We start from the raw sequence: 1,153,433 nt of genomic DNA, 5'->3' as shown, positions 1-1,153,433 counted from the left end.
TCTTTTGTGTCTTCAAGTTTCTTGGTGGTGTGTGAACATGTTCCTACAGACTTGTTAAATGTGCAAGTAGCCCATGTATTTCTGGTTCTAAAATTGTTCTCTTGTTTCTGCAAGACTGGGGAGTCCACCACTCCTTGTGGGTCATTTGCATTAAAGCTGTTCCATCCAGCATGTCCACATGGATATTCCCTCTCTGAGCCCTGCTTATACAGGTACTATACAGGTGATCAGGTTTTTAAATACATCAGATAGGGATTATATACATTAGTTAGGACTGCTCTGTATGGGTATACCTTGATGATTGGTGGATCAGCTTAGTATACTTTTTTTTGCAAAAAAAGTATCAACTAAATACCCTGTTTTTTCCATCTTTTGACTAGCACTTGCTTATTACTGTGATTTTTTAACAACAGAGTATTTTTGGCCTCACTGTGCTGTTTTGTGTTTTCCTGTATAGTGAGGTGGAAGTGTGCTGTGATTATCACCAGGCCTGTATAATGAGGTGGGAGCCTGCTGTGATTGTCATCTGAACTGTATAATGAGGTTGCACAGTGTTGTGATTGTCACCAGGCCTGTATAATGAGGTGGGAGCATGCTGGGATTGTCACCATACCTGTATAATGAGATGGGAGCATACTGTGATTGTCACCAGACCTGTATAATGAGGTGGGAGTGTGCTGTGATTGTCACCAGGCCTGTATAATGAGGTGGGAGTGTGCTGTAATTGTCATCAGGCCTCTATAATGAGGTGGGAGCGTGCTGTGATTGTCACCAGGCCTGTATAATGAGATGGGAGCGTGCTGTGATTGTCACCAGGCCTGTATAATGAGGTGGGAGTGTGCTGTGATTGTCACCAGGCCTCTATAATGAGGTGGGAGCGTGCTGCGATTGTCACCAGGACTCTATAATGAGGTGGGAGTGTGCTGTGATTGTCACCAGGCCTCTATAATGAGATGGGAGCGTGCTGCGAGTGTCACCAGGCCTCTATAATGAGGTGGGAGCGCGCTGTGAGTGGCACCAGGCCTCTATAATGAGGTGGGGATGTGCTTTGATTGTCACCAGCCCTCTATAATGAGGTGGGAGTGTGCTGTGATTGTCACCAGGCCTCTATAATGAGGTGGGAATGTGCTTTGATTGTCACCAGCCCTCTATAATGAGGTGGGAGGGTGCTGTGATTGTCACCAGCCCTCTATAATGAGGTGGGAGCGCGCTGTGATTGGCACCAGGCCTCTATAATAAGGTGGGAATGTGCTTTGATTGTCACCAGCCCTCTATAATGAGGTGGGAGCATGCTGTGATTGTCACCAGCCCTCTATAATGAGGTGGGAGCGTGCTGTGATTGTCACTAAGCCTCTATAATGAGGTGGGAGCGCGCTGTGATTGTTATCAGCCCTATATAATGAGGTGGGAGTGTGCTGTGATTGTCACCAGGCCTCTATAATGAGGTGGGAGTGCGCTGTGATTGTCACCAGCCCTCTATAATGAGGAGGGAGTGTGCTGTGATTGTCACCAGGCCTCTATAATGAGGTGGGAGCATGCTGTGATTGTCACCAGGCCTCTATAATGAGATGGGAGTATGCTGTGATTGTCACCAGCCCTCTATAATGAGGTGGGAGCATGCTGTGATTGTCACCAGGCCTCTATAATGAGGTGGGAGCGCACTGTGATTGTCACCAGCCCTCTATAATGAGGTGGGAGTGTGCTATGATTGTCACCAAGTCTCTATAATGAGGTGGGAGGGTGCTGTGATTGTCAGCAAGCCTCTATAATGAGATGGGAGCATGCTGTGATTGTCAACAGGCCTCTATAATGAGGTGGGAGTGTGCTGTGATTGTCACCAGGCCAGTATAATAAGGTGGGAACGTGCTGTGATTGTCACCAAGCCTCTATAATGAGATGGGAGCGTGCTGTGATTGTCACCAGGCCCTATAATGAGGTGGGAGGGTGCTGTGATTGTCACCAGGCCAGTATAATGAGGTGGGAGCGTGCTGTGATTGTCACCAAGCCTCTATAATGAGATAGGAGCGTGCTGTGATTGTCACCAGGCCTCTATAATGAGGTGGGAGCGTGCTCTGATTGTCACCAAGCCTCTATAATGAGATGGGAGCGTGCTGTGATTGTCCCCAAGCCTCTATAATGAGATGGGAGCGTGCTGTGATTGTCACCAGGCCTCTATAATGAGGTGGGAGCGTGCTGTGATTGTCACCAAGCCTCTATAATGAGATGGGAGCGTGCTGTGATTGTCCCCAAGCCTCTATAATGAGATGGGAGCGTGCTGTGATTGTCACCAAGCCTGTAAAATGAGGTGGGAGCGTACTGTGATTGTCACCAGGCCTCCATAATGAGGTGGGAGCGTGCTGTGATTGTCACCAGGCCTGTTTAATGAGATAGAAGCGTACTGTGATAGTCACCAGCCCTCTATAATGAGATGGGAGCATGCTATGATTGCCACCAGGCCTCTATAATGAGGTGGGAGTGCGCTGTGATTGTCACCAAGCCTGTATAATGAGGTGGGAGCGTACTGTGATTGTCACCAGACCTGTATAATGAGGTGGGAGTGTGCTGTGATTGTCACCAGGCCTCTATAATGAGGTGGGAGCGTGCTGTGATTGTCACCAGTCCTGTATAATGAGATGGAAGCGTACTGTGATTGTCACCAGCCCTCTATAATGATGTGGGAGCGTGCTGTGATTGTCACCAGCCCTCTATAATGAGGTGGGAGTGTGCGGTGATTGTCACCAAGCCTGTATAATGAGGTTGGAGCGTACTGTGATTGTCACCAGACCTGTATAATGAGGTGGGTGTGCGCTGTGATAGTCACCAGGCCTCTATAATGAGGTGGGAGCGTGCTGTGATTGTCACCAGCCCTCTATAATGAGGTGGGAACGTGCTGTGATTGTCACCAGGCCTGTATAATGAGGTGGGAGTGTGCTGTGATTGTCACCGGGCCTGTATAATGAGGTGGGAGTGTGCTGTGATTGTCACCAGGCCTCTATAATGAGGTGGGAGTGTGCTGTGATTGTCACCAGGCCTGTATAATGAGGTGGGAGCGTGCTGTGATTGTCATCAGCCCTCTATAATGAGGTGGGAACGTGCTGTGATTGTCACCAGGCCTGTGTAATGAGGTGGGAGTGTGCTGTGATTGCCACCAGGCCTCTATAATGAGGTGGGAGTGTGCTGTGATTGTCACCAGTACTGTATAAAGAGGTGGGAGCAAGCTGTGATTGTCACCAGGCCTGTGTGAGAAGGGAGTGTGCTGTGATTGTCACCAGGCCTGTGTCATGAGGAGGGAGTGTGCTGTGATTGTCACCAGGCCTGTATAATGAGGTGGGAGCGTGCTGTGATTGTCACCAGGCCTGTATAATGAGGTGGGAAAGTGCTGTGATTGTCACCAGAACTGTAAAATGAGGTGGGAGCGTGCTGTGATTGTCACCAGGCCTCTATAATGAGGTGAGAGTGTGCTGTTATTGTCACCAGGCCTTTATAATGAGGTGGGAGCATGCTGTGATTGTCACCAGGCCTCTATAATGAGGAGGGAGCGTGCTGTGATTGTCACCAGACCGGTATAATGAGGTCTATATAATGAGACTTGTTAAATGTGCAAATAGCCCAGATGTTTCTGCAAGACTGGGGAGTCTACCACTCCTTGTGGGTCATTTGCATTAAAGCTATTCCATCCAGCATGTCCACATGGATATTCCCTCTCTGAACCCTGCTTATATAGGTACTATACAGGTGATCAGGTTTTTAAGTACATCAGATAGGGATTATATACATTAGTTTGGACTGCTCTGTATGGGTACACCTTGACGATTGGTGGATCAGCTTAGTATACTTTTTTTTTGCAAAAAAAGTATCAACTAAATACCCTGTTTTTTCCATCTTTTGACCAGGCCTGTATAATGAGGTGGGAGTGTGCTGTGATTGTCACCAGGCCTCTATAATGAGGTGGGAGTGTGCTGTGATTGTCACCAGGCCTGTATAATGAGGTGGGAGCGTGCTGAGATTGTCACCAGCCCTCTATAATGAGATGGGAACGTGCTGTGATTGTCACCAGGCCTGTGTAATGAGGTGGGAGTGTGCTGTGATTGTCACCAGGCCTCTATAATGAGGTGGGAGTGTGCTGTGATTGTCACCAGTACTGTTTAAAGAGGTGGGAGCAAGCTGTGATTGTCACCAGGCCTGTGTGAGAAGGGAGTGTGCTGTGATTGTCACCAGGCCTGTGTCATGAGGAGGGAGTGTGCTGTGATTGCCACCAGGCCTGTATAATGAGGTGGGAACGTGCTGTGATTGTCACCAGGCCTGTATAATGAGGTGGGAGTGTGCTGTGATTGTCACCAGGCCTCTATAATGAGGTGGGAGTGTGCTGTGATTGTCACCAGGCCTGTATAATGAGGTGGGAGCGTGCTGTGATTGTCACCAGCCCTCTATAATGAGGTGGGAACGTGCTGTGATTGTCACCAGGCCTGTGTAATGAGGTGGGAGTGTGCTGTGATTGTCACCAGGCCTCTATAATGAGGTGGGAGTGTGCTGTGATTGTCACCAGTACTGTATAAAGAGGTGGGAGCAAGCTGTGATTGTCACCAGGCCTCTGTGAGAAGGGAGTGTGCTGTGATTGTCACCAGGCCTGTGTCATGAGGAGGGAGTGTGCTGTGATTGTCACCAGGCCTGTATAATGAGGTGGGAGCGTGCTGTGATTGTCACCAGGCCTGTATAATGAGGTGGGAAAGTCCTGTGATTGTCACCAGAACTGTATAATGTGGTGGGAGCAAGCTGTGATTGTCACCAGGCCTCTATCATGAGGTGAGAGTGTGCTGTGATTGTCACCAGGCCTTTATAATGAGGTGGGAGCATGCTGTGATTGTCACCAGGCCTCTATAATGAGGAGGGAGCGTGCTGTGATTGTCACCAGACCTGTATAATGAGGTCTGTATAATGAGACTTGTTAAATGTGCAAATAGCCCAGGTGTTTCTGCAAGACTGGGGAGTCCACCACTCCTTGTGGGTCATTTGCATTAAAGCTGTCCCATCCAGCATGTCCACATGGATATTCCCTCTCTGAACCCTGCTTATATAGGTACTATACAGGTGATCAGGTTTTTAAGTACATCAGATAGGGATTATATACATTAGTTAGGACTGCTCTGTATGGGTACACCTTGACGATTGGTGGATCAGCTTAGTATACTTTTTTTTTGCAAAAAAAGTATCAACTAAATACCCTGTTTTTTCCATCTTTTGACCAGCACTTGCTTATTACTGTGATTTTTTAACAACAGAGTATTTTTGGCCTCACTGTGCTCTTTTGTGTCTTCAAGTTTCTTGGTGGTGTGTGAACATGTTCCTGCAAACTTGTTAAATGTGCAAGTAGCCCATGTGTTTCTGGTTCTATAATTGTTCTCTTGTTTCTGCAAGACTGGGGAGTCCACCACTCCTTGTGAGTCATTTGCATTAAAGCTGTTCCATCCAGCATGTCCACATGGATATTCCCTCTCTGAACCCTGCTTATACAGGTACTATACAGGTGATCAGGTTTTTAAATACATCAGATAGGGATTATATACATTAGTTAGGACTGCTCTGTATGGGTATACCTTGATGATTGGTGGAGCAGATTAGTATACATTTTTTTGCAAAAAAAGTATCAACTAAATACCCTGTTTTTTCCATCTTTTGACTAGCATTTGCTTATTACTGTGATTTTTTAACAACAGAGTATTTTTGGCCTCACTGTGCTCTTTTGTGTCTTCAAGTTTCTTGGTGGTGTGTGAACATGTTCCTACAGACTTGTTAAATGTGCAAGTAGTCCATGTGTTTCTGGTTCTAAAATTGTTCTCTTGTTTCTGCAAGACTGGGGAGTCCACCACTCCTTGTGGGTCATTTGCATTAAAGCTGTTCCATCCAGCATGTCCACATGGATATTCCCTCTCTGAGCCCTGCTTATACAGGTACTATACAGGTGATCAGGTTTTTAAATACATCAGATAGGGATTATATACATTAGTTAGGACTGCTCTGTATGGGTATACCTTGATGATTGGTGGATCAGCTTAGTATACTTTTTTTTGCAAAAAAAGTATCAACTAAATACCCTGTTTTTTCCATCTTTTGACTAGCACTTGCTTATTACTGTGATTTTTTAACAACAGAGTATTTTTGGCCTCACTGTGCTGTTTTGTGTTTTCCTGTATAGTGAGGTGGAAGTGTGCTGTGATTATCACCAGGCCTGTATAATGAGGTGGGAGCCTGCTGTGATTGTCATCTGAACTGTATAATGAGGTTGCACAGTGTTGTGATTGTCACCAGGCCTGTATAATGAGGTGGGAGCGTGCTGGGATTGTCACCAGGCTTCTATAATGAGGTGGTGTCAGGCAATAGGAAGAAGTTCTGATTACTTCAGCTACACATACAGAGCTCTCAGCCGCAGTTTCCTGTGCCTGTCAGCAGAAGGCTGGAATTCTATGCCACTCTCCCTCCCCCATGCTATATGGTTGTAATGGGAGACCAGTGTGTCAGCCTGAAGAATTTTTATGGCATGATGCTGCAAACACCTGACTCCTTAAACTCCTCATTCCCCCCTCCCGCTAATACCAGCCAAACTGGTACAGCAAGCATGGGACTCTATTGTTCTTTTAAGGTTATGTATATTAGCCGGTCCGGGCTAGAGATATAAGGATTATATATTCCGGATGTCCATCAAGAGATCTATAACTCACTGAAATCGCTAGAAGCTAAACCCAACGAGTGCAAGGAGCGGGTTTCTCAGTAAGCGGGTTGTGTAACTACGTCGTGTTTACACTTAAAAGAATACCCTCCCCAACGTGGTGCACCTTCTGATCATTTTGTCATTTGCATACGAGGTTCATACAGCGAGCTATGTATAAAAATGGTTTGTCATAACACTAAGAAAGGGGAGAATTCAGCCCCTGAGTAAGGTCACCACAGGGGGAGTGCCTAGGTTTTGGGTTGAGAGATAACTAAGCGGGACATCAGTCTTCCAGAGTCTTTTGTCCGGGGTCTAGCTGCTAGACAGATGTGTGACATGCATCTTGATGTGTCCCCCTCAGCACATGGTCAGCCAGGAGATGAAATGATCTGAATGAAATGTAAGTGTTTTTTCAACTTTAAACCCATTTTATTTGTAATTCTACTGTACATACGATACGTGTCTTCTTTATAATATCTTTTTAGACTTCTGTAAACACTGGCTACCTTTTTTGGAGTAAAATATAAATTTACTAGCTTTGTCTCTCCTTGCTCTATAATGTACAGTCATGTCCTCTGAAGAGCATTACGCTACTAATCTGGGTTGGCTCTGGACCCGTTAATAATTAAGTAATCGGAGCTGGTGGCAGCGGATTTGTCCTGTGCGTTTGGGAGACTTTGTAGCGACTGGTGGCGTTGAAAATTATTGTTCCCGCCTGAGTGGAAGTAGTTATATCGCCCTCGCTGTAGTGTGCCCATTAGCCGGTACAAAGTAAGGCAGCCTTTCTGGCGACTAATTATCCTAGGTGCAGTACCCTGTCTGACCTGAGGATAAGTATCCAAACCGAAACTGGGCAGTGGGATATAGATAAATCCCCTTCAGAAAGAACAAGGGGCAACCAAACAACCCCGTTTCATGACAAATTGGTGTGAGTGGTGGGGATGATAAGGGTATCCTCCCCATGAACCAAGACAGGTAGGAGCATGCTGTGATTGTCACCAGGCCTCTATAATGAGGTGGGAACCTGCTTTGATTGTCACCAGACCTCTATAATGAGGTAGGAGCGTGCTGTGATTGTTACCAGGCCTCTATAATGAGGTGGGAACATGTTGTGATTATCACCAGACCTCTATAATGAGGTGGGAGTGTGCTGTGATTGTCACCAGGCCTGTATAATGAGGTGGGACAGTGCTGTGATTGTCACCAGGCCTCTATAATGTGATGGGAACGTGCTGTGATTGTCACCAGACCTCTATAATGAGGTAGGAGCGTGCTGTGATTGTTACCAGGCCTCTATAATGAGGTGGGAGCGTGCAGTGATTGTTACCAGGCCTGTATAATGAGGTGGGACAGTGCTGTGATTGTCACATGGTCTCTATAATGATGTGGGATAGTGCTGTGAATGTCATCAGGCCTGTATAATAAGGTGAGATGTGCTGTGATTATCACCAGACCTGTATAATAAGGTGGTAGCATGATGCGATTGTCAACAGGCCTGTATAATGAGGTGGGAGCGTCCTGTGTGTTATGCCGCTGTGGCCTGCTGCGCCCATTCATACTCACCTGCCTTCGGTGTTCCGGCACGCCTCCTCTCCTGCGATGTCTTCCCCTCTGCGCTCTCTCCCGGCCTCTGATGCTCGTCAGGCACGCGCGCACGCCAGATTCAGCACTGCGCGTCTGCACCTCTAATCCTCCTGCTGGCGCTCCTCCTGGTCCTCTCTATCATCCTGGAGGACTGTTACCCCGGAAGTGCTTTTCGCGCTGGTATGTAAACCGCTTCTTGCCGCCCCTCTGTGACTGATGATCATTTGTGCCCACAAGTGCTCGTGGCCCTACATCTTTCCGTGTGCTCCTAGCTTCCTGACCATGGTTCTCTCTTTATTTCTCTGCAGCCTCTCTTGCCAATCCAGTCTCCATGCAGCATCACTTGCCAATCTGGTCTCCCTGCAGCCTCACTCGCCATTCCGGTATCTCTGCAGCCTCATTCATCATTCCGGTATCCCTGCAGCCTCATTCGCCATTCCGGTATCTCTACAGTCCTGCGCTGCTGCAGAGTTTCTAGCCACTCCTGTGCCCATTGCTCTGTGCCTCGGTTGTAGTCCCAGTGTCTCAGCATTCCACTTGATACCCCTGTGTCTTTACAGTCCTTTTTATAGTACCGTGTCTTTACAGTCTCTAGCCTCTGTCGTTCCACTTCCCTGTGGTACTTTTGCCTGTTGTGAATTCTGTGGCTGAATTCACTCCTGTGGTCACAAGTGGTACTGCAGCTTCTGGGCTTCCTCCCTCAGGTGTTCTGGTGAGCTCGTTGGCTGCCTTGTTATTTAACTCCACCTGATTCTGTCTTCCTTGCTCCTTGTCAATGTTCCAGTGTTGGATCTGAGCTTCTGGATCTTTCCTGTGGCCTGCTGCTCTGCTTAGATAAGTGCTTCTTTGCTTTTGTTGCTGTTTTTTCTGTCCAGCTTGTCTATTCGTTTTTGCTGGAAGCTCTGAGACGCAAAGGGTGTACCGCCGTGCCGTTAGTTCGGCACGGTGGGTCTTTTTGCCCCCTTTGCGTGGTTTTTTGCTTTAGGGTTTTTTGTAGACTGCAAAGTTCTCTTTGCTATCCTCGCTCTATCTAGAATATCGGGCCTCACTTTGCTGAATCTATTTCATCCCTACGTTTTTTTTTTTCATCTTGCTAACAGTCATTATATGTGGGGGGGCTGCCTTTTCCTTTGGGGTATTTCTCTGAGGCAAGTCAGGCTTGTATTTCTATCTTCAGGCTAGTCAGTTCCTCAGGCTGTGCCGAGTTGCATAGGTAGTGTCAGGCGCAATCCACAGCTGCCTTTAGTTGTGTTTAGGATAGGTTCAGGTATTGCGGTCTGCAGAGATTCCACGTCTCAGAGCTCGTTCTATTGTTTTTGGGTTATTGTCAGATCACTGTATGTGCTCTGATTACTGCACACTGTGTTACTGGATTGCCTTCATAACAGTACAAGAAGCCAAAACTAATGATTCTCAATAGAGGGAAAAAAGAAGTTCTGACATCATTTTTTTTTTCTCAGCTCTGCGTTCAGTCTTTTTTTTCCCCTAGACATTAGGGTGCTTCAGGACACAGCTGTGGACATGGATATTCAGGCTCTGTGCTCTTCAATGGATAATCTCGTTATAAATGTACAAAAGATTCAAGATACAATTGATCAGAAATCTATGCTAGAACCAAGAATTCCTATTCCTGATTTGTTTTTTGGTGATAGAACTAAGTTTCTGAGCTTCAAAAATAATTGTAAGCTATTTCTGTCCTTGAAACCTCATTCTTCTGGTAATTCAGTTCAACAGGTTTTGATTATTATTTCTTTTTTGCGCGGCGACCCTCAGGACTGGGCATTTTCTCTTGCGCCAGGAGACCCTGCATTGAGTGGTGTCGATGCGTTTTTCCTGGCGCTCGGATTGCTGTACGATGAGCCTAATTCAGTGGACCAGGCTGAGAAAAATTTGCTGGCTTTGTGCCAGGGTCAGGATGATATAGAAGTATATTGTCAGAAATTTAGGAAGTGGTCAGTACTCACTCTGTGGAATGAATCTGCGCTGGCAGCTTTGTTCAGAAAGGGTCTCTCTGAGGCTCTTAAGGATGTCGTGGTGGGTTTTCCTATGACTGCTGGTTTGAATGAGTCTATGTCTTTGGCCATTCAGATCTTTGGCGGTATTGTCTGAGATTAAACCTGAGCCTATGCAGTGCGATAGGACTATGACCAGAGTTGAACGGCAAGAACACAGACGTCTAAATGGGCTGTGTTTCTACTGTGGTGATTCCACTCATGCTATTTCTGATTGTCCTAAGCGCACTAAGCGGTTCGATAGGTCTGCCGTCATTGGTACTGTGTCGGGGTCGTCACGACAATACCCTTCATCCACCAGTCATTCCAAATCAGATTTAAAGCAGTGGTACCGAAGTGAAGAATGAGTCAGACACAATGCTGGTTCAAACTCAGAGTCTGCTTATGCTTCCACACGTAGTGGTAACCTCACAGCAACTGAACTGTTTATTTCATATACATAACATTATATAGTCCATTGGGGGAAGGTGTGCAGAGGGCGGGGTTAGGCGGGGTTTAAGCAATGTATCTAGTATTCAGTCCCTCTGATTGGCTATGACATCATCTGATGAATCTTCCTTTGTCCATATCTTGTTAAGTTTCCATTTCTCCAGAAACGATACTTTAGCTTCAGAAACGAAAGTAGATTCTTGGCAAGTACAAAAACTAAGGCAAAAGTGAACACTGGCAGCCATCTTAAATACAGTTAAATTTGCATTTAGCAAGCAAAGGGGAAAAACTTATTGTTTCACAGCATAAGAATATATAAAAGTACAAAAGTGTATAAAGATAAATATATTTTTACCTTGACAATCCCCCCTAAACACTAAGTTTTTCCCTAAGAAGAAAGTTCCTTCGAGACTGTCCATGTGATGGGGAAAGGGGAGGTGGATTTCTTCATCCAGACACCTCAGAAGCTCTCCCCTTGCGAGAGGCCACCAGGCAGCTGAACCCTTCACTAGCTTCACATGGAGTTCTCCCACTGTCCCTAAACTACATCTCTTAGCACCTGAGAGTAAGGGGTTTTGTCTATCTTCTTGAGGGGGACATACTTAGGGATTTCCCCCGGATCAGTGCCATCGCACTCTGGTGGGTCTACTTCTTGGTTGGGGAAGGTGCCAGTCGGAGTTGCCTCAGTGATAACCTTTTTATACAGGGGAATAACACAACAGAGGATTATCGATCCAACTACAAGAAGGGCAATCAGTACCAGACAAGCTTGTTGGAGGAATCCTTTGAGCCCACCCAACCAACCGGAAAAGAAAGATGTGTCTACTCCAGCATTAGATTTTAATTCTGCTGCTAACCCATTTATCTTCTTAAGGGCTATCATGGTCTTTCCATTTACCCCAGAGTTCTGAGGGATATAGGTACAACACTCCTCTCCCACCATCCCACAAACTCCTCCTTCCTCAGCTAAGATCATATCAAGGGCTAGTCGGTTTTGGAGGGTCATTCTAGTATTAGGGCCCAATTCCTCAACTATACCCTAGAAAGCATCACAGGTAAAATTGACAAACCTTTGTTCACTGTAATATATGTAATTGATCCCATCAACATTTTTATTAATCTGCACTTGTGGATTAAAGAAGCAAAGCTAGCACAGATCTGGTTCTGGGCTTTAAATTGGTCAGGCAAACCCCTTGGCACTCCAATGCCATCAACATATACCAATGGATTTTCTTCATAACTCATGTGGAGCTGATCAAGGCTTCTCCTCATTCTGGTATATTCATCAGGTGTCTCTGGATCCCAAGGTAAAATCTTAAACTGCATAGCTAGTTTAACAAGGGTGCATTGACCTGTCCAGGCATTAGGCAACCTAGGACGGAGCTTACCATCTCCACATAACCAATAAATATCGTACATATACCGTGTATGTTTAGTTAGGAAATCAGTATCTAGGGAACTGTTCTCTTTACACAAACCTGTCTTGAAGACCCCTACTGATGTACCTGTAGTGTCATGGGAATTATAGCAGGTATAATTATCAGCTAACACAGTTATCCCTCCTGGGACCTTTAATTTAGGTGCTTCATGAATTAGTGGGACATAATCTGAGCAATCAGTGGGCTTTAGACCCTTCAACAGATTCATAACACAGACAGTGGTATTGTCATCAGGAAAAAAACAATGCATGTGTGTATAGATGTGTATTCGCTGCAGCACAAGCAACACATCCTACAGAGATATTCTGGACTCGTACATTGTATCTTACCCATTCTAACCATAAATTTGTCCTTGGGACTGTTTGTGTTTCTATAGAGAAGACTTCTTGCCAACTAAGACCTGGAATGGGGATTACTTCGTTAACTATATTTTGCAAACCTTTACCTGGGCCTGTTTTAGCTGTACTGGTAACGGGGGCCTTGGTTGGTCTGAAACTAATATCCTGGAGCTGTATATGGCCTAAATTCCCATAGTATCCACCATTAAACACATTATGACAATATCTTCCCAGTACAATTGTTATCTCTGGTAACACATATATAATACTGGATAATTCCCTCTACCACCCGCTGAGTCTCGGGGCACTTGACTACATCGCAGAAATCAAATCACCAGATATTTACCGGGGCCGTTAGGTTTACCCAGAGAATAGTGGCACCGGAATTCTTATTTACAATAGGGGCCGGGGAGGTAGGGGCGAGGATGGCCCCCAGCCTCAGGACCAAAAACAACAGCAACATTTTCCTTCGATCACCACTGTGACTAAGCGCTGGTCCGGTCTCTTTTGCAGTGTAAAGCGTAGATCCAGGTGCTCTTTCCTTCAAGTTTTATTGACATAGCTTTTCACGACCATAAAACCACCAGGCTTCAAATTGTGACCAGTGTCGGTTTCTGCTGAATCTGGAAGGGAAAAAGAAACTAAAACATGGGTGTTAGCAACATTTCTACTAAACTGAATAACATATTGAACAGCACGGTTAGTTTCTTCTGACAACTAATGAGACTGAAAATTTGCAACTGAGAACCTAGCACCAAACAATATCTCATATGGGGACAGGCCATGTTTTGCAATAGGGTAGTACGAATGTGTAAGAGCCCTGGCCATGGAGCCGTAGTCTCCTGCATCATTTTGGTCAATTGTCCCCTCAGTGTGCTGTTCAGCCTCTTAACTTTCCCACTGGATTGTGGAGAGTATGGAGTATGGAGGGCTACAGTGGATCCAAGCATTGTCAGAACCTCCTGATACACGAGAAGGAAAGTCCGGGCCTTGGTCACTTTCAGCAACTTCTGGAACCCCATATCTGCATATAACTTCCATCACCAGTTTCTTTGCTGTGGTCTTTGCAGTCACGTTGGTAACGGGGAATGCTTCTGGCCAACTGGAGAACATGTCAACAACCACCAGACAATAGTCATACCTTCCAGACTTCGGCAACATGATGAGGTCCACCTGGAGCTTTTGGAAATGATAATCGGGCTTAGCAAGATGCTTCGGGGGTACACGTTGAAGTTGACCGGGATTACAGGTCTGACAGATACCTCGATGTGTGGGCCCATGCGCCCACGTGACAATAGCAGGGTACATCTGCTTAGGGAGACACACAAGTTGGTCCTTTTTCCAGCGACCATTGTCCATACGTGCTCCATCAGCCTTCCACTGCTTCACTTCTTCCTTTGGAGACATTCTCTGCATCGTCATTAAGCGGTCTCGCGTGGTCCGGCAGAAAACCTCAGTCTGGCATAGATCATCAGGTTCCTGTAGAGTCAGTGTTTCTTGTAACTGTTTACGCAGAGAGCGTGTGGTCACCATAGCTGGTATGGTCTGTTCAACGGGCAGAAGAGCAGCGGCTTTTGCTTGCATATCCGCAAAGGCATTACCAACAGTCTGTGGACTGTTCCATAGTACCGTGCTCCTTATCTTTGATAATGGCCACCTGGGTAGGTAATTTGATTGAGTCCATGAGGGTTTTAACAGCTTCAGCATTCTTCACTGAGTCCCGGCAGTAGTAACAAATCCTTGATTGGCCCATAGGGCTCCGAAATCATGAACAATACCAAATGCATACTGTGAGTCTGTGTATTTATTAGCCCGCCTGTCCTTGGCCAAAGTACATGTAGTAGACAGAGCCTGACGTTCTGCTTCTTGCGCTGACAGGGTGGAAGGGAGTGAGTGCAGCTCCGTGCACTACAGTGTCTTCCATAGTAACAGCGTATCCTGTGTGGAATCTGCCAAAATCATCAGCATATCTTGAACAGTCTTTCAGGGCTTTGTAGAGAGGTAGCATTATGCGGGATGCGTCCGGTATCCACTGACAACAATAAGTACATAGTCCAAGGAAACGCTGGAGCTCAGTCACATCTTTTGGGAATGGAAGGGAGCTGACGGCTATTTTTTTTTTTTCTTTCTTCTGAGGTGTCTGGCACCCTGAAGGAGACAGTGACCCAAAAATATCACTTGACCAAGGCAGAACCGAAGTTTCAAGGCCGAAGCCCAACAGTTCAGATCTGCCAGATACTTGCGAAAACTAACAGTGGCAACAATGGCATTCTGCTCTGTCTGTGTACACAACAAAAAAACAAAAAAATTACCCACATACTGAAGTAACGTGACATAGGCATATTCTAACTGACAGGATTAACAACACTATCCCCCCTTTTTTTTTTTTTTTTTTTTCTACAGGCATTATTGAGGGTGGATCTGGGCCTATCAGGGCCATCATAACCGTGGAAAGGGCATGAAAGATATACATCTCATTATACTCATCTACATAGGGGTTATATAACATAAATACCATCTGACCATCATCTTGGCTCACCAACTCTCTAGGTCTGCTCAGGTGCACTTATACGTCCATCATATTATCTTTGTCTGTATATTGGGAAAGGTTTGTTCTCAGGGTCAGCCAATTATTTTAGCGTAGCTAGCTAGTCAGAGGGCTTCCAGGGATAATACTCCTGTATCTGTCTTACACTACCTGATGTGGTTGGTTCTCTGGTGGTGGGGGTGACTAGATGACCGGTTGGGGGTGACATGACATGCTGGTCTACAGCTCCTTCCCAAAAGGATTACTGTCAGCTTACTCCCAAAATTAATGTCCCCACTACCCACTATCCTGTGTCAGCTTTTTATATCACTACATGTGATCAGGAATCAGCGTAATTCACTTAGGTCAGGTTGCAGCACAGATTATACAAGTATTTCTTCAGTCTGGGTTTGTCTGACCGCAATATTTACAAATCCATCTGTCCTATCTTGGTCTGAGAATTAACATGGCGAGGGAGATTTCCAGACACAGGGTTAAAATGAATATTGGAGCGTAAGACTGGATTTGTGTAAGGGAGGGGGAGCTGGAGCTGAAGTCTTCTGCTTCTTGGGCCACTGATAAGGAAGCGAGCTGCGAGTTGTGTCCTTGAAGCTGCGAGGGGAGGGGGACTAGAGAGCGAGTGAGGATCGCTGCAGCTGCTGATACAGACTGGGTTAAGTTCTTCTGGAAACTTTGGCCCCCCTTTCTCTGGCCGGCAGCACAAAGAGGAAAAATCACAAACAATTCACGCACGGGTTCACCCCTCCCATTGGGTGTCTCGGAAAACCACACAGTGTGACGAAATACAGCAGTTCTCAGACTCAATTAATTTCTACAAAACCTTCACACAACTCATTTGCCAGAACACCCTAGAAAAACTAATGATTGAGGTATTTTATAGCCAAACACGGGCTCTGCATCCTTTCATCTTTCCTCTCCATCAACCTTTTTGCTCGTTCTTTATGAGATGGTGCCATGTAGACAGCTGCAATCTCCCTGTCGAGGGCAATCCTACATGCTCGTACACCTTCTCGACATTCTTGACTGCCTTCTTGCCCTCCCGTGACTCTACTATTGTCTTGACTTCCACAGCATCCTCATCTAACTCGTGGGGCACGGACTTCTTCTGCCATAAGAGACGTAACATGACTCACAGAATACTACGCCCTTCTGCAGTAGGCCGCTGACAGCGACAGCAACACTTGTGTCCTAACACGGAGCCTCGCGCTCCACGTGTTATGAATAAAGAGCCTCGCGCTCAATATTTTTCCCTAACCTGAACACCAGTGATTACAGTCTGTCCTGTCACGATATTCTAAACGTTGGGAGGCTGTCTCCTAGTGAGACCCCTCCACTGTGTTTCTGGTGGTCCCCCTCTTGGGACGTCTTAATTACCGATATGTGCAAGTGTGTGCAAGTGTTTCTGGTGGTCCCCCTCTTGGGACGTCTTAATTACCGATATGTGCAAGTGTGTGCAAGTGTTTCTGGTGGTCCCCCTCTTGGGACGTCTTAATTACCGATGTATGTGCGTGCAATATCACAGAGGCTACGTCTCCTATCCCAATCCACAAACTTCTCAATCTTTCACTCTATCACTACTAGGCAACAGTCACGGGTAGGGTGGTTGAATGGAGTACAATGACCGGTGGAGGAGGTGTGGTGTACACAAGGACGTGCAGAGTGCGACGTCTCTCAGTTGCTGGTTCGAAGCGTGGCACGGGATCGCGCTCGGTCTCACCACTCAACCGGTCACTCCCCAGACCCAAGGAGACCAAAGACAAACCAATAACGGCTGAAACACTAGCAAGTGTGACACATACATAGTATGTGATCTCCACTTACCGTGCTTGGAGGGTGATCAGTCCTCGAGGTCAGCCACTACGGGTGTCGTCCACGGACGTCCAGGCATGGGTCCAGGGGGTCTCGGATCGCGGGCCACGCCCCACGTTGGTTGCGCCAAATTGTCGGGGTCGTCACGACAATACCCTTCATCCACCAGTCATTCCAAATCAGATTTAAAGCAGTGGTACCGAAGTGAAGAATGAGTCAGACACAATGCTGGTTCAAACTCAGAGTCTGCTTATGCTTCCACACGTAGTGGTAACCTCACAGCAACTGAACTGTTTATTTCATATACATAACATTATATAGTCCATTGGGGGAAGGTGTGCAGAGGGCGGGGTTAGGCGGGGTTTAAGCAATGTATCTAGTATTCAGTCCCTCTGATTGGCTATGACATCATCTGATGAATCTTCCTTTGTCCATATCTTGTTAAGTTTCCATTTCTCCAGAAACGATACTTTAGCTTCAGAAACGAAAGTAGATTCTTGGCAAGTACAAAAACTAAGGCAAAAGTGAACACTGGCAGCCATCTTAAATACAGTTAAATTTGCATTTAGCAAGCAAAGGGGAAAAACTTATTGTTTCACAGCATAAGAATATATAAAAGTACAAAAGTGTATAAAGATAAATATATTTTTACCTTGACACTGTACAGTCCAAATTCCTTCTGTCCATTACCTTGATATGCTCTTTGTCATCGTATTCTGTCATGGCGTTTGTGGATTCAGGCGCTGCCCTGTATCTGATGGATTTGGATTATGCTAAACGTTGTGGGTTTTTCTTGGAGCCTTTGCGGTGTCCTATTCCGTTGAGAGGAATTGATGCTACGCCTTTGGCCAAGAATAAACCTCAGTACTGGGCCCAGCTGACCATGTGCATGGCTCCTGCACATCAGGAAGTTATTCGCTTTCTGGTGCTACATAATCTGCATGATGTGGTCGTGTTGGGGTTGCCATGGCTACAAACCCATAATCCAGTATTGGATTGGAACTCTATGTCGGTATCCAGCTGGGGTTGTCAGGGGGTACATGGTGATGTTCCATTTTTGTCTATTTCGTCATCCACTCCTTCTGAGGTCCCAGAGTTCTTGTCTGATTATCAGGATGTATTTGAAGAGCCCAAGTCCGATGCCCTACCTCCGCATAGGGATTGTGATTGTGCTATCAATTTGATTCCTGGTAGTAAATTCCCTAAAGGTCGTTTATTTAATTTATCCGTGCCTGAACACACCGCTATGCGCAGTTATGTGAAGGAATCGCTGGAGAAGGGACATATTCGCCCATCGTCATCACCACTGGGAGCAGGGTTCTTTTTTGTAGCCAAGAAGGATGGTTCGCTGAGACCGTGTATTGATTACCGCCTTCTTAATAAGATCACTGTTAAGTTTCAGTATCCCTTGCCATTGTTATCTGACTTGTTTGCTCGGATTAAGGGGGCTAGTTGGTTCACTAAGATAGATCTTCGTGGTGCGTATAATTTGGTGAGAATCAGGCAAGGAGATGAATGGAAAACGGCATTTAATACGCCCGAGGGTCATTTTGAGTATCTAGTGATGCCGTTCGGACTTGCCAATGCTCCATCTGTTTTTCAGTCTTTTATGCATGACATCTTCCGTGAGTATCTGGATAAATTCCTGATTGTTTACTTGGATGACATTTTTATCTTCTCAGATGATTGGGAGTCTCATGTGAAGCAGGTCAGAATGGTTTTCCAGGTCCTGCGTGCTAATTCTTTGTTCGTGAAGGGATAAAAGTGTCTCTTTGGTGTGCAGAAAGTTTCATTTTTGAGGTTCATCTTTTCCCCTTCTACTGTCGAGATGGATCCGGTTAAGGTCCAGGCCATCCATGATTGGACTCAGCCGACATCTCTGAAAAGTCTGCAAAAGTTCCTGGGCTTTGCTAATTTTTATCGTCGCTTCATCTGTAATTTTTCTATAAAAAAGAGAGAAAAAGAAGCCACCCAAAAAAAATGTGACCGGACGTCACATGAGTTAAAGGCATATATTAATTGCAAAACTACTCATGTAATTTATGCCTTGATCTGTCCATGCCCTTGTATTTACGTAGGTCAAACCTCACAAGAGCTGCGACGGAGGATGCAGGCCCACTTTTCCACCATTAAGACAGCGGCTGCGGATAGTCGGAAGGGTAAGACACTTACCACGGTGGCTTCGCATTTCCTTCTCCATCATGGGGGCAGTTATGCCAATACCAGGATTGTTGGCTTGGAGCAGGTCAAGAGCTCGGGTCGGGGTGGCTCTCGATACAAGAGGCTTTTACAAGTAGAGTCTCGATGGATTTATCAACTCCACTCTATAGCACCTCAGGGTATTAATGAGGATCTCCTCTTTACAGGCTTCCTGGGCTAAGTTTCCTGACTGAAAGTCATACTTCTGGATTCATTATGACGGATGAAATTCTGGACCTGTTTCTGTGTTCATCATGAGGAGGGACCTTCTAAGCAAGATCCTGGGCACATACGGCTATAATGCGAGGACTTATTCTTACCGCGAGGCGGAATTGATCGTTTGTGCGGTTCATCATGACAAATGGCATTTTGGACAAGATCTCGGCTATATATGACGAAGATATGAGGATTCATCTTCATCGTGGGACATAATGGATGGCTTATGCAGTTCCTTTATTCGGTGTACTTGGACTTTATGCTAAGACATGGACTTGTGGGGATCCCTGTGGGCATTGATTATGATGCGGAAGGGGGGGGGGCTTATTGGGGACGTTAGGCTTTGCCTGGTGATTATTTCGTTGCGTCGTTATATACTTAAAGTTCAGTATCTATATTAATGTGTATATCTATTATAAATTTGGAATATTTGTTATATTTCATCATATGGATATTTTTGCTTTTAGGATCACTCCCCCAATCAGTTGGGCTGTACTATCCGTATTTTTCTATATCAGCCTTAACTGTTCCTGAGAATATTTAAATATATTTTTGTTCCCCTTCCTTCCTCCCCTCTTTCTCCCTTCCCCCTTTTCCTCTTTTCCGCCCTTGGTATGCATTCATGCCCATCGGGATCGCTATATCTGTCACTGTTCTCTTGGGGAGGTTTCCTTCTCCATTAGGCTCCTCCCCTCCCTTGTTTCTATGCGGACCGCCGGCAGTGTCATCGGCGCGTGCGCATTGGAACTATATGGGCAGAGACGTCTGCCCACTTCTAGCGTCCTTCCTCTTTTGCGCAGGCGCTAGTAATTGTTGTGTCCACCTGACCTCCACCTCCTATTTCCGGCCTCTTGCTTCCGGTCTTCATCAGTACACACAGCGGCGTCCACTTATGGCTGTACTGCTGGATATAAAAGGATGGCACCTTTTGCGGTAAGCTACTTCCCCTGACGAAGCGGTCCTTTGTCACCGCGATACGCGTTGGGATCTCCCACCATCTGGTCTTGTTCTGCACGTCTGGTACTGTGCTGCCCCTCCTATTTTAGGTAGTATTGGTTTGCTGCGTATATGCTGCTGGATGATCCTCTTGTGTGGGGTCCTCTCTTCTTTTGTATATATACTTTCCATGGTTAGCATGCATTACTGGGGGCAGTAGGATCTATGCCCTGTTACATTCATGACTCATAGGTTTACATCAGTAGGTGTTTTCTACATGTGTAGGTATATATATCCATACTGAAAATATATGTGCATGTTGGTTATTTCAGCAGTGTTATGTTATATGGTTCAGGGGAGCATCACCTTGTGTATTACTTATGCCATTTATGCAGTGATTGCTTTTGAAACAGACCTTATGGGGGAGCTGGTTTTTTGTATTGGTTTTAACGGGTTTTAAATGTGTTTGTTACCAATAAAGTTGTTCCTTTTGGATATATTATATAGGTGGTGTGCGGATTTTTTTTGGGTGGCTTTTTTTTCTCTCTTTTTTATGGTGTTATCAGCCACTTTTCTTGCACCCCCGCTATTTTGATATTGATTGATTTACATAGTAGTGCGCCAGCTACAATATTGTAGTCCATCTGTAATTTTTCTAGCATTGCCAAACCATTGACCGATTTGACCAAGAAGGGTGCTGATTTGGTTAATTGGTCTTCTGCTGCCGTGGAAGCTTTTCAGGAGTTGAAGCGCCGTTTTTGTTCTGCCCCTGTGTTGTGTCAACCAGATGTTTCTCTTCCGTTCCAGGTCGAGGTTGATGCTTCTAAGATTGGAGCAGGGGCGGTTTTGTCACAGAGAGGTTCTGGTTGCTCAGTGTTGAAACCATGTGCTTTCTTTTCCAGGAAGTTTTCTGCTGCTGAGCGTAATTATGATGTGGGCAACCAAGAGTTGCTGGCCATGAAGTGGGCATTCGAGGAGTGGCGTCATTGGCTTGAAGGAGCTAAGCATCGCGTGGTGGTATTGACTGATCATAAGAACCTTACTTATCTCGAGTCTGCCAAGCGCTTGAATCCTAGACAGGCCCGTTGGTCGTTATTTTTTGCTCGCTTCGATTTTGTGATTTCGTACCTTCCGGGCTCTAAAAATGTGAAGGCGGATGCTCTGTCTAGGAGTTTTGTGCCCGACTCTCCGGGTTTATCTGAGCCGGCGAGTATCCTCAAGGAAGGAGTCATTGTGTCTGCCATCTCCCCTGATTTGCGGCGGGTGTTGCAAAAATTTCAGGCTAATAAACCTGATCGTTGTCCGGCCGAGAAACTGTTCGTCCCTGATAGGTGGACTAGTAAAGTTATCTCTGAACTTCATTGTTCGGTGTTGGCTGGTCATCTAGGAATCTTTGGTACCAGAGAGTTAGTGGCTAGATCCTTCTGGTGGCCATCTCTGTCACGGGATGTACGTACTATTGTGCAGTCCTGTGGGATTTGTGCTAGGGCTAAGCCCTGCTGTTCACGTGCCAGTGGGTTGCTTTTGCCCTTGCCGGTCCCGCAGAAGCCTTGGACACATATTTCGATGGATTTCATTTCTGACCTTCCCGTTTCTCAAAAGATGTCAGTCATTTGGGTGGTCTGTGATCGCTTTTCTAAAATGGTCCATCTGGTGCCCTTGGTTAAATTGCCTTCCTCCTCTGATTTGGTGCCTTTGTTCTTCCAGCATGTGGTTCGTTTGCATGGCATTCCTGAGAATATTGTTTCTGACAGAGGTTCCCAGTTTGTTTCAAGGTTCTGGCGAGCCTTTTGTGGTAGGATGGGCATTGACCTATCTTTTTCCTCAGCTTTCCATCCTCAGACTAATGGCCAGACCGAACGAACCAATCAGACCTTGGAAACATATCTGAGATGTTTTGTTTCTGCTGACCAGGATGATTGGGTGTCCTTTTTGCCGTTGGCTGAGTTCGCCCTTAATAATCGGGCCAGCTCGGCTACCTTGGTCTCTCCATTTTTCTGCAATTCTGGGTTCCATCCTCGTTTCTCTTTAGGACAGGTTGAGTCTTCGGACTGTCCTGGTGTGGATTCTGTGGTGGACAGGTTGCAGCAGATCTGGACTCAGGTAGTGGACAATTTGACCTTGTCCCAGGAGAAGGCTCAACTTTTCGCTAATCGCAGACGCCGTGTGGGTCCCCGACTTCGTGTTGGGGATCTGGTTTGGTTATCTTCTCGTCATATTCCTATGAAGGTTTCCTCTCCTAAATTTAAACCTCGTTTTATTGGTCCGTATAGGATTTCTGAGATTCTCAATCCTGTGTCCTTTTGTCTGACCCTCCCGGACTCCTTTTCCATACATAATACATTCCATAGGTCATTGTTGCGGAGATACGTGGCACCTATGGTTCCATCTGTTGAGCCTCCTGCCCCTGTTTTGGTGGAGGGGGAATTGGAGTATATTGTGGAGAAAATTTTGGATTCTCGTGTCTCTAGACGGAAACTCCAGTATCTGGTTAAATGGAAGGGTTATGCTCAGGAAGATAATTCCTGGGTTTTTGCCTCTGATGTCCATGCTCCAGATCTTGTTCGTGCCTTTCATGTGGCTCATCCTGGTCGGCCTGGGGGCCCTGGTGAGGGTTCGGTGACCCCTCCTCAAGGGGGGAGTACTGTTGTGAATTCTGTGGCTGAATTCACTCCTGTGGTCACAAGTGGTACTGCAGCTTCTGGGCTTCCTCCCTCAGGTGTTCTGGTGAGCTTGTTGGCTGCCTTGTTATTTAACTCCACCTGATTCTGTCTTCCTTGCTCCTTGTCAATGTTCCAGTGTTGGATCTGAGCTTCTGGATCTTTCCTGTGGCCTGCTGCTCTGCTTAGATAAGTGCTTCTTTGCTTTTGTTGCTGTTTTTTCTGTCCAGCTTGTCTATTCGTTTTTGCTGGAAGCTCTGAGACGCAAAGGGTGTACCGCCGTGCCGTTAGTTCGGCACGGTGGGTCTTTTTGCCCCCTTTGCGTGGTTTTTTGCTTTAGGGTTTTTTGTAGACTGCAAAGTTCTCTTTGCTATCCTCGCTCTATCTAGAATATCGGGCCTCACTTTGCTGAATCTATTTCATCCCTACGTTTTGTTTTTTCATCTTGCTAACAGTCATTATATGTGGGGGGCTGCCTTTTCCTTTGGGGTATTTCTCTGAGGCAAGTCAGGCTTGTATTTCTATCTTCAGGCTAGTCAGTTCCTCAGGCTGTGCCGAGTTGCATAGGTAGTGTCAGGCGCAATCCACAGCTGCCTTTAGTTGTGTTTAGGATAGGTTCAGGTATTGCGGTCTACAGAGATTCCACGTCTCAGAGCTCGTTCTATTGTTTTTGGGTTATTGTCAGATCACTGTATGTGCTCTGATTACTGCACACTGTGTTACTGGATTGCCTTCATAACATTTGCCTATCCTGTGTCTTTTCCTTTTCTGCCAGTCTCGGTCCTCCAGCCTCCGTGGCGATAGTCCCTCGCAGGCCTGCCCCCAACTCTCCCTGTATAGGGGGCGCACCATCTGGCCAGCTTGTCTGTGAGGGGATCATCGTCACGGTCTAGAGGGTCCACTTCTTGTTTTTCTTCAGAAACCGTCACAGTATCATCAGGCCATGAACCCCGCTGGTGTCACCGCCACTCAAAAAGAGTTACCTTAGGATGCTCTATCATATGGGTGGAGGTAGACTGCTTCTCAAAGATGACTCACTTTACTCTATTACCTGGTCTTCTGTCTGCTTCAGAACTTGCAAAGAAGTTCATTTGGCACATCTTCTTCCTTCACAGATTCACACTTCATGTTGTAACAGATAGGGGCGCCCAGTTCACATCCAGGTCCTGGAGAGACATTTGTAAACATTTGGATTTGGCCTTGAATTTATCGTCTGCATAGAATCCTCATTCCAATGGTCAGGTGTAGAGAATCAACCAGATCCTTTCTAATTTTCTTCAGCATTTTACGAATGTGCACACGACGAATGGGTCAAACTTTTTCCTTGGGTAGAGCTGTCCTATAATAATCATGTTAGTGAAGCCTCTGCAAAGTCACCATTCTTCATTGTCTTTGGTCACCAGCCTGGTATTTCTCTTCCGATATTCTGGCAGCCTGGCAGGCGATGCTCTTGCTGAAGAATTCTCCAAGATCTGGAGGAATACCAAAGCCACTCTAAAGAAGTGTGATGCTGAGCCACTTTTCATAGACAGGTATGAGTCGGGATAGTGAAGGAGTCCAAGGTCAATAGCCAAGAAGGTACATCATAAACAGAGGGAAGAGACATATGCATAGTCATGTAACGGACTGAAGTCAAAATGAAGGCATATTGTTGTGGATTCTGTTTTTGGGCTCCCTCTGGTGGTTACAGATGGTACTGGGTGACTTGTGTTTTCTGCGGTCTCTGGTGTCCACCTGTTCTATCAGGATATGGGAGTTTCCTATTTAACCTGGCTTTCTTGTCATTTCCTCGCCGGCTATCAATGTAATCAGTGTGTATTTTTACCTCTGCTTCCCGCTTCTGTAATCTTCAGGACAAGCTAAGTTTTTGATTTTCCTGTTCCACGTTTTGCTTAATTTTTGTCTTAGTCCAGCTTGCAGATATGTGATTCCTTTTTGCTGGTTGCTCTAGTGGGCTGATATTACTCCTCATGTTCCATGAGTTGGCACATGAGTTCAAGTAATTTCAGGATGGTTTTTTGTAGGGTTTTTCGCTGACCGCGCAGTTCACTTTTGTATCCTCTGCTATCTAGCTTTAGCGGGCCTCATTTTGCTGAATCTGTTTTCATAACTACGTATGTGCTTTCCTCTCATTTCACCGTCATTACATGTGGGGGGCTGCTATTTTTGTGGGGCGTTCTCTGGAGGCAAGAGAGGTCTGTGTTTCTTCTAATAGGGGAAGTTAGTCCTTCGGCTGGAGCGAGACGTCTAGGATCATCGTAGGCACGTTCCCCGGCTACAGCTAGTTGTGTGTTTAGGTTCAGGATCGCGGTCAGCTCAGTTTCCATCACCCTAGAGCTTGTTTTGTTTTTTGTACTTGTCCTTTTGTGATCCCCTGCCATTGGGATCATGACAGTATAGCCGGCCAAAAAGTGGTATCGTATTGGCTGAAGTAGGAGGAAAAGTAGTCTGAGGAAGTTTTTTTTTTTTTTTTTTCCCCTCAGAGTTTGCTGCCTAGCATTAATTGCAGCCTGGCTGCGTCTTACCTCCTCTTAATCCTTGAATGGCTCTGACCTCAGCTGTTTATCATGGACGTCCAGAGTTTGGCTTCCAGCCTGAATAATCTTGCTGCTAAGGTTCAAAATATACAAGATTTTGTTGTACATGCTCCTGTGTCTGAACCTAGAATTCCTATCCCAGAGTTTTTTTCTGGAGATAGATCTAGTTTTCAAAATTTTAGGAACAATTGCAAGTTGTTTTTTTCTTTGAAATCTCGCTCCTCTGGAGACCCTGCTCAGCAAGTCAAAATTGTTATATCTTTCCTGCGGGGTGACCCTCAGAATTGGGCATTTGCATTGGCACCAGGGGATCCTGCGTTGCTCAATGTGGATGCGTTTTTTCTGGCATTGGGTTTGCTCTATGAGGAACCTAACCTAGAGATTCAGGCTGAAAAAGCTTTATTGGCTCTCTCTCAGGGGCAAGAAGAAGCAGAAATATATTGTCAGAAATTTTGGAAATGGTCGGTGCTTACTCAGTGGAATGAGTGCGCCCTGGCTGCAAGATTCAGAGATGGCCTTTCTGAGGCCATTAAAGATGTTATGGTGGGGTTCCCTGCGCCTACAGGTCTGAATGAGTCTATGACTATGGCTATTCAGATTGATCGGTGTTTACGGGAGCGCAAACCTGTGCACCATTTGGCGGTGTCTTCTGAACAGGCACCTGAGACAATGCAATGTGATAGAATTCAGTCCAGAAGTGAACGGCAAAACTATAGGCGGAAAAATGGGTTGTGTTTTTATTGTGGTGATTCAGCTCATGTTATATCAGCATGCTCTAAACGCACAAAAAAGGTTGATAAGTCTGTTGCCATCAGTACTTTACAGTCTAAGTTCATTCTGTCTGTGACTCTGATTTGTTCATTATCAGCCATTTCCGTCGATGCCTATGTGGATTCAGGCGCTGCCCTGAGTCTTATGGATTGGTCATTTGCCAACCGCTGTGGGTTTAGTCTGGAGCCTCTGGAAGTCCCTATTCCTTTGAAAGGAATTGACTCTACACCTTTGGCTATGAACAAACCTCAGTACTGGACACAAGTGACCATGCGTATGACTCCCGTTCATCAGGAGGTGATTCGCTTCCTGGTACTGTATAATTTACATGATGTCTTAGTGCTTGGTCTGCCATGGTTACAAACTCATAACCCAGTCTTGGACTGGAAAACGATGTCTGTGTTAAGCTGGGGATGTCAGGGGGTTCATGATGATGCACCTCCGATTTCTATCGCTTCATCTACTCCTTCTGAGGTTCCTGTATTTTTGTCTGATTATCGGGATGTTTTTGAGGAGCCTAAGCTCAATTCGCTTCCTCCTCACAGGGATTGCGATTGTGCTATAGATTTGATTCCTGGCAGTAAATTTCCTAAAGGACGTTTGTTCAATCTGTCAGTGCCAGAGCATACTGCTATGCGGGATTATGTTAAGGAGTCCTTGGAAAAGGGACATATCCGTCCATCTTCGTCCCCTTTGGGAGCAGGTTTTTTTTTCGTGGCCAAAAAAGATGGTTCCTTGAGGCCTTGTATAGATTACCGTCTTTTGAATAAGATTACAGTCAAATATCAGTATCCTTTGCCATTGTTGACTGATTTGTTCGCTCGCATTAAGGGGGCTAAATGGTTCACTAAGATTGATCTTCGGGGTGCGTATAATCTTGTGCGGATAAAGCAGGGTGATGAGTGGAAAACCGCATTTAATACGCCTGAGGGCCATTTTGAGTATTTGGTGATGCCTTTTGGACTTTCTAATGCTCCTTCTGTCTTCCAGTCCTTTATGCACGATATTTTCCGTGAATATCTGGATAAATTTATTATTGTGTATTTGGATGATGTTTTGTTTTTTTCTGATGACTGGGAGTCCCATGTTCAGCAGGTTAGGAAGGTGTTTCAGGTCCTGCGGGCCAATTCTTTGTTTGTAAAAGGTTCAAAGTGTCTCTTTGGAGTCCAGAAGATTTCTTTTTTGGGGTATATTTTTTCCCCTTCTACTATTGAGATGGATCCCGTCAAGGTTCAGGCTATTTGTGACTGGACGCAGCCTACATCTCTTAAGAGTCTACAGAAGTTCTTGGGCTTTGCTAATTTTTATCGTCGTTTCATAACTAATTTTTCTAGTGTTGTTAAGCCTTTGACGGATTTGACTAAGAAGGGTGCTGATGTTGCTGATTGATCTCCTGCGGCTGTGGAGGCCTTTCAGGAACTTAAGCGCCCTTTTTCTTCTGCTCCTGTGTTGCGTCAGCCAGATGTTTCGCTTCCTTTTCAGGTTGAGGTTGATGCTTCCGAGATTGGAGCGGGGGCGGTTTTGTCGCAGAGAAGCTCCGATTGCTCAGTGATGAAGCCATGTGCGTTCTTTTCTAGAAAGTTTTCGCCCACTGAGCGGAATTATGATGTTGGTAATCGGGAGCTTTTGGCCATGAAGTGGGCATTTGAGGAGTGGCGTCATTGGCTTGAGGGTGCTAGACATCGTGTGGTGGTCTGGACTGATCACAAAAATCTGATTTACCTTGAGTCTGCCAAGCGTCTGAATCCTAGACAGGCTCGTTGGTCACTGTTTTTCTCCCGTTTCGATTTTGTGGTTTCATACCTGCCAGGTTCAAAGAATGTGAAGGCGGATGCTCTTTCTAGGAGTTTTGTGCCTGACTCCCCTGGAAATTCTGAGCCCACTGGTATCCTTAGGGATGGGGTGATTTTGTCGGCTGTCTCCCCAGACTTGCGACGTGCTTTGCAGGAGTTTCAGGTGGATAAACCTGATCATTGTCCGCCTGAAAGACTGTTTGTTCCGGATAATTGGACCAGTAGAGTCATCTCCGAGGTCCATTCTTCTGCGTTGGCAGGTCATCCTGGAATATTTGGTACTAGAGACTTGGTGGCCAGGTCTTTTTGGTGGCCTTCCTTGTCGAGGGATGTGCGTTCTTTTGTGCAGTCTTGTGAAGTTTGCGCTCGGGCTAAGCCTTGCTGTTCTCGCGCCAGTGGATTGTTGTCACCTTTGCCTATCCCGAAGAGGCCTTGGACGCACATTTCCATGGACTTTATTTCGGATCTCCCTGTCTCTCAAAAAATGTCCGTCATCTGGGTTGTGTGTGACCGCTTTTCTAAGATGGTTCATCTGGTACCCTTGCCTAAGTTACCTTCCTCCTCTGAGTTGGTCCCTCTGTTTTTTCAGAACGTGGTTCGTTTGCATGGGATTCCGGAGAACATCGTTTCTGACAGGGGATCCCAGTTTGTGTCTAGATTTTGGCGGACGTTCTGTGCTAAGATGGGCATTGATTTGTCCTTTTCGTCTGCATTCCATCCTCAGACGAATGGCCAGACGGAACGAACTAATCAGACCTTGGAGACTTATTTAAGGTGTTTTGTTTCTGCTGATCAAGATGACTGGGTTACCTTTTTGCCGCTTGCCGAATTTGCCCTTAATAATCGGGCTATTTCTGCTACCTTGGTTTCTCCTTTCTTTTGTAATTCGGGGTTTCATCCTCGTTTTTCCTCTGGTCAGGTGGAGCCTTCTGATTGTCCTGGAGTGGACATGGTGGTGGATAGGTTGCATCAGATTTGGAATCATGTGGTGGACAATTTGAAGTTGTCCCAGGAGAGGGCTCAGCAGTTTGCTAATCGCCGTCGCCGCGTGGGTCCTCGACTTCGTGTTGGGGACTTGGTGTGGTTGTCTTCTCGTTTTGTTCCTATGAAGGTTTCTTCTCCTAAGGTCAAGCCTCGGTTCATCGGTCCCTATAGGATCTTGGAAATTCTTAACCCTGTGTCGTTTCGTTTGGATCTCCCGGCATCGTTTGCTATTCATAATGTGTTCCATCGGTCGTTGTTGCGGAAGTATGAGGTACCTGTTGTTCCTTCGCTTGCACCGCCTGCTCCAGTGCTGGTGGAGGGAGAATTGGAGTATGTTGTGGAGAAGATCTTGGATTCTCGTGTTTCCAGACGGAAACTCCAATATTTGGTCAAGTGGAAGGGTTATGGTCAGGAGGATAATTCTTGGGTGGTTGCCTCTGATGTTCATGCTGCTGATTTGGTCCGTGCATTTCATAGGGCTCATCCTGGTCGCCCTGGTGGATCTCGTGAGGGTTCGGTGACCCCTCCTCAAGGGGGAGGTACTGTTGTGGATTCTGTTTTTGGGCTCCCTCTGGTGGTTACAGATGGTACTGGGTGACTTGTGTTTTCTGCGGTCTCTGGTGTCCACCTATTCTATCAGGATATGGGAGTTTCCTATTTAACCTGGCTTTCTTGTCATTTCCTCGCCGGCTATCAATGTAATCAGTGTGTCTTTTTACCTCTGCTTCCCGCTTCTGTAATCTTCAGGACAAGCTAAGTTTTTGATTTTCCTGTTCCACGTTTTGCTTAATTTTTGTCTTAGTCCAGCTTGCAGATATGTGATTCCTTTTTGCTGGTTGCTCTAGTGGGCTGATATTACTCCTCATGTTCCATGAGTTGGCACATGAGTTCAAGTAATTTCAGGATGGTTTTTTGTAGGGTTTTTCGCTGACCGCGCAGTTCACTTTTGTATCCTCTGCTATCTAGCTTTAGCGGGCCTCATTTTGCTGAATCTGTTTTCATAACTACGTATGTGCTTTCCTCTCATTTCACCGTCATTACATGTGGGGGGCTGCTATTTCTGTGGGGTGTTCTCTGGAGGCAAGAGAGGTCTGTGTTTCTTCTAATAGGGGAAGTTAGTCCTTCGGCTGGAGCGAGACGTCTAGGATCATCGTAGGCACGTTCCCCGGCTACAGCTAGTTGTGTGTTTAGGTTCAGGATCGCGGTCAGCTCAGTTTCCATAACCCTAGAGCTTGTTTTGTTTTTTGTGCTTGTCCTTTTGTGATCCCCTGCCATTGGGATCATGACAGCATATAGCTGATCACAACAAAGGGGTTTAAACATACAGAGGGTCAGAAGAACGTCTAAGGTCATGCAACAAAAGATCATCAAGGTAAACAGTAGGTACAAAGAAAATCAGCCACACTTAGGTGAAGCTACATCTGGCAGAGATCTGTGACAAACAGACCTGCTAATTGCCTGGCACAATGAACATTCTGAGACAGTACAGCACCTCCCAGTTTCAGATTGGAAGACTGAGCTGTCAATCAAAACATCAACAACCCAGAAGGCCCCTGTACCAGACAGGACAGGACACTGATATATTAATCAAAGTACTGACAGCTTCAGCACTAGATTGGATGGCTGAACTGAGGGGTAGAAGACAAGAAGTCTTCTGAATGGATGAAAGGTCATACCGATAAAAGATGCTTGGACATACCATGTTTTTAGCCTGGAGATAAGGTGTGGCTCTACTCGAGATACATCTGTCTTAAGATGCCATCATACAAGTTGGATTTTCGCCTATTGGTCCCTTCGAGGTCCTCAAGCAGCTCAAATGTCTGTGTTACAAATTGAAGCTTCGTTATTCATGCTCAGCTCCTTCCAAGTATCTCTCCTCAAGCGGTTAATTTTAAGCCACTTTTTAAGGATCTTGATTCTACTCTTGCGCCCGTCGGATCTAAGAATGTCTTTGAGGTGGAGAGCATCCTGACCATGAAGAAGATGAGAGGTAAAACCTTTTTCTTCGTGGACTGGAAAGGATTGGGCCCTGAAGAAAAATTATGGGAGCACAAAGAGAATATTCATGCCCCACTTCTTCTGAAAAGATCCTTTACATGCTTCAAGAAGAGGGGGCATAAGGGGCAGCACTGACACTGACAAACTCATGACCGTAACAGCCCAGCATCTCCAGTTCCCACTGCATTTCCTGTGTCCAAGGACTTGAGCATAGAGCAAAAGTCTACTGACAGCACGTTTAGGGTGCTTGTGTTCTTCCCCAGTAGAGAGGCACCTGAGTACCTTTAGAGTTAGTTTGTATTTAAACTGCTAAGTCCGTTGTCAGGTCTCAGTTCCCGCAACCTGTCTTGTTTCTCTGCACCAGAACATGCTTAGTAATCCAAACCCATCTAATCCATACTGGCTGTCTTGTCTTGTGGTCAACAAGCTACACTATCTGAACCAGTACCATTGTCCGTCCTGTCTTGTGATCCAGAAACTGCAGTGTCTGAACCAGCACCAGTATGCAGTCCTGCTTGGGGCTCCGAATCCAAACCAGCATCCCTGACCCTTGAGGTCAGCTGCTACAGTTCCGAACACTGCCCTGGAGTGGTACCTGCAACTCAAGCTTGACCTCACTATCAGAGGCTCCAGTGAAAACAATGTAGCCACTTAGTTATGCTCCTCCAAAGTAGGTTCGCTCCATGGCGCAGTGGGTCCACAATCCACCAGCGTGACACAAAGTGAACACAAAACAGCAAACAAGTGCTGAGTACCTCTGGGAACACCTTTAAGACTGTTCTAAAACTATTCCAGATTACTACTTGATGAATCTACTTGAAAGAGTGACAAGACAGTATAAAGCTGTAATCCAAATAAAAGGAGTCTACTTTTAGGAATATAAGGTTTAACACTCATACTGGTTTGTTTTATTTACTCCTTCTTTCCACTCCTCATTGTGTCTGAGATGCAGTTACTGACAGCTCAGCCATCCAGTCTGGGGGCTTGCTGAAGCTGTCAGTATTTTGACAGTCCAGTCTGGTTCACTGGAGTGCTGAGCGTCAGTGTGTTCATTGACAGCTTGGCCATCCAATCTGAGACTGGGATGCACTGGCTATCTCCAGGTTTATCATTATCCCAGCTACTGGCCAGGATACTTAACTGGGATGTTACTCCCAGATCTCTGTCAGATGTACATTCAGCTACTATTCTCTCTGTGCCTTGTGTTCTGTTTGTTGATTTTTCGCTGCATGACCTTGGACCTCATTCTGACTATTCGACTGTTTAAGCCCTTCTGCTCTGATCCGCTATCTCCTGTCTTTCTGACCTTTGAATGTTACCTGACTGTGCCTTTGTCTTTTCTGTATGTTTATGATGTACCCTCCTGGTTTATGACCTCGGACTCCTTGACTATCCAATCTCCTGGCTTGTCTGTGACAGGTGACTCAGCATCACATATTGTCAGGTCAATACATTTTTGGTATTCGCCAGTATGAAGCCTGTTCACACGCTCTGTGACCAGGTGGCTGATGTGATGCAGATGACTCAGGATCTGGCTAAGGAAAGACAGAGTCTGGAGTCATCACAATGTCAGTTGCAGGGTCAGATAATTAATTTGATGAAGCCCTTCTATAGCCCTCCACTGCTGGCAGTGGCTGTGACATCAGTACCCTCTGATGTACAGCTGGTCTCTCCCGAACTTGTAATGGCACTCCCTGATAAATTTTGGGGAGAAAAAGACCAGTGTGATGACACAGCATTTAATCTGAAATATCCAGATGTCTATTTCATAGGCCCAAAATCCTAGACTGTTGTCTGAATTATTGAATTTGTGTTCCTTTCTTCAGTTGGTCAAGAGTCTCAATGTTGACTTTTCTTGTAGGTTGTACTGATATTTATAAATTAATAAATAGTTATTATTTATCTATTATATCAGCTCCTACAGTTTATTTTACTGTTATCTTTGCAAACAGGGATGCAAGTTCACTGAATAATGATATTTGCTTATATGTTGATTACACATTATACAAGGCTATGCAGTTTGTTTACTTGCAAACATTGAAGGATAAACTATAAATACTCAAACAATGCCAGTTAATCTCATCACATCTTCCTCTTAACTTCTGGATGATGGCTTAAAGGACAACAGTTGTGAACTTTATAATGGGGATATGCCTCTGTAACAAGAGAACCAGAGACTCATTACAAAACCACATCCAGGAATACTCTACAAGACAGCTGCCAGAACATCATGACTCTATCACGAGGGATACCGATTTGACATTCCACAAGATGCCAGCTTAGAGAACCATGACCCTGCTTAAAAAAAATACAGATCTTCTCCATTGACCAACACGGAACCCATGGATATGTTTGGGGAAGTCAGTATTTGGATCCAACGGTCACCTGAGTACCATGGATACATTTGGGGAAGCCAGAAGTGGGACCAAGCGGGCACCTGGCTCCATGGAGATGTTCGGCTAAGACAGGTTGTGACCCTACAATCCACTGGCCTTGTACCTCAATGGACTGTCAGCTTTCTAAGCTTGTCGCTACCTCCTCTCTGGGCATGCCACAAGTGGGGGTAGTTGGAAGTCACAGATTATTTTAATCCTGGCATGTCAGTGAGAGGGTGAGACTCTTTAAATTGCACCATTTTGGGTATTTTGCTGGGACTTTTCTATATGTTATTGTCTGTCTTGTGGTCCAATGAAGTATTATCACACTGTTTTACCCTCATCCTGTGTTGTCTGAGTAGTATTATGCCCATGGTAAAAGGAGCAGAGGCATTCGGTGGGATGAGCCCTGGACCATGCGGTTTTGGGCTAGCGGACAAAAGATCCCACTGACCCCATGTCTCCACAACCAGTTTAGGGTATTCAGAGAGAGATCTAGGTTATTTTTAAACCTGTGCTTCCTGTCATCAGGGGAGAAGTTTCAGAGGGTGGAAATAATCATGTCCCTACTGCAAGGGGGTCCTCAGGCCTGGCCATTTTCCTTGTCCCCACAAGCCCCAGAATGGTTTTCTGTTGACGCCTTTTTTTGACAGTTTAGGTCATATATTTGATGAATTTGACATCATGCAGGTTGTTGATGCTAAGATCATAAACCTGGCACAGATGGGGCGTACATCTGAGGACTACAGTTCTGATTTCCGGCAGTGGTCCACTGAAGTTCTGTGGAAAGATGCTGCTCTCAGGTGCCAGTTCCACAAAGGCCTTTCTGAAACCCTTAAGGATGCTCTGGTCCTTCATCATTCCATTTTTTCTCTGGCAGAGGAAATGACCCAGGCCATACGAATGGACCACAGAATCTGTGAGAGATGTGGTGAACAGCAGACTGCCTGTTATACTTCACTAGATCAGGTCCATTTATCAGAGGTGAAGATATTGTAGGATAGAGTTGTGGAGAGAAGATGTAGACAAGATCTCAGACTTTATCAATGCTGTGGTCTCTCTGGACATTTTCTTAAGAATTGCCCAACTTGTCCTCAGGCTTGCAATCCATCAGGGGAGCGTCTGAGTGTCGGTGATGGCAGAGGAGGTCACCCAGATTTCCAGATTTTTCTTCCTCTGATAAAGTACAGATAAATAAAGTATTATACTTTCAGAACCAGGTGTTATCAACATTCGCGTTCATTGACTGTGGGTCTGCTGTTAACGTTGTTGATTTGAGACTGGTTCTGAAGTTAGGGACAGTTAGTTTAGAAAGACCCATTCAAATCGTCAACCTTGACAAGACACCATTAGCCCGGAATTTGGTCAAGGTAGGTTGGACCACTGAACTCTGAATTCATTTTCTGTTTTGTGTTGGATAATTAACCTGCTGGTTTGGTACTGGGGCTTCCATGGTTGCAGATTCATAATCCTGTTATTGATTGGTGTCAGTAAATTGGTAAATGGATCCCCAATTGTTGCAAGAAATGTCTAAAAACTGTACAAATATACAAATATGTTTCACTAGTCTGAAGGGTCTGCCAGGATACCTGACTGACTTCGGAGATGTGTTCTCGGAAAAAGAAGCAGTGATACTACCTCCCCATCGTCCATATGACTGTGCTATTGAGCTTACTCCAAGAGCCAAATTGCCTAAAGCTCGCCTTTACCAATTATCTAGGCCTGGACAGACCTCCATGAAAGAATATGTTGACGAAAGTGTACGGAAGGGTTATATCCATCCTTCTTCCTCCCCTGTAGCTGTTGGATTTTTCTTTGTAAAACAGAAAGATGGAGGTTTCCGTCCTTGCCTTGATTTCCGGGAACTAAACAAAATTATAGTTAAAAATACCTACTTTCACTCATCCCCGACACATATAATCAGCTTCTGGGGGTCAGGGTGTTTTCTAAAATTTGATCTTAGAGGGGCTTAAACTTTGATATGCATCCATCATTTTTAACATTTGAAGGTCTATTTGAAAACCTCGTCATGTCATTTTGATTATCCAATGCATCTGCTGTGTTTCAAAAATTTTTGAACTTTATTTTCTCTGATTGCATTGAAAGATAAATTGTGATTTACCCAGATGATATACTAATTTTCTCACAGATTTGGACCCTCACCAGGAGCATGTCCATGTTGTGTTACAGAGATTGAGTGTAGTGCAGTGGGGTTGGTGCAGTGTGACCGACAGGCATGGACCACAGGAACGTTCACAGCAAACGTCCTTAATGTCCAAACAACTCACACATTGAACAGCACACTGTATCCACCGGATTGCAGCCGGGGCATCACAACAGCCCGTATATGAGACCAGTTGCTGAGGGCGACTGCACCACTGTATCGCGCTGCGGGGTGCCAGGCGTTCACTGCCTTTGACTCTGTGTTACCTCACACAGGCTGGATGCTGCAGAGCCACCTGCTCTGTCACTTGTAAACAATCACTGACACACCCAAACCCTTTACTGCAGGGTTTTTAAAAATCTGTGGCCATGGGCCACTTGTAAGACTGGGGTGAACTGCCCCACTACCATCCTATAGTTCACTCCAAAAATAAAAGCCCTTAATGGGTTTTCCTGAATATTCCCTTGGCCAAATAGCTTGACCAGGTCCACACTTACTTTTATTTTGCCTTGTGACTCACAGGCGTCCTGCTGTGGACACAAGGCACTTCAGCGGGTCTAATAGGACTCTGTCCGTATCCTGGGAGATACATATCGACCCTCGCATATGGTCCCCCTCACTGCCTCACATGAGGGAGAACTGTTTATTTGCTAAGTTAGAATAATGTGTTTTTCTGTTCAGGAAATTTCATTCTAGGGGTTTATCATGTCAACAGAACGGTTTAAGATGGATCCTGGGAAGATGCAGATCTTAATTCATTGAGTTCAACCTTCTGATCTTAAGGCTTTTTCAGCATTTTCTGGGATTCACCAACTATTATAGGAAATTTATCAAAGTTTTTCTCAGATTTCTAAACCTTATACTGACCTTACATGTAAGGGGGTGAATCTCAAGGTTTGGTTGCCGGGTGCTATCAGAGCTTTCGAAAAATTAAAGGGAACCTTTCACCCCCTCATGCGTTTGTAACTAAAAGAGCCACTTTGTGCAGCACAAATGCTGCATTCTGACAAGGTGGCTCTTTTAGTTATGATGCCTGCACATGCTGAAATAAACGTTTATAAAATGTGCCCCCTCATACCCTGAAATCGCCAGGGAGGCGGGTCTTTCCTTTCTAATCAGAGGCAGCACAGCCGTCACTCCGGGCCTGTGCGCGCTGGGCGCCGCCTCCTCTTGCAGCATTATCGTCCCTGGCGCCTGCGCATTAAGTTTTTTTTTTGGGTGTGCGCAGTTGCGCTGCCCTTTGTATTTACAGCGCAGGCGCCGGGGACGATAATGCAGTAAGAGGGGGCGGCGCCCGGCGCCGGAACTGACAAATGCTACCAGAAATGGCACCAATAAATAGCAACCCACAAACCAAACAGAGGCAGAAAAGGTTAACTCCATCATAAGCAGGCCGGGGAAAGAAAAGAAACAAACCCCGACCTGGAACATGACAATTTTGTTCCTTTGTCAGGATTACCTAATGCAGAGACACTCTCCAGGTTGTTTATCTCTCGTATTGTAAGGTTACATGGGATCCCTCTTAAGGTACCTTCACACTGAGCGACTTGAGAACGATAACGATAGCGATCCGTGACGTTGCAGCGTCCTGGATAGCGATATCGTTGTGTTTGACACGCAGAAGCGATCTGGATCCTGCTGTGACATCGTTGGTCGGAGCAGAAAGGCCAGCACTTTATTTTGTCGCTGGATCTCCCGCAGACATCGCTGAATTCAGCGATGTCTTCACTGGTAACCAGGGTAAACATCGGGTTACTAAGCGCAGGGCCGCACTTAGTAACCCGATGTTTACCCTGGTTACCAGTGTAAATCTAAAAAAAAAAAAAACACTACATACTTACATTCCGGTGTCTGTCGCGTCCCTCGGCGTTCTGCTTCCCTGCACTGTCAGCGCCGGCCGGCCGTAAAGCAGATTACAGCAGTGACGTCATCGCTCTGCTTTACGGCCGGTGCTCACAGTCAGTGCAGGGAAGCAGAACGCCGGGGGACGCGACAGACACCGGAATGTAAGTATGTAGTGTTTGTTTTTTTTTACATTTACACTGGTAACCAGGGTAAACATCGGGTTACTAAGCGCGGCCCTGCGCTTAGTAACCCGATGTTTACCCTGGTTACCCGGGGACTTCGGCATCGTTGGTCGCTGGAGAGCTGTCTGTGTGACAGCTCTCCAGCGACCACATAGCGACACTGCAGCGATCGGCATCGTTGTCTAGATCGCTGCAGCGTCGCTTAATGTGACGGAACCTTTACATTGTATCTGATAGGTGAATACAATTTGTCTCTAAATTCTGGAGAGCTTTTTGTACAAACTTGTAATTGACTTGACATTTTCATCTGCTTACCACTGTGAGGGGTTGACTCACTCAGCTGCTTGCCGAGGTAAACACAGTAATACCTCTTGTGGTAAATCACTTGCTGGTTTATTAAAGCACAGCATAAACTGTAGCAAGGTTGAACAAAGTAAACGTGGCCTAATGGCAAAACAAAACAAAAATAAAGTTCAATAGAGTCCTTTTTCTTGCAGGATTCACCCTCAGGTAACACCCAAAGTTCTCCGCTCCTCCTGGAGCCACATCTGGAGACTTTAGTTTCCAAACACGCAGCAGAGAAAAAGAAGCAGTGGCTCAACATTTAACTCCACAGTCCCTTATTATGGCTGATTAACCCCTTCAGCACATAGCATGCTGGAGAGAAACATATGGGTTTCTAGATCACAGAAGAAAGCTTTGTGACACATATCATCCCTCACATACAGTGTATCTCCCCTCTGCCCAAAGCCGAGGGTTTTGGCATCTTCAGACACCAAAGAGAGGATTCGTGAGAAAGCATCCACATTACAATATAATTTGCCTGGTCTATGTTCTACACGGAAACTGAAATCTTGAAGGGCTAAAACCACCTGGTCACCTGGGCATTTTTACCCTTTTTTCCTCTTAACCATCTCAGAGGGGCATGGCCTGACACTAGTGTGAACTTTTGGCCTAGTAGATAATATTTCAATGTATCCATTACCAATTTTATGGCTAAGCACTCCTTCTTGACAATGGCTCAATTTTTTCCCTGGCCCAGAGCTTCCAGCTCAGATACAGGATGGGATGCTCTTCTCCATTTATTTCCTGAGACAGCATGGCACCCAAACTGACTTCTAAAGCATCTGTCTGGACTACAAATTCTTTGGTAAAGTCCGGTGTGACCAAGAACTGAATATTTGCACAGCGCCATCTTCAGCTCTTGAAATGCCATCTCTGTGTCAGTAGTCCATTTAAAAGGAATCTGCAAGCAGGATTGTGCACAGTAACCTACACACAGTGTCAGGTCGGCACCATTATACTAATTAAAATGATACCTTGGTTGATGAAATCCGTCTTATGGTTGTTCTTTAACCCCTTCATGACCCAGCCTATTTTAACCTTAATGACCTGGCAATTTTTTGCAATTCTGACCAGAGTCCCTTTATGAGGTAATAACTCAGGAACGCTTCAACGGATCCTAATTTTTGCGTTTATTTGTGAAAAAAATCAGAAATATGGCAAAAAATTTGAAAATGTTGCAATTTTCAAATTTTGAATTTTTATTCTGTTAAACCAGAGAGCTATGTGACACAAAACAGTTAATAAATAACATTTCCCACATGTCTACTTTACACCAGCACAATTTTCGGAAGCAAAAATTTTTGTTAGGAAGTTCTAAGGGTTCAAAGTTTATCAGCAATTTATCATTATTCCAGCAAAATTTACAAAACCATTTTTTTAAGTGACCATATCACATTTGAAGTCCCTTTGAGTTGCCTATATGACAGAAAACATCCAAAAGTGACACCATTCCAAAAACTCAAGCTACTCAAAACTACATTCAAGAAGACTAGTAACACTTCAGGTGCTTCACTGGAACTAAAGCAACGTGGAAGGAAAAAATTGACATTTTAATTTTTCCAACAAAAATGTTCTTTTAGCCTCAATTTTCTCATTTTCACATGGGCAACAGGATAAAATGGATCCTAAAATTTGTTGGGCAATTTCTCCTGAGTACACCAATACCTTATATGTGGTCATAAACCACTATTTTGACTTTTTGAATGGAAAATTAGCTCGAATCGTTAGCGGACACCATGTCGCTTATGGAGAGCCCCTGAGTGCCTAAACATTAAAGCTCCCCCACAAGTGACCCCATTTTGGAAACTAGACCCCCAAGGAACTTATACAGATGCATAGTGAGCACTTTGAACCCCCAGGTGCTTCACAAATTGATCAGTAAAAATGAAAAAGTACATTTTTTTCACAAAAATTTTCTTTTAGCCTCAATTTTTTCATTTTCTCATGGGCAACAGGATAAAATAGATATTGAATTTTGTTGGGCAATTTCTCCTGAATACACTGTTACCTCACATGTGGGGGTAAACCACTGTTTGGGTGCACAGCAGGGCTCGGAAGGGAAGGAGCGCCATTTGACTTTTTGAATGGAAAATTAGCTCCAATCGTTAGTGGACACCATGTCGCATATGGAGAGCCACTGTGTGCCTAAACATTTGAGCTCCCCCACAAGTGACCCCATTTTGGAAACGAACCCCCAAGGAACTTATCTAGATGTGTGGTGAGAACTTTGAACCCCCAGGTGTTAAACTAAAGATTATAGCCCCAGGGCATGAAAATAAAAAAAATCATATTTTTTCCACAAACATGATCTTTTAGTCCCCAATTTTTTATTTTCCCAAGGTTAACAGGATAATTTTAACCCCAAAGGTTGTTGTCCAATTTGTCCTGAGTACGCTGATACCCCATATGTGGAAGAAAACTACTGTTTAGGGACACATCGAGGATCAGAAAGGAAGTAGTGATGCTTTGTAACTCAGATTTTGATGGAATGGTCCGCGGGCGTCATGTCGCGTTTGGAAAGCCCCAGATTTACCTAAACAGTAGGAACCCCCCACAAATGACCCCACTTTGGAAATTACACCCCCCAAGGAACGTATCTAGATGTGTGGTGACAACTTTGAACTCCCAGGTGTTTCACTAAACTTTATAGCACTCGTTCGTGAAAATAAAACAAAACATAATTTTTCCACAAACATGATCTTTTAGTTCCCAATTTTTTTTCCAATGGTAACAGGAAAAATTGGACCCCAAAAGTTGTTGTCCAATTTGTCCTGAGTATGCTAATACCCCATATGTGGGAGAAAACTACTGTATGGGCACACGTCGGGGCTTGGAAGGAAGTAGTGATGTTTTGGAATGCAGACATTGATGAAATGGTCTGTGGGCGTCAAGTCGCGTTTGGAGAGCCCCTGATGTGCCTAAACAGTGGAAACCCCCACAAGTGACCCATTTTGGAAACTACACCCCCCAAGGAACTTATCAAGATGTGTAGTAAGAACTTTGAACTCACAGGTGTTTCACTAAAGTTTATAGCACCCGGGCGTGAAAATAAAAAAAATCATATTTTTTCCACAAACATGATCTTTTAGTCCACAATTTTTTCCCCAAGGGTAACAGGAGAAATTGGACCCCAAAAGTTGTTGCCCATTTTGTCCTGAGTACGCTGAGAGAAAACTACTGTATGGGCACACATCAGGGCTTGGAAGGGAAGTAGTGACTTTTGGAATGCAGACTTTGATGGAATGGTCTGTGGGCATCATGTCACGTTTGTAGAGCCCCTAACCCTAACCACAAACCTAACCCTAACACACCTCTAACCCTAATCCCAACCCTAACCACAAACCTAACCCTAAAACACCCTAAGCCTAATCCCAACCCTAACCCTAATCCCAAACCTAACCATAACTTTAGCCAAAACCCTAACCCTAATTTTAGCCCCAACCCTAATCTTAACTTTAACCCAACTCACTATAGCCCAACTCTAGCAATAATGGGCAAACTGGGGTGGAGGGGGTGTTCATCGGGGTGGGGGGGCCAACACTGGGGCAGGGGTCCATCAGCGGGGCAGGGGGCGATCGCCAGGGCAGGAGGCAATTTCTGGGGCAGAGGGGCCATCAGCAGGGCAGGGGTGATCAGGGGGGCCATTAACAGGGCAGGGGGCGATGGCAGGGGGCGATCGATGGGGCAGGGGGGCCATCGGCGGGGCAGGGGGTGATCAGGGGGCCATCAGCAGGGCAGGGGGCGATCGCCAGAGCAGGGGGCGATCGCTGGGGCAGGGGTGATCAGGGGGGCAATCAGCAGGGCAGGGGGCAATCGCCAGGGCACGGGGCGATCGCCAGGGCAGTGGGGCCATCAGCGGGGCAGGGAGGTGATCAGGGGGCAGGGGTGATCGCCAGGGCAGGGGGCGATCTCCAGGTCAAGGGGGGCCATCAGCATGGGCAGGGGGGCAGGGGTTGATCTGGGTGATCACTGGGGCGGGGGGGTGATCACTGGGGGCAGGAGGGGGCTGGGGGGCAGGAGCGGGCTGAGGAGATGCAGGAGATGGAGGCGGAGCTGGCAGCACCAGCGGGGGGGCAGGGGGTGATCACCAGGGCAGGGGGAGGGAGCGGAGGTCAGGGGTGGAATCTGACTGTGGGGGGAACGGAGGTCAGCAGAGGGGAGTACCTGATGGTGGAAGCAGCGGCAGCGTCGGCGGTGATCACCGTCAGTCAGTGGCAGGGCAGCATGCAGGCACGTCGATTCTCAGCTTCCAGGGACTGAATGAAGCTGAAGAGCGAGGCATCCATACTTTACTTTGCCCCTCCACATCTGATTGGAGAGATAGCGTCACATGGACGCTAGTTCCAATCAGATCTGGAGATCTGGGGTGGTGAAAAAAAGGATCACCAGAAGTGATCGTAGCTACGGGGGAGGCAAAGCCACCCCTTGGGCTCAAGTATAAGTCCCCCTGTACCTGCGGTTCGGGTGACATTTCAGTTAACCCGTTCACCTGACCTGCAGGAACACGATCCCGCCATGACGCCACATAGGCGCCACAGGTCGATTTGCAGCGACTTTCATGATGCCTATGTGGTGTCACAGGCCTGAAGGTGTTAATCTTTATTTTCAGTTTCAATACCTCCTCCAAGATGGTGCCGCTCGGGCCTGCACAGTAGCAGCTCTGGGCTATCTACTGGAGGAGGAATTATTTTCTTCTTCTCCAGTAAGATGACGCCACCGGCGCATGCGCAGTAGAAGCTATCAGATTACAGCAGCAGACACCGATAGCTGCTACTGCGCAGGCAATTTTGTTTTTCCCTCTAGCTGAATAACCTGAAAAAAAAGTATTATTAGCACACAAAACATGATATTTTGCTGCAGAGAAGGTGCCACAGCTGGCACCTGCCTGCAGAAGTTTTTTTTTTTCTTTTTCTAAGGATATACAGATATTCATTATGCAAACTAGGGGGCAGGTCACTGAGGTATCAGTGACCTGTCATCAGTCTGCATTATGAATATGTAATCAGAGCACCATATGCAGACCCCCCTCCAGGCCCGCCTTAGGAAATGAGAATCTCAACACAAAACTGAAAATAAAGATTAAAGAACAACCATAAGACAGATTTAATCATCCAAGTTATCATTTTAATCAGTATAACAGCGCCAACCTGACACCGTGTGTAGGTTACTGTGCACCATCCTGCTGACAGTTTCCCTTTAACCATCGTCGACTTAGTGCCCTTAATGAGATCCAATTATAGCGAAACTTGGGATAAATCATTGGTAATACCCCACAATTCCAAAAAACACCCTCACTTGCTTCTTGGAAAGTCATTGCAGCCGCTTCTGAATTGCCTCGATCTTGTTTAACTGTGGCTTTTTTTGCCTCTCCCAACAATGGCCTCTTTCTTCCCTATGGCACACGTTTTTGGATTTACGGTGAACCCAGCTTTTCTTAACATATCCAGGATCGCCTGTACCTTTGGTAGATGACTTCTCTAGCCAGGGCTGAAGACCACAATGTCTTCAAATTAGGCTGCGGCATACTTATGTGGAGCCAAGATCCGAACCATCACCCTCTGGATGGTAGCTGTGGCCCCCGTGCAGTCCATAAGAGCATTCTGGTGTACTGGAAACACCCATCAGGCGTCGAAAAGGCCGTCTTCCCATTGTCACTCTAGGACATGGAGATCTGCCAGTAGGAAAGAGATTAAGGGTGCTTAGTCACCGGAAACGCATTGACCTTGGTTTTAAAATATTTTTTTGTATGCTGATGTTTTGTCCTTTCACTATATTTTAAGTGAAATAAACTATGGATTTTTCACTATTTCGTTGAGCTGGATCTCCTTCTCTTTCCTGTTCGTCTACGCCCTGACACAGCGGTTCCGTGCTCCGAGCTCTTGGGAATGTCGGTATGGTGAGCTGGATTTTGTTAGATCTGCCAGTAGCCCTTTGTCAGGTAGAACGTTGTAATGTACCTTCCGGGTCCAAGTCTCTCAATGAGTTCGTCCACATGGACATCGGATACACATCAAAACTGGACACTTGGTTCAGCCTGCTGTAATCATTACAAAACTGCCACTTGCCGTCGGGCTTTGGCACGAGAATGATGGAACTCGACCATGCATTTTTTTACTCCACTATCACACCGAGGTCTAGCATTCTCTTAACCTCTTTTGATATTATCTCCAGATGTGCTTCAGGAATTCTATAGGGCCTGAGGTTTACCCTTACATGTGGCTTTGTTAACGCGTTGTGCTCCACCACCTGTGTACACCCTGGCAACTTTCAGAATAGGTCACGGTTCCGCTGCAGCAGTTCCCGACACGTTTGCTTTTGGGCTGGCGTTAAGGTCTCTGCATTTGTAACCTCTCCCACTTTGGCTTCAGTACAGTCTCCCAGGCAAGGAGCTTCCAGCGATTCCCGGTGTCACCACGGCTTGAACAAGTTGAGATAATACACTTTTTGCAGCTTACTTTGACTGGGCTGGTGTACATTGTCATTCACCTCACCCAGTTTTTCCACCACCTCATTTGGGCCTTACTATTTGGCTAGGTATTTGTGGTCCCCGGGATGGAACTGCCTCAGCCTTGCTGATTGGTTATATACCCTTTCCTGTGCCTCCTGTGCTTGGAGAAGATGCTCCTTCACGAAAGGTATGACTTCGCCATCCTCTCCTGAAACTGTGCGACATGCTCAATGACACTCTGGCTTCCCAGGTTTCCTTGGCAATATCCAGGAGCCCTTGCAGATGTCCACCATTCAGGAACTTGAACGACGAGACGCCAGTGGAGTCTTGAAGAACTTCTCTGAAGGAGAAGAGCAGAAATGGAAGCAGATAGTCCCAGTCTCGACCGTCCTTCTCAATGACCTTCTGGAGCATGGCCTTTAAGGTCTTATCGAAGTGATCTGCCAGGCCATTGGTCTGCGGATGGAAAACTGAGGTTCACAGCTGGGCAATCTGGAGGACTCTACACAGCTCCCTCTTCACATTGCTCATGAAGGGGGTTCCCTGGTCCATCAGAACCTCCCTTGGCAGGCCCGCCCTAGCAAAGATATGGACAAGCTCCCTGGCGATACTCTTATTCGAAGAGTTCCTTAGTGGCACCGCTTAAGGGTAATGGGTCGCATAGTACATGACCACTAGGATGTACTGATGGCCCCTTGCAGATTAAACTAGGGGACCTACTAGGTCCATGGCAATCCTCTCAAGGGGGACCGCTATCCACTTTGAAGGGACAATGGCAGTGAGAAGTAGGAGCGGTTATCTGGCAGATGGGGCAGGACCTACAATGATTTATAATCTCTCGGTAACATCCTGGCCAGTAGAGCATCTTGATTACTTTCTCCTGAGTCTTCTCTACCCCAGATGTCCCCCCAAAACATGTGAATGGGCCATGTCTAAAACTCTCTGCCAGTAGGGTCCTGGAACCAACAGCTGCTCCACTATCTCACGTTCCCTCAGTTTGGTCACCCGATATAATAAATTGCCATTGATGGCAAAGTGTGGGAACCTGGTGTCAGCACCTGGCTCTTGAGCAACCCCATTACATAAGGTAATTATCAAATGCCCTCTTTAAGGCAAGATCTCTAAGTTGAGCAGTCCCAAAGTTCTCTTCAGGCATTTCTAATTTAGGGAAGATAGGCTCCTCTGTCACCGTGTATTCCCCTTCTCCAGCGAGGACACATAGAGGAAACTCCACTATCTTTGTTTTTGATGGAGCCTCTTCCAGAGGGACCTGGCTTTTCTCCAAGACACTCTGTGCAGCCCCCTTTTGCCACAAGTTCCAAAATATTGAAAAATCCTGCCCCAGTATGACAGTATATATCAAGTCTTTTACTACCCCAACCTCATGGAACTTAGTACCACACTCTGTTCCAATGGTCACTCTGGCCACAGGGTAGCCTTGGCATCTACATGTATGCAGCAGATGCCCACATACTTGTTAGGGATAAACTGGTTGGGCAGTGTAGCACTGATTAGGGTAACTAGACTTCCAGCGTCCAAGAACCAGTACCCCATTGACAGACACGATACACGTCTGCAGCCCCTCGCTGAGTTGACAGTCCACACTGCAGGCCAGATAGGCATAAGAGGAGCAACGCCTGCCTAGGCGGCAGTCCATTGGTTCAGGGGATATATGACACTGGGCAGCTATGTGCCCAGGATTGTGACATCACCAACAGACCACATCTTTAACAGCCTTATGGGACCCCTCAGCGGAATTGGAACACCTTGCATTTGTGTGTCTAGACACCATCCGTGGTGAGCCCGCCCCCTTTAGGTTTCCCAGTACGATGAAGTGGCAATGTCTGGTTTCCCAAGGGATTTCTCAACAACCTGGTATCTCTCAACAAGGCGAACCAGGTTGTCCGCATTCCGAGGGTCATCCTGTGCAACCCAGGTCTATATTGGACTGGGAAAGGAGTGGATGAACCTGTCCAACACCACACACTCGACCATCTGGGCAGGAGTGGAAGACTCTGGCTGCAACCACTTTTGGACTAGAGGCAACAAATCAAACATCTGCGAGCGAAGGGGGTTTGTGGCCAGCATATACCCAATGGTGGACTTGCTGAGCTCTAATGGACATCATTACTGCCAGGCTTGCCAAGATTTTGGTCTTTAATTTGGCGTATTCTTTGTCATCCTGTAGTGCTATATCATAATACGCCTTTTGGGGTTCACCTGTCAAATATGGCCCCAGCACCTCCACTCACTGCTCTGGTGGAAGTTTCTCCTGTTCAGTCACCCTCTCAAAACAGTCACAAAAGCTTCCACATCATTGCCTGGGGTCATCTTTTGCTTGTCTTGTCTTACTGCTTTCCGGACGTACGAGTTGTCACCTGGAATCTGGGTAGTAGTTGACCAATTCAGCAAACAAGCTCATTTTGTTGTCAGGATTACCGAGAAAGAGACACTCTCCAGGTTGTTTATTTCTCATATTGTAAGGTTACATGGGATCCCTCTTAACATTGTGTCTAATAGGTGAGTACAATTTGTCTCTAAATTCTGGAGAGCTTTTTGTAGTAAACTCATGACGTTGTGTACCTTGGCCTCCAGGCTTAGTCTTGCCTCCAGCCGCTAAGCACCAGCTCAGAGGCAGATAATGACCAACCCGGCCAAACCAACCGATTACCAAATCCTTTCATCAGCCCCTCCACGGGCTGATCTACCACATCCACTTGCAATCCACTCCAGGGGAGTCCAGGAGCACTAGAGGTCCCCCCCCCTAGAATCCGCCATTCCCCTCTTTCCACCAACTTCGAGGACCTCCCTCCCCGCCACCAACATAAATGTTTTGACACCTCAAACATTTGTGTCCCTCCAAACCTTCAAACCCATCTCAATTCCTTCCTGAACAGCGAGACACCACATGTCAACCTCGATTGCATTTGAATGCACGCCATCTGCCCTACAATATTCACCCTTTCCGGATTCCAAATTTACATGACGCCCTACCAATGCCCCATTCCGTGCCATGAACCGAGATACTGCCCTGTTTACTTTTATTCTGGCCTTATTTATCCCCTCAATTGAGCGAGCACCTCGCCACACCTTCCTAGGGATAATATCTGACCAGACAACTAACAACTTGGGAAACGCCGCCCAAAGTCTTAAAATGTCGAACTTTATGTCCTTTATCAATTCCCTACAGGGCCTTTTGCCCAAGTCATTCCCGCCCAAATGAATTACTACCACATCCGGAGCTCGATCCAAGTGAACAAACTGGTGGAACTCAGGCAAAAGCTGGCTCCATATCATTCCACATTTCCCGATCCACTGCAGAATCGCTGTCTCTCTTGAGAACCCCAGTTGCCGCCCGTCCAGCCGAATTGCGGCCCGCAAAGTCGCCCAAAAAACGAAAGAGTGGCCCATGATCCACACCAGCCGGTGCTCGCGGCCTGAAATAGATAACACAACAATAAGAAAAAAAACAATTCAACTATTAAACCATTAGACCAAGTTCGGGCGGATATAGGAAATTAATCTCCTCGACTCCCACCGACCGATCTTTTTTACCACCTCCTCGCCCAGGCCCCTCCTGGCAGCTTCCGTCGCTGCGCCAATTCTAAATGAGTGCCCACTGTAATCCCCCGGTGAAATTCCCCCTGCGATCAAACATTTCTTAAAAACCGCTATGAACTGAAATCGAGATAAAAAGGAACCATCCTCATGGACCAAAAGGGGGTTGGACAATCCTCCGCCCATCCCCATGAAAGCATTGACACACAGGACCGGGCATAACGGGGAATCGGCCACCTTAAATAACACCACTTTACAGCCTTTACCTTGACTGTCTGTCTTAGAAAATCGAAGCCGAATGACTACCCTATCATTATACACGTCCACGTCGTCCCTCAACAAACCACCTTTGGTTCTTTTAGAGGGGCTGACCAACTCCCCTAACCGAAAGGCTCCAAAGAACGCTAATGCGAAGGCCGCCTTAAAAATAATTATTTCCCATTGAGATGAACAGACCGAAGCTAACTGATTGCCCAAAATTAACAATACCTCGTATGATACCGGGCGTCTTTTATCGCTCACCGCCTAACCTTTTCTCCATCCCTTTAACGTCTGAACTACCAAAAAAGACTTTGTGATGTCCTTTAAGGCCCCGAGCCTTGAAACCGAATGCAATGCCCGCCAACAACTTGTTCAGTCTAGACACGGACCAACCTGACTCTTTAAAATGCCCGATCAACAACAATAATCTGCTCTCATCCTGTAGTCCCGCCCCTAAAGAAACACCCCACTCTTCCCAAGTACCCCATGCCTGCTGATACTAACTCCACGACCTAGCCGATAAAGAGTTCTGAAACAGATAATCTACTGCCCGCCAGGAAGCTTCCATAACTCCGCTGGGCACTACCGGCCTGTCGACTCCGCCTGAGGTACCAATTCTCGAAAACGATCTCCCTGCAAGTGAGAAAGAGCAACAGAGACAGGGTTAGAAGTCAACGACCTGAACTGCGCCACAACCCACAAATTTAAAGATAAGCCCCAAAACACCAAATGCTGCAAAATTTTTACTACCGCCGGTGAATCAGCCGACAGTGAATTTATCGCCACGGCAACCGCATCGGACCCACATGGAAAACGAATCTTCCTGTCTCGCACACTGTTACCCCATAACGACAACGCAACAACGATAGGGAACAAATGAGGAAGGACCCGATTTTGTAGCCATCCTTGCTCCCGCCAGAAACCAGGCCATTCAGGCAACAACCAACTGCCTTGAAAAAACAAACCAAAACCACGATCATCCACCACAGCAATGATGAAACCCAAATCATCTGAATTCACAACCGGTTTTATCCAGACTTTCCGTTGTAATTCTCCCAAAAAATTTGCCCATACTGCCAAATCTTCACGCAATTCCTTCTTTAGTCTGATAAAATGAACCGGAGATCGAACGCCCCTGGTCGCCAACGACAACCTGCAGCAGAATGCCCTTCCCATCGGCATAATATGGAAAGCGAAGTTCAATTTGCCAAGCAAAGATTGTACCTCCCTCAGCTTCAATTTTTTAGCACTACATGCCCTAGACACCTCTTCGCTCAGAGCGCTAACCTTATCCCCAGGCAGCCTGCACACCATTTCTAAGGTATCGATTTCTATACCCAGAAAACTCAGAACAGTGACTGGACCCACAGTTTTGTCTGGAGCTAAAGGAACCACGAAAATCTTGCACACTCTCTCCATAGTGTGCAATAGCACCGAGCGATCGGTACTTTGAGCCGGGCCTATAAACAGGAAGTCATTCAGATATTGAATGCAGGATTTCAAGCCCGACACGTCTTTCACCACCCACTCCAAAAAGGTGCTAAAAGTTTCGAAGTACGCGCAGGAAAGGGAACAACCCATGGGGAGATAGCGGTCGACGTAAAAACCTCCATCCCAATAGCAACCCAGGAGATGCAAACTCTCTGGTTGAACCGGTAGTAGCCTGAAAGCCGCTTCGATATCCATTTTCGCTAACAGTGTGCCACCCCCACATACCCGCACCCAATCCATAGCCGCATCAAATGAAGTGTAAATCACCGAACATAACTGAGGGTCAATTCCGTCATTTACTGAGGACCCTTTCGGAAAGGACAGATGATGAATCAATCTGAATTTATTGGGTTCCTTTTTGGTACCACGCCCAATGGGGAAACCCTCAGATTGCGTATAGGTGCCACTGGAAAAGTGCCGGCCATCCTACCCAATTTAACTTCGCTTTCCAGCTTTTTAGCAACCACGTCAGTAAATTGCAGAGCCGATTTCAAATTTTTTGTGGAAAATTTATGTTCCGCATACACGAATGGAATACGGAAACCATCCCGAAAACCTCCTTCTAACAAAGCTGCAGCTGGTGAATCAGGGTACCTATTTAGAAATGGCACCATCACGTCCAGACGAATTGGCGTCATTCCTTTTTTCAGAACTGTCTCCGCTTCTCTGTCTGGCACCCTTTAAACATTTGGATGACCCGTGCGGTCCCCCACAAGTTGCACGTTCATGCTTGAATTTGCATTTTCCCCCAAATTTACATGACCCTGCATTGAATGCAAAGCACAGTCCTCTCTGCATTGCCGCTGAGTGTCCCGACTGCCCTGAACCCCCAGCGCTTCCAGGAAACAACTGGCTGCCTGACCCGAAGCGTGACGGGACCATAACCTTCATCCACAAAGCTATATCTTTGTGATCCCACCGAATACTGGGCCTAATGGCCTTCCGTTGCCAGAATTGCTCATCGTATCTGAGCAAACCTTGGCCCCCGTAAGTCAGATAAGCTTCCCCAATCGCATCCATGTAACAAAAAAGCCCTGAGCAGTTCTCGGGGGAACCTCTCACCAATCACACTCGCCAAAATGGCGAATGCCTGTAACCAATTAGAAAACGTCCTAGGAATCAGCCTAAAACACCTTTTTTCTTCCTCCTCTTTTTAAAATCATCTTTGCGCAGCCTGTCCAATAAGGAGAATATTACCACGTATTCCCCTTTCCAAATTTTTTCCCTAGTTTCACTTTTTAAGTGTGCCCCCAACGGTCCCTCAAAACAAACGTATACCTCCCCACGGGCCGCGTCATCCAAACACGCTGAGGTATCTTTTTCCACTTCCCCTGCCTGACTGGCAACAGACACGCTAACTGAAGGTATGGCGGCACTCGTCGCCGCAGCATCATTCCCCATGTTATCTGTTGACTCCTAGAACTCATCAGTGAACCCCCCCAGAGAACCCCTCAAACCCGAAACTTCCCCCGGATTCCCAAGCCATGCCGCAGAAGACCACAGGTTTGAACCCCCCGATCCCCATAGCGCCGCCAGATCTCTAAGCCCGTGCATGATAAGCCCTAACCCCCCCCGACTCCCTCCATAAATACATCCCTACTAACACTGACAGAGGGAGCTAACACAGGGGTACATGAAAGAAAAGGATTGCCCTCACCTAGCTGCCCGAGCGCTGTGGACCCGGCAGCCGAACATCCTGAAGCCAGACGTACGTGCTCCTCTCCTGAGCTCTCCATCCGTTGGTCCCCGGATAAGTCAGACGGCCGACTGCCATCCTGTGACACCCCATCCGAAGGTGCAGGGTCCCTTGCTGCTGACACCGCCACTGTGAAGATGCCTGAGCCAGCGTAACGCTGCCCGTGCTGGGAAGTGCTCCTATCTGCAGCTGTGACATGGCCAGACCCCCTGGATGGACTCAGCCCCGCCTTGCGCTGGCTAGAGGAAGTCAGCCCTCCAGCTCCCTGCCCCGTCCCAGGCAGAGCGCTGCTGACAGGGCCGGCAGAACGCCGCCCGTTAGATGCCACATGCCGAGAGGCCTGGGAATAAGGCCCCCGCCTCCTGGAAGCGCCCGCTCCACGCCGAGCAGGCTCACCTGACCACTCGCAGCCCTCCGCTCCTGGTTCCGACACCTGGGGAGTCACGCGCCGAGGAGGAGGCCGACACCTCCCCCTGCTGCAGGCCCCGCCATGCTGCCGGATTCCTCCCGACTCTGCCGCGGGCCGCTGCTGCACCGCTCCGCGGCCGGCGTCCCTCTGCAGGTACCTGGGCTGGTCCCGTCAACGCTCCGTCCAGAAGGCTGCTTATGGACTGCTGCAGCCATTCGGTGCCCTGTGTGCAGGCCTGTTCGCTCAGTCTCTGCAATAAGGCCTCCACGTCCATCACTGGAGATTTCAGCCACCGCCAGACCAGCAGGTGAGCGTGGCAGTTGCTGAGGTGAAATTGTTGGTTTCTTATCAAAATCACCCGCTCAGTAAGCTCCCCCCGCTTGCTCCTCCCTGCCTCATCCAAACCCCGCCCCCCCTGTCCAAATTCAAAAGTACACAGCCCAAGCAAACTATTTAACCCCGACTTGCCCTTGCCCACCCTGAGGCTCTGCCATTCCCCGTGACCCCGTCATGCTGGCCTCCCTTGAGGGCCAGGGGCCCAGTACGGCCTTTCCTGGATTGACATAGGATTGACTCTTGTGGTAAATCACCTGTTTGTTTATTGAAGCACAGCATGGGGGGAGGGTATTCTTTTTATAGGAGGGGAAGATAGTGCAGATAGTGACCTGGGCACAAATTAAGAATTTGAAGGTGACATGGGGGATGGCGTTAGAAAAGTTAATAATTTAAGAAAGAATAGAGGTACAGAGAGATACTTAAAGTGCACGTATACTAATGCCAGGAGCCTCACCAACAAAATGGAGGAATTAGAATTAATTTTGTTGGAACATAAGTATGACATGGTGGGGATATCTGAAACATGGCTGGATGCGAGCAATGACTGGGCTGTTAATTCACAGGGCTATTAGTCTGTTTAGAAATGACCATATAAATAAGCAAGGGGGAGGGGTGTGTCTATATGTAAAATCATCCTTAAAACCCATCCGGCGTGATAATATACTGTATGTGAATCTAATAAAAATACCGGGAAGCTATGTTCATTATGTGTAAGTTCAGAATGAACCTGGTTCAAATCCACGCACAATGTATTTAATTGCCCTTCATAAACTCAATACAAGCTGATAATAAACATAAGTTCAGAATTATGAGGAAGGGAATAATCCCCTAAGGGGAGCAGCATGTGAATACGTATACAGGATTATGTACAGGGAAGCTTTTTAAATCCTGAGAGTGTGACAATAACTCCTGATATCAGGATCATCTACAGATGTGTTCATATGTAGAAAACTGTGATGTTGCTATAATTTTAGTTTTGACGCATGTGTTCTTCCATGAATAAGGCACGATGAAGTAATATGTGATTAGTTTGTCCAGCTGCAAATTAACATGAGCTATTAACATCAGTTTGCAACTATTTTATGCTTTTCTGTACAATACAATTTAATATCTTATGAAGTGAATGTGCTACCAATGATGGGGTGAGAGTCTGTGCCTTGGCTCGGTGACAATGCAAAGTAATAACATCCTTGGCACTGTCGGCTCCTGACACCAGTTGGCACCCAGAACTGAATTCAGCTGTAATTAGAAGTGACTGCCTTTTGAAGACAATATATTGGAAGTATTTAGACATTAACCAGAGGGAAAAAAATCTGAAGGGACTGAAGATGTTAAATACTGTACAATGTCTGATAGATTATAGAGTATTAAATAGGAGCAATTTATTCATAGTTTTCAGGTTGAAAGAAGAGACAAGTCCATCAAACTCAACTTAGTACTTAACATGCTGATCCAGAGGCAGGTAATAATCTCCTGGGGCAGACACTAATAGTTCCATATTAGGGGAAATATTTCTTCCTGACTACAAATACCACAATCAAACTAGTTCCCTGGATCAATGCCACATTACAGAATCCAGTGCCCATATTCTGTAATATGTTTATCAAGAAAGGCGTCCAGACCCCTCTTGTACTTATTTAGTGAATGAACCATAGTACAACATCATGTGGTAAAGAGTTCCATAGTCTCACTGCTCCTCTGCCTAAGTGCATAACCTTACATTAACCCCTTTACCCCCAAGGGTGGTTTGCACGTTAATGACCGGGCCAATTTTTACAATTCTGACCACTGTCCCTTTATGAGGTTATAACTCTGGAACGCTTCAACGGATCCCAGTGATTCTGACATTGTTTTCTCGTGACATACTGTACTTCATTGACAATAGTAAAAATTCTTTGATAGTACCTGTGTTTATTTGTGAAAATAATGGAAATTTGGCGAAAATTATGAAAATTTTGCAATTTTCCAACTTTGAATTTTTATGCAATTAAATCACAGAGATATGTCACACAAAATACTTAATAAGTAACATTTCCCACATGTCTACTTTACATCAGCACAATTTTGGAACCCAAATTTTTGTTAGGGAGTTAAAAGGGTTAAAAGTTGACCAGCAATTTCTCATTTCTACAACACCATTTTTTTTTTAGGGACCACATCTAATTTGAAGTCATTTTGAGGGATCTATATGATAGAAAATACCCAAGTGTGACACCATTCTAAAAACTACACCCCTCAAGGTGCTCAAAACCATATTCAAGAAGTTTATTAACCCTTCTGGTGCTTCACAGGAATTTTTTGAATGTTTAAATAAAAATGAACATTTAACTTTTTTTCACAAAAAAAATTAATTCAGCTCCAATTTGTTTTATTTTACCAAGGGTAACAGGAGAAAATGGACCCCAAGCATTGTTGTACAATTTGTCCTGAGTACGCCGATACCCCACATGTGGGGGTAAACCACTGTTTGGGCGCATGGCAGAGCTCGGAAGCGAAAGAGCGCCGTTTGACTTTTCAATGCAAAATTGACAGGAATTGAGATGGGACGCCATGTTGCGTTTGGAGAGCCACTGATGTGCCTAAACATTGAAACCCCCCACAAGTGACCCCATTTTGGAAAGTAGACCCCCTAAGGAACTTATCTAGAGGTGTGGTGAGCACTTTGACCCACCAAGTGCTTCACAGAAGTTTATAATGCAGAGCCGTAAAAATAAAACAAAAATTTTTTCCCACAAAAATTATTTTTTTAGCCCCCAGTTTTGTATTTTCCCGAGGGTAACAGGAGAAATTGGACCCCAAAATTTGTTGCCCAATTTGTCCTGAGTGCGATGATGCACCATATGTGGGGGGAACCACTGTTTGGACGCAAGGGAGGGCTCGGAAGGGAAGGAGTGCCATTTGAATGCAGACTTAGATGGAATGGTCTGCAGGTGTCACTTGAGTTTGCAGAGCCCCTAATGTACCTAAACAGTAGAAACCCCCCACAAGTGACACCATTTTGGAAAATAGACCCCCTAGGGAACTTATCTAGATGTGTGGTGAGCGCTTTGACCCACCAAGGGCTTCACAGAAGTTTATAATGGAGAGCCGTAAAAATAAAACAAAAATTTTTTCCCACAAAAATTATTTTTTAGCCCCCAGTTTTGTATTTTCCCGAGGGTAACAGGAGAAATTGGACCCCAAAATTTTGTTGTCCAATTTGTCCTGAGTGCGCTGATACCCCATATGTGGGGGGGAACCACTGTTTGGGCGCATGGGAGGGCTCGGAAGAGAAGGAGCTCCATTTGGAATGCAGACTTAGATGGAGTGGTCTGCAGGTGTCACATTGCATTTACAGAGCCCCTAATGTACCAAAACAGTAGAAACCCCCCACAAGTGACACCATTTTGGAAAGTAGACCCCCTAAGGAACTCATCTAGATGTGTTGTGAGAGCTTTGAACCCCCAAGTGTTTCACTACAGTTTGTAACGCAGAGCCGTGAAAATTAAAAAAAAAAAAACTTTCCCCCAAAAATTATTTTTTAGCCCCCAGTTTTGTATTTTCCCGAGGGTAAGAGGATCAATTCGACCCCAAAAGTTGTTGCCCAATTTGTCCTGAGTACGCTGATACCCCATATGTTGGGGGAACCACCGTTTGGGCGCATGGGAGGGCTCGGAAGGGAAGGAGTGCCATTTGGAATGCAGACACAGTAACCCTAATCCCAACCCTATTCCCAACTGTAAATGTAATCTAAACCCTAACTGTAACTTTAGCCCCAACCCTAACCCTAACTTTAGCCCCAAGCCAAACTGTAGCCCTAACCCTAACCCTAGCCCTAACCCTAACCCTAGCCCTAACCCTAACCTTAGCCCTAACCCTAGCCCTAACCCTAGCCCTAACCCTAACCCTAGCCCTAACCCTAACCCTAGCCCTAATGGGAAAATGGAAATAAATACATTTTTTTAATTTTTCCCTAACTAAGGGGGTGATGAAGGGGGGTTTGATTTACTTTTATAGCGGGTTTTTTAGCGGATTTTTATGATTGGCAGCCGTCACACACTGAAAGACGCTTTTTATTGCAAAAAATATTTTTTGCGTTACCACATTTTGAGAGCTATAATTTTTCCATATTTTGGTCCACAGAGTCATGTGAGGTCTTGTTTTTTGCGGGACGAGTTGACGTTTTTTTGGTAACATTTTTGGGCACGGGACATTTTTTGATCGCTTTTTATTCCGATTTTTGTGAGGCAGAATGACCAAAAACCAGCTATTCATGAATTTCTTTTGGTTTATACCGTTCCGCGTTTGGTAAAATTGATAAAGCAGTTTTATTCTTCGGGTCAGTACGATTACAGCGACACCTCATTTATATAATTTTTTTATGTTTTGGCGCTTTTATACGATAAAAACTATTGTAGAAGGATGGCTCCTTGAGGCCCTGTATTGATTATCGTCTTCTTAATAAGATCACGGTCAAATTCCAATACCCCTTGCCTTTGCTTACAGATTTGTTTGCTCAGATTAAGGGGGCTAGTTGGTTTACTAAGATTGACCTCCGAGGGGCATATAATCTTGTTCGTATTAAACAGGGTGACAAATGGAAAACTGCATTTAATACGCCCGAAGGCCATTTTGAATACCTTGTGATGCCATTTGAGCTCTCTAATGCTCCATCTGTGTTCCAGTCTTTCCTGCATGATATTTTCCGCAATTATCTTGATAAATTCATGGTCGTATATTTGGATGATATTTTGATTTTTTCCGATGATTGGGAATCTCATGTGAAGCAGGTCAGGATGGTGTTCCAGATCCTTCATGATAATGCTTTGTTTGTGAAGGGGTCTAAGTGCCTATTCGGAGTTCAGAAGGTCTCTTTTTTGGGTTTTATTTTTTCTCCCTCGTCTATAGAAATGGATCCTGTTAAGGTCCAAGCTATTCATGACTGGATCCAACCCACAACTGTGAAGGGCCTTCAAAAATTTTTGGGCTTTGCTAATTTCTATCGCCGTTTCATTGCCAACTTTTCCAGTGTGGTTAAGCCCCTTACTGATTTGACGAAGAAAGGCGCTGATGTGACGAATTGGTCCTCTGAGGCTGTTGAGGCCTTTCAGGAGCTTAAACGCCGATTTACTTCTGCCCCTGTGTTGTGTCAGCCGGATGTTTCTCTTCCTTTTCAGGTTGAGGTCGACGCTTCTGAGATTGGGGCAGGGGCCGTTTTGTCTCAGAGGGAGTCTGATGGTTCTTTGATGAAACCGTGTGCTTTTTTTCCAGAAAGTTTTCGCCTGTGGAACGCAATTATGATGTCGGCAATCGGGAGTTGTTGGCTATGAAGTGGGCATTTGAGGAGTGGCGACATTGGCTTGAGGGAGCTAAACACCGCGTTGTGGTCCTGACCGATCATAAGAATCTGATTTACCTCGAGTCGGCAAAGCGGCTGAATCCTAGACAGGCTCGATGGTCCCTGTTTTTCTCCCGTTTTGATTTTGTGGTCTCGTATCTTCCGGGATCTAAGAATGTTAAGGCTGATGCCCTCTCTAGGAGTTTTTCGCCTGATTCTCCTGGAGTCCTTGAGCTGGTTGGCATTCTTAAGGAGGGGGTGATTCTTTCTGCTATCTCCCCTGATTTGCGGCGGGTGCTTCAGGAATTTCAGGCTGATAGGCCTGACCGCTGTCCAGTGGGGAAGCTGTTTGTTCCTGATAGATGGACAAGTAAGGTAATTTCTGAGGTTCATTGTTGAGTGTTGGCTGGTCATCCTGGGATTTTTGGTACCAGAGATTTGGTTGCTAGGTCCTTTTGGTGACCTTCCTTGTCGTGCAATGTGCGTGCTTTTGTGCAGTCCTGTGGGACTTGCGCCCGGGCCAAGCCTTGCTGTTCCCGCGCTAGTGGGTTGCTTTTGCCTTTGCCGGTCCCTGAGAGGCCCTGGACGCATATTTCCATGGATTTTATTTCGGATCTTCCTGTTTCCCAGAAGATGTCTGTTATCTGGGTTGTTTGTGACCGGTTCTCTAAGATGGTCCATCTGGTACCTTTGCCTAAGTTGCCTTCCTCCTCGGATCTGGTTCCATTATTTTTTCAGCATGTGGTTCGTTTGCATGGCATTCCGGAGAATATTGTGTCTGACAGAGGTTCTCAGTTTGTCTCTAGATTTTGGCGGGCCTTTTGTGCTAGGATGGGCATTGATTTGTCTTTTTCTTCGGCGTTTCATCCTCAGACTGATGGCCAAACTGAGCGAACTAATCAGACCTTGGAGACCTATTTGAGATGCTTTGTGTCTGCTGATCAGGATGATTGGGTGTCTTTCTTGCCATTGGCCGAGTTTGCCCTTAATAATCGGGCTAGTTTGGCTACTTTGGTTTCACCTTTCTTTTGTAATTTTGGTTTTCATCCTCGTTTTTCTTCTGGGCAGGTTGAGCCTTCTGATTGTCCTGGTGTTGATTCTGTGGTGGACAGGCTGCAGCAGATTTGGACTCATGTGGTGGACAATTTGACGTCTCAGGAAAGGGCTCAACGTTTTGCTAACCGCCGTCGGTGTGTTGGTCCCCGGCTTCGTGTGGGGGATTTGGTTTGGTTGTCTTCTCGTCATGTTCCTATGAAGGTTTCTTCCCCTAAGTTTAAGCCTCGGTTTATTGGTCCTTATAAAATTTCTGAAATTATTAATCCGGTGTCTTTTCGTTTGGCTCTTCCAGCCTCTTTTGCCATTCATAATGTTGTCCATAGATCTTTGTTGCGGAGATATGTGGTGCCCGTTGTTCCCTCGGTTGACCATCCTGTCCCGGTGTTGGTTGAGGGAGAGTTGGAATATGAGGTTGAGAAGATTTTGGATTCTCGTTTTTCGAGGCGGAGGCTTCAGTATCTTGTCAAGTGGAAGGGTTATGGCCAGGAGGATAATTCTTGGGTTGTTGCCTCCGATGTCCATGCCGCCGATTTGGTTCGTGCTTTTCATTTGGCTCGTCCTGATCGGCCTGGGGACTCTGGTGAGGGTTCGGTGACCCCTCCTCAAGAGGGGGTACTGTTGTGAATTCCGCTCTTGGGCTCCCTCCGGTGGTTGTAAGTGGCACTTTTGTGAGTTCTGCTCTTGGGCTCCCTCTTGTGGTTTCAAGTGATATGGCTGCTCCTTGGAGTTAGCTGTCTTCAGCTGCCTCCACTTATCGTCTCTTCTGCTCGGCTATTTAGGTCTGGCTCTTTCTTCAGCCAGTGCCACTTGTAAATGGTTCCTGGTTGGATTCACATCTCTTTGGATTTCCCTGTTATCCTGACCAGTTCAGCAAAGCTAAGTTTTTGCTTGCGCTTTTCTGTTCACAGATTGTGGACTTCAGTATGAATTAATTCTGTCTTGCTGGAAGCTCTGGGAAGCAGATTTACCCTCCACACCTTTAGTCAGGTGTGGAGATTTTTTTGTAAACTCAGCGTGGATTTTTGTAATGTTTTATACTGACCGCACAGTATTCCATCCTGTCCTATCTATCAAGCTAGACTGGCCTCCTGTGCTCATCCTGGTTTCATTCTGCGTATGTCTTTTCCCTCTCCACTCACAGTCATTATTTGTGGGGGGCTAATCTATCCTTTGGGGATTTTCTCTGAGGCAAGATAGTTTTCCTGCTTCTGTCTTTAGGGGTAGTTAGCTCTTAGGCTGTGACGAGATGCCTAGGGAGAGTTAGGAGCATTCCACGGCTACTTCTAGTGTTGTGTTGAGCTTAGGGACTGCGGTCAGTACAGTTACCACTTCCTTCAGAGCTTGTTCCATGTTGCTCCTAGACCACCGCATCATAACAAATAATACCAAAGAATTTGTGATTGCAATCATTTTCAGTAAGAAACTGAGTATTATCTGACAGAATTGCAGGGGTGTCAATACTTTTGGCCATGACTGTACCACTCCCTGCTCCACCGCCGTGACGTATTCTGCATTTCCCAGGCCCACGAAAATCTTGAGCCAGCCCTGCTCCCCCAGAACTTTAGCCAAATGAGCCCCTGTTTTCAATGCCTAACTATTATTATAAATTAAATTAAGATTGACAAGCTTAAGAAATAAGAATTGATGTTTTTGGCATTAAAATGGACACTGTAGGTGTAGGTAGGCCAGGCAGAGCATCAAAAAGGAGGAAACACAGCGTCTGGTGATGTCCATGAGTTCAAGACTTCAGGCAGTCATTGCCAACAAAGGGTTTTCAACCAAGTACTAGAAATGAACATTTTATTTAAATTTATTTAATCTATCCAATTACTTTTGGTCCCTTTAAAAACAGGGTGGCATATGTTAAGGAGCTGAAACTCCTAAACCCTTCATCCAATTTTAATGTGGATAGCCTCAAATGAAAGCTGAAAGTCTGATCTTCAACTGCATCTCAATTGTTTTGTTTAAAATTCATTGTGGTAATGTCTATAACCAAAATTAGAAAAATGTTGTCTCTGTCCAAATATCTATGGACTTAACTGTATAGGAGGGGAAGATAGTGCAGACAGAGACCTGAGCACAAATAAGGAAGTTGGGGGTGGCGGTGGCATGGAAGGTGGGGTTAGAACAGTTAATAATTTAAAGGGAGGGTGCCGTGATTTTAGTTTTTGTATTAATAATTATTGATTATATAATCAATTATTTTTCATACAAAAGTAAATGTAGTACTTTAATACTTTTTTATTTATTCTTTTTTACTTTTGCCACTGGAGGCCGCCATTTTCATTAGTGTGGGTGTAAGTGTCTGGGCACGACACTTGCACACCTCACTTACGGCAGCCATGGGCATAGGAGCCAACAGTCGGGCTCCGACCGCTTCTCCTGCCTCTCAGCTGTGACTTGGCCACGCCCCCTGGGCTGCTACGTCACAGCTGTGAGAGGAGATCGCGGCCATTTTGTTTTTTTCCTCTGTCATCGCACACACAGCTCAGTGTGTGCGATCATAGCAGGAGCTGCGAGGGAGAAGCTGCTGCTGGGAGCGAGGTTCAGGGTGAGTATCTGCAGCCAGGAGCTGTGATTGCAGCCTGTACTTCGTATTACAGCACAGGCTGCAATCTCTGCTCACTGCCGACCTGTTCTGAGCAGAGCAGGGAGATCGTCACACTGCTCTGCCCTGAACATGATTCAGCACTTCCTGGAAGAGGACTGAAGGTAAGTACAGAGTTTTTATTTTCTTATGCATCTACCACTGCTACCAGCCCCTATATACCACTGCTACCAGCCCCTATATACCACTGCTACCTGTCCCTATATACCACTGCTACCAGCCCCTATATACCACTGCTACCAGCCCCTATATACCACTGCTACTAGCCCTTATATACCACTGCTACCTGCTCCTATATACCACTGTTACCAGCCCCTATATACCACTGCTACTAGCCCCTATATACCACTGCTACCAGCCCCTATATACCACTGCTACTAGCCCCTATATACCACTGCTACCTGCTCCTATATACCACTGCTACCAGCCCCTATATACCACTGCTACTAGCCCCTATATACCACTGCTACCTGCTCCTATATACCACTGCTACCTGCTCCTATATACCACTGCTACCTGCTCCTATATACCACTGCTACCTGCTCCTATATACCACTGCTACCAGCCCCTATATACCACTGCTACTAGCCCCTATATACCACTGCTACCTGCTCCTATATACCACTGCTACCTGCTCCTATATACCACTGCTACCAGCCCCTATATACCACTGCTACTAGCCCCTATATACCACTGCTACCTGCTCCTATATACCACTGCTACCTGCTCCTATATACCACTGCTACCAGCCCCTATATACCACTGCTACTAGCCCCTATATACCACTGCTACCTGCTCCTATATACCACTGCTACCTGCTCCTATATACCACTGCTACCTGCTCCTATATACCACTGCTACTAGCCCCTATATACCACTGCTACCAGCCACTATATACCACTGCTACTAGCCCCTATATACCACTGCTACTAGCCCCTATATACCACTGCTACCAGCCCCTATATACCACTGCTACTAGCCCCTATATACCACTGCTACTAGCCCCTATATACCACTGCTACTAGCCCCTATATACCACTGCTACTAGCCCCTATATACCACTACCAGCCACTATATACCACTGCTACTAGCCCCTATATACCACTGCTACCAGCCCCTATATACCACTGCTACCTGCCCCTATATACCACTGCTACAAGCCACTATATACCACTGCTACTAGCCCCTATATACCACTGCTACTAGCCCCTATATACCACTGCTACCTGTCCCTATATACCACTGCTACCAGCCCCTATATACCACTGCTACCTGTCCCTATATACCACTTCTACTAGCCCCTATATACCACTGCTACCTGCCCCTATATACCACTGCTACCTGCTCCTATATACCACTGCTACCAGCCCCTATATACCACTGCTACTAGCCCCTATATACCACTGCTACCTGCCCCTATATACCACTGCTACCTGCCCCTATATACCACTGCTACTAGCCCCTATATACCACTGCTACTAGCCCCTATATACCACTGCTACTAGCCCCTATATACCACTGCTACTAGCCCCTATATACCACTGCTACTAGCCCCTATATACCACTGCTACTAGCCCCTATATACCACTGCTACCTGCTCCTATATACCACTGCTACCTGTCCCTATATACCACTGCTACCTGCTCCTATATACCACTGCTACTAGCCCCTATATACCACTGCTACCAGCCACTATATACCACTGCTACTAGCCCTTATATACCACTGCTACTAGCCCCTATATACCACTGCTACTAGCCCCTATATACCACTGCTACTAGCCCCTATATACCACTGCTACTAGCTCCTATATACCACTGCTACTAGCCCCTATATACCACTGCTACTAGCCCCTATATACCACTGCTACCTGCTCCTATATACCACTGCTACTAGCCCCTATATACCACTGCTACCAGCCACTATATACCACTGCTACTAGCCCTTATATACCACTGCTACTAGCCCCTATATACCACTGCTACTAGCCCCTATATACCACTGCTACTAGCCCCTATATACCACTGCTACCTGCCCCTATATACCACTGCTACTAGCCCCTATATACCACTGCTACCTGCTCCTATATACCACTGCTACTAGCCCCTATATACCACTGCTACCAGCCACTATATACCACTGCTACTAGCCCCTATATACCACTGCTACTAGCCCCTATATACCACTGCTACTAGCCCCTATATACCACTGCTACTAGCCCCTATATACCACTGCTGCCTGCCTCTATATACCATCTACCACTGCTGCCTGCCTCTATATACCATCTACGACTGCTGCCTGCCTCTATATACCATCTACCACTGCTACCTCTGTCCTGTGTAGCTAATCTAGTCTTGTGTAGCTAATCCTGTCCTGTGTACAGTATCACACAGGACAGGATTAGATACACGGCTCAGCAGTCAGTATCTAATCCTCTCCTATGCACTCCTCTCCCCCCTGCGTGTCTTTCCCCATTGTGGTTTATTATTTTTGTTGTGGGAGATGAGGGAGTCGAGGATTATGCGTTCGGTATGGTATAAAAAAGATTAATAAAGGACTTTATTCTGGCCGAGTCTTTATTTACAATACATGTGAGATCTATGTGGCGGCATTATGGGTGATCTATATGGTGGTATTATGTGAGAAGCATATGGTGGTATGTGAGAACACTGGCGGTATTATGTGTGATCTATATGGCGGTATGTGAGAACACTGGCGGTATTATGTGTGATCTATATGGCGGTATGTGAGAACACTGGCGGTATTATGTGTGATCTATATGGCGGTATGTGAGAACACTGGCAGTATTATGTGTGATCTATATGGTGGTATTATGTGAGAACTGTATGACAGTATTGTGTGATCTATTTGATAGTATTGTGTGTGATCTATATGGCGGTATTATGCGAGAACACTATGGCAGTATTATCTTCAGAAAGCGGACCCATTCTATGGTGGTTCTGGCTGAGCACCTGCACGCGGGTCTGGGGTAATAGAGGGGACAGCATGACCTCCAGTTAGGTGCAGTCAGGGCTGGTGAGGCAGCTGAAGAGAGGGGTCTCATTTTTATCGTTACTATATGGCTACATTTCCTTCCCAGCGTCACCCCGGACTGCGCCTGTCGCCTCGCTTTCACACATTGCCAGGACAGGATGGAGAAGACAGGATCTGAGGAGGGGAATGGGGTCTGTATGCAAAGTCTGGATCAGACCAGGCCATCAATCCGCAGAAATGTTTCCTGGATTTCTGTGGAGCAGACGGTCCATCCATGTGTATAAAAGACAGCGCTCTATGTACAATCCCTGGCTGCTCCGCGCACTGAACAGGGGGCCCCTATAGACCAGCACACTGCTCTCCTGAAATACTCTGTGCTGCTGTCACCCTGCTCCCTCCACCACATATCTCCCAGAATCCTTGCTGCCTGCCATCCTTGGTGACTGTCTACTTGTCAGTATAAGGCTGCCTTCACACTATCATTATTTGGTCAGTATTTTACCTCAGTATTTGTAGCCAAAACCAGGAGTGGGTGATAAATGCAGAAGTGGTGCATATGTTTCTATTATACTTTTCCTCTATTTGTTCCACTCCTGGTTTTGGCTTACAAATACTGAGGTAAAATACTGACCAAATACTGATAGTGTGACGGCAGCCATACTCTGCAGTCACCAACAAAATGGCTGCTCACTGGGTTCCTGAATATCATCCTCTCTAATCCCTTAGCAAACACCCATAAGGAGAGGAGAGGAGACATCACACACCTCAGCAGACTCCGCCCATAATTACTGCAGTGCAGTAATGTGAGCTAGTTGTACACTAGGTTTTTCTGAAATTTCAGCAGCTGCTCCCCCTAGTGTTGAAAAGTGGAAATTCCAAAACTTTTCAAATTATTTTTCATATTTTACTAAATTATAAACAAATGATAATATTTTTTAAGAAAATGTAATCATTAATTCTTTACATTTTTACAATTTCTGAAAAAAAAATTTTTTTGATGGCACCTTCTCTTTAAGAAAGAATAGAGGTACAGAGATACATAAAGTGTATGTATACTAATGCCAGAAGCCTCACCAACAAAATGGACGAATTAGAATTATTGTTGTTAGAGCATAATTATGACATGGTGGGGATATCTGAAACATGGCAGGATGAGAGCCATGACTGGGCTGTTAACTTGCAGGGCTATAGTCTGTTCAGAAATGACCGTACAGATAAGCGAGGGGGCGGGGTGTGTCTATATGTAAAATCGTCCTTAAAAGCCATCCTGCGTGATAATATAGGTGAATTTAATGAAAATGTAGAATCCCTGTGGGTGGAGATAAGGGGAGGGGGAAAAAATAATAAATTACTGATAGGGGTTTGTTATAAATCTCCAAAAATAATGGAAGCAACGAAGAATATCCTCGTAAAGCAAATAGATGAAGCTGCGACTCAAGAGGAAGTCATTATTATGGGGGACTTCAACTACCCTGAAATAGATTTGGGAACGGAAACCTGCAGTTCCAGCAAAGGTAATCGGTTTTTGACAACTATGAGAGACAATTACCTTTCACAACTGGTTCAGGACCCAACAAGAGGGGGGGGCACTGCTAGACCTAATATTAACCAACAGGCCAGACCGCACAGCAAATATAAGGGTTGGGGGTCACTTGGGGAATAGTGATCACAAAATAATAAGTTTTCATGTATCCTTTAATAAGATGTGTAGTAGAGGGGTTACAAGGACACTAAACTTCAGGAGGGCAAATTTCCAAAGGATGAGAGAGGATCTTGGTGCAATTAACTGGGACGATATCCTGAGACATAAAAATACACAAAGAAAATGGGAGACATTTATTAGCACCTGGATAGGACTTGTGCACAGTATATACCGTATGGGAATAAACATACTAGAAACAGGAGGAAACCAATATGGCTAAATAAAGCTGTAAGGGGCGCAATAAGTGACAAAAAGAAAGCATTTAGAGAATTAAAGGAAGTAGATAGTGAGGAGGCATTAAATAAATACAGAAAATTACATAAATTCTGTAAAAAGCAAATCAAAGCAGCAAAGATTGAGTCAGAGAGACTCATTGCCAGAGAGAGTAAAAATAATCCCAAAATATTCCTTAACTACGTAAATAGTAAGAAACTAGAAAATGATAGTGTTGGCCCCTTAAAAATAGTCTGGGTGAAATGGTGGATGAGGATGAGGAAAAAGCCAATATGCTAAATGACTTTTTTTCATCAGTATTTACAAAAGAAAATCCCATGGCAGACAATACCATCAGTGATAACAAAAATTCCCCATTAAGAGTCACCTGCTTAACCCAGCAGGAAGTACGGCAGTGTCTAAAAATCACTAAAATTGACAAATCTCCGGGCCCGGATGGGATACACCCCCGAGCACTGCAGGAATTAAGTACAGTCATTGATAGACCATTGTTTTTAATCTTTAAAGACTCCATAATAACAGGGTCTGTACCACAGGACTGGCGTACGGCAAATATGGTGCCAATATTCAGAAAGGGGACAAAAACTGAACTCGGAAATTATAAGCCAGTAAGCTTAACCCCTTAGTGACAGAGCCAATTTGGTATTTAATGACCTGGCCAATTTTTGCAATTCTGACCACTGTCACTTTATGAGGTTATAACTCTGGAACGCTTCAACGGATCCCGCTGATTCTGAGATTATTTTTTTGTGACATATTGTACTTCATGTTAGTGGTAACATTTCTTCGATATTACTTGCGATTATTTATGAAAAAAACGGAAATATGGCGAAAATTTTTAAAATTTTGCAATTTTCAAACTTTGTATTTTTATGCCCTTAAATCAGAGAGATATGTCACGAAAAATAGTTAATAAATAACATTTCCCACATGTCTACTTTACATCAGCACAATTTTGGAAACAAAATTTTTTTTTGTTAGAGAGTTATAAGGGTTAAAAGTTGACCAGCAATTTCTCATTTTTACAACACCATTTTTTTTTAGGGACCACATCACATTTGAAGTCATTTTGAGGGGTCTATATGATAGAAAATAATGAAGTGTGACACCTTTCTAAAAACTACACCCCTCAAGGTTCTCAAAACCACATTCAAGAAGTTTATTAACCCTTTACGTGCTTCACAGGAACTGAAACAATGTGGAAGGAAAAAATGAACATTTAACTTTTTTTTGCAAACATCTTAATTCAGAACCATTTTTTTTATTTTCACAAGTGTAAAAACAGAAATGTAACCATAAATTTTGTTATGCAATTTCTCCTGAATACGCCAATACCCCATATGTGGGGGTAAACCACTGTTAGGGCGCACCGCAGAGCTTAGAAGTGAAGGAGCGCCGTTTGACTTTTTCAATGCAGAATTGGCTGGAATTGAGATCGGACGCCATGTCACGTTTAGAGAGCCCCTGATGTGCCTAAACAGTGGAAACTCCCCACAAGTGACACCATTTTGGAAACTAGACCCCTTAAGGAACTTATCTAGATGTGTGGTGAGCACTTTGAACCCCCAAGTGCTTCACAGAAGTTTATAACGTAGAGCCGTGAAAATAAAAAATCGCTTTTGTTTACACAAAAATGATCTTTTCGCCCACAAATTCTTATTTTCACAAGGGTAACAGGAGAAATTAGACCACAAAAGTTGTTGTGCGATTTCTCCTGAATACGTCGATACCCCATATGTGAGGGTAAACCACTGTTTGGGCGCACCGCAGAGCTTGGAAGTGAAGGAGCGCCGTTTTACTTTTTCAATGTAGAATTGGCTGGAATTGAGATTGGACGCCATGTCGCGTTTGGAGAGCCCCTGATGTGCCTAAACAGTGGAAACCCCCCACAAGTGACACCATTTTGGAAACTAGACCCCTTAAGGAACTTATCTAGATGTGTGGCGAGCACTTTGAACCCCCATGTGCTTCACAGAAGTTTATAACGTAGAGCCGTGAAAAAAAAAATCGCATTTTTTCTACAAAAATGATTTTTTGCCCACAAATTTTTATTTTCACAAGGGTAACAGGAGAAATTAGACCACAAAAGTTGTTGTGCAATTTCTCCTGAGTACGCTGATACCCAATATGTGGGGGTAAACCACTGTTAGGGCGCACCGCAGAGCTTGGAAGAGAAGGAGTGCCGTTTTACTTTTTCAATGTAGAATTGGCTGGAATTGAGATTGGACGCCATGTCGCGTTTGGAGAGCCCCTGATGTGCCTAAACAGTGGAAACCCCCCACAAGTGACCCCATTTTGGAAACTAGACCCCCCATGGAACTTATCTAGATGTGTGGCGAGAACCTTGAATGCCCAAGTGCTTCACAGAAGTTTATAATGCAGAGCCGTGAAAATAAAAAATATTTTTTTTTTCCACAAAAAAGATTTTTTAGCCTCCAAGTTTTTATTTTCACAAGGGTAACAAGAGAAATTGGACCCCAAAAGTTGTTGTCCAATTTGTCCTGAGTATGCTGGTACCCCATATGTGGGGGTAAACCACTGTTTGGGCGCACTGCAGAGCTCGAAAGGGAAGGAGAGCCTTTTTGGAATGCAGACTTTGATAGAATGGTCTGTGGGCATTATGTTGCGTTTGCAGAGCCCCTGATGTACCTAACCAGTAGAAACCCTCCACAAGTGACCCCATTTTGGAAACTAGACCCCCCAAGGAACTTATCTAGATGTGTGGTGAGAACTTTGAATGCCCAAGTGCTTCACAGAAGTTTAGAATGCAGAGTCGTGAAAATAAAAATTTTTTTTTTTTCCACAAAAAAGATATTGTAGCCCCCAAGTTTTTATTTTCACAAGGGTAACAGGAGAAATTGGACTGCAATAGTTGTTGTCCAATTTATCCCGAGTACGCTGATGCGCCATATGTGGGGGTAAACCACTGTTTGGGCGCACGGCAGAGCTCGGAAGGGAAGGAGCACCATTTGACTTTTTGAGCGCAAAATTGGCTGTCGTGTTTGGAGACCCCCTGATGTACCTAAACAGTGGAAACCCCCCAATTCTAGCTCCAACCCTAACCCCAACACACCCCTAACCCTAATCCCAACCTGATCCATAATCCTAATCACTAACCCTAACCATAATCACAACCCTTACCCCAAAACAACCCTAATGTCAACCCTAACCATAACCCTAATCAAAACCCTAAATCCAACACACCCCTAATCCTAATCTCAACCCTAACCTCAAACCTAACCCTAATCCCAATACACCCCTAATCACAACCCTAACCTTAACCCTAATCCCAAACCTAACCCTAATCCCAAGCGTAACCCTAATGCCAACCCTAACCCTAATACCAACCCTAATCCAAACCCTAACCCTAATCCCAGCTCTAACCCTAACTTTAGCCCCAACCCTAGCCCTAACTTTAGCCCCAACCCTAACCCTAGCCCTAAGGCTACTTTCACACTTGCGTCGTTTGGCATCCGTCGCAATCCGTCGTTTTGGACAAGAAACGGATCCTGCAAATGTGCCCGCAGGATGCGTTTTTTGCCCATAGACTTGTATTGCCGACGGATCGTGACGGATGGCCACACGTCGCGTCCGTCGTGCACTGGATCAGTTGTGTTTTGGCGGAGCGTCGGCACAAAAAAAGTTCAATGAAACGTTTTTTTGTACGTCGCATCCGCCATTTCTGACCGCGCATGCGTGGCCGTAACTCCGCCCCCTCCTCCCCAGGACATAGATTGGGCAGCGGATGCGTTGAAAAACTACAGCTGCTGCCCACGTTGTGCACAATTTTCACAACGTGCGTCGGTATGTCGGGCCGACGCATTGCGACGGCCCCGTACCGACGTAAGTGTGAAAGAAGCCTAACCCTAAATTTAGCCCCAACCCTAACCCTAAATTTAGCCCCAACCCTAACCCTAAATTTAGCCCCAACCCTAGCCCTAACCCTACCCCTAACCCTACCCCTAACCCTACCCCTAACCTAACCCTACCCCTAACCCTACCCCTAACCTAACCCTACCCCTAACCCTACCCCTAACCTAACCCTAGCCCTAACCCTACCCCTAACCCTAGCCCTACCCCTAACCCTACCCCTAACCCTAACCCTACCCCTACCCCTAACCCTAACCCTACCCCTAACCCTACCCCTAACCCTAACCCTACCCCTAACCCTACCCCTAACCCTAACCCTACCCCTAACCCTACCCCTAACCCTACCCCCAACCCTAACCCTAACCCTACCCCTAACCCTAATTTTAGCCCTAACTGCTGTTCTCCTGCCGGCCGGCAGATGGAGACAGATGGCGGGCGCACTGGGCATGCGTCCGCCATGTTCTTCTGCCGGCGGCCAGGAGGAGCAGCAAGAGGATCCAGGGACCTAGGTGAGTATGATAGGGTCCCCGAATCCCCCTATTTCTCTGTCCTCTGATGTGCGATCACATCAGAGGACAGAGAATTACACTTTACTTTTTTTTTTTTTTGCGGTCGCCGGTAAACAGTTCATTACCGGCGATCGCAAAACAGGGGTCGGTAATACCGACCCCGATCATGCTCTTTGGGGTCTCGGCTACCCCCGGCAGCCGAGACCCCAAAGATTCTCCCGGTGCCGGCCGGCGGGCGCACTGCGCATGCGCCCGCCATTTTGAAGATGGCGGCGCCCACCGGGAGACACGAGGAGCATCGGGGGAGCTAGGTGAGTATTGGGGGGCCACCTGGGACCCCTTTTCTCTGTCCTCCGATATGCGATCACATCGGAGGACAGAGAAATTAAAAAGAGATCGCTTTTTTTTTTGCGATCGCCGGTAAACGGTTAATTACCGGCGATCGCAAATGCGGGGAGGGTTAAAAAACCCCCGAATCATGTTCTCTGGGGTCTCGGCTACCCCCGGCAGCCGAGACCCCGGAGAAAATCGGCTTGTGGGGGGCGCTATGTACTTTTTCCACAGCGCCGTTAATTAACGGCGCTGTGGTTTAAGTACCCTTAGCGGCCGCCGTTAAAAGGCGTATCGGCGGTCGCTAAGGGGTTAAAGGGACTCTGTCACCTGAATTTGGAGGGAACAATCTTCAGCCATAGGGGCGGGGTTTTCGGGTGTTTGATTCACCCTTTCCTTACCCGCTGGCTGCATGCTGGCTGCAATATTGGATTGAAGTTCATTCTCTGTCCTCCATAGTACACACCTGCGCAAGGCAAGATTGCCTTGTGCAGGCATGTACTACGGAGGACAGAGAATGAACTTCAATCCAATATTGCAGCCAGCATGCAGCCAGCGGGTAAGGAAAGGGTGAATCAAACACCCGAAAACCCCGCCCCTATGGCTGAAGAATGTTCCCTCCAAATTCAGGTGACAGAGTCCCTTTAACCTCTACTGTGGGTAAAATCCTGGAGGGCATTCAAAGGGATGCTATACTGGAGTATCTGAAGAGGAATAACTTCATGACCCAATCTCAGCATGGGTTTACTAGGGACCGTTCCTGTCAGACTAATCTCATCAGTTTCTATGAAAAGGTAAGTTCCGGACTGGACCAAGGAAACGCAGTGGACGTGGTGTATATGGACTTTTCAAAAGCTTTTGATACGGTGCCATACAAAAGGTTGATACATAAAATGAGAATAATGGGAAAATGTGTGTAAGTGGGTTAAGAGCTGGCTCAGGGATAGGAAACAAAGGGTGGTTATTAATGGAGCACACTTGGACTGGGTCGCGGTTAGCAGTGGGGTACCACAGGGGTCAGTATTGGGCCCTCTTCTTTTTAACATATTTATTAATGACCTTGTAGGGGGCATTCAGAGTAGAATTTCAATATTTGCAGATTACACTAAACTCTGCAAAGTAATCAATACAGAGGAGGACAATTTATATTACAGGATGATTTATGTAAACTAGAAGCTTGGGCTGATATACGGCAAATGAGCTTTAATGTGGATAAATGTAAGGTCATGCACTTGGGTAGAAGTAATAAGATGTATAACTATGTGCTTAATTCTAAAACTCTGGGCAAAACCATCAATGAAAAAGACCTGGGAGTATGGGTGGATGACAAACTCACATTTATTGGCCAGTGTCAGGCAGCTGCTACAAAAGCAAATAAAATAATGGGATGCATTAAAAGAGGCATAGATGCTCATGAGGAGAACATAATTTTACCTCTATACAAGTCACTAGTTCAACCACACTTAGAATACTGGGTACAGTTCTGGTCTCCGGTGTATAAGAAAGACATAGCTGAACTAGAGCAGATACAGGGAAGAGCAACCAAGGTTATTAGAGGACTGGGTGGTCTGCAATACCAGGATAGATTTTTACACTTGGGGCTATTTATTTTGGAAAAACGAAGGCTAAGGGGTGATCTTATTTTAATGTATAAATATATGAGGGGACAGTACAAAGACCTTTCTGATGATCTTTTTAATCATGGACCTGAGACAGGGAGAAGGGGACATTCTCTACGTCTGGAAGTGAGAAGGTTTAAGCATAATAACAGATGCGGATTCTTTACTGTAAGGGTATGTGCACACGTCAGGATTTCTTGCAGAAATTTTCCTCACCAAAACCGGACATTTCTGCCATAAATCCGCATGCGTATTTACCGCGATTTTACCGCGTTTTTCACGTGTTTTTGGTGCGTTTTCTATGCGTTTTTTCCCAAATGCATAGAATAGCGGGAAAAACACAGAAAATCCGCAAAGTTAATGAACATGCTGCTTTTTTTACCGCGATGCGTTTTTTTTTGCAGAAAAAAACGCATCATGTGCACAAAACATGCAGAATGCATTCTAAATGATAGGATGCATAATGTACGCATTTTTAATGAGTTTTTATAGCATTTTTACCACGAAAAAATGCCAAAAAAACGCGAAAAAACCTGAACGGGTGCACATAGCCTTACTGTAAGAGCAGTCAGTAGTGTTGAGCATTCCGATACTGCAATATCGGGTATCGGCCGATATTCGCAGTATCGGAGTTCCGATACTGAGTTCCGATGCTTTCAATATATATCGAATACCGGAATCGGAAGTCCCCATAATGCAATTACCCTGTTTGATTTGATTCAGCCAATGAGGAATCCTAGGAAGTGTGGGCACATCCCGTTATGCATGTTAGGCATGTAAGTAATGGCATGGCTGTGATTAGCTGCTGAAATGATGTCATGATGCACTATAAAAGCCGCCGCCACCATTTTGGGTTTACTCTGCTGTGAATTCAGTTAGGGACAGGACGCTGCTGTTCTGACTGAGGGACAGTTTGAGATAGCGATTTGCTTTATTGTGCTTTACCCAGGCTACTTTAGCAACCGCTGTGTGAGAAGCTTTTTTTTTGCCTTGCAGCGCTGTTCACGGCTGTCTGCAAGGTCTCTGTGTGTGAATGCATCTCACGCTGTAGTCTGTTCTGCAGCCACATCTTGTTGTTGTCTGCTCAGCATGCATCACTGCCTCATACTGTTACATTGTCCTTTTTTGTATTAGTGCTGCTGCACTTTTTTTGCTGATTTCTCCTATTAGTGTGGTTCCATCCGTATCTAGCTAGATTGCGTGCAAACACTATATAGGAGTACATAGAGGAGCTTTTCTGCAGCCTTGCAGTGCTGTTCATGGCTGACTGTGAGGTCTCTGTGTGTGAGTGCTGCTCACGCTGTAGTCTGTTCTGCAGCCACATCTGGTTGTAGTCCGCTCAGTGTGTGTCACTGCTTCATACTGTTACATTGTCCTTTTTTGCATTAGTGCTGCTGCACATTTTTCCTGAATTCTCTTATTAGTGTGGTTCCATCCGTATCCAGCTATATTGCGTGCAAACACTATATAGGAGTAGATGGAGGAGCTTTTCTGTAGCCTTGCAGGGCTGTTCATGGCTGTCTGCCGAGGTCTCTGTGTGTAAGTGCAGCTCACGCTGTAGTCTGTTCTGCAGCCACATCTGGTTGTAGTCCGCTCAACGTGCGTCACTGCCTCATACTGTTACATTGTCATTTTTTGCATTAGTGCTGCTGCACATTTTTCTTGAATTCTCCTATTAGTGTGGTTCCATCTTTATCCAGCTAGATTGTGTGCAAACACTATATAAGAGTAGATAGAGGAGCCTTTCTGCAGCCTTGTGCCCTGCAGTCCCAGCCAGATTAGTATTAGTCTATTTTTGGGAGCCTCATCTATTGCATTGTAAGTTACCTTCCTGCATTGTAATAGCTACAAAAAGTTTGTGATATGTTGTGAATTCTGTGGTAGAGCTCCCTCCTGTGGTCACAAGTGGTACTTCGGCTGAGTCTCTCTGTGAGCTTCCGTTGGTGGAGGAAAGTGGTACTGCGGCTTCTGAGTTTCTTTCCTCAGGTGATGTGGTGAAGTTGTTAGGTGCTGCTCTATTTAACTCCACCTAGTGCTTTGATCCTGGCCTCCAGTCAATGTTCTAGTATTGGACCTGTTTCCTCCTGGATCGTTCCTGTGGCCTGCTGCTCTGCATAGCTAAGTTCCGCTTTGCTATTTTGTTTGCTGTTTTTTCTGTCCAGCTTGTCTATTTGTTTTTTTCTGCTTGCTGGAAGCTCTGGGACGCAGAGGGTGCACCTCCGTGCCGTTAGTTCGGTATGGAGGGTCTTTTTGCCCCCTTAGCGTGGTTTTTGTAGGGTTTTGTGTTGACCGCAAAGTTACCTTTCCTATCCTCGCTCTGTTCAGAAAGTCGGGCCTCACTTTGCTAAATCTATTTCATCTCTACGTTTGTCTTTTCATCTTAACTCACAGTCATTATATGTGGGGGCTGCCTTTTCCTTTGGGGTATTTCTCTGAGGCAAGGTAGGCTTATTTTCTATCTTCAGGCTAGCTAGTTTCTCAGGCTGTGCCGAGTTGCATAGGGAGCGTTAGGCGCAATCCACGGCTGCCTCTAGTGTGGTTGGAGAGGATTAGGGATTGCGGTCAGCAGAGTTCCCACGTCTCAGAGCTCGTTCAATGTTTTTGGGTTATTGTCAGGTCACTGTATGTGCTCTGACCTCTATGTCCATTGTGGTACTGAATTACCTTATCATAACAGTGATACTATCGGTTTGACATCTTTGGGCGCATCCATTTTTTTTGTTAAAATAAACCTAAATAAAGTTCACCAAACATTCCACTTTACAGTTGAGTCTAGTACACACTTTCTAAAATTAGTGTTTCTTATACCTGTTAGCAGCTGTTCAGGAATAAGCACACTACTGTAAGCCCTTAGTACTTTTCTGCCTATCTTTATCAGTCTACCAAGATGAAGAAGGTAGGGAGTAAGGCACGAGGTCATGGGCGTGGAGTTTCTGCAGGGAGAGGACGTGGGGATTCTGTGCCTGCTGCGGGCATTAGTGACTCAGCATCCCCCAGTTTTACCAGGGAACAGTCCTTTATGCGCAGCTTTGTAGAAGCTCGCTGTACCCTACTGCTGCGGGACGAACAAATTGAAGCCGTTGTCAGATGGATGGCAGCTAACACATCGACTTAAATTAGTGTCACATCCTCTCAGGTCCAGAGCACTGAAGAGCACCCATCTGTCTCTTCACCACCTGCCAAATTGCCCAGGCAGTCAGAGAGCCCAGGACAGGAGCCGTCTCTACTTCTGTTCTCTGAATTTCTTGGCTTGGAAAGAGGGGGCTAGCCAAGCAGCATTCGAGAAATTGAAGAAGAAGCAGTATGCAATGATGTGCAACTGCTTTGTCTCTCTGAATCTGCAGAGGCGGGTGGGCCTGTGCCTACGGTCAGCACACCTTAGTACGCATCTGATGATGAGACTCAGGTGATACTTTCTGGTGCGTACTGTGCTGCCGAGACTACCCAGGAGAAGCAGTCATTTGAAGAGGGTAGTGTAGATGATGAGGTCCTTGACCCATCAAGGCGTGAGGCACAGGAAGGTTGCGAGAAGCTGAGGAAGAGATTCCCGAACTGCCCAAAAAGGAGGGAGAGGGAGGGGGCAGACTGGGTTGCATGTAGCCTCCACTTTGGCACCCATTAGGAGCATACCTCTTCCGAAACCCAAAACGGGCGCTCCCAAGACTTGCAGTGCCTGGCCCTTTTTTGACACAGTTGCAGATGACATTTGCTTTGTCAAATGCAAGCTGTGTAATCAGAAAGTCAAAAGAGGGAAAAGTGTCAGCAACCTCAATACCACAAATATGTGGAAACATGTGTTGTGAATTCTGCTTTTGGGCTCCCTCCGGTGGTTGTAGATGGTAATGCAGTTGTCTCTGGGCTGCAATCTTGGACAGGTGTATCCGCTAATTGCAATTCTGACTGGGCTATTTAGCTTTGCAGGACTCTTTAGTCCTGGCCAGTTGTCAATGTTTCTTTGGAATTGTTGGATCTCTGCCTGGCCTCTCCTGCTTATCTGCCAGTTCTGCAAAGATAAGTGTTTGTTTCTTTTTCTGAAGTACACATGCTGTGTGCTTATTTTCAGTGCTGATCTTTTGTTTCTATTTGTCCAGCTTAGACTGTGTCAGTTGTTTTTCCCAGTCTGGTTGGATTCTCTGGAGTTGCAGATATACTCTCCACATCTTTAGTTAGGTGGTGGAGTTTTGTATTTTCTGCTGTGGATATTTTTGTAGTATTTTTATGCTGACCGCTTAGTATCCTTTCCTGTCCTTTTCTATTTAGCTAGAAGTGGCCTCCTTTGCTAAGCTTGTTTTCTGACGGCGTGTGTCTTTTCCTCTCCAACTCACAGTCATTATTTGTGGGGGGCTGCCTATCCTTTGGGGGTCTTCTCTGAGGCAAGATAGTTTTCCTATTTCCATCTTTAGGGGAATTTAGTCCTCCGGCTGTGTCGAGGTGTCTAGGTTTTGTTAGGCACACCCCACGGCTACTTCTAGTTGTGGTGATAAGATCAGGGTTTGCGGTCAGTATAGTTACCACCTACTCCAGTGAAGGTTTTCATGCTGCTCCAAGGCCACCTAATCATAATAAACATGTGCGGACCAAGCACGTGGTGGAGCTCCACCTACCACCTCTTCAGCTCGTGTTGTAGCTTCTTCCTCCAGCTCACACACAGCTGGTTCGGCTTCCTCACAGGATCACCATGGAAGAATCTCTGGCACTGATGGACAGAGGCACAGTGTAATTCCACCCACAGCACCATGTTCCCTGTCATCCTCATACTCCCTGGCCAGTCTACAGCCATCGGTAGCACAGGCATGGGAGAAAAGTCACCCATAATCGTCAAACCACCCCCAAGAACAGGCTCTGAATGCTGGCATTGAAAAACTACAGTCCCTTGAAATGCTCTCATTCCGGCTGGTGGAGACTGACCCCTTCCGTAACTTCATGGCATTGGCAGTCCCACAATACAACGTGCCCAGCCACTTTTATTTCAGCAGGCAAGCCGTCCCTGCCCTGCAAAAGCATGTAGAGGGAAAAATTAAACATGTGCTACTAAACGCCGTCAGTAGCAAGGTCCACCTGACCACCGATGCGTGGACCAGTTACCATGGACAGGGACGATACCTTTCCCTCACTGCCCATTGGGTAAATGTTGTGGAGCCGGGTACAGATCTTGAGAGTGGCGCTGTACGTGTTCTGCCAACTCCAAGGATTGCACGATGTACACATTGACTCCTCCTTATACTCCAGTTCCTCTGAATCAGCGCTGCAGGAGCCGTCACAGTCTACCTCCACATGGACCCTTGAACGCCTACCTGTTACGACTGATATGAGCACAGCCGTGGCCAAACGTCAACAGACCAAATTGAAATTAATTTCTTTGGGGAATCGAAGCCACACAGCGTAGGAGCTCTGGAATGCCATCAAGCAGCACAGCGACGTGTGGCTTGTGCCAGAAAATCTCCAGCCAGGCATGGTAGTGTCTGACAATGGCCGAAATCTGGTGGCAGCTCTGGGCCTAGGCAACCTCACTCACATCCCATGTCTGGCACATGTGCTCAACTTGGTCATGCAGAGTTTTTTGAGGGACTATCCGGATCTTGATGCACTGCTGCACAAGGTCTGCCTAGAGTGCGCTCACTTGCGGCGTTCCAGCATGGCAAGATCGCGTATTGCAGCTCTTCAGCGCCGATTCCGCCTTCTGTAACATCGCATCATATGTGACCTACCCACCAGGTGAAATTCAACCTTACATATGTTGGAGCGGTTGTGTGAGTAGCAGGCAGCAGTAATGGAGTACCGGCTGCATCAGGCGCAAACAAGTCGCACTGTGGGCCGTTCACTTCACCACCACTGAGTGGGCCTCCATGAAGGACATCTGCCACGTTTTGCGTGCCTTCGATGATTCCACGCAGATGGCGAGTGCAGATGATGCACTAGTCAGCATGACTATCTCCCTTATCTGCCAGCTTGAAAAAACACTGCAAGCACTAAGGGAGGAGGTTGTGGAAGAGGTGGAGGATGAGGAGTCACAAATGCCATCTGCTTCTGGTCAGATTGGGCAACGTGGTTCCTCACAAAGGCCTAGGCCAGGGGCACTTTGTGAGGAGGATGAGGAGGAGTCAATGGAGGAGGAAGACATCTGTCCAGAGGAGGGAGGTACACAATGCTCTAGTAGTCAGTATGTAGAGTGAGGGTGGGGTGATGCAGAGCAGGCAGAGATGACATCTCAAGCAGGGGACAGCGTTTCTTGGCCAGTTGGCAGTCTGCAGCACATGGTTGATTTCATGCTGCAGTGCCTGAGAAATGACCGCCGCATCACCCACATTCTCAACACGGCTGATTATCGGGTGTACACCCTCCTAGATCCTCGCTACCGGGACAACTTACAAAGCCTCATAACACCGTTGAATCGGGAGCGTAAAATGCGGGAGTATCAAGACACACTGGTGCATTCCATCATGTTCTCCATTCCAATTGAGAGCAGTGCTGCTCTTGCTTTACAACGCAGCTCAGTGCGTCGAGGCACTGGAGTAAGCTCTGCACAAAGAGGGAGCAGAAGCAGCGCCTCAGCACAAAACCAGTATGGCCCAAATGTGGCAAGTTTTGTGTCCCCGCCACAAATGTCTACACCATCACAGAAGGCTCCAGTCAGCAGGAGGCAACGTTTCCGTCAGATGGTGATAGACTACATGTCTTGCCCTCTCAGTATTCTCCCACACAGCTCTTCCCCCTTCAGGTTTTGGGTCTCTCAGCTGGATACATGGCCAGAGCTTAGCCAGTATGCATTGGAGGTGCTGGCTTGCCCTGCTGCTAGTGTATAATCGGAACACGTCTATAGTGCCGCAGGTGGTGTACTAAGAGACCGTCGTATGTGACTATCCTCCGATAACATTGACCAGCTTACTTTCTGAAAATGAACAAGGCCTGGATCTCGCAGGAATTTGCCAGTCCTCTTCCAGATTAATTGGTTGGCAACAGTATCCAGGTATCCTGTTGTGTTCATGTTTCTACCACCTGAACTGTAATCCCTAGGCTCCAACACCACCAGTTGCTGCTCAGAAGTGCTGTCTGCACAGTCAACACTTGCTGCCGTGTTATTGGGGTTCAGTAACATCAGCTGATCCCCTGCTGTGTATCCGTCAATTTCTCCTGCTCCATCCACACTCACACTACTACAGATATTAAACTTGCTCCAATTAGGCCTCTGCCTACACTCTGTTTCTCCTGTAATCCCTGGGCTCCAACACTGCCAGTTGCTGCTCAGAAGTGCTGTCTGCACAGTCAACACTTGCTGCCGTGTTATTGGGGTTCAGTAACGTCAGCTGATCCCCAGCTGTGTATCCGGCAATTTCTCCTGCTCTATCCACACTCACACAACTACAGATATTAAACTTGCTCCAATTAGGCCTCTGCCTACACTCTGTTTCTCCTGTAATTCCTGGGCTCCAACACTGCCAGTTGCTGCTTAGAAGTGCCGTCTGCACAGTCAACACTAGCTGCTGTGTTAACGGGGTTCAGTAACGTCAGCTGATCCCCAGCTGTGTATCCGGCAATTTCTTCTGCTCCGTCCACACTAACACTACTACAGATATTAAACTTGCTCCAATTAGGCCTCTGCCTACACTGTTTCTCCTGTAATCCCTGGGCTCCAGCACTGCCAGTTGCTGCTCAGAAGTGCCGTCTGCACAGTCAACACTTGCTGCCTTGCTATTGGGGTTCAGTAACGTCAGCTGATCCCCTGCTGTGTATCCGGCAATTTCTCCTGCTCCGTCCACACTCACACTACTACAGATTGTAAACTTGCTCTATTTAGGCATCTGCCTACACTCTGTTTCTCCTGTAATCCCTGGGCTCCAACACTGCCAGTTGCTGCTTAGAAGTGCCAACTGCACAGTCAACTCTAGCTGCTGTGTTAATGGGGTTCAGTAACGTCAGCTGATCCCCAGCTGTGTATCTGGCAATTTCTTCTGCTCCGTCCACACTAACACTGCTACAGATATTAAACTTGCTCCAATTAGGCCTCTGCCTACACTCTGTTTCTCCTGTAATCCCTGGGCTCCAACACTGCCAGTTGCTGCTTAGAAGTGCCATCTGCACAGTCAACACTTGCTACCATGTTATTGGGGTTCAGTAATGTCAGCTGATCCCCTGCTGTGTATCCGTCAATTTCTCCTGCTCCATCCACACTCACACTACTACAGATATTAAACTTGCTCCAATTAGGCCTCTGCCTACACTCTGTTTCTCCTGTAATCCCTGGGCTCCAACACTGCCAGTTGCTGCTTAGAAGTGCCAACTGCACAGTCAACTCTAGCTGCTGTGTTAATGGGGTTCAGTAACGTCAGCTGATCCCCAGCTGTGTATCTGGCAATTTCTTCTGCTCCGTCCACACTAACACTGCTACAGATATTAAACTTGCTCCAATTAGGCCTCTGCCTACACTCTGTTTCTCCTGTAATCCCTGGGCTCCAACACTGCCAGTTGCTGCTCAGAAGTGCCATCTGCACAGTCAACACTTGCTACCATGTTATTGGGGTTCAGTAATGTCAGCTGATCCCCTGCTGTGTATCCGGCAATTTCTCCTGCTCCGTCCACACTCACACTACTACAGATATTAAACTTGCTCCAATTACACCTCTGCCTACTCTCTGTTTCTCGTGTAATCCCTGGGCTCCAACACTGCCAGTTGCTGCTCCGAACTGCCGTCTGCACAGTCAACACTTGCTGCTGCCATGTTATTGGGGTTCAATAACGTCAGGTGATCCCCTGCTGTGTATCCGGCAATTTCTCCTGCTTCATCCACACTAACACTACTACAGATATTAAACTTGCTCCAATTAGGCCTCTGCCTACACTCTGTTTCTCCTGTAATCCCTGGGCTCCAACACCGCCAGTTGCTGCTCAGAAGTGCCGTCTGCACAGTCAACACTTGCTGCCTTGTTATTGGTGTTCAGTAATGTCAACTGATCCCCTACTGTGTATCCAGCTATTTCTCCTGCTCCGTCCACACTCACACTACTACAGATATTAAATTTGCTCCAATTAGGCCTCTGCCTACACTCTGTTTCTCCTGTAATCCCTGGGCTCCAACACCGCCAGTTGCTGCTCAGAAGTGCCGTCTGCACAGTCAACACCTGCTCCAGCGTTATTGGGGTTCAGTAACGTCAGCTGATCCCCAGCTGTGTGTCTGGCAATTTCCACTGCTCTGTCCACATTCACACTACTACTGATTTTAAACTTGCTCCAATTACGCCTCTGCCTCCACTCTGATTCTAGTATTGACCCACGGCTCCAACACCGCCATCTGCTGCTCTGAAGTGCCGTCTGCACAGTCAACACATTCTCCAGTGTGATTGGGGTTCAGTAACATCAGCTGATCCCCTGCTGTGTATCCGGCAATTTCTCCTGCTCTGTCCACATTCACACTACTACAGTTTTTAAACTTGCTCCAATTAGGCCTTTGGCTACACTCTGTTTCTCCTGTAATACCTGGGCTCCAACACCGCCAGTTGCTGCTCAGAAGTGTCTTTGGCACAGGTACTCCCTCCTGCCCAGCCTGCTTCCAGAACGCCAGCTGTTTCCGGGTAATGTCAAAGTCACTTTTCCTCCAATACGTTGTCCTGTCGTGTTGCAGTCAGGTTAGCCGACTCTATGGTGCCTGCAGTTTAGGTGCTTCCTATGTGGGCTGCGGGATCTGGCAATGAAGGCTGGTTCCGTAATGCCAATAGGACAAGCACCCCCTGTAGGACTGTGGGTTTCGGTAACTGTAGCCGTCTCACGGCCTTGCAACTTTTTTTTTTCATGTGTACCTTCTGCTGCCTATCTGAGTTCCAGTACCATCAGCTAGTACTCGGTAGTTCCATTGGCTCTTGTACCTTCTGCTACCCATCCGGGTTCCAGCACCGCCAGCTGGTTCTCGGCAGTGCCTTTGGCTTAGGTGCCTCCTTCTCGGTATCTGAGTTCCACCAACGTCTGGTGGTCCTTGGTAGTGCTTTCTGGCATTTCTGCTTAGTAACCGGGTTCCAGTACTGTCAGCTGGTCCTCGGTAGTTCCATTGGCTCTTGCACCTTCTGCTACCCATCCGGGTTCCAGCACCGCCAGCTGGTTCTCGGCAGTGTCTTTGGCACGTGTATTCCCTCCTGCCCAGCCTGGTTCCAGCACGCCAGCTGTTTCGGGGTAGTGTCAACATCACTTTGCCTCCAATACGTTGTCCTGTCAGGTTGCGGTCGGCTTAGCTGACTCTATGGTCAATGCAGTTTACGTGCTTCCTATGTGGGCTGCAGGATCTGGAAACCAAGGCTGATTCCGTAGTGCCAATAGGGCAAGCTCCCCTGTAGGAATATGGGTTTCGGTAACTGTGGCCGGCTTGCGGCCTTGCTACTTTAGTTTCATGTGGACCTTCTGCTGCCTATCTGAGTTCCAGCACCATTAGCTGGTTCTTTGGAAGTCAATATTGAATAGGTCCCCCTGGGTTCCAGTACCATCAGCTGGTTCCAGGCAGAGCCTTTGGCTTAGGTGCCTCATTCTCGGTATCCGAGTTCCACCAACGTCTGGTGGTCCTTGGTAGTGCTTTCTGGCACAGGTACCTCCTGCTTTGTAACTGGGTTCCAGTACCATCAGCTGGTACTCGGTAGTTTCATTGGCTCTTGCACTTTCTGCTACCCATCCGGGTTCCAGCCCAGCCAGCTGGTTCTCGGCAGTGTCTTTGGCAAGGGTACTCCCTCCTGCCCAGCCTGGTTCCAGCACGACAGCTGTTTCCGGGTAGTATCAATATCACTTTGCCTCCAATACGTTGTCCTGTCGGGTTGCGGTCGGGTTAGCCGACTCTATGGCCCCTGCAGTTTAGGTGCTTCCTATGTGGGCTGCGGGATCTGGCAATCAAGGCTGGTTCCATAGTGCCAATTAGACAAGCTCCCCCTGTAGGACTGTGGGTTTTGGTAACTGCGGCCGGCTCGCAGCCTTGCTACCTTTTTTTTTCATGTGGACCTTCTGCTGCCTATCTGAGTTCCTGCACCATTAGCTGGTTCTTTGGAAGTCAATCTTGAATAGGTCCCCCTGGGTTCCAGTACCGTCAGCTGGTTCCAGGCAGAGCCTTTTACTTAGGTGCCTCCTTCTCGGTATCCGAGTTCCACCAACGTCTGGTGGTCATTGGTAGTGCTTTCTGGCATGGGTACCCCCTGCTTAGTAACCAGGTTCCAGTACCTTCAGCTGGTCCTCGGTAGTTCCATTGGCTCTTGCACCTTCTGCTACCCATCCGGGTTTGAGTACCATCATCTGGTTCTCGGCAGTGTCTTTGGCTCTTGTACCTTCTGCTACCCATCCTGGTTCCAGTACCATCAGCTGGTTCCAAGCAGAGCCTTTGGCTTAGGTGCCTCCTTCTCGGTATCTGAGTTCCACCAACGTCTGGTGATCCTTGGTAGTGCTTTCTGGCACGGGTACCTCCTGCTTAGTAACCGGGTTCCAGTACCGTCAGCTGGTCCTCGGTAGTTCCATTGGCTCTTGTACCTTCGGCTACCCATCCGGGTTCCAGTACCGTCAGCTGGTTCTCAGCAGTTCCACAGCCTTCTTGTACCTTCTGCTACATTTCCAAGTTCAAGCTTTCTGAAATGGTTTTTGGTAATCACTCTGGATTTCCTTAATGACGACCCTAAAGACGACCCTGAAGACTTCCCTGAAGAAGACGACGACCCCGCAGACGACGACCTCGGAGACGACAACCCTGAAGACCACCCCGAAGAAGACAACGACCCCGGAGACGACGACCCTGGAGATGACAACCCTGAAGACCACCCCGAAGAAGACCAAGAAGATGACCCTGAAGAAGATGACCTAAAGGACAAAGAACAAGAAGACAACTACGAAGATACAGAAGAACAAGAGACAGAAGACCAAGAAGCAGAAGAATAAGAAGCTGCAGAACAAAAAGCAGAAGAACATTAAGCATAAGACTAAAAATCAGAGCAAACAATATTATCTAAATTATAAGCAGAAGAAGACTAAGCAGTGTATGGGGATGAGTCCATTCCTCCTCGTGGTGCCCCTGGAAAAAACCTGCTGCAGGCAAAACTGAATGCGGAAAAATCCTGTTGTAAATCTTTTGTGACAGGCAAATGGAAGGTCTAATCTTCAAACTTTTATAGATAACAACTACAGGAATGCCTGTCACAAATAAGAATATGATGAAGAAGAAGAATATGAAGAAGATGAAGAAGTAGAATATGAATAATAATAATAATAAAAAGAATAATAGGAAGAAGGTGAAGAAGAAGAAGATGAATAAGGTGAAGAAGAAGTTGATTAACAAGATGCTGCTGCTGAGGATGATGAAGGAGAAAGTGTGGGAGAAGTAAAAAAGAAGGTGAAGAGCATGGAAGTAGTGAAATATAAATATCTGACAAAATATAAAAAAGATTAACATAGTCAATATCTTTCTAACTCCGAACGTCTTAAAAAAAATTGAATTCCTGCTATTCCATTTGATTGGGCTAAACCTCTATGCCTTTAATGTCTCCTCCACCTCCCCCAATACATTCTACTTTATTCTTAGTTAGAATAGTAACTTAGTAGAATTAAGCTACAAGGAAAGAAAGTGTTTATTTTAATTCCGATATTTGTGTCCCATTGACTTGCATTGGTTTCCGGTATTGAAATCAGCAATACCTGATACATGACATCCCTCGTGTTGGAGCCATGATTCATGTCAGTCCACTTGGTGCAACAGCTCTCCAAGGTGTGATCACTCCTTTTTAGATGCAAACTAACAATCAGATCTAATTTGATGCAGGTGTTAGTTTTGGAAATGAACATTTACAGGGTGATTCCATAATTTTTTCCCTCATAATTGATTGACTCCATAATTTTTACCCTATGCTTGGTTAAAAAAAGCAACCATTACTGACTACCACATTTTTTGTTCTTGATTTCTTTTAGTGATTTTTAAAGCCAGAAAGTTGCCATTTGAAATGACTTTAGTTTTGTGCCATGTCTGTGATCTGCTTTTTTTTATATAAAATTAAACAACTGAATGAACATTCTCCAAGGCCGGTGATTACATAATTTTTGCCAGGGGTTGTAATTACTTGCCACTACAATTTGGAACTTTCTAGTAGATCACTACTGTGAGATGTTCCATTAATCCAATTTGTGCAGAATATTTTTATTATTATTACTATTATTATTATTAACGACCTTAGAGTCAATCTCGAACCATGGCATCTTGATGGATTAATGCTCTGTAAGAAGATCGATCTTTTGCAAGCCTAGATAGGTCCACCAGGGTCTTCTCCGCTGTTGTTTTGATTGTATCAAACCATCGGGTTGCTGATCTTCCTCTCTGTTTTGTGTCTTCTATTTCAACCAACAATAATGTCCTTCTCCAGTGAATATGCAAATTGCCTCTTCAGAGAAAAAGAGGACTTAAACTCTATAGCGCCACCTGTTGGAAGTAGCGATCCTACAAGTCACAATCAACCCTTTAACGCGTCTTGCAATATGACTTAGGATAAGAGCCAAATCAGAATTTCAATTCGCAGACAGTGTTTCGGGCTGTTGGCCCTCGTCAGTGCGAAGCATGAGACCTGATTTGGCTAGTTGAGAGGCTCTGGACTGAGGTCTAAGGGGTAAGTTTTCTCCTTGTGGAGAGTGACATCAGCGCTCATAGTTGTCTAATATATTGTTAGCACCACGCCGGAGTCCTGCTCTGACGGGCAGGATCTCCAGGGTGTCACTTCACTCACCCGTGCTGAGGTCAGTTCTTCCTTTCCCCATGCTCTGCATGCTTGCAGACGGTCCTCTAGCCATGTCCTTAGGGCACTCGCGCGTACACTCCCGCGCTCTTAAAGGGTTAGTGCGTGCACTTTCTATTTCATATTTTGCAGTCTAAGTTGTGTAAGGTTGCATACCTGTCACTGCTGCACCCTGGTGCAAATCCTGCCTGCTGCACTCTGGTGCAAATCCTACCTGCTGCACTCTGATGCAGATCCTGCCTGCTGCACTCTGATGCAGATTCTGCCTGCTGCACTCTCATACAAACACTGTCTGCTGCACTCTGGTGTGAACTCTGTCTGCTGCACTCTGATGTGAACTCTGTCTGCTGCATTCTAAATCAAACCCCTACCCCTGATCCAGAGGCGTAGCTAGGGTTTCAACTTAGGGGGGGCGAAACATCTGAGTGGGCCCCTAACCGGCTAACCCTGATTACAGCTATGGTTGCAAACTCTAATTGTGAATATAGTGGAACCTCAGAATATGACCGCGCTGTTATTGAAAATAAATCTATATACAAAAACGAACATTGACTTTACCACCATATTGTGACCATATGCAACTTTAATGGTCACAATACTCTGAGTGCCCCTATAAAAATGATGCTTAAGTGCCCACTTAACATTTAATAATGTCCCCTAAGTTACCCCATGTACTGCTCCATTATACACAGTATGGTGAGCTCAAAGCTTCCATATACACAGTCTAAGGCCCCCACAGCTCCCCTATACACAGTATGATGATTCTATAACTCCCCGATACACCGTATGATGTTCCCACTGCTCCCAGTATGACCCCACTGCTCCCCTATAGATAGTATGAGCCCAATGCTCCCCTATACACAGTATAATGCTGACAGAACTCCACTATAGAAAGTATAATGCCCCCCAGAGCTCTCCTATATACAGTGTAATGGGCCAACAGCTCCCATATGCACAATATGCCTTCACAGTTCCCTATACACAGTATGATGAGCCTGCAGTTCCTGTCAAACAGTTTGATGTCCCCCACAGTTCCCTATACACAGTATAATGGGCCCACAGCTCCTTTATACACAGTATGATGGGCCCACAGCTTCCTTATACACAGTATAATGAGCCCGCAGCTCCCTTATACACAGTATGATGGACCCACAGCTCCCTTATACACAGTATGATGGACCCGCAGTTCCCTTATACACAGTATGATGGGCCCGCAGCTCCCTTATACACAGTATGATGGGCCCGCAGCTCCCTTATACACAGTATGATGGACTCACAGCTCCCTTATACACAGTATGATGTACTCACAGCTCCCTTATACACAGTATGATGGGCCCACAGCTCCCTTATACATAGGATGATGTACTCACAGCTCCCTTATTGTTGTGAATTCTGCTTTTGGGTTCCCTCCAGTGTTTGTAGGTGGTAATGCAGTTGTCCCTGAGTGGCAGTCATGGTCAGGTGTATCTGCTGATTGCAGTTCTGACTGGGGTATTTAGGTGTGCAGGATTCATTAGTCCTTGCCAGTTGTCCATGGTTCAGGGAGGTTTTGGATCTTTGTCTGGTTCCTCCTGCCTTGCTGCCAATTCAGCAAAGATAAGTGTTTGTTTGTTTGTTTTTTTCTGTGGCACACATGCTGTGTGCTTAATAATTTTGTGATATTCATTTGTTTTCTCTTGTCCAGCTTAGATTGTGTCAGTGTTTTCTCAGTCTTGTTGGATTCTCAGGAGTTGCAGATATACGCTCCACATCTTTAGTTAGATGGTGGAATTTTTTGTATCATCTGCTGTGGATATTTTTTGGAAGGGTTTTAATACTGACCACTTAGTATTCTGTCCTATCCTTTCCTATTTAGCTAGAAGTGGCCTATTTTGCTAAATCCTGTTTCCTGCCTGCGTGTGTCTTTCCTCTACTACTCACAGTCAATATTTGTGGGGGGCTGCCTATCCTTTGGGGTTCTGCTCTGAGGCAAGGTAGAATTCCTACTTCCATCTATAGGGGTATTTAGTCCTCCGGCTGTGTCGAGGTGTCTAGGATTTGTTAGGCACACCTCACGGCTACTTCTAGTTGCCGTGTTAAGTTCAGGATTTGCGGTCAGTACAGTTTCCACCAACTCCAGAGAAAGTTCCATGCGGCTCCAAGGCCACCAGATCATAATAGTACAACTGGCCAATCATGAGTTAAATGCATCTCAAAAGAAGGGAAGAAAGGTGTTGAGCCATTTTTTTTTTCTGCACTCTGCTTTGTCTTCTCTTCCCTCTTTATCTCTGGGTGGCTGAAGAGTCTTGTGCTAGCATGGATGTTCAGGAATTAGCTTCTCGTGTGGACCAGCTTGCTGCTAGGGTACAGGGTATTTCTGATGATATTGTTCAGACTCCTGTTTTAGAGCCGAAGATTCCTACTCCTGATTTGTTTTTTTATTCCATTCAGCAGGTTAAAATCGTCATCTCCCTGCTGCGTGGCTATCCACAGGATTGGGCATTTTCCCTGGAATCTGGGAATCCGGCTTTGCTTAATGTAGACTCCTTTTTTCAGGCTTTAGGATTATTATATGATGAACCTAATTCTGTGGATCAAGCGGAGAAGACCTTGTTGGCCCTGTCTCAGGGTCAAGAGGCGGCAGAATTGTATTGTCAGAAATTTAGAAAATGGTCTGTGTTGATTAAATGGAATGATGATGCTTTGGCGGCAATTTTCAGAAAGGGTCTTTCTGAATCCGTTAAAGATGTTATGGTGGGGTTCCCCACGCCTTTCGGTCTGAGTGATTCTATGTCTCTGGCCATTTAGATTGACCGGCACTTGCGGGAGCGCAGAACTGTGCGCGCTGTGGTGTTGTCCTCAGAGCAAATTCCTGAGCCAATGCAGTGTGATAGGATTCTGTCTAGAATGGAACGACAAGGTTTCAGACGTCAGAATAGGTTGTGTTATTATTGTGGCGACGCTTCTCATGTCATTTCTGTCTGCCCTAAGCGGACAAAGAGGATCGCCAGTTTATTTACCATCAGTACTGTACAACCTAAATTTCTGTTATCTGTGTCCTTGATCTGCTCATTGTCATCATTTTCTGTCATGGCGTTTGTGGATTCAGGCGCCGCCTTGAACTTAATGGACTTTGAGTTTGCCAGGCGTTGTGGTTTTCCCTTGCAGGCTTTGCAGAACCCTATTCCTTTAAGGGGCATTGATGCTACACCGTTGGCTAAAAATAAGCCCCAGTTTTGGACACAGGTGACCATGCGCATGGCGCCAGCCCATCAGGAAGATTGTCGATTTCTGGTGTTGCATAATTTGCATGATGCTATCGTGCTGGGTTTTCCGTGGTTGCAGGTACATAATCCTGTGTTGGACTGGAAGTCTATGTCTGTGACTAGTTGGGGTTGTCAGGGGATTCATAATGATGTTCCTTTGATGTCAATCTCCTCTTCTTCCTCTTCTGAAATTCCTACGTTTTTGTCTGATTTTCAGGATGTATTCGATGAGCCCAAGTCCAGTTCCCTTCCACCGCACAGGGACTGTGATTGTGCTATTGACTTGATTCCAGGCTGTAAGTTTCCTAAGGGCCGACTTTTCAACCTGTCTGTGCCTGAACATACCGCCATGCGGAATTATATTAAGGAGTCTTTGGCGAAAGGGCATATTCGGCCATCTTCTTCACCGTTGGGAGCGGGATTTTTTTTTGTTGCTAAGAAGGATGGCTCCTTGAGACCCTGTATTGATTATCGCCTCTTAACATAGTAACATAGTAACATAGTTAGTAAGGCCGAAAAAAGACATTTGTCCATCCAGTTCAGCCTATATTCCATCATAATAAATCCCCAGATCTACGTCCTTCTACAGAACCTAATAATTGTATGATACAATATTGTTCTGCTCCAGGAAGACATCCAGGCCTCTCTTGAGCCCTGGAACCCTGGACTATTTACCGTGAATAAGATCACGGTAAAGTTTCAATACCCTTTACCTTTGCTTTCTGATTTGTTTGCTAGGATTAAGGGGGCTAGTTGATTTACTAAGATTGACCTTCGGGGGTCATATAATCTTGTTTGTATTAAGCAGGGTGATGAATGGAAAACTGCGTTTAATACGCCCGAAGGTCATTTTGAATATCTTGTGATGCCATTCGGGCTCACTAATGCTCCATCTGTTTTTCAGTCCTTCATGCATGATATCTTCCGGACTTATCTTGATAAATTCTTGATTGTATATTTGGACGATATTTTGATTTTTTCCGATGATTGGGAGTCTCATGTGGAACAGGTCAGGATGGTATTTCAGATCCTTCATCACAATGCTTTGTTGGTGAAGGGGTCTAAGTGTCTCTTTGGGGTGCAGAAGGTTTCTTTTTTGGGCTTCATTTTTTTTCCCTCATCTATGGAGATGGATCCGGTTAAGGTTCAGGCCATTCATGATTGGATTCATCCCACATCAGTGAAGAGCCTTCAGAAATTTTTGGGTTTTGCAAATTTTTATCGCCGTTTCATTGCTAACTTCTCTAGCGTGGTTAAACCCTTGACCGATTTGACGAAGAAAGGTGCTGATGTGGCGAATTGGTCCTCTGCGGCTGTCTCTGCCTTTCAGGAGCTTAAACGCCGATTTACTTCTGCTCCGGTGTTGCGCCAACCAGATGTTTCTCTTCCGTTTCAGGTTGAGATTGACGCTTCTGAGATTGGGGCGGGGGCCGTTTTGTCTCAGAGGGATTCTGTTGGTTCCTTGATGAAACCGCGTGCCTTCTTTTCCCGTAAGTTTTCGCCTGCTGAACGCAATTATGATGTCGGCAATCGGGAGTTGTTGGCTATGAAGTGGGCGTTTGAGGAGTGGCGACTTTGGCTTGAGGGAGCTAAGCACTGTATTGTGGTCTTGACCGATCATAAGAATCTGATTACCTCGAGTCTGCCAAACGGCTGAATCCTAGACAGGCTCGATGGTCCTTGTTTTTTTCCCGTTTTGATTTTGTGGTTTCGTATCTTCCGGGTTCTAAGAATATTAAGGTTGATGCCCTCTCTAGGAGTTTTTTGCCTGATTCTCCTGAGGTCCTGGAACCGGTCGGCATTCTGAAAGAAGGGGTGGTCCTTTCTGCCATTTCCCCTGATTTACGACGGGTTCTTCAGGAATTTCAGGCTGACAGACCTGACCGCTGTCCAGTGGGGAAACTGTTTGTTCCTGACAGATGGACTAGTAGAGTGATTTCTGAGGTTCACTGTTCTGTGTTGGCTGGTCATCCTGGTATTTTTGGTACCCGAGATTTAGTTGGTAGGTCCTTTTGGTGGCCTTCTTTGTCACGTGATGTGCGTTCTTCTTGTGCGCGGGCCAAGCCTTGTTGTTCCCGTGCTAGTGGGTTGCTTTTGCCATTGCCAGTCCCTGAGAGGCCCTGGACACATATTTCTATGGATTTTATTTCTGATCTTCCGGTTTCCCAGAAGATGTCTGTTATCTGGGTTGTTTGTGACCGGTCCTCTAAGATGGTTCATTTGGTGCCTTTGCCTAAATTGCCTTCCTCTTCTGATTTGGTTCCGTTGTTTTTTCAGCATGTGGTTCGTTTGCATGGTATTCCGGAGAATATTGTGTCCGACAGAGGTTCCCAGTATGTTTCTAGGTTTTGGCGGGCCTTTTGTGCTAGGCTGGGCATTGATTTGTCTTTTTCTTCTGCATTTCATCCTCAGACAAATCACCAGACCGAGCGAACTACTAATTAGACTTTGGAGACTTATTTGAGATGCTTTGTGTGTGCTGATCAGGATGATTGGTGTTGTGAATTCTGTTATCGAACTTGTTGTGAATTCTGTGACCAAGCTCCCTCCTGTGGTCGAGAGTGGTACTGCGGCTGGTTCTGTCTATAAGCTTCCTTTGGTGGATGAGAGTGGTACTGCGGCTTCTGAGTTTCCTTCCTCAGGTGATGAGGTTAAGTCGTTAGGTGCTGCTCTATGTAACTCCACCTGGTGCTTTGATCCTGGCCTCCAGTCAATGTTCTAGTATTGGTCTTGCTTCCTCCTGGATCGTTCCTGTGGCCTGTCTATCCTGCATAAGCTAAGTTCTGCTTGTGTTATTTTTGTTTGCTATATTTTCTGTCCAGCTTGCTATATTGGTTTTTCTTGCTTGCTGGAAGCTCTGAGACGCAGAGGGAGCACCTCCGTACCGTTAGTCGGTGCGGAGGGTCTTTTTGCCCCTCTGCGTGGTTGTTTGTAGGGTTTTGTGTTGACCGCAAAGCTATCTTTCCTATCCTCGGTCTATTCAGTAAGTCGGGCCTCACTTTGCTAAATCTATTTAATCTCTGTGTTTGTATTTCATCTTTACTCACAGTCATTATATGTGGGGGGCTGCCTTTTCCTTTGGGGAATTTTTCTGAGGCAAGGTAGGCTTATTTTTCTATCTTCAGGGCTAGTTAGTTTCTCAGGCTGTGTCGAGTTGCATAGGGAGCGTTAGGCGCAATCCACGGCTACCTCTAGTGTGGTGTGATAGGATTAGGGATTGCGGTCAGCAGAGTTTCCACGTCTCAGAGCTCGTCCTATGTTTTTGGTAAATGTCAGGTCACCTTGTGTGCTCTGAACTTCAAGGTCCATTGTGGTTCTGAATTACCTGTTCATAACACGAACTCCCTCCTGTGGTCATGAATGGTACTTCGGCGAGTTCTGTCCATGGACTCCCTCTGGTGGCTGTGAGTGGAGCTGCTGGTTCTGAGGTTCCTTCCACAGGTGACCTAGTTTATTCTTAGGCTGGCTGCTCTATTTAACTCCACTCTGATCGTTACTCCATGCCAGCTGTCAATGTTCTTGTACTGGTTCAGTTCGCTCTTGGATCTCTCTGGTGACCTGTCTACTCCAGCAGTAGCTAAGTCCCTGCTAGTTAATTATTTGTTCATTGTTTCCTTGTCCAGCTAGTTGTCATGATTTTGCCTTGCTAGCTGGAAGCTCTGGGATGCAGAGTGGCACCTCCGCACCGTGAGTCGGTGCGGGGGTCTTTTTGCACACTCTGCGTGGTCTTTTTGTAGTTTTTTGTGCTGACCGCAAAGATACCTTTCCTATCCTCAGTCTGTTTAGTAAGTCTGGCCTCCCTTTGCTGAAACCTGTTTCATTTCTGTGTTTGTGACTTTCATCTTAACTCACAGTCAATATATGTGGGGGGCTGCCTTTTCCTTTGGGGAATTTCTCTGAGGCAAGGTAGGCTTTATTTTCTATCTCTAGGGCTAGTTAGCTCTTAGGCTGTGAAGAGGCGTCTAGGCAGTGTTAGGTACGCTCCACGGCTATTTCTAGTTGTGTGATAGGATTAGGGGTTGCGGTCAGCAGAGCTCCCACTTCCCAGAGCTTGTCCTGTGTGAGTTTAACTATCAGGTCGTTCCGGGTGCTCCTAACCACCAGGTCCATAACAGTACAGCTGGCCCAAAGTATTAATGCATCTCAATAGACGGATAAGAGAAGTTCTGAGACCATTTTTTTTCTCTCTGCAGTGTGTTTTGTCTTTCTTTTCCCCTTAACCTCTGGGTAGTTCAGGACACAGGTGTCGATATGGACATTCAAGGTCTGTCCTCTTGTGTGGATCATCTCACTGCAAGGGTACAAAACATTCAAGATTTTGTGGTTCAGAATCCGTTGTTAGAGCCTAGAATTCCAATTCCTGATTTGTTTTCTGGGGATAGATCTAAGTTCCTGAATTTCAAAAATAATTGTAAACTGTTTCTAGCTTTGAAACCTCGCTCCTCTGGTGACTTTAGAAAGTGGTCTGTGCTTACTCAGTGGAATGAGTGTGCCCTGGCAGCAATTTTCAGAAAGGGTCTTTCTGAAGCCCTTAAGGATGTCATGGTGGGATTTCCCACGCCTGCTGGTCTGAATGAGTCTATGTCCTTGGCCATTCAGATCGATCGGCGCTTGCGTGAGCGCAAAGCTGTGCACCATTTGGCGGTATTCTCTGAGCATAGGCCTGAGCCTATGCAATGTGATAGGACTTTGACCAGAGCTAAACGGCAAGAACACAGACATCGGAATGGGCTGTGTTTTTACTGTGGTGATTCCACTCATGCTATCTCCGATTGTCCTAAGCGCACTAAGCGGTTCGCTAGATCTGCCACCATTGGTACAGTACAGTCTAAATTTCTTGCTCTTGCTCTTTGTCGTCCTATTCTGTTATGGCATTTGTGGATTCAGGCGCTGCCCTGAATTTGATGGACTTGGAGTTTGCCAGGCGCTGTGGTTTTTTCTTGGAGCCCTTGCAGTATCCTATTCCATTGAGAGGAATTGATGCTACGCCTTTGGCCAAGAATAAGCCTCAGTATTGGACTCAATTGACCATGTGCATGGCTCCTGCACATCAGGAGGATATTCGCTTTTTGGTGTTGCATAATCTGCATGATGTGGTCGTTTTGGGGTTGCCATGGCTACAGGTCCATAATCCAGTATTGGATTGGAAATCTATGTCTGTGTCCGGCTGGGGTTGTCAGGGGGTACATGGTGATGTTCCATTGCTGTCAATTTCGCCTTCCACTCCTTCTGAAGTCCCTGAGTTTTTGTCAGATTACCGGGATGTTTTTGATGAGCCCAAATCCAGTGCCCTACCTCCTCATAGGGATTGCGATTGTGCTATTAATTTGATTCCTGGTAGTAAGTTTCCTAAGGGCTGACTGTTTAATTTATCTGTGCCAGAGCACACCGCTATGCGGAGTTATATAAAGGAATCCTTGGAGAAAGGTCATATTCGCCCGTCGTCATCACCGTTGGGAGCAGGGTTCTTTTTTGTGGCCAAGAAGGATGGTTCTTTGAGACCTTGTATTGATTATCGCCTTCTTAATAAGATCACAGTCAAATTTCAGTACCCTTTGCCGCTGCTGTCTCATTTGTTTGCTCGAATTAAGGGGGCTAGTTGGTTCACCAAGATAGATCTTCGAGGGGCGTATAATCTTGTGCGAATTAAACAGGGCGATGAATGGAAAACAGCATTTAATACGCCCGAGGGCCATTTTGAGTACCTGGTTATGCCATTCGGGCTTTCTAATGCTCCATCAGTGTTTCAGTCCTTTATGCATGACATCTTCCGAAAGTACCTGGATAGATTCATGATTGTATATTTGGATGATATTTTGGTCTTTTCGGATGATTGGGAGTCTCATGTGAAGCAGGTCAGAATGGTGTTCCAGGTCCTTCGTGCGAATTCCTTGTTTGTGAAGGGGTCTAAATGTCTCTTTGGAGTTCAGAAGGTTTCATTTTTGGGTTTCATTTTTTCCCCTTCTACTATCGAGATGGACCCTGTTAAAGTTCAGGCCATTTATGATTGGACTCAGCCGACATCTGTGAAGAGCCTGCAGAAGTTCCTGGGGTTTGCTAATTTTTACCGTCGCTTCATCGCTAATTTTTCTAGTGTTGCTAAACCGTTGACTGATTTGACCAAGAAAGGTGCTGATGTGGTCAATTGGTCCTCTGCGGCTGTAGAGGCTTTTCAGGAGTTGAAGCGTCGTTTTTCTTCTGCCCCTGTGTTGTGCCAGCCAGATGTTTCGCTCCCGTTTCAGGTCGAGCTTGATGCTTCTGAGATTGGAGCAGGGGCTGTTTTGTCGCAAAGAAGTCCTGATGGCTCGGTGATGAAACCATGTGCCTTCTTTTCTAGAAAATTCTCGCCTGCTGAGCGCAATTATGATGTTGGCAATCGAGAGTTGTTGGCCATGAAGTGGGCATTCGAGGAGTGGCGACATTGGCTTGAAGGAGCCAAGCATCGCGTGGTGGTCTTAACGGATCACAAGAATTTGACTTATCTCGAGTCTGCCAAATGGTTGAATCCTAGACAGGCTCGATGGTCGCTGTTTTTCTCCCGTTTTGATTTTGTGGTTTCGTACCTTCCGGGATCTAAGAATGTGAAGGCTGATGCCCTGTCAAGGAGTTTTGTGCCTGACTCTCCGGGTGTTCCTGAGCCGGCGTGTATTCTCAAAGAGGGGGTAATTTTGTCTGCCATCTCCCCTGATTTGCGGCGGGTGCTGAAGAAGTTTCAGGCTGATAGACCTGACCGTTGTCCAGCGGAAAAACTGTTTGTCCCTGATAGATGGAGTAGTAGAGTTATCTCTGAGGTTCATTGTTCGGTGTTGGCTGGTCATCCTGGAATCTTTGGTACCAGAGATCTGTTGGCTAGATCCTTTTGGTGGCCTTCTTTGTCACGGGATGTGCATTCTTTTGTGCAGTCCTGTGGGACTTGTGCTCGGGCTAAGCCTGTTGTGAATTCTGTTGTCGAGCTCCCTCCTGTGGTCATGAATGGTACTTCGGCTGGTTCTGTCCATGGGCTTCCTCTGGTGGTGGTGAGTGGAGCTGCGGCTTCTGAGTTTCCTTCCACAGGTGACGAGGTTAATTCGTTAGCTGGCTGCTCTATTTAACTCCACTTAGATCATTGCTCCATGCCACCTGTCAATGTTCCAGCATTGGTCTAGTTCTCTCCTGGATCGTTCTTGTGACCTGTCTTCCCAGCAGAAGCTAAGTTCCACTTGTTTTTCTCTGGTTTGCTATTTTTCTGTCCAGCTTGCTATTTTGATTTTTGTTTTGCTTGCTGGAAGCTCTGGGACGCAGAGGGAGCGCCTCCGCACCGTGAGTCGGTGCGGAGGGTCTTTTTGTGCCCTCTGCGTGGTCTTTTTGTAGTTTTTTGTGCTGACCGCAAAGTTACCTTTCCTATCCTCTGTCTGTTCAGTAAGTCGAGCCTCACTTTGCTAAATCTATCTCATCTCTGTGTTTGTAATTTTCATCTTTACTCACAGTCATTATATGTGGGGGGCTGCCTTTTCCTTTGGGGAATTTCTCTGAGGCAAGGTAGGCTTTATTTTTCTATCTCTAGGGCAAGCTAGTTTCCTAGGCTGTGTCGAGTTGCATAGGGAGCGTTAGGAGCAATCCACGGCTATTTCTAGTGTGTGTGATAGGATCAGGGATTGCGGTCAGCAGAGTTCCCACGTCTCAGAGCTCGTCCTATATTATTAGTAACTATCAGGTCATTCCGTGTGCTCTTAATCACCAGGTCCATTATTGTCCTTACCACCAGGTCATAACAGTACAGGTGGCCCAAAGTATTAATGCATCTCAATAGAGGGATAAGAGAAGTTCTGAGACCATTTTTTTTTTCTTTGCAGTGTGTTTTGTCTCTCTTTTCCCCTTTACCTCTGGGTGGTTCAGGATACAGGTGTAGATATGGACATTCAAGGTCTGTCCTCTTGTATGGATAATCTCACTGCAAGGGTACAAAACATTCAAGATTTTGTGGTTCAGAATCCGATGTTAGAGCCTAGGATTCCAATTCCTGATTTGTTTTTTGGGGATAGATCTAAGTTTCTGAATTTCAAAAATAATTGTAAATTGTTTCTTGCTTTGAAACCTTGCTCCTCAGGTGACCCTGTTCAACAAGTGAAAATCATTATTTCTTTGTTACGTGGCGACCCTCAAGACTGGGCATTTTCCCTTGCGCCAGGAGATCCTGCATTGCGTGATGTTGATGCGTTTTTTCTGGCGCTCAGATTGCTTTATGATGAACCTAATTCAGTGGATCAGGCAGAGAAAATCTTGCTGGCTCTGTGTCAGGGTCAGGATGAGGTAGAAATATATTGTCAGAAGTTTAGAAAGTGGTCTGTACTCACTCAGTGGAATGAATGTGCCCTGGCAGCAATTTTCAGAAAGGGTCTCTCTGAAGCCCTTAAGGATGTCATGGTGGGATTTCCCATGCCTGCGGGTCTGAATGAGTCTATGTCTTTGGCCATTCAGATCGATTGACGCTTGCGTGAGCGTAAATCTGTGCACCATTTGGCGGTATTATCTGAGCATAGACCTGAGCCTATGCAATGTGATAGGACTTTGACCAGAGCTGAACGGCAAGAACACAGACGTCGGAATGGGCTGTGTTTTTACTGTGGTGATTCCACTCATGCTATCTCCGATTGTCCTAAGCGTACTAAGCGTTTCGCTAGGTCTGCTACCATTGGTACGGTACAGTCGAAATTTCTTTTGTCCGTTACTCTGATTTGCTCCTTGTCATACTATTCTGTTATGGCATTTGTGGATTCAGGCGCTGCCCTGAATTTGATGGACTTGGAGTTTGCTAGGCGCTGTGGTTTTTTCTTGGATCCCTTGCAGTATCCTATTCCATTGAGAGGAATTGAAGCTACGCCTTTGGCCAAGAATAAGCCTCAGTACTGGACCCAATTGACCATGTGCATGGCTCCTGCACATCAGGAGGATATTCGCTTTTTGGTGTTGCATAATCTGCATGATGTGGTCGTTTTGGGGTTGCCATGGCTACAGGTCCATAATCCAGTATTGGATTGGAAATCTATGTCTGTGTCCAGCTGGGGTTGTCAGGGGGTACATGGTGATGTTCCATTTTTGTCTATTTCGTCATCCACCCCTTCTGAAGTCCCGGAGTTTTTGTTGGATTACCGGGATGTATTTGATGAGCCCAAATCCAGTGCCCTACCTCCTCATAGGGATTGCGATTGTGCTATCAATTTGATTCCTGGTAGTAAGTTTCCTAAGGGCCGACTGTTCAATTTATCTGTGCCAGAGCACGCCGCTATGCGGAGTTATGTAAAGGAATCCTTGGAGAAGGGTCATATTCGCCCGTCGTCGTCACCATTGGGAGCAGGGTTCTTTTTTGTGGCCAAGAAGGATGGTTCTTTGAGACCTTGTATTGATTACCGCCTTCTTAATAAGATCACAGCCAAATTTCAGTACCCTTTGCTGCTGCTGTCTGATTTATTTGCTCGGATGAAGGGGGCTAGTTGGTTCACCAAGATAGATCTTCGTGGTGCGTATAATCTTGTGCGTATTAAACAGGGCGATGAATGGAAAACAGCATTCAATACGCCCGAGGGCCATTTTGAGTACCTGGTTATGCCATTCGGGCTTTCCAATGCTCCATTAGTATTTCAGTCCTTTATGCATGACATCTTCCGAGAGTACCTAGATAAATTCCTGATTGTATATTTGGATGATGTGAAGGATTACCCCTTCCTCTCACGTCACCAATCCGTGACGTCACTACACAGGCCCAGCTCTCCGGTGCCCCTTTGTCTCTCAGGTCAGTAAAGGAACTGCACCTAGAGCAAATGGCCGCCGGGGAGACTGCCCTGTTACCCACACTGGGTATTCTAAGATTCGCAATCAGAGTAAAAGGATCAGCCCAAAATTAATTTATGATTTAATTGCCTTAAGGGCGCACTAGATAATTACAAGAAATATACAATCACAATATATCAAGAGTTACAATCAGAGTACAATATAACAACAATAATACAAGGCTTAAAGGTGTAAAGCTGGAGGTCAATTTACCAGGTTGAAGGTCGCTTGTGGAAGCTGGGGGCGCGCAGCATTCCGCAGGTCCAAATCTTAGTTGCCGGGCAGCCCCCAGAAAGCATGTGCTTGCTCCCCTCTGGCTGGCATACCCTGTTCCTTAAGATATCATCATCATGTTCTTCTGTGGAGTGAGTCTCTCCCAGAGACCTTAGCTCTTCTTAAACCTGGCTGAGCCCCCCTGCCTGCAGCTGGGTGGGCTTAGCAATCTCCACCCCCTCTGCCTCCCTGCAAGATTTATTCCAATTTCTAATAAATGGGATAACTTCCTGCAGGATGATCGGATCAGCACACGGCAGTACCAGCGCCTGTGGTTTGTTCTGCCGGTCGTACTGGGATCAAACCTGGACCCATTCGGTCCCTGTGGGAGGCTGATCTCTATATCTCGGGTTTCAGGCCTCCCACCGCCACGGGAGTCGCACTGTTGGATGCACAATTTCTTTAGGGCAAGGAGAATATTTTTTATGAGCCTGTACCTCGGACGATGCATCCATAATTCACAATTCCATGTTGGAGACGGTTCGGCTGGGTTGCCATACTAGATGTGTATCCAGTGGCCACTTGGCATGCGTGTTTTAATTAAGCCCCCAAGCATTTCCAAGCCCCCTGCTGGCGTCGTTTCCTCATTGAGCTTTGAAATACCATCTACAGTTTACACTGAGCTCAGCCCGTTAGCATACTAATAAGAACTTTATTCATTAGAAAAGGTGGGGGCCAGGAGCGCTCCTCTCTGCAGACCTGACCAGGAGACAAAATGGAGTCACGCCAATCTGTAGTATGCCTGTTCCAAAGATGTCGGCTGTTCCCTCATCACAGATGATATTTTGGTCTTCTCGGATGATTGGGAGTCTCACGTGAAGCAGGTCAGAATGGTGTTCCAGGTCCTTCGTGCTAATTCTTTGTTTGTGAAGGGGTCAAAGTGTCTCTTTGGAGTTCAGAAGGTTTCATTTTTGGGTTTCATTTTTTCCCCTTCTACTATCGAGATGGACCCTGTTAAAGTCCAGGCCATTTATGATTGGACTCTGTTAAATATTAATTATTCTTATTTTTATTCTGTACCGAGCACATGGTTTCTTGCTGACACTATCAAAAGCTATTTCTGTGTATGTAGCTCAGAGTATAAGTTAACTCCATATACAGAAGACACGTGATCAGTGTTGAACATATATAAACGTCTCTTAGGAGGGTGTGGGGCCTTTTGTCACGTGGGACGGTCACCTCCCTTCCTTCACCATCATTCTCCATGGACATGAGACAAGACACGAGGAACAACAGCTGTTAGCTACTCCATGCCATGATGACTTCAAACTCCACACAGACAGATGACTTTACCATTCAGGACCTTGGAAAAATGAGTAACAAGAAAAGCGCTGATATCTACACATGGACAATCTATTTTTATGTTTTCTGCAATTTGGTTTTTCTGTGGACTAGTCAATAAACCACTATACTTTCTTCAGAAAATCATGACATTTTTCTTTTAAGAATAACGCACCTGGTTAAGTCTTGATTAGATATTTTTGCACAATAACGATTTTTAACAGACTCAGCCGACATCTGTGAAGAGTCTGCAAAAGTTCCTGGGCTTTGCTAATTTTTATCGTCGCTTCATCAGTAATTTTTCTAGTGTTGCTAAACCGTTGACTGATTTGACCAAGAAGGGTGCTGATGTGGTCAATTGGTCTTCTGCGGCTGTGGAAGCTTTTCAGGAGTTGAAGCGTCGTTTTTCTTCTGCCCCTGTGTTGTGCCAGCCAGATGTTTCGCTTCCGTTTCAGGTCGAGGTTGATGCTTCTGAGATTGGAGCAGGGGCTGTTTTGTCGCAAAGAAGTTCTGATGGCTCGGTGATGAAACCATGTGCCTTCTTTTCTAGAAAGTTTTCACCTGCTGAGCGCAATTATGATGTTGGCAATCGGGAGTTGTTGGCCATGATGTGGGCATTCAAGGAGTGGCGTCATTGGCTTGAAGGAGCCAAGCATCGCGTGGTGGTCTTGACGGATCACAAGAATTTGACTTATCTCGAGTCTGCCAAACGGTTGAATCCTAGACAGGCTCGTTGGTCGCTATTTTTCTCCCGTTTTGATTTTGTGGTTTTGTTCCTTCCAGGCTCTAAGAATGTGAAGGCTAATGCCCTGTCAAGGAGTTTTGTGCCCGACTCTCCGGGTGTTCCTGAGCCGGCGGGTATTCTCAAAGAGGGGGTAATTTTGTCTGCCATCTCCCCTGATTTGCGGCGGGTGCTGCAAAAATTTCAGGCTGATAGACCTGACCGTTGCCCAGCGGAGAAACTGTTTGTCCCTGATAAAGGGACTAGTAGAGTTATCTCTGAGGTTCATTGTTCGGTGTTGGCTGGTCATCCTGGAATCTTTGGTACCAGAGATTTGGTGGCTAGATCCTTTTGGTGGCCATCTTTGTCGCGGGATGTGCGTTCTTTTGTGCAGTCCTGTGGGACTTGTGCTCGGGCTAAGCCCTGCTGTTCTCGTGCCAGTGGGTTGCTTTTCCCCTTGCCGGTCCCGAAGAGGCCCTGGACGCATATCTCTATGGATTTTATTTCGGATCTCCCTGTCTCTCAAAAGATGTCGGTCATTTGGGTGGTTTGTGATCGCTTCTCTAAGATGGTCCATTTGGTACCCTTGTCTAAATTGCCTTCCTCCTCTGATTTGGTGCCATTGTTTTTCCAGCATGTGGTTCGTTTACATGGAATTCCGGAGAACATCGTTTCGAACAGAGGTTCCCAGTTTGTTTCGAGGTTTTGGCGAGCCTTTTGTGCTAGGATGGGCATTGATTTGTCTTTTTCCTCGGCTTTCCATCCTCAGACAAATGGCCAAACCGAACGAACTAATCAGACTTTGGAAACATATCTGAGATGCTTTGTTTCTGCTGATCAGGATGATTGGATGTCCTTTTTGCCTTTGGCTGAGTTCGCCCTTAATAATCGGGCCAGCTCGGCTACTTTGGTTTTGCCTTTTTTCTGTAATTCTGGTTTCCATCCTCGTTTCTCTTCAGGGCAGGTTGAGCCTTCGGACTGTCCTGGTGTAGATACTGTGGTGGATAGGTTGCAGCAGATTTGGACTCATGTGGTGGACAATTTGACATTGTCCCAGGAGAAGGCTCAACGTTTCGCTAACCGCCGGCGCTGTGTGGGTCCCCGACTTCGTGTTGGGGATTTGGTTTGGTTGTCGTCTCGTTATGTTCCTATGAAGGTTTCCTCTCCTAAGTTTAAGCCTCGTTTCATTGGTCCGTATAAGATTTCTGAGGTTCTCAATCCTGTGTCGTTTCGTTTGACCCTTCAAGCTTCTTTTGCCATCCATAATGTATTCCATAGGTCATTGTTGCGGAGATACGTGGCGCCTGTGGTTCCATCCGTTGATCCTCCTGCCCCGGTGTTGGTTGAGGGGGAGTTGGAGTATGTGGTGGAGAAGATTTTGGATTCTCGTATTTAAAGACGGAAACTCCAGTACCTGGTCAAGTGGAAGGGTTATGGTCAGGAAGATAATTCCTGGGTCTTTGCCTCCGATGTTCATGCTGCCGATCTGGTTCGTGCCTTTCATTTGGCTCGTCCTGGTCTGCCTGGGGGCTCTGGTGAGGGTTCGGTGACCCCTCCTCAAGGGGGGGTACTGTTGTGAATTCTGTTGTCGAGCTCCCTCCTGTGTTCATGAATGGTACTTCGGCTGGTTCTGTCCAGGGGCTTCCTCTGGTGGTAGTGAGTGGAGCTGCGGCTTCTGAGTTTCCTTCCACAGGTGACGAGGTTAATTCGTTAGCTGGCTGCTCTATTTAACTCCAGTTAGATCATTGCTCCATGCCACCTGTCAATGTTCCAGCATTGGTCTAGTTCTCTCCTGGATTGTTCTTGTGACCTGTCTTCCCAGCAGAAGCTAAGTTCCACTTGTTTTTCTCTGGTTTGCTATTTTTCTGTCCAGCTTGCTATTTTGATTTTTGTTTTGCTTGCTGGAAGCTCTGGGACGCAGAGGGAGCGCCTCCGCACCGTGAGTCGGTGCGGAGGGTCTTTTTGCGCCCTCTGCGTGGTCTTTTTGTAGTTTTTTGTGCTGACTGCAAAGTTACCTTTCCTATCCTCTGTCTGTTCAGTAAGTCGGGCCTCACTTTGCTAAATCTATCTCATCTCTGTGTTTGTAATTTTCATCTTTACTCACAGTCATTATGTGTGGGGGGCTGCCTTTTCCTTTGGGGAATTTCTCTGAGGCAAGGTAGGCTTTATTTTTCTATCTCTAGGGCTAGCTAGTTTCTTAGGCTGTGTCGAGTTGCATGGGGAGCGTTAGGAGCAATCCACGGCTATTTCTAGTGTGTGTGATAGGATCAGGGATTGCGGTCAGCAGAGTTCCCACGTCTCAGATCTCGTCCTATATTATTAGTAACTATCAGGTCATTCCGTGTGCTCTTAATCACCAGGTCCATTATTGTCCTTACCACGAGGTCATAACATAAGCCCTGCTGTTCTCGTGCCAGTGGGTTGCTTTTGCCCTTGCCGGTCCCGAAGAGGCCCTGGACTCATATTTCCATGGATTTTATTTCAGATCTCCCTGTCTCTCAAAGGATGTCGGTCATTTGGGTGGTTTGTGATCGCTTCTCTAAGATGGTCCATTTGGTACCCTTGTCTAAATTGCCTTCCTCCTCTGATTTGGTGCCATTGTTTTTCCAGCATGTGGTTCGTTTGCATGGCATTCCGGAGAACATCGTCTCGGATAGAGGTTCCCAGTTTGTTTCGAGGTTTTGGCGGTCCTTTTGTGCTAAGATGGGCATTGATTTGTCTTTTTCTTCGGCTTTCCATCCTCAGACAAATGGCCAAACCGAACGAACTAATCAGACTTTGGAAACATATCTGAGATGCTTTGTTTCTGCTGATCAGGATTATTGGGTGTCCTTCTTGCCTTTGGCTGAGTTCGCCCTTAATAATCGGGCCAGCTCGGCTACTTTGGTTTCGCCTTTTTTCTGTAATTCTGGTTTCCATCCTCGTTTCTCTTCAGGGCAGGTTGAGCCTTCGGACTGTCCTGGTGTGGATACTGTGGTGGACAGGTTGCAGCAGATTTGGACTCATGTGGTGGACAATTTGACATTGTCCCAGGAGAAGGCTCAACGTTTCGCTAACCGCCGGCGCTGTGTGGGTCCCCGACTTCGTGTTGGGGATTTGGTTTGGTTGTCGTCTCGTTATGTTCCTATGAAGGTTTCCTCTCCTAAGTTTAAGCCTCGTTTCATTGATCCGTATAAGATTTCTGAAGTTCTCAATCCTGTGTCATTTCGTTTGGCCCTTCCAGCTTCTTTTGCCATCCATAATGTGTTCCATAGGTCGTTATTGCGGAGATACGTGGCGCCTATGGTTCCCTCCGTTGACCCTCCTGCCCCGGTGTTGGTCGAGGGGGAGTTGGAGTATGTTGTGGAGAAGATTTTAGATTCTCGTATTTCGAGACGGAAACTCCAGTACCTGGTCAAGTGGAAGGGTTATGGTCAGGAAGATAATTCCTGGGTTGTTGCCTCTGATGTTCATGCTGCCGATCTGGTTCGTGCCTTTCATTTGGCTCGTCCTGATCGGCCTGGGGGTTCTGGTGAGGGTTCGGTGACCCCTCCTCAAGGGGGGGGGGTACTGTTGTGAATTCTGTTATCGAACTCCCTCCTGTGGTCATGAATGGTACTTCGGTGAGTTCTGTCCATGGACTCCCTCTGGTGGCTGTGAGTGGAGCTGCTGGTTCTGAGGTTCCTTCCACAGGTGACCTAGTTTATTCTTAGGCTGGCTGCTCTATTTAACTCCACTCTGATCGTTACTCCATGCCAGCTGTCAATGTTCTTGTACTGGTTCAGTTCGCTCTTGGATCTCTCTGGTGACCTGTCTACTCCAGCAGAAGCTAAGTCCCTGCTAGTTAATTATTTGTTCATTGTTTCCTTGTCCAGCTAGTTATCATGATTTTGCCTTGCTAGCTGGAAGCTCTGGGATGCAGAGTGGCACCTCCGCACCGTGAGTCGGTGCGGGGGTCTTTTTGCACACTCTGCGTGGTCTTTTTGTAGTTTTTTGTGCTGACCGCAAAGATACCTTTCCTATCCTCAGTCTGTTTAGTAAGTCTGGCCTCCCTTTGCTGAAACCTGTTTCATTTCTGTGTTTGTGACTTTCATCTTAACTCACAGTCAATATATGTGGGGGGCTGCCTTTTCCTTTGGGGAATTTCTCTGAGGCAAGGTAGGCTTTATTTTCTATCTCTAGGGCTAGATAGCTCTTAGGCTGTGAAGAGGCGTCTAGGCAGTGTTAGGTACGCTCCACGGCTATTTCTAGTTGTGTGATAGGATTAGGGGTTGCGGTCAGCAGAGCTCCCACTTCCCAGAGCTTGTCCTGTGTGAGTTTAACTATCAGGTCGTTCCGGGTGCTCCTAACCACCAGGTCCATAACAGAATGGGTTGCCTTTTTGCCATTGGCCGAATTTGCCCTTAATAATCGGGCTAGTTCTGCTACTTTGGTTTCGCCTTTCTTTTGTAATTTTGGTTTTCATCCTCGTTTTTCTTCTGGGCAGGTTGAGCCTTCTGACTGTCCTGGTGTGGATTCTGTGGTTGACAGGTTGCAGCAGATTTGGGCTCATGTGGTGGACAATTTGGTGTTGTCTCAGGAGGAGACTCAACGTTTTGCTAACCGCCGTCGGTGTGTTGGTCCCCGGCTTCGTGTGGGGGATTTGGTTTGGTTGTCTTCTCGTCATGTTCCTATGAAGGTTTCTTCCCCTAAGTTTAAGCCTCGGTTTATTGGTCCTTATAAAATTTCTGAAATTATTAATCCGGTGTCTTTTTGATTGGCGCTTCCGGCCTCTTTTGCTATCCATAATGTCTTCCATAGATCTTTATTGCGGAAATATGTGGTGCCTGTTGTTCCCTCTGTTGATCCTCCGGCCCCTGTGTTGGTTGATGGAGAGTTGGAGTATGTGGTTGAGAAGATTTTGGATTCTCGTTTTTCGAGGCGGAGGCTTCAGTACCTTGTCAAATGGAGGGGTTATGGCCAGGAGGATAATTCTTGGGTTTTTGCCTCTGATGTCCATGCTGCTGATTTGGTTCGTGCCTTTCATCTGACTCGTCCTGATCGTCCTGGGGGCTCTGGTGAGGGTTCGGTGACCCCTCCTCAAGGGTGGGGTACTGTTGTAAATTCTGCTTTTGGGTTCCCTCCAGTGGTTGTAGGTGGTAATGCAGTTGTCCCTGAGTGGCAGTCATGGTCAGGTGTATCTGCTGATTGCAGTTCTGACTGGGGTATTTAGGTGTGCAGGATTCATTAGTCTTTGCCAGTTGTCCATGGTTCAGGGAGGTTTTGGATCTTTGTCTGGTTCCTCCTGCCTTGCTGCCAATTCAGCAAAGATAAGTGTTTGGTTTTTTTTTCCTGTGGCACACATGCTGTGTGCTTAATAATTTTGTGCTATTTATTTATTTTCTCTTGTCCAGCTTAGATTGTGTCAGTGTTTTCTCAGTCTTGTTGGATTCTCAGGAGTTGCAGATATACGCTCCACATCTTTAGTTAGATGGTGGAATTTTTTGTATCATCTGCTGTGGATATTTTTTGGAAGGGTTTTAATACTGACCGCTTAGTATTCTGTCCTATCCTTACCTATTTAGCTAGAAGTGGCCTCTTTTGCTAAATCCTGTTTCCTGCCTGCGTGTGTCTTTCCTCTACTACTCACAGTCAATATTTGTGGGGGGTTGCCTATCCTTTGGGGTTCTGCTCTGAGGCAAGGAAGAATTCCTACTTCCATCTATAGGGGTATTTAGTCCTCCGGCTGTGTCGAGGTGTCTAGGATTTGTTAGGCACACCCCACGGCTACTTCTAGTTGCGGTGTTAAGTTCAGGATTTGCGGTCAGTACAGTTTCCACCAACTCCAGAGAAAGTTCCATGCGGCTCCAAGTCCACCAGATCATAACACTTATACACAGGATGATGTACTCACAGCTCCCTTATACACAGGATGCTGGACTCACTGCTCCCTTATACACAGTATGATGGACCCGCAGCTCCCTTATACACAGTATGATGGACCCGCAGCTCCCTTGTACACAGTATGATGGACCCGCAGCTCCCTTATATATAGTATGATTGGCCTGCAGCTCCCTTATACATAGTATGATGGGGCCATAGCTTCCTTATACACAGTATGATGGGCCCGCAGCTCCCTTATACACAGTATGATGGACCCGCAGCTCCCTTATATATAGTATGATTGGCCTGCAGCTCCCTTATACATAGTATGAAGGGGCCATAGCTTCCTTATACACAGTATGATGGACCCGCAGCTCCCTTATACACAGTATGATGGGCCCGCAGCTCCCTTATACACAGTATGATGGGCCCGCAGCTCCCATATACACAGTATGATGGACCCGCAGCTCCCGTAAACACAGGATGATGGAACCGCAGCTCCCGTATACACAGTATGATGGACCCGCAGCTCCCGTATACACAGTATGATGGACTCGCAGCTCCCTTATACACAGTATGATGGGCCCGCAGCTCCCGTATACACAGTACGATGGGCCCGCAGCTCCCGTATACACAGTACGATGGGCCTGCAGCTCCCGTATACACAGTATGATGGACCCGCAGCTCCCGTATACACAGTATGATGGACCCGCAGCTCCCGTATGCACAGTATGATTGACCCGCAGCTCCCGTATACACAGTATGATTGACCCGCAGCTGCCGTATACACAGTATGATGGGCTTGCAGCTCCCGTATACACAGTACGATGGGCCCGCAGCTCCCGTATACACAGTACGATGGGCCTGCAGCTCCCGTATACACAGTATGATGGACCCGCAGCTCCCGTATACACAGTATGATGGACCCGCAGCTCCCGTATGCACAGTATGATTGACCCGCAGCTCCCGTATACACAGTATGATTGACCCGCAGCTGCCGTATACACAGTATGATGGGCTTGCAGCTCCCTTATACACAGTATGATGGGCTTGCAGCTCCCTTATACACAGTGTGATGGGCTTGTAGCTCCCTTATACACAGTATGATGGGCTTGCAGCTCCCTTATACACAGTGTGATGGGCCCGCAGCTCCTTTATACACAGTATGATGGGCCAACAGCTCCCTTATCACAATATGATGGGCTTGCAGCTCCCTTATACACAGTATGATGGACCCGCAGCTCCCGTATTCACAGTATGATGGACCCGCAACTCCCATATACACAGTGTGATGGGCCCGCAGCTCCCTTATACACAGTATGATGGGCCCGCAGCTCCCTTATACACAGTGTGATGGACTCACAGCTCCCTGTCATGATTTGGATGTCCCGGTCATTTACTTAGCCTCCGGCGTATTCAGTATTTTGTGGCAATGCTGCATTGCCGCTGCTCAAACTTGTGAGCGCAGCTTCTGACTGGCCAGAAGTTAGAAGCTATGTCACAAGCACTCAATGTAAGACTATGAGGCTATGTACACTTGTTGCAGATTCGTGTGCGGAATTACCGTGGATTTCCTGTGTTTTTTGTGCAGATTTCACCTGCATTTTACCACCTGCGGATTCCTATACAGTAGCAGGTGTAAAACGCTGCAGAATCTACACAAAGAATTGACATGCTACGGAAAATACAATGCAGCATTTCTGCGTGGTATTTTCCGTACCATGTGCACTGCAGATTTGGTTTCCCATAGGTTTACATGGCACTGTAAACCAGACGGAAAACTGCTGCGAATCCGCAGCGGCTAATCCGCAACGTGTGCACATGGCCTGAGAGTGAGAAAGAGGCCAAGGCTCCCACAGACCTACATTGATTAGTGACCTCTGCGCTGCTCCATGAAACACTGAGCCAGCGGACAGGTCATAAACTGCAGGAGACGGCGCCGAAAGGAGACTAAAACAGATTAAAATGCCAGAAGATGAGTATCAGACAGAGGCAGGGCACGTGGATTTTCAGCACCACTCCAGCAATGAAATAAAAAATAATGCTGGAGTGGTGCTGAATATGTGATGCAACTCTTGGTTACTGTATGCGGGCTCCTTATACTAATACTCATAAAAGACCCAGGCGGTACGTATCAAAAACCCCCTAACCCCCCATCTCCAGCCTCCCCAGACAGCAAATATTACATGTGATGGAGTACATATAATATCATAACTAAACATTATAATATTCAGCCCCCAGCGCCCTGTCCCCCCTCCCCCACTTCAGCCCCAATACCCCCATCATCTCACATCCACCCCTCAGTGCCCTGTCCCACCTCACCCACCTTCTGCCCTCACAACCCCCCATGGTCTCACATTTACCCCCCAGTGCCCTGTCTCCCCTCCCCCACAATACCCCCATGGTCTCACATTCACCCCCAGTACCCTGTCTCCCCTCACCCACTTTCAGCCCCCACAATACCCCAACAGTCTCACAGTGGCATACCTGAATTTAATAAATCTAATAAGTTCCATCCCCACTTACTGAGAAAGTTTGCACTGCAGGCAGGACCAGGATGTAGAGTAAGTGAAATGCAAGGTGTGGGCACTAGGACCCAGCGTGCCTGAGCCAATCCCAGCGTGCACATAGTGAAGAAAACTGCAGCCGGAGAAAGCTTCAGGATCAGGTCAGACCCACCATTCACTGCAGGAGGGAGACTGCAGCCGGCCACTGTGCTAGCAGCGTGGAAACATCAGACGGGAGCAGACATTATACTGCTCTGCTCCTATGCCTGTTCTGCCTCCTCACAGAAGTGGCCCTGCCCTGGCTCCCAGTGGGCCCCTTCATGTGACAGGGCCCGGGGCGATGGCCCCCTCTGCCCCCCCAGTAGCTACGCTACTGCCCTGACCCTTACTGTGGCCGTGACAACTGGTGAATCCCAGTTTGTTGAGTCAGAGTATTTGAATTCCGAGGCAGCCGAAAATTTTATTATTATTATTATACATTTTTATAATTCCATTTATTCCATGGCGCTTTACATGTGAAAGGGCCAAATATAGACAAGTACAATAAACATGAGCAAAACAAGGCACACACAAGTACAGAAGGAGATAATTTTATCCTCCAGGCTGTAGTGGATCAGTTCCAAATCCCAGTTCATCCACTCAAGAACCCCTTGGCAATAACATCAGTCGATGGGAGAACTCTTCGGGAGACGGTTCGTTTGGCTACTGAGCTGCTTGAGGTCCATATTTGCATGCTTCATACTGAGAGGATTGCCTTCTGTGCTCTTTCCCACACATTTCATGCCTTTCTTTTAGGCCTACCCATTGCAACGGCAGCACGAACCTGGAGAGGTGCTCTGCTAGGAACATTCCTGTCATGAGAAGTGTCTGGCTTCAGTATGTCCGGCTAAGGCCCTGTCTGGCATCACTGCCCGGTTTGCCTTCTGCCTATTGGTCCTTTGCCAAAGTTTTTGACAAGAAATAATCAAAGACTTTGTCTCCCCACAGGCCGTATGACTGACCTATCGACTTGATTCCTGGATCTATACCTTCTAGAGGCCGAATTTACCCTCTGTCACCAGCTGAGACTCAAGCTATGTTTTACTACATTCAGGAGAATTTGGCCAGGGGGTTCATTCAGAAATCCTCCTCTCCTGCTGGGGCTGGCTTTTATGAATAAGGTTCGATCACTCTGACCCTGTATTGGCTATGGAGGTCTCAACCAGTTCACGGTGAAAAATAAATACACTATCCCACTGATTTCTGAGTTGTTCGACCGATTAAGAGGTGCCAGGATCCTCACCAAGTTTGTCTTAAGAGGTGCCTGCAATCTAATCCGCATTCGCCGGGAAAACAAATGGAAAACGGCTTTCAACACCAGGGACAGACATTATGAATATCAAGTGATGCCCTTCGATCTCAGTAATGCATCAGCAGTTTTTCAAGAATTTGTCAACAACTTTTTCCGGGACCTGCTTTATTCCTGTGTTGGCATGTATCTGGACGATATTTTGGTATTTTTCCCGGATTTGGCCTCCCACAGACGAGCAGTTTGGCAGGTTTTTCAGCGTCTGAGGGAGAATCGCCGTTACGCCAAGTATGAGAAATGCATTTTCGAACAGTTATTTCTTCCCTTCTTGGGTTACATTATCCCGGATACCGAACTCAGGATGGATCCTGAGAAAGTCTCCTCCATCCTTAAATGGCCGCTGCCTGTGGGAGTCAAAGCAATTCAGTGATTCCTTGGCTTTGCTAATTATTATCGGCAATTAATTCCTCACTTCTCCACACTGACCGCTCCCATCTCTGCTATGACCTGAAAGGGAGTCGATACGAAGAACTGAACCTTGAAGGCTGAAGAGGTCTTCCGCTCTCTTAAACGGTCCTTCTCCACCGCTCCTGTTCTGCATTGCCCGGATTTGAACAAACAGTTCTTCGTAGAGGTGAATGCATCCTCGTTAGGGGCTGGAGCTGTACTCACCCAGAAGTCATCCTTGGGTCGCTGCGTGTTCTGCAGTTTCTTCTCTAAGGCCTTCTCTGCTCCTGAGCGTAACTACTCTATTGTGGACTATTGTGGCGATACCTCCTGGAGGGTGCAGTCTATTCAGTGGTCATTTACACAGACTATAAGAATCTGGCATAATGCCAGTCTGCCCAGAGACTTAATCCACACCAAGCTAGTTGGTCTTTGTTTTTTGCCCGCTTTAACTATCTCTTACATTGTAGGCCCTGTGACAAGAATGTCAGAGCCAATGCCCTCTCTCGCTCTTTTGTGTCCGAGGATCAAGAGGAGGATCCACAATTTATCATTGAACTGTCCAAGATGATCACTGTCGCTCCAGTCAGTCTGTCACAAATTCCCCCAGGGCTGAATCCAAGAAGGAGCGAGATTTGTCTTGGGGCCACTTGTCCAAGGTGGCTGGTCATGTGGGACAAAGGAAGACTCTACAGTAGTGTTGAGTAGGGTTGAGCGACTTTTCTTTTTATAGGATCGGGTCGGGTTTCACGAAACCCGACTTTTTCAAAAGTCGGGTCGAGTGAAATCGGCCCATCCTATAGAAAAGTCGGGGTCAGGGTCGGCCGAAACACGAAACCCAATGCAGTGCATTGGGTTTCTAATGGTTCCCAGGGTCTGAAGGAGAGGAAACTCTCCTTCAGGCCCTGGGATCCATATTTAAGTGTAAAATAAAGAATCAAAATAAAAAATATTGCTATACTTACCCTAGGACGCGCCCTGGTTCTCACCGGCAGCCTTCCTTCCTAAGAATGAGCGCCTGAAGGACCTTCGATGATGTCGCGGCTTGTGATTGGTCGCGTGAGCGGTCACATGGGCGTCACGCGACAAATCACAAGCCGCGACGTCATCTAAGGTCCTTCAGGCGCTGATTTTTAGGAAGGATCAATAGGTTAGAACCAGGGCGCGTCCGAGGGTGAGTATATACCTATTAGGAATATACTCACCCTCGGACGCGCCCTCGGACGCTTCCTTCCTAAGAATTAGCGCCTGAAGGACCTTAGATGATGTCGCGACTTGTGATTGGTCACGTGACGCCCATGTGACCGCTCACGCGACCAATCACAAGCCGCAACGTCATCGAAGGCCCTTCAGGCGCTCATTCTTAGGAAGGAAGGCTGCCGGTGAGAACCAGGGCGCGTCCGAGGGTGAGTATATCAATATTTTTTTATTTTTATTCTTTATTTTACACTTAAATATGAATTCCGAGACCGATTCCCGATATCTTAAACATATTGGAACTCGGTATCGGAATTCCGATTCCAGATCAGAAGATTGCCGACCTCATGGCCGACCCCACACAGGGGTCGGGTCGGGTTTCATGAAACCCGACTTTGCCAAAAGTCGGCGACTTCTGAATCTGGCCGACCCGTTTCGCTCAACCCTAGTGTTGAGCATTCCGATACCGCAAGTATCAGGTAGCGGCCGATATTTGCGGTATCAGAAATTCCCATCATGCAAACTCCCGATTTTATTTAAATCAGCCAATGAAGAATTATTTGAAGTGTGGGCACATCCTGTTCTGCATGGTACCATGTAACTACTGGCATGGCTGTGATTGGCTGCTGAAATGATGTCACGACGCCGTATAAAAGTCGCCACCGCCATTTTGGGCTCACTCTGCTGTGAATTCAGTTAGGGACAGGACGCTGTGTTCTGACTGAGGGCCAGTTTAGAGATAGCGATTTGCTTCATTGTGCTTTACCCAGGCTAATTTAGCAACCGCTGTGTGAGAACCTTGCTTTTGCCTTGCAGCGCTGTTCACAGCTGTCTGCAAGGTCTGTGTGTGTGGGTGCAGCTCGCTCTGTTGTCTGTCCACAGCCACAGTCGGTCGTGGTCAGCTCAGGGTGATTCACTGCCTCATACTGCTCAATCCATTGTCCTTTTTTGCAATTAGTGCAGCCTGCTGCACATTTTTTCAAATATATCTTATGTTAGTGGCTTTCCATCTGTATCATCCTAGATTGTGGAAAAACACTATATAGGATTAGATAGAGGAGCTTTTTTTAGCCTTGCAGCACCGTTCTCGGCTGTCTGCACGGTCTGTGTGAGTGCAGCTCGCTTTGTAGCCTGTCCGCAGTCACAGCCAGTTGTGGTCAGCTCAGGGTGCGTCACTGCCTCATACAGCTGAATACATTGTTCTAAATTGCACTTAGTGCTGCAGCCAGCTGCACATTTTTTCAAAAATAGCCTATTAGTGTCTTTCCATCCGTATCCCGCTAGATTGTGGAAAAACACTATATAGGATTAGATAGAGGAGCTTTTTTTGGCCTTGCAGCGCCGTTCACGGCTGTCTGCACGGTCTGTGTGTGAGTACTGCGCTCATTCTGTAGTGTTTGTTCTGCAAAACAAACCCAAAGTTCACCAAGCACTCCACTTTACTGTTGTGTAGGCCACATAAGCTCATAATAAAGTGAAGTCTACACTTCATAAAATAAGTGTTTCTTATACCTGTTAGCAGCTGTTCAGGAATAAGCACACTAAGCCGTTAGTACTTTTCTGCCTATCTTTATCAGTCTATTGCGATGAAGAAGGCAGGGAGTAAGGCACATGGGCGAGGGCGTGGTGCAGAGAGGACGTGGGGATTCTGTGCCTGCTGCGGGCACCGGTGACTCATCATCCCCCAGTTTTAACAGGGAGCAGACCTTCATGCGCAGCTTTGTAGGAGCTCGCCGTACCCTGCTGCTGCGGGATGAACAAATTGAAGCCGTTGTCGGATGGATGGCAGCTAACGCATTGACTTCAATTAGTGCCACATCCTCTCAGGCACAGAGCACTAAATTGCAACCATCTATCTCTTCACCACCTGCCAAATTGCCCAGGCAGTCAGAGAGCCCAGGACAGGAGCCATCTCCACTTCTGTTCTCTGAATCTCTTGGCTTGGAAACAGGGGGCCAGCCAAGCAGCATTTGAGAATCAGAAGAAGAGGCTGTATGCAGTGGTGCCCAACAGCTTTATCTCTCTGAATCAGAAGAGGCGGGTGGGACAGTGCCTCCGGTTACCACTTCTCAGTACGCATCTAATGATGAGACTCAGGTGCCAGTTTCTGGTGCGTACTGTGCTGCCGAGACTACCCAGGAGAAGCAGTTGGTGGAAGAGGGTAGCGTAGATGATGAGGTCCTCGACCCATCATTGCGTGAGGAACAGGAAGGTGGTGGGAGCAGCTCTGAGTAAGAGATTCCCCGAACAGCCGGGAGAGGGAGGGGGAAGACTGCGGTGCCTGTAGCCTCCACTTCGGCACCCATTAGGAGCATGCCTCTTCCAAAAGCCAAAGCGGGCGCTGTTGTGAATTCTGCTCTTGGGCTCCCTCCGGTGGTTATGAATGGTAGTGCTGCGGTAGTTGGATCACAGCATTTATCAGGTGTATCTATTTTTTGCCATTTGGGCTGGGCTATATAGCCTTGCTTTATCCTTTAGTCAGTGCCAGTTGTCCATTGTTTATGGAGGATTCACATCCCTTCTGGTCTCTCCTGTTGACTGTGCTTTTCTTCAAACATAAGTCCTGGCTTTGTTTTTGCTGTCCACCTGCTGTGGACCTTATAGTTCTGTGCATTTTTCATGTTTTGTCTTGTCCAGCTTTGTTGTAAAGGATTTTTTGCAGCCTAGCTGTGTCTCTGGAGATGCAGATATACCCTCCATGTCTGTAGTCAGATGTGGTGTTTTGTATTTTTCTGTGGTGGATATTTTCTAGTGTTTTTATACTGACCGCATAGTACTCTGTCCTATCCTTTCTTTTTAGCTAGTATGGCCTCCTATGCTAAACCCTGATTTCATGTCTGGGTATGTTATTTCCCTCTCCTCTCACAGTCAATATTTGTGGGGGGCTCTCTATCCTTTGGGGATTTTCTCTGAGGCAAGATAGGTTTCATGTTTCTGTCTTTAGGGGTAGTTAATTCTTAGGCTGTGTCGAGGGGTCTAGGGAGCGTTAGGTACCCCCCACGGCTGCTTCTAGTTGCGCTGCTAGTTCAGGGTTTGCGGTCAGTACAGGTGCCACCTTCTCCAGAGTACGTCTCATGCTGCTCGAAGGCCACCAGATCATAACAGTACAACTGGCCAACAATGAGTTAATTGCATCTCAGAAGGGAGGGAAGATTTTGTGCCATTTTTTTTTCCTTAGCCTGTTTGGTCTGTTCCTCCCTCTTTATCTCTGGGTGGCTGCGGAACCAAGTAATAACATGAGTGTTCAGGAGTTAGTTTCTCGTGTGGATCAGCTTGCTGCTAGGGTACAGGGTATTTCAGAATATATTGTTCAGACTCCTGCCTTAGAACCTAGGATTCCCACTCCTGATTTATTCTTTGGTGACAGATCCAAATTTTTGAGTTTCAAAAATAACTGTAAACTGTTTTTTGCATTGAGACCCCGGTCTTCTGGTGATCCCATTCAGCAGGTTAAAATCATCATATCCCTGCTGCGTGTTGACCCACAGGATTGGGCATTTTCCCTGGAAACTGGCAATCCTGCTTTGCTTAATGTTGATTCTTTTTTTCAAGCATTGGGGTTATTGTATGATGAGCCTAATTCTGTGGATGAAGCTGAGAAAATCTTGCTGGACCTGTGTAAAGGTCAAGAAGCGGCAGAATCGTATTGCCAGAAATTTAGAAAATGGTCTGTACTGACTAAATGGAATGAGGATGCCTTGGCGGCAATTTTCAGAAAGGGTTTTTCTGAATCCGTTAAGGATGTTATGGTGGGGTTCCCCAAGCCTGCTGGTCTGAGTGATTCTATGTCTCTGGCCATTCAGATTGATCGGCGCTTGCGCGAGCGCAGAGTTGTGCACACTGTGGCGTTGTCCTCTGAGCGGAGCCCTGAGCCTATGCAGTGTGATAGGATTTTGTCTAAAGCTGAACGACAAGGATTCAGACGTCAGAATAGGTTGTGTTTTTACTGCGGCGATTCTGCTCATATTATTTCTGATTGCCCTAAGCGTACAAAGAGAATCGCTAGTTCTGTTACTATCAGTACTATACAACCTAAATTTCTGTTATCTGTGACCTTGATCTGCTCATTATCATCATTTTCTGTTATGGAATTTGTGGATTCAGGCGCCGCTCTGAATTTAATGGACTTAGAATTTGCAAGACGTTGTGGTTTCCCCTTGCAGCCTTTGCAGAACCCTATTCCTTTAAGGGGCATTTATGCTACACCGTTGGCTAAAAATAAACCTCAGTTTTTGACACAGCTGACCATGCGTATGGCGCCAGCCCATCAGGAAGATTGTCGTTTTCTGGTGTTGCATAATTTGCATGATGATATTGTGCTGGGTTTTCCATGGTTACAGCTACATAATCCGGGGTTGGATTGGAAATCTATGTCCGTGACTAGTTGGGGTTGTCAGGGGGTTCATGGTCACGTTCCTTTGATGTCAATTTCCTCTTCCCCCTCTTCTGAAATTCCTGAGTTTTTGTCAGATTTCCAGGATGTATTTGATGAGCCAAATCCAGTTCCCTTCCACCACATAGGGACTGTGATTGTGCTATTGACTTGATTCCAGGTTGTAAGTTCCCTAAGGGCCGACTTTTCAACCTGTCTGTGCCTGAACATGCCGCCATGCGGAGCTATATTAAGGAGTCTTTGGAGAAGGGGCATATTCGGCCATCTTCTTCACCATTGGGAGCAGGTTATTTTTTTGTTGCCAAGAAGGATAGCTCCTTGAGACCCTGTATTGATTATCGCCTCTTGAATAAGATCACGGTCAAATTTCAATACCCGTTGCCTTTGCTAACTGATTTGTTTGCTAGGATTAAGGGGGCTAGCTTGTTTACTAAGATTGACCTTCGAGGGGCATATAATCTTATTCGTATTAAGCAGGGTGACGAATGGAAAACTGCGTTTAATACGCCCGAAGGCCATTTTGAATACCTTGTGATGCCATTCGGACTCTCTAATGCTCCATCTGTATTCCAGTCCTTCATGCATGATATCTTTCGGAGTTATCTTGATAAATTCATGGTTGTATATTTGAATGATATTTTGATTTTTTTCCGATGATTGGAAGTCTCATGTGAAACAGGTCAGGATGGTATTTCAGATCCTCCGTAATAATGCTTTATTTGTGAAGGGGTCAAAGTGCCTCTTTGGAGTGCAGAAGGTTTCTTTTTTGGGCTTCATTTTTTCTCCCTCGTCTATAGAAATGGATCCGGTTAAGGTTCAGGCCATTCATGATTGGATTCAACCCACATCTGTGAAGAGCCTTCAGAAATTCTTGGGCTTTGCTAATTTTATCGTCGTTTCATTGCCAACTTCTCCAGTGTGGTTAAACCTCTGACCGATTTGACGAAGAAAGGCGCTGAAGTGACGAATTGGTCCTCTGCGCCTGTTTCTGCCTTTCAGGAGCTTAAATGCCGATTTACTTCTGCCCCTGTGTTGCCGGATGTTTCTCTTCCATTTCAGGTTGAGGTTGACGCGTCTGAGATTGGGGCAGGGGCCGTTTTGTCTCAGAGGAATTCTGATGGTTCCTTGATGAAACCGTGTGCCTTCTTTTCTCGGAAGTTTTCGCCTGCGGAACGCAATTATGATGTCAGCAATCGGGAATTGTTGGCTATGAAGTGGGCATTTGAGGAGTGGCGACATTGGCTTGAGGGGGCCAAGCACCGTATTGTGGTCCTGACCGATCATAAGAATCTGATTTACCTCGAGTCTGCCAAACGGCTGAATCCTAGACAGGCTCGATGGTCCCTGTTTTTCTCCCGTTTTGATTTTGTGGTCTCGTACATTCCTGGTACTAAGAATGTTAAGGCGGATGCCCTCTCTAGGAGTTTTTTTCCTGATTCCCCTGAGGTTCTTGAGCCGGTCGGCATTCTGAAGGAAGGGGTGATTCTTTCTGCCATCTCCCCTGATTTACGACGGGTTCTTCAGGAGTTTCAGGCTGATAAACCTGACCGCTGTCCTGTGGGGAAACTGTTTGTTCCTGATAGATGGACTAGTAAAGTGATTTCTGAGGTTCATTGTTCTGTGTTGGCTGGCCATCCTGGGATTTTTGGTACCAGAGATTTGGTTGGTAGGTCCTTTTGGTGGCCTTCTTTGTCGCGGGATGTGCGTTCTTTTGTGCAGTCCTGTGGGATTTGTGCGCGGGCTAAGCCTTGCTGTTCCCGCGCTAGTGGGTTGCTTTTGCCTTTGCCGGTCCCTGAGAGACCTTGGGCGCATATTTCTATGGATTTTATTTCAGATCTTCTGGTTTCCCAGAGGATGTCGGTTATCTGGGTGGTTTGTGACCGGTTTTCTAAGATGGTTCATTTGGTACCTTTGTCTAAATTACCTTCCTCTTCTGATTTGATTCCGTTGTTTTTTCAGCATGTGGTTCGTTTGCATGGCATTCCGGAGAATATTGTGTCCGATAGAGGTTCCCAGTTTGTTTCTAGGTTTTGGCGGGCCTTTTGTGCTAGGCTGGGCATTGATTTGTCTTTTTCTTCCGCATTTCATCCTCAGACAAATGGCCAGACCGAGCAAACTAATCAGACTTTGGAAACTTATTTGAGATGCTTTGTGTCTGCTGATCAGGATGATTGGGTGGCTTTCTTGCCATTGGCCGAGTTTGCCCTTAATAATCGGGCTAGTTCTGCTACCTTGGTTTCGCCTTTTTTTTGTAATTTTGGTTTTCATCCTTGTTTTTCTTCAGGGCAGGTTGAGCCTTCTGATTGTCCTGGTGTGGATTCTATGGTTGACAGGCTGCAGCAGATTTGGGCTCATGTGGTGGACAATTTGGTGTTGTCTCAGGAGGAGGCTCAGCGTTTTGCTAACCATCGTCGGTGTGTTGGTTCCCGGCTTCAGGTTGGGGATTTGGTCTGGTTGTCTTCCCGTCATGTTCCTATGAAGGTTTCTTCCCCTAAGTTCAAGCCTCAGTTTATTGGTCCTTATAGGATTTTTGAGATTATCAATCCAGTGTCTTTTCGTTTGGCCCTTCCAACCTCTTTTTCCATCCATAATGTGTTCCATAGATCTTTGTTGCGGAAGTATGTAGTGCCCGTTGTTCCCTCTGTTGATCCTCCGGCCCCGTTGTTGATTGATGGGGAGTTGGAGTATGTGGTTGAGAAGTTTTTGTATTCTCGTTTTTCGAGGTGGAGGCTTCAGTATCTGGTCAAATGGAAGGGTTATGGCCAGGAGGATAATTCTTGGGTTGTTGCCTCCGATGTTCATGCTGACGATTTGGTTCGTGCCTTTCATTTGGCTCGTCCTGATCGGCCTGGGGGCTCTGGTGAGGGTTCGGTGACCCCTCCTCAAGGGGGGGTACTGTTGTGAATTCTGCTCTTGGGCTCCCTCCGGTTGTTATGAATGGTAGTGCTGCGGTAGTTGGATCACAGCATTTATCAGGTGTATCTATTTTTTGCAATTTGGGCTGGGCTATATAGCCTTGCTTTATCCTTTAGTCAGTGCCAGTTGTCCATTGTTTATGGAGGATTCACATCCCTTCTGGTCTCTCCTGTTTGCTGTGCTTTTCTTCAAAGATAAGTCCTGGCTTTGTTCTTGCTGTCCACCTGCTGTGGACCTTATAGTTCTGTGCATTTTTCATGTTTTGTCTTGTCCAGCTTTGTTGTAAAGGATTTTTTGCAGCCTAGCTGTGTCTCTGGAGATGCAGATATACCCTCCATGTCTGTAGTCAGATGTGGTGTTTTGTATTTTTCTGTGGTGGATATTTTCTAGTGTTTTTATACTGACCGCATAGTACTCTGTCCTATCCTTTCCTTTTAGCTAGTATGGCCTCCTATGCTAAACCCTGATTTCATGTCTGTGTATGTTATTTCCTTCTCCTCTCACACTCAATATTTGTGGGGGGCTCTCTATCCTTTGGGGATTTTCTCTGAGGCAAGATAGGTTTCATGTTTCTGTCTTTAGGGGTAGTTAATTCTTAGGCTGTGTCGAGGGGTCTAGGGAGCGTTAGGCACCCCCCACAGCTGCTTCTAGTTGCGCTGCTAGTTCAGGGTTTGCGGTCAGTACAGGTGCCACCTTCTCCAGAGTACGTCTCATGCTGCTCCAAGGCCACCAGATCATAACAGGGCGCTCCCAAGACTTGCAGTGCCTGGTCCTTTTTTGACACAGTTGCAGATGACATTTGCTTTGTCAAATGCAAGCTGTGTCGTCAGAAAATCAAACGAGGTAGAAATGTCAGCAACCTCAATACCTAAAATATGTGGAAACATGTGCGGACCAAGCACGTGGTGGAGTTACAAAAACACACTGAAGACCTAGGCCAACCTACAGTGGCACCTACCACCTCTTCAGCTCGTGTTGTTGCCTCTTCCTCCAGCTCACACACTGCTGGTTCGGCTTCCTCACAGGATCGCCATGGAAGAACCTCTGGCACTGTTGTCCAGAGACCCAGTGTAATTCCACCCACAGCACCACGTTCCCAGTCATCCTCACACTCCCAGCCCAGTCTACAGCCATCAGTAGCACAGGTATGGGAGAAAAGGTGGCCATTCTCAGCAAACCACCCACGAGCACAGGCTCTGAATGCAGGCATTGCAAAACTTCTGTCCCTTGAAATGCTCTCATTCAGGCTGGTGGAGATTGACAGCTTCCGTAACTTGATGGCATTGGCATGACCACAATACAATGGGCCCAGCCGCTTTTATTTCAGCAAGCAAGTCGTCCCTGCTCTGCAAAAGCATGTGGAGGGAAACATTAAACATGCGCTACTAAACGCCGTTAGTAGCAAGGTCCACCTCACCACCGATGCGTGGACCAGTCACCATGGACAGGGACGATACCGTTCCCTCACTGCCCATTGGGTCAATGTTGTGGAGCCGGGTACAGATGTGGTGAGTGGCGCTGTACGTGTACTGCCAACTCCAAGGATTGCAGGAATCCAGGCTGTGCACATTGACTCCTCCTCATACTCCGGTTGCTCAGAATCATCGCTGCAGGGGCCGTCACGGTCTACCTCCACCTTGACCCATGAACGCTTAACTGTTACGACCAATGTGAGCACAGTTGTGGCCAAACGTCAACAGGCCATGCTTAAATTAATTTCTTTGGGGAATCGAAGCCACACAGCGCAGGAGCTCTGGAATGCCATCAATCAGGAGAGCGACGTGTGGTTTGTGCCAACGAATCTCCAGCCAGGCATGGTAGTGTGTGACAATGGCAGAAATCTGGTGGTAGCTCTGGGCCTTGGCAACCTCACTCACATCCCATGTCTGGCACATGTGCTTAACTTGGTTGTGCAGAGTTTTCTGAGGGACTATCCAGATCTTGATGCACTGCTGCACAAGGTCCGCCTTGAGTGTGCTCACTTGCGGCGTACCAGCATGGCCAGATCGCGCATTGCAACTCTGCAGCACCGATTCCGTCTTCCGGAACATCGCATCATATGTGACCTTCCCACCAGGTGGAATTCAACGTTACATATGTTGGAGCGTTTGTGTGAGCAGCAGCCAGCAGTAATGGAGTACCAGCTGCATCAGGCGCAAAAAAGTCGCAGTGCGCGCCGTTCAGATTTCTCAACCACTGAGTGGGCCACTATGAAGGACATCTGCCAAGTTTTGCGTGCCTTCGATGAATCAACGCGGATGGCGAGTGCAGATGATGCACTAGTCAGCATGACTGTCCCCCTTATCTGCCCGCTTGAAAGAACACTGCAAGCGCTATGGGATGAGGTGGTGGAAGAGGTTGAGGATGAGGAGTCAGAAATGCCATCTGCTTCTGGACAGTCTGTGCGACGTGGTTTCTCACAAAGGTCTAGGCAGGGAACATTTTGTGAGGAGGATGAGGAGGAGTCAAAGGAGGAGGAAGACATCTTTCCAGAGGAGGGAGTTACACAAATCTCCAGTAGTCAGTATGTTGAGCGAGGGTGGGGTGATGCAGAGCAGGCAGACATCATGCCTCAAGCAGGGGGCAGCGTTTCTTGGCCAGTTGGCAGTCTGCAGCACATGGTTGCTGCAGTTCCTGAGAAACGACCGCCGCATCGCCACATTCTTACCACGCCTGATTATTGGGTGTACACCCTCCTCGATCCGCGCTACAGGGACAATATACAAACCCTCATACCACCGTTGCAGCAGGAGCGTAAAATGCGGCTGTACCAAGACACACTGGTGCATTCCATCATCTTCTCCAGTCCAATCGAAAGAAGTGCTGCGCCTGCTACTGCTAGTGCTTTACAAAGCAGCTCTGTGCGTTGAGGCAGTGGAGGAATCTCTGCACAAAGAGGGAGCAGAAGCAGTGCCTCAGCGCAAGACAAGACCAGTCTGGCCCAACAGTGGCAAAGTTTTGTGTGCCCACCACAAATGTCTACACCATCACAGACAGATCCAGTCAGCAGGAGGCCACGTTTCCGTCAGATGGTGACAGACTACATGTCTTGCCCTCTCAGCGTACTCCCAGACGGTTCTTCCCCCTTCAAGTTTTGGGTCTCTAAGCTGGATACATGGCCAGAACTTAGCCAGTAAGCATTGGAGGTGCTGGCTTGCCCTGCTGCCAGTGTATTATCGGAACGCGTCTTTAGTGCCAAAGGTGGTGTACTAACAGACCGTCGCATGCGACTATCCTCCGATAACGTTGACGACTTACTTTCTTGAAAATGAACAAGGCCTGGATCTCACGGGAATTTGCCACTCCTCTTACCGATTAAATAATTGGTTGCCAACAGTATCCAGGTCTCCTGTTGTGTTCATGTTTCAACCACCTGAACATTAATCCCTGGGCTCCAACACCGCCAGTTGCTGCCCAGAAGTGCCGGCTGCACAGACAACACATGACCCAGTGTTATTGGGTTTCAGTAACGTCCGCTGATCCCCTGCTGTGTATCCGGCAACGTGTCCAGCGACCACCATGGTGGCACTACAACAGCAATTAAAGGGAACCTGTCCCCCCCTAGGCGTTTGTAACTGACAGAGCCACCTTGTGTAGCACTAATGCTGCACAAGGAACAGGTGGCTCTTTTAGTTATGCTTCTTGCACACGCTGCACTTAACACTTATAAAATATGTGTCCCCTCATAACGTGAAACCGGCCCGGAGGTGGGACTTTCCTTCGCAATGAGCACAGCCGACATTCATACCCCCATGGCGCCGAGCGCCGCCTCCTCAGCGTTGTTTGCATCTGTCCCGGAGCCTGCGCTGTTATGTTTAACCTTGGGCATGCGCAGTTAGCGCTGCCCATCTTCTGACAGCATTTGATGTCATGCTGACTGTACCTGTGCGGCCGCGCTGCCAGAGATCACGCCCCGCAGTGTCTTTTTTCTTTTACTGTGGACCTTATGCTGCCTGAGTTCCAGCACCGTTAGCTGGTTCTTGGGAACACAATCTTGACTAGGTCCCCCTGCTTCCAGCACCGTCAGCTGGTTCCGGGCAGAGCCCGTAGCTTGTATAAGCTTGTATAATGTATAATGTTCTTCTGTCAACAAACTGTCATGTCAACTATGTAATTCCTTTATGATTTTTATGATTTAAGTTGTGCTGCTGTGATACCATAATTTCCCACGGGATCAATAAAGTGTATCGTATCGTATCGTATCGTACCTTCTGCTCCCCATCCTGGTTCCAACACGGTCAGCTGGTTCCGGGCAGAGCCTTTGGCTTAGGTGCCTCCTTCTGGGTATCCAAGTTCCACCAACGTCAGGCGGTCCTTGGTAGTGCTTTGTAGCACGGGTACCTCCTGCTTAGTAACCGGGTTCCAGTACCGTCAGCTGGTCCTCGGTCGTGCCATTGGCTCTTGCACCTTCGGGTAGCCATCCAGGTTCCAGTACCGTCAGCTGGTTCTCAGCAGTTCCTCAGCCTTCTTGTACCTCCTGCTACAGTTCCAAGATCAAGACCCTAAGCATGATGACCCTGAAGACCGAGAAGCAAAAGAACAAGAAGCCGCAGAACAAAAAGCAGAAGAACATTAAGCATAAGACTAAAAATCAGAGCAAAAGATATTATCTAAATTATAAGCAGAAGAAGACTAAGCAGTGTATGGGGGTGAGTCCGTTCCTCCTCCTGCCCCTGGAAAAAACCTGCTGCTGCAGGCCAAACTGAACGCGGACAAATCCTGTTTTAAATCTTTTGTGACAGGCAGAACGGAAGGTGTAATCTTCAAACTTTAAAATAGATAACAACTACAGGAATGCCTGATTGTCACACATAAGATTTTGATGAAGAAGAGGAAGATGAAGGAGATGATGAAGTTGAGTATGAAGAAGAAGAAGAGTTGAATGGGAAGAATATGAAGAATTCTAAAAAAAAGAATAATAGGAAGAAGGTGAAGAAGAAGATGAATAAGGTGAAGAAGAAGTTGATGAAAAAGATGCTGCTGCTGAGGATGATGAAGAAGAAAGTGTGGTAGAAGTAAAAAAAAAAGGTGCAGAGCATTGAAGTTGAGAAACATAAATATCTGCCAAAATCTAAAAAATCTTAACATAGTCAATATCTTTGTAACTCCGAACGTCTTAAAAAATTTATTATTCCTGCTATTCCATTTGAATGAGCTAGACCTCTACGCCTTTAATGTCTCCTCCACCTCCTCCGATACATTCTACGTTATTCCTAGTTGTTTTCCTTCATGTGGAATAACCCTACTACCAGGAAAGAAAGGGTTTATTTTAATTCCGATATTTTGGCCCCATTGACTTGCATTAGTATCGGGTATCAATATCAGCGAGATCTGATATTTTTCCGATATCGGCCGATCCAATCCAATACCGATACTTTCGAATATCGGAAGGTATCGCTCAACACTAGTGATAAGTAGTCTTCACCGAACAACCCCTTTAATGTTTGTGATATATATGGTACTAAGCAAAAGAAGAAAAGTCTCATGTGCAAATGCAATTCCATACAGACTAAATGATTAAACATATTCTCAATAACATAGTATCCAAGTAATAAACAAGACTTTACTGGATAAATTGTATTCATTGTGTCTGAATTATCAGCCTTATAGCTGCAGCTGCCTCAAATGGTGCTGGGTGCCAAGCAGTGATAGGAGCCGCCTCTCCCCTCCACGAAACAACCAATATTGGCAGAAGAAACAAACATTAACACTTTGGTTGGTTTGCTGCCTGCGCACCAAAAAATGCAGAGACATAGTTAAATGGATGGACAGACAGTCTTGACGGACACAGAATCCTGTTTCATTTGCAGTTCAGGACCGTCAGCTGGACATCCTCATGATATAAGGGGGCTGCAATCTGACCTCTGAGGGATATTCTCATGTACCAAGGGGTCTTAGAGCGGAATGTTTTCTCTTTGCATTCACTGAACTCAGTTTTTGGCTTATCACTTAACTCCTCCAAATTAAAAAAGAAAGCAGTAGTTAATCAAGAATAAGGGTATGTGCACACGTTCAGGTTTTTTTGCATTTTTCGCGATAAAAACGCTATAAAAACGCATTAAAAATGCAGACGTATGCATCCTATCATTTAGAATGCATTCTGCAATTTTTGTGCACATGATGCATTTTTTTTCCGCAAAAAAAACGTATCGCGGTAAAAAAAAGCAGAATGTTCATTAATTTTGTGGATTTTCGCATTTTTCCCGCTATTCAATGCATTGGGAAAAAAACACAAGCAAAACACGCAAAAAAAGCAAAAAAAGCGTCAAAAACGCATAAAAAACACTAAAAAAATGCATGCGGATTTCTGGCAGAAATGTCCAGTTTTTGTCAGGAAATTTCTGCAAGAAATCCTGACGTGTGCACATACCCTTAAAGGGTGTGAGATGCAGGACTCTAAGTATGTGTTTCCTTAGTACAAAGGTTAGACATAAGCAGAATTGGAAAAATAATAAATAAAAGCCTTACACTTTATTCACTGACCATGCTGTCATTAAGCTTTTTTCAACCATTGAAACATTTTTGTTACATTTTAAAGAAGCACTCCTCCTCCTCCCATACAAGTATGTATCCTCTTATTATTTTGCAGTCATCGTATTATATAGCACTCACATTTGCTCATTTTGCCTTACTACCCAGATGATAATTCTCTTTTCTTTGTCCTATGTACAAACGGGAAGTCTCTTGTCCCAGCAATTATTATTCCCGTCTTCAGCTCCTGACCCAGCTTTTCCCTCCTCTCCCTGCCAGGGACTTTTGCAGTGATGACTCATGCAGGGAAAATATACCTGTTGTTTCTACATAGAGCTTAGAAGGATTCAGCGCGTCAGTTATTAATCACGTGGTATCATAGACTTAATGGAAAAGAGAAGAATTAGCCTGGTAAAAAGGCAAAATGAGCAATTGTAAGTGCACAGTGCTGAATAATATAATGCTTGCAATTTGTTAAAAGGATAACCACCTTGATAGGTGGGGGGCTCTTTAATATTTCACAAATCAGCAACAATCAGAAGAATGGAGCAGTATTATCCCCAAAAAAGGAACTCACGTCTGACTGCTGTTCCATCCATTCTCTATGAGGCTCCCAGAAATAGCCAAATGTTACCCCTAGGAGTCATGCCCCTGGAATAAATGGAGCGGCAGTAGCTTGTGGAGTAAAAGTGCCCTGTTCTGCCAGTCACTGGGGTCCCAGCTGATACTGCCACCGATTTGTAAGTTGTCACCCATCTTATCCATAGGTGGCAACTTCTGTTTACCCGACAACTCCTTTAATGTTTTCGATAAATGGTCCTGAGCAAAAGTAGAAAAGCTTCATTTACGAATGCAGAATAATGACATCCAGCCTAAACAAATCATATAGCGGATAATCAAGTATCCAAGTAACAAACAAGACTTTCCTGGACACATCGTATTCATTGTGTCTGAATTATCGGCCTTAAAGCTGCAGCTGCTTCCAGTGGTGCTGGGTGCTAAGCAGTGATAGGAGCCGCCTCTCCCCTCCACAAAACAACCAGAAGAGACAAACATTAACACTTTGTGGAGGCCCTTTTTTTGCCTACATACCAAAAAATGCCCAAAGATAGTAAATTAGATGGACAGAGAGCCGATGAGCAAAGTCCTATGTTTAGTAGCAAGTGTGTCATGAACTGTTACATGCAGATTGTAGGGTTAACACTTACATAATTCTTACATTATTCCCTTCTTTCACTAACAATAAAGCTTTATATTATTCACAAGAAAGTGATGTGGGGGAGATGGCATCTGGCTGACACCCACAATGACTATAGGTTAACCACTTTGGAGGAAGACCGCCACCCTGTTACATTATTCCACTGACCATTACTGCAACCATTGGAGAACGAATGTGTTAAGGGGCTTGGCCACATATACAACACAATCCCAACGACACTGCGAGGACCCACATTCTGGTGACAGAAACCGAGAGGAGAAGACACCGGTCTCCCAAGGCTCCTCCACAGCACTGAACACCATGGGTAAGTCAGTGCGGGAATGACGTTACCGTTATGGGTATCCCAAGCAGATCAGTAGGGTTACACCAGAACCTGGGATTGTTTTATGTTTCCTCATGTGTTATAATATTATGTTACGGAGGACAAATAATGGGTGACATCAAAAGAGCTAAAGAAATGTTTCATCCAAATGTAACAAATAACTTTCTGATCTGTAGAGTTCACAGAACATTCTACAACTAAGGGGAAGCAAAACGTTTTATTGTTTCCAGTAAGAGCGCTGAGCTCGTCATGGATTCCTGGGACGGACGACACTCACAATCCGTCATCTCCAGAACAGAAGTGATAGATGTGGAGGACCTGTGAGAGGATGGTTGGTGTTATGGGCTTGTGCGGCCACCAGTGTTCTTTACATCACAATATCTTCCACCTCAGAGGATTAATAATGTATCCTTCGTGAGGTTGGATGATCATTTCATCCATTATTGCCATAACTGGCACAGTGGCACTGCTGACTTATTTGCATTATTTCACTGTTACCTCTACCGCTTACTCTACATGTAACATGGGAAGTTATGGAGCAGAATTGGTAATGACATACCGTATTATGAACGTCGTAAGCTCAGTCATTGTTCTATAAAGCCTTATCGATTAAAGGTAACCACTTTACAATGGGAGCCACTAGCTCCGAGAACAGCGGCTGCAGCACAAGAAGTGTAGGATCCTATCAGACTAAATGAACAATGAACCATATAATGATTAGGGTTCTAAGTTTGTCATGTAGGGTACCTAAAGGGGCACATGGAAAGGGGTTGTAAAGATGTGAATACCCTTTTCAGACTGTGTGCACACGTAGCGTTTTTGCTGCATTTTTCAGTGCAGATTTGTCGCAAGACCTGAAGGGTTTCTCAATGGGAACGTCACGTCCAAAGCACTGCAGCCAGTCACTAAGCTCGGTGGCTCTAGCAATGTAGACTGCACAAGCCACTGAGCCTAGGGATTGCCTGCAGTGCTGGTGATGTGATGTCACCACTGCGGTCAGTCAATAAAGCCAAAGTAAGTGGTTAAGAGCCAGTGCTGGAGCAGGAGAGGATAAGGAAGAGCACGCTTTGGTATTTTCACCCTGTGGGAGTCTATAAAGTAAATAGTCATTTCTGGAGTAAAGCTCAGATCACGGCACTTCAGATTGTGAGATTCTCTAAAAGCAGATTCTTCATAGTGGTTATAACCAGTAGAGATTGTGTGTGGGGTAGTCACTGTGCTGTCACTGTCAGAGGTGGGAGGATGCCGTCCGCTGCTCACAGCATATTACTGATTATGCCCTGTATATACTGTATATATATATAGTGACATCATACTCCATCAGCATCACTGGCCCCAATGGAGCTTATCTTCTAAATTGCCTAAAATTAGTTTATGAAGAATCTGATTTGTCCACTACTTTCTTGTTATAGAGTCACAATAGCCGGATAGTTAATCTGTGTGCAGCCATGTAACAATGTATTTGAGTATATCTGCTGTCTCCTATGGAATATGGAAGTGTCCTCCTGCCTTACTGCCCTATACAATGTGGCATGTTTATCAACACCACGGCACAGTGGTCTCTGTGTTCCCTTGAGTGGTCGGAGTAACGTGAGGTTGTCGGTGTCAGACCACGCCAGGCGCCCCTCACCACAGTGCCTTGTTTCCACTACAGAGGCTGATTGTCTGTTCCGATGGCCGGTGGGAGCGTTGTGTATTGTGTAGAGGTTATGAATACATTTTCTGTAGGCTAATACTGTATGTTGTGACAAGAAACAAAAGCATCACAGTCTTGCTACATAACTCAAATACATCAGCTTTTTGGCACCAATAATACAAATATTCTAGATCAAAATCCAGAGAGAGTGGACTGGGCTCCATTGTTTATGTAGAGTTCTGGGAACAATGGACGTGTTGATTTGGGGTCAGCGGTGGATGCAATGAGTTAATTGAGGATCCCATCAGCGAGCTTGTTTTATCAGAAGAGATTATAACTTTTAACTCTTTCTTTTCCCTGCTTCTGCATGACTAGATGAAGGTTTAGCTGAGCTTTAAGGTCATACTCTCCCGTCAAAAAAGGATTGTCTTATGCAATTGGTCCAAAAGTGTTAATGAAATCGATTTGCAAAATTAATTATAATTTAAAAATACATTCAACTAAAGGGGTTTTCCGATTTAAAAAAATGAATGGATACTCACTGAATGGAAGAAGACAGCAAAAAAAAAGTCAGCAGCCATGACGCAATACCGGAGGCTGCGGAGTTCTGCCTCAGACATTGCTCATATCTGTCTGCTGCTGATACCGGTTTCAGCTGATTGGTGGCGGCTCTTGGTCTTGGATGCCCACTGATCTCATATTGATGATCTATCCTACTGGTAGGCTACCAATTTGTCAGCCCGGACATCCTATTTAATCGCTGTCTTCTTGAAGATTTAACATCAGCATTAAAGCTAGGTGTATGCTGTCCTTCACAAGTACTACAAGGACAAGGTAAGATGTAAGAGGTGCTGGTTGGTGATGTGTCCCTTTAGAGCGGTCCCCTATTCAGAGATCAAGAAAATTATTCAAACTTGTGTTTCTTCAGGGGTTGACACCTTTTCATGGCTAACTGAGAAGACGGGAACAAATAGCAGCTTTCCAGACAACACCAGTGTCTCCACAAGGCACTGGACCTGATGAAGAGGCCTGAGAAGTCTCCACAGCGGCTATTTCTTCCCATCTTTTCGGGTGGCCATTAGACGGTATCAGCCACTGAGGAAATGCAATTTTGAATATTTTTCTATCTATTGGTGAACACGATACAGAGATATATTTTTCCTGGAATGACTTTCGGAATGCATGGTCAGTTTACAGGACGTCGACACGCATCACTAGGACAACTCTCTGGAGATTAATCCACAAACAAGTACAGGTCCTTCTCAAAAATTTAGCATATAGTGTTAAATTTCATTATTTACCATAATGTAATGATTACAATTAAACTTTCATATATTATAGATTCATTATCCACCAACTGAAATTTGTCAGGTCTTTTATTGTTTTAATACTGATGATTTTGGCATACAACTCCTGATAACCCAAAAAACCTGTCTCAATAAATTAGCATATTTCACCCATCCAATCAAATAAATGTGTTTTTTAATAACAAACAAAAAAACCAACAAATAATAATGTTCAGTTATGCACTCAATACTTGGTCGGGAATCCTTTTGCAGAAATGACTGCTTCAATGCGGCGTGGCATGGAGGCAATCAGCCTGTGACACTGCTGAGATGTTATGGAGGCCCAGGATGCTTCAATAGCGGCCTTAAGCTCATCCAGAGTGTTGGGTCTTGCGTCTCTCAACTTTCTCTTCACAATATCCCACAGATTCTCTATGGGGTTCAGGTCAGGAGAGTTGGCAGGCCAATTGAGCACAGTAATACCATGGTCAGTAAACCATTTACCAGTGGTTTTGGCACTGTGAGCAGGTGCCAGGTCGTGCTGAAAAATGAAATCTTCATCTCCATAAAGCATTTCAGCCGATGGAAGCATGAAGTGCTCCAAAATCTCCTGATAGCTAGCTGCATTGACCCTGCCCTTGATGAAACACAGTGGACCAACACCAGCAGCTGACATGGCACCCCACACCATCACTGACTGTGGGTACTTGACACTGGACTTCAGGCATTTTGGCATTTCCTTCTCCCCAGTCTTCCTCCAGACTCTGGCACCTTGATTTCCGAATGACATGCAAAATTTGCTTTCATCAGAAAAAAGTACTTGGGACCACTTAGCAACAGTCCAGTGCTGCTTCTCTGTAGCCCAGGTCAGGCGCCTCTGCCGCTGTTTATGGTTCAAAAGTGGCTTTACCTGGGGAATGCGGCACCTGTAGCCCATTTCCTGCACACGCCTGTGCACGGTGGCTCTGGATGTTTCCACACCAGACTCAGTCCACTGCTTCCTCAGGTTCCCCAAGGTCTGGAATCGGTCCTTTTCCACAATCTTCCTCAGGGTCCGGTCTCCTCTTCTCGTTGTACAGCGTTTTCTGCCACATTGTTTCCTTCCAACAGACTTACCATTGAGGTGCCTTGATACAGCACTCTGGGAACAGCCTATTTGTTGAGAAATTTCTTTCTGGGTCTTACCCTCTTGCTTGAGGGTGTCAATGATGGCCTTCTTGACATCTGTCAGGTCGCTAGTCTTACCCATGATGGGGGTTTTGAGTAGTGAACCAGGCAGGGAGTTTATAAAAGCCTCAGGTATCTTTTGCATGTGTTTAGAGTTAATTAGTTGATTCAGAAGATTAGGGTAATAGGTCGTTTAGAGAACCTTTTCTTGATATGCTAATTTATTGAGACAGGTTTTTTTGGGTTATCAGGAGTTGTATGCCAAAATCATCAGTATTAAAACAATAAAAGACCTGACAAATTTCAGTTGGTGGATAATGAATCTATAATATATGAAAGTTTAATTGTAATCATTACATTATGGTAAATAATGAAATTTAACACTATATGCTAATTTTTTGAGAAGGACCTGTATAGTCTAGAATATGGACAGAAAGTGACCCGTGGTCCAGAATTACATTTGTAAAATGTGAATTCTGTACAGCCTGCCTCCTGCGGGGACGTCTCATTGGATATAACCAGTGCAGTCAGGTGACACGAAATGATGTGGCAGGAAGCCAGCAGGACTAGTCCACTGCTACAGAGGTGCCAGGGAAAGCCGCCATATGCCACTGCACCAAAGCGGCACAAAGTGCTACTGATGTATGTGCAGTTTCTGGAGAAATTGCTGTGGAAATGTTCTTAAAATTTCAACTCTGTTTAAATTTATATAACTAGCTGAAGAGCCCGGCATTGCCCGGGCATAGTAACTAACCGTGGTTAGTTATAACAACGGCAGCAGTTAAAGGGCCTTAGGCCCCTTTCACACATCAATTTTTTGCTGTCAGTCACAATCCGTTGGCTTGACGGATCAACGGATCTGTCGCAGATTGCGAAAAACTAATACGACGGATTAGTTTTTTCGACGGATCCAACTAGAGGAACTGGCAAATTGGATCCTAAATAAATTGGAGCATGCTCAGTAAAAAAAAAACAGAATCCGTCGCCAGATTCTGTCATTTGACGGATCCGGCGCCCATATGAATCCGTTCAATCAGTCGCAGATTCTGAAAAATTGATATGACGGATTTGTTTTCTCGACGGATCCGACTAGCAGAACTGGATCCTGAATAAATCGGAGCATGCTCAGTTAAAAAAAAATGGAATCCGTCGCTGGATTCCATCATTTGATGGATCCAGTGCCCATAGGCTTCCATTCGAGCAAAGGATGGACAGCGACGGATCCGTCACTGTCCGATTTTTCAACATACACAAAAAACATTACATGGTCCGTCGTCTCCAGCTGCTGGACAAACAATTTTTGATGGATCCAGTGAACGATGGATGAAACGTGAGGCCGTCTGTTGCAATCCGTCGCCAATACAAGTCTATGAGAAAAAAATGGATCCGGCGGCATCAGTCGCCGGATTCATTTTTATCAAAATTCGACGGATTGCGACTGATAGCAAAAAACTGATGTATGAAAGGGTCCTTATTCCTCCTGCACCACATGCTCCTTCTTTTTGCACAGCCTCCTCCTGCACCTCATGCTCCTCCTTTTTTACACAGCATTTTTCTGCAGCACAGCTTTTATATTCACACAGTGGCAGGCAGTGTCACCGGGCAGACAGCGCTGCCCCGTCAACTCCATGTCAGCATTGCCCCATCCCCTCCATGCCAGCACTGCCCCGTCCCCTCCATGCCAGCAGTGGCCTTCCACCGCTCTCATGGGTGTGATCGAACGCCTGCCAGGGCCGTGGGGTACCGGGTCCGGTACTTAAAGGGATGCGTCACGGCATCGGCGACCCGGTCCATGGCCCTGGGTGCCCATGTTAAAGGAAAGGTCTTTAAAGGGGTTTGTAAAGTAATACAAGTTTGTGACGCCACCTGTGGTACTCGGTCAGGGGTGAACGATGCTGCTTAAAAGGGGTCTGCTGGGGTGATGTTATGGCAGCTGGGATGGTATGGCTTCCCACAGGTGAAGCTGGGTCCCCAAGGCTCCCGATGTAGTAGGGACAGGTGGTTGGTGGTGTAGAAAGAAGCGGAGGACACAGGGTTGCAGTCTCTTTACCTTTTTACTGATGAATTCAGGCAGCCACAGTCCAGGGTGCCGGATCACAGGTACAGGTATGGTCCGGCTGGCTTGGAAGGGAATCTGGAATCCCCTTTACCAGGTGGGGCTGGACGCCTTCCTTCTTGCGCTGTGGTGTTTTAGTCCCTTGCTGCCTTAGGCCTCACACAAGGGCCTCACGTTTTCTCTCGGTCCCCCTTGTTGGTAGGACACTACCCGTACGACAGGTAACTCAAGCCTTTTTACAGGATCTCTATCACGACCCAGGCTCTATCTACTACTGTGTCCTCGGGTGTTAGTGGTAGACAGGTAACTTGCAATCTGCTGTCCACTGGTTTCTGTCGTGGGGCATAGAGTTACCCCCACAACCTTGGTCTTCCGGCTACCTGTATCTGCACTCAGCGTGGAGGAAGCTCAGTCGCAGCTTGTCTTTCCAGCTCTTCACTCTCCTTTGCTCAACTTCCCCTCTCAGTCTCTTTATAGACTTATCTGCTTTCCTCTTTGCTCTTCCCAGGAGCTGCAGCACCTCACGTGGCTGCATGGCCCCAGAACTCCTTCCCCACTCTTCTCTCACAAACTAACTAACTCCTCCTCCAGACCAGAATATATATCTATATCTAGGGAAGCTCCCCTGAAACCGGGTTCAGAACTCCCCCTTCTGACCTGGAGTCAGAACAGTGTTGTATATGCTGAATACTTGATAAAGGGATCCTTCCTCGCTTCCAAGCATGACAACACTCTCCCGGTGAGGAAAGCAATCCCACTGTAACAACCAGGACCCTGGGGTGTTACACTCCCCCCCGTTAAATTCAGTACCCCCGGACTGGGAAAACAACAACAACAGGTGTTACACTGACTTATGCCTTCTGCATGGGTTTTACCTCTTTCTGATAATGTACATGATGTTGGTGTTGGCTATTTCTAGTGTGTGTGATAGGATTAGGGATTGCGGTCAGCAGAGTTCCCACGTCTCAGAGCTCGTCCTATATTATTAGTAACTATCAGGTCATTCCGTGTGCTCTTAACCACCAGGTCCATTATTGTCCTTACCACCAGGTCATAACAGGGGCCGTCACTGCTGCCGGAGAGGATGGCACTGCCCTGCGCCACCTGCTGCTCCTTTTTTCCTCTCTTCCCTACCTAAACTCTTAGTAGATGGGAGATCTTTGGCAACTAAAGGACCAGTGATGATGTCACAACCATGTGACCAGTCATGTGCTTGGGACGAGGAGTCAGACGCAGGGCTGTGCTATTGCTGGCGTAGAATATCACATCACTGGGGAAGTATAGTAACCCTGTATAAATGGGATCAGAGGGTCCCTGCAGCAGAGCTGTGTGTGCAATGTATGTGAGGCCAAGCTGTGTGTCACAACTGTTGTCGGGTGTCCCTGGATCAGGGGCTCTTTCCGTGTGGCTATGCGGAATGGGCGGGGCTCTGTGGAGTGGGTGTAAAGGAGGAAGACTAGGCTGCAGGTACCTACATTGAGCCAGGTCCAGAACTGCTGAGGCTGCATCCCTTGTTTCCCAGGAGAAGGCAAAAAGACTGGACTGGGAGTACGACCCAGAAGCTGGGGGTGCGGATATAAGAAAAAGTATGCGCAGCGTCGGGCAGTTTCCCGTCGACAGTGACAAAAACAAGGTGCGTGCACAGTGGGCTCCGAGGGGTCCGCAGCCAGGCCGCATGGACACACGACCGATCCAATGCTGGGACACTGCTGGAGCCCACCACAGTAATAAGGAAAGAGCCGGGAGCTCTGTTCAGTTAAGTGCCACATGCCAGCCTAAGAGTCAGGGCAGAGTTCAGGACTGTTCACTGTTGCCCTCAACGCCGGACCGTGGTCTCGCTGGAGAAGCGCATCAGTGGTTGTCAGTGCTTCAGTCTTGGCGGGAACAGGCAGCATGCAGCATAGAGAGAAAAGTGCAGCGTGCCCCGTAGCTGGCAGAGATCGAGGTGCTGTGTACTTCGTGACCGTGAGTACGGCGCACGTGCCGCAAAGAGAGAACTGGGTACTGGATAGACTTTTGTAACCCACCTTACCAGCATATACTTTCCCGCCCACGGGAGACCCTGATTGTGCTGCAGCCTTGTTTGCTCTGGCCGCATATGTTCATGGACTAGGGACTCAGTGGAAGGTACCGGACACCGACCACTGCCGCCAGAAGACGGACCGTTGTTTGCAGGACGCCACTGGCACAGCACTGCACCAGCCATTGATGGCGTCGTCGCTCGCTCCATAATTGCCACGGCCTGGAAGACGACTGACAGGCTAAGTTGATCTAACATGAACTGACACTATCTTTTCCCTTGTTTTCATTGACTCTGCATCTGAACTGTTTTTGTCCTCCCTTTAACGGTTTGCCTCCCTGCGTGGAGTATTCCCCTGTTATGTAAAATTGTTATCCCTTTCTCTGCCTCCTGTCCGTCACTGCATCTCGCAGCCTGCTCACACTTGCGTGGCTTGATACATACACACACATACATACACTCAGCTTTATATATATGGATGTCAGAGTTCTACACCATCATATATTTGTACATGGTAATAAGATGGCCCCTCAGCCTTCATTTTTCCAAACTAACTAATAAGTTTAATAACCTGTCTTGGTATTACAGTTACCCATTTCTTAATCACCTTGGTCGCTCTTCTCTTCACTCGCTCTTGTTCAGCGCTGTCCTTATACACCAGAGCCCTGAACTGTCCCAAGTAGAGTTGAGCGACTTTTACTGTTTTAGGGTCTAGTTGGGTTTCGCGAAACCCGACTTTCTCAAAAGTCGGGTCGAGTATAATCGGCCGATTATTGCGAAAAGTCGGGGGCCGACCAAAACACGAAACCCAATGCAAGTCAATGGGGAAACAAAGTCGGCAGTGAGTGGAGGACAGGAAAACACCTACAGTGTCCATTTTAATGGCAAAAACATCAATTCTTATTTCTTAAGCTTGTCAATCTTAATTTACTTTATAATAATAGGTAGGCATTGAAAACAGGGGCTCATTTGGCTAAAGTTGTGGGGGTAGGGCTGGCTCAAGATCTTCGTGGGCCCGGGAAACGAGGAATACGTCACGGCGGTGGAGCAGGGAGAGGTAAGTATTTCAACTTTGCAAGTGCTGTGATCCTGAGCAAGCAGGGGGGCCCACTAGTTGGCACTGGCACAGGGCCCCTCATAGCACGGCGGTGTGTTTGACGGCGGGCGGCGCCTCCCACTGCCAGAGACACTTTTGCGTACTATGAGGGGCCCTGTGCAAGTGCCAACGAGTATGCCCCCCCACCTGATGAAGGAACCTGCACTTTCATCTGCACCTTCCTCCTTGTCCCCGTGTAAGGTGGTATAGTATGCGGGAAGGGGAACTTGACTTTCAGCAGGGTCAGATTCTGGCTGTGTAGAGTGCAAGGGGAATGTAGTGGTCTGGGTCAATGTACCAGCAGACTTATCTAGCAGTGGCTGGGCAATGGGCAGGATGAGGAGGAAACACAGATATAGGTCCAAATAATAAAGTAGGCTAAATGCAGTTTTAAAATTGGTAACAGGACTAAACAGGCGGCATAGCTTTGTTCAGTGGAGGACAACTGTAATGAGTGGCACAGACACAGTTAGTAGGCCCAAAATAAAAAAGTAGTCTAAATGCAGTTCAAAATTGGTAAGAGGAGTACACAGGCGGCATAGCTTTGTCCAGCGGAGGAGGACAACTGTAATGAGAGGTTCACACAGTTACTAGGCCCAAGTAAGTAGGTAGGCTAAATGCAGTTCAAAATTGGTAACAGGAGTACACAGGTGGCATTGCTTTGTTCAGCGGAGGACAACTGTAATGAGAGGCTGACACAGTTACTAGGCCCAAGTAAGTAAGTAGGCTAAATGCAGTTCAAAATTGGAAACAGGAGTACACAGGCGGCATAGCTTTGTTCAGCGGAGTAGGACAACTGTTATGAGAGGCTCACACAGACTTAGTAGGCCTAAAATAAAAAAGTAGGCTAAATGCAGTTCAAAATAGGTAAGAGGAGTACACAGGTGGCATAGCTTTGTTCAGCGGAGGAGGACAACTGTTATGAGAGGCTCACACAGACGTAGTAGTCCTAAAATAAAAAAGTAGGCTAAATGCAGTTCAAAATAGGTAAGAGGAGTACACAGGCGGCATAGCTTTGTTCAGCGGAGGAGAACAACTGTAATGAGAGGCTCACACAGTTACTTGGCCCAAGTAAGTAAGCTAAATGCAGTTAAAAATTGGTAAGAGGAGTACACAGGCGGCATAGCTTTTTTCAGCAGAGGAGGACAACTGTTATGAGAGGCTCACACAGACTTAGTAGGCCTAAAATAAAAAAGTATGCTAAATGCAGTTCAAAATAGGTAAGAGGAGTACACAGGCAGCATTGCTTTGTTCAGTGGAGGACAACTGTAATAAGTGGCAGACACAGTTAGTAGGCCAAAATAATAAAGTGGGTAAATGTCAGCCAAAAAAATGTTCATAAATAAACTGGTGGCATAGCTAGGTACAGGAGTGGGCTCTTCTGCTGAGTAGTAGACAGTGGTAGTTAGCGAAAAGTATTAACTGGTCTAAATGGAGGCCAGGGCCCCTGTATATTTTTGCTATCATCATTTCAACAAATTTGTATTGGCAGTGCCACTGAAGGATTTAACAGCACAGACTACACAGTGGTGGAGCAGGGAGAGGTAAGTTTTGCAAGTGGTAGAGCACTGTTCGAGCTGGGGGGAAACACTCTCTCATGGGCGGCGGTACTGGCACAGGGCCCTTCATATTAGGACGGTGTGTCTGACGTTGATTGTGCACCACCACCATCAGAGACACTTCATTGTAGTATGAGGGACCCTGTGCCAGTGCCGTCGCCCAAGAGTGGGCACACCCACCTGTCCAGGCAAATGGCACTCGCACGGGTGCTTGTGCCAAGTGGTGACCACGGCCCTGTGGGGGGAGTCAGACCATTTAGGGAGGTATAAAAATGGCCTATGGTGGACATTCAGCAGCTGCAAATGGTGGAATTGGAGCAGTCAGGAAGAGGAGGCCAAAAGCAAGACATTTTTCAGGCAAGCTACGTGTCAGCAGGGGACGGTGGGGCAAAATAATTTGAAATCCATGATTGGTTCATTTTAATGAAGGTTAGATCATCAACATTTCGGGTAGCCAGGCGGGTCCTTTTTTCGGTCAGTATTGAACCAGCAGTACTGAAGACTCTTTCTGATAGCATACTAGGAGCTGGGCAAGCGAGCTCCTGTAATGCATATTCTGCCAATTCAGGCCAGGTGTCTATTTTAGATGCCCAGTAATCAAAGGGGAATGACCTGTGAGGGAGAACATCGATAAGGGAGGAAAAATAGTTGGTAACCACACTGGACAAATGATGTCTCCTGTCACTTTGAATTGATCCAGCAGTACCTGTCGTGTCTGCGGTCATTGCGAAATCACTCCACAACCTGGTCATAAAACCCCTCTGTCCAACGCCACTTCGGATTTGTGCACCTCTAACACCTCTGCCATGTTGCCCCCTACAGCTCGTGTGAGAACCATCACCGCCGCTGAGTGCTGGGAAAGCCTGAACCAAACGGTCTACAAGAGTTGCTTGTTTGGTAGCCAATATTTCCTCAAGGTTCTCATGTGGCATGATATTTTGTAATTTTCCTTTGTATCGTGGATCCAGGAGGCAGGCCAACCAGTAATCGTCATTGGTCATCATTTTGATAATGCGGGGGTCCCTTTTTAGGATACGCAAGGCATACTCTGCCATGTGGGCCAATGTTCCAGGTGTCAATTCACTGCTTGTGCTGGGTTGAGGAGCACTTTCTTGCAAATTAACATCACTTGTGGCCCGCAAAAACCCTGTACCTGACCTTGCAACGCCACCAGTTTCTATTGTCCCCTGAGAAGCATCCTCCTCCCATAAATATTCATCCCCATCATCCTCCTCCTCCTCCTCTTCGTCCGCCACCTCATCCAGGAGAGTTCCCTGACCAGACAATAGCTGACTGTCATCAAGGCTTCCCTCCTCCTTGGCTGCAGACGCCTGCTCCTTGATGTGCATCAAACTTTGCATCAGCAGACGCATTAGTGGGATGCTCATGCTTATGATGGCGTCTTCTGCACTTACCAGCCGTGTGCATTCCTCAAAACACTGAAGGACTTGACAGAGGTCTTGGAACTTCGACCACTGCACACCAGACAACTCCATGTCTGCCATCCAACTGCCTGCCCGTGTATGTGTATCCTCCCACAAATCACAGCACGCCTCTGTTCGCACAGCCTCTGGAGCATGTGCAGTGTGGAGTTCCACCTTGTTGCAACGCCGATTATTAGGCGGTGCTGGGGAAGATTCAGCAATCAGGGGGAAGGTTTATCGCCGAAACGTGCGTTGGGGAGGGCGCACGGACCCTGGATCTGGACCACTCTTTTGCCCTGTTCTTTAGGTAAGGTATAATCATGATACTTACAATATTGGGCTCTTTTTAGTATCCATGTACGTTGATGGTGGTACTTATATTTTATAACATAGTGGTAATGATCTCTCAATCCACCTGGTATTGGTTATGAGTGGACTTTGACCCCGGCTCCGTGCGCTCTGTTTATGCTCTTTTCAGTGGTGTCCCTGTGCACCCTGTGGTGCTGAGCCACATCTGTTCTGTTGTTTATATGTATACATTTTTTCTTTTATACAATAAAGTTGATATTTATATAGTTATATTGGGTTTCTGATCGTTTTTGGGGTCTCTGTTGATCCATATTTTGGTTGGTCTGTAGTTGGTAGCGATTTACCCTTTAATATATATATAGATACTAGTCCCTATGGCATGGCATTTTCATTAATATCTTTTTGATTATATTATTTTGCTATGCATATTCTTGTCGTGTGCTTGTTTTTTCTTTTTACATTTTCAATCTCCCTACAATGATCTCAGGACAAGTATGGCAGCAATAAAAAGGACTGCTGCACACAAAAGTGTGGACAAATAAACAAGAGAACTGTGCAGAAAGGAGCAACAGGATTTTTGCTTTTAAAAAAGCAGTTGGTTTGCCCAGCGGCGTACAAACAGCAATGCAGCTATCAGGGAGCCTTCTAGGGCAGCCTAATAAGCTACAGAGCTGATGCACAAAAATATAAACTCCACTGTCCCTGCAAAGAAAAGGTGGTGTTGGACAGTGGAAATCGCTACAGCACAAGCAGTTTCAGGGCTTAATCTTCCCTCCCTAACTATATCCCTTCTTCTGATGAAGCTGCAGCAACCTCTCCCTATGCTAAGATCGGCAGCAGTAAGATGGCGGTCGGCGTGCACGCCCCTTTATAGCCCCTGTGACGCCACAGAAAGCAAGCCAATCACTGTCATGCCCTTCTCTAAGATGGTGGGGACCGAGACCTATGTCATCACGCTGCCCACACTCTGCATCCTCCTTCATTGGATGAGAAATGGCGCTGAAAACGTCATACGATGCGATACGCTGATCGCCGACCTCATGGCTGATCCCACACTAGGATCGGGTCGGGTTTCACAAAACCCGACTTTGCTGAAAGTCGGCGATTTTTGAATTTGTCCGATCCGTTTCGCTCAACCCTGGTCCCCAGTACATAAGTGTGGCTGCACTAGTGACTTCTAAAGAGGAAAGCTATGTTCTTGTCATGAGTATCTCTGCCTCTTTTGCTGCTTCCCATTATTCTGTTTGCCTCTTCAGCAGCTACCTGGCACTGGTCACTAAAGGTGAGTTTAGTTTTCACTAGGGGTCTGTGCACACGTTGCGGATTTGGCCCTGCAGATTCGCAGCAGTTTTCCATCCGGTTTACAGTACCATGTAAACCTATGGAAAACAAAATCCGCGGTGCCCATGCTGTGGAAAATTCTGCGCGGAAACGATGCGGTTTATTTTTCACAGCATGTCAATTTTTTGTGCAGATTCCGCAGCGTTTTACACCTGCTCCTCAATAGGAATCCGCAGGTGTTAAAACACAGGTGAAATCCGCACAAGAAACGCTGGAAATCCGCGGGTAATTCGCAGGTAAAATGCAGATTTTTCAAAAACTGAGCTGAAAAATTCGTACAGAAATACGCAACGTTGGCACATAGCCTGATACGCCTTAATATAACCTTTTCATACAGATTTTTTATGTTTAAGTTGAAAGAAGGAATTGTTGTTTTTTCTTTCTCTAATTGCACCCCACCTGATTGTCAATCACACCCTACACTTATTCCCATGTAGCTCAGCCTCCTGATCTCTTGTCTCCAGCCTCCATCAGTCTCATGATGCACCAGTACAGCATCAGATGATTAGCTGGAGCCAGCACCTTCTCTGTTTCCTGTGATTATCCCTCCTGTATATTTTGTTACATGAGTAGCTTATAGACACACAGTCAGTGAGGTTGAACTGTGAGCGGCACATTGCAATCATCATCAGTAACATTGATATCAGCTTCCATCCTCCTCGCTGTGGAGAACATCCATGGTACATTATATACAATTGCAGCATACAGGACCGATGACTGAGATGGGGACCCCTGCACTAGAGATGAGTGGATGTGGCAAGATGCAAATTCACCAAATTGTATGGATTTTCATTGGAAATTCAATTTTCAGCCAAGTTATTTTTCATGAATTGAATGTCCCTTATTATGCTTGGAAGTTTATCAGACCCCCGAGCATAATAAAGGTAATATGCAAAAAAAATCACAAAAATCCTACTGACCCGAACAATCATTTGTGTGGTTCATCTACTGCTCACTGTCCACCATATGGTCCTCAGAGCTGCCTCTTCTTTGTCCCATCGGGAGCTGCATCTCTCGGCTTGTTCACTCTAGGCCAGCATTTCCAGCCACGACCCCAAGCCTCAGGGATCACTGTGTTTCACCTGTTGTCATGGACATGCCATGCGTAGTGACCTGTTAGGTCTGGTTGTGTAAGTCATGGTTGTGAGTGAACAGGCTTGAGTTATGACAGCTGAAAGAAGAGGTCTTGAGCATTTCTGCCCTCCATTCTCTTCTTAGATGCAAATTTTAGCTACTCAGTCTAGAGGAGGACTTTTAGCCACAACCAGGCCCCACAGATCACTGCGATTTTCACGTCATGATGATAGGGCCTAGAGCGAACAGGCCAGGAAATGCAGCTTGTGAGAGGGGGAAAGAAGAGGCTCTGTATAGAACATAACGTCATATAAGTTCCAGAGGTAAACCATAGACCGAGCTGATGAGAAGTATACTGCGAATTTCCAGATAAAAAGGGACAACTGCATAAATGAGGTAGTACTAGGTGAATCATCATAAAGGGATGGATGGTGCAACCACTGTGCCGTAGCCCAAGGAGGACCTGGAGGGGTTTAATTAGGAGCCTCACCCAATCTGACCATGGATATGCAGCAGCATACAATACCGAGATCCGAGTAGAGTCAAGGGAGGTGGTCTAGGTGCTACTCCAGGACTGACCTTGGGTAGATGGCAGCTGACTTCTTAAGATCAGGTAGTTGGGGTGGCCCGATTGAATGTCCAATAGATGCAGGCAGGCAGTGTAAGGCTGCCTTCACACTAGCAGTATTTGGTCAGTATTTTACATCAGTATTTGTAAACCAAAACCAGGAGTGGGTGATAAATGCAGAAGTGGTGCATATGTTTCTATTGTAATTTTGCTCTATTTGTTCCACTCCTGGTTTTGGCTTACAAATACTGATGTAAAATACTGACCAAATACTGCTAGTGTGACGGCAGCTCACCGACAAAAAAAGAGGACTTAAAAATCCTCCAAAAAATTCAAAAAAGTCACAAAGAAAAAAGCAGAGCTGTTTACCTGTTGAAGCCTCCAACCAAATGCACCAGCAGGGCGCAGCGGACCCGATAAATGATGGCAAACACACAGGTGCAAAAAATACCGATGAAACAACCACTTTCAATCCAGTGTTGGCTGTTTGGCATTAGTGCACAAAAAGATAAGAGATACTAGTCTGTATATGGCATAATTCACACAAGCAATGCAGAGCATCTGGTTTACAGCCTATTAGTAACGCACATACAGGGGGCTACCCAGTGCTACAAAATGCATGCTGTGCGAACAGGGGCCAATAGTTTACAGAGCCATCTTGGTCCGACTGGGCCCTGCAAGATAAAGTGCAAAAAGAAAACCACATATCAATGTATGTAAGGTATTAGCTTATATTGGGGCCTCAATACGTAAGCTGGCAACCCACGTCAAGGGTCCTTACAATTTGCCAGTCCTAACCCTAAAAAAAAAAAAAAAAAGCGTTTAGCGTTAGGACTGGATTGGATGACGTAGAGATAAGCGCTAGCAGGTTCAGCATACAGGAATACAAGCATTGGGAACAGAACTCACAAGAGTGTTAGGAAGCAACCTCACAACATTGCATAGGCACCCCCATGTTGGAGGAGATGCCTTAAATAGTGTTCTCCAGCTATTGGCTGGGAACACTTTTGGGGAAAGCCTGGTGCCCCACTAAGAAAGGGGAAGTTTGCGCACATGTGCCCTGAGCACAGTGCCTGGGGACCTGCATGCAGTGCATGCTCCCCAGGCATCTGCAGACCCAGAAGGAGCAGGATGGAGGCCGCAGTGGTGAGTACTCTGGTGTTTCTGCAGGGGGAGGGGGACCATGCGCAGAGATGCTAGTGCTACAGTACCTCGCCTTACACCCCCTCTTTTTCAAGCCTGCCAGAAATCTCTCCAGAAAGAGAGGACCAAACCCCTTCCAATCCACAAGATAGAAGGTCTTTCTTCTTACCCTCTTGATGGCCAGAATGTTCTCTACCTCGAAAACATCCTCAGTGCTGACTGTAGCTGGAGTGGTACTAGGAACCTTGAAGAAAGAACTGGTTTGAGAGGAGACACATGAATTGGGGATTCAGAAAGAGGCCAGGAGTTTGAGTTTGTAGGCTACTGGATGAATTTGTTTCAACACCTCGAAGGGATGAATGAAATGAGGACCCAATTAACAGGACGGTATCTTGAGACGGGCATACTTGGATGAAAGCCAGACCTTATCTCCGGAAAGAAGCAGAGTTGAATCCAGAGGTCTCTTGTCCGCATGTCTTTTAATCCACTCAGAGGATCTTACTAGGGATTCCTTGATGTCCTCCCAGATTTCTGAAAAGCTTTTGTTGAGGGAATCGGCAGCAGGAATATCAGAAGTGATAGCCACAGGAAACGGGACTTTGGGGTGTTGACTGTAGACCACAAAAATGGAGATTTGGCAAAAGACTCACTCATATGGTTATTGTATGAGAATTTGGCCCAAGGCAGGACTTCAGCCCAGTCACTATGGTGAGCATGGACAAAGTGCCGGAGGAAATTAGTTAGGAACTGATTGACTCGTTCCACTTGGCCACTGGACTGAGGATGGTAGGATGTTGAGAAGTCCGAAGTAATACCCAGTAGCTTACAGGTGTTCCTCCAGAAATGAGAGGTAAAGTGAAAACCTTTATCGGAAATTATGTGAAGCGGTATGCCATGAAGGCAAAAAATATGAAGAATAAATTCTTTTACCAGAACTGGCGCAGATGAAAGACCAGATAGCTGGGTGAAGTGAACCATCTTGGAGAAACAATCCACAACCACCCAGATGTCAGTATTCCTGACTGATACTGGCAGATCTGTGATAAAAACCAGGGAAATATGCTGCTAGGGGGCAGATGGCACGCGCAAGGGAAGCAACCGACTAGTCAGAAGCTGTTTAGAAGTCTTATTTTGTGCACAAGAGGGACAAGCAGAGTCAAAATTCGCAATTTCTTTGCGTAGGGCCGGCCATTAATAGTGTCGAGTGATAAGGAGAATTGTCTTCTATGTCTGGCATGGCTCGCTACCTTAGATGAATGGCCCCAGAGAAGAACCCGCTTCCTATCAGGTTCAGCCATGTAAGTCTTACCGGTGGGAAGACGAGACAAACCAGCAGAGTGACAGTGATTATTTTGGAGTGTTCGTTGATAGGCACCTCCTTGTGGTGGGAGGTGTTGTGAATTCTGCTCTTGGGCTCCCTCTGGTGGTTATGAGTGGTAGTGCTGCTGTATTTGGATCGCAGCATTTATCAGGTGTATCCATTTCTTGCAATTTGGGCTGGGCTATTTAGTCCTGCTTTATCCTTTAGTCAGTGCCAGTTGTCCATTGTTTTTGGAGGATTCACATCCATTCCTGGTCTCTCCTGTTTTTGCTGTTCATTTCAACAAAGATAAGTTCTCGCTTTGTTTTTGCTGTCCACCTGCTGTGGACCTTATAGTTCTGTGCATTTTCATGTTTTGTCTTGTCCAGCTTTGTCTGTGAAGGATTTTTTGCAGCCAAGCTGTGTCTCTGGAGATGCAGATATACCCTCCATGTCTTTAGTCAGATGTGGTGATTTGTATTTTCTGTGGTGGATATTTTCTAGTGTTTTAATACTGACCGCATAGTACTCTGTCCTGTTCTTTCTTTTTAGCTAGAATGGCCTCCTATGCTAAATCCTGATTTCATGTCTGTGCATGTTATTTCCCTCTCCTCTCACAGTTAATATTTGTGGGGGGCTGTCTATCCTTTTGGGATTTTCTCTGAGGCAAGATAGTTTTCCCGTTTCTGTCTTTAGGGGAAGTTAGTTCTTCGGCTGTGTCAAGGGGTCTAAGGAGCATTAGGTACCCCCCACGGCTACTTCTAGTTGCGCTGCTAAGTTCAGGGTTTGCGGTCAGTACAGGTACCACCTTCTCCAGAGTACGTCTCATGCTGCTCCTAGGCCACCAGATCATAAGGGAGGCCTGGAAGGACCTGGAGAGAGCGTTCGCATTGATGTTTTTATCAGCTGGCCGAAAATGGAGAGTGAAGTTGATTTGAGCGAAGAACAAAAACCCTCTGGTTTGTCGAGGGTTAAGCCATTGTGCGGATTGCAGAATAGCAAGATTCTTGTGATCAGTCTATATAACCACAGGGTGCAACGCTCCTTCCAGCAAGTATTGCCACTTGATCATAAACAATTCTCTATCGCCAATACAGTAATTGCGTTGCAGTGCAGAGAAGAGCTTAGAGAAGAAGCAGGAAACCATGCGACCAGATGAAGACTTCTGAGTAAGAATGGCACCGGCACCTGAGGAATATGCATCCATCTCCAGGAAGAACTCCAGCACAGGGGCCAAGGAGAATGTCTTCTTGAGGGATACAAAGGCATTTTCTGCCTCTGGAGTCCGTTCCTTAGGATTGGCCCCTTTGTGAGTCAGTCCGGGAGGAAAAATGCAAAATAAATTGGTGATAATTTGCAAGCCCGAGAAACCGCTGGATAGCCTTAAGACCGTCTGGACGAGGCTACTTCAGGACGGCAGATACATTCTCAGGATCCATCTTCAGACCGGTCTCGGAAACAATGTACCCAAGGAACGGAAGGGAGGTCTGTTCTAAGATGCATTTTTCACATTTGGCATACACACGGTTCTTAACTTTAGCAGAACCTGGCGAACGTCCTTTCTGTGTGTTGGGAGATTGGGGTAGAATACCAAGATGTCATCTAGGTATATTACCACATATGTATAGAGCAGGTCCCGGAAGATGTCATTTACTAGTTCTTGGAATACAGCTGGGGCATTACAGAGTCCAAACGGAATAACGAGATACTCGTAATGGCCATTGCGGGTGTTAAAGGCTTTCTTCCATTCGTCTTCCTGGCGAATCCGAATCAGGTCGTGAGCCCCTTGTAGGTCAAGCTTTGTGAAGATTCTGGAACCCTTCAGGAGATCAATCAGCTTGAAGATGAGAGGTAGGGGGTACCTATTTTTAACCGTGATTTGGTTAAGGCCCCTATAGTCAATGCAGGGTTGCAGAGAACCGTCCTTCTTCGCAAAGAAAAACTCAGCTCCAGCCGGAGAGGAAGAGGAAGATTTCTTGATAAATTCCCTAGCAATATACTGGGAGGTGATGCACCAGGCAGAAGGTTAATTGGGCATTCATACAGCCTATGAGGTGGTAAGGTGGTAACAGGAGCAAGGCACTTCTCGTGACAATTTGAACCCTAACGGAGTGCTTCTGCAGACTTCAAGTCCAGAACTGGTTCTTGTCCTTGCAGACCTAGAAACAGAGGATAAGATAGATCAGACAGCACATAGTAACCTTCTCAAAATGTAGCATCCCCACCTGAAGTTCCATGGGTTCTGTTATGAACTGTACAGTCTCAGGAAGAGGCTTTCCATCCACCGAGGTAATCACCAATGGATCCAGAAGACATAAACTTGGTATTTTATACCGCTCGACCACAGCCTGTTGAACTAAATTGCCTACGGAGCCAGAGTCCAGGTGGGGAAAATCATCAAGAAACCTTTTGCCACAGTAAACAGATACAGTGAAGGTCAATGATGGAAAGGAGGGAGTCTTGCCCAAGGTAGCCTCTCCTACAGACCCTAAGCACTGACGTTTCCTGGTCTCTTGGGGCAAGACCGAATAATGTATTCGGAACTACCACAATAGAAGCATGTTCCTTCACCGCGACGAACCTCCTGGCTGCACTTAGATGGTTTCAAGGATAGAAGTCGCAGCAGGAACTTGCTTAGTGATTGGCTATTGGAAGGTGGGAGCCAAGTGCACCAATCTCCTTTCACCTCTTTGGTCCACTCTGGACTCTCATGTTAATCCAGGTTGCCAGTGACACCAACAAGGTCATCCAGAGAGGAGGGAATCTCCCGACCAGCCAGTTCATTCTTGATTCGAGAGGCCCTCCCAGAAGGTTGCCACCAGAGCCTCATTATTCCACTCGAGTTTGGAGGACAAGGTACGAAGAAGGACCACATACTGGTCCACAGAGAGGTTACCTTGGAGTAACTGGAGTAGAGTTGAAGCTGCAGAAGAAATGCGGCCAGGCTCATCAAAGACCCTATGGAACGCTTCCAAAGGATCCCCTCTCTTCCACATAGGATTGAGCCATGCTAGGGCCTCACCAGATAGATGGGACATGATGAAGGCCACTTTGGCTCACTCTGAGATGAACTGATAAGCCAAGAGTTCGAAGTGCAGTGTGTACTGGTTAATGAACCTCCGACACAGGGCAGGATCACCACCAAAGCGTGAAGGACCCGACAAACGAGTTCCAGAACCTGATGCATAACTGGCAGACTGGTGAGTCATCGTCATGGTAACTGCAGCTTGAGAGGATGTGGAAGTGGCCGGTACTGCCAGCGTATCTAGACGGGTATTCTCAGTCCATAAATAAGATAAAATCTTATCCTGCTAATCCTTCTGGAGGGAGACCTCCTCGTATAGATCCGAGATGGAAAACTCCTGCGAGCCAACGGATTCCATGGCCTGTGCAAACTGTGACGGGCTAGGTGTTGGAACCATTGTGTCATAGCCCAAGGAAGACCAGGAGGAGCGTGACTAGGAGCCTCACCCAATCTGACCATGGATACACAACAGTATATGATAACGAGATCAAAGGAGAGACAAGGTAGGTGGTCCAGGTGCTACTCCAGGACTAACCTTGGGTAGTTGGCAGCTGACTCCTTAGGAATGGGTAGCTGGTGTTGCCTGAGGGAATGTCCAATAGATGCAAGCAGGCGGAGTAAGAAGACAGGTACCACAGATGCAGACAGGACCGATTGACTGAGAGACGAGCGCTGGCAGATGCAGTGGGACCGGCTGATGTACTGATGTAGAGATGAGCTCTGGCAGGTGTAGCAGGACCGGCTGATGTAGAGATGAGCTCTGGCAGGTACAGCAGGACTGGCTTACGTAGAGATGAGCGCTGGAAGGTGCAGTGGGACCAGCTGACGTAGAGATGAGCTCTGGCAGGTGCAGCAGGACCGGCTTACATAGAGATGAGCTCTGACAGGTGCAGCAGGACCGGCTGACATAGAGATGATCGCTGGCAGGTGCAGCGGAAACGGCTTATGTAGGAATGAGCGCTGAAAGGTGCGGTGGGACTGGCTGATATAGAGATGAGCTCTGGCAGGTGCAGTGGGACTGTCTATCATAGCGACGAGCACTGGCAGGTGCAGTGGGACCAGATGACGTAGCAATGGGGCTCTGGCAGTGCAGTGGGACCAGCTGACATAGAGATGAGCACTGGCAGGTGCAACGGGACCGGCTGATATAGAGATAAGGCTGGCAAGTGTAGCATCCTGATATATAATATCCCTTATCCTGGGCCCCATCCTGGTATATATCCCTGTTCCTGGTATAAATGACCCTTATCCTGGGCCCCATCCTGGTATATATCCCCGATCCTGGTATAGATGTCCCTTATCCCGGGCCCCATCCTGGTATATATTCCCGATCCTGGTATAAATGTCCCTTTTCCTGGGCCCCATCCTGGTATATATCCTCCATCCTGGTATAAATGTCCCTTATCTGGGGCCCCATCCTGGTATATATCTTCCATCCTAGAATATAAGTCCCTTATCCTGGGCCCCATCCTTGTATACTGTATATGTCGCCCATCCTGGTATATAATGTCCATTATCCTGGGCCCCATCCTGGTGTATATATTCCCCATCCTGGTATATATAGTGCCCAACCTGGTATATAGTAGGAGAAACAGCCACACTCATAAGTGAATGTGGAACGCCTGCCAGAGATGGTGACTGATGTAGCAAGAAACGGAGGACACAGGGTTGCAGTCTCTTTATCTTTTTACTGTCGAATTCAGGCAGCCACAGTCCAGGGTACCAGATCACGGAAGCAGGTGTGGTGTGGCCGGCTTGGAAGAGAGTTGGGAGTCCCCTTTACCAGGTGGGGTTAGATGCCTTCTCTCTAGCGCTGTGGTGTAGTCCCTTGCTGCCTTAGGCCTCTCACAAGGTCCTCAAGTTTTCTCTCTGTCCTCCTTTCAGGTAGGACACTAACCCGAATGACAGGTGGCTCTAGCCTTTTTAAAGGATCTCTATCACGAACTGGGCTCTCTGTGCCACTGTGTCTTCAGGTGTAAGGGCGGACAGGTGACTTGTAAACCAGCTGTTCTGCCAGTTTCTGCTGTGAGGCGTGGGGTCGTTCACAGTCTCGGTCTTCCGGCTACCGGTGTCGGCGCTCAGTAGGGAGGTAGCTCAGTCGCAGCTAACCCCCCAGTTCTTCACTCTCCTGCCCTTCATTTCCCTTATGCGCTCACTACAATCTGTTCTGCTTTCGCCTTCTGCTCTTTCCAGGAACTGCAGCACCTCTCGTGGCTGCACGGCCCCTCTCTTTCCTCTCTGCCTCAGACTGCTCCAGTCTGCTGTATGGCACTCACTGCCTCACTCTCCCTCACTGACTGACTAACCTACCCTCCAGACCAGAATATATATAGGGGAGCCACCCACAAGCTGGATCAGAGCTCCCCCTTCTGGCCTCGAGTATGAGCATGTTGCATGCTTGTGATTAGAACAGAAACAACATTGATAATACCAGTGCAGTTTCTGATGTTAGAAGTGCAGCAGGACCTTTGGTGACATCATGGTCATGAAAAACAGTCCTGTACCCTGCAGGAGTCTAGAAGAAATGAATAGTAGACAAGCTGGTAGGTGGTCTATAGTGTGTGTGCTCTCTGTATGTGTGTGTATACATGTGTGTTTACGTATGTGCTCTATGTATACATGTGTGTATGTACTGTATGTGCTGAGAATATTTGTGGATATGTGCTGTGTGTATGTATGTGTTCTGATTGTATGTGCGTGTTCTGTGTATACACTGTAGCGATTTCACTCACTCAGCTGCGACGGCTGACACTCAGGAGACGTGTTCCTTTAAAGTTCACTGGGTTTATTGCTTCATAAACCATGTGGCAAAACAACAGAAAGCAAAATAGCCTTTGGTTCAGGCAAAGGAAAACAAGTGTCCAGTTCATCCGGCTCAGTCCTGAAGCCGAACACACTCAGGAGGGTTTCACCTCCACACATATCTCCTGTGTAAAGGATTAGCCAGTCTTATATAGGACTAACCACACCCAGTAATCTATCACATGATTAGCCATGTGGTCTGACATCACCACAGGTCCTGAAACACAAACATATGGTTATATAAAACAACGCAATATTCCGGGCTACATTACAGCAACAAGGCACTTATGTGGCACATACCTCCCATCGACTACACACCCTTTAGCCATGCTACATACCTCCCCCCTCTGCCTAAAGCCGTGGGGCTTGGCACTTTCTCCCACTAAACAAGGGATTCTTGATAGGGCATCCGCATTACCGTGCAGCTTTCCGGCCCGATGTTCCACATGGAAACTGAAGTCCTGCAGGGATAAGAACCAACGGGTGACCCTAGCATTTCTACCCTTCGTTTCCCTCATCCACCTAAGTGGGGCATGGTCGGATATCAGTCTAAATTTACGTCCCAGCAGATAGTACCGTAATGTGTCCACTGCCCATTTTATGGCCAAGCACTCCTTCTCAACGACTGAGTAGTTCTTTTCAGATGAGGACAGCTTCCTACTCAGATAGAGAACAGGATGCTCCTCCCCATGTAGTTCTTGGGAAAGGACTGCTCCCACCCCAACATCTGAGGCATCTGTCTGAAGAATAAACTCTTTCTTGAAGTTTGGGGCCATCAGAACGGGTTGCTTACACAAAGCGTTTTTCATTTCTTGGAAGGCTGACTCTGTTTCTTCGGACCACTTAACCATTACTGGTTTTGTCCCTTTTAGCAGGTCAGTCAGAGGCGCAGCCATCGTGGCGAAGTTTGGGATGAACCTCCTGTAATATCCCACGATTCCCAGGAAGGCATTAACTTGCTTCTTGGAAACTGGTTTTGGCCACGTTTGAATTGCCTCCACTTTACTGATTTGGGGTTTTATTTCTCCGTGACCCACTATGTATCCAAGGTACTTAGCTTCTTCTTTACCCAAGGCATACTTCTTTGGGTTTATAGTAAATCCGGCCTCTCTTATAGCATCCAACACCGCTTGGACTTTCTCCAGATGACTCTCCCAGTCCGGGCTAAAGATGACGATATCATCTAGGTACGCAGCAGCGTAGGCCTTATGGGGTGCAAGAACTCTATCCATAGCCCTCTGGAAGGTCGCCGGAGCTCCCTGTAGGCCAAACGGCATCCGGGCATACTGGAAGCATCCATCAGGTGTCGAAAAGGCTGTCTTCTTCTTGGCTTCCTGCGCCATGGGGATCTGCCAATACCCCTTTGTCAGATCCAAGGTGGATATATATCTGGCGTGCCCAAGCCTTTCGATGAGCTCATCAATACGGGGCATGGGATAAGCGCCGAACTTGGAGACCTCATTCAACTTCCGATAGTCGTTGCAAAACCTCCACTCTCCATCAGGTTTTGGGACCAGGACAATTGGGCTTGACCAACCGCTCTTGGATTCCTCAATGACTCCAAGCCTCAACATACGCTCCACTTCCTTGGAGATAACTTCTCGACGAGCCTCAGGAATACGATAAGGTTTCACATTCACCCGCACATGGGGCTCTGTTAGGACCTCGTGCTCTATGACCTTCGTGTATCCTGGCAATTCTGAAAACAGGTCCCTGTTTTTCTGGAGTAACTCCCGGCACTGTTGTTTCTGGGTTTTCGATAGCGTCTCTGCTATAGTAACCGCTCCAACCTCACCTTCTGGGTTGCTTAACAATGACGGAGTAACTGTCGGCTCTCTATCTTGCCATGGCTTGATGAGGTTGACATGGTAAACTTGGAATGGTTTCCGTCTTCCTGGTTGGTGAATTTTATAATTTACCTCACCAAGTTTCTCGACAACCTCATATGGCCCTTGCCATTTGGCCAAGAACTTGCTTTCCACCGTTGGAACTAACACCAGAACTCGGTCTCCCGAATTGAACTGCCTCACTCTTGCAGACCGGTTGTAGACCCTGGCTTGAGCTTCTTGTGCTTGGAGAAGGTGTTCTTTCACGATAGGCATCACCTTTGCAATCCTCTGCTGCATCAGGGCCACATGCTCAATGACGCTTCTGTGGGGCGTGACTTCGGCTTCCCAGGTTTCCTTGGCTATATCCAGGAGTCCTCGTGGATGTCGGCCATATAGAAGCTCAAACGGTGAGAACCCTGTGGAGGCCTGTGGAACTTCACGAATGGAAAACATCAGATAGGGTAAGAGACAATCCCAGTCTCTACCGTCTTTCTCTATAGCTTTTCTCAGCATGCTCTTTAGAGTCTTGTTAAACCTCTCAACAAGACCATCTGACTGGGGATGGTACACCGAGGTCCTCAACTGGGAGATCTTCAGGGCTTTGCATAACTCCCTCATCACCTTGCTCATGAAAGGTGTACCCTGGTCAGTCAGGATCTCCTTTGGCAGACCTGTCCGGGAAAAGACATGGACCAACTCGCGGGCTATGCTCTTTGAGGAAGAATTCCTCAAGGGAATTGCCTCAGGATAGCGTGTGGCATAGTCCAGGATGACTAATATATACTGATGGCCCCGAGCTGATTTAACTAAGGGACCGACCAAGTCCATGGCAATTCTCTCGAACAGTACCTCAATAATGGGCAGTGGCACAAGGGGGTTCCGGAAATGAGGAGTAGGAGCAGTTAGCTGACATGTAGGGCAGGACCTGCAATAGTTCACTATTTCCCGGTGACACCCAGGCCAATAGAACCTCTGCACAACCCGTTCCTGCGTTTTTTCCACCCCTAGGTGTCCACCCAAGATGTGTGAATGGGCCATGTCCAACACTTTCCGTCTATACGGACCCGGCACTATCAACTGCTCTACCAACTCCTCCCTTATTTTCGTGACCCGGTACAACAATTCCCCCCTCAACAGAAAATGGGGAAATGTTTTGTCTGCCCCCGGCTCCTGTACCACCCCGTCAATAACTGTGACATTATTAAAGGCTTCCCTCAGAGTGGGGTCCCTATGTTGGGCAGTCCCAAAATTTTCACCGGTAACCTCTAACTCCAGAATGTCAGATGTAGGGGATACTTCCTCCTCATCCCCAACCAGAACACAAAAAGGAAAGCTGTCTGCCTCTGGGTGTGGCGATACCGTTCCAGGGTTCACTGGTTCCCTGCCAGGGAGCTCAGAACCCTTTCCCCACAAATCCCAAAACAAACAGAAATCCCGGCCAATAATTATAGGGTGCAACAAGTCCTGAACTACGCCGACTATGTGGGATTCAGTGCCACATGCCATTTCAATGTCCATCCTGGCCATAGGGTAGTCCTTTGCATCACCATGTATGCACCGCACTCCGACCTTCTTTCCTGGGAGCAGATGAAGAGGAAAAGTGGCCCTCACCAGGGTCACTAGGCTCCCCGAGTCTAACAGTGCCGTTACTGCTCGACCGTTCACCTTTACGGGACACGCTTGAGGTCCCTCGTTGGATGGAGAGTTCACACTACAGACTGGATACGCATAGTATGAACAACGGCGTCCCATGCTGCAGTCCATCTGCTCAGTGGCTTGGGAACAACGGGCAGCTATATGTCCTGGCTTGTGGCACCTCCAACAAATAACATCACCCGTGGGGACCTTGGGCACCACCTCCCCCGCCCTTTGTGACCTTGGACGCACCACCCCTTTTTGGGACTCAGCTGCCCTCTGGGACCCCCAGTACGGCATGGGCTGCCTCCCGAAGGAGCCTTCCAACCCTTGGTATCTCTCAACCAGTCCGATCAGCTCGTCGGCATTCTGGGGATCACCCTGGGCAACCCAAGACTGTATAGGCCTCGGGAGGGAATGGACAAACCGATCCATCATCACCCGTTCTACCATCTGTGCAGGCGCAGAGGATTCTGGCTGCAGCCATTTCTGGACCAGGTGCAACAGATCAAACATTTGGGAACGAGGTGGTTTGTCCCGGTGATAGCCCCAGGAGTGAACTCGCTGTGCCCTGACAGTCAGTGTCACCCCCAGATGTGCGAGAATCTCGGCTTTCAATTTGTGATACTCTTTGGCATCCTGCAAGGTCAAATCATAGTACGCCTTCTGGGGTTCTCCCGTCAGGTATGGCGCAAGTACCTCTGCCCACTGCTCTGGCGGAAGTTTTTCCCTCTCAGCGACCCTCTCAAACACCGTCAGGAAGGCCTCAACATCATCCCCGGGAGTCATTTTCTGCAATGCACGTCTTACCGTCTTCCGGACGTGGGTGTCATCAGCCAAACCTGGGGTTGGGGCGCTCGCCTTGCCCTGGATGGCGGTTGCCAGAAGCTGCATCTGCTGCTGATGCTCCTGCTGGCTCTGTTGTAACTGCTGCCGTTGCTCCTGCTGGCTTTGCTGCATCTGCTGCCATTGCTCCTGCTGGCTCTGTTGTATCTGCTGCTGGCTCTGTTGTATCTGCTGCATCAACAGCCTGTTGGTCTCTTGCTGCCTTTGCTCCTGCTGGACCAAGTGTTTTAGCAGGTCCTCCATTTTCTCCGGCAATGCTTGCTGGCTTGCAACAGCCTTGACCCAGGACATTCAAAAATAAACTCACGTCTCCGCTGGGAACGCTGCTCGCAGGTCTCCACCAATTGTAGCGATTTCACTCACTCAGCTGCGACGGCTGACACTCAGGAGACGTGTTCCTTTAAAGTTCACTGGGTTTATTGCTTCATAAACCATGTGGCAAAACAACAGAAAGCAAAATAGCCTTTGGTTCAGGCAAAGGAAAACAAGTGTCCAGTTCATCCGGCTCAGTCCTGAAGCCGAACACACTCAGGAGGGTTTCACCTCCACACATATCTCCTGTGTAAAGGATTAGCCAGTCTTATATAGGACTAACCACACCCAGTAATCTATCACATGATTAGCCATGTGGTCTGACATCACCACAGGTCCTGAAACACAAACATATGGTTATATAAAACAACGCAATATTCCGGGCTACATTACAGCAACAAGGCACTTATGTGGCACATACCTCCCATCGACTACACACCCTTTAGCCATGCTACAACACATATACATGTCTGTAGGTACTCAGTGTTGATTTAAATATACAGTGGGGAAAAAGTATTTGATACACTGCTGATTTTTAATGTTTTAACACCTACAAAGAATGGAGAGGTCTTGAAGACGCAAAAGAGCACAGTGAGGTCAAAAATACTCTGAAAAAAAATCACAGTAATAAGCAAGTGCTAGTCAAAAGATGGAAAAAAACAGAGTATTTAGTTGATACTTTTTTTTGCAAAAAATGTATTCTAAGCTGCTCCACCAATCGTCAAGGTATACCCATATAGAGCAGTCCTAACTAATGTATATATAATGTATATAATCCCTATCTGATGTATTTAAAAACCTGATCATTTGTATAGTACCTGTATAAGCAGGGTTCACAGAAGGAATATCCATGTGGACATGCTGGATGGAACAGCTTTGATGCAAATGACCCATAAGGAGTGGTTGACTCCCCAGTCTTGTAGAAACAAGAGAACAATTATAGAACCAGAAACACATGGGCTACTTGCACATTGAACAAGTTTGTAGGAACCTGTTCACACACACCACCAAGAAACTTGAATACACAAAAGAGCACAGTGAGGTTAAAAATACTATGTTGTTAAAAAAAATCACAGTAATAAGCTAGTGCTAGTCAAAAGATGGAAAAAACAGGGTATTTAGTTGATACTTTTTTCGCAAAAAATGTATACTAAGCTGCTCCACCAATCGTCAAGGTATACCCATATAGAGCAGTCCTAAGTAATGTATATATAATGTATATAATCCCTATCTGATGTATTTAAAAACCTGATCATCTGTATAGTACCTGTATAAGCAGGGTTCACAGAAGGAATATCCATGTGGACATGTTGGATGGAACAGCTTTGATGCAAATGACCTATAAGGAGTGGTTGACTCCCCAGTCTTGTAGAAACAAGAGAACAATTATAGAACCAGAAACACATGGGCTACTTGCACATTGAACAAGTCTGTAGGAACCTGTTCACACACATCACTAAGAAACTTGAAGACACAAAAGAGCACAGTGAGGTCAAATATACTCTGTTGTAAAAAATATATAATTCTATATAATTAATTTGCCTTTTATTGTATGAAATAAGTATTTGATTCAATAGAAAAACAGAACTTAATATGTATTTGCAATTACAGAGGTCAGGCATTTCCTGCAGTTCTTGACCAAGTTTGCACACACTGCAGCAGGGATTTTGTCCCACTCTTCCATACGGTTTTTCTCCAGATTGTTCAGGTTTCGGGGCTGTTGCTGGGCCACATTGAGTTTCAGCTCCATCCAAAGATTTTTTATTGGGTTAAGGTCTGGAGAATGGCTAGTAGTGTTGAGCCACCCCCCTAGTGTTCGAGTTCGGTTTGGTTCGTCGAACTGGGGCGTGTTTGACAAATGTTTGTCGAACATTCGACGAACACTGTCGAACCCAATTGAAACCAATGGCAGGCAAACACAAACACATACAAACACATAGAAAACACATAGAAAACACCTTAAAAGGTGTCCAAAAGCTGACAAACTGCTCAGAATACACAACAAACACATGGAAAAGTCACAACTACATATAGTCATGCGAAAAGAAAAGAGGTGGAGGAGTAAAAGGAGGAGGAGACACAGATATAGGCATGTCTTGCCCTTCTAAAATTAAGAAAGGCTGGAGTAAAAATCTAAAATCAGCCTACCAACACCCAGATGTCGTGACAAAAAAAATTAAGAAAGAAATATCTTTAGGTAGAATGGTGGCGGGTCCATTCAGAACACTTTCCTTAGAAGACATTGTGGTTCCCCCGTTGGGAGTTGTGCCAAAAAAGGAACCCAATACATGCAGACTAATCCACCAATTGTCATATCCAAGGGGCAGGTCAGTAAATGACAACATAGATGTGGAACCAAGTACAGTACTATGTACTGTACCTCCTTTGGCGAGCCAATCAGGCTGGTCAAGAAGTTGGGAAGGGGCACCCTAATGGCCAAAACAGACATTGAGGGGGCGTTCCGGTTACTACCTTTGTCTCCGAATAGTGTCCTCCCATTGAGCTGCTTCTGTGAAGGAGCACACTACATAGATCGCTGTTTACTAATCAAAACTCGGTCTAACCTAACAAAACAGCCAAAATGAAGCGATCCAGAATAGAAAAATTACATTAAAGCATTATTGTAAACAATTTTTATCACATGCATAAATGCCCAAGCACCCTAACAAAGTGGGAAGCTGAATAATGTATATCACACTCAGTAGTCAATAATGCAGAGTAGTTAATGTACATCCCTTATACCCCCTAGCTGCTACCGCATGCATATAGTACAGATGTATATAAAACCAACAGATAAAAGTAATATCTACCTGCAGCACTGCGTCCCACCTCACCCCAACGCGCGTTTCACAACCAGATTCTTCCGGTGGTGTGTTTGGGGTGGGTAAGTGCGGGGTTCTTATCGTACCACTGCACCAATGAGATGTCTGGATAGAGTCATGTGACCGGGAATGTAACGTAGTGTTCACTGGGTCCTTTCGGCGCATGCACCGTCCTTCCCTGCCTCCTGATGTAAAGGTCGCTTCCGGACCTGCGCTCAATGGAACGCATGCTGGTACGCAAGCGATCCAAGCTAGAGCGCATCTGGAACTGAACAGGGCTGGAGGCGGGCGCATGCGCACAACCCTATGGACACATACCATAGCCGGAGGAAATCGTGCTGGTTAGAGGACAAGCCTTAAATTGATTACAAGGGACATACGGTGAATCGAATTTAATAGACAATAGTGCTAAGTGCTGACGAAGTGTATTAAATATAATTCTATTGCGGTCGATTAATGACCACCATATATTCATATTACTTAAGGATAGGTAATTACTTCACCACCCTTATTATCTTAGGGAACATCTATCAAATATTTCTCTATAATTAATGGACTAAAAAGTGACACTGTGCATACTCTCACTTCAGATACCTACTATATCAATTATGGTCGTGCATGACAAATGCAGTGCATATATCGTGCCTATAAAGTGCCAGTAATAATAAAGTGACCTTGTGGAGTGAATAAATAATAATTTATTAAGAACTAAATTTAAAACCATCTAATAAAAGACTATTACAGATAAAGTGCATACATTGGTGTCCCTACCACATGTATCTATAATACCTACAGATAAATAAGTACATGTGTATCAAAAAAGACCCCATCCCCGTATCCCCCTGATACAACAACCTCTACATTAATATTCAGAATATCATATCGTAATACAACAAGAGAAAAGCAAGGAAAACCCCCTAAATAAATCAATCAATCCATAGTATAAATTAATCAATCCAGCCCATATAATATTCTACAGGAGTTAATGTACATTTTTGCAATGCTCCATAGTCCCATTTCCTGAGATGGTGTTGATGTTGAAACTTCATACATGGTAAGGCTGCTGTCACACTAGCAGTATTTGGTCAGTATTTTACATCAGTATTTGTAAGCCAAAACCAGGAGTAGGTGATAAATGCAGAAGTGGTGCATATGTTTCTATTATACGTTTCATCTAATTGTTCCACTCCTGGTTTTGGCTTACAAATACTGATGTAAAATACTGACCAAATACTGCTAGTGTGACGGCAGCCTAAGGGTATTTTCCTTATCCAGCGAATGAGAGGCTTATGCCCTATACGGTTCACCACGGCAGAAAGAAAGATAATTTCTCTTAGATCACATTCTCCTAAAAACTAATAAGACAACAGTTAAAATCATCACTATTTTACTGTTTAAAACCAACACAATACAAACTCAACAAGAACCCCCAACCCAATCCCATAAAAGAATATCCCAAAAATGATTACAATGGAAGCATATGCACCAGGGTCTTACATGTATCACAGGAAAGAGGCAAAACCCAGGTTCTCATTAAGTCCTTGAGGGGCCATGGCCCCCAACCTATAGATCCATCGGCTCTCTAATTGGGCCAAAGTCCTGCCTAGATCACCCCCACGTACATCTACGTTAATTCGGTGGATCCCCTTAATCCTCAGGCCTCTAGTTTGCCCATCATGGAATTTCTTAAAGTGCCTGGATAAGGTAATTTAATAAAAATAGAAAAATAGGTTTGCCCTATAATAATTTTTAATAGGTAAAAATAGATCGCTGTTTGCCCATGGGGTGCTCCATATCCTGTTCACTATTTGAGGCGTTTAATTGCTTCCTCGAATGAGTCGTCATGGACGTTTGTAAGGCGGAACATATTATCCATTATCTCGACGACTTCTTATGCCTGGGCCCAAAAGATTCGCCACAGTGTGAATACACACAGTAGACCACCTGTGAGAAGGAGAGAGCTGGAGGGAGAGTGGACACCCCAGAGCCGAGGGGTTAGATTGAGAAAGAAGGCGGTGTAGCTTGCTTCATGGGTGGGGTACTCTGCTGAGTAGCACAAAATGCTACTAGGCCCACAAGGATTGCCTAGTCTAGATGCCGTTAAAAAATAGTACTTAGGGAAACAGGCGGTGTAGCTTGCTTCATGGGTGGGGTACTCTGCTGAGTAGCACAAAATGCTACTAGGCCTAACTTGATTTCCTGGACTAGATGCAGTTAAAAATTAGTAATTAGATAAACAGGCGACAAAGCTTGCTTCATGGGTGGGGTACTCTGCTGAGTAGCACAAAATGCTACTAGGCCCAAAAGGATTTCCTGGGCTAGATGCAGTTAAAAAATAGTACTTAGGTAAACAGGCGGTGTAGCTTGCTTCATGGGTGGGGTACTCTGCTGAGTAGCAGAAATTGCTACTAGGCCCAAAAGGATTTCCTGGGCTAGATGCTGTTAAAAAATAGTACTTAGGTAAACAGGCGGTGTAGCTTGCTTTATGGGTGGGGTACTCTGCTGAGTAGCACAAAATGCTACTAGGCCCAAAAGAACTTCCTGGGCTAGATGCTGTTAAAAAATAGTACTTAGGTAAACAGGCGGTGTAGCTTGCTTCATGGGTGGGGTACTCTGCTCAGTAGCACAAAATGCTACTAGGCCCAAAAGGATTTCCTGGGCTAGATGCAGTTAAAAAATAGTACTTAGGTAAACAGGCGGTGTAGCTTGCTTCATGGGTGGGGTACTCTGCTGAGTAGCAGAAATTACTTCAGCAAGGGGACTGAATAAAGAGTCTCCATTTTTTCCAAAAATTCGGCCACAGACACCACTTAAGTGGCATCAATTTCGCCAGAGTTTTTTAAAACAGTTGGTGAGGTGATTTTCAAAAATCATCAAGCTTTTTGTCTCCCCAGGATGACACAGGGGTAGAAAAGTCCTTGCGGATACATGATTTGTTCATCTTGATGAACGTGAGTCTGTCTACATTGTCACTGGACAGCCGAGTGCGCTTATCTGTCAGCACACCACCTGCAGCGCTGAACACACGTTCAGAGAGAACGCTGGCTGCGAGGCACGACAAGATCTCCAAGGCGTGAGTGGCAAGCTCAGGCCTTTTTTCAAGATTGGAAGCCCAAAATGAGCACGGGTCCAGTTCCACAGTCATGGCATCGATGTTCACTTGGAGGTACTCCTGTACCATCCTCTCTAGGCGTTGGCTATGCGTCAGACTTCTTGTCTCCTGTGGCCTTGCAAAGGATGGTCTAAAAAAATCTTGAAACGATTGCCAAAAATTGCTGTTACCACCAGATACGATGTTACTGTTACGGTTTGAGTGATGACTCGAAAGTCCCACGGTTGGCAAGTTAGAACTCAGAGGTTCACTACGTGCACCACTGGTGTTTTGTGGAAAAGCAGATGTTAGATTCTGTAACAGTCTCTGCTGATACTCCTGCATGCATGAATCCCTTTCTATGGCAGGAATTATTTCACCAAATTTACTTTTGTACCGGGGATCTAAGAGTGTCGGCATTACTTCGGATTCTGACAATCCGAGGGTCATGTTGCAGGTAGTGCAGCAAGAAGGCACTCATGTGTCTTGCGCATCCAGGAGGACCAAGTCCTTGTTGTCTTGGTGGCGGCAAGGTGAGAATCATGCTTCCTTCCTCTGCCCTCTCCCCCCTAAATCGCACAACAGGAATTTGATCAAGGTCTCCTTCATCCTTCATGCCCAGCGCCAGTTCGTCCTCCACTTCTTCCTCGCCTCCTGCACCTTCCTCAACAGTTTGGCTGCTACCATGCGCCCTCGGTAATCCCTCTCCCCCAGCCTCCAATGCCAGCCGCCTTGGTGCTGCCGACCGTCTGGACCTTGGAGATATTATCCCTTCCGCATATGACTCCTCCTGTTCCTCCTCCTCCTCTCGTTCTACCACCTGACTCCGAATACTGTTTAAGGTGTGCTCCAGCATGTAAATCACCGGAATAGTCATGCTGATAATGGCATCGTCAGCACTAAACATTTTCGTTGCTATTTCAAAACTGTGTAGAAGGGTGCATAGGTCACTGATCTGAGACCACTCCTGCAGCGTGATTTGCCCCACCTCTGGATCTCGTTGGCCCAGGCTATACGTCATAACGTATTGCACCAGGGCTCGTCGGTGCTGCCACAGTTGCTGCAACATGTGCAGAGTTGAATTCCACTGTGTGGGCACATCGCATTTCAGCCAGTGAACTGGCAGGCCCAACGACTTCTGTAGAGATGTAAGTCATTGAGCTGCGGGATGCGAACGGCAGAAGTGAGCACACAGTGACCGTGCCCTTTGCAGAAGCCCATCTAGTCCGGGATAGTTGGAATAAAATTGCTGGACAACCAGGTTCAAAACGTGAGCCATACAAGGCACGTGTGTGACATTGCCCCGGCGAATGGCCGCTCCCAGGTTTGCAGCATTGTCACACACGGCCTTCCCTGGCTGCAGGTTGAGTGGAGACAACCAGGGATGGAACTCAGTCTCCAGAGCTGACCACAACTCCTCAGCTGCGTGACTCACAATTCCCATACATTTCAATGTAAACACCGCCTGATGCCGTTGAGCCCTGGTGACAGCATAGTAAGGTGGTGTGCAGGATTCCTTCTGCACAGTTACAACGCGGGTAGCATTACCAGACAGGCTTTGGGTGCAGGTGGTGGACCGAGAAGAGGTTGAGGAGGCAGAAGCAGTGGAGGAACTTCTAGATACAGAGGATCGACGAGCAGCTCGTGGGGACGCAAGACTTGGACAGCAGGCCCTTCTCCTAATGTCACCATATTATCCAGTGCCCAGTCACCGACATGTAATGCCCCTGTCCATGTCTACTCGTCCAAGTGTCTGTGGTGAAATGCACCCTGTCACACACAGAGTTTCTCAAGGAAGTGGTGATGTTGTGTGCGACATGCTGGTGTAGCGCAGGCACAGCTTTCTTTGAGAAGTAGTGGCGACTGGGCATCTGGTACTGGGGCACTGCGATGGACATAAGGTCTTGAAAATCCTCTGTGTCCACCAGGCGAAAAGGCAGCATTTCTGCAGCCAACAGCTTGCAGATGGTGAAATTCAACCTCTTAGCTTTGTCATTGCTAGGAGGAAATGGTCTTTTACTTGTCCACATCTGAGGGACTGAGGGCTGGCTGCCGTGCTTAGATGGAGTTGAGTAGAGAATCCCCGGCAAACTGCTGGTCTGTGAGGAGGGTGCAGGAGGAGATGTTATGTTGCCTTGATCAAAATGTGGTCTCAATGTCGGAGAGCGCTCAACACCAGCAGGTGTTTCCACTTGCAAATGTCCTAATGACCTGTCAATCACATTGGCTGTTGCGGGTAAAGAGGTGGAAGGTCTGCAGCCAAAACCAGGTGCGACTGCTGTCCCCACAGTCACAGAGGATGAAGAGGATGCAGATGCACTTGATGGGGCAGACGGTGGTTGACCCAGCCCACTAGGCTGCATTGTAGCACAGTGAGCTTTCCACTGCAACATATGCCTCATATCCATGTGACGGTTCATGCATGAAGTACTCAAGCTAGTCATTTTTTGGAATCTACTGAGATTTTGGTGACAAATCTTACAGACAACATGAGTTGGGTCATTCCCATCTGACCTGAAGAGCCACCACGACTTCTGCTCAGAGACACAGCTGGGGTTGAGGATGCAGTTGTTGACGTGCTTCCAGCACTCCGTCTCTGTCCAGGAAGTCACAACCTAATCTCGTCATCAGACTCGTCACTAGCATCCTCCTCCACCTCCTCTGCTGACCTCATGGACTGGCGGACAGTGGGTTGACAGTAAGTGGGGTCTCCAACCTCGTCATCATCATCCTGTGTGTTCTCACACCCGTTGTCCTCAGAGCCAACCTCTTCCTGCCCTGACCGAAAAGTCAAGTTTTCATTCCAATCAGGTATCTCAGTCTCGTCATCATCTTCCTCATTGTCTCCACCAACAGGATTTACAGTGTGGGACCGAGGGTCTACATTAAGCTCAGAACCTTCTTCATCTGGGCCTGGACTCACAAAGATTCTGGGCATCAGTGCAGATCATTTCCTCGTCTGGATTCACAGAAGCTCTGGAGCAGACCTCTGATTCCCAGGCTATAGTATGAGTAAACAGCTCTGCAGACTCAACCATCTGTGTTACCCCATACTCAGACGAGCGGCTGGAGACGTGGGAGCTGTGAGGAAGCAAGTGTGATTGGGGTGACAACTCTGAGGACTGGAGTAGTTGTGATGTTGAAGTTGACATGGAAGAGAGCTCACTTGAACGAGCACTTGATGTCCGTTCAAGCACCTCCTGTTTTTGTGCCTCATCTGGAATTTTTGGCGATGCTCGTAGTGATGGTCGTAAGAAAGGGATCATATCAGTTTGTCCACGAAAAGAAGCAGACATCTTAGTTTGGCTGGAAGATGGTCTTTCTTCTGCAGATGTTACTGTTGCTTTACCACCTACCCCACGGACACAACCTTTTTTCCCTTTCCAACACGCCTATTCCCCTTTCCACCAGCAGTAGGCCTTTTGCCACTCATTTTAGTGCTTAACTAATTGGTAACTCTGCATCTGTAGTTGTTGGCACTAAAACCGATGGATGAAAACCGAGCAGAACTGAGTGGCCAAACTGTGGTACTAGGCCCAAAAGGATGTACTAGGTTAGATGCAGTAAAAATTTAGATACACAGGCGGTGTAGCTAGCTTCACAGGCTGGCTACTCCGCTGAAGTGCAGACACTGCTACTAAGCCCAAAATGATATACTGGGTTAGATGCAGTAAAAATTTTAGATACACAGGCGTGCAGACACTGCTTCTAGGCCCAAAACTAATTACTCGGTTAGATGCAGTAAACATTTAGATACCCAGGCGGTGTAGTTAGCTTCACAGGTGGGCTACTCCGCTGATGTGCAGACACTGCTACTAAGCCCAAAATGATTTACTGGGTTAGATGCAGTAAAAATTTAGATACACAGGCGTGGAGACATTGCTCCTGGGCCCAAAACTAATTACTGGGTTAGATGCACTAAAAATTTTGATACACAGGAGGTGTAGTTAGCTTCACAGGTGGGCTACTCCGCTGATGTGCAGACACTGCTTCTAAGCCCAAAATGATTTACTGGGCTAGATGCAGTAAAAATTTAGATACACAGGCGGTGTAGCTAGCTTCACAGGCGGGCTACTCCGCTGACGTGCAGACACTGCTACTAAGCCCAAAATGATATACTGGGTTAGATGCAGTAAAATTTTAGATACACAGGCGTGCAGACACTGCTCCTAGGCCCAAAACTAATTACTGGGTTAGATGCAGTAAACATTTAGATACACAGGCGGTGTAGTTAGCTTCACAGGTGGGCTACTCCGCTGATGTGCAGACACTGCTACTAAGCCCAAAATGATTTACTGGGTTAGATGCAGTAAAAATTTAGATACACAGGCGTGGAGACATTGCTCCTGGGCCCAAAACTAATTACTGGGTTAGATGCACTAAAAATTTAGATACACAGGCAGTGTAGTTAGCTTCACAGGTGGGCTACTCCGCTGATGTGCAGACACTGCTACTAAGCCCAAAATGATTTACTGGGTTAGATGCAGTAAAAATTTAGATACACAGGTGTGCAGACACTGCTCCTAGGACCAAAACTAATTACTGGGTTAGAAGCAGTAAAACTTTAGATACACAGGCGGTGTAGTTAGCTTCACAGGCGAGCTACTCCGCTGACGTGCAGACACTGCTCCTAGGCCCAAAACTATTTACTGGGTTAGATGCAGTAAAAACTTAGATACACAGGCGGTTTAGTTAGCTTCACAGGTGCGCTACTCCGCTGAGGTGCAGATACTGCTACTAAGCCCAAAATTATTTACTGGGCTAGATGCAGTAAAAATTTAGATACACAGGCGGTGTAGTTAGCTTCACAGGTGGGCTACTCCGCTGATGTGCACACACTGCTACTAGGCCCAAAATAATTTACTGGGTTAGATGCAGTAAAAATTTAGATACACAGGTGTGCAGACACTGCTCCTAGGACCAAAACTAATTACTGCGTTAGAAGCAGCAAAAATTTAGATACACAGGCGGTGTAGTTAGCTTCACAGGCGAGATACTCCGCTGACGTGCAGACACTGTGTTAGGGCTAGCGGAAAACACCAAGTAAATATAGAGGTTTTATTATAATAGATGCATTCGCAGCCCGGGGTCCACCGTGCAGGAGAACAAGCTGCTAGTAAACGACGGAACTATATGGCGATATGAGCTAACTCTGTTTACTTCACAGAGTAGCCATGAACTCAAAGCACTGTGTCCTGTTTGACTTCACAGTGGCACAGGCTAACTACCCAACTGAGAGCAGTCAGTGGTCATGCATGCACACAAAAACTCCTCGCCGGAGGTGCCAGCATTCTAGGAGCTTATTTCAGCCAGGTCCCTGAATACATTCACACAAAATCTCCTCGCCAGAGGTGCCAGCATTCTAGGGGCTTATTTCAGCCGGGTCCCTGAACACAAACTCACATGACCACACTGGCGCAAAGCACATAACATAGAACGATACTAGCGCATGGCCGTGCGGCCATGCGAGCCTTAAATAGTTGAAGCACGTACAGGACCTTCCTAGAAGGACCAATGAGAGGCTGCCACAGAGCGTCAGCACCTACAGGACCTTCCTGAAGGACCAATGGCTTTAGCTGCAGTATCTGATCGTGTGATCCTCGATCTCCACTGAGAGATCTTACTCTGGGCATGCTCAGAATGAGAAAAGCAGGACTTAGTCCCAGAAGCGTCTGCTCGCCGCTGCCCAGCACTGACTTCAATGGCAGAAGCAGGAAAAGCAGCAGTAACTCTTTGTACAGAGTCAGACTGAGCGAGACGCTGGGACTGACGTCTCAGCTGAGCAGGCTCCACTGCAGCTGGAGAAGAATGGGAGACCGCAGCGGAGATGGCCCGAGATTCCCCCTGTGCAGAGGCGTGAACTCGACCCCTAACACACTGCTCCTAAGCCCAAAACTATTTACTGGGTTAGATGCAGTAAAAATTTAGATACACAGGCGGTGTAGTTAGCTTCACAGGTGGGCTACTCCACTGACGTGCAGACACTGCTTCTAAGCCCAAAACGATTTCCTGCATTAGATGCAGTAAAAATTTAGATACACAGGCGATGTAGCTAGCTTCACGGGTGGGCTACTCAGATGACTACCAGACAATGCTACTAGCCCTAAAGGATTGGCTGAGCTAGATTACACCAAATGCTGTGATCAACACTTGCACAGCACTGGCACAGACCTGCCTGGCAAAAAGTGCTAGGAACTGCTGTAACCTACCCTGAAAAGGGCTGATATTACAACTAGTCCCGACTCCCGACTCCCTAAACCTATATCTCTGTAAATTTGCTCCCAAAAAAGACTCTCAGTCTGTATAGCGCCCACAGCAGCATCGGTGCAGTCTAACACTATGCTGCAGCAGTGAGGAAATGATGGCAATGGGGAAAATGGCTGGTTCTTATAGGGCAAGGACATGTGACATACACAGCCAATGACACATGCCCTTGCTTGTGTGCATCACATGCACATTGCTGTGTGTGTGTGCACTGCTGATAGGCTGAGAGACTGCACCGCCCCACTGTAAATGTGGGAAAAACAAAACAAAGCAGAGATCGGCATTATTTCAGCACAGATCTATCCCCCGCCCCATATTCACTGAAACAATCTATTAACAATGATAAACAGTTTTAATGTGCAAATCAATTTAGGCTTTTGGTGAACGAACAGTTATCGAACAGAAACTCGAACAGCCGAATTTTAAGCAAATTGTTCGAGTTCGACGAACGACTTGAACACCACCCAAAACAGCTCAAATTTGAAATTGGCGAACAGTTTGACTCGAACACCGGCGGTCATCTCTAATGGCTAGGCCACTCCAGGATTCTGAAATTTTTAACAGAGCCACTCCTTAGTTGCCCTGGCTGTGTGTTTTGGGTCATTGTCATGCAGGAAGACCCAGCCAGGACCCATTTTCAATGCTCTTACTGAGGAAAGGATGTTGTTGGTGAAAATCGCACGATAAATGACCCCATCCATCCTCCTTTCAATATGGTGCAGTTGTCCAGTCCCCTTTGCAGAAAAGCATCCCTAAAGTATGTCCACAGTAGAAGAAAAAATTATGTGCACTCACCGGTCCCGTAAAATTAGTTTCCTTTATTTGGACATGTGCGCGGTTACAGACAGAGAAATAACGTGCTGGATGAAGGAAGCACATCATTTTTTCTTCTACTGTGGACATATATTCTTGTTAATGGATGTAGCACCCCAGATGGCCCATTTTTTGAGACAATGGAGTAACGACATTATGAAATGTGTAAATCTATAAAGGGTGCAAGTGCAGCAGCGGTGCGGATTCCTTTCTTTCTACGGTTATATACATCCCTAAAGTATGTTTCACCGCCATGGTGCATGGTTGGGACAGAGTTCTTGGGGTTGTACTTGGAGCGCCCCCAGACAGAGGGCCACAGGTTACTCAGTACCGGTCCTCTCTGTCTCAGTTCTGGGGTTGTCATGGTGGCGGGACCCGGTCCATGACCCTGCTAAGGGGCGTCCAATGGAAGGGTTGATGGTAGTTTGTCAAGGGTTCATGACGCCACCTGTGGTGTTCGGTCAGGGCGACCACCGCTGCTTTGGGGTCCGCTGGGGTGATGGAATGGCAGCTAGATGGTGTACCTTCCCACAGGTGAAGTGTATCCCCAGGGCTTCCCAGTAGTGTAGGTGGCGATGGTGTGAGGCGCAGTTAATAACGAGGACACAGGGTTGCAGTCTCTTTACCTCTTTACTGGTGACTTCAGGATCCTCAATCCGGAGCACTGTTAACAGGGCTGGCTGAGACCGGCCAGTCCGAAGTCACATCCAGAGTTCCCTTTGCAGGTGGAAATCAGTGCCTACCAACTAGCGCCTGTGTGTTGCAGTCCTTCCCTGCAGAGCATTCGGGATAGTCCTCACAACTGTCGTTTCTATTCTGATGTTCTGCTTCGTCCCCCCAGTTTGTTATGGCTAGGACGCACCCGTTTGACGGGAAGGCTCGGAGCTATTCTGGGACCCTAGAGACGCCCCTCTCCACGCTTGCCCCCTATGTCTTCTTAGGTGATGTATATTAGACAGCCAACCTATAATCAACTGCCCTGCCTCTGTTTGAGGTAATACTTGGAGTCAGTTACTTCCTCGGCGTTCTGGCCACCGGCTACATGCCTCAGTAGGATGTTGCCGATCTCGGGGCACGACTCCTACTGGCTCTCCTTTGTGCTTTGATCTCGTTTCTCACTTCTCCACAATATACTTCGCTTTGTGTCCTTTCTTTAGATACCGCCGCAAGGTAGTGCAGGAGCGGTTCTGTAAAGATCTGTCCTTGTCGCTAAGTCACTGCCAGGTTCCCACGCCTGACAGGGACCCCTCTGAATCTTCCCCGCAACACCCCCTGCCACGGGATGTTGCCTGGACAAAACCCAGCCAGCTTCTGACTAACTTCCTATCCAACCCCCAGTTTTACCAAAGTGTGAGGAGTGGCCTAATAAATAGAACCTTTTTATACCCCTTTTGGCCGGAGTGTGAAATGTAGTGTGTGACTGTGATACCTGGTCAGGTGAACTCCTTTAGTGCCATCAGACGTACCATCACTCCCCTTAGTGGCAGAGTGACATTACTGCAACGACCAGGTCTCTGGGGCGCTGCATACACATCCTTCTTCTTCCTCAAAACACAATGAGTGAAGTTGATATTAAAAAGTTCTATTTTGGTCACATTTGACCACATGACCTTCTCCCATGCCTTCTCTGGATCATCCAGATGGACATTGGTCAACTTCAAATGGGCCTGGACATGTGCTGGCATGAGCAAGGTGACCTTGCATGCCCTGTAGGATTTTAAACCATGACGGCATAGTGTGTTACTAACAGTAATGTGTGAGGCTGTGGTCCCAGCTTTCTTCAGATCAAAGACCATGTCTTCCCGTGTAGTTCTGGGCTGATTCCTGACCTTTCTCAGAATCATCATCATGTAGGGCCAGCAATGGCAGCCCCGGCAGCAGCAGTACGGTATAGCACTATAAGTGTAACATATGTGTGCAGCAAGGAGATGTGTGCCTGGCATGGCTGTGCTTTGGTAGGAGCTGCAATGTAGAAGAATATGATGGGGCAAGCATGGAGATGCTTCTGCCAGCAATGGCAGCCCTGCAGAAGCAGTACTACATGACATGATGAAGAGAGTAGATACTTGGGTTAGCATGCGTCTACTAGACTGGCAAAACCAGAATTTTGTTAAAGACGGATAGCAGACAGGCAAGCAGAGGGTATGGCATATCTAATTATTGGCATCAATCATAGGTGATTGAAAGCTGGCACTGATCCATACCTGATTCATATATCGTATGAAACATTGGGACTGCTGTATATACATCACATAGAATACAATGAGACTGCTGTATACATCACATTGGAGACACTGCGATTGCTTTATACATCACATAGGATACACTGAGACTGCTGTATACATCACATAGGAAACACTGACTTCTGTATATACATCACCCTGGGTAAATCTGACAGGGAGAAGGACTTGGGGATCCTAGTTAATGATAAACTTACCTGGAGCAGCCAGTGCCAGGCAGCAGCTGCCAAGGCAAACAGGATCATGGGGTGCATTAAAAGAGGTCTGGATACACATGATGAGAGCATTATACTGCCTCTGTACAAATCCCTAGTTAGACCGCACATGGAGTACTGTGTCCAGTTTTGGGCACCGGTGCTCAGGAAGGATATAATGGAACTAGAGAGAGTACAAAGGAGGGCAACAAAATTAATAAAGGGGATGGGAGAACTACAATACCCAGATAGATTAGCGAAATTAGGATTATTTAGTCTAGAAAAAAGACGACTGAGGGGCGATCTAATAACCATGTATAAGTATATAAGGGGACAATACAAATATCTCGCTGAGGATCTGTTTATACCAAGGAAGGTGACGGGCACAAGGGGTCATTCTTTGCGTCTGGAGGAGAGAAGGTTTTTCCACCAACATAGAAGAGGATTCTTTACTGTTAGGGCAGTGAGAATCTGGAATTGCTTGCCTGAGGAGGTGGTGATGGCGAACTCAGTCGGGGGGTTCAAGAGAGGCCTGGATGTCTTCCTGGAGCAGAACAATATTGTATCATACAATTAGGTTCTGTAGAAGGACGTAGATCTGGGGATTTATTATGATGGAATATAGGCTGAACTGGATGGACAAATGTCTTTTTTCGGCCTTACTAACTATGTTACTATGTTACATAAGAGACACAGACTAATGTACTGTATATCAGATAGGAAACAGAGACTAGTACACATCACATGAAGAGGTAAGTTCTGGACTGGACCAAGGGAACCCAGTGGATGTAGTGTATATGGACTTTTCAAAAGCTTTTGATACGGTGCCACACAAAAGGTTGATACATAAAATGAGAATAATGGAGATAGGGGAAAATATGTGTAAGTGGGTTGAGAGCTGGCTCAGGGATAGGAAACAAAGGGTGGTTATTAATGGAGCACACTCGGACAGGGTAGCGGTTAGCAGTGGGGTGCCACAGGGGTCAGTATTGGGCCCTCTTCTTTTTAACATATTTATTAATGACCTTGTAGGGGGCATTCAAAGTAGAATTTCAATATTTGCAGATGACACTAAACTCTGCAGGGTAATCAATACAGAGGAGGACAATTTTATATTACAGGATGATTTATGTAAACTAGAGGCTTGGGCTGATAAATGGCAAATGAGCTTTAATGGGGATAAATGTAAGGTCATGCACTTGGGTAGAAGTAATAAGATGTATAATTATGTGCTTAATTCTAAAACTCTGGGCAAAACCGTCAATGAAAAAGACCTGGGTGTATGGGTGGATGACAAACTCACATTTAGTGGCCAGTGTCAGGCAGCTGCTACAAAGGCAAATAAAATAATGGGATGCATTAAAAGAGGCATAGATGCTCATGAGGAGAACATAATTTTACCTCTATACAAGTCACTAGTTCGACCACACTTAGAATACTGTGCACAGTTCTGGTCTCCGGTGTATAAGAAAGACATATATACACTGCATAGTAGACACTGATACTACTGTTTACATCAAATTGGAGACATTGAAATTGATGTATACATCACATAGGATACACTGAGACTGCTGTATACATTACATAGGAGACACTGTGAATGCTGTATATACATCACATAAGAGACACTGAGTGCTATATACATCAGATAGGAAACACTGTGTTAGGAGTCGAGTTCCCGCCACGGCACTGGGGGAATCTCGAGCTGTGTCTGCTGCGATCTCCCATTCTGCATCGGCCGCAGTGGAGCCTGCTCAGCGGAGACGTCGGTCCCAGCGTCTCATTGGATCTGATACTGTGCAAAGGGTTACTGCTGCCTCTCCAGGCTCTGCTATTGTACCCTGCTATTGTACCCTGCACTGGTCTGCGGCGAGCAGGCTTTTCTGGGACTAAGTCCTGCCTTGCACATACTGAGCATGCCCAGGGTAAGATCTCTCAGTGGAGGTCTAGGGTCACATGCTCAGGTACTGCAGCGACTTCCATTGGTCCTCCAGGAACGCCCTGTACCTGACCAAGTTCTGTGGCAGCCTTCCATTGGTCCTTCTTGGAAAGTCCTGTACATGCTGCAGCTATAAAAGGTTTGCATGACCGCACGGCCATGCGCTAGTGTCAATTTATGTATGAGCTCAGCGCCAGTGTGGTCGTGTTTGTATGCAGTCAGGGACCCAGCTGAAATAAGCCCCTAGAATGCTGGCATCTCCAGTGAGGAGTTTCGTGTGTGTGCATTCAGGGACCCGGCTGAAATAAGCCCCTAGAATGCTGGCACCTACGGCGAGGAGTTTCATGTGAGTGGATTCAGGACTGGCGTATAGCCATTAGAATTCCGGCTCCACCGGAGTGGAGCTGCGTGTTTGAATTTGACTGCATGAACACTAACTGCTCTACTAAGTAGCTGTGTTCCTCTGTGAGCTAAACAGGGCACAGCGTTCTCTTTGCTAACAGACTCTGTGAAGTAACAGAATTTGTTTATAGTACTATATTGTACCCCGATACTTAGCAGCAGGTTCGTTCCTGCATGGTGGATCCCGGGTTGCGAACTACTAATAAATATATATATATTCGGTGTGTTGCGCCAACCCTAACACACTGAGACTGCGGTATACAGCACATAGGAGACATAGGATACAAATACATAGGATATAAATATAAATATTTTGGCCTGCACTCTAAAAATGGGTCGGGGTGCTGGTGCGACAGACCATAAGGTCTAGTACTAGTATTATGTTAGAATCCACCGCACTCCCTGAGTGTAATATCTTATATATATTGTAGCATGGCTAAAGGGTTTGTAGTCGATGGGAGGTATGTGCCACATAAGTGCCTGGTTGCTGTAATGTAGCCCGGAGTATTCCTTTCTTGCACATAATCTTGTATATGTGTTTCAGGACCTGTGGTAATGTCAGACCACATGGCTAATCATGTGATGGGTTACTGGGTGGGGTTAGCTCTTTATAAGACTGGCTAATCCTTTACACAGCAGAGATGTGTGGAGGTGAAACCCTCCTGAGTGTGTTACGGCTTCAGGACTGAGCCGGATGAACTGGACACTTGTTTTTCTTTACCTGAACCAAAGGCTATTTGTTTTATGTTGTTTGCAACATGGTTTATGAAGCAATAAACCCAGTGAACTTTAAAGGAACACGTCTCCTGAGTGTCAGCCGTCGCAGCTGAGTGAGTGAAATCCTTACAATTGGTGGAGACGTGCGAGCAGCGTTCCCAGCGGAGACGTGAGTTTATTTTGAATGTCCTGGGTCAAGGCTGTTGCAAGCCAGCAAGCATTGCTGGAGAAAATGGAGGACCTGCTGAAACAATTGGTCCAGATGCAGTCACAGCAGGAGAAAAGGCAGCAAGAGACCAACAGGCTGTTGATGCAGCAGATACAACAGAGCCAGCAGGAGCAACAGCAGCAGATGCAACAAAGCCAGCAGGAGCAACGACAGCAGTTACAACAGAGCCAGCAGCAGATGCAGCAGAGCCAGCAGGAGCAACGGCAGCAGATGCAGCAGAGCCAGCAGGAGCATCAGCAGCAGATGCAGCTTCTGGCAACCGCCATCCAGGGCAAGGCGAGCGCCCCAACCCCAGGTTTGGCTGATGACACCCACGTCCGGAAAACGGTAAGAGGCGCGTTGCAGAAAATGACTCCCGGGGATGATGTTGAGGCCTTCCTGACGGTGTTTGAGAGGGTCGCTGAGAGGGAAAAACTTCCGCCAGAGCAGTGGGCAGAGGTACTTGCGCCATACCTGACGGGAGAACCCCAGAAGGCGTACTATGATTTGACCTTGCAGGATGCCAAAGAGTATCACAAATTGAAAGCCGAGATTCTCGCACGTTTGGGGGTGACACTGACTGTCAGGGCACAGCGAGTTCACTCCTGGGGCTATCACCGGGACAAACCACCTCGTTCCCAAATGTTTGATCTGTTGCACCTGGTCCAGAAATGGCTGCAGCCAGAATCCTCTGCGCCTGCACAGATGGTAGAACGGGTGATGATGGATCGGTTTGTCCATTCCCTCCCGAGGCCTATACAGTCTTGGGTTGCCCAGGGTGATCCCCAGAATGCCGACGAGCTGATCGGACTGGTTGAGAGGTACCAAGGGCTGGAAGGCTCCTTCGGGAGGCAGCCCATGCCGTACTGGGGATCCCAGAAGGCAGCTGAGTCCCAAAAAGGGGTGGTGCGTCCAAGGTCACAAAGGGCGGGGGAGGTGGTGCCCAAGGTCCCCACGGGTGATATTATTTGTTGGAGGTGCCACAAGCCAGGACATATAGCTGCCCGTTGTTCCCAAACCACTGAGCAGATGGACTGCAGCATGGGACGCCGTTGTTCATACTATGCGTATCCAGCTTGCAGTGTGAACTCTCCGCCCAACGAGGGACCTCAAGCATGTCCCGTGAAGGTGAACGGTCAAGCAGTAACGGCACTGTTAGACTCGGGGAGCCTAGTGACCCTGGTGAGGGCCACTTTTCCTCTCCACCTGCTCCCGGGAAAGAAGGTCGGAGTGCGGTGCATACATGGTGATGCAAAGGACTACCCTGTGGCCAGTGTGAACATTGAAACGACATGTGGCACGGAGTCCCACATAGTCGGCGTCGTTCAGGACTTGTTGCACCCTATAATTATTGGCCGGGATTTCTGTTTGTTTTGGGATTTGTGGGGGAAAGGTTCTGAGCTCCCTAGCAAGAGTAGGGAACCAGTGAACCCGGGAAGGGTGGTGCCACACCCAGAGTCAGACAGATTTCCTTTTTGTGTCCTGGCTGGAGATGAGGAGGAAGTGTCCCCTGCATCTGACATTCTGGAGTTAGAGGTATCCGGTGAAAATTTTGGGACTGCCCAACATAGGGACCCCACTCTGAGGGAAGCCTTTAATAATGTCACAGTTATTGACGGGGTGGTACAGGAGCCGGGGGCAGACACAAGATTTCCCCATTTTCTAATGAGCAGGGAGTTGTTGTACCGGGTCACGAAAATAAGGGAGGAGTTGGTAGAGCAGTTGGTAGTGCCGGGTCCATATAGACGGAAGGTGTTGGACATGGCCCATTCACACATCTTGGGTGGACACCTAGGGGTGGAAAAAACGCAGGAACGGGTTGTGCAGAGGTTCTATTGGCCTGGGTGCCACCGGGAAATAGTGAACTATTGCAGGTCCTGCCCTACATGTCAGCTAACTGCTCCCACTCCTCATTTCCGGAACCCCCTTGTGCCACTGCCCATTATTGAGGTGCCATTCGAGAGAATTGCCATGGACTTGGTCGGTCCCTTAGTTAAATCAGCCCGGGGCCATCAGTATATATTAGTCATCCTGGACTACGCCACACGCTATCCTGAGGCAATTCCCTTGAGAAATTCTTCTTCAAAGAGTATAGCTCGCGAGTTGGTCCATGTCTTTTCCCGGACAGGTCTGCCGAAGGAGATCCTGACTGACCAGGGGACACCTTTCATGAGCAAGGTGATGAGGGAACTATGCAAAGCCCTGAAAATCTCCCAGTTGAGGACCTCGGTGTACCATCCCCAGTCAGATGGCCTTGTTGAGAGATTTAACAAGACACTGAAGAGCATGCTGAGAAAAGCTATAGAGAAAGACGGTAGAGACTGGGATTGTCTCTTACCCTATTTGATGTTTTCCATTCGTGAAGTTCCACAGGCCTCCACAGGTTTCTCACCGTTTGAGCTTCTGTATGGCCGACATCCACGAGGACTCCTGGATATAGCCAAGGAAACCTGGGAAGCCGAAGTCACGCCCCACAGAAGCGTCATTGAGCTTGTGGCCCTGATGCAGCAGAGGATTGCAAAGGTGATGCCTATCGTGAAAGAACACCTTCTCCAAGCACAAGAAGCTCAGGCCAGGGTCTACAACCGGTCTGCAAGAGTGAGGCAATTCAATCCGGGAGACCGAGTTCTTGTGTTAGTTCCGACAGTGGAAAGCAAGTTCTTGGCCAAATGGCAAGGGCCATATGAGGTTGTCGAGAAACTTGGTGAAGTAAACTATAAAATTCACCAACCAGGAAGACGGAAACCATTCCAAGTATACCATGTCAACCTTATCAAGCCGTGGCAAGATAGAGAGCCGACAGTAACTCCATCGTTGTTAAGCAACCCAGAAGATGAGGTTGGAGCGGTTACTATAGCGGAGACGCTATCGGAGTCCCAGAAACAGCAATGCCGGGAGTTACTCCAGAAAAACAGGGACCTGTTTTCCGAGTTGCCTGGGTACACGAAGATCATAGAGCATGAGGTCCTGACAGAGCCCCATGTGCGCGTGAACGTGAAGCCCTATAGAATTCCTGAGGCCCGTCGAGAAATAGTCTCCAAGGAAGTGGAGCGTATGTTGAAGCTTGGAGTCATTGAGGAATCCAAGAGCGGTTGGTCGAGCCCAATTGTCCTGGTCCCAAAACCTGATGGGGAGTGGAGATTTTGCAACGACTATAGGAAGTTGAATGAGGTCTCCAAGTTCGACGCATATCCCATGCCCCGAGTTGATGAGCTCATCGAAAGGCTTGGGCCCGCCAGGTACATAACCACCTTGGATTTGACGAAGGGGTATTGGCAGATCCCCATGGCACAGGAAGCCAAGGAGAAGACGGCGTTTTCTACACCAGATGGATGCTTCCAGTATGTCCGGATGCCATTTGGCCTACAGGGAGCTCCGGCCACCTTCCAAAGGGCTATGGATAGAGTCCTTGCACCCCACAAGGCATACGCTGCTGCGTACCTAGATGATATCGTCATCTTTAGCCCGGACTGGGAGAGTCATCTGGAGAAAGTCCAAGCGGTGTTTGATGCTATAAGAGAGGCCGGATTTACAATAAACCCGAAGAAGTGTGCATTGGGTAAAGAAGAAGCTAAGTACCTTGGATACATAGTGGGTCATGGAGAAATAAAACCCCAAATCAGTAAAGTGGAGGCAATTCAAACATGGCCAAAACCAGTTTCCAAGAAGCAAGTTAAAGCCTTCCTGGGAATCGTGGGATATTACAGGAGGTTCATCCCAAACTTCGCCACAATGGCGGCGCCTCTGACTGACCTGCTAAAAGGGACAAAATCAGTAATGGTTAAGTGGTCCGAAGAAACAGATTCAGCCTTCCAAGAAATGAAAGAGGCTTTATGTAAGCAACCCGTTCTGATGGCCCCAAACTTCAAGAAAGAGTTTATTCTTCAGACAGATGCCTCAGATGTTGGGGTGGGAGCAGTCCTTTCCCAAGAACTACATGGGGAGGAGCATCCTGTTCTCTATCTGAGTAGAAAGCTGTCCTCATCTGAAAAGAACTACTCAGTCGTTGAGAAGGAGTGCTTGGCCATAAAATGGGCAGTGGACACATTGCGGTACTATCTGCTGGGACGTAAATTTAGACTGGTATCTGACCATGCCCCGCTTAGGTGGATGAGAGAAACGAAAGGAAGAAATGCTAGAGTCACCCGTTGGTTCTTAGCCCTGCAGGACTTCAGTTTCCATGTGGAACATAGGGCCGGAAAGCTGCACGGTAATGCGGATGCCCTATCGAGAATCCCTTGTTTAGTGGGGGAAAGTGCCAAGCCCCACGGCTTTAGGCAGAGGGGGGAGGTATGTAGCATGGCTAAAGGGTTTGTAGTCGATGGGAGGTATGTGCCACATAAGTGCCTGGTTGCTGTAATGTAGCCCGGAGTATTCCTTTCTTGCACATAATCTTGTATATGTGTTTCAGGACCTGTGGTAATGTCAGACCACATGGCTAATCATGTGATGGGTTACTGGGTGGGGTTAGCTCTTTATAAGACTGGCTAATCCTTTACACAGCAGAGATGTGTGGAGGTGAAACCCTCCTGAGTGTGTTACTGCTTCAGGACTGAGCCGGATGAACTGGACACTTGTTTTTCTTTACCTGAACCAAAGGCTATTTGTTTTATGTTGTTTGCAACATGGTTTATGAAGCAATAAACCCAGTGAACTTTAAAGGAACACGTCTCCTGAGTGTCAGCCGTCGCAGCTGAGTGAGTGAAATCCTTACAATATATACTGTTTTGTATAGTGCGACCTTAAGGTACTGTCACATTTAGCGACACTGCAGCGATCTAGACAACGATCCCGATCGCTGCAGCGTCGCTGTGTGGTCGGTGGAGAGCTGTCACACAGACAGCTCTCCAGCGACCAACTATGCGAAATCCCCTGGTAACCAGGGTAAATATCGGGTTACTAAGCGCAGGGCCGCGCTTAGTAACCCGATGTTTACCCTGGTTACCAGCGTAAACGTAAAAAAAACCAAACACTACATACTTACATTCCGGTGTCTGTCCCCAGGCGCTGTGCTTCGCTGCACTGTGTAAGCGCCGGCCGGAAAGCACAGCGGTGACGTCACCGCTGTGCTTTCCGGCCACTGTGCTTACACAGTGCAGAGAAGCACAGCGCTTAGTAACCCGATGTTTACCCTGGTTACCAGTGAAGACATCGCTGAATCGGTGTCACACAAGATATTCCACTCAGGGAGTGCAGTGGATTCTAGCATAATACATTACATAGGATACATTGAAACTACTGTATACATCTACTAGGATAAACTTAAACTGCTATTTATACATCACATAGGAGACAGTGATTTCTGCTGTTTACATCACATAGGATACACTGGGACATTGCTGTATACCTTACATAGGAGAAACTGGGATTGCTGTGTATTCATCACATAAGAGGCACTGAGATTGCTGTTTACATTATTCTACATAGGAAATATGAGATAGCTGGGTATACATTACATAGGAGACACTGTGACTGCTGTATATACATCACATAAGACACACTAAGTGCTATATACATCAGATAGGGAACACTGAGACTGCAGTATACAGCACATAGGAGACACTGAGACTGTTGAATATATATTATATAGGAGACATGACACTGCTGTATACATCACATGGTATACATTGAGACTTTGCTATTTACATGACATAGGACACACTGGGACTGCTGTATACATTACATAGGATACTACTTGAAACTTTCTGTTTACATTACTCTACACAGAAAATATGAGATAGCTGGGTATACATAACATAGGATACACAGACTGCTGTATATACATCACATACAAGATATTAAACTGATGTGTGTACATCACATGAGACATGAAACTGCTGCATACACCACATAAGAGACAGACTGCTATATATACATTATATAGAAGACACAGACTGCTGTATAGACATCACATAGGAGATATGACGAGGTACCAAAAATATATTGTTACGTGTTACGGAACCACTCAGCACCCAGAATATGTTGTGCAGTTATATGTATGTATAATATGTTCCATGTGAGATGCATGTCCCTAATGCATGAGCCCACAGGCTGCGCCCCTGGGCAGAGGGGACACGATATTCCCCTTTTGTCCGCCCCCCCACCTTTGTAATTCCCACAGTAAATATCGGCAGGTTCCGGCCACCTGCGGCTATTGATGTCTGGCCTGACGCTTTTCTATTGGCTTGCCCTCTGTATCTGTGTTATATATTCTGTGTCCGGTGGGTAAATTGTTGTCAGACTGGAAATACATGGAGAAGCAGTGATCTTTTATATGCACCCATGTAATCAAGGAATTCCAGCCAGCGTCCTTCATTCAGACTCCAGCCAAAGCAGAGTGGACCTCCGGAAACACGTGGTGGTACTGAAAGAGGTACCCCAGATTGGTAGACCCCGTTACACTGGTGGCAGACAGTGGGATATGATACCCCTTCTACGGGAGGAAAGGAATGAATGGAAAACAACTACCAGAAGTTAAAGAGGACTACATTAAAAGATCTGGTGGAAGCCCGAGGGTTGATCGATTCGCCAGCAATAAAACAAAAGCGGATTTGATAGCAGCCATCATGGAACACAACAGTGCAGCGCCCCCCAATGTGAACGTGGAGGAGACTGAATTCCAGAGGGAGGTAAAGAGCAGACTGGTGTTCTATGGCCCAAACCCTGCAGTAGAGATCATACGAGAGGTGATGGCTGATGTGCGCACTGATCTAAAGGAAAAGATGGCCGAGCAGACCAGGATAGAGCTAGCCAAGATGGAGATGGCAGAGCGGACCAAAGTGGAGCTGGCCAAGATGGAGATGGCAGAGCCAAGAGAGGAGAGTCAGCGAGCAGGGGAAGATCTGGCCTTCGACCAGGTACCTTCAACAGTAAGCCACAAAAAGATCCAGTATAATGCCTTCTGACAGTTGGGGGAGGCAGAGGAAGACATTGATGGCTTTCTGCAGGACTTTGAGCGGCAGTGTGCCCTTCATCAAGTGAAGCCGGAGGAATGGGTTCAGATTCTGGCCAGCAAGCTGACAGGCCGGGCAGCGGACGCCTATCGCACGGTACCTGATGAGGACTGTATGGACTATGAGCAGATCAAAGAAGTGATCTTGTCCCGGTATGCGCTGACACCGGAGGCATACTGCCAAAAGTTCCGCGACTTATAAAACGCGTAACCGATACCCACGCTGAATGGGCCTGTAAATTATGGCGGTCACTGCTACAGTGGGTACAAGGGAGCCAAGCAATCACTAAGGAGGATGTCCTCCAGCTCTTCTTATTAGAACGATTCTTTAATGGACTAACCCCCGAGACACAGGAATGGCTTCGGGACAGGGGGCCAACGACTCTTGAGGAAGCCGCTCGTCTGGCCGATGAACATCATGATGAGAGGAGGCCTCAGTTGTCCGGATCAAAGATGGTCACTAGGGGTCCGCCCATGGACCTGGAGGGCCCCAAACCACCAAAGATTGTAGGGGGACCAGCTAGAAGCCCGGCCTACCACAGTCCCCCTGGGGCGCGATGCCACACCTCTGCCATCAGCTGGGCCACCTGCAAAGACAATGTCCCAACCGGACTCAGCATACCCAGTGGCCAAAGGCGGGAACAGCTACCTTCAGCCGGGCTGCTGTACACTGCTACCAAGGTGAAGCTGACCTGGCATTGGGGCCTACGACTAACCAAGGGGTGGAAGAGATGGAGGAAGTGCTGCATGAAGTAGACCCCGTGCAGGCAGCCCGGGCAGATAATCAACAACAGCATCAACAGGTCGTGTGGGTTAATGGGAAACGTATGCAGGGACTAAGAGATTCCGGGGCAACTTTGACCCTTGTGAAGCCTCATCTCGTCCAGGACCAAGAAAAGACGGACCGGACAGTGGCAGTCCGTGTAGCAGGGGGAGCTATACATCGACTGCCCACTGCCAGGATTCACCTGAACTGGGGAGTCGGGGATGGCCTTGTTGATGTCGGCTTGATGGAGGATTTGCCTTGCTGGGAAATGACTTGGGGCCCATGTTGTCTGCATTCTCGGTTGCCCCTCTGGTTGAGACATATCCTGTGACCACCCGGAGACAAGCTCGAGCTGCGGAGGCGGAATCACACTCAGAGGAGGCCCAGGTAAGACATCCCAGCCCTACACATATTCCCATAGCCAGACACATTGCTTGGACCACCCCAGATGAATTTAAGAGGGAGTTACTTGAGGATCCTTCATTGGAGGGATATCGTGGGAAGGCACATGAGGGGAGAGGGGTACTGGAAGGGGAACAGTTTGTATGGAAGCAGGGACTCTACCGGAACACAGAGCAGCACCACAAAGGGATGAGCCCCACTATAAAACGACAGCTGGTAGTTCCCAAGAAGTATAGGCAGGAGTTACTGCGAATCTCTCATGGCCGGGCACTTCGGTGTCAGTCGCACCAGGCATCATCTGACACAAAACTTCTTTTGGCCGGGAGTAACCTATGATGTTCGTCAGTACTGCCAGACCTGTGACAGTTGCCAGAGCATTGGCAAGAGGGGGGATCGATGCAAGGCCAAATTACGCCCCCTCCCCATTGTGGAGGAACCATTTAGCCGAGTAGCGGTCGATCTGATAGGGCCGTTAGCCAAATCCAGTCTGTCAGGGAAAAGGTATATATTGACAGTGGTAGATTATGCCACATGGTATCAAGAGGCGGTTGCGATACCTAACATACTGGCAGAGACGGTGGCAGCCACCCTGCTCCAGGTTTTCTCACGGGTTGGATTTCCCCAGGAGATTATCTCGGACCAGGGTACCCAGTTTACAGCAGAGGTGACCAACCAACTGTGGAAGCTGTGCGGTGTAAAGTCCATTAGAAGCACCCCGTACCACCCGCAAACCAATGGGTTGTGTGAACGCTTTAACGGGACATTAAAACAGCTCATTGGGACTTTTACCAGGACCTACAGGGACTGGGAGAAATTTTTGCCACACCTCCTGTTTGCCTATCGGGAGGTGCCCCAAGAATCCATGGGGTTCTCCCCGTTCGAGCTGGTATAAGGGAGACGGGTAAGGGGACCCCTAGACTTAGTGCTAGAACACTGGGAAGGGGAGGGCCTCATAGAAAGGGTAACTATTGTACCCTATGTGCTGGAATTCCGGGACCGCTTACAGGAGCTGACCCAGGCTGTACGTGAGAACATGCAGGTGACCCTGCGGCGCCAGCGCATATGGTACGATCTGAGGGCCAGAGAGCGCACCTTGGAAATAGTACAGAAGGGCGTGGCAGGGGCCCTACCAGGTAGTGGGGAAAATAGCCGACACAATCTGTAATGTTGCTGATTGTGACGACCCCAGGGTTATCCGCATGTTCCACGTGAATATGCTGAAGCCCTACCGGGAGCGCCCTGAGGAGGTAGTGGCCATCTGTGCACGTGAAGCTGAGGATTTAGCCGGACTTCCCTTGCCGGATGTCTCAGGGGAAGGGACTCAGTCTAAAACATGGGACCAGATACACTTGGGTGAAGACCTAGGCCCCCGGGAGAGACAGCAGGCGGAGTTGTTGAGGCAGCGACGTTTTCGGGGAGACCAGGGTACACTCGCCTGGCACAACACAAGGTTGAGACCCAGGATCAGACCCCCCTGCGACAAAACCCCTTCCGCGTCCCTGAGTCGGTACGAGAGGGGATGCGACAAGAGATACAAGAGATGTTGCGTTTAGGGGTCATTGAAGAGTCAGATAGTCCCTGGTCATCCCCCGTAGGGTTAGTACCCAAGAAGGATGGGACTACACGGTTTTGTGTAGACTATCGTAAGCTCAATGAGAAAACAGTGATGGATGCATATCCCATGCCGTGTGTGGATGACTTGTTAGACCGGCTGGCGGGGGCAAAGTATTTGACCACCATCGATCTATGGAAAGGCAACTGGCAGATTCCCCTTAGTCCTGACGCTATTCCCAAGTCGGCATTTGTCACCCCTTTCGGCTTATTCCAGTTTCGAGTTATGGCATTCAGAATGAAGAATGCCCCGGCGACCTTCCAAAGGCTGGCTGTCCGGCTTCTGGATGGTCTCCAGGACTATGCTTGTGCCTACCTGGACAACTTTGCCATCTACAGTGCGACATGGGAAGAGCATCTAAATCACCTAGAGACAGTATTGGACAGGATCCACCAGGCCGGAATCACCCTGAACCCAAACAAGTGTCACGTGAGCAAAGCAGAGGTTCAGTATTTAGGGCATTGGGTGGGAAGTAGGAAACAGTGACCAGAACCAGCCAAGATTGAGGCACACTGCAGTAAGGGCAATATAACTACTCGCACACAGGCGGGAACAATAATTAACAACGCTGCCGGTCACTGCAGAGATGCCCGATTGCACAGGACAAGGTATGCTGCCACCAGCTCCGATTAACGGGTCCGGAGCCAACCCAAATCAGTAGCGTAATTCACCTTCGAGGACACAGTTCATATAGAGCAGGAGAGACAAGCTTAGCAAAATTATATATTTTACTCCGTAAAAGATAGGCAGTATTTACAGAAATATTAAAGATATAAAGGAGAGGAATTCATGTGTACATTGCAGATTACAAAATAAAATAGGATTAACATTGAAAGACACTTACATAGCATTATGTCATGGCATCATCATGGCAGCCGTGTGCTGTGCAGATACATCCAGGTGCATGAGCAAAGCTTTTTTTGAGCTGTTCTTAGCTCGTTTCCTGGACCAAAACTTAAGCACAACTCAGCTGGCTTAAAGATATGCCCTATGGTCATGACATCACTAAGGGGCTGAGTAATGATATGCAGTGATCTGATAGTTAACTTCTTGGAGTCTGGAGACAAAGGCATTCCTTTTAGTGGGAGGGGCTGCTGCACCCTGGTCTCCCATTACACTATATAGCAGGGGAGAGGGAGGGTTAGAGGCTTTACAGGATTGGTCGCCTGCAGTTTAAAGCCACACCCTGCTGACACACTAGTCTCAAGTTGCACAGTGTATTGTCATAGAATTTTGTGTCTATATCAGCGAATGCAGTGGAAGCTGGAAGTGGGGTTGAATCTGCAGCGTGTGTGTGACATGGTAATTTCTAGACTAATCTCACATTATGACATTGTTGGCATTATTGTGACAATGGGCTACAAGTTTACCATTTTAAAACAACTGTCAGAGGATTTTCTCATTATTTCCCCTGATTGACCCTTACCCTAAAATAGACTTAAAGAAGCTTTCCCATGAATATTTTTTTTAAATTGTATTGAGACTATCCGGCTAACTCTATGTGTGAGACTGAAGTCCCTTTTTCTATGAAAGTCTATAGAACCTCGTTCTGACGTTCCATAGATTTACATTGTAAAAGCCACTGCCTGGTCACGCAGAGCGCTGCTTCCAACTTCACTGGGAGAAAAGACTGCAAAGACTTAACCCCGGAGTCTCCAGTTCCCAGGAGACAGAGGAGAGACTTGAGGATCTCAAGCGCTGCTGGTGACTGTACCCACGTTGGAATAAGGACCCTCCAGTCAGGACCTCCCTGGACTGATAAGTTACAAGAAAACTCGTTAGTCATTTTGATTCCGCTTAACTGTTTACTGTTTACTTTATCTCTATTAACCCCTGTTTACTCCCTGCGAGGAGAATCTTACTCCTGTTAATAAATTCCCCTCAACAGTTGGTCTGTCTGTTCCGTGGTGATGTACTTAACCCTGCACTCTATTACACATGTGCCATCTGATCTGCAGCAGGAGCCGACTGTCATACACCATGTGCTCATATCCCAGCACTTTACTTCCTCAGATGCTTCTGTGAATAGTGACAGCAGTTTGAGAGAAGTTAGAGACAGATCACTGTCTTTGATCGCATCTGCACCCGCCACACCCCAGTGCAATCACTGGCTGCCAATGAGTTGCTAACAGCCTCCATGTCTGTTATACCATTCAGCCTATGAAACACTGACAGCTTAGATAATACATTGTAACAGTTCATTGTTGGGGATGTCCGGTGTCACACCGCCACCAATGTCATAGTGATGACCTATCCTGCAACTGTGACCAGACCTCACCTTTAATGTAAAGAACTGGACAGCGGGAATTGTGGTTTAATTTAAATGTGTAATCTTCAAGTGTGATTTCCACATTAATGTAATTTACCGTCTTGATTGCAGGTTGGCACGCTGGTTGCGTTCGTTGTATGGTCGGAGTCCCAGTTGCTTCAGTCATTGCCACTGTCCTTTGTTTTGCTGGGGTTGCCCTGTTTTGTGGATGTGGCCACGAAGCTCTTAGTGGAACTGAAAAACTAATTGAGACCTACTTCTCCAAGAACTACCAGGAGTACGAATATCTAATTCACGTGTGAGTATCTCCATCATTTCCAACAGGGAAGATTTGTTCTTTGCGGGCACATATAATGGCTGGAAACCATCTGTCTGCAGGAGGGCCTACTTTTTACAACTATTTTTGGGATTCACCTATAACTGTATGAACAGGAATATTCCAATATCCCTGCTCTCTGCAATGTCTGTGATTTCATGAGATCTCGCAAATAATACTGCTACTGTAATGTGCCCACTGTTCATATAGCCTTAGCTTCCATAGTTTCAAACTTTCATGATACAAAGAAGACACAAGTCCTTCTAGTTCAACCTATAACCTAAAATGTCACAGAGGATGGGAACACCCCATGGGGCAGATGCTATTTGCCCCATATTAGAGGAAATCCCTTCCCAATGCCAAATATGGCAATCAGACCATTGCGCTGAATCAATGTCCCATCCTCTAAACCTCCAATATTGTTTTCTAGGCATCCAGGTCATTCTTTCACTTTTTTAGTGCATTGACCATTACAGCAAGTTGTGGAAGACAGTTCCTTAGTTAATCACTGCTCACGTACAGTGCCATTTAAAGGGAACCTGTCACCCCCCAGGCCTTTGTTACTAAAAGAGCCACCTTGTGCAGCAGTAATTCTAAATTCTGAGAAGGTGGCTCTTTTAGTTCTTGATGCTGTAACTGCAGAAATAATCGATTTTGCAATTTGTCCAAAATACCTTGAAACAGTCCTGGGGGCAGGTCTTTCCCCCCTAATGCAGACGCAGCAACACCGTCACTCATGCCCTCTTGGCGCCTAGCGCCGCCTCCTCAGCATTGTTTTCAACTGTCCCGGCATTGCGCTGTTATCTTATGCCTTGGGCATGCGCAGTTAGCGCTGCCCGTCTTCTGACATCGTTTAATGTCTTGCTGACTGCGCCTGTGCGGCCGCGCTGCCCAAGATCCTGCCCCACAGTGTGAATAAATCAGAAGACCTCATACATGTGGTTCACAGACGTCTCAATGAGGCCTTAAGGTACCGTCACATTTAGTGACGCTGCAGCGATCTAGACAACGATCCCGATTGCTGCAGCATCGCTGTGTGGTCGCTGGAGAATTGTCACACAAACAGCTCTCCAGCGACCAACGATGCCGGTCCCCTGGTAACCAGGGTAAACATCGGGTTACTAAGCGCAGGGCCGCGCTTAGTAACCCGATGTTTACCCTGGTTACCAGTGTAAATGTAAAAAAAACACTACATACTTACATTCCGGTGTCTGTCCCCCGGCGCTGTGCTTTCCTGCACTGTCAGCGCCGGCCAGCCGTAAAGCAGAGCGGTGACGTCACCGCTGTGCTTTATGGCCAGCCGTCGCTCACAGCTAGTGCAGGAAAGCACAGCGCCGGGGGACAGACACCGGAAAGTAAGTATGTAGTGTTTTTTTTTTAACATTTACACTGGTAACCAGGGTAAACATCGGGTTACTAAGCGCGGCCCTGCGCTTAGTAACCCCATGTTTACCCTGGTTACCAGTGAAGACATCGCTGAATCGGCGTCACACACGCCGATTCAGCGATGTCTGCGGGAGTCCAGTGACGAAATAAATTTCTGGACTTTCTGCTCCGACCAACGATGGCACAGCAGGATCCTGATCGCTGCTGCGTGTCAAACTCAACAATATCGCTAGCCAGGACGCTGCAACGTCACAGATCGCTAGCGATATCGTTCAGTGTGACGGTACCTTTAGGCTATGTGCACACAGTATTACACAAATGCCCAAACTACCATTAACAAGGATTAAATTAGATAATAAGATAGAATGTAATGACACCAAAGAAAGAGAAATAAATTCTTATAGAGTATAATCCTAAAATAATTTTAATTAAAATTGAATAGAAAGTAACAACAGATAAAAAACAGAGACTGCTACGCAAAATTCAGGGAGCATAGAGACTGATCGACTAAAGTAACTACAACCCCTGGCAAAAATTATGGAATCACCGGCCTTGGAGGATGTTTATTCATTTTTTAATTTTGTAGGAAAAAGCAGTTCACAGACATGGCACAAAACTAAAGTCATTTCAAATGGCAACTTTCTGGCTTTAAGAACCACTAAAAGAAATCAGAACAAAAAATGTGGTAGTCAGTAATGGTTACTTTTTGTAACCAAGCATAGGGGGGAAATTATGGAATCACTCAATTCTGAGGAAAAAATTATGGAATCATAAAAAACAAAAACAAAAAAACCCTCCAAAACATCACTAGTATTTTGTTGCACCACCTCTGGCTTTTATAACAACTTGCAGTCTCTGAGGCATGGACTTAAAGGGAACCTGTCACCTGAATTTGGGCAGGCGTGTACTACGGAGGACATAGAATGAACTTCAATCCAATATTGCGGCCAGCATGCAGCCAGCGGGTAAGGAAAGGGTGAATCAAACACCCGAAAACTCCGCCCATATGACCAAAAACTGGTCCCGCCAAATTCAGGTGACAGGTTCCCTTTAATGAGTGTCAAACAGGACTCTTCATCAATCTGGCTCCAACTTTCTCTGATTGCTGTCCCCAGATCAGCTTTGCAGGTTGGAGCCTTGTCATGGACCATTTTCTTCAACTTCCACCAAAGATTTTCAATTGGATTGAGATGCGGACTATTTGCAGCCCATGACATTGACCTTATGTGTCTTTTTTGCACGGAATGTTTAGACAGTTTTTGCTCTATGGCAGGATGCATTATCATCTTGAAATATGATTTAATCATCCCCAAACATCCTTTCAATTGATGGGATAAGAAAATGTCCAAAATATCAACATAAACTTCTGCGTTTATTGAAGATGTAATGACAGCCATCTCCCCAGTGCCTTTGTCTGACATGCAGCCCCATATCATCAATGACTGTGGAAATTTGCATGTTCTCTTCAGGCAGTCATCTTTATAAATGTCATTGGAACGGCACCAAACAAAAGTTCCAGCGGGGCGTGGCTTAGGCGCAGGTGATGTAGGTCGCAAAACGTGCGAGCTCCTGAGGTAACCCTCTAACACAACATATAACGCGATCTTTTTTGAAAATTTTTACTTCCATTCATATTTACTTTTATTCAGAAATTTATTGTGCACATTTTGAGACATTTTTTGCCTTAATTGGATAATCCTAGAATTGTTTATCCTGTTTTGAAGATGACAGACTTAAAATGGCATCATCAAACGGCTTGTCCCTGTGAGTGACTAATTTTCTGAGGTAAAATAAGCTACAGGATTACAATTTTTCTTTTTAAGCATTGTGTTTTTTATTTTTTTATATACATTTGTGTGGATTTATGACATTTTTAAAACAATTCTTGCTTTTAGTTTTTTTTTCTGGTTTACCTGTTTTACCTTGTGTCTGTGAGGTTGCTATGGTTACCTCAGTAACCTCTATTGCTCTGCTGAAGACATTGTGTTAATTTCTATTAATAACATCACGTGAGGTGTTTTTTGAGGCTGCCCCTGCCATCTGGGTTTTTTTTTTACCCTTTTTTAATTGAATTTGTACCAGGCACATCATCTTTGAGGGCCCTGTCACGGCCTGTCATAAGTGCTGGTGGTCCAGCAGTTTTTCTTTCAGTGACGTCACTGCTAATCGAGCGGTGTGACAGACTACCAAGAAACACCTCCCTCGATCTTCCTTAGGTTTGCCCCTACCCAACAGGGTTTTTTCGCCCCCTTTTGACTACGTTTGGACCTGGCACACAGGGGTTGAAGATTCTGTCAGGGACTGCTCCAGGTGCCATCTTCCTCCATCTCAGTGACGTCACCATTAATCGGGCGGTGTCACAAACTGCAACGGATCACCTTCCTTGAGTGTGCCCCTACCCTATCGGGTAACTGTATTTGCTGTATTTAACTGTTTAACTGTATTTGCACCTGTCACTCCGGGGGTGAAACTTCTACCATGGACCGCTCCAGGCACCATCTTCCTCCGCTTCAGTGACGTCATCGCTGCCTGCGATATTCTTGTAAGTGCTCAAATTGCTTCGGATCCACTTCAGAAAACTTCCTTTGGGTTGCCCCTTGTGAACCGGGGGGTCTGGGATCTATTTTGCTTCTGTTTTCATTGGGCACACCGCCCAGGAAGATCCAGTCACGGACCGTTGTTTCCATCGGTTCCCCGGCTTCTCCTCCTCTGGCGTTGATGTCACCACTGACTGCGGCCATCTTCTGGAGGCTGCAGAAGATTACAGCTGCTCTGTCTTTGCATAATATTGACTTATTGCTTGCTTGGTTTCATTGAGGGTGGGGAAGGGCCGGATATTTTTATTGCCTGAAAAGGACTTTTTGTCCGTTTCCTTTTAGTAGTTACTTTTAAAAAAGTTGAAGTTGGTTCTGATAATTATAATATTAATAATAATAATAATTATGTAAAGCTTATAACAAAATTATATTGTGTATTTATATATCTACATATTTACTTTTTAGGTCACTTTTACCTGAACCTTATTGGGAGATAACATTTTAAACTAAGAGGTTGCTAAAATATATAACAAGTTTCTATGTCATAACCTATACAATATCGCATTGTGGTGGGACCTTGTCTTACCTTCAATCACTTTTCTATAATACTGCTGGACACCATGAGTCATCTCACCTCTAAATTGCCTATGGCTAAATCATCTGGTTCTTCAAGAGCTCAAAAACAAAATAAGGACCCACGGGCTAATCGTGGTTCTTCAAGGGACTCGGTTAATTTGCTGAGTCCAGTTAATTCTTGTTCTCCTATTGAGAGAGAGCTCTCACAGTCCTCTATCAAGGTCCTTTCTCATTCCACGTCCTCGCCTAAAGCTTGCTTAGCAGAGCTCAGTGTGGAACTTCCCTCTTCACTCATTTTTACTGAGACCATGGACCTCTCTTCCTCTTCAAAGAGGAAGGGTCCCTCAAGTTGAGGGGAACGCGGTCCTCCATTACCAATTCTTCGGAAGAGGACTCTACTAATTATTCTCCCAATCCTAGTCCAAAAAAGTCCAAACTAAGGACCGAGAAATCATCTGTGTCTTCCCAGTCTTCTTGTACCTTTCATGATGCAACGTCGCTTGAGGCGTGTATGGATACTCTGGTTGATAAACTTAGCACCAGATTGCTTCTTGATATGGACAACCAGACGAATATATTTCAGGAGACTCTTGAGTTTTTCACTTCTTGGTTGGATAACCATGAAGTCAGACTGGGAGAATTGAAAAAGACACATGCACTGTCCCTAAAGGAACAGTCTGACTCTAAAGGTACCTTCACACTAAACGACGCTGCAGCGATCCAGACAACGATCTGGATCGCTGCAGCATCGCTGTTTGGTCGCTGGAGAGCTGTCACACAGACAGCTCTCCAGCGACCAACGATGCCGGTAACCAGGGTAAACATTGGGTTACTAAGCGCAGGGCTGCGCTTAATAACCTGATGTTTACCCTGATTACCATCCTAAAAGTAAAAAAAACAAACGCTTCATACTTACCTTCCGCTGTCTGTCCTCGGCGCTGTGCTTCTCTGTACTGGCTGTGAGCACAGCGGCCGGAAAGCAGAGCGGTGATGTCACCGCTCTGCTTTCCGGCCGCTGTGCTTACACAGGGCAGAGAAGCAGAGCGCCGAGGGACAGACAGCGGAAGGTAAGTATGAAGTGTTTGTTTTTTTTTACTTTTACGCTGGTAACCAGGGTAAACATCGGGTTACTAAGCGCGCCCCTGCGCTTAGTAACCCGATGTTTACCCTAGTTACCAGTGAAGACATCGCTGAATCGGTGTCACACACGCCGATTCAGCGATGTCTACAGGAGGTCCAGTGACGAAAGAAAGTGCTGGCCTACTAGCTCCGACCAACGACATCACAGCAGGATCCTGATCGCTGCTGCGTGTCAAACACAACGATATCGCTAGCCAGGACGCTGCAACGTCACGGATCGCTAGCGATATCGTTGTGAAGTTGTTTAGTGTGAAGGTACCTTAAGTCAGAGATTCGTCAGTTGAAGCTTAAGTTGGCAGATCTAGATGACAGATCCGGTCGTAACAACATTAAAATTAGAGGTATATCTGAAGATATCTTGCCCATTAAGCTCCCTGAGTTTGTTAAGGGGATTTTTAGGAGGATTATTCCCAATCCTTCTGTCCCTAAAGACCTCCCTAGAGATGTTATCATGAAAATTCACTTTTATCATATTAAAGAGAAAATACAAAGTCTGGTCAAATTTAAAGGATTCCCGGAACCCTATTACCATTTTAAGTTGTTTGCTGACCTGTCCAAAGCGACTATTGAGGGACGGAGGCACTTTAGATCACTCACCTCCATGCTGAGAAAGAAAGGCCTTCCTTACAAGTGGGGTTTTCCTCTGAGGCTCATCTTTAATTATAGGGGGGGAAAATGCAGTTTTTCTTACACCTGAGGAGGGTCTCCTATTTTTGAAATCCCACGGTGTTATTTCTTCCGTTCCTGCATCTACTTCCATAGGTCCAGACCATGTCACTTGAGCTCAATTTGTCATTTTTTGATTTAAGTACCTGAGTTTTCTAATATTGTATGATATTGTACTTCTATTATTCATTTGTTCAATCATAAATATTTGTTATTGGTACTAATGAAGGTCTCCTTGGCCTTGCGCTGCATGGACTTTCACCCCCCCCCCCCCCCCCGGTACATGAAGGAGAGCCATTTTGTTGGTTTCCCTCTAATGCTCTGGTATTGTAAAGTTTAAAGTTTGTACTTTTCTTTGTCTATTTATTCTTGGTAGTCATTTCTTTTTCTTGTTACTTTCCAGCTGGTGATTGCCTACTAACACCAATTTTGTCTTTCTTTTTTCTCTCATGGTGCTTACTTTGGTTACCTACTGTATAATGGGAGGGGTCTTAATAGCCCGAATAGACGTTTTTCCTTTCAGAGGGAAATTAATAAATCTGTTGCAGATGTGGTGTGCCTGCAAGAGACTAAATTTAAGATACATAATCATCCTGCATTTGCCCTAAAACATTACCCGCATGTTTTTGAAGCCTCAGGTCCCTCTAAAGGGGCAGGCGTTATGACCCTGATCAGAGACTCCTTGTCGTTTGAACTATTGGAGGAATTGGTTGATGTGAATGGTCATTTTCATGTTCTTGTTTGCAAGTTAAATTCCCAAATTCACACAATTGTACATATTTATGCTCCTAATAAGGGTCAAATTAAATTTTTAGATAAGTTGCTGAAAAAAAATTGAACCACTTAAAAAATGCATTCTTTTACTTTTAGGAGACTTTAATTTGGTCCCTGATAATATACTTGATGCCTCATCCTCAAATAGGCTTAACTTCTGTTGTGAATTCTGTGGCTGAATTCACTCCTGTGGTCACAAGTGGTACTGCAGCTTCTGAGCTTCCTCCCTCAGGTGTTCTGGTGAGCTCGTTAACTGCCTCATTACTTAACTCCGCCTGATGCTGCTATCCTTGCTCCTTGTCAATGTTTCAGTGTTGGATCTGAGCTTCTCCTGATTGTTCCTGTGACCTGCTGCTCTGTATAGCTAAGTGCTTTTTGCTTTTTTGTTGCTTTTTTTCTGTCCAGCTTGTCTTTTGTTTTGCTGGAAGCTCTGAGACGCAAAGGGTGTACCGCCGTGCCGTTAGTTCGGCACGGTGGGTTTTTTTTGCCCCCTTTGCGTGGTTTTGCTTTAGGGTTTTTTGTAGACTGCAAAGTTCGCTTTACTGTCCTCGCTCTGTCCTAGAATATCGGGCCCCACTTTGCTGAATCTATTTCATCCCTACGTTTTGTCTTTTCATCTTACTCACAGTCATTATATGTGGGGGGCTGCCTTTTCCTTTGGGGAATTTCTCTGGGGCAAGTCAGGCCTATTTTTCTATCTTCAGGCTAGCTAGTTTCTTAGGCTGTGCCGAGTTGCCTAGGTAGTTGTTAGGCGCAATCCACAGCCGCTTTTAGTTGTGTTTAGGATAGGATCAGGTGTGCAGTCTACAGAGTTTCCACGTCTCAGAGCTCGTTCTTGTATTTTTGGGTATTTGTCAGATCACTGTGTGCGCTCTGATCGCTAAGCACACTGTGTTTCTGGATTGCCTTCATAACACCTGTCATTAGCAAACATAACAGTACAAGGAGCCAAACTAATGATTCTCAATAGAGGGAAAGAAAAAGTTCTGACATCATTTTTTTTTTTTTTCTGCTCTGTGTTCACTTTTTTTTTTCCCCTAGATATTTGGGTGATTCTGGACACAGGTGTGGACATGGATATTCAGGGTCTGTGCTCTTCAATGGATAATCTCGTTATAAATGTACAAAAAATTCAAGATACTATTGATCAGAAATCTATGTTAGAACCAAGAATTCCTATTCCTGATTTGTTTTTTGGAGATAGAACTAAGTTTCTAAGTTTCAAAAATAATTGTAAGCTATTTCTGGCCTTGAAACCTCATTCTTCTGGTAATCCTATTCAACAGGTTTTGATTATTATTTCTTTTTTGCGCGGCGACCCTCAAGACTGGGCATTTTCTCTTGCGCCAGGAGACCCTGCATTGAGTAGTGTCGATGCGTTTTTCCTGGCGCTCGGATTGCTGTACGATGAGCCTAATTCAGTGGATCAGGCTGAGAAAAATTTGCTGGCTTTGTGCCAGGGTCAGGATGATATAGAAGTATATTGTCAGAAATTTAGGAAATGGTCAGTACTCACTCAGTGGAATGAATCTGCGCTGGCAGCTTTGTTCAAAAAAGGGTCTCTCTGAGGCTCTTAAGGATGTCATGGTGGGATTTCCTATGCCTGCTGGTTTGAATGAGTCTTTGTCTTTGGCCATTCAGATCGGTCGACGCTTGCGCGAGCGTAAATCTGTGCACCATTTGGCGGTACTGCCTGAGGTTAAACCTGAGCCTATGCAGTGCGATAGGACTATGACTAGAGTTGAACGGCAGGAATACAGACGTCTGAATGGTCTGTGTTTCTACTGTGGTGATTCCACTCATGCTATTTCTGATTGTCCTAAGCGCACTAAGCGGTCCGCTAGGTCTGCCGTCATTGGTACTGTACAGTCCAAATTCCTTCTGTCCATTACCTTGATATGCTCTTTGTCGTCGTTTTCTGTCATGGCGTTTGTGGATTCGGGCGCTGCCCTGAATCTGATGGATTTGGATTATGCTAAACGTTGTGGGTTTTTCTTGGAGCCTTTGCGGTGTCCTATTCCATTGAGAGGAATTGATGCTACACCTTTGGCCAAGAATAAACCTCAATACTGGGCCCAGCTGACCATGTGCATGGCTCCTGCACATCAGGAAGTTATTCGCTTCCTGGTGTTGCATAATCTGCATGATGTGGTCGTGTTGGGGTTGCCATGGCTACAAACCCATAATCCAGTATTGGATTGGAATTCCATGTCGGTATCCAGCTGGGGTTGTCAGGGGGTACATGGTGATGTTCCATTTTTGTCGATTTCGTCATCCACCCCTTCTGAGGTCCCAGAGTTCTTGTCTGATTATCAGGATGTATTTGAAGAGCCCAAGTCCGATGCTCTACCTCCGCATAGGGATTGTGATTGTGCTATCAATTTGATTCCTGGTAGTAAATTCCCTAAAGGTCGATTATTTAATTTATCCGTGCCCGAACACGCCGCTATGCGCAGTTATGTGAAGGAATCCCTGGAGAAGGGACATATTCGCCCATCGTCATCACCACTGGGAGCAGGGTTCTTCTTTGTAGCCAAGAAGGATGGTTCGCTGAGACCGTGTATTGATTACCGCCTTCTTAATAAGATCACTGTTAAATTTCAGTATCCCTTGCCATTGTTATCTGACTTGTTTGCTCGGATTAAGGGGGCTAGTTGGTTCACTAAGATAGATCTTCGTGGTGCGTATAATCTGGTGAGAATCAGGCAAGGAGATGAATGGAAAACTGCATTCAATACGCCCGAGGGTCATTTTGAGTATCTAGTGATGCCGTTCGGACTTGCCAATGCTCCATCTGTGTTTCAGTCTTTAATGCATGACATCTTCCGTGAGTATCTGGATAAATTCCTGATTGTTTACTTGGATGACATTTTGATCTTCTCAGATGATTGGGAGTCTCATGTGAAGCAGGTCAGAATGGTTTTTCAGGTCCTGCGTGCTAACTCTTTGTTTGTGAAGGGATTAAAGTGTCTCTTCGGTGTGCAGAAAGTTTCATTTTTGGGGTTCATCTTTACCCCTTCTACTATCGAGATGGATCCAGTTAAGGTCCAAGCCATCCAGGATTGGATTCAGCCGACATCTCTGAAAAGTCTGCAAAAGTTCCTGGGCTTTGCTAATTTTTATCGTCGCTTCATCTGTAATTTTTCTAGCATTGCCAAACCATTGACCGATTTGACCAAGAAGGGTGCTGATTTGGTTAATTGGTCTTCTGCTGCTGTGGAAGCTTTTCAGGAGTTGAAGCGTCGTTTTTGTTCTGCCCCTGTGTTGTGTCAGCCAGATGTTTCTCTTCCGTTCCAGGTCGAGGTTGATGCTTCTGAGATTGGAGCAGGGGCGGTTTTGTCACAGAGAGGTTCTGATTGCTCAGTGATGAAACCATGTGCTTTCTTTTCCAGGAAGTTTTCGCCCGCTGAGCGTAATTATGATGTGGGCAATCGAGAGTTGCTGGCCATGAAGTGGGCATTCGAGGAGTGGCGTCATTGGCTTGAAGGAGCTAAGCATCGCGTGGTGGTATTGACTGATCATAAGAACTTGACTTATCTCGAGTCTGCCAAGCGCTTGAATCCTAGACAGGCCCGTTGGTCGTTATTTTTTGCCCGCTTCGACTTTGTGATTTCGTACCTTCCGGGCTCTAAAAATGTGAAGGCGGATGCTCTGTCTAGGAGTTTTGTGCCCGACTCTCCGGGTTTATCTGAGCCAGCGGGTATCCTCAAGGAAGGAGTCATTGTGTCTGCCATCTCCCCTGATTTGCGGCGGGTGCTGCAAAAATTTCAGGCGAATAAACATGATCGTTGTCCAGCAGAGAAACTGTTCGTCCCTGATAGGTGGACTAATAAACTTATCTCTGAACTTCATTGTTCGGTGTTGGCTGGTCATCCTGGAATCTTTGGTACCAGAGAGTTAGTGGCTAGATCCTTCTGGTGGCCATCTCTGTCACGGGATGTACGTGCTTTTGTGCAGTCCTGTGGGATTTGTGCTAGGGCTAAGCCCTGCTGTTCTCGTGCCAGTGGGTTGCTTTTGCCCTTGCCGGTCCCAAAGAGGCCTTGGACACATATTTCGATGGATTTAATTTCTGACCTTCCCGTTTCTCAAAAGATGTCAGTCATTTGGGTGGTCTGTGATCGCTTTTCTAAAATGGTCCATCTGGTGCCCTTGGCTAAATTGCCTTCCTCCTCTGATTTGGTACCTTTGTTCTTTCAGCATGTGGTTCGGTTGCATGGCATTCCTGAGAATATTGTTTCTGACAGAGGTTCCCAGTTTGTTTCAAGGTTTTGGCGGGCCTTTTGTGGTAGGATGGGCATTGACCTATCCTTTTCCTCGGCTTTCCATCCTCAGACTAATGGCCAGACCGAACGAACCAATCAGACCTTGGAAACATATCTGAGATGTTTTGTTTCTGCAGACCAGGATGATTGGGTGTCCTTTTTGCCGTTGGCTGAGTTCGCCCTTAATAATCGGGCCAGCTCGGCTACCTTGGTTTCTCCATTTTTTTGCAATTCTGGGTTCCATCCTCGTTTCTCTTCAGGACAGGTTGAGTCTTCGGACTGTCCTGGTGTGGATTCTGTGGTGGATAGGTTGCAGCAGATCTGGACTCAGGTAGTGGACAATTTGATCTTGTCCCAGGAGAAAGCTCAACTTTTCGCTAATCACAGACGCCGTGTGGGTCCCCGACTTCGTGTTGGGGATCTGGTTTGGTTATCTTCTCGTCATATTCCTATGAAGGTTTCCTCTCCTAAATTTAAACCTCGTTTTATTGGTCCATATAGGATTTCTGAGGTTCTCAATCCTGTGTCTTTTCGTTTGACCCTCCCAGACTCCTTTTCCATACATAATGTATTCCATAGGTCGTTGTTGCGGAGATACGTGGCACCTATGGTTCCATCTGTTGAGCCTCCTGCCCCGGTTTTGGTGGAGGGGGAATTGGAGTATATTGTGGAGAAGATTTTGGATTCTCGTGTTTCTAGACGGAAACTCCAGTATCTGGTTAAATGGAAGGGTTATGCTCAGGAAGATAATTCCTGGGTTTTTGCCTCTGATGTTCATGCTTCCGATCTTGTTCGTGCCTTTCATGCGGCTCATCCTGGTCGGCCTGGGGGCTCTGGTGAGGGTTCGGTGACCCCTCCTCAAGGGGGGGATACTGTTGTGAATTCTGTGGCTGAATTCACTCCTGTGGTCACAAGTGGTACTGCAGCTTCTGAGCTTCCTCCCTCAGGTGTTCTGGTGAGCTCGTTAACTGCCTCATTACTTAACTCCGCCTGATGCTGCTATCCTTGCTCCTTGTCAATGTTTCAGTGTTGGATCTGAGCTTCTCCTGATTGTTCCTGTGACCTGCTGCTCTGTATAGCTAAGTGCTTTTTGCTTTTTTGTTGCTTTTTTTCTGTCCAGCTTGTCTTTTGTTTTGCTGGAAGCTCTGAGACGCAAAGGGTGTACCGCCGTGCCGTTAGTTCGGCACGGTGGGTTTTTTTTGCCCCCTTTGCGTGGTTTTGCTTTAGGGTTTTTTGTAGACTGCAAAGTTCGCTTTACTGTCCTCGCTCTGTCCTAGAATATCGGGCCCCACTTTGCTGAATCTATTTCATCCCTACGTTTTGTCTTTTCATCTTACTCACAGTCATTATATGTGGGGGGCTGCCTTTTCCTTTGGGGAATTTCTCTGGGGCAAGTCAGGCCTATTTTTCTATCTTCAGGCTAGCTAGTTTCTTAGGCTGTGCCGAGTTGCCTAGGTAGTTGTTAGGCGCAATCCACAGCCGCTTTTAGTTGTGTTTAGGATAGGATCAGGTGTGCAGTCTACAGAGTTTCCACGTCTCAGAGCTCGTTCTTGTATTTTTGGGTATTTGTCAGATCACTGTGTGCGCTCTGATCGCTAAGCACACTGTGTTTCTGGATTGCCTTCATAACACCTGTCATTAGCAAACATAACAAACTTCCCCTCCTTAAATAATTGGCTTTTTACTCACGAACTTTATGACATCTTTACATGTTTAAACTCCACTTCAAGGGAATACACATATTTTTCTGACTCCTATTTGTCAGCTTCTCGCATTGATCTGATATTATCAGATGTGTTCTCCCTCCCTAGATTTTCCTCTATATCCATTGGTAATAATTCCATTTTGGATCATGCCTTTGTCATTGCCAAATTGATTGAAGGTCACTCTATCAATAATCAACCGTTGTGGAAGTGTAATGCTTCTATTTTTCAAAATCCTACATACCTGTTGTGAATTCTGTGGCACAGCTCCCTCCTGTGGTCACAAGTGGTACTTCGGCTGATTCTGTCTGTGAGCTTCCGTTGGTGGAGGAGAGTGGTACTGCGGCTTCTGAGTTTCCTTCCTCAGGTGATGTGGTGAAGTCGTTAGGTGCTGCTCTATTTAACTCCACCTGGTGCTCTGATCCTGGCTTCCAGTCAATGTTCTAGTATTGGACTTGCTTCCTCCTGGATCGTTCCTGTGGCCTGCTGCTCTGCATAGCTAAGTTCCGCTTTTGTTATTTTGTTTGCTGTTTTTTTCTGTCCAGCTTGCTTTTTTGTTTTTTCTTGCCTGCTGGAAGCTCTGGGACGCAGAGGGTGTACCACCGTGCCGTTAGTCGGTACGGAGGGTCTTTTTGCCCCTTTGCGTGGTTGTTTGTAGGGTTTTGTGTTGACCGCAAAGTTACCTTTCCTATCCTCGCTCTGTTCAGAAAGTCGGGCCTCACTTTGCTAAATCTATTTCATCTCTACGTTTGTCTTTTCATCTTAACTCACAGTCATTATATGTGGGGGGCTGCCTTTTCCTTTGGGGTATTTCTCTGAGGCAAGGTAGGCTTATTTTTTATCTTCAGGCTAGCTAGTTTCTCAGGCTGTGCCGAGTTGCATAGGGAGCGTTAGGCGCAATCCACGGCTGCCTCTAGTTGTGGTTGGAGAGGATTAGGGATTGCGGTCAGCAGAGTTCCCACGTCTCAGAGCTCGTTCTATGTTTTTGGGTTATTGTCAGATCACTGTATGTGCTCTGACTTCTATGTCCATTGTGGTACTGAATTAACTAATCAGAACAGTACTGGAAGCCAAAAGTACTAATGATTCCCAATAGAGGGAAAAAAGAAGTTCTGAGACCATTTTTTTTTTCTTTGCACTGTGTTTTGCCTTTTTTTTCCCCTAGACATTTGGGTGGTTCAGGACACAGGTGTGGACATGGACATTCAGGGTCTGTGCTCTTCAATGGATAATCTCGTTATAAATGTACAAAAGATTCAAGATTTGGTGGTTCAGAATCCTATGTTAGAACCAAGAATTCCTATTCCTGATTTGTTTTATGGTGATAGAGCCAAGTTTGTGAATTTCAAAAATAATTGCAAGCTGTTTCTGGCCTTGAAACCTCGCTCCTCTGGTGACCCAGTTCAACAAGTGAGAATTATTATTTCCTTTTTGCGTGGCGACCCTCAAGACTGGGCATTTTCCCTTGCGCCAGGAGATCCTGCATTAAGTAATATTGATGCGTTTTTCCTGGCGCTCGGATTGCTGTACGATGAACCTAATTCAGTGGATCAGGCAGAGAAAAATTTGCTGGCTCTGTGTCAGGGTCAGGATGAGATTGAGATTCACTGTCAGAAATTTAGAAGGTGGTCCGTGCTCACTCAATGGAATGAAGGTGCGCTCGCAGCTATTTTCAGAAAGGGTCTCTCTGAAGCCCTTAAGGATGTCATGGTGGGATTTCCTATGCCTGCTGGTCTAAATGAGTCTATGTCTTTGGCCATTCAGATCGGTCGACGCTTGCGTGAGCGTAAATCTGTGCACCATTTGGCGGTATTATCTGAGCATAAACCTGAGCCTATGCAGTGCGATAGGACTTTGACCAGAGTTGAACGGCAAGAACACAGACGTCAGAATGGGCTGTGTTTCTACTGTGGTGATTCCACTCATGCTATCTCTGATTGTCCTAAACGCACTAAGCTTTTCACTAGGTCTGCCACCATTGGTACAGTACAGTCAAAAATTCTTTTGTCCGTTACTTTGATCTGCTCTTTGTCATCCTATTCTGTCATGGCATTTGTGGATTCAGGCGATGCCCTGAATTTGATGGACTTGGAGTATGCTAGGCGTTGTGGGTTTTTCTTGGAGCCCTTGCAGTGTCCTATTCCATTGAGAGGAATTGATGCTACGCCTTTGGCCAAGAATAAGCCTCAGTACTGGACCCAGCTGACCATGTGCATGGCTCCTGCACATCAGGAGGATATTCGCTTTCTGGTGTTGCATAATCTGCATGATGTGGTCGTGTTGGGGTTGCCATGGCTACAGGTCCATAATCCAGTATTAGATTGGAAATCCATGTCTGTGTCCAGCTGGGGTTGTCAGGGGGTACATGGTGATGTCCCATTCCTGTCTATTTCATCATCCACCCCTTCTGAGGTCCCAGAGTTCTTGTCTGATTATCAGGATGTATTTGATGAGCCCAAGTCCGATGCCCTACCTCCACATAGGGATTGTGATTGTGCTATCGATTTGATTCCTGGTAGTAAATTTCCAAAAGGTCGACTGTTTAATTTATCTGTACCTGAGCACGCCGCTATGCGGAGTTATGTCAAGGAGTCCTTGGAGAAGGGGCAAATTCGCCCGTCATCGTCGCCATTGGGAGCGGGGTTCTTTTTTGTGGCCAAGAAGGATGGTTCGCTGAGACCTTGTATAGATTACCGCCTTCTAAATAAGATCACGGTCAAATTTCAGTACCCCTTGCCGCTGTTATCTGATTTGTTTGCTCAGATTAAGGGGGCTAGTTGGTTCACCAAGATAGATCTTCGTGGTGCATATAATCTTGTGCGTATTAAGTGAGGCGATGAATGGAAAACTGCATTTAATACGCCCGAGGGCCATTTTGAATACCTAGTTATGCCATTCGGACTTGCCAATGCTCCATCAGTGTTTCAGTCCTTTATGCATGACATCTTCCGAGAGTACCTGGATAAATTCCTGATTGTGTACTTGGATGATATTTTGGTCTTCTCGGATGATTGGGAGTCTCATGTGAAGCAGGTCAGAATGGTGTTCCAGGTCCTGCGTGCTAATTCTTTGTTTGTGAAGGGATCAAAGTGTCTCTTTGGTGTTCAGAAGGTTTCATTTTTGGGGTTTATTTTTTCCCCTTCTACTATCGAGATGGATCCTGTTAAGGTCCAGGCCATCCATGATTGGACTCAGCCGACTTCTCTGAAGAGTTTGCAAAAGTTCCTGGGCTTTGCTAATTTTTATCGTCGCTTCATCTGCAATTTTTCTAGTATTGCTAAACCATTGACCGATTTGACCAAGAAGGGTGCTGATGTGGTCAATTGGTCTTCTGCTGTGGAAGCTTTTCAAGAGTTGAAGCGTCGTTTTTCTTCTGCCCCTGTGTTATGTCAGCCAGATGTTTCGCTTCCGTTCCAGCTCGAGGTTGATGCTTCTGAAATTGGAGCGGGGGCTGTTTTGTCGCAGAGAAGTTCTGATTGCTCGGTGATGAAACCATGCGCCTTCTTTTCCAGGAAGTTTTCGCCTGCTGAGCGAAATTATGATGTTGGCAATCGAGAGTTGCTGGCCATGAAGTGGGCATTCGAGGAGTGGCGTCATTGGCTTGAAGAAGCTAATCATCGCGTGGTGGTCTTGACTGATCATAAGAACTTGACTTATCTCGAGTCTGCCAAACGGTTGAATCCTAGACAGGCTCGCTGGTCGCTGTTTTTCTCCCGTTTTGACTTTGTGGTTTCGTACCTTCCGGGCTCTAAAAATGTGAAGGCGGATGCCCTGTCTAGGAGTTTTGTGCCCGACTCTCCGGGTTTATCTGAGCCGGCGGGTATTCTCAAAGAGGGAGTAATTGTGTCTGCCATCTCCCCTGATTTGCGGCGGGTGCTGCAAAAATTTCAGGCTAATAAACTTGATCGTTGCCCAGCGGAGAAACTGTTTGTCCCTGATAGGTGGACGAATAGAGTTATCTCTGAGGTTCATTGTTCGGTGTTGGCTGGTCATCCTGGAATCTTTGGTACCAGAGAGTTAGTGGCTAGATCCTTTTGGTGGCCATCTCTGTCACGGGATGTGCGTTCTTTTGTGCAGTCCTGTGGGATTTGTGCTCGGGCTAAGCCCTGCTGTTCTCGTGCCAGTGGGTTCCTTTGCCCTTGCCGGTCCCGAAGAGGCCTTGGACACATATCTCTATGGATTTTATTTCAGATCTTCCCGTCTCTCAAAAAATGTCAGTCATTTGGGTGGTTTGTGATCGCTTCTCTAAGATGGTCCATTTGGTACCCTTGTCTAAATTACCTTCCTCCTCTGATTTGGTGCCATTGTTCTTCCAGCATGTGGTTCGTTTACATGGCATTCCGGAGAATATCGTTTCTGACAGAGGTTCCCAGTTTGTTTCGAGGTTTTGGCGAGCCTTTTGTGCTAGGATGGGCATTGACTTGTCTTTTTCCTCGGCTTTCCATCCTCAGACTAATGGCCAGACCGAACGAACCAATCAGACCTTGGAAACATATCTGAGATGCTTTGTTTCTGCTGATCAGGATGACTGGGTGTCCTTTTTGCCTTTGGCTGAGTTCGCCCTTAATAATCGGGCCAGCTCGGCTACCTTGGTTTCACCGTTTTTCTGCAACTCTGGGTTCCATCCTCGTTTCTCTTCAGGGCAGGTTGAGTCTTCGGAATGTCCTGGTGTGGATACTGTGGTGGACAGGTTGCAGCAGATCTGGACTCATGTAGTGGACAATTTGACCTTGTCCCAGGAGAAGGCTCAACGTTTTGCTAATCGCAGACGCTGTGTGGGTCCCCGACTTCGTGTTGGGGATTTGGTTTGGTTGTCGTCTCGTCATATTCCTATGAAGGTTTCCTCTCCTAAATTTAAGCCTCGTTTCATTGGTCCATATAGGATTTCTGAGGTTCTTAATCCTGTGTCTTTTCGTTTGACCCTTCCAGATTCTTTTTCCGTCGATAACGTATTCCATAGGTCATTGTTGCGGAGATACGTGGCACCTATGGTTCCATCTGTTGATCCTCCTGCCCCGGTTTTGGTGGAGGGGGAGTTGGAGTATATTGTGGAGAAGATTTTGGATTCTCGTGTTTCTAGACGGAAACTCCAGTATCTGGTTAAGTGGAAGGGTTATGCTCAGGAAGATAATTCCTGGGTCTTTGCCTCTGATGTCCATGCTCCCGATCTTGTTCGTGCCTTTCATATGGCTCATCCTGGTCGTCCTGGGGGCTCTGGTGAGGGTTCGGTGACCCCTCCTCAAGGGGGGGTACTGTTGTGAATTCTGTGGCAGAGCTCCCTCCTGTGGTCACAAGTGGTACTTCGGCTGATTCTGTCTGTGAGCTTCCGTTGGTGGAGGAGAGTGGTACTGCGGCTTCTGAGTTTCCTTCCTCAGGTGATGTGGTGAAGTCGTTAGGTGATGCTCTATTTAACTCCACCTGGTGCTCTGATCCTGGCTTCCAGTCAATGTTCTAGTATTGGACTTGCTTCCTCCTGGATCGTTCCTGTGGCCTGCTGCTCTGCATAGCTAAGTTCCGCTTTTGTTATTTTGTTTGCTGTTTTTTTCTGTCCAGCTTGCTTTTTTGGTTTTTCTTGCCTGCTGGAAGCTCTGGGATGCAGAGGGTGTACCTCCGTGCCGTTAGTCGGTACGGAGGGTCTTTTTGCCCCTTTGCGTGGTTGTTTGTAGGGTTTTGTGTTGACCGCAAAGTTACTCCTATCCTCGCTCTGTTCAGAAAGTCGGGCCTCACTTTGCTAAATCTATTTCATCTCTACGTTTGTCTTTTCATCTTAACTCACAGTCATTATATGTGGGGGGCTGCCTTTTCCTTTGGGGTATTTCTCTGAGGCAAGGTAGGCTTATTTTCTATCTTCAGGCTAGCTAGTTTCTCAGGCTGTGCCGAGTTGCATAGGGAGCGTTAGGCGCAATCCACGGCTGCCTCTAGTTGTGGTTGGAGAGGATTAGGGATTGTGGTCAGCAGAGTTCCCACGTCTCAGAGCTCGTTCTATGTTTTTGGGTTATTGTCAGATCACTGTATGTGCTCTGACTTCTATGTCCATTGTGGTACTGAATTACCTAATCAGAACACATACCATGAGGAATGTTCTAGATCTCTTAACCTTTATTTTTCTTAGAATGTGTATGACCCTTTAAAGCCATTCCTCCAGTGGAATGCGCACAAGGCGGTTCTACGTGGCGCTCTCATTCATATTTCCTCCCGAATTAAAAATTTTAACCGCCAAAAGATTAAACGTTGATTAAAGAGAAGGAGCTGGAGCTGGCATTGACCAATAGCCCCACCCCTTGTTCCAAAACTTTGACTGATTTATCCCATCTTAGGAATGAATTGAGAGCCACAATTTTTTCATTTTATGACTCTGCAGTCAAACAATCAAAAATCAATCACTATATGTCCCTTAACAAGCCCACTCGTTTTATGTTTAATAGAATTAAAAAGGTTAGAATACGTAACCGAATCGACAAGATCATTACTCCTAAGGGCATTTCTCTCACCCACCCACAGGACATTGCAAATGAATTTGCATAATATCTCAATCAGTTATATAATTTGCGGTCTGATCCCTTTCTTCCCATTACAGGTGCGAGATCTATTGATGACTTTTTGTCTTCTGTCAATCTTCCACAACTTGATTTCATGGATGCAGACTTTTTGGCTGCTCCTTTTACTGCAGAAGAGATTAGTGACACAATAAAACAATTGAAATCTTATAAGGCCCCTAGTCCTGATGGTTATAGCAATAATTATTATAAATCATTTCGTGAAATTCTTGTCCTCCACTTAGTTCAAATTTTTAATGCCGCTGCGTCCATTGGTTCTTTCCCTAGGGAAAATTTGGATGCCACAATTATACTTATTCCCAAGCCTCATACTAGTCCTGATCAAATACTTAATTACCGTCCCATTTCATTAATTAATTCTGACCTCAAAATTTATTTCAAAGTCTTAGCTAACCGTCTTAACCTTATTTTGCCCAAATTAATTTCCACGGACCAGATTGGATTTATCAAGCACCGGCAATCCATTGAAGGTACCAGAAGGCACCATTAAACTAATTAATTCCCGAAAATTTAACTCCACTTTAATTTCCCTTGATGCAGAGAAAGCGTTTGATTGCTCAAGGCTACTTTCACACTTCCGTCTTTTTTCCTCCGTCGCAATCCGTTGTTATGGGCAAAAAACAGATCCTGCAAATGTGCTTGCAGGATGCGTTTTTTGCCCATAGACTTGTATCAGCGACAAATCGCGACAGATGGGCACACGTCGTATCCTTCGTGCGACGGATCCGTCGTGTTTTGGCGGATGCAAGCACAAAATAAGTTCAATGTAACTTTTCTTGTGCGACGTGTCCGCCATTTTCGACCGCGCATGCGCGGCCGAAACTCCGCTCCCTCCTCTCCCGCTCATCACAATGGGCAGCGGATGCGTTGTAATACTGCATCCGCTGCCCATGTTGTGCTACATTTAGCACAACGTCGTCGGTACGTCGGGCTGACGGTTTGCGACGGCCCCGTACAGATGGATGTGTGAAAGTAGCCTTAATTGGACTTTTCTTTTTTTGGCTTTGATTTGGACTTTCTAAATAAAATTATGGCTTTATATTCTGATCCTCAGGCAAAAATGTATATTAATAATCACTTTTCTTCCCCATTTCCAATCTCTAATGGTACTTGGCAGGGTTGCCCCCTTTCTCCACTGCTTTTTGCCCTTGCCATAGAGCCATTAGCCCAGCTCATTAGAGATAATCCCTTCATAAAGGGAGTTCGCATGGATCGTAAGGAATTTAAAATCAGTTTATATGCTGATGATATTCACTTGTCCCTTACCAATCCTTGTCGTTCTATTTTTCAAATAAACAAGTCCAAGTCAAAAAAGTTTCAATTTAACCTCACTGATTCTCAAATCCGGAGTATAAAGGATATTTCGCCCTGGGGTTGGGCGGACACGGGTATTGTTTATTTGGGTCTGAGATTTTATAGAAACCTTAGCTCCTTGATTCCCAGCAATTTGGATTCTCCTATTGCTTCCATTTCTAAAGAGCTTAGATTTTATGATGATAACGTATTATCTTGGTGGGGAAGGTGCCTTATTGTAAAATCAATAATTCTTCCCAAGATCCTCTATATCTTCAGGTCCCTTCCTTTACTTGTTTCTACTTCCTATTAGACCAGTTTGCAGGCACACCTCAATCTGTTTGTTTGGGGTAACAAGAGAGCTCGTATAGCCTCTAGTCAACTGTATAAACATAAATTGCGTGGGGGTATGGGTCTACCTAATGTTTCGGCCTATTATTTCTCTAATTTAATTAAACAGAGTCTATATTGGTGGTCTGCAGATCATACACCTTCATGGGAGGAATTGGAATTATATTATAATAGAAATACTCCACCTTTTAATATTATTATCAATTTATTCACCTTTCACCAGTCTTTGCTTCGGTCTGATGATCCGATATTTGTAGCTGTTCTTGTGGCATGGCGGAAATTTCTCAAAATTAAAAATGCTGAGACTTCCCGTCTTATTTTTGGCTGTTTTCTTCTTTGATCTGCATTCAAGTTGGGTTGACTAGGAAATCTCTAAACTACATGACATCTTTGATGGTAACAAGTTTGTTTCATTTACTCACCTTAAATATAGGTTTGGTGTTCCCTCATCATCTTTTATGCAGTTTACTATTTTAAAGGATTTTTTGAGGCCACTGGTGACTGGTCGCCCTCCTTTATCGGAGCTGGCGATTAATATTTTATGCAACTTCAGTCATAGCATATTTTGGTCTACTTCAATATATCTACCAGTTGTTTAATAAGGATTTCAAAATTATAAATCCCCATACATGAGCAAATGGGAATCTACTTTGAATCTTTCTGTAGCTCTAGATGATTGGGAACTGGCCATGTCCTTGACTTATTCTGCCACCATGCCCATGGCTCTTCATGAGTCTTATTTTAACCTTATCTCTAGGTGGTATTATTCACCGTCTCGCTTAGCATTTATTAATCCTTCCAATTCCCCTCTCTGCTGTAGGGATTGTGGACGTTATGGTAGCCTTTCCCATTTGTTTTGGTTTTGTCCACATATTAGACCTTTTTCGGATGAAATCTCTTCTCTTATTTCTATTATATTAAAACGTTCGGATTTTTCTCTGTCTCCTCAGTTGGCCCTGCTTTCGTTGAATGCAGATCAATTGACTCCACCTTTTAGGAAACTTGTTATACACCTGCTTTTAGTTTCTATGAATGCTATTGCTTTTTTTTGGAAATCTTCTAAAATACCCTGTTCACAAGAAATTATTTGACAAACTGGCTTTCCATAAATCCTATGAACAAAAATTGGCATTACTGAATGGCTGCTTTCCTTCCTTTTTGAAAAAATGGTCTCGCTGGCTGGAAATATTTATTGTTTTGTTATTTTATTCTATTTTAACTTTTATGCTTCATGAATGTTTCATGCCATTGCATTTATGTTAACCTTGCTCTCTCTATGTCTTGTTTTGGTTGAAAATGTTAATAAAATTGTTTGGAAAAACAAAAGTTCCAGCATCATCACCTTGCCCAATGCAGACTCGCGATTTATCACTGAATATGACTTTCATCCAGTCATACACAGTCCACGATTGCTTTTCCTTAGCTCATTGTAAACTTGTTTTTTTCTGTTTAGGTGTTAATGATGGCTTTCGTTTAGCTTTTCTGTATGTAAATCCCATTTCCTTTAGGCGGTTTCTTACAGTTTGGTCACAGACGTTGACTCCAGTTTCCACTCATTCGTTTCCTAATCTGTTTTGTTGTGCATTTCCTGTTTTGGAGACATATTCATTTAAGTTTCTGGTCTTGATGCTTTGATGTCTTCCTTGGTCTACCAGTATGTTTGCCGTTAACAATCTTCCCATGTTGTTTGTATTTGGTCCAGATTTAAGACACAGCTGACTGTGAACAACCAACATCTTTTGCAACATTGCATGATTATTTACCCTCTTTTAAGAGTTTGATAATCCTCTCCTTTGTTTCAATTGACATCTCTCGTGTTGGAGCCATGATTCATGTCAGTCCACTTGGTGCAGCAGCTCTCCAAGGTGGGATCACTCCTTTTTAGATGCAGACTAACGTGCAGATCTAATTTGTTGCAGGTGTTATCTTTGGGCATAAAAATTTACAGGGTGATTCCATAATTTTTTCCTTAGAATTGAGTAATTCCATAATTTTTCCCCTATGCTTGGTTGAAAAAGTAACCATTACTGACTATTACATTTTTTGTTCTTGATTTCTTTTAGTGTTTCTTAAAGCCAGAAAGTTGCCATTTGAAATGACTTTAGTTTTGTGTCATGTCTGTGATCTGCTTTTTTTCTACAAAATTAAACAACTGAATGAACATCCTCCAAGGCCGGTGATTCTATAATTTTTGCCAGGGGTTGTAGTGCAACAAAAATAGACCATTCAGCCATATGGAATAGCAGAATGTAGTAGTTAGTAAGTACAAAAAATGGAGTCCACCTAGTAAATGCAAAGGTTAAATCGTCTGCTATGGCCCAACATAGAGTGGTTGGCCAAACCCAGGCACAATGTTGGCTGGCAGTGAAAAGTCCCCCAATTGAGTAAATCACCTGCATAGGAGGAAATACCATAATATGTGTTAGGAGTCGAGTTTCCTCTACTGCACAGGGGGAATCTCGATCCGTCTCCGCTGCAGTCTCCCATTCTTCTCCAGCCGCAGTGGAGTCTGCTCAGCAGGGACGTCGATCCCAGCGTCTCGCTCAGTCTGACTCTGTGCGAAGAGTTACTGCTGCTTTTCCTGCTTCTGCCATTGAAGCCAGTGCTGGGCAGCGGCAAGTGGACGTTTCTGGATCTAAGTCCTGCTTTCCTCTGTCTGAGCATGCCCAGGGCAGGATCTCCCGTTGGAGATCAAGGGTCACATGCTCAGGTACTGCAGCACATCCCATTGGTCCTTTTGGCAGGTCCTGAAAGGGCAAAACTTCTGTAGCTGTTTCCTGTGCTGCAGCTATATAAACTGCGCATGACCGCACGGCCATGCGCTAGTATTGTCTTGTAAATATGTGTGTGTGTTGTGAGTGAAAGTCGCTCTTTAAATATCCCTCCCTATTGAATGTCTGTTCGCGGAAGGTGTATGTTTGCTATCTAGCGCCCGACTTATCCAACAGCACGAAACACACATTACAGCTACCAGTTGCTGTGTCCGCCAGTACGGTGCTGTGCGCTTGCTCTGCGCTTTCTTGACCCAAGCCTGGGTGGTTAGTGGTGTCCGTCAGTGTGCCTTAATATTATTATTTATGTTCCTCTGACACACCCAGTTGCGGTGTTGTGCCAGCAAGTGTCTAATCGGACTTCAATCCTGTGTAGGGGTTGAGTCCGCTGACTTCTTGCTCGCGCTTTATGTGCGGTACTGTGGTCCTGTGACGCAACAGGATCGCTTCCTTCACGCAGGGTGAAGTTAACCCATGTGTGTATACTTAGTACCGCCATATAGTCCGTCTTACTAGCAGCAGGGTCTTTTACCTGCACGGTGGACCTCGGACTGCGAACGCACCTAATACCATAACATCTGATTCTTGGTGCGTTCCGCCAGTCCCTAACAGAATACTAGCGCCAAGGTCTGGCTAGTAATGACGGACGATCAGCGTTCACAGCGGTACATCCAACAGCTGGAGGGTAGGTTGGCGGCTCTAGAGCGTGCAACCTCAGCTGTGGACGTTACTGCTGTCGCTGTTCAGGCTGTAAGTGCAGTTGCAGCCAGTTTGTCCGCTGCCACCCCTGCTCCGACCTCATCCCATCTCCCGCTTCCAGACAAGTTTGCTGGTGACAGTAAGCTATGTCGGGGATTCGTGAGCCAGTGCTCCATACATCTCGAGCTGCTGGCTGCACGTTTTCCTACAGAACGGGCGAGGGTGGGATTCATCTTGTCTCTTTTGTCGGGCAGGGCGTTGGAGTGGGCAACGCCGCTTTGGGAACGTGGTGATCGTGTGGTACAGAGTGCTCTTATCTTCCTGGATGCTCTGAGGCAGGTCTTTTTGGGACCCCGTGTCACCCACGATACCGCGCTCCAATTGTTGGCAATTACTCAGGCTTCGTCCATGGTCAGCCAGTTCGCCATCCTATTCCGGACTCTAGCTTCTGAGCTGGAATGGCCGGATAAAGTCCTTATTCCGGTGTTCTGGAAAGGACTGGCAGATCATGTAAAGGACGCCTTGGCCACCAGGGAGATTCCCGCCACACTGGAGGAGCTTATTACTATAGCTACCTGCATCGATCTCCGTTTTAACGAGCGGAGGTTGGAGCGGACCCAGTGCAGGCAGAGGTTTCGGCTGGCTCCCACCTTTGCCAAACCTCTAGAATCTCCTGTTATAGCGTCTGACTCCCATGAGGCCATGGAGGTTTCTCGAGCGGGACCTAGGTCTCAGACCGCTCGAGTACCTGTGGTGTGTAAAAATTGCCAGCAACCGGGACATTACGCTAATAAATGTCCACGGCGGTCGGGAAAACGATCGCGTCTAGTGACCATTGGAGGAGGTTCACTGGACACAGCGGCATTTTCCTCCAAATTGTCCTTTAAAGGGACAATCCTGTTAGGCACATCCACTCTTACAGTAGAGCTTTGTGTGGATTCAGGAGCAGAAGGAAATTTTATGTCTTCTGCTTTTGCTCTGCGCCACGCAGTACCTCTGGTTATGCTTGCCAAACCAGTAACCGTTAGAGTGGTGAATGGGTCGACACTTCCGCTACAGATCACACATCAGACTGTCCCTTTCACGTTAGCCATGTCCCCATCCCACCAGGAGATTATTTCCCTTCTTGTCCTTCCCGAGGGAATGGATGAGATTCTGCTGGGAATACCCTGGCTCCGTTTCCACTCCCCACATATTGAGTGGACCTCTGGGAGGATATTGGGTTGGAGTGAATCCTGTAAGGGCAGATGTGTGAAAGAGTGCGTTCAGGTTTCCACCACTGAGATGCCCGCAGATCTCTCTACGCTCCCCAAATACTATTGGTCTTATGCAGACGTCTTCTCCAAAAAGGCCGCGGAGACCCTTCCGCCTCACCGTCCCTATGACTGTCCTATAGATCTCTTGCCTGGAGCAGAACCTCCTCGGAGACGTGTCTATCCCCTCTCTCTCCCGGAAACGGAGGCTATGTCCCAGTACATCCAGGAGAATTTGGCAAGAGGGTTTATTAGGAAGTCAGTGTCACCAGCAGGGGCAGGGTTCTTCTTCGTACAGAAGAAGAATGGAGAGTTGCGTCCTTGCATAGACTACAGGGGTCTTAACGCCATCACCGTTAAGAATAAGTACCTGCTGCCCCTGATTTCTGAGCTTTTTGATAGGCTACGGGGAGCTAAGGTATTTACCAAATTAAACCTGCGGGGAGCTTATAACCTGATTCGCATCCGTGAGGGGGACGAATGGAAGACGGCGTTTAACACCAGAGATGGGCACTATGAGTATCTGGTGATGCCCTTCGGGCTCTGTAATGCCCCAGCCGTTTTCCAAGACTTTGTCAACGACATCTTCCGGGATATGCTTTCCACCTCGGTCGTAGTCTATCTGGATGATATTCTCATCTTCTCTCCAGATATTGACTCCCACCGGAGAGATGTTGGCAGAGTCTTCGACCTCTTACGGGCAAACTCTCTTTACGCAAAGTTGGAGAAGTGTGTGTTTGAGCAGGAGTCTTTACCTTTCCTGGGCTATATCATCTCTGCCCAGGGATTGGCTATGGATCCTGCCAAACTACAGGCTGTGATGGACTGGCAAGAACCCCATTCACTTAAAGCGGTGCAGCGCTTTATGGGGTTCATTAATTATTACCGCCAGTTCATTCCCCATTTCTCAACTTTGGTAGCTCCCTTGGTAGCCCTCACCAAGAAGGGAGCAAATCCCAAAGTGTGGTCTGAAGAGGTCTCCAAGGCCTTTTCTTCTACTAAGTCTCATTTTGCTAACGCTCCCATCCTACATCGTCCCGATGTCGATAAGCCATTTATAAGGAGGTGGATGCCTCTTCCGTTGGTGCTGGAGCAGTCCTCTTCCAAAAGGATGCTCAAGGTCGGAAGCATCCGTGCTTCTTCTTCTCCAAGACCTTCACACCAGCGGAGAGGAATTATTCCATCGGGGACAGGGAGTTGCTAGCGATGAAATTGGCTTTCTCAGAGTGGAGACATCTCTTGGAGGGGGCTCGTTTTCCCTTTCAAGTTTTTACAGACCACAAAAATTTGCTCTATTTGCAAACAGCCCAGCGGCTAAATTCTCGCCAGGCCAGATGGTCCTTATTCTTCTCCCGATTCCACTTCACCCTCCATTATCTCGCTGGGGAGAAGAATATTCGAGCTGATGCTCTTTCTCGCTCTGTTGTGTCATCTGAGGAGGAGGAAGGAGAGCCTCGGCTTATTGTTCCTTCTGAGAGCTTGAGAACCGTGGCTCCGGTGTCGCTTGAGTCTGTGCCTCCGGGCAAGACTTTTGTGCCCATAAATTTGCGACCGGAGGTTCTCTCTTGGGCTCATTCCTCCAGGGTGGGTGGACACTTTGGGACAAAAAGGACATCTGAGCTGCTGGCGAGGACGTACTGGTGGCCGCATATGCTCCGAGATGTCAGAGATTACGTTCTGGCGTGTGTCTCATGCGCCAAAAATAAGTCTCCTCGACAACGGCCGTCTGGGTTACTCTATCCCTTGCCAGTGGCAGACAGGCCCTGGGAGATGGTCGGGATGGACTTTGTAGTGGGTTTGCCCAAGTCTCGCGGTTGTACCATCATTTGGGTTATTACCGATCATTTCTCGAAAATGGTGCATTTGGTGCCGCTCCCACGGTTACCTTCTGCACGGGCCTTGGCAGCGTTGTTCATAAGGCACATCTTCCGCCTACACGGCATGCCAGACAAAATTGTCAGTGACCGGGGTCCCCAGTTTGCGTCTCGGGTCTGGAGAGAGCTTTGTCGTCTTCTCAGCATTGAGTTAAATCTCTCTTCCGCATATCAACCCGAGACAAATGGGTTGGTAGAGAGGGCCAATCAGACTCTGGTCACATATCTACGACATTTTGTTTCTGCCAGGCAGGATGACTGGGCATCTTTATTACCATGGGCAGAGTTCGCCCTTAATAACGCTGTAGCCGACTCCACCGGTCAGACTCCTTTCCTCCTTAATTACGGCCAGCATCCGCGGGTTCCTGTGCCTATGCCCGTGTCCTCTGCTGACTCCAGGGTGGCAGACTGGGCAGTGGAGGCACGGGACATTTGGGACCGCACTCAGGATGCCATTCGGGCCTCGAAGGAGAGAATGAGGTCCTCCGCCGATGCACATCGGCGCCCTGCCCCGACCTTTGCTCCTGGCGATTTAGTGTGGCTCTCCGCCCGTAACATCAGGCTGCGAGTTGAGTCCACTAAATTTGCTCCTCGCTACTTGGGCCCATTTAAGGTCCTCGAGCAGGTTAATCCTGTGGTCTATCGTTTGGCCCTTCCGCCACGCCTGGGTATCACCGACACCTTTCATGTGTCCCTCTTGAAACCCGTGTATATGTCCCGGTTTTCCGAGTCATCTGCTGGGACATCGGGTTCGTCTACGGACGATTATGAGGTGAACGCTATTTTGGGGTTCAAGGTGGTACGTGGCAAAAAATTTTATTTGGTGGACTGGAAGGGTTATGGCCCCGAGGACAGGTCCTGGGAGCCTGTTGAGCACATTCGGGCCCCGCAGCTCATTGCTGCCTTCGAACGTAGCGAGGCCCAAGGAGGGGGGGTAATGTTAGGAGTCGAGTTTCCTCTACTGCACAGGGGGAATCTCGATCCGTTTCCGCTGCGGTCTCCCATTCTTCTCCAGCCGCAGTGGAGTCTGCTCAGCAGGGACGTCGATCCCAGCGTCTCGCTCAGTCTGACTCTATGCGAAGAGTTACTGCTGCTTTTCCTGCTTCTGCCATTTAAGCCAGTGCTGGGCAGCGGCGAGTGGACGTTTCTGGATCTAAGTCCTGCTTTCCTCTGTCTGAGCATGCCCAGGGCAGGATCTCCCGTTGGAGATCGAGGGTCACATGCTCAGGTACTGCAGCACATCCCATTGGTCCTTTTGGCAGGTCCTGAAAGGGCAAAACTTCTGTAGCTGTTTCCTGTGCTGCAGCTATATAAACTGCGCATGACCGCACGGCCATGCGCTAGTATTGTCTTGTAAATATGTGTGTGTGTTGTGAGTGAAAGTCGCTCTTTAAATAACCCTCCCTATTGAATGTCTGTTCGCGGAAGGTGTATGTTTGCTATCTAGCGCCCGACTTATCCAACAGCACGAAACACACATTACAGCTACCAGTTGCTGTGTCCGCCAGTACGGCGCTGTGCGCTTGCTCTGCGCTTTCCTGACCCAAGCCTGGGTGGTTAGTGGCGTCCGTCAGTGTGGCACCGCACGCACTCTTGTGCCTTAATATTATTATTTATGTTCCTCTGACACACCCAGTTGCGGTGTTGTGCCAGCAAGTGTCTAATCGGACTTCAATCCTGTGTAGGGGTTGAGTCCGCTGACTTCTTGCTCGCGCTTTATGTGCGGTACTGCGGTCCTGTGACGCAACAGGATCGCTTCCTTCACGCAGGGTGAAGTTAACCCATGTGTGTATACTTAGTACCGCCATATAGTCCGTCGTACTAGCAGCAGGGTCTTTTACCTGCACGGTGGACCTCGGACTGCGAACGCACCTAATACCATAACATCTGATTCTTGGTGCGTTCCGCCAGTCCCTAACAATATGAAAACAAGTCAAGAAAGCTTATTGAACAATAAAGTACTTAATGTGTCAGTCATTCGCTCACCGTCGCCCCAACTCACATTTTGTCAGGAGTCGTATGTGCACACAGTGCGTTTTTTATGGCCTTTGCAGTGTTTTTTCTGCACGGAAATGGGCCAAAAATGCTATGGAATCCTTATGAAAGCTCATTCAATGACAATCCTGAAGTGTTGTGCACATAGTAAATTTCCTCAAGTATTTGCCGTTCATTTTTTTCTGCAGCATGTCAATTCTTTTTGCATTTCTTCAGCGTTTCTGTACCTTGAATGAGTCAAATCCACAGCAAAAACGCAGGTAGAAAAATGTTTGTGGATTTGTTGCGGATTTGCTGATCTTTTGTTTTGCGTTTTACCGGCTTCCTATGGTGTTTCCCACACTGTGATCTGTGTGACAGCGTGAGAAACGCAAGTACGGTGGTTCTTATTGGTGGTAACATTACTGCTGGTTAGACCGTTGGTCAGAGTGCTTGCGGGATCATGCTGGCAGATGTCAGCATGACCCCACAGCTGTGACTGCAACCCGTGGTAATGTTACCGCAGACTGTCGGTCAGAGCGCTGCAGGGTCATGCTGTCAGATGTCATCGTGACCCCACATCTGTGACTGATAACAGTGACAGCAGGTGCCGCTGATGGGAGACGTAGTCTCATCTGCTGGTGCCTGTGCTCACAGTTAAAAAAAAAAAGGTAATTTTACTTACATATTCAAATAAAAAAAATATATTTATATACTCACCTAACATCAAATCCCCGACACCCTGGTCTCCTAGAAATAATGTAAAATAATAAACCAACATACACTCAACTGACAAGAGGTAATTGCTCCCACAGTGTATTACTGAGCTGCCGTGAAAGTTCACCGGAGTTCATCAGCTCCAATGCTCTCACTTACTGCACCGCTATGTGAGAACGTTCCCATGCAGAACTGGTGCCGTAAGGGAGATCACCAGATCTGACCAGCTGAATTCTCTCAGTAATACACTGCTCCTGTCAGTGTATCGCCGTATGTCTTTGAGAGCAGTCACATCACTGATGTGACTGCTCTGAAAGTGATCAGGAGCATCGTGAGACATTATGGATTATCTTCTCGGCTGACAGGTGAGGAATTTTGTGGTTTATTATTTTATTTTTGTTGCAGGAGACATTGGCATTGGTGGATTAGGAGTTCGGTGAGTACGGTTTAATTAAAGTTCATTAAAGGAGTCTCTGTCATTATTTCAAATAAAGGACTTTATTCTGGGTGTGTGTGTTTTTCTACACTATCACTGTGGGGGTTAGTAAAGGATAGGTGTCTTATAGATGCCTCTCCATTACTAACCTATGAGCTTGATTACTTGATTACTAACTATTAGCTTAAATTACTAACTAACTAGCTTGATTACTAACCTATGAGCTTGTCTTATTGATGCATCTCCATTAGTAACCTATGAGCTTGATGTCACATGATAATACAAAGGTGACATCAACCCCACAAATATGAACCCCACTTGCCACCGCTGCAGGACAAGTGGGAAGAGTAAGGCTAGGTGCCATATTTGGCGCATCTTTTAAATGCGCCTTTTCTGGGGAGGCTGAGAGCTGATATTTTTTGTCTGGGAGGGGCCAATATTCATGGCCCCATCCTAGGCTATTAATATCAGACCGCAGCTGTCTGCCTAGCCTTTGCTGGTTAGATTTTATAGGGGGATCCTATGTCAATTTTGGGGGGTCCTCTTGGAAACTAGCCAGTAAAGTCTAAACAAACAGCTGTGAGCTGATATTAAAAGCCTGGCAACCTTTATGGCTATTGGTCCTTCACAGAATATCAACATCAGCCATCAGAAGTCGGCTTTCCCTCTGCTGATTATTAAAATTATGCGGGAGCCCACGCAATTTTTTTTTCTCAAAAATTAACAGTTGCTGTCTGGTTATAGCCTATGTATGCTTGTTCTGTTAACGCTCCTACATAGGCTGGTGACAATGTTTGTGTTTACTTATTGGCTTAGTAATGAGGGTGTCGGGCTGACACCTTTTCATTACTGAGCCTAGAGCCAGGTGTCAATGACAGCTGCTGACACCAAGCCCTACTACTGCATCAGAATGAAACAGGTGGTGTTCAACCAAGAAATTTCATCACAAAACTTTTTTTAATATATCTTTATTTAGCTCAAACAAGCATTCATTGCTGTACAAGAACGCATGTAAAAATGAATACAAAAAGTGCACCAAAATCACAAGTAATGTGATTCACAGATGATGTGAACCCATGGTTCCTCATAGAATCACATATGCAATGTTTATAATCTTAAAAACACAATACAAATAGCCACAAAAGAAAATTCACATTACTCACATTCAGAAAGCGTTTTCTTTTTAAATAAGGTGTGACGATTCTCTACTCTCTGTGGACGGGGGTGTACTCACTTGGCAGGTCATTGAGGCATACGCTGGGACACTCAGGGTTAAACAGTCCATTCGGTTTATTAATACACACTATAAACAGAGTCTCAGGTACTTGGTAACATGCAGCACCCCGTGCACCGTCCGGCAACCGCTCGGCTCTATAGTATCCACGATCCTCGTTGAGCCCTGGTGTGTCTAACATGGATTAGTGTCCATTAACTGTCCGTGATGGCCTCACAGGTTCCCAGATACCTCTTATCCTCAGAGGCGTCATTTCCAGAGGTATACCACAGGCCTCCTCTCTCTGGCTCAGCCTAGCAAGCACTGCCCATGCACAAACACACAGACTCCATCTTGGGTGATCAGATACACCCCCTTGGGTTGGTATGTAGGTGACTGGACCCACCTATCTCTCCAAGTCACCTGGAAGCCTTCCCAATGTATAGGAACCCTCAGCAGTAGATCTGCTGAGCAAAACAAGCCCAGGCTTTTATCACAGGGCCCCTCTCCTTTGTGATACATACCGCCCATTAACCACATAGCCACTAGCCATACCACAAAGGGGAAAAAACAATTGAGGTCTAAGGGAAAAAAATACTACAAAGTTGCAAAAAAGCTACACACACATACAAAATGCTGTATTTTTTTGTAAACTACAATTATTAATAATAATAATAATAATAATAATTATTATTATTTTATTTCTATAAGGGCCAACATATTCCGCAGCACTTTACCTTTTAGAGGGTACTTGTACATACAATAGACATTACAGCATAACAATAAACACATAGATCAAAACACATGCCAAATATGTAATATACAATTAGGTAAAACTCAAGGAAAGTAAAAAAAAAAAATAGCTGCTTAAATTACACCGTGCATGATCATAATCTCCCTGTAACGTCCAACAAACATCAGGTTACGTTTTTTTAAGAAAAGAAAAATAACAGAAAATAAAGCAACAAAATAAGTAGCGTGTGAATACACCCTAAAGGATTCATCTAGTTTTCAAAAATAAAGTCAGATTTTCCAAATGTCTTGAAATCACTTGACTAGTGAATCCCATTGGCTTTTATGTTGTTAAAGCACAAAATGAACAACAAAATACATTTAAAAAAATGCTTAATAAAAGCTTTGTGAGGATACTGCATAGATTTCTTAGGGTACCGTCACACAGTGGCATTTTGATCGCTACGACGGCACGATCCGTGATGCTCCAGCATCGTAACAATATCGCTCCAGCGTCGTAGACTGCTGTCACACTTTGCAATGTACGACGCTGGAGCGATAATTTCATGACGTATGTGCGATGTAGAAGCCGTTGGTTACTATGCGCACATCATATACAATATCGTGCACACCTTTGTTACACCATGCGATCATGCCGCCACAGCGGGACATTAGACGACGAAAGAAAGTTTCAAACGATCTGCTACGACGTACGATTCTCAGCGGGGTCCCTGATCGCAGGAGCGGGTCAGACACTGCGAGATCGTAACTATATCGCTGGAACGTCACAAATCGTGCCGTGGTAGCGATCAAAATGCCACTGTGTGACGGTACCCTTAGGCCGGCTTCACACTCAGCGTATGAAAATACGGTCCGTATATTACGGCCGTAATACGCTGAAAAGTCCCGAAAATAGTGGTCCGTAGCTCCTCCGTAGGCAGGGTGTTTCAGCATTTTTTGCGCATGGCATCCTCCGTATGTAATCCGTATGTCATCCGTACTGCGTGTTTTTATCGCAGGCTTGCAAAACCGACATACGGCTATACAAGGGATCCATGTGTAAAAAAAAACCAAAAAAACATATATACTGTCTATATATATATATATATATGTCAGTAGACACATATACGTATGTATATATATTAATATTTCATCCAGCGCGATATAGCAGAAAGCCGGTAATTCAATTGCCGGCTTTTGCTATCTCCTTCCTAAAACCCGACATGATATGAGACTTGGTTTACATACAGTAAACCATCTAATATCACCATTTTTTTGCATATTCCACACTACTATTGTTAGTAGTGTGTCTATGCAAAATTTGGCCGTTCTAGCTAGTAAATTAAGGGGTTAAATGGCGGAAAAAATTGGCGTGGGCTCCCGCACAATTTTCTCCGCCAGAGTGGTAAAGCCAGTGACTGAGGGCAGATATTAATAGCCTGGAGAGGGTCCATGGTTATTGGCCCCCCTGGCTAAAAAAACCTGCCCCTAGCCACCCCAGAAAAGGCACATCTGGAAGATGCGCCTATTCTGGCACTTGGCCACTCTCTTCCCATTCCCGTGTAGCGGTGGGATATGGGGTAATGAAGGGTTAATGCCACCTTGCTATTGTAAGGTGACATTAAGCCAAATTAATAATGGAGAGGCGTCAATTATGACACCTATCCATTATTAATCCAATACTAGTAAAGGGTTAAAAAAAACCACAAACACATTATTAAAAATTATTTTAATGAAATAAAAACAAAGGTTGCTAATGCAATGTTGCTCATGTCTGCAAAACCCCGGAGAATGTAGGTAAAGTAGGTCAATGACCTATATTTACCTGCATTTACGATACGATACGATACACTTTATTGATCCCGTGGGAAATTATGGTATCACAGCAGCACAACTTAAATCATAAAAATCATAAAGGAATTACATAGTTGACATGACAGTTTGTTGACAGAAGAACATTATACATTATACATTAGAATAGGACATACACAACGAGTGAACTGAAATGTAGAGAAATAAGTAAACTATCACCTTGGTGGTTTAACCCTAATGTTGTTGTTGTACATTCCCATGGCAGTTGGCACAAACGATTTCCTATATTTTTCCTTCTTACACCTCAGAAGTATTAGCCGGTTGCTGAAGGTGCTCTTCTGTCTCATGAATAGCTCATATAGTGGATGTGCATTATTGTTCATAATTGCCATACACTTTTTCAGAGTTCTTTTCTCCACTACCTCCCCAAAAGAGTCCAGATTGCAGCCCACAGCAGAACTTGCCTTCTTAATAATCTTATTCAGCTGTTCCTAGATCGTGGGAACTTTCCTAGAAAGCTCCCTGGCTCGAAAACATAAGAGGGCGCCCTCTGCTGGTTGTCCTCATATGAACTCGAGCCAGGGAGCTTTCTAGGAAAGTTCCCACGATCTAGGAACAGCCAGCAGAGGGCGCCTCACCACAAATGCAGGTAAATATAGGTCAATGACCTACTTTACCTACATTCTCCAGGGTTTTGCAGACATGAGCAGCTGCATTAGCAAAGCTCGTGGCTGCCACCTATTTTAACCCCTTCAGATGGATTTATATCGTTGGACTTTACAGATCTGCGGAAGGTAAGGATATTGCTGGTTTATTATGTTTTTTTTGTTACAGAACGAGGGTCTTCAGTGATTGGATTGGGCGTTCAATAAAATATTAAAACAACCTTTGTTTTTATTTCATTAAAATAATTTTTAATAATGTGTTTGTGTATTTTTTTAACCCTTTACTAGTATTGGATTAATAATGGATAGGTGTCATAATTGACGTCTCTCCATTATTAATCTGGCTTAATGTCACCTTACAATAGCAAGGTGGCATTAACCCTTCATTACCCCATATCCCACCGCTACACGGGAATGGGAAGAGAATAATTGTATGTTTTGCGAGTTTTACGGACGTAGTTTCTGCGCTCTTACGTCCGTAAAACTCGCAAGTGTGAAGCCGGCCTTAGACTTGATGAGGTTGGTGTACTTACTTTATATCCTCCAGCCTTCTCAGATGTAATAGATTTATTTAATAAAATATGCAATTTCTATTTCTCTTTAGGTCTGGAAATCTCATTAAGTCCTCTTTCACACGTCAGTGTGTCCATTATGTGTGATGACAGTTTTCACATGTACCGGAGACACTTACATAGGTAGAGCCATTCATGTGAATGGGTCTGTGCACATGTCAGTGTGCTTTCACAGACCATGTGTCCTTGGGCAAAATTGGCTGACATGCGCTGTTACTGAAGATACAGTAATCTCTATATAATGACTGACATGGATATTACCACCATATGGTCAGTGGTAGATACCAGCCCTACACAGCATATAAGAGATCACACCACAGTTACAGATAATGACTTACCGCTGACGTCCTTTCTGATGGAATCGTTCACTTTTCCCGTCTTTTCCATCTGGCACAAACCGACATGACAACTTCTTCCAGCCAGCACTCGTCTGCAGAGAATACAACAAAAACACATCTCACTTCTCATATTCCAATCACGTCACCATCTATTCCCAACCTGCACAAACTCCTCATCCTGCTGATACCCCAATACTGAGCGTCTGCTGCCAAATGTGTTCTTATTACTGCCCCTGATACCCCAATACTGAGCCGCTGCTGCCGTATGTGTCCCTATTACTGCACCTGATACCCCAATACTGAGCCGCTGCTGCCGTATGTGCCCCTATTACTGCCCCTGATACCCCAATACTGAGCCGCTGCTGCTGTATGTGTCCCTATTACTGCACCTGATACCCCAATACTGAGCCGCTGCTGCCACATGTGTCCTATTACTGCCCCTGATACCCCAATACTGAGCAGCTGCTGCCGTATGTGTCCCTATTACTGCACCTGATACCCCAATACTGAGCCGCTGCTGCCGTATGTGCCCCTATTACTGCCCCTGATACCCCAATACTGAGCCGCCGCTGCCGTATGTGTACTATTACTGCACCTGATACCCCAATACTGAGCCGCTGCTGCTGTATGTGTCCCTATTACTGCACCTGATACCCCAATACTGAGCCGCTGCTGCCGTATGTGTCCCTATTACTGCCCCTGATACCCCAATACTGAGCGGCTGCTGCCATATGTGTCCCTATTACTGCCCCTGATACCCCAATACTGAGCCGCTGCTGCCGTATGTGTCCCTATTACTGCACCTGATACCCCAATACTGAGCTGTTGCTGCTGTATGTGTCCCTATTACTGCACCTGATACCCCAATACTGAGCCGCTGCTGCCGTATGTGTCCCTATTACTGCACCTGATACCCCAATACTGAGCCGCTGCTGCCGTATGTGTCCCTATTACTGCCCTTGATACCCCAACACTGAGCTGCTGCAGCCGTTTGTGTCCCTATTACTGCACCTGCTGTGCGGTTCTCTGTGCCTTCTAAATTCTAAAGCACCCCTCTATAATATAGTAATGCCGGGTGCAAGTGCCCTAGAAAACAGTGCCCACATTTTGCTCCCTAGAAAGTAATATTTCCATGTGTGCCCCTTTGATAGTCACAGTAATCTGAGATCCCCTATAACAAGAAGTGCCCACTTTACATTTAATATTGTCCTGAGTCTGCCCCCCTGTAAATCTCCCCTATACAGTATAATGCCATCTCACTGTATAGTACCATCCACACAGTGTACTGACCGCTTAGTAGCCCCCAAACTGTTTGATGGCTCCAACACTGTATGATGGCCCCTTCACTGTAATCTCCACACTATATGATGGCCCACTAGATGGCCTCAATATAGTATAATGCACCAGATCATCCTAAATATAGTATAATGCACTCCCCATATGTCTCCATATAGTATAATGCACTCCCCATAGGACTCCATATAGTATAATGCACTCCCCATAGGCCTACTTTATAGCACAAGGCAGCACCCATAGGCAGACTCTACAGCACAAGACATCACCTCCATATGCAGACCCTATAGTATAAGACAGCACCCCATAGGTAGACCCTGTAGTATCAGACAGCACCCCATAGGCAGACGCTGTAGTATAAGACAGCACCCCATAAGCAGACCCTGTAGTATAAGGCAGCACCCCATAGGCAGACCATGTAGTATAAGGCAGCACCCCATGGGCAGACTCTAATAAAAGGCAGCACCCCATAAGCAGACCCTGTAGTATAAGGCAGCACCCCATAGGCAGACTCTAGTAAAAGGCAGTACACCCATAGGCAGATTCTGAAGTGTAAGGCAGGACCCATATAGGCAGATCCTAAAGTATAAGGCAGCCCCCAATAGGCAGATCCTGAAGTATAAGGCAGCCCCCCTATAGGCAGATCCTGAAGAATAAGGCAGCCCCCCTATAGGCAGATCCTGAAGTATAAGGCAGCCCCCTATAGGCAGATCCTGAAGTATAAGGCAGCCCCCCTATAGGCAGATCCTGAAGTATAAGACAGCACCCCTATAAACAGATCCTGAAGTATAAGGCAGCCCCACCACAGGCAGATCCTGAAGTATAAGGCAGCCCCCCTATAGGCAGATCCTGAAGTATAAGGCAGCATCCCTATAAACAGATCCTTAAGTATAAGGCAGCCCCCTATAGGCAGATCCTGAAGTATAAGGCAGCCCCCCTATAGGCGGATCCTGTAGTATAAGGCAGCCCCCATAAAAAACAATAAATAAATACTCACCACTCTTCCTCCTTGTTCCAGCGGTGCTCCGACCTCCCGCTCATCTTGGTGACGCCAGACGCTGACAGGGGGATGATGGGAAAAGGAGCGCAGCGCTCCTTCCCTCATCAGTGCGGTGACGGGCGGGGGGCCCACTACTGGCACCGGCCTCCCGGCCTGCTCAGGGGCCCCATAGTGGGCGGCAGATCAGGGAGATCAATTCTCCCTGCTCTGCCACAGAAGGTAACTGTTACAGTAGCGTAGCCCTGGGTGGGCCCCCTCTGAGCACTGGGCCTGGGGCGATGGCCCCCTCTGCCCCCCCAGTAGCTATGCTACTGGTATCAGCCCCTAGGACTCAGCAATACAGTTGGTGCTGTTTCCCGACTCCAGGTTCTGAAGACAACTCACACCACTGTCCCCTGCTCTACCGACGATCAGCACTAGCAGGGCACAGGTATCGGCTACTTGTACTACTACTCTCATCAGCCTACACCTGCTGTCACTGATAACAGTGAGAGTAGGCGGTGGCTGATGGGAGTATTCATCAGCTGGCGCCTGCGATATAAAAAAATTAAAATGGTGTGGGTTCCCCTGCATTTTTGATAACCAGCCAGAAAAAAATTGAAAGCTGTGGGCTGAAACCCTCAGCTGTCAGCTTAAATAAGGCTGGTTATCAAGAATAGAGGGGTCCCCACAGACGTTTTTAAAAATATTTAAATAAATTATTTATTTTCAAAATTGTGTGGGGTCCTCCCCATTTTTGACAACCAGTCAAGCTAAAGCAGACAGCTTGGGGCTGGTATTCTCAGGCTGTTAAGGGGACATGGATATTAGTCCTCCTCCAGCTTAAAAATAACAGTTCGCAGATGCCCCAGAAAAGGTGCATCTAATAGATGCATCATTTCTGGTGCTTTGCCCGGATTTCCCTACTTGCCCTGTAGCAATGGCTTGTGGGGTAATATTTGTGTGTGGGTTGATGTCATCTTTGTATTGCCCGGTGACAATGGAGAAAGGTCTATAAGACACCTATACAATACTAATCCTATAATTGTATGTTATATACTGTATATATATATATGTCAGATAGTCTTATATATATATATTTAGTCTTAAATTTAGGTACTCTAAATCGACGGGGTCTGTTCCACAGGAGTGGCTCATAGCAAATGTACCAATATTCAAAAAGGCTCTAAAAGTGAACCGACATGGTATATCTTGATTTTTCCAAAGCGTTTGATACCATGCCACACAAGAGGTTGGTACACAAAATGAGAATGCTGCGTCTGGGGGGAAATGTGTGTAAATGGGTAAGTAACTGGCTTAGTGATAGAAAGCAGAGGGTGGTTATAAATGGTATATTCTCTAACTGGGTCGCTGTGACCAGTGGGGTACCGCAGGGGTCGGTGTTTCGACCTTTTCTCTTCAACATATTTATTAACGATCTGGTAGAAGGTTTACACAGTAAAATATCGATATTTGCAGATGATACAAAACTATGTAAAACAGTCAATACAAGTGAAGATAGTATTCTGCCACAGATGGATCTGGATAAGTTGGAAACTTGGGCCGAAAGGTGGCAGATGCGGTTTAACAATGATAAATGTAAGGTTATTCACATGGAAGAAGAAATCAATATCACCATTACACACTGAACAGGAAACCACTGGGTAAATCTGACATTGAGAAGGATTTGGGGATCCTAGTTAATGATACACTTACCTGGCGCAGCCAGTGCCAGACAGCGGCTGCCAAAGCAAACAGGATCATGGGGTGCATTAAAAGAGGTCTGGATACACATGGTGAGAGCATAATACTGCCTCTGTACAAATCCCTGGTTAGACCGCACATGGAGTACTGTGTAGTTTTGGGCAGCGGTGTTCAGGAAGGATATAATGGAACTAGAGAGAGTACAAAGGAGGGCAACAAAATTAATAAAGGGGATGGGGGAACTACAATACCCAGAGAGATTAGCAAAATTAGGATTATTTAGTCTAGAAAAAAGACGACTGAGGGGCAATCTAATAACCATGTTTAAGTATATAAGGGGACAATGCAAATATCTCTCCGAGGATCTGATCATACCAAGGAAGGTGACGGTCACAAGGGGGCATTCTTTGCGTCTGGAGGAGAGAAGGTTTTTCCACCAACATAGAAGAGGATTCTTTACTGTTAGGGCAGTGAGAATCTGGAATTCCTTGCCTGAGGTGGTGGTGATGGCGAACTCAGTCGAGGGGTTCAAGAGAGGCCTGGATGTCTTCCTGGAGCGTAACAATATTGTATCTTACCGTTATTACGTTCTTTAGAAGGACGTAAATCTGGAGATTTATTCTGACGGAATAGAGGCTGAACTAGATGGACAAATGTCTTTTTTCTGCCTTCCAAACTACTGTATGTTACTATGTATGGTAAATAAAGACACAGAAAGTATAAAATCCTTTAATTGAAATAAAAAACAAACACTTTTACTTTTTTATTTAAAAATAATAAACACAGTTATACTCAACTAATGCTCATTCCATTGAATCCTTCTTCTCCTGTAATAAAACAAAAATAAAAACAACAATATCCCTCACTTGTTCGACATTCAGTCCCACGCTGTATCGCATCGGATGCCATATGCTAGTCTGACCCCGGCCTTTTCAACACTTCAGGACTACCCAACTCTGAAGCGGTTAAATGAAGTGGCAGAAGACTGAACATGTACACAGCAGTTGGCGCTTTTATGTCACCGTTTCACGTGGATTCTGGGAAACTGCATAAAAAAGATGCCATGTGAATATATATGCAGGCAGGTTTTTTTTAGCAGTTTTTGCAGCAAAAACTGAGCATAAACTCCAGAAATCATCCTTCAAATTTAAAAACTCCTCAAAAATTTGAAATTTCTGCTCAGCTTTTGGTCCATAAACGCTGTGAAAAGACTCCATGTGCAGACAGCCTTAGGGTTTGTGCACACCTGAACTTTGGAGCAGAATCTGAGCAGAGACTCTTGAAATCCTCCTCAAAAATTCAAATATCCTCCAAGACATGGAATTTCCACTCAGTATATACTCCAAAAAGCCCCAGTTTGCACATACCCTAAGGGCATGTTCCCACGGTCAGTAAACACTGCGGTTTGACGCTGCGTACATCCGGCCAGATGTTACAGCATAGTGGATGGGATTTCAAGAATCCCATCCCCACTATGCGTGCACGGAATCCTCCAGTTTCCCTGCTGAGACGGACATGCGGCGTGTCTTTCCAGACCTCAGCATGTCTGTTTATCTTGCGGAGACGCTAAGTTTCCGCAAGATAAATATCACCAGTCCAATGTATTGGGTGCGGTGATTAAGCACGGTTCAATCAACACATGCGGAATCACCTGGGTTCAAAAGTCGGCAGCGCTTTGGACAGAGAGGACATGTGCTGCGTCCAAAGCGCTGCCTAATACTGACCCTACCGTTAGAGCATTTCTGTTCACTTTTGATAGTCACCTGTTACTTTTTACCAATAATGTTTGCTGCTTTTGCTTTTTTGAGATCTAATAGCTTACCTGATAAAGATAGGTGCCATCCATGAGAGCCTCAGAACTCACATGGCGGCATTGTGTCTCAGGGTTACGGTGCCGTGCCCTACTGTTCAGCTTTTTTTTGTAATAAGGCGAATGAATAATGACAGCTGTAGACTGTCATTATGAGACATATGTCCCTAACCAATGCTCAAATTCATGACAAAATAAATGGACTTTGTGATTTTTTTACTGATGAAGTTGTAACTAATGTTTTTTTCTCCATACAGGGTCAATGCTTTCCAGTATGCAATTTATGGAATCGCCATCTTCTTTTTCTTATTTGGAATTCTACTCCTAGCTGAGGGATTTTACACAACCACTGCAATCAAACACATCCTGGGAGAATTTAAGCCACAAGCTATAAAAGGGGGACTTATCTCTACTGTCACAGGTGGACCACCAAAAAGTCGAGGTCCCCGATCAAGACACCCAGTCCACACCTTAGAATTGATTTGCCGTTGCTTGGGGCGGTGGTTGGGACACCCCGACAAGGTAATTATAATCGAATGCTTCAAAATAATCCACGATTCTGGTTTAATGGGTGAGTTTAATCTACTGTACCTGCAGATCTAATTTTATTACATTTGTTTCGGTTCCTCCATAATCGGTGTTCTGCATGTCCAGTTGTATGTTTTCTGTGTAGTAACATGCACGTGTTTTGCCATTTCCATATAGTTTGTTGGTGTTACATACGCTGTCACCATCTTGTGGATCTTAATCTTTGCCTGCTCAGCCGTTCCAGTCTACATTTATTTCAATACTTGGGTCACCTGCCAATCTATTGCATTCCCGGCAAAGACCTCAGCTGGCATCAGTAATCTGTGTGCTGATGCACGCATGTATGGTAAGTGTGAAAGGCTACGGTAACTTGAAGCCATTTTATCATTGCAATGGTCATGACGAGAACTAAGCATAAGTAAAATGTACACTGCTTTAAAATGTAATGGTTTTGTACCAAGATTTAGATATTGGCCAGTTGCTTTACAAATGAAAATACATTATTGTTTGCAAACACATTCTTTGTACAGCAATAAAGAGTCCTCAGACTTTGCTGTTCTGGTGTATTCCCTGGACATGACCTGTAGTAGTTCTACAGTCAATTATGCACACATCTTCTCTTATATATTCCTCCTCCCAGTAGGCCCCTTTTATTGTTCAGGCTGAGCATGCGATGAAACGCTAGTGCTAAGCACCTGTATACAGCTCTGATGCCTTGTTCCTCTGAGCAGTCAGAGGACACCTGGGAATCATCATTGCTCTTACTGCTCGCTGCACATCCTGATTAGTGAATGTCTTATCTATTCCTTCTTCCTGTAGGCCCCTCTCACTGTTCAGGCTGAGCATGCGATGAAGCGCTAGTGCTAGACACCTGTATACAGCTCTGATGCCTTGTTCCCTTGAGCAGTGAGGGGTTGTCAGGTAATCATAACTGCTCTTACTGCTTGCTGCACATCCTGACTAGTGAATGTCTTTTCAATTCCTTCTTCCTGTAGGCCCCTCTCACTGTTCAGGCTGAGCATGCGATGAAGCGCTAGTGCTAGACACCTGTATACAGCTCTGATGCCATGTTCCCTTGAGCAGTGAGGGGTTGTCAGGTAATCATGACTGCTCTTACTGCTCGCTGCACATCCTGATTAGTGAATGTCTTATCTATTCCTTCTTCCTGTAGGCCCCTCTCACTGTTCAGGCTGAGCATGCGATGAAGCGCTAGTGCTAGCACTTGTATACAGCTTTGATGCCTCGTTCCCCTGAGCAGTGAGAGGTCACCTGGGAATCATCACTGCTGTTACTGTTCGCTGCACATTATTATTATTATTATTTATTATTATAGTGCCATTTATTCCATGGCGCTTTACATGTGACACATCCTGATTAGTGAATCATGTTTGAAAGAAACTCCACAATTTAGTAGCATTTGCACTTTACTTAAAAGGAAGCGCTCATCAGAAACGAACCTATAGTTTAAATCGGATTTGTCTGTTATATGTATTTTATCTGCATCTAAACCTCTAACTAGTCACATGTTTAGAATGGCAATTAAATGCAAGATTAGCATCAGGACTGCAGGTAAATATCTTTTTTTCAGATGACGGTTTCCTTTTAAAAACCTGAAGCAAGTTTAAAAGCGGAAACACACAAATTTGTGCATGAAATTAGCACCAAATATGAACTATGTGTATCCACATGGTAGTTAGTAGAGGCAGATTTGTACACAGTGGATCTTGCTGCAAATTTCACTGTGGAATAACAACAATTTGAAAAAAAAAATAGAAGATAGTACCTGGCAGGTGATTCTCCAATCCTAGTGTATCCCTGCCTCCCGTGCCAGCGTTCTGTCCTATGTGACTGAAGCTGGGACAGGTCACACGTTTTGTTTGCTGTGGGACAGAACTGAGTTCTCGTTGTCCTGAAAGCCCTCTTCTAAACAGATGTGTGAGTGGAGTGCGCGGCGTGATAGAATACTTTCCTTATTCGCTTTTTCTTCGGTACCCCTCGTTACCTCCCCGTCCACTAGACCGGTTTTGGTTACAAACAAGACAGAAGACCCTGGGTTCGAGTTAACAGCTTCAACCTTAGGCTATGTGCACACGTTCAGGATTTCTCACAGAAAATTCCTGAGAAAAACCGGACATTTTCTGCAAGAAATCCGCATGCGTTTTTGCCGTGGTTTTGACGCGTTTTTGCCGCAGTTTTGACGCGTTTTTGCCGCGGTTTTTTCCGGACACTTCCCAATGCATTTTGTAGTGGGAAATCCGCAAAAAAAACCTGCAAAATTAATGAACATGCTGCGTTTTTTACCGCGATGCATTTTTTTTCGGGGAAAAAAACGCATCATGTGCACAAAACATGCGGAATTCATTCTAAATGATGGGATGCTTATTGTATGCGTTTTTTTTGCGGTTTTATAGCGTTTTTATAGGGAAAAACCGCGAAAAAACCGCAACGTGTGCACACAACCTACTGTGGAATTCGTTTACACACAGCTGCTGCAATCCTCCACACCTCCTGCTAGATAGATTGATAGATAATAGATAGATAGATGACAGATAGATAACAGATAGATAGAAAGATAATAGATAGATAATAGATAGATAGTAGTGATGAGCCAGCACTAAAATGCTCGGGTGCTCGTTGCTCGAGTCGAGCAGATTGGAATACTCGGGTACTCGACCAGAACAACGAGCCCAATGTAAGTCTATGGGAGACCCGAGTATTTTTATCGCGATCCCCCCCCCAGGGGTCCTTTTAAGGTCTAAAAACATCTGAAAATTATGTAAACACTGCTCAAATGACACAGGGACCTCATGGGGATCGCCCCTGGAAGCATTCCTGACTCCTAGTTCACAGCTTTAATCAATATTTTCCAAGATTCATACCATTTTTCCCGGTGCCACAAAAAAACACATTAACCCCTTCATGACCCAGCCTATTTTGACCTTAAAGACCTTGCAGTTTTTTGCAATTCTGACCAGTGTCCCTTTATGAGGTAATAACTCAGGAACGCTTCAACGGATCCTAGCGGTTCTGAGATTGTTTTTTCATGACATATTGGGCTTCATGTTAGTGGTAAATTTAGGTCAATAAATTCTGCGTTTATTTGTGATAAAAACGGAAATTTGGCGAAAATTTTGAAAATTTCGCAATGTTCACATTTTGAATTTTTATTCTGTTAAACCAGAGAGTTATGTGACACAAAATAGTTAATAAATAACATTTCCCACATGTATACTTTACATCAGCACAATTTTGGAAACAAAATTTTTTTTTGCTAGGAAATTATAAGGGTTAAAATTTGACCAGCGATTTCTCATTTTTACAACGAAATTTACAAAACCATTTTTTTTAAGGACCACCTCACATTTGAAGTCAGTTTGAGGGGTCTATATGGCTGAAAATACCCAAAAGTGACACCATTCTAAAAAATGCACCCCTCAAGGTACTCAAAACCACATTTAAGAAGTTTATTAACCCTTCAGGTACTTCACAGCAGCAGAAGCAACATGGAAGGAAAAAATGAACATTTAACTTTTTAGTCACAAAAATTATCTTTTAGCAACAATTTTTTTATTTTTCCAACGGTAAAAGGAGAAACTGAACCACGAAAGTTGTTGTCCAATTTGTCCTGAGTACACTGATACCTCATATGTTGGGGTAAACCACTGTTTGGGCGCACAGCAGGGCTTGGAAGGGAAGGAGCGCCATTTGACTTTTTGAATGAAAAATTGGCTCCACTCTTTAGCGGACACCATGTCACGTTTGGAGAGCCCCCGTGTGCCTAAAAATTGGAGCTCCCCCACAAGTGACCCCATTTTGGAAACTAGACGCCCCAAGGAACTTATCTAGATGCATAGTGAGCACTTTGAACCCCCAGGTGCTTCACAAATTGATCAGTAAAAATGAAAAAGTACTTTTTTTTCACAAAAAAATTCTTTTAGCCTCAATTTTTTCATTTTCACATGGGCAACAGGATAAAATGGATCCTAAAATTTGTTGGGCAATTTCTCCTGAGTACACCGATACCTCACATGTGGGGGTAAATTACTGTTTGAGCACATGGTAAGGCTTGGAAGGGAAGGAGCGCCATTTGACTTTTTGAATGAAAAATTATCTCCATCGTTAGCGGACACCATGTCGCGTTTGTAGAGCCCCTGTGTGCCTAAACATTGGAGCTCCCCCACAAGTGACCCCATTTTGGAAACTAGACCCCCCAAGGAACTTATCTAGATGCCTAGTGAGCACTTTAAACCCTCAGGTGCTTCACAAATTGATCTGTAAAAATGAAAAAGTACTTTTTTTTCACAAAAAAATTCTTTTCGCCTCAATTTTTTCATTTTCACATGGGCAATAGCATAAAATGGATCATAAAATTTGTTGGGCAATTTCTCCCGAGTACGCCGATACCTCATATGTGGGGGTAAACCACTGTTTGGGCACACGGCAGGGCTCGGAAGGGAAGGCGCGCCATTTGACTTTTTGAATGGAAAATTAGCTCCAATTGTTAGCGGACACCATGTCGCGTTTGGAGAGCCCCTGTGTGCCTAAACATTGGAGCTCCCCCACAAGTGACCCCATTTTGGAAACTAGACGCCCCAAGGAACTTATCTAGATGCATAGTGAGCACTTTGAACCCCCAGGTGCTTCACAAATTGATCCGTAAAAATGAAAAAGTACTTTTTTTTCACAAAAAAATTCTTTTAGCCTCAATTTTTTCATTTTCACATGGGCAACAGGATAAAATGGATCCTAAAATTTGTTGGGCAATTTCTCCTGAGTACACCGATACCTCACATGTGGGGGTAAATTACCGTTTGGGCACATGGTAAGGCTTGGAAGGGAAGGAGCGCCATTTGACTTTTTGAATGAAAAATTATCTCCATCGTTAGCGGACAAAAAAACCAGATTCACAATATCCAAGGTCTAGTAATTGAAGAAAAAACCAAAAAACTAACGCAAGACCTAAAACAATATATTTTAATATAATAATTAAAAAGAAAAAAATGACAAAAATATCAAAAAGACCAATAGGAGGGATCCTACGGGAAAATAGGGTACTCTGGTATAAAAAATGCCAGAAAAAATATAAATACAAATATATGGGAAAGGGCTAGGGAAGATAGATGTGCCTATCCCTACTAAATTGCCTTCCTGACAGCGGAGGTTGGCACCCTGGGATACGATATGGCGCCCCCGCTCAAAGTAGACTGTCCCTAAAGTCCCTAAAAAAGGAATCCCTCAAAAAAAAGCCACCACCAACAATAACACCACCAAAACAAAACAAGAAAAAAAGTGTTAAATTAAAAATGCTGCTAAATTCTGGCTAAAGATGCACTAAAGACAAAATGCAAAATTGGTAAACTCTGGCCTCTAATGTGAGCTAGAGAGTAAATAGGCAGAACACTCTGGCAAGTATAATGATACGTGGTCGATAGTATAAGACACCACAGAAACCTCTTAGAGTGCGTGGTGCAAGATGTTGGGCACCACAAGCAAAAAAAAAAAAAAAAAAGATAATGGATAAGTATACGTAAATTATAATACCCTCATACCACCACTGCAATATAGAGAGAGATTGGTATTATCCTCATATGTACTTTTTAGTACTTAGATAGGTCAAAAATAAAAAAAATACAGAATGCAGATCTGATAGCATAATCATCTGACAGAGTGTAAAGAGATTGGTGTGCTCTCCACGCTCACCGTAAATTCCTCTCGTGGTACTGTAACGTCTATCTGACTCAAATCAATTAGGCCAAGTACTTGGATAATGTGCTCAGAGATCAATTATAGATAGATAATAGATATTTTATTTTATTGGCATTACCTGCCATACATAAACACGGAGGTTTGATGTTGTAGCCGAGCTTTCAGGGCTCATTAATGAGCGTACCTTATAGTCCAGTAACTCTTTCAACACTCAGCATAATTAGCCCGAGTAGTTAGATATCAAGATATTAATCAATGAGTTACCAGTGCAGGTTAAATAACCTCGTGGCACCAAACAGAAAACAAAAAACAGAAAAAGAGTATCCTTGCCAGAGTAAAGAATATATATATATAAAACATGAGCAGTGGCATAAACACCTGAAATGTATATCAATCACTTGGTCATATGGGCTTTGTTAGGTGAACATAGAAAACATCCCCGCAAAAATAAGAAAAGAATGTTTCTGTTAATACAGTACTCGTATGGCTTACATGCCCAGAGAAAGCAAATAGTGACCCACTCAAGAAGACCCATGGGTCTCATGCCCACAAAAGACCGTTTTTCCTTCAAATGAAGGTATATTTAGTAGGTAGAACCCTAGACGATATTAATAGTCACTCTGTCAGGGCCAATACAAAGACCACAGTGAAGTGAAATCCAGGTGTTATTCAAGTTGTGCCTAATAGCCCATATCAACGCCAGCCAGACAGCATAAACATGTGAATAAAGAACACTTATCTCGAAGAGACAGATGTCTCATCCCTACGCGTTTCGCCCCATAAGTCAGTCCAAAAGGGGCTCATCAGGGGATTGCCATTAATAGGCACAGAAGCAGCGGGCGATGTGAGCGCTGCACGCGGTCCAGAGAAAGCTGTAATGGAAACAGCGTTCCCGCAGTATATGCCGAACACCCGGAAGTAGAGCGACCACCTCCGGGGTAACTCTAAGGTGTGCTATTGCGCATATGCAGAAAAATACAGAAGGACACTGCGCAGATGAAGCAGTGCGCATTACTAGTATGGACGAGGGCTGACAATTATATGCGCACAAAGGGAGCAGGATTGAACGCTAGTAAAGGATACACAACAATGCGCATGCGCACAGCCATATCAAGGAGTCCCCTAGTGCGCATGCCCAGGTTTGTCCAATATCAAGCAAAGGGGCCCTTAGATAGTAAATAGCGATCAAAAAATGCCAGCGCTAATAAGGTGACAACTGTAGTCACCAGGAGGGTATAAAAAGAGTAAATAAACGGCATATAGATAACAATGTAGTCGCGTACACACATAAGACTAACTAGTCTAAAGACACTTTTGGAAAAAATTACAACAGTCACCAACTATGGATGACCAATAAATAGAGGGCGTCATGGTCTGTATGGACCGATATAACGTAGACAAGAGAAAACAATTCTATGCGGAATATCCCAGCTTAAATAAAACACCCAAAGTTTAATTGCTCATTCAAACCCCCCGGACTGACAGATTCCATAAGGAAGATCCATCTCGTCTCCCTTTGGATTATCTTCCTGTCCCAGTTGCCCCTTCTTTCCGATTGAGTGACCGTCTCTATGGTTTTAAAGGAGATAGATCCTACATCGCCATCATGGACCTCATTTATATGGCGTGCCACAGGGGTATCACGTTGATGTAGAATGTCCCCGATGTGTTCCCCTATCCTCACTTTAAAAGGTCTTTTAGTTTTCCCTATATAATCTAGAGGGCAAGTACATGTACACAAGTAGACGACACCTGCAGTTTTGCAGTTCGCAAAAGATCTATTATGGAAAGTTCTACCTGTAGCGGCACTGGTAAAGGTGTTACCTGTTGTAATGAATTTACAAAACTTACATGAGCCGCATCTAAACGTTCCCTGGTCCCGGCGATCAAGCCAGGTACCCACTGGTTTCGGTGTGCTGAAGTGACTATGAGACACAAAGTCCCGTACGGATCTTCCCTTCCTAAATGTCACGGAAGGGTGTGGTGAAATTATGCCGCCTATGTCAGGGTCCGCTTTTAGGATACCCCAAAACCGTTTAAGGATCCCCATGACCTTTTGATTTTGGTCATCAAAAGTTCCAATGAGCCGTGTCATCTGATTAGTCTCATCACGGGCCTTCGGTATCAGGAGTTCAGTGCGATTACAAGCAGTTGCCTGTCTACACCCCTCATCAATGACCTGTGATGGATAACCACGCTCTCTAAATCTTTTTTTCAGATTATTGGCCTTTGATTCGAAGTCTCCCAGAGATGAACAATTTCTTTTCAATCTCAAAAATTGTCCCTTAGGGATCCCTTTTCTAAGGCTAAGGGGGTGATAGCTCTCCCAGCGTAACAGGCTATTTGATGCTGTAGATTTACGGAAAATCGAGGTGCCTAAATGTCCATCTGGACATCTAGAAATAAACAAGTCTAGAAACGAGAGCCTATCGCCCCCCACCTCACAGGTAAACTTCAGGCCAAAATTGTTGATATTCAGATGTGAAACAAAATTCTCGAAAGAGGGGCCATCCCCCGACCACAGGACGAGGATGTCATCGATATAGCGCCCCCAGAAAACAATCCTGGGGCACCATGTGACATCCTCGTCCTGGAAAACGACGGTGTCCTCCCACCAGCCCAGGAGCAGATTAGCATAAGTGGGGGCACAAGGGCTCCCCATAGCTGTGCCCCTGAGCTGGTGGTAGAACTTACCGCCGAACAAAAAATAATTATGTTCGAGAGTAAATTGTAACAAGTCAACAATCATCCTGTTGTGGGCCCTCAGGTGGGTACCCCTGGTTTTCAAAAAATACTCAACAGCTTGAATGCCCTTATTATGGGGGATACTACTGTATAGGGATTCAACATCTATAGACGCAATAATGGTATCAGCATCAATTCGTATACCCTCGATCTTATTCAATAGATCAGTAGTATCCCTCAGGTACGATGGTAGGGCTGTGACAAAGGGGCGTAGTACATTATCCAGGTAGACACTCACATTCTGGCACAGGGCATCAATGCCCGAAACGATGGGGCGACCTTTAAGAGGGGTATACCCTTTATGGATCTTTGGGAGTGAGTAGAATGTTGCAATAGTGGGAAACTTAGGGAACATGAAATCAAACTCATTTTTTGATATTAGACGGCTATCTAAAGCCTCTGTCAGCATAGCCAACAGTATCTCAGAGTAGGTGGCCGTAGGGTCACATCTCAGAACCTCATAGGTAGTAGAATCCGACAGAATAGATATACACAGTGTGACATATTGGTTGGTATCCAAAATGACAATGTTTCCACCCTTGTCGGATTGCTTAATCGTGATGTTAGTATTCTTTTCAAGGGTTTTGAGGGCTGCCATCTCGGAAGAGGTGAAATTCGGATCCGTACATCTCTTTCTCGGATTAATTTTTTTGATTTCATCCATCACTAGTTTCGAGAAAATCTCAATGTTCTTATAATCCCCTAGTGGTGGTAGCCGAGTGCTCTTGTTTTTTAATTCAGAGAAGGGACCCTCTCCAATACCCCTCGCCCCCTCCTCATAAAGTTCTGCCAAGAGGTTCACATCTGGTAGGGAGTCTGGAGAGATGCCCAACTGTAAGCATCTATTAGCGTCGTTGTTGATAAAAATTTTTCGCCATTTTAATTTTCTCAAAAAGAGGTCAATATCTTTTGCCCATAGAAAACAGTCAAATCTGGTAGTTGGTACAAAAGACATACCCGAGGCAAGAACGGATTCCTCAGCTGCAGACAGGGCATAGGAGGAAAGATTGACGATATGTTTCCTATCACTAGAGAAACCTATCTTATTTGGCCCATCTGTGTTCTGGTTCTCAAGTCGTATGGTGGAAGATCCCTGTTCTCTAAAAAAGAAACTGAGGGCAAGGAGGAGGGTTGTGATGTAGGTGCCCCATCCATATCGTGCGACATCCCCCCCATATTTCTTTGATTTCGTCTTCCCCTGTAGCCGTTGCCATCTCCTATTATATCCCCTCCTAGGGTTACTCCCCCCTCTGTAATTATTCTTCGGTCGGGCCCCTTGAGATCTAGCCTCTGTATCAGAAATCTCAATGTCTGAAGATGAAATATCCCCTGGGGGGTGAGCGTCCTTAGTAAAAACAAACGCTCTTTTTTCTTTGAAATCTGCCAGATCCCGCACAAAATGTCTATGTTTCCGATCCTTCAGATTCGTCTGGAATTTCTCCACAGAGGTTTTGAGGGTCGCTTCTCTGTTAGGGAAGTCAGGATCCGTCTTATATTTTAAAGCCTCCTCAATCAGGTCCTGTAATATTTTAGATGTTTTTTCCAGAGTACTCTTTTCTTCCTCTAACAAAATGTTCATAAACCTCACTGAGGACTGAATAGACTCTCTTTCCCACTTCTCAATCAGTGTATCTGACCTAGAGCGGAGGGCCGGTGTTATCTGTATCCTCAGACCTCTGGGAACTATATTTTGTTTAATATAATGTTCCAAAGATTGTACCTCCCACCAGGATTTGATGTTGTTTTTATAGGCCACAAGGAGTTCTACGAAGGTGTATTTAAGGGACGGTGTACCAGTAGGGTTGATAATAGAGTTATGTTCAGAGAATACTTCTCTGACTTCATTGAGCCATTTATTGGTGTTGACTGGTCCCGACAAAAAACTTGCCATAACTAGTAACTAAGAACCAAAAAAAACCAGATTCACAATATCCAAGGTCTAGTAATTGAAGAAAAAACCAAAAAACTAACGCAAGACCTAAAACAATATATTTTAATATAATAATTAAAAAGAAAAAAATGACAAAAATATCAAAAAGACCAATAGAGGGATCCTACGGGAAAATCGGGTACTCTGGTATAAAAAATGCCAGAAAAAATATAAATACAAATATATGGGAAAGGGCTAGGGAAGATAGATGTGCCTATCCCTACTAAATTCCCTTCCTGACAGCGGAGGTTGGCACCCTGGGATACGATATGGCGCCCCCGCTCAACGTAGACTGTCCCTAATGTCCCTAAAAAGGAATCCCTCAAAAAAAAGCCACCACCAACAATAACACCACCAAAACAAAACAAGAAAAAAAGTGTTAAATTAAAAATGCTGCTAAATTCTGGCTAAAGATGCACTAAAGACAAAATGCAAAATTGGTAAACTCTGGCCTCTAATGTGAGCTAGAGAGTAAATAGGCAGAACACTCTGGCAAGTATAATGATACGTGGTCGATAGTATAAGACACCACAGAAACCTCTTAGAGTGCGTGGTGCAAGATGTTGGGCACCACAAGCAAAAAAAAAAAAAAAAAAGATAATGGATAAGTATACGTAAATTATAATACCCTCATACCACCACTGCAATATAGAGAGAGATTGGTATTATCCTCATGTAAGAGGGTGAACTGTAGTCTCATTGAGAGGGCACTAGGACCCTGTGGTTTTTGCCTATTGCAGAAGAGAACAGACCATGCAAAACTCCCAGAGACAATGTGTGCTGCTGGGTGGGGTCTAGTGTCTCGGGTGTAAAGTGAAACTTGGAAGTGAGAGCTGAGAGAGAAAAAGGCGGGAAGCAAAGGCAGAAGCTGCTGTGATATCTTAAAGAGAGACTGTGTGTGGATTTACTGCAAGTGTTTTTGGAGGAAAAGAAGCTTTTGAGAGACTTTTTGTGGCTAACGTTTCCTGGAGAGGAGTTAACCCTTTATTTAACAAAAGACGGAGACTTTGCTAAGAACCCAGTACGTATTTGGAAGTCTGTGGATTCCCTGTGCATTGAGTGGAGAACCAAGTCTGGACAGACGGCTGATACAGAGACGGACGGATTGTCGTGGAAGCATTCCTAGGAGCTACAGAAGCAGAGACTACATCGTGAGACCACTAACTAAGTCCCCGGCGTTTGGGCTCGGCATCAGCCGACAAGACAAGAGGAGCTTGCTGTAACTTATTGGCGCTGAAAATATGAACTGGCTGCAGCCTGTGCGGATTCCTGCCTGAGAGGAAATCCATCTCAGGATACGGTACCATAGTTATAGATACCCGGGTATCTCTGCTCAGAGTGTTAAGTTGTTACTTTAGAGGTGTATCTTATATTAGAGTTGTGTAAGTTATACTCAATGTGCCATTCCAGGGGCTCCCTTAATAACACTACATTCAATTTACACTTGTTCCTGTTTTTAGTTGCCTGTTAGGTAAATTTCTTACTAGTCTGTTGTAGTACACAGTTCTCAGGAGACCTTGGAGTGGCACAGTGATTTCAGCTGCTGCTGAATTAGTGTATCTTTGGGGTGCATCTGTCTTAATATTCTCCATATTACCTTGATTATTTTGCCTTTGAGTAAATACCGTTGGAGATTTCTGCCTTGGTCTTGGTTTGTGACTCACTGGATCTTATTCGGACCTCTGGTCATTACACTCATATGTACTTTTTAGTACTTAGATAGGTCAAAAATAAAAAAAATACAGAATGCAGATCTGATAGCATAATCATCTGACAGAGTGTAAAGAGATTGGTGTGCTCTCCACGCTCACCGTAAATTCCTCTCGTGGTACTGTAACGTCTATCTGACTCAAATCAATTAGGCCAAGTACTTGGATAATGTGCTCAGAGATCAATTATAGATAGATAATAGATATTTTATTTTATTGGCATTACCTGCCATACATAAACACGGAGGTTTGATGTTGTAGCCGAGCTTTCAGGGCTCATTAATGAGCGTACCTTATAGTCCAGTAACTCTTTCAACACTCAGCATAATTAGCCCGAGTAGTTAGATATCAAGATATTAATCAATGAGTTACCAGTGCAGGTTAAATAACCTCGTGGCACCAAACAGAAAACAAAAAACAAAAACAGAAAAAGAGTATCCTTGCCAGAGTAAAGAATATATATATATAAAACATGAGCAGTGGCATAAACACCTGAAATGTATATCAATCACTTGGTCATATGGGCTTTGTTAGGTGAACATAGAAAACATCCCCGCAAAAATAAGAAAAGAATGTTTCTGTTAATACAGTACTCGTATGGCTTACATGCCCAGAGAAAGCAAATAGTGACCCACTCAAGAAGACCCATGGGTCTCATGCCCACAAAAGACCGTTTTTCCTTCAAATGAAGGTATATTTAGTAGGTAGAACCCTAGACGATATTAATAGTCACTCTGTCAGGGCCAATACAAAGACCACAGTGAAGTGAAATCCAGGTGTTATTCAAGTTGTGCCTAATAGCCCATATCAACGCCAGCCAGACAGCATAAACATGTGAATAAAGAACACTTATCTCGAAGAGACAGATGTCTCATCCCTACGCGTTTCGCCCCATAAGTCAGTCCAAAAGGGGCTCATCAGGGGATTGCCATTAATAGGCACAGAAGCAGCGGGCGATGTGAGCGCTGCACGCGGTCCAGAGAAAGCTGTAATGGAAACAGCGTTCCCGCAGTATATGCCGAACACCCGGAAGTAGAGCGACCACTTCCGGGGTAACTCTAAGGTGTGCTATTGCGCATATGCAGAAAAATACAGAAGGACAATGCGCAGATGAAGCAGTGCGCATTACTAGTATGGACGAGGGCTGACAATTATATGCGCACAAAGGGAGCAGGATTGAACGCTAGTAAAGGATACACAACAATGCGCATGCGCACAGCCATATCAAGGAGTCCCCTAGTGCGCATGCCCAGGTTTGTCCAATATCAAGCAAAGGGGCCCTTATATAGTAAATAGCGATCAAAAAATGCCAGCGCTAATAAGGTGACAACTGTAGTCACCAGGAGGGTATAAAAAGAGTAAATAAACGGCATATAGATAACAATGTAGTCGCGTACACACATAAGACTAACTAGTCTAAAGACACTTTTGGAAAAAATTACAACAGTCACCAACTATGGATGACCAATAAATAGAGGGCGTCATGGTCTGTATGGACCGATATAACGTAGACAAGAGAAAACAATTCTATGCGGAATATCCCAGCTTAAATAAAACACCCAAAGTTTAATTGCTCATTCAAACCCCCCGGACTGACAGATTCCATAAGGAAGATCCATCTCATCTCCCTTTGGATTATCTTCCTGTCCCAGTTGCCCCTTCTTTCCGATTGAGTGACCGTCTCTATGGTTTTAAAGGAGATAGATCCTACATCGCCATCATGGACCTCATTTATATGGGGTGCCACAGGGGTATCACGTTGATGTAGAATGTCCCCGATGTGTTCCCCTATCCTCACTTTAAAAGGTCTTTTAGTTTTCCCTATATAATCTAGAGGGCAAGTACATGTACACAAGTAGACGACACCTGCAGTTTTGCAGTTCGCAAAAGATCTATTATGGAAAGTTCTACCTGTAGCGGCACTGGTAAAGGTGTTACCTGTTGTAATGAATTTACAAAACTTACATGAGCCGCATCTAAACGTTCCCTGGTCCCGGCGATCAAGCCAGGTACCCACTGGTTTCGGTGTGCTGAAGTGACTATGAGACACAAAGTCCCGTACGGATCTTCCCTTCCTAAATGTCACGGAAGGGTGTGGTGAAATTATGCCGCCTATGTCAGGGTCCGCTTTTAGGATACCCCAAAACCGTTTAAGGATCCCCATGACCTTTTGATTTTGGTCGTCAAAAGTTCCAATGAGCCGTGTCATCTGATTAGTCTCATCACGGGCCTTCGGTATCAGGAGTTCAGTGCGATTACAAGCAGTTGCCTGTCTACACCCCTCATCAATGACCTGTGATGGATAACCACGCTCTCTCTATATCGATGACATCCTCGTCCTGTGGTCGGGGGATGGCCCCTCTTTCGAGAATTTTGTTTCACATCTGAATATCAACAATTTTGGCCTGAAGTTTACCTGTGAGGTGGGGGGCGATAGGCTCTCGTTTCTAGACTTGTTTATTTCTAGATGTCCAGATGGACATTTAGGCACCTCGATTTTCCGTAAATCTACAGCATCAAATAGCCTGTTACGCTGGGAGAGCTATCACCCCCTTAGCCTTAGAAAAGGGATCCCTAAGGGACAATTTTTGAGATTGAAAAGAAATTGTTCATCTCTGGGAGACTTCGAATCAAAGGCCAATAATCTGAAAAAAAGATTTAGAGAGCGTGGTTATCCATCACAGGTCATTGATGAGGGGTGTAGACAGGCAACTGCTTGTAATCGCACTGAACTCCTGATACCGAAGGCCCGTGATGAGACTAATCAGATGACACGGCTCATTGGAACTTTTGACGACCAAAATCAAAAGGTCATGGGGATCCTTAAACGGTTTTGGGGTATCCTAAAAGCGGACCCTGACATAGGCGGCATAATTTCACCACACCCTTCCGTGACATTTAGGAAGGGAAGATCCGTACGGGACTTTGTGTCTCATAGTCACTTCAGCACACCGAAACCAGTGGGTACCTGGCTTGATCGCCGGGACCAGGGAACGTTTAGATGCGGCTCATGTAAGTTTTGTAAATTCATTACAACAGGTAACACCTTTACCAGTGCCGCTACAGGTAGAACTTTCCATAATAGATCTTTTGCGAACTGCAAAACTGCAGGTGTCGTCTACTTGTGTACATGTACTTGCCCTCTAGATTATATAGGGAAAACTAAAAGACCTTTTAAAGTGAGGATAGGGGAACACATCGGGGACATTCTACATCAACGTGATACCCCTGTGGCACGCCATATAAATGAGGTCCATGATGGCGATGTAGGATCTATCTCCTTTAAAACCATAGAGACGGTCACTCAATCGGAAAGAAGGGGCAACTGGGACAGGAAGATAATCCAAAGGGAGACGAGATGGATCTTCCTTATGGAATCTGTCAGTCCGGGGGGTTTGAATGAGCAATTAAACTTTGGGTGTTTTATTTAAGCTGGGATATTCCGCATAGAATTGTTTTCTCTTGTCTACGTTATATCGGTCCATACAGACCATGACGCCCTCTATTTATTGGTCATCCATAGTTGGTGACTGTTGTAATTTTTTCCAAAAGTGTCTTTAGACTAGTTAGTCTTATGTGTGTACGCAACTACATTGTTATCTATATGCCGTTTATTTACTCTTTTTATACCCTCCTGGTGACTACAGTTGTCACCTTATTAGCGCTGGCATTTTTTGATCGCTATTTACTATCTAAGGGCCCCTTTGCTTGATATTGGACAAACCTGGGCATGCGCACTAGGGGACTCCTTGATATGGCTGTGTGCATGCGCATTGTTGTGTATCCTTTACTAGCGTTCAATCCTGCTCCCTTTGTGCGCATATAATTGTCAGCCCTCGTCCATACTAGTAATGCGCACTGCTTCATCTGCGCAGTGTCCTTCTGTATTTTTCTGCATATGCGCAATAGCACACCTTAGAGTTACCCCGGAAGTGGTCGCTCTACTTCCGGGTGTTCGGCATATACTGCGGGAACGCTGTTTCCATTACAGCTTTCTCTGGACCGCGTGCAGCGCTCACATCGCCCGCTGCTTCTGTGCCTATTAATGGCAATCCCCTGATGAGCCCCTTTTGGACTGACTTATGGGGCGAAACGCGTAGGGATGAGACATCTGTCTCTTCGAGATAAGTGTTCTTTATTCACATGTTTATGCTGTCTGGCTGGCGTTGATATGGGCTATTAGGCACAACTTGAATAACACCTGGATTTCACTTCACTGTGGTCTTTGTATTGGCCCTGACAGAGTGACTATTAATATCGTCTAGGGTTCTACCTACTAAATATACCTTCATTTGAAGGAAAAACGGTCTTTTGTGGGCATGAGACCCATGGGTCTTCTTGAGTGGGTCACTATTTGCTTTCTCTGGGCATGTAAGCCATACGAGTACTGTATTAACAGAAACATTCTTTTCTTATTTTTGCGGGGATGTTTTCTATGTTCACCTAACAAAGCCCATATGACCAAGTGATTGATATACATTTCAGGTGTTTATGCCACTGCTCATGTTTTATATATATATATTCTTTACTCTGGCAAGGATACTCTTTTTCTGTTTTTGTTTTTTGTTTTCTGTTTGGTGCCACGAGGTTATTTAACCTGCACTGGTAACTCATTGATTAATATCTTGATATCTAACTACTCGGGCTAATTATGCTGAGTGTTGAAAGAGTTACTGGACTATAAGGTACGCTCATTAATGAGCCCTGAAAGCTCGGCTACAACATCAAACCTCCGTGTTTATGTATGGCAGGTAATGCCAATAAAATAAAATATCTATTATCTATCTATAATTGATCTCTGAGCACATTATCCAAGTACTTGGCCTAATTGATTTGAGTCAGATAGACGTTACAGTACCACGAGAGGAATTTACGGTGAGTGTGGAGAGCACACCAATCTCTTTACACTCTGTCAGATGATTATGCTATCAGATCTGCATTCTGTATTTTTTTTATTTTTGACCTATCTAAGTACTAAAAAGTACATATGAGGATAATACCAATCTCTCTCTATATTGCAGTGGTGGTATGAGGGTATTATAATTTACGTATACTTATCCATTATCTTTTTTTTTTTTTTTTGCTTGTGGTGCCCAACATCTTGCACCACGCACTCTAAGAGGTTTCTGTGGTGTCTTATACTATCGACCACGTATCATTATACTTGCCAGAGTGTTCTGCCTATTTACTCTCTAGCTCACATTAGAGGCCAGAGTTTACCAATTTTGCATTTTGTCTTTAATGCATCTTTAGCCAGAATTTAGCAGCATTTTTAATTTAACACTTTTTTTCTTGTTTTGTTTTGGTGGTGTTATTGTTGGTGGTGGCTTTTTTTTGAGGGATTCCTTTTTAGGGACTTTAGGGACAGTCTACGTTGAGCGGGGGCGCCATATCGTATCCCAGGGTGCCAACCTCCGCTGTCAGGAAGGGAATTTAGTAGGGATAGGCACATCTATCTTCCCTAGCCCTTTCCCATATATTTGTATTTATATTTTTTCTGGCATTTTTTATACCAGAGTACCCTATTTTCCCGTAGGATCCCTCCTATTGGTCTTTTTGATATTTTTGTCATTTTTTTCTTCTCCATCGTTAGCGGACACCATGTCGCGTTTGTAGAGCCCCTGTGTGCCTAAACATTGGAGCTCCCCCACAAGTGACCCCATTTTGGAAACTAGACCCCCCAAGGAACTTATCTAGATGCCTAGTGAGCACTTTAAACCCTCAGGTGCTTCACAAATTGATCTGTAAAAATGAAAAAGTACTTTTTTTTCACAAAAAAAATCTTTTCGCCTCAATTTTTTCATTTTCACATGGGCAATAGCATAAAATAGATCATAAAATTTGTTGGGCAATTTCTCCCGAGTACGCCGATACCTCATATGTGGGGGTAAACCACTGTTTGGGCACACGGCAGGGCTCGGAAGGGAAGGCGCGCCATTTGACTTTTTGAATGGAAAATTAGCTCCAATTGTTAGCGGACACCATGTCGCGTTTGGAGAGCCCCTGTGTGCCTAAACATTGGAGCTCCCCCATAAGTGACCCCATTTTGGAAACTAGACCCCCCAAGAAACTTATCTAGATGCATATTGAGCACTTTAAACCCCCAGGTGCTTCACAGAAGTTTATAACGTAGAGCCATGAAAATAAAAAATAATTTTTCTTTCCTCAAAAATGATTTTTTAGCCTGGAATTTCCTATTTTGCCAAGGGTAATAGGAGAAATTGGACCCCAAATGTTCTTGTCCAGTTTGTCCTGAGTACGCTGATACCCCATGTGTGGGGGTAAACCACTGTTTGGGCGCACGGCAGGGCTCGGAAGGGAAGGCACGCCATTTGGCTTTTTAAATGGAAAATTAGCTCCAATCATTAGCGGACACCATGTCACGTTTGGAGAGCCCTTGTATGCCTAAACATTGGAGATCCCCCACAAATGACCCCATTTTGGAAACTAGACCCCCAAAGAAACTAATCTAGATGTGTGGTGAGGACTTTGAACCCCCAAGTGCTTCACAGAAATTTATAACGCAGAGCCATGAAAAAAAAAAAAATTATTTTCTCAAAAATGATCTTTTAGCCTGCAATTTTTTATTTTACCAAGGGTAACAGGAGAAGTTTGACCCCAAAAGTTGTTGTCCAGTTTCTCCTGAGTACGCTGATACCCCATATGTGGGGGTAAACCACTGTTTGGGCACATGCCGGGGCTCGGAAGTGAAGTAGTGATGTTTCGAAATGCAGACTTTGATGGAATGCTCTGTGGGCGTCACATTGCGTTTGCAGAGCCCCTGATGTGGCTAAACAGTAGAAACCCCCCACAAGTGACCCCATTTTGGAAACAAGACCCCGAAAGGAACTTATCTAGATGTGTGGTGATGACTTTGAACCCCCAAGTGCTTCACAGAAGTTTATAACGCAGAGCCATGAAAATAAAAAATAAAAATTATTTTCTCAAAAATGATCTTTTAGCCTGCAATTTTTTATTTTCCCAAGGGTAACAGGAGAAATTTCACCCCAAAAGTTGTTGTCCAGTTTCTCCTGAGTACGCTGATACCCCATATGTGGGGGTAAACCACTGTTTGGGCGCACGGCAGGGCTCGGAAGTGAAGTAGTGACGTTTTGAAATGCAGACTTTGATGGAATGCTCTGCGGGCGTCACGTTGCGTTTGCAGAGCCCCTGATGTGGCTAAACAGTAGAAACCCCCCACAAGTGACCCCATTTTGGAAACTAGACCCCAAAAGGAACTTATCTAGATGTGTGGTGAGCACTTTGAACCCCCAAGTGCTTCACAGAAGTTTATAATGCAGAGCCGTGAAAATAATAAATACGTTTTCTTTCCTCAAAAATAATTATTTAGCCCAGAATTTTTTATTTTCCCAAGGGTTACAGGAGAAATTGGACCCCAAAAGTTATTGTCCAGTTTCTCCTGAGTACGCTGATACCCCATGTGTGGGGGTAAACCACTGTTTGGGCACACGTCGGGGCTCAGAAGGGAAGTAGTGACTTTTGAAATGCAGACTTTGATGGAATGGTCTGCGGGCGTCACGTTGCGTTTGCAGATCCCCTGGTGTGCCTAAACAGTAGAAACCCCCCTAAAGTGACCTCATTTTAGAAACTAGACCCCCCAAGGAACTTATCTAGATATGTGGTGAGCACTTTGAACCCCCAAGTGCTTCACAGACGTTTACAACGCAGAGCCGTGAAAATAAAAAATAATTTTTCTTTCCTCAAAAATGATGTTTTAGCAAGCATTTTTTTATTTTCCCAAGGGTAACAGGAGAAATTTCACCCCAAAAGTTGTTGTCCAGTTTATCCTGAGTATGCTGGTACCCCATATGTGGGGGTAAACCGCTGTTTGGGCACACGTCGGGGCTCGGAAGTGAGGGAGCACCATTTGACTTTTTGAATACAAGATTGGCTGGAATCAATGGTGGCGCCATGTTGCGTTTGGAGACCCCTGATGTGCCTAAACAGTGGAAACCCCTCAATTCTACCTCCAACACTAACCCCAACACACCCCTAACCCTAATCCCAACTGTAGCCGTAACCCTAATCACAACCCTAACCACAACCCTAACCCTAATGCTATGTGCCCACGTTGCGGATTCGTGTGAGATTTTTCAGCATCATTTTTGAAAAATCCACGGGTAAAAGGCACTGCGTTTTACCTGCGGATTTTCCGCGGATTTCCAGTGTTTTTTGTGCGGATTTCACCTGCGGATTCCTATTGAGGTACAGGTGTAAAACGCTGCGGAATCCGCACAAAGAATTGACATGCTGCGTAAAATACAACGCAGCGTTTCCGCGCGGTATTTTCCACACCATGGGCACAGCGGATTTGGTTTTCCATAGGTTTACATGGTACTGTAAACCTGATGGAACACTGCTGCGAATCCGCAGCCGCCAATCCGCACCGTGTGCACATAGCCCAATTCTAAAGGTATGTGCACACACTGCGGAAAACGCTGCGGATCTGCAGCAGTTTCCCATGAGTTTACAGTTCAATGTAAACCTATGGGAAACAAAAATCGCTGTACACATGCTGCAGAAAAACTGCACGGAAACGCAGCAGTTTACATTCCGCAGCATGTCGCTTCTTTCTGCGGATTCCGCAGCGGTTTTACAACTGCTCCAATAGAAAATCGCAGTTGTAAAACCGCAGTGAAAGGCGCAGAAAAAACGTGGTAAATCCGCGATAAATCCGCAGCGGTTTAGCACTGCGCATTTATCAAATCCGCAGCGGAAAAATCCGCAGAGGACCAGAATACGTGTGCACATACCGAAACCCTAACCCTACCCCTAACCCTACCCCTAGCCCTAACCCTACCCCTAACCCTACCCCTACCCCTAACCCTACCCCTAACCCTACCCCAACCCTACCCCTACCCCTAACCCTACCCCTAACCCTACCCCTAACCCTACCCCTACCCCTAACCCTATTCTAACATTAGTGGAAAAAAAAAATTCTTTATTTTTTTATTGTCCCTACCTATGGGGGTGACAAAGGGGGGGGTCATTTATTATTTTTTTATTTTGATCACTGAGATATAATCTATCTCAGTGATCAAAATGCACTTTGAACGAATCTGCCGGCCGGCAGATTCGGCGGGCGCACTGCGCATGCGCCCGCCATTTTGGAAGATGGCGGCGCCCAGGGAGAAGACGGACGGACCTCGGCAGGACCGGTAAGTATGATGGGGTGGGGGGGAGCACGGGGGGGATCGGAGCACGGGGGTGGTGGATCGGAACGCGGGAGGTGTGGAACGGAGCACTGGGGGGTGGAACGGAGCATGGGGGGGTGGAACGGAGCACGGGGGGTGGAACGGAGCACGGGGGGGTGGATCGGAGTGCAGGGGGGGTGAATGGAGCACGGGGAGGGTGATTGGAGCACGGGGGTGAGCGGACAAGAGCACGGGGGGAGCGGAGCACAGGACGGAGGGGAGCGGGGCAGTGTACCCGGCAGATCGGAGGGCTGGGGGGGCGATCGGTGGGGGCACATTAGTATTTCCAGCCATGGCCGATGATATTGCAGCATCGGCCATGGCTGGATTGTAATATTTCACCCGTTATAATGGGTGAAATATTACAAATCGCTCTGATTGGCAGTTTCACTTTCAACAGCCAATCAGAGCGATCGTAGCCACGGGGGGGGGGGGGGGGGTGAAGCCACCCCCCCTGGGCTAAACTACCACTCCCCCTGTCCCTGCAGATCGGGTGAAATGGGAGTTAACCCTTTCACCCGGCCTGCAGGGACGCGATCTTTCCATGACGCCACATAGGCGTCATGGGTCGGATTGGCACCGACTTTCATGACGCCTACGTGGCGTCATGGGTCGGGAAGGGGTTAAAACTAAATCAAAACGAGGGGTTTTGCTTGGAAATATGTCAATGTACCTCCTTGGCAGGTTAATGACTTGCCTGCAAGGCCAAATATTTAACCCCAGACCGAAAATTTCCTCCCCCACTTAGGCTTATTTCAGATGCAGCGTTTTTGAATTATTTATCAACTTTAACATTGCTTTCAGCCACTACAAATGCATTCACTGGGAAATGTCATTGTAACATGTAACAACCCTAGCTGGCCATGTGGTGTGTCACACATAAGCAGACCCTTAGATCTTAGATCTTGTTTCATTTATGAAGGACGGACTCTTAAAGTCACAGAGCCTATTTTTACTTGTGCATAGGCGGCATTAATCTTCTTAAAGGGCCATTATTAAACTGTGGATCTCCTAAGCTGTTGTAGCCTATGCTGTGAGTGGATGGGCTGCCAAGAATTATGACGCATCACAATACCCCTGTCATAAGATGTCCAGGGGGACTCCTGAAAAAGTTGAATTCAAGGCCTTCCCTGCTACCAATTCATATGAACCCCAATAAGCCTTTGAACCCACATACTGGAAGAGCCCAGGAAAATCCACTTCACAATATGCATTTTGTACTCCGGTACTCCTTTGTTTTACACATTGGCAGCAAGGCCAGCCCTGCAAAGTCATATGCACCCCATTAGGCCTTGGAACCCACATACTGGATGGGCCCAGGAAAATCCACTTCACAATATGCGTTTTGTACTCCGTACTCCTTTGTTTTACACATTGGCAGCAAGGCGAGCCCTACTGCATAGTCAGTTATATGCACCCCATTACGCCTTAGAACCCACATACTGGATGGGCCCATGAAAATCTACTCGTATTTTTTAATGGTATGATAGTTCCCTCTTTGCAGAATTATTTACAGGAGAATTTGGCAATTTAATTTGCCATGTTTTTAACACTAAGGTTCAGATACGGCTTTAAAAAAGGCTAATACTTGCAATACAATGCAATTTTATTGCAAACTACAAAATTCAAGGAATAGTATGATTGAATAGTGTGAGTGCGTACACTTTTGTATATGTTAACATACAAAGGTTAATAAATACATATAAGGATTACATAAATATAGTGATTAAATATATGAAGATTAACAACTACATACAGTATAGTTAGATCATCACCAAGAGACTTTTAAACATCATCTGTCTGGAATATCAAAGAAGCAACACCAAGACTGAGAACCCCTGGAAGATTACCTCCACTGCATGGGCATCCCCAATTATGCAGGTATCAGCACACTGTACATGTACAGGTACCCCAGTTTTGGCATCTGTCTTAGTCATGTTTCTCTGGACTTATATAGTGACGAACACTATGTAGTAACTCTAGTTTCACCCAGACCTTCAAGTGGCCACTTTCAAGGTTGGATGAAACTGAGATATCATGGAGTCATCAGAGGAGGGGCCATAAACCCCTATAATATAAAAGCCACGAGGATTTAGATCAAACCACCACAGGGATAGTTTCAGTAAACTTTAATGTTTTACAATGACAAACAGCAAACATATAGAGGCTTAGAACTGTTTCTCAAGACTGTGTCACTATGAGCATTGTCTGTCACATTTGTAAATATTTTACAAGAAATGCAGCCATGTGATTGTTTGAATGTATTCGGTATGCCGTATTTCAATCTTGGTTACAAATCACCATTTGTATATTCACCATTTGTACATTTGAGGCAGCCAAAGTTATGGCTCTCAAGGAGAGAAACTAATATAGTGGAAAAAGTTATATTTTTAATGAACTACTGAGCCAAACTAACAGAATTGCTTTATCAAATTTATATGAAGCGTATTGTGTCCAATGTGAGCAACCAGGCAACACAAAAAGCAGCTTTTCAAGTGAGCTCTTTAAGGTACACAAATGTTATGAAGTGTTTGCCAACAAGGATGTGGTTTCACCAATGTTGGGTACATTTTTTAAAAATTTACTATTGCCATCACAGCTCCCCTTGCCCAAACTTCACCAGCCTATAACAGTACAAAGCACGTTCACCCTGGTGATCTAGTGGCAGTTAAAGAAGAGACATTGCAGGAGACAGAGCTAAGAATTAGGCCCAATGTAGTGGTGTGTGTCTCTGAGACTTGCAATGCAGTGCATGATCTGCCAAACAATTCCCCAGTGGGGGTACCTTTTTTTTTAAATAGACTAGTTCCATTGCAGGCCCCTTGCCAAACTTCACCGGCCTATAACAGTACAAAGCACATTCACCCTGGTGATCTAGTGGCAGTTAAACAAGAGACATTGTAGGAGACAGAGTTCAGAAGTAAGCCCAATATAGTGATGTGGGTCACTGAGACTTAAAAGGGAGTGCATGAGCTGCCAAACAATTCCCCAATGGGGGTACCTTTTCACAAATAGACTAGTGCCATCACAGGCCCCTTGCCAAAAATTCATCGGCTTATAACAGTAGTGAGCACGTTCGCCCTGGTGATCTAGTAGCAGTTAAAGGACACATTGCAGGAGACGGAATGAAGAAGTAGGCCCAATGTAATCTCATGCCCAATTCCCCAATGTGGGGTCCTTTTTAAAAAAAATAAAAGAGTGCCATCTCAGCCCCCTTGCCCAAAAATCACCGGCCTATAACAGGAAAGAGCACATTCACCCTGGTAATCTAGTGGTTCTGAATGATGAGGATGAGGATAAGGAGGAGGATAACAACAAACAGACCAAATGTGGAAGCGTATACCCATGTCTGGTTGTGAAGAAGTGCATGAGAATACACCTCCCCAAAAGAGAGAATGTATTTGAGGTTATGTTTCTCTCTTTTCACTTGGTGGTGTACAGAAGTCTTTCCCAATCCAGTCCTTGTTCAGTTTTATAAGAGTCAGCCTGTCAGCATTTTCAGTTGACAGGCGGATGCGCTTATCTGTTATAATTCCACCAGCGGCACTAAAAACCCGCTCTGACAGAATGCTAGCAGCTGGGCAGGCCAGGACCTCCAAGGCATAGAGAGCCAGTTCATATCACGTGTCCAGCTTGGATACCCAATATTTAAAAGGTACAGAGGAATCCCGGAGGATGTTTGCACAATCTGCAAGGTACTCCCTCACCATCTTCCCAAACATTGCACTTCTTGTGACAGCACCCCTTGCCCCTGTGCTAGCCTGAGCTGGATTGCACTTCTGTCTCTCGCCTGGACTCCTTGGTTGTACAACAAACTGACGTCTGCTGCCAGCGTTCTCACATGGGAATTTTCTAAGTAATTCCGCTACAAGGGCCCTCTGGTACTGCAACATTTTAGTACACCTCTCTGCCTCTGGTAGAAGAGATTGAAAGTTCTCCTTGTAGCGGGGGTCTAGAAGTGTCACCAACCAGTAATGAGTGTCACCCAAAATTTTTATAATGCGAGGATCACGTGAAACACAGTGCAACATAAAGTCAGCCATGCGTGCCAGACTGCTAACAGGCAAGACTTCCGTGTCCTCACCGACGACGACTCAGGACTCACCTCAAGACGACTGACCATGCTGTCTTCCTCCTCTTCTCCTCATCCTCCTCCTCCCTGTCCCCAGGCCATCCCCGCTGAACATCACACCGGGAGAAATAGTGGCGTTTAGGGACAGAGTACCTTGGGACGGCCGCCGCCATCAGGTTGTGGAAGGCTTCTGTCTCAGCAAGCCTAAAATGCAGCATTTCTAGCGCAAGCAGAAGAAAAATATTAGAATTGAGGACTGTGGCCTGTGGGGAGTTGGCTGGGTATTTCCGCTTATGTTCCAAAGACTGGGTTATAGACAGCTGAAGGCTGCGCTGGGACAAAGACGTGGATGGGCTTGCTGATGATGTTGCTTGATTGTGGGCCACAACAGGTGCAGGGCTAGAGGCATCTTCACATGCACGGTGTACTGGGGATTGGCTTCTACACAAAACAGTGGAAGAAGCAGTGGTGTGATCAGCAAGCAATGGTCCTGGAGCAAGGGGATCGGCCCACAAAGTCGGGTGCTTTGGTACCATGTGCCTGATCATGCTGGCGGTGTTCAGGCTGGTTGTTTTGCTACCCCTGCTGATGCAGGCATGGCAGGTGCTGCAAATGGCCTGTTTGGGGTTATTGGCAGAGTCTTTTACAAATAACCAGACTCGGGAAGATCTAACAGTTGGAATGGCTACTTCTCTCATGTTGGTGTTATAGGGGAATTGATGCATGCTTTCTGTCTGTGGCCACCACACTGCTTCTTCCTGCCTGTTGGGGTGATATGCCTCCTTCCCTTGTGTGCTGCTGCCCTCGCTCTGCATGTCCTCCTGCCAGGTTGGGTCAGTCACATAGCCATCCACCACCTTGTCTTCCACATTGACACCCTGCTCCTCCTCTTGACTTTCTGGCAATTGTGTCTCATCATAGTCCACCTCTTCTGACACTTTCCCACCATTGCCTTCGCATGACCGGGGCTGGTCAAAGCTTTGGGCATCTCTACATGCGATCTCATCTGTCCCTACTTCAAGTTGACCCGCCGAGAGTTCAGAATCTTGAAATGGAAAACTGAACACCTCTTCAGAGTGTCCAAGTGTGGGATCAGTTGTCTCAGTGCACTCGGCATGGTGGGAGGAAGGAGAATCAGGGTGAGAAATATCCAGGCCACACTCACGGCTACTCAGACTTGACCGTGTGGAAGACATGGTGGTGGTGGTGGTGTTGGCTAAGTGACTGGAAGCATTATCCGCTGTCCAACCAACAACCGTTTCACACTGTTTTGGCTTCAATAGTGGTGTGCTGCAGTCCCATAGAAGCTGGGACAGGAAGGTTGAGCGAGAAGATGTGGGTCCTTGTTGTGGTCCACTTTCACCTTGGCCACGGCCTCATGCTCTGGATGCACCATCATCATCACGTCCACTTCCCCGTCCCTTGCCCCTTGCCTTGCCCATTTTAAATAAACGAGTTTAACCAAAGCAAATGCAGAACATGAAAATCACCAAGAAGCGTACAGGCCAATAGGATTAAAAAAATGCCTTTATTCTATAAAAGTGGCAAATGGTTACACAAATTTAAAATATATATACTATAGTGCGCAAGGCTGGACTACAAACGTAAACATAAATTGTATAATTGTAATCATTAGCAGTAACCTCAGAAGAATCAGTGCACAATTGCCTATAAACTATATTATCCAGCTATATATACCAATTGTGCAAAGTAGCAAAAAAATAGATAATAAAGTGAAATTGTGCATACAAAGCTTAAACACCATACAGTAAAAGATTGTCAAAATAAAGTGCAACACAGTGCTTATTGTGAAATATCATCAGTCAAGGTCAATCAGTGACCAAAACATATATAAAAAAATTATTCACACAAGTAAGCATAAAGTGCAAAAGATATTACAGTGGTATATAATATACCAGAGGGTTATGCTGAATAAAGTATACAAAAAAGATTCACCAAAAATAAGCAAAGTGTACGATAATAATGAGGTTTATCTCAGCAATACATATATATATATGTACATAAGAAATCCCTAATGAGTATGTTAAATAAGGTGTACTCGCAATGATAGTGATATTGCAGCGATATATATATATATATATATATATATATGTGTGTGTGAAAATTGTACCTGGAAGGTATGCGGAGTCCCGTGCCTGTGCGCCCCGACGCGCGTTTCGGAGAACTTCCTTTGTCAGGGGGTGGTTATTACAGGTTTCAGAGAGGTTTATAAAGTGTATGTGTTCCAATCGCCATGGCCCGGGTGTAAGCGACGCGTGCGCAGTCGGGAGGACCCGGAAGTTCTGGTCTCCGAGTCACATGACCAGACGCACAGGGACAGAGTACCTGGCGTTACCACGGATACATGGACGCAGAGGGCCGGGACTCCAGGACACAGACTTGGCATGTGCACAGCCAGGGGCACAGCGTGGGAAGAAGCTGCAATGTGTGTAAGTACTTCGGATACAAGAATGGCCATGGTAACACTACACATGGTCAGAAGGAGCTGCAATGTGTGTAAGTACTGCGAATTCGTGAATGGCCATGGTAAGACTACACATGGTCAGAAGAAAGAAAAGTGTCAGTGCACTAGCTGAATTACAGAGAATTAATATAGATAAATAAAATTCCATATATGTGTAAATAAGGAGAACGGGAGAAAAAATATAACTGAAATCAAATGATTAAGTACAGCTAAGGTATATATCCATATACATATATATATATGTATGCAACAATCTGCACATATATGTAAAAAATATATCATTAATAAATTCTATCACACATTTAAACATATCAGAGCAAAAGATCATACATTAATTTAAAGAAATCAAGTTAAATTATGACAATATTAAAATAATGCAGATATATAGTATAAACGTAGGGTAATATAGGAAAAATATACAAATTATAATTATGGAGATGAAAAATACTAAGAATTAAAAACCCAATTATTTTATCTACTTCACAGAATAAGCAATCGGTCCAAATGTGTGACTACAACAGAGTCCATATTCAATCTTCACATTTCATTGGTCCGGTATCTTTCCATCAAACATAATTGGTGGGAAATGAACATCCGGAATCCATGATCCGCACAAGGTAAGTCACAAACATAGCTAAAGAAATAATAAAATTATTGTGAATAAAAAATAATAATATCCGCAATAACCACAAATTAAAAATTGGATAAAAACGGTGGTTTACAAAAAAGGTATAAAACGCAAATTTTCATTTAACCCTTTTGGTGACACTGTATCGAGTGTCCAAATCCATTTAGTTTCTTTTTTCGCCAATGTTCTGCTAATTTCACCGCGCCCCTTTCATTGACCTTGATCATATCGATACCAGTTACCTTTAACAGGGATGCATCGCAGTCATGATATAACTTAAAATGTTTAGGGATTGTTTTTAACAAGGAGACATCCTCCTCTTCTTTTGCTGCCAGTGTCCCTAGAATGTGTACACGAGCACGAACTTTAAGTTGTCTGGTCGTCATGCCCACGTATACAAGAGAGCATGGGCATGTGGCATGGTAGATTACAGCTTTAGATATGCAGGTAATTGCCTGTTTGATCTTATATGTAGTCATCCCATTGTAATTGCAAAAGGTCTGAGTCCTAAAAATATTTGGGCATGCAATACATTTGCCACATGGGCTGCAAGCCAGGACTGGCTTTATATTTGTCAGATAGGAGGGAATTACTGAATCATAATTATAGTGACTCTTAACTAAATGGTCCTTCAAATTTCTAGATCTCCGATAAGTTAGAGAACACAAATGCACCAATAAACAATAGGATGATATATAAATAAAATAATATACTAGATAAGTCTAAGATAAATTGTATCGGTGCTTTGTGAGAAGGTAGTGACTAAACACTAAAGTATGAAACAACCACAACAACCATGACCTGGAACGCCAAAAGGAGTGAATCCACACAGAAGATAGATATCAATAAGCCTTTATTATAGTGAAGTGGCAGCAATGTTAAATAAATAAAAAAATATATCACTTAAAAATATAATAAAAACAAGTACGCGATTCTATGACAGGACAAATTAGAAAAAAATTTTTTACAATTATATTACTAAATATACATGGTGACCTCCAATCCTGGTTAATACAGATAGAAAACCTGACCCCCTGACGAAGGAAAGGCTTATTGATATCTATTTTCTGTGTGGATTCACTCCTTTTGGCGTTCCAGGTCATGGTTGTTGTGGTTGTTTTAGATCTCCGATAAGTAATATTAGGTATCTCACCAATATACTGTGACAAAACCGGGTCTGCTTTTAGGATTGCCCAAGATTTAGTCAGATAGGATCTCATTAGTTTATTTTATCGGTGGTATTGAGTAATGTATCTTACTACTCGATTGGGTTTAAATGGTTTGGTCCCTTATAAGGCTTGATGTCTGGTTATATGCCTTGCACGATTATAGCCTTTTTTGATTGAGCGTTGGCTATACCCACGTTCTAAGAACCTTTCTTTGAGATCTAAAGCCTGTTTTTCAAAGTCTGTCTCATTTGAGAAAATCCTCCGTAGGCGTACAAATTGGCCTATGGGAATTGATTTTATCATTGTTGGGGGATGAGAGGAGGTAGCGCGAAGTAGAGAATTTACTGCTGTTGATTTACGAAAGATGTGGGTATACAGGCAACCATCATCATCTCTATGGACACCCACATCCAGGAATTCCATGAACTTCACATCACACTTATAGGTCAGATGAATATTTAAGGAGTTTTGGTTTAAATGCTCCATGAACATATGAAGTGACTCCTCAGAGCCTTGCCAAATGAAAAATATGTCATCAATGAATCACACCCATATAAGGATGCGATCCATTGACGGCGCAGATTCAGAAAGGAATAGGTCCCTCTCCCACAGCCCCAAGAATAAGTTTGCGTAAGATGGAGCAAAAGAAGCGCCCATTGCTGTGCCTTGGAGCTGCAGGTAGAGGGACCCCTTAAATCGAAAAAAAAAAATTTGATAATGAAAATTCCAGTAGTTGTATGACAAATTGTGTCATGGATGTGGGTACAGGTGATGATCCCAAAAAATAGTTTGCTGCCCGTATACCATCACCATGACGAATATTAGTATCCAAGCTCTCAACATCACAAGATACTAGGAGAGTGTCATCACCAATATGTAGGCCATCTATTTTTTTCAAAAAATCGTTAGCATCTTTTATGAAGGAGAGTAGATTTTTAACCAATGGTTGTAACCTTGAATCAACAAATTTGGTTTGGACCCGTTGAAGTGCTGAGGCACGAAACGATCGTTGTCCGCATTTTTTCTACACTCTCCCTGAAATTTACTGTAATGTTGTCCGAATAAAGTTGTGACTTTTTACATACACGGGTAAGTGCACTTTTTTTTCTCGTTTCATGGACTGTTATGTATTACTTTGCAAGTCGCACAACGTTGTATAAAAAAGGATATTATATCGGCTTACTCCAAAAAAAAGGGTGATAAAAATAACAGAGTCTAGCCTAATAACAGCACTGCGGAGGTTCATTGTTTCCTTTGGTTGTTTGAATCAACAAATTTGTTAATGTTTTCAAGGTAATTACCACAACCCGAAATGATGGATCTCCCTGGTGGAGTCGTTTGATTTTTATGAATTTTCGGCAGTAGGTAAAATGTTGGTGTTGTTGGCTCTGATAACTGAAGTGCCGAAAATAGTTCTTTAGTGATTACCTCAGTATCTAGACCTTCCTTAAGAATCATTGAATGTTCTGCTTGGAATTTCACCAAAGGATTAAAAGTCAATTTTTATAAAACACATTATTCCTTAACTGTCTGAATGCCTCATTTTCGTACATCTGTTTTGGCCAAATAACGACATTACCCCCCTTGTCAGCCTGCTTAATTACTATATCAGAAAGATTTTCTAGACTTTTTAGAGCCATTTTTTCATTCTTGTCAAGATTTTCAACCGATGGAAACCGGGGAATTTTGTCAAATTCTTTACTCAATGTTTTTACAAAAATGTCAATTGTAGGACAGGCCGACAAGGGAGGAAACTTACGTGACTTTGGCTGAATGGATATCGGGATCTTACCTCCCACTGGATCATTGTGTTCTCTGTTATGATCTGGTGGCCTAGGAGCAGCATGAGACGTACTCTGGAGAAAGTGGCACCTGTACTGACCGCAGACCCTGAACTTAGCACCGCAACTAGAAGTAGCCGTGGAATGTACCTAACACTTCCTAGACATCTCGACACAGCCGGAGAACTAATTAACCCTAGAGATAGAAAAGGGAAAACTATCTTGCCTCAGAGAAAAATTCCCAAAGGATAGACAGCCCCCCACAAATATTGACTGTGAGAGGAGAGGGAAATAACATACGCAGACTGAAATAGGGATTAAGCAAAGGAGGCCATTCTAGCTAAAAAGAAAGAATAGGACAGAGTACTATGCGGTCAGTATTAAAACACTAGAAAATATCCACCACAGAAAATACAAATCTCCACATCTGACTAAAGACATGGAGGGTATATCTGCATTTCCAGAGATACAGATTAGCTGCAAAAAATCCTTACACAGACAAAGCTGGATAAGACAAAACATGAAAATGCACTGAACAATAAGGCCCACAGCATGTGGACAGCAAAAACAAGCCAGAACTTATCTTTGTAGAAATGAACAGCAAATAGGAGAGACCAGGAATGGATGTGAATCCTCCAAAAACAATGGACAACTGGCACTGACTAAAGGATCAAGCAGGACTAAATAGCCCAGTCCAAATTGCAAAAAGTGGACACACCTGATAAATGCTGCGATCCAAAGACAGCAGCACTACCACTCATAACCACCGGAGGGAGCCCAAGAGCAGAATTCACCACAATACCCCCCCCCCTCCTTGAGGAGGGGTCACCGAACCCTCACCAGAGCCCCCAGGCCGATCAGGATGAGCCAAATGAAAGGCACAAACCAAATCGTCAGCATGAATATCGGATGAAACAACCCAAGAATTATCCTCCTGTCCATAACCCTTCCATTTGACCAGATACTGAAGCTTCTGCCTCGAAAAATGAGAATCCAAAATCTTCTCAACCACATGCTCCAACTCCCCATCAATCAACACCGGGGCCGGAGGATCAACAGAGGGAACAATGGGCACCACATACTTCTGCAACAAAGATCTATGGAAAACATTATGGATGGAAAAAGAGGCTGGAAGGGCCAAACGAAAAGACACTGGATTGATCATCTCAGAAATCCTATAAGGACCAATAAACCGAGGCTTGAGACAACACCAAATTTTCCACCACATGAGCCCAAATTTGCTGCAGCCTGTCAACCACAGAATCCACACCAGGACAATCAGAAGGCTCAACCTGCCCTGAAGAAAAACGAGGATGAAAACCAAAATTACAAAAAAAAGGCGAAACCAAGGTAGCAGAACTAGCCCGATTATTAAGGGCAAACTCGGCCAATGGCAAGAAAGCCACCCAATCATCCTGATCAGCAGACACAAAGCATCTCAAATAAGTTTCCAAAGTCTGATTAGTTCGCTCGGTTTGGCCATTTGTCTGAGGATGAAATGCGGAAGAAAAAGACAAATCAATGCCCAGCCTAGCACAAAAAGGCCTGCCAGAACCTAGAAACAAACTGGGAACCTCTATCGGACACAATATTCTCCGGAATGCCATGCAAATGAACCACATGCTGAAAAAACAACGGAACCAAATCAGAAGAGGAAGGCAATTTAAGGCAAAGGTACCAAATGCACCATCTTAGAAAACCGGTCACAAACCACCCAGATAACAGACATCCTCTGGGAAACCGGAAGATCTGAAATAAAATCCATAGAAATATGCGTCCAAGGTCTCTCAGGGACCGGCAAAGGCAGAAGCAACCCACTAGCGCGGGAACAGCAAGGCTTAGCCCGCGCACAAATCCCACAGGACTGCACAAAAGAACGCACATCCCGCGACAAAGAAGGCCACCAAAAGGACCTACCAACCAAATCTCTGGTACCAAAAATCCCAGGATGGCCAGCCAACACAGAACAATGAACCTCAGAAATCACATTACTAGTCCATCTATCAGGAACAAACAGTTTCCCCACTGGACAGCGGTCAGGTTTATTAGCCTGAAATTCCTGAAGAACCCGTCGTAAATCAGGGGAGATGGCAGAAAGAATCACCCCCTCCTTCAGAATGCCGACCGGCTCAAGGACCCCAGGACCCCAGGAGAATCAGGCAAAAAGCTCCTAGAGAGGGCATCCGCCTTAACATTCTTAGAACCCGGAAGATACGAGACCACAAAATCAAAACGGGAGAAAAACAGGGACCATCGAGCCTTTCTAGGATTCAGTCGTTTGGCAGACTCGAGGTAAATCAAATTCTTATGATCGGTCAGGACCACAATACGGTGCTTGGCCCCCTCAAGCCAATGTCACCACTCCTCAAATGCCCACTTCATAGCCAACAACTCCCGATTGCCGACATCATAATTGCGTTCCGCAGGTGAAAACTTCCGTGAAAAGAAGGCAAACGGTTTCATCAAGGAACCATCAGAATTCCTCTGAGACAAAACGGCCCCTGCCCCAATCTCAGACGCGTCAACCTCAACCTGAAATGGAAGAGAAACATCCGGCTGACGCAACACAGGGGCAGAAGTAAATCGGCGCTTAAGCTCCTGAAAGGCAGAATCAGCTGCGGAGGACCAATTCGCCACATCAGCGCCTTTCTTCGTCAAATCGGTCAGAAGTTTAACCACACTGGAGAAGTTGGCAATGAAACGACGATAAAAATTAGCAAAGCCCAAGAATTTCTGAAGGTTCTCTACAGATGTGGGCTGAATCCAATCATGAATGGCCTGAACCGTAACCGGATCCATTTCTATAGATGAGGGAGAAAAAAAGAAGCCCAAAAAAGAAACCTTCTGCACTCCGAAGAGGCACTTCGACCCCTTCACAAATAAAGCATTATTACGGAGGATCTGAAATACCATCCTGACCGGTTTCACATGAGACTCCCAATCATCGGAAAAAATCAAAATATCATCCAAATATACAACCATGAATTTATCAAGATAACTCCGAAAGATATCATGCATGAAAGACTGGAACACCGATGGGGCATTAGAGAGCCCGAATGGCATCACAAGGTATTCAAAATGGCCTTCGGGCGTATTAAATGCAGTTTTCCATTCATCACCCTGCTTAATACGAATAAGATTATATGCCCCTCGAAGGTCAATCTTAGTAAACCAGCTAGCCCCCTTAATCCTAGCAAACAAATCAGTAAGCAAATGCAAAGGGTATTGAAATTTGACCGTGATCTTATTCAAGAGGCGATAATCAATACAGGGTCTCAAGGAGCCATCCTTCTTGGCAACAAAAAAAAAATCATCTCCCAATGGTGAAGAAGATGGCCGAATATGCCCCTTCTCCAAAGACTCCTTAATATAGCTCCGCATGGCGGCATGTTCTGGCACAGACAGGTTGAAAAGTCGGCCCTTAGGGAACTTACAACCTGGAATCAAGTCAATAGCAAAATCACAGTCCCTATGCGGTGGAAGGGAACTGGATTTGGGCTCATCGAATACTTCCTGGAAATCAGAAAAAAACTCAGGAATTTCAGAAGAGGGGGAAGAGGAAATTGACATCAAAGGAACGTGACCATGAACCCCCTGACAACCCCAACTAGTCACAGACATAGATTTCCAATCTAACACAGGATTATGTACCTGTAGCCATGGAAAACCCAGCACAATATCATCATGCAAATTATGCAACACCAGAAAACGACAATCTTCCTGATGGGCTCTCGCCATGCCCATGGTCAGCTGTGTCCAAAACTGAGGTTTATTTTTAGCCAACGGTGTAGCATCAATCCCCCTTAAAGGAATAGGGTTCTGCAAAGGCTGCAAGGGGAAACCACAACGTCTGGCAAATTCTAAGTCCATTAAGTTCAGAGCGGCGCCTGAATCCACAAATGCCATGACAGAAAATGACGATAATGAGCAGATCAAGGTCACAGATAACAGAAATTTAGGTTGTACAGTACTGATGGTAACAGAACTAGCGATTCTCTTTGTACGCTTAGGGCAATCAGAAATAACATGAGCAGAATCGCCGCAGTAAAAACACAACCTATTCTGATGCCTGAATCTTTGTCGTTCAGCTCTAGACAAAATCCTGTCACACTGCATAGGCTCAGGGCTCCGCTCGGAGGACAACGCCACAGTGTGCACAACTCAATCTGAATGGCCAGAGACATAGAATCACTCAGGCCAGCAGGCGTAGGAAACCCCACCATAACATCTTTAACGGATTCAGAAAGACCCTTTCTGAAAATTGCCGCCAAGGCATCCTCATTCCATTTAGTCAATACAGACCATTTTCTAAATTTCTGGCAATACGATTCTGCCGCTTCTTGACCCTGACACAGGGCCAACAAGATCTTCTCAGCATGATCCACAGAATTAGGCTCATCATACAATAACCCCAATGCTTGAAAGAAAGAATCAACATTAAGCAAAGCAGGATTGCCAGATTCCAGGGAAAATGCCCAATCTTGTGGGTCACCACGCAGCAGGGATATGATGATTTTAACTTGCTGAATGGGATCACCAGAGGACCGGGGTCTCAATGCAAAAAACAGTTTACAGTTATTTTTGAAACTCAAAAATTTGGATCTGTCACCAAAAAATAAATCAGGAGTGGGAATCTTAGGTTCTAAGGCAGGAGTCTGAACAATATAATCTGAAATACCCTGTACCCTAGCAGCAAGCTGATCCACACGAGAAAGTAACTCCTGAACATTCATGTTATTACTAGGTTCCGCAGCCACGCAGAGATTAAGAGGGAGGAAAAGACACAACAGGCTGAGGAAAAAAAAATGGCTCAAAACCTTTCCTCCCTTCTTCTGAGATGCAATTAACTCATTGTTGGCCAGTTGTACTGTTATGATCTGGTGGCCTAGGAGCAGCATGAGGCGTACTCTGGAGAAGGTGGTACCTGTACTGACCGCAGACCCTGAACTTAGCACCGCAACTAGAAGTAGCCGTGGAATGTACCTAACACTTCCTAGACATCTCGACACAGCCGGAGAACTAATTAACCCTAGAGATAGAAAAGGGAAAACTATCTTTCCTCAGAGAAAAATTCCCAAAGGATAGACAGCCCCCCACAAATATTGACTGTGAGAGGAGAGGGAAATAACATACGCAGACTGAAATAGGGATTAAGCAAAGGAGGCCATTCTAGCTAAAAAGAAAGAATAGGACAGAGTACTATGCGGTCAGTATTAAAACACTAGAAAATATCCACCACAGAAAATACAAATCTCCACATCTGACTAAAGACATGGAGGGTATATCTGCATTTCCAGAGATACAGATTAGCTGCAAAAAATCCTTACACAGACAAAGCTGGATAAGACAAAACATGAAAATGCACTGAACAATAAGGCCCACAGCATGTGGACAGCAAAAACAAGCCAGAACTTATCTTTTTAGAAATGAACAGCAAACAGGAGAGACCAGGAATGGATGTGAATCCTCCAAAAACAATCGACAACTGGCACTGACTAAAGGATCAAGCAGGACTAAATAGCCCAGTCCAAATTGCAAAAAGTGGACACACCTGATAAATACTGCGATCCAAAGACAGCAGCATTACCACTCATAACCACAGGAGGGAGCCCAAGAGCAGAATTCACAACAGTTCTCGTGCCAGTTCATCCAGGATCTCTAGTGCCTCCTGTTCCGCCTCTGTATGGAATAATTGTAATGTGTTTTCATTATGGAAATATTTCTTAAACATTAGTTTTCTGGCAAATAGATGTAAGTCTTTGATAGCTGCAAATTTATCGAACTGTGCTGTGGGGCAAAACATAAGACCCTTTTTGAGAACATTAATCTCACTTTCTGACAGTATATGATTACTTAAGTTAATCACCTTAAAGCTATTTCTAAAATTCTCTGGGGAATATCCAAAATTTTGTTTAGCCGGTGCATAACGTGGTTCCCTCTTACGTTTGGGAGTGGAGGCAATGGATACTAAGGTTGAAGCAGAGGCAGAAGAGGAGGCACCAGAAATATTCACCACAGTAGGATTTGATGAAGCGGAATCAATCCGATCACGTGTATTCTCATTCAAATGGTTTTTCCGCCACTTGTAGATCTTACCACTGGAAAAGTCCTTCAGATCCCTTGATAGTTTATTCTTCTGATTAATTTGAATGTCTTTTATCCACTGATCAATCTGTTTTTCTAATAAATTATCCATGGACCTTAACTGTTCAGTGGATAGAAATGCTTTAGCTTTAACGAGCATTTCTTCCAAAGATTTATCAATTTCAACAAAATTTTTAGAATTTACACAGCTTATACCCGGGCCATGGCGATTGGAACACATACACCATATAAACCTCTCTGAAACCTGTAATATCCACCCCCTGACGAAGGAAGTTCTCCGAAACACGCATCGGGGCGCACAGGCACGGGACTCAGCATACCTTCCAGATACAATTTTCACACACACACACACACACACACACACACACACACACACACACACACATATATATATATATATATATATATATATCGCTACAATATCACTATCATTGTACCTTATATTTATTTTTGCGAGTACACCCTATTTAACATACTCATTAGGGATATCTTATGTACATATATATATGCATTGCTGAGATAAACCTCATTATTATCGTACATTTTGCTTATTTTTGGTGAATCTTTGTCGGCCTGTCCTACAATTGACATTTTTGTAAAAACATTGAGTAAAGAATTTGACAAAATTCCCCAGTTTCCATCGGTTTAAAATTTTGATAAGAATGAAAAAATGGCTCTTAAAAGTTTAGAAAATCTTTCTGATATAGTAATTAAGCAGGCTGACAAGGGGGGTAATGTCATTATTTGGCCGAAACAGATGTACGAAAATGAGGCATTTACAGTTAAGGAATAATGTGTTTCATAAAAAATTGACGTTTAATCCTTTTGTGAAATTCCAAGCAGAACATTCAATTATTCTTAAGGAAGCTCTAGATACTGAGGTAATCACTAAAGAACTATTTTCAGCACTTCAGGTATCAGAGCCAACAATACCAACATTTTACCTACTGCCGAAAATTCATAAAAATCAAACGACTCCACCAGGGAGACCCATCATTTCGGGTTGTGGTAATTACCTTGAAAACATTAACAAATTTGTTGATTCAAGGTTACAACCATTGGTTGAAAATCTACTCTCCTTCATAAAAGATACTAACGACCTACATATTGGTGATGACACTCTCCTAGTATCTTGTGATGTTGAGAGCTTGTATACCAATATTCGTCATGATGATGGTATACAGGCAGCAAACTATTTTTGGGGATTATCACCTGTACCCACATCCATGAAACAATTTGTCACACAACTACTGGAATTTTCATTATCAAAATTTTTTTTTCTATTTAAGGGGTCCCTCTACCTGCAGCTCCAAGGCACAGCAGTGGGCGCTTCTTTTGCGCCATCTTACGCAAATTTATTCTTGGGGCTGTGGGAGAGGGACCTATTCCTTTCTGAATCTGCACCGTCAATGGATCGCATCCTTATATGGGTGCAATTCATTGATGACATATTTTTCATTTGGCAAGTCTCTGAGGAGTCACTTCATATGTTCATGGAACATTTAAACCAAATCTCCTTAAATATTCATTGGACCTATAAGTGTGATGTGAAGTTCATGGAATTCCTGGATGTGGGTGTCCATAGAGATGATGATGGTTGCCTGTATACCAACATCTTTAGTAAATCAACAGCAGTAAATTCTCTACTTCACGCTACCTCCTCTCATCCCCCAACAAAGATATAATCAATTCCCATAGGCCAATTTCTACGCCTATGGAGGATTTTCTCAAATGAGACAGACTTTGAAAAACAGGCTTTAGATCTCAAAGAAAGGTTCTTAGAACGTGGGTATAGCCAACGCTCAATCAAAAAAGGCTATAATCGTGCAAGGCATATAACCAGACATCAAGCCTTATATGGGACCAAACCATTTAAACCAAATCGAGTAGTAAAATACATTACTCAATACCACCGACAAAATGAACTAATGAGATCCTATCTGACTAAATCTTGGGCAATCCTAAAAGCAGACCCGGTTTTGTCGCAGTATATTGGTGAGATACCTAATATTACTTATCGGAGATCTAGAAATTTGAAGGACCATTTAGTTAAGAGTCACTATAATTATGATTCAGTAATTCCCTCCTTTCTGACAAATATAAAGCCAGTCCTGGGTTGCAGACCATGTGGCAAATGTATTGCGTGCCCAAATATTATTAGGACTCAGACCTTTTGCAATTACAATGGGATGACTACATATAAGATCAAAAAGGCAATTCCCTGCATATCTAAAGCTGTAATCTACCATGCCACATGCCCATGCTCTCTTGTATACGTGGGCCTGACGACCAGACAACTTAAAGATCGTGCTCGTGAACACATTCTAGGGACACTGGCAGCAAAAGAAGTGGAGGATGTCTCCTTGTTAAAAACAATCCCTAAACATTTTAAGTTATATCATGACTGTGATGCATCCCTGTTAAAGGTAACAGGTATCGATATGATCAAGGTCAATGAAAGGGGCGGTGAAATTAGCAGAACATTGGCAAAAAAAGAAACTAAATGGATTTGGACACCCGATACAGTGTCACCAAAAGGGTTAAATGAAAATTGGAGTTTTATACCTTTTTTGTAAACCACCATTTTTATCCAATTTTTAATTTGTGGTTATTGCTGATATTATTATTTTTTATTCACAATAATTTTATTATTTCTTTAGCTATGTTTGTGACTTACCTTGTTCGGATCATGGATTCTAGATGTTCATTTCCAACCAATTATGTTTGATGGATAGATACCGGACCAATGAAGATACGAAGATTGAATATGGACTCTGTTGTAGTCACACATTTGGACCGATTGCTTATTCTGTGAAGTAGATAAAATAATTGGGTTTTAAATTCTTAGTATTTTTCATCTCTATAATTATAATTTGTATATTTTTCCTATATTACCCTACATTTATACTATATATCTGCATTATTTTAATATTGTCATAATTTAACTTGATTGCTTTAAATTAATGTATGATATTTTGCTCTGATATGTTTAAATGTGTGATAGAATGTATTAATTATATATTTTTTACATATATGTGCAGATTGTTGCATACATATATATATATGTATATGGATATATACCTTAGCTGTACTTAATCATTTGATTTCAGTTATATTTTTTCTCCCGTTCTCCTTATTTACACATTTATGGAATTTTATTTATCTATTTTAATTCTCTGTAATTCAGCTAGTGCACTGACACTTTTCTTTCTTCTGACCATGTGTAGTCTTACCATGGCCATTCACGAATTCGCAGCACTTACACACATTGCAGCTCCTTCTGACCATGTGTAGTGTTACCATGGCCTTTCATGTATCCGCAGTACTTACACACATTGCAGCTTCTTCCCACGCTGTGCCCCTGGCGGTGCGCATGCCAAGTCTGTGTCCTGGAGTCCCGGCCCTCTGCGTCCATGTATCCGTGCTAATGCCAGGTACTCCGTCCCTGTGCGGCCGGTCATGTGACTCGGAGACCGGAACTTCTGGGTCCTCCCGAATGCGCACGCGTCGCTTACACCCGGGCCATGGCGATTGGAACACATACATTATATAAACCTCTGTGAAACCTGTAAAAACCACCCCCTGACAAAGGAAGTTCTCCGAAACGCGCGTCGGGGCGCACAGGCATGGGACTCAGCATGCCTTCCAGGTACAATTTTCACACACAAACACACACAAATATATATATATATATATATATATATATATATATATATAAGTGCAATATCACTATCATTGTACCTTATATTTATTTTTGCGAGTACACCTTATTTAACATACTCATTAGGGATATCTTATGTACATATATATATATGTATTGCGGAGCTAAACCTCATTATTATCGTACACTTTGCTTATTTTTGGTGAATCTTTTTTGTATACTTTATTCAGCATACCCCTCTGGTATATTATATACCACTGTGATATCTTTTGCACTTTATGCTTACTTGTGTGAAACATTTTTTTATATATGTTTTGGTCACTGATTGACCTTGACTGATGATATTTCACAATAAGCACTGTGTTGCACTTTATTTTGACAATTTTTTACTGTATGATGTTTAAACTTTGTATGCACAATTTCACTTTATTATCTCTTTTTTTGCTACTTGGCACAATTGGTATATATAGCTGGATAATATAGTATATCGGCAATTGTGCACTGATTCTTCTGAGGTTACTGCTAATGATTACAATTATATGATTTATGTTTTCTTTTGTAGTCCAGCCTTGCACACTATAGTATATATATTTTAAATTTGTGCAACCATTTGCCACTTTTATAGAATAAAGGCATTTTTTTTTATCCTATTAGCCTGTACGCTTCTTGGTGGTTTTCATGTTCTGCATTTGCTTTGGTTAAACTCGTACCTTTCTAGTGGTTCCCACTAAACCTTCACAGAACACCTTGATATCTCCCCCCTTTTTTTATTTATACACATATAATAATATTTTTTAATAATATTTATATCATATTTGTTGGGTGTTCTGTGCGTTTCTAATCCATTTTAAATGGACTACTGCACTATTTCAAATGCGCAACACAAATATATTTATTAGTAGCAAAATAATATCTGATCAGTAAGCCTGCAAATCTACGATTTTTCAAACCCAAACACCTGGCAGGCCTCGGCCTGACATAACAGACTGTATTCAATTTTGGGGGGCTTTTTTATGAATATAATTTATTCAAAATAGTGCTGTATATAAGTAGAGTAACAGATAGCAAAAAAAAGTGGTCCACCGGCCTACAATGACCAAACTTGGAGCACACAGATATATGAGGGCTCTCACGGAAATACCACACTGGCAAATATGTGGCCTTTTAATATTTTTATGCTAAATAGTGCTATATATAATTAGAGTATCAGACAGCAAAAAAAGTGGTACTCCGGCATAAAATGATCAAACTTGGAGCACAGAGATACAGTATATGAGGGCTGTCATGGAAATACCACACTGGCAAATATGTGGCCTGTTTGTAGTTTTGGGAGCTAAATAGTGCTGTATAGAATTAGAGTCTCAGACAGCAAAAAAGGGGTCCACTGGCCAACATTGCCCAAAGTTGGAGCACTCAGATATCAGAGGCCTTTTTCGGTGAATGTAAAACACACAAAAAAAGGTGGCACAAGGCCAGCACACACAACTATGCTACATATGCCTGACAAACTATGATTTTTCAACAGGCCTCAGTCTGACAGAACTGACTGTATATATTTTTTTGGGGGGGGATGAATTTTTGTAAAAAAAAATTGCAACTAGGTATATAGTAAAGAAGCTGCAGCAGTAGACAGTTATGGAGCTTTGGGAGGGATGCAGTAGGTCCAATGGACGCACATACAGTGCCTGCAGGCCTTGCACTGATGTGGATATTCTGTGTCCTGCCTACCTAGCGCTGCAATATCGGGACCCATGAATTATCCCTAAAAAGGACTTTTGGTTTCTGAGGAGTTGTGGATGTAAGAGTTGCAGACCTACACTAACTCTAAAAACCACAATTCTGACCCTATCTCGGCACCAGCTTTCCCTACTTTTGCTGAATCAGGAACAGAATGCAGCGAGCAGGGCGGCGCCAGGTCTCTTATAATCGGGATGATGCTGTGCGGCCAAGCCAATCACTGCACGACCACAACAAAGATGGCTGCGGCGTTTCATGGCCTGGCAGACAATCCCTGCACCTTGATTGGGTCTCTAAAGTCCGCCAGAAACGCTTTGTGGAGACACCAGTTACTGCCGAATAATCGCGGAAATGCTCGGTGCTCGCCAAGTACACCAAGCATAGCGATACCCAGGCGAGTAACGAGTAGTGGCGAGCACATTCGCTTATCACTAGTGTTGAGCATTCCGATACCGCAAGTATCGGGTATCGGCCGATACTTGCGGTATCGGAATTCCGATACCGAGATCCGATATTTTTGTGATATCGGGTATCGGTATCGGAAGTGTAAAATAAAGAATTAAAATAAAAAATATTGTTATATTCACCTCTCCGGCGGCCCCTGGACATCTGCGCGAGGAACCGGCGTCCGGCACGGCTTCTTTCTTCAAAATGCGCGCCTTTAGGACCTGTGGTATGACGTCCCGGCTTCTGATTGGTCGCGTGCCGCCCATGTGACCGCCACGCGACCAATCAGAAGCCGCGACGTCATTCCTCAGCTAAAGTCCTAGAATGAGCGCCTTTTAGGACCTGAGGAATGACGTCGCGGCTTCTGATTGGTCGCGTGGCGGTCACATGGGCGGCACGCGACCAATCAGAAGCCGGGATGTCATTCCACAGGTCCTAAAGGCGCGCATTTTGAAGAAAGAAGCCGTGCCGGACGCCGGATCCTCCCGCTGATGTCCAGGGGCCGCCGGAGAGGTGAATATAACAATATTTTTTATTTTAATTCTTTATTTTACACTTTAATATGGATCCCAGGGCCTGAAGGAGAGTTTCCTCTCCTTCAGACCCTGGGATCCATGAGGATACATTCCGATACTTGATGTCCCATTGACTTGTATTGGTATCGGATATCGGTATCGGCGATATCCGATATTTTTCGGGTATTGGCCGATACTATCCGATACCGATACTTTCAAGTATCGGACGGTATCGCTCAACACTACTTATCACTAGTGTTGAGCGATACCGTCCGATACTTGAAAGTATCGGTATCGGATAGTATCGGCCGATACCCGAAAAATATCGGATATCGCCGATACCGATATCCGATACCAATACAAGTCAATGGGACATCAAGTATCGGAATGTATCCTCATGGATCCCAGGGTCTGAAGGAGAGGAAACTCTCCTTCAGGCCCTGGGATCCATATTAAAGTGTAAAATAAAGAATTTAAATAAAAAATATTGTTATATTCACCTCTCCGGCGGCCCCTGGACATCAGCGGGAGGATCCGGTGTCCGGCACGGCTTCTTTCTTCAAAATGCGCGCCTTTAGGACCTGTGGAATGACATCCCGGCTTCTGATTGGTCGCGTGCCGCCCATGTGACCGCCACGCGACCAATCAGAAGCCGCGACGTCATTCCTCAGGTCCTAAAAGGCGCTCATTCTAGGACTTTAGCTGAGGAATGACGTCGCGGCTTCTGATTGGTCGCGTGGCGGTCACATGGGCGGCACGCGACCAATCAGAAGCCGGGACGTCATACCACAGGTCCTAAAGGCGCGCATTTTGAAGAAAGAAGCCGTGCCGGACGCCGGTTCCTCGCGCAGATGTCCAGGGGCCGCCGGAGAGGTGAATATAACAATATTTTTTATTTTAATTCTTTATTTTACACTTCCGATACCGATACCCGATATCACAAAAATATCGGATCTCGGTATCGGAATTCCGATACCGCAAGTATCGGCCGATACCCGATACTTGCGGTATCGGAATGCTCAACACTACTTATCACTAATAGATAATAGATAGATGAGATATATATATATATATATGATAGAAAGATAATAGATAATATATAGATAATAGATAGATAATAGCTAGACAAATAATAGATATATAATAGATAGATAATAGATAATAGACAGATAGATAATAGATAGATCATAGCTAGATCATAGATAGATAGATAGATAGACAATAGATAGACAATAGATAGATATATAATAGATATGAAATAGATGGATAATAGATATACAGATAGATGATAGATAGATAGATAATAGATGAATAGATACAGTGCTGTCACTAGGAATTTTAGGGCCACATACTGGCAAAATTTTTGGGTCCCCTTGAGACTCCACCCAGGCTCGATTGCAGCTCCGCCTCCACCACTCAAACCTTTCAACAAACCCCCGCCCACTCTTGGAAAAACTAAATTTTATTCTGGCCAAAAGATTATTTAAGAAGCCACCCCAACAAGGCAGACTCTTTTTGTCGGGCCCTACTCTACTCTAGCCTATTAAAAATTTCTTAAAATATCCAATACTCTTTTTATGTATATTTGTGTGTTTTTCTTTAAGGGAATGAGTCACAGAGTTTTTGTTAAATGACCACTGACACCACATACAAGCTACAAATACCGCCACACCATGACCAGCCCACATATTACCACCACATAGTAACCGAATACTACTACATACAAGGGAGAAATACAACCCCATCAGGACCAGACCACATAGTGACCAAATACTACCACATACAAGCAAGAAATACAGCCACACCATGACCAGATCACATATTACCATCACATAGTGAATGAATACCACATACAAGGAACAAATACCGCCACACCATGACCAGACCACATATTAATACTAAAATACAGATCATTAATTAAAAAAGAACACAATAATAAGTGCCATTATACACAGGAGCTCTGTATATAGTGTTAGTGTACAGGTAATACAGGGTCACCAGTGATATTGTACACAGAAGCTCTGTATATAGTGTCAGTATACAGGTAATACAGGGATCACCAGTGACATTATACACAAAAGCTCTGTATATAGTGTCAATGTACAGGTAATACAGTGATCACCAGTGCCATGAGACTCCACCCAGGCTCCATTGCAGCTCTGCCCCCCACCACTCAAACCTCAAACCTTTCAACAAACCATTGCCCACTCTTGGAAAAACTAAATTTTTTTCTGGCCAAAAGATTTTTTAAGAAGCCACCACAACAAGGCAGACTCTTTTGGTCGGGCCCTACTCTACTCTAACCTATTAAAAATTTCTTAAAGTATCCAATACTCTTTTTATGTATATTTTTATATGTTTTTCTTTAAGGGAATGAGTCACATACATTTTTTTTTAAATGACCACATACAAGGGACAAATACCGCCACACCATGACCAGACCACATATTACCACCGCATAGTGACCGAATACTACTACATGCAAAGAAGAGATCCAGTAAAAATTCAAATTTTATTAATATTCTATTAAAAACATAAAAAAACATTTTTTGCAAAATAAAAAGCAGAAAATGTCTCACCATCAGGAGACGCCACTAAAAGTCAGGGGGAAACATAAATCCTAATAATCCGGATCCTAACTAAATAGTAGTAGCCAAAATACATACAGCATGAAGTGCACCCCTATAGAGAAACATGCATCAAATGCTAAGAAAAAATCCTCCTATTGCTATAATTCATAGTAAACTTCATAGTGATGAAAGGAGAAATATATGGCAAAACAAACAATATAAATAATGGGTAACTACCTGTGGATCAAGAAACGTGGTGACTCCCCATCCCAACACGCATTTCCCTACTGTCTTCTTCCCGGGGGCGTGCAGTCCTCCCTATACACACTTCATCATGTGCAGTCCCCCCTTCAAGCACACTTCATCATGATCATGTGCAGTCCCCCCCTTCATCATGTGCAGTCCCCCCTCAGACACACTTCATCATGTGCAGTCCCCTCACTTCATTCCAAGTCCCGCCACACTTCATCATGTGCAGTCCCCCTCCCTCAATTTCATCATGTGCAGTCCCCCCAAACACACTTCACCATGTGCATTCCCCCATACACACTTCATCATGTGCAGTCCCCCCTTCAGGCACACTTCATCATGTGCAGTCCCCCTCTTCATCATGTGCGTTCCCCCCAGACACATTTCATCATGTGCAGCCCCCTTCCTCTTAGACACAGTTCATCATGTGCAGTCCCCTCCAGACATACTTCATCATGGGTAGTTGTAAGGTAACAAGCAGGAACACGGGATGCAGTGACGGGACGCAGGCAGAGCAAGGGTTAAGAGGTTTATTTACAGGGGAATACTCCAGGCAGGGAGGTAAGAGGTTAAACGGCGGAGACAAACAATACATTAAAACAAATTGTATTCTTAAGGTGAAGAACAATGGTTCAAAATAATGGTGGTCCAATAGCACAGATGTCAGGAAGTCCTGAAACTGCAGCTCCTGCTGTGAACTCAATGGCGCCGACAACGGCTGGTGCGGTGTCCTTCTTAATGGGGTCAAGCAAGCAAACAATACCCCTTCTTCTGGTAACAGTGGATGGTCTCCGGTACCTTCCACTGCCCCTAGTCCATATACTGTAGATGCCTACAAGATTACGGACCACAGTACTGTCTAAGCCCGATGTGTCTCCTGCACAACTCTCCTGACAGTCTCTGTCAAATGGGCCCAAAATGGTTGACGGTAATGCAGGTCATGGTCTTGTATGAGCCCAACTTGGCTCGGCAGGTGTTTACTGGCACAGTCAGGGTGCAAGTGTCTGTCTTGTCCCCGGTCACTCTTATGGGGCACGTGTGTTGTACTCACAAACACGGTACATTCTGCATCTTGCTTTCTGGTAGTCACCAGCACACCCTGCACGTTCCTATCCCACTCTGGTCCCCGCTGCTGGTGACGGGGAATGATGGTCGCTGGCCTGCACAATGCTGGTGCTCCCCAGATGGAACACTTCTCTCTCTGTGGCTGCTGCAGAGCCAATCAAAGTAGTGCAGCTTATAGTCTCCCATGGAAGATGCCCGATCTATCAATACAAAAAAAAGAATTAACCCGATCGCTAAACGGAATAACGAGAAAAAAATGAAAAACGTCAGAATTACAGCAATCATAATGGTATCAATAAAAATGTCACCTTGGCGCCCAAAAAATAAGCCCTCACCCAGCCCAAGATCACGAAAAATGGAGACACTACAGGTCTCAGAAAATGGTGCCATTTTTTTAAATCAAAATTTGGATTTTATTTCACCACTTAAATAAAAAAGAACCTAGACATCTTTGGTGTCTATGATCTCGTAATGACCTGGAGACTCATAATGGAAGATAAGTTTTAGCATTTAGTGAACATGGTACAAAAAAAAAAAATAACTATGGAATTGCACTTTTTTTTGCAATTTCAGCCCATTTGGAATTTTTTTCCCCGTTTTCCAGTACAAAATATTTAAAAATCAATGGTGTTGTTCAAAAGTACAACTTGTCCTGCAAAAAACAAGACCTAACATGGCCATTTGACAGAAAAATAAAAACGTTATGACCGTTGTAAGAAGGGGAGCAAAAAATGAAATTGCAAAAAAAATACCTCTGGTCTTTAAAGGGTTAATATGCTCGGATACCGCACTCTGTGAACAGCCAGCTTCTTTAGCAATGACCTTTTGTGTCTTACCCTCCTTGTGGAGTGTGTCAGTGACTGCCTTCTGGACATCTGCCAAGTCAGCAGTCTTCACCATGATTGTGGAGCCTGCTGAAACAGACTATTGGACGTTTTTAAACACGTAGGAAGCCTTTTCAGGTGTTTTGTGATTTGATTACTAGTGGCGGTGTGTCAGTGATGTATGACTATGGAGTGACTATTAGTGACAGTGTCTCAGTGATGTATGACTATGGAGTGATTATTAGTGGCGGTGTGTCAGTGATGTATGACTATGGAGTGATTATTAGTGGTGGTGTGTCAGTGATGTAAGACTATGGAGTGATTATTAGTGGCGGTGTGTCAGTGATGTAAGACTATGGAGTGATTATTAGTGGCGGTGTGTCAGTGATGTATGACTATGGAGTGATTATTAGTGGCGGTGTGTCAGTGATGTATGACTATGGAGTGATTATTAGTGGCGGTGTGTCAGTGATGTAAGACTATGGAGTGATTATTAGTGGCGGTGTGTCAGTGATGTAAGACTATGGAGTGATTATTAGTGGCGGTGTGTCAGTGATGTATGACTATGGAGTGATTATTAGTGGCGGTGTGTCAGTGATGTATGACTATGGAGTGATTATTAGTGGCGGTGTGTCAGTGATGTATGACTATGGAGTGATTATTACTGGCGGTGTGTCAGTGATGTATGACTATGGAGTGATTATTAGTGGTGGTGTGTCAGTGATGTATGACTATGGAGTGATTATTAGTGGCGGTGTGTCAGTGATGTATGACTATGGAGTGATTATTACTGGCGGTGTGTCAGTGATGTATGACTATGGAGTGATTATTAGTGGCGGTGTGTCAGTGATGTATGACTATGGAGTGATTATTACTGGCGGTGTGTCAGTGATGTATGACTATGGAGTGATTATTAGTGGCGGTGTGTCAGTGATGTAAGACTATGGAGTGATTACTAGTGGCGGTGTGTCAGTGATGTAAGACTATGGAGTGATTTTTAGTGGCGGTGTGTCAGTGATGTAAGACTATGGAGTGATTATTAGTGGCGGTGTGTCACTGATGTATGACTATGGAGTGATTATTAGTGGCAGTGTGTCAGTGATGTTTGACTATGAAGTGATTATTAATGGTGGTGTGTCAGTGATGTATGACTATAGAGTGAGTATTAGTGGCAGTGTGTCAGTGATATATATCTTTGGAGTGATTATTAGTGGCAATGTGTCAGTGATGTATGACTGTGGAGTGATTATTAGTGGCGGTGTGTCAGTGATGTTTGACAATGAAGTGATTATTAATGGCGGCGTGTCAGTGATGTGATTACTAGTGGTGGTGTGTCAGTGATGTTTGACTATGAAATGATTATTAGTAGCGGGTTGTCAGTGATGTGTGACTATGAAGTGATTATTAGTGTTAGTTATGTATGATGTGCCCATCAACCACAGCAAGGTGACACTTCTCTGATGGGTCCTATCATAATCTTTCCCTATCCTACTGTACATGCCACTGTCAGGTTAAAAAACCTACAATAATGGACAAACATGTCACGGGCTGCAAGTCTACAATTTGAATGGGCAAGTAGAATAATAGATAGATAGATAATAGATAGAAAGATAATATGCAATAGATAAATAATATATATAATGCCCACCACTGTGCCCATTATATAGTAATAATGCCACCACAGTGCCCCTTACATAGTAATAATGCTACTACTGTGCCCAGTATATAGTAATAATGCCACCACTGTGCCCCTTAAATAGTAATAATGCCACCACTGTGTTTTTTGTTTGGCTTTTTTGCTAGGTTCACTAAATGCTAAAACTGACCTGCCCTTATGATTCTCCAGGTCAGTACGAGTTCATAGACACCTAACATCACTAGGTTATTTTTTAACTAAGTGGTGAAAAAAAATTCCAAACTTTGCTAAAAAAAAAAAAAAAAAAAAAAAAAATTGCGCCATTTTTCGATACTCGTAGCGTCTCCATTTTTCGTGATCTGGGGTCGGTTGAGGGCTTATTTTTTGCGTGCCGAGATGACGTTTTTAATGATAGCATTTTGGTGCAGATACGTTCTTTTGATCGCCCGTTATTGCATTTTAATGCAATGTCGCGGCGACCAAAAAAACGTAATTCTGGTGTTTCTAATTTTTTTCCCGCTACGCTGTTTAGCGATCAGGTTAATGCTTTTCTTTAATTGATAGATCGGGCGATTCTGAGCGCGGCGATACCAAATATGTGTAGATTCGATATTTTTTTTATTGATTTATTTTGATTGGGGCGAAAGGGGGGTGATTTAAACTTTTATATTTTTTTTATTTTTTTAACATTTTTTTCAACTTTTTTTTTTTACTTTTGCCATGCTTCAATAGCCTCCATGGGAGGCTAGAAGCAGGCACAACGCGATCGGCTCTGCTACATAGCAGCGATCTGCTGATCGCTGCTATGTAGCAGAAATGCAGGTGTGCTGTGAGCGCCACCGGCAATCAGTAACCATAGAGGTCTCTAGGACCTCTATGGTTACCATCCAGACGCATCGCCGACCCCCGATCATGGGGTCGGCGATGACGTCATTTCCGGCCGCCCGGCCGGAAGCGGTAGTTAAATGCCGCTGTCTGCGTTTGACAGCGGCATTTAACTAGTTAATAGGTGCGGGCAGATCGCGATTCTGCCCGCGCCTATTACGGGCACATGTCAGCTGTTCAAAACAGCTGACATGTCCCGACTTTGGTGCGGACTCACCGCGGAGCCCTGCATCAAAGCAGGGGATCTGACCTTGGACGTACTATCCCGTCCAAGGTCAGATAGGGGTTAAAGATTTTTTTGTATTTTCATGACTATGAAAATTGTAAATTCACACTGAAGGCATCAAAACTATGAATTAACACATGTGGAATTATATACTTAACAAAAAAGTGTGAAACAACTGAAAATATGTCTTATATTCTAGGTTCTTCAAAGTAACCACCTTTTGCTTTGATGACTGCTTTGCACACTCTTGGCATTCTCTTAATGAGCTTCAAGAGGTAGTCACCGGGAATGGTCTTCCAACAATCTTGAAGGAGTTCCCAGAGATGCTTACCACTTGTTGTCCCTTTTGCCTTCACTCTGCGGTCCAGCTCACCCCAAATCATCTCGATTGGGTTCAGGTCTGGTGACTGTGGAGGCCAGGTCATCTGGCGTAGCACCCCATCACTCTCCTTCTTGGTCAAAGAGCCCTTACACAGCCTGGAGGTGTGTTTGGGGTCATTGTCCTGTTGAAAAATAAATGATGGTCCAACTAAACGCAAACCGGATGGAATAGCATGCCGCTGCAAGATGCTGTGGTAGCCATGCTGGTTCAGTATGCCTTCAATTTTGAATAAATCCCCAACAGTATCACCAGCAATGCACCCCCACACCATCACACCTCCTCCTCCATGCTTCATGGTGGGAAGCAGGCATGTAGAGTCCATCCGTTCACCTTTTCTACGTCGCACAAAGATCTCAAATTTGTACTCGTCAGACCAAAGCACAGATTTCCACTGGTCTAATGATTATTATTGGCAGTGTCTCAGTGATGCATGAATATGGAGTGATTATTAGTGGCGGTGTGTCAGTGATGTGATTATTAGTGGCGGTGTGTCAGTGATGTGATTGTTAGTGGCGGTGTGTCAGTGATGTGATTATTAGTGGCGGTGTGTCAGTGATGTGATTATTAGTGGCGGTGTGTCAGTGATGTGATTATTAGTGGCGGTGTGTCAGTGATGTGATTATTAGTGGCGGTGTGTCAGTGATGTGATTATTAGTGGCGGAGTGTCAGTGATGTGATTATTAGTGGCGGTGTGTCAGTGATGTGATTGTTAGTGGCGGAGTGTCAGTGATGTGAATATTAGTGGCGGTGTGTCAGTGATGTGATTATTAGTGGCGATGTGTCAGTGATGTGATTATTAGTGGCGGTGTGTCAGTGATGTGATTATTAGTGGCGGTGTGTCAGTGATGTGATTATTAGTGGCGATGTGTCAGTGATGTGATTATTAGTGGCGGTGTGTCAGTGATGTGATTGTTAGTGGCGGTGTGTCAGTGATGTGATTATTAGTGGCGGTGTGTCAGTGATGTGATTAGTAGTGGCGGTGTGTCAGTGATGTGATTGTTAGTGGCGGTGTGTCAGTGATGTATTTATTAGTGGCGGTGTGTCAGTGATGTGATTATTAGTGGCAGTGTGTCAGTGATGTGATTATTAGTGGCGGTGTGGCAGTGTATCAGTGATGTATGACTATGGAGTGATTATTAGTGGCAGTGTCTCAGTGATGTATGACTATGGAGTGATTATTAGTGGCGGTGTGTCAGTGATGTGATTGTTAGTGGCGGTGTGTCAGTGATGTAATTGTTAGTGGCGGTGTGTCAGTGATGTGATTATTAGTGGCGGTGTGGCAGTGTATCAGTGATGTATGACTATGGAGTGATTATTAGTGGCGGTGTGTCAGTGATGTGATTATTAGTGGCAGTGTGTCAGTGATGTGATTATTAGTGGCAGTGTGTCAGTGATGTGATTATTAGTGGCGGTGTGGCAGTGATGTATGACTATGGAGTGATTATTAGTGGCAGTGTCTCACTGATGTATGACTATGGAGTGATTATTAGTGGCGGTGTGTCAGTGATGTGATTGTTAGTGGCGGTGTGTCAGTGATGTGATTGTTAGTGGCGGTGTGTCAGTGATGAGATTATTAGTGGTGGTGTGGCAGTGTATCAGTGATGTATGACTATGGAGTGATTATTAGTGGCGGTGTGTCAGTGATGTGATTGTTAGTGGCGGTGTGTCAGTGATGTGATTGTTAGTGGCGGTGTGTCAGTGATGTGATTATTAGTGGCGGTGTGTCAGTGATGTGATTGTTAGTGGCGGTGTGTCAGTGATGTGATTGTTAGTGGCGGTGTGTCAGTGATGTGATTATTAGTGGCGGTGTGGCAGTGTATCAGTGATGTATGACTATGGAGTGATTATTAGTGGCAGTGTGTCAGTGATGTGATTGTTAGTGGCGGTGTGTCAGTGATGTGATTGTTAGTGGCGGTGTGTCAGTGATGTGATTGTTAGTGGCGGTGTGTCAGTGATGTGATTATTAGTGGCGGTGTGTCAGTGATGTGATTATTAGTGGCGGTGTGTCATTGATGTGATTATTAGTGGCGGTGTGTCAGTGATGTGATTATTAGTGGCGGTGTGTCAGTGATGTGATTGTTAGTGGCGGTGTGTCAGTGATGTGATTATTAGTGGCGGTGTGTCAGTGATGTGATTATTAGTGGCGGTGTGTCAGTGATGTGATTGTTAGTGGCGGTGTGTCAGTGATGTATTTATTAGTGGCGGTGTGTCAGTGATGTGATTATTAGTGGCAGTGTGTCAGTGATGTGATTATTAGTGGCGGTGTGGCAGTGTATCAGTGATGTATGACTATGGAGTGATTATTAGTGGCAGTGTCTCAGTGATGTATGACTATGGAGTGATTATTAGTGGCGGTGTGTCAGTGATGTGATTGTTAGTGGCGGTGTGTCAGTGATGTGATTGTTAGTGGCGGTGTGTCAGTGATGTGATTATTAGTGGCGGTGTGGCAGTGTATCAGTGATGTATGACTATGGAGTGATTATTAGTGGCAGTGTATCAGTGATGTATGACTATGGAGTGATTATTAGTGGCGGTGTGTCAGTGATGTGATTGTTAGTGGCGGTGTGTCAGTGATGTGATTATTAGTGGCGGTGTGTCAGTGATGTGATTGTTAGTGGCGGTGTGTCAGTGATGTGATTGTTAGTGGCGGTGTGTCAGTGATGTGATTATTAGTGGCGGTATGGCAATGTATCAGTGATGTATGACTATGGAGTGATTATTAGTGGCAGTGTGTCAGTGATGTGATTGTTAGTGGCGGTGTGTCAGTGATGTGATTGTTAGTGGCGGTGTGTCAGTGATGTCATTATTAGTGGCGGTGTGGCAGTGTATCAGTGATGTATGACTATGGAGTGATTATTAGTGGCAGTGTCTCACTGATGTATGACTATGGAGTGATTATTAGTGGCGGTGTGTCAGTGATGTATGACTATGGAGTGATTATTAGTGACAGTGTGTCAGTGATGTATGACTATGGAGTGATTATTAGTGGCGGTGTGTCAGTGATGTGATTATTAGTGGCGGTGTGTCAGTGATGTGATTGTTAGTGGCGGTGTGTCAGTGATGTGATTATTAGTGGCGGTGTGTCAGTGATGTGATTATTAGTGGCGGTGTGTCAGTGATGTGATTATTAGTGGCGGTGTGTCAGTGATGTGATTATTAGTGGCGGTGTGTCAGTGATGTGATTATTAGTGGCGGTGTGTCAGTGATGTGATTATTAGTGGCGGTGTGTCCGTGATGTGATTATTAGTGGCGGTGTGTCAGTGATGTGAATATTAGTGGCAGTGTGTCAGTGATGTGATTATTAGTGGCGGTGTGTCAGTGATGTGATTATTAGTGGCGGAGTGTCAGTGATGTGATTATTAGTGGCGATGTGTCAGTGATGTGATTAGTAGTGGCGGTGTGTCAGTGATGTGATTATTAGTGGCGGTGTGTCAGTGATGTGATTATTAGTGGCGGTGTGTCAGTGATGTGATTATTAGTGGCGGTGTGTCAGTGATGTGATTATTAGTGGCGGTGTGTCAGTGATGTGATTATTAGTGGCGGAGTGTCAGTGATGTGATTATTAGTGGCGATGTGTCAGTGATGTGATTAGTAGTGGCGGTGTTTCAGTGATGTGATTATTAGTGGCGGAGTGTCAGTGATGTGATTGTTAGTGGCGGTGTGTCAGTGATGTGATTATTAGTGGCGGTGTGTCAGTGATGTGATTATTAGTGGCGGTGTGTCAGTGATGTGATTGTTAGTGGCGGTGTGTCAGTGATGTATTTATTAGTGGCGGTGTGTCAGTGATGTGATTATTAGTGGCAGTGTGTCAGTGATGTGATTATTAGTGGCGGTGTGGCAGTGTATCAGTGATGTATGACTATGGAGTGATTATTAGTGGCAATGTCTCAGTGATGTATGACTATGGAGTGATTATTAGTGGCGGTGTGTCAGTGATGTGATTGTTAGTGGCGGTGTGTCAGTGATGTGATTGTTAGTGGCGGTGTGTCAGTGATGTGATTATTAGTGGCGGTGTGGCAGTGTATCAGTGATGTATGACTATGGAGTGATTATTAGTGGCAGTGTATCAGTGATGTATGACTATGGAGTGATTATTAGTGGCGGTGTGTCAGTGATGTGATTGTTAGTGGCGGTGTGTCAGTGATGTGATTATTAGTGGCGGTGTGTCAGTGATGTGATTGTTAGTGGCAGTGTGTAAGTGATGTGATTGTTAGTGGCGGTGTGTCAGTGATGTGATTATTAGTGGCGGTGTGGCAGTGTATCAGTGATGTATGACTATGGAGTGATTATTAGTGGCAGTGTGTCAGTGATGTGATTGTTAGTGGCGGTGTGTCAGTGATGTGATTGTTAGTGGCGGTGTGTCAGTGATGTGATTGTTAGTGGCGGTGTGTCAGTGATGTCATTATTAGTGGCGGTGTGGCAGTGTATCAGTGATGTATGACTATGGAGTGATTATTAGTGGCAGTGTCTCAGTGATTTATGACTATGGAGTGATTATTAGTGGCGGTGTGTCAGTGATGTATGACTATGGAGTGATTATTAGTGACAGTGTGTCAGTGATGTATGACTATGGAGTGATTATTAGTGGCGGTGTGTCAGTGATGTGATTATTAGTGGCGGTGTGTCAGTGATGTGATTATTAGTGGCGGTGTGTCAGTGATGTGATTATTAGTGGCGATGTGTCAGTGATGTGATTATTAGTGGCGGTGTGTCAGTGATGTGATTATTAGTGGCGGTGTGTCAGTGATGTGATTATTAGTGGCGGTGTGTCAGTAACATAGTAACATAGTTAGTAAGGCCGAAAAAAGACATTTGTCCATCCAGTTCAGCCTATATTCCATCATAATAAATACCCAGATCTACGTCCTTCTACAGAACCTAATAATTGTATGATACAATATTGTTCTGCTCCAGGAAGACATCCAGGCCTCTCTTGAACCCCTCGACTGAGTTCGCCATCACCACCTCCTCAGGCAAGCAATTCCAGATTCTCACTGCCCTAACAGTAAAGAATCCTCTTCTATGTTGGTGGAAAAACCTTCTCTCCTCCAGACGCAAAGAATGCCCCCTTGTGCCCGTCACCTTCCTTGGTATAAACAGATCCTCAGCGAGATATTTGTATTGTCCCCTTATATACTTATACATGGTTATTAGATCGCCCCTCAGTCGTCTTTTTTCTAGACTAAATAATCCTAATTTCGCTAATCTATCTGGGTATTGTAGTTCTCCCATCCCCTTTATTAACTTTGTTGCCCTCCTTTGTACTCTCTCTAGTTCCATTATATCCTTCCTGAGCACCGGTGCCCAAAACTGGACACAGTACTCCATGTGCGGTCTAACTAGGGATTTGTACAGAGGCAGTATAATGCTCTCATCATGTGTATCCAGACCTCTTTTAATGCACCCCATGATCCTGTTTGCCTTGGCAGCTGCTGCCTGGCACTGGCTGCTCCAGGTAAGTTTATCATTAACTAGGATCCCCAAGTCCTTCTCCCTGTCAGATTTACCCAGTGGTTTCCCGTTCAGTGTGTAATGGTGATATTGATTCCCTCTTCCCATGTGTATAACCTTACATTTATCATTGTTAAACCTCATCTGCCACCTTTCAGCCCAAGTTTCCAACTTATCCAGATCCATCTGTAGCAGAATACTATCTTCTCTTGTATTAACTGCTTTACATAGTTTTGTATCATCTGCAAATATCGATATTTTACTGTGTAAACCTTCTACCAGATCATTAATGAATATGTTGAAGAGAACAGGTCCCAATACTGACCCCTGCGGTACCCCACTGGTCACAGCGACCCAGTTAGAGACTATACCATTTATAACCACCCTCTGCTTTCTATCACTAAGCCAGTTACTAACCCATTTACACACATTTTCCCCCAGACCAAGCATTCTCATTTTGTGTACCAACCTCTTGTGCGGCACGGTATCAAACGCTTTGGAAAAATCGAGATATACCACGTCCAATGACTCACCGTGGTCCAGTCTATAGCTTACCTCTTCATAAAAACTGATTAGATTGGTTTGACAGGAGCGATTTCTCATAAACCCATGCTGATATGGAGTTAAACAGTTATTCTCATTGAGATAATCCAGAATAACATCCCTCAGAAACCCTTCAAATATTTTACCAACAATAGAGGTTAGACTTACTGGCCTATAATTTCCAGGTTCACTTTTAGAGCCCTTTTTGAATATTGGCACCACATTTGCTATGCGCCAGTCCTGCGGAACAGACCCTGTCGCTATAGAGTCACTAAAAATAAGAAATAATGGTTTATCTATTACATTACTTAGTTCTCTTAGTACTCGTGGGTGTATGCCATCCGGACCCGGAGATTTATCTATTTTAATCTTATTTAGCCGGTTTCGCACCTCTTCTTGGGTTAGATTGGTGACCCTTAATATAGGGTTTTCATTGTTTCTTGGGATTTCACCTAGCATTTCATTTTCCACCGTGAATACCGTGGAGAAGAAGGTGTTTAATATCTTAGCTTTTTCCTCGTCATCTACAACCATTCTTTCCTCACTATTTTTTAAGGGGCCTACATTTTCAGTTTTTATTCTTTTACTATTGATATAGTTGAAGAACAGTTTGGGATTAGTTTTACTCTCCTTAGCAATGTGCTTCTCTGTTTCCTTTTTGGCAGCTTTAATTAGTTTTTTAGATAAAGTATTTTTCTCCCTATAGTTTTTTAGAGCTTCAATGGTGCCATCCTGCTTTAGTAGTGCAAATGCTTTCTTTTTACTGTTAATTGCCTGTCTTACTTCTTTGTTTAGCCACATTGGGTTTTTCCTATTTCTAGTCCTTTTATTCCCACAAGGTATAAACCGCTTACACTGCCTATTTAGGATGTTCTTAAACATTTCCCATTTATTATCTGTATTCTCATTTCTGAGGATATTGTCCCAGTCTACCAGATTAAGGGCATCTCTAAGCTGTTCAAACTTTGCCTTCCTAAAGTTCAATGTTTTTGTGACTCCCTGACAAGTCCCTGACAGTGATGTGAATATTAGTGGCGGTGTGTCAGTGATGTGATTATTAGTGGCGGTGTGTCAGTGATGTGATTATTAGTGGCGGTGTGTCAGTGATGTGATTAGTAGTGGCGGTGTGTCAGTGATGTGATTATTAGTGGCGGAGTGTCAGTGATGTGATTATTAGTGGCGGTGTGTCAGTGATGTGATTAGTAGTGGCGGTGTGTCAGTGATGTGATTATTAGTGGCGGTGTGTCAGTGATGTGATTATTAGTGGCGGTGTGTCAGTGATGTGATTATTAGTGGCGGTGTGTCAGTGATGTGATTATTAGTGGCGGTGTGTCAGTGATGTGATTATTAGTGGCGGTGTGTCAGTGATGTGATTATTAGTGGCGGAGTGTCAGTGATGTGATTATTAGTGGCGGTGTGTCAGTGATGTGATTATTAGTGGCAGTGTGTCAGTGATGTGATTGTTAGTGGCGGTGTGTCAGTGATGTGATTATTAGTGGCGGAGTGTCAGTGATGTGATTATTAGTGGCGGTGTGTCAGTGATGTGATTATTAGTGGCGGTGTGTCAGTGATGTGATTATTAGTGGCGGAGTGTCAGTGATGTGATTATTAGTGGCGGTGTGTCAGTGATGTGATTATTAGTGGCAGTGTGTCAGTGATGTGATTATTAGTGGCGGTGTGTCAGTGATGTGATTATTAGTGGCGGTGTGTCAGTGATGAGATTATTAGTGGCGGTGTGTCAGTGATTTGATTGTTAGTGGCGGTGTGTCAGTGATGTGATTATTAGTGGCGGTGTGTCAGTGATGTGATTATTAGTGACGGTGTGTCAGTGATGTGAATATTAGTGGCGGTGTGTCAGTGATGTGATTATTAGTGGCGGTGTGTCAGTGATGTGAATTTTAGTGGCGGTGTGTCAGTGATTTGATTGTTAGTGGCGGTGTGTCAGTGATTTGATTGTTAGTGGCGGTGTGTCAGTGATGTGATTATTAGTGGCGGTGTGTCAGTGATGTGATTATTAGTGACGGTGTGTCAGTGATGTGAATATTAGTGGCGGTGTGTCAGTGATGTGATTATTAGTGGCGGTGTGTCAGTGATGTGATTATTAGTGGCGGTGTGTCAGTGATGTGATTATTAGTGGCGGTGTGTCAGTGATGTGATTATTAGTGACGGTGTGTCAGTGATGTGATTATTAGTGACGGTGTGTCAGTGATGTGATTATTAGTGACGGTGTGTCAGTGATGTGATTATTAGTGACGGTGTGTCAGTGATGTGATTATTAGTGGCGGTGTGTCAGTGATGTGATTATTAGTGGCGGTGTGTCAGTGATGTGATTATTAGTGACGGTGTGTCAGTGATGTGAATATTAGTGGCGGTGTGTCAGTGATGTGATTATTAGTGACGGTGTGTCAGTGATGTGATTATTAGTGACGGTGTGTCAGTGATGTGATTATTAGTGGCGGTGTGTCAGTGATGTGATTATTAGTGGCGGTGTGTCAGTGATGTGATTATTAGTGACGGTGTGTCAGTGATGTGAATATTAGTGGCGGTGTGTCAGTGATGTGATTATTAGTGACGGTGTGTCAGTGATGTGATTATTAGTGACGGTGTGTCAGTGATGTGATTATTAGTGGCGGTGTGTCAGTGATGTGATTATTAGTGGCGGTGTGTCAGTGATGTGATTATTAGTGGCGGTGTGTCAGTGATGTGATTATTAGTGGCGGTGTGTCAGTGATTTGATTGTTAGTGGCGGTGTGTCAGTGATGTGATTATTAGTGGCGGTGTGTCAGTGATGTGATTATTAGTGACGGTGTGTCAGTGATGTGAATATTAGTGGCGGTGTGTCAGTGATGTGATTATTAGTGGCGGTGTGTCAGTGATGTGAATTTTAGTGGCGGTGTGTCAGTGATTTGATTGTTAGTGGCGGTGTGTCAGTGATTTGATTGTTAGTGGCGGTGTGTCAGTGATGTGATTATTAGTGGCGGTGTGTCAGTGATGTGATTATTAGTGACGGTGTGTCAGTGATGTGAATATTAGTGGCGGTGTGTCAGTGATGTGATTATTAGTGGCGGTGTGTCAGTGATGTGAATTTTAGTGGCGGTGTGTCAGTGATTTGATTGTTAGTGGCGGTGTGTCAGTGATGTGATTAGTAGTGGCAGTGTGTCAGTGATGTGATTAGTAGTGGCGGTGTGTCAGTGATGTGATTATTAGTGGCGGTGTGTCAGTGATGTGATTATTAGTGGCGGTGTGTCAGTGATGTGATTGTTAGTGGCGGTGTGTCAGTGATGTGATTAGTAGTGGCGGTGTGTCAGTGATGTGATTATTAGTGGCGGTGTGTCAGTGATGTGATTATTAGTGGCGGTTTATCAGTTTCCTCCCTTTAGCGGCACATAGTAAGCTGTCAATCAGCAGGTGAGTGGGGAGATCCACAGTCATGAAACAACTGCTAAGGACCTGTGAGTTTACCAGAAATCCCACCATCGCCACTCAGAAATGCCGCAGCCAACCATTAATTTCATTACTTCATACTGCACTCATGGAGCAGATATGTTCTGACTCTTTACCTTTATGACTTTTATATTTTTTCTAAGCTGTGATCTTACACAAATGTAATCAGCTCATGTGAGACAGGTAATTATTACACATTTACTATTTTATCCTTATTAATTCCATAAATCTATGTTTCTTTTTCCCACCTCTTCAGGAGTCCTACCATGGAACTCATTTCCTGGGAAAGTGTGTGGAACTAGTTTACTTGCAATCTGCAAAACTTCTGAGGTTAGTGTCTTAGTTCTTGTAAAATATGTTTAATGTTCCTAATGGTCAGATCCCAATATCCACCAACCAGAACTATTCATGGAAAAACTCCATTATAGGAGTTGGTGCATGAAACACTTTTCAGCTGTCCGTAAGGTGGTTTAAAGGGAATCTGTCAGCAGGTTTTTCCTGTACAATCTGAGAGCACTATGATGTTGGGGAAGAGACCCTGTATTCGGTGATGTGTCACTTACTGGGCTGCTTTGTTTCAATAGGATCAGTGATTTATCAGCAGGAGATTATCACTACACGACAATTAACCACTATGTCTCCTGGTCCAACCACTCTCCCAGCACTGGTTAACAGCTCTCTGTCACTATACAATGCACATAGGAAGCTGCCAATCTGTGGTGTGGGCAGGGTTATACACAGAAAGCTTCCAATCAGTGATGTGGGTGGGCTTATACACAGAAGGCTGCCAATCAGTGGTGTGGGCAGGGATATACACAGAAGGCTGCCAATCAGTGGTGTGGGAGGGGTTATACACAGGAAGCTGTCAATCAGTGGTGTGGGAGGAGTTACACACATAAAGCTGCCAATCAGTGGTTTGGGTGGAGTTATATACAGAAAGCCAATCAGTGATGTGGGCGGTGTTATACATAGAATGCTACCAATCAGTGATGTGGGTGGGGTTATACACAGAAAGCTGCCAATCAGTGGTGTGGGGGGGTTATACACAGAAAGCTGCCAATCAGTGGTGTGGGGGGGTTATACACAGAAAGCTGCCAATCAGTGGTGTGGGTGGGGTTATACACAGAAAGCTGCCAATCAGTGGTGTGGGGGGGTGATACACAGAAAGCTGCCAATCAGTGGTGTGGGCAGAGTTATACGCAGCTCAACATTTCAGCTCTGTTAGATCTGCAGCAGAGAAAACTGTGACTATCACAACTCCTGCACTGAGGAAACTAAGTAACACATCACTGGAACCAGGGTCTCTTCACCTACCTGGTGTTGCTGTCAGATTACATAGCAGAAAACTGCTGACTGATCTCCTTTAATGTCTACACACTGGGCCCTGCACCGACCATTAGAATGGGAACTCTGAGCCCTCCTTCCTGTCCATTCTCACTGCATGATCACAGTGAGGATTGTCACGTGGCTCAGTGGTTGTGCGTGTGCTGTCCTACCTAATCTCATGTCTATGGCGCTGTCCGGAGGCGGCTGAGTACAGAGCTCAGCTGGTTTTATCAGTTCCGTAGACATTGACAGAAGGGCGCATGCATGATCCCAACTTCATTCGACAGAAAACCTGACTGTAAGAGAAAATTCTTTCCTGGCCCCAAATCCCTGCTTCATAATGCCACTGGATAATAGCGTTACTCCTGTCTTCGTAGATGGGTAGTGCTGGCAGGTGCCCGTAAGAACAAGCACTTTTTGTGTGCTACAAGTTATTAAAGTTCCCCTGATAATTATTTTGTATACAAATATCAAAAGACTGACTGTCACTTCCAAGCAGAAATCAGGTCTGAACAGGTGCTAAGAGTGGCCATCTCCATATACAACTAAACAAATAAAGGAGCGCTCTGTAGCGCCATAGCATGCAACCATGAGATATGAAAAATGAATTGCATTACTGCACTAGAAAATATGAAAAATTGAGAAAACTTAGCACATAAATTGGCCAATTCATGTTGACCCGGCAGCCACGATAAGGCGACTCTCGTTGCCAGGACCTGCCTAATGTGAATGTGATAATTATTTTGTACTGTTCCCAGCTCATTGCCCAGGGCACTGGTCACTGCTGGTGCTTGCACTGGGGTACGATCATGCACAGTGCTTACAACCTCCTTCCGATAAAGTAAGCACAGCTCAGTACAGGCGAACAAGCAGCAGTAATGCTCCCATTATTCCCTGGAAAAGAGTCTTCCAGGCAGGTAGCCCCAGCATCCTACAGCTCAACCCTTCCCTACAAATAAGTCTGACGGGAGGATAGCGCTAGTGTCCAGTCCTTGTCACTGAGTAATGGTCAGCCTGCATATTGGTAAAGCTATAGAAAGCCCGGGTGTTGCCTGCGTGTTCCTCCTTTTCTCCCCTCTGATTATTGTGGTGTCTGGATGTAGGAAATCACTCATTTCAATCCTGTAACTGTTGAGAATACTTCCCTGCACCGATGTTTATTTGATCGTATTTGATCACATTTCACTTGCTTACCTCAATCTTATTTCACAGTTTCAGATGACGTTCCACCTTTTCATTGCTGCCTTTGTGGGTGCAGGTGTAACTCTTGTGGCTCTGGTAAGCTAAAGTGCTAATATGCAGTCATGTGCATAAGTTTTAGGCAGGTGTGGGAAAACTGCTGCAAGGATAAAAATGCTTTAAAAAATAAAAATGTTAATAATTTATTTCTATCAACTAACAAAATGGAAAGTGAATGAACAAGAGGGAAATGTAAATCCCATGAATATTTGGTGGCCGCCCATTGCCTTCAGTTCTATAGATACACTTGGACTCAAGGGAACTCAACCGGGAGGTTTTCCCAGACATCTTGGAGATCTGAGCCCAGATCTTCTGTGTATGAGGCTTGTGCGGATCCTTCTGTGACCCCAGACAGACAGGATGACGTGAGATTGTGAGGAGTTTGCTCCCCAGAGAGCAGGGGAGCAGTACATTAATGAGTGTCTGCAGGCAACAATGACGCATGGTGGAGCGTTCTACAAGTCTGGGGCTATATCTCAGCAAATGCCATTGGGGATTTAACCAGGATCTTGAGAAATACCATTATCCATGTAATACCATAAGTGAGCATCTGATGTATTCTGCAGCAGGACAACAGCCCCAATATCCAGCAAATGTCATTAAGAACTATCTTCAATATAAAGAAGAATGAGGAGTCCTGGGGGTGATGATCCGGCCCCCACAGAGCCCTGATCTCACATCATCCTGTCTGTCTGGGATCACAGCAAGAGACAGAAGGATCCGCACAGATTTGTGGTTAGTTCTTCTAAATGTTTGGCGCAACTTCCTGGCAGAGAGCCTTAAAAAAAAAAACTGTGTGCAAGTGTATAAGTGAATCTGGAAGAATTGATGCTGTTTTGCAAGCAAAGTGTGGTCCCACCAAATATTGATTTGATTTAGATTTATCTTTTGTTCATTCACTATGCAGTTCTAATTTTGAAAGCATTTTTAATTTGCAGCATTTTTTCGCATCCGGCTATAATTTTTGCACAGCGCTGAAGAACAAACATTAATATTATAGTGATTTGCTTTGACGCTAACTTGTAGACAGGATGGTGTTCAGAAAGAGAGAACGTTTCGTAGCTACCCCATTGTTAGCACACAAATAGAATCTTATGTCTGTTTTAAGGCACATAAGGAAAGAGATAACAGATAACCCTAGAATAGACCTAGCAGACTACACCAGAGCTCCATTCAGCCATTTGGGTGTTAGAGACTCCGCAAGAGCACATATTCTCAGATACTTTTCCAGTATAGCAGTGCTGGTTTCAAAGGAAAAAGGCTTCCAGTTGACAAGCAAAGTAGAACAGATCCTTCAATCTCCCCATTTTTGGCAGATTTTCTTCCTAAGTAATTTCATATTCTCTGATGGTCTAGGATAGAAAAAGGCTCATTTGCACTGGCGTAACTAGAGTCAGATAAGCCCCATAACCTCCATGCTGGACTTTTTTCTGGTATCATGTCCCCTAGTCTGGGCCCCTCCCTGATATATTGTCTTCCTTTCCGGGCCTCTGCCAGTAATATATGTCCTGCATGCTGGTATACTGTCCCCCATCCTGGGCCCTTTCCAGTAATATATGACCCCCATCCTGGTATAATGTCCCCCATCCTCACCTCCATCCAGTAATATATATATTTCCAATCCTTGTATAATTTCCCTCATCCTGGGCCACTTCCAGTAATATATGTCCCGCATGCTGCTATAATGTCCCCCATTCTCTCCCATTTCCAGTAATATGTGTCTCCCATCCTGGTATAATGTCCCCCATTCTCTCCCATTTCCAGTAATATGTGTCTCTCATGCTGGTATAATGTCCCCCATTCTCTCCCATTTCCAGTAATATGTGTCTCCCATCCTGGTATAATGTCCCCCATTCTCTCCCATTTCCAGTAATATGTGTCTCCCATCCTGGTATAATGTCCTCCATTCTCTCCCATTTCCAGTAATATGTGTCTCCCATGCTGGTATAATGTCCCCCATTCTCACCTCTTTCCAGTAATATGTGTCTCCCATCCTGGTATAATGTCCCAATCCTTGGCCCCTCCTATTAATATATATCCCCCATCCTGGTATAATGTCCCCATCCTGACCCCCTTCCAACATTATATGTCTCTCATCATGGTATAATATTCCGCCTTCCTGGGGCCCTTCCAGTAATATATGTCCCCGATCCTGGTATAATACACCCCATCCTGGGGCCCTTCCAGTAATATATGTCCCCCATCCTGGTATAATACACCCCATCCTGGGGCCCTTCCAGTAATATATGTCCCCCATCCTGGTATAATGCCCCCATCATGGGCTTCTTCCAGTAATAATATCCCTGTTCTGCAATTCTTCTTCAAGAAATATATATAAAAATAACACCTTCCCCTTATCCCATGACATGGGGTGTCCTCTTGTATGCCAATGTCAGCTGCCGGCCTCTGATTGGTTGGTATTGCAGTGTATTGCAGTGCAGGGACCTCGTGAATCTCAGCACCACAATACATTTTGAATGCACATCCAGCTAAAATAACTGCTGGTGTCAGAGGGCCGCCCAATGTGACTGCGATCTTTAAGCCACTGTTACTTTGTAAATTCCCTGATAAGACATTGAATTTTGCCATCCTTAGCTGCTGGGGCAGTGCAGGACTAATTGGTAAATGTAGGACGTTTCTGGGAGTTCCATTCGCCTAGAATATGACAAATAGCACTGCAGTGTAACCTGTATTGTGGCACTTCAGATTGCAAGACAAATTATCAACTGTATCAAAACTAACAGTATATTTTAAAGCAAACTACAGGACCAACATATAAGCTATTATAACCTAGCGAAAATGTCCTAATAACACAAAACCTCTAATCAATGTCTCCAAAGTAGTTAACAGGCAATGAAACAAGTCAACAGCACTCAGCACCAGACAGTCTGAACACCTCAATTAGAAAGCATCCATATAACACAACAAAGAATTACACACCAGGGAAAAAGTATAGCACTCTGTACAAGTAAGAAAGGTTTAACATAGAAGTGTTAAGAATTTATTTTTTATCAATCATCAAAAAGCAAAGTGAATGAACAAAAGAGAAATCAAATCAATATTTTCTGTGACCGCCCTTTGCCTTTAAAACAGCTTGCGTTCTTCTAGGTACAATTGCACAAAATCAAGGTTTTTGTAGGATTATAGTCAGATGTATGAGTAGCCAATTAGAAGTGATCATCATTTTCATATGTAGGTTAAAAATCATGAACAGAAACAGAAAGTCTAAGAGACTTAAAACTGGGTGAGGAATGAGCAAATAGAAGTACAAAGGTGAGGTTGTAGAAGACAGCTTCATGTCACAGGTCATACAGCAGGGCATGCTTCAGCATAGCGACAAGACACAAGGTAGTTGTACTGCCTCAGCAAGACCTCTCCCATACAAAGATTTTAAATAAAGACTGGAGTTTGAAGATGTGGTGTTCAAACATTTTTGAAGACACACAAATGAGCATCATTAAGGAGCATAGACCAAGTGGTCAGCTAAGGAAACTTAGTGCAGCAGATGAAACAGACACCGTACTTACTTTACTTCAAAACTGGAAAATGTCCAGCAGTGCCATCAGCTCAGAACTGCCAGAACCCAGTAAGACCCAGCTCAACCCAAGTCTTGCTAGATGTCATCTTCATGGAAGAATTGTGGCCAAAAAGCTATATATTTGATGTGGAAACAAGGTCAAGTGACTCAACTAACATGAAAACTTAGGAACTGAGGTGCAGAAAAATGGCAGCAGGCGCTTTGAACTAATGAATAAAATTTTGAAATATTTGGCTGTAACAGGAGACAGTTTGTTGGCCAAGAGGCTGAAGATTGGAAGACTAATGAGGTTTTGCAGGCAACAGTGACGCACGGTGGAGGGTTCTGCATGTTTGATGCTTCATTTCAGTAAATGGAATTGGGGAGTTAGTCAGGATTAATATTGTCCTCAATGCTGAGAAATATAGGCAGATGCTTATCCAGGTGTCATTGAAGTGATAAGGCCCTCACCGAGTCCTGATCTCAACATCTATGATCCGGTCTGAAATTGCATAAAGAGATAGAAGGATTTGCACAAGCGACATCCACGGAAGATCTGTGGTTACTTCTCCAAGACGTTTGGAACAACCTCCTTGCTTCCCCTCCCGGATCCTTCAGAAACTGTCTGCAAGTATACCTAGAAGAATCGGTGCTGTTTTGATGGCAAAGGGTAATTGTCACACCAAGTATTAATTTCCAAATAGGTTTTTATTTTTTTGGTTCATTCTCTGTGCATTTTGTTAATTGATAAAAATAAACTATTAACACTTCTTTTTTTTAAAGCATTATTAATTTGCAGCATTTTTTCCACACCTTTCTAAAACTTCACAGTAATTTACATGTACAGCAACACCCACCAAAGTCCAACAAAGCCAGTCTTAAAGCATGAGGGTAACAGTCATCATACTGCGTTGACTCGTTTCTCGATGAAAGTGCATCGTATCGATAAACCTTAAACTCTCCCTATTCTAGCCATTTGAACTTGGCATTCTATTGGAAGTCACTCCGTCAGGACTCATCAAGAATTCGGAGCACACAAAGTTGAAGTTGCAAAAATATCAACATTTCCATCTTCATCAGTGTGAATTCAGTGGAAAATAATAGAGTCCATTTTCAATATCCAAATTTATGTGAGCACCAATCCATTGTCCAGCTGTAACGTGTCGCCAGATCTTTATACAGCACGCAGACTTGGCGACACATGTTGCAGCTGGACACCGGACTGACGTGGATCAGTTCTGCCGGATTTTACACTTAGGACTGTGTTGGATTTCGGTGAGTGTTGCTTTATACATACTTTTACCCTACTTTGTGCTCAGATTGTTGAGCACTGGAGACTATTATCCCATTGCCTGTGTACTACCTTAGATACTTTTGGCAACCTGTCCCCCCCAGGCGTTTGTAACTAAAAGAGCCACCTTGTGCAGCAGTAATGATGCATTCTGATAAGGTACGGTAGCTCTTTTAGTTCGGGTCCCTGGCACTGCTGAAATAATCGTTTTTGAAATTTGTTCCTCATACCGTGAAATCGCCACAGGGGCAGGTCTTTCCCCCCGAATCTAGACGCACCACAGCCATCAATCATGGCCTCTGTGCACCGGGCGCCGCCTCCTCTTCCTTCATTAGCGTCCCCGGTGCCTGCGCTGTTATTTTTTTTTTCGGGCATGCGCAGTTGCGCTGCCCTTCGAACTTACAGCGCAGGCGCCGGGGATGCTAATCAAGGAAGAGGAGGCGGCGCCGGGCACGCAGAGGCCATGAGTGATGGCTGTGAGGTATCTGGATTCGGGTGGAAAGACCTGCCCAGTGGCGATTTCACAGGTTCCCTTTAATGAAAAGTTAAAGAGAACCTGACAGATGATCCATGCTGCCCGACACATGCTGTCCATGGATCAGGGTAGCATGTATGAGGTGTCAGGTTCACTTTAAGGTTTAATTGGACATTTTCTCTCTCTGAAGAGGTCACAAAAGCTCTTACCGTATCTACCCCCTCCATAGTTTCCATATTACCAAACTACAGATTTAGACAACTGATTGCTTATGTACTTTGTACATGACTCCATGAATGTTCTAACAAATGTGTTCAAGCAGATCATTTAATTTATAATTCACTATACTAAAATTCCACTGGCTCAGAAGTTTACCTACACCCAGATTAATGTGCATGAGAAAGCTTGAATAATTCCAGAAAAGGCTGTCCTGGCTTCCGATGAGCTGATTGTCGGCTCTTGAGTTAATGGGAGGTGTATGTGTGGCAGTATTTTACAGTGGTTCACTGGACTTGTAAGATTGGAAAGAGGCACGTAATGTAAAGAAAAAGAGGAAAACATGAGAAGCGGCTCACGTGATGGTGTCGTGTTAGGTCCAGGACAACTGTAGGGGCATGCCAATGTGGTAATAGGGGGTTACAGCCTATGTTACCATCCAGGGGCGTACCTAGAGGTTCAGCTCAGGGGGGCAAAATATCTGAGGACCCCCTAATTAGGTAACCCTGACTAAAACTAAAATGGCTCACCCTAATTGTGGGTATAGGGGAATCTCAGTAGATGACCATGGTGCTACTGAAAAAAATCTCTATACAAAGACCAACACTGATATTACAGCCATATGGTGACCACAGCTCCACTATAGACAGTATGATGGGCACACAGCTCCCCTATACATACTATGATGGGCCCACAGCTCCCATATACACAGTATGATGTGTCCATGGGTCCTCTATACACAGTATGATGGGCACACAGTTCTCCTATACACAATATGGTGGGCACACAGCTCGCTCCCCTATAAACAGTATGATGGGCCCACAGCTCCTGTATACATAGTATGATGGAACCACAGTTCCCCTATACTCAGTATGAGGGGTCCACAGCTCCCCTATACACAGTATGATGGGTAAACAGCTCCCCTATACATAGTATGATGTGTCCATGGGTCCTCTATACACAGTATGATGGACCCACAGCTCCCCTATACACAGTATAATGGGTAAACAGCTCCTCTATACACAGTATGATGGACCCACAGTTCTCCTATACACAGTATGGTGGGACCACAGCTCATTCCCCTATAAACAGTATGATGGGCCCACAGCTCCTGTATACATAGTATGATGGAACCACAGTTCCGCTATACTCAGTATGAGGGGCCCACAGCTCCCCTATACACAGTATGATGGGTAAACAGCTCCCCAATACATAGTATGATGGACCCACAGTTCTCCTATACACAGTATGGTGGGACCACAGCTCATTCCCCTATAAACAGTATGATGGGCCCACAGCTCCTGTATACATAGTATGATGGAACCACAGTTCCCCTATACTCAGTATGAGGGCCCACAGCTCCTCTATGCACAGTATGATGTCTTCACAGCTCCCCTATACACAGTATGATGGGCACACAGTTCTCCTATACACAAGTATGGTGGGCATACAGCTCTCCTATACACAGTATGGTGGGATCACAGCTCACTCCCCTATAAACAGTATGATGGGCCCACAGCTCCTGTATACATGGTATGATGGACCCACAGTTCCCCTATACTCAGTATGAGGGGCCCACAGCTCCTCTATACACAGTATGATGGGTAAACAGCTCCCCGATACATAGTATGATGGACCCACAGTTCCCCTATACTCAGTATGAGGGGCTCACAGCTCCTCTATGCACAGTATGATGGGACCAAAGCTCCCCTATACACAGCATGAGGTATTCACAGCTCCACTATATAAAGTATAATGAACCCCACAGTAGTCTTCATACTGTATAATGCCCCCCAAAGTGTATAATAGCCCCCACACTTTTAATGGTTCCCACAATAGCCCCCACACTGTAGAATGGATCCTGCACTGTACAATGGCCCCACAGTAGTTCCAATACTTTATGAGGGTCATCACACTGTATAAAGGCCTACCAGAGTAGCCCTTAAACTGTGTAATAACCCTCATATTAGGTGCTACACTATATAATGGCCCCCCAGAATAGTCTCTACACCATATTTTGGTCCTCCCGGTAGGGCCAAAACTTTAGAAAGTTCCCACATTACCTCCCTATAATATCCCCCACACTGTATGACAGCCCCCACAATAATTCCCACACTGTAAGAGGTTCCACAATAGTATCCCAAACTGTATTAGGACCCCAACAGTAGCCCCCACACTGTATGAGGGCCCCTACAGTAGAAAATACAATGTATGAGGGCCCCCTATACTGTATGATACCCCCACAATCACACCACGTTTTAATTAAGATAAAAAGTATCATATTCTCACCTAACTCGGGATCCTGACGAGTCCACCTGCAACTCATCGGTGCACACACTGGACATCAGAGTCCCGCCATGGCGCGATGACGTTACTGCGCCTGGACTCTGATGTCCTGTGCGTGCGTCAGCCCTTATAATTCTGCATCACCTTGCCATTCTGCTTACCGCAGGCTTAAAGCCATCTGCAGCTTGCGATAAGGAGAGTGATATTGCGGGGTGATCATGTCTCCTTACTTTACCGCACAGCCTAGCTATATCTGTGTGCGCAATGGGCCAATACAGTTAAGAGTAGTGTTGAGCATTCCGATACTGCAAGCATCGGGTATCAGCCGATATTTGCTGTATCGGAATTCTGATACCGAGTTCCGATATTTTTGCGATATCGGAAATCGGAATCGGCGTGTGCGGTGCGTATGGTTCCAAGGGTCTGGAGGAAAGGAGACTCTCCTTCAGGCCCTGGGATCCATATTCATGTAAAAAATAAAGAATAAAAATAAAAAATATGGATATACTCACCCCTCCGGCGAACCCTGGCTGTCACCGCTGCGAGCGTCTGCCTCCGTTCCTAAGAATGCAGTGAGTGAAGGACCTTCGATGACGCAGGCAGACGCTCGCAGCGGTGACAGCCAGGGTCCTTCGGAGGGGTGAGTATATCCATATTTTTTATTTTAATTCTATATTTTTTACATGAATATGGATCCCAGGGCCTGAAGGAGAGTTTCCTCACCTTCAGACCCTGGGAACCATCCACGATACCTTCCGATATTTGTGTCCCATTGACTTGCATTGGTATCGGGTATTGGTATCGGCGATATCCGATATTTATTGGATATCGGCCGATACCATCCGATACCGATACCTTTGAATATCGGAAGGTATCGCTTAACACTAGTTAAGAGTAGTGACAGATCCAAGTAGGCCCCTCTTAGCATGGAGCCTGAGGCAACCGCCCCCTCTACTCCCCTAGTAGTAGCTACACTACTTGTCCCATCAAAGTCCAGCCATCAGGTGTAATCTCAAAATGTGTCTGTAGGGAAAAATGAGCACCGTACTCAGCGCTACTTCACAGAAAATTAGGAAATCACAGGTTGTGGAGTCCAGAGAAATCATTCCTTTCTTAAAGTTACTATGCCGCATTTTGGAGTTGGATTGACTAGGGCTCACACTCATCAGCGTTAATAAAATCGGTCGGATGTTGGTCCTGAAAAGTAGGATGTGTGTCATGCGAGTACAATGCGATTTTCCTCAAGTAGCATCCATATGACATCCATATCACATGAATATGCAATCTGTATGCAATGCGTTTTTAACATCAGCTTTTACATTACAGTAATTCTGTCATTTCAAGCTAGTTTTCTAACTAAAAAACAATTATAAATATGTCACTAAGAGATATAATTAGTGCAGGGCTTGTGTAGCTTACTGTAAATGTATTTAGCTAATAATTAGAGAATTAAAAGAAAAAAATGGCGTGGGGTCCCCCATATTTTTCTTAACCAGCTGAGGTGAAGCCGAGAGCTGGGGGCTGTTATTTATAGTCTGGGAAGTGGATAATAAGCATGGAGCTTCCCAGGTATTTAATGTCAGCTCACAGCAGTCTACTTAGCCTTTAATGTTTATTAACAAGGGGTGACCCCCCCCAAAAAAAATGACATAGGGTGCCCTTATTTCTAATAACCAGCAAATGCTAGGAAGGCAGCTGTGGGCTGATATTAATAGCCTAGGAAGGGGCCATGGATATTGGCCCTCTCCCAGATTAAGAACATAAAAACTCCCGTACCATCTTTTACACATTTATTAATATCCAAATAAAATAGCAAAGAAATCCTCCCCTTTCCGCCGGTCTATCCATATGTCCCACGACGAGTCCAACTCAGCTACATCTTGAAGCTTTGCTGAACAGTGACACAAAATGCCGCATCTAGAAGGCACCGAGCTGGACATGAGAACTCAGCTTCAGTGCCGGGCACTGACGTCAGTAAGGTGACTGGAGTTCATATACGACGAACTCTGGTCACCTCACTGACGTCACCGCTCGCTGCGTGAGAAATTTCTTCTACTATATTCTGACAGCTCAAGCTACGAATTTACTGTACTCGGCTGATAAAATGACGGGTTAAGTATAAGATGGATGCCTAGAAATTGCACCGGACACGCATGGTTTTTTATAATCTCACCCATTGACTTGCATTGGTAAGTCTCATCCTGTATACGTGGCCACTTGCAGCATGCTGAAATTTTTTTTCTCAGTCCGATCCAAGCTGAGAAAAAAATCGCAGATGAGCACAGAGTCATTGACTGACATTTGTCAGTGTACAATTCGATTTTTTATCAGATTGCACTCAATAGTTTTAAATGCAGATGAGTAAGAGCCTTAATCTGATGATTTTTGAATTCACACATTTTCACTTGTATTTTTGCATTCACATGCTTTTTACCCAAATGAGAGGTCAACAATAGACCAGACAGCCCCTTTAAGGTCAGACTTTAAGGCCTAATTGCCTCTTGCCACCATGTGAAAATCAAATCAATCCAGCCGAATGATCAGAGATGGAATTGTAGAGCTTCATAAGTCTGCTAGATTCTGGTGAACATCTTCCAAACACTGAAGTAACACTGCCACTTGTTCAATGACAATATGCAAGTTTCATCACCATGGAGTCTCCCAGGTAGCGGTGTCTGAGCACAGGCAGCCGTTCACACTGAGGCCAGCCTGGATCTCGGCAACTCTATCTGCTGATCTCCTCTCTCCAGCATTTTGACACACCAGATCGGAATTAGAGAGACCAAAGTAAAATCTATGGAAGAGTACTGAGTCTGGACAGCTGTCATAGTTCTCGTCCGGGCGGTCCTGTTCACACAGGTCAATGCACCGCCGAAAACGATCATTTTTTGTGGTGCAAAAAAAATCTTTACACCCGATGATCATTGTGAAACAAGCGTTTTCTCAACACTGGTTCAAGATCGTCTTTCATTGTAAAAGCAGCTTTAGACATTGTAAAGGCAATGCTGCCAAAGACAATGTGTGTAAACTTCTGAGCCACTGAGAATAAGAGGACATTAAAGGGGAAGCTCACAATTGCCTCTAGTATCTGACATCTCATGTTCTCGCGGGACAGTTGTGACCCTACTGACCTAATAGAGGGCGCTGTTACTAGGGTCACACCTTGGCAATGATAATGTGGTTATGCTGTGTATAGACTTACTGCTTCTGCCATGCAATGATTCTGTTAATGTCCATGTTCTTTCTTCTGTATGTTCCTTTACAGCTCACATATATGATAGGTGCATCCTTCAACTATGCTGTGCTGCGAGTTACTGGCCGAAAGTTTTAGACTCCAAGCGACTGAGTAGAAATTGGCACCATTTTATGTTCATAATAACATATTTTGAAATCTTCTTTATTTTAATGTTGGAGTTTTAATAATGTATCCGATAGCTACTATAGTTGGTCTGCCCTTTGTATGCAATGTTTAGTCTGTATGTTGCAGATACCTTACAGTAAAGATAGCCATACAGTATAGGCACTGGGGTCCTGGCGTGAGTGCAAACAAATCTGCCATGTCTGGGAACAGTAGAACATGGAGATCATAGCCACTACTGACCGTCATTGCTGATCTGGTGGCTTCATAAGATGTGAGACATGCTTGATGGTTTGGGGAGGACACATGAAACAATGTATAGTCAATATGGTCTAAAATGATGGATTGGCACCTAGAGATTGCACTAACTTACAAAATGGCTACTGTACTCCGTATCCTAAGTGTAGCTAGAGGGCAAACTAAACCGGTAGAAACTGCAGCGATCTGAGTCAATGCGGATCACATACATACATGTAATCACATTTATGTCCACAGTCACCAGAGTTATGTCTTCACCTGCAAACAACTTCTACTGACCACTAATGATGCATCACTTTACACTATTACCAACGATCAGCGACACTTTATCAATGGGTTCATCCAGTCCTAGAATATATATTCATATAAAACTATACTCCAAGCGAAATCAGCCTGTCATCACGCCCTACCTCAGATCCATGGAGATGATTGTAGGGTGGGATCGCTCCAACAACGTCTGAAGTTCCCAAGGAAGGAACGATTACTCCGCTATACTGTAAGGATTTAATGGAGTAAAAGCATTAGTAGGTTTCCTCAGGCTTTGCCATGCACTATTGTGCTAGTATATGGCCATGTTTGACAGTCATGAGTCCGAATCACCAGACCTCAGTGTGTGGCCACCATTACTTGGTACAAGTACAGTTCTCCTAGCTCCTTTCCTAGTTCCTTTCCTTCAATGCAGAAAAAGTTTCTGCATTTTATACCTAAATTGAATGAAAATCTAATATATCCATATTCACCCTTCAGAACCTGAGATTAGTGATAATTGGCGGAGTCACCTAAGCACAATATATTAGCTGTTAGGACACTTCAGCAATACTACTACCTGCCTATTACAGTGGGAATCTCGTAGACCTCTAGTGTACCGGCTCACGGTAATAGGGTGAAATAAAAAATATCTGCTTAGCATAAATGTAAGGCCTGTTCACACTGGTGCTAGTTCTTGTTCCATCTGGAATGCTATTCTAGTTGTTAAAAACAACTAAAAAAGTGAAAAAAAAAAACAAAAGTCAATGGAAAGTGTTGGAGATATTTTTCAGCATGGGATCCATTCATTTCCAAACAGATAAATCATGGCTGCCATAAACAGGAGTCAAGGATAGCTTTTACAATAACACATATGGATGATCTGTATTTAATGGTAATCCCTTATAGGTTTGTAAAAGAAAAATAAAAGCATAAAAAAGCTTCAATTCAAACTCATCGCAGTCAGCATGTCAAGCAGCATAATCCAAAAAATGTAAGATATAGATGCACGAACTAGACGTGTCCTCTACTAAACCTCCCGGAGACCTCTGCTAATTTCCCCAATAGATTTTCTGATGTATAATAAGAAGAAAAACAGTTTGTCAGAATAATGATGTTTTCACCAGAATCCCAGTTTACATCTGTTATTATAAATTGTAACATGAACACGCCCGGGGCAGACACATACGTAGTACTTTAGTCTAGAAATTTTGTTTTGTGGGTTTCCAGATTTAGGGCCAGGACTCTGTGTAAAGACGAGCCCGAGTCTCCTCACATCTCTCTTGCTCCACTAATGTTCCCCTAATCTACAGAAGCGGTATAGTCAAGGATGGTTCATGGGGTTTACGACTGTACAAACTGATGATAAAGTCAGTATGTAGAGTGTTTGTCACCGCAAACCCAAGAGTTTATCGTAAACCTCAGCTGCACGTGGATGGTCCTACCAAAACGGCAGCCAAGAACTTAGATAAGAAAATGTTCAATTTGGCTTCTAAACCCTGTTTTTCCCGAATCCGTGTCTTTTCTGTCCATACTGCTACATAAGACACATGCGTTATATAAGACACATATATATTAGACACATATATAACACATATAAATGTAAGACACATATATAAGACATATATATATATAATACACATATAAGACACATATACCAAACATATATATAAAACACATATGCCACACACATATAAGACACATATATAAGACATATATATAATACACATATAAGACACATATACCAGACATATATATAAGACACATATGACACACACATATAAGACACATATATAAGACACACATGTAACACACACATATAAAACATATATATAAGACACATATATAACACACACATATAAGACACATATATAAGACACATATCACACACATATAAGACACATATGTAAGACATATATCACACACATATATAAGACACATATATAACACATACATATATAAGACACATATGTAAGTCATATATATAAGACACATAAGACACATATAACACACATGTATAAGACATATATAACACACACATATAAGACACATATATAATACACAGATATAAGACACATATATAACACACACATATAAGACATATATATAAGACACATATCACACACATATAAGACACATATATAATACATAGATATAAGACACATATATAACACACCCATATAAGATACATATATAACACACACATATAAGACACATATATAATACACAGATATAAGACACATATATAACACACACATATAAGACACATATATAACACACAGATATAAGACACAGATATAATACACAGATATAAGACACATATATAACACACACATATAAGATACATACATAAGACACATATATAAGACACATATCACACACATATAAGACACATGTATAAGACACATATATAAGAAACACACAGATATAAGACACATATAAGACACATGTATAAGACATATATAAGACACAGATATAAGACACAGATATAAGACACAGATATAAGTCACGTATCACACACATATATCACACACATATATAAGACACATATATAAGACAAATGTATAAACTCAGAAAGACACGACCTCCCACAAGTCAAGTGGTTTTGATTCAGCAAAGTGTTACTTTTGTTTTACAGTATAATTTTTCCTCTTTTGGTTTTGCTGTGAATCACTAATTATGGAATGTAAGAGCTTAAAAAGCAATTAAATGTTTCTTTATCAAACTTCAGACGTGTCTGTCTGGGTGAATTTTTTGACTTGTCATCAGTACTTGATTGCAGATGTATAAATAAGGACGAAATATCAGAAGTGCATATTACAAAAAACGTATGCAATAATATGATCTTTCATCATAATCTATATAACATGCCTGCCCTTATGAGAATGCTATCGATTTACTATGCTGTGTACTATGAACCACTGTGGTTTCTCAGAGAAAACATGGTCTGTCCGGGTGCGGCCGGCATCTCCCCGCCAGCGCCGGCTGATTGACAGGTTTCTCCCATGTGTATACATAGGAAGAGACCAATCAATCAACGGGGGTGAGGTGGGGAGAAGCCAGACTGGTCTGCCTCTCCCTATATTCCACGCTGGCTTATCTCACTATATGTTTTCTCTGAAACGTAGCAGCATTACTAAGTAAAATATTTTTTGGCTACAATTGTGCAGATGGGCTCTGATTCTGTTGCCTGTGGTTTGGACAGTATGAATGAAAAGACAGCCCCCCTCTAATTAAATATTACATCAGACTAGGATTTACTAGGATTTGTATTCTAATCACTTAGAATTTTAAGAAACATGAAGCAATGTTTAAAAAAAAACTGAATTGAGATGTAATGTAATTAAAGAGTAAATAAACTTTCTAATATTTCATTATTGATCAGTCATGGTAAAGTTATGAATATTTGTAATATTGCCTAATTTGGATTGCTCCTATTTCTTATTCCATGGTAAGAGTGCCGGCTTGTCTGCCACAACATCTGCCGGCCCATCTGCCAGCTCATCTGCAGCAACGTCTGCCGGCTCATCTGCTGGTTCATCTGCCACAATGTCTGCCGGTTCATCTGCTGGTTTATCTACTGCAACGTCTGCCAGCTTGTCTGCTGGAACATCTGCCGGAACGTCTGCCGGCTCGTCTGCCGAGTCTTGCTTTCTTAGTAGCTGATTTTACTTGCCAATCTATCAAAGGTCTATACTCAGAGTCGTCTCTGCCCCCCATAAACACACAGGGCACAGTGTCTGAGCTTGTGGAAGGGAGCGAAAGTCAGACTTGTTAGATTGGCAGTTAAAAGCAGCTCCTAAGGATGCGTGAATTAGGCAGATGAGCCAACACTTTCATCATGGAGTTACAGATCTTACAAAGTAAAATCAGGTACTGAAGTATATTACAAAGATTCATAGCTTTACAAAGGTTGAACAATAATTAAATAAAAAGTTTAGTTATTCTTTAAAAAAAAGAGATGGGTAAGTTAGAACGAATCTTCTGTGATACCTGTGAGACCCTCCAATATCATAAACTTAATAGAAAAAGTGACTTTCAGATCTCCAGACAAATCTTAAATGTTGGTCTTTACATTGTTCTGTTGAGGAAACTAAGGTCTCATGGCCACTTACTTTCCAGTTGTTAGGAGGGTAACAGTGTGCGCATAGATTTATTAGGGTTTTCCATGCCCCACCATGGAGCTATATGTCCTTAGAAGCATGTCCACCAGTGGGAACATCTCTGTACTACACATGAATTCCATAAGACACCATACAATAAAGCGTTACATCATCACCACTCGGCAAACTGCTGAATTATGGCTTTGTGCTGTAGAGCACTGTATGGTCAGCATGTTCTTCTGCATGGACCTGATTGTATACTGCGGGTTATAGAGGTTTTACTTCTCCTGAATATAGAAACCATTGGAAAAAAAATACTTCATCATGTGACATTGTAGAGAGGGACTCTATTTGTGCCAGTATTTGTGGAGTAAAGAAACATTGCTTCTAGGTTGTACGAAATGGCAACAAGGAGGAGCTACATGTTCATTATTGAGGTCTGTGAAAGCTCCAAGTCCTCACAATAAAGATCTATGAAATGACTTTGCGATGATCGCTTTCCCACAAAAGGTGTGAATGTAATTGGAGTAATACACCACCTCAGTAAATGAGATCTTTCTCCAAGACTCTCAAATACTTAACACTTAGATATCTGACTGAATGTCAGAGAGCTCTGGAGAACATGCCCCTGTGATATAGTAATAATGACTCGTGCGTCAGAAAGGGGTAGCCCGTGGCCCCCCATGTGGTCATGATCCATGGTGTGGGTATTTGTGATGCTGCGGCCTACTCTGATCCAGAAGGACATGCCCTCAGGAAAGTGTTGTATTAATCATGGGGGTCAATAGGAGTCAGGTAGCTGCACTGTGAATTTCCAAGAACGAAGAGGATGACGGATGATTGTGATAGAGAGTTCTTCATTAATAATGTACACTCCGGCACCTTCCTCAGGAAACATTCACAATACAATGTATGGTCTTATATTTTATTGCAAGTTATCCCGAGGAAGGAAGCCGAGCCTGAAACCCATAGATTATTAATAAAGGACTCTCTACTATAATCAACTGTCATCCTTCACATTAATAATAAACATTTCAGGTCAGACCGACCCCTTCATCAGGAGGATTTACAATAAAATATACTGAATGTAAAATGTATTGCCTTGTGTTTTATTGTAAGAATCCTGAGGAAGGGGTCTATCTGACTCAAAAACACGTAGATTATTAATAAATGGCTCTCCGCTACAATCGTCCTGCATCCTCAACATTCTTGGGAATTAGTAGGGAAGCCAACATATCAGTCTACCAGGCTCCCATCGATTCCCACAGTCAAACCTCTAGGTTTTGCCGTTATAAATGCCAAGAAAAGCTTTTCATACAGGGTGGCCGAAAAGACAAGTGATTTTAAAATAGGCATAGTTTCAAAGTTAAGAGACTCACAACATGCTGTGTAGCCAGAAACTATTTTTGAGGGTCTTGAAATGGAGAATTTATCAGTGGTGGTAGGAGAACGTTAGGAAAATGTCTTTCCTCTGAAACGTCTTGGGTAAGTTATTAGTGGGAATTTTTTTCATAGGAGATTTTGAACCCAAAGGCAGACACTAGTCTCCCTTTTCTTTCAGATAAACGCCCTCATGTGTCTGTCAGCCAACAGGGTATATCACCAGCAAGCCCTAGAGACTGGGAAAAGCCGGCAGACTCCACAGCCTGAGGGCTCAGAACTCACTGAGATTCTTCCGGAGCGCCCACAAAGAAGCGCAGAAAACCTGGTGTAAAACGCCTGTTTAGTTTGGGGTGTCCCAGGTTGGAAGCATGCATTCTTTTTTACACTTTATTGAATAGGGATGTTTTGTCATGTAAAAATCTTCTTGGGGGTTTTAGACAATGCTGTTGATTTATAATTATCTCAATGATTATGTTTTTTAATAACATTTTTTATTTATTACTCTTAGTTCTGAATAATCTGTTTTCCTGTGAAACTACTAGATCCAAATTTGACCGCAACATTATTGTTGCAGACCATTGTTTGATTATATTTCTTGATTGTGATTTTTAACCCATTTTTACATATATTTTGACAATGGAATTTATTTTTTACCAAATGTAGAAATAAGGCATTGCCTCTATTCCCCTATAATCTAAGACTACAGTGTCCACTGAAAATGACGTCTTCTACCCTTAAGCCTGTGTTCTGGTGGATAAATGTCATGACTTCACAAAGAAGCACGAGGCCATCCCCACCCTGACTGTCAAGGAAATCTAAGAAAGAAAATAAAGACATATTCCCAGACTGTGGTTATTGTTTGTGCATCAATTATTGTATCTATAAACTGATGATCGGCCCTCGTAGATACATTCTGCAAAACACTTTAAAGCATATTAAGCATTTGAAAATAAGGTATTTCCTGTATAGGAATATCATGAATACTTTACAAAGATTTTTTTTTTCTTTTTTTTAGCTTAAACCAATATTGTGAAACAATGCCGCAGAATAAAAATGCTATTTAAAAGAGAAGTATTAGCAGTTTATTTATATCGATTGATGAAATATAAAGCACGTGAAAAAAAAAAGAAATATATCTTCAAAAAAGCATCAATTCTTGTATAGTGCCTTGAAAAAATATTTATGAAGTTTTCCACATTACACCCACAAACTTAAATGTATTTTATTGAGGTTTTATGTGACACCAACACAAAGTAGAAGGTATATAATTTGAGAATTGTGAGGTGCATTTGTATTCAGCCCCTGAGTCAGTACTATGTAGGACCACCTTTCCCTGCTATTACTGCTGCAGTCTTTTGGGGTCTGTCCCTCCAGCTTTGCACATCTAGAGGTGACATTCTGCCCCTTCTTCTTTGTCCCCTCGCTCTCGCTCAGTGACTTGGATGGAGATGTTTGTGCTCAGTAATTTTCACATCTTGTCACAGATTCTCTGGGATTTCAGTCTGGACTGTGCCTGGGCCGTTCACACGCAGGATTAAGCTCTGATCTAAACCGTCCATTGTTCTCTGGCAGGATGTTTAGGGTCATTGCCCTGCTGGAAGGTGAACCTATGCCCCAGGTTCAAGTCTTTTGCAGCTTCTAACAGGTTTTCCTCCAAGACTGCCTATATTTAGCTCCATCCACCTTCCCATCAACTCTGACTAGCTTCCCTGTCCCTGCTGAAGAGAAGCCTCCCCACAATATGATGCTGCCACCACCAAGTGTGACAGTGGGGATGGTGTTTTCAGGGTGATGTGCAGTGTTAGTTTTCTGTCACGTATAGTATTTTGCATTTAGCCCAAAAAGTAAACGTTTGGTCTCCTCTGACTAGACCACCTTCCTCCAAACGCTTTTTTTGTTCCCTACATGTATTTTTGCAAACTGCAAACAAACGACTTATGGTTTGCTTTGAAAAATGGCTTTTTGCCACTCTTCCATAAAGGGCAGATTTCTGGACAATACAACTAATAATTTTCCTGTAGACACATTTTCTCACCTGAGTTGTGGATTACCTGAGCTGACTGACTATGGGCCTCTTGGCTGCATCTCTAATTAGTGATCTTCTTGCTTGGGATGTCAGTTTAGGTGGACGACGATGTCTTGGTAAGTTTGCAGTTGGGCCATACTCCTTCCATTTTTGGATGATGAACATAGAACAGTGCTCTATGAGATATTCAGAGCTTCAACTATTTTTTTATAAACTAACCCTGCTGTAATGTATAAGAATTAGATCTGTGTCTTTAAGAAAGTGAGGGCGGGAGTTGAGTTTAGTTTCAGTTTCAGTTATAGCCTAAGGAGAAAATATTATGCTGTGTGCTGGAGGAAAAGAGGAGAAGAATAAAATACAGTTAAAGCTTACTCTCTCTTAAATTCCTTACACTGTGTGGACAGTACAACTGGCGACGAGGATGGGATTGAATCACCTGCTACTGTGAGTACTGACCCCTGCTTTACTGCTTCACACGCCAGCACCACCGAGAGACTCCATCATGGCTGAATACTAGCACATGTTCCCACAGTTTGATATGACTGATGTCACTAATCTCTCTCATAACTGGAGAAAATGGTTAAATCGGTTTGAGAATTTCCTGGAAGCAATAGATATAAAGGATGAGAAAAGAAAGAGGGCCGTGTTCCAGCATTGCGCGGGCACAAGAGTCTATGACATATACAGCACATTACCAGCAGCGGAGACAGACACGTACAGCAAATGCTCCAAAGCTCTCACTGACTACTTCAACCCTAAACAAAACATCAGGTATGAAAGATACAAGTTCAGGATTGCTAAGCAGCTTCCAGAAGAATCCATAAACACCTATGTCACCCGGCTAAAAGAACTAGCACATGGGTGTGCATTCACTGACGTAGATGATGAAATCCTAACTCAAGTAATTGTCACCTGCTCGTCTAATACCATAAGGCGTAAAGCTCTGCAGCAGGATCTCTCTCTGCATGATTTACTCAAGATGGCCCGTGCTATAGAGATAGCAGATCATCAGGCAAGTGCAATGGAGAGTGTGGATAATTTACATGTGCATAATCTCAAACTTAACAGTGCACAAGGCAAGCAGGCCCCGCAACAGAAGAAATGTTATAGATGTGGACAAGATTTCCCTCACCACATGAACAAATGTCCAGCTATAGGACAAACTTGCAGTAAATGTGGAAAAGGGAACCATTTTGCAGTTGTCTGCAAATCAGCGCCCAACAAGTCTCCTCTGCCAATTACAAAGCCTGCAAATATAAAAATGGTAAATCAGGATATAGAAGAAATGTCTGTGGCTGAGAACTATGTGTTCACAACTTCTGTCACTGGCTCAGTGCAGTCTCCATGTATTACACTCACCATCACCTTTACAATAGATACAGGAGCTTCGGTGGATATCATAGACAGCAATGCTTATGAACAGTTGAAAACAAAGCCAGTCTTACAGCAAGTGCATACTAAAATCTTTCCACATGGATCTAAAACACCTCTAGTTACAATGGGACAATTTGATGCTGAACTTAGCTATAAAGAAAATAGGCAGAAAACCACTTTTCACCCATTACAAGGATCGGGAGGCTGTCTTCTCAGCTACCACATTGCCTTGAAGCTAGGACTCATCCAGATTATTCATACCATAACCGACCCTGCGGACCTGGATATACAAGCCATGGTGAACAGTTTTCCCTCCCTATTTAGTGGATTAGGAAAATTAAAGGACTCTCAAGTGCATCTTCATGTGGATGACAGTGTTCGTCCAGTAGCCCAGGCTCACAGGCGTATTCCATTTCACCTAAGAAAGAAGGTAGAAAAGGAACTCCAATTACTCATGGATGATGATGTCATTGAAACTGTTTCTGGTCCCACTCCGTGGGTCTCTCCTCTTGTGGTAGTTCCAAAACCAAAGACTGCAGAGCAGGTAAGACTGTGTGTTGACATGCGCCTGCCCAACACTGCTATTCAAAGGGAAAGACACATCTCACCCACAATTGATGACATTATTCATTTATTAAATTGAGCAACCGTTTTTTCAAAGCTCGACCTCAATAAGGGCTATCATCAACTAGAATTGAGTCCAGAATCCAGATGCTTAACATTTTCCACCCATGTGGGTCTCAGAAGATACAAAGGATTGACGTTTGGGGTCTGCTCAGCAGCGGAAATTTTTCAAGATACGATAAGGAGTGTCATTCAACATATTCCAAATGCCTTTAATTACAGTGATGACATACTGGTTTTTGGGAAACTCAAGCTGAACATAATCGTGCTCTATATGCTATCTTTGAATGTCTGCTCTCTGCTGGACTCACTTTAAACAAAGAAAAATGCGAATTTGATAAAAATTCATTGGAGTTCTATGGTCACATTTTCTCGGCGGAAGGAGTACGACCTGATCCCAAGAAAGTGGAATCCATCAGAGCAGCTTCAATTCCACAGAATGCCAGTGAAGTGCGCTCTTTTCTTGGAATGGCAAGCTACTGTGCTAGATATATTCCAAATTTTTCGACAATCAGCACTCCATTAAGGGAACTTACGAAACAAAACTGCATTTTTCAATGGTCCCAAGACTGTCAGGCATCTTTTGAAATAATTAAAAATGAACTCTGCGCAACAACCACCATGGCCTATTTTGATCCAGCTCTTCGAACCGAACTGATTGTGGATGTCAGTCCCGTGGGACTGGGTGCAATTTTAGCACAATACAAGGATGACAATCAAAGTCCCCACATCATTTCCTATGCAAGTAAAAGCTTAACAAGCACTGAAAGAAAGTATTCGTAACCTGAAAAAGAAAGCTTGGCAGTCGTCTGGGGATGTGAACACTTTCACTTATTTCTCTATGGTGCTCCCTTCACTATTGTAACAGATCATCATGCTCTCCTTACAATTTTTGGAAATCCCAGAGCTAAAATGCCAGCACGGATTGAACGATGGGGTCTACGTCTACAGGACTATAATTACAAAATTGTCACTGAAGACCAACTCATCCTTCGTGGTACCAAACTGGTTGTACCTAAGGCCTTGCACGCCCTAGTCATACAGATAGCACACGAAGGTCATCTAGGAATTGTTGGCACAAAAAAGTTACTCAGAGAAAAAGTGTGGTTCCCATATATGGATAAATTGGTGGAAGAGAAGATTAGACATTGCTCCACTTGTCAATTAATTACTCCATCATCAACTCTAGAGCCATTACAAATGTCTCCGTTACCCACTGCTGTATGGGAGGAAGTGGCAGTCGACATATATGGACCATTACCAAATGGCCAATACATTCTAGTAACAATTGATGAATATTCTAGATACCCTGTCATTTCATTCATCTCTTCAACGTCTGCTAATAGTGTCATACCAGAACTGGACGACATATTCTCTGCATATGGCATTCCAAGAGTGGTCAAAACAGATAATGGACCTCCATTCAATGGACATGTGTTTACACAGTTTTCTGAATACTTGGGGTGCAGCCACAGAAAGATCACATCTTGCTGGCCGCAAGCTAATGGAATCGTAGAACGTTTCATGCGCACCATGGGGAAACGAATCAAGGCAGCTAGTCTGGAGCACACCCCACTGAAACAGTCACTATACAAATTCATGCGCAATTACCACAACACGCCACATTCCACCACTAATGCTGCTCCATCTCATCTAATGTTCAGCAGAACTCCTGGTATACGGATCCCAGATGTGACCAGTCATCCCTTACCAAATGACTCTTCAGTGCGATCAACAGATTTCTTTAACAAGCAAGCCAAGAAACATTATGCAGACAGAAGGCGACGGGGCACAGCCATGTGCCATCAAAAGAGGTGATATAGTTGTTGTGCGTCAAAAATCAACCAACAAAACCTCAGCTGTATATAGTCCTGCAAAATATAATGTTACTGAGAGAAAAGGCAATATGGTCACAGCTGAACGAGATGGACACTCCATCACTCGAAATTCCTCACATTTTAAAATCATACCGCAGAGCAATGATACTGAAATCCCACCAGTGGAAGATTTGTTACCTGACGGTGGAGAGGACCAACAGGAGGTGGCTGATCCGTCAGCAATGGACACCCCCAATGAACCCAGACGTTACCCTACATGGGAAAGAAGGGCTCCATCGAGACTTATTGAAGAGATATAATTTTTTAAAAAAGGGGGGAATAAGACAATACAGACATATGGTTTTTCTTGGACATTTTCGTGTTGTTGCATTGTGAATATTTGTTTTAGTTTGTTAATATAAGAATTAGATCTGTCTCTTTAAGAAAGTGAGGGCGGGAGTTGAGTTTAGTTTCAGCTTCAGTTATAGCCTAAGGAGAAAATGTTATGCTGTGTGCTGGAGGAAAAGAGGAGACGAATAAAATACAGTTAAAGCTTACTCTCTCTTAAATTCCTTACACCGTGTGGATACTACACCTGCTTTCTCCACAACTGTATCCCTGACGTGTCTTGTGGGCTCCTTGGCTTTCATTATGCTGTTTGATCCCTAATTTTCTCACGCAAACCTCTGAGGCCTTCACAGAACAGTTATACAGAGAAGAAATTACACTTAAGTGGACTCAATGTACTAATTATGTGACTCCTGGAGGAAATTGGTCACTCAGAATTTTATTTATGGGTATGAGACTACAGGGGGTTGAATACCAACGCACATCACAATTTTCAGATCAATATTTTTAAAATAATTAAAAACCATTGTAGCGTTTCCCTAGCATTTTGGGTCTTGGGGGACACTCGCTTTGCACTGGAATAACGCATACAGGCACGATTTCTCACACAAATTAAGTCCGTTCCAGTTTATTAAAGCATCATAAACCGCACCATAAGACAAGTTACACACAGTCTGTTACTTTAGCACGTGTGGCTTTACAAAACATTAGTAGTAGTCACTTCTTTTCTCTCCATTACAGTTCATTACATGCATCAATGGAACATATTAAACCCCAACAGTCTGTTCCAATGGCAGATACATCTCTGCCGTATATTACAAGTTCTTCCCATACCAGGGATTACCTCTCAGGAGCTTCAGCTCCACACACTGACTCCAGCCAGTGCTGGTTCATAGGGAAACTGCCTCACTGGGATCACCGTCCTTGAGCTCAGGGCCCTCGGATAGTCCAGACCCACAGTAGGAACTGAAGCTTCCCCAACACAGAAACCGTCTCAGGCTCTGTAGATGCAGCCTTTCCATGCGCTTCCAGGAAGTCCAATCACAGGCACTTCCAACACACAGGACATCAGTCCATGATGTTACCAAGTGCTTACAGGACTCCAGTCCATCCACGGACAATCCAACACTCTGACCATTCCGGGACTCCCACTCTTACCAGGTGCTTGCAGGACTCCATTCCATCGCAGGACAATCCAACACCCTCGAGCATTCAGTCCATAGCCTCAGCAGTGCTTCCAGGACTCCAGTACACTTCAGGACAATCCAACACTGATCGTCTACTAGGTCCGCGGTCTCAGGTGCTTGCAGGACTTCTCCAATGCCAGGAGACTCCAACACTGACCGTCCAGGACCTTGCACATGGACCAAACGGATACATGCACAGAAACCATGTGACCCACACCCTGGTCACATTACATACCCGTAACCACTCCCGTGTGTGGGAGTGTGTGTGGCTAGTTTGACCCTCCCATCTCTCATAACTAGCCCTGCCAGTCTCCCATTGGAGCTACACAATTAATTGTAGGACTACAGGTCCCAGAACACCAACGAAACTTCAGACTGACAGCGCAGAGTGTCTTCCTCTGCAACACACACTGGCCATTTACACTCCTTGGGGTACACCTCGTGGACTCCCCACGGTACTCTCCAGCAGCAGTTCACACAGTACAAAAAAAAAGTCTCTTTGGGTCACACTGGCCCTTTAAGAGTCTGCACAACCTGGAACACAATTTTTTTTTTTTATTCCAACACTTCACCAGCTCCTGCTGGCAACCACAAGCCGCTGCTGCTGAACCTCTTGCTGCAACTGCAGCTGCACTCCACAATGCTCTGTACGGCACCACCGCAGACTTCGTGGACCCGCCGATCCACAGCAAGATGCTTGTCACCTTCGCAACCCCGCCGAGTTACAGCAAGACGCTTGTCACCTTTGTAACACTGCCAAGTCACAGCAAGCTGACTTGAGAAAAAAAAACTTCACACATGCTTTTTTTTGGGCGGGGGGGGGGACCGTTTGCTCGCATTCTCCACAAATTATAGCGTTTCACTTACTTCGGGTCTTTGGGGACACTGGCTTTGCATGGGAATAACGCATACAGGCACGATTTCTCACACAAATTAAGTCCGTTCCGGTTCATTAAAGCATCATAAACAGCACCGTAAGCCAAGTTTCACACAGTCTGTTACTTTAACACGTGTGGCTTTACAAAACATTCGGTAGTCATGTCTTTTCTCTCCATTACAGTTCATTATATGCATCAATGGAACATATTAAACCCCAACAGTCTGTTCCAATGGCAGATATGTCTCTGCCGTATATTACAGGTTCTTCCCATACCAGGGAGTACCTCTCAGGAGCTTCAGCTCCACACACTGACTCCTGCCAGTGCTGGTTCACAGGGAAACTGCCTCACTGGGATCACCGTCCTTGTGCTCAGGGCCCTTGGATAGTCCAGACCCACAGTAGGAACTGTAGCTTCCCCAACACAGAAACCGTCTCAGGCTCTGTAGATGCAGCCTTTCCATGCGCTTCCAGGAAGTCCAATCACAGGCACTTCCAATCACAACAATCCAACACTCTGACCATTCCAGGACTCCCACTCTTACCAGGTGCTTGCAGGACTCCAGTCCATCCCAGGACAATCCAACACCCTCGAGCATTCAGTCCATAGCCTCAGCAGTGCTTCCAGGACTCCAGTACACTTCAGGACAATCCAACACTGATCGTCTACTAGGTCCGCGGTCTCAGGTGCTTGCAGGACTTCTCCAATGCCAGGAGACTCCAACACTGACCGTCCAGGACCTTGCACATGGACCAAACGGATACATACACAGAAACCATGTGACCCACACCCTGGTCACATTACATACCCGTAACCACTCCCTTGAGTGGGAGTGTGGGTGTGTGTGGCTAGTTTGACCCTCCCATCTCTCATAACTAGCCCTGCCAGTCTCCCGTTAGAACCACACAATTACTTGTGGGACTACAGGTCCCAGAACACCAACCAAACTTCAGACTGACAGCGCAGTGTCTTCCTCTGCAACACACACACCGGCCATTTACACTCCTGTCAGACTTTGCCTCATCACATTTATGCCTCCAAGCGCATCTTGAAGCGCACACACAGCGCCCCCTGGATGTAACATGGGTCACCGTAGCACACCATGTATTGTTTCCTTTACAAGTCACAAATACTACTTTTTGCTGGTGTATCATACAAAATCCCAATAAAACACATTTAAGCTTGTGAGTGTAAAGAGAACCAAAAATGTGGAAAAGTTCACAGGGTCTGAATACTTTTTCAATGCACTGTAAGACCAGAACCATGACAGCATAGTTTGCTAGGCCATAAACAAACACATACATGATTTCTTCATGTACAGTCAGCCTAGGACTTTCCGGCTACAAATCGTTAAATAAGTCCTTTCACTGGATTTTTTTAATTTAAACTGAGTATCACCTTCAATTGCTGCTGCTCCACTAATTCTGCAAGTTTGTTCCTCTTCACTTCCATTCCAAAGTTGTGCCCCTCTGGAAATAAATCTGCAAATTTTCCCTTCAGGGCATTTACACAGAAGTTTTTCTCCTCTGATGATGTCCAATCAAAATGCAGTGACCCTCAGTGAAGTTCTGTGTTACACGGCCAGTTTATTGAAGAGAAATTGTCTATAACTTTGGAATGAAGGGGTACAGAAAAAAGAAAAAGTGTTCCAACATCAGTGGAGCAATGCCAATTGGAGGCTGTATTCAGATTCAATTAAAAATCCAGTGAAAGGTCCTCTTTAAAGAGTTGTATGCTATTAGGAGACAGATGTTCTTTAGCAAGGAAGAAGGGAGCTGTGATGAAGAGGCAAAATGAATACCTGCTTGTAGAGAATGCACACACTGTTGCCACAGGGTTTGACGTGTGACCAAAGTCAAAGCAGAATTTCTTATGCTAACAGCAAAGAACTGATCAGCAGGTCAGAGTTGGAAAGTAAATAAAGTTGGTTGAGAAACAAACAAGAGTTTGCTGAAGAGATGATTGCCAGCTCAGAGACTAAAGGTACCTTCACACTCAGCGACGCTGCAGCGATACCGACAACGATGCTGATCGCTGCAGCGTCGCTGTTTGGTCGCTGGAGAGCTGTCACACAGACAGCTCTCCAGCGACCAACGATCCCGAGGTCCCCAGTAACCAGGGTAAACATCGGGTTACTAAGCGCAGGGCCGCGCTTAGTAACCCGATGTTTACCATGGTTACCAGCGTAAACGTGAAAAAAACAAACACTACATACTTACCTTCCGCTGTCTGTCCTCCGGCGCTCTGCTTTCCTCTGCACTGTCAGCGCCGGTCAGCCGGAAAGCAGAGCGGTGACGTCACCGCTGTGCTTTTCCGGCTGGCCGGCGCTGACACAGGATGCAGGAGGAGTGCAGAGAAGCACAGCGCCGGGGACAGACAGCTGAAGGTAAGTATGTAGTGTTTGTTTTTTTAATGTCGGCGATCTTCGCGCAAAAGTCGTGTTTCATATGACGCTTTCAGCGACATTTTTCAGCCAATGAAGGAGGACGCAGAGTGTGGGCAGCATGATGACATAGGTCTCGGTCCCCACCATCTTAGAGAAGGGCATGACAGTGATTGGCTTGCTTTCTGCGGTGTCACAGGGGCTATAAAGCGGCATGCACGCCGACCGCCATCTTACTTCTGCCGATCTTAGCATAGGGAGAGGTTGCTGCAGCTTCATCAGAAGAAGGGATATAGTTAGGGAGGGAAGATTAACCCCCAAACTGCTTGCGCTGTAGCGATTTCCACTGTCCAACACCACCATTTTTTTGCAGGGACAGTGGAGGCTAGATTTTTTGTGCATCAGCTCTGTAGTTTATTAGGCTGCCCTATAAGGCTCCCTGATAGCTGCATTGCTGTTTGCCACGCTGCTGTGCAAACCAACTGCTTTTTAAAAGCAAAAATCCTGTTGCTCCTTTCTGCACAGTTATCTTATTTGTCCACACTTGTGTGCAGCAGTCCTTTTTATTGCAGCCATACTTTTCCTGAGATCATTGTAGGGAGATTGAAATTGTACTACAGTCCTTGTATTTTTTCATATATCTTCCAGCCACTTTCTGCCACTTACATTGTGTTGTTTTATACACTGGGCCTGAGTTTTGGTTCAATCTCCCCCCCCAAAAAAAATGAGATTCAAATTCTCACAAAGTGGATATACTTCAGTCCTGTTAGTTTGTCGTATATCAGCCAGCCACTTTCTGCCTCTTACATTGTGTTGTTTTATGCACAGGGTCTGAGTTTTGGTTCAGTCTCCCAAAAAAAGGGAGATTTAAATTCTCAACAAGTTTATATGCACCTTCTACTTTGTTTTACAGTACCATATAATGGTTATTATTTTGGTTAGATTTTCCAAAAAATGAGGAAGTCTGGTGGAAGAGCCCGTGGGCGGTGGTTGCGAGCTGGTACTGATGGTGGTGGTGGTGGTGCATCTGGTGGTAGTGGCAAAAGCTCCATAGCACCTAAGGCTGGAGGTGTTGAGCCAGCGCCATTGTCTGGCTACACAAGGCCTCGAAGGCTCTCTTCTCTGGGAGTAGGAAAACAGCTTTTAAAGCCGGAGCAGCAGGAAAAAGTTTTGGCTTTCCTTGCTGACTTAGCCTCTAGCTCTTTCCCCTCCTCTTCAGAAAGTTCCAAATATAAAAGCAGCGAATCGTCAGTGGATGCTCCCGGTCAGGAACAAGACACTTCCTTGTGTCCTTCACCTAAACCAAAAGTGAAGTATGCGTCAGGCGACACGACAGGTTATTCCATGGAGCTCTTTACACATACCGTGCCTGGGTTAGAAAGGGAAATTGTTAACTGCCCATTACAAGATGAATCGGACATGGAGTGCACTGATGCACAGCCACAGCTAGATTATTATGCTGTTCCATTGACTCAGATCACTACATTGCCCTCGCAGTGTACTGAGCCAGAATCTGACCCTGATGAGACTATGGTGCCCGGTCCCGAACACTATAGCACCTTACACGGTGACACAGAGGAAGGTGCACATGACATTGAAGAGGAGGTGATAGATGACCCAGTTGTTGACCCAGATTGGCAGCCATTAGGGGAAGAGGGTGCCGCTGCCAGTAGCTCAGAAGCGGAGGAGGATGATCTGCAGCAGCCATCTACATAGCAACAGCTGTCATCTGGCAGGCCCATATCAGGCCAAAAAGGTTTGTCAAAAACAAAAACAGTTTTAGGACAGCGTGGCAATCCGGTGAAAGTAGCACAGCGTGCAATGCCTGAAAAGGTATTCTATAGTAGGAAGAGTGTAGTGTGGCAATTTTTTAACCAAGATCCGAATGATCAGTCAAAAGTCATCTGTAAGAAATGCTCAAAGACCTTTAGCAGAGGGAAGAATCTTCAAAATTTAAATACAACGTGCATGCTTAGACATTTAACCAGCATGCACTTGCAAGCCTGGACTAACTACCAAACGTCCCGTACCGTTGGTGCACCTGCTCAGGATGAAGGTAGTCAGCAATGCTACATTGCTTCCCTCACTGTAAGCCCACCGGTTAGGACACCACCAGCAGCAAATGTGGAGGTATCGTCGCAAGGCCAAAGCAGTCAGGGAATCACAAGGATATTGGTAGGAAACACTGTATGTAGGCCAACATCAAGAATACCATCACCAACCCTCTCTCAATCCGCCATGTCCACCACCACCACCGCTCGTTCCACCATATGCAGCTCTCCAGTCCAGCTCACCCTACAAGAGACTCTCGTTAGGAAAAGAAAGTACTCATTTTCTCATCTGCGTACACAGGGTTTGAACGCCCACATTGCTACACTAATCTCGTTAGAGATTATGCCCTACCGGTTGGATGAAAGCAAAGCTTTCAAAGACCTGATGGCCTACGCAGTACCACGCTATGACCTACCCAGTCGGCACTTCTTTGTGAGAAAAGCCATCCCAGCATGTCAATGACCGCATTGTCCATGCACTGAGGCAATCAATCAGTGGAAAGGTGCACCTCACAACAGATGCATGGACCAGTAGGCAAGGCCAGGGAGGTTACGTGTCCATCACGGCGCACTGGGTTAATGTGGTGGAGGCAGGGTCCACAGGGGACAGCCATAGTGGGACAGTTCTGCCTAGCCCACGGTCTAGGAAACAGTTGGCTGTAGGCGTTCGCCACCCCTCCTAATCCTCCAGAAGCGAAAGCTCACCCACAGAGCGCAGTCGCACGACCACTCCATCCGCAGCTGCCAGTGTTGCACACGAGGTGTCCCATTATCGAACAGCTAGTGGTAAGCGTCAGCAGGCTGTGTTACAAATGAAGTGTTTGGGCGACAACAGACACACTGCAGAAGTACTGGCCGAGTACTTGCAGCAACAAACTCAGTCATGGCTGGACAGTGTACATCTTGAGGCAGGCAAGGTAGTCAGTGATAACGGAAGGAATTTTATGGCTGCCATAGCCCTTTCAGAACTTAAACACATACCTTGCCTGGCTCAAACCTTGAACCTGGTGGTGCAATGCTTCCTCAAAAATTATCCCGAGTTACCAGCCCTGCTCCTGAAGGTGCGAAGACTTTGCTCGCACATCCGCCGGTGGCCTGTACACTCCAGCCGTATGCTGAAACATCAGCGATCACTGAATCTTCCCCAGCACCGCCTAATAATCGACGTTGCAACAAGGTGGAACTCTACACTGCACATGGTTCAGAGGCTGTGCGACCAGAGGCGTGCTGTAATTAATTTGTGGGAGGATACACATACACGGGCAGGCACTTGGATGGCAGACATGGAGTTGTCTGGTGTGCAGTGGTCCAAGCTACAAGACCTCTGTCAAGTCCTTCAGTGTTTTCAGGAATGCACACGGCTGGTAAGTGCAGACGACATCATAAGCATGAGCATCCCACTAATGCGTGTGCTGATGCAAAGTTTGACGCACATTAAGGAACTGGCGTCAAGGAGGAGGGAAGCCTTGATGACATCCATTGTCTGCTCAGGGAACTCTCCTGGACGAGGTGGCGGACGAAGAGGAGGAGGAGGAGGATGATGTGGATGAATATTTATGGGAGAAGGATGCTTCTCAGGGGGCAATAGAAACTGGTGGCGTTGCAAGGTCAGGTACAGGGTTTTTGAGGGAGACAAGTGATGTTGATTTGCAAGAAAGTGCTCCTCAACCCAGCACAAGCAGTGAATTGACACCTGGAACATTAGCCCACATGGCTGAGTATGCCTTGCGTATCCTAAAAAGGGACCCCCGCATTATCAAAATGATGACCGATGACGATTACTGGTTGGCCTGCCTCCTGGATCCACGATATAAAGGAAAATTACAAAATATCATGCCACATGAGAACATTGAGCAAATATTGGCTACCAAACAAGCAACTCTTGTAGACCGTTTGGTTCAGGCATTCCCAGCACACAGCGGCGGTGATGGTTCTCACATGAGCCGTAGGGGGCAACATGGCAGCGGTGTTAGGCCATGTTCACACAGTGCGTTTTTAACTGCGGAACCGCCGCGATTTTGCCGCTGCGGGTCCGCAGCTGTTTTCCATGCAGGGTACAGTACACTGTACCCTATGGAAAACAGGAACCACTGTGCACATGATGCAGAAATTAACTAAAAAAGCCGCGCTGAATAGCTGCGGTAAAAAAGAAGTACCATGTCACTTCTTTTTGCGGAACTGCAGCGGTTCTCCACCCATTGACCTCCATTGTGAGGTCAAACCCGCAGTAAAACCCGCAGACGAAAAAATATGCGGGTTTTCTGCGGTTTGTGGTGCAGAACCGCTGCAGCAGGAAGTGCGTGGGCGGAGTGTGGCTGCCCCCCCATGCCCCAATCCCACCCCCCCATGCTCCGATGCCACCCCCCATGCTCCGACGCCCCCCCCGTGCCCTCATCTCCCCCCCTTATATTTACCGGGCCTCCCGGTGTCCATCCGGCCGTCTTCTCCCTGGGTGCCGCCATCTTCGTGCCGCCATCTTCCAAAATGCAGCTGCTAAATATCCACCATAGACCATTTTTATACCTCCCTAAATGGGCTGACTCCCCCCACAGGGCCGTGGTCACCACCTGGAGCAAGCACCCGTGCGAGTGCCGTTTGCCTGGACAGGTGGGTGGGCCCACTCTTGGGCGACGGCACTGGCACAGGGTCCCTCATAGTACAATGAAGTGTCTCTGACGGTGGTGGTGCACAACCAATGTCAGACACACCGTCGTAATATGAGGGGCCCTGTGCCAGTACCGCCGCCCACGAGAGAGTATTTCCCCCCAGCTCGAACAGTGCTCTACCACTTGCAATACTTACCTCTCCCTGCTCCACCACTGTGTAGTCTGTGCTGTTAAATCCTTCAATGGCACTGCCAATACAAATTTGTTGAAATGATAGATGATAGTTAAATTATACAGGGGCCCTGGCCTCCATTTAGACCAGTTAATACTTTGCGACTACTACCACTGTTTGCTACTCAGCAGAGGAGCCCACCCCTGTACCTAGCTATGCCACCTGTTTATTTATGAACAATTTTTTGGCAGACATTTAGCCTACTTTATTATTTGGGCCTACTAACTTAGTCTGCTGCCCATTACAATTTTCCTCCACTGAACAAAGCAATGCCGCCTGTTTAGTCATGTTACCAATTTTGAACTGCATTTAGCCTACTTTATTATTTGGGCCTATATCTGTGTTTCCTCCTCATCTTGCCCATTGCCAAGCCACTGCTAGATGAGTCTGCTGGTACATTGACCCAGACCACTACATTCCCCTTGCAGTCTACACAGCCAGAATCTGACCATGTTGAAAGTCAGGTTCCCCTTCCCGGCATACTATACCACCTTACATGGGGACAAACAGGAAGGTGCAGATGAAAGTGCAGGTTCCTTCATCAGGTGGGGGGGGCATACTCGTTGGCGACGTCACTGGCACAGGGCCCCTCATAATACGCAAAAGTGTCTCTGGCAGTGGGAGGCGCCACCCACCGTCAAACACACCGCCGTACTATGAGGGGCCCTGTGCCAGTGCCAACTAGTGGGCCCCCCCTGCTTGCTCAGGATCACAGCACTTGCAAAGTTGAAAAACTTACCTCTCCCTGCTCTACCGCCATGACGTAGTCCGCGTTTCCTGGGCCCACTAAAATCTTGAGCCAGCCATACCCCCCCCCAGCTTTAGCCAAATGACTCCCAGTTTTCATTGCCTAATTATTTTTATAAAGTAAATTAAGATTGACAAGCTTAAGTAATAAGAATTAATGTTTTTGGCATTAAAATGGGCACTGTAGGTGTTTTCCTGTCCTCCACTCACTGCCCACTTTGATTCCCCATTGACTTGCATTGGGTGTCTTGTTTCAGTCGGCCCCCAACTTTTCGCAATAATCGGCCGATTTCACCCGACCCGACTTTTGACAAAGTCGGGTTTCGCGAAACCTGACTCGATCCGAAAAAAAGTAAAAGTCACTCAACTCTATTATGGAGTTTTCAGAAAAATATTTAGAATTGAGAGTCCTCAGTGGTTGATACCTTTTAATGGCTAACTGAAAAGATGGTAACAAATTGCAAACTTTCGAGACTACACAGGTCTCTTCATCAGGAGTTTTCAGACACATTCAGATGTCCGAGACAGCCGGAAAAGGATAAAGATTATGATGATGGAGTTTATGGGAAACTTGACAAACTCGACATGCAGCGGCCACAAGGAAAGGGAGCAGAGAATGGCCCTGGTTTTGAGGCAGGTAACAGGCAGTAAAAGAATTATGTAAGTTTCTACTCATTCCCTGCCCATCTAATATGATTGACACCTCACTAGCATCCCTCCTTCCTGCTGCTAGTGACATCTCACACTACTCCGCACAAGTTGCAGCTGTCAGGCATAATGTATGGGTGAAGACTGTTATGAACTCTGTCACTATTTCATTGGTTTCATAAAATGCTTGTTTTAATATCAGGATTATACAGCTGTTTCTGCTTAGATACAAAAGCCAAAAGCATAACTTTAAAGCAAAACATACAATTCTCAAAAATGCTGTTAGATCCTCCTGTATAGTCATTGCTGTTTCGACAAGCCTGCTATCTCAGAATTGCACTTGCTCCCTCTCCACCCTCCCTACATTCCATTTACCTCTCTTCACATTCCACTTACTCCTCCACCACCCTTCCCACACCCCATTTGCACCTCCTCTACCCTCCTCACATTCTATTTGCCTCTCACATTCCACCTGCCCCTCCTCTACCCTCCCCACATTTCATTTTCCCCTCCCCACATTCCACTTGCCCCTCCTCTACTCTCCCCACACTCTATTTGCCCCTCCTCACATTCCATGTGCCCCTCTTTACATTACACTTACCCCTCCTCCACCCTACTCACATTCCATTTGCTCCTCCTCCATCCTCCTCACGTTCCATTTTCCTTCTCCTCCCCACATTCCATTTGCCCTTCTTTACATTACACTTACCCTTCCTCCACCCTACTCACACTCCATTTGCACCTCCTCCACCCTCCTCACGTTCCATTTTCCTTCTCCTCCCCACATTCCATTTGCCCCTTTTTACATTATACTTACCCCTCCTCCACCCTACTCACACTCCATTTGCACCTCCTCCACCCTCCTCACGTTCCATTTTCCTTCTCCTCCCCACATTCCATTTGCCCCTCTTTACATTACACTTACCCCTCCTCCACCCTACTCACACTCCATTTGCACCTCCTCCACCCTCCTCACGTTCCATTTTCCTTCTCCTCCCCACATTCCATTTGCCCCTCTTTACATTACACTTACCCCTCCTCCACCCTACTCACACTCCATTTGCACCTCCTCCACCCTCCTCACGTTCCATTTTCCTTCTCCTCCCCACATTCCATTTGCCCCTCTTTACATTACACTTACCCCTCCTCCACCCTCCTCACATTCCATTTGCCCCTCCTCACATTCCACTTTACCCCTTCTTTCTCCTCCCCACATTCCATTTGCCCCTTCTCCACCCTCCGGTGTTTGCACAGCAATATATACTGTTTGCACATGCTACATAAGCAAAGCATTTGCTGATAAAAGCTATTCAAAGACAAAAGGGAAGATTGTACCTCAAGATACTATAAGTCAAGTATAAGGTCATGTGTCCAAAAGAGATGACAGATAATTTGGGTAAAATAATGGGCAAGCTGGAACAGGAAATAACACAAAGGAAGAGAACAAATTGCAATATACCCCCCAAAAATATGAAAAAATGTAAAAAAAAAAAAAGATATATTCCTTATTAAATACTGACAATAAGGTTAAAAGTGTGGGTCACACAGTGCAGAATGGTGTCACAGTAGGAGGGGGCAAGATGGCACGGAACTGGTGCAATGTGCAATACAGCTCTGACAGTATATACAGACAGTACGTCAAATAGACACCAATAGTCCCACAGATATACATACTGATACAATGGATGTGAAAATGTCAGTAGGTAATGAATAATAATGTTTTAAGAAGTTCAACACAATGATAGAGATAAATGCATAGTTATGGCTTGTCCTCTCATGCCAGAAGGATGTGTACCCTGCGACCTTTGTCTGGGTGTGGCATCACCCGAGCAGAAAGCCAGTCTTATACTCTCAATATTCAATGAAAACGTTCCCAGCATTACCATGTAATGAAAGATAGCTGTGTACTGTTTACAATGGCGACTCATGCACAGTCCATGAACTTCCCGGAACCCTTCCTTAATCCACATCATGTTGTGCGTGACATCATGAGCACCAGACCTAGAGATACCGAAGCCAGAAGAACCTAAAGATACTGACGCCAGCAGAACCTAGAGATACCGACGCCAGAAGAACCTAAAGATACTGACGCCAGCAGAACCTAGAGATACCGACGCCAGCAGAACCTAGAGATACCGACACCAAAAGAACCTAAAGATACTGACGCCAGCAGAACCTAGAGATACTGACGGCAGCAGAACCTAGAGATACTAACGGCAGCAGAATCTAGAGATACTGACGGCAGCAGAACCTAGAGATACTAACAGCAGCAGAATCTAGAGATACTGACGGCAGCAGAACATAGAGATACTGATGCCAGCAGAACCTAGAGATACCGACGCCAGAAGAACCTAAAGATACTGATGCCAGCAGAACCTAGAGATACTGACGCCAGCAGAACCTAGAGATACCGACGCCAGAAGAACCTAAAGATACTGACGCCAGCAGAACCTAGAGATACTGTTGGCAGCAGAACCTAGAGATACTAACGGCAGCAGAATCTAGAGATACTGATGGCAGCAGAACCTAGAGATACTAACGGCAGCAGAATCTAGAGATACTGATGGCAGCAGAACTGTTATGGACCTGGTGGTTAGGAGCACCCGGAACGACCTGATGGTTAAACTCACACAGGACAAGCTCTGGGAAGTGGGAGCTCTGCTGACCGCAACCCCTAATCCTATCACACAAATAGAAATAGCCGTGGAGCGTACCTAACACTGCCTAGATGCCTCTTCACAGCCTAAGTGCTAACTAGCCCTAGAGATAGAAAATAAAGCCTACCTTGCCTCAGAGAAATTCCCCAAAGGAAAAGGCAGCCCCCCACATATATTGACTATGAGTTAAGATGAAAGTCACAAACACAGAAATGAAACAGGTTTCAGCAAAGGGAGGCCAGACTTACTAAACAGACTGAGGATAGGAAAGGTATCTTTGCGGTCAGCACAAAAAACTACAAAAAGACCACGCAGAGTGTGCAAAAAGACATCCGCACCGACTCACGGTGTGGAGGTGCCACTCTGCATCCCAGAGCTTCCAGCTAGCAAGGCAAAATCATGATAGCAAGCTGGACAAGAAAACAATGAACAAATAATTAACTAGCAGGGACTTAGCTTCTGCTGGAGTAGACAGGTCACCAGAAAGATCCAAAAGCGAACTGAACCAGTACAAGAACATTGACAGCTGGCATGGAGTAACGATCTGAGTGGAGTTAAATAGAGCAGCCAGCCAAAGAATAAACTACGTCACCTGTGGAAGGAACTTCAGAAGCAGCAGCTCCACTCACAGCCACCAGAGGGAGTCCATGGACAGAACTCGCCGAAGTACCATTCATGACCACAGGAGGGAGTTCGATAACAGAATTCACAACAGTACCCCCCCTTGAGGAGGGGTCACTGAACCCTCACCAGAGCCCCCAGGCCAATCAGGACGAGCCAAATGAAAGGCACGAACTAGATCGGCAGCATGAACATCAGAGGCAAAAACCCAGGAATTGTCTTCCTGACCATAACCCTTCCACTTGACCAGGTACTGGAGTTTCCGTCTCGAAATACGAGAATCCAAAATCTTCTCCACCACATACTCCAACTCCCCCTCGACCAACATCGGGGCAGGAGGATCAACGGAGGGAACCATAGGCGCCACGTATCTCCGCAATAACGACCTATGGAACACATTATGGATGGCAAAAGAAGCTGGAAGGGCCAAACGAAATGACACAGGATTGAGAACTTCAGAAATCTTATACGGACCAATGAAACGAGGCTTAAACTTAGGAGAGGAAACCTTCATAGGAACATAACGAGACGACAACCAAACCAAATCCCCAACACGAAGTTGGGGACCAACACAGCGCCGGCGGTTAGCGAAACGTTGAGCCTTCTCCTGGGACAATGTCAAATTGTCCACCACATGAGTCCAAATCTGCTGCAACCTGTCCACCACAGTATCCACACCAGGACAGTCCAAAGGCTCAACCTGCCCTGAAGAGAAACGAGGATGGAAACCAGAATTACAGAAAAAAGGAGAAACCAAAGTAGCCGAGCTGGCCCGATTATTAAGGGCGAACTCAGCCAAAGGCAAGAAGGACACCCAATCATCCTGATCAGCAGAAACAAAGCATCTCAGATATGTTTCCAAAGTCTGATTAGTTCGTTCGGTTTGGCCATTTGTCTGAGGATGGAAAGCCGAAGAAAAAGACAAATCAATGCCCATCTTAGCACAAAAGGACCGCCAAAACCTCGAAACAAACTGGGAACTTCTGTCCGAGACGATGTTCTCCGGAATGCCATGCAAACGAACCACATGCTGGAAAAACAATGGCACCAAATCAGAGGAGGAAGGCAATTTAGACAAGGGTACCAAATGGACCATCTTAGAGAAGCAATCACAAACCACCCAAATGACCGACATCCTTTGAGAGACAGGGAGATCTGAAATAAAATCCATGGAAATATGCATCCAGGGACCAGCAAGGGCAAAAGCAACCCACTGGCACGAGAACAGCAGGGCTTAGCCCGAGCACAAGTCCCACAGGACTGCACAAAAGAACGCACATCCCGTGACAAAGAAGGCCACCAAAAGGATCTAGCCACCAAATCTCTGGTACCAAAGATTCCAGGATGACCCGCCAACACCGAACAATGAACCTCAGAGATAACTCTACTAGTCCATCTATCAGGGACAAACAGTTTCTCCGCTGGACAACGGTCAGGTCTATCAGCCTGAAACTTCTGCAGCACCCGCCGCAAATCAGGGGAGATGGCAGACAAAATTACCCCCTCTTTTAGAATACCCGCCGGCTCAGGAACACCTGGAGAGTCAGGCACAAAACTCCTTGACAGGGCATCAGCCTTCACATTCTTAGAGCCCGGAAGGTACGAAACCACAAAATCAAAACGGGAGAAAAACAGCGACCATCGAGCCTGTCTAGGATTCAACCGTTTGGCAGACTCGAGATAAGTCAAATTCTTGTGATCCGTCAAGACCACCACGCGATGCTTGGCTCCTTCAAGCCAATGTCGCCACTCCTCGAATGCCCACTTCATGGCCAACAACTCTCGATTGCCAACATCATAATTGCGCTCAGCATGCGAGAATTTTCTAGAAAAGAAGGCACATGGTTTCATCACCGAGCCATCAGAACTTCTTTGCGACAAAACAGCCCCTGCTCCAATCTCAGAAGCATCAACCTGAAACGGGAGCGAAACATCTGGCTGGCACAACACAGGGGCAGAAGAAAAACGACGCTTCAACTCCTGAAAAGCCTCTACAGCCACAGGGGACCAATTGACCACATCAGCACCTTTCTTGGTCAAATCAGTCAACGGTTTAGCGACACTAGAAAAATTAGCGATGAAGCGACGGTAAAAATTAGCAAAGCCCAGGAACTTCTGCAGGCTCTTCACAGATGTCGGCTGAGTCCAATCATAAATGGCCTGAACTTTAACAGGGTCCATCTCGATAGTAGAAGGGGAAAAAATGAAACCCAAAAATGAAACCTTCTGAACTCCAAAGAGACATTTTGACCCCTTCACAAACAAGGAATTCGCACGAAGGACCTGGAACACCATTCTGACCTGCTTCACATGAGACACCCAATCATCCGAAAAGACCAAAATATCATCCAAATATACAATCATGAATCTATCCAGGTACTTTCAGAAGATGTCATGCATAAAGGACTGAAACACAGATGGAGCATTAGAAAGCCCGAATGGCATAACCAGGTACTCAAAATGGCCCTCGGGCGTATTAAATGCTGTTTTCCATTCATCGCCCTGTTTAATTCGCACAAGATTATACGCCCCTCGAAGATCTATCTTGGTGAACCAACTAGCCCCCTTAATCCGAGCAAACAAATCAGACAGCAGCGGCAAAGGGTACTGAAATTTGACTGTGATCTTATTAAGAAGGCGGTAATCAATACAACGTCTCAAAGAACCATCCTTCTTGGCCACAAAAAAGAACCCTGCTCCCAACGGTGATGACGACGTTCGAATATGACCTTTCTCCAAGGATTCCTTTATATAACTCCGCATAGCGGCGTGCTCTGGCACAGATAAATTAAACAGTCGGCCCTTAGGAAACTTACTACCAGGAATCAAATTAATAGCACAATCACAATCCCTATGAGGAGGTAGGGCACCGGATTTGGGCTCATCAAATACATCCCGGTAATCTGACAAAAACTCAGGGACTTCAGAAGAAGTGGAAGGCGAAATTGACAGCAATGGAACATCACCATGTACCCCCTGACAACCCCAGCCGGACACAGACATAGATTTCCAATCCAATACTGGATTATGGACCTGTAGCCATGGCAACCCCAAAACGACCACATCATGCAGATTATGCAACACCAAAAAGCGAATATCCTCCTGATGTGCAGGAGCCATGCACATGGTCAATTGAGTCCAGTACTGAGGCTTATTCTTGGCCAAAGGCGTAGCATCAATTCCTCTCAATGGAATAGGATACTGCAAGGGCTCCAAGAAAAAACCACAGCGCCTGGCAAACTCCAAGTCCATCAAATCCAGAGCAGCGCCTGAATCCACAAATGCCATAACAGAATAGGATGATAAGGAGCAAATCAGAGTAACGGACAAAAGAAATTTAGACTGTACCGTACCAATGGTGGCAGACCTAGCGAACCGCTTTGTGCGCTTAGGACAATCGGAGATAGCGTGAGTGGAATCACCACAGTAAAAACACAGCCCATTCTGACGTCTGTGTTCTTGCCGTTCAGCTCTGGTCAAAGTCCTATCACATTGCATAGGCTCCGGCCTATGCTCAGAGAATACCGCCAAATGGTGCACAGCTTTGCGCTCACGCAAGCGCCAATCGATCTGAATGGCCAAGGACATAGACTCATTCAGACCAGCAGGCGTGGGAAATCCCACCATGACATCCTTAAGGGCTTCAGAAAGACCCTTTCTGATAATTGCCGCCAGGGCACACTCATTCCACTGAGTAAGCACAGACCACTTTCTAAACTTCTGACAATACACCTCCGCTTCATCCTGACCCTGACACAAAGCCAGCAAGATTTTCTCTGCCTGATCCACTGAATTTGGTTCATCATAAAGCAATCCAAGCGCCAGAAAAAACGCATCTACATCGCGCAATGCAGGATCTCCTGGCGCAAGGGAAAATGCCCAGTCTTGAGGGTCACCACGCAACAAAGAAATAATGATTTTTACTTGTTGAATGGGGTCACCAGAGGAGCGGGGTTTCAAAGCTAGAAACAGTTTACAATTATTTTTGAAATTCAGGAACTTAGATCTATCCCCAGAAAACAAATCAGGAATTGGAATTCTAGGCACTAACATCGGATTCTGAACCACAAAATCTTGAATGTTTTGTACCCTTGCAGTGAGATGATCCACACAAGAGGTCAGACCTTGAATGTCCATATCTACACCTGTGTCCTGAACCACCCAGAGGTTAAGGGGAAAAGAAAGACAAAACACACTGCAGAGAAAAAAAAATGGTCTCAGAACTTCTCTTATCCCTCTATTGAGATGCATTAATACTTTGGGCCAGTTGTACTGTTATGGACCTGGTGGTTAGGAGCACCCGGAACGACCTGATGGTTAAACTCACACAGGACAAGCTCTGGGAAGTGGGAGCTCTGCTGACCGCAACCCCTAATCCTATCACACAACTAGAAATAGCCGTGGAGCGTACCTAACACTGCCTAGACGCCTCTTCACAGCCTAAGAGCTAACTAGCCCTAGAGATAGAAAATAAAGCCTACCTTGCCTCAGAGAAATTCCCCAAAGGAAAAGGCAGCCCCCCACATATATTGACTGTGAGTTAAGATGAAAGTCACAAACATAGAAATGAAACAGGTTTCAGCAAAGGGAGGCCAGACTTACTAAACAGACTGAGGATAGGAAAGGTATCTTTGCGGTGAGCACAAAAAACTACAAAAAGACCACGCAGAGTGTGCAAAAAGACCTCCGCACCGACTCACGGTGCGGAGGTGCCACTCTGCATCCCAGAGCTTCCAGCTAGCAAGGCAAAATCATGATAGCAAGCTGGACAAGAAAACAATGAACAAATAATTAACTAGCAGGAACTTAGCTTCTACTGGAGTAGACAGGTCACCAGAAAGATCCAAAAGCGAACTGAACCAGTACAAGAACATTGACAGCTGGCATGGAGTAACGATCTGAGTGGAGTTAAATAGAGCAGCCAGCCAAAGAATAAACTATGTCACCTGTGGAAGGAACTTCAGAAGCAGCAGCTCCACTCACAGCCACCAGAGGGAGTCCATGGACAGAACTCGCCGAAGTAACATTCATGACCACAGGAGGGAGTTCGATAACAGAATTCACAACACAGAACATAGAGATACTGATGGCATCAGAACCTAGAGATACTGATGGCAGCAGAACCTAGAGATACTAACGGCAGCAGAATCTAGAGATACTGACGGCAGCAGAACCTAGAGATACTAACGGCAGCAGAATCTAGAGATACTGGCGCCAGCAGAACCTAGAGATACTGACGGCAGCAGAACCTAGAGATACTCACGGCAGCAGAACCTAGAGATACTAACGGCAGTAGAATCTAGAGATACTGACGGCAGCAGAACCTAGAGATACTGACGGCAGTAGAACATAGAGATACTGACGGCAGCAGAACCTAGAGATACTGACGGTAGCAGATCCTCGAGATATTGACAGCAGCAGAACATAGAGATATTGACGGCAGCAGAATCTAGAGATACTGACGGCAGCAGAACATAGAGATACTGACGGTAGCAGATCCTCGAGATACTGACAGCAGCAGAACATAGAGATATTGACGGCAGCAGAATCTAGAGATACTGACGGCAGCAGAATCTAGAGATACTGACGGCAGCAGAACATAGAGATACTGACGGTAGCAGATCCTTGAGATGCTGACAGCAGCAGAACATAGAGATATTGATGGCAGCAGAATCTAGAGATACTGACGGCAATATTAGCAAAAAACAAAAAAGTGTGGTTTTAAAATGTAACTTTTACTAGTTAGATTATTAAAAGGAAGTCCATAACCTCTATAAAATCAATGTGAATATTTAGACCATCACACACATGTAATAAGATATCTCAACCCCCTGTTTGGGGAATATAGTTAAAATCCCAATTCTCAATCAGAGATACATAAATATTTTCATCTCATAAGTATTCAAATGAATTAATATAGAACCCAATGGCCCACCTGGGGCAATCAATTTAAGTTAAAACTTATCCATATTATTCACATATACTTTTCTATCAGGAGGATTTGTCTGTCACATATCATCTCATGTGCCATATAGAAAATAAATTGGAACAATCTCACCATTTGTTGTTTCCTTTCTTTTTCCTCCTTTCACTTTAAATTATGGAGTCTGGGTCCCAATCATAGTCCCTGTCAGACCCAAGTTTTGGCTGACCCCGGTACCCCAAAAGACTTCCGCCCTTACAAGGGCAGTCCACAGCTAGACCTCATACTAACCAGCCCTGGACTGACCCTGTGTGCCTCCCGACGCGTTTCTTCAGCAGAGTGATTCGTCAGGGGATTGGTATATTAATCCTTGTCAGGGAAGAGGCAGTGGCATCCATATTGGCAAATCCACAAAAATAGAAAAAGAAAAGAGCGCACTCACCGGTAGTGAAACATCAAATTTATTCGGACATGAACATAGAGAACGCAGGGAGGGTAGTGTACGCACACAGACGACGGCCGTTTCGTGCTAAAAGCACTTCAACTGGTCCTGTGTCTGACAGGACCAGTTGAAGTGCTTTTAGCACGAAACGGCCGTCGTCCGTGTGCGTTCACTACCCTCCCTGCGTTCTCTATGTTCATGTCCGAATAAATCTGATGTTTCACTACCGGTGAGTGCGCTCTTTTCTTTTTCTATTTTTGTGGATTTGTATATGCACTGGTGCATGAGGAGCACCCCGGCAAGTGATATTTTCCTTCAAAGGCTATGTACGGCAATATGGTGCAACAGAGGAGCATGATTAGAGTCTAACTAATAGCAGCTGTGCGGATGTTTTTCTTTTTTCTTATATTTTGGACTTGACTTAGCATCCATATTGGCCACCACCTCTTTTAAATAATATACATCATTAGTGAAAAGCTAGAACACCTGAAGTCCATCAACATAGGTGTAACAGCATCTATACAGGGGTATTGACACTTACATAGATTAATTCCAATTGTATCTCGCACCTGTTATTATTCCCTGATCTCATCCCGCTCTGAATGTAATAATATTCCACGTGTAATGAGTTCTCCCGCGTCTCAAGCATTCATTTCCGGTTTGTTGAACCGCAAGAGCGCTTCAGTTACCTCACTTCCGGTCCCTGGAACGCATATTTTCCTGACGGCATCAGAGCCTAGAGATACCTAGAAATACTGACACCAGCAGAACCTAGAGATACTAACGGCAGCAGAACCTAGAGATACTGACGCCAGCAGAACCTAGAGATACTAACGGCAGCAGAACCTAGAGACACTGAAGGCAGCCGAACGTAGAGATACTGACAGCAGCATATCCACAGAAGTATATCCACTTTGTGAGAATTTGAATCTCCCTTTTTTTGGGGGAGACTGAACCACAACTTAGGCCCAGTGTATATAGCAACGCTATCTAAGTGGCAGAAAGTGGCTGGCTGATATACGACAAACTAACAGGACATAAGTATATCCACTGTGTGAGAACTTGAATCTCACTTTTTTGGGGGGAGACTGAACCAAAACTCAAGCCCAGTGTATAGAGCAACACAATGTAAGTGGCAGAAAGTGGCTGGAAGATATATGAAAAAATACAAGAACTGTAGTACAATTTCAATCTCCCTACAATGATTTCAGGACAAGTATGGCAGCAATAAAAAGGTCTGCTGCACACAAAAGTGTGGACAAATAAACAAGATAACTGTGCAGAAAGGAGCAACAGGATTTTTGTTTTTAAAAAGCAGTTGGTTTGCACAGCGGCGTGCAAACAGCAATGCAGCTATCAGGGAGCCTTATAAGGCAGCCTAATAAGCTACAGAGCTGATGCACAAAAATCTAGCTTCCACTGTCCCTGCAAACAAATCATGTTGCTGGACAGTGGAAATCGCTACAGCACAAGCAGTTTGGGGGCTTAATCTTCCCTCCCTAACTATATCATCGGGCTCATCCTGATCGGCCTGGGGGCTCTGGTGAGGGTTCGGTGACCCCTCCTCAAGGGGGGGTACTGTTGTAAATTCTGCTTTTGGGCTCCCTCCGGTGGCTGTAGATGGTAATGCAGTTGTGCCTGGACTGCAGGATTGGACAGGTGTATCTGCTAATTGCAAAGATGACTGGGGTATTTAGCTATGCAGGACTCATTAGTCCCTGCCAGTTGTCAATGTTCTATTGCCAGTAATGGTTCTCTGCCTGGCCTCTCCTGCCTGCTGCCATTTCAGCTAAAGATAAGTGTCTCATTCTGTTTCTTAGACTCACAGGCTTTGTGTCTATTTTTCAGTCCTGTTCATAGTTTCTATTTTGGTTCCAGCTTCGACTGTCCTGTTGTTTTCTCAGTCTGGTTGGATTCGCTGGAGTTGCAGATATACTCTCCACACCTTTAGTTAGGTGGTGGAGTTTTTGTATTTTTCTGCTGTGGATATTTTGTAGATTTTGTGCTGACCGCTCAGTATCCTGTACTATACTTTCCTATCCAGGTAGAAGTGGCCTCCTTTGCTAAATCTGTTTTCCGCCTGCGTGTGTCTTTTCCTCTCCTACTCATTACTTGGGGGGGGCTGCCTATCCTTTGGGGGTCTACTCTGAGGCAAGTCAGTTTTCCTATTTTCTATCTTTAGAGATAATTAGTCCTCCGACTGTGTCGAGGTGTCTAGGTCTGGATAGGCACACCCCACGGCTACTACTAGTGTCTGTGATAAGTTCAGGGTTAGCGGTCTGTATAGTTACCACTACTCCAGAGAGGGTTTTTTCATGTTGTTCCAAGGCCGCCTGACCATAACAGGGCATACAGAGTAGAATTTCAATATTTGCAGATGACACCAAACTCTGCAGGGTAATCAATACAGAGGAGGACAATTTTATATTCCAGGATGATTTATGTTAACTAGAAGCTTGGGCTGATAAATGGCAAATGAGCTTTAATGGGGATAAATGTAAGGTCATGCACTTGGGTAGAAGTAATAAGATGTATAACTATGCGATTAATTCTAAAACTCTGGGCAAAACCGTCAATGAAAAAGACCTGGATGTATGGGTGGATGACAAACTCATGTTCAGTGGCCAGTGTCAGGCAGCTGCTACAAAGGCAAATAAAATAATGGGATGCATTAAAAGAGGCATAGATACACATGAGGAGAACATAATTTTACCTCTATACAAGTCACTAGTTCGACCACACTTAGAATACTGTGCACAGTTCTGGTCTCCGGTGTATAAGAAAGACATAGCTGAACTAGAGCGGGTGCAGAGAAGAGCGACTAAGGTTATTAGAGGACTGGGGGGTCTGCAATACCAAGATAGGTTATTACACTTGGGGCTATTTAGTTTGGAAAAACGAAGACTAAGGGCTGATCTTATTTTAATGTATAAATACATGAGGGGACAGTACAAAGACCTTTCTGGTGATCTTTCTAATCATAGACCTGAGACAGGGACAAGGGGGCATCCTCTACGTCTGGAGGAAAGAAGGTTTAAGCATAATAACAGACGCGGATTCTTTACTGTAAAAGCAGTGGGACTATAGAACTCTCTGCCGTATGATGTTGTAATGAGTGATTCATTACTTAAATTTAAGAGGGGATTGGATACCTTTCTTGAAAAGTATAATGTTGCAGGGTATATATACTAGATTCCTTGATAGGGCGTTGATACAGGGAACTAGTCTGATTGCCGTATGTGGAGTCAGGAAGGAATTTTTTTCCCCAAAGTGGAGCTTATTATTTGCCACATGGGTTTTTTTTGGATTCCTCTGGATCAACATGTTAGGGCATGTTAGGTTAGGCTATGGGTTGAACTAGATGGACTTATAGTCTTCCTTCAACCTTAATAACTATGTTACTATGTTACTATGTTACTATACAGTCTGGCCTGTCGTAGCTCTATCTGAGGCACAATTCTGTACAGTCCAGCCTGTGGTAGCTTTATTTAAGGCACAATGCTATACAGTCTGGTCTGTGGTAGCTCTATTTGAGGCAGAATGCTGTACAGTTCGGCTTGTTGTACTTCTATCTGAGGCACAATGCTGTACAGTCTAGCCTATGGTACTTCTATTTGAGGCACAATGCTGTACAGTCCGGCCTGTTGTAGCTCTAACTAAGGCACAATGCTGTACAGTTCGGCCAGTACCCCAATTGGGTACACCGTGCTGCGGTGGGGGAGCTTTATGCTTTTTTTAAAATCAAAAACAGTGCTTAATAAGTACTCTATGTTAATTATTTAATGCACTTGCTTTTTTATTTATTTATTTTCATTAAGGTATATGCATATTTTTTTTTTCTTTGAAATAGCAGAAATATCCTTCCTATACGATGCTGTACAGTCTGGCCTGAGGTAGCTCTGAGGCATGATGCTGTATATTCTGGCCTGTGGTAGCTCTATATGAGGCAGAATGCTGTACAGTCTGGCCTGTGGTAGCGCTATCTGAGGCACAATTCTATACAGTCCGGCCTGTGGTAACTTTATTTAAGGCACAATGCTATACAGTCTGGTCTGTGGTAGCTCTATTTGAGGCAGAATGCTGTACAGTCTGGCCTGTTGTACTTCTATCTGAGGCAGAATGCTGTACAGTCCAGCCTGTTGTACTTCTATCTGAGGCACAATGCTGTACAGTCTGGCCTGTTGTACTTCTATCTGAGGCACAATGCTGTACAGTCTGGCCTGTTGTAGCTCTAACTAAGGCACAATGCTGTACAGTCCGGCCTTTTGTACTTCTATCTGAGGCACAGTGCTGTACAGTCCGGCCTGTTGTACTTCTATCTGAGGCACAATGCTGTACAGTCTGGCCTGTAGTAGTTCTATCTGAGGCACAATGCTGTACAGTCTGGCCTGTGGTAGCTCTATCTGAGGCACAATGCTGTACAGTCCGGTCTGTTGTACTTCTATCTAAGGCACAATGCTGTACAGTCCGGCCTGTCTTAGCTCTATCTAAGGCACAATTCTGTACAGTCTGGCCTGTGATAGTTCTATCTGAGGCACAATGCTGTACAGTCTGGCCTGTGGTAGCTCTATCTGAGGCACAATGCTGTACAGTCCGGCCTGTTGTACTTCTATCTGAGGCACAATGCTGTACAGTCTGGCCTGTAGTAGTTCTATCTGAGGCACAATGCTGTACAGTCTGGCCTGTGGTAGCTCTATCTGAGGCACAATGCTGTACAGTCCGGTCTGTTGTACTTCTATCTAAGGCACAATGCTGTACAGTCCGGCCTGTCTTAGCTCTATCTAAGGCACAATTCTGTACAGTCTGGCCTGTGGTAGTTCTATCTGAGGCACAATGCTGTACAGTCCGGCCTGTTGTACTTCTATCTGAGGCACAATGCTGTACAGTCTGGCCTGTGGTAGTTCTATCTGAGGCACAATGCTGTACAGTCCGGCCTGTTTTACTTCTATCTGAGGCACAATGCTGTACAGTCTGGCCTGTGGTAGTTCTATCTGAGGCACAATGCTGTACAGTCCGGCCTGTTGTACTTCTATCTGAGGCACAATGCTGTACAGTCCGGCCTGTCGTAACTCTATCTCAGGCACAATGCTGTACAGTCTGGCCTGGACCCCAATTGGGTACACCTTGCTGTGGTGGGAGAGCTTTATGCTTTTTTTTTAATCAAAAACAGTGCTTAATAAGTGCCCTCTGTTAATTATTTAATGCACTTGCTTTTTTATTTATTTATTTTCATTAAGGTATATGCACATATTTTTTTTTCTTTGAGTTACCAGAAATATTCTTCCTACACAGAGTAGTTTGAATACAGTGTGTAACAGGGTCCCCTATTAAATGAATATCCAAAAATGGAGTTTGTACATCCAAATTAATGATAGTAAACGAAAGATTCAAATCATTAAAATTTAAATAGGTGAGACATAAAGCCAAGTTAGAAAAGTGCGTCACCAAATGAACAATAAATCATGCACATATCTACCAAAAATATATATATCATTACAAAATAAATTAGAATCAGAAAATAAATACTCCTCCTCCCACCAAGCCATGTATAATATAGCTAAAGTGGTGGAAATTTAGACCCCATAGAAGCGCCAAGGATCTGTAAAAAAAAACCCTCTGAATTAAACATGAAAAAATGTTTCAATAAATACGTAAGTGATCCAATGATATATTGCTTGACCCAGTCAGAATAAATACTATAATGTTCTAAATGATAAGAAAATGCTGGAACAGATAAATGATGAGGAATAGAGGAGTAAAGATTAACCACGTCACATGTAAAAAACTGAAAACATTTTCCCAATAGAAATCTTCAAAGCTATGCAAAACAGAAGATGTATCCTTAAAATATCCAGGAATTCTAGAGACAAGTGGACTTAAGTGATCATCAATCCATGAACTTAAGTTTTCATTAAGTGATCCAATACTGGAAATAATTGGACGGAGGGGTGGGGGAAAAAATTTTTTTATGGACTTTGGGAAGTCCATGAAAAACTGGAATGATTGGATGATCAGGTAAGAGCCACTTGCTCACTTTAGAATTGAAAATACCTAATTCCCCACCATTGCTCACAATAGTAGATAATATCAATTTAAATGATGAAGTTGGATCACCAGCAATAATCATATATGTGGATGAATCATCTAAAATAGTTTTCACTAGACTAGTATATAATGCAATATCTAATATTACAGTACAACCACCTTTGTCAGATTGTCGCACTACAATATTAGAGTTGCTCTGCAGTTCTTTAAAGGCATTGTGCTGATCAATAGTCAAATTATTATGAAAATCAGATTTTTTTAATTTCAGCATCTACTGCCTTCTGCCAAAGATTGGAAAACGTCCAAGGAAGGGACTCTTGACTGTAACAGATAATAAGATGAGTGTTAAATAAACTGACCACGCTCCAGGAGAGAATAGCACAGCGCAAACTAAGTGGGTCCAATAAATAAAGAATGTATAGAGACTGGTAGCCATCCAATAAAGCAAATACTAGCCCCTTATTGACCTTAGCAGCTGAGAGGTTTTTAGCGGTGGTTTTCTGCTGCATGGTCAGTAGCAATCCTATATAGAACACTGATTAAATCTCGAATCCTGAAGAGAAGATAAAGTACAGATGGTTTTCTGATCCTCAAATGTAAAGAGGTGTCGTGATCACAGATGAAGAAAAAGATTTATCAGCGAGTTGAATCTGTTGCTGATCTTCTGTAAAAAAAATGTCTCTTGACAGATAATAATCTGGCAAATCTGTTAACCTCCTTAGTTTGGAAGAGGTTGAATTTCTTACTGGGAAAATGTAATCCTTTGGATAACAGGTCTATTTGTGCTTGGGACAGCACAACAGGAGCCAAAATCAAAATATTGGAAAAATCCACCGATTTCAATACCTTGTTTTCCAATGTCTCGTAGGATAGAATTTCCATGGACGGTTTCCTCTTGCTTCCTCCACCTCTCCTACACCTGTTATGTTTTTTGTTGCGGGAGCAGAAGATCTCTGTAATTCTTGTGTGCCAACAGACATGCTCCATGCAGAATTATCTGTTTTGCAAAGTTTTGAATATTTTTATTGGGAAAAAAAAGGTCACTTTTTACATGTGACGTGGTTAATCTTTACTCCTCTATTCCTTATCATTTAGCTGTTCAAGCGTTTTCTTATCATTTAGAACATTATAGTAATTATTCTGACCGGGTCAAACAATTTATCATTGGATCACTTTCATATTTATTGAAACATAATTTTTTTCATGTTTAATTTAGATTTTTTTTTTCAGATCCTTGGCGCTTCTATGGGGTCTAAATTTCCCCCACTTTAGCTATATTATACATTGCTTGGTGGGAGGGGCAGTATTTATTTTCTGATTCTAATTTACTTTGTAATGATATTGTTTATTTGGTAGATATGTGGATGATTTATTGTTCATTTGGCGAGGCACTTCTTCTAACTTGGCTTTAATTCTCACTTATTTAAATTCTAATGATTTGAATCTTTTGTTTACTATCAGTAGTTTGGATGTACAAACTCCATTTTTGGATATTCATTTAAATGGGGACCCTGTTACACACCATGTTCACACTTCTCTGTATCGGAAGGATATTTCTGATAATTCAATTCTGTTGTCATCATCTTCCCATCCTCATCAAACTATTAAAGCCATTCCATATGGGGTGTTTAATAGAGCCAAGCGCGGTTTCTTCAGGAAAGTAATGTGACTAGCAAACGATTACGTGATAGGGGGTATAATTTTTATAACATCAAATATACGTTTAAAAAAGCCTCTAATAAACCAAGGTCTTTGGTCCCAGTAAATATGTCTTCTTCTACCAATTCCGATTCCATTATTATGTTTTCCACTCCTTATAGCCCACAATACAATTGAATAGCGTCTATATTTAAAAAACACCTACCAGTAGTTAATCGAGATGACAAGTTGCGGCAAATTACCAGTGCAGGTTGCAGATACGTAGCGAAAAGGGAATTTAGTTTGGCTAAGGCGTTATCTCCCAGTCTTTTGAGACAAACCTCTACTGCCAGATCGTGGTTATCAGTTTCAGGTTTTTATAGATGTGCAGGTAGCAGGTGCAATGTTTGCACTTATGCAATAGATAAAACTAAAGTTTTTCAATCTTCAGATGGTAAATCATATGATATTACTTTTATTAATTGCGATACCCAGTATGTTATGTATATATTGCATTTGTTGTTTGTCATGTGGTATCAAATATATTGGGTGCACAACTGGTAAAATTAAAAAGCAGACTGTGGAGGACTTGACCAATATTCATAATCGGAATGCAGCATACTCGGGTGCCGCTAAATATTTTGTTTCTATTCATAAAGGGGATGTTTCTCAATTCACGTTTTTTGCATTTGAAAAAGTGTACAATCCTATTAGAGGAGGTAATAAATCAAAATTATTAACAACACATGAAGCCTTTTGGACTTTAACCCCTTACTGCCATCGGATGGAATTGTACATCTGATAGCAGTATCCCCGCTTTGATGCGGGCTCCAGCATCAAATGTAGGGTGGTGCTGATCCTTGGAGTGCTTTGTGGATGAGGGTAATAGTTTTGTACTGGATTCTAGAGTGCATGGGTAACCAGTGTAATGACTGGCACAAGGTAGAGGCATCGGTGTAAAGGTTGGTGAGGAATATGATCCTGGCTGCAGCATTCAGGACAGATTGGAGCAGGGAGAGTTTGGTAAGAGGGAGGCCGATTAGTAGAGAGTTACAATAGTCCAGACGAGAATAAATGGGTGAAACAGTAAGAGTTTTTGCAGAGTCGAAAGTAAGAAAAGGGCGAATTCTGGAAATGTTTTTGAGATGCAGATAAGAACCAGAACCAGTGATCTGATGTGGGAAGTGAATGAAAGCTCGGAATCAAGTATGACCACAAGATAGCGGGCATGTTGCTTGGGAGTAATGGTGGAACCACACACGGAGATGGCAATGTCAGGCAAAGGTAGTTTAGTAGAGGGAGAGAACACAAGGAGTTCAGTTTTTGACAGGTTCAGTTTCAGATAGAGGGAGGACACGATGTTAGAGACAGAGGTAAGACAATCACTGGTGTATTCTTAAAATGCAGGCATGATATCAGGAGAAGAAGTGTATAATTGGGTGTCATCAGCATAGAGATGGTACTGGAAACCAAATACATGATAGCCAATAAAGGTATCACTCCTAGAATACTTCTGTCATCATTGGACAGAAAAGTATTCACATAGCTATATACAAAAATATACCAAAACAAGTGCTTGTTAAGATGGCTAACAAATCTAGATACATGCAGGATTCAATGCCGGAGCTAGAATGAGTTAGATACTTTTCAGGTTGCTTGCTGACATTTAAAGGAGTAAAAAGACATGCAAGGTAGTTCAGTTCAGAGGTTGAATGATATGATTACCATTCAGGTTGCTTGCGGACATTGAATGGAGTAAAAAGACATGCAAGCACACCCAAAAAATTTTTAACTAAAGACTGAGCAGGGCACGAAGAACTGTTGAGTGTGCCTTTGGGATTCTTGTCTCCAAATGGCACATTCTTGGAACAGACATTAATCTAAAAATGGAGACAGTCGATGAGGTTGTCAAAGCCTGTGTGGTTCTGCATAACTACATAATGGTTAACCCCTTCACGACATGCGCCGTACTAGTACGGCGCATGTTGTGTCTCCCTCTTTGATGTGGGCTCCGGCGCTGAACCCACATCAAAGTTGCGACATGTCAGCTGTTTTGTACAGCTCAAATGTGCGCGCAAACTATTAACTATTAACTAGTTAAATGCTCCTGTTAAACGCTGACAGCGGCATTTAGCTACCGCTTCTGGCCATCGGACCGGAAATGCGCGCTTCGCCGACCCCGTCACATGATCGGGGGTCAGCGATGCGTCGGAATGACAACCTGAGGTCTCCTTGAGACCTCTATGGTTGTTGATGCCGGCTTGCTGTGAGCGCCACCCTGTGGTCGGCGCTCATAGCAAGCCTGTAATTCAGCTACATAGGAGCGATCTGATGCAATCTGAACAGTTGTGCCAGCTTCTAGCCTCCCATGGAGGCTATTGAAGCATGGCAAAAGTTAAAAAAAAAAGATGTTTTAAAAAATATGAAAAAAATAAAAAAAATATACAAGTTTAAATCACCCCCCTTTCGCCCCATTCAATATAAAACAATTAAAAAAACATATTTGGTATTGCCGTGTTCAGAATCAGGGGCGGATTATCAGAGGGTCAATATGGGCGGTAGCCCAGGGCCCAGTGGTCTGGGGGGGCCCTGGGCTACCGCACAGATTGACCCTCCGCTAATCGTCTGTGAATGCCCGCCGGTATTTATGTGCCCCCGGACCCGGTGGGCAGAGAGAGGGGGCCCGCATCAGGCCCCTTCTCATCTGCTCACCGGGCTCCTTCCGGCGCTGCAGCGGTTTCCTATTGACGTGCGGGCATGCGCCCGCACGTCAATAGTTAACAACAGCCGCCAGCCAATTGGAGGCTGGCAGCTGAACTTGGCCGCAGAGCACACGTCGCCGGCGTCTGACGTCATTGTCAGTCGCCGGCGAGTGTGCGCTGCTGGAGGGAGCTCGCCGCCTGGAGCGCAGACAGGTGAGGAGACTGTTTTTTTTGTTTTTTATAAGCTAACGGTGGACACACTGGGGGCAATGCTGGAGGACACACTGGGGCAATGCTGAAGACACTGAGGCAGATTTCTGGCCTGGAGGACACACTGGGGGCAATGCTGGAGACACTGGGGCAGATTGCTGGAGACACTGGGGCAATGCTGGAGACACTGGGGCAATGCTGGAGACATTGGGGCAGATTGCTGGAGACACTGGGGCAATGCTGGAGACACTGGGGCAGATTGCTGGAGACACTGGGGCAGATTGCTGGAGACACTGTGGCAATGCTGGAGACACTGGGGCAATGCTGGAGACACTGGGGAAAATTGTTGGAGACACTGGGGCAATGCTGGAGACACTGGGGCAGATTGCTGGCCTGGAGGACACACTGGGGGCAATGCTGGAGACACTGGGGCAATGCTGGAGACACTGGGGCAGATTGCTGGAGACACTGGGGCAATGCTGGAGACACTGGGGCAGATTGCTGGAGACACTGGGACAGATTGCTGGAGACACTGGGGCAATGCTGGAGACACTGGGGCAGATTGCTGGAGACACTGGGGCAATGCTGGAGACACTGGGGCAGATTGCTGGCCTGGAGGAAACACTGGGGGCAATGCTGGAGACACTGGGGCAATGCTGGAGACACTGGGGCAGATTGCTGGAGACACTGGGGCAATGCTGGAGACACTGGGGCAGATTGCTGGAGACACTGGGGCAGATTGCTGGAGACACTGGGGCAATGCTGGAGACACTGGGGCAATGCTGGAGACACTGGGGCAGATTGCTGGAGACACTGGGGCAATGCTGGAGACACTGGGGAAATGCTGGAGACACTGGGGCAGATTGCTGGAGACACTGGGGCAATGCTGGAGACACTGGGGCAGATTGCTGGAGACACTGGGGCAGATTGCTGGAGACACTGGGGCAATGCTGGAGACACTGGGGCAATGCTGGAGACACTGGGGCAGATTGCTGGAGACACTGGGGCAGATTGCTGGACACACTAGGGCAGATTGCTGGGGACACTGGGGCAATGCTGGAGACACTGGGGCAGATTGCTGGAGACACTGGGGCAATGCTGGAGACACTGGGGCAGATTGCTGGCCTGGAGGACACACTGGGGGCAATGCTGGAGACACTGGGGCAGATTGCTGGAGACACTGGGGCAGATTGCTGGAGACACTGGGGCAATGCTGGAGACACTGGGGCAATGCTGGAGACACTGGGGCAGATTGCTGGAGACACTGGGGCAATGCTGGAGACACTGGGGCAATGCTGGAGACACTGGGGCAATGCTGGAGACACTGGGGCAGATTGCTGGAGACACTGGGGCAATGCTGGAGACACTGGGGCAATGCTGGAGACACTGGGGCAGATTGCTGGGCACACTGGGGCAATGCTGGAGAACACACTAGGGCAGATTGCTGGATACACTAGGGCAGATTTCTGGGGACACTGGGGCAATGCTGGAGACACTGGGACAGATTGCTGGACACACTGGGGCAATGCTGGATGACACACTGGGGCAATGCTGGAGACACTGGGGCAATGCTGGAGACACTGGGGCAGACTGTTGGACACACTGGGGCAATGCTGGAGGACACACTGGGGCAGATGATTGCTGGAGACACTGGGGCAATGCTGGAGACACTGGGGCAATGCTGAGACACTGGAGCAATGCTGGAGACACTGGGCCAGATTGCTGGAAACACTGGTGGTAATATGCTGGACACACTGGGGCAGATTGCTGGACACACTGTCTGGGGGCAATGCTGGACACACTGGGGCAGATTGCTGGACACACTGGGGGCAATATGCTGGAGTCAGACAGTGGGACAGATTGCTGGAGACACTGTCTGGGGGTAATGCTGGACACACTGGGGCAATATGCTGGACATACTGGGGCAGATTGCTGGACACACTGGGGGTAATATGCTGGACACACTGGGGGTAATATGCTGGACACACTGGGGCAGATTGCTGGACACACTGGGGGCAGGACTGGAGGCATGGGCAGAATGTAGACACGGGGCTTGATTGGAGACACGGGTGTTATGATGCGGTGGTCTAGGAGCAACATAGAACGAGCTCTGAAGGAAGTGGTAACTGTACTGACCGCAGTCCCTAAGCTCAACACAACACTAGAAGTAGCCGTGGAATGCTCCTAACTCTCCCTAGGCATCTCGTCACAGCCTAAGAGCTAACTACCCCTAAAGACAGAAGCAGGAAAACTATCTTGCCTCAGAGAAAATCCCCAAAGGATAGATTAGCCCCCCACAAATAATGACTGTGAGTGGAGAGGAAAAAGACATACACAGAATGAAACCAGGATGAGCACAGGAGGCCAGTCTAGCTTGATAGATAGGACAGGATGGAATACTGTGCGGTCAGTATAAAACACTACAAAAATCCACGCAGAGTTTACAAAAAAAATCTCCACACCTGACTAAACGTGTGGAGGGTAAATCTGCTTCCCAGAGCTTCCAGCAAGACAGAATTAATTCATACTGATAACGCTGGACAAACATAGAAAGCACTGAACGGATAAGTCCACAATCTGTGAACAGAAAAACGCAAGCAAAAACTTAGCTTTGCTGAACTGGTCAGGATAACAGGGAAATCCAAAGAGATGTGAATCCAACCAGGAACCATTTACAAGTGGCACTGGCTGAAGGAACAGCCAGGCCTAAATAGCCGAGCAGAAGAGACGATAAGTGGAGGCAGCTGATGACAGCTAACTCCAAGGAGCAGCCATACCACTTGAAACCACAAGAGGGAGCCCAAGAGCAGAACTCACAAAAGTGCCACTTACAACCACCGGAGGGAGCCCAAGAGCGGAATTCACAACACACAGGGCAGAATGAAAGACATGGGGTAGGATTGGATCATTGGGCTGGATGGATACGATGAAGACAGATGGGGCAGGATGGAGAGATCATATGGTAGAATGGATACTCATGAGTGCAGGATGGGAGAACATATGGCTGGAGCCAGGAATGAGACACACGGGGCCAGGGTGTGGGGAATATTATTACCATAGGGGCTAATTAAGGGATATTATTACTGCAGTGAGATATTTATTTTATTTTTTGAGTATGCTGTTTTAAATGGGGGGGCGGTCCTGTTACTGTGCAGAGTGACACTATATCGCCTTTTTTCCTTCATGTGGTGTAATGTAGAAGTTGTGAAAAATTAAGTAATGTGTTCTGCAAGCGGAGCTCGAGATAACTGTGTTATTTCCTGCAGAAACAAGTCCTGGCTGGAAGAAATGATGGCGGTCTTTGCTGGATGAAAGATGAAGGGCTTCACCTAGAGACGTCACTGGTGAGTCAGTGTTACCTATACACTGACACTATACACTGTATACTATATACAGAGGTCCTGTGTACAATGTCACCAGTGATCACTGTATTACCTATACATTATATACAGAGCTCCTGTGTATAATGTCACCAGTGATCTCTGTATTACCTCTACACAGACACTGCATACTAAGTACAGATCTCCTGTGAATACTGGCACTTATGGTGATAGTATTGTGTTTTTTGTTTTTTTTTATTACTGATCAGTATTGTAGTATTCAGTCACTATGTGGTGGTAATATGTGGTCTGGAAATGGTGTTGTGGTATTTGTCCCTTGTATGTGCTATTTGGTCACCAAGTGGTGGTAATATGTGGTCTTGACATGGTGCCGTGGTATTTGTTCCTTGTATGTGATATTATTTGATCACTGTGGTTGTAATTTGTGGTCTGGTCATGGTGCGGTGGTATTTGTTCCTTGTATGTGATATTATTGGTCAAAATATACCTAAATTGTATTGCAGATTTTAACAAATATTTTTTTTTTCCAATAATGCTTTTATTAAACTTTTTTGACAATACAGATATAAAATTTAGATAAAACACACACAAAAAAAAAAAAAAAAAAAAAAAAAAAAAGGGGAATACAATTTGCACATTCTTGTATCAATCAGTAAGTAAATAAAATAATTTGCCTAAACATAACAAAGAAGTAAAAAAAAAAAAAAAAAAAAAAAAAGGGGGGGGGGAGGGGGAGAAGAACACATGAGGGAAATGAAGGAAGGGGGAAGGGGGAAGAGCACACGGCTTCCACTCCTACATCCTCAGGTTTATATGTCTCAATCCGCGAATCATCCTCACAGAGGCGGACGACCTGCTATTGTTTGTTCCAAGAACCAAGTAGTCATCTTAAAACAATCTCTGATTCCTTGCTTAGTGTGAGCCGGAAGAATCGCTATAAATGGTTCCCATGTGTCAAAGAATGTCTGAGTCCTTCTCTCTTTCTGGAGGGAAGCCTCTATCCAGTCCATTCTAAACAAAAAAGCAAGTTTCTCTAGGAAAAGTCGCAATGTGGGCACTTTAGGCGCCAACCAGTTTTGCAGAACTGTTTTACGAGCTGCAGCTGAGATAATAAAAAGGAATTTTTTACCATGATATGGTATATGGACATCACTATCTGTAATATGACCAAAGAGAGCCCAGGCTGAAGTAAGTGTGATGTTATATGAGGTGTGCGTCAACACGAAGGTATGTATACGCTGCCAGAACAATTGAATTTGTGGACAAGCCGAAAAGCAGTGATAGTGGTCCGCTTCAAATTCCCCACATCTAGAACAGGCCGGGCTCGCCAGATTCCCCATCAGATAACTACGTTTTGGTGAAACATAGGTTTTGTGCAGGATCTGTAACGCCATTTCCCAATAAGAGACAGAAGGTATATATTTGAGTGCTTTCTGTAATGCCCGCAAGATAAAAGATGGTGTAAAGGAGACATCATCCACCTGCCATTTTGTAATTCCCACCCCTACGGCATCATACTGCATCAGAGGACGAAGGAATGTATAGTACCCCGAGACCAGACCCTTGTTCTGAGTGCATGTATTTAACTTGCTCAGTAACTCGTCCTGCCAGTCATTGTCGTTGAAAGCATGTATGACACTATGTGCGTAGCTTTGCAGCTGCATGTAGTGAAAAGGGTGTGCGCGTATATAGTCGAACAAAGTGCATGCCTGAGCAAATGAAATGACGGTTCTTGTCTGTGTGTCAACTATGTCCCTAATGGACTGTAAACCCCCTCTCTGCCATCTAGAGAAGATGGGGTGTGCCTTTCCATCCTGAAAACTAGGATTATTGGAAAATGATTGTGCAAGCGAAACACCACTGGACAAGTGTAGCCTCCTACGCACCACCACCCACGTCCTCCACATTGACATGAATAAGGGGTTATTTTCGTGGTCTGATGATAATGAGGGATAAGGGGAATGTAATAAGCTTACCAGAGACCCATTACCTATCAGAGATGATTCTACGGTAGTGGATGAATACGTGGATGTACCGTTCAGCCAGTCCCTAAGGATCCGCATATTGGCTGCCAGATTATATAATTTAACATCTGGGAAATTGATTCCCCCATTAGTCTTAGGCTAGGTTACAGTAGAGTAGGGCCCGGCCATTTTTCTGGAATAATCTGGTTCGGGTATTTCATGACCCCCATCACATGACCCCCATCACATGACCCCCGTCACATGACCCCCGTCACATGACCCCCATCACATGACCCCCGTCACATAACCGGGGGGGGCCCACAGTGTCTGAACAGCCCGGGGCCCTGGCTACCCTTAATCCACCCCTGTTCAGAATCGCCCGATCTATCAATTAAAAAAAGGATTAACCTGATCGCTAAACGGCGTAGTGAGAAAAAAATTAAAAGCGCCAGATTACGTTTTTTTGGTCGCCGCGACATTGCATTACAATGCAATAACGGGCAATAAAAAGAACGTATCTGTACAAAAGTGGTATCATTAAAAACATCAGCTTGGCATGCAAAAAATAAGCCCTCACCTGACCCAAGATCCCGAAAAATGGAAACGCTACAGGTATCGGAAAATGGAGCAATTTTTTTCTTTAGCTAAGTTTCAAATTTTTCTTCACCACTTAGATAAAAATGAACCTAGACATGTTGTCTATGAACTTGTAATGACCTGGAGAATAGCAATAGCAGGCCAGTTTTAGCATTTAGTGAACCTAGCAAAAAAGCCAAACAAAAAACAAGTGTGGGATTGCACTTTTTTGCAATTTCACCACACTTGGAATTTTTTTCCCGTTTTCTGGTATAAGACATGGTAAAACCAATGGCGTTGTTCAAAAGTACTACTCGTCCCGCAAAAAATAAGCCCCCACATGGCCATATTGACGGAAATATAAAAAAGTTATGGCTCTGGGAAGGAGGGGAGCGGAAAACGAAAACGCAAAAACAAAAAAGGGCTGCGTCTTGAAGGGGTTAAAGAGTGACCCAACATTGAACTTGATGAACCAGTTTCAAACCCATTGCCAGATTACCATCATCATCCTCTGTGGTTAACAGTAGAAGTTGCCCAAATGAGGAACCAATTTGCTGCCTACTTGGTTTCTGATATCGGTTGTGTGGCATGGCAAGATGGAATGGTTTAATGAAATGTTCTGTTGTGTTTGTGTATGTACCTGTAATGTTAAAATGTTCCTGTAATGTTTTGTGTAACTAAAAAACCTGTTTTGAAACCTGTACTGAGTGTCCTCTGTCTTTAATCAACTCAAATCCACTTATGATTTCAGTGCTATGGTAAGATGGTATGGTATGATCCAGCTTCTCTTAAGTCTGCAGTATCTATTAGACGCAGAATGAAGAGACGATGGAGGTAATACATGGCATATCTATAGCTCACCAGGCCAGGTGTCAGAAATAGTTAATTAAAGATGCTGGGCTTTGTGCATCATGAATTCATTATGTCTGACACCTGGCCATTTGAGTATAGAGATGCCTTGTATTACCTCTATCGTCTCTTCATTCTGCATCCAATAGATTATGCAGACTGAAGAGATGCTGGAGAAAATGAAAGTCATATTTGTTTTTGACAACTCATAGCTCCATGACAGACACAAGAAGCAAAGCTGCAGTGCAGTGTTCAAGTTGTGTCAATCCTGGAGATATGAGTCGGCAAAAACACAAAGTGTATGGCGCAGTGTGTTTAGTCGGCGCACGGTGTGTGTTGCCGGCGTCAGAACACAAAGAACCAAACAGTAGTAGGGGCAAAAAAAAACCATTTATTAAAAAATACATTAACTACGGCGACTTGGGGAAACGTGACGGAACTGAGGTATGTTGAGCTGAGACGTTTGACTGGGTAAAGACGACAAAGGGGTTGCAGGGGAAGGGGAGATGAAAGTAGTGGGGTCAGGGAGGTCAGGGATGGTAGTGGAGGCATGGGATGGGATAGACACACTGGATGGGAGAGACAAACTTGACATCACAGACACATTTTGAGGTGAGGGGGGAAGGAGTGCTAGAGTCCCCTGTTTTTTTCTTCCTCCCCAGTGTTCTGTGCTGCTGTCTTCTGGGGAGCGTTGGCGTGGTGTTTTCAGGCAGGATCTACGGGTGGACAAACTGGCATGATCCAGGTGCTGCTGCTGTGGCATGCTGCGGGTAAACGGCTGGGCAGGATACGGTTGCTGCTGTTGTGGCACGGTGTGGGTGGACAGCCTGGCAGGATAAGGGTGCTGCTGCTGCATGGTGCTGGTGGACAGCCTGCCAGGGTCCGGTTGCTGCGGCATGTCGGTGGTGGTGGAGGAGGTCCAAGCAGGAGCAGCAATCGGCATGGTGGTGGTGCTGTAGTGGTGTCCAGCAGGGCTTGGAATGGTGGTGGCCGTGTAGTGGTATGCAGAAGAACTCGGTATTGAGGTCAAGCGTGTCAGTGTTGGCAGAGGTGGAAATACCCCCACTGACTGCTGTAAGTACCAAGTCTGCTGCATAGCCCGCATTTAAGCAGCATTGCAGGCCTGCATGACATTGAGCTGGAGATCAGGAGTAAGGTGTTCCGACATGCCCTGTTCAATTTGATTAAAGAAATGATGTGCTGTTCTCTGGAGGTCTGCTTCCAGACGGTTAAGGCGCTGGTTGACATCCAGGAAAAGTGTCTTAATATGAGTCAGGCTTATCTGTAAAGCCTCATCCTCAACCATCAAGCGCTACAAAGAAACTGGCTCACATGAGGACCGCCCCAGGAAAGGAAGACCAAGAGTCACCTCTGCTTCTGAGGATAAGTTTATCCGAGTCACCAGCCTCAGAAATCGCAGGTTAACAGCAGCTCAAATTAGAGACCAGGTCAATGCCACCAGAGTTCTCGCAGCAGACACATCTCTACAACAACGGTTAAGAGGAGACTTTGTGCAGCAGGCCTTCATGGTAAAATAGCTGCTAGGAAGCCACTGCTAAGGACAGGCAACAAGCAGAAGAAACTTGTTTGGGCTAAAGAACAAAATGATTGTAGATTAGACCAGTGGAAATCTGTGCTTTGGTCTGATGAGTCCAAATTTGAGATCTTTGGTTCCAACCACCGTGTCCTTGTGCGAGCAGAAAAGGTGAACGGATGGACTCTACATGCCTGGTTCCCATAATGAAGCGTGGAGGAGGAGGTGTGATGGTGTGGGGGTGCTTTGCTTTACAGATAAGCCTGGCCAGACATACATTACAATAGCCACAGGGGGCCGGAGCCTGTTGATATTTACGATGGGAATCACAAAGGTGGGGGGGGCAGACAAAAGGGAATATCATGTCCCCTCTGCCCAGGGGCGCAGCCTGTGGGCTGATGCATTGGGGACATGCATCTCACATGGAACCTATTATAGATACATATAACTGCACAACATATTCTGGGTGCTGAGTGGTTCCGTAACACGTAACACATGGAGTCCCAGATTAAGTAATATCTGATCGAGGGGTCCAATTTACTTCAAAATTCTGGCAGAATTTTTGTGTTGCTCTGGCCATCAAGGTAAATTTGTCATCTGCTTGCCATCCGCAGTCTAACGGTCAAACTGAATGAACCAATCAAACTTTAGAGCAGTATCTGCGTTGCTATGTGTGTCACTTACAAGATGATTGGGTGAGTTTTCTCTGGCTGGCTGAATTCACATACAATAACTCACAGAGTGCATCCACCAAAATGTCTCCATTTTTTGCTAATAAGGGATATCATCCCAGCATTCTTCCTCGACTTCCGATAGACATATCTATACCTGCGGTAGCTGATCGCATTTCTGTTGTGATCCGGTGACCTTGGAGCTGCATGAAAACTTTCACTGGAGAAAGTGGCCACTATACTGACCGCAATCCTGAACTTAACACCGCAACTAGAAGTAGCCGTGGAGTGTACCTAACACACCTAGACACCTCGTCACAGCCGGAGGACTAAATACCCCTAAAGATGGAAATCGGAATACTATCTTGCCTCAGAGAAAATCCCCAAAGGATAGACAGCCCCCCACAAATATTGGCGTTGAGTCGGAGAGGAAAAAAAATACACAGGCAGAAAAACAGGATTTAGCACAGGAGGCCACTCTAGCTAGATAGGACAGGATAGGACAGAGTTCTGTGCGGTCAGTATATAAACCCTTCAAAAAATCCACAGCAGAATATACAAAAAACTTCCTACATCTAACTAAAGATGTAGGAGCGTACAGTTAGGGCCAGAAATATTTGGACAGTGACACAAGTTTTGTTATTTTAGCTGTTTACAAAAACATGTTCAGAAATACAATTATATATATAATATGGGCTGAAAGTGCACACTCCCAGCTGCAATATGATAGTTTCCACATCCAAATCGGAGAAAGGGTTTAGGAATCATAGCTCTGTAATGCATAGCGTCCTCTTTTTCAAGGGACCAAAAGTAATTGGACAATGGACTCTAAGGGCTGCAATTAACTCTGAAGGCGTCTCCCTCGTTAACCTGTAATCAATGAAGTAGTTAAAAGGTCAGGGGTGGATTCCAGGTGTGTGGTTTTGCATTTGGAAGCTGTTGCTGTGAGCAGACAACATGCGGTCAAAGGAACTCTCAATTGAGGTGAAGCAGAACATCCTGAGGCTGAAAAAAAATAAAAAATCCATCAGAGAGATAGCAGACATGCTTGGAGTAGCAAAATCAACAGTTGGGTACATTCTGAGAAAAAAGGAATTGACTGGTGAGCTTGGGAACTCAAAAAGGCCTGGGCTTCCACGGATGACAACAGTGGTGGATGATCGTACACAGAAAAAATGCTGGCGCACTACAAATACTACCTATGCACTAATATCAAACGGGGGTGCAGTAAAGTGGCCAAAAGCAATCTAAACAAAAGGAAAAGAAGCCACAATATAATCTGCACACCACCAATAAGTTATATGAAACAAAAGACAATTTTATTGGTAACAAAGGTAATTTAAAAACAGTTAAAAATACACAGAACAACTCCCCCATGAGGCCTGTCCAAAACAATATCTCATAAATGGTATAGATAACACATGGTGCCTGACACAAGTACACAAAATATAAAGGCACAGCTGGGTTTAATCCATACAAATGTATACACCACCTGTTATTCCATCCCAGTGGGGAAATCCAAGTCCCGGCTACAAGCCTAATAATATAGACAACCCATGGGAGAAAATATAGAAGATAATAAGATATCAGTCCCTACTGAAGGATGGATAGAGCATGGCCATTGCCCCTAATAAGGCTGTCAAATAAACAAAAAACAAAAAAACCTCAACAGCGTGCGTAGAGAACCCAAAAAGAAACCTATAGTAAGGAGGGTAACTCCGGCAACCAATGCATGGATCAGGACCGCAGGGTGGGAGAACCCAACGCATATCGCGGTTACAACGACCGCTTCGTCAGGGGTGATAGCTTACCGAATAAAACCTCCGTCTTTATATCCTAAATAGAGCGGCCATCAGTGCGCACCGGTGTATGTGACTACCTCCGAACCGGAAGTGAAGAGACCGGAACCCGCATGGAGGAATGTCAGCGGCGCGATGTACTCGCGCTTGCGCACACGATAGAAGAAACCAAGTGAGGGCAGACGTCTCTGCCCATACTGTTCCAGTGCGCACGCGCCGGAACTATAGCCGGCGGTCCGCATCGGAGCAGAGAGAACAAGAAGGGGAATCGCCTACAAAGGCGTGTGATAATATGAGGTGACAGTGTACTACGGGAAGAAGAGAACAGGAAGGGATATGGCCGACCTAAATCCTAATACTAAAGGAAAAACATATAATTAGCACAATAATCTTATACAATAAGAAATAACAAAAAACACCCAATGACAAAAATAAATATAAAAGGAAATAAACATAAACATGAAAATGAAAATAAATATAACGATAACATAAACAAAAAACACTGACCAATCACCAAACAAAACCCTTATAAACAATAACCATAATACAAAATACACAACTAACCAAGAATATAATATAAGAATACCCATATAACATAGCCTGCCACCCATGGTAGAAATTGCCAACCCTCCATAGACCTCATAGTCCATAAGATATCACTGGTGTCCCCAGAATAGTTCACAATGATAAAGATCCATTGGGAAAAGGGAAAAATTCCCGCCGATCAATCCAATTCCACAAAAAAGTACGTCACAAGTCCCGATGTTATGCATTCCAGAAATAAATGCGGTATCCAGTATATCCAAACATCGAAGTGAAACTTTGGGGGAGACCTTCTCAAGATAGCCATCCAACCAAAAAACCTCGTCAAAGAATCATCCGTCACGTAAGGATCAAACAAGAAGGAGTCCGATATAGAGATCATACAGGGAATGACTATCCCAGGAAGCCTGTAAAAAGGAGATCTTCATTAATGCCCTGAGGTGCTATAGACTTAAGCAGATAAATCCACCGAGACTCCAATTGTAGGAGCCGTTTATGCAAGGAACCACCCCTCCCAGAGCCCCTAACATGTTCCAAGCCAATAATCTTGGTGTTGGCATAGCTACCACCATGGTGAAGTAGGTAATGAGAGGCCACCATGGTAAGAGTCTTACCCTTTCGGCTGTCCGCGGCCGCCATGTTAATAGTGGAGAAATGACCCTGCATTCTCCTGCGTAATTCCTGCGAAGTCTGACCTACATAAATGCAGGGACATGAGCATATTAGAGCATAAATGACGTGAGTGGTTTTACAGTTGATATACGATTTTATTCTATGTTGCACCTGATCTACCGGGTTGCAAAAAGAATCACGCGTCGGATGCATGTATGGACACATATTGCAATCCCCACATGGAAATGAGCCTCTCAAAACAATACCTCGATTAAGTCTTCGTGTGGGTCTATTATAATGGCTTTGGGTAAGAATGTCCTTAAAATTAGGCGCCCTCCTAGCCGTTGTTAGTGGCCGCGCACTGACAACCTGAGATGTTTGAGTGTCAGTGGTCAAAATCCTCCAGTGGTTATTCAAAATCCTACTCACCTGAGACCATTGGGTGTGATATCCCGTGATGAATCGCGCATAGCTATCTGGTCTCCTCTTGTTGGTAACAAGTAAAGAATCTTGTATCTGCTGTTTTGCCCTCTGATAAGCCCGAGAGATGCATTTTTTAGGATAATTCCTTGTTAGAAACCTTTTAGTCAGGTCCTGGGCTGTCGCCTTGAAGTCCGAATCCTGCGTACAGTTCCGTCTCGCCCTAAGAAATTGCCCAGTCGGAATTCCGTCCCTGGTGTGTTTCGGATGAAAACTCCGATATTCCAGCAGGCTATTGACAGCAGTGGGCTTCCGGTATAGACATGTAGATAGCATGCCGTCCTGACTCTTGACTTCCAGGTCCAAAAAATTAACTACAATGGAGGAGAAATGATGAGTCAAGAAAATATTGAAAGTATTATTGTTAAGGAACCCCAGAAACTGAAGACATTCCTCAGGAGAACCAGACCAAATGAAAAATATATCGTCTATAAAGCGCGACCAATGTCGCACCCTGCTGTTAAAAATATCAGATGTATAGATGATAGTCGACTCCCACCACCCTAAAAAAAGATTAGCGAAGGCCGGGGCACACCTCGCCCCCATGGCCACACCAGATGTCTGCAAAAAATAAGTCCTGTCAAACAGAAAAAAATTGTGTCTCAAAGCAAAATTAAGCAAATCAACAATAAAAGAATCATGCATTCTATCTGAATTGTGGCGGTATTGCCATCATATACGAGAGACTCTTCGCATTTTATCAGCATGTACAAAGGGGTGTCACTAGCACCAGGGGAGCTTATGGTCACCTGCGACGTTGAGTCGTTGTACTCAAACATCAATCATGATGACGGCATACATGCAGTCATGTTCTTTCTTGACCAACAGATTAATTCAGATAGAATGCATGATTCTTTTATTGTTGATTTGCTTAATTTTGCTTTGAGACACAATTTTTTTCTGTTTGACAGGACTTATTTTTTGCAGACATCTGGTGTGGCCATGGGGGCGAGGTGTGCCCCGGCCTTCGCTAATCTTTTTTTAGGGTGGTGGGAGTCGACTATCATCTATACATCTGATATTTTTAACAGCAGGGTGCGACATTGGTCGCGCTTTATAGACGATATATTTTTCATTTGGTCTGGTTCTCCTGAGGAATGTCTTCAGTTTCTGGGGTTCCTTAACAATAATACTTTCAATATTTTCTTGACTCATCATTTCTCCTCCATTGTAGTTAATTTTTTGGACCTGGAAGTCAAGAGTCAGGACGGCATGCTATCTACATGTCTATACCGGAAGCCCACTGCTGTCAATAGCCTGCTGGAATATCGGAGTTTTCATCCGAAACACACCAGGGACGGAATTCCGACTGGGCAATTTCTTAGGGCGAGACGGAACTGTACGCAGGATTCGGACTTCAAGGCGACAGCCCAGGACCTGACTAAAAGGTTTCTAACAAGGAATTATCCTAAAAAATGCATCTCTCGGGCTTATCAGAGGGCAAAACAGCAGACACAAGATTCTTTACTTGTTACCAACAAGAGGAGACCAGATAGCTATGCGCGATTCATCACGGGATATCACACCCAATGGTCTCAGGTGAGTAGGATTTTGAATAACCACTGGAGGATTTTGACCACTGACACTCAAACATCTCAGGTTGTCAGTGCGCGGCCACTAACAACGGCTAGGAGGGCGCCTAATTTTAAGGACATTCTTACCCAAAGCCATTATAATAGACCCACACGAAGACTTAATCGAGGTATTGTTTTGAGAGGCTCATTTCCATGCGGGGATTGCAATATGTGTCCATACATGCATCCGACGCGTGATTCTTTTTGCAACCCGGTAGATCAGGTGCAACATAGAATAAAATCGTATATCAACTGTAAAACCACTCACGTCATTTATGCTCTAATATGCTCATGTCCCTGCATTTATGTAGGTCAGACTTCGCAGGAATTACGCAGGAGAATGCAGGGTCATTTCTCCACTATTAACATGGCGGCCGCGGACAGCCAAAAGGGTAAGACTCTTACCACGGTGGCCTCTCATTACCTACTTCACCATGGTGGTAGCTATGCCAACACCAAGATTATTGGCTTGGAACATGTTAGGGGCTCTGGGAGGGGTGGTTCCTTGCATAAACGGCTCCTACAATTGGAGTCTCGGTGGATTTATCTGCTTAAGTCTATAGCACCTCAGGGCATTAATGAAGATCTCCTTTTTACAGGCTTCCTGGGATAGTCATTCCCTGTATGATCTCTATATCGGACTCCTTCTTGTTTGATCCTTACGTGACGGATGATTCTTTGACGAGGTTTTTTGGTTGGATGGCTATCTTGAGAAGGTCTCCCCCAAAGTTTCACTTCGATGTTTGGATATACTGGATACCGCATTTATTTCTGGAATGGATAACATCGGGACTTGTGACGTACTTTTTTGTGGAATTGGATTGATCGGCGGGAATTTTTCCCTTTTCCCAATGGATCTTTATCATTGTGAACTATTCTGGGGACACCAGTGATATCTTATGGACTATGAGGTCTATGGAGGGTTGGCAATTTCTACCATGGGTGGCAGGCTATGTTATATGGGTATTCTTATATTATATTCTTGGTTAGTTGTGTATTTTGTATTATGGTTATTGTTTATAAGGGTTTTGTTTGGTGATTGGTCAGTGTTTTTTGTTTATGTTATCGTTATATTTATTTTCATTTTCATGCTTATGTTTATTTCCTTTTATATTTATTTTTGTCATTGGGTGTTTTTTGTTATTTCTTATTGTATAAGATTATTGTGCTAATTATATGTTTTTCCTTTAGTATTAGGATTTAGGTCGGCCATATCCCTTCCTGTTCTCTTCTTCCCGTAGTACACTGTCACCTCATATTATCACACGCCTTTGTAGGCGATTCCCCTTCTTGTTCTCTCTGCTCCGATGCGGACCGCCGGCTATAGTTCCGGCGCGTGCGCACTGGAACAGTATGGGCAGAGACGTCTGCCCTCACTTGGTTTCTTCTATCGTGTGCGCAAGCGCGAGTACATCGCGCCGCTGACATTCCTCCATGCGGGTTCCGGTCTCTTCACTTCCGGTTCGGAGGTAGTCACATACACCGGTGCGCACTGATGGCCGCTCTATTTAGGATATAAAGACGGAGGTTTTATTCGGTAAGCTATCACCCCTGACGAAGCGGTCGTTGTAACCGCGATACGCGTTGGGTTCTCCCACCCTGCGGTCCTGATCCATGCATTGGTTGCCGGAGTTACCCTCCTTACTATAGGTTTCTTTTTGGGTTCTCTACGCACGCTGTTGAGGTTTTTTTTGTTTTTTGTTTATTTGACAGCCTTATTAGGGGCAATGGCCATGCTCTATCCATCCTTCAGTAGGGACTGATATCTTATTATCTTCTATATTTTCTCCCATGGGTTGTCTATATTATTAGGCTTGTAGCCGGGACTTGGATTTCCCCACTGGGATGGAATAACAGGTGGTGTATACATTTGTATGGATTAAACCCAGCTGTGCCTTTATATTTTGTGTACTTGTGTCAGGCACCATGTGTTATCTATACCATTTATGAGATATTGTTTTGGACAGGCCTCATGGGGGAGTTGTTCTGTGTATTTTTTAACTGTTTTTAAATTACCTTTGTTACCAATAAAATTGTCTTTTGTTTCATATAACTTATTGGTGGTGTGCAGATTATATTGTGGCTTCTTTTCCTTTTGTTCAGTGGTGGATGATCGCCGCATGTTCTGTCTTCCTCCACGTAGGATGCTGTGTGGATTCCAACATACGGCTAAACCTTCATCCACATCCCAGTAAACAGACTGTGTTGATGCTTAAGTCTTATTTATTAGGGTGATGATAACCAAAACTATAACATTGAACAACAATGGTGGACAGCATTCATAGTAGATGATCGAATAGTGAATGATGTTGATGTACAAAGTGGATGTTCAGTGAATAATCATAGTGGATGACTGATCATAGTGGATGACTGATCATAGTGGATGACTGGTGAAAAACTGTAAAGAATAACAGCATTTCAGTATATGCACATACAGGGTGCAATCACATAAATAACTGGGACATTACAGCAAGAATTATACAGAGTGCATTACACAGTAATTCTAACAGCACTGCCCTATTCTATACAAGAATGCATCTATCTACATGCAGAGTACACCTGAACCTAACTGCAAGCTGCAAAGCACATCTGCCTAACTATATCTGACTATAGGAGCTGCATAAGGCTTAAATACTAACACAAACATAAGATGCATTAAACCTTTATAAACGTACCGAGATCCGTTAGGACAGGGGTAAGAAAGTAAGCGAGACAGGAGCACGTGTGCCTCTCTGCAGATCTCAGGAAAATGGCTACTGAAGCTTGTCTTCACAAGAAGAATGTGGGCGGAACTAACCCATAAGACATTGCTCTTAGGAGGGAAAGGTTGGTAAACAACATGAAAAGTAGGCAACTGATGACCTCCAGTGGCCACAACTTGAATAACATGATAATTAACTCTTTGCACATTAAGATGGGCAGAACACTCCCCGCTTGGCGTCAACAGATGCCACAATTAGGTTCTTTTAGGGAAAATAATAATACAAGCTCGGTAACGGGTCTGAGGAACAGTTTGTTTTCTCCAAGCTTGCACACTCTGACCTCTACTTTCCGCACTTTCCCATCTTTACTGGGAAGGGTCTTAATGACTAGGCCGAGTGGCCACTCATTCCAATGTGACTGACTGTCTTTGACGAGTACAACATCGCCAGATTGAATGTTTGGGCGGTCTTTCTGCCACTTTGTCCTGCTTTGCAGAGTGGAAAGATACTGTTTCCTCCATCTATTCCAGAAGATGTTGGACACGCTTTGTACCTGCCTCCATTGTCGTCTGTAGAGGTCTTTGTCATTGAATTCTCCGAGTGGAGCTTTCGGGACACAGGTTTTCTGTGTGAGTAACATTGCAGGAGTAAGGATGGATGGATCTCCAGAATCACTAGAAAGTGCTGTCTTGTAGGACTGGGTTACAAGAAATAGACAAGCTATAGCTCGAACAAGTGACTTCCAGGTGGAGAACCTGCTGAACCGGTGAGATTCGAGGTGGCAGCTTGAAATCTCTGTATGTAGAGCAGACACTTGAGGTCGGATCTCTTCGTCTGCGTCTGGACCCACTAGTTCGAAAGTTTCAGGCCTGCTGATGTGGGACATCGAACGGTACAAAGAGGTAGGACCTGTGAACCATGAAGTGTCCTTCAGATGACTGGGTGCAACGGATCTAGTCGCGTGGTCCGCAGGATTGTGATGAGTAGGTACGTAGTGCCACTGATTAGGGTCGGTGGATCTTCTTACCCGAAGTACCCGGTTGCTGACGTAGACGTAGAAGCGTCGTGTCTCATTACAGATGTACCCCAGTACCACCTTGCTATCGGTGTAGAACTCTGCATCCTTGATCTTCAGGCTCATCGCATCCGAGATCAGTTCGGCCGTCTCAACTGCGAGGACAGCAGCACAGAGTTCCAGTCTGGGTATCGTGTGTTCACGAAGTGGCGCCAATTTCGTCCGGCTCATAACGAACCCGAAATGGCATTGTCCGCTTACGTCTGTGGATTCGAGGTACGCTACTGCTGCAATCGCTTTGACTGATGCATCACAGAAAATACAAAGTGTTTGCGTTTTGACCTCTGTGGATGGCACAGGAGCATACGGTCGTTTCACACGAAGGTTGGTCAGGGCTTCAAGAGACTTCCTCCACTCTGCCCACAGGTCAGCCTTTTCTGCTGGAAGTGGATCATCCCAATCAGTAGTGTCTTGGGTGAAGTCCCTGAGCATCAGCTTCCCTTGGATGGTTACTGGAGCTACGAACCCCAAGGGGTCGTATAAACTATTCATGAAGGAAAGAACTCCTCTGCGTGTGAAGGGTTTCTCATCCTTGCTGATCTGAAAGGTGAAGGTATCTGTCTTCAGGTCCCACAGCAATCCAAGGTTCCGCTGCATGGGAAGGGGGTCGATGCTGAGGTCTAAATCCTTTAGATCGCTAGAATAGTCTTCAGAGGGAAAGGCTTCCATCAACTCTTGGCTGTTGGAAGAAATCTTGTGTAACCTTAGGTTAGACTGAGCGAGCATGTCACGAGTCCTCTTTAGTAGACTGATTGCGGCCTCACTTGTCGGTGTGGACTTCAAACAGTCATCCACGTAAAAATCCTTTTCCACAAAGGACCTGACGTCCGAGCCATACTCTTCTTCACCCTTTTTGGCAGAATGTCGGAGGTCGTAGATTGCGACCGCTGGGGAAGGACTGTTCCCAAAGATGTGTACCCGCATCCGGTACTCTGCGATGTCTTCGTCCGGGTCGTTGTCACGGTACCAGAAGAACCTCAGGTAGTTTCTGTGTTCCTCTTTGACGAGAAAACAGTGGAACATCTGTTGTATGTCAGCCATAAATGCCACTGAATCTCTACGGAAACAGAGTAATACTTCCAGAAGTCTGTTGTTGAGGTCTGGGCCCGACAGTAAGACATCATTCAATGACACGTCTTCGCATTTGGCACTTGAGTCGAATACCACTTTAATTTGACCTGGCTTCTTAGGATGGTACACTCCGAAGATGGGCAGGTACCAAGACTCCTCTCCGTGTCGAAGTGCAGGTGCAATCTCTGCGTGGTTGTTCTGGAATATCTTTCCCATGAAGGTAAAGAAATGTTCCTTCGTCTCAGGTGACTTCTGAAGCTTGTGTCTTAGGGAGATGAATCTGCTGTAGACCAATTCCTTGTTGTTGGGTAGGCGTCTCCTCTGAGGTCGAAATGGTAGAGGTGCGACCCAACTATTCGCCGTATCCTTGACTATTTGTTCGTCCATGATGTCCAGGAATATCTTGTCTTCTATAGACATTGCTACCTTGTTGTCTTCCTTCGTCCTGTGGAAGACTGTACATCCTATGTGGTCTTGTTCACCTTCACAGGCGTGGTCTTCGTTGATAGGAACTGAGAAAGGGCAAGGTAGGGGAGTGCTGCTCGGTAGTTCCTTTACCAGCAGACTATTGTGACACGGCTGGAAGAGAGATGGACGTCCATTTTCTAGTGTGCTGGTAAGCATACTGTTGACTGAGACCGGCTTGTGTGCTCCTCCTAGACAGACATCTCCTACAATGACCCATCCAAGGTCTTGCCTCTGCGCGTATGGAGCATTCAGTGAGCCGTTGATATATTCTCTAATCTTGTGGACTCGTATATCTCTTCCCAGAAGTAAAGCTATTGGCACTTCTGGTTCCAACTTAGGTATCAGGTGGGCTATACGCTTCAGGTGGGGGTGATACGTTGCCACCTCTGGTGAAGGTATCTCAGACCTGTTGTCAGGAATCTGGTTGCACTCCAGGATGGTCGGTAGTGACAGACAGGTCTGGCCATCCATGGACTCCACTTTGTATCCGGTTGCTTTCCTCCCCGCCGTCTCGACGGTACCTGAACATGTCCTAAGGGAGTAGGGAGAACTGGGGCCTACAATGTTGAAGTTGTCAAAGAAGATGGACCTGGCTAAAGACCTATTACTTTGGTCATCTAGGATTGCATATATCTTGAGCGCTTTGTCTCTGTGGCCTGTTGGATAGACTCGGACAAGGCAGATTTTTGAGCAGGATCTTCCTCCCTTGAGTCCCTTACAGATCTCCGTACATTGAGAGGTGACCGCAGGGGTGTCTTCGACGGTGTTCTTCTGTTTCTCATCGTGCTCCTCTGCTTGTGACAACACTCCTGGAGGTGGTCCAGGATGCAAGGCTGTATTGTGATCCGTGCTGCTGCATTCTGCACATTTCACGCTAGCTCCACAGTTCCTGGCGAAGTGAGAGGTCGTAGCACAGCATTTGAAGCAGATGTTGTTTTCCTTGAGGAAACCTTTGCGATCCTCTAAAGTCTTCTCCCTGAAGGCTCTGCACTTTAGTAGAGGATGTGGTTTCCTGTGTAGAGGACACTGCTTACTGACATCCTGAGGTTTGCTCTCTTCCGTAGGGGGCTTAGTTGTCTTGTGTGGAGGACCTGTGGAATCAATATCAGTTTTATGGACTGCCACGGGTGTCTTACTGGGTTTGACACCAGGGGTAGTGGAACATGACAGAGTGAAATCAAAACTAGGGTCATTTCTGATCTTGGCTTGCTGGGTGACAAACTCAACAAATACAGTAAAAGGAGGGAATGGTACGTTATGAATTTGTTTATACCGTGAACCATGTATAATCCACCTTTCTTGAAGATTGTAAGGAAGTTTTTGTACTATTGGATTGACACCCCTAGCAGTGTCTAAGAATGCCAATCCAGCTAAGTGACCTTCCTTCTGGGCGACCTGTAACTCTATCAATAAATCATTCAATTCTCTAAGTCTTTGATAACCCTTGGGCCCTATCTTAGGGAAATCATCAATTCTTTTGAATAAAGCATTCTCTATTACTTCTACGGACCCATAGCATTCGTCAAGTCTTTCCCACACTTTACGTAAACCTATGTGTGGGTATTCTATGTTAATGTCTCTTAGTCTTTTAGCATGCTCGACCGATTCAGTTCCAAGCCACTTTACCAGGAGATCTAACTCCTCACTACTAGAAAGGTCCAGTCCCTGAATGGCGTTCTGGAATGAAGCTCGCCACGACATGTAGTTTTCGGCTTTGTCAGTGAACTTTACAAGTCCTTTTGTTACCAGTTCTCGGCGGGCAAAGAACTTTGCCAAGTCTATGGTGGCTTGATCAGTGTTGGTACGAGCCGGTATGTTATAGCCATGTCTAGTGTGTGGTGCATCACCATACCTGTGAGACGCTCTTGGCTTCGGACAGTCTGCATAGTACCTTTCTGGTGAAGAAGATGTCTCTTTAAGGTGAGGTGGGAGCTGTACCTTCTTCTCAGTGGAACGATAGCTGTGGCCGACTCCTCTGTGTTGGACGTCTTCTTGTTTGTAGTAGCGAAGTTCGGGGTTAGATCGATGATAATCGGCGTAGGCTGATCGTTGTAGTCTGTCGAGGGTGTTGTCCATGCTGGAGTGTCGATGAACGTACTCTGCGACGCGCTGAGCTGGATCTTGCTGCTCTAGATCTGTTCCAAGAACGTTGCTGCGTCCATCATAATCAGGATTCTTCATGGCTTCCAAGTACTCTGCCTTAGCTATTGCAGCTGCTGCATCTTTGTCTACCATAAGTCTTTCTAGAGACACTTGCAGGCGCGCACCTTCTGCTTCTTGCTCTGCCCGCAAACGTGCGGTTTCAGCCTGCAAACGTACATTTTCTGCTGCATGCTCTGCTTGTCTCAGCTTTAGATGCATTTCTTTCTCGGTGAAGGAAGACCTCGCTTTGGCTGCTTCAGCTTCAGCACGAGCGACAGCAGCCAGCTCTGCTAATGATGACCTGCTAGAGCAGGGGTACCCAACTCCAGGCCTCGAGGGCCGCCAACAGTGCAGGTTTTCAGGATTTCTTTAGCATTGCATCGGTGGTAATGTGATCATCTGCACAGGTGATGATTTCAACCCCTGTGCAATACTAAGGAAATCCTGAAAACCTGCACTGTTGGCGGCCCTCGAGGCCTGGAGTTGGGGACCACTGTGCTAGAGCTTGCTCGTGACCTCGTCTTGAGGATGTGCTGTTTCGAGACATTGTGCGCTTAGCTGCGTACTGCTGAGTGTTTTGGCGGGAAACTGAGTCTAGGTGCGGTGAGCTTCCGCGTGGCGGGAATGATGTAGCTTCTCTTGGCGGGCTGCAGTATAGTCCCGCGGCTGTATGGCGGCTGCTGTGATACCCGAATGCGGAGCAGTGTGGGTGTTAGCGGTTCCGTACAGTCTGAACAACTACAGCCTGCGACCGGCTATCAGTTTCGCTGAAGGCAGCTAATCTGTTCTTACTTTACAATCACCGCCTGCGACTGGCGGTCTCGTTTTTCACTGTTCTGTCTTCCTCCACGTAGGATGCTGTGTGGATTCCAACATATGGCTAAACCTTCATCCACATCCCAGTAAACAGACTGTGTTGATGCTTAAGTCTTATTTATTAGGGTGATGATAACCAAAACTATAACATTGAACAACAATGGTGGACAGTATTCATAGTAGATGATCGAATAGTGACTGATGTTGATGTACAAAGTGGATGTTCAGTGAATAATCATAGTGGATGACTGATCATAGTGGATGACTGATCATAGTGGATGACTGGTGAAAAACTGTAAAGAATAACAGCATTTCAGTATATGCACATACAGGGTGCAATCACATAAATAACTGGGACATTACAGCAAGAATTATACAGAGTGCATTACACAGTAATTCTAACAGCACTGCCCTATTCTATACAAGAATGCATCTATCTACATGCAGAGTACACCTGAACCTAACTGCAAGCTGCAAAGCACATCTGCCTAACTATATCTGACTATAGGAGCTGCATAAGGCTTAAATACTAACACAAACATAAGATGCATTAAACCTTTATAAACGTACCGAGATCCGTTAGGACAGGGGTAAGAAAGTAAGCGAGACAGGAGCACGTGTGCCTCTCTGCAGATCTCAGGAAAATGGCTACTGAAGCTTGTCTTCACAAGAAGAATGTGGGCGGAACTAACCCATAAGACATTGCTCTTAGGAGGGAAAGGTTGGTAAACAACATGAAAAGTAGGCAACTGATGACCTCCAGTGGCCACAACTTGAATAACATGATAATTAACTCTTTGCACATTAAGATGGGCAGAACACCGCATACTTAATTTGGTGAAGAAGAACCCGTTCACAACATCAACTGAAGTCCAGAACACTCTCAGTGAAGTAGGTGTATCTGTCTCTAAGTCAACAGTAAAGAGAAGACTCCATGACAGTAAATACAAAGGGTTCACATCTAGATGCAAACCATTCATCAATACCAAAAATAGACAGGCCAGAGTTAAATTTGCAGAAAAACACCTCAAGAAGCCAGCTCAGTTCTGGAAAAGTATTCTATGGACAGATGAGACAAAGATCAACCTGTACCAGAATGATGGGAAGAAAAAAGTTTGGAGAAGAAAGGGAACGGCACATGATCCAAGGCACACCACATCCTCTGTAAAACATGGTGGAGGCAACGTGATGGCATGGGCATGCATGGCTTTCAATGGCACTGGGTCACTTATGTTTATTGATGACATAAGAGCAGACAAGAGTAGCCGGATGAATTCTGAAGTGTACCGGGATATACTTTCAGCCCACATTCAGCCAAATGCTGCAAAGTTGATTGGACGGCGCTTCATAGTACAGATGGACAATGACCCCAAGCATACAGCCAAAGCTACCCAGGAGTTCATGAGTGCCAAAAAGTGGAACATTCTGCAATGGCCAAGTCAATCTCCAGATCTAAACCCAATTGAGCATGCATTTCACTTGCTCAAATCCAGACTTAAGATGGAAAGACCCACAAACAAGCAAGACCTGAAGGCTGCGGCTGTAAAGGCCTGGCAAAGCATTAAGAAGGAGGAAACCCAGCGTTTGGTGATGTCCATGGGTTCCAGACTTAAGGCAGTGATTGCCTCCAAAGGATTTGCAACAAAATATTGAAAATAAAAATATTTTGTTTGGGTTATGTTTATTTGTCCAATTACTTTTGACCTCCTAAAATGTGGAGTGTTTGTAAAGAAATGTGTACAATTCCTACATTTTCTATCAGATATTTTTGTTCAACCCTTCAAATTAAACGTTACAATCTGCACTTGAATTCTGTTGTAGAGGTTTCATTTCAAATCCAATGTGGTGGCATGCAGAGCCCAACTCGCGAAAATTGTGTCACTGTCCAAATATTTCTGGCCCTAACTGTATATCTGCCACTCCAGTGAATCATACAAACAGAGCAGGAATCAAACTGAAACAAGCACACAGCAGTGTGCCACAGATACAAAAACAAAACACTTATCTTTGCTGAATTTGGCAGCAAGCAGGAGAAGCCAGAAAGAGATCCAACACTTCACAAGGAACATTGACAACTGGAAAGGGCTAAAGGATCCTGCACACCTAAATATCCCAGTCAGAATTGTAATTATCCGATACACCTGGCCAGGACTGCGAGTCAGAGACAACTGCATTCCCACCAACAACCACTGGAAGGAACCCAAGAGCAGAATTCACAACAGTACCCCCCCCCTTGAGGAGGGGTCACCGAACCCTCACCAGGGCCCCAAGGACGATCAGGACGAGCCAGATGAAAGGCACGGACCAAATCAGCAGCATGGACATCAGAGGCGAAAACCCAAGAATTATCCTCCTGGCCAAAACCCTTCCATTTGACCAGGTACTGAAGCTTCCGCCTCGAAAAACGGGAATCCAAAATCTTCTCAACAACATATTCCAACTCCCCATCAACCAACACAGGGGCCGGAGGATCAGCAGAGGGAACAACGGGCTCCACATATTTCCGCAACAAAGATCTATGGAAGACATTATGGATAGCAAAAGAGGCCGGAAGCACCAGTCGAAAAGACACCGGATTAACAATCTCAGAAATCCTATAAGGACCAATAAACCGAGGTTTAAACTTAGGAGAAGAAACCTTCATAGGAACATGACGGGAAGACAACCAGACCAGATCCCCAACCCGAAGCCGGGAACCAACACACCGACGACGGTTAGCAAAACGTTGAACCTCCTCTTGAGACAACACCAACTTGTCCACCACATGAACCCAAATCTGCTGCACCCTGTCCACCACAGAATCCACACCAGGACAGTCAGAAGGCTCAACCTGCCCAGAAGAAAAACGAGGATGAAAACCAAAATTACAAAAGAAAGGTGAAACAAAGGTAGCAGAACTAGCCCGATTATTAAGGGCAAACTCGGCCAATGGCAAGAAGGCCACCCAATCATCCTGATCAGCAGACACAAAGCATCTCAAATAAGTCTCCAAGGTCTGATTAGTATGCTCGGTCTGACCATTTGTCTGAGGATGAAATGCCAATGCCCAGCCTAGCACAAAAGGCCCGCCAAAACCTAGAAACAAACTGGGAACCTCTGTCGGAAACAATATTCTCCGGAATACCATGCAAACGAACCACATGCTGAAAGAACAACGGAACCAAATCAGAAAAGGAAGGCAATTTAGGTTAGGGCACCAAATGAACCATCTTAGAGAAGCGGTCATAAACAACCCAGATAACAGACATCTTCTGGGAGACCGGAAGATCAGATATAAAATCCATCAAAATATGCGTCCAGGGCCTCTCAGGGACTGGCAATGGCAAAAGCAACCCACTAGCACGGGAACAACAAGGCTTGGCCCGCGCACAAGTCCCACAGGACTGCACAAAAGAACGCACATCACGTGACAATGAAGGCCACCAAAAGGACCTACCAACCAAATCTTTGGTACCAAAAATCCCAGGATGACCGGCCAACACGGAACAGTGAACCTCAGAAATCACTCTATTAGTCCATCTGTCAGGAACAAACAATTTCCCCACAGGAGAGCGGTCAGGTTTGTCAACCTGAAATTCCTGAAGAACCCGTCGTAAATCAGGGGAAATGGCAGAAAGGACCACCCCCTCTTTCAGAATACTGACCGGCTCTAAGACCTCAGGAGAATCAGGCAAAAAACTCCTAGAGAGGGCATCAGCCTTAATATTCTTAGAACCCGGAAGGTACGAGACCATGAAATCAAAACGGGAAAAAAACAAGGACCATCGAGCCTGTCTAGGATTCAGCCGTTTAGCAGACTCGAGGTAAATCAAATTCTTATGATCGGTCAAGACCACAATACGGTGCTTAGCTCCCTCAAACCAATGTCGCCACTCCTCAAACGCCCACTTCATAGCCAACAACTCCCGATTGCCGACATCATAATTGCGTTCAGCAGGCGAAAACTTACGGGAAAAGTAGGCACACGGTTTCATTAAGGAACCAACAGGATCCCTCTGAGACAAAACGGCCCCTGCCCCAATCTCAGAAGCGTCAACCTCAACCTGAAACGGAAGAGAAACATCCAGTTGGCGCAATACTGGAGCAGAAGTAAATCATCGTTTAAGCTCCTGAAAGGCAGAGACAGCCGCAGAGGACCAATTCCCACATCAGCGCCCTTCTTCGTCAAATCGGTCAAGGGTTTAACCACGCTGGAAAAATTAGCAATGAAACAGCAATAAAAATTTGCAAAACCCAAAAATTTCTGAATGCTCTTCACGGATGTGGGCTGAATCCAATCATGAATGGCCTGAACCTTAACCGGATCCATCTCTATAGACGAAGGAGAAAAAATGAAGCCCAAAAAAGAGACTTTCTGCACCCCAAAGAGACACTTAGACCCTTTCACAAACAGGGCATTGTCACGAAAGATCTGAAATACCATCCTGACCTGTTGCACATGAGACTCCCAATCATCGGAAAAAAATCTAAATATCGTCCAAATATACAATCAAGAATTTATCAAGATAAGTCATAATAACATAGTTAGTAAGGCCGAAAGAAGACATTTGTCCATCCAGTTCAGCCTATATTCCATCATAATAAATCCCCAGATCTACGTCCTTCTACAGAACCTAATAATTGTATGCTACAATATAAGTCCGGAAGATATCATGCATGAAGGACTGAAAAACAGATGGAGCATTAGAGAGTCCGAATGGCATCACAAGGTATTCAAAATGGCCTTCGGGCGTGTTAAACGCAGTTTTCCATTCATCACCCTGCTTAATACGAACAAGATTATATGCCCCTCGAAGGTCAATCTTGGTAAACCAACTAGCTCCCTTAATCCTAGCAAACAAATCGGAAAGCAAAGGTAAAGGGTATTGAAACTTGACCGTGATTTTATTCAAGAGGCGATAATCTATACAGGGTCTCAAGGAACCATCTTTTTTAGCAACAAAAAAGAACCCCGCTCCCAACGGTGAAGAAGATGGCCGAATATGCCCTTTCTCCAAAGACTCCTTAATATAGCTCCGCATGGCGGTATGTTCAGGCACAGATAGATTAAAAAGTCAACCCTTAGGAAACTTACAGCCTGGAATCAAGTCAATAGCACAATCACAGTCCCTGTGCGGTGGAAGAAAACTGGACTTGGGCTCATCGAATACATCCTGAAAATCAGACAAAAACTCAGGAATATCAGAAGGTGAAGAAGAGGAGATTGACATCAAAGAAACATCATTATGAACCCCCTGACAACCCCAACTAGTCACAGACATGGACTTCCAGTCCAACACAGGATTATGTACCTGCAACCATGGAAAACCCAGCACGATAACATCATGCAAGTTATGCAACACCAGAAATCGACAATCTTCCTGATGGGCTGGCGCCATGCGCATGGTTACCTGTGTCCAAAACTGGGGCTTATTTCTAGCCAAGGGTGTAGCATCAATGCCCCTCAAAGGAATAGGGTTCTGCAAAGGCTGCAAAGGAAAACCACAACGCTTGGCAAACTCAAAATCCATTAAATTAAAGGCGGCGCCTGAATCCACAAACGCCATGACAGAAAATGATGACGATGAGCAGATCAAGGACACAGATAACAGAAATTTAGGTTGTACAGTACTGATGGTAATTGAACTGGTGATCCTCTTTGTCCACTTAGGGCAGACAGAAATGACATGAGAAGCGTCGCCACAATAATAACACAACCTATTCTGACGTCTGAAACCTTGTCGTTCCGTTCTAGACAGAATTCTATCACATTGCATAGGCTCAGAAATTTGCTCTGAGGATAACGCCACAGCGCGCACAGTTCTGCGCTCCCGCAGGCGTCGGTCAATCTGAATGGCCAGAGACATAGAATCACTCAGACCGGAAGGCGTGGGAAACCCCACCATAACATCTTTAACGGATTCAGAAAGCCCCCTTCTGAAAATTTCCGCCAAAGCATCATTATTCCATTTAGTCAACACAGACCATTTTCTGAATTTCTGACAATACAATTCTGCCGCCTCTTGACCCTGAGACAGGGCCAACAAGGTCTTCTCAGCTTGATCCACAGAATTAGGTTCATCATATAATAGTATCAAAGCCTGAAAAAAGGCGTTAATATTAAGCAAAGCCGGATTCCCAGATTCCAGGGAAAACGCCCAATCCTGCGGGTCGCCACGCAGCAGAGAGATTACGATTTTTACCTGCTGAATGGAATCACCAGAGGATCGAGGTCTCAGGTCAGAAAACAGTTTACAGTTGTTTTTAAAACTCAAAAATTTAGACCTGTCACCAGAAAACAAATCAGGAGTAGGAATCTTCGGTTCTAAAGCAGGAGTCTGAACAATATAATCAGAAATACCTTGCACCCTAGCAGCAAGCTGGTCTGCACGAGAAGCTAATTCCTGAACATTCATGCTTGCACCAGGCTCCTCAGCCACCCAGATATTAAGAGGGAAGAGAACACAAAACAGACTGGAGAAAAAAAAATGGCTCAAGAGCTTCCTTCCCTTCTTCTGAGATGCATTTAACTCATTGTTGGCCAGTTGTACTGTTGTGATCCAGTGACCTTGGAGCTGCATGAGAACTTTCACTGGAGAAAGTGGCCACTATACTGACCGCAATCCTGAACTTAACACCGCAACTAGAAGTAGCTGTGGAGTGTACCTAACACACCTAGACACCTCGTCACAGCCGGAGGACTAAATATCCCTAAAGATGGAAATCGGAATACTATCTTGCCTCAGAGAAAATCCCCAAAGGATAGACAGCCCCCCACAAATATTGGCGGTGAGTCGGAGAGGAAAAAACATACACAGGCAGAAAAACAGGATTTAGCACAGGAGGCCACTCTAGCTAGATAGGACAGGATAGGACAGAGTTCTGTGCGGTCAGTATATAAACCCTTCAAAAAATCCACAGCAGAATATACAAAAAACTTCCTACATCTAACTAAAGATGTAGGAGCGTATATCTGCCACTCCAGTGAATCCTACAAACAGAGCAGGAATAAAACTGAAACAAGTACACAGCAGTGTGCCACAGATACAAAAACAAAACACTTATCTTTGCTGAATTTGGCAGCAAGCAGGAGAAGCCAGAAAGAGATCCAACACTTCACAAGGAACATTGACAACTGGCAAGGGCTAAAGGATCCTGCACACCTAAATATCCCAGTCAGAATTGTAATTATCCGATACACCTGGCCAGGACTGCGAGTCAGAGACAACTGCATTCCCACCAACAACCACTGGAGGGAACCCAAGAGCAGAATTCACAACACATTTCATCTCTGCAGCAGAATCTGGAAGTTCTGAAGCAGACATTTGCCACAGTACAAGAAAGATACAAGAAGGCAGCAGACAGATTCCGTAAACCAGTACCCGCATACAAGGTGGGAGACATGGTCTGGCTCCCAACAAAGAACTTGAAACTCAGAATTCCAACATCTAAACTGGGGCAAAAATATGTTGGTCCATACAAGATCAGTAGCATAGTGAGTTCTGTAGCCTGCGGACTCAAGTTGCCTAATTCTTAAAAAATACATCCTGTCTTTCATGTTTATATGCTTAAACCGGTAGTGGCAAATACTTTCTCCGGGCGCACATCTGCTCCTCCTGATCCAATTCTCATCGACGGGCAGGAGGAATTCATTGTGGAGAAGATCATCGATTCTCAGATTCATAGGGGACGACTCCAGTATCAGGTAAAATGGCAAGGGTACTCGGATGAGGAGAATTCCTGGGAGCCTCTGAAAAATATTCACGCTCCTCGTCTGATCAGACAGTTCCACATCAGATACTCCAATAAACCAGATACAAGAACGTCCAGAGGACATCTTTAGAGAGGGGAGTAATGTAAGGACTGGGACTGCGTACCTGTTTTTGTCTGTTCTTGCCCTCAGTTCTGTTGGATTCTGCCCTTACCTAAAATAGAGTGGATGGCTTCATGGGGCCATCTTGTTTCCTGTCTGATACTCCTTGTTTCCTGTCTGCTGCATATATAAAGGAACTCTGCACACTATACCTTGCTTGTGTATCTTGTGCCTCACTTTCTGCCAAGCTCAAGGACTTGCAACCTGCTTGTTTCTTCTATTCCTCGGGATACCCTGCTTGCTTCTGGATCTACATACCACAGGAAAGACTCTGTTACTCTACACCTGCTCTGCACCCACCTCTGCTATGGTCTGCCCCCTACTAGTAGCCAGCCTGGGCTCTAACCTCTGGATTCTGCATTGCTGGACTTTTGTACTCGCATCCTCGGTCTCTACTACTAACATCTACATATTCTTGAGACTGTTTATTACTTGCTTATCTGTAAAGCCGCAGTTTACATTAGTCATCTGAAGTTCATCTTTCTAATATATATATATATATATATATATACAGTATATAGATATACTGAACTGTGATATACCGTGTTTGTCATCATTTTGACTAGAGTTGAGCGACTTTTACTTTTTTAGGATCGAGTCGTGTTTTGCAAAACCCAACTTTCTCAAAAGTCGGGTCGGGTGAAATCGGCCGATTATTGCGAAAAGTCAAGGGCCGACTGAAACACGAAACCCAATGCAAGTCAATGGGGAATCAAAGTCGGCAGTGAGTGGAGGACAGGAAAACACCTACAGTGCCCATTTTAATGCCAAAAACATCAATTCTTATTACTTAAGCTTTGTCAATCATAATTTACTTTATAATAATAGTTAGGCATTGAAAACTGGGGGTCATTTGGCTAAAGTTGTGGGGGGTAGGGCTGGCTCAAGATTTTCGTGGGCCCAGGAAACACGGAATACATCATGGCGGTGGAGCAGGGAGAGGTAAGTATTTCAACTTTGCAAGTGCTGTGATCCTGAGCAAGCATGGGGGGCCCACTAGTTGGCACTGGCACAGGGCCCATCATAGTACGGCAGTGTGTTTGACGGCGGGCGGCGCCTCCCACTGCCAGAGACACTTTTGCATATTATGAGGGGTCCTGTGCTAGTGCCAACGAGTATGCCCCCCCACCTGATGAAGGAACCTGCACTTTCATCTGCACCTTCCTCTTTGTCCCCGTGTAAGGTGGTATAGTATGCGGGAAGGGAAACCTGACAAGGGGAATGTAGTGGTCTGGGTCAATGTACCAGCAGACTCATCTAGCAGTGGCTGGTCAATGGGCAGGATGAGGAGAAAACACAGATATAGGCCCAAATAAGAAAGTAGGCTAAATCCAGTTCAAAATTGGTAACAGGACTAAACAGGCGGCATTGCTTTGTTCAGCGGAGGACAACTGTAATGAGAGGCTCACACAGTTACTAAGCCCAAGTAAGTAAGTAGGCTAAATGTAGTTCAAAATTGGTAACAGGAGTACAAAGGCGGCATAGCTTTGTTCAGCGGAGGAGGACAACTGTTATGAGCGGCTCACACAGTTACTAGGCCCAAGTAAGTAAGTAGGCTAAATGCAGTTCAAAATTGGTAACAGGAGTACACAGGCGGCATAGCTTTGTTCAGCGGAGGAGGACAACTGTTATGAGAGGCTCACACAGACTTAGTAGGCCTAAAATAAGAAAGTAGGCTAAATGCAGTTCAAAATTGGTAACACGAGTACACAGGTGGCATTGCTTTTTTCAGTGGAGGACATCTGTAATAAGTGACTGACACAGTTAGTAGGCCAAAATAATAAAGTGGGCTAAATTTCAGCCCAAAAAATGTTCATAAATAAACTGGTGGCATAGCTAGGTACAGGGGTGGGCTCCTCTGCTGAGTAGTAGACAGTGGTAGATGGCGCAAAGTATTAACTGGTCTAAATAGAGGCCAGAGCCCCTGTATATTTTTACTATCATCTATCATTTCAACAAATTTGTATTGGCAGTGCCATTGAAGGATTTAACAGCACAGACTACACAGTGGTGGAGCAGGGAGAGGTAAGTTTTGCAAGTGGTAGAGCACTGTTCGAGCTGGGGGAACACTCTCGTGGGCGGCGATACTGGCACAGGGCCCCTCATATTATGACAGTGTGTCTGACGTTGGTTGTGCACCACCACCATCAGAGACACTTCATTGTACTATGAGGGACCCTGTGCCAGTGCTGTCGCCCAAGAGTGGGCACACCCACCTGTCCAGGCAAACGGCACTCGCACGGGTGCTTGCGCCAAGTGGTGACCACGGCCCTGTGGGGGGAGTCAGCCCATTTAGGGAGGTATAAAAATGGCCTATGGTGGACATTCAGCAGCTGCAAATGGAGGAATTGGAGCAGTCAGTAAGAGGAGGCCAAAAGCAAGACATTTTTAAGGCAAGCTACGTGTCAGCAGGGGAAGGTGGGGCAAAATAATTTGAAATCCATGATTGGTGGGGGGGCGTGGCCAGCAGCTGAAGGAGCAGGACGTGCTTCCATTAAGCTACTCTGCTGGCCGTTCTTATTCGGGCTTAATCCACATTCATCCTCAGCCCATCTGCTGTTTTTTAAACCCGGTTCAGTTTCTCAACGACCGGGGAGACTTTTGGGCCCCTTTGGTTCAGCAAAGTGACTGTATTTCGAGATTAGGCCCCGAGGCCTACATGCGGGCCTGAGACCTGCAGGGTGACCCACCCCCCACTGTGCGCGGGCCGGCGGTCTGAGGTTCCTCTGTACCGGCGGTACTTACTGGAGTGGGTACCCTTGGAGAAGCGCGGGAATCTTCGCGCCAACGCCATATTGGAGAAGTGTCAGTCGCGGTGAAGAGGCCCGTTACTGCTGGAAGGTAGGGGGGGTGAAAGCCTGCCTTAAAAACTAGAGACTAGCAGCAGGGCAGTGCGCCCGCATTGATTGTAATTCCGCTGCACCCACAAAGCTCCTTTGAACACCGGAGACTATTGAAGCAACTGGAGGTGGTATTAACCCCATCTGATGATCAGTGTCGGGACGGCCTGAGAAAACGCTGTCCTCTGCGCTGGGGTACCCTCCTGCCCCTTCCCTCCCCTGCACTGTGGCACAGAATATCTCCAGCTCTCACACTTTTAAATCATCTGGATGACAACTTCTTTATGTTCATAAAACACAAATTCCTTTACAACTCTGCTACATCTTACTTATCATCAGACAGAGTGCCAGTAAGAAAAAGTCACAGCTCCCCACTGCCATCTTCTGGAGACTTATAGGAACTGCTACTTCAACCATATTTTTACTTTATTTTTATTAAGTTTCTTATTCTTCCTTTTTACAATTTTATTTAGTTTTTTCTCTTAGGGCGACATCTAGTGTCCACTCTGAAAACATGCTTTAAACCCATTACAATGTGTAAATAGGTTTTTTCCTCCATTGTCCTAGTTGTGATCGCAGCACGTCACGTTAACAAGCATCCTCAAAATGGTTAAATCACAGAAAGAGCGTGACAAATCAGCAAATAAAACCATGGCAGACGAACAGAAAAAAGGTACTCATGGTGCTCTTGACTCATATCTGAAAAAAAAAAATGATGTTGCTCAAACCCCTGCTAGACGATCCCTCAAGAAAGCGATCTTATCCGAAAACATAGAGGAATCAGACCCCAGTGAGGCAGACTCTGACAGTGATTCCACTACAGGAGACATTGCCCCTATCTCTAGAGCCTTCATGAGAAAATTGATGGCCCAAAACATGAAGCCACTCATGGAGGAAGTCTCAGGTATGCGCTCTGACCTTCAGCATCTAGGCCACAGAGTCGAGTCCCTCGAGTCCGCAAACGTCGACATGGCAGAAGCTGTTACCTGCCTAAATGAACAAGCTCTTAAGCAGCAACAACATCTGAATGCAGCACTGCTAGCCATTGAAGACCAAGAAAACAGGAGCAGGAGGAAAAATATTCGGATTAGAGGGGTCCCGGAATCCTTCGCCCGGGAAGCACTAGACAAGGTAGCCAAAGAAATTTTCACTAATCTCCTAGGACCAGAAAGAGCCTCCAAAGTTATAATTGAAAGAGTACATCGTGCTCTAAGGCCTAAACCAAAGCCTGAGGAACCACCCAGAGATATTATCTGCGGACTTCTAAGCTTTGTAGATACAGCCGCTATTCCAGCAAGCGCTAGGGAACAAGACAAAATTCTGCATGAAGACTCACAAATTCAGCTTTTTCAGGACTTAGCCCCATCCACTTTAGCAAAAAGACGGACCCTCAAACCTCTTCTTGCTGCCCTGAAGGCCAAGAATTTGACATACAAGTGGCTTTTTCCATTTGGCCTTGCTGTGAACGTCGCTAGCCGTTAACTTACGATCCGTACCCCAGAGGACCTTCAAAAGGCCTGGGAAACTCTGGACATTTCACCAATAAATATACCCTCCTGGATGCCAATCGACTCCAACTGGAGCCTGCCTCCAATGAAGAAGCCCTTGGAATGGTCGCAAAAGAAGAAGCACACTTCTCCTAAAGTCAAGAAACAAGACCCCAAGAAACACCCACCATGAAAACCCTATTCCCCCTTCGGCCCTTTATTTGATGAAGCGGAATGGTTATCCAAACTGTTTTGTTTATTCATACAACTAACTCTGCCTCTCTAAAGTTTTCATCTTTAAATCACCTCCTTATGCCCTTTATTTGGTAAAATAGAGTAGTTGTTTGGACTGTTTAGTTTTTTCAGATAACTACCTCTGCCTTTCTAAAGTTTTTATCTTTAAATCACTATAATGTATTTTTCATTGCTATAGACCAGATCACAACTTGGACTACCCCTCGCCTATGTCTGGGTATTCTCCCCCCCCCCCCCCTGCGATGGGTGAGAATTTTAATGTATATACTTTGTTGTTCACGTTTTTTCCCTCTTCTCCCAGGCACCGAGATGGGATAATCTTCTCTTCAAGACATGATGAGTGCGAATAGTAAGGTGAGCCCCGGGTCCATCACAGTTGCCTCCTTTAACGTAAAGGGCCTTAACACGCCCGCAAAAAGAAACCAAATTCTTAATCTCCTGAAAAAACAAAAAACTCAAGTAGCCTTTCTCCAGGAAACACACTTTAAAAGCGGTAGGGTACCTAACACCTCCTTCTCCCCATATCCAACGTGGTTCAATAGCTGCAACTCTTCTGCGTCCAAGGGTGTTAGTATAGCACTAAAAAAAGGTGTACCGTTCTCACCCAAGGATATGTTGAGTGATCATGAGGGGAGATATATTTTTGTTAAGGGACATTTAGCCAATACCCTGGTCACATTCGCCAACCTCTATGCACCCAATGTACATCAGGTTCAGTGGATATCGAAAACACTAGAGGTATTACAACTTTTCACCGAGGGGTTATTAATTGTAGGAGGAGATTTTAACATCACCTTAAATCCCGAGATTGACTCCTCAAGTGGTCTGTCCTTCGTTTCTCAAAAATTAAGGCATAACCTCCTGAACAAACTATCCACCCTTCATCTCATTGACCCATGGCGTATCATCCATCCTACCACTAAGGACTTCACCTTTTTCTCCCCCCCTCACTCATCCTACCATCGTATTGACCTCCTTTTGACACAATCGCGATCCTTAAATCTAATTAAATCCGCCAGCATTGGCTCAATCACAATCTCAGACCACGCACCGATTTTCATAGACATTGCTATTGACACCTTACCCCGGCCAGCAACATCTTGGAGACTAAATGAATCCCTATTGGATAACCCACAAAACCTAGAGAAAATAAAGTACGCGCTTTCGCGATATTTTATAGAAAATGTTAGAGAAGGGTCACTAACACCCAACATATGGGAGGCTCACAAAGCGGTACTCCGGGGAGAACTCATCTCAATCGGAGCTCACGCAAAAAAACAGAGAGACAAAGAGATGATGTCTCTTTTACATCAAATCGCAATCACAGAACGTCTCCATAAAAAAACTGGCACGCAAGATCTTCAACGGGAGCTAGTCGACCTTTGCGTCAGGTTAAAGGACTTGCTTAATGTCAAATCTGCTAAGATCTTCATGCATTGTAGACATCGATTCTATATGCACGGGAACAAAAATAGCAAGCTGACCTCCCACCTTCTCAAAAAACAGAAGGATAGTAAATTTATAAAGCATGTATACAAAGATCCAAACACGAAGGTCGACAGATCCGAAGATATTGCTGAGGCGTTTAGACGCTACTACCAATCCCTCTATAATTTAGAACCCCCCGAATCCATGAAAGACTGTGTGGCTGCGGCAGACAGGATCCAGGAATTCTTGGCTCCTCTTTCCCTCCCAAAGGTTCAATCCAAAGACCATGCAGCCCTTCTGTCTCAAGTCACCAGTCAAGAAATTAGCGACACTTTACAAAATATGGCAACTAATAAAACTCCTGGTCCAGATGGCTTCCCACTGTCATACTACAAAAAATTTTCGGACCTACTCCTACCACATCTGACTTCCCTGTTTAACTCCTTTCTTGCAGGAAATCCCCCAACCAATCAGACCTTAGAAGCACACATATCTGTTATCCCCAAAGATGGGAGAGATGGTAGCCAGTCCAGCAACTATCGCCCAATATCTTTATTGAACTCTGATCTAAAACTTTGGGCTAAAATTCTTGCATCTAGGATCAACAGTGTTCTTGAGTCCCTGATACACCCTGACCAAGTGGGTTTTGTCAGAGGTCGTGAAGGGAAGGACAACACATTAAAAATACTTTTAGCCATCTCACATGCTAGATGCTCCGGAACCCCGTTGGCTCTATTATCAACTGACGCCGAGAAGGCCTTTGACAGAGTCAGTTGGCACTACATGGTATGCACTCTGCGGAAGTTTGACTTCCCAAAACCTCTTATTGATGCCATCATGACTCTGTATTCGGCTCCAACCGCTAGAGTTAGAGTCAACGGGCTGCTTTCGGATCCTTTTGAGATAGGAAATGGGACCAGGCAGGGCTGCCCTCTCTCCCCAACTCTTTTTGTGTTAGTTATGGAGATGTTAATACAGAGAATAAGACAGGAAGAGTCAATAAGGGGACTAACCGTGGAACACACAGAATTTAAAACAGCTGCTTTCACAGACGATCTTACGATCTTGATCTCAAATCCTAAGTCTGCATTCCCCTCTATTTCGAAACTTATTGAGGAGTTTGGGGTTATCTCCAACTTCAAAGTAAATATGCACAAATCAGAAGTCATGAATGTCTCATTGCCAGATGAAGTTGCCCTGTATCTCAAAAAGTCTACCCCCTTCAAATGGCTCACAGATAAATTGAAATACCTAGGCGTCTTTCTTACTGCAAACCCCTCTAATCTTTACAAACACAATTTTGAACCGCTTTTGGACAATCTCCAAACACTCCTTAAAGCCTATGACTTACCATACATTTTGTGGATTGGGAGGATAAACATAATCAAATCATACATCCTTCCAAAGATATTCTATCATATGAACATGATTCCTATACCTCTTCCCAAGACTTTCTTCACAGCAATCAATAAAATAGTCAAAGGGTATGTTTGGAGGGGCAAAAGACCTAGACTCCCATTCAAAATCCTCTCACTCCCGAAAAAGAAAGGAGGACTTGGACTCCCTCATTTTGAGACTTACTACCGGGCAATCCATTTGGCCAGGTGGATATATCTGGTTAAACCTAGACTTTCCCAAAAAATCCCTAACCTTGAACTCTTACTACTGGGAGGTGGGGCTGGAAAATACCTCTGGACCTCAGCCGTCCCCCCGCAAAATTCCCTAGAAGGAATAACTAGTAACACACTGTCCATTAGGAGGAAGCTGATCCCAAACAACTGGCCACAATGTCTCTTTTTGGATAACATGCCTCTGGGGGTCGTGCCTTGGCTCATCAAACCAAAATACATAGATGCATTTGACCTCTGGGATTCCTTACCAAACCTCCCAATTTCTCACTTGCTTTCTAATCAAATCAACTGTACAAATAGTTGGCCTTGTGAAGCCAGGAAGCGACCCCGAGATTTCATACAAGTACACCATGTGCAGCACATTATGTCTAAACTCAAGTCAAACATCCAAAACAACCCAGACTGGCTTTGGTTGGAGCTTATACTCAAACTCAATCCCACACCCCCTAAATTAATATCCAAACTATACCATAACTTAATCTCCCCCAATACTAAATTTAACCCCTTTACCCCCAAGGGTGGTTTGCACGTTAATGACCGGGCCAATTTTTACAATTCTGACCACTGTCCCTTTATGAGGTTATAACTCTGGAACGCTTCAATGGATTCCAGTGATTCTGACATTGTTTTCTCGTGACATATTGTACTTCATGACAATGGTAAAAATTCTTTGATAGTACTTGCGTTTATTTGTGAAAAAAACGGAAATTTGGCGAAAATTATGAAAATTTCGCAATTTTCCAACTTTGAATTTTTATGCAATTAAATCACAGATATATGTCCCACAAAATACTTAATAAGTAACATTTCCCACATGTTTACTTTACATCAGCACAATTTTGGAACCAAAATTTTTTTTTGTTAGGGAGTTATAAGGGTTAAAAGTTGACCAGCAATTTCTCATTTTTACAACACCATTTTTTTTTAGGGACCACATCTCATTTGAAGTCATTTTGAGGGGTCTATATGATAGAAAATACCCAAGTGTGACACCATTTTAAAAACTGCACCCCTCATGGTGCTCAAAACCATATTCAAGAAGTTTATTAACCCTTCTGGTGCTTCACAGGAATTTTTGGAATGTTTAAATAAAAATGAACATTTAACTTTTTTTCACAAAAAATTTAATTCAGCTCCAATTTGTTTTATTTTACCAAGGGTAACAGGAGAAAATGTGGGGGTAAACCACTGTTTGGGCGCATGGGAGAGCTCGGAAGGGAAGGAGCGCCGTTTGACTTTTCAATGCAAAATTGACAGGAATTGAGATGGGACACCATGTTGCGTTTGGAGAGCCACTGATGTGCCTAAACATTGAAACCCCCCACAAGTGACACCATTTTGGAAAGTAGACCCCCTAAGGAACTTATCTAGAGGTGTGGTGAGCACTTTGACCCACCAAGTGCTTCACAGAAGTTTATAATGGAGAACCGTAAAAATAAAAAATCATATTTTTTCACAAAAATTATCTTTTCGCCCCCAATTTTTTATTTTCCCAAGGGTAAGAGAAGAAATTGGACCCCAAAAGTTGTTGTACAATTTGTCCTGAGTACGCTGATACCCCATATGTGGGGGTAAACCACTGTTTGGGCGCATGGGAGAGCTCGGAAGGGAAGGAGTGCCGTTTGACTTTTCAATGCAAAATTGACAGGAATTGAGATGGGACGCCATGTTGCGTTTGGAGAGCCACTGATGTGCCTAAACATTGAAACCCCCCACAAGTGACACCATTTTGGAAAGTAGACCCCCTAAGGAACTTATCTAGATGTGTGGTGAGCGCTTTGACCCACCAAGGGCTTCACAGAAGTTTATAATGCAGAGCCGTAAAAATAAAACAAAAATTTTTTCCCACAAAAATTATTTTTTAGCCCCCAGTTTTGTATTTTCCCGAGGGTAAGAGGAGAAATTCGACCCCAAAAGTTGTTGTCCAATTTGTCCTGAGTACGCTGATACCCCATATGTGGGGGTAAACCACTGTTTGGGCGCATGGGAGAGCTCGGAAGGGAAGGAGTGCCGTTTGACTTTTCAATGCAAAATTGACAGGAATTGAGATGGGACGCCATGTTGCGTTTGGAGAGCCACTGATGTGCCTAAACATTGAAACCCCCCACAAGTGACACCATTTTGGAAAGTAGACCCCCTAAGGAACTTATCTAGATGTGTGGTGAGCGCTTTGACCCACCAAGGGCTTCACAGAAGTTTATAATGCAGAGCCGTAAAAATAAAACAAAAATTTTTTCCCACAAAAATTATTTTTTAGCCCCTAGTTTGTTTTTTCCCAAGGGTAACAGGAGAAATTGGACCCCAAAAGTTGTTGTCCTATTTGTCCTGAGTACGCTGATACCCCATATGTTGGGGCAAACCCCTGTTTGGGCACACGGGAGAGCTCGGAAGGGAAGGAGCACTGTTTTACTTTTTCAACGCAGAATTGGCTGGAATTGAGATCGGACGCCATGTCGTGTTTGGAGAGCCCCTGATGTGCCTAAACAGTGGAAACCCTCCAATTATAACTGAAGCCCTAATCCAAACACACCCCTAACCCTAATTCCAACGGTAACCCTAACCACACCCCTAACCCTGACACACCCCTAATCCCAACCCTATTCCCAACTGTAAATGTAATCTAAACCCTAACCGTAACTTTAGCCCCAACCCTAACTGTAGCCCCAACCCTAACTGTAGCCCCAACCCTAACCCTAACCCTAGCCCTAACCCTAGCCCTAACCCTAGCCCTAGCCCCAACCCTAACCCTAGCCCTAACCCTAACCCTAGCCCTAACCCTAGCCCTAACCCTAGCCCTAACGGGAAAATGGATATAAATACATTTTTTTAATTTTTCCCTAACTAAGGGGGTGATGAAGGGGGGTTTGATTTACTTTTATAGCGGGTTTTTTAGCGGATTTTTATGATTGGCAGCCATCACACACTGAAAGACGCTTTTTATTGCAAAAAATATTTTTTGCGTTACCACATTTTGAGAGCTATAATTTTTCCATATTTTGGTCCACAGAGTCATGTGAGGTCTTGTTTTTTGCGGGACGAGTTGACGATTTTATTGGTAACATTTTCAGGCACGTGACATTTTTTGATCGCTTTTTATTCCGATTTTTGTGAGGAAGAATGACCAAAAAACAGCTATTCATGAATTTATTTTGGGGGAGGCGTTTATACCGTTCCGCGTTTGGTAAAATTGATAAAGCAGTTTTATTCTTCGGGTCAGTACGATTACAGCGACACCTCATTTATATCATTTTTTTATGTTTTGGCGCTTTTATACGATAAAAACTATTTTACGGAAAAAATAATTATTTTTGCATCGCTTTATTCTCAGGACTATAACTTTTTTATGTTTTTGCTGATGATGCTGTATGGTGGCTCGTTTTTTGCGGGACAAGATGACGCTTTCAGCGGTACCATGGTTATTTATATCCATCTTTTTGATCGCGTGTTATTCCACTTTTTGTTCGGCGGTATGATAATAAAGCGTTGTTTTTTGCCTCGTTTTTTTTTTTTCTTACGGTGTTTACTGAAGGGGTTAACTAGTGGGCCAGTTTTATAGGTCGGGCCGTTACGGGCGCGGCGATACTAAATATGTGTACTTTTATTGTTTTGTTTTTTTTATTTAGATAAAGAAATGTATTTATGGGAATAATATTATTTTTTTTTTTCATTATTTTGGAATATTTTTTTTAATTTTTTTTTACACATTTGAAAAATTTTTTTTTTACTTTTTTACTTTGTCCCAGGGGGGGACATCACAGATCGGTGATCTGACAGTTTGCACAGCACTCTGTCAGATCACCGATCTGATAGGAGTGCAGGCTGCTTCACAGTGCCTGCTCTGAGCAGGCTCTGTGAAGCCACCTCCCTCCCTGCAGGACCCGGATCCGCGGCCATCTTGGATCTGGGCCTGGAGCAGGGAGGGAGGGAGGTAAGACCCTCGCAGCAACGCGATCACATCGCGTTGCTGTGGGGGGCTCAGGGAAGCCCGCAGGGAGCCCCCTCCCTGCGCGGTGCTTCCCTGTACCGCCGGCACATCGCGATCATTTTTGATCGCGGTGTGCCGGGGGTTAATGTGCCGGGGGCGGTCTTTGACCGCTCCTGGCACATAGTGCCAGATGTCAGCTGCGATAGGCAGCTGACACCCGGCCGCGATCGGCGGCGCTCCCCCCGTGAGCGCTGCCGATCGCATATGACGTACTATTGCGTCCTTGGGAAGTAAAGCCCACCCCACATGGACGCAATAGTACGTCTAATGGCAGAAAGGGGTTAAACCCTTATACTTATCCTCTTGGGAGACTGAGTTGAACATATCTCTCTCCAGTAGGGAATCAGATCAAGTACTAGGACACTCACATGGGTTCTCAAGATGTGTCCTATTACAGGAGAATGCTTTTAAAGTCCTTTCCAGATGGTATAGAACCCCCGAGTCGCTCTATCACCTGGGCCTCTCAGACTCTCCTCTCTGTTGGAGATGTATGAGGTCAAAAGGCTCGTTATCACACATATTCTGGTCATGCCCAGCTATCACAAAATTCTGGAAAGATGTCTTCAACCGACTCCGCCAAATAGGATTAATAACAGACAACCTAACACCCCAAGAAGTACTACTGTCACTTCCTACGAAGTCATACAAGCCGAAAAAACATGACCTTCTCCCTCTCCTAATAGCCGCAGCCAAACACTTGATCTCCTTACATTGGAGACAAATGAACCCCCCTCATATTGATGAATGAACCAAAAAAGTCCAGGACATCTGTAGGATGGAGGAGTTGTCCAGCTGGGATTCCCATTCACACGATAAATTCTTTCGGACATGGTTGCCATGGCAAATGTCGACTAGCTCTACTTCACTGCCTTCCACTAGCTATTCCTCTTAGCTATACAAGTTTGTTCTCCCGTAATTTCATCATGATTATTAACACTGCACTGTGATGGACCCTGGCATTGCTCATTCACCTGGTTGTATTAGTATTATTTGATATTCTCCCTAGCACTCTTTTCCAGTTAGTCGAAATTACCTGACTATTTCTTGCTGGTTTAAGGTCTTATTGTACCTGTCCTCCTCAGATGAAAGATTTGTCATTCAGGAATTTCTACTTGACCACTACATCCCCTCCGGTACATCCCATCCCGCCCCCTCTCCCTATTACGGTTTTCGTTGTTCTCTGTTTTTGTGTTTATGTGTGTTTCTTTTTCTTTTGAGCTTTCTGAGTTGCATGACCCGAACTTTGTGAACTAACTTCGCCACCGGAACTTTATGCAAATACCTAAACTACGGACACTTCCGGTGAACAATATCCTCAATTAATGCATCTGTATGCTACAATTTATCCCATTTAGCAATCTGTAACAGTATGTCTCAGATTCATGTGTCCTACTTTTTTGTTCATGTATTTTGAAAATTTGAAAATAAAAAATTAATAAAAAAAAAAAAAGAAATCCATGATTGGTTCATTTTAATGAAGATTAGATCATCACCATTTCTGGTAGCCAGACGTGTCCTTTTTTCGGTCAGTATTGAACTAGCAGCACTGAAGACTCTTTCTGATTGCACACTAGCAGCTGGGCAAGCGAGCTCCTGTAATGCATATTCTGCCAATTCAGGCCAGATGTCTATTTTAGATGCCCAGTAATCAAAGGGGAATGACCTGTGAGGGAGAACATCGATCAGGGAGGAAAAATAGTTGGTAACCATACTGGACAAATGCTGTCTCCTGTCACTTTGAATTGATGCAGCAGTACCTGTCGTGTCTGCGGTCATTGCGAAATCACTCCACAAGCTGGTCATAAAACCCCTCTTTCCAACGCCACTTCGGATTTGTGCACCTCTAACACCTCTGCCATGTTGCCCCCTACAGCTCGTGTGAGAACCATCACTGCCTCTGTGTGCTGGGAATGCCTGAACCAAACGGTCTACAAGAGTTGCTTGTTTGTAGTCAATATTTGCTCAAGGTTCTCATGTGGCATGATATTTTGTAATTTTCCTTTGTATCGTGGATCCAGGAGGCAGGCCAACCAGTAATCATCATCGGTCATCATTTTGATAATGCGGGGGTCTCTTTTTAGGATAAGCAAGGCATACTCTGCCATGTGGGCCAATGTTCCAGGTGTCAATTCACTGCTTGTGCTGGGTTGAGGAGCACTTTCTTGCAAATCAACATCACTTGTGGCCCGCAAAAACCCTGTACCTGACCTTGCAACGCCACCAGTTTCTATTGCCCCCTGAGAAGCATCCTCCTCCCATAAATATTCATGCCCATCATCCTCCTCCTCTTCGTCCGCCACCTCGTCCAGGAGAGTTCCCAGATCAGACAATGGCTGACTGTCATCAAGGCTTCCCTCCTCCTCGGCTGCAAATGCCTGCTCCTTGATGTGCATCAAACTTTGCATCAGCAGACGCATTAGTGGGATGCTTATGGTTATGATGGCGTCGTCTGCACTTACCAGCCGGGTGCATTCCTCAAAACCCTGAAGGACTTGACAGAGGTCTTGGAGCTTTGACCACTGCACACCAGACAACTCCATGTCTGCCATCCAACTGCCTGCCCGTGTATGTGTATCCTCCCACAAATAAATGACGGCACGCCTCTGTTCTCACAGCCTCTGAAGCATGTGCAGTGTGGAGTTCCACCTTGTTGCAACGTCGATTATTAGGCGGTGCTGGGGAAGATTCAGTGATCGCTGATGGTTCTGCATACGGCTGGAGTGTATGGGCGACCGGTGGATGTGCGAGCAAAGTCTTCGCACCTTCAGAAGCAGGGCTGGTAACTCCGGATAATTTTTCAGGAAGCAATGCACCACCAGGTTCAAGGTGTGAGCCAGGCAAGGACTGTGTTTCAGTTCTGAAAGGGCTATGGCAGCCATAAAATTCCTTCCATTATCACTGACTACCTTGCCTGCCTCAAGATGTACACTGCCCAGCCATGACTGAGTTTCTTGCTGCAAGTACTCGGCCAGTACTTCCGCGGTGTGTCTTTTGTCGCCCAAACACTTCATTTGTAGCACAGCCTGCTGACGCTTACCACTAGCTGTTCCATAATGGGACACCTCGTGTGCAACACTGGCAGCTGCGGATGGAGTGGTCGTGCGACTGCGCTCTGTGGACGAGCTTTCACTTCTGAAGGAGGAGGAGGAGGAGGGGTGGCGAACGCCTACAGCAAACTGTTTCCTAGACCGTGGGCTAGGCAGAACTGTCCCACTATGGCTGTTCCCCTGTGGACCCTGCATCCACCACATTAACCCAGTGCGCCGTGATGGACACGTAACGTCCATGGCCATGCCTACTGGTCCACGTATCTGTTGTGAGGTGCACCTTTCTACTGACTGATTGCCTCAGTGCATGGACAATGCGGTCTTTGACATGCTGGTGGAGGGCTGGGATGGCTTTTCTCGCAAAGAAGTGTCGACTGGGTAGGTCATAGCGTGGTACTGCGTAGGCCATCAGGGCTTTGAAAGGGTAGGGCATCATCTCTAATGAGATTTGTCTAGCAATGTGGGCGTTCAAGCCCTGCGTACGCGGATGACAGGATGAGTACTTTCTTTTCCTAACGAGAGTCTCTTGTAGGGTGAGCTGGACTGGAGAGCTGGCAGATTGAGAGAGGGTTGGTGATGGTATTCTTGATGTTGGCCTACCTACAGTGTTTCCTACCAAGAACCTTGTGATTCCCTGACTGCTTTGGCCTTGCGACCATACCTCCACATTTGCTGCTGGTGGTGTCCTAACTGGTGGGCTTACTGTGAGGGAAGCAATGTAGTGTTGCTGACTACCTTCATTCTGAGCAGGTGCACCAATGGTACTGGATGTTTGGTAGTTAGTCCAGGCTTACAAGTGCATGCTGGTTAAATGTCTACGCATGCACGTTGTATTTAAATTTAGGAGATTCTTCCCTCTGCTAAAGGTCTTTGAGCACTTCTTACAGATAACTTTGCACTGATCATTTGGATCTTGGTTAAAAAATTCCCACACTGCACTCTTCCTATTATGGATTACCTTTTCAGGCATTGCACGCTGTGCTACTTTCACCGGATGGCCACGCTGCCCTAAAACTGTTTTTGGTTTTGACAAACATTTTTGGCCAGATACGGGCCTGCCAGATGAATGCTGTTGCGATGTAGATGGCTGCTGCGGATCATCCTCCTCCGCTTCTGAGCTACTGGCAGCGGCACCCTCTTCCCCCAATGGCTGCCAATCTGGGTCAACAACTGGGTCATCTATCACCTCCTCTTCAATGTCATGTGCACCTTCCTCTGTGTCACCGTGTAAGGTGCTATAGCGTTCTGGACGGGGCACCATAGTCTCATCAGGGTCAGATTCTGGCTCAGTACACTGCGAGGGCAATGTAGTGATCTGAGTCAATGGAACAGCATAATAATCTAGCTGTGGCTGTGCATCTGTGCACTCCATGTCCAATTCATCTTGTAATGGGCTTTTAACAATTTCCCTCTCTAACCCAGACACGGTATGTGGAAAGAGCTCCATGGAGTAAACTGTAGTTTCGCCTGCCACATCCTTCACTTATGGTATGGGTGAAGTACACAAGGAAGTGACTTGTTCCTGACCGGGAGCAGCCACTGACGACTCGCTGCTTTTAGATTTCGAACCTTCTGAAGAGGAGGCGAAAGAGCTAGAGGCTGAGTCAGCAAGGAAAGCCAAAACTTTTTCCTGCTGCTCCGGCTTTAAAACCTGTTTTCCTACTCCCAGATAAGGGAGCCTTCGAGGCCTTGTGTAGGCAGACAATGACGCTGGCTCAACACCTCGAGCCTTTGGTGCTATTTTGCTTTTCCCACTACCACCAGATGCTTTACCACCACCACCATCAGTACCAGCTGGCAACGCCCGCCCACGGCCTCTTCCACCAGACTTCCTCATTTTTGGAAAAATCTAACCAAAATAACAACCGTTATATGGTATTGTGAAACAAGGTAGAAGGTGTATATAACTTGTGGAGAATTTAAATCTCCCTTTTTTGGGGGAGGGAGACTGCAACAAATCTCAGGCATAGTGTATTACACTACACAATGTAAGTGGTAGAACGTGGCTGGAAAATGTACGACAAACTGACAGAACTGTGATGTAGATCCACTTAGTGCCAATTTAGGCTACGTTCACACTAGCGTTGTGCGCCGCTGCGTCGGCGATGCAACGCACGCAAAAACGCAGCAAAACGCACGCAAAAACGCTGCGTTTTGCGACGCATGCGTCGGTTTTTGCCGAAATTTGGACGCAAGAAAAATGCAACTTGTTGCGTTTTCTTGGTCCGACGCTAGCGGCAAAAAAGACGCATAGTAACATAGTAACATAGTTAGTAAGGCCGAAAAAAGACATTTGTCCATCCAGTTCAGCCTATATTCCATCATAATAAATCCCCAGATCTACGTCCTTCTACAGAACCTAATAATTGTATGATACAATATTGTTCTGCTCCAGGAAGACATCCAGGCCTCTCTTGAACCCCTCGACTGAGTTCGCCATCACCACCTCCTCAGGCAAGCAATTCCAGATTCTCACTGCCCTAACAGTAAAGAATCCTCTTCTATGTTGGTGGAAAAACCTTCTCTCCTCCAGACGCAAAGAATGCCCCCTTGTGCCCGTCACCTTCCTTGGTATAAACAGATCCTCAGCGAGATATTTGTATTGTCCCCTTATATACTTATACATGGTTATTAGATCGCCCCTCAGTCGTCTTTTTTCTAGACTAAATAATCCTAATTTCGCTAATCTATCTGGGTATTGTAGTTCTCCCATCCCCTTTATTAATTTTGTTGCCCTCCTTTGTACTCTCTCTAGTTCCATTATATCCTTCCTGAGCACCGGTGCCCAAAACTGGACACAGTACTCCATGTGCGGTCTAACTAGGGATTTGTACAGAGGCAGTATAATGCTCTCATCATGTGTATCCAGACCTCTTTTAATGCACCCCATGATCCTGTTTGCCTTGGCAGCTGCTGCCTGGCACTGGCTGCTCCAGGTAAGTTTATCATTAACTAGGATCCCCAAGTCCTTCTCCCTGTCAGATTTACCCAGTGGTTTCCCGTTCAGTGTGTAATGGTGATATTGATTCCCTCTTCCCATGTGTATAACCTTACATTTATCATTGTTAAACCTCATCTGCCACCTTTCAGCCCAAGTTTCCAACTTATCCAGATCCATCTGTAGCAGAATACTATCTTCTCTTGTATTAACTGCTTTACATAGTTTTGTATCATCTGCAAATATCGATATTTTACTGTGTAAACCTTCTACCAGATCATTAATGAATATGTTGAAGAGAACAGGTCCCAATACTGACCCCTGCGGTACCCCACTGGTCACAGCGACCCAGTTAGAGACTATACCATTTATAACCACCCTCTGCTTTCTATCACTAAGCCAGTTACTAACCCATTTACACACATTTTCCCCCAGACCAAGCATTCTCATTTTGTGTACCAACCTCTTGTGCGGCACGGTATCAAACGCTTTGGAAAAATCGAGATATACCACGTCCAATGACTCACCGTGGTCCAGTCTATAGCTTACCTCTTCATAAAAACTGATTAGATTGGTTTGACAGGAGCGATTTCTCATAAACCCATGCTGATATGGAGTTAAACAGTTATTCTCATTGAGATAATCCAGAATAACATCCCTCAGAAACCCTTCAAATATTTTACCAACAATAGAGGTTAGACTTACTGGCCTATAATTTCCAGGTTCACTTTTAGAGCCCATTTTGAATATTGGCACCACATTTGGCATGCGTCGCACAACGCAACAAAAAAAAAACGCATGCGTCCCCCATGTTAAATATAGGGGCGCATGACGCATGCGTCGCCGCTGCGTCGCCCGACGCAAACTAGCATAACGCTAGTGTGAACGTTACCTTAAATCTCCCTTTTTATGGGGGGAGACTGCACCAAAACTCAGGCCCAGTGTATTACACTACACAATGTAAGTGGCAGAACGTGGCTGGAAGATGTACGACAAACTAACAGAACTGTGACGTAGATCCACTTAGTGCCAATTTAAATCTCCCTTTTATTTGGGGGAGACTGCAACAAAACTCAGGCCCAGTGTATTACACTACACAATGTAAGTGGCAGAACGTGGCTGGAAGATGTAAGACAAACTAACAGAACTGTGACGTAGATCCACTTAGTGCCAATTAAATCTCCCTTTTTTGGGGGGGAGACTGCAACTAAACTCAGGCCCAGTGTATTACACTACACAATGTAAGTGGCAAAACGTGGCTGGAAGATATATAAAAAAATACAAGGGCTGTAGTACAATTTCAATGTCCCTACAATGATCTCAGGACAAGAATGGCAGCAATAAAAAGGACTGCTGCACACAAAAGTGTGGACAAAGAAACAAGAGAACTGTGCAGAAAGGAGCAACAGGATTTTTGCGTACAAACAGCAATGCAGCTACCAGGGAGCCGTATAGGGCAGCCTAATAAGCTACAGAGCTGATGCACAAAAAAATAAACTCCACTGTCCCTGCAAAGAAAAGGTGGTGTTGGACCGTGGAAATCGCTGCAGCACAAGCAGTTTCGGGGTTAATCTTCCCTCCCTAACTATATCCCTTCTTCTGATGAAGCTGCAGCAACCTCTCCCTATGCTAAGATCGGCAGAAGTAAGATGGTGGTCGGCGTGCACGCCCCTTTATAGCCCCTGTGATGCTGCAGAAAGCAAGCCAATCACTGTCATGCCCTTATCTAAGATGGTGGGGATCAAGACCTATGTCATCACGCTGCCCACACTCTGCGTCCTCCTTCATTGGATGAGAAATGGCGCTGAAAGCATCATATGAAATGCGACTTTGGCACGAAGATCGCCAACCTCATGGCCGATCCCACACTAGGATCGGGTCAGGTTTCACAAAACCCGACTTTGCCGAAAGTCGGCGACTTTTGAATTTGTCCAATCCGTTTCGCTCAACCCTAATTTTGACCCACGTCATCGGTCTCCGTAGAACGTTAACATAATCTTATTACAGTCTCAAACCACAGGTTTAATTGGTTTACACTCGGATATGATAAGAGGAGTTGGTAGAGTGGGGCACCATTCTAAAGAGTCATAAAGAAAATAATCATCGCACTCACAAGGTTTCTTTTGAACTGAAGATTTTTATTGTGAAACAAGTACAGTAGAACATGATAAAGTTTGAAGCTTCAGAACATAAACAGACTGACCAAATCAAGATATTTTGACCCACCCTGGGCCTTTGTTATGTTTTCGCTACAGTGGGGAAAGTGAACAAGGGGGGAAAATAAATGCTATACAAAATATACAGTGAATGATTCAAAATGGCATTAATGGGAACCTGTCACGTCACCAGGTTTTTCTCATATAACATATGGCCACCACCTTTCAGCCGTGCGTTCCATTCTGGAATGCTGTATGTAAGTCTCCATGCCGCCCTGCAAAACAAAAAAAAGAACCTCTCCTTAAGATCGCTGTCCTCCTTCTCTGCTTCATGTGGCTGATGTGTCCTACGTCATCCACACAGTGTTCCCATTGCGCTCTTGCACACTTCTCTCTGAGCTTGAAGGCAGGGCAAAGTACTGTTCTTCATATGCATCAGGAAAGGTCAAAAGAGCATCAGAGCATGCGCATTACAGTACTTTGCTCTGCGCTCAGAAAGGCAGCGGCAACTGCGTCTGCACAGGAGAGTGATGGGGAACACTGTGAGGAAGACGTAGGACACGTCACCCACATGGGACAACATCGGAAGAAGAAAAGAGGCGCCAGACCAGTGATGCTTACCATGGTACAAGTGAGTATGATAAAAGGTCTGTTTTTGTTTTGTAGGATGGCTTGGAGACTTATACAGCATTATAAAATGCTGTCACATAGGACTGAAAGGTGGTGGTAGGTTACATGGGAAAAACCTGGTGACAGATTACCTTTAAAATTTGTATAGAATGTAGAGATAGGCGAAACCAAACATTAAAGTTCGGGCTCCATACCGAACACCTACTGTTTGGGCACAGACCCAAACACGGACTTCTCCAGGAAGTCCGTATTACTATTAGGGCTTGGCACCCAGAACATCCATTGTTTGCCACACTGGCATCTGCATGACAGCGCGGGAAATACCGGCGGTTCTGATCGACGGTAAGATTATTACCACCAGTCAGAGTGCTGCATCTCCCACGCTGTCAGATGACACAGTGGACCAGCAGCTGTGACCGGCGGTAAAAAGTTTACCTCCATTACAGGCGTCAGATGATGGGAGTATTACTCCCATCAGCCTATGTCTGCTGCCGCTAATAACAGCAAGAGCAGGCAGAGGCTGATGAAAGTATTTATCATCTGCCGCCTGCACTATAAATCATTAAAAAAATCCAGCGTGGCTTCCTCTCTATTTTTGATTACCAGCATGTCAGTGTTGGCTTGGAAGCAGACAGAGAAGTTGTCTGCAGAGCTCTTTGTGTGTGCAGCAACACAGGGGCAAATGGAACTGACACCCTGCGTCTTGGGCTGTATTGTGTTCACCCGGCTGCAATCCGGAGGATAACGAATGCAGTGCACTGAACTTCTTAGGTAGGAGGCACAGGAAAACTCTTTATTTTTTCGCTACAGTCTACCACTCTTGTGAGGTTTTGAGAAAGACCGTGCCTGGTCGAAACGTTACCTTGTTGTCCGCTATCACTTGCCATCTTTCTTTAAAAACTATTTGGTGGTGCCTGTGCACTTGAATAAAAACAAAAAAACTCTCTACATTGAAATCAAGACTTGAGTGCGGCTGTTTTTCTTATATATATAGCATGTCATTGATATTCCCCCCCCCCCCCCCCCCCCCCGTCTAAAATAAACAATTTCTCACTGTGAACAATGGTGACCTCACTGGGTTCAGCGTTGCACCGTGAGACTTTTTTGCACGGTGCTAGCGGTGATCTCATTGAGGTCATCACAGTCCATCGGCCCGACACAGTGAAGTGAGCTGGAAACACAGCCTCAGTGACTTGCAGTAACCTCTGATGTCACCGCTAGTCAATAACGCTACGCTCACAGCAGCTCATTCTCCCATGGATTTCAGTCTTGACGGTCACATCTTGGCACTGTCCTGGTTGAAAAGGACTTATCACAGACATGGATTACGGCGTGGGACAGTATGTTGGGCAGGTGATAAATATGATCGTTATTTTTGGGTTTTTTTACAGGAGACCAGGACTTCAATGGAATGGGTGTTAGGTGAGTATAACTTTATTTTTTATTTTTTATTTAAAAAGTAAAAAGGTATTTATTTTTATTTCAAATAAAGGACTTTAGGCTGGTTTCACACTTGCGATTCAAAACGCATGCGTTTAAAAAAAAACGCATGGTGAAAAACGCATGTAAACGTGTGCAAACGCTGCGTTTTTTTGACGCATGCGTTTTTGAATGTGGTGAAAAAAACGCGGCGTTTTGACGCGTTTACATGCGTTTTTTCATGCGTTTGCGTTTTTTAAACGCATGCACATAAATGTGTGACAGCTGCCAATCATCAAAATAAAGTAAAAAACCCACTATAAACAGAAAGAGCTAGGGTTAGGGGTAGGGTTAGGGGTAGGGATCCTAACCCTAACCCTAAAGGGATCCTAACCTTAACCCTAAAGGGATCCTAACCCTAACCCTACCCCTAACCCTACCCCTAACCCTACCCCTAAACGTAACCCTAACCCTACCCTTAAAGGGATTAGGGTTAGGGGTAGGGTTAGGGGTAGGGTTAGGGTAGGGTTAGGGGTAGGGTTAGGGGTAGGATCCCTTTATCAATTTTATGGTGTGGGGTGGTTTATCAGTGTGTTTTTATGTTTTTTTTTTTAAAAAATGCATGTGTTTTTAACGCATGCAAACGCTTGCACAAAAAAACGCATGCGTTCCCATTGACTCCAATGTGTTTTTTGACCCAAAAAAAGCATGAAAACGCATACGTTTTTTTGTGACCAAAAAAGGCCTCTCAAAAATACTACAAGTTGCATTTTTGAAAATGAACGCATGCAGTAAAAAAACGCATGCGATTGAAAACGCGACCAAACGCGTACACAAAAAAAGCATGCGTTTTCAATGTTAAATATAGGGAAAAAAACGCATGCGTTTTTTTGTGCAAAAAACGCTGCAGACAAAAACGCAAGTGTGAAACCACCCTTATTCTGGCTGTGTGTTTATTTACAATCTAACTATGGGTTTAGTAATGGGACGTCATATAGAAGCCTCTCCATTACTAACTTATGGGCTTGATGTCACCGGCCATAAAACAGCTGACATCAACCCCACAAATATTAACCCCACTTGCTACTGCCACAGGGCAAGTGGGAATAGCTGGACATTTAACAGATGCACCTTTTGTGGGGAGGCTGAGGGCTGCTAATTTTACGCTGGGGGGCAATATCCATGACCCCTTACCAGCCTGAAAATACCAGTCCACAGCTGTTTGCTTAGATTAGCTGGCTGTCAAAAATGGGGGGGACACACCGTTTTGTTAAATTAGTTATTTAAATAATTAAAAAAACAGCATGGGGACCCCTTTATTCTTGATAGCCAGCCATGATAAGACTGACAGCTGAGGGCTGCAGCCTGGAGCTGTAAGTGTAATGTGCTGCCGCAGTGCAGTATAGAGTAACCTCCACCAGGGGGTGCTGGTTAAGGAAAAAAGGTTGCACACACAGCGCAGCAACACTGAACAACAACACAGGTGTCACAGGTAATGAAAGAGGCGTCAGACAAGCCAAGGTCATACACGGAGATAGCAGCGCGGTACAGAAGGGGCGAGCAGAGAATAGTCGGGGCCAAGCAAGAAGTCAGAGCCTACCGGGAACGTGGTAACCAAAACTTGAGATGAAAGATGGAGTCGGGGGTACAATCCAGAGGTCAGAACAAGTCATAAACGGGTGCAGGCAGACAAAGGCAAAGGAACACTAGTATAAGTATCCAGGTCAGGTGCTCAAACCGTGCAGCATGAACTATAGCTGACACTGGCCCATGGGCTCCAGAGGACTTAAATAGCTCAGCCAGCTTCAAAGTGAGGCAGAGGGGATTAATTCCCACATGACCAGTCCAGAGATAAGACATCTGAACAAAAACTCAGAACTGGATCATGACAGTAAGTTTTGCAAGTGCTGATTGTCAAAAATAGAGGTGAACTCATGCTGCTTTTTTAATTTATTTATTTAAAGATCAGGCACAGCCACCTGCTCTTGCTGTTTTTAACTCTCTTATCAGCTAACGCCTGTGGGTGGTTCGGCCATCACTAATAGAGAGTGAAATAAATATAGCACACCTATCAGTAACAATAACCTATCTTAAGAGTTACATATGCAGGTGCTTATCACAAAATTAGAATATCATCAAAAAGTTAATTTATTTCAGTTCTTCAATATAAAAAGTGAAACTCATCTACTATATAATTGTCTACGGGTCACTTCCGTCTTCCTGTCTGTCCTTCTGTCTGTCACGGATATTCATTGGTCGCAGCCTCTGTCTGTCATGGAAATCCATGTAGCTGAAAACAGCCACGACCAATCAGCGACGTGCACAGTCCAGAAGAAAATGGCCACTCCTTCCTCCCTGCAGTCAGTGCCCGGCGCCCGCATACTCCCCTCCGGTCAGCGGTCACACAGGGTTAATGGCAGCATTGACCGCGGTGTAACGCACTCGGTTAACACTGCTATTAACCCTGTATGACCAACTTTTTACTATTTATGCTGCCTATGCAACATGAATAGTAAAAATATCTAATGTTAAAAATAATGAAAAAAATAAAAAATAGTTACATACTCACCCTCGGTTGGCCCCCGGATCGAAGCGACCGGTTACCGATGCTCCTTGCGACGCCCCGGTGACCGCTCCATGCATTGCGGTCTCGCAAGATGATGATGTGCGGTCTCATGAGACCGCTACATCATCATCTCCTGAGACCGCAATGCACTCTTCAGACCGGAGCGCGCGACGAGCATCGGTAACCGGCTGCTTCGATCCGGAAGGTGAGTATGTAACTATATTTTATTTTAATTCTTTTTTTTTTAACAGGGATATGGTGCATACTACGTGACTGGCCAATATACTACGTGACTGGGCAGTATACTACGTGACTGTGCTATATACTACGTGACTGGGCAATATACTATGTGGCTGGGCAATATACTATGTGGCTGGGCTATATACTATGTGGCTGGGCAATATACTATGTGGCTGGGCAGTATACTACGTGACTACGTGTCTGTGCTGTATACTACATGGCTCTGTGCTGTATACTACGTGACTGGGCAATATACTATGTGGCTGGGCAATATACTATGTGGCTGGGCAATATACTATGTGGCTGGGCAGTATACTACGTGACTACGTGTCTGTGCTGTATACTACATGGCTCTGTGCTGTATACTACGTGACTGGGCAATATACTATGTGGCTGGGCAATATACTATGTGGCTGGGCAATACACTATGTGGCTGGGCAATACACTATGAGGCTGGGCAATACACTATGTGGCTGGGCAATATACTATGTGGCTAGGCAATATATTACGTGGCTGGGCAATATACTACGTGGCTAGGCAATATACTACGTGTCTGTGCTGTATACTACGTGGCTCTGTGCTGTATACTACGTCACTGGGCAATATACTATGTGGCTGGGCAATATACTACGTGGCTGGGCAATATACTACGTGGCTGGGCAATATACTACATGGCTGGGCAATATACTACGTGGACATGCATATTCTAGAATACCCGATGCGTTAGAATCGGGCCACCATCTAGTATATTATATAGAGACATTACAAACAGAGTGATCTATTTCAAATGTATATTTCTGTTAATGTTGATGATTATGGCTTACAGCTAATGAAAACCCAAAAGTCATTATCTCAGTAAGGCTACTTTCACACTAGCGTTAACTGCAATCCATCACAATGCGTCGTTTTGCAGAAAAAACGCATCCTGCAAAACTGCTTGCAGGATGCGTTTTTCCCCATAGACTTGTATTGACGACGCATTGCGACAGATTGCCACACGTCGCATCCGTCGTGCGACGGATGCGTCGTGCTTTGGCGGACCGTCGGGAGCAAAAAACGCTAGATGTAACGTTTTTTGCTCCTGATGGACCGCTTTTTCCGACTGCGCATGCGCGGCCGGAACTCCGCCCCCACCTCCCTGGACCTCACAATGGGGCAGCGGATGCGCCGGAGAAATGCATCCGCTGCCTCCGTTGTGCAGTGCGTTAAACGCTAGCGTCGGAATCTCTGCCCGACGCATTGTGACGGGGAGATTCCGACGCTAGTGTGAAAGTAGCCTTAATTAGAATAATTAACAAAAAACACCTGCAATGGCTTCCTAAGCGCTTATAAAGGTCCCTTAGTCTATTTCAGTAGGCTCCACAATCATGGGGAAGACGGCTGACTTGACAGATGTCCAGAAGGCAGTCATTGACACACTCCACAAGGAGGGTAAGCCACAAAAGGTCATTGCTAAAGAAGCTGGCTGTTCACAGAGTGCTGTATCAAAGCATATTAATGCAAACTTGAGTGGAAGGAAAAAGTGTGGTAGAAAAAGGTGCACAAGCAACCAGGATAACTGCAGCCTTGAAAGGATTGTTAAGAAAAGGCCATTCGAAAATTTGGGGAGATTCACAAGGAGTGGACTTCTGCTGGAATACCTGTTTAACAAACAACAGTATCACTGTGCTGATATATCCTGGACCTCTATATGCCTCCCTCCCCACCCCTGTATTTTTACCATATGTGTTGTGAATTCTGTGGCCAAGCTCCCTCCTGTGGTCGAGAGTGGTACTTCGGCTGGTTCTGTCTATGAGCTTCCTTTGGTGGATGAGAGTGGTACTGCGGCTTCTGAGTTTCCTTCCTCAGGTGACGAGGTTAAGTCGTTAGGTGCTACTCTATTTAACTCCACCTGGTGCTTTGATCCTGGCCTCCAGTCAATGTTCTAGTATTGGTCTTGCTTCCTCCTGGATCGTTTCTGTGGCCTGTCTTCCTGCATAAGCTAAGTTCTGCTTGTGTTACTTTTGTTTGCTATTTTTTCTGTCCAGCTTGCTATATTGGTTTTTCTTGCTTGCTGGAAGCTCTGAGACGCAGAGGGAGCACCTCCGTACCGTTAGTTGGTGCGGAGGGTCTTTTTGCCCCTCTGCGTGGTTGTTTGTAGGTTTTTGTGTTGACCACAAAGCTATCTTTCCTATCCTCGGTCTATTCAGTTAGTCGGGCCTCACTTTGCTAAATCTATTTCATCTCTGTTTCTATTTTCATCTTTACTCACAGTCATTATATGTGGGGGGCTGCCTTTTCCTTTGGGGAATTTCTCTGAGGCAAGGTAGGCTTATTTTTCTATCTTCAGGGTTAGTTAGTTTCTCAGGCTGTGCCGAGTTGCATAGGGAGCGTTAGGCGCAATCCACGGCTACCTCTAGTGTGGTGTGATAGGATTAGGGATTGCGGTCAGCAGAGTTCCCACGTCTCAGAGCTCGTCCTATGTTTTTGGTAATTGTCAGGTCACTTTGTGTGCTCTGAACTTCTAGGTCCATTGTGGTTCTGAATTACCTGTTCATAACACATATGCTTTGGCAATGCTAACGTGTACTTAGTCCTGCCAATAAAGCTCATTTGAATTTGAATTTGATTGACCAGCAAACTTGCCTCACCTTAACCCCATAGAGAATCTTTGGGGTATTGTCAAGACAAAGATGAGAAACACCAGACCCAACAATGCAGACAAGCTGAAGGCTGCTATCAAAGCAACCTGGTCTTCCATAACACCGCAGCAGTGCCAGACTGATTGCCTCCATGCCACGCCACATTGATGCAGTAATTGATGCAAAAGGGGACCAAGCATTGAGTAATGTAGTTTTTTAGTTTTCACATAAGCCCATGGATGGTTTGTGTCTCAGGGGCTTTGGATCACTGACATCACTCTCAACCCCCTGTGATAATTAGTTGCCAGGTGAAGCTCAATTAATTGAAAACTACGGTACTTAAAAAATGTCACATTTTTAAGCGAATCACGGGTTTCAAGCAATATGGGAAAGAAAAAGGATCTCTGCTGCCGAAAAGTGTCATATAGAGCAATGCCTTGTACAAGGTATAAAAACATTAGATATTTCACGAAAACTTAAGCTCGATCATCGTTTTGGGAAAAGATTTGTGGCTGATACAGAGCGCAGAATGTGTGGCGCTCCTACAGTCCGGCCGCCACAATGTTATCGCCTCCCTAACCAGTGGTGGTATCATGTCTGGAAGTAAATGGAGCTCCCTACACTAGGTAAACCAAGCATCCACACAAAAGCATGATCCCTGACCAGAAGGGGAGCACAAGCATCTAGTTCTGAGGGTGACTGCTTCTTCTGGCTGGGGCGGAGGAGTTAAAGTGGGAGAACAGTGTAGTGTGAGGAAGGGAAGGGAGGAAGATGCACAAGGAGACAGGAGTTTCCAGGGTTGGAGCCATTGAAGGTTCACCCTAGGATTACGCTGAGAGCAGGACACCAGAGTCCTGGGCTACCAGGGACTGCAAATCCTGAGAGCAAAATCTGGAGTCCGAGGGACTGCAGGTCCTAGGGCCACCCTTGCACCATCAACAGTACCAATTACACAGGGCTCAGAGATGGGACTGAGAGAACAGCTGGCAATGGGTGCTGGCTGGCGCTGCTGTAGCAGACAAACGGGGAGTACAGATCAGCTCATAAGCTACTGAATCTCCAAACAGACAGGCATAGAAAGGAAGGCATATTCTACCCATTTAGTGGACTCCAGCTGCTTCCAGGCTGCCTGGACCTTGGACATGGTGACCAGTACCCCTGGATTCAACTTACTATCCATCATCATTAAGGTAAAGTAAAAATTCTGAGTTCTTTTGCCTCCTTGCTTCTTTTTGCTACACTGCTCACTGCAACCCCCATCATCACCCCAGGCGCCCGCACCTGCTGGGGAGAGTGATCCACCTTGCTGCATTATCATCTATCCCATGGACACCTCATGTGCAGCGCTGGCCATCCCTGGCCAGACACCTCAGCTGGCGTCACGTCAAAACCATAAACTATTATCCAATGTAAATATTCACCTTTCACTTGTCCGATCAGGGCCACGGTGCTGGGCAATCGCCACTGTGACATCCCTGATAGACTGATTGCCTGGCTACCGAGTAACCTGGCCCGCGCGACTGTATCACAGACAGGTAAGTGAAGCTGTTCGTGCCTCTGGACTCCGCAAACCTCAAGGTGTAGGATCCTCTAGAAGCTGCAGCTGTGCATAAATGTACTCTTCAGATGCCCCTAAACAGTGCTCACAAGCAGAAAAGGCTGCAGTGGGCCAGACCGACGTGAAGACTAATTTTAAAACTATCTTGTTCACTGAGGAGTGCTGTGAAACCCTGGACGGTCCAGATGCATGAAGTTGTGGATGGTTGGTGGATGGCCAATGTCATAGATATATAGGTAAAATGGAACCAAAGTCCATAAAGCCATCTCTTAAGAAGGGACGTGTCACCCTCAGATTAGGCAATGTAACATGGCTTAATTATAACTTGGGAGACGAACACTACATTTGACACCTATTCAGCTATGACCTCCTGCAGTAAAAAGGTTATTGAAGTAGGTTATCTACTCAAGAACAGCCATGAAATCTGAACTCAGTGTATACAAGAGGTTGAGAAGAGACAAATCTATGACCCCTGGAGAAAACTGCTCTGGTCTTCAAAGGAATTATAGCAGACTTTGTGGAGCTGAATTTCAGTTATAAATATTTGATTTTTTTTTTTGTGAACGGCTTAGTTCCAACAGTTCTCTGCGAAAAATTTCAAGTGTTGTGTTCAAGTGTCAACCGTAACACATTTACTTACATCACTAGGTGGTTGCTGTATCAACTTCAAATTAATATCAATATATAGGCCATGTTTCCTATTCATGGAAAGCTGAAATAATGATAGGAAATATGGCATTCACATCTGCCACCTGGGACCTCTAGGTGGGTAGATATCCTGAAACTTGAGGATCCGATCATTTTTGGGGACCTAGCCGTGTCACATTTTGACCAGCCACAATCTGAGGTCATCCATGGGAGATATGTGGGCGTTAGTTTTATCTGATAAACACAGATTCTGAATTATTGTCATCGTCAGTCTTGGAAAACGCAGTTCACTGCGTTTTTGAACTATTTTTCTAAAAGGAGAGTTCACTCCACTAAATTCTTCACCACTTCCATGACACAGGTTACGTACTTTTCTTTTGTTACCCTCTTTTACTTTATATAATTTTATATACTCTACTGTTTTAGCCCATTTTATAATATCTTTTGTATATTTTTAGAAATGCTGCCTACTTTTTATATTAAATAAATCAAATGTAATAGCTTTGTTCCTCTTGCTCTATGAACTGCACCACTGTGAAGCCATATGCTACCTGTACTGACCTGTACAACCGATTGGTGATAACAGCTAGCTATGCTTGGATTATGGCTGAGTTTGGCAGTGCCAGCACCAGAGTATACAGTATATTTATATTCCATGTGTTGGAATCGGATGTGTATATACTATAGATTCACAGTGAATTCCCCAATAACCGGCCTAGTAGTGAAAGCGGCTGCAACCTCGTCCATCAGTCATCAGTCAATTGCGTAATTGTCCTGACGATTGGAGGCAGAGGAGTGTGCTGTTCATGATTAAAAAAAAAGACATCCAACATGTTCAAGTGAGGGATGAGAGAGGATAATCAGAAGGGGTACAGGTACAACCACAATGCAGAAACCATTTTACCCCTAGAGAACATTTTCTGGATAGATCATCAATATTTCAGTCCTGGACAGGTTCTTTAATGACACCTCAAAATCTAAATCCAGGATGAGGAAATCTTGAAGAAGGCCAGAGGTGAGCAATCGGATCAGAATTCCAGGTAAGTTTATTATGACTTGGCATTTAATATTTTTTGCAATCGAGTTTTTATCTCAAAACCACCTTTCCCCTTTACAATATGCAATAAATATTTTTCTATAGTTACCCAAGTGCCATTAGCTACAAGAAATGACAATGATATTAGTACTTTTTTTTGACTATCTGTGCCACTTACTGCATGAGGCATATTAATATATAATGCGCTCAGCCCACCAGTTTACAATTCGATGTGCACTGCCCCTGGAAACCATACAATAAGAATATGCATTCGGTGTCGCATCAAGGCTGATTTCCATTCCTCAGATCTCCGTAGATTCTCAGGACCTGCAATGTTATTACGGAAACATTCCGCTAACTTCCTAGTCGTTTCTGTTAGCCTTTTTTTCAGCAGCACACTGACTTTGAGCGGTCGCTGTGATAAAGATCTACAGTATGACCAAACACTGTATGGTCCATGTGTTCTTCCATGGCTAGGACCTGTCTTACTGCTTCTTCAAATGCACCAGCAACATTTGTGTCATCCTTGGCACTTGTTTCTAGATATGGGTATCCGCCATTTTCACTGCACCAGCCTTGTGCCTCGCCAGTGCTAACTTCCCGATTGTTCTTATCAACTTTGTTGCCTAAAACAACGAACGGAAAATGTTCAGGTTCTTTAACATCTGCATAAAATATGAATTCCTTTCTCCAGCCGCTCAGATTATGAAAACTCTGTCTGTCATCCACGCTAAATGTAAGTAGGCAGCAATCGGCTCCTCTGTAGAAGGGAGTGCGAAGACTCTTAAAGCGTTCTTGGCCAGCAGTGTCCCAAATCTGTAGCGTAACCAACCGGCCATCAACTTCAAGATCCCTGTTAAGAAACTCAACGCCTATGGTGTGAAATGCTTGAGAGTCAAACTTGTTTGTTACGTATCGATTCATAATGGAGCTTTTTCCAACGCCACCGTCCCCCAACAGTATGACTTTAAGCAGTAAAGACTTTCCACTCATTGCAGATGAATCTGAAGAAGTCTTACACATCAAGGAGCAATTTTGTCAAGGTCATCCTTACGGGATCCTAAAATACAGAGAAAACATCTCGAATTAAAAAGCTTCAAAAAGTCATGCAACATCGAATGGTCTCTCATCTATACTCAGCTTATAATGTAAGCTAGGAAAATAGAATCCATGAAACCAATGTAATCACTGCTGCTTATTTAAAGGGGTTGTAAAAGGGGTTGTCCACTGCTCAGATAACACTGTCTCAATCAGAATGTTTGCCCTGGGTAAAATAACATCACCAATACTCACTGTTCCAGTGGTGTCAGTTCTCGCTGTCCTGGGCTCACATCACATTATGCCAAGCGAGCCCTGTGGCCAATCACTATTCACTTCATTCTCGCCTCCATCAGAAGAATCATGAATGGAGAGGAGGTGAGCGGCCAGCCACTGCTCGGACTTCCTCTTGATTTGTCTGAAGGCAGGGAGAGTCAAGGCAGCGCGGAATGGCTGCAGGGATCGCATAGCATAATGTGCCACGAGATCAGGGACAGCGAGAACTGACACCACTGGAATGGTGTGCCGCCACTGGAGGTGGATTTATGTGCTGATATTTCACTTAGGGAAAACATGCTGATTGAAACAGGGTTTTCCGAACAGTGGACAACCCTTCTATTGATCCAACAGATGTAAAGCCCACATAGGCACTTCTAACTTCTTTTGCAAGGAACCTGAGTGAGCTCCATCGGCATATTTGCAAGATGAGTTAAATGGCTTTTTTTCTACATAATTGTGTGACCTACTCCAGTTATAGTTAATGGAGAAGATGCGGCATAATTAACAAAGCAACAGCTTGTGTAGTTCCTGCACAATTATTTCTTAGAATCCACCTTAACCCCTTCATGACCTTGGGATTTTTCGTTTTTCCGTGTTCGTTTTTCACTCCCCTCCTTCCCAGAGCCATAACTTTTTTATTTTTCCATCAATTTGGCCATGTGAGGGCTTATTTTTTGCGGGACGAGTTGTACTTTTGAACGACATCATTGGTTTTAGCATGTCGTGTACTAGAAAACGGGAAAAAAATTCCAAGTGTGATGAAATTGCAAAAAAAGTGCAATCCCACACTTGTTTTTTGTTTGGCTTTTTTGCTAGGTTCACTAAATGCTAAAACTCATTATGATTCTCCAGGTCAGTAGGAGTTCATGGACACCTAACATGACAAGGTTATTTTTTATCTAAGTGGTGAAAAAAAATTCCAAACTTTGCTAAAAAAAAAAAAAAATTGCGCCATTTTCCGATACTCGTAGCGTCTCTATTTTTCGTGATCTGGGGTCGGTTGAGGGCTTATTTTTTGCGTGCCGAGATGACGTTTTTAATGTTTGCATTTTGGTGCAGATACATTCTTTTGATCGCCCGTTATTGCATTTTAATGCAATGTCGCGGCGACCTAAAAAACGTAATTCTGGCGTTTTGAATTTTTTTCTCGCTACGCCGTTTAGCGATCAGGTTAATGCTTTTTTTTAATTGATAGATCGGGCGATTCTGAGAACGGCGATACCAAATATGTGTAGATTTGATTTTTTTTTATTGATTTATTTTGATTGGGGCAAAAGGGGGGTGATTTAAACTTTTATATTTTTTTTATTTTTTTCACTTTTTTTTAACTTTTTTTTTTAACTTTTGCCATGCTTCAATAGCCACTATGGGAGGCTAGAAGCAGGCGCAACGCGATCGCCTCTGCTACATAGCAGCGATCTGCTGATCGCTGCTATGTAGCAGAAATGGAGGTGTGCTGTGAGCGCCGACCACAGGGTGGCGCTCACAGCCACCGGTGATCAGTAACCATAGAGGTCTCTAGGACCTCTATGGTTACCACCCTGACGCATCGCCGACCCCCGATCATGTGACGGGGGTCGTCGATGACGTCATTTCCGGCCACCCGGCCGGAAGCGGTAGTTAAATGCCGCTGTCTGCGTTTGACAGCGGCATTTAACTAGTTAATAGGTGCGGGCAGATCGCGATTCTGCCCGCGCCTATTGCGGGCACACGTCAGCTGTTCAAAACAGCTGACATGTCCCGGCTTTGATGCGGGCTCACCGCGGAGCCCTGCATCAAAGCAGGGGATCTGACCACGGACGTACTATCCCGTCTGAGGTCAGAAAGGGGTTAAAAAGACGTTTTGTGTACATACCCTAAGGGGAATCTGTCAGCAAGATTCTGCTATGTAAAATGATAGCGATTACAGACTGATGTAGGGACAGAGACCCTGACTGCAGCGATGTGTTACAAAAATTACTGGGTGCAGCAGTATAATGGAGTCACAGTTGTCTCCGCTGCAGATTTAGCATAATTCAATTATTGAGCTCTGGATAACCCAGCAAATACCACAGCTTTCTGTGTGCACGGTGTTGTGACAGAGTGCTGCTAATTAGTGCTGGGGCCGTGGGTGCACCAGACACGAAGCCAATTATCCTGTAGTGATAATCTGCTGCTGAGAAAACACCGATTGAACTGAAATAGCAAAACAGGCCATTAAAGGTACCTTCACACATAACGATTTCGTTAACGATATCGTTGCTTTTTGTGACGTAGCAACGATATCCTTAACGAAATCGTTATGCGTGACAGCGACCAACGGTCAGGCTCCTGCTGGGAGATCGTTGGTCGCTGGGAATGATCAGGACCTTTTTTTTGGTCGCTGATCACCCGCAGTCATCGCTGAATCGGCTTGTGTGACGCCAATCCAGCGATGTCTTCACTGGTAACCAGGGGAAATATCGGGTTACCAAGCGCAGGGCCGCGCTTAGTAACCCAATGTTTACCCTGGTTACCATTGTAAAAGTTAAAAAAAACAAACAGTACATACTTACATTCCGGTGTCTGTCCCCCGGCCTCAGCTTCCCTGCACTGTGTCAGCGCCGGCCGGCCGTAAAGCAGAGCACAGCGGTGACGTCACCGCTCTGCTTTACGGCCGGCGCTTACACAGTGCAGGGAAGCTGACACTGGGGGACAGACACCGGAATGTAAGTATGTACTGTTAGTTAAAAAAAACATTTACACTGGTAACCAGGGTAAACATCGGGTTACTAAGCGCGGCCCTGCGCTTAGTAACCCATGTTTACCCTGGTTACCCGGGGACTTCGGCATCGTTGGTCGCTGGAGAGCTGTCTGTGTGACAGCTCTCCAGCGACCACACAACGACCTAAACAGCGACGCTGCAGCGATTGGCATCGTTGTCTATATCGCTGCAGCGTCGCTAAATGTGACGGTACCTTAAGTGGCACATCGCTAAAATCAGCCTTATACTACGATATCATGCTGTTCTCAGCATACATAGCAAAAACATGATGACAAATTCTCTTAAGGGGATTGTTTTAAGTTTTGCTTAAAAACTCTAAAACTAAGTTTAGTAAGCCTCCTAAACACCCCCAACAACTTAAATCACATATATAATGTATACAGTTACATCCATATATATTTGGACAGAGACAACATTTTTCTAATCACCTGTCAGTCAGTCACCTGATCTCAACCCAACTGAGCCACATTTCACTTGTTAAAGACTAAACTTCAGACAGAAAGGCCCACAAACAAACAGCAACTGAAAACCACCGCAGTGAAGGCCTGGCCGATCATCAAAAAGGAGGAAACACAGCGTCTGGTGATGTCCATGAGTTCAAGACTTCAGGCAGTCATTGCCAACAAAGGATTTTCAACCGAGTACTAAAAATGAACATTTTATTTAAAATTATTTAATCTGTCCAATTACTTTTGGTCCCTTTAAAAACAGGGTGGCACATGTTAAGGAGCTGAAACTCCTAAACCCTTCATCCAATTTTAATGTGGATACCCTCAAATGAAAGCTGAAAGTCTGAACTTCAACTGCATCTGAATTGTTTTGTTTAAAATTCATTGTGGTAATGTCTATAACCAAAATGAGAAAAATGTTGTCTCTGTCCAAATATATACGGACGTAACTATACAGTCCTCATAGCCCGGTGATGTATAATATAATACATATATAATGTATACAGCCCTCATAGCCCGGTGATATATAACATAATACATATATAATGTATACAGCCCTCATAGCCCGGTGATATATAATATAATACATATGTAATGTATACAGTCCTCATAACCCGGTGATGTATAACATAATACATATATAATGTATACAGTCCTCATAGCCCGGTGATATATAATATAATACATATATAATGTATACAGCCCTCATAGCCCGGTGATATATAACATAATACATATATAATGTATACAGCCCTCATAGCCCGGTGATGTATAATATAATACATATATAATATATACAGCCCTCATAGCCCGGTGATGTATAATATAATACATATATAATGTATACAGCCCTCATAGCCCGGTGATGTATAATATAATACATATATAATATATACAGCCCTCATAGCCCGGTGATGTATAATATAATACATATATAATATATACAGCCCTCATAGCCCGGTGATGTATAATATAATACATATATAATGTATACAGCCCTCATAGCCCGGTGATGTATCACATAATACATATATAATGTATACAGCCCTCATAGCCCGGTGATGTATCACATAATACATATATAATGTATACAGCCCTCATAGCCCGGTCATATATAATATAATACATATATAATGTATACAGCCCTCATAGCCCGGTCATATATAATATAATACATATATAATGTATACAGCCCTCATAGCCCGGTGATATATAATATAATACATATATAATGTATACAGCCCTCATAGCCCGGTGATGTATAACATAATATATATATAATGTATACAGTCCTCATAGCCCGGTCATATATAATATAATACATATATAATGTATACAGCCCTCATAGCCCGGTGATATATAACATAATACATATATAATGTATACAGCCCTCATAGTCCGGTGATATATAATATAATACATATATAATGTATACAGCCCTCATAGCCCGGTGATGTATAATATAATACATATATAATGTATACAGCCCTCATAGCCCGGTGATGTATAATATAATACATATATAATGTATACAGCCCTCATAGCCCGGTGATGTATCACATAATACATATATAATGTATACAGCCCTCATAGCCCGGTGATATATAATATAATACATATATAATATATACAGCCCTCATAGCCCGGTCATATATAATATAATACATATATAATGTATACAGTCCTCATAGCCCGGTGATGTATAATATAATACATATATAATGTATACAGTCCTCATAGCCCGGTGATGTATAATATAATACATATATAATGTATACAGCCCTCATAGCCCGGTGATATATAATATAATACATATATAATGTATACAGTCCTCATAACCCGGTGATGTATAATATAATACATATATAATGTATACAGTCCTCATAGCCCGGTGATATATAATATAATACATATATAATGTATACAGCCCTCATAGCACGGTGATGTATAATATAATACATATATAATATATACAGCCCTCATAGCCCGGTGATGTATAATATAATACATATATAATGTATACAGCCCTCATAGCCCGGTGATATATAATACATATATAATGTATACAGTCCTCATAACCCGGTGATGTATAACGTAATACATATATAATGTATACAGCCCTCATAGCCCGGTGATGTATAATATAATACATATATAATGTATACAGTCCTCATAGCCTGGTGATATATAATATAATACATATATAATGTATACAGTCCTCATAACCCGGTGATATATAACAATACATATATAATGTATACAGTCCTCATAGCCCGGTGATATGTAATATAATACATATATAATGTATACAGTCCTCATAGCCCGGTGATATATAATATAATACATATATAATGTATACAGCCCTCATAACCCGGTGATATATAATATAATACATATATAATGTATACAGTCCTCATAGCCCGGTGATATATAATATAATACATATATAATGTATACAGCCCTCATAACCCGGTGATATATAATATAATACATATATAATGTATACAGTCCTCATAGCCCGGTCATATATAATATAATACATATATAATGTATACAGTCCTCATAGCCCGGTGATATATAACATAATACATATATAATGTATACAGCCCTCATAACCCGGTGATATATAATATAATACATATATAATGTATACAGCCCTCATAGCCCGGTCATATATAATATAATACATATATAATGTATACAGTCCTCATAGCCCGGTGATATATAACATAATACATATATAATGTATAGAGCCTTCATAGCCCGGTGATATATAATATAATACATATATAATGTATACAGCCCTCATAGCCAGGTGATGTATAATATAATACATATATAATATATACAGCCCTCATAGCCCGGTGATGTATAATATAATACATATATAATGTATACAGCCCTCATAGCCCGGTGATATATAATACATATATAATGTATACAGTCCTCATAACCCGGTGATGTATAACGTAATACATATATAATGTATACAGCCCTCATAGCCCGGTGATGTATAATATAATACATATATAATGTATACAGTCCTCATAGCCTGGTGATATATAATATAATACATATATAATGTATACAGTCCTCATAACCCGGTGATATATAACAATACATATATAATGTATACAGTCCTCATAGCCCGGTGATATGTAATATAATACATATATAATGTATACAGTCCTCATAACCCGGTGATATATAATATAATACATATATAATGTATACAGCCCTCATAACCCGGTGATATATAATATAATACATATATAATGTATACAGTCCTCATAGCCCGGTGATATATAATATAATACATATATAATGTATACAGCCCTCATAACCCGGTGATATATAATATAATACATATATAATGCATACAGTCCTCATAGCCCGGTCATATATAATATAATACATATATAATGTATACAGTCCTCATAGCCCGGTGATATATAACATAATACATATATAATGTATACAGCCCTCATAACCCGGTGATATATAATATAATACATATATAATGTATACAGCCCTCATAGCCCGGTCATATATAATATAATACATATATAATGTATACAGTCCTCATAGCCCGGTGATATATAACATAATACATATATAATGTATAGAGCCTTCATAGCCCGGTGATATATAATATAATACATATATAATGTATACAGCCCTCATAGCCAGGTGATATATAATATAATACATATATAATGTATACAGCCCTCATAGCCCGGTGATATATAATATAATACATATATAATGTATACAGCCCTCATAGCCCGGTGATGTATAATATAATACATATATAATGTATACAGCCCTCATAGCCCGGTGATATATAACATAATACATATATAATGTATACAGCCCTCATAGCCCGGTGATATATAATATAATACATATATAATATATACAGCCTTCATAGCCTGGTGATGTATAATATAATACATATATAATGTATACAGCCCTCATAGCCCGGTGATATATAACATAATACATATATAATGTATACAGTCCTCATAGCCCGGTCATATATAATATAATATAATACTTACAGTATATAATGTATACAGCCCTCATAGCCCGGTGATATATAATATAATACATATATAATGTATACAGTCCTCATAGCCCGGTGATGTATAACATCTATATATATATAATTGTCTAAGGGTCACTTCCGTCTCTCTATCTGTCCTTCTGTCTGTCACGGATATTCATTGGTCGCGGCCTCTGTCAGTCATGGAAATCCAAGTCGCTGATTGGTCGTGGCAAAACAGCCACGACCAATCAGCGAAGGGCACAGTCCGGAAGAAAATGGCCGCTCCTTCCTCCCCGCAGTCAGTGCCTGACGTCCGCATACTCCCCTCCGGTCACCGCTCACACACGGTTAATAGCAGCGTTAACGGACCGCGTTATGCCGCGGGTAACTCACTCCGTTACCGCCGCTATTAACCCTGTGTGACCAAGTTTTTACTATTGATGCTGCCTATGCAGCGTCAATAGTAAAAACATCTAATGTTAAAAATAATTACAAAAATAAAAAATCATCATATACTCACCCTCCGGCGCCTTTCCCGCTCTTCGCGACATTCCGGTGCTAAGGATAGTATGCGACAAGGATCTTGCATGACGTCACGGTCATGTGACCGCGACGTCATCACAGGCGCTGCGCGCCTGCGCGAGAAGGACCTGCCATGACGTCACGGTCATGTGACCGTTAGGTCATGGCATGTCCTCGAGCAGGCGCGAAGAAGCTGCGGTACCATGGAACAGGCAGGGACTGCGTCAGGAGCAGGTGAGTATTTAACATTCACCTGTCCGTGTTCCATCCGCCAGGTGCCGTTCCGTCTTCCCGTCCTTTTGCAGTGACTGTTCAGGTCAGAGGGCGCGATGACGTATTAGTGTGCGCGCCGCCCTCTGCCTGAAGAATCAGTGCGGAGAGACGGGACGCTGAGGAGCAGCGACGAGAGGTGAGTATGTGATTTTTTTTTTAATTGCAGCAGCAGCAGCAGCAGCATTTCATGTGGCACAATGCTGTATGGAGCGTCTATGGGGCCATAAAGAACTGCATGGAGCATTATATGGAGCGTCTATGGGGCCATAACTGCATGGGGCATCTATGGGGCCATAACTGCATGGAGCATTATATGGGGCATCTATGGGGCCATAACTGCATGGAAAATTATATGGGGCATCTATGGGGCAATAACTGCATGGAGCATTATATGGAACATCTATGGGGCCATAATGAACTGCATGGATCATTATATGGGGCATCTATGGGGCCATAATGAACTGCATGGAGCATTAAATGGGGCATCTATGGGGCAATAACTGCATGGAGCATTATATGGGACATCTATGGGGCCATAATGAACTGCATGGAGCATTATATGGGGCATCTATGGGGCCATAATGAACTGCATGGAGCATTAAATGGGGCATCTATGGGGCCATAACTGCATGGAGCATTATATGGGACATCTATGGGGCCATAACTGCATGGAGCATTATATGGGGCATCTATGGGGCCATAACTGCATGGAGCATTATATGGGGCATCTAAGGGGCCATAACTGCATGGAGCATTACACTACGTGACTGGGCAATGTACTACGTGACTGGGCAATATACTATGTGGACATGCATATTTTAGAATACCCAATGCGTTAGAATTGGGCCACCATCTAGTAATACATATATAATGTATACAGTCCTCATAGCCCGGTGATATATCACATAATACATATATAATGTATACAGCCCTCATAGCCCGGTGATGTATAACATAATACATATATAATGGATACAGTCCTCATAGCCCGGTGATATATAACATAATACATATATAATGTATACAGCCCTCATAGCCCGGTGATGTATAACTTAATACATATATAATGTATACAGTCCTCATAGCCCGGTGATGTATAATATAATACATATATACTGTATACAGCCCTTATAGTCCGGTCATATATAATATAATACATATATAATGTATACAGTCCCCACAGCCCGGTGATATATAATATAATACATAATGTATACAGCCCTCATAGCCCGGTGATATATAATATAATACATATATAATGTATACAGCCCTCATAGCCCGGTGACATATAACATAATACATATATAATGTATACAGCCCTCATAGCCCGGTGATACTGTATATAACATAATACATATATAATGTATACAGTCCTCATAGCCCGGTGATATATAATATAATACATATATAATGTATACAGTCCTCATAGCCTGGTGAAATATAATATAATACATATATAATGTATACAGCCCTCATAGCCCGGTGATATATAATATAATACATATATAATGTATACAGCCCTCATAGCCCGGTGATGTATAATATAATACATATATAATGTATACAGCCCTCATAGCCCGGTGATGTATAATATAATACATATATAATGTATACAGTCCTCATAGCTCGGTGATATATAATACATATATAATGTATACAGTCCTCATAGCCCGGTGATATATAATACATATATAATGTATACAGCCCTCATAGCCCGGTGATATATAATACATATATAATGTATACAGTCCTCATAGCCCGGTGATATATAATATAATACATATATAATGTATACAGTCCTCATAACCCGGTGATATATAACACAATACATATATAATGTATACAGCCCTCATAGCCCGGTGATATATAATATAATACATATATAATGTATACAGCCCTCATAGCCCGGTGACATATAACATAATACATATATAATGTATACAGTCCTCATAGCACGGTGATATATAATATAATACATATATAATGTATACAGCCCTCATAGCCCGGTGACATATAACATAATACATATATAATGTATACAGTCCTCATAGCACGGTGATATATAATATAATACATATATAATGTATACAGCCCTCATAGCCCGGTGATATATAACATAATACATACATAATGTATACAGTCCTCATAGCCCAGTGATGTATAATATAATACATATATACTGTATACAGCCCTTATAGCCCGGTCATATATAATATAATACATATATAATGTATACAGTCCTCACAGCCCGGTGATATATAATATAATACATAATGTATACAGCCCTCTTAGCCCATTGATATATAATATAATGCATATATAATGTGTGCTGCTCAGTTTATTATGATAGACTTTCAGCCATACATGGACCTTTTTGTAGTGCTAATAAGCCTGGTTCTATCATTTGTTATACTTTGCTGCCATCTACTGGCCGTTTGCTATATCACTGTAATATTTGTTATGGAATTTTCCCACAACACCTTTCTGTCTTTAGCTCCTCCTATCTTTTTCCTTCTCTTCCTGTTTTTGTACTCCGTGCCATCTTGGATCCCACATGTGCTGCACAGCTGGAGAAAGGATTCTCTTGTTACCTCTAACCTGAAGCTTCTATTCTCTCTATCTGGTGATTCTGTAACAGCTCTAACCTACAGTCCTCACTCTCACCAAGGTACTGTAAATAAACCTGTTGACTGTATCACTGCATCATCCTTCCGGATCACCACGCGCGGCTGATAGAGACTGGTGGCACAGGTTGGCGAGTAACGCTACCTGCCATTGTTTATATAGCGATTTGTGATCACATCCCTCAGACACATCTCATCCACGTATATCGGTGGCAGAATAGTAACAAGAGACCTAAGTCAACAGTGTCTGTGTGCATATGCATTGTCTGCTAGCAAGTCTTAACCGTCCGCCATCTTATCTAAAACATGTCCACAAAGGGCACCATGGACCCATCTGCAAGTGAAGCACATCATGTTCCCGACACCATAGATGCTGCAGGAGCAGAGTCCACACTTACTGCAGAGCAGGACGTACGACCCAAACGTGTAACCAAGCCGACACAAAAGGCCAGAGAGAACTTTGAGACTACTAGAGACGAGTTCCATGATAACCTAGAACATTTATGGGGCAGAGTTGATCACTATTTAGCAGCTCTTCCACGCTATCACAGTGACGCTGCAGGTTTAACCGCCACATTGAAGAGTTTATCTGCCGCCTATGATCGCTACCAGAGACTGTCTGCAAAGTACATCACATTTCTGAGTAACTGTGACATGGAAGATGCCCCAGCAGAAATAACTGAAAGGGAAACTCTTCTCCAAGAAAATACCTCATTAGTACGAGATGCCCAGGATAAAGCAGAACTCCGCATCGCTCACCTCCAAGAGGTTAGGTCACATCGCACAACATCGACCAAAATCACAGCTCGGTCTTCCAGATCATCTCACTCCAGGAAGTCAACATTGTCCGACAAGCTACTGGAGATCCGTGCAGCTGCAGAGGAAGCTAGGGTAAAAAGCTCCTTTGCTAAAAGGGAGGCTGAAGTGGAAGTGGAAACTCAAAGAAACAAAGTGGAAGCTCAAAGAAATGAGATGGAAGCTCAAAGGAAATTAAAAATACTCCAAACAGAAAAGGAAGAAGCAACAGCCCTTGCTAAACTGAAGGTCCTTGAACAAGCACTGGGACAAGATGATAATCCGGACTGTCTTATTCCAGAAGAAATGGAAGACGCAGCTGATCGAACTTCAGACTACGTGCTAAGACATGCAACATCTGCACCAGCACCACCTCCAGTTTCTAACACGGATGCGCCCGCAAGTCAAGAAATGTCGCCACCTACTGCGGACAAGGTAACTTCCAGCACTGACTCACAATTTAGGCCACAGCCAGCAGAACCTATTGAGACTAAACCGCAGTTTAACCCTTATGCCGCATCATTTCGTCCTGATTTGTCGCAGTCATATAAGCCAGAGAACTTACATTCCCTACGGATACCACAAGTTCATCCTGCAACAATGACCGAGAGATCGGACATGTCTGACTTCGCCAGATACATGATTCGCCGGGAATTAATAAACATTAGTCTCTCAAAGTTTGATGATCGTGCTGAGAATTATAGAGCCTGGAAATCCACCTTTCAAGCAGTGATCCAAGACCTTAATCTCACCGGCAAGGAACAACTGGATTTGCTTGTTAACTGGTTAGGCCCTGAATCAGCAGAGCACATAAAGACAATAAGGGCAGTTCATGTGGACTATTCAGATGCAGGTCTTATTGCAGCCTGGGAGAGACTGGAACAAACCTATGGCAGCTCAGAAGCTATAGAATGTGCCTTATTTAAAAGACTGCAAACCTTCTCAAAGATAACTAACAAGGACAATAGAAAACTTCAAGATCTGAGCGACCTGCTAAAGGAAATAGAATTGGCAAAATTAGACCCACGTCTTTCAGGACTGAGCTACCTAGATACTGCTCATGGCGTTAATCCAATAGTGTCCAAGTTGCCACACGGCATGCAGGATAAATGGGCAGACCACGGCTCACGGTATAAAAGGCAGTATAATGTGTCCTTTCCCCCCTTTTCATATTTTTCCAGGTTCATCAGTGACCAAGCTCGGAAGAAGAATGATCCCAGCTTCGACTTCACTGAGCCTACTCCGCCAGCATCATCATCATCTACAAGGTATGATAACATTGCCAAACGTAGAGATTCAAGGAACACAGTATCTGTGAGAAAGCCTGACGTTCCACTTACTACACCTGCCTTCACTAAGACAAATAATGTTGCTCCTAAAGTCATGGACAGTAACCGTATGTGCCCTATCCACAAAAGGCCTCACCCGCTTAAAGAATGCCGTGGATTCAGAGCAAGGACTTTGCAGGAGCGTAAAGATACCCTCAAGGAGCTTGGGATATGTTATAAGTGTTGCACTTCCTCAGACCACCTCGCTAAGGAGTGTAAGGCCGCCATTAAGTGCACTGAATGCAGCAGTGATAAACACGTCACAGCCATGCATCCCACGCCAGCTCCATACAACTCACAACCTTCTGCAGCATCTAACCCTGCTGAAAAGCATGGCGGGGAGCCACAGGTCCCTGACCCAACTGCAAACGCTGTTTCCTCCTCATGTACTGAGGTATGTGGAGAAGGGACTGATCCTAAATGCTGTGCCAAGGTATGTCTGATTAAGGTCTATCCAGAAGGACAACCCGACAAGGCCTCCAAAATGTATGCCATAATAGATGAGCAAAGTAACCGATCTCTAGCAAGGCCCAAATTCTTTGAGATCTTCAACATAAAGGGACAAATGACTCCATACACCCTCAACACCTGCTCTGGTCGTATTGAGACTTCTGGCAGGAGAGCCTCTGGGTACATAGTCTCTTCAATCAAGGGAAACGTGCATATACCTTTGCCAACCCTAATTGAATGTGACCAGATACCTGATAACAGGGAGGAGATTCCCACTCCGGAAGCCGCACTTTATCATCGCCACTTGAGGCACCTGACTAATGAAATTCCTCCTCTGGACATGAATGCTGATATTCTAATCCTACTCGGAAGGGACATTCTGAAGGTCCACAAGGTACGCCAACAATGCAACGGCCCAGATGATGCTCCATACGCCCAAAGACTCGACCTAGGCTGGGTAATCGTGGGTGATGTATGTCTGGATAGGAGTCACAAGGCATCCGAAGTCAACGCCTGTAAAACGTATGTGCTCCAAAATGGTCGAGCAACTCACTTTAAGCCATGCCTTCATCACTACGAAGTGAAAGAGAGGTTCTCTGATTGCATCCAGGAGCCTGACATCATTCCCACTCCCTACGGTGATGACATAGGGAGAACAGTGTTTCACACAACAAAAGATGACAACAAAGTCGCCTTATCCATAGAAGACAAGGAGTTTCTTAAAATTATGGACAGTGGATTCTTCAAAAATGAATCGGACCGCTGGGTTGCTCCCTTACCCTTCAAGGCTTCAAGGACCAGGCTTCCTAACAACAGAGAACAGGCCTTATCTAGATTCATCTCACTGCAGAGAACATTAAGGAACAAGCCTGAAATGAAAGAACATTTCATAGCTTTTATGGACAAGATATTTCGCAATGATCACGCAGAGCCAGCTCCACCATTGCAAGCTGATGAAGAATGCTGGTATCTACCTTCCTTTGGAGTGTATCATCCAAGAAAGCCGAAACAAATCAGGGTGGTGTTCGATTCAAGCGCCAAACATGACGGCGTATCTCTGAATGACGTTCTCCTCACTGGTCCGAACCTGACTAATAACCTGGTGGGAGTGCTCATGAGATTCAGAAAGGAACGGGTCGCCATTACCGCCGACATCGAACAAATGTTCCATTGTTTCATCGTGCAACAAGATCACAGAAATTATCTCCGTTTTCTATGGCACCGAGACAACGACACCAACAAGGAAATGATCGAATACCGCATGAAGGTGCACGTTTTCGGAAACAGTCCTTCTCCTGCAGTCGCCACCTACGGCCTACGTAGGACCGCCTCCGATGGTGCAGCAGAGTTCGGGAAGGATGCTCAACAGTTCGTTGAAAAGGACTTCTACGTGGACGACGGTCTTAAATCCCTTCCTACAGTGGAGGAAGCCATAGATCTGCTCCAACGGACACAAGGTATGCTTTCTAAAGCTCATTTAAGATTGCATAAAATTGCCTCCAATAGTGCTGTTGTCATGAAGGCCTTTCACCCTAATGATCATGCTGCAGAATTTAGGGACTTGAACCTAGGCTCAGACAATCCACCAGTACAGAGAAGTCTAGGCCTGAGGTGGAACTTGCTAAATGACTCCTTCAGCTTTCAGGTTAGTGGTGCAGAAAAACCATTTACTAAGCGTGGGGTTCTGTCAGTGGTGAACAGTCTATATGATCCACTTGGGTTTGTCACACCCCTTACTATTCAAGGCAAGCTCCTGCTAAGACAACTCTCAGAGTACATTAAGGACTGGGATATACCACTCCCTGCAGACAAACAACTAAAGTGGAAGTCATGGAGAGAATCTCTTTGCGCCTTGGATAAGATCCACATACCACGTTGTTACACTCCGGCATCCCTAACTACAAGTCAAAGGAAGGAGATTCATGTATTCGCTGATGCCTCCACTGAAGCTATTGCCGCTGTCGCTTACTTGAAGGTTGTAGACTCTAACAATGAAGCCCATGTTGGATTTCTGTTTGGAAAGGCTAAACTGGCTCCTAAACCCGAGCACACCATACCCAGACTCGAGCTCTGTGGGGCTGTACTAGCCATAGAGATTGCAGACTTCATACAGAGCGAACTAGCTATTCACGTGGATGACACAAAATTCTACACAGACAGTAAGGTAGTTCTGGGCTACATATACAACCAGACGAAATGCTTCTACGTCTATGTCAGTAACCGAGTGGAAAGGATCAGGAAATCCTCCAAACCCCAGCAATGGCAGCACGTCCAATCCCATCTTAACCCTGCGGACCATGCTACTAGACCATTGTCTATTGGTGCCTTCGCAAGCTCCTCTTGGTTGACTTCTTTCATTAGGCCTATATCAGAGATTATCTTACTCATACCAGTTGAGGATTGATTATCCATCCAATCAGTAGGAACTCTTTCAAGGAACTTCAACCTTTGGATTACAAATGGGTTGGAGACAGTTTGGCCTAGCGCGGCTTCTCCAATCCGAAGATGGGTTATCCTTTGGATTACTTCAAGAAATCGTTCTAGACTTGTTATTCGATATGTTATTGTTGCATTGCATGCGTTGTTTTTATCTTACAGGTTGAGGTATCCCTCCATGCACTTCTGGTGAACACTCCCAATTCGAGACTTATGGTATAGTGAAATCCAAGGATTTCAGACGGGGAGTGTGCTGCTCAGTTTATTATGATAGACTTTCAGCCATACATGGACCTTTTTGTAGTGCTAATAAGCCTGGTTCTATCATTTGTTATACTTTGCTGCCATCTACTGGCCGTTTGCTATATCACTGTAATATTTGTTATGGAATTTTCCCACAACACCTTTCTGTCTTTAGCTCCTCCTATCTTTTTCCTTCTCTTCCTGTTTTTGTACTCCGTGCCATCTTGGATCCCACATGTGCTGCAGAGCTGGAGAAAGGATTCTCTTGTTACCTCTAACCTGAAGCTTCTATTCTCTCTATCTGGTGATTCTGTAACAGCTCTAACCTACAGTCCTCACTCTCACCAAGGTACTGTAAATAAACCTGTTGACTGTATCACTGCATCATCCTTCCGGATCACCACGCGCGGCTGATAGAGACTGGTGGCACAGGTTGGCGAGTAACGCTACCTGCCATTGTTTATATAGCGATTTGTGATCACATCCCTCAGACACATCTCATCCACGTATATCGGTGGCAGAATATAATGTATACAGCCCTCATAGCCCGGTGATATATAATATAATGCATATATAATGTATACAGCCCTCAAAGCCCGGTGATATATAATATAATACATATATAATGTATACAGCCCTCATAGCCCGGTGACATATAACATAATACATATATAATGTATACAGCCCTCATAGCCCGGTGATATATAATATAATACATATATAATGTATACAGTCCTCATAGCCCGGTGATATATAACATAATACATACATAATGTATACAGCCCTCATAGCCCGGTGATATAAAATATAATACATATATAATGTATACAGCCCTCATAGCCCGGTGATATATAATATAATACATATATAATGTATACAGCCCTCATAGCCCGGTGATATATAATATAATACATATATAATGTATACAGTCCTCATAGCCCGGTGATATATAACATAATACATATATAATGTATACAGTCCTCATAGCCCGGTGATATATAATAGATATATAATGTATACAGTCCTCATAGCCCGGTGATGTATAATATAACACATATATAATGTATACAGCCCTCATAGCCTGGTGATGTATAATATAATACATATATAATGGATACAGTCCTCATAGCCCGGTGATATTTAACATAGTACATACATAATGTATACAGTCCTCATAGCCCAGTGATGTATAATATAATACATATATACCGTATACAGCCCTCATAGCCCGGTCATATATAATATAATACATATATAATGTATACAGTCCTCACAGACCGGTGATATATAATATAATACATAATGTATACAGCCCTCATAGCCCGGTGATATATAATATAATGCATATATAATGTATACAGCCCTTATAGCCCGGTGATATATAATATAGTACATATATAATGTATACAGTCCTCATAGCCTGGTGATATATAATATAATGCATATATAATGTATACAGCCCTCAAAGCCCGGTGATATATAATATAATACATATATAATGTATACAGTCCTCATAGCCCGGTGATGTATAATATAATACATATATAATGTATACAGCCCTCATAGCCGGGTGACATATAACATAATACATATATAATGTATACAGCCCTCATAGCCCGGTGATATATAATATAATACATATATAATGTATACAGACCCTCATAGCCTGGTGATATATAATATAATACATATATAATGTATACAGCCCTCATAGCCCGGTGATATATAATAGATATATAATGTATACAGTCCTCATAGCCCGGTGATATATAATATAATGCATATATAATGTATACAGCCCTTATAGCCCGGTGATATATAATATAGTACATATATAATGTATACAGTCCTCATAGCCTGGTGATATATAATATAATGCATATATAATGTATACAGCCCTCAAAGCCCGGTGATATATAATATAATACATATATAATGTATACAGTCCTCATATCCCGGTGATGTATAATATAATACATATATAATGTATACAGTCCTCATAGCCCGGTGACATATAACATAATACATATATAATGTATACAGCCCTCATAGCCCGGTGACATATAACATAATACATATATAATGTATACAGCCCTCATAGCCCGGTGATATATAATATAATACATATATAATGTATACAGCCCTCATAGCCCGGTGATATATAATATAATACATATATAATGTATACAGCCCTCATAGCCCGGTGATATATAATAGATATATAATGTATACAGTCCTCATAGCCCGGTGATGTATAATATAATACATATATAATGTATACAGCCCTCATAGCCTGGTGATGTATAATATAATACATATATAATGTATACAGCCCTCATAGCCCGGTGATATATAGTACATATATAATGTATACAGTCCTCATAGCCCGGTGATATATAATATAATACATATATAATGTATACAGTCCTCATAACCCGGTGATATATAACATAATACATATATAATGTATACAGCCCTCATAGCCCGGTGATATATAATATAATACATATATAATGTATACAGCCCTCATAGCCCGGTGATATATAATATAATACATATATAATGTATACAGTCCTCATAGCACGGTGATATATAATATAATACATATATAATGTATACAGCCCTCATAGCCCGGTGATATATAACATAATACATACATAATGTATACAGTCCTCATAGCCCAGTGATGTATAATATAATACATATATACTGTATACAGCCCTTATAGCCCGGTCATATATAATATAATACATATATAATGTATACAGTCCTCACAGCCCGGTGATATATAATATAATACATAATGTATACAGCCCTCTTAGCCCATTGATATATAATATAATGCATATATAATGTGTGCTGCTCAGTTTATTATGATAGACTTTCAGCCATACATGGACCTTTTTGTAGTGCTAATAAGCCTGGTTCTATCATTTGTTATACTTTGCTGCCATCTACTGGCCGTTTGCTATATCACTGTAATATTTGTTATGGAATTTTCCCACAACACCTTTCTGTCTTTAGCTCCTCCTATCTTTTTCCTTCTCTTCCTGTTTTGTACTCCGTGCCATCTTGGATATCACATGTGCTGCACAGCTGGAGAAAGGATTCTCTTGTTACCTCTAACCTGAAGCTTATATTCTCTCTATCTGGTGATTCTGTAACAGCTCTAACCTACAGTCCTCACTCTCACCAAGGTACTGTAAATAAACCTGTTGACTGTATCACTGCATCATCCTTCCGGATCACCACGCGCGGCTGATAGAGACTGGTGGCACAGGTTGGCGAGTAACGCTACCTGCCATTGTTTATATAGCGATTTGTGATCACATCCCTCAGACACATCTCATCCACGTATATCGGTGGCAGAATAGTAACAAGAGACCTAAGTCAACAGTGTCTGTGTGCATATGCATTGTCTGCTAGCAAGTCTTAACCGTCCGCCATCTTATCTAAAACATGTCCACAAAGGGCACCATGGACCCATCTGCAAGTGAAGCACATCATGTTCCCGACACCATAGATGCTGCAGGAGCAGAGTCCACACTTACTGCAGAGCAGGACGTACGACCCAAACGTGTAACCAAGCCGACACAAAAGGCCAGAGAGAACTTTGAGACTACTAGAGACGAGTTCCATGATAACCTAGAACATTTATGGGGCAGAGTTGATCACTATTTAGCAGCTCTTCCACGCTATCACAGTGACGCTGCAGGTGTAACCGCCACATTGAAGAGTTTATCTGCCGCCTATGATCGCTACCAGAGACTGTCTGCAAAGTACATCACATTTCTGTGTAACTGTGACATGGAAGATGCCCATGCAGAAGTAACTGAAAGGGAAACTCTTCTCCAAGAAAATACCTCATTAGTACGAGATGCCCAGGATAAAGCAGAACTCCGCATCGCTCACCTCCAAGAGGTTAGGTCACATCGCACAACATCGACCAAAATCACAGCTCGGTCTTCCAGATCATCTCACTCCAGGAAATCAACATTGTCTGACAAGCTACTGGAGATCCGTGCAGCTGCAGAGGAAGCTAGGGTAAAAAGCTCCTTTGCTAAAAGGGAGGCTGAAGTGGAAGTGGAAACTCAAAGAAACAAAATGGAAGCTCAAAGAAATGAGATGGAAGCTCAAAGGAAATTAAAAATACTCCAAACAGAAAAGGAAGAAGCAACAGCCCTTGCTAAACTGAAGGTCCTTGAACAAGCACTGGGACAAGATGATAATCCGGACTGTCTTATTCCAGAAGAAATGGAAGACGCAGCTGATCGAACTTCAGACTACGTGCTAAGACATGCAACATCTGCACCAGCACCACCTCCAGTTTCTAACACGGATGCGCCCGCAAGTCAAGAAATGTCGCCACCTACTGCGGACAAGGTAACTTCCAGCACTGACTCACAATTTAGGCCACAGCCAGCAGAACCTATTGAGACTAAACCGCAGTTTAACCCTTATGCCGCATCATTTCGTCCTGATTTGTCGCAGTCATATAAGCCAGAGAACTTACATTCCCTACGGATACCACAAGTTCATCCTGCAACAATGACCGAGAGATCGGACATGTCTGACTTCGCCAGATACATGATTCGCCGGGAATTAATAAACATTAGTCTCTCAAAGTTTGATGATCGTGCTGAGAATTATAGAGCCTGGAAATCCACCTTTCAAGCAGTGATCCAAGACCTTAATCTCACCGGCAAGGAACAACTGGATTTGCTTGTTAACTGGTTAGGCCCTGAATCAGCAGAGCACATAAAGACAATAAGGGCAGTTCATGTGGACTATTCAGATGCAGGTCTTATTGCAGCCTGGGAGAGACTGGAACAAACCTATGGCAGCTCAGAAGCTATAGAATGTGCCTTATTTAAAAGACTGCAAACCTTCCCAAAGATAACTAACAAGGACAATAGAAAACTTCAAGATCTGAGCGACCTGCTAAAGGAAATAGAATTGGCAAAATTAGACCCACGTCTTTCAGGACTGAGCTACCTAGATACTGCTCATGGCGTTAATCCAATAGTGTCCAAGTTGCCACACGGCATGCAGGATAAATGGGCAGACCACGGCTCACGGTATAAAAGGCAGTATAATGTGTCCTTTCCCCCCTTTTCATATTTTTCCAGGTTCATCAGTGACCAAGCTCGGAAGAAGAATGATCCCAGCTTCGACTTCACTGAGCCTACTCCACCAGCATCATCATCATCTACAAGGTATGATAACATTGCCAAACGTAGAGATTCAAGGAACACAGTATCTGTGAGAAAGACTGACGTTCCACTTACTACACCTGCCTTCACTAAGACAAATAATGTTGCTCCTAAAGTCATGGACAGTAACCGTATGTGCCCTATCCACAAAAGGCCTCACCCGCTTAAAGAATGCCGTGGATTCAGAGCAAGGACTTTGCAGGAGCGTAAAGATACCCTCAAGGAGCTTGGGATATGTTATAAGTGTTGCACTTCCTCAGACCACCTCGCTAAGGAGTGTAAGGCCGCCATTAAGTGCACTGAATGCAGCAGTGATAAACACGTCACAGCCATGCATCCCACGCCAGCTCCATACAACTCACAACCTTCTGCAGCATCTAACCCTGCTGAAAAGCATGGCGGGGAGCCACAGGTCCCTGACCCAACTGCAACCGCTGTTTCCTCCTCATGTACTGAGGTATGTGGAGAAGGGACTGATCCTAAATGCTGTGCCAAGGTATGTCTGATTAAGGTCTATCCAGAAGGACAACCCGACAAGGCCTCCAAAATGTATGCCATAATAGATGAGCAAAGTAACCGATCTCTAGCAAGGCCCAAATTCTTTGAGATCTTCAACATAAAGGGACAAATGACTCCATACACCCTCAACACCTGCTCTGGTCGTATTGAGACTTCTGGCAGGAGAGCCTCTGGGTACATAGTCTCTTCAATCAAGGGAAACGTGCATATACCTTTGCCAACCCTAATTGAATGTGACCAGATACCTGATAACAGGGAGGAGATTCCCACTCCGGAAGCCGCACTTTATCATCGCCACTTGAGGCACCTGACTAATGAAATTCCTCCTCTGGACATGAATGCTGATATTCTAATCCTACTCGGAAGGGACATTCTGAAGGTCCACAAGGTACGCCAACAATGCAACGGCCCAGATGATGCTCCATACGCCCAAAGACTCGACCTAGGCTGGGTAATCGTGGGTGATGTATGTCTGGATAGGAGTCACAAGGCATCCGAAGTCAACGCCTGTAAAACGTATGTGCTCCAAAATGGTCGAGCAACTCACTTTAAGCCATGCCTTCATCACTACGAAGTGAAAGAGAGGTTCTCTGATTGCATCCAGGAGCCTGACATCATTCCCACTCCCTACGGTGATGACTTAGGGAGAACAGTGTTTCACACAACAAAAGATGACAACAAAATCGCCTTATCCATAGAAGACAAGGAGTTTCTTAAAATTATGGACAGTGGATTCTTCAAAAATGAATCGGACCGCTGGGTTGCTCCCTTACCCTTCAAGGCTTCAAGGACCAGGCTTCCTAACAACAGAGAACAGGCCTTATCTAGATTCATCTCACTGCAGAGAACATTAAGGAACAAGCCTGAAATGAAAGAACATTTCATAGCTTTTATGGACAAGATATTTCGCAATGATCACGCAGAGCCAGCTCCACCATTGCAAGCTGATGAAGAATGCTGGTATCTACCTTCCTTTGGAGTGTATCATCCAAGAAAGCCGAAACAAATCAGGGTGGTGTTCGATTCAAGCGCCAAACATGACGGCGTATCTCTGAATGACGTTCTCCTCACTGGTCCGAACCTGACTAATAACCTGGTGGGAGTGCTCATGAGATTCAGAAAGGAACGGGTCGCCATTACCGCCGACATCGAACAAATGTTCCATTGTTTCATCGTGCAACAAGATCACAGAAATTATCTCCGTTTTCTATGGCACCGAGACAACGACACCAACAAGGAAATGATCGAATACCGCATGAAGGTGCACGTTTTCGGAAACAGTCCTTCTCCTGCAGTTGCCACCTACGGCCTACGTAGGACCGCCTCCGATGGTGCAGCAGAGTTCGGGAAGGATGCTCAACAGTTCGTTGAAAAGGACTTCTACGTGGACGACGGTCTTAAATCCCTTCCTACAGTGGAGGAAGCCATAGATCTGCTCCAACGGACACAAGGTATGCTTTCTAAAGCTCATTTAAGATTGCATAAAATTGCCTCCAATAGTGCTGTTGTCATGAAGGCCTTTCACCCTAATAATCATGCCGCAGAATTTAGGGACTTGAACCTAGGCTCAGACAATCCACCAGTACAGAGAAGTCTAGGCCTGAGGTGGAACTTGCTAAATGACTCCTTCAGCTTTCAGGTTAGTGGTGCAGAAAAACCATTTACTAAGCGTGGGGTTCTGTCAGTGGTGAACAGTCTATATGATCCACTTGGGTTTGTCGCACCCCTTACTATTCAAGGCAAGCTCCTGCTAAGACAACTCTCAGAGTACATTAAGGACTGGGATATACCACTCCCTGCAGACAAACAACTAAAGTGGAAGTCATGGAGAGAATCTCTTTGCGCCTTGGATAAGATCCACATACCACGTTGTTACACTCCGGCATCCCTAACTACAAGTCAAAGGAAGGAGATTCATGTATTCGCTGATGCCTCCACTGAAGCTATTGCCGCTGTCGCTTACTTGAAGGTTGTAGACTCTAACAATGAAGCCCATGTTGGATTTCTATTTGGAAAGGCTAAACTGGCTCCTAAACCCGAGCACACCATACCCAGACTCGAGCTCTGTGGGGCTGTACTAGCCATAGAGATTGCAGACTTCATACAGAGCGAACTAGCTATTCACGTGGATGACACAAAATTCTACACAGACAGTAAGGTAGTTCTGGGCTACATATACAACCAGACGAAATGCTTCTACGTCTATGTCAGTAACCGAGTGGAAAGGATCAGGAAATCCTCCAAACCCCAGCAATGGCAGCACGTCCAATCCCATCTTAACCCTGCGGACCTTGCTACTAGACCATTGTCTATTGGTGCCTTCGCAAGCTCCTCTTGGTTGACTTCTTTCATTAGGCCTATATCAGAGATTATCTTACTCATACCAGTTGAGGATTGATTATCCATCCAATCAGTAGGAACTCTTTCAAGGAACTTCAACCTTTGGATTACAAATGGGTTGGAGACAGTTTGGCCTAGCGCGGCTTCTCCAATCCGAAGATGGGTTATCCTTTGGATTACTTCAAGAAATCGTTCTAGATTTGTTATTCAATATGTTATTGTTGCATTGCATGCGTTGTTTTTATCTTACAGGTTGAGGTATCCCTCCATGCACTTCTGGTGAACACTCCCAATTCGAGACTTATGGTATAGTGAAATCCAAGGATTTCAGACGGGGAGTGTGCTGCTCAGTTTATTATGATAGACTTTCAGCCATACATGGACCTTTTTGTAGTGCTAATAAGCCTGGTTCTATCATTGGTTATACTTTGCTGCCATCTACTGGCCGTTTGCTATATCACTGTAATATTTGTTATGGAATTTTCCCACAACACCTTTCTGTCTTTAGCTCCTCCTATCTTTTTCCTTCTCTTCCTGTTTTTGTACTCCGTGCCATCTTGGATCCCACATGTGCTGCAGAGCTGGAGAAAGGATTCTCTTGTTACCTCTAACCTGAAGCTTCTATTCTCTCTATCTGGTGATTCTGTAACAGCTCTAACCTACAGTCCTCACTCTCACCAAGGTACTGTAAATAAACCTGTTGACTGTATCACTGCATCATCCTTCCGGATCACCACGCGCGGCTGATAGAGACTGGTGGCACAGGTTGGCGAGTAACGCTACCTGCCATTGTTTATATAGCGATTTGTGATCACATCCCTCAGACACATCTCATCCACGTATATCGGTGGCAGAATATAATGTATACAGCCCTCATAGCCCGGTGATATATAATATAATGCATATATAATGTATACAGCCCTCAAAGCCCGGTGATATATAATATAATACATATATAATGTATACAGCCCTCATAGCCCGGTGACATATAACATAATACATATATAATGTATACAGCCCTCATAGCCCGGTGATATATAATATAATACATATATAATGTATACAGTCCTCATAGCCCGGTGATATATAACATAATACATACATAATGTATACAGCCCTCATAGCCCGGTGATATAAAATATAATACATATATAATGTATACAGCCCTCATAGCCCAGTGATATATAATATAATACATATATAATGTATACAGCCCTCATAGCCCGGTGATATATAATATAATACATATATAATGTATACAGTCCTCATAGCCCGGTGATATATAACATAATACATATATAATGTATACAGTCCTCATAGCCCGGTGATATATAATAGATATATAATATATACAGTCCTCATAGCCCGGTGATGTATAATATAATACATATATAATGTATACAGCCCTCATAGCCTGGTGATGTATAATATAATACATATATAATGTATACAGCCCTCATAGCCCGGTGATATATAATACATATATAATGTATACAGCCCTCATAGCCTGGTGATGTATAATATAATACATATATAATGTATACAGTCCTCATAGCCCGGTGATGTATAATATAATACATATATAATGGATACAGTCCTCATAGCCCGGTGATATTTAACATAGTACATACATAATGTATACAGTCCTCATAGCCCAGTGATGTATAATATAATACATATATACCGTATACAGCCCTTATAGCCCGGTCATATATAATATAATACATATATAATGTATACAGTCCTCACAGCCCGGTGATATATAATATAATACATAATGTATACAGCCCTCATAGCCCGGTGATATATAATATAATGCATATATAATGTATACAGCCCTCATAGCCCGGTGATATATAATATAGTACATATATAATGTATACAGTCCTCATAGCCTGGTGATATATAATATAATGCATATATAATGTATACAGCCCTCAAAGCCCGGTGATATATAATATAATACATATATAATGTATACAGTCCTCATAGCCCGGTGATGTATAATATAATACATATATAATGTATACAGCCCTCATAGCCCGGTGACATATAACATAATACATATATAATGTATACAGTCCTCATAGCCCGGTGATATATAATATAATACATATATAATGTATACAGCCCTCATAGCCCGGTGATATATAATATAATACATATATAATGTATACAGCCCTCATAGCCCGGTGATATATAATATAATACATATATAATGTATACAGCCCTCATAGCTCGGTGATATATAATAAATATATAATGTATACAGTCCTCATAGCCCGGTGATATATAATATAATACATATATAATGTATACAGTCCTCATAACCCGGTGATATATAACATAATACATATATAATGTATACAGCACTCATAGCCCGGTGATATATAATATAATACATATATAATGTATACAGCCCTCATAGCCCGGTGATATATAATACATATATAATGTATACAGTCCTCATAGCCCGGTGATGTATAATATAATACATATATAATGTATATAGCCCTCATAGCCCGGTGATATATAACATAATACATATATAATGTATACAGCCCTCATAGTCCGGTGATATATAATACATATATAATGTATACAGCCCTCATAGCCCGGTGCTATGTAAAATAATACATATATAATGTATACAGCCCTCATAGCCTGGTGAAATATAATATAATACATATATAATGTATACAGTCCTCATAGCCCGGTCATATATAATATAATACATATATAATGTATACAGTCCTCATAACCCGGTCATATATAATATAATACATATATAATGTATACAGCCCTCATAGTTCGGTGATATATAATACATATATAATGTATACAGCCCTCATAGCCCGGTGATATATAACATAATACATATATAATGTATACAGCCATCATAGCCTGGTGATATATAATATAATACATATATAATGTATACAGTCCTCATAGCCCGGTCATATATAATATAATACATATATAATGTATACAGCCCTTATAGTCCGGTGAAATATAATATAATACATATATAATGTATACAGTCCTCATAACCCGGTCATATATAATATAATACATATATAATGTATACAGCCCTCATAGCCCGGTGATATATAATATAATACATATATAATGTATACAGCCCTCATAGCCTGGTGAAATATAATATAATACATATATAATGTATACAGTCCTCATAACCCGGTCATATATAATATAATACATATATAATGTATACAGCCCTCATAGCCCGGTGATATATAATATAATACATATATAATGTATACAGCCCTCATAGTCCGGTGATATATAATACATATATAATGTATACAGCCCTCATAGCCCGGTGATATATAATACATATATAATGTATACAGCCCTCATAGCCCGGTGATATATGGCATAATACATATATAATGTATACAGCCCTCATAGCCTGGTGATATATAATATAATACATATATCATGTATACAGTACTCATAGCCCGGGCGGTCATATATAATATAATACATATATAATGTATACAGCCCTCATAACCCGGTCATATATAATATAATACATATATAATGTATACAGCCCTCATAGTCCGGTGATATATAATATAATACATATATAATGTATACAGCCCTCATAGCCCGGTGATATATAACATAATACATATATAATGTATACAGCCCTCATAGCCTGGTGATATATAATATAATACATATATAATGTATACAGTCCTCATAGCCTGGATACATATATTACACATATAATGTATACAGCCCTCATAGCCCGATAATATAAAATATAACACATATATAATGTATAGTCCTCATAGCCCGATAATGTAAAATATAATACATATATAATGTATACAGCTCTCATAGCCTGGTGATATATAATATAATACATATATAATGTATACAGTCCTCATAGCCTAGATACATATATTACACATATAATGTATACAGCCCTCATAGCCCGATAATATAAAATATAACACATATATAATGTATAGTCCTCATAGCCCGATAATGTAAAATATAATACATATATAATGTATACAGCTCTCATAGCCTGGTGATATATAATATAATACATATATAATGTATACAGTCCTCATAGCCTAGATACATATATTACACATATAATGTATACAGCCCTCATAGCCCGATAATATAAAATATAACACATATATAATGTATAGTCCTCATAGCCCGATAATGTAAAATATAATACATATATAATGTATATAGCTCTCATAGCCCGGTGATATATAATATAATACATATATAATGTATACAGTCCTCATAACCCGGTGATGTATAATATAATACATATATAATGTATACAGTCCTCATAACCCGGTGATGTATAACATAATACATATATAATGTATACAGCCCTCATAGCCCGGTGATGTATAATATAATACATATAATGTATACAGTCCTCATAGCCCGGTGATATATAATATAATACATATATAATGTATACAGCCCTCATAGCCCGGTGATATATAATATAATACATATATAATGTATACAGCCCTCATAGCCCGGTGATATATAATATAATACATATATAATGTATACAGCTCTCATAGCCCGGTGATATATAATATAATACATATATAATGCATACAGCCCTCTTAGCCCGGTGATATATAATATAATACATATATAATGTATACAGCCCTCATAGCCCGGTGATATATAATATAATACATATATAATGTATACAGCCCTCATAGCCCGGTGATATATAATATAATACATATATAATGTATACAGCCCTCATAGCCCGGTGATGTATAATATAATACATATATAATGTATACAGCTCTCATAGCCCGGTGATATATAATATAATACATATATAATGCATACAGCCCTCTTAGCCCGGTGATATATAATATAATACATATATAATGTATACAGCCCTCATAGCCCGGTGATATATAATATAATACATATATAATGTATACAGCCCTCGTAGCCCGATAATGTAAAATATAATACATATATAATGTATACAGCCCTCATAGCCCGATAATGTAAAATACAATACATATATAATGTATACATTTCTCATATCCGGTGATGTATAATATAATACATATAATAATGTATTGGGTACACCAGGCACACTCTGCTCATCCTCCCAGCAGTCTGCGCACAGGACTTGTACATGACGGCATTAATCACTGACCTTGTCATTGCTGACTACAGATGCACCATCATCACAGATAGATGGAGGAATGATGACGAGCGAGGGAGCTGCTCAGTCACGTGCGAGGTCTGATCATGTGACTCCTCTGTTTCCCTGTGAGTCACAGCGAGCTCATTCTATAGTGTACAGGCTCCTGGTAGGTCCTCCGTCTGCCCATACAGTGTACCCAGTACAGTACAGAGGTGTCTATAGTGTACAGGCTCCTGGTAGGTCCTCCCTCTGCCCATACAGTGTACCCAGTACAGTACAGAGGTGTCTATAGTGTACAGGCTCCTGGTAGGTCCTCCCTCTGCCCATACAGTGTACCCAGTACAGAGCAGAGGTGTCTATAGTGTACAGGCTCCTGGTAGGTCCTCCGTCTGCCCATACAGTGTACCCAGTACAGTATACAGGTGTCTATAGTGTACATGCTCCTGGTAGATCCTCTGCCCATACAGTGTACCCAGTACAGTACAGAGGTGTCTATAATGTACGTGCTCCTGGTAGGTCCTCCCTCTGCCCATACAGTGTACCCAGTACAGTACAGAGGTGTCTATAGTGTACATGCTCCTGGTAGGTCCTCCCTCTGCCCATACAGTGTACCCAGTACAGTATACAGGTGTCTATAGTGTACATGCTCCTGGTAGATCCTCTGCCCATACAGTGTACCCAGTACAGTACAGAGGTGTCTATAATGTACGTGCTCCTGGTAGGTCCTCCCTCTGCCCATACAGTGTACCCAGTACAGTACAGAGGTGTCTATAGTGTACATGCTCCTGGTAGGTCCTCCCTCTGCCCATACAGTGTACCCAGTACAGTATACAGGTGTCTATAGTGTACATGCTCCTGGTAGATCCTCTGCCCATACAGTGTAACCAGTACAGTACAGAGGTGTCTATAATGTACGTGCTCCTGGTAGGTCCTCCCTCTGCCCATACAGTGTACCCAGTACAGAGCAGAGGTGTCTATAGTGTACATGCTCCTGGTAGGTCCTCCCTCTGCCCATACAGTGTACCCAGTACAGTACTGAGGTGTCTATAGTGTACAGGCTCCTGGTAGGTCCTCCCTCTGCCCATACAGTGTACCCAGTACAGTACAGAGGTGTCTATAATGTACAGGCTCCTGGTAGGTCCTCCCTCTGACCATACAGTGTACCCAGTACAGTACAGAGGTGTCTATAGTGTACAGGCTCCTGGTAGGTCCTCCCTCTGCCCATACAGTGTACCCAGTACAGAGCAGAGGTGTCTATAGTGTACATGCTCCTGGTAGGTCCTCCCTCTGCCCATACAGTGTACCCAGTACAGAGCAGAGGTGTCTATAGTGTACATGCTCCTGGTAGGTCCTCCCTCTGCCCATACAGTGTACCCAGTACAGTACTGAGGTGTCTATAGTGTACAGGCTCCTGGTAGGTCCTCCCTCTGCCCATACAGTGTACCCAGTACAGTACAGAGGTGTCTATAGTGTACAGGCTCCTGGTAGGTCCTCCCTCTGCCCATGCAGTGTACCCAGTACAGAGGTGTCTATAGTGTACATGCTCCTGGTAGGTCCTCCCTCTGCCCATACAGTGTACCCAGTACAGTACAGAGGTGTCTATAGTGTACAGGCTCCTGGTAGGTCCTCCCTCTGCCCATACAGTGTACCCAGTACAGTACTGAGGTGTCTATAGTGTACAGGCTCCTGGTAGGTCCTCCCTCTGCCCATACAGTGTACCCAGTACAGTACAGAGGTGTCTATAGTGTACAGGCTCCTGGTAGGTCCTCCCTCTGCCCATGCAGTGTACCCAGTACAGAGGTGTCTATAGTGTACATGCTCCTGGTAGGTCCTCCCTCTGCCCATACAGTGTACCCAGTACAGTACAGAGGTGTCTATAGTGTACATGCTCCTGGTAGGTCCTCCCTCTGCCCATACAGTGTATCCAGTACAGTACAGAGGTGTCTATAGTGTACAGGCTCCTGGTAGGTCCTCCCTCTGCCCATACAGTGTACCCAGTACAGTACAGAGGTGTCTATAGGGCATGTGCTCCTGGTAGGTCCTCCCTCTGCCCTTACAGTGTACCCAGTACAGAGGTGTCTATAGTGTACATGCTCCTGGTAGGTCCTCCCTCTGCCCATACAGTGTACCCAGTACAGTACAGAGGTGTCTATAGTGTACAGGCTCCTGGTAGGTCCTCCCTCTGCCTTTACAGTGTACCCAGTACAGAGGTGTCTATAGTGTACAGGCTCCTGGTAGGTCCTCCCTCTGCCCATACAGTGTACACAGTACAGTACTGAGGTGTCTATAGTGTACAGGCTCCTGGTTGGTTCTCCCTCAGCCCATACAGTGTACACAGTACAGTACTGAGGTGTCTATAGTGTACAGGCTCCTGGTAGGTCCTCCCTCAGCCCATACAGTGTACACAGTACAGTACTGAGGTGTCTATAGTGTACAGGCTCCTGGTAGGTCCTCCCTCTGCCCATACAGTGTACCCAGTACAGTACTGAGGTGTCTATAGTGTACAGGCTCCTGGTAGGTCCTCCCTCTGCCCATACAGTGTACCCAGTACTGAGGTGTCTATAGTGTACAGGCTCCTGGTAGGTCCTCCCTCTGCCCATACAGTGTACCCAGTACAGTACAGAGGTGTCTATAGTGTACAGGCTCCTGGTAGGTCCTCCCTCTGCCTTTACAGTGTACCCAGTACAGAGGTGTCTATAGTGTACAGGCTCCTGGTAGGTCCTCCCTCTGCCCATACAGTGTACACAGTACAGTACTGAGGTGTCTATAGTGTACAGGCTCCTGGTTGGTTCTCCCTCAGCCCATACAGTGTACACAGTACAGTACTGAGGTGTCTATAGTGTACAGGCTCCTGGTAGGTCCTCCCTCTGCCCATACAGTGTACCCAGTACAGAGGTGTCTATAGTGTACATGCTCCTGGTAGGTCCTCCCTCTGCCCTTACAGTGTACCCAGCACTGAGGTGTCTATAGTGTACAGGCTCCTGGTAGGTCCTCCCTCTGCCCATACAGTGTACCCAGTACAGTACAGAGGTCTCTATAGTGTACAGGCTCCTGGTAGGTCCTCCCTCTGCCCATACAGTGTATCCAGTACAGTACAGAGGTGTCTATAGTGTATGTGCTCCTGGTAGGTCCTCCCTCTGCCCTTACAGTGTACCCAGTACAGAGGTGTCTATAGTGTACATGCTCCTGGTAGGTCCTTCCTCTGCCCTTACAGTGTACCCACTACAGAGGTGTCTATAGTGTACATGCTCCTGGTAGGTCCTCCCTCTGCCCTTACAGTGTACCCAGTACTGAGGTGTCTATAGTGTACATGCTCCTGGTAGGTCCTCCCTCTGCCCATACAGTGTATCCAGTACCGTACAGAGGTGTCTATAGTGTATAGGCTCCTGGTAGGTCCTCCCTCTGCCCATACAGTGTACCCAGTACAGTACAGAGGTGTCTATAATGTACAGGCTCCTGGTAGGTCCTCCCTCTGCCCATACAGTGTACCCAGTACAGTACAGAGGTGTCTATAGGGTATGTGCTCCTGGTAGGTCCTCCCTCTGCCCTTACAGTGTACCCAGTACAAAGGTGTCTATAGTGTACATGCTCCTGGTAGGTCCTCCCTCTGCCCATACAGTGTACCCAGTACAGTACAGAGGTGTCTATAGTGTACAGGCTCCTGGTAGGTCCTCCCTCTGCCCTTACAGTGTACCCAGTACAGAGGTGTCTATAGTGTACAGGCTCCTGGTAGGTCCTCCCTCTGCCCATACAGTGTACACAGTACAGTACTGAGGTGTCTATAGTGTACAGGCTCCTGGTAGGTCCTCCCTCAGCCCATACAGTGTACACAGTACAGTACTGAGGTGTCTATAGTGTACAGGCTCCTAGTAGGTCCTCCCTCTGCCCATACAGTGTACCCAGTACAGTACTGAGGTGTCTATAGTGTACAGGCTCCTGGTAGGTCCTCCCTCTGCCCATACAGTGTACCCAGTACAGTACAGAGGTGTCTATAGTGGACATGCTCCTGGTAGGTCCTCCCTCTGCCCATACAGTGTACCCAGTACAGTACAGAGGTGTCTATAGTGTACATGCTCCTGGTAGGTCCTCCCTCTGCCCATACAGTGTACCCAGTACAGTACTGAGGTGTCTATAGTGTACAGGCTCCTGGTAGGTCCTCCCTCTGCCCATACAGTGTACCCAGTACAGTACTGAGGTGTCTATAGTGTACAGGCTCCTGGTAGGTCCTCCCTCTGCCCATACAGTGTACACAGTACAGTACAGAGGTGTCTATAGTGTACATGCTCCTGGTAGGTCCTCCCTCTGCCCATACAGTGTACCCAGTACAGTACAGAGGTGTCTATAGTGTACGTGCTCCTGGTAGGTCCTCCCTCTGCCCATACAGTGTACACAGTACAGTACTGAGGTGTCTATAGTGTACAGGCTCCTGGTAGGTCCTCCCTCTGCCCATACAGTGTATCCACTACAGTACAGAGGTGTCTATAGTGTACAGGCTCCTGGTAGGTCCTCCCTCTGCCCATACAGTGTACCCAGTACAGTACAGAGGTGTCTATAGTGTACAGGCTCCTGGTAGGTCCTCCCTCTGCCCATACAGTGTACCCAGTACAGTACAGAGGTGTCTATAGTGTACAGGCTCCTGGTAGGTCCTCCCTCTGCCCATACAGTGTACCCAGTACAGTACAGAGGTGTCTATAGTGTACAGGCTCCTGGTAGGTCCTCCCTCTGCCCATACAGTGTACCCAGTACAGTACAGAGGCGTCTATAGTGTACAGGCTCCTGGTAGATCCTCCCTCTGCCCATACAGTGTACCCAGTACAGAGCAGAGGTGTCTATAGTGTACAGGCTCCTGGTAGGTCCTCCCTCTGCCCATACAGTGTACCCAGTACAGTACAGAGGTGTCTATAGTGTACAGGCTCCTGGTAGGTCCTCCCTCTGCCCATACAGTGTACCCAGTACAGAGCAGAGGTGTCTATAGTGTACAGGCTCCTGGTAGGTCCTCCCTCTGCCCATACAGTGTACCCAGTACAGTACAGAGGTGTCTATAGTGTACAGGCTCCTGGTAGGTCCTCCCTCTGCCCATACAGTGTACCCAGTACAGAGCAGAGGTGTCTATAGTGTACAGGCTCCTGGTAGGTCCTCCCTCTGTCCATACAGTGTATCCAGTACAGTACAGAGGTGTCTATAGTGTACAGGCTCCTGGTAGGTCCTCCCTCTGCCCATACAGTGTACCCAGTACAGTACAGAGGTGTCTATAGTGTACAGGCTCCTGGTATGTCCTCCCTCTGCCCATACAGTGTACCCAGTACAGTACAGAGGTGTCTATAGTGTACAGGCTCCTGGTAGATCCTCCCTCTGCCCATACAGTGTACCCAGTACAGAGCAGAGGTGTCTATAGTGTACAGGCTCCTGGTAGGTCCTCCCTCTGCCCATACAGTGTACCCAGTACAGTACAGAGGTGTCTATAGTGTACAGGCTCCTGGTAGGTCCTCCCTCTGCCCATACAGTGTACCCAGTACAGTACAGAGGTGTCTATAGTGTACAGGCTCCTGGTAGGTCCTCCCTCTGCCCATACAGTGTACCCAGTACAGAGCAGAGGTGTCTATAGTGTACAGGCTTCTGGTAGGTCCTCCCTCTGCCCATACAGTGTACCCAGTACAGTACAGAGGTGTCTACAGTGTACATGCTCCTGGTAGGTCCTCCCTCTGCCCATACAGTGTACCCAGTACAGAGCAGAGGCGTCTATAGTGTACAGGCTCCTGGTAGATCCTCCCTCTGCCCATACAGTGTACCCAGTACAGAGCAGAGGTGTCTATAGTGTACAGGCTCCTGGTAGGTCCTCCCTCTGCCCATACAGTGTACCCAGTACAGAGCAGAGGTGTCTATAGTGTACAGGCTCCTGGTAGGTCCTCCCTCTGCCCATACAGTGTACCCAGTACAGTACAGAGGTGTCTATAGTGTACAGGCTCCTGGTAGGTCCTCCCTCTGCCCATACAGTGTACCCAGTACAGAGCAGAGGTGTCTATAGTGTACAGGCTCCTGGTAGGTCCTCCCTCTGTCCATACAGTGTATCCAGTACAGTACAGAGGTGTCTATAGTGTACAGGCTCCTGGTAGGTGCTCCCTCTGCCCATACAGTGTACCCAGTACAGTACAGAGGTGTCTATAGTGTACAGGCTCCTGGTATGTCCTCCCTCTGCCCATACAGTGTACCCAGTACAGTACAGAGGTGTCTATAGTGTACAGGCTCCTGGTAGATCCTCCCTCTGCCCATACAGTGTACCCAGTACAGAGCAGAGGTGTCTATAGTGTACAGGCTCCTGGTAGGTCCTCCCTCTGCCCATACAGTGTACCCAGTACAGTACAGAGGTGTCTATAGTGTACAGGCTCCTGGTAGGTCCTCCCTCTGCCCATACAGTGTACCCAGTACAGTACAGAGGTGTCTATAGTGTACAGGCTCCTGGTAGGTCCTCCCTCTGCCCATACAGTGTACCTAGTACAGAGCAGAGGTGTCTATAGTGTACAGGCTTCTGGTAGGTCCTCCCTCTGCCCATACAGTGTACCCAGTACAGTACAGAGGTGTCTACAGTGTACATGCTCCTGGTAGGTCCTCCCTCTGCCCATACAGTGTACCCAGTACAGAGCAGAGGTGTCTATAGTGTACAGGCTCCTGGTAGGTCCTCCCTCTGCCCATACAGTGTACCCAGTACAGTACAGAGGTGTCTATAGTGTATGTGCTCCTGGTAGGTCCTCCCTCTCCCCATACAGTGTACCCAGTACAGTACAGAGGTGTCTATAGTGTACAGGCTCCTGGTAGGTCCTCCGTCTGTCCATACAGTGTATCCAGTACAGTACAGAGGTGTCTATAGTGTACAGGCTCCTGGTAGGTCCTCCGTCTGTCCATACAGTGTACCCAGTACAGTACAGAGGTGTCTATAGTGTACATGCTCCTGGTAGGTCCTCCCTCTGCCCATACAGTGTACCCAGTACAGTACAGAGGTGTCTATAGTGTACATGCTCCTGGTAGGTCCTCCCTCTGCCCATACAGTGTATCCAGTACAGTACAGAGGTGTCTATAGTGTACAGGCTCCAGGTAGGTCCTCCCTCTGCCCATACAGTGTACCCAGTACAGTACAGAGGTGTCTATAGTGTACAGGCTCCTGGTAGGTCCTCCCTCTGCCCATACAGTGTACCCAGTACAGTACAGAGGTGTCTATAGTGTACAGGCTCCTGGTAGATCCTCCCTCTGCCCATACAGTGTACCCAGTACAGAGCAGAGGTGTCTATAGTGTACAGGCTCCTGGTAGGTCCTCCCTCTGCCCATACAGTGTACCCAGTACAGTACAGAGGTGTCTATAGTGTACAGGCTCCTGGTAGGTCCTCCCTCTGCCCATACAGTGTACCCAGTACAGTACAGAGGTGTCTATAGTGTACAGGCTCCTGGTAGGTCCTCCCTCTGCCCATACAGTGTACCCAGTACAGAGCAGAGGTGTCTATAGTGTACAGGCTCCTGGTAGGTCCTCCGTCTGTCCATACAGTGTATCCAGTACAGTACAGAGGTGTCTGTAGTGTACAGGCTCCTGGTAGGTCCTCCCTCTGCCCATACAGTGTACCCAGTACAGAGCAGAGGTGTCTATAGTGTACAGGCTCCTGGTAGGTCCTCCCTCTGCCCATACAGTGTACCCAGTACAGTACAGAGGTGTCTATAGTGTACAGGCTCCTGGTAAGTCCTCCCTCTGCCCATACAGTGTACCCAGTACAGTACAGAGGTGTCTATAGTGTACAGGCTCCTGGTAGGTCCTCCCTCTGCCCATGCAGTGTACCCAGTACAGAGCAGAGGTGTCTATAGTGTACAGGCTCCTGGTAGGTCCTCCCTCTGCCCATACAGTGTACCCAGTACAGAGCAGAGGTGTCTATAGTGTACAGGCTCCTGGTAGGTCCTCCCTCTGCCCATACAGTGTACCCAGTACAGTACAGAGGTGTCTATAGTGTACAGGCTCCTGGTAGGTCCTCCCTCTGCCCATACAGTGTACCCAGTACAGTACAGAGGTGTCTATAGTGTACAGGCTCCTGGTAGGTCCTCCCTCTGCCCATACGGTGTACCCAGTACAGTACAGAGGTGTCTATAGTGTACGTGCTCCTGGTAGGTCCTCCCTCTGCCCATACAGTGTACCCAGTACAGTACAGAGGTGTCTATAGTGTACAGGCTCCTGGTAGGTCCTCCCTCTGCCCATACAGTGTACCCAGTACAGAGCAGAGGTGTCTATAGTGTACAGGCTCCTGGTAGGTCCTCCCTCTGTCCATACAGTGTACCCAGTACAGTACAGAGGTGTCTATAGTGTACAGGCTCCTGGTAGGTCCTCCCTCTGCCCATACAGTGTACCCAGTAATGTACAGAGGTGTCTATAGTGTACATGCTCCTGGTAGGTCCTCCCTCTGCCCATACAGTGTACCCAGTACAGTACAGAGGTGTCTATAGTGTACATGCTCCTGGTAGGTCCTCCCTCTGCCCATACAGTGCCCCCAGTACTGTACAGAGGTGTCTATAGTGTACAGGCTCCTGGTAGGTCCTCCCTCTGCCCATTCAGTATACCCAGTACAATACAGAGGTGTCTGTAGTGTACGTGCTCCTGGTAGGTCCTCCCTCTGCCCATACAGTGCCCCCAGTACTGTACAGAGGTGTCTATAGTGTACATGCTCCTGGTAGGTCCTCCCTCTGCCCATACAGTGTACCCAGTACAGTACAGAGGTGTCTATAGTGTACATGCTCCTGGTAGGTCCTCCCTCTGCCCATACAGTGTACCCAGTACAGTACAGAGGTGTCTATAGTGTACATGCTCCTGGTAGGTCCTCCCTCTGCCCATACAGTGTACCCAGTACAGTACAGAGGTGTCTATAGTGTACATGCTCCTGGTAGGTCCTCCCTCTGCCCATACAGTGTACACAGTACAGTACAGAGGTGTCTATAGTGTACATGCTCCTGGTAGGTCCTCCTTCTGCCCATACAGTGCCCCCAGTACTGTACAGAGGTGTCTATAGTGTACAGGCTCCTGGTAGGTCCTCCCTCTGCCCAGTCAGTGTACCCAGTACAGTACAGAGGTGTCTATAGTGTACAGGCTCCTGGTAGGTCCTCCCTCTGCCCATACAGTGTACACAGTACAGAACAGAGGTGTCTATGGTGTACAGGCTCCTGGTAGGTCCTCCCTCTACCCATACAGTGTATCCAGTACAGTACAGAGGTGTCTATAATGTACGTGCTCCTGGTAGGTCCTCCCTCTGCCCATATAGTGTACACAGTACAGTACAGAGGTGTCTATAGAGTGCAGGCTCCTGGTAGATCCTCCCTCTGTCCATACAGTGTACCCAGTACAGTACAGAGGTGTCTATAGTGTACATGCTCCTGGTAGGTCCTCCCTCTGCCAATACAGTGTACCCAGTACAGTATACAGGTGTCTATAGTGTACATGCTCCTGGTAGATCCTCTGCCCATACAGTGTACCCAGTACAGTACAGTGGTGTCTATAGTGTACATGCTCCTGGTAGGTCCTCCCTCTGCCCATACAGTGTACCCAGTACAGTACAGAGGTGTCTATAATGTACGTGCTCCTGGTAGGTCCTCCCTCTGCCCATACAGTGTACACAGTACAGTACTGAGGTGTCTATAGTGTACAGGCTCCTGGTAGGACCTCCCTCTGCCCATACAGTGTACACAGTACAGTACTGAGGTGTCTATAGTGTACAGGCTCCTGGTAGGTCCTCCCTCTGCCCATACAGTGTATCCAGTACAGTACAGAGGTGTCTATAGAGTGCAGGCTCCTGGTAGGTCCTCCCTCTTGCCATACAGTGTACACAGTACAGTACTGAGGTGTCTATAGTGTACAGGCTCCTGGTAGGTCCTCCCTCTGCCCATACAGTGTACACAGTACAGTACTGAGGTGTCTATAGTGTACAGGCTCCTGGTAGGTCCTCCCTCTGCCCATACAGTGTATCCAGTACAGTACAGAGGTGTCTATAGAGTGCAGGCTCCTGGTAGGTCCCTCCTCTGACCATACAGTGCCCCCAGTACTGTACAGAGGTGTCTATAGAGTACGTGCTCCTGGTAGGTCCTCCCTCTGCCCATACAGTGTACCCTGTACAGTACAGAGGTGTCTATAGTGTACGGGATCCTGGTAGGTCCTCCCTCTGCCCATTCAGTGTACCCAGTACAGTACAGAGGCGTCTATAGTGTAAGGGCTCCTTATAGGTCCTCCCTTTGCCCATACAGTGTACCCTGTACAGTACAGAGGTGTCTGTAGTGTATGGGATCCAGGTAGGTCCCCCCTCTGCCCATACAGTGTACCCAATACAGTACAGAGGTGTCTATAGTGTACGTGTTCCTGGTAGGTCCTCCCTCTGCCCATACAGTGTACCCCATACAGAGCAGGCCGGAGCGAACTGTCCCCTCCCCCCAGACGGCGTACGTGCAGGCCGTCATGACAGGGGTTTGGAGCAGAAGGGTAGAGGGTTGGGTCATGTTTAAGGGGAGTGGGGTAGTATGCGTTAGGGGGGTTTATAGGGCAATGAGGGGGTGGGGTTGGCCAGTTCCCGCTCTGGAGGCCAATCGGGAGACACCTACCTCATGGCGTCCGGTGACCGACATACTGGGCGGAGGCAGCGGGGATGTCCCGTTGGCGGCTGCAGGCGAGCATCGATCCCGGCGGGTCCGGCCCCCAGAGCGACTGTCCCCCGATGTGCCTCAGCGCAGGCGCAGGAGCCCCTCCGTACCGAGCACCCGCCAGCAAGCGTCCAAGCAGGGACCGGTCCGGGAGGAATCCACCTGCCGCGCTGAGGCCTGTGGCGGTTGATAGGCTCTCTCCTCCCTCGCTCCAGGGGCGGGGCCTTCATGCGCCGGATCCTCCATCACTTCCTGTGACGTCACAGCGGGGCACCGCAGTGATGGCGCTGCCCTGCGGCCTGCTTCACCAGTACGTCCCAGACAACGGGGGAGAGCTTCTGCGGCTGCAGCAGCAGGCAGCAACGCCAGATTTGCGGAGCTGCCATGCCCGACCAGGGACACTGGAGCTTTCCCCACATCGTCGGCTGGATCATGAGGGAGCCGCAGCAGAGGGTCGGTTGGCGTTGTCTCCGGCGGTGGGCCCGTGCCCGGGATGCCTCCATACAGGGCCGCATCAGGACCGATGGCAGCAGGCCTGGACGGGGCCGGAACGGACAGGTCCGCATCGCAAGGCGAGCCTCAGATCCAGGTGGTGCCACAGAGCGGATCGGGAGCAGGTGTCGGCTGGACGACTGCGGCTGGGGGGACTCCAGCTCCCCTGCAGCTTGGTGAGGACAATTCTATGTCTGTTTTGTCGCGATCGTTATCGTTTTCCCCAGTAGTTGGGATAAGTCAAGGGGGTAGGGCCGTGGCTACGGGGGAGCATTCGAGGGTTCGGTCGGATTTGGGGAACAAAGGGGTAGGGGAGTTGTTGTTTAGCGTCCGCGAGTTGCTCTCACGGTTGGGAGGCATTAGGTTGGTGGCGTGGGTGGGTACCACGGATTTAGGTCTAGGAGGGTCTGGGGGCGTTCGGCGGCGCTTAGCAGGCCGTCGGAGCCCGTGTCTATGTCAGTGCAGACTGAGAAAGGGAAGGAAGGCGGAATTCATTTGGACGATAAAGCGCAGGGCGAGGTTTACGTTTGTTTTGAGGGGCCGCTGGAGGCTCATTTAAAAAAGGAAGTCAGGGAGAAGATTTGGAAGGATGAGTACGTGGAGATCGTCTCTCTCCTTCCTTTGGAGAAATTTAGTTTAGATAGGAGCAAGAAGGAGGACAGTAAGAAGGAGGATGAGGAAAAGCGGAAATGGCGTCTTATTCCTCAGACGTTCGTGAATTGGTTTTATGAATTCGATAGGTGAGGCACACAGGGCATACGGGGGCCAGGCCTGGCTCCGGTATGACGAGCAGTTTAGACAGAGGTAGGCGGTTCGTCCGTCGATTAGATGGGATCAGAAGGACATCTGTTGTGAATTCTGCTTTTGGGTTCCCTCCAGTGGTTGTAGGTGGTAATGCAGTTGTCCAGGAGTTGCAGTCATGGTCAGGTGTATCTGCTGATTGCAGTTCTGACTGGGGTATTTAGGTGTGCAGGATTCATTAGTCCTTGCCAGTGGCGTAGGAAGGGGGGTGCGGGGGGGGCGGTCCGCCCCGGGCGGCACAATGCTGGGGGCGGCCGGCGCTGCAGGAGAAGAAGATTGAAAAAAAAAAAAAAAAGACGCCCCTTTAAATCTTCGGGCGGTGCCGTCCGCCGCCACGACCAGGGCCAGCTCCCCCCACCCCCGGGTCCCGCCCCCGCCCCCGCCCCCCGCTCTATACTCACCTCTCCTGGTTCCTGCGGCGCCGGCAGCTGCAGCGTCCTCTGACTCTGCGACGTCTCAGAGCAGAGGGCGCGATGACGTCACTACTGTGCGCGCCTCTCTGTCCTGAGCGTCGCAGAGCCGGAGAGACGCTGACTGCACCGGACCTGCGCTGGGAACGGGAGAGGTGAGGATTTTACTTTTTTTTTTTTTTTCTTTATGTCTGACTGTCTGGGGCTGGGGCAATGCTGGACACACTGGGGCAATACTGGAGACCATGGGGCAGATTGCTGGACACACTGGGGCAGTACTGGAGACCATGGGGCAGAATGCTGGACACACTGGGGCAATACAGGAGACCATGGGGCAGATTGCTGGACACACTGGGGCAATACAGGAGACCATGGGGCAGATTGCTGGACACACTGGGGCAATACAGGAGACTATGGGGCAGATTGCTGGACACACTGGGGCAATACAGGAGACCATGGGGCAGATTGCTGGACACACTGGGGCAATACAGGAGACTATGGGGCAGATTGCTGGTCACACTGGGGCAATACTGGAGACCATGGGGCAGAATGCTGGACACACTGGGGCAATACTGGAGACCATGGGGCAGAATGCTGGACACACTGGGGCAATACTGGAGACCATGGGGCAGAATGCTGGACACACTGGGGCAATACTGGAGACCATGGGGCAGAATGCTGGACATACTGGGGCAATACTGGAGACCATGGGGCAGATTGCTGGACACACCGGGGCAATACTGGAGACCATGGGGCAGAATGCTGGACACACTGGGGCAATACAGGAGACCATGGGGCAGATTGCTGGACACACTGGGGCAATACTGGAGACCATGGGGCAGAATGCTGGACACACTGGGGCAGTACAGGAGACTATGGGGCAGAATGCTGGACACACTGAATACTGGAGACCATGGGGCAGATTTCAGGACACATTGAGGCAATGCTGGAGACCCTGGGGCAGACTTCTGGACATACTGGGGCAATACTGGAGACCATGGGGCAGATTGCTGGACACACCGGGGCAATACTGGAGACCATGGGGCAGAATGCTGGACACACTGGGGCAATACAGGAGACCATGGGGCAGATTGCTGGACACACTGGGGCAATACTGGAGACCCTGGGGCAGATTTCTGGACATACTGGGGCAATACTGGAGACCATGGGGCAGATTGCTGGACACACCGGGGCAATACTGGAGACCATGGGGCAGAATGCTGGACACACTGGGGCAATACAGGAGACCATGGGGCAGATTGCTGGACACACTGGGGCAATACTGGAGACCCTGGGGCAGATTGCTGGACACACTGGGGCAATACTGGAGACCCTGGGGCAGATTTCTGGACACATTGAGGCAATGCTGGAGACCCTGGGGCAGACTTCTGGACACACTGGGGCAATGCTGGACACTGGGGCAGATTGCTGGACACACTGGGGGTAATATACTGGACACACTGGGGCAATGCTGGACACACTGGGGCAGACTGCTGGACACACTGGGGAAAGGCTGGACACTGGGGCAGATTGCTGGACACACTGGGGGTAATATGCTGGACATACTGGGGCAGATTGCTGGACACACTGGGGGTAATATGCTGGACACACTGGGGCAGATTGCTGGACAACATGGGGGTAATATGCTGGACACACTGGGGCAGATTGCTGGACAACATGGGGGTAATATGCTGGACACACTGGGGGCAGGACTTGAGGCATGGGCAGAATGTAGATACGGGGCATGATTGGAGACACGGGGCAGGATTGGATCATGGGGCAGGACGGATACGATGGAGGCTGGTGGGGCAGGATGGGGAGATCATATGGGGTAGAATGGATACTCATGAGGGCAGGATACGACAACATATGGCTCGAGCCAGGAATGAGATAAACGGGGCCAGGGTGGGGAATATTATTACCATAGGGGATAATTAAGGGATATTATTACTGCAGTGATGTATTTATTTTATTTTTTGAGTATACTGTTTTAAATGGGGGGGCGGTCCTGTTACTGTGCAGAGTGACACTATATCACCTTTTTTTCTTCATGTGGTGTAATGTAGAAGTTGTGAAAAATTAAGTAATGTGTTCTGCAAGCGGAGCTCGAGATAACTGTGTTATTTCCTGCAGAAACGAGTCCTGGCTGGAAGGAATGATGGCGGTCTGTGCTGGATGAAAGATGAAGGACTTCACCTAGAGACGTCACTGGTGAGTCAGTGTTACCTATACACTGACACTATACACTGTATACTATATAGAGGTCCTGTGTATAATGTCACCAGTGATCTCTGTATTACCTCTACACAGACACTGCATACTAAGTACAGATCTCCTGTGAATACTGGCACTTATGGTGATAGTATTGTGGGTTTTTTTTTATTACTGATCAGTATTGTAGTATTCAGTCACTATGTGGTGGTAATATGTGGTCTGGAAATGGTGCGGTGGTATTTGTCCCTTGTATGTAGTATTATTCGGTCACTATGTGGCCTGGTCATGGTGTGGTGGTATTAAGTCACAGGTGTGGCATGTGGGGGTGACACCATTAGGCCCAGTTTAAGTTCTACAAAACAGGAAAACCATTTTTGGTAACCTTTGTGTGTATTGAGCTGGGGGGGGGGGGGCGCCAAACTCGGGATCAGCCCCGGGCGGCAAAATCTCTAGCTACGCCTCTGGTCCTTGCCAGTTGTCCATGGTTCAGGGAGGTTTTGGATCTGTGTCTGGTTCCTCCTGCCTTGCTGCCAATTCAGCAAAGATAAGTGTTCGTTTTTTTTTCCTGTGGCACACAAGCTGTGTGGTTAATATTTTGTACTATTCATTTGTTTTCTCTTGTCCAGCTTAGATTGTGTCAGTGTTTTCTCAGTCTTGTTGTATTCTCAGGAGTTGCAGATATACGCTACACATCTTTAGTTAGATGGTGGAATTTTTTGTAACATCTGCTGTGGATATTTTTTGGAAGGGTTTTAATACTGACCGCTTAGTATTCTGTCCTATCCTTTCCTATTTAGCTAGAAGTGGCCTCTTTTGCTAAATCCTGTTTCCTGCCTGCGTGTGTCTTTCCTCTACTACTCACAGTCAATATTTGTGGGGGGCTGCCTATCCTTTGGGGTTCTGCTCTGAGGCAAGGTAGAATTCCTACTTCCATCTATAGGGGTATTTAGTCCTCCGGCTGTGTCGAGGTGTCTAGGATTTGTTAGGCACACCCCACGGCTACTTCTAGTTGCGGTGTTAAGTTCAGGAATTGCGGTCAGTATAGTTTCCACCAACTCCAGAGAAAGTTCCATGCGGCTCCAAGGCCACCAGATCATAACAGACATCGGTTTGTGGTTGCGAGTTATGGCGCCGACAAAATTTGGCCATTCCTTTCAAGGCGGGGCCGGAACTGCCGGCCACACCACATTGCAAGGAAGTTCTTTGGGTTCAGGGGGTCAGTCCGGACAATCGAGAGGCCAGAAGCACGGTTTATGCTGGCAGTTTAATGACGGCCAGTGCAAATTCAGAGCTACCTGTAAGTTTAAACACGCGTGCTCGCACTGCAGCGGTTTTTCCCATGGTGCCGCCAAGTGCTTCAAGAAAAAAGGAAAGCCAGAGGGCAATTCAAAAGGGGGTGATGCCAGTGAGGCTGGACGTGATGGTCCCCTATCTAAATAGGTTCCCGGATAGGGAAAAAGTGGAGTTGTTGTTGTTGGGTTTTAGGGATGGTTTTCGTATACCGGCTCCTCCTTTCGGTATCCCTCATGTTTTGAAGAATTTGAGATCAGCTGAGTTACATGCTGAGGTAGTCTCAGATAAGTTGCATAAGGAGGTTTCGTTGGGGAGAATGTCTGGAACTTTTCCCATTCCGCCGCTGGAGGATTTGGTAGTTTCGCCATTGGCCGTGGTTCCGAAGAAGGAACCAAACAAGTTCAGGCTGATTCAGCATTTGTCTTACCCTAAGGGGAGGTCCGTCAACGACGGGATAGACCCTGAGCTTTGCTCCGTGGTTTATACGTCTTTTGACGAGGCTGCACGCTGGGTGCGTAGTTGTGGTAGGGGTGCGCTGTTGGCCAAGACCGATATTGAGTCGGCTTTTCATTTATTACCCGTTCATCCGGATAGCGTGAGACTTTTGGGTTTTTATTGGAACAGTGGGTTTTACGTTGATAGATGTTTGCCAATGGGTTGCTCGCTGTCTTGCGCATACTTCGAGGCTTTTAGTTCCTTTCTTGAGTGGGTCGTTTGGGATGTGTCAGGTTTTAATTCGGTCATTCACTATTTGGATGACTTTTTGTGCATCAGGCCGGGTCATTCCGGATGTTGTGACATGGTTTTGAGGACAGTGATATGGGTAGCGGAACGTTTTGGTGTTCTGTTGGTGCTAAAGATAACAGAAGGGCCTTGCACAAATCTTTCGTTCCTGGGCATTGTGATTGACTTGGTTAACTGGGAGTTTCGGTTACCTGGGGAGAAAATGGTTGGATTGAGAAGCGAAGTGGCTCGGGCGCGTCGCTTAAAAAAGTTGCCTTTGCGGGAGGTTCATTCCCTCCTCGGCAAATTGAATTTTGCCTGCAGGATCATCCTGATGGAGAGGGTTTTTTGGTGGAGGCTAGCCGGCGCCACGGCGGGGGTTAAGGCCCCGCATCATTTTGTTCGCCTGTCTAGCGAGCATAAGGCTGATTTGGAGGTGTGGGACAGTTTTTTGGCGCGGTATAATGGCCGTTACTTGTTGATGAAGGACGTGGTGGGCAACGCTGATTTGGATTTGTTTACCGATGCTTCAGGCGGTGTTGGTTTTGGCGCCTTTTTTGGTGGCCGGTGGTGTGCCACTAGGTGGCCTGACGAGTGGTTCGTGTCTGGGTTAGTGAAGAACGTCACCTTGTTGGAGATCTTTCCTATCCTGGTTGCTGTTTACTTGTGGAAGGAGGATTTGTGCAATCGAAGGGTTCGTTTTAATTGTGGCAGTTGTGTGTGTCATAAACAGTTTGATGGCTTCTTCTCCTCCGGTTATCAGGGTTCTCCGTCAGTTGGTGTTGTTTCGCATGTCTATCAATGTGTACATTACGGCGGCTCATGTGCCTGGAGTGGAGAATTCTGTGGCTGACTCTTTGTCTCGGTTTCAGTGGGAACGTTTTCGGTCTCTGGCCCCCGATGCAGAGGAGATGGGTCTGGACTGCCCGTCGGAACTTTGGAGCGTGGTATCCGGGCTGCAGGACCTTTGATTCACGTGTCTTTGGCACCCAGCACGTGGTCAGCGTATCGGTCGGTATGATGCGACTGGGAATCTTGGTTGGTGTCATGTGGGGCTACTGACGTGGGCGAGGACCAACTTGGTGCTTTGTTGTTGTGGTTGAGGCACGGCGCGGAGGAGGGGTGATCGGCATCGAAGGTGGATAGAGTTCGGTCGGCTTTGGCCTTTGGGTTCCAGCTTCAAGGATTGCGGGATTTGACAAAATTGTTTCTGGTAAGGCAGGCGGTAAAAAGTTTTAGAAGAAAGATGGGGCAAGGTGATTGCAGGCGCCCAGTCTCTTTTGACATGTTGGAACAGGTGGGCACGCATTTGAACGAGATTTGCATATCCAACTTTGAGGTGGCTCTCTTTCATTTAGCCTTTTCCCTGGCATTTTTTGGGGCCTTGAGGGTTGGGGAGCTGGTGTCTCCCACCACATTTAGACGAGGGGGGCTTTGGGCCAAGGACGTGGTGCTCATTGAGGGTCGTTTACATTTCTGGTTATGTCGGTCGAAGACAGACCAGGCAGGAAAAGGTAAACGGATTGAGTTGGGCTCCGTCTGTGGTTCGCTTATGTGTTCTGTTCGTTGTTTTCAGGTTTTTACTAGCTTTCGGCCGTCTGTAGATGGTCCTTTGTTGTGTCATGAGGATGGATCTTTTTTATCCAAATTCCAGTTTGTTGCAATTTTTCGGAAAGCTTTGTCGAGGCTGGGTTTAGACGCTTCTCGTTTTGCGTCTCACTCATTTCATATTGGGGCCGCGACCGAAGCGGCTTTGGGGGGGTTTGGCCCCTAAAGTGGTTCAGATGATAGGGAGATGGGAGTCTGGGCATTACAAGAGCTATGTTAGACCATGAAGGCATGGGGTTTTTCTTGTAAGCCTGTATTTGCTGTGTCATTTGAATGGACTCTGAGTTGTTTGTATTTTTTAGGTCAAAGTCCTCTGTTGGTTTGGATCGTCAGCCACTCTTTCGTTTATTGGGGCGCGAGGCGAGCGGATGATTGGCGGGATGGACGTCAACTCGGTTTTTCAAAGGACGTGGCCGTGGTCAGGTGGTTGGGTTTTAGGGATTTGTGTTGGAGTGGGGTTATGCAGGAGGTACACAATGGTATTAGGCTGGATAGATCTCCTGACATTTTAGTTTTTCACATGGGGGGAAACGATTTGGGGGTTCGCCCTTGTCGTGAATTGATACAGGATATTAAACACGATCTGCTGAGACTATGGGCGTCTTTCAGAGATTTGCTCGTGGTGTGGTCGGATATCGTCCCGAGGAGGTGCTGGCGACACGCCAAATCAGTGGATAGGATTAACAAAGCTAGAATTAAGGTAAATCGGGTGGTATCTAGCTTTGTCATCAGGAACGGAGGTCTTTTCATCTGTCATTTTGAATTGGAAAAGGGGGGGGTGAATGTCTCCTGGGAGACGGTGTCCATTTAAATGCGGTGGGCATCGACTTGTGGGCTCTCGGATTGCAGAGCGGTATTGAAAGGGCCATATCGGTCAAGTTTGGGGGGGCCTCGGGTATTTGAGGTGTTCAAGTACCCTTGTTGTGGCGGTGGGAGGGGTCCTTGGAGTTGGTACTAAATTGGCCTGGGGGATCCGTCGGGATACGGATTCTTCAGTTGGTGTAAAGTTTGGTTTCGGGTCTGGTGGTTTGGGGGAATCTTGGCAACGATGGGCCGGATTCCAAGGTGTTAAGTGGACAATGGTAACCCTTCGGGGTATTTTGGTGCTCCCGAGCCAGGTGGTAACAGCTGGGAGTAAATTATGGTCTGTTTTTCTGTCCTCTCTCTATTATGGTTTACCACCAGTTTGGAGCTTCAAGGACCTCCCCACGTTACGTTACCGTTATGTTTGTATGTTTATAATAAAGGCCACTGTGGCCAATTATTATCCAAGTTATGAATCCTGTCTTTATTGGGGATGGGGTCTATATGGGAGACGGGTAAGGGGACCCCTAGACTTAGTGCTAGAACACTGGGAAGGGGAGTGCCTCATAGAAGGGGTACCTATTGTACCCTATGTGCTGGAATTCCGGGACCACCTACAGGAGCTGACCCAGGCTGTACGTGAGAACATGCAGGTGACCCAGCGGCGCCAGCGTTTATGATACGATCGGAGGGCAAGAGAGCGCACCTTGGAAATAGGACAGAAGGTCCTGGTGTTAGAGCCCACTAAGTAGAACAAGTTCCAAGCTGCATGGCAGGGGCCCTACCAGGCAGTGGGGAACATAGCTGACACAACCTACCGTGTTTCCCCGAAAGTAAGACAGTGTCTTATATTCTTTTACCACTCAAAAGTCCCACTATGTCTTACTTTCAGGGTATGTCTTACATTGGAAAAAAAAACGCTGCGTTTTTTTTTCCAACGTACAGTTTACTACCGTACTAGTGTTGAGCGATACCGTCCGATACTTGAAAGTATCGGTATCGGATAGTATCGGCCGATACCCGAAAAATATCGGATATCACCGATACCGATACCAATACAAGTCAATGGGACACAAGTATCGGAAGGTATCCCTGGATGGTTCCCAGGATCTGAAGGAGAGGAAACTCTCCTTCAGGCCCTGCGATCCATATTTAAGTGTAAAATAAAGAATTAAAATAAAAAATATCGCTATACTTACCCTCTGACGCGCCCTGGTACTAACCGGGAACCTTCCTTCCTTCGAATCAGCGCTTCCAGGACCTGCGGTGACGTCGCGGTGACGTCGCGGCTTGTGATTGGTCGCGCGACCGCCCATGTGACCGCTCGCGCGACCAATCAGAAGCCGCGACGTCACCGCGACGTCACCGCAGGTCCTGGAAGCGCTGATTCGAAGGAAGGAAGGTTCCCGGTTAGTACCAGGGCGCGTCAGAGGGTAAGTATAGCGATATTTTTTATTTTAATTCTTTATTTTACACTTAAATATGGATCGCAGGGCCTGAAGGAGAGTTTCCTCTCCTTCAGACCCTGGGAACCATCGAGTTTCGGCCGACCCCGACACTACTCAGCACTACGGTATTTAATACGTCTTACTTTCGGGGTACGTCTTACATTAGCCGACCCCGCTAAAACCCCCACTACGTCTTACTTTCGGGGGTGTCTTACTATCGGGGAAACACGGTATAATGTCGCCAATTGTGACGACCCCAGGGTTATCCGCATGTTACACGTGAATGTGCTGAAGCCCTGCCGGGAGCACCCTGCAGAGGTAGTGGCCATCTGTGCACCTGAAGCAGAGGATTTAGCCAGACTTCCCTTGCCTGATGTCTTAGGGGAAAGGACTCAGTCTAAAACATGGGACCAGGTACACTTGGGTGAAGACCTAGGCCCCCGAGAGAGACAGCAGGCGGAGGAGTTGTTGAGGCAGCGACAGACGATGTTTTCAGGGAGACCAGGGTACACTCGCCTAGCACAACACAAGGTTGAGACCCAGGATCAGACCCCCCTGCGACAAAACCACTTCCGCATCCTTGAGTCGGTACGAGAGGGGATGCGACAAGAGATACAAGAGATGTTGCGTTTAGGGGTCATTGAAGAGTCAGATAGTCCCTGGGCATCCACCGTAGTGTTAGTGCCCAAGAAGGATGGGACTACACGGTTTTGTGTAGACTATCATAAGCTCAATGAGAAAACATTGACGGATGCATATGCCATGCCGCGTGTGGATGAGTTGTTAGACCGGCTGGCGGGGGCAAAGTATTTGACCACCATCGATCTATGCAAAGGCTACTGGCAGATTCCCCTTAGTCCTGACGCTATTCCTAAGTCGGCATTTGTCTCCCGTTCGGCTTATTCCAGTTTTGAGTTATGCCATTCGGGATGAAGAATGCCCCGGTGACCTTCCAGAGGCTGGCTGACCGGCTTCTGGATGGTCTCCAGGACTATGGTTGTTCCCTACCTGGACGACATCGCCATTTACAGTGCGACATGGGAAGAGCATCTAAATCACCTAGAGACAGTATTGGACAGGATCCACAAGACCGGAATCACCCTGAACCCAAACAAGTGTCACGTGGGCAAAGCAGAGGTTCGGTATTTACGGCATTGGGTGGGAAGTGGGAAACAGCGACCAGAACCACCCAAGATTGAGGCCATAGCCAAATGGCCCACCCCACGCTCTAAAACCTAGGTCATGGCATTTCTAGGGACAGCGGGATATTACAGGAAATTCGTTCTCAATTACAGCAGCGTAGCCAAGCCCCTCACTAATCCATAAGAAAGGCGAAAAATATTAGATCAATACAGACACCAGTACAGTGCAAAATGTTGAATACTTTATCCATTGTAAGTGGAATGCCGCCAGGGCCGTGGGGTACTCGGTACCAGGTCCGGTACTTAAAGGGATGTGTCACAACGGCGGTGACCAGGTCCGTGGCCCTGGAGGCCCATGTTACAGGGAAAATCTATAAAGGGGTTTGTGAAATAAAGTTTGTACGGTCATGTCTCCATTACTATGCCGTGGGCTTGATGTCACCTGACAATACAAAGGTGACATCAACCCCCCAAATATTACCCCACTTGCCAATGCCACAGCGCAAATGAGAAGAACCAGGCAAAGCGCCTTTTCTTGGTGACTTCGGGCTGCTATTTTTAGGCTGGGGGGGCAATACCCGTGGCCCCTTACCAGCCTGAGATTACCAGCCCCAGCTGTCTGCTTTAGTTTGGCTGATTGTCAAAAATGGCAGGGACCTCACATTTATTTAAATAATTTAAAAAAACAGCATGGGAGCATCTTTATTCTTGATAACCAGCCTTTTTGATGCTGACAGTTGAGGGCTGCAGCCCCCAGCTGTCAGTTTTGCCTGGATGGTTCTCAAAAATACAGGGGAACCCACGTCATTTTTCTTTTTTAATTATTTATTTATTCAGAGCACAGGCGCTAGGGTGATGAATACTCCCATCAGCCATCGCCTGCTCTTGCTGTTAATACCAGCAGTAGGCATAGGCTGATGGGAATTGTAGTCCCATCAGCCAAGGCCTGCGACCGTAGGTAAACTTTTTACCTCTGATGGTAGCTACGGGCTCACACTGTCCTTTGACCGCATGGGAACCACAGTTGTCTGACCGGCGGTAATGATTTTACCGCCAATCAGAAGCAATGTTTGCCACGCTATCATGCACATGACAGAGTGTCAAACACTGAATGTTTGGGCCCCCCATTCAAGTGAATGGGATTCGGGTTCAGATCCAGGTACTGTTTTTTAACAGGTGCTGCTTTGTGAGGTAACACATTTCTCTGCCTGTTATGGAATGGGTGTTTCTGCCTTATCACCAGTCCTGTGAACTCATCATAAACCAAGTCAGTGACATAGGAGCACAAGTGGTCTCTTAGCTTATATATCAGCGACTTTATTATGAGCTTACAGCGCTGGTGTCACAAGAGCATCATGTCTCCCTGGAAGACCTGAAGTTAGACGGTCACGTCTGGTAATAAATCGCAGGTCTTCTTTAGCGATGGTGTGATTTGTGTACCATATTAAATGGATTTATATTTCCTCGGGGTCTGATGAGGTTAGCAAACCTTTCTATGCTGGTGAGACACATGCAGCTCCATTTCAGCTGTTTCTGGATTGGTCATTACCTCTTCCTATAAAAACTGATCAGACCTTCTTTTCCCTGCTTGTGAAATATTCATCTTCCTGTGCTGTGTGCTAAAGATAAGTCGTTGGAGTAGAGTTGTAATAGTGTTCTATGGTTTGCTGTAGTAATTGTGTGTTTATCTCTTGGTCCCAATTCCCATTTAGTTTATTCCTCCCTGTCCCTATCCTCCTCTCTATTGTTGGCTAGTGCTTTTGTATGATAGTGGCTTTCTGAGATCCCAGTTTTCTTTGTGTCCTGTTTACCTAACATTTCTGTTTTGTGCATCATGGGGAGCGGAGGGGACAGATCAGGGTATAACAGGAGCATAGTAAGGTTGGAGACTTGGGCCTCTCTACCTTTAAGGGTATGTTCACACGTTCAGGATTTCCATCCTTTTTTTTTCCTGACTGTTTTTTAAAAAACTGCAGCTCTTGGCAGAAAACGCAGGTCCTTTTTTTGGTCCTTTTTTGGTCCGTTTTTGATGCGTTTTTTGATGCGTTTTTTGATGCGTTTTTTTGATGCAGTTTTCTAGCCAGAGTCTGTGTGTTTTCTAGGAATTTTTTTAGGGTTAAAATGGCTGAAAATACCCTAACCCTACCCCTACCCCTAACCCTACCCCTAACCCTAACCCTACCCCTAACCCTACCCCTAACCCTAACCCTACCCCTACCCCTAACCCTAACCCTAACCCTACCCCTAACCCTAACCCTACCCCTAACCCTAACCCTACCCCTAACCCTACCCCTAACCCTACCCCTACCCCTATTCTAACCTTAGTGAAAAAAAAAAAAAATTCTTTATTTTTTTTATTGTCCCTACCTATGGGGGTGACAAAGGGGGGGGGGGTGTCATTTACTATTTTTTTATTTTGATCACTGAGATAGGTTATATCTCAGTGATCAAAATGCACTTTGGAACGAATCTGCCGGCCGGCAGATTCGGCGGGCGCACTGCGCATGCGCCCGCCATTTTGCAAGATGGCGGCGCCCAGGGAGAAGACGGCCGGACGGACACCGGGACGCCGGGTGAGTATAAGGGGGGGAGATTAGGGCACGGGGGGGGCATCAGAGCACTGGGGGGGGCATCGGAGCACTGGGGGGGGCATCGGAGCACGGGGGGGCGGGATCGGAACACGGGGGGGGCAGCCACACTCCGCCCACGCACTTCCGCCCGCTCCCCCGCACTTCCTGCTGCAGCGGTTCTGCACATCAAATCGCAGTAAAACCCGCAGATATATTTTTGATCTGCGGGTTTTACTGCGGTTTGGACCTCACAATGGAGGTCTATGGGTGCAGAACCGCTGCGGCTCCGGAAAAAGAATTGACATGCTCCTTCTTTTTTCCGGGAGCTATTCAGCGCGTCTTTTTTTTAACAATTTCCGGACCATGTGCACAGTGTGTCCTGTTTTCCATAGGGTACAGTGTACTGTACCCTGCATGGAAAACAGCTGCGGAACCGCAGCGGCAAAACCGCCGCGGTTCCGCGGTAAAAAACGCACTGTGTGAACATGGCCTAAGAGTACCCCTGGGACAGATATAATTAGGGTTCCAGTTTCAGGGACAGTTTGAGTCCCTACTTCCTTACCGAAGACTGTCACAGCTTGACAGCAGGAACTCTTGCTCCTGTAATAAAACAGGAAAAACTGCTCCCACTGAGAAAAAAAAGAAACTTTGAGCCTTTGCTGTTTTATCTGTATACTTGCTTATCATAAGTGACTTATCTTTCCCCCGACCTGCAGTTGTGCATGGTTGGACACAGCCATTACACAGTACACATTTATAAGACTATCTTAGCACAGGAACATTTTTTAACACATCGACTTGTGAAGTATATTATTATTCCAAGATCTCTTGATTAAAGTGTACTTTGTTCATGGGACAACAACTTTAATCTTTGACATGTAATTATAATCAATGACCAAGGCAATTGCTCATATAATTCTGAAGTGTGAGTGAAATGATTCTTGCACATAGTATTTAATATACTTTTGGTTATTTGGCAATAAATTTACTGTATGTACCATATTCAATACTGGCCGTAATAATCGTTGAATTTAAACATGTCTGTAACAGACAATTTGCAACTGTTTTTCTTATGGCCTAATGTGCAAGAACGTGGGTGGAATAATTCTCACTGTAATTATAGTGACAGCTACATTACAATGTTCCATCTCCCTCCCACTCTCTGTTGAGGGGAAAGATTATCATGTTCCCAATAACGTGAAAAAAAGTGAAGATTTTTTTTCTTAAAATGAACTTATTATTAGCAGAGATCTCCTATGATTTGTAAAACTCTGGATGGAAGCTCCAGAAAAAAAAAAAAAAAGATGACAAAGATTAGAATGAACATTAAGTTTGCTAAGAAATAGTTGCTTGTTAAGACTCCAATAGTGTTCTGTCATATCCGATAGAAGTGCCACATTTCTTATCTCTGAGAGAAAAAGCAGTAATGAAAGTTCTGTGATAATTGCTCAGATCCCAAACTTTTAAGGTTGTTATTTCTTGGATTATATGGCTAAATGGTATCACTTGTAAAGATGCGATGTCTTACCTGCCAATAGGTTAAATTGTATGCAAAATTGCAATTACAATTATTTAGCATAAATGGTATTTGCTTCTTTAAGGTAAACATAAATGCTGATATAGGTGTCAAGTTCCTGACGCTACACAGGGGGAATCTCAAACCATATCTGCTGTGGTCTCCCATTCTACATCGGCCGCAGTGGAGCCTGCTCGGCGGAGACATCGGTCCCAGCATCTGGCTCAGTCTGATACTGTGCGAAGGGTTACTGCTGCCTTTCCAGGCTCTCCCTTTGTAGCCAGCACTGGTCAGCAGCTAGCAGCCTTTTCTGGGACTAAGTTCTGCTTTGCACACACTGAGCATGCCCACGGGAGTACCTCTCATTGGAGGTCGGGGGTCACACGCTCAGGCCCTGTAGCAGCTCCGATTGGTTCTCCAGGAAGGTCCTGTAGAGCTGCAACTGGTTTGCATGGCTGCACGGCCATGCGCTAGTATCAAATGTATTTGGCTAATGCCAGTGGATACTTTACCACTCTTTATACATATGCGGTGTGAGACTGTAGCGCTGGGACTGTACACTCAGGCAGGCAGTTAGCATCAGTGGGGGCAATTAGCCGTTGGCTTGCTTGCAAGCACAATCCTAGTTGGGGCAATAGTTTTTGTGTACAGCGTGACTCTGTGCAGCAACAGAAATCGCTTTCAGTTCACACGGGGTGAAGCTTAACCCACATGTGAGCTCTGAGTTTATCCGCCATTACTTTGCAGCAGATATCTCTGCACGGTGGACCCCGGGCTGCGAACGCACCTTGTTGCTTCCTACCTATACTCACTGCGTTCCGCTAGCCTTAACAATAGGGCTGTTTAGAACTGAAGAAAACATTTTTTTTAACATAAGGGAACGCAATGAAATAATAACCACCTGAAATGTCCCCTTATGCAGTGAGATATCCCATCCATTAGTCATGTGACTCTTGCGGTCAATCACTGCCCCAGCTGTTACATTATCATGTGCCGCATGTGACTACTGAGGCCAGGTACTGTCTGCAGCAGTTACATCGTAAAGGAGTGGAAGATGACCTGCACCCCTGAAGAGCTTGCTGATGTGAGGAGATCCCTGCAGTGGGGAGATGTCGAGGGAGATGTTCAATGTAGAGTCCGAGTGGAGAGTGTGAAAGTAACTGGATTGTAGAGTTAGCTGTTTGGATATCTATGTGATGCATCGTGAATGCTTTGCCACCTATAGTGGCCTCTAAAATGAATGCCACCCATGGTGCCTCCTGAAAGGAGTGCAATCATAGGGACAATAAGTGACATATTTACTGTTTTCAGGTTGTGCTAATGGATGGAGATGAACATACTGCCCATTTCCTCCTTGAAGACACGTGAATGGTTGTAATGTGTAATGTGAACTGTGACATGTGTTAATATTGTTAATGTTGTGTGTTGCTCGATGGTAGGGAGAGTTAGAGTTAAAGTTTGGGACTAGCCCAGAGTGGGATGGCCTAAGGTGAAGGGAGAGAGACAGTTTCATGACAGTTAGATGTTAGATAGTTCCCAGTGTGTGTGATCCTAGTCCATATGCAAAACTGATAGCATGCAGATATACTGACCAAAGTAACATAGTTAATAAGGTTGAAGGAAGAAGTCCATCTAGTTCAACCCATAGCCTAATCTAACATGCCCTAACATGTTGATCCAGAAGAAGGCAAAAAAAAACCATGTGGCAAAGAGTAAGCTCCACCTTGGGGAAAAAAATTCCTTCCCGACTCCACATACGGCAATCAGACTAGTTCCCTGGATCAACGCCCTTTCGAGGAATCTAGTATATATAACCTGTAACATTATACTTTTCAAGAAAGGCATCCAGTCCACTCTTAAATTTAAGTAAAGAATCACTCATTACAACATCATACGGCTGAGAGTTCCATAGTCTCACTGCTCTTAGAGTAAAGAATCTGCATCTGTTATTATGCTTAAACCTTCTTTCCTCCAGACGTAGAGGATGCCCCCTTGTCCCGGTCTCAGGTCTATGATTAAAAAGATCATCAGAAAGGTCTTTGTACTGTCCCCTCATATATTTATACATTAAAATAATATCACCCTTTAGCCTTCGTTTTTCCAAATAAATATCCCAAAGTGTAATAACCTATCTTGGTATTGCAGACCCCCCAGTCCTCTAATAACCTTGGTCGCTCTTCTCTGCACCCGCTCCAGTTCAGCTATGTCTTTCTTATACACCGGAGACCAGAACTGTACACAGTATTCTAAGTGCGGTCGCACTAGTGACTTGTATAGAGGTAAAATTATGTTCTCCTCATGTGCATCTATGCCTCTTTAATGCATCCCATTATTATATTTGCCTTTGTAGCAGCTGCCTGACACTGGCCACTAAATGTGAGTTTGTCATCCACCCATACTCCCAAGCCTTTTTCATTAACGGTTTTGCCCAGAGTTTTAGAATTAAGCACATAGTTATACATCTTATTACTTCTACCCAAGTGCATGACCTTACATTTATCCCCATTAAAGCTCATTTGCCATTTATCAGCCCAAGCTTCTAGTTTACATAAATCATCCTGTAATATAAAATTGTCCTCCTCTGTATTGATTACACTGCAGCGTTTGGTGTCATCTGCAAATATTGAAATTCTGCTCTGTATGCCCCCTACAAGATCATTAATAAATATGTTAAAAAGAAGAGGGCACAATACTGACCCCTGTGGTACCCCACTGCTAACCGCGACCCAGTCTGAGTGTGCTCCATTAATAACCACCCTTTGTTTCCTATCCCTAAGCCAACTCTTAACCCACTTACACATATTTTCACCTATCCCCATTATTCTCAATTTATGTATCAACCTTTTGTGTGGCACCGTATCAAAAGCTTTTGAAAAGTCCATATACACTACATCCACTGCATTCCCTTGGTCCAGTCCGGAACTTACCTCTTCATAGAAGCTGATCAGATTAGTCTGACATGAACGGTCCCTAGTAAACCCGTGCTGATACTGGGTCATGAGGTTATTCCTCTTCAGATACTCCAGTATAGCATCCCTTAGAATGCCCTCCAGGATTTTACCCACAGTAGAGGTTAAGCTTACTGGCCTATAATTTCTGAGTTTAGTTTTTGTCCCCTTTTTGAATTTTGTCACCACATTTGCTATACGCCATTCCTGTGGTACAGACCCTGTTATTATGGACTCTTTAAAGATTACAAATAATGGTCTATCAATGACTGTACTTAGTTCCTGCAGTACTCGGGGTGGAATTCCATCCGGGCCCGGAGATTTGTCAATTTTAGTGATTTTTAGACGCCGACATACTTCCTGCTTGGTTAAGCAAGTGACATTTAATGGAAAATTTTTGTTATCACTGATCATATTGTCTGCCATGGAATTTTCTTGTGTAAATACTGATGAAAAAAAGTCATTTTAGCATATTGGCTTTTTCCTCATCCTCATCCACCATTTCACCCAGACTATTTTTAAGGGGGCCAACAATATCATTTTTTTAGTTTCTTAGTATTTATGTAGTTAAAGAATATTTTGGGATTATTTTTACTCTCCCTGGCAATGAGTCTCTCTGTCTCAATTTTTGCTGCCTTGATTTGCTTTTTACCGAATTTATTTAATTTTCTATATTTATTTAATGCCTCATCATCACTACCTACTTCCTTTAAGGCTGGTCAGTATTTTACATCAGTTTTTGTAAGCCAAAACCAGGAGTAGAATAAATAGAGGAAAAGTATAATAGAAACACATCACCACTTCTGCATTTATCACCCACTCCTGGTTTTGGCTTACAAATACTGATGTAAAATACTGACCAAATACTGCTAGTGTGACGGCAGCCTAATTCTCTAAATGCACATCCAGGGGGAGCTTCTGCTCCTATTTATTAGGTCACTCCCCGTATATATATAACTGGCAGTCTGTAGGGAAAGTAAGTCAGTTCCAGACAGAAGTTCTGGCAGAACGTTCCAGACCTGAGTCTGAGGTGGACAGAGGGTCCAAGGAGCTGTGCATGCCCTCAGAGCTGCAGCTCCCAGAAAGAGACATTCAGAAGGCAGAACTGTATTGCAGCGAGCGTGAAGGAAGTCATAGCAAAGGAGAGGATACCAGAAGGGGACCAGCCCTACACAGGCTGCCTCCTTCTGAGGCGCAGAATCGCGGTAGCCGGAACACCGAGGGAGTAAGGTCCTTTATGCTTTGCTCCAGAGACCAGCAGAACAGCTAATTGCAAGTTACCTGTCTGCCCTACACCCAGGAGGCACGGTGGCAACCCTCGGAGGCCGGGGTGTGCTAGAGTCCCTATAAACAGCCTCAAGCCACCAGTCATATGGGTTTATCCTATCCTATATGGGGGTCAGAGAGAAAGACACCACATCTGTGAGACCCTTATGTGAAGCCATAGGCAGTAAGGGACTACACCACTGCAGCACAAGGGAAGGCTACTGATTTCCACCTGGACAATGGGACTCTGGACTTGACTCCAAACCGGCTGGACTCTGCCTACCCTGTGATCTGGTGCTCTGGACTGTGGATGCTGAAGTCTTCAGTAAAGGTAAAGAGACTGCAACCTTGTGTCCTCGTTCTTCTCTGCGCCTCTCACCATCCACCATCTACACACCGGGAAGCCCTGGGGACATGCTTCACCTGTGGGAAGGTATACCATCTAGCTGCCATAACATCACCCCAGAGGACCCCTTAAAGCAGCATCGGTCACCCTGACCGAATGCCACAGGTGGCGTCACAAACATTCCCCTTAAAGACCTCTCCCTTTTACATGGACGTCCCAGGGCCAAAGACCGGGTCAGCCATAGTGACATCCCCCTGTGAACCGCAGGACCCGGTACCGAGTACCTCAAGGCCCCATGGGGGCGATCCAAATTTGGCGTCACGAACAGGATCTACTAAACCCCGTAAATTGGGTGATGTGCGCCTAAAGACTCTGCCAGAACTGTGCCTAACTGATTTGTGCTAAAAGACTGTGTAATTAATGAACCGTGATTTGCTGTCAAAAACTGCTGCCAAAACCTCCGCCATTACAGCGCCACGAGGAGCGCTGGAGAAGAAGGGCATGCCATCGTGGGCGGGACCAGTAGAGCGGCGTGAAAAATATGCCCGCCCTCTACCAAGACTGTGATGTGAGGAAGGAGGAGGTGCCGAAAAGCAACATGGCGGAGGGAGATGAGCGGACCCTGGAGTGTGGGATGGAGCACGAGGACTCTCCTAGCCAGGGCCTGCAAGAACTGCACCCTTCACCGACGATGAATCCGGACCTCCTGCGGAAAGAAGAGGAAGAAAGCACCTGTCAGCTCGTGCGCCAGGAGCTGGAAGCTGTGGCCGGGTGGAAGAAGACCTTCATTGGGAGCCTCACCAGACGTCCGTCGGCAGCCTCGTCTGGTCCGGAGCAAGAAAGAAGTTCTGGCGCTCCGAAGCCAGGAAGCAAGGCCCTGCAGGAAAGCGAGATGCTGCAAACAGAGATTACAATACTGCAGCACAAGGCCCTGCAACCAGCGTTCCAGATCCCAGTGGAGGCGGAGCAGACCAGCACCGGAGGGACCGCATCTGAAGCAGGTATTAGGAACAACCCTGCCCCGGTGACCAGACCCGGTGACCAGCCCCGCTCCAGCGACTGCTCCTGCCACAGCTACTGACTCCGCTCCAGTGAGTGACCTTACCGCGGCCACCGACTGTGCCACACTGTAGGCCGAAGAGTCACTGGTAGGCCCGCTCCCAGCATAAGAGAAAATGAAAAGAAAGAAAAAGACTGTAAATAGTTACATGTTCATCTTTTGCTGCAAGTTTGAAATTACTATTGCAGCTTAACAGTTTATAAACCCTACTAGGGTTTCTTCTTAAAGGGGCCCCCTGTTTAAAGGGATCCAAACAGTTCAATTTTAGTTTCATCAGACCACAGGACATGTCTCCAAAAATGAAGGTCTTTGTTCCTTTGTGCATTTGTACACATTAATCTGGCTTTTTTATGTTTCTTTTGGAGTAATGACTTCTTCTTGGCAGAGCAGCCTTTCAGCCCATGTTGATACAGTACTCGTTTCACTGTGGATATTGCAACAATCTTACCAGCTTCCGCCATCATCTTCACAAGATCTTTTAGTTTTGTCCTTGGGTTGATATGCGCATGTCGGACCAAAGCATGTTCATCTCTTGTACACAGAACCCATCTCCGTCCTGAGCAGTATGATGGCTGAACATTCCCATCTTGTTTGTGCTTGTGTACAATTGTTTGTACAGATGAACGAGACACCTTCCAGTATCTTGAAATTGTACTCAAGGATGAGCCAGACTTGTGCAAATCTACAATTCTCTTCCTGATATCTTGGCTGATTTCTTTAGACTATCCTATGATGCTACACAAAGAACCAGTGTTTTTCAGGTGTGCATTAAAATACATCCACAGGTGTGTCTCTACTTAATTCAGATGTTGTCAAGAAGCCTATCAGAAGCTTCCAAACAGATGACATCATCATATGGGCAGTCCAGAATTGTTTAAAGGCCGAGTAATCTTAGTGTATGTAAACTTTTGACTTTGCAGTAAGTAATAAAAATGCGTTCAAACATTTTTTCTGTCTCTCTCATTATTCTGGCATTTGGCAAATATTAATAATTATAGCAATCCTAATTGACCTAAAACGGGAAAGGTTTATTCTGATTTCATGTCAGATATTGAGAAAAGCATGCATATGTCTTTTTATATAGTGTATAGAAACTTCTGATTTCAACTGTAAATAGACAAGGTGCACAGCCCAAAAGGGAGATGCCCACTTCCCAAATGTACCAAGTACAAGAAACTTGGGCAAAACTAAAAATCTGGGTCAGCATATGTATTAATGTATTAATGTAAGTACAATGTGTAGGTGCCCTTTCACACTGCAGCCGTTAATAGGCAAAACCTAGAATAAAAACAATAATAGATGCTCTGCAGTAAATAAATAACTATTAATAAAATAATACATGGAAGAAACATATTCTATAAGTACCCTAAGTTTTTTACTTGTATTATTAATATTATTTATTTCATTCTACTCAATTTGATAAAAATCTATATTCTCCAGAATACCCATTTTCTGCTTGCAATTCGCTCTGCGAGAATTCATCATGTTGCTGGCTGGCCGCCAATTTGTTCAATTATAGAAGGCCAGCAAATGGTTAAAAAAAAGGTAATAGTCACCTTCTGGGTCACCTTGGTAAGGTCCTCTCAGCATCCTCCTACCACTGATGCATTCTGAAACCTAGCGCCTTTTCATGCTAGGCCACGGCCACACCTGAGACATTTCTGTGTAAGATCATAAAATGTTGTCACAACATGAAGATGTGTGCCACGGCCTGACAACAGGCACTCCAGTCCGGGGTCTCCACCATGACTAGGCTCAAAGATGCCTGCGTATGTAAAGGTTTCAGGCAAGAAGAGACGTGGAGAACTGTACAGTGGACAGGGGAGCTGAGTGGTGGGAATTACTTCTTTGCTTTTTTCTTACATCTCTTATGCCATGTGAGTCTCTCCAGACTCCAGAAACAACAATAGCATGTGAACGGCGAGTTTCAATCTTGTCAGACACGCTCATGTTTATTAGGAGGTTGGTGCATTTTTCACCTGCCTCTAGTATACTTCTGTCATAATTTACTCCATTTCTTTGGTTCAAATTATGATGAACTTGTAGGACATGCTGTGCCATCACCCAAAGCTGATGAGGACTACTGTAGAAATGACAAAAGTCAGAAAATGTTTTCGCAACTAAAACTTGTGCAAAAATTACAGGACATTTCAAGCTGAGGTGAAATACAGTGTGTAAAAAAAGTATTTAGTCAGCCTCCAATTGTGCAAGTCTTCCCACTTAAAAAGATGAGAGAGGCCTGTAACTGACATCATAGGGAGACCAGAGCTATGAGAGTCAAAACAGGAAAGAAATCCAGAAAATCAAATTTGTTTGATTTGGCAAGATTTATTTTTCAAATTATAGTGGAAAATAAGTATTTGGTCAGCTAGAAACATGCAAGATTTCTGTCTCTCACAGACCTGTAACTTTTTCTTTTCTTTAAGAGGTTCCTCTATCCTCCACTCATTACCTGTAGTAATGGCACCTGTTTGAATTTGTACAAATCAGTACAAAAGACACCTGTCCACAACCTCAAACAGTCACTCTCCAAACTCTACTATGGTGAAGACCAAAGAGCTGTCGAAGGACAGCAGACACAAAATTGTAGCCCTGCATCAGGCTGGGAAGACTGTATCTGCAATAGGCAATCAGCTTGGTGTGATGAAATCGACTGTGGGAGCAATAATATGAAAATGAAAGACATACAAGACCACTGATAATCTCCCTCGATCTGGGGCTCCACGCAAGATCTCAACCCGTAGGGTCAAAATGATCACAAGAACGGTGAGCAAAATTCCCAGAACCACACGGGGAGAACTAGTGAATGATCTGCATAGAGCTGGGACCACCGTAACAAAGCTACCATCAGTAACACACTACGCCGCCAGGGATTCAGATCCTGCAGTGCCAGACATATCCCCCTGCTTAAGCCAGTACATGTCTGGGCCTGTCTGAAGTTTGCTAGAGAGCATTTGGATTTTCCAGAAGAGTTTTCGGAGAATGTAATATGGTCTGATGAAATCAAAGTAGAACTGTTTGGTAGAAACAAAGCTCGTCGTGTTTGGAGGAGACAGAATGCTGAGTTGCATCCAAAGAACACTATACCTACTATGAAGGGGTGGTAACATCATGATTTGGGGCTGTTCCTCTGCAAAGGGACCAGGATGACTGATCTGTGTACATGAAAAAAAGAATGTGACCATGTATCGTGAGATTTTGAGTGCAAGCCTCCTTTCATCAGCAAGGGCATTGAAGATGAAATGTGGATAGGTCTTTCAGCGGGATAATCATACCAAACACACAGCCTGGGCAACAAAGGAATGGCTTCGTAAGAAGCATATGAAAGCCCTGAAGTGGCCTAGCCATTCTCCAAATCTCAAACCCATAGAAAACTTTTGGAGGGAGTTGAAAGTCCGTGTTGCCCAGCGACAGGCCCAAAACATCACTGCTCTAAAGGAGATCTGCATGGAGGAATGGGCCAACATACCACCGTGTGTGCCAACCTTGTGAAGACTTACAGAAAACATTTGACGTCTGTCATTGTCAACAAGGGATATATAACAAAATATTGAGATTAACTTTTGTTAATGACTAAATACTTTTTCCCCCACTGTATGTTTGATTAATCAGGGCCACAATGTTTTGCCTATGGCATTTAGATGGAGTTTTTCGATTTAGTGATGTTTTTTTCAAAATACATGCGCCGGGTGCGTTACTTTTTCTGGTGTTTTCACAATTTCAATATAGGCCTTGGTGAAAAGAAACCAAGAAACAAAGCAAAAAATCCCACCACAACTGCTTAGATTATGCTTTTCTTTACATATTTTCACATTTTTACCTGCTGACAGTTGTGTATTATCTCTAGTTTTATTTTGATGATGGTGCTCATGAATATCCATTAGACGCTCATTGACTTTTGTTCTTAACCTCACAGTCATTCTATCACCAGGCCTTCAGCATGCGGCTACGTGCAGCCAAGGTTCCACTCATGGTTAGACCATTGTGAAATAAAGTTGTGCCGCTGTGACTTCCCCGGGATTAGATGCAGGCTAACTTATCTCTAAATACAGTAGATGAGGCCACTTCCTCATGCCAATATTTTGATCTCAAATGTAATTTTAGTTTACAAAATCTTGCCTTGTGAAAGTGGCCTAACCTCGGTAAGAAGTAGGTAGATAAAAAAGACCATGTATTACCAATGTCATAGTTATCATCGTAAAAAAATATCTTTCCATATATCTGAATATTTTAGGAATGTTCTGTTTCTGGGTGACATTCACGTGATCTGCTGAATTTATCAGACCAGTAAATTGCAGCCCTATCTGCTTTGTGTGCAGCTTCTGGTGCCCATGGGTACAGTGGCTGCCCGCTGTCTACATGCAGTAGTCTCGTCTGTTAATTGGAGCAGAGTAGTTCATACTACGATTTGTTTCACTCATATTAAATAGGCTAACATTGGGTCTGTGTGCTGGCCATTTTCATACCCAGACAACACACAGACAATATACATTTATCTGAATGTACCTTTAAAGGAATGGTCCAAGACTAACACTGATTTTAATCTTAAATCTTCCATTTATTGTAGTAATTTAATGACTTTTCTAATATACTTTTTAAAATACTTAATTAAAAAGTCTCTACTGTTCCCTCTCTACCTTATCTAACTACTTCATCTTTATTTTTTACCTACTTCTGGTTTGATGACATTTCGTTTGAGAACCCCCAGTGCATGCTGAGATACTCAAATGAGACGTCATCAGGGGGCAGAGGATGCAGCATCTGTCACCACCCTGAAATGAGGCGTCATCAGTGACCTCCATTTCAGGGTCTGGGCTAGTCCCTGCATCAGTTGTCAATTCTGAACTATATTCAGTAGGAGCTCCCTTTTCACTGTGCAATATCTTTTTCAATGCACAGTGACAGTGCGCTCCCTTGTTGCCTCTGATTAGCTGGCAAGAAAGCGCACTGTGTAATTTGAATTGTAAGGAGAGAACATGTAGAGCAAAATAAGCAGAGACCATCCCTACGCCAGAAAAAGACGTCCCTTTCAGGGGGCAGGGTTGGTCTCTCCTCCCTGCTCGCAGGGTTCACTCATGTTGTACTTGTGCCACCCCTCTTACTAATCCATTTTAGCAACCATACAATCCACAAAAATATTGTGGACTGGTGCCTTTGTGCCTGCCTACCAATAATTCTTCATTACAGCTTTTTGTCAAATATAAAAAAAAAACAGTATTTGTTGTTACATTGTCTCTTTTGACCAAAGGAATACAGTTTGTTCATCCAAATATCTAAAAAGAGATTACACTGAACAGAAGCGTAGCTAGGGTTTTGGTTCAGGAGGGTTGAAGCTTCTGAGTGGGCCCCTAACCAGGTAACCTTGATTACAACTCGGTGACGCACCTCAATAGTGGAGAACCTCAGCAGATGACTGCGATGTTACTGAAGATAATGTCTATATAAAGACCAACATAGATATTACCGCCATATGGTCAGTGGTAGATATCAGCCCTCCAGAACATATAAGAGATCACAGCACAGTTGCAGATAGTGACTTACTGCTGACGTTCTTTCTGATGGAATCGTTCACTTTTCCCGACTTCTCCATCTGGCCCAGACCGACATGACAACTTCTTCCACCCAGGACTCGTCTAGAGAGAATACAACAGACATATTTCACTTCTCACATTCCAGCCCCATCACCATCTATTCCCAACCTGCACAAACTCCTCATCCTGATGATACCGCAATACTGAGCCGCTGCTGTCATATGTGTCCCTATTAGTGTTGAACACTCCGAGTTGAACTAGATGGACTTAAAGTCTTCCTTTAACCTTAATAACTATGTTACTATGATACCGCAAGTATCGGGTATCGGCCGATATTTGCGGTATCGGAATTCCGATACCAAGTTCCGATACGTTAGCAATATCGGATACCGGAATCGGAAGTTCCCATAATGCAAAGAGCCAGTTTCATTTCATTTAGCCAATGAGGAATCCTAAGGAGTGTGGGCACATCCTGTTCTGCATGGTAGGCATGTAACTACTGGCATGGCTGTGATTGGCTGCTGAAATGATGTCATGATGCACTATAAAAGTCGCCACCGCCATTTTGGGTTCACTCTGCTGTGAATTCAGTTAGGGACAGGACGCTGTGTGTTATGATTAGGTGGCCTTGGAGCAGCATGAAAAACCTTCACTGGAGTAGGTGGTAACTATACTGACCGCAAACCCTGATCTTATCACCGCAACTAGAAGTAGCCGTGGGATGTGCCTAACAAAACCTAGACACCTCGACACAGCCGGAGGACTAAATACCCCTAAAGATGAAAATAGGAATACTATCTCGCCTCAGAGTAGACCCCCAAAGGATAGTCAGCCCCCCACAAATAATGACTGTGAGTTGGAGAGGAAAAGACACACGCAGGCAGAAAACAGGCTTAGCAAAGGAGGCCTCTTCTAGCTAAATAGAAAAGGACAGGACAGGATACTAAGCGGTCAGCATAAAAATACTACAAAAATATCCACAGCAGAAAATACAAAACTCCACCACCTAACTAAAGATGTGGAGAGTATATCTGCAACTCCAGAGAATCCAACCAGACTAAGAAAAACAACTGACACAGTCTAAGCTGGACAAATAGAAACAAAAGATCAGCACTGAAAATAAGCACACAGCATGTGTGCTTCAGAAAAAGAAACAGACACTTATCTTTGCTGAATTGGCAGCTAAGCAGGAGAGGCCAGGCAGAGATCCAACACTTCCAAAGAAACATTGACAACTGGCAAGGACTAATGAGTCCTGCAAAGCTAAATAGCCCAGTCAGAATTGCAATTAGCGGATACACCTGTCCAAGACTGCAGCCCAGAGACAACTGCATTACCATCTACAACCACCGGAGGGAGCCCAAAAGCAGAATTCACAACAGTAGCCCCCCTTGAGGAGGGGTCACCGAACCCTCACCAGAGCCCCCAGGCCGATCAGGATGAGCCAGATGAAAGGCACGAACCAAATCAGCGGCATGGACATCAGAGGCAAAACCCAAGAATTATCCTCCTGACCATAACCCTTCCATTTGACAAGATACTGAAGCTTCCGCCTCGAAAAACGGGAATCCAAAATCTTCTCAACAACATATTCCAACTCCCCATCAACCAATACAGGGGACGGAGGATCAACAGAGGGAACAACGGGCTCAACATATTTCCGCAATAAAGATCTATGGAAGACATTATGGATAGCAAAAGAGGCCGGAAGCGCCAGACGAAAAGACACCGGATTAATAATCTCAGAAATCCTATAAGGACCAATAAACCGAGGCTTAAACTTAGGAGAAGAAACCTTCATAGGAACATGACGGGAAGACAAACAAACCAGATCCCCAACCCGAAGCCGGGAACCAACACACCGACGACGATTAGCAAAACGTTGAGCCTCCTCCTGAAACAACACCAAATTGTCCATCACATGAGCCCAAATGTGCTGCAACCTGTCAACCACAGAATCCACACCAGGACAGTCAGAAGGCTCAACCTGCCCAGAAGAAAAACGAGGATGAAAACCAAAATTACAAAAGAAAGGCGAAACCAAAGTAGCCAAACTAGCCCGATTATTAAGGGCAAACTCGGCCAATGGCAAAAAAGCCACCCAATCATCCTGATCAGCAGACACAAAGCATCTCAAATAAATCTCCAAAGTCTGATTGGTTCGCTCCGTCTGGCCGTTTGTCTGAGGATGAAATGCAGAAGAAAAAGACAAATCAATGCCCAGCTTGGCACAAAAGGCCCGCCAAAACCTAGAAACAAACTGGGAACCTCTGTCGGACACAATATTCTCCGGAATACCATGCAAACGGACCACATGCTGAAAAAACAACGGAACCAAATCTGAAGAGGAAGGCAATTTAGGCAAAGACACCAAATGAACCATCTTAGAGAATCGGTCACAAACAACCCAGATATCCGACATCCTCTGGCAAACAGGAAGATCGGAAATAAATTCCATAGAAATATGCATCCAGGGCCTCTCAGGGACCCACAAAGGCAAAAGCAACACACTAGCACGGGAGCAACAAGGCTTGGCCCGCGCACAAGTCCCACAGGACTGCAAAAAAGAACGCACATCACGCGACAAAGAAGGCCACCAAAAGGACCTACCAACCAAGACATTGGTACCAAAAATGCCAGGATGACCAGCCAACACGGAACAGTGAACCTCAGAAATCACTCTACTAGTCCATCTGTCAGGAACAAACAGTTTCTCCACAGGACAACGGTCAGGTTTGTCAGCCTGAAATTCCTGAAGAACCCGTCGTAAATCAGGATAAATGGCAGAAAGGACCACCCCTTCTTTCAGAATACCGACCGGTTCCAAGAACTCAGGAGAATCAGGCAAAAAACTCCTAGAGAGGGCATCAGCCTTAATATTCTTAGAACCCGGAAGGTACGAGACCACGAAATCAAAGCGAGAAAAAAACAAGGACCATCGAGCCTTTCTAGGATTCAACCGTTTGGCAGACTCGAGGTAAATCAGATTCTTATGATCGGTCAAGACCACAATACGGTGCTTAGCACCCTCAAGCCAATGTCGCCACTCCTCAAACGCCCACTTCATAGCCAACAACTCCAGATTGCCGACATCATAATTGGGTTCAGCAGGCGAAAACTTACGGGAAAAGAAGGCACACGGTTTCATTAAGGAACCAACAGGATCCCTCTGAGACAAAACAGCCCTTGCCCCAATCTCAGAAGCGTCAACCTCAACCTGAAATGGAAGAGAAAAATCCAGTTGACGCAACACAGGAGCAGAAGTAAAACGACGTTTAAGTTCCTGAAAGGCAGAGACAGCCGCAGGGGACCAGTTCGCCACATCAGCGCCCTTCTTCGTCAAATCAGTCAAGGGTTTAACCACGATGGAAAAATTAGCAATGAAATGGCGATAAAAATTAGCAAAACCCAAAAATTTCTGAAGGCTCTTCACGGATGTGGGCTGAATCCAATCATGAACGGCCTGAACCTTAACCGGATCCATCTCTATAGATGAGGGAGAAAAAATAAAGCCCAAAAAGGACACCTTCTGCACCCCAAAAAGACACTTAGACCCTTTCACAAACAAGGCATTGTCACGAAGGATCTGAAATACCATCCTGACCTGCTGCACATGAGACTCCCAATCATCGGAAAAAATCAAAATATCGTCCAAATATACAATCAAGAATTTATCAAGATAATTCCGGAAGATATCATGCATGAAGGACTGAAAAACAGATGGAGCATTAGAGAGTCCGGATGGCATCACAAGGTATTCAAAATGGCCTTTGGGCGTGTTAAACGCAGTTTTCCATTCATCACCCTGCTTTATACGAACAAGATTATAAGCCCCCCGAAGGTCAATTTTAGTAAACCAACTAGCTCCCTTAATCCTAGCAAACAAATCGGAAAGCAAAGGTAAAGGGTATTGAAACTTGACCGTAATCTTATTCAAGAGGCGATAATCAATACAGGCTCTTAAGGAACCATCTTTTTTAGCAACAAAAAAGAACCCTGCTCCCAACTGTGAAGAAGATGGCCGAATATGCCCTTTCTCCAAAGACTCCTTAATATAGCTCCGCATGGCGGCATGTTCAGGCACAGACAGGTTGAAAAGTCGGCCCTTAGGAAACTTACAGCCTGGAATCAAGTCAATAGCACAATCGCAGTCCCTGTCCGGTGGAAGGAAACTGGACTTGGGCTCATCGAATACATCCTGAAAATCAGACAAAAACTCCGGAATTTCAGAAGAGGAAAAAGGGGCGATAGACATCAGATGAACATCATTATGAATCCCCTGACAACCCCAACTAGTCACAGACATGGACTTCCAATCCAACACAGGATTATGTACCTGTAACCATGGAAAACCCAGCACGATAGCATCATGCAAATTATGCAACACCAGAAATCGACAATCTTCCTGATGGGCTGGCGCCATGTGCATGGTCACTTGTGTCCAAAACTGGGGCTTATTTTTAGCCAAGGGTGTAGCATCAATGCCCCTTAAAGGAATAGGGTTCTGCAAAGGCTGCAAGGGAAAACCACAACGCCTAGCAAAGTCAAAGTCCATTAAGTTCAAGGCGGCGCCTGAATCCACAAACGCCATGAGAGAAAATGATGACAATGAGCAGATCAAGGACACAGATAACAGAAATTTAGGTTGTACAGTACTGATGGTAAATGAACTGGCGATCCTCTTTGTCCGCTTAGGGCAGACAGAAATGACATGGGAAGCGTCGCCACAATAATAACACAACCTATTGAGACGTCTGAAACCTTGTTGTTCTGTTTTAGACAGAATCCTATCACACTGCATAGGCTCAGGAATTTGCTCTGAGGATAACGCCATAGCGCGCACAGTTCTGCGCTCCCGCAAGCGCCGGTCAATCTGAATGGCCAGAGACATAGAATCACTCAAATTGGAGGGTGTGGGAAACCCCACCATAACATCTTTAATGGATTCAGAAAGACCCTTTCTGAAAATTGCCACCAAAGCGTCATTATTCCATTTAGTCAACACACACCATTTTCTGAATTTCTGACAATACAATTCAGCCGCCTCTTGCCCCTGAGACAGGGCCAACAAGGTCTTCTCAGCTTGATCCACTGAATTAGGTTCATCATACAGTAATCCTAACACCTGAAAGAAGGAGTCTACATTAAGCAAAGCCGGATTTCCAGATACCAGGGAAAATGCCCAATCCTGTGGATCACCACGCAGCAGGGAGATGATGATTTTAACCTGCTGAATGGAATCACCAGAGGATCGAGGTTTCAATGCAAAAAACAGTTTACAGTTGTTTTTAAAACTCAAAAATTTGGACCTGTCACCAAAAAACAAATCAGGAGTAGGAATCTTCGGTTCTAAAGCAGGAGTCTGAACAATATAATCAGAAATATCCTGTACCCTAGCAGCAAGCTGGTCTACACGAGAAGCTAATTCCTGAACATTCATGCTAGCACAAGGCTCCTCAGCCACCCAGAAATAAAAAGGGAGAAGACAAAACAGACTGAAGAAAAAAAAATGGCTCAAGACCTTTCCTCCCTTCTTCTGAGATGCATTTAACTCATTGTTGGCCAGTAGTACTGTTATGATTAGGTGGCCTTGGAGCAGCATGAAAACCTTCACTGGAGTAGGTGGTAACTATACTGACCGCAAACCCTGATCTTATCACCACAACTAGAAGTAGCCGTGGGGTGTGCCTAACAAAACCTAGACACCTCGACACAGCCGGAGGACTAAATACCCCTAAAGATGCAAATAGGAAAACTATCTTGCCTCAGAGTAGACCCCCAAAGGATAGGCAGCCCCCCACAAATAATGACTGAGTTGGAGAGGAAAAGACACACGCAGGCAGAAAACAGGCTTAGCAAAGGAGGCCACTTCTAGCTAAATAGAAAAGGACAGGACAGGATACTAAGCGGTCAGCATAAAAATACTACAAAAATATCCACAGCAGAAAATACAAAACTCCACCACCTAACTAAAGATGTGGAGAGTATATCTGCAACTCCAGAGAATCCAACCAGACTGAGAAAAACAACTGACACAGTCTAAGCTGGACAAATAGAAACAAAAGATCAGCACTGAAAATAAGCACACAGCATGTGTGCTTCAGAAAAAGAAACAGACACTTATCTTTGCTGAATTGGCAGCTAAGCAGGAGAGGCCAGGCAGAGATCCAACACTTCCAAAGAAACATTGACTACTGGCAAGGACTAATGAGTTCTGCAAAGCTAAATAGCCCAGTCAGAATTGCAATTAGCAGATACACCTGTCCAAGACTGCAGCCCAGGGACAACTGCATTACCATCTACAACCACCGGAGGGAGCCCAAAAGCAGAATTCACAACAACAATTTATCATCTGCGGATGTTTTTGTAAATCATTTCTCATTCGTGGCCTGTAATTGTCCGGTAAACTCTTCAGAATAATGCATGTGCTGCATGAATTTTGTGCAAAATACTTTGCTCATTTTTAAATTTGACTGGTTTTGTGACTTTTTAGAACAAAAAGTAATATTAAAGTCTAAACTAAAATATCTGGTGCACAGTTATCACTACAGGGGGACTAGTGTACATCTGCAACACAATCTGTCCACAATGGCGTACAGAAAAAACGAGTGAGCAAATGTAAAATAGATTTTAAAAAGGCGCAAATTAAAGGAAGAATTCGGCACAAATAAAAAACACCAGAAATCAGACAAAAAAATAGATGAAAATGCAACAATGGATCAGGCGCATAGGTTTCCTTATTGTGCCTCACCTGAACTTGCCTTGAAAGGTGCAGTTTGCCGTAAACCCTTGAGGTTTTGTTCTTTTGTTGTGGATCTGATTGTATGGATGGATGCCCAACAGTAAACCTGTAAATGATCTAACTGCCCCAATATTAGGTCACAAGAAGCCACCTGTGAAATGCATCTAGGTACCGGCTTTATTCTCCGTGGGTCAAACAATTTGGCAGTTTGTCCATAAGAGGACAACAATTCGTCACCTCCGTCTGTTCCGTAATGTTTCTATCTCCTTATATACAGTTGTGGCCAAAAGTATTGACACCCCTGTAATTCTGTCAGATAATACTCAGTTTCTTCCTGAAAATGATTGCAAACACAAATTCTTTGTTATTATTATCTCCATTTAATTTGTCTTAAATGAAAAAACACAAAAAGAATTGTCCTAAAGTCATATTGGATATAATTCCACACCAAACATAGAAAAGGGGGTGGACAAAAGTATTGGCACTCTTCGAAAAATCATGTGATGCTTCTCTAATTTGTGTAATTAACAGCACCTGTAACTAACTTACCTGTGGCACCTAACAGGTGTTGGCAATAACTAAATCACACTTGCAGCCAGTTGACATGGATTAAAGTTGACTCAACCTCTGTCCTGTGTCCTTGTGTGTACCACATTGAGCATGGAGAAAAGAAAGAAGACCAAAGATCTGTCTGAGGACTTGAGAAACCAAATTGTGAGGAAGCATGAGCTATCTCAAGGCTACAAGTCCATCTCCAAAGACCTGAATGTTCCTGTGTCTACCGTGCGCAGTGTCATCAAGAAGTTTAAAGCCCATGGCACTGTGGCTAACCTCCCTAGATGTGGACGGAAAAGAAAAATTGACAAGAGATTTCAACGCAAGATTGTGCAGATGTTGGATAAAGAACCTCGACTAACATCCAAACAAGTTCAAGCTGCCCTGCAGTCCGAGGGTACAACAGTGTCAACCCGTACTATCCGTCGGCATCTGAATGAAAAGGGACTGTATGGTAGGAGACCCAGGAAGACCCCACTTCTTACCCCGAGACATGAAAAAGCCAGGCTGGAATTTGCCAAAACTTACCTGAAAAAGCCTAAAATGTTTTGGAAGAATGTTCTCTGGTCAGATGAGACAAAAGTAGAGCTTTTTGGGCAAAGGCATCAACACAGAATTTACAGGAGAAAAAAAAGAGGCATTCAAAGAAAAGAACACGGTCCCTACAGTCAAATGTGGCGGAGGTTCCCTGATGTTTTGGGGCTGCTTTGCTGCCTCTGGCACTGGACTGCTTGACCGTGTGCATGGCATAATGAAGTCTGAAGACTACCAACAAATTTTGCAGCATAATGTAGGGCCCAGTGTGAGAAAGCTGGGTCTCCCTCAAAGGGCATGGGTCTTCCAGCAGGACAATGACCCAAAACACACTTCAAAAAGCACTAGAAAATGGTTTGAGAGAAAGCACTGGAGACTTCTAAGGTGGCCAGCAATGAGTCTAGACCTGAATCCCTTAGAACACCTGTGGAGAGATCTAAAAATGGCAGTTTGGAGAAGGCACCCTTCAAATATCAGGGACCTGGAGCAGTTTGCCAAAGAAGAATGGTCTAAAATTCCAGCAGAGCATTGTAAGAAACTCATTGATGGTTACCGGAAGTGGTTGGTCGCAGTTATTTTGGCTAAAGGTTGTGCAACCAAGTGTTAGGCTGAGGGTGCCAATTCTTTTGTCTGGCCCATTTTTGGAGTTTTGTGTGAAATGATCAATGTTTTGCTTTTTGCTTCATTCTCTTTTGTGTTTTTTCATTTAAGACAAATTAAATGAAGATAAACCAAAGAATTTGTGATTGCAATCATTTTCAGGAAGAAACTGAGTATTATCTGACAGAATTGCAGGGGTGTCAATACTTTTGGTCACAACTGTATGTCCAATGTGCGCCAATTGTCAGACGCCAAAACTGTGGCGGAATATGTCAGTATAATGCAAAAATGGCCATGAATACTATAGTCTGGACTACTCCGCCCTGAGGTACAATATGCGAACCATGCAGGCATTCCTTGGTGACAGGGGCCATTGGTTGGCATTTCCAATAGTTGGCGATGGGACCATTGGTTGGCATTTTCAATAGTTTGCGATGGGGCACATTGGTTGGCATTTTTAATAGTTGGTGACGGGGGTGATTGGTTGGCATTTTTAATAGTTGGTGTTGGTGGCCACATTGGTTGGCATTTTCAATAGTTGGTGATGGGGCACATGGGTATTTTCAATAGTTGGTGATGGGGCACATTGGCATTTTCAATAGTTGGTGACAGGCGCATTGGTTGGCATTTTCAATAGTTGGTCATGAGGGCCATTGGTTGGCATTTTCAATAGTTGGTGATGGAGCACATTACTTGGCATTTTCAATAGTTAGTGATGGGGCACATTGGCATTTTCAATAGTTGGTGACAGGCACATTGGTTGGCATTTTCAATAGTTGGTCATGGGGGCCATTGGTTGGCATTTTCAATAGTTGGTGATGGAGCACATTTGCATTTTCAATAGTTGGTGATGGGGGCCATTGGTTGGCATTTTCAATAGTTGGTGATGGGGCACGTTTGCATTTTCAATAGTTGGTGACGGGGCACATTAGTTGGCAATTTAAATAGTTGGTGATGGGGGCCATTGGTTGGCATTTTCAATAGTTGGTGACAGGGCACATTAGTTGGCATTTTCAATAGTTGATGATGGGGGCCATTGGCTGGCATTTTCAATAGTTGGTGATGGGGGCCATTGGTTGGCATTTTCAATAGTTGGTGACGGGGCACATTAGTTGGCATTTTCAATAGTTGGTGACGGGGCCATTGGTTGGCGTTTTCAATAGTTGGGGATGGGGGCCATTGGTTGGCATTTTCAATAGGTGATGGGGCACATTGCTTGGCATTTTTAATAGTTGGTGATGGGGCACCTTGGTTGGAAGTTTCAATGGTTGGTGACGTGGCACATTGGTTGGCATTTTCAATAGTTGGTGACAGGGCACTGTAGTTGGCATTTTCAATAGTTGGTGATGGGGCATATTGGTTGGCATTTTCAATAGTTGGTGATGGGGGCCATCGGTTGGCATTTTCAATAGTTGGTGATAGGCACATTGGTTGGCATTTTCAATAGTTGGTCATGAGGGCCATCGGTTGGCATTTTCAATAGTTGGTCATGAGGGCCATTGGTTGGCATTTTCAATAGTTGGTGATGGAGCACATTACTTGGCATTTTCAATAGTTAGTGATGGGGCACATTGGCATTTTCAATAGTTGGTGACAGGCACATTGGTTGGCATTTTCAATAGTTGGTCATGGGGGCCATTGGTTGGCATTTTCAATAGTTGGTGATGGAGCACATTTGCATTTTCAATAGTTGGTCATGGGGGCCATTGGTTGGCATTTTCAATAGTTGGTGATGGGGCACATTTGCATTTTCAATAGTTGGTGACGGGGCCATTGGTTGGTATTTTCAATAGTTGGTGACATGGCACATTGGTTGGCATTTTCAATATTTGGTGATGGGGCCATTGGTTGGCATTTTCAATAGTTGGTGATGAGGCACATTGGTTGGCATTTTCAATAGTTGGTGATGGGGGCAATTGGTTGGTATTTTCAATAGTTGGTGACATGGCACATTGGTTGGCATTTTCAATAGTTGGTGACAGGGCACTGTAGTTGGCATTTTCAATAGTTGGAGATGGGGCATATTGGTTGGCATTTTCAATAGTTGGTGACGGGGCTCATTGGTTGGCATTTTCAATAGTTGGTGATGGGGGCCATTGGTTGGCATTTTCAATAGTTGGTGATGGGGCACGTTTGCATTTTCAATAGTTGGTGACGGGGCACATTAGTTGGCAATTTAAATAGTTGGTGATGGGGGCCATTGGTTGGCATTTTCAATAGTTGGTGACAGGGCACATTAGTTGGCATTTTCAATAGTTGATGATGGGGGCCATTGGCTGGCATTTTCAATAGTTGGTGATGGGGGCCATTGGTTGGCATTTTCAATAGTTGGTGACGGGGCACATTAGTTGGCATTTTCAATAGTTGGTGACGGGGCCATTGGTTGGCGTTTTCAATAGTTGGGGATGGGGGCCATTGGTTGGCATTTTCAATAGGTGATGGGGCACATTGCTTGGCATTTTTAATAGTTGGTGATGGGGCACCTTGGTTGGCAGTTTCAATGGTTGGTGACGTGGCACATTGGTTGGCATTTTCAATAGTTGGTGACAGGGCACTGTAGTTGGCATTTTCAATAGTTGGTGATGGGGCATATTGGTTGGCATTTTCAATAGTTGGTGATGGGGGCCATCGGTTGGCATTTTCAATAGTTGGTGATAGGCACATTGGTTGGCATTTTCAATAGTTGGTGACGGGGCTCATTGATTGGCATTTTCAATAGTTGGTGATTGGGGCCATTGGTTGGCATTTTCAATAGTTGGTGACATGGCACATTGGTTGGCATTTTCAATATTTGGTGACGGGGCCATTGGTTGGCATTTTCAATAGTTGATGAGGCACATTGGTTGGCATTTTCAATAGTTGGTGATGGGGGCAATTGGTTGGTATTTTCAATAGTTGGTGACATGGCACATTGGTTGGCATTTTTAATATTTGGTGATGGGGCCATTGGTTGGCATTTTCAATAGTTGGTGATGATGAGGCACATTGGTTGGCATTTTCAATAGTTGGTGATGGGGGCAATTGGTTGGCACTTTCAATAGTTGGTGACGGGGGCCATTCTCAATAGTTTTTCATGACATCCATTAAACCTGTGCCATTATTGTCCACAGATGATGGTTACATTAAGCAGATGCCTTCACCCATAATCTATCACGGCATGAAATGCTGATGACGTGGCTGATATCTGATGCCATTACCACCTAGATGATGGATATTTATCTGCCGTAGCTTCCATTTAGTACATATATTGGTATCTTTTCCCAGCCATGAGAACAGTAGAGATCCATAATTAGTAGGTCGCTAAGGCACTGATGTAGAAGATGAAAGCCCACCATATTTCAATGCAGCCACCTTGTCTGAGGTGTCAGGAGAATGATGACCCGCACATGTCATGTTCTTATAATGTCATCCTTTATAGTCCATATCCATACAATACACGCCGTACAGTATATACATGCCCGCCATGATCATGATATCACCAGCACTTTATCTCACACTTATGATTGTCAATTCACAGATGATATTATATTCACATCGCTGTCCTGGCAATGGCCGATGTTGTGGCTCCTGTGTAGGGGAAAGGTAAGAAGATATAGGAAGTTGTAATACATGACAATATCAGAGGGGGCGCTCCCAGTATCTACATGTCCTAAACGCTATCGGCACCGCCATACGAGCTCCGACATTGAAGACTTCCATGGGCGTCGGAGAAAGGCTGTCCAATATCGCCCACATTGATTTCCTTCAATGTATATAGATTAAAGGCCACTAAATCTAGACTGAGCCATGAGAAGTGTAATAAGCCGGCATGTGACGGATCACCACTACTAAAATGTATATTAGAGCGAGTAATGGTTACATTCATAGATGCATACAGTATGCGGAGGGGACGGCGTCCCATGACGGCTACAGAACGTTTCCATTAGGTCATTTTTAGGGGAATGTTGAATATGTTTCATAAGTCAACAGTGAAAATAGGAAACTTTGTAATATATCTTATCTGCGAAATCCGCTTCTTCTCCTCCTGAACTGATCTTTCATTCTCAAAATTGTCAATCTGTCTTCAGTGACTAAAGATTGTTCCATTGCTGTGATTGGATATGACAGTTGGTGCTCAGAAGTTTCTATGGAGAACTGTGTCTGTGGTGAAATGTCTGTATCTGCCTCCAGCTTCTCTCAGCTCTTTCCTCCTTTCTCCATAGAACTTTACAAGCACCAACTATCAACTCCTGGAAAATCTGTGCTCACTGAATACAGATTGTACCCGTGAATGGAGCGTGAAACATCAGTCCTGGAGGTGAAAGAGGCAGAGTTTTCTCAGAAGTTGTAGTACGAAGTTGCTTGTTTTCACATTGTATTATTGATTTATGAGATGAAATAGAACATGATGGTTCCTCTTTAAGTCGATGGGACTAGATTCATAGTAAACTGCTGATATTTAGGGTAGATGGTCTTCTGCTCTTTCAGTCTGTCATGTTCCACTACTTGAACATTTTCCATAAAACAGAAGGCTGTTGTAGCGTAATGTTTGTTCACAATCTCCCGCCTTGATGGGGAGAAATACATAGAAAATAAAATACTACAAAATGCAAAGCGAATAGTAATTGTAAAATAATATCTGGATTCCATGCGCTGATTCCTGTACAACTCCGGAGAGAAATGTCGCCGCCACATCTCTTACAACAAGTGGCGGAGTATCAAAGAGGGAATACAAACCGCGGTCTGGCCTTAGTATTTAGAGTCAGCAAGCTAAGTTCAGGAGGATCCGGATCCTGTGTAATCAGCTATCCTCCACTGAACGTGGCCTCCGCACTGAGTTCATGCACGGTGCGGGGCCGGGGTCCACACATGGTAAGTACATCCCAGCTTTGGCACAAAGTCTCTTATCCAAGAACAAGCTGCAGCTTCTTCAGGACTTTGAGAAAGTTATCAAGGCAAGGTTTTTGTGTTGCCACTTTTCTCTATTTCTGGGGCAAATTCATTCACCACCCTTCTGGCCAAAGGGTTTGTGGTTTTCAGCAGCTCTGCAGCTGATGGCCGGCTACCCAAGCTGGTTTTGCTGCCTTTCCTTTGGAGAAGAGCCTTAAAGTCTTCATTTTTGCTGGAAGTCCGACACAAGCTCAAGGTGCCATACGCAGAGTCAGTGTTGGAGCTTGATGAATTTTTCACTGGTGACACCGAGCTTTGTCTGCTCCCAAATGCGTCTCCGGAGTCTTTCCAACCTAGTAACTTCCTCTTTGATCTGAGAAAAGAAAGAAAAGAAGTTTACATGATCGGTATACACGAGAGACTGGGACAGATTGTGACGGCAGGACTGGATCTCATACCGGTGGATGACTGTGAATAAATCCTCGGTGGTCCTGGAGCTCACGAACACCTCATCATCATCCTCAATAATGGAGTCTGCCGTCTTACTGGAGACACATTTGTTTCCTTCTTGCATTTCTAGGTGATTACCTATAATACACAGTGAAATGACGTATTATAATCGGCAAAGTGCAGCAGAACCCAACATTATAAACCGTATAAAGTGCGGGGGAACTCTGGTGTGGAGCCACTCGGTAAGCCACCATGCTCCTCCAGCTGGCTACATGGAAAAACTGGCGTCGAGATGCATGGTAAGCCACCATGCTCCTCCACCTGGCTACACGGAGAAACTGGTGTCGAGCTGCACGGTGAGCCGCCATGCTCCTCCACCTGGCTATGCAGAGAATCTGGTGCGGAGATGCATGGTGAGTTCCAGCTGGCTACACGGAGAATCTGGTGCGGAGCCGCACAGTGAACTGCCATGCTCCTCCACCTGGCTATGCAGAGAATCTGGTGTGGAGCCGAGCAGTGAGCCACCATGCTCCTCCACCTTGCTACACGGAGAATCTGGTGCAGAGCCGCCATGCTCCTCCAGCTGGCTACACGGAGAATCTGGTGCCTAGTAGTGATGAGCGAGCATGCTCGCCACTACCCAGTACTCACCCGATTATCACTACGCTCGGTGTACTCGGCGGGCACTGAGCATTTCCGGGATTATTCGGTGGGAGCTTGGGTCTCCGCCTTTAAATTTTGGCACTTTTTAGAGTGCCAATCAGCATGCAGGGATTGTCAGCCATGCACTGTGTCATGGTTCACACCATGCTGCCAACACTATGTCACGGATCCCAGCAGTATGTCAGGGATCCCGGGGAGGATATCTTTATCGTCCCCACCGCTCACACCAATCTGTCACGAACAGGGGTTGTTTGGTTGCCCCTGGTTCCTTCTGAAGGGGATTTATCTATATCCCACTTCCCAGTTCCGATTTGGATCTTGCAGCTCTCTGGCACCCCCCTTACCCTCAGGTCAGACTAGGTACTGCACCCAGGGTAATTAGTCGCCAGAAAGGCTGCCTGCTGTGTACTGGCTATTGGGCACACTGCAGCGAGGGCAATATAACTACTCCCACTCAGGCAGGAACAAAAATTATCAATTCAGCCATCGCTACAAAGATTCCCAATTGCACAGAACAAAGTATGCTGCCACCAGCTCCGATTAACGGGTCCAGAGCCAACCCAAATCAGTAACGCAATTCACTTCAGAGGACGCACAGTCGTATAGAGCAGAAGGGACAAGCTAGCAATTAAATATTTTACTCCATGAAAAGTTAGGCAGTGTTTACAAAGTATAAAAAGATATTAGACGATCATATCTACATTATAGATCGCAAAATAAAACAAGGATTAAAACAGAAGATTACACTCACATTTTGCTTAAGTCATTGCAGGCTAACCATGCTGGTTGAGGATCCAGACATTACAATGCATGACCAAGGGTCTTTGTGCATTAAGGTCCCAGGCAAGAATGAAAACTGGGCTATGTGCAGGAACTTATACTTCTGGGCTTGTGACATCGCTAAGGGGCTGAGTAATGATATGCACTGATCTGATAGTTATTTATGTTCTTCCAAAGTCTCAGACAAAGGCATTCCTGAGAGGGGAGGGACCACGAGTGGCTTTACAGGATTGGTCACCTGCAGTTTAAAGCCACACCCTGCTCACACACTAGTTTCAAGTTACTCAGTGTCCTGCTGTAGGCTTTGCCTTTGCGTGGAGGAATGCAGAGGGGGTAGAAAGGGGGGGGTGGCAGCTGCATATTGTTTGTGTAGAAAGCCATGTCCTTCTGAAACTAAACTCACAATTGGACATTTTTTGGCATTATCGTGACACACTGTAATACTGCAGCCATCTTTGTTGTGGTATTACAGTGATTGGCTGGCCGCACAGTGTCATCAGATCTATAAGAGACCTGGCGCTGCCCTGCTCGCCGCATTCTGCTCCGGACTCAGCTAGTGTAGGGAGAGCTGCTGCTAAGATAGGGTCAGATTCTTACAATTATTAGTGTGGGTCTACTAGTGTTCAATCCACAAATCCTGATAAACCAACAGTACTTTATAGGGCTAATTCGGGAGTCCAGAGATTGCAGCGCTAGGTAGGCAGGGGAGTCTATGTGCACATATCCACATCAGTGCAAGGCCTGCAGGCACTGTATGTGCCTGCATAGCTCTCACTGCATACATTAAAAGGCTCCATTACTGTCTGCTGCTGCGTATTTTATATATACATAGCTGCAGGCATCCGTGGCTAGTATTTTTTTTTTTTGCAGCTTATATCTGTTCATTTTATTACAAAGCAATCCACAGTCCCCTTTTTTTCTACATTTATTTACTTGGTCACACTGCAGACTACAGCCAGATCATTTCAATACAAGATCGTGAAAGTCTAATAATTTAAAACATTTTTTTTTTGTCATCAGATGCGAGTGCGCAGAAAGATCTGGCCTTTTTTTTTGGTACTATATTATTTTTTGGAGTGTATTACAACATTTTAGGACACCATTTTGCTGACCCAAATATCTTTAGCTGGCCCAAAAATATTTAGCTACAGTTCTTATATTTATCACTGTGATTTTTACGTATATATCATTGCACTAATATTTTACAATTTTAGTACTCCGATATTTTTGGACACAATTTTGGTGGGCCAAAAAAAATCAAGGCCACATTTTGAGCAGTCAGTTATGTCCGTCCAACGCCTGGTCTATCTGTGCTGTACAAATACTTGCTTTTCATGCACACATTCCTCTTTTTTGTCTGTCTGCTACCCTAGGCCTATACAGTATTTGGGGGTAAAAAAAATGTAAAAAAAACTCCAGGCCACATATTGAAACTGTCTGATATCTCAGTCAGACGCCTGGTCTATCTGTTGTCTACAAATACTTGCTAACATTCCATTGAATTAAAAGTGTGTTTTTTCAGCATACTGATTACATATAAGTTTACTGAAAATTAATCCATTTGTATTGAACTTTTAAAATATTTCAGTGGTACAGTTAAAATGGGCAGGGCAAGGGACGGGGAATTGGATGTGATACTGATGGTGCATGCTGAGGACGAGGCCGTGGCCAAGCTGAAAGTGGGCCACAACAAAGACCCACATCTTATCGCCTGATCTTCCTATCCCAGTTTCAAGGGAACCGCAGCACACCACTATTGAAGCCAGAGCAGTGTGAAACGGTTGTTGGTTGGATAGCGGATAATGCTTCCAGTCACTTTGCCACCCCCACCACCATGTCTTCCACATGGTCAAGTCTGAGTAGCTGTGAGACTGGGCTGCTGCATGTTAGTCACCCTGATCCTCCTTCCTCCCACCATGCCGAGTGCCCTGAGACAACTGATCCCACACTTGGACACTCCGAAGAGCTGTTCACTTTTCCCTTTAAAGATTCCAGACTCTCGGCCGGTCAACTTGAAGTGGGGCAAGATGAGATCGCATGTAGCGATGCCCAAAGATTTGAGCAGCCACGGTCACATGAAGACGATGGTGGGAAAGTGTCACAAGGAGTGGACAATGATGAGACACAATTGCCAGAAAGTCAGGAGGATGAGCAGGGAGCAGATGTGGAAGACGAGGTGGTGGATGACATAGTAACTGACCCAACCTGGCAGGAGGACATGCAGAGCGAGGACAGCAGCACACATGGGGAAGGAGGCATAGCACCCCAACAGGCAGGAAGAACCAGTGTGGCCGCAGACAGAAGGCGTGCATCCACTTGCCATTCCAAATGTTAGATCTTCCCGAATCAGGTAATTTTTTAAAGACTCTGACGATAACCCCAAACAGGCCATTTGCAAGACCTGCCATGCCTGCATCAGCAGGGGTAGCAAAATTACCAGCCTGACCACCACCAGCATGATCAAGCACATTTGACAGCAAAGCACCTAACTTTGTGGGCCGAAGTCCAGGCTCCAGGAACACTGTCTGCAGGTGACACCACTGCTTCTTCCACTGTTTGCATAGAAGCCAATCCACAGTCCACGGTGCTTGCCTCGTGCTCTGCACCTGTGGTTGCCCACAGTCAACTAGAACCATCATCAAGCCCGTCCACGTCCTTTTCCCAGCGCAGTCTTCAGTTGTCTATACCCCAGTCATTGGAACGCAAGCGGAAATACGCAGCCAATGCCCCACGGGCCACAGTACTAAATTCTCACATTTCTCATCTGCTTGCGCTCGAAATGTTGCCTTTTAGGCTCATTGAGACGGATGCTTTCAACAACCTGATGGCAGCGGTTGTCCCAAGATATTCGGTCCCCAGTCGCCACTATTTCTCCGGGTGTGCTGTATCGGTATTACAACAGCACATGTCCCACAACATTACCCGTGCCCTCAACAATGCTATTACTTGGAAAGTCCACCTAACTAAGAACATGTGGACAAGTGCTTGTTGGCAGGGACGATACATCTCACCGGCGGCACACTGGGTTAACATAGTGGAAGGTGGGACACAGTCAGACCTTGGGATGGAACACATCCTCCCGACACCAAGGATTGCGGGTCCTACGTCAATCAGGGTTGCCCCCACAGTCTACAGCTCCTGCACCTCCTCCTCCTCTTCAGCCTCCATCTCTGAAATGAGCATATCAGTCAGAAGCTGGAAGCATTGCAGCATTGCCTCAGCCAAGCGGCAAGAGGCTGTGCTGAAGATAATCTTCTTTAGGTAACAAACCACACAATGCTGAAGAGTTGTGGACAGCGCTGAAAGGGCAGTCAGATTTTTAGCTGACACCGCTGAACCTATAGCCAGGCATGGTGGTCGTGTGTGACAATGGTTGGAACCTGGTGGCGGTTCTGAGGCAAGGTAAGCTCACCCACATACCTTGCCTGGCCCATGTGCTTAACCTCGTCATTCAACATTTTCTCAAAAACTACCCGGAGCTGCCAGATCTGCTAGTGAAAGTACACCGTCTGTCTGCCCATTTTAGAAAGTCAGCTACAGCTTCAGCCTCCCTTGCCGTGCTTCAGCATTGTTTGCAGCTTCCGGCTCACCGACTGGTGTGTGATGTCCCCATGGGTTGGAACTCTACACTGCATATGTTGGAAAGGATTTATGAGCAGAAGAGGGCAGTTGTTGACTATCAGCATCAACAAGGCCATCGTTATTCAGTTCAGGCTCCACACATAAGACCTCAGGAATGGACATGGATGTCAGACATATGTACCATCCTCCAAAACTATGAGGACTGCACCAAGATGGTGAGCGGCGATGACGCCATAATTAGGGTCACCATCCCACTTCTCTGCATTCCAAAAACCTCTCTGCTCATAAATAAAGAGTATACAACTCAGACTGCAGTAATTAAACCGCTGACTCAATGAAGTTAACCAATCCAATATTCATTAAAACATATCATGTATTTTGTAAAGGTTAATTTTTTTTTTTTTTTAAATGACCACATTTATAATTTTCACATACATGTACCCCACATCAGAGCGGGAATACCTAAGAGAGACCACAAGCGTGGAGATATTGTGATGCAGCATACATGAGGAAATGTACTAACTATACAGACTACTATATAGATTTAAACCAAAAATTCAGTATAAAGCGAGATTCACCAATGCAAAGCAAAGACCAAATACACATAAGAGGTGCTATGAAGCATCCATATTACCAGGCCACCTATTGTGAGCTAGCATATCAGTCCATAGCTCAGTCCACCGTAAAAATGCATACTGAATAACTCGTAGTATTACCTTTCCCTGAGCCAATTGGTATACGGTGAAAAGGTGCAAGTGGTCGGTCAGGTATTCCCCTCTGGCACCCCGACGCGCGTTTTGGGAAATGCTTGTCAGCCCATACACTTAGTGTATAGGCATTCAAAATGTAGGAGACCCACTCCTTTAAATTGGTAATAGAGACATATGAGGACATCCTCCACGTCTGTTCAGGCATCACCACTAGAACACGAGGGTAAACGGATTCCGTGATGCAACAGTCACTCTATTTTTTGGAAAGGCTGTTTATAATGCCCGTAAATAATAATAAAAAAAAAAGGTGTACCCCCAGGGAGAAATGTTTGTTAGCCCATACACTTAGTGTATGGGCATTCAAAGTATAAGTGAAGCGCTCCTTTTTAATGTGACAATTTTTTTTATGAGACCCTACTCCACGTTTCTTCCAAGGGGGATTGTGGTGCATGCAAATTACGGCCAAGCCTTGCATTCACTTCATGGACAAAATTTATGGTAATAAAAAAAATTATAATAATGTGAACTTTTGTTTCATGTGGCCAATCAGGACGTGGTTTCAAAGGGTTATTGGAGTGCATGTAACATTGGTGTAGGGCAGGCCTTGTATTCAGTGCATAAGCAAACAGTATGCGAGACACACTCTCTTCTAATGGGAACAATTTTGTCATGAGGTTCTAAAGTACATCTGCTGAAAGGCTTACTGGGGTGCATGTAACTTTGGGGCAGGGCAGGCCTTGCATTCAATGCAACATTCTTTCAGGAGGCCCTCCTGTACGTTGCGTGAAAGGGGTATTGGGAGTGCGTCATAATTTTTGGCAGCCCATCCACTCACTGCATAGGCAATAACAGCATAGCAGACCCACTGTTTAATGGCCCTTTAACAACATTAGTGCCATCTGATGCCCCTCGAAAAATAGGCTCTGTGACTTTAAGAGTCCATCCTTCATAAATGAAACAAGATGTTTGTCCTTATATGTCAGACAACACATGGCCAGCTAGGGTTGTTAAATGTTACAATGACATTTCCTAGAAATAGAAGGAAACCAATATGGCTAAATAGAGCTGTAAGGGGCACAATAAGGGACAAAAAGAAAGCATTTAGAGAATTAAAGGAAGTAGGTAGCGATGATGCATTAAATAAATACAGAAAATTAAATAAATTCTGTAAAAAGCAAATCAAGGCAGCAAAAATTGAGACAGAGACTCATTGCCAGAGAGAGTAAAAATAATCCCAAAATATTCTTTAACTACGTAAATAGTAAGAAACTAAAAAATGATAGTGTAGGCCCCCTTAAAAATAGTCTGGGTGAAATGGTGGATGAGGATGAGGAAAAACCCAATATGCTAAATGACTTTTTTTCATCAGTATTTACACAAGAAAATTCTATGGCAGACAAAATGATCAGTGATAACAAAAATACACCCCTGAGTACTGCAGGAATTAAGTACAGTCATTGATAGACCATTATTTTTAATCTTTAAAGACTCCATAATAACAGGACTGGCGTATAGCAAATGTGGTGCCAATATTCAAAAAGGGGACAAAAACTGAACTCGGAAATTTTAGGCCCATAAGCTTAACCTCTACTGTCGGTAAAATACTGGAGGGCATTCTAAGGGATACTATACTGGAGTATCTGAAGAGGAATAACCTCATGACCCAGTATCAGCATGGGTTTACTAGGGACCATTCCTGTCATCAATTTCTATGAAGAGGTAAGTTCAGGACTGGACCAAGTGAACCGAGTGGACGTGGTGTATATGGACTTTTCAAAAGCTTTTGATACGGTGCCACACAAAACGTTGATTCATAAAATGAGAATAATGGGGATAGGGGAAAATATGTGTAAGTGGGTTAAGAGCTGGCTCAGGGATATGAAACAAAGGGTGGTTATTAATGGAACACACTCGGACTGGGTCGCGGTTAGCAGTGGGGTACCACAGGGGTCAGTATTGGGCCCTCTTCATTTTAACATATTTATTAATGACCTTGTAGGGGGCATTCAGAGCAGAATTTCAATATTTGCAGATGACACTAAACTCTGCAGGGTAATCAATACAGAGGAGGACAATTTTATATTACAGGATGATTTATGTAATCTAGAAGCTTGGGCTGACAAATGGAAAATGAGCTTTAATGGGGATAAATGTATGGTCATGCACTTGGGTAGAAGTAATAAGATGTATAACTATGTGCTTAATTCTAAAACTCTGGGCAAAACCGTTAATGAAAAAGGCTTGGGAGTATGGGTGGATGACAAACTCATATTCAGTGGCCAGTGTCAGGCAGCTGCTACAAAGGCAAATAAAATAATGGGATGCATTAAAAGAGGCATAGATGCACATGAGGAGAACATAATTTTACCTCTATACAAGTCACTAGTTCAACCACACTTAGAATACTGTGTACAGTTCTGGTCTCCGGTGTATAAGAAAGACATAGCTGAACTGGAGCGGGTGCAGAGAAGAGCGACGAAGGTTATTAGAGAACTGGGGGGTCTGCAATACCAAGATAGGTTATTACACTTGGGGCTATTTAGTTTGGAAAAACGAAGACTAAGGGGTGATCTTATTTTAATGTATAAATACAGTTAGGGCCAGAAATATTTGGACAGTGACACAATTTTCGCGAGTTGGGCTCTGCATGCCACCACATTGGATTTGAAATGAAACCTCTACAACAGAATTCAAGTGCAGATTGTAACGTTTAATTTGAAGGGTTGAACAAAAATATCTGATAGAAAATGTAGGAATTGTACACATTTCTTTACAAACACTCCACATTTTAGGAGGTCAAAAGTAATTGGACAAATAAACATAACCCAAACAAAATATTTTTATTTTCAATATTTTGTTGCAAATCCTTTGGAGGCAATCACTGCCTTAAGTCTGGAACCCATGGACATCACTAAACGCTGGGTTTCCTCCTTCTTAATGCTTTGCCAGGCCTTTACAGCCGCAGCCTTCAGGTCTTGCTTGTTTGTGGGTCTTTCCGTCTTAAGTCTGGATTTGAGCAAGTGAAATGCATGCTCAATTGGGTTTAGATCTGGAGATTGACTTGGCCATTGCAGAATGTTCCACTTTTTGGCACTCATGAACTCCTGGGTAGCTTTGGATGTATGCTTGGGGTCATTGTCCATCTGTACTATGAAGCGCCGTCCAATCAATTTTGCAGCATTTGGCTGAATCTGGGCTGAAAGTATATCCCGGTACACTTCAGAATTCATCCGGCTACTCTTGTCTGCTCTTATGTCATCAATAAACACAAGTGACCCAGTGCCATTGAAAGCCATGCATGCCCATGCCATCACGTTGCCTCCACCATGTTTTACAGAGGATGTGGTGTGCCTTGGATCATGTGCCGTTCCCTTTCTTCTCCAAACTTTTTTCTTCTCATCATTCTGGTACAGGTTGATCTTTGTCTCATCTGTCCATAGAATACTTTTCCAGAACTGAGCTGGCTTCTTGAGGTGTTTTTCTGCAAATTTAACTCTGGCCTGTCTATTTTTGGTATTGATGAATGGTTTGCATCTAGATGTGAACCCTTTGTATTTACTGTCATGGAGTCTTCTCTTTACTGTTGACTTAGAGACAGATACACCTACTTCACTGAGAGTGTTCTGGACTTCAGTTGATGTTGTGAACGGGTTCTTCTTCACCAAATTAAGTATGCGGCGATCATCCACCACTGTTGTCATCCGTGGACGCCCAGGCGTTTTTGAGTTCCCAAGCTCACCAGTCAATTCCTTTTTTCTCAGAATGTACCCAACTGTTGATTTTGCTACTCCAAGCATGTCTGCTATCTCTCTGATGGATTTTTTCTTTTTTTTCAGCCTCAGGATGTTCTGCTTCACCTCAATTGAGAGTTCCTTTGACCGCATGTTGTCTGCTCACAGCAACAGCTTCCAAATGCAAAACCACACACCTGGAATCCACCCCTGACCTTTTAACTACTTCATTGATTACAGGTTAACGAGGGAGACGCCTTCAGAGTTAATTGCAGCCCTTAGAGTCCATTGTCCAATTACTTTTGGTCCCTTGAAAAAGAGGACGCTATGCAATACAGAGCTATGATTCCTAAATCCTTTCTCCGATTTGGATGTGGAAACTATCATATTGCAGCTGGGAGTGTGCACTTTCAGCCCATATTATATATATAATTGTATTTCTGAACATGTTTTTGTAAACAGCTAAAATAACAAAACTTGTATCACTGTCCAAATATTTCTTGCCCTAACTGTATATGAGGGGACAGTACAAAGACCTTTCTGATGATCTTTTTAATCATAGACCTGAAACAGGGACAAGGGGGCATCCTCTATGTCTGGAGGAAAGAAGGTTTAAGCATAACAACAGTTCTTTATTGTAAGGGCAGTGAAACTATGGAACTCTCTGCCGTATGATGTTGTAATGAGTGATTCATTACTTAAAATTAAGAGGGGACTGGATACCTTTCTTGAAAAGTATAATGTTACAGGTTATATATGCTAGATTCCTTGATAGGGCGTTGATACAGGGAACTAGTCTGATTGCCGTATGTGGAGTCGGGAAGGAATTTTTTCCCCAAAACCTTACTCTTTGCCACATGAGTTGTTTTTGCCTTCCTCTGGATCAACATGTTAGGGCATGTTAGGTTAGGCTATGGGTTGAACTAGATGGACTTAGGCTACGTTCACATTAGCGTCATGTGACGCAGCGTCACCGACGCAACGCACGACGGATCGGAAACGCACGCAAAAACGCACCATTTTTGACGCATGCGTCGAACGGATGCGTCGTAAAACGCAGCGTTTTTTGTGCGTTTTTGTTGCGTTTTTCCAAAAAACGCAGCGTTTTACGACGCATGCGTTGTCAAACAATGATGTAATCTTTCAACACAATTTAGTGTCTAGACACTAGATAATACCACCAATGAATAGAAGAGGGTGGGTCTAGTGTCTAGACACTAGATAATGCCACCAATGGGTAGAAGAGAGTGGGTATAATGTAATTGTGGTATATATACCCCGGCATAGATTATTTCCAACCATACAGCATCAAGATGGAGCGTCCCATGGAGAGTATCTACCTCAATATGGAGCTGGAATTAGCCCTTGCTATTGCTTATGCTATTGCCTGTCATGAACAGAGGAAAAGAGACAAACTACGGAGAAGGAGTCGTCAGCGTTTTTGGCTACACCCTATAGTGGAAGTCCGAGAGAGTCGTGGAGCCTACCATTGTCTGTTTGGCGAATTAAATGAGAACCAGGAGAAATACTTTGAATACACCAGGATGTCACAAAACAGCTTCCGATATCTGCTGCGTCTGGTGGAAGGAACCATTTCCAGGCAGGACACGCAGCTCCGTAAATCGATTTCCCCCGAGGAACGTCTGCTGGTGACTCTACGGTACGTAATGCAATGTGAAGGATTTATATGTTCTTGCCATTTTTTAAAGTAACGTGTTTTGGTTTTGTGGGGTGGGGGATTGTAATTAAGAATGAAAAATTCTTTCATAACAATTTAATTAATTACATTTATTTATTTTTCTTCTTGTCAGTTTCCTTGCTACTGGAGAGACCTTGAGATCACTGCATTTCCAGTTTAGGATCGGAGTCTCCACACTGTCTGGTATTATTGCCGACACATGCCGCGCATTGTGGGATAACCTCCGGGAGGAATTTTTACCCATCCCTACAACTGAAATATGGCAGGCCAACGCCCAAAAATTCGAACAAGTGTGTTCTTTCCCTAACTGTATTGGAGCCGTGGATGGGAAGCACATTAGGATTACCAAGCCTTCAAGAAGTGGATCTCTGTTTTTTAATTATAAAAAATACTTTTCCACCGTGCTCATGGCAATTGCAGGTGCGGACTGCAGATTTCTCGCTGTGGACATTGGAGCGTTTGGCCGTGCAAATGATTCACGGACATTTAAGGAGTCTGATATGGGCCGAAGATTGTACGATAACAATTTTAATTTCCCCCAGCCATGACCTCTTCCCAACACCGAAGGCCCGGCCCTGCCATTTGTTGTGGTTGGGGATGAGGCTTTTCAAATGAGTGGCAACCTACTTAAACCGTACTCCAGTCGGGGGTTGGACCGCACCAAAAGTATTTTTAATTATAGACTGTCCAGGGCCAGAAGAACTGTGGAGTGCGCCTTTGGAATCCTTGTCTCCAAATGGCGTATCTTAGGATCCGCCATAAGTTTGAAAATTGAGACAGTGGATGAGGTGGTGAAGGCGTGTGTGGTTCTCCACAATTTTATTATTGATAAAGAGAGCGTCAACGTGGAACTCGATGAACCCATACCAAATCCATTGCCTGATTATCAAGATCATCCTCTGCGGACAACTGTGGAGATTGCTCATATGAGGGACCAATTTGCTGCATACTTTGTTTCAGATGTTGGGCGTGTTCCATGGCAAGATCAAATGGTTTAATTCATCTTGGTATTATGATACAATAAAAACACTGTAATGTAAACACTGTTGAGTCCATGTCATTTTACCAGCCTATGTAAGGTTATTTAAATGTTGTTATAATGTCCCCTGATTGTCTAGTGCGTTGTGTTTTGAAATAAAGTTCTTGTGCCTTTCCGTTTTCACAAAACAAATCTCCCATATGTTTTTCCATAGTAATCAAATTTTAAAATCCAATGTTATATAAACTAATGTGTGTCCCACAAAATTTATGTGAGCACCAGTACCCAAATGGACTGTGACAAAACAAAAAAATATTTCAGTCGTGTGTTCCATAGTTTTGACGTATAACATGATTAGCTCCCACCTTGTCAACCATTTTTAATCTTGCAGACTATTTGCATATGGAACCTGGCTTGACAAGGAGGGAGATGATCATGTTTGCAAAACTCTACAGAGTTAACACTATTGCACTCAGGATGCTAGAATACGTCCAGAGTCAAATAGTGGCGACACTGAACATTGCTACCACCTCACCTGACCAATATTCTTAAGGTACCGTAATAAAACGATTATCCAACGATACCGACCAGTGATACGACCGGACCGTGATCGTTGTTTAGTCGTCGCGTGGTTGCTGGAGAGCTGTCACACAGACAGCTCTCCAGCGACAAAAAAAAAAGAGCAAGTCCCCGTGTAATCTGGGTAATGTTATGAAGCGCATGGCCGCACTCACGATGTTTTCCCTGTTTACCATTGTAAATGTAATTTAAAAAAATAAAAATACCCTTACATTCCAGTGTGTGACACGTCCGTCGCCGTCAGCTTTCCGTACTGTGCCAGCCCTAAAGCACAGCACAGCGTTTATTATTAAGTCAACGGTGTGCTCTGCTTTACGGGCGTGAATCACAGTGTCAGTCACTGCGGAAAGATGACGGCGAGGGACGTGGTTGACACCTTTTTTTTTTTTTTTTTTTGGGGTATTGTTCACTTTTTTGAGTGTTTAAAACACTGCGCTAGTAACCCAATATTCCCTTGTTTACAGCAAAGACATCGCTGGATCGGTGTCAAACACGCCGATCCAACAATGATAGCGTGTGATCAGTTACCCCAAAAAATTCCTAATCATTCGCTGACACCAAAAATCTCCCAGCAGGGGCCTAATCGTTGTACGATTTCAGAAAAGATAACATTGGTTACTGACAAAAACCAACTATATCGTTACTGAAATCGTTGTGTGATGGTACATTTTAAAATTGATATATTGAGCAATGCTGTTTGTGTTTGTAACATCTCATAGTACAATGAGCGACAGCCCTATAAAAAAAAAAATGAAAAAAAATTTATAAAATATTGTCAGACATTGCACATCAGGTGTTACAAACACAAGATTTGTTTATACGGCGCACGGTGTGATTTGGTGCAAACTTTATTATAGACAATAAAAACTCAGTATTTTTGAAAAAAATAACAATTTTATTTGGGACACAAAAAAAAAAAGAAATGGGAAATGTTATGGGGTATCTATATCTGCAATTAAGGGGGATTGATATACCCCACTTTGGGGGGTGTTGAGGAGACCGAGGAGGAGGACGAGGGGGAGGAAGCAGCATACTCTATGACACTAGACGGGATGCCGACATCAATCCAGCCAGTTGACGGTGGCGAGACTGCCAAAGCAGGAGGTGAGGGAGGAGGAGGGACGACCAGTGTCCTTGGCTGGCTACTCCTGCTCCGGGTAGACCCAGGCTGAGTGCTTGGTGTGCTCCTTGTAGACCCAGGCTGGGTACTTGGTGTGTTCCGGGTCGACTCAGGCTGTGTACTTAGGGTGGTTGTTTTGGGAGCAGCCATAGCCAAGGTTGTAGTGCTTGTCGTCTTCTTTTTTTTCCTCCTCTCTCCCTCTGGGTGTGGGTCGGCTTCCCGTCTGTGTGCCCTTGAAGGCCTGGCAGGAGCAGAACTTTGGGGCTCTGTTCTGTGGTGGCGGTGGCCCTCGGCACGCGGAGCTCTGTGGTGGTGCTCTGCAGCAGGAGTCGGAGTCATGGCAGCCAGCGATGGTACTGCGGGCACTGTAGTCGCTGACTGCATGACCCGAGCCTGCTGCAGAGCAGTGACATATGCGTTGTTGCAGCCCTGCATGACCGAAATCTGGAGTTCCGGCGTAAGATGTTCAACCATGCCCTTGTGAATGGCACTAAAAAAATGTTTGGCCGGCCTCGAGAGCTCCGATTCTATGTTTTCAAGACGCCGGTCGATATTGGACATTTTATCGCACAGCGCCTTGAAACCATTCTGGAATACGGTGCTCAAATGTAAAAATTCGGGCAGGACCGCCCTGTCCGAGGCCCGCTGACGCTGTCGGGAAGACCCGAAGGAAGGAGCGACAGAGGCCTCGGCCAGGGGAACATCTGATGGACCGGCTGCCGGTTCGCCAGATTGTGGTGGTGCAGACCTGCTTTCGCTGTGGGATGGCTGCGACAGTTCAGATGGCGCTTCATGAAGGACCGCTCCAGAGGGTCAGACAGTCTCGCGGGTGCTGCTGTGTGTTCTGTGAAAACATAAGGAAACCATTAGTATACTAAATATAACATTTCACATGCGTCATTAATTAACTTTACCGGCGGTATCCATTGCCGCCGTTAATATTAACCTATTTTTAATACTGACACTGCATATGCCGCATCAATATTAAAAAAAGAATGCATTTATTTATTTCAAAATAGTCACCCATGGTTGCGGTTTGTAACGCCCGACAATTACGCTTATCGTTGGAACTGCCATGACGTCACGGTCATGTGACCAAGACGTCATCACAGGTCCTGCGAGCTGAGCAACCATGGGAACATAACCTGCCTTGCAGTAGAAGGTATGCCGTGTCTATTATATTTTAAGTTTTTTTGTGTAAAAAACTGGGATACACCTGGATGGGCAATATACTACTCCACTATGAAATATTGCCCGGGCATGGCCAATCTACTATCTTTCTGTGTTCTGTATACTTTGGATTTCAGGGAAAAAAATAGGAAGTCAAGCTCACCATTGTAGTAATCCCAGAAGGCTCGGAGCACGGAGCCGCTGTGTCAAGCCTGAGAAGACCAGAAATGAATAAAAAATTCGAGGTCACCGAGGCGTGACAAGTGAAAACTAAATACTTTATTCACTTCAATCAGAAGCAGAGGATGAAACATCAGCACAATACAATAAAAACACTATCTACGTGTTTCAGGTCTGATGTTCCCTGTCACCTGAAACACGTAGATAGTGTCTATTGTATTGTGCTGATGTTTCATCCTCTGCTTATGATTGAAGTGAATAAAAGTATGCATTTTTTACTTTTCACGCCTCGGTGAGCTTGAATTTTTTTCTTCATTTCTATACTTCGTACTTGCCCAAAAAAATGGCTGGGCAATAAGCTACGTGGCTGGAATATAGTACGTGAATATGCATGTTGTAAAAACTAGGTGTGTGCATAGGTACTATACTTACTCTCTGCTGTCAAGGACCGGTCGCAAGAACTGCAAAATACGGTTGTATTTGTAGACAGAGGTCCTTGACGCTGCAGCACCACTACGGATCTGTCCCTCCTTTTTCAGGCCCCTCTTGAAACGGTCCTTCATGGAGCGCCATCTGGTCTTCAATTGTTTAACTGTGTATAAATTTAAAAAAAAAAAAATAAGTTTTAGAGAAAATATTGAAAACGATTACGCAACCGTGTGCAATCCCAATAGAAGACATCACAGACGGTTGTGTAATCCTGGCATGTTGGCTCACAGCAGCATTTTGGAAATACTTACGAAAATTAGCTTTGCCCGTGGGGAAGCACTGTCGAAGCCATCCCACAGCGATTGTGCCACCTCTATCCACAAACGGCACAACACGCCCTGGTCCGCGTGCCGGGGGTCACGGCTGTCCCACAACGGGCCCCGTTCCTCTATGGATGCCACCATCATGTCAATATCCAGTGGGTCATCATGGGCCCGTTGTGAAACCTAGAATAAATGGAAAATATTAATGTTTGCAAGATAAAAATTGTTGTCCCTACCTCCTCCACCACCACCTACCACCTCCACCACCCACCATACCCGCAAAACCAAAAAACTAAAAGAAAAAAAAGGGATAGGTTTGACATAAAAACTTACTCGCCGTCCTGCAACCACAGCTTGGTCCCTTGGTCTCTGCTCCTGCTCCCTCTGTTCCTCCTGGCTCTACTGCTCACTTGAAGAAGCCTGCAAAATAGTTTACAAAAAGTTGAGTGACCAATCTACAAATGACAGCGAACAGTAAGCAATAGTAGATCATGTACTCACTGGACTCCTCAGCGGTGGGGTGTGGCTTGAGTCACTGGCCATGACTAATGCAATTCTGAAATAAAGAACAAAATAACATTTATCCTATGCACAATACAGCGGAACATAGTAAAATATAAAAAATAAAAAAAACATTTACATTTCAACCACAAAGAACATTGCACTCCAGCTGAACTAACGCTGAGCAAACAACACTGCCACATTGATTAAAAGAAACAATGGCAGAGACAACTCAATGCCAGAGTAAACAAAAGCCTAAAGATAACAAAACAAATACACAACAGACCCTATGTCTAATCCAAAAAGAGAGTTTTGTTAAAAAAAAAAAAAAAAAAAAAAGTACGGTATGCACGGAGCAACCCAAAAAACACAATAGATTTTTGAAAGGAAAAAATTAACAACCCCCAAAAATTAAGGACAGAAACGGCAATCCTGGATACACCGCCATACTTTACAATAAAACCGACAGGGCCGGATACAATAAAAGGCCATACAACGCCATACATCACAACCAGAAACATACAACAATGTCTTTACACAACCACAGTGCAGAACATAATACACAACTTGCAATAAAAATTATTACATTTAATAACAGGGCGCAGAATCATTCTATACTACCATACTTTACAATAAAACCAACATGGCCGGAGACAATAAAATTCATATAACGCAAGAATAAAACATCACAACTGAATACAAAAAAACACCCCCAAACCAATAAATGGAAAAGAAAAATCTATCCTGGAAAGAACAATAATCAAGGCCGCAGACAATGAAACGCCATCCTATACAACGCCATACATCACAACCAGACTAAAAATACAACAATATCTTTAAACAACCACAGTGCAGAATATAATACACAACTTGCAAAAACAATTTAAAAATAAAACATGTAGAAAATGCACAGAATCATTCTATACTTACATCTCTGGACAGCAGATGAATAAAAGTAGAAGAAGTCTGGTGTGATGTCTTGCCTCTAGATGCTGCAGCAGAAGTGACAAACAATCCAACATTTTCTTTATATATGGGGGATGTTTTTATCATTGTTTTCACTGTCTAGACACTGTCTAGACACTTTTTTGTTTAATTTTATTTAACGACGCATGCGTCGCACAACGCACGCACGACGCACACACGCGACGCAAGTGCGTTGTCAATTGGTTTCAATGGGAAATTGTAACGCAATGACGACGCACTAGCGACGCAAGTGCGACGCATGTGTTTTTTAGACGCTACAAAAATGCAACATGTAGCGTCTCCGACGCCACCCAGGTGCGGTGAAACGACGCATGCGTCGTGCGTTTTTCCAAAAACGCACAACGCAACGCATGCGTCTCCAATGATAAAGATAGGGGCGCATGACGCATGCGTTGTCATGCGTCGGCGACGCTGCGTCGCATGACGCTAATGTGAACGTAGCCTTAAAGTCTTCCTTCAACCTAAATAATTATGTTACTATGTTACATTTGTATTGGTTGAGAGCAATGTTAAAGGTGAAAAACGCATCAAAAACGCTAGGTTTGAACATAGCCCAAGTGGTTGAGGAACATTTCGGTCTGGGGTTAATTATTTTGCTTTATATAATTTATTACCCTGGAAAGGATGTACCTTAAAGGGAATCTGTCACCCCAAAAATCGTGTGCTAAGGGCACCGGCATCAGGGGCTTATCTACAGCATTCTGTAATGCTGTAGATAAGCCCCGATTTAACCTGAAAGGTAAGAAAAACATGTTTTATTATACTCACCCAGGGGCGGTCCCATTGCGGTCAGGTCTGATGGGCGTCTCCCATCTTCATACGATGACGTCCTCTTCTTGTCTTCCTGCTGCGGCTCCGGCGAAGGCATACTTTGTCTGCCCTGTAGGGTAGAGCAAAGTACTGCAGTGGGCAGGCGCCGGGAAAGGTCAGAGAGGCCCATGCAGGGCGGCTAACACTGAGGGCAATCTCGCCTTTTATTTCTAGCCCTGAGGCTCCGGGGGCCCCTGGGTAGATTGCCCTCATGTGCTGCGTGCAGGGAGCAATCCCTGTAGCTCCGCTGCTTACAGGAGAAAATGGCAGCAGAGCAGAGCTGTTGGGATCCGTCCTCCACTTCCTGCCCGTATTTTCTGTCTGATGTCAGCATTCAGCACACGTCTGTGTCAGATAAAAAACTGCAACGACGAAGATGCTGCGGTTGCGGGGCAACGTGCAGAGAGGTGAGCAGTGGTGTTTGTGTGTGGCTGTGGGGAACGTGCGGAGAGGTGAATGGTGGTGTGTGTGTATGGAGGTGGTGGAGAGGGAAATGATGGAGGTGCAGGGGAGAACAATGATGGAGGTGGTGGTGAGGGCAATGATGGAGGTGGTGGAGAGGGAAATGATGGAGGTGGTGGGGGAGAGGGCAATGATGGAAGTGGTGGGCGAGAGGGCAATGATGGAAGTGGTGGGCGAGAGGGCAATGATGGAGGTGGTGGCGAGGGCAATGATGAAGGTGGTGGGAGAGAGGTCAATAATGAAGGTGATGGGGAGAGTGCAATGATGAAACCTATGGAGAGGGTAATGATGGAGGTGGTGGGGAGGGCAATGATGAAGGTTGTGGAGAAGGTAATGATGGAGGTGGTGGGGTGAACAATGATTGGGGTGGTGGAGAGGGCAGTGACGGAGGAGGTGGGAAAGGCAATGATGAAGGTGGGGAGGGAGGGCAATGATTTGGGTGGTGGAGAGGGCAATGATGGAAGTGGGAGAGAAGGCAATGATGGAGGTGATGGAGAAGGTAATAATGGAGGTGGTGGGGGAGAACAACGATGGGGGTGATGGAAAGGGCACTGATTGAGGTGTAGGAAAAGGTAATGATGGGAGTGGAGAGGGCAATGATGGGGTGGTGGGGAGAAAAATGATTGGGTGGTGAAGAGGGCAATGATGGTGGTGAAAGCAATGATGGAGGTGATGGGGAGGGCAATGATTGGGGTGGTGGAGAGAGCAATTATTGAGGTTGGAGAGAAGGCAAAGATGGGGTTGCTGGATAGGGCAATGATGGGGGTGGTGAAGAAGGCAACGATGGAGGTGATGGAGAGGGCATTGATGGAGGTGGGGGAGAGGACAATGATGGGATGTGGTGGGGAGGAGTGCAATTAGGGATGTGGGGAATTTAGATGGGAGGAAGGGGGAATTATAATGGACTTATACATTATAGTGGACTTATCTAGAATATGGGATCCAAAATCTAGAATACGGGATCCAGTTTTGGGATTCACATTTTAAAAAAGTTATTCAGAAGTTAGAATCATTTCAACGACGGGCAACAAGATTATTACAAGGGATGGAGGCTTCTTCCTATATTACATGGGATGGAGGCTTCTCATATGAGGAGATATGGATGTAAAATGAATTGGGTGGTGGAGGAGGGTGTTAAGCCCCTGACAGCATCCTCCCCATCTCACAATTCATTGTGATGCTATTGGGGACTTAACATTTATTGAGGAGTGGGAGAGGAGGGAGTGAGGTGCATTGGACTCTTTATAATGAACTGAAAGGCTGAAGAAGACGCTGTCAGGGACTTGTAATGAATTGGGAGGTGGTGGAGGATGCTCAGTACCTGATGGCATCTTCTCCCACTTCCACATTCATTATGATGCTAGACTTATACTGTATGGAGGGGACACAGGACAGGGACTAAGGCTATGTGCACACGTTCAGGATTTGCAGGAGAAAATTCTGATGCATTTCCTAATGTGTTGGCAGGAAGAACGCTGTGTAAAATACATTTTTTCCCAAATTTTTGCCATGCTTTTGTTACGTATTTTCCCCATTAGTACAGGAGAAATACACTGAAAGAATTGAGATTATGCAGATTTTAATCTGCTGCAAATGTGCAAGGAAAAAATAAGCAGCATGTGCATGAGACATCAGGGATCTCATTTACTTTGCGTGTACTGTAAAACCTTGCATATTTCCCATGTGCACATAGCCGAACAGGTAATTGGGGAGTCACAGACTGAACAATTTATAGTATTGGGAGTCAGAGATTATAGTTAATGGGGGCGCAGTGCTGGTTATCACTTTATATATTTAATGGTGGGGTACATATCTGTACTCGGGGGGGGGGGGGGGAGAGACACATGTATGTATACAATGTATGTGACCTTGTTATTTTCAGGGCTGCGAAGATCATTGTGACAAGACGAGTCGTGGCTGGGAGATGTCGACATGAAGGTCTGACCAGATGGAGAACTAACAGCAGATAGCGGCTCTTATTAGACGAGACATCAGCGGTAAGTGCCTGGATGTAGATATTATTCTGTATCTGCACTTGTATCTGACATGGAGTGATAATGTTATCTGTAAAATCCCTTATTCTGCATTCTCGCATTTGTGTGAAATGTCTGTGCTTCCAGGTTTTTTTTTTATCGGATGGCACACGAGCTCAAAGAGTTTTATTGGTCCATTCACACATACATGAAAATCACGGATCTGAGAATGAGATCTATGAGGGTCAGGGAATGTTCTATTCTGATTCAATTTTTAGGATCATATTAGGACATGCTCAATGCGTATGTAAAAGCGGGCAGAACACTGACACTGCACACGGATACAGGGATGTATAGCACAGTCCTGTAGTATATAGTGTACTCACTTATTATGTTTAACACAGTCCCTTAGTATATAGTGTACTCAATTATTATGTATAGCACAGTCTTAGTATATAGTGTACTCACTTATTATGTACAGAACAGTCCCGCAGTATATAGTGTACTCACTTATGTATAGCACAGCCCCTTAGTATATAGTGCACTCACTTATTATGTATAGCACAATCTCTTAGTATATAGTGTACTTACTTATTATGTATAGCACAGCCCCTTAGTATATAGTGTACTCACCTATTATGTATAGCACAGTCTCTTAGTATATAGTGTACTTATTATGTACAGAACAGTCCTGTAGTATATAGTGTACTCACTTATTATGTACAGCACAGTCCCGTAGTATATAGTATCCTCACTTATTATGTATAACACCATCCTTCGCTACATAGTTTCCTCTGTTATAATGAATAACACTGTCTCTTATTACATACCATCCAATCTAGTTATATATATGGCTCCGTCCCTTATTATATAGCTTCCTCTGCTGTTATGTACAGTGCTATCTCTTACATAGTGTATTCTTGTTATTTTTCTTAATCACAGCTCCATCTTTTATTACATAGAACCCTTTCTTGTGGGAAATAAAATGACTGCTGATGGAGTAGGCAGTGACCAGAAGACCAGTCCATCAGTGCCTCCATTAGAAAAGAAACTTTCCCATGCTCCACCAGCCATAATTGCATTATATATCTAACAAGGAAGGTATGTAATAAAGACAGTGGGCATTATAAATAATCCGGTATGTAAGGGACGGAGCTGTACATAACAAGGGAGGGCAATGTGCAATAAGGGACGGCAATATACATAATAAAGGAGACTACCCTGCCTACGGAGGAGATACGGACCACTATTTTGGGGACTTTTCAGCGTATTAGGGCCGTAAAATACGGACCGTATTGTCTTACGCCGAGTATGACGCCGGCCTAAGGCTGGAGTCACAACGTAGAAAAAAGGTCCGTTTTTTACAGACCAAATACGCAGAAATGTTCCCTGAACAGTGATCCGTATGTCATCCGTAGGCAAGGTGTTGCTGCGTATTTTGTGCATGTAAACCTCAATATGGCATCCGAATGGCATCCGTACGGCGAGATTTTCTCGCCGGCTTGCAAAATGGACATAGAATGGATTCATGGGCTCAAATATTCATGAAAACATATATACTATATATATATATATATATATATATATATATTTTTTTTTTTTTTAATACAGAGTTAGATAGCAGAAAAATGGTAATTCAATTGCCTGCATTTTTGCTATCTCATTATCAAACCCGACAGGATATATGAGACATGGTTTACATACAGTAAACCGTTTCATATCCCTTATATTTTTACATATTCCTCACTAATAATGTTAGTAGTGTGTGTTTGTGTGTACAAAATTTGGGAGCTCTAGGCGTTACAATAAAGGGTTAAATCACGGTTAATAATGGAGATATGTCAAAAAGACACCTATCCATTATTAATCCAATAGTAATAAAGGGTTAAAAAAAAAACACACACACATTATGAATAAAGTATTTTAATGAAATAAATACACATGGTGTTGTAATAGCTTTATTATACGCTCAATCCAACTGACGACCCTTGTCATCTGAAAAAAAGGCAAAATAAAAAACAACAATATCCCATACCTGTCTGCCGTACAGTCAAGACCCACGATGCAAATCCATCTGAAGGGGTTAAATAATTTTACAACCAGGAGCGCTGCTAATGCAGCCGCCCCTGGCTGTAAAAACTGGGGAATGAATGGAATGTAGCTTTGTAGACTTGCGGTGATGCGCTCCCTGGTGGCATAAACTCATATGAACTCTAGAGTGGGAATTTTTCTGAATATTTTCCCACGCTAGAGTTCATATGAGTTTATGCCACCAGGGGGCGCATCACCGCAACTCTACGAAGCTACGCTCCCCTGAATTCCATTAATTCCCCAGTTTTTACAACCAGGAGCAACAGCTGCCTTAGCAGGCTCTTGGTTGTAAAATTATTTAACCCCTTCAGATTGATTTATATCGTGGGTCATGACTGTACGGTGGACAGGTATGGGATTGTTGTTTTTTTATTTTCCCTTTTTTTCAGAAGACAAGGGTCATCAGTAGGATTGAGAGTACAATAAAGATGTTAAAACCCCATGTGTATTTAGTTCATTAAAATACTTTATTCATAATGTGTGTGGTTTTTTAACCTTTTATTACTATTGGATTAATAATGGATAGGTGTCATATTGACATCTCTCCATTATTAACCAGGCTTAATGTCACCTTACATTATTACCCCATATACCACCGCTACAGGGGAGTGGGAAGAGAGAGGCTAAGTGCCAGAATAGGCGCATCTTACAGATTTGCCTTTTCTGGGGTGGCTGGGGGCAGATGTTTTTAGCCAGGGAGGGCCAATAACATCGTCCCTCTCTAGGCTATTAATATCTGCTTTCCCACTCTAGCGGAGAAAATTGCGCGGGAGCCCATGCCAGTTTTTCCCGTGATTTAACCCTTTAACACCTAGAGCTCCCAAATTTTACACACAGACACTTCTAACCTTATTAGTGTGGAATATGTAAAAATATAAGGGATATGAAATGGTTTACTGTATGTAACCATGTCTCATATCCTGTCGGGTTTGGTAAGGACTGAGCAAAAGTCGGCAATTGAATTACCGACTTTCCTGCTATCTAGCTCTGTATTATATATATATATATATATATATATATATATATATATATATTAGGGGTTCCACTCACTCAGCTGCGACGGCTGACACTCAGGAGACGTGTTCCTTTAAAGTTCACTGGGTTTATTGCTTCATAAACCATGTGGCAAAACAACAGAAAACAAAATAGCCTTTGGTTCAGGCAAAGAAAAACAAGTGTCCAGTTCCTCCGGCTCAGTCCTGAAGCCGTAACACACCCGGGAGGGTTTCACCTCCACACATATCTGCTGTGTAAAGCATTAGCCAGTCTTAAATAGAGCTAACCACACCCAGTAACCCATCACATGATTAGCCATGTGGTCTGACATTACCACAGGTCCTGAAACACATATATTTACATGGTTATGTGCAAGACAGAAATACCCCTGGGCTACCATACAGTAACAAGGCACTTATGTGGCACATACCTCCCATCGACTACACACCCTTTAGCCATGCTACATACCTTCCCCCTCTGCCTAAAGCCGTGGGGCTTGGCACTTTCCCCCACTAAACAAGAGATTCTTGATAGGGCATCCGCATTACCATGCAGCTTTCCGGCCCTATGTTCCACATGGAAACTGAAGTCCTGCAGGGCTAAGAACCAACGGGTGACTCTAGCATTTCTCCCTTTCGTTTCCCTCATCCACCTAAGTGGGGCATGGTCAGATACCAGTCTAAATTTACGTCCCAGCAGATAGTACCGTAATGTGTCCACTGCCCATTTTATAGCCAAGCACTCCTTCTCAACGACTGAGTAGTTCTTTTCAGATGAGGACAGCTTCCTACTCAGATAGAGAACAGGATGCTCCTCCCCATGTAGTTCTTGGGAAAGGACTGCTCCCACCCCAACATCTGAGGCATCTGTCTGAAGAATAAACTCTTTCTTGAAGTTTGGGGCCATCAGAACGGGTTGCTCACACAAAGCGTTTTTCATTTCTTGGAAGGCTGACTCTGTTTCTTCGGACCACTTAACCATTACTGGTTTTGTCCCTTTTAGCAGGTCAGTCAGAGGCGCAGCCATCGTGGCGAAGTTTGGGATGAACCTCCTGTAATATCCCACGATTCCCAGGAAGGCTTTAACTTGCTTCTTGGAAACTGGTTTTGGCCATGTTTGAATTGCCTCCAATTTACTGATTTGGGGTTTTATTTCTCCATGACCCACTATGTATCCAAGGTACTTAGCTTCTTCTTTACCCAAGGCACACTTCTTCGGGTTTATAGTAAATCCGGCCTCTCTTATAGCATCAAATACCGCTTGGACTTTCTCCAGATGACTCTCCCAGTCCGGGCTAAAGATGACGATATCATCTAGGTACGCAGCAGCGTAGGCCTTATGGGGTGCAAGGACTCTATCCATAGCCCTCTGGAAGGTCGCCGGGGCTCCCTGTAGGCCAAACGGCATCCGGGCATACTGGAAGCATCCATCAGGTGTCGAAAAGGCTGTCTTCTCCTTGGCTTCCTGTGCCATGGGGATCTGCCAATACCCCTTTGTCAAATCCAAGGTGGATATATATCTGGCGTGCCCAAGCCTTTCGATGAGCTCATCAATACGGGGCATGGGATAAGCGTCGAACTTGGAGACCTCATTCAACTTCCGATAGTCGTTGCAAAACCTCCACTCTCCATCAGGTTTTGGGACCAGGACAATTGGGCTCGACCAACCGCTCTTGGATTCCTCAATGACTCCAAGCCTCAACATACGCTCCACTTCCTTGGAGATAACTTCTCGACGAGCCTCAGGAATACGATAAGGTTTCACGTTCACCCGCACATGTGGCTCTGTTAGGACCTCGTGCTCTATGACCCTCGTGTATCCCGGCAATTCTGAAAACAGGTCCCTGTTTTTCTGGAGTAACTCCCGGCACTGCTGTTTCTGGGTCTTTGATAGCGTCTCTGCTATAGTAACCGCTCCAACCTCACCTTCTGGGTTGCTTAACAATGACGGAGTTACTGTCGGCTCCCTATCTTGCCATGGCTTGATGAGGTTGACATGGTAAACTTGGAATGGTTTCCGTCTTCCTGGTTGGTGAATTTTATAATTTACCTCACCAAGTTTCTCGACAACCTCATATGGCCCTTGCCATTTGGCCAAGAACTTGCTTTCCACCGTTGGAACTAACACAAGAACCCGGTCTCCTGGATTGAACTGCCTCACTCTTGCAGACCGGTTGTAGACCCTGGCTTGAGCATCTTGTGCTTGGAGAAGGTGTTCTTTCACGATAGGCATCACCTTTGCAGTCCTCTGCTGCATCAGGGCCACATGCTCAATGACGCTTCTGTGGGGCGTGACTTCGGCCTCCCAGGTTTCCTTGGCTATATCCAGGAGTCCTCGTGGATGTCGGCCATATAGAAGCTCAAACGGTGAGAACCCTGTGGAGGCCTGTGGAACTTCACGAATGGAAAACATCAGATAGGGTAAGAGACAATCCCAGTCTCTACCGTCTTTCTCTATAGCTTTTCTCAGCATGCTCTTTAGTGTCTTGTTAAACCTGTCAACAAGGCCATCTGACTGGGGATGGTACACCAAGGTCCTCAACTGGGAGATCTTCAGGGCTTTGCACAACTCCCTCATCACCTTGCTCATGAAAGGTGTACCCTGGTCAGTCAGGATCTCCTTTGGCAGACCTGTCCGGGAAAAGACATGGACCAACTCGCGGGCTATGCTTTTTGAGGAAGAATTTCTCAAGGGAATTGCCTCAGGATAGCGTGTGGCATAGTCCAGGATGACTAATATATACTGATGGCCCCGAGCTGATTTAACTAAGGGACCGACCAAGTCCATGGCAATTCTCTCGAACGGTACCTCAATAATGGGCAGTGGCACAAGGGGGTTCCGGAAATGAGGAGTGGGAGCAGTTAGCTGACATGTAGGGCAGGACCTGCAATAGTTCACTATTTCCCGGTGACACCCAGGCCAATAGAACCTCTGCACAACCCGTTCCTGCGTTTTTTCCACCCCCAGGTGTCCACCCAAGATGAGTGAATGGGCCATGTCCAACACTTTCCGTCTATACGGACCCGGCACTATCAACTGCTCTACCAACTCCTCCCTTATTTTCGTGACCCGGTACAACAATTCCCCCCTCAACAGAAAATGGGGAAATCTTGTGTCTGCACCCGGCTCCTGTACCACCCCGTCAATAACTGTGACATTATTAAAGGCTTCCCTCAGAGTGGGGTCCCTATGTTGGGCAGTCCCAAAATTTTCACCGGTAACTTCTAACTCCAAAATGTCAGATGTAGGGGATACTTCCTCCTCATCCCCAACCAGAACACAAAAAGGAAAGCTGTCTGCCTCTGGGTGTGGCGATACCCTTCCAGGGTTCACTGGTTCCCTGCCAGGGAGCTCAGAACCTTTTCCCCACAAATCCCAAAACAAACAGAAATCCCGGCCAATAATTATAGGGTGCAACAAGTCCTGAACTACGCCGACTATGTGGGACTCAGTGCCACATGCCGTTTCAATGTCCACCCTGGCCATAGGGTAGTCCTTTGCATCACCATGTATGCACCGCACTCCGACCTTCTTTCCTGGGAGCAGGTGGAGAGGAAAAGTGGCCCTCACCAGGGTCACTAGGCTCCCCGAGTCTAACAGTGCCGTTACTGCTCGACCGTTCACCTTTACAGGACACGCTTGAGGTCCCTCGTTAGATGGAGAGTTCACACTACAGGCTGGATACGCATAGTATGAACAACGGCGTCCCATGCTGCAGTCCATCTGCTCAGTGGTTTGGGAACAACGGGCAGCTATATGTCCTGGCTTGTGGCACCTCCAACAAATAATATCACCCGTGGGGACCTTGGGCACCACCTCCCCCGCCCTTTGTGACCTTGGACGCACCACCCCTTTTTGGGACTCAGCTGCCTTCTGGGACCCCCAGTACGGCATGGGCTGCCTCCCGAAGGAGCCTTCCAACCCTTGGTATCTCTCAACCAGTCCGATCAGCTCATCGGCATTCTGGGGATCACCCTGGGCAACCCAAGACTGTATAGGCCTCGGGAGGGAATGGACAAAGCGATCCATCATCACCCGTTCTACCATCTGTGCAGGCGCAGAGGATTCTGGCTGCAGCCATTTCTGGACCAGGTGCAAGAGATCAAACATTTGGGAACGAGGTCGTTTGTCCCGGTGATAGCCCCAGGAGTGAACTCGCTGTGCCCTGACAGTCAGTGTCACCCCCAAACGTGCGAGAATCACGGCTTTCAATTTGTGATACTCTTTGGCATCCTGCAAGGTCAAATCATAGTACGCCTTCTGGGGTTCTCCTGTCAGGTATGGCGCAAGTACCTCTACCCACTGCTCTGGCAGAAGTTTTTCCTTCTCAGCGACCCTCTCAAACACCGTCAGGAAGGCCTCAACATCATCCCCGGGAGTCATTTTCTGCAATGCGCGTCTTACCGTCTTCCGGACGTGGGTGTCATCAGCCAAACCTGGGGTTGGGGCGCTCGCCTTGCCCTGGATGGCGGTTGCCAGAAGCTGCATCTGCTGCTGATGCTCCTGCTGGCTCTGCTGCATCTGCTGCCGTTGCTCCTGCTGGTTTTGCTGCATCTGCTGCCGTTGCTCCTGCTGGCTCTGTTGTATCTGCTGCATCAACAGCCTGTTGGTCTCTTGCTGCCTTTGCTCCTGCTGGACCAAGTGTTTCAGCAAGTCCTCCATTTTCTCCGGCAATGCTTGCTGGCTTGCAACAGCCTTGACCCAGGACATTCAAAAATAAACTCACGTCTCCGCTGGGAACGCTGCTCGCATGTCTACCACCAATTGTAGGGGTTCCACTCACTCAGCTGCGACGGCTGACACTCAGGAGACGTGTTCCTTTAAAGTTCACTGGGTTTATTGCTTCATAAACCATGTGGCAAAACAACAGAAAACAAAATAGCCTTTGGTTCAGGCAAAGAAAAACAAGTGTCCAGTTCCTCCGGCTCAGTCCTGAAGCCGTAACACACCCAGGAGGGTTTCACCTCCACACATATCTGCTGTGTAAAGCATTAGCCAGTCTTAAATAGAGCTAACCCCACCCAGTAACCCATCACATGATTAGCCATGTGGTCTGACATTACCACAGGTCCTGAAACACATATATTTACATGGTTATGTGCAAGACAGAAATACCCCTGGGCTACCATACAGTAACAAGGCACTTATGTGGCACATACCTCCCATCGACTACACACCCTTTAGCCATGCTACAATATATATATATATATATACCTATTCTATGCGTAGACATTTATTTTAGCTATTCTATTCTAACCTGTCTAAGTGTGATTTTACTGTACACCGCACTGAATTACTGGCTTTTCTATAAAACACCGCTGCGTATTTCTCGCAATTCACAAGCATGGTCCATGTGTAATCCGTATCACCCCCACAGGCTTTCATTGGCGGGTTTTTTACGCAATACGCTGACAAACGCAGCATGCTGCGATTTTCTCAGCTCGTAAAATACGGCCGAGAAATATATGGCAGATAGGAGCTGCCCCATAGAGAAACATTGGTCCGTGTGCAATGCGTTGTTTTTGCGCCTCTCATACAGTACGTCCGTATTCCTATAGTGTGACCCCGGCCTCACTGTGTTTGTTAATTTTAAATGAAAAAGAAAAAGTGTGTTTTGTTTTATTTTAAACTAGCTGAAGAGCCTGGCGTTGCCTGGGTATAGTAAATATCTGTGGTTAGTTATAGCACCTCACTTCTCATTTTCCCCCTCACATCTCTCATTTTCTCCCTTACACCTCTCATTTTCCCCCTCACTCCTATCATTTTCCCCCTAACACTTGTCATTTCGACCTCACATCTGTCATTTTCCGATCACTCCACTATTTTCCCTCACTCCTCTCATTTTGCACTCACACCTTTTCATTTTCACCTCACACCCCTCATTTTCACCTCACACCTCTCATTTTCCCCTCAGTATATACATGTTTGTCATCTCCCTTATATATAGTATACACCTGTATGTCATCTCCTGTATATAGTATATACCTGTATGTCATCTCCCCTGTAAATAATATTATACCTGCTGCATGTCATCTCCTCCTGTATATTGTATATACCAATGTGTCATCTCCTCCTGTATATAGTATATACCTGTATGTCATCTCTTCTGTATATACTATATACCTGTATGTCATCTCCTCCTATATATAATATATACCTGTATGTCATCTCCTGTATATAGTATATGCCTGTATGTCATCTCCTCCTGTATATAGTATATATGTGTGTCATCTCCTCATGTATATAGTATATGCCTGTAAGTCATCTCCTCCTGTATATAGTATATACCTGTGTGTCATCTGCTCCTGTATATAGTATATACCTGTGTGTCATCTCCTCCTGTATATAGTATATACCTGTGTGTCATCTCCTCCTGTATATAGTATATACCTGTGTGTCATCTGCTCCTGTATATAGTATATATCTGTGTGTCATCATCTCCTGTATATAGTATATACGTGTGTCATCTCCCATGTATCCCCTTGATAAAGCGGTAATATGGATTAAGCGAAACGTACATCGGGGGTCTTCTCATCCCGGTTCCAGTCCGGTGTGCGGTGCAGCCCATCTTGTTTGCGGCAAGCCCCATTGTCCTACTACTAGTGACGGTTTGTCACTTCATTATACTTATTACTAAGGTGGCTTCCTGCAATGTGGTGTATTTTCAGTCTGTTGTTTCAGACTGTTTGGGATTGCTTGTGCTCCCGCACACTGGGTGGATACTGGTTTCCCGTTTTACCATCCTTCCTTGCACTTTGTATTGTGTATCTTGTTTTCATACTATTACTCTATACGTGCTTTATTGTATGTATATTTATCCTCTGTATTTGTAATAAATTTATACACCCATCATACTCCTAGTTCTACTGTTTATACTGTTAATATGGAGTGGGTTGCCTCTTGTGTAGGCTTTGGGGCTTTTTTCTACTATTTAGTGTAAAACTGCCCTTTTGTTTTTTGTCTAAATATGTGCTCTGGAGTTGTTATAATATAGTATATACCTGTGTGTCATCTCCTCCTGTATATAGTATATACCTGTGTCATCTCCTCATGTATATAGTATATATCTGTGTGTCATCTCCCCTGTATATTGTATATACCTGTATGTCATCTCTCCCGTATATAGTATATACCTGTGTGTCATCTCACCTGTATATAGTATGTACCTGTATGTCATCTCCCCTGTATATAGTATATACCAGTGTGTCATCTCCTCCTATATATAGTATATACCTGTATGTCATCTCTCCTGTATACGGTATATATATGTTGGGGCCCCACCTTAGCAACTGTACGGTATATACTCTTTGGCACCATCGCTCTCACTCTTTAAGTCCCCCTTGTTCACACCTGGCAGCTGGCAATTTGCCTCCAACACTTTTCCTTTCACATTTTCCCCATTATGTAGATAGGGGCAAAAATTTTTGGTGAATTGGAACGCGTGGGCTTAAAATTTCGCCTCATAACATAGCCTATGACGCTCTTGGGGTCCAGACATGTGACTGTGCAAAATTTTGTGGCTGTAGCTGCGACGGTGCAGATGCCAATCCCGGACACACACACACATTCAGCTTTATATCTATATATATAATTGTCTAAGGGGTACTTCCGTCTGTCTGACTGTCCTTCTGTAACGGTTATTAGTTCGCTGATTGGTCTCGGCAGCTGCCTGTCATGGCTGACACGACCAATCAGCGACGCGCACAGTCCGGAAGAAAATGGCCGCTCCTTACTCCCCGCACTCACTGCCCAGCGCCCGCATACTCCCCTCCAGTCTGCCCTCACACAGGGTTAATGGAAGCGGTAACGGACCGCGGTGTAATGCAGTCCGTTACCGCTGCTATTAACCCTGTGTGACCACGTTTTTTTACTATTGACGCAGCCTATGCAGCGTCAATAGTAAAAACATTGAATGTTAATAAAAAAAAAAAAGATTATATACTCACCTACGCCGCCTTTCCCGCTCCTCGCGTTGCAACCGACACGCTCCGGTCGCACGGATGGTCTGGCAGAAGGACCTGCCATGACGTCACAGTCATGTGACCGTTACATCATCACAAGTCCTGTGCGCCTGCGCGAAAAGGACCTGCCGTGACGTCACGGTCATGTGACCGTGACGTCACGGCAGGTCCTGCACGACAAGGACCTGCCGTGACGTCACGGTCATGTGACCGCGACGCCAGCACACCCTCGGACCGGAAGATGCCGCCTGCACCCCACAGAGGCGACAGTGCTACAACGCACCTGTGGAAGGTGAGTATGTGTTTATTTTTTATTTTTTTAACCTGTGTCATATGTGGCTGGGCAATATACTACATGGCCTGTGCAATATGGTACGTGGCTCTGTGCTGTATACTACGTCACTGGACAATATACTACGTGATTGGGCAATATACTACGTAACTGGGCAATATACTATGTGGCTGGGCAATATACTACGTCGCTGGGCAATATACTACGTCACTGGGCAATATACTACGTGACTGGGCAATATACTATGTGGCTGAGCAATCTACTACGTCACTGGGCAATATACTACGTAGCTGTGCAATATACTATGTGGCTGAGCAATATACTACGTGGCTGAGCAATATACTACGTGGCTGGGCAATATACTACGTGGGCTGGGCAATATACTACATGGCTGGGCAATATACTACGCGGCTGGGCAATATACTACGTGGCTGGGCAATATACTACGTAGCTGGGCAATATACTATGTGGCTGGGCAATATACTACGCGGCTGGGCAATATACTACGTAGCTGGGCAATATACTACGTAGCTGGGCAATATACTACGTGGCTGTCCTGCATACTACGTGGCTGGGCAATATACTACATAGCTGGGCAATATACTACGTGGCTGGGCAATATACTACGTGGCTGGGCAATATACTACGTGTCTGTGCTGTATACTATGTGGCTGGGCAATATACTACATGGCTGGGCAATATACTACGTGGCTGGGCAATATACTACGTGGACATACATATTCTAGAATACCCAATGCGTTAGAATCGGGCAACCCTCTAGTATTAGATAAAGGACTTTATTCTTGCTGTGTGTTTATTTACCATATAACTATAAGATTAGTAATGGATTCAGATTACTCTCCTATACTAAGCCGTGGGCTTCATGTTACCTGACAATACAAAGGGGACATAAAGCTGACAAATATGAACCCCACTTGCCCCCGCCACACGGCAAGTGGGAAGAGTTGAGCAAAGAGCCAGAATTTGGACATCTAATAGACGCGCCTTTACAGCAGGGTGGCTGCAATATTTATGGCCCCTTACCAGCCGTAGAATACCAGCCCCAACCTGTCTGCTTTAGCAAGGCTCATTGTCAAAAATGAAGAGGACACCACTTTTTTTTAAATTATTTAATTAAATAATTAAAAAATACTATGTGAGGACCCCTCTATTCTTGATAATCAGCCTTGCTGAAGCTGGCAGCTGAGGGTTGCAGCCTGCAGCTGTAAGTTTTGCCTGGCTGGTTATCAAAAATACAGGGGAATCCACGCCTTTTTTAATTTATAGAGCAGGTGGCGGCTGATGAATACTCCCATCAGCCGGCTTCTGCTCTCACTGTTAAGAGTTGAATAGAACTCTCAACATTCGCCCCTGCAAGCGCTGATTGAAGCATGAGCAGGAGACAGTGATGTGAACAGTCTTCAGCATCTAGTGCCGGGAGCAGAATGAACAGTACGGGTATGTGCACACGTTGGGGAAAATTGTGCGGATTTTTCCGCACTGATTTAGGGAAATCCGCAGGAAATCCGCACTGTGGATTTGCTGCGGATTTACTGGGGGAATTTTCACGGTTTTTGTGAGGATTCCACCTGCGGATTCCTATTGAGGAGCAGGTGTAAACCGCTGTGGAATCCGCACAAAGAATTGACATGCTGCGGAATAAACAATGCAGCGTTTCCACGCGGTTATTTCCGCAGCATGTCACTGTGGAATTTGTTTTCCATAGGTTTACATGGTACTGTAAACTCATGGAAAACGAATGTGAATCCGCAGCGGCCAATCCGCTGCGGATCCGCAGCAAAATCCGCAACGTGTGCATGTATCCTACCGCTGATTCCCAGGCGCTGTACATGTCACACTGATGACACACGAATGTCATCTGTATGACATTAGTGTGCATGACATTTTGCAACCCATGCTCCTGTTAAAAAACAGACATGTCAGCGTGTTTTGCCCACAGACACACGGTCCGTGAAAACATACTGATGTGCACAGATCCATTCACTTGAATTGGTTCACGTGTGTAAGTTTCTCCACTATGTGTGAAAGCTGTAACCACACGTCCCAGAGAAACTGACATCTGATAGAAGCCTAAAACTGGACAGGAAAAATTAGCTACGCTATTATAATAGCCTAAACAAATAGTTGGACCTTCAATAATACATATAAGAAGTTAAAGGGAACCTGTCACCTGTTTTGGCTGCTTTAAGATGTGGCCACCACCTTTCAGGGCTTATCTGTAGATAAGCCCCCGATCCGACCTGCAGGTTAAGAAAAGTAAGTTTTATTATACTCACCCGAGAGGGGTGGTCTGGTTCGATGGGTGTCGCAAGTCTGAGTCCGACACCTCCCATCTTCTTGCGCCACCGCCCTATGTTGAGGGCAGAGCCAAGTACTGCAGTGCACAGGTGCTGGGCCTCTCTGACCTTTCCTGGTGCCTGCACACTGCACTACTTGGCTCTGCCCTCAACAGAGCAGATAAGTATACCTGCGCCGGAGCGTGATGCCGGGGAACGATGAAGAAGCAGGAGGGCAGCATCGTACAAAAATGGGAGGCGCTGGACTGGGACCTGCGACACCCATCGGACCGGACGACCCCTCCAGGATGAGTATAATAAAACTAATTTTTCTTCACTTGCAGGTCGGATCGGGGGCTTATATACAGCATTATAGAATTTATATGAACTAATTTTAATATAATTATAGAGATGACTAACTGATTTCCAGCTGTCATGATCGGACTTCCATTCTGGTCCTCTATGGCATCTCTTCAGTTCCACTGTTTACTAGGCCTCTTGAGGTCATAAGGCATATAATCCTCGAATTGATAATTTATCTGCTCTTATATAAAAGCAGGGAATTAAAACTTAAAGGGAATCTGTCAGTCAGATTAACCTTTCTAAACTGTCCATATGAGCATGTAGGTCATAGGAGGCTGAATAAATGACACATTGATATTTGTGATCGGATATCTTATTCCAGAGAAATCCACATTTTTCTGATATTTAAATGAGCTGTTTAGATCTCTGGGCTGAACATAGATCTCACTGAGAATCCGCCTCCAGAGATTATTATAAATGACAGGTGACGTTATCAGTGTAATGACTGTCAGTCAGCTCTCCTGATCTACATGTCTCACACTGGTACCTCCCCCTGTCATTTACAATAATCTCTGGAGGCGGATCCTCAGTGAGATCTCTGTCCGGTCTATAGATCTGAACAGCTCATTTACATATCAGACAAATGTGGCTTTCTCTGGAATAAGACATCAGACCACAGATATCAAGGTGTCATGTTCTTCAGCTTCCTATGACCTGCATGCCCATATAAATGGCTCAGGAGGATGATCCTACTGACAGACTCACTTTAAAGTCACAAATAGTGAGTGGAGGAAGGAGATGTTTTCCAACATACTGTAATAAAGTGGAGGAAGGCTCATTTTCTGATGGTGTGGGGCCATGTAAGCACAAGATGCACCCAGGTTGTCAGGTCAGATGCAGTGTACAGAACTCAAGACCGGCTGCCAGAGATGACCGGGCTTAGAGATGAGCAACTGGATGTGCGTTGCTCTAGCATCTAAGTGTATCTATTTCTTAGATCAACTTTTAGCTTTTCTTTTTAATGTCACAACAATCTATGTTAAAAATAGTCCATAAATCGTGCAGTTTTCCCTCTGGCCATTTCCTGTTTTGTTGTGATCACTTCACAGTAGTAACCTCTCAGAAAGCTATAGACAGATAGCACTGGATCCGAAACTGATGAAAGGTGAGGAAGACATCAAGGGTGGACATACTGTAGCATGGAAATGTTCCTTTATGAAGTCTCAGTGCGGCCATAACTCTCCTTCCTCTTAACCTCATATTATAAAAAGTATAAATATTAGCCAGCAAAAATACAGCCAATTTAATTTACCAATCTTCCAGAGCTGTATTCATGAAGTCTGCCCTGACCAATTCTTCACCTTCTCCCACCCTACAACTATGGCAGATTTACTTGCATCATATTTCAATCTTTCATTGGCAAGTTTGCTTACCTGTGAAAGTGTCACCCGATACCAAATCTGGCTGAGAAGCATGAAAGACTCCCTCATTAGAATATTTCTGGAACTCGATAATATCAGGAAATGAGCTGGAGCCGAATCCCATAGTGACAACAGGAGATAATCTTGGTTCAGAAGAAGATGATGTTATTTGACTTGGAGGTGGTGGACTAGCAACAGGCAAATGTATCCCACAAGGTTTTTTTGGAATAGGTGGTGGGATCTTTACTCTTTTTTTATCCATATATGTCAAGCTATGAAGAGATATTCTTTCTGAAAATAGTTTCCCCTTGATGAATTCATCTTCATCTGCACTGTTCTGTGAGAAACTTCTGATTTCTGCTCTTTGAAAGTAACTTTCTGGAGGTGGGGACGGGTCTAAAGAAGGTGGCGTTTCCACACGAGTTTCATTATCATAATTCTTTTTAGGACGCATTGTTCCAATCACCATGTAAGCATCTTGAGGAGATGCTTGATCTCTAAGATATTTTCCAGGTGAAGATGGAGACATCACAGGTGATTCTGGAGTCACAGCAGTAGATCGGTAGGAAAGGCTATTAGGTCTTCTTGACATTGGAGGTTTTTCGGCAACTGGTGGCTTTGCCTTTTTTTCTGGCAAGGGAAAAGCCTCATCTGTCAATTCATCAATGTGATCTACAATATCCAACATGTCTTCTGATTCTGATTTGCTGACTGATCTGAGTCGAATTGAACGTAGATCAGACTGCGTTACCATTGGCATTATGGGTTGCACTGGACTTGTTTTCTGACTTTGAGTTTTCGAGCTAAAGGTTGACTCAGATTGGTTTCTGCTAGTCCTCCCCTTATTCTTTGAAGACTTTCTTCCTCCAGTCAAATCTAAATGTGTCGGTGGGGTTAGAGGCAAATCAAAAGACTGTCGAAAATTTGGACTTCTATCTATTGGAGAAACGGCAGGAAGAGATGATTTTCTTTCAGGTACCATGGGCCTTACCTTGTTGGTTTGATAAGGAGAGTGCCCTAAAATTAATGATGTTGGTATTGCAGTTGGAGTCTCTGACTGGCTTGAGTAACCACTAGATGGGGACATCAAGCCTGGAGGCTTCCCAGGTGATGACATCTTGGAATCCGTCTCTGTGGAAACCTGGGAAGGAGTTGTGGCCCTTGAATTATATAGAGATGAAAGTGACTCTGAACTCCCTTGTACCCTTTTACATTCTATCACTGTGGTACCCGTTGTGGTACTAGAGCCAGATAATGTCCTATGCAAGTCGTTGGACCTACAGTCGTTGAAATTCCAGTTCTGATTAAGATGCATGCTTCTTGAAGTGGGCATAGTGGCGTTACCTTGTATTGATGTTTGGACATAGCTATTTCCTTGACTATCATATGCAATGCAAAGGCTTTTAGGTCGTTGGTCCTTTGGCATGGTAGTAATAGGCTGTAATTTTTGACCAGACATATCTTTTATCAATGAAACACTACGTGCAGGAGGAGAAGGTTTTTTCTTTGGCTTTCTCAGTGAGATACTTCTGGACCTTCTACGCTCTGGGTTTTCTTCAGCTACAGCAGAAACATTTTCTGTACTGGTGCTTTCCTCAGAGCTTCCACTGGGATAGTTAAGGGCATAGTCGCCACTCCCTCTCCTGTTTTCTGTGTAAGTAATATCTACTGAAGACATTGAACCAGAGTCCGTGGGCATTGACAGTGACCTTTCTCTGAATGTGCACTCGTTTGAAGATGTTGGTAAAGTTGAAGAGTTAGTCATGTTACTTACTGCTGTATGGCTAGGATAAAAAACAGATTTTGATTTCTCTGTCTTTTTTTGTTCCACAGACAGTGATGGAAATGTTCCCGTTGAGCTAGAGCTTACTAAATTGGTCCTCACGGTGTCTTTCCTTATTTTAAAAGAGCCACTTTTACTAACTCCACAGGATGCCATGGTTGTGCTGGAACTTTTTGCCAGCTCCGTGGAATGGGCTTGTTGAATTTTTACTGGACTAGATGGTGTCATATAGTTGAATAAATTTCCCTGATAGTTTCCAGAGTCCTTGGATCCATTACATGGAGCATCAGAATATACTGTACTTGTACTATCCATACTGCTTGGTGATTGTAATATGTGGCCAAGATCACTAAAAGTCTTTCTTAATGGCAATTGCTGAGGATGAGGTGTTGCTGCTCTTCCTCCTGGGTGTCTCCCATGGGAGGACTCCGATTTTGTAGGTGGAGAATCTGGTGGAGCTGGAGGTTGGTCACTGCTTGTCACTCCATTGATATTTCCTATAGAATGGAAAATAATAAAGGATTTATAATGGCTGAAAAGTAAAACATGATTTTAGATGTGTAGTTATCTTTTACAAACTAATTATTAATCAACTGACCTAATTACAGGGATAAATTCACATACAACGGCTGCAATGTGTGAACCTAGGCTGAAGTCGAAATTCCCATACCAGAATGGCATGCAAAAAGACTCGAGTGTCATCAGTGAACTGGATCCAATTGTCACCCGGGTTCTTCTCATCTGAGTCAAAACCTCCCTGAAATTCCCAGGCTTCTCCTTCTATCAATCAGTACAAAGACAGACAGCACACATGCAATAGGGATAGCATCCATCTACTGGTCCTTTCTCTGCGGAACCGTTACCTTGAGTGGGAAAGGTGGGCTACGGACCTAACCAGACTCGGACATGTCACCATTTTCTTTTTGTGAATCATTGCTTTACATAAAAAAGGTTGAAATGTGAAACGGACCATAGATTAATAGATTAATATGGGTACAAGTTCTGTCTGCAAAAAAAGAAACAATTGAACAACTTGGACGTGTGAATGGAGCGTTAGGGTATGTGTCCACGGTCCGTAATGACGGCACTTTGGACGGAGCAGAAAACCCGCTCTGCCCAAAACGCCGCCCCCTTCTGTACACGCGGTTATTCCGGATGTGTTCATTGCACACATCCGGAATCTCCGCACCCTATACATAGGGCACTGTTCATAGGTAAACAGACATGCTGAGGTCTAAAAAGACGCAGGGCCACCGGATGCATGTTCACACGCATAGTGGAGACGGGATTTCATAATATCCCCTCCACTATGGTGTGACATCTGGATGCTGCAGGTTGAACGCTGCGGCGTTCAGTCCGCAGCTAATCCGGATGTAATACTGAACGTGGACACATACCCTGAGGCAATGTTACTGAAGACCTTGCATTCTGTCTGCTGTGTTTTTTTCTGCCTTAACGATTATTGCATTTTTACACTTTCTTTTTTTCATGGGACAGATTTGATAGAACATTTTAATGCATTTTTGATAGCGTCTGATCATGTACCCGGAGCGTGAGCTTACATGCCATCACACCCACAATGTTTCAAGCTGTGACTTAGGCCGGTTTCACAAGTCAGTGGCTCCGGTACATGAGGTGACAGTTTCCTCACGTACCAGAGACACTGACTCACGTAGACACATTGAAATCAATGTGTCTTTGCACATGTCACCATGTTTTCACGGACCGTGTGTCCGTGTGCAAAACATGGAGACATGTCAGTGTTCGTGGGAGCGCATGGATTACACGGACCCATTAAAGTCAATGGGTCCGTGTAAAACACGTACCGCACACGGACACTGTCCGTGTGCAGTCCGTGTGCCGTGCAGGAGACAGCGCTACAGTAAGCGCTGTCCCCCCACGTGGTGCTGAAGCCGCCATTCATATCTTCTCTCCAGCAGCGTTCGCTGGCTAGAAGATATGAAAAATCCTTTTTTTTCTTTTTTTCTCATGTTTAAAATAAAGATCCCTGTCCCCAGCCCCCTCCCATCCCCTGTGCGCCCCCCCGCTGTTAATAAAATACTCATCCGGCTCCCTCGCAGCGTCCTCTCAGCGCCAGCTTCTCCTGTATGAGCGGTCACGTGGGGCCGCCGATTACAGTCATGAATATGCGGCACCACCTCCCATAGGGGTGGAGCCGCATATTCATAACTGTAATGGGCGGCACCACGTGACCGCTCATACAGGAGAAGGTGCGGCGAGGACAGGACGCTGCGAGGGAGCCGGGTGAGTATTTTATTAACAGCGGGGGGGGGGGGGGGGGCGCACAGGTGGTGGGAGGGGGGTGGGGACAGGGATCTTTATTTTAAACACGAGAAAAAAAAAGAGGATTTTTCATATCTTCTAGCCAGCGAACGCTGCTGGAGAGAAGATATGAATGGCGGCTTCAGCACCAGATGCAGGGGACAGCGCTTATCTCTAGCGCTGTCTCCTGCACGCTCCGTGTGGTACCCAGTTCGCACACGGGCGGCACACATGTGCCGCACGTGTGCCACACGGATGGCCTATGTGAGCTCACGGACACACGGACACGGATAATTCCGGTACCGATTTTTCCGGTACCGGAATTATCTGGACGTGTGAGACTGGCCTTACCCAAACTCAGCAAAGTGAACGCTTCTCCACCTATTGCCATGAAGGTTTTATCGCAGTTATCACGCTTGTTGACGCTCTGCTCCTTGTTATACAAGCCTCCACATTGACGTTCCTCAGTGCTTTGGACCAGATTTCATCAGTTTGGTCATATCATCAAGTTTTACATCAGAATTTCATCAGGTTTTTCAGTTTTTTTCTGATACGAGAATATTTGCAATCTGACCCAACATGGCCAATTTCCAATTTTGCTTTTTCCTCCATGAGCAATAACATTTTCATTTTTTCGTCCACACTGTTATATGAGGGCTTTATTTTTGCAGAACAAGTTGTAGTTCTGAAAGACTGATAATTTTACCACACACAGTGCACAGCATAAATGAGTACACCCCAACAGATTTGTCAGAAAACCTTTAGTTTCCTTTCAGAATCAACACACTATAAAATACTCCCATAAATGTGGGTGATTCATTGCAAACAATATGCCTTATTTTGTTCACTCCAAACATTTTGCTAACAAATTAATTTAACCCCTTAGTGACGGAGCCAAATTTTTTTAAAAACTGACCAGTGTCATTTTATGTGGCAATAACTCTGCAATGCTTCAACAAATCCCAGTGATTTTGAGACTGTTTTTTCGTGACACATTATACTTTATGATAATGGTAAGTTTAGGTCAATATGTTTTGTGTTTATTTATTTAAAAAAATCAAAAATTTTAGAAAAATGTTAAAAAATTCGCAATTTTCAAAATTTGAATGATTATCCCTTTAATCCAGATTGTCATACCACAGCAAACCATTAATAAATAACATTTCCCACATGTCGGCTTTACATCAGCACATTTGTAAAATGTTATTTTATGTTGTTAGCATTTTAGGACGATTAAAAATGCAATTTTTCATTTTTTCAAGGAAATTTGCAAAATTTATTTTTTTAGGGACTTAATCCGTGTTTGAAGTGACTTTAGGGGTCTCAAATATTGGGAAACCCCCAAAAGTGATACCATTTTAAAAACAGCACCCCCTGACATATTGAAAACTGCTTTCAGGTAGTTTATTAACTCCTCAGGTGCTTTACAAGAATTAATGCAAAGTGGCATAACAGAGATGAAAATGTGTATTTTTAGCACCTAAATATTGCTAACTTCTGAACAGGTTACAACAGCCGTCAGACTCTAAGGCCGCTATTTGGTCGTGAATTGCCATCGCAAACATCAGGACCACACAATCATGATCTGAGGGCACCAATTTGGATAAAGAGGGAGAAGCCACACTGTTAACCATTTACATGATGTAGTCACTATTGACAGCAGCATCCAAGGGGTTAAATAGATATGGATGGTGCAAACACTGATCGTTGGTGATACAGCAAGTTGTCAGCTATAGCGTACAGCCGACAGCTGCTGGATTGCCACCTGTATGGGGAGGCTATTCTCTTATATCTCGGTCAGTTAAAAGACGTATTGTCTGTCATTAAGGGGTTAAGACCTGAGAAAGAAAATCATTCCTTTACACAAGAAAGGTGAAGGCTACAAGACAATCAGCAAAGCTTTACTGATTATTCAGATACTGGAGCAAAAGTGATACAAAAATCTAATAAAGATGGAGCTGTAGCCATCACAGAGACATACAGGTGACCATGGACATTAACACCGAAACATGAGCATCTTCTGACGAGAAGGGTTGAAGTAAAATGACAAGTTAACTGAAGTTAGAAAAAGAAGTAGAAAGCAAAATCAGGGTGAGTGTTTCCCATGACAGAGTATGGCGTACACTGCAAAAAAAATGGCAGCATGGGTGTTGTCCACAAAGGAAGCCTCTCCTAAAGCCCATGCCGAAAAAAGCTGCCTACAATTTGCCATGGCCCAGGCTGAAAAAATATGAAGACTACTTGGACTTTATACTCGTGATGTGACCAAGATAAATGTTTTTGGAAGTTATGGCTTCGAAAGTGTATGGCATCAGAAAGGTGAGCAGAACAGTGGCAAATGCATGGGGCCTACAGTGAAACATGGTGGTGAGAGTGTCCTTATGTAGTGCTGCATGAGCTGCTGGTATTGGAGAACTACATGTCAGTGACGGTATGAATGTACAGTGGTACTGCTATATATTGAAAGAGAAGATAACACCATGACTCCGTGATCTCGGTAGATGTGCACTTTTCCAAAATGACCATGATCCAAAACACACACTATCTTTAGGCTAGGTCATCAATATCTGATCGGCTGGGGTCCAACATCTGGCTGATCAGCTGCTGTCAGCTTCGGTGGTGGCAGCCGCCGGGAGGAAGTACTCACTTGCCAAGCTTTCCGTCTATTTGCAGTGGCGCCACATACTACACATCTGCCTCCTATTGAGTTGAATAGGAACGGATGTGCAGTACCAAGGTCTGGGGATTACAAGAAGAAGCAGCTTGGCAAGTGAGTACTTCCGGCTGGCACCGACACCGATAGCAGTGCCGGGTGTTGAACCCCAGCCGATCAATGTAAAAGTAGTGGACAACCTCTTTAACTTAACTTTCATAATATGGGTTTAAAAATGTTCTAGAAACTGAGTCTTGTCAAAATTCCGAAAATTGCTCCTGCAATTTTGACATTGTCTTTTGAGAATTGTTTTTACGTTGTACAATGAATGATTAAAAGACCTGATCACGATTCTCCTCATCAATATAACTACTGGATGCCAAACTTGTCCAGTTTTTAAATTATTTTAGTTGTCAAAAACAATTCAAAATTTTCAAAAAATTTTTTTTAGACTGTTGCCTCATTTTCATGTACTTATCAATGCAGCTGTGTGAGGCCTTCATTTACATGTTTTTATTGATATCTTTTTGTGACAGCTATGATTCTTTCTGTATTTTTTGTAGTGTCCCAGCGACCAAAATAACACAATTTGGGAGTTATGAATTTTTTTTCTGCTTACAGTGTTCATCAATCGGGTTAATTAATTTAATATTTTCATGGATCGGACATTTATGGATGTGGCAATGCCACATACAGTATGTGTAATTTCTCTATAGTTTTATTTATCTTTATTTTAATGGGGTAAAATGGAGATTATTCAAATGTTTTTGTTATTTTTTTCATATTTCTTAAAAAAAACTTTCTTTTGAAGTTCCCATAGGGAACTGGAACTTGTGATATTCTGATCTATTTACTATGTACTATGATACTACTGGCTGGGGTTCAACTGAGCTCCTTGATAGCAAGCACCCGTGATCGCCCACTGGGGTGGCCAATGGACACATAGAATGACTCGCTCATATGCAGGCGCTTTTGTAATCTCAGAGTAACATGATATGGGGGCAGAGAGCTAATTCCAGCAATGTGTCAGTTACTAGATTTTACACCAAAAAAGAGCATGAACCGCTGTGGTGGTGCTGTGCGGCAGCCATTGTTGCTGTGGTTTTGTGCTGGAGGTGCGGCACGGTCTGGAGACACTGGGCTGTCTGCACTGCCGATGTATTGCCGCTGTGGCGGTGGTTGGCACACGGCTCCGCTCCGTTAGGGCGGTAGGACCCACTACGAGGTTTGCCATGACGTGGCAGTGGGCTTCATACACTCTGATCAGAATGTTAAACTAAGAACCTCAAGTTCAGTTATATATATTTTTGCCTAGCGGCATTAGATCAATGTATGAGTTTTGGAGGTGCTGTCCATTCCCCTTTTCAGCAAGTTACTAGGTTTTATTTTGCAGTTTCATTAAAATCAGTGTTTTATTAGCAGTAGATTATCATTACAGAACTAGGTGTCGTGTGCCTCCTGGTCTACTTCTTCAATGGCATCCCGCAACCTCCATTGATTATCAGCTTTCTGTAAGTGCACAGTGTGAGCAGAAAGCAGCCAATGAGTGGTGGTGTGGGTGGGGTTATACATAGAAAGTTGCCAATCAGTGGTGTGGGCGGGGGTTATACACAGGAAGCTGCCAATCAGTGGTGTGGGCAGGATTATACACAGGAAGCTGCCAATCAGTGGTGTGAACAGGGTTATACACAGATAGCTGCCAATCAGTGGTGTGGGCGGGGTAATACACAGAAAGCTGCCAATCAGTGGCGTGAACAGGGTTATACACAGAAAGCAGCCAATCAGTGGTGTGGGCGGGGTTATACACAGGAAGCTGCCAATCAGTAGTGTGGGCAGGATTATACACAGAAAGCAGCCAATCAGTGGTGTGGGTGGGGTAATACACAGAACGCTTCCAATCAGTGGTGTGGGCGGGGGTTATACACAGGAAGCTGCCAATCAGTGGTGTGGGCAGGATTATACACAGGAAGCTGCCAATCAGTGGTGTGAACAGGGTTATACACAGATAGCTGCCAATCAGTGGTGTGGGCGGGGTAATACACAGAAAGCTGCCAATCAGTGGCGTGAACAGGGTTATACACAGAAAGCAGCCAATCAGTGGTGTGGGCGGGGTTATACACAGGAAGCTGCCAATCAGTAGTGTGGGCAGGATTATACACAGAAAGCAGCCAATCAGTGGTGTGGGCGGGGTTATACACAGAAAGCTGCCAATCAGTGGTGTGGGCAGGATTATACACAAGAAGCTGCCAATCAGTGGTGTGGGCGGGGTAATACACAGGAAGCTGCCAATCAGTGGTGTGGGCTGGGTAATACACAGAAAGCTGCCAATCAGTGGTCTGGGCGGGGTTATACACAGAAAGCTGCCAATCAGTGGTGTGGGCAGGATTATACACAGGAAGCTGCCAATCAGTGGTGTGAACAGGGTTATACACAGATAGCTGCCAATCAGTGGTGTGGGCGGGGTAATACACAGAAAGCTGCCAATCAGTGCTGTGGGCGGGGTTATACACAGAAAGCTGCCAATCAGTGGTGTGGGCGGGGTAATATACAGGAAGCTGCCAATCAGTGGTGTGAACAGGGTTATACATAGATAGCTGCCAATCAGTGGTGTGGGCAGGGTAATACACAGAAAGCTGCCAATCAGTGCTGTGGGCGTGGTTATACACAGAAAGCTGCCAATCAGTGGTGTGGGCAGGATTATACACAGGAAGCAGCCAATCAGTGGTGTGAACAGGGTTATACACAGATAGCTGCCAATCAGTGGTGTGGGCGGGGTTATACACAGAAAGCTGCCAGTCATGTGGGTGGGGTTATACACAGAAAGCTGTCAATCAGTGGTGTGGGCAAGGATATACACAGAAAGCAGCCAATCAGTGGTGTGGGCAGGGTTATACACAGGAAGCTGCCAATCAGTGGTGTGGGCGGGGTTATACACAGAAAGCTGCCAATCAGTGGTGTGGGCGGGGTTATACACAGAAAGCTGCCAATCAGTGGTGTGGGCAGGGTTATACACAGAAGGCTGCCAATCAGTGGTGTGGGTGGGGTTATACACAGAAGGCTGCCAATCAGTGGTGTGGGCGGGGTTATACACAGAAAGCTGCCAATCAGTGGTGTGGGCGGGGTTATACACAGAAAGCTGCCAATCAGTGGTGTGGACAGGGTTATACACAGAAGGCTGCCAATCAGTGGTGTGGGGGGGGTTATACACAGAAGGCTGCCAATCAGTGGTGTGGGCAGGGTTATACACAGAAGGCTGCCAATCAGTGGTGTGGGCGGGGTTAAACAAAGCTCAGCATTCTGAGCTCTGCTAGATCTGCAGTAGGGAGAACACTGTTTCTGTCACAACTGCTAAGTGATAAAATGACTATATATTGGTATCAATTAAAAATATACAAAAATACAAAAATCCCTCCCCCTCCCCCAAATATAACCATATCCAAAGTGATAATAAAAAAGTAGGGTGTTTCTCCTCAAAATAGGCTCCTCACGTTCTGTGCAAGTCCATAAAGCAGAGAATATATAAAAGCGTTAGGTCACTTAGCTCATGAAGATAGTGATGGCCTTGATGATAAAGTGCCTCGTGCATGCTCTGAATACAATGTCCAAGTAAAGATGCAAGTATCTCCCAGTGGCAATAAAATAAGTATCATTACAATATGATAATCATGGACATCTGAAAGAGCCCTTATGTCAGGTCCAGACAAGTGGATGTTACTTCTGTGTGTGGTCCGCAGATAGTAGACACAGACTTAAGGTGCCTTCACACTGAGCAGCTTACCAACGATCACGACCAGCGATACGACCTGGCCGTGATCGTTGGTAAGTCGTTGTGTGGTCGCTGGGGAGCTGTCACACAGACAGCTCTCTCCAGCGACCAACGATCAGGGGAACAACTTCGGCATCATTGAAACTGTCTTCAACGATGCCGAAGTCCCCGGGTAACCAGGGTAAACATTGGGATACTAAGTGCAGGGCCGCGCTTAGTAACCCGATATTTACTCTGGTTACCATTGTAAAATTTAAAAAAAAAACACTACATACTCACATTCCGATGTCTGTCACGTCCCCCGGCGTCCACAGGAAACTGCTTTCGGCTGACTGTGTCAGCGCCGGCAGTAACAGCGGTGACGTCACCGTTGTGCTCTGCTTTACGGCCGGCGCTGACAGTCAGTGCAGGGAAGCTGACGCCGGGGGACGTGACAGACACTGGAATGTAAGTATGTACTGTTTTTTTTTTTTTACTTTTACAATAGTAACCAGGGTAAATATCGGGTTACTAAGCGCGGCCCTGCGCTTAGTAACCCAATGTTTACCCTGGTTACAGGTGAACACATCGCTAGATCGGTGTCACACACACAGATCCAGCGATGACAGCGGGTGATCAGCAACCAAAAAAAGGTCCTGATCATGTCCTGATTATAACACCACAATAACAACAACACTCGATTCGGCCGCCCCACTCATGCATAGTAAAACTCGTACAATTAACAGGCAGCCCTGGCTGACCAGCCTGACCAAAGAATTGAGACGGGCTTCCAGGATTGCCGAGCGGAGATGGAAGCGATCCCACTCTGCCGACCACTTCACTGCATACAAGCAGTCCCTCGCCAGCTTCAAGTCTGCGCTCACTGCCGCAAAACAAACTTACTTCTCATCCCTCATATCCTCCCTGTCCCACAACCCTAAACAGCTTTTCAACACTTTCAATTCTCTACTCCGTCCCCCCGCACCTCCTCCCTCCCCCCTCATTTCTGCTGATGACTTCGCCTCTTTCTTTAAACAGAAGATCGATACAATCAGAGAAAGCTTTGGCCCACAGCGCCCACTGCCCCTCTTAGCTGCTCAACCCTGCTCCTCCAAAACCAGCTTCTCCACCATGACAGAAGATCAGCTCTCCACCCTCCAGTCAAGATCACACCTCACCACTTGCACGCTTGACCCGCTCCCATCCCACCTCATCCCTAACCTTTACACGGTCTTCATCCCAACCCTAACGCACCTCTTCAACCTCTCACTCACAACAGGTGTCTTTCCCTCATCCTTCAAGCATGCCAAGATCACACCCATCCTCAAAAAGCCCTCCCTCGACCCATCCTCTGTGTCTAGCTATCGCCCAATATCTCTTCTCCCTTATGCCTCCAAATTGCTGGAGCAACACGTCCATCTTGAACTGTCCTCCCACTTCTCCTCCTGCTCCCTCTTTGATCGGTTACAATCAGGCTTCCGTTCCCATCACTCAACTGAAACTGCCCTAACTAAAGTCACCAATGACCTACTAACTGCCAGGAGCAAGCGACACTACTCTGTCCTCCTTCTCCTGGACTTGTCTTCTGCCTTTGACACTGTTGACCACTCCCTTTTGCAACAAATCCTCTCATCCCTTGGCATCACAGACTTGGCCCTTTCCTGGATCTCGTCATATCTGACAGACCGAACATTCAGTGTCTCCCTCCCCCACACCACCTCCTCACTTCGCCCCTTGTCAGTCGGTGTTCCTCAAGGCTCTGTTCTAGGACCCCTACTCTTCTCCATCTACACTTTCGGCCTGGGACAGCTCATAGAATCCCACGGTATGCAGTACCATCTCTACGCTGACGACACGCAGATCTACCTCTCCGGACCGGACCTCTCCTCCTTGCTTACCAAAATCCCGCACTGTCTGTCTGCCATTTCAGCCTTCTTTTCTGCTCGCTTTCTACAACTGAACATGGACAAAACAGAATTCATCATCTTTCCCCCATCTCACTCTACCCCTCCACCACATCTATCCATCAATGTCAATGGCTGCTCACTATCCCCAGTCCCACACGCCCGGTGTCTCGGGGTGATCCTCGACTCTGCCCTCTCTTTCAAGCCACATATCCAAGCCCTTGCCTCCTCCTGTCGTCTCAAACTCAAAAATATTTCCCGGATCCGTGCTTTCCTTGACCGCAACACTGCAAAAACGCTAGTGCATGCCCTTATCATCTCCCGCCTCGACTACTGCAACCTCCTACTCTCTGGACTCCCCTCTAGCACTCTGGCACCACTCCAATCCATCCTACACTCTGCTGCCCGACTAATCCACCTGTCCCCCCGCTATTCCCCAGCCTCTCCCCTGTGTCAAGCCCTTCACTGGCTTCCTATCGCCCAGAGACTCCAGTTCAAAACCCTCACACTGACATACAAAGCCATCCACAACCTGTCTCCTCCATACATCTGTGACATGGTCTCCCGGTACCTACCTACACGCGACCTCCGATCCTCCCAAGACCTCCTTCTCTACTCCCCTCTCATCTCTTCTTCCCATAACCGCATCCAAGACTTCTCCCGTGCTTCCCCCATACTCTGGAACTCTCTACCCCAACACATCAGACTTGCGCCTACCATAGAAACCTTCAAAAAGAACCTGAAGACTCATCTCTTCCGACAAGCCTACAGCCTGCAGTGATCCTCAACCTACTGAACAGCCGCACAGCCAGCTTTTCCCTCTCCTAGTGTATCCTCACCCACCCCCTGCAGACTCTGAGCCCTCGCGGGCAGGGTCCTCCCTCCTTATGTACTCGTGTGCCTTGTTATCTGCTCATGTTTAATGTATTTGTCTATATTTGCCCCGTATTCACATGTAAAGCGCCATGGAATAAATGGCGCTATAAAAATGTATAATAATAATAATAAAAAATAATAATCATTTCCCAACGACCAACGATCTCCCAGCAGGGGCCTGATCGTTGGTCGCTGTCACACATAACGAGATCGTTAGCGGGATCGTTGCTACGTCACCAAAAGCGTGACGTTGCAACGATATCGTTAACGTTATCGTTATGTGTGACTCAGCCTTTATGCTACTGTTCAGACCAGCATGTTTTCATCTGTTTGATTGTGCCCCAGGCTCGGTGGCTGACCTGGCAGTTGGTCAACAAAGAAGACGTTGGATGCATTCAAAGCCTGTGGAGGGAATGTTGCAGTGGGCCACTTGGCCAGACTAATGGTGTACGAAGCACAATATTTCATCAATTGCAGAATGGAGACAGTAACTAGAAAAGATACCATACACATAACATCATTAAAGGGAAGGTGCCGCAATTTTGTTTTTGTATTAAAAATAATTGTTTATATAAACAATTATTTTTAATACAAAATTATTTTTTTTAACTTTAATATATTTTTTATTATTAATTATTTTTGCAGCCACTGGGCTCCGCCATTTTGCTTTGCAGCAGTGTAAGAGTCCCAGCACGACACTTAGGCCGGCGTCACACATGCGAGTTTTACGGACGTAAGAGCGCAGAAACTACGTCCGTAAAACTCGCAAAAAATACGGCACAATTATTCTCTATGCCTCTGCTCCTATCTGCCGTATTTTACTGATCAGTATTATACGGCTTTCTACGGCTGTACAAAATCGCAGCATGCTGCGTTTGTCACCGTACTGCGCAAGAAATACGCCAATGAAAGTCTATGGAAGCGTGAAAAATACGGATTACACACGGACAAGCAGTGTGACTTGCGAGAAATACGCAGCGCTGTTAGAGAGAAAAGCCGGCAATTCAGTGCGGTGTACAGTAAAATCACACTGACAGCTTACAGTAGAATAGGTAGAATAAATGTGTACACATAGAATAGGTATACAGTGGGGCAAAAAAGTATTTAGTCAGTCAGCAATAGTGCAAGTTCCACCACTTAAAAAGATGAGAGGCGTCTGTAATTTACATCATAGGTAGACCTCAACTATGGGAGACAAACTGAGAAAAAAAAATCCAGAAAATCACATTGTTTTTTTTTTTTTTACATTTTATTTGCATATTATGGTGGAAAATAAGTATTTGGTCAGAAACAAACAATCAAGATTTCTGGCTCTCACAGACCTGTAACTTCTTCTTTAAGAGTCTCCTCTTTCCTCCACTCATTATCTGTAGTAATGGCACCTGTTTAAACTTGTTATCAGTATAAAAAGACACCTGTGCACACCCTCAAACAGTCTGACTCCAAACTCCACTATGGTGAAGACCAAAGAGCTGTCAAAGGACACCAGAAATAAAATTGTAGCCCTGCACCAGGCTGGGAAGACTGAATCTGCAATAGCCAACCAGCTTGGAGTGAAGAAATCAACAGTGGGAGCAATAATTAGAAAATGGAAGACATACAAGACCACTGATAATCTCCCTCGATCTGGGGCTCCACGCAAAATCCCACCCCGTGGGGTCAGAATGATCACAAGAACGGTGAGCAAAAATCCCAGAACCACGCGGGGGGACCTAGTGAATGAACTGCAGAGAGCTGGGACCAATGTAACAAGGCCTACCATAAGTAACACACTACGCCACCATGGACTCAGATCCTGCAGTGCCAGACGTGTCCTACTGCTTAAGCCAGTACATGTCCGGGCCCATCTGAAGTTTGCTAGAGAGCATTTGGATGATCCAGAGGAGTTTTGGGAGAATGTCCTATGGTCTGTTGAAACCAAACTGGAACTGTTTGGTAGAAACACAACTTGTCGTGTTTGGAGGAAAAAGAATACTGAGTTGCATCCATCAAACACCATACCTACTGTGAAGCATGGTGGTGGAAACATCATGCTTTGGGGCTGTTTCTCTGCAAAGGGGCCAGGACAACTGATCCGGGTACATGAAAGAATGAATGGGGCCATGTATCGTGAGATTTTGAGTGCAAACCTCCTTCCATCAGCAAGGGCATTGAAGATGAAACGTGGCTGGGTCTTTCAACATGACAATGATCCAAAGCACACCGCCAGGGCAACGAAGGAGTGACTTCGTAAGAAGCATTTCAAGGTCCTGGAGTGGCCTAGCCAGTCTCCAGATCTCAAACCTATAGAAAACCTTTGGAGGGAGTTGAAAGTCCGTGTTGCCAAGCGAAAAGCCAAAAACATCACTGCTCTAGAGGAGATCTGCATGGAGGAATGGGCCAACATACCAACAACAGTGTGTGGCAACCTTGTGAAGACTTACAGAAAACGTTTGACCTCTGTCATTGCCAACAAAGGATATATTACAAAGTATTGAGATGAAATTTTGTTTCTGACCAAATACTTATTTTCCACCATGATATGCAAATAAAATGTTAAAAAAAACAGACAATGTGATTTTCTGGATTTTTTTTTCTCAGTTTGTCTCCCATAGTTGAAGTCTACCTATGATGTAAATTACAGACGCCTCTCATCTTTTTAAGTGGTGGAACTTGCACTATTGCTGACTGACTAAATACTTTTTTGCCCCACTGTATATATATATATATGTCAGTGAGACACATATATGTATATATATTAATATTTATTCCAGCGCTATACAGCTTGAAAGCCGGTAATTCAATTACCGGCTTTTTCTTTCTCCTTCCTAAAACCCGACATGATTTGAGACATGGTTTACATACAGTAAACCATGTCTTCTCTCCATTTTTTTTGCAGATTCCACACTACTAATGTCAGTAGAGTGTATCTGCAAAATTTGGCCGTTCTAGCTCTTAAAATAAAGGGTTAAATGGCGGAAAAAATTGGCGTGGGCTCCCGCGCAATTTTCTACGCCAGAGTAGTAAAGCCAGTGACTGAGGGCAGATATTAATAGCCTGGAGAGGGTCCATGGTTATTGGCCCCCCCCTGGCTAAAAATATCTGCCCCCAGCCACCCCAGAAAAGGCACATCTGGAAGATGCGCCTATTCTGGCACTTGGCCACTCTCTTCCCATTCCCGTGTAGCGGTGGGATATGGGGTAATGAAGGGTTAATGTCACCTTGCTATTGTAAGGTGACATTAAGCCTAATTAATAATGGAGAGGCGTCAATTATGACACCTATCCATTATTAATCCAATTGTAGTAAAGGGTTAAATAAAACACAAACACATTATTTAAAATTATTTTAATGAAATAAAAACAATGGTTGTTGGAGTATTTTATTGTACGCCCAATCCAGTCACTGAAGACCCTCGTTCTGTGAAAGAAAAAACATAATAGACCAACAATATACTTACCCTCCGCAGATCTGTAACGTCCAACGATGTAAATCCTTCTGAAGGGGTTAAAACCTTTTGCAGCAAGGAGCTTTGCTAATGCAATGCTACTTCTCGCTGCCAAACCTCGGGGAATGAGTCTAAATATAGATCAATGAGCTATATTTAGCTTCATTTGCGGTGAGGCGCCCTCTGCTGGATGTTCATAGATCGTGGGAACTTTCCTAGAAAGCCTGGGAGAAAACCACGCAGTACGGATGCCATACGGATTACATACGGAGGATGCCATGCGCAAAAAACGCTGACACACCCTGCCTACGGAGGAGCTACGGACCACTATTTTCGGGACTTTTCAGCGTATTACGGCCGTAATATACGGACCGTATTGTTTTACGCTGTGTGTGACGCCGGCCTTACACTGTGCAAATACGGCAGCCCTGGGCATAGGAGGCTGCGGTCGGGAGGCGACCCCATAGCTATCATTGTGCTGTGATGGGGCCACGCCCCCTGGGCTGTCTCCACATCACAGCAGAGGCAGGAGATCGGCGCCATCTTGCTTCAGCCTACAGTGGAGTGTACCTGTGAGCTCCACTGTGACTGAGCTGTGCTGTTGGAGGGGCAGCTCCATCTGTCTCCCCTCACACTCAGCGGCCATTCCCTGTCCTCTGCTGCCTGGTGTGTGGCTGTAATCCCTAGAGAGGGTGAAGGAGTGCTGCTGTCTGATGTCCTCTATCAGGAGCTGCAAAGAGGTAACAGAGGGGGATGGGGGAGGCTCTGTGCTGCTCCAACCTCACTGCAGCTTCTCACAGGACATCAGACCGTGCATCTATCACTATACTGTGCTGAGCCATGTATCTAATCCTCTCCTGTGTAATACTGTCTGCTGGCCCCTGTATCTAATCCTCTCATGTGTGATATGCTGAGCCGTGTATCTAATCCTCTCCTGTGTGATACTGTCTGCTGAGCCGTGTATCTAATCCTATCCTGTGTGATACTGTCTGCTGAGCCGTGTATCTAATCCTATCCTGTGTGATACTGTCTGCTGAGCCGTGTATCTAATCCTCTCCTGTGTGATACTGTCTGCTGAGCCGTGTATCTAATCCTCTCCTGTGTGATACTGTCTGCTGAGCCGTGTATCTAATCCTATACTGTGTGATATTATGCTGAGCCGTGTATCTAATCCTATCCTGTGTGATACTGTCTGCTGAGCCGTGTATCTAATCCTCTCCTGTGTGATACTGTCTGCTGAGCCGTGTATCTAATCCACTCCTATGCACTCCTCTCCCCCCTGCATATCTTTCCCCATTGCACACACAACTCAATGCGTGCGATAACAGGAGCTGCGGGCATCATGCTGTATTATGGCATTATGTGAGATCTATATGACGGTATTATGTGATCTGTATGGTGGTATTATGCTTGATCAGTATTGTGAGAATTATATGGTGGTATTGTGTGTGATCTATATGGCGGTATTATGTGAAAACACTGGCAGTATTATGTGTGATCTATATGGCGGTATGTGAGAACACTGGTGGTATTATGTGTGATCGATATGGCGGTATGTGAGAACACTGGTGGTATTATGTGTAATCTATATGGCGGTATTATGTGAGAACACTATGGCAGTATTATGTGTGATCTATATGGCGGTATGTGAGAACACTGGTGGTATTATGTGCGATCTATATGGCGGTATGTGAGAACACTGGTGGTATTATGTGTGATCTATATGGCGGTATTATGTGAGAACACTATGGCAGTATTATCTTCAGAAAGCGGACCCATTCTATGGTGGTTCTGGCTGAGCACCTGCACGCGGGTCTGGGGTAATAGAGGGGGCAGCATGACCTCCAGTTAGGTGTAGTCAGGGGAAGGCTGGTGAGGCAGCTGAAGAGAGGGGTCTCATTTTTATCGTTACTATATGGCTACATTTCCTTCCCAGCGTCACCCCAGACTGCGCCTGTCGCCTCGCTTTCACATATTGCCAGGACAGGATGGAGAAGACAGGATCTGAGGAGGGGAATGGGGTCTGCATGCAAAGTCTGGATCAGAACAGGCCATCAATCCGCAGAAATGTTTCCTGGATTTCTGTGGAGCAGACGGTCCATCCATGTGTATAAAAGACAGCGCCCTATGTACAATCTCTGGCTGCTCCGCGCACCGAACAGGGGGCCCCTATAGACCAGCACACTGCTCTCCTGAAATACTCTGTGCTGCTGTCACCCTGCTCCCTCCACCACATACCTCCCAGAATCCTTGCTGCCTGCCATCCTCGGTGACCGTCTACTTGTCAGTATAAGGCTGCTTTCACACTAGCGTCGGTACGGGCCCGTCGCAGTGCGTCGGGCCGACGTACCGATGTATGCTGTGAAAGAAATGTCCGACGTGGGCAGCGGAAGCAGTCTTACGACGCTTCTGCTGCCCCATTGTAAGGTCTGGGGAGGATGGGGCAGAGTTTCGACCATGCATGCGCGGTCAAAAATGGCGGACTCGACGCACAAACAAACGTTACATGTAACTTTTTTTGTGGCGGTCCACCAAAACATGACGCAACCGTCGCACGACAGTTGTGACGTGTGGCAATACGTCGGTAATGTTAGTCAATGGGGAAAAAACGCATCCTGCAGACAACTTCGCAGGATGCGTTTTTTCTTCTGAATGACGCATTGCAACGTACAGCCAACAACGCTAGTGTGAAAGTAGCCTAAGGCTGCCGTCCACGCTCAGTATTTGGTCAGTATTTTACCTCAGTATTTGTAGCCAAAACCAGGAGTGGGTGATAAATGCAGACGTGGTGCACATGTTTCTATTATACTTTTCCTCTAATTGTTCCACTCCTGGTTTTGGCTTACAAATACTGAGGTAAAATACTGACCAAATACTGCTAGTGTGACGGCAGCCATACTCTGCAGTCACCAACAAAATGGCTGCTTATTTGGTTCCTGAATATCATCCTCTCTAATCCCTTAGCAAGCACCCAGAAGGAGAGGAGAGGAGACATCACACACGTCAGCAGACTCCACCCATAATTACTGCAGTGCTGTAATGTGAGCTATTTGTACACTAGGTTTTTCTGAAATTTCAGCAGCTGCTCCCCCTAGTGTTTAAAAGTGGAAATTCCAAAACTTTTCAAATTATTTTTCATATTTTACTAAATTATAAACAAATGATAATATTTTTTAAGAAAATCTAATCATTAATTCTTTACATTTTTACAATTTCTGAAAAATTTTTTTTTTTGATGGCACCTTCCCTTTAACCCCTTTACCCCCAAGGGTGGTTTGCACGTTAATGACCAGGCCAATTTTTACAATTCTGACCACTGTCCCTTTATGAGGTTATAACTCCGAAACGCTTCAACGGATCCTGGTGATTCTGACATTGTTTTCTCGTGACATATTGTACTTCATGATAGTGGTAAAATTTCTTTGATAGTACCTGCGTTTATTTGTGAAAAAAACGGAAATTTGGCGAAAATTTTGAAAATTTCGCAATTTTCAAACTTTGAATTTTTATGCAATTAAATCACAGAGATATGTCACACAAAATACTTAATAAGTAACATTTCCCACATGTCTCCTTTACATCAGCATAATTTTGGAACCAATTTTTTTTTTGTTAGGGAGTTATAAGGGTTAAAAGTTGACCAGCAATTTCTCATTTTTACAACACCATTTTTTTTTAGGGACCACGTCTCATTTGAAGTCATTTTGAGGGGTCTATATGATAGAAAATGCCCAAGTGTGACACCATTCTAAAAACTGCACCCCTCAAGGTGCTCAAAACCACATTCAAGAAGTTTATTAACCCTTCAGGTGTTTAATAGGAATTTTTGGAATGTTTAAATAAAAATGAACATTAAACTTTTTTACACAAAAAATTTACTTCAGCTCCAATTTGTTTTATTTTACCAAGGGTAACAGGAGAAATTGGACCCAAAAAGTTGTTGTCCAATTTGTCCTGAGTACGCTGATACCCCATATGTGGCAGTAAACCACTGTTTGGGCGCATGGGAGAGCTCGGAAGGGAAGGAGCGCAGTTTGACATTTCAATGCAAAATTGACAGAAATTGAGATGGGACGCCATGTTGCGTTTGGAGAGCCACTGATGTGCCTAAACATTGAAACCCCCCACAAGTGACACCATTTTGGAAAGTAGACCCCCTAAGGAACTTATCTAGAGGTGTGGTGAGCACTTTGACCCACCAAGTGCTTCACAGAAGTTTATAATGCAGAACCGTAAAAATAAAAAATCATATTTTTTCACAAAAATTATATTTTTGCCCCCAATTTTTTATTTTTCCAAGGGTAAGAGAAGAAATTGGACCTCAAAAGTTGTTGTCCAATTTGTCCCGAGTACGCTGATACCCCATATGTGGCAGTAAACCACTGTTTGGGCGCATGGGAGAGCTCGGAAGGGAAGGAGCGCCGTTTGACTTTTCAATGCAAAATTGACAGGAATTGAGATGGGACGCCATGTTGCGTTTGGAGAGCCACTGATGTGCCTAAACATTGAAACCCCCCACAAGTGACACCATTTTGGAAAGTAGACCCCCTAAGGAACTTATCTGGATGTGTGGTGAGCACTTTGACCCACCAAGGGCTTCACAGAAGTTTATAATGCAGAGCCATAAAAATAAAACAAAATTTTTTTCCCACAAAAATTATTTTTTAGCCCCCAGTTTTGTATTTTCCCTAGGGTAACAGGAGAAATTGGACCCCAAAAGTTGTTGTCCAATTTGTCCTGAGTACGCTGATACCCCATATGTGGGGGGGAACCACCGTTTGGGCGCATGGGAGGGTTCGGAAGGGAAGGAGCGCCATTTGGAATGCAGACTTAGATGGAATGGTCTGCAGGCGTCACATTGCGTTTGCAGAGCCCCTAATGTACCTAAACAGTAGAAACCCCCCACAAGTGACACCATTTTGGAAAGTAGACCCCCTAAGGAACTCATCTTGATGTGTTGTGAGAGCTTTGAACCCCCAAGTATTTCACTACAGTTTATAACGCAGAGCCATGCAAATAAAAAATATTTTTTTTTCCACAAAAATTATATTTTAGCCCCCAGTTTTGTATTTTTCCAAGGTTAGCAGGAGAAATTGGACCCTAAATGTTGTTGTCCAATTTGTCCTGAGTACGCTGATACCCGATATGTGGGAGGGAACCACCGTTTGGGCGCATGGGAGGGCTCGGAAGGGAAGGAGCATCATTTGGAATGCAGACTTAGATGGATTGGTCTGCAGGCGTCACATTGCGTTTGCAGAGCCCCTAATGTACCTAAACAGTAGAAACCCCCCACAAGTGACCCCATATTGGAAACTAGACCCCTCAATGAACTTATCTAGATGTGTTGTGAGAACTTTGAACCCCCAAGTGTTTCACTACAGTTTATAACGCAGAGCCGTGAAAATAAAAAATCTTTTTGTTTTCCCACAAAAATTATTTTTTAGCCCCCAGTTTTGTATTTTCCCAAGGGTAACAGGAGAAATTGGTCCACAAAAGTTGTTGTCCAATTTGTCCTGAGTACGCCGATACCCCATATGTTGGGGTAAACCCCTGTTTGGGCACACAGGAGAGCTCGGAAGGGAAGGAGCACTGTTTTACTTTTTCAACGCAGAATTGGCTGGAATTGAGATCGGACGCCATGTCGTGTTTGGAGAGCCCCTGATGTGCCGAAACAGTGGAAACCCCCCAATTATAACTGAAACCCTAATCTAAACACACCCCTAACCCTAATTCCAACGGTAACCCTAACCACACCTCTAACCCTGACACACCCCTAACCCTAATCCCAACCCTATTCCCAACTGTAAATGTAATCTAAACCCTAACCCTAACTTTAGCCCCAACCCTAACTGTAGCCCCAACCCTAACCCTAACCCTAGCCCTAACCCTAGCCCTAACCCTAGCCCTAACCCTAACCCTAGCCCTAACCCTAGCCCTAACCCTAGCCCTAACCCTAACCCTAGCCCTAACCCTAGCCCTAACCCTAACCCTAGCCCTAGCCCTAACCCTAGCCCTAACCCTAGCCCTAATGGGAAAATGGAAATAAATACATTTTTTTTTATTTTTCCCTAACTAAGGGGGTGATGAAGGGGGGTTTGATTTACTTTTATAGCGAGTTTTTTAGCGTATTTTATGATTGGCAGCCGTCACACACTGAAAGACCCTTTTTATTGCAAAAAATATTTTTTGCAATACCACATTTTGAGAGCTATAATTTTTCCATATTTTGGTCCACAGAGTCATGTGAGGTCTTGTTTTTTGCGGGACGAGTTGACGTTTTTATTGAAAACATTTTTGGGCACGTGACATTTTTTTATCGCTTTTTATTCCGATTTTTGTGAGGAAGAATGACCAAAAGCCAGCTATTCATGAATTTCTATTGGGGGAGGCGTTTATACCGTTCCGCGTTTGGTAAAATTGATAAATCAGTTTTATTCTTCGGGTCAGTACGATTACAGCGATACCTCATTTATATCATTTTTTTATGGTTTGGTGCTTTTATACGATAAAAACTATTTTGCAGAAAAAATAATTATTTTTGCATCGCTTTATTCTCAGGACTATAACTTTTTTATTTTTTTGCTGATGATGCTGCATGGCGGCTCTTTTTTTGCGGGACAATATGACGCTTTCAGCGGTACCATGGTTATTTATATCTGTCCTTTTGATCGCGTGTTATTCCACTTTTTGTTCGGCGGTATGATAATAAAGCGTTGTTTTTTGCCTCGTTTTTTTTTTTTTTTTCTTACGGTGTTTACTGAAGGGGTTAACTAGTGGGACAGTTTTATAGGTCGGGTCGTTACGGACGCGGCGATACTAAATATGTGTACTTTTATTGGTTTTTTTTTTTTATTTAGATGAAGAAATGTATTTATGGGAATAATATATATTTTTTTTTTCATTATTTTGGAATATTTTTTTTTATTTTTTTTACACATTTGGAAAATTTTTTTTTTACTTTTTTACTTTGTCCCAGGGGGGGACATCACAGATCAGTGATCTGACAGTTTGCACAGCACTCTGTCAGATCACTGATCTGACTAGCAGCGCTGCAGCCTTCACAGTGCCTGCTCTGAGCAGGCTCTGTGAAGCCACCTCCCTCCCTGCAGGACCCGGATCCGCGGCCATCTTGGATCCGGGGCTCGAGCAGGGAGGGAGGTGAGGAGACCCTCGCAGCAACGCGATCACATCGCGTTGCTGCGGGGGGCTCAGGGAAGCCCGCAGGGAGCCCCCTCCCTGCGCGGTGCTTCCCTGCACCGCCGGCACATCGCGATCATCTTTGATCGCGGTGTGCCAGGGGTTAATGTGCCGGGGGCGGTCCGTGACCGCTCCTGGCACATAGTGCCGGATGTCAGCTGCGATAAGCAGCTGACACCCGGCCGCGATCGGCCGCGCTCCCCCCGTGAGCGCGGCCGATCGGCTATGACGTACTATCCCGTCCAGGGTCAGATAAGCCCAGGGCACCTCGACGGGATAGTACGTCTAAGGTCACAGAGGGGTTAAGGCTATGTTCACATTACAGAGCTCAAAGATGGTTCAAGTGTTTTTTCATGCAGTATTGAGATATTGTGGCAAATTTTTCAAACTATTCGCTCATGTCTATTCACCATCCATGATGTTGAACTACACCACTGTCTAGCCTCACTATTTCATGAACACTTTTTTTTAAATTCCTAGATATTTTTTTAGGAAGAAACTGTAACGGAATAAGGAGGACTGGGAGATGTGGTGCATACCTGATGTCGTCTTTTTGGGGGTTGACTCAGAAACCGCAGATGTCTTATGCTCTTCTGGATCTTGGGTCTGATGATGAGAGAAGCCAATTATAGTCCTTCGCCGTCTCAGGGTTGTCTTTGGGTTCACAGCAGTCTCTGTGTTGAACAGTGAGTGGTGAGAACTTGCATGCTTATCAAATAATTCTCCTGCATGGATAATAATAAAAATAACTACATTAAATATTCCAACTCAACACTGTTAAAATAAGTTAAAAAAAAAAGAAAGTATAAACCTGTATAGTAAGTAAAGTGATTACATCCTTCACCTGGAGGTGCGTCTGTTAATAAGTCTGTTTCTTAAAAGTCATTAAAGTTGTTTATTAGTAAAATGCAACTGTGCTGTCCCCAGGTGTAACAGACAAGATTAACCCCCCGCCCAGAATATACCCGGGGTTAAAGTGGCCTAGGCCAGATTATACCCCGGGTATATTCTAGCCTAGCCCAAACTATACCCCGGGTATAAATTGGACTAGTCCAGTTTATACCCCTCTGGGCCAGATTATACCCCGGGTATATTCTGGCCTAGCCCAAACTGTACCCCGGGGTACAAATTGGACTAGTCCAGATTATACCCCTCCAGGTCAGAATATACCCGAACTGCTGTAGATCAGATTTTTCAGCCTTTTGAGAATCATTGAGTGATATAATCAATAATGGAGCCCCAGGCAGCAAACAAGGCCCCAGGCAGAGCACACGGGCTACAGGAAGCGCACGGGGCCCCAGGCAGTACACAGGACCCCAGGCAGCCCACAGGGACTCCAGGCAGCCCATAGGGCCCCAGGCAGCACAGAGAGGCCCCAGGCAGTTTACAGGGGCCCCAGGCAGCACAGAGAGGCCCCAGGCAGTGCACGGGGCCCCAGGCAGTGCACAGGACCCCAGGCAGCCCTGAGACCCCAGGCAGCCCATAGGGCCCCAGGCAGCCCACAGGGGCTCCAGGCAGTGCACAGGGGCCCCAGGAAGCACAGAGAGGCCCCAGGCAGTGCACGGGGACCCAGGCAGAGCACAGGGGCCACAGGAAGCGCACGGGGCCCCAGGTAGTGCACAGGATCCCAGGCAGTCCACAGGGACCCCAGGCAGCACACAGGGCCCCAGGCAGCACACAGGGCTCCAGGCAGCCCACAGGAGCCCCAGGGCCCCAGGCAGCCCACAGGACCCCAGGCAGCCCACAGGGGGTCCCAGATAGCGCACAGGGGGGCAGAGACAGTGAGCAAGGGGGTAAGAGATAGCGCGCAAGGGGGGGAAATAGACAGAGCGCATGACCCCCTGTGCACTATCTGGGACCCACTGTACGCTGTCTGGGACCCCCTTTACGATGTCTGGGGCCCTGCTCTTGAGCATATCACTCAATCCTATAAGGCTAGTTTCACATTTGCGTACAGCCGTGCACATGCGTACGCTCTCAGTGAAGCCTTGACCACTGCTGCGCCCCACCGGTTAAGCTCCGCCCACGTTCTTTTGACGGTGCTGCAACCCGAGGCAAAGGCAACAAGTTGGATTTTCTTGTGTTCACCGAATCGTCAAAACGCATGCGGACGCAAACGCAAACATCCGCAGGGCCTGCGTACCCAATGATAAAGATAGGGTACGCAGGCCGCATGCGTACCTGGGCGGAGCTTAACTGGCAGGCATGGCAGTGGGCAGGACTTCACTAAGAGCGTTCACAGCCGTGTGCAAATGTGAAACTAGCCTAAGATGTCTAGGGCCCCTGTGTGATGTCTGGGGCCCCATTCTGGAGTATATCACTCAATGTTTCTCATAAGCATGAAAAATCTGATCTACAGCAGCAGGGGTATATTATAGCCCAGAGGAGTATAATCTGGCCTAGGTATAATATACCCATGGTCTATACTCCTCTAGGGCAGAATATTAGTGTGTTTCTGCTGCTGCAGTGCTACAGTATATATAGATGCACATACATAGTAACATAGTTAGTAAGGCCGAGAAAAGACATTTGTCCATCCAGTTCAGCCTATATTCCATCATAATAAATCCCCAGATCTACGTCCTTCTACAGAACCTAATTGTATGATACAATATTGTTCTGCTCCAGGAAGACATCCAGGCCTCTCTTGAACCCCTCGACTGAGTTCACCATCACCACCTCCTCAGGCAAGCAATTCCAGATTCTCACCGCCCTAACAGTAAAGAATCCTCTTCTATGTTGGTGGAAAAACCTTCTCTCCTCCAGATGCAAAGAATGCCCCCTTGTGCCCGTCACCTTCCTTGCTATAAACAGATCCTCAGCGAGATATTTGTATTGTCCCCTTATATACTTATACATGGTTATTAGATCGCCCCTCAGTCGTCTTTTTTCTAGACTAAATAATCCTAATTTCGCTAATCTATCTGGGTATTGTAGTACTCCCATCCCCTTTATTCATTTTGTTGCCCTCCTTTGTACTCTCTCTAGTTCCATTATATCCTTCCTGAGTACCGGTGCCCAAAACTGGACACAGTACTCCATGTGCGGTCTAACTAGGGATTTGTACAGAGGCAGTATAATGCTCTCATCATGTGTATCCAGACCTCTTTTAATGCACGCCATGATCCTGTTTGCCTTGGCAGCTGCTGCCTGGCACTGGCTGCTCCAGGTAAGTTTATCATTAACTAGGATCCCCAAGTCCTTCTCCCTGTCAGATTTACCCAGTGGTTTCCCGTTCAGTGTGTAATGGTGATATTGATTCCTTCTTCCCATGTGTATAACCTTACATTTATCATTGTTAAACCTCATCTGCCACCTTTCAGCCCAAGTTTCCAACTTATCCAGATCCATCTGTAGCAGAATACTATCTTCTTTTGTATTAACTGCTTTACATAGTTTTGTATCATCTGTAAATATTGATATTTTACTGTGTAAACCTTCTACCAGATCATTAATATGTTGAAGAGAACAGGTCCCAATACCGACCCCTGGGGTACCCCACTGGTCACAGCGACCCAGTTAGAGACTATACTATATATAACCACCCTCTGCTTTCTATCACTAAGCCAGTTAATAACCCATTTACACACATTTTCCCCCAGACCAAGCATTCTCATTTTGTGTACCAACCTCTTGTGCGGCACGGTATCAAACGCTTTGGAAAAATCGAGATATACCACGTCCAATGACTCACCGTGGTCCAGCCTATAGCTTACCTCTTCATAAAAACTGATTAGATTGGTTTGACAGGAGCGATTCCTCATAAACCCATGCTGATATGAAGTTAAACAGTTATTCTCATTGAGATAATCCAGAATAACATCCTTCAGAAACCCTTCAAATATTTTACCAACAATAGAGGTTAGACTTAGGCTACTTTCACACTGGCGTTTTCTGCAATCCGTCACAATGCGTCGTTTTGCAGAAAAAACGCATCCTGCAAAAGTGCTTGCAGGATGCGTTTTTTCCCCATAGACTTGTATTGACGACGCATTTGCGACGGATTGACACACTTCGCATCCGTCGAGCGACGGATGCATCGTGCTTTGGCGGACCGTCGGGAGCAAAAAACGCTACATGTAACTTTTTTTTGCTCCTGACGGACCGCTTTTTCCGACCGCGCATGCGCGGCCGGAACTCCACCCCCACCTCCCCGCACCTTACAATGGGGCAGCGGATGCGCCGGAAAAATGCATCCGTTGCCTCCATTGTGCAATGCGTTAAACGCTAGCGTCGGAATCTCTCCTCGACGCATTGCGACGGGGAAATTCCGACGCTAGTGTGAAAGAAGCCTTACTGGCCTATAATTTCCAGGTTCACTTTTAGAGCCTTTTTTGAATATTGGCACCACATTTGCTATGCGCCAGTCCTGCGGAACAGACCCTGTCGCTATAGAGTCCCTAAAAATAAGAAATAATGGTTTATCTATTACATTACTTAGTTCTCTTAGTACTCGTGGGTGTATGCCATCTGGACCCAGAGATTTATCTATTTTAATCTTATTTAGCCGGTTTCGCACCTCTTCTTGGGTTAGATTGGTGACCCTTAATATAGGGTTTTCATTGTTTCTTGGGATTTCACCTAGCATTTCATTTTCCACCGTGAATACCGTGGAGAAGAAGGTGTTTAATATGTTAGCTTTTTCCTCGTCATCTACAACCATTCTTTCCTCACTATTTTTTAAGGGGCCTACATTTTCAGTTTTTATTCTTTTACTATTGATATAGTTGAAGAACAGTTTGGGATTAGTTTTACTCTCCTTAGCAATGTGCTTCTCTGTTTCCTTTTTGGCAGCTTTAATTAGTTTTTTAGATAAAGTATTTTTCTCCCTATAGTTTTTTAGAGCTTCAATGGTGCCTTCCTGCTTTAGTAGTGCAAATGCTTTCTTTTTACTGTTAATTGCCTGTCTTACTTCTTTGTTTAGCCACATTGGGTTTTTCCTATTTCTAGTCCTTTTATTCCCACAAGGTATAAACCACTTACAGTGCCTATTTAGGATGTTCTTAAACATTTTCCATTTATTATCTGTATTCTTATTTCTGAGGATATTGTCCCAGTCTACCAGATTAAGGGCATCTCTAAGCTGGTCAAACTTTGCCTTCCTAAAGTTCAGTGTTTTTGTGACTCCCTGACAAGTCCCCCTAGTGAAAGACAGGTGAAACTGTACAATATTGTGGTCGCTATTTCCTAGATGCCCGACCACCTGCAGATTTGTTATTCTGTCAGGTCTATTAGATAGTATTAGGTCTAAAAGTGCTTCTCCTCTGGTTGGATTCTGCACCAATTGTGAAAGATAATTTTTCTTGGTATTAGCAGAAACCTGTTGCCTTTATGGGTTTCACAGGTTTCTGTTTCCCAGCTAATATCCGGGTAGTTAAAGTCCCCCATAACCAGGACCTCATTATGGGTTGCAGCTTCATCTATCTGCTTTAGAAGTAGACTTTCCATGGTTTCTGTTATATTTGGGGGTTTGTAACAGACCCCAATGAGAATTTTGTTACCATTTTTCCCTCCATGAATTTCGACCCATATGGACTCGACATCCTCATTTCCTTCGCTAATATCCTCCCTTAAAGTGGACTTTAGACAAGACTTTACATAGAGACAAACCCCTCCTCCTCTCCGATTTTTACGATCCTTTCTAAACAGACTGTAACCCTGTAAGTTAACTGCCCAGTCATAGCTTTCATCTAACCATGTCTCGGTTATTCCCACTATGTCAAAGTTACCTGTAGATATTTCTGCTTCTAGTTCTTCCATCTTGTTTGTCAGGCTTCTGGCGTTTGCGAGCATGCAGTTTAGAGGATTTTGTTTTGTTCCAATCTCCTCACTGTGGATTGTTTTAGAAATGTTCTTACCTCCCTTCTGAGTATGTTTTCCTGGGTCTTCTTTGTTCGTGTCTATTGTTTTTCTTCCCGTCCCCATCCCCTCTAACACTAACCATATACCAATTTATGCGGCTTTTGTCAGATTTTCATGCAGTCTGCAGCAGATTTCCCTCTTCCACGTGAGACAGAGAAATCTGCTGTGCTTCTGCACAAAAAAATCCACATCGTTGGGATGCGGATTGTGATGCAGATTGACTGCTGATTTTTTCCCTGTTGAAAATCAGCAGCAAATCTAGTGCAAGGGAACGGGTGGACTAGACTTATAGCATGTGTTGGGGGCATTACATTGAACTGACAGTAGATGGTGCAGTTCCATCAGTGCATAGTTAATGTTATGTGTTGTAACTTGTTATGTATGTTTCTCCCTGCTCTCTATGATATGCACCTTAAGTTCTCCAGTGTGAGTTCCTATTCTATCCTGATAAGGTATATAAAGTGAACTTGAAACACCTCCAACAAAAGAAAAAAGTTTGCCAATTTTGACAACAATGGAAGACCAACTATATGATTAGCTTTTGAGATTCTACACTGCAACAGAACAAAAGTACCCCCAGTGGATCTACGAGAGGTAAGTTCCGGACTGGACCAAGGGAACCCAGTGGACGTAGTGTATATGGACTTTTCAAAAGCTTTTGATGCGGTGCCACACAAAAGGTTGATACATAAAATGAGAATAATGGGTATAGGGGAAAATATGTGTAAGTGGGTTAAGAGCTGGCTCAGGGATAGGAAACAAAGGGTGGTTATTATTGGAGCACACTCGGACTGGGTCGCGGTTAGCAGTGGGGTACCACAGGGTTCAGTATTTGGCCCTCTTCTTTTTAATATATTTATTAATGACCTTGTAGGGGGCATTCAGAGCAGAATTTCAATATTTGCAGATGACACTAAACTCTGCAGGGTAATCAATACGGAAGAGGACAATTTTATATTACAGGATGATTCATGTAAACTAGAAGCTTGGGCTGATAAATGGCACATGAGATTTAAGAAAAACAAAATTAAGACTTTGGAGTGGCCTAGTCAAAGCTCGGAGCTTAATCTGATTGAGATGCTGAGGCATGACCTTAAAAAGGTGGTTCATGCTCGGAAACCTCCAATGCGGCTGAATTACAACAATTTTGCAAAGATGAGTGGCCAAAATTCCTCCAGAGCATCGTAAAAGACTCATTGTCAGCTGTCGCAAACACGTGATTGCAGTTGTTGCTGCTAAGGGCGGCCCAACCCGTTATTAGGATTAGGGGGCAATCAGTTTTTCACACAGGGCCCTGTAGGTTTAGATTTCTTTTCCCTTAAAAATAAAAATCCTAATTTATAAACTGTATTTTGTGATTACTTGTGTTATCTTTGTCTAATATTTACATTTGTTTGGTGATCTGAAACATTTAAGTGTGACAAACATGCAAAAGAATAAGAAATTAGGACAGGGGCGAACACTTTCACAACTGTATGTGGGGCTAATATTGTATCTAGATAGCTATGTAGGACTCATAATGTATGTAGGGGCTGTGGGGGGACTCATATTGTATATAGGGGCTATGTGGGGGCCTGTCTGGGCCTGTGAGCTGTTATCCTCATTGCAGTATGGCTTATGGTTGCCTTTTCTTGTCCTGATTGAAGAAATTCCCTGATAAAACCCTGAATGACCAAAACATAGGGAAATGTGTCAGAGAAGTTCCCATTAAGCTAAGTACACAACTGTTCAGGCTATATAGGGTCTATATATATATATATATATATATATATATATATATATATACAGTGGGGCAAAAAAGTATTTAGTCAGTCAGCAATAGTGCAAGTTCCACCACTTAAAAAGATGAGAGGTGTCTGTAATTTACATCATAGGTAGACCTCAACTATGGGAGACAAACTGAGAAAAAAAAATCCAGAAAATCACATTGTCTGTTTTTTTAACAATTTATTTGCATATTATGGTGGAAAATAAGTATTTGGTCAGAAACAAACAATCAAGATTTCTGGCTCTCACAGACCTGTAACTTCTTCTTTAAGAGTCTCCTCTTTCCTCCACTCATTACCTGTAGTAATGGCACCTGTTTAAACTTGTTATCAGTATAAAAAGACACCTGTGCACACCCTCAAACAGTCTGACTCCAAACTCTACTATGGTGAAGACCAAAGAGCTGTCAAAGGACACCAGAAACAAAATTGTAGCCCTGTACCAGGCTGGGAAGACTGAATCTGCAATAGCCAACCAGCTTGGAGTGAAGAAATTAACAGTGGGAGCAATAATTAGAAAATGGAAGACATACAAGACCACTGATAATCTCCCTCAATCTGGGGCTCCACGCAAAATCCCACCCCGTGGGGTCAGAATGATCACAAGAACGGTGAGCAAAAATCCCAGAACCACGCGGGGGGACCTAGTGAATGAACTGCAGAGAGCTGGGACCAATGTAACAAGGCCTACCATAAGTAACACACTACGCCACCATGGACTCAGATCCTGCAGTGCCAGACGTGTCCCACTGCTTAAGCCAGTACATGTCCGGGCCCGTCTGAAGTTTGCTAGAGAGCATTTGGATGATCCAGAGGAGTTTTGGGAGAATGTCCTATGGTCTGATGAAACCAAACTGGAACTGTTTGGTAGAAACACAACTTGTCGTGTTTGGAGGAAAAAGAATACTGAGTTGCATCCATCAAACACCATACCTACTGTAAAGCATGGTGGTGGAAACATCATGCTTTGGGGCTGTTTCTCTGCAAAGGGGCCAGGACGACTGATCCGGGTACATGAAAGAATGAATGGGGCCATGTATCGTGAGATTTTGAGTGCAAACCTCCTTTCATCAGCAAGGGCATTGAAGATGAAACGTGGCTGGTTCTTTCATCATGACAATGATCCAAAGCACACCGCCAGGGCAACGAAGGAGTGGCTTCGTAAGAAGCATTTCAAGGTCCTGGAGTGGCCTAGCCAGTCTCCAGATCTCAACCCTATAGAAAACCTTTGGAGGGAGTTGAAAGTCCGTGTTGCCAAGCAAAAAGCCAAAAACATCACTGCTCTAGAGGAGATCTGCATGGAGGAATGGGCCAACATACCAACAACAGTGTGTGGCAACCTTGTGAAGACTTACAGAAAATGTTTGACCTCTGTCATTGCCAACAAAGGATATATTACAAAGTATTGAGATGAAATTTTGTTTCTGACCAAATACTTATTTTCCACCATAATATGCAAATAAATTGTTAAAAAAACAGACAATGTGATTTTCTGGATTTTTTTTTCTCAGTTTGTCTCCCATAGTTGAGGTCTACCTATGATGTAAATTACAGACGCCTCTCATCTTTTTAAGTGGTGGAACTTGCACTATTGCTGACTGACTAAATACTTTTTTGCCCCACTGTATATATATATTATCTATCTACCTATCTATCTATCTATCTATCTAATAGTCCATATCCATAGAAACATGATTATGAGGCATATACATGTTTTGTTGTGCTAATTGCACTGCCACGTGGCTGGCCATTTATGACCTGAAGGATTATTCTTTGTTTGACAAGGACATTATATACGGTATGTTTCTTCTTGGACTCTGTTACGGTTTGTTTTCTGGTCAGATTGTTGAAAATATATTGATGATATATATAGATAGATAGATAGATAGATAGATAGATAGATAGATAGAGATATATAGATATATATATACACACATATACATATAGCCCTCAGCCCACTAGTATCAATTTTGTATATATTTATATATGTTCATTAGATATTATCTGATCCTCTATTGTGGAAGTGGAAGTCTGGTCAGTTACATAGTTACACAGGTTGAAAAAAGTCCTTGGTCCATCAAGTTTTACCTTTCTCCACCAACTGTTCAATTTGTCACTAATTTAGCTATAACTCGTAATGTTGTGTATTGAGGAAATCATCCTTCCTTGTATAAAAGCTGTTATAGTGTTGGCCATACCTAACTACTCCACAGTCTGACTGATCTAAACCCTTTCCTGTTTAGCTGCAGGAATCTCCTTTCTTCCACCTGTAATGAGTGCCCCCTGGTCCTCAGTATGGTCCTTTGAAGGAATAAGTCCTTTGTACTGACCACACATATATTTATAAATATGAATTAGATCTCCTCTGAAACATCTTTTTTTCTAAGCTAAACAAGCCCAACTTTCCCAACTGGTCTCCATCCCTTGTCATAATCTAGTATCTAGTTTCACGTCGTTGAACTGACTCTAATCTCTGAATATCCTTTTTTAAATGTGGAGCCCAAAACTGGCTCCCATATTCTAGATGTGGCCTCACCAGTGATTTATAAAGGGGTAACAATTAGTATTGCGGGATTTTATCTCTTTTTATACATCCTAAAATCTTGATTGCTTTTGCAGCTGCTGCCTGACATTGGGTGCTGCTGCTCAGCTTACTTGTACCCAGAATGCCCTGTCCTTCTCCAGTTCTGTAGTCCCGAGTTTACTCCCATTTAGGCTATATGCGCACGTTGCAGATTTGCTTGTGTATAATTCTGCGTGGATTCTGTCTGTCTTGGCAGAAAATTCCGCTGAAATTCCGAGTGGAATTGATGAATTTGGTGCGGATTTGCATGTGGATTTGTAAGCTAAATAAAGATATATTAGTAAAAAAAAATGTGATGTAATTTCCTTGTTCAACCTCTTCAGCCAGATACCCTCATTAATATTCAATAAAGACACACACACAGTCAACAGCCTATGTAGGAGCATTAACATAATTAACCTACATATGCTGTAGACAGCAACTGTTCTTAGGCTACATCCCCCTCTTCGGTAATGGGCAGCGCTTTGGATGCAGCACATGTCCGCTGTGTCCAAAGCGCTGCCGGCTCTTGAATGCAGGTGTTCATTGAATCGTGCGAAATCACCGCACCCTAAACATTGGACGGGTGATATTTCTCTTGTAAATCATTCAGCTGCGGCGATGAAAACTAAATCTCCTAACACGAACAAATACTCGGAGACCACCCGAGCAGCGAGTACACTCGATCATCACTAGTAAGGGCCACGTAGGTTGATGGCTTTGGTTGTTGATTGAGGGGGCTGTGTGGGCGCTCATATTGTATGTAGGGGGCTCACACTGTATATAGGGGGATGTCCGCAAACTTAATGCTACTCAATATTAAGTTATATAGTTATTAATAATTATTATATTATATTAATATTGAGCAGAATTAATGTCGGGCCTGTTGGTTCGGCCTCCACAATAGTCACAGTCTGTCATGTGGCTCCTTGAGAAAATTAATCCCCCCCTGCTGTATGGTGTATAGCGCCAAGTTATGTATAGTGCCGTACATAAGAGAAAAATTTGCACGGCGTCTTCCATGTACGCATGTGCAGCAGAGCACCGGTGTGTTACTCACATGACCTATCACATGATCTATCAAAGGGGATCATGTGACATGTCACGTGATACATCAGGTACCTGGGGGCCACACCTTCTAGCCTGCCCGCGGCCCTGGCTACTCTTCCTGCACCCCTGCCTATATATGCCGTGTAAGGAGACTTGATGGCCTTTTCTTTGCAGACAAGAGAGGCCGCGGAATGGTCCACATGTTGCTCCTATGGATCTGCACACCCTATAATGAGCCGGACAGCACCTGAACATGGTTTGGCTAATTTAATCCAATGGATTAATTACTGTAATTACTGTACCTGCAGTCAGCTCAGTCTGCTCCTGGCTGGCACGGACTACGGGGCCGTTCTAGGCACAAGTCATCCAATATTCATACAATACAAGTAATATCACAGACCCCGAGAGAACCAATATGACGGCTCTGGTAACCTGTCCGGCGGCTGATCTTATGTGAACCCAGGAAGGAGTTTTCATTACATCAGGATTGTGTTTCAGGAAACAGTGCAAGTTTCCTAATAAGAACTATTTTATGTTTTCTCCTGATAGAATAACAGGAAAGGTAAAAGAATGCCTCGGGTACGCCAGGTCTCCTCTTTATAGATCAGAATATTATGGAATACTCTGGCCTACTCTCTACATCTTCGCCAATGTTACCTAAAATAACCTTTGTATATTTAGAAGGTACAAGAAGGAGGTATATTTTATAGGCTAATATATCTTACTACTTGTGTTTCTACCATGACACTGACTACTGTAGAGCGTCTCTAGTGAATAGCATTATGATGCATGTGATCAATGACAACACAGTGTAACACATATACAGTATATTCTGGGGAATTATTAAAGATTATTGAATCTTTTGAAGTTCAAGTTTATCAAGTTAGACAAAGTTTTCCAAAAAATTCAATTTGCAGTGAATTGATTTGACGCAAACACCAAATACAGCAAAATCTCAGATTCCCTAAAAATACCTTTGTAATAGTCCTAGGACTCTTTCAGAAAGGTTACAAAGTGAGTCCACTGAAAAGATGATGTGTGCACATACCCTACCATGCATAAGACTGTTGCTGTGGTATAGGTTTAATTTTTCCTTCAAACTACCCAGGCCGTAGCCGTTGATACTCATTATTTTTCCCAATCATTTATGTGGCTTAGAGAAAAATGATGGTAACCAACAGCTAACTTAATAACAAACGGCGCTAACAAGCTTTTCAGGCTTCTTAAATTACAAAAACAGTCCAAAAATTATCCCTTTTTGGTGGCAGATGCCTGCCTTGCTGGTGGCGCCTACTGGTGTAATATTGGATGATTACAAGAAAGGGTGCAAAGATATTTCGGTTTTTTTAAGTTTCTGGAATGTGACTTTTTTTCTTTTGCATTTAAAAAAATTAAAGTTAAGCCGGGAAGCAAACTGACACTCAAGCCTTGGTTTCAGAATTTTTCTACAGAGACAAATTTAGGACAGAGGGGACATATATCGCCCTCCTTGTTTGCAGTGTGTGATGAATATAAAAGTATTGTTACTGCAGTGTATCGATAGCAATCACTTCAGTCGCAATAGCACCTTCCTGTATCACTGGAATCTTTGTAGAATTATTCACAGACTGACACTCCCATTTATAATGTGCATCAGCACGGCAGCAAAGCACCTCAATCATCAGAATCTGAATCAAAGTCGATCCGCAGCACATCGATCCGCTCATCACTACTTAAGACTCAGGCCCCAATTCATAAAGGTGTCTACACCACAATTCTAACGTAAAACACTTTAAAAAATTGAAAAATATCGGCGCAACCCAATGCTATGCCAAATATTGGTGACTTTTGGCATTTTTTATGCCAGTCCAGCCAAAATAGGTAGAGCATGTGCAGGACTGAGGCATTACATAGCCAACCTGTATAATTTTTCAAAATTCACAACACTTTGGTGGCCTGAATTTTGCCAGAACTTCATGCTAGCCTAAGCCTAGAGTAATATTCCTGGCAGAGACGCACGGAGGCACACGCCTACTGCAATATTCATTTCATTGCCGGTATTCTAACCTTTTGGAAATAAGAAACATATTTTTTTGAGGACTTTAAGTTCATTTTTAAATCTAAATCAGTGTTGTATTGCATTTACTTCTGAAATACACCATATTTAAATGAATTGTATTCATTTGAAGCTTTAGGTGGATGTTGTCCGAAATGGTATGCACAGAATGCTTACATTTATGGACAACCCGTTGCTATTAGCAAACTTGGCACTTTCCAACTCTCAAAAAAAGGAATTCCTGTAGGCCAGTATTTATGGCCTCAAAAAAAAATGTTCTAATGAACAGTCTCTTGAGTATGAATATCCAAAAAAATCAATGAGAAGTTTCTAAAGTGGTCATCCATAGCAATCTTTAATGTATACTCTAGAGCGAAAACAAGAAGGAGGATACTTCAAGTAGATAACAACAAAGCCAGAAATTCCATAACATTTGGATCAAGAGGAACATATGAGGCTTAAAATGTGGAAGTCAAAACCTTCTGAACAAATTCTGGTCCATTCTTTTTGTTGATTTGTATCTATAAAAGGTTCTACAATCTTTTCTAAGCGTAATGTGTAGACGTGGAAAAACTCTATGTGACTATTTGGCACATGTTCATTTGCCTACCAAAAAGACATCTTCATTCTTACATTTTAAAGCCGTAGGTTCATTTCTACTTGTAAATTTCTCTGTTGAGATTTACGATACGATACGATACGATACACTTTATTGATCCCGTGGGAAATTATGGTATCACAGCAGCACAACTTAAATCATAAAAATCATACAGGAATTACATAGTTGACATGACAGTGGAGTTGACAGAAGAACATTATACATTATACATTAGAATAGGACATACACAACAAGTGAACTGAAATGTAGAGAAATAAGTAGACAATCACCTTGGTGGTTTAACCCTAATGTTATTGTTGTACATTCCCATAGCAGGTGGCACAAACGATTTCCTATATTTTTCCTTCTTACACCTCAGAAGTATTAGCCGGTTACTGAAGGTGCTCTTCTGTCTCATGAATAGCTCATATAATGGATGTGCATTATTGTTCATAATTGCCATACACTTTTTCAGAGTTCTTTTCTCCACTACCTCCCCAAAAGAGTCCAGCTTGCAGCCCACAGCAGAACTTGCCTTCTTAATAATCTTATTCAGCTTATTACCATCAGAGGCCCGCACACTACTACCCCAGCATGTGATTGCAAAAAAGATGGCACTTGCCACTACAGATTGGTAGAACATTTCTAACATTTTGCTACACACATTAAAAGACCTCAGTTTCCTTAGGAAATACAATCTGCTCATCCCCTTCTTGTAGACAAACTCTGAGTGACATCTCCAGTCCAGTTTGCTATCCAAATGGACCCCCAAATATTTGTAACTCTCCACCTGCTCTACCTCCTGACCAGCAATAGTGATCGGTAAGCATTCCATCTTTATCCTGCTATAGCTGACCACCAACTCCTTAGTTTTCTTAACATTTAGTTGTAGATAGTGACCATTGCACCAATCCACGAAATTCGACACCACCCTTCTGTATTCCTCATCCCCCTGATCTCCCCTAATGCATCCCACAACCACAGAGTCATCCGAAAATTTTTGAAGGTGGCAAAGTTCAGATTTATACTGAAAGTCTGAAGTATACAGTGTGAATAGATAGGGCGCAAGCACCGTTCCCTGGGGGGCACCAACACTGCTCAATAATCTGCTTGACACCACTGCTCCCATCTGTACAAACTGTGGCCGATCTGATAGGTAGTCAGTTATCCAATTTCTCATCCCCTCCTCAACCTTCATATCAGTCATCTTTTTGTGTAGTAAAAGTGGCTGCAGGGAGTTAAATGCACTCGAGAAATCGAAGAACATCGCTCACACCATGCTACCGTCAGTCTCCAGAAATGAATGTACCCTATGTAACAGAGAAAGAATAGCATCATCCACCCCCAATCTATGTCGGTAAGCAAACTGAAGGGGATCGATAAAAGCATTGACCCTTGGCCTTAAGTGAGCAAGCAGTAATCTTTCGAAGGCCTTCATAGCGTGAGATGTTAAGGCTACAGGACGATAGTCATTTAGGGTTGCTGGAGAAGAAGTCTTGGGTACCGGCACCAGACAGGAAGTTTTCCATAACACAGGTACCCTCTGTGTTTTTATACTTCCATTAAATAGGCGTGTAAAGACAGTACACAGCTGGTCTACACACACTTTAAGGATACGTGAGCTGAGTCCATCTGGTCCTGCTGCTTTACCAATGTTAAGTGACTTAAACTGCCTCCTCACATCATTTTCGGATACTCTAAAATTAGTCTGCTCATCCTTCAATATCGATGTTGCAGAATTTGCACCCAATTCCCATCCACTATCAGTTGGCAGTGCACATGTACTGCTAAACCTGTTGAAATACTCATTCATCTCATTAGCCTTGTCCAGATTTCCACCATCATGTTCAGGCCTCACCTTAAGCCCAGTCAGTAATTTCATTCCTGACCAAACCTCCCTAGTATTATTGTGGGACAGTTTCTTTTCAAGTTTAATTCTGAAGGCTTCCTGGGCCTTCTTTATTTTATGCTTCAATTCATGCTGTATCATTTTAATTTCCTCTTTGTCACCTAATTTAAATGCCTTTTTTTCCTGTTGAGCAAATGCTTCAATTCCTTTGTTATCCATGGCTTGTTGTTTGCAAAACACCTAATATTTTTATCCGGCACCAACATATCAGTGCAGAAGTTAATGTAGTCAGTCACTCTACCAACCACTTTATTAACATTTGTATACTCGTCCATTGTCCCAAGCAACACATCCCAGTCTGTAAGATGAAAGCAATCCTGTAAGGCCTGTTCATTTGTTGGACTCCACATTCTAACTGTTTTAATGGTAGCAGGCTGTTTACTAACAAAAGGTTGGTAGACTGGTGACAATAGTATAAGATTGTGATGAGACTTCCCCAAGGGCGGCAGGGTAGACGATGAATAAGCATTCTTGACATTCGCATAGAGTAAGTCCAAAGTAATTTTGTCACGTGTTGTACATTTAACAAATTGATAGAATTTAGGTAAGGCAGTAGAAATTTTAGCCCGGTTAAAATCCCCAGAGATTACAGTAAGCGAGTTGGGGTGTTTCAGCTGGAGCCGAGCAATGACTCCTGACAGCACTTCACCTGCAGCCTCATGGTTTGCAGTTGGTGGTATGTACAACACTATTGCAGTAACAAGCGAAAATTCTCTAGGAATATAGTAAGGTCTGAGGCCAACAACTAGTAATTCAATGTTAGGACAACAATGGTGCTCCCTTACAGTCACATGCCCCTGATTGCACCATCCATTGTTTATGTAGAGTATAACTCCACCGCCCTTTTTTTTGCCGCTCTTCATAGTGTCTCTATCCGCCCGGACCATGTGAAATCCTGGTACTGAGACACTTGAGTCCGGGATCTCGCCACGTAACCATGTTTCAGTAAAACACATCAAACTGCTTTCCTTGTATTCCCTCTGGGTCCGTATTAATGCCAGCAGTTCATCCGACTTATTACCCAGTGATTGAACATTCCCCATGATGATGTACGGAACTACAGGTTTAAACCGTCTTCGCCTTGCCTTAAGTCTTTTGCCTGCTCTGCAGCCTCTGTAGGGTCGCCTTACCTCACACGGGACACGTGGTCTACCCACTGCAGGAGAAGGCATTAGCCTGCGCAGCTCCAGAAATCGGCCCCTTGAGTAAGCAACGCGTTTATGAACAGACTTAGGGACAGCAATCAAAACCTTGCCCATGTTAGTCGCACTAAGCCTGTCCGTGTAGGGAGGCATACAGTGCACTCCTCCAGACATAGCTGTACCAATTCCCAGACAGGTAGTGGCCGCCTGGCAGCAGGTGCGTATAATACCAGTCCTAGGTTGCAATGTGATCACAAATGCACTGTAAATCCAGATAGCTGCGGGTAGCAGCAAACATCCAAGGGAAACCTTTCAGGGGAGCCAAGGATCAGAAGCATACATCCAGAAAGCTGTGGGTAGCAGTATGCATCCAGGGGAAACAAATCAGAGGATCCCAGGATCATTTAATGATGATCGTCATTCTAATGAAATGAATATGGTTAGATGAGAGACGTATCACGGTCTTATCTGATACTGCTGGTCATGGCAGCTACTGAATTCACATACAAGCCAGACTAGATACCAAAAATCAGCACAACGTTTGCTAATGTGATAATGTGTGACAGGATGCCTGAACACTGACAAATGAGAAATAGCATGCCAATCCTATTGTAATGACATGCTGTAGACAATGAAATTAATTCCGAAGATTGGTAATTAACAGCACTTCAAACATTTCTTCCAGCTCTGAAGGATTCCCATGGAGGATGGACTTTATCTTCACTGTTCTTCCACCTAAGGCTGGAGTCACACTAGCGATTTTAACATCAGTCCGATTTTAATGCAGGAGAGTCGGACGAGTGTAATGCATTTTTTTATGAAAGTACAATCTGATTTTTCACACCTAGCATCCAACTTACATCCGAGTGCAGTGCGATTTAAATCCGACTGCAATGTTATTTTAACATGAGCTTTTACATATAGCAGTTCTCTATGTCATTTACACATCATTTTCAAAGGAAATATTCTTCAAAGAAATATTATACAGTATATATATATATCTATCTATATAATCGTCTAAGGGTCACTTCCGTCTGTCTGTAACGGAAATCCCGTATCGTTGATTGGTCGTGGCCGGCAGGCTGCGACCAATCAGCGACGGGCACAGTCCGGCCGTGATTTCGCCCTTTCCTACTCTCAGTCAGTGCCCCCTCCAGTCAGCGCTCATACAGGGTTAATGGCTGTGCTACACCGCGTTATGCCGTGGGTAACGCACTCCGTTACCGCCGCTATTAACCCTGTGTGACCAACTTTTTACTATTGATGCTGCCTATGCAGTATGAATAGTAAAAAGATCTAATGTTAAAAATAATAAAAAAATAAAAAAATCATTATATACTCACCTTTTGGCGCCTTTCCCGCTCCTCGCGACACTCCGGGCAATGCACTGCGGTCTCACGAGATCATGACGTAGCGGTCTTGTGAGACCGCTACGTCATCATCTCACAAGACCGCAATGCATTCTTGGGACCGGAGCGTCGCGAGGAGCATCGCTAAACGCCTCACCGGGATCCGGGGTCCGCCGGAAGGTGAGTATATAACTATTTTTTATTTTAATTCTTCTTATTAACAGGGATATGGTGCCCACATTGCTATATACTACGTGGGCTGTGTTAGATACTATGTGGGCTGTGTTATATACTGTGTGGGCTGTGTGATATACTGCGTGGGCTGTTTTTTATACTACGTGGCTGTGTTATATACTGCGTGGGCTGTGCTATATACTACGTGGCTGTGCAATATATTATGTAGCTGGGCAATATACTACGTGGCTGTGTTACATACTGCGTGAGCTGTGCTATATACTACGTGGCTGTGCAATATATTACGTGGCTGGGCAATATACTACGTGGGCTGTGTTATATACTGCGTGAGCTGTGCTATATACTACGTGGGCTGTGCTATATACTACGTGGCTATTTTATGTACTATGTAGCTGTGCAATATACTACGTGGCTGTACTATATACTATGTGGCTGTGTTATATACTATGTGGGCTGTGTTCTAAACTACGTGGCCTGTGTTATATACTACCTGGGCTGTTAATATATTATGTTGGCTGTGCTATATACTACGTGGGCTGTATTATACACTGCGTGGGCTGTTATACATTACACTGTGAGCAAATTGGATTTAAGTGTCATAAAGATTTAATTTTTTTGTTTTTCAAATAAATTCATGGATGGGATTGTGTCTCAGAGCTCAATGGATCACTGAAATCAATGTTAAACACATGTGATTGTAATTAAAGGAAAACTACTTAAAAATGATGTTCCACATTATTAAGCAGGCCACAGGTTTCAAGCAATATGGGAAACAAAAAGGATCTGCTGCTGCTGAAAAGCGATAAAGAGTGCAATGCCTTGGACAAAGTATGAAAACATTAGAAATTTTACAAAAACTTAAGAGTGATCATCATACTGTGAAGAGATTTGTGACTGAAACAGAGCACAGATGGAGTTCATGCAGATAAAGGCATAATGAGGAAGGTTTCTGCCAGACAAATTCATTGGATTAAGAGAGCAGCTGCCAAAATACCATTACAAAGCAGCAAACAGTTATTTGAAGCTGCTGTTGCCTCTGGATTCCCTCGAACCTTAAGGTGTAGGATCCTTCAAAGGCTTGCTGTGGTGATAAACCTACTATTCAGCCCCCCCCTAAAAAGTGTTCACAGGCAGAAATGGTTGCAGTGGGCCCAGACATACATGAAGACTAATTTTCAAACAGTCTTGTTTACTGATGAGTGTCATGAAACCCTGGATAGTCGAGATGTATGGAGTAGTGGATGGCCACCATGTCCCAAGGCTGCATTGTCAGCAAGGAGGTGGAGGAGTCATGTTTTGGGCCAGAATCATGGGGAAACAGCTGGTAGGGCCCTTTATGGTTCCTGAAGGTGTGAAAATGACCTCTGCAAAGTAGATAGAGTTTCTGACTGACAACTTTCTTCCATGGTCTAAAAGCAGAAGCATGCCTTCAGGAGCAAAATCATCTTCATGCTGACAATGCACCATCTCATGCTGCAAAGAATACCTCTGAGTCATTGGCTGCTATGAACATAAAAGGAGATAAACTCATGGTGTGGCCACCATCTTCCCCTGACCTCAACCCTATAGAGAACCTTTGGAGTATCATCCAGCACAAAATCTTTGAGGGTGGGAGACAGTTCACATCAAAACAGCAGCTCTGGGAGGCGATTCTGACTTCATGCAAAGAAATACAAGCAGAAACTCTGCAAAAACGCACAAGTTCAATGGATGCAAGAATTGTGAATGTGATATCAAAGAAGGGGTCCTATGTTAACATGTAACTTGGCCTGTTACGATGTTTTGGAGATAAATAGCTTTCTTGTTCAGTGAATGTGACCTCCTAATACTGCAAATTCCACAAATAAGCATTTTCAGTTCTTTAAAACATATCAAATCTTTAGAAATTCTACTGTGCCTAATTATTTGGAACAGTGCATTGTGAGTTCTTATTCATTTTGGAGATTATACTGTTAGCATTGAGAGGTTTCTTCAATAAAATCCAATGTATAATCTAACGGGTGATGACTTTTATTAGATTGACTGTCATTTGCACCGACCATTTAGGAAAATCCGAGAAAAATATCATTTGCATAATAATTTGGAACATAGTGTACGTGGGCTGTGCTATACACTGCGTGGGCTGTGCTATATACTGTGTGGGCTGTGCTATATACTACGTGGGCTGTGCTATATACTACGTGGCTGTGTTATATGCTACGTGGGCTGTGTTATATGCTACGTGGCTGTGCTATATGCTACGTGGGTGAGACTCTTTCGCCCGGGGCCCTTAAAAACTTGGAGCAGGCCCTGGCTTCACTGATTGGTCATGCCCGGCCTGCCGCGAAAAATCAGCGACAGGCACAGTCTGGCCACAAATTGGCGCGGAATTTGAACCACGCTTTGCTAATTGTTCGTGCCCGGACGGCCGAATCCTATGCATAAATTGCATTATTCGGAAAATTTCATAAATAAACTACATACATATTCTAGAATACCCGATGCGTTAGAATCGGGCCACCATCTAGTGTGTATATATATATATATATATATATATATATATATATATACACACACAGTACAGACCAAAAGTTTGGACACACCTTCTCATTTAAGAATTTTTCTTTATTTTCATGACTATGAAAACTGTAAATTCACACTGAAGGCATCAAAACTATGAATTAACACATGTGGAATTATATACTTAACAAAAAAGTGTGAAACAACTGAAAATATGTCTTATATTCTAGATTCTTCAAAGTAGCCACCTTTTGGTTTGATGACTGCTTTGCACACTCTTGGCATTCGCTTGATGAGCTTCAAGAGGTAGTCATTGGAAATGGTCTTCCAACAATCTTGAAGGAGTTCCCAGAGATGCTTATCACTTGTTGGCCCTTTTGCCTTCACTCTGCGGTCAAGCTCACCCCAAACCATCTCGATTTGGGTTCAGGTCTGGCGTAGCACCCCATCACTCTCCTACTTGGTCAAATAGCCCTTACACAGCCTGGAGGTGTGTTTGTGGTAATTGTCCTGTTGAAAAATAAATGATGGTCCAACTAAATGCAAACCGGATGGAATAGCATGCCGCTGCAAGATGCTGTGGTAGCCATGCTGGACAGTATGTCTTCAATTTTGAATAAATCCCCAACAGTGTCACCAGCAAAGCACCCCCCACACCATCACACCTCCTCCATGCTTCATGGTGGGAACCAGGAATGTAGAGTCCATCCTTTCACCTTTTCTGTGTCACACAAAGACACGGTGGTTGGAACCAAATATCTGAAATTTGGACTCATCAGACCAAAGCACAGATTTCCACTGGTCTAATTTCCATTCCTTGTGTTCTTTAGCCTCAAAAAGTATCTTCTGCTTGTTGCCTGTCCTTATCAGCGGTTTCCTAGCAGCTATTTTACCATGAAGGCCTGCTGCACAAAGTCTCCTCTTAACAGTTGTTGTAGAGATGTGTCTGCTGCTAGAACTCTGTGTGGCATTGACCTGGTCGTTAATCTGAGCTGCTGTTAACCTGCGATTTCTGAGGCTGGCAACTCAGATAAACTTATCCTCAGAAGCAGAGGTGACTCTTGGTCTTCCTGTTTCTTTGTAGCGCTTGATGGTTTTTGCCACTGCACTTGGGGACACTTTCAAAGTTTTCCCAATTTTTCGAACTGACTGACCTTCATTTCTTAAAGTAATGATGGCCACTCGTTTTTCTTTACTTAGCTGCTTTTTTCTTGCCATAATACAAATTCTAACAGTCTATTCAGTAGGACTATCAGCTGTGTATCCACCAGACTTTTGCACAACACAACTGATGATCTCAACCCCATTTATAAGACAAGAAATCCCACTTAATGCCACTTATTAAACTTGAGAGGGCACACATGTGAAGTGAAAACCATTTCCGGTGACTACCTCTTGAAGCTCATCAAGAGAATGCCAAGAGTGTGCAAAGCAGTCATCAAACCAAAAGGTGGCTACTTTGAAGAACCTAGAATATAAGACATATTTTCAGTTGTTTCACACTTTTTTGTTAAGTCTAGTTGTTGTTCAGTTGTTTTCACACTATTTTGTTAAGTTTAACAATGATAAATGTAAGGTTATACACATGGGAAGAGGGAATCAATATCACCATTACACACTGAACGGGAAACCACTGGGTAAATCTGACAGGGAGAAGGACTTGGGGATCCTAGTTAATGATAAACTTACCTGGAGCAGCCAGTGCCAGGCAGCAGCTGCCAAGGCAAACAGGATCATGGGGTGCATTAAAAGAGGTCTGGATACACATGATGAGAGCATTATACTGCCTCTGTACAAATCCCTAGTTAGACCGCACATGGAGTACTGTGTCCAGTTTTGGGCACCGGTGCTCAGGAAGGATATAATGGAACTAGAGAGAGTACAAAGGAGGGCAACAAAATTAATAAAGGGGATGGGAGAACTACAATACCCAGATAGATTAGCGAAATTAGGATTATTTAGTCTAGAAAAAAGACGACTGAGGGGCGATCTAATAACCATGTATAAGTATATAAGGGGACAATACAAATATCTCGCTGAGGATCTGTTTATACCAAGGAAGGTGACGGGCACAAGGGGGCATTCTTTGCGTCTGGAGGAGAGAAGGTTTTTCCACCAACATAGAAGAGGATTCTTTACTGTTAGGGCAGTGAGAATCTGGAATTGCTTGCCTGAGGAGGTGGTGATGGCGAACTCAGTCGAGGGGTTCAAGAGAGGCCTGGATGTCTTCCTGGAGCAGAACAATATTGAATCATACAATTATTAGGTTCTGTAGAAGGACGTAGATCTGGGTATTTATTATGATGGAATATAGGCTGAACTGGATGGACAAATGTCTTTTTTCGGCCTTACTTACTATGTTACTATGTTACTATGTTACTATAATTCAACATGTGTTAATTCAAAGTTTTGATGCCTTCAGTGTGAATTTACAATTTTCATAGACATGAAAATATAGAAAAATCTTTAAATGAGAACGTGTGTTCAAACTTTTGGTCTGTACAGTTTATATATCTATATATATATCTATATATATACACACACACACACACATATATATATATATATATATATATATATATATATATATATATATGTATATATATATATATATATATATATATATATACACTGTATGTATACACACTGCTCAAAAAATAAAGAGAACACTTAAAAGAATATAACTCCAAGTAAATCAAACTTCTCTGAAATCAAACTGTCCACTTAGGGAGCAACACTGTTTGACAATCAATTTCACATGCTATTGTGCAAATGGAATAGACAACAGATGGAAATTATTGGCAATTATCAAGACCCACTCAATAAAGGAGTTGCTCTGCAGGTGGGGACCACAGACCACATCTCAGTACCAATGCTTTCTGGCTGATGTTTTGGTCACTTTTGAATCTCAGGTAGTGCAGCTCAACCAGGATGGCACATCAATACGAGCTGTGGCAAGAAGGTTAGCTGTGTCTGTCAGCGTAGTGTCCAGAGGCTGGAGGCGCTACCAGGAGACAGGCAAGTACACCAGGAGATGTGGAGGGGGCCGTAGGAGGGCAACAACCCAGCAGCAGGACCGCTACCTCAGCCATTGTGCAAGGAGGAACAAGAGGAACAATGCCAGAGCCCTGCAATGCAAAATGACCTCCAGCAGGTCACAAATGTACATGTGACTGCACAAACGGTTTGAAACTGACTCCATGAGGATGGTCTGAGTGCCCAACGTCCACAGATGGGGGTTGTGCTCACAGCTCAACACCGTGCAGGACGCTTGGCACTTTCCACAGAACACCAGGATTGCCAAATTCACCACTGGCGCTCTGTGATCTTCACAGATGAAAGTAGGTTCACACTGAGCACATGTGACAGACGTGACAGGGTCTGGAGACGCCGTGGAGAGCGATCTGCTGCCTGCACTTTCCTTCAGCAGGACTGGTTTGGCAGTGGGTCAGTAATAGTGTGGGGTGGCATTTCTTTGGAGGGCCGCACAGTGCTCCATGTGCTCGCCAGAGGTAGCCTGACTCCCACTAGGTACCGAGATGAGATCCTCAGACCCCTTGTGAGACCATATGCTGGTGCCATTGGCCCTGGGTTCCTCCTAATGCAGGACAATGCCACACCTCATGTGGCTGGAGTGTGTCAGCAGTTCCTGAAAGATGAAGGCATTGAAGCTATGGACTAGCCCGCCCGTTCCCCAGACCAGAATCCGATTGAACACATCTGGGACATCATGTCTTACACCATCCACCAACATCACGTTGCACCACAGACTGTCCAGGAGTTGGCGGATGCTTTAGTCAAGGTATGGGAGGAGATCCCTCAGGAGACCATCCGCCGCCTCATCAGGAGCATACCAAGACATTTTAGGGAGGTCATACAGGCACGTGGAGGCCACACAGACTACTGAGCATTATTTCCTTGTCTTGAGGCATTTCCACTGAAGATGGATTAGCTTGTAACTTCATTTTCCACTTTGATTTTGAGCATCATTCCAACTCCAGACCACTCTGCGACGCCAGCGCGAGCGTGGTGGGAAATGTGTAGTGCAGCCGCACATGGGGATTATGACAGGCAGTATAAAAGATGTAGGCGCATCACACTTCACAAGCAGGTCAGTGTTGCATTAGCAATCTTACAGGCATGTGCACCTTACCAAGCATTTTTGGCTGATTCCACATTTTCTAGGGTTGGATAAGTGTGTAAAAATGTTGACACATAAGAAAAAGAAAACATAACACAGTAAGAAATGCGGGAGCTGCTAGCAGCACCTCTGACAACACTGCTGGAACCAGCCATCTAGGCAGAAGTGGAACCAGGTCACACTTGGCAAACAGTACAGGTGGGAGGAACTAGAGAGGGTACTGGAATATCTGTCACATCACTAATACCAGTCACAGCAAAGGGCAGTTGCATTTGACATTCATACCATCAACCTGAGATAGTATTTTGCTGTGTCCACCTCCTTCACAGCCATAACCCTTAGAGGGGTTGTCCACTACAACAACCTTTTCACAATTGGTATATTCCCCTTGTAAAATAGCATCAGGCTATACTCACCTCCGATGCTGGCACCGGTTCTGCGACATGGACACCTGATCTCCTGGGGCTCGTAATGGACATGAGAGTGAAGCGGCTGCAGGGCTCACATAACATAGCCAAGGCACGCGAGCTCCAGGAGAGCCAGAATCATCATCGCTAGCACTGGAAATGAGACAGGCTGTTGTGATCTTATGAGGTGGAATACAGCAATTGATAAGGGGTTGGTGGAGTAGTGGACAACCCCTTAATGTAAATAGCAGCAACTCAATTCCATGAATGACACCTGTTTCTGTCCTGTCACTAACACATAGCACCCTGGGGTCTAAGGAAGGTACTCCATCACAACAACTTATTCCAGTTTAATTACTGAAAGAGATGAACAGTCAAACTTTGTCTAACATAAAGATGGGGGACATGATTTTAAGTTCTAGCTGTTTCTGGCTTTGTGAGTTGTGATGGTAGGGGCACGGGCAGTGGTAATAGCCCTCTGAGCCATAGCAAATACAGAAATGCGATGTAGAAGGGAAGAAGCTCAGGCCATTTACTACCTAAAGGCAGCAGAGAGTTGAATCAGAGATTAAAGATGAGGATGATGGCTTGTGGTGGACACCTGGCAAGCAGATAAGGAATGCCAATCCAAAGAGCAGCTATAATCAGAGGAGGAAGGTTTTGGCAAAGGCGGCCCACAGCATAGGGAACGTGTGGCTAATAAATATTATGAGGCTAAATCTACTTGGTACGGGCAGATGATTTTGCACATGCTATTCGTGGAGAAACCTCAGAAGCATCCGAAAGCTGTGGTCATGGTAGTGACAAGTCAACTTGTGGGAGTTCTTTTGAACATTGCTGCCAAATGATTCTTTGGCAGTCTGCAGGCTTTTCAGGAGGAAAATAAGATGTGGTCATGCTCTCTTGCAGAGACTAGGAACTACATCTCTTCGTCAGCCCATGATGCAACATCATCTGCCCATTTGGGAAAAGAAAGCTGTCCGTCAATCAGAACTAGCCTCAATTTGTCCTTCTCTACCTTCTGTGATGTTCATATTTCAGGCAGCCAGGCCACATCCTCCAGTAGTACCTGGTCGGTGTCATCACCACTAGGGTTGAGCAAAACGGGTCGTTCATTTTCAAAAGTCGCCGACTTTTGGCAAAGTCGGGTTTCATGAAACCCGATCCGACCCCTGTGTGTGGTCGGCCATGCGGTACTCGACTTTCGCGCCAAAGTCGCGTTTCAATGACGCGAAAAGCGCCATTTCTCAGCCAATGAAGGTGAACGCAGAGTGTGGGCAGCGTGATGACATAGGTCCTGGTCCCCACCATCTTAGAGAAGGGCATTGCAGTGATTGGCTTGCTGTCTGCGGGTCACAGGGGCTATAAAGGGGCGTTCCCGCCGACCGCCATCTTACTGCTGCTGATCTGAGCTTAGGGAGAGGTTGCTGCCGCTTTGTCAGAAGCAGGGATAGTGTTAGGCAGGGTCCATTAACCACCAAACCGCTTGTGCTGTAGCGATTTCCACTGTCCAACACCACCTTCGGTGTGCAGGGACAGTGGAAGCTACATTTTTTTTTTTTTTCTCAGCGCTGTAGCTCATTGGACTGCCCTAGAAGGCTCCCTGATAGCTGCATTGCTGTGTGTACGCCGCTGTGCAAACCAACTGCTTTTTTCAAAGCACAAATCCTGTTGTTCCTTCCGTTCTGCACAGCTATCTTGTTTGTTTGTCCACACTTTTTATTTAATTTGTGCATCAGTCCACTCCTTATTGCTGCCTGCCATACCTGGCTGAGATTACTGCAGGGAGATAGTAATTGTAGGACAGTCCCTGTTTGTTTGTTTTTTTGTGGGAGATTAAGATTGGCATTTCTGCTACAGTGCCATCCCTGTGTGTGCCATCTCTCACTCAGTGGGCCATAGAAAGGCTATTTATTTTTTTGCTTGATTTGGGTTCTAAAATCTACCTGAAAAAATCACTACATCAATCAGTGGGAGATAAATATTGGCCTCTGGGCTTGTGTGCCACTCCTGACTCCTGTGTGTGCCATCTCTCACTCAGTGGGCCATAGAAAGCCTATTTATTTTTTTGGTTGATTTGGGTTCTAAAATCTACCTGAAAAAATCACTAAATCAATCAGTGGGAGATAAATATTGGCCTCTGGGCTTGTGTGCCACTCCTGACTCCTGTGTGTGCCATCTCTCACTCAGTGGGCCATAGAAAACCTATTTATTTTTTTGCTTGATTTGGGTTCTAAAATCTACCTGAAAAAATCACTACATCAATCAGTGGGAGAAAAATATTGGCCTCTGGGCTTGTGTGCCACTCCTGACTCCTGTGTGTGCCATCTCTCACTCAGTGGGGCATAGAAAGCCTTTATTTATTTATTTTTATTTGGTTTCTAAATTGTCCTTGAAAAATCATTTTATTTTATTTGGTTTCTAAATTCTTCCTGAAAAAATCATTTTATTTTATTTTGTTTCTAAAGTCTCCCTGAAAAAAAAAAAATTAAATAAAACAGTGGGAGATTAATATTGCCCTTTCTGCTTGTGTGCCAGTCTTGACTCCTCCTGGGTGTGCCATCTCTCTCTCTCTCTCTCAAATTGTGGGCCATAGAAAGCCTATTTATTTTTTTGCTTGATTTGGGTTCCCAAATCTATCTGAAAAAATCACTACATCAATCAGTGGGAGAAAAATATTGTCCTCTGGGCTTGTGTGCCACTCCTGACTCCTGTGTGTGCCATCTCTCACTCAGTGGGCCATAGAAAGCCTTTTTTTGTTTTTTTATTTGGTTTCTAAATTGTCCCTGAAAAAATCATTTTATTTTATTTGGTTTCTAAATTCTTCCTGAAAAAATCATTTTATTTTAATTTGTTTCTAAAGTCTCCCTGAAAAAAAAAAAAACAGTGGGAGATTAATATTGACATTTGTGCTTGAGTCACAGTCCTGCGTGTGTGGCATCTCTGTGATTTGGTGCCACAGAAAACAGAGTGTGTAACATTGTGCCTGATTTTCCTTGTGGTCTCACCAACCTGTAAAGGGATATTGAAATCATACTGAAGTTATAGGTCACCATGTAAGTTGTTTGACAGCAACAAATAAAGTTACTTTGGTTAAGTTTTTAAAACAATGAGGAAGTCTGGTGCAAGAGGTCGTGGCCGTGGGCGTTCATTGTCAGCTGGTAATGATGGTAGTGGTAGTGGAGCATCAGGTGGTCGTGGGAAAAAAAATATTCCACCTAAGTCTGGAGCTGTGGAGCCAGGTTCGTCGTCTGGCTTCACAAGGCCTCGAACGCTCTCTTTTCTGGGAGTAGGAAAACCGCTTTTAAAGCCGGAGCAGCAACAGCAAGTTTTGGCTTACCTTGCAGACTCAGCCTCTAGCTCTTTTGCCTCCTCTTCTGAAACTGGTAAATGTAAAAGCAGCGCGTCGCTTGTGGATGTTGACGGTCAGGGACAAGTCGCTTCCTTGTCCTCTTCAGCAAAAACAACAACAAGAGAGAAGGATGCAGCAGGTGACACAACGGGTTACTACATGGAGCTCTTTACACATACCGTCCCTGGCTTAAAAAGTGAAACACTTAACCGGCCATGCCCATTACAAGTAGATTCTGACATGGAGTGCACTGATACACAGCCACAGCCAGACTACTATGCTGGTCCTTTGACTCAGACCACAACATTGCCCTCTCAGGGTACTGATCCACAATCAGACCCTGATGAGACTATGTTGCCCTGTCACGAGCGCTATACCACCGACCGACACGGTGACACAGACGAAGTTGCACACGAGCTAGAAGAGGAGGTAATAGATGACCCAGTTGTTGACCCCGATTAGCAGCCATTGGGGGAACAGGGTGCAGGCGGCAGTAGTTCAGAAGCGGAGGTGGAGGAGGGGCCGCAGCAGGCATCAACATTGCAACAGGTTCCATCTGCCGGGCCCGTATCTGGCCCAAAACGCGTGTCAAAGCCAAAACCTGTTGGAGGACAGCGTGGCCATCCGGTTAAAGCTCAGTCTGCAATCCCTGAAAAGGGATCCGATGCTAGGAAGAGTGCAGTCTGGCATTTTTTTAAACAACATCCAATTGATCAGCGCAAAGTCATCTGTCAAAAATGTTTAACTAGCTTAAGCAGAGGTCAGAATCTGAAAAGTCTCAATACAAGTTGCATGCATAGACATTTAACCACCATGCATTTTCAAGCCTGGACTAACTACCAAACGTCCCTTAAGGTTGTAGCACCCTCGGCCAATGAAGCTAGTCAGCAACGCAACATCCCTTCCGTCACTGTAAGGCCACCATTTTCCGCACCACCGGCAGTATCTGTGCAGGTTTCTTTGCCAGCCAAAAGCAGTCAGGGTCAGGGAATCACCAGTTTTGTAGGAAGAAATATTGCATCTAGGGCACCGGCGGAAACAATACCGTCTCCAACCGTCTCTCAGTCTGCCATGTCCACCAGCACACCCGCAAGTTCCACGATCTCCAGCTCTCCAGTCCAGCTCACCCTACATGAGACTCTGGTTAGAAAAAGGAAGTACTTATCCTCGCATACGCGTACACAGGCTTTTAACGCCCACATAGCTAGACTAATCTCGTTAGAGATGATGCCCTACCGGTTAGTTGAAAGCGAAGCTTTCAAAGCCCTGATGGAGTACGCTGAACCACGCTACGAGCTACCCAGTCGACACTTTTTTTCCAGAAAAGCCATCCCAGCCCTGCACCAGCATGTTAAACAGCGCATCGTCCATGCACTCAGGCAATCTGTGAGTACAAAGGTGCACCTGACTACAGATGCATGGACCAGTAGGCATGGCTAGGGACGTTACGTGTCCATCACAGCACACTGGGTGAATGGGGTGGTGGATGCAGGGTCCACAGGGGACATCAATTTCGGGACAGTTGTGCCTAGCCCACGGTCTAGGAAACAGTTGGATGTAGGCGTTCGCACCCCCTCCTCCTCCTCCTCGTCCTCCTGCAGAAGCGACAGCTCTTCCACAGACCGCAGTCGGCCAACCACTCCATCGGCAGCTGACACTGTTGCACACCAGTTGTCCCATTATGGGCCAGCTACTGGCAAGCGTCAGCAGGCTGTATTGGCTATGAAGTGTTTGGGCGACAACAGACACACCGCGGAAGTTCTGTCCGAGTTCTTGCAACAAGAAACGCAGTCGTGGCTGGGCACAGTAGATCTTGAGGCAGGCAAGGTAGTGAGTGATAACGGAAGGAATTTCATGGCTGCCATCTCCCTTTCCCAACTGAAACACATTCCTTGCCTGGCTCACACCTTAAACCTGGTGGTGCAGTGCTTATTGAAAACTTATCCTGGGTTCTCCGACCTGCTCCTCAAAGTGCGTGGACTTTGCTCACATATCCGACGTTCGCCTGTACACTCCAGTCGTATGCAGACCTATCAGCGGTCTTTGAACCTTCCCCAGCATCGCCTAATCATAGACGTTGCAACAAGGTGGAACTCAACACTGCACATGCTTCAGAGACTGTGCCAACAGAGGCGGGCTGTTATGTTTTTGTGGGAGGATACACATACACGGGCAGGCAGTAGGATGGCAGACATGGAGTTGTCAGGTGTGCAGTGGTCGAAGATACAAGACATGTGTCAAGTCCTTCAGTGTTTTGAGGAATGCACACGGCTGGTTAGTGCAGACAACGCCATAATAAGCATAAGCATCCCCCTAGTGTGTCTGCTGATGCAAAGTTTGACGCCCCTAAAGGATCAGGCGTCTGCACCAGAGGAAGAGGAAAGCCTTGATGACAGTCAGCCATTGTCTGGTCAGGGCAGTGTACAGGACGAGGTAGCGGGCGAAGAGGAGGTGGAGGATGAGGAGGATGATGGGGATGAGTATATTTTTAATGAGGAAGCTTTCCCGGGGGCACTGGAAATTGGTTGCGTGGCAAGGCTGGGTTCTGGTTTTTTGAGGGACACAAGTGACGTAGATTTGCCTGAAACTGCCCCTCAACCAATCACAACCGCAGATTTGACAACTGGAACTTTGGCCCACATGGTGGATTATGCCTTACGTATCCTCAAAAGGGACACACGCATTACTAAAATGATGAACGATGACGATTACTGGTTGGCCTGCCTCCTTGATCCACGCTATAAAGGCAAATTGCAAAATATTATGCCACATGAGAACTTGGAACTAATATTAGCAACCAAACAATCAACTCTTGTTGACCGTTTGCTTCAGGCATTCCCAGCACACAGCGCACGTGATCGTTCTCACACGAGCTCCAGGGGGCAGCAGACCAGGAGTGTTAGGGGTGCACACATCAGAAGTGGCGTTGGACAGAGGGGTTTTTTGACCAGGTTGTGGAGTGATTTTGCTATGACCGCAGACAGGACAGGTACTGCTGCATCAATTGAAAGTGACAGGAGACAACATTTGTCCAGTATGGTTACTAACTATTTTTCATCCCTTATCGATGTTCTCCCTCAACCGTCATTCCCATTTGATTACTGGGCATCAAAATTAGACACCTGGCCAGAATTGGCAGAATATGCATTGCAGGAGCTTGCTTGCCCGGCAGCTAGTGTCCTATCAGAAAGAGTATTCAGTGCTGCAGGTTCAATATTAACCGAAAAAAGGACTCGTCTGGCTACCCAAAATGTTGATGATCTAACATTCATTAAAATGAACCACAACTGGATTTCGAATTCTTTTGCCCCACCTTGCCCGGCAGACACCTAGCTTTCCTACGAAAAGCTCTTGCCTGTGGACTACTGTGAATTACTTTTCGAATGTCTAATTTGCTGCAGCTGATTGTCCAGCATACGACATGTTTACACCTCCCTAAATGGCCAAACTCCCCACACGGGGCCGTGGTATCGCGACTTGGCGCAAGCACCCGTGAGAGTGCTGTTTGTCTGAAGAGGTGGGTGTGCCCGCTTTTGGTCGACGGCACTGCCACTGGGTCCCTCATAGTACAATAAAGTGTCTCTGGCGGTGGTGGTGCGCACCCAACGTCAGACACACTGTTGTAACATGAGGGGCCCTGGGCCTGTACCGCCGGCCACAAGAGAGTTCACCTAACCCCAGGTCAAACATTGCTCTACCACTTCCACAGTTATCTCTCACACTTCCACCAATGTTTAGTCTATGCGCTGACATCCTTCCATTCCTGCCACTGACAATACCATTGTGTTGACATGTATGATGGTACTTAACATAGTCAGGGGCAGTGTCCTCTATTTACCACAGTAAATACTTTGCGCTAAATTAGTAGGTCTGAAACTACGCAGAGGATCCCATCCCTGAACCTAATGATTGCACCCTTTAGTGTTTTAGTTTTGTTTTAATGTGAGACATTCACATTTATTTATTGTTTTGGACTACTAACTGGCAGACACTCATTACAATCGGCCTCCGCTGACCAGACCACTGCTGCCCGTCTACCCCTGGAACCAATTTTAAATTGCCTACAGCCAGCCCATTTTATTATGTTAGGCCTTCGAAGCCTTTCTGCGGCCCGTTCTTTCAACTACTACTACACTGACCTGTCTACTGCTGCCCGTGTACTCCTGGAACCAATTATAAAGTGCCTCCAGCCTGTCCAATTTTATTATGTTAGGCCTTCGAAGCCTGTCTGCGGTCCCTCCTTCCACTAGACCTCCACTGACCAGACCACTGCTGCCCGTGTACCCCTGGAACCAATTTTAAATTGCCAACAGCCCTATTTTTTTATGTTAGGCCTTCGAAGCCTGTCTGCGGTCCCTCCTTCCACTAGGCCTCCACTGACCATTCTACTGCTGCCTGTGTACCCCTGGAACCAATTTTAAATTGCCTACAGCCCAATTTTTTTATGTTAGGCCTTCGAAGCCTGTCTGCGGTCCCTCCTTCCACTAGGCCTCCACTGACCATTCTACTGCTGCCCGTGTACCCCTGGAACCAATTTTAAATTGCCTACAGCCAGCCCAATTTTTTTTATGTTAGGCCTTCGAAGCCTGTCTGCGGTCCCTCCTTCCACTAGGCGTCCACTGACCATTCTACTGCTGCCCGTGTACCCCTGGAACCAATTTTAAATTGCCAACAGCCCTATTTTGTTATGTTAGGCCTTCGAAGCCTGTCTGCGGTCCCTTCTTTCTACTACTACTACACTGACCAGACCATTGCTGCCCGTGTACCCCTGGAACCAATTTTAAATTGCCAACAGCCCTATTTTGTTATGTTAGGCCTTCGAAGCCTGTCTGCGGTCCCTCCTTTCACAAGGCCTCCACTGACCATTCTACTGCTGCCCGTGTACCCCTGGAACCAATTTTAAATTGCCAACAGCCCTATTTTGTTATGTTAGGCCTTTGAAGCCTGTCTGCGGTCCCTTCTTTCTACTACTACTACTACACTGACCAGACCATTGCTGCCCGTGTACCCCTGGAACCAATTTTAAATTGCCTACAGCCAGCCCAATTTTTTTTATGTTAGGCCTTCGAAGCCTGTCTGCAGTCCCTCCTTCCACTAGGCCTCCACTGACCATTCTACTGCTGCCCGTGTACCCCTGGAACCAATTTTAAATTGCCAACAGCCCTATTTTGTTATGTTAGGCCTTCGAAGCCTGTCTGCGGTCCCTTCTTTCTACTACTACTACACTGACCATTCTACTGCTTCCCGTGTACCCCTGGAACCAATTTTAAATTGCCTACAGCCCAATTTTTTTATGTTAGGCCTTCGAAGCCTGTCTGCGGTCCCTTCTTTCTACTACTCCTACACTGACCAGACCACTGCTGCCCGTGTACCCCTGGAACCTATTTTTTATTGCATAGAGCATCCTTTTTTTAATAGTAGGCGTACAAAGTCTATCTGCGGTCCACTATTGAAATTGTCCTCCACTGCCCAGAGCAATGCTGCCTGTGTACCCCTGTAACCTTTTTTAAGCTGCAGTGAGCCACAATTTTTGGTTTAAGGCCTACTACCTGTGTCTGTCTGCGACACTCAATTCAGCAGTGTTCCTTTGAAAAAAGCTGAGCGTCAATAGTCTTGTTTTCAGCCTCTAGGAATTTTAAAACTGCATTGGGGGTACAACTTTGGTAGGGCCTACTAACGGTGTCTGCCGCCCCAAGGTGTGCCCCAGGTTTCGTCCACATTGCTTCGGTCTTCCGACTCTCGTTTAGTAGTTGTAGAAAACTACACTGCATTAGGCCTACAAATTGGGTATGGAGTGTAGAGAGATGGTGTGTTCCACTCCAAGGTGTTCTCCAGGTTGCCTTTCCTGAGCTTCTATCTTCAGGCTCTCGTTTAGTAGTTGTTGGAAACTACACTGCATTAGGCCTACAAAATGGGTATGGGGTGTAGAGAGATGGTGTGTTCCACTCCAAGGTGTTCCCCAGGTTTCCTCGCCATTGCTTCGATCTTAATGCTCTCGTTTAGTAGTTGTTGGAAACTACGCTGCATTAGGCCTACAAATTGGGTATGGGGTGTAGAGAGATGGTGTGTTCCACTCCAAGGTGTTCCCCAGGTTTCGTCCACATTGCTTCGGTCTTCCGACTCTCGTTTAGTAGTTGTAGAAAACTACACTGCATTAGGCCTACAAATTGGGTATGGGGTGTAGAGAGATGGTGTGTTCCACTCCAAGGTGTTCCCCAGGTTTCCTCGCCATTGCTTCGATCTTAATGCTCTCGTTTAGTAGTTGTTGGAAACTACACTGCATTAGGCCTACAAATTGTGTATGGGGTGTAGAGACGGTGTGTTCCACTCCAAGGTGTTCTCCAGGTTGCCTTTCCTGAGCTTCTATCTTCAGGCTCTCGTTTAGTAGTTGTTGGAAACTACACTGCATTAGGCCTACAAAATGGGTATGGGGTGTAGAGAGATGGTGTGTTCCACTCCAAGGTGTTCCCCAGGTTTCCTCGCCATTGCTTCGATCTTAATGCTCTTGTTTAGTAGTTGTTGGAAACTACACTGCATTAGGCCTACAAATTGGGTATGGGGTGTAGAGACGGTGTGTTCCACTCCAAGGTGTTCTCCAGGTTGCCTTTCCTGAGCTTCTATCTTCAGGCTCTCGTTTAGTAGTTGTTGGAAACTACACTGCATTAGGCCTACAAAATGGGTATGGGGTGTAGAGAGATGGTGTGTTCCACTCCAAGGTGTTCCCCAGGTTTCCTCGCCATTGCTTCGATCTTAATGCTCTCGTTTAGTAGTTGTTGGAAACTACACTGCATTAGGCCTACAAATTGGGTATGGGGTGTAGAGACGGTGTGTTCCACTCCAAGGTGTTCTCCAGGTTGCCTTTCCTGAGCTTCTATCTTCAGGCTCTCGTTTAGTAGTTGTTGGAAACTACACTGCATTAGGCCTACAAAATGGGTATGGGGTGTAGAGAGATGGTGTGTTCCACTCCAAGGTGTTCCCCAGGTTTCCTTGCCATTGCTTCGATCTTAATGCTCTCGTTTAGTAGTTGTTGAAAACTACACTGCATTAGGCCTACAAATTGGGTATGGGGTGTAGAGAGATGGTGTGTTCCACTCCAAGGTGTTCCCCAGGTTTCCTCGCCATTGCTTCGATCTTAATGCTCTCGTTTAGTAGTTGTTGGAAACTACACTGCATTAGGCCTATAAATTGGGTATGGGGTGTAGAGACGGTGTGTTCCACTCCAAGGTGTTCCCCAGGTTTCCTCGCCATTGCTTCGATCTTAATGCTCTCGTTTAGTAGTTGTTGGAAACTACACTGCATTAGGCCTACAAATTGGGTATGGGGCGTAGAGACGGTGTGTTCCACTCCAAGGTGTTCTCCAGGTTGCCTTTCCTGAGCTTCTATCTTCAGGCTCTCGTTTAGTAGTTGTTGGAAACTACACTGCATTAGGCCTACAAATTGTGTATGGGGTGTAGAGACGGTGTGTTCCACTCCAAGGTGTTCCCCAGGTTGCCTTTCCTGAGCTTCTATCTTCAGGCTCTCGTTTAGTAGTTGTTGGAAACTACACTGCATTAGGCCTACAAAATGGGTATGGGGTGTAGAGAGATGGTGTGTTCCACTCCAAGGTGTTCCCCAGGTTTCCTTGCCATTGCTTCGAACTTAATGCTCTCGTTTAGTAGTTGTTGGAAACTACACTGCATTAGGCCTACAAATTGGGTATGGGGTGTAGAGACGGTGTGTTCCACTCCAAGGTGTTCTCCAGGTTGCCTTTCCTGAGCTTCTATCTTCAGGCTCTCGTTTAGTAGTTGTTGCAAACTACACTGCATTAGGCCTACAAAATGGGTATGGGGTGTAGAGAGATGGTGTGTTACACTCCAAGGTGTTCCCCAGGTTTCGTCCACATTGCTTCGGTCTTCTGACTCTCGTTTAGTAGTTGTAGAAAACTACACTGCATTAGGCCTACAAATTGGGTATGGGGTGTTGAGAAATAGTGTGTTCCACTCCAAGGTGTTCCCCAGGTTTCCTCGCCATTGCTTCGATCTTAATGCTCTCGTTTAGTAGTTGTTGGAAACTACACTGCATTAGGCCTACAAATTGGGTATGGGGTGTAGAGACGGTGTGTTCCACTCCAAGGTGTTTCCCAGGTTTCCTCGCCATTGCTTCGATCTTAATGCTCTCGTTTAGTAGTTGTTGGAAATTACGCTGCATTAGGCCTACAAAATGGGTATGGGGTGTAGAGAGATGGTGTGTTCCACTCCAAGGTGTTCCCCAGGTTTCCTCGCCATTGCTTCGATCTTAATGCTCTCGTTTAGTAGTTGTTGGAAACTACACTGCATTAGGCCTACAAATTGGGTATGGGGTGTAGAGACGGTGTGTTCCACTCCAAGGTGTTCTCCAGGTTGCCTTTCCTGAGCTTCTATCTTCAGGCTCTTGTTAAATAGTGGTTAAATGGAACAACTGCATTTGGCGTACTAGTTGGTTTGGGGCCTACTAACAGTGTCTGCCGCTCCTTGCTGGTTTCCTGTCCTGAAATTCCATTTTCAGGCTCTCCTTAAGTAGTTGTTAATGTTAGACTGCATTTGGCCTACTAGTTGGGTTGGGGCCTACTATCGGTGTCTGCCACTCCTTGCTGTTCTCCTCCACTGAACAAAGCTGTGCCGCCTGTTTACTACGGTTGCCAATTTTGAACTGCATTTCGACTACTTACTGATTTGGGCCTACTCTCTGTGTCAGCCTCTCATTCCAGTTGTCCTCCACTGCAATGCCCCCTGGTTAGTCCTGTGTTACCAATTTTGAACTGCATTTAGCCCACTTTATTATTTGGGCCTATATCTGTGTTTCCTCCTCATCCTGCCCATTGCCCAGCCAGTGATAGATGAGTCTGCTGGTACATTGACCCATAACGCAAAATTCCCCGTGCATGCTACACAGCAAGATTGTGACCCTGCTGAAAGTCAGGTTCCTCTTCCCGCATACCATACCACCTTACACGGGGACAAAGAGGAAGGTGCAGATGAAAGTGCAGGTTCCTTCATCAGGTGGGGGGAGGAATACTAGTTGGCGACGTCACTGGCACAGGGCCTCTCATAGTATGCAAAAGTGTTGCTGCCGGTGGGAGGCGCCCCCGCCGTGCAAACACACCGCTGTACTTTGAGGGGCCCTGTGCCAGTGCCAATGCCAACGAGTGGGCCCCCCCTGCTTGCTCAGGATCTCAGCACTTGCAAAGTTGAAATACTTACCTCTCCCTGCTCCACTGCCGTGACGTGTTCCAGATTTCCTGGGCCCACTAATTACTTGAACCAGCCCTACCCCCCACAATTTTAGCCAAATGACCGCCAATTTCAAATGCCTTCCAATTATTATAAGGTAAATTACGATTGACAAGCTTCTGTAACAAGAATGGATGTTTTTGCCATTAAAATGGGCAGTGTAGGTGTTTTCCTGGCCTCCACTCACTGCCGACTATGCTCCCCCATTGACTTGCATTGGGTTTCGTGTTTCGGGCGATACCCGACTTTTCGCGATAATCGGCCGATTCCACTCGACTCGACTTCTAAGATAGTCGGGTTTCGCGAAACACGACTCGACTCTAAAAAGGTCAAGGTCGCTCAACCCTAATCACCACCATTATTATTATCAGGCATAATGTGACTCTTGACCAATTTTGGCAACTTGCAGAAATACTGAAATGGGGGGAAGTAAGAAGCTGTAAGAGACCGTGCTATGTGCATTATGTATACAAGATTGGTAAGAGCTGTAACATCATAATGGTCCTTACAGTTTTGAGAATGGAAACTGCATCTTGCTTTCATTGACATACAGTGGATGAGATAAGTATTAAACAAGTAAATATATTTCTAAAGGTGCTAGTGACATGAAATCATGTCAATAGCACCAGATGTCAGTAACAACCCATCCAATCCCACAGTCAAAGTAATCAAAAAATAGATGTCCATAAACTATGTGCAATAATGATAACACGGAAAAAGCATTGAACACACTTACTGAAATTTATTTCATACGCATTTGTTGGTGATGAAGCTTCAAGATGCCTCCTGTATAGAAAAACTAGTTGCATACATTGCTCAGATGTGATTTTAGCCCCTATTTCCACACCAATACTCCTCACATCTTGAAGGTCCAGTGGCCTCCTTCTATCACCTCTGAGCTTTAGTTCCTTCCATACATTTTCTATAGGATTCAGGTCAGGTGATCGACTTGGCCATTCTAGCAGCTTCACTTTCTTCCTCTGGAACCAATTCAGAGTTTCCTGTTATGATCCGGTGACCTTGGAGCTGCATGAGAACTTTCACTGGAGAAAGTGGCCACTATACTGACCGCAAACCTGAACTTAACACAGCAACTAGAAGTAGCCATGAAGTGTACCTAACACACCTAGACACCTCGTCACAGCCGGAGGACTAAATTCCCCTAAAGATGGAAATCGGAATACTATCTTGCCTCAGAGAAAATCCCCAAAGGATAGACAGCCCCCCACAAATATTGGCGGTGAGTCGGAGAGGAAAAAACATACACAGGCAGAAAAAACAGGATTTAGCACAGGAGGCCAGTCTAGCTAGATAGGACAGGATAGAACAGAGTTCTGTGCGGTCAGTATTAAAACCCTTCAAAAAATCCACAGCAGAATATACAAAAAACTTCCTACATCTAACTAAAGATGTAGGAGCATATATCTGCAACTCCAGTGAATCCTACAAACAGAGCAGGAATAAACTGAAACAAGCACACAACAGTGTGCCACAGATACAAAAACAAAACACTTATCTTTGCTGAAATTGGCAGCTAAGCTGGTGAGGCCAGGCTGAGATCCAATACTTCCAAAGAAACATTGACAACTGGCAAGGGCTAATGAATCCTGCACACTTAAATATCCCAGTCAGAACAGCAATTAGCAGATACACCTGGCCAGGACTGTGACTCAGAGACAACTGCATTCCCACCTACCACCACTGGAGGGAACCCAAGAGCAGAATTCACAACAGTTTCCTTGGCTGTAAGTTTGCCTGTGCAATATGCTGAAAAACAGCCCCACATCACGATGTTCCCACCTCTAAACTTCACTGTTGGTATGGTGCTTTTGGGGTGATATGCAGTGCCTTTTGGCCTCCAAACATAGTGGGTATTATGGCATCCAAAGAGTTCATTTAAGGTCTCATCTGATCAGACTTTATTCTCCCAATATTTCACAGGCTTGTCTAAATGTTCAGCAAACTGTAAACACGCTTTTTGTTCAGCAATGGAGTTTTCCATGGTGAGCGTGAATACAGGCTAGGCAAGTTGAGTTCATCACTTCGAGTTTTCTTTTAAATAATTGTAACTGCTGATTCTAGGTTTTTTTGTAGTCTCCACAGGTGGCCCTTGGCTTTTGGACAGCTCTTCTAATAATTGAAGAAGAAAAAAAGATTTTCCAGGACTACTATCCATAAAATTCATATTTTTATTAGAAATTCTTTTTAAAACAGGAGGATCCATCATAAAGATAAAACATCACGCATTTCTGGCTTACACTATGCCCATTCATCAACTTTCCGGAGTATTTTGAACAATATTGGCATGGCGAGCTTCTGTATTTCTTTATTCTTCTGATAATTCTTTTCACTCCTCTGACTGAAACCTTGCAGGGAGCATCTGATCATAACCGGTTTATGGTGAAATGATGTTCTTTCCACTTCCAGATTATCACCACCAACAGTGCTCACTGGAACCTTCATTAGTTTATAAATTCTTCTGCCAATGCCATCTGTATGTTTTTCAACAATAAGTATGCGAAGGTCTTGAGACAGATTACTAGTTTTACCCATCATGAGATGTTTGTTGTGTGGCACTTTGGGAATCAGACACCTTGTTATATACCATCAGCTGAACCATCCGATACTATTTGGAACTTAGTGGTAGGATTGCTTTGTAACTACTGTTAGATTTCAGCTGATGTCATGACTTTCCACGGCTTTTTGCACCTCTGTTTCTTCATGTGCTCAATACTTTTTCCCTGTGTCAACTCTCATTATTAGGCGGGGGTCATACTATCAGTATTTGGTCAGTATTTTACATCAGTATTTGTAGCCAAAACCAGGAGTGGAACAATCAGAGGAAAAATATAATAGAAACACATCACCACTTCTGGATTTATCACCCACTCCTGGTTTTGGCTACAAATACTGATATAAAATACTGACCAAATACTGACCAAATACTGATAGTGTGAGCCCGGCCTTAGACATAACTATTACACCTCACACAGTACAGTTACTTAAAAACTGGTGACATGTTCAATACTTATTTCACCCACTGCATCTGTCCAGTGGTGCACAACAGCCCCTCAATTAGGACTCAGAACATTTGAGGGGAAGGGAAGCACAAAAACTACAAACATCTTCCTGTCATTACTAGGATGATGCTTGCAGCTACCACCAGAGACAAACATTATTTACAGATATATATAACTAGAGAGGTCGGTTATTTTGTCTGGTTAGTGCAGCTTTCTCACACACTGATCAGCAATTCTGTCCGTACAATGGCTGTCCAGTAGAAAATTAGCTTTTCTATGTGTGTTTTATAATTGGAGGAGTTGATTGACTAGTCTAGTCACATGCTCCTCCACCAGCAGCCATTGGAGGAGGCAGATGGACAGGTCTGGTCACATGCTCCTCCACCAGCAGCCATTGGAGGAACTAAGAACAGGTCTGGTCACATACTCCACCAGCTGCCATTGGAAGGAGGCAGATGGACAGGTCTGGTCACATGCTCCTCCACCAGCAGCCATTGGAGGAGGCAGATGGACAGGTCTGATCACATGCTCCTCCACCAGCAGCCAGTGGAGGAACTAAAAACAGGTCTGGTCACATACTCCTCCACCAGCAGCAATTGGAGGCAGATAGACAGGTCTGGTCAGATGCTCCTCCACCAGAAGCCATTGGAGGAGCTGATGGAAAGATCTGGTCACCTACTCCTCCATCAGCAGCAATAGGAAAAGCTGATAGACAAGTCTAGTCACCTTCTCCACCACCAGTAGCCATCTTTTGGACACAACTGCAGGTTGGTTTGTGAGGAAAACTTCACTAACAAAAGAAAGTGGAAAATCTCTTCAATATTGACTTTAGTTAAAACCATATAACTATAAATGTAGTGAGGTCTAATGCTGGGATTGTAGAGAGAAGGAATGTATGTATGCTTTAAGTAACAGACCCATGGTCGTTATTGACCTCAGGTCCCGAGAACTGTTAGTCTGCCTAGTCATCTGCCTACAAATACACAGAAGGTAAGATGCCATCAAAGGGTTCTTGCCCACATTGTGAACACAGGTACTGTCCGAAACATGTTCTTGTATTTTGGGAGGATCCTTATACCAGTCAGCCATTTGATCGTTCTACTAACAGTTGTCAAATCCCCAGTACGATTCGGAAAGTGAAGTTAAGGCAAGCTGATGGTGGCCTATTGGATATTGCTTTCATTTCTTTGCATTAATTGATGATTTTGAACAATTTCAATATTGCTGGTACAATCTTACAACCCAAGCAAACGCTTCCCAAAAGTTCCTGGGCATTCGAGGAGGTTTTCGTCTTTTGGGGGGCCTTTCCTGAGCCAAGGTTAAAAATCCTGATTTTGATCTTTAAAATATAAGCATGTAAGTTAGCTTTGTGGAAGTGTATTTCTACTCACTGTATCACATAGATGGACAAGACAATAGCTTGTATGTCACAAAAAAAATTGTTTAACAGAATTGACAGGAAATTGACAGAAAACTGGAAAGAGATAAATTTTAAATTGCTGTAAGATTTTCATAACATACCAGATACATTAATGGGCACAATATTGGTCTGGATGGAGTTGGACTGATGCCACCGTCTCTCTTCTGGGATAGGAAATGGGAAAGCTTTAATCCAGGCCACCTGCTTATCCGGAGTGGTAGGCAGACTCAGACAAGTCTCCCGAGGTCTTACTCCTACAGTGGTTGTTTCATCTTCACTTACTCTTCTGTTGGTTGGCTGTTGATATAACACATGAAGTCTTTAAAACAAGAGCAAAATGTATTAGATTTTATGCCAACATTACTATCTCACTTAGTATAGTATGCGGTGTTATTATTTAACTTGATTAGTCGCTGGCGTGTTTAATGCACTAGCCATCATCGCCCCCTGCTATAATGGAATAATGGGGAACCAGTAAGTTTCCATGGCAGCCGGGGGCCTTCAATAGGTAACTATGGCAGCCGGGGGCCTTCCATAGGTAACCATGGCAGCCGAGGGCCTTCAACAGATAACCATGGTGGCCGGGCCTTCAATAGGTAACCATGACAGCCGGGGGCTTTCAATAGGTAACTATGGCAGCCGGGGGCTTTCAATAGGTAACTATGGCAGCCAGGGGTCTTCAAAAGGTAACCATGGCAGCCGGGGGCCTTCAAAAGGTAACCATGGAAGTAGGGGGCCTTCAATAGGTAACCATGGCAGCCAGGGGACTTCAATTGGTAACCATGAAAGTTGAGGGCCTTCAATAGGTCACCAATGCAGCCTTGAACCTTCAGTAGGTCACTGCCATGTTTGTCCATCTATGAAGCCCAGCCTGGGCCTGGGCTTCGTAGGAGAATGTCAATTTACCTATGTACAGCAATACTGTACTATTGCAGCATATAAAACAATGATCACAAGTTCAAGTTCTATACGAGAACAAAAAATAGAGTAAATGTTAAATAAAAAATGTTGGGAAAAATATATATATATATATATATATATATATATATATATAAAAAGTTTAACTCCTCTTTTTCTTCTCCTGATTCAAGTGTAAAGACTTAAAAAAGTAAAAAACATATATGGTCTGTAACAGTCAGATCAAAATATCAGATTAGTCAATTAATTAATGAAAACGGGAAACCTGATATAGATTAAAATGTCTAAAGTTAAGACAGTTAAAAACTGTGTGCAACTGTATGCAATTATTATTGCTATTCTTCTTCTTCTTATTATTATTATTATTATTATTATTATTATTATTATTATTAAAAAACAGATATGGTATCGCTGGGTAAGTTAAGGTCTTATCTGTCAAAATATAAAATTAATTAACCAAAATGTCAAGAAAATCTAAAAGGTCACCGCAACTGCCAAGAAAAATCCAACAAAAATCGGTAAAAACTGTGCACAGTATGTGCCCCAAAATGGTATCAATACAAACAGCAGCTCTACATGCCAAACAGGACTCGTCACATGGCACAGACATTGCTCCTACCGCAACAGCCAGGGTCGGTGCCATGGTCGAGGCCAGCAACCAATAGTGATCGCAGTATTATGAGAGGGAGGAGACTGTCTCTCTCAGTCTATCGTCACCCCCACAATGTGATCGCAGGGAGCCAATGGTTGTCAAGGCCAGCAGAGGTCACACAATGCCCCTTGGTCTTACAAGGCACGATGGATTGTTAGGCCTATCTACAATAAAGGTCTAGTACCCACCAATGTAAAAGTTGTCATGATCCGTTCCAGGGTTTATTAGTGTCTGCCCTTTTTTGGACGGATCATATCAAGGGTTAACTTTGCTCTGCTTCATTCTGAGTTCGGGTTTGCTATTTAGCTCCCATGAATCTTGCTGGCAGTGTCAGTTATAGTTCTGTCTTCGGCTTGTGAACCTGACTCTGGAAACCCTTGGTTTGTCCTGCTGTGAACCCTGACTTGTCCTGTGTCTGTTATCCCCCTATGTCTGCACTTTCCCTGCGTTTGTCTGTTCTGATTGATTTTCTGATTCTGATCTCCTGGCTTGGCTATTGACTCTGTTTTGATTTGTCCCTATTGTACCGTATTTTTCTTGCCCTGGTTTACTGATCTCTTGCTACGTCCTGACTATCCTTTCTGTTTTAATCCTTTTTGTACTGATGTGTTATCTTGTGCCCTGACTCGGCTTTTTCTGACTACTCTCTTGCCACTAGGTGGCATCTGTTCAGCTGCTCAGTGTGTGCAGTCTCGCGTCCCTATTAAACTCCCCATGGTGAAGGTTGCGCTGTATTGCACTGCAGCTTCATGACATTATAACTGACCACACATTTAAAGGGGATTTTGTCATTTTTTTTACCTCTGGTCATGGATCCGCTTTGCAACCTGGCGGATCAAGTGTCCGGTCTTACACAGATGGTGCTGGATTTTTCTTGGAAACATCAGTCCCTTGTCACGTCTCATACTCATTTACAGAAAAAACTGACTGAGACTGTTATGACCAAGCAGGGAGACACCTCTCATGTTGTTAGCCTACCTGGTGACTCAGTGGATGTCTCTTTGCACTCTCCTGAACCTACTGTCAAACTCCCAGATACCTTCTCTGGAGAGATGGAGAGATTTCATACTTTTATGGAGATTTGCAAGCCTTTTTTTTCTCTTAGACCTCGATCATCTGGAGATGAGAGTCAGCGGGTGGGGATAATTATTTCCTTACTGCGGGAGGGACCTCAATCATGGGCTTTCTCTTTACCTGCTACTGCCCCTGAACATTTGTCTGTGGATAGATTCTTTGAGGCTTTGGGACTTATTTATGATGAACCGGACCGGGTTAGGGTTGCAGAGGACATGATCATGAGTCTCTCCCAGAATTAACTCACTGCTGAACAGTATTGTTCTGAGTTTAGGCGGTGGTCCGTTGAGGTGTCCTGGGAAGACTCTGCTCTGAGATGCCTGTTTGAGAGAGGACTTTCTGATCATCTCAAGGACGCGCTGGCCCTTCATATGCCACCCAGTTCTCTGGTGGAGTCCATGACTCAGGCCATTCGTATGGACCGGAGATTACGGGAGAGAAGAATTATCCAGCGTGAGATTCCTATTTTGCCTGTCAAGTCTGAGGAGACTATGGAAGTTGGTGCCAGCAATTTCAAGGAGAAGGAGAGGAAACGGCGACGTGATGGGAAATTATGTTTTTATTCTGGAAATCCAGGACATTGGAAGAAAGACTGCCCCTCTTGTCCATCTAGTAACAAGCTGCCGAGTCTGGGTGATGGTCTAGGAGGTCTTCCAGACTCTCAGGTACCATTTTCGTCATTTCAAAAAGTTTTGCTAGAGGTGGAACTGTGTTATGGAGGTGTATTTGCATCCACTTCAGCATTTGTGGACTGTGGATCTTCCATGAACTTCATTGACTACGGTCTGGTGTCCAAGTTAAAGTTAGGGACAGTTAGGCTATGAGACTCCCATCCATATCGATGCCATTGATAAGACACTGTTGGCTCAAAATATCCTTAAATTTGTCTCTGAGGAGTTCCTCCTCAAGTTGGGTTCCTTGCACCAGGAACGAATTTCATGTTTTGTTATGAATAATCTTCATGCGGGACTGGTGTTGGGGTTCCCCTGGTTGCAGAGGCATAATCCTCAAGTAATAAATACCTTTTGTTCTAATTTCATCACTTATTATCTGTTGAGTGCCAAGTTATTTACTTAGTCTACTTACTGGTGTGGGAAACCTATCTTGAGCACCGACACAGCAGTGCCACGATATATTTCACTATAATCCTGTTATAGACTGGGGATCTTGTGATATTGTTAAATGAGGTCCTAATTGTTCCAATGGTTGTCTTTCTGCTGTGTGTGTGTCCGCCATTTGTCCGGAAGGTATTCCGGAGTACCTAAAGGACTTTGGTGATGTGTTCTCCAAAAAAGAGGCTGAGGTCTTACCACCCCATTGTCCTTATGATTGTATCATCAATATTATTCCGGGTTCTAAATTGCCCAAAGCCCGTTTGTGCAATCTTTCTGGCCCGGAACGTACTGCTATGAAAAACTATATCTCTGATAGTCTACGCAAAGGTCACATCCGTCCCTCTGTCTCACCTGTGGCCACGGGATTTTTTTTGTCAAGAAAAAAGATGGTGGTTTACGTCCATGCCTCGATTTCCGGTAACTAAATAAAATTACGGTTAGAAATACCTACCCTCTTCCACTCATTCCTGATCTCTATAACCAATTGTCTGGGGCTAAGTGGTTTTCCAAACTCGATCTTAGGGGAGCATATAACCTTATCTGCATTCAGGAAGGGGATGAGTGGAAAACGGCATTTCTCACCTCCGAGGGCCTGTTTGAAAATTTGGTCATGCCCTTTGGTCTCACGAATGTGCCCGCGGTGTTTCAGAACTTCATAAATGATGTATTTTCTAATTATATTGGGCGCTTTATGGTTTTATACCTGGATGATATCCTTGTTTTCTCGCCTGACAAAGAATCTCAGATTGGTCATTTACGTGCTGTTCTTCACAGGTTATGGGGAAATTCTTTCTTCGCTAAACCAGAGAAATGTTTGTTTTGTGTCCAGGAGCTTTCTTTTCTGGGGATCATCCTTTCTGCGAATGGGTTTCGGATGGATCCCGGAAAGGTACAGGCCATTGTTGATTGGGTGCAACCCAGAGACCTGAAGGGGTTGCAGCGTTTTTGGGGTTTTGCCAATTATTACCAGAAATTCAGCAAGGGGTTTTCTCAGGTAGTCAAGACACTCACCGATCTCACTCGCAAGGGGGCTGATCTCAAAGTTTGGTCATCCTTGGCAGTTGAAGCATTTATTACATTAAAAAAGTGTTTTATGTCTGCTCCTGTATTAGTTCAGCCCGATCCATCTAAACCATTTATTGTAGAGGTGGACGCATCAGAGGTGGGAGTAGAAGCGGTGTTATCTCAGGGACCCGTTACTTTGACCAACTTAAGACCATCTGCCTTTTTCTCCCGGAAGTTTTCTTCTGCTGAGAGGAACTATGATGTTGGGAATCGGGAGTTATTGGCTATAAAATTGGCTTTTGAAGAATGGAGGCATTTTTTGGTGGGGGCGGTTCATCGGATCACGGTGATTACTGATCACAAGAACTTGTCTTATATTGAAACTGCCAAACAGTTATCTCCTAGACAGGCTAGGTGGTCGCTTTTTTTCTCTCGTTTTCATTTTTCAATCACTTTTCAGCCTGGTTCCAAGAATGTCAAGGCTGATGCCTTATCTCGCAGTTTTGATCTGATATCACCCCCCGAACCTCCTTGCTCCATTCTTCAGCACGGGGTGGTTGTTGCGGGGGTATCCTCTGAATTGGAGGAGGAGATTCGAGAGGCTCAGTCTCTTGCTCCTCCCTCTTTGCCTGACAATAAGCTTTTTGTCTCAGTTCAGTACAGATTGAGGATTTTCCATGAGTTCCATGATTCTGCTCTTAATGGTCACCCGGGGATCTCTGCCACCCGGAAAGCTATTGCTAGGCTCTTTTGGTGGCCCTCCATGAACTCTGATATCATTGTGTTTGTGTCTGCTTGTGATACCTGTGCCCGTGCGAAGAGCTCCCATAACTGGCCGGCCGGGGAATTGGTGCCATTGCCAATTCCGGATAGACCTTGGACTCATTTGTCCATGGATTTTATCACTGATCTCCCTCCCTCCAATGGCAAAACTGTAATCTGGGTAGTGGTTGACAGATTCAGTAAGCAAGCGCATTTTGTACCACTGGCAGGATTGCCTAATGCTGAGACACTATCTAGATTGTTTGTTGAGCACGTGGTACAGCTGCATGGCGTGCCTTTGAGTTTGGTTTCTGATAGAGGGGTACAATTTGTGTCCAAATTTTGGAGGGCATTTTGCAAAAGATTGGGTATTTGTTTTACCTTCTCCTCTGCTTACCATCCTGAGACCAATGGGCAGACGGAGAGGACCAATCAGTCACTTGAACAGATTTTGAGGTGTCTTGCTACGTCTCAGCAGGATGATTGGTGTTCTTCGCTGCCCGTGGCTGAATTTGCATTTAATAATCGGATTAACCAGTCCACGGGCACCTCACCATTCTTCTGTAACTATGGTTTTCACCCCCATTTTGGTGAATTTTCTAGGCTGGATTCAGGATGTCCAGGGGCTGATACGGCAGTGCAACGGTTGGGGGAGGTATGGAGGGAGGTCCAGAAGAACATTGGGAAGGCTCAGGGCAAACTGTTGTGAATTCTGTTGTCGGGCTCCCTCCTGTGGTCATGAATGGTACTTCGGCTGGTTCTGTCCATGGACTTCCTCTGGTGGGTGTTTCTGAGTTTCCTTCCTCAGGTGACGAGGTTAATTCGTTAGCTAGCTGCTCTATTTAACTCCACTTAGATCTTTGCTCCATGCCACCTGTCAATGTTCCAGTATTGGTCTAGTTCACTCCTGGATCGTTCTTGTGACCTGTCTTCCCAGCAGAAGCTAAGTTCCAGCTTGTATTTCTTTGGTTTGCTATTTTTCTGTCCAGCTCGCTATTTTTATTGTTGTCTTGCTTGCTGGAAGCTCTGGGACGCAGAGGGAGCGCCTCCGCACCGGGAGTCGGTGCGGAGGGTCTTTTTGCGCCCTCTGCGTGGTCTTTTTGTAGGTTTTTGTGCTGACCGCAAAGTAACCTTTCCTATCCTCGGTCTGTTCAGTAAGTCGGGCCTCACTTTGCTAAATCTATTTCATCTCTGTGTTTGTATTTTCATCTTTACTCACAGTCATTATATGTGGGGGGCTGCCTTTTCCTTTGGGGAATTTCTCTGAGGCAAGGTAGGCTTTATTTTTCTATCTTCAGGGCTAGTTAGTTCCTTAGGCTGTGCCGAGTTGCATAGGGAGCGTTAGGCGCAATCCACGGCTATTTCTAGTGTGTTTGATAGGATTAGGGATGGCGGTCAGCAGAGTTCACACGTCCCAGAGCTCTTCCTTTATTATCAGAAACTATCAGGTCATTCCGTGTGCTCTTAACCACCAGGTCCATTATTGTCCTGACCACCAGGTCATAACAGTACAGGTGGCCAAAAGTACTAATGCATATCAATAGAGTTCTGAGACCATTTTTTTTTCTTTGCAGTGTGTTTTGTCTCTCTCTTCCCCTCTACCTCTGGGTGGTTCAGGACACTGGTGTAAACATGGACATTCAAGGTCTGTCCTCTTGGATGGATAATCTCACTACAAGGGTACAAAACATTCAAGATTTTGTGGTTCAGAATCCGATGTCAGAGCCTAGGATTCCAATTCCTGATTTGTTTTTTGGTGATAGATCTAAGTTCTTGAATTTCAAAAATAATTGTAAATTGTTTCTTGCCTTGAAACCTCGCTCCTCAGGTGACCCTGTTCAACAAGTAAAGATCATTATTTCTTTGTTACGTGGTGACCCTCAAGACTGGGCATTTTCCCTTGCGCCAGGAGATCCGGCATTGCGTGATGTTGATGCGTTTTTCCTGGTGATTGGATTGCTTTATGACGAACCTAATTCAGTGGATCAGGCAGAGAAAATCTTGCTGGCTCTGTGTCAGGGTCAGGATGAAGCGGAGATATATTGTCAGAAGTTTAGAAAGTGGTCTGTGCTCACTCAGTGGAATGAATGTGCCCTGGCAGCAATCTTCAGAAAGGGTCTCTCTGAAGCCCTTAAGGATGTCATGGTGGGGTTTCCCATGCCTGCTGGTCTGAATGAGTCTATGTCCTTGGCCATTCAGATCGATCGACGCTTGCATGAGCGTAAAGCTGTGCACCATTTGGCGGTACTATCTGAGCATGGGCCTGAGCCTATGCAATGTGATAGGACTTTGACCAGAGCTGAACGGCAAGAACACAGACGTCGGAATGGGCTATGTTTTTACTGTGGTGATTCCACTCATGCTATCTCCGATTGTCCTAAGCGCACTAAGCGGTTCGCTAGGTCTGCCACCATTGGTACGGTACAGTCTAAATTTCTATTGTCTGTTACTCTGATTTGCTCTTTGTCATCCTATTCTGTTATGGCATTTGTGGATTCAGGCGCTGCCCTGAATTTGATGGACTTGGAGTATGCTAGGCGCTGTGGTTTTTTCTTGGAGCCCTTGCAGTATCCTATTCCATTGACAGGAATTGATGCTACGCCTTTGGCCAAGAATAAGCCTCAGTATTGGACCCAATTGACCATGTGCATGGCTCCTGCACATCAGGAGGATATTCGCTTTCTGGTGTTGCATAATCTGCATGATGTGGTCGTTCTGGGGTTGCCATGGCTACAGGTTCATAATCCAGTATTGGACTGGAAATCTATGTCTGTGTCCAGCTGGGGTTGCCAGGGGGTACATGGTGATGTTCCATATTTGTCTATTTCGTCTTCCACTCGTTCTGAAGTTCCAGAGTTTTTGTCGGATTATCGGGATGTATTTGATGAGCCCAAAGCCAGTGCCCTACCTCCTCATAGGGATTGCGATTGTGCAATTAATTTGATTCCTGGTAGTAAGTTTCCTAAGGGCCGATTGTTCAATTTATCTGTGCCAGAACACGCCGCTATGCGGAGTTATATAAAGGAATCCTTGGAGAAAGGCCATATTCGCCCGTCGTCATCACCGTTAGGAGCAGGGTTCTTTTTTGTGGCCAAGAAGGATGGTTCTTTGAGACCTTGTATTGATTTCCGCCTTCTTAATAAAATTACAGTCAAATTTCAGTATCCTTTGCCGTTGCTGTCTGATTTGTTTGCTCGTATTAAAGGGGCTAGTTGGTTCACCAAGATAGATCTTCGAGGGGCGTATAATCTTGTGCGTATTAAACAAGGCGATGAATGGAAAACAGCATTTAATATGCCCGAGGGCCATTTTGAGTACCTGGTTATGCCATTCGGGCTTTCCAATGCTCCATCAGTATTTCAGTCCTTCATGCATGATATCTTCCGAGAGTACCTGGATAAATTCCTGATTGTGTATTTGGATGATATTTTGGTCTTTTCGGATGATTGGGAGTCTCATGTGAAGCAGGTCAAAATGGTGTTCCATGTCCTTCGTTCGAATTCCTTGTTTGTGAAGGGGTCAAAGTGTCTCTTTGGAGTTTAGAAGGTTTCATTTTTGGGGTTCATTTTTTCCCCTTCTACTATCGAGATGGACCCTGTTAAAGTCCAGGCCATTTACGATTGGACTCAGCCGACATCTGTGAAGAGCCTGCAAAAGTTCCTGGGCTTGGCTAATTTTTATCGGCGCTTCATCGCTAATTTTTCTACTGTTGCTAAACCGTTGACTGATTTGACCAAGAAGGGTGCTGATGTGGTCAATTGGTCTTCTGCAGCTGTAGAGGCTTTTCAGGAGTTGAAGCGTCGTTTTTCTTCTGCCCCTGTGTTGTGCCAGCCAGATGTTTCGCTCCCGTTTCAGGTTGAGGTTGATGCTTCTGAGATTGGAGCAGGGGCTGTTTTGTCGCAAAAAAGTTCTAATGGCTCGGTGATGAAGCCATGTGCTTTCTTTTCTAGAATATTTTCGCCTGCTGAGCGTAACTATGATGTTGGTAATCGTGAGTTGTTGGCCATGAAGTGGGCATTCGAGGAGTGGCGTCATTGGCTGGAAGGAGCCAAGCATCGCGTGGTGGTCTTGACAGATCACAAGAATTTGACTTATCTTGAGTCTGCCAAACGGTTGAATCCGAGACAGGCTCGATGGTCGTTATTTTTCTCCCGTTTTGATTTTGTGGTTTCGTACCTTCCGGGCTCTAAGAATGTGAAGGCTGATGCCCTGTCAAGGAGTTTTGTGCCTGACTCTCCGGGTGTTCCTGAGCCGGCGGGTATTCTCAAAGAGGGGGTAATTTTGTCTGCCATCTCCCCTGATTTGCGGTGGGTGCTGCAAAAATTTCAGGCTGATAGACCTGACCGTTGCCCAGCGGAGAAACTGTTTGTCCCTGATAGATGGACTAGTAGAGTTATCTCTGAGATTCATTGTTCAGTGTTGGCTGGGCATCCTGGAATCTTTGGTACCAGAGATTTGGTGGCTAGATCCTTCTGGTGGCCGTCTTTGTCACGGGATGTGCGTTCTTTTGTGCAGTCCTGTGGGACTTGTGCTCGGGCTAAGCCCTGCTGTTCTCGTGCCAGTGGGTTGCTTTTGCCCTTGCCGGTCCCGAAGAGGCCCTGGACGCATATTTCTATGGATTTTATTTCGGATCTCCCCGTCTCTCAAAAGATGTCGGTCATTTGGGTGGTTTGTGATCGCTTTTCTAAGATGGTCCATTTGGTACCTTTGTCTAAATTGCCTTCCTCCTCTGATTTGGTGCCATTATTTTTCCAGCATGTGGTTCGTTTACATGGTATCCCGGAGAACATCGTTTCTGACAGAGGTTCCCAGTTTGTTTCGAGGTTTTGGCGATCCTTTTGTGCTAGGATGGGCATTGATTTGTCTTTCTCCTCGGCTTTCCATCCTCAGACAAATGGTCAAACCGAACGAACTAATCAAACTTTGGAAACATATCTGAGATGCTTTGTTTCTGCTGATCAGGATGATTGGGTGTCCTTTTTGCCATTGGCTGAGTTCGCCCTTAATAATCGGGCCAGCTCGGCTACTTTGGTTTCGCCGTTTTTCTGCAATTCTGGTTTCCATCCTCGTTTCTCTTCAGGGCAGGTTGAGTCTTCGGACTGTCCTGGTGTAGATACTGTGGTGGATAGGTTGCAGCAGATTTGGACTCATGTGGTGGACAATTTGACATTGTCCCAGGAGAAGGCTCAACGTTTCGCTAACCGCCGGCGCTGTGTGGGTCCCCGACTTCATGTTGGGGATTTGGTTTGGTTGTCGTCTCGTTATGTTCCTATGAAGGTTTCCTCTCCTAAGTTTAAGCCTCGTTTCATTGGTCCGTATAAGATTTCTGAGGTTATCAATCCTGTGTCATTTCGTTTGGCCCTTCTTACTTCTTTTGCTATCCATAATGTGTTCCATAGGTCGTTATTGCGGAGATACGTGGCGCCTGTGGTTCCATCCGTTGATCCTCCTGCCCCGGTGTTGGTTGAGGGGGAATTGGAGTATGTGGTGGAGAAGATTTTAGATTCTCGTGTTTCGAGACGGAAACTCCAGTACCTGGTCAAGTGGAAGGGTTATGGTCAGGAAGATAATTCCTGGGTTTTTGCCTCTGATGTTCATGCTGCCGATCTGGTTCGTGCCTTTCATTTGGCTCATCCTGGTCGGCCTGGGGGCTCTGGTGAGGGTTCGGTGACCCCTCCTCAAGGGGGGGGTACTGTTGTGAATTCTGTTGTCGGGCTCCCTCCTGTGGTCATGAATGGTACTTCGGCTGGTTCTGTCCATGGACTTCCTCTGGTGGGTGTTTCTGAGTTTCCTTCCTCAGGTGACGAGGTTAATTCGTTAGCTGGCTGCTCTATTTAACTCCACTTAGATCTTTGCTCCATGCCACCTGTCAATGTTCCAGTATTGGTCTAATTCACTCCTGGATCGTTCTTGTGACCTGTCTTCCCAGCAGAAGCTAAGTTCCAGCTTGTATTTCTTTGGTTTGCTATTTTTCTGTCCAGCTCGCTATTTTTATTGTTGTCTTGCTTGCTGGAAGCTCTGGGACGCAGAGGGAGCGCCTCCGCACCGTGAGTCGGTGCGGAGGGTCTTTTTGCGCCCTCTGCGTGGTCTTTTTGTAGGTTTTTTTGCTGACCGCAAAGTAACCTTTCCTATCCTCGGTCTGTTCAGTAAGTCGGGCCTCACTTTGCTAAAAATATTTCATCTCTGTGTTTGTATTTTCATCTTTACTCACAGTCATTATATGTGGGGGGCTGCCTTTTCCTTTGGGGAATTTCTCTGAGGCAAGGTAGGCTTTATTTTTCTATCTTCAGGGCTAGTTAGTTCCTTAGGCTGTGCCGAGTTGCATAGGGAGCGTTAGGCGCAATCCACGGCTATTTCTAGTGTGTTTGATAGGATTAGGGATTGCGGTCAGCAGAGTTCCCACGTCCCAGAGCTCTTCCTTTATTATCAGAAACTATCAGGTCATTCCGTGTGCTCTTAATCACCAGGTCCATTATTGTCCTGACCACCAGGTCATAACAGCAAACATAAACTTTTTGCTGATAAGCGACGGTCTGTAGGACCTATATTTCTGGTAGGAGATAAAGTGTGGTTGTCTACCAAAAACCTTCGTCTAAAGATTCCTTCTGCTAAGCTTGGTCCTAGGTTTATCGGTCCTTACGAGATCACTGAGGTGGTCAATCCAGTTGCCTTTCGTTTACGCCTTCCTCAGTCACTTCGGATCCCCAATGTGTTCCATAAATCCCTTCTTAAGTCCTTTGTACCATCTTCCGCTGGACCTCCATCCCCTCCGCCTCCTGTCTCTGTGGATGGTCAGACCGAGTTTGAAGTTGAACGGATCGTGGATTATCGTATGGTCCGTAGTTCACTTCAGTATTTGGTCCATTGGATGGGTTATGGTCCTGAGGATCGATCTTGGGTCCCGGCGCGATCTGTCCATGCTGATCGATTGATCCGGGCATTTCACACATGTTATCCTGGGAAACCTGGGGGTCCGGTGGCCCCCCTTGAGAGGAGGGTACTGTCATGATCCATTCCAGGGTTTATTAGTGTCTGCCCTTTTTTGGACGGATCATATCAAGGATTTACCTTGCTCTGCCTCATTCTGGGTTCGGGTTTGCTATTTAGCTCCCATGAATCTTGCTGGCAGTGTCAGTTATAGTTCTGTCTTCGGCTTGTGAACCTGACTCTGGAAACCCTTAGTTTGTCCTGCTGTGAACCCTGACTTGTCCTGTGTCTGTTATCCCCCTATGTCTGCCCTTTCTCTGTGTTTGTCTGTTCTGATTGATTCTCTGATTCTGATCTCTTGGCTTGGCTATTGACTCTGTCTTGATTTGTCCCTATTGTACCATATTTTACTCACCCTGGTTTACTGATCTTTTGCTACGTCCTGACTATCCTTTCTGTTTTAATCCTTTTTGTACTGACGTGTTAACTTGTGCCCTGACTCGGCTTTTTCTGACTACTCTCTTGCCACTAGGTGGCATCTGTTCAGCTGCTCAGGGTGTGCAGTCCCTATTAAACTCCCCCTGGTGAAGGTTGCGCTGTATTGCACTGCAGCTTCATGACAGAAGTATTGTAGGGTTTTAGACAAGCTATCAATTTATTAAAATGTTCAGGTCCCATAGGGACACTACGTAAAAAGTTACAAAAATATAACATAATATAACATAATTAAAACTCCTCAAAATAAAGATGATAAGAATTACGAAAAAAGTTTCACGGCAACAAAAGTTTTTTTCCTACAAAATGATTCTGTGCAATTGCAGCAAAACATGAAAAGACCCAACATAAATCTGGCATCAGTGTAATCTGCACTGACCTAAAATGTCTAATCACCTTTACCACAAGAACAGCATGAAAAGAACACAAAGAAAAATAATTCCTGAATTATCATTCTGCCTCCCAAAGATTGGAATAAAAAGCGATCATGTAACGTTATGGCACCAATATAAACACCACCACTTTCTTCATACTGTCCCTGTGAGAAAAAATATTTGAGGCAAAAGCAATAACTTAGTGCACAAAAAATAAATTTTTCATTTTTATGGCTCAATGCCATAAAATTCTGTGAAGCAACCGTGGGTTCAATCTGCTCCTCACACCTCTAGATGAATACTTGAAGGGTCTAGTTTCCAAAATGGGGTCAATGTATTGGGGTTTCTGCTGTTTTGGCTTCTCTGGGGCTCTGCAATTGTGACATTGTGTCTGAAATCAATCCCCCCAAATATGCGCCCCAAAAGTCAAATAGTGCTCCTTCCCCTCTGTGCCCTGGTGTGCGGCCCAGACGGTGGATCTCAATGGCTCCACACATGGTGGCTCCATTCTCAGCTATTCCACTTGTGGAAAGGAAAAATTCTAAGTTATTGCAAAAGTGAAGACTTTCCAAAAACAGGTTGTATTTTTTAATTTATTTGAGAAAATGAAAGATTGCTGTAAAATTTTTAAACTATCTAACAATGTCAAAAAAAAATGTAGAAAATATTTATAACATGATGTCATTTATTAACAGTTGTTTTGTGGAATGATTTTGGAATTATCTGTTTTAAGGACATAAAAATTCAACGTTTGAAAATTTGCTACATTTTTTTTAATCCCTTTAGTGACTGGGCCAATTTTTTTTAAAAAATCTGACATCTGTCACTTTATGTGGTAATAACTCTGGAATGCTTCAACAAATAAGTGACACATCGGCGGAATCAGTATCCCTGCCCCTACATCATGCTGCTCTCAGATTGGGACGCAAACGCCTGCTTTATTCCCTTTCACACTGTTTAGATTGGTCGCACAGCCAGTAGAGTATATTGGGACTATTTTCTACTTACCAGGTAGACAAATTCCAGACGTCTGGGCGTACTTCTCGTGGGAGTGTCTGGCGGAAGTGTTGTAGATTGTGACAGAGCAGAGTAGCGAAACGTCTGACCAGTAACCTTAGTATCTACATAACGGTCTTCAAATTCTTCTGCAAAGCAGTCCCCTGTAAATGAAGAGGGGCAATAGGTGAAAGCATGCCTAATACTGTCTGGTTACTTAGGTCACTCTCGGGTTGTCAGAAGCCTTTTCGGCGTGCCGCCCCTCCAGAGTAGTAGACATAGGATTAATCACCAGTATTGTACGCTGCCGCCCCTCCAGAGTAGAAGGCATAGGATTAATCACCAGTATTGTACGCTGCCGCCCCTCCGGAGTAGTAGGCATAGGATTAATCACCAGTATTGCACGCCGCCCCTCCAGAGTAGAAGGCATAGGATTAATCACAAGTATTGTACACCGCCCCTCCAGAGTAGAAGGCATAGGATTAATCACCAGTATTGCACGCCGCCCCTCCAGAGTAGAAGGCATAGGATTAATCACCAGTATTGTACACTGCCGCCCCTCCGGAGTAGTAGGCATAGGATTAATCACCAGTATTGTACGCCGCCCCTCCAGAGTAGAAGGCATAGGATTAATCACCAGTATTGTACGCCGCGGCCCCTCCAGAGTAGCAGGAATAGGATTAATCACCAGTATTGTACGCCGCCCCTCCAGTGTAGTAGGCACAGGATTAATCACCAGTATTGTACGCTGCCGCCCCTCCGGAGTAGTAGGCATAGGATGAATCACCAGTATTGTACACCGCCCCTCCAGAGTAGTAGGCATAGGATGAATCACCAGTATTGTACACCGCCCCTCCAGAGTAGAAGGCATAGGATTAATCACCAGTATTGTACGCTGCCGCCCCTCCGGAGTAGTAGGCATAGGATTAATCACCAGTATTGTACGCCGCCCCTCCAGAGTAGAAGGCATAGGATTAATCACCAGTATTGTACGCTGCCGCCCCTCCGGAGTAGTAGGCATAGGATTAATCACCAGTATTGTACGCCGCCCCTCCAGAGTAGAAGGCATAGGATTAATCACCAGTATTGTACGCCGCGGCCCCTCCAGAGTAGCAGGAATAGGATTAATCACCAGTATTGTACGCCGCCCCTCCAGTGTAGTAGGCACAGGATTAATCACCAGTATTGTACGCCACCCCTCCAGAGTAGTAGGCATTGGATTAATCACCAGTATTGTACGCCGCCCCTCCAGTGTAGTAGGCACAGGATTAATCACCAGTATTGTACGCCACCCCTCCAGAGTAGTAGGCATAGGATTAATCACCAGTATTGTACACCGCCCCTCCAGTGTAGTAGGCATAGGATTAATCACCAGTATTGTACGCCACCCCTCCAGAGTAGTAGGCATAGGATTAATCACCAGTATTGTACACCGCGGCCCCTCCAGAGTAGTAGGCATAGGATTAATCACCAGTATTGTACGCCGCCCCTCCAGTGTAGTAGGCACAGGATTAATCACCAGTATTGTACGCCGCCCCTCCAGTGCGGTAGGCACAGGATTAATCACCAGTATTGTACGCCACCCCTCCAGAGTAGTAGACATAGGATTATTCACCAGTATTGTACACCGCCGCCCCTCCAGAGTAGTAGGCATAGGATTAATCACCAGTATTGTATGCCACGGCCCCTCCATAGTAGTAGGCATAGGATTAATCACCAGTATTGTACGCCACGGCCCCTCCAGAGTAGTAGGCATAGGATTAATCACCAGTATTGTACGCCGCCGCCCTTCCAGAGTAGTAGGCATAGGATTAATTACCAGTATTGTACACCGCCCCTCCAGAGTAGTAGGCATAGGATTAATCACCAGTATTGTACGCCGCCGCCCTTCCAGAGTAGTAGGCATAGGATTAATTACCAGTATTGTACACCGCCCCTCCAGAGTAGTAGGCATAGGATTAATCACCAGTATTGTACGCCGCGGACCCTCTAGAGTAGTAGGCATAGGATTAATCACCAGTATTGTACACCGCCCCTCCAGAGTAGTAGACATAGGATTAATCAACAGTATTGCACGCCGCCCCTCCAGAGTAGTAGGCATAGGAATAATCACAAGTATTGTACACCGCCCCTCCAGAGTAGTAAGCATAGGATTAATCACCAGTATTGTACACCGCCCCTCCAGAGTAGTAGGCATAGGATTATTACCAGTATTGTACACCGCCCCTCCAGAGTAGTAGGCATAGGATTAATTACCAGTATTGTACAACGCCCCTCCAGAGTAGTAGGCATAGGATTAATCACCAGTATTGTACACCGCGGCCCCTCCAGAGTAGTAGACATAGGATTAATCACCAGTATTGTACGCCGCGGACCCTCCAGAGTAGTAGGCATAGGATTAATCACCAGTATTGTACACCGCGGCCCCTCCAGAGTAGTAGGCATAGGATTAATCACCAGTATTGTACGCCGCGGACCCTCCAGAGTAGTAGGCATAGGATTAATCTCCAGTATTGTACGCCGCGGACCCTCCAGAGTAGTAGACATAGGATTAATCACAAGTATTGTACACCGCCCCTCTAGAGTAGTAGACATAGGATTAATCACAAGTATTGTACACCACCCCTCCAGAGTAGTAGACATAGGATTAATCACCAGTATTGTACGCCGCCCCTCCAGAGTAGTAGACATAGGATTAATCACAGGTATTGTACACCGCCCCTCCAGAGAAGTAGACATAGGATTAATCACCAGAATTGTACGCCGCCGCCCTTCCAGAGTAGTAGGCATAGGATTAATCACAAGTATTGTACACCGCCCCTCCAGAGTAGTAGACATAGGATTAATCACCAGAATTGTACGCCGCCGCCCTTCCAGAGTAGTAGGCATAGGATTAATCACCAGTATTGTACGCCGCCCCTCCAGAGTAGTAGGCATAGGATTAATCACCAGTATTGCACGTCGCCCCTCCAGAGTAGTAGGCATAGGATTAATCAACAGTATTGCACGTCGCCCCTCCAGAGTAGTAGGCATAGGAATAATCACAAGTATTGTACACCGCCCCTCCAGAGTAGTAGGCATAGGATTAATCACCAGTATTGTACGCCGCCGCCCCTCCAGAGTAGTAGGCATAAGATTAATCACCAGTATTGTACACCGCCCCTCTAGAGTAGTAGACATAGGATTAATCACCAGTATTGTACGCCGCCCCTCCAGAGTAGTAGACATAGGATTAATCAACAGTATTGCACGTCGCCCCTCCAGAGTAGTAGGCATAGGAATAATCACAAGTATTGTACACCGCCCCTCCAGAGTAGTAGGCATAGGATTAATCACCAGTATTGTACGCCGCCGCCCCTCCAGAGTAGTAGGCATAGGATTAATCACCAGTATTGTACTGTAAGAGGGTGAACTGAGAGGGCACTAGGACCCTGTGGTTTTTGCCTGTTGCAGCAGAGGACAGACCTCCCAGAGACAATGTGTGCTGCGGGGTGGGGTCTAGTGTCTCGAGTGTAAAGTGAAAGTAGGAAGTGAGAGCTGAGAGAGAAAAGGCGGGAAGAAAAGGAGAAGCTGCTGTGAGATCTTAAAAAGAGACTGTGTGGATTTACTGCAAGTGTTTTTGGAGGAAAAGAAGCTTTTGAGAGACTTTTTGTTGCTAACGTTCCCCTGGAGAAGAGCTAACCTTTTGTTTAACTCTGTGAGAGACTTGTGTTGCTAACGTTTCCTGGAGAGGAGCTAACCCTTTATCTAAGAAAAGACGGAGACTTTGCTAAGAACCCAGTACGAATTTGGAAGTCTGTGGATTCCCTGTGCATTGAGTGGAGGAACAAGTCTGGACAGACTGCTGATACAGAGACGGACGGATTGTCGTGGAACCATTCCTAGGAGCTACAGAAGCAGAGACTACATCGTGAGACCACTAACTAAGTCCCCGGCGTTTGGGCTCGGCATCGGCCGACAAGACAAGAGGAGCTTGCTGTAACTTATTGGCGCTGAAGATATGAACTGGCTACAGCCTCTGCGGATTCCTGCCTGAGAGGAAATCCATCTCAGGATACGGTACCATAGTTATAGATACCCGGGTATCTCTGCTCAGAGTGTTAAATTGTTACTTTAGAGGTGTATCTTATATTAGAGTTGTGTAAGTTATACTCAATGTGCCATTCCAGGGGCTCCCTTAATAACACTACATTCAATTTACACTTGTTCCTGTTTTTAGTTGCCTGTTAGGTAAATTTCTTACTAGTCTGTTGTAGTATACAGTTCTCAGGAGACCTTGGAGTGGCACAGTGATTTCAGCTGCTGCTGAGCTAGTGTATCTTTGGGGTGCATCTGCCTTAATATTCTCCATATTACCTTGATTAATTTGCCTTTGAGTAAATACCGTTGAAGATTTCTGCCTTGGTCTTGGTTTGTGACTCACTGGATCTTATTCGGACCTCTGGTCATTACATTTTTGGCGTAGTCGGCAGGATCCAGTGTTTGTCATGGACGAGGGCGAGGGTGGAAATGACCCCGCTGTATCCGCATCCTCCTCAGGGGTTGGGGTTCCCCTGGCAGCCGCTGCGACTTCGGGAGGGTATGTGCCTGTAGGAGCTTTACTTCAGCACATGCCGAAATACGATGGGCGCAATATGGCGTTGCAAGATTGGGCTGAGAGAATCCGGAGTATTCTGCGCATGTGTAATTTGACCCCCGCGTTACGTGCTGAGCTGGCATTAAATGCACTGGAGGGTGATATTAGGCGTATGGTGATCGTGCGCCCAGAATCAGAGAGGGATACATTAGAAAAGATTTTGGAACTGTTAGAGGGGAGTTTGGGGGGCCGAGCGCGTGTGGCCCAGCTTCGGTCCCTATTCTTTAATCGTCCCCAGAGAGAGTGTGAGTCCCTGATGCAGTACTCTAATATTTTACAAGAGATGTTGAATGAGATGCAGCGACTAGACCCGGGGGCCATGGGGGCGTTCCGGGAGGTAGACCGCTTGCTCCGGGACCAATTCATCACCGGTTTAGCCCATAGACTTCTCCGGGACAAGCTGTTGGAAATGGCCCGGGTTGCACCAGAGTTATCTTTCTGGCAGATTTACCGAGCTGCAGTGGAAAGGGAAGAGAAATCAGCCTATGTTCCCGAGGGGTCAGTGAACAGTGCCCAGCTGGAGGAAGGTGTGTCATCAGGGTCGGGGGGGATAGGGGCTTGTAAGCGTGGTACAAGCTTTGCGTGCTGAGGTGAAGGAGTTGAAGCTGAAATTGTCTCAACTGACAGTTGATCCCGCCTCTACCACCTCACGGGAACCTCCTGCCCCACCCCCTGGAACGGTGACCCCGCAAATGGCCAGGTCGTCCTATCAGAATGAGTCAAGCCCTCGCCCACGAGGAACAATCACCTGCTGGAAGTGTGGCCGCCAGGGACACATCTCGCGTTACTGCCGGGCGCTTACAGCCCCAGAAACCCCGTCGCCGGCTTTAAACTTCCGGCCGCTGCCATGAGAGGGCAAGCAGCAGCGGCCCCACCCACACAAAGCCCTCGACGGAATGAACAAGATTTGTTTGCATGTAGTCCAGTGATAGAAGCAGAGTTTGAAGGGCGGAAGATGAGGTGCTTGGTTGACACGGGATCCGAATGTACTATAATGCCTCTAGAAGTATATGAGAGATACTTCAGTCGACTAGTGATTCCAGAGGATGGCCGAGTGATACGACAGACCGCCGCAAATAATGGTCAATTGTCAGTCAAAGGGATCGTGTGGATGCAACTAAAAATGTTTGGTCAAGAGCTGGGGCAGAAAGGGGTAGTACTGGTGGATCACCCCCCTAGAAGAGGGATGGAAGTGACGCTCGGAATGAACGTGCTGCGAGATTTGAATCACCAGATGTATGCCAGTGAAGGACCCCGATACTGGGCCCGTGCGACAAGACACCGACCCACACAGAGAATTCTACACCGTCTAGTGCTGAGTTGCGACTTGCTGAAAAGTGCGGTCCCAGGTGGCCGGGTGGGCCGGGTCCGAGTGACTTCGAGGGCCCCGATCCTGCTGGGACCCAGACAAGAGGAACTCTTAATGCTGCCTGTGGGAGCTGCACAGAGATTGAATGGGCTTGAAGTGCTACTTGAGCCCGCCCGAGAGGGTTCCTCATTTGCCAAGGTACATGTGGCCCGGTCTTTGGCGATTGTGAAGAATGGACGAGTGCCGGTCCGATGCATCAATGTTTTAGATGAAGCTGTTGCAATTCCCGCTGGGACCATACTGGCTGAACTGTTCGTGCCGGCAGAGAAGGTGCCGGAAAATGCAGGGTTCGAATTGCGACCAGACCAACAGTCATCCTGGACATTCGCGGTCGAGGTAGGCCGGACTGAACCTCCTACGGAGGAATGGAATGTTCATGTGATCATGTAGCAGATGGGAGTGGATCGGGAGAAGCTGACCCCCGTGCAGTTGGAGCAGTTGGAGAGAGTTTTGTGGGAACATCAAGAGACATTTTCCCGACATGGAGAGGACTTCGGGTGTACCCAGACGATTGAGCATGAGATTCCAACGGGGGATACTCCACCCATTAGAGAAAGATATCGTCAAATTCCTCCGGCGCTCTATCAAGAGGTGAAGATCATGGTGGCCAGTATGCTGGACAACCAAGTGATCTGAGAGAGCCGGAGTCCCTGGGCGGCCCCTGTAGTCTTGGTCCGCAAGAAGGATGGGACACTCCGATTTTGTGTGGACTATCGGAAATTGAATGCCCACACCGTACGGGACGCATATCCTTTACCCCGTATTGAAGAATCCCTGTCGGCCCTGGGTCGGGCCAAGTATTTCTCAACGTTGGATTTGGCAAGCGGGTACTGGCAGGTCCCAATGGCTGAAAAAGATCGGGCCAAGACGGCGTTTGTCTTGCCAATGGGGCTCTTTGAGTTCAACCGGATGCCCTTTGACCTCGCTACCGCCCCAGGAACCTTCCAACGCCTGATGGAACATTGCTTGGGCGATCTAAATTTTGAATCAGTCCTGATATATCTAGATGACATTGTGGTGTTCGGAACCTCATTTGAAGATCATCTGGAGAAGCTGCGTCAAGTTCTCCGGCGGCTCAAGAGCTACGGCCTGAAAATAAAGCCAAAAAAATGTCAACTGTTACGAAACCAGATTGAATATTTGGGGCATCTGGTGACCCCGGACGGGGTACTACCTTTAGCCAGTAAGATTAAGGCGGTACAAGAGTGGCCACCTCCTTGTGACCTGCGAGAAGTGCGGGCCTTCCTGGGCCTAGCAGGATACTATCGGCGGTTTGTGCCTAAATTCTCACAAGTGGTGAGTCCCTTGAATGAACTTTTGAGAGGGACAGCGCTGGGTCCTCGAAATCGCCCCATTCCATGGGGGCCCCTACAGAAAAAGGCATTTGATGGAGTGAAAACCGCCCTAACGAGTGCCCCATTGCTGGCCTACGCCCGGTTTGACACCCCTTTTTTGTTGTATACCGATGGTAGTCTTCATGGGTTGGGGGCAGTGCTAGCACAGGTGCAGGACGGCCAAGAACGAGTGATTTCTTATGGCAGCAGATCTTTAAGAGACTCCGAGCGAAATCCGGCTAACTACAGCTCATTCCGGCTGGAATTGCTGGCCCTGGTGTGGGCAATGACAGAACGCTTCGCCGAGTATCTAACAGGGGCTGAGGTGCTAGTCATGACAGATAGCAACCCGCTAGCTCACTTAGAGAATGCAAAACTGGGGGCGTTGGAGCAGCGGTGGGTCGCCAGACTGGCCAAGTTCAATTACCGCATTAAATTTCGCTCTGGTCGAGAGAACGGCAATGCAGATGCATTGTCAAGGGTGCCCCTTGGGTCATCCGGGGAAGATGTTGACGAACAACTTGAGGATACTGAAACTCCAGCTTTGGGGCAGATACCTATCTTCCAAAGTGTGGTACACTCAAGTGGGGTGGCCACCGGGGTAAAACACCCTCAGATTGGACAAGAGTCCAGGATGAGTGTCCGGACATTGCACTTGTGCGCCGTTGGGTACAAAACAAGGCCTGGCCCAGTGCAGAGGACAAGGCTCAGTTGTCCATGGAAGGAATGAAACTCCTTCGACAATGGGATAAATTGTGTGTGGAGCAAGGTCTTTTGTATCGTAAGGTGTACCTGCCATCGGAGCTGCAGCATCGGTACCAACTGATAATTCCTGTGGGGATGGGGCCAGTGGTCGCTCGTGAGGCGCATGAGAAGGGGGCCCATTTTGGAAGTGAAAAGACACTTCAGTGGTTGCAGCGAGTCCTCTACTGCCCTGAGTTGGGAGGGATGGTGGCCGACGCGTGTCGGCAGTGCCGAATTTGTGGGCTCAACAAAAGCCCTGAGCAGCGGGCTCCCACACAGTCTATTAAGACTTCAGCTCCACTGGAGCTACTCATGATTGACTACGTGTTGATAGGGTACTCTACGTCAGGGTACTCCTATTGCCTGGTGATGACAGATCACTTTACCAAGTATGCTGTAGCGGTGCCGACAAGAGATCAGACGGCCAAGTCGGCGGCTGAGGCAGTGTGCCGACATTTCTTCCAAGTGTTCGGGTGTCCGCAGAGAATACATTCAGATCAAGGGGCCTGCTTTCAGGGGACGCTGATGAAAGAGTTGCACCAGCTCCATGGTATCGAGCAGTCGAGAACAACGCCTTACCACCCTCAGGGTAACGGGGCGTGTGAGCGTTTTAATCGGACCCTGTTGCAAATGTTGAGGTCCTTAGAGAGTCAGCAACAGACATGCTGGCCTGAGTATCTCCCCGAATTGATGTGGGCTTACAATAACAGGGTGCACAGTACTACTGGTTACTCACCACACATGTTGATGTTTGGTAGACCTGGCCGAGACATTGAGGATTTGAACATGCCAGATCCCTCCTCCGCCCCCCTTCGGACTGCATCCGAGTGGGTACGAGAGCATCGGCGGCGGTTGAGGGTGGTGCATCAGGTGGTGGGCGACCGCCTTCGACAGGTGGTCCATAAGGACACGCGGCCTGTACAAACAGAGCTGTTCTCTCCGGGGGACAGAGTGTTGGTGAGGACAAAACGACGGTCAGGAAAGCTGAGTGACCGATGGGAGGCGATACCGTATCTGATAAAAAAACAGGTGAACCCTGAGATTCCAGTGTACGAGGTCGAACCGGTGGGGACAGGGGGGCCAACCCGTAATTTGCATCGTAACATGTTACAACGGTGCTGGTTTGAAGATTCGGCGCCTACCCCCCTAGAGCCAGAGGCCATGTTCCAAGGGGCGGAAGCTCTGAATGATCTTGAGTTTGATGGTGTGCTTACTCCTGCGCCTGCTTATTTGCCCCCTGTGACCGATCTGGCCTCGGGTGATGAGAATGTTGGGGATATGGAGGATGTTGTTGAGGAGAGTCCATCAGGTCAACTGCTTGGTCCTGACGCTGTATCACAGGACATCGAGCCGCAGGAGGAGACAACTCCACTTACGCCCACTAACACGACCACGGAAGAGACTCTAGCTCCCTCTAAGGTCGCACCTGTTGATGTAGGACTCAGGAGAACTACACGATCTATGGCAGGAATACCGCCTCAGCGATATGCTCAAGATGAATTTGAGTGGGAAGGTATGTCGAGGACGCCAACCTCTAGTGGGGTGGCATGTAAGAGGGTGAACTGTAGTCCCACTGAGAGGGCACTAGGACCCTGTGGTTTTTGTCTGTTGCAGCAGAGGACAGACCTCCCAGAGACAATGTGTGCTGCGGGGTGGGGTCTAGTGTCTCGAGTGTAAAGTGAAAGTAGGAAGTGAGAGCTGAGAGAGAAAAGGCGGGAAGAAAAGGAGAAGCTGCTGTGAGATCTTAAAAAGAGACTGTGTGGATTTACTGCAAGTGTTTTTGGAGGAAAAGAAGCTTTTGAGAGACTTTTTGTTGCTAACGTTCCCCTGGAGAAGAGCTAACCTTTTGTTTAACTCTGTGAGAGACTTGTGTTGCTAACGTTTCCTGGAGAGGAGCTAACCCTTTATCTAAGAAAAGACTGAGACTTTGCTAAGAACCCAGTACGAATTTGGAAGTCTGTGGATTCCCTGTGCATTGAGTGGAGGAACAAGTCTGGACAGACTGCTGATACAGAGACGGACGGATTGTCGTGGAACCATTCCTAGGAGCTACAGAAGCAGAGACTACATCGTGAGACCACTAACTAAGTCCCCGGCGTTTGGGCTCGGCATCGGCCGACAAGACAAGAGGAGCTTGCTGTAACTTATTGGCGCTGAAGATATGAACTGGCTACAGCCTCTGCGGATTCCTGCCTGAGAGGAAATCCATCTCAGGATACGGTACCATAGTTATAGATACCCGGGTATCTCTGCTCAGAGTGTTAAATTGTTACTTTAGAGGTGTATCTTATATTAGAGTTGTGTAAGTTATACTCAATGTGCCATTCCAGGGGCTCCCTTAATAACACTACATTCAATTTACACTTGTTCCTGTTTTTAGTTGCCTGTTAGGTAAATTTCTTACTAGTCTGTTGTAGTACACAGTTCTCAGGAGACCTTTGAGTGGCACAGTGATTTCAGCTGCTGCTGAATTAGTGTATCTTTGGGGTGCATCTGCCTTAATATTCTCCATATTACCTTGATTAATTTGCCTTTGAGTAAATACCGTTGGAGATTTCTGCCTTGGTCTTGGTTTGTGACTCACTGGATCTTATTCGGACCTCTGGTCATTACAGTACACCGCCCCTCTAGAGTAGTAGACATCAGATTCATCACCAGTATTGTACGCCGCCCCTCCAGAGTAGTAGACATAGGATTAATCACCAGTATTGCACGCCGCCCCTCCAGAGTAGTAGGCATAGGATTAATCACCAGTATTGTACACCGCCTCTCCAGAGTAGTAGACATAGGATTAATCACCAGAATTGTACGCCGCCGCCCTTCCAGAGTAGTAGGCATAGGATTAATCACCAGTATTGTACGCCGCCCCTCCAGAGTAGTAGGCATAGGATTAATCACCAGTATTGTACGCCGCCCCTCCAGAGTAGTAGGCATAGGATTAATCACCAGAATTGTACGTTGCGGCCCCTCCAGAGTAGTAGGCATAGGATTAATCTCCAGTATTGTACACCGCAGCACATCCAGAGTAGTAGGCATAGGATTAATCACCAGTGTTGTACGCCGCCACCCCCCCATAGTTGTAGGCACAGGATTAATCACCAGAATTGTACGTTGCGGCCCCTCCAGAGTAGTAGGCATAGGATTAATCTCCAGTATTGTATGCCGCGGCCCCTCCAGAGTAGTAGGCATAGGATTAATCACCAGTATTGTACACCACTGCCCCTCCAGAGTAGTAGGCATAGGATTAATCACCAGTATTGTACACCGCGGCCCCTCCAGAGTAGTAGGCATAGGATTAATCACCAGGATTGTACACCGCCCCTCCAGAGTAGTAGGCATAGGATTAATCACCAGTATTGTACACCGACCCTCCAGAGTAGTAGGCATAGGATTAATCACCAGTATTGTACACCGCAGCCCCTCCAGAGTAGTAGGCATAGGATTAATCACCAGTATTGTACGCCGCCCCTCCAGAGTAGTAGACATAGGATTAATCACAAGTATTGTACACCGCCCCTCCAGAGTAGTAGACATAGGATTAATCACCAGAATTGTACGCCGCCGCCCTTCCAGAGTAGTAGGCATAGGATTAATCACAAGTATTGTACACCGCCCCTCCAGAGTAGTAGACATAGGATTAATCACCAGAATTGTACGCCGCCGCCCTTCCAGAGTAGTAGGCATAGGATTAATCACCAGTATTGTACGCCGCCCCTCCAGAGTAGTAGGCATAGGATTAATCACCAGTGTTGTACGCCGCCACCCCTCCAGAGTAGTAGGCATAGGATTAATCACCAGTATTGTACGCCGCAGCCCCCCCATAGTAGTAGGAATAGGATTGATCACCAGTATTGTACGCTAGGGCCGCTTCATAGTAGTAGGCATAGGATTAATCACCAGTATTTTACACCACCCCTCCAGAGTAGTAGGCATAGGATTAATCACCAGTATTGTACGCCGCTGCCCCTCGAGAGTAGTAGGCATAGGATTAATCTCCAGTATTGTACGCCGCCACCCCTCCAAAGTAGTAGGCATAGGATTAATCACCAGTATTGTACGCTGCCACCCCTCCAGAGTAGTAGGCATAGGATTAATCACCAGTATTGTACGCCGCCACCCCTCCAGAGTAGTAGGCATAGGATTAATCACCAGTATTGTACGCCGCCACCCCTCCAGAGTAGTAGGCATAGAATTAATCTCCAGTATTGTATGCCGCGGCCCCTCCAGAGTAGTAGGCATAGGATTAATCACCAGTGTTGTACACCGCAGCCCATCCAGAGTAGTAGGCATAGGATAAATCACCAGTGTTGCACGCCGCCACCCCCCCATAGTAGTAGGCATAGGATTAATCACCAGTGTTGTACGCCGCCACCCCCCCGTAGTTGTAGGCATAGGATTAATCACCAGAATTGTACGCCGCGGCCCCCCCAGAGTAGTAGGCATAGGATTAATCACCAGTGTTGTACGCCGCCCCTCCAGAGTAGTAGGCATAGGATTAATCACCAGGGTTGTACACCTCAGCACCTCCAGAGTAGTAGGCATAGGATTAATCACCAGTATTGTACACCGCGGCCCCTCCAGAGTAGAAGGCATAGCATTATTCACCAGTATTGTACGCCACGGCCCCTCCAGAGTAGTAGGCATAGGATTAATCACCAGTATTGTATGCCGCGGCCCCTCCAGAGTAGTAGCATAGGATTAATCACCAGTATTGTACGCTGCGGCCGCTCCATAGCAGTAGGCATAGGATTAATCACCAGTATTGTACACCGCCCCTCCAGAGTAGTAGGCATAGCATTAATCACCAGTATTGTACACTGCCCCTCCAGAGTAGTAGGCATAGCATTAATCACCAGTATTGTACGCTGGTGTCACGGCCCCTCCAGAGTAGTAGGCATAGGATTAATCACCAGTATTGTACGCCGCAGCCCCTCCAGAGTAGTAGGCATAGGATTAATCACCAGTATTGTACACCGCCCCTCCAGAGTAGTAGGCATAGGATTAATCAGCAGTATTGTACAATGCAGCCCCTCCAGAGTCGTAGGCATAGGATTAATCACCAGTATTGTACGCTGCGGCCGCTCCATAGCAGTAGGCATAGTATTAATCACCAGTATTGTACGCCGCCGCCCCTCCGTAGTAGTAGGCATAGGAATAATCACCAGTATTGTACACTGCAGCCCCTCCAGAGTAGTAGGCATAGGATTAATCACCAGTATTGTACGCCGCGGCCCCTCCAGAGTAGTAGGCATAGGATTAATCTCCAGTATTGTACACCGCAGCCCCCCCCCATAGTAGTAGGCATAGGATTAATCACCAGTATTGTACATCGCAGCCCCTCCATAGTAGAAGGCATAGGATTAATCACCAGTATTGTACACCGCGGCCCCTCCAGAGTAGTAGGAATAGGATTGATCACCAATATTGTACGCTGCGGCCGCTTCATAGTAGTAGGCATAGCATTAATCACCAGTATTTTACACCACCCCTCCAGAGTAGTAGGCATAGGATTTATCACCAGCATTGTACACCGCGGCCCCTCCATAGTAGAAGGCATAGGATTAATCACCAGTATTGTACACCGCAGCCCATCCAGAGTAGTAGGCATAGGATTAATCACCAGTATTGTACGCCGCGGCCCTCCAGAGTAGTAGGCATAGGATTAATCACCAGTGTTGTACGCCGCGGCCCTCCAGAGTAGTAGGCATAGGATTAATCACCAGTATTGTACGCCGCGGCCCTCCAGAGTAGTAGGCATAGGATTAATCACCAGTATTGTACGCCGCGGCACTCCAGAGTAGTAGGCATAGGATTAATCACCAGTATTGTACTGTTATGATCTGGTGGCCTTGGAGCCGCATGGAACTTTCTCTGGAGTTGGTGGAAACTGTACTGACCGCAAATCCTGAACTTAACACCGCAACTAAAAGTAGCCGTGGGGTGTGCCTAACAAATCCTAGACACCTCGACACAGCCGGAGGACTAAATACCCCTATAGATGGAAGTAGGAATTCTACCTTGCCTCAGAGCAGAACCCCAAAGGATAGGCAGCCCCCCACAAATTTTGACTGTGAGTAGTAGAGGAAAGACACACGCAGGCAGGAAACAGGATTTAGCAAAAGAGGCCACTTCTAGCTAAATAGGAAAGGATAGGACAGAATACTAAGCGGTCAGTATTAAAACCCTTCCAAAAAATATCCACAGCAGATGATACAAAAAATTCCACCATCTAACTAAAGATGTGGAGCGTATATCTGCAACTCCTGAGAATCCAACAAGACTGAGAAAACACTGACACAATCTAAGCTGGACAAGAGAAAACAAATTAACAGCACAAAATTATTAAGCACAAACAAGAACAAAACACTTATCTCTGCTGAATTGGCAGCAAGGCAGGAGGAACTAGACAAAGATCCAAAACCTCCCTGAACCATGGACAACTGGCAAGGACTAATGAATCCTGCACACCCAAATACCCCAGTCAGAACTGCAATCAGCAGATACACCTGATCAGGACTGCCACTCAGGGATAACTGCATTACCACCTACAACCACTGGAGGGAACCCAAAAGCAGAATTCACAAAATTCCCCCCCCCTTGAGGAGGGGTCACTGAACCCTCACCAGAGCCCCCAGGACGATCAGGACGAGCCAGATGAAAGTCACAAACCAAATCAGCAGCATGGACATCAGAGGCAAAAACCCAAGAATTATCCTCCTGGCCATAACCCTTCCATTTGACAAGGTACTGAAGCCTCCGTCTCGAAAAACGAGAATCCAAAATCTTCTCAACCACATACTCCAACTCTCCATCAACCCACACAGGGGTCGGAGGATCAACAGAAGGAACAACGGGCACCACATATTTCCGCAATAAAGATCTATGGAAGACATTATGGATAGCAAAAGAGGCCGGAAGCGCCAATCGAAAAGACACCGGATTAATAATCTCAGAAATCCTATAAGGACCAATAAACCGTGGCTTAAATTTAGGGGAAGAAACCTTCATAGGAACATGACGGGAAGACAACCAGACCAGATCCCCAACCCGAAGCCGGGAACCAACACACCGACGACGGTTAGCAAAACGTTGAGCCTCCTCCTGAGACAACACCAAATTGTCCACCACATGAGCCCAAATCTGCTGCAACCTGTCAACCACAGAATCCACACCAGGACAGTCAGAAGGCTCAAGCTGCCCAGAAGAAAAACGAGGATGAAAACCAAAATTACAAAAGAAAGGCGAAACCAAAGTAGCCGAACTAGCCCGATTATTAAGGGCAAACTCGGCCAATGGCAAGAAGGCCACCCAATCATCCTGATCAGCAGACACAAAGCATGTCAAATAAGTCTCCAAAGTCTGATTAGTTCGCTCGGTCTGGCCATTTGTCTGAGGATGAAATGCAGAAGAAAAAGACAAATCAATGCCCAGCCTAACACAAAAGACCCGGCAAAACCTAGAAACAAACTGGGAACCTCTGTCGGACACAATATTCTCCGGAAAACCATGCAAACGGACCACATGCTGAAAAAACAACGGAACCAAATCTGAAGAGGAAGGCAATTTAGGCAAAGGCACCAAATGAACCATCTTAGAGAACCGGTCACAAACAACCCAGATAACAGACATCTTCTGGGAAACCGGAAGATCAGAAATAAAATCTATAGAAATATGCGTCCAGGGCCTCTCAGGGACTGGCAATGGCAAAAGCAACCCACTAGCACGGGAACAACAAGGCTTGGCCCGCGCACAAGTCCCACAGGACTGCACAAAAGAACGCACATCACGTGACAAAGAAGGCCACCAAAAGGACCTACCAATCAAATCTCTGGTACCAAAAATACCAGGATGACCAGCCAACACAGAACAGTGAACCTCAGAAATCATTCTACTAGTCCATCTGTCAGGAACAAACAGTTTCCCCACTGGACAGCGGTCAGGTCTGTCAGCCTGAAATTCCTGAAGAACCCGTCGTAAACCAGGGGAAATGGCAGAAAGGACCACCACTTCTATCAGAATGCCAACCGGTTCCAGGACCTCAGGAGAATGAGGCAAAAAACTCCTAGAGAGGGCATCAGCCTTAATATTCTTAGAACCCGGAAGATACGAAACCACGAAATCAAAACGGGAAAAAAACAAGGACCAGCGAGCCTGTCTAGCATTCAGCCGTTTGGCAGACTCGAGGTAAATCAGATTCTTATGATTGGTCAAGACCACAATACGGTGCTTAGCTCCCTCAAGCCAATGTCACCACTCCTCAAATGCCCACTTCATAGCCAACAACGCTCGATTGCCGACATCATAATTGCGTTCAGCAGGCAAAAACTTACGGGAATAGAAAGCACACAGTTTCATTAAGGAACCAACAGAATCCCTCTGAGACAAAACGGCCCCTGCCCCAATCTCAGAAGCGTCAATCTCAACCTGAAACGGAAGAGAAACATCCGGTTGGCGCAACACCGGAGCAGAAGTAAATCGGCGTTTAAGCTCCTGAAAGGCAGAGACAGCCGCAGAGGACCAATTTGCCACATCAGCCCCTTTCTTCGTCAAATCGGTCAAGGGTTTAACCACGCTAGAGAAGTTAGCAATGAAACGGTGATAAAAATTTGCAAAACCCAAAAATTTCTGAAGGCTCTTCATGGATGTGGGTTGAATCCAATCATGAATGGCCTGAACCTTAACCGGATCCATCTCCATAGATGAGGGAGAAAAAATGAAGCCCAAAAAAGAAACCTTCTGCACCCCAAAGAGACACTTAGACCCCTTCACAAACAAAGCATTGTCACGAAGGATCTGAAATACCATCCTGACCTGTTCCACATGAGACTCCCAATCATCGGAAAAAATCAAAATATCGTCCAAATATACAATCAAGAATTTATCAAGATAAGTCCGGAAGATATCATGCATGAAGGACTGAAAAACAGATGAAGCATTAGTGAGCCCGAATGGCATCACAAGATATTCAAAATGACCTTCGGGTGTATTAAACGCAGTTTTCCATTCATCACCCTGCTTAATACGAACAAGATTATATGCCCCCCGAAGGTCAATCTTAGTAAACCAACTAGCCCCCTTAATCCTAGCAAACAAATCAGAAAGCAAAGGTAAGGGGTATTGAAACTTGACCGTGATCTTATTCAAGAGGCGATAATCAATACAGGGTCTCAAGGAGCCATCCTTCTTAGCAACAAAAAAAATCCCGCTCCCAACGGTGAAGAAGATGGCCGACTATGCCCTTTCGCCAAAGACTCCTTAATATAATTCCGCATGGCGGTATGTTCAGGCACAGACAGGTTGAAAAGTCGGCCCTTAGGAAACTTACAGCCTGGAATCAAGTCAATAGCACAATCACAGTCCCTGTGCGGTGGAAGGGAACTGGACTTGGGCTCATCGAATACATCCTGAAAATCAGACAAAAACTTAGGAATTTCAGAAGAGGAAGAAGAGGAGATTGACATCAAAGGAACATCATTATGAATCCCCTGACAACCCCAACTAGTCACAGACATAGACTTCCAGTCCAACACAGGATTATGTACCTGCAACCACGGAAAACCCAGCACGATAGCATCATGCAAATTATGCAACACCAGAAATCGACAATCTTCCTGATGGGCTGGCGCCATGCGCATGGTCACCTGTGTCCAAAACTGGGGCTTATTTTTAGCCAAAGGTGTAGCATCAATGCCCCTTAAAGGAATAGGGTTCTGCAAAGGCTGCAAGGGAAAACCACAACGCCTGGCAAACTCAAAGTCCATTAAGTTCAAGGCGGCGCCTGAATCCACAAACGCCATGACAGAAAATGATGACAATGAGCAGATCAAGGACACAGATAACAGAAATTTAGGTTGTACAGTACTGATGGTAAATGAACTGGCGATCCTCTTTGTCCGCTTAGGGCAGACAGAAATGACATGAGAAGCGTCGCCACAATAATAACACAACCTATTCTGACGTCTGAAACCTTGTCGTTCCATTCTAGACAGAATCCTATCACACTGCATAGACTCAGGAATTTGCTCTGAGGACAACGCCACAGCGCGCACAGTTCTGCGCTCCCGCAAGCGCCGGTCAATCTGAATGGCCAGAGACATAGAATCACTCAGACCGAAAGGCGTGGGAAACCCCACCATAACATCTTTAACAGATTCAGAAAGACCCTTTCTGAAAATTGCCGCCAAAGCATCATCATTCCATTTAGTCAACACAGACCATTTTCTAAATTTCTGACAATACAATTCTGCCGCCTCTTGACCCTGAGACAGGGCCAACAAGGTCTTCTCCGCTTGATCCACAGAATTAGGTTCATCATATAATAATCCTAAAGCCTGAAAAAAGGAGTCTACATTAAGCAAATCCGGATTCCCAGATTCCAGGGAAAATGCCCAATCCTGTGGATCGCCACGCAGCAGGGAGATGACGATTTTAACCTGCTGAATGGAATCACCGGAGGATCGAGGTCTCAGAGCAAAAAACAGTTTACAGTGGTTTTTAAAACTCAAAAATTTGGACCTGTCACCAAAAAACAAATCAGGAGTAGGAATCTTCAGCTCTAAAACAGGAGTCTGAACAATATAATCAGAAATACCCTGTACCCTAGCAGCAAGCTGGTCCAGACGAGAAGGTAATTCCTGAACATCCATGCTAGCACAAGACTCTTCAGCCACCCAGAGAAAAAGAGGAAAGAGAAGACTAAGCAGAGTGCAGAAAAAAATGGCTCAACACCTTTCTTCCCTTCTTCTGAGATGCATTTAACTCATTATAGGCCAGTTGTACTGTTATGATCTGGTGGCCTTGGAGCCGCATGGAATTTTCTCTGGAGTTGGTGGAAACTGTACTGACCGCAAATCCTGAACTTAACAGCGCAACTAGAAGTAGCCGTGGGGTGTGCCTAACAAATCCTAGACACCTCGACACAGCCGGAGGACTAAATACCCCTATAGATGGAAGTAGGAATTCTACCTTGCCTCAGAGCAGAACCCCAAAGGATCGGCAGCCCCCCAAAAATATTGACTGTGAGTAGTAGAGGAAAGACACACGCAGGCAGGAAACAGGATTTAGCAAAAGAGGCCACTTCTAGCTAAATAGGAAAGGATAGGACAGAATACTAAGCGGTCAGTATTAAAACCCTTCCAAAAAATATCCACAGCAGATGATACAAAAAATTCCACCATCTAACTAAAGATGTGGAGCGTATATCTGCAACTCCTGAGAATCCAACAAGACTGAGAAAACACTGACACAATCTAAGCTGGACAAGAGAAAACAAATGAATAGCACAAAATTATTAAGCACACAGCATGTGTGCCGCAAAAACAAAACACTTATCTTTGCTGAATTGGCAGCAAGGCAGGAGGAACCAGACAAAGATCCAAAACCTCCCTGAACCATGGACAACTGGCAAGGACTAATGAATCCTGCACACCTAAATACCCCAGTCAGAACTGCAATCAGCAGATACACCTGACCAGGACTGCCACTCAGGGATAACTGCATTACCACCTACAACCACTGGAGGGAACCCAAAAGCAGAATTCACAACATTGTACACCGCGGCCCCTCCAGAGTAGTAGGAATAGGATTGATCACCAGTATTGTACGCCGCGGACCCCCCATAGTAGTAGGCATAGGATTAATCACCAGTATTGTACGCCGCGGCCCCTCCATAGTAATAAGCATAGGATTAAGCACCAGTATTGTACGCCGCGGCCCCTCCATAGTAGTAGGCATAGAATTAATCACCAGAATTGTACGCCGTGGCCCTCCAGAGTAGCAGGCATAGGATTAATCACCAGTATTGTACACCGCAGCCCTCCAGAGTAGCAGGCATAGGATTAATCACCAGTATTGCACACGGCAGGCCCTCCATAGTAGTAGGCATAGGATTAATCACCAGTATTGTACACCGCTGCCCCTCCAGAGTAGAAGGCATAGGATTAATCACCAGTATTGTACACCGAGGCCCCTCCATAGTAGTAGGCTGTTGTGAATTCTGTGGCAGAGCTCCCTCCTGTGGTCACAAGTGGTACTTCGGCTGATTCTCTCTGTGAGCTTCCGTTGGTGGAGGAGAGTGGTACTGCGGCTTCTGAGTTTCCTTCCTCAGGTGATGTGGTGATGTCGTTAGGTGCTGCTCTATTTAACTCCACCTAGTGCTTTGATCCTGGCCTCCAGTCAATGTTCTAGTATTGGACCTGTTTCCTCCTGGATCGTTCCTGTGGCCTGCTGCTCTGCATAGCTAAGTTCCGCTTTTGCTATTTTGATTGCTGTTTTTTTCTGTCCAGCTTGCTATTTGTTTTTTCTTGCTTGCTGGAAGCTCTGGGACGCAGAGGGTGTACCTCCGTGCCGTTAGTTCGGTATGGAGGGTCTTTTTGCCCCCTTTGCGTGGTTTTTTGTAGGGTTTTGTGTTGACCGCAAAGTTACCTTTCCTATCCTCGCTCTGTTCAGAAAGTCGGGCCTCACTTTGCTAAATCTATTTCATCTCTACGTTTGTATTTTCATCTTACTCACAGTCATTATATGTGGGGGCTGCCTTTTCCTTTGGGGTATTTCTCTGAGGCAAGGTAGGTTTATTTTCTATCTTCAGGCTGGCTAGTTTCTCAGGCTGTGCCGAGTTGCATAGGGAGCGTTAGGCGCAATCCACGGCTGCCTCTAGTGTGGTTGGAGAGGATTAGGGATTGCGGTCAGCAGAGTTCCCACATCTCAGAGCTCGTTCTATGTTTTTGGGTTATTGTCAGGTCACTGTATGTGCTCTGACTTCTATGTCCATTGTGGTACTGAATTACCTTATCATAACAGTAGGCATAGGATTAATCACCAGTATTGTACACCGCTGCCCCTCCAGAGTAGTAGGCATAGGATTAATCACCAGTATTGTACACCGCGGCCCCTCCATAGTAGTAGGCATAGGATTAATCACCAGTATTGTACACCGCTTCCCCTCCATAGTAGTAGGCATAGGATTAATCACTAGTATTGCACGACGCGGCTCCTCCATAGTAGTAGGCACAGGATTAATCACCAGTATTGTACGCCGCGGCCCCTCCAGAGTAGTAGGCATAGGATTAATCACCAGTATTGTACACCTCAGCCCCTCCATAGTAGTAGGCATAGGATTAATCACCAGTATTGTACGCCGCGGACCCTCCAGAGTAGTAGGCATAGGATTAATCACCAGTATTGTACACCTCAGCCCCTCCATAGTAGTAGGCATAGGATTAATCACCAGTATTGTACGCCGCGGACCCTCCAGAGTAGTAGGCATAGGATTAATCACCAGTATTGTACACCTCAGCCCCTCGAGAGTAGTAGGCATAGCATTAATCACCAGAATTGTACACCGCTGCCCCTCCAGAGTAGAAGGCATCGGATTAATCACCAGTATTGTACACCGCTGCCCCTTCAGAGTAGTAGGCATAGGATTAATCACCAGTATTGTACACCGCTGCCCCTCCAGAGTAGTAGGCATAGGATTAATCACCAGTATTGTACACCGCTGCCCCTCCAGAGTAGTAGGCATAGGATTAATCACCAGTATTGTACGCCGCTGCCCCTCCAGAGTAGTAGGCATAGGATTAATCACCAGTATTGTACGCTGCGGTCGCTTCATAGTAGTAGGCATAGGATTAAGCACCAGTATAGTACACCACAGCCCCTCCATAGTAGAAGGCATAAGATTAATCACCAGAATTGTACACCGCCCCTCCAGAGTAGTAGGCATAGGATTATTCACTAGTATTGTACGCCTCGGCCCCTCCAGAGTAGTAGGCATAGGATTAATCACCAGTATTGTACGCTGCGGCCGCTTCATAGTAGTAGGCATAGGATTAATCACCAGTATTGTACACCGCCCCTCCAGAGTAGTAGGCATAGGATTAATCACAAGTATTGTACACCGCCCTTCCAGAGTAGTAGACATAGGATTAATCACCAGTATTAGTACGCCGCCGCCCTTCCAGAGTAGTAGGCATAGGATTAATCACCAGTATTGTACGCCGCCCCTCCAGAGTAGTAGGCATAGGATTAATCACCAGTATTGTACACCGCAGCCCCTCCAGAGTAGTAGGCATAGGATTAATCACCAGTATTGTACACCGCCCCTCCAGAGTAGTAGGCATAGGATTAATCACCAGTATTGTACACCGCCCCTCCAGAGTAGTAGGCATAGGATTAATCACAAGTATTGTACACCGCCCTTCCAGAGTAGTAGACATAGGATTAATCACCAGTATTGTACGCTGCCGCCCTTCCAGAGTAGTAGGCATAGAATTAATCACCAGTATTGTACACCGCCTCTCCAGAGTAGTAGGCATAGGATTAATCACCAGTATTGTACACCGCAGCCCCTCCAGGGTAGTAGGCAAAGGATTAATCACCAGTATTGTACACTGCAGCCCCTCCAGAGTAGTAGGCATAGGATTAATCACAAGTATTGTACACCGCCCTTCCAGAGTAGTAGACATAGGATTAATCACCAGTATTGTACGCCGCCGCCCTTCCAGAGTAGTAGGCATAGGATTGATCACAAGTATTGTACACCGCCCTTCCAGAGTAGTAGGCATAGGATTAATCACCAGTATTGTACGCCGCCCCTCCAGAGTAGTAGGCATAGGATTAATCACCAGTATTGTACGCCGCCCCTCCAGAGTAGTAGGCATACTTAAATTTATTAATGGAGTCTGTGTCATTCTTTCAATTAAAGGACTTTATTCTGGATGTGTGTTTTTTATACAATATTGACACCTCTCCATTACTAACCTCGCGGCTTGATGTCATCTGACAATACAAAGCTAACATCAACCCTGTTATGATCTGGTAATTCAGTACCACAATGGACATAGAAGTCAGAGCACATACAGTGACCTGACAATAACCCAAAAACATAGAACGAGCTCTGAGACGTGGGAACTCTGCTGACCGCAATCCCTAATCCTCTCCAACCACACTAGAGGCAGCCGTGGATTGCGCCTAACGCTCCCTATGCAACTCGGCACAGCCTGAGAAACTAGCTAGCCTGAAGATAGAAAATAAGCCTACCTTGCCTCAGAGAAATACCCCAAAGGAAAAGGCAGCCCCCACATATAATGACTGTGAGTAAAGATGAAAAGACAAACGTAGAGATGAAATAGATTTAGCAAAGTGAGGCCCGACTTTCTGAACAGAGCGAGGATAGGAAAGGTAACTTTGCGGTCAACACAAAACCCTACAAACAACCACGCAAAGGGGGCAAAAAGACCCTCCGTACCGAACTAACGGCACGGAGGTACACCCTCTGCGTCCCAGAGCTTCCAGCAAGCAAGAAAAAACAAATAAGCAAGCTGGACAGAAAAAAAACAGCAAACAAATAGCAAAAGCGGAACTTAGCTATGCAGAGCAGCAGGCCACAGGAACGATCCAGGAGGAAACAGGTCCAATACTAGAACATTGACTGGAGGCCAGGATCAAAGCACTAGGTGGAGTTAAATAGAGCAGCACCTAACGACTTCACCACATCACCTGAGGAAGGAAACTCAGAAGCCGCAGTACCACTCTCCTCCACCAACGGAAGCTCACAGAGAGAATCAGCCGAAGTACCACTTGTGACCACAGGAGAGAGCTCTGCAACAGAATTCACAACACAACCCCCCCAACTATTACCACAGTTGCCACCACTACAGGGCAAGTGGGAATTGTGAGGCTAAGTGCCAGAATTGGTGCATCTTAGAGATGCGCCTTTTCTGGGGTGGCTGAGAGCTGATGTTTTTAGCCTGGGGGGCAGTATCCAATAATATTGGCACGCCCCACTTTTCAGTTTTTGAATTTCCACAAAAATTTAAAATAACCAATAAATTTCGTTCAACTTCACAATTGGGTTCCACTTGTTGTTGATTCTTCACCAAAAATTTACATTTGGTATCTTTATGTTTGAAGCATGATATGTAGGAAAAGGTTGAAAAGTTCCAGGGCGCCGAATACTTTCGCAAGGCAGTGTATATGCGTGCCACTGACATTATTATTATTATTTATTGTTAAAGCGCCATTTATTCCATGGCGCTTTACATGTAAGGAGGGGTATACATAATAAAAGCAAGTACAATAATCTTAAGCAATACAAGTCATAACTGGTACAGGAGGAGAGAGGACCCTGCCCGCGAGGGCTCACAATCTACAAGGGATGGGTGAGAATACAGTAGGCGAGGGTAGAACTGACATCTTTATTTCTATCTAATATATATATATGTTAGGGTTGGCGGAACGCACCGAATATATTTATTAGATGAGATAGGTGCGTTCGCAACCCAGGATCCACCATGCAGGAAAGAACCTGCTGCTAAGTAAGGCAGTGAAGTAAATTAGTATAAACGAACTCTGTTACTTCACAGAGCCTGTAGTAAAGAGAATGCTGTGCCCTGTTTAGCTCACATGGAACACAGCTACTGAGTAGAGCTGACAGTGGTCATGCAGTCCCAACCAAACACGCTGCTCCTCTCCGGGTGAGCTGGAATTCTAATGGCTATTAGCCAGCCCTGAATTCACTCATGAGAAACTCCTTGCCGGAGGAGCCAGCATTCTAGGGGCTTATTTCAGCCAGGTCACTGACTGCATACACACAAAAACTCCTCGCCGGAGGTGCCAGCATTCTAGGGGCTTATTTCAGCCGGGTCCCTGACCGCATACACACAAAAACTCCTCGCCGGAGGTGCCAGCATTCTAGGGGCTTATTTCAGCCGGGTCCCTGACCGCATACACACAAAAACTCCTCGCCGGAGGTGCCAGGATTCTAGGGGCTTATTTCAGCCGGGTCCCTGACCGCATACACACAAAAACTCCTCGCCGGAGGTGCCAGGATTCTAGGGGCTTATTTCAGCCGGGTCCCTGACCGCATACACACAAAAACTCCTCGCCGGAGGTGCCAGCATTCTAGGGGCTTATTTCAGCCGGGTCCCTGACCACACACCCGACCACACTGGCCCTGAGCTCGTACATATTTGATACTAGCGCATGGCCGTACGATCATGAGAACCCTTTATAGCTGCAGCAACTTCAGGACCTTCCTAGACGGACCAATGGAAGGCTTCCACAAAACTTGATCAGGTACAGGGCCTTCCTGGAGGACCAATGGAAGTCGCTGCAGTACCTGAGCATGTGACCCTAGACCTCCACTGAGAGATCTTACCCTGGGCATGCTCAGTGTGTGCAAAGCAGGACTTAGTCCCAGAAAAGCCTGATCGTCGCAGACCAGTGCAGGGTACAATAGCAGAGCCTGGAGAGGCAGCAGTAAGCCTTTGCACAGTATCAGATTCAATGAGACGCTGGGACCGACGTCTCCGCTCAGCAGGCTCCACTGCGGTTGATGCAGAATGGGAGATTGCAGCAGACACGGATCGAGATTCTCCCTGTGCAGCGGCGGGAACCCGACTCCTAACTATGTGTATATATATATATATATATATTCTGTGCTAACCAGTGGTTAGCACAGCAGCCTTGCAGCGCTGGAGTCCTGGGTTCAAATCCCACCAAGGAAAACATCTGCAAAGAGTTTGTATGTTCTCTCCGTGTTTGCGTGGGTTTCCTCCGGGTACTCCGGTTTCCTCCCACATTCCAAAGACATACTGATAGGGAATTTAGACTGTGAGCCCCAATGGGGACAGTGATGATAATGTGTGCTAACTGTTGGCATATGCAACAGATTAGGACTTATTATAAGTGAAAGGAGGACTTCATACTAACCAGACAGCAGATGGCGATAGTGTGTAAAGTTATATACTTGCTGTAATGTGGGGAGGGAAGCTCTCAGTTGTTGGTTGTTTTCTTCCTGTTTTTTCTTTTTTCTTCATGAATGTGTTGTCTTCAGTGCACGGACAGTGTGACACTGAATTGTATCTCATGTTTATCCAGTATGAAGTAAGTACTGTTTACTCAAGATATCTTGCTGATTGAAGCTCTCGTAAAGGCCCCGTCACACATAGCGACGCTGCAGCGATACCGACAACGATCCGGATCGCTGCAGCATCGCTGTTTGGTCGCTGGAGAGCTGTCACACAGACAGCTCTCCAGCGACCAACGATCCCGAGGTCCCCGGTAACCAGGGTAAACATCGGGTAACTAAGCGCAGGTCCCCGCTTAGTTACCCGATGTTTACCCTGGTTACCATCGTTAAAGTAAAAAAAAAACAAACGCTACATACTTACCTATCGCTCTGTCCTCGGTGCTCTGCTTCTCTGGTCTGGCTGTGAGCGGCAGGCAGCCGGAAAGCAGAGAGGTGACGTCACCGCTCTGCTTTCCGGCTGACCGGCGCTCACAGCCAGACCAGAGAAGCAGAGCGCCGAGGACAGACAGCGATAGGTAAGTATGTAGCGTTTGTTTTTTTACTTTTAGGATGGTAACCAGGGTAAACATCGGGTTACTAAGCGCGGCCCTGCGCTTAGTTACCCGATGTTTACCCTGGTTACCAGCGAAGACATCGCTGAATCGGCGTCACACACGCCGATTCAGCGATGTCAGCGGGACCTCAACGATCAAAAAATGGCCCAGGCCATTCCGACACGACCAGCGATCTCACAGCAGGGGCCTGATCGCTGGTACGTGTCACACATAGCGAGATCGCTACTGAGATCGCTGTTGCGTCACAAAACTTGTGACTCAGCAGCGATCTCGCTAGCGATCTCGCTATGTGTGACGGGGCCTTAAGTACAGCGGTGACTGCAAGAAGACGCATTCTGCAACACTAACTAAAGCGCTGCAGAATATGTTAGCGCTATAAAAAATAAAAAAAATAAAAGATTATTATAAAAACCTGTCATTCAATATTTCCGTGACCCGGTTGGAGCAAATACCTGAGAATTGTACTAATAGGGTACAAAAGTTAAATCGGAAAGAATCATATTGGATCTTCCGTCTGGGTTCATTATACCCAGTTGCATTAAAATTATGTCATAGAGGGTATATGATGTACAAAACAAACAAATTGACAGGTATAATATCGCATATTAGGGGTTTTTTTTGTTGTTTTGCTGTTTTTTTGTTGTTTTCACATGAATGAAATATAGAAAAATTCTATTTGGCATTTGGAAATAGTCACCATATGAAAAATGGAAGAGTTTTAAATTTTGTCATGAAGTACCGTATATACTCGAGTATAAGCTGAGATTTTCAGCCCAAAATTTTGGGCTGAAAGTGCCCCTCTCAGCTTATACTCGAGTCACTGTGGGCGGCAGGGTCGGCGGGTGAGGGGGAGAGGGCGCTGAGGCATACTTACCTAGTCCCAGCGGTCCTGACGCTCCCCCTGCCCGTCACACGGTCTTCCGTGCTGCAGTTCTTCACCTGTTCAGCAGGCACGTGGGACCGCTCATTAGAGAAATGAATATGCGGCTCCACCTCCCATAGGGGTGGAGCAGCATATTAATTTCTCTAATCAGCGGTGCCGGTGACTGCTGATAGAGGAAGAAGCTGCGGCACAGAAGACCATGTGACAGGCAGAGGGAGCGGGACGCCGGGAGCAGGTAAGTATTTAATATTCACCTGTCCGCGTTCCACACGCCGGGCGCCGCACTGTCTTCGCGTTCTCTTGCACTGACTGTTTAGGTCAGAGGGCGCGATGACGCATACAGTGTGCGCGGCGCCCTCTGCCTGATCAGTCAGAGCGGAGAGACGCCGGGACCGGACGCCGAGTAGCTGCAAGCAGCGAGGTGAGTATGGCATTTTTTTTTTTATTGCAGCAGCAGCAATCGCAGAGCTTTCTATGGCACAGCTATGGGGCAGGAATGAACGGCGCAGAGCACTATATGGCACAGCTATGGGGCAATAATGAACGTCGCAGAGCACTATATGGCAGCTATGGGGCAAGAATGAACGGTGCAGAGCACTATATGGCAGCTATGGGGCAATAATGAACGGCGCAGAGCACTATATGGCAGCTATGGGGCAATAATGAACGGCGCAGAGCACTATATGGCAGTTATGGGGCAACAATGAACGGTGCAGAGCACTACAGGTCCTTCTCAAAAAATTAGCATATAGTGTTAAATTTCATTATTTACCATAATGTAATGATTACAATTAAACTTTCATATATTATAGATTCATTATCCACCAACTGAAATTTGTCAGGTCTTTTATTGTTTTAATACTGATGATTTTGGCATACAACTCCTGATAACCCAAAAAACCTGTCTCAATAAATTAGCATATCAAGAAAAGGTTCTCTAAACGACCTATTACCCTAATCTTCTGAATCAACTAATTAACTCTAAACACATGCAAAAGATACCTGAGGCTTTTATAAACTCCCTGCCTGGTTCATTACTCAAAACCCCCATCATGGGTAAGACTAGCGACCTGACAGATGTCAAGAAGGCCATCATTGACACCCTCAAGCAAGAGGGTAAGACCCAGAAAGAAATTTCTCAACAAATAGGCTGTTCCCAGAGTGCTGTATCAAGGCACCTCAATGGTAAAGGCCCCTTCACATTAAGCGACGCTGCAGCGATACCGACAACGATCCGGATCGCTGCAGCGTCGCTGTTTGGTCGCTGGAGAGCTGTCACACAGACAGCTCTCCAGCGACCAACGATGCCGGTAACCAGGGTAAACATCGGGTAACTAAGCGCAGGGCCGCGCTTAGTAACCCGATGTTTACCCTGGATACCATGCTAAAAGTTAAAAAAAACAAACACTACATACTTACCTACCGCTGTCTGTCCTCCAGCGCTGCGCTCTGCTTCTCTGCTCTCCTCCTGTACTGTCTGTGAGCCGGAAAGCAGAGCGGTGATGTCACCGCTCTGCTTTCCGGCTCACAGACAGTACAGGAGGAGTGCAGAGCACAGCGCTGGAGGACAGACGGCTGTAGGTAAGTATGTACTGTTTGTTTTTTTTAACTTTTAGCATGGTATCCAGGGTAAACATCGGGTTACTAAGCGCGGCCCTGCGCTTAGTTACCCGATGTTTACCCTGGTTACCAGTGAAGACATCGCTGGATCGGTGTCACACACGCCGATCCAGCGATGTCTCCAGGGAGTCCAGCGACGAAATAAAGTTCTGGACTTTATTCAGCGACCAACGATCTCCCAGCAGGGGCCTGATCGTTGGTCGCTGTCATACAGAACGATTTCATTAACGATATCGTTGCTACGTCACAAATAGCAACGATATCGTTAACAATATCGTTATGTGTGAAGGTACCTTAAGTCTGTTGGAAGGAAACAATGTGGCAGAAAACGCTGTACAACGAGAAGAGGAGACCGGACCCTGAGGAAGATTGTGGAGAAGGACCGATTCCAGACCTTGGGGAACCTGAGGAAGCAGTGGACTGAGTCTGGTGTGGAAACATCCAGAGCCACCGTGCACAGGCGTGTGCAGGAAATGGGCTACAGGTGCCGCATTCCCCAGGTAAAGCCACTTTTGAACCATAAACAGCGGCAGAGGCGCCTGACCTGGGCTACAGAGAAGCAGCACTGGACTGTTGCTAAGTGGTCCCAAGTACTTTTTTCTGATGAAAGCAAATTTTGCATGTCATTCGGAAATCAAGGTGCCAGAGTCTGGAGGAAGACTGGGGAGAAGGAAATGCCAAAATGCCTGAAGTCCAGTGTCAAGTACCCACAGTCAGTGATGGTGTGGGGTGCCATGTCAGCTGCTGGTGTTGGTCCACTGTGTTTCATCAAGGGCAGGGTCAATGCAGCTAGCTATCAGGAGATTTTGGAGCACTTCATGCTTCCATCGGCTGAAATGCTTTATGGAGATGAAGATTTCATTTTTCAGCACGACCTGGCACCTGCTCACAGTGCCAAAACCACTGGTAAATGGTTTACTGACCATGGTATTACTGTGCTCAATTGGCCTGCCAACTCTCCTGACCTGAGCCCCATAGAGAATCTGTGGGATATTGTGAAGAGAAAGTTGAGAGACGCAAGACCCAACACTCTGGATGAGCTTAAGGCCGCTATTGAAGCATCCTGGGCCTCCATAACATCTCAGCAGTGTCACAGGCTGATTGCCTCCATGCCACGCCGCATTGAAGCAGTCATTTCTGCCAAAGGATTCCCGACCAAGTATTGAGTGCATAACTGAACATTATTATTTGTTGGTTTTTTTGTTTGTTATTAAAAAACACTTTTATTTGATTGGATGGGTGAAATATGCTAATTTATTGAGACAGGTTTTTTGGGTTATCAGGAGTTGTATGCCAAAATCATCATTATTAAAACAATAAAAGACCTGACAAATTTCAGTTGGTGGATAATGAATCTATAATATATGAAAGTTTAATTGTAATCATTACATTATGGTAAATAATGAAATTTAACACTATATGCTAATTTTTTGAGAAGGACCTGTATATGATAGCTATGGGGCAATAATGAACGGCGCAGAGCACTATATGGCAGCTATGGGGCAATAATGAGCGGTGCAGAGCACTATATGGCACATCTATGGGGCAATAATGAACGTCGCAGAGCACTATATGGCAGCTATGGGCCAGAATGAACGGTGCAGAGCACTATATGGCAGCTATGGGGCAATAATGAACGGCCAACAACCCAGCATAGCCAGCCACTAGACTTTAAAACTTAACATTTAATATGTATACCTCTAAAATTATGTGTACTTTAAAAACAATTTGGTGCTCATGTTTAAACGTGCACTAGACAACAAAAATGGCATGATCTCACCCAATTGCTGTGTCTCTTCTTGTTATAGATTCTTGTGCTTATTGAGAGCACGGCATGGGACGGAGACCAATAGACCTTTTCCAATGGGGGGGAGAAAAAAAAAAAAAAAAGATATAGATAGGTGGGGGGGGGGAGGGGGGGAAAGGGTTTGAAGCTATCTTCCCTGTCGTGCCCCGTGTATAAGACTCCCGCCCTAACAAGGGCAGTCCCCAAGTTTGAGCCTACTTAGTGAAGCCCTTTAGTTAGTATAACCACCCTGGATGATATGTCCTCTTTCTCTTCCCAACGCGTTTCCCTCCCCGTTACGGTCTGCCTTATCCTCACATGGAGGACGCCGCTGAATGAGGTTATGTCTGCCACTGCAGAATACCTCCACTAACCTGGACATTTAACCTGGACATTTTATTCCCCTGATGAACCCCCGTAACGGGGAGGGAAACGCGTTGGGAAGAGAAAGAGGACATATCATCCAGGGTGGTTATACTAACTAAAGGGCTTCACTAAGTAGGCTCAAACTTGGGGACTGCCCTTGTTAGGGCGGGAGTCTTATACACGGGGCACGACAGGGAAGATAGCTTCAAACCCTTCCCCCCCCCCCCCCCCCACCTATCTATATCTTTTTTTTTTTTTTTTTTATTTTCTCCCCCCCATTGGAAAAGGTCTATTGGTCTCCGTCCCATGCCGTGCTCTCAATAAGTACAAGAATCTATAACAAGAAGAGAGACAGCAATTGGGTGAGATCATGCCATTTTTCTTGTCTAGTGCACGTTTAAACATGAGCACCAAATTGTTTTTAAAGTACACATAATTTTAGAGGTATACATATTAAATGTTAAGTTTTAGAGTCTAGTGGCTGGCTATGCTGGGTTGTTAGTTAAAAGTGGTCAGACGTGATTAGGAACGATACGTTCTGGTTTCTTTCTTTTTTCCTGCTGAATCCAATAATGAACGGCGCAGAGCACTATATGGCAACTATGGGGCAATAATGAACGGTGCAGAGCACTATATGGCAGCTATGGGGCAAAAATGAACTGTGCAGAGCACTATATGGCAGCTAAGGGGCAATAATGAACTGTGCAGAGCACTATATGGCACAGCTATGGGGCAATAATGAACGGTGCAGAGCACTATATGGCACAGCTATGGGGCAGGAATGAACGGCGCAGAGCACTATATGGCACATCTATGGGGCAAGAATGAGCGGCGCAGAGCACTATATGGCAGCTATGGGGCAATAATGAACGGCGCAGAGCACTATATGGCAGCTATGGGGCAATAATGAGCGGTGCAGAGCACTATATGGCACAGCTATGGGGCAGGAATGAACGGTGCAGAGCACTATATGGCACATCTATGGGGCAATAATGAACGGCGCAAAGCACTATATGGCACAGCTATGGGGCAATAATGAACGGCGCAGAGCACTATTTGGCACAGCTATGGGGCAATAATGAACGGTGCAGAGCACTATATGGCAGAGCTTTCCATGGCACATGTATGGGACCATAATGAACGGTGCAGAGCACTATATGGCAGAGCTTTCTATGGCACATCTATGGGACCATAATGAACGGTACAGAGCACTATATGGCAGAGCTTTCTATGGCACATCTATGGGGCAATAATGAACAATATGGAGCATTATATGTGGCACAGCTTTATACAGAGCATCTATGGGGCAATAATGAACGGTATGCAGCATTATATGTGGCACAGCTTTATATGGAGCATCTTATGGGGCCATAATGAACGGTATGGAGCATCTATTTTTATTTGTGAAATTCACCGGTAGCTGCTGCATTTTCCACCCTAGGCTTATACTCGAGTCAATAAGTTTTCCCAGTTTTTTGTGGCAACATTAGGGGCGTCGGCTTATACTCGGGTCGGCTTATACTCGAGTATATACGGTATATGTTTGTAGGATTTTACATTTTAGTATGAAATCACATTTTAGTATGTTTAATAACTGTATATATTACATTTCTTTTAAAATGTTAAGTCCATATATATGTGGACAGAGACAACATTTTGGTTATAGACATTACCACAATTGATTTTAAACAAAACAATTCAGATGCAGTTCAAGTTCAGACTTTCAGCTTTCATTTGAGGATATCCACATTAACCCCTTTCTGCCATCGGACGTACTATTCCGTCCATGTGGGGTGGGCCCTAATTCCCAAGGACGGAATAGTACATCCAGCGCGATCGGCCGCGCTCACAGGGGGAGAGCGGCCGATCGCAGCCGGGTGTCAGCTGCCTATCGCAGCTGACATCCGGCACTATGTGCCAGGAGCGGTCACGGACCGCTCCTGGCACATTAACCCCCGGCACACCGCGATCAAACATGATCGCGATGTGCCGGCGGTATAGGGAAGCTTCCCGCAGGGAGGGGGCTCCCTGCGGGCTTCCCTGAGCACCCCCGCAGCAACGCGATGTGATTGCGTTGCTGCGAGGGTCTCCTCATCTCCTTCCTCGCTGCAGGCCCCGGATCCAAGATGGCCGCGGCATCCGGGTCCTGCAGGGAAGGAGGTGGCTTCACAGAGCCTGCTCAGAGCAGGCACTGTGAAGCATGCAATGCTGCAAGTCAGATCAGTGATCTGACAGAGTGCTGTGCACACTGTCAGATCACTGATCTTTGATGTCCCCACCTGAGACAAAGTAAAAAAGTTAAAAAAAAACATTTCCACACGTGTAAAATTAAAAAAAAAATCCTAAATAATGAAAAAAAATATATATATTATTCCCATAAATTCATTTCTTTATCTAAATAAAAAAAACAAAACAATAAAAGTACACATATTTAGTATCGCCGCGTCCGTAACGACCCCACCTATAAAACTGGCCTACTAGTTAACCCCTTCAGTAAACACCGTAAGAAAAAAAAAAAAAAACAAGGCAAAAAACAACGCTTTATTATCATACCGCCGAACAAAAAGTGGAATAACACGCGATCATGTGCCCGAAAATGTTACCAATAAAAACGTCAACTCGTCCCGCAAAAAACAAGACCTCACATGACTCTGTGGACCAAAATATGGAAAAATTATAGCTCTCAAAATGTGGTAACGCAAAAAATATTTTTTGCAATAAAAAGCGTCTTTTAGTGTGTGACGGCTGCCAATCATAAAAATCCGCTAAAAAACCCACTATGAAAGTAAATCAAACCCCCTTCATCACCCCCTTAGTTAGGGAAAAATTAAAAAATTTAAACAATGTATTTATTTCCATTCTCCCGTTAGGGTTAGGGCTAGGGTTAGGGCTAGGGTTAGGGCTAGTGTTAGGGCTAGGGTTAGGGCTAGGGTTAGGGTTAGGGCTAGGGCTAGGGTTAGGGCTAGGGTTAGGGCTAGGGTTAAGGCTACAGTTAGGGTTGGGGCTAAAGTTAGGGTTAGGGTGTGGATTACGGTTGGGAATAGGGTTGGGATTAGGGGTGTGTCTGGGTTAGAGGTGTGGTTAGGGTTACCGTTGGGATTAGGGTTAGGGGTGTGTTTGGATTAGGATTTCAGTTATAATTGGGGGGTTTCCACTGTTTAGGCACATCAGGGGCTCCAAACGCAACATGGCGTCCAAACTCAATTCCAGCCAATTCTGCGTTGAAAAAGTAAAACAGTGCTCCTTCCCTTCCGAGCTCTCCCGTGTGCCCAAACAGGGGTTTACCCCAACATATGGGGTATCAGCGTACTCAGGACAAATTGCACAACAATATTTGGGGTCCAATTTCTCCTGTTACCCTTGGAAAAATACAAAACTGGGGGCTAAAAAATACTTTTTGTGTAAAAAAAAATATTTTTTATTTTCACGGCTCTGCGTTATAAACTGTAGTGAAACACTTGGGGGTTCAAAGCTCTCACATCACATCTAGATAAGTTCCTTGTGGGGTCTAGTTTCCAATATGGGGTCACTTGTGGGGGGTTTCTACTGTTTAGGTACATTAGGGGCTCTGCAAACGCAATGTGACGCCTGCAGACCAATCCATCTAAGTCTGCATTCCAAATGGCGTTCCTTCCCTTCCGAGCCCTCCCATGCGCCCAAACGGTGGTTCCCCCCCACATATGGGGTATCAGCGCACTCAGGACAAATTGGACAACAACTTTTTGGGTCCAATTTCTCCTGTTACCCTCGGGAAAATACAAAACTGGGGGCTAAAAAATAATTTTTGTGGGAAAAAAGTTTTGTTTTATTTTTACGGCTCTGCATTATAAATTTCTGTGAAGCCCTTGGTGGGTCAAAGTGCTCACCACACATCTAGATAAGTTCCTTAGTGGGTCTACTTTCCAAAATGGTGTCACCTGTGGGGGGTTTCAATGTTTAGGCACATCAGTGGCTCTCCAAACGCAACATGGCATCCCATCTCAATTCCTGTCAATTTTGCATTGAAAAGTCAAACGGCACTCCTTCCCTTCTGAGCTCTCCCATGCGCCCAAACAGTGGTTTACTCCCACATATAGGGTATCAGCGTACTCAGGACAAATTGTACAACAACTTTTGGGGTCCAATTTCTTCTCTTACCCTTGGGAAAATAAAAAATTTGGGGCGAAAAGATAATTTTTGTGAAAAAAACGATTTTTTATTTTTACGGTTCTGCATTATAAACGTCTGTGAAGCACTTGGTGGGTCAAAGTGCTCACCACACCTCTAGATAAGTTTCTTAGGGGGTCTACTTTCCAAAATGGTGTCACTTGTGGGGGGTTTCAATGTTTAGGCACATCAGTGGCTCTCCAAACGCAACATGGCGTCCTATCTCAATTCCATTCAATTTTGCATTGAAAAGTCAAATGGCGCTCCTTCGCTTCCGAGCTCTGTCATGCGCCCAAACAGTGGTTTACCCCCACATGTGGGGTATCGGCGTACTCAGGACAAATTGTACAACAACGTTTGGGGACCATTTTCTCCTGTTACCCTTGGTAAAATAAAACAAATTGGAGCTGAAGTAAATTTTTTGTGAAAAAAAGTTAAATGTTCATTTTTATTTAAACATTCCAAAAATTCATGTGAAACACCTGAAGGGTTAATAAACTTCTTGAATGCGGTTTTGAGCACGTTGAGGGGTGCAGTTTTTAGAATGGTATCACACTTGGGTATTTTCTATCATATAGACCCCTCAAAATGATTTCAAATGAGATGTGGTCCCTAAAAAAATGGTGTTGTAAAAATGAGGAATTGCTGGTCAACTTTTAACCCTTATAACTCCCTAACAAAAAAAAATTTTGGTTCCAAAATTGTGCTGATGTAAAGTAGACATGTGGGAAATGTTATTTATTAACTATTTTGTGTGACACATCTCTGTGATTTAATTGCATAAAAATTCAAAGTTGGAAAATTGCAAAATTTTCAAAATTTTCGCCAAATTTCCGTTTTTTTCACAAATAAATGCAGGTAATATCAAAGAAATTTTACCACTATCATGAAGTACAATATGTCTCGAGAAAACAATGTCAGAATCACCGGGATCCGTTGAAGCGTTCCAGAGTTATAACCTCATAAAGGGACAGTGGTCAGAATTGTAAAAATTGGCCCGGTCCATAACGTGCAAACCATTCTTGGGGGTAAAGGGGTTAAAATTGCAACCCTGTTTTTAAAGGGACCAAAAGTAATTGGACAATTGACTCCCATGCTATTTCATGGACAGGTGTGGGCAATCCCTTCATTATGTCATTCTCAATTAAGCAGATAAAAGGCCTGGAGTTGATTTGAGGTGTGGTGCTTGCATTTGGAAGGTTTTGCTGTGAAGTAAACATGTGGTCAAAGGAGCTCTCCATGCAGGTGAAACAAGCCATCCTTAAGCTGCGAAAACAGAAAAAACCCATCCGAGAAATTGCTACAATATTAGGAATGGCAAAATCTACAGTTTGGTACATCCTGAGAAAGAAAGAAAGCACTGGTGAACTCATCAATGCAAAAAGACCTGGGCGCCCACGGAAGACGACAGTGGTGGATGATCGCAGAATAATCTTCATGGTGAAGAGAAACCCCTTCACAACAGCCGACCAAGTGAACAGCACTCTCCAGGAGGTCGGCGTATCAATATCCAAATCTACCATAAAGAGAAGACTGCATGAAAGTAAATGCAGATGGTTCACTGCACGGTGCAAGACACTCATAAGCATCAAGAATAGAAAGGCTAGACTGGACTTTGCTAAAAATCATCTAAAAAAGCCAGCATAGTTCTGGAAGAACATTCTTTGGACAGATGAAACCAAGATCAACCTCTACCAGAATGATGGAAAGAGAAAAGTATGGCGAAGGCGTGGTACAGCTCATGATCCAAAGCATACCACATCATCTGTAAAACCCGGCGGAGGCAGTGTGATGGCTTGGGCAAGCATGGCTGCCAGTGGCACTGGGTCACTAGTGTTTATTGATGATGTGACACAGGACAGAAGCAGCCGAATGAATTCAGAGGTCTTCAGAGCCGCCATACTGTGTGCTCAGATCCAGCCAAATGCAGCCAAACTGATTGGTCGTCGTTTCATACTACAGATGGACAATGACGCAAAACATAAAGCCAAAGCAACCCAGGAGTTTATTAAAACAAAGAAGTGGAATATTCTTGAATGGCCAAGTCAGTCACCTGATCCCAACCCAATTGAGCAGCATTTCACTTGTTAAAGACTAAACTTCAGACAGAAAGGCCCAGAAACAAACAGTAACTGAAAACCACCGCAGCGAAGGCCTGACCGAGCATCAGAAAGGGGGAAACAGCGTCTGGTGATGTCCATGAGTTCAAGACTTCAGGCAGTCATTGCCAACAAAGGGTTTTCAACCAAGTACTAAAAATGAACATTTTATTTAAAATTATTTAATCTGTCCAATTACTTTTGGCCCCTTTAAAAACAGGGTGACACATGTTAAGGAGCTGAAACTCCTAAACCCTTCATCCAATTTTAATGTGGATACCCTCAAATGAAAGCTGAAAGTCTGAACTTTAACTGCATCTGAATTGTTTTGTTTAAAATTCATTGTGGTAATGTCTATAACCAAACTTAGAAAAATGTTGTCTCTGTCCAAATATATATGGACTTAACTGTAGTATAGCTATGTTTATAGTGTTTTTAGAAAGGAAAAAAAAATCAGAAAAACATCTTTCAGCCCCCACAAAAAAAGGACATGCAGGGATATCTGCTATAAAATGTGTTCAGATACCGTAGATCTGTTTATATGCATGACATTATACCTGAGGAAGACTCTAAGAAGTCGAATCCGGTTGTATTTTAGTTTGAAATAAAAATCATCCGTGAATCAGAACATCGAGTTCCATCATCATCCTTCAGGAGCGCATATTGCTGGGAAAAATATTTACAACCTGTCACTCTGATCTTACAGTATGCTGCACATGAAATTGCCGGCTTTTCAAAGGACACGTTGCGTAAAAGAATCGGACAGCACTCGCAAGGTCCAAGTGCTGTGCAATATTTTTCTCGTACCCATAGGCTTGCATTGGTGAATCTTGGTGATAATAGCAGAATGCTGCGATTTTACACGCACGCCGAACATGGCTGAGAAAACAAACGGTGATGTGAGCTGCCCCATAGATTAACACTAGTCCAAGTGCTATGATGTTTTCACGCCCAGATCCTTATCTACAAGTGACTTTCCTAGTTTTACTCCCCCTAGAACACATGATGCTTACATATTACTAGTGCCCAGCTACATAACCTTACATGTACACACACACTGAGCCTGATCTGCCACATGGACGTCCGGGCGCTCAGCTTGCTCAGGTCAGCTTGCAACTTACAGACATCCTTCATAGACTGCACTAAACTACATAGCATCGTCTACAAAAATAGAAGTCACACTATATATCCCAACTTCTAGATGATTGATAAGTTGAATAGCAGACTCAGCCGTGAACCTAAGGCTTCTTTTACACTTGCTGTGATTTTGTGGCCCGCTTTTTGCAGCCCCAATAAATTTCTATGGGGCCACAAAAACGGGCTGCAATAATTCCAGGGCGCGCCGTATGGCCGTGAGGGCCGTATTTACGGGCGTGAAAAAAGATCGAGCCTGCGCAATCTTTTTCACAGCTTACGGACACGGCCCCCACTGTAAATCAATGGGGCCGCAAAAGCAACGGAAGGTTGTTTTTTCGGTGCACCGTGACTTCCGGTTTTGCGGACCTCCGTTTTTTTTCCCAATACTTTTGCTATAGTATTGGGAAAACCTAAAAACGGCAATCCGCAAGTTTTTTGGAGACAGTTATCGTGGCAGACCTTGCAAATTGCGGCGATACGCCCACAATAACGGGCCACAAAAAAACCCAGTATGTGTAAAAGAAGACTTAAAAAGATTGTCCACTACTTGGACAATCCCTGTTCAATTTCTCTGTTCCCCTTATAAAATAACACCTTATATTCACCTGTGGTGCCGGCGCTGTTAATAATGATAATAATAGTAATCATTTTATTTCTATAGCACCAACATATTCGGCAGCACTTTATATTTTAGAGGGGACTTGTATAGACAATAAAAGACATTACAGAATAACAATAATCATAGAAACAACAGATACAAAGAGGAGTGAGGGCCCTGCTCGCAAGCTTACAATCTATGAGGAAATAGGGGAGACAGAAAGGAGGATGGTAACAATTGCTTTCGTTGTTCGGAGCAGCCATAGTGTAAGGCTCGGGTGTTCATGTAATGCTGCATGAACCGGTTATCAGCCTAAGTATGTAACAGTACAGACACAGAGGGCTATTAACTGCATAAAGCGTGTGAGAACATGATACGAGGAACATGGTCATGAACAAAATGTTGAACGGTCAACACAGGTATCTACTATATAATTGTCTTTGGGTCACTTCCGTCTTTCTGTCTGTCTGTCTTTCTGTCACAGATATTCATTGGTCGCGGCCTCTGTCTGTCATGGAATCCAAGTTGCTGATTGGTCTCGCCAGCTGCCTGTCATGGCTGCCGCGACCACTCAGCGACGGCCACAGTCCGATTAGTCCCTCCCTACTCCCCTGCAGTCAGTGCCCGGCGCCCACTCCATACTCCCCGCAGTCACCGCTCACACAGGGTTAATGCCAGCGGTAACGGACCGCGTTATGCCGCGGGTAACGCACTCCGTTACCGCCGCTATTAACCCTGTGTGACCAAGTTTTTATTATTGATGCTGCCTATGCAGCGTCAATAGTAAAAGGATCTAATGTTAAAAATAATAAAAAAAATAAAAAATCATTATATAATCACCATCCGCCGCCTTCCCCGCTCCTCGCGACGCTCCGGTAACCGCTCCATGCAAGCGGCAGGTTCCGGTGGCAAGGATGGTATGCGACAAGGACCTGCCATGACGTCACGGTCATGTGACCGCGACCTCATTACAGGTCCTGCGCGCCTTCGCGAGAAGGATCTGCGATGACGTCACAATCATGTGACCGCGACGTCATCACGGGTCCTGCGCTACCAACCCTGGGACCGGAAGCTGCCGAGTGCACCGCACACAGGCGACATGACTACAAGGGCTCCTTCGGAAGGGGAGTCTATGTTTATTTATTTTTTTTAACCTGTGACATACGTGGCCACATACGTGGCTGGGCAATATACTATGTGACTGGCCAATATACTACATGGCTGGGCAATATACTACGTGGCTCTGTGCTGTATACTACATCACTGTGCAATATACTATGTGGCTCTGTGCTGTATACTACGTCACTGGGCAATATACTACGTGGCTCTGTGCTGTATACTACGTCACTGGGCAATATACTACGTAACTGGGCAATATACTACATGGCTTGGCAATATACTACGTTGCTGGGGAATATACTACATGACTGGGCAATATACTACGTGGCTGGGCAATATACTACGTGGCTGGGCAATATACTACGTGACTGGGCAATATACTACGTAACTGGGCAATATTCTACGTGGCTGGGCAATATACTATGTGGTTGGGCAATATACTACGTGGCTTGGCAATATACTACGTGGCTGGGCAATATACTACGTGGCTGGGCAATATACTACGTGGCTGGGCAATATACTACGTGACTGGGCAATATACTACATGGCTGGGCAATATACTACGTGGCTGGGCAATATACTACGTGGACTGTTCAATATACTACGTGGACATGCATATTCTAGAATACCCGATGCGTTAGGGCCACCATCTAGTAGTTAGATAAATGTGTTGAGGCAGTAGGCCAGTCTGAAGAAATGCATTTTTAAGGCACGCTTAAAACTGTGGGTATTGGGGATTAATTGAATTGTCCTAGGTAGTGCATTCCAGAGAACTGGTGCAGCATGCAAGAAGTCTTGGAGACGGGAGTGGCAGGTTCAGATTATTAAGGATGTTAATCTTACATCATCAGCAGAATGGAGGGCAGGGGTAGGGTGGTAGGCTGAGACCAGGGAGGAGAAGTAGGGTGGAGCGGAACTGTAGAGAGAACAGGTAGGGGGTAGACTGAGACGAGGGAGGAGATGTAGGGAGGTGCTGAACCATGGAGTGCATTGTGCGTGAGAGTGATAAGTTTTATTGGACTCTGTAGCAGATGAGTAACAGGGTAGAGGTATTATAATACCTGATGAAGGCCGTTGTGGGCTGAAACGCGTTGTTTTGTTCTTATTAAAGTGTCCTAATAAATTTGGTACTGAGCAAATTATCTCAACCTTCAAATTATCCTTGTCTTCCGGAAGCGCCTAGAAAGGAATTTTTTTTTTTTCTAACCTATTGGAAGTAGCAATCCTAACAGTCAATGTCGACCCTTTAACGAGCCTTGTCACATGACAGGATAATAGCCAAACCAGAATCTCAATTTGCCGACACTGTGTTTCAGGGTACTGCCCCCTGTCAGTGCAAAGTGGAGATCTGGTTTGGCTGGTTGAGAGGTGTCTGACCGGGATCCAAGAAGTATCGTTTCTCCTCGCGGATAGTGACATGATAAGCATGTCGAGGTGAGGAGACTTAAAGCCACAATGCTCCTCTGGGAAATATGCAAATTGTCTCTTCAGAGAGGAAGAGGACTAGAACTCTAGTGCCACCTATTGGAAGTAGTAATCCTAACAGTCAATGTCGACCCTTTAACGAGCCTTGTCACATGACTTAGGATAATAGCCAAACCAGAATCTCAATTTGCAGACACTTACAATGGATGAGATCTTCGGCCAGACTGGATTTTCTCCACAGACGTTTGGCGCACCTGGAGCACAGCTGTAGGAAACATGTTTGCAGCGTGTGCCAGGGTTGTCGCTGTCTGGGCCGAGTTGTTCTATATATAGGAGGTGCTTCATCCAGGGCACTTTGCAAAGTTTCATTATAATGTTTCAGTGCAGAGTCATGACACGAGAGGGAGGAGATTGGGGCCAATGATGATTGCAAGTTCTTCATAAGTTTCTGGGTGTTAATGACACGTATATATTTCTATGAGTGTGGAAAGTGGGGGTGTCCTGAGCGGGGTGACAGTTCTTGACAGAGAATGAAAGAAAGTTGTGGTCAGAGAGTGAGAGAGGGGAGCTGGTAAAATCATGCACTGAGCAGAACCAGGAGAAGACCAGGTCCAGGGAATTTCCATCTTCATGCATAGGAGAGATAGCTGAAATGGCGCTGGCACCAGAGGTGTATGTAAAGTGTTGTGGTTTTATAAGAGAGAACATAGAAATTGAGAAGGGATTATCTGAGTAGTGGACAACCCCTTATAGTACACTCCTTCTAACCATTCGGAGTACCAGTCATGCAGGACAATTCTCTGGCTTTGGTGTTTGAGCCAGATTTCAATCTACCTCCAGATCATAACTGTGTTCCTTATGGCTGCTCCGTTTCAAGCTCTTCCCTTTTATAATGTCCCTGCAGAGCATTAGCTGAAATCCAAAGTACAGTGAGAACAAATGAGAGAATTACTGGCAGCCAAGATGTGAATGAGACCTCTTGGCAGATTTATTAATAGGAAAAATTGCTGACTATATTGGTGAGAAAGGAAGAAATGTGACTTGTGTCCTTAACATGGAGACCCCCAGAGATTAATAACAAAGTCTGAGAGTTGTGCTTAAACAGGAAACTCTACTAGTCTATTTCCTGCACATTATGAGTGGAGAAATGATTTATGTGGAGCAAATGATATGAGGAGCAAATGTGGTTACGTCTACCTACAGTATGTGCATATACTGGAACAGTATAAGAAGCATTTCTCTGGAAGTCTGCGCTAAATGGTATTTCCATATAGAACCTATTCTACATGAGCAGATGCTGTCTTGCTCATTTCTGACCACTTTATAGCTTTAGGACAGTATGTAACGTAATCCCTGCTTTTGCGGCACTTCTATAATAACTATAACCTGGTTTACTGTATCTGAAGGCCAGCCACCATAGTTGTAGCAGAATGTCAATTATATGGTTTTATAGCGTTATAGATAAAAAGATCTATGGGTTGAACTAGATGGACTTAAAGTCTTCCTTCAACCTTAATGACTATGTTACTATGTTACCACCAGTACTATGTGAACCAGGGGTCCTCAGTACATATGGGCTGAGGGCTTCCATCCACCACTGATTGACATCTATCCCTAGTACTGTGCAGAAGTAAAGAGCTGTTAATGTCAGCGGTCCTCAGAACATATGGGCTGAGGGCTTCCATCCACCACTGATTGACATCTCTATCCCTATTACTGTGCAGAAGAGCTGTCAATCAATGCCAAGGGTCCTCAGTAAACATGAGCTGAGGGCTTCCATCCACCACTGATTGACATCTCTATCCCTATTACTTTGCAGAAGAGCTGTCAATCAATGCCAGCGGTCCTCAGAACAAATGAGCTGAGGGCTTCCACCCATCACTGATTGACATCTCTCTCCCTAGTACTGTGCAGAAGTATAGAGCTGTCAATCAATGTCAGGGGTCCTCAGAACACATGGGCTTAGGGCTTCCATCCACCACTGATTGACATCTCTATTCTTATTACTGTGCAGAAGAGCTGTCAATCAATGCCAGGGGTCCTCAGCAAACATGGGCTGAGGGCTTCCATCCATCACTGATTGACATCTCTCTCCCTAGTACTGTGCAGAAGTAAAGAGCTGTCAATCAAGGTCAGGGGTCCTCAGTACACGTGGGTTGAGGGCTTCAACCCACCACTGATTGATATCTCTCTCCCTAGTACCATGCAGAAGTAAAAATCTGCCAATCAAGGTCAGGGTCCTTAGTACACATGGGCTGAGGGCTTCTACCCACCACTGACTGACATCTCTCTCCCTAGGACTCTGCAGACGTAGTCATCTGTCAATGTCACGTGGGCATGGTGAGCGCTCAAGACATGAATACTGAGGGCTCCACAGCACACTCTCATCACTGAGAGAAGTCACATACCCCTATAATAATTAGGGTTTATGTCATTTTTATGTTCATAGATAGGGCAGTACAAACTTGGTGACAGATCCCCTTTAATAGGCACAAACAGACACATGTGGGAATATTGCAAATAGAAATGGGAGAATTTATTGCGGCTGTCATTCCATACTCCTGTCCTATTATATTGTTATATATGATTAATTTATAAAGACTCTGGTGCCATCTCTGGCCTTCTTCTATCTGGTGCCAGAATGTTAACCCTTTCACGACATCTGCTGTACATGCATGGCACAAGTAGGTCGTATATATGGTGTAGTAAGTGTACGGAGAGGGTTCACCCCAAACCCGGCAGGTGATGGCTGTGTGTTACAGCCAGGACCTGCCTTTAATAATCGCGGGTGGAGCGGAGCTGGTAACCTGTTACATGCCGCCGTCAAACTCTGGCAACAGCAATTAATGCGCGCGTCGTGTCGTGCGCCCATTGGCACGCATGTGACATGATTGCAGGTTGCCAACAAGTTTGTATGACAGCAGGGGGTCTTCTGAAGACTTCCATGCTTGTCATTATGGAGCGCCTTTGAAACTCTGCTGTGGGATGGCAGTATATAGCACAAGCGATCAGATGATCGCAGCTTCAAGTCCCCTAAGTGGACTGTTAAGAACAGTGAAAAGCAGAAAAAAATCTAATAAAAAAAACATGAAAATTTAAATCATCTTCCTCGTCCACCGTTAAAAATAAAGATAATTAAAAAAATACAACATGGCATCATCAAGTTAAGAAAGGTCCGATCTATCAAAATATAAAAATAATGACCCTGATCAGTAAACACCGTAAACTAAGAAAATTCAAGAACGCCAAAATTACGATTCTTTGGTTACTACAACACCACAAAAAATGCTGTAACAAGCGATCAAAACATCATATGTATCCAAAAATGGGATGAATAAAAATGTTATTTCGTGCCTCAGCTCCATCAACCAAAGAATGAAAACGCTACGGGTCTCGGAAAATGGAGACACAACCCAAAAATCTTTTCTTGCAAACTTCTGTTTTTTTATATACGGTAGTTAAAATAATAAAAAAAACTGGACATGTTTGGTATCACTGTAATAGTACTGATGAGTAAAATCATATCGCACGGTCATTTTTACCACAAGATGAGCATCGTAAAAACAGTTCCCAAAAAACATTGTCAGTATTGCATTTTTTTTCTTTACATTTTCTCCACACTTGGAATTTTTTTCACCGTTTTTCAGTCCACTATGTTGTACAATGAATGGTGCCAGTCAAAAGTACAACTTGTCCCACAAAACCGAGCCCTCCTAAGTCTTTGTGGACAGAAAAATAAAAGAGTTATGGCTCTGGGAAGAAAGGAAGGAAAAAAACTAAAAAAAAAATGGAAATTGGCAGCATCGTGAAAGGGTTAAATATTTGGGATAAATCCCAGTTATTATTGTGTCAGATAATGGGAGGTTCCATCTCTTTTCATGAAACCTTACCTACTTTTTAGTAACGTGGCCAGAACATCAGAAAACAGTAATAAGTCTCAGATATGGCGATGGTGAAGAATGAGCCGAGGTCAGTCAGAAGTTCAACTTTATTATTTTTCTGATGTTCCCCGCTACTCCATGGATGGCACCGAACAAACGGAGGAAGGAATGTGGCTGCAATGTATCATCTGTATAAGATGGCAGATAAGGGTATTGCTGGTGGTGACCGTACCTTGGAGTAGACTCTGTAGGTTGAGCTCGGCTTCTTGATGAAGCTCCTCTACGCAAGGAGGGCGTTTTGATGACAGGAACACATTTACAGGCTGCTGTTGCCAGTTACTCAGCTTGGAGTGGTCTAAAGTGGAGGCAGCTACAAGAAGATGAAGACAATATAGAAATACATTATTAACAGGCGCATCACTGTAATACGGCTTTCAAGACATCTTTCAGAACAGTTTGTATGTAGGAACTCATGTCCTATCGGTAGAAGGAATTATCCAATAATCCTAAATGTTCACATACTTTTGCCACTCACAGAAATCTGATAATGGATCATGGTTAATGGATCAATGATCCAATATCCGATGTTTGTGAGTGGTAAAAGTATTTTATTTAAATTTACAGGAATCTATTAAAGTCTTATTTTGAGAACACGCTTGTGGAAGTGAATGATGGAACAAACAGGAGATTTCTAACGGCCTCAGAAGAAAGAAGATATAGACAGATTGTATGTAAATAAGAACAAATTCAAGACCATGGTTACCCTCCCAAGAATGATCGAACAACAAAGGTAACTCCAAGATCAAAGAGTATAACAGTTTGTGAGGTCACAAAGGAACCCAAGATCACTTCTAAATAGCTAAAGGACGCTCTTAAGGTACCTTCACACTGACCAACTTAACAACGATATGGCTAGCGATCCGTGACGTTGCAGCGTCCTGGCTAGCGATATCGTTGTTTGACACGCAGCAGCGATCTGGATCCTGCTGTGACATCGTTGGTCGGAGCCGAAAGTCCAGAACTTTATTTCGTCGCTGGATCTCCCGCAGACATCGCTGAATCGGCGTGTGTGACGCCGATTCAGCGATGTCTTCACTGGTAACCAGGGTAAACATCGGGTTACTAAGCACAGGGCCACGCTTAGTAACCCGATGTTTACCCTGGTTACCAGTGTAAACGTAAAAAAAAAAAAACACTACATACTTACATTCCGGTGTCTGTGGCGTCCCCCGGCGTTCTGCTGTCCTGCACTGTGTCAGTGCCGGCTGGCCGTAAAGCAGAGCACAGCGGTGACGTCACCGCTCTGCTTTACGGCCGGCGCTTACAGTGCAGGGAAGCAGAACGCCGGGGGACGCCACAGACACCGAAATGTAAGTATGTAGTGTTTTTTTTTTTTACATTTACCACTGGTAACCAGGGTAAACATCAGGTTACTAAGCGCTGCCCTGTGCTTAGTAACCCGATGTTTACCCTGGTTACCCGGGGACCGGCATCGTTGTCTTGATCGCTGCAGCGACGCTAAATGTGACGGTACCTTTACATTACCTAATGTTAATGCTTATTAGTCCACTGTTTGGAGGACAATGAACAACAATGGTGTAAATGGTAGGATTGAAGAGAGAAAACAACTGTTTTTTATCTACTTTTAGAAGTTGTGGGAAAAACTGATGTAAGGAAAAATTCTAAGTGCGCTAAAATTACAAAAAAAAGTGCAATGCCAGAAATGTTATATCTGTTTTTATTGATACCTTTTTGGTTAGATACAATGTTTTTATATTTTATTGCAAAGTTGCAGTGGCCAAAAAACGTAATTCTGGAATTTTTATTTAGTTCTCATCCCGTTTATTGATCGGATTAATATATTCTGATAGATTGGAATTTTACGAATGCTACAATACCAAATATGTGTATTTTTTAATTGTTTTATTTTTAATGGGCAAAAAAGGGGGATAATTTAGACTTTTGGTTTTTTTTTTTATCCTCTAGCAGGAAATCTCTGGTCTCCGCTGTCTTTACTGTGGCCACGCTGGTGCATCCTTGTCTTGTGTAAACCTGTGCTGCGTTTTTTTATTTTACGCCATTCTTGCCACTATCTAAAAACTGGTTGGAGCTTTGTGGGGGCATGGCCAACCGAAACCCACCAAATCTATTAACATTTATTTATAATATAAGCCAGAAATGTGTAGAGTAGAAAACTCATCTTGTACAAAATATCTTATAAATTAAGAAATGGAATAAAGTGGAGATTCTGAATTGGAGGAACCATGACAAAGATTATGAAGGAGGACAGTCTGTATTTATCTGTGCATTATGCTTTAAATGTAAGTTTTTCCCACTGTGAACCAGGCAGCCATCTTAATAGATTAAATAGATATTTTAAAAAAACTACGGCATTTTTGAAAAAAAGAAAGCAAGTGAGCTCCATGGGATAACATGTTTGGATGATACAGATGGCTTCCCTGTCGACCCCCCCGAAAGTTGACAGCTCACTTTTTGGGGTTCTGTACAGGACACTATGCACATGTTATGGTGGAGGATCCAGCTGTTGTGGCTTCCTTCACTCTAGAACAGTGTGCAAGGAAAAAAAATCTTCAGTTTTTGGTAAGACGCAGATGCTTCATTGGTATTACCGTAATTCATTTAGGGATTCTTTAGTTTACGAGGTATTGTTAGACATTAGGTGTGTCAGCCATGGTCCCAGTTCTACAGGACAGAGTAGCTACTGTCTCATCCACAGATGCAAAGTTGTTGCCGCTATCTATAATCACTCACAACTACGACTTCCCTACCTTGCACACATCATACGAAGAGAGCAATCACTGGAGAAGACCATAACGGTCAGAAAAATAGAAGAAGCAAGGCGAAGAAGAAGGCCAGCAACCTGATGGATTGATACAATCAAGACAATGGCGGAGAAGGTCCTGGTGGACCTATCTAGTCTCTGGTGGCCTTATGTAGACCTTGGTGGACCCATCTATAGACCTTGGTGGACGTATCTAGACTTCGGTGGACCTATCTAGGCTTGCACAAGACCGATCATCCTACAGAACATTAATCCATGAAGTCGTCATAGCTCGAGACCGAGCTGAAGGCGATTAAATAAGTAATCACTCATGTTACTTCACCGCTTTCCTCATCACATTATGAAACAGCCCGGCCTCAAACAGCAATTTATTCTATCGGTGCCAGCGGAGTGAGCTTTCTGTTATTGCCGTTGTTGTGTCCCCACCATATCAGAATCAGGGACGTGCCATCTGACCAAGGATACACTGAATACAGCATAAAATGAAGCAGCTAAAAGAGCACAATGTCATTTCTTCCCGCTGATCTTGGGATAATTTTTCCCTCAAATTCGTGCAGTAGAATAAATAGTACATTGTTAAAATTGTGGTCACTAGTGCCCCTTCCACAGATAGCCCCAGACCCAGACAAGCCGACAACAATGATAGCCTCCGAAGATCCTAGACCAGTCAGGCCTAAGGTGACCCCATAACACCCTTTTCTCAATGTTACCACCACTGCTGCCAATCATTTACTGGTTACTGATTGCTGGTCGGACTACAGCAGGATATGGACCCGTGCGGTGGATTCGGACCTCCTACAAGGGTAAGGTCACCTCTCATCTGACTGTTGAGCTCAATCTTCTGTTTACTTTTTTGTATATGCAGAATATGAGCTATGATTTCTTATGACTAGAAGCATCATGATACGGAACATGGAGTAATACCGAGTGTTTATGGTGGTCGAGTACTTGGTAGATCTCACTTTACGTTGCTTATTGAGAAACTCTCTTACACAATCTTATTTCCTTCCTAAATGAGTTTTCTGAGATCTGAGCAACTGACAGCAGATTAGTTCCGCTTTTGCTTCATTAGTTTATTACTTAAATCTATAGTGTTATATTTACACAGCACAACTTACACTCCGAACACAACACAAGTGACACAGTATGGACGCCCGTACGGCACACGTGGGAAGTGCACGTGGGTGATACGGACAGTCACAAGTATAAGAACACTGAGAGGGTCACCGTGACAATCACTAACGTGTGAATAGGACCCACTGAGAGGGTCACCGTGACAATCACTGACGGGTGTATAGGACCCACTGAGAGAGTCACCGTGACAATCACTGACATGTTAATAGGAACCACTGAGAGGGTCACTGTGACAATTACTGACGTGTGAATAGGACCCAATGAGAGGGTCACCGTGACAATCACTGACGTGTGAATAGCACCTACTGAAAGGGTCCCCGTGACAATCACTGACGTGAGAATAGCACCCACTGAGAGGGTCACTGTGACAATCACTGACGTGTGAATAGGACCCACTGAGGGGGTCACCGTGAAAATTACTTATGTGTGAATAGGACCCACTGAGAGGGTCACAATGACAATCACTGACGTGTGAATAGTACCCACCGAGAGGGTCACAATGACAATCACTGACATTTGAATAGGACCCACCGAGAGGGTCACCGTGACAATCATTGACATGTGATTAGGACCCACTAAGGGGATCACCGTGAAAATCACTGACGTGTGTATAGGACCCACAGAGAGGGTCACCATGAGAAACAATGACGTGTGTATAGGACCCACTGAGAGGGTCACTGTGACAATCACTGATGTGTGAATAGGACCCACTGAAAGGGTCACCATGACATGGCAGTGGGCCCCAAACAGTCTGAGCAGAATGTTAAGCCAAGAATCTCATGTTTAGTATTTTATATCTTTGCCTAGCAGATTGGATCAATGTATGATTTTTTGGCGGTGCTGTCCATGATCTTTTTTAGCCTAAGCTGCTATAATGTCATTAATGTAAAACATCAGAAAATGTAGGAAACCCTGTTTCTAACAAGTGAAGGGTGAACATGCTCAGATAACGTCTTCTCTGAGCATGCTCGGGTGTTTTCCGAGTATCTTGTAGTGCTCGTAGATTATGTTCGAGTCCCTGCGGTTGCATCATTCGGGGCTGTTACACAGCCTTAACATATGTGGAGTTTCCAAAACAAACAGGCAAATCATGCAGCCGCAGGGACGTGAACATAATACACGAGCAATATAAGTTACTCGGGTAACACCAAAGCGTGCTCCGATAAGATGTTATACAAGCACGTTCGTCACTAGTACTAACCTCAGTTATTTACACAGGTTGAAAAATGACCGGTCCATCAAGTTCAGCCTTTCTCCACCAGCTCGACATTCTCTTTTCATGATTTTATTTATAATCCACAATGTTATGTGTAGTGAGGAAATCATCCCGCCCTTCTATAAAAGCTGTTATAGTGTCGGCCATTACTGCCTCTTGTGGTCGGTATTCCACAGTCTGACTGATCTAACTTTAAAGAATCATTTTGTGTTTAGCTGCTGGAATCTCCTTTCTTCCACCTGTAACGAGTGCCCCCTGGTCCTTAGTATGGTCCTTGGAAGGAATAAGACTTGTGCCGTCCTCTGTACTGAGTGACCACACATATTTATACATATGAGATCTCCCCTGAGATGTCTAAACAAGCTGACTGACATTTCCATGCCTTGTAATCAGGGCCGCCATCAGGGCATTACAGCCGTGACTGGCGTATGGGGCCCGGTGAGCAGAGGGGGCCTGCATCGGGCCCCGTCTCATCTGCTCATCGGGCCCCCCTTGCAGGCGCTGCGGCACGCTATTGACGTGCGGGCCCGCGCCCGCACGTCAATAGTTAACAGCCGCCAGCCAGTCTGAGGCGGGCAGCTGAATAGGGCCGCAGTGCGCACTCGCCGGCGTCTGACATCATTCTCACCCACCGGGCCCGGCGAGTGCGTCTGCGTGGAGCCTGGAGGGAGCTTCGCCCGTCGCAGGAGCACGGCCAGGTAAGAACTTGTGTTTTATTCTTTGAGAGCGGCGATCCAGGGGGAACCAGGGGGGGCAGAATGCAGGACACAGTGGGGCAGAATGCTGGACACACAGGGGCAGAATGCTGGACACACTGGGGGCAGAATGCTGGACACAGTGGGGCAGAATGCTGGACACAGTGGGGCAGAATGCTGGACACAGTGGGGCAGAATGCTGGACACAGTGGGGGCAGAATGCTGGAGACACTGGGGCAGGATGCTGGACACACTGGGGCAGAATGCTGGACACAGTGGGGCAGGATGCTGGACACACTGGGGGCAGAATGCTGGACACAGTGGGGCAGAATGCAGGACACAGTGGGGCAGAATGCAGGACACAGTGGGGCAGAATGCAGGACACAGTGGGGCAGAATGCAGGACACAGTGGGGCAGAATGCTGGACACACAGGGGCAGAATGCTGGACACACTGGGGGCAGAATGCTGGACACAGTGGGGCAGAATGCTGGACACAGTGGGGCAGAATGCTGGACACAGTGGGGCAGAATGCTGGACACAGTGGGGGCAGAATGCTGGAGACACTGGGGCAGGATGCTGGACACACTGGGGTAGAATGCTGGACACAGTGGGGCAGGATGCTGGACACACTGGGGGCAGAATGCTGGACACAGTGGGGCAGAATGCTGGACACAGTGGGGCAGAATGCTGGACACAGTGGGGCACAATGCTTGACACAGTGGGGCAGAATGCTTGACACAGTGGGGCAGAATGCTGGAGATAGTGGGGCAGAATGCTGGTGATAGTGGGCAGAATGCTGGACACAGTGGGGCAGAATGCTGGACACAGTGACAGGGGCAGAATGCTGAACACAGTGACAGGGGCAGAATGCTGGACACAGGGGCAGACTGTGAGACCCGGGAGCAGAATGCTGGACATTGGGGCAGAACGCTGGACATTGGGGCAGAATGCGAGACACGGGGCAGAATGGAGATACGGGGCATGATTGGAGACACGGGGCAGGATGAAAGACATGGGGGCATGACTGGAGACAGATGGGGAGGATTGGAGACAGATGGGGCAGAATGGAGACACAGGGGGCATGATTGGAGACAAGTGGCAGGATTGCAGACATGGGGGCATGGTTGGAGACATAGGGGGCAGAATGGAGACATGGGGCATGATTAGAGACAAGTGGCAGGATTTCAGACATAGGGGCATGGTTGGAGACATAGGGGGCAGAATGGAGACATGGGGCGTGATTGGAGACACTGGGGGCAGAATTGGAGACAGATCGTGCAGGATCATGGGGCAGGATGGATACGATGGAGACATATGGGGCAGGATGGAGAGATCACATGGGGGCGATCATATGGGGCAGGATGGGGAGATCATATGGGGCAGAATGGATACTCATGAGGGCAGGATGGGAGAACATATGGCTTACGCCAGGAATGACACACACGGTGGCCAGGATGGGGAATATTATTACCATAGGGGCTATTTTAGGGATATTACTACTGCAGTGATGTATTTATTTTATTTTTTGAGGACACGGTTTTAAATGGGGGGGGCGGTCCTGTTACTGTGTAGAGTGACACTATGTCGCCTCTTTTTCTTCAAGTGGAGTTTTTCCAAGAGAGAGCGGTGGGACTGTGGACAGTTCGAGGGGTGGACCGTGGAGGCGGGGCTGGGGTAGAGCCTGGGCGGAGTCTCAAGGGGGCCCCGAAAATTTTGCCAATATGGGGCCCCGAAATTTCTAGTGGCAGCCCTGCTTGTAATAATCTAGTTGCCTGTCTTTGAACTGATTCTAACTTCTGAATATTATATAATATTATTATTTGAATTATTATAATATAAAATATCCTTTTTAAAATGTGGAACCCAAAACTGGATCCCATATTCTAGATGTGTCGTCACCAGTGATTTATAAAGGTGTAATACTACATTGGAATGACAGGATTTTCTGTCTCTTTTTATACACCCTAAAATCTTGTTAACTTTTGCAGCTGCTGCCTGACATTGAGTGCCGCTGTTCAGCTGACTTGTACCCAGAATCCCCCGTCCTTCTTCTGTTCTGTAGTCCCGAGTATACTCCAAAGGTACATCAGCTCTTGATTCCCTCCTTGAGCCATGTTTATACTCATTCTGTAAGGCTAGGTTCACATTGCGTTAGGGCAATCCGTTAAGCGCAGAGCGCTAGCGGATTGCGCTAACGCAATGTTTATTTTGGGTCTGCGTTCGCCGTCCCCGCTAGCGCAGATCCCCGATCTGCGCTAGCGAGGGACGGACCTCGGACACACCTCGGACGCTGCAAGCAGCGTCCGAGGTCCATCACAAAAGAACGGCACATCGCTAGCGCGTACCGAAAATGGCATGCGCTAGCGATGCGCTACAGGCACAAATCACATTGCTGTCGATGGGTGCGCTAACGGACCCGTTGCACGGCGTTAATTGCGACATTTTCGCCGTGCAAAGCAGTCCGTTAGCGTTAACCCATTAACGCAATGTGAACCTAGCCTTACTGTATAGTTTTCTCAGCTGTCACCACTTCTAACTCTTTTCTAGGGTATGTTTATCCCAGCTCTTTAAATCTGAGCTTTAGTTTAGAAGGGTTTTACAATATGTATTAGTAAGGCTAGTTTCACATTTGCGTTAGAATCCGCAGCGTTTAATCCACATCCGCAAGTGCAGGAAAAAACGCATAGAAAAGCATACAAACGCGGCGTTTTTTTGACGCATGCGGGAACGCATGTGGTTAAAAAAAATGCCACGTTTATACGCTTTTCTATGCGTTTTTGTCTGCGTTTGCGTTTTTTGTGCGCATGGTGACAAATTTTACAGGAGAAAAATCTAGATAACCAGACACCGCCAATGGGACTACAGAGGGCGTGTATTATGGGATATCTATATATAGACCCTAGGACTGCTGAAATCTTAACAGTTTGCTACTGTATCCTGTGTCATGATGGATCTTCTCTTGGAGAGCTTTTATTTCAACCTGGATTTCAGCATCAAGCTGTTTCTTTGCTGTGCACCCCATAGGGGTGGAGCCGCATATTAATTTCGCTAATGAGCGGTAATGGTGACCGCTGACAGAGGAAGAGGCTGCGGCACCCGGAGACCAGCTGTCCGGGGGAAGGAGCCAGGGATGCCGGGAGCAGGTAAGTATGTCATAGTCACCTGTCCGCGTTCCACCCGCCGGGCGCCGCTCCGTCTTCGCGTCCTCTTGCAGTGACTGTTCAGGTCAGAGGGCGCGATGACGTACTAGTGTGCGTGCCGCCCTCTGCCTGAACAGTCAGTGCAGAGAGACGCAGAGACGGGACGCTGAGGAGCTGCGGGCAGCAAAAAAGGTGAGTATGGCATTTTTTTTTTATTGCCGCAGCAGCATTATATATTGCACAGATTTATATGGAGTGTCTATGGGGCCATAATGAACGGTGCAGAGCATTCTATATGGGGCAGCTTTATGTGGAGCATCTATGGGGCCATAATCAACGGTGCATGGCATTCTATATGGGGCAGCTTTATGTGGAGCATCTATGGGGTCATAATCAACGGTGCATAGCATTCTATATGGCACAGCTTTATGTGGAGCATCTATAGGGCCATAATCAACAGTGCAGAGCATTATATATGGCACAGCTTTATGTGGAGCATCTATGGGGCCATCAAGAACGGTGCAGAGCATTCTATATGGGGCAGCTTTATGTGAAGCATCTATGGGGCCATAATGAACGGTGCAGAGCATTCTATATAGCACAGCTTTATGTGGAGCATCTATGGGGCCATAATCAACGGTGCATAGCATTCTATATGGGCAGCTTTATGTGGAGCATCTATAGGGCCATAATCAACGGTGCATAGCATTCTATATGGGGCAGCTTTATGTGGAGCATCTATGGGGCCATAATCAACGGTGCAGAGCATTCTATATGGGGCAGCTTTATGTGGAGCATCTATGGGGCCATACTCAACGGTGCAGAGCATTCTATATGGGGCAGCTTTATAAGGAGCATCTATGGGGCCATACTGAACGGTGCAGAGCATTATATGTGGCACAGCTTTATGTGGAGCATCTATGGGGCCATAATGAACGGTGCAGAACATTATATGTGGCACAGCTTTATAAGGAGCATCCATGGGGCCATAATGAACGGTATGGAGCATTATATATGGCACAGCATTATAAGGAGCATCCATGGAGCCATAATGAACGGTGCAGAGCATTCTATATGGCACAGCTTTATATGGAGCATCTATGAGGCCATAATGAACGGTGCAGAGCATTATATGTGGCACAGCTTTATATGGAGCATCTATAGGGCCATACTGAACGGTGCAGAGCATTATATATTGCACAGCTTTATGTGGAGCATCTATGGGGCAATAATGAACGGTATGGAGCATCTATTCTTATTTTTGAAATTCACCGGTAGCTGCTGTATTTTCCACCCTAGGCTTATACTCGAGTCAATAAGTTTTCCCAGTTTTTTGTGGCAAAATTAGGGGGGTCGGCTTATACTCGAGTATATACGGTAAAAAGAAACACAAGCAATTTTAACCAAAGAAAACAAAAAAGCAAAAAAGCAAAAAAACAACAAAAAAACATCAAATAATGACAAAACTTACAGAAAGACCAACATATCAATTTTCTCATTAAGGCCCATTGGGCCCAATGCGTTAGTACGTAATATCCATGTCGCCTCCCTTCTTAGAAGGAGCCTATTCAGATCCCCGCCCCGTTGCGGTAAAAAAAACTCTTTCTAAACCAAGAAATACAAGTGACTTAATATCTCCATTATGCATATGTCTCACATGACTGGTAAGACGGGGAGCACCCTTTCCTGTGCGGACCAAACTGAAGTGCTCCCTTATGCGAACAAAAAGCGGACGAAAAGTCTTGCCGACATAGTAAAAACCGCACTGGCAAACAATGGCATACACAACATGCGTGGTTTTACAAGAAATAAAATCCCACACCACATGATCTATGGGGCCAATTTTACAAATCCTACCAGTCTGGTGAAAGGAACAAAAATTACACTGCCCGCATTTGAAGTTACCTCTAGTGACACATTGTTAACCAATTCCAGAAGACACCGGAGACTAGACGGAGGTGGACATGACTTGGGGATGGGTGGACTGAGAACTCCTGCAGCTTTTGTTTGTATTGCGGTGTAGATTTTAAACAAGAGTGTTGTTGCTTTAAGACGAAGTTTAGATGTTTGTGCCTGGTGTATTACTGTGAGGAGGGTGGGGCTTATATAGGGGAGGCAACTCTGGCTCTCCCTCTTTCTTCACAGGATGGACAGGAGGAAACATTACCCGCCCTCCCGCCCTGTTTATAATCTCTGTCCTTAAACTTGTTAATTATTGCTTGTATAATGATAAATGCTTTATTGTATTTTGAATTTGTCATTGTATATCTTGCATCAGGTTCAATTGTATATTGGCTATAAAGAGTTATTATTTGTGGTAACCTTCTAAGCCCAAGGGAAGGGCAATTCTTCAGCCATGGTTCCCTGGAGGTTTCCTCCACAGGGGGTTTTTCCTCTCCTGAGCGCTGTAGGATGACTCTTTGTGAGTCGGGGGTTTGCCAAGTTTAGTCCCATTAATGCTTTTGCAGGGACTCATAGTTTTTAAGTTTGCAAAAATGATTTAATTATTAAAAAAAAAAAAAAAGGTGTCAAATGAGACTTGGAATTTATAACCCGTCACGGCTTTGTGGTTTAGGAGTCAGGTGGAAGTTGCAGACAAGTTAAGGTGGACTCATTTTAACTAATAGAGGATGTAAAACCTCATGGTGGTGAGCAGGCTCGGCTTTGGTGGCCAGCCTCAAGGACGTTGTAATGGTAACATCAATCAGGGGCGGGCACAGTGGTTAAGCACAGGAGTCAGGATAATAGGGTCATTGGTGCCCTGAAAGTTTACTGGCTCTGCTTGAATGGCAAGCCAGTGCGTGCCGCCCCTTTATGGCTGTCTATCCTGGTGCTGTATGTCAGACAGCTGGGGATATCGCAGTACTTGTGAATCCCAATGTACTAGCACTCCACCTGACTCCTACTGTGATTATTTAATCCTGTGATTTGAATAAAAGCTGTGTCCATTTTGACAACCAAAATAATGAGTTTTGTGTATTTATTTTAGTACCTAGGTTTACAGTAGTTATGGTGATTTTAAGAAGGAGTGGGGTCCATCCCATATCCAAAAGTCATGCCCTTAAACCGAACCTGATTCTGCACCAATAGGTTTTTTATATTTTTTCCACGGCGGCTGGCAAAAAGAGGACCATTATCAGTTCTCTCTTTAAGGTCACTATCCCTGCACAAAATATCCCAATTTTTTCTAATGACTGTCCTGATCACATTATCCATGGGGCCAAATTTAAAAGAGAAAATAAATCGCCCATCACCCTCCCTGTTCTTCAATCTATTAGAAGAGAGATTAACCCCATCATTCTCCACTCTAGCCAAAGCCGCATCCAGGATGGAAGGTGGGTAACCCCGATTCTGAAACCGCTTATGCAGCGCCAAAGACTGCTCTTTAAAAGTTTCACATTTTGGGGTAGAGGGAGTTTTTTGATATGATGTCATTTCAGGGGAGGGTTTGCATTTGTATATATTGTTGCCTCATTTCCCGTTCTGACATCGCGATCTGTGGAAGCTCTGTGTGCGCGAAACAGTTGTCATCCTGTGGTCATCATGATCTCCTTGTCCATTTGGCACCTGTCCTAATACTTTATTGTTTTACCGGGCTGGGTGAGCGCAAACTTTTTTTCTTTTTTTTTTTTTCTCGATTTCATGCTCTTTTTTGGTTATGCACCCTGAGCGCCCGTATATGGAGTAGATGGTATTGGTACTGGCATAGCAGCATAGGACACGCTGATAGATGATCGCAAAAGGCAGCAGTGCGAGTATGTTTTTCTTTTTCCTACTTCACCCAAGTGTACCTGGTCCCATGTTTTAGGCTGCCGTCACACTAGCAGTATTTGGTCAGTATTTTACATCAGTATTTGTAAGCCAAAACCAGGAGTGGAACAAATAGAGGAAAAGTATAATAGAAACATATGCACCACTTCTGCATTTATCACCCACTCCTGGTTTTGGCTTACAAATACCGATGTAAAATACTGACCAAATACTGCTAGTGTGATGGCAGCCTTAGACTGAGTCCTTTCCCCTAAGGGAAGTCCAGCTAAACCCTCTGCTTCAGGTGCACAGATGGCCACTACCTCTTCAGGGCGCTCCCGGTAGCGCTTCAGCATATTCACGTGGAACATGCGGATAACCCTGGGGTCGTCACAATCGGCGACATTATAGGTCGTGTCGGCTATTTTCCCCACTACCTGGTAGGGCTCCTGCCATGCAGCTTGGAACTTGTTCTGCTTAGTAGGCTCTAACACCAGGACCTTCTGCCCTATTTCCAAGGTGCGCTCTCTGGCCCTCCCATTATACCATATGCGCTGGCGCCGCTGGGTCACCTGCATGTTCTCACAGCCTAGGTCAGCTCCTGTAGGTGGTCCTGGAATTCCAGCACATAGGGTACAATAAGTACCCCTTCTATGAGGCCCTCCCCTTCCCAGTGTTCTAGCACTAAGTCTAGGGGTCCCCTTACCCATTTCCCATATACCAGCTCGAACGGGGAGAACCCCGTGGATTCTTAGGGCACCTCCTGATAGGCAAACAGGAGGTGTGGCAAGAATTTCTCCCAGTCCCTGTAGGTCCTGGTAAAAGTCCCAATGAGTTGTTTTAACGTCCCATTAAAGCGTTCACACAACCCATTGGTTTGTGGGTGGTACGGGACGCTTCTAATGGACTTTACGCCGCACAGCTTCCACAGTTGGTTGGTCACCTCTACTGTAAACTGGGTACCCTGGTCCGAGATAATCTCCCGGGGAAATCCAACCTGTGAGAGAACCTGGAGCAGGGCGGCCGCCACCGTCTCTGCCAGTATGTTAGGTAACGCAACCGCCTCTGGATACCGTGTGGCATAAGCTACCACTGTCAATATATACCTTTTCCCTGACGGACTGGGTTTGGTTAACGGCCCTATCAGATCGACCGCTATTCGGCTAAATGGTTCCTCCACAATGGGGAGGGGGCGTAATTTGGCCTTGCATCGATCTCCCCTCTTGCCAATGCGCTGGCAACTGTCACAAGTCTGGCAGTACTGACGAACATCATAGGTAACCCCCGGCCAAAAGAAGTTTTGTGTCAGACGATGCCTGGTGTGACTGACGCCGAAGTACCTGGCCAAGGGTATGTCATGAGAGATTCGCAGTAACTCCTGCCTATACTTCTTGGGGACTACCAGCTGTCGTTTTATAGTGGGGCTCGTCCCTGTGTGGTGCTGCTCTGTGATCAGGTAGAGGAGTCCCTGCTTCCATACAAACTGTTCCCCTTCCAGTACCCCTCTCCCCTCCTGTGCCTTCCCGCGATATCCCTCCAATGAAGGATCCTCAAGTAACTCCCTCTTAAATTCATCTGGGGTGGCCCAAGAAATGTGTCTGGCTATGGGAATACGTGTAGGGCTGGGATGTCTTACCAGGGCCTCCTCTGAGTGTGATTCCGCCTCCTCAGCTCGAGCTTGTCTCCGGGTGGTCACAGGATATGTCTCAGCCAGAGGGGCAACCGAGAAGGCAGACAACATGGGTCCCAAGTCATTTCCAAGCAAGACGTCTGCAGGCAAATCCTCGATCAAGCCGACCTCAACAAGGCCATCCCCGACTCCCCAGTTCAGGTGAATCCTGGCAGTGGGCAGTCGATGTATAGCTCCCACTGCTACACGGACTGCCACTGTCCGGTCCGTCTTCTCTTTGGTCCCAGACGAGATGAGGCTTCACAAGGGTCAAAGTTGCCCCGAAATCTCTTAGTCCCTGCATACGTTTCCCATTAACCCACACGACTTGTCGATGCTGTTCTAGATTATCTGCCTGGGCTGCCTGCACGTGGTCTTACTTCATGCAGCACTTCCTCCATCTCTTCCACCCCTTGGTTAGTCGTAGCCCCCAATGCCGGGTCAGCTTCGCCTTGGTAGCAGTGTATTGCAGCCCGGCTGAAGGTAGCTGTTCCCGCCTTTGGCCACTGGGTATGCTGAGTCCGGTTGGGACATTGTCTTTGCAGGTGGCCCAGCTGATGGCAGGTGTGGCATCGCGCCCCAGGGGGACTGTGGTAGGCCGGGTTTCTAGCTGGTCCCCCTACAATCTTCGGTGGTTTGGGGCCCTCCAGGTCCATGGGCGGAAGAGCGGCTTCCTCAAGAGTTGTTGGCCGCCTGTCCCGAAGCCATTCCTGTGTCTCGGGGGTTAGTCCATTAAAGAATCGTTCTAACAAGAAGAGCTGGAGGACGTCCTCCTTAGTGGTTGCTTGGCTCCCTTGTACCCACTGTAGCAGTGACCGCCGTAATTTACAGGCCCATTCAGCGTGCGTATCGGTTACGCATTTTATAAGTCCACGGAACTTTTGGCGGTATGCCTCTGGTGTCAGCGCATACCGGGCCAAGATCACTTCTTTGATCCGCTCATAGGCCATACAGTCCTCAACAGGTACCGTGCAATAGGCGTCCGCTGCCCGGCCTGACAGCTTGCTGGCCAGAATCTGAACCCGTTCCTCCGGCTTCACTTGATGAAGGGCACACTGCCGCTCAAAGTCCTGCAGAAAGCCATCAATGTCTTCCTCTGCCTCCCCCAACTGTCGGAAGGCATTATACTGGATCTTTTTGTGGCTTAATGTTGAAGGTACCTGGTTGAAGGCCAGAGCTCCCCCTGCTTGCTGACTCTCCTCTCTCTGCTCTGCCATCTCCATCTTGGCCAGCTCCACTTTGGTCTGCTCTGCCATCTCCATCTTGGCTAGCTCTATCCTGGTCCGCTGGGCCATCTTTTCCTTCAGATCAGTATGTACATCAGCCATCACCTCTCGGACGATCTCTACTGCAGGGTTTGGGCCATAGAACGCCAGTCTGTTCTTTACCTCCCTCTGGAATTCAGTCTCCTCCACGTTCACATTGGGGGGGCGCTGCACTGTCGTGTTCCATGATGGCTGCTATCAAATCCGCTTTTGTTTTGTTGCTGGCGATCAACCCTCGGGCTTCCACCAGATCTTTTAATGTAGTCCTCTTTAACTTCTGGTAGTTGTTTTCCATTCATTCCTTTCCTCCTGTAGAAGGGGTATCATATCCCACTGTCTGCCACCAGTGTAACGGGGTCTACCAAGCTGGGGTACCGCTTTCAGTACCACCCCGTGTTTCAGGAGGTCCACTCTGCTTTGGCTGGAGTCTGAATGAAGGACACTGGCTTGAATTGCTTGGTTACATGGGCGCATATAAAAGATCACTGCTTCTCCACGTATTTCCAGTCTGACAACACTTTACTCACAGGACACAGAATATATCACACAGATACAGAGGGCAGGCCAATAGAAAAGCGGCAGGCTAGACATACATTACAATAGCCACAGGTGGCCGGAGCCTGCCGATATTTACTGTGGGAATTCCCTGAATTTACTGTGGGAATATCGTGTCCCCTCTGCCCAGGGGCGAAGCCTGTGGGCTGATGCATTAGGGACATGCATCTCACATGGAACCTATTATACATACATATAACTGCACAACATATTCTGGGTGTTGAGTGGTTACGTCCTTTTACTAGGCACTGCTCCTAATAGCCAGTTTCCTACTCCACACTGATGAGGGGCAAATACCCCGAAACAGCTGTCTGTGGATGGATACCATGTTTTGGCATAGGTGGTTTTCCTTTTGGATGCTGCCCTTCCCGTGGTTGTTCCTTCCCGGTGAAAGACCTGGCTATTTATTGCTTGCGTTGAGAAACACGTGATGGTGTCTCCACGGCTTTTCTACATACACCACATCATAGAGCAGAACTTAGTAATGTTATATATGTGGATGGACCGTGTGCTTAGTACATAGAAGCAGGGCAATGTCGTCACACCACATCAAAGCAGCTGATCCCAACACCGAACATCTCTCTGCTGTATGAGACTTTACATCTCCGACTGATAACACAGAATTTATACACTCACACATCATTCATTATTTACCTCTGACCTTCTCATTAGTCTGTGCTAATTGACTTCCTAATTGTCAATACGGTTCACACTGATGGAAGATATTGCTGGGGTTCGGATTTTTACCCAATAGGCTTGAAGTACAGAAGTCAACATTGTCCTCATAGCAAATGAGTGATCATCAGAAGTTCTCTGCATTCCTACCTTGCTCTCACGCATTGTCTCTTCGATATGACATTTCCTAAACTTGTAACCGCTCATTATAACTTACCACAACCCACTGCCGCCTTCCACTTAGGGAAGTGGACATGCCCTGCAATGATTCAGAAGATAGGGTGTGCTTATTTACTTGTGCTTACAACGGTTTTTGGGTGTGTGACCTGAAGTGATGGACTCCACCAGCCTCCCTGCCCCAACAACCCTTGGCAATAACGGGTCAAAACAGTGATAATAACTGTGGCATGTAACAGAAAGAGGTGCTGTAGTGTTTGATAGCATTCTAGGTGACAGCACCTCCCTCTAAGTGGTGCTGGAAACTACTGCCTGGACCATTAACCCTCCACTGCCTGAGATAAGATTGTGGCCTGCATCAGGAGACCTGCTGGGAGTGTGTGTCTCCATGCCCCATGGTGCCATCCATCTGTGAGTCAGAATTAGAAACTTATATAAGTGGGAAAAAAAGAAGCAAGTTCACAAGTACCAGGTATATCCAGAATTGGGAATCAGCAGATTCTCACCAATTCGCCAGAACAGGGTGTTAAAGTGACAGCAGGTTTGGTGAACTGATAGAACACAGGATGCCAATGTGGTTTACTGCTTTCTGCACTCAGTTGTACGGGTTTCTTACAGATGCAAATGCAATTGAATTAGGAGTATACCGGCACTGGTGGGGCAAAGGAGTGCCAATCAGCACCCTGGCCCGATGTGCAGCAGCATGCTGAGGTCACCTCCTGAAGCTGCTGGCATCACTGTAGCTCTATAGCGGACCTGAAAATTCAAGAGCCTTTTACTGTAGACTGGTGGGATATAGTATTTTTAGTCAGGGTGAGTATGAAGAGGAACATACAGAGTAAAAAAAGGACACACTATAGAAAGGGGGCAGAGTAGGGTAAACAGTGTGACAGCACAATTTGTACACGAGGTCCAGTATTGGGAGCTGGCAGCATAGGGGAGGACAGTGTGAGGGCACAGAATGGAGAGTTGCCCGCGTTAAGAAGGGGCTTAGTATGGAGATGAGTGAGTGACAGCATTAAGATTAGCCTCTACGCTGTCCATAGTTCGGAAGACAGAAATAGTGTTCGGGGACAGCAATAGTTCATTAAGAAGGGAATGCGTGCTGCATTCATGTACTGTTGGTGGTTGTGTTGCACAAGTCCTGTACTGATGGTGGTTCCAGTGCTGTATTCATGTTCCTTTATTGATTTTAATATAGCACAGTTGTAGCATTTCATAACTTGTCAAACGACAAGCTAAATGGCTATATGGATAAAGTAGTGTGCTATCTGACAAGTTTAGGATTAGTACATCTGTTTTTTTGTTAAGAGCCTTAAAACTTTGCATTTAGTTGTGAAAAGAGTAAAAAAAATGTCAGTCCTACTTTGGTATATTGCGTCATCTGGGTAGATTTTGTCATCTCATATAGCATCTACAAGATTAGCAATACTCAAAGTGTTATCACTGTATGTAATTTGCTTTTAATTTTGGTTGTTTTGTAAGGAAAAGGGTTGTAATTTTTAAACAGTTCTTAAAAATTTTGAATCCCACCCCTGGGTAAATTCTATTGCAACTGACTCTGTGATGCCCACTCTCTGGCAAGGTAAATGCAAAGCAATGGGACACTGTAGTAGTGTAACCACCCAGCTCTGGACCGAAGCAGCTCCATCACTGCCAAGCTGTAAGACTGTGTACATGCAAAATTGTCAAGCTTGCGTCTTAGGGTAATTTTTTCATCTTTTTTATGCTAATTTTCAGCTGCTTTTTCCATTACCAGCAAAGCCTATGAGATTTCAGCAATCTCATGCGCACACATTGGTTTTTTGTGTCATCAGGATTTTGTGCTTTGCTGAGTTTTTTGGACATCGAGCAGGTCACTTCTTTCAGTGTTTTTGCTGCATTTTTGAAGAGGTTTTCACCCATTGGCTTGAATGGGTGTTGGAAAAAACGCTGCAAAAATGCAGGCATCATTACTTGCATCTTTTTTGTGCAGAAAAGTTATGGCCAGGGGATGTGGTTAGTGAGGTGTCCATGGTGACAGTGAGGTAGTGTCAGGTAGTGAGGTGTCCTGATAGTGATCTATCTTGAGGGAGTGTCTGATAGTAGTGATTAGCCATGCCATGTCTTGGTATAGGAGGATGGGCATTAATGTTTCCCAACTAATCATGGGAGGTAATATTTTTTTAAATTTGTGATTGAGATATATATATATATATATATATATATATATATATATATATATATATATATATTAGCATGCACAAAGATTTAAAAAAAAAGCATGAAAAAACGCACCAAAAAACGCACCTAAACCTGCGTTTTTGATGCAGCTGTTTTCCTGGCAAGAAATCAGGTTTTGCTGCAGACAAAAAAGCATCAAAAATGCCCTGTATGAACTTACCCTTAATATTGATATTGTTACGGTAAATATTTCTACTTTGCTTTGATTATCATTCAGACATTTTAAATATTTTTTACAATTTAGTATTTTAAAATTAGCTTTACAAGTAGTGTTGAGCATTCCGATACTGAAATATCAGATATCGACCGATATTCGAGGTATCGGAGTTCCAATACTGAGTTCCGATATTTTTAGAATATCGAATACCGGAATCGGAAGTTCCCATAATGCAATGAGCCAGTTTGATTTTAGTCAGCCAATGAGGATCCTAAGAAGTGTGGGCACATCCTGTTAGGCATGTAACTACTGGCATGGCTGTGATTGGCTGCTGAAATGATGTCGTGATGCACTATAATGAAGTGTGGGCGGTGCGTGGGCGGAGACTGCATGTCTGTGTGTGCAGGCGGGGTCTGTGCATGACCGTTGGGGGTCTGTACGGGCCTGCCGGGGGTCTGTGTGGGCCTCTCAGGGGTCTTTCTGTGTGTGTGCAGGCATCGTCCGACAGGACTTCAAGTTCCATCGGGCTATGCCTGCTACAATGACATTGATTGACACATTAGCCAATGATGGGACAGTAGTAGTCACATCATCCGGCTAATGTGTTGAATGTAAAAAAAACAAAACAAAACACAAACATACATACTACATACAACATACTACATACGTACAACATGCATACTACTTACATACTACATGCATACAACATACTGCATACATACAACATACATGCTACATACAACATACTACATACAACATACATACTACATACACACAACATACATACATACAACATACATACTACATACATCATACATACAACATACTACATACATCAGGGGTGTCAAACTGCATTCCTCGAGGGCTGCAAACAGGTCATGTTTTCAGGATTTCCTTGCATTGCACAGGTGATAATTTAATCACCTGCAGAGAATGATTCCAGCACCTTGTGCAATGCTAAGGATATCTTGAAAACACGCATGGTTTGAGGCCCTCGAGGAATGCAGTTTGACACCCCTGACATACATCATGCATACAACATACTACATACTACATACATACTACATACATACTGTACATACTACATTCATACATACAGAACATTCATACACTACATACAATACATACATATAGACATACAGTACATATAACAGAGTACATACTTACCATCACTTGTCACTTTGATCCCCGAAGCCAGTGTCAAAATCATATGAAAAGAACCTCAGTTTAAAATAGTATTATAATTTTATTATTAAAAACAAGGCAAACAAACCCACCTATAATACCCAACACTAATCAAAACAACAAAAAACAAAAGAAAATGTGCTCAAAACGAATAAAAACTAATGGGGAGACCTAGAACACCCTATTGGAGGCACATAAATTGCCCCTGTCTAGCTGCGGAGGTAGACGCCCTAGGGGGGAGCGTTATGGCGCCCCCGCTCCTCGATGACTATCCTTATGGGCCCTATAAAGCCCTACAGCCACTAGTGTAAGCCACTGCCCACACACTAAAGGGTCCTCTAGCACTAGACAGATAACTACTATGCTAGGGATTACCTAGTTCCCCAAAAGCAACACGCTATATACACACACACATATGGCGATAAATATGTCACAATGGTACAATAATTAACAGCAGCCCCGAGATCCTTAGCACAGTGTAGATACATTTCTAGATATATCCAGCCGGATCATCTATATACATTTACATGGGCTAAGATTCAAAGGAGTGTGGGTAGAAATCAAGATAAATTCAACCAGGTCAACTCATTTAAATGCATGGGCTAGTGTACCAATAAAGTGTCCCTGCTATCTTGCTCCGGTCTTCCCACACAATTTCAGCAGTGTTAGCAGTAGCCCACATATAGCTGCAAGATAAGGCCATGAAAACTCATCTGTGTCGCTGTGTACCACCGAACACCATATTAAAAATCATGCCTCAATGGTCTAAAAATTTACAGCGGCCCCGAGATCCTTAGCACAGTGTAGATAAACTTCTAGTTATATCCAGCCGGATCATCTATATACATTTACATGGGCTAACATTCAAGGTAGTGTGGGTAGAAATCAAGATAAATTCAACCGGGTCAACTCATTTAGATGCATGGGCTAATGTACCGATAAACTGTCCCTGCTATCTTGCTCCGGTTTTCCCACACAATTTCAGCAGTGTTAGCAGGAGCCCACATATAGCCACAAGATAAGGCCATGAATACTCATCTGTGCCGCTGTGCACCACCGAACGCCATATTAAAGAACACGCCTCAACGTGTTTCGCCTATGCAGGCTCATCAAGAGGCCAGATGAACTGATATATTATGTCACATCAGATTGTGGATAGCTATGTGAAAACACATACAGAGGAACGTTTTTTTCTGTCCAGCGAAAAAACCCACAGCGACGGATTCGGCGAAAAATGTATGAAACTGAGAGGTGAAATGATGAATCCGGCCTCAGAATCCGTTTTTTCATGCATGTTTCCATTCAAATCATGCACATTTTCCGTTTATTTATTTATTCCAAAAACTGCATCAAAACTGCACCAAAACTGCACCAAAAACTGCATCAAAAACCACACCAAAAACTGCATAAAAAACCACCAAAAATGCATCAAAACTGCACCAAAAACCTCATCAAAAACCACATCAAAACTGCACCAAAAATGCACCAAAAATGCATCAAAAACCGCACCAAAAACTGCATCAAAACTGCACCAAAAACTGCATCAAAACTGGTGCAGTTTTGATGCAGTTTGTGGTGAGGTTTTGGTGCAGTTTTCGGTGCGGTTTTGGATGCAGTTTTGATGCCGTTTTGATGCAATTTTTGGTGCAGTTATGATGCAGTTTTTGGTGCCGTTTTGATGCATTTTTTATGCAGTTTTGGTGCAGTTTTTGATGCGTTTTTTATGCAGTTTTTGGTGCCGTTTTGATACAGTTTTTGGTGCCGTTTTTGATGCAGTTTTAGTGCAGTTTTTGGTTCAGTTTTGATGCAGTTTTTGGTGTAGTTTTGATGCAGATTTTGATGCACTTTTGGTGCAGTTTTGATGCAGTTTTTGGTGCGATTTTTGTGGCTATTAAAATAGGGGGACCCCCCTAAAAAATGACGTGGGGTCCCCCTATATTTTATAGCTTGAAAGGTTATACAGACAGCTGTGGGCTGATATTCATAGCCTAGAGGGGCCATGGATATTGGCCCCCCACTGGCTACAAATACCAGTCCGCAGCCGCCCCAGAAATGGCGCATCTGTAAGATGCGCCAATTCCAGCACTTAGCCTCTCTTCCCACTCCTGAGTAGCGGTGGGATATGGGATAATAAGGGGTTAATATCACCTTGCTATTGTGGCGGAGGAATACAGTGCGGAAAGATACCTTCCTCTCGTCATTGTATTCCTGGAGCCCCTAGAGAGCGGTCACAGCAGCTGATGCTGCTGCTCTCCATGGGAGATCGTCGTGGGACACCCGTGGATTTCTGCGGATCAGGGAGTATATTGTTTGTTTGTTATTTTAATATTTTTTTCAGGTGACACTGGCTTCGGGGATCGAAGTGACAAGTGATGGTGAGTATGTACTCTGTTATATGTACTGTATTTCTATATGTATGTCTTGTATGAATGTACTGTATGTGTGTATTGTATGTCTATACGTATGTATGTTGTATGTTCTGTCATATGTTGTATGTGCTGTCATATGTTGTATGTTGCATGTACTCTCATATGTTGTATGTTCTGTCATATGTTGTATGTACTGTCATATGTTGTATGTACTGTCATATGTTGTATGTTGCATGTACTGTCATGTTATATGTTGTATGTTCTGTTGTATGTTCGTTTTTTTGTTTTTTTTTTACATTCAACACATTAGCCGGATGATGGGACTACCACTGTCCCATCATTGGCTAATGTGTCAATCACTGTCACTGTAGAAGGCATAGCCTGATGGGACTTGAAGTCCCATCGGATGATGCCTGCATGTGCACACACCCCCAAGGACCCCCCACAGCCCGCCGCAGGCCCCCGACAGCCCACCGCAGGCCCCCGACAACCCTACACAGACCCCCGACAGCTGTGCACAGACCCCCCACAGCTCGGCGCAGACCCCCGACAGCCTGGCACTGACCCACCACAGCCTGGCACAGACCCCCCCAGCAGCCGTGCGATCCACACAGACCGTCGCAACTTCCCTGCACACACAATGTCTCCGCCCACGCACCGCCCACACTCCACCCACGCACTCTTCTCCCCCTCCTGATCTGCAGCATTTCTCACAGCAAAACCGCAGATCTTTTTTACCTACAAGGAAAGAAAGGGTTTATTTTCATTCCGATATTTGTGTCCCATTGACTTTCATTGGTTTCCGGTATCGGAATCGGCAATATCCGATATTTTGTGGGTATCGGTCCGATCCAATCTGATCCGATATTTCCCGATATCGGAAGGTATCGCTCAACACTATTTACAAGTGTTATTCATAAAAGTAATAACACAGGGAGCTGTCTCTGATACAGAGGTGTCTTAGATTTAACTTGACTTTGTTACAGAACACTTAGGAAACTGGACAGAGCCAGTTTGAAAGGAATTCTGCAGAATCCATAATTTACATTTTTGTTATTCCTAACTTAAATATCTTCTTTTTTAAGTAATGTATTAAGCCATTCTCAATTTTTTATCTTTGTAGTTGTAATAAAGACTTGTTACTGGGCATCTAAGATTCAGACAAGAATTGTACACTGACAGACTTTAACAACTCAGCTGTCAGTTGACCCGGGACCAGGGGCTCCTTCCCTGTCCCTAACACTAGGGGCCGCCCTAGCTCACCCTAGTCCCGGAGACACTTCTGAGGGTGAAGATGCTGAGGCCTCCACCCTTGGCTTATCTCTTGAATCAGCCCTCATCTGTTCCCTTCCACCACTCAGGGAAGAGAGGAGCTGCCATGCACCACAGTATACCAACCCGACGAACTAGGCAACATGAACAAGGGTATATGAAAATACCAGGCATACAAATATTCACTTACATATAACAGAGGAATGCACCGGGGAGTGGAGGATGGGGATAAAGCAAAATAAGAGAATTGAAAGGAATTATCACCCTTACAAACCATGCAACAGACACAACTCCTCCAAAACTACTTCTCATATAATCACCTCTCCACCAAGCCCTGCAGCAAACGCTAGCTCTCAGTACCAGGTGTGTGTCGATAGGTGCAGTACACATACCTAAGGACGGATGATGAGCCTCTGAAAAAACCGCCGTAAAAGTGCACACTAAGGACTCAGAAAATTCCACCGTAACTGCACACACTGTAAACTTGGCCCCTGCAAGCCGCTAAAATATATATATACCGCTAATGATAATACTCAAAAAAGCATGAAACTGGTGTGTATGAACGTGGGACTCACCTAAGAGCCAGAGTACCGGACATCGGGAGCAGGGGTGTCTGCGGCAGCAGAAGGGGGACGAGAGTCGGCAGGATACAAGAGGAAGAGTGCTACGCAGAGCCAGAGAAAACCCCGGCCGGTGGTATCCCTGGATGCGTGCAGGAGAAGGCGGGGAAACAAAGATGGCCGACAGGACTAACTGGCGTGTTGGATGGATGGATGGGCGGGCCTTTTTTGACGGACAGGGCTCTGGCTTTATTAGCTGGGAGCAACAGGGTCCGGCAACCCTGATGAAGAAGGACGTTGCTCCTTTGAAACGCGTCGGTACGCCTTTTTGGCCCCAGCATTGCTCCGTAGCTTTAGCTGTGACGTCACACGCCAGTTAGTCCTGTCGGCCATCTTTGTTTCCCCGCCTTCTCCTGCATGCATCCAGGGATACCACTGGCCGGGGTTTTCTCTGGCTCTGCGTAGCACTCTTCCTCTTGTATCCTGCCGACTCTCGTCCCCCTCCTGCTGCCGCAGACACCCCTGCTCCCGATGTCCGGTACTCTGGCTCTTAGGTGAGTCCCACGTTCATACACACCAGTTTCATGCTTTTTTGAGTATTATCATTAGCGGTATATACAGTGGGGCAAAAAAGTATTTAGTCAGTCAGCAATAGTGCAAGTTCCACCACTTAAAAAGATGAGAGGCTTCTGTAATTTACATCATAGGTAGACCTCAACTATGGGAGACAAACTGAGAAAAAAAAATCCAGAAAATCACATTGTCTGTTTTTTTATCATTTTATTTGCATATTATGGTGGAAAATAAGTATTTGGTCAGAAACAAACAATCAAGATTTCTGGCTCTCACAGACCTGTAACTTCTTCTTTAAGAGTCTCCTCTTTCCTCCACTCATTACCTGTAGTAATGGCACCTGTTTAAACTTGTTATCAGTATAAAAAGACACCTGTGCACACCCTCAAACAGTCTGACTCCAAACTCCACTATGGTGAAGACCAAATAGCTGTCAAAGGACACCAGAAACAAAATTGTAGCCCTGCACCATTCTGGGAAGACTGAATCTGCAATGGCCAACCAGCTTGGAGTGAAGAAATCAACAGTGGGAGCAATAATTAGAAAATGGAAGACATACAAGACCACTGATAATCTCCTTCGATCTGGGGCTCCACGCAAAATCCCACCCCGTGGGGTCAGAATGATCACAAGAACGGTGAGCAAAAATCCCAGAACCACTTGGGGGGACCTAGTGAATGAACTGCAGAGAGCTGGGACCAATGTAACAAGGCCTACCATAAGTAACACACTATGCCACCATGGACTCAGATCCTGCAGTGCCAGACGTGTCCCACTGCTTAAGCCAGTACATGTCCGGGCCCGTCTGAAGTGTGCTAGAGAGCATTTGGATGATCCAGAGGAGTTTTGGGAGAATGTCCTATGGTCTGATGAAACCAAACTGGAACTGTTTGGTAGAAACACAACTTGTCGTGTTTGGAGGAAAAAGAATACTGAGTTGCATCCATCAAACACCATACCTACTGTAAAGCATGGTGGTGGAAACATCATGCTTTGGGGCTGTTTCTCTGCAAAGGGGCCAGGACGACTGATCCGGGTACATGAAAAAATGAATGGGGCCATGTATCGTGAGATTTTGAGTGCAAACCTCCTTCCATCAGCAAGGGCATTGAAGATGAAACGTGGCTGGGTCTTTCAACATGACAATGATCCAAAGTACACCGCCAGGGCAACGAAGGAGTGGCTTCGTAAGAAGCATTTCAAGGTCCTGGAGTGGCCTAGCCAGTCTCCAGATCTCAACCCTATAGAAAACCTTTGGAGGGAGTTGAAAGTCCGTGTTGCCAAGCGAAAAGCCAAAAACATCACTGCTCTAGAGGAGATCTGCATGGAGGAATGGGCCAACATACCAACAACATTGTGTGGCAACCTTGTGAAGACTTACAGAAAACATTTGACCTCTGTCATTGCCAACAAAGGATATATTACAAAGTATTGAGATGAAATTTTGTTTGACCAAATACTTATTTTCCACCATAATATGCAAATAAAATGTTAAAAAAACAGACAATGTGATTTTTTGGATTTTTTTTTTCTCAGCTTGTCTCCTATAGTTGAGGTCTACCTATGATGTAAATTACAGACGCCTCTCATCTTTTTAAGTGGTGGAACTTGCACTATTGCTGACTGACTAAATACTTTTTTGCCCCACTGTATATATTTTAGCGGCTTGCAGGGGCCAAGTTTACAGTGTGTGCAGTTACGGTGGAATTTTCTGAGTCCTTAGTGTGCACTTTTACGGCGGTTTTTTCAGAGGCTCATCATCCGTCCTTAGGTATGTGTACTGCACCTATCGACACACACCTGGTACTGTGCACTACTATCTGTGTTTTATTTTATCTTATTTTATAATTATTTCCGTTATTCTATCATTATTTGGTTTCGATATAGTCCTTCATATCACCTTACATGTGGACCCCTCTGTGATCTTGACGTGCCTCCCTCTACCATCTCGGATCATTTTGTTCAGGTATAGTGTCACACAACTTTTTTGGATTACGTATAGGTTCTCTAGTTTCCCCTCAAGCGCGGTTTCGATTCTTTTTCAGTTTGTATTGTTTACACGACAGTGGTCCGCACCTACCTGTCCTGAATCCAGTTGCTGAGGGTCTCTCTTTTACTTCTTTCAGGTTAGCGCTGGTGTGTTTTTTATATTCTTTTAAACACTAGCTCTGACATGGGTTGCAATCTGGACCCAGATTACAAAGAGAATGGGCGTGATTACCCGAGCTCAACTAGGAGCTCAGACTCCCTGTGCTCCCAAGATGGCCAATTAACCCCTGTTCTGCCAAAAGAAAGTAACAAAATTTAAAAAAAAGGTGAGTTGCTTCTTTTCAGTGCAGGAGTAGGAGCAATCAGATGCTGCAGTCTTCTGGCTCCTCTTTGCTGCGGTAAACCCGTGACAGTGCCTCCTCTTCTGCGAAGGACCTCTGGAACTTCAGGACTGGGTTAATCGTGGTGTGCCACGTGAAAAGATTGGATTAGTCTGGCAGCATGGACATCATATGCTGGTACCCACATAATCTCCTCAGGACCGTACCCCCTCCAGTGTACCAGATACTGAAGCGTCCATGATTTTTGCAATCTGAAATTTTAAGTTTCCAACGACAATGACAGGAGATGTTGGTAGTGGTGATGGTACCGAAGCTGTAACATTTTTTGAGAAGAGATAGATGACATACATTATGGATCCTAAGGCTATGTGCACATGTTGCGGATTGAGGTGCAGAATTTTCCTCACAAAATCTGCATCTCCTGGCAGAAAACGCAGGTGCGGATTTGCCGTGGATTTTATGCAGATTCTGTGCATTTTTGTTGTGGAATTGATGCGGATTTTCTGTGTTTTTCACACCTGCAGATTTCTATAATGGAAGGAGTCAGAAACGCTGCAGTTCCGCACAAAAGAAGTAGCATGCTACTTCTTTTGATCCGCAGCGGATTTCATGCGGATTTTTCCACACCATTAGCACAGCCTTTTTTTTCTATTGATTTACATTGTACTGTAAATCAGTTTGCGGAACTGCAGCGTTTCTGCGTGGAAAAATCAGCTGCGGATCTGCACTAAATCCGCATCATGTGTACACAGCCTAAAAGTGGACGACAAAGCAAGGCAAAATGCTACAAGATTGATCATGGCTAAGATCTTATAAGGACCGATAAATCTGGGACCCAGTTTCCAAGTTGAAGCCTTCAAATGAATGTTCCTAGAGGACAACCACACCAAGTCACCAACACACAGGTCCGTACCCACCAAATATCTCTGATCAGCCACACTCTTATATTTGGATCCCATCTTCATCAAATTATTAGTAACTAGTGTTGAGCGATACGTTCCGATATTTGAAAGTATCGGTATCGGATTGTATCGGCCGATATCCGAAAAATATCGGATATCGCCGATACCGATACCCGATACAAGTCAATGGGACACAAATATCGGAAGTGATCCTGGAATGGTTCCCAGGGTCTGAAGGAGAGGAAACTCTCCTTCAGGCCCTGGGATCCATATTCATGTAAAAAATAAAGAATAAAAATAAAAAATATGGATATACTCACCCCTCTGGCGGACCCTGGACCCTGTAACCGGCAGCCTCCATTCCTAAGAATGCAGGGTGAAGGACCTTCGATGACGTCGCGGCTTGTGATTGGTCGCGTGAGCGGTCACATGAGCGGTCACGCGACCAATCACAAGTCGCGACGTCATCGCAGGTCCTTCACTCGCTCATTCTTAGGAACGGAGGCTGCCGGTTGCAGCGGTTACAACCAGGGCACGTCCGAGGGTGAGTATATCCATATTTTTTATTTTTATTCTTTATTTTACACATGAATATTCATCCCGATTCCCGATATCGCAAAAATATCGGAACTCGGTATCGGAATTCCGATACCGCAAATATCGGCCGATACCTGATACTTGCGGTATCAGAATGCTCAATACTATTAGTAACCCTATGCCTCACGGACATAATATATGATGAAAACCATTCCTCTTCAGGTAATCAAGAAGAACGATTCTTATTAAATGAGCTGATCTGAGGATGTAATCCATACTTTTTGTAGACTAGGTACCAATTCACAATTATTTCCTCTCCCAGGAAAACAACGAGATCAGGCATCGGCCTTAATGCTTTTGTTCCCCGGCTTATGTGCCAAAAAAGTTAAACCTGGTAAAACGCGCACACACACCATGTATATATGTTACATAGTCTGCTTTATTATGTATATTGCCGTCGCTTATTACACAGTGCTCCCTCTTGATATGTACAGCACCGTCCCTTACTTATCGAATTATTTAGAGACCTGTCTTTATTACATATCGTCTTGTTAGATGTATAATGCAATGATGGCTGATGGATCATGTAGAAGCTTCTTTTCTAATGGAGAAGGCTGTTGGACTGGTCGTCTGGTCACCGACTGCTCCATCAGCAGTCATTTTATATATAACAAGAGAGGGGACTATGCAATAAGAGAGGGTGCTGTGAATAACAAAAAAACTATGTAAGAGACAGCACTGTACATAACAGCAGAGGAAGCTATATAATAAGGGAAGGCACCTTATACTGTGTGCAGAATTATTAGGCAAGTTGTATTTTGATCTCATGATACTTTTTATACTTGTTGTCCTACTCCAAGCTGTTCAGGCTTGAGAGCCAACTACTAATTATGTAAATCAGGTGATGTGCATCTCTGTAATGAGGAGGGGTGTTGTCTAATGACATCAAAACCCTATATAAGGTGTGCTTAATTATTAGGCAACTTCCTTTCCTTTGGCAAAATGGGTCGTAAGAGATTTGACGGGATCTGAAAAGTCCAAAATTGTGAGATGTCTTGCAGCAGTCTTGAAATTGCCAAACTTTTGAAGCGTGATCACCAAAACGATCAAGCGTTTCATGGCAAATAGCCAACAGGGTCGCAAGAAGCGTGTTGGGCAAAAAATGCACAAAATAACAGCGCATGAATTGAGGAAAATCAAGCGTGAAGCTGCCAAGATGCCATTTGCCACCAGTTTTGCCATATTTCAGAGCTGCAACGTTACTGGAGTAACAAAAAGCACAAGGTGACAACTTCTTCAAGCCGTGGTACAGGAAGAAGTCGGTATCGTTCAAGAAAAACATGATGTTCATGCAGGACAATGCTCCATCACATGCCTCCAACTACTCCACAGCGTGGCTGGCCAGTAAAGGTCTCAAAGAAGAAAAAATAATGACATGGCCCCATTGTTCACCTGATCTGAACCCCATAGAGAACCTGTGGTCCCTCATAAAATATGAGATCTACAGGGAGGGAAAACAGTCCACCTCTCGGAACAGTGTCTGGGAGGCTGTGGTGGCTGCTGCACGCAATGTTGGCCGTAAACAGATCAAACAACTGACAGAATCTATGGATGGAGGCTGCTGAGTGTCATAATAAAGAAAGGGGGCTATACTGGTCACTAATTTTTTGGCGTTTTGTTTTTGCATGTCAGAAATGTTTATTTCTAAATTTTGTGCAGTTATATTGGTTTACCTGGAGAAAATAAACAAGTGAGATTGGAATATATTTGGTTTTTATTAAGTTGCCTAATAATTCCGCACAGTAATAGTTACCTGCACAAACAGATATCCTCTTAAGATAGCCAAATTTAAAAAAAACCACTCCAACTTCCAAAATATTAAGCTTTGATATTTATGAGTCTTTTGGGTTGATTGAGAACATAGTTGTTGATCAATAATAAAAATAATCCTCTAAAATACAACTTGCCTAATAATTCTGCACACAGTGTATATAACTAGAGAGGATGGTATTGTAAGACTCATGTCGGTGTGGTAGTTGGGGGCAGGTATATCTCGCCCAGGTATTTGTCCTATGTGAATTAGGCTGCTCAGTATCTTCAGGATACTAATGGGTTAACAAGTGCAGGAATAAAGGATGACCAGCTGGGGGTTTCCAGCGTCAGCCTGGGGCACACAGATTGCCTGTCTGTGTGAGACAAACGTGAGTGAGAGCTGTGCTCAAGAATTGTGTAATGTTAGCTGGGTGGGGGAAGCCCCCCAGTTGTTGAGATAGCAACGTGTTGGTTTAGTTAGCGCCGGACAGCCTTGGATTTATTTTTATGTTTTGTTTTATCTATGTTGCTTTCACGTTAATAAATCTGACCTGAGGTCAGCCTGCTCAGAAAACCTGCTGTACGCCTCAGATTCAATGCACGAACCACGTGACCTTTGACCCCAGCAAAGGCGATCCCGGAGTATTGTGTCACATTGTGGTGGAGAACGTGGGCATAACGTGGCACAGGCGACAGCATGGAAGACGTGGTGAAAGCCCTAGTACAGTCCACTGCCGTACAGCAGCAGGCCACTGCCGCACAGCACGAAGCTAATCGCTTGATGGCCGCACAGCTGAAGGAGTTGGTGGACATGACGGTTGCAGACCGCCAACTTCTCCAACAGGTGGCCCAGCGCCTGGTGAGCATGCCTGACGCTGACCCGGAAGCAGAGTCCAGAAGGATCCATGTGAGTCGATACTGGCAAAAGCTGACTGCAGAAGATGACGTCGAGGCATACCTGACAACGTTTGAACGGACGGCATTGAGAGAGAAGTGGCCAAAGGCACGATGGGCCGATTTGATTGCCCCGTTTCTCTCTGGCGAGGCCCAAAAAGCTTACCATGATTTGGACCCGGAGGTCGCTCAGGACTTTGAGAAGCTGAAAGCTGAGATCCTGGCCCGGCTGGGTGTGACGACGGCTGTCCGTGCACAGAGGGTACATCAGTGGACATACCAGCAAGATAAACCGGCGCGGTCTAAGATGTTCGACCTGATCTACTTGACAAAGAAATGGCTGCAACCCGAGGTACTGACAATACCCGAAATAATCCAGCGGGTTGTCCTGGACAAGTACCTGAGAGTACTACCACCAGCGCTGAAAAGGTGGGTAAGCCAAGGAAATCCCACGACAGCGGATCAACTTGTGGAGTTGGTCGAGCGTTACTCCGTGGCAGAAGGACTTCCCGATGACACCGCCAGGTCCCGGTCTGTGCCTCCTCCTCGTGGAGCCGGTAAGACTGTTCCAGGGACTACAGGTGAAGGAAAATCGCTTAAAACTGTGGGGGAGGAACCCGAGACTGCTCGCACTCCAAGACCGAGATTATTGGACGGTGGTCTCCGTAGGGGACCTGTTAGGTGTTTCCGCTGCCATGAGAAGGGCCATGTTTCTGCGAACTGTCCTGTTACCGCTGAACCCATGCAGTGCGACGTTATAGACTCTAAAAAACGCATGTCTTTGGTTACACGGCTAGTGAGTGTGAATGCGGGTCAAAATGATACAGCGAAACACCTGTGTGAATTATCTGTTGATGGGAAAAATGTGGTGGCATTACTAGACTCTGGAAGTGTGGTGACTCTGGTGAAAGCTAGTCTGGTGGCACTTCCATCTGGTCCGTCTGACAAGTTTTCTGTAACGTGTGTGCATGGTGACACCTGCTCGTACCTAACAGCGGTCATATGGATTTCCACTCCCTATGGGTCGGTGCAACACAAAGTGGGACTCGTTCCCGCATTGTTACAGGATGCAATCCTGGGCAGGGATTTTCCCCATTTCTGGCAGTTGTGGGAGAATCAGTTGCTCCTTCACGGTGGCTGTACCCGTGAATCTTCTCCCTTGCCATCTGGAGGTCCTGAGTCCCTAGAGGAGACCCCACAGGAAGATGATGCTGGGGAGGTTAGTGAATCTAACCTTCAGTACCCCTTCTCCGTCATGGCGGGGGAAACTGAGGAAACTGAGGAACCTCAGCGAGAGGCGGAGGCAGGCAGCCATCCGGCACCCTGCCTGCCAGATTTGGGAGTCCAGTTGGATGACTTCCACAGTGAGCAAATGAAAGATCCTACCCTGACTCCGGCTAGGAAAAATGTAAAAATGATAGATGGGGTACCTGTAGAACCTGACACTAGGCTAGCGTACCCGTATATGGTTCTTGAAAATGATTTGCTCTACCAGGTAGAAAAAAAAGGGGAAGACACTGTGCAACGGTTAGTGGTACCCAAACCTTATCGGCGGAAGGTACTGGACTTGGCCCACGGACATATAATGGGGGGACATCTGGGGGTACAGAAAACCACAGAAAGAATATCGCATTGTTTTGTGTGGCCTGGAATACATAATGATGTGCGTAACTATTGTGAGTCCTGTCCAGAGTGCCAAATCTCGGCACCTAAACCTCGGTTCTGTAGCCCTTTGGTACCCCTTCCTATCATTGGAGTCCCTTTTGAAAGAATTGGAATGGATTTGGTTGGGCCCCTTCCCCGATCCGCACGTGGGCACCAACATATCCTCGTCATCATGGACTATGCCACTCGTTACCCTGAAGCCATCCCTTTGCGTAACGCAGCTACCAAGACGATCGCCAAGGAACTGGTACAAGTGTTTAGTCGGGTGGGAATTCCAAAACAGATACTCACCGACCAGGGGACTCCCTTCATGTCGAGGGTAATGAAGGAGCTCTGCAGACTCTTACAAATAGACCCGTTGCGTACGTCTGTCTATCATCCTCAAACAGATGGCCTGGTTGAGCGGTTCAACAAAACCTTAAAACAGATGCTCCGGAAGGCGATAGACAAAGATGGGAAGAACTGGGATTACTTGTTACCCTATTTGCTGTTTGCCATTAGGGAAGTTCCCCAGTCTTCCACAGGGTTTTCGCCTTTCGAACTGTTGTACGCCCGTCGTCCCCAGGGACTGTTGGACGTCGCAAAAGAGACCTGGGAAGGTCAAGTCACTCCCTTTAAAACGGTGATCGACCATGTTACACAAATGCAGGACCGTATTGCCGCTGTCATGCCCATTGTTAGGGACCATATGTTACAGGCCCAGGGAGCCCAGAGGCAAAGTTATGATAGAGGCGCTAAGGTCCGTACATTTGCACCCGGGGATTGGGTGTTGATCCTAATCCCTATGGTGGATTGTAAATTTCTGGCGAAATGGCAGGGCCCCTTTGAGGTCCTGGAAAGAGTTGGTGAAGTGAACTATAAAGTGTACCAGCCTGGTAAGAGAAAACCAGAACAGATTTATCATGTGAATCTGATAAAACCCTGGAAAGACCGCTCTGCCCTAACGGCGGATCTGCCCCGTCCGGTTTGTTCACCTACCGTACCGGAGGTGCAGATTGCCGAGACTCTCTCGGAACGACAAAAATCTGAGGTTAAGCAGTTTTTGTTACAGAACCGACAGTTTTTCTCGGAAAAACCTGGCCGGACTAAGCTAGTGAAACATGAGATTGTCACAGAGCCTGGTGTCACAGTTCATGTGAAGCCCTACCGGATTCCAGAGGCACGCCGAGAAGCCGTCTCCCGGGAAGTGAGGGCAATGTTGGACTTAGGAGTCATTGAGGAGTCGCACAGCGCCTGGTCCAGTCCAATCGTGTTGATACCTAAACCGGATGGCTCCATACGGTTTTGTAATGACTTTAGGAAACTGAATGCGGTTTCTAAATTTGATGCGTACCCTATGCCCCGGGTCGATGAGTTGATCGACCGGCTTGGTAAAGCCCGATACATTACGACCCTGGATCTAACAAAGGGGTACTGGCAGATCCCTCTGGCCGAGGCGGCCAGAGAGAAGATGGCATTTGCTACACCGGAAGGTCTGTTCCAGTATGTCTACATGCCGTTTGGACTTCACGGAGCTCCCGCAACGTTCCAGAGATTGATGGATCGAGTCTTGATGCCCCACCGACAGTACGCTTCTGCCTACCTGGATGACATCGTAATTTACAGCCTGGACTGGGAAACTCACCTCCGGAAGGTACAAGCGGTGATTGATGACCTGCGAGATGCAGGCTTAACGGCAATCCCCAAGAAATGTCACATCGGGCTTGAAGAAGCCCGATACTTGGGCTACGTGATTGGCAGAGGAGTGGTTAAACCCCAGATCGACAAAATACAGGCAATCCAGGGCTGGCCACAACCAGTGAACAAGAAACAAGAACAAGCTTTCCTGGGGATTGCCGGCTATTATCGCCGGTTCATACCCAATTTTGCAGCCATGGCTACCCCCTTGACGGATCTTACCAAAGGGAGGGGTTCCGTCATGGTAAAGTGGACCTCAGCTGCTGAGGAGGCCTTCCACAGCCTGAAACGGGCTTTGTGCTCTCAGCCCGTACTAGTGACTCCTGATTTCAGCAGCGAGTTTGTGGTGCAAACTGATGCCTCCGATACTGGTGTCGGAGCTGTACTTTCCCAGGTGAGGGATGGAGTCGAACACCCGATCCTCTACCTCAGCCGGAAACTGAATGTACATGAGCAGAGGTATGCAGTGGTTGAAAAAGAGTGCCTAGCCATTAAATGAGCTCTCGACTCCCTCAAGTATTACCTGGCCGGTAGGAAGTTTAGGCTGGTCACGGACCATGCCCCTCTCAAGTGGATGCACCTCCACAAGGACCGTAATAGTCGGGTAACCCGATGGTTCCTTGCCCTGCACGCTTACTCTTTTATGGTGGAGCACCGACCTGGGGTACAGATGGGGAACGCCGATGCCCTGTCCCGAGTACACTGTTTCAAGAGTGTTCTTGCTCGACCGGAGTGGTCTGAGCAAGGGGGGGGGGGATATGTAAGACTCATGTCGATGTGGTAGTTGGGGGCAGGTATATCTCGCCCAGGTATTTGTCCTATGTGAATTAGGCTGCTCAGTATCTTCAGGATACGAATGGGTTAACAAGTGCAGGAATAAAGGATGACCAGCTGGGGGTTTCCAGCGTCAGCCTGGGGCACACAGATTGCCTGTATGTGTGAGACAAACGTGAGTGAGAGCTGTGCTCAAGAATTGTGTAATGTTAGCTGGGTGGGGGAAGCCCCCCAGTTGTTGAGATAGCAACGTGTTGGTTTAGTTAGCGCCGGACAGGCTAGGATTTATTTTTATGTTTTGTTTTATCTATGTTGCTTTCACGTTAATAAATCTGACCTGAGGTCAGCCTGCTCAGAAAACCTGCTGTACGCCTCAGATTCAATGCACGAACCACGTGACCTTTGACCCCAGCAAAGGCGATCCCAGAGTATTGTGTCACAGTATGCAATAAGGCACGGTGTTATACATAATAAAAGAGGAAACTATGTAACTAAGGTCGGTGTTATACATATTGAGTACACTATATACTAAGGGACTGTGCTATAAATAATAAGCGAGTACACTATATACTAAGGAACCATGCTATACATAATAAGCAAGTTCACTAGATTCTAAGGGAATTATAAATAATGAGTGCACTATATACTAATGAACTGTGCTATGGACAATAAGGCTACATCCATGTGTCTGTGTGCAGTGTTGGTGTACTGCCTGCTTTTACAGAAGCATTGAGCATGTCCTATTCTGATCCTCAAAGTCAGATCAGAAGAGGACATTCTTGGATCCTGACAGATCTCATTCTGAGATCCGTGATTTTCATGTATGTGTGATTAACCCTATAAAAAAACTCTACAAGCCCATGTGCCATCGAATAAAAAACCTGGAAGCATACGGACATTTCACACAAATGTCAGAATGTAGAATAAGGGAGATTTTACAGATAACATTATCACTCCACGTCATACAGTGCAGATACAGAATAATATCTACATCCAGGAACCTATCGCTGATGTCTCTTCTAATAAGAGCCGCTGTCTGCTGTTTGTTCTCCATCTGGTCAGACCTTCATGTCGACATCTCCCAGCCACAACTCGTCTTGTCACAAAGATCTTCGCAGCCCTGAAAATAACAAGGTCACATACATTGTATTCATATGTGTCTCCCCCCCCCCCGAGTACAGATATATACCCCACCATTAATATACCATTAGCCACCCACCATTAAAAATATAAAGTGATAACCAGCACTGCGCCCCCATTACGTATAATCTCTGACTCCCAATAATATAAATTATTCAGTCGTTGACTCCCCAATTACCTGTTTGACTATGTGCACACGGGAAATATGCAAGGTTTTACAGTACACGCAAAGTGACAGATCCCTGATGTCTCATGCACATGCTGCTTATTTTTTCCTTGCAGATTAAAATCTGCATAATGTCAATTCTTACAGTGTATTTTTCCCATCCTAATGGGGAAAAATACGTAACAAAAGCATGGCAAAAAATAAATATTTTACGCAGCGTTTTTCCTGCCAACACATTAGGAATCAGGATATGCAGCAGAATTTTCTCCTGCAAATTAGGAACGTGTGCACGTAGCCTCAATCCCTGTCCTGTGTCCCCCCCCATTCATTCATTATAAGTACTTGATAGCATCATAATGAATGTGGAAGTGGGAGAAGATGTGATCAGGTACTGAGCATCCTCCACCACCTCCCAATTCATTTCAAGTCCCTGACAGCGTCTTATCCCAACATTAAGTTCATTGCACCTTATCGCCTCGTCTCCCAATCCCCAATAAATTTTAAGTCCCCGAAAGCATCACAATGAATTGTGAGGTGGGGGAGGACGCCATCAGGGGCTCCGCACCCTCCTCCACCACCCAAATTCATTTTACATCCATATCTAACCTACTCCTCTCCCTCCTCCTGTTCATAAGTCCATAAGTCGCCTTTCCTCCCATCCCAATCCCTCCCACATCCCATCATTGTCCTCTCCCTCACCTCCACCATTGCCCTCTGCACCACCTCCATCATTGCCCTCCCCATAACCTCCATCATTGCTTTCTCAACAACCTCCATCGCTACCCTGTCCACTACCTCCATCATTGCCTTTTCCCACACAACCCCCATCATTGTCCTTTCCACCATTATCGGCTTCTCTTCCACCTCCCCCATCATTGCCCTTTCCATCACCTAAATCATTGCCTTCTCCCCCACCATTGCCCTTTCCACCATCATCATTGCCCTTTCCACCATTATTATTGCCTCCTCCCCATCATTGCCCTTTCCACTGCCACCAACATTGCCTCCTTCCCCACCACCCCTGTCATTGCCATATACACACACACAACCAGTCACCTCTACACGTTCCCCGCAACCACACCAGCCACACACACACACACACACACACACACGCAGCACCACTCACCTCTCTGCACGTTCCCCAGCATGCGCAGCATGTTCGTCGCCAGCAGCTTTCTCTCTGGCACAGCCGCGCACTGAATGCTGACTGAATGCTGTATTAGACCGGAAGCAGGACGGATCCGTGCAGCTCCACTCCACTGCCATTTTGTAGGCAGCGGAGCTGTAGGGATCGCTCCCTGCCCATCGCACATGAGGGTAATCTGGCCAGGGGCCCCTCGGTCAAGATTGCCCTCAGTGTCAGAGGCCCTGCAGGGCCCCCCTCGACTTACCAGCCCATGCGGTGTGTCCGCCTCTGCCTTCCCAAATCCACAGCTGCTTTAGTCTTTTTTCACAGGCTGAGGCGGTGATGTCATGACAACAGTGCACTTGACCACTGCAGCCAATCACTGGGCTCATTACATCTACATTAGTAGAGCTGCTATAGCTACTCATTATCTGCCTCACTATGGGAAAATCTGTTTGAGTTAAACCCAACCTTGTCTGTTCCCGTCACTGCGCAGGTCTCTGGTCAGGAGACACATGTCCACACTGATGACGCTGTGATTGTCTGCAGTACCGGTGTAAGGACGCTGCATTATAGAGTCCGTAAGGTAGCAGTGGGGTCACAGGACTTTTGGCACAGAAGCAGTGGGGGATTTATGCAATGTGTAAATATTTGAGATTTTAACAAATCTGGTTGAACTTGAAGGACACATTAGACACGGGTCTATGTTCAGCTATAGTAACTATGTGACCCCTATCCCACTTACTGTCACCATCAGACCTGTCCTTATGTCTCTCAGTGAAGAACGTTCATTGCCAGTCACAGACACAGGGCCTCTGCAGTGTGGAGGGTCCACACACAGCCCCTATGTCTATGCTCTAGGGACATATACGTGATATCATCTTCAGTCACACATGACTTTTCACTCACCATGAAGACTCAATCTGCATAAAAGTGCTTAGAATTTGACAGACAAATTGACTTAGAAACTAGTAAAGTCCCAGTCTTAACATAGTAGTGTAAATAGTGGGGTATTACGGTCTGCCTACTTGCTGCCTACACACAGCGCCTTTCTAAAGAGAATGCTGCATTTTTAGTGGCATTTTAGCTGTGTATTTTGTGTAAAAACCATTGCGGTTAGATGTTGACATGAATCAATAGAGGAATATTAAATACTAGATGGTGGCCCGATTATAACGCATCGGGTATTCTAGAATATGTATGTAGTTTATTTATGACATTTTCAGAATAATGCAATGTATACACAGGATTTGGCTGGCCGCGACCAATTAGCGAAGCGTGATTCAAATTCCGTGCCAATTCGCGGGCGGACTGTGCCTGTTGCTGATTGGTCACACCCCACCGCGAGTAATCAGTGAAGCCAGGGCCGGCTCCAGGCTTTTGAGGAACCCGGGCGAAAGAGTCTCAGTGGGCCCCCCTCTTTAACACATACCACGATTCATGATGCACAGATACAGCAGAGAAATATAGCACAGCCAAGCAGTGTATAACACAGCCCACGTAGTGTATTGCACAGCCCACGTAGTATATAACACAGCCCACGTAGTATATAACACAGAGATGTAGTATATAACACAGCCACGTAGTATATAGCACAGCCCACGTAGTATATAACACAGCCCATGTAGTATATAACACAGCCCACGCAGTATATAACACAGCCCACGTAGTATATAACACAGCCCATGTAGTATATAACACAGCCCACGCAGTATATAACACAGCCCACGTAGGATATTGCCCAGCCACGTTGCACAGCCCGTGCAGTATATAGCAGTGTGTGCACCATATCCCTGTTAAAAAAAGAATTAAAATAAAAAATAGTTATAGACTCACCTTCCATCAGCCCCCGGATCCAGCCCAGGCGTTAACCAATGCTCCTCGCAATGCATGGACCGGGCCGTTGCGAGGAGCGGGAAAGGCCTGGGCTGGATCCGGGGGCCGACAGAAGGTGAGTACATAATAATTTTATTATTATTATTATTATTTTTAACATTAGATCTTTTTACTATTGATGCTGCATAGGCAGCATCAATAGTAAAACGTTGGGGACACCCAGAGTTAATAGCAGCGTTAACAGAGTGCGTTACCCGCGGCATAACGTGGTCCGTTAACGCTGGCATTAACCCTGTGTGAGCGGTGACTGGATGGGAGTATGGAGCGGGGGCGCCGGGCACTGACTGGACGGGAGTAGGGAGGGACTAATTCTCGGCCTGACTGTGCCCATCGCTGATTGGTCGCGGAAACCAGGACAAGCAGCTGGCGAGACCAATCAGCGACTTGGGATTTCCGTGACAGACAGACACAGACAGAAAGATGGAAGTGACCCTTAGACAATTATATAGTAGATAATGTTTTACACTTTTTTATTTGCGTTTTGGGGGTTATTTTTATAAGCTCAGTTATGTGTTTTTTTTCCAGGCAGTTTGCAGCCTTTATTTTTGCTATAGACATTTATTTCCCAGTTAACGCGTTAAATAATTAATTACTATTGCTTTTTTGGCTTATTTCATGTTTTTTTTCACATTATACATTTTTATAAACACCAAAAGTTTTCTTGTAAATGCAGAAGCAGGAGGAGGATCTTCCGGTGTCACAATCTTTTCGTAACATATCCGGTTTTCTTAGCTACCAGCTGACCTTGCGCTTAGTGTGGTAACAACTGCCCATAACATGGAGATGCCGAGTGCTCACACCACAGCAGTGCCCAGAGCGTCACCCTCATCACAGATAACGGACATCATACTCACCGTGGTCCACAAACTAAAAGGCCAGAGGTCAGACTACACTCCCAAAACAGCACAAACATTAATATAGTATTCCTGATTAACCCGACACTTAGGGAAGCAGATAAAAATCACACACCAGGTCATGATGTCAACATCTCAATACAGATGGATGGCAAGATAGAGCAGATACTGAGAACTACACCACACAGGGCAGGAGGAGTGGTACTGTGCAGAGTATATATACAGGACAGGAGGAGTGGTACTGTGCAGAGTATATATACAGGAGGAGTTGTACTGTGCAGTGTATATATACAGGAGGAGTGGTACTGTGCAGTGTATATATACAGGAGGAGTGGTACTGTGCAGTGTATATATACAGGAGGAGTGGTACTGTGCAGTGTATATATACAGGAGGAGCGGTACTGTGCAGTGTATATATACAGGAGGAGCGGTACTGTGCAGTGTATATATACAGGAGGAGTGGTACTGTGCAGTGTATATATACAGGAGGAGTGGTACTGTGCAGTGTATATATACAGGAGGAGTGGTACTGTGCAGTGTATATATACAGGAGGAGCGGTACTGTGCAGTGTATATATACAGGAGGAGTGGTACTGTGCAGTGTATATATACAGGAGGAGTGGTACTATGCAGTGTATATATACAGGACAGGAGGAGTGATACTGTGCAGTGTATATATACAGGACAGGAGGAGTGGTACTGTGCAGAGTATATATACAGGACAGGAGGAGTGGTACTGTGCAGTGTATATATACAGGATAGGAGGAGTGGTACTGTGCAGTGTATATATACAGGACAGGAGGAGTGGTACTGTGCAGTGTATATATACAGGACAGGAGGAGTGGTACTGTGCAGTGTATATATACAGGACAGGAGGAGTGGTACTGTGCAGTGTATATATACAGGATAGGAGGAGCGGTACTGTGCAGTGTACATATACAGGACAGGAGGAGCGGTACTGTGCAGTGTATATATACAGGAGGATTGGTACTGTGCAGTGTATATATACAGGAGGAGTGGTACTGTGCAGTGTATATATACAGGAGGAGTGGTACTGTGCAGTGTATATATACAGGAGGAGTGGTACTGTGCAGTGTATATATACAGGAGGAGTGGTACTATGCAGTGTATATATACAGGACAGGAGGAGTGATACTGTGCAGTGTATATATACAGGACAGGAGGAGTGGTACTGTGCAGAGTATATATACAGGACAGGAGGAGTGGTACTGTGCAGTGTATATATACAGGATAGGAGGAGCGGTACTGTGCAGTGTATATATACAGGACAGGAGGAGCGGTACTGTGCAGTGTATATATACAGGATAGGAGGAGTGGTACTGTGCAGTGTATATATACAGGAGGAGTGGTACTGTGCAGTGTATATATACAGGAGGAGTGGTACTGTGCAGTGTATATATACAGGAGGAGTGGTACTGTGCAGTGTATATATACAGGAGGAGTGGTACTGTGCAGTGTATATATACAGGAGGAGTGGTACTGTGCAGTGTATATATACAGGAGGAGTGGTACTATGCAGTGTATATATACAGGACAGGAGGAGTGATACTGTGCAGTGTATATATACAGGACAGGAGGAGTGGTACTGTGCAGAGTATATATACAGGACAGGAGGAGTGGTACTGTGCAGTGTATATATACAGGATAGGAGGAGCGGTACTGTGCAGTGTATATATACAGGACAGGAGGAGCGGTACTGTGCAGTGTATATATACAGGATAGGAGGAGTGGTACTGTGCAGTGTATATATACAGGAGGAGTGGTACTGTGCAGTATATATATACAGGAGGAGTGGTACTATGCAGTGTATATATACAGGACAGGAGGAGTGATACTGTGCAGTGTATATATACAGGACAGGAGGAGTGGTACTGTGCAGAGTATATATACAGGACAGGAGGAGTGGTACTGTGCAGTGTATATATACAGGATAGGAGGAGCGGTACTGTGCAGTGTATATATACAGGACAGGAGGAGCGGTACTGTGCAGTGTATATATACAGGATAGGAGGAGTGGTACTGTGCAGTGTATATATACAGGAGGAGTGGTACTGTGCAGTGTATATATACAGGACAGGAGGAGCGGTACTGTGCAGTGTATATATACAGGATAGGAGGAGTGGTACTGTGCAGTGTATATATACAGGAGGAGTGGTACTGTGCAGTGTATATATACAGGAGGAGTGGTACTGTGCAGTGTATATATACAGGAGGAGTGGTACTGTGCAGTGTATATATACAGGAGGAGTGGTACTGTGCAGTGTATATATACAGGAGGAGAGGTACTGTGCAGTGTATATATACAGGAGGAGTGGTACTGTGCAGTGTATATATACAGGAGGAGTGGTACTGTGCAGTGTATATATACAGGAGGAGTGGTACTGTGCAGTGTATATATATACAGGAGGAGTGGTACTGTGCAGTGTATATATACAGGAGGAGAGGTACTGTGCAGTGTATATATACAGGAGGAGTGGTACTGTGCAGTGTATATATACAGGAGGAGTGGTACTGTGCAGTGTATATATACAGGAGGAGTGGTACTGTGCAGTGTATATATACAGGAGGAGTGGTACTGTGCAGTGTATATATACAGGAGGAGTGGTACTGTGCAGTGTATATATACAGGACAGGAGGAGTGGTACTGTGCAGTGTATATATACAGGACAGGAGGAGTGGTACTGTGCAGTGTATATATACAGGAGGAGTGGTACTGTGCAGTGTATATATACAGGAGGAGTGGTACTATGCAGTGTATATATACAGGACAGGAGGAGTGATACTGTGCAGTGTATATATACAGGACAGGAGGAGTGGTACTGTGCAGAGTATATATACAGGACAGGAGGAGTGGTACTGTGCAGTGTATATATACAGGATAGGAGGAGCGGTACTGTGCAGTGTATATATACAGGACAGGAGGAGTGGTACTGTGCAGTGTATATATACAGGATAGGAGGAGTGGTACTGTGCAGTGTATATATACAGGACAGGAGGAGTGGTACTGTGCAGTGTATATATACAGGAGGAGTGGTACTGTGCAGTGTATATATACAGGAGGAGTGGTACTATGCAGTGTATATATACAGGACAGGAGGAGTGATACTGTGCAGTGTATATATACAGGACAGGAGGAGTGGTACTGTGCAGAGTATATATACAGGACAGGAGGAGTGGTACTGTGCAGTGTATATATACAGGACAGGAGGAGCGGTACTGTGCAGTGTATATTTACAGGATAGGAGGAGTGGTACTGTGCAGTGCATATATATACAGGAGTAGGGTTGAGCGAAACGGGTCGTTCATTTTCAAAAGTCGCCGACTTTTGGCAAAGTCGGGTTTCATGAAACCCGATCCGACCCCTGTGCGGGGTCGGCCATGCGGTACGCGACTTTCGCGCCAAAGTCGCGTTTCAATGACGCGAAAAGCGCCATTTCTCAGCCAATGAAGGTAAACGCAGAGTGTGGGCAGCGTGATGACATAGGTCCTGGTCCCCACCATCTTAGAGAAGGGCATTGCAGTGATTGGCTTGCTGTCCGCGGCGTCACAGGGGCTATAAAGGGGCGTTCCCGCCGACCGCCATGTTACTGCTGCTGATCTGAGCTTAGGGAGAGGTTGCTGCCGCTTCGTCAGAAACAGGGATAGCGTTAGACAGGGTCCATTAACCACCAAACCGCTTGTGCTGTAGCGATTTCCACAGCCCAACACCACCTTCGGTGTGCAGGGACAGTGGAAGCTACATTTTTTTTTTTTTTCCTCAGCGCTGTAGCTCATTGGGCTGCCCTAGAAGGCTCCCTGATAGCTGCATTGCTGTGTGTACGCCGCTGTGCAAACCAACTGCTTTTTTCAAAGCACAAATCCTCTTGTTCCTTCCTTTCTGCACAGCTATCTTGTTTGTTTGTCCACACTTTTTATTTAATTTGTGCATCAGTCCACTCCTTATTGCTGCCTGCCATACCTGGCTGAGATTACTGCAGGGAGATAGTAATTGAAGGACAGTTCCTTTTTTTTTTTTTTTTTGTGGGAGATTAAGATTGACATTTCTGCTAGAGTGCCATCCCTGTCTGTGTCATCTCTCACTCAGTGGGCCATAGAAAGCCTATTTATTTTTTTGCTTGATTTGGGTTCCAAAATCTACCTGAAAAAATCACATCAATCAGTGGGAGAAAAATATTGGCCTCAGGGCTTGTGTGCCACTCCTGACTCCTGTGTGTGCCATCTCTCACTCAGTGGGCCATAGAAAGCCTATTAATTTTTTTGCTTGATTTGGGTTCTAAATTCTACCTGAAAAAAATCAATAAATCAATCAGTGGGAGATTAATATTGGCCTTTGGGCTTGTGTGCCAGTCCTAAGCGTGCCATCTCTCTCTCTCAGATAGTGGGCCATAGAAAGCCTATTTATTATTTTTTTTATTGGGTTTATAAATTTTCCCTGGAAAAAAAAAAAAGTGGGAGATTAATATTGGCCTCTGGGCTTGTGTGCCAGTCCTGAGCGTGCCATCTCTCTCACAAATAGTGGGCCATAGAAAGCCTATTTATTTTTTTGGTTGATTTGGGTTCTAAATTCTACCTGAAAAAATCAATAAATCAATCAGTGGGAGATAAATATTGGCCTCTGGGCTTGTGTGCCACTCCTGACTCCTGTGTGCGTCCTCTCTCACTCAGTGGGCCCTACAAAGCCTATTTTTTTTTTATTTTTCTAAATTCTCCCTGAAACAATCATTTTATTTTATTTGGTTTCTAAATTATTCCTGAAAAAATCATTTTTTTTGTATTTTTTTTTTCTAAAGTCTCCCTGAAAAAAAAAAAAAAATCAAATCAGTGGGAGATTAATATTGCCCTTTCTGCTTGTGTGCCAGTCTTGACTCCTGGGTGTGCCATCTCTCTCTCTCCAATTGTGGGTCATAGAAAGCCTATTAATTTTTTTGCTTGATTTGGGTTCCAAATTCTACCTGAAAAAATCACTAAATCAATCAGTGGGAGATAAATATTGGCCTCTGGGCTTTTGTGCCACTCCTGACTCCTGTGTGCGTCCTCTCTCACTCAGTGGGCCATAGAAAGCCTATTTTTTTTTTATTTGTTTTCTAAATTCTCCCTGAAACAATCATTTTATTTTATTTTGTTTCTAAATTCTTCCTGAAAAATTCATTTTTTTGTATTTTTTTTTCTAAAGTCTCCCTGAAAAAAAAAAAAAAAATCAAATCAGTGGGAGATTAATATTGCCCTTTCTGCTTGTGTGCCAGTCTTGACTCCTGGGTGTGCCATCTCTCTCTCTCTCCAATTGTGGGCCATAGAAAGCCTATTAATTTTTTTGCTTGATTTGGGTTCCAAAATCTATCTGAAAAAAATCACTAAATCAATCAGTGGGAGATAAATATTGGCCTCTGGGCTTGTGTGCCACTCCTGACTCCTGTGTGTGTCCTCTCTCACTCAGTGGGCCCTACAAAGCCTATTTTTTTTTTTATTTGTTTTCTAAATTCTCCCTGAAACAATCATTTTATTTTATTTTGTTTCTAAATTCTTCCTGAAAAATTCATTTTTTTGTATTTTTTTTTCTAAAGTCTCCCTGAAAAAAAAAAAAAATTCAAATCAGTGGGAGATTAATATTGCTCTTTCTGCTTGTGTGCCAGTCTTGACTCCTGGGTGTGCCATCTCTCTCTCTCTCTCCAATTGTGGGCCATAGAAAGCCTATTTATTTTTTTGCTTGATTTGGGTTCCAAAATCTACCTAAAAAAATCACTAAATCAATCAGTGGGAGATAAATATTGGCCTCTGGGCTTGTGTGCCACTCCTGACTCCTGTGTGCGTCATCTCTCACTCAGTGGGCCCTAGAAAGCCTATTTTTTGTTTTATTTGTTTTCTAAATTCTCCCTGAAAAAATCATTTTATTTTATTTGGTTTCTAAATTATTCCTGAAAAAATCATTTTTTTTGTATTTTTTTTTCTAAAGTCTCCCTGAAAAAAAAATAAATCAAATCAGTGGGAGATTAATATTGCCCTTTCTGCTTGTGTGCCAGTCTTGACTCCTGGGTGTGCCATCTCTCTCTCTCCAATTGTGGGCCATAGAAAGCCTATTAATTTTTTTGCTTGATTTGGGTTCCAAAATCTACCTGAAAAAATCACTAAATCAATCAGTGGGAGATAAATATTGGCCTCTGGGCTTGTGTGCCACTCCTGACTCCTGTGTGCGTCCTCTCTCACTCAGTGGGCCATAGAAAGCCTATTTTTTTTTTATTTGTTTTCTAAATTCTCCCTGAAACAATCATTTCATTTTATTTGGTTTCTAAATTCTTCCTGAAAAATTCATTTTTTTGTATTTTTTTTTTCTAAAGTCTCCCTGAAAAAAAAAAAAAATCAAATCAGTGGGAGATTAATATTGCCCTTTCTGCTTGTGTGCCAGTCTTGACTCCTGGGTGTGCCATCTCTCTCTCTCTCTCCAATTGTGGGCCATAGAAAGCCTATTTATTTTTTTGCTTGATTTGGGTTCCAAAATCTACCTGAAAAAATCACTAAATCAATCAGTGGGAGATAAATATTGGCCTCTGGGCTTGTGTGCCACTCCTGACTCCTGTGTGCGTCATCTCTCACTCAGTGGGCCCTAGAAAGCCTATTTTTTGTTTTATTTGTTTTCTAAATTCTCCCTGAAAAAATCATTTTATTTTATTTGGTTTCTAAATTATTCCTGAAAAAATCATTTTTTTTGTATTTTTTTTTTCTAAAGTCTCCGTGAAAAAATAAAAAAAAATCAAATCAGTGGGAGATTAATATTGCCCTTTTTGCTTGTGTGCCAGTCTTGACTCCTGGGTGCGCCATCTCTCTCTCTCCAATTGTGGGCCATAGAAAGCCTATTAATTTTTTTGCTTGATTTGGGTTCCAAAATCTACCTGAAAAAATCACTAAATCAATCAGTGGGAGATAAATATTGGCCTCTGGGCTTGTGTGCCACTCCTGACTCCTGTGTGCGTCCTCTCTCACTCAGTGGGCCATAGAAAGCCTATTTTTTTTATTTGTTTTCTAAATTCTCCCTGAAACAATCATTTCATTTTATTTGGTTTCTAAATTCTTCCTGAAAAATTCATTTTTTTGTATTTTTTTTTTCTAAAGTCTCCCTGAAAAAAAAAAAAATCAAATCAGTGGGAGATTAATATTGCCCTTTCTGCTTGTGTGCCAGTCTTGACTCCTGGGTGTGCCATCTCTCTCTCTCTCTCCAATTGTGGGCCATAGAAAGCCTATTTATTTTTTTGCTTGATTTGGGTTCCAAAATCTACCTGAAAAAATCACTAAATCAATCAGTGGGAGATAAATATTGGCCTCTGGGCTTGTGTGCCACTCCTGACTCCTGTGTGCGTCCTCTCTCACTCAGTGGGCCATAGAAAGCCTATTTTTTTTTTTATTTGTTTTCTAAATTCTCCCTGAAACAATCATTTCATTTTATTTGGTTTATAAATTCTTCCTTAAAAAATCATTTTTTTTTATTATTTTTTTTTTTCTAAAGTCTCCCTTTAAAAAAAAAAAAAAAAATCAGTGGGAGATTAATATTTACATTTGCGCTTCAGTAACAGTCCTGGGTGTGTGGCATCTCTCTCATTTGTTGCCACCAACAACAGAGTGTGTAACATTGTGCCTGATTTTCGTTGTGGTCTCACCCACCTGTAAAGGGGTAGCTAAATCATACTGAAGTTATAGCTCACCGTGTAAGTTGTGTGACAGCAACAAATACCGTTAGTTTGGTAACGTTTTTAAAACAATGAGGAAGTTTGGTGGAAGAGGTCGTGGCCGGGGGCGTTCATTGTCAGCTGGTAATGAGGGTAGTGGTAGTGGTGGAGCATCAGGTGGTCGTGGGAAAAAAAATATTGCACCTAAGTCTGGAGCCGTGGAGCCAGGGTCGTCGTCTGGCTACACAAGGCCTCGAACGCTCCCTTTTCTGGGAGTAGGAAAACCGCTTTTAAAGCCGGAGCAGCAAGAGCAAGTTTTGGCTTATCTTGCTGACTCAGCCTCTAGCTCTTTTGCCTCCTCTCGTGAAACTGGTAAAAGTAAAAGCAGCGCGTTGTTAGTGGATGTTCACGGTCAGGGACAAGTCGCTTCCTTGTCCTCTTCAGCAAAAACAACAACAGAGAAGAATGCAGCAGGCGACACAACGGGTTACTCCATGGAGCTCTTTACACATACCGTCCCTGGCTTAGAAAGTGAAGCAGTTAACAGTCCATGCCCATTACAAGTTGAATCTGACATGGAGTGCACTGATGCACAGCCACAGCCAGACTACTATGCTGGTCCTTTGACTCAGACCACAACATTGTCCTCGCAGGGTGCTGATCAAGAATCAGACCCTGATGAGACTATGTTGCCCCATCACGAACGCTATACCACCGACCGACACGGTGACACAGACGAAGTTGCACACGAGCTACAAGAAGAGGTAATAGATGACCCAGTTCTTGACCCCGATTGGCAGCCATTGGGGGAACAGGGTGCAGGCGGCAGCAGTTCTGAAGCGGAGGAGGAGGGGCCGCAGCAGGCATCAACATCGCAACAGGTTCCATCTGCCGGGCCCGAATCTTGCCCAAAACGCGTGGCAAAGTCAAAACCTGTTGGAGGACAGCGTGGCCATCCGGTTAAAGCTCAGTCTGCAATGCCTGAAAAGGTATCCGATGCTAGAAAGAGTGCAGTCTGGCATTTTTTTAAAAACATCCAATTGATCAGCGCAAAGTCATCTGTCAAAAATGTTCAACTACCTTAAGCAGAGGGCAGAATCTGAAAAGTCTCAATACAAGTTGCATGCATAGACATTTAACCACCATGCATTTGCAAGCTTGGACTAACTACCAAACGTCCCTTAAGGTTGTAGCACCCTCGGCCAATGAAGCTAGTCATCAACACAACAACCCTTCCGGCAGTGTAGGGCCACCATTTTCTGCACCACCTGCAGTATCTGTGTAGGTTTCTTTGCCAGGCCAAAGCAGTCAGGGTCAGGGAATCACCAGTTTCGTAGTAGGAAACACTGCATCTAGGGCACCGGCGGCAACAATACCATCTCCCACCGTCTCTCAGTCTGCCATGTCCACCGGCACCCCCGCTAGTTCCACGATCTCCAGCTCTCCAGTCCAGCTCACCCTACATGAGACTATGGTTAGAAAAAGGAAGTACTTAGCCTCGCATCCGCGTACACAGGGTTTGAACGCCCACATAGCTAGACTAATCTCGTTAGAGATGATGCCCTACCGGTTAGTTGAAAGCGAAGCTTTCAAAGCCCTGATGGACTACGCTGTACCACGCTACGAGCTACCCAGTCGACACTTTTTTTCCAGAAAAGCCATCCCAGCCCTCCACCAGCATGTTAAAGAGCGCATCGTCCATGCACTCAGGCAATCTGTGAGCACAAAGGTGCACCTGACAACAGATGCATGGACCAGTAGGCATGGCCAGGGACGTTACGTGTCCATCACGGCACACTGGGTAAATGTGGTGGATGCAGGGTCCACAGGGGACAGCAAGTTTGGGACAGTTCTGCCTAGCCCACGGTCTAGGAAACAGTTGGCTGTAGCCGTTCGCACCCCCTTCTCCTCCTCCTCGTCCTCCTGCAGAAGCGAGACCTCGTCCACAGACCACAGTCGCACAACCACTCCATCCGCAGCTGCCACTGTTGCACACCAGGTCTCCCATTATGGGGCAGCTACTGGCAAACGTCAGCAGGCTGTATTGGCTATGAAGTGTTTGGGCGACAACAGACACACCGCTGAAGTTCTGTCCGAGTTCTTGCAGAAAGAAACGCAGTCGTGGCTGGGCACTGTAGATCTTGAGGCAGGCAAGGTAGTGAGTGATAACGGAAGGAATTTCATGGCTGCCATCTCCCTTTCCCAACTGTAACACATTCCTTGCCTGGCTCACACCTTAAACCTGGTGGTGCAGTGCTTCCTGAAAAGTTATCCGGGGTTATCCGACCTGCTCCTCAAAGTGCGTGGACTTTGCTCACATATCCGCCGTTCGCCCGTACACACCAGCCGTATGCAGACCTATCAGCGTTCTTTGAACCTTCCCCAGCATCGCCTAATCATAGACGTTGCAACAAGGTGGAACTCAACACTGCACATGCTTCAGAGACTGTGTGAACAGAGGCGGGCTGTTATGTTTTTGTGGGAGGATACACATACACGGGCAGGCAGTAGGATGGCAGACATGGAGTTGTCAGGTGTGCAGTGGTCGAAGATTCAAGACATGTGTCAAGTCCTTCAGTGTTTTGAGGAATGCACACGGCTGGTTAGTGCAGACAACGCCATAATAAGCATGAGCATCCCCCTAATGCGTCTGCTGATGCAAAGTTTGACGCACATAAAGGATCAGGCGTCTGCAGCGGAGGAAGAGGAAAGCCTTGATGACAGTCAGCCATTGTCTGGCCAGGGCAGTGTACAGGACGAGGTAGCGGGCGAACAGGAGGAGGAGGACGAGGAGGATGATGGGGATGATTATATTTTTAATGAGGAAGCTTTTCCGGGGCCAGTGGAAATTGTTGGCGCGGCAAGGCCGGGTTCTGGTTTTTGGAGGGACACAAGTGACGTGGATTTGCCTGAAACTGCCCCTCAACCAAGCACAACCACAGATTTGAGAACTGGAACTTTGGGCCACATGGCGGATTATGCCTTACGTATCCTCAAAAGGGACACACGCATAACAAAAATGATGAACGATGACGATTACTGGTTGGCCTGCCTCCTTGATCCTCGCTATAAAGGCAAATTGCAAAATATAATGCCACATGAGAACTTGGAACTAATATTAGCAACCAAACAATCAACTCTTGTTGACCGTTTGCTTCTGGCATTCCCTGCACACAGCGCCCGTGATCGTTCTAACACGAGCTGCAGGGGCCAGCAGACCAGAGGTGTTAGAGGGGCAGAAATCAGAAGTGGCGTTGGCCAGAGGGGTTTTCTGACCAGGTTGTGGAGTGATTTTGCTATGACCGCAGACAGGACTGGTACTGCAGCATCAATTCAAAGTGACAGGAGACAACATTTGTCCAGTATGGTTACTAACTATTTTTCATCCCTTATCGACGTTCTCCCTCAACCGTCATTCCCATTTGATTACTGGGCATCAAAATTAGACACCTGGCCAGAATTGGCAGAATATGCATTGCAGGAGCTTGCTTGCCCGGCAGCTAGTGTCCTATCAGAAAGAGTATTCAGTGCTGCAGGTTCAATACTAACAGAAAAAAGGACTCGTCTGGCTACCCAAAATGTAGATGATCTAACCTTCATTAAAATGAACCACAACTGGATTTCGAAATCTTTTGCCCCACCTTGCCCGGCTGACACCTAGCTTTCCTATGTAAAGGTCTTGCCTGTGGACTATTCTGAACGACTTTTCCAATCGTAATTTGCAGCACCTGATTGTCCAGCATCCGACATGTTAACACCTCCCTAAATGGCCAAAGTCCCCACACGGGGCCGTGGTATCGCCACTTGGCGGCAGCACCCGTGAGAGTACTGTTTGTCTGAGGAGGTGGGTGTGCCCGCTTTTGGTCGACGGCACTGCCACTAGGTCCCTCATAGTACAATAAAGTGTCTGGCAGTGGTGGTGCGCACCCAACGTCAGACACACCGCTGTAATATGAGGGGCCCTGGGCCTGTACCGCCGGCCACAAGACAGTCCCCCACCCCAGCTCAAACAGTGCTCTACCACTTGCAAAATTTTCTCTCACAGCTCCACCAATGTTTAGTCTATGCGCTGACATCCTTCAATGCCTGGCACTGTCAATACCATTGTATTGACATTTTTCTTATGTTAGGCCTTCGAAGCCTGTCTGCGGTCACTCCTTCCACTAGGCCTCCACTGACCTGTCTACTGCTGCCCGTGTTCCCCTGGAACCAATTTTAAATTGCCTACAGCCCAATTTTTGTTATGTTAGGCCTTCGAAGCCTGTCTGCGGCCCGTTCTTTCCACTACTACTACACTGACCTGGCTACTGCCGCCCGTGTTCCCCTGGAGCCAATTTAAAGTTGCCGACAGCAAGCCCAATTTATTATGTTAGGGCTTCGAAGCCTGTCTGCGGTCCCTCCTTCCACTAGGCCTCCACTGACCTGTCTACTGCTGCCCGTGTTCCCCTGGAACCAATTTTAAATTGCCTACAGCCCAATTTTTGTTATGTTAGGCCTTCGAAGCCTGTCTGCGGCCCGTTCTTTCCACTACTACTACACTGACCTGGCTACTGCCGCCCGTGTTCCCCAGGAACCAATTTAAAATTGCCGACAGCAAGCCCAATTTATTATGTTAGGGCTTCGAAGCCTGTCTGCGGTCCCTCCTTCCACTAGGCCTCCACTGACCTGTCTACTGCTGCCCGTGTTCCCCTGGAACCAATTTTAAATTGCCTACAGCCAGCCCAATTTATTATGTTAGGGCTTCGAAGCCTGTCTGCGGTCCCTCCTTCCACTAGGCCTCCACTGACCTGTCTACTGCTGCCCGTGTTCCCCTGGAACCAATTTTAAATTGCCTACAGCCCAATTTTTGTTATGTTAGGCCTTCGAAGCCTGTCTGCGGCCCGTTCTTTCCACTACTACTACACTGACCTGGCTACTGCCGCCCGTGTTCCCCTGGAACCAATTTAAAATTGCCGACAGCAAGCCCAATTTATTATGTTAGGGCTTCGAAGCCTGTCTGCGGTCCCTCCTTCCACTAGGCCTCCACTGACCTGTCTACTGCTGCCCGTGTTCCCCTGGAACCAATTTTAAATTGCCTACAGCCCAATTTTTGTTATGTTAGGCCTTCGAAGCCTGTCTGCGGCCCGTTCTTTCCACTACTACTACACTGACCTGGCTACTGCCGCCCGTGTTCCCCTGGAACCAATTTTAAATTGCCTACAGCCAGCCCAATTTATTATGTTAGGCCTTCGAAGCCTGTCTGCGGTCCCTCCTTCCACTAGGCCTCCACTGACCTGTCTACTGCTGCCCGTGTACCCCTTGAACCAACATCAGAAAATATAAAAATAAGTATTTTGCTTATAAAAAAGAAAATACTGGAGAGATATCAAATGCAGACATTTTAACATTAAAAACAAACACATACAACAAAAATCTGGTACAGTACTAAAAATGGCCACCAGCTACAATAACTTTCTCCTGCAAGTAGTTAACTGAAAGTTTTTTTCAATTTAAAACACAGATATGGCATCCACCGAGTGTTGTCCTGTCGCGTCTTCTTTATATTATTGCCAAGAAGATGCAAAACAATGAAAATAATAAAATCATTATTTACCAAAAAAATAGAGTAAGTCAAAACCACATTGCAAATAAACATTCATTACAAATAAAGAAGCAGGGCGCGTCCGAGGGTGAGTATATACCTAATAAGAATATAATCACCCTCGGACGCACCCTGCTTCTTTCCGACAGCCTTCCTTCCTAAGAATCAGCCCTTCCGTGGTGTAGAGAGAGGGTGTGTTACACTCCAAGGTGTTCCCCAGGTTGCCTTTCCTGACCTTCGATCTTCATGCTCTCGTTTAGTAGTTGTCGGAAAGTAGGCTGCATTAGGCCTACAAATTGGGTATGGGGTGGAGAGAGATGGTGTGTTACACTCCAAGGTGTTCCCCAGGTTTCCTTGCCATTGCTTCGGTCTTCCGACTCTCGTTTAGTAGTTGTAGAAAACTACACTGCATTAGGCCTACAAAATGTGTATCGGGTGGAGAGAGATGGTGTGTTACACTCCAAGGTGTTCCCCAGGTTTCCTTGCCATTGCTTCGGTCTTCCGACTCTCGTTTAGTAGTTGTAGAAAACTACACTGCATTAGGCCTACAAAATGGGTATCGGGTGGAGAGAGATGGTGTGTTACACTCCAAGGTGTTCCCCAGGTTTCCTTGCCATTGCTTCGGTCTTCCGACTCTCGTTTAGTAGTTGTAGAAAACTACACTGCATTAGGCCTACAAAATGGGTATCGGGTGGAGAGAGATGGTGTGTTACACTCCAAGGTGTTCCCCAGGTTTCCTTGCCATTGCTTCGGTCTTCCGACTCTCGTTTAGTAGTTGTAGAAAACTACACTGCATTAGGCCTACAAAATGGGTATCGGGTGGAGAGAGATGGTGTGTTACACTCCAAGGTGTTCCCCAGGTTTCCTTGCCATTGCTTCGGTCTTCAGACTCTCGTTTAGTAGTTGTAGAAAACTACACTGCATTAGGCCTACAAAATGGGTATCGGGTGGAGAGAGATGGTGTGTTACACTCCAAGGTGTTCCCCAGGTTTCCTTGCCATTGCTTCGGTCTTCCGACTCTCGTTTAGTAGTTGTAGAAAACTACACTGCATTAGGCCTACAAAATGGGTATCGGGTGGAGAGAGATGGTGTGTTACACTCCAAGGTGTTCCCCAGGTTTCCTTGCCATTGCTTCGGTCTTCAGACTCTCGTTTAGTAGTTGTAGAAAACTACACTGCATTAGGCCTACAAAATGGGTATCGGGTGGAGAGAGATGGTGTGTTACACTCCAAGGTGTTCCCCAGGTTTCCTTGCCATTGCTTCGGTATTCCGACTCTCGTTTAGTAGTTGTAGAAAACTACACTGCATTAGGCATACAAAATGGGTATCGGGTGGAGAGAGATGGTGTGTTACACTCCAAGGTGTTCCCCAGGTTTCCTTGCCATTGCTTCGGTCTTCCGACTCTCGTTTAGTAGTTGTAGAAAACTACACTGCATTAGGCCTACAAAATGGGTATCGGGTGGAGAGAGATGGTGTGTTACACTCCAAGGTGTTCCCCAGGTTTCCTTGCCATTGCTTCGGTCTTCAGACTCTCGTTTAGTAGTTGTAGAAAACTACACTGCATTAGGCCTACAAAATGGGTATCGGGTGGAGAGAGATGGTGTGTTACACTCCAAGGTGTTCCCCAGGTTTCCTTGCCATTGCTTCGGTCTTCCGACTCTCGTTTAGTAGTTGTACAAAACTACACTGCATTAGGCCTACAAAATGGGTATCGGGTGGAGAGAGATGGTGTGTTACACTCCAAGGTGTTCCCCAGGTTTCCTTGCCATTGCTTCGGTCTTCAGACTCTCGTTTAGTAGTTGTAGAAAACTACACTGCATTAGGCCTACAAAATGGGTATCGGGTGGAGAGATGGTGTGTTACACTCCAAGGTGTACCCCAGGTTTACTTGCCATTGCTTCGGTCTTCCGACTCTCGTTTAGTAGTTGTAGAAAACTACACTGCATTAGGCCTACAAAATGGGTATCGGGTGGAGAGAGATGGTGTGTTACACTCCAAGGTGTTCCCCAGGTTTCCTTGCCATTGCTTCGGTCTTCCGACTCTCGTTTAGTAGTTGTAGAAAACTACACTGCATTAGGCCTACAAAATGGGTATCGGGTGGAGAGAGATGGTGTGTTACACTCCAAGGTGTTCCCCAGGTTTCCTTGCCATTGCTTCGGTCTTCAGACTCTCGTTTAGTAGTTGTAGAAAACTACACTGCATTAGGCCTACAAAATGGGTATCGGGTGGAGAGAGATGGTGTGTTACACTCCAAGGTGTTCCCCAGGTTTCCTTGCCATTGCTTCGGTCTTCCGACTCTCGTTTAGTAGTTGTACAAAACTACACTGCATTAGGCCTACAAAATGGGTATCGGGTGGAGAGAGATGGTGTGTTACACTCCAAGGTGTTCCCCAGGTTTCCTTGCCATTGCTTCGGTCTTCCGACTCTCGTTTAGTAGTTGTACAAAACTACACTGCATTAGGCCTACAAAATGGGTATCGGGTGGAGAGAGATGGTGTGTTACACTCCAAGGTGTTCTCCAGGTTGCCTTTCCTGAGCTTCTATCTTCAGGCTCTCGTTAAATTGTGGTTAAATGGAACAACTGCATTTGGCGTACTAGTTGGTTTGGGGCCTACTAACAGTGTCTGCGGCTCCTTTCTGTTCTCCTGGTTTCCTGTCCTGAAATTCCGTTTTCAGGCGCTCGTTAAGTAGTTGTTAATGTTAGACTGCATTTGGCCTACTAGTTGGGTTGGGGCCTACTATCGGTGTCTGCCACTCCTTGCTGTTCTCCTCCACTGAACAAAGCTGTGCCGCCTGTTTACTACGGTTGCCAATTTTGAACTGCATTTCGACTACTTACTGATTTGGGCCTACTCTCTGTGTCAGCCTCTCATTCCAGTTGTCCTCCACTGCAATGCCCCCTGGTTAGTCCTGTGTTACCAATTTTGAACTGCATTTAGCCAACTTTATTCTTTGGGCCTATATCTGTGTTTCCTCCTCATCCTGCCCATTGCCCAGCCAGTGATAGATGAGTCTGCTGGTACATTGACCCATAACGCAACATTCCCCGTGCACGCTACACAACAACATTGTGACCCTGCTGAAAGTCAGGTTGCTCTTCCCGCATACCATACCACCTTACACGGGGACAAAGAGGAAGGTGCAGATGAAAGTGCAGGTTCCTTCATCAGGTGGGAGGAGGAATACTAGTTGGCGACGTCACTGGCACAGGGCCTCTCATAGTACGCAAAAGTGTTGCTGCCGGTGGGAGGCGCCCCCGCCGTGCAAACACACCGCTGTACTTTGAGGGGCCCTGTGCCAGTGCCAATGCCAACGAGTGGGCCCCCCCTGCTTGCTCAGGTTCACAGCACTTGCAAAGTTGAAATACTTACCTCTCCCTGCTCCACTGCCGTGACGTGGTCCAGATTTCCTGGGCCCACTAATTACTTGAACCAGCCCTACCCACCACAACTTTAGCCAAATGACCCCCAATTTCAAATGCCTTCCAATTATTATAAGGTAAATTACGCTTGACAAGCTTCATTAAGAAGAATGGATGGTTTTGACATTAAAATGGGCACTCTAGGTGTTTTCCTGGCCCCCATTCACTGCCGACTATGCTGCCCCATTGACTTGCATTGGGTTTCGTGTTTCGGTCGATCCCGACTTTACGTCATAATCGGCCGATTTCACTCGACCCGACATTTGAGATAGTCGGGTTTCGCGAAACCCGGCTCGACTCTAAAAAGGTCAAGGTCGCTCAACTCTATACAGGAAGAGTGGTACTGTGCAGTGTATATATACAGGAGGAGTGGTACTGTGCAGTGTATATATACAGGATAGGAGGAGCGGTACTGTGCAGTGTATATATACAGGAGGAATGGTACTGTGCAGTGTATATATACAGGACAGGAGGAGTGGTACTGTGCAGTGTATATATACAGGACAGGAGGAGTGGTACTGTGCAGAGTATATATACAGGAGGAGTGGTACTGTGCAGTGTATATATACAGGATAGGAGGAGCGGTACTGTGCAGTGTATATTTACAGGATAGGAGGAGCGGTACTGTGCAGTGCATATATATACAGGAGGAGTGGTACTGTGCAGTGTATATATACAGGACAGGAGGAGTGGTACTGTGCAGAGTATATATACAGGAGGAGTGGTACTGTGCAGTGTATATATACAGGAGGAGTGGTACTGTGCAGTGTATATATACAGGAGGAGTGTTATGAAAGGCAATTCAGTACTACAATGGACATAGCGGTCAGAGCACATACAGTGGTGATCTGACAATAACCCAAAATCATAGAACGAGCTCTGAGACGTGGGAACTCTGCAGACCGCAATCCCTAATCCTCTCCAAACAACACTAGAGGCAGCCGTGGATTGCGCCTAACTCTGCCTATGCAACTCGGCACAGCCTGAGAAACTAACTAGCCTGAAGATAGAAAATAAGCCTACCTTGCCTCAGAGAAATACCCCAAAGGAAAAGGCAGCCCCCCACATATAATGACTGTGAGTTAAGATGAAAAGACAAACGTAGAGATGAAATAGATTCAGCAAAGTGAGGCCCGACTTTCTTAACAGATCGAGGATAGAAAAGGTAACTTTGCGGTCTACACAAAACCCTAAGGAATACCACGCAAAGGGGGCAAAAAGACCCTCCGTACCGAACTAACGGCATGGAGGTACACCCTTTGCGTCCCAGAGCTTCCAGCAACAAAATAGACAAGCTGGACAGAAAAAATAGCAAACAAATCGCAAAGAAGAACTTTGCTATGCAGAGCAGCAGGCCACAGGAATGATCCAGGGAAAAGCAAGTCCAACACTGGAACATTGACAGGAAGCCAGGATCAAAGCATTAGGTGGAGTTAAGTAGAGAAGCACCTAACGACCTCACCAGATCACCTGAGGGAGGAAACTCAGAAGCCGCAGTACCACTTCCCTCCACCAACAGAAGCTCACAGAGAGAATCAGCCGAAATACCACTTGTGACCACAGGAGGGAGCTCTGCCACAGAATTCACAACAGTACCCCCCCCCCTTGAGGAGGGGTCACCGAACCCTCACCAGAGCCCCCAGGCCGACCAGGATGAGCCACATGAAAGGCATGAACAAGATCGGGAGCATGGACATCAGAGGCAAAAACCCAGGAACTATCTTCCTGAGCATAACCCTTCCATTTAACCAGATACTGGAGTTTCCGTCTTGAAACACGAGAATCCAAAATCTTCCCCACAATATACTCCAATTCCCCCTCCACCAAAACCGGGGCAGGAGGATCAACAGATGGAACCATAGGTGCCACGTATCTCCGCAACAATGACCTATGGAATACGTTATGTATGGAAAAATAATCTGGAAGGGTCAGACGAAAAGACACAGGATTAAGAACCTCAGAAATCCTATACGGACCAATGAAACGAGGTTTAAACTTAGGAGAGGAAACCTTCATAGGAATATGACGAGAAGATAACCAAACCAGATCCCCAACACGAAGTCGGGGACCCACACGGCGTCTGCGATTAGCGAAACGTTGAGCCTTCTCCTGGGACAAGGTCAAATTGTCCACTACATGAGTCCAAATCTGCTGCAACCTGTCCACCACAGTATCCACACCAGGACAGTCCGAAGACTCAACCTGTCCTGAAGAGAAACGAGGATGGAACCCAGAATTGCAGAAAAATGGCGAAACCAAGGTAGCCGAGCTGGCCCGATTATTAAGGGCGAACTCAGCCAAAGGCAAAAAGGACACCCAGTCATCCTGATCGGCAGAAACAAAGCATCTCAGATATGTTTCCAAGGTCTGATTGGTTCGTTCGGTCTGGCCATTAGTCTAAGGATGGAAAGCCGAGGAAAAAGACAAGTCAATGCCCATCCTACCACAAAAAGCACGCCAAAACCTTGAAACAAACTGGGAACCTCTGTCAGAAACGATATTCTCTGGAATGCCATGTAAACGAACCACATGCTGGAAGAACAATGGCACCAAATCAGAGGAGGAAGGCAATTTAGACAAGGGTACCAGATGGACCATCTTAGAAAAGCGATCACAGACCACCCAAATGACTGACATCTTTTGAGAAACGGGAAGATCAGAAATAAAATCCATAGAGATATGTGTCCAAGGCCTCTTCGGGACCGGCAAGGGCAAAAGCAACCCACTGGCACGAGAACAGCAGGGCTTAGCCCGAGCACAAATCCCACAGGACTGCACAAAAACACGCACATCCCGCGACAGAGACGGCCACCAAAAGGATCTAGCCACCAACTCTCTGGTACCAAAGATTCCAGGATGACCAGCCAACACCGAACAATGAACCTCAGAGATAACTTTATTGGTCCACCTATCAGGGACAAACAGTCTCTCCGCTGGACAACGATCAGGTTTATTATCCTGAAATTTTTGCAGCACCCGCCGCAAATCAGGGGAGATGGCAGACACAATTACTCCTTCCTTGAGGATACCCGCCGGCTCAGACAAACCCGGAGAGTCGGGCACAAAACTCCTAGACAGAGCATCCGCCTTCACATTTTTAGAGCCCGGAAGGTACGAAATCACAAAGTCAAAACGGGCAAAAAACAGCGACCAACGAGCCTGTCTAGGATTCAACCGCTTAGCAGACTCAAGATAAGTCAAGTTCTTATGATCAGTCAATACCACCACGCGATGCTTAGCTCCTTCAAGCCAATGACGCCACTCCTCGAATGCCCACTTCATGGCCAGCAACTCGGTTGCCCACATCATAATTTCGCTCAGCAGGCGAAAACTTCCTGAAAAAAAAAGCGCATGGTTTCATCACTGAGCAATCAGAACCTCTCTTCGACAAAACAGCCCCTGCTCCAATCTCAGAAGCATCAACCTCGACCTGGAACGGAAGAGAAACATCTGGTTGACACAACACAGGGGCAGAAGAAAAACGACGCTTCAAGTCTTGAAAAGCTTCCACAGCAGCAGAAGACCAATTGACCAAATCAGCACCCTTCTTGGTCAAATCGGTCAATGGTTTGGCAATACTAGAAAAATTGCAGATGAAGCGACGATAAAAATTAGCAAAGCCCAGGAACTTTTGCAGACTTTTCAGAGATGTCGGCTGAGTCCAATCATGGATGGCTTGGACCTTAACAGGATCCATCTCGATAGTAGAAGGGGAAAAGATGAACCCCAAAAATGAAACCTTCTGCACACCAAAGAGACACTTTGATCCCTTCACAAACAAAGAATTAGCACGCAGGACCTGAAAAACTGTTCTGACCTCCTTCACATGAGACTCCCAATCATCCGAGAAGATCAAAATGTCATCCAAGTACACAATCAGGAATTTATCCAGGTACTCTCGGAAGATGTCATGCATAAAGGACTGAAACACTGATGGAGCATTGGCAAGTCCGAATGGCATCACTAGATACTCAAAATGACCCTCGGGCGTATTAAATGCAGTTTTCCATTCATCTCCTCGCCTGATTCGCACCAGATTATACACACCACGAAGATCTATCTTGGTGAACCAACTAGCCCCCTTAATCCGAGCAAACAAATCAGATAACAATGGCAAGGGGTACTGAAATTTAACCGTGATCTTATTTAGAAGGCGGTAATCTATACAAGGTCTCAGCGAACCATCCTTCTTGGCTACAAAAAAGAACCCTGCTCCTAATGGTGACGATGACGGGCGAATATGCCCCTTCTCCAGGGATTCCTTCACATAACTGCGCATAACGGCGTGCTCAGGCACGAATAAATTAAACAGTCGACCTTTTGGGAATTTACTACCAGGAATCAAATTGATAGCACAATCACAATCCCTATGCGGAGGTAGGGCATCGGACATGGGCTCATCAAATACATCCCGGTAATCAGACAAGAACTCTGGAACCTCAGAAGGGGTGGATGACGAAATTGACAGAAATGGAACATCACCATGTACCCCCTGACAACCCCAGCTGGACACCGACATGGATTTCCAATCTAATACTGGATTATGGGCTTGTAGCCATGGCAACCCCAACACGACCACATCATGCAGATTATGCAACACCAGAAAGCGAATAACCTCCTGATGTGCAGGAGCCATGCACATGGTCAGCTGGGTCCAGTATTGAGGCTTATTCTTGGCCAAAGGCGTGGCATCAATTCCTCTCAATGGAATAGGACACTGCAAGGGCTCTAAGAGAAACCCACAACGCTTAGCATACTCCAAGTCCATCAAATTCAGGGCAGTGCCTGAATCCACAAATGCCATGACAGAATACGATGACAAAGAGCAGATCAAGGTAACGGACAGAAGAAATTTTGACTGTACCGTACCAATGGTGGCAGACCTAGCGAACCGCTTAGTGCGCTTAGGACAATCAGAGATAGCATGAGTGGAATCACCACAGTAGAAACACAGCCCATTCAGACGTCTGTGTTCTTGCCGTTTAACTCTGGTCAAAGTCCTATCGCACTGCATAGGCTCAGGTTTAAGCTCAGGTAATACCGCCAAATGGTGCACAGATTTACGCTCATGCAAGCGTCGACCGATCTGAATGGCCAAAGACATAGACTCATTCAAACCAGCAGGCATAGGAAATCCCACCATGACATCCTTAAGGGCTTCAGAGAGACCCTTTCTGAACATAGCTGCCAGCGCAGATTCATTCCATTGAGTGAGCACGGACCACTTTCTAAATTTCTGACAATATACCTCTATCTCATCCTGACCCTGACAAAGAGCCAGCAAATTTTTCTCTGCCTGATCCACTGAATTAGGTTCATCGTACAGCAATCCGAGCGCCAGGAAAAACGCATCGATATTACTCAATGCAGGATCTCCCGGTGCAAGAGAAAATGCCCAGTCCTGAGGGTCGCCGCACAAAAAAGAAATAACAATCAAAACCTGTTGAACTGGATCACCAGAGGAGCGAGGTTTCAAGGCCAGAAATAATTTACAATTATTTTTGAAACTCAGAAACTTAGTTCTATCTCCAAAAAACAAATCAGGAATAGGAATTCTTGGTTCCAACATAGCTTTCTGATCAATAGTGTCTTGAATCTTTTGTACTCTTGCCGAGAGCTGATCCACAAATGAAGACAGACTTCTAATGTCCATCACTACACCTGTGTACTGAACCACCCAAATGTCTAAGGTAAAAAAAAAGGCAAAACACAGTGCAAAGAAAAAAAAATGGTCTCAGAACTTCTTCTTTCCCTCTATTGAGAATCATTAGTACTTTGGGCTTCCTATACTGTTATGAAAGGCAATTCAGTACTACAATGGACATAGCGGTCAGAGCACATACAGTGATCTGACAATAACCCAAAATCATAGAACGAGCTCTGAGACGTGGGAACTCTGCAGACCGCAATCCCTAATCCTCTCCAAACAACACTAGAGGCAGCCGTGGATTGCGCCTAACTCTGCCTATGCAACTCGGCACAGCCTGAGAAACTAACTAGCCTGAAGATAGAAAATAAGCCTACCTTGCCTCAGAGAAATACCCCAAAGGAAAAGGCAGCCCCCCACATATAATGACTGTGAGTTAAGATGAAAAGACAAACGTAGAGATGAAATAGATTCAGCAAAGTGAGGCCCGACTTTCTTAACAGATCGAGGATAGAAAAGGTAACTTTGCGGTCTACACAAAACCCTAAGGAATACCACGCAAAGGGGGCAAAAAGACCCTCCGTACCAAACTAACGGCACGGAGGTACACCCTTTGCGTCCCAGAGCTTCCAGCAACAAAATAGACAAGCTGGACAGAAAAAAATAGCAAACAAATCGCAAAGAAGAACTTAGCTATGCAGAGCAGCAGGCCACAGGAATGATCCAGGGAAAAGCAAGTCCAACACTGGAACATTGACAGGAAGCCAGGATCAAAGCATTAGGTGGAGTTAAGTAGAGAAGCACCTAACGACCTCACCAGATCACCTGAGGGAGGAAACTCAGAAGCCGCAGTACCACTTCCCTCCACCAACAGAAGCTCACAGAGAGAATCAGCCAAAGTACCACTTGTGACCACAGGAGGGAGCTCTGCCACAGAATTCACAACAGAGGAGTGGTACTGTGCAGTGTATATATACAGGAGGAGTGGTACTGTGCAGTGTATATATACAGGACAGGAGGAGTGGTACTGTGCAGTGTATATATACAGGACAGGAGGAGTGGTACTGTGCAGTGTATATATACAGGATAGGAGGAGTGGTACTGTGCAGTGTATATATACAGGAGGAGTGGTACTGTGCAGTGTATATATACAGGAGGAGTGGTACTGTGCAGTGTATATATACAGGACAGGAGGAGTGGTACTGTGCAGTGTATATATACAGGAGAAGTGGTACTGTGCAGTGTATATATATATAGGACAGGAGGAGTGGTACTGTGCAGTGTACATTTACAGGATAGGAGGAGTGGTACTGTGCAGAGTATATATACAGGAGGAGTGGTACTGTGCAGTGTATATATACAGGAGGAGTGGTACTGTGCAGTGTATATATACAGGAGGAGTGGTACTGTGCAGTGTATATATACAGGACAGGAGGAGTGGTACTGTGCAGTGTATATATACAGGATAGGAGGAGCGGTACTGTGCAGTGTATATATACAGGATAGGAGGAGTGGTACTGTGCAGTGTATATATACAGGAGGAGCGGTACTGTGCAGTGTATATATACAGGACAGGAGGAGTGGTACAGTGCAGTGTATATATACAGGGCAGGAGGAGTGATACTATGCAGTGTATATATACAGGAGGAGTGGTACTGTGCAGTGTATATATACAGGACAGGAGGAGTGGTACTGTGCAGTGTATGTATACAGAATAGGAGGAGTGGTACTGTGCAGTATACATATACATGACAGGAGGAGTGGTACTGTGCCGTGTATATATACAGGAGGACTGGTACTGTGCAGTGTATATATACAGGACAGGAGGAGTGGTACTGTGCAGAGTATATATATACAGGACAGGAGGAGTGGTACTGTGCAGTGTATATATACAGGACAGGAGGAGTGGTACTGTGCAGTGTATATATATATATATATATATATATATATATATATACAGGACAGGAGGAGCGGTACTGTGCAGTTTATATATACAGGACAGGAGGAGTGGTACTGTGTAGTGTATATATACAGGAGGAGTGGTCCTGTGCAGTGTATATATACAGGACAGGAGGAGTGGTACTGTGCAGTGTATATATTCAGGGCAGGAGGACTGGTACTGTGCAGTGTATATATACAGGACAGGAGGAGTGGTACTGTGCAGTGTATATATTCAGGGCAGGAGGACTGGTACTGTGCAGTGTATATATACAGGACAGGAGGAGTGGTACTGTGCAGTGTATATATACAGGACAGGAGGAGCGGTACTGTGCAGTGTATATATACAGGACAGGAGGAGTGGTACTGTGCAGTGTATATATATACAGGACAGGAGTAGTGGTACTGTGCAGTGTATATATATACAGGACAGGAGGAGTGGTACTGTGCAGTGCATATATATACAGGACAGGAGGAGTGGTACTGTGCAGTGTATATACACAGGACAGGAGGAGTGGTACTGTGCAGTGTACATATACAGGACAGGAGGAGTGGTACTGTGCAGTGTATATATACAGGACAGGAGGAGTGGTACTGTGCAGTGTATATATACAGGACAGGAGGAGTGGTACTGTGGTACATTGTATAATGCACAGATCAAAGTCATGTATACAGTATAATACACAGTCCTTAGTGATCCATGTAGTTTAAAGCCCAGCCCATTGTCATGCATATAGTATAATGCACCCCTATACTCATCTATACAGTATAATGCACAACCTAAAGTCATCCATGTAGTATAAGAGACAGCTCATAATCATGTAGTATAATGCACATCCCATAGTCATGCTTATAGTATAATGCACCGTCCAGTCATCCGTACAGTATAATACACAGCCTATAGTCATCCATGTAGTGTAATTCACAGCTCACAGTCATCCATCAAAAACATATTTGAATATGGTATGGTGCCATAAAAAAGTGAATAAAGGCACAATTAAAACAATATATATTTATTTGTAAATAATTAAAATCGTCACAAAGGTCACAGGTCCATGCACGGTATGTAAAGAACTGGTGCTGCTCCCCCACACCAGACGAGCGCCGCTTCGCAGGTGCTTCTTCCAATAGCTATTAAAATGGGGGACCCTAAAAAAAATTACGTAGGGTCCACCTGTAATTAATAACCAGCAAAGGCTATGCAGACAGCTGTGGGCTAATATTGATAGTCTAGGAAGGGGCCATGGATACTGACCCCCCCAGGCTAAAAACATCAGCTCTTAGCCATCCCAGAAAAGGGGCATCTCTAACATGCACCAATTCTGGCACTTAGCCTTGCTCTTCCCACTTTCCCAGTAGAAGTGGCAAGTGGGGTTAATGTCACCTATGTATTGTGAGGTGACATCAAGCCCAGAGGTTAGTAATGGAGAGGCGTCAATAAGATGCCCCCATTACTAACCCCATAGTCTCCTTGAAAACAAAGACACCTAGAGAAAAGTCCTTTAACTGGAAGAATGACACAGACTCCTTTAATATTCTTGATTAAACCATACCTACGACCTCGCCCATTCACCAGATGCCCTCGTCATCTGCAAAAGAGGTAAAAAAACCCAAAAAAAACAAACAACAGTATTCCTCTCCTTTTCGCGGAGATGCATTTCATGCATTTGTCACATGACGGGTCCAGCTCTGCTGCATCTAGATGGCATGAGAAAGTTCTCCTGCTCGTGGTGCTGTCTGACAGGTCGTGCAAGTTCACAGCCAATGAACTCACGTCACCTATGTGACAGCGGCACAAGCGCCGTGGGAAATTTTCACACAGCGCTCGCACTGACATCAGAAAGGTCCTGTCAGACAGCACCACGAGCAGGAGAACTTTCTCACGCTCGCGATGCCCTCAGACAGGGAATAGCAGTTCACAGGCAGACACTAAGCACACAGTGCTGAGTGCCGACTGAAATGACCGGCTGTATGGATGCAACATGCATTTATGCAGCCTGCCAACCTGCCACTTCTGCAGGAAACATGGGAAGAGTGAGACTAAGTGCCAGAATTGGCACATCTCAGAGATGCGCCTTTTCTGGGATGGCTGAGAGCTGATGTTTTTAACCTGGGGGGCACCAGTATCCGTGGCCCCTTCCTAGGCTATCAATATCAGCCTGCAGCTGTCTGCATAGCCTTTGCTGGGTATTAATTATAGGGGGACCCTTTGTAATTTTTTTTAAGGGTCCCCCATTTTAGTAGTCAGTATAGTCTAAGTATACAGCTGTGAGCTGATATTAATAGCCTTCGTCAGGCGGCGTGCCGAAACACGCACTGGGGTGGACACCATCCAGGAGTCTGGGATCTGCACTACTACTGTAAGTTACACTCCACTTTGGACCTATTTCTTTATATCTTCACATGCTCTCTTTTCTCCCCCACAACATATTTGCTTAATGTTGTTATTTGGTGCCCTGGCATTTCAGATGGTTTATACATTTTAACAACCATGGATTTATGGTAACGCCTATCAATGATAAGCTGCACTAGCACTTAGCTCACTCAAACATTTTTGCACAATTTTTTATACTATTATATGTACTGTATTTCCCAAGCTGTTCATACCCTATTGGCACTCTAACATTCAGCCCTATTGTTCTGGGTGCGCATTCTTGTTTTTAATTATCCTTCTACAAGCATTGCTGTTTTTTCTGTTATTTTACCTGATTATATGTAATTTAATTAGCAAAATTAAGATTATTTAGTCTAGAAAAAAGACAACTGAGGGGCGATCTAATAACCATGTATAAGTACCGTATATACTCAAGTATAAGCCAAGGCACATAATTTTGCCACGGAAAATTGGGTAAGCTTATTGACTCGAGTATAAGCCAGGTACGCATTGTCCCCTCATCCCTGTCCTGCTCTGTGTGGCTCCCCCCGTCCTGTCCTGCTCTGTGTGGCTCCCCTGGTCCCCTCATTATATGCGTGGCTCACCCAGTCCCCTCGTTTTATGATTGGCTCCCTCTTCTCCCCCATCATATCTGTGGCTCCCCTGTCATCCCCCGTAATACTCACCTTCCTCAGTCCGTTGCTGCATGTCCCTGCATCTCCGTTGTCCCGGCGAGGCACTGGCAGCTCTCCTGTGCTGAACAGTCACATGGTACCACTCATTAAGGCAATGAATATACGCTCCACGCCTATGGACGCTTTGATGTCTTCCTTCGTCTACCAGTATGTTTGCCTTTAACAACCTTCCCATGTTGTTTGTATTTGGTTCAGATTTTAGACACAGCTGACTGTGAACAACCAACATCTATTGCACCATTATGTGATGATTTACCCTCTTAAGAGTTTGATAATCCTTTCCTTTGTTTCAATTGACATCTCTCGTGTTGGAGTCATGAATCATGTCAGTCCATTTGGTGCAACAGCTTTCCAAGGAGTGTTCACTCCTTTTTAGATGTAGACTAACGAGCAGATCTAAGTTGATGCAGGTGTTATTTTTGGGTATGAAAATTTACAGGGTGATTCCATAATTTTTTCCTCAGAATTGAGTGATTTCATAATTTTCCCCCTATGCTTGGCTAAATAAAGTAACCATTACTGACTACCACATTTATTGTTCTTGATTTCTTTTTGTGTTTCTTAAAGCCAGAAAGTTGCCATTTGAAATGACTTTAGCTTTGTGCCATGTATGTGATCTGCTTTTTCCTACAAAATTAAACAATTGAATGAACATCTTCCAAGGCCGGTGATTCCTTAATATTTGCCAGGGGTTGTAGAAGGATTATTTACTGTTAGGGCAGTGAGAATCTGGAATTCCTCGCCTGAGGAGGTGGTGATGGCGAACTCAGTCGAGGGGTTCAAGAGAGGCCTAGATGTCTTCCTGGAGCGTAACAATATTGTATCTTACAGTGATTAGGTTCTTTAGAAGGACGTAGTTCTGAGGATTTATTCTGACGGAAAAAAGGCTGAACTGGATAGACAAAAGATTTTTTTCAGCCTTGCTATGTTACTACGTTAATGAATTGACTGACTTTCCACCACAATATTTTGGACTATATGGTCCGCTTTTTTTTTGTTCTTTGCTCTGACACCCTGCCACCATTAACCCCTTAGTTACGGAGCCAATTTGCAGCTTAATGACCGGGCCAATTTTTACAATTCTGACCACTGTCACTTTATAAAGTTATAACTCTTGAACACTGTAACAGAACCCACTGATTCCGAGATTGTTTTTGTCATGACTTCATGTTAGTGGTAAACTTTATTCGATATTTCTTGTATTTATGAAAAAACGGAAATATGGCAAAAAATTTAGCAATTTTAAAACTTTGAATTCTTATGCCCTTAAATCAGAGAGATATGCCACAAAAAAACTTTATAAATAACAACATTTCCCACATGTCTACTTTACATAAGCACAGTTTTGGAAACAAATTTTTTTTTTGTTAGGAAGTTATAAGGGTTAAAAGTTGACCAGCAATTTCTCATTTTTACAACAAAATTTAGAAAACCATTTTTTTTATGACCATCTCACATTTAAAGTCACTTTGAGGGCCCTACATGACAGAAAATACCCCAATGTGACAATTCTAAAAACTGCACCAGTCAAGGTGCTCAAAACCACATTCAAGAAGTTTATTAACCCTTTACATTCTTCACAGGAACTGAAGCAATGAGGAAGGAATAAATTAACATTTTTTTTAACTTTTCTTTTTTTACAAACATTTTACTTCAGAACCAATTTTTTTTTTATTTTCCCAAGTGTAAAAAGAGAAAATGAACGACAAAATTTGTTGTGCGATTTCTCCTGAATATGCAGATACCCCATGTGCTCGTAAGAGAAGGAGCACATTTGACTGTTTCAATGCAGAATTGGCTGGAATTGAGATCGGATGCCATGTCACGATGTGCCTAATCAGTGGAACCCCCCCACAAGTGACCCCATATTGGAAACTAGACCCCTTAAGGAGCTTATCTAGATGTGTGATGAGCACTTTGAACGCCCAAGTGCTTCACAGAAGTTTATAACGCAGAGCCGTGACAATAAAAAAATATTTTTTTTCCCAAAAATAATTTTTTAGCCCCCAATTTTTTTCCCCAAGGGTAACAGGAGAAATTGGATCCCAAAACTTGTTGTCCAATTTGTCCTACGTACGCTGATGCCACATATGTGGTGGGAATCACAGTTTGGGCGCACGGCAGAGCTCAGAAGGGAGGGAGCACCATTTGACTATTTTTTGACCAACGCAAAATTGGCTGGAATCAATGGTGGTGCCATTTCATGTTTGGAGACCCCCTGATGTACCTAAACAGTGGAAAAACCCCAATTCTAGCTCATAGTTCACAGAGAAACCCCAGATGCTATAAAAACTTGTTATTACCTTTATTACAATAAAGCAACTGGGGTTTCTCTGAACTATTTGACAAATTATACTCCAAGTTTTATTTGTTTACTGTGAATTTTTTTCCCCAATTTTAGCTCCAACCCTAACCCCAATACACCCCTAACCATAATCCTAACCCCAACACATCCCTAACCCTATTCCCAACACACCCCTAACCCTAATCCCAGCCCTAATCCAAACCACAATCCCAACCCTAATCCCAACTCTAACCCTAACCCAAATTTTAGAACAGTTAATAATTTAAGAAATAGAGGTACAGAGAATAACATCAAGTGCATGTATACTAATGTCAGAAGCCTCACCAACAAAATAGACAAATTAGAATTAATGTTGTTGGAGCATAATTATGACATGGTGAGGATATCTGAAACATGGCAGGATGAGAGCCATGACTGGGCTGTTAACTTGCAGGGCTATAGCCTGTTCAGAAATGACCGTACAGATAAGCGAGGGGGAGGTGTGTGTCTATATGTAAAATCGTCCTTAAAACCCATCCTGCGTGATAATATAGGTGAATTTAATGAAAATGTAGAATCCCTGTGGGTGGAGATAAGGGGAGGGGGAAAAAATAATAAATTACTGATAGGGGTTTGTTATAAATCTCCAAAAATAATGGAAGCAATGGAGAATATCCTCGTAAAGAAAATAGATGAAGCTGCGACTCAAGGAGAAGTCTATATTATGGGGGACTTCAACTACCCTGAAATAGATTGGGGAACAGACACCTGCAGTTCCAGCAAAGGTGATCGGTGTCTGACAACTATGAGAGACAATTACCTTTCACAACTGTTTCAGGACCCAACAAGAAGGGGGGCACTGCTAGACCTAATATTAACCAACAGGCCAGACCGCATAGCAAATATAAGAGTTGGGGGTCACTTGGGAAATAGCGATCACAAAATAATAAGTTTTCATGTATCCTTTACTAAGATGTGTAGTAGAGGGGTTACACGGACACTAAACTTCAGGAGGGCAAATTTCCAACGGATGAGAGATGATCTTGGTGCAATTAACTGGGATGATATCCTGAGACATAAAAATACACAAAGAAAATAGGAGACGTTTATTAGCATCCTGGATAGGACCTGTGCACAGTATATACCGTATGGGAATAAACATACTAGAAATAGGAGGAAACCAATATGGCTAAATAGAGCTGTAAGGGGCGCAATAAGTGACAAAAAGAAAGCATTTAGAGAATTAAAGGAAGTAGGGAGTGATGAGGCATTAAATAAATACAGAAAATTAAATAAATTCAGTAAAAAGCAAATCAAGGCAGCAAAGATTGAGACAGAGAGACTCATTGCCAGAGAGAGTAAAAATAATCCCAAAATATTCTTTAACTACATAAATAGTAAGAAACTAAAAAATGATAGTGTTGGCCCCCTTAAAAATAGTCTGGGTGAAATGGTGGATGAGGATGAGGAAAAAGCCAATATGCTAAATGACTTTTTTCATCAGTATTTACACAAGAAAATCCCATGGCAGACAAAATGACTAGTGATAAAAATTCTCCATTAAATGTCACCTGCTTAACCCAGCAGGAAGTACGTCGGCGTCTAAAAATCACTAAAATTGACAAATCTACAAGCCCGGATGGGATACACCCTCGAGTACTGCAGGAATTAAGTACAGTCATTGATAGACCATTATTTTTAATCTTTAAAGACTCCATAATAACAGGGTCTGTACCACAGGACTGGCGTATAGCAAATGTGGTGCCAATATTCAAAAAGGGGACAAAAACTGAACTCTGAAATTATAGGCCATTATAGTAAGCTTAACCTCTACTGTGGGTAAAATCCTGGAGGGCATTCTAAGGGATGCTATGCTGGAGTATCTGAAGAGGAATAACCTCATGACCCAGTATCAGCACGGGTTTACTAGGGACCGTTCATGTCAGACTAATCTGATCAGTTTCTATGAAGAGGTAAGTTCCGGACTGGACCAAGGGAACCCAGTGGATGTAGTGTATATGGACCTTTCAAAAGCTTTTGATACGGTGCCACACAAAAGGTTGATACATAAAATGAGAATAATGGGGATAGGGGAAAATATGTGTAAGTGGGTTAAGAGCTGGCTCAGGGATAGGAAACAAAGGGTGGTTATTAATGGAGCACACTCGGACTGGGTCGCGGTTAGCAGTGGGGTACCACAGGGGTCAGTATTGGGCCCTCTTCTTTTTAACATATTTATTAATGACCTTGTAGGGGGCATTCAGAGCAGAATTTCAATATTTGCAGATGACACTAAACTCTGCAGGGTAATTAATACAGAGGAGGACAATTTTATATTACAGGATGATTTATGTAAACTAGAAGCTTGGGCTGATAAATGGCAAATGAGTTTTAATGGGGATAAATGTAAGGTCATGCACTTGGGTAGAAGTAATAAGATGTATAATTATGTGCATAATTCTAAAACTCTGGGCAAAACCGTCAATGAAAAAGACCTGGGTGTATGGGTGGATGACAAACTCATGTTCAGTGGCCAGTGTCAGGCAGCTGCTACAAAGGCAAATTAAATAATGGGATGCATTAAAAGAGGCATAGATGCTCATGAGGAGAACATAATTTTACCTCTATACAAGTCACTAGTTCAACCACACTTAGAATACTGTCCACAGTTCTAGTCTCCGGTGTATAAGAAAGACATAGCTGGACTGGAGCGGGTAAAGAGAAGAGCGACCAAGGTTATTAGAGGACTGGGGGGTCTGCAATACCAAGATAGGTTATTACACTTGGGGCTATTTAGTTTGGAAAAACGAAGACTATGGGGTGATCTTATTTTAATGTATAAATATATGAGGGGACAGTACAAAGACCTTTCTGATAATCTTTTTAATCATAGACCTGAGACAGGGAGAAGGGGGCATCCTCTACGTCTGGAGGAAAGAAGGTTTAGGCATAACAACAGATGCGGATTCCTTACTGTGGGTATACTGAATCAGTATGGACTAGGTATTTACCATGCCGGAACCTGGGGTACGCACCGCGCATGCGCCGTTCATGCTGCTTTCCTATTGGTCTAATTAGACCTTGTGATGTGTCACATGCTGCGTCTCCATGACTACTAAAGGTCCTCGTCCATACTGATTCAGTATACCCCCTGAAGAAGTGTCCAGCGTGGACACGAAATGTGCGTCGGGCTTCTCACCATCCAGAGAGGGTTTTTGTGCACACAGCGGTAAGCATTGCGGATACTATTCCAGTAGGTGCCTTGTGCTATTTTCGCACATTTGCTTTACAGCACTTTGTAGCATGGCATAGCGTGTTTTATCCCATGCCCATTTGGGCTGCACTCGGCTCTGTGCTGGATCTTATTTGTTACTCCTGCCGCTTTCTGCAGATTATAGCCATAATTATAAACATACTTCATCGGTGCTGTGGATATCGTTTTAAGCGCTTTCTATATGTCAATTTGCACATACTATTTGTTATGTAGGGCCCTGTAGCACAGCACAGCGTGTATTAATTTTACGCCCACCTGGGCTGTACCCAGCTATACGCCGGATTCTACCCGCTGCCCCTGCCGCTGTTTACAAACTATAGCCACAACCATAAAATTTAACTTCTGTGTCAGCGTTCTACACATAATTGCTATGACATAATATTGCGCTGTGGTTATTAAGGCTGGGCCCTATATTACTGCATGACATGTACTTATTTTTATATTTATTAGAGCCTTGTCTGGCTATCCGCCGCATTGCTTCTGCCGCTCTTAATGGGCTGAAGTTATATGTATAATTATACTAATATCTAATTGATATATAACTACTGTTAAAACTTTGTTATTGGCCTGCTGTGTGCACATTACCATATACTGTATATCCTGAAACCTTATCATATCTTATATGTTTTTAACACATATCGAGTCACTTCTATATTTTGCTCCTGATCCTTAAATAGTCATCCATGTAGTACAATGCACAGGTCATAGACATCCATGTAGTATAATGCACAGAGCACAGTCATCCATGTAGTATAATGCACAGTTCATAGTCATCCATGTAGTATAATGCACAGCCCATAGTCATCCACGCAGTATAATGCACAGTTCATAGTCATCCATGTAGTATAATGCACAGTTCATAGTCATCCATGTAGTATAATGCACAGAGCACAGTCATCCATGTAGTATAATGCACAGTTCATAGTCATCCATGTAGTATAATGCACAGTTCATAGTCATCCATGTAGTATTTCAAAGCCCAGCCTGTGGCTATAGTGAGGAGAGAAAAATTACCGGCAGACGAAACTTTGTGTAGTATATCAACACAGGGTATAATGCAGACTAAGGGTATGTGTCCACTTTCAGGATGGCCGGAGGTATCGTCGGAGCGGCTTAGCCGCTCTGCGGTAAGCCCCGCCCCCTTTCTGGGATGCGATGATGCCGGATGTGTTCACAGCACACATCCGGGATCATCGCTCCCCACCATAGGGCCCTGTGCTATATCTTGCGGCGCCGCAGCGTCGCCGCAAGATATACGGACATGCTGCGATCTGAAAAGACACGCAGCATGTCCAGAGTCGCAGGGCCGCCGCGTGCGTGTTACCACGCATAGTGGAGATGGGATTTCATTCAATCCCCTCCACTATGCTGTAACATCTGGACGCTGCGTGTCTGACGCTGCGGCTCTATGCAGCGTCAGACACGCAGCGTTTCCTGCACGTGGAAACATACCCTAAGATGTTAGCTGCTCACCTTTTTTGATACATACATGGGTTTTAGTCTTATAGCAGGTTAAAAAAATGAAAATAAATAAAAAAAATTAAAAGTGCAAATCGTACTTGGTATTGTGACACCTGTAAAAAGTCTGATGTTTCAAAAGCTAAAGTTACATAACCTATAAAAGTGAGAGGGAAAAAAAAAGGGATCGAAATGTCAGAATTTATTTTTTTTTTATTTATTTATTTTTTTAATTGCAGCTCCAATAAAAACAAGAATGAAAAGTGATTGAAAAGGCATATCTGCCCCATAATAGTACCAATAAAGAGATCAAAATGCCCTGCAAAACAAGCTCTATCAGCAGAAAAATAAAAATAAGTTATGGAACGGATGACATAAACCACAGTTTTTTTTTATGAGCCCTAATTGGCTATGTTGTGAGGCGAAATGTTAACCCCACGCGTTCCAAAGGAAAAGTGTTGGAGGCAAATTGACAGCTACCAGATGTGAACAAGGGGGACTTAAAGAGTCAGAGCGATGGCGCCAAAGAGTATATACCGTACAGTTGCTAAGGTGGGGCCCCGACATGGAATACTCACCACACACGGGGATATGAACACACACACAAAATGCGCCACACACTACCACGTGCTTGAACACATATACCACCCTCAGCACACATTTCACCACACATACACCAACCTCGCCACATAAAAGTCGAAACACAAAAGTCGCCGCTCAAAACTTGCTACGCGCAAAACTCGCCACATACAAAACTAGGCTCACTTGCACATACTCAAAACGCACCACACATAAATCTTGCCACGCGCAAAACTCGCCATGCGCAAAAGTTGCTGCACACGACTTGCTACACTAACCTGTCACATGCAACTCGACACACAAAAAGTTGCTACACGCATGTCGCCACATAAAACTCATCTCACAAAAGTCGCTACATGCATGTCGCCACATGCATGTCGCCACATGCAACTCAACACACACAACTTGACACATGAAACTCGCCCTAAAACACACACAAGTCTGGTATTATCCTTCAAAAATAAAAATCTGATTAATAAGCAGAGAAACTACAAGAGCAACAAATGTACCATATAGGAAATACGGCAGCTGTCAGTCACATGACCTGTCTATTATGTGTATGTGTGAGCTAATATATTCTGCCAGGGGGGAGGGCTTCCTGTTGGCTGGGGATTTATCAGGCTGCCAATTTAGCTTACAAATACTGAGGTAAAAATACTGACCAAATAACGTGTGAACGCGGTCTAATGGAGGGCAGCTTAATATACATTTTTTGGCAAAAAAAACGTACTAACTAAATACCCTGTATTTTTTTCATTTTTTGACTAGCACTTGCACATTTACTGTGACTTCTTTACAACAGAGTATTTTGACCTCGGTGTGCTCTTTTGTGTCTTCAAGTTTCTTGGTGGTGTGAACAGGTTCCTACAGACTTGTTCACTGTGCAAGTAGCCCATGTGTTTTTGGTTCTATAATTGTTGTCTTGTTTCTACAAAACTGGGGAGTCCACCACTCCTTGTGGGTCATTTGCACTAAAGCTGTTCCATCCAGCATGTCCACATGGATATTCCCTCTCTGAACCCTGCTTATACAGGTACTATACAGGTGATCAGGTTTTTAAATACATCAGATAGGGATTATATACATTAGATAGGACTGCTCTATTATGGGTATACCTTGACGATTGGTGGAGCAGCTTAATATACATTTTTTTGCAAAAAAACGTATTAACTAAATACCCTGTATTTTTTTCATTTTTTGACTAGCACTTGCTTATTTACTGTGACTTCTTTACAACAGAGTATTTTTGACTTCGCTGTGCTCTTTTTGTGTCTTCAGTAATGGTGGGCGTAATGTCACGTGCTGCGCTGGTAATGTCCTGCTATCAGTAATGGTGGGCGTAATGTCATGTGCTGCGCTGGTAATGTCCTGCTATCAGTAATGGTGGGTGTAATGTCACGTGCTGCGATGGTAATGTCCTGCTACCAGCAATGGTGGTCGTGATGTCACGTGCGGCGCAGGTAATGTCCTGCTGTCAGTAATGGTGGGTGTAATGTCACGTGCTGCGCTGCGAATGTCCTGCTATCAGTAATGGTGGGCGTAATGTCACGTGCTGCGCTGGTAATGTCCTGCTACCAGCAATGGTGGTCGTGATGTCACGTGCGGCGCAGGTAATGTCCTGCTGTCAGTAATGGTGGGTGTAATGTCATGTGCTGCGCTGGTAATGTCCTGCTATCAGTAATAGTGGGTGTAATGTCACATGCTGCGCTGGTAATGTCCTGCTGTCAGTAATGGTGGGTGTAATGTCACGTGCTGCGCTGGTAATGTCCTGCTGTCAGTAATGCTGGGTGTAATGTCACGTGCTGCGCTGGGAATGTCCTGCTATCAGTAATGGTGGGTGTAATGTCACGTGCTGCGCTGGTAATGTCCTGCTATCAGTAATGGTGGGTGTAATGTCACGTGCTGCGCTGGTAATGTCCTGCTGTCACGTGCTGCGCTGGTAATGTCCTGCTGTCAGTAATGGTGGGTGTAATGTCACGTGCTGCGCTGGTAATGTCCTGCTGTCACGTGCTGTGCTGGTAATGTCCTGCTGTCAGTAATGGTGGGTGTAATGTCACGTGCTGCGCTGGTAATGTCCTGCTGTCACTAATGGTGGGTGTAATGTCACGTGCTGCGCTGGTAATGTCCTGCTGTCAGTAATGGTGGGTGTAATGTCACGTGCTGCGCTGGTAATGTCCTGCTGTCAGTAATGGTGGTTGTAATGTCACGTGCTGCGCTGGTAATGTCCTGCTGTCAGTAATGGTGGGTGTAATGTCACGTGCTGCGCTGGTAATGTCCTGCTGTCACTAATGGTGGGTGTAATGTCACGTGCTGCGCTGGTAATGTCCTGCTGTCAGTAATGGTGGGTGTAATGTCACGTGCTGCGCTGGTAATGTCCTGCTGTCAGTAATGGTGGGTGTAATGTCACGTGCTGCGCTGGTAATGTCCTGCTGTCAGTAATGGTGGGTGTAATGTCACGTGCTGCGCTGGTAATGTCCTGCTGTCAGTAATGGTGGGTGTAATGTCACGTGCTGCGCTGGTAATGTCCTGCTGTCAGTAATGGTGGGTGTAATATCACGTGCTGCGCTGGGAATGTCCTGCTGTCACGTGCTGCGCTGGTAATGTCCTGCTATCAGTAATGGTGGGTGTAATGTCACGTGCTGCGCTGGTAATGTCCTGCTATCAGTAATGGTGGGTGTAATGTCACGTGCTGCGCTGGTAATGTCCTGCTGTCAGTAATGGTGGGTGTAATGTCACGTGCTGCGCTGGTAATGTCCTGCTGTCACGTGCTGTGCTGGTAATGTCCTGCTGTCAGTAATGGTGGGTGTAATGTCACGTGCTGCGCTGGTAATGTCCTGCTGTCACTAATGGTGGGTGTAATGTCACGTGCTGCGCTGGTAATGTCCTGCTGTCAGTAATGGTGGGTGTAATGTCACGTGCTGCGCTGGTAATGTCCTGCTGTCAGTAATGGTGGTTGTAATGTCACGTGCTGCGCTGGTAATGTCCTGCTGTCAGTAATGGTGGGTGTAATGTCACGTGCTGCGCTGGTAATGTCCTGCTGTCAGTAATGGTGGGTGTAATGTCACGTGCTGCGCTGGTAATGTCCTGCTGTCAGTAATGGTGGGTGTAATGTCACGTGCTGCGCTGGTAATGTCCTGCTGTCAGTAATGGTGGGTGTAATGTCACGTGCTGCGCTGGTAATGTCCTGCTGTCAGTAATGGTGGGTGTAATGTCACGTGCTGCGCTGGTAATGTCCTGCTGTCAGGACACAATGCTGGGCACAGTTATCACCTCTTGTAACCTTCCTACTCATTAGCTCCAAGCTTATTTTATCTTCGATCTGAAGATGTAAAGTATTTACTTGTCAGATGCAATCTTAACACAATCGCTTCGGCATCTCTCCCGGTATCCATGGAAACTGCCGGCGGAACACAGGCCCACTTCTATCTGTACACTTAGACTGTAAAACATGTCACTGCTCACAGCACATCGCTGGTGCCGAGAACACGGAATAATTACAGTCTGCGCTCCAGTAACTGCACAGATAACAGTCAGGGCCATTTCTGACGGTGAGACCCTCTGAAACATAATGTTCCTGGTAAATAAGGTAAAAGCATGAAAGACCAAATGAATAGAAGACTCATCCACGCCATCCTGGTACCCAATGTGCTGTAGGATACAGACGCATTTTTAGGGTATCTGTACTTGATCCCTTTTTTCAGATGAGTCCACTCAAGGAAACAAATTAAAAAGCACTTAAATTAGAAATACAATGAATATATGCACATAAATGTCAGCACGATTTGCTGTACAAACAGTGCTCAGAATAAATGATCACACGTTTGGTATGGCTGTGTTCAGAATTGCCCGATCTATCAATAAAAAAAATTAACCTGATCCTTAAACGGCGCAATGAGAAAAAAAAAAAAAAAATGTAAAAACGCCAGAATTCCTTTTTTTGGTTGCCGGGTGCACCATTGCATTAAAATGTAATAACGGGCGATCAAAGAACGTATCTGCACCAAAATGGCATAATTAAAAACATCAGCTTGGAACGCAAAAAATAAGACCCGAAATCACGAAAAATGGAGACGCTACAGGAATCGGAAAATGGCACTTTTTTTTTTTAAGCAAACTTTGGAATTTTTCTTCAACACTTTAAAAAAAAAAAAACCTAGACATGTTTGGTGTCTATGAACTCGGATTTACCTGGAGAATCATAATGGAAGGTCAGTTTTAGCATTTAGTGAACCTAGCAAAAAAGGCAAACAAAAAACAAGTGTGGGATTGCACTTTTTTTTGCAACTTCACTGCACTTGGAATTGTTTTGTAATACACGATACGTTACAACCAATGGTGTTGTTCAAGAGTACAACTCGTCCTGCAAAAAACAAGCTCTCACTTGGCCATATTGAGGGAAAAATAAAAAAGTTATGGCTCTGGGAAGGAGAGCAAAAAACGAAACCCCAGAAACAAAAATACATTCGGTCATGAAGGGGTTAAAGCCTTTGAACTAATGCTAAAGTTTAGACTAGAAAATTCGAATTATCAAGAATTTAGCCACAGATAAATCTATTTATTAATTACAAAGATGTCCAGCAGATGGGTTAAGCCCCCGTCACACACAGCGAGATCGCTAGCGAGATCGCTGCTGAGTCACAAGTTTTGTGACGCAACCGCGACCTCAGTAGCGATCTCGCTATGTGTGACACGTAGCAGCGACCAGGCCCCTGCTGTGAGATCGCTGGTCGTGTCGGAATGGCCTGGACCGTTTTTTGATCGTTGAGGTCGCGCTGGGTAGCACACATCGCTGTGTTTGACACCTTACCAACGACCTCGTTGACAGGACGTCCCATTGAATCGTCATGAAATAGTATCGTTGTACAGGTCGCTACAGGTCGCCGCATCGCTGCTGCGTCGTTGGGGAGATCTCACTGTTTGACATCTCACCAGCGACCACATAGCGACGCAGCAACGATCCCTGACAGGTCGTATCGTTGTCGGGATCGCTTAAGCGTCGCTATGTGTGACGGGGCCTTAACTATGAAGAGGGAGATACTTAAAGAACACCCCTAACCATCTCATGCCGTCAGCAATTGCACCACATGGAAGAGAAATGTCACAAGACCTGAGAAAGAAAATAATTTCTTTACACAAGAATTGTGAAGGCTACAAGAAGATTAGCAAAGCTTTACTGATCAGTCAGATACTGGAGCAAAAGTGATACAAAAATGTAACAGACAGATGGAAAAGCAAAACAACTCTTAAGAGACATCTAGGCAACCACGGAAGTACTGACCTAAACAGGAGCATCTTCTGATGAGAAGGGTTGAAGAAAATCAACATGAAAGTTCAGTGCAATTACCTAAAGAAGTAGAAAGTCTAATGGGGGTGAGTGTTTCCCATGACACAGCATGGCGTACACTGCAGAAGAATGGCAGCATGGGTGTCATCCACAAAGGAAGCCTCTCCAAAAGCCCATAACCAAAAAAGCTGCCTACAATTTGCCATGGCCCAGGCTGAAAAATATGAAGACTACTTGGACTCTATACTCTAAAGAGATGACACCAAGATAAAAGTTTTTGGAAGTTTTTATGGCACACAAAGGTGAGGAGAACAGAGACAAATGCATGGTGCCTACTGTGAAACAAGGTGGTGGCAGTTTCCTTATGTGGGGCACACGAGTGGGTATTGGGGAGCTACATGTCATTGATGGCATAAATTGACAGATGTTTTGCTCTATAGTTACAGAGAAGATGCCGCCATCACTCTGAGACCTTGGAAGATGAGCAGTTTTCCAAAATGACTGATCCAAAACACGCATCTAAGGCCACTGTTGAATTTCTTAAGAACGAGGTAAAAGTGATTCAGTGGCCAAGTGCCCCCTGATCTGACAACCCGACACCTATGGGGAGTTCTGAAGAGACAAGTTGTCAGGACTCTACATCCAGCACCTAGGCTCTAAGAAAAGGTTGAGTCAAGAATGAAAAAGATCGATGTGGCATGATGTCACCAATTTGTTCATTACAGACCTAGGAGACTTGGTGCTGTCTTTAAAAATCATGGCGGTCATAAACAAAACTAGATGTAGTATTTTTTGATGTGTGGTGATTGTGGAGATTGTGACTCCAGGAGGCGCTACAATTACATTTCCACCACAGACAGATTATTTAAAAAACTAGATGGTGGCCCGATTCTAACGCATCCGGTATTCTAGAATATGCATGTCCACGTAGTATATTGCCTAACCATGTAGTATATTGCCCAGCCATGTAGTATATTGCCCAGTCCACGTAGTATATTGCCTAACCATGTAGTATATTGCCCAGCCATGTAGTATATTGCCCAGTCCATGTAGTATATTGCCTAGCCACGTAATATATTGCCCAGCCACGTAGTATATTGCCCAGCCACGTAGTATATTGTCCAGCCACGTAGTATATTGTCCAGCCACGTAGTACATTGCCCAGCCACATAGTATATTGTCCAGCCACGTAGTATATTGCCCAGCCACATAGTATATTGTCCAGCCACGTAGTATATTGCCCAGTGACGTAGTATATTGCCCCGTGACGTAGTATATTGCCCAGCCATGTAGTATATTGCCCAGCCACGTAGCATACTGCCCAGTCACGTAGTATATTGCCCAGTGGCGTAGTATACAGCACAGAGCCACGTAGTATATTGCCCAGTCACGTAGTATATTGCCCAGTGGCGTAGTATACAGCACAGAGCCACATAGTATATTGCCCAGCCACGTAGTATACTGCCGAGTGACGTAGTATATTGCACAGAGCCACGTAGTATATTGCCCAGTCACGTAGTATATTGCCCAGCCATGTAGTATATTGCCCAGTGGCGTAGTATACAGCACAGAGCCACGTAGTATATTGCCCAGCCACGTAGTATACTGCCGAGTGACGTAGTATATTGCACAGAGTCACGTAGTATATTGCCCAGTCACGTAGTATATTGCCCAGCCACGTAGTATATTGCCCAGCTACGTAGTATATTGCCCAGTGATGTAGTATATTGCCCAGTGACGTAGTATATTGCACAGCCACGTAGTATATTGCCCAGTGACGTAGTATATTGCCCAGTGACGTAGCATACAGCACAGAGCTACGTAGTATATTGCCCAGCCACGTAATATATTGCCGAGTGACATAGTATATTGCCCAGTCACGTAGTATATTGCACAGCGACGTAGTATATTGCACAGCGACGTAGTATATTGCACAGCGACGTAGTATATTGCACAGCGACGTAGTATATTGTGCAGCCACGTAGTATATTGCCCAGCCACATAGTATATTGCCCAGCTACGTAGTATATTGCCCAGCCATGTATGTCACAGGTTAAAAAATAAACATATACTCACCTTCTGATCCGAGGGCCCATTGTAGTTCTAACATACTCACCTTTGGATCCGAGGGCTCCTTGTAGCGCGCGGCTGCCGCCATCTTCCGTTCCCAGGATGCATTGCGAAGTTACCCAGATGACTTAGCGGTCTCGCGAGGCCGCTAAGTCTTATGGGTAATTTTGCAATGCATCGCCGGGAACGGAAGATGGCGGCCGGCTCGGCGGACAACGGAGGGTGAGTATAGCAGGTTTTTTGTTTTTTTATTATTTTTAACATTACATTTTTTACTATTGATGCCGCATAGGCAGCGTCAATAGTAAAAGGTTGGGGACACACAGGGTTAATAGCGGTGGTAACGGAGTGCGTTACCCGCAGCATAACGCGGTCCGTTACCGCAGGCATTAACCCTGTGTTAGCGGTGGCTGGAGGGGAGTATGCGGGCGCCGGGCAGTGACTGCGGGGAGTAAGGAGCGGCCACTTTCTTCCGGACTGTGCCCATCACTGATTGGTCGTGGCTGTTCTCCTGTGACCAATCAGCGACTTGGATTTCCTTGACAGAGGCCGCGACCAATGAATATCTGTGACAGACAGACAGACAGACGGAAGTGACCCTTAGACAATTATATAGTAGATATATTTGAAAGAATGTGTTTCAGAAAAGTCTGTGATGTATATTAAAGGGGTTGTTCAAGCTGAGATGAAAAGTAGTTAGTCAGTTTATGTGACTGTTGAATCATAACAGTTTGCAATGTACACACTGTATGCCACCGTGTGACTGTGTGGTCATATAAGTACATGTACGCGATGTGCATACTTGTGGTCTTGTGCCGATTGTCAGACCTGTGAAAAACGACAAAGATCTTAAGAGCTTGACCGGCAAGACGAAACGTTGCTAGACCAATTATCTTATAGGGATCACTGAATCTAGGTCCCAACTTCCAGGAAGGAACCTTCAACCTGATATTCCTGGTAGACAACAACCCAAAATCATTCACATTCAGGTCCGGACCGTTCACTTGTTTACTGACAGTCATGCGTTTATACCGGTTTCTCCTGACCCTGTTTGGACGATGTAGTGGTGAAACAGGACCAGATGGACGGGTATGCGGTACTTTAGAACGTGCGCAAACATTGTAGGTAAACACTTGCTCAATCACATCCTGATGTAACCCCGGCCACCAAAAACGAGAAAGGATGTCCGCGGTTGCCTCACCACCTGGGTGGCCAGCAAGTAGAGTCATGATATTCTCTAGTTACTTTGAAGCGCAATTTAGACTGCACAAATAACCTCCTCGAAGGGCAGGAGACAGGGCATCCACCTGAGCCTCCAACACCTCACGCTCCTGGTCATTGTACAAGGCCGAGATACCTACCCTGTCTGCAAAATTGGGGCAGGGTCCTCAAAGCCAGACAAAAATGCTGGTAAGGACCCTGTAGATACACCAGAAGGGGAAACGCTTAGGCAGTTACCATGACAGTAATCTCCCCACTGCACAATTTCTCTGGACTGCCAATCCACAGTTGGATTATGCGTCACCAACCGGGGCAAACTCAGAACCATTGGAGTGTGGAGACCCTTCAGGACACAAGGGATTACTTCATAATAAAAGGACACCACATTCAGTCTTATGTTATGTACAATCTGTGCCAGTGTTCTCTGTATAAGTGGTGCTGAGTCGATGGCACGAATAGGAATAGGCTCAGCCAAGTTAGAGTAGACAAAACCATGAGTTCTAGAAAACTCAGCATTCCCATACTGTCTCCAGCTCCACTGTCTACAAACACAGAATTGTTTTCAGACCTGCTTTCTAGCACCACCTCTGCTGTCAGGACAAAACAAGAATTGCAGGTTGAAAACAAACACATCCCTTGATTATTAAGCTCAAGGTTCCAAAGGATTAAACAAGTTTCTTTTTTCTTTGCAATTAAAGGCCAGGCCCCAATAAAATGTCCCTTCCCCCCATAAAAAAACCAATGTCGGTGGAAACATATGACGTGAATGCACCCCCCAACTGCAAGGGTTCCTCTAACTCCGCAAGTATAGGTTCACTCCCAGACCTTCCCTCCGACAATTGTCCTGGAAATTGGGCTCAGAAGATGGTGGTCTCACCCATCTGTCCCGCAGGCGTCTATCCACCGGCATAGCCAAGGACATGGCAGCCTCCAATGACACAGGAGTCTCATACACTGATAATGTGTCCTTTAATCTTTCAGTGTGACCCTGAAGGAAGTGTCTTCTGAGAGCCGGGTCATACCATTTGGTATCGGTTGACCACCTGCAGAATTCAGAGCTGCACATCTCCACTGAACGATTCCCCTGCTGAATGCAACACAGCCTGGATTCAGCCAAGGAAATACGGTCAGGATCATCCCCGATCAGGGCAAAGGTCCTGAAAAACTCCTCCACAGACTGGAGACACATAGAAGGGGAACAATGAGCTTGAGTAGGCTCAGCGAGAAACACACCAAACAGGAAGATAGCCGACAGCTGTAGCTCCAAACCTCAACGGGTAAATGGAAATATCACTGGCAAATCCCAGTAGCCAGCAGGGAGGTATAAACGGTCCAGGTGTGTCCATTAGAGTTGGGGAGGGGAGCAGGCCACTAGGTCCTAAAGTCAGAAGAACTAGGAAGGAGTCTGCAAAGCCAACCGCTGAGGCCTTCAGCAGCTAGATGTAGTGTGACTGACTGCAGCCTCTGACACACCCGTGACACAGTCACTGTTCCCCTGTATGCGATGCACACACTGTCACCGTTCCCCTGTATGCAAAGTGTGCCCATCACATCCAAGGGAACAGTGATAGTGTGCCCATCGCATACAGGGAACAGTGACAGTGTGCCATCGCACACAGGGGAACAGTGATAGTGTGCCCAGCAGATACAGGGAAACAGTAAGTGTGCCCAGCGGATACACGGAAGCAGTAAGTGTGCCCATTGCATACAGGGGAACGGTGGCAGTGTGCCCAGTGGATACAGGGAAGCAGTAAGTGTGCCCATTGTATATGGAGAAACGGTGACAGTGTGCCCATCGCATACAGGGGAACAGTGACAGTGTGTGTATCGCATACAGGGGAATTGTGACAGTGTGCACATTGCATGCAGGGGAACAGTAAGTGTGCCCATTGTATATGGGGAAACGGTGACAGTGTGCCCATCGCATACAAGGGAATGGTGACAGTGTGTGCATCGCATACAGGGGAATTGTGACAGTGTGCGCATTGCACACGGGGGAACACTTTCAGTGTGCACATTGCACACTGTCATGATTCAGCAGTCACACAGAGTTATTAGTTTTTCCATTTTAGCCCAGACATCCTGCTTAACAGTAATAAACTGACCAAGGTTTACTGCATTGTTTAAGAGGAACCTGTAATCAGGAACTAGACCCCCAAACTGCTGTACCTTTTATTGAGGATGTTAGAAGGTTTTCAGTGATGATCTTTAGTTTTTTGTCGTATCGTAGCAAAATAAAAAAAACTTGAAGGCAGATCTCAGAGCCTTTATCCTAGACGGAACAGGGCACGGAGCGACGCTTATGTATTTTCCAGAATTCTCAACTAATGCACATTTCTATAAGTCACACAATCCCGGTATCTGCACTGCCTGCAGTCTACTCTGCGCTGTATGAATGAAGCAGAGCTGTGAATGACTTGCGGTTGTTCTCCAAGAATATAACAAAGCACATGAGAGATAATAAAGCGGCAGACACGACTCGGCTCCATCGGCCCTGCAGTAAACCTGTGTGCCTCTGGTCGCATGTCTGGTTACAGGCTGCACTCTATCACCCTGCTGTACACCTGTGTGCCTCTGGTCGCATGTCTGGTTACAGGCTGCACTCTATCACCCTGCTGTACACCTGTGTGCCTCTGGTCGCATGTCTGGTTACAGGCTGCACTCTATCACCCTGCTGTACACCTGTGTGCCTCTGGTCGCATGTCTGGTTACAGGCTGCACTCCATCGCCCTGCTGTACACCTGTGTGCCTCTGGTCGCATGTCTGGTTACAGGCTGCACTCCATCGCCCTGCTGTACACCTGTGTGCCTCTGGTCGCATGTCTGGTTACAGGCTGCACTCCATCGGTCTGCTGTACATCTGTGTGCCTCTGGTCGCATGTCTGGTTACAGGCTGCACTCCATCGCCCTGCTGTACACCTGTGTGCCTCTGGTCGCATGTCTGGTTACAGGCTGCACTCCATCGGTCTGCTGTACACCTGTGTGCCTCTGGTCGCATGTCTGGTTACAGGCTGCACTCCATCGCCCTGCTGTACACCTGTGTGCCTCTGGTCGCATGTCTGGTTACAGGCTGCACTCCATCGCCCTGCTGTACACCTGTGTGCCTCTGATCGCATGTCTGGTGACAGGCTGCACTCCATCACCCTGCTGTACACCTGTGTGCCTCTGGTCGCATGTCTGGTTACAGGCTGCACTCCATCGCCCTGCTGTACACCTGTGTGCCTCTGGTCGCATGTCTGGTGACAGGCTGCACTCCATCACCCTGCTGTACACCTGTGTGCCTCTGGTCGCATGTCTGGTTACGGGCTGCACTCCATCACCCTGCTGTACACCTGTGTGCCTCTGGTCGCATGTCTGGTTACAGGCTGCACTCCATCGCCCTGCTGTACACCTGTGCGCCTCTGGTCGCATGTCTGGTTACAGGCTGCACTCCATCACCCTGCTGTACACCTGTGTGCCTCTGGTCGCATGTCTGGTTACAGGCTGCACTCCATCGCCCTGCTGTACACCTGTGTGCCTCTGGTCGCATGTCTGGTTACAGGCTGCACTCTATCGCCCTGCTGTACACCTGTGCGCCTCTGGTCGCATGTCAGGTTACAGGCTGCACTCCATCGGCCTGCAGTAAACCTGTGTGCCTCTGGTCGCATGTCTGGTTACAGGCTGCACTCCATCGCCCTGCTGTACACCTGTGTGCCTCTGGTCGCATGTCTGGTTACAGGCTGCACTCCATCGCCCTGCTGTACACCTGTGTGCCTCTGGTCGCATGTTTGGTTGCAGGCTGCACTCAGCATTTCTAGGAGCAGCTCCCTTCGGTCTGATTCGTGTACTCTTACAGGGTACCAGCCAATCAGGAGAGAAGAGGAGACTGCTGCTATGGTAACATTACAAGACTGCATCTAAACTCATTCTGTCCAAATTACAATGCCCTATAGCTTAGGAATGTGACAGGCAGGGAGGTCTGTGTCTGCAGCACCAGAGATACATTGTAACAAGAGGATTCCAATGTGGATGAGGACAAGTGACGCCCTGGGGAGAGGGCACCAGGGTCCTGCCCACTGGCCCCCCTGGAAAGCCAAGATTCGGGCCAGATCTATATCCTAATCTGAAAGTAACAGTTTTGGAAATGTATTAAACACCAGTCTTCAGTAGCTTTTTAAAATTAAAACTCCACATTACGGCTCTTTCACACGTCATTGTGTCCTGTACATGCGGTGACAGTTTTCACATATGCTGGAGACACTTAAGGTACCTTCACACTGAACGATATCGCTAGCGATCCGTGACGTTGCAGCGTCCTGGATAGCGATATTGTTGAGTTTGACACGCAGCAGCGATCTGGATCCTGCTGTGACATCGTTGTTCGGAGCAGAAAGTCCAGAACTTTATTTCGTCGCTGGACTCCCGCAGACATCGCTGAATCGGCGTGTGTGAGGCCGATTCAGCGATGTCTTCACTGGTAACCAGGGTAAACATCGGGTTACTAAGCGCAGGGCCGCGCTTATTAACCCGATGTTTACCCTGGTTACAAGTGTTAATGTAAAAAAAAAAAAAAACACTACATACTTACATTCCGGTGTCTGTCCCCCGGCGTTGTGCTTTCCTGCACTGACTGCGTCAGCACCGGCCAGCCGTAAAGCAGAGCACAGCGGTGACGTCACCGCTGTGCTTTACGGCCAGCCGGCGCTCACAGTCAGTGCAGGAAAGCACAGCGCCAGGGGACAGACACCGGAATGTAAGTATGTAGTGTTTGGGTTTTTTTGGCAAGTGGGGCAATATTTGTGGGGCTGATGTCACCTTGTATTGTCTGGTGGGGCAATATACATGACTTCAATGGGATGGGTGTTAGGTGAGTATAACTGTATTTGTTATTTTTAAATAAAAAAGTAAATGTGTATTGTGTTTTTACTTCAAATAAAAGACATCATTCTGACTGTGTCTTTATTAACCCCTTTACCCCCAAGGGTGGTTTGCACGTTAATGACCGGGCCAATTTTTACAATTCTGACCACTGTCCCTTTATGAGGTTATAACTCTGGAACGCTTCAACGGATCCCAGTGATTCTGACAGTGTTTTCTCGTGACATATTGTACTTCATGACAATGGTAAAAATTCTTTGATAGTACCTGCGTTTATTTGTGAAAAAAACGGAAATTTGGCGAAAATTATGAAAATTTCGCAATTTTCCAACTTTGAATTTTTATGCAATTAAATCGCAGAGATATGTCACACAAAATACTTAATAAGTAACATTTCCCACATGTCTACTTTACATCAGCACAATTTTGGAACCAAAATTTTTTTTTGTTAGGAAGTTGTAAGGGTGAAAAGTTGACCAGCAATTTCTCATTTCTTCTCCTGAGTGCGCCAATACCCCACATGTGGGGGTAAACCACTGTTTGGGCGCATGGCAGAGCTCGGAAGCGAAGGAGCGCCATTTGACTTTTCAATGCAAAATTGACTGGAATTGAGATGGGACGCCATGTTTCGTTTGGAGAGCCCCTGATGTGCCTAAACATTGAAACCCCCCACAAGTGACACCATTTTGGAAAGTAGACCCCCTAAGGAACTTATCTAGAAGTGTGGTGAGCACTTTGACCCACCAAGTGCGTCACAGTTTATAATATAGAACCGTAAAAATAAAAAATCATATTTTTTCACAAAAATTATCTTTTCGCCCCCAATTTTTTATTTTCCCAAGGGTAAGAGAAGAAATTGGACCCCAAAAATTGTTGTACAATTTGTCCTGAGTATGCTGATACCCCATATGTCGGGGTAAACCACTGTTTGGGCAGATGGGAGAGCTCGGAAGGGAAGGAGCGCCGTTTGACTTTTCAATGCAAAATTGACAGGAATTGAGATGGGACGCCATGTTGCGTTTGGAGAGCCACTGATGTGCCTAAACATTGAAACCCCCCACAAGTGACACCATTTTGGAAAGTAGACCCCCTAAGAAACTTATCTAGAGGTGTGGTGAGCACTTTGACCCACCAAGCGCTTCACAGAAGTTTATAATGCAGAACCGTAAAAATAAAAAATTATATTTTCTCACAAAAATTATCTTTTTGCCCCCAATTTTTTATTTTCCCAAGGGTAAGAGAAGAAATTGGACCCCAAAAGTTGTTGTACAATTTGTCCTGAGTACGCTGATACCCCATATGTGGGGGTAATCCACTGTTTGGGCGGATGGGAGAGCTCGGAAGGGAAGGAGCGCCGTTTGACTTTTCAATGCAAAATTGACAGGAATTGAGATGGGACGCCATGTTGCGTTTGGAGAGCCACTGATGTGCCTAAACATTGAAACCCCCCACAAGTGACACCATTTTGGAAAGTAGACCCCCTAAGAACTTATCTAGAGGTGTGGTGAGCACTTTGACCCACCAAATGCTTCACAGAAGTTTATAATGTAGAACCGTAAAAATAAAACAATAATTTTTTCCCACAAAAATTATTTTTTTAGCCCCCAGTTTTGTATTTTCCCGAGGGTAACAGGAGAAATTGGACCCCAAAATTTGTTGCCCAATTTTTCCTGAGTGCGATGATACACCATATGTGGGGGGAACCACTGTTTGGGCGCATGGGAGAGCTCGGAAGGGAAGGAGTGCCATTTGAATGCAGACTTAGATGGAATGGTCTGCAGGTGTCACATTGAGTTTGCAGAGCCCCTAATGTACCTAAACAGTAGAAACCCCCCACAAGTGACACCATTTTGGAAAGTAGACCCCCTAAGGAACTTATCTAGATGTGTGGTGAGCGCTTTGACCCACCAAGGGCTTCACAGAAGTTTATAATGGAGAGCCGTAAAAATAAAACAAAAATTTTTCCCCACAAAAATTATATTTTAGCCCCCAGTTTTGTATTTTCCCGAGAGTAACAGGAGAAATTGGACCCCAAAAGTTGTTGTCCAATTTGTCCTGAGTACGCTGATACCCCATATGTTGGGGGGAGCCACCGTTTGGGCGCATGGGAAGGCTCGGCAGGGAAGGAGTGCCATTTGGAATGCAGACTTAGATGGAATGGTCTGCAGGCATCACATTGCGTTTGCAGAACCCCTAATGTACCTAAACAGTAGAAACCCCCCACAAGTGACCCCATATTGGAAACTAGACCCCCCAGGGAACTTATCTAGATGTGTTGTGAGAATTTTGAACCCCCAAGTGTTTCACTTCAGTTTATAGCGCAGAGCCGTGAAAATAAAAAATCTTTTTTTTTCACACAAAAAAATTGGACCCCAAAAGTTGTTGTCCTATTTGTCCTGAGTACGCTTATACCCCATATGTTGGGGTAAATGTTATGATTAGGTAATTCAGTACCACAATGGACATAGAAGTCAGAGCACATACAGTGACCTGACAATAACCCAAAAACATAGAACGAGCTCTGAGACGTGGGAACTCTGCTGACCGAAATCCCTAATCCTCTCCAACCACACAAGAGGCAGCCGTGGATTGCGCCTAACGCTCCCTATGCAACTCGGCACAGCCTGAGAAACTAGCTAGCCTGAAGATAGAAAATAAGCCTACCTTGCCTCAGAGAAATACCCCAAAGGAAAAGGCAGCCCCCACATATAATGACTGTGAGTTAAGATGAAAAGACAAACGTAGAGATGAAATAGATTTAGCAAAGTGAGGCCCGACTTTCTGAACAGAGCGAGGATAGGAAAGGTAACTTTGCGGTCAACACAAAACCCTACAAACAACCACGCAAAGGGGGCAAAAAGACCCTCCGTACCGACTAACGGCACGGAGGTACACCCTCTGCGTCCCAGAGCTTCCAGCAAGCAAGAAAAAACAAATAAGCAAGCTGGACAGAAAAAAACAGCAAACAAAATAACAAAAGCGGAACTTAGCTATGCAGAGCAGCAGGCCACAGTAACGATCCAGGAGGAAACAAGTCCAATACTAGAACATTGACTGGAGGCCAGGATCAAAGCACTAGGTGGAGTTAAATAGAGCAGCACCTAACGACTTCACCACATCACCTGAGGAAGGAAACTCAGAAGCCGCAGTACCACTCTCCTCCACCAACGGAAGCTCATAGAGAGAATCAGCCAAAGTACCACTTGTGACCACAGGAGGGAGCTCTGCCACAGAATTCACAACAGTACCCTCCCCTTTGAGGAGGGGTCACCGAACCCTCACCAGAGCCCCCAGGACGACCAGGATGAGCCATATGAAAGGCACAAACAAGATCGGGAGCATGGACATCAGAGGCAAAGACCCAGAATTTATCTTCCTTCCACTTAACCAGATACTGGAGTTTCCGTCTTGAAACACGAGAATCCAAAATCTTCTCCACAATATACTCCAACTCCCCTTCCACCAAAACCGGGGCAGGAGGATCAACAGATGGAACCATAGGTGCCACGTATCTCCGCAACAATGACCTATGGAATATGATATGAATGGAAAAAGAATCTGGAAGGGTCAGACGAAAAGACACAGGATTAAGAACCTCAGAAATCCTATACGGACCAATGAAACGAGGTTTAAACTTAGGAGAGGAAACCTTCATAGGAATATGATGAGAAGACAACCAAACCAAATCCCCAACACGAAGTCGGGGACCCACACAGCGTCTGCGATTAGCGAAACGTTGAGCCTTCTCCTGGGACAAGGTCAAATTGTCCACTACATGAGTCCAAATCTGCTGCAACCTGTCCACCACAGTATCCACACCAGGACAGTCTGAAGACTCAACCTGCCCTGAAGAGAAACGAGGATGGAACCCAGAGTTGCAGAAAAACGGCGAAGCCAAGGTAGCCGAGCTGGCCCGATTATTAAGGGCGAACTCAGCCAAAGGCAAAAAGGACACCCAGTCATCCTGATCAGCAGAAACAAAGCATCTTAGATATGTTTCCAAGGTCTGATTGGTTCGTTCGGTCTGGCCATTAGTCTGAGGATGGAAAGCCGAGGAAAAAGACAAGTCAATGCCCATCCTTGCACAAAAGGCTCGCCAAAACCTCGAAACAAACTGGGAACCTCTGTCAGAAACGATATTCTCTGGAATGCCATGTAAACGAACCACATGCTGGAAGAACAATGGCACCAAATCAGAGGAGGAAGGTAATTTAGACAAGGGTACCAAATGGACCATCTTAGAGAAGCGATCACAAACCACCCAAATGACTGACATTTTTTGAGAGACGGGAAGATCTGAAATAAAATCCATAGAGATATGTGTCCAAGGCCTCTTCGGGACCGGCAAGGGCAAAAGCAACCCACTGGCACGAGAACAGCAGGGCTTAGCCCGAGCACAAATCCCACAGGACTGCACAAAAGAACGCACATCCCGCGACAGAGATGGCCACCAAAAGGATCTAGCCACTAACTCTCTGGTACCAAAGATTCCAGGATGACCAGCCAACACCGAACAATGAACCTCAGAGATAACTTTATTCGTCCACCTATCAGGGACAAACAGTTTCTCCGCTGGGCAACGATCAGGTTTATTAGCCTGAAATTTTTGCAGCACCCGCCGCAAATCAGGGGAGATGGCAGACACAAATACTCCCTCTTTGAGAATACCCACCGGCTCAGATAAACCCGGAAAGTCGGGCACAAAACTCCTAGACAGGGCATCCGCCTTCACATTTTTAGAGCCCGGAAGGTACGAAACCACAAAGTCAAAACGGGCAAAAAACAGCGATCAACGAGCCTGTCTAGGATTCAACCGCTTGGCAGACTCGAGATAAGTCAAGTTCTTATGATCAGTCAAGACCACCATGCGATGCTTAGCTCCTTCAAGCCAATGACGCCACTCCTCGAATGCCCACTTCATGGCCAGCAACTCTCGATTGCCAACATCATAATTTCGCTCAGCAGGCGAAAACTTCCTGGAAAAGAAGGTGCATGGTTTCATCACCGAGCAATCAGAACTTCTCTGTGACAAAACAGCCCCTGCTCCAATCTCAGAAGCATCAACCTCGACCTGGAATGCAAGCGAAACATCTGGTTGACACAACACAGGGGCAGAAGAAAAACGACGCTTCAACTCTTGAAAAGCTTCCACAGCAGCAGAAGACCAATTGACCACATCAGCACCCTTCTTGGTCAAATCGGTCAATGGTTTAGCAATACTAGAAAAATTGCAGATGAAGCGACGATAAAAATTAGCAAAGCCCAGGAACTTTTGCAGACTTTTCAGAGATGTCGGCTGAGTCCAATCATGGATGGCTTGGACCTTAACAGGGTCCATCTCGATAGTAGAAGGGGAAAAAATGAACCCCAAAAATGAAACCTTCTGAACACCAAAGAGACACTTTGATCCCTTCACAAACAAAGAATTAGCACACAGGACCTGAAACACCGTTCTGACCTGCTTCACATGAGACTCCCAATCATCCGAGAAGATCAAATTATCATCCAAGTATACAATCAGGAATTTATCCAGGTACTCTCGGAAGATGTCATGCATAAAGGACTGAAACACTGATGGAGCATTGGCAAGTCCGAATGGCATTACTAGATACTCAAAATGGCCCTCGGGCGTATTAAATGCAGTTTTCCATTCATCGCCTCGCTTAATACGCACAAGATTATACGCACCACGAAGATCTATCTTGGTGAACCAACTAGCCCCCTTAATCCGAGCAAACAAATCAGATAACAACGGCAAGGGGTACTGAAATTTAACCGTGATCTTATTTAGAAGGCGGTAATCTATACAAGGTCTCAGTGAACCATCTTTCTTGGCCACAAAAAAGAACCCTGCTCCTAATGGCGACGATGACGGGCGAATATGCCCCTTCTCCAAGGACTCCTTCACGTAACTCCGCATAGCGGCGTGCTCAGGCACAGATAAATTAAACAGTCGACCTTTTGGGAATTTACTACCAGGAATCAAATCGATAGCACAATCACAATCCCTATGCGGAGGTAGGGTATCGGACTTGGGCTCATCAAATACATCCCGGTAATCGGACAAGAACTCTGGAACCTCAGAAGGGGTGGATGACGAAATAGACAGAAATGGGACATCACCATGTACCCCCTGACAACCCCAGCTGGACACAGACATGGATTTCCAATCTAATACTGGATTATGGACTTGTAGCCATGGCAACCCCAACATGACCACATCATGCAGATTATGCAACACCAGAAAGCGAATAACCTCCTGATGTGCAGGAGCCATGCACATGGTCAGCTGGGTCCAGTACTGAGGCTTATTCTTGGCCAAAGGCGTAGCATCAATTCCTCTCAATGGAATAGGACACTGCAAGGGCTCCAAGAAAAACCCACAACGCCTAGCATACTCCAAGTCCATCAAATTCAGGGCAGCGCCTGAATCCACAAATGCCATGACAGAATAAGATGACAAAGAGCAGATCAAGGTAACGGACAAAAGAAATTTTGACTGTACCGTACCAATGGTGTCAGACCTAGCGAACCGCTTAGTGCGCTTAGGACAATCAGACATAGCATGAGTGGAATCACCACAGTAGAAACACAGCCCATTCTGACGTCTGTGTTCTTGCCGTTCAACTCTGGTCAAAGTCCTATCGCACTGCATAGGCTCAGGTTTATGCTCAGATAATACCGCCAAATGGTGCACAGATTTACGCTCACGCAAGTGTCGACCGATCTGAATGGCCAAAGACATAGACTCATTCAGACCAGCAGGCATAGGAAATCCCACCATGACATCCTTAAGTGCTTCAGAGAGACCCTTTCTGAAAATAGCTGCGAGCGCACCTTCATTCCATTGAGTGAGTACGGACCACTTTCTAAATTTCTGACAATATACCTCTATCTCATCCTGACCCTGACACAGAGCCAGCAAATTTTTCTCTGCCTGATCCACTGAATTAGGTTAATCGTACAGCAATCCGAGCGCCAGGAAAAATGCATCGATATTACTTAATGCAGGATCTCCTGGCGCAAGAGAAAATGCCCAGTCCTGAGGGTCGCCACGTAAAAAAGAAATAATGATCCTAACTTGTTGAACTGGGTCACCAGAGGAGCGAGGTTTCAAAGCCAGAAATAGTTTACAATTATTTTTGAAACTCAGAAATTTAGTTCTATCTCCAAAAAACAAATCAGGAATAGGAATTCTTGGTTCTAACATAGAATTCTGAACCACAAAGTCTTGAATATTTTGTACTCTTGCCGTGAGCTGATCCACACATGAAGACAGACCTTTAATGTCCATCGCTACACCTGTGTCCTGAACCACCCAAATGTCTAGGGGAAAAAAAAGGCAAAACACAGTGCAGAGAAAAAAAAATGGTCTCAGAACTTCTTTTTTCCCTCTATTGAGAATCATTAGTACTTTGAGCCTCCAGTACTGTTATGATTAGGTAATTCAGGACCACAATGGACATAGAAGTAAGAGCACATACAGTGACCTGACAATAACCCAAAAACATAGAACGAGCTCTGAGACGTGGGAACTCTGCTGACCGCAATCCCTAATCCTCTCCAACCACACAAGAGGCAGCCGTGGATTGCGCCTAACGCTCCCTATGCAACTCGGCACAGCCTGAGAAACTAGCTAGCCTGAAGATAGAAAATAAGCCTACCTTGCCTCAGAGAAATACCCCAAAGGAAAAGGCAGCCCCCACATATAATGACTGTGAGTTAAGATGAAAAGACAAACGTAGAGATGAAATAGATTTAGCAAAGTGAGGCCCGACTTTCTGAACAGAGCGAGGATAGGAAAGGTAACTTTGCGGTCAACACAAAACCCTACAAACAACCACGCAAAGGGGGCAAAAAGACCCTCCGTACTGACTAACGGCACGGAGGTATACCCTCTGCGTCCCAGAGCTTCCAGCAAGCAAGAAAAAACAAATAAGCAAGCTGGACAGAAAAAAACAGCAAACAAAATAACAAAAGCGGAACTTAGCTATGCAGAGCAGCAGGCCACAGGAACGTTCCAGGAGGAAACAAGTCCAATACTAGAACATTGACTGGAGGCCAGGATCAAAGCACTAGGTGGAGTTAAATAGAGCAGCACCTAACGACTTCACCACATCACCTGAGGAAGGAAACTCAGAAGCCGCAGTACCACTCTCCTCCACCAACGGAAGCTCATAGAGAGAATCAGCCGAAGTACCACTTGTGACCACAGGAGGGAGCTCTGCCACAGAATTCACAACAGGTAAACCCCTGTTTGGGCACACGGGAGAGCTCGGAAGGGAAGAAGCACTGTTTTACTTTTTCAACGCAGAATTGGCTGGAATTGAGATCGGACGCCATGTCGCGTTTGGAGAGCCCCTGATGTGCCTAAACAGTGGAAACCCCCCAATTATAACTGAAACCCTAATCCAAACACACCCCTAACCCTAATCCCAACAGTATCCCTAACCACACCTCTAACCCTGACACACCCCTAACCCTAATCCCAACCCTATTCCCAACTGTAAATGTAATCTAAACCCTAAATGTAACTTTAGCCCCAACCCTAGCCCTAACTTTAGCCCCAACCCAAACTGTAGCCCTGACCCTAACCCTAGACCTAGCCCTAACCCTAACCCTAACCCTAGCCCTAACCCTAACCCTAGCCCTAACCCTAACTTTAACCCTAGCCCTAACCCTAGCCCTAACCCTAACCCTAGCCCTAATAGGAAAATGGAAATAAATACATTTTTTTAATTTTTCCCTAACTGAGGGGGTGATGAAGGGGGGTTTGATTTACTTTTATAGCGGGTTTTTTTAGCGGATTTTTATGATTGGCAGCCGTCACACACTGAAAGACGCTTTTTATTGCAAAAAATATTTTTTGCGTTACCACATTTTGAGAGCTATAATTTTTCCATATTTTGGTCCACAGAGTCATGTGAGGTCTTGTTTTTTGCAGGACGAGTTGATGTTTTTATTGGTAACATTTTCGGGCACGTGACATTTTTTGATCGCTTTTTATTCTGATTTTTGTGAGGCAGAGTGACCAAAAAGCAGCTATTCATGAAATTCTTTTGGGGGAGGCGTTTATACCGTTCCGCGTTTGGTAAAATTGATAAAGCAGTTTTATTCTTCGGGTCAGTATGATTACAGCGACACCTCATTTATATCATTTTTTTATGTTTTGGCGTTTTTATACGATAAAAACTATTTTATAGAAAAAATAATTATTTTTGCATCGCTTTATTCTCAGGACTATAAATTTTTTATTTTTTTGCTGATGATGCTGTATGGCGGCTCGTTTTTTGCTGGACAAGATGACGTTTTCAGCTGTACCATGGTTATTTATATCTGTCTTTTTGATCGCGTGTTATACCACTTTTTGTTCGGCGGTATGATAATAAAGCGTTGTTTTTGCCTCGTTTTTTTTTTCTTACGGTGTTTACTTGCCTTGCGCAGGTGTGTACTATGGAGGACAGAGAATGAACTTCAATCCAATATTGCAGTCAGCATGCAGCCAGCGGGTAAGGAAAGGGTGAATCAAACACCCGAAAACCCCACCTCTATGGCTGAAAATTGTTCCCTCCAAATTCAGGTGACAGAGTCCCTTTAACTATACAACTATAGGATTAGTAATGGATAGGTTTTTATAGATGCCTCTCCTTTACTAACCTGTGGGCATGATGTCACCTGACAATACAAAGGTGACATCAACCCAACAAATATGAACCCCGCTTGCTACCGCTACAGGGCAACTGGGAAGAGCTGAGCCAATCGCCAGAACTGGGGCATCTAATAGATGTGCCTTTTGTGGGTGGCTGCGAGTTGCTATTTTTAGACTGGGGCGGTCGAAATCCACGGCCTCTCACCAGCCTGAGAATACCAGCCCCCACCTGTTTGCTTTAGCAAGGCTGGTTGTCAAAAATGGGGGGACCGCATGTCGTCGTCACGACACAGCTGTTGAGTGACCAGTGGCTCCTTTCCTGGTCCTATCACCTAGCTCGCCCTGTTCCCCGGGATACTTCATATGGTGAAGATGCCGGGGCCTCCGCCCTTGCCTTATCTCCTAAGTTAGCCCTTCATATGTCACCTTCCCCCACCCAGGGAAGGTGGGCACTACTGTGATCTGCAGTACACCAACCCGACAAACAGGGGAAAGAAAACAAGGGGAAACTGAAAACTCCAAACACAAAATATACATTCCCATATAACAGAGGTATTTACCAGGGTGTGTAGGGAGAGGGAAGAAGGCAAAACAGGGAAGGTTAAGGGATTATCAAATGTACAAACCAAACAACAGTCGCTTATAACTCCTCCAGCACTCCTTCTCACACCAACTCTAACAAGGACTTGGTAATAGAACCCATATTTTATAGGGAAAAGGAGTGGCTAATAAAGCTCAGCTGAACACAGGGATTTCCAACATGGCCAACTAACCCATGTTCTGCTGGAAGAAATAAACACATTTAATAAACCGGAGAAGTGCTTCTTCTCAATAGCTGAGTAGGAGCAACCAGACGCTGCAGTCTTCTGGCTCTACTCCGTTGCAGTAACCCAGTGACAATACCCCCTCTTCAAAGAGGGACCTCCAGAACCTCAGGGCCAGGTTTATCAGGGTGTGCAATTATGAAAGGCTCGAACCAGTCTGGCGGCATGAACGTCAGAAGATGGTACCCACTTCCTCTCCTAAGGACCATACCCCTTCCAATGTACCATATATTGAAGTGACCGATGAACAAGACCAGATTACCATCGATAATGACAAGAGAAGGTGGTAGAGGTGAAGGTACAGCAAATGCCACATACTTCATGAGAAGCAAACAATGAAAAACGTTATGGATCCTAAAGGTAGATGGTAAAGCAAGGTGGAATGCTACCGGATTGATGATGGCTATAATCTTAAAAGGACGGATAAACCTGGGACCCAGATTCTCATAGTGTCCTTCAGATGTATTGAACACAGTCTTCCACTCATCCCCTTCTTTAATGCGGATGAGGTTGTACGCCTTCTTGAGGTTCATCTTAGAGAACCATTTTGCCCCTACAATTTGATTGAAGAGGTAAGGGATAAGGGGAAGCGGATACAGATCACGGACAGTGATCGCATTGAGTTCCCGGAAATCCAGGCAAAGCAGTAAATCCCCATCTTTTTTCTTAACAAAAAAGAACCCCCGCAGCAATTAGAGATGAGGATGGTCTGAAATGACCCTTAACCAGATTTCTGTAATATAGTCCTTCATGGCCTGCCTCTCTGGACCTGAGATGTTATAGAGTCTGCTCTAAGGCAGCTTGGAAAACACATCCCCAAAGTCTGACAGTTTCTACCCCAGCCAACCAGTTACCAAGCAGTGTCCTTGACAGTATGTACTCCATGTAGTCACTTCCTGTGTCTGTCAATCAATTACTGGATTGTGCAGGGAGAGCCAAGGAAGTCCCAGTAACACAGGTGGGGGCAGGCCCTCAAGCACATAGCAGTTTAACACCTCAGTTTGCATGGCCCCCACCTGTAGCCGTAAGTCTCGGACCACCTGCGTAAAGTGCCCCTGCCTAAGGGGGCGGAGTCAATAGCAATAATGGGTGTGGGTCTGGACAATGTATGTTGGACAAGGCCTTGGTCCCGGACAAACCTAGCGTCGACCAAATTAAACCTCGCCCCACTGTCCAAGGAAGATGGAAACATCCACCTTATGTCTACCCACGTAATGTAATGTAGCTGGTAAGAAAAATTGTGTCCTTCCCACCAAGGTAATAAGTACATCCAGGTTGCCAACCTCCCCGCAACTCGGGCCCACTAGTTTTCCGGCGGCTGTTTAAATAGAGGTCAGGAAGGACACAAAAGCTCTCAAAATGGCCCTTTTTACCACAACAGAAACACACGCCACCCTTACGCTGGACTACAGACAATTTGCCAACATGAGACGCCACACCCACCTGCATGAGTTCCACAGTTGGCGCAGTACCAATCACCCCGGACCCCGGTCCTCCCGACCCCAGAGGTGACTCCTTATGTCTCTGGCGAAGACGGCAATCAACTTGGATCACCAGATACATGGCTGCCTCAAAGGAGTTAGGAGTCTCATAGAGAGCTGAAGCATCTTTTACTCTCACTGTGAGCCCCTCACAGAACTGACTTCGGAGTGCAGGGTCATTCCACCTAGTGTCCATGGCCCACCTCCGGAACTCGGAGTAATATTCCTTCGTTAGGCGGTCTCCTTGCTGAAGTTGGCATAGAGACAACTCAGCCAAGGAGACATGATCAGGGTCATCATGCACAAAGCCCAGAGCCTGAAAAAATCCCTCTACCATCTGGAGTGACTGAGTCAGACGGAAGAGAAAACGCCCATGCTTGTGGGTCCCCCCCGGAGGAGCGAGATAACTATTCCCACACGTTGCTCCTCTGTACCTGAGGATACCGGATGCAACCTGAAATAAAGTTTACAGGCCTCACGGAACACAACAATCTTGTCAGGCACCCCAGAGAACCTGTCCGGTAATGTGACCTTGCCTGGGGGGGCGAGATCCCCACACCAGATGTAACAGGGTGCCGTGAAACCACCGTGCGCAAATCCGCCATCTCCAAACTAAGCTGCTGCAATAGCCCTGTCAGAGCTAAGATTGGATCTATCTCAGATAAAAAAAATGATTGCTGTCAGAGTTAATGACCTGGGACCAGGGGCTCTGTTCCTGGCCCTAACACTAGGGGGCACCCCTAGTTCTGGCACTGTTCCCCAGGATACTTCAGATGGCGAAGAAGCTGGGGCCCCCGCCGATGCATTATCTCCTATGTTAGCCCTTCGTCTGTCCCTTCCCCCCCCACCCAGTGAAGATGGGGCGCTACTGTGCACCGCAGTACACCAACCCAACAAACAGGGCAATAAAAACAAGGGAAAACTGAAAACTGCACACACACAAAATATACACTCACATATAGACACAGGAATCCAACAGGGTGTGCAGGAAGGGGGAGAAAGCAAAACAGGGAAGGATAAGGAATTGCCAAGCGTACAAACCAAACAACAAGTCCCTTATAACTCCTCCAGCACTCCTTCTCATACCAACTTATCTCCCTCCTTTAGCCATGGGGCAAAAAGCTAGCTCTGAGGGGGGTTAGTAATAGAGCCCAGATTTTATAAGGAAAAGGAGTGGCTAACCGAGCCAACATGGCCAATTAACCCCTGTTCTGCTGTAAGAAATAAACACGTTTAATAAACCGGAGAAGTGCTTCTTCTCAGTGGTGGAGTAGGAGCAACCACACGCTGCGGTCTTCTGCCTCCAACCCCTTGGAGTAGTTTTTTTTCAAAATTATTTATTAAAATTATTTCTAAAAACAGCATGGGGACCAATCTTTTCTTGATAACCAGCCTTGCTAATGCTGACAACTGAGGGTTGCAGCCCACAGCTGTCAGTTTTGCCTGGCTGGTTATCAATAATACAGGAGAAATCTTGCCGTATTTAAATTTATTTATAGCGTAGGCAGCAGGTGATGAATACTCTCATAAGCTGCTGCCTTTTCTCGCTGTTATTAGTAGCAGCAGGTGTTTGCTGATGGGAGTAATACTCCCATCTGCCACCTGCTCTCGCTGATATAAGTTGAATATAACTTCCAATATTCTTCCCTGCTCGAGCTGATCGCCAGAAGAGCAGGGGAGAATGATGTGAGTGGTCTTCAGCGTCCGATGCCGGAAAACAGCGCTATCTGTACCGCTGCTTCCCAGGCATCGGTACATAACACATGGATGACACCTGTGTGTCATCAGTGTGACATCATTGTACACTTGTGCGGGACGTTTTGCGGCCCGTGCTGCTGTTAAAAAATGGACATGTCAGAGTATTTTGCCCACGGATACACGGTCCGTGGAAAAACACTGACATGTGCGTAAACCCATACACATGAATGGGTCTATGTGTGTTGTAAGTGTCTCCGGTACATGTGAAAACTGTCACCACAAGTACTGGGACACACTGAGGCATGAAAGAAGCCTTAGAGGGTGTATAGGGGCCATCAATTGAGTTACTGACAATACTAAATAGACAACACTAATGGCCGCTGATGGCTGAGACATCCTTGATCAAAGATACAATATTGATTAGAGAGGCGGGCACAGAGCGAAGGGGCCGCTGTGCAAGAACTGTATATGGGGCTATTGCAATCCAATATTAAGTCTGTGACCGAAGAGATCTGCTGTTTTGGAGGTATAAGTGGGCCCCCTTGGCTCTTGGGCTCTGTGTGGCTGCCCAGGGATGTCTGCACCCTGATTGATGCAGCAGTATTACTGGGGTATTCTATTACTGGGACATTACTGGGACATTGTATTACTGGGGCATTCTATTACTGGGACATTCTATTACTGGGACATTATATTACTGGGCTATTATATTACTGGGCTATTATATTACTGGGCTATTATATTACTGGGGCATTATATTACTGGGTTATTATATTGCTGGGCTATTATATTACTGGGGCATTATATTACTGGATCATTATATTACTGGATCATTATATTATTGGGGCATTTTAATACTGGGGCATTATATTACTGGGGCATTATATTACTGGGGCATTATATTACTGGGGCATTATATTTCTGGGACATTACATTACTGGGGCATTATATTAGTGGGACATTATATTACTAAGACATTATATTACTGGGGCATTACATGACTGGGGCATTATATTACTGGGGCATTATATTACTGGGGCATTATATTACCGGGGCATTATATTACTGGATCATTATATTACTGGATCATTATATTATTGGGGCATTTTAATACTGGGGAATTATATTACTGGGGCATTATATTTCTGGGACATTATATTACTGGGACATTATAAAACTGGGGCATTACATTACTGGGGCATTATATTAGTGGGACATTATATTACTAAGACATTATATTACTGGGGCATTACATTACTGGGGCATTATATTAGTGGGACATTATATTACTAAGACATTATATTACTGGGGCATTACATGACTGGGGCATTAAATTACTGGGGCATTATATTACCGGGGCATTATAATACTGGGGCATTATATTACTAAGACATTATATTCGACCCCGGAAGAAGAATCAATCGAAATGCACCTTGGGGTTTAATGCAGGTCTCGTGTGGTCCTACTGAGGTAATTACCGTATGTTTGGATAATTACGCTATTACTAGAAATAGGCCCGATGCTATTGCATCGGGAGTGCGGTGAAATGAACATCTGTGTTCAAATCCCCTGCCAAAGCCAGGTGGCACCGCTCATTGGCTGAGCCCCCCTGGCGCTCAGCCAATGAGCAGAGCGGGATTCAAGTCCCCCGTCCCGCCGGCTGAGCCAATGAGCGGTGCCACGCAGGATTTGATTTCCCAGCCAAACCTCAGCCGGAGGGCGGCTCAGCCAATGAGCGGAGCCGCTCGGCTTGGGATTTGAATCCCGCGCCACTCATTGGTTGAGTGGTGCCACGCGGCTTTGGCGGGGTATTTGAATCTTGTGCCGCTCATTGGGTGACCCCTGCCGCTCAGCCAATGAGCGGCGCAGGATTCAAATTCCCTGCCCTGCAGGCTGAGCCAATGAGCGTTGCCGCGCGGGATTCGAATCCCCCAAGCCACGCGGCACCGCTCATTGGCTGAGCGCCCCTGGCCTCAGCCAATGAGTGGCGCGGGATTCAAATCCCCCGCCAAAGCCGCGCGGCTCTGCTTATTGGCTGAGCCGCCTGCCGGATGAGGTTTGGAGGGGGATTCAAATCCTGCTTGGCACCGCTCATTGGCTCAGCCGGCGGGCGGATCAGACAATGAGCAGTGCCGCGCGGCTTTGGCGCGGGACTCAAATCCCGTGCCACTCAAAGCCACGCGGCACCGCTCATTGGCTGAGCTGCCGCCGGCTGAGCCAATGAGCGGCGTGGGATTCAAATCCCCCGCCAAAGCCGTGCGGCACCGCTCAGCCAACGGGGTGGGGGATTTCACTGGGGAACACAATTTTTTAAGAGTTAGGTCAGACAACTGTTCTTAATTAATTTTTGGATGCTGAATCCAGAAATTATCTGTTTTTCTCTATCACGTCAAGTTTTTGAACTATAGGATTTTTGTCTTCTCAAAACTATGTAAACTACTGTACCTAAAAAGTGTTTTTGTTTTTTTTAAATAGTACAAATATGAACAAAAAATGAAATATATAAGAAATAGGCATGACAAAGTTGTGACTACTCTTACAAGTTGCCACGTAGCTCTATATGAGTCGAATTGTAATCAGATAACAAGTCTTATTACAGATATCAGTGCAATTGTGCTTCTCTGGCAGGTAAGTTGTGTAGGAAAAACTTGACGTGCTAGAAAAAAAACTGACTACATTTTTGGAATCAGCATGCCAATTTTAGTATAAATCAGCTCAAAAACCTAACTCAACAGAAATTTTTTTTCAAATTGTTCCCCTGTGGGGATTTAAATCCCGCGCCGCTCATTGGCTGAGGCCAGGGGAGCTCAGTAAGTGAGCGGTGCCGCGCGGCTTGGCGGGGGATATGAATCCCGGCCGCCATATTGGAATACCCATAACTTGAGTGTTCCAATGTGGCAGTCGGCGTAGTTCCAATGTGAGCAGCCGGGAGAGGAGTGGCTGGCGCTGCCGATCTCCCGACTGGAATAGCGGTGACGTTATTGTCACTTGTGGATGCGCAGTTCGTGGCCTTCCAGCCGCGGTGGATTGTGGGATAGCGATACAATCGCCAGAAGCTGAGACAGAGCCAATTGGCAATTATATATTAGATGCTTGTGGAACCGCATCTGATCTCTTTTAGATAGGAGGCATCATTACAACAATTTTGTGTATTAAAAGTTAGTTTTAACTTTTGATATACGGTAAATAAAATATATATTTTAAAACAATACATTCTACAGCCTGTCCAGTATGTGGGAGGTTTTTGGTGGTAGATATTGATGAATGTGTTTTGAATTTTGATTTCATTGACTAAAATGTATACATAAAACATTATAATACTGGGACATTATATTACATTATATTACTGGGACGTTATATTACTGGGACTGATTTGCTGATTTTTCCGATATGGCATTACATTTACTATCCATGCACTTTGATGTAAACAGAGATTTGCCTTCATGAATCATAAGTGCTAAAAAATAAAAAGAACATTTTCTGATTATTGATAAACCAACATATTGCATTCACAAGTCATGGTGTCAGAGCCAAGTTCAGAGTCATATTTGTCTTAGACCTGTAGCAAAAACAACCGACCCCAGCAAAGGTTCAGTGGAAAAATCCATCTATGTTTTTGCAGTTCAGTAATGTGGAGACGCCAGAGAGAAGCTTGAGGTGTCGCTATGGCAACAGCACCCACAGTCTTCTCCTCCACATCTAGGATGTCGGTGTACATGAGAGAAACCTATCCTCCCACGTCCATGTGCTTACAGGCAAGCGATGCTAGTTACACTGGCTGACAAGGACCGCAGGGCAGGAACAAACTTCTGGCTTTGGTTATCGCCCCCACCTGCGCAGGGCAGGAACAAACACTTCTCGCTTTGGGGTATCACCTCCATCCTACTTCGGGCAGGTACAAACACTTCTGGCTTTGGGGTCCTGCCCCCATCCTTCACCGGGCAGGTACAAACACTTCTGGCTTTGGGGTATCGCTCCCATCCTGCATCAGGCAGGTACAAACACTTCTGGCTTTGAGGTATCGCCCCCATCCTGCACAGGGCAGGAACAAACACTTCTGGCTTTGGGGTATCGCCCCCATCCTGCACAGAGCAGGTACAAACACTTCTGGATTTGAGGTATCGCCCCCATCCTGCACAGGGCAGGAACAAACACTTCTGGCTTTGGGGTATTGTCCCCATCCTGCACAGGGCAGGTACAAACACTTCTGGCTTTGAGGTATCGCCCCATCCTGCGCAGGGCAGGAACAAACACTTCTGGCTTTGGGGTATCGTCCCCATCCTGCGCAGGGCAGGAACAAACACTTCTGGCTTTGGGGTATCGTCCCCATCCTGCGCAGGGCAGGAACAAACACTTCTGGCTTTGGGGTATCGTCCCCATCCTGCATCAGGCAGGTACAAACACTTCTGGCTTTGAGGTATCGCCCCCATCCTGCACAGGGCAGGAACAAACACTTCTGGCTTTGGGGTATTGTCCCCATCCTGCGCAGGGCAGGTACAAACACTTCTGGCTTTGAGGTATCACCTCCATCCTACTTCGGGCAGGTACAAACACTTCTGGCTTTGGGGTATCGCTCCCATCCTGCGTCAGGCAGGTACAAACACTTCTGGCTTTGGGGTATTGTCCCCATCCTTCACCGGGCAGGAACAAACACTTCTGACTTTGGGGTATCGCCCCCCACCTGCGCAGGACAAGAACAAACACTTCTGGCTTTGGGGTATTGCCCCCCACCTGCGCAGGACAAGAACAAACACTTCTGGCTTTGAGGTATCGCCCCCATCCTGTGCAGGGCAGGAACAAACACTTCTGGCTTTGGGGTTTCACCTCCATCCTGCGTCAGGCAGGTACAAACACTTCTGGATTTGGGGTATCGCCCCCATCCTGCGCAGGGCAGGAACAAACACTTCTGGCTTTGGGGTATCGCCTCCATCCTGTGCAGGGCAGGAACAAACACTTCTGGCTTTGGGGTATTGCCCCCATCCTGCGCAGGGCAGGAAAAAACACTTCTGGCTTTGAGGTATCGCCCCCATCCTGTGCAGGGCAGGAACAAACACTTCTGGCTTTGGGGTATCGCCCCCATCCTGCATCAGGCAGAAACAAACACTTCTGGCTTTGGGGTATCGTCCCCATCCTACATCAGGCAGGAACAAACACTTCTGGCTTTGGGGTATCGCCCCCATCCTGCACAGGGCAGGAACAAACACTTCTGGCTTTGGGGTATCGCCCCCATCCTGCATCAGGCAAGAACAAACACTTCTTGCTTTGAGGTCTCACCCCCATCCTGCATCAGGCAAGAACAAACACTTCTTGCTTTGAGGTATCACCCCCATCCTGCTTTGGGCAGGAACAAACACTTCTGGCTTTGGGGTTTCACCTCCATCCTGCTTTGGGCAGGAACAAACACTTCTGGCTTTGGGGTTTCACCTCCATCCTGCGTCAGGCAGGTACAAACACTTCTGGCTTTGGGGTATGGTGGTACCAATATTAAATCTGAGTATAAAGCACATACGGATGTTCCAGCCTCTCAGTTTAGATGAATATCCCTGCGCCTGATTAGTGCAGGACATTACAGACTTGTAGTTTTCTAGGTTTCGGGATACATGCCCCTTACCTTTGCCACGTGAGATGCTTGTCAATGCTTTATCCATCCTGTATGGCACATAGGAAGTAATTTCTCTGATCCCAGTATTCCCACTGCTCCCAGTCTACTGCTCTTCTATCAAACTGATTGTTGTTTGTTTCCCAAGATAGATCCCAAAAGGAGGACGGTGACAGGAAGGACAGCTGCTCAGCCGTACACCACACCCTCCTGAGCTAGCGGACGGATCCGTTCATGTCACACAAAATAATGGAAAATGATGGTCTCCAGAACATAATCCATTGAGGACCGAGCGCTGGTCACCAGCTACATAGATGGCACATGGAAGAAATGAATGGCTGGGGCTACACTCATCTCTGACTGCTCCCATCTGAACATCAAGATTCCAGGTCCATCCATGGATCCTGCAGGACTCTAGAAGAGCCAGGCCCCTGGTGGAGCTCAGAACCCAGAGAAGATGTCCTCTGTACAGTAGTGTGACTGTCTTCTGAACAGGACTCCTGCTTTGTGAGAGGAGCGAGGGATATTTCAGTCGTACAGAGAAAATGTGGGGGGGGAGGAGAGGAAGGAACTTGGTGTTTTATTAAACGTCTCTCCCCAACTATTGTTTCCCCCACCCTATGTTTCCTTCCTTCACATAACGTAGTGCTTTCCTCCAGTGATAACGCCTCCAGCAGGGCTCCGCTTTACTGTATGTGCAGCCAGATTTTCCATATGATCAGGATCAGTACATTATAGATAGAATTCTAATTGCATGTAATAATACACAAGAAATAGTATCTGGTGATGAATCGTCCAGCCAGAAAGTATCAGCGTAATCCCGGAATGAGCACTGGGTCCATTAGTAACAGTACTTGTGTAATGGCCGTTCATGGAAATATGCAATGTGTGATGACCATGATTAGTATCCGGGCTGATCATCAACCATCAATGTGGCTGTGTGCACACGTTGCTGATTTTTCGCGGTTTTTTTGCGTTTTTTTCGCGATAAAAACGCTATAAAACCGCAAAAAAAACTGCATACAATAAGCATCCCATCATTTAGAATGAATTCCGCATGTTTTTTGCACATGATGCGTTTTTTTCCACGAAAAAAACGCATCACGGTAATAAACGCAGCATGTTCACTAATTTTGCGGATTTCCTACTATAAAATGCATTGGGAAATGTCCGGAAAAAAACACCTCAAAAACGCATGCAGATTTCTTGCAGAAAATGTCAGGTTTTTCTCAGGAATTCTCTGCAAGAAATCCTGAACGTGTGTACATAAATGTGTGCAGGACCAAGTGGTGCAATGTGGGCGAGAGATGTCTGAGGGGTCCGACCCTCAGCACCCGCAGCCCCTTTTGGTTAAGTTCCCACAATGAGATTTTGGCGCCATATATATTTTTGCTGTACAAACACTCTTACAGTTCCAGAAAAGTGGATGAGAGGATAGAGATGTCATGGACATTGACCTGCTGGAGTCCAGAACATGTCACAATTTCCTACGTACCTGAGCTGTGCACGCCGGAAATGCACTGAAATGCCTGTGATCGGTACATGTATCAATGGAGTTATCAATGCCAAATATCAGAGCCGCTTTATAACACGACACCCCAACAAGGGACAAAACTAAGCATCAAAAACGACACAAGTCACCTAAGAGGTGTAGGAACGGTGCAGAACATCTGCAACGTCAAGAACTTCCCAAAAACTCCTGGTGGGAACGTGGCCTCACACCAAGCACTGTCCGGTTATACAGACCAGACCGGCACTGAAGGGTACAGCGGGAATAATGAGGGAAACGGGGCAGCTCCAGGTAACATCTGACTGATCTAATGTTGATGACCTTCCTAAGGACAAGCCCGTCCATTACGGAGAAGCAGAGCAGCTCTCTAATCCCACCTCACAGACACGACATCTGGGAGACAAGGAAGTTGTTCACCCTCCCAATGATGGAGCAATACGCAGTATCCCGGTGAGCAATCCCATCAGTACGTATGCTTCTCCGCGCTCATGCGTCCCATCGCTGAATGCAGAGGATATCTGCAGCCGGGTGTGAACAGCGCCACTATCACAGCCTCATTAACACCACCATTTGGGATTGTAAAATGCTCGCTTTCCCTCACACTTTCTAAGCTGCCAGAACACCTTCCAGGGCTTCATTATTTAATTAATGACACTTTGTTACTTTACTGCCTCATTTGTTCAAAGGTGAAAATAAACATTCATCTCCACAAAGGCTCCATACAGCCGCAGAAACAGATGCCTCATCCGTGGCTCCAGGTACATCGGCATCTACCTCACATACTGCCATACCTGGCTCCATACAGTCACAGATACAGGTGCCTCATCCGTGGCTCTAGGTACACCGCCATCTACCCCACATACTGCCATACCTGGCTCCATACAGCCACAAATACAGGTGCCTCATCCGTGGCTCTAGGTACACCGCCATCTACCCCACATACTGCCATACCTGGCTCCATACAGCCGCAGATACAGGTGCCTCATCCGTGGCTCCAGGTACACCGCCATCTACCCCACATACTGCCATACCTGGCTCCATACAGCCACAGGTAAAAGTGCCTCATCCGTGGCTCCAGGTACACCGCCATCTACCCCACATACTGCCATACCTGGCTGATATACAGCCGCAGATACAGGTGCATCATCTGTGGCTCTAGGTACACCGCCATCTACCCCACATACTGCCATACCTGGCTTCATACAGCCGCAGATACAGATGCCTCATCCGTGGCTCCAGGTACACCGGCATCTACCCCACATACTGCCATGCCTGGCTTCATACAGCCGCAGATACAGATGCCTCATCCGTAGCTCCAGGTACACCGCCATCTACCCCACGTACTGCCATATCTGGCTGATATACAGCCGCAGATACAGATGCCTCATCCGTGGCTCTAGGTACACCGGCATCTACCCCACATACTGCCATACCTGGCTTCATACAGCCGCAGATACAGATGCCTCATCCATGGCTCTAGGTACACCGCCATCTACCCCACATACTGCCATACCTGGCTTCATAGAGCCGCAGATACAGATGCCTCATCCGTGGCTCCAGGTACACCGCCATCTACCCCACATACTGCCATACCTGGCTTCATACAGCAACAGATACAGATACCTCATCCGTGGCTTCAGGTACACCGCCATCTACCCCACATACTGCCATACCTTGCTGATATACAGCCGCAGATACAGATGCCTCATCCGTGGCTCCAGGAACACCGGCATCTACACCATGTACTGCCATAACTGGCTGATATACAGCCGCACATACAGATACCTCATCCGTGGCTCCAGGTACACCGCCATCTACCCCACGTACTGCCATACCTCACTCCATACAGCCACAGATACAAATTCCTCATCCGTGGCTCCAGGTACACCGCCATCTACCCCACGTACTGCCATACCTGGCTCCATACAGCTGCAGATACAGATGCCTCATCCGTGGCTCCAGGTACACCATCTACCCCACATACTGCCATACCTCACTCCATACAGCTGCAGATACAGATGCCTCATCCGTGGCTCCAGGTACACTGCCATCTACCCCACATACTGCCATACCTGGCTCCATACAGCCGCAGATACAGATGCCTCATCCGTGGCTCTAGGTACACCGCCATCTACCCCACGTACTGCCGTATCTCACTCCATACAGCCACGGATACAGATACCTTATCCGTGGCTCCAGGTATACCGCCATCTACCCCACATACTGCCACACCTGGCTCCATACAGCCGCAGATACAGATACCTCATCCAAGGCTCCAGGTACACCGCCATCTACCCCACATACTGCCATACCTTGCTGATATACAGCCGCAGATACAGATGTCTCATCCGTGGCTCCAGGTACACCGGCATCTACCCCACGTGCTGCCATACCTGGCTTATATACAAGTGCTTCTTACAAAATTAGAATATCATCAAAAAGTTAATTTACTTCAGTTCTTCAGTACAAAAAGTGAAACTCATATATTACATAGAGTCATCATTACAGAGTGATCTATTTCACCTGTTTATTTCTGTTAATGTTGATGATTATGGCTTACAGCCAATGAAAACCCAAAAGTCATTCTCTCAGTAAATTACAATAATTCACAAAAAAACACCTATAAAGGCTCCTAAGTGTTTGTAAAGGTCCCTTAGTCTGTTTCAGTAGGCTCCACAATCATGGGAGAAAAAAAAAACGAATGGGGAATTGTCCATTTTTTACAATTTCAAGACACTTGGATTTTATTTTCCGTTTTCCAGTACATGATATGTTAAAACCAAAGGTGTAGTTCAAAAGTACAAATTTTGTATTTGTATTTTGTATTTGTATTTGTAGACATGTTGCAGCTGTGACACGGCTCTGCGGGGCAGAGGACGAGGACAGAGGATGAGGGGCAGAGGACGCGGGGCAGAGGACGCAGGGCAGAGGACGTGAGGCAGAGGACGAGGGGCAGAGGACGAGGGGCAGAGAACGAGGGGCAGAGGATAAGGGGCAGAGGATAAGGGGCAGAGGAAGCGAGGCAGAGGACGAGGGGCAGAGGACGAGGGGCAGAGGATGCGAGGCAGAGGACGCGGGGCAGAGGACGCAGGGCAGAGGAAGCGGGGCAGAGGACAAGGGTCAGAGGATGTGGGGCAGAGGACGCGGGGCAGAGGACGCAGGGCAGAAGACGCAGGGCAGAGGACGCAAGGCAGAGGACGCGGGGCAGAGGACGCGGGGCAGAGGACGCGGGACAGAGGATGCGGGGCAGAGGACGCAGGGCAGATGATGCGGTGCAGAGGACGCGAGGCAGAGGACGAGGGGCAGAGGATGTGGGGCAGAGGACGCGGGGAAGAGGACGCAGGGCAGAGGATGCGAGGCAGAGGACAAGGGGCAGAGGATGCGGGGCAGAGGACGCGAGGCAGAGGACGAGGGGCAGAGGACGAGGGGCAGAGGACGCAGGGCAGAGGAAGCGGGGCAAAGGATGCGGGGCAGAGGACGAGGGGCAGAGGACGCAGGGCAGATGACGCGGTGCAGAGGACGCGAGGCAGAGGGCGAGGGGCAGAGGACGAGGGGCAGAGGATGCGGGGCAGAGGATGCGGGGCAGGGGACAAGGGGCAGAGGACGCGGGGCAAACGACGCGGGGCAGAGGATGCGAGGCAGAGGACGAGGGGCAGAGGACGCGGGGCAGAGAAAGCGGGTCAGAGGACGCGGGGCAGAGGACACAGGGTAGAGGACGTGGGGCAGAGGACACGGGGCAGAGGACACAGGGCATAGGACGCAGAGCAGAGAATACGGGGCAGAGGACACAGGGCAGAGGACGCGGGGCAGAGGACGCATAGCAAAGTACACAGGGCAGAGGACGCGGGGCTGAGAAAGCGGGGCAGAGGACGGGGCAGAGGACGCAGGGCAGAGGACACGTGCAGATGATACGGGGCAAAGGACGCAGAGCAAAGGACACGGGCAGAGGACACAGGGCAGAGGACGCGGGGCTGAGAAAGCGGGGCAGAGTACGTGGGGCAGAGGATGCAGGGCAGAGGACACGAGGCAGAGGACGCAGGGCAGATGATACGGGGCAAAGGACGCAGAGCAGAGGACGCAGAGCAAAGGACGCAGGGCAGAGAAAGCGGGGCAAAGGACACAGGCAGAGAACACGGGGCAGAGGACGCGAGGCAGAGGACGCGAGGCAGAGGACGCGAGGCAGAGAAAGCGGGGCAAAGGACGCGGGCAGAAGATGCGGGGCATAAGATCAGCACAGTGGAGACCTGTACAAATCCCATCCCATGTGCTGGAGCTGTAAGACACAAATATTCATGGTGGGAGCACGGTCTAAATTACGGTAACCGTATTAAACATGTCCTGCAGACAAGGCTCACATGTAATTCACACCAAAAAGGCTTCACAAATGCCGGTAAAACGCTTTGAAAATGCTGCAAAAACCCAGAAAAAAAACAGAGATTAGAATGCACTGTTTTATGGCCAAGAGTGCAGATGCTCTGTGGGATGGAGCCGCACAGGGAACTAGTCAGATAGGCGGGGCCTGGCGGCCTCTATGGAGGGATGGTCATCTCCCTGTGTGTCCATGTAATGACCAGAGGTCCGAATAAGATCCAGTGAGTCACAAACCAAGACCAAGGCAGAAATCTCCAACGGTATTTACTCGAAGGCAAAATAATCAAGGTAATATGGAGAATATTAAGGCAGATGCACCCCAAAGATACACTAGCTCAGCAGCAGCTGAAATCACTGTGCCACTCCAAGGTCTCCTGAGAACTGTATACTACAACAGACTAGTAAGAAATTTACCTAACAGGCAACTAAAAACAGGAACAAGTGTAAATTGAATGTAGTGTTATCAAGGGGAGGCCCTGGAACGGCACACTGAGTATAACTTACACAACTCTAATATAAGATACACCTCTAAAGTAACAATTTAACACTCTGAGCAGAGATACCCGGGTATCTATAACTATGGTACCGTATCCTGAGATGGATTTCCTCTCAGGCAGGAATCCGCACAGGCTGCAGCCAGTCCATATCTTCAGCGCCAATAAGTTACAGCAAGCTCCTCTTGTCTTGTCGGCCGATGCCGAGCCCAAACGCCGGGGACTTAGTTAGTGGTCTCACGATGTTGTCTCTGCTTCTGTAGCTCCTAGGAATGCTTCCACGACAATCCGTCCGTCTCTGTATCAGCAGTCTATCCAGACTTGTTTCTCCACTCAATGCACAGGGAATCCACAGACTTCCAAATTCGTACTGGGTTCTTAGTAAAGTCTCAGTCTTTTCTTAGATAAAGGGTTAGCTCCTCTCCAGGAAACGTTAGCAACACAAGTCTCTCACAGAGTTAAACAAAAGGTTAGCTCTTCTCCAGGGGAACGTTAGCAACAAAAAGTCTCTCAAAAGCTTCTTTTCCTCCAAAAACACTTGCAGTAAATCCACACACAGTCTCTTTTTAAGATCTCACAGCAGCTTCTGCCTTTGCTTCCCGCCTTTTCTCTCTCAGCTCTCACTTCGTAGTTTCACTTTACACACGAGACACTAGACTCCACCCCCCAGCACACATTGTCTCCGGGAGTTTTGCACGGTCCGTCCTCTGCTGCAACAGGCAAAAACCACAGGGTCCTAGTGCCCTCTCAGTGGGACTACAGTTCACCCTCTTACATCCATATGGGGAGACACCTCCAGGGCGGACGGTGCGGAGAAGCTGCCAGGTACCCACCTCACCACTGGTTTCCTAGGCAGCTATTAAACTACAGATATTTATAAAGCCGTGAATCAGGGAGAAATCATGCAGCTGTGGATCAGGCAGAAATCATGAAGTAGTGCATCGGGCAGCATGTATTAGCAGTCAGATTCCAATAAATGAAAAGATAACGATTGCCCTTATAATCGTGGCAATCGCAGCAATTTCAGGACTTCACAGACTATGGAGAGATGATGCCTCTAGGCCACAACACTTACTTAGTTTGCATTTGTGTTTTTAATAACTAAAAAAAAACAGCACAACTCCAGCAAGGATCCCATGTACCAGCAGCCAAATATGGCCGAAGCCACGTCCACATGCCGTGGGTAGGATCTAAGTAGGGCTTATATCGCTGCTGTTACTGGTACAAGATCTATTTTGCGGCTATTAGCGTAATGCTCTATGTAAAAACTGTCACGTCCTGTCAAGAAAATTTCCCACCACAGACTGTGGACGAGGCCTCAGCCACTGACACAGCGTGAACGTCTTTTAGGCCAGGATCACACATGTGAGAAACACAGCCGAGTTTCACGTAAGGTAGCCCTTCACTAAGATGCAGGGCCTGTGATGTCTGTGATGTTTGGTGGAGCTGCCACGTCCAGCAGCCCTTCACTAAGATGCAGGACCTGTGATGTTTGGTGGAGCCGCCACGTTCAGCAGCCCTTCACTAAGATGCAGGGGCTGTGATGTCCGGTGGAGCCGCCACATCCAGCAGCCCTTCACTAAGATGCAGGGCCTGTGATGTCCAGCGGAGCTGCCACGTCCGGCAGCCCTTCAATAAGATGCAGGGCCTGTGATGTCCAGTGGAGCTGCCACGTAAGGTAGCCCTTCACTAAGATGCAGGGCCTGTGATGTCCAGTGGAGCTGCCCCGTCCAGCAGCCCTTCAATAAGATGCAGGGCCTATGATGTCCGGTGGAGCAGCCACTTCCAACAGCCCTTCACTAAGATGCAGGGCCTGTGATGTCCGGTGGAGCCGCCATGTCCGGGAGTCCTTCACTAAAATACAGGGCCTGTGATGTCCAGAGGAGCTGCCACGTCCAGCAGCCCTTCAATAAGATGCAGGGCCTATGATGTCCGGTGGAACCGCCAAGTCCTGCAGCCCTTCACTAAGATGCAGGGCCTGTGATGTCCAGAGGAGCTGCCACATCTGGCAGCCCTTCACTAAGATGCAGCGCCTGTGATGTCCGGTGGAGCCGCCACGTCCGGCAGCCCTTTACTAAGATGCAGGGCCTGTGTTGTTTGACGGAGCCGCCACGTCCAGCAGCCCTTCACTAAGATGCAGGGCCTGTGATGTCCAGTGGAGCCGCCATGTCCGGCAGCCCTTCACTAAGATGCAGGGCCTGTGATGTCCGGTGGAGACGCCATGTCTGGCAGCTTTGCCCTCCTGAGAGTCGTGTTACTGGCCCCCACATACCGTATTATGGCGACCGTGTCACTGACCACTCACTAATACAATGAAATGGGAGATTGACGCTACTCTTCATTATCTGAGATGTCTCCTCTCTAAGTGATTTTCACACAATTTACAGTCATGGCCAAAAGTATTCACACCCCTGCAATTCTGTCAGATAATACTCAGTTTCTTCCTGAAAATGATTGCAAACACAAATTATTTGGTATTATTATCTTCATTTACTTTGTCTTAAATGAAAAAACAGAAAAAGAATTGTCCTAAAGCCAAATTGGATATTATTCCACACCAAACATAAAAAGGGGGTGGAAAAAAGTATTCACACTGTTCGAAAAATCATGTGATGCTTCTCTAATTTGTGTAATTAACAGCACCTGTAACTTACCTGTGGCATCTAACATGTGTTGGCAATAACTAAATCACACTTGCAGCCAGTTGACATGGATTAAAGTTGACTCAACCTCTGTCCTGTGTCCTTGTGTGTACCACATTGAGCATGGAGAATAGAAAGAAGACCAAAGAACTGTCTGAGGACTTGAGAAACCAAATTGTGAGGAAGCATGAGCAATCTTAAGGCTACAAGTCCATCTCCAAAGACCTGAATGTTCCTGTGTCTACCGCACGCAGTGTCATCAAGAAGTTTAAAGCCCATGGCACTTTGGCTAACCTCCCTAGATGTGGACGGAAAAGAAAAATTGACAAGAGATTTCAACGCAAGATTGTGCGGATGTTGAATAAAGAACCCCGACTAACATCCAAAGAAGTTCAAGCTGCCCTGCAGTCCAAGGGTACAACAGTGTCAACCCGTATTATCTGTCGGCATCTGAATGAAAAGGGACTGTAAGGTAGGAGACTCCGGAAGACCACACTTCTTACCCCGAGACATAAAAAAGCCAGGCTGGAGTTTGCCAAAACTTACCTGAAAAGGCCTAAAACGTTTTGGAAGAATGTTCTCTGGTCAGATGAGACAAAAGTAGAGCTTTTTGGGCAAAGGCATCAACATAGTGTTTACAGGAGAAAAAAGAGGCATTCAAAGAAAAGAACACGGTCCCTACAGTCAAACATGGCGGAGGTTCCCTGATGTTTTGGGGTTGCTTTTCTTCGTCTGGCACTGGACTCCTTGACCGTGTGCATGGCATTATGAAGTCTGAAGACTACCAACAAATTTTGCAGCATAATGTAGGGCCCAGTGTGAGAAAGCTGGGTCTCCCTCAGAGGTCATGGGTCTTCCAGCAGGTGAATGCCCCAAAACACTTCAAAAAGCACTGGAAATAATTTGAGAGAAAGCACTGGAGACTTCTAAGATGGCCAGCAATAAGTCCAGACCTGAATCCCATAGAACACCTGTGGAGAGATCTAAAAATGGCAGTTTGGAGAAGGCACCCTTCAAATATCAGGGACCTGGAGCAGTTTGCCAAAGAAGAATGGTCTAAAATTCCAGCAGAGCATTGTAAGAAACTCATTGATGGTTACCGGAAGTGGTTGGTCGCAGTTATTTTGGCTAAAGGTTGTGCAACCAAGTATTAGGCTGAGGGTGCCAATACTTTTGTCTGGCCCATTTTTAGAGTTTTGTGTGAAATGATCAATGTTTTGCTTCATTCTCTTTTGTGTTTTTTCATTTAAGACAAAGTAAATGAAGATAATAATACCAAATAATTTGTGTTTGCAATCATTTTCAGGAAGAAAATGACTATTATCTGACAGAATTGCAGGGGTGTGAATACTTTTGGCCATGACTGTAGGTTTGTTGCTTATGAATTTTATAAATTATCTTATCACTAATTACTATTGGTGATAAAACTGAGGCCCCGATTCATCAATTCCGGGGGGAAGGATTCATGAATTTGGCGGAAAGTTAAAAATAATGTTTTTTTCGGTGTTGAAATTTTATTTGCCACCAAAAGTCACACGTTTCTCAAAGTGGCTCAAAGTTTGCGCCAACATACTGGTCCACTCAAAGATACTCCAGGGGGGCTGCTATGTTTTTAAAAGGCGCAAATGTCTGGAATTAATAAACTCTCCACAAAGCGGAAACCAACAAACCAAGGCTCGAGAGGACATATGAAACAGACTTAGAAAGGTTGCAAATGGAAAAATAACAAGAAAAGTGCAAAACACACAAAAATATACACAAAAACAGTCAGAAAGGCAAAACTGCACCAGGGCTGAGGGCTTCAGACATCACTGGGGAGAGTTGGATACTGGAGGTAGCTACTACTGAGCTGTATACCACCACTGGGGAGAGCCGGATTCCGGAGGTAGCTACTACTGAGCTGCACCAGGGCTGAGTGCTTCAGACACCACTGGGAAGAGCCGGATACCAGAGGTAGATACTACTGAGCTGTACACCACTGGGGAGATCCGAATACCGGAGGTAGCTACTACTGAACTGTACACCACTGGGGAGAGCCGGATTCCAGAGGTAGCTACTACTGAGCTGTACACCACTGGGGAGAGCCGGATTCCGGAGGTAGCCTCTACTGAGCTGTACACCACTGGGGAGAGCCGGATTCCGGAGGTAGCTACTACTGAGCTGTGCACCACTGGGGAGAGTTGGATACTGGAGGTAGCTACTACTGAGCTGTATACCACCACTGGGGAGAGCCGGATTCCGGAGGTAGCTACTACTGAGCTGCACCAGGGCTGAGGGCTTCAGACACCACTGGGAAGAGCCGGATACCAGAGGTAGATACTACTGAGCTGTACACCACTGGGGAGATCCAAATACCGGAGGTAGCTACTACTGAACTGTACACCACTGGGGAGAGCCGGATTCCAGAGGTAGCTACTACTGAGCTGTACACCACTGGGGAGAGCCGGATTCCAGAGGTAGCTACTACTGAGCTGTACACCACTGGGGAGAGTTGGATACTGGAGGTAGCTACTACTGAGCTGTACACCACTAGGGAGAGTTGGATACTGGAGGTAGCTACTACTGAGCTGTACACCACTGGGGAGAGCCGGATTCTGGAGGTAGCTACTACTGAGCTGTACACCACTGAGGAGAGTTGGATACTGGAGGTAGCTACTACTGAGCTGTACACCACTGGGGAGAGCCGGATACCGGTGGTAGCTACTATTAAGCTGTACTGGGATGTATAAATCCACATGTAGTGAGCTCCCTCTTGGCCGGCCCATTCAGCAAGAACTTTATCATTCAAATACAAGAAATATTTTAGGAGACTGAGGAATTTACAGCCCAACATGGGATGAAACCATTAATTTTACAATGACTGAATTAGAATATGGCATGAAACAAAGGAAGCCACATTGTAAAATAAAGAAATAAATACAAAAATGTCGCCACAGGCTGTAGAGCTACATATGCCTAACACATGAGGACTTTACCACAATCCGCAATTAAATCCCGCGGAAGTATCCAAAATTTGCACACAGACTCGCGTGAAATCACTATACAACTATCTTTCCTCCAGCAGTGTACAGGCTACATTTCATTGGAAAGATCGGCACTGCGACCAGTATACACCACTGGAGTATGCAATGCTGGTTACAAGAGATCGCCAGATGTGGTGGAGCACAACTGTGCAGCACAACTGTGCAGCCATACAACCTTCAGAAGTGATGAGAAGAAAGTAGCACTCACCACTGGCGCAATAGTTTGTGATTTGTTACTCCACAGTCACATGGGAACTGAATGTGCAAACACACTGCCTGGAATATAGCTGTTTCGCCTATAATAACACTTCATCTGGCGCTGACCTGGTCATTAGCATGGGATCTTGGAATTAAAAAGCACAAAAAGATGCGCTAGTGGTGAGTGCCACTTATTTCTCTTCTACATTTCACCATTTTTCCATTATCTTATTTTCACCCGATTTCCTGTATTGTTTATACCTCTAAGCTTTATATACATACAAACACTTCTATCTATACAGCGCGGTGACTTTCTTTTATTAGTTTTCCATAATTTGGTATGTAATTAGTGCACAGGTCTCATATTTGACCACCAGCATCTAGTGTACACTATTTCTACCTTGTGTTTTTGGAGAGCTATGTTGGGGACTGTGGTCAGTAAAACGTCTATCAGGTGCCAGATACCATGCAGCCAGCGTTTAGACTGCGGGTGTATGAATACTTCCCATGGCAGTGTCTGAGCGAGGGGAGATGCAGGGCAGCCAGGCAATTATTAATGTTATGTTATATACTATTATACAGTACTTTACCATCATTGTTGAAAAACAGTGGGCAGAATCTTTTGGATTTCACAATGGAACCCTCTGTACAGGACAGCTATGCTACTGTGGGAAAGATTTAGGTAGGTACAGTACTGACAGATTTTTCTGTATTTTTATGACTATGAATATTGTACATTCACACTAAAGGCATCAAAACTATGAATTAACACATGTGGAATTATAAACTTAAAAAAAAAGTGTGAAACAACTGAAATTATGTCTTATATTCTAGGTTCTTCAAAGTAGCCACCTTTTGCTTTGATGACTGCTTTGCACACTCTTGGCATTCTCTTGATGAGCTTCAAGAGGTAGTCACCGGGAATGGTTTTCACTTCACAGGTGTGCCCTGTCAGGTTTAGTAAGTGGGATTTCTTGCCTTATAAATGGGGTTGGGACTATCAGTTGCATTGTGCAGAAGTCTGGTGGATACACAGCTGATAGTCCTACTGAAAAGACTGTTACAATTTGTATTATGGCAAGAAAGAAGCAGCTAAGTAAAGAAAAACGAGTGGCCATCATTACTTTAAAAAATGAAGGTCAGTCTGAAAAATTGGGAAAACTTTGAAAGTGTCCCCAAGTGCAGTGGCAAAAACCATCAAGCGCTACAAAGAAACTGGCTCACATGAGGACAGCCCCAGGAAAGGAAGACCAAAAGTCACCTCTGCTTCTGAGGATAAGTATAACCAAGTCACCAGCCTCAGAAATCGCAGGTTAACAGCAGCTCAGGTTAGAGACCAGGTCAATGCCACACAGAGTTCTAGCAGCAGACACATCCCTACAAGAACTGGTAAGAGACTTTGTGAAGCAGGCTTTCATGGTTAAATAGCTGCTAGGAAACCACTGCTAAGGACAGGCAACAAGCAGAAGAGACTTGTTTGGGCTAAAGAACACAAGGAATGGACATTAGACCAGTGGAAATCTGTGCTTTGGTCTGATGAGTCCAAATTTGAGATCTTCCAACCACCGTGTCTTTATGCGACGCAGAAAAGGTGAACAGATGGACTCTACATGCCTGGTTCCCACCATGAAGCATGGAGGAGGAGGTGTGATGGTGTGGGGGTGCTTTGCTGGTGACACTGTTGGGGATTTATTCAAAATTGACGGCATACTGAACCAGCATGGCTACCACAGCATCTTGCAGCAGCATGCTATTCTGCTATTCCATCCGGCTTGCGTTTAGTTGGACCATCATTTATTTTTCAACAGAACAATGACCCCAAACACACCTCCAGGCTGTGTAAGGGCTATTTGACCAAGAAGGAGAGTGATGGGGAGCTACGCCAGATGACCTGGCCTCCACAGTCACCAGACCTGAACCCAATCGAGATGGTTTGGGGTGAGCTGGAAAGCAGAGTGAAGGCAAAAGGGCCAACAAGTGCTAAGCATCTCTAGTAACTCCTTCAAAGATTGTTGGAAGCCCATTCCCGGTGACTACCTCTTGAAGCTCATCAAGAGAATGCCAAGAGTGTGCAAAGCAGTCATCAAAGCAAAAGGTGGCTACTCTGAAGAACCTAGAATATAAGACATAATTTCAGTTGTTTCACACTTTGTTGTTAAAGGAAACCTGTCACCCCAAAATCGAAGGTGAGCTAAGCCCACCGGCAACAGGGGCTTATCTACAGCATTCTGTAATGCTGTAGATAAGCCCCCGATGTATGCTGAAAGATGAGAAAAAGAGGTTAGATTATACTCACCCAGGGGAGGTCCCGCTGCGGTTCTGGTCCAATAGGCGAGGCGGTACGGTCCATGGCCTCCCATTTTCTTTCGATGACGTCCTCTTCTTGCCTTCACACGGCGGCTCCGGCGTAGGCGTACTTTGCCTGCCCTGTTGAGGGCAGAGCAAAGTACTGCATGTCACAATAATGTATAAAATGGAGTAGGATTTTTCATTTTCCCTGTTATCACGCAGGCTACGGGCTCTGACCCCCCCTTCTCTCTTTGTTTCTGCTGTGTGTGTATGTGAATTCTAAACCTCTCATTCCCTCTCCCCACAAGAATTTTTATGACCTCTGTAGCTGCAATAGACAATTCTCCTATCTAGTACCAGCTGAAACTGGTCTAGTCTCTCTCAAAAGACTTTAGGTTCTTTGTTCTATTATAGTAAGATATTGGGCCACCGATTTGGGCTAGAAAACTACGGAGTACATATTGCAAATTCCCATCGGTAGATCTGTCAATCAATGTTAGCGCTAGCAGCTAAACAAAACGAGTACAAAGTGCGGATTTCTCCTGAACCGTGTGGACCAACTAGTCTGAGTGCGGTATAATTAGAAAGCAAATTATAATATAAGATGAATGATGGGGTGCTGTGACTCTGCCATGTTCTGAAGCCACGATATGAGAATTATAAGTATTGCTGGTACAATCTGTAAATTTGAGGAGAGGGGAGGGTGAAGGCAAACCAGCCTCTTTAGTGATGTCACAAGCCTGCAGGTATAAGTGACTGCTCTTAACCCAGCCTTCAGTCTTGCCTGGAATTTCACTACAGAAAGACCTTTTGATGCACTGGGATATTTGGGCTCCGCCTACCAGCCTGGTTAGCCTGAACTGACTTAAGCAAAATGTGAGTTTTATCTTTCGTTAATCCCTGTTTATTTTATAATTGCTGTACATACTTTAAATTGTCTCATATAGTAAAATCTTTATATACCTTTTATAAACACTGCCTACCTTTTCGGAGTAAGATATAAAATTACTAATTTTGTCTTTTCCATGCGCTGTGCGAATTTTCACGTGCCTGAAGAAATTACACTACTAATTTGGGTTGGCTCGAACCCCTCTCTGTGAGAAATCTGAGCTGGTGGCAGCGAAGTGTGCTCTTGGCTAGGTGGGTTTATAATTTATAATTCCCTCCCTGCAGCGTGCCTGCTAGCCAGTCCACAGTGAAGCGGCCCGTCCGGCGACTAATTGTCCCTGGTGTAGTTCCCTGACTGACCTGAGGGTAAGAGCTGCAAGTTCCGAAGCATAACTGGAAAGCAGGATATACATAAATCTCTGCAGTTCGTGATATCGTAGCAGCAGTGGGATAACTAAAATAAGCCCCTGCGGTAAATTGATAGGTCAATAGCCTTTTTGTGTTTCCATCACATTGTAGCAGTGGAGGGATAACTAGGATAAGCCCACCTGCACATGTGATAGCCATGTACGGGCCAAAGGTCACCCACGATCCGTGACCTATTGGTGTCAGCACAGTGGGAATCGTGACACTGCAGTGCACAGGCGCTGGGCCTCTCGGACCTTTCCCGGCGCCTGCGCTTTGCAGTACTTTGCTCTGCCATCAACAGGGCAGGCAAAGTACGCCTGCGCCGGAACCACAGCGTGAAGAAAAGAAGAATATGTCATCGTAAGAAGATGGGGGGCCCCGGACCGGACCGCGATGCCCATCGGACCAGAACCGCAGCGGAACCGCCCCTGGGTGAGTATAATCTAACCTCTTTTTCTCATCTTTCAGCATACATCGGGGGCTTATCTGCAACATTACAGAATGCTGTAGGTAAGCTCCTGATGCCAGTGCGCTTAGCTCACCTTCGATTTTGGGGGTGACAGGTTCCCTTTAAGTATATAATTCCACATGTGTTAATTCATAGTTTTGATGCCTTCAGTGTGAATGTACAATTTTCATAGTCATGAAAATACAGAAAAATCTTTAAATGAGAAGGTGTGTCCAAACTTTTGGTCTGTACTGTATGTGTCACAATCCACACCGTGCTGCCAACAATATGTCATGGATCCCAAAAATAGGTCAGGGATCCCGGGGAGGATATCTTTATCGTCCCCACTACTCTCACCAATTTGTCACGAACCAGGGTTGTTTGGGTACGGTAATTAGTCAACAGAAAGGCTGCGTGCTATGTACTGGCTATTGGGCACGCTGCAGCGAAGGCAATATACAGTTGTGGCCAAAAGTATTGACACCCTTGCAATTCTGTGAGATAATACTCAGTTTCTTCCTGAAAATAATTGCAATCACAAATTCTTTGGTATTATTATCTTCATTTAATTTGTCTTAAATGAAAGAACACAAAAGAGAATGAAGCAAAAAGCAAAACATTGATCATTTCACACAAAACTCCAAAAATGGGCCAGACAAAAGTATTGGCACCCTCAGCCTAAAGGTAACTTCACACTAAGCAACTTTACAATGAGAGAACGACAACGATCCGTGACGTTGCAGCGTCCTGGATAGCGATCTCGTTGTTGTTGACACGCAGCAGCGATCTGGATCCCGCTGTGACATCGCTGGTCGGAGCTAAGAAGTCCAGAACTTTATTTCGTCGTCAGGTTGGCGTGTATCGTCATGTTTGACAGCAAAAGCAACGATGCCAGCAATGTTTTACATGGAGCTAACAAACAGCGAGAACGATAAGTGAGTCGCCATTACGTCACTGGATCGCTCCTGCATCGTTCTGGAGTTGCTGTGTTTGACGTCTCTACAGCGACCTAAACAGTGACGCTCCAGCGATCGGCTCATTGTCTATATCGCTGCAGCATCGCTGAGTGTGACGGTACCTTAATGCTTGGTTGCACAACCTTTAGCCAAAATAACTGCGACCAACCGCTTCCCGTAACCATCAATGAGTTTCTTACAATACTCTGCTGGAATTTTAGACCATTCTTCTTTGGCAAACTGCTCCAGGTCCCTGATATTTGAAGGGTGCCTTCACCAAACTGGCATTTTTAGATCTCTCCACAGGTGTTCTATGGGATTCAGGTCTGGAATCATTGATGGCCACCTTAGAAGTCTCCAGTGCTTTCTCTCAAACCATTTTCTAGTGCTTTTTGAAGTGTGTTTTGGGTCATTGTCCTGCTGGAAGACCCATGACCTCTGAGGGAGACTCAGCTTTCTCACACTGGGCCCTATATTATGCTGCAAACTTTGTTGGTAGTCTTCAGACTTCATAATGCCATGCACACGGTCAAGCAGTCCAGTACCAGAGGCAGCAAATCAACCCCAAAACATCAGGGAACCTCCGCCAGGTTTGACTGTAGGGACTGTGTTCTTTTATTTGAATGCCTCTTTTTTTTCTCCTGTAAACTTTATGTTGATGCCTTTGCCCAAAAAGCTCTACTTTTGTCTCATCTGACCAGAGAACATTCTTCCAAAATGTTTCAGGCTTTTTCAGGTAAGTTTTGGCAAACTCCAGCCTGGCTTTTTTATGTCTCAGGGTAACAAGTGGGGTCTTCCTGGGTCTCCTACCATACAGTCCCTTTTCATTCAGACGCCGACGGAGAGTACGGGTTGACACTGTTGTACCCTCGGACTGCAGGGCAGCTTGAACTTGTTTGGATGTTAGACGAGGTTCTTTATTCAAAAATTATCATGGTAAAAAATTCAAACTCGACAAACAAGTGGCAGAAGAGAGGATCACATCTCAGCACTTCACTGAGCGCGTTTCGAACACTATTGTGTTCTTAGTCTTCAGTATGGAGATGGTGGTTCAACATCTCCTTATAAATAAGATAAAACAGGTGGTGGAGCAATTAACACGTGAAAGCAACTAAAACACACAAAGCAAACCCAGGTGAAGAGACAAAAAAACATGAAATATATCTAAATACAAATGAAATACATGAGAGTAAGAGAAAAACAGAACAAAAAAGAATAAAAAAGGAATAAAATGCAAAAATACAAAAATAATTAAAAAAATGGATTGTCTGCATTGAAGATGTAATTCTCCCACCACCACGACATGACCAGATTTGCCACCGAGGGGGAAAATTTCACCCCCATCGAAACTCCACCTAATTGTAGGAAAAATGTCTTATGAAATAAAAAATAATTATGAGCAAGCAGAAAAGACAGTGCTAAAATAATATACATTTGAAGATCATCAGCATAATTACTATACTTAGGCAGGTGGAATTGTACAGCATAAAAAGCAACTTTATGAGGAATTGATGGATATAGAGCAACAACGTCGCACGTCAACCACGACCATTGAGAATCCCAAATCACATTGTGAAACATGCTAAGAATGTCATTTTGTCTTTGATATACCCCGGTACCCGTTGAACTAAGGGTTGTAACATCGAATCCAGCCATTCCCCCAAATGTTCGCTGTATGAACCTATGCCCGATATAATAAGACGCAAGGGAGGGGGAAAAAATCTCTTTGTGGGTTTTAGGTAGAGCATGAGGTATTGGAATTTTGGGATGGTCGACACAAATATATTCAGCTTGTTGTTTGGAAAAAATACCCCATGAAACACCTTCGTTTACTAAATTTTTCAGCAAAAAAGAAAACTCCATAGTCGGGTTAGAGTTTAAAGGCAAATAACTTTCCTTATTGCCTAGTATATCATTAATAGAATTAAAGTAATCGGATTTATTTAGAATGACTACTGAGCCTCCTTTATCTGACATTCTAATAATTATGTCCTGGTTGTTTTTAATTTTTTCAAGAGACTCACGCTCCGATTTAGTTAAATTAGAATTACAATGATGATGATCAGATTGTAGACTTAGCCGGTGTATTTTCTTTTCTATCATTTCTTGGAAGCAATCCATGGTGTCAGTCCTGGCTTGTACAGGATAAAACAAAGGATTTTTTATTTTAAATGCAGGTCCTGTATTTGTTGGTGACAAAACATTAGGGTCAGTGTCCAGATCCATAAGTGTCATAAGTCCATTTTGTTCCATGAAATTTTTTTCCCACAAATTCATTCACAACAGGTAATAGTATCAAATGCGACATCTTTATTTTCTTCAAAAACATGTTTTTTGACAGTTAAATCTCTGACAAATTTATTAATATCTTTTAATGTCGAGAATAAGTCCAATCTCATGTTAGTAGGAGAAAAATGTAGTCCTCGAGAAAGAAGTTGTATGTCCGTACTAGAAAAAAACGTAGAAGAAAGATTAACTACGTCTAATGCTGTGTTCTGTTTTGGCTCCTCCAGCGATTCTGAAAAATGAGTGGCGTGTTTATGGTGGTTTCGCATGGTGCGTTTTTCGGAACATTTTGTGGAATGCCATGGTTGTTGCGTTTATTTTTGCGAAAATACCACATTTGTGATTTAGATCCTGACGGTGCTTGATTAACATTAATGTCTTGAATTGAAGAACTTAAAGAAGCATCCGAAGACTCAAGATCAGAAGAAGAAAACGTTACTTGGTTTCGACGTGAGGCAATGAAAGTACAATCCGGTTTTTTTTAAATGGATTTCGGGGTCAGTGGATATCTCTCCCACCTGCCCCACTCGTAAACCTGATTATTTTTATATTCAAAAATGTCTCTATTAAACTTACGTTTCTTAACCATTGTGATAGATTCTTCTAACGCAAACAATTTGGCTTTTAGTTCCTTTTGGAAATTTTCAAATTCCATATTAGTTACCACAGATTTTAATGACACTATATCTTTATCTAATTCCACTCTGATTCTCGAAAGCTCTTCGTTCTCATGTTTAATAATTAGTGAACATTCTGATAGAATGGTGTTCCAATCATTTACAAAATTTTCGCTATAGTGGTTGGGATTTTTTTAATACGTAAACCTCGGAATGATGTTTTGCGATAAATAATTCTCGAGGGTAGTATAGCCCTACCATATGGGAGTTTCGTTTAAAGATAATTTCTCTATAGAGAGCATAGCCTTAAGAATATCAGGTGAAGTGTCAGTGGTTTTACTGATTGATTGAAACACCAGGGAGGCACGTTCTTGTCTAGAGGAATCAATAAATAACACCATGTGTGAAAAATATAAAAATGCAAAAATAAAAATATATGAAAAAAGCAAAAACTGAGGTGATCCACAAGAAATTATTAATTGTCACTGATGAAAAAATACTATAGCGCATCACATTGAATGTCCATTTGGATAAAAAAAGGACAAGTCACTTGTAATTCTGATAGCGTAATTTATATTATTGAATGTGTATCTTGCAATTTATTGTACGTAGGATCGACTATACGCAGACTTAAGGATAGATTTCGGGAACATCTATATGACATCAGGCAACCCACAATCCGACATGTTTCTAGTGCTTCTAATCATTTCATACATGTCCACAATAGAAACACCTCATCTTTGAAGGTTTATGCAATTGAACATATCCGTAAAAACATACGAGGAGGAAATAGAGAAAGAACACTAAGAGATAGGGAAGCTTTTTGGATTTTGTGCCTAAATATTCGAGCACCTTCGGGTTTGAACTTGAGAAAATAAATGATGCTGCATTATTAAGTTTAGATATATGTATTAGAAACGAACCAATATCATTATTATATTTATGATTATTTTTGTATTATTTTTGTATTTTTGCATTTTATTCCTTTTTTTTTTCTTTTTTGTTCTGTTTTTCTCTTACTCTCATGTATTTCATTTGTATTTAGATATATGTCATGTTTTTTTGTCACTTCACCTGGGTTTTCTTTGTGTGTTTTAGTTGCTTTCATGTGTTAATTGTTCCACCACCTGTTTTATCTTATTTATAAGGAGATGTTGAAGCTCCATCTCCATACTGAAGACGAAGAACACAATAGTGTTCGAAACGCGTTCAGTGAAGTGCTCAGATGTGATCCTCTCTTCTGCCACTTGTTTGTCGAATTTTTTGCCATGATAATTTTTGAATAAAACTGTTTCGAATTTTAAACAAAGAATTATTTCTATTTCTTGGAGCTGGATTTCTTCGAGTTTTCCTGTATCTACCACGTCACTGGCTCGACGTTTATCCTTGCTCGGATGTCTCCATTATACTTGGACCTTGTTGGGTGAGCTGAATTATTTTTGTTTTTCTACGAGGTTCTTTATCCAACATCTGCACAATCTTGCGTTGAAATCTCTTGCCAATTTTTCTTTTCTGTCCACATCTAGGGAGGTTAGCCACAGTGCCATGGGCTTTAAACTTCTTGATGACATTGCGCAAGGAAGACACAGGAACATTCAGGTATTTGGAGATGGACTTGTAGCCTTGAGATTGCTCATGCTTCCTCACAATTTGGTTTCTCAAGTCCTCAGACAGTTCTTTGGTCTTTTTTCTTTTCTTCATGCTCAATGTGGTACATACAAGGACACAGGACAGAGGTTGAGTCAACTTTAATCCATGTCAACTGGCTGCAAGTGTGATTTAGTTATTGCCAACACCTGTTAGGTGCCAAAGGTAAGTTACAGGTGCTGTTAATTACACAAATTAGAGAAGCATCACATGATTTTTTGAACAGTGCCAATACTTTTTTCCACCCCCTTTTTATGTTTGGTGTGAAATTATATCCAATTTGGCTTTAGGACAATTCTTTTTGTGTTTTTTCATTTAAGGAAAATTAAATGAAGATAATAATAACAAAGAATTTGTGTTTGCAATCATTTTCAGGAAGAAACTGAGTATTATCTGACAGAATTGCAGGGGTGTCAATACTTTTGGCCAAAACTGTAACTACTCCCACACAGGCGGGAACAATAATTATCAACGCCGCCATCGCTACAAAGATTCCCAGTCGCACAGAACAAAGTATGCTGCCACCAGCTCCGAATCCACCAAAGGTTACCGGGTCCGGAGCCAACCCAAATCAGTAGCGTGATTCACTTCAGAGGACACACCGTTTGTTCATAGAGCAGGAGGAGACAGCTAGTAAATTATATATTTTACTCCATAAATAGTTAGGCAGTGTTAACAAAGTAGAAAATATATTACAAAGAAGACAAAATCATGTGTACATTGCAGATTACAAAATAAAATAGGATGAACATTGAAAGAAAACACTTACAGGTCATTTAGATCATTTCATAACAAAATGGCAGCCGTGTGCTCAGGAGATACATCCAGATGCATGAGCACAGCTTTGTAGAGCTGTTGTTAGCTCGCTTCATGGACCAACTCTAAAACTAACTCCCAACTCAGAAGGGGTGAAGATATGCCCTCTGTCGAGACATCACTGAGTGGGCTGAGTAATGATATGCACTCTTTTCCCAGTTATTTACGTTTTTGGAATCCCCCAGACAAAGGAATTCTTTGGGTAAGGGGAGGGGGAACAAGTGGCTTTACAGGATTGGTTGCCTGCAGTTTAAAAGCCACACCCTGCTCACACATTAGTATCAAGTTATACAGTGTCTCTGCCATAGGGCTTTGTTTGTGGTATGAGCTAATGCAGGGGGGAGAAAGGGGGGGTCGAAGCTGCAGTGTGTGTGTGTAGAAAGCCATGTAACCTTCTGAAACTAAACTCACAATATGACATTTTTGGCATTATCGTGACAGTATGGAGAAAATACTGCAACATAAGAGTGTTTAAAAAAATACCCGTGGAAGCGCTAGTGCGCAAAACGGCCGTTGTCCAGTCTCTTCACTCCCCGCTCCCTCACCTACTCCTGTGAAAGCCGAAGAATGTTATTTTTCACTTATGTGTTAAATAAAGGACACATTTCTAGCTGAAGAAATCGGGTGAGTGCCACATTTTTTTTCCTCTGTTTTGTATGCTAATAGCAAGCTTAAGCAAATCAACAATATATAGGGTAGTGTGAGGCAGCGACCCCTGTTGCAGCTAGGGGGCGCTGTATGTTCTCCTCAGAATATGCACAGAGGCATATTGAGGCCATGGGAGTGCATGGCAGTCGCTTAAGTAATGGCGATAGTGAGACAGTGACCGGCGTCATTGTGAACGGCCGGTATGTGTCGCAGAGGAGATCCTCTGCGCTGTAAGCCAGTAATGATGCTTTGGGACCTGTGGTCCCACAAGTATTTGAGAGCTGGGCGGGAATGACTAACCACACACTGCTCCCACCTATGGGGGTGGTTACAGCTACATAATCTGACCAGGGTTTGGGTCACATGGTCTCTGGGTTCAGAGTGTATGGACCTGAATGGTCAGAGGGAGCTGTGTTCTAAGGTCCTTAAAGAGGTCAGGTCTGTGTAGGATGCTCTGGCGAGTGGGGACTTCCTGAAGAGCACATGGAGAGACCATGGACCTGGATGGTCGGTGGTGGAAGGTCCCAGTAATGGACAGACTTCCTGAATAGCACGTGGTGAGACCGTGTACCTGCAGAGCCTGGGATGGCTTCTGTGTTGGGGAAGCCAGGACTGAGAAGGAGTCAGAGCGAGGAGGGGAGCTCCTGGAAGGTAACCTCAGACAAGGGGGTTGTAATATACGGCAGAGAGGTTTATCTACTACATGAACAGACTGGTGGTCATGATATGTTCGTGGATGTAATGAAATGGACTTTATGTTATGTGGTTTATGCGGAATTAATAAACCAAATAGACTGTTTCCTGTGTGTTTCAATCCCGTTGCCAAGCGAGTGTCACCAATCAGCAAGGTCTCTCCCAGGCAAAGATTTCAGAGCCCACTGGGCTTTCATGAAGTGTTTTTTTCAAGCTCCTTTAAAGAAGCACCAAGAAATGAACAACATTGAGGACTGTAGACACAGTAGTTGGCCAAGGGAAATTAATTTAACAGATGAAAGATACATCATAAATCTTAAGATGTTCAGCAGTGCATAAGTTCAGAAGTAGAAGTAATCAGTGGGTTTCAGCTACAGCCATCTACCACATGGAGAAGTCCGGCCAGAAGTGGTATTCATGGAACAATTGTGGCCAAGAATCATACCTTTGTTATAGAAACAAGGCTCCTGTAAATGACTCAACGATGCACAAAAACATAGGAACTTTGTTGCAGAAAAATGGTAAGAGGTGCTCTAAATTGATGAGTCATCATCTGAAAAATGTAGCTGCTAAATGTGAAAAAGCAAAATGTGCATATACCCTGGACAGGGCCACCATCAGGGCATTACTACCCTTACTGGCGTATGGGGTCCTGTGAGCAGAAGCAAGAGAGGGCCCTGACTCTGGGGTAAGTAAAAAGCAAAAGTGAACACAAAAAAACAATGTATTTGGTCCTGCTCTGCCCCATCAGCAGGAGTTCGGCTTACACTAGGTGAGGTTTTAATATTAGAGAATAGGACCATCCCGATGGGTACACATTGTAGTGGTGGGATCAGTTTTAAGCTTCATTTAAAATCAAAAACACTGTTTATTAAGTATCCCATGTTATTTATATGCACTTTTGCTCTTTATGTACTTACAGCAGGGTATACGTTCATTTTGTTTCTATCTTAGGTTCTGTCTGTTTCGTGGCCAGTGTGAACATGCTCTTCTGCTTTGCATGCATACCAACGTATGCTCCGGATCATTTCTGTGGATTAAAGATATAGAAGGCAGCTTGTAGTAATGAGGGTATTGAGGCAACAGTGAAGCATGGTGGAGGGTCCTTGCAAGTTTGGAGCAATATTTCAGCAAATGGAGTTGGAAATTTTGTCCGGAATTATTGCTGAGGATACGTGAAGATACTTATCCATCATGTAATACCACCAGGAGGTGTCTGATTGGCTCCAATATTATCCTGCGGAGAACAACAACCAGCCAATGTCATAAAGAACAAGGAGTCCTGGGGGTGATGATCCGGCCCCCGCAGAGCCCTGTTCTCACATCATCCCGTCTGTCTGGGATCACATGAAGAGAAAAAGGATCCGCACAAGCCTCATACACAGAAGATCTGGGCTCAGGTCTCCAAGATGTCTGGATCAACCTCCTGCAGAGATCCTTCAAAAGCTGTGTGCGAGCACCGAGAACAAGTGAGGATGTTTGAAGACAAATGGCGGTCTCACCAATCATTGGTGGGATTTACATATCTCTTTAGTTCAGTCACTTTTCATTTTGTTAATTGATAAACATAAACTACTCTTCTATTTTGAGAGCGTCTTACTTTGCCACCATTTTTCCCACATGCCTAACAATGTTCCATAGCTCTGTATATCCGTGACATGTAGACATGTCATGTCTTATCCGTCGTCCCTCCCCCATGATTCCGCCGTGTTCTCAGCCATCACGCAGCGCCCCTCATTGTTAGTCTTCCATGAAGCCCTGGCACCGTCACTATGAGGGATGACTAGTGTGCCGTCTCCATGTGTGACCAGTGTAAGTCATCTATGCCAGCACTTCATTTTCTGCCTTTTATCCTCATCTCTGTCCTCGCTCACCATCCTCCCACTCCATAATTGAATGCGTATCCTAGCAACTAACATGGAAAAACTTTATTGAACTGCCCGAATACAAGCAGCGAGGATTTAACCACTTAGTCAGAAAATCTAATGACGCAGGAGCAGCATTCAGCCGATTCTCTAATACTGTGGTAATCTGTGGCTAGTAAGTGGCTACTGCTCAGACCACTATTAGTCACACACTGTCCGCTGTCACACGTGACCTAGTTTCAGGTTCTGTGTCTACCATCAGTAATGACCAGGAACCACCTTGCAATCAATGCACATTTATTAACATCCAGAAGAAAGCGCCTTTCACAATCGAATGCAAAGTTGTCCCCTGTTAAAGGTGACCTCTCACTTCTCAAAAAATAAAGTTAAAAACCTTGTAACAATCCCTGAGCTCCCCTGATTCTGCTGCTCATTTCCATTTTGCCATGTGTCGCTTCATTGCAGAGATATTCATGTTTGTGGCTTTTGGAGCGCTGTATGTGGAATTTCTGCTTGCAGTCCAACTGGGCGTTTCTTCAGAGTCTTCTTTGGGGGGTGTAGAACAACAAATGGCGGTTTGTAGAAGGAGCGCTAGCGGCCGTCCGAATGAGGAGGAAATAAGTGCGCAGGTCCCCGCAGCTCCAGCCGGATACACCACAACGGGGAATAAAGACTTGCAACAGGAACAGAATAGCAGGTCTCAGGAGCGCAGAAGGAGAACACAGACACCAGCTAGGGTAAAACCACAACGCGTTTCAACGGCGTGTGCCGTCTTCTTCAGGTGGATATTTCTTTTGGGGGTGCACTTTTACACTCCCTACCCCACGATGCCAATCAGTGCCAGACTGTGGTGCCAAGGGCCCAACAGTAACATTGAGTATGGTGGCCACTGTTCAGCTACATCACATTACTCTCACTCACAAGTGTACTTATATTTCTATGTAATATCTAATGGCGTAGTTTGTTAAATAAAGGGCGAGATCACGCCTTTGTCTGCACATAGTGAATCATGTACTATGCCAACTACTTCTCATATAAGTGAAGTGGAGAGCCCATCCCTCCATGGAGGCCCAGTGGAGGATCCTCCTAGTCTCCTGAGGGCCAGTCCGATCCTGATGCCTATCACTGTTCGGCAGCTGACCTAGTCGTCTCAGACGCTGCCCAGCTGGACAGGTGTCCTGTGAGTCTCCTTACCTCCAAACATTCCCGGCTCCTGTTTTCATTAGCCGGGCCAGCAAAGGAAGATGGACCTAAACACAGCCCAGCCCTGGAGCACAAGAATCTCATGAACTCAAAACTGAATATCCAGATTCCACAACAATCACAGGACAGATTCCATCACCAGGTATCAGTGTAATCAGTATAACGGCGCCGACCGGACACTGTGTATAGTCACTGAGCACAATCCTGTGACAGGGGCACTTTAAGTGTGAGTTGTTTTGTTAAAAAATAATAATAATAAAAAAAATAACCCATATGATTCTACATTGGGTGCATACCATTATATAATTTGTTCATCATTAACTGCTCTGCCATAAATATGACATTGTTATGATATGAAACAAAAGATGTCTGGTTCTTCAGATTAGTTCCTGTTGAAATGTATCGAAACAGGAACACATGGGCTACTTGCACAGTGAACAAGTCTGTATGATCATGTTCACACACCACCAAGAAACCTGAAGACACAAAAGAGAATAGTAAAACCAAAAACACTCAGTTTGAAAAAATGTTGCAGTAATCCGCAAGTGCTAGTAAAAGATGTAAAAAACAGGGTATTTGGTTGATACGTTTTTTGCAAAAAATGTATACTAAGCTGCTCTACCAATCTTCACGGTATACCCTTATCAGAGCAGTCCTAACTAATGTATGCAATCCCTATCTGATGTATTTAAAAACCTGATCATCTGTATATAACCTGTGTGAACAGGGTTCAGAGAGGAAAAATCCATGTGTGCATACAGGGTAGAACAGCTTTTGTGCAGATAGCCCAAGAGGAGTGGTGGAACTCCCCAGTCTTGTAGACACAAGAGAACAATTATGGAAACAGGAACACATGGGCTACTTGCACAGTGAACAAGTCTGTATGATCATGTTCACACACCACCAAGAAACCTGAAGACACAAAAGAGAATAGTAAAACCAAAAACATTCAGTTTGAAAAAATGTTGCAGTAATCCGCAAGTGCTAGTAAAAGATGTAAAAAACAGGGTATTTGGTTGATACGTTTTTTGCAAAAAATGTATACTAAGCTGCTCTACCAATCTTCACGGTATACCCTTATCATATACCCTTTTACTATTTCTCTTTTGTGTCTTCAGGTTTCTTGGTGGTGTGTGAACATGATCATACAGACTTGTTCACTGTGCAAGTAGCCCATGTGTTCCTGTTTCCATAATTGTTCTCTTGTGTCTACAAGACTGGGGAGTTCCACCACTCCTCTTGGGCTATCTGCACAAAAGCTGTTCTACCCTGTATGCACACATGGATTTTTCCTCTCTGAACCCTGTTCACACAGGTTATATACAGATGATCAGGTTTTTAAATACATCAGATAGGGATTGCATACATTAGTTAGGACTGCTCTGATAAGGGTATACCGTGAAGATTGGTAGAGCAGCTTAGTATACATTTTTTGCAAAAAACGTATCAACCAAATACCCTGTTTTTTACATCTTTTACTAGCACTTGCGGATTACTGCAACATTTTTTCAAACTGAGTGTTTTTGGTTTTACTATTCTCTTTTGTGTCTTCAGGTTTCTTGGTGGTGTGTGAACATGATCATACAGACTTGTTCACTGTGCAAGTAGCCCATGTGTTCCTGTTTCCATAATTGTTCTCTTGTGTCTACAAGACTGGGGAGTTCCACCACTCCTCTTGGGCTATCTGCACAAAAGCTGTTCTACCCTGTATGCACACATGGATTTTTCCTCTCTGAACCCTGTTCACACAGGTTATATACAGATGATCAGGTTTTTAAATACATCAGATAGGGATTGCATACATTAGTTAGGACTGCTCTGATAAGGGTATACCGTGAAGATTGGTAGAGCAGCTTAGTATACATTTTTTGCAAAAAACGTATCAACCAAATACCCTGTTTTTTACATCTTTTACTAGCACTTGCGGATTACTGCAACATTTTTTCAAACTGAGTGTTTTTGGTTTTACTATTCTCTTTTGTGTCTTCAGGTTTCTTGGTGGTGTGTGAACATGATCATACAGACTTGTTCACTGTGCAAGTAGCCCATGTGTTCCTGTTTCCATAATTGTTCTCTTGTGTCTACAAGACTGGGGAGTTCCACCACTCCTCTTGGGCTATCTGCACAAAAGCTGTTCTACCCTGTATGCACACATGGATTTTTCCTCTCTGAACCCTGTTCACACAGGTTATATACAGATGATCAGGTTTTTAAATACATCAGATAGGGATTGCATACATTAGTTAGGACTGCTCTGATAAGGGTATACCGTGAAGATTGGTAGAGCAGCTTAGTATACATTTTTTGCAAAAAACGTATCAACCAAATACCCTGTTTTTTACATCTTTTACTAGCACTTGCGGATTACTGCAACATTTTTTCAAACTGAGTGTTTTTGGTTTTACTATTCTCTTTTGTGTCTTCAGGTTTCTTGGTGGTGTGTGAACATGATCATACAGACTTGTTCACTGTGCAAGTAGCCCATGTGTTCCTGTTTCCATAATTGTTCTCTTGTGTCTACAAGACTGGGGAGTTCCACCACTCCTCTTGGGCTATCTGCACAAAAGCTGTTCTACCCTGTATGCACACATGGATTTTTCCTCTCTGAACCCTGTTCACACAGGTTATATACAGATGATCAGGTTTTTAAATACATCAGATAGGGATTGCATACATTAGTTAGGACTGCTCTGATAAGGGTATACCGTGAAGATTGGTAGAGCAGCTTAGTATACATTTTTTGCAAAAAACGTATCAACCAAATACCCTGTTTTTTACATCTTTTACTAGCACTTGCGGATTACTGCAACATTTTTTCAAACTGAGTGTTTTTGGTTTTACTATTCTCTTTTGTGTCTTCAGGTTTCTTGGTGGTGTGTGAACATGATCATACAGACTTGTTCACTGTGCAAGTAGCCCATGTGTTCCTGTTTCCATAATTGTTCTCTTGTGTCTACAAGACTGGGGAGTTCCACCACTCCTCTTGGGCTATCTGCACAAAAGCTGTTCTACCCTGTATGCACACATGGATTTTTCCTCTCTGAACCCTGTTCACACAGGTTATATACAGATGATCAGGTTTTTAAATACATCAGATAGGGATTGCATACATTAGTTAGGACTGCTCTGATAAGGGTATACCGTGAAGATTGGTAGAGCAGCTTAGTATACATTTTTTGCAAAAAACGTATCAACCAAATACCCTGTTTTTTACATCTTTTACTAGCACTTGCGGATTACTGCAACATTTTTTCAAACTGAGTGTTTTTGGTTTTACTATTCTCTTTTGTGTCTTCTGTTGAAATGTATACTACTTGTTTTGTAATGAGGCCAGATTGCTTTATTAAAAAAACACACTGATTATAGAAGCATCGTACATAGCTTGGCTAATTACTATATTAAATACGTGGTATACAATTTACCGTATATACCATGAAAAAATCCAATTGACACATCCTTTCAGTTTCCATGATGTTCTCACACCATACTGTCAGAAGGCTATGCCAGTGGTTGGCTGGCAGCTCTAACAGGCACCATGAACCAGCTTGGGGTAAGCTACTCCGTTGCCCAGAATCCTGACGTTCCCCTGACATTCACCCTGTGACCCTGTAGGGTCACAGAGTCAGCTGCTGTTTGGTGGATTAAGCTGGCGAGAAAGATAGTCAGGTAATGGTAGCCGGGTCAAAACCAAGAGGGTCGAGCAGGTAAAAAATCGTCAGGCAGGAAGAACATCAAAAACAAGCTGAAGTCAAATCAGGAAAACACAAATACTACACAGGAGCAGAAACCACAGACCTAAACCAGGGGAGGACAATGTTTTATCTGGCAGCTTCCAGCAGTAAGCTGGAAGGTTAAGTAGGGTGTGGTGCTCTCCAATTTGTAGGGGCAGAGAGCTGATAACTCCAGCTGGTCACCACACACCCACTCACTCTACCAGAAAGAACAGAACTACAGGTCCCAGCCACTCTAACCTTAGAGGTTGGACAGAGACTTTGCCATCCTTAGCGTGACTATGGTGGTACCTGGCGACAGAACCTGAAGTCACAAGAGCAGGTCCTGGTGGAGATGAACAAATGAAGAGAACACATCACATGAAGAATTCAGAAGGTCTAATTTTTTAGCAAACATGCTTAAAGTCCCTTCGTACTTGGCAAGGATGACAGCTGTCACATCCGCATCAACACATATCTCCTATATATAGATAGTGCACAGGTGGTTTTTCTGCTTTCAAAACTGCACTCAACACCTTCTAGTTTGGCTAGGACTTATATACAGTTCCTGGGAAAAGTGCAAACAAGTATTTACAATTGTGCATACAATAACATAACTAACATGTAAATTGGTACAAGCTTGTGTGTGTTTAATACTTGTTTAATGATGTACACAGAGGGCCGCCATCAGGAGAGTACATCTGGTACTTCAGTATGGGGCACCATAGCTTCTATAAAAAACTGAAGTTCTGCCACTGTCTGCAGAGCAGAGACTGATGGAGGAGTAGATTGGACAGGGGAACGTACCAGACTAGCGGTTATCACGAGCACAGAACCTTCCTGTTACACCGGCCTTCTAAGAGCCATCCTACTCACCGTGTGCCTCGCTCTGCTCCACCCAGTACCTGACCATCACCCTGAGCTGCCTAGTGCTGGTTGTGAGTTATAGGGTAACTCGGCCGGAATATGTATTGACTCTGTCCTGCAGAGCTCTGCCTCCCCAGCAGGTGATGTATCAGGCGACTCCATCCTCCATTCCTCAGAGCTGGTTCCTAGTCTGCTAGCACCTTGTTTAAAAATATCCATATTTTGTCTCCCATTACCATCCCGGCCTTTTTATCCGCTCTGCTGGACTTCTCCATATTGACTCTGGCTTTGTTCAGTTAACCTGTGCGGCCTGACCCTGACCTTCTGACTACTATTTTGTCTCGCCCTCCTGTACCTCGTACCCCTGCCTCTGACCCTCCGATCAGCTGCTCAAGTCCTTTTGTAGCACTTTTTTGGCATAAAAAAATTGTACATTTTAGCATACACCACATTTACACGAAAAAGTTTAGGTTTTTGTCGTGTTTACTCCACTTTTGCTTCTTAGGTTGAGTTCACACCACGAGTTTTGACACTAAATATTTTGACTGAGTAATAAAGCAGCGTCTTGGAGATCCGGGAAAGTGGATGGCCTTTATAAAAATCTCATGACCACTGATTTTATTTTTCTCAGCCATCTAGCGTAGGTTTCGGATTGTGGTGTGCTGGTAAATAATAAAGACGCACCAAATTTTGAGAACGCTTTCAAAAACATAGCAGATCTTCCTTAAGCCTGAAGTTTTTAAAGTGGAAATGACGCCAGCAGATCTGTTCACCACCTAGATGGGTCCGGGTTGTTGTGGTGGTGTGAGCGGTATCTACACATTATTAGGCTGGTGATTTTACATCTATGAATGACTGGTGTATATACCGTATTTTTATTATTTGCAGTGCCCCGCTGCAATAAAGGTACTGAGTGGGAAGTGATATGGAGGAGAGGATGACCAGAAGGACGGACCCGTGGAGAATGCAAAGTCTGAGCTTAATGTGACACTGGAAATAACAGAATGTGCAAACTGCCTGATAATAGAAGAGGACTAGAACTCTAGCGCCACCTATTGGAAGTAGCAAAACCATCACTAACGACCCTTTAACAAGCCTTCCCATATTTCTTAGGATTAGGATAAAAGCAAGCCAAACCAGAACCTCAATTTGCCCCTCTTCAGTGCAAAGCACGAGACCTGTTTCGTATAAGGGACTTTTTTTTCCATCTGAAGAACTCAGTAGTGTTGTTTTTTGTAGATATAATGTACTGGTACAGATATATATCTATATTACAGTACATATAGGATAATGCCTTATGGACACAGTCAGATTTCATGCTTGCTTTTTGTTTCCTACTCTTCCAAGAGTTACAACTTTTTTATGTACCAACAATATATTTGTATTATTATTGATTTTTGAAAGACAAGTTGTAGTTTCAGGGGCGGACATACCACCGGCGCAACTGCACCGGGGCCCGGCAGTGGATGGGTGGGTCCCTGCAGGGGCGTACTGCCCATAGCGGCAGAGCATGTAGCCGCTATGGGGCCACTCAATCAAGATTACGAGGGGGGGGGTGAGAGGGGCCCGGTGTCATGCACACGAATTCAAAAAGGGGTGTGTCATGCAGGGAGAGACACTAGCCAATGAACCCTTCCTTATCAGACTGATGAGAGCGCTCACTGGCTGCTGTCTGCGTCGTCCTGCATGGCGCATCCCAATGATGAGTACTCGGGCCACGTGACACAGTGCACAGGGGGCATCAGTGGAGGAAGAGCCGGACTTATAGTTTGTTTACTGCTCCCTCCACTGTTCTATTCCTAACAGAATCTCAGAGAGGAGGTCATGGGAGGAGGCTCACAGCAGGGGACATCTCACAGAGAGGAGGGCGGGGGAGGAGCTCACAGCAGGGGACATCTCACAGAGAGGAGGGCGGGGGAGGAGCTCACAGCAGGGGGCATCTCACAGAGAGGAGGGCGGGGAGGACGCTCACAGCAGGGGACATCTCACAGAGAGGAGGGCGGGGGAGGAGCTCACAGCAGGGGGCATCTCACAGAGAGGAGGGCGGGGGAGGAGCTCACAGCAGGGGGCATCTCACAGAGAGGAGGGCGGGGAGGACGCTCACAGCAGGGGACATCTCACAGAGAGGAGGGCGGGGGAGGAGCTCACAGCAGGGGGCATCTCACAGAGAGGAGGGCGGGGAGGAGCTCACAGCAGGGGGCATCTCACAGAGAGGAGGGTGGGGAGGAGCTCACAGCAGGGGACATCTCACAGAGAGGAGGGCGGGGAGGAGCTCACAGCAGGGGGCATCTCACAGAGAGGAGGGCGGGGAGGAGCTCACAGCAGGGGACATCTCACAGAGAGGAGGGCGGGGAGGAGCTCACAGCAGGGGGCATCTCACAGAGAGGAGGGCGGGGAGGAGCTCACAGCAGGGGGCATCTCACAGAGAGGAGGTCATGGGAGGAGCTCACAGCAGGGGGCATCTCACAGAGAGGAGGGCGGGGGAGGAGCTCACAGCAGGGGGCATCTCACAGAGAGGAGGGCGGGGGAGGAGCTCACAGCAGGGGGCATCTCACAGAGAGGAGGGCGGGGAGGAGCTCACAGCAGGGGGCATCTCACAGAGAGGAGGGCGGGGAGGAGCTCACAGCAGGGGGCATCTCACAGAGAGGAGGTCGGGGGAGGAGCTCACAGCAGGGGACATCTCACAGAGAGGAGGGCGGGGGAGGAGCTCACAGCAGGGGGCATCTCACAGAGAGGAGGGCGGGGGAGGAGCTCACAGCAGGGGGCATCTCACAGAGAGGAGGGCGGGGGAGGAGCTCAAAGCAGGGGGCATCTCACAGAGAGGAGGGCGGGGAGGAGCTCACAGCAGGGGGCATCTCACAGAGAGGAGGGCGGGGAGGAGCTCACAGCAGGGGGCATCTCACAGAGAGGAGGGCGGGGGAGGAGCTCACAGCAGGGGGCATCTCACAGAGAGGAGGGCGGGGGAGGAGCTCACAGCAGGGGGCATCTCACAGAGAAGAGGGCGGGGGAGGAGCTAACAGCAGGGGGCATCTCACAGAGAGGAGGTCGGGGGAGGAGCTCACAGCAGGGGACATCTCACAGAGAGGAGGGCGGGGGAGGAGCTCACAGCAGGGGGCATCTCACAGAGAGGAGGGCGGGGAGGAGCTCACAGCAGGGGGCATCTCACAGAGAGGAGGGCGGGGGAGGAGCTCACAGCAGGGGGCATCTCACAGAGAGGAGGGCGGGGGAGGAGCTCACAGCAGGGGGCATCTCACAGAGGAGGGCGGGGGAGGAGCTCACAGCAGGGGGCATCTCACAGAGAGGAGGTCGGGGGAGGAGCTCACAGCAGGGGACATCTCACAGAGTGGAGGGCGGGGGAGGAGCTCACAGCAGGGGACATCTCACAGAGAGGAGGTCAAGGGAGGAGCTCACAGCAGGGGACATCTCACAGAGAGGAGGGCGGGGGAGGAGCTCACAGCAGGGGGCATCTCACAGAGAGGAGGTCGGGGGAGGGGCTCACAGCAGGGGACATCTCACAGAGAGGAGGTCGGGGGAGGGGCTCACAGCAGGGGACATCTCACAGAGAGGAGGTCAAGGGAGGAGCTCACAGCAGGGGACATCTCACAGAGAGGAGGGCAAGGGAGGAGCTCACAGCAGGGGACATCTCACAGAGAGGAGGGCGGGGGAGGAGCTCACAGCAGGGGACATCTCACAGAGAGGAGGTAGGGGGAGGGGCTCACAGCAGGGGACATCTCACAGAGCGGAGGTCGAGGGAGGAGCTCACAGCAGGGGACATCTCAGAGAGAGGAGGTGGAAGGAGGAGGCTCACAGCAGGGGGCATCAGCACCAGGGGCTGTAACCAGGCCATACCATAATCCCCCAGAGCACCAGGGGCTGTAACCAGGCCATACCATAATCCCCCAGAGCCCCAGGGGCTGTAACCAGGCCATACCATAATCCCCCAGAGCACCAGGGGCTGTAACCAGGCCATACCATAATCCCCCAGAGCACCAGGGGCTGTAACCAGGCCATACCATAATCCCCCAGAGCACCAGGGTCTGTAACCAGGCCATACCACAATCCTCAAGAGTACCAGGGGCTGTTACCAGGCCATACCATAATCCCCCAGAGCACCAGGGGCTGTAACCAGGCCATACCATAATCCCCCAGAGCACCAGGGGCTGTAACCAGGCCATACCATAATCCCCCAGAGCCCCAGGGGCTGTAACCAGGCCATACCATAATCCCCCAGAGCACCAGGGGCTGTAACCAGGCCATACCATAATCCCCCAGAGCACCAGGGGCTGTAACCAGGCCATACCATAATCCCCCAGAGCACCAGGGTCTGTAACCAGGCCATACCACAATCCTCAAGAGTACCAGGGGCTGTTACCAGGCCATACCATAATCCCCCAGAGCACCAGGGGCTGTAACCAGGCCATACCATAATCCCCCAGAGCACCAGGGGCTGTAACCAGGCCATACCATAATCCCCCAGAGCACCAGGGGCTGTAACCAGGCCATACCATAATCCCCCAGAGCACCAGGGGCTGTAACCAGGCCATACCAAAATCCCACAGAGCCCCAGGGGCTGTTACCAGGCCATACCACAATCCCCCAGAGCACCAGTGGCTGTAACCAGGCCATACTATAATCCCCCAGAGCACCAGGGGCTGTAACCAGGCCATACTATAATCCCCCAGAGCACCAGGGGCTGTAACCAGGCCATACCATAATCCCCCAGAGCACCAGGGGCTGTAACCAGGCCATACCATAATCCCCCAGAGCACCAGGGGCTGTAACCAGGCCATACCATAATCCCACAGAGCCCCAGGGGCTGTTACCAGGCCATACTATTATCCCACAGAGCCCCAGGGGCTGTTACCAGGCCATACTATTATCCCACAGAGCCCCAGGGGCTGTTACCAGGCCATACCAGAATACCTCAGTGCATCAGGGGCTGTAACCAGGCCATACCATAACACATACCGTGCACACAGATACCGTACATACATACACACACATATACTGTACACACAGATACACACACACACATACATTCACACACATAGATAGAGACATATACAACCCCTGACAAAAATGATGGAATCACCGGCCTTGGAGGATGTTCATTCAGTTGTTTAATTTTGTAGAAAAAAGCAGATCACAGACATGGCACAAAACTAAAGTCATTTCAAATGGCAACTTTCTGGCTTTAAGAAACACTAGAAGAAATCAAGAATAAAAAATGTGGTAGTCAGGAATTGTTACTTTTTTTAACCAACCATGGGGATAAATTATGGAGTCACTCAATTCTGAGGGAAAAATTTTGGAATCATGAAAAACAAACAAAGAAAAAACCCTCCAACACATCACTAGTATTTTGTTGCACCACCTCTGGCTTTTCTAACAGTTTGCAGTCTCTGAGGCCTGGACTTAATGAGGGTCACACAGGACTCTTTTCCAATCTGGCTCCAACTTTCTCTGATTGCTGTCCCCAGATCAGCTTTGCAGGTTGGATTCTTGTCATGGACCATTTTCTTCAACTTCCACCAAAGATTGAGATCCCGACTATTTGCAGGCCATGACATTGATCTTATGTGTCTTTTTTCCAGGAATATTTTCACAGTTTTTGCTCTATGGCAGGATGCATTATCATGTTGAAAAATGATTTCATCTTCCCCAAACATCCTTTCAATTGATGGGATAAGAAAAATGTCCAAAATATCAACATAAACTTGTGCATTTATTGAAGATGTAATGGCAGCCATCTCCCAAGTGCCGTTACCTGACATGCAGCCCCATATAATCAATGACTGTGGAAATTTGCATGTTCTCTTCAGGCAGTGATCTTTATAAATCTCATTGGAACGGCACCAAACAAAAGTTCCAGCATCATCACCTTGCCCAATGCAGATTCCCGATTCATCACTGAATATGACTTTCATCCAGTCATCCACAGTCCACGATTGCTTTTCCTTAGCCCATTGTAACCTTGTTTTTCCGTTTAGGTGTTAATGATGGCTTTCATTTAGCTTTTCTATATGTAAATCCCATTTCCTTTAGGCGGTTTCTAACACAGACACAGACATTGACTCCAGTTTCCACCCACTCTTTCCTCATTTGTTTTGTTGTGAGTTTCCTGTTTTGGAGACATATTGCTTTAAGTTTCCAATCTTGACGCTTTGATGTCTTCCTTGATCTACCAGTATGTTTGCCTTTAACAACCTTCTCATGTTGTTTGTATTTGGTCCAGATTTTAGACACAGCCGACTGTGAACAAACAAAATCTTTTGCAACATTGTGTGGTGATTTACCCTCTTTTAAGAGTTTGATAATCCTCTCCTTTCTTTCAATTGACATCTCTCGTGTTGGAGCCATGATTCATGTCAGTCCACTTGGTGCAACAGCTCTCCAAGGTGCGATCACTCTTTTTTAGATGCAGACTAACGAGCAGATCAAATTTGATACAGGTGTTATTTTTGGGAATGAAAATTTACAGGGTGATTCCATAATTTTTCCCTCAGAATTGAGTGATTCCATAATTTTTCCTCTATGCTTGTTTAAAAAAAGAAACCATTACTGACTACCACATTTTGTGTTCTTGATTTCTTTTAGTGTTTCTTAAAGCCAGAAAGTTGTCATTTGAAATGACTTTAGTTTTGTGCCATGTCTGTGATCTGCTTTTTTCTACAAAATTAAACAACTGAATAAACATCCTCCAAGGCCAGTGATTTCATAATTTTTGCCAGGGGTTGTACATATACTTTACATACACACACATACAGTACAGAGCAAAAGTTTGGACACACCTTCTCATTTAAAGATTTTTCTGTATTTTCATGACTATGAAAATTGTACATTGACACTGAAGGCATCAAAACTATGAATTAACACATATGGAATTATATACTTAACAAAAAAGTGTGAAAACACTGAAATTATGTCTTCTATTTTAGTTTCTTCAAAGTAGCCACCTTTTGCTTTGATGACTGCTTTGCACACTCTTGGCATTCTCTTGATGAGCTGCAAGAGGTAGTCACCGGGAATGGTCTTCCAACAGTCTTGAAGGAGTTCCCAGAGATGCTTAGCACTTAGAATCACATATAAATCTGGCCTATTCAAATGACTCTTCCCAGAAAATTAGAAAAAACCAACAAAAGAATATAGGAAGAAACTGTCATAGGTCTAAAATTAACAAATTTTATTAAATACACAAGAAAAAAATATAATATAATTACATGTATAAGATAAAATACTCTGTCTTCAGGAAAATGCACATGCAAAATATGACCGCAGGTGCATGACCATGCAAAGCAACCGCATCAAATCTTCAAGTTCGTAACAGAGACTGCCCAAAGGCAAAGTGGTAGAAACATATAGTACAATGCTGTAATGGACCTGTTAAGACACCTAATAGTGTGTCTATAGTGTATATAAAGATCACTATCTCCCTACTTTGTTATGTGTGGGATGGTATATTAACCCTAGCTGCCAAATCATTAAAGTGCCTAGTGCTTGATGAGATACCCTCTCATAACAGCTATTGCATGGCAGACATACCAGATCTTATCCTATATTAACGGAGATAGTAACTCTAACATGTCTCATATATATTAAAGCTGAGCAGTAATGGAGTACGAATGCTATACATGACCTGCACGTGCTGTCCTGATGGCCCCAACGCACATTCCCCCGGAAGAAGCAGGATGCGAAACGCGCGTTGGGGCCATCAGGACAGCACGTGCAGGTCATGTATAGCATGTGACCTCCCCTGACCTCCTCTCTGTGAGATGTCCCCTGCTGTGAGCCTCCTCCCCCGACCTCCTCTCTGTGAGATACCCCTTGCTGTGAGCTCCTCCCCCGACCTGCTCTCTGTGAGATGTCTCCTGCTGTGAGCTCCTTCCAGACCTCCTCTCTGTGAGATGCCCCCTGCTGTGAGCCCCTCCCCCGATCTCTCTGTAGGATGTCCCCTGCTGTGAGCTCCTCCCCCCGACCTCCTTTTTGTGAGATGCCCCCAGCTGTGAGCTCCTCCCCAACCTCCTCTCTGTGAGATGTCCCCTGCTGTGAGCTCCTCCCCAACCTCCTCTCTGTGAGATGTCCCCTGCTGTGAGCTCCTCCCCAACCTCCTCTCTGTGAGATGTCCCCTGCTGTGAGCTCCTCCCCAACCTCCTCTCTGTGAGATGTCCTGTGCTGTGCGCTCCTCCCCCGACCTCCTCTCTGTGAGATGCCCCCTGCTATGAACCTCCTGGTACAGCCCCTGGTACTCTGGGGCATTGTGGTATGGCCTGGTTACAGACCCTGGTGCTCTGGGGGATTATGGTATGGCCTGGTTACAGCCCCTGGTGCTCTGGGGGATTGTGGTATGGCCTGGTAACAGCCCCTGGTGCTCTGGGGGATTGTGATATGGCCTGGTAACAGCCCCTGGGGCTTTGTGGGATTGTGGTATGGCCTGGTTACAGACCCTGGTGCTCTGGGGGATTGTGGTATGGCCTGGTTACAACCCCTGATGCACTGAGGTATTATGGTATGGCCTGGTTACAGCCCCTGGTGCTCTGGGGGATTATGGTATGGCCTGGTTACAGCCCCTGGGGCTCTGTGGGATTGTGGTATGGCCTGGTTACAACCCCTGATGCACTGAGGTATTATGGTATGGCCTGGTTACAGCCCCTGGGGCTCTGTGGGATTGTGGTATGGCCTGGTTACAGCCCCTGGTGCTCTGGGGGATTATGGTATGGCCTGGTTACAGCCCCTGGTGCTCTGGGGGATTATGGTATGGCCTGGTTACAGCCCCTGGTGCTCTGGGGGATTATTGTATGGCCTGGTTACAGCCCCTGGTGCTCTGGGGGATTATGGTATGGCCTGGTTACAGCCCCTGGTGCTCTGGGGGATTATTGTATGGCCTGGTTACAGCCCCTGGTGCTCTGGGGGATGGTGGTAAGTGTGATACAGTGTGCACATACGTCAGCAGCTTACACATCCCTGCAGCACTGTCCTCAGACCTGGGTGCTGCCTCTGTAACAGTGGAGGGAGATGTTATATGAGCTCAGTGATAATCTGTATAATAGACTTTATGGCAGGGACATCTGCACAGCAGCTGGTGGTGACACAATGCAGCATCCAGTCCTGAGAATAGAACGTTTCTCACCAGTGGAGGCTCCGGCATTAAACTCACCAATATGACTCGTGGTGAAAAGCATAAGTATACAAGAGTTTGGCCCTTGTCCACACAGTGACCTAATCCTAATCCGCATTACTGTGAGCCGGGCACAGTCTCAGGACACGATATTATTATTATTACACTGACACTGGATAAAGATCATTCCGCATTACATGCTGACAAGTAAGAAAGCAAGTCACTACTGCGAGCGCGGTCACTACAGACTTTACTTATACTTAAAAGGAATCGGTCGCCAGGTTTTTGCTTTCTCATTGAGAGCAGCATGATGTAGAGGAAGAGACACTGATTCCAGCAATGTGTCACTTACTGGGCTGATTGTTGTAATTTTGATAAAATCACAGTTTTATTACCTGAAGATTATCACTGGAAGACTAGTATCCCTGCTGTCAGGTAGTCCTCCATATTCATGAGCTCTGTGTAACCCCACAGCCATCACTGATTGGCAGCTTTCTGCCTATGCACAGTGTACACAGCCGTTAATCAGTGTTGAGGTTGGAGTTATACAGAGCTCAGTATTAGATCTGCAGCAGAGAAAACTGTGATTGTATCAAAACTGCAGTAAGCAGCCGGTAAGTGACACATCGCTGGAATCAGGGCCTCTGCCCCTACATCATGCTGCTCTCAGATGAGGAAGCAAAATCCTGCTGACTGATTCCTTTTAACCTCTTAAAAGTAACTTGACAGTTGATCCAGTCACTCAGACACACTGGCTCTGTCAGACACTGGCTCTGGTAGGTTTTACTATGAATCACTGCAGTCTTTCAAGTAAAGCATATTTTTAATTCTTTTTTATGGTACTTCATAGTTGTATGCTCTATGTTATCCCTTCTCATACATAGCACCAGGGAATCAATGGCGCTCTGAAGATAATCACCTGTGTAGCATGATCACAGGTCTAAAAAACCCTTCTACTTACCCTCCCCAGACCCAGCACTGAGTCTTCCCCGCTGCCCCAGTCTGTGTTGTTTGGCTGCAGCAGTGAAGGAACGTAGACAGCGCTGCACTCAGTCACAGCTCATGGCTCATGCACTCGACATCGGCGGAGCTGCAGAGTTCAGTAATCAGCTGCAGCGCTGTCAACATGACATCACTGCTGCAGCCAAACAACACAGACAAGGAGCAGTGGAAATACCGTTCTCAGTTCAGTGAGGGTAAGTGCAGCGCCCCAGAGACCTGGTCGTTGCAGTATGACACTCTGCCACTAAGGGGAGTGATGGTACGTCTGATGGCACTAAAGGAGTTCTTCTGGCCAGGTATCACCAGCACACATTACACTTCACACTCCGGCCACTAGGGGGAGCAAAAGGTTTTATTTATTGGGCCACTCCTCACACTGGTAAAACTAGGGGTTGGATAGGAAGTTAGTCAGAAGCTGACTGGGTTGGATTCAGGCAACATCCCGTGGCAGGGGGTGTTGCGGGGAGAAGACACAGGGGGGTCCCTGTCAGGCGTGGGAATCTGGCAGGTGCCTAGTGAACAGAGCAGAACGTTACGGAACTGCGCCTGCACACATCGCGGCGGTATCCTAAGAAAGAGACACGAAGTGAAGGATATTGTGGAACAGTGAGAAACGAGATCAAGCACAAAGGAGAACCAGTAGGAGTCGTGCCGTGAGACCGAGGCAAGATCCTACTGAGGTGCGTAGCCGGTGGCCGGAACACCGCGGGAGTAACTGACTCTAGGCCTTACTTCGAACTCCTATTGTGAATTCTGTGGCTGAATTCACTCCTGTGGTCACAAGTGGTACTGCAGCTTCTGAGCTTCCTCCTTCAGGTGTTCTGGTGAGCTCGTTAACTGCTTCATTACTTAACTCCGCCTGATGCTGCTATCCTTGCTCCTTGTCAATGTTTCAGTGTTGGATCTGAGCTTCTCCTGATTGTTCCTGTGACCTGCTGCTCTGTATAGCTAAGTGCTTTTTGCTTTTTTTGTTGCTTTTTTTTCTGTCCAGCTTGTCTTTTGTTTTGCTGGAAGCTCTGAGACGCAAAGGGTGTACCGCCGTGCCGTTAGTTCGGCACGGTGGGTTTTTTTTGCCCCCTTTGCGTGGTTTTGCTTTAGGGTTTTTTGTAGACTGCAAAGTTCGCTTTACTGTCCTCGCTCTGTCCTAGAATATCGGGCCCCACTTTGCTGAATCTATTTCATCCCTACGTTTTGTCTTTTCATCTTACTCACAGTCATTATATGTGGGGGGCTGCCTTTTCCTTTGGGGAATTTCTCTGGGGCAAGTCAGGCCTATTTTTCTATCTTCAGGCTAGCTAGTTTCTTAGGCTGTGCCGAGTTGCCTAGGTAGTTGTTAGGCGCAATCCACAGCCGCTTTTAGTTGTGTTTAGGATAGGATCAGGTGTGCAGTCTACAGAGTTTCCACGTCTCAGAGCTCGTTCTTGTATTTTTGGGTATTTGTCAGATCACTGTGTGCGCTCTGATCGCTAAGCACACTGTGTTTCTGGATTGCCTTCATAACACCTGTCATTAGCAAACATAACAGTACAAGGAGCCAAAACTAATGATTCTCAATAGAGGGAAAGAAAAAGTTCTGACATCATTTTTTTTTTTTTTTTTTCTGCTCTGTGTTCACTTTTTTTTTTTCCCCTAGACATTTGGGTGATTCTGGACACAGGTGTGGACATGGATATTCAGGGTCTGTGCTCTTCAATGGATAATCTCGTTATAAATGTACAAAAAATTCAAGATACTATTGATCAGAAATCTATGTTAGAACCAAGAATTCCTATTCCTGATTTGTTTTTTGGAGATAGAACTAAGTTTCTAAGTTTCAAAAATAATTGTAAGCTATTTCTGGCCTTGAAACCTCATTCTTCTGGTAATCCTATTCAACAGGTTTTGATTATTATTTCTTTTTTGCGCGGCGACCCTCAAGACTGGGCATTTTCTCTTGCGCCAGGAGACCCTGCATTGAGTAGTGTCGATGCGTTTTTCCTGGCGCTCGGATTGCTGTACGATGAGCCTAATTCAGTGGATCAGGCTGAGAAAAATTTGCTGGCTTTGTGCCAGGGTCAGGATGATATAGAAGTATATTGTCAGAAATTTAGGAAATGGTCAGTACTCACTCAGTGGAATGAATCTGCGCTGGCAGCTTTGTTCAGAAAGGGTCTCTCTGAGGCTCTTAAGGATGTCATGGTGGGATTTCCTATGCCTGCTGGTTTGAATGAGTCTTTGTCTTTGGCCATTCAGATCGGTCGACGCTTGCGCGAGCGTAAATCTGTGCACCATTTGGCGGTACTGCCTGAGGTTAAACCTGAGCCTATGCAGTGCGATAGGACTATGACTAGAGTTGAATGGCAGGAATACAGACTTCTGAATGGTCTGTGTTTCTACTGTGGTGATTCCACTCATGCTATTTCTGATTGTCCTAAGCGCACTAAGCGGTCCGCTAGGTCTGCCGTCATTGGTACTGTACAGTCCAAATTCCTTCTGTCCATTACCTTGATATGCTCTTTGTCGTCGTTTTCTGTCATGGCGTTTGTGGATTCGGGCGCTGCCCTGAATCTGATGGATTTGGATTATGCTAAACGTTGTGGGTTTTTCTTGGAGCCTTTGCGGTGTCCTATTCCATTGAGAGGAATTGATGCTACACCTTTGGCCAAGAATAAACCTCAATACTGGGCCCAGCTGACCATGTGCATGGCTCCTGCACATCAGGAAGTTATTCGCTTTCTGGTGTTGCATAATCTGCATGATGTGGTCGTGTTGGGGTTGCCATGGCTACAAACCCATAATCCAGTATTGGATTGGAATTCCATGTCGGTATCCAGCTGGGGTTGTCAGGGGGTACATGGTGATGTTCCATTTTTGTCGATTTCGTCATCCACCCCTTCTGAGGTCCCAGAGTTCTTGTCTGATTATCAGGATGTATTTGAAGAGCCCAAGTCCGATGCTCTACCTCCGCATAGGGATTGTGATTGTGCTATCAATTTGATTCCTGGTAGTAAATTCCCTAAAGGTCGATTATTTAATTTATCCGTGCCCGAACACGCCGCTATGCGCAGTTATGTGAAGGAATCCCTGGAGAAGGGACATATTCGCCCATCGTCATCACCACTGGGAGCAGGGTTCTTCTTTGTAGCCAAGAAGGATGGTTCGCTGAGACCGTGTATTGATTACCGCCTTCTTAATAAGATCACTGTTAAATTTCAGTATCCCTTGCCATTGTTATCTGACTTGTTTGCTCGGATTAAGGGGGCTAGTTGGTTCACTAAGATAGATCTTCGTGGTGCGTATAATCTGGTGAGAATCAGGCAAGGAGATGAATGGAAAACTGCATTCAATACGCCCGAGGGTCATTTTGAGTATCTAGTGATGCCGTTCGGACTTGCCAATGCTCCATCTGTGTTTCAGTCTTTTATGCATGACATCTTCCGTGAGTATCTGGATAAATTCCTGATTGTTTACTTGGATGACATTTTGATCTTCTCAGATGATTGGGAGTCTCATGTGAAGCAGGTCAGAATGGTTTTTCAGGTCCTGCGTGCTAACTCTTTGTTTGTGAAGGGATCAAAGTGTCTCTTCGGTGTGCAGAAAGTTTCATTTTTGGGGTTCATCTTTACCCCTTCTACTATCGAGATGGATCCAGTTAAGGTCCAAGCCATCCAGGATTGGATTCAGCCGACATCTCTGAAAAGTCTGCAAAAGTTCCTGGGCTTTGCTAATTTTTATCGTCGCTTCATCTGTAATTTTTCTAGCATTGCCAAACCATTGACCGATTTGACCAAGAAGGGTGCTGATTTGGTTAATTGGTCTTCTGCTGCTGTGGAAGCTTTTCAGGAGTTGAAGCGTCGTTTTTGTTCTGCCCCTGTGTTGTGTCAGCCAGATGTTTCTCTTCCGTTCCAGGTCGAGGTTGATGCTTCTGAGATTGGAGCAGGGGCGGTTTTGTCACAGAGAGGTTCTGATTGCTCAGTGATGAAACCATGTGCTTTCTTTTCCAGGAAGTTTTCGCCTGCTGAGCGTAATTATGATGTGGGCAATCGAGAGTTGCTGGCCATGAAGTGGGCATTCGAGGAGTGGCGTCATTGGCTTGAAGGAGCTAAGCATCGCGTGGTGGTATTGACTGATCATAAGAACTTGACTTATCTTGAGTCTGCCAAGCGCTTGAATCCTAGACAGGCCCGTTGGTCGTTATTTTTTGCCCGCTTCGACTTTGTGATTTCGTACCTTCCGGGCTCTAAAAATGTGAAGGCGGATGCTCTGTCTAGGAGTTTTGTGCCCGACTCTCCGGGTTTATCTGAGCCAGCGGGTATCCTCAAGGAAGGAGTCATTGTGTCTGCCATCTCCCCTGATTTGCGGCGGGTGCTGCAAAAATTTCAGGCGAATAAACCTGATCGTTGTCCAGCAGAGAAACTGTTCGTCCCTGATAGGTGGACTAATAAACTTATCTCTGAACTTCATTGTTCGGTGTTGGCTGGTCATCCTGGAATCTTTGGTACCAGAGAGTTAGTGGCTAGATCCTTCTGGTGGCCATCTCTGTCACGGGATGTACGTACTTTTGTGCAGTCCTGTGGGATTTGTGCTAGGGCTAAGCCCTGCTGTTCTCGTGCCAGTGCGTTGCTTTTGCCCTTGCCGGTCCCAAAGAGGCCTTGGACACATATTTCGATGGATTTCATTTCTGACCTTCCCGTTTCTCAAAAGATGTCAGTCATTTGGGTGGTCTGTGATCGCTTTTCTAAAATGGTCCATCTTGTGCCCTTGGCTAAATTGCCTTCCTCCTCTGATTTGGTACCTTTGTTCTTTCAGCATGTGGTTCGGTTGCATGGCATTCCTGAGAATATTGTTTCTGACAGAGGTTCCCAGTTTGTTTCAAGGTTCTGGCGAGCCTTTTGTGGTAGGATGGGCATTGACCTATCCTTTTCCTCGGCTTTCCATCCTCAGACTAATGGCCAGACCGAACGAACCAATCAGACCTTGGAAACATATCTGAGATGTTTTGTTTCTGCAGACCAGGATGATTGGGTGTCCTTTTTGCCGTTGGCTGAGTTCGCCCTTAATAATCGGGCCAGCTCGGCTACCTTGGTTTCTCCATTTTTTTGCAATTCTGGGTTCCATCCTCGTTTCTCTTCAGGACAGGTTGAGTCTTCGGACTGTCCTGGTGTGGATTCTGTGGTGGATAGGTTGCAGCAGATCTGGACTCAGGTAGTGGACAATTTGATCTTGTCCCAGGAGAAAGCTCAACTTTTCGCTAATCGCAGACGCCGTGTGGGTCCCCGACTTCGTGTTGGGGATCTGGTTTGGTTATCTTCTCGTCATATTCCTATGAAGGTTTCCTCTCCTAAATTTAAACCTCGTTTTATTGGTCCGTATAGGATTTCTGAGGTTCTCAATCCTGTGTCTTTTCGTTTGACCCTCCCAGACTCCTTTTCCATACATATTGTATTCCATAGGTCGTTGTTGCGGAGATACGTGGCACCTATGGTTCCATCTGTTGAGCCTCCTGCCCCGGTTTTGGTGGAGGGGGAATTGGAGTATATTGTGGAGAAGATTTTGGATTCTCGTGTTTCTAGACGGAAACTCCAGTATCTGGTTAAATGGAAGGGTTATGCTCAGGAAGATAATTCCTGGGTTTTTGCCTCTGATGTTCATGCTTCCGATCTTGTTCGTGCCTTTCATGCGGCTCATCCTGGTCGGCCTGGGGGCTCTGGTGAGGGTTCGGTGACCCCTCCTCGAGGGGGGGGTACTGTTGTGAATTCTGTGGCTGAATTCACTCCTGTGGTCACAAGTGGTACTGCAGCTTCTGAGCTTCCTCCCTCAGGTGTTCTGGTGAGCTCGTTAACTGCTTCATTACTTAACTCCGCCTGATGCTGCTATCCTTGCTCCTTGTCAATGTTTCAGTGTTGGATCTGAGCTTCTCCTGATTGTTCCTGTGACCTGCTGCTCTGTATAGCTAAGTGCATTTTGCTTTTTTTGTTGCTTTTTTTTCTGTCCAGCTTGTCTTTTGTTTTGCTGGAAGCTCTGAGACGCAAAGGGTGTACCGCCGTGCCGTTAGTTCGGCACGGTGGGTTTTTTTTGCCCCCTTTGCGTGGTTTTGCTTTAGGGTTTTTTGTAGACTGCAAAGTTCGCTTTACTGTCCTCGCTCTGTCCTAGAATATCGGGCCCCACTTTGCTGAATCTATTTCATCCCTACGTTTTGTCTTTTCATCTTACTCACAGTCATTATATGTGGGGGGCTGCCTTTTCCTTTGGGGAATTTCTCTGGGGCAAGTCAGGCCTATTTTTCTGTCTTCAGGCTAGCTAGTTTCTTAGGCTGTGCCGAGTTGCCTAGGTAGTTGTTAGGCACAATCCACAGCCACTTTTAGTTGTGTTTAGGATAGGATCAGGTGTGCAGTCTACAGAGTTTCCACGTCTCAGAGCTCGTTCTTGTATTTTTGGGTATTTGTCAGATCACTGTGTGCGCTCTGATCGCTAAGCACACTGTGTTTCTGGATTGCCTTCATAACACCTGTCATTAGCAAACATAACAACTCCGCAGGACAGTTAATTATAGGTTGGCTGTCTACCTTACATTTCCTACGAAGACATAGGGGGCAACGCGTGGAGAGGGGCGTCTCTAGGGTCTCGGAAGAGCTCCGAGCCTTCCCGTCATACGGGTGCGTCCTAGCCATAACATACTTGGGGGACGAGAAACTAGTAACATCTGGAACTAAAGAGAGAGAGAGCTGTAGAGAACGAACGAGCGTTAACAGTAGTTGTGAGGACTATTCCGAATGCTCAGCAGGGTAGGACTACAACACACAGGCGCAAGTGATAGGCAAAGATTTCCACCTGCAAAGGGAACTCTGGATGTGCCCATCGGACCGGCCGGTCTCAGACAGCCCTGTTAACCGTGCTCTGGATTGAGGATCCTGAAGTCTTCAGTAAAGAGGTAAAGAGACTGCAACCTTGTGTCCTCGTTATTGACTGCACCTCACACCATCACCATCCACCTTACCGGGAAGCCCTGAGGACATTCTTCACCTGTGGGAAGGTATACCATCCAGCTGCCATTCCATCACCCCAGCAGACCCCACAGCAGCGTCGGTCACCCTGACCGAACACCACAGGTGGCGTCACGAATCCCTCACAGACTATACCACCTTTATTGGACGCCCCTTAGCAGGGTCGCGGACCGGGTCTAGCCACCGTGACAGCCTCAGAACCGAACCAGAGAGGCCCGATACCGCGAACTCGTGGCCCTGTGTCTGGGGGCGCTCCATAAAGAACAGCTTTCCTTATTTATTTAACGCTAGCTCTCTGCTGAGAAAACATTTCTGAAAGTGCAACTCTTGTAACCCATTCCCAACATATATTGTGCTGAGAGAGAGATATATGATAGGATAGATAGACAGATATATAATAGACTAGATGGTGGCCCGATTCTAACGCATCGGGTATTCTAGAATATGTATGTATGTATATATGTATATACCACAGGCCACATAGTATATAGGAGCTATGTAGTATATAGCAGACAAATACTACGTGGCCTGTGCTATATACTATGTGACTGCTATATACAAACATACATACATATTGTAGAATACCCGATGCGTTAATACAGGCCACACAATATATAACAGTGGCCACGCAGTATATAACACAGCCCACATACTATATAACACAGCCCACGCAGTATATAGCAGCCACGCAGTATATAACACAGGCGACGTAGTATATAACACAGGCCACGCAGTATATAACACAGCCACGTAATATATAGCACAGCCCACGCAGTATATAACACTGGCCACATAATATATAGCACAGCACACGCAGTATATAACACTGGCCACGTAATATGTAGCCCAGCACACGCAGTATATAACTCTGGCCACGTAATATATAGCACAGCCCACGCAGTATATAACACTGGCCACATAATATATAGCACAGCCCATGCAGTATATAACACTGGCCAGGTAGTATATAGCAGCCACGCAGTAATATAACACAGCCCACGTAATATATAACACAGGCCACGCAGTATATAACACTGGCCGCGTAATATATAGCACAGCACACGCAGTATATAACACTGGCCAGGTAGTATATAGCAGCCACGCGGTATATTACACAGCCCAAGCAGTATATAACACTGGCCACGTAATATATAACACAGCCCACACAGTACATAACACAGGCCACGCAGCATCAAACACTGGCCAGGTAGTATATAGCAGCCACATGGTATATTACACAGCCCACGCAGTATATAACACTGGCCACGTAATATATAACACTGCCCACGCAGTATATAACATTGGTCACGTAATACATAACACAGCCCACGCAGTATATAATAACATTGGCCACATAATATATAACACAGCCCACGCAGTATATAACACTGGCCACGTAATATATAGCACAGCCCACGCAGTATATAACACTGGCCACATAATATATAGCACAGCCCACGCAGTATATAACATTGGCCACGTAATATATAACACAGCCCACGCAGTATATAACATTGGCCACGCAATATATAACACAGCCCACGCAGTATATAACATTGGCCACATAATATATAACACAGCCCACGCAGTATATAACATTGGCTACGTAATATATAACACAGCCCACGCAGTATATAACACTGGCCACGTAATATATAGCACAGCCCACGCAGTACATAACACAGGCCACACAGCATCTAACACTGGCCAGGTAGTATATAGCAGCCACGCGGTATATTACACAGCCCACGCAGTACATAACACAGCCCACATAGCATCTAACACTGGCCACGTAGTATATAGCAGCCACACGGTATATTACACAGCCCACATAGTATATAGCAGTGTGGGCACATATCCCTGTTAAAAAAAAATTATTAAAATAAAAAATAGTTATATACTCACCTGCCGGGATCCAATCCATCGAAGCTCTGGCGCAGGCGATGAGTGCGCGGCAGCCACCATCTTCCGTTCCCAGGATGCATTGCGAAATTACCCACATGACTTAGCGGTCTCACGAGACCGCTAAGTTTTCTGGGTAACTTCGCAATGCATCTCTAGGAACGGAAGATGGCGGCAGGCGCGTGCGGCTCGGCGGACTACGGAGGGTGAGAATAGCAGGTTTTTTGTTTTTTTAATTATTTTTAACATTACATTTTTTTACTATTGATGCTGCATAAGCAGCATTAATAGTAAAAAGTTGGGGACAGACAGGGTTAATAGCGGCGGTAACGGAGTGCGGTACCCGCGGCGTAACACGGTCTGTTACCGCTGGCATTAACCCTGTGTTAGCGGTGACCGAAGGGGATTATGGAGCGGGCGCAGGGCACTGACTGCAGGGGAGTAGGGAGGGACTAATCGGACTGTGCCCGTCGCTGATTGGTCGCGGCAGCCATGACAGGCAGCTGGCGAGACCAATCAGCGACGTGGGATTTCTGAGACAGAAAGACGGAAGTACCCCTTAGACAATCTATAATATAACGCTGGGAGCGTCACTCTGTCCGAAGCCTCTATAGACTGCGCAAGCGCAAGCGCCGGCGCAGTCTGGGCCTCACAGAGCGATGCTCCCGGGAGATCGCGGTGTGCGTTCACACTGAACACACACCGCGATCTCCACCGCAGAAGCAGGGACCGCCAGGAGGGTGAGTATCGGCCTATATTCACCTGTCCCCGTTCCATCGCTGAGCGGCGCCATCTTCCCGGTCTTCGGTCTGTGGCCTTCAGTTCAGAGGGCGCGATGACGCGCTTAATGCGCGCCGGCGCCACCCTCTGACTGAACAGTCACAGCCAGGAGACCGGGAAGATGGCGGCGCTCAGCGATGGAACGCCGGACAGGTGAGTATAGTAAGTGCTGGGGGGCCTGAGCTGGCGGCGATACCGGCACCTGACCCCCACAGCGCGCCGGTGTCCCCGCCTGCTCAGGCCCCCCAGCACTTGGCGCCGAGCGGGTCAGAGGCAGTATGGGGACGCAGGATGGAGCAGCACATAAGAATGGGGACGCAGGATGGAGCAGCACATAAGGATGGGGACGCAGGATGGAGCAGCACATAAGGATGGGGACGAAGGATGGAGCAGCACATAACAGTATGGGGACGCAGGATGGAGCAGCACATAAGGATGGGGACGCAGGATGGAGCAGCACATAAGGATGGGGACGCAGGATGGAGCAGCACATAAGGATGGGGACGCAGGATGGAGCAGCACATAAGGATGGGGACGCAGGATGGAGCAGCACATAAGGATGGGGACGCAGGATGCAGCAGCACATAAGGATGGGGACGCAGGATGGAGCAGCACATAAAAATGGGGACACAGGATGGAGCAGCACATAAGGATGGGGACGCAGGATGCAGCAGCACGTAAGGATGGGGACACAGGATGGAGCAGCACATAAGGATGGGGACGCAGGATGGAGCAGCACATAAGGATGGGGACACAGGATGGAGCAGCACATAAGGATGGGGACGCAGGATGCAGCAGCACATAAGGATGGGGACACAGGATGGAGCAGCACATAAGGATGGGGACGCAGGATGCAGCAGCACATAAGGATTGGGGACACAGGATGGAGCAGCACATAAGGATGGGGACGCAGGATGCAGCAGCACATAAGGATGGGGACGCAGGATGGAGCAGCACATAAAAATGGGGACACAGGATGCAGCAGCACATAAGGATGGGGACGCAGGATGGAGCAGCACATAAGGATGGGGACGCAGGATGGAGCAGCACATAAGGATGGGGACGCAGGATGGAGCAGCACATAAGGATGGGGACGCAGGATGGAGCAGCACATAAGGATGGGGACGCAGGATGGAGCAGCACATAAGGATGGGGACGCAGGATGCAGCAGCACATAAGGATGGGGACGCAGGATGGAGCAGCACATAAAAATGGGGACACAGGATGGAGCAGCACATAAGGATGGGGACGCAGGATGCAGCAGCACATAAGGATGGGGACGCAGGATGGAGCAGCACATAAAAATGGGGACACAGGATGGAGCAGCACATAAGGATGGGGACGCAGGATGCAGCAGCACATAAGGATGGGGACGCAGGATGGAGCAGCACATAAGGATGGGGACGCAGGATGCAGCAGCACATAAGGATGGGGACGCAGGATGGAGCAGCACATAAAAATGGGGACACAGGATGGAGCAGCACATAAGGATGGGGACGCAGGATGCAGCAGCACATAAGGATGGGGACGCAGGATGGAGCAGCACATAAAAATGGGGACACAGGATGGAGCAGCACATAAGGATGGGGACGCAGGATGCAGCAGCACATAAGGATGGGGACGCAGGATGGAGCAGCACATAAGGATGGGGACGCAGGATGCAGCAGCACATAAGGATGGGGACGCAGGATGGAGCAGCACATAACAGTATGGGGACGCAGGATGGAGCAGGACATAAGGATGGGGACGCAGGATGGAGCAGCACATAAGGATGGGGACGCAGGATGGAGCAGCACATAAGGATGGGGACGCAGGATGGAGCAGCACATAACAGTATGGGGACGCAGGATGGAGCAGCACATAAGGATGGGGACGCAGGATGGAGCAGCACATAAGGATGGGGACGCAGGATGGAGCAGCACATAAGGATGGGGACGCAGGATGCAGCAGCGCATGACAGGATGGGGACGCAGGATGCAGCAGCACATAAGGATGGGGACGCAGGATGCAGCAGCGCATGACAGGATGGGGACGCATGATGGAACAGCGCATGACAGGATGGGGACGCAGGATGGAGCAGCACATGACAGGATGGGGATGCAGGATGGGAGCAGCGCATCACAGGATGGGAGCAGCGCATCACAGGATGGGGCCGCAGGATGGGAGCAGCGCATGACAGGATGGGGACGCAGGATGGGAGCAGCGCATGACAGGAAAGGGAACGCAGGATGGAGCAGCGCATGACAGGATGGGGACGCAGGATGGAGCAGCACATGACAGGATGGGGACGCAGGATGGAGCAGCGCATGACAAGATGGGGACGCAGGATGGAGCAGCACATACCATGATGGAGACAATATACCAATATAAATGCTCGCCACCCGGGCGTAGAACGGGTTCAATAGCTAGTTATATATATAGATACAGTCATGGCCAAAAGTATTGACACCCCTGCAATTCTGTCAGATAATACTCAGTTTCTTCCTGAAAATGATTGCAAACACAAATTATTTGGTATTATTATCTTCATTTAATTTGTCTTAAATGAAAAAACACAAAAAGAATTGTCCTAAAGCCAAATTGGATATAATTGCACACCAAACATAAAAAAAGGGGGTGGACAAAAGTATTGGCACTGTTCGAAAAATCATGTGATGCTTCTCTAATTTGTGTAATTAACAGCACCTGTAACTTACCTGTGGCACCTAACAGGTGTTGGCAATAACTAAATCACACTTGCAGCCAGTTGACATGGATTAAAGTTGACTCAACCTCTGTCCCGTGTCCTTGTGTGTACCACATTGAGCATGGAGAAAAGAAAGACCAAAGAACTGTCTGAGGACTTGAGAAACCAAATTGTGAGGAAGCATGAGCAATCTCAAGGCTACAAGTCCATCTCCAAAGACCTGAATGTTCCTATGTCTACCGTGCGCAGTGTCATCAAGAAGTTTAAAGCCCATGGCACTGTGGCTAACCTCCATAGATGTGGACGGAAAAGAAGAATTGATAAGAGATTTCAACGCAAGATTGTGCGGATGTTGGATAAAGAACCTCGACTAACATCCAAACACGTTCAACCTGCCCTGCAGTCTGAGGGTACAACAGTGTCAACCCGTACTATCCGTCGGCGACTGTATGAAAAGGACTGTATGGTAGGAGACCCAGGAAGACCCCACTTCTTACCCCGAGACATAAAAAAGTCAGGCTGGAGTTTTCCAAAACTTACCTGAAAAAGCCTAAAACGTTTTGGAAGAATGTTCTCTGGTCAGGTGAGACAAAAGTAGAGCTTTTTGGGCAAAGGCATCAACATAGAGTTTACAGGAGAAAAAAAGAGGCATTCAAAGAAAAGAACACGGTCCCTACAGTCAAACATGGTGGAGGTTCCCTGATGTTTTGGGGTTGCTTTGCTGCCTCTGGCACTGGACTGCTTGACCATGTGCATGGCATTATGAAGTCTGAAGACTACCAACAAATTTTGCAGCATAATGTAGGGCCCAGTGTGAGAAAGCTGGGTCTCCCTCAGAGGTCATGGGTCTTCCAGCAGGACAATGACCCAAAACACACTTTAAAAAGCACTAAAAATGGTTTGAGAGAAAGCACTGGAGACTTCTAAGGTGGCCAGTAATGAGTCCAGACCTGAATCCCATAGAACACCTGTGGAGAGATCTAAAAATGGCAGTTTGGAGAAGGCACCCTTCAAATATCAGGGACCTGGAGCAGTTTACCAAAGAAGAATGGTCTAAAATTCCAGCAGAGCATTGTAAGAAACTCATTGATGGTTACCGGAAGCGGTTGGTCGCAGTTATTTGGCTAAAGGTCGTGCAACCAAGAATTAGGCTGAGGGTGCCAATACTTTTGTCTGGCCCATTTTTTGAGTTTTGTGTGAAATGATCAATGTTTTGCTTTTTGCTTCATTCTCTTTTGTGTTTTTTCATTTAAGACAAATTAAATGACGATAATAATACCAAAGAATTTGTGTTTGCAATCATTTTCAGGACGAAACTGAGTATTATCTGACAGAATTGCAGGGGTGTCAATACTTTTGGCCATGACTGTAGATAATAGATAGATAGATAATAGATAGATATTTAATACATAGATAGATACATACATACATAATAGATAGATATTTAAAAGATAGATGATAGATAGATGATAGATAATAGATAGAAATAGATAGACAATAGATAGATAATAGATAAATAATGGATAGACATAATAGATAGATAATAGATAGAAATAGATAATAGATAGACAATAGATAGATAGATAATGGATAGAGGTAATAGATAGATAATGGATATACAGATAGATAATAGATAGAAATAGATAATAGATAGACAATAGATAGATCGATAATGGATAGAGATAATAGATAGAAAATAGATAGATAGATAATAGATACAAATAGATAATAGATAGACAATAGATAGATAATAGATAGATAATGGATAGAGGTAATAGATAGATAATAGATATATAGATAGATAATAGATAGATAGATAATAGATGATAGATAATAGATAGATAATAGATAGATAGATAATAGATAGATAGATAATGGATAGAGGTAATAGATAGATAATAGATAGATAGTGTCTTTATTGAGGGTGTCTTGATAATTGCCAATAATTTCCATCTGTTGTCTGTTCCATTTGCACAACAGCATGTGAGATTGATTGTCAATCAGTGTTGCTTCCTAAGTGGACAGTTTGGTTTCACAGAAGTTTGATTTACTTGGAGTTATATTCTGTTGTTTTAGTGTCTCTTTTATTTTTTTGAGCAGTGTAGTTTCCCCCAGTCCGTGCCTCTGTAGCCTCAGTATAAGGCCTGTGTGACAAAACACTCTGGGATCGCCTTTGCTGGGGTCAAAGGACACGTGGTTTGTGCATTGAATCTGAGGCGTACAGCAGGTTTCTGAGCAGGCTGACCTCAGGTCAGATTTATTAACGTGAAAGCAACACAAAAAACAAAACATAAAAATAAATCCTAGCCTGTCCGGCACTAACTAAACAAATACGTTGCTATCTCAACAACTGGGGGGGCTTCTCCCACCCAGCTAACATCATACAGATCTTGAGCAGAGCTCTTCACTCACGTTTGTCTCACACAGGCAGGCAATCTGTGTGCCCCAGGCAGACACTGGAAACACCCAGCTGGTCATCTTTTATTCCTGCAATCATTAACCCATTAGCACCCTGAAGATACTGAGTGGCCTAATTCACATAGGAAAAACACCTGGGCGAGATATACCTGCCTCCATCTACCACACCAGCATGAGTCTTACATATCCCCCCCCCCCCCTTGCTCAGACCACTCCGGTCGAGCAAGAACTCTTTTGAAACAGTGCACTCGGGATAGGGCATCGGCGTTCCCCATCTGCACCCCAGGTCGGTGCTCCACCGTAAAAGAGTAAGCCTGCAGGGCAAGGAACCACCGGGTTACCCGACTATTACGGTCCTTGTGGAGGTGCATCCACTTGAGAGGGGCATGGTCTGTGACCAGCCTAAACTTCCTACCAGCCAGGTAATACTTGAGGGAGTCGAGAGCCCATTTAATGGCTAGGCACTCTTTTTCAACCACCGCATACCTCTGCTCATGTACATTCAGTTTCCGACTGAGATAGAGGACCGGGTGTTCAACTCCGTCCCTCACCTGGGAAAGTACAGCTCCGACACCAGTATCAGAGGCATCAGTTTGTACCACAAACTCGCTGCTGAAATCAGGAGTCACTAGTACGGGCTGACAGCACAAAGCCCGTTTCAGGCTGTGGAAGGCCTCTTCAGCAGCTGAGGTCCATTTTACCATGACGGAACCCTTCCCCTTGGTAAGATCCGTCAAGGGAGTAGCCATGGCTGCAAAATTGGGTATGAACCGGCGATAATAGCCGGCAATCCCCAGGAAAGCCTGCACTTGTTTCTTGTTCACTGGTTGTGGCCAGCCCTGAATTGCCTGTATTTTGTCGATCTGGGGTTTAACCACTCCTCGGCCAATCACGTAGCCCAAGTATCGGGCTTCTTCAAGCCCGATGTGGCATTTCTTGGGGTTTGCCGTTAAACCTGCATCTCGCAGGTCATCAATCACCGCTTGTACCTTCTGGAGATGAGTTTCCCAGTCCATGCTGTAAATTACGATGTCATCCAGGTAGGCAGAAGCGTACTGTCTGTGAGGCCTCAAGACTCGATCCATCAATCTCTGGAACGTTGCGGGAGCTCCGTGAAGTCCAAATGGCATATAGACATACTGGAACAGACCTTCCGGTGTAGCAAATGCCGTCTTCTCTCTGGCCGCCTCGGCCAGAGGAATCTGCCAGTACCCCTTTGTTAAATCCAGGGTCGTAATGTATCGGGCTTTACCAAGCCGGTCGATCAACTCATCGACCCTGGGCATAGGGTACGCATCAAATTTAGAAACTGCATTCAGTTTCCTAAAGTCATTACAAAACCGGATGGAGCCATCCGGTTTAGGTATCAACACAATTGGACTGGACCAGGCGCTGTGTGACTCCTCAATGACTCCTAAGTCCAACATTGCCATCACTTCCCGGGAGACGGCTTCACGGCGGGCTTCCGGAATCCGGTAGGGCTTCACATGAACAGTGACGCCAGGCTCTGTGACAATCTCATGTTTCACCAACTTAGTCCGGCCAGGTTTTTCGGAGAAAAACTGTCGGTTCTGTAACAAAAATTGCTTAACCTCAGATTTTTGTCGTTCTGAGAGAGTCTCAGCAACCTGCACCTCTGGTACAGTAGGTGAACAAACCGGACGGGGCAGATCCGCCGTTAGGGCAGAGCGGTCTTTCCAGGATTTTATCAGATTCACATGATAAATCTGTTCCGGTTTTCTCTTACCCGGCTGGTACACTTTATAGTTCACTTCACCAACTCTTTCTCGGACCTCAAATGGGCCCTGCCATTTCGCCAGGAATTTACTATCCACCGTAGGGATTAGGACCAACACCCTATCGCCGGGTGCAAATGTACGGACCTTAGCGCCTCTATCATAACTTTGCCTCTGGGCTCCCTGGGCCTGTAACATATGGTCCCTAACAATGGGCATGACAGCGGCAATACGGTCCTGCATTTGTGTTACATGGTCGATCACCGTTTTAAAGGGAGTGACTTGACCTTCCCAGGTTTCTTTTGCGACGTCCAGCAGTCCCCGGGGACGACGAGCGTACAACAGTTCGAAAGGCGAAAACCCTGTGGAAGACTGGGGAACTTCCCTAATGGCAAACAGCAAATAGGGTAACAAGTAATCCCAGTTCTTCCCATCTTTGTCTATCGCCTTCCGGAGCATCTGTTTTAAGGTTTTGTTGAAGCGCTCAACCAGGCCATCTGTTTGAGGGTGATAGACAGACGTACGCAACGGGTCTATTTGTAAGAGCCTGCAGAGCTCCTTCATTACCCTCGACATAAAGGGAGTCCCCTGGTCGGTGAGTATCTGTTTTGGAATTCCCACCCGACTAAACACTTGTACCAATTCCTTGGCGATCGTCTTGGTAGTTGTGTTACGCAAAGGGATGGCTTCCGGGTAACGAGTGGCATAGTCCACGATGACGAGGATATGTTGGTGCCCACGTGCGGATCGGGGAAGGGGCCCAACCAAATCCATCCCAATTCTCTCAAAAGGGACCCCGATGATAGGAAGGGGTACCAAAGGGCTACGGAACTGAGATTTAGGGGCCGCGATTTGGCACTCTGGACAGGACTCACAATAGTTACGCACATCACAATGTATTCCAGGCCACACAAAACAATGCAATATCCTTTCTGTGGTTTTCTGTACCCCCAGATGTCCCCCCATTATATGTCCGTGGGCCAAATCCAGTACTTCCGCCGATAAGGTTTGGGTACCACTAACCGTTGCACTGTGTCTTCCCCTTTTTTTTCTACCTGGTAGAGCAAATCATTTTCAAGAACCATATACGGGTACGCTAGCCTAGTGTCAGGTTCTACGGGTACCCCATCTATCATTTTTACATTTTTCCTAGCCGGAGTCAGGGTAGGATCTTTCATTTGCTCGCTGTGGAAGTCATCCACCTGGACTCCCAAATCTGGCAGGCAGGGTGCCGGATGGCTGTCTGCCTCCGCCTCTCGCTGAGGTTCCTCAGTTTCCTCTGTTTCCCCCGCCATGACGGAGAAGGGGTACTGAAGGTTAGATTCACTAACCTCCCCAGCAACATCTTCCTGTGGGGTCTCCTCTAGGGACTCGGGACCTCCAGATGGCATGGGAGAAGATTCACGGGTACAGCTACCGTGAAGGAGCAACTGATTCTCCCACAACTGCCAGAAATAGGGAAAATCCCTTCCCAGGATTACATCCTGTAACAATGCAGGAACGAGTCCCACTTTGTGCTGCACTGACCCATAGGGAGTAGAAATCCATATGACCGCTGTTAAGTACGAGCGGGTGTCACCATGCACACACGTCACAGAAAACTTGTCAGACGGACCAGACGGAAGTGCCACCAGACTAGCTTTCACCAGAGTCACCACACTTCCAGAGTCTAGTAATGCCACAACATTTTTCCCATCAACAGATAATTCACACAGGTGTTTCACTGTATCATTTTGACCCGCATTCACCCTCACTAGCTGTGTAACCAAAGACATGCGTTTTCTAGAGTCTATAACGTCGCACTGCATGGGTTCAGCGGTAACAGGACAGTTCGCAGAAACATGACCCTTCTCATGGCAGCGGAAACACCTAACAGGTCCCCTACTGAGACCACCGTCCAATACCCTTGGTCTCGGAGTGCGAGCAGTCCCGGACTCCTCCCCCACAGTTTTAAGCGATTTTCCTTCACCCGTGGTCCCTGGAACAGTCTTACCGGTTCCACGAGGAGGAGGCACAGACCGGGGGTTGGCGGTGTCGTCGGGAAGTCCTTCTGCCACGGAATAACGCTCGACCAACTCCACAAGTTGATCCGCTGTCGTGGAATTTCCTTGGCTTACCCACCTTTTCAGCGCTGGGGGTAGTACTCTCAGGTACTTGTCCAGGACAACCCGCTGGATTATTTCGGGTATTGTCAGTACCTCGGGTTGCAGCCATTTCTTTGTTAAGTAGATCAGGTCGAACATCTGAGACCGCGCCGGTTTATCTTGCTGGTATGTCCACTGATGTACCCTCTGTGCCCGGACAGCCATCGTCACACCCAGCCGGGCCAGGATCTCAGCTTTCAGTTTCTCAAAGTCCTGAGCGACCTCCGGGTCCAAATCATGGTAAGCTTTTTGGGCCTCGCCGGAGAGAAACGGGGCAATCAAGTCGGCCCATCGTGCCTTCGGCCACTTCTCTCTCAACGCCGTCCGCTCAAACGTTGTCAGGTATGCCTCGACGTCATCTTCTGCAGTCAGCTTTTGCCAGTATCGACTCACATGGATCCTTCTGGACTCTGCTTCCGGGTCAGCGTCAGGCATGCTCACCAGGCGCTGTGCCACCTGTTGGAGAAGTTGGTGGTCTGCAACCGTCATGTCCAGTAACTCCTTCAGCTGTGCGGCCATCAAGCGATTAGCTTCGTGCTGTGCGGCAGTGGCCTGCTGCTGTACGGCAGTGGACTGTACTAAGGCTTTCACCACGTCTTCCATGCTGTCGCCTGTGCCACGGTATGCCCGCATTCTCCACCATAATGTGACAAAACACTCTGGGATCGCCTTTGCTGGGGTCAAAGGACACGTGGTTTGTGCATTGAATCTGAGGCGTACAGCAGGTTTCTGAGCAGGCTGACCTCAGGTCAGATTTATTAACGTGAAAGCAACACAAAAAACAAAACATAAAAATAAATCCTAGCCTGTCCGGCACTAACTAAACAAATACGTTGCTATCTCAACAACTGGGGGGGCTTCTCCCACCCAGCTAACATCATACAGATCTTGAGCAGAGCTCTTCACTCACGTTTGTCTCACACAGGCAGGCAATCTGTGTGCCCCAGGCAGACACTGGAAACACCCAGCTGGTCATCTTTTATTCCTGCAATCATTAACCCATTAGCACCCTGAAGATACTGAGTGGCCTAATTCACATAGGACAAACACCTGGGCGAGATATACCTGCCTCCATCTACCACACCAGCATGAGTCTTACAGCCTGTTTCACACGTCAGTGTCTCCGGTACGTGAGGTGACACTGACATACGTAGACGTTCAGATGTCATTGATTTTTTGCGGACCGTGTCTCCGTGTGCCAAACACGGAGACATGTCAGTGTTCGTGGGAGCGCACGTATTACACGGACCCATTAAAGTCAATGGGTCCGTGTAAAACACGTACTGCACACGGACGTTGTCCATGTGCAGTCCGTGTGCCGTGCAGGAGACAGTGGGCACACGAGCGGCACACGTGTGCCGCACGTGTGCCACACTTATGTGCCACAGAAACGCACGAGCACACGGACACGGATAATTCCGGTACCGATTTTTTCCGGTACAGGAATTATCTGGACGAGTGAAACCGGCCTAAGGCTGTCCTGTGGTATAGGATCAGATGCCTTTGTAAAGTCCGGATAAATCATATCAGCCGCATTACCTACATCCAGACTTTCACTCACCTCCTCAAAGAAACCCAACATGTTAGACACAACCTCACACCCGCGTATGAAGAATCGTCAGAGCGTCACCCAAAAAATCTGGATGATTGTTTTCTCACTTGTCATCCATGTGCAGCCCATACACAATCTGTTTTTTATGGCAGCAGTTATTAATAACGTACAAGACCATTTATAGTTTCCCATATTACAGAAATACAATGAATCCAGATGCTACACTGTGGCTCCATATGGCATCCGATTTTTTTGGCGCACTCATAGACTTGATTGAACGAGTCTCGTCCAACACTTGGAGGAAACTAGTGTATAATGTGATTTCTTTCACACGCAAATTTGGTCAGTGAGAAAAAAATCGCTCATCTGCGCTGCCCCACTGAATAACATTGGTAGCATGTGTGCTTGTCAGCCTGCACGCTTTGCAGCATGTGTACTCGGCAGCACATGTGCTCGGCAGTCTGTGTGTTCAGCAGTCTGCATGCTCGACAGTCTGTGTGCTCGGCAACCTATCTGCTCAGCGGCCTGTCTGCTCAGCGGCCTATCTGCTCAGCGGCCTGTCTGCTCAGCGGCCTATCTGCTTAGCGACCTGTCTGCTCAGCGGCCTGTCTGCTCGGCAGCCTGTCTGCTCAGCGGCCTGTCTGCTCGGCAGCCTATCTGCTCAGCGGCCTGTCTGCTCGGCAGCCTATCTGTTCGGCAGCCTATCTGCTCAGAGGACTGTCTGCTCGACAGCTTATCTGCTCAGCGGCCTGTCTGCTCGGCAGACTATCTGCTCAGCGGCCTGTCTGCTCGGCAGCCTATCTGCTCAGCGGCCTGTCTGATTGGCAGCCTATCTGCTCAGCGGCCTATCTGCTCAGTGGCCTGTCTGCTCGGCGGCCTATCTGCTCAGGGGCCTGTCTGCTCGAGAGCCTATCTGTTCAGCGGCCTGTCTGTTCGGCAGCCTGTGTGCTCAGTGGCCTGGCTGCTCGGCAGCCTATCTGCTTAGCGGCCTGTCTGCTCAGCAGCCTATCTGCTCAGGGGCCTTTCTGCTTGGCAGCCTATCTGCTCAGCAGCCTGTCTGCTCGGCAGCCTATCTGCTCAGCGGCCTGTCTGCTCGGCAGCCTATCTGCTTAGGGACCTGTCTGCTCAGCGGCCTGTCTGCTCGGCAGCCTGTCTGCTCAGCGGCCTGTCTGCTCGGCAGCCTATCTGCTCAGCGGCCTGTCTGCTCGGCAGCCTATCTGTTCGGCAGCCTATCTGCTCAGAGGACTGTCTGCTCGACAGCCTATCTGCTCAGCGGCCTGTCTGCTCGGCAGCCTATCTGCTCAGCGACCTGTCTGCTCGGCAGCCTATCTGCTCAGCGGCCTGTCTGCTCGGCAGCCTATCTGCTAAGCGGCCTGTCTGATTGGCAGCCTATCTGCTCAGCGGCCTGTCTGATTGGCAGCCTCTCTGCTCAGCGGCCTATCTGCTCAGTGGCCTGTCTGCTCGGCAGCCTATCTGCTCAGAGGCCTGTCTGCTCGGCAGTCTGTGTGCTCAGCGGCCTGTCTGCTCAGCAGCCTATCTGCTCTGCGGCCTGTCTGCTCAGCAGCCTATCTGCTTAGCGGCCTGTCTGCTCAGTAGCCTGTCTGCTCAGCGGCCTGACTGCTCGGCAGCCTATCTGCTCAGAGGCCTGTCTGATTGGCAGCCTATCTGCTCAGCGGCCTATCTGCTCAGAGGAATGTCTGCTCAACAGCCTATCTGCTCAGCGGCCTGTCTGCTCGGCAGCCTATCTGCTCAGAGGAATGTCTGCTCAACAGCCTATCTGCTCAGCGGCCTGTCTGCTCGGCAGCCTATCTGCTCAGTGGCCTGTCTGCTCGGCAGCCTATCTGCTCAGCGGCCTGTCTGCTTGGCAGTCTGTGTGCTCAGCGGCCTGTCTGATCGGCAGCCTGTGTGCTCAGCGGCCTGTCTGCTCAGCAGCCTATCTGCTCACAGGACTGTCTGCTTGCTTATCTGCTCAGCGGCCTGTCTGCTCGGCAGCCTATCTGCTCAGTGGCCTGTCTGCTCGGCAGCCTATCTGTTCAGCGGCCTGTCTGCTCGACAGCCTATCTGCTCAGAGGCCTGTCTGCTCGGCAGTCTGTGTGCTCAGCGGCCTGTCTGCTCAGCAGCCTATCTGCTCACAGGACTGTCTGCTTGGCAGCTTATCTGTTCAGCGGCCTGTCTGCTCGGCAGCCTATCTGCTCAGAGGCCTCTCTGATTGGCAGCCTGTCTGCTCAGCGGCCTATCTGCTCAGCGGCCTATCTGCTCAGCGGCCTTTCTGCTCGGCAGCCTATCTGCTCAGCGGCCTGTCTGCTCAGCAGCCTATCTGCTCAGAGGACTGTCTGCTTGGCAGCCTATCTGTTCAGCGGCCTGTCTGTTCGGCAGCCTGTGTGCTCAGGGGCCTGTCTGCTCAGCAGCATGTGTGCTCAGCGGCCTGTCTGCTCAGTAGCCTATCTGCTCAGGGGCCTGTCTGCTCGGCAGCCTATCTGCTCAGCGGCCTGTCTGCTCGACAACCTATCTGCTCAGAGGAATGTCTGCTTGACAGCCTATCTGCTCAGAGGAATCTCTGCTCGACAGCCTATCTGCTCAGAGGAATGTCTGCTCGACAGCCTATCTGCTCAGCGGCCTGTCTGCTCGGCAGCCTATCTGCTCACAGGACTGTCTGCTTGGCAGCCTATCTGCTCAGCGGCCTGTCTGCTCGACAACCTATCTGCTCAGAGGAATGTCTGCTTGACAGCCTATCTGCTCAGAGGAATCTCTGCTCGACAGCCTATCTGCTCAGAGGAATGTCTGCTCGACAGCCTATCTGCTCAGCGGTCTGTCTGCTCGGCAGCCTATCTGCTCAGCAGCCTGTCTGCTCGACAGCCTATCTGCTCACAGGACTGTCTGCTTGGCAGCTTATCTGCTCAGCGGCCTGTCTGCTCGGCAGCCTGTGTGCTCAGGGGCCTGTCTGCTCGGCAGCTTGTGTGCTCAGCAGCCTATCTGCTCACAGGACTGTCTGCTTGGCAGCCTATCTGCTCAGTGGCCTGTCTGCTAAGTGGCCTGTCTGCTCGGCAGCCTGTCTGCTCAGCAGCCTATCTGCTCAGGGTATGTCTGCTCGGCAGCCTATCTTCTCAGTGGCCTGTCTGCTCGGCAGCCTGTGTGCTCAGGGTATGTCTGCTCGGCAGCCTATCTGCTCAGTAGCCTGTCTGCTCGGCAGCCTGTGTGCTCAGCAGCACATCAGTCACGATTCTGGAGAGTAATTTCAGTGTTCTCACTGTTTAGAGAATGCAGACTGCTCCCTGTCCCAGTGCCATTCTGATGCCTGCCAGTGAACAGCTGCAGGTGAAATATATCTTCTTTTCTCCCAGCAGCCGATCTTCCACTTGGACTGCACATATATTTACCATGGTGTTTGCCTGCAGGTTGACAGGGTTTCTTCACTTTTGTTTGTTTTTAGAGTGGGTACGAGTTGTTCTCCTTAAGCAATAGAACATTAAACAAGGTTTTTGTTCTTGTCACAAGTAAACCTGCACTGGTTCAGTAGCCTAGAAATGTCAGCCCCTGAGGAGTCCTCTATGAATATGTATGAAGACTGATTATAATAAACTCTCTGTACACTTCTGAAGCGCTGCCTGAGGTGCATAGAACATAATTCAACAAATGTTTAAGCAAATCAAGAATCTACATGCAAATTCCCTGATATTTCCGGGTTAGACCATTCGTTGTATTAGCATGTGATACCAGGTTAGATGCAAGAAATGGCTAATCAGAGATGTAAGGGGCGCCAACGTGATCCTCACATGATGCAGACCCGTCAGTAAGCTCTGGACGATATCTGTAAGGCTCCCAATGAATCCAAGCAGAGGCCTTTAAAAACGTTAAGTTTATACACAAAGTACACTGTTTAACACAATTAAGGGAGCATCTAAATAATAGCCACTAGTGAAGAGAAAATGTGCTCGGATATCGAGCATGCTTGGTGTTATCAGAGTATGTTGGGCATGCTCGGATAATATATTCGAGTCCCAGAGGCTGCATGTTTTGCTGAGGTATAATAAAGAAAACTTGGCACTCAACTTCTAGAATATTTTTTGGGATTTTTTTTAATGCAGCCAGAAAATAATACAGACGTTTCGGCCTCACTGGCAATCATCAGTAACGGACTGCAGTATAGTGGTTAATAGCATTCAGTGCGATAATAGGAGTGACACCATAGTCACTTTAAATGTGTCTGGTCATGCACTAGGCGCTGGGCATGGAGCCTGTATAAGATAGTACCTGGGTGGGTGGGGGTGCCGGCGTACAAACATCAGCGACGCAGTATCCACTGGTGGTCAGCTGTGGATACCGCGTTGCTGATGACTGCACGCCGGCACCCCCACCCACCCAGGTACTATCTTATACAGGCTCCATGCCCAGCGCCTAGTGCATGACCAGACACATTTAAGGTGACTATGGTGTCACTCCTATTATCGCACTGAATGCGATTAACCATTATACTGCAGTCCGTTACTGATGATTGCCAGTGAGGCCGAAACGTCTGTATTATTTTCTGGCTGCATTAAAAAATCCCAAAAAATATTCTAGAAGTTGAGTACTCTGATAACACCCAAGCATGCTCAGGAAGAAAGTTATCTGGGGATGCCCAAGATCCTCTGATAACACCCGGGCATGCTCAGGAAGCATGTTATCCGGGCACGCCCAAATATGATCTGATAACACTCGAGCATGCTCAGGAAGCACGTTATCCGGACACGCCCAAGATCCTCTGATAACACCTGAGTATGCTTAGGAAGCAGGTTATCCAAGTACGCCCAAGATACTATGATAACACGGAGCATGCTCAGGAAGCACATTACCTGGTCACACCCAAGATCCTCTGATAACACCCAAGCATGCTCAGGAAGCATGTTATCCGGGCACGCCCAAGAAACTCTGATAACACCCGAGTATGCTCAGGAAGCATGTTATCCCAGCACGCCCAAGATACTCTGATAACACCAGAGCATGCTCAGGAAGCACGTTATCCCGACACGCCCAAGATACTTTGATAACACCCAAGCATGCTCAGGAAGCAAGTTGTCCAAGCATGCCCAAGATACTCTGATAACACCTGAGTATGCTCAGGAAGCATGTTATCCCAGCACGCCCAAGATACTCTGATAACACCAGAGCATGCTCAGGAAGCATGTTATCCCAACACGCCCAAGATACTTTGATAACACTCAAGCATGCTCAAGAAGCACGTTATCCGGACACGCCCAAGATACTCTGATAACACCTGAGTATGCTCAGGAAGCACGTTATCCGGACACGCCCAAGATACTCTGATAACACCTGAGTATGCTCAGGAAGCACGTTATCCGGACACGCCCAAGATACTCTGATAACACCTGAGTATGCTCAGGAAGCAGGTTATCTGAGCACACCCAAGATACTCTGATAACACCTGAGTATGCTCAGAAAGCAGGTTATCCGAGTACGCCCAAGATACTATGATAACATGGAGCATGCTCAGGAAGCACATTATCTGGTCACACCCAAGACACTCTGATATCACCCGAGCATGCTCAGGCAGCACGTTATCTGGGCACGCCCAAGATACTCAGATAACACCCGAGTATGCTTAGGAAGCACAATATTTGGGCACGGGCAAGATACTCTGATAACACCCGAGCATGCTCAGGAAGCATGTGGTTTTTAATTACATCTAATCACACTTGGTTCCGGCCAACCCATATACAGTATGTAGGCTTTACTAAGAGAGGTGTCCACATTCACCCATGCATACAGACATTAGCCTTTGGTAAGTGTTCACATTTGGACAGGGAGGTCAGGGACCCATCAGATTAATGAGACCACCTTGACGATGGTTGATGGGCTCACACTATTTGGCCAAATTCTGTGCAAAGCATCTAAAATATTTTTTCTAATGTTCAAAAAGCCATTTTGCTATCCATATTTCATGTATTTCATATCCGACATGCTTTGGCATGATAGAGTGCAACATTTTTTTGTATAATGTTATCCAAGCACGCCCAAGACACTCAGATAACACTCGCGCAAGCTTAGGAACCATGTTATCCGAACATGCCCAAGATACTCTGATAACACCCAAGCATGCTTAGGAAGCAAGTTATCTAGGCACACCTAAGATACTCTGATAACACTCGAGCATGCTCAGGAAGCACTTATCCGGGCACGCCCAAGATAGTCTGATAACACCTGAGTATGCTCAGGAAGTGGGTTATCCGAGCACGCACAAGACACTAAGATAAAACTCGAGCACGCTCAGGAAGCATGTTATCTGAGAACGCCCAAGATACTCTGATAACACCCAAGCATGTTTAGGAAACACGTTATCCGACCAAACCCAAGATACTCAGATAACACGGAGCATGCTCAGGAAGCACCGTTATCTCAGAACACCCAAGATACTCTGATAACACCAAAGCATGCTCAGGAAGCCCGTTATCGGAGCACACCCAAGACACTCTGAAAACACCCAAGCATGCTCAGGAAGCACGTTGTCGGAGCACGCCCAAGACACTCTGATGACACTCGAGCATGCTCAGGAAGCACGTTATCCGAGCACGCCCAATACACTCTGATAACACCCGAGCATGCTCAGGAAGCACGTTATCGGAGCACGCCCAAGACACTCTGATGACACCCAAGCATGCTCAGGAAGCACGTTATCTGAGCACACCCAAAATACTCTGATAACACCTGAGCATGCTCAGGAAGCACGTTATTCCGAGCACGCCCAAGACACTCTGATGACACCCGAGCATGCTCAGGAAGCACGTTATCTGAGCACGCCAAAAATACTCTGATAACACCCGAGCATGCTCAGGAAGCACGTTATTCCGAGCACGCCCAAGATACTCAGATAACACGGAGCATGCTCAGGAAGCACCATTATCTCAGAACACCCAAGATACTCTGATAACACCCAAGCATACTCAAGAAGCGCATTATTCAAGCACGCCCAAGATACCCTGATAACACCAAAGCATGTTCAGGAAGCATGTTATCCAAGCATGCCCAATACACTCTGATAACACCCAAGCATGTTCAGGAAGCATGTTATCCAAGCACGCCCAAGACACTCTGATAACACCCGAGCATGTTCAGGAAGCATGTTATCGGAGCACGCCCAAGACATTCTGATAACACCCAAGCATGCTCAGGAAGAACGTTATCGGAGCATGCCCAATACACTCTGATGACACCCGAGCATGCTCAGGAAGCACGTTATCTGAGCACGCCCAAGATACTCTGATAACACCCGAGCATGCTCAGGAAGCACGTTATCCGAGCACGCCCAAGATACTCAGATAACAAGGAGCATGCTAAGGAAGCATGTTAGTTATCAGAGCACTGCCCAAGAGACTCCGATAACACGGAGCATGCCCAGGAAGCACGGTATCCCAGCACGCCCAAGATACTCTGATAACATGCCCAAGTGTAACAACTCTTCTGGTATCACGGCATGACCTCTCATCTCTCACACTATCTTACCCACTGCTCCAGGTCATGATGTTGTTTCTGTTTCTTGCCAGCTCCATATTCTGTGCCTCTGCTCTCTGCATGCTTCCTGGCTGTGTGCATAGGGGGGCGGCGCCGGAACTCTCTGGTTCATATAGGAATCAGGTGCACCTGTCTAATCTGTTCCTGACCAATTACCAAGAGTCCTCCAGTATTTAGTGCAGCTCCACCCAGGGGACTGGGCCTGTGCAATGTGTTAACTCAGTTTGTGTTTTGCTTCTGAGCTGCCAGGCCTTGCTCTGTGTCTTGCCTTTTCTGAAGGCTGTTCTCCTTGCTTTGCCTTGTACCTTGTTTGTCTGCCCTCCAGGAGGCTGAACATCCTGGTCCCTGCATCTTTGTTCTTGTACCTTGTCTTGTTCCATTGCCTTGTCTGAACTTTGTCCTATCTCGGTCTCCTTGTCTGTGGTTTCTTTCCCTGCAGTGCCTCTCTGCTCTGCTCCGCACTCTGCGACCTTGCTAGTCTCTTGTCACTGCGCTCTGTGCCTTTGCTTTGCACTTGGCTCTTGGCTCTGCACTCTGTGCCTTCACTCTGCTCTTGGCTCTGTACTCTGTGCCTTCACTCTGCTCTTGGCTTTGCACGTTGTGGTTCTACCCTTGTCTCTCTGTGGCTTTGCCTCTGCTCTGCACTCCTGCATTTCTGCTCCACTCTACTCTGCTCCGCTCCTGCTGCTGCAAAAAATCTCTTGCTGCAGCTCTCCTCCGCATTCCTTGTGGTTCTGCTCTGCTTAGCTTCTGCTGCTGCAGTAATCTCTTGCTGCAGCTCATCTCCGCATTCCTTGCGGTTCTGCTCTGCTTAGCTTTTGTTGATGTGCTATATCTTGCTACTCTACCGCTCCCATCCGCAGCCTTGCAGTTCTCTTCCTGTGTGAACAGGTCCCAACCTGTTCCTTCATACTCTTTTCCTTCCGGCTTGTTTCCGTACCTGCATCTCCTGTGTGAACAGGTCCCAACCTGTTCCTTCATACATCATATCCGTACCTGCACCTCCCGTGTGAACAGGTCCCTACCTGTTCCTTCATACACACCAACCTGCCCTGTGTCTCTGCCGTACCTGCCAGCCCTGTGTCTCTGCCGTGCCTGCCAGACCTGTGTCTCTGCCGTGCCTGCCAGCCCTGTGTCTCTGCCGTGCCTGCCAGCCCTATGTCTCTGTCGTTCCTGCCAGTCCTGTGTCTCTGCCAGCTCTGTGTCTCAGCCGTGCCAGCCTACTTGTCTGAGTTTCATCTGTGCTCATCTGCTAGTCCTGCCTGATGCCCGCACCAATCCTGGTGTTCCTGTTTCCCAAGTGGGATCAGCAGCCACAGCCAGACACCACCCTGGAGAAGCACCTGGCAGCTGCCTGCTGCACAAGCCTGACCTCACCATCAGAGGCTCCAGTGAAGACCAAGGCAGCTGTCATAGTCACGCCCCTTCCAGGGTAGTCTGGTTCGTGGCACAGTGGGGCCACAAACCCCCCGAGCTCACGCCCCCCAGTTAGGGCGTGAGCGTGACACCAAGCACATTCACTCATCACTGGGAGCCATCAAAATATTTGCAATGTGTTGCTGATTGGTACGGTCCCAAGACACTCAAAGACACCTCAGAACACCGATGTTCTGCCTGAGTTGCGCATACAGAGCACCGTTCGAGCTCAATAGTAAATCTATGGGTCCGTCCGTCAGTCTATGCAGAGCGAGCTGGACGGACACATAGACTTCAGAGTGATGTTTCGGTGATCAGTGACACCTATCAGCCCGCATAATATATTACAACTTTCTACTATTGATAATTTAGTTACCCTTAATTCTGACCTGAGGAGCATTTTTTAAATCTATAACATGTCATTTTCTGTTGCTGTTACTCTGACTTATGTGTAGATTTTGCCTATAGATTTGCCTTAGAAGCAGAAAATCCACAAGTAAAAAATGAATGTGTGTTATTAGTGCATTTCTGCTGAAGAACTACACTAAGGCTAAGTGCACACGTTGCAGAATTGCTGCGGAAATTTCCGCAGCAACGCTGCAACTCCGGACATGGGCATATCGCATGCGGAATTGGCATGCGTGTTCCCGCTAAACACTAGCGTTTTGCAAGCGTTTTTAGCTTGCAGAATGCTAGCGTTTTCCAAGCGATCTGCAGCGTCACTTGGAAAACTGATTGACTGGGCGGTGACACTTGCCAAACATAGTGTTTGACAAGTCTTACCATTTTTTTTACTATTGATTCTGCCTATGCATAGGAACACAGTGCTGCCATGAAGTATCAAAGCTTCCTGTCTATGTCTATCCCAACGCTCTCCTGTCCTCCAGCCCAACATAAGCTGTTTTTCCTGTTTGCCCCCACAGCTGCACCTCCCTGCCCCCTCTACCCTTTCTGCCCTTCCCCCATTGCCCCTGTGATGGTGAAAGAGGGCCCCCATCTTCTGCTGAAATCTTATCTTATTTCTGTGTTTGTATAAGGTGTATACACAAATCACATATATACACTATATAGAGAAGTCAGTGTGTATGTCTCCTTGCATTTATGTGAATAAGTGAATGTGTATACATGTGACATTTTTAGTTATAGTCAGATATTAAAAAGTGCCACAAAAATCCCCAAACACATGTACCTTTTATAAAGATACATGGCATTTTTATATGCAGGATGAACAATTACCGTAATATATTTATAATGTTATTTATAGCAAACATACAGTATAATAGTAAAAAAAAAAGCCACCTCTCCTCCAGTTTGCATCGAGTGCTCTATAACAGTGATCAAAAGGAAACAATAGGAAAAATGTCCTAATGTTGCTGGGTACCGGCTGGCAGATCTCGGCGGGCGATAACGGCAATCACATGATTGGACAGCGGAAGATCTGGACCCGATCATGTTCTCCAGGCTCTCCACTACCCCTGGTAGCCGAGACCCCAGAGATACTCTGACTCGGGGGGCACTGCAGCCTTATTCCTGATTGCTGTTTTACAAACGGCGATGAGGAAATAAGTCCACTTAGCTTAATGAGTATCATGATATTCTTACCATGCGATTTTAACCTGAGCTTCTCAACCGTCAAAATCGGACCGATTTTTTTATACGGTAAGTGTGACTCCAGCCTAAGGCCAATTTCACTCACACTGGGCGTTTTTACTGTGTTTTTAATGCGTTTTTTATGCTAATTTTCAGCTGCGTTTTACAGTACCAACAAAGCCTATGAGATTTCAGAAATCTCATGCACACACATTCATTTATTTTTTAGCAGTATTTTGTGCTTTGCATGGTTTTTTGGATGTAGCGCGTGTCACTTCTTTCTGTTTTTTTTTAGCCTTTTTCACCCATTGAACTGAATGGAAAAAAAACGCATTAAAAAACACACCAAAACCACAGCAAAAATTCAGCAAAATCTGCGTTTTTGCCGCAGCCTCTTTCCTGCCAAGCACTCGGGATTTGCTGCAGAAAAAAACGCAGCACAAACGCCCAGTGTGAACTTAGCCTTATAGAAACATGTCACCACTTCTGTATTTTTCACCCACTCCTTGTTTTGGCTGCCAAATACTCTATAGTCTTAAAGGAATGGGTCTGTCAAAAATAGACCAAAATGGCGATGGACACAACCAATTAAATACAGCAATCAGGTCTTTGTTGTTTCCGATAGAGACTGAGTGTCCATCTTTTTAGCAGAAAAACTGTGCAGCATGTTGTACCTGTTCTAGTGAATATGATGGAACTTACTACTGAGCCTCCTAACAAATACTACAACACTAAGGTGTACCTAGCCTGGGCACTGAAATTTAGAGTGGGTCCCTGGGGTCGGCTCCACCGGTGTGCCCTAGGCACCCCAGTCCGACACTGTCACCACCACCTAGATACGTTCCTTGGGGGTGTAGTTTCCAAAATGGGGTCACTTGTGGGGGTTTCCACTGTTTAGGCACATCAAGGGCTCTCCAAACGCAACATGGCGTCCGATCTCAATTCCAGCCAATTTTGCATTGAAAAGTCAAACGGCGCTCCTTCCCTTCCGAGCTCTGCTGTGCGCCCAAACAGTGGTTTACCCCCACATATGGGGTATCAGCGCACTCAGGACAAATTACACAATAACTTATGGGATGCAAGAACCACCCCACATATGGGGTATCAGCGCACTCAGGACAAATTACACAATAACTTATGGGATGCAATTTCTCCTGTTACCTTTGGGAAAATAAAAAAAATTGGATCTGAAGTAAATTTTTTTGCAAAAAAAAAGTTAAATGTTCATTTTTTTAAAAAAAAATTCCAAAAATTCCTGTGAAGCACCTGAAGGGTTAATAAACTTCTTGAATGTGGTTTTGAGCACCTTGAGGGGTGCAGTTTTTACAATGGTGTCACTTTTTGGAATATTCTGCCATATAGACCCCTAAAAGTGACTTCAAGTGTGAGGTGGTCCCTTAAAAAAAATGGTGTTGTAAAAATAAGAAATCGCTGGTCAACTTTTAACCCTTATAACTCCCTAACAAAAAAAAAGTGGATTGCAAAATTGTGCTGTAAAGTAGACATGCGGGAAATGTTACTTATTAAGTATTTTGTGTGTCATATCTCTGTGATTTAAGGGCATCACATAGTCCTCCATATAGTATAATGGGCACCATATGTATTGCTCCATACAGTGTTATGGGCACCAGATAGTACTCCATACAGAACAATGAGCCCCCTATATTGCTACATACAGTATTATGAGTATCACATAGTCCTCCATACAATATAATGGGCACCGCAAAGTCCTCCATACAGTATTATGGGCAACACATAATCCTCCATACAGTATTATGGGCACCACATAGTCCGCCATACAGAATAATGAGCCCCTTATATTGCTCCATACAATATAATGGACACCGCACAGTACACCATATAGAACAATGAGCCCCCTATAATGCTCCATACAGTATAATGGGCACCACATAGTGCTCCATACAGAATAATGAGCCCCCTATATTGCTCCATACAATATAATGGGCACCACACAGTACTCCATACAGAACAATGAGCCCCTTATATTGCTCCATACTGTATAATGGGCACCACATAGTGCTCCATACAGAATAATGAGCCCCCTATATTGCTCCATACAGTATTATGGGCACCACATAGTCCTCCATACAGAATAATGAGCCCCCTATATTGCTCCATACAGTATTTTGGGCACCACATAGTACTCCATACAGAATAATGAGCCCCATATATTGCTCCATACAGTATTTTGGGCACCACATAGTGCTCCATACAGAATAATGAGCCCCCTATATTGCTCCATACAGTATAATGGGCACCACATAGTGCTCCATACAGAATAATAAGCACAGTATAGTCCTCCATACAGTATTATGAGCATCACATAGTCCTCCATACAGTATTATGAGCACCACATAGTCCTCCATACAGTACTATGGGCACCACATAGTCCGCCATACAGAATAATGAGCTCCTTATATTGCTCCATACAATATAATGGACACCACACAGTACTCCATATAGAACACTGAGCCCCCTATATTGCTCCATCTATATATATAATTGTCTAAGGGTTTTTCCGTCTGTCTGTCTGTCTGTCCTGGAAATCCCGGCTCTCTGATTGGTCGAGGCCGCCAGGCCTCGACCAATCAGCGACGAGCACAGCGACGATGATGTCATAAAGGACGTAGATATCCCGCGTCTGATTGGTCGAGGCCGCCAGGCCTCGACCAATCAGCAACGGGCACAACGACGATGATGTCATAATGGTTGCCATGGCGATGATGATGTCATAAAGGTCGCACAACAGACAACCATACACAAATATGCACAAATCATCATTGGCCATATACTACGGGGACATGTATATTCTAGAATACCCGATGCGTTAGAATCGGGCCATAATCTAGTACAGTATAATGGGCACCACATAGTGCTCCATACAGAATAATGAGCCCCCTATATTGCTCCATACAATATAATGGGCACCACACAGTACTCCATACAGAACAATGAGCCCCCTATATTGCTCTATACTGTATAATGGGCACCACATAGTGCTCCATACAGAATAATGAGCCCCCTATATTGCTCCATACAGTATTTTGGGCACCACACAGTACTCCATATAGAACAATGAGCCCCCTATATTGCTCCATACAATATAATGGGCACCGCAAAGTCCTCCATACAGTATTATGGGCACCACATAGTCCACCATACAGAATAATGAGCCCCTTATATTGCTCCATACAATATAATGGACACCACACAGTACTCCATATAGAACAATGAGCCCCCTATATTGCTCCATACAGTATAATGGGCACCACATAGTGCTCCATGCAGAATAATGAGCCCCCTATATTGCTCCATACAATATAATGGGCACCACACAGTACTCCATACAGAACAATGAGCCCCTTATATTGCTCCATACTGTATAATGGGCACCACATAGTGCTCCATACAGAATAATGAGCCCCCTATATTGCTCCATACAGTATTATGGGCACCACATAGTCCTCCATACAGAATAATGAGCCCCCTATATTGCTCCATACAGTATTTTGGGCACCACATAGTACTCCATACAGAATAATGAGCCCCATATATTGCTCCATACAGTATTTTGGGCACCACACAGTACTCCATACATAACAATGAGCCCCCTATATTGCTCCATACAGTATTATGGGCACCACATGGTGCTCCATACGGAATAATGAGCCCCATATATTGCTTCATACAGTATTATGGGCACCATATAGTGCTCCATACAGACCAATGAGCCCCCTATATTGCTCCATACAATATAATGGGCACCGCAAAGTCCTCCATACAGTATTATGGGCAACACATAATCCTCCATACAGTATTATGGGCACCACATAGTCCACCATACAGAATAATGAGCCCCTTATATTGCTCCATACAATATAATGGACACCACACAGTACTCCATATAGAACAATGAGCCCCCTATATTGCTCCATACAGTATAATGGGCACCACATAGTGCTCCATACAGAATAATGAGCCCCCTATATTGCTCCATACAATATAATGGGCACCACACAGTACTCCATACAGAACAATGAGCCCCTTATATTGCTCCATACTGTATAATGGGCACCACATAGTGCTCCATACAGAATAATGAGCCCCCTATATTGCTCCATACAGTATTATGGGCACCACATAGTCCTCCATACAGAATAATGAGCCCCCTATATTGCTCCATACAGTATTTTGGGCACCACATAGTACTCCATACAGAATAATGAGCCCCATATATTGCTCCATACAGTATTTTGGGCACCACATAGTACTCCATACATAACAATGAGCCCCCTATATTGCTCCATACAGTATGATGGGCACCACATGGTGCTCCATACGGAATAATGAGCCCCATATATTGCTTCATACAGTATTATGGGCACCATATAGTGCTCCATACAGACCAATGAGCCCCCTATATTGCTCCATACAATATAATGGGCACCGCAAAGTCCTCCATACAGTATTATGGGCAACACATAATCCTCCATACAGTATTATGGGCACCACATAGTCCACCATACAGAATAATGAGCCCCTTATATTGCTCCATACAATATAATAGACACCACACAGTACTCCATATAGAACAATGAGCCCCCTATATTGCTCCATACAGTATAATGGGCACCACATAGTGCTCCATACAGAATAATGAGCCCCCTATATTGCTCCATACAATATAATGGGCACCACACAGTACTCCATACAGAACAATGAGCCCCTTATATTGCTCCATACTGTATAATGGGCACCACATAGTGCTCCATACAGAATAATGAGCCCCCTATATTGCTCCATACAGTATTATGGGCACCACATAGTCCTCCATACAGAATAATGAGCCCCCTATATTGCTCCATACAGTATTTTGGGCACCACATAGTACTCCATACAGAATAATGAGCCCCATATATTGCTCCATACAGTATTTTGGGCACCACATAGTACTCCATACATAACAATGAGCCCCCTATATTGCTCCATACAGTATAATGGGCACCACATGGTGCTCCATACGGAATAATGAGCCCCATATATTGCTTCATACAGTATTATGGGCACCATATAGTGCTCCATACAGACCAATGAGCCCCCTATATTGCTCCATACAGTATAATGGGCACCACATAGTGCTCCATACAGAATAATGAGCCCCCTATATTGCTCCATACAGTATAATGGGCACCACATAGTGCTCCATACAGAATAATAAGCACAGTATAGTCCTCCATACAGTATTATGAGCATCACATAGTCCTCCATACAGTATTATGAGCACCACATAGTCCTCCATACAGTACTATGGGTACCGCATGGTCCTCTATACAGAATAATGGGCTCCATATAGTCGTCCATATTATGGGCATGACATAGTGCTCCATACAGGATTTTGGGAACCACAAAGTACTCTATACAGTATAATGAGCCTCATATATTGCTCCATACAGTATAATGAGACCCTTATATTGCTCCATATACATCACAGAGAGTCAGAAAACGTGGAAGAGACCGGACCTGCGGCCAAAGGGGAATGAGGATAGGTGAGTATTTCAAGCAGTTTAAAGCACAAAGGGGGGCCCCAATAGAGTAAAACTGTCCCTGATGGTGAGTGCTCTGCCCCTCCCCCGCTTGCTCAGGGCCCCGGCACTTCTTCAGGGACCCTGCACTTGCCCGGATGCGCCAGGTGGTGACACCGGCCCTGCATGGAGTTAGTCTTTTAGTACACGCTGGATGTACAAAGTTTAGCTAAATTCACATACCCCTATTTTCGGACTGTGCAATAAAACTGACAGCACACGGACCAATGTTATTCAATCATCTGGTTAGACTGAATGTCTGCTTGAAGAAAACTGCATCAGTGTTCTCCTGTGTCGAGGTGTTTAGGATTTGTTAGGCACACCCCACGGCTACTTCTAGTTGCGGTGTTAAGTTCAGGATTTGCGGTCAGTACAGTTTCCACCAACTCCACAGAAAGTTCCATGCGGCTCCAAGGCCACCAGATCACAACAGGACTGGCAGTGATGCAGATTTGCCAATCTTAATCTCCTACTTGTTTTATTTTTTCTGGGAGAATTGTGAAGAAATCAGGCCCACTCTTATACAGTAGGTTTTCTGTGGCAGAAAATGAAAGACAGATGCCACAGACAGGACTGGCAGTGATGCAGATTTGCCAATCTTAATCTCCCACTTGCTTTATTTTTTATGGGAGAATTGTGAAGAAATCAGGCCCACTCTTATACAGTAGGTTTTCTGTGGCAGAAAATGAAAGACAGATGCCACAGACAGGACTGGCAGTGATGCAGATTTGCCAATCTTAATCTCCCACTTGTTTTGGTTTTTTTCTGGGAGAATTGTGAAGAAATCAGGGCCACTGTATTACAGTATATTTTCTGTGGCAGAAAATGAAAGACAGATGCCTGTTATGATCTGGTGGCCTTGGAGCAGCATGAGACGTACTCTGGAGAAGGTGGCACCTGTACCGACCGCAAACCCTGAACTAGCAGCGCAACTAGAAGCAGCCGTGGGGGGTACCTAACGCTCCCTAGACCCCTCGACACAGCCTAAGAATTAACTACCCCTAAAGACAGAAACAGGAAACCTATCTTGCCTCAGAGAAAATCCCAAAAGGATAGAGAGCCCCCCACAAATATTGACTGTGAGAGGAGAGGGAAATAACATACGCAGACATGAAATCAGGATTTAGCATAGGAGGCCATACTAGCTAAAAAGAAAGGATAGGACAGAGTACTATGCGGTCAGTATAAAAACACTAGAAAATATCCACCACAGAAAAATACAAAACACCACATCTGACTACAGACATGGAGGGTATATCTGCATCTCCAGAGACACAGCTAAGCTGCAAAAAATCCTTTACAACAAAGCTGGACAAGACAAAACATGAAAAATGCACAGAACTATAAGGTCCACAGCAGGTGGACAGCAAAAACAAAGCCAGGACTTATCTTTGAAGAAAAGCACAGTGAACAGGAGAGACCAGAAGGGATGTGAATCCTCCATAAACAATGGACAACTGGCACTGACTAAAGGATCAAGCAAGGCTATATAACCCAGCCCAAATTGCAAAAAATAGATACACCTGATAAATGCTGTGATCCAACTACCGCAGCACTACCACTCATAACCACCGGAGGGAGCCCAAGAGCAGAATTCACAACAGTACCTTCCCCCTTGAGGAGGGGTCACCGAACCCTCACCAGAGCCCCCAGGCCGATCAGGACGAGCCAAATGAAAGGCATGAACCAAATCGTCAGCATGAACATCGGAGGCAACAACCCAAGAATTATCCTCCTGACCATAACCCTTCCATTTGACCAGATACTGAAGCCTCCGCCTCGAAAAAAGAGAATCCAAAATCTTCTCAACCACATACTCCAACTCCCCATCAATCAACACCGGGGCCGGAGGATCAACAGAGGGAACAACGGGCACTACATACTTCCGCAACAAAGATCTATGGAACACATTATGGAAGGAAAAAGAGGCTGGAGGGGCCAAACGAAAAGACACTGGATTGATAATCTCAGAAATCCTATAAGGACCAATAAACCGAGGCTTGAACTTAGGGGAAGAAACCTTCATAGGAACATGACGGGAAGACAACCAGACCAAATCCCCAACCTGAAGCCGGGAACCAACACACCGACGACGGTTAGCAAAACGCTGAGCCTCCTCCTGACAACACCAAATTGTCCACCACATGAGCCCAAATCTGCTGCAGCCTGTCAACCACAGAATCCACACCAGGACAATCAGAAGGCTCAACCTGCCCTGAAGAAAAACGAGGATGAAAACCAAAATTACAAAAAAAAGGCGAAACCAAGGTAGCAGAACTAGCCCGATTATTAAGGGCAAACTCGGCCAATGGCAAGAAAGCCACCCAATTATCCTGATCAGCAGACACAAAGCATCTCAAATAAGTTTCCAAAGTCTGATTAGTTCGCTCGGTCTGGCCATTTGTCTGAGGATGAAATGCGGAAGAAAAAGACAAATCAATGCCCAGCCTAGCACAAAAGGCCCGCCAAAACCTAGAAACAAACTGGGAACCTCTATCGGACACAATATTCTCCGGAATGCCATGCAAACGAACCACATGCTGAAAAAACAACGGAACCAAATCAGAAGAGGAAGGCAATATAGGAAAAGGTACCATAAACCATCTTAGAAAAACGGTCACAAACCACCCAGATAACCGACATCCTCTGGGGTTTCTGGGGGAAGATCTGAAATAAAATTCATAGAAATATGCGTCCAAGGTCTCTCAGGGACCGGCAAAGGCAAAAGCAACCCACTAGCGCGGGAACAGCAAGGCTTAGCCCGCGCACAAATCCCACAGAACTGCACAAAAGAACGCACATCCCGCGACAAAGAAGGCCACCAAAAGGACCTACCAACCAAATCTCTGGTACCAAAAATCCCAGGATGGCCAGCCAACACAGAACAATGAACCTCAGAAATCACTTTACTAGTCCATCTATCAGGAACAAACAGTTTCCCCACAGGACAGCGGTCAGGTTTATCAGCCTCAAACTCCTGAAGCACCCGTCGTAAATCAGGGGAGATGGCAGAAAGAATCACCCCTTCCTTCAGAATGCCAACCGGCTCAAGAACCCCAGGGGAATCAGGAAAAAACTCCTAAAGAGGGCATCCGCCTTAACATTCTTAGTACCAGGAATGTACGAGACCACAAAATCAAAACGGGAGAAAAACAGGGACCATCGAGCCTGTCTAGGATTCAACCGTTTGGCAGACTCGAGGTAAATCAGATTCTTATGATCAGTCAGGACCACAATACGGTGCTTGGCCCCCTCAAGCCAATGTCGCCACTCCTCAAATGCCCACTTCATAGCCAACAACTCCCGATTGCCGACATCATAATTGCGTTCTGCAGGCAAAAACTTCCGAGAAAAGAAGGCACACGGTTTCATCAAGGAACCATCAGAATTCCCCTGAGACAAAACGGCCCCTGCCCCAATCTCAGACGCGTCAACCTCAACCTGATATGGAAGAGAAACATCCGGCTGACGCAACACAGGGGCAGAAGTAAATCGGCGTTTAAGCTCCTGAAAGGCAGAAACAGCCGCAGAGGACCAATTCGTAACATCAGCGCCTTTCTTCGTCAAATCGGTCAGAGGTTTAACCACACTGGAGAAGTTGGCAATGAAACGACGATAAAAATTAGCAAAGCCCAAGAATTTCTGAAGGCTCTTCACAGATGTGGGCTGAATCCAATCATGAATGGCCTGAACCTTAACCGGATCCATTTCTATAGACGAGGGAGAAAAAATGAAGCCCAAAAAAGAAACCTTCTGCACTCCAAAGAGGCACTTTGACCCCTTCACAAATAAAGCATTATTACGGAGGATCTGAAATACCATCCTGACCTGTTTCACATGAGACTCCCAATCATCGGAAAAAATCAAATTATCATCCAAATATACAACTATGAATTTATCAAGATAACTCCGAAAGATATCATGCATGAAGGACTGGAACACAGATGGAGCATTAGAGAGTCCAAATGGCATCACAAGGTATTCAAAATGGCCTTCGGGCGTATTAAACGCAGTTTTCCATTCGTCACCCTGCTTAATACGAATAAGATTATATGCCCCTCGAAGGTCAATCTTAGTAAACCAGCTAGCCCCCTTAATCCTAGCAAACAAATCAGTAAGCAAAGGCAACGGGTATTGAAATTTGACCGTGATCTTATTCAAGAGGCGATAATCAATACAGGGTCTCAAGGAGCCGTCCTTCTTGGCAACAAAAAAAAAACCTGCTCCCAATGGTGAAGAAGATGGCCGAATATGCCCCTTCTCCAAAGACTCCTTAATATAGCTCCGCATGGCAGCATGTTCTGCACAGACAGGTTGAAAAGTCGGCCCTTAGGGAACTTACAACCTGGAATCAAGTCAATAGCACAATCACAGTCCCTATGTGGTGGAAGGGAACTGGATTTGGGCTCATCAAATACATCCTGGAAATCTGACAAAAACTCAGGAATTTCACAAGAGGGGGAAGAGGAAATTGACATCAAAGGAACGTGACCATGAACCCCCTGACAACCCCAACTAGTCACGGACATAGATTTCCAATCCAACACTGGATTATGTAGCTGTAACCATGGAAAACCCAGCACAATATCATCATGCAAATTATGCAACACCAGAAAACGACAATCTTCCTGATGGGCTGGCGCCATGCGCATGGTCAGCTGTGTCAAAAACTGAGGTTTATTTTTAGCCAACGGTGTAGCATCAATGCCCCTTAAAGGAATAGGGTTCTGCAAAGGCTGCAAGGGAAAACCACAACGTCTGGCAAATTCTAAGTCCATTAAGTTCAGAGCGGCGCCTGAATCCACAAATGCCATAACAGAAAATGATGATAATGAGCAGATCAAGGTCACAGATAACAGAAATTTAGGTTGTATAGTACTGATAGTAACAGAACTAGCTATTCTCTTTGTACGCTTAGGGCAATCAGAAATAATATGAGCAGAATCGCCGCAGTAAAAACACAACCTATTCTGACGTCTGAATCACTGTCATTCAGCTTTAGACAAAATCCTATCACACTGCATAGGCTCAGGGCTCTGCTCAGAGGACAACGCCACAGTGTGCACAATTCTGCGCTCGCGCAAGCGCCGATCAATCTGAATGGCCAGAGACATAGAATCACTCAGACCAGCAGGCGTGGGGAACCCCACCATAACATCCTTAACGGATTCAGAAAGACCCTTTCTGAAAATTGCCGCCAAGGCATCCTCATTCCATTTAGTCAATACAGACCATTTTCTACATTTCTGGCAATACGATTCTGCCGCTTCTTGACCTTGACACAGGTCCAGCAAGATTTTCTCAGCTTGATCCACAGAATTAGGCTCATCATACAATAACCCCAATGCTTGAAAAAAAGAATCAACATTAAGCAAAGCAGGATTGCCAGTTTCCATGGAAAATGCCCAATCCTGTGGGTCACCACGCAGCAGGGATATGATGATTTTAACCTGCTGAATGGGATCACCAGAAGACCGGGGTCTCAATGCAAAAAACAGTTTACAGTTATTTTTGAAACTCAAAAATTTGGATCTGTCACCAAAGAATAAATCAGGAGTGGGAATCCTAGGTTCTAAGGCAGGAGTCTGAACAATATATTCTGAAATACCCTGTACCCTAGCAGCAAGCTGATCCACACGAGAAACTAACTCCTGAACACTCATGTTATTACTTGGTTCCGCAGCCACCCAGAGATAAAGAGGGAGGAACAGACCAAACAGGCTAAGGAAAAAAAAATGGCACAAAATCTTCCCTCCCTTCTTCTGAGATGCAATTAACTCATTGTTGGCCAGTTGTACTGTTATGATCTGGTGGCCTTGGAGCAGCATGAGACGTACTCTGGAGAAGGTAGCACCTGTACCGACCACAAACCCTGAACCAGCAGCGCAACTAGAAGCAGCCGTGGGGGGTACCTAACGCTCCCTACACCCCTCGACACAGCCTAAGAATTAACTACCCCTAAAGACAGAAACAGGAAACCTATCTTGCCTCAGAGAAAATCCCCAAAGGATAGAGAGCCCCCCACAAATATTGACTGTGAGAGGAGAGGGAAATAACATACGCAGACATGAAATCAGGATTTAGCAAAGGAGGCCATACTAGCTAAAAAGAAAGGATAGGACAGAATACTATGTGGTCAGTATAAAAACACTAGAAAATATCCACCACAGAAAAATACAAAACACCACATCTGACTACAGACATGGAGGGTATATCTGCATCTCCAGAGACACAGCTAAGCTGCAAAAAATCCTTTACAACAAAGCTGGACAAGACAAAACATGAAAAATGCACAGAACTATAAGGTCCACAGCAAAACAATAGACAACTGGCACTGACTAAAGTATCAAGCAAGGTTATATAGCCCAGCCCAAATTGCAAAAAATAGATACACCTGATAAATGCTGTGATCCAACTACCGCAGCACTACCACTCATAACCACCGGAGGGAGCCCAAGAGCAGAATTCACAACTGATGCCACAGACAGGACTGGCTGTGATGCAGATTTGTCAATCTTAATCTCCCACTTGTTTTATTTTTTCAGGGAGAATTGTGAAGAAATCAGGGCCACTGTATTAGAGTATATTTTCTGTGGCAGAAAATGAAAGACAGATGCCACAGACAGGACTGGCAGTGATGCAGACTTGCCAACCTTAATCTCCCACTTGTTTTATTTTTTCTGGGAGAATTGTGAATAAATCAGGCCCACTGTATTAGAGTATATTTTCTGTGGCAGAAAGTGGCTTGAAGAGATATAACAAAAAAAAAGGGACTGTACTACAATTACTATCTCCCTACAGTAATCTCAGAAATGTATGGCAGGCAGCAATAAAAAGGACTGCTCTGCTGCACACAAAAGTCTAAAGTGTGGACAAACAAACAAGATAGCTGTGCAGAAAGGAAGGAGCAACAGGATTTGTGCTTTGAAAAAAGCAGTTGGTTTGCGCAGTGGCGTACAAACAGCAATGCAGCTATCAGGGAGCCTTCTAGGGCAGCCCAATAAGCTACAGAGCTGATGAACAAAAATCTAGCCTCCACTGTCCTTGCAAACAAAAGGTGGTGTTGGACAGCGGAAATCGCTACAGCACAAGCGGTTTGGGGGTTAATGTACCCTGCCTAACGCTATCCCTGCTTCTGACGAAGCGGCAGCAACCTCTTCCTATACTCAGATCGGCAGCAGTAAGATGGCGGTCGGCGTGCACTCCCCTTTATAGCCCCTGTGACGCCGCAGACAGCAAGCCAATCACTGCAATGCCCTTCTCTAAGATGGTGGGGACCAGGACCTATGTCATCACGCTGCCCACACTCTGCGTCCACCTTCATTGGCTGAGAAATGGCGCTGAACATGTCATAGAAACGTGACTTTGGCGCGAAGGTCGCCGACTGCGTGGCCGACCCCACACAGTGATCGGATCGGGTTTCATAAAACCCGACTTTGCCAAAAGTCGCCGACTTATGAAAATGACCGATTAGTTTCGCTCAACCCTAGTCTCTGCTACTAATTACAGTACACCATCATCTCTACCACAAATTACAGATACATCATCGTCTCTACCACTAATTACAGATACACCATCGTCTCCACCAGAAATAACAGATACACCATAATCTCTACCACAAATTACAGATACACCACCGTCTCTACCAAATTACAGATACACCATCGTCTCTACCACTAATTACAGATACACCATCATCTCTAGCACAAATTACAGATACGCCTTCGTCTTTACCACTAATTAGAGATACACCATCATCTCCACCACAAATTACTGATACACCACAGTCTCTACCACTAATTACAGATACACCATCGTCTCTACCACAAATTACAGATACACAACAGTCTCTACCACTAATTACAGATACATCACAGTCTCAACACAAATTACAGATACACCATCATCTCTACCACAAATTACAGATACACCATCGTCTCTACCACAAATTATAGATACACCATCATCTCTTCTACTAATTACAGATACACCACAGTCTCTACCACTAATTACAGATACACCATAGTCTCTAACACAAATTACAGATACACCATCGTCTCTACCACAAATTATAGATACACCATCATCTCTACTACTAATTACAGATACACCACAGTCTCTACCATTAATTACAGATACACCACAGTCTCTACCACTAATTACAGATACACCATAGACTCTAAAGGTACCTTCACACTGAACAACTTAACAACGATAACGATAGCGATCCGTGACATTGCAGTGTCCTGGATAGCGATATCGTTGTGTCTGACACGCAGCAGCGATCAGGATCTTGCTGTGACATCGTTGGTCGGAGCTAGAAGGCCAGCACTTTATTTCGTCGCTGGATCACCCGCTGACATCTCTGAATCGGCGTGTGTGACGCCGATTCAGCGATGTCTTCACTGGTAACCAGGGTAAACATCGGGTTACTAAGCGCAGGGCCGCAAAAATAAACACAAATATAGGAAGGAGAAATATGACAAAGGATAATACACCACCAGATACGATACTTCAACTCCTAGACCACCACTCCAGACCGAGATCACCAGGCACAAGACACAAGCTATAATCGGCCACGCCCAAAGTCCAGAATGACTATTTGAAGGCCACTGGAGTGACCCAGCCTCCAACCAGATTACCAGCCAGATTAACCCTGGATAACCTGGATAAAATCTAGCCGGCGCCACTGAGCGTATAGTGGACAAATGTGGAATTACCGCTGTATGTCGGACGCCCTAGTGTGAACAGTGTCCGACATGACAAAGTCCTGCAGAAAGCCATCAATGTCTTCCACTGCCTCCCCCAACTGTCAGAAGGCATTATACTGGATCTTTTTGTGGCTTACGGTTGAAGGTACCTGGTCGAAGGTCAGAGCTCCCCCTGCTCACTGACTCTCCTCTCTCCGCTCTGCCATCTCCATCTTGACCAGCTCCACTTTGGTCCGCTCTGCCATCTCCATCTTGGCTAGCTCTATCCTGATCCGCCCGTCCATCTTTTCCTTCAGATCAGTATGATCATCAGCCATCACCTCTCGGACGATCTCTACTGCAGGGTTTGGGCCATAGAACGCCAGTCTGTTCTTTACCTCCCTCTGGAATTCAGTCTCCTCCATGTTCACATTGGGGGGCACTGCACTGTCGTGTTCCATGATGGCTGCTATCAAATCCGCTTTTGTTTTGTTGCTGGCGATCAACCCTCGGGCTTCCACCAGATCTTTTAATGTAGTCCTCTTTAACTTCTGGTAGTTGTTTTCCAGACGCCATCATCTCCACCACAAATTACAGATACATCATCATCTCCACCACAAATTACAGATACACCATCATCTCCACCACAAATTACAGATACACCATCCTCTCTAGCACAAATTACAAATACATCATCGTCTCCACCACAAATTACAGATACACCATCGTCTCTACCACAAATTACAGATTCTCCATCGTCTCCACCACAAATTACAGATACACCATCGTCTCCACCACAAATTACAGATACACCATCGTCTCCACCACAAATTACAGATACACCATCGTCTCCACCACAAATTACAGATACACCATCGTCTCTACCACAAATTACAGATACACCATCGTCTCCACCACAAATTACAGATACACCATCGTCTCCACCACAAATTACAGATACACCATCGTCTCTAGCACAAATTACAGATACACCATCGTCTCTAGCACAAATTACAGATACACCATCGTCTCCACCACAAATTACAGATACACCATCGTCTCCACCACAAATTACAGATACACCATCGTCTCCACCACAAATTACAGATACACCATCGTCTCCACCACAAATTACAGATACACCATCGTCTCCACCACAAATTACAGATACACCATCGTCTCCACCACAAATTACAGATACACCATCGTCTCTACCACAAATTACAGATACACCATCGTCTCCACCACAAATTACAGATACACCATCGTCTCTAGCACAAATTACAGATACACCATCGTCTCTAGCACAAATTACAGATACACCATCGTCTCCACCACAAATTACAGATACACCATCATCTCTACCACTAATTACAGATACACCATCATCGTCTCTACCACAAATTAGAGATACACCATCATCGTCTCTACCACAAATTAGAGATACACCATCGTCTCCACAACAAATTTCAGATATACCATCATCTCTACCACAAATTACAGATACACCATCATCTCTACCACAAATTACAGATACACCATCGTCTCCACCACAAATTACAGATACACCATCATCTCTACCACAAATTACAGATACACCATCGTCTCTACCACAAATTACAGATAGACTATCATCTCTACCACTAATTACAGATACACCATCGTCTCTACCCAGTGGCGTAACTACAAAGTTATGGGCCCCGGTGCGAACTTTCAAATGGGGCCCCCCCACCATGCCAAAATATTTTCCACCTAAATTCACATTTTGCCCTATTCATTTCGCACACTATAGCTTTATTGCAATGTTGTATAGTGTGACCTCAGTGGCGTAACTATCCGGTGCCCCATCCTGATATATATTTGTCCTCCGTACTGTACCATTGTTCTGTAATGTATAACAGAAAATAAACCGTTATACTCATCAAGGACTTACATAGAAGTCATGGGGATCCATATAAGAAGTATAATGCACCCCCATAGTCCTCCTTATAATATAATGCACAGTTCATAGTGATCCATGTAGTATAATCGAATGCATCTCCATAGTCATCCATAAAGCATAATGCACAGCCAATAGTACTTAATAGTAATAAAATGCACTTCATAGTCCTCCTATAAAGTATTGTGCGCACAATAAATATCCCCCACACGCACAGTAAATACCCCCCCACACGCACAGTAAATACCCCCACACACGCACAGTAAATACCCCCCCACACGCACAGTAAATACCCCCTCACACGCACAGTAAATACCCACTCACACGCACAGTAAATACCCCCCACACACGCACAGTAAATACCCCACACACGCACAGTAAATACCCCCACACACGCACAGTAAATACCCACTCACACGCACAGTAAATACCCCCCACACACGCACAGTAAATACCCCCCACACGCACAGTAAATACCCCCTCACACGCACAGTAAATACCCACTCACACGCACAGTAAATACCCCCCACACACGCACAGTAAATACCCCCACACACGCACAGTAAATACCCCACACACGCAAAGTAAATACCCCCCACAAGCACAGTGAATACCCCCCACACACGCACAGTAAATACCCCACACAGGCACAGTAAATACCCCCACACAGGCACAGTAAATACCCCACACAAGCACAGTAAATACCCCCACAAGCACAGTGAATACCCCCCACACACGCACAGTAAATACCCCCACACAGGCACAGTAAATACCCCCCACAAGCACAGTAAATACCCCCCACAAGCACAGTAAATACCCCACACACGTACAGTAAATACCCCACACAGGCACAGTAAATACCCCCCACAAGCACAGTAAATACCCCCACAAGCACAGTGAATACCCCCACACACGCACAGTGAATACCCCCCACACACGCACAGTAAATACCCCCACACAGGCACAGTAAATACCCCCCACAAGCACAGTAAATACCCCACACAGGCACAGTAAATACCCCCCACAAGCACAGTAAATACCCCACACAGGCACAGTAAATACCCCCCACAAGCACAGTAAATACCCCACACAGGCACAGTAAATACCCCACACAGGCACAGTAAATACCCCCCACAAGCACAGTAAATACCCCCCACATACAGTAAATACCCCCCACATACAGTAAATACCCCCTCATATACACAGTAAATACCCCCATACACTAAATACAACACAAACAGTAAATGCCCCCCCCCCCCCCAGTAAACACCAGGCATCCACACTCAGTAAATACAGCACACAAACTAAATTCATTGTGGAACAGAGGAGCTGGGTTTGACAGGAGGTTCAGTAATGTGCACACCATCTACCTCTGTACTCAGGGATTGTTTTGTGACTGAGCCTGGCTATATAGCCTGGGAAAATTACATCACAGAGGTTTATCAGATTTTACGGCCATCCGGTCGGTGTGCAGAGGAACAGAGGGACCCTGTGGCAGAAGGAGGAGGACGCAGCACCAGCTTGCAGCTTTTTACGCCTAAAAACCTTAAGCACTCAGCCATTTACACTCAAGCAGCGGGACCTGCCTTTGGCCCGTCCTTCTCTTTGGTGCGGCTGAAGGACCTGCTGTGACGCCTCCCTCCTGGTCACATGATTGGGACCTAAACAAGGGCGGACGGACAGATGGGCGGACGGACAGATGGGCGGACGGACAGATGGGCGGACGGACAGATGGGCGGACGGACAGATGGGCCCCTATACTCTGGGCCCCGTCGCAGCTGCGACCACTGCGACCGCTGTAGTTACGCCCCTGTCTCTACCACAAATTACAGATACACCATCATCTCTACCACAAATTACAGATACACCTCTCTCCTGGTCACAAGATTAGATCACGTGACCGCATTCAATCCATCTTCCCCCTAATGTAACTGGAGGACCTGCTGTGACGCCTCCCTCCGGGTCTCATGATTGGGACCTAAACAAGGGCGGACGGACAGATGGGCGGACGGACAGATGGGCGGACGGACAGATGGGCGGACGGACAGATGGGCGGACGGACAGATGGGCGGACGGACAGATGGGCCCCTATACTCTGGGCCCCGTCGCAGCTGCGACCACTGCGACCGCTGTAGTTACGCCCCTGTCTCTACCACAAATTACAGATACACCATCATCTCTACCACAAATTACAGATACACCATCGTCTCTACCACAAATTACAGATAGACTATCATCTCTACCACAAATTACAGATACACCATCATCTCTACCACAAATTACAGATACACCATCATCTCTACCACAAATTACAGATACACCATCGTCTCCACCACAAATTACAGATACACCATCGTCTCCACCACAAATTACAGATACACCATCATCTCCACCACAAATTACAGATACACCATCGTCTCTACCACAAATTACAGATACACCATCGTCTCTACCACAAATTACAGATACACCATCATCTCTACCACAAATTACAGATACACCATCGTCTCTACCACAAATTACAGATACACCATCGTCTCTACCACAAATTACAGATACACCATCATCTCTACCACAAATTACAGATACACCATCGTCTCTACCACAAATTACAGATACACCATCGTCTCTACCACAAATTACAGATACACCATCATCTCTACCACAAATTACAGATAGACTATCATCTCTACCACAAATTACAGATACACCATCGTCTCCACCACAAATTACAGATACACCATCGTCTCCACCACAAATTACAGATACACCATCATCTCCACCACAAATTACAGATACACCATCATCTCTACCACAAATTACAGATACACCATCGTCTCTACCACAAATTACAGATACACCATCGTCTCTACCACAAATTACAGATACACCATCATCTCTACCACAAATTACAGATACACCATCGTCTCTACCACAAATTACAGATACACCATCATCTCTACCACAAATTACAGATAGACTATCATCTCTACCACTAATTACAGATACACCATCGTCTCTACCACAAATTACAGATACACCATCATCTCCACCACAAATTACAGATACACCATCATCTCTACCACAAATTACAGATACACCATCGTCTCTACCACAAATTACAGATACACCATCATCTCTACCACAAATTACAGATACACCATCATCTCTACCACAAATTACAGATACACCATCGTCTCTACCACAAATTACAGATACACCATCGTCTCTACCACAAATTACAGATACACCATCTTCTCTACCACAAATTACAGATACACCATCATCTCTACCACAAATTACAGATACACCATCATCTCTACCACAAATTACAGATACACCATCGTCTCTACCACAAATTACAGATACACCATCGTCTCTACCACAAATTACAGATACACCATCTTCTCTACCACAAATTACAGATAGACTATCATCTCTACCACAAATTACAGATACACCATCATCTCTACCACAAATTACAGATACAGCATCATCTCTATATCGCTATTTTCTGCCACAGACTGTAATGCCGTCACCCCTGTGTCCCTCCCTGCACCGTCTCATGTTAGTTACTCTTTCATTTGCTGGACTTGTGGCCACAATAAATCAGCATTTAGGACATTTTATGAATCGCCAAGTGGAATGAGCGCTGGCAGGCTCGGACTGGCCCACAGGGTAACAGGGGAATCTCCCAGTGGGCCCCTGTGCAGATGTGGGCCCCCAACCTCACTGTATGGGTATTACTTGGCATAATTCAGTTGATTCACGCTGTACAGAAAAAATCATCATCTCATCACTCATTAAGCAGACTGGCCAGCAGGAACGGACTGGGAGTGAAATTCAGCCCTTTGCACATAGGTCCATGTTGTTCTTCCCCCATGGAGCTTCATCTCAGCTGCACGCTGAGCATAGCAGACAATGCGGCCCATGACTGGACCAGCCCATCTGGTATTTGCCAGAATTGCCAGACGGCCAGTCTGGCTCTGCTAGCCAGTTTATTATTATATATACAGGTACATTTGAGAACAGGTTAGTGTAATACCTGCATGCAGTCTGACACTGAGCCCTGATGATATCGGCTCCATCCGTAACCCAGAACTTTCTCTGTATTAAAGGAACCTGTCACCCCCAAAATCGACGGTGAGCTAAGCCCACCGGCATCAGAGACTTATTTACAGCATTCTGTAATTCTGTACATAAGACCCCGATGTATCCTGAAAGATGAGAAAAAGAGGTTAGGTTATACCTCCCATCTTCATCAGATGACGTCCTCTTCTGGTCTTCACGCTGCGGCGCAGGCGTACTTTGCCCTGTTGAGAGCATAGCAAAATACTGCAGTGTGCAGGCGCCGGGAAAGGTCAGAGAGGCCCAGAGCCTAGGCACTTCAGTACTTTGCTCTGCCCTCAACAGGGCAGACAAAGTAAACCTGCGCCGGAGCCGCAGCATGAAGACCAGAAGAGGACGTCATCTGATGAAGATAGGAGGCGCCGGACCTGGACCGCGACGCCCATCGGACCGCATCGGGACCACCCCTGGGTGAGCATAATATAACCTATTTTTCTTATCTTTCAGGATACATCGGGGGCTTATCTACAGCATTACAGAACGCTGTAGATAAGCCCCTGATGCTGGTGGGCTTACCTCACCCTCGATTTTGGGGGTGACAGGTGCCCTTTAATGACAATGACTGAGGGTGACGGCGCTGGACGGCATCGGGGGCCCACAGATGGCTCCCACCCCAGGCACATTATCAGGGGGAGACGCAGCATGTGGAACCTATGACCATATTCACACTCTCTTCCCCACTATTAACCCCTCCTGGCAGGGGATGCACAGTATGGAGGACGCCTACCTGTTGCCGGCTGCATCCTGTGCTGCTGCTGCTGCAGCTGCTGCTGCGGCTTCTTGCTCCGGTGTTTTTGCGGTGAGTTCCCCATCATTCTGCGGCAGGGTCTTGTCCTCCGTCTTCCTCACTCCTCCGCTCTCCCTCCAGGTGCTGACATCACCTCCGCGCTGCCGCTGCCCCCGCTGTCTTCTGTGTCCCGTCCTTTACCTGCCGCTGCCCCCGCTGTCTTCTGTGTCCCGTCCTTTACCTGCCGCTGCCCCCGCTGCCTTCTGTGTCCCGTCCTTTACCTGCCGCTGCCCCCGCTGTCTTCTGTGTCCCGTCCTTTACCTGCCGCTGCCCCCGCTGTCTTCTGTGTCCCGTCCTTTACCTGCCGCTGCCCCCGCTGTCTTCTGTGTCCCGTCCTTTACCTGCCGCTGCCCCCGCTGTCTTCTGTGTCCCGTCCTTTACCTGCCGCTGCCCCCGCTGCCTTCTGTGTCCCGTCCTTTACCTGCCGCTGCCCCCGCTGTCTTCTGTGTCCCGTCCTTTACCTGCCGCTGCCCCCGCTGTCTTCTGTGTCCCGTCCTTTACCTGCCGCTGCCCCCGCTGTCTTCTGTGTCCCGTCCTTTACCTGCCGCTGCCCCCGCTGTCTTCTGTGTCCCGTCCTTTACCTGCCGCTGCCCCCGCTGTCTTCTGTGTCCCGTCCTTTACCTGCCGCTGCCCCCGCTGTCTTCTGTGTCCCGTCCTTTACCTGCCGCTGCCCCCGCTGTCTTCTGTGTCCCGTCCTTTACCTGCCGCTGCCCCCGCTGTCTTCTGTGTCCCGTCCTTTACCTGCCGCTGCCCCCGCTGTCTTCTGTGTCCCGTCCTTTACCTGCCGCTGCCCCCGCTGTCTTCTGTGTCCCGTCCTTTACCTGCCGCTCATCCTGTGCTGTTTTGTGTCAGTCCTTCTGTCTGGCTCCTCACTCACGGTCCTCCTTGCTTGCAGCGCACCTGCCCACTGTCTCACAGCCGCTGTCTGTCTGCCGGCCTCCCGGTGCCGCTGCCCTCACCCTGCTCCGGCCTCGCTGCAGCAGCGGTCCATTCACACCGCCCCGTGTGTCTGATACCGCTATGTCACCGCCTCAGTGTGCACAGACGTGTGCTGCCTCCTCCCCGCTCTCAGGCTCCTGTGCACAGCACTGTGCCCGTCTCCGCCATTGGCACTGTCCTCCTGCCGCAGGGATGCGCCCAGTGATGCTGATGCGAGCAGGCTGAGCCGCAGTCGCTCCTTCCTCCCTGTATACTCTTCCTCTCTCCTCCCCTCATTCATCGCCCAGTATGGAGATCCTAGCACCCGGCACCGTGCATGGACCTCCGGTACCCACCACTACAGTAAGGTGAGACGTTCTGGAGAAGACCCTCATATATCAGAGACCCCCTTCTCCGTTATCATCCCCGGCATTTTACCTGTACTGATGTCTTGGGAATATTTTGTGGAGATTTTAAACAATCCACGATTCCTCAGACAGCCCGGTACAGGTGGCAGCCTGCATTCTGCTGAACTTGGGATATTACTGGACCCCGAGACCAGACGATCAGGAAACATTTCATGCACAGATTTTCCTGAGAAATTCAGTTTGCAGAGAAGTTAGCCTTCTTGAATTTATTTTGTCCCTTACTGTGGTCCAGGGTCGCTCTCCAGACCTTAGAGGATAATAAACGCAAGATGAAAAAATAAAGATAATCCTTATACTCACCTCCCCGGCACCACCACTCACCTCTGTGACACCACCGCTGACTAGGGTTGAGCGACTTTTACTTTTTTAGGGTCGAGTCGGGTTTCGCGGAACCCGACTTTCTCAAAAGTCGGGTCGAGTGAAATCAGCTGATTATCGCGAAAAGTCGGGGATCGACCGAAACACGAAACCCAATGCAAGTCAATGGGGAAGCATAGTCGGTAGTGAGTGGAGGCCAGGAAAACACCTACAGTGCCCATTTTAATGGCAAAAACATCCATTCTTGTTACTGAAGCTTGTCAATCTTAATTTACCTTATAATAATAGCTAGGCATTGGAAATTGGGGGTCATTTGGCTAAAGTTGTGGGGGGGTAGGGCTGGTTCAAGTTTTTAGTGGGCCCAGGAAACGTGGACTACGTCACGGCAGTGGAGCAGGGAGAGGTAGGTATTTCAACTTTGCAAGTGCTGTGATCCTGAGCAAGCGGGGGGGGGGGGGGGCACACTCGTTCGCATTGGCACAGGCACAGGGCCCCTCAAAGTATGGCGGTGTGTTTGCACGGCGGGGGCGCCTCCCACCGGCAGCGACATTTTTGCGTACTATGAGGGGCCCTGTGCCAGTGATGTCGCCAACGAGTATGCCCCCCCCACCTAATGAAGGAACCTGCACTTGCATCTGCACCTTCCTCTTTCTCCCCGTGTAAGGTGGTATAGTATGCAGGAAGGGGAACCTGACTTTCAGCAGGGTCACATTCTGGCTGTGTAGAGTACACGGAAAATGTAGTGGTCTGGGTCAATGTACCAGCATACTCATCTAGCACTGCCTGGGCAATGGGCAGGATGAGGAGGAAACACAGATATAGGCCCAAATTATAAAGTGGGCTAAATGCAGTCCAAAGACATACTGATAGGGATTCTAGATTGTGAGCCCCATCGGGGACAGTGATGATAATGTGTGCAAACTGTAAAGCACTGCGGAATATGTTAGCGCTATATAAAAAAATAAAAATAAAGATTATTAAATGCAGTTCAAAATTGGTAACAGGACTAACCAGGCGGCATTGCTTTGTTCAGAGGAGGACAACTGTAATGAGAGGCTGACACAGTGAGTAGGTCCAAATAAGTAAGTAGGCTAAATGCAGTTCAAAATTGGTAACAGTAGTAAACAGGCGGCACTGCTTTGTTCAGTGGAGGAGAACAGCAAGGAGCGGCAGACACCGTTAGTAGGCCCGAACCAAACTTGTAGGCTAAATGCAGTTTAAAATTTGTAAATATAGGCCGAAAGCCTGAAGATTGAAGGTCAGCTTTGTTCAGTTGAGGAGAAAAGCAAGGAGTGGCAGACACCGTTAGTGGGGCTCAACCAAACTAGTAGGCCAAATGCAGTTTAATATTAAAAATATAGGCCGAAAGCCTGAAGATTGAAGCTAAGGCAAAAAAAACAGGAGAACACCAAGGAGCGGCAGACACCATTAGTAGACCCCAACCAAACTAGTAGCCCAAATGCAGTTTCAGATTAAAAATATAGGCCGAAAGCCTGAAGATCGAACCTCAGAAAAACAAACCAGGAGAACACCAAGGAGTGGCAGGCACCGTTAGTAGGCCCCAACCAAACTAGTAGCCCAAATGCAGTTTCCTATTAAAAATATAGGCCGAAAGCCTGAAGATTGAAGCTCAGGAAAAAAAAACAGGAGAACACCAAGGAGCGTCAAACACCGTTAGTAGGCCCCAACCAAACTAGTAGCCCAAATGCAGTTTCAGATTAAAAATACAGGCCAAAAGCCTGAAGATCAAAGCTCAGGAAAACAAACCAGGAGAACACCAAGGTGCGGCAGACACAGTTAGTAGGCCCCAACCAAACTAGGAGGCCAAATGCAGTGAAATATCTGATATAGGCCGAAAGCCTGAAGATTGAAGCTCAGCTTTTTTCCTTGGAGGACAACACCAAGGAGCGGCAGACACCGTTAGTGGGCCCTAACTGTTGTGAATTCTGTGGTCAAGCTCCCTCCTGTGGTCATGAGTGATACTTCGGCTGGTTCTGTCTATGAGTTTCCTCTGGTGGATGTGAGTGGGGCTGCGGCTTCTGAGTTTCCTTCCTCAGGTGACGAAGTTAAGTCGTTAGGTGCTGCTCTATTTAACTCCACCTAGTTCTTTGTTCCTGGCCTCCAGTCAATGTTCCAGTATTGGTCTTGCTCTCTCCTGGATCGTTATTGTGGCCTGTCTGCCCTGCATAAGCTAAGTTCTGCTTGTGTTACTTTTTGTTTGCTATTTTTTCTGTCCAGCTTGCTATATTGGTTTTCTTGCTTGCTGGAAGCTCTGGGACACAGAGGGAGCACCTCCATGCCGTTAGTCGGTACGGAGGGTCTTTTTGTGCCCTCTGCGTGGTTTGTAGGTTTTTGTGCCTATCGCAAAACTATCTTTCCTATCCTCGGTCTATTCAGTAAGTCGGGCCTCACTTTGCTAAAACCTATTTCATCTCTGTGTTTGTATTTTCATCTTTACTCACAGTCATTATATGTGGGGGGCTGCCTTTTCCTTTGGGGAATTTCTCTGAGGCAAGGTAGGCTTATTTTTCTATCTTCAGGGCTAGCTAGTTTCTCAGGCTGTGCCCGAGGCGCCTAGGTCTGGTCAGGAGCGCTCCACGGCTACCTCTAGTGTGGTGTGATAGGATTAGGGATTGCGGTCAGCAGAGTTCCCACGTCTCAGAGCTCGTCCTATGTTATTAGTAACTATCAGGTCACTTTGTGTGCTCTTAACCACCAGGTCCATTGTGTTTCTGAATCACCAGTTCATAACAGTACTGGAGGCCCAAAGTACTAATGCTTCTCAATAGAGGGAAAAGAGAAGTTCTGAGACCATTTTTTTTTCTCTGCACTGTGTTTTGTCTTTCTTTTCCCCTAGACATTTGGGTGGTTCAGGACACAGGTGTAGTGATGGACATTAAAGGTCTGTCTTCTTGTGTGGATAATCTCACTGCAAGAGTACAAAAAATTCAAGACATTATGGTTCAGAAATCTATGTTAGAACCTAGAATTCCTATTCCTGATTTATTTTCTGGAGATAGAGCTAAGTTTCTGAATTTCAAAAATAATTGCAAACTGTTTCTGGCTTTGAAACCCCGCTCCTCTGGTGACCCAGTTCAACAAGTTAAGATCATTATTTCTTTATTACGTGGCGACCCTCAAGACTGGGCATTTTCCCTTGAGCCAGGAGATCCTGCATTATGTAATATTGATGCGTTTTTTCTGGCGCTCGGATTGCTTTATGATTAACCTAATTCAGTGGATCAGGCAGAGAAAAATTTGCTGGCTCTGTGTCAGGGTCAGGATGAGGTAGAGTGTTGTGAATTCTGTGGCTGAATTCACTCCTGTGGTCACAAGTGGTATTGCAGCCTCTGGGCTTCCTCCCTCAGGTGTTTTGGTGAGTTCGTTGGCTGCTTTGCTATTTAACTCCACCTGAGTCTGTCTTCCTTGCTCCTTGTCAATGTTCCAGTGTTGGATCTGAGCTACTGCATCTTTCCTGTGGCCTGCTGCTCTGCTAGATAAGTGTTACTTTGTTTTTGTTTCCGTTTTTTTTGTCCAGCTGTGCTATTCTCTTTTGCTGGAAGCTCTGAGACGCAAAGGGTGCACCGCCGTGCCGTTAGTTCGGCACGGTGGGTCTTTTTTGCCCCCCTTTGCGTGGTTCTGCTTTAGGGTTTTTTGTAGACTGCATAGTTCTCTTTGCTATCCTCGCTCTGTCTAGAATATCGGGCCTCACTTTGCTGAATCTATTTCATTCCTACGTTTTGTCTTTTCATCTTGCTAACAGTCATTATATGTGGGGGGCTGCCTATTCCTTTGGGGTATTTCTCTGAGGCAAGTCAGGCTTGTATTTCTATCTTCAGGCTAGTCAGCTCCTCAGGCAGTGCCGAGTTGCATAGGTAGTGTTAGGCGCAATCCACTGCTGCTTTTAGTTGTGTGAGGATAGGTTCAGGTATTGCAGTCTGCAGAGATTCCACGTCTCAGAGCTTGTTCTATTGTTTTTGGGTTATTGCCACATCACTGTATGTGCGCTGATTACTGCACACTGTGTTGCCTGATAGCACAGCATAACAGTACAAGGAGCCAAACCAATGATTCTCAATAGAGGGAAAAAAGAAGTCCTGACATCATTTTTTTTTTCCTCAGCTCTGTCTTCAGTTTTTTTTTTTTTTTTGTTTTTTTTTTCCCCTAGACATTAGAGTGCTTCAGGACACAGCTGTGGACATGGATATTCAGGCTCTGTGCTCCTCAATGGATAATCTCGTTATAAATGTACAAAAGATTCAAGATACAATTGATCAGAAATCTATGCTAGAACCAAGAATTCCTATTCCTGATTTGTTTTTTGGTGACAGAACTAAGTTCCTGAGCTTCAAAAATAATTGTAAGCTATTTCTGGCCTTGAAACCTCATTCTTCTGGTAATCCTATTCAACAGGTTTTGATTATTATTTCTTTTTTGCGCGGCGACCCACAGGACTGGGCGTTTTCTCTTGCGCCAGGAGACCCTGCATTGAGTAATGTTGATGCGTTTTTCCAGGCGCTTGGATTGCTTTACGATGAGCCTAATTCAGTGGATCAGGCTGAGAAAAATTTGCTGGCTTTATGCCAGGGTCAGGATGATGTAGAAGTATATTGTCAGAAATTTAGGAAGTGGTCAGTACTCACTCTGTGGAATGAATCTGCACTGGCGGCTTGGTTCAGAAAGGGTCTCTCTGAAGCTCTTAAGGATGTCATGGTGGGATTTCCTATGCCTGCTGGTTTGAATGAGTCTATGTCCTTGGCCATTCAGATCGGTCGTCGCTTGCGCAAGCGTAAATCTGTGCACCATTTGGCGGTACTGCCTGAGGTTAAACCTGAGCCTATGCAGTGCGACAGGACTATGACTAAAGTTGAACGGCAAGAACACAGACGTCTGAACAGGCTGTGTTTCTACTGTGGTGATTCCACTCATGCTATTTCTAATTGTCCTAAGCGCACTAGGCGGTTCGATAACTCTGCCGTCATTGGTACTGTACAGTCCAAATTCCTTCTGTCCATTACCTTGATATGCTCTTTGTCATCGTATTCTGTCATGGCGTTTGTGGATTCAGGCGCTGCCCTGAATCTGATGGATTTGGATTATGCTAAACGTTGTGGATTTTTCTTGGAGCCTTTGCGGTGTCCTATTCCGTTGAGAGGAATTGATGCTACACCTTTGGCCAAGAATAAGCCTCAGTACTGGGCCCAGCTGACCATGTGCATGGCTCCTGCACATCAGGAAGTTATTCGCTTTCTGGTGTTGCATAATCTGCATGATGTGGTCGTGTTGGGGTTGCCATGGCTACAAACCCATAATCCAGTATTAGATTGGAACTCTATGTCGGTAACCAGCTGGGGTTGTCAGGGAGTACATGGTGATGTTCCATTTTTGTCTATTTCGTCATCCATTCCTTCTGACATCCCAGAGTTCTTGTCTGACTTTCAGGATGTATTTGAAGAGCCCAAGTCTGATGCCCTACCTCCGCATAGGAATTGTGATTGTGCTATCAATTTGATTCCTGGTAGTAAATTCCCTAAAGGTCGTTTATTTAATTTGTCCGTTCCTGAACACACCGCTATGCGCAGTTATGTGAAAGAATCCCTGGAGAAGGGACATATTCGCCCATCGTCATCACCATTGGGAGCAGGGTTCTTTTTTGTAGCCAAAAAGGATGGTTCGCTAAGACCGTGTATTGATTACCGCCTTCTTAATAAGATCACTGTTAAGTTTCAGTATCCCTTGCCATTGATATCTGACTTGTTTGCTCGGATTAAGGGGGCTAGTTGGTTTACTAAGATTGATCTTCGTGGTGCGTATAATCTGGTGAGAATCAGGCAGGGAGATGAATGGAAAACGGCATTTAATACGCCCGAGGGTCATTTTGAGTATCTGGTGATGCCGTTCGGACTTGGCAATGCTCCATCTGTTTTTCAGTCTTTTATGCATGACATTTTCCGTGAGTATCTGGATAAATTCCTGATTGTTTACTTGGATGACATTTTGATCTTCTCTGATGATTGGGAGTCTCATGTGAAGCAAGTCAGAATGGTTTTCCAGGTACTGCGTGCTAATTCCTTGTTCGTGAAGGGATCAAAGTGTCTCTTCGGTGTGCAGAAAGTTTCATTTTTGGGGTTCATCTTTTCCCCTTCTACTATCGAGATGGATCCGGTTAAGGTCCAGGCCATCCAGGATTGGACTCAGCCGACATCTCTGAAAAGTCTGCAGAAATTCCTGGGCTTTGCTAATTTTTATCGTCGCTTCATCTGTAATTTTTCTAGCATTGCCAGACCATTGACCGATTTGACCAAGAAGGGTGCTGATTTGGTTATTTGGTCTTCTGCTGCCGTGGAAGCTTTTCAGGAGTTGAAGCGTCGTTTTTGCTGTGCCCCTGTGTTGTGTCAACCAGATGTTTCTCTTCCGTTCCATGTCGAGGTTGATGCTTCTGAGATTGGAGCAGGGGCGGTTTTGTCACAGAGAGGTTCTGGTTGCTCAGTGTTGAAACCATGTGCTTTCTTTTCCAGGAAATTTTCTGCTGCTGAGCGTAATTATGATGTGGGCAACCGAGAGTTGCTGGCCATGAAGTGGGCATTCGAGGAGTGGCGTCATTGGCTTGAGGGAGCTAAGCATCGCGTGGTGGTATTGACTGATCATAAGAATCTTACTTATCTTGAGTCTGCCAAGCGCTTGAATCCTAGACAGGCCCGTTGGTCGTTATTTTTTGCTCGTTTTGATTTTGTGATTTCGTACCTTCCGGGCTCTAAAAATGTGAAGGCGGATGCTCTGTCTAGGAGTTTTGTGCCCGACTCTCCGGGGTTATCTGAGCCGGCGAGTATCCTCAAGGAAGGAGTCATTGTGTCTGCCATCTCTCCTGATTTGCGGAGAGTGTTGCAGAAATTTCAGGCTAATAAACCTGATCGTTGTCCGGCCGAGAAACTGTTCGTCCCTGATAGGTGGACTAGTAAAGTTATCTCTGAACTTCATTGTTCGGTGCTGGCTGGTCATCCAGGAATCTTTGGTACCAGAGAGTTAGTGGCTAGATCCTTCTGGTGGCCATCTCTGTCACGGGATGTGCGTGCTTTTGTGCAGTCCTGTGGGATTTGTGCTAGGGCTAAGCCCTGCTGTTCACGTGCCAGTGGCTTGCTTTTGCCCTTGCCGGTCCCGAAGAGGCCTTGGACACATATTTCGATGGATTTCATTTCTGACCTTCCCGTTTCTCAAAAGATGTCGGTCATTTGGGTGGTCTGTGATCGCTTTTCTAAAATGGTCCATCTGGTGCCCTTGGTTAAATTGCCTTCCTCCTCTGATTTGGTGCCTTTGTTCTTCCAGCATGTGGTTCGTTTGCATGGCATTCCTGAGAATATTGTTTCTGACAGAGGTTCCCAGTTTGTCTCGAGGTTCTGGCGAGCCTTTTGTGGTAGGATGGGCATTGACCTATCTTTTTCCTCGGCCTTCCATCCTCAGACTAATGGCCAGACCGAACGTACCAATCAGACCTTGGAAACATATCTGAGATGTTTTGTTTCTGCTGACCAGGATGATTGGGTGTCATTTTTGCCGTTGGCGGAGTTCGCCCTTAATAATCGGGCCAGCTCGGCTACCTTGGTCTCTCCATTTTTCTGCAATTCTGGGTTCCATCCTCGTTTCTCTTCAGGACAGGTTGAGTCTTCGGACTGTCCTGGTGTGGATTCTGTGGTGGACAGGTTGCAGCAGATCTGGACTCAGGTAGTGGACAATTTGACCTTGTCCCAGGAGAAGGCTCAGCTTTTCGCTAATCGTAGACGCCGTGTGGGTCCCCGACTTCGTGTTGGGGATCTGGTTTGGTTATCTTCTCGTCATATTCCTATGAAGGTTTCCTCTCCTAAATTAAAACCTCGTTTTATTGGTCCGTATAGGATTTCTGAGATTCTCAATCCGGTGTCTTTTCGTCTGACCCTTCCAGACTCCTTTTCCATACATAATGTATTCCATAGGTCGTTGTTGAGAAGATACGTGGCACCTATGGTTCCATCTGTGGAGCCTCCTGCCCCTGTTTTGGTGGAGGGGGAATTGGAGTATATTGTGGAGAAAATTTTGGATTCTCGTGTCTCTAGACGGAAACTCCAGTATCTGGTCAAATGGAAGGGTTATGCTCAGGAGGATAATTCCTGGGTTTTTGCCTCTGATGTCCATGCCCCAGATCTTGTTCGTGCCTTTCATGTGGCTCATCCTGGTCGGCCTGGGGGTTCTGGTGAGGGTTCAGTGACCCCTCCTCAAGGGGGGGGTACTGTTGTGAATTCTGTGGCTGAATTCACTCCTGTGGTCACAAGTGGTATTGCAGCCTCTGGGCTTCCTCCCTCAGGTGTTTTGGTGAGTTCGTTGGCTGCTTTGCTATTTAACTCCACCTGAGTCTGTCTTCCTTGCTCCTTGTCAATGTTCCAGTGTTGGATCTGAGCTACTGCATCTTTCCTGTGGCCTGCTGCTCTGCTAGATAAGTGTTACTTTGTTTTTGTTTCCGTTTTTTCTGTCCAGCTGTGCTATTCTCTTTTGCTGGAAGCTCTGAGACGCAAAGGGTGCACCGCCGTGCCGTTAGTTCGGCACGGTGGGTCTTTTTTGCCCCCCTTTGCGTGGTTCTGCTTTAGGGTTTTTTGTAGACTGCATAGTTCTCTTTGCTATCCTCGCTCTGTCTAGAATATCGGGCCTCACTTTGCTGAATCTATTTCATTCCTACGTTTTGCCTTTTCATCTTGCTAACAGTCATTATATGTGGGGGGCTGCCTATTCCTTTGGGGTATTTCTCTGAGGCAAGTCAGACTTGTATTTCTATCTTCAGGCCAGTCAGCTCCTCAGGCAGTGCCGAGTTGCATAGGTAGTGTTAGGCGCAATCCACTGCTGCTTTTAGTTGTGTGAGGATAGGTTCAGGTATTGCAGTCTGCAGAGATTCCACGTCTCAGAGCTTGTTCTATTGTTTTTGGGTTATTGCCATATCACTGTATGTGCGCTGATTACTGCACACTGTGTTGCCTGATAGCACAGCATAACAGTAGAGATATATTGTCAGAAGTTTAGGAAGTGGTCTGTGCTCACTCAATGGAATGAATGTGCGCTGGCAGCAATTTTCAGAAAGGGTCTCTCTGAAGCCCTTAAGGATGTCATGGTGGGATTTCCTATGCCTGCTGGTCTGAATGAGTCTATGTCTTTGGCCATTCAGATCGATCGACGCTTACGTGAGCGTAAAACTGTGCACCATTTGGCGGTATTATCTGAGTATAAACCTGAACCTATGCAATGTGATAGGACTTTGACCAGAGCTGAACGGCAAGAACACAGACGTCGGAATGGGCTGTGTTTTTACTGTGGTGATCCCACTCATGCTATTTCCGATTGTCCTAAGCGCACTAAGCGGTTCGCTAGGTCTGCCACCATTGGTACGGTACAGTCGAAATTTCTTTTGTCCGTTACTTTGATCTGCTCTTTGTCTTCCTATTCTGTCATGGCATTTGTGGATTCAGGCGCTGCCCTGAATTTGATGGACTTGGTGTTTGCTAGGCGCTGTGGGTTTTTCTTGGAGCCCTTGCAGTATCCTATTCCATTGAGAGGAATTGATGCTACGCCTTTGGCCAAGAATAAGCCTCAGTACTGGACCCAACTGACCATGTGCATGGCTCCTGCGCATCAGGAGGATATTCGCTTTCTGGTGTTGCAGAATCTGCATGATGTGGTCGTGTTGGGGTTGCCATGGCTACAAGTCCATAACCCAGTATTGGATTGGAAGTCTATGTCTGTGTCCAGCTGGGGTTGTCAGGGGGTACATGGTGATGTTCCATTTCTGTCTATTTCAACATCCACCCCTTCTGAAGTCCCAGAGTTCTTGTCGGATTACCGGGATGTATTTGATGAGCCCAAGTCCAGTGCCCTACCTCCGCATAGGGATTGTGATTGTGCTATCAATTTGATTCCTGGTAGTAAGTTTCCTAAAGGTCGACTGTTTAATTTGTCTGTGCCTGAGCACGCCGCTATGCGGAGTTACGTAAAGGAATCCTTGGAGAAGGGTCATATTCGGCCGTCGTCGTCGCCATTGGGAGCAGGGTTCTTTTTTGTGGCCAAGAAGGATGGTTCTTTGAGACCTTGTATTGATTACCGCCTTCTTAATAAAATCACAATCAAATTTCAGTACCCCTTGCCGCTGCTGTCTGATTTGTTTGCTCGGATTAAGGGGGCTAGTTGGTTCACCAAGATAGATCTTCGTGGTACGTATAATCTTGTGCGTATTAAACAGGGCGATGAATGGAAAACAGCATTTAATACGCCCGAGGGCCATTTTGAGTACCTGGTTATGCCATTCGGGCTTTCCAATGCTCCATCAGTATTTCAGTCCTTTATGCATGACATCTTCCGAGAGTACCTGGATAAATTCCTGATTGTATACTTGGATGATATTTTGGTCTTCTCGGATGATTGGGAGTCTCACGTGAAGCAGGTTAGAATGGTGTTCCAGGTCCTGCGTGCGAATTCTTTGTTTGTGAAGGGGTCAAAGTGTCTCTTTGGTGTTCAGAAGGTTTCATTTTTGGGTTTCATTTTTTCCCCTTCTACTATCGAGATGGACCCCGTTAAAGATCAGGCCATTTATGATTGGACTCAGCCGATATCTCTGAAGAGTCTGCAAAAGTTCCTGGGCTTTGCTAATTTTTATCGTCGCTTCATCAATAATTTTTCTAGTATTGCCAAACCGTTGACTGATTTAACCAAGAAGGGTGCTGATGTGGTCAATTGGTCTTCTGCTGCTGTGGAAGCTTTTCAGGAGTTGAAGCGTCGTTTTTCTTTAGCCCCTGTGTTGTGCCAACCAGATGTTTCGCTCCCGTTCCAGGTCGAGGTTGATGCTTCTGAGATTGGAGCAGGGGCTGTTTTGTCGCAAAGAAGTTCTGATGGCTCGGTGATGAAACCATGTGCCTTCTTTTCCAGGAAGTTTTCGCCTGCTGAGCGTAATTATGATGTTGGCAATCGAGAGTTGCTGGCCATGAAGTGGGCATTCGAGGAGTGGCGTCATTGGCTTGAAGGAGCTAAGCATCGCGTGGTGGTCTTGACTGATCACAAGAACTTGACTTATCTCGAGTCTGCCAAACGGTTGAATCCTAGACAGGCTCGTTGGTCGCTGTTTTTCTCCCGTTTTGACTTTGTGGTTTCGTACCTTCCGGGCTCTAAAAATGTGAAGGCGGATGCCCTGTCTAGGAGTTTTGTGCCCGACTCTCCGGGTTTGACTGAGCCGGCGGGTATTCTCAAAGAGGGGGTAATTTTGTCTGCCATCTCCCCTGATTTGCGGCGGGTGCTGCAAAAGTTTCAGGCTAATAGACCTGACCGTTGCCCAGCGGAGAAACTGTTTGTCCCTGATAAATGGACGAGTAGAGTTATCTCTGAGGTTCATTGTTCGGTGTTGGCTGGTCATCCTGGAATCTTTGGTACCAGAGATTTGGTGGCTAGATCCTTTTGGTGGCCATCTCTGTCGAGGGATGTGCGTTCGTTTGTGCAGTCCTGTGGGATTTGTGCTCGGGCTAGGCCCTGCTGTTCTCGTGCCAGTGGGTTGCTTTTGCACTTGCCGGTCCTGAAGAGGCCCTGGACACATATCTCTATGGATTTTATTTCGGATCTCCCCGTCTCTCAAAAGATGTCGGTCATTTGGGTGGTTTGTGATCGCTTCTCTAAGATGGTCCATTTGGTACCCTTGTCTAAATTGCCTTCCTTCTCTGATTTGGTGCCATTGTTTTTCCAGCATGTGGTTCGTTTACATGGCATTTCGGAGAACATCGTTTCTGACAGAGGTTCCCACTTTGTTTCGAGGTTTTGGCGAGCCTTTTGTGCTAGGATGGGCATTGATTTGTCTGTTTCCTCGGCTTTCCATCCTCAGACAAATGGCCAAACTGAACGAACCAATCAGACCTTGGAAACATATCTGAGATGTTTTGTTTCTGCTGATCAGGATGATTGGGTGTCCTTTTTGCCTTTGGCTGAGTTCGCCCTTAATAATCAGGCCAGCTCGGCTACTTTGGTTTCGCCGTTTTTCTGCAATTCTGGTTTCCATCCTCGTTTCTCTTCAGGGCAGGTTGAGTCTTCAGACTGTCCTGGTGTGGATACTGTGGTGGATAGGTTGCAGCAGATTTGGACTCATGTAGTGGACAATCTGACTTTGTCCCAGGAGAAGGCTCAACGTTTCGCTAACCGCAGGCGCTGTGTGGGTCCCCGACTTCGTGTTGGGGATTTGGTTTGGTTGTCGTCTCGTTATATTCCTATGAAAGTTTCCTCTCCTAAGTTTAAGTCTCGTTTCATTGGTCCGTATAGGATTTCTGAGGTTCTTAATCCTGTGTCTTTTCGTTTGACCCTTCCAGCTTCTTTTTCCATCCATAATGTATTCCATAGGTCATTGTTGCGGAGATACGTGGCACCTGTGGTTCCATCCGTTGATCCTCCTGCCCCGGTTTTGGTTGAGGGGGAGTTGGAGTATATAGTGGAGAAGATTTTGGATTCTCGTATTTCGAGACGGAAACTCCAGTACCTGGTTAAGTGGAAGGGTTATGGTCAGGAAGATAATTCCTGGGTCTTTGCCTCTGATGTTCATGCTGCCGATCTGGTTCGTGCCTTTCATTTGGCTCATCCTGGTCGGCCTAGGGGCTCTGGTGAGGGTTTGGTGACCCCTCCTCAAGGGGGGGGGTACTGTTGTGAATTCTGTGGTCAAGCTCCCTCCTGTGGTCATGAGTGATACTTCGGCTGGTTCTGTCTATGAGTTTCCTCTGGTGGATGTGAGTGGGGCTGCGGCTTCTGAGTTTCCTTCCTCAGGTGACGAGGTTAAGTCGTTAGGTGCTGCTCTATTTAACTCCACCTAGTTCTTTGTTCCTGGCCTCCAGTCAATGTTCCAGTATTGGTCTTGCTCTCTCCTGGATCGTTATTGTGGCCTGTCTGCCCTGCATAAGCTAAGTTCTGCTTGTGTTACTTTTTGTTTGCTATTTTTTCTGTCCAGCTTGCTATATTGGTTTTTCTTGCTTGCTGGAAGCTCTGGGACGCAGAGGGAGCCCCTCCGTGCCGTTAGTCGGTACGGAGGGTCTTTTTGCGCCCTCTGCGTGGTTGTTTGTAGGTTTTTGTGCCTATCGCAAAGCTATCTTTCCTATCCTCGGTCTATTCAGTAAGTCGGGCCTCACTTTGCTAAAACCTATTTCATCTCTGTGTTTGTATTTTCATCTTTACTCACAGTCAATATATGTGGGGGGCTGCCTTTTCCTTTGGGGAATTTTTCTGAGGCAAGGTAGGCTTATTTTTCTATCTTCAGGGCTAGCTAGTTTCTCAGGCTGTGCCCGAGGCGCCTAGGTCTGGTCCACGGCTACCTCTAGTGTGGTGTGATAGGATTAGGGATTGCGGTCAGCAGAGTTCCCACGTCTCAGAGCTCGTCCTATGTTATTAGTAACTATCAGGTCACTTTGTGTGCTCTTAACCACCAGGTCCATTGTGTTTCTGAATCACCAGTTCATAACACCCAACCAAGCTAGTAGGCCAAATGCAGTTTAATATTAAAAATATAGGCCGAAAGCCTGAAGATTGAAGCTAAGGCAAAAAAACCAGGAGAACACCAAGGAGCATCAGACACAGTTAGTAGGCCCCAACCAAACTAGTAGCCCAAATACAGTTTCAGATTAAAAATATAGGCCGAAAGCCTGAAGATCGAAGCTCAGGAAAACAAACCAGGAGAACACCAAGGAGCGGCAGACACCGTTAGTAGGCCCCAACCAAACTAGTAGCCCAAATGCAGTTTCAGATTAAAAATATAGGCCGAAAGCCTGAAGTTTGAAGCTCAGGAAAACAAACCAGGAGAACACCAAGGAGCGGCAGACACCGTTAGTAGGCCCCAACCAAACTAGTAGCCCAAATGCAGTTTCAGATTAAAAATATCAGCTGTATTGAGTGGTGCAGACAGACACAGGTAGTAGGCCTTAAACTAAAAAGTTGGCTCAATGCAGTTTAAAAAAGGTTACAGGGGTACACGGGCAGCATTGGTGTGGTCAGCGGAGGACGATTGCAAGGAGGGACCGCAGACAGACTTAGTAGGCCTAAAATAAAAAAAGTAGGTTCGATGCAGGTTTAAATAGGTTACAGGGGTACACAGGCAGCATTGGCGTGGTCAGCGGAGGACGATTGCAAGGAGGGACCGCAGACAGACTTAGTAGGCCTAAAATAAAAAAAGTAGGCTCAATGCACTTTTAAATAGGTTCCAGGGGTACACAGGCAGCATTTGAGTGGTCAGGGGAGGACAATTGGTAGGAGTGTCTGACACAGTTAGTACTCCAAAATAATAAAGTGAGGTTAATGTCTGGCAAAAAATTTTTTTCACAAATAAATAGGTGGCATACCTAGGTACAGGGGTGGGCTCCTCTGCTGACTTGCAGACAGTGGTATTTGGCGCAAAGTATTAACTGGTGTAAATGTAGGACAGGGCCCCTGAATATTTTTACTAGCATCATACATGTCAACAAATTGGTATTGGCAGTGCCATTGAAGGATTTAACAGCACAGACTACACAGTGGTGGAGCAGGGAGAGGTAAGTTTTGCAAGTGGTAGAGCACTGTTGGAGCTGGGGGGGGGAACATTCTCTCGTGGGCGGCGGTACTGGCCCAGGGCCCCTCATGTTACGACGGTGTGTCTGACGTTGGGTGCGCACCACCACCGCCAGAGACACTTCATTGTACTATGAGGGACCCTGTGCCAGTGCCGTCGCCCAAAAGTGGTCACACCCACCTCTTCAGCCAAACGGCACTCGCACGGGTGCTTGCGCCAAGTGGTGACCACGGACCCGTGGGGGGAGTCAGCCCATTTAGGGAGGTGTAAAAATGGCGTATGCTGGACATACAGCAGCTGCAAATAGAGAAATTGGAGCAGTCAGTAAGACCAGTCCAAAAGCAAGACCATTTTACAGGAAAGCTAGGTGTCAGCAGGGAAAGGTGGGGCAAAATAATTAGAAATCCATGATTGGTTCATTTTAATGAAGGTTAGATCATCAACATTTTGGGTAGCCAGACGACTCCTTTTTTCGGTCAGTATTGAACCAGCAGCACGGAATACTCTTTCTGATAGCACACTAGCTGCTGGGCAAGCAAGCTCCTGCAATGCATATTCTGCCAATTCAGGCCAGGTGTCTATTTTGGATGCCCAGTAATCAAATAGGAATGACTTGTGAGGGAGAACATCGATAAGGGAGGAAAAATAGTAACCATACTGGACAAATGTTGTCTCCTGTCACTTTGAATTGATGCTGCAGTACCTGTCGGGTCTGCGGTCATTGCGAAATCACTCCACAACCTAGTCATAAAACCCCTCTGTCAAACGCCACTTATGATTTGTGCACCTCTAACACCTCTGCCATGTTGCTCCCTGCAGCTCGTGTGAGAACCATCACCGCCGCTGTGTGCTGGGAATGCCTGAACCAAACGGTCTACAAGAGTTGCTTGTTTGGTAGCCAATATTTTCTCAAGGTTCTCATGTGGCATGATATTTAGCAGTTTCCCTTTATAGGGTGGATCCAGGAGGCAGGCCAACCAGTAATCGTCATCTTTCATCATTTTGATAATGCGTGGGTCCTTTATAGGATACGCAAGGCATAATCTGCCATGTGGACCAATGTTCCAGGTGTCAATTCACTACTTGTGCTGGGTTGAGGTGCACTTTCTGGCAAATCAACATCACTTGTTTCCCTCAAAAACCCTGTACCTGACCTTGCAACGCCACCAGTTTCTATTGCCCCCTGAGAAGCTTCCTCCTCCCATAAATATTCATCCCCATCATCCTCCTCGTCCTCCTCCTGTTCGTCCGCCACCTCGTCCAGGAGACTTCCCTGAGCAGACAGTGGCTGACTGTCATCAAGGCTTCCCTCATCCTCGGCTGCAGACGCCGGCTCCTTTATGTGCTTCAAACTTTGCATCAGCAGACGCATTAGGGGGATGCTCATGCTTATGATGGCGTCGTCTGCACTAACCAGGCATGTGCATTCCTCAAAACACTGAAGGACTTGACACAGATCTTGTAGCTTCGACCACTGCAAACCTGATAACTCCATGTCTGCCATCCAACTGCCTGCCCGTGTATGTGTATCCTCCCACAAATACATAACAGCACACCTCTGTTCGCACAGCTTCTGAAACATGTGCAGTGTGGAGTTCCACCTTGTTGCAACGTCGATTATTAGGCGGTGCTGGGGAAGCTTCAAAGATCACTGATGGTTCTGCATACGGCTGGAGTGTATGGGCGAACGGCGGATGTGCGAGCAAAGTCTTCGCACCGTCAGGAGCAGGGCGGGTAACCCCGGATAACTTTTCAGGAAGCACTGCACCACCGGGTTCAAGGTGTGAGCCAGGCAAGGAATGTGTTTCAGTTGTGAAAGGGCTATGGCAGCCATAAAATTCCTTCCGTTATCACTGACTACCTTGCCTGCCTCAAGATGTACACTGCCCAGCCATGACTTAGTTTCTTGCTGCAAGAAGTCGGACAGAACTTCCGCGGTGTGTCTGTTGTCGCCCAAACACTTCATTTCCAACACAGCCTGCTGACGCTTCCCACAAGCTGTTCCATAATGGGACACCACGGTTGCAACACTGGCAGCTGCGGATGGAGTGGTCGTGCGACTGCGCTCTGTGGATGAGCTTTCGCTTCTGGAGGAGGAGGAGGGGCAAATGCCTACAGCTAACTGTTTCCTAGACCGTGGGCTAGGCAGAACTGTGCCACTATGGCTGTCCCCTGTGTACCCTGCATCCACCACATTAACCCAGTGCGCCGTGATAGACACGTAACGTCCCTGGCCATGCCTACTGGTCCATGCATCCGTTGTGAGGTGCACCTTTCTACTGACTGATTGCCTGAGTGCATGCACAATGCGGTCTTTGACATGCTGGTGGAGGGCTGGGATGGCTTTTCTCGCAAAGAAGTGTTGACTGGGTAGGTCATAGCGTGGTACTGCGTAGGCCATCAGGGCTTTGAAAGCTTCGCTTTCAACCAACCGGTAGGACATCATCTCTAACGAGATTAGTCTAGCAATGTGGGCGTTCAAACCCTGTGTACGCGGATGAGAGGATGAGTACATCCTTTTCCTAAGGAGAGTCTCTTGTAGGGTGAGCTGGACTGGAGAGCTGCACATGGTGGAACTAGTGGGGGTGGTGGTGGACATGGCAGACTGAGAGAGGGTTGGTGATGGTATTCTTGCTGTTGGCCTACATAAAGTGTTTCCTACCAAGAACCTGGTGATTCCCTGACTGCTTTGGCCTTGCGACGATACCTCCACATTTGCTGCAGGTGGTGTCGTAAACGGTGGGCTTACAGTGAGGGAAGGAATGTAGCGTTGCTGACTAGCTTCATTGTGAGCGGGTGCAACAACCTCTCCTGCACCACTACTAACCTCCCTGGCACCACCACTCACCTCTGTGACACCACCGCTGACTTCTCCGGCACCACTACTCACCTCCCAAGCACCACCACTCCCCTCTCCGGCACCACTACTCTCTTCCCCGGCACCACCACTCACCTCTGTGACACCACCACTGACTTCTACTTCTCCGGCACCACCACTTCCCTCTCCGGCACCACTACTCACCTCCCCATTACCACCACTCCCCTCTCCGGCACCATTACTCACCTCCCCAGCATCACTACTCCCCTCTCCAGCACCACCGCAACCTCTCCAGCACCACTACTCACCTCCCCAGCACCACCACTCCCCTCTCCAGCACCACCCCAACCTCTCCAGCACCACTACTCATCTCCCCAGCACCACCACTCACCTCTCCGACACCACCACTCGCCTCTGTGGTACCACCACCCACCTTTTCAGCACCACTACTCACCTCTCTGACACCACTACTCACCTGCCCAATGCCACCACTCACCTCTCCGGCAACACCACTCATCTCTCCGGCACCACCGCTTGCCTCTCTGGTACCACCACTCACCTCTCCAGCACCACCGCTCCTCTCTGACACCAACAATCACCTCTCTGGTACTACCACACACCTCCCCGACACCAGCATTCACCTCTCTGATACCACCACTCACCTACTCGGCACCACCGCTTTCCTCCGGTACCACCACTCACCCCTCCGGCACCACCACTCAACTCCCCAGCACCACCGTTCCTCTCCAGCACCACCACTCACCTCTCCGACACCACCACTCACCTCTCAGGCACCACCGCTCCTCTCCGCCACCTGTGCCTTCAAAACAGCTTCAATTTTTCTTGTCATTTGCTCACAATTATTGAAGGAACTCCGTATGGTGGTTGATCTAAATATTTTGGAGAAATAACCACAAATCTTCTGTGTATGAGGCTGGTAGAAATTCTTCTGTCTCTTCATGCATCCCCAGACTCAATGATGATATCAGGGCTCTGTGGGGCCAGATCATTACTTCCACATCTCCTCATCAATCTTCTTTATGCTGAAGACATATTGACATTGGCTGGATGTTGGAGTCGTTGTCCTTATGCACAATAAATTTGGAGCCAATTATCAGCCTCCATGATGGTGTTTCATGATGGGTCAGCATCTGCAAGTATTTGTCAGCATTGAGAACACCAAATAACAGACAATCTTGAGGACCATAGATGCAGTGGTTGGCCAAAGCAACTACCGCAGATGGAATTATGCTTAATGTGAAATCAGAAGACACGCAGCAGTGCCATCAGCTCAGAACTGGCAGCAACCACCAGGACCCAACTACATCTGTCTACTGGTCTTCATATAAGATGTCATAGAAAATATTGAAATCTCTGAAGCCCTTAGTAAGGAGGGCATTCACCCCCATCCCTCACCCAGAGTTGCAGTACGAGACAAGAGCCTACAATCTAAAGATGCCTTTATGAAGAATCACCCAGTTGACATAGGGGAAATTAGGTATAGCTGGATTGTAATAATCCTAATTAGAATGCAGGCACGTCTTCTTAGGACAAAGAACCCCTGTCGTGAAAAAGGAGATGTCTATTGTGCATGGACAAAGACTTATAGATTGGACAAATTATTAAGACAGGAAAAGGTCTTTTCAGAGGGTTGGAACCAAGGTAGTTGTGTTTAGACATAGATAGCAAAGTGGAATGGGCTTCGGCCACAGGAAATATACCTTGAATTCAAGTCACACTGTTGTTTCCAGCAAGGGAAATGCTATACATTGGTCCCAGATCTATGTCTCTGAAAGAACGTTAGAAATATTGAAGCCAGCATGGATCTGATAGTGATGGGATGTACATTTTCAAATTCAGGATTAATAGGGGAAGAGTATGTATATTTTTTCATAACCGTAACACCTGCCTATAAGCCCCAAATTAATAGTGGCTAGATAACTGACACCAGTTGTTCTCTGGGGAAAGGTAAAATCCCAATAAATAAATATGGCCGCAATCTAGATCTTCTGCAATCATCAGGAATGAAGTTTTAGCATAAGTTGGTAATTTCATAAAATCTTGAAGGGCTGAGGACATCCCACAACTTGGCTCATATGAGGTCATCAAGGGGAGTGTGTGGGTGTAACTCAGATGCTGATAAAAGGTCAAGACACATTGTGATCTGTGTTCATGTAGAGAGACACATACGTATCAGTGTATGCTTGTGTAGGGGATGTGAAATGCTTGGTGTTCCCTCTTCTCCCCAACCCCTTTAAGTGTGCATAATGAATGTTATTAATGTGTTCGTACATGATGGTACTGCTACACATAAGGTGTATTACCACCGTGAACAAGAGCATTGCTATACTGTCTGTATATTGCTCTATCTATATATATGTTTGGCACCTTTGTGTTAGGGAAAGTTTGTCCCCGGGCCCAGTAAAGTGATAGGCGCATAGTGTTCATAGTTGACCATTAGAGGGGGGCACTGTAGTGTATAGTTAGAGTAGGAGGGGCACAGTGGGATAAGAATAGTTAGGTTTCCTGGTTTTAGTTAGTCGAGGCCTGGGCGCCCATGCAGCTTACAGGGCTGCCTGGCCAGGAGTCACTGTGCCCTGCAACATTCTACGAAGGGGCCCAGCATAGCATACATAGCACCGAAGAATTCCTGTAGGAGGAAAGGAGTACGAAAACGTTGTGTACGCAGCTAAAGCAATCTGTCCCCATAGAGAGAGAAAGAAGATTGTTCAGCTGGGCAACACAAGCAAGATGTGTCAGATCTATGCCTGGGCGGCAGTTCTTAGAACCGGGGCAAGCGGTGTAGGACTCCCCCATGTGAGGCAAAAATTCCGTATGGAATAGATTCTGCGGGACCGCAAGATACAGTCCGACCCGGGGCTGAGCGTAGTGAAGGAAAGGACAGAGAAGGGACAGAAAGGATGAGATCAACTGTGATACTTGATGTGCCTGTATTTGAACAAGCTGTGCTGAGTAAAAGAGTTAACATTGAAGTTAAGCCGGAGTGTGTCTCCTTTATAGCGGAACCGTCTGTGAGGAAAACATCCCCGTACCGGGCAAGTCCAGATGGCGCAGAGAATCAGCACAGAGGTAACGCAGCAGAGAAATGTGAATTGAAGGGGTCCAGGGAGTGATACAGGGATTGCTGTCAGCCATGGCTACCTCCCTGGCTCCCCATCCCTACTCTTGATTCCCGTTCACTGGACGTTTTTGAATCGAAGTGCTCTCCTTCGATATGCCGAATCATATCTGTGAAAATATTTTGTATTTTTATTATAAACACTGCCTTTTGTTTTGGATTAAATATAAAATGTAATAGTTCTGCTCCTTTTGTTCTGTAACCTGCACCCCGAAGCCATCATTTACCAGAACCAGGTCTCCAGTAAGCCTGTATAAAACACGACTGGTGATGGCAGCCAGTAGTCTAGGGTTATCGTGGAGTTCTTAGTGATCATATTGGGGGTATATACATATATCCAATGCTTTGGAATCAGAGGTGTATATACCATACCCTCACTGTTAGTTTCCCGATAACCGGCCTACCAATAGAATCAGCCTGTGGGCTCCTCCATTAATCGCCGGTCAACTGCTTAATTGTCCAGACGATAAGGGGCAGTAAAAAGCTGTTCGCTCCTAAGATTACAGCAGGTGGATTTCAGTGACCTCCCAGGCTGCGATCTTTGACAATTGGTGGCAGCTGTTCATTCTGTGTGCTCTTTCCGTTGTCATACATTGACAGAAGAATTGTGGCCAAAAAGCCATACTTTTTAACTTGAAAATGAGACCAAGTGACTCAACTATGCTCAAAAACATAGGAACTGGTGTATAGTAAAATGGCAGCAGGAGCTCTGAATTGATGAGTCAAAATGTGGACTATTTGGCTGTAACAGAAGTGGCCTGTTGCTGAGCGGCTGGAGCGGCTGCAAGCAATAGAGCATCATGGTGGAGGGTTCTTGTAAAGTTGGGTCTGCATTTCAGCAAATGGATTTGGGTATTTGCTCAAGATTAATAAAGTTCTCAATGCTGAAAAATACAGGCACCTTTATATACATCATGTAATACGATCAGAGAGGCATCTGATTGGCTCCAAATGTATTGTGCAGCAGGACAACAACCCCAAACATCCAGCTAAGGTCATTAAATACTATCCTCAGTCCAAATAAGAAAAAGGAGTCGCAGAAGTGATGATCTGGCCTCAGCATCATTGAGTCTGTCTGGGATTACATGAAGAAATATAAGAATTTGTCAGAAGATTTGTGGTTAGTTCTCCAAAATTATTGGAACAACCCCCTCAGGCTAGTTTCTTCAAAGATTGTGTGCAAATGTGCTTAGAAGAATTTAATTGCCAATTATTGATTTGATTTAGATCTCTCTTGTGTTCATTCGTGTAGCAATTTGTTAAATAAAAAAAACTAAGAACATTTTTATTCTTTAATACATTCTTACTTTGCTGCATTTTTTCCCACACCTGCCTCTGACATTTTGCACAGTACTACTGTATATACAGTGGGGCAAAAAAGTATTTAGTCAGTCAGCAATAGTGCAAGTTCCACCACTTAATAAGATGAGAGGCGTCTGTAATTTACATCATAGGTAGACCTCAACTATGGGAGACAAACTGAGAAAAAAAAATCCAGAAAATCACATTGTCTGTTTTTTTAACATTTTATTTGCATATTATGGTGGAAAATAAGTATTTGGTCAGAAACAAAATTTCAACTCAATACTTTGTAATATATCCTTTGTTGGCAATGACAGAGGTCAAACGTTTTCTGTAAGTCTTCACAAGGTTGCCACACACTGTTGTTGGTATGTTGGCCCATTCCTCCATGCAGATCTCCTCTAGAGCAGTGATGTTTTTGGCTTTTCGCTTGGCAACACGGACTTTCAACTCCCTCCAAAGGTTTTCTATAGGGTTGAGATCTGGAGACTGGCTAGGCCACTCCAGGACCTTGAAATGCTTCTTATGAAGCCACTCCTTCGTTGCCCTGGCGGTGTGCTTTGGATCATTGTCATGTTGAAAGATCCAGCCACGTTTCATCTTCAATGCCCTTGCTGATGGAAGGAGGTTTGCACTCAAAATCTCACGATACATGGCCCCATTCATTCTTTCATGTACCCGGATCAGTCGTCCTGGCCCCTTTGCAGAGAAACAGCCCCAAAGCATGATGTTTCCACCACCATGCTTTACAGTAGGTATGGTGTTTGATGGATGCAACTCAGTATTCTTTTTCCTCCAAACACGACAAGTTGTGTTTCTACCAAACAGTTCCAGTTTGGTTTCATCAGACCATAGGACATTCTCCCAAAACTCCTCTGGATCATCCAAATGCTCTCTAGCAAACTTCAGACGGGCCCGGACATGTACTGGCTTAAGCAGTGGGACACGTCTGGCACTGCAGGATCTGAGTCCATGGTGGCGTAGTGTGTTACTTATGGTAGGCCTTGTTACATTGGTCCCAGCTCTCTGCAGTTCATTCACTAGGTCCCCCCACGTGGTTCTGGGATTATTGCTCACCGTTCTTGTGATCATTCTGACCCCACAGGGTGGGATTTTGCGTGGAGCCCCAGATCGAGGGAGATTATCAGTGGTCTTGTATGTCTTCCATTTTCTAATTATTGCTCCCACTGTTGATTTCTTCACTCCAAGCTGGTTGGCTATTGCAGATTCAGTCTTCCCAGCCTGGTGCAGGGCTACAATTTTGTTTCTGGTGTCCTTTGACAGCTCTTTGGTCTTCACCATAGTGGAGTTTGGAGTCAGACTGTTTGAGGGTGTGCACAGGTGTCTTTTTATACTGATAACAAGTTTAAACAGGTGCCATTACTACAGGTAATGAGTGGAGGAAAGAGGAGACTCTTAAAGAAGAAGTTACAGGTCTGTGAGAGCCAGAAATCTTGATTGTTTGTTTCTGACCAAATACTTATTTTCCACCATAATATGCAAAAAAAATGATAAAAAAACAGACAATGTGATTTTCTGGATTTTTTTTTCTCAGTTTGTCTCCCATAGTTGAGGTCTACCTATGATGTAAATTACAGACGCCTCTCATCTTTTTAAGTGGTGGAACTTGCACTATTGCTGACTGACTAAATACTTTTTTTCCCCACTGTATACAGCTCTGGCCAAAATTAAGAGACCACCACATCAAAACCCTGTCATGGGCAGCCCAATCTCCAGACCTGAACCCAGGGCCGCCATCAGGGCATTACTGCCCTGACTGGCGTATGGGGCCGGCGGGCAGAGAGGGCCCCCATCGGGCCCCGTCTCATCTGCTCACCGGACCCCTACCAGCAGGCTAAACCGGGCCCTTACCGGCGCTGCGGCAACACTATTGACGTGTGGGCCCGCACGTCAATAGTTAACAGCCTCCAGCCAATCGGAGGCTGGCAGCTGACATCAGCCGCAGCGCGCACGTTGCCGGCGTTTGACGTCAGTGTCAGTTGCCAGCAAGTGCGCACTTCAGCTGAGTGGAGGGAGCTTCGCCTCAGGAGTGCGGCCAGGTAAGAAGAACTTTTTTTTAAATTATTATTGAGAGCGACAATCCGGGGGGCCCGGGGCAGAATGTTGGACACACAGGGGATAGAATGCTGGACACACTGGGGGCAGAATGCTGGACACACTTGGGGCAGGACTGGAGACAGTGGGGCAGAATGTTGGACACACTGGGGGTAGAATGCTGGAGCACTGGGGGCAGAATGCTGGACAGACTGGGGCAGAATGCTGGAGCACTGGGGGCAGAATGCTGTGCTGGACACACTGGGGGCAGAATGCTGGACACACTGGTGCAGAATGCTGGACACACTGGGACAGAATGCTGGACACACTGGGGGCAGGATGCTGGACACACTGGGGCAGAATGCTGGACACACTGGGGCAGAATGCTGAACATACTGGGGGTAGAATGCTGGACAAACTGGGGGGCAGAATGCTGGACACAATAGGGGCAGAATGCTGGACACACTGGCGCTGTGCTTTCCTGCACTGACTGTGAGCACAGCGGCCGGAAAGCAGAGTGGTGACGTCACCGCTGTGCTCTCCGGCTGGCCGGCGCTTACAGCCAGTGCAGAGAAGCACAGCGCCGGGGACAGACAGCGGAAGGTAAGTATGTAGTGTTTTTTTTTTTTTACTTTTACGCTGGTAACCAGGGTAAACATCGGGTTACTAAGCGTGGCCCTGCGCTTAGTAACCCGATGTTTACCCTGGTTACCAGTGAAGACATCGCTGAATCGGCGTCACACACGCCGATTCAGCGATGTCGATGTCTGCAGGAAGTCCAGCGACGAAACAAAGTTCTGGACTTTCTGCAGCGACCAACGACATCACAGCAGGATCCTGATCGCTGCTGCGTGTCAAACTGAACGATATCGCTAGCCAGAACGCTGCAACGTCACGGATCGCTAGCGATATCGTTCAGTGTGAAGGTACCTTTACACAGTTTAACATATGGGCCAGGTGACTGAGCAAGAATATATAATGTGCATAGAAAGATAGTGAAGATTGGACAAATAGTTTGGATGGGAAAAGGCTTTTTAAGTTTTGAGAGGATTAAAGGGAATATCTCACAACCTTTAGAAATGGTCACCCAGCATCCACATAAGCAAGATAGTGGAAACCCTTTTGTCTACAAGAAAAGCCTGTTGGATTCAGGTGATACTAGGTTCATGCAGGGGGAATATGACAATAAGCCAGCTCAGATAGTATGTCTCCGAAAGAAATTCTAGAATATGTTAATTGGTATAAATCTGATATTAATGAGACATACATTTTCGGGCAGGGGCTAACAAGGGAAAAAAATACATATTTCCTCTTAACTATAACCCCTGCCAATAAGCCCCAAATCCATAGAGGCCAGATGACTGCCAACAGCTATGCCATTTTTGGTCTCTAGGTAAAGATAAAATCCTGATAAAAAAATGTGGCATCACTCTTGAACTTCTGCAATTGTCCGAAGAGGAGTCATCACATAAGTTGGGATTTCATAAAATAATGAAGGGCTGAGAACAGTCTACTACTCTACACATGTGAGGTCATCATGGGAGGGTGTGTGTGTGCTACTCAGGGGCTGAATTATGATCTGTGTTCATGTAGAGAGATACATATTGTGTATGCAGGAATCCCGCTCACTGAACGGCCAATCAAAGATCTCTCCTTCGGCTAAGCTGAATTGTCTCCGCGATCAGTGTAGTAAGTTTCTTTTTGTTTTATCCCTTTTATTTTTATGTAACTGTATATACTGTATTGTTTTGTCCTTTTTGTAAACTCTTTTGTATATTTTTCATAAACACTGCCTCCCCTTGGATTGAATATAAAATGTAATAGTTCTGTTCGTTTTGTTCTGTAAACTGCGTCCTGAAGCCATACGCTACCAGAACCAGGCCTCCAGTCAGCCTGATTAAAACACGACTGATGGTGGCAGCTAATAATCTTTCTGGGGTTATTGTGGAGTTAGCGGTGATCGTATGGGAGTATATTTATATATTCCATGGGTTGGAATCCAGAGGTGTATATACCGTAGCCTCAATGTTAGTTTACCGACAAGCCTACAAACAGCCTGTGGACTCCTCCGTTATTCATCGGCCAATCGCAAAATTGTCAGGACGATAGGGGGCAGCAGAGCGTTGTTCAATACAAAGATTACAGCGGATGGTTCTGCGTGACTCCCAGCCTGTGATATTGGTGAACTAAATCCTTGACAGGTGGTTATTTCAGCCTTTTTCTACAATGGGACGGTTTAATCTGATTGACACCTTGTTCGTCCAGGACCAGGGTCTCAATCCCCACAAATTGTCTAGATCCATACATATCACTATTGATTCTGCACCCTTGCGCCAGGGGAATTTTATTCAGGTCATTCGAGTGATACAACTGCAGGTGGGGGCCATGCACTTAGAATCGATTGTTGCATGATAGACGGCTTGCCCTCTCCTGTGGTTCTTGGACTACCTTGGCTGATGTTGCACAATCCCGTGGCAATCACCGATCATAAAAATCTTTTGTATTTTGAATCTGCCAAATGTCTGACATCTAGACAGGCAAGGTGGTCATTGTTCTCGACCAGATTCAAGTTTTTTGTGACTTATGGGCCGGTGGATAAGAACATTAAAGCGTATGCTTTATATCGTTGTTTTCTGGGGGGAGTAATCCTGGGACAGAGATAGACTAGGGCGCTCCTAGTTTGATGCATCAGGTAGGTGACACCCAGGGTTGGCTCCAGGTTTTCTTGGGCGCCGGACGAAAGAGTCTCAATGCGCCCCTTTAACACATACCATGATTCATGATGCACACATGCGGCAGAGAAATATAGGTACAATAAAATCCCAAAGAATTTACTTCTTACACTACATGAGTAGTGTTGAGCATTCCGATACCGCAAGTATCGGGTATCAGCCGATATTTGCGGTATCGGAATTCCGATACCGAGTTCCGATATTTTTGTGATATCGGGAATCGGTATCGGGATCAAGATTCATGTGTAAAATAAAGAATAAAAATAAAAAATATTGATATACTTACCCTCGGACGCGCCCTGGTTGTCACCGCTGCAACCGCCATGCTTCCCTTCCTAAGAATGAGCGCGTTAAGGACCTTCGTTGACGTCGCGGCTTGTGATTGGTCGCTGAGCGGTCATGTGGGCCCGTCCGAGGGTAAGTATATCAATATTTTTTATTTTTATTCTTTATTTTACACATGAATATGGATCCCAGGGCCTGAAGGAGAGTTTCCTCTCCTTCAGACCCTGGGAACCATAGAGGATACCTACCGATATTTGTGTCCCATTGACTTGTATTGGTATCGGATATCGGTATCGGCGATATCTGATATTTTTCGGATATCGGCCGATACCATCCGATACCGATACTTTCAAATATCGGACGGTATCGCTCAACACTATACATGAGTGATATCTATTGTAAATTCTACAATAGGTCAGAACCCGGATAGTATAGTGCTCCATACAGCACTATGGGCTCCACATAGTCCTCCATACAGAATGATAAACCCCATATATTGCTCCATACAGAATAATGAGCCCATATATTGCTCCTTACGGAATAATGAACCCCATATAATGCTCCATACAGAATAATGAGCCCCATATATTGCTCCATACAGAATAATGAGCCCATATATTGCTCTATACAGAATAATAAGCCCTATATATTGCTCCATACGGAATAATGAGCCCCATATATTGCTCCGTACGGTATTATGGGCACCACATAGTCCTCCATACAGAATAATAAGCCCCATATAGTGCTCCATATGAAATAATGAGCCCCATATATTGCTCCACACAGAATAATGGACCCCATATAATGCTCCATACAGTGTAATGAGCCCATATAATGCTCTATACAGTATAATGAGCCTCATATAATGCTCCATACAGTATAATGAGCCCATAGAATGCTCTATACAGTATAATAAGCCACATATAATGCTCCATACAGTATAATGAGCCCATATAATGCTCCATACAGTATAATGAGCCCATATAATGCTCCATACAGTATAATGAGCCCATATAATGCTCCATACAGTATAATGAGCCACATATATTGTTCCATACAGTATTATGGGCACCACATAGGGCTCCATAAAGAATAATGGGCCCCATATAATGCTCCATAAAGAATAATGAGCCCAATATATTGCGCCATACATAATAGGTCACATAATATGTTCATACAGTATATGATAGGCTCCATATAATGCTCCAGTATATCATAGGCCCCATATATTGCTCCATATGTAATGGGCCCCATGTAATGCTCTATACAGTATAGAATGGGTCTCATAGAGTATAATGAGTCCCATATATTACTCCATACAGTATAATGAGACCCATATAATGCTCCATACAGTATATGATGGGCCCCACATATTGCCCATACAGAATGGGCCCCATATAATGCTCCATATATAACAGATCCCATATAATGCTCAATATATAATGGGCCCCATATACTGCTCCATATATGATGGGCCCCATATTTGATGCTCCAGTGTATGATGGGCCCCATATAATACTTCATATATAATGGGCTCCATATATGATGCTCCAGTGTATGATGGGCCCCCTATATGATGTTCCAGTATATGATTTGCAACCATATATGATGCTACAGTATATGATTGTCCCCATATATGATGCTCTAAGCAGAAAAAAAATGAAATCCTCACCTCTCCTCGCTGGCGACTGCTCTGCTCCTTAGCATTAGCGCCTTCCGGCTCTCTGCACTGTGACTGTTCAGGCAGAGGGTGCATAGTACTGATGTCATAGTGCCCTCTGACCTGAATGTCACAGTCAGGAGACTTGAAAGATGCTGCAGCGGTGGAGCGGGGAGAGGTAAGTAATGCAAGTACCGGGGGCCCTGAGCAAGCGGGGGGCCCACTCATGGGTGCCAGCACTGGCACAGACACCGGGCCCCCATAGCACGCCGGTGTCCCTGACAGCGAGTTGCCCTCCCCCCGCCTGCTCAGGGCACCGACACTTGCCCAGGTGTTGACGCTGACCCTGGTGACACCCCTGATCCTGATGATAGCAGTAGGGCTTTTTTTTGGTGGCTCTTCCTATTACTTCTCACCTGATCTAAGGTGCTAGTTCAGTTTCTGTCTAGTTTCCTGTAAGGTGCTTTCTTGTATTGTCTCTCCTGTTTTATGATCTGACTAGTTAACTTGTTTATTCTGATTTCCCCGTTCTTGTCCTCAGCTATGCATATGCAACCTGTGCCACCTGCCCTGACTTCGGATTGTCTTCATCCACACTGGATTGCCTTCGTCCATCTGTACTTTGTACCCATGTCTTTGACCCTCGGTAGTTACTGCAGACCCGGGAGTGCCCCGGAGTGGTACCTGGTGACTACCTGCGGCCCAACCTATCCTCCCCATGAGAGGTTCTAGTGAATACCAGGTGGACACTTAGTCACGCTCCTCCAGGATAAGCCCGACCTGTGGTGCAGTGACTCCACATCCACCAGCTTTACACTGATTCAGAGTTAGAAATTATTGACGAAGGGGCTTTTTATAAAAGTCTCCACAGCACCAGCTCTGAAAATATTTAATTGCAATTTTCAAATGATTAGACCTTTAGCTATTTTACATGATGGGACAAGCTACATGGAAAACATGTTGCTTCTCGTGTGTGGCCTTTCAAGGACCATGGATGGACATAAGCAGCTGTCCGGTGTTGTAAAACATCTGCCACTGGAAGAATTGTGTAATCTCAGATATTGCTGTCCATTGGAGGTGTTTATGAAATGAAAACCCTGCTCAAGTGAAGGGCACAAGCTTGTGTTCCTGGTAAAATTTTAAATATTTTTTTAGGGAGGGTGCCGTGATTTTAGTTTTTGTATTAATAATTATTGATTATATAATCAATTATTTTTAATACAAAAGTAAATGTACTACTTTAATACTTTTTTATTTATTCATTTTTACTTTTGCCACTGGAGGCCGCCATTTTCATTAGTGTGGGTGTAAGTGTCTGGGCACGACACTTGCACACCTCACTTACGGCAGCCATGGGCATAAGCGCCAACAGTCGGGCTCCGACCGCTCCTCCTGCCTCTCAGCTGTGACTTGGGCACGCCCCCTGGGCTGCTACGTCACAGCTGTGAGAGGAGATCGCGGCCATTTTGTTTTTTTCCTCTGTCATCGCACACACAGCTCAGTGTGTGCGATCATAGCAGGAGCTGCCAGGGAGAAGCTGCTGCTGGGAGCGAGGTTCGGGGTGAGTATCCGCAGCCAGGAGCTGTGATTGCAGTCTGTACTTAGTATTACAGCACAGGCTGCAATCACTGCTCACTGCCGACCTGTTCAGAGCAGAGCAGGGAGATCGTCACACTGCTCTGCCCTGAACATGACTCAGCACTTCCTGGGAGAGGACTGAAGGTAAGTACAGAGTTTTTATTTTCTTATGCATCTACCACTGCTGCCTGCCTCTATATACCATCTACCACTGCTACCTGCCTCTGTATACCACCTACCACTGCTGCCTGCCTCTATATACCATCTACCACTGCTGCCTGCCTCTGTATACCACCTACCACTGCTGCCTGCCTCTATATACCATCTACCACTGCTGCCTGCCTCTATATACCATCTACCACTGCTGCCTGCCTCTATATACCATCTACCACTGCTGCCTGCCTCTATATACCATCTACCACTGCTGCCTGCCTCTATATACCATCTACCACTGCTGCCTGCCTCTATATACCATCTACCACTGCTACCTGCCTCTGTATACCACCTACCACTGCTGCCTGCCACTATATACCATCTACCACTGCTGCCTGCCTCTATATACCATCTACCACTGCTGCCTGCCTCTATATACCATCTACCACTGCTGCCTGCCTCTATATACCATCTACCACTGCTGCCTGCCTCTATATACCATCTACCACTGCTGCCTGCCTCTGTATACCACCTACCACTGCTGCCTGCCTCTATATACCATCTACCACTGCTGCCTGCCTCTATATACCATCTACCACTGCTGCCTGCCTCTATATACCATCTACCACTGCTGCCTGCCTCTATATACCATCTACCACTGCTGCCTGCCTCTGTATACCACCTACCACTGCTGCCTGCCTCTATATACCATCTACCACTGCTGCCTGCCTCTATATACCATCTACCACTGCTGCCTGCCTCTATATACCATCTACCACTGCTGCCTGCCTCTATATACCATCTACCACTGCTGCCTGCCTCTATATACCATCTACCACTGCTACCTGCCTCTGTATACCACCTACCACTGCTGCCTGCCTCTATATACCATCTACCACTGCTGCCTGCCTCTATATACCATCTACCACTGCTGCCTGCCTCTATATACCATCTACCACTGCTACCTGCCTCTGTATACCACCTACCACTGCTGCCTGCCTCTATATACCATCTACCACTGCTGCCTGCCTCTATATACCATCTACCACTGCTGCCTGCCTCTATATACCATCTACCACTGCTACCTGCCTCTGTATACCACCTACCACTGCTGCCTGCCTCTATATACCATCTACCACTGCTGCCTGCCTCTATATACCATCTACCACTGCTGCCTGCCTCTATATACCATCTACCACTGCTGCCTGCCTCTATATACCATCTACCACTGCTGCCTGCCTCTATATACCACCTACCACTGCTACCTGCCTCTGTATACCACCTACCACTGCTGCCTGCCTCTATATACCATCTACCACTGCTGCCTGCCTCTATATACCATTTACCACTGCTGCCTGCCTCTATATACCATCTACCACTGCTGCCTGCCTCTATATACCATCTACCACTGCTACCTGCCTCTATATACCATCTACCACTGCTGCCTGCCTCTATATACCATCTACCACTGCTGCCTGCCTCTATATACCATCTACCACTGCTACCTGCCTCTATATACCATCTACCACTGCTGCCTGCCTCTATATACCATCTACCACTGCTGCCTGCCTCTATATACCATCTACCACTGCTGCCTGCCTCTATATACCATCTACCACTGCTGACTGCCTCTATATACCATCTACCACTGCTGCCTGCCTCTATATACCATCTACCACTGCTGCCTGCCTCTATATACCATCTACCACTGCTGCCTGCCTCTATATACCATCTACCACTGCTGCCTGCCTCTATATACCATCTACCACTGCTACCTGCCTCTATATACCATCTACCACTGCTGCCTGCCTCTATATACCATCTACCACTGCTGCCTGCCTCTATATACCATCTACCACTGCTACCTGCCTCTATATACCATCTACCACTGCTGCCTGCCTCTATATACCATCTACCACTGCTGCCTGCCTCTATATACCATCTACCACTGCTACCTGCCTCTATATACCATCTACCACTGCTGCCTGCCTCTATATACCATCTACCACTGCTGCCTACCTCTGTATACCATCTACCACTGCTGCCTGCCTCTATATACCATCTACCACTGCTGCCTGCCTCTATATACCATCTACCACTGCTACCTGCCTCTATATACCATCTACCACTGCTGCCTGCCTCTATATACCATCTACCACTGCTTCCTGCCTCTGTATACCATCTACCACTGCTGCCTGCCTCTATATACCATCTACCACTGCTGCCTGCCTCTGTATACCATCTACCACTGCTGCCTGCCTCTGTATACCATCTACCACTGCTGCCTGCCTCTGTATACCATCTACCACTGCTGCCTGCCTCTGTATACCATCTACCACTGCTGCCTGCCTCTATATACCATCTACCACTGCTGCCTGCCTCTGTATACCACCTACCACTGCTGCCTGCCTCTATATACCATCTACCACTGCTGCCTGCCTCTATATACCATCTACCACTGCTGCCTGCCTCTGTATACCATCTACCACTGCTGCCTGCCTCTATATACCATCTACCACTGCTGCCTGCCTCTGTATACCATCTACCACTGCTGCCTGCCTCTATATACCATCTACCACTGCTGCCTGCCTCTTTATACCATCTACCACTGCTACCTCTGTCCTGTGTAGCTAATCCTGTCCTGTGTACAGTATCATACAAGATAGGATTAGATACACGGCTCAGCACAGTATCACACAGGACAGGATTAGATACACGGCTCAGCAGTCAGTATCTCATCCTCTCCTATGCACTCCTCTCCCCCTGCATGTCTTTCCCCATTGTGGTTTATTATTTTTGTTGTGGGAGATGAGGGAATCGAGGATTATGCGTTCGGTATGGTATAAAAAAGATTAATAAAGGACTTTATTCTGGCCGAGTCTTTACAATACATGTGAGATCTATGTGGCGGTATGTGAGAACACTGGCAGTATTATGTGTGATCTATATGGCGGTATGTGAGAACACTGGCGGTATTATGTGTGATCTATATGGTGGTATTATGTGAGAACTGTATGACAGTATTGTGTGATCTATTTGATAGTATTGTGTGTGATCTATATGGCGGTATTATGTGAGAACACTATGGCAGTATTATCTTCAGAAAGCGGACCCATTCTAGGGTGGTTCTGGCTGAGCACCTGCACGCGGGTCTGGGGTAATAGAGGGGGCAGCATGACCTCCAGTTAGGTGCAGTCAGGGGAAGGCTGGTGAGGTAGCTGAAGAGAGGGGTCTCATTTTTATCGTTACTATATGGCTACATTTCCTTCCCATTGTCACCCCAGACTGCGCCTGTTGCCTCGCTTTCACACATTGCCAGGACAGGATGGAGAAGACAGGATCTGAGGAGGGGAATGGGGTCTGCATGCAAAGTCTGGATCAGAACAGGCCATCAATCCGCAGAAATGTTTCCTGGATTTCTGTGGAGCAAACGGTCCATCCATGTGTATAAAAGACAGCGCTCTATGTACAATCCCTGGCTGCTCGGTGCACCAAACAGGGGGCCCCTATAGACCAGCACACTGCTCTCCTGAAATACTCTGTGCTGCTGTCACCTTGCTCCCTCCACCACATATCTCCCAGAATCCTTGCTGCCTGCCATCCTCGGTGACTGTCTACTTGTCAGTATAAGGCTGCCTTCACACTATCATTATTTGGTTTGTATTTTACCTCAGTATTTGTAAGCCAAAACCAGGAGTGAGTGATATATACAGAAGTGGTGCATATGTTTCTATTATACTTTTCCTCTATTTGTTCCACTCCTGGTTTTGGCTTACAAATACTGAGGTAAAATACTGACCAAATACTGAGAGTGTGACGGCAGCCATACTCTGCAGTCACCAACAAAATGGCTGCTCACTGGGTTCCTGAATATCATCCTCTCTAATCCCTTAGCAAACACCCAGAAGGAGAGGAGAGGAGACATCACACACCTCAGCAGACTCCGCCCATAATTACTGCAGTGCAGTAAGGTGAGCTAGTTGTACACTAGGTTTTTCTGAAATTTCAGCAGCTGCTCCCCCTAGTGTTTAAAAGTGGAAATTCCAAAACTTTTCAAATTATTTTTCATATTTTACTAAATTATAAACAAATGATAATATTTTTTAAGAAAATGTAATCATTATTTCTTTACATTTTTAGAATTTTGGAAAAAAATTTTTTTGATGGCACCTTCCCTTTGAGTTGAACTATCTAATTTTAGATGTTTATTTCTCCACATACTCTGTCATTAATTTATCCCTTGTAGCCCATTATGCAGCCCATAATAACTTTATTTTCTAAAACATTTATTACAAGAAAACTGAATAGAAAAAGCCCCTAATTCCAATTGTCTGAATTTCTAATTTTAATTGCAAGTCTAAAAACACTGTCCATGTCAGGCAGTTTGTAGGGGACTAAGGGCACACGCTCAGTCATAAGTTGTTGTAAGGGACTAAGGGAACATGCTCAGTCATAAGTAGTTATAGGGGACTAAGGGCACACGTTCAGTCATAAGTAGTTAAAGGGGACTAAGGGCACATGCTCAGTCATAAGTAGAGGGGACTAAGGGCACATGCTCAGTCATAAGTAGTTAGAGGGGACTAAGGGCACATGCTCAGTCATAAGTAGAGGGGACTAAGGGAACATGCTCAGTCATAAGTAGAGGGGACTAAGGGAACATGCTCAGTCATAAGTAGAGGGGACTAAGGGAACATGCTCAGTCATAAGTAGTTATAGGGGACTAAGGGCACACGCTCAGTCATAAGTTGTTGTAAGGGACTAAGGGAACATGCTCAGTCATGAGTAGTTATAGGGGACTAAGGGCACACGTTCAGTCATAAGTACTTATAGGGGACTAAGGGAACATGCTCAGTCATAAGTAGTTAGAGGGGAGTAAGGGCACATGCTCAGTCATAAGTAGAGGGGACTAAGGGCACATGCTCAGTCATAAGTAGTTAGAGGGGACTAAGGGCACATGCTCAGTCATAAGTAGTTATAGGGACTAAGGGCACAAGCTCAGTCATAAGTAGTTATAGGGACTAAGGGCACACGCTCAGTCATAAGTTGTTGTAAGGGACTAAGGGAACATGCTCAGTCATAAGTAGTTATAGGGGACTAAGGGCACACGTTCAGTCATAAGTAGTTATAGGGGACTAAGGGAACATGCTCAGTCATAAGTAGTTAGAGGGGAGTAAGGGCACATGCTCAGTCATAAGTAGAGGGGACTAAGAGCACATGCTCAGTCATAAGTAGTTAGAGGGGACTAAGGGCACATGCTCAGTCATAAGTAGTTATAGGGGACTAAGGGCACACGTTCAGTCATAAGTAGTTATAGGGGACTAAGGGAACATGCTCAGTCATAAGTAGTTACAGGGGACTAAGGGCACATGCTCAGTCATAAGTAGTTATAGGGGACTAAGGGAACATGCTCAGTCATAAGTAGTTATAGGGGACTAAGGGCACATGCTCAGTCATAAGTTGTTGTAAGGGACTAAGGGAACATGCTCAGTCATAAGTAGCTATAGGGGACTAAGGGCACACGCTCAGTCATAAGTAGTTAGAGGGGACTAAGGGCACACGCTCTGTCATAAGTAGTTATAGGGGACTAAGGGCACATGCTCAGTCATAAGTAGTTATAGAGGACTAAGGGCACATGCTCAGTCATAAGTAGTTATAGGGGACTAAGGGCACACGCTCAGTCATAAGTAGTTATAGGGGACTAAGGGCACATGCTCAGTCATAAGTTGTTGTAAGGGACTAAGGGAACATGCTCAGTCATAAGTAGTTATAGAGGACTAAGGGCACATGCTCAGTCATAAGTAGTTATGGGGGACTAAGGGCACACGTTCAGTCATAAGTAGTTATAGGGGACTAAGGGCACATGCTCAGTCATAAGTAGTTATAGGGGACTAAGGGCACACGCTCAGTCATAAGTTGTTGTAAGGGACTAAGGGAACATGCTCAGTCATAAGTAGTTATAGAGGACTAAGGGCACATGCTCAGTCATAAGTAGTTATAGGGGACTAAGGGCACAAGCTCAGTCATAAGTTGTTGTAAGGGACTAAGGGAACATGCTCAGTCATAAGTAGTTATAGGGGACTAAGGGCACACGCTCAGTCATAAGTAGTTATAGGGGACTAAGGGCACATGCTCAGTCATAAGTAGTTATAGGGAACTAAGGGCACACGCTCAGTCATAAGTAGTTGTAAGGGACTAAGGGAACATGCTCAGTCATAAGTAGTTATAGAGGACTAAGGGCACATGCTCAGTCATAAGTAGTTATAGGGGACTAAGGGCACACGCTCAGTCATAAGTAGTTATAGGGGACTAAGGGGACATGCTCAGTCATAAGTAGTTATAGGGGAATAAGGGCACACGCTCAGTCATAAGTTGTAAGGGACTAAGGGAACATGCTCAGTCATAAGTAGTTATAGGGGACTAAGGGCACACGCTCAGTCATAAGTAGTTATAGGGGACTAAGGGCACATGCTCAGTCATAAGTAGTTATAGGGAACTAAGTGCACACGCTCAGTCATAAGTTGTTGTAAGGGACTAAGGGAACATGCTCAGTCATAAGTTGTTGTAAGGGACTAAGGGAACATGCTCAGTCATAAGTAGTTATAGGGGACTAAGGGCACACGTTCAGTCATAAGTAGTTATAGGGGACTAAGGGAACATGCTCAGACATAAGTAGTTAGAGGGGAGTAAGGGCACATGCTCAGTCATAAGTAGAGGGGACTAAGGGCACATGCTCAGTCATAAGTAGTTAGAGGGGACTAAGGGCACACGCTCAGTCATAAGTTGTTGTAAGGGACTAAGGGAACATGCTCAGTCATAAGTAGTTATAGGGGACTAAGGGCACACGTTCAGTCATAAGTAGTTAAAGGGGACTAAGGGCACATGCTCAGTCATAAGTAGAGGGGACTAAGGGCACATGCTCAGTCATAAGTAGTTAGAGGGGACTAAGGGCACATGCTCAGTCATAAGTAGAGGGGACTAAGGGAACATGCTCAGTCATAAGTAGAGGGGACTAAGGGAACATGCTCAGTCATAAGTAGAGGGGACTAAGGGAACATGCTCAGTCATAAGTAGTTATAGGGGACTAAGGGCACACGCTCAGTCATAAGTTGTTGTAAGGGACTAAGGGAACATGCTCAGTCATGAGTAGTTATAGGGGACTAAGGGCACACGTTCAGTCATAAGTACTTATAGGGGACTAAGGGAACATGCTCAGTCATAAGTAGTTAGAGGGGAGTAAGGGCACATGCTCAGTCATAAGTAGAGGGGACTAAGGGCACATGCTCAGTCATAAGTAGTTAGAGGGGACTAAGGGCACATGCTCAGTCATAAGTAGTTATAGGGACTAAGGGCACAAGCTCAGTCATAAGTAGTTATAGGGACTAAGGGCACACGCTCAGTCATAAGTTGTTGTAAGGGACTAAGGGAACATGCTCAGTCATAAGTAGTTATAGGGGACTAAGGGCACACGTTCAGTCATAAGTAGTTATAGGGGACTAAGGGAACATGCTCAGTCATAAGTAGTTAGAGGGGAGTAAGGGCACATGCTCAGTCATAAGTAGAGGGGACTAAGAGCACATGCTCAGTCATAAGTAGTTAGAGGGGACTAAGGGCACATGCTCAGTCATAAGTAGTTATAGGGGACTAAGGGCACACGTTCAGTCATAAGTAGTTATAGGGGACTAAGGGAACATGCTCAGTCATAAGTAGTTACAGGGGACTAAGGGCACATGCTCAGTCATAAGTAGTTATAGGGGACTAAGGGAACATGCTCAGTCATAAGTAGTTATAGGGGACTAAGGGCACATGCTCAGTCATAAGTTGTTGTAAGGGACTAAGGGAACATGCTCAGTCATAAGTAGCTATAGGGGACTAAGGGCACACGCTCAGTCATAAGTAGTTAGAGGGGACTAAGGGCACACGCTCTGTCATAAGTAGTTATAGGGGACTAAGGGCACATGCTCAGTCATAAGTAGTTATAGAGGACTAAGGGCACATGCTCAGTCATAAGTAGTTATAGGGGACTAAGGGCACACGCTCAGTCATAAGTAGTTATAGGGGACTAAGGGCACATGCTCAGTCATAAGTTGTTGTAAGGGACTAAGGGAACATGCTCAGTCATAAGTAGTTATAGAGGACTAAGGGCACATGCTCAGTCATAAGTAGTTATAGGGGACTAAGGGCACACGTTCAGTCATAAGTAGTTATAGGGGACTAAGGGCACATGCTCAGTCATAAGTAGTTATAGGGGACTAAGGGCACACGCTCAGTCATAAGTTGTTGTAAGGGACTAAGGGAACATGCTCAGTCATAAGTAGTTATAGAGGACTAAGGGCACATGCTCAGTCATAAGTAGTTATAGGGGACTAAGGGCACAAGCTCAGTCATAAGTTGTTGTAAGGGACTAAGGGAACATGCTCAGTCATAAGTAGTTATAGGGGACTAAGGGCACACGCTCAGTCATAAGTAGTTATAGGGGACTAAGGGCACATGCTCAGTCATAAGTAGTCATAGGGAACTAAGGGCACACGCTCAGTCATAAGTAGTTGTAAGGGACTAAGGGAACATGCTCAGTCATAAGTAGTTATAGAGGACTAAGGGCACATGCTCAGTCATAAGTAGTTATAGGGGACTAAGGGCACACGCTCAGTCATAAGTAGTTATAGGGGACTAAGGGGACATGCTCAGTCATAAGTAGTTATAGGGGAATAAGGGCACACGCTCAGTCATAAGTTGTAAGGGACTAAGGGAACATGCTCAGTCATAAGTAGTTATAGGGGACTAAGGGCACACGCTCAGTCATAAGTAGTTATAGGGGACTAAGGGCACATGCTCAGTCATAAGTAGTTATAGGGAACTAAGTGCACACGCTCAGTCATAAGTTGTTGTAAGGGACTAAGGGAACATGCTCAGTCATAAGTTGTTGTAAGGGACTAAGGGAACATGCTCAGTCATAAGTAGTTATAGGGGACTAAGGGCACACGTTCAGTCATAAGTAGTTATAGGGGACTAAGGGAACATGCTCAGTCATAAGTAGTTAGAGGGGAGTAAGGGCACATGCTCAGTCATAAGTAGAGGGGACTAAGGGCACATGCTCAGTCATAAGTAGTTAGAGGGGACTAAGGGCACATGCTCAGTCATAAGTAGTTATAGGGACTAAGGGCACAAGCTCAGTCATAAGTAGTTATAGGGACTAAGGGCACACGCTCAGTCATAAGTTGTTGTAAGGGACTAAGGGCACATGCTCAGTCATAAGTTGTTGTAAGGGACTAAGGGAACATGCTCAGTCATAAGTAGTTATAGGGGACTAAGGGCACACGTTCAGTCATAAGTAGTTATAGGGGACTAAGGGAACATGCTCAGTCATAAGTAGTTAGAGGGGAGTAAGGGCACATGCTCAGTCATAAGTAGAGGGGACTAAGGGCACATGCTCAGTCATAAGTAGTTAGAGGGGACTAAGGGCACATGCTCAGTCATAAGTTGTTGTAAGGGACTAAGGGAACATGCTCAGTCATAAGTAGTTATAGGGGACTAAGGGCACACGTTCAGTCATAAGTAGTTACAGGGGACTAAGGGCACACGCTCAGTCATAAGTAGTTATAGGGGACTAAGGGAACATGCTCAGTCATAAGTAGTTATAGGGGACTAAGGGCACATGCTCAGTCATAAGTTGTTGTAAGGGACTAAGGGAACATGCTCAGTCATAAGTAGCTATAGGGGACTAAGGGCACACGCTCAGTCATAAGTAGTTATAGGGGACTAAGGGCACACGCTCAGTCATAAGTAGTTATAGGGGACTAAGGGCACATGCTCAGTCATAAGTAGTTATAGAGGACTAAGGGCACATGCTCAGTCATAAGTAGTTATAGGGGACTAAGGGCACACGCTCAGTCATAAGTAGTTATAGGGGACTAAGGGCACATGCTCAGTCATAAGTTGTTGTAAGGGACTAAGGGAACATGCTCAGTCATAAGTAGTTATAGAGGACTAAGGGCACATGCTCAGTCATAAGTAGTTATAGGGGACTAAGGGCACACGTTCAGTCATAAGTAGTTATAGGGGACTAAGGGCACATGCTCAGTCATAAGTAGTTATAGGGGACTAAGGGCACACGCTCAGTCATAAGTTGTTGTAAGGGACTAAGGGAACATGCTCAGTCATAAGTAGTTATAGAGGACTAAGGGCACATGCTCAGTCATAAGTAGTTATAGGGGACTAAGGGCACAAGCTCAGTCATAAGTTGTAAGGGACTAAGGGAACATGCTCAGTCATAAGTAGTTATAGGGGACTAAGGGCACACGCTCAGTCATAAGTAGTTATAGGGGACTAAGGGCACATGCTCAGTCATAAGTAGTTATAGGGAACTAAGGGCACACGCTCAGTCATAAGTAGTTGTAAGGGACTAAGGGAACATGCTCAGTCATAAGTAGTTATAGAGGACTAAGGGCACATGCTCAGTCATAAGTAGTTATAGGGGACTAAGGGCACACGCTCAGTCATAAGTAGTTATAGGGGACTAAGGGCACATGCTCAGTCATAAGTAGTTATAGGGGACTAAGGGCACACGCTCAGTCATAAGTTGTAAGGGACTAAGGGAACATGCTCAGTCATAAGTAGTTATAGAGGACTAAGGGCACATGCTCAGTCATAAGTAGTTATAGGGGACTAAGGGCACATGCTCAGTCATAAGTAGTTATAGGGGACTAAGGGCACACGCTCAGTCATAAGTTGTTGTAAGGGACTAAGGGAACATGCTCAGTCATAAGTAGTTATAGGGGACTAAGGGCACATGCTCAGTCATAAGTAGTTATAGGGGACTAATGGCACATGCTCAGTCATAAGTAGTTATAGGGGACTAAGGGCACACGCTCAGTCTTAAGTACCGTATATACTTGAGTCAGGTCGGCTCCAGGTTTTTGTGGGCCTCGGGCGAAAGAGTCTCAGTCGGTCCCTATAACACACACCACGATTCATGATGCACAGATACAGCAGAGAAACATAGGTGTAGTACAATGCCAAAGATTTCACTTCTTCCATTGCATGAGTGATATCTATTGTAAATTCTGCAATACCATACAGGAGAGTGGTGATCGAGGGTCCACAGGTTTCATGGTTTTAGTACCTGTAGTATTAGAGGTAAACGGGATATTGATAAATGTACTGTGTACCCAACAGTATAATGAACCCCATATAATGCTCCATACAGAAAAATAGGCCCCATGTAATGGTCCATACAATATAGTGAGCCCCATATAATGCTCCATACAGTATAATGAGCCCAATATAATGCTCGTACAATAAAAAGAGCCCTATATAATGATCAATACAGTAGAATGGGCCACATATAATACCTCATACAGTATAGTGAGTCCCATATATTGGGTCCCATATAATGCGCTATACAGAATGGGTCCCATATAATGCTCCATACAGTATACCGAGCCCCATATGATTCTTCATACAGAATAATGGGCCCCATATAATGGTCTACATAGTATGGGCCCCATATAATGCTTCATATAGTATTATGAGCCCCATACAGTATAATGAGCCCCATAGAATGCTTTATACAGAAAGAGCCTCATGTAATGCTCCATACTGTATAATGAGCCCTATATAATGCTCAACACAGAATAATGGGACCCATATAATGGTCCATATAGTATAATGGGCCCCAATGCCTCATATAATACTCTATACAGAATGGGACCGATATAATGCTCCATACAGAATGGGCCCCATATAATGCTCCATACAGTATTATGGGCACCACATAGTGCTCCATACAGAATAATGAGCCCCATTTATTGTTCCATACAGTATTATGGGCACCACATAGTGCTCCATACAGAATAATGAGCCCCATATATGGCTCCATACAGAATAATGAGCCTCATATATGGCTCCATACAGAATAATGAGCCTCATATATTGCTCCATACTGTATAATGGGCAACATATAATGCTGCATAAAGAATAATGAGCCCCATATATTGTTCTATTCATAATGGGTCCCATATAAGGTTCCATATTATATAGAATGGGCCCCATAGAGTATAATGATCCCCATATATTGCTCCATACACTATAATGAGCCCCATATAATGCTCTATACAGTATATGATGGGCCCCATATATTGCTCCATACCGAATGGGCCCTATTTAATGCTCCATTCAGAATAGCTCCATATAATGCTCCATATATAATCAGCCCCATATATGATGCTCCACTGTATGATCGGCCCATATAATGTTCCATATATAATGGATCCCATATATAATGCTCCAGTGTATAGTGGGCTCCATATATGATGCTCCAGTGTATGATGGGCCCCATATATGATGCTCCAGTGTATAATGGGCCCCATATATGATGCTCCAGTGTATAATCAGACCTACATTTAATGTTCCATATATGATGGGCCCAATATATGATGCTCCATATATGATGGACCCATACATGGTGCTCCAAACATAAAAAAAGAAAAATGAAATACTCACCTCTCATCGCTGGCCACTGCTCTGCTCTGAACTCCTCAGTATCACTGTCTTCTGGTTCTCTGCACTGTGACTGCTCAGGTAGAGAGGTCACCGATGTGATGTCATCGTGCCCTGTGACCTGAACGTCAAAAGTCAGGAGACACAGAAGACGCTGCAGTGATGGAGATGGGAGAGGTAAGTATCGCAAGTGCAGGGGCCCTGAACAGGCAGGGGGCCCACTAGCAGGTGCCGGCACAGACACTGGTCCTCCAAAATCTGCCAGTGTCCATGACAGCGAGTGGGCCCCCCACCTGCTCAGGGCCCCGGCACTTGCCTGGGTGCGCGGGTGCTAACGCCGGCCCTGACTTGAATATAAGTCGACCCGAGTATAAGCCGAGACCCCTAATTTTGCAACAAAAAAACTGGGGAAACTTATTGACATGAGTATAAGCCTAGGGTGGGAAATGCAGCAGCTACTGGTAAATTTCAAAAATAAAAATAGATACCAATAAAAGTAAAATTGATTGAGACATCAGTAGGTTAAGTGTTTTTGAATATCCATATTGAATCAGTAGCCCCATATAATGCTCCATACAGTTCATGATGGGCCCCATAAGATGCTCCATATTAAAATATGCCCCATATAATGCTTCACAAAAGGTTAATGATGGCCACGTAAGATGCTCTATAGAATATTATGCCCCATATAATGCTGCACAAAGGTTGATGACCCTGTAAGATGCTCCATAGATTATGCCCCATACAATCCTGCATAAAGGTTGATGGCTCCATAAAATGCTCCTTAGATTATGCCCCATACAATCCTGCATAAAGTTTGATGGCCCCATAAGATGCTCCATAGATTATGCCCCATATGCTGTTGCTGCTGCAATGAAGAGAAAAAAAAAGAAGACATACTCACCTCTCGTCACTCAGACCCTCGGCACTTGGGATATTCACCTGTCCCCGTTCCACCGCCGTACGCCGCTACGTCTTCCGGCTCTCTGACTGTTCAGGCGCAGAGGGCGGCGCGGACTAACTACGTAATTGCGCCCTCTGGCCTGAACGTCACAGCCAGAGGACGCGGAAGACGGAGACCGGCGGTGGAACGGGGACAGGTGAATATCGCAATGCTGACCCTCCCCCGTTATACTCACCCTCCGTGGTCCTGGGCCAGCAGCTTGTTCCTGTGTTCAGCAGTCACTGGTACCGCTCATTAAAGTAATGAATATGCAGCTCCGCCCATATGGGAGTGGAGTCGCATCCATATTCATTACTTTAATGAGCGGTACCATGTGACCGTTGAGTACAGGAAGAGCTGCGGGTGCCGTAGAAGCAGGGACATGCACGCCGGGAGCAGGTGAGTATGATTTGACAGCTGCTGCCGACCCCCTAGGACAATGAGTTGAGTATATTCTGAGAGGGGCCCTTTCAGCCTAAAAAAATGGGCTGAAAATCTCAGTTTATAGTCTAGTATATACGGTAGTTATAGGGGACTAAGGGCACATGCTCAGTCATAAGTTGTTGTAAGGGAGTAAAGTCACATGCTCAGTCATAAGTCGTAAGGGACTAAGGACACACGTTCAGTCATAAGAAGTTATAGGGGACTAAGGGCAAATGCTCAGTCATAAGTCGTAGGGGACTAAGGGCACATGCTCAGTCAGAAGTCATTGTAAGGGTCTAAGGGCACATGCTCTGTCATAAGTTGTTGTAAGGGACTAAGGGCACACGCTCAGTCATAAGTAGTTATAGAGGACTAAGGGCACATGCTCAGTCAGAAGTCATTATAGGTTTCTAAGGGCACATGCTCAGTTATAAGTAGGTATAGGGGACTAAGGGCACATGCTCAGTCATAGCTCATTGTAGGTGACTTAAGGGAACATGCTCAGTTATAAGTAGTTATAGGGGACTAAGGGCACATGCTCAGTTATAACTCGTTGTAGGGGACTAAGGGAGCATGCTCAGTCATGAGTCATAGGGGACTAAGGGAACATGCGCAGTTATAAGATGTTGTAGAGTGCTAAGGGAACATTCTCAGTCATGAGTCATAGGGGACTAAGTGAACAGGCGCAGTTATAAGATGTTGTAGGGGACTAAGGGAACATGCTCAGTCATTAGTCACAGGGGACTAAGGGAACATGCTCAGCCATGAGTAGTTGTAGGGTACTAAGTGTACATGCTCAATCATAAGACGTTGTAGAGAACTAAGGGCACATGCTCAATCATGAGTTGTAGGGGACTGAGAGCACATGATCAGTCATATGTCATTATAGGGGACTAAGGGCACATGCTCAGTCTATAAGTTTTTGTAAGGAACTTAGGGCACATGCTCTGTCATAAGTTGTTGTAAGGGACTAAGGGCACATGCTCAGTCAGAAGTCGTTATAGGTTTCTAAGGGCACATGCTCAGTTATAAGTAGTTATAGGGGACTAAGGGCACATGCTCAGTCATAACTCATTGTAGGTGACTGAAGGGAACATGCTCAGTTATAAGTAGTTATAGGGGACTAAGGGCACATGCTCAGTTATAACTCGTTGTAGGGGTAGCTCAGTCATCAATCATAGGGGACTAAGGGAACATGCGCAGTTATAAGATGTTGTAGAGTACTAAGGGAACATTCTCAGTCATGAGTCATAGGGGACTAAGGGAACAGGCGCAGATATAAGATGTTGTAGGGGACTAAGGGAACATGCTCATTCATGAGTCACAGGAGACTAAGGGAACATGCTCAGCCATGAGTCACAGGGGACTAAGGGAACATGCTCAGCCATGAGTAGTTGTAGGGTACTAAGTGTACATGCTCAGTCATAAGACGTTGTAGAGAATTAAGGGCACATGCTCAGTCATGAGTTGTAGGGGACTGAGAGCACATGATCAGTCATATGTCATTGTAGGGGACTAAGGGCACATGCTCAGTCTATACGTTTTTGTAAGGGACTTAGGGCACATGCTCTGTCATAAGTTGTTGTAAGGGACTAAGGGCACATGCTCAGTCAGAAGTCGTTATAGGTTTTTAAGGGCACATGCTCAGTTATAAGTAGTTATAGTGGAGTAAGGGCACATGCTCAGTCATAACTCATTGTAAGTGACTTAAGGGAACATGCTCAGTTATAAGTAGTGTAGGGGTTTCACTCACTCAAGTGCGATGGCTGACACTTAGGAGGCAGGTTCCAACAAAAGTTCAAAGGTTTATTGCTCCAAAAACCAGTTAGCATAAACAGAAAACAACTAGCCTTTAGCTCAGGCAAAGGAAAAAACAAGTGTCCATTCCTTCAGGCTCAGTCCTGGAGCCTTAACACACTCTGGAGGCTAGCACCTCCACACATATCCACTGTGTTAAGCATTAGGCTTTCTTTTATATGTCTAACCACACCCAGAACCCATCACATGACCAGACATGTGGTTGTGACATCACCACAGGTCCTGAAACACATATAGGTAGCTATGGTTACATCACAGCGGCAAGCCATCTATGTGACACATATCTCCCGTCGATTAGACACCCTTTAGCCACGCTACAGTAGTTATAGGGGACTAAGGGCACATGCTCAGTTATATCTCGTTGTAGGGGACCAAGGGAACATGCTCAGTCATGAGTTGTAGGGGACTAAGGGCACATGCTCAGTTATAACTCATTGTAGGGGACTAAGGGAACATGCTCAGTCATGAGTCGTAGGGGACTAAGGGAACATGCACAGTTATAAGATGTTGTAGAGTACTAAGAGAACATTCTCAGTCATGAGTCATAGGGGACTAAGGGAACATGCTCAGTCATGAGTCATAGGGGACTAAGGGAACATGTGCAGTTATAAGATGTAGGGGACTAAGGGAACATTATCAGTCATGAGTCACAGGGGACTAAGGGAACAGGCGCAGTTATAAGATGTTGTAGAGTACTAAGAGAACATTCTCAGTCATGAGTCATAGGGGACTAAGGGAACAGGCACAGTTATAAGGTGTTGTAGGGGACTAAGGGAACATGCTCAGTCATGAGTCACAGGGGACTAAGGAAACATGCTCAGTCATGAGTAGTTGTAGGGTACTAAGTGTACATGCTCAGTCATTAGACGTTGTAGAGAACTAAGGGCACATGCTCAGTCATGAGTTGTAGGGGACTGAGAGCACATGATCAGTCATATGTCATTGTAGGGGACTAAGGGCACATGCTCAGTCTATAAGTTTTTGTAAGGGACTTAGGGCACATGCTCAGTCTATGTGTTGTTGTAGGAGACTAAGTTTACACACTTATTCATAAGTCATTGTAGGGGACTGAGAGCACATGCTCAGTCATATGTCGTTGTAAAGGCCTAAGGGCACATACTCAGTTTATAAGTGGTTGTAGGAGACTAAGGGCACACGCTCAGTCATAAGTCATTGTAGGGGACTGAGAGCACATGATCAGTCATATGTCGTCATAGGGGAAGAAGGGCACATGATCAGTCATATGTCATTGTAGGGGACTAAGGGCACATGCTCAGTCATACTTTAGATCTGTAAGTCACCACTATTTGACAGGTCAATTTCACAATTTAATCAGAGAATCTGGAGTAGAAATCAAAGGCTGAAACTTGTATGTTTTCTGCACAATGTGTATGAAGACTTTAATTCTCTTGTATTTTCTGCAGATTCTGTCAATATTTCACAGGATGAGGCTGTAAGAGATTAGGAAAACATGCCTGCCTTCTTACGAGAACCCATCTTGATAATGTGAGCTTAGTCTTAGTCACATAGAAAATTTAATATTTTTTGCTTTTTCTTCTTCAGCCTGATTAAAAAATGTCCAAACTGATTCAAACACAGACATCAGATGTATAAAATCTCGCTTATTTAATGCCTCTGCTTTCGTTCATTGACAGACGAACATGCTGCGCTAATCGCTACAATCAAAAGTCCTTGACATATTTATCCCATGAAAACCTAATCGGACATTACAGTAAATCTTTCAATAAATCTTGGGGATTAAATGTACAAGATAAAAAGAAAGGGGTCATGAATATGATGCACATACAAAAGGCTTTACGTAAATATGAAGAGACAAAAACAACTTAAAAATGTAGACATGCACACAATGTGCGTCTGCCCCGAATAGTGCTCACTCTGCATGCATACACCTGAAACGTATAGCACAAAGGAGCTACAAATATGGATCAAAAATACAAGAAGAATGCAAAAAATCTATCAAGGATCATGATAAAGTTCAGCCACTTAACATAAACGCAATAAATATATCTGATAAATGTCTTGTAAAATATTCTGTATATAGAACATACAGTTGAAACCAGAAGTTTCCATCCACTATATAGACACATGTGCATGTTTTTCTCAATATCTGACATGAAATCAGAAGAAACCTTTTACGTTTAATGTCAATTAGGGTTATCATAATTATTAATATTTGCCAAATGCCAGAATAATGAGAGAATGTTTTAATAGTTTACACTATTGCTGATGTGTTTGGAGCGTTTTGTTACCAGCTCATGAAAGCTACACACGTGGTCAAAATTGTTGATACCCTTCGTTTAATGACAGAAAAACCCACAATGGTCACAGAAATAACTTGAATCTGACAAAAGTAATAATAAAGAAAAGATATATGAAAATGAACAAACGAAAGTCAGATATTGCTTTTCAACCATGCTGCCACATAATAAAAAACAAAAAAAATCATGAAATAGGCCTGGACAGAAATGATGGTAGCCCTGAAAATAATGTGACAAAAGGGACATGTTAAATCGCGGTGTGTCCACTAACTAGCATCACAGGTGTCTACAATCCTGGAATCAGTGAGTGGCCGGTAAATAGGACTACAGATACTCACTGTGCTGTTTGGTGACATGGTGTGTATCACACTCAGCATGGACCAGAGGAAGTGAAGGAAAGAATTGTCTCAGGAGATTAGAAATAAAATGATAGACAAACATGTTAAAGATAATAGTTATAAGAACATCTTCAAGCAGCTTGATGCCTTTGACTACAGTTGCACATATTATTCAGAAATGTAAGATCCATGGGACTGTAGCCGACCTCCCTGGACATGGCCGCAGGAGGAACATTGATGACAAATCAAAGAGATGGATAAATCGAATGGTAACAAAAGAGCCCAGAAAAATTTCTAAACAGATTAAAGGTGAACTTAAAGCTCAAGGAACATCAGTGTCAGATCGCACCATCCATCGTTGTGTGAGCCAAAGTGGACTTCATGGGAGATGACCAAGGAGGACATTATTGTTGAAAAAAAATCATAAAAAAGCCAGACTAGAATTTACCAAACTATATGATGACAAACCACAAATCTTGTGGGAGACAGATGAGACAAAAATTGAACTTTTGGCAAGGCACATCAGCTGCATTGTTCACAGATGGAAAAATGAAGCCTATTAAGAAAAGAACACTGTCCCTACTGTGAAACATGGAGGAGGCTCTGTTATGTTCTGGGGCTGCTTTGCTGCATCTGGCACAGGGTGTCTAGAATCTGTGCAGGGTACAATGAAATCTGAAGACTATCAAGGGATTCCAGAGAGAAATGTGCTGCCCAGTGTCAGAAAGCTTGGTCTCAGTCGCAGGTCATGGGTCTTGCAACAGGATAATGACCCAAAACAGACAGCTAAAAACACCCAAGAATGGCTAAGAGGAAAACATTAGACTATTCTGAAGTGGCCTTCTTTGAGCCCTGACCTAAATCCTATTGAGAGTCTTTGGAAAGAGCTGAAACATGCCGTCTGGAAAAGGCAACCTTCAAACACGAGACAACTGGAGCAGTTTGATCTTGAGGAGTGGCCAAAATACCGGTCGAGAGGTGCAGAAGTCTCATCGACAGTTACAGGAATCGTTTGATTGCCAGTGATTGCCTCAAAAGGTTGTGCAACAAAATATTAAGTTAAGGGTACCATCATTTCTGTCCAGGCCGATTTTATGAGGTTTATTTATTTTTTTTTAATTCTGTGGAAGCATGGCTGAAAAGCAATGTCTGTCTTTCATTTGTTCATTTTCATTTAGATTTTTTATTTAGTATTACTTTCGTCAGATTCAAGTTATTTCTGTGACCATTGTGGGTTTTTCTGCCATTAAACGAGGGGTACCAACAATTTTGACCACGTGTGTATGTTTCATAATTGGGACTAACAGCCAGTTATCTCGGGTTCACCACTTGTCCCTCAATGTATTGGCCGGATCCGCGCATGGCCGTGAATGCGCCACACCCTGGAAGGTGAGCGAACTACCCCTTTTACCTTCTCATGGGATTCAATAGGTGTTTGTGGCTACGTACAGTATCTACAGTACGTGTGATAAGCATGCTACTCATACCGGAGGCACGTACATGTGACGGGGACCCAAGGGGTATTTACACTGCACAATTATTGGTCCTACGAACCCTTATTTCATAATAATCTTGCAGTGAAAACAGGTTGCAATCATGCGATGAAGCAGAACCATTGGTTTGGCGCCTCTGGCTCACCTCCCAGCCATGCTAATACCTCCCAATACCAGTTATTGGGTACTAGATGGCAGCCCGATTCTAAAGAATCGGGAGTCTAGAATCCATATATACTTTATTTATTCAAATGTAAGAATAATACAATTAATAAATAATAGTAAGAAAGAACAAAAATAATAGGCAGTATATGGAGAAAACACCAAACAAAAGTTCAAAATTGGTGTGAAAATGTCACTGAACCACTTCACAACTAAATATATATAGTTTTGGTAAATGGTATTATCATTTTTTTGACGAAATTCGGCAGGAGCTTGAAGAGCAACGTCACTGGGCCCGCCTCCACGCAGTAGAAACTTGCTGTGAGGTAAAAATTCAAAAATCACACCAAAATGGCGGGCGGAGTGTGTCACAGTACGGCACGTTTCTGATTGGTCGCTCGCAGCAGGCGGCAACCAATCAGACACTGGACACTGTTGACGTTACTTATCTCCGGACATTAGCTCCGGACATTAGCTCCGGACAAAGCCACGGAAGTTGGCACAAATTGCAGGAAGTAGTATTCTAGGCAATTATATATTAGACTAGATGGCAGCCCGATTCTAAAGAATCGGAAGTCTAGAATCCATATATACTTTATTTATTCAAATGTAAGAATAATACAATTAATAAATAATAGTAAGAAAGAACAAAAAATGGCTGCACTCACCAGCTCTTGACAATTCTTGTTATTTAAGGTACAGTTACACAGGATCCATGAACATGCTTATGAGGGGAGGGATGAAAGACATCAGACGATCACTGAGGAGTTGGAAAGTGTATCGTGGTCAGAGTTTATTAATATGGAGGTGCAAGCGGTTTTTTTGCGCCATTCACGGCGTGCACCAGCTGCATTTGGTAATGGTTTGTTTGTTGCCTTAGAAGAGTCAGGTGTGAAGCATGTCTTATAAGCAGGCTTAACAGTGTGCAGGCGACGGCGTTTATCATTTGGAGTGTAAGTAGGACAGTGTTTGCGCTTACGTGCAGATTTACCAACGGTTAAAGGAGCTTCAAGCTGCACACATTCTATGAATGGAGACAAAGAAGCTGTATTGTGGGCAGAATCTATGACTGAGGACGTGGAAATATTATGTTTGCAACGTTGAGAGCGTGCAGCAGCAGCTTTATTACTTAATCGATTAGTTTTGTCCTCAAAAGACTCATTAGTAATGCGTTTATTGCAAGCAGCATTAACAGTGTCCAGGCGCTTATGTCTGTCCTCTGTAGTCTCGTTAGCACGCTGTTTGTGCTTACGTGCGGCATCGGCGGCTTTTCGCTCAGCGTCATTGGTATACTTATTATCAGACCTGATGTTACGTGCGCCATCAGCAGCTTTGGGCTCTGTGTCATTAGTATACTTAACAGTGTCCAGGCGCTTGCATCTCTCCTCTGTACTCTTGTTAGCACGCTGTTTGTGCTTACGTGCGGCATCAGCGGCTTTTCGCTCTGCATCATTACCATACTTTATATCAGACCTGATCTTACGTGCGCCATCAGCAGCTTTGGACTCTGTGTCATTAGTATACTTAACAGTATCCAGGCGCTTGCATCTATCCTCTGTACTCTTGTTAACACGCTGTTTGCGCTTACGTGCGGCATCGACGGCTTTTCGCTCTGCATCATTACCATACTTTATATCAGACCTGATCTTACGTGCGCCATCAGCAGCTTTGGGCTCTGTGTCATTAGTATACTTAACAGTATCCAGGCACTTGCATCTATCCTCTGTACTCTTGTTAACACGCTGTTTGCGCTTACGTCCGGCATCGGCGGCTTTTCGCTCTGCATCATTACCATACTTTATATCAGACCTGATCTTACGTGCGCCATCATAAGCATTGGACTCTGTGTCATTAGTATACTTAACAGTGTCCATGCGCTTGCATCTATCCTCTGTACTCTTGTTAGCACGCTGTTTGCGCTTACGTGCGGCATCGGCGTCTTTTTGCTCTGCATTATTAGTATACTTTCTATCAGACCTAATCTTACGTGCGCCATCAGCAGCTTTGGGCTCTGTGTCATTAGTATCCTTACTATTAGAGCTCATGTTGGCTAAGCTAAACAGCTTTAAGCGTGGTGGTGGCAAACAACAGGTTAATAAGAGGCAGTGTCAGGTAGTAGGAAAATAGCCAGTTAATAATAGGCAATAGTTCTTTGCAGGAATGCAGATATTAATAAATAGGCAGTTTATATTGCAGAGAAATTGCTGGGCAATAATGGACAATGTCCTTATGTGGCAAATAATAGAGCAATATACCCAATGTGGCAAAGAAGAGGTTAATAAACGGCAGTCTCTCAGTATAACAGTCAGTGAATAATAGGCAGTATATGGAGAAAACACCAAACAAAAGTTCAAAATTGGTGTGAAAATGTCACTGAACCACTTCACAACTAAATATATATAGTTTTGGTAAATGGTATTATCATTTTTTTGACGAAATTCGGCAGGAGCTTGAAGAGCAACGTCACTGGGCCCGCCTCCACGCAGTAGAAACTTGCTGTGAGGTAAAAATTCAAAAATCACACCAAAATGGCGGGCGGAGTGTGTCACAGTACGGCACGTTTCTGATTGGTCGCTCGCAGCAGGCGGCAACCAATCAGACACTGGACACTGTTGACGTCACTTATCTCCGGACATTAGCTCCGGACATTAGCTCCGGACATTAGCTCCGGACATTAGCTCCGGACAAAGCCACGGAAGTTGGCACAAATTGCAGGAAGTAGTATTCTAGGCAATTATATATTAGATAGGCTGTTCTCTGGGATTCCTATTACCAAAGCTCTGAGATAAATACTAAAGCTACGATACAGGTGGGATTAGAGCTTATAAAGGGTTAATCTCAAAATATCAAGTTCCTTCATTTCCATAAAATAGAGGAGCATTACTGATTACAGCAGAGCCCCTACTGAATAATGGGAATGCTGGAGCAGTGCTCCCATCATTGTCTATTGTCTCTCCCCTGCATTCCCATAAGTAATGATTGAAGAGGAGGTTGAGCTTGTGCTCTGCCCTCAATTCTTGAAGACCTGCACAGTCCGTCTATGGCGTCCCTTAGCCTCAACCTCGGAATCACGGGGGAAGGATCCCAATGGTCGGACACTACAGCGATCATTAAGTTATACCTCATCCTATGGATAGTGAATGAATAGTGATTCCCAAAATGTGAAGTTACCAGTTACCTGGATAATATCCAAATAGACTAATCTACATAGTAAGTGTGAGCCATGGCTGGAGGCTCGTACTCTCTAAGGCTATGTGTATCCCATGACACAACCATATATTGGGTCCAAGAGCGGTCGATGAAAAAGACTGACTTCACACGGACAGCACTTGGACCATAGAGTTCAATTGTGCTGTTCAGATGATGGTTTATTATCACACAAATGTTCGTGTGATAGGATCGCAGCTTGCTCGGTGGGATACATTCTCTGGGATACATGCTCTGTGGGATACATGCTCTATGGGATTCATGCTCTGTGGGATGCAAGCTCTGTAGGATGCAAGCTCTGTAGGATACATGCTCTGTGGGATGCATGTGGAACGCCCGCCAGGGCTGTGGGGTACTCGGTACTGGGTCCGGTACTTAAAGGGATGTCACGGCGGCGGTGACCCGGTCCGTGGCCCTGGGCGCCCATGTTAAAGGAAAAGTCTTTAAAGGGGTATGTGAATTAATAAAAGTTTGTGACGCCACCAGTGGTATTTGGTCAGGGGTGGCCAATGCTGCTTAAAGGGATCCACTGGGAGTAATGTTATGGCTGCATGGATGGTATGGCTTCCCACAGGTGAAGCTGGGTCCCCAGGGCTCCCGGTGTAGTAGGGACAGGTGTTAGGTGTTGTAGAAAGAAGCGGAGGACACAGGGTTGCAATCTCTTTACCTCTTTACTGTATGATTCAGGCAGCCACAGTCTAGGGTACCGGATCAGAGGTACAGGTATGGTCCGGCTGGCTTGGAAGCGTCTCAGGAATTCCCCTAACCGGGTGGAGTTGGAAGCCTTCCTTCTAGCACCGTGTTGTTGTAGTCCCTAGCTGCCTTAGGCCTCACACAAGGTCCTCACATTTTCTCTCTGTCCCCCTTTAGGTCGGATACTAACCCGTATGACAGGTAACTCAAGCCTTTTTACAGGATATCTATGATGACCCAGGCTCTATTTGCTATGTGTCCTCAGGTGTTAATGGTGGACAGGTAACTTGAAATCTAGCTGTCCACCGGTTTCTGCCATGGGACATGAAGTTACCCCCACAACCTCGGTCTTCCGGCTACCGGCATCTTCGCTCTGCATGGAGGAGGTTCAGTCACAACTTCTCTCTCCAGCTCTTCACTTCGCCTTTTGCTCCTTCCTCCTTTCAGTCTCTTTATAAGTTGCTCTGCTCTCTTTTTCCTTCCCAGGAGCTGCAGAATCACTCGTCTGCATGGCCCCAGCTTTCCTTCCTCACTCCTCGCTCTCCTCTCACCAACTGTCCAACTCCCCCAACTGCCTAGCAACTGACTCCTCCCCCCGACCAGAGAGAGCAGCTCCCATGAAGTCAGGTGTAGTGCTCCCCCTTCTGGCCTGGAGTCAGAACGGTGTTGTATGTGCTGAATAACTGTTAAAGGGATCCTTCCTCACTTCCAAGCATGACATCACTCTTCCCGGGAGGAAAGCAATGCCACTGTAACAACCGGTTACTTGGGGTGTTACACATGCTCTGTGGGATATATGGTCTGTGGGATGCATGCTGTGTGGGATATATCCCACACAGCATGCATCCCACAGACCATATATCCCACAGAGGGATATCCTCCCCCAGGAGGAAAGCAATGCCACTGTAACAACCGGTTACTTGGGGTGTTACACATGCGCTGTGAGATATATGCTCTGTGGGACACATGATCTGTGGGATACATGCTCTGTGGGATACCTGCTCTGTGGGATGCATGACATGTGGGATACATGCTCTTTAGGATACATTCTCTTTGTGATACATGATCTGTGTGATATATGCTCTGTGGGATACATGCTCTGTGTGATATATGCTCTGTGGGATCCTTATTATACTTATTATTACAGTGTCTAGTGCTCTGCACTGCATCACATGTAATAAGTGCTATTTGGGGGGCTGATGGGGAGATTGGGGGCTTATTATTCTTACATACAGGGTCTTATTATAAGCCCAGCATGTTAGTATAACAAGCCCCCATACAGTAACCACGACATGAGCTGTGTTATATGTAATACTGTTATAGTAAGTGACTTGTTGTTATAAATAAAGTTATTAAAGTTCTCCTGACCGGTGATATAGGCCGCTCATGGTTTGTACAGCGTCTGTCAGCATCGGCTGTAGTATACCAGACGGACATATTTGTCTCTGTGAGGGTAGGTGCACACGGTCAGTAAATGCTGCGGATTGGACTCTGTGTACTTGTGCCTTTAATTGAAAAACATACTAATAGCTGCTGCTTAGTGAGTGGCGCTGTGCACTAGTCCTAAAGAGTCTTGTTCCATTACACAGCTTTGGTGGATCTAAATTTCTCAATAGCAGAATAGGTGCTCCAGGTTTTAGAAACAGGTTGTGAGGAGGAAGTCCTTGTGGCTCCAAGGAATTGAGGAACTCAGTTGGATATGGCTCTTGAGGAAGCAGCTGCTGTTCTCATGTGTGTCAGCCTTGTTTCTCGGTCTTCACATTTTTCATTGGCCCGTAATGCAGCTTTTGTTTTCGCATCAGCTGACATTCGCGCCATGGAATTCCTTTTCTTATGAGGCATTATTGTGGTAAAAATTGTCTGTAACTGGCAGTTTCTATATCCTCTCACATAGATGTAATGTGACTGACATCAGCCTTTCCACCAACACACCCTAAGTGACATGCTATTACCTCACACAAGCTTCGTTATACTGAGATTAACCAGTATACTCAGATTAATTAAATGTAGCAAAATAGAAGCTGAGCTGTGATTGGTTGCTATTGGCAGCCTGGTAAATCCCCAGCCAACAGTAAGCCCTCCCCCCTGGCAGTATATATTAGCTCACACATACACATAATAGACAGGTCATGTGACTGACAGCTGCCGTATTTCCTATATGGTACACTTGTTGCTCTTGTAGCTTGTCTGCTTATTAATCAGATTTTTATTTTTGAAGGATAATACCAGACTTTTGTGTGTTTTAGGGCGAGTTTCATGTGTCAAGTTGTGTGTGTTGAGTTGCGTGTGGCGACATGCATGTAGCGACTTTTGTGAGATGAGTTTTGTGTGGCGACATGCGTGTAGCAACTTTTTGTGTGTCAAGTTGCATGTGACAGGTTAGTGTAGCAAGTTGTGTGCGGCAAGTTTTGCGCATGGCGAATTTTGCACGTGGCGAGTTTTATGTGTGGTGTGTTTTGAGTATGTGCAAATTTTGTGTGAGGCAACTTTTGCATGTGTTGCAACTTTTGTGCATATGGCAATTTTTACGCGTGTGCAAGTTTTGGGTGTGGCGAGTTTTCCATTAGGTGAGTTTTGCACGTGTGGCGAGTTTTGCATGAGCCTAGTTTTGCATGTGGCGAGTTTTGCATGTGGCAAATTTTGTGCGTGGCGAGTTTTGATTGGCGACTTTTGTGTTTCGACTTTTATATGGCGAGGTTGGTGTATGTGTGGTGAAATGTGTGCTGAGGGTGGTATATGTGTTCAAGCATGTGGTAGTGTGTGGCGCATTTTGTGTGTGTGTTCATATCCCCGTGTGTGGTGAGAATCCCATGTTGGGGCCCCACCTTAGCAACTGTACGGTATATACTCTTTGGCGCCATCGCTTTCACTCTTTAAGTCCCCCTTGTTCACATCTGGCAGCTGTCAATTTGCCTCCAGCACTTTTCCTTTGACTTTTTCCCCATTATGTAGATAGGGGCAAAATTGTTTAGTGAATTTGAATGTGCGGGGTTAAAATTTCGCCTCACAACATAGCCTATGACGCTCTCGGGGTCCCGACGTGTGATTGTGCAAAATTTTGTGGCTGTAGCTGCAACGGTGCAGATGCCAATCCCGGACATACACACATACATACATACACACACACACACGCACGCACGCACACATTCAGCTTTATATATTAGATTTATAGAGGAGCGATCATCAGGGTCTCTGCCCCTACATCATACTACTCTCAGATGGGGTAGCAAAAACCTGCTGACAGATTCCCTTTAAGTGGAATGAATGGATTCTGTAAATGTTAAACTTTTATTATTTTTAGGAAGTGTCATGTATCTAATTTTGGTTTAGCTCACGCTTTTAGCCACTAATATCGATTTTTGCGCATTTTTTCATTGAAAAAAATGTTCCTTGACACAAAATTGCATAAAGATGCTGGAGTGATAAAGCTGTTGTTGGCATTTTGACAATGTGCCCGATGTGTAATTTCAGAAATATTTAGCAATCAGTATTTAATATCATTATTTTTTTTACATTTTTGATAAATGTGCTAAAATTGTCTTAGTTGAAAACCCTGTGGCAGTGAAAGTGTTAAATGAGCCAATGCGTCTGCAGTTACATACTCTGCCATAACCTTTTCTCACTCTCACCATACCATTGCATGCATTACATAGGCTATTAGACCCAGATTATCTACTGAAAACATTTCATCCACTGCATTTCTAAGCTGTTCAGATTCCTGTGAATCTACACGCCAGCGAAGCAGAAGTACAATGCCCAGGATGAGGCAGGTTGTCAGTCTGGGCCATGCCGTCTGCCGCGAGATATGGCCATACACATGATAGATACTAATTCCTTCTGCTCTACTTTATGGTGAACACAATATGACAGAGGTGAAACTCCCCCTTATTTGCACAGTCCTGGACTGGTGGTCGTCACACTCGCCAGCTCTATGGTTGAGCATTGAGCCAGGACTGCGTGACTGTGATCACTGGGGGATTCCCTGCCCCTCATAACATTGGGCTTTCTCCATCCATCAGGGATACCGGCACGTCTGTATGAGCTTCCATTACGCCTTCTTTACTCCTGGTCACTGGAGTTACACAGCTACGTTCCCAGCCTCCTATTGTTCTCCATAACTACTAGAGATCGCTGACATGGCTTTTAGGTAAGGTACCTACCTTGTACCAAAGTGGCGGCTCGGATCATGAGAAACGTCAGTCCCAAATATCTGCTGCACCCAAGTCCTGCGGTTTACGAAAGAGCATTTGTCCCTCCAGAGAGGGAGGGGAGGCATGAATGTCTGCGGCTGTACAGAACTTTCTTCCTCACAGCTTCTATCCCTAAACTCAATCCAGATTCTCCCCTCGCAGCAGTCGCCCCCCACCCTTCTCCATGCACAGTTTAACCCATGTGCAACTATAAAAACATTCCCAAGTGCAAGTTCTCTTTAATTTACAGCTGGCACCTATGAGCCTGATCTTGGCCGCAGGACTCGCTCCATCTGTCTTTGTTACCTCTTTATTTTTCTTATTTTCACATATTTCGGTTTCTTGCGTTATTGCCTCGCTGCTTCCCATCTTCTGTATATTTCTTTATCTCCCAGTACACAACGGTGTGAGATGTTACGGCTACCCCAAGATGATACAAAGGTGGCACTAATCAATGTGTGCACAGAGCCCCGGCCGGTGATAGGCAAAATGGGGCCCCAAATGCTCACATATTGCACCATCTCACAGAAACATTTCTGTTGTACTTACATGCGCTGATTTCAGGCCACTAAATGAGTGTGATCGACAATACTGAAGTCGTTTGACGCTTGTTTCCCGGCCTCTTTACACAGGCTGAGGAGCAATGATGGGGATAGAACTGTCATGATCCAGGTCGGGGTTTGCTTCTTACTTCTCTTTCCCCAGCCTGGTCATGGGGGGTTAACCTTTCCTGTCTCTTTGATTTTTGGGTGGCTATTTATTGGTGCTATTTCTGGTTGCCTGTGTCAGTGATAGTTCATGCTTCCACGCTAGAGCAGCTGACCCATATACCCTGGTGATCCTTCTGCCTCTGACTCCCCGTGTTTGTGTGAGACCCGTTCCCTATCCCTGATTTAGTGTTCGTCTGGTGGTTTCCTTACAGTGTATGACTGGGACTGGTCTCTGTACCCCACCTCTTGCTTTCCATCTCTGATACCTCGTTCCCTAACCGGCTTTGACTTCTGGCTTGTACCCAGACTTCATCTTACATCTGTCTTTTTGGTCACTGCGCTCCCGCTTGGCTCTGACTTCTGGCTTGTCTCTGACTTCGTTCATTGCTGCTACCTCTGGTACTTCTGCTCCTAACAGATTCTGACTCTGCTCGTCTGACCACTCTTTCGTTACCTATGACACCTGTGCGGCTGTTCAGTGTTGCTACGCTGTGAGCGTGCAACCTCTCTTCCCTCACCAGCACCCCCTGGTGGAGGTTGTGCTAAACTGCACTGCAGTCACATCACAATATCACTGACCATATTGTCTTCAAAGGGAGATTTGTAGTTAAAATTCTGCGCTGCCGCTAAGATGAATTTCAGGAGAGTATAGTTGATTGACAGTGGTTTCATTCAACGCGTTTCAGGGGTCTCATGCCCCTTTCATCAGGAAATACTACACACAGGTGTGGTATTTCCTGATGAAGGGGGCATGAGACCCCTGAAACGCGTTGAATAAAACCACTGTGAATCAACTATAGTCTCCTGAAATTCGCTTTAATCTCATCCTAACCAGGTGAGCAAATTTGGTATATATTTTCCTTTGTGTAACGTGGATAAGACCCTATTGCGCTCTTTGTCTCCCCATTGTTTTGCAATAATACCACTGACCACACATTTAAAAGGGGATTTTGCATTTTTCTTTCCTCTGGTCATGGATCCGCTTGGTAACTTGGTAGATCAAGTGTCCAGTTTGACACAGATGATGCTGGATTTTTCGGTGGAATATCAGACCCTTGCCACGTCTCATATTCACTTAAGAAAAAAGCTGAAGGAGACTGTTAAGACCGTGCAGGGAACCACCCCTCATGCTGTTAGTCGACCTGTGATTCAGTAGATGTTGTTTTGCACTCTCCTGACCCCTCAGTTAAGCTTCCTGACACCTTTTCTGGTGAAAAAGATAAATTTCGTACGTTCAGGGAGAATTGTAAAATATTGTTTTCTCTTAGGCCCCAATCATCTGGGAATGAGACTCAGCGGGTAGGGATTATTATATCCTTACTTAGGGAGGGTCCCCAATCTTGGGCTTTCGCGCTGCCCCTGAACGGATGTCGGTAGATAAGTCCTAGGGCCTCAAAGAACCTATCTATGATGAACCGGACCGAGTCAGGTTGGCAGAGGACACTATTATAGGTCTGGTTCAGGGGAAGCACAGCTCCGAGTTCCATCGATGGTCCACTGAGGGGTCCTGGGATGACTCCGCGCTGAGATGTCAGTTCAGGAGTGGACTGTCAGATTACCTGAAAGATGCTCTGGCTCACCATCCACCTCCCTGCTCATTGGTGGAGGCTATGACTCAGGCTATCCGTATGGATCAGAGGCTGCAGGAGAGAGCTGTTACACAGCGAGAGGTTGCGTTGCTCCCTGCTGATTCTGTTGTTTTGGCTTCGTCTGAACCTATGAAGGTGGGGGCCGGCAACCTTGAAGAGAAGGAGAGGAGACGGTGACATGTAGGAAAGCTGTGTTTTTACTGCGGAGATCCTGGACATTGGAAAAAGGACTGCCCCTCCTGTCCACCGATTACCAAGCGGCTGAGTCTGGGTGATTGTCGTGGAAGTCACCCAGACTGTCAGGTTCCTTTTTCTGCAATATCAAAAGTTTTGTTGGTAGTGGAACTTTGTTGTGGGAGTGGTTCCATGCCTACTTCTGCCTTCGTGGATTGCGGGTCGTCCATGAACTTTATTGACTCTGACTTGGTGTCCAAGTATAAGTTAGGGACAGTTAGGCTGGAGACTCCTATTCATAGTGTTGCCATTGACAAAACACCACTGGCTAAGAATGTCATCAAATGTGCTTCTGAGGAGTTTCTCCTTAAAGTGAGTTCCCTACACCAGAAACGTATTACATGTTTTGTTATGGACAATCTGCCTGCGGGACTGGTGTTGGGGTTCCCCTGGCTACAATTACATAATTCTGTGATAAACTGGGAATCTCTGGACATTGTTAAACGGGGTCCTAATTATAGTAAAAATTGCCTCACTACTAGAGATAAGCGGTGTTCGAGTCGAGCTGTTCGCCAATTTCAAATTTGAGCTGTTTTGGGCGGTGTTCGAGTTGTTCGTCGAACTCAAACAATTTGCTTAAAATTTGGCTGTTCGAGTTTCTGCTCGATAACTGTTCGTTCACCAAAAGCCTAACTTGATTTGCACATTAAAACTGTTTATCAATGTTAATAGACTGTTTCAGTGTATAGTGTGTGGGGGGGATAGATCTGTGCTGAAATAATTCCGATCTCCATTTTTTTTTAAATTTCCCGCATTTACAGTGGGGCGGTGCAGTCTCTCAGTCTATCAGCAGTGCACACACACACAAAGCAAAGTGAATGTGATGCACACAAGCAAGGGCATGTGTCATTGGCTGTGTATGTCACATGTCCTTGCCCTATAAGAAAACAGCCATTTTCTCAGTCGCCACATTTCCTCACTGCTGCAGCTTAGGCCTCTTTCACACTTCAGTCTTTCGGCGTCAGTCAAAAACCGCCATTTTCGTCAAATGACGGATCCGCCATTTTTTTTTGGCGGATCCGCTATTTTCCCATTGACTTGCATTAGAGACGGATTGTGGCGGATGGTCGTCCGTTCCATCCGCCATGCAACGGATCCGTCGATATTTGGCGGACGTTGTCTAGACATTGACGGACTTTGTAACGTTTTTTGGCGCCGCCGAAAAGGCGGACCGCGGCGGATCCGTCGCGTCCGCCCATTTTAGAATAGGCGCCTATGGGCGACGGATCCGTCGCGATCCGCTTTTTGGCGGATCCATCGCCTCAATCCGCCTTTTTTGATTGAGCATGCTCCAAAAAGTGGATACTTTGCCCAGACAACCCAAAAACTATATAAAGAGGACAGGTCATTCCCAAATGTACCAGCCAGCAAGAGAGACCCTTCCATGCAAGAGAGACCCAGCCAGACCCTGCCAGCAAGACCTTGCCAGCCAGGCCCTGCCAGCCAGCCAGAGAGGCCCTGCAAGCCAGAGACACCCTGCCAGACCCTGCCAACAAGACCTTGCGAGCCAGGCCCTGCTAGCCAGCCAGAGAGGCCCTGCAAGCCAGAGACACCCTGCCAGACCCTGCCAGCAAGACCTTGCGAGCCAGGCCCTACTAGCCAGCCAGAGAGGCCCTGCAAGCCAGAGACACCCTGCCAGACCCTGCAAGCAAGACCTTGCCAGCCAGGCCCTGCCAGCCAGCCAGAGAGGCCCTGCAAGCCAGAGACACCCTGCCAGACCCAGCAAGCAAGACCTTGCCAGCCAGGCCCTGCCAGCCAGCCAGAGAGGCCCTGCAAGCCAGACCCTGCCTGAGACAGCCATGTGAGTACTGCCATCCAGCGTGCGTGCGTGCGTGTGCTTGTGTGCGTGCGTGCTTGTGTGCTTGTGTGTGTGCGTGCGTGCGTGCTTGTGTGCGTGCTTGTGTGCGTGCGTGTGTGCTTGTGTGCGTGCGTGCTTGTGTGCTTGTGTGTGTGCTTGTGTGCTTGTGTGCGTGCGTGCTTGTGTGCGTGTGCCTGCCTGCCCTGTTTATATGTTTTTCATACTATGCTGGTATTTTGAATAGCTGAGGTGTAAAATGTGTTTTGTGTGTGTGTATAAATGATGTGTGATGTGTTCTGCATTTTTGTTGTTCTCCATAATGTACTTGTATTTCAAATAAAGAGCAGTGTAGCTCCTACTGTACCATAAAAAAAATTAAATTTTAAAAAATATAGTAATAAAAATTTAACAAAACTGTCAGTAGTCTCATTTCAAGATAAATGTAATATTGGGTAAACATGCAGCAAAGGTTATATATACAAATGTGTAATGCAAATCTTTGCTAAAGAATGTTATCTGGTTTTAGAAAATACAAACTGTAGGGTAATCATAATTAACAATTTTGGGAATTGGTATTTTAATTTCGAATGAGGAACATTTTTTATAAGGTGAAACTTTGTTTAGGTGGGTTTTACCAAAATGCGCATTGCGCATATCAATTTAAGTTTTGGTGTTGCTTTAAAGGGTTTTTTGGGGTTTTTTTGGTGGGGAAACAGGGGCTAGAGGGTTTGGCAGCTTGTGCATCAAGCATATCTACCATATAAAGTATGACGGTTAAAAAAAATTTTTTTCATTTTGTGTTGGAGGAAATCTAAAAGTTTTTTAAAACAATGTAAGTGTAAAGTCCCTACAGCTGCATCTATCCTTTTGTATAGTAGCTTAGAACTCTCTGTATACTTACAGATCCTAGGGACCAAGAGGAACGCAAGGGACTGACCAACCCAAGATTGACGCAAGACCATAATGTCTTCTTCTGAGAGCCCCCCAGCACATCAGCAGCAAACTGAGGTGTTTTTTTTTTTTTTTTTTCCCTTCTAAATTTTTTTTGGGGGGTACAACTATGGTAATTGTTTTTTAACCCTTTATGTGTTCTGTATTCACAGGAATATGAAGCAGAGGGGCTAACAGAAGGAGACGGACAGGGTGGAGAAATACAAGGAGCGGGAGCGCATAGTGTAAGTCTTGAACAGACCGATCCTCACATACAATGCACTACACCCAACACAAACATTCAGCACAGCACACAATACATATGCCTCGATCAAAGAACATTATTAATTTTATTTTTTTTTTTAAATTAGTCTTCACAATCCGGGGCTCGACGTAGAGTTCCTCAAAGCACCTCCCATAGTCGTCGGAATGATAATCGCGGCGGTCGCCGAAGAGTAAGTTCCTTTTTGTTTTGGTATTTAGTAAAATGTAAAATTCATGTGTTGTAATCTTTCCCTTTTTATTCTTATCTTTTTGTTAGGCTTCACAGCGTGCTCCCGAACAAGATGATGAAGAGGAGGGCATCGATGTGAACACCCTCATCGAAGCAGTACAAAGTCGGGAGCCGCTGTGGAACATGTCGGACCGCCGCCATGCTGACCAGTTAATCACCCGACGGCTATGGGAGGAAGTGTGCAGTGCTGTTATGGATAACTGGGAGGAACTCGATGCTGGGGCCCAGGATCTAGCGCGTAAGTATTCACACTTCATAACCTTATGCTAGCATGATTTAATGTGGTGTATAGTAACCAATTTTTGCTTTCTCTTTCCAGGTAACAGGATTATCGTGCGGTGGCGGTCACTCAGGGATCGCTTCAAGAGGGAGTTTAATAAGGAGATGCAGGCCCCGAGTGGATCTAGAGGACGCAGGAGCAGATACAAACATGCCAGAGCCCTGTCGTTCCTCCGGTCGACGCTGCTGAGCAGAAGGTAAATATTCAACACCACATATTTTCAGTCAAACTGTAAAAATGTGTAACCTTCAATTTTTTTTTGCAGCAAGGGCAATTGTAATATCCAGATACTCATTTTTTTTTTCTTCTTTAACAGCACTTTCTGCAGCACTCGGGAGCCTGCATCAGAGTTGCACCCCTCTGGAGCGATCCCTCAAGAGTCCGCCACCGGGGACCACGTCGACCCCTCTGTTTCTGCACCTTCCCTTTTGTTTGATCCCTCAGCCTCATCCACCAGCGCTGGAGCAGCAGGGCGGACTTCGTCACTCTGCCACTGCCGCAACATCTAGACCAACTTTGTGGTCAGGACGGCAGCACCAGAGAGGTCAGGAAAGGAGCTATGCGCCTGACTTTTTGCAGCTGAATGCATCCTTTCACAGTCCCATCAAGCTTTTGAGTGAGCAAACGTCTGCTGGGTACAATATGCTTAACAAAAGCATACTTGAACTCAGCAGTCGTCTTGATAGGATGCAATCAGATGCAAACCAGTCACCAAGGCACTGTTTTTTTCAGTCGGTCCTCAGGCACATGGAAAATCTAACTCCTGACCTGCAGATGCATGTGATGCAAGGCTGCCACACTGCTCTAGCGCAGGCGATGTCCCATGCCCCTCCACCTACCCTTCATGTTTCAACACCTTTCCCCTCTCAATCCACCGTCTATCCTCCCGTCCGTCCTCCTCCTGTCCGTCCTCCTCCCGTCCATTCTACTCCTTCGTCATTTGTTCCTTCCCCCTTAGTCTTTCACAGTTTTTACCGTCCCCCTTCCATTCTTCCCCTTTAACTTCTCCGTTCCCAATCCCACCAACACCTTCATACCTCACACACACCACATCTGCACCTCAACTCTCTACACAACCTCATGTTTTCACCACCCATTCCACTTCTGTTCCTCCCCGTGATGTCCTGTCCCCCACTCTCGACGTGGTCCGCCCTGTCAGCCCCTCCGCTACTATCTCCACCCCAAACTATGAGAATCTGTAAATAAATAAACAGTTTTTTGGTTTAAAAACAATTTTATTGTCTTTCTCTTTTTTTTAAAAAAAAGTTTTTAAGTCACCAAGGTTATGGCAATAGTAACAATAAACAGTGTTTAAAGGGTACCGTTGCAAAACATACAATGCTGCATTAAAGTACAAAGATTTTGTAAGCAAACAAAAAATGGTATTTTTACAAGTGTAAAAAGAAAAAATTTTTTACACCATTTCATACTGCCAGTCAACTGATCCTGCAGGAGACATGAAGTAGTCTGCAAAACTGTCCCGCATTCTGGAGACTGCTACTGGACTGCGAAAAGTAGGGTTTTGGTAATCCCGTAAGATGCTTTCTGACACATTATCCTCCAGGGAAACTTGTTCTTTTGATAAAACAAAATTGTGCAGGACAACGCACGCTTTGACCACATCATCGACAGTTTCAGTCTGCAGTTTAATAGCAGTTAGCAGGACTCTCCATTTGGCAGTTAAGATGCCAAAAGCACATTCCACTACTCTTCGTGCTCTGGTTAAGCGGTAATTGTAAATTTTCTTCCTCTGGGTCAGTCCACTACTTCCAAAGGGTTTCATCAAATGTGGGGAAAGCTGGAACGCATCATCTCCAACGCAAACAAATGGTAATAGTGGACCAGTGGTTCCAGGGAGAGGTCTAGGGGGCGGAAACTCAAATGTCTCTCCATATAAACGGCGCCCCATTGGTGAATTTTTAAATATTTGTGAATCATTTGCGCGTCCATACGCACCGATATCAACAGCGATGAACTTGCATTGTGCATCGGCTATGGCCATCAACACAATAGAGAAGTACTTCTTATAGTTATAAAACTGTGATCCAGAGCCTGAAGGTTTGACGATCCGTATGTGCTTTCCATCAACTGCTCCAACACAATTTGGAAACTGGCAAATTTGATGAAAATTTTGGGCAATCTCCAGCCACCTCTCCTGTGATGGCTCTGGGATGTATTCCGCTTGTAGGCACTCCCACAATGCCCGGCAGGTATCTCTGATGATCCCCGAAATGGTGGATATCCCAAGCCGAAATTGAAAATGGAGGGATGAGAACGACTCTCCAGTTGCAAGGAATCTGTTAACAAAACGAAAAGACAATAATTAATAAAAAAATTCAAAAAACAACATTACAGTTAAAAGTATGATGAATGAGAATCATTTAAAAAAAAAATTACTTACCGAATAGTCACCATGAGACGCTCTGCTGGTGATATGGAGAATCGCATCTGGGTGTCTCGTCTCCGTATACAGTCTTCCACATAGCCCAATAAAAATTCGAAATTTTCAGCTCTCATCCTCACATAATTGAAGAACTTCTGAGGGTTTTCCCTTAGTTCGATGTAAAGCGTGGAATAAACACCACGGGTCATACGTTGTGCTGTGATGGGATGGATCCACAGCCTTCTCTTCTGCCGCTGCCGTAGGATGCGCAGTCTTTCTTCCTCCCTCTCTCGAACGCTGACTGCCAACTGATTTGCCTCAAAAGTAAAATCCGCATAGATCTTTGCAATGTTCGCCAGGACTCCTTCCATTTCTGCCACTTTCTCTACAACCTTTCAAAGATGTGGTGTAAATACACGCTATATATAGTTTTCCAGTAGTTTCCAGTAGCCAATCACATTGAAATCCTCCCCTTTTAAAAAACGGATCCGTCAAAAAACGGTTACAACGGATGTAAAAACGGTCGCAACGGTTCTAACGGATCCGTTTTTTTAACGGATCAAGGCAGCTGATCCGTCAAAAAACCGGATCCGTTAGAACCGTTTTTTCACCAAATTTGACGGATCCGTCGATCCGCCACGATGTCGGACCTAACTGACGCCACACAACTGAAGTGTGAAAGAGGCCTTAGTGTTGGACGGCACCGCTGCTGTTGTGGGCGCTATACAGTCTAAGAGTTTTAATTGCGAGCGAATTTGCAGTTAGATAGAGATAGATTTAGGGAGTCGGGACTAGTTGTAATATCAGCCCTTTTCAGGGTAGGTTACAGCAGTTCATAGCACTTTTTGCCAGGCAGGTCTGTGCCAGTGCTGTGCAAGTGTTTGTCACAGCATTTGGTGTAATGTAGCTCAGCCAATCCTTGACCCTGGTAATGTCAAGTACCCGGGGTAAGGAAGGACCACCTCACCTCACCTTCTAAAACCCCATAAAGAAAGTCGTCAACTCCAAATAAAAACATAAGTCAATTTCTTTGGAAAATTATAGGCCACAGCAGCCATAACAAAATACATTACAATAAACATTAACAATTTTTAACACTAGGAGGAGTCCTTGGAGCTCCCAGGAATCTGGTGATTAACACTGCATAGCGTGAACGCAAATCCAACCAGAATTACTCCCAGCCGCTACCACACTGGCTCGGGAACACCAAAAAACCCAGCGGGTTCACTGTTCACGCTCAAATTCAAGGGGATCCGACCACCTGCCAGAACTCCCTTCCCCAATTCACCAGATCCAACAAACGAGTTGAATTCCAAAGACAAAGGAGCCATAATCCAATGGATCCCCCAACCCAATTTCCACCAACTCCAAGGACTCCACCCAGCCACCACGGCCACAATGACCCGTTATAAAATTAGAAGAACCCCGCAAACACAAAACCATTATTTTTTTATATTACAAAGTAACTTCCAAGCACAATAGAATGGGAGGGTGGGACACACGTTGGTTAGAGAGCGGGAAGTGATTAGGCCACTCCCATCCCCCTCTCCTAACCTGTTTCTCTTCAAACCGAAAACCTCCCCGCCTCCTCCACCCTAACCCCTCCCTCTACACCATCGTCATGCTGGCCTTCACTTACGCCGCTGGGGGGGAGGGGCATCTCAGCTCCGGCCGGTACCTGACCCTGGTAATGTCGAGTACCCGGGGTAATGAAGGACCACCTCACCTCACCTTTTAAAACCCCATAAAGAAAGTCATCAACTCCAAATAAAAACATAAATCAATTTCTTTGGAAAATTATAGGCCACAGCAGCCATTTTATTTAACATAAAACAAAATACATTACAATAAACATTAACAATTTTTAAAACTAGGAGGAGTCCTTGGAGCCCCCAGGAATCTGGTGATTAACACTGCATAGCGTGAACGCACATCAAACCAGAATTACTCCCAGCTGCTACCACACTGGCTCGGGAGCACCAAAAAACCCAGCGGGTTCACTGTTCACGCTAAAATACAAGGGGAACCGACCACCTGCCGGAACTCCCTTCCCCAACTCACCAGATCCAACAAACGAGTTGAATTCCAAAGACAGAGGAGCCATAATCCAATGGATCTCCCAACCCAATTTCTACCAACTCCTAGGACTCCACCCAGCCACCACCATGAGGGTCTTTGAATACCTCAAAGGCCCGAGACCCCACCAAAACGGAAAGCTATGGCCTTCTCCACACCCTCTTGCGAACCAAGAGCCCAGAAATCCATGCCGACCCCATTTAAGTGAACTCCATCGGCCAACCAAAAAACACCATCACCCCTCTCCAGCTCAAAATGCCTAACAGCAACCCCACCATTCCTAACCACAAAAGCCGACACGACACAGCCCTGTTAACTTTCATCCTGGCCTTGTCAAGTTTTTCCAACGACCGCATATTCCTCCAACGTTTCCGCGGCACAATATCCGACCAGACCACAGATAACCCAGGATACAAAAGCAATAAACGTAACAAATCCTGCTTTATATCCCTGATCAATTCCCTAAAAGGCCGCACCCCCAGATCATTACCCCCAACATGCAGCACCAAAATATCAGGGGCCTTATCCAAACTGACAGCATTATGTATTTCCCGCAACAACCTGCTCCATGCCATTCCCCTAAAACCAATCCATCTGACCACGGCCATCTTCCGATCAAATCCCAGCTGTCTACCCTCTGACCGTACATCCGCTCGCAGCGCTCCCCAGTGCACATAGGAATGGCCGAAAATCCACACCAAGAGTGGCAAAGGACCTGCAAAATACAAGCACAAGTCACTCAAAAACAAGCCTTGTCCGTTTTTTTTTTTTTTTTTAATAAACAAAGTTGGCAATTCCAAGGCTCAAACAACCACCTCCTATGTCCTCACATAACTGCGATACCTATCAGATCTCCATCTCCCAATACGCTTGATGGCTTTAACCCCCAAACCACCAACAGCCGCCGCAGTCGCTGCCCCAATCTGACACGAGTGAGGAGCAAAACGATCCTCATCCAAACCCAAAACTCTAAGCGCCTTCCTGAAAACCATACCAAACTGATATCTGGAAAGGAAGGAACCGTCCTCGTGGCAGAGCAGAGGTCCTAACCTACGAGGCATAAGCTCCCAAAAATGTACCAAACAATTAACCGGACATATTCCCGACCCGGCGACAGCACTCAACACAATCTTCTTACCCCATCCTTCAGGGTCCGTCTTACAACGGCGTAACCAAAACTCCACCTGCCCCGAGACAATAACACATCCTGTGCCAGAATGCCCCCCATCAGTTTTTTGGTGGGAGATACCAATTCCCCGATTCTCATCGCACCAAAAAATGCGAGCGAAAAAGCCAACCTGAAAAGACGACATTCAAAATTGGAACCGCAACATGAAAACAACACCTCCCTGTTATGATATGGTGACCTTGGAGCTGCATGAAACTTTCTTTGGAGTAGGTGGAAACTGTACTGACTGCAAATCCTAAACTAACAACGCAACTAGAAGTAGCCGTGGGGTGTGCCTAACAAACCCTAGACACCTCGACACAGCCGGAGGACTAAATACCCCTATATATGGAAATAGGAATGCTACCTTGCCTCAGAGCAGAACCCCAAAGGATAGGCAGCCCCCTACGAATATTGACTGTGAGTAGGAGAGGAAAGACACACGCAGGCAGAAAACAGAATTTAGCAAAAGAGGCCACTCTAGCTAAATAGGAAAGGATAGGACAGAATACTAAGCGGTCAGTATTAAAACCCTTCCAAAAATATCCACAGCAGATAATACAAAAAATTCCACCATCTAACTAAAGACGTGGAACGTATATCTGCAACTCCAGAGAATCCAACAAGACTGAGAAAATACTGACACAATCTAAGCTGGACAAGAAAAAACAAATGAATAGCACTGAATTATCAAGCACACAGCATGTGTGCCACAGAAACAAAACCAGACACTTATCTTTGCTGAATTGGCAGCAAGGCAGGAGGAACCAGACTGAGGTCCAACACCTCCAAAGAACCATGGACAACTGGAAAGGACTAATGAATCCTGCTCACCTAAATACCCCAGTCAGAACTGCAATCAGCAGATACACCTGACCAGGAATGCAACCCAGGGACAACTGCATTACCACCTACAACCACCGGAGGGAACCCAAAAGCAGAATTCACAACACCTCCCCCAATCTTTCCAGCAAAGAAAAAGACACCAGACGCCTCGAATCCCATTGACCCTTCCCCTTGACCCTTGAAGGGTTTTCGTAGACCCTTCCCTCTACGAAAACCCTTCACAGCCTGTCTCACCAAAAAGGCCTTTGACAAATCCCGTTGCCCCCGCAATTTGAAACCGAAAGCCAGCGCAGCCATAATGCGAGACACTTTCGTACAAGACCAACCCTCAGAAGCCCCAAGACTTAACCAAGATAACAATGCCCCTACTTGTTCACCAGTGCCCCCCACACCAGGGCAAGCCACCAATACCCCCTCCCAAGATGCCCAAACCGCCTGATAAGCCTCCCACATTTTTGGAGCCAGCAACGACTTGATCAATTCTTCTGCGTCCCTGTTGCCACAAGCCAAAGTTCCGCAGGGCATTCCAAACCGATGGCCTCTGCTTCCGGAGCCAATGACCGAAAACGCTCGAAATGAAATCGAGAAAGAGAGGCGGCAATGGAGTTACGAATACCAGGCACATGGCAGAAACAAAACCAGACACTTATCTTTGCTGAATTGGCAGCAAGGCAGGAGGAACCAGACTGAGGTCCAACACCTCCAAAGAACCATGGACAACTGGCAAGGACTAATGAATCCTGCACACCTAAATACCCCAGTCAGAACTGCAATCAGCAGATACACCTGACCAGGACTGCAACCCAGGGACAACTGCATTACCACCTACAACCACCGGAGGGAACCCAAAAGCAGAATTTACAACAATACCCCTCCTTGAGGAGGGGTCACCGAACCCTCACCAGAGCCCCCAGAGACCGATCAGGACGAGCCAGATGAAAGGCTGGGACCAAATCAGCAGCATGGACATCAGAGGCAAAAACCCAAGAATTATCCTCCTGGCCATAACCCTTCCATTTGACAAGGTACTGAAGCCTCCTCCTCGAAAAACGAGAATCCAAAATCTTCTCAACCACATGCTCCAACTCTCCATCAACCAACACAGGGGCCGGAGGATCAACAGAGGGAACAACGGGCACCACATATTTCCGCAATAAAGATCTATGGAAGACATTATGGATAGCAAAAGAGGCCGGAAGCGCCAATCGAAAAGACACCGGATTAATAATCCCAGAAATCCTATAAGTACCAATAAACCGAGGCTTAAACTTAGGGGAAGAAACCTTCATTGGAACATGACGGGAAGACAACCAGACCAGATCCCCAACCCGAAGCCGGGAACCAACACACTGACGACGGTTAGCAAAACGTTGAGCCTCCTCCTGAGACAACACCAAATTGTCCACCACATGAGCCCAAATCTGCTGCAACCTGTCAACCACAGAATCCACACCAGGACAGTCAGAAGGCTCAACCTGCCCAGAAGAAAAACGAGGATGAAAACCAAAATTACAAAAGAAAGGCGAAACCAAAGTAGCCGAACTAGCCCGATTATTAAGGGCAAACTCGGCCAATGGCAAGAAGGCCACCCAATCATCCTGATCAGCAGACACAAAGCATCTTAAATAAGTCTCCAAAGTCTGATTAGTTCGCTCGGTCTGGCCATTTGTCTGAGGATGAAATGCAGAAGAAAAAGACAAATCAATGCCCAGCCTAGCACAAAAGGCCCGCCAAAACCTAAAAACAAACTGGGAACCTCTGTCGGACACAATATTCTCCGGAATACCATGCAAACGAACCACATGCTGAAAAAACAACGGAACCAAATCTGAAGAGGAAGGCAATTTAGGCAAAGGCACCAAATGAACCATCTTAGAGAACCGGTCACAAACCACCCAGATAACCAACATCCTCTGGGAAACCGGAAGATCAGAAATAAAATCCATAGAAATATGCATCCAGGGCCCCTCAGGGACTGGCAATGGCAAAAGCAACCCAGTAGCACGGGAACAACAAGGCTTGGCCCGCGCACAAGTCCCACAGGACTGCACAAAAGAACGCACATCACGTGACAAAGAAGGCCACCAAAAGGACCTACCAACCAAATCTCTGGTACCAAAAATACCAGGATGACCAGCCAACATAGAACAGTGAACCTCAGAAATCACTCTACTAGTCCATCTGTCAGGAACAAACAGTTTCCCCACTGGACAACGGTCAGGTCTGTCAGCCTGAAATTCCAGAAGAACCCGTAGTAAATCAGGTGAAATGGCAGAAAGGACCACCCCTTCTTTCAGAATACCGACCGGTTCCAGGACCTCAGGAGAATCAGGCAAAAACCTCCTAGAGAGGGCATCAGCCTTAATATTCTTAGAACCCGGAAGATACGAAACCACGAAATCAAAACGGGAAAAAAACAAGGACCATCGAGCCTGTCTAGGATTCAGCCGTTTGGCAGACTCGAGGTAAATCAGATTCTTATGATCGGTCAAGACCACAATACGGTGCTTAGCTCCCTCAAGCCAATGTCGCCACTCCTCAAACGCCCACTTCATAGCCAACAACTCCCGATTGCCGACATCATAATTGCGTTCAGCAGGCGAAAACTTACGGGAAAAGAAGGCACACGGTTTCATCAAGGAACCAACAGAATCCCTCTGAGACAAAACGGCCCCTGCCCCAATCTCAGAAGCATCAATCTCAACCTGAAACGGAAGAGAAACATCCGGTTGGCGCAACACCGGAGCAGAAGTAAATCGGCGTTTAAGCTCCTGAAAGGCAGAGACAGCCGCAGAGGACCAATTCGCCACATCAGCGCCTTTCTTCGTCAAATCGGTCAAGGGTTTAACCACGCTAGAGAAGTTAGCAATGAAACGGCGATAAAAATTTGCAAAACCCAAAAATTTCTGAAGGCTCTTCACGGATGTGGGTTGAATCCAATCATGAATGGCCTGAACCTTAACCGGATCCATCTCCATAGATGAGGGAGAAAAAATGAAGCCCAAAAAAGAAACTTTCTGCACCCCAAAGAGACACTTAGACCCCTTCACAAACAAAGCATTGTCACGAAGGATCTGAAATACCATCCTGACCTGTTCCACATGAGACTCCCAATCATCGGAAAAAATCAAAATATCGTCCAAATATACAATTATACAATCAAGAATTTATCAATATAAGTCCGGAAGATATCATGCATGAAGGACTGAAAAACAGATGGAGCATTAGTGAGCCCGAATGGCATCACAAGGTATTCAAAATGGCCTTTGGGCGTATTAAACGCAGTTTTCCATTCATCACCCTGCTTAACCCCTTTACCCCCAAGGGTGGTTTGCACGTTAATGACCGGGCCAATTTTTACAATTCTGACCACTGTCCCTTTATGAGGTTATAACTCTGGAACGCTTCAATGGATCCTGGTGATTCTGACACTGTTTTCTCGTGACATATTGTACTTCATGACAATGGTAAAAATTCTTTGATAGTACCTGCGTTTATTTGTGAAAAAAACGGAAATTTGGCGAAAATTATGAAAATTTCGCAATTTTCCAACTTTGAATTTTTATGCAATTAAATCACAGAGATATGTCACACAAAATACTTAATAAGTAACATTTCCCACATGTCTACTTTACATCAGCACAATTTTGGAACCAAAATTTTTTTTTGTTAGGGAGTTATAAGGGTTAAAAGTTGACCAGCAATTTCTCATTTCTACAACACCATTTTATTTTAGGGACCACATCTCATTTGAAGTCATTTTGAGGGGTCTATATGATAGAAAATACCCAAGTGTGACACCATTCTAAAAACTACACCCCTCAAGGTGCTCAAAATCATATTCAAGAAGTTTATTAACCCTTCTGGTGCTTCACAGGAATTTTTTGAATGTTTAAATAAAAATGAACATTTAACTTTTTTTCACAAAAAATTTAATTCAGCTCCAATTTGTTTTATTTTACCAAGGGTAACAGGAGAAAATGGACCCCAAACATTGTTGTACAATTTGTCCTGAGTATGCCAATACCCCACATGTGGGGGTAAACCACTGTTTGGGCGCATGGCAGAGCTCGGAAGCGAAGGAGTGCCTATTGGCTTTTCAATGCAAAATTGACTGGAATTGAGATGGGACGCCATGTTTCGTTTGGAGAGCCCCTGATGTGGCTAAACATTGAAACCCCCCACAAGTGACACAATTTTGGAAAGTAGACCCCCTAAGGAACTTATCTAGAGGTGTGGTGAGCACTTTGACCCACCAAGTGCTTCACAGAAGTTTATAATGTAGAACCATAAAAATAAAAAATCATATTTTTTCACAAAAATTATCTTTTCGCCCCCAATTTTTTATTTTCCCAAGGGTAAGAGAATAAATTGGACCCCAAAAGTTGTTGTACAATTTGTCCTGAGTACGCTGATAGCCCATATGTGGGGGTAAACCACTGTTTGGGCGGATGGGAGAGCTCGGAAGGGAAGGAGCGCCGTTTGACTTTTCAATGCAAAATTGACAGGAATTGAGATGGGACGCCATGTTGCGTTTGAAGAGCCACTGATGTGCCTAAACATTGAAACCCCCCACAAGTGACACCATTTTGGAAAGTAGACCCCCTAAGGAACTTATCTAGAGGTGTGGTGAGCACTTTGACCCACCAAGTGCTTCACAGAAGTTTATAATGTAGAACCGTAAAAATAAAAAATCATATTTTTTCACAAAAATTATCTTTTCGCCCCCAATTTTTTATTTTCCCAAGGGTAAGAGAAGAAATTGGACCCCAAAAGTTGTTGTACAATTTGTCCTGAGTACGCTGATACCCCATATGTGGGGGTAAACCACTGTTTGGGCGGATGGGAGAGCTCGGAAGGGAAAGAGCGCCGTTTGACTTTTCAAAGCAAAATTGACAGGAATTGAGATAGAACGCCATGTTGCGTTTGAAGAGCCACTGATGTGCCTAAACATTGAAACCCCCCACAAATGACACCATTTTGGAAAGTAGACCCCCTAAGGAACTTATCTAGAGGTGTGGTGAGCACTTTGACCCACCAAGTGCTTCACAGAAGTTTATAATGCAGAGCCGTAAAAATAAAACAACATTTTTTTCCCACAAAAAATTATTTTTTTAGCCCCCAGTTTTGTATTTTCCTGAGGGTAACAGGAGAAATTGGACCCCAAAATTTGTTGCCCAATTTGTCCTGAGTGCGATGATACACCATATGTGGGGGGAACCACTGTTTGGGCACATGGGAGGGCTTAGAAGGGAAGGAGTGCCATTTGAATGCAGACTTAGATGGAATGGTCTGCAGGTGTCACATTGCGTTTGCAGAGCCCCTAATGTACCTAAACAGTAGAAACCCCCCACAAGTGACACCATTTTGGAAAGTAGACCCCCTTAGGAACTTATCTAGATGTGTGCTGAGCGCTTTGACCCACCAAGGGCTTCACAGAAGTTTATAATGGAGAGCCGTAAAAAAAAAAAAAAAAAAAAAATTTTTCCCACAAAAATTATTTTTTAGCCCCCAGTTTTGTATTTTCCCGAGGGTAAGAGGAGAAATTCGACCCCAAAAGTTGTTGTCCAATTTGTCCTGAGTACGCTGATACCCCGTATGTTGGGGGAAACCACCGTTTGTGCGCATGGCAGAGCTCGGAAGGGAAGGAGCGCCATTTGGAATGCAGACTTAGATGGAATGGTCTGCAGACGTCACATTGCGTTTGCAGAACCCCTAATGTACCTAAACAGTAGAAACCCCCCACAAGTGACCCAATATTGGAAACTAGACCCCCCAGGGAACTAATCTAGATGTGTTGTGAGAACTTTGAACCCCCAAGTGTTTCACTACAGTTTATAACGCAGAGCCGTGAAAATAAAAAATCTTTTTTTTTCCCACAAAAAATATGTTTTAGCCCCGAGTTTTGTATTTTCCCAAGGGTAACAGGAGAAATTGGACCCCAAAAGTTGTTGTCCTATTTGTCCTGAGTACGCTGATACCCCATATGTTGGGGTAAACCCCTGTTTGGGCACACGGGAGAGCTCGGAAGGGAAGAAGCACTGTTTTACTTTTTCAACGCAGAATTGGCTGGAATTGAGATCGGACGCCATGTCGCGTTTGGAGAGCCCCTGATGTGCCTAAACAGTGGAAACCCCACAATTATAACTGAAACCCTAATCCAAACACATCCCTAACCCTAATCCCAACAGTAACCCTAACCACACCTCTAACCCAGACACACCCCTAACCCTAATCCCAACCCTATTCCCAACCGTAAATGTAATCTAAACCCTAACTGTAACTTTAGCCCCAACCCAAACTGTAGCCCTAACCCTAGCCCTAACCCTAATCCTAACCCTAGCCCTAACCCTAGCCCTAACCCTAGCCCTAACCCTAGCCCTAACCCTAGCCCTAACCCTAGCCCTAACCCTAGCCCTAGCCCTAACCCTAGCCCTAACCCTAACCCTAGCCCTAACCCTAGCCCTAACCCTAACCCTAGCCCTAACTCTAACCCTAGCCCTAATGGGAAAATGGAAATAAATACATTTTTTTAATTTTTCCCTAACTAAGGGTGTGATGAAGGGGGGTTTGATTAACTTTTATAGCGGGTTTTTTAGCGGATTTTTATGATTGGCAGCCGTCACACACTGAAAGACGCTTTTTATTGCAAAAAATATTTTTTGCGTTACCACATTTTGAGAGCTATAATTTTTATATATTTTGGTCCACAGAGTCATGTGAGGTCTTGTTTTTTGCGGGACGAGTTGACGTTTTTATTGGTATCATTTTCGGGCACGTGACATTTTTTGATCGCTTTTTATTCCGATTTTTGTGAGGCAGAATGACCAAAAACCAGCTATTCATGAATTTCTTTTGGGGGAGGCGTTTATACCGTTCCGCGTTTGGTAAAATTGATAAAGCACTTTTATTCTTCGGGTCAGTACGATTACAGCGACACCTCATTTATATCATTTTTTTATGTTTTGGCGCTTTTATACGATAAAAACTATTTTATAGAAAAAATAATTATTTTGGCATTGCTTTATTCTCAGGACTATAACTTTTTTATTTTTTTGCTGATGATGCTGTATGGTGGCTCGTTTTTTGCGGGACAAGATGACGTTTTCAGCGGTACCATGGTTATTTATATCTATCTTTTTGATCGCGTGTTATTCCACTTTTTGTTCGGCGGTATGATAATAAAGCATTGTTTTTTGCCTCGTTTTTTTTTTTTTTCCTTACGGTGTTTACTGAAGGGGTTAACTAGTGGGCCAGTTTTATAGGTCGGGCCGTTACGGACGTGGCGATACTAAATATGTGTACTTTTATTTTTTTCATTTTTGTATTTAGATAAAGAAATGTATTTATGGGAATAATATTTTTTTTTTTTTCATTATTTTGGAATATTTTTTTTTATTTTTTTTTTTACACGTTTGAAAATTTTTTTTTTTACTTTTTTACTTTGTCCCAGGGGGGGACATCACAGATCAGTGATCTGACAGTTTGCACAGCACTCTGTCAGATCACTGATCTGACTTGCAGCACTGCAGGCTTCACAGTGCCTGCTCTGAGCAGGCTCTGTGAAGCCACCTCCCTCCCTGCAGGACCCGGATCCGCGGCCATCTTGGATCCGGGGCTCGAGCAGGGAGGGAGGGAGGTAAGACCATCGCAGCAACGCGATCACATCGCGTTGCTGCGGGGGGCTCAGGGAAGCCCGCAGGGAGCCCCCTCCCTGCGCGGTGCTTCCCTGCACCGCCGGCACATCGCGATCATCTTTGATCGCGGTGTGCCAGGGGTTAATGTGCCGGGGGCGGTCCGTGACCGCTCCTCGCACATAGTGCCGGATGTCAGCTGCGATAGGCAGCTGACACCCGGCCGCGATCGGCGGCGCTCCCCCCGTGAGCGCCGCCGATCGCGCTGGACGTACTATCCCGTCCATGGTCATAGGGGCCCACCCCACATGGACGGGATAGTACGTCCGATGTCAGAAAGGGGTTAATACGAATAAGATTATATGCCCCCCGAAGGTCAATCTTAGTAAACCAACTAGCCCCCTTAATCCTAGCAAACAAATCGGAAAGCAAAGGTAAAGGGTATTGAAACTTGACTGTGATCTTATTCAAGAGGCGATAATCAATACAGGGTCTCAAGGAGCCATCCTTCTTAGCAACAAAAAAAATCCCACTCCCAACGGTGAAGAAGATGGCCGAATATGCCCTTTCTCCAAAGACTCCTTAACATAACTCCGCATGGCGGTATGTTCAGGCACAGACAGGTTGAAAAGTCGGCCCTTAGGAAACTTACAGCCTGGAATCAAGTCAATCGCACAATCACAGTCCCTGTGCGGTGGAAGGGAACTGGACTTGGGCTCATCGAATACATCCTGAAAATCAGACAAAAACTCTGGAATTTCAGAAGAGGAAGAAGTGGAGATTGACATCAAAGGAACATCATTAAGAACCCCCTGACAACCCCAACTAGTCACAGACATAGACTTCCAATCCAACACAGGACTATGTACCTGCAACCACGGAAAACCCAGCACGATAGCATCATTCAAATTATGCAACACCAGAAATCGACAATCTTCCTGATGGGCTGGCGCCATGCGCATGGTCACCTGTGTCCAAAACTGGGGCTTATTTTTAGCCAAAGGTGTAGCATCAATGCCCCTTAAAGGAATAGGGTTCTGCAAAGGCTGCAAGGGAAAACACAACGCCTGGCAAACTCAAAGTCCATTAAGTTCAAGGCGGCGCCTGAATCCACAAACGCCATGACAGAAAATGATGACAATGAGCAGATCAAGGACACAGATAACAGAAATTTAGGTTGTAGAGTACTGATGGTAAATGAAATAGCGATCCTCTTTGTCCGCTTAGGGCAGACTGAAATGACATGAGAAGCGTCGCCACAATAATAACACAACCTATTCTGACGTCTGAATCCTTGTCGTTCCGTTCTAGACAGAATCCTATCACACTGCATTGGCTCAGGAATTTGTTCTGAGGACAACGCCACAGCGCGCACAGTTCTGCGCTCCCGCAAACGCCGATCAATCTGAATGGCCAGAGACACAGAATCACTCAGACCGAAAGGCGTGGGAAACCCCACCATAACATCTTTAACGGATTCAGGAAGACCCTTTCTGAAAATTGCCGCCAAAGCATCATCATTCCATTTAGTCAACACAGACCATTTTCTAAATTTCTGACAATACAATTCTGCCGCCTCTTGACCCTGAGACAGGGCCAACAAAGTCTTCTCCGCTTGATCCACAGAATTCGGTTCATCATATAATAATACTAAAGCCTGAAAAAAGGAGTCTACATTAAGCAAAGCCGGATTCCCAGATTCCAGGGAAAATGCCCAATCCTGTGGATCGCCACGCAGCAGGGAGATGACGATTTTAACCTGCTGAATGGAATCACCGGCGGATCGAGGTCTCAGAGCAAAAAACAGTTTACAGTTGTTTTTAAAACTCAAAAATTTGGACCTGTCACCAAAAAACAAATCAGGAGTAGGAATCTTCGGCTCTAAAGCAGGAGTCTGAACAATATAATCAGAAATACCCTTTACCCTAGCAGCAAGCTGGTCTACACGAGAAGCTAATTCCTGAACATCCATGCTAGCACAAGACTCCTCAGCCACCCAGAGAAAAAGAGGAAAGAGAAGACAAAGCAGACTGCAGAAATAAAATGGCTCAACACCTTTCTTCCCTTCTTCTGAGATGCATTTAACTCATTATGGGCCAGTTGTACTGTTATGATCCGGTGACCTTGGAGCCGCATGAAACTTTCTCTGGAGTAGGTGGAAACTGTACTGACCGCAAATCCTAAACTAACACCGCAACTAGAAGTAGCCGTGGCGTGTGCCTAGCAAACCCTAGACACCTCGACACAGCCGGAGGACTAAATACCCCTATAGATGGAAATAGGAATGCTACCTTGCCTCAGAGCAGAACCCCAAAGGATAGGCAGCCCCCTACGAATATTGACTGTGAGTAGGAGAGGAAAGACACACACAGGCAGAAAACAGGATTTAGCAAAAGAGGCCACTCTAGCTAAATAGGAAAGGATAGGACAGAATACTAAGCGGTCAGTATTAAAACCCTTCCAAAAATATCCACAGCAGATAATACAAAATTCCACCATCTAACTAAAGACGTGGAACGTATATCTGCAACTCCAGAGAATCCAACAAGACTGAGAAAATACTGACACAATCTAAGCTGGACAAGAAAAAACAAATGAATAGCACTGAATTATCAAGCACACAGCATGTGTGCCACAGAAACAAAACCAGACACTTATCTTTGCTGAATTGGCAGCAAGGCAGGAGGAACCAGACTGAGGTCCAACACCTCCAAAGAACCATGGACAACTGGCAAGGACTAATAAATCCTGCACACCTAAATACCCCAGTCAGAACTGCAATCAGCAGATACACCTGACCAGGAATGCAACCCAGGGACAACTGCATTACCACCTACAACCACCGGAGGGAACCCAAAAGCAGAATTCACAACACCTCCCCCAATCTTTCCAGCAAAGAAAAAGACACCGGATGCCTCCAATCCAATTGACCCTTCCCCTTGACCCTTGAAGGGTTTTCGTAGACCCTTCCCTCTACGAAAACCCTTCACAGCCTGTCTCACCAAAAAGGCCTTTGACAAATCCCGTTGCCCCCGCAATTTGAAACCGAAAGCCAGCGCAGCCATAATGCAAGACACTTTCGTAGAAGACCAACCCTCGGAAGCCCCACGACTTAACCAAGATAACAATGCCCCTACTTGTTCATCAGTGCCCCCCACACCAGGGCAAGCCACCAATACCCCCTCCCAAGATGCCCAAACCGCCTGATAAGCCTCCCACATTTTTGGAGCCAGCAACGACTTGATCAATTCTTCTGCGTCCCTGTTGCCACAAGCCAAAGTTCCGCAGGGCATTCCAAACCGATGGCCTCTGCTTCCGGAGCCAACGACCGAAAACGCTTGAACTGAAATTGAGAAAGAGAGTCGGCAATGGAGTTACGAATACCAGGCACATGAGGTGCCGTAACATGAGAGTTCAGGGCCAAACACAATAACACCAACTGACGAAGCACCCGCACCACGAGCGGTGACGATGCCGTGAGACAGTTTACCGCGCAAACCACCCCCATGTTATCACAGTTGAAACAAATATGTCTGTTACGAAATTCCTATTGCCACAAATGGACTGACACCAAAATAGGAAAAAGTTCCAACAACGTGATATTTCGAACCAGACCCGACGCAAACCATTCTACCGGCCAGGGCACTGCGCACCACTGCCCTCTGAAGTACGCTCCGAAGCCAACACCACCAGCTGAATCTGTAAACAACTCCAACGAATCGTTGTCCATAACTTCATTCATAAGCAAAGAACGACAGTTATATGTCTCCAAAAACGTACTCCACACTGCCAAATCCTCCTTCAGCTCTGCGGGTAATCGGATGAAATGATGCGGGGCACAAACACCAGCCATGGCCCTCGCCAGTTTCCTGGAAAACACTCTCCCCATGGGCATAACCCAACAGGCAAAATTAAGCTTCCCAAGCAAAGATTGAAGATCCCGCAACATCACTTTCTTCAAACACTGAACCCGGGACAAGTCCCTGCGTAGCCCCTCAATCTTGTCAACAGGCAATCTGAACTCCCACTTAACTGTGTCTATAACAATGCCCAAAAAATTCAAACATGTATTCGGGCCTTCCATCTTCCCCGGAGCCAAGGGGACACCAAAGCGATCAGCCACCCACTCCACAGCCTTCAAAAACCTCCAACACCGATCCGACCCCGCTGGGCCGATACACAAAAAATCATCCAGATAGTGAATAACAGAATTGCAATCCGAAACGTCCTTCACTACCCATTCCAGAAAAGAACTAAAAGTTTCAAACAATGCACACGATATGGAACAACCCATGGGCAAACATCTATCCACAAAGAAACCTGTTGTGAATTCTGTGGTCAAGCTCCCTCCTGTGGTCATGAGTGGTACTTCGGCTGGTTCTGTCTATGAGCTTCCTCTGGTGGATGTGAGTGGGGCTGCGGCTTCTGAGTTTCCTTCCTCAGGTGACGAGGTTAAGTCGTTAGGTGCTGCTCTATTTAACTCCACCTAGTTCTTTGTTCCTGGCCTCCAGTCAATGTTCCAGTATTGGTCTTGCTTTCTCCTGGATCGTTCTTGTGGCCTGTCTGCCCTGCATAAGCTAAGTTCTGCTTGTGTTACTTTTGTTTGCTATTTTTTCTGTCCAGCTTGCTATATTGGTTTTTCTTGCTTGCTGGAAGCTCTGAGACGCAGAGGGAGCACCTCCGTACCGTTAGTCGGTGCAGAGGGTCTTTTTGCCCCCTCTGCGTGGTTGTTTGTAGGTTTTTGTGCTGACCGCAAAGATATCTTTCCTATCCTCGGTCTATTCAGTAAGTCGGGCCTCACTTTGCTAAAATCTATTTCATCCCTGTGTTTGTATTTTCATCTTAACTCACAGTCATTATATGTGGGGGGCTGCCTTTTCCTTTGGGGAATTTCTCTGAGGCAAGGTAGGCTTATTTTTCTATCTTCAGGGCTAGCTAGTTTCTCAGGCTGTGCCGAGGCGTCTAGGTCTGGTCACGAACGCTCCACGGCTACCTTTAGTGTGGTATGATAGGATTAGGAATTGTGGTCAGCAGAGTTCCCATGTCTCAGAGCTCGTCCTATGTGATTAGCAACTATCAGGTCTTTTACTGTGCTCGTAACCACCAGGTTCATTGTGGTTCTGAATCACCTGTTCATAACAGAAACCCCCCTCCAAAAAACAACCCAAAAGCTTAACACTATCTGGATGAACCGGCAATAACCTAAACGCTGCCTCAATATCCGTTTTGGCCAACAGGGCACCTTTCCCTGACCTACGAACCCATGCAATCACCTCATCAAACGATGCATATACCACCTAGCAAAGCTCCGGTGCAATACCATCATTAACGGACGACCCACGAGGGTACGACAGGTGGTGAATCAAACGGAATTTTCCAACCTCCTTTTTGGGAACTACCCCCAAAGGAGAGACAACCAAATCCTCAAACGGAGGAGACACAAAGGGGCCGGACATTCGACCTAAAGCCACCTCCTTATTTAACTTCTCCGAAACCACAGCCCTGTAAACTACCGCGGACCGCAAATTTTTAAGAACCCGAGGGACCTCAAACGGAGGGGAAGGGATAACAAAGCCTTCCTGAAAACCTTGAAACAACAGCTCCGCAGCCTCTCAGCAGGATATCTACTTATTAGAATTGAGATTATGCATCTCCCAGGGTCCGAGCGTGGGATTTTTGTAATTGCGTCGCTACTGGTGGTTGTGTGTGTAAAAAAAAATAAACGTATTTGCAAGGGAAAAAAAACTGCATGTGAACATAAACGGAGGCCAGGAGCAGACGGACAAACCATAATTTAAGACAGTGATATCTGCAGATTTCATCCGTCACTGTGTGCAGCAGCTGCCCGCAAGCTACATGCACTAGATCGCTCTGTAAATTGCACCAAACATGTTCATGCTGCAGTTTGTTCCTCTACAGACTGTTGGCTCATGTGGATATTTGGCCATCTGCACGTTTAGGAGATTACACAGCCATTATAACCAATGTCCGGTCCGTGGTGCACGTTTGGTTATGATGCTGTGTAATCTCCTCAATGTCCAGTCCTTGGTGCACGTTTGGTTATAGTAACATAGTTATTAAGGTTGAAAGAAGACGTTAAGTCCATCTGGTTCAACCCATAGCCTAACCTAACTTGCCCTAACATGTTGATCCAGAGGAAGGCAAAAAAAACCATGTGGCAAATAGTAAGCTCCACTTTGGGGAAAAAAATTCCTTCCCGACTCCACATACGGCAATCAGACTAGTTCCCTGAATCAACGCCCTATCAAGGAATCTAGTATATATACCCTGTAACATTATACTTTTCCAGAAAAGTGTCCAGTCCCCTCTTAAATTTAAGTAATGAATCACTCATTACAACATCATACGGCAAAGAGTTCCATAATAATAATAATAATAATCTTTATTTTTATATAGCGCTAACATATTCCACAGCGCTTTACAGTTTTGCACACATTATCACATTCCATAGTCTCACTGTTCTTACAGTAAAGAACCCGCATCTGTTATTATGCCTAAACCTTCTTTCCTTCAGACGTAGAGGATGCCCCTTGTCCCTGTCTCAGGTCTATGATTAAAAAGATCAGAAAGGTCTTTGTACTGTCCCCTCATATATTTATACATTAAAATTAGATCACCCCTTAGTCTTCGTTTTTCCAAACTAAATAGCCCCAAGTGTAATAACCTATCTTGGTATTGCAGACCCCCCAGTCCTCTAATAACCTTGGTCGCTCTTCTCTGCACTCGCTCTAGTTCAGCTATGTCTTTCTTATACACCTGAGACCAGAACTGTGCACAGTATTCTAAGTGTGGTCGAACTAGTGACTTGCATAGAGGTAAAATTATGTTCTCCTCATGTGCAGCTATGCCTCTTTTAATGCGTCCCATTATTTTATTTGCCTTTGTAGCAGCTGCCTGACACTGGCCACTGAACATGAGTTTGTCATCCACCCATACACCAAGGTCTTTCTCATTGACTGTTTTGCCAAGAGTTTTAGAATTAAGCACATAGTTATACATCCTCTTACTTATACCCAAGCGCATGACCTTACATTTATCCCCATTAAAGCTCATTTTCCATTTATCAGCCCAAGCTTCTAGTTTACATAAATCATCCTGTAATATTAAATTGTCCTCCTCTGTATTAATTACCCTGCAGAGTTTAGTGTCATCTGCAAATATTGAAATTCTGCTCTGAATGGCCACTACAAGGTCATGAATAAATATGTTAAAAAGAAGAGGGCCCAATACTGACCCCTGTGGTACCCCACTGCTAATTGCGACCCAATCCGAGTGTGCTCCATTAATAACCACCATTTGTTTCCTATCCCTGAGCCAGCTCTTAACCCACTTACACATATTTTCCCCTATCCCCATTATTCTCATTTTATGTATCAACCTTTTGTGCGGCACAGTATCAAAAGCTTTTGAAAAGTTCATATACACTACATCCACTGGGTTCCCTTGGTCCAGTCCAAAACTTACCTCTTCATAGAAGCTGATCAGATTAGTCTGGCATGAACGGTCCCTAGTAAACCCGTTCTGATACTGGGTCATGAGGTTATTCCTCTTCAGATACTCCAGCATAGCATCCCTTAGAATGCCCTCCAGGATTTTACCCACAGTAGAGGTTAAGCTTACTGGCCTATAATTACCGAGTTCAGTTTTTGTCCCCTTTTTGAATATTGGCACCACATTTGCTATACGCCAGTCCTGTGGTACAGACACTGTTATTATGGAGTCTTTAAAGATTACAAATAATGGTCTATCAATGACTGCACTTAGTTCCTGCAGTACTCGAGGGTGTATCCCATCCGGACCCGGAGAGTTATAAATTTTAGCGATTTTTAGACGCCGACGCCGCACTTCCTGCTGGGTTAAGCCGGTGACATTTAACGGTGAATTTTTATCACTAGTCATTTTGTCTGCCATGGGATTTTCTTATGTAAATACTGATGAAAAAAAGTCATTTAGCATATTGGCTTTTTCCTCATCCACTATTTCACCCAGACTATTTTTAAGGGGGCCAACACTATCATTTTTTAGTTTCTTACTATTTACGTAGTTAAAGAATATTTTGGGATTATTTTTACTCTCTCTGGCAATGAGTCTCTCTGTCTCAATCTTTGCTGCCTTGATTTGCTTTTTACAGAATTGATGTAATTTTCTGTATTTATTTAATGCCTCATCACTACCTACTTCCTTTAATTCTCTAAATGCTTTCTTTTTGTCACTTATTGCGCCCCTTACAGCTCTATTTAGCCATATTGGTTTCCTCCTATTTCTAGTATGTTTATTCCCATACTAGATACTGTGTATCTAAATTTTTACTGCATCTAACCCAGTAAATCATTTTGGGCCTAGTAGCAGTGTCTGCACGTCAGCGGAGTAGCCCGCCTGTGAAGCTAGCTACATCTCCTGTGTATTTAAATTTTTACTGCATCTAACCCAGTAAATCGTTTTGGGCCTAGTAGCAGTGTCTGCACGTCAGCGGAGTAGCCCGCCTGTGAAGCTAGCTACACCTCCTGTGTATCTAAATTTTTACTGCATCTAACCCAGTAAATCGTTTTGGGCTTAGTAGCAGTGTCTGCACGTCAGCGGAGTAGCCCGCCTGTGAAGCTAGCTACACCACCTGTATATCTAAATTTTTACTGCATCTAACCCATTAAATCGTTTTGGGCCTATTAGCAGTGTCTGCACGTCAGCGGAGTAGCCCGCCTGTGAAGCTAGCTACACCGCCTGTGTATCTAAATTTTTACTGCATCTAACCCAGTAAATCGTTTTGGGCTAGTACCACAGTTTGGCCACTCAGCTCTGCCCGGTTTCTATCGATCGTTTTTTGTGCCAACAACTACAGAGTTGCCAATTAGTTAAGCACTAAAATAAGTGCCAAAAGGCCTGCTGCTGGTGGAAAGGGGAATAGGCGTATTGGAAAGGGAAAAAAAGGTTGTGTCCGTGGTGTAGGTGGTAAAGCAACAGTAACATCTGCAGAAGAAAGACCATCTTCCAGCCAAAGTAAGATGTCTACTTCTTTTCTTGGACAATCTGATATGATCTGTTGTGAATTCTGCTTTTGGGTTCCCTCCAGTGGTTGTAGGTGGTAATGCAGTTGTCCCTGAGTTGCAGTCCTGGTCAGGTGTATCTGCTGATTGCAGTTCTGACTGGGGTATTTAGGTGTGCAGGATTCATTAGTCCTTGCCAGTTGTCCATGGTTCAGAGAGGTTTTGGATCTTTGTCTGGTTCCTCCTGCCTTGCTGCCTATTCAGCAAAGATAAGTGTTTGGTTTTTGCTTCTGTGGCACACATGCTGTGTGCTTAATAATTTTGTGCTATTCATTTGTTTTCTCTTGTCCAGCTTAGATTGTGTCAGTGTTTTCTCAGTCTTGTTGGATTCTCAGGAGTTGCAGATATACGCTCCACATCTTTAGTTAGATGGTGGAATTTTTTGTATCATCTGCTGTGGATATTTTTTGGAATGGTTTTAATACTGACCGCTTAGTATTCTGTCCTATCCTTTTCTATTTAGCTAGAAGTGGCCTCTTTTGCTAAATCCTGTTTCCTGCCTGCGTGTGTCTTTCCTCTACTACTCACAGTCAATATTTGTGGGGGGCTGCCTATCCTTTGGGGTTCTGCTCTGAGGCAAGGTAGAATTCCTACTTCCATCTTTAGGGGTATTTAGTCCTGCGGCTGTGTCGAGGTGTCTAGGATTTGTTAGGCACACCCCACGGCTACTTCTAGTAGCGGTGTTAAGTTCAGGATTTGCGGTCAGTACAGTTTCCACCAACTCCAGAGAAAGTTCCATGCGGCTCCAAGGCCCCCGGATCATAACAGTACAACTGGCCAATAATGAGTTAAATGCATCTCAGAAGAAGGGAAGAAAGGTGTTGAGCCATTTTTTTCTGCACTCTGCTTTGTCTTCTCTTTCCTCTTTTTCTCTGGGTGGCTGAAGAGTCTTGTGCTAGCATGGATGTTCAGGAATTAGCTTCTCGTGTGGACCAGCTTGCTGCTAGGGTACAGGGTATTTCTGATTATATTGTTCAGACTCCTGCTTTAGAGCCGAAGATTCCTACTCCTGATTTGTTTTTTGGTGACAGGTCCAAATTTTTGAGTTTTAAAAACAACTGTAAACTGTTTTTTGCTCTGAGACCTCGATCCTCCGGTGATTCCATTCAGCAGGCTAAAATCGTCACCTCCCTGCTGCGTGGCGATCCACAGGATTGGGCATATTCCCTGGAATCTGGGAATCCGGCTTTGCTTAATGTAGACTCCTTTTTTCAGGCTTTAGGATTATTATATGATGAACAGAATTCTGTGGATCAAGCGGAGAAGACCTTGCTGGCCCTGTCTCAGGGTCAAGAGGCGGCAGAATTGTATTGTCAGAAATTTAGAAAATGGTCTGTGTTGACTAAATGGAATGATGATGCTTTGGTGGCAATTTTCAGAAAGGGTCTTTCTAAATCTGTTAAAGATGTTATGGTGGGGTTTCCCACGCCTTTCGGTCTGAGTGATTCTATGTCTCTGGCCATTCAGATTGACCGGCGCTTGCGGGAGCGCAGAACTGTGCGCGCTGTGGTGTTGTCCTCAGAGCAAATTCCTGAGTCAATGCACTGTGATAGGATTCTGTCTAGAACGGAACGACAAGGTTTCAGACGTCAGAATAGGTTGTGTTATTATTGTGGCGACGCTTCTCATGTCATTTCTGTCTGCCCTAAGCGGACAAAGAGGATCGCCAGTTCATTTACCATCAGTACTGTTCAACCTAAGTTTCTGTTATCTGTGTCCTTGATCTGCTCATTGTCATCATTTTCTGTCATAGCGTTTGTGGATTCAGGCGCCGCCTTGAACTTAATGGACTTTGAGTTTGCCAGGCGTTGTGGTTTTCCCTTTCAGCCTTTGCAGAACCCTATTCCTTTAAGGGGCATTGATGCTACACCTTTGGCTAAAAATAAGCCCCAGTTTTGGACACAGGTGACCATGCGCATGGCGCCAGCCCATCAGGAAGATTGTCGATTTCTGGTGTTGCATAATTTGCATGATGCTATCGTGCTGGGTTTTCCGTGGTTGCAGGTACATAATCCTGTGTTGGACTGGAAGTCTATGTCTGTGACTAGTTGGAGTTGTCAGGGGGTTCATAATGATGTTCCTTTGATGTCAATCTCCTCTTCTTCCTCTTCTGAAATTCCTAAGTTTTTGTCTGATTTTCAGGATGTATTCGATGAGCCCAAGTCCAGTTCCCTTCCACCGCACAGGGACTGTGATTGTGCTATTGACTTGATTCCAGGCTGTAAGTTTCCTAAGGGCCGACTTTTCAACCTGTCTGTGCCTGAACATACCGCCATGCGGAATTATATTAAGGAGTCTTTGGCGAAAGGGCATATTCGGCCATCTTCTTCATAGTTGGGAGCGGGATTTTTTTTGTTGCTAAGAAGGATGACTCCTTGAGACCCTGTATTGATTATCGCCTCTTGACTAAGATCACGGTCAAGTTTCAATACCCTTTACCTTTGCTTTCTGATTTGTTTGCTAGGATTAAAGGGGCTAGTTGGTTTACTAAGATTGACCTTCGGGGGGGCATATAATCCTGTTCGTATTAAGCAGGGTGATGAATGGAAAACTGCGTTTAATACGCCCGAAGGTCATTTTGAATATCTTGTGATGCCATTCAGGCTCACTAATGCTCCATCTGTTTTTCAGTCCTTCATGCATTATATCTTCCGGACTTATCTTGATAAATTCTTGATTGTGTATTTGGACGATATTTTGATTTTTTCCGATGATTGGGAGTCTCATGTGGAACAGGTCAGGATGGTATTTCAGATCCTTCGTGACAATGCTTTGTTTGTGAAGGGGTCTAAGTGTCTCTTTGGGGTGCAGAAGGTTTCTTTTTTGGGCTTCATTTTTTCTCCCTCATCTATGCAGATGGATCCGGTTAAGGTTCAGGCCATTCATGATTGGATTCAACCCACATCCGTGAAGAGCCTTCAGAAATTTTTGGGGTTTGCAAATTTTTATCGCCGTTTCATTGCTAACTTCTCTAGCGTGGTTAAACCCTTGACCGATTTGACGAAGAGGGGCGCTGATGTGGCGAATTGGTCCTCTGCGGCTGTCTCTGCCTTTTAGGAGCTTAAACGCCGATTTACTTCTGCTCCGGTGTTGCGCCAACCGGATGTTTCTCTTCCGTTTCAGGTTGAGATTGACTCTTCTGAGATTGGGGCAGGGACCATTTTGTCTCAGAGGGATTCTGTTGGTTCCTTGATGAAACCGTGTGCCTTCTTTTCCCGTAAGTTTTCGCCTGCTGAACGCAATTATGATGTCGGCAATCGGGAGTTGTTGGCTATGAAGTGGGCGTTTGAGGAGTGGCGATATTGGCTTGAGAGAGCTAAGCACCGTATTGTGGTCTTGACCGATCAAAAGAATCTGATTTACCTCGAGTCTGCCAAACGGCTGAATCCTAGACAGGCTCGATGGTCCTTGTTTTTTTCCCGTTTTGATTTCGTGGTTTCGTATCTTTCGGGTTCTAAGAATATTAAGGCTGATGCCCTCTCTAGGAGGTTTTTGCCTGATTCTCCTGAGGTCCTGGCACCGGTCGGCATTCTGAAAGAAGGGGTGGTCCTTTCTGCCATTTCCCCTGATTTACGACGGGTTCTTCAGGAATTTCAGGCTGATAGACCTGACCGCTGTCTAGTGGGGAAACTGTTTGTTCCTGACAGATGGACTAGTAGAGTGATTTCTGAGGTTCACTGTTCTGTGTTGGCTGGTCATCCTGGTATTTTTGGTACCAGAGATTTGGTTGGTAGGTCCTTTTGGTGGCCTTCTTTGTCACGTGATGTGCGTTCTTTTGTGCAGTCCTGTGGGACTTGTGCGCAGGCCAAGCCTTGTTGTTCCCGTGCTACTGGGTTGCTTTTGCCATTGCCGGTCCCTGAGAGGCCCTGGATGCATATTTTTATGGATTTTATTTCTTATCTTCCGGTTTCCCAGAAGATGTCTGTTATCTGGGTTGTTTGTGACCGGTTCTCTAAGATGGTTCATTTGGTGCCTTTGCCTAAATTGCCTTCCTCTTCAGATTTGGTTCCGTTGTTTTTTCAGCATGTGGTTCGTTTGCATGGTATTCCGGAGAATATTGTGTCCGACAGAGGTTCCCAGTTTGTTTCTAGGTTTTGGCGGGCCTTTTGTGCTAGGCTGGGCATTGATTTGTCTTTTTCTTCTGCATTTCATCCTCAGACAAATGGCCAGACCAAGCAAACTAATCAGACTTTGGAGACTTATTTGAGATGCTTTGTGTCTGCTGATCAGGATGATTGGGTGGCCTTCTTGCCATTGGCCGAGTTTGCCCTTAATAATCGGGCTAGTTCGGCTACTTTAGTTTTGCCTTTCTTTTGTAATTTTGGTTTTCATCCTCGTTTTTCTTCTGGGCAGGTTGAGCCTTCTGACTGTCCTGGTGTGGATTCTGTGGTTGACAGGTTGCAGCAGATTTGGGCTCATGTGATGGACAATTTGGTGTTGTCTCCGGAGGAGGTTCAACGTTTTGCTAACCGTCGTCGGTGTGTCGGTTCCCGGCTTTGGGTTGGGGATCTGGTCTGGTTGTCTTCCCGTCATGTTCCTATGAAGGTTTCTTCCCCTAAGTTTAAGCCTCGGTTTATTGGTCCTTATAGGATTTCTGAGATTATTAATCCGGTGTCTTTTCGATTGGCGCTTCCGGCCTCTTTTGCTATCCATAATGTCTTCCATAGATCTTTATTGCAGAAATATGTGGTGCCCGTTGTTCCCTCTGTTGATCCTCCGGCCCCTGTGTTGGTAGATGGATAGTTGGAGTATGTGGTTGAGAAGATTTTGGATTCTCGTTTTTCGAGGCGGAGGCTTCAGTACCTTGTCAAATGGAAGGGTTATGGCCAGGAGGATAATTCTTGGGTTTTTGCCTCTGATGTCCATGCTGTTGATTTGGTTCGTGCCTTTCATCTGGCTCGTCCTGATCGTCCTGGGGGCTCTGGTGAGGGTTCGGTGACCCCTCCTCAAGGGGGGGTACTGTTGTGAATTCTGCTTTTGGGTTCCCTCCAGTGGTTGTAGGTGGTAATGCAGTTGTCCCTGAGTTGCAGTCCTGGTCAGGTGTATCTGCTGATTGCAGTTCTGACTGGGGTATTTAGGTGTGCAGGATTCATTAGTCCTTGCCAGTTGTCCATGGTTCAGGGAGGTTTTGGATCTTTGTCTGGTTCCTCCTGCCTTGCTGCCTATTCAGCAAAGATAAGTGTTTGGTTTTTGCTTCTGTGGCACACATGCTGTGTGCTTAATAATTTTGTGCTATTCTTTTGTTTTCTCTTGTCCAGCTTAGATTGTGTCAGTGTTTTCTCAGTCTTGTTGGATTCTCAGGAGTTGCAGATATACGCTCCACATCTTTAGTTAGATGGTGGAATTTTTTGTATCATCTGCTGTGGATATTTTTTTGAAGGGTTTTAATACTGACCGCTTTGTATTCTGTCCTATCCTTTCCTATTTAGCTAGAAGTGGCCTCTTTTGCTAAATCCGGTTTCCTGCCTGCGTGTGTCTTTCCTCTACTACTCACTGTCAATATTTGTGGGGGGCTGCCTATCCTTTGGGGTTCTGCTCTGAGGCAAGGTAGAATTCCTACTTCCATCTTTAGGGGTATTTTGTCCTCCTGCTGTGTCGAGGTGTCTAGGATTTGTTAGGCACAACCCACGGCTACTTCTAGTTGCGGTGTTAAGTTCAGGATTTGCGGTCAGTACAGTTTCCACCAACTCCAGAGAAAGTTCCATGCGGCTCCAAGGCCACCAGATCATAACAATGATCCCTTTCTTACGATCATCGCTACAAGCATCGCTACAAATTCCAGATAATGCACAAAAACAGCAGGTGCTTGAACAGATATCAAGTGCTTGTTCAAGTGGGCACTCCTACACTTCAACTTCAACATCACAAATACTCCAGTCCTCAGAGGTGTCACCCCAATCACACTTGCTTCCTCACAGCTCCCAAGTCTCCAGCCGCCCGTCTGAGCATGGGGTAACACAGATGGTTGAGTCTGCAGAGCTGTTTACTCATACTATAGCCTGGGAATCAGAGGTCTACTCCAGAGCTTCTGTGAATCCAGACAAGGAAATGATCTGCCCTGATGCCCAGAATCTTTGTGAATTGGATCCAGGCCCAGATGAAGAAGATTCTGAGCATAATGTAGACCCTCGTTCCCAAACTGTAACTCCTGTTGGTGGAGACAATGAGGAAGATGATGATGAGACTGAGATACCTGATTGGAATGAAAACTTGACTTTTCGTTCAGGGCAGGAAGAGGTTGGCTCTGAGGACGACCGGTGTGAGAACACACAGGGTGATGATGATGAGGTTGGAGACCCCACTTACTGTCAACCCACAGTCCGCCAGTCCATGAGGTCAGCAGAGGAGGTGGAGGATGATGCTAGTGACGACGAGGTTAGGTTGCGCCTTCCTGGACAGAGACAGAGTACTGGAAGCACGTCAACAACTGCATCCTCTGAGCACAAGTCGTGGTGGCTCTTCAGGTCGCATGGGCTCTAAGCCTTGCATAGCCTGGGCATTTTTTGAGATCGCAAAGGATGACCCAACTTATGTTGTGTAACGAATGGAAACGGAGGCACAGATGTAGAAGTTCACATTTGTATTTATTGAGGTTTGATGTGGAACCACTAGACCACGGTCCAGGGGGCTCCAAAGGGGGCGTTACTGCGTGAGCCCTGGACACCCGTAGTAAGTCCCCTTGAACAGGGACAGAGTGGAATGTCTGGAGGACATGGGTGCTACCTCTAGTTAGACCCCAAACTCGTGGCGGCTGTCCCAGCGGAACAGACGGACCAGCAGAGTTAGCGAATGCTGCAGAGCTGGCCGGAAGATACCGGGTGCTTGATTAGTAGCTGGTACTGGGAGTGCTGGCGAAGTCCGGAAGAGTGGCTGGCAGACTGGTGGGACTAGATGGGTCCAGCGTAGACAGTGCGGATGCAGTCCAGATAAACTGGGTAACAGGTTGCAGAGGCTCTGTGGAGACAGACAGAGTAAGCGGAGTACTTGGCAGGTATTTCAGAAACAGAAATGCATGTTAAAGGAACCGGAAGTTAGCAACAGTGGATACTTGTTGCTCCGGCGCCCTCCCTAAGGTGAAGGAGCTAGAAATAGTAACCAGTCACACGCTATTGGTTAGAGGCAACTTTTGGAAAATGCACACTGTCTCTTTAAGAGACCGGGAGCGAGCGCGCGTGGGACTTAAGAACCCTGCCTGGGAACCTCCTGACTGCACGCCAGGAAGCAGGAGAGGAAGGAGGGGCAGGAGCTGCATTCAGACAGCGTGAAGCCGCCACAGAGCGGGAGTCCGTCGGGGACCCCTAGGAGGTACAGGAAACGGACCGGGTGTAACATGTTGTCTGTAAGATTTGTCACCAAAATCTCAATAGAGGCCAAAAAATGAATAGTTTGAGTACTTCATGCATGAAACGTCACATGGATATAAGGCATAAGTTGAAGTGGGAAGCTCACTGTGCTACAATGCGGCCTAGTGGGCCGGGCCAACCATCGTCTGCCCCATCAAGTGCATCCGTGGCCTCTTCATCCTCTGTGACTGTGGGGACAGCAGTCGCACATGGTTTTGGACGCAGACCTTTCACCTCTTTACCCGCAATAGCCAGTGTGATTGGCAGGTCGTCAGGAAATTTGCAAGTGGAAACACCTGCTGGTGTTGAGCACTCTCCGACATCGATACCACCACATTTTGATCAAGGCAGCATAATATCTCCGCCTGCACCTTCCTCACAGACCAGCAGTTTGCCGGCGACACCCTACTCAACCCCGTCTAAGCACGGCAGCCAGCCCTCGGTCCCTCAGATGTGGACAAGTAAAAGACCATTTCCTCCTAGCCATGACAAAGCTAAGAGGTTGAATTTCACCATCTGCAAGCTGTTGGCTACAGAAATACTGCCTTTCCACCTGGTGGACACAGAGGATTTTCGAGACCTATTGTCCGTCGCAGTGCCCCAGTACCAGATGCCCAGTTGCCACTACTTCTCAAAGAAAGCTGTGCCTGCACTACACCAGCATGTCACACACAACATCACCGCTTCCTTGAGAAACTCTGTGTGTGACAGGGTGCATTTCACCACAGACACTTGGACGAGTAGACATAGACAGGGGCATTACATGTCGGTGACTGGGCACTGGGTAACTATGGTGACAGCAGGAGAAGGGGTTGCTGTCCAAGTCTTGCCGTCCCCACGAGTTGCACGTCGATCCTCTGTATCTATAAGTTCCTCCACTGCTTCTGCCTCCTCTCGGTCCTCCACCTGCACCCAAAGCCTGTCTGGTAATGCCACCCGCGTTCTAACTGCGCAGAAGGAATCCTGCATACCTCCTTACTATGCTGTCACCAGGGCTCAACGGCATCAGGCGGTGTTTACCTTGAAATGTCTGGGAAATGTGAGTCACACAGCTGAGGAGTTGTAGTCAGCTCTGGAGACCGAGTTCCATCAATGGTTTTCTCTGGAACGCCCCAAAGACGCAGGGCCACGAGTTCTCGGTACCGGGCCTCTCTGGTTCGGTTCTGAGGCGGTCACGGTGGCTAGACCCGGTCCGCGACCCTGCTAAGGGGCGTCCAATAAAGGTAGTACAGTCTGTCAGGGATTCGTGACGCCACCTGTGTTGTTCGGTCAGGGTGACCGACGCTGCTGTGGGGTCCGCTGGGGTGATGGAATGGCAGCTGGATGGTATACCTTCCCACAGGTGAAGTATGTCCCCAGGGCTTCCCAATAAGGTCGATGGTGATGGTGTGAGGTGCAGTCAATAACGAGGACACAAGATTGCAGTCTCTTTACCTCTTTACTGAAGACTTCAGGATCCTCAATCCAGAGCACGCTTAACAGGGCTGTCTGAGACCGGTCGGTCCGATGGGCACATCCAGAGTTCCCTTTGCAGGTGGAAATCGTTGCCTACCACTAACGCCTGTGTGTTGTAGTGCTACCATGCTGAGCATTCGTAATAGTCCTCACAACTGCTGTTCTCGTTCGTTCGTTCTCTACAGCTCTCTCTCTCTTTAGTTCCAGATGTTACTAGTTTCTCGTCCCCCAGGTATGTTCTGGCTAGGACGCACCCGTATGACGGGAAGGCTCGGAGCTCTTCCGGGACCCTAGAGACGCCCCTCTCCACGCCTTGCCCCCTATGTCTTCGTAGGAAATTTAAGGTAGACAGCCAACCTATAATTAACTGTCCTGCGGAGTTTGAAGTAAGGCCTAGAGTCAGTTACTCCCGCGGTGTTCCGGCAACCGGTTACGCGCCTCAGTAGGATGTTGCCTCGGTCTCACGGCATGACTCCTACTGGCTCTCCTTTGTGCTTGATCTCGTTTCTCACTGTTCCACAATATCCTTCTCTTCGTGTCTCTCTCTCAGGATACCGCCGCAAGGTAGTGCAGGAGCGGTTCCGTAACGTTCTGCTCTGTTCGCTAGGCACCTGCCAGGTTCCCACGCCTGACAGGGACCCCCCTGTGTCTTCTCCCTGCAACACCCCCTGCCACGGGATGTTGCCTGAATCCAACCCAGTCAGCTTCTGACTAACTTCCTATCCAACCCCTAGTTTTACCAGTGTGAGGAGTGGCCCAATAAATAAAGCCTTTTTCTCCCCCTAGTGGCCGGAGTGTGAAGTGTAATGTGTGCTGGTGATACCTGGTCAGAAGAACTCCTTTAGTGCCATCAGACGTACCATCACTCCCCTTAGTGGCAGAGCGTCATACTGCAACGACCAGGTCTCTGGGGCGCTGCATCTCCACTGAACCTGCAGCCAGGGAAGGCAGTGTGCGACAATGCTGCAAACCTGGGTGCGGCCCTTCACCAGGGCAATGTCACACACGTGCCTTGTATGGCTCACGTTTTGAACCTGGTGGTCCAGCAATTTTTATCCCACTATCCTGGACTAGATGAGCTTCTGCAGAGGGCACGGTCGCTGTGTCCTCACTTCCGCTGTTCGCATCCCGCAGCTCAGCGACGTACATCTCTACAGAAGTCGTTGGGCCTGCCAGTTCACCGGCTGAAATGCGATGTGCCCACACTGTGGAATTCAAGTCTGCACATTTTGCAGCGACTGTGTCAGCACCGATGAGCCCTGGTGCAATACGTTATGACGTATAGCCTGGGCCAACGACATCCAGAGGTGGGGCAAATCACGCTGCAGGAGTGGTCTCAGATCAGGGACCTATGCACCCTTCTGCACAGTTTTGAAATAGCGACGAAGATGTTTAGTGCTGACGATGCCATCATCAGCATGACTATTCCGGTCATTTACATGCTGGAGCACACCTTAAACAGTGTTCGGAGTCAGGTGGTGGAACAAGAGGAGGAGGAGGAGGAGGAACAGGAGGAGTCGTATGCGGAAGGGATAATACAGTATCTCCAAGGTCCAGACGGTCGGCAGCACCAAGGCAGCTGGTATTGGAGGCTGGGGGAGAGGAATTACCGAGGGCGCATGGTAGCAGCCAAACTTTTGAGGAAGGTGCAGGAGCTGAGGAAGAAGTGGAGGACGAACTAGCGCTGGGCATGGAAGACTCAACAGATGAGGGAGACCTTGATCAAATTTCTGTTGTGCGAGGTTGGGGGAAGAGGGCAGAGGAAGGAAGCATGATTCTCACCTCACCGCCACCAAGACAACAAGGACTTGGTCCTCCTGGATGCGCAAGACACAAGTGCCTTCTTGCTGCACTACCTGCAACATGACCCTCGGATTGTCAGAATCCGAACTAATGCCGACAACTGGGTTGCCACACTCTTAGATCCCCGGCACAAAAGTAAATTTGGTGAAATAATTCCTGCCATAGAAAGGGATTCACGCATGCAGGAGTATCAGCAGAGACTGTTACAGAATCCTACGTCTGCTTTTCCACAAAACACCAGTGGTGCACGTAGTGAATCTATGAATTCTAACTTGCCAACCGTGGGACTGTCGAGTTACCACTCAAACCGTAACAGTAACATCGTATCTGGTGGTAACAGCAATTTTTTCCAATCGTTTCAAGAATTTTTTAGACTATCCTTTGCAAGGCCACAGGAGACAAGAAGTTTGACGCATGGCCAACTCCTAAAGAGGACGGTACAGGAGTATCTCCAAGTTAACATCGATGCCATGACTGTGGAACTGGACCCTTGCTCATTTTGGGCTTCCAACCTGGAAAAATGGCCTGAGCTCGCCACTCATACATTGGAGATCTTGTCGTGCTCCGCAGCCACCGTTCTCTCTGAACGTGTGTTCAGCGCTGCTGGTGGTGTGCTGACAGATAAGTGCACGCGGCAGTCCAGTGACAATGTAGACGGACTAAAGTTCATCAAGATGAACAAATCCTGGATCCGCAAGGGCTTTTCTACCCCTGTGTCATCCTGGGGAGACTAAAAGCTTGATGATTTTTGGAAATCACCACACCAACGATTTTAAGAAACTCTGGCGAAATTGATGCCTCTTAAGTGGTGTCTGTGGCACAACTTGTGGAAAAAATGGAGACTCTTTTTGGAGTCCCCTTGCTGTGTTTTACATGACGTTGGCATAGTCAATTCCAGGTGGGTGGGGTCGCTTACCCGTTTTATCCTTTAGAAACTACATACACTATGGCTTGGGGTAACACAGATGGTTGAGTCTGCAGAGCTGTTTACTCATACTATGGCCTGGGATTCAGAGGTCTGCTCCAAAGCTTCAGTGTCTGCTAGTCAGCAGAGTAACCCACCCATGAAGCAAGCTACACTGCCTGTTTATCTAATTACTAATTTTTAACTGCATCTAGCCCAGGAAATCCTTTTGGGCCTAGTAGCAGTTTCTTCTACTCAGCAGAGTACCCCACCCATGAAGCAAGCTACAAAGCCTGTTTATCTAATTACTAATGTTCAACTAATGTTGAACTGCATCTAGCCCAGGCAATACTTTGGGCCTAGTAGCAGTGTCTGCTACTCAGCAGAGTACCCCACCCATGAAGCAAGCTACCCCGCCTGTTTATCTAAGTACTAATTTTTAACTACATCTAGCCCAGGCAATACTTTGGGCCTAGTAGCAGTTTCTGCTACTCAGCAGAGTACCCCACCCATGAAGCAAGCTACACTGCCTGTTCATCTAATTACTACCATATATACTCGAGTATAAGCCGACCTGAGTATAAGCCAACCCCCCTAATTTTGCCACAAAAAACTCGGAAAACTTAATGACTCTAGTATAAGCCTAGGGTGGAAAATGCAGCAGCTACTGGTAAATTTCAAAAATAAAAATAGATACCAATAAAAGTAAAATTAATTGAGCCATCAGTAGTTTATGTTCCATACAGTTCATGATGGGCCCCATAAGATGCTCCATACAAAATACACCCCATATAATGCTCCATACAGTTTATGATGGGCTCCATAAGATGCTCCATATTAAAATAAGTACAACTGTTGATTATGACCCCATAAGATGCTCCATACAGATATTTACCCCATGTAATGCTGTACATGGCCCCATAAGATGCTCCATAGAGATATTTTGCTCAATAATTGTCCTTTCTTGGGGTTATTTTGTCTGCTGAGGGGTTTCGTATGGACCCTAGGAAGGTACAGGCTATTGTGGATTGGGTGTAACCTAGAGATCTCAAGGGTCTTCAGCGTTTTCTGGGTTTCGCTAATTATTATAGAAAATGCATTAAGGGGTTTTCTCAGGTGGTCAAACTCCTCACGGATTTAACTTGTAAGGGGGCTGATCTCAAGAAATGGTCAGAGCTCCAGCTGTGGTGGCGGTTTCTTCCTTGAAGAACTGTTTCATGACTGCCCCTGTATTGGTTCATCCTGATTTGTCTAAACCATTTAACGTAGAGATGGATTCCTCGGAGGTGGGAGTGGGGGCTGTGTTGTCTCAGGGGCCTACCACGTTGACCAACTTAAGACCCTGTGCCTTCTTTTCGAAAAATGTTTCCTCTGCTGAGAGGAATTATGTGGGTAACATGGAGCTGTTGGCCATTTAATTTGGCGTTCGAAGAATGGAGGCATTTTTTGAAGGGGGCTGTACATCATATCATGGTCATTACGGATCACAAGAACCTGTCTTACATTGAGTCCACCAAATGTTTAACTCCAAGACAGGCAAGGTGGTCAATTTTTTCCAGATTTCAGTTTTCTATTACTTTCAGACCAGGATCCATTCTTCAGCGCAGAGTGGTGGCTGCGGTGTCCTCGGCATTGGAACAAGAGATTCGTGAGGCCCAATCTCTTGCTCCTTTGTCCAAACCTGATAAGCTCTTTGTGCCTGTTCAGTATTGATTAAGGGGTGCTTCGGGAGTTCCATGACTCAGCTCTGGGTGGGCATCCTGGAATCTCGGACACACGTAAAGCCATCACTAGGCTGTTTTGGTGGCCCTCGTTGGCTTCCGACGTCACTGGGTTTGTGTCCTCATGTGAAACTTGTGCCCGCGCAAAAAAACCCCGTAACCGGCCGACCGAGGAATTGGTGCCATTGTCAATTCCAGATAGTCCATGGACTCATCTGTCCATGGATTTTATCACCGATCTTCTCACCTCTAATGGCAAAACCGCAATCTGGGTAGTTGATAGGTTCAGTAAACAGGTGCATTTTGTACCGGTGGCGGGCCTCACTAATGCTGAGACTCTATCAAAACTATTCATTGAGCATGTGGTCCGATTGCATGGTGTGCCTGTCAGTGTGATGTCTGATAGAGGGCTGCAATTTGTGGCAAAATTCTGGAGGGCTTTTTGTAAAAGGCTGGGTATCAGTCTGACATTTTCATCGGCCTACCATCCTGAGACCAACGGTCAGACTGAAAGGACCAATCAGTCTTTGGAGCATATATTATGGTGACTTGCCACGTCTAGACAGGATGATTGGAGCTCTGCGTTAACCATGGTGGAATTTGCTTTCAATAATTGTGTCAATCTGTCAACTGGTACTTCCCCGTTCTTCTGCAACTATGGGTTTCACTCCCACTTTGGTGAGTTTTCCCAGCTGGATTTGGGGTGTCCAGGGACTGATTCAGCCTTCTTGCAATTGGGAGAGGTCTACAGGAAGGTTCAGAGAATCATTGGGGAGGCTCAGGGCAAATATACATTTTTTGTGGATAAACAACGTTCGGTGGAGCCAGCTTACCAAGTGGGGGATAAGGTATGGTTATCTACCAGGAATATAAGATTGAGGATTCCTTCTGCTAAGTTGGGTCCCAAGTTTATTGGCCCTTATGAAATTTTATAGGTTAATCCTGTGGCCTTTCGCCTGCGCTTGCCTCCATCGTTGCGGATCCCTAATGCGTTCCATAAGGCGCTTCTGAAGCCGTCAGTGCCTTCCTCAGGTGTGTCTCCCTCGCACCCGCCGCCTGTTGTGGTGGATGACCAGACTGAGCATGAGGTGGAACAGGTGGTGGATTCATGTATGCCCCACCGTTCACTTCAGTACTTGGTCCATTGGAAAGGTTACGGTCCTGAGGATCGGTCCTGGGTTCCGGCGAGATCGGTCCAAGTGGATCGGTTGGTCTGGGCCTTTCATGTTTAGTATCCTGGGAAGCCTGGGGGTCCGGTGGACTCCCTTGAGAGGTGGATACTGTCATGATCCAGGTCGGGGTTTGCTTCTTGCTTCTCTTTCCCAGGCCTGGTCATGGATGGATTAACCTTTCCTGCCTCTCTTTGATTCTTGGGTGGCTATTTATTGGTGCTATTTCTGGTTGGCTGTGTCAGCGATAGTTCATGCTTCCAGGCTAGAGTAGCTGACACATATACCCTGGTGATTCTTCTGTCTCTGACTCACCGTATTTGTGTGAGACCTGTTCCCTATCCCTGACTTAGTGTCTGTCTGGTGGTTTTCTTAATAGTGTGTGACTAGGCCTGATCTCTGTACCCCGCCTCATGCTTTCCATCTCTGATACCTCGTTCCCCAATCGGCTTTGACTTCTGGCTTGTCTCTGACTCGTTCATTGCTGCTACCTCTGGTACTTCTGCTCCTGACAGTTTCTTATTCTGCTCGTCTGACCACTCTTTCGTTACCTGTGACACCTGTGCGGCTGTTCAGTGTTGCTAGGCTGTGAGTGTGCAACCTCTCCTCGCTCATCAGCACCCCCTGGTGGAAGTTGCACTAAACTGCACTGCGGCTGCATCACAGAACAATCACTAATGGATCAATCTGTCCTCATACAGTATAAGATATATGCATACATACTGTGTGTGTATATCTATCTATCTATCTATCTATATGTATATATATATATAACGTTGTGACCATAATGCTGTGGGACTATGGGGACTGCATTATACTATATAGTGCTGCATTATACCATATGGGGGCTGCATTATACTATTAAAGGCTGCATTATACCATACAGGCCTGCTTTATACTATATGGAGCTGCATTATACTATCTGGGGCTGCATTATACCATATTGGGGCTGCATTATACCATATGGGGCTGCATTATACTATATGGGGCTGCATTATACTATATGGGGAAGTGTTATACCATAAGGGGGCTGTATTATTCTATATGGGGGCTGCATTAAAGCATATGGGGGCAGCATTATACTATATGGGGGCTGCATTATACCACATGAGGCTGCAATATACTATATGGGGCTGCATTATACCATATGGTGCTGCATTATACCATATGGTGCTGTGTTATACCATATGGGGGCTGCATTATACTATATGGGGGCTGCATTATACCATATGGGGCTGCATTATACTATATGGGTATATATACAGTACAGACCAAAAGTTTGGACACACCTTCTCATTTAAAGATTTTTCTGTATTTTCATGACTATGAAAATTGTACATTTACACTAAAGGTATCAAAACTATGAATTAACACATGTGGAATTATATACTTAACAAAAAAAAGTGTGAAACAACTGAAATTATGTCTTATATTCTAGGTTCTTCAAAGTAGCCACCTTTTGCTTTGATGGCTGCTTTGCACACTCTTGGCATTCTCTTGATGAGCTTCAAGAGGTAGTCACCGGGAATGGTCTTCCAACAATCTTGAAGGAGTTCCCAGAGATGCTTAGCACTTGTTGGCCCTTTTGCCTTCACTCTGCGGTCCAGCTCATCCCAAACCATCTCGATTGGGTTCAGGTCTGGTGACTGTGGAGGCCAGGTTATCTGGCGTACCACCCCATCACTCTCCTTTTTGGTCAAATAGCCCTCTTCTTCAAAGTAGCCACCTTTTGCTATGATGACTGCTTTGAACCCGCTTGGCATTCTCTTGATGAGCTTCAAGAGGTAGTCACCGGGAATAGTTTTCACTTCACAGGTGTACCCTGTCAGGTTTAATAAGTGGGATTTCTTGCCTTATAAATGGGGTTGGGACCATCAGTTGTGTTGAGTGGATGTCTGGTGGATACACAGCTGATAGTCCTACTGAATAGACTGTTAGAATTTGTATTATGGCAAGAAAAAAGCAGCTAAGTAAAGAAAAACGAGTGACCATCATTACTTTAAGAAATGAAGGTCAGTCAGTCCAAAAAATTGGGAAAACTTTGAAAGTGTCCCCAAGTGCAGTGGCAAAAACCATGAAGCGCTACAAAGAAACCAGCCCACATGAGGACCGCCCCAGGAAAGGAAGACCAAGAGTCACCTCTGCTTCTCAGGATAAGTTTATCCGAGTCACCAGCCTCAGAAATTGCAGGTTAACAGCAGCTCAGATTAGAGACCAGGTCAATGCCACACAGAGTTCTAGCAGCAGACACATCTCTACAACAACTGTTAAGAGGAGACTTTGTGCAGCAGGCCTTCATGGTAAAATAGCTGCTAGGAAACCACTACTAAGGACAGGCAACAAGCAGAAGAGACTTGTTTGGGCTAAACAACACAAGGAATAGACATTAGACCAGTGGAAATCGGTGCTTTGGTCTGATGAGTCCAAATTTGAGATCTTTGGTTCCAACCACCGTGTCTTTGTGCGACGCAGAAAAGGTGAACGGATGGACTCTACAAGCCTGGTTCCCACCATGAAGCAGCTGTACTGTAGGGGTACTTTGCTAGTGACACTGTTAGGGATTTATTCAAAATTGAAGGCATACTGAACCAGCATGGCTACCACAGCATCTTGCAGCGGCATGCTATTCCATCCGGTTTGTGTTTAGTTGGACCATCATTTATTTTTCAACAGGACAATGACCCCAAACACACCTCCAGGCTGTGTAAGGGCTATTTGACCAAAAAGGAGAGTGATGGGGTGCTACGCCAGATGACCTGGCCTCCACAGTCACCAGACCTGAACCCAATCGAGATGGTTTGGGGTGAGCTGGACCGCAGAGTGAAGGCAAAAGGGCCAACAAGTGCTAAGCAATACAATACATGGCGCATCCACAAGTGGTCTAGTTCTAGAGATTGTAGTGTTTGCACTTACAGTACAACTGGGCCCCAAAGCCAGAGGAGTTGGAGAAGATCCACCCTACTATAGAACAAATCAACATAGAGATGATTGCACCAAACAGAAAAGTTTGAGTTCAGTTCATTATAATTAGCTCTGTCTGCTGCAGCCACTAGAGGGCGCTTACACCTACTGTTATATTTTTTACATCAATTTATTAAATGAGTGTTCCACTAGGAAGAAGTTATTACCTTTCCACATTGAGGTCTGGCCACTGGGACCCTCAGCAATGGCCATTTTTATCCACATTAGCAAGAAGCAGCAGTGCACACACGTCACCAGCACTCCATTCATTCCCAATCTGGCTGACAGTAGGCCGAGCACATTGCTCCAGCAGTTCAACTAAGAATGTCCTGGTGGAACTAGTAGTCAGATGAACCACTGATATAGATGTTATGATCTGTCACCTAGAGAGGTGATAACTTCTTCCTACTGTAATATTATTTAATAATTTTCAGTTATTTCCAACTCCCTCTAGTGACAGCTTTAGTAGCCAGAATACTGGAAACTCTGAGTACATGGCCACTCTAAACAGACATTAAAAGGGTTCTCCGGTAATAGAAAAAAAAATTAATAGCTAACAGTGCACAGTACAAGTGCAACGTATAAGTGTGCAGCTATGAATTATACCAGAATGCAATCAGAAGGGAACTGAAGGGAACTGGATGCAGTCACTGTAAACAATGTTTCTGTTTTTCCTTTCACCCCTAGAATCCTTCATTTCCTATTAAGCAACTTATTCACACCTAGTAATGAAGTGGTCATGTATTCCTCCATCCTCCCCATCCTTCTCACCTCCTCAGAACTGTTCCTCAACATACAATCCTCTGTCTCCAAACACAGGCAGCCACCCCCTGTCCTCACCTGCTCCCACCTGCTAACACTTTTTCCACTCCTCCTCCTCCTCTGGCAGGCGTCATCTCTCCAAATCCTCGTCCTCCTCACCACATTCCCACAGTCACTTCTACCTCTCATCCAATATCTATCACAACTTTCCGTAACCCTACTAACCTTATACCCATCCGTCCATAATAATAATAATAATAATATTATTTATTTATATAGCACCATTAATTCCATGGTGCTGTACATGAGAAGGGGTTACCTCAAAATACAAATATCGCTTACAGTAAACAAAACTAACAATGACAGACTGATACAGAGGGGTGAGGACCCTGCCCTTGCGGGATTACATTCTACAGGATTATGGGGAAGGAGACAGTAGGTCGAGGGTTGCAGTAGCTCCGATGGTGTTGAGGTGGCCATGTGGTCTTTACAGGCTGTAAGCTTCTTTGAAGAGATGGGTTTTCAGGTTTCTTTTGAAGGATCCAAATGTGGTGGATAACCGGACGTGTTGGGGTACAGAATTCCAGAGGATGGGGGATACTCGGGAGAAGTCTTGGAGGCGATTGGGTGAGAAGCGAATAAGCGTGGAGGAGGGAAGAAGGTCTTGGGAGGACCGGAGATTACGTGAGGGAAAATACTGAGAGACTAGTTCGGAAACATATGGAGGAGAAAGGTTATGGATGGCTTTGTAGGTCAGCGTTAGTAGTTTAAACTGGATACGCTGGGAAATTGGGAGCCACTGAAGGGATTTACAAAGAGGGGGAGCAGGAGTGTAGTGAGGAGAGAGATTAATTAGTCGGGCAGCAGTGTTAAGGTACCTTCATACTAAACGACGCTGCAGCGATCCAGACAACGATCCGGATCGCTGCAGCGTCGCTGTTTAGTTGCTGGAGAGCTGTCACACAGACCGCTCTCCAGCGACCAACGATGCCGGTAACCAGGGTAAACATCGAGTTACTAAGCGCAGGGCCGCGCTTAGCAACCCGATGTTTACCCTGGTTACCATCCTAAAAGTAAAAAAAACAAACGCTACATACTTACCTACCACTGTTTGTCCCCGGCGCTTTGCTTCTCCGCTCTGGCTGTGAGCGCCGGGCAGCCGGAAAGCAGAGCGGTGACGTCACCGATCTGCTTTCCGGCCGCTGTGCTCACAGCCAGAGCAGAGAAGCAAAGCGCCGGGGACAGACAGCGGTAGGTAAGTATGTAGCGTTTGTTTTTTTTACTTTTAGGATGGTAACCAGGGTAAACATCGGGTTACTAAGCGCGGCCCTGCGCTTAGTAACCCGATGTTTACCCTGGTTACCAGCGAAGACATCGCTGAATCGGTGTCACACACGCCGATTCAGCGATGTCAGCGGGAGAGCCAGCGACCAAAGAAAGGTCTGGCCCTCTAGCCCCGACCAACGACATCACAGCAGGATTCTGATCGCTGCTGCGTGTCAAACTAAACGATATCGCTAGTGAGGACGCTGCAACGTCACGGATTGCTAGCGATATCGTTTAGTGTGAAGGTACCTTTAAGGATGGACTGGAGGGGTGCGAGAGTGTTAGAAGGTAGGCCACAGAGGAGGGTGTTGCAGTAGTCGAGGCTGGAGATGATTAGGGCACGCACGAGCATTTTGGTAGAGTGAGGGTTGAGGAAAGGATGGATTTAGGAAATATTTTTGAGCTGGAGGCGACAGGAGGTGGCGAGAGCTTGGATGTGCAGTTTGAAGGACAGGGCAGAGTCAAGGGTTACTCAGAGGCAGCGGATTTTGGGACCAGGGGAAAGTGTGATTTCATTTATTTTGATAGATAGATCAGGTAGGGAAGATATGCGAGATGGAGGAAAGATAATTAGTTCAGATTTGTCCACATTGAGCTTGAGGAAGCGAGAGGAGAAGAACGAGGATATCGCTGATAGACACTCTGGGATTCTGGAGAGCAGAGAGGTGACATCTAGGCCAGAGAGGTAGATTGAGTGTCATCAGCATATAGATGGTACTGGAAGCCATAGGACCTTATGAGTTGTCCCAGGCCGAGTGTATAGATTAGGGAGAGTAAGGGCCCAAGGACAGAGCCTTGAGGGACACCAAAAGAGAGGGGGCGAGATGAAGAGGTAGTATGGGAGTAGGAAACGCTAAATGTGCGGTTGGTAAGGTATGAGGAGATCCAAGATAGGGCAAGGTCTTTGACACCAAAGGAAGAGAGGATCTGTAGTAGGAGGCAGTGGTCAACTGTGTCGAAGGCAGAGGACAGGTCTAGAAGGAGGAGTATAGAGAAATGTCTGTTAGCTTTGGCTGTAAGTAAGTCGTTAATAATTTTGGTCAGGGCAGTCTCAGTGGAATGATGGGGACGGAAGCCAAATTGTAGGTTGTCTAAGAGAGAGTTTGATGCAAAGTGAGGGGAAAGTTCAGCATGGACATGCTGCTCAAGGAGTTTGGAAGCAAATGGGAGCAAAGATATGGGGCGATAGCTGGACATAGCGCTTGGGTCAAGGGAAGACTTTTTGAGGATAGGTGTGATTGTGGCATGTTTGAAAGCAGTGGTGAAGGTACCAGAAGTTAGTGATAGGTTGAAGAGATGGGTTAGTGATGGGATTAGTGTGGTGGTGAGGTTGGGGAGGAGGTGGGATGGGGTCAAGTACACAAGTGGTGAGGTTTGATTTGGAGAGGAGATGAGCAAGCTCCCCTTCAGTGATTTTGGAGAGGGGAGTAATGGGGTTTGGGCATTGGTCTGGTATACAAAGGGGTTGTGGTGGTTTGCCTTGTTTGGTCTATATTATTTTTGAAGTGCGTGGCAAAGTCCCCAAGAACGATTAGGGAACTCAGAGGGGGCAGTGGTGGGTGGAGAAGGAAGTTAAAAGTGTTGAACAACTGTTTGGGGTTGTGGGATAAGGAAGATACGAGGGTTGTGAAGTAGGCCTGTTTAGCAGAGGTGAGAGCTGATTTGAATGCGAGTGTTGCTTGTTTGAGTGCAGTGAAATCATCTTGCGAATGCTTTTTCTTCCAACACCGTTCTGCAATTCTGGTTACTTGCCGAAGCTTTTTAGTGATGTTATTGTGCCAGGGTTGTCTATTGGTTTGTCGCACTCTGCTATGTATGACTGGGGCGACCGTGTCAATAGCTGATGCGAGAATGGCATTGTAGAAATCAGCGGCACTGTCTGTGTCGTGGAGTGAGGATATGGATTCTAGTGGTAGGATAAAGTCAGAGAGCGCGTGGGTGTCTAGGTGTGTGAGGTTCCTGCGTGTTGCTGGACATGGGTGACTGGTGAGGAGGACAGGGATGAGAAAGTGAGTAGATGGTGGTCAGATAGAGGGAGAGGGTAGGTTGTGAAGTTAGATAGGGAGCAGAAACGGGTGAAGACCAGGTCTAGTGTATGTCCATCTGTGTGGGTTGTTGAGAAGGACCACTGAGTAAGTCTAAAGGATGAAGTAAGGGATGGGAGTTTGGAGGCTGCTGACTGGTGTGTGTCAATGGGGATGTTGAAGTCACCCATGATCCCATGATGATGGTGGCAATGTCAGCAGAGAGAAAGTGAAGGAGCCAGGTGGAGAATTGGTCAATAAAGGCAGTGGTCGGGCCCGGAGGTTGGTATATGATGGCCATTTGGAGGTTGTAGGGGGAGTAGATGTGGACAGAGTGGACTTCAAAAGAAGGGAAGGGAGTATAAGAGAAGGTAGAGGTGGGATTGGGTCCATCCACCGCTTCCCCAGTCCCCCTAACAGAAGTTCTATGGAACGCTCGTTCTATTTGCAACAAACAATCCAACATCCATGATCTTTTCATTACTAACAAATTTACAAATTTAGTTTGTATGCGGATGCGTACGCATGCCTTGTTTTGCAGTGTGAGGCAAACGCAACATGTTGCATTTTTTGAGGCATCAAATATGTGCAGTCATGCACATCCGGATGAGTACATCAAAACAACGCATTACTGTCTATGGGAACGCATTGGTACGCAAGGACATGTGTACACATGGATTCGATGCACTTGCGTACTTCGGACTGCGCATGCCCAGAAACTGATTGAGACAAGCCCATTGAGACACGCCCTCCTGGAAATATTGAATGCATGCGCATAAACAACACAAACGCAGGCAAAAACACATATAAACGCATGAACACGCAGCGTTTTTTTTGGCGTCATGGGTAAGCTGATTCGGATAAAAAAGGCAGCATAACCATGCATTTGCATGCATTTTGGCATGCGTTTGCGCATGCAGATGATACACTAATGTGAACTTAGCCTAAATGGTCTTCTGCAGCAACTCACATAGATGGCCACACACTGAACCTCATCTTCACCCGCCTCTGCTCCCTATCTGTCTCTCTTACTCACCTCTCCTTCTTTCTAACCACAACCTACTAACAATCTCTTTCCTTTCCTCTCCAAGTCCACAATCCCCACACCACAAACATGCACACCCTCGCATAAATCTTAAACACCTTGATCCACTCTCACTCTCCGAATCCCTTCTCCCTCTTACATACTTAAGTTCATTACACAATGCAGACGCTGCTGCTTGATATAAAACGACAATAGCTGCAGCTCTCGAATCGGTCACCCCTCTTACACATACCAAAGCCCACAAAATCAACAGGCAACCCTGGCATGCCAGCCTGATCAAGGAACTGAGGCCGGCTTCCAGGATTGCCGAGAGAAGATGGAAAAGATCCCACTCCAACGTGAACTTCATTGCATTCAAACAGTCCCTCACTACTTTCAAGTCCATACTCGCTGCAGCAAAACAATCCTACTTCTCATCTCTCATATCTTCCCTGTCTCACAACCTTAAACAGATATTCAACACTTTGAATTCTCTCCTCTGTCCCCCAACAGCTCCTCCCTCCTCCCTTATCTCAGCTGAAGACTTTGCCTCATTTTCAAGCAGATTGATAACATCAGAGAAAGTTTTGGCCTACAACCCCCTCCTCATAACTACTCAGTCTTGTCCAAAACCAACTTCTCCACCATTGCAGTACAGAAGTTCAACTTTCCACTCTACTGTCAAAATCACATCGCACCACCTGTGCACTCGAACCAATCCCACCCACCTCATCCCAAACCTCACCACAGTCTTCATCCCAACCCTAACCCATATCTTCAAACTGTCACTAACAACTGATGTTCTCACTTCATGCTTCAAACATTCCTCAGTCAAACCCATCCTCAAAAAGCCCTCCCTTGAATCATCATCTATATCTAACTATCGACCCAGTTATTGCAGCATACACCTATTCATACTATATGGAGGTGCTGGTCAGGATTGCCTCCTTTCTGACTCTGCACTCCAGCCATCAGCCCAAGGGTGTTTTTAATCAGCTCACTTAAATGTGTAGGCTTGTAACCCAAGAGAGGCATGTTTGCCCATTCGCACTATAGGCTTATATGGGCTATATGAGAGAAGCATATTTAGGATCATAGGACCCATCAGACAAGTGTCACCTTGTACCTTGTCGCGGCTGATGGGCTCACATGAATTGGCCAATTCATGGGCTAAGAACCTTCATTTTTTTAAGAACTTTAAAAAAAATGAAAAAAATTTTTGGGGTACGGTTTGTTCAGCAATTATGTTAGATTTTGTGTTTGCATATACTGTATATTGGTCTCTATCCTTTTTTGCTAGTTATGCAGTCATTGGAGCCTGCACCTATTCACACTATATGGAGGTGCTAGTCAGGTTTTTTGTTTTATTTAGTTATCAACCCATATCACTTGTCCCCTATGCCTCAAAACTACTGCAATACTACGTCTATCTTGAACTGTCCTTCCACCTCTCCTACTTCTCAGAGTAACATAGTAGCATAGTTAGCAAGGTCGAAAAAAGACATTTGTCCATCCAGTTCAGCCTATATTCCGTCAGAATAAATCTCCAGATCTACATCCTTCTAAAGAACCTAATAACCATAAGATACAATATTGTTATGCTCCAGGAAGACATCCAGGCCTCTCTTGAACCCCTCGACTAAGTTCACCATCACCACCTCCTCAGGCAAGCAATTCCAGATTCTCACTGCCCTAACAGTAAAGAATCCTCTTGTATGTTGGTGGAAAAACCTTCTCTCCTCCAGACGCAGAGAATGCCCTTTGTGACCGTCACCTTCCTTGGTATAAACAGATCCTCAGAGAGAAATTTGTATTGTCCCCTTATATACTTATACATGCTTAGTCGTCTTTTTTCTAGACTAAATAATCCTCATTTTGCTGATCTCTCTGGGTGTTGTAGTTCCCCCATCTCATTTATTAATTTTGCCCTCCTTTGTACTCACTCTAGTTCCATTATATCCTTCGTGAGCACCGGTGCCCATAACTGTACACAATACTCCATGTGCGATCTAAAAAGGGATTTGTACAGAGGCAGTATAATGCTCTCACCATGTGTATCCAGACCTCTTTTCATGCACCCCATTATCCTGTTTGCCTTGGCAGCCGATGCCTGGCACTGGCTCCTCCAGGTAAATTTATCATTAACTAGGATCCCCAAGTCTTTCTCCATGTTAGATTTACCCAGTGGTTTCCCATTGAGTGTGTAATGGTGATATTGACTCCTTCTTCCCATGTGTATAACCTTAAATTTATCATTGTGAAACAGCATCTGCCACGTCTTGGCCCAAATTTCCAACTTATCCAGATCCATCTGTAGCAGAATGCAATCTTCTCTTGTATTGACAGCTTTACATAGTTGTGTATCATCTGCAAATATCGATATTTTACTGTGTAAACCTTCTACCAGATCATTGGTTGTAGATGACGAGGAAAAAGCTAACATATTAAACACCTTCTTCTCCACGGTATTCACGGTGGAAAATGAAATGCTAGGTGAAATCCCAAGAAACAATGAAAACCCTATATTAAGGGTCACCAATCTAACCCAAGAAGAGGTGCGAAACCGGCTAAATAAGATTAAAATAGATAAATCTCCGGGTCCGGATGGCATACACCCACGAGTACTAAGAGAACTAAGTAATGTAATAGATAAACCATTATTTCTTATTTTTAGTGACTCTATAGCGACAGGGTCTGTACCGCAGGACTGGCGCATAGCAAATGTGGTGCCAATATTCAAAAAGGGCTCTAAAAGTGAACCTGGAAATTATAGGCCAGTAAGTCTAACCTCTATTGTTGGTAAAATATTTGAAGGGTTTCTGAGGGATGTTATTCTGGATTATCTCAATGAGAATAACTGTTTAACTCCATATCAGCATGGGTTTATGAGAAATCGCTCCTGTCAAACCAATCTAATCAGTTTTTATGAAGAGGTAAGCTATAGACTGGACCACGGTGAGTCATTGGACGTGGTATATCTCGATTTTTCCAAAGCGTTTGATACCGTGCCGCACAAGAGGTTGGTACACAAAATGAGAATGCTTGGTCTGGGGGAAAATGTGTGTAAATGGGTTAGTAACTGGCTTAGTGATAGAAAGCAGAGGGTGGTTATAAATGGTATAGTCTCTAACTGGGTCGCTGTGACCAGTGGGGTACCGCAGGGGTCAGTATTGGGACCTGTTCTCTTCAACATATTCATTAATGATCTGGTAGAAGGTTTACACAGTAAAATATCGATATTTGCAGATGATACAAAACTATGTAAAGCAGTTAATACAAGAGAAGATAGTATTCTGCTACAGATGGATCTGGATAAGTTGGAAACTTGGGCTGAAAGGTGGCAGATGAGGTTTAACAATGATAAATGTAAGGTTATACACATGGGAAGAGGGAATCAATATCACCATTACACACTGAACGGGAAACCACTGGGTAAATCTGACAGGGAGAAGGACTTGGGGATCCTAGTTAATGATAAACTTACCTGGAGCAGCCAGTGCCAGGCAGCAGCTGCCAAGGCAAACAGGATCATGGGGTGCATTAAAAGAGGTCTGGATACACATGATGAGAGCATTATACTGCCTCTGTACAAATCCCTAGTTAGACCGCACATGGAGTACTGTGTCCAGTTTTGGGCACCGGTGCTCAGGAAGGATATAATGGAACTAGAGAGAGTACAAAGGAGGGCAACAAAATTAATAAAGGGGATGGGAGAATTACAATACCCAGATAGATTAGCGAAATTAGGATTATTTAGTCTAGAAAAAAGACGACTGAGGGGCGATCTAATAACCATGTATAAGTATATAAGGGGACAATACAAATATCTCGCTGAGGATCTGTTTATACCAAGGAAGGTGACGGGCACAAGGGGGCATTCTTTGCGTCTGGAGGAGAGAAGGTTTTTCCACCAACATAGAAGAGGATTCTTTACTGTTAGGGCAGTGAGAATCTGGAATTGCTTGCCTGAGGAGGTGGTGATGGCGAACTCAGTCGAGGGGTTCAAGAGAGGCCTGGATGTCTTCCTGGAGCAGAACAATATTGTATCATACAATTATTAGGTTCTGTAGAAGGACGTAGATCTGGGTATTTATTATGATGGAATATAGGCTGAACTGGATGGACAAATGTCTTTTTTCGGCCTTACTAACTATGTTACTATGTTACTATGTTATATTAATAAATATGTTGAAGAGAATAGGTCCTAACTAGGGTTGAGCAAAACGGGTCGGCCATTTTCAGAAGTCGCCGACTTTTGGCAAAGTCGGGTTTCATGAAACCCGACCCGACCCCTGTGTGGGGTCGGCCATGAGGTCGGCGATCTTCTGAATCTGGTATCGGAATTCCGATACCGAGTTCCGATATGTTTGCAATATCGGGAATCGGTATCGGAATCCATATTTAAGTGTAAAATAAAGAATAAAAAAAAAAAATATTGATATACTCACCCTCGGACGCGCCCTGGTACTAACCGGCAGCTTTCCTTCCTAAGAATGAGCGCGTGAAGGACCTGCGGTGACGTCGCGGCTTGTGATTGGTCGCGTGAGCGGTCACATGGGCGGTCACGCGACCAATCACAAGCCGCGACGTCATCTAAGGTCCAAGAGAAGTAGAATGAACAGCGCTCCATCCGGGTGTAGAAATCTTTGAAAAGAGGTTTATTGAGCCATAATACAGCATCTAAGGTCCTTCACGCGCTCATTCTTAGGAAGGAAGGCTGCCGGAAAGAAGCAGGGTGCGTCCGAGGGTGAGTATATACCTAATAGGAATATACTCACCCTCGAACGCGCCCTGCTTCTTTCCGGAAGCCTTACTTCCTAAGAATGAGCGCGTGAAGGACCTTAGATGACGTCGCGGCTTGTGATTGGTCGCGTGGAGCTGCATTATACTGTGTGTGGCTGCATTATACTGTGTCTGTGGGCTGCATTATACTGTGTGCGGGGGGCTGCATTATACTGTGTGGGGGGGCTGCATTATACTGTGTGGGGGGGGTTTCACTATACTGTGTATATGGGGGCTGCATTATAATGTGTGTGTGGAGGACTGCATTATACTGTGTGTGTGGGAACTTCTTTATACTGTGTGTGTGGACTACATTATACTGTGTGGGGGGCTGCACTATACTGTGTGTTTGTGGGGGCTGCATTATACTGTGTGGGCTGCATTATACTGTATGTGGGGGCTGCATTATGCTCTATGAGGGGACTACATGATACTCTATGAGGGGGGCTGCAGTATACTCTATGAGGTTGGCTGCAGTATACTTTGAGGGGGCAGCACTATACTGTGAGGGGAGCTGCATTATGATTTATGAGGGGGCTACATTATACTCTATGCAGGGGGCTGCAGTATACTTTGAGGTGGTCTGCAGTATATTCCGAGGGGGCTGGAAAATACCCTGAGAGGGGTATTACTCAAAATACTCTGAGAGGGGCATTACACTCTATCAAGGACCATGGGGAGCACATTTTACTATATATATTCTATATGGGACCTGCATTATACTGTATTGAGGACTATCTGTACCAATCATTCTTCCTCAGATGGATTAAGGGTAGGTATAAACAATAGCTTCGAAACAGAAACCATATTTTTCCTCTCAGACTGTCAAACCCAATACCAAGTGGTGATGGTAGCTATAATAGCTAGGGACACTTCCATAATACATAACATTACCAGAAGGAGAAAAGGAGCACAAAACATCCCAAAAATGTTATGCACTTGCACTTTTAATCATCCTGCTGCTATTTCCTGCTCTCTCCTGCCACTATATTATACGTGGACCCTGTGTTTTACCCCTGTGATATCATTCATTTAACTTTGTCTTTGACTTGTACACTATTATGTTTTTGTTGTATTTTACATGTTTTTTTAATAAATTTTGATACCATTTTATTTTTGGCATGTTTATGCTCCTTTTTTCCTTCTAGTAGGATTAAGGGTAGGTGCGCATGGTCAGTAAACAACGCGGGCTGGACACTGCGTACTTGTGCAGCATCCAGATCTTACAGTACAGTGGATGGGATTTCAAGAAATCCCATGCCCACTATGCGTGCACAGAGGCCCGCAGCTGACCCATGGAGACGGACATGCGGCGCGTCTCTCCAGACCGCAGCATGTCTATTTAACTGGAGGAGACGCGAGCATCTGCAAGATAAATTACACCCATACAATGAATTGGGCGCAGTGATTCCACATGGTTCAATGAACACATGCGGAATCACCTGCGTTCTATAGCCGGCAGCACTTTGGATGCAGCGGGCGTGTGCCAAAGCGCTGCCAATTACTGAACATGTGCACCTACACTGAAGAAAATGGGAAACAAGCATTTAATGACTTCAATATTGTCGATCACGCTTGTTTAGCGGCCAAATTTTGATTGCACAAACTGACACTCTGACCAAACTGGCACACTGATCAAAAACACTGAAGAAACTCAGATTGATCAAGCAATCATGTAAGCAAATTAAGTTAAAAAAAAGTAGAAAAAAAACAAATGTAAAAAATAAAAAAAATAATGAACAAGCATATTTGATGCATCTACAACAGTCCGACCTATCTATATATATATATAATAGTCTAAGGGTCTGTTTGTCTGTAACCGAAATCTCGCGTCGCTGATTGGTCGCGCTCAGCCGGCCTCGACCAATCAGCGTTCATAAATAAACTGCACACATATACTAGAACGAGAATAACATGAAGGACAGTCTGTGAGGGAGAGAATAACATGGAGGACAGTGTATGAGGGAGAGAATAACATGGAGGACAGTGTATGAGGGAGAGAATAACATGGTGAAAAGTCTGTGAGGGAGAGAATAACATGGAGAGCAGTCTGTGAGGGGGAGAATAACATGGAGGACAGTCTGTGAGGGAGAGAATAACATGGAGGACAGTCTGTGAGGGAGAGAATAACATGGAGGACAGTCTGGTTAGAGAAAAAAAATTCCTTTCTTGGCGCTTCCGGAAGACAAGCATAGTTTGAAGGTTGAGATAATTTGCTCCATACCAAATTTATTAGGACACTTTAATAAGAACAAAACAACGCGTTTCAGCCCACAACGGCCTTCATCAGGTATTATATGTGCTTTTAAAATTGTTTTAAAAGAAAGTTATCTTTATAGACTGGTGACTCCTAAGGCCTGTTTCACACGTCAATGTCTCCGTTACGTGAGGTGACAGTTTCCTCACGTACCGGAGACACTTACACACGTAGACCCATTAAAATCAATGCATCTGTTCAGATGTCATTGATTTTTTGCGGACCGTGTCTCCGTGTGCCAAACACGGAGACATGTCAGTGTTCGTGGGAGCGCACGTATTACACGGACCCATTAAAGTCAATGGGTCCGTGTAAAATACGTACCGCACACGGACGTTATCCGTGTGCAGTCCGTGTGCCGTGCAGGAGACAGAGCTACATTAAGCGCTGTCCCCCCCACTGGTGCTGAAGCCCCGATTCATATCTTCCCAGCAGCAGGGATCTATCTAAAGATAGATCTTTATTTTAAACACAATTATTCATATCTTCTCTGCAGCAAACGCTGCTGCAGGGAAGATACGAAACAGGGCTTCAGCACCAGATGCTGGTACGTGTGGTACCCAGCACGGTGTGTGTGGTACTCAGTGGGCACACGGGCGGCACACATGTGCCACACTGATGTTCCACAGAAACGTAGGGGCACACGGACACGGATAATTCCGGTACCGTTTTTTTCCGGTACCGGAATTATCTGGACGTGTGAGACCGGCCTAACACATAGCAGGGGTGTGCCTGAGTTAATTGGGATTAACACTCCACCCCAAGTGAGTAAGTGTAATCTTAAACCAATCCTGGTGTATCAAATGTTGTAATGGTATAATAAAAAAAATAAAAAAATTATATATATGTAAATAAATATACAAGACATATTATAAATTGTAAAGTTACACAGTAAATCCTTTCGAAAAGTATTTTAAAAACAATTGAATTACATATCGTCTTAGCAAAATTAAAAAATTTAAAAGTTAGGTAAGGAGAAAAAAAAAAAAAATAAAAATAAAAAGTAAAAAATAAAAATAAAATAAATGAATGAATAAATTAATAAATATGCAAAGCATATTATAAACTGCAAAATTACACAGTGGATCCTGTAATCCTTTACACAAATATTTATAAAATAATTAAATAGCATTTTAGCAGAATTCAGAAGGGAAAAAATATACATATACCTATACGCACATACATATATATATATATATATACATATATATATATATATACACACCTTTTTTGTCTTTCCTCCTTTTTCTCTCTTCTTCTCTCCCTTTTCCCCTTCATCTTTCATTTACCTCTTCTCCCTCTCCCTCCTCCTCCCCTCTCCATTGCGAATCTCTATACATTTTCCACTATTTCATTGAGGCCATCAGGATTTTCAATTGGAAAATCCAATAGGACTCCTTTCTATTTAATTTCTGCATTCTGTTGATGTCATTCTGTGGTATTTGCTCCACAGGGGTTACCTTTATGTCAAATTTTTTGTGATGTTTGACCAGAAGGTGTCTGGACAGACTATGTTTTAAAAAACCTTTTTTGGTGTTGTGCCTGTGGCCATTCATACGCAATCGCACTGTCTGTGTGGTGCGACCCACGTATTGAAGGCCACAAGCACAAGTGATCACATGGAGGACAGTCTGTGAGGGAGAGAATAACATGGAGGACAGTGTGTGAGGGAGAGAATAACATGGAGGGCAGTGTGTGAGGGAGAGAATAACATGGAGGACAGTGTGTGAGGGAGAGAATAACATGGAGGACAGTGTGTGAGGGAGAGAATAACATGGAGGACAGTGTGTGAGGGAGAAAATAACATGGAGGACAGTGTGTGTGGGAGAAAATAACATGGAGGATAGTCTGTGAGGGAGAGAATAACATGGAGGACAGTCTGTGAGGGAGAGAATAATATGGAGGATAGTCTGTGAGGGAGAGAATAATATGGAGGATAGTCTGTGAGGGAGAGAATAATATGGAGGTCAGTCTGTGAGGACGAGAAGAATAACATGGAGGACAGTCTGTGAAGGAGAGAATAACATGGAGGTCAGTCTGTGAGGGCGCGAATAGCATGGACAGTCTGTAAGGGAGAGAATAACGTGGAGGACAGTGTCTGAGGGAGAGAATAACATGGAAGACAGTCTGTGAGGGAGAGAATAACATGGAGGACCATCTGTGAGGGTGAGAATAACATGAAGGACAGTCTGTGAGGGTGAGAATAACATGAAGGACAGTCTGTGAGGGTGAGAATAACATGAAGGACAGTCTGTGAGGGAGAGAATAACATGGAGGACAGTGTGTGAGGGAGAGAATAACATGAAGGACAGTCTGTGAGGGAGAGAATAACATGGAGGACAGTCTGTGAGGGAGAGAATAACATGGAGGACCGTCTGTGAGGGAGAGAATAACATGGAGGACCATCTGTGAGGGAGAGAATAACATGAAGGACAGTCTGTGAGGGTGAGAATAACATGAAGGACAGTCTGTGAGGGTGAGAATAACATGAAGGACAGTCTGTGAGGGAGAGAATAACATGGAGGACAGTGTGTGAGGGAGAGAATAACATGGAGGACAGTCTGTGAGGGAGAGAATAACATGGAGGACAGTCTGTGAGGGAGAGAATAACATGGGGGACAGTGTGTAAGGGAGAGAATAAAAATGTTCCCTGTTTTTAAGTTTATCATATGGTAAAATAAATGGTGTCTTTGAAAACTATAAGTCATCCTGTAGAAAACAAGCTGTCATACAGCGATAGATGACTAATAAAGTTTTGACTCTTAGAATAAAGGCAGGAGAAAAACAATGGCAGTGTGTCCAATGGGTTAAAACATAAATGTAAGCACCAATGTTTATATGAATACTAGATGGAGGCCCGATTCGAACGCATCGGGTATCTACTATATAATCGTCTAATTCGGTCTGTTTGTCTGAAACAGAAATCCCGCGTCGCTGATTGGTCTCGCCAGCTGCGACAGGCGCAGTCCGGACGCGAATTGGCACAGGATTTGAACCATGCTTCACTGATTGGTCGCGCCTGGCCGGCCGCGACCAATCAGCGACAGGCCCAGTCAGGCCGCGAATTGGCGAGGGACAATAGCGGAATGGCAATTCTTTATCACCAGTTCTGCGCACTTGGAATTTTTTGCTATTTATCCTCACTCTATATGGTAAAAATAATCATGTAATTCAAAACTACAGCCTGTCCTGTAAAAAATAAGCCCTCATATGGCTATGTCAGCGCATAAGTAAAAAAAAATATGGTTATTTAAAAAAATAAATGAGTAAAAATAAAAAAATCCCTCAAAACCGAAAATTAGCTGTGGAGGGCAGGCGTTAAGTATCACAGTTGACATTTCTGTGATGTATAATAATATTAATGTTTATTATCAGAGCTGAAGTTATATAATGAGGCAGGAAAACAACTGGAAATGTTCTACCTGCAGCGCCCCCTTGTGGGAAACATTAAAATCTCAGTTACAATTTGTAGCGGAGGCTCATTCCCCTATGAGTGAGGCAGTTATCCGATAATCACTGCTTCTTATTGTTGTTTTTTATTGGCTTTTTACCTATTTTTTAACATTACAACCTGTGTGTAAATATTTTTGTAATTTGATTTGTGTGTTATGCATCAGCACTAGATAAGTTTAGTGGAATGAGAAAATATAGGGATAAATTCAATTTATAAGATCAATTAACTAAAAATTGGCATGTGCATATGTATTCACCCCTTTTGCTATGAAGCCACTAAAAGTTTCTGGTGCAAACAATTTCCTTCATAAGTCCCATGCTTAGTGACAGGACGTCCCCCTGTGTGCAGTCTAAGTGTCAAGTCATCTATATAATACCATCCATAAGATGTAGATTTTATGTCCACATGTAATAGACATTGTAAACATCTGACTACCATGTCTGACTACCACGTCTTATAGTTGCTTCCCTGCACAGCGATAATAATTTACTGTATATCCACAGTCCCATATTGCCCACTTACACTTTAATATAACTACATGTGGACATAAAAGCTACATCTGATGGGCAGCATTATATCGCACACTGGTATTTGCACTTTTGTACTGTATACATATATGAGATGTGTTTCAACTTATGTGGATACAACCATTAGCTGCTACGGGATGGCTATATGGAACATTGTTGTTCATCATTATATTGCAATCATTTATCTTGTATTGCACTTGCACTTTACAGGCATTCTATTTCATAATAAGCCTCTTTCCCATTTATAGGTATTTTTTTACTTATACTTTTGTGCAAACCTTTTTTTTTAGCAACTTCAAATAATGTTCTCATTTGTTGATATGTGCCTCCTGCAATTCCTTTGCATATCTATTGCTGTGTTTTCCATTGTATTAAAATTCACCTCAAGTCCATAGGCTGCCACATGGCGGTAGTGCAGTGATTGTTACATTTGTGCAATCTTTTCCTACCAGGAGTCGTCTTTTTTTCAACCCTGAAAAAAGTATTTTCCATATTGATGATAGAGCAGAGAACAACATGTCTGGGTTAAGAAAAGTAGAAAGTAACCTCCTTGTTACATATTACCTATGTAGTAGACTATAAATGGACTGAAAGTATGATGCCAGAACACCACACACAGTATAATGTCCCCACACACCACAAAAACACAGAATTATGCCACCTCACACACAGTATGATGACCACATGTGACACCTCAGGGTCCTGGTCGTCACAGTGACATTTCTTTCCTCACGGGGAGAGTGATGTTACGCTTGGAAGTGATGAAGGATATCTCTTTATCAGGTAATCACAATGCACTCAACATGTTCACACACCAGACCAGAAGGGGGAGCCCACACCCTGTTTATGGATGGCTTCCCTATATAAATTCTGATTTGGAGGGAAGTCACAAAGTGAGTTACAGAGGAGAGTGCGGACCGACAGAGAGTGTCAGAAGGTCTGAAGGGGCCCTGTAGTCTGAAGTACTACAGCCCCTGGAGAAAGAGACATACAGAAGGAAAGAACATCGTTCAGTGAGTGTGCAGGAGAGCGAAGCACAGGAGAGTGACATCAGGGGAGGACAGCTGCGAATGAACTATCTCCCTCTGAAGCGCCGATCACCGGTAGTCGGAACATCGAGGTGGTAAGGGACTCTACGACTTACAGCAGAGACCAAATAAATGTAAGTTCACCGCACTCTCTTGTGGATATCTGTTATGATCTGGTGGTTTAGGAACAACATGAGACAAGCTCTGAAGGAGGTGGTATCTGTACTGACCGCAAACCCTGAACCTAGCAGCGCAACTAAAAATAGCCGTGGGGGGTACCTGACGCTCCCTATACCCCTCGGCACAGCCTAAGATCTAACTTCCCCTGAAGATGGAAACAGGAAACCTATCTTGCCTCAGAGAAAATCCACAAAGGAAAGACAGCCCCCCACAAATATTGACGGTGAGAGGAGGGGAAAATAACATACGCAGAAAGGAAATCAGATTTTAGCATAGGAGGCCAGTCTAGCTTGATAGATAGGACAGGAAAGGATACTGTGCGGTCAGTATAAAAACTACAAAACAATCCACACAGAGTTTACAAAATCTCCACCCCTGACTAAAGGTGTGGAGGGTAAATCTGCTTCCCAGAGCTTCCAGCTAACAGAAAAAATCCATACTGACAAGCTGGACAAATATAGAACGCACAGAATAATAAGTCCACAACATGTGGACTGAAATGAGCAAAGCCAGAACTTATCTTTGCAGAACTGGTCAGGAAACCAGGAGAATCCAAGCAGAGATGTGAATCCAGCCAGGAAACATTGACAAGTGGCACAGGCTGAAGAAAGAGCCAGACTTAAATAGCGGACGATAAGTGGAGGCAGCTGATGACAGCTAACTCCAAGGAGCAGCCATACCACTAGAAACCACAAGAGGGAGCCCAAGAGCAGAACTCACAAAAGTGCCACTTACCACCACCGGAGGGAGCCCAAGAGCGGAATTCACAACAGTACCCCCCCCCCTTGAGGAGGGGTCACCGAAACCTCACCAGAGCCCCCAGGCTGATCAGGACGAGCCAAGTGAAAAGCACGAACCAAATCGGTAGCATGGAAATTGGAGGCAACAACCCAAGAATTATCCTCCTGGCCATAACCCTTCCACTTGACAAGATACTGAAGCTCCGCCTCGAAAAACAAGAATCCAAAATCTTCTCAACCTCATATTCCAACTCTCCCTCAACCAACACCGGGGCAGGAGGGTCAACCGAGGGAACAACGGGCACCTCATATCTCCGCAACAAAGATCTATGGAAAACATCATGAATGGCAAAAGAGGCAGGAAGAGCCAAACGAAAAGACACCGGATTAATAATTTCAGAAATTTTATAAGGACCAATAAACCGAGGCTTAAACTTAGGAGAAGAAACCTTCATAGGAACATGACGAGAAGACAACCAAACCAAATCCCCCACACGAAGCCGGGGACCAACACGCCGACGGCGGTTAGCAAAACGTTGAGCCCTTTCCTGAGACAACGTCAAATTGTCCACCACATGAGTCCAAATCTGCTGCAGCCTGTCCACCACAGAATTAATACCAGGACAATCAGAAGGCTCAACCTGCCCAGAAGAAAAACGAGGATGAAAACCAAAATTACTAAAGAAAGGTGAAACCAAAGTAGCCGAACTAGCCCGATTATTAAGGGCAAACTTGGCCAACGGCAAGAAAGACACCCAATCATCCTGATCAGCAGACACAAAGCATCTCAAATAGGTCTCCGAGGTCTGATTAGTTCGCTCAGTTTGGCCATTAGTCTGAGGATGAAACGCCGAAGAAAAAGATAAATCAATGCCCATCCTAGCATAAAAGGCCCGCCAAAATCTAGAGACAAACTGAGAACCTCTGTCAGACACAATATTCTCCGGAATGCCATGCAAACGAACCACATGCTGAAAAAACAATGGAACCAGATCTGAGGAGGAAGGTAACTTAGGCAAAGGTACCAGATGGACCATTTTAGAGAACCGGTCACAAACAACCCAGATAGCAGACATCTTCTGGGAAACAGGAAGATCCGAAATAAAATCCATGGAAATATGCATCCAGGGCCTCTCAGGGACCGGCAAAGGCAAAAGCAACCCACTAGCGCGGGAACAGCAAGGCTTGGCCCGGGCGCAAGTCCCACAGGACTGCACAAAAGCACGCACATCGCGAGACAAGGAAGGCCACCAAAAGGACCTAGCAACCAAATCTCTGGTACCAAAAATCCCAGGATGACCAGCCAACACTGAACAATGAACCTCAGAAATTACCTTACTTGTCCATCTATCAGGAACAAACAGCTTCCCCACTGGACAGCGGTCAGGCCTATCAGCCTGAAATTCCTGAAGCACCCGCCGCAAATCAGGGGAGATAGCAGAAAGAATCACCCCCTCCTTAAGAATGCCAACCGGCTCCAGGACTCCAGGAGAATCAGGCGAAAAACTCCTAGAGAGGGCATCAGCCATAAGGTACCTTCACACTCAGCGACGCTGCAGCGATACCGACAACGATGTCGATCGCTGCAGCGTCGCTGTTTGGTCGCTGGAGAGCTGTCACACAGACAGCTCTCCAGCGACCAACGATCCCGAGGTCCCCGGGTAACCAGGGTAAACATCGGGTTACTAAGCGCAGGGCCGCGCTTAGTAACCCGATGTTTACCCTGGTTACCAGCGTAAAAGTAAAAAAAACAAACACTACATACTTACCTACCGCTGTCTGTCCCCGGCGCTCTGCTTCTCTGCACTCCTCCTGTACTGGCTGTGAGCACAGTGGCCGGAAAGCAGAGCGGTGACGTCACCGCTCTGCTTTCCGGCTGACCGACGCTCACAGCCAGTACAGGAGGAGTGCAGAGAAGCACAGCGCCGGGGACAGACAGCGGTAAGTATGTAGTGTTTGTTTTTTTTACTTTTACGCTGGTAACCAGGGTAAACATCGGGTTACTAAGCGCGGCCCTGCGCTTAGTAACCCGATGTTTAGCCTGGTTACCAGTGAAGACATCGCTGGATCGGCGTCACACACGCCGATCCAGCGATGTCTGCAGGGAGTCCAGCGACTAAATAAAGTTCTGGACTTTCCTCAGCGACCAACGATCTTCCAGCAGGGGCCTGATCGTTGGTCGCTGTCACACAGAACGATTTCCTTAACGATATCGTTGCTATGTCGCAAAAAGCAACGATATCGTTAACAATATCATTATGTGTGAAGGTACCTTTAACATTCTTAGATCCCGGAAGATACGAGACCACAAAATCAAAACGGGAGAAAAACAGGGACCATCGAGCCTGTCTAGGATTCAGCCGCTTGGCCGACTCGAGGTAAATCAGATTCTTATGATCGGTCAGGACCACAACACGGTGTTTAGCTCCCTCAAGCCAATGTCGCCACTCCTCAAATGCCCACTTCATAGCCAACAACTCCCGATTGCCGACATCATAATTGCGTTCCGCAGGCGAAAACTTTCTGGAAAAAAAAGCACACGGTTTCATCAAAGAACCATCAGACTCCCTCTGAGACAAAACGGCCCCTGCCCCAATTTCAGAAGCGTCGACCTCAACCTGAAAAGGAAGAGAAACATCCGGTTGACGCAACACAGGGGCAGAAGTAAATCGGCGTTTAAGCTCCTGAAAGGCCTCAACAGCCTCAGAGGACCAATTCGTCACATCAGCGCCTTTCTTCGTCAAATCAGTAAGGGGCTTAACCACACTGGAAAAGTTGGCAATGAAACGGCGATAGAAATTAGCAAAGCCCAAAAATTTTTGAAGTCCCTTCACAGATGTGGGTTGGATCCAGTCATGAATAGCTTGGACCTTAACAGGATCCATTTCTATAGACGAGGGAGAAAAAATAAAACTCAAAAAAGAGACCTTCTGAACTCCGAATAGGCACTTAGACCCCTTCACAAATAAAGCATTATCACGAAGGATCTGGAACACCATCCTGACCTGCTTCACATGAGACTCCCAATCATTGGAAAAAATCAAAATATCATCCAAATATACGACCATGAATTTATCAAGATAATTGCGGAAAATATCATGCATGAAAGACTGGAACACAGATGGAGCATTAGAGAGCCCAAATGGCATCACAAGGTATTCAAAATGGACTTCGGGCGTATTAAATGCAGTTTTCCATTCGTCACCCTGTTTAATACGAACAAGATTATATGCCCCTCGGAGGTCAATCTTAGTAAACCAACTAGCCCCCTTAATCTGAGCAAACAAATCAGTAAGCAGAGGCAAGGGGTATTGGAATTTAACCGTGATCTTATTAAGAAGACGATAATCAATACAGGGTCTCAAGGAGCCATCCTTCTTAGCAACAAAAAAGAAACCTGCTCCCAATGGTGACGAAGAGGGCCGAATATGCCCTTTCTCCAAAGATTCCTTAACATAGCTCTGCATGGCTGCATGCTCTGGCACAGACAGATTGAAAAGTCGGCCCTTAGGGAACTTACAACCAGGAATCAAGTTAATAGCACAATCACAGTCCCTATGTGGAGGAAGGTAACTGGACTTGGGCTCATCAAATACATCCTGGAAATCCGACAAAAACTCAGGGACCTCAGAAGAGGGGGAAGAGGAAATTGACATCAAAGGAACGTCACTATGTACTCCTCGACAACCCCAACTAGTCACCGACATAGTTTTCCAATCCAGCACCGGATTATGTTCCTGTAACCATGGAAATCCCAGCACAACAACATCATGCAGGTTATGCAACACCAGAAAACGGCAATCTTCCTGATGTGCAGGAGCCATGTACATAGTCATCTGTGTCCAGTACTGAGGTTTATCCTTGGCCAAGGGTGTAGCATCAATGCCCCTCAAAGGAATAGGGCTCTGCAAAGGCTGCAAGGAAAAACCACAGCGCCTGGCGAATTCTAAGTCCATTAAGTTCAGGGCAGCACCTGAATCCACAAATGCCATGACAGAAAAGGACGACAATGAGCAAATCAGGGTCACAGATAAGAGAAATTTAGGCTGTATAGTACTAATGGTAACAGACCTAGCGACTCTCTTAGTACGCTTAGGGCAATCAGAGATAACATGAGCCGAATCACCACAGTAAAAACACAGCCTATTCTGACGTCTGAATTCCTGCCGTTCTATTCTAGTCAAAATCCTATCACATTGCATAGGTTCAGGACTATGCTCAGAGGATACTGCCATATGGTGCATAGCTTTGCGCTCGCGCAGACGCCGATCAATCTGAATGGCTAGAGACATAGATTCGCTCAAACCGGCAGGCGTAGGAAAGCCCACCATAACATCTTTAAGGGTTTCAGAAAGACCTTTTCTGAAAATAGCAGCCAGAGCCTCTTCATTCCATTTAGTGAGCACAGACCATTTTCTAAATTTCTGGCAGTATAACTCTGCCGCTTCCTGACCTTGACACAAAGCCAACAGGGTTTTTTCTGCATGATCCTCAGAATTAGGTTCGTCATACAATAATCCGAGCGCTAGAAAAAATGCATCTACATTCAATAATGCTGGATCCCCTGTTTCAAGAGAAAAAGCCCAGTCTTGAGGATCACCACGCAGCAAGGATATGATGATTTTCACCTGCTGAATGGAATCACCAGAAGAACGGGGTTTCAAAGCAAAAAACAATTTGCAGTTAATTTTAAAGTTCAAAAACTTGGATCTGTCCCCAAAAAACAAATCAGGAGTAGGAATTCTGGGCTCTAAAGCCGGAGTCTGGACAACATAGTCCTGGATGCTCTGTACTCTTGCAGCAAGTTGATCCACACGAGAAAACAAACCCTGAACATCCATGCCAAAACATATATCCTGAACCACCCAGATATCAAGAGGAAAAAAAAAAAAAAGACAAACCAAAGCACAGAAAAAAAATGGTTCAGAACTTTCTTTTCCTTCTTTTGAGATACATTTAATTCATTTTTGGCCACTTGTACTGTTATGATCTGGTGGTTTAGGAACAACATGAGACAAGCTCTGAAGGAGGTGGTATCTGTACTGACCGCAGACCCTGAACCTAGCAGCGCAACTAAAAATAGCCGTGGGGGGTACCTGACGCTCCCTAGACCCCTCGGCACAGCCTAAGATCTAACTTCCCCTAAAGATGGAAACAGGAAACCTATCTTGCCTCAGAGAAAATCCCCAAAGGAAAGATAGCCCCCCACAAATATTGACGGTGAGAGGAGGGGAAAATAACATACGCAGAAATGAAATCAGATTTTAGCATAGGAGGCCAGTCTAGCTTGATAGATAGGACAGGAAAGGATACTGTGCGGTCAGTATAAAAACTACAAAACAATCCACACAGAGTTTACAAAATCTCCACCCCTGACTAAAGGTGTGGAGGGTAAATCTGCTTCCCAGAGCTTCCAGCTAACAGAAAAAATCCATACTGACAAGCTGGACAAATATAGAACGCACAGAATAATAAGTCCACAACATGTGGACTGAAATGAGCAAAGCCAGAACTTATCTTTGCAGAACTGGTCAGGAAACCAGGAGAATCCAAGCAGAGATGTGAATCCAGCCAGTAAACATTGACAAGTGGCACAGGCTGAAGAAAGAGCCAGACTTAAATAGCGGACGATAAGTGGAGGCAGCTGATGACAGCTAACTCCAATGAGCAGCCATACCACTAGAAACCACAAGAGGGAGCCCAAGAGCAGAACTCACAAAAGTGCCACTTACAACCACCGGAGGGAGCCCAAGAGCGGAATTCACAACAGATATCATGCAAAAATTTAATTTATTACAACATAATCTGGGAGCGTAACAGAATCTTATCCGATAAGCGACATACAAGAAAACGTTTTTGCTCCACCAGAGCCTTTGTCACATAATCGCTTATTTCAGAAGGAAAAGAGATAAAGAAGGATGGGGATAAGGATCCCAGAGGTATCGCATGGATAGTATCGCTTATCGCATAAGATTCTGTTACGCTCCCAGATTATGTTGTAATAAATTAAATTTTTGCATGATATCCACAAGAGAATGCGGTGAACTTACATTTATTTGGTTCTGGGGCCATCTGGTCCATTACACCAGCACCTCGCCTTAATTAGGCAGAGTGCACGCTAAATTTATTCCTTTACAGCAGAGACCGGCAGGACAGCTGAACTGCAAGTTACCTGTCCGCTTCAATACCCAGGAGGCACAGTGACGCATAGAGTCCGGGTCATGATAGAGATCCTGTAAAAACGCTCGAGTCACCAGTCATACGGGTTTGTCCTATCCTATATGGGGGACAGAGAACTGTGAGGGCCTTATCAGAAGCCATAGGCAGTAAGGGACTACATCACCACCGCGCTAGAGGAAGGCTTTCATCTCTACCTGGTAAAGGGGAACTCTGGATTCGCTTCCAAGCCCGCCGGACCCTGCCTGTACCTGTGATCTAACGCCCTGGACTGTGGCTGCCTGAAGCCTACAGTAAACCAAGTAAAGAGACTGCAGACCTGTGTCCTCGTTCTTTATTGCACCATCCACCATCTCCCATCTACACACCGGGAGCCCTGGGGATATACTTCACCTGTGGGAAGTTTTACCATCTAGCTGCCATAACATCACCCCAGTGGACCCCTCTAAGCAGCGTCGGTCCCCACTGACTGAATACCACAGGTGGCGTCACGAACAAACTCTATTCGCCAAATTCCTTTAAAGACTTTCCCTTTTACATGGGCACCCAGGGCCATGGACCGGGTTGCCGCCACCGTGACATCCCCCTGTGAACACCGGACCCGGAGCCGGGTACCCCACGGCCTTGGCGGGCGACTCACACACACAGTATGATGACCCACGTACCACAAAAACACAGAATGATGCCATGACACACACAGTATGATGATCACACACAGTATGATGTCCCACGCACCACAAAAATACAGCATGATGCCACCACATACACAGTATGATGACCACACACAGTATGATGTCGCCACACAGCACAAAAACAAAAAATAATACCACCACACACAGTACACACAGTATGAAACCCCCCAACATATACAGTATAATGCCACTTCACACACACACAGTATGATGTCCCCACATACACACCCCACATGCAAACTACACACAGTATGACATCATAACAACACCACAAACACACACTCAGTATGATGTCCCATGTCAAACACAGTATAATGCCACCACACACAAATTATGATGTCCCACCACACACACACACACATAGTATGAAGCCCCCACACACACATGATGCACAATATGGAGCCCCACAGGACACAGGACACACATGCAGTTGAAGTTGGGACATACCCCTGACCTCTAAGGACAGTGGGGCAGCTCCAGAATTTGGGGATGTCCTGCTGTATCCGGGAGGGTTGGGAGGTATGCAGTAGTTGACGCTGGATGATAAATCTGATGCATTTTTGCCTGCCTGGTGAGGGGCAAAAACTGTTTAAAACCTTTAAAAATATATAATTTTAGTTTTCATTTGAGACAGAATCCCGGCACCATTTAAGTCAGTAAATCTCCCCCACTGTGATCACTAATATTGTCATTATTATAGTTTTGTAAACCTTAAAGAGAAATGCTTTCTGTGTTCATGTTGCATCAGCTAAGGGCAGTATAATGAGTCTGATACTCGGCCTCCATCTTGGCGGCTTCATCAGCAGCCTCCATTGCAGATTCTGTCATAAAGACAAGAAGTAGTTCAACATGCCAGATGACTAAACCTGACGCACCATGTCATGGATCCAGCACTGCCGTCATTTACATTTTCTGCTCCTAGAACCTGACAGACATAAACAACAATGCTGATATAAGCCGGCCATCGAGTATTTCTTGCTGTAGCTTCTGTAATAACAGGACGCAATCAGGGGCTGAGCTCAGACATCTGCTCAATGATGTGCATGTATCGGGGGACCTGCGCTGCGGCTTTCATGGCCGACCTGTCACCGATATACAGTACATGGAGAGAAAGCCGTCAATTAGCAACGAGATGGCGGGAGATGGGGGTGCGTTCTCAGAGGCGTAGCTAGAGCTTTTGCCGCCCGGGGCTGTTCCCAAGTTTGGCGCCCCCCCCCCGGCTCAATACACACAAAGGTTACCAAAAACGGTTTTCCTGTTTTGTAGAACTTAAACTGGGCCTAATAGTGTCACCCCCACATGCCACACCTGTGACTTAATACCACTAGGGTTGAGCGAAACGGGTCGAACATTTTCAAAAGTCGCCGACTTTTGGCTAAGTCGGGGTTTCATGAAACCCGATCCGACCCCTGTGCGGGGTCGGCCATGCGGTACGCGACTTTCGCGCCAAAGTCGCGTTTCAATGACGCGAAAAGCGCCATTTCTCAGCCAATGAAGGTAAACGCAGAGTGTGGGCAGCGTGATGACATAGGTCCTGGTCCCCACCATCTTAGAGAAGGGCATTGCAGTGATTGGCTTGCTGTCTGCGACGTCACAGGGGCTATAAAGAGGCGTTCCCGCCGACCGCCATCTTACTGCTGCTGATCTGAGCTTAGGGAGAGGTTGCTGCCGCTTTGTCAGAAGCAGGGATAGCGTTAGGCAGGGTCCATTAACCACAAAACCGCTTGTGCTGCAGCGATTTGCACTGTCCAACACCACCCTCGGTGTGCAGGGACAGTGGAAGTTTTTTTTTTTTTTTTTTTCCCCTCAGCGCTGTAGCTCATTGGGCTGCCCTAGAAGGCTCCCTGATAGCTGCATTGCTGTGTGTACGCCGCTGTGCAAACCAACTGCTTTTTTCAAAGCACAAATCCTCTTGTTCCTTCCTTTCTGCACAGCTATCTTTTTTGTTTGTCCACACTTTTTATTTCATTTGTGCATCAGTCCACTCCTTATTGCTGCCTGCCATACCTGGCTGAGATTACTGCAGGCAGGGAGATAGTAGCTGCCTGCCATACCTGGCTGAGATTACTGCAGGCAGGGAGATAGTAATTGTAGGACATTCCCTGTTTTTTTTTTTTTGGTGGGAGATTAAGATTGGCAATTTGGCATTTCTGCTAGAGTGCCATCCCTGTGTGTGCCATCTCTCTCACATAGTGGGCCATAGAAAGCCTTTTCATTTTTCTGTATTTTTTTTTGTGGGGTGTATAAATTCTCCCTGATAAAAATACAGTGGGAGATTAATATTGGCCTTTGGGCTTGTGTGCCAGTCCTGAGTGTGCCATCTCTCTCACAAATAGTGGGCCATAGAAAGCCTATTTTATTTTTTTTTGGGTTTTATAAATTCTCCCTGAAAAAAAGGGAGATTAATATTGGCCTCTGGGCTTGTGTGCCAGTCCTGAGCGTGCCATCTGTGCCAGCCCTGAGCGTGCCATCTCTCTCACAAATAGTGGGCCATAGAAAGCCTATTTATTTTTTTTTTTGGTTTTATAAATTCTCCCTGAAAAAAAGGGAGATTAATATTGGCCTCTGGGCTTGTGTGCCAGTCCTGAGCGTGCCATCTGTGCCAGCCCTGAGCGTGCCATCTCTCTCACAAATAGTGGGCCATAGAAAGCCTATTTAATTTTTTTTTTTGTTTTATAAATTTTCCCTGAAAAAAGGGAGATTAATATTGGCCTCTGGGCTTGTGTGCCAGTTGTGAGCGTGCCATCTGTGCCAGTCCTGAGCGTGCCATCTCTCTCACAAATAGTGGGCCATAGAAAGCCTATTTAATTTTTTTTTTGGTTTTATAAATTTTCCCTGAAAAAAGGGAGATTAATATTGGCCTCTGGGCTTGTGTGCCAGTTGTGAGCGTGCCATCTGTGCCAGTCCTGAGCGTGCCATCTCTCTCACAAATAGTGGGCCATAGAAAGCCTATTTAAATATTTTTTTGGTTTTATAAATTCTCCCAGAAAAAAAGGGAGATTAATATTGGCCTCTGGGCTTCTGTGCCAGTCCTGAGCGTGCCATCTGTGCCAGTCCTGAGCGTCCCATCTCTCTCACAAATAGTGGGCCATAGAAAGCCTATTTTTTTTTTTTTTTTGGGTTTTAGAAATTCTCCCTGGAAAAAAAAAGGGAGATTAATATTGCCCTTTGGGCTTGTGTGCCAGTACTAAGCGTTCCATCTCTCTCTCTCTCTCAGTCAGTGGGCCATAGAACGCCTATTTTTGGTTTTATTTGTTTTCTAAATTCTCCCTGAAAAAATCATTTTATTTTATTTGGTTTCTAAATTCTTCCTGATAAAATCATATTTTTTTTATTATTTTTTTTTCTAAAGTCTCCCTGAAAAAAAAAAAAAAAAACAGTGGGAGATTAATATTGGCCTTTCTGCTTGTGTGCCAGTCTTGACTCCTGGGTGCGTCATCTCTCAGTCAGTGGGCCATAGAACGCCTATTTTTGGTTTTATTTGTTTTCTAAATTCTCCCTGAAAAAATCATTTTATTTTATTTGGTTTCTAAATTCTTCCTGATAAAATCATATTTTTTTTATTATTTTTTTTTCTAAAGTCTCCCTGAAAAAAAAAAAAAAAAAACAACCAAAAAAAACAGTGGGAGATTAATATTGGCCTTTCTGCTTGTGTGCCAGTCTTGACTCCTGGGTGTGCCATCTCTCTCTCTCTCTCTCTCTCTCTCTCTCCAATTGTGGTCCATAGAAAGCCTATATTTTTTTTCCTTGATTTGGGTTCCAAAATCTACCAGAGAAAATAACTACATCAATCATTGGTAGAAAAATATTGGCCTCTGGGCTTGTGTGCCACTCCTGACTCCTGTGTGCGTCATCTCTCAGTCAGTGGGCCATAGAACGCCTATTTTTGTTTTTATTTGTTTTATAAATTCTCCCTGAAAAAATCATTTTATTTTATTTGGTTTCTAAATTCTTCCTGATAAAATCATATTTTTTTTATTATTTTTTTTTCTAAAGTCTCCCTGAAAAAAAAAAAAAACAAAAAAAAAAAACAAAACCCCAAAAAAAATGGGAGATTAATATTGGCCTTTCTGCTTGTGTGCCAGTCTTGACTCCTGGGTGTGCCATCTCTCTCTCTCTCTCTCTCTCCAATTGTGGTCCATAGAAAGCCTACATTTTTTTTCCTTGATTTGGGTTCCAAAATCTACCAGAGAAAATAACTCCATCAATCATTGGTAGAAAAATATTGGCCTCTGGGCTTGTGTGCCACTCCTGATTCCTGTGTGCGTCATCTCTCACTCAGTGGCCCATAGAAAGCATATAGTTTGTTACATTTGTTTTCTAAATTCTCCCTGCAAAAATCTATTTTTTTTTGGGGGGGGGGTTTCTAAAGTGTTCCTGAAAAAAATAAAAATAAAAAAAAAATAATAGTGTGACATTAATATTAACATTTGTGCTTCAGTGACAGTCCTGCGTGTGGGGCATCTCTCTAATTTGCAGCCACCAAAAAAAGAGTGTGTAACATTGGGCCTGATTTTCGCTGTGGTCTCACCAACCTGTAAAGGGGTAGCTAAATCATACTGAAGTTATAGCTCACCGTGTAAGTTGTGTGACTGCAACAAATAACGTTAGTTTGGTTACGTTTTTAAAACAATGAGGAAGTCTAGTGGAAGAGGTCGTGGCCGGGGGCGTTCATTGTCAGCTGGTAATGAGGGTAGTGTTAGTGGTGGAGCATCAGGTGGTCGTGGGGAAAAAAATATTGCACCTAAGTCTGGAGCTGTGGAGCCAGGTTCGTCGTCCGGCTACACAAGGCCTCGAACGCTCCCTTTTCTGGGATTAGGAAAACCGCTTTTAAAGCCGGAGCAGCAAGAGCAAGTTTTGGCTTATCTTGCTGACTCAGCCTCTAGCTCTTTTGCCTCATCTCGTGAAACTGGTAAAAGTAAAAGCAGCGCGTCGTTAGTGGATGTTCACGGTCAGGGACAAGTCACTTCCTTGTCCTCTTCAGCAAAAACAACAACAGAGAAGAATGCAGCAGGCGACACAACGGGTTACTCCATGGAGCTCTTTACACATACCGTCCCTGGCTTAGAAAGTGAAGCAGTTAACAGTCCATGCCCATTACAAATTGAATCTGACATGGAGTGCACTGACGCACAGCCACAGCCAGACTACTATGCTGGTCCTTTGACTCAGACCACAACATTGCCCTCGCAGGGTGCTGATCAAGAATCAGACCCTGATGAGACTATGTTGCCCCATCACGAACGCTATACCACCGAACGACACGGTGACACAGACGAAGTTGCGCAGGAGGTACAAGAAGAGTTATTAGATGACCCAGTTCTTGACCCCGATTGGCAGCCATTGGGGGAACAGGGTGCAGGCGGCAGCAGTTCTGAAGCAGAGGAGGAGGAGGGGCCGCAGCAGGCATCAACATCGCCACAGGTTCCATCTGCCGGGCCCGTATCTTGCCCAAAACGCGTGGCAAAGCCAAAACCTGGTGGAGGACAGCGTGGCCATCCGGTTAAAGCTCAGTCTGCAATGCCTGAAAAGGTATCCGATGCTAGAAAGAGTGCAGTCTGGCATTTTTTTAAACAACATCCAATTGATCAGCGCAAAGTCATCTGTCAAAAATGTTCTACTTCCTTAAGCAGAGGTCAGAATCTGAAAAGTCTCAATACTAGTTGCATGCATAGACATTTAACCACCATGCATTTGAAAGCTTGGACTAACTACCAAACGTCCCTTAAGGTTGTTGCACCCTCGGCCAATGAAGCTAGTCATCAACGCAACATCCCTTCCGGCAGTGTAGGACCACCATTTAGCGCACCACCTGCTGTATCTGTGCAGGTATCTTTGCCAGGCCAAAGCAGTCAGGGTCAGGGAATCACCAGTTTCGTAGTAGGAAACACTGCATCTAGGGCACCGGCGGCAACAATACCATCTCCCACCGTCTCTCAGTCTGCCATGTCCACCGGCACCCCCGCTAGTTCCACGATCTCCCGCTCTCCAGTCCAGCTCACCCTACATGAGACTATGGTTAGAAAAAGGAAATACTTAGCCTCGCATCCGCGTACACAGGGTTTGAACGCCCACATAGCTAGACTAATCTCGTTAGAGATGATGCCCTACCGGTTAGTTGAAAGCGAAGCTTTCAAAGACCTGATGGACTACGCTGTACCACGCTACGAGCTACCCAGTCGACACTTTTTTTCCAGAAAAGCCATCCCAGCCCTCCACCAGCATGTTAAAGAGCGCATCGTCCATGCACTCAGGCAATCTGTGAGCACAAAGGTGCACCTGACAACAGATGCATGGACCAGTAGGCATGGCCAGGGACGTTACGTGTCCATCACGGCACACTGGGTAAATGTGGTGGATTCAGGGTCCACAGGGGACAGCAAGTTTGGGACAGTTCTGCCTAGCCCACGGTCTAGTAAACAGTTGTCTGTAGCCGTTCGCACCCCCTCCTCCTCCTCCTCCTCGTCCTCCTGCAGAAGCAAGAGCTCGTCCACAGACCGCAGTCGCACAAACACTCCATCCGCACCTGCCACTGTTGCACACCAGGTCTCCCATTATGGGGCAGCTACTGGCATACGTCAGCAGGCTGTATTGGCTATGAAGTGTTTGGGCGACAATAGACACACCGCGGAAGTTCTGTCCGAGTTCTTGCAGCAAGAAACGCAGTCGTGGCTGGGCACTGTAGATCTTGAGGCAGGCAAGGTAGTGAGTGATAACGGAAGGAATTTCATGGCTGCCATCTCCCTTTCCCAACTGAAACACATTCCTTGCCTGGCTCACACCTTAAACCTGGTGGTGCAGTGCTTCCTGAAAAGTTATCCGGGGTTATCCGACCTGCTCCTCAAAGTGCGTGGACTTTGCGCACATATCCGCCGTTCGCCTGTACACTCCAGCCGTATGCAGACCTATCAGCGTTCTTTGAACCTTCCCCAGCATCGCCTAATCATAGACGTTGCAACAAGGTGGAACTCAACACTGCACATGCTTCAGAGACTGTGCGAACAGAGGCGGGCTGTTATGTTTTTGTGGGAGGATACACATACACGGGCAGGCAGTAGGATGGCAGACATGGAGTTGTCAGGTGTGCAGTGGTCGAAGATTCAAGACATGTGTCAAGTCCTTCAGTGTTTTGAGGAATGCACACGGCTGGTTAGTGCAGACAACGCCATAATAAGCATGAGCATCCCCCTAATGCGTCTGCTGATGCAAAGTTTGACGCACATAAAGGATCAGGCGTCTGCACCAGAGGAAGAGGAAAGCCTTGATGACAGTCAGCGATTGTCTGGTCAGGGCAGTGTACATGACGAGGTACCGGGCGAAGAGGAGGTGGAGGATGAGGAGGATGATGGGGATGAGTATATTTTTAATGAGGAAGCTTTCCCGGGGGCACGGGAAATTGGTGGCGTGGCAAGGCCGGGTTCTGGTTTTTTGAGGGACACAAGTGACGTAGATTTGCCTGCAACTGCCCCTCAACCAAGCACAACCGCAGATTTGACAACGGGAACTTTGGCCCACATGGCGGATTATGCCTTGCGTATCCTCAAAAGGGACACACGCATTACAAAAATGATGAACGATGACGATTACTGGTTGGCCTGCCTCCTTGATCCTCGCTATAAAGGCAAATTGCAAAATATTATGCCACATGAGAACTTGGAACTAATATTAGCAACAAAACAATCAACTCTTGTTGACCGTTTGCTTCTGGCATTCCCTGCACACAGCGCCCGTGATCGTTCTCACACGAGCTCCAGGGGCCAGCAGACCAGAGGTGTTAGAGGGGCAGAAATCAGAAGTGGCGTTGGCCAGAGGGGTTTTCTGACCAGGTTGTGGAGTGATTTTTCTATGACCGCAGACAGGACAGGTACTGCAGCATCAATTCAAAGTGACAGGAGACAACATTTGTCCAGTATGGTTACAAACTATTTTTCATCCCTTATCGACGTTCTCCCTCAACCGTCATTCCCATTTGATTACTGGGCATCCAAATTAGACACCTGGCCAGAATTGGCAGAATATGCATTGCAGGAGCTTGCTTGCCCGGCAGCTAGTGTCCTATCAGAAAGAGTATTCAGTGCTGCAGGTTCAATACTAACAGAAAAAAGGACTCGTCTGGCTACCCAAAATGTAGATGATCTAACCTTCATTAAAATGAACCACAACTGGATTTCAAAATCTTTTGCCCCACCCTGCCCGGCTGACACCTAGCTTTCCTATGAAAAGGTCTTGCCTGTGGACTATTCTGAATGACTTTTCCAATCTCGTAATTTTCTTCACCTGATTGTCCAGCATACGACATGTTTCCACCTCACGAAATGGCCAAACTCCCCACACGGGGCCGTGCTATCGCCACTTTGCGCTTGGACCCTTGAGAGTGCTGTTTGTCTGAAGAGGTGGGTGTGGCCGCTTTTGGTCGACGGCACTGCCACTGGGTCCCTCATAGTACAATAAAGTGTCTCTGGCGGTGGTGGTGCGCACCCAACGTCAGACACACCGTTGTAATATGAGGGGCCCTGTGCCTGTACCGCCGGCCACAAGACAGTTCCCCCCCCCAGCTCAAACAGTGCTCTACCACTAGCAAAATTATCTCTCACAGCTTCACCAATGTGTAGTCTAGGCGCTGACATCCTTCAATGCCTGGCACTGACAATACCATTGTTTTGACATTTTTGTTATGTTAGGCCTTCGAAGCCTGTCTGCGGTCCCTTCTTTCTACAACTACTACACTGACCAGGCCACTGCTGGCCGTGTTACCCTGGAACCAATTTAAAAGTGCCTACAGTCAGCCCAATTTTGTTATGTTAGGCCTTCGAAGCCTGTCTGCGGTCACTCCTTCCACTAGACTTCCACTGACCAGACCACTGCTGCCCGTGTACCCCTGCAACCAATTTAAAAGTGCCTACAGCCAGCCCAAGTTTGTTATGTTAGGCCTTGGAAGCCTGTCTGCGGTCACTCCTTCCACTAGACTTCCACTGACCAGACCACTGCTGCCCGTGTACCCCTGGAACCAATTTAAAAGTGCCTACAGCCAGCCCAAGTTTGTTATGTTAGGCCTTGGAAGCCTGTCTGCGGTCACTCCTTCCACTAGACTTCCACTGACCAGACCACTGCTGCCCGTGTACCCCTGGAACCAATTTAAAAGTGCCTACAGCCAGCCCAAGTTTGTTATGTTAGGCCTTCGAAGCCTGTCTGCGGTCACTCCTTCCACTAGACTTCCACAGACCAGACCACTGCTGCCCGTGTACCCCTGGAACCAATTTAAAAGTGCCTACAGCCAGCCCAAGTTTGTTATGTTAGGCCTTGGAAGCCTGTCTGCGGTCACTCCTTCCACTAGACTTCCACTGACCAGACCACTGCTGCCCGTGTACCCCTGGAACCAATTTAAAAGTGCCTACAGCCAGCCCAAGTTTGTTATGTTAGGCCTTGGAAGCCTGTCTGCGGTCACTCCTTCCACTAGACTTCCACTGACCATACACTGCTGCCCATGTACCCCTGGAACAAATTTAAAAGTGCCTACAGCCAGCCCAAGTTTGGTATGTTAGGCCTTCGAAGCCTGTCTGCGTCCCGTTCTTTCAACTACAACTACACTGACCAGGCCACTGATGGCCGTGTTCCCCTGGAACCAATTTTAACTTGCCTACAGCCAGCCCAATGTTAGGCCTTTGATGCCTGTCTGCCGTCACTCCTTCCACTAGGCCTCCACTGACCTGTCTATTGCTGCCCGTGTACCCCTTGAACCAACATCATTAAATATAAAAAAAATTAATTTGATTATAAAAAATAAGATCGTGTTGAGATCTCAAATGCAGACATTTTAACAATCAAAACAAACACACAACAAATATCTGGAACTGTACTACAAAGGTCCAACAGCTACAATTTCTTTCTCCTGCAAGAAGTTAACTGAAAGTTTTTTGGAGTTGTTAACACAGATATGGCATCCACCGAGTGTTGTCCTGTCGCGTCTCCTTTAAATTATTTCCAATAAGATGTTAAACTATTAATTTAATAAAATCAATAATTAAAAAAATAATTGAGTAAGTCAAAAGCACATTGCAAATAAACATTAATTACAAATCAAGAAGCATGGCGCGTCCGAGGGTGAGTAGATACCGAATAAGAATATAATCACCCTCGGACGCGCAATGCTTATTTACAACAGCCTTCCTTCCTAAGAATCAGCCCTTCCGTGGTGTAGAGAGAGGTTGTGTTACACTCCAAGGTGTTCCCCAGGTTGCCTTTCCTGAGCTTCGATCTTCCGGCTCTCGTTTAGTAGCTGTTGGAAACTACGCTGCATTAGGCCTACTAATTGTGTATGGGTGAAACAGTGGCGCATCTGCGGTCCCTCCTTCCACTAGGCCTCCACTGACCTGTCTACTGCGGCCCGTGTACCCCTTGAACCAACATCATTAAATATAAAAAAAATTAATTTGATTATAAAAAATAAGATCGTGTTGAGATCTCAAATGCAGACATTTTAACAATCAAAACAAACACACAACAAATATCTGGAACTGTACTACAAAGGTCCAACAGCTACAATTTCTTTCTCCTGCAAGAAGTTAACTGAAAGTTTTTTGGAGTTGTTAACACAGATATGGCATCCACCGAGTGTTGTCCTGTCGCGTCTCCTTTAAATTATTTCCAATAAGATGTTAAACTATTAATTTAATAAAATCAATAATTAAAAAAATAATTGAGTAAGTCAAAAGCACATTGCAAATAAACATTAATTACAAATCAAGAAGCATGGCGCGTCCGAGGGTGAGTAGATACCGAATAAGAATATAATCACCCTCGGACGCGCAATGCTTATTTACAACAGCCTTCCTTCCTAAGAATCAGCCCTTCCGTGGTGTAGAGAGAGGTTGTGTTACACTCCAAGGTGTTCCCCAGGTTGCCTTTCCTGAGCTTCGATCTTCCGGCTCTCGTTTAGTAGCTGTTGGAAACTACGCTGCATTAGGCCTACTAATTGTGTATGGGTGAAACAGTGGCGCATCTGCGGTCCCTCCTTCCACTAGGCCTCCACTGACCTGTCTACTGCGGCCCGTGTACCCCTTGAACCAACCTAATAAAATATTTAAAAAATTAATTTGATTATAAAAAATAAGATCGTGTTGAGATCTCAAATGCAGACATTTTAACAATCAAAACAAACACACAACAAATATCTGGAACTGTACTACAAAGGTCCAACAGCTACAATTTCTTTCTCCTGCAAGAAGTTAACTGAAAGTTTTTTGGAGTTGTTAACACAGATATGGCATCCACCGAGTGTTGTCCTGTCGCGTCTCCTTTAAATTATTTCCAATAAGATGTTAAACTATTAATTTAATAAAATCAATAATTAAAAAAATAATTGAGTAAGTCAAAAGCACATTGCAAATAAACATTAATTACAAATCAAGAAGCATGGCGCGTCCGAGGGTGAGTAGATACCGAATAAGAATATAATCACCCTCGGACGCGCAATGCTTATTTACAACAGCCTTCCTTCCTAAGAATCAGCCCTTTCGTGGTGTAGAGAGAGGTTGTGTTACACTCCAAGGTGTTCCCCGGGTTGCCTTTCATGAGCTTCGATCTTCCGGCTCTCGTTTAGTAGTTGGTGGAAAAGTACACAGCATTAGGCCTACAAAATGGGTATGGGGTGGAGAGAGATGGTGTGTTACACTCCAAGGTGTTCCCCAGGTTGCCTTTCCTGAGCTTCGATCTTCATGCTCTCGTTTAGTAGGTGTCGGAAAGTAGGCTGCATTAGGCCTACAAATTGGGTATGGGGTGGAGAGAGATGGTGTGTTACACTCCAAGGTGTTCCCCAGGTTTCCTTGCCATTGCTTCGGTCTTCCGACTCTCGTTTAGTAGTTGTAGAAAAGTACACAGCATTAGGCCTACAAAATGGGTATGGGGTGGAGAGAGATGGTGTGTTACACTCCAAGGTATTCCCCAGGTTGCCTTTCCTGAGCTTCGATCTTCATGCTCTCGTTTAGTAGGTGTCGGAAAGTAGGCTGCATTAGGCCTACAAATTGGGTATGGGGTGGAGAGAGATGGTGTGTTACACTCCAAGGTGTTCCCCAGGTTTCCTTGCCATTGCTTCGGTCTTCCGACTCTCGTTTAGTAGTTGTAGAAAAGTACACAGCATTAGGCCTACAAAATGGGTATGGGGTGGAGAGAGATGGTGTGTTACACTCCAAGGTGTTCCCCAGGTTGCCTTTCCTGAGCTTCTATCTTCAGGCTCTCATTAAATTGTGGTTAAATGGAACAACTGCATTTGGCGTACTAGTTGGTTTGGGGCCTACTATCGGTGTCTGCCACTCCTTGCTGTTCTCCTGGTTTCCTGTCCTGAAATACCATTTTCAGCCTCTCGTTAAGTAGTTGTTAATGTTAGACTGCATTTGGCCTACTAGTTGGGTTGGGGCCTACTATCGGTGTCTGCCACTCCTTGCTGTTCTCCTCCACTGAACAAAGCTGTGCCGCCTGTTTACTACGGTTGCCAATTTTGAACTGCATTTCGACTACTTACTGATTTGGCCCTACTCTCTGTGTCAGCCTCTCATTCCAGTTGTCCTCCACTGCAATGCCCCCTGGTTATTCCTGTGTTACCAATTTTGAACTGCATTTAGCCCACTTTCTTCTTTGGGCCTATATCTGTGTTTCCACTTCATCGTGCCCATTGCCCAGCCAGTGATAGATGAGTCTGCTGGTACATTGACCCATAACGCAACATTCCCCGTGCACGCTACACAACAACATTGTGACCCTGCTGAAAGTCAGGTTGCTCTTCCCGCATACCATACCACCTTACACGGGGACAAAGAGGAAGGTGCAGATGAAAGTGCAGGTTCCTTCATCAGGTGGGGGGAGGAATACTAGTTGGCGACGTCACTGGCACAGGGCCTCTCATAGTACGCAAAAGTGTTGCTGCCGGTGGGAGGCGCCCCCGCCGTGCAAACACACCGCTGTACTTTGAGGGGCCCTGTGCCAGTGCCAATGCCAACGAGTGGGCCCCCCCTGCTTGCTCAGGTTCACAGCACTTGCAAAGTTGAAATACTTACCTCTCCCTGCTCCACTGCCGTGACGTGGTCCAGATTTCCTGGGCCCACTAATTACTTGAACCAGCCCTACCCCCCACAACTTTAGCCAAATGACCCCCAATTTCAAATGCCTTCCAATTATTATAAGGTAAATTACGCTTGACAAGCTTCATTAAGAAGAATGGATGGTTTTGACATTAAAATGGGCACTCTAGGTGTTTTCCTGGCCCCCACTCACTGCCGACTATGCTGCCCCATTGACTTGCATTGGGTTTCGTGTTTCGGTCGATCCCGACTTTACGTCATAATCGGCCGATTTCACTCGACCCGACTTTGGACATAGTCGGGTTTCGCAAAACCCGGCTCGACTCTAAAAAGGTCAAGGTCGCTCAACTCTAAATACCACCACACCATGACCAGGCCACATAGTGACCGAATAATACTACATTCAAGGGACAAATACCACAACACCATTTCCAGACCACATATTACCACCACATAGTGACTGAATACTACAATACTGATCAGTAATAAAAAAAAACCCACAATACTATCACCATAAGTGCCAGTATTCACAGGAGATCTGTACTTAGTATGCAGTGTCTGTGTAGAGGTAATACAGAGATCACTGGTGACATTATACACAGGACCTCTATATAGTATACAGTGTATAGTGTCAGTGTATAGGTAACACTGACTCACCAGTGACGTCTCTAGGTGAAGTCCTTCATCTTTCAGCCAGCACAGACCGCCATCATTCCTTCCAGCCAGGACTCGTTTCTGCAGGAAATAACACAGTTATCTCGAGCTCCGCTTGCAGAACACATTACTTAATTTTTCACAACTTCTACATTACATCACATGAAGAAAAAAAGGTGATATAGTGTCACTCTGCACAGTAACAGGACCGCCCCCCCATTTAAAACAGTATACTCAAAAAATAAAATAAATACATCACTGCAGTAATAATATCCCTTAATTAGCCCCTATGGTAATAATATTCCCCACCCTGGCCCCGTTTCTCATTCCTGGCTCCAGCCATATGATCTCGCATCCTGCCCTCATGAGTATCCATTCTACCCCATATGATCTCCACATCCTGCCCCACCAGCCTCCATCGTATCCGTCCTGCCCCATGATCCAATCCTGCCCCGTGTCTCCAATCATGCCCCGTATCTACATTCTGCCCATGCCTCAAGTCCTGCCCCCAGTGTGTCCAGCATATTACCCCCATGTTGTCCAGCAATCTGCCCCAGTGTGTCCAGCATATTACCCCCATGTTGTCCAGCAATCTGCCCCAGTGTGTCCAGCATATTACCCCCAGTGTGTCCAGCAATCTGCCCCAGTATGTCCAGCACTGCCCCCAGTGTGTCCAGCAATCTGCCCCAGTGTCCAGCCTTTCCCCAGTGTGTCCAGCAGTCTGCCCCAGTGTGTCCAGCATATTACCCCCAGTGTCCAGCATTGCCCCAGTGTGTCCAGCAATCTGCCCCAGTGTCCAGCATTGCCCCAGTGTGTCCAGAAGTCTGCCCCAGGGTCTCCAGCATTGCCTCAATGTGTCCAGAAATCTGCCCCAGGGTCTCCAGTATTGCCCCAGTGTGTCCAGCAATCTGCCCCATGGTCTCCTGTATTGCCCCAGTGTGTCCAGCAATCTGCCCCATGGTCTCCTGTATTGCCCCAGTGTGTCCAGCATTCTGCCCCATGGTCTCCAGTATTGCCCCGGTGTATCCAGCAATCTGCCCCATGGTCTCCTGTATTGCCCTAGTGTGTCCAGCATTCTGCCCCATGGTCTCCAGTATTGCCCCGGTGTGTCCAGCAATCTGCCCCATAGTCTCCAGTATTTCCCCAGTGTGTCCAGCATTCTGCCCCATGGTCTCCTGTATTGCCCCAGTGTGTCCAGCATTCTGCCCCATGGTCTCCTGTATTGCCTCAGTGTGTCCAGCATTCTGCCACATTGTCTCCTGTATTGCCCCAGTGTGTCCAGCAATCTGCCCCATGGTCTCCTGTATTGCCCCAGTGTGTCCAGCATTCTGCCACATGGTCTCCTGTATTGCCCCAGTGTGTCTAGCAATCTGCCCCATAGTCTCCTGTATTGCCCCAGTGTGTCCAGCAATCTGCCCCATGCTCTCCAGTATTGCCCCAGTGTGTCCAGCAATCTGCCCCATAGTCTCCTGTATTGCCCCAGTGTGTCCAGCATTCTGCCACATGGTCTCCTGTATTGCCCCAGTGTGTCCAGCAATCTGCCCCATGGTCTCCAGTATTGCCCCAGTGTGTCCAGCAATCTGCCCCATAGTCTCCTGTATTGCCCCAGTGTGTCCAGCAATCTGCCCCATGGTCTCCAGTATTGCCCCAGTGTGTCCAGCAATCTGCCCCATAGTCTCCTGTATTGCCCCAGTGTGTCCAGCAATCTGCCCCATAGTCTCCTGTACTGCCCCAGTGTGTCCAGCAATCTGCCCCATGGTCTCATGTATTGCCCCAGTGTGTCCAGCATTCTGCCCCATGGTCTCCAGTACTGCCCCAGTGTGTCCAGCAATCTGCCCCATGGTCTCCAGTATTGCCCCAGTGTGTCCAGCATTCTGCCCCATGGTCTCCAGTACTGCCCCAGTGTGTCCAGCAATCTGCCCCAGTGTGTCCAGCATTGCCCCAGCCCCAGACAGTCAGACATAAAGAAAAAAAAAAAAAAGTAAAATCCTCACCTCTCCCGTTCCTAGCGTAGGTCCGGTGCAGTCAGCGTCTCTCCGGCTCTGCGACGCTCAGGACAGAGAGGCAGAGCGGCGCGCACAGTAGTGACGTCATCGCGCCCTCTGCTCTGAGACGTCGCAGAGTCAGAGGACGCTGCAGCTGCCGGCGCCGCAGGAACCAGGAGAGGTGAGTATAGAGCGGGGGGCGGGGCGGGGGCGGGGGGAGCTGGCCCTGGTCGTGGCGGCGGACGGCGCCGCCCGAAGATTTAAAGGGGCGTCTTTTTTTTTTCTTCTGCCGCGCCGGCCGCCCCCTGCATTGTGCCGCCCGGGGCGGACCGCCCCCCCGCACCCCCCTTCCTACGCCACTGTGCGTTCTTCATGAATACCACCCATAGTATAGGAGTGCTGATACTACTGGCTGATGGTAGGTACTGTAACACTCATCCTCAGCAGTATACAATCCAAGAATGGACGGTACGGTAAGTGTCACCCATAGTATTGGAGTGCTGATACTACTGGCTGATGGTGGATACTGTAACACTCATCCTCAGCAGTATACAATCCAAGAATGGACGGTACGGTAAGTGTCACCCATAGTATTGGAGTGCTGATACTACTTGCAGTAATGAGGCAACACACAGGCTTCCAGTCAAAACTTCAGTGGTTTATTGTCACTTTAAACAGTCCGAGACAGAAAGTAAGAGAAAAAACCAAACATACTCCAGCTTGGAGAACCACTGGTCTCAGACTCACCCTTACACGGGACGGGCTTAACTAAGCGGCTGCCAGGTCAGCGGCTTCCGCCAGGTGCCATTCCCAGGGCTGCTAACAGTTGTGTCACCAACCTTTGTGACATGTGTGGGAGAGAAAACCGTTCAGACTCCTTCCAGCCTAGTTCCATCCCCAGAATACCATGTGCCAAACAAAAGAAACTCCATTACATAGTCTATAGCCATACCCACAGGTGAGGTATCCATCACATGGGCTGATCACATGATAGTGACATTACTGCAGGTCCTCAACCTTAGGGAAATAACAGGCCAAAACTTATCCTGCTGGGAGAAACATATCTTCCGTCCAGCACTACACCTTTGAGTGCACCACATACCTCCCCCCTTTCTTCAACCCTATGGGGGTGGACACATGACATACAGTGGACTCTGGACAGGGCATCTGCATTCCGCTGTAGTCTGCCGGCCCGATGTTCTACTGAAAATTTTAAATTTTGCAGGGACAGAAACCATCTGGTGACTCGTGCATTTCCCTCCTTAGCTTGACTCATCCATGTAAGAGGGGAGTGATCTGTCACCAAGCGAAATTTTCTCCCCAGCAAATAATAACGAAGAGACTCAAGTGCCCATTTAATGGCCAGGCACTCTCTCTCCACAATACTGTACCTGCTTTCGGCTGGGGTAAGCTTCCGGCTCAGGAAACTAACGGGATGCTCTTCTCCGTTAATTTCTTGAGACAACACGGCACCCAGACCTATCTCAGAGGCATCAGTTTGCACGATGAACTCTCTTTTGAAATCAGGTGTAATCAGAACGGGTGTACCACACAGTACTGATTTTAACTTTACAAAGGCGTCTTCTAACTGATCATTCCATTGGACCATCACAGACTTCCTCCCTTTCAAACAGTCTGTTAAAGGCGCGGACAACGTTGCAAAGTTGGGAACAAATCGCCTGTAATATCCCACTAAGCCTAAAAAGGCTTTTACCTGCTTTGTTGTGAGGGGACGAGGCCAGTTCTGTATTGCCTCCACTTTGTTTATTTGGGGCTTAAGGACCCCTCTCCCAATGACATAACCCAAGTACCGAGCTTCCTCCAACCCTATAGAACACTTCTTTGGATTGGCTGTTAGCCCTGCTTGTCGGAGGGAGTCAACCACCGCCTGTACCTTGGGTAAGTGACTTTCCCAGTCTGCACTGTACACAATAATATCATCCAGATAGGGTGAGGCATAACGGCGATGGGGACGGAGGACAATATCCATTAGCCGTTGGAACGTCGCCGGCGCACCATGCAAACCAAAAGGTAACACCTTATACTGAAAAAACCCTTCGGGCGTTACAAAAGCCGTTTTTTCCTTAGCTGCCTTTGTTAGGGGCACCTGCCAATACCCTTTTGTAAGGTCAAGGGTTGTAAAATACCGTGCCTGCCCAAACCGTTCTATCAATTCATCCACCCGGGGCATGGGGTAAGCATCAAATTTTGAAACTTCATTAAGTTTTCTGAAGTCATTACAGAATCTTAGGGTTCCATCAGGCTTAGGTATTAGGACTATTGGACTGGCCCAGTCACTTTGCGACTCTTCTATGACCCCTAATTGTAACATATTTTCCACCTCCCGGGATATGGCTTGTCGCCGAGCCTCAGGCACCCGATATGGCTTTAATCGGACTTTGGCCTGTGGCTCCGTAACAATGTCATGTTGGACTATGGAGGTACGTCCAGGTAGTTCAGAAAAAACGTCCGTATTTCGGCTAACAAACTCCCGGACCTCCTGAACCTGTTTAGGAGACAATGTATCTGGTATTTTGACTACTACAGACAAGGCTTCTCCTGACTCACCCAGAGGTAATGGAGCCTTCTCTACAGAAAATGTAGGCAGCGGACTATCCCCGCCAAGGTGGTCTCTGTCTTTCCACAGTTTAAGCAAATTAACATGATAAACCTGCTCTGGTTTCCTCCGGCCTGGATGGTGTACCTTATAGTCTACTGGTCATACCTTCTCCATAATCTCATAGGGCCCCTGCCACCTTGCCAGAAATTTGCTATCCACTGTGGGCACAAGTACCAACACGCGATCCCCAGGACTAAAGGTTCTTACCCGAGCCTCCCGGTTATAGACCCGACTCTGAGACTGTTGTGCTGCTTCCATATGTTCCCGTACCAATGGTAGGACTGTCTCCATCCTTTCCTGCATTTTTGCAACATGCTCTACTACACTCTTGTGGGGGGTTGGTTGGTTCTCCCAAGCCTCCTTGGCTATATCAAGTAAGCCCCGGGGATGTCGGCCATACAACAATTCAAAGGGCGAGAACACCGTAGATGCCTGCGGCACCTCCCGTACTGCAAACAAAAAATATGGGAGTAAAAGATCCCAATCCTTCCCATCTTTAGAAACTGTTTTTTTTAGCATGCTCTTTAGCGTTTTGTTGAATCTTTCTACCAGCCCATCTGTTTGGGGGTGATAAACTGAGGTGCGCAACTGTTTGACATTTAACAAGCGGCAGAGCTCTTTCATAATTTTTGACATAAAGGGGGTTCCTTGGTCTGTTAAAATCTCTTGCGGAATCCCCACCCTAGAAAACATTCCCATGAGTTCCTTTGCTATGAGCTTAGCTGACGTGTGGCGCAGCGGAACAGCCTCCGGATACCGGGTGGCATAATCTAGAACTACTAGGATGTGTTGGTGCCCCCTTGCTGACTTATTGACAGAACCGACCAGATCCATTGCCACCCTTTCGAAAGGCACCTCTATAATAGGTAAAGGCACTAAAGGACTCCGAAAGTGTGGCTGGGGACTGGTTACCTGGCACACAGGACAGGAATTACAATACCGTTTAACTTCTTCATGGACCCCTAGCCAGTAAAACCGCTGCAAAATTCGGTCCAGGGTTTTCTTTTGGCCCAAATGCCCCCCCAGTACATGCGCATGCGCTAGGTCCATTACCAGCCTACGATAGGCCTGAGGTACTAATAACTGTTCTACCATTTCCCCACGTACTTTCTCAACTCGATACAATAGGTCTCGGTTTAGCTCAAAGCGTGGCAACTGGGTAGATGCCCCAGGTTGTTGGGGTTCCCCGTTAATAAACAGTACATTTTCCCTGGCCCTAGTCAAAGTAGGGTCTCGGAGTTGCGCTGTATCAAAATTATTGCTCGATACATTTAAATCTAACAATTCAGGTCCTGGCGGCAAGTCTTCCACATCCCCGGCCAACACTGCTATGGGTGAATTTTCCCCCTCCTCCACTGAAGGGGAGGCCACGCCTACCGCCAACTCTTCTTCCTCTGGGCTACCAGGTTCATGCCCCACTTCTGGAGAATGTAGCCTGGTTGTCACCGGTGACGGCCGTTGTCCACTGGGTGAGACAACTGTGGGCCAAAGTCCAGAAAATAAAGGAAAATCTCTACCAAGTATCAATTCATAATGTAAATTAATCACAACCCCCACCTCGTGGCACCGCCTCCCCGCTGGCGTGATTATCACCACTAGTGCGGTAGAATAGTCTTTTAAGTCCCCATGTATACATAACACCCCAATTTTCCGACCAGTGTACTCGCTGGACTGTACCAGACTGGCTCGTACCAGGGTCACGAGACTCCCTGAGTCCAGTAGGGCCACGACTGGGGTACCCTCCACATTCACCTTACACAAATGTCCCATATTGGATCCCTCCTGGATACCTGTAGCGCAAATCAGTTCGGCATAATGGGATTGGCGATACCCAAAGTTTGTCTCCATGGGCTCAGCCAGGTGGGGGCAATCAGCTCTCATATGGCCAGGCTCCTGGCACCGCCAGCAGACTATGGGGCCTCTTTCTCCTCCAGATAAGTCTTGAGTGGCCTTTCTGGGCCCTGCTTGTCGAGCCAGGGGTGGAGTTTTAGGGAACCTTTCGGACACCTTCTGGGGAGTCCCTCCCTGGAGCTCTTTGGTTGCCCCATATCGTTCTATCAGGTCCATCATCTGGAGAGCATTAGTAGGGGATGCTTGCCCGACCCATGACTGGAGGTCGCGGGGCAGACCCCTCCAAAATTTATCAGTCACTAGGCGGTCCAGCATGGCCACGGGAGACAGAACCTCAGGCTGCAACCATTTCTGAAATAAGTGCAACAGGTCATAATACTGGGAGCGAGCTGGCTTGGAGGGGTTAAACTCCCACTGATGTACCCGCTGGGCCCGGACCAACACATTTACCCCAAGACGTGCCAGTATCTCACCCTTGACGACTGCGTAGTCCTCTCTCTGCTCAGGGGATAGATCTTGATAGGTCCTGGAGCCAGAAATGGAGCAATGATTTCTGCCCACTGGTCCCGGGGTAGTCTCTCCCGCTCAGCTACTCCCTCAAACATCTCCAAGTATGTCTCGACGTCATCAGATTTCTCCATTTTGGGAATCGCTGTGCGAACCGCTTTCCGGACATCATGGATTCCCCGTGAAGCTCCTCTTGTCTGCGACGCCGTGATATGCTGTATCAACAGCTGGTTGGTTTCCTGCTGCTGCTGCGTAGCCTGCTGCTGTTGTCGCATAGCATCCACAAGCACCTTTATTGGGACCTCCATTTCTGCAGAGTTCCCCGACTGGGTCTGCGCCACTCCTTTCACCCAGGACATAAGCTGGAGTAAAAATAAGCAAAAATAGCCTGGCCTCACTGTGTATGCCCGCATTCGAACACCAATATGTAGGGATTGGCTCAGGTGAGCAATGGCAGGGCCACAGTAATGAGGCAACACACAGGCTTACAGTCCAAACTCCAGTGGTTTATTGGCACTTTAAACAGTCCGTGACAAAAAGTAAGAGAAAAAACCAAACATACTCCAGCTTGGAGAACCACTGGTCTCAGACTCACCCTTACACGGGACGGGCTTAACTAAGCGGCTGCCAGGTCAGCGGCTTCCGCCAGGTGCCATTCCCAGGGCTGCTAACAGTCATGTCACCAACCTTTGTGACGTGTGGGAGAGAAAACAGTTCAGGCTCCTTCCAGCCTAGTTCCATCCCCAGAATAACATGTGCCAAACAAAAGAAACTCCATTACATAGTCTATAGCCACACCCACAGGTGAGGTATCCATCACATGGGCTGATCACATGATCGTGACATCACTGCAGGTCCTCAACCTTAGGGAAATAACAGGCCAAAACTTATCCTGCTGGGAGAAACATATCTTCCGTCCAGCACTACACCTTTTACTGCACCACAAATCCAAGAATGGACGGTACGATAAGTGTCACCCATAGTATTGGAGTGCTGATACTACTGTCTGATGGTGGATACTGTAACATAGTAACATAGTTAGTAAGGCCGAAAAAAGACATTTGTCCATCCAGCTCAGCCTATATTCCATCATTATAAATCCCCAGATCTACGTTCTTCTACAGAACCTAATAATTGTATGATACAATATTGTTCTACTCCAGGAAGACATCCAGGCCTCTCTTGAACCCCTCGACTGAGTTCGCCATCACCACCTCCTCAGGCAAGCAATTCCAGATTCTCACCGCCCTAACAGTAAAGAATCCTCTTCTACGTTGGTGAAAAAACCTTCTATCCTCCAGACGCAAAGAATGCCCCCTTGTGCCCGTCACCTTCCTTGGTATAAACAGATCCTCAGCGAGATATTTGTATTGTCCCCTTATATACTTATACATGGTTATTAGATCGCCCCTCAGTCGTCTTTTTTCTAGACTAAATAATCCTAATTTGGCTAATCTATCTGGGTATTGTAGTTCTCCCTGTTATGATTTGATGGCCTAGGAGCAGCATGAGACGGACTCTGGAGAAGGTGGTCCCTGTACTGACCGCAGACCCTGAACCTAGCAGCGCAACTAGAAGTAGCCGTGGGGGGTACGTAACACTCCCTAGACCCCTCGGCACAGCCTAAGATCTAACTACCCCTAAAGACAGAAACAGGAAACCTATCTTGCCTCAGAGAAAATCCCCAAAGGATAGATAGCCCCCCACAAATATTGACTGTGAGAGGAGAGGGAAATAACATACGCAGATATGAAATCAGATTTTAGCATAGGAGGCCATACTAGCTAAAAAGAAAGAACAGAACAGAGCACTATGCGGTCAGTATAAAAACACTAGAAAATATCCACCACAGAAGACACGAATCACCACATCTGACTAAAGACATGGGGGGTATATCTGCATCTCCAGAGAAATAGCTAGGCTGCAAAAAATCCTTCACAGACAAAACTGGACAAGACAAAAACATGAATATGCACAGAACTATAAGGTCCACAGCAGGTGGACAGCAAAAACAAAGCCAGGACTTATCTTTGTAGAAAAGCACAGCAAACTGGAGAGACCAGCAGGGAAGTGAATCCTGCAAAAACAATGAACAACTGGCACTGACTAAAGAGTCCTGCAAAGCTATATACCCCAGTCAGTCTTGCAATTAGTAGATACACATGTCCACTCCTGCAGTCCAGGCACAACTGCATTACCCTCTACAACCACTGGAGGGAGCCCAAAAACTGAATTCACAACATCTCCCATCCCCTTTATTAATTTTGTTGCCCTCCTTTGTACTCTCTCTAGTTCCATTATATCCTTCCTGAGCACCGGTGCCCAAAACTGGACACAGTACTCCATGTGCTTTCTAACTAGGGATTTGTACAGAGGCAGTATAATGCTCTCATCATGTGTATTCAGACCTCTTTTAATGCACCCCGTGATCCTGTTTGCCTTGGCAGCTACTGCCTGGTACTGGCTGCTCCAGGTAAGTTTATCATTAACTAGGATCCCCAAGTCCTTCTCCCTGTCAGATTTACCCAGTGATTTCCCGTTCAGTGTGTAATGGTGATATTGATTCCTTCTTCCCATGTGTATAACCTTACATTTATCATTGTTAAACCTCATCTGCCACCTTTCAGCCCAAGTTTCCAACTTATCCAGATCCATCTGTAGCAGAATACTATCTTCTCTTGTATTAACTGCTTTACATAGTTTTGTATCATCTGCAAATATCGATATTTTACTGTGTAAACCTTCTACCAGATCTACCACACTCATCCTCAGCAGTATACAATCCAAGAATGGACGGTGCAGTAAGTGTCACCCATAGTATTGGAGTGCTGATACTACTGGCTGATGGTGGATACTGTAACACTCATCCTCAGCAGTATACAATCCAAAAATGGACCATATGGTAAGTGTCACCCATAGTATTGGAGTGCTGATACTACTGGCTGATGGTGGATACTGTAACACTCATCCTCAGCAGTATACAATCCAAGAATGGACGGTACGGTAAGTGTCACCCATAGTATTGGAGTGCTGATACTACTGGCTGATGGTGGATACTGTAACACTCATCCTCAGCAATATACAATCCAAGAATGGATGGTACGGTAAGTGTCACCCATAGTATTGGAGTGCTGATACTACTGGCTGATGGTGGATACTGTAACACTCATCCTCAGCAGTATACAATCCAAGAATGGACGGTACGATAAGTGTCACCCATAGTATTGGAGTGCTGATACTACTGGCTGATGGTGGATACTGTAACACTCATCCTCAGCAGTATACAATCCAAGAATGGACGGTACGGTAAGTGTCACCCATAGTATAGGAGTGCTGATACTACTGGCTGATGGTGGATACTGTAACACTCATCCTCAGCAGTATACAATCCAAGAATGGATGGTACGGTAAGTGTCACCCATAGTATTGGAGTGCTGATACTACTGGCTGATGGTGGATACTGTAACACTCATCCTCAGCAGTATATAATCTAATATTACACAGCTCAGCAGTAACAATCACATGTCTCTGATATGGAGCTGCTCATTGTGTTACATTCTTATTATTTAGACAGAGTCCATGACAAGAAGATGACGACATGTGATGTATCTAGGGCGGACATGTAACAACTGTGGTGTTTGCCCCTAATTGTAATGTAAGGCCAGCCAGAGGCCACATTGTGCCCCGGTATCAGATGGGTAATTACATGGGCTCATGAGGTTTGGAAGTTAGAAAGAGATTGTGACCCAGGGAGGGCAACGCTCCATGATGGAGAGCCCTGATCCCACCCTGGATCTCACGTTTCAGTCATTGTTCTGATGGATTGGGATTAGATAATGTTCAGTGATTAATTAATAAATATAAAATCAATGATTACCTGAGGATTCTTGGGATATTTGCTCTTTGTAGAAAGTGAGACCAGAATCCAGACTACGGAGATCTAAGATTCCCAGAGACATTAATGAGGCATAGCGTTAGAGCGATGATGCAGGGACGGGGCACGGGAAAGAGACCCCGACATCTATAACAGAATCCCGAGGTCCTGAATAAACTTGCTTTGTGCCTTTATGGACTGCACATGTCTGATCCAACCAATACATCCAGTGTCTTGTGTTCTAGGCTTTCCGCCAGAAAATCTGGAAGGAAGGGCAGTATTATATCAAATATTTCTGTACTTGTTAGAGAAGACACAGATATGTTAACTCCTTAGGAGGAAAACAATGACATCCTTTTTCCGGAAATTAAGAACATAGACAAGAATTAAGAGCAATTATGAATAATGAATTATGTGTATTGGCAAAAGCTACAAAAGCTGATAAAATGCCACCTATCACGTATTAACGAGAACTTATCAGGCAAATCATGCTGCCCAAACCGCAGGCAGTATGAACCAGAGCCTGGCTGCACAAGCTGCAGGCAGTACGAACCAATGACTGGCTGCCCAAACCGCAGGCAGTATGAACCAGAACCTGGCTGCACCAACCGCAGGCAGTACGAACCAGAGCCTGGCTGCACAAGCCACAAGCAGTAGGAACCAGAGTCTGGCTGCCCAAACTGCAGGCAGTACAAATCAGAGCCTGGCTGCCCATACCGCAGGCAGTACGAATCAGAACCTGGCTGCCCAAACTGCAGGCAGTATGAACCAGAGACTGGCTCCCCGAACCGCAGGCAGTAAGAAACAGAACCTGGCTGCACAAAGCACAGACAGTACGAACCAGAACCTGGCTGCACAAACTGCAGGCAGTACAAACCAGAGCCTGGCTGCACATACCGCAGGCAGTATGAACCAAAACCTGGCTGCCCAAACCTCAGGCAGTATGAACCAGAGCCTGGCTGCCCAAACCGCAGGCAGTATGAACTAGAGTCTGGCTGCCCAAGCCACAGGCAGTATGGACCAGAGCCTGGCTGCCCAAACCACAGGCAGTATGAACCAAAGCCTGGCTGCCCAAACTGCAGGCAGCATGAACCAGAGCCTGGCTGCACCAACCCCATGCAGTAAAACAAGAGCCTGGCTGCCAAAACTGCAAGCAGTACGAAAAAGAGCCTGGCTGCCCAAACCACAAGCAGTACGAACCAGAGCCTGGCTGCCCAAACCGCAGGCAGTATGAACAAGAGCTTGGCTACACAATCTCAGGCAGTATGGATCAGAGTCTGGCTGGACAATCTCAAGTAGTATGAACCAGAGTCTGGCTGCATGATCTCAGGAAGTATGGATTAGAGCCTGGCTGCACAATTGCAGGCCATATGAACCAGAGCCTGACTGCACGATCTCAGGCAGTGTGGACCAGAGCCTGGCTGCACAATCGCAGGCAGTATGGATTAGAGCCTGGCTGCACAATTGCAGGCAGTATGAACCAGAGCCTGACTGCACAATCTCAGACAGTATGGACCAGAGCCTGGCTGCACAAACGCAGGCAGTATGGATTGGAGCCTGGCTGCACAATCGCAAGCAGTATGGAGAAGAGCCTGGCTGCACAATCGCAGGCAGTAAGAACCAGAGCCTGGCTGCACGATCTCAGGCAGTATGGACCAGAGCCTGGCTGAACGATCTCAGGCAGTATGGACCAGAGCCTGGCTGAACGATCTCAGGCAGTATGGACTATAGTTTGTCTTTACAATTGCAGGCAGTATGGATCAGAGCCTGGCTATACAATCGCAGGCAGTATGGACTAGAATCTGGCTGCCCAAACCACAGGCAGTATGAACCAGAGCCTGGCTGCCCAAACCGCAGGCAGTATGAACCAGAGCCTGGCTGCCCAAACCACAGGCAGTATGAACAAGATCCTAGCTGCCCAAACTGCAGGCAGTATGAACCAGAGCCTAGCTGCCCAAACTGCAGGCAGTACAAACCAGAGCCTGGCCGCCCAAACCGCAGACAGTATGAACCAGAGCCTTGCTGCCCAAACCGCAGGCAGAACGAACCAGAGCCTGGCTGCACAATCTCAGGTAGTATGGACCAGAGCCTGGCTGCACAATTGCAGGCAGTATGGATCAGAGTCTGGCTGCATAATCGCAGGCAGTATGGATTAGAGCCTGGCTGCACAATCACAAGCAGTATGGAGAAGAGCCTGGCTGCACAATCGCAGGCAGTTTGTACCAGAGCCTGGCTGAACGATCTCAGGCAGTATGGACCAAAGTTTGTCTTTACAATTGCAGGCAGTATGGATCAGATCTTGGCTACACAATCGCAGGCAGTATGGATCAGAGGCTGGTTTCACAATCGCAGGCAGTATGGATCAGAGCCTGGCTGCACAATTGCAGGCTGTATGGACTAGAGTCTAGCTGCACAATTGCAGGCAGTATGGATCAGAGCCTGGCTTCATAATCGCAGGCAGTATAGACAAGAGCCTAGCTGCATGGAAGGCAGTATGGAAGAGAGCCTGGCTGCACAATCTCAGGCAGTATGGATCAGAATTTTATTTCTATGGTTTTATTTCTATTTTATTATTTATCTAATAATTGTCCGGATTGGAATAACGCTTTATGGTTATGATGTTGATTAAATATAATAATACTTTCCTTCATGGAAGTTAGTTTGGTTCTATCCAGTCAGTCATGTCTGACCACTGAATACCCTGTAGACCAGTACTCGCCATTCTGTACATACATTTTGAGGAACATATGTAGGATGCTAGCAGGTGCGTAGGATTCAGTGACACACAGGAGGCAGAACAAGGGTTAACAGGTTCTTTATGTATAACAACAGTAATTGTACAGGCAGGGGGGCAAGGAATGTGATTGGAGGATGGGGGGGAAGTTAAATGCAATAGAAAGTAAAAGGTTAACTTATCAGTCTGTGCGTGCTGGAGGAAGGTGGCTGGAAGATTCAACGGCGGGGCCTCGGGTGGCGAGACATGTCTCCGATCCGGTCCCACAGATGAGCGATGCACTTCTCCTTGTGACGATGGATCCTCCGGGTTCTTTGGCGCGCGATCTCCTGATCCGTGCACAAGGTGAGCCAGAGGTGATGGTTGGTGGCACAGAAGAAGAAGCAGAGAGTTCAGTAAGCAAGGCCGCAGTTGGAGCACACAGTCCAGACACACCACAGGCATGGGCCAGTCCTCAGCAGGCACCGCACGGATGGCACTAAGTGGTGCCTCCACGGTGGTGAGCGGAGCGAAGGTCCGTACTCTATCCTGGTCACTGCCTGGGGAGGAAGTCTCTCTGGGCTGAGGGTAGGAAGCGTCGGCAGTCTGGCTAGACGGGGATATAGGCGTATAGGCACAGCTAGCGGGCGTAGGTCCATGAAGAACTGTCTTACTACTCACAAGCTCAGTCCCTGCCAAGTGTCCTGTCTTCCCGCTCAAACTGCTATTTAAGTCCGACCCGCCCCCATCAGTCAGGTGCCCTGTACTGCTCCGGTCAGTAATCTCTTCCCCCTGCAACACTGATGACAGCCCTGACAGTTCCGGCCCAGATATGCAGGAGAGACCATCAACTTGGTTTTCCTCCCTACACATACATCATTTTGATTACTTTTTATTGCATCTTTGGCAAAAGAGGGCAGTAATCGAAAAAGTTTCAATTTTATTTTTTTATTTATTTTTTAATTGATTTTAGATTTTTATAGATCAGACTTTTTTGGACGAGGCAGTACCACATATGTTGTAAGTTTATTTTCTTTATCTCTCTATTTTTCATTGGGGACTGGGGAGGCCATTCAAAATGTTATTTATTATAGATTTCTGAAAACTTTTCTCTTGGTGGACTGAACGTGTGATTGTATAATCTCTTTCTTCAGACTACACTATACACTACTTTATTCGGACTTTCTTCTACACTAAACTCTGTAGGGTAATCAATACAGAGGAGGACAATTTTATATTACAGGATGATTTATGTAAACTAGAAGCTTGGGCTGATAAATGGAAAATGAGCTTTAATGGGGATAAATGTAAGGTCATGCACTTGGGTAGAAGTAATAAGATGTATAATTATGTGCTTAATTCTAAAACTCTGGGCAAAACCGTCAATGAAAAAGACCTGGGAGTATGGGTGGATGACAAACTCATATTCAGTGGCCAGTGTCAGGCAGCTGCTACAAAGGCAAATCAAATAATGGGATGCATTAAAAGAGGCATAGATGCTCATGAGGAGAATATAATTTTACCTCTATTAAAGTCACTAGTTCGACCACACTTAGAATACTGTGCACAGTTCTGGTCTCCGGTGTTTAAGAAAGACATAGCGGAACTGGAGCGGGTGCAGAGAAGAGCGACCAAGGTTATTAGAGGACTGGGGGGTCTGCAATACCAAGATAGGTTATTACACTTGGGGCTATTTAGTTTGGAAAAACGAAGACTAAGGGGTGATCTTATTTTAATGTATAAATATATGAGGGGACAGTACAAAGACCTTTCTGATGATCTTTTTAATCATAGACCTGAGACAGGGACAAGAGGGCATCCTCTACTTCTGGAGGAAAGAAGGTTTAGGAATAATAACAGATGCGGGTTCTTTACTGTAAGAGCAGTGAGACTATGGAACTCTCTGCCGTATGATGTTGTAATGAGTGATTCATTACTAAAATTTAAGAGGGGATTGGATACCTTTCTTGAAAAGTATAATGTTGCAGGGTATATACGCTAGATTCCTTGATAGTGCGTTGATCCAGGGAACTAGTCTGATTGCTGCATGTGGAGTTGGAAAGGAATTTTTTTCCCCAAAGTGGAGCTTACTGTTTGCCACATGGGTTTTTTTTTGCCTTCCTCTGGATCAACATGTTAGGGCATGTTAGATTAGGCTATGGGTTGTACTATGTTACTATGTTACAGTATTGCAGTACATAGTGAAAATCATGGTCTCCTATCTAGAACAGACTGTTTCACAGGAGTACCAAGATGGTGGTGTTGGGGGCCTTCAGTAGGCCCTTGGCTACCATGGTAACGCATTGGTGCTGATGGGAACCAAAATGGTCTCATCAGGTATAACAAAGGTGTTCTAGTGATGATAAAAATAGGTTATCACCCATCTCGTCATCCAATTGATAAGGGATGACTTACTGATTACTGGGGGGCTGAGAATGTGGCCTCTGCTGTAACCCAGTCTGACAAAGTGAATGGCAAAGTGCAGGAGGGGAGATACATTTTACTGAGCTATTAGCTTCAGTGATATGAAACCCAGAAGTTTCCTCCAGCACACTATGTGTTGAGAGGGGTTAATGGCCATTTTAAGGGCTGGGTTTTTGTGGACAACCATAGAGCGGGTGGAAGGTTGTCCACCTTATCTCCACTCCTGAGTGTGGTCTGGGGGTAAATAGTCAGCCTCTAGAAGCATTCAGTGTTCTGTGGGGCTGGAGAGATGAACTCCATTGTTTTGATTCCTACGAAGGAGAAGCTAAACCAGTGAGTTGTTTAGTGTCCTAAGTTTGCAGATCCCCGCTGATGCAGAGACTGTATACCACTTTGCTTTGTCTTTTCTATTTTTGCCCAAAGGGCTGTGTTTATTTTCACATCACGTTGGTTTATGCCACATGTCTAATAAACTAGAAGATTTAAAGAGACAGTGTACTTGTGTCTACCTCCATGTGCGGCCGAGTGAGCCGATCTACCCCAGTTGGTGGAGAATGCTGGCAAATCTACTTCTAGAGGTGATCACAATGGGAACCTTTGCTGGTTTAAAAAAACACTTGGATGCGTTTTTAGAAGAAAATAAAAAAACATTTATGTAAATAGATAAAGATATTTTTCTAAATGTGTGGTCCAGTGAATCAACAATTAGAGTCAGGAGGGAAAGATTTGCACTTTTGGGGCAGGCTGGATATAGCATTTTGATTGTGGTCCTTCCCTTTGTCCTGTCCCTTCACTCGGTTGAACTTGATGGACATTTATCCATTTTCATCCATATTAACTATGTAACAATATGTAACTATTAATTATAATTCTTATAAGAAAACTATCAGTATGTTATTATTTTGAACCTGCATGCTACTATCCCCTCCACAACTATATCAACGAGTGTTGGCTGAATAAGCAACATATTTTTTTTTATGCTGTTAATCAATGTTAGTGGTACAAGTTGCTGCAGTTTCCAAAATGGGGTCATTTGTGGGTATTTTCGCTGTTTTGGTACGTCAGAGGCTCCTCAAATGAGACATGCCGTCCTCAATCTATTCGGGCCTGTAGGCAATGCAGGGCAAGAGTTAGAAGAGCGTAAGCCAGTAATAATAATCTATATATATAAAGCTGAGTGCATGTGTGTGTGTATGTATGTATCAAGCCACTTCCACTCCACATAGTCCTATCAGTGCGCGGCAGGCATAGGCCACATCTTTCTCCGTCGTGTCTAGAATGCAGTTGCTCCTGTGAGGGAAGACGTCAAGGGAAAGGGAGGAGCCTCATGGATTACACTGCTGTGCTCATAACAAAATGCTGTGCACGTGTGAGGGGAAGAGAGGAGTGAGGTGAAAATGAGAGGAGTGAGGTGAAAATGACAAGTGTGAGGGGGGAAAATGAGAGATGTGAGGGGGAAAATAAGAGGAGTGAGGTGAAAATGAGAGGAGTGAGGTGAAAATGACAGGTGTGAGGGGGGAATGGGAGGAGTGAGCAGGAACATGAGAGATGTGAGGGGAAAAATGAGAGGCATGATGGGAAAATGAGAGAAGTGAGGGGGAAAATGAGAGAAGTGAGGTGCTGCAGTATGAGGCTGTGTATAGAGAAGAGTGAGGCGCTGCAGAAGAAGTAGGATGTGTATACGATACGCATTATTGCAATTAGTGTAATTTCTCTCGGGATCAAGTGTTTCCAATTGTATATGGAAGAGGAGTGTAAGGTGCTGTCAGAGAAGGCGGCTATAAAGGAAGATTAGCTGTGCTGCAGAAAAATGCTGTGTATAAAGGAGAAGCATGAGGTGCAGGAGGAGGCTTGGTAAAAAGGAGCGTGAGGTGCAGGTGAAATAAAGCCCCTTAATATTGTGTTAAAAAAAACTTTTGCTTCAACAAAATGGCGCCGGTTGTGTTCTGTGTACCATTGCTATGTTCAACAGCGACATGTTTACGAGTTGGAACTGCCAAAAATCTGTTCATCTTTGCACCGGAAGAAAAAAACCAAAAATGTTTATCAAAAGGCTGTTGAATGAGTTGAAAATGAAATACTATCAATATTTGGGTAATTTGTGTTGAAAATCTGTAGTGTTGAATATATGATGTGAAATGTTTTTTATGTGCAATATAATCATTATAATTTGTTATAACTAACCTTAGTTAGTTACTATGCCGGGGCAACGCCGGGCTCTTCAGCTAGTAAATAATAATCTTTATTTTTATAAAGCGCTAACCTATTCCACAGTGTTTTACAGTTTGCACACATTATCATCGCTGTCCCTGATGGGGCTCACAATCTAAATTCCCTGTTAGTATGTCTTTGAAATGTGGGAGGAAACCTGAGTACCCAGAGGAAACCCACGCAAACATGGGGAGAACATACAAACTCTTTTGTAGATGTTGACCTTTGTGGGATTTGAACCCAGTACTCCAGTGCTGCAAGGCTGCAATGCTAAACACTGAGCCACCATGCCAAGAGAGACCAAAAGCAGTATAAAAAGGATTTGGGGGGTTTGTCAAAAGCAAAAGAAAAGTCAAAGATGCTGTAGGATTTTTACAGGATAATGTTGAGAAGGCTGAACTTTTAAATTCCTACTTTGCATCTGCGTTCTCTAAGAAAGCAATTGTAACATCCATTGATCTTCACAGAGTCATCGAAGGAATATAACAATCCACACTATCCATAAACAGAGAGATGGTGAGGGAACACTTAGCTAATATAAATGAATGTAAATATCCTGATCCAGAGAATTGCATCCTAGGTACCAAAGAAATCCTGGAGAACAGGAGAAGTCCCAGAAGATTGGAGAAGGGTAAATGTTGTCACTATCTTCAAAAAGGCAAAGAAGAAGGAGCCAGGGAATTTCAGGCCAGTGAGCCTTACTTCTATACCAGTAAAGATATTTGAACAAATTATTAAACAGCATGTATGTAAGTACTTGGATAAGAATAGAGTAATTAACCAGAGCCAGCATAGGTTTGTATCAGCCAGACTAATCTAATTTCCTTCTATTATGGAATCACTGACTGGGTGGATCAAGGAAATGGCCAAAGCAAAGCATTTGATAAAGTATCTCATACTATTCGTATTGAAAAAAATGACCAGGTATGCGATTGACAAGGCTACAGTTAAGTGGATTCATAACTGTCTCAGTGATCGTACTCAAAGAGCGGTAATAAATTGTTCCACATCCAGTTAGAAGAGTGTTTCAAGTAGGGTACCATAAGGCTCTGTCTTGGCCCCAGTGTTGTTCAACATTTTTATAAGTGATCAAGATAAGGGAACTGAAGGTAAACTGATAATATTTGCAGACGATGCAAAGCTAGGAGGGATAGGTAATACTAGAGAAGGCAGAGAAAGGATTTAGAAGGATCTAGATAAACATGAACAATGGGTAGCAACTAATAAATACCATTCTAACAGGAAAAAAATGCAAGATTCTACATCTGAGCAAGAAATACTAAAATTACATCTACAGAATGGGATGAATAGAACTAAGCCACAGCACGTGTGAAAAAGACTTGGGTATACTAATAGATCACAGACTGCACATGAGTCAACAGTGTGATGCAGCAGCAAAAAAGGAAAGCACAGTTCTAGGATGTATTAAGAGAAGCATAGAGTCTAGATCACATGAAGTAATTATCCCCCTATACTCCTCCTTGGTCTGAGAGCTACCAGGATGGTGACTGGTCTGCAAACTATGTCCTATGAGGAATGGTTAAAGGATCTGGCAATGCTTAGCTTGCAAAAAAGAAGGCTAAAAGAAGACTAAATAGCTGTCTAAATATCTGAAGGGCTGTCACCGTGTACAGAGATCATCATTATTCTCATTTGCACATGGAAACACGAGAAGCAAGGGAATGAAACTGAAAGGGAGAAGATACAAATTCGATATTAGAAACTTTTTGATAGTTAGGGTGATCAATAAGTGGACAGGCGGCCATGAGAGGTGGTGAATTCTCCTTCAATGGAAGTCTCCACACAGAGGCTGGACAGACATCTGTCTGAGATGCAACTCACATACCATTGGAGAGAGGCAGGATGAAGGCACAGCTGTATGACCTCGGGTCAATGAAGTTGCACACACACCAGGGATTAAGGGTGCCACTTCCAAAGAAAGATAATCTGTATGTCCATAAAGAAGAAAGCGGATTGGCACATACCGTCCCATGCAACAAAATCCTTTATTGTGGCATCATCATACCAACAGCAGGCAGATAAAACGGTGGAGCCAATACAGACGGCGATCGTTTCACGCTTACATTGTGCTTCAACAGGTCATCTTTTTACATTTGTGAAAATAACAAAAATTGGTTCTGAAAGAAAATGTTTGTGAAAAAAGTTAAATGTTCATTTTTTCCTTCCACATTGCTTCAATTCCTGTGAAGCACGCAAAGGGTTAATTAACTTCTTGGATGTGGTTTTGATCAGCTTGAGGGGTGCAGTTTTTATAATGGTGTCACTTTTGGGTATTTTCTGTCATGTACACCCCTCAAAGTGACTTTAAATGTGAGATGGTCCCTAAAAAAATGGTTTTGTAAAAATGAGAGATCGCTGGTCAACTTTTAACCCTTATAACTTCATAACAACAAAAAAAATTGTTTCCAAAATCATGCTGATGTAAAGTAGACATGTGGGAAATAATATTTGTCTTTTTATGTAGTATGACATTTCTGTTTTAAGGGCATCAAAACTTAAGGTTTAAAAATTGTAAATTTAACACAAACATGAAGAACAACGTGTTCTAAAACACAAATCTCAGAATCAGTGGGATCCATTGAAGCTTTCCAGAGTCAGGACCATGTAAAGTGACACTTGTCAGGAAGATGAACACAGGAAGGGGTAACTCAAGTAACAGCTTTGTGGAATGGACATTATTCTGTTTATAGGGAAAAAAAATCTGGTTTGAGATATTCTCTGCAACTACTGCTTGCTTTGGAAACCGACCACATTAATCGGGAAACTGAATGTTTTTACACATCCTTTCCCATGCCTTGTACTGGCTTGTTGCCTGCTGAAAGTACAAATACTGATACTACAAAGGATACCTAGAAAAAACACAAAAATTGAGCTTCACTTGAGTTGGTATACATACAGCTCATAAGTGCATGTTCACATTGGCCATAGAACATATGAAACCTACAAGAGAAAAAAAAGCAAAAACCCTGCTGTAACTAAGTAAATAAAAGGCAAAAAGTGCATCTAAATAACAGAGTTTTTAGTAATACTGTTTATGATTTAAAACAATAGCATAAAAGCCATCCTACCAAGACACGGTAACTCTGATCATGACGGTCCTACACTGTCTAATATTAAAACCTTACCATGTGTCAATGTTGACAGCGTGAGTAAGGGCAGACAACGGGACTGGGCCTAACCAGTGAAACACCAGTCTGGGGAAGCTTTATATACATATATAGAATTTAAGGGGTTATCCAGGACATTTTTTTTTTTACTATGGACCTAAAAGCTAGCAGGCAGGTAGTTACCATCTACCTGCCTGTTCTCCCCAGCACCAAGCTGTCATTGACCGCTCCTGACGGTGATTCAGCTGCTGTAAGTCAACATAGCAGCTCTTCCTCTTCTGGGCTGCTCTGCCGATAGGCCGACTGCAGATGTCATGCTGATTGACAGCCAGCTCCCAAAAGTTAAGCAGCACAGGGGCTCAGTGGTAAGCATGGTGCATGGTGGCTCAGTGGTTAGCGCTGCAGATCTGGGGTCCTGGGTTCTAATCCCACCAAAGACAACATCTGAATGAGTTTGCATGTTCTCTCCGTGTTTGCATGGGTTTCCTCCAGGTTCCCTGGTTTCCTCCCACACTGCAATGACTGACAGAGAATTTAGATTGTGAGCCCCAATGGGGACAGTGATGATAATACCGGTACAATGTTGTGGCATTAATGGCGCTGATGAGTGTGCGTGTGTGTACAGGTAACGAGATTCATAACTAAACAAGTCGAGACAACAGTTAAACTCGAATAGAGGTACAACAGTTGGTGACAATTTGGGTGCACTCCTTACAAACAGAAAAAAACTCACTGCTCCCCTCTGTCGGGGTGTTGTTCACCCCTCTAAAGATGGCTCCCTTCTGCAGGTATGCGGGCCTCCTCCACCTGGCACAAGTCTCATATAACTGCAGTTCAGTCTGGAGTTTTAATGCTCCTCTATTTCCCGATCTGATGCAATGTAACGGCTGGTGCTTACTCACCCCCACTGCTAGCTAGCTCTAGTGTTCTGAGGCCGTCTTCCTCCAGTAACTGCAGTGTCCATTTAACCAGCTATGCAGTGCAAAACTGTCGCCTTCTGGTGATACCGCAGACTACTAACCAGCTAACCAGTGACGCTATGCATGACGCATCATGTATCTCCTCTGCCCCCTCCAGCTATTCGTCATCACTCGGAACTCCATGAGGTGTAATATCCTCTAGTCTCACATCTGGATGATATCTCACAAATATACTACAAATGACATTAGTCCCACATTATGTAGCATTGCTGCAGTATATCCAGGTACCTAGCAGCAGTATGGAGATGGCGGTACGCGGCAGAAAATAACATTGGATTTATTCACATGAAATGGCACCACCTAGAGTGTTACATAGTAACTTAGGATTGATAACCAGATGGTACTTCCACAGTCACAGGATAATAGTAGGGTTATATCATCTCAAGCCTTCTACATGAAATGGTCTACCACAACCTCACCTTTGTAGCAGAGTTTGGCTAATCCTCACCCAGTTTTAAGCGTCCTACACAGCTGTTTCGGTTTTAGTTCATGACTGTTTCAACATACCGATATTTGATTGCTCATACACAGGACTACAAAATCCTTGACAGTGTACACATGTGCCTAGAAGAAGGGCACTCGCAGCAAGTATTGGGGGGATTTACATTTCTGTTTTGTTCATTCACTTTGCATTTTGTTAATTGATAAAAATAAACTATGAACATATTGTATAAGCTTCTTGCTATGCAGCATTTTTGCACACCCGAAAAAACATTTGCACATTAAAATATATTATGTATTACAGGGTGATTCAAAAAGGACGATGGAAATGATGTCGTCATCCAGAGAACATGATACACATTGACATGGACACAAAGTGTCATCCATACACTACAAGTGTTCAGTGATTCCCACTGGTGACCACACATGTCTACGTGGCAGTCCAGTCCTGTCCAGACATGAAGATTGTGAGCCCCAATGGGGACAGTGATGATGTTCGTAAAACTGCAGAATATGATAGAGCACACGGAATGACCTGATAGTTACTAATAATACAGAACAAGCTCTGAGACGTGGGAACTCTGCTGACCGCAATCCCTAATCCTATCACACACACTAGAAATAGCCGTGGATTGCTCCTAACGCTCCCTATGCAACTCGTCACAGCCTAAGGAACTAGCTAGCCCTAAAGATAGAAAAATAAAGCCTACCTTGCCTCAGAGAAATTCCCCAAAGGAAAAGGCAGCCACCCACATATAATGACTGTGAGTTAAGATGAAATTACAAACACAGAGATGAAATAGATTTAGCAAAGTGAGGCCCGACTTACTGAACAGACAGAGGATAGGAAAGGTAACTTTGCGGTCAGCACAAAAACTACAAAAAGACCACGCAGAGGGCGCAAAAAGACCCTCCGCACCGACTCACGGTGCGGAGGCGCTCCCTCTGCGTCCCAGAGCTTCCAGCAAGCAAGACAAAAATCAAAATAGCAAGCTGGACAGAAAAATAGCAAACAAGAGAAAAACAAGCAGGAACTTAGCTTCTGCTGGGAAGACAGGTCACAAGAACGATCCAGGAGCGAACTAGACCAATACTGGAACATTGACAGGTGGCATGGAGCAATGATCTAAGTGGAGTTAAATAGAGCAGCCAGCTAACGAATTAACCTCATCACCTGTGGAAGGAAACTCAGAAGCCGCAGCCCCACTCACAACCACCAGAGGAAGCCCATGGACAGAAGCAGCCGAAGTACCATTCATGACCACAGGAGGGAGCTTGACAACAGAATTCACAACAGGCGACATGTCAGTGACGCATAATAAATAAGATATGGATGTCACTGTTCCAGCAATCGACGTTCCCAGCTGATGCGACCGCAGCACAGGAGCAGTCACAACCCAACATCAAAAAGAAACATAACCTATATTTATAAATATTGTATTTAATTACAAACATACGATTATAAAATTGTAAGAAAAAAGGGAAACAGATTGGAAAAAGAGCAAAATACAAGACGTGAGGGTGTGTAAAGTAGAAGAGATGCTTCTTTACGCCCTCATATCATGTGTTTTGCTCTTTTCTGATTTGTTTCCATTTTTTCTTGTAATTTTATAATCGTATGTTTGTGATTAAATAGTCTTTATAAATATCAGTTGTGCATCATTTTAGTGATTGGTTGTTACCCGGTCTCGTTCGTCCACCTTCCTTGGCTAAACAGAATTTGCTTGGAAACAGCAATGTTATCTTAGCAAAGTCTTTAAAGCAAGAGAAATAAAATAGAAACCAGTGGTGAACCTTACAACTATGTGACAAAGACATCTGCAGAGAAGACGTCACCGACCGACAGATACAAGTCTGTAGATGGGCAGCATGCAGACACACGGCAGGCAGAGGCCAAGATGACACCTTCACCTCTGTGCGGTCAATATGAAGGCTCTATGAAGTATCTGCTCACCTTGGAGAAGGCTGCGGGTCCTCGCTGCTGTCCGCTTCTGCCCGATATGGAAAAGTCTCCAGTAAACTGCCCCTGTCTGGCGGTGAAGTTCTGAAATTCTCCTATTGAATAAGAACATCTCCTCCTCCAGCTCCTCGAAGATTGACAGTGATAAGCGACTCAAGTCCGATAGCTGAAGGAGTAAAGTAATAAGGCCGCGGAGGCAAATATCAGTGTATTCCCTCACTGGGAGCTGGCTACCTGGGGACGGTCTACGGCATCCTCTCACGTCTTCAGACTGATCATCCGCTATAAACCCAACATCTTCTGTACTGTAGCTCCTTGGCAGAGGATACCTATGGAAGGTTGGCAAACGTCTCTGCCCTCTTAGGCACTTTACAATAACTGAATGTGCGCCAACATCTGCCAACTTGATTTTTTCCAACGTTAATCGTGAACCAAAAGGTGGCCCTGCCCATGTGGAACGAGGCCGGACTGATCTTTTATAAAAAGGCATCAGAGCGCTTAGGAATACTGCAGATATGATCACAAAATTGGGGATAAACTACCAAAGGCAAACGATAACAATAAGAAATCAACGTGTCTAAGTCAGCAGCATCAGCTCCAAATATACTGCTAAGTGTTCTGTCTGGGCGATCCTACTGCAGACTCGTCCCGTGATAGACGCCTAGATCGGAGGGAATTTCTTCAATTTTCTCCATGTAATAGAAATCTTTTCTGATATCGTCACAGTGAGAACAGCTGTGCTTATAAAACGGCACATTGTGTGCGAGGGCTGAGCTGGGAAGAGACGGAACCACGGAATCTCAGAAAACATTAGCAACTCCCAAGTGGTCCGAACTCCACCTTATGCATTTTCCACAACCCCATCCAAACGCAGGAAGAGCACAAAGTCAGCCCCACCATGAGAACCCATTAGGTGACAGAAGAGAAGGATCTCCAGTAAAAAGTCACATCAGACTCAGAAGACATCACTGAGGGTCCCGTTCCACATGTGGATCACACACAATGGCCAGAAGCAAAGGATTATGTCATCTCACTGGATACACCAGGAAAACAGTGTCAAAACTGCAATAAATCTGGCCGAGAGCGGCATGTTATCAAGCAGGGTTTTTTTTGCAGAAATCTCTACAACTGAAACTTTGTGCCATCTTTGAAGACACAAAAGAGCACAGTGAGGTCAAAAATACGCTGTTGTAAAAAAAAAATCACAGTAATAAGCAAGTGCTAGTCAAAAGATGTGGTTGTTTCTGCCTCGTGGATTTCCAAAAACCTTATGTACTCACCCAAGAAATATCATCTAACTGCATTGTTTGAATGGCCCAAGAAAGGCAGGGGAGGCATGGAGTAGACATGCCATCATGGCAGCCAAGAAGCAGTAAGAGGAGGAATCAGGGTCTGAGCTGCGAGAGGGCACCGGGGAGGTGAATATACATGGGAAATGGTGGAAGGTCGCTTTAAAGCAATTGTGTCTCAAGAAATGACCTATCAAATCAGCTTTTTATTTAGTAAAGTAAACAATGAAATATCTATCTTTATATATTTTTCATATTGTATGTAAAAACAAACCTTGAAATTTGCATATTAACCACCAGGCCAAATATTAGACTCCTACTATTCTTCACATGGGTATTAAGCGCTTTAGCCTGATGATGTGCAGCAGACAGCTCTCTGCAGAGTGCCCATCACCTCTCTGCAGAGTGCCTATGCTCTCTCTGCAGAGTGCTCATCCCGCTCTCTGCAAAATGTCCATCCTGCTCTCTAGAGAGTGCCCATCCCCCTCTCTACAGCGTGCTCATGTTCTCTCTGTAGAGTGCCCATCCCCCTTTCTACAGAGTGCCCATGCTCTCTCTGCAGAGTACCCATCCCGCTCTCTCTGCAGAGTACCCATCCCACTCTCTGCAGAGTACCCATCCCACTCTCTGCAGAGTACCCATCCCACTCTCTGCAGAGTACCCATGCTCCTCTCTGCAGAGTGCGAATGCTCTCTCTGCAGAGTGCCCATGCTCTCTCTGCAGAGTCCCCATCCTGCTCTCTGCAGAGTCCATGCTCTCTCTGCAGAGTGCCCATCCCCCTCTATGCAGAGTGTCAATGCTGTCTCTGCAGAGTACCCATCCCACTCTCTGCAGAGTGCCCATCCCGCTCTGTGCAGAGTGCCCATGCTCTCTCTGCAGAGTACCCATCCCGCTCTCTGCAAAGTGCCCATGCTCTCTCTTCAGAGTGCCCATGCTCTCTCTGCAGAGTACCCATTCCGCTCTCTGCAGAGTACCCATCCCGCTCTCTGCAGAGTGCCCATGCTCTCTTTGCAGAGTACCCGTCCCACTCTCTGCAGAGTGCCCATCCCCTATATGGGAGGTGTTGCCAGTCTCTTGTTCAGCAGGAGATAACCTGTTGCCTGAAAAGAACTGACATCAGACATCCGACATGCCAGACCCTTCTCTCTTCTGACATTCGATGTGAGGCCCCTTTACACATCACTTTTGGCAGATTCGTTTTATTGGCCAACTGTAGTCTAATGTGTACAGAGGCCTTTAGTAGCAATAAATTGATTGAGACCCCATATATTTGAAAAGAAGCATTATCTAAACAGGCTCTAAACTGGCCAAAAGTCATGGTGAAGGGAGCGGGAGGAGGTGAGCTGTGACATCACATATTGGGAATAACGGATCATGTGTTATCTGTGGTATACAGAGGTATTATCTGTCATTGTAATCCTGTCCGATGAGGAGACTGCTGAAAATACTGATGTAAAATACTAACCAAATACTGAATATGACCTAAGAGTGGGTCTAGCACAAATAGAGGTCTAACAAACCTATCCCAAAAACCGATTCTGCACTTCCCGCAGTCTCACAAGTCTGCTGCCGAGGTGTAACCTTCTTCCCCGCTCTGCTTGTCAGAGCACTACCAAGCATTTCATATATCCTGCTGCCACAATCTGATACACTTCTCAAATCTGCCCTCCTGACAACCTGGAGTCAAAGGAAAGGTTATACATGCCCTCGTCATCAATTACCAAGAGAATTCCGTGTAAGGTACCATCATGGACATACAAGTCCGCCCACATGGTCTCCCTCCCAAAATGTCCAACCTAATGTCCCGATACCTCACCACAGTCTCCAGCCTTAAGAAATTGCCTTCTTTCCTGCTCCCATTATCTTCACGACTGTCTCTTGAGTTTACTCCCAGCTATCCCTCTAAACCATGGAGCTTACGACCTCCAAAAGTAACCAGAAGGCCCACCTGTTCAGGATACCCTATACTAAGGGCTTGTTCACAAGCTGAGCCTTTCCTGTGCATCTTTCAAGGGTAAAACCCACCGCACCTTATTGTATATTTCTGAAATCTCATGAACACACTACTTATATTTTTTCCTTGTAGGTACACATACCCTAAAAGTTATCTTTATTTTTTTTTGCTTTTAGTGTTCAATGTGTGCTAGAAATGCCCAATAAACACAATTATCAGGTCAGCCAATTACACCAATTCCTAACATGTAACAAGTTTTTCTTATTACTATTCATGCGGTACCCCTCGTTTAATGACAGAAAAACTCACAATGGTCACAGAAATAACTTGAATCTGACAAAAGTAATAATAAAAGATCTATGAAAATGGACATTGCTTTTCAACCATGCTTCCACAGAATTAAAAAATATATATAACTCATAAATCCCTTGATAGTCTTGAGATTGCATTGTACCCTGCACAGATTCTAGTCACCCTGTGCCAGATGCATCAAAGCAGCCCCAGAACATAACAGAGCCTCCTCCATGTTTCACAGTAGGGACAGTGTTCTTTTCTAGATATGCTTCATTTTCCATCTGTGAATATAGAGCTGATGGGCCTTGCCAAAAAGTTCCATTTTTGCCTCATCTGTCCATAGGACATTCTCCCAGAAGCTTTGTGGCTTGTCAACATGTAATTTGGCAAAAATATTTTATGATTTTTTTTCCAACAATGATGTCCTCCTTGGTTGTCTCCTGTGAAGTCCACTTTGGCTCATACAACGACGGATGGTGCGAAATGACACTGATGTTCCTTGAGCTTGAAGTTCAACCCCTTAATGACAGCCGATAAGTCTTTTAACTGACCTGAGATATAAGAGAATAGTCTCCCCATACAGGTGACAATCCAGCAGCTGTTGGCTGTCTACTATAACTGACAACTTAGGCTACTTTCACACTAGCGTCGGTATGGGGCTGTCGCCATGCGTCGGCCCGACGCAAACTGTGAAAATAATGAAAAGCGGGGGCAGCGGATGCAGTTTTACAACGCATCCGTTGCCCCATTGTAAGGTCCGGGGAGGAGGGGGCGGAGTTCCGGACGCACATGCGCGGTCAGAAATGGCGGACTCGATGCACAAAAAAAGTTACATGTAACTTTTTTTGTGCCGACGATGCACCAAAACATGACGCATCCGCAATGTGTCGCTAAAGCAAGTCTATGGAGAAAAAACGCATCCTGCTAGCACATTTGTTTTTTCTCCAAAACAACGCTAGTGTGAAAGTAGCCTTACTGCATCAGCCACGATCAGTGTTTGCACCGTCCAAATCTATTTAACCCCTTAAATGTTGATGTCAATAGTGACTACATCATTATAAATGGTTAACAGAGTGTGGGGGCTTCCTCTTTATCCAAATTGGTGCCCTCAGATCATGATTGTGTGGTCCTGGTGTTTGCCATGGCAATTCATGACCAAATAGCGGCCTTACAGTCTGACGGCTGTTGTAACCTGTTCAGAAGTTAGTGGCATTTAGGTGGTAAAAATACACATTTTCATCTCTGTTATGCCAATTTGCATTAATTCCTGAAAATCACCTGAAGGGTTAATAAACTACCTGACAGCAGTTTTCAATATTTCAGGGGTTGCTGTTTTTAAAATGGTATCACTTTTGGGGGTTTCCTAATATATAGGACCACTAAAGGACTTAAGGTCCCTAAAAAAAAAATTTTTTGTAAATTTCCTTGAAAAAATGAAAAATGACTGCTACATTTTGAAACCTCCTAAAATGCTAACAAAATAAAAGAATATTTTATAAATGGTGCTGCATTGTACAGCAGATGTGTGGGAAATGTTATTTATTAATGTTTTAGTGTGTTATGACTATATGGATTAAAGGGATAATGATTCAAAGTTTGAAAACTGCTAATTTTTTTTACATTTTTCTCAGATTTCTGATTTTTTTTTAATAAATAAACAAAACATATCGACCTAAATTTACCATTATCATAAAGTATAATGTGTCACAAAAAAAAATCTCAAAATCACTGGAATATGTTGAAGCGTTGCAGAGTTATTACCACATAAAGTAACACTGGTCAGTTTTCAAAAATTTGGCTCTGTCACGGGGGGCGTGGCCAGCAGCCGAAGGAGCGAGACGTGCTTCCCTGAGCTCCCCAGGCTGCAGGGATAATCCACTCTTTTTTGATACGTCAAAGACCCATCCACGCAATAAGGAGGCATTAACATCCAGCCCCTAAGCCCTAGAGTCGCTACCAGGCCCAGTGTCAGCTAGTGGCCTACTATCAGGCCTGAAGCATGCGTAACGCTGGTGCGACTTATCTCCCGCTGTAGGACTCTTTGCGCCTCCCCGCCCACAGGAGATCACCTGAACTGCGTCTCGCCGGAGAGCCCATCCCTGCCGTGCCTGGGGCTGTGGAACCCTGTTGCTGAGGTCCCGGTGCCTGCAAGAAAAGCGGGGACCGCCACGCGGTGAGTCGTTGTCGGATGCCCTGGGGCTGCATCCTGCTCGGCCTCTTCTCGCCCCTTCGGAGTGTTAGCACGGGCCCCGGCTCGTGCCGCGGGAGACGTACTGTACACCGGCGGGGATTACCTGCACGTCGACCGCCCGGAGCTGCTACTGAGCTGTGCCGCCCGCGCTCCCAAATCCCTTCCCAACGCCTGAGTCCCGCGGTGATCACTGCTGCCGCCGGGGGGTGCGCGGCCTGTAGTGGCCTGCTCGCTTGAGGAGTGTGCCGAGGGCACGTTGCCGCCGGTTGTGGTCCTCCCAGCACCGTACGCCGGACTCCTGGGACTGGTGATCCGAGAGATGCTGCTCTGCCAAAGTCTCTGTGCCCCCACCGGACGGGTGGCCTTCCAGCGTCAGACACCAAAGGTGGGAAGCTGTTTTGTGCAATATCCCCCCCACTCGAGCTACCTGAAAGGGGAACTTGCTTGAGGTGTTAGGGGGTCACCATCCCCCTTAGCTGGGCGCAAACAGCTTGTGAGTGACTTGTGCTTTGGTAGTGACCCGACTCCTACAGAGACCAGCTTTCTGGCTTGTCAGCCTCTCTGTCTATTGGCATAATTACACCATAGACTATTCTCTAATACAACATCAGTCTACCCAGGCCCTACAATATACCCCAAAACTGTTGCAATGCCTTAACCTGCCCCTCCTACATCTGCTAGGGGACGCCGCGCAATATGCCCCTTCTTAGACTTCACTTCTCTAATACGGGATAAACAACACGGAGATCTTTTTCTATTCTAATCGCCCTCATGCCTAAAGCGCGCAGAGCTAATTCAAAACAATCTAGCAACAGGTTTGCTGCATTAACGGACCTGGACGCTGAAATGTCTCCCGGACCATTCTCTCAGTCAGAGTCTTCCAACTCTTACTAATTACAGTACTTTATGGGGGCACCACAGAACATGAACAATTGGGATCCAACCCTGACCTCAGAAAACGAATCTGCACAAAAACAAGAAAAAGCAGAGGCCATACAAAAAGGGGATCACCAAACAGCATGGATTTGTACAAAAAAAAAAAACACAGCTTTATTAAGGTCCAAATACAGGACAGATAATTTTAAAAACACTTAGAACAATGCCTATAATATGGCAAGTGCCTGTACACAAGGTGAAAGGGGGAAAACAGGAACACATACAGATATATATCTCAGTGACCTACAGGTCCTTCTCAAAAAATTAGCATATAGTGTTAAATTTCATTATTTACCATAATATAATGATTACAATTAAACTTTCATATATTATAGATTCATTATCCACCAACTGAAATTTGTCAGGTCTTTTATTGTTTTAATACTGATGATTTTGGCATACAACTCCTGATAACCCAAAAAACCTGTCTCAATAAATTAGCATATTTCACCCATCCAATCAAATAAAAGTGTTTTTTAATAACAAACAAAAAAACCAACAAATAATAATGTTCAGTTATGCACTCAATACTTGGTCGGGAATCCTTTGGCAGAAATGACTGCTTCAATGCGGCGTGGCATGGAGGCAATCAGCCTGTGACACTGCTGAGATGTTATGGAGGCCCAGGATGCTTCAATAGCGGCCTTAAGCTCATCCAGAGTGTTGGGTCTTGCGTCTCTCAACTTTCTCTTCACAATATCCCACAGATTCTCTATGGGGTTCAGGTCAGGAGAGTTGGCAGGCCAATTGAGCACAGTAATACCATGGTCAGTAAACCATTTACCAGTGGTTTTGGCACTGTGAGCAGGTGCCAGGTCGTGCTGAAAAATGAAATCTTCATCTCCATAAAGCATTTCAGCCGATGGAAGCATGAAGTGCTCCAAAATCTCCTGATAGCTAGCTGCATTGACCCTGCCCTTGATGAAACACAGTGGACCAACACCAGCAGCTGACATGGCACCCCACACCATCACTGACTGTGGGTACTTGACACTGGACTTCAGGCATTTTGGCATTTCCTTCTCCCCAGTCTTCCTCCAGACTCTGGCACCTTGATTTCCGAATGACATGCAAAATTTGCTTTCATCAGAAAAAAGTACTTGGGACCACTTAGCAACAGTCCAGTGCTGCTTCTCTGTAGCCCAGGTCAGGCGCCTCTGCCGCTGTTTATGGTTCAAAAGTGGCTTTACCTGGGGAATGCGGCACCTGTAGCCCATTTCCTGCACACGCCTGTGCACGGTGGCTCTGGATGTTTCCACACCAGACTCAGTCCACTGCTTCCTCAGGTTCCCCAAGGTCTGGAATCGGTCCTTCTCCACAATCTTCCTCAGGGTCCGGTCTCCTCTTCTCGTTGTACAGCGTTTTCTGCCACATTGTTTCCTTCCAACAGACTTACCATTGAGGTGCCTTGATACAGCACTCTGGGAACAGCCTATTTGTTGAGAAATTTCTTTCTGGGTCTTACCCTCTTGCTTGAGGGTGTCAATGATGGCCTTCTTGACATCTGTCAGGTCGCTAGTCTTACCCATGATGGGGGTTTTGAGTAATGAACCAGGCAGGGAGTTTATAAAAGCCTCAGGTATCTTTTGCATGTGTTTAGAGTTAATTAGTTGATTCAGAAGATTAGGGTAATAGGTCGTTTAGAGAACCTTTTCTTGATATGCTAATTTATTGAGACAGGTTTTTTGGGTTATCAGGAGTTGTATGCCAAAATCATCAGTATTAAAACAATAAAAGACCTGACAAATTTCAGTTGGTGGATAATGAATCTATAATATATGAAAGTTTAATTGTAATCATTACATTATGGTAAATAATGAAATTTAACACTATATGCTAATTTTTTGAGAAGGACCTGTATATGGACAGCATATTAATAAAGTGCAAAAAACATGATAACACAAATAAGGCCTAAATAGCTAATAGAGCTGCACATGAAAAAATATACTGTGGTACAGGAAATGTGCTAAAATATGCAACATATGACAGTACTAAACATGGGATCCTGGGATCACTAGTAAGGCCCCATAGATAGATGGCACGTAGCGCAGTACACATAAATAAACAACACTATCTGAGTATATAAACTGCTAAGATATACAAAATGTGCTGAAAGCATACAGAGTGCCGACATGGGATCCTGAACTCAGTGGTAAGGCCCTATAGATATATGGCACATAATGCAGTACGCACACATTGGTAACAGTACCTAAGTTCAAACAGGAGAATGAATCCAACTATGCATAAAGGGTGTATAAAGTAGAACAAGCATAGAGGCCCTATGTCCCATGGTACTACGTTACGTGCCATCTATCTATGGGGCCTTATTAGTGATTTCAGGATCCCATGTTTAGTACTGTCATATGTTGCATATTTTAGCACATTTCCTGTACCACAGTATATTTTTTCATGTGCAGCTCTATTAGCTATTTAGGCCTTATTTGTGTTATGTTTTTTGCACTTTATTAATATGCTGTCCATATAGGTCACTGAGATATATATCTGTATGTGTTCCTGTTTTCCCCCTTTCACCTTGTGTACAGGCACTTGTCATATTATAGGCATTGTTCTAAGTGTTTTTAGATGTTTTTAAAATGATCTGTCCTGTATTTGCAACTTAATAAAGCTGTGTTGTTTTTTTGTACAAATCCATGCTGTTTGGTGATCCCCTTTTTGTATGGCCTCTGCTTTTTCTTGTTTTTGTGCAGTCTTCCAACTCTTCTATACCTGACGGTGCAGACTCTGAGATGATTCCGGCTTCTACAACCAAAATCCTCATCACCCCTACCCCAGACCAAACGGCTTTACTTTCACAGTTCCAATCTATTCTACATTCTGAATTACTTAAGATGTCGGACAAGTTGACTAAAGACTTAACTAAAGAGATCAGAGAACTTGGTTCCCATTACCTCCGACCTTGAAGATAAAATGGACTCTGCCCTCACAAACCTTGCTGTCCATGGAAAAGATATCGAGATGCTGCACGATGAGATCCACACCCTGAACAAACAGACTGGAAGATTTTGAAAATCGAGCCTGTAAAAGCAACATTAGGATAAGAGGCATACCTGAAACGATCACCGATCTACAGCCCACTGCGACGGCTCTGTTTCAAGAACTTCTACCGGGGATCTCCATCGAGCGCCTGGAAATGGACCGTATCCATAGAGCATTGAGCAAACGCAAGCCAGACGGTCCACCAAGAGACATTATCCTTAAATTGCACTTCTATAAAACTAAGGAACAACTCCTACAGGCGGCAAGAAAATCAGCACTGTTAATATTCCAAGGCCACACATACAAGCTGTTCTCAGACTTGGCCCCCACTACTATCGCTAAAAGACGAGCTATGAAGCCATATCTGGAGGTCTTACGGTCCAACAACATCAAATATCGCTGGGGATTTCCCTTTAAACTGATATTCTCTCATCTTGATATGGTCCACACGATTCTCTCCCCTGAAGGAGCAAGCCGTTGCCTCACTAAACTACAGCTCATGGATCCCTCTTCATCCCCCCCACTTGCCTCTTCTCAGCCTCAGCCTAAGAACCACCGATCCAGTCCACAAGTTCCACCTGATCCTCTGTGACGAGCTACATAACCAGTAGCTTTACTCCGAGTTTCTGATATTCCACAAGCTATTCTATTAGACATTCCTATAGTTTTAGAAGTCGCATGTTAGCCTATTTTCCTTCAACGTCCTTGGAGACAATATGGTTATATATGCTTTCTCCTCCAAGACGTGCTGTATAACTACTAGTTCTACTTTGAGCTTATGTTTTTCCATAGGCTACTCTATAAGAAGTTTCTACAGTCTTGGATGCAACATGTTAGCCTATTTTCTTTCAACGTCCTTTAGGACATTATGGTTATATATGTTTTCTCAGTTTATTTTTACAGATGTTCCTGGAGCGCGCAGCTCTAACATTCGCTCTTTGGAAGCTGTCGCACCTTTCGCTCCTATTGAAACTCTGGACTGAATTTGCCTTTCGACTTGATCTTCACGACGGACAAGTGACTATGTTCAATCTACAAGTCGATATAGTGTTTTTCTTTTCTTTTTTCTATTGGCTATTATGTCCTAGAGATATGTCATATATTCTAATTTACTGCCATGTTCCAACTGTTATACAAGGCCACACAATGGCTTCAAATAGTTATGTTGCTAGATATAGTTGTTACTTCTTGAGACATGCTCCAAGTCCTCCATTTCTCTTCCGCCTTAGTAGGTCGATATGTTAGACTATTTTTGGAATACCCCTAAGTTTGTTGAATTAGATCCCCAGTTCGATTTAACTACCCACTTTATTATATCCCCGTATTCCATTATATCTATACACTTTATTGCGCTGCCCCTAACAGACCCTTATGACCCCACAGTGTCCTTACACACTGCTGCTTAGCACATTGTGCTTAGCCAACACTACAGTTGCCCCTTCCCCCAATAGGTTTTTCTCATCCAATCCAAACTATAGATATTGTTCAGCCTGCCCCATCCCCCATCCCTACTACCTGCCCGAGCACATACTACCAACTTAGTCCACTTTAGAATACTTTCTCTACTCCTACCAACAAACCGCAACTAATAATTACCATAAGCAAATTTAACAATCTTCTAAAATGCCACTCACGATATTATCACACAACGTGAGGGGCTTCAACTCCCCCCACAAACGCACTAAAGCCTTCCGTTATTATAGATCCCAACAGGCAGACGTGGTATGCCTCCAAGAGACGCACTTTTCAACTAGCTCCTACCCTAGATTTATGTCCACTTCTCACCCGCTTTTCTACTTAGCAAACGCCCCAAGCAAAACCAAAGGCATCGCTATCTGCTCTAAAAAATCTGTCCCCTTTGTTTTTAAGTCCTCAGTAGCCGACAAGGAAGGTCGCTACATCATGGTGATGGGCACAATAGCTGACGAATTGGTGACTTTTGTTTCCTACTACGCCCCTAATACCCATCAAGCCGCTTTCTTTTCCCAATTCTTAGAATTAGTTTCAGAACATGCCCAAGGTACTACAATTTTATGTGGAGACTCCAACTGTATACTTAAAGCTAGCCTAGACAAGTCCTTAAGTCCTCATTCCTCTACTCCTCCGCCACCATACCCTTCTGCAGACTCAACCGCCCTTAACAAACTTCTCTCCCAATACCACTGGGTAGACCTATGGAGAGAATTCCACCCCACTAAGAGATAATACTTTTTTCTCCTCACGCCACTAAAGGTACCTTCACATTAAGCGACGCTGCAGCGATCCAGACAACGATCCCGATCGCTGCAGCGTCGCTGTTTGGTCGCTGGAGAGCTGTCACACAGACAGCTCTCCAGCGGCCAACGATGCCGGTAACCAGGGTAAACATCGAGTTACTAAGCGCAGGGCCGCGCTTAGTAACCTGATGTTTACCCTGGTTACCAGCATAAAAGTAAAAAAAACAAACACTTCATACTTACCTTCCACTGTCTGTCCCCCGGCGCTGTGCTTTCCTGCACTCTGTAAGCGCAGCGGCCGGAAAGCAGAGCGGTGACGTCACCGCTGTGCTTTGCTTTCCGGCTGGCCGGTGCTCACAGTGCAGAGAAGCACAGCGCCGGGGACAGACAGCGGAAGGTAAGTATGTAGTGTTTGTTTTTTTTTACTTTTACGCTGGTAACCAGGGTAAACATCGGGTTACTAAGCGCGGCCCTGCGCTCAGTAACCCGATGTTTACCCTGGTTACCAGTGAAGACATCGCTGAATCGGCATCACACACGCCGATTCAGCGATGTCTGCAGGAGGTCCAGCGACAAAATAAAGTGCTGGCCTTCTCGCTCCGACCAACGATGTCACAGCAGGATCCTGATCGCTGCTGCGTGTCAAACTGAACGATATCGCTAGCCAGGACGCTGCAACGTCACGGATCGCTAGCGATATCGTTCAGTGTGAAGGTACCTTTAGTGTACACTAGAATTCACCATATTGTTCATCCTTCCTTCATTCCAAATGTATCAAATATCTCAATCCAATCTACTCCTTGGTCAGACCACTCCCCAAACCTATTCACATGCTCAACACTTCACCCACGGCCCCGCTCATTCAACTGGACCCTGAATGATTCACTGCTCTCCCTATCCCAATATTGCCCAAAAGCTGAAAAACCACATGGATGATTATTTCTCTTTGAACTACAATCAGCTGACGGCTAATTTAGACTCCTTCCACGCGGCTAATTATCCTCCTATGCTTCGAAAACTTTGCCTCTTGCTTCAATTGTGGGAGAAGTTGCACCTCTCTTGGCTAGGCCGAGTACGTGCCCTAAAGATGTCTATTCTCCCCAAATTACTCTATTTATTTTGTGTCCTGCCTATCCCTATCCCTTCACATTTCCTTAAAATTGCTCAAAGATCAATAGATACTTTTGTTTGGAGGGGAGGTCTTCCCAGGGTTAACAAAGCTACTTTCTACAGTCACCGTCTAAAAGGAGGCCTGGGAGTCACCAATCTTTCAAAATATTACCGCGCAGCCCAATTGAGCCAACTGACCCTATACCATGCCTACACTGAACCTCCATTATGGCTATCTTTAGAAGCTTCCAAATTGCAACCCGATACTCTAGACACAGTATTATGGATTCTTCCAACCCAACGCAAACATATCTCGAACCCCATTATAAAACACTCTCTTGCAATCTGGGACTCACTGAAATACTCTTCACAGCTAATTTCACCCTTTCTGCCCCTCGCTCCTATTTGGGGCAATATCCTATTTCCCCCAGGCATGGGATCCCTTAGAAACTTCCATAAGTGGGTTGAAGTAGGGATAACTAGAGTTCACCATCTTTTCAATGTTGACGGGATTATCCCATTCCCAGCCCTTAGAGAAAAACACTGTTTCCCTCCCGGAGAAATATTTCGTTATTTACAATTAAAGAATTTTATTAGCTCTTTACTAAAAAATTCTACCCCTCCCTACTCCTTTACTCCATTCGAACAAAGATGCCATCAAAGCCCTCATGCCTCAGGAACTATATCTCTCCTCTACTCACATATCAACTCCCCCTCACATAGGCATTGCTTAAAATACACTTCTCGTTGGGAGTCCGATATTGGGTCTACCCTGACTGACTCAGAGTGGTCCCAAATCTGGTCCTCCTCTACCGGAGGAATACTAAATACCCTTATGTTGGAAACTAACTACAAAGTGTTGACCCGTTGGTACCTGACCCCAGCTAGAGTAGCTAAGGCAGTGGCTAATTACTCCCCAAACTGCTTCAGAGGATGCAATTCTATTGGAGACATGTTCCATATATGGTGGCTATGCCCGACTGTAAGAAGACTTTGGATTAGAATTTACCATTTAGTTTCCTCTATAACAAATATAAACCTTAAAAAAAAAACCTTGGGGGGCCTTACTCAACAAACGCATCCCTCACATCCCCAAACACACTCGGGCTCTTATTCATATTTTTAGCAGCCAAACAAACCATAGCTTTGGCATGGAAAAAACCAAACCTAGTCTTTTCTGCAGTTAAATCACGCCTCTCTTGGTATATGATTAACGAGAAGCTATCGGCTATTCTTACAAAGTTGGCAATTTGAGAAAATATGGCTCCCCTGGGCAGAATATACCAATCATACTCCTTTTGCCTTACCTGCACTTTACCTAACTAACCCTGAACCATCTGATTCAGAATGACTCTTCATAGTTACCGTACGCAACGCGATTTTACCCTCGGGCTCTAACCCCCCCCACTCCCCTGCCCCCCATTGTTGTTAGTTCATATGATTGCATGTTATCTGGTTACATGCATTTCTATATAGATTGCATTTACAGCTTTGTAATTATATTTTTTATTATCACTTCATATGTAAATTTCCAATAAAAATTTATTGTTGAAAAAATAAAAAATTGGCTCCGTCACTAAGGAGTTAATCTGTTTAGAAGTTTTTCTGGGCTCTTTTGTTACCATTCGTATTATTCGTCTCTTTGATTTGTCATCAATTTTCTCCCTGCGGCCACATCCAGGGAGGTTGGCTGCAGTCCCATGGACCTTACATTTCTGAAAAATATGTGCAACTCTAGTCACAGGAACATCAAGCTGCTTGGAGATGATTTTATAAATTTTACCTTTAACATGTTTGTCTATAATTTCCTTTCTAATCTCCTGAGACAACAACTCTTTCCTTCACTTGCTCTTCTTTCTTTTTTTTGAGATACATCGTACTTTAGGTTAGTGGTAAGTTTGAGGGGCCTATGTGACATAAAATAACCAAAAGTGACGCCATTCTAAAAACTACTCTATGCAAAGTGCACAAAACCACGTTAAAAAATATGGAAGGAAAAAACTAAAATTTTTCTTTTTTTTCAAATTGCTTTAGCGCCAAGCTTTTATTCTCACAAGGGTAATAGAAGAAAATGCACCTCAAAATTTGTTCTGCAATTTCTCCTGAGTACATAGATACCACATACAGTTAGGTCCATATATATTTGGACAGAGACAACATTTTTCTAATTTTGGTTATAGACATTACCACATTGAATTTTAAACAAAACAATTCAGATGCAGTTGAAGTTCAGACTTTCAGCTTTCATTTGAGGGTATCTACATTAAAATTGGATGAAGGGTTTAATAGTTTCAGCTCCTTGACATGTGCCATCCTGTTTTTAAAGGGACCTAAAGTAATTGGACAATTGACTCCAAGGCTATTTCATGGACAGGTGTGGGCAATCCCTTCGTTATGTCATTCTCAGTTAAAGGGAACCTGTCACCTGAATTTGGCGGGACCAGTTTTGGGTCATATGGGAGGAGTTTTCGGGTGTTTGATTCACCCTTTCCTTACCTGCTGGCTGCATGCTGGCTGCAATATTGGATTGAAGTTCATTCTCTGTCCTCCGTAGTACACACCTGCGCAAAGTAATCTTACCTTGCACAGGCGTGTACTATGAGGACAGAGAATGAACTTCTATCCAATATTTCGGCCAGCATGCAGCCAGCAGGTAAGGAAAGGGTGAATCAAACACCTGAAAACTCCGCCCATATGACCCAAAACTGGTCCCGCCAAATTCAGGTGACAGGTTCCCTTTAAGCAGATAAAAGGCCTGGAGTTGATTTGAAGTGTGGTGCTTGCATTTGGAAGGTTTTGCTGTGAAGTAAACATGCGGTCAAAGGCGCTGTCCATGCAGGTGAAACAAGCCATCCTTAAAGGGAACCTGTCGCCTGAATTTGGCGGGACTGGTTTTGGGTCATATGGGCGTAGTTTTTGGGTGTTTGATTCACCCTTTCCTTACCCGCTGGCTGCATGCTGGCTGCAATATTGGATTGAAGTTCCTGCTCTGTCCTCCATAGTACACGCCTGCACAAGGCAAGATTGCTTTGCGCAGGCGTGTACTATGGAGGACAGAGAATGAACTTCAATCCAATATTGCAGCCAGCATGCAGCCAGCGGGTAAGGAAAGGGTGAATCAAACACCCAAAAACTCCGCCCATATGACCCAAAACCAGTCCCGCCAAATTCAGGTGACAGAGTCCCTTTAAGATGCGAAAAACAGAAAAAAATCATACGAGAAATTGCTACAATATTAGGAGTGGAAAAATCTACAGTTTGGAACATCCTGAGAAAGAAAGAAAGCACTGGTGAACTCATCAATGCAAAAAGATCTGGGCGCCCACGGAAGACAACAGCGGTGGATGATCGCAGAATAATCTCCATGGTGAAGAGAAACCCCTTCACAACAGCCAACTAACAGAACAACACTCTCCAGGAGGTCGGCGTATCAATATCCAAATCTACCATAAAGAGAAGACTGCATGAAAGTAAATACAGAGGGTTCACTGCACGGTGCAAGCCACTCATAAGCATCAAGAATAAAAAGCCTAGACTGGACTTTGCTAAAAAACATCTAAAAAAGCCAGCACAATTCAGGAAGAGCATTCTTTGGACAGATGATATCAAAATCAACCTCTACCAGAATGATGGAAAGAGAAAAGTATGGCGAAGGCGTGGTATAGCTCATGATCCAAAGCATACCACATCATCTGTAAAACCCGGCGGAGGCAGTGTGTTGGCTTGGGCATGCATGGCTGCCAGTGGCAATGGGTCACTAGTGTTTATTGATGATGTGACACAGGACAGAAGCAGCCAAATTAATTCTGAGGTATTCAGAGCCGCCATACTGTGTGCTCAGATGCAGCCAAATGCAGCCCAACTGATTGTCCATCTGTAGTATGAAACGACGACCAATGACCCAAAAACATAAAACCAAAGCAACCCAGGAGTTTTTTAAAGCAAAGAAGTGGAATATTCTTGAATGGCCAAGTCAGTCACCTGATCTCAACCCAATTGAGCATGCATTTTACTTGTTAAAGACTAAAGTTCAGACAGAAAGGCCCACAAACAAACAGCAACTGAAAACCACCGCAGTGAAGGCCTGGCAGAGCATCAAAAAGGAGGAAACAGTGTCTGGTGATGTCCAAGACTTCAGGCAGTCATTATCAACAAAGGGTTTTCAACCAAGTACTAGAAATGAACATTTTATTTAAAATTATTTAATCTGTCCAATTACTTTTGGTCCCTTTAAAAACATGGTGGCACATGTTAAGGAGCTGAAACTCCTAAACCCTTCATCCAATTTTTATGTGGATACCCTCAAATGAAAGCTGAAAGTCTGAACTTCAACTGCATCTGAATTGTTTTGTTTAAAAATCATTGTGGTAATGTCTATAACCAAAATTAGAAAAATGTTGTCTGTCCAAATATATATGGATCTAACTGTATGTGGGGCGAAAACTACTGTTTGGACGCATGGCATGGCTCGGAAAGTAGGGAGTGCAAAACTGTTGAACAGACAGCGGATGCCATGTGGCATTTGGAGAGCCCCTGATGTGTCTAAAAGGCGAAAACCTAACACAAGTGTAACAGGGTCTACCAAGCTGGGGTGCCTCTTTCAGTACCACCCTGTGTTTCCGGAGGTCCACTCTGCTTTGGCTGGAGTGTGAATGAAGGACGCTGGCTGGAATTCCTTGGTTACATAGGCGCATATAAAAGATCACTGCTTCTCCACGTATTTCCAGTCTGACATCACTTTACTCACAGGACACAGAATATATAACACAGATACAGAGGGCAGGCCAATAGAAAAGCGGCAGGCCAGACATACATTACAATAGCCGCAGGTGGCCGGAGCCTGCCGATATTTTTACTGTGGGAATTACAAAGGTGGGGGGAGGACAAAAGGGGAATATCGTGTCCCCTCTGCCCAGGGGCGCAGCCTGTGGGCTGATGCATTAGGGACATGCATCTCACATGGAACCTATTATACATACATTATAACTGCACAACATATTCTGGGTGCTGAGTGGTTCCGTAGCACAGCTTCCCTTTTCAGCAACGCCATCGGCATACACAGTCTGATCCTTAACGGATTGGTTTGGGGATGACCGAAGTTTATGGGGATGGTACAAATTCCGTTTGTCGACTTAGTCCATCGGCGTTACCGTTTTGTTTGCTGGGTCTGTAGTGGATGGTGAAGTCCAGAGGTTGAAGGGCTAAACTCCACCGCAGCAATCTGGCATTGTCTCCGGAGACCTGATTAAGCCAGACTAGGGGATTATGGTCCGTTAGGAGGGAAAACTGTCGTCCATACAAATATGATTGCAACTTTTTGAGTGCCCATACTACCGCCAGGCACTCCTTCTCGATGGCCGCATAGCTTACTTCACGGGGCAGTAGTTTCCGACTCAGGTAAGCTACCAGGTGTTCTTGGCCGGCCGGCCCAAATTGGCTCAGTACTGCCCCCAATCCAAACATTCTGTTTGAACAAGGAAACGTTTAGTTGGATCGGGTGCGGTTAATACAGGGTTATTGGTGAGGGCGTCCTTTAGTTGGCGGAAGGCTTCCTCACACTCTGGGGTCCAGGTTACCTGGCGAGGTTGGTTCTTACGGGTCAGATCAGTGAGGGGCTTGGCTACGCTGCTGTAATTGGGAACGAATTTCCTGTAATACCCCGCTGTCCCTAGAAACGCCATGACCTGGGTTTTAGTGCGTGGGGTGGGCCATTAGGCTATGGCCTCAATCTTGGCTGGTTCTGGTCGCTGTTTCCCACTTCCCACCCCATGCCCTAAATACTGAACCTCTGTTTTGTCCACGTGACACTTGTTTGGGTTCAGGGTGATTCCGGCCTGGTGGATCCTGTCCAATACTGTCTCTAGGTGATTTAGATGCTCTTCCCATGTCGCACTGTAGATGGTGATGTCGTCCAGGTAGGCACAAGCATAGTCCTGGAGACCATCCAGAAGCCGGTCAGCCAGCCTCTGGAAGGTCGCCGGGGCATTCTTCATCCCGAATGGCATAACTCGAAACTGGAATAAGCCGAACGGGGTGACAAATGCAGACTTGGGAACAGCGTCAGGACTAAGGGGAATCTGCCAGTAGCCTTTGCATAGATCGATGGTGGTCAAATACTTTTCCCCCGCCAGCCGGTCTAACAACTCATCCACACGTGGCATGGGATATGCATCCGTCACTGTTTTCTCATTGAGCTTACGATAGTCTACACAAAACCATGTAGTCCCATCCTTCTTGGGCACTAACACTACAGGGGATGCCCAAGGACTATCTGACTCTTCAATGACCCCTAAATGCAACATCTTTTGTATCTCTTGTCGCATCCCCTCTCGTACAGACTCAGGGACGCGGAAGGTGTTTTGTCGCAGGGGGGTCTGATCCTGGGTCTCAACCTTGTGTTGTGCCAGGTGAGTATACCCTGGTCTCCCCGAAAACATCCTCTGTTGCTGCCTCATTAACTCCTCCGCCTGCTGTCTCTCCCGGGGGCCTAGGTCTTCACCCAAGTGTACCTGGTTACATGTTTTAGACTGAGTCCTTTCCCCTAAGACATCTGGCAAGGGAAGTCCGGCTAAATCCTCTGCTTCAGGTGCACAGATGGCCACTACCTCTTCAGGACGCTCCCGATAGGGCTTCAGCATATTCACGTGGAACATGCAGATAACCCTGGGGTCGTCACAATCGGCGACATTATAGGTTGTGTCGGCTATTTTCCCCACTACCTGGTAGGGCCCCTGCCATGCAGCTTGGAACTTGTTCTGCTTGGTGGGCTCTAACACCAGGACCTTCTGTCCCATTTCCAAGTGCGCTCTCTGTCCCTGAGATCGTACCATACACGCTAGCGCCGCTGGGTCGCCTGCATGTTCTCACATACAGCCTGGGTCAGCTCCTGTAGGCGGTCCCAGAATTCCAGCACATAGGGTACAATAGGTACCCCTTCTATGAGGCCCTCCCCTTCCCAGTGTTCTAGCACTAAGTCTAGAGGTCCCATTACCCGTCTCCCGTATACCAGCTCGAACGGGGAGAACCCCGTGGATTCTTGGGGCACCTCCCGATAGGCAAACAGGAGGTGTGTCAAGAATTTCTCCCAGTCCCTGTTGGTTCTTGTAAAAGTCCCAATGAGCTGTTTTAATGTCCCGTTAAAGTGATCACACAACCCATTGGTTTGTGGGTGGTACGGGGCGCTTCTAATGGACTTTACGCCACACAGCTTCCACAGTTGGTTGGTCACCTCTGCTGTAAACTGGGTACCCTGGTCCGAGATAATCTCCCGGGGAAATCCAACCCGTGAGAAAACCTGGAGTAGGGTGGCCGCCACTGTCTCTGCCAGTATGCTAGGTAACGCAACCGCCACTGGATACCGTGTGGCATAAGCTACCACTGTCAATATATACCTTTCCCCTGACGGACTGGGTTTTGCCAACGGCCCTATCAGATCGACCGCTACTTGGCTAAATGGTTCCTCCACAATGGGGAGGGGGCGTAATTTGGCCTTGCATCGATCCCCCTCTTGCCAATGCACTGGCAACTGTCACAGGTCTGGCAGTACTGACGAACATCATAGGTTACCCCCGGCCAAAAGAAGTTTTGTGTCAGACGATGCCTGGTGCGACTGATGCTGAAGTGCCCGGCCAAGGGTATGTCATGAGAGATTCGCAGTAACTCCTGCCTATACTTATTGGGAACTACCAGCTGTCGTTTTATAGTGGAGCTCGTTCCTGTGTGGTGCTGCTCTGTGATCTGATAGAGGACTCCCTGCTTCCATACAAACTGTTCCCCTTCCAGTACCCCTCTCCCCTCCGGTGCCTTCCCACGAGATCCCTCCAATGAAGGATCCTCAAGTAACTCCCTCTTTAATTCATTTGGGGTGGCCCAAGAAATGTGTCTGGCTATGGGAATACGTGTAAGGCTGGGATGTCTTACCTGGGCCTCCTCTGAGTGTGATTCCGCCTCTGCAGCTCGAGCTTATCTCCGGGTGGTCACAGGATATGTCTCAGCCAGAGGGGCAACCGAGAAGGCAGACAACATGGGCCCCAAGTAATTTCCCAGCAAGACGTCTGCAGGCAAATCCTCCATCAAGCCGACCTCAACAAGGCCATCCCCAACTCCCCAGTTCAGGTGAATCCTGGCAGTGGGCATCGATGTATAGCTCCCCTTGCTACATGGACTGCCACCGTCCGATCTGTCTTCTCATGGTCCCAGACGAGATGAGGTTTCACAAGGGTCAAAGTTGCCCCAGAATCTCTTAGTCCCTGCATTTGTTTCCCATTAACTCACACGACCTGTCGATGCTGTTGTTGATTATCTGCCCGGGTTCTACTTCATGCAGCATTTCCTCCATTTCTTCCACCCCTTGGTTAGTCGTAGCCCCCAATGCCGGGTCAGCGTCGCCTTGGTAGCAGTGTACAGCAGCCCAGCTGAAGGTAGCTGTTCACGTCTTTGGCCACTGGGTATGCTGAGTCCGGTTGGGACATTGTCTTTGCAGGTGGCCCAGCTGACGGCAGGTGTGGCATCGCGCCCCAGGGGGACTGTGGTAGGCCGGGTTTCTAGCTGGTCCCCCTACAATCTTCGGTGGTTTGGGGCCCTCCAGGTCCTTGGGCGGACCCCTAGTGAACATCTTTGATCCAGACAACTGTGGCCTCCTGGCATCATGATGTTCATCGGCCAGATGAGCGGCTTCCTCAAGAGTCGTTGGCCGCCTGTCACGAAGCCATTCCTGTGTCTCAGGGGTTAGTCCATTAAAGAATATATCTAACAAAAAGAGCTGGAGGACGTCCTCCTTAGTGGTTGCTTGGCTCCCTTGTACCCACTGTAGCAGTGACTGCCGTAATGTACAGGCCCACAGAATGGGTATCGGTTATGCATTTTATACGTCCGCGGAACTTTTGGCGGTATGCCTCTGGTGTCAGCGCATACCGGGCCAAGATCACTTCTTTGATCCGCTCATAGTCCATACAGTCCTCATCAGGTACCGTGCGATAGGCTGGGCAGCGGACACCTGTCAGCTTGCTGGCCAGAATCTGAACCCGTTCCTCCGGCTTCACTTGATGAAGGGCACACTGCCACTCAAAGTCCTGCAGAAAGCCATCAATGTGTTCCTCTGCCTCCCCCAACTGTCGAAAGGCATTATACTGAATCTTTTTGTGGCCTACTGTTGAAGGTAGAAATAAAGAAAAGTTACTGTTACTGTTGAAGGTACCTGGTTGAAGGCCAGAGCTCCCCCTGCTTGCTGACTCTCCTCTCTGCCATCTCCATCTTGGCTAGGTCTACCCTGGTCCGCTTGGCCATCTTTTCCTTCAGATCAGTACTCACATCAGCCATCATCTCTCGTATGATCTCTACTGCAGGGTTTGGGCCATAGAACGCCAGTCTGTTCTTCACCTCCCTCTGGAATTCAGTCTCCTCCACGTTCACATTGGGGGGCGATGCACTGTCGTGTTCCATGATGGCTGCTATCAAATCCGCTTTTATTTTGTTGCTGGCGATCAACCCTCGGGCTTCCACCAGATCTTTTAATGTAGTCCTCTTTAACTTCTGGTAGTTTTCCATTCATTCCTTTCCTCCTGTAGAAGGGGTATCATATCCCGCTGTCTGCCACCAGTGTAACGGGGTCTACCTCTTTCAGTACCACCCCGTGTTTCAGGAGGTCCACTCAGATTTGGCTGGAGTCTGAATGAAGGACGCTGGCTTGAATTGCTTGGTTACATGGGCGCATATAAAAGATCACTGCTTCTCCACATATTTCCAGTCTGACATTTTACTCACAGGACACAAAATAAATCACACAGATACAGAGGGCAGGCCACAGAGCCCCTAAGTGCCAAAACAGCAGAACTAACTAACAAATTCATCTAGGGGTGCAGTTATATTGACAATTGTGTCACAGAATTTTATACCATTGGGCAGTGAAGAAAAAATAATTTATATTTTTACCACCAAAATTGTGTTAGCCTCAAATTTTACATTTTCACACTGGGAAAAGAGTAAAAATGGCACCAAAATTTGTCTGACAATTTCAACTGAACGTGACAATACCCCATATGTGGCTGTACAGTACTAAGCCACACGGAGAGACTCGGGAGGAACAGAGAGCCATTTGCCTCCTGGAGCTCAGATTTTCCTAGAACAGTTTGCAGATTCCATATACAGAGCCCCTAATTGCTAGAAGAGGAGAATCCCCCCTCAAGTGACCCCATTTTGGAAATTATACCCATTTGGGAATTTATTTACAGGTGTAGTGATGATTTTGACTCCATGGGTATTTTCCAGAAACAAGCAGTGCTGAGTGTTGCTGAGCGGAAAAATCCAAACTGCAGCTGTAGTGGCCAGTACGTTGCAGTCACCAGTACATTATGCCCAGCGCGTTCTTCTGAAGACATGCACCCATAAGTTAGGCGGGCTCTCTTCACTTCAGAAATGCCAAAAATGGGGGCGCTATATGTGGTTTAGGTACCAGAAAAAACTCGGTCACAGGAGCGCTGAAGGAGACTCAAACACCAGGTTCATAACCACCACTAATGATATGAGTGTAGACAGAAGGCAGATACATCCATACATTATATGCACCTTGGCCTCTAGGAAGAATCGGGCTACTTTATTGTGATTACCAATATATGGCAGTATTTGTGCTTAATAAGATGTTTGGTTGATAGCTGTTCCATATATTGATTTACGTATCCCACATGGAATTTGACTTTTTTTCCCAAAACAAACTGCTAATTATATTATACTTGGTCTATATACAGTCATGGCCAAAAGTATTCACATCCCTGCAATTCTGTCAGATTGCAATCATTTTCAGGAAGAAACTGAGTATTAACACAAATTATTTGGTATTATCTTCATTTAATTTGTCTTAAGTGAAAAAAAACACAAAAAGAATTGTCCTAGAACCAAATTGGATATAATTCCACACCAAATATAAAAAAGGGGGTGGACAAAAGTATTCACACTGTTCGAAAAATCATGTGATGCTTCTCTAACTTGTGTAATTAACAGCACCTGTAACTTACGTGTGGCACCTAACAGGTGTTGGCAATAACTAAATCACACTTGCAGCCAGTTGACATGGATTAAAGTTGACTCAACCTCTGTCCTGTGTCTTTGTGTGTACCACATTGAGCATGGAGAAAAGAAAGAAGACAAAAGAACTGTCTGAGGACTTGAGAAACCAAATTGTGAGGAAGCATGAGCAATCTCAAGGCTACAAGTCCATCTCCAAAGACCTGAATCTTCCTGTGTCTACCGTGCGCAGTGTCATCAAGAAGTATAAAAAGCCCATGGCACTGTGGCTAACCTCCCTAGATGTGGACAGAAAAGAAAAATTGACAAGAGATTTCAACGCAAGATTGTGCGGATGTTGAATAAAGAACCCTGACTAAAATCCAAAGAAGTTCAAGCTGCCCTGCAGTCCGAGGGTACAACAGTGTCAACCCGTATTATCAGTCGGCATCTGAATGAAAAGGGACTGTAAGGTAGGAAACTCAGGAAGACCCCACTTCTTACCCCGAGACATAAAAAAGCCAGGCTGGAGTATGCCAAAACTTACCTGAAAAGGCCTAAAACGTTTTGGAAGAATGTTCTCTGGTCAGATGAGACAAAAGTAGAGCTTTTTGGGCAAAGGCATCAACATAGAGTTTACAGGAGAAAAAAAAGAGGCATTCAAAGAAAAGAACACGGTCCCTACAGTCAAACATGGCGGAGGTTCCCTGATGTTTTAGGGTTGCTTTGCTGCCTCTGGCACTGGACTGCTTAACCGTGTGCATGGCATTATGAGGTCTGAAGACTACCAACAAATTTTGCAGCATAATGTAGGGCCCAGTGTGAGAAAGCTGGGTCTCCCTCAGAGGTCATGGGTCTTCCAGCAGGACAATGACCCAAAACACTTCAAAAAGCACTAGAAAATGGTTTGAGAGAAAGCACTGGAGACTTCTAAGGTGGCCAGCAATGATTCCAGACCTGAATCCCATAGAACACCTGTGGAGAGATCTAAAAATGGCAGTTTGGAGAAGGCACCCTTCAAATATCAGGGACCTGGAGCAGTTTGCCAAAGAATGGTCTAAAATTCTAGCAGAGCATTGTAAGAAACTCATTGATGGTTACCGGAAGCGGTTGACCGCAGTTATTTTGGCTAAAGGTTGTGCAACAAAATATTAGGCTGAGGGTGCCAATACTTTTGTCTGGCCCGTTTTTAGAGTTTTGTGTGAAATGATCAATGTTTTGCTTTTTGCTTCATTCTCTTTCGTGTTTTTTCATTAAGACAAATTAAATGAAGATAATAATACCAAAGAATTTGTGCTTGCAATCATTTTCAGGAAAAAACTGAGTATTATCTGACAGAATTGCAGGGGTGTCAATACTTTTGGCCATGACTGTATAGTATTTTGCAGATACTAGTGTTTGCACCGCTATATTTTGAGAGCTATATGGTATTTTTCTGATTAGAAGACGCACTTTTTTCCCACAAATTTGGGGGTAAAATGGGGGTGCGTCTTATAATGCGGATATACCTTAATGGCCGCAGGCTGGGATGAGGGGGTGTTCGGATGCGCGGTGCACCACTGCAGGTGTTTGGTGCTGCGGGGGTTCTGCCGATATCTTGTGAAAGCCCAGAGCCCCCGCAGTGACATGGTTTCCTATGCGGTGGACTGGACTCAGGGAAAATGGCTGCGGATCTGCAGCTGTTTTCCATGCGTTGTACAGTACCATGTATACGTATGGAAAACAAAATCCACAGTGCACATGCTGCGGAAAAACAGCACGGAAACGGAGCGGTGTTTTTCTGCAGCATGTCAATTCTTTGTGCAGATTCCGCAGCAGTTCAATAGGAATTTCTCAGTAGGAATCAGCAGGTGTAAAACCGCAGGTGGAATCCACACAAAAAACGCGGGTAATCCGCAGTGCGGTTTACCTGCGTATTTTGCAAAAACTGTAGAAAAATCCGCACACCAATCCGAAACGTGTGCACATACCCTGAACCTTCTTTCCGCCAGACGTGGAGGATGCCCCCTTGTTCCTGTCTCAGGACTGAGTAAAAAAGATCATCAGAAAGGTCTTTGTACTGTCCCCTCGTGTATTAATACATTGTAATAATATCTCCCCTTAGCCTTTGTTTTTTCCAAACTAAATAACCAAGTGTAATAACCTATCTTGCTATTGCAGACCCCCCAGTCCTCTAATAACCTTGGTCGCTCTTCTCTGCACCCGCTCCAGTTGAGCTATGTCTTTCTTATACACCGGAGACCAGAACTGTACAGAGTGGTCGCACTAGTGACTTGTTTAATGATGTTCTCCTCATGAGCATCTATGCCTCTTAATGCATTTCATTATTTTGCCTTTGCAGCAGCTGCCTGACACTGGCCACTAAGGCTGTGTGCCCACATTGCATTTTTATGCAGCAGTGGAAACGCATAAAACAGTTTAAAAACCGCATTCCCATGCAATCCTATGGTATTCTGCAGCTGCTGTGCCCATGTGGCAGATTCACATAGCGGTAAAACCCACAGCATGTTCATTATTTCTGCGGAATCGCAGCGATTCCGCAGCCATAGGATTGCATTGAAATGCTCACTTTACATGTGGCTATGCCCACCATGCGTAAAGTGAGCGCTTCATGTGCGGCTAGTACCCGGGTCTGGAGGAGGGGAGACTCTCCTCCAGGCCCTTGGGAACCATATTTCTGTAAAGAAAAGAATACAAAATATGGATATACTTACCTTCTGATGGCCCCCGGAGTTCTCCCACCCCTCAGCGGTGCACGCAGCGGCTTGACCCAGTCCGAGTGTGCTCCATTAATAACCACCCTTTGTTTCCTATCCCTGAGCCAGCTCTCAACCCACTTACACATATCCCCTATCCCCATTATTCTCATTTTATGTATCAACCTTTTGTGTGGCACCGTATCAAAAGCTTTTGAAAAGTCCATATACACTACGTCCACTGGGTTCCCTTGGTCCAGTCCTTACCTCTTCATAGAAGCTGATCAGATTAGTCTGACATGAACGGTCCCTAGTAAACCCGTGCTGATACTGGGTCATGAGGTTATTCCTCTTCAGATACTCCAGTATAGCATCCCTTAGAATGCCCTCCAGGATTTTACCCACAGTAGAGGTGAAGCTTACTGGCCTATAATTTCTAGTTCAGCTTTTGTTTCCCTTTTGAATATTGGCACCACAACTGTTTGTGGCGGGATAGGGTGATATTTTCAGTGACACCACTTATTTGATTTAGTCTTTCACATCATGTTTTTTTACCTACTTTTCAGCAATATGATGAAAAAGTTCTTTGCCAAGTTTATTTTTACACTGAAGGGTTAACTAGCGGGACAGTTTTATAGATCAGACCATTCTTGACAAGGCGATACCAAATGTGTACTTTTTTTGTTTTTACAAAAATATATTGCTATATTTTTGTAATTTATTCTGTAATATTTTTTATTTTGTCCCTCTATAGGACTACTCTAAGCACCAATACATTGCTTTATACCGGTCAGCATTACACTGACAGAAGCCTCTTAGACCACACTCCTGGCATGGTCTAACAGGCCATCATAGTTAACAGACCTGAAGGTCATCATCACGACTTTGGAATGCGATGACAAGGGTGCACCGAGGTCCCCTTATTTACATTTTGTAATTAACTAGAATTTAGTAAAAAAAAAAAAATTTTTTTTTTTTAATAGAAAAATAGTAATAGTGCGGTTTCATATGACCGTCTAAAGAGTTCAATGTCAGTGATGACAGCCTGACTTTTATGGGTTAATAGTAGTGATGAGCGAGTGTGCTTGTTACTCTGGTTTTCTGAGTATCTTGGGTGTGCTCGTAGACTGTGTCCCCGCAGCTGCATGATTTGTGGCTGCTAGACAGCCTGAATACATGTGGGGATTCCCTACCTAACAGGCAACCCCTGCATGTGTTCAGGTTATCTAGCAGCCACAAATCATGCAGCTGCGGTAACACAAAATCTACGAGCACGCCCAAGATACTCGGAAAATCGAGTAATGAGAACACTCGCTCATCACTAGTTAATAGCCATCAGCGCCCTGTGCGATCATTGCTGCTAGAGGCGGGTGCTGACTGATCACCTGCATCTGCAGCTCCGCTTCCATCACTACAACAACAGCTATAGAGGTGGAGTAAAAGAAAAGAAGTGTGCGGGCTGTCATCATCCATCACCATCATCGCATCCTCCACCATCACCATCTCCTCCACCACATCTCCATATTGCACAGAAGAACCAAACCAAAGCAGCAGCTGTCAGACAGAACAAGGTTTTATTGAACAGTTTGTGGACTCATCCGCTGGACTGCTTGGCCGCCAGTCTCTTGTCTCTCTCCTCAGCGATGGTCAGGCGGATTCCCTTTCCACGTGGCAATGACACCCAAGGCTTGTTACCCTGCAAAAGAATAACATTGTTTTTAAAGTACAGAAAACAGTCCCCCCGCAGGTATCACAGGCGGCTACAGAAAGAATTATGTAAGAGTGCCATAAAGACATTATCCATCATGCCATCGCCCATCACACCCTGACCGGAACATGCAGACACTACACGGGCAGATACCAGGGGTGGGGGCGCTGACACTACACATGGGGGGTAACCGAGACCCCGTAGAACATGATTCGAGTTGGTTTTCCTTTCATTTCTCTCTCCTCTGATATGATCTAGCATACCAGAGGAGATATAGATGGAGTTCTCCTGAGGCAACCCGGTACCTCGCCATCCCCAGATCCTCGTGCTAGATCCCCCATCCCTCCACATCTTCCTGGAACAAAATTGCAGTGTGCCTGCCGAGATCTGCCGGCCGGTACCCAGCCACAATAGATTTTTCCTATTGGTTCATTTTCATTATTGTGATCACAGAGCTCAAAAGAAAAACATAAATCATACCCCCTTTGTCATCCCCTTAGTTAAAAAAAATAGGGGTGTGTTGGGGTTAGAATTGGAGGGGGGGTTTCCACTGTTTAGAAACATCAAGGGAACTGCAAACTTTACAGTGTCCTACATTATGAGCCCTGCCATGCGCCCAAACAGTCGCTTTCCCCCATATACAGGGTATCCGCGTACTCAGGAGAAATTGCACAACAAATTTTGGGGCCTATTTTTTCCTGATACACTTGTGAAAATAAAGTTTGAGTCTAAAATAATTTTTTTTGTGAAGAAAGTTAAATGTTCATTTTTTCCTTCCACATTGCTTTAGTTCTCGTGAAGCTCCTGAAGGGTTAATAAACTTCATTAATGTGGTTTTGAGCATCTTGAGGGCTGCAGTTTTTAGAATGGTGTCACTTTTGGGTATTTTTTCTTAATCACAGACCCTCAAAGTCACTTCACATTCGGATGTAAATTTTGTTGGAAAAATGAGAAAAATCACTGGTCAACTTTTAACCCTTGATTAAAATATTGTGCTGATGTAAAGTAGGCATGTGGGAAATGTTATTTATTAACTATTGTGTGTGACTTAAGAGCACAAAAGTTAAAAAGTTTGAAAAAGGCAAACTTTTTGCAAAATTTCCATTCTTTCATAAACACAAGTCATATCAAAGAAATGTTACCACTATCATGAAGTACAATATATCAAGAGAAAACATTCTCAGAATCAGCGGGATACGTTGAGTTCGAGTTATCTATATATATATAATTGCCTAAGGGTTTTTCTGTCTGTCTGTCTGTCCTGGAAATCCCGCGTATGATTGGTCGAGGCCGTCGACCAATCAGCGACCGGCACAGCGACGATGATGTCATAAAGGACGTAGACATCCCGCGTCTGATTCAGCGACGGGCACAGTATCGACCAATCAGCAACGGGCACAGCGACGATGATGTCATAATGGTTGCCATGGCGACGATGATGTCAAAGGTTGCCTCGATCAATCAGCGACGGACACAGTCTGCCGCGAATTCTGGAATCATCATTGCCCATATACTACGGGACATGCATATTCTAGAATACCCGATGCGTTAGAATCGGGCCACAATCTAGTAACTTCATAAAGGGTCAGTGGTCAGAATTGTAAAGAATGCCCTGGTCATTAACGTGTCCTGTCATCAGGATTGTGCTCCGTAACTACAGGCAGTGACAGGTCGGTGCCGTTATACTGATTACACTGATACCTGTGATCAGGATTGTGCTCCGTGACTACAGGCAGCGTCAGGTCGGTGCAGTTATACTGATTACACTGATGCCTGTGATCAGGATTGTGCTCCGCGACTACAGGCAGTAACAGGTCGGTGCAGTTATACTGATTACACTGATACCCGTGATCAGGATTGTGCTCAGTGACAGGTCGGTGCAGTTATACTGATTACACTGATACCTGGGGATGAAATCCATCTTGTGGAATCTGTATTCTCAGCTTTGAGTAAAGATATGCTCATGCTCCGGGATCTTCATGTGCTCCTCTGATTTACTATTCATGCTGAAGACTGCTGCCAGGTCACTGAGCCCTCACTGACCTGCCCCGAGTGTATATAATGAACATATATACATACCAAAAAACCTCTGCAGGCATGCACTGGCACCTGCAGCATAATCGCATGTGTACTGAGCATATAATTATGGTTGAGACTATCCTGATTTAAAAAACAAACAAAAATCCACACATTTGAAAATGGCGCCCACCTGCGCAGTAGCAGCTATTGGTGTATATAGAGGTGATCCATCTTGGAGTTTTTTCTTTTCTAGGAAGATGGCACGATCTGTGCATGCACTGTAGCAGCTATTGAATCACCTCTATAGACACCGATAGCTGCTACTGCGCAGGCTCGCCCAGCGCCATTTTCAAATTTTTTTTTAAATATCAAGATAAGCATATAATCATTATGGTTGAGGTTATTACACATGAAATTATGCTGCAGTGCAGGTGCCACCTCTAGGAGTTTTTTTTAGTTTGTATAATATTCATCATGTAAAATAGGGGACAGGACACTGAGGAATCAGTGACCTTATGAGAAGCCATACTGATGGCCGCCCGGGGAACCGAGCACATCATTAACTCAAAACTGAAAATACAGATTCCACAACAACCACCGGACGGATTCCATCACCAGGTATCGGTGTAATCAGTATAATGGTGCCGACCTGACTCTGTAGTCACTGAGCACAATCCTGCAGACACAGGCACTTTAACCCCTTTACCCCCAAGGGTGGTTTGCACGTTAATGACCGGGCCAATTTTTACAATTCTGACCACTGTTCCTTTATGAGGTTATAACTCTGGAACGCTTCAACGGATCACAGTGATTCTGACATTGTTTTCTCGTGACATATTGTACTTCATGATAGTGGTAAAATTTCTTTGATATTACCTGCGTTTATTTGTGGAAAAAAAAACACGGAAATTTGGCGAAAATTTTGCAATTTTCCAAATTGTAATTTAATTGCATAAAAATTCAAGAGATATGTCACACAAAATACTTAATAAGTAACATTTCCCACATGTCTACTTTACATCAGCACAATTTTGGAACCAAAATTTTTTTTTGTTATGGAGTTATAAGGGTTAAAAGTTGACCAGCAATTTCTCATTTTTACAACACCATTTTTTTTTTAGGGACCACTTCTTATTTGAAGTCATTTTGAGGGGTCTATATGATAGAAAATACCCAAGTGTGACACCATTCTAAAAACTGCACCCCTCAAGGTGCTCAAAACCATATTCAAGAAGTTTATTAACCCTTCTGGTGCTTCACAGGAATTTTTGGAATGTTTAAATAAAAATGAACATTTAACTTTTTTTCACAAAAAATTTACTTCAGCTCCAATTTGTTTTATTTTACCAAGGGTAACAGGAGAAAATGGACCCCAAAAGTTGTTGTACAATTTGTCCTGAGTACGCCGATACCCCATATGTGGGGGTAAAACACTGTTTGGGCGCATGACAGAGCTCGGAAGCGAAGGAGCGCCATTTGACTTTTCAATGGAAAATTGACTGGAATTGAGATGGGACACCATGTTGCGTTTGGAGAGCCCCTGATGTGCCTAAACATTGAAACCCCCACAAGTGACACCATTTTGGAAAGTAGACCCCCTAAGGAACTTATCTAGATGTGTGGTGAGCACTTTGATCCACCAAGTGCTTCACGGAAGTTTATAATGCAGAACCGTAAAAATAGAAAATCATTTTTTCGCCCCTAATTTTTTATTTTCCCAAGGGTAAGAGAAGAAATTGGACCCCAATAGTTGTTGTACAATTTGTCCTGAGTACGCCGATACCCAATATGTGGGGGTAAACCACTGTTTGGGCGCATGGGAGAGCTCGGAAGGGAAGGAGCGCCGTTTGACTTTCCAATGCAAAATTGACGGGAATTGAGATGGGATGCCATGTTGCGTTTGGAGAGCCACTGATGTGCCTAAACATTGAAACCCCCCACAAGTGACACCATTTTGGAAAGTAGACCCCCTAAGGAACTTATCTAGAGGTGTGGTGAGCTCTTTGACCCACCAAGGGCTTCACAGAAGTTTATAATGCAGAGCCGTAAAAATAAAACAATTTTTTTCCCACAAAAATAATTTTTTAGCCCCCAGTTTTGTATTTTCCCGAGGGTAACAGGAGAAATTGGACCCCAAACTTTGTTGTTCAATTTGTCCTGAGTGCGCCGATACCCCATATGTGGGGGGGAACCACCGTTTGGGCGCATGAAAGGGCTCGGAAGGGAAGGAGCCATTTGGAATGCAGACTTAGATGGAATGGTCTGCAGGCATCACATTGCGTTTGCAGAGCCCCTAATGTACCTAAACAGTAGAAACCCCCCACAAGTGACACCATTTTGGAAACTAGACCCCCCAAGGAACTTATCTAGATGTGTTGTGAGAACTTTGAACCCCCAAGTGTTTCACTACAGTTTATAACGCAGAGCCGTGAAAATAAAAAAATCTTTTTTTTCCCCCACAAAAATTATTTTTTAGCCCCCAGTTTTGTATTTTCCCAAGGGTAAAAGAAGAAATTGGACCCCAAAAGTTGTTGTCCAATTTGTCCCGAGTACGCTGATACCCCATATGTTGGGGTAAACCCCTGTTTGGGCACACGGGAGAGCTCTGAAGGGAAGGAGCACTGTTTTACTTTTTCAACGCAGAATTGGCTGGAATTGAGATCGGACGCCATGTCGCGTTTGGAGAGCCCCTGATGTGCCTAAACAGTGGAAACCCCACAATTATAACTGAAACCCTAATCCAAACACACCCCTAACCCTAATCCCAACAGTTACCCTAACCACGCCTCTAACCCTGACACACCCCTAACCCTAATCCCAACCCTATTCCCAACCGTAAATGTAATCTAAACCCTAACCCTAACTGTAGCCCTAACTGTAGCCCTAACCCTAAACCTAACCCTAATGGGAAAATGGAAATAAATACTCTTAATTTTTCCCTAACTAAGGGAGTGATGAAGGGGGGTTTGCTTTACTTTTATAGCTGGTTTTTTAGCGGATTTTTATGATTGGCAGCCGTCACACACTGAAAGATGCTTTTTATTGCAAAAAATATTTTTTGCGCTACCACATTTTGAGAGCTATAATTTTTCCATATTTTGGTCCACAGAGTCATGTGAGGTCTTGTTTTTTGCGGGACAAGTTGACGTTTTTATTGGTCACATTTTCGGGCACGTGACATTTTTTGATCGCTTTTTATTCCGATTTTTGTGAGGCAGAATGACCAAAAACCAGCTATTCATGAATTTCTTTTGGGGGAGGCGTTTATACCGTTCCGCGTTTGCCAAAATTGATAAAGCAGTTTTATTCTTCAGGTCAGTACGATTACAGCGATACCTCATTTATATCTTTTTTTTATGTTTTGGCGCTTTTATACGATAAAAACTTTTATAGAAAAATTTTTTGCATCGCTTTTTTCTCAGGACTATAACTTAATTTTTTTTGCTGATGATGCTGTATGGCGGCTCGTTTTTTGCGGGACAAGATGACGTTTTCAGCGGTACCATGGTTATTTATATCTGTCTTTTTGATCGCGTGTTATTCCACTTTTTGTTTGGCGGTATGGCTACGTTCACATTGGCGTTCCGCCAATGTGCGTCGCTGTTGCGCCGGCGACGCGCCCCTATGTTTAACATAGGGGACGCGTGCGTCGTTTTGGTGGCGTTTTTCGCCACGTGCGTCGTTTCCGACGCTAGCATCGGACGCAAGAAAACGCTACATGTAGCATTTTCTGTGCGTCCGATTTTCGTCGGGAAACGACGCACGCGTCGCAAAACGCGCGCGTTTTAGCGTGCGTCGCGCGTTGCGTCGCCGACGCACGGCGGCGCAACGCTAATGTGAACGTAGCCTATGATAAAGCGTTGTTTTTTGCCTCTTTTTTCTTACGGTGTTTACTGAAGGGGTTAACTAGTGGGCCAGTTTTATAGGTCGGGTCGTTACGGATGCGGCGATACTAAATATGTACATTTATTGTTTTGTTTTTTTTAGATAAAGAAATGTATTTATGGGAATAATATATATATATTTTTTCATTATTTAGGAATATTTTTTTTTTTATATATTTGGAAATTTTATTTTTTTAAAAACTTTTTTACTTTGTCCTGGGGGGACATCACAGATCGATGATCTGACAGTTTGCACAGATCACCGATCTGACTTACAGTGCTGCAGGCTTCACAGTGCCTGCTCTGAGCAGGCTCTGTGAAGCCACCTCGCTCCCTGCAGGACCCAGATGCCGCGGCCATCTTGGATCCGGGCCTGGAGCAGGGAGGGAGGTAAGGAGACCCTCGCAGCAACGCGATCACTTCGCGTTGCTGCGGGGGGCTCAGGGAAGCCCGCGGGAGCCCCCTCCCTGCGGGAAGCTTCCCTATACCGCCGGCACACCGCGATCATGTTTGATCGCGGTGTGCCGGGGGTTAATGTGCCGGGAGCGGTCCGTGACCGCTCCTGGCACACAGTGCCGGATGTCATCTGCGATAGTTAGCTGACAGCCGTCCGCGATCGGCTGCGCTCCCCCCGTGAGCGCGGCCGATCGCATATGACGTACCATCCCATCAGTGGTCATACGGGCCCACCCCACCTCGACGGGATAGTACGTCTAATGTCAGAAAGGGGTTAAGGTCAAAATTGTCAGGGTCACAAACAGGGTTAGAATACAAAGCACTTAATGCTTCAGTTTAGACAGCATCCCCCCTCCTGGGGTAAAATCCTTGCACTGTGTGTACACTAATTAAAATAAATATTTTTTTTTTTAGATCCATCACGTGCTATGATAAAAAAACAAACAAAAAAAACAAATTACACAGTGCTAGATGTACGTGTATATAATCCATTAACTTATAATATATGGAGTGTTATTGCATTACTTCTATATACACATAGTACTGTGCAGAAGTTGTAAGCAAGTGTGAGGAGAAAAAAGGGTTTTTAAAAACAGAAGTGATAAAGGGGCAATTAGTTTAGTTTTTTATTGCCATGGTCTTACCAGTGTTGGATATATAAAGAAAAAAAAAAAAAGAAAAGAAAAAAAAAAAATTGCATTCCCCATGTAGTACGGTTTGCCAGACCTCTGACCTGCACACACCAGGAACAGACTCCTAGGACTTTGTTACAGCGCACTACTATGGAGCGGAAATAAAAGCCACCCATGTACACAGCGATACAAGATGAGGAATTACAGCGCAGAAGCCACAGTGTCGCCAATCAGGAGAACTTACCTTGCCAATGACGAAAATGTTGGACAACCTTGTAGCAAAGCTGTTCCCATTCGCATCCTTCACGTGAACCACATCAAAGGAGCCCGGGTGCCGCTCCCTGTGGGTGATGACTCCAACTCGCCCCAAGTTAGCGCCTCCGGTCACCATGCACAGGTTACCTAGAAGAGAGCCAGGACAGCAGAATTAGCGGGGAGGGAGGAAAAAATACAAAGATGCACAGAAGGAAATGCCACTTTTTGGGTATGTGCACACGTTCAGGTTTTTTCGCGATAAAAACGCATACATATGCATCCTATCATTTAGAATGCATTCTGCAATTTTTTCCCGCTATATAAAGCGTTGGGAAAAAACGCAAAAAAAACCGCAACAAAAATGCATGCGGATTTCTGGCAGAAATGTCCAGTTTTTGTCAGGAAATTTCTGCTAGAAATCCTGACGTGTGCACATAGGATACCGTTGCACTATACGATTTACCAACGATCACGACCAGCGATACGACCTGGCCGTGATCGTTGGTAAGTCGTTGTGTGGTCACTGGAGAGCTGTCACACAGACAGCTCTCCAGCGACCAACGATGCTGAGGTCCCCGGGTAACCAGGGTAAACATCGGGTTACTAAGCGCAGGGCCGCGCTTAGTAACCCGATGTTTACCCTGGTTACCAGCGTAAAAAAAAAAAAAAACTACATACTTACATCCCGGTGTCTGTCCCTTGCCGTCTGCTTTCCCGCACTGACTGACTGCCGGCCGTAAAGTGAAAGCACAGCACAGCGGTGACGTCACCGCTGTGCTCTACTTTCACTTTACGGCCGGCAGTCAGTCAGTGCGGGAAAGCAGACAGCAAGGGACAGACACCGGAATGTAAGTATGTAGTGTTTTTTTTTTTTACATTTACGATGGTAACCAGGATAAACATCGGGTTACTAAGCGCGGCCCTGCGCTTAGTAACCCGATGTTTACTCTGGTTACAAGCGAACGCATCGCTGGATCGGTGTCACACACACCGATCCAGCGATGACAGCGGGAGAGCCAGCGACGAAAGAAAGTTCCAAACGATCTGCTACGACGTACGATTCTCAGCAGGGTCCCTGATTGCTGCTGCGTGTCAGACACAGCGATATCGTAAGGATATCGCTGGAACGTCACGGATCGTACCGTCGTAGCGACAAAAGTGCCACTGCGAGACGGTACCCATAGCCTTACACAAATTATTGACCAAGGGGTTTTTTGTGTTTGCACTTTTGTCCTTGTGCCTTCTTTGATTAGCAATAACTACGTCTCAGCCTTACAGAAGGTCTGAGATTACCACACAGTGCAGTGGTCACCAGACAACATGGCCGACATCTGCTGTGTGAGGAGCCAGCTCGGCTCTCAGCCTCCTCCCAAGACGAGGAGACAACATCCTACTGCAGGAAGGAGGGAATAAATGTACAGGTCCTTCTCAAAAAACTAGCATATAGTGTTAAATGTCATTATTTACCATAATGTAATGATTACAATTAAACTTTCATATATTATAGATTCATTATCCACCAACTGAAATTTGTCAGGTCTTTTATTGTTTTAATACTGATGATTTTGGCATACAACTCCTGATAACCCAAAAAACCTGTCTCAATAAATTAGCATATCAAGAAAAGGTTCTCTAAACGACCTATTACCCTAATCTTCTGAATCAACTAATTAACTCTAAACACATGCAAAAGATACCTGAGGCTTTTATAAACTCCCTGCCTGGTTCATTACTCAAAACCCCCATCATGGGTAAGACTAGCGACCTGACAGATGTCAAGAAGGCCATCATTGACACCCTCAAGCAAGAGGGTAAGACCCAGAAAGAAATTTCTCAACAAATAGGCTGTTCCCAGAGTGCTGTATCAAGGCACCTCAGTGGTAAGTCTGTTGGAAGGAAACAATGTGGCAGAAAACGCTGTACAACGAGAAGAGGAGACCGGACCCTGAGGAAGATTGTGGAGAAGGACCGATTCCAGACCTTGGGGAACCTGAGGAAGCAGTGGACCGAGTCTGGTGTGGAAACATCCAGAGCCACCGTGCACAGGCGTGTGCAGGAAATGGGCTACAGGTGCCGCATTCCCCAGGTAAAGCCACTTTTGAACCATAAACAGCGGCAGAGGCGCCTGACCTGGGCTACAGAGAAGCAGCACTGGACTGTTGCTAAGTGGTCCCAAGTACTTTTTTCTGATGAAAGCAAATTTTGCATGTCATTCGGAAATCAAGGTGCCAGAGTCTGGAGGAAGACTGGGGAGAAGGAAATGCCAAAATGCCTGAAGTCCAGTGTCAAGTACCCACAGTCAGTGATGGTGTGGGGTGCCATGTCAGCTGCTGGTGTTGGTCCACTGTGTTTCATCAAGGGCAGGGTCAATGCAGCTAGCTATCAGGAGATTTTGGAGCACTTCATGCTTCCATCGGCTGAAATGCTTTATGGAGATGAAGATTTCATTTTTCAGCACGACCTGGCACCTGCTCACAGTGCCAAAACCACTGGTAAATGGTTTACTGACCATGGTATTACTGTGCTCAATTGGCCTGCCAACTCTCCTGACCTGAACCCCATAGAGAATCTGTGGGATATTGTGAAGAGAAAGTTGAGAGACGCAAGACCCAACACTCTGGATGAGCTTAAGGCCGCTATTGAAGCATCCTGGGCCTCCATAACATCTCAGCAGTGTCACAGGCTGATTGCCTCCATGCCACGCCGCATTGAAGCAGTCATTTCTGCCAAAGGATTCCCGACCAAGTATTGAGTGCATAACTGAACATTATTATTTGATGGTTTTTTTGTTTGTTATTAAAAAACACTTTTATTTGATTGGATGGGTGAAATATGCTAATTTATTGAGACAGGTTTTTTGGGTTATCAGGAGTTGTATGCCAAAATCATCAGTATTAAAACAATAAAAGACCTGACAAATTTCAGTTGGTGGATAATGAATCTATAATATATGAAAGTTTAATTGTAATCATTACATTATGGTAAATAATGAAATTTAACTCTATATGCTAATTTTTTGAGAAGGACCTGTATATAGAAAGGTTTGTGTGGGGCAAAAACACATTGCATTACATTCCACCAGCTGATCAGCTTCTGCGCCACCATTGTGCGGGAGATGAATAAAAGCTGAAAATCAGCTGCGCGAAGGGACCGAGCTAAGAGGGTTTCCACAATACAGTTACTGTTAATAGATCCTAGAATAATTAACACAATTGGATGTGACAAATAAAATGTTCCTGTGCAGAGATAATCTTATAAATGTGCCCCTGCTGTACTGTGTAATGGCCGTGTCTGACCGTACAGGAACATGGTCTGATCTTACCACAGCTCCTGGGCAGGAGAGAAGAGAGAATACAGACAGGACAGCACAGGAACATTATTCCTATAAATGTGCCCCTGCTGTACTGTGTAATGGCCGTGTCTGACCGTACAGGGACATGGTCTGATCATACCACAGCTCCTGGGCAGGAGAGAAGAGAGAATACAGACAGGACAGCACAGGAACATTATTCCTATAAATGTGCCCCTGCTGTACTGTGTAATGGCCGTGTCTGACCGTACAGGGACATGGTCTGATCTTACCACAGCTCCTGGGCAGGAGAGAAGAGAGAATACAGACAGGACAGCACAGGAACATTATTCCTATAAATGTGCCCCTGCTGTACTGTGTAATGGCCGTTTCTGACCGTACAGGGACATGGTCTGATCATACCACATCTCCTGGGCAGGAGAGAAGAGAGAATACAGACAGGACAGCACAGAAACATCTTTATATATAATTGCCTAAGGGTTTTTCCGTCTGTGTCTGTCCAGGAAATCCCGTGTCTCTGATTGGTCGAGGCCGCCAGGCCTCGACCAATCAGCGACGGGCACAGCGACGATGATGTCATAAAGGACGTAGACATCCCATGTTTCTGATTCAGCGACGGGCACAGTATCGACGTAGATGTCATAATGGTTGCCATGGCGACGATGTCAAAGGTTGCCTCGACCAATCAGCGACGGGCACAGTCTGCCGCGAATTCTGGAATCATCATTGTCCATATACTATGGGGACATGCATATCCTAGAATACTCGATGCGTTAGAATCGGGCCACAATCTAGTTATTCCTATAAATGTGCTTCTGCTGTACTGTATAATGGCCGTGTCTGACCGTACAGGGACATGGTCTGATCATACCACATCTCCTGGACAGGGGAGGAAGAGAGAATACAGACAGGAACATTATTCCTATAAATGTGCCCCCGCTGTACAGCATAATCAGCTACTGGACTGGAATTAAACACTCACAAAGAGCTGATGGAGTACCGGTCTCTGAGGAGGCGAGGTGCCACGTGATGTGGGGTTGCCAGACTCCTGCTGTCACTGCTGCATGACTGACTGCTGCCCTTTCTTTGCTGCTCTGTCAGCCGCAAGTGCTAGGCGTCCCCAATCGAGGACATGTTACCGCACACTCACCCTCCGCAGCTCTGCATTTTGCATCTGCCGCGCGCCTCCTCCCGGCCTTCCCCGGAAGTAGAATAATCACTTCCGGGTCACAAGCGCCGACAACTCAGCGTCGCGCGTCTGCGACCCAGGACGGCATTCACCGGCCCCTGGGAACGCATCTCACTCCGGCCAGACGAGGGGGTGGGGGGTCTGTGAGCAGTACCAACTCACCAGCTCAGAATCTATAGCAAGTTAGATCTAGAACTGCAGAGGGACAAACTGGTGAAAAAGCTGGATATGAGTCAATGGCCAACACTAGTGGTATTTCTCCTGTACACAGGACAGCTAATTCTGGAATGTTACTTGAAAGTACAGATAGCCTAAATGGAAGGCTAGACGCAGGGCTCTAACCTGAGTAAGTTACTAATGCTGACAAGTAGTAAACCAGAGGAACTACCCCCACACTGGACAGTGGGCGACAGACCCGGCTCGTACTTTATATGCACTCTTCGTTGGCTTACATTACACCGATTGCAGCTGAACACCACTGTGTTTCCTCAACAATAAATTGCAACTTTTTCAATGCTTAACACTAAAACCTTTTTTTGCCCTCTTCACCAGGTCTCTAATGAGGAACCTGCATCAGCTTTTTTGGCACAGACCAGTAATACATCATTTGTCCAAATTCATTCACACACCCACCCATAAACCTTCCGCCCCCATTTCTGGACAATGGCCATAAATGTGGGCCAATATCTGTGCTGTCAGTGCCGCACACTTACCAGTATCAAACTTGATGAATTCTGTGATCTTGCCAGTTTCCAGGTTAATCTGAACACTGTCATTGACCTTAATGAGGGGGTCTGGGTAACGGATGGTGCGGGCATCATGGGTCACCAGGTGAGGGATTCCCTTTGTTCCCATCCAGATCTTCCTCACTTTGCACAGCTTGTACTGGAAAAGGTAACAGACCGTTAGTATCACCGCACACGACACAACAGACCAGAAAATAAAACAGCGACGTGCAGATCCCACCATGAACACTTTACTGTGCAAAGTGGAGAAACGACCACAAAACCCAGGAGCATCGTCCTGCGGCAGAATAAGGAGGAACACACAACATCAGAGACTCAAAGCCGGTCACCAGCACATCTGCCACGAACACTGGGAGCGCCGCTCCACCGCTACCAGCACGGCAACTACTTTATCTACACTTTGGGAAAGCAAACCTTTGGATGAAGCTGGATCAGAGAGCAATGTGACAGAATGACTTGTGTCATTAGCGGAACCATCTTAGGGTTGTTACATCACTGACACACCAGATTCCTCAAGTTTAAGGCTTCACCATTTTTGCAGAATAAAATCACCTTGAGGGAATGTGCAGATGGCGTCCAAGTTGGACTGTGCCTGGAAGAAGCTCAGAAATGGCGCCCCATAACATGGACATAATGGACAGCAGTGTGAATCCGGCAGTGATGTGCACACGCTCCACCTCCTGCCAGGACCAGAAACCCCGGGACGGCGGTCTATTCTGAAATCTCTGAAGATGCGGTGACCAGCGGTCATTTCCTGAAGCAGGTTGCCTTACAAATCCCAACGGGAGTGCCGACATCCAGAGACAACGGGCACTTGAGAGGAAGATTTATCATGAGGGGATTGCAGGCATCCTGAGCCAAAGTTACCAGTGTCGCACACAGGGCTGTAGAGTCGGAGCCCATTTTGGTGGAGTAGAGTCATGGAAATTGAGGAGTTGAATGTTTGGCTTACCAACTCCACAGCCCTGGTCGCACCAGACGTGATGACACAGGACAGTGTGATAACAGTATGTCTGCTGCAGAGTACAGAGAGCACAGACGTGATGACACGACAACACAGAGCACAGACGTGATGACACAGGACAGTGTGATAACAGTATGTCTGCTGCAGAGTACAGAGAGCACAGACGTGATGACACGACAACACAGAGCACAGACGTGATGACACAGGACAGTGTGATAACAGTATGTCTGCTGCAGAGTACAGAGAGCACAGACGTGATGACACAGGACCGTGTGATAATAACAGTATGTCTGCTGCACAGTACAGAGAGCACAGACGTGATGACACAGGACAGTGTGATAATAACAGTATGTCTGCTGCACAGTACAGAGAGCACAGACGTGATGACACAGGACAGTGTGATAACAGTATGTCTGCTGCAGAGTACAGAGAGCACAGACGTGATGACACAGGACAGTGTGATAACAGTATGTCTGCTGCAGAGTACAGAGAGCACAGACGTGATGACACAGGACAGTGTGATAACAGTATGTCTGCTGCAGAGTACAGAGAGCACAGACGTGATGACACAGGACAGTGTGATAACAGTATGTCTGCTGCAGAGTACAGAGAGCACAGACGTGATGACACAGGACAGTGTGATAATAACAGTATGTCTGCTGCAGAGTACAGAGAGCACAGACGTGATGACACAGGACAGTGTGATAATAACAGTATGTCTGCTGCACAGTACAGAGAGCACAGACGTGATGACACAGGACAGTGTGATAACAGTATGTCTGCTGCAGAGTACAGAGAGCACAGACGTGATGACACAGGACAGTGTGATAACAGTATGTCTGCTGCAGAGTACAGAGAGCACACACGTGATGACACAGGACAGTGTGATAACAGTATGTCTGCTGCACAGTACAGAGAGCACACACGTGATGACACAGGACAGTGTGATAACAGTATGTCTGCTGCACAGTACAGAGAGCACAGACGTGATGACACAGGACAGTGTGATAACAGTATGTCTGCTGCAGAGTACAGAGAGCACACACGTGATGACACAGGACAGTGATAACAGTATGTCTGCTGCACAGTACAGAGCACAGACGTGATGACACAGGACAGTGTGATAACAGTATGTCTGCTGCACAGTACAGAGAGCACAGACGTGATGACACAGGACAGTGTGATAACAGTATGTCTGCTGCAGAGTACAGAGAGCACAGACGTGATGACACAGGACAGTGTGATAACAGTATGTCTGCTGCACAGTACAGAGAGCACAGACGTGATGACACAGGACAGTGTGATAACAGTATGTCTGCTGCAGAGTACAGAGAGCACAGACGTGATGACACAGGACAGTGTGATAACAGTATGTCTGCTGCAGAGTACAGAGAGCACACACGTGATGACACAGGACAGTGTGATAACAGTATGTCTGCTGCAGAGTACAGAGAGCACAGACGTGATGACACAGGACAGTGTGATAACAGTATGTCTGCTGCAGAGTACAGAGAGCACAGACGTGATGACACAGGACAGTGTGATAACAGTATGTCTGCTGCAGAGTACAGAGAGCACAGACGTGATGACACAGGACAGTGTGATAATAACAGTATGTCTGCTGCACAGTACAGAGAGCACAGACGTGATGACACAGGACAGTGTGATAACAGTATGTCTGCTGCAGAGTACAGAGAGCACAGACGTGATGACACAGGACAGTGTGATAACAGTATGTCTGCTGCAGAGTACAGAGAGCACACACGTGATGACACAGGACAGTGTGATAACAGTATGTCTGCTGCACAGTACAGAGAGCACACACGTGATGACACAGGACAGTGTGATAACAGTATGTCTGCTGCAGAGTACAGAGAGCACAGACGTGATGACACAGGACAGTGTGATAACAGTATGTCTGCTGCACAGTACAGAGAGCACAGACGTGATGACACAGGACAGTGTGATAACAGTATGTCTGCTGCACAGTACAGAGAGCACAGACGTGATGACACAGGACAGTGTGATAACAGTATGTCTGCTGCAGAGTACAGAGAGCACACACGTGATGACACAGGACAGTGTGATAACAGTATGTCTGCTGCACAGTACAGAGAGCACACACGTGATGACACAGGACAGTGTGATAACAGTATGTCTGCTGCAGAGTACAGAGAGCACAGACGTGATGACACAGGACAGTGTGATAACAGTATGTCTGCTGCACAGTACAGAGAGCACAGACGTGATGACACAGGACAGTGTGATAACAGTATGTCTGCTGCACAGTACAGAGAGCACAGACGTGATGACACAGGACAGTGTGATAACAGTATGTCTGCTGCAGAGTACAGAGAGCACAGACGTGATGACACAGGACAGTGTGATAACAGTATGTCTGCTGCACAGTACAGAGAGCACAGACGTGATGACACAGGACAGTGTGATAACAGTATGTCTGCTGCAGAGTACAGAGAGCACAGACGTGATGACACAGGACAGTGTGATAACAGTATGTCTGCTGCAGAGTACAGAGAGCACAGACGTGATGACACAGGACAGTGTGATAACAGTATGTCTGCTGCACAGTACAGAGAGCACAGACGTGATGACACAGGACAGTGTGATAACAGTATGTCTGCTGCAGAGTACAGAGAGCACAGACGTGATGACACAGGACAGTGTGATAACAGTATGTCTGCTGCAGAGTACAGAGAGCACACACGTGATGACACAGGACAGTGTGATAACAGTATGTCTGCTGCAGAGTACAGAGAGCACAGACGTGATGACACAGGACAGTGTGATAACAGTATGTCTGCTGCACAGTACAGAGAGCACAGACGTGATGACACAGGACAGTGTGATAACAGTATGTCTGCTGCACAGTACAGAGAGCACAGACGTGATGACACAGGACAGTGTGATAACAGTATGTCTGCTGCACAGTACAGAGAGCACAGACGTGATGACACAGGACAGTGTGATAACAGTATGTCTGCTGCACAGTACAGAGAGCACAGACGTGATGACACAGGACAGTGTGATAACAGTATGTCTGCTGCACAGTACAGAGCACAGACGTGATGACACAGGACAGTGTGATAACAGTATGTCTGCTGCACAGTACAGAGAGCACAGACGTGATGACACAGGACAGTGTGATAACAGTATGTCTGCTGCACAGTACAGAGAGCACAGACGTGATGACACAGGACAGTGTGATAACAGTATGTCTGCTGCACAGTACAGAGAGCACAGACATGATGACAGGACAACACAGAGCACAGACGTGATGACACAGGACAGTGTGATAACAGTATGTCTGCTGCACGGTACAGAGAGCACAGACGTGATGACACAGGACAGTGTGATAATAACAGTATGTCTGCTGCACGGTACAGAGAGCACAGACGTGATGACACAGGACAGTGTGATAATAACAGTATGTCTGCTGCAGAGTACAGAGAGCACAGACGTGATGACACAGGACAGTGTGATAATAACAGTATGTCTGCTGCACAGTACAGAGAGCACAGACGTGATGACACAGGACAGTGTGATAACAGTATGTCTGCTGCAGAGTACAGAGAGCACAGACGTGATGACACAGGACAGTGTGATAACAGTATGTCTGCTGCACAGTACAGAGAGCACAGACGTGATGACACAGGACAGTGTGATAACAGTATGTCTGCTGCAGAGTACAGAGAGCACAGACGTGATGACACAGGACAGTGTGATAACAGTATGTCTGCTGCACAGTACAGAGAGCACAGACGTGATGACACAGGACAGTGTGATAACAGTATGTCTGCTGCACAGTACAGAGAGCACAGACGTGATGACACAGGACAGTGTGATAATAACAGTATGTCTGCTGCAGAGTACAGAGAGCACAGACATGAAGACACGATCCCGGCTCCTGCACACAAAAAATCATTCCATAATATCACTGCTTGCAGCAATAAGTTATTACCACAAATACTTTGTTATGGTGCAGGAAGGGAACAAGGAACACTATAGACTTAGCCCAAATAACGGAGACCTTAACAGCTGACCATTTTCAGCATTCAGGCAGCGGTGCCACAGTTGACGAGGACTGTGCTGGTGCATACAACATACGGCCACAACCCCGGCCGTCAGGGGAGCGTTACCTTTGCCTCTTCAGCTGTGATCCGGTGCACTGCGAATCTCCCCTTGGTGTCATACACCAGACGGAAGTGCTCACCAGTTTTTTCAATGCTGATGACATCTATAAAACAAGACAGGGGATGAATTGTATTTGTATTTAGGAGCAGCAGTTAGAGGAGGGGGCAGGGTAAAAAAAAAATCCTTCTCAGGGGCTTGGAGCTGTAAGGCTATGTTCACACTTTGCGTTGTCCTTCTGCAGGTTCTCCCGCAGCGGATTTGATAAATCTGCAGGGCAAAACAACTGCGGTTCTCCCTGCAGATTTATCGCGGTTTGTTCCGTGGTTTCCGCTGCGGGTTTCCGCCTATACTATTGATGCTGCATATGCAGCATCAATAGTAATGTTAAAAATAATAAAAATTGGTTATACTCACCCTCTGATGTCCGGATCTCCTGGGCGCTGCACCCGGCGGTCCGGTTCCAAAGATGCTGTGCGAGAAGGACCCTTCGTGACGTCACGGTCATGTGACCGCGACGTCACCGCAGGTCCTGGTCGCACAGCAACTCTGACCGGACGGCCGCGTGCAGCGCTGAGACTTCAGAGGGCGAGTATAACATGATTTTTTAACCCCAAATATGGTTCCCAGGGCCTGGAGGAGAGTCTCCTCTCCTCCACCCCGGGTAGGAACCGCACATTATCCGCTTACTTCCCGCAACGTGGGCACAGCCCCATGCGGGAAGTAAGCGGTTCAATGTATTCCTATGGGTGCAGAATCGCAGCGATTCTGCACAAAGAAGTGACATGCTGCGGGTTTTAAACCGCTGCGTTCCCGCGCGGTTTTTCCCGCAGCATGTGCACAGCGGTTTGCGGTTTCCATAGGGTTTACATGTTACTGTAAACGCTATGGAAACTGCTGCGGACCCGCAGAATCAAAATCTCAGCGGTTCCGCGGTAAAAACCGCAAAGTGTGAATATAGCCTTAAAGGATAAAAATAATGTAATGCTCTGGAACAGCAATTCTTCCTGTGTCAGCACAGACATACAGCACGACCTGCACTGGATACAGGTGGGTGCAGGAGACAGTTTTTTTGTACAACTCCAAACCCCTGGGGAAGCTATTTTTTATTTTTGCTCAAGAGAACCTCTATAAGACATCCTGTTAAACCCCAATGAAACAGCACAGTACACAGCATCAATGGCTGATCACTCAACAGAAGTAAAACATATTGTAGTTAGGAAGGGCCAAAAGCAAGATGCGCACAGATCTCCACAATGTGGACTGGGAAGGAAAGCAAGTACAGTCTCAGAGAGGGCAGAGAACAAACTACTAAAAAGGAGGGAATAAGCATGGCGGTTCAGTGGTTAGCACGGCAGTCCTGGGTTCAAATCTCACCAAGCAGAACATCTACAAGGAGTTTCTACATTTCTCCCCGGGTAATCTGATCTCCTCCCACACTCCCAATGTAGATTGTGAGCCCCACTGGGGACAGTGACGATGAGGTCTGTTAATGGCGCAATATAAGTGAGTAAAAAATAAATAAGTCCTGTATAGATGCGGTCCTGACTTAATAAATCATTGGAGGATGGAAATGAAAGGTGACCACAAACATATGTGAAGATATTTTTTATCCATGTCAAAAGTTTCCTGTAGCTTGTAAGGCAAGTGTCTGAATCAACTGCTTGAGTTGAAAGGGCACATAAGCTACAGAAGACCACCCCATCTCCTCTAGTTCTGTAAAGTGCAAAGCCCAGAGCTGCATGCCCAATACCCGGACCCCAGAACAAGACTAGTAGGTGGCACTCGCATGGCCTCCACAGTCAACAGGTTTCCACCATCTGAAAAATGTCATGTGTTTCTAAAGCAGAGTATCTAGCTCTAAAGAAGAAAACTACAAGACGCAAAACACTGCAGCCCCTCTTCTACAGGGTCCGTCGCAGCACACGAGAAAAATACACTCACCCATGAACCCGGCGGGGTATGTGATGTCTGTGCGGACCTTGCCGTCAATCTTGATGAAGCGCTGCATGCAGATCTTCTTCACCTCATCTCCAGTCAGAGCGTACTTCAGTCTGTTCCTCAGGAAGATGATGAGGGGCAGACACTCCCTGAGCTTGTGGGGCCCGGTGGACGGACGTGGCGCCTGTAGGCCGATAATGTCAGTGATTACAAACACATAAGTGGCATGGTACAGCATGAATTAGATCTTCAGAACGACAGTATTCTGGAGGAAGGCATGCTGCAAGGTGTAGTACTACAGCAACTGGATCCCCATTAGGTCACTACATTATAGATACTCACAAAGACACCAGTCAGCTTATCCAGCATCCAGTGCTTGGGGGCCGCCACGCGCTTCAAATGCTTCTTGGGTCCGCGAGCCTAAAGGAAAAAGAACAGAAACCGAAGGATCAGCACAGGCTCCAGGGAGCAGCACAAACCGGAATGTATGAAGACCCCCACACATCACAGAGAGGACAGCAAAGACCCCAGCAACATGGAGCAACACACATGGGGGTGTATGGAGCCCCCCACAGGTCACAGCATGGAGAGGAGAGACCCCAGTAACATGGAGCAACACACACGGGGGTGTATGGAGCCCCCCACAGGTCACATCATGGAGAGGAGACACCCCGGTAACACGCAGCCCCCCACAGGTCACATCATGGAGAGGAGAGACCCCGGTAACACGGGGCAGCACATACGGGGGTGAATGGAGCCTCCCCAGGTTACACAATAGGGAAAGGAGAGACCCCGGTAACACGGGGCAGCACACATGGGGGTGTATGGAGCCCCCCACAGGTCACAGCATGGAGAGGAGAGACCCCGGTAACATGGAGCAACACACACGGGGGTGTATGGAGCCCCCCACAGGTCACATCATGGAGAGGAGACACCCCGGTAACACGCAGCCCCCCACAGGTCACATCATGGAGAGGAGAGACCCCGGTAACACGGGGCAGCACACACGGGGGTGTATGGAGCCCCCCACAGGTCACAACATGGAGAGGACAGCAAAGACCCCAGTAACATGGAGCCCCCCACAGGTCACATCATGGAGAGGAGAGACCCCGGTAACACGGAGTAGCACACATGGGGGTGTATGGAGCCCCCCACAGGTCACATCATGGAGGAGAGACCCCGGTAACACGGGGCAGCACACACGGGGGTGTATGGAGCCCCCCACAGGTCACAGCATGGTGAGGAGAGACCCCGGTAACACGGGGCAGCACACACGGGGGTGTATGGAGCCCCCCACAGGTCACAGCATGGTGAGGAGAGACCCCGGTAACATGGGGCAGCACACACGGGGGTGTATGGAGCCCCCCACAGGTCACATCATGGAGAGGAGAGACCCCGGTAACACGGAGTAGCACACACGGGGGTGTATGGAGCCCCCCACAGGTCACAGCATGGTGAGGAGAGACCCCGGTAACATGGGGCAGCACACACGGGGGTGTATGGAGCCCCCCACAGGTCACAGCATGGTGAGGAGAGACCCCGGTAACACGGGGCAGCACACACGGGGGTGTATGGAGCCCCCCACAGGTCACATCATGGAGAGGAGAGACCCCGGTAACACGGAGTAGCACACACGGGGGTGTATGGAGCCCCCCACAGGTCACAGCATGGTGAGGAGAGACCCCGGTAACATGGGGCAGCACACACGGGGGTGTATGGAGCCCCCCACAGGTCACATCATGGAGAGGAGAGACCCCGGTAACACGGAGTAGCACACACGGGGGTGTATGGAGCCCCCCACAGGTCACAGCATGGTGAGGAGAGACCCCGGTAACATGGGGCAGCACACACGGGGGTGTATGGAGCCCCCCACAGGTCACAGCATGGTGAGGAGAGACCCCGGTAACACGGGGCAGCACACACGGGGGTGTATGGAGCCCCCCACAGGTCACAGCATGGTGAGGAGAGACCCCGGTAACATGGGGCAGCACACACGGGGGTGTATGGAGCCCCCCACAGGTCACAGCATGGTGAGGAGAGACCCCGGTAACACGGGGCAGCAGACACGGTGACGGGGGGGATGGACTACACACGGCCCCGATGACGACGCCTCAGCCGGCCGCACACGAGGACACTTTGGGCGGACGGAGCCCCAGCACACCGGCTCAGGCCTGGTCACACTGCTGCGCCTCAGTAATGGAGGACACGACCACCATCACTTTATCACTGCGGACAATGAAGGCCTGAACCGGGCGGCACAGGGGGTGTACAACATTACTATGGGGGAAAGGGATGAGGGAGCGAGTCCGGGACAGAGGATGGGGCTGGATACAGTGTCGGGGACGGAGGAGAACGATTCCTACCATGGCTGCGTCTGCAAAGGAAAGGACCTCCTTCTTCCGGGGCGGGCGGGATAAGACTGCGGCGCGCCACAGACGGAGAGCGAGGAGGGACCATACTTCCGTACGTGAGGTGCGGCGCAGCGGCCTCTACTGGAGCGGAGTGGTACTGCTCCGTGTGATGGCGCTCCCCCGGCCGTGCCCCGTGGGGTGGGAGGGAGTAGGGTTCGATTAGCTGCGGAGTGAACGCTGCGTACAACCGCAGGGTCCAGATGTTACAGCATAGTGAGGGTTTTATGAAATCCCGTCTCCACTATGCGTGCGTACCCGTACCGGGCAGCCCTGCGTTTCCGGACATGTGGCGCGTCTTTTTGAAACGCAGCATATCTGTTTACCTTGCGGTGACGTTCCGTCATGGCAAGGTAAAACAGTGCCCTATGTATGGGGTGCAGAGATTCCGGGTGTGTGCAGTGAACACCTCCAGAATCACTGCCCGTACAGAAGGAGGCGGCGCTTTGGGCAGAGCGGGTTTTCCGCTCCGTCCAAAGCGCTGGCAATCCGGACCGTGGACACACACCCTACGCCTAGGTTCACATTTGTGGTTGAGGCTGCAGCGTATTGTCCGCAAACGCATGAGAACGCAGCCTTTTTTATCTGCATCAACTTACATATGAGGGCAAAAAAACGCTGCGTTTTTACATGCGTTTGCGCTTTTTATGCGCATGCATTTGACATTTCAATGAGGGCCTGTCTCAATGGGCATGTGTAAATCAGTTTCTCGACATGCACAGTCCGAAGTACGCAAGCGCATCGAATACATGAGTACGCAGACATGCGTACTCGTGTTCCCGTAGACAGTAATGCGTTTTATTTAACGCACTCATCCGCATGCTCATGCCTGCGCATATTTGACGGAAATTTGCCACCTCAAAAATTCCACCATGGTGCGTTAGCCGTGCCCGCCACACACCGTGAAAATACATATGCCTAAGCAAATGCAGGAGAATGCATGCAAACGCATGAACCTGCGTCTTCAATGTTAAAGATAGGAAATCAAGACGCATGCGGATGTATGCGTCAGAAACACTGCAGACACAACTGCAATAGTGAAACCAGCCTAACCGCTGCGGCGTCACTATTATTCACACTGGTGTCTGCCGCCTAGCCGCCTTTCCGCATGTCTAGTTTGTGTTCCTACGTGCCCACCATCAGGAATAGTAGCATTTGGACGCAGTGTATTCTCGTTGCTTTCTAGCTCCTGCACTTGTGTTTAGCTCCGTGCGGATTTGCCTCATGCAGACAGTCTATGGGCTCGTTCCCACTGGGAATCCATTCGGACAAGTGCAATCCAATAAGGGTGCACACGGTCAGTAAACGCTGTAGGTTGGACGCTGCGTACATCCACACCGTCCAGTTGTTACAGCACAGTGGATGGATATCATGAAATTCCAAGTCTACTATGTGTGCAGAGACACCAACAGATCACCCGTGGAGACGAACATGTGGCGCATCTCTCCAGACCGCAGCATGTCTGTATATCTTATGGAGACGCGGCCTCCACAAGATAAATGTCACCCGTACACTGCATTAGACACTGTGAATGCTCAGTGTGTAAGAGAGTGAACTGTAGTCCCACTGAGAGGGCACTAGGACCCTGGTGGTTTTGCCTGCTGCAGCAGAGGACAGACCCTGCAAAACTCCCGGAGACAATGTGTGCTGGGGGGTGGGGTCTGGTGTCTTGTGTGTAAAGTGAAACAAGGAAGTGAGAGCTGAGAGAGAAAGGCGGGAAGAAAAGGCAGAGGCTGCTGTGATATCTTAAAGAAAGAGACTGTGTGTGGATTTACTGCGAGTGTGTTTGGAGGAAAAGAAGCTTTTGAGAGACTTTTGTTGCTAACGTTTCCTGGAGAAGAGCTAACCCTTTATCTAAGAAAAGACTGAGACTTTACTAAAAACCCAGTACGTATTTGGAAGCCTGTGGATTCCCTGTGCATTGAGTGGAGAAACAAGTCTGGGCAGACTGCTGATACAGAGACGGACGGGTTGTCGTGGAAGCATTCCTAGGAGCTACAGAAGCAGAGACAACATCGTGAGACCACTAACTAAGTCCCCGGCGTTTGGGCTCGGCATCGGCCGACAAGACAAGAGGAGCTTGCTGTAACCTATTGGCGCTGAAGATATGGACTGGCTGCAGCCTGTGCAGATTCCTGCCTGAGAGGAAATCCATCTCAGGATACGGTACCATAGTTATAGATACCCGGGTATCCTTGCTCTGAGTGTTTAATTGTTACTTTAGAGGTGTATCTTATATTAGAGTTGTGTAAGTTATACTCAGTGTGCCGTTCCAGGGGCTCCCTTGATAACACTACATTCAATTTACACTTGTTTCCTTTTTTTTAGTTGCTCTCTTAAGTAAATTTCTTACTAGTCTGTTGTAGTATACAGTTCTCAGGAGACCTTGGAGTGGCACAGTGATTTCAGCTGCTGCTGAGCTAGTGTATCTTTGGGGTTCATCTGCCTTAATATTCTCCATATTACCTTTATTATTTTGCTTTTGAGTAAATACCGTTGGAGATTTCTGCCTTGGTCTTGGTTTGTGACTCACTGGATCTTATTCGGACCTCTGGTCATTACATTTTTGGCGTAGTCGGCAGGATCCAGTGTTTGTCATGGACGGGGGCGAGGGTGGAAATGACCCCGCTGTATCCGCATCCTCCTCGGGGGTTGGGGTTCCCCTGGCAGCCGCGGCGACTCCGGGAGGGTATGTGCCTGTAGGAGCTTTACTTCAGCACATGCCGAAATACGATGGGCGCAATATGGCGTTGCAAGATTGGGCTGAGAGAATCCGGAGTATTCTGCGCATGTGTAATTTGACCCCTGCGTTACGTGCTGAGCTGGCATTAAATGCACTGGAGGGTGATATTAGGCGTATGGTGATGGTGCGCCCAGAATCAGAGAGGGATACGTTAGAAAAGATTTTGGAACTGTTAGAGGGGAGTTTGGGGGGCCGAGCGAGTGTGGCCCAGCTTCGGTCCCTATTCTTTAATCGTCCACAGAGAGAGTGTGAGTCTAATATCTTGCAAGAGACGTTGAATGAGATGCAGCGACTAGACACGGGGGCCATGGGGGCGTTCCGGGAGGTAGACCGCTTGCTCCGGGACCAATTCATCACCGGTTTAGCCAATAGACTTCTCCGGGACAAACTGTTGGAAATGGCCCGGGTTGCACCAGAGTTATCTTTCTGGCAGATTTACCGAGCTGCAGTGGAAAGGGAAGAGAAATCAGCCTATGTTCCCGAGGGGTCAGTGAACAGTACCCAGCTGGAGGAAGGTGGGTCATCAGGGTCGGGGGAAGAGGGGCTGGTAAGCGTGGTACAAGCTTTGCGTGCTGAGGTGAAGGAGTTGAAGCTGAAATTGTCTCAACTGACAGTTGATCCCACCTCTACCCCCTCACGGGGACCTCCTGCCCCACCCCCTGGAACGGTGACCCCGCAAATGGCCAGGTCGTCCTATCAGAATGAGTCAAGCCCTCGTCCACAAGGAACAATCACCTGCTGGAAGTGTGGTCGCCAGGGACACATCTCGCGTTACTGCCGGACGCGTACAGCCCCAGAAACCCCGTCGCCGGCTTTAAACTTCCGGCCGCTGCCATGAGAGGGCAAGCAGCAGCGGCCCCACACACACAAAGCCCTCGACGGAATGAACAAGATTTGTTTGCATGTAGTCCAGTGATAGAAGCAGAGTTTGAAGGGTGGAAGATGAGGTGCTTGGTTGACACGGGATCCGAATATACTATAATGCCTCTAGAAGTATATGAGAGATACTTCAGTCGACTAGTGATTCCAGAGGATGGCCGAGTGATACGACTGACCGCCGCAAATAATGGTCAATTGTCAGTCAAGGGAATCGTGTGGATGCAACTAAAAATGTTTGGTCAAGAGCTGGGGCAGAAAGGGGTAGTACTGGTGGATCACCCCCCTAGAAGAGGGATGGAAGTGACGCTCGGAATGAACGTGCTGCGAGACTTGAATCACCAGATGTATGCCAGTGAAGGACCCCGATACTGGGCCCGTGCGACAAGACACCGAACCACACAGAGAATTCTACACCGTCTAGTGCTGAGTTGCGACTTGCTGAAAAGTGCGGTCCCAGGTGGCCGGGTGGGCCGGGTCCGAGTGACTTCGAGGGCCCGATCCTGCTGGGACCCAGACAAGAGGAACTCTTAATGCTGCCTGTGGGAGCTGCACAGAGATTGAATGGGCTTGAAGTGCTACTTGAGCCCGCCCGAGAGGGTTCCTCATTTGCCAAGGTACATGTGTCCCGGTCTTTGGCGATTGTGAAGAATGGACGAGTGCCGGTCCGATGCATCAATGTTTTAGATGAAGCTGTTGCAATTTCCGCTGGGACCATACTGGCTGAACTGTTCGTGCCGGCAGAGAAGGTGCCAGAAAATGCAGGGTTCGAATTGCGACCAGACCAACAGTCATCCTGGACATTCACGGTCGAGGTAGGCCGGACTGAGCCTCCTACGGAGGAATGGTATGGTCATGTGATCATGGAGCAGATGGGAGTGAATCGGGAGAAGCTGACCCCCGTGCAGTTGGAGCAGTTGGAGAGAGTTTTGTGGGAACATCAAGAGACCTTTTCCCGACATGGAGAGGACTTCGGGTGTACCCAGACGATTGAGCATGAGATTCCAACGGGGGATACTCCACCCATTAGAGAAAGATATCGTCAAATTCCTCCGGCGCTCTATCAAGAGGTGAAGAGCATGGTGGCCAGTATGCTGGACAATCAAGTGATCCGAGAGAGGCGGAGTCCCTGGGCGGCCCCTGTAGTCTTGGTCCGCAAGAAGGATGGGACACTCCGATTTTGTGTGGACTATCGGAAATTGAATGCCCACACCGTACGGGACGCATATCCTTTACCCCGTATTGAAGAATCCCTGTCGGCCCTGGGTCGGGCCAAGTATTTCTCAACGTTGGATTTGGCAAGCAGGTACTGGCAGGTCCCAATGGCTGAAAAAGATCGGGCCAAGACGGCGTTTGTCTTGCCAATGGGGCTCTTTGAGTTCAACCGGATGCCCTTTGGCCTCGCTACCGCCCCGGGAACCTTCCAACGCCTGATGGAACATTGCTTGGGCGATCTAAATTTTGAATCAGTCCTGATATATCTAGACGACATTGTGGTGTTCGGAACCTCATTTGAAGATCATCTGGAGAAGCTGCGTCAAGTTCTCCGGTGGCTCAAGAGCTACGGCCTGAAAATAAAGCCAAAAAAATGTCAACTGTTACGAAACCAGATTGAATATTTGGGGCATCTGGTGACCCCGGACGGGGTACTACCTTTAGCCAGTAAGATTAAGGCGGTACAAGAGTGGCCACCTCCTTGTGACCTGCGAGAAGTGCAGGCCTTCCTGGGCCTAGCAGGATACTATCGGCGGTTTGTGCCTAAATTCTCACAAGTGGTGAGTCCCTTGAATGAACTTTTGAGAGGGACAGCGCTGGGTCCTCGAAATCGCCCCATTCCATGGGGGCCCCTACAGAAAAAGGCATTTGATGAAGTGAAAACCGCCCTAACGAGTGCCCCATTGCTGGCCTACGCCCGGTTTGACACCCCTTTTTTGTTGTATACCGATGGTAGTCTTCATGGGTTGGGGGCAGTACTAGCACAGGTGCAAGACGGCCAAGAGCGAGTGATTTCTTATGGCAGCAGATCTTTAAGAGACTCCGAGCGAAATCCGGCTAACTACAGCTCATTCCGGCTGGAATTGCTGGCCCTGGTGTGGGCAATGACAGAACGCTTCGCCGAGTACCTAACAGGAGCTGAGGTGCTAGTCATGACAGATAACAACCCGCTAGCTCACTTAGAGAATGCAAAACTGGGGGCGTTGGAGCAGCGGTGGGTCGCCAGACTGGCCAAGTTCAATTACCGCATTAAATTTCGCTCTGGTCGAGAGAACGGCAATGCAGATGCATTGTCAAGAGTGCCCCTTGGGTCATCAGGGGAAGATGTTGACGAACAACTTGAGGATACTGAAACTCCAGCTTGGGGGCAGATACCTATCTTCCAAAGTGTGGTACACTCAAGTGGGGTGGCCACCGGGATGCCCTGTGTCCTGGGTAAAACACCCCCAGATTGGACAAGAGTCCAGGATGAGTGTCCGGACGTTGCACTTGTGCGCCGTTGGGTACAAAACAAGGCCTGGCCCAGTGCAGAGGACAAGGCTCAGTTGTCCATGGAAGAAATGAAACTCCTTCGACAATGGGATAAATTGTGTGTGGAACAAGGTCTGTTGTATCATAAGTTGTACCTGCCATCGGAGCTGCAGCATCGGTACCAACTGATAATTCCTGTGGGGATGGGTCCAGTGGTCGCTCATGAGGCGCATGAGAAGGGGGCCCATTTTGGAAGTGAAAAGACACTTCAGTGGTTGCAGCGAGTCCTCTACCGCCCTGAGTTGGGAGGGATGGTGGCCGACGCGTGTCGGCAGTGCCGAATTTGTGGGCTCAACAAAAGCCCTGAGCAGCGGGCTCCCACACAGTCTATTAAGACTTCAGCTCCACTGGAGCTACTCATGATTGACTACGTGTTGATAGGGTACTCTACGTCAGGGTACTCCTATTGCCTGGTGATGACAGATCACTTTACCAAGTATGCTGTAGCGGTGCCGACAAGAGATCAGACGGCCAAGTCGGCGGCTGAGGCAGTGTGCCGACATTTCTTCCAAGTGTTCGGGTGTCCGCAGAGAATACATTCAGATCAAGGGGCCTGCTTTCAGGGGACGCTGATGAAAGAGTTGCACCAGCTCTATGGTATCGAGCAGTCGAGAACAACGCCTTACCACCCTCAGGGTAACGGGGCGTGTGAGCGTTTTAATCGGACCTTGTTGCAAATGTTGAGGTCCTTAGAGAGTCAGCAACAGACATGCTGGCCTGAGTATCTCCCTGAATTGATGTGGGCTTACAATAACAGGGTGCACAGTACTACTGTTACTCACCACACATGTTGATGTTTGGTAGACCTGGCCGAGACATTGAGGATTTGAACATGCCAGATCCCTCCTCTGCCCCCCTTCGGACTGCATCCGAGTGGGTACGAGAGCATCGGCGGCGGTTGAGGGTGGTGCATCAGGTGGTGGGCGACCGCCTTCGTCAGGTGGTCCATAGGGACACGCGACCTGTACAAACAGAGCTGTTCTCTCCGGGAGACAGAGTGTTGGTGAGGGCAAAACGACGGTCAGGAAAGCTGAGTGACCGATGGGAGGCGATACCGTATCTGATAAAAAAACAGGTGAACCCTGAGATTCCAGTGTACAAGGTCGAACCGGTGGGGACAGGGGGGCCAACCCGTAATATGCATCGTAACATGTTACAACGGTGCTCGTTTGAAGATTCGACGCCTACCCCCCTAGAGCCGGAGGCCATGTTCCAAGGGGCGGGAACTCTGAATGATCTTGAGTTTGATGATGTGCTTACTCCTGCGCCTGCTTATTTGCCCCCTGTGATCGATCTGGCCTCGGGTGATGAGAATGTTGGGGATATGAAGGATGTTGTTGAGGAGAGTGCATCAGGTCAACTGTTTGGTCCTGACGCTGTATCACAGGACATCGAGCCGCAGGAGGAGACAACTCCACTTGCGCCCACTAACACGACCACGGAAGAGACTTTAGCTCCCTCTAAGGTTGCACCTGTTGATGTAGGACTCAGGAGAACTACACGATCTACGGCAGGAATACCGCCTCAGCGATATGCTCAAGATGAATTTGAGTGGGAAGGTATGTCGAGGACGCCAACCTCTAGTGTGGTGGCATGTAAGAGAGTGAACTGTAGTCCCACTGAGAGGGCACTAGGACCCTGTGGTTTTTGCCTGCTGCAGCAGAGGACAGATCCTGCAAAACTCCCGGAGACAATGTGTGCTGGGGGGTGGGGTCTGGTGTCTTGTGTGTAAAGTGAAACAAGGAAGTGAGAGCTGAGAGAGAAAGGCGGGAAGAAAAGGCAGAGGCTGCTGTGATATCTTAAAGAAAGAGACTGTGTGTGGATTTACTGCGAGTGTGTTTGGAGGAAAAGAAGCTTTTGAGAGACTTTTGTTGCTAACGTTTCCTGGAGAAGAGCTAACCCTTTATCTAAGAAAAGACTGAGACTTTACTAAAAACCCAGTACGTATTTGGAAGCCTGTGGATTCCCTGTGCATTGAGTGGAGAAACAAGTCTGGGCAGACTGCTGATACAGAGACGGACGGGTTGTCGTGGAAGCATTCCTAGGAGCTACAGAAGCAGAGACAACATCGTGAGACCACTAACCCACTAACTAACAATCTAACCCAAGAAGAGGTGCGAAACCGGCTAAATAAGATTAAAATAGATAAATCTCCGGGTCCGGATGGCATTCACCCACGAGTACTAAGAGAACTAAGTAATGTAATAGATAAACCATTATTTCTTATTTTTAGGGACTCTATAGCGACAGGGTCTGTTCCGCAGGACTGGCGCATAGCAAATGTGGTGCCAATATTCAAAAAGGGCTCTAAAAGTGAACCTGGAAATTATAGGCCAGTAAGTCTAACCTCTATTGTTGGTAAAATATTTGAAGGGTTTCTGAAGGATGTTATTCTGGATTATCTCAATGAGAATAACTGTTTAACTCCATATCAGCATGGGTTTATGAGAAATCGCTCCTGTCAAACCAATCTAATCAGTTTTTATGAAGAGGTAAGCTATAGGCTGGACCACGGTGAGTCATTGGACGTGGTATATCTCGATTTTTCCAAAGCGTTTGATACCGTGCCGCACAAGAGGTTGGTACACAAAATGAGAATGCTTGGTCTGGGGGAAAATGTGTGTAAATGGGTTAGTAACTGGCTTAGTGATAGAAAGCAGAGGTTGGTTATAAATGGTATAGTCTCTAACTGGGTCGCTGTGACCAGTGGGGTACCGCAGGGGTCGGTATTGGGACCTGTTCTCTTCAACATATTCATTAATGATCTGGTAGAAGGTTTACACAGTAAAATATCGATATTTGCAGATGATACAAAACTATGTAAAGCAGTTAATACAAGAGAAGATAGTATTCTGCTACAGATGGATCTGGATAAGTTGGAAACTTGGGCTGAAAGGTGGCAGATGAGGTTTAACAATGATAAATGTAAGGTTATACACATGGGAAGAAGGAATCAATATCACCATTACACACTGAACGGGAAGCCACTGGGTAAATCTGACAGGGAGAAGGACTTGGGGATCCTAGTTAATGATAAACTTACCTGGAGCAGCCAGTGCCAGGCAGCAGCTGCCAAGGCAAACAGGATCATGGGGTGCATTAAAAGAGGTCTGGATACACATGATGAGAGCATTATACTGCCTCTGTACAAATCCCTAGTTAGACCGCACATGGAGTACTGTGTCCAGTTTTGGGCACCGGTGCTCAGGAAGGATATAATGGAACTAGAGAGAGTACAAAGGAGGGCAACAAAATTAATAAAGGGGATCGGAGAACTACAATACCCAGATAGATTAGCGAAATTAGGATTATTTAGTCTAGAAAAAAGACGACTGCGGGGCGATCTAATAACCATGTATAAGTATATAAGGGGACAATACAAATATCTCGCTGAGGATCTGTTTATACCAAGGAAGGTGACGGGCACAAGGGGGCATGCTTTGCGTCTGGAGGAGAGAAGGTTTTTCCACCAACATAGAAGAGGATTCTTTACTGTTAGGGCAGTGAGAATCTGGAATTGCTTGCCTGAGGAGGTGGTGATGGCGAACTCAGTCGAGGGGTTCAAGAGAGGCCTGGATGTCTTCCTGGAGCAGAACAATATTGTATCATACAATTATTAGGTTGTGTAGAAGGATGTACAGTGGGGCAAAAAAGTATTTAGTCAGTCAGCAATAGTGCAAGTTCCACCACTTAAAAAGATGAGAGGCGTCTGTAATTTACATCATAGGTAGACCTCAACTATGGGAGACAAACTGAGAAAAAAAAATCCAGAAAATCACATTGTCTGTTTTTTTTATCATTTTTTTTGCATATTATGGTGGAAAATAAGTATTTGGTCAGAAACAAACAATCAAGATTTCTGGCTCTCACAGACCTGTAACTTCTTCTTTAAGAGTCTCCTCTTTCCTCCACTCATTACCTGTAGTAATGGCACCTGTTTAAACTTGTTATCAGTATAAAAAGACACCTGTGCACACCCTCAAACAGTCTGACTCCAAACTCCACTATGGTGAAGACCAAAGAGCTGTCAAAGGACACCAGAAACAAAATTGTAGCCCTGCACCAGGCTGGGAAGACTGAATCTGCAATAGCCAACCAGCTTGGAGTGAAGAAATCAACAGTGGGAGCAATAATTAGAAAATGGAAGACATACAAGACCACTGATAATCTCCCTCGATCTGGGGCTCCACGCAAAATCCCACCCCGTGGGGTCAGAATGATCACAAGAACGGTGAGCAAAAATCCCAGAACCACGCGGGGGGACCTAGTGAATGAACTGCAGAGAGCTGGGACCAATGTAACAAGGCCTACCATAAGTAACACACTACGCCACCATGGACTCAGATCCTGCAGTGCCAGACGTGTCCCACTGCTTAAGCCAGTACATGTCCGGGCCCGTCTGAAGTTTGCTAGAGAGCATTTGGATGATCCAGAGGAGTTTTGGGAGAATGTCCTATGGTCTGATGAAACCAAACTGGAACTATTTGGTAGAAACACAACTTGTCGTGTTTGGAGGAAAAAGAATACTGAGTTGCATCCATCAAACACCATACCTACCGAAAAGCATGCTGGTGGAAACATCATGCTTTGGGGCTGTTTCTCTGCAAAGGGGCCAGGACGACTGATCCGGGTACATGAAAGAATGAATGGGGCCATGTATCGTGAGATTTTGAGTGCAAACCTCCTTCCATCAGCAAGGGCATTGAAGATGAAACGTGGCTGGGTCTTTCAACATGACAATGATCCAAAGCACACCGCCAGGTCAACGAAGGAGTGGCTTCGTAAGAAGCATTTCAAGGTCCTGGAGTGGCCTAGCCAGTCTCCAGATCTCAACCCTACAGAAAACCTTTGGAGGGAGTTGAAAGTCCGTGTTGCCAAGCGAAAAGCCAAAAACATCACTGCTCTAGAGGAGATCTGCATGGAGGAATGGGCCAACATACCAACAACAGTGTGTGGCAACCTTGTGAAGACTTACAGAAAACGTTTGACCTCTGTCATTGCCAACAAAGGATATATTACAAAGTATTGAGATGAAATTTTGTTTCTGACCAAATACTTATTTTCCACCATAATATGCAAATAAAATGTTAAAAAAACAGACAATGTGATTTTCTGGATTTTTTTTTCTCAGTTTGTCTCCCATAGTTGAGGTCTACCTATGATGTAAATTACAGACGCCTCTCATCTTTTTAAGTGGTGGAACTTGCACTATTGCTGACTGACTAAATACTTTTTTGCCCCACTGTATATCTGGGGATTTATTATGATGGAATATAGGCTGAACTGGATGGACAAATGTCTTTTTTCGGCCTTACTAACTATGTTACTATGTTACTATGTTACTATGTAACTAAGTCCCCGGCGTTTTGGCTCGGCATCGGCCGACAAGACAAGAGGAGCTTGCTGTAACCTATTGGCGCTGAAGCTATGGACTGGCTGCAGCCTGTGCAGATTCCTGCCTGAGAGGAAATCCATCTCAGGATACGGTACCATAGTTATAGATACCCGGGTATCCTTGCTCTGAGTGTTTAATTGCTACTTTAGAGGTGTATCTTATATTAGAGTTGTGTAAGCTATACTCAGTGTGCCGTTCCAGGGGCTCCCTTGATAACACTACATTCAATTTACACTTGTTTCCTTTTTTTTAGTTGCTCTCTTAAGTAAATTTCTTACTAGTCTGTTGTAGTATACAGTTCTCAGGAGACCTTGGAGTGGCACAGTGATTTCAGCTGCTGCTGAGCTAGTGTATCTTTGGGGTTCATCTGCCTTAATATTCTCCATATTAACTTTATTATTTTGCTTTTGAGTAAATACCGTTGGCGATTTCTGCCTTGGTCTTGGTTTGTGACTCACTGGATCTTATTCGGACCTCTGGTCATTACAAGTGCACACATGCTGAATCACAAAGCACTGCTAATACTGACTGCACACACCCTCAGAAACCAGACAGCACTCGGCCAGTGTTATATGTGGGGCCACAAAGATCTGCCATTGTGCTCTCATCAGACTCACGCACCGTACAATCAAAATAGTAAAAGAACAGCGCTCCATCCGGGTGTAGTAGTTCAAGAAAAAAAGTTTATTCTGCCATAGTGAAGCAAGGTTTCGACCATATAGGTCTTTTTCACGCACCGTACAAGTCTGTGAGGCGAGAGACATCTCACTGCACTCCGATCTCACCCGACTGTAGTGCGACCACAGCAGCCACCGGCAATGGAGGAAACAGAAACGACTTTCTCCGTCTGCTCAAGTGATTCCCTCATGTCGGAGGATTGGAGCACAGACTCGTGGATCACGCTCACAGGAGCCGAGTGGCGTTACCACATCACATCCGATGCCAGACACTAATGGGACCCGACCTATTGCTGAAAATCCACAGAGGAGACTGAGCGTCTTCACCACAGAACTCACCATCCTGCGGCTCATACAGCCACACCGTGGGGAGATTACACAGCGTCACATAGGAGCACAGAGGGGAGTGTACACAGCGTCACATAGGAGCACAGAGGGGAGTGTACACAGCGTCACATAGGAGCACAGCGGGAAGTGTACACAGCGTCACATAGGAGCACAGTGGGGAGTGTACACAGCGTCACATAGGAGCACAGCGGGAGTATACACAGTGTCACATAGGAGCACAGCGGGGAGTGTACACAGCGTCACATAGGAGCACAGCGGGGAGTGTACACAGCATAACATAGGAGCACAGCTGGGAGTGGATACAGCGTCACATAGGAGCACAGTGGGGAGTGTACACAGCGTCACATAGGAGCACAGCGGGGAGTGTACACAGCATCACATAGGAGCATAGCGGGGAGTGTACACAGCGTCACCTAGGAGCACAGCGGGGAGTGTATACAGCGTCACATAGGAGCACAGGGAGGAATGTATACAGCGTCACATGGGAGAACAGCGGGGAGTGTACACAGTGTCACAGCACAGTGGGGAGTGTACACAGCGTCACATAGCACAGCGGGGAGTGTACACAGCGTCACATAGGAGCACAGCGGGGAGTGTATAGAGCGTTACATAGGAGCACAGCGGGGAATGAATACAGCGTCACATAGGAGCACAGCGGGGAGTGTACACAGCGTCACATAGGAGCACAGCGGGGAGTGTATACAGCGTCACATAGGAGCACAGCGGGGAGTGTACACAGCGTCACATAGGAGCACAGCGGGGAGTGTACACAGCGTCACATAGGAGAGCAGCGGGGAGTGTATACAGCGTCACATAGGAGCACAGCGGTGAGTGTACACAGCGTCACATAGGAGCACAGCGGGGAGTGTACACAGCGTCACATAGGAGCACAGCGGGGAGTGTACACAGCGTCACATAGGAGCACAGCAGGACATTTCACAGAGGAGCACAGCGGGGAGTGTATACAGCGTCACATAGGAGCACAGCGGGGAGTGTACACAGCGTCACATAGGAGCACAGCGGGGAGTGTACACAGCGTCACATAGGAGCACAGCGGGGAGTGTACACAGTGTCACATAGGAGGACAGCGGGGCATGTACACAGCGTCACATAGGAGCACAGCGGGGAGTGTGCACAGCGTCACATAGGAACACAGCGGGGAGTGTATACAGCGTCACATAGGAGCACAGCGGGGAGTGTATACAGCGTCACATAGGAGCACAGAGGGGAGTGTACACAGCGTCACATAGGAGCACAGAGGGGAGTGTACACAGCGTCACATAGGAGGACAGCGGGGCATGTACACAGCGTCACATAGGAGCACAGCGGGGAGTGTACACAGCGTCACATAGGAACACAGCGGGGAGTGTATACAGTGTCACATAGGAGCACAGCGGGGAGTGTACACAGCATCACATAGGAGCAAAGCTGGACATTTCACAGCGTCACATAGGAGCACAGCGGGGAGTGTACACAGCGTCACATAGGAGCACAGCGGGGAGTGTACACAGAGTCACATAGGAGCACAGCGGGGAGTGTACACAGAGTCACATAGGAGCACAGCGGGGAGTGTACACAGCGTCACATAGGAGCACAGCTGGGAGTGTACACAGCGTCACATAGGAGCACAGAGGGGAGTGTACACAGCGTCACATAGGAGCACAGCGGGGAGTGTACACATCGTCACATAGGAGCACAACGGGGAGTGTACACAGCGTCACATAGGAGCACAGCGGGGAGTGTACACATCGTCACATAGGAGCACAACGGGGAGTGTACACAGCGTCACATAGGAGCATAGCGGGGAGTGTACACAGTGTCACCTAGGAGCACAGCGGGAAGTGTACACAGCGTCACATAGGAACACAGCGGGGAGTGTACATAGCTTCACATAGGAACACAGCGGGGAGTGTACACAGCGTCACATAGGAGCACAGCGGGGAGTGTATACAGCGTCACATAGGAGCACAGCGGGGAGTGTACACAGTGTCACCTAGGAGCACAGCGGGAAGTGTACACAGTGTCACATAGGAGGACAGCGGGGCATGTACACAGCGTCACATAGGAGCACAGCGGGGAGTGTACACAGCGTCACATAGGAGCACAGCGGGGAGTGTACACAGCGTCACATAGGAACACAGCGGGGAGTGTATACAGCGTCACATAGGAGCACAGCGGGGAGTGTACACAGTGTCACCTAGGAGCACAGCGGGAAGTGTACACAGTGTCACATAGGAGGACAGCGGGGAGTGTACACAGCGTCACATAGGAGGACAGCGGGGCGTGTACACAGCGTCACATAGGAGCACAGCGGGGAGTGTACACAGCGTCACATAGGAACACAGCGGGGAGTGTACACAGCGTCACATAGGAACACAGCGGGGAGTGTATACAGCGTCACATAGGAGCACAGCGGGGAGTGTACACAGTGTCACCTAGGAGCACAGCGGGAAGTGTACACAGTGTCACATAGGAGGACAGCGGGGCATGTACACAGCGTCACATAGGAGCACAGCGGGGAGTGTACACAGCGTCACATAGGAGCACAGCGGGGAGTGTACACAGCGTCACATAGGAACACAGCGGGGAGTGTATACAGCGTCACATAGGAGCACAGCGGGGAGTGTACACAGTGTCACCTAGGAGCACAGCGGGAAGTGTACACACTGTCACATAGGAGGACAGCGGGGAGTGTACACAGTGTCACATAGGAGGACAGCGGGGCATGTACACAGCATCACATAGGAGCACAGCGGGGAGTGTACACAGCGTCACATAGGAGTACAGCGGGGAGTGTACACAGCATCACATAGGAGCACAGCAGGACATTTCACAGCGTCACATAGGAGCACAGCGGGGAGTGTACACCAAGTGAACGAGCCCCCCTCCATGGATGAGAAGCCTCCACATATTGTGAGTGACCCCTCCATGGATGAGAAACCCCCTCACATTGTGAGTGACCCCTCCATGGATGAGAAGCCCCCACACATTGTGAGTGACCCCCTCTATGGATGAGAAGCCTCCACACATTGTGAGTGACCCCCTCCATGGATGAGAAGCCCCCACACATTGTGAGTGACCCCCTCTATGGATGAGAAACCTCCACACATTGTGAGTGACCCCTCCATGGATAAGAAGCCCCCACACATTGTGAGTGACCCCCTCTATGGATGAGAAGCCTCCACACATTGTGAGTGACCCCCTCAATGGATGAGAAGCCCCCACACATTGTGAGTGACCCCCTCTATGGATGAGAAGCCTCCACACATTGTGAGTGACCCCCTCCATGGATGAGAAGCCCCCTCACATTGTGAGTGACCCCTCCATGGATGAGAAGCCCCCACACATTGTGAGTGACCCCCTCTATGGATGAGAAGCCTCCACACATTGTGAGTGACCCCCTCCATGGATGAGAAGCCCCCACACATTGTGAGTGACCCCCTCTATGGATGAGAAGCCTCCACACATTGTGAGTGACCCCCTCCATGGATGAGAAGCCCCCACACATTGTGAGTGACCCCTCTATGGATGAGAAGCCTCCACACATTGTGAGTGACCCCCTCCATGGATGAGAAGCCCCCACACATTGTGAGTGACCCCCTCTATGGATGAGAAGCCTCCACACATTGTGAGTGATCCCCTCCATGGATGAGAAGCCCCCGCACATTGTGAGTGACCCCCTCCATGGATAAGAAGCCTCCACACATTGTGAGTGATCCCCTCCATGGATGAGAAGCCCCCACATATTGTGAGTGACCCCTCCATGGATGAGAAACCCCCTCACATTGTGAGTGACCCCTCCATGGATGAGAAACCCCCTCACATTGTGAGTGACCCCTCCATGGATGAGAAGCCCCCACACATTGTGAGTTACCCCCTCCATGGTTGAGAAGCCTCCACAGATTGTGAGTGACCCCCTCCATGAATGAGAAGCCCCCGCACATTGTGAGTGATCCCCTCCATGGATGAGAAAACCCCTCACATTGTGAGTGACCCCTCCATGGATGAGAAACCCCCTCACATTGTGAGTGACCCCTCCATGGATGAGAAGCCCCCACACATTGTGAGTGACCCCCTCCATGGTTGAGAAGCCTCCACAGATTGTGAGTGACGCCCTCCATGGATGAGAAGCCCCCGCACATTGTGAGTGATCCCCTCCATGGATGAGAAACCCCCTCACATTGTGAGTGACCCGTCCATGGATGAGAAGCCCCCACACATTGTGAGTTACCCCTCCATGGACGAGAAACCCCCTCACATTGTGAGTGACCCCTCCATGGATGAGAAGCCCCCACACATTGTGAGTGATCCCCTCCATGGATGAGAAACCCCCTCACATTGTGAATGACCCCCTCCATGGATGAGAAAACCCCTCACATTGTGAATGACCCCCTCCATGGATGAGAAACCCCCTCACATTGTGAGTGACCCCTCCATGGATGAGAAGCCCCCACACATTGTGAGTTACCCCCTCCATGGTTGAGAAGCCTCCACAGATTGTGAGTGATCCCCTCCATGGATGAGAAAACCCCTCACATTGTGAGTGACCCCTCCATGGATGAGAAACCTCCACACATTGTGAGTGACCCCCTCCATGGTTGAGAAGCCTCCACAGATTGTGAGTGACCCCCTCCATGGATGAGAAGCCCCCGCACATTGTGAGTGATCCCCTCCATGGATGAGAAAACCCCTCACATTGTGAAAGACCCCCTCCATGGATGAGAAGCCCCCACACATTGTGAGTGACCCACTCTATGGATGAGAAGCCCCCGCACATTGTGAGTGATCCCCTCCATGGATGAGAAAACCCCTCACATTGTGAATGACCCCCTCCATGGATCAGAAAACCCCTCACATTGTGAATGACCCCCTCCATGGATGAGAAGCCTCCACACATTGTGAGTGACCCCCTCCATGGATGAGAAGCCCCCACACATTGTGAGTGACCCCCTCCATGGATGAGAAGCCCCCACACATTATGAGTGACCCCCTCCATGGATGAGAAGCCCCCTCACATTGTGTATGACCCCTCCATGGATGAGAAACCCCCACACATTGCACATTGGGAGTGACCCCCTCCATGGATGAGAAGCCCCCGCACATTGTGAGTGACCCCTCCATGGATGAGAAGCCCCCACACATTGTGAGTGACCCCCTCCATGGTTGAGAAGCCTCCACAGATTGTGAGTGACCCCCTCCATGGATGAGAAAACCCCTCACATTGTGAAAGACCCCCTCCATGGATGAGAAGCCCCCACACATTGTGAGTGACCCACTCTATGGATGAGAAGCCCCCGCACATTGTGAGTGATCCCCTCCATGGATGAGAAAACCCCTCACATTGTGAATGACCCCCTCCATGGATGAGAAAACCCCTCACATTGTGAAAGACCCCCTCCATGGATGAGAAGCCCCCACACATTGTGAGTGACCCACTCTATGGATGAGAAGCCCCCGCACATTGTGAGTGATCCCCTCCATGGATGAGAAAACCCCTCACATTGTGAATGACCCCCTCCATGGATGAGAAAACCCCTCACATTGTGAATGACCCCCTCCATGGATGAGAAGCCTCCACACATTGTGAGTGACCCCCTCCATGGATGAGAAGCCCCCACACATTGTGAGTGACCCCCTCCATGGATGAGAAGCCCCCACACATTGTGAGTGACCCCCTCCATGGATGAGAAGCCCCAGCACATTGTGAGTGACCCCCTCCATGGATGAGAAACCCCCTCACATTGTGTATGACCCCTCCATGGATGAGAAACCCCCACACATTGCACATTGGGAGTGACCCCCTCCATGGATGAGAAGCCCCCGCACATTGTGAGTGACCCCCTCCATGGATGAGAAACCCCCTCACATTGTGAGTGATCCCCTCCATGGATGAGAAAACCCCTCACATTGTGAATGACCCCTCCATGGATGAGAAACCCCCTCACATTGTGTATGACCCCTCCATGGATGAGAAACCCCCACACATTGCACATTGTGAGTGACCCCCTCCATGGATGAGAAGCCCCCGCACATTGTGAGTGATCCCCTCCATGGATGAGAAAACCCCTCACATTGTGAAAGACCCCCTCCATGGATGAGAAGCCCCCACACATTGTGAGTGACCCACTCTATGGATGAGAAGCCCCCGCACATTGTGAGTGATCCCCTCCATGGATGAGAAAACCCCTCACATTGTGAATGACCCCCTCCATGGATGAGAAAACCCCTCACATTGTGAATGACCCCCTCCATGGATGAGAAGCCTCCACACATTGTGAGTGACCCCCTCCATGGATGAGAAGCCCCCACACATTGTGAGTGACCCCCTCCATGGATGAGAAGCCCCCACACATTATGAGTGACCCCCTCCATGGATGAGAAGCCCCCTCACATTGTGTATGACCCCTCCATGGATGAGAAACCCCCACACATTGCACATTGGGAGTGACCCCCTCCATGGATGAGAAGCCCCCGCACATTGTGAGTGACCCCTCCATGGATGAGAAGCCCCCACACATTGTGAGTGACCCCCTCCATGGTTGAGAAGCCTCCACAGATTGTGAGTGACCCCCTCCATGGATGAGAAGCCCCCGCACATTGTGAGTGATCCCCTCCATGGATGAGAAAACCCCTCACATTGTGAATGACCCCCTCCATGGATGAGAAAACCCCTCACATTGTGAAAGACCCCCTCCATGGATGAGAAGCCCCCACACATTGTGAGTGACCCACTCTATGGATGAGAAGCCCCCGCACATTGTGAGTGATCCCCTCCATGGATGAGGAAACCCCTCACATTGTGAATGACCCCCTCCATGGATGAGAAAACCCCTCACATTGTGAATGACCCCCTCCATGGATGAGAAGCCTCCACACATTGTGAGTGACCCCCTCCATGGATGAGAAGCCCCCACACATTGTGAGTGACCCCCTCCATGGATGAGAAGCCCCCACACATTGTGAGTGACCCCCTCCATGGATGAGAAGCCCCAGCACATTGTGAGTGACCCCCTCCATGGATGAGAAACCCCCTCACATTGTGTATGACCCCTCCATGGATGAGAAACCCCCACACATTGCACATTGGGAGTGACCCCCTCCATGGATGAGAAGCCCCCGCACATTGTGAGTGACCCCCTCCATGGATGAGAAACCCCCTCACATTGTGAGTGATCCCCTCCATGGATGAGAAAACCCCTCACATTGTGAATGACCCCTCCATGGATGAGAAACCCCCTCACATTGTGTATGACCCCTCCATGGATGAGAAACCCCCACACATTGCACATTGGGAGTGACCCCCTCCATGGATGAGAAGCCCCCGCACATTGTGAGTGACCCCCTCCATGGATGAGAAACCCCCTCACATTGTGAGTGATCCCCTCCATGGATGAGAAAACCCCTCACATTGTGAATGACCCCTCCATGGATGAGAAACCCCCTCACATTGCGAGTGATCCCCTCCATGGATAAGAAGCCCCCACACATTGTGAGTGACCCCCTCTATGGATGAGAAGCCCCCACACATTGTGAGTGACCCCCTCCATGGATGAGAAGCCCCCACACATTGTGAGTGACCCCCTCCATGGATGAGAAGCCCCCACACATTGTGAGTGACCACCTCCATGGATGAGAAGCCCCCAAACATTATGAGTGACCCCCTCCATGGATGAGAAGCCCCCGCACATTGTGAGTGACCCCCTCCATGGATGAGAAACCCCCTCACATTATGTGTGACCCCTCCATGGATGAGAAACCCCCACACATTGCACATTGTGAGTGACCCCTCCATGGATGAGAAACCCCCTCACATTGTGTGTGACCCCTCCATGGATGAGAAGCCTCCACACATTGCACATTGTGAGTGACCCCCTCCATGGATGAGAAACCCCCTCACATTGTGAGTGACCCCCTCCATGGATGAAAAGCCCCCGCACATTGTGAGTGACCCCCTCCATGGATGAGAAACCCCCGCACATTGTGAGTGACCCCCTCCATGGATGAGAAACCCCCTCACATTGTGAGTGACCCCCTCCATGGATGAAAAGCCCCCGCACATTGTGAGTGACCCCCTCCATGGATGAGAAACCCCCTCACATTGTGAGTGATCCCCCTCCATGGATGAGAAGCCCCCATACATTGTGAGTGACCCCCTCCATGGATGAGAAGCCCCCGCACATTGTGAGTGACCCCCTCCATGGATGAGAAACCACCTCACATTGTGAGTGATCCCCTCCATGGATGAGAAGCCCCCATACATTGTGAGTGACCCCCTCCATGGATGAGAAGCCCCCGCACATTGGGAGTGACCCCCTCCATGGATGAGAAGCCCCCACACATTGTGAGTGAGCCCCTCCATGGATGAGAAGCCTCCACACATTGTGAATGACCCACTCCATGGATGAGAAACCCCCTCACATTGTGAGTGACCCCCTCCATGGATGAGAAACCCCCTCACATTGTGAGTGACCCCCTCCATGGATGAGAAGCCCCCTCACATTGTGAGTGACCCCCTCCATGGATGAGAAGCCCCCTCACATTGTGAGTGACCCCCTCCATGGATGAGAAGCCTCCACACATTGTGAGTGACCCCCTCCATAGATGAGAAGCCCCCGCACATTGTGAGTGACCCCTTCCATGGATGAGAAACCCCCTCACATTGTGAGTGATCCCCTCCATGGATGAGAAGCCCCCATACATTGTGAGTGACACCCTCCATGGATGAGAAACCCCCTCACATTGTTAGTGACCCCTCCATGGATGAGAAGCTTCCACACATTGTGAGTGATCCCCTCCATGGATGAGAAGCCTCCACACATTGTGAGTGACCCCCTCCATGGATGAGAAGCCCCCACACATTGTGAGTGACCCCTCTCCATGGATGAGAAGCCTCCGCACATTGTGAGTGACCCCCTCCATGGATGAGAAACCCCCTCACATTGTGAGTGATCCCCTCCATGGATGAGAAGCCCCCATACATTGTGAGTGACCCCCTCCATGGATGAGAAGCCCCCGCACATTGTGAGTGACCCCCTCCATGGATGAGAAACCCCCTCACATAGTGAGTGACCCCTAAATGGATGAGAAGCTTCCACACATTGTGAGTGATCCCCTCCATGGATGAGAAGCCCCCACACATTGTGAGTGACCCCCTCCATGGATGAGAAAGCCCTTCACATTGTGAGTGACCCCTCCATGGATGAGAAGCCCCCACACATTGTGAGTGACCCCCTCCATGGATGAGAAACCCCCACACATTGTGAGTGATCCCCTCCATGGATGAGAAGCCTCCACACATTGTGAGTGACCCCCTCCATGGATGAGAAACCCCCACACATTGTGAGTGACCCCCTCCATGGATGAGAAGCCTCCACACATTGTGAGTGACCCCTCCATGGATGAGAAACCCCCTCACATTGTGAGTGACCCCCTCCATGGATGAGAAGCCTCCACACATTGTGAGTGACCCCTACATGGATGAGAAACCCCCTCACATTGTGAGTGACCCCCTCCATGGATGAGAAGCCCCCTCACATTGTGAGTGATCCCCTCCATGGATGAGAAGCCTCCACACATTGTGAGTGACCCCCTCCATGGATGAGAAGCCCCCACACATTGTGAGTGACCCCCTCTATGGATGAGAAGCCTCCACACGTTGTGAGTGACCCCTCCATGGATGAGAAGCCTCCACACATTGTGAGTGACCCCCTCCATGGATGAGAAGCCCCCTGACATTGTGAGTGATCCCCTCCATGGATGAGAAGCCTCCACACATTGTGAGTGATCCCTCCATGGATGAGAAGCCTCCACACATTGTGAGTGATCCCCTCCATGGATGAGAAGCCTCCACACATTGTGAGTGACCCCCTCCATGGATGAGAAGCCTCCACACATTGTGAGTGATTCCCTCCATGGATGAGAAGCCTCCACACATTGTGAGTGATTCCCTCCATGGATGAGAAGCCTCCACACATTGTGAGTGACCCCCTCTATGGATGATGAGAAGCCTCCACACATTGTGAGTGACCCCCTCTATGGATGATGAGAAGCCCCCACACATTGTGAGTGATCCCCTCTATGGATGATGAGAAGCCCCCACACACAAATGGTGTCCGGAGACTTTACTGCTGGCAGACACAGGACTCATGGCAGTGTCACCTTGTCTTCTCAAGGACAATCGTTCCTTCAGATGTTCCAATCTGGAGGGGCTTCATTAGTGAAAATACCTTTACCCCCATCCCCCGCAGTCCTCTCCTTGTACTTTCTGCAGTTAATTATTCTGATGAAGCCCCCATAAGGGTGTTTGGGACATCTGGAACAACAATAGTTTGTCACTTTAGGGCTGCGGTCACACTAGCGTACAATACGGACGAGTGCTGTGTGAGAAAACATCCATGGCCCTCGGCCCAGTGTAAGCCTACGGGTGTGAGAAAACAATCGCACAGCACCAGGGCCAATGCGCGATTAGCTGCAGCGGTGACGTGCGCTATCTATATGATGCCAAAGCACTGAGCCTGATGGTCTGCAGAGAGCTAGTGCTGGGCCGTGGGAGGAGACCACCCGTGCGATTTGTTTTGTGACATATATAAAAGCATTTGGGACCCACTAGTCTTACAGTGGGGACCCCGTAACCCAATCTCCAGCAGTAAATGCCTTCTGGTTGAGGTGCTGTCAGCGGCCGACCCACAGTATGGAACTTCAGTACCCAGGGGGGTCTCGAGAATATGTTCTTTCTTTGGACTTACGAGAAGTTATGTTGTCCCGGCTATAGCCCACTACGCAGGATTAGAAAAATTAAAAGAAGCAATCTAAAGTAAACTTTTTTTGGGCCATATTTTACTTGGTGTGGAGGTGAATGGGTTAAATGGGCAGTGCAGATTTGATATAAGGCAGGACTGTCCACCTCTCCCCTCACCATGTCATACTGGGGCAATTACCTGTACGGCTCAGCTTTCTAAAAAGCTAAAAAAGTCACTTCCCAATAAGCAGCTCAGCTCCCAAGTATCTGCTCCCCGTCCTCTAGAGGGGCACTAGCTGGTCCCTACTCCTCCCATTTTCAGTAATGGCTGCACCTGGGTGAGAAAATGTTGATCCTGCTGGGCAGAGTCTTTCCTTCCACTCATGATCCTGCAGAGACTGTACCCCCTCCATGAAACCTCCGCACCATAGACTGCTGCCATGATGACCGCATCTCAAAACCTGCTGCTCCTCTGGCTGGTTTTGGTGGTCTTGCCCCCTGGTAGAGGGATGAATGGATTAAGTGCAATCATGAGGTCTCATTCTTTGCCATTGATCCGGACATTGATGGACCATGGGCCTCTGAAGTCTCACAATGCGGCGAAACACGAGCTGAGTGTTCAGCATTTACGCTTCATGCTGCAATTGTACAAGAAGTCTGCAGATGGCGATGGAAGACCGAGAGCCGCGAGGCGAGCCGGAGCCGCCGTCAGACTTGTGAGGCCTGTCAGTCCAGAGCCGTTTATTACGGGTGAGACACTGGATGAAGCTGTGTATGGCCTCATTCACACAAGTGCTGCTTTATGTCTGGGTTAATGGTCTGTGTACCGGAAAGTAAAAGGCTACGTGCACACATTGCCGATTAGCCTGTGCAATTCTCTGTGCGGATTCTGCATCGCTTGGCAGAAATTGCAGGTCAAAAATCTGCGCTTTTTTTATGCTTATTTTGTGCGTTTTTGTTGCGGATTTACTGCGGATTTCATGCGTTTTTACCCCTGCGGATTTCTATTATGGAATGGGTACAAAAACGCTGCAGATCCGCACAAAGAAGTGCGTTTTCCGTGCAGATTTTTCCGCACCATTAGCACAGCGTCTTTTTTTTTTTGCCACTGATTTACATTGTACTGTAAATCACTTGCGGATCTGCAGTGTTTCTGCGCGGAAAAAAACGCTGCGGATCCGCAGGAAATCTGCAACGTGTGCACATAGCCAAACAATGCGTCCGTGGATACTTGGTGACAACTGTACTTGATGTTTCAGAGGTTTGGGGTTTTGTTAAAAGGAATTGAAAATGTGATGGATTTTGTGCCCCCCGATATCAAGTCTCCGCACCCTGGTTTCTTCATCTTGCGGACCTCCTGGTTGCTCTTTACACTTCTGCTGGTTCATACTTGGGATTTTCACTAGAAAAGATCATGGCTGATATTTATAATTTCCTTACCTTCTGACATCACTCCATACATAAACCAGGTCGGGCCAAGCCGAACATGCAGTGGAAACCTGGTGTATAAGGCTATGTTCACATGCAGCGGTTCTACATGTCACTTGTATACAGCACATGTTCAATTCCCCAAAAATGCAGCAAAGTCTGTTTCCTGTGTTTTCTGCAGCATATTTGCACCTTGTCACTGCTTTCTACGGGTGAAAAAATGCTGCAAGAATTGAGATTATGCATCTCCCAGGGTCCGAGCGTGGGATTTTTGTAATTACGTCGCTACTGGTGGTTGAGTGTGTGTAAAAAAAAAAAAAAAAAAAAAAAAAAAAAAAAAAAAACATATTTGCAAAGGAAAAAAACTGCATGTGAACATAAACTGAGGCCAGGAGCAGACGGACAAACCATAACTTGAGACAGTGATGTCTGCAGATTTCATCCGTCACTGTGTGCAGCAGCTGCCCGCTAGATACATGCACTAGATCGCTCTGTAAATTGCACCAAACAACTTCATGCTGCAGTTTGTTCCTCTACAGACTGTTGGCTCATGTGGATATTTGGCCATCTGTACGTTTAGGAGATTACACAGCCATTATAACCAATGTCCGGTCCGTGGTGCGCATTTGGTTATGATGCTGTGTATTCTCCCCAATGTCCAGTCCTTGGTGCACGTTAGGTTATGATGCTGTGTAATCTCCCCAATGTCCGGGCCGTGGTGCACGTTTGGTTATGATGCTGTGTAATCTCCCCAATGTCCAGTCCGTGGTGAACGTTAGGTTATGATGCTGTGTAATCTCCCCAATGTCCAGTCCTTGGTGCACGTTTGGTTATGATGCTGTGTAATCTCCCCAATGTCCGGGCCGTGGTGCACGTTTGGTTATGATGCTGTGTAATCTCCCCAATGTCCAGTCCGTGGTGAACGTTAGGTTATGATGCTGTGTAATCTCCCCAATGTTCGGTCTGTGGTGCACGCTTGTTATGATGCTGTGTAATCTCTCCAATGTCCGGTCCGTGGTGCGCATTTGGTTATGATGCTGTGTAATCTCCTCATTATCCGGGCCGTGGTGCACGTTTGGTTATGATGCTGTGTAATCTCCCCAATGTCCGGTCCGTGGTGCGCGTTTGGTTATGATGCTGTGTAATCTCCCCAATGTCCAGTCCGTGGTGAACGTTAGGTTATGATGCTGTGTAATCTCCCCAATGTCCAGTCCTTGGTGCACGTTTGGTTATGATGCTGTGTAATCTCCCCAATGTCCGGGCCGTGGTGCACGTTTGGTTATGATGCTGTGTAATCTCCCCAATGTCCAGTCCGTGGTGAACGTTAGGTTATGATGCTGTGTAATCTCCCCAATGTTCGGTCTGTGGTGCACGCTTGTTATGATGCTGTGTAATCTCTCCAATGTCCGGTCCGTGGTGCGCATTTGGTTATGATGCTGTGTAATCTCCTCATTATCCGGGCCGTGGTGCACGTTTGGTTATGATGCTGTGTAATCTCCCCAATGTCCGGTCCGTGGTGCGCGTTTGGTTATGATGCTGTGTAATCTCCCCAATGTCCGGTCCGTGGTGCACGTTTGGTTATGATGCTGTGTAATCTCCTCATTGTCCGGGCCGTGGTGCACGTTTGCTTATGATGCTGTGTAATCTCCCCAATGTCTAGTCCGTGGTGCGCATTTGGTTATGATGCTGTGTAATCTCCCCAATGTCTAGTCCGTGGTGCGCATTTGGTTATGATGCTGTGTAATCTCCCCAATGTCCAGTCCTTGGTGCACGCTTGTTATGATGCTGTGTAATCTCCCCAATGTCTGGTCTGTGGTGCGCATTTGGTTATGATGCTGTGTAATCTCCCCAATGTTCGGTCTGTGGTGCACGCTTGTTATGATGCTGTGTAATCTCCCCAATGTCCGGGCCGTGGTGCACGTTTGGTTATGATGCTGTGTAATCTCCTCATTGTCCGGTCTGTGGTGCACGTTTGGTTATGATGCTGTGTAATCTCCCCAATGTCCAGTCCTTGGTGCGCGTTTGGTTATGATGCTGTGTAATCTCCCCAATGTCTGGTCCGTGGTGCGCATTTGGTTATGATGCTGTGTAATCTCCCCAATGTCTGGTCCAAGGTGCGCATTTGGTTATGATGCTGTGTAATCTCCCCAATGTCCGGTCCGTGGTGCACGTTTGGCTATGATGCTGTGTAATCTCCTCATTGTTCGGGCCGTGGTGCACGTTTGATTATGATGCTGTGTAATCTCCCCAATGTCCGGTCCGTGGTGCGCGTTTGGTTATGATGCTGTGTAATCTCCCCAATGTCTGCTCCGTGGTGCACGTTTGGTTATGATGCTGTGTAATCTCCCCAATGTCCGGTCCGTGGTGCACATGTCTGAATAATGCGCTGGTCTGAACCAGCAGATACTGCTTTTCCTATTTTGTTTGATTTAATTCTTGTCTTTTTTTGCACATTGTTGTGGGTTTGCAATGTGCTTTTCATTAAGTGAAATGTGAGGAATAAAAGGGTTTCAACTGCAGGAAGCACCCAAAAAAATGCCGCTGCAACCCCAGACAATCCACAGGAAAACTACCGATCCGATGCGTAATGTCGCTGTGACCGGGGCTGTGTTCAGACTGATATGGATAGTTTTGTCTGGAACACGTGGACTGTTTGGTGTTTTTATCTAGGCATGTGACAGACAGTTTTTCACCTGTTATGGCTTTTTGATGTTTTTTTTTTTTCCATCCATGTGTCATCCATTTTTCTGGTAAGCAAAATAAAATCGGTTGATGATAATTGATCGTTAATAGGAGACACTTGGGAACTCTCAATCTGAAAAATGAGCAGCAGATAAAAGCCGTCCTTTATTCACTGCCCCCCTCGTATCGTCCGGTTTGGTCAGTACATATAGTATATGATAATTGGTCCACAAAAGGATGGCCATATGAGAAGCCCCATGAGGTGACACGAGATGCAGCAGTGTGAATAAGCCCTCGTTCAGACAATGATTTTTTGCAAAAGGAAAATTTGGTCAGCGTTTGGTCAGTTTTTACCATCATACGTTTTTCTTGGATTAGGCCGGGATCACACATGCGAGAAACACGTCCGTGTCTCGCATGTGAAATCCAAGCTCTGGCGCCGGCACTTGGGAGCGGAGCGTGCGGCTGCATAGCAACACATGGAGCCGCACGCTCCGCTCTGGAGTGCCGGCGCGAGAGCTTGGATTTCACATGCGAGACATGGACGTGTTTCTCGCATGTGTGATCCCGGCCTTACACCAGAACTGTTGGATGTATCTCAAGCCTTATGTCCCTCACATCTGAGTGCGGAGCTAGTGTACTCTCCATTGCCTCATATTGGAGAGTTGGGCCCGAGTCTGTGGTAACAATCAGACATGGCCGCTTGTCTGCAGATAGGCTCCGATCAGAGCTCCTCACAGGCTTAGGGGTCTGAGAAACTCAGGGATGAAAAGAACAAACTCTGGTAAAATCCGGCGCTCTGACCCTGGGGTTCGTTCACACATCCATGTCCCTGTTATATCTGAGGAACGCACGGCTCTCGTCTGCCCGGCATCCTTGTCACATCCAGTGTCATGTTCACATCGGTCTTGATAAATCCAGGCCTCCGGATCTGTGCACCGTCCCAGAAAAATTTTAGCGGATGTGTGAACGCAGCCTTAGGCCTGACTTAGGGAAGGGAACCTGTCATGTAAAGCGACGCTGTTAACCTGCAGGTGCGGGGCCATTAACCATCGCCATGCAGCTCGTTTCCAATTATGCATATTCCCATATTTCTCTTCTGTCCTCATAGGTAGCGATAGAGTTGTACTTGTGAATGGCACCATTCATTTTACCACATGGTGTACTGGAAAACTGGGGAAAAAATTCCAAGTGCGGACAAATTGTGAGAAATCCATTTCTGACATTGTTTTTGGGGAATTGTTTTTATGGTATATGTCGTGTGATACAAATGACCTCCCAATATGAACCTGCTGATCAGTACACTTACTGCAGTCCCAAATCTGTGAAGTTTTTATTATTATTTTAGTGGTGAAAAAAAATTTAAGTTTGCAAAAAATAAATAAATTGTGGGGGCTGTATCGCCATTTTCCTGTACCAATGTTGGTCAATGGAGCTGCATGACAAGTTTTTTTTTTCTTGTGGGATGAGATGTAATTATTCTTGCTACCATTGTGGGATATATGTGACTTTTTTTTTTTTTTCAATTCCATATTTTTTTTTCACTCTTCATTCTACATGTTAGTCCCTTTAGGGGATCACTGGTGCTGTATACCTGCAGTCACAAGTGCACTAATCGGTGCATGGAATGACACCCCCTGCCAGCATGTTAAATATCCCATGTACATGGAGTGCATTTGAGTCGCCCCGCGGGCTAGGGGTACTCGGTACCGGGTCCTGCGCTTCACAGGGGGGATGTCACGGTGGCTTCGACCCGGTCTGTGGCCCAGGGCACCCATGTAAAAGGGGAAAGGTCTTTAAAGGGATAGAGTTGATGTTTGTGAAGCCACCTGTGGTAATCAGTCAGGGTGACTGACGCTGCTTTAAGGGGTCCGCTGGGGTGATGTTATGGCAGCTAGATGGTATACCTTCCCACAGGTGAAGTATATCCCCAGGGCTTTCCAGTGTGTAGATGGTGGTATGGTGAGAGGCGCAGAGAAGAACGAGGACACAAGGTTGCAGTTTACCTTTTTATTGAAGACTTCAGCATCCACAGTCCAGAGCACCAGATCACGGGGCAGGCAGAGTCCGGCCGGTTTGGAGGCAAATCCAGGTGGAAATCAGAAGCCTTCCCTTGTGCTGCGGTGGTGTAGTCCCTTACTGCCTATGGCTTCACATAAGGTCCTCACAGATGTGGTGGTTCGCTCTCTGTCCCCCCGTATAGGATAGGACAAAACCCGTATGACTGGTGACTTGAGCCTGTTTATAGGGTCTCTTAGATAACCCGGCTCTGTGGATGTCACTGTGCCTCCTGGGTGTAGGTGCGGACTGGTAACCTGCAATTAGCGGTCCTGCCGGTCTCTGAAATAAGGCGTAGAGGTCCTTACTTCCTCGGTGTTCTGGCTAACGGGATTCTGTGCCTCAGAAGGAGGCAGCCTGTTCGGGGCTGGTCCCCTTCTGGTATCCTCTCCTTTGTTTCGACTTCCTTCGTGCTCGCTGCAATACAATTCTGCCTTTCAATGTCTCTTTCTGGGAGCTGCAGCTCTGAGGGCATGCACAGCTCCGTGGACCCTCTGTCCTCTTCAGACAGCTGTCTGGAACTAACTGAGCTCAGCCAGCAACTGACTAACTTTCCCTACAGACTACCAGTTATATATATGTGGGGAGTGACCTAATAGGAGCAAAAGCTCCCCCTGGTGGCCTGGAGTATGAAATGTGTTGCATGTTTGTGGTACCTGGATGCAGTTATCCTCCTTTGCCTCCAAACGAAGCATCACTCTCCCCGAGAGGAAAGCAATACCACTGCGACGACCAGGACCCTGGGGCGCCGCACATTCACACCTGCATTTCTCGTGGTATAGTTCATTTTGTAAGCTATTATTTACCTGTCAAAAAGTGATGAAGTCTCACACAAACTATTGCACTTTTTAATGAATTCCATAATATTTAACCCCTTTACCTCCGAGGGTGGTTTGCACCTTCATGATCAGGCCAATTTTTACCATTCTGACCACTGTCCCTTTATGAGGCAATAACTCTGGAACGCTTCCATGGATCCCGGTGATTCTGAGACTGTTTTCTCGTGACATTGTGCTTAATGTTAGTGGTAAAATGTCTTCAGTATGAAATAACATTTCCCACATGTCTCCTTTACATCAGTACAATTTTGGAACCCAATTTTTTTTTTTTTTTTTTGCTACAGTTAAAAGTTGACAGAGTTCTCATTTTTACTACAAGATTTACCAAACCATTTTCTCTTACCCCATGACGGCACCACAGAGAGAGGGATCCGCCCTCAGGGACAGGAAACCCACAGGTTAAAAAGGCGGGACCTCTCCTCCACCTCAGTTCGGTTTCCTGTCTCTGACGGGGATCCCACAGCTCACAGCATCCAGGATTCCAGGGACCATCGGGCCGAGTACAGGCAGCAGGGGGGCCCTGCCACGGTCACGGGTGGATTCCTCCCTGAGGGCGCTTTCCGGGGTTGGCGGGCCTCGTAGATATGTGCGGAGGGGAGGCAATGAAGAGGACCGAGTCTGCCTCTCCTCTTTTTCTTTAAAAAAAAAAAAAAACGGCCGGTAATGGGTAGCGGCGTCTACCTGGAGTAACTCCGCCAGTCCACGGGGCTCACAGGAGAAGGTGACGCCGGTCACCGACAGGTGGCCTAATGCAGGGAGCAGCGGCGGCTGTGGGAGCTCCGTTCCTCCTGTGAGCCAGCAGCTAGTGAGCGCGCGCACGGGGCCCGGATACTTACTGCGCAGGCGCAGGGGTCACTTCCGGGGCGGCGCAGGGTACCTCTGGGTAATCCGGATGTTACCTTGCGCCGCACTATTAGGATATAACTGGAAGGGAAGATGCATACCGCTGCTCAGAAAGTACCACCATGAGTGGAATAGAGCAGTCGGTGGAAGAAATTTCACAGGCCCCTGTGACAAAAGACCCGAAGGAGCGCCGTTCTTCGCAAAGGCCTACACAGCGCAGCAGCTCAGGATCCCAGCGCAGCAGAGCCTCTGGTGGATCCAGGAGGAAAACTGTGGTTCAAATGGAGGAGGCGTCCCCAAGACCAGAACCGGTATCTTCCTCACGTTAGGAGGGTAAGTGACCTCCGTGAAAGTGTATATTCTGTGTAAATATATTTTTATTAAAGAGAAGAGAATTTTACAAGAAAAACAGTAGTTAAAAACTACGACAATGAGCAAAGTACTTTTCCTTATAATATACAATTCGAGAAGAGTAACACAAAAAACACTCATTCACAAACCTTGCATAAATCTTACATAAAAGAGAGAAAAGAAAAAAAAAAATTAGAGGGAGTAAACCCTCCAGAATAACTACGGTAGCTTTAACTTATAAGCAAAAACTCCTTGCCCCCGCAACAGGCGAGGACTTTCAAAACCGTAAATAAAAGAAAGCATACCTAAAATCAGATCGCCCATGTCCCCAAGAGTGAGACATGTACGCAAATAGTATTATTATAATTATAAAAGTAACTGGTAAATCATGGTACAGACCTATCACACCGAACTGGTGGAAGGAGAACAGCTCACCCAGGGGGGAGATAGAAAGAGGAGGAAATAGAGGGGGGAGCCCAAGTAGGTGGGGCTCAAGAAAAGAAATATAAAATCAGAATACGAAAAGAAAAGAAAAATAGCTTAGTAATCAACTGTAGAATAGACAGGCGTATCAGGTAAACAGGTCAGGGAAACGAGCAGAATCTTTAAATAAAATCCATTCAGTCCAGATACCTAAAAAGGAGACCATTGTCTGTGAAATGTCTGCATCAATTTCCTCCAACCTAAAGATGGTTTCAAATTCTGAAAACCACTCCACAACATGGGGGGGAACCGGGTCTCGCCATCGGCGGGGAATCACCGTCCTAGCAGCCGCTAGGCAAAACTTAAGGATATCCTTTTTTTGGGATCCCACCGAACCGGGAATCATGGAGAGCAATGCTATCTCCGGAGTACCGGTGATGTGCTTGCCTGTGATCAAACCATAATTTCAGAACACTTGGTCCCAGAATGTTCTAATCAAGGGGCAGTCCCACCAGATATGCAAAAGGGAGCCAATGCCATTTCCACACCTCCAGCAGCAGTTTGAAATTGAGGGAGAAAATTTGTGTAACCTGTCAGGAGTGAGGTACCACCTATATTGCAGTTTATACCCCTTCTCCGAGGCCTCACTGGAACTCGGGAGTTTATGGCTCATCAGGAAGCAACGCTCCCATTCCTCATCCGACAAAGTCCGCCCCAAATCCTTCTCCCAAGCAGACTGGAAATAGAGCCTTGTGTCAGAGTCAGGTGTTGAAAGAATTGAGTAGAGGGAAGAGATTCCCCTGCTCGGGGCGTCTCCAGTGCGAACCCCTTGGCAAATTCAAGGAGGCCAGGAAGGACCGGACCTGCAAGTACTCCCACCAAAGAAGTTTAGTGGAGGGAGATTGGGTTTGGAGGGAACAGAGGGTGGGAATCTCGCCACGCTGTAAGATATCACCAACCCGTATGTCATCCTCATATTTCCAACCCATGAAGGCTTTCATGTGAATGCCAGGAGGAAATGCCGGGTTGCAAAAAATAGGTGTAAGGCTACGTTCACATTAGCGTCATGCGACGCTGCGTCGCCGACGCAACGCACGACGGATCAGAAACGCACGCAAAAACGCACCTTTTTTGATGCAAGCGTCGGACGGATGCGTCGTAAAACGCAGCGTTTTTTGTGCGTTTTTGTTGCGTTTTTACAAAAAACGTAGTGTTTTACGATGCATGCGTTGTCAAACAATGATTATATCTTTACACACAATTTAGTGTCTAGACACTAGATAACACCACCAATGAATAGAAGAGGGTGGGTCTAGTGTCTAGACAATCGATAATGCCACCAATGGGTAGATGAGGGTGGGTATTAATGTAATATAGTGGTATATATACCCCGGCATAGATTATTTCCAACCATAGAGCATCAAGATGGATCATTCCATGGAGAGTATCTACCTCAATTTTGAGCTGGAATTAGCCCTTGCTATTGCCTATGCTATTGCCTGTCATGAACAGAGGAAAAGAGACAAACTACGGAGAAGGAGTCGTCGGCGTTTTTGGCTACACCCTATAGTGGAAGTCCGAGAGAGTCGTGGAGCCTACCATTGTCTGTTTGGCGAGTTAAATCACAACCAGGAGAAATACTTCGAGTACACCAGGATGTCTCAAAACAGCTTCCGATATCTGCTGCGTCTGGTGGAAGGAAGCATTTCCAGGCAGGACACGCAGCTCCGTAAATCGATTTCCCCCGAGGAACGTCTGCTGGTGACTCTACGGTACGTAATGGATTGTGAAGGATTTATATGTTCTTGCCATTTTTTAAAGTAACGTGTTTTTGTTTTGTGGGGTGGGGGATTGTAATTAAAAATGAAAAATTCTTTCATAACAATGTAATTAATTATATTTATTTTTCTTCTTGTCAGTTTCCTGGCTACCGGAGAGACCTTGAGATCACTGCATTTCCAGTTTCGTATTGGAGTCTCCACACTGTCTGGTATTATTGCCGACACATGCCGCGCATTGTGGGACAACCTCCGGGAGGAATTTTTACCCATCCCTACAACAGAAATATGGCAGGCCACGCCCAAAAATTCGAACAAGTGTGTTCTTTCCCTAACTGTATTGGAGCCGTGGATGGGAAGCACATTAGGATTACCAAGCCTTCAAGAAGTGGACCTCTTTTTTTTAATTATAAAAAATACTTTTCCACCGTGCTCATGGCAATTGCAGGTGCGGACTGCAGGTTTCTCGCTGTGGACATTGGAGCGTTTGGCCGTGCAAATGATTCACGGACATTTAAGGAGTCAGACATGGGCCGAAGATTATACGAGAACAATTTTAATTTCCCCCAGCCACGACCTCTTCCCAACACCGAAGGCCCGGCCCTGTCATTTGTTGTGGTTGGGGATGAGGCTTTTCAAATGAGTGGCAACCTACTTAAACCGTACTCCAGTCGGGGGTTGGACCGCACCAAAACTATTTTTAATTATAGACTGTCCAGGGCCAGAAGAACTGTTGAGTGCGCCTTTGGCATCCTGGTCTCCAAATGGCGTATCTTAGGATCCGCCATAAATTTGAAAATTGAGACAGTGGATGAGGTGGTGAAGGCGTGTGTGGTTCTCCACAATTTTATTATTGATAAAGAGAGAGTCAACATGGAACTCGATGAACCCATACCAAATCCATTGCCTGATTATCAAGATCATCCTCTGCGGACAACTGTGGAGATTGCTCATATGAGGGACCAATTTGCTGCATACTTTGTTTCTGATGTTGGGCGTGTTTCATGGCAAGATCAAATGGTTTAATTCTTCGTGTTATTATGATGTCATGTAAACACTGTGGAGTCCATGTCATTTAACCATCCTATGTTTGGTTATTGTTATGTCCCCTGATTTTCTAATGCGTTGTGTTTTGAAATAAAGTTCTTGTGCCTTTCCGTTTTCACAAAAAAATCTCCCATATGTTTTTCCATAGTAATAGAATTGTAAAATCCATTTTTAGTGAAAGTAATGTGTGTCCCACAAAATTTATGTGAGCACCAGTACCCAAATGGACTGTGACAAAAAAAAAAAATTTTCAGCCGTGTGTACCATAGTTTTGAACGTATAACATGATCGGCTCCCACCTTGTCAACCATTTTTAATCCTGCAGACTATTTTCATATGGAACCTGGCTTGACAAGGAGGGAGACGATCATGTTTGCAAAACTCTACAGAGTTAACACTATTGTACTCAGGATGCTAGAATACGTCCAGAGTCAAATAGTGGCGACACTGTGAACATTGCTTCCACCTCACCTGACCAATATTCTTAACCCCTTCATGACCCAGCCTATTTTGACCTTAAAGACCTTGCCGTTTTTTGCAATTCTGACCAGTGTCCCTTTATGAGGTAATAACTCAGGAACGCTTCAATGGATCCTAGCGGTTCTGAGATTGTTTTTTTCGTGACATATTGGGCTTCATGTTAGTGGTAAATTTAGGTCAATAAATTCTGTGTTTATTTGTGATAAAAACGGAAATTTGGCGAAAATTTTGAAAATTTCGCAATTTTCACATTTTGAATTTTTATTCTGTTAAACCAGAGAGGTATGTGACACAAAATAGTTAATAAATAACATTTCCCACATGTTTACTTTACATCAGCACAATTTTGGAAACAAAATTTTTTTTTGCTAGGAAGTTATAAGGGTTAAAATTTGACCAGCGATTTCTCATTTTTACAACGAAATTTACAAAACCATTTTTTTTAGGGACCACCTCACATTTGAAGTCAGTTTGAGAGGTCTATATGGCTGAAAATACCCAAAAGTGACACCATTCTAAAAAATGCACCCCTCAAGGTGCTCAAAACCACATTCAAGAAGTTTATTAACCCTTCAGGTGCTTCACAGCAGCAGAAGCAACATGGAAGGAAAAAATGAACATTTAACTTTTTAGTCACAAAAATGATTTTTCAGCAACAATTTTTGTATTTTCCCAATGGTAAAAGGAGAAACTGAACCACGAAAGTTGTTGTCCAATTTGTCCTGAGTACGCTGATACCTCATATGTGGGGGTAAACCACTGTTTGGGCACACGGCAGGGCTTGGAAGGGAAGGAGCGCCATTTGACTTTTTGAATGAAAAATTGGCTGCACTCTTTAGCGGACACCATGTCGCGTTTGGAGAGACCCTGTGTGCTTAAACATTGGAGCTCCCCCACAAGTGACCCCATTTTGGAAACTGGACCCCCCAAGGAACTTATTTAGATGCCTAGTGAGCACTTTAAACCCTCAGGTGCTTCACAAATTGTTCCGTAAAAATGAAAAAGTGCTTTTTTTTTCACAAAAAATTTCTTTTCGCCTCAATTTTTTCATTTTCACATGGGCAATAGGATAAAATGGATCCTAAAATTTGTTGAGCAATTTCTCCCGAGTACGCCGATACCTCATATGTGGGGGTAAACCACTGTTTGGGCACACGGCAGGGCTCGGAAGGGAAGGCGCGCCTTTTGACTTTTTGAATGGAGAATTAGCTCCATTTGTTAGCGGACACCATGTCGCATTTGGAGAGCCCCTGTGTGCCTATGCAATGGAGCTCCCCCACAAGTGACCCCATTTTGGAAACTAGACCCCCCAAGGAACTTATCTAGATGCATACTGAGCACTTTAAACCCCCAAGTGCTTCACAGAAGTTTATAATGCAGGGCCATGAAAATAAAAAATAATTTTTCTTTTCTCAAAAATGATTTTTTAGCCTGGAATTTCCTATTTTGCCAATGGTAATAGGAGAAATTGGACCACAAATGTTGTTGTCCAGTTTGTCCTGAGTATGCTGATACCCCATATGTGGGGGTAAACCACTGTTTGGGCGCACGGGAGGGCTCCGAAGGGAAGGCACGCCATTTGGCTTTTTAAATGGAAAATTAGCTCCAATCATTAGCGGACACCATGTCGCGTTTGGAGAGCCCCTGTGTGCCTAAACATTAGAGATCCCCCACAAATGACCCCATTTTGGAAACTAGACCCCCAAAGGAACTAATCTAGATGTGTGGTGAGCACTTTTAACCCTCAAGTGCTTCACAGAAGTTTATAACGCAGAGCCATGAAAAAAAAAAAAAATCTTTTCTCAAAAATGATTTTTTAGCCCGCAATTTTTTATTTTCCCAAGGGTAACAGGAGAAATTTGACCCCAAAAGTTGTTGTCCAGTTTCTCCTGAGTACGCTGATACCCAATATGTGGGGGTAAACCACTGTTTAGGCACATGTTGGGGCTCGGAAGTGAAGAAGTGACGTTATGAAATGCAGACTTTGATGGAATGCTCTTCGGGCGTCACGTTGCGTTTGCAGAGCCCCTGATGTTGCTAAACAGTAGAAACCCCCCACAAGTGACCCCATTTTGGAAACTAGACCCCGAAAGGAACTTATCTAGATATGTGGTGAGCACTTTCAACCCCCAAGTGCTTTACAGAAGTTTATAACACAGAGCCGTGAAAATAATAAATACGTTTTCTTTACTCAAAAATAATTTTTTAGCCCAGAATTTTTTATTTTCCTAAGGGTTACAGGAGAAATTGGACCACAAAAGTTGTTGTCCAGTTTCTCCTGAGTAAGCTGATACCCCATGTGTGAGGGTAAACCACTGTTTGGGCACACGTCGGGGCTCAGAAGGGAAGTAGTGACTTTTGAAATGCAGACTTTGATGGAATGGTCTGCGGGCGTCACGTTGCGTTTGCAGAGCCCCTGGTGTGCCTAAACAGTAGAAACCCCACACAAGTGACCCCATTTTGGAAACTAGACCCCCCAAGGAACTTATCTAGATATGTGGTGAGCACTTTGAACCCCCAAGTGCTTCACAGACGTTTACAACGCAGAGCCGTGAAAATAAAAAATCATTTTTCTTTCCTCAAAAATGATGTTTTAGCAAGCAATTTTTTATTTTCTCAAGGGTAACAGTAGAAATTGGACCCCAGTAATTGTTGCGCAGTTTGTCCTGAGTATGCTGGTACCCCATATGTGGGGGTGAACCACTGTTTGGGCACACGTCGGGGCTCGGAAGTGAGGGAGCACCATTTGACTTTTTGAATACAAGATTGGCTGGAATCAATGGTGGCGCCATGTTGCGTTTGGAGACCCCTGATGTGCCTAAACAGTGGAAACCCCTCAATTCTAACTCCAACACACCCCTAACCCTTATCCCAACTGTAGCCATAACCCTAATCACAACCCTAACCCCAACACACCCGTAACCCCAACACACCCCTAACCACAACCCTAATTCCAACCCAACCCTAGCCCTAAGGCTATGTGCCCCCGTTGTGGATTCGTGTGAGATATTTCCGCACCATTTTTGAAAAATCCGCGGGTAAAAGGCACTGCGTTTTACCTGCGGATTTACCGCGGATTTACCGCGGATTTCCAGTGTTTTTTGTCCGGATTTCACCTGCGGATTCCTATTGAGGAACAGGTGTAAAACGCTGCGGAATCCGCACAAAGAATTGACATGCTGCGGGAAATACAACGCAGCGTTTCCGCGCGGTATTTTCCGCAACATGGGCACAGCGGATTTGGTTTTCCATATGTTTACATGGTACTGTAAACCTGATGGAACACTGCTGCGAATCCGCAGTGGCGAATCCGCAGCGGCCAATCCGCAGCCAAATCCGCACCGTGTGCACATAGCCTAATTCTAAAGGTATGTGCACACGCTGCGGAAAACGCTGCGGATCCGCAGCATTTTCCCATGAGTTTACAGTTCAATGCAAACCTACGGGAAACAAAAATCGCTGTACACATGCTGCAGAAAAACTGCATGGAAACGCAGCGGTTTACATTCCGCAGCATGTCGCTTCTTTCTGCGGATTCCGCAGCGGTTTTACAACTGCTCAAATAGAAAATCGCAGTTGTAAAACCGCATTGAAATGCGCAGAAAAAACATGGTAAATCCGCCATAAATCCGCAGCGGTTTAGCACTGCGGATTTATCAAATCCGCAGCGGAAAAATCCGCAGAGGACCAGAATACGTGTGCACATACCGAAACCCTAACCCTACCCCTACCCCTAACCCTACCCCTAACCCTAACCCTACCCCTAACCCTAACCCTACCCCTAACCCTACCCCTAACCCTAACCCTAGTTCTTACCCCAACCTTAGTGGAAAAAAAAAAAAAAAAAAATTTATTGTCCCTACCTATGGGGGTGACAAAGGGGGGGGTGTCATTTACTTTTTTTTTTTATTTTGATCACTGAGATTATATCTCAGTGATCAAAATTCACTCTGGAACGAATCTGCCGGCCGGCAGATTCGGCGGGCGCACTGCACATGCGCCCGCCATTTTGGAAGATGACGGCGCCCAGGCAGAAGACGGACGGGACCCCGGCTGGATCGGTAAGTATGATGGGGTGGGGGGGGGATCACGGGGGGGGCGTCGGAGCACGGGGGGGGTGGATCGGAACACGGGGGGGGGTGGATTGGAGCACGGACTGGGGGAACGCTGTGCGGGCAGGCGGATCGGAGCACGGGGGGGGATCGCTGTGCGGGGGGGGTGATCGCTGTGCGGGGGGGGGTGATCGGAGTGCGGGGGGGTTTGATTAGAGCACGGGGGGTGTGATTGGAGCACGGGGGGAGCGGGCAGGAGGACGGGGGAGCGGAGCACAGGACCGAGGAGAGCGGACCACAGATCGGGGGGCTGGGGGGGCGATCGGAGGAGTGGGGTGGGTGCACATTAGTGTGTCCAGCCATGGCCGATGATATTGCAGCATCGGCCATGGCTGGATTGTAATATTTCACCATTTTTTTAGGTGAAATATTACAAATCGCTCTGATTGGCAGTTTCACTTTCAACAGCCAATCAGAGCGATCGTAGCCACGAGGGGGTGAAGCCACCCCCCCTGGGCTAAACTACCACTCCCCCTGTCCCTGCAGATCGGGTGAAATGGGAGTTAACCCTTTCACCCGATCTGCAGGGACGCGATCATTCCATGACGCATATGCTGCGTCATGGGTCGGAATGGCACCGACTTTCATGACGCAGCGTATGCGTCAAAGGTCGGGAAGGGGTTAAGGTACATTAATAAAACTATTATCCAACGATACCGACCAGTGATACGACTGGACCAAGATCGTTGTTTAGTTGTCGCGTGGTTGCTGGAGAGCTGTCACACAGACAGCTCTCCAGCGACCAAAAAAGAGCAAGTCCCGTGTAATCTGGGTAATGTTATGAAGCGCATGGCCGCACTCACGATGTTTACCATTGTAAATGTAATGTTAAAAAATACAAAAAAACATTATATTCCGGTGTGTGACACGTCCATCGCCGTCAGCTTCCCGTACTGTGCCAGCCCTAAACCACAGCACAGCGTTTATTATTAAGTCAACGGTGTGCTCAGCTTTACGGGCGGGAATCACAGTGTCAGTGCGGAAAGATGACGGCGAGGGACGTGGTTGACACCTTTTTATATTTGTGGGGTATTGTTCACTTTTTATTTGAGTGTTTAAAACACTGCGCTAGTAACCCAATATTCCCTTGTTTAAAACAAAGACATCGCTGGATCGGTGTCTAACTCGCCGATCCAACAATGACAGCGTGTGATCAGTTACCCCAAGAAATTCCAAATCATTCGCTGACACCAAAAATCTCACAGCAGGTGCTCAATCGTTTTACGATTTCAGAAAAGATAACGTTGGTTACACACAAAAACCAACTTTATCTATACTGAAATCGTTGTGTGATGGTACATTTTAAACTTGACATATTGAGCAATGCTGTTTGTGTTTGTAACATCTGATAGTACAATGAGCGACAGCCCTATAAAACAATGAAACAAAAATTTATAACATATTGTCAGACATTGCACATCAGGTGTTACAAAGACAAGATTTGTGTATACGGCGCAAGGTGTGATTTGGTGCAAACTTTATTTGAGACAATAAAAACACATTTTTAAAAAAAAAAAAACATTTTTATTTAGGGACACAAAATAAAAAATGGGAAAATGTAATTAGGGGGTATCTACATCTGCTATTAAAGGGGATTGATATCCCCCACTTTTTGGGGGTGTTGAGGAGAACGAGGAGGAGGACGAGGGGGAGGAAGCAGCATACTCTATGACACCAGACGGGATGCCGACATCAATCCAGGCAGTTGATGGTGGCGAGACTGCCAAAGCAGGAGGTGAGGGAGGAGGAGGGACGACCAGTGTCCTTGGCTGGCTACTCCGGCTCCGGGTCGACCCAGGCTGTGTAGATGGTGTACTCCTTGTAGACCCAGGCTGGGTACTGGGTGTACTCCGTGTAGACCCAGCCTGGGTACTTGGTGTGCTCCGGGTCGACCCAGGCTGTGTTCTGGTGGTAGTTTGGGGAGCAGCCATAGCCAAGGTCGTAGTGCTTGTCGTCGTCGTCTTCTTCTTTTTCTTCCTCCTCTCTCCCTCTGGGTGTGGGTCGGCCTCCCGTCTGTGTGCCCTTGAAGGCCTGTCATGCTCTGAACTTTGGGACTCTGTTCTGTGGTGGCGGTGGCCCTCGGCACGCGGAGCTCTGTGGTGGTGCTCTGCAGCAGGAGTCGGAGTCATGGCAGCCAGCGATGGTACTGCGGGCACATTTGTCGCCGACTGCATGACCCGAGCCTGCTGCAGAGCAGTGACATATACATTGTTGCAGCCCTGCATGACCGAAATCTGGAGTTCCGGCGTAAGATGTTCAACCATGCCGTTGTGAATGGCATTAAAAAAATGTTTGGCCGGCCTCGAGAGATCCGTTTCGATGTTTTCAAGACGCCGTTCGATATTGGACATTTTATCGCACAGCGCCTTGAAACCATTCTGAAATACGGTGCTCAAATGTAAAAATTCGGGCATGACCGCCCTGTCCGAGGCCCGCTGACGCTGTCGGGAAGACCCGAAGGAAGGAGCGACAGAGGCCTCGGCCAGGGGAACATCTGATGGACCGGCTGCCGGTTCGCCAGATTGTGGTGGTGCAGACCTGCTCTCGCTGTGGGATGGCTGCGACAGTTCAGATGGCGCTTCACAAAGGACCGCTCCAGAGGGTCGGACAGTCTCGCGGGTGCTGCTGTGTGTTCTGTGAAAACATAAGGAAACCATTAGTATACTAAATATCACATTTCACATGCGTCATTAATAAACTTTACCGCCAGGTATCCATTGCCGCCATTAATATTAACCTATTTTTAATATTGACACTGCATATGCACCATCAATATTAAAAAAAAATTCATTTATTTATTCAAAATAGTCACCCATGGTTGCGGTTTGTAACGCCAGACAATTATGCTTTCGTTGGAACTGCCATGACGTCACGGTCATGTGACCGAGACGTCATCACAGGTCCTGCGAGCTGAGCAACCATGGGAACATAACCTGCTTTGCAGTGGAATGTATGCCGTATCTATTATATTTTACTTTTTTGTGTATAAAAAATCTGGGATACACCTGGATAGCCACTATACTACTCCACTATGAAATATTGGCTGGGCATGGCCAATCTACTATCTTTCTGTGTTCTGTATACTTCAGATTTCAGGGAAATTGCTAGTAAGTCAAGCTCACCATTGTAGTAATCCCAGAAGGGAGCCGCTGTGTCAAGTGTGAGAAGACCAGAAATGAATAAAAAATTCGAGGTCAACGAGGCATGAAAAGTAAAAACAAAATACTTTATTCACTTCAATCAGAAGCAGAGGATGAAACATCTGCACAATACAATAAAAACACTATCTACGCGTTTCAGGTCTGATGTTCCCTGTCTCCTGAAACGCGTAGATAGTGTCTATTGTATTGTTCTGATGTTTCATCCTCTGCTTATGATTGAAGAGGATAAAAGTATGTATTTTTTACTTTTCACGCCTCGGTGAACTTGCCTTTTTTTCTTCATTTCTATACTTTGTACTTGCCAAAATAAATGGCTGGGCAATAAGCTACGTGGCTGGAATGTAGTATGTGAATATGCATGTTGTAAAAACTAGGTGTGTGCATAGGTACTATACTTACTCTCTGCTTTCAAGGACCGGTCGCAGGAACTGCAGTATACGGTTGTACTTGTACACCGAGGTCCTTGAAGCGGCAGCACCACTACGGGTCTGTCCCTCCTTTTTCAGGCCCCTCCTGAAGCGGTCCTTCATGGAGCGCCATCTGGTCCTCAATTGTTTAACTGTGTATAAAGATAAAAAATAAAAAAGGTTTTAGATAATATATTGAAAACGATTACGCAACCGTGTGCAATCCCAATAGAAGACATCACAGACGGTTGTGTAATCCTGGCATGATGGGTCACAGCAGCATTTTGGAAATACTTACGGAAACTAGCTTTGGCCTTGGGGGAAGCGCTGTCGAAGCCATCCCACAGCGATTGTGCCACCTCTAACCACAGACGCCGCAATATGCCCTGGTCCGCGTGCCGGGGGTCACGGCTGTCCCACAACGGGCCCCGTGCTTCAATGGATGCCACCATCATGTCAATATCCAATGGTTCATCCAGGGCCCGTTGTGAAACCTAGAATAAATGGAAAATATTAATGTTTGCAAGAAAAAAATAATTGTCCCTACCTCCTCCAACACCACCTACCACAAACACCACCACCCCCTCCCACCACCCCCCATACCCGCAAAAACAAAAAAATTACAGAAAAAAAATGAATAGGTTTGAAAGAAAAACTTACTCTCCGTCCTGCAACCACAGCTTGGCCCCGTGGTCCCTGCTCCTGCTCCCTCTGTTCCTCCTGGTCCTCCTCCTCACTTGAAGAAGCCTGCAAAATAGTTTACCAAAAAGTTGAGTGACCCATCTACAAATGACAGCGAATATAGTAAGCAATAGTAGATCATGTACTCACCGGACTCCTCAGCGGTGGGGTGTTGCTTGAATCGCTGCCGCTGGCCATGACTAATGCAATTCTGAAATAAAGAACAAAATAACATTGATCCTATGCTTCTATGCACAATCCAGCAATATATAAAAAAAAAAAGAAAAAAAAAAATTATTCATTTAAACCACAAAGAACATTGCACTCCAACTGAACTAACGCTGAGCAAACAACACTGCCACATTGATTAAATTAAAGAAACAATGGCAGAGACAACCCAATGCCAGAGTACAAAAGCCTAAAGATAAGAAAACTAATCTACAACAGACCCTATGTAGTAATCCCAAAAGAGTTTTTTTTTTTAAAAAGTACAGTATGCATGGAGCAACCCAAAAAACACAATAGATTTTTGAAAGGAAAAAATTAACAACCCCCAAAAATTAAGGGCAGAAACATTAATAACACACCATACTTACAATAAAACCGACAGGGCCGGAGACAATAAAAGGCCACACAACGCCATACATCACAACCAGAAACATACAACAATGTCTTTACACAACCACAGTGCTGAACATAATACACAACTTGCAATAAAAAATTAATAAATGTAATAACAGGGCGCAGAATCATTCTATACTACCATAATTTAAAAAATAAAACCGACCGGGCCGGAGACTATTAAACGCCATCATATAACGCAAGAATAAAGCATCACAACTGAATACAAAAAACACCACCAAACCAAAAAATGGAAAAGAAAAATCTATCCTTGAAAGAATAATCAAGGCCGCAGACAATGAAACGCCATCCTATACAACGCCATACATCACAACCAGACTAAAAATACCACAATATCTTTAACCACAGTGCAGAATATAATACACAACTTGCAAAAATAATTTTAAAAAACATGTAGAAAATGCACAGAATCATTCTATACTTACATCTCTGGACAGCGGATGAAAAGACAGTATTGTAGTAGTGTGTTTAGTCTGTTGTGTAGCCTGCAGCAGAAGTGACAAACAATCCAACATTTTCTTTATATATGGGGGATGTTTTTCTCACTGTTTGCACTGTCTAGACACTTTTTTGTTTCATTTTATCTAACGACGCATGCGTCGCACAACGCACGCACGACGCACACCCGCGACGCAAGTGCGTTGTCAATAGGTTTTAATGGGAAATTGAACGCATTGACGACGCACGAGCGACGCAAGTGCGACGCGTGCGTTTTTTGGACGCTAGAAAAATGCAACATGGTAGCGTCTCCGACGCCACCCAGGTGCGGTGAAACGACGCATGCGTCGTGCGTTTTACCGAAAACGCACAACAACGCAACGCATGCGTCCCCAATGATAAAGATAGGGGCGCATGACTCATGCGTTGTCGTGCGTTGACGACGCAGCGTCGTTTGACGCTAATGTGAACGTAGCCTAAGAAGGCTGGCCCCAGAAGGGGCAGACCCCTTCACACCACTGCAGTGCCATGCCTGCAGTGCCATGCCCTCATAGCCTCTGAGGTTAGGAAAGAAAATCTCCCCCATTGAAGAGCATATTGCTTTGGGATCCACTGAAGATAATGAAGAGGCAAATTGGACCATTCTTGTTCCAACTCTACCCATTTTTTAAATTTAATTTTATATTTCCAGTTCAAGAGGCGAACTAATATGGCCGCCCTGCAATAGCTTCGGAAGTTGGGAAGACCCACCCCACCAAACTGACGTGGCCTAGATAAAACCTTGTAACTCACCCTTGGTGTTTTCCCCTTCCAGATAAAACGGGAAATCAAGGACTGTATTTTAATAATAAACGATTTATGTGGCCAAATGGGAATCGCCTGAAAGATATAAAGAAATCTCGGCAGGATATCATAGTAACATAGTAACATAGTAACATAGTAAGGCCGAAAAAAGACATTTGTCCATCCAGTTCAGCCTATATTCCGTCATAATAAATCCCCAGATCTACGTCCTTTTACAGAACCTAATAATTGTATGATACAATATTGTTCTGCTCCAGGAAGACATCCAGGCCTCTCTTGAACCCCTCGACTGAGTTCGCCATCACCACCTCCTCAGGCAAGCAATTCCAGATTCTCACTGCCCTAACAGTAAAGAATCCTCTTCTATGTTGGTGGAAAAACCTTCTCTCCTCCAGACGCAAAGAATGCCCCCTTGTGCCCGTCACCTTCCTTGGTATAAACAGATCCTCAGCGAGATATTTGTATTGTCCCCTTATATACTTATACATGGTTATTAGATCGCCCCTCAGTCGTCTTTTTTCTAGACTAAATAATCCTAATTTCGCTAATCTATCTGGGTATTGTAGTTCTCCCATCCCCTTTATTAATTTTGTTGCCCTCCTTTGTACTCTCTCTAGTTCCATTATATCCTTCCTGAGCACCGGTGCCCAAAACTGGACACAGTACTCCATGTGCGGTCTAACTAGGGATTTGTACAGAGGCAGTATAATGCTCTCATCATGTGTATCCAGACCTCTTTTAATGCACCCCATGATCCTGTTTGCCTTGGCAGCTGCTGCCTGGCACTGGCTGCTCCAGGTAAGTTTATCATTAACTAGGATCCCCAAGTCCTTCTCCCTGTCAGATTTACCCAGTGGTTTCCCATTCAGTGTGTAATGGTGATATTGATTCCTTCTTCCCATGTGTATAACCTTACATTTATCATTGTTAAACCTCATCTGCCACCTTTCAGCCCAAGTTTCCAACTTATCCAGATCCATCTGTAGCAGAATACTATCTTCTCTTGTATTAACTGCTTTACATAGTTTTGTATCATCTGCAAATATCGATATTTTACTGTGTAAACCTTCTACCAGATCATTAATGAATATGTTGAAGAGAACAGGTCCCAATACTGACCCCTGTGGTACCCCACTGGTCACAGCGACCCAGTTAGAGACTATACCATTTATAACCACCCTCTGCTTTCTATCACTAAGCCAGTTACTAACCCATTTACACACATTTTCCCCCAGACCAAGCATTCTCATTTTGTGTACCAACCTCTTGTGCGGCACGGTATCAAACGCTTTGGAAAAATCGAGATATACCACGTCCAATGACTCACCGTGGTCCAGCCTATAGCTTACCTCTTCATAAAAATTGATTAGATTGGTTTGACAGGAGCGATTTCTCATAAACCCATGCTGATATGGAGTTAAACAGTTATTCTCATTGAGATAATCCAGAATAACATCCCTCAGAAACCCTTCAAATATTTTACCAACAATAGAGGTTAGACTTACTGGCCTATAATTTCCAGGTTCACTTTTAGAGCCCTTTTTGAATATTGGCACCACATTTGCTATGCGCCAGTCCTGCGGAACAGACCCTGTCGCTATAGAGTCCCTAAAAATAAGAAATAATGGTTTATCTATTACATTACTTAGTTCCCTTAGTACTCGTGGGTGTATGCCATCCGGACCCATCTTAACAACCTGAATCCTACCGAGCCACGACAGCCTCAATGGGCCGTAAGACTCCAGAAGGGATCCCACCTTGTTCAAAATGACCTGATGGTTCAAAGAAAATAATTGAAAAGGATCCGAGGTGAGGTTCACCCCGAGATATGAAATATGATCCCGTTGCCATCTGAAGGGGAAGGTCCGCTTCAAGGAAGCCACCACGGAAGAAGATAGAGAAATGTTTAGGACCTCAGATTTGGAGTAATTAATCTTGAAGTTACTTAAATCCCCGAAGGATTCGAACTCCTTCATACGCACTGGAAAAGAGACGACTGGGTCAGAGACGAAGAGGAGGATGTCGTCGGCAAAGAGGGCCGTTTTATGGTTAGAGTTTCCAACCTGAATTCCTGAGATACTGTCATTAACTCGGATAGCCTTAGCCAAATGCTCAATTACTAAAACATATAATAGGGGCGACAACGGGCAGCTTTGTCTAGTACCGTTCTGAATATAAAAACGATCGGACAAAGATCCATTGACTCTAACACGAGCTGAGGGTTTTGAATATAATGACATAATTTTCCCCAGGAAATTGGATTGTAAGCCAATGTGGGTCAGGGTTTCACGTAGAAAGTCCCAATGGACTCTATCAAAGGCCTTTTCCGCGTCAATCGACAGAAGACAAAGAGGGGACTTTTGCATCTTGGTCCTCTCAATAAGGAGAAGAGACCTGATAATGCTGTCCCGCGCCTCCCGGCCCTTGACAAAGCCCACCTGATCAAGGTCGATAATAGATGGGAGAAGTCCTGACAATCTGTCAGCCAATACCTTAGCAAATAATTTTACATCGACGTTGATCAAGGAGATTGGCCTATAACTCCCGGCCAGCAGGGGATCTTTATTATGCTTTGGCAGAACAGAAATATGAGCCTCTAAAGACTGGGGGTAAAACTATTCTCCTCAGAAATCGCATTTGGGGAAGCAAGTCAGATAGAAGGGATTTATAGAATAAGGGAGTGAACCCATCCGGCCCAGGGAAAGTGTATATTCTAATAGGGGTTTATTGTTTTTTTTAGGGAAAGAAATGCCAGGCGAAAAATAAGCATAGAGTGTGCCCGCTTTGCTCGGTAGATTTGCTGGATACATGGGTCAAAAAACTCTGTGTTTTATGCTTTGAGAACACCATTAATGAGGAGACTCCGAGATTCACGTCTGAACTAAAAGACTTAATTAAAACCCAAGTGGCAGACGCACTAAAAAGCGAAAAAGCCGTAAAAGGAAACGTAAAGAGAAAACCCCAGATTACAGTTCCAGCGAGGAAGATGGCACGAGTGATGATTCGGATAGCTCTACAGCATCAGCGTCCTCCTCCGCATCTTCAGAAAGCGGCCGCAACTGTTTCCCAATTGAAGAAACGGATGTGCTGGTAAAAATGGTTAGGGCAACTATGGGTCTGGCAGACACTCGTTCTAAAAAATCTGTGCAAGATCTTATGTTTAGTGGCCTGGAACAAAAGAAATATAGAGTATTTCCATTAAACGAAAAATTACAGGTCCTAATAAAAAAAGGAGTGGAAAAGGCCGGATAAAAAAGTATTGTTAACACCTAAAAGGAAGTATCCATTTGATGACCCAGCCTGTGCCTCATGGGAAAAGGCGCCAAAATTAGATGTCGCCATTGCGAAGGCTTCTAAAAAATTCGCCCTGCCCTTCGAGGATATGGGGACCCTCAAGGATCCTATGGATAAGAGGGCCGATGTCTTCTTAAAAGGGTCCTGGGAAGCCGCCAGCGGGGGATTGAAACCCGGTATAGCTGCTACATGTACAGCTAGAGCGCTGATGGTCTGGTTGGATCACTTAGAAACTCAATTAAAAAATAAAACCCCGAGAGAGTCTATATTGGACTCCGTGTCAGCTATGAGAGGAGCTGCTGCATATTTAGCAGATGCCTCCATAGATTCGGTTAGGCTGACGGCAAGATCAGCTTCATTCTCAAATGCGGCCAGGAGACTGAGGTGGAGGAGAGAGTTCTTGAGGCAGTAGTCCCACCCTAAATACTCATTCTTTGAAATTCTCTCCGTGGTGCCGTCATGGGGTAAGAGAATATCATAGTTACCGATAACGGTATTTCTCTGATCCCATGACGGCACCCGTACATTCCCTCCCTTCACGTGTGGGTGTTCACGCTACTAATATTTTAAGTCACGCGGTGTTGCAAAAAAAAAAAAAAGTTGATATATATGTATAGTTATGATTTCTTGTGTATAAATAACCAATTAAGTTACAGCAGAAAGTCCCTGCAAGGCTCTGTAAACCAAACTGAGGTGGAGGAGAGGTCCTGCCTTTTTAACCTGTGGGTTTCCTGTCCCTGAGGCCGGATCCCTCTCTCCGTGGTGCCGTCATGGGATCAGAGAAATACCGTTATCGGTAAGTAACTACGATATTTTTAGGGATCACATTTGAAGTGACTTTGAGGAGCCTATATGGCAGAAAATACCCAAAAGTGACGCCATTCTAAAAACTGCACCCCTCAAGGTGCTCAAAACCACATTCAAGAAGTTTATTAACCCTTCAGGTGCTTCACAGGAATTATTAGAATGTGGAAAAAATGAACATTTAACTTTAAAAAAAATAAAAAATAAAAAAAAAATTACTTAAGATCCTTTTTTTTATTATTTATTTTTTTTTATTTTGACAAGGGTAGCAGGAAAAAATGGACCCCAAAATGTGGTGTTAAATTTCTCCTGAGCATGCCAATACCCCATATGAGGGAGTAAAACCATTGTTTGGGTGCACGGCAGAGCTCGGAAGGGAGGGAGCGCCATTTGACTTTTTGAATGCAAAATTTGCTGGAATTGGCGGACGCCATGTCCCATTTGGAGAGCCCCTAATGTGTCTAAACAGTGAAAATCCCCCAAAGGGACATTTTGGAAACTAGACCCTTCAGGGAACTGATCTAGATGTATGGTGAGCATATTGAACCTCCAGGTACTTCACAAAAGTTTATAACATTGAGCCGTAAAAATAAATAAAAATCAAATTTTTCCAACAAAAATGTTTTTGGCCCCAAGTTTTGCGTTTCCATAAGGGTAACAGGTGAAAATGCACCAAAAAGTCTGTTGTGCAATTTCTCCTGAATACGCCAATACCCCATATGTGGGGGAATACTACTTTTGAGGCACAGTACAAAGCTCAGAAGGGAAGAGGCGCCATATTGGAGTTCAGATTTTTCTGGAATGGTTTGATGTCACATTGGCAGAGCCCCTGAGGAGCCAGAAGAACAAAAAAACCCTGATCCATGTGAACTCATTTTACAAACTACACTCCCCAATTAATTCATCTAGGGGTGCAGTGATCATATTAACACGACATGTGCCTCACAGAATTATTATAACCATTGGTCGGTAAAGAGAGAATTACATTTTTACCACTAAAATGTTGTTTTCTCTGTCCCCCATGACTGCACCACGGAGAGAGGGGATCCGCCCATCAAGGACCCGAAACCTACAGATAAAAAGGCGGTACCTCTCTCCCCGCATCAGTTTGGTTTCATGTCCTTGATGGGGAACCTGCAGCAAGCCTACCTTAGAATCTTCGTGGGAATACCGGGGCCAGTCGGGCCGATCCAGGCAGCGGGGGTTCCCTGCCTCGGCTGGCATGGTTACCCGAAGCTCCACCGCTGGGGTCAGTGAGCCTCTAGGGTGTGCGGGGAGTGCCAGCAGGAAGAGAGACCGCCGCTCCCAAAGAAGCCTCTTCATGGCGGTCGCCGGCAGCACACCACCACGAGGGGTGTTATGGCTGGCAATCAGGCAACACAGCGTGCAGTAATCAGCGCACATACAGAGATCTGGCAATAACCCAAAACAATAGGACGAGCTCTGAGACGTGGAATCTCTGTAGACTGCAGTACCTGATCTATCCTCACACAACTGGAAGCAGCAGTGGATTGCGCCTATCAACTACCTATGCAACTCGGCACTGCCTGAGGAGCTGACTAGCCTGAAGATAGAAATACAAGCCTGACTTACCTCAGAGAAATACCCCAAAGGAATAGGCAGCCCCCACATATAATGACTGTTAGCAAGATGAAAAGACAAACGTAGGAATGAAATAGATTCAGCAAAGTGAGGCCCGATATTCTAGACAGAGCGAGGATAGCAAAGAGAACTATGCAGTCTACAAAAAACCCTAAAACGAAAACCACGCAAAGGGGCAAAAAGACCCACCGTGCCGAACTAACAGCACGGCGGTGCACCCCTTTGCTTCTCAGAGCTTCCAGCAAAAGATAATAACAAGCTGGACAGAAAAAACAGAAAACAAACTAGAAGCACTTATCTAGCAGAGCAGCAGGCCCAAGGAAAGATGCAGTAGCTCAGATCCAACACTGGAACATTGACAAGGAGCAAGGAAGACAGACTCAGGTGGAGCTAAATAGCAAGGCAGCCAACGAGCTCACCAAAACACCTGAGGGAGGAAGCCCAGAGACTGCAATACCACTTGTGACCACAGAAGTGAACTCAGCCACAGAATTCACAACAGAGGGGTCCCTCCGGGTGGGGGGGAAGCAGGGCCAGGTAACTGCTTCCCCAGGATGAAATCTGCCGCCACTGGGGCTCCCGGAGGTCGTGAACCAGGAAGTACACATGTGGCGCCCCAGGGTCTTGGTCGTCACAGTGGTATTGCTTTCCTCCCAGGGAGAGTGATGCTACGTTTGGAGGCAAGGAAAGATAACTGCATCCTGGTACCACAAACATGCAACACTTCACACTCCAGGCCACCAGGGGGAGCTTCTGATCCTATTTACTAGGTCACTCCATATATATCTCTATCTCTATCTATATCTGGTAGTCTGTAAGGAAAGTTAATGAGTTCCAGACATCCATCTGAGGAGGACAGAGGGTCAACGGAGCTGTGCATGCCCACAGAGCTGCAGCTCCCAGAAAGAGACATTTTGAAGACCGAATTGTTTGAAGCGAGCGTGCAGGAGAAGGAGCACAGGAGAGGATACCAAAAGGGGACCAGCCCCGAGCAGGCTGCCTCCATCTGAGGTGCAGAGACTGGTAGCCGGAACACCGAGGTTGTAAGGACCTCTATGACTTGCATCAGAGACTGGAAGGACAGCTGAACTCCACGTTACCTGTCCGCACCTACACCCAGGAGGCACAGTGACAACCCACAGAGCCGGGTTATCTAAGAGACCCTATAAACAGGCTCAAGTCACCAGTCATATGGGTTTTGTGCTATCCTATACGGGGGACAGCTAGAGAGAGAGAAACGCTGCATGTGTGAGGACCTTACAAGAGGCTTAGCAGTAAGGGGCTACACCACTACAGCACAAGGGAAGGCTATTGATGTCCACCTGGACAAGGGGACTTTGGACTTGCCTCCAAAGCAGCCAGACTCTGCCTGCCCTGTGGTCTGGTACTCTGGACTGTGGATGCTGAAGTCTTCAGTAAAAGGTAAAGAGACTGCAACCTTGTGTCCTCATTCTTCCCTGTGCCTCTCACCATACCACAATCTACACACCGGGAAGCCCTGGGGATATACTTCACCTATGGGAAGGTATACCATCTAGCTGCCATAACATCACCCCAGCGGGCACCTTAAAGCAGCATCGGTCTCCCTGAACGAATACCACAGGTGGCGTCACGAACATAAACTTTATCCCTTTAAAGACCTTTCCCTTTTACACGGACGTCCCAGGGCCACGGACCGGGTCAGCCACCGTGACATCCCCCCTGTGAACCGCAGGACCCGGTACGGAGTACCCCCTTGTCCTGACAGGGCGCTCCACACGCGCAGAGGCTCGATCCTTTACTGGGGGCGGGCCGTTGCAAAGCACCACTGGTACCGGTTAGGCGCAAAGCATGACTGGGTAACCGGTCAGCGCGCACATGCAGGGCATAATGGCGCCTGCGCGGGGCAGGACTGGATAATCCAGCCATAAATTATTTAAAGGGGATAGTACTCTGGCCGGATGCTTCTAATGGAGCTCAGCTAGTGTTCACCAGGAGCCATGAGCAACCCAGACTTGCCGGAATCAAGATCCCCACAAGCCAAGTCACCACCTCAGCCGCAGCAGCAAAAACGGCGACCACAGGTAAAGAAGATACAGAGTCACTCCGTTAACAGTGGTAAAGGGGCAGGACGGCGTAATGGGACCCGCACCTGTCCCTGCCACTACAATGGGGCCCTGACTTTCCCTTATCTCAGGGGTACCTATAATGGTTAGGAGGCCTGAGCCGCCAGCGTAGGGCCTGCACAGGAGACAGGGATATCGGTGGCCTCCTCTCCCCCCGAAGGGAGGTGGACTGCACCAGTGTATAAATACTACAATTAACCCCTTCATGACCCAGCCTATTTTGACCTTAAAGACCTGGCCGTTTTTTGCAATTCTGACCAGTGTCCCTTTGAGGTAATAACTCAGGAATGCTTCAATGAATCCTAGCGGTTCTGAGATTGTTTTTTCGTGACATATTGGGATTCATGTTAGTGGTAAATTTAGGTCAATAATTTTTGCGTTTATTTGTGAAAAAAATGGACATTTGGCTAAAATTTTGCAAATTTTGCAAATTTCAAATTTTGAATTTTTATTCTGTTAAACGAGAGAGTTATGTGACACAAAATAGTTAATAAATAACATTTCCCACATGTCTACTTTACATCAGCACAATTTTGGAACCAAAATTCTTTTTTGCTAGGAAGTTATAAGGGTTAAAATGTGACCAGCGATTTCTCATTTTTATAGCAAAATTTACAAAATCATTTTTTTTAGGGACCACCTCACATTTGAAGTCAGTTTGAGGGGTCTATATGGTGGAAAATACCCAAAAGTGACACCATTCTAAAAACTGCACCCCTCAAGGTACTCAAAACCACATTCAAGAAGTTTATTAACCCTTCAGGTGCTTCACAGCAGCAGAAGCAACATGGAAGGAAAAAATGAACATTTAACTTTTTAGTCACAAAAATGATGTTTTAGCAACATTTTTTTTATATTTCCAAGGGTAAAAAGAGAAACTGGACACCAAAAGTTATTGTACAATTTGTCCTGAGTACACCGATACCCCATATGTGGGGGGGTGGGAACAACTGTTTGGGCGCACGACAGGGCTCGGAAGGGAAGGAGCGACATTTGACTTTTTCAATGAAAAATTGGCTCCAATCTTTAGCGGACACCATGTCGCGTTTGGAGAGCCCCTGTGTGCCTAAACATTGCAGCAAGTGACCCCATTTTGGAAACTAGACCCCCCAAGGAGCTTATCTAGATGCATAGTGAGCACGTTGAACCCCCAGGTGTTTCACAAATTGATCCGTAAAAATGAAAAAGTACTTTTTTTTCACAAAAAATTTCTTTTAGCCTCAATTTTTTCATTTTCACATGGGTAACAGGACAAAATGGATCCTAAAATGTATTGGGCAATTTCTCCTGAGTACACTGATACCTCACATGTGGGGTTAAACCACTGTTTGGGCACACGGTAGGGCTCAGAAGGGAAGGAGCGCCATTTGACTTTTTGAATGAAAAATTAGCTCCAAACGTTAGTTGACACCATGTCTCGTTTGGAGAGCCCCTGTGTGCCTAAACATTGGAGCTTCCCCACATGTGACCACATTTTGGAAACTAGACCCCCCAGGGAACTTATCTAGTTATGTGGTGAGCACTTTAAACCCTCAAGTGCTTCACAGAAGTTTACAACGCAGAGCCGTGAAAATAATAAATTTTCTTTCCTCAAAAATTATGTTTTAGCAAGCAATTTTTTATTTTCACATGGGTAACAGGAGAAATTGGACCCCAATAATTGTTGCCCAGTTTGTCCTGAGTATGCTGGTACCCCATATGTGGGGGTAAACCACTGTTTGGGCGCACGTCGGGGCTCCGAAGGGAGGGAGCACCATTTGACTTTTGAATGCAAGATTGACTGGAATCAATGGTGGCGCCATGTTGCGTTTGGAGACACCTGATGTGCCGTAACAGTGGAAACCCCTCAATTCTAACTCCAACACTAACCCCAACACACCCCTAACCCTGATCCCAACTCTAGCCATAACCCTAATCACAACCCTAACCCCAACACACCCCTAACCACAACCCTAACCCTAACCATAACCCTGACCACAGCCTAATCTTAACCCTATTTCCAACCCTAGCCCTAATTCCAACCCTAACCCTAAGGCTATGTGCCCACGTTGCGGATTCGTGTGAGATTTTTCCGCACCATTTTTGAAAAATCCACAGGTAAAAGGCACTGCATTTTACCTGCGGATTTACCGCGGATTTCCAGTGTTTTTTGTGCGGATTTCACCTGTGGATTCCTATTGAGGAACAGGTGTAAAACGCTGCGGAATCCGCACAAAGAATTGACATGCTGCGGAAAATACAACACCAGCGTTTCCGCACGGTATTTTCCGCACCATGGGCACAGCGGATTTGTTTTTCCATAGGTTTACATGGTACTGTAAACCTGATGGAAAACTGCTACGAATCCGCAGCGGCCAATCCGCTGCGGATCCGCAGCCAAATCCGCACCGTGTGCACAAAGCCTAATTCTAACACTAACCCTAGTTCTAACCCTAATTCTAGCCGTAACCCAAACCCTAACCCTAAGGCCAGGTTCACAGTGCGCTAGCAGCAGCCTGTTCAGCACATACGCTAATGGGCTGCTGCTAGCGCAAGTGCCAACGTTTGCATCGCGCTAGCGCAGATAGAGCATCTGCTAGCTCTCTCTGTGCTAGCAGTGACGGACCCAGAAATGCTGCAGCCCGCATCTCCGGGTCCGTCACTCAATAATGGCACATCCCTAGCGTACACCCATTGTGGGCGTGAACTAGTGATGCGTCCGACATTGCTGTCAATGGCGGCCATAACGGACTACGTTACACCGCGTTTATGCCGTGGTGTAACGTAGTCCGTCTAACGGACTGCTTAGACGCAGTGTGAACTAACCCTAACCCTAGTGGGGAAAAAAAATTTTTTTTTATTTTATTTTTGACCCTACCTATGGGGGTAATAAAGGGGGGGTTTATTTTTTTTTATTTTGATCGCTGTGATAGGTTCTATCACAGCGATCAAAATGTACTTGTAACGAATCTGCCGGCCGATTCCTCGGGCGTACTGCGCATGCGCCCGCCATTTTCCAAGATGGCGGCGCCCATGCAGCAGCCGGATGGACAACGGGAGGGACACGGGAGGTCGGTAAGTATGATGGGGGGGGGGAATCAGACAGCGGGGGGGGGGAAACGGACATTGGGGGGAGCTGACAGGAGGACGGAGGGGAGCGGAGACAGGAGATGACAGGACAGAGGACGGAGGGAAGCAGATCGGTGGCGGTGGGGGGTCAGATCACGATCTCCAGCCATGGCTGATGCTATCACTTTCAACAGCCAATCAGAGCTATCGTAGCCACGGGGGGGGGGGGGGGGGAGGGGGGTGAAGCCACCCCCCCTGGGCTAAAGTACAACTCCTCCTGTCCCTGCAGGCCGGGTGAAATTACAGTTAACCCTTTCACCCGGCCTGCACATGCTGCGTCACAGGTCGGATTGGCACAGGTTTTCATGACGCATACGGTGTGTCAAAGGTCGGGAAGGGGTTAAACAGGGTATGCAGACAAGGTAACTAAAATCTCAAACTCGCCAAATGCTCACACAACCACAGAGGAAACGCAGAGAAGGGAAGAGAAGGAAAAACTAGGAAGTTAAACAGGTTTAACATGCATCCAAAACAGCAGACACCAATCTCTGTAAATAAACCTCCAAGCTCCTAATACCACGCTCCTTCCCACTTCAGGCCAGGCAGCAGAACTGATCACTGACAACAGTTGTAGTCAAAGCTGAGTCTATATAGGAGCGGAGATAACAAAAACCTAATCAGCTGAGAGACCAAGCTCTCAGTAACTTCAGTAACAAGGTTTAACTCCTGCCCTGCTGGCACAAGACAGCCACGTCAGAATTCAGGAGAAGAGCTTCTGTTCATCGTGTGTGAACGAGGCCCAGAGCGCTGCAGTTCTCTTGGACCTCTCTGTCGCAGTAGCCCCGTGACATACAGGCTTCTCATCACCAACAACATGACACTATTGTGAGGCCCCACAATGGGATTTAAATTTAGTCCTCACAGCCCTAACTAAATCTCGCTATGAACCCTTGGCGGACGCTCCCTTGAGAATTCTATCCCTCAAAATCTCCCTATCGGTTGCTCTTACTTCAGCACGCAGGGTCAGTGACATTCAAGCTTTATCAGCTGGCCCCCCTTTTATGCAGATCTTGGATGATGGGGTTCTCAAGACAGACCCCGCTTACCTCCGGAAAGTAGCCTCTCGTTTCCACAGATCACAGGAAATTTCCCTTCCCTCCTTTTGCCCGAACCCCAAAAATGAGGTGGAAAAACCCTTACACACGTTAGACATTAGAAGATGCCTGATTCATTACCTAGAGGCCACTAGAGAGTGTAGGGAGGACAGATCTTTTTGTGTGTTTTCAGGGTTCTCGGAAGCAACCAGGCAACCCCCACATGTACTTAAGCTGGCTAACAGATGTAAATCATTCAGCTGCGGCCAGGGCCAGACTGGGACTAAAATTCAGCCCTGGCATTTGAAGGTACACAGGCCCACTTGTCATGGTGACTGTATAATATCTTTGTACACTTGTAGGTTACAAGAAGTGAGGGGAGTGTAACACGACTGTGACATATAATCACAGCTGTATCCAGCATTACATCTGTCCTATTTATTGCTTTTAGTTGCAGTACCAAGAAAAGCCGCTACTTTACCTACATAACTGGATCTCATAGATAATGAAGGGATTGTGGAACCGCATTCTGATGCTCCATAAACTTTGCCTACAGCCACTTTTGGTTCCGCCGCGCAGCACGAGACCCGGTGACTCTGAAGAGTGGTGACATCAGTAACGTCACCACTCTTCAGATATTCCGGGTCTTGCGCTGAGCTCGGCGACTGTGAAGAGCGGTATTGTTACTACGGTCACCGCTCTTCAGTTGCTCTTCAGTTGCTGGGTCTCGCCAGGTCTGGGCTGGTAGTGGGGATGTCTGATAGACACCTCTCCATTACTTACACCAGGGATTGATAGCAGCTGACATTACACAGCTGACATCACCCCTAAAAATCATTACACATACCAGAATTAAATGCTCTGGCGGCTGGGAAAAGCAGTAGATAGCGCTATTCCCGGGTGCTAACTACAACTGTCATCATCCTTGCCTCATCTCTCTGCAAAGCATTTCTGCTGTATTTACATGCGCTGATCTCAGGCCGCTAAACGAGTGTGAATAACAATACTGAAGTCGTTAGCTTGTTTCCCGGCCTCTTTACACCAACTGAGAAAGAATGAAGGGAACAGAACAATCACAATTAGATCAATCTGTCCCAATACAGTATCCTGTTATCAGCAGCACATCTCCAGTTTACACCGGCGAAGTGCTGCTGAGAACAAGGATTTCTGTTCCCACATAAACAATCCAATCACTCGATGAATAGGCAGCATTTTGCTTGTTTAGTATAATACACCCCATAGTCCTCCATATATTTTAATGTGCACCTCAGTCCTCCATATAGTATAATACACTCCTCAGTCCTCCATATAGTATAATACACTCCTCAGTCCTCCATATAGTATGATACACTCCTCAGTCCTCCAAATAGTATAATACATTCCTCCTAGTGCTCCATATAGTATAATACATTCCTCCTAGTGCTCCATATAGTATAATGCCCCGCCATTGTCATCCATGTAGTACAATTCACTTCCCATGTAGTACAATTCACTTCCCATAGTATAATGCACCCCATAGTTCTTCATACACTGCGTGCAGAATTATTAGGCAAGTTGTATTTTATAGGATTATTTGTATTATTGATCAACAACTATGTTCTCAATCAACCCAAAAGACTCATAAATATCAAAGCTTAATATTTTTGGAAGTTGGAGTGGGTTTTTTTTTTATTTGGCTGTCTTAGGAGGATATCTGTTTGTGCAGGTAATTATTAGGCTGTGTGCACATGTTGCTGTTTTTTGGCGTTTTTTTTCACGTTTTTTCCTGATAGAAATGCTATAAAACTGCAAAAAGCATACAATAAGCATCCCATCATTTAGAATGAATTCCGCATGTTTTGTGCACATGATGCGTTTTTTTTCCGCGAAAACGCATCGCGGTAAAAATTTTGCGTTTTTTGTGTGGATTTCCCACTAAAAAATGCATTGGGAAATGTCTGGAAAAAAACGTGGCAAAAACACATGCAGATTTCTTGCAGAAAGTTTCAGGTTTCTCGCAGGAATTTTCTGCGAGAAATCCTGAACGTGTGCACATAGCCTTACTGTGCAGAATTATTAGGCAACTTAATAAAAACAAAATATATTCCCATCTCACTTGTTTATTTTCATCAGGTAAACCACTAAAACATGTTAGGGCATGTTAGGTTAGGCTATGGGTTAAACTAGATCGACTTAAAGTCTTCCTTCAACCTTAATAACTATGTTACTATAACTGCACAAAATTTAGAAATAAACATTTCTGACATGCAAAAACAAAACAAAAAAAATTAGTGCCCAATATAGCCACCTTTCTTTATGATTACACTCAGCAGCCTCCATCCATAGAATCTGTCAGTTGCTTGATCTGTTTACGACCAACATTGCGAGCAGCAGCCACCACAGACTCCAGACACTGCTCCGAGAGGTGGACTGTTTTCCCTCCTTGTAGATCTCACATTTTATGAGGGATCACAGGTTCTCTATGGGGTTCAGATCAGGTGAACAAGGGGGCCATGTCATTATTTTTTCTTCTTTGAGACCTTTACTGGCCAGCCACGCTGTGGAGTAGTTGGAGGCATGTCATGGAGCATTGTCCTGCATGAAAATCATGTTTTTCTTGAACGATACCGACTTCTTCCTGTACCACTGCTTGAAGAAGTTGTCTTGCAGAATCTGGTAGTAGGTCTGGGAGTTGAGCTTCACTCCATCCTCAACCCGAAAAGGTCTCACAAGTTCATCTTTGATGATACCAGCCCATACCAGTCCCCCACCTCCACCTTGCTGGTGTCTGAGTCGGAGTGGAGCTCTCAGCCCTTTATTGATCCAGCCTCTGGCCCATCCATCTGTCCCATCAAGAGTCACTCTCATTTCATCAGTCCATAAAACCTTTGAAAAGTCAGTCTTAAGATTTTTCTTGGCCCAGTCTTGACGTTTTATCTTATGTTTCTTGTTCACAGGTGGTCGTTTTTCAGCCTTCCTTACCTTGGCCATGTCCCTGAGTATCGCACTCCTTGTGCTTTCTGATACTCCAGTAACATAGCAGCTCTGAAATATGGCAAAACTGGTGGCAAATGGCATCTTGGCAGCTTCACGCTTGATTTTGCTCAATTCATGGGCAGTTATTTTGCGCCTTTTTTCCCACTACGCTTCTTGCGATCCTGTTGGCTATTTGCCATGAAACACTTGATTGTTCGGTGATCACGCTTCAAAAGTTTGGCAATTTCAAGACTGCTGCATCCCTCTGCAAGACATCTCACAATTTTGGACTTTTCAGAGCCCGTCAAATCTCTCTTCTGACCCATTTTGCCAAAGGAAAGAAAGTTGCCTAAGGCTGTGTGCACACGTTGCTGAATTTTTTTGTTTTTTTTCGTGAAAAAAACACTATAAAACCGCAAAAAAAAGCATACAATATGCATCCCATCATTTTGAATGAATTCTGCATGTTTTGTGCACATGATGCGTTTTTTTTCCAGCGAAAAAAAAACGCATCGCGGTAAAAAAAACGCAGCATGTTCATTAATTTTGCGTTTTTTTTGCGGATTTCACACTATAAAATGCATTGGGAAATGTCTGGAAAAAAACGCATCAAAAACGCGGAAAAAAACGCATGCAGATTTCTTGCAGAAAATTTCAGGTTTTCCTCAGGAATTTTCTGCAAGAAATCCCGAACGTGTGCACATAGCCTAATACTTAAGCACACCTTATATACAGTCATGGCCAAAAGTATTCACACCCCAAATATATAAATAATAAATAATACCAAAGAATTTGTGATTGCAATCATTTTCAGGAATAAACTAAGTATTATCTGACAGAATTGCAGGGGTGTTAATACTTTTGGCCATGACTGTAGGTGATGTCATTAGACAACACCCCTCCTCATTACAGAGATGCACATCACCTGATTTACTTAATTGGTAGTTGGCTCTTAAGCCTGAACAGCTTGGAATAGGGCAGCATGTATAAGGGCTGTTTTCCACTTGCGAGATACACGTCCGTGTCTCGCATGTGGAAACGAAGCTCTGGCGCCAGCACTCCAGAGCGGAGCGTGCGGCCGCATAGCAACACATTGAGCCGCACGCTCCACTCCCAAGTGCCGGCTCCAGAGCTTCGTTTTCCACAAGCGAGACACGGACGTGTATCTCGCAAGTGGAAAACAGCCTTAAAAAGTATCATGTGAGCCATAAAACAACTTTCCTAATAATTCTGCACGCAGTGTATAGTATAACGTATTCTCCATAGTCCTCGATACAGTATAATGCAGCCCACATATGGTATAATGATGCCACTCCAGAGTATAATGCAGCCACCCCACAGAATATATTGTAGCCCCCTGGGTATAATGTAACCCCCCCAGAGAATATAATGCAGCCCCCTCATATAGCATAATGCAGCCTCTGCATATATAATATATGGTAGCCCCCTCATAGAGCATAATGCAGCCCCCCATAGAATGTAATGCAGCACAGCCACCCATAGAATGTAATGCAGCACAGCCACCCATAGAATGTAATGCAGCACAGCCACCCATAGAATGTAATGCAGCACAGCCACCCATAGAATGTAATGCAGCACAGCCACCCATAGAATGTAATGCAGCCCCCCCAATAGCCCCCAATCCAGTTATCACTCAGTGATATATTTAAAAAAAACAAAAAAAAAACACTCACCTCTCCTCATGCCCAGCGCTGCTCCTGGCTCTGGTCTCAGCAGCTGCAGTCTGCCCGGTCACACAGCAGGTGCGTGATATGATGTCATCGCGCACCCACAGTGTCAGCGCCAGGCAGAGCGGGGAATGATGGGAGAGGGAGCGTCAGCAGAAGCTCTCTCCTCCATCATTGCATTAAGCTGTACCGGCATCATTGACGCCGATGTAGTTGAATGCGGCTGCGCTGGCGGGGCGGTAAGTCAGCGGGGGGTGAGTCGGGGGGGAGTCGGCGCTGGCGAGTGGCCCACGACTGCCACTGGCCCTTCTGGAATTTGTCAGAACTGCCCGACGGCCAGTCCGGCCCTGGCTGCGGCAATAAAAACTATATTTCTGAGCACTTAAAAATACTCGGAGGGCACACGAGCGTGCTCGGGAAATCTCAAGTAACGAGTATATTAACTCATCACTGGACCTTACCTTTGGGAAAAGGTTTCTGGAAGCGGTGGTCCCCCCCTAAATGTACAGTCTCTGCAATTCTCTCCGTGGTGCAGTCATGGGAGACAGAGAAAAAAATAATTACTTACCGGTAATTTGATTTTCCAGAACCATGACAGCACCATACGTGAGAGATGGTATCCGCCCCCAGGAATAGGAAACCTGCAGCAGAGATAAAAGAAGGGGGCGGCACCTCTCTCCTCAGTTTGTTACAGAGTATGGAAGATGACCGCCTTGTTAGTACACACACGTATGTCACATTCATTTTGTATAGTCACTTATTTGTCTCTATTTATGTATATTCCTTTTTTTTTTTGCATCACACAACACCATCACCAAGATAGGGTGGGAATTAATGCGGTGCTGTCATGGTTCTGGAAAATCAAATTACCGGTAAGTAATTATCATTTTTTCCCTTCACCATGACAGCACCATATGTGAGAGGAAGAAATAGAAAGACTCCTAGGGTGGGACAACAGCAGATAGTACTTTTCTCCCAAAAGAAAGGTTTGACAGACCTAAGTCTAGCCTATAATGTTGGAAGAAGGTGGAGGGTGAAGACGATACCGCCGCTCTACAAATCTTCCACGGAAGCATTTGCCCTTTCTGCCCAGGATGTGGCGATAGCACGTGTGGAGTGAGCCATAACACCTAGTGGGGGAACTTGGCCAGAGGAGGAATATGAAAGTGAAATAGCCGCATGCAACCACCATGCAATAGTTGACCTTGAGGCCTTTTTTCCCTTGTTTGTCCCCTGGAAGGAGACAAAAAGGGCTGATGACTGACGCCAAGTTTTTGTGGCTTCTATGTATGGAAGCAGGCAGCGTCTGACATCAAGACAATGGAAGGTTTGTTCTCCCTGGGATTTTGGTTGAGGACAAAATGAGGGCAAAATTATTTCCTGGTCTCTATGGAATTTTGAGTTGACCTTTGGAAGGAAGGCCGGGTCAGTTTTAATTATCACTTGGTCATCTTGAAAGGTAGTGTAAGGGTGGTTTACCAAAATAGCTTGCAGCTCGCAGGTACGTCGAGCTGAAGTTAGGGCAACCAGGAGGACCGTTTTTAGGGTTATGGCCTTTATTGAAATGGAAGAGAGAGGCTCAAAGGGGGGGAGGTTAGGGCATTTAAAACTAAATTTAGATCCCAGGGAACCTTAGGTAGTAATTTTGAGGGTCTGGCTGCAAAGGAGGCCCGGATGAACCTATAGACCCAAGGGGGGTCAGCAAGTTTTTGATCAAACAATGCACTCAGGGCCGAGACTTGCACTTTTAAGGTGCTAGTAGATGGCCCCCTTTCTAAACCTTTTTGAAGAAATTCTAGAATTTCTTTTACCGGAATTTCTTGGCTCATTTCGGACAATTGTCGCCCCAAGAATTCCAGGAATTTCTGCCAAATTTTCTGGTATTTGTCTGGCGTGACCTTTTTTCCTGCTGGCGAGCAACGTGGTCACCAAAGGGTTCGAGAATCCCTTTGCTAGTAGGAGCCCCCTCTCAAGTTCCAAGCGGTGAGATGGAGCCTGTGCACTTGAGGGTGTTGTACTGGTCCCTGGTGTAGGAGGTTCGGAGTATCCAGAAGGATCCATGGGTCCAAGATAGACATGCGTCTGAGCCACGTGAACCATGCCTTTTTAGCCAAAAGGGAGTGACAAATTACTCGTGTTTTTGTATTCCCGAATTTTCTTGAGGACTGTCGGGATTAATGGTATCGGGGGAAACGCATATGCTAGATGAAAGTTCCATCGGTACAGAAGCGCATCCACTCCCTCCGGGTGTTCTTTTGGGTTCAGAGAATAGAACTTCCTCACCTTCCGATTTTCTTTTGTGGCAAACAAGTCTATTTCTGGAGTGCTCTAGCTGGCACAGCTTTTCCCAAATATTTCCTGGATCAGGGACTACTCTCCTTGATGTAATATGTGACGGCTTAAGAAATCGGCTACCAGATTCTCTGACCCTTTTAAATATGTTCCCGCTAAGGAAAGAAGGTTTTCTCCAGTCACCTTCCACGACAGCAGTATCGGAGGATGTCTCCCCGCCCTAATAGGGGACAGGAAACAAAGACATCACCCCCTACGGACCCTGGGGAGGAGGAGGAGCACTAAATTAGTTGGCGACCTCGATGCATATATATTCCTGGTCAGGGGAAGCCTCCAGGTAAGGCCTCTGTCTATGTCCCCTTTTGACTGGTGACTGACTGACCCTATGGACGGCGACAAACCCCTGCACTCTGCTTCTGCAGAGCCCTGCGTTCACCCTCCTACTGTAAGTAGTGGATGAGGTCTCTTGCTGTCCAGTTATTTATGAAGTGACTTAGTCCACCTTTCTCTCTCTTTTTAGGGAGACAAGGTCCCTGCCCCTAGAAAGGATAAGATGCCTAGCTGCAAGTGTGGTGCATGTGCATCCAAGTTTCCCTCCGCTTATAAGAAAAAGCTCTGCCAACCATGCACGGATGAAGTGCTGCGTAGTGAACAGCCCTCTCTTCTGGACAGCATCAGAACCCTCATCAGATAGGAGGTTCAGTCCTCTATGGCCGCCCTGTCTCAGGCCCCGACACCACAGCCCCCTCCTCCTAATAAAAGGAAGATGGCTCCTATTGATTCTGACTCGGGTGAAGTACATACCTCGGGTTCAGAAGACATTTGGGAGAATGAGGGTTCTACTTCCACTCCCAAATCTGATAAGAAATATCTCTTCTCTTCCGAAGATATGGAAGAGCTAATTTCCATGGTGAGGGGCACCATGGGAGTGGAGGAGGAGGTAGCGAGTCACTCCGTTCAGGATGATATGTTTGGAGGGTTAAAGCCTAGGACCCCGAAGGTCTTCCCTATACATGAAAATATTGAAAATCTTGTCCTTCATGAGTGGGGCCTACCTGAGAAAGGTTTGAGTGTCCCATCAGAATTAAAGAATTGTTTCCCTCTTGATGGGGACTGTTCTTTATGGGAAATGCCTAAAGTGGATGTACAGGTGTCCAGGGTAACCAAAAAAACGTCTCTACCCTTTGAGGATTCCTCTCAGCTCAAAGATCCTATGGATCGAAAAATCGAGAGCTTACTAAGGAAATCCTGGGACACATCTACTAATCTACTGAAAACAAATGTGGCCTCTACATGTGTTGCCAGATCCCTATTTCTCTGGTTACGTACCTTAGAAAATCACCTTTCTCAGGGGACATCAAGGGAGGAGATTCTAAATTCCCTACCACTTCAGAAGGCAACAGGGTTCCTTGCGGATGCTTCAGCTGAATCTGTACGGGTAGCCGCTAGGTCTGCAGTTCTCTCCAATTCCGCTAGGAGAGATCTATGGCTTAAATCCTGGGGAGGTGACATTACCTCCAAGTCCAAACTATGTGGTATTCCCTTTTAGCGACATTATATGTTCGGGCCAGCCCTCGATGACATCCTAGACAAGGCTACAGATAAAAAGAAAGCTCTTCCGGAGCAGAGAAGCTCTAGGAAACGCTTTTTTTGTCCCTCCCGTGAGCAGGCTCCCCAGAGAGATTACAGGGGTAAAGGTAAAACGGGTCAGTGGAGCTACCCCAAAGGGGGTAAAGCCAGGAACTTCCTTGTCCCCCAACCCCAGCAGACCCCTGAGAAACAATGACTGCTCTCCCGTCGGGGGCCGACTCTCAGGTTTTCTCTCCCAATTGAAGTCCATCACCACAAATCAGTGGGTCCTGCATCCAATCCAAGAAGGCCTGAGGTTAGAATTCGAGAGTCCTCCTCCCCACCATCTAACAATTACCTCCCTACAGTCTCCACACCTGCGAGAATCCCTCAATGCAGATATTCTCGGTCTGCTTCAGGCAGGAGTAATCTCCCGGGTACCTCATGAGGAAATAGGAGAGGGTCACTATTCTCACCTATTTTTGGTTAAAAAAAAAAAAATCCCTCTGGGAAACATCGCGTTATCATAAACCTGAAACCCCTAAATCATGTGATCAAATATCGAAGATTCAAAATGGAATCAATCAGATCAGCAATACCGCTGATTGGTCGGGGCAGGGTAATGGCTACGTTATATCTGAGGGACGCCTACTATCATGTGTCGATACATCCCAACCACAGGAAGTTCCTCAGATTTGCAGTGGCCCAAAACCATCGAGCCAGACATTATCAATTCAATGTCCTTTAATTCGGAGTCTTGTCAGCTCCACGGGTCTTTACCAAGATCATGTCAGAAGCAGTGATCTTCATCCAGCAACAAGGGATCTGTATCATCCCGTACCTAGACTATTTTCTTATTGTCGCTCCATCCATTCCTTGTCTGAATCAGGATGTGATGAAGGTCCTGGATATCCTGAAATCACTGGGGTGGATTCCAAACTTGGAGAAGTCGGACCTCCATCCATCTTCAAGGAAAAAATTCCTAGGAGTTCTTCTGGACTCGAGGAAAAGAATGTCCTTACCCAGGGACTGTCAAGTCGATCTCGTCCACCGGATCTCCAGGTTCGGGAGTCAGACAACTCCGACCTTAAGGGACTCAATGTCAATCCTGGGTTCATTGACGTCTTGCATCCAAGCAGTCTCCTGGGCCCAGGCCCACACAAGAGTCCTTCAGTCCCACATCCTGATGCATTCAAAAGGACGCCAGAATGCATTAACCAGTAGAATTCCTCTTCCCACTCATGTAAAATCCTCTCTCTCATGGTGGCTGAACTCCCAGAACCTTCAACGGGGAGTCAGCTGGGATCAAATTCCTCTGAAGGTGCTCACAACAGATGCAAGCCAGAGAGGTTGGGGCGCCATGATTGAAGGTTCCCACTTCTAGGGGTTGTGGCCCCCAAGCATCAGGTCCAGATCCTCGAATCTGAGGGAACTAAAAGCGGTGGAGGAGGCGCTAAAAGCCGCATCTACCCTCATCCAAGGTCACCATGTACGTGTAATGTCCGACAACACGACTACAGTGGCCTACCTCCGACACCAGAGAGGCACGAAATACACCAGCCTGAAGTTAACCGCTGCGAGTATTTTTTCCTGGGCAGAAAAACACTTCCTGTCCATCTCGGCAGTGCACATAAAGGGGTCGGACAATGCCCAAGCGGACTTCTAAGAAGGAAAGATTTCCATCTTGGAGAATGGTCTCTAAGCCAAGAGGTATTCCTATCCCTGGTCTGGAGATGGGGAAGTCCCAACGTGGATCTGTTTGCCAACAGTCAGAACACGGTCGAACACTTTCTTCTCCCTCAACCCCTCAAGCGAAGCACAGGGACTGGATGCCTTCTCCCATCTTTGGAAGTTTTTGCTCTGGCATATCCCTTCCCGCCAATTCCTATGTTACCAAGAACATTACAAAAGATCCGGGCAGACCAAGTCACAACGATTCTGGTAGCAACGATGTGGCCAGGAAGAGTGCGCAGTACCAGCTTAACAGACAGGTCTCTGGAAGGCCCGATACTTCTACCTCAGATAGTCAACCTTCTTCAGCAGGGACCCCTGCTACACCCAGACTTACACAGACTGAAACTGGCGGCCTGGTTACTGAGGCCGAGATTCTGAGAGCCAGAGGTCTCTCAGATGACGTTATTCAAACCCTACAAAAAAGTAGGAAACCAATAACTAACGCCATCTATGGCAAAGTTTGGAAAAAATTTCATCCTGGTGTTTCCCAAACAAACCTGATCCATTCCATCCCAATATCGCACAAATATTAGAATTTCTCCAGAAGAGACTGGAGTTAGGCCTCTCGCCTAGCACCCTAAAAGTTCAGGTGTCGGCACTGGGTTCTTTTTTTGATCAGGATTTAGCAGGCCACCATTGGGTTAGACGTTTCATCACATCTGCAACTAGGATTCGCCCTAGGATTCGCTCCATGTCCAGACCCCTCCTTGGGATTTGAACCTTGTACTAAATAGTCTGACCGGGGACCCCTTTGAGCCCTTATCAGCCATCAGCTTAAAAATCCTGACCCTCAAGACTGTCTTCCTGGTAGCAATCACTACCGCTAGGCGTATAGGAGAGCTACAGGCTTTGTCAGTACAAGAGCCATACTTAACAGTAACCATGGATAGCATAATCCTTAAACTAGACCCTTCCTTTATGCCTAAGGTGGTCTCTGACTTCCACAGAAGTCAGGATATTGTTCTACCCTCATTCTGTCCAAATCCCTCTAATCCGAAGGAAGAAGCCTTTCACACCCTGGATGTCCGCAGGGTAGTCCTCTTCTACCTCCAACAAACGGAAGGTTGGAGGATAGACCAAAACCTATTCGTCCAGTGGTCAGTACGGAATAAAGGCAAAAAAGCAGCTAAAAGTACGATCGCTAACTGGATCAGACAGGCCATTTGTCTTGCATATTCATCCCGGAAGCTTGCTCCCCCGGCATCTCTGAAAGCTCACTCCACCCATTCAGTCTCTACTTCCTGGGCAGAGAGAGGGAACGCATCGTCTGAGCAGATATGCAGAGCTGCCACCTGGTCGTCAGTCCATACATTCACCATGCATTACAGGCTAAATTTCAATAGGGACCTATCGTTTGGCAGACGCTTTCTCCAGGTAGTTGTCCCTCCCTAAAGAAATTGGCTGTTGGTATTACTCCGATACTGTTGTCATGGAAGGTGACTGGAGAAAATATAATTAGACTTACCGGTAATTCGGTTTCTAGGAACCTTCCACGACAGCACTAATTTCCCTCCCTATCTGATATTCTTATTGGATGATTCCTGCACTTAACTGGTAACTATACATGCTACTGTGTCCAGAAAAAACACTGGCGGTTGCAGGAAGGGGAGGGGTATTTAACCTCTTTGTTTCCTGTCCCCTATTAGGGCGGGGAGACATCCTCCGATACTGCTGTCGTGGAAGGTTCCTAGAAACCGAAGTACCGGTAAGTCTAATTCTATTTTCTGCCCATATTATTATTATTATTATTATTATTATTATTATTATTTATTATAGCACCCTTTATTCCATGGCGCTTTACATATGAGGAGGGGTATACCTAAAAACAGGTACAATAATCTTGAACAATACAAGCCACAACTGGTACAGGAGGAGAGAGGACCCTGCCCGCGAGGGCTCACAATCTACAAGGGATGGGTGAGGATACAATAGGTGAGGATAGAGCTGGTCGTGCAGTGGTTTGGTCGATCGGTAGTTACTGCAGGTTGTAGGCTTGCTGGAAGAGGTAGGTCTTCAGGTTCTTTTTGAAGGTTTCGATGGTAGGTGAGAGTCTGATATGTTGTGGTAGAGAGATCCAGAGTAGGGGTGATGCGCGAGAGAAATCTTGTATGCAATTGTGGGAAGAGAAGATAAGAGGGGAGTAGAGAAGGAGATCTTGTGAGGATCGGAGGTTGCGTGCAGGAAAGTACCGGGAGACGAGGTCACAGATGTATGGAGGAGACAGGTTGTGGATGGCTTTGTATGTCATGGTTAGGCTTTTGTACTGGAGTCTCTGGGTAATGGGGAGCCAGTGAAGGGATTGACAGAGGGGAGAGGCCAGGGAATAGCGGGGGGACAGGTGGATTAGTCAGGCAACTGAGTTTAGAATAGATTGGAGGGGTGCGAGAGTGTTGGAGGGGAGGCCACAGAGCAGGAGGTTACAGTAGTTGAGGCGGGAGATGATGAGGGCATGTGGAGCGCCCCCAGACACAGGGCCACAGGTTACTCGGTACCGGTCCTCTCTGTCTCAGTTCTGGGGTTGTCACGGTGGCTGGACCCGGTCCGTGACCCTGCTTAGGTGGAGTCCAATAAAAGGGATGATGGGAGTCAGCTAATGCTTCGTGATGCCACCTGTGGTGTTCGGCCAGGGAGACCGACGCTGCTTAGGGGTCCGCTGGGGTGATGGAATGGCAGCTAGATGGTATACCTTCCCACAGGTGAAGTATGTCCCCAGGACTTCCCAGTAGTGTAGATGGCGATGGTGTGAGATGCAGTCAATAACGAGGACACAGGGTTGCAGTCTCTTTACCTCTTTATTGAAGGCTTCAAGATCCTCAATCCAGAGCACTGTTAACAGGGCTGTCTGACACCGGCCAGTCCGAAGGCACATCCAGAGTTCCCTTTGCAGGTGGAAATCGTGGCCTAGCACTAGCGCCTGTGTGTTGTAGTGCTTCGCCGCTGAGCATTCGGGATAGTCCTCACAACTTCTATTCTCGTTCGTTCCAGTTCTTTCTATTCTCCGTCCCCCAGGTTTGTTATGGCTAGGACGCACCCGTTTGATTGGAAGGCTCGGAGCTCTTCCGGGACCCTAGAGATGCCCCTCTCCACGCGTTGCCCCCCTATGTCTGCTTAGGTGATGTAAGGTAGACAGCCAACCTATAATTAACTGTCCTGCGGTATTTGAAGTAAGGCATAAAGTCAGTTACTTCCTCGGTGTTCCGGGCACCGGCTACGCGCCTCAGTAGATTGTTGCCATTCTCCGGGCACGACTCCTACTGGTTCTCCTTTGTGCTTTGATCTCGTTTATCACTGTCCACAATATCCTTCGCTTCGTGTCCTTTCTTTGGATGCCGCCGCAGGGTGGCGCAGGCGCGGCTCCGTAACGTTCTATCCTTGTTGCTAGGTACCTGCCAGGTTCCCACGCCTGACAGGGACCCTCCTGAATCTTCCACCGCAACACGCCCTGCCACAGGACGTTGCCTGAACAAAACCCAGTCAGCTTCTGACTAACTTCCTATCCAACCCCTAGTTTTACCAGTGTGAGGAGTGGCCTAATAAATAAAACCCTTTGCTCCCCCTAGTGGCCGGAGTGTGAAGTGTACTGTGTGCTGGTGATACCTGGTCAGATGAACTCCTTTAGTGCCATCAGACGTACCATCACTCCCCTTAGTGGCAGAGCGTCATACTGCAACGACCAGGTCTCTGGGGCGCTGCACATGGACTAGGGTTTTTGCAGATTCTTGGTTTAGGAATGTATAGATCCGTGAAATATTTGAGTTGAAGGCGGCAGGAAGTGGAAAGGGCTTGGATATGCGGTTTGAAGGAGAGATCAGTGTCAAGGATTACCCCGGGACAGCGTGCTTGTGGGACTGGGGGGAGTGAGCAGTCGTTTACTGTAATGGATAGGTTCGTTGGGGGGGGGGGGGGTCGCGTGAGATGGGGGAAAGACAATGAATTCTGTTTTGTCTATGTTAAGTTTTAGAAATCTAGCAGAGAAGAAGGATGAAATAGCGGATAGACATTGAGGGATTCTGGTTAGTAGGGTGGTGATATCTGGTCCAGAGATGTAGATCTGTGTGTCATCAGCATTCGAGTTGATACTGAAAACCGTGAGATTCAAAGACCTGTCCCAGGCCAAAAGTGTAAATGGAGAAGAGCAGGGGCCCTAGAACTGAACTTTGCGGGACTCCGACAGATAGGGGGCGAGGTGGTGAGTGAATGGGAAACGCTGAATGTTCGGTCAGTTAGGTATGACAAGATCCAGGATAGGGCCAAGTCTGTGATGCCAAGGGATGAGAGGATCTGTAGTAATAGGGAATGGTCCACTGTGTCAAAGGCAGAGGACAGGTCCAGGAGGAGGAGGATAGAGTAGTTTCGCTTGCTCTTGGCGGTTAATAGGTCATTGGTGACCTTAGGGCAGTTTAAGTGGAGTGGTGTGACCGGAAGCCTGATTGTAAGCGGCCGAAAACGGAGCAGGAAGATAGATGGGAGGACCGTTCAAGATGGACGTATTGTTCCAGTAGTTTTGAGGCATAGGGGAGAAGTGATATAGGGCGATAGCTAGATACAGAGGATGGGTCAAGAGAGGGCTTTTTGAGGATAGGTGTGATTGAGGCATGTTTAAAGCTTGAGGGGAAAACACCAGTTGTTAGTGATAGGTTGAAGAGATCTGTTAGAGTTGGGATGAAGACTGTGGCGAGGTTTTGGGAAGGGATTGGATCAAGTGCAAAGGTGGTGAGATGTGATCTTGAGAGTCGAGTGGAGAGTCGATCTGTAATGGTGGAGAAGTTGGTTTTCGAGGTGGAGGGCTGGGTAGTTGGGAGGAAGGGCTCTGGGGGGGAGAGAGGAGGTGCTGGGAGACAGAGGAGAGAGTTGAAGGTGTTGGATAACTGTTTAAGGTTGTGAGACAGGGAGGATATGAGAGATGAGAAGTAGGTTTGTTTAGCTGTGGTGAGTGTGGTCTTGAAATTAGTGAGGGACTGTTTGAATGCGATGAAGTACTCGCTGGAGTGGGATCCTTTCCATCTCCGCTCTGCAGCCCTGGAAGCTCGCCTCAGTTCTTTGGTCAGGCTGGTGTGCCAGGGCTGTCTGTTGATTTTGCGAGCTTTGGTTTGTGTGAGAGGGGCAAGAGATTCAAAAGCTGCAGCTATTCTGGTGTTATATAGGGCGGCAGCGTCATCCGCATTGTCTAGGGAACTTGTGTCTGTTAGAGGGAGGAGAGATTCAGAGAGTGAATGTAGATCAAGGTGTTTAAGATTTCTGCGAGGGTGTGCAAGTTTGTGGGGTGGGGATTGTAGACAAGGAGTGGAGAGGGAAGAGAATGTGAGTAGATTGTGGTCAGGAAGAGGTGAGTTAGAGAGGTTAGATAGGGAGCAGAGGCGGGTGAAGATGAGGTCCAATGTGTCACCATATTTGTGAGTGGCTGCAGAAGACCATTGAGTGAGGCCGAAGGAGGAAGTGAGAGATAGAAGTTTAGTGGCAGCTGAGAGGGAAGTATCAATGGGGATATTGAAGTCGCCCATGATGATAGTGGGGATGTCCGCAGAAAGGAAATGAAGTAGTCAGGTGGTGAAGTGATCAAAGAAGGTGGTGGCTGGCCCTGGGGGGCGGTAAATGACAGCCAGTTGGAGGTTGGTGGGGGCATAGATGTGCACAGAGTGCACCTCAAAGGAAGGGAGGGTGGCAGTGGGATTGAGGTGAAGGAGCAGTTATCTGACAGGAGAAAACCAACTCCTCCGCCATGCTTGCTGCTGGGGCGGAGTGTGTGAGAAAGGTGGAAGCCACCATACGAAAGTGCAGCAGGAGAGGCTGTGTCAGAAGGGGTGAGCCAGGTTTCGGTGATGGCGGGGAAGGAAAGTTTGTGAGTAATAAAAAGATATAACAGTTCTTTGGCCTCTGCCATAAGGGATGATGATCTTGTGCCCCCTTGTCGATTTATGTAGGCTATCATTGTGTTGTTGTCAGACACACACCACCACATGTTTTCCCTGTATTTTTTCCCCTACATGAAGAAGTGCTTGCCTCACAGCTGACAGTTCTTTTAGATTGGAAGATGATGCTCTCATTGAGGCCCGCCATTGACCCTGTAGGACTTGACCCTCTAGGTGTGCTCCCCACCCCCATGGGCTTGCATTGGTAGTTAGCACCACTGGATTCTGCACTGACCAAGGCACCCCGTTGTTTAAATTTTCTGTTCTCAGCCACCATCTTAATGAGTCTTGAACTCTTGGTGGTAGAAGAATTTTCCGATTCAAGTTGTATGGATTTTTCGTTTGCTCGGATAGTATCTGCCATTGCAATTCTCTCGTGTGGGCTTGCGCCCACCGGGTCGCTGGGATTGTTGCTGTTAGAACACCCAAGAGTGACATTGCCTTCTGTAGCGAAATGGGCTGTCCCAGTTGGAACAGTTGTATTTTTTTGTTGAACGGCTTGAATTTTCCTCTGCGGGAGGACACACTCCTGTTTGACTGAATCTAATTGGATCCTGAGGAATTCTTGAGTCTGAGCTGGGACTAATATTTTTTATTTTTTTTAATTTTTTTTAGGTTTACTATCCAGCCTAGCTTGGTCAGTACCTCCAGTACTCTCGTGACTGTTTTTACACAATTTTCTTTGTTGTCTGCTATTACAAGAAAATCGTCCAAATAGGTTACCAGTATTATATCTTCCTTTCTGATAAAAGATGCTACTTCAGAAATAATTTTTGTAAATATACGCGGAGCTATAGCCACCCCGAAGGGAAGGCATTGGTATTGCAGATGGGTGGGAATTTTTGCAATGTTTACCACTAATCTCAGGTATTGTTGATGTTGGCCAGCAATTGGCACATGGTAGTAAGCATCTGTTAAGACCCCTTCACATTTAAGCGACGCTGCAGCGATAACTACAACGATCCGGATCGCTGCAGCGTCGCTGTTTGGTCGCTGGAGAGATGTCACACAGACCGCTCTCCAGCGACCAACGATGCCGGTAACCAGGGTAAACATCGGGTAACTAAGCGCAGGGCCGCGCTTAGTAACCCGATGTTTACCCTGGTTACCATGCTAAAAGTAAAAAAAAACAAACACTACATACTTACCTACAGCCGTCTGTGCTCCAGCGGTGCGCTCTGCTTCTCTGCTCTCCTCCTGTACTGTCTGTGAGCCGGAAAGCAGAGCGGTGACGTCACCGCTCTGCTTTCCGGCTCACAGCCAGTACAGGAGGAGAGCAGAGCACAGCGCTGGAGGACAGACAGCGGTAGGTAAGTATCTAGTGTTTGTTTTTTTTACTTTTAGCATGGTAACCAGGGTAAACATCGGGTTACTAAGCGCGGCCCTGCGCTTAGTTACCCGATGTTTACCCTGGTTACCAGTGAAGACATCGCTGGATCGGTGTCACACACGCCGATCCAGCGATGTCCACGGGAGATCCAGCGACGAAATAAAGTTCTGGACTTTATTTCAGCGACCAACGATCTCCCAGCAGGGGCCTGATCGTTGGTCGCTGTCACACATAACGATTTCATTAACGATATCGTTGCTACGTCACAAATAGCAACGATATCGTTAACAATATCGTTATGTGTGAAGGTACCTTTAGATCTATTACTGCCATGTAACAGTCCGGGTCGAGTACTTTTATTGCCGTTCTTAGAGTTTCCATTTTGAAGCTCTCCACTTGAATATAGCGGTTTAGTCCCTTTTAAGTTGAATATTGCTCTCAGCGAGCCATCCGGTTTTGGCGTGAGGAACAAGGTGCTGTAGAAACATTTCCCTATCTCCTGGTGAGGTACTCTTATTAGGACCCCTTTTTGTATGAGGAGATGAACCTCTCTCTCTAGCGTGGCCTGATTTTTTTTTTTTTTTCCGGCCACCTGGGTCAATATCATGCGACTTGGTGGGGGGCTGGATAATTTAAACCGTAGACCTTCTGACAATAAGCTGGTTACCCATTGAGAAGCTGGTAATGCTGCCCAGTGGTGGACGAGCCATCGGAGTCTTCCTTCCCCCCCCCCCCCACTGGGATTTTGGCATCACTGGTGTTTGGGGTCAGGTTTGGAGGAATCCCCTCTCTTTTCTCTCTTTCCAGGGTCTGCCCCGCATAGACCTATTGTCAGATCGGCCTCGGCCGCCTCTATATCCGGACCCACGAAAGGACAAGTGAGATTTATCCCACCAGTGTCTAGGAAAGGGAGGAGGCTGAAAACATTTTTTCTTGTCCGATGCCTTCTCTAGGATTTCATCTAAGGCTTTACCAAAAAGATACTGTCCCTCACAGGGTACTGCACAGAGTTTGACTTTTGATTGGAAGTCTGCAGTTCAATTTTTAAGCCACAATGCTCTGCGTCCTGAGTTGGATAAGGCACATGCACGGGCGGCACATCTGACAGAGTCGACGGAAGCATCTGCTTGGAATCTTGCCGCCCCCTGCAGGGCGGATAATGCCTCAAGTAGTGTCTCTCTTGGGCACTTGTTTTTAATCTGATCACCCAGTTCCTCTAACCACAAGTGGCGGCAACCCCGGGTTTAACCCCTTCAAGTCGCGGCCCTTTTTCATTTTTGCGTTTTCGTTTTTCGCTCCCCTCCTTCCCTGAGCCATAACTTTTTTATTTTTCCGTCAATATGGTCATGTGAGGGCTTATTTTTTGCGGAACAAGTTGTAATTTTGAAAGACACCATTGGTTTTACCATGTCTTTTACTAGAAAACGGGAAAAAAATTCCAAGTGCGGTGAAATTGCAAAAAAAGTGCAATCCCACACTTGTTTTTTGTTTGGCTTTTTTGCTAGGTTCACTAAATGCTAAAACTAACCTGCCATTATGATTATCTAGGTAATTACGAGTTCATAGACACCTAACATGACTAGGTTATTTTTTATCTAAGTGGTGAAAAAAAATTCCAAACTTTGCTAAAAAAAAAAAAAAAAAAGTGCCATTTTCCGATACCCGTAGCGTCTCCATTTTTCGTGATCTGGGGTCGGGTGAGGGCTTATTTTTTGCGTGCCGAGCTGATGTTTTTAATGATACCATTTTTGCGCAGATACGTTCTTTTGCTCGCCCGTTATTGCATTTTAATGCAATGTCGCGGCGACCAAAAAACGTAATTCTGGCGTTTCGGATTTTTTTCTCGCTACGCCGTTTAGCGATCAGGTTAATGCTTTTTTTAATTGATAGATTGGGCGATTCTGAACACGGCGATACCAAATACGTGTAGGTTTGGGTTTTTTTTTATTGTTTTATTTAGGATGGGGCGAAAGGGGGGTGATTTAAACTTTTATATTTTTTATATTTTTTTCATATTTTTAAAAACATTTTTTTTTTTTTACTTGTGCCATGCTTCAATAGCCTCCTTGGGAGGCTAGAAGCTGGCATAGCCTGATCGGCTCTGCTACATAGCAGCGATCATCAGATCGCTGCTATGTAGCAGAAATGCAGGTGTGCTGTGAGCGCCGACCACAGGGGGGCGCTCACAGCAGACCTGCATCAGTAACCATAGAGGTCTCAAGGACCTCTATGGTTACCTTCCTGATGCATCGCCGACCCCCGATCATGTGACGGGGGTCGGCGATGACGTCATATCCGGCCGCCCGGCCGGATGCGGTAGTTAAATGCCGCTGTCTGTGTTTGACAGCGGCATTTAAAAGGTTAATAGCGGCGGGTGAATAGCGATTTCACCCGCCGCTATTGCGCGCACATGTCAGCTGTACAAAACAGCTGACATGTCGCGACTTTGATGTGGGCTCACCGCCGGAGCCCACATCAAAGGGGGAGACACGATATGAGCAGTACATGTACTGCTCATGTCATGAATGACGCTGCCTCCCAGGCTGATTTCAGAAAAGCATCTGCTTTATTGTCAAGGGGGCATCTTAGGGCTCCCATGTCCTCAAATGGTAGCGCTACTCCTTTAGAGGTACTAGCAATGGCTGCATCTAACCTAGGAGCTTTTTCCCACTTTTTCACAGACATCTTCGTCAAAAGGGTATTTGCGTTTTAATGCCTGCGGGATAGATATCTTTTATATCTTACTGGCGAACTCAGTCGAGGGGTTCAAGAGAGGCCTGGATGTCTTCCTGGAGCAGAACAATATTGTATCATACAATTAGGTTCTGTAGAAGGACGTAGATCTGGGGATTTATTATGATGGAATATAGGCTGAACTGGATGGACAAATGTCTTTTTTCGGCCTTACTAACTATGTTACTATGTTATTTGTGTTTTTCCACTCTCTTGATCATATTTAAGATATTATCATGAAAAGGAAAAACAATTGTGCTTTTTCCCCTCCAGATTGATGGACATAGTGTCCTGAATTGATTGTGGCTCTCTAGGTGTTTCCACCCCCATAGTCCCATTAAAAAAGTTTGAGCAATTTTCCAATATCTTCGGATTGAAAATAAGGGCGGCCATACTCTTCATCTGAGGAGTCCAGGTCTGAGGCATCAGAAGGGGTTAATTCTCCCGGCTCTTCTCCTGAATCTATGTCAGACCCCTGTACACTTGTTGGGGGAAGCGGAGGTGGGGTTCCCTTTGTTGCATGGTGTTTTAATTGTTCTTTAACAGTTGATTTTAACTTCCTCCTGTATGATCGCTTTACTATTCTGCACTAGGGAAGAAGACTCTTCTGCTACTGTTTTATCAATGCATGACTGGCAGATTTTTTTTGCTGTACAGTCTAGGGAGGGTTTCTTTGCATAGTGCAAAGTTTTTAATTTTTCTAAGGGCTAATTGGAATTTTTACCACAAACTGCGGTCCATTTTTTCCTCAGTGCGGCAATACCATCCATGTAATTGGGAAATGTTTTTCAGGCACAGTGCAAAGCTCAGAAGGTAAGAAGCACCAGATTTTACTGTTGTGGTTTGTGGGTGCCATGACCCACTGGCAGAGCCCCTGAGGTGCCAGAACAGCAGAAACCCCCATAAGTGACCCCATTTTATGAACTATACCTCTCCAGAAGTGGGTAAAAATGGCACCAAATTTTGTCCCACAACTTCTTCTGAACGTGGCAATACCTCCATCATTTCCTCCTCCCCACCCCCCCCCCATTACTGCACTTTCCCCCACCCCTATTATTGCCCTCTTCGTCAACCCAATCATTGCCTTCTGCCCCATCACCCCCAACATTGCCCTCTCCTCCACCTACACACACAGCACCATTCACCTCTCTGCATACACACACAGCACCATTCGCCGTTCTA

General features: G+C 45.7%; 4 protein-coding genes and 1 long non-coding RNA gene across 10 annotated transcripts; 1 reads left to right on the top strand and 4 right to left on the bottom strand.

The window, feature by feature from the left end:
• The first annotated feature begins 127,767 nt into the window (after positions 1–127,767).
• PLP1 (proteolipid protein 1) lies at positions 127,768–311,742 on the top strand. Of its 3 annotated transcripts, XM_069748665.1 has the most exons (8): positions 127,819–127,945; positions 187,194–187,380; positions 229,743–230,007; positions 230,191–230,359; positions 291,450–291,523; positions 293,732–293,797; positions 311,070–311,250; positions 311,555–311,742. In XM_069748665.1, exons 1-7 carry the CDS (start codon positions 127,942–127,944, stop codon positions 311,220–311,222), a joined length of 918 nt encoding a protein of 305 aa, XP_069604766.1. In that variant the 5' UTR covers positions 127,819–127,941; the 3' UTR covers positions 311,223–311,250; positions 311,555–311,742. The 3 variants fall into 3 exon arrangements, with proteins under 3 accessions (XP_069604767.1, XP_069604765.1, XP_069604766.1); XM_069748666.1 differs by lacking the exons at positions 311,070–311,250; positions 311,555–311,742 and adding an exon at positions 304,809–308,135 and having other exon boundaries at positions 127,768–127,945; XM_069748664.1 differs by having other exon boundaries at positions 127,792–127,945; positions 311,070–311,742.
• Positions 311,743–408,866: 97,124 nt separating this feature from the next.
• On the bottom strand, positions 408,867–439,155 carry RAB9B (RAB9B, member RAS oncogene family). The gene is made up of 2 exons (XM_069748663.1): positions 439,099–439,155; positions 408,867–409,664 (listed from the first exon to the last, which is right to left on the bottom strand). The coding sequence occupies exon 2, from the start codon at positions 409,625–409,627 to the stop codon at positions 408,992–408,994; it is 636 nt and encodes a 211-aa protein (XP_069604764.1). The 5' UTR covers positions 409,628–409,664; positions 439,099–439,155; the 3' UTR covers positions 408,867–408,991.
• A 48,581-nt stretch (positions 439,156–487,736) lies between these two features.
• NHSL2 (NHS like 2) lies at positions 487,737–1,010,573 on the bottom strand. Of its 4 annotated transcripts, none has more exons than XM_069748659.1 (8): positions 1,010,422–1,010,573; positions 652,181–652,318; positions 606,455–606,606; positions 592,226–592,421; positions 550,108–550,293; positions 525,713–527,980; positions 489,670–489,799; positions 487,737–489,584 (listed from the first exon to the last, which is right to left on the bottom strand). In XM_069748659.1, exons 1-8 carry the CDS (start codon positions 1,010,501–1,010,503, stop codon positions 489,272–489,274), a joined length of 3,465 nt encoding a protein of 1,154 aa, XP_069604760.1. In that variant the 5' UTR covers positions 1,010,504–1,010,573; the 3' UTR covers positions 487,737–489,271. The 4 variants fall into 4 exon arrangements, with proteins under 4 accessions (XP_069604760.1, XP_069604762.1, XP_069604759.1 ...); XM_069748661.1 differs by lacking the exon at positions 1,010,422–1,010,573 and adding an exon at positions 914,272–914,414; XM_069748658.1 differs by lacking the exon at positions 1,010,422–1,010,573 and adding an exon at positions 854,246–856,927.
• On the bottom strand, positions 505,173–506,010 carry LOC138662755 (uncharacterized). The gene is made up of 3 exons (XR_011318065.1): positions 505,940–506,010; positions 505,595–505,789; positions 505,173–505,446 (listed from the first exon to the last, which is right to left on the bottom strand). It is a non-coding gene; the product is annotated as an uncharacterized lncRNA (long non-coding RNA).
• Positions 1,010,574–1,052,511: 41,938 nt separating the features above from the next.
• On the bottom strand, positions 1,052,512–1,074,651 carry RPS4X (ribosomal protein S4 X-linked). Its single transcript, XM_069748656.1, has 7 exons — positions 1,074,573–1,074,651; positions 1,072,552–1,072,629; positions 1,072,213–1,072,393; positions 1,070,277–1,070,374; positions 1,065,123–1,065,294; positions 1,059,900–1,060,057; positions 1,052,512–1,052,652 (listed from the first exon to the last, which is right to left on the bottom strand). Exons 1-7 carry the CDS (start codon positions 1,074,573–1,074,575, stop codon positions 1,052,551–1,052,553), a joined length of 792 nt encoding a protein of 263 aa, XP_069604757.1. The 5' UTR covers positions 1,074,576–1,074,651; the 3' UTR covers positions 1,052,512–1,052,550.
• Between the last annotated feature and the right edge of the window lie 78,782 nt (positions 1,074,652–1,153,433).

The sequence above is a fragment of the Ranitomeya imitator genome, chromosome 2 (genome assembly GCF_032444005.1).
Source record: "Ranitomeya imitator isolate aRanImi1 chromosome 2, aRanImi1.pri, whole genome shotgun sequence".
In the NCBI taxonomy this organism is placed as follows: domain Eukaryota; kingdom Metazoa; phylum Chordata; class Amphibia; order Anura; family Dendrobatidae; genus Ranitomeya; species Ranitomeya imitator.
The sequence above is the reverse complement of the archived record's forward strand: the minus strand, read 5'-3'. Positions and strand labels throughout refer to the sequence as shown.

Coding starts and splice junctions, on each gene's coding strand:
- PLP1 (XM_069748664.1), top strand. Junction 230,008..230,190: donor GGTTGGGACACCCCGACAAG/GTAATTATAATC, acceptor ATTTCCATATAG/TTTGTTGGTGTTACATACGC. Junction 291,524..293,731: donor CAATCTGCAAAACTTCTGAG/GTTAGTGTCTTA, acceptor CTTATTTCACAG/TTTCAGATGACGTTCCACCT.
- RAB9B (XM_069748663.1), bottom strand. CDS start 409,627: ATGTGTAAGACTTCTTCAGATTCATCTGCAATGAGTGGAAAGTCTTTA.
- NHSL2 (XM_069748658.1), bottom strand. CDS start 854,333: ATGATGGGGAACTCACCGCAAAAACACCGGAGCAAGAAGCCGCAGCAG. Junction 652,319..854,245: donor CAGGATGCAGCCGGCAACAG/GTAGGCGTCCTC, acceptor ATCTTCTTGTAG/CTGCCTCCACTTTAGACCAC. Junction 527,981..550,107: donor CCCCAAAAAGACGACATCAG/GTATGCACCACA, acceptor TCCATTCTATAG/GAAATATCAATGGAGTGACA.
- RPS4X (XM_069748656.1), bottom strand. Junction 1,072,394..1,072,551: donor ATAAGCTGACTGGTGTCTTT/GTGAGTATCTAT, acceptor ATCGGCCTACAG/GCGCCACGTCCGTCCACCGG. Junction 1,065,295..1,070,276: donor TCACAGCTGAAGAGGCAAAG/GTAACGCTCCCC, acceptor TACCTTTTCCAG/TACAAGCTGTGCAAAGTGAG.